A 1,153,433-nucleotide genomic window follows, 5' to 3' on the forward strand; every position below is an offset into this window, starting at 1 on the left:
AGACCGATGATACAAGTGGTAAGGGATGCTTGGAGCTCCCATTTTAGTAGAAATCATAAAAGAAATCCAAAGGAGGAAAACTGGTGGGGTTGGGCAAAGCTAGGAACTAGAAAGCAGTGTAGTTCATGTAAGAATCATATGGGAGATGGGCGCCTGAGGGGCTCAGTCGGTTTAGTGTCTGCCTTCGGCTCAGGTCATGATCCTGGAGTCCCAGTAGGGAGCCCCACATGGGGCTCTCTGCTCAGTGGGGAGTCTGCTTTACCTTCTGCCCCCTTTCCCCCTCTCATGCTCTCTCTTTCTCACTCACTCACTCTCAAATAAATAAATAAAATCTTAAAGAAAAAAAAAAAAAGAATCGTCTGGAAGATTTTTTAAATTCCCCACACTTCAGGTCACTATCAAGACCAGCTACCTCAGAATCTCATGGCCTGAGGGAGAGACCCAGACATGGGTATTTTTTTTAAACACCCCAGGTGATTCCATTGTGCAGCGCAGTCTAAGCACTGGTGTTGTAGACACGCACCTCTGATTTCCTGTCTTCAAGAGGAAACCCTGCACCCAGAGATGCAGAAAGGCTCCAGGGGAGAGAAGGAAGGAAGTGCTCAGGGAAAGCGTGGTGCTCTGTGGCGGGACCAGCAAGACCGCACCGGGATGGCGTCTTTCTTCAGGGCATGCGTCAACGTGAAGATGTCTTTTGATGTAAAGTAAGTTATTTCCGCTTGTTGAGGTGACACATGTTTGGCTATGTCCATCCACCTTTGACTCATACACTGAGAAAGTCAGCTTGTTGTCTGAGGAGAAAGGCATGAGTCAAAGGTGGGGTTGGGTCCTTGGCTTAGAAACCAAGGACTGGTTAGGAAATGAAGCCCAGTGATGCAGACAAGAGCTTGGGGGTGGACAGGACCGAAGGACCCCCCTCCCTGAGCATGATGATGCTATGAGCACTCCCCTAGCCCCAAGCTCCTGCAGGTCCTTCCTGGAAGCTGAGTGAAACAGCACAAGGATACCCCCCCTTCCAACACCAAACAAAACAGAACAAAACTGCCAAGTATGCAGAAGTCACCACTAGCCTCTACACACAGTGAACTCCCATTTCATCCTTTTCCCTTTCTTTCGGTCCTTCTTCCTACCTCTGCAAGGACCTCTCTCCCAAGGCTAATTGAATAGGGGTTGTCTACGCACAAATGTGCTTCAACATTTCTGTTGTCCCAGAAAGATCTTGCCTTGACATATTCACAGTTGAAACAATGACTGTATCTTCCCCTGTGGTTATGAGTTTCCTGAGCTTTCTTTCCCATCACTGTTAGCAACTACACTCTAAAGTCCCCTGGTGCACAACAGGAACCACAATCCCCACCTTGCATATGGACCAGGTCAAGAGAATTCCCAGGGCCCAAAGCTAAGCTACACAGCAGGAAAATGGAGGAACAGTGAAGCAGGGATGGGCAAAGAGATGGCCAGCTGCTCAAAGGTGATCAGAAAGCAGACAGATGCTCAGAGGTTCAAAGAAAGAGAAAGACACCCAGATTCTGGGGGTCACAGAGACACGGAGACATAGGAGAGTAAGATCCAGAGTTGGGACTAGAAGGATCTTACTTCCTGATTTGGGAGTAAAGCACCTGCAGGCAGGTCTTGGCCATGAAACCTGCCAGCAGGTGGTGCTGGGTCATTTCCCCTGCTCCTTTCCCCTGTACAATTGCTGCGACCAAATCAGGGGTGACGAACGAGTTCTGACATGCCGACTGCAATCAATGAGCAATCACTTAAATTCTGTATTGACAGCACTGAAGCTACACCCAGACGCAGAGAAAAAGACTCCAGTGATGGATTAGTGATGTCTGCCACGGTGTGGGCGAGGAGAATTACGGTGTGCGTGCCAGGTGTTCATCTCGAAAGTAGATTACTTCTAAATTCAGATTTCAGCTCTAACCATCTCCGATTCAATGTCACCATAGTAAAAATGCAAGATCTTTTCATTAGACCACGTTTTTCTCTAAGATGGTGACTATTACCTGCCATCGTTGCGTATGAAAGGGAAGAAAAATATGATAGGAGGAATATTTCAAGAGGGAACACTTGCAGGTTTGTTTTTTTTTCTTGCTCCCAGAGCTTCTAGAAATATGAACATTTTAAAGTGCTAGAGGCTGCTTTTTGCATCCCTTGGAGAGATGGAAGAAGGGAGACAGCTGGAAAAATTTAGGACAGTTGTAAATTATTGAAGACCCTTTGCTTAACTTGTACTTTCCGAAAGAACACAGGCACCAAGGTCTCAGCCACATGCACTCTGCCCACTCACTGAGAAATATGGAAGCTTAGGCTGCAGAAATGAAAAACCACAGCGTGTGCTCAGAAATATCTGAAAGCTAGAGTTTAGTGATTTGTGTTTTACAATACAAGGACTCTGTCCTCCAGGAACTGAAATTGGCAAGGAGCTCAGACACACGGTGTTCAAAGGGTGGTGATCTATGGGAATACAGTTCTCCAGTTTGGGGTCTAGGGTCTAACACCAGGCTGCTCTTGGGGGGTCTTGCCCTCCCATAGCCTTACAGCAGAAGCAGCTCTATAATGAGATGCTCAGGACTGAGATGTCTCGAAACCGATTTTAGATTCGAAGTACAGTTGACCCTCGAATAACACAGGGATGGTGGGGCCCTGACTCCCCACACCGTTGGAATTCCAAGTATAACTTCTGACTCCGCAGAAACGTTAACTACGAGTAGCCTACTGTTGACCAGAAGGCTTCCTGATAACAAAAATGGTGGATGAGCACTTATTTTGTGTGTTGTATATATCTGATACTGTATTCTTACAATAAAGTAAGCCAGAGGAAAGACCAATGTTAAGGAAATCACAAGAAATTAGAAATGTATTTACAGTCCTGTAATGTTAAAGCTCCACACAGAAGTGGACCCACACAGTTCAAACCCATGTTTTTCAAGGGCCGATATTTCAGAAGCCAGTTCAACTCTTTCTGACTCGCCTACTTCTGCCCTCGATGAGGTCCTAATTCTCTTTCTCCCAGAACCCGACTAAGTCTTGTTCCTCCTCTCTTTCTCTCTCATCTTGACATGCCTGTCCATCCTCAACACCAGCCGCACCAATCTTTTCAAAATGCACATGTGGCTATATTGCTCCTGTCTAAAACCCTTCAATGGCTCCTTTTATCGTTGGGTAAATTCCAAGTTCCTGAAAATGTCCCTTGAGATCTGACCCAAGACTTCTGATCCCCACTTGTAATACTCCACTAACACCAACACAGTTGAGTTTCCCTGCAGAGTAGGCCTTCTCTTGCCTTTATTCCCGACTTTGTTCAGGTCCCTCCATCCAGAATCCATGATCCATAGCTGTCTGCCTGGACAATTCTTCAGCCCCCCATGTAACCCCATTCCACATATCATGATATTCACCATACTTTGCTATAACAGGTGTATTTGTTTCTCTGCTCTTCCAGACAGGAACTCCTTGGGAATAAGAACCACATCCTACTCATCCCTAATTTTTGCCATCTGGCAAGTGCCAGGCACCTTCCAAATCTTTGTTCAATACAATGAATGATATAAAAAAGTACCTACCTTATACAAGCCTCGGCCCTGTTCTTTTGCAAATTTACCCAAAGGAGGTTACAGTGTATCTCAAAAAGATTAAATCAAAGTCCACTTGAAATTTGAAGTGGGTTATACTAAGAGTCTACTGACCCCTTCTCCAACTCATCTTCCCATTTTGACCATCTTCTCAGTGAAAACCTGCTCAGGTTCCCATCTCCTCATGATCACACAGAGTTACTGTTCCTCCTCACGGCTCCCTTAACAGCTTATTTCACATCTTCATTTCAGCACAAAATAAATTTTAATTCCATACATCAATATAAACCTCAGTCTCCCTGGGTAGACTATGAGCCCCCTGAAGGCAGCAACTGTGACTGACTTGTCTTGGGAGGAAAAAAATCAGAGAATACAGAGTAATCATGTGATACTTTTAAAAATAAACAAGTGAATTATTTTTTATTATAATAACTTATTTTATTATATAAAGTTATATGTTATTATATAATAACTTATTTTAAACAAGTGAATTATTTTTATTATAATAACTTATTTTATTATAATAACTTATATTTACTGAATACCTATTAAATTCTCACAATGAGGTGAGGCAGGTATGATTATTTTGCAAATGAACAGATGGAATCTTCTAGATGTTAGGTGACTTGTTATATTATTCCCAAGTGGCTGAACCAAAACTTGAAGCTGGACGTGTCACGCTGTGTCATGCCTCCGTGGATGGATGGGTAGATGGATGAGTAGATGGATTCATGGGTGGATGGATGAATTATGGGTGGACAGATGGATGGATGGATGATGATGGATACATGGGTAGATGGATAGGTAGATAGACAGGTATTAGCCAGGGCTCCAAAATCATAGGAAAACATTAGACATTCTTCAACACCACTACCCTCTGATGTCTTGAGAAGACTAACAACTCTAATGTTCATTTGTGATAATGATTTCAGTGAGAAGCTGGAGAGAAAATCTGAGAGGAAAAGCCTAGATTGATTCACCAATAAATGAGAGTTCCTTAGTAATTGTATCCTATCTGCAAATTTATTATAAGTTATGGGATCTAAGCCTTTGTCCAGATTTCTTCATTCTTTTTACTCCCTAAATATTGCTTAACGTGTGTGTGTGTGTGTGTGTGTGTGTGTGTGTTTGAGAGTCTTTTCCATTTACAAAGGAAATATTGATATTTTATTTTATAAAATAACTTATATGATTGCACTAAAAAAATGGTTTATCTGGTTCCAAATGCTGCTGGAAAAAAAATTATTTCTCCCTGATTCTTGACACTTCCCTGTTCCAGAAGGAATTCCCACTTAGTCTAATTAGGCTCTCTCTCTTCTTCACTGGGTCTCCATCACTCATTAGTTTCCAGCTGGGTGATACATTACAAGGAACTTCCTAATTACCTTTATTTTGTAGATATCCTTACCTGCAGGTGACCAATGAATGCTTACTTAAGCCAGACTGCTGATCTCCACTGACCACTGACCTAATACCTACAATCTGCTTGTTCTCTCTCTCTTTCTTACCCTGTTAGGAAATCAGGAACAAAGACTCACACCAGGCAGGACAAAGAGTAGCAACACATAGAGGTTTCTCAAAGGATCAACATGCTCCAGGTGAAGAAGTAGAGATCCACTTTGTTGACCTTTTTTAAAGCCCAGAGTTTATTCAACACAAGATTTCTCAATCAGACCATCTTGGTCCAACAGAGGCTCTCTTTGTGCTCTATTGTACAAAACCTCTAGCGGGTTGTTACCAATCACCACTCTCTCGAATGCATCAGCAGTCCACAGAGGTTTTCAATAACCGGAGTGACTATATAATTTATCACTCAAATTAGGCACTTTGGGAAGTCAAAGTGAGCACTATTAGAGCTACACCAGCAAAACAAGTGCAACAAGGACCATTCCGATCAATAACCCTATCAATAACTGACTTAAGCATTTGTGTACGCCTCCCCTTGACCTCTGTCCATTTTTCCAAGTCAGGTTAGGCTGTGTGATCAGGCCTCCAGTGCCCCGACTCAGCTACACTCTGGGCCAGCACCGGGTGCCTCGGGTCACAGAGGTTGACTTTATCTTGACTGCTTGTGACGTCATGTTCCCTCCGAGACTACAGGCTAGATGACAGCAAGCACTGGGTCTCTCCTGTGTCCCTAGCACTTGGCACAGTTCCTGGTATACAACAGGCATCTAATAAATCCTTGTTTTGCACTTGAATGGAGAGTACCTACCGTGAAACCTGGTTCACTGGTTACCCAACTAAGACCTTCAGATCATGGTGGTAAAGTTGATGACAGTTCACCCACTTGTTCATTTTTCCATTAATTTAAATACATACTGACTGATCTCCTAATTATCTACCAGCCACCACACCTGTATCTGTGGGCAAACCAAGTCCGGGGTATTTTGTCTCTGTTACTTTATTTTTCATTCTCTTCTACCATGGATCAGCTGATACCTGGATCTTAGCCCTTTTAATTCCTAAATTTTCACTTTCCTTTTGCTCTTTTTGCTGCCTCAAACACAATGCCTATTTTCTAGCTGGAAAGACTGTATCTTTTTTAAACTGGGTCAGCGGATTTTGACCTCGATGCACCACAATGGGATAATATGATAGATTAAGCCTAAACAGCCACAATTAATTCCTAAACAGACTTAATTTGATTTCCCTTCTCCAAAAAACCCAATTTGCCTCAGTGGAGGTGCGACACGTCTGATTAGGCACAGCGAAGCTCGGAGCAGGCAGGCGGCCTCGTGGAGAAAGACGTGTGTGTGCAGAGCGATATGAGGTCAAGGCTGAGTGGGATTCCATCGCAGCGTGATTAGCTCTAATCCAGCAAAACTTCCGGATCGGTGGTCCGCCCTTTGCTCTTCACCTGGAGAGATGATTACACAGGGAGAAGTGGGGAAGGGGAGCCAGGGTCAACCTTGCTTAGCACTGGGACTACGGAGAAGAGACTAGTTCAGGGAAATAATTCTGTCATTTTCAAATGCTAACTCAAAGTCCGACTTCAGCTCGCATAAGTCCTACTGAGGAGAGAACAGTGTCCCTTCCAGGACTGTGGGGATTGCCACCTTCCTCAAGAGCATTGAGAGACACTGATTTTTAAGTCAATATGCCAAGTTTTGTTTGTTTGTTTGTTTTCATTGAACAAGTGTTGATTAGACCTCTGTGAGTGCTTGTGGCACAGAACTCCTGGCCCACACTGTTTTTTGACTTACTCTGGGCGTTGAGGGGAGTGAAATTGTTTTAAGACACACCAATTCTTTTGCTAGTTCTCAGAAACTTTAGAGGTTGAAGATTACAAACTTTGGATTTCCCCCACCCTCCAGTCAACATTGTGAACTACTCCTGGAAAGCCTTCAGATATTGGAGAACTCACCCTTGGGAGGGCAGTGTCTTCAACCTATCTCTCCCTGCTTTAGCATTCCTGCCGAGACAGAATGGGAGACAGCTGACTCTGTGTTTTCAATCCTCGTTCCTGCCCTGACGAGCTCGGCTGCCTTAGGTAAGCTACCTAACCTCCTTGAGCCTCCGTTCCTTCCCAGAATGAATGAGGATGAGAGGACCTGCCAAATCGCCGTCAAATAAAGTAGCCAACAAGAAGTATCACTTAGAGTGTTCTCAGTAGAACCTACTGGCTTTCTTCTCTAGGAGTTGTGCCAACGATGCACAGCTCACAAAAATATTTCAGACAATTTCCCCGAATAATCAAGGAGGCATCACGAGCAGGGGTCCTCAAATGATAGCAGAAGAGAGGAAGACAAAAACACCTCTTGATTGTGACTCTGTTGAACAGAACTGAATTTTAATTAAGCAACAAGAATGGGAGACGCCATGCATTTCCAGGCAATTATGGTGCACCGTGGGGGGTGTTGTAAAGTGGAAGGCTGCAGGCTGAGTGACTTCGGAAGTTCACCGACTCCCACTGAAACAGAGCCCAGGATGTCTTGTTGACAATAGGGAGCGGTATTTGTCAAGGGAAATAAGACAGAGCTCTGGTGGCAAGACCAAGAGGGTCAGCAGAGGGAAAGATGGTTTGTTTTTTTTTTCCCTCAGGTCAGCGTCAGGATCAGTGAAAGCGGGCAAGGCACATGTGAGAAGGGAGACAAGACCCGAAAAGCCAGCTGGGAGACTAGGAGAGAGAACCCACAGAGGAATGGGGAAATCGAGAGCAAAGACGGAGGCAAAGAGAGGGTCCTAGCACAAGACCTTGAGTGGGAACACAGATCGAATTTCAGTGCTCATGCATTTCCTCAGAGCGATGCCTAGTGCTCTCTATAAATAAAATGAAATATGGTTTCTTGTACCCCTTTAAGAGGGAAAAAAAAAAAAACCACAACTGAGGCTCAGAGAGATTCACCATACACGTTTAGGAATTTCCTCCAAAGTTGCACAGCTAGTAAGTGATGACTGAGGGTTTCACTCCAAGTGTTTGATTCAGAACCCACAATCTATTTCATGATCACATAGTGATCATGAAGTGGAATGGATATGCTCAGTCAGATGCAAAATGCAAGGAATAAGTCTCAGAAAGCAGGCAGGTAGAGGGTCAGAGTCTGGACCGTGGGTCAGAGCCCAGAAACTGGAGCTGAAATGTGAAGACTCGAGTCACCGTATCAGGCCAAAGCAGGGAGATGGTGCAGGCACATGAAGGTCCTCGGAGTTGCATGGGTCAAATTCCAGGCAAGGAGAACACCCAGCCAGAAAACTGTTCACGCAGTGCTAGCCCTCCGTCTCAAGCCAGAGATCTGTGTACTCCCTGCTGAGAAGCATCTTGTCCTCAGGCTTTTTAAACTACTCCCTGGCGTGCTGCTTTGCCTTGACTGCCTGGAGCCTTCTTACTGGTTCAAAGGCACAGGTTGAAAACGGACAACCCAGAGCGTCCTGCATGTGGACTTATTTTGCCAGCACAGTGTTCTTTAAAAGGTTAAATTCAAATGCCTTTGGAGAGGATGGGTACAGCCCTAAGGCAGGAAGATGTGGACCACCAGGCAGGTGGGGATTGAGCCCAGCTGTGTCACTAACAGCTGGGAACCAGGCTTGTCTATTACCCTACATAGGGGTTACCCTATGTAAGGGTTACCCTACATAGGGTACATGGTAGGGTGCTGGGGGACATAAAAATCCAACTTGAATGGCTTAAATAAAAGGGGGATATTACTGATTCATGTAACAGGAAAAAACAGGAGTAAACTGAGCTTCAGGTATGGCTGGATCCAGGCCTTCAGGTTATGTGATCAGGACTGTTTCTCTCCATCTACTGGCTCTGCTTTTCTTCCTATTGGCTTCTTTATCAGGCAGACTCTCTTCAACAGCTGGCCTTCAGAAATCCTAGGCTTACTTACTATGCCTAGGTTCAAGTCCAGCCCACAAGAGAGCATCTTCCTCTGAATACCCTCAGAAGTCATGAAGATTAGCTCTGAAGGATGTTTTAGATTACATGATTTTATACCTGGAGCTACAGGGCAAGTCAGATCACCTTGAACTTCATAGAAGACCTCTGGGCTTTGTCTTTGCTCCTGTTTTTTCTGTCTACAATTCCTCCCTAAATGACTTCACCTGGTCCGATACCTTTAACTATCATCTACATCCTCAAGACCCCTAATGCATGCCCATAGTTCTGACCTCTCTCCAAAACTCCAGACACATGTATCCAACTGCCTCCTTCACACATCTCTACTTACCTATTAATCATTTCTAAGGTACGTTTCCAAAATAGAACAGTCCTTTTTCTACCCCAGGCCCATACTTCTTTTTGTCTTCCCAATGTCATTAAATGGCACCACCATCCACCATGTTGCTAAAGACAGAAACGTAGGGGTCATCCTTGATTCCTCTCTACCTCTACACTTGTCCAATCCACCAGTCCTTTTAGCTCCTCCTGCAAAACACATGCCCCATCTAATCACTTTTCACGTTTGTAGTATCCTCCTAACTGAATTCTCGGCTTCCTTTTTTTTTTTTCCCCCTGTAGTTCATTCCCCACACAGCAGCTTGAGTCATCTGTAAAAGACATAAATCCCTCTCCTATCAATACCCGCCAGGGACATACACTCACTCAGAGTAAGAGCCACATTTTTTTTTCTATGACCCACAAGATCCTACCTGATACAGCCCCCACTGTCACTTCTCTGCTTGGATCTCACTTCACTCACCCTTGCTTACTCTACTTCAGCCATGCTGATCGCGCTGTTTCTTGAAGACATCAAACTAGTTGCTACCACAGGGCCTTTGCACCTTCCTTATCCTCTGCCTGGAACATTTGCCCCTGACAATTCTCACACAGCTTGCTCTCTCACTTCTTCAGTTTTCTATGTCACTGAACTGCCTCAAAGAAAATTTTCCTGCCACATATTCTTCTTTTCCCATCTTTCCCAGTCAAATTCTATTATCTAATTTTCCTGCATAATATTTATCTCTTCCATAAATTATGTATTTATTTATTTCCCATTTTCCCTACTAGCATATAGACTCCATTGGGATGGGAATCCCGTCCACCTGACTCACCACTCTATCCCTCCTACCTATCATACTACGAACCACACGAAGCACACGGCAGGAGCTCACTAAGCAAAGAGTGAATGGATAAACAGCGGATGGGTAACGATCTAAAAAAGAAAATGAGGGCAAATGTATTGGCATAAGGAGAAAAGAATGTCGGCCAGGTGCTGCCCCCAATACCTCCCTATCTAAAAATATCTGATAATCAGATCAACCCATTTTCTGAGAATTTCCAGTAACGAAGACGTACCACGCATAGTTACACACAGAAGAGTCCATCCAACCTTTTCCTACCTCATCCAAAATGTAAGACTTATGAGATCCTGTAGATTCAAGAAAGACGGCAGAGGATGACAATAGGGCAAAGGTTTGAGTGTCTGTAGAGCCTTGGTTCAGAAGTTCAAAGGTCAGCGAGGAGTTTGTGGAGGAGGGAGCAGGAGCCCTCGCCGGTGAAGCTGAACCACACAGCTCCCATCGTGCACTTCGCATGAGCATCGGAGCATGCTGATTAAATATTTTCATATTCTTCACTGACGTAAGAAGAACTATAAGGGTGGGTGTTTAAGATGGTAAAGGTAAGGGTTCCATCATCCTGAATGGGGCTGATTTGATTTCCTCCCTAAAGGTTGAACTACTTAGAATGCATGAACTAGATCATTCTCTTCCTATTAATACAACAGAGCAGCCTAACCTATTTTCAGATTGTGTGACACCTTTTTTTTTTGCCTCCCGAAGCTCGTATCCGGAGACTGATTTTAAGAGCAGGTGATCAGCAGTATGGCCTCATTTGCAATGATGAAAGGCTGAAACTGTTCTTACCTGTTTTCTTTACTCTCTTTCAATCAATTACCTTGAGATTTTAGAGAGAGCTTCATCGATTACCCCAAATCTCCCCATCCACCCTTCTATCAATACCGAGTTCAAGGTTACAGGAGGCACTATTTGTCTTATTGATGTAATTCCTCCTTCTATTTCCACTGGCCTACCTTGGATCAATTTTATTAATAATACAATTTCTATCTTTCCACGCCCTGCCCCTCCCTCAGTCCCCAAATACATTTCAATGTTTGCCTCCCTCCCTAAAAGCGTTCACCCTGCCAGAACATTCTGAAGCACTGCACTCTCAAGAACGATTGTCTCTGAGCTGAGGGTAGTCAACCTTCAAAGAATGTTTCAAAAACCGTATGGTGTATTTAAGAAGGTACAAGCTTGGGGAGTCTTTCTTTCCCATGTTGACGTGTTCTTTTCATTCCACAGGGTTCTATAGTCCAACCTCGCTTTGTTTACCCTTCTCCTATGAGCGATTATTGTTTTTATTTATTTCAAACTCTTTCTTCTAGGGTAAGCTTCTCGAAGGTAGATATTACATATCAGCCACCCTGTAGTCTGCAGAGCCCTTCCTAGGGCTCTGCAAAGAGCTCGGTGCACAGGAGACCCTCACTAAGGATTTCCAACGGTGCCTCCCCTCCCCAAAGCGTAAGTCCAAATCCGCAGAAGTCTAAATCCTACGGAGGTGAACTCATGGAGGAAAGAGTCTCTGAAGATGTAATTTAGTTAACGATCTTGAGATGAGACCACCCTGGTTACCCAGTGGGCCCTCAATCCAATGACAGATGTCCTTCACAGAGACAGAAGAGGAACAACACAGCAAAGAGGAAAGGCCATGCGAAGAAGGAGCCGGAGATGGGAGGGGATGTGTGTCCCAAAGAAAGGAACACTACAGGCAGATCCCCAGAACCTGGAAGAGGCGAGAAAGGGCTCTCCCCTAGAGCCTCCAGAGGAAATGCAGCCCTACAGGCCTCCAGACAGTGAGAGATTACGTTTCTGTTGTCTTAAGACCCCAAGTGTGTGGCGGTGTGTTCCAGAAGCCTCAGGAAACTGACACAGGCAGTGACACTGCGTTTTCATCCCACCGGATCCTCTCAACCCTTAATGCCTTCATTTTTACAGAGGAGGAAAGAGAAACACAAAGAAGTAAAGTGACACCCGGGTCCTAGCTTGTCAGTGACCACGCTGAGCTTTCAAACAAGGCTCAGGTTGAACAACAGTTCAGTAGGTCTTCATTGAAACCAGGCTTTGTGCCCAGCCCAGGGAAGGCTCTGGGGACCCAGACTCAATTAAGATGGGAGATCTACTTTGAAGGAGCTCCCAGGGAACGTACTACCTTATACCAAAGCCCATGTTCTTTCCTCTGTTGTGAAAAGAAGCAGAGTTCCACCTTACGCTCGTCCAATCTTTCTTCCACACTTTGCTTTTCAGCCTAGATAACCTGCATGTCAGCAAGCCATCTACACGGTCTCCCTGGGATCCTAGATACAGGGAAGGAAAAGGAGGAAGAAGAAAGGGAAAGCTGATTTATCAGGAAGGGGTAGCAAGGGAGTTGTTCTAGGGAAGGCACTGGCTTACCTGACACAGACTTGGTTGCCCATGTTGCCCTCTGGAGTGACAGAGGTGTTTAAAAAAAAAAAAAATTCATTCTGTCTTCCCTGGGAATTCCTTCAGACATTTCAAAACGGTTACTGTATGCTACCTTTGTGTACTCTCTCTCGGGCTAAATCTATCAGTGGTGTACTGCTTCCTAGCTTGTCAAAACCCTGTCACCATTTTTATCACGTCCAACCCCTTCCACAAGATAAGGAGGTAGAAATGGTTTTTCTTGCTTTGTAGGAAAGGAAACAGTTTCACAAATGCGCAGTGATTTTCTGGGTCAGAGGTAGGCTCCAAACCCAAGGATTCTGAATACATGTCCTCCTACATCCTCCCATGAAAATTCAGGAGCAGAGAGACCTTGTATCAGGGAATCCTAGTCCCCTGGTACCCATTCTCACCTTCAAATTTCAGCTGGGCACTTGGCCACTCAAAATAAAAACATTTCCTAGCCTCCCTGGCAGCTAATTATGGCATGTGACTAGAAGTTCTAGCAAGGAGACACATGAAGAAAGTTGCATCCAGTTTCTGGGACAAATCCATACATGGAAAAACTATGTCCTTCTCTTTCCTCTGTCCCTCCCACTCCTAGCTGGAATGCTGATGTGTTGGCAAGACCTGAGCAGCCACCATAGACTATTAGGTGAGTGCTGTTTTGAAATACTGCAATAGTTGCTAGAAAGGATCTGGGACTCAGTGACCAAGTAAGTGCCTTATCCACCCAGCATTATCTATATTCTCCTCTATTTACACGGGGAAAAAGTTAATTTCTACCCATTTTGTATAATTCATTATTGTCTAGAGGTTTCTGTTATTTTTCAGCCAAACCTAATTTTAAGTGACATGGTTCCTAAACTTCCAAGGAAACCAAATGGTTTAAAAGCTTTGGGTTTTAAAGTTTCGGGTGGTTTGCTGGGTCTTGTACTTTTCCTAAAACTGCTTTCACTGCTTGAAAACTGTGAGGGAAGTTAAAATCAGAATTGTACCAAGTCACAGAACAGTTATGAGGAGTCAGGATTTTATTAAGAAAGAATTATCTACATCAATACGGAGGCATTCTATTCTTTTAGGTCTTGCTACAGGTTGAATTATTGCCTATTATAGAAACCGGTTAAATAATTGCATTTTGTGTAGTCTGCTTATTTCAACCTTTTTTGGTCCCAGCTTTATAGAGATATAATTCACATGCCATTCAATTCACCCATTTAAAGTGCACAATTCAATGGTTTTTATAGTCACAGAGTTGTTGCAACCATCGCTACAATCAATTCTAGCACATTTTCATTATCGCACAAAAGAAACCCCACACCCTGTGGCAGACACTCCTCACTCCTCCAACCCTCCTCAGCCCTAAGTAATCACTCCCCTACTTTCCATCTCTGTGGACTTGCCTAGTCTGCCCATGTTGTATACAGATCTTTCTTGACTTACGGTGGGGTCGCTATTCCAATAAACCCACCCTAGGTTGAAAACACATTTACTACACCTAAACTACCCGACATTGGAGCTTAGTCTCGCCTGCCACAAACATACTCCAAACACTTACATCAGCCTACAGTTGGGCAAAATCATCTAACACACAGTGTCAACCGCTCATGTAATTTACCGAATACTGTACTGAAAGTGACAGACAGAGTGGCTGGCTGGGGGCAGAAAGGATGTCCGTGTGCAGGTTGCTGACCCTTGTGATCACAGGGCTGATGGGGAGCTTTGGCTGCCTCCTCCCAGCATCAGGAGAAGACAGTATCACTTACCACTGGTCCAGGAGAAAATCCAAATTTAAAAATCAAGGTATGGTTTCTGCTGAATGCCTAGCCTTTTCACACTATCATAAAGTCCAAAATCCATAAATCGAATCATCCTAAGTCAGGGAGCCTCTGTAAATGAAATCTTGCAAGGTGAACGCTTGTGCCTGGCTTCTTTCCCTTAGCCCAATGTTTTCAAGGTTCACCCATGTTGTGGTGTGTATCAGTACTTCCTCTCCTTGTAAATAACATTCCACCCTCTGATCTACCACATTCCCTTTATGTAATCGCAGCTGCTGGGCATGGGGGCTGATTCCACTCTGGGGCTAGGGTGAATAAAGTTGCTATGGACAGTCAGCCTCGAAGAGTTCTCTTATAAAGTTCTTATTTATAGCAAACCACGTTCTAGCATTCTCTTCGTTGCAACCATTAGTCTTAATTTCATTTCTTCATAATTATTTTAGGACAACATATGTTCTTTCTAGTGAACTGGTGTCACCACCATAGCATCATGGGAAAAGCAACTTGTTCCTAGGGTCTGAGATGGACAGCACCAAGGTTACTAATATGTACTAATTAACAATCATAATAGCAGCCACCAGCTGTTTCGATTTTCCTATGTGTTTATTACTTCCCATTCATTCAGCTGATGTGCCTAATTTATCTAATAATTCTCCTATTGCAAGTGGATTTGGGTTATTCCCATTTTATTTTTTTTTATTTTGGAATATATTTTATTTTTTTCTTCTTGAATTAGTGTTTTTGTTTTCTTTTTTATTATGTTCAATTAGTTGACATATAATACATCATTAGCTTTTTTTTAATTTAATTTTTTAAAGATGTATTTATTTGTTTAGAGAGGGACAGACAGCACATGTGGGGGCTGGGGCAGAGGGAGAAGAGAGAGAATCTCAAGCAGACTCCCCACTGACCGTGGAGCCCCACAAGGGGCTCCATCCCAGGGGCCTGAGATCGTGCTCTGAGCCAAAATCAAGAGTCAGCTGCTTAACCCACTGAACCACCCAGGCAGCCCCTGCGTTGTTCCCGCTTTATAACATGAAGGTTACTCCTTCAACCACGATTTCCATGTAAAAGGTTTTTTTCTTCCCTCCAAAGTATATTCTCAGGCTAAATTCACAATCCTGGTAAAAAGGATAAAGCCTCTTCTGGTGTCCATGTTTAACTGCCAGGCTGTCTAAGAAAAGTATTTAGAAATAGCCAGTTCAGCACACTTCCCCAGAAATAAGTACTGACTTTTCTTTTCTTTTTTTTTTTTTTTTTCTTGACAGAAATCACAGGTAGGCAGAGAGGCAGGCAGAGAGAGAGAGGAAGGGAAGCAGGCTCCCTGCTGAGCAGAGAGCCCGATGTGGGACTTGATCCTAGGACCCTGGGATCATGACCTGAGCTGAAGGCAGAGGCTTAACCCACTGAGCCACCCAGACGCCCCAAGTACTGACTTTTTAAACTTATAAATTTTACCCATGAAAAACACAAACTCCTCCCTAATGCCTTAATTTGCATATCTTTGATTACCGCTGTATTGTTTTGTTGAGGAGTAAGGCTGGGTTACCTCAAGGAAATCTTTGTTAAAAACTGAAATCAAAGGAACACAAACTTTGACTGCATATCAAAGTCACCCACTGTGAACCACTGACTGAAGGGGTGATAACAAGCTTAAATTAAGGATGATTATTTGGAATAAGAGCAAGCCTCAGTGGAATTTTCCAGAAATGGCTGCACAACTCAGTTTCATTGAATGTTTTATCTTCATTAATGATTTGGAGGAAAAGAGTAAACAACACTGAAATTAACTTCACAAATGGCTGAAAACTGAGAGAACTGTAAATAGCAATGAATAATGAGAAACGGTCCAGGGACCAGAAAGGTATGAACTCACAATATATTAAAGCCAATCCAGCCTGGGAAAGAAGGATGACAGGTCAGGAAAATAGAGTATCCAGTACAAAAGTAAGGAAGAGCTACCAGCCCACATCCACCAGACAGCCAGCGAGCACAGGGCAAGTACCAGGACCTGTGGGATTCCCACAGGGAACTGTCTTCTTGATGCCCTGACCCCTCACACATGCTATTCCCTGAATATTTCATCCTCCCTTATTTACCCAACTGACTCCTTCTGGGACATAATTCAGATAGAAGCTGACAACATCCAAGCCATCTAGCCACCTAGCCAACATCCAAGCCCCCCACCCCCACCCCCCACTCCACCTTCCTCTGCATCTCAGGGGCATCCTGTGCCTACAGCCATTTTCTCACTTTTAAGACCACATTTTGGAGTCATCAAAAGATGGCTACTATAGGCTACTAGATTTTGAATCCCTTCCCATAAAAACATATGCAAACTAATAACAAAACTAAAATTCCACAAGCAATATCTATACTACGACCAGGTGATAGATATCCTCATGAACACTATAATAAGACCCAGTGAAAGCAGACCACTGCTTTTCACTCCACATGGCGTCAACTTGTGTATCGGTGTGTAAGGTGGGAGAGGGAAGCAGTGAGGCATCTGACAGACTGGAACCAGAAGAACCCCCAAAGTCGCATCCCATGTTCCTTATGGATGGTAGGACAACTTAAGAATAACAACGGATGCTGGGGGATATTTGCCCCATAATCTGTGAGTGATGCCAGATGGTTCACATAATGCTGGAAGGGCGGAAACCGTCTATGCCCTATAGACACTCCAAATTAACTGGTCAACCTAAAATGCCCTTCAAAACAAAGTTCCACCCTGAAGACGACTGCTGAGAACAGAGGTGAAATTCACAGGACAGAGGCAACAGGAACAAAGGAAAAGACATCGAGATAAAAGCAGGGAGAGGAAAAGGAAAAGGAGCCAGGAAATGTCAGAATTCATAGGGCCTTGACTTTTGAACACGTCACAAAACAACAGAAGAGAGAACTCCAGAGCTGAAGGCAGAAAATTTTTCCTGTCCACCCCACCACCACCACCAAAAGAGAGCCGGAAAATATAGTTTGTGTAAAAATGAGCATCAGAAAAAGATTACACAGAAATTCCCTCCAAAATTATTATAAAAACAGCCAAGTAAGAACAGAATAATGTCCTTCCCTATGATGAAAGAATGACTAAAAAATAAAATGCTTTTAAGGAAATAGATGAAACTGTTTATAACCTCATATTTCTAAATGATCTAAAAAAAATTAGAAGCAGGAGAACTGGCTGGCTCAGTTGGTGGAGCATGTGACTCGCAATCCTGGGGTGGTGGTTCAAGCCCCATATTGGGCACAGAGCCTACTTAAAAAAATTTTTGTTTAGGGGCGCCTGGGTGGCTCAGTGGGTTAAAGCCTCTGCCTTCGGCTCAGGTCGTGATCCCAGGGTCCTGGGATCGAGCCCCGCGTCAGGTTCTCTGCTCAGCAGGGAGCCTGCTTCCTCCTCTCTCTCTGTCTGCCTCTCTGCCTACTTGTGATCTCTGTCTGTCAAATAAATAAATAAAACCTTAAAAATTTTTTTTTTGTTTAACTTAAAAGAAATTAGAACCAATAATAGAACATATGAGCTAACAACATACATCAGAATAAGAAATACTAAAAAAGGGGACAAAACTCAGGGAAGAATTAGGAACAAACAAAAGAGCATTTCAGAGATGGAGACTAACCCAGAATACTGGGTCTTATATACAACTGATAAATTATTGAACACTACCTCTGAAACTAGTGATGTACTATATGTTGGATAATGGATTTTAAATAATTTTAAAAATGTAAAAAAAAGAAAGAAAGAAAGAAATGGAGACTAAAACTGAAAAGAACAGAAGAGTTAAGGAAACTCAACAGATAATGCCTTAAAAGAAATAGAAGACGTAAAGGAAGCATTTTAAAATTTAAAAAAAAAAAAAAAGACCTAAGAAGAATTAAATGAGAAAGTAACAAAGGCAGATGATAGTCAAAGATAATCCAACACATGTATCATTAGAGCACTAGAAGAAAAACAGCCAAAGAAAAGTAACAGCACAAATCCTTTCCTAAAATACTGCTTTTTCAATTTGAAACATTTAAAGTGCCTTATCCTATATCTAGGTACAATCAAGCAAGGACAACCAGCATAGATACATATCCTAATAAAAGAGTTGACTTTGAAGAAAAAAGGCCTTAGGGTATCCAAACACAAAAACTAAGTCACTTATAGGGGAAAGAATACTAGATTGCCATCAAATGTTTTGAGAGTGGTACCATAGGCTACAAGACAATGGGTAACACTTAAAATAATCAAAGAAGGAAAAGGTGAATACAGAGTGAATGAAGTCAGTCCTAAAATACCACATTGGAATGATTCCACTTAGTTAAAATTTCTGAAATAAGTAAATCTACAGAGACAGAAAAGTAGATGAGTGGTTGCCAGAGCTGGACGGAGGAGAAAATGGGGAGTGACTGCAACAGATATGGGGTTTCTTTTGAGAATGATGAACATGTTCTTGAACTAGACAGTGGTGGTGGTTTCACAACTTGGTGAATACACTGAAAGCTACTGAACAGTACACTGTAGGAGAGTAAATGTTATGACATGTGAATTACATCTTAACAAAGGTATAAAATGAAAAAATAAGATGAAAAATAATGTGAACCAAAGATTTTATATCTAGCCAAACTAACCTTCCAGTATAATAGCTAACAAATGGTTCTCATCAAGACAATACTCAAGGAGTATGGTTCCCAGGGGCCCCTCTTGAGTATCCTCTTGAGTGTGAGCTTCAGTTTGCCAAAATCACAGGATTATTAAATATATACAAATACTTTATAAATATATATACTTGTAGAGCTAAGACTATTATAAGGGAGAGTGTACAGTATGCAATAGTTAGGCTGTCAAAAATAGGTGGGAGAGGGACGCCTGGGTGGCTCAGTTGGTTAGGCCGCTGCCTTCGGCCCAGGTCGTGATCCCGGAGTCCTGGGATCGAGTCCCGCATCGGGTTCCTTGCTCGGCAGGGAGCCTGCTTCTCTCGCTGCCTCTGCCTGCCTCTCTGCCTGCTTGTGTGTACTCTCTCTGTCTCTCTCTCTGGCAAATAAATAAAATCTTAAAAAAAAAAAAAAAAAAATAGGTGGGAGACATAAATAAACAAACAAACAAAAAAAAACCCAGACTCTCAAATATAGAGAACAAACTGGTTATCGCCAAAGGGGAGGCAGATGGGGGCATGAGTGATATAAATGATGAGGAAGAAACGTACACTGAGCACCAGGAATGTAGAGAATTATTGAATCGTTACTGGACACTTAAAACTAATACAACACCGCATGTTAACTATACTGCAACACTGCATGTTGAATTTTTTTTTGAATGGGTGGGAGATGCCGAGAGTGCCTAAGAATTAAATTAAGCTAGTTGATTTACAGTGATTAACTGGGAATTAGAAAGGATAACTTGTGGGGAGAGATGAGCAGAGGAAGAGGAGGTTATTCATTTGCAATGACGTGGATGGAACCAGAGGGTACTATGCTAAGTAAAATAAGTCCATCAGAAAAAGACAGTTATCATATGATCTCACAGACATGTGGAATTTAAGAAACAAAACAGAGGATCATAGGGGAAGAGAGGAAAAAATAAAACAAGATGAAACCAAAGAGGGAGACAAACCATAAGAGACTCTTGATCATAGGAAAGAAACTGAGGGCGGCTGGAGGGGGAGGAGGCAGAAGGATGGGGTAACTGGGTGATGGATATTAAGGAGGGCATGTGATGTAATGAGCAATGGGTATTATATAACACTGATAAATCACAGACCTGTACCTCTGAAACCAATAATATATGTTAATTAATTGAATTCAAATTTAAAAATGTTTTTAAGAAAAGAAGAGGTTACTCACTGATTTCAATATTGCTCATTGCAGAGAAGAGACTATATCCAAAACCAAGGGACCAAGAATACTATGTAAAGCTGTTATTATATGGGTGGGAAAAAAATAAATGATGTGTATCTCTATATACCACTATAATATGTGCCCCAAAATATATAGTTAAGAGAAAATCTGAAAGAATAAATAGAAAAGCCCATGCAACATTCCCCTGTTTATTGAAAAGGGGGGTTATACATGTTTGCTTCAATTAAAAAAATCAGTGAAAGATAAACCATACATTTTTTAATGGTTATCTATTAGGGAGGAAAGCAATAGGGTGAAAGGTACAGAGACAGAAGCTGGACTTACTTGAATAGGTCTTGTTTTGTATATTTTATTTAGAATCATGAATCATTTGATGGAACTGTATAGTAAAATGAAAAGTAATGACTATAAGTTAAAAATAAATGAATTTAACAATATCAAAGATATCTAAAAGCATATCCAGTTGGTGGCAGAGTCACACAGAGAATTATTATTCCCAATAACTGTAAGAGATAGTAATTTTAACTGTAAATCCTTAGTAGACTAAGGGTACCTGGGTGGCTCAGTGGGTAAAAACCTCTGACTTTGGCTCAGGTCATGGTCCCAGAGTCCTGGGATTGAGCCCCGCTTAGGGCTCTCTGCTCAGCGGGGAGCCTGCCTCCCCTTCTCTCTCTGCCTGCCTCTCTGCCTACTTGTGATTTCTGTCTGTCAAATATATAAATAAAATCTTAAAAAAAAATCCTTAGTACACTATACACCAAGGATCATCACATTATTGGAGCTAGTGTTGGTATTGTTTTTCTGTGGAGTGTGTAATGATAAAGCAGATTTTTATGCTATTCTATTATTCCTAATTTCCATGAGATCAATCTCAGAATGGAAGATACGGATGTATTATGGAAAAAATTAAAAGGAAATTCTATAGTCCTGACATTTGATTATAAATACCAATATAAATTCATGATGTATTTTATTTGTTAAAAATGTCTTAGCACTGTCCCCTGAAAAGACCTAAAACAATGAAAACCCCAAAAGCAATGAGCATCCCTAAAGCACAGATTGTACTCTTGAAATTTCATTTTCTAGTGGGAGAAATCAAGCTCCTTGGAGAAATGACTGACTCCATATCCAGAGCAGGAAACGCACAACGTGAGCCTAAAACATATTGCTATGCTGAGGTCCTAGGAAGCTATCAAACACCTCTAGAGTAATGTCAACATAGATCAGGAACCAAAGCGAAGAGACCCCCACTGGCCAAAAATAGGACATTTTGAGCACCAGTGGAAAAATAACTTCGATGGGCTAACACACATCAAATTTATTTACACCTACAAGTGCATAATCATGCTTTAAAGATTTAAACTAATTGGTCTGTACTGGAAGATATTAGAGAACTCAATTTATTATTTTTTAAATACCTAATTTCCTTTACTTTCGGGCAAGTGAACAGATTGAGAATGTTGCCATTTTGTAACCTCTAATTAATTAACAAATGTAGGCACTGAACGTCATCACCAAGATCACAAAGAGACACACCTTTGCCTCCTGATGGAAGAGTCTTGCCAAAAATAATAATAACAATAATAAAAATTAAAGCTGATTTTCATCATTGCCATTTTATAGGAAGTATAAAGGATAGAGAATCTTTTTATGTCTATAACAGGTGGGTATAATCACTTAAATCCAGACCACAGGAAGTTATAAAGGACAAAAGACAGCTGTAAGGGGGCAAAAAGAAAGAGACAAAGAAAGTATACATTAGATTTTAAGAGCCAAATTACATATCAAACAATCACAAGGTATGGACCTTATTCAAGCAAGTTATTAAAAACTCACACTTACAGGGACGCCTGGGTGGCTCAGTTGGTTGAGCGGCTGCCTTCGGCTCAGGTCATGATCCCAGCGTCCTGGGATCGAGTCCCACATCGGGCTCCTTGCTCCACAGGGAGCCTGCTTCTCCTTCTGCCACTCTGTCTGCCTGTGCTCTCTCTCTCTCTCTCTCTGACAAATAAATAAATAAAATCTTTTAAAAAAAAACAAAAAACAAAAAACTCACACAAAAAATGGAAATTCAAACAATATCTTAGTGTTTGGTGGCAAAGAGTTACTGTTAAATTTTTTTAAGATATGAGAATATTGTGAAATTTATTTCAGAAAGACTCCTTCTTTTGTAAAGCTATATAACTGTAAAATTCTGGGAGCAATTCTACAACGTTTGTGATTTGCTTCAAAATAATATAGACAAAACACACACACCAAGTGAGTAGGAGAATACAGGTAAGTCTAGAGAAACCAGAATAAGATCAGCAGACAGTATCAATGTCAATATTCCGGTTGTGATATCATACTATAGTTTCACAAGATATTCCTCCTGGGGGAAACTGGTTGAACAACACACAGATTGCTCTGTGTCGTCTCTTATAGCTTTGTGTAAATCTACAATTATCTCAATAAAAGTTCCAATAAAAAAAAAACAATATGGAAGTTGTTGGTGGAGGTACAGACAACACAGGATCCATGAGGTTGGTAACGAATTGATAATTGTTGAAGCTGAATGATGGGTTTGGGGAGTTCATTATACGATTTTATTCACACTTGTATACATTTGTCATTTCCTATATTATAGTTTTTAATGCATTTGTTTTTCATATCCGTCCATCTGTGAACTTTTGAAGATAGGATTTGTGTATTATGGATGCCCTTTATTTGCAGAGGACTTGGATGAAAATAGGTTAGTTAGATAAATACATGAAGAAAAGGATGGAAAAACAGCTACGAATGAGTGCGTAAATAGAAGGAAAAATACACCAGACTGGTGAATTCTTCAATCTCAGATCTGATACCAAAGCCCGATTGTTACCAGTTAGTGCCGAGCTAATGCCTAGATACCAGAAATATGGAAGACAACTGCTTACCAACATGTGATTCCCCACTTTGGTGGTGGATTGTAACTCCACTGAAATCAAGTTTGTTGTATGACTCCCTTTGACCAGTTAAATATGATTAAGAAGACTTTCGCATCCCGTGTAGAAAAATCTTTCAGAGATAGTTCACCATGTTCCTTCTCTTTGTCTTGGGGGCGCGGGGAGGGTCCAGCAGAAAGTGGCCGCTCCATTCCAGTGTGGGGGTCTTCAGTGACGCCAAGAGGAGGAACAGCCAGGGGGTGACCCGTAGGTAGTGTGTGCAACTAAATAAATAAATAAATAAACCTTCGTTGTTCAGCACCACCAAGATTCTGGAGCTATCTGATATTACACTATAAGGAAGCGTAACCTGATGGAACTCCTGGGGTTTGCTTTGCGGTAGTTGAGCAGGAGCAAGGACAGTAAAGTCTGGGCTTGTGGTCGCATGGAACAGAGCTGGTGAGACGATAAACCAGAACACGCACGGCTGAAGGCAACAGAGCTGAAATGTTATCGAGGTAGACTTCACTGCGGGGCTGGGAAAATGAAGAGTGGGCGTGAGGGAGGGAGAGAGGCAAGGATGCTCCCGGGAACGGAGTATGAGTGGCACCAGCATGACTCTGGAAAGGAGCACCAGGAGACAAGGGCGTGGCTGTTACTGAAGGGGAAGATGGGGATGACTTTGGCCTTCGCTTTGAAAGGATCAAGCCAGGGGCGCCTGGATGGCTCAGTGGGTTAAGCCTCTGCCTTCGGCTCAGGTCAGGCTGGGCTTGCAAAATCCCTGACAGATGGGCACATGCCTGCTTCCCAACCTTTGCCAGGAAAGGCGATTTCCCTGACTTCTCCAGGAACCCAGCAGTGTCTGACAAGGCCCGCGGTCAGCAGGTTTTCCCCTTGGTAAGCAGGCAGCATTCGCCCCTGGAGGAGGCAGACCACAGAGCATTAATCAATAATCACTTTTATCAGGGCTTTCAAGAATTGGCTTTGGCGGTAGGGTTCCAGAATTTCTGAGTTTCAACCTTGAAAAGACCTCTTTCCAGAAGTCTCTTCTTGTCGAAAGTAAAACAAGCCATGAGAGATCTAAGTAACACAGCTTCATTTGGTAGTTTCCTATAATAGCAATCTCTTTCTGGTAGCATTAAAATGCAGTAACAATAATAAAAATTGTCATTTATTTAACACTTTTGGACATGCCAGGTACTGTACAAAAGGTTTCATATTCACTACCTCATTCGTTCATGTAGCCCCCATATCAACTGTATGAAGTTATAAAAATAATGTGATAGAAAACATAGACATTACAGGGGCGCCTGGGTGGCTCAGTAGGTTAAGCCTCTGCCTTCAACTCAGGTCATGATCTCGGGGTCCTGGGACCGAGCCCCACATCGGGCTCTCTGCTTGGCAGGGAGCCTGCTTCCCCTTCTCTCTCTGCCTGCCTCTCTGCCTACTTGTGATCTCTGTCAAATAAATAAATAAAATCTTTAAAAAAAAAAAAGAAAGAAAACATAGACATTACAGACTGGGAGATGTGAAATCTCTGACTATGGCCTTTCTGCTTGTTGAGCAAGGTGGTAATTGTGGGGATGCAAGCTTGGAAGTATCAGAGGTAAATTACTCTGTACAAGCAGCGGGAAAGAGTGATGGGAAGAGAAGGAAGAAGACGACGGAGGGGCCAGAAGGCAACACCTAGAAGCTGCAGTCCTGAGTGGGAGGAAGGAAAACAGAACACTGCACGCGAGCACCCACCCACACACGCGCGCGCGCAACTGGTGGGACATCTGGGAATGTCAAGCATCCTGCTGCTTGTTGCAGGGCATAGCATGTAAAACATCCCCGAATTCCCTCTACAGTATCTTGTAATGAAATCTGTATTGCACGTTAATGTTCGGAGAGGATTATATGGGGGGAGGGGTTATAAAGAGGTAATAAGTCCCACTTGAAGGTTAAGGAAAAGCAAAAGCAAGGATGTTCAGGCTTTATGCCAGTGAAATAAGCCAAAGATAAATACGAGATGGTATAACTTCTTAGTAGAATCTGAAAAAAGAGAGTCACACTCATAGAAAGAGAGTGGAATGGTAGTTGCCAGGGGCTGGGGTGGGGAGGGGTGGAAGAAATGGGAAAATATTAAGCAAAGGGCACAAACTTTCATCTATAAGATGAATAACTTCTGAAGATCCAATGTACAGCATAGTGACTACAGATGGTAGGATGTATTATTTCCTTGAAATGCGCAAAGGGAGTATATCTTAAGCATTCTGACCATTTTAAAAAAGGTAATTATGAATATGTTAATTAATTGGTTGTTTATTATTATATTATTATAATTATTGTATTGATTATATTTATTATAATAAATATGTTAATTAATTGGTTGTGGCAAATATTTTGCAACGTATACAAATACCAAATTATCTCATCATACACTTAAAACATATATAATTGTATTTGTCAATGATACCACAGTAAAATTTTGGTGGGGGGATGCTCATGAGTTTTTACAATAATAATGACAGCAACATTTTTATTGAACTGAAAAAAGTCCAAAGTTCTAAATGGCCCCATCAAACCATGGTGCATCCATATTCTGGAATACTACCAAGCAAAAAAAAAAAAAAAAAAGGCAAGCTATTGATCCAACAGTATCAAAGATGCATCTTAAATGCATTTTGCTAAGTGAAAGAAGTTCAGACCCAAAAAGCCTCATAATATATGATTCTATTTATATGATAAAATGAAAAAAGGCAAAACTAGCAGGTGGAGAAAACAGATCAGCAGTGGCCAGGGGGACAAGGGAAGGGGTTGACTATGGGGAGCACACAGGAAAATTTTTAGGGTGATAGAGTGTTCTGTGTGGTTCTGAAGTGCTGGATATATGACTCCACATTTGTCAAAATCCTTACGGAGTGAACTTTATTGTATGTAAAGAAAACATTTTAAGCAACCAGGATGTCCAGGGATCTCAGGATGGAATAGAGACCATGAAAAATGAACCTATCTGTATCAAAATATATCACATGACCTTACTGTTGGGAGTAGGGGAAAAAGGAGTTCATCGAAGTAATTTTGATTACTTACAGTATTTTGGCAATTTATCTAAAGAAATTGCAGATAATGGAAATTAGATTTCCTAACTGTCTGAGAAAGAAAGTTAAAGTCAGCAAGGAGAGACAGCTAGAATAAACCCTTGAGTGTACGCTGGACTTGGTGATTCATTTCCAAAGAATAAATTATGGAAAGGGAAAAACACAGCCCTTAACACGGGCAGCCTGGCAGACCCCACTGTAACCAAGCCACCAAGCTTAAAATCAACAGTCTTCAGTCACATGGATGTCATGTGACCCCAACACTCAAGAATATGACCACTTGACATCAGTAGTATTCTTTTTTTTTTTTTTTACTTCAGTAGTATTCCTCCTTCAACCCCATAATCCCCATCTAATCATGAGGAAAAAAAGTCAGAAAAAATAAAATTCAGGGCCATTCTATAAAATATCTGACCATTTCTCTCAAAAACTATTAAAATCGTGAAGATCAAGCAAAGAATGAAAAACTGTCAAAAATTAGAACAAACTGAGGAGATAAGGTAAATAAGGGCCTGAGGTAAGTAAGAGGGCCTGAATGGTGTCCCTCTCCCCCAAATATGTGTGTTGAAGTCCTAACCCCCAGAACTCAGAATGTGGCTGTATTTAGAGATATAGTCTTTAAAGAGATGATTCAGTTAAAATGAAGCCTGTAGGGTGGTTTCTTTTTTTTTTTTTAAGATTTTATTTATTTATTTGACAGAGAGAGAGAGATCACAAGTAGGCAGAGAGGCAGGCAGAGACAGAGAGGAGGAAGCAGGCTTCCTGCTGAGCAGAGAGCCCGATGTGGGGCTCAATCCCAGGACCCTGGGATCATGACCTGAGCCGAAGGCAGAGGCTTAACCCACTGAGCCACCCAGGTGCCCCTGTAGGGTGGTTTCTAATCCAACATATGCAGTGGCCTTAGCGGAAGAGGCTATCTGGACACTGGCACACATGCACAGAGAGTAAAGACCATGTGAAGACTGCCACCTCCAAGCCCGGGGACAGACTTCTGAAGAAATCAACCCCACCAATACCATCATCTCGAACACCCAGCCTCCTGAACTGCGGAAAAATACATTTTTGTTGTTTAAGCCACTCAGTCTATGGTCCTTTTTTATGGCGGCCCTCACGGACTAACATGGTCTCCTTGCAGTTACCCCCAGGTCATAAGTGTCATAGGAAGAGGTGGAGAGTGAGTCCAAAGGGAGAAACCGACCTCAAGGAAGCAAGGTGTTACCCACTCCCTCAACCCCTAAAGGAGCAGGAACTTTATTCTGCCCATCCCCACTTGTGACCTCAATAGCTTTGCCTGACAAGGGGCTGTCCAGTGCAAAAAAATAAGGCTGTGTCACTCACCAGCTGAGAAACTTCAAGAGGGTGACAATATCTCAGAGCCCGGACGACCCCACCAAGAAAATGAGGAAATTGGGCAACGCCTGCCCAAGAGGGTGTCAGTCAGGCTATATTGGTCTAATGTTTGTGAAAACACTTAATACCAGGCCCAGGATACATTCAGTCAAAACACCAACATAGAAGCTCCCATCGCTACCACTTGGAGACTCTTAGGACTTTCCTCTTGCAACTCATGGCCAAGAGTCAGGATGTGGGAATCAAAGACATCTGGGCACACGTCCCCAGGTGACCATGAGGTGACCTTAGTTAAGTCGGTTCTCTGAACTCTGTTCAGCTGTGAAATGGAAACAGGAACAGTGACTCCCTTGGGGGACTTCTCTTGGGTCCCAAAGATTTTGTACGCACAAAGCTCTCCACGTGGAGGCTGGCCCATCCTTATGCTCATCGCCAAGGTTATTAGAATGTTTAGTTTTGTTCCTTTTCAAATGTCTCTTTTTCTATTTCCCTGGAACGTGCTAGCATGAGCACAGCTCACTTGAACTCGTCTGAAAATACCATGTTTTGATCACCAGTCAGGCTGGTCTGTGCATGGGCAGACCCAGAGCCTCATCAATGTTAGAACAACTCACAGGGAAGATGACTGGCCTTGGACTGTGTTTTTAAAGCAGCCTTTTATTGGCTTCTAGGGAATGGAAACCTCCTTACAAATCTTTGTTTTCGAGATGTCTCTGCTTAAAAAGGCAAAAAACGTTCCAGGAGGGGGTATGATATTCTTGTTCTCAGACGTGGTTCTGGAAAAGGAACAGAAAGTTCTCCCAACAGGTCAGCATCAATACAGTTCTATATTTATTCCTGCGGTTTGCTTTTGTGAATTCTTTATTAGCTGGTCATTAAGAGCATAATCACTGATTGGAATCGGTGCACAGGGAGGGATTTTCTTGCTGCCTGCTTTTGAATCTTAATTGTAAGGCAGATGGAATGAGTTTGTGTACTGACCTGGGAATGAGCCTGAAGACATCTTTTCCGGGGAGTCAAAAACAAACAAACCAGCCCACACACAGCCTGGCTCAGAACCGAACAACCCGGAAGGTGGTAGGACAGGAGAACTGGACAGACCCCTGTGGAGCTGAACTTGGGCTCCAGGGGCCACGAGATCTGAAGTTGGCACGGACCCCCAGAGAGACAAAGGCTAAAAAGAAGCTGTCCCAAAGACTCCTCAGGCTCGTCCTGAGCCCCTAGAAGCACCCTGCCCTCAATACGCTCCACTACATACCAAACACACAGCCCTGGGAAAGCTCCCTACTCTCCTGGAGCCAAATAATAACGCCGACTCAGTAGAATTGTTAGGAGACTGAAGGAGCTGATGTCGGGTAACCGCAACCGTTCAGTAAGAATGACTCTAGATGACATTTGATGTTTGCTATGCCAAGTGCTTCCCGTGGGTTGTCTCACTTAATACGCACGTCCTACTTAAAATGTATTTATTTGTTTGTTTGTTTGTTTATCTATTTTAAGTAGGTTCCTTGCCCACTGTAGAACCCAATGAGGGACCTGAACTCATCATCCCTAGATCATGACCTGAGCTGAGATCACGAGTCAGATGCTCAATCGACTGAGCCACCCAGGTGCCTCCTAAAGTTTCTTTTAAAATAAGAAATTTTAGGGGCGCCTGGGTGGTTCAGTGGGTTAAGGCCTCTGCCTTCAGCTCAGGTCATGATCTCAGGGTCCTGGGATCGAGACCCGCATTGGGCTCTCTGTTCAGCGGGGAGCCTGCTTCCCTCTCTCTGTCTCTGCCTGCCTCTCTGCCTACTTGTGATCTCTGTCTGTCAAATAAATAAATAAAATCTTTAAAAAAAAATAAGAAGAAGTTTTAGGAGGCACCTGGGTGACTCAGTTCACAGAGAATCTGACTCTTGATTTCGGCTCAGGTCATGATCTTGGAGTCTTGGGGTGGGGCCACGTGTGGGAATCTGTGCCCAGCGGGGAGTCGCCTTGGGATCCTCTCTGCTAGTGCACTCTCTCTCTCTCTCTCTCTCTCTCAAATGAATAAATGAATCTTTAAAAAAAAGAAAAGAAACTTTAGGCTTCAGGAAGTTAGGTAACATCCCTTGCTCTTGGATTGAGCAAGTATAGGCTGGACCCAGGCTTTAAATTCAAGTTATTGATTTCAAAGTCTCCAGTCTTAATTACCACGATAGCGTGGTCAGCGGCAGAAGCAGGAACATCTGGATTCATTGGTAATTAAACCACCATCCTGGGCCCCAAACAGCTTGCAGAGTGATAGGGGACTCAGACACTGTAAACACATGAATGACTTAACAAAGCATTAAGTACCAGAACAGAGTCACAGACAAAACGCCGTGAATATACAAAGGATAGGGGAGCTTCTCTGCCTGCTGGAGTTAGAACACAAGCCCCCGAGGAAGTCGGCGTGAAGCTGAGGGGCTTGCCAGGCAGGGAAAATTGGGAGAGGTGGGGGCAGAACGAGGAAATGGCAGAGCAGGTAGGAAGTCACGAGAGCCTGAAGGGGCCTGTTTTGTCCAGGCCACAGTGATACGTCCCGTGTGTGTGTACTGGACAGAGCATGCACAGGGAGAGCAGTTAGCTGTGCCTGGAAGGGTTCACTGAGGCCAGTAACGAGGGTTGTATACCATTATGTACAGCAAGTGATGGAGTTTATCCTGTAGAAACCAAAACTCGAATGGCATGGGAAGCAGACCAAAAATGTATCAAATCGTGTTTTTTAGGAAAAGTCTCCAAGCACAAATTGGGACAGTGGAGGCAGCCCCTGAAAAGGTGAAAAAGGCTTTGAGAACCGGACAAGGAACGGGTAAAAGTTGTCCTAAGACAACTGGACCGTGGTGTCAGCAAACTATAGCTAACTAACTAGCCAGGATGCGATCCCCGGTCCCGAAATGAAATACACATTCCCAAGATGAGGAACCGTGTCTGCTTGGAAGGGAGACGCGGCGATAGAGGCGGCCTTGGAATGAGAAATGAAGGAAGGGACAAGTGAAATAAAACCTTTTAGGTGGGGGAAAATGAGCAGGCATTCAGACATTCCACAAATTCTTATTAGAGGCTTATTAAACTGTAGGCGTGGGGGCAGCAAGATGGCGGTAGCTCCTGACCACAGGCAGCGCGCGGTCAATGCACAGGACAAACGCTGAGTGCAGAAGCTGCCCCAAGGGTCACATGGGAAAGACCCTGGAAAACATGCCCAGAATCTCTCCACCTGCCCGCAGAGCAAGCTTGGATGGTGAGTCCGTTGACCTGGTGGTCATCACCCAAGGAGGCAATGCACTCCCAGAGCACCACAGTGACCTGGGAGACAGGATTCAATAAAGGACGACCAGGAAGAGGAGCGTGTTCTTCTTCCCTTTGGAATGGAAAGGATGGAGAGTCCCCTGCCCCAAACCTGGTGACCTAAATGACAGTGGAGTAGCTTTTCTTTAAGATTTGTATTTATTGGGGCATGTGGGTGGCTCAGTGGGTTAAGCCTCTGCCCTCGGCTGGGGTCATGATTTCGGGGTCCTGGGATCAAGCCCCGCATTGGGCTCTCTGCTCAGTGGGGAGCCTGCTCCCCTTCTCTCTCTGCCTGCCTCTCTGCCTACTTGTGATCTCTCTGTCTGTCCAATAAATAAATAAAAACAAATCTTTTTTAAAAAAAAGATCTGTATTTCTTTATTTGAGAGAGAGAGAGCACACAAGCGGAGGGAGGCAGAGGGAGAAGCAGACTCTCTGCTGAGCAGGGAACGGATACAGGACTCGATCCCAGGACCCCAAGATGATGACCTGAGCCAAAGGCAGATGATCAACCGACTGAGCCACCCAGGCGCCCCACAGAATAGCTTTTTATACCAACATGTGAATAAGATAGACGAGCTGGGCGCCATTTTAGGAACATAAGATTTGGAATTTTGCCCACCTAGGTTCCAACTTCAGACTTTCCCATTGACTACCTAAATGGTCCTGATTGGTTGCAGCACCTTTCTCCTGCCTGTGGGGTCTCTTCATCTGAAGAATATGGACAATAATACCTCCCACCTAAGTCTGAGGTGAGAAATATGGGAATACATGAGGCGATTTTATAAAATGCCTACTGAAGGCGCTGGAATACAGCAGGTGACTGTCAACGCCTCTGAGACATACCCAATACGTAGACACCTCTCCTCCCACCTAAATTTCTAAATAAGCAGGGAAATAAAATGCAAGAATAAAACAGAGGCCAAATATCAATTTTATTACTGATTATCTACTGCTGTATAACAAACCTCCTTAAAATTTAGTGGCTTGAAAATGATATTTATTGTGCTCATAAAGCTGCCATTTGGACAGGGCTGAACAGGGACAGCTTGTCTCTGCTCTGCTCACATCGGTGGGAGCCGCCCAAAGGTCCAGGGCTAGAATCAACCCAAGGCTCCGTCACTCACGTGCGGGGCAGCTGGGACTTGTGGCCAGGACCAGGGTACCTGTCTTCTCCCCCCGGCTGGCTGGGTTCCATGAGCGGGCATCCTCAGAGGCCCAGGTAGAAGCTGTATTGCCTGTTATGACTCAGCCTTGGAGTTCCCATGGCATCGTTTCAGCCATTTTCCTAGTCCTGCCCAGATGGGAGGCAGGGGAAGACAAAGACCCAAACTCTCGCCGGAGGAGCCTCAGGATGGCGTTTGAAGAAGGACGCGGGTGGGACGGGATGTATATCGGTGTGGCCCTCGCTGGTGAACTCACTGATAGAAGCCAACCAGTCAGTTACAGGGGAGGGTTTAATAGAGCAACTGTTTTCAAGGTTGGGAGAAGAATTTGGGAAAAGCAATCAGACCTAGTTATACCGGGTGCTGTCGCAACGCCTAGGCTCAAAGAAGAGGTAAGGGGAGGGAGTGACTGGGTGAGAGAGTCACAAACTCCGGTTAAGGGAGACAGCTGCCTGATGACAACAGGCATGGGAATAAAAACCCCAGCGTTACTCTCCTACTTGCTTCTGACCTCTTTGCAGACCTTCCCAGTCTGAAACCAGAGGACAAGCATATAGTTTGTTTGTTTAAAGACTTTATTTATTTATTTATTTGACAGACAGAGATCACAAGTAGGCAGAGAGGCAGGCAGAGAGAGAGGGGGAAGCAGGCTCCCCGCTGAGCAGAGAGCCTGATGCGGGGCTCGATCCCAGGACCCTGAGATCATGACCTGAGCCAAAGGCAGAGGCTTAACCCACTAATCAACCCAGGCGTCCCAGGCATGTAGTTTAGGATGCAACTAAGAACAGAGAAGGGAGGACTCCCAGGAGCAAACAAAAGCCACCAAGCACAAAATCCACTTTGGAATATCTGGGTTTGGGAGGGGTTGCTAAGTGAATCCACTCTCTTCCAGTCTCCTAATCACAAGCTAGGACCAGCGCACTGGGAAGAGGTTTGCATCTGCAGAGCAAGTACATTTCCCTGGGCCCACTGCCCCCTACGACTGGTCGTGTGGAAGAGGACCACAACAGTCCCCTTGGCTACATGAGTCCCAACAGAAATGTGGACAGGTCACTCACCGGACAATTCACTCCACCACTCCGGAGGCCTAAGGGATGCCGGGGGTGCTGTTTTTGTATTAGGAAAAGTCCCTCTCAAGAAAATGGGGCAGATTCCCCCCCAACAGTGCCCAGCCTCATTCCTCCTTTTGTCTACCGGCCCCCTGCCTTCCACTGAAAAGGAAACCCAGGCCATGCGAGGGCAGCGAGGGCAGCGTAGAGCAGAAACAGAGATTTTTGTCTATATTAAGCAGCCGGCGTTATCCATCAATTTCAGGCACATCAAACAGACCAATTTAAAACAAAAGACTTTTCATTGGATTTCTGCATTTCCCATGTACACAAATAATATGAGAGGAGACAAGCAATGCCCGAGCATCTCAATCTTACTCCTTCCAGATCCTAACAGAACCTGACATTCTTTAGGGCAACTTTTCAAACAAACAGCCAGGAATGGACAGGAGGCAAATGCTTTGTGCAAACACCAATAAGTCTCATTCTATCCTCTTACATATTGACATGTTCTAGCTGTAATCTCTTCTTTTTAACCTGTTCTGCTTTGGGAGAAGGTGGAGGGTCTCAGGAGGTAATTACAAGGACAGGGAGAGTGGAAGAGAAGGAAGAGGAGGGTGGGAGATGTTAGCCCGGTGTAGCCGTGCCCTCTCCGAGGACCCACCCCAGACCTCCCGTGCCTCCCAGGCACGGCTAACCAGCTCCCCTTTCCGCTACCCCCACACCAGGAATGATGTACGGCATTTCCCTGCTTGTGCCCTCTTCCCTGCTACCTTCCTGGAAGGCAGAGGCAGCGTCTTGCAGACACAAGCTATGCCTTTCTGTGTGCTACACGGTAGCGCTGGCCCCTTACTGAGACTTGGCTCTCCGTATCTGGCTCGTTAACCACAGGGGCTGGAAAAGCCTGAACCAGGGCGGCGACCGCAGGGAGCACAGCAGCTCTGGAGATCACTGTAACACTCCCCCCTTCTCCAGTGATACATGCTCAATGGACCAGATGTGTGAAACTGCTGCATCAGCTGTGTTGCCCAGACTGCACCCCACCAATTAGTCCAAGGGCCGGGGGGGACCCAACAGTCAGGACCCTGAGACTCCATGATGACACCGGAACAGACTATTTCAAATCCCCGAAGTATGGCACAGAGATTAAAAGCGGGACAGCCTCCGTTCAAATCCCAGCCGAACCTCTAACTGGCTGTGTGATCTCGACGAGGTCACTTGCCTTCTCTGAACCTTGGTTTCATCATTTTGGAAACACTGGGAGTGTAACGGAACCTACCTCCTAGAGGGGCTTGAGAATCAAATGAGCCACTGTAAAAAACTTTTGGAACAGTGCCCGGGTATGGCAAGCACTATATTAACATTACCTACTATTAATAAGCACTGGGACTTTCATTATTAATGTTAATAGCTTGTATCTGGCTACTGCCCGAGTCTCCTGAAATCTCAGAAGTGGAGACGATTTTCGAGGTCTGCGTTCCAACCTCTTGCCACGCACCCTGACAGGTGGGCGGCCGACCACAGAGGAAATGAACATTTTTCAAACACTAGTGCTAGATGTTTAGTACACATCGTCACACTTTCGTCTCAATAAAATTCAGTGGGACAGGAGCGCCTGGATGGCTCAGTCGGTTAAGCGTCTGCCTTTGGCTCAGGTCATGATCCCAGGGTCCTGGGATCGAGTCCCTCATCGGGCTCCCTATTCAGTGGAGAGTCTGCTTCTCCATCTCTCTCTGGTGCTCTCCCACTTATTCTCTCTCTCTCTCTAATAAATAAATAAAATCTTTAATAGCAACAACAACAACAACAAAAATTCAGTGAGGTAGGTAGGGCTATTCCCCCATTTTACAGATGCAGCATTGAAGTTCAAAGAGAAAGATGTCTCTGGTGGGGTTGGATTCCAACTGGGATCTCCACACCCTAAACTTAGGACTTGGCTAGTTAGAGCCCTGCCGGGTGCTCCAGTCAGTGTGTGTGTGCTAGCCTTCTCTCTGCAACCAGCCTCAGCACCTGCCATCTCCTCCAGCTCTAGCCGCTCCACCCACTCCCATTTAATAAGTATAAAAATACTCATATTGAATCATTTATTCATAATTTCCTGAACACCCACCATGTGCCAGTCACTAACATGTGTGATGTGGGCACAACAATGAGTAATCCACAGTCCCTGACCACGGAGTCTAGGGGGAACTGGGGAACTCTGGGTTTCTCGTGCCAAGTAAGTACCCATTACACAATTTAACGGATTGAGACAGAGAAAGAGATGGACGGCCACAGCCCGCATCTTAGTCTGAGCCTCCCCTGGAAAGCAGAGCCTGAGTCAAGGACTTGCATGCAGGTAATCTGTTCTGGAAAGTAACACCAAGGCAGTCACCACCATGGGCACCTGGAGCACTATTCCCCGGGACCTTCAGAGTCAACATTCTAGAAACATCTACCAACGTTTATCCACCAGCTCTCATCCCCTGTAGTATAAGGGTTCCCCACAAGGTGTTTAGAGTGTGGTGCTTCCAGAGAGAACACGTGCTTGAGTACCAAGCAGTTTCCCCACAAGCATCCGTGGTTAAAAATCCCACGGTGCCCAGGGGCAGAAAACAGTGCCAGGGCATTTGCCCGAACAGAGGAGGTTGCCTCCGTAATGGCTGGAGCAAAAGGAGGACGAGCAGCATCAGTATCACGTTACCAGTTATCATAAATACCAGTTCTCATGCCCCAGCGCAGACTCACTGAGTCACAGCCTCAAGGAGTGGGCTCAGCCACCTGTTTCACCAAACCCCCCAGGTGATCGTGAAGCACACATGGGTTTGAGAATCACCAGTCCGGAGAACGGTGGGTCAGGATACAAGAAGCTTCTAATCCACTGAATACGCTGATCTGGAATTCTAGCACCTGAAAGTTCCCATTACTTCGGATCCCAAAGTAGAAATTTGCAGGTGACCTTCAACTCACCTCCCCCGTCTGACACTGCCGGCTCATTACAACACCTATCATCTGTGGCTACTTTCATTGCAAATAGACCACGTGGTCACAAGCCCAATGTATGTACTATTTAGCCCTTTAAGAAAACTTTTTGCCAACTCCTAAAACAGAGTCCAGAAATATACCCACACAAATATGGCCAGAACTGATTTCTGGCAAATTTGCAAGAACAACTCAAGTGATAGTCTTTACAGCAAACAGTGTTAGAACAGGTGGGTATCTACAGTCAAGAAAATAAACATCAACCTGCATCTTGCAGCTTATACAAAAATTAACCCAAAACAGGTAACAGATATAAATGAAAAATATAGTCCTATACAAACTCTTTGAAGAAAACATCAGAGAAAAACCATTGTGGCCTTGGTGGGGCAAAAGCTCTTAGGCATGACACCAAAAGCACAATCCATAAAATAATAAATGGATAGATTCTGCTTCATTAAAAACTTTGGTCTTCAGAAAGCAACGTTCAGAGGGTGACGCACAAGCTGAAGCCTGGAAGAAAATATTTGCAAATCACTTTTCAACTAAAAAAGCTTGTATTTAGATTACATACAGAATCTCCAAGGGCTCCTGGGTGGCTCAAGTGGTTAAGCATCTGACTCTGGATTGCAGCTCAGGTCATGATCTCAGGGTCATGAGATCGAGCCCCACATAGGGCTCTGCACTGGGCGTGCTTAAGATTCTCTTTCTCCCTTTCCCTCTGTCCCTCCACCCCACTCCCAACCCCGCGCTCGCTTTCGTGTATGCACTCTTTCTCTCTTTCTCTCTCTCTGTCAAATAAATAAATAAATAAATAAATAAATAAATAAAATTAAATAAATAAGCAAAATCTTTAAAAAAAAGTTAAAATTCAACAATAAAAAAACCAACAACCCAAGAAGATGGGAGTAGATACTTCACCAAAGAAGATAACGGGGATGGCACGTAAGAACAGGAAACGCTGTCCAACACGTTAAGTCATTAGGAAAACACAATTTAAAATCATGACGGGGCACCTGGTTAGGCGGCTGCCTTCAGCTCAGGTCATGATCCCTGGGTCCTGGGATCTAGCTCCGTGTCAGGCTCCTTGCTCAGTGGGGACTCTGCTTCTCCCTCCCCCTCTGCAGCTCCCCCTGCTCATGCTCTCTCACTTGTGTGCTCTCTCTCCTGCGAGTAAATAAATAAAATCTTTAGAAAAACAAAAAACAAATAAAATCATGAGACATGCCCCCACGCCTATTAGGATGGCTGAAATTGTTTAAGAAAATTTTAAATCTGACACTACTAAGTGCTGGTGGGACAGGGAACAAAGGGATGTTTTGCGCATTGCTGCTGGGAGAGTAAAATGCTACAGCCACACTAGGAAGTATCTTGGCCGTTTCTTACAGAGCTGAAACATACACTCAACCGCATAACCAAGAAATCACACTCCTTATATTTACCTTGGCGGAATGAAGACATGTTCCCTCAATATCCTGCAAGTGAATGCTTATAACGACTCTATTCAAAACCACCCCCCCCCAAAAAATGGAAAGAACGAAAATGTCCTTCAGTAAGGACAAGGATAAACCAACTGGGGTACATTCATACAATGGAACACTTCTCATCGATACAAGGAACAATATTGACAGTCACAGCAACTTGGATGAATCTCAAAGCCATGAGGCTGAGCGAAGGAAGTCAATCTCAAAATGGAATCAATCTCCAAAGATTACACACTGTATGATAATATATGACATTCTAGAAAAGACCAAACCACTATAGTGGTTGCCAAAGGCTTGGGGGAGAAGGGGCGGGGGGACTACAAAGGAACAGCACGAGGGAGATGTTTGAAATGTTGGTGCTGTTCTGTGTCATGGTGATGAAGGTGTTTACAAAAATCTATGCAATGGGCCGCCTGGATGGCCAACTCTTGATTTCAGTTCAGGTCATGATCTCAGGGTCATGAGATCGAGCCCCATGCTGGGCTCCACACTTAGTGCAGAGTTTGCTTGAGATTCTCTCTCTGCCCCTCTCCTGCTCATGCTCTCTCTCTCTCTCTTTCTCTCTAAAATAAATAAAAATAAATAAATCTTTAAATTTAAAAGATCTATGCATGTATTAAAATTCATAAAATCATATGCTGAAAGAACATGAGTTTTATCATATATAAATGAAAAACAAGCAAGCAGGAACACAGAAGCTAGGTTCTGCAGTCCCTTGAGCTATCTGGTTCCCAGCTGCAACTCTTAATGGCTGTGTTCCCTTCAGTGGGTCACTTACTCTCTCTTTGCCTCAGTTTCCCAAATTCTGAACTGGAGCTAGTATTTTCTACTTTGTAAACTTTTTGTGAGGATTGTGAGGATTAACTGAGAAAACCATACAAGGAAAGCCTTCAGACAGAGCTTGGCACATAAAAGAAAAGTAATACTAATAATAAAGGTTTACTCTCATTAAGTTTAGCCCAGTTGTTACATCAAATGGATCTTATTTTGTTCTCCAAAAAAATGATCTCTTCAGGGAGCTGGAACAGTAATTCTCACTTAATTCAGAATATCCTATTTCACATAACAACGTTCTCGTCCGTACGAGATTCAGAAGGATTGTATGAGTCGTGTCTTTTATCCTTGGAAGACCATGAGATCATCCCTATGTATTAAAACTGTCCGTCGCCTGGGTTGCGAGGGTTTCTACAAACCTAACAGCTTCAGATCGTTTATGGGAAAGAGTCAGGATCCAACGTTGGAGTCCAGAAATAAAGAGGCGTCGTCTGTTCTAACTCTGCGCTGCTGAAATTCCTTCCATCTGGTCTTGAATACCATCACTTTGATGGAATGAATTGTGATGCTTGACACATAAACAACGAATGACTCACACTCTATTCCTCAACCATGGAATCTTCTCAGTTCCTTTCCTGTCCTGTGGCTCTTGAAATAATCCCTCTTTTGTAGCACGTCCATCCCCCCCACCCAGAGCTTCCCACCAACCCTGCCGCTCTAAGTGGATGATGGCCTTTGATATGCCATTTCTGTCTTCAAAGGCCCTGGGTTTCTCCTTCCCTTCGCAAATCATCATTAGCTTTCTTTAGCACATTTTCCACTGGAGCTAATTGTTGTGACATGTCCTCAATTCCTCTCTAATGAACGTGGAGCGTAACCCAAGGCTTTTCAAAATTTGAACAAAAGGATTTCATCCCCGTCATCCTTAAACGCAGTCATAGCCAGCTGTCAGTTCAATAGCTCAACAAATGTATATTGAACATCGTTTGTGCCATGCGTGATGGGAACAAACATGACTGAGAGCGGCCCCGTGGAGCCACCAGGATTCTCATATACTGCTGGGGAGAGTGTAAATTGGAACGACACTCGAGAAGACAGTGTGCCATTATTATTAAAGCTGGAGCCGTACCCAATGACCCAGCAATCCCACTCCTGGGTCTATAGCCTACAGAACCCCACATGCATGCGCTCCAAGAGATACACACAAATGTTGCGGGGCACCGTTCCAACAGCCCCAGACTGGAAACAACCCAAGTGCTCATCGGCATTTGAAGGCATGAACACACTGCTCTATATTTATACGATGAGAAACGGGAATGAAAATTAACAAGGACAGCTATGCCCCGCCAGGTGGATGCTTCTCACGATCTTGGACAAAGGAAGCCAGGCATAAAAGAATATATCCAGTATGATTCGATGTATATATAGTTCAGAAAATGCACAACCAATGCATGCGGTGGTGGAGATGTATAAAAGGTAAGTTCCATAAAGTCGGGAGATAATGGGTACTTCCAGCCGGAAAGGGGAAGAGTCATTGCTATGGGGATATCCCTGTTTTATTTCTTTTTTTTTTAAGACTTTATTTATTTATTTGACACAGAGAGAGATCACAAGTAGGCAGAGAGGCAGGCAGAGAGAGAGGAGGAAGCAGGCTCCCTGCTGAGCAGAGAGCCCGATGTGGGGCTCGATCCCAGAACACTGAGATCATGACCTGAGCTGAAGGCAGAGGCTTAACCCCCTGAGCCACCCAGGCGCCCCCCCGTTTTATTTCTTAACCTGGGTGGTTGCTTCACAGCTGTCAATTTTTACTGATTTAACTGTATATACGTATATCTTTCCAAAGTGTCTATGTACACATCTTATGTGTATATATACATATATATACATATACACATTCACTTTTCTTATGTATCTTGTATTTCATCATAAAAAGGTTTAAAAAGAGGTCAAAGGAAAAAGGACAGAGCAAACAGACCCCACCCTCCTCTCCCACCGAATGCAGAATGCTTGGGGCGGCTATTTAGGGACCCTGATAAGTAAAAGAGCAGCAGGTGGGTCCGGGAAGATGAGAATTGGAACCTGCAAGCGGGTGGATCCGGGAAGATGAGAATTGGAACCTGCAAGCGGGAGGTGAGTTCACCGTGGCTTTTCCTCTGGCGGTGACCCGCCTGAACGGCACCGGGGGCCGGAAACCAGCAAGTGAGCACCCACGTGAACACAGAGAGCCCCAGAAGCAGCTTCTGGTCGTCGCTCCAGGCGCACAGGACAGGGAGCTGCTCTTAGAAGGAGCGTGGGAACACTCATTTTTCCCTCCCTACATTCTCACATCCAGATCCCAAGCAATCCTGGGATGTCAGGGGCAGAGCAGGGGTGGGGGTGGGGGATGGTGCCTAGCTCTGCTCAGCACAGCTGAGATCCCAGGTTTTTGGGTTTTGGTTGATTTTTTTTTTTTTTTAAATGCACTTGTTCCTTTTAGAATAGTTTTAGAGTTACAGACAGTCCTGAAGATAGTGCCGAGAATTCCCAGAGGCCCCAGAGGCAGTTTCTCCTACCTGTTAGCCTCTTAACGTTAGTCTCTGTTTCTCTGTCCTCCTGCAGCTTGGCCCCAGATACAGACACAGCACAGCAAGCTGACTAAAGCCCCAACTTTCTACCCAAAGGAAGGAAAAGGGGAGACTCGGGCAAATAAATGTGAAATGCTGGGGACATAAAGGAGCCAGAGCAGCTCAGGAGAGAGACCTCGTAAAGTGGTTGGTGAATTCCTGCGCTCACACCTGAGCTGTGCCTGCAGGGGTCCCACGCAATTCAGCACCTTAACACCGAGAACGGACGCCCAGCTATACCACGAGCCATGTCCTTAGACTGACCACCGGGTGGCGCAGCCCGGGGGCAGCTCTGAACGGCCAGGCCCCACAGAGGTCTGGAAACTGAACTCCTACTGGAACCAGCGTCCGCAAAAAGGGAGGCTGGAACTTGCCACCTGAATCTAACCGGATTGATTTCCTGCTAAAGCAAAAAATTTCCGTAAGACTTAAATAAGGACCAGAGTTGCATAACATATGACTCGAATTGTTCAGAATCTGATTCAAAATCACTCAGCCTACAAGAACCAGAAAGCTCTTAACTCCGTTGGGGAAAAACGGTTAACAGATGACACAGATGTTAGAATTATCCGACAAAGGCTTTAAAGCAGTCATACAAAAGCTCCAACAAGCAATCATAAACCATCTTGAAACAAATGGGAAATGGAAAATCTCAATAAAGACACAGAAGATATATCAAAAAAGTCAAACAAATTTAAAAATAGGGGCACTGGGTGGCTCAATTAGCTAAGCCTCCGTCTTCAGCTCAGGTCATGATCCCAGGGTCCTGGGGTGGAGACCCACATTGGGCTCCCTGCTCAGCGGGGAGCCTGCTTCTCCCTCTCCCTCTGCTGTCCCCCCAGCTTGTGCTCTCTCACTCTCTCTGTCAGATAAATAAATTAAATCTTTTTTTAAAAATCTAAAAATAGCTAACTGAATTAAAAAAAAAAAATTCACTGGATGGGCTCAGGGTGCCTGGCCAACTCAGTCAGCACAGCATGGCACTCTTGATCTCAGGATCATGAGTTCGAGCTCCACGCTGGGTGTAGAGATAACTTAAAAAAAAAAAAAATCCGTGAATGGACTCATTGCAGATTGGAGATGACAGAGGAGATATTCAGTTCACTTAAAAGTATATTAATAAAAACTGTCTAACCTAAAGAACACAGAGGGGAAAGAAATTAAAAAATAAGCAGACCCTCATACACCTGTGGTTCTATTACAAAAGGTCTAACATTTGAGTCCAAAGGGGGAAAATAAAGAGCGTGATCAAACGTCTAAAGAAATGAAGGCTGAAAATGTCCCAAGTTGGGCAAAAGACCTAAAGCTACAGGTTGAAGATGCTCCGTGAGCCTCAAACAGAATACCCAAGGAAATGCGTGTACAAAGACACATCACAGTCAAACTGCTAAAACTGAGGACAAAAAAATCCTGGAAGCAGCCCAGGAAGAACAATGCATGACTTAAAGAGGAACAAGTATTCCAATGACTATGAATTTCTCATCAGAAATCATGGAGGCCAGAAAAAAGTACTAGATTATTTTTAAGTGCTGAGAGAGAAGAACTGCCAATCTAGAATTCTGAATCTAGTGATCTGTACCAGAATGAAGTTAAAATAAAGGCATTCTCAGATGAAGATAAACAAAGGGAATTTCTTGACAGTGCATCCTTAAAACATCCCTGCTCTTAAGGAATTTCTAAAGCAATTTCTCCAGACATGAAGGTACAAGAAACCAGAAGAAAACGTGAACTATTTTTTTTTTTAAGATTTTTATTTATTTATTTGACAGAGAGAGATCACAAGTAGACAGAGAGGCAGGCAGAGAGAGGGAGGGAAGCAGGCTCCCCGCTGAGCAGAGAGCCCAAGGCGGGACTCAATCCCAGGACCTCGAGGTCATGACCTCGAAGGCAGCGGCTTAACCCACTGAGCCACCCAGGCGCCCGAAAACGTGAACTATTGTTAGCATGAAGGAAGAACAAAAGACAGAAAATATCAAGATAAAATAATAGACAATTCTCTCCTATTGAGTTTTTTAAAATGGATTTTATAGTTGAAAGTAAATAGCATTTTTTGGTGGCATTTTAAATGACTTTAGAAGTAATATGTGAGATAAATATAAAGGTGGGCAGGTAAAAGTACCATAGGATGATACGTTTTCAATATGTGTCTTAGAGTGATTAATATTGATTATAAGTAGACTGCCAGAAAATAAGAATGTATATTGGCATCCTTTATTGAACACTAAAGTAACTATAAAAGAGGGACAGTAGAAATCTAAATCGATAAATTAACATAAAACACTAAAAAATATTAAGATAACCCAAAAGAGGGCAGGAAAAAGGAAACTGAGAAAAGAAAGGAAATAAAATGAGAGTTCTAAATCAAAACATAACAACAATTACATTAAATGTTAGTGCTCTTAACACACTAAATAAAAGAGATTTTTCAGAATAGGCGAAATCATATGCTCTGATATGTATAAGAAACTCACTTTGAGGGTGCCTGGGTGGCTCAGTTGGTTGGGCGTCTGCCTTCGGCTGGGGTCATGATCCCAGGGCTCTGGGATCTGGCCCCTTTTCCGGCTCTCTGCTTGGCAGGGAGCCTGCTTCTCCCTCTCTCTCTGTCTACTGTTCTGCTTGCTTGTGCTCTCTCTCTGTCAAATAAATAAATAAAATCCTTAAAAATAAAAAATGTAAAAAAAGAAACTCACTTTGAATATAGTGATATTGATAAATTAAAAGGGAAAAAATTAAAAATGATGAAACACATAGACACTAATAAAACAAAAGCTGGAATGGTTATATTAAATAGACTTCAAAGCAAAGAAAATTACCAGGAAGGAAGAGGGACAAAACATAATGGTAAAAAGGTGAGTTCAGCAAAAAAAAGTAACAACCCAAAATGTGTATACAACTTAACAACGATTTTCAAAACACATGAAGTAAAACTGGAAAAGTGAAAGGAGAAATGATAAAACAATTACGGTTTCAGATCCTAACATTCCTCTTTCAGCAACAGACAGAACTAACAACAAGTTAGCAAGGACATCAGCCAGCTGTATGTAATTGATATATATAGAACATTCTCCACACAACAACATCAGAAGACATGTTCTCTTCAAGTGCACATGGACTACTTGCCAAGAGAGGCCATATTCTTTTTTTTTTTTTTTAAGTAGGCTCCACACCCAGCTTGGAGCCCAGTGTGGGGGCTTGAACTCACAACCCTGAGATCAAGAGTTGGATGTTTAACCAACTGAGCCATCCAGGTGCCCCAAGATAGGCTATATTCTAAGCCATAAGGCAAACCCAAGCAACTTTAAAAGAACTAAAATCGTACAGGATATGTTATTTGACGCTAATGAAATTAACCAAGAACAGAGAGTCTGGAAAATCTCAATACACTTGTACGTTAATAACATACTTCTCAATAGTGAATGGGTCAAAGAAGAAGTCTCAAGGGAAAAATATTTTGAACTGAACAAAAATATACCAAATTTGTCAGTTGCTGCTAAAGTAGTGCATAAAGGAAAAATTATAGCATTAAATGGTTGTTAGAAAGGAAGAAAGGTCTCAAAGAAATAAGCCAAGTTTCCACCTTAAGGACTAAAAAAAATAAATAAATAAAAGAAGAACAAAATAAAACCAAAGTAAGAAGTAAGAAAACAATAAATGTAAGAGTAGCAATCAATAAAATTAAAAAGAGAAAATCAAGGAAACTAAAAACTGTTTTTTAAAAAAAAAGATTTAAAAATTGATAAACCTCTAAGACTGGTTATAAAAGATACAAATTGCCAATATCAGAAACAAAAGAGACAATGTCATTGCCAACCCACACATTAAAAGGGTAAAAAAGATTAAGAACAACTCTTCAACAATAAACTTCACAAAAATGGAAGAAATTGACCAGTTCCTTTGGGAAAAACCACAAACTATCCAATACAAAATAGATAACCTGAACAGACCTTTAACTATTGAGGAAATTGAATTCAGAGTCGAAAGCCTTCCAAAAAGAAATCTCTGTGCCCACATGGTTTCACTGGAAAATCCTCCCAAACACTGAAGGAATACATAACATCAATTCTGTACAATCTCTTGCAGATAATATAAGCAGAGGAAACACTTTCCAACTCATTTCATGAGACAAGAGTATCCTGAAACGAGGGAGACTTCAGGGCTGGCAGGAGGGTGACAGGAAATAGCATCGCATGTCAAAATCCATGCAACGGTTGAGATTGCCCAAGGAAAATACACCTAGCAGAAAGAATCGGGGGCCCACGAGAGAACACTGGGGAACCATCAGGGTCTGGCAAGGGAGAGGGATGTCAGTGAAAGAGACCACAAGGAAATGGTCAGAGTTGAGACCGAGAGAAACAGCAGCTTCACTAAGAAGTGAGAGGCCAATGGTATTACATAAAACGGTGTGATTCAAACGAGAAAGGTCCCCACAATTATTGCTTGTTAAGAAGAGTATAGGCTCCCTAAAGGGGAACACTTGTGCACTGTTGGTGGGATGGTAAAATGGTGCAGCCCCTATGGAGAACAGTGTGGAGGTTCCTCAAAATATTGCAGCTAGAACTACCATATGATCCAGCAATCCCACTTCTGAGTATATATCCAAAGGAAACAGAAACAGGATATTGAAGAGATCTATGCACTCCCATGTTTATTGCAGTATTATTCACAATAGCCAAGATTCAGAAGCAACCTCAGTGACCATCAATGCATGAATGGGTAATGATGTAATACAGATTCATAGATACGCACATGCACGTGCACACACACACAGACACACACACACAATGAAACACTACTATTCATCCATGAGATAACGGGAAATCCTGCCATTTATAACAACATAAATGGACCCTGAGGGCATTAGGTTGAGAGAGATGAGAAAGAGAAAAAGACCAATACTGTGTGATACCCCTTATATCTGGCATCTAAAAAGAACAGATCTTGAAATGGTAGTTACCAGGGACTGCCAGACAGGGAATAAAAGAAATGATGTTGTTTAGGGGAGCATAGTTGCAACTAAGGGATAGTAAGTCCTGTAGATCTGATACACAGTATTGTGCTTACAGGAAACTGTAGGAGAAAGTCATCAAGAAAACATGACCAGCAGTTGACCTGTGAGCTCAAGAGGATGGAAGGCTCTTCACCCGCTCCCCTGTCCTTGGAATGCGGGCCCTGCCTGGTCTACGGCAGCCAGAGGCTCCTCCAAGGACATGGCCTTGAGACAATGATGTTTTTCCCTTTGCTTATTAAAACTGCCACCTACCCACGGAGAATGGCTTGCCTCTTCCTTCTGTCCCTCTCTGCCCCCCAGGTACAGGGGGCCAGTTTCACATTACCAGCCAGGAAGCTCCAGAGAAAGTTACACACCAACAAGAAAACTATATTAGGAACATTAAGAGGATAGATCTTAATTGTTCCCTCCATTAGAAGAAATGATCACTGATTGATGCAAAGGAAGTGTTAGCTAGTTCTACAAGGGCAGTCACATTGCAACATAAATGTAGCAAAGTGGTATGTTGCAACCCTTAAAATTACAGCATTATGTGTCAATTACAGGTGACCTTTGAACAACAGGGTTTGAACTGCACTGGTCAACTTATCATGAAATTTTTTCAATAAATACAGTAGAGTGCTCTAAATGTATTATCTTTATGATTCTCTTAATAACATTTTCTTTGTTCCAGCTTACTTTATTATAAGAATACAGTATATAACATATAACATACAAAAATGTGTTCATCAACTATTTATGCTATCTGTAAAATGGGCCAATTCATAGTCTCTGCTTCAAAGATTGCTGTGAAAGAATGAGCTAATGGGAGTAAAACACTGGAACACAGAAAGTGCTCGATACCTATCAGCTGCCAGTATTTCAGTGCCCTTCCCGCCAACTTTCCTAGTAGGATCAGCTCTGGAATACACAGAGGCAAAATGAAGTCAGCACCCATCCCCCACTGCAGCTGGTCTTGTTACAAACACATCGCTCTCATCGGGGCAGTGAACTCTGTTGTCAATAAAACCTCAGCCCTTCTCTGAAAACACTCAGAGAGCACAGGGAGTCCCTCGTTAGGGGTGTGATCTTATTTTCTGATTGTTCCATGTCAATAAGTCTTATCTTCCACATGTAATTATAAGGTGGCATGGTAGTCCAGTTCTCCAAAGAAAACGTTTGCAGCCCTTGGTTATGTCACCAGTGGGATGCACGAACCCTGAAAAGCCCATTAACACCCAGAGCCTCGATTCCTCCTCAATACTGACACCCTCCCATATTATCACATATATTATATATATTAGATAGATAGATAGATAGATAGATAGATAGATATGCCTGAAGTTTCAACCTGAAACTTACCCGGAGGTTTTGAAGAGCCATCGTGGATAACAGAGAGAGTGACCACATCACTCCAGGTAATTTCAAATCCCATTCCAACATCTGTTCCATACTTCTGGGGGTCTCACCATGCACCAAGACCAAGCCCCAAGAGCCTGCTCCACCTTTCAACAGCTCTCACCATCCAAAAGACACCTAAGGATATGGAAGTAGAAGCATCACCAGCAAGGGAGTCTGGGACCTGGGTGCCCAGCCACGTCCTGACTCCAGTTAACTCTGAGAGCATGAACAAGGTCGTTCTTCTCTGTGGGCATCAGTTTTGTCATCCGTTAAATGAGAGTGTTGACCTGGGCTATAAGAAGTTCACTTCTAGGTCCTGGGTCCTTCATCCTAACGTGAAAGGGAGAGAGAAATCTTCCTGAAAGTCAGTGAGAGAAACTTTCTGGATGATTCACCTCAGAATGAAAACGACTTCAGTTAACCTCTAGTTTTTCAGAGTCTCTGGGAACCACCCATAAGCATGTAAGTTTCCAACCAAAGTACATTGTTGCTTTTTAGCAAGGAATTTTCCCCCTCTCCTTCTATCTCTCTTAGAGTGGCATTTCACGTCCACAGAAGGGTAGGTTTTAAAGGTATAGTGGCAGAAATTTGGGGTGACAGTGACGCGGGGAACTTATTCTCAAAACTGCTTGTCATTCAAGGACACAGAAGGAAATCAACCCACCATCATTTCTCAATTATTTCTCCTCCTGAAGCTCATTAAGGCTTTCTCAATTCATAATCAATACATTGAAGTCCCTCTGTTTTATAAAACAATTCATCAATATTTTATGGTTTTAATAATTTATGTTTTATTACAGAAGCAGATGGAACCCTACAGCACACATGTTCTCTAGAGACGACAGAGGAGAGAGAAAACCTGAGTTGCAGATTCTGGACTTAAATAATCAGCCTTTCTGGGCCCCTGTCTCCAATTTGAATTTTTGGAGGAGGGACGGTGCCTGGGTGATGACCCACTTGACTACAGACTTCATGAAGGAAGGAGCCACTCCCAGTGATTTCTTGACCATGTACCATGTGTCAAGCACTATGCTGAGTATTTGACAGGCATTAGTTCATCTACTTCCCCCAAACTGCCATGGTAGAGAAGTATTGTTGTGCCCATTGCACAGATGAAGAAACCGAGGCTCAGAATTTGCAAGGAACTTCACCAAGGCAGCCCAGCCAGGAAATGGCAGTGCGGGGTTTGAAATGAGGTCGTCGGATTCCACCATCCATGCAGTTAACATCTCTGCCATTCAATGGCCAACATTCCTTCTCTTGGAAATATTATTTATTGTCAACTTCTGTAAGCAGTGGGGATGCTGAGACGAATGGCGTAGGTGAGACCTGAGAGCATGGAGCTAATACCCGGGGTGCAGGGGTGGGGTGGTTAGACCCCATGTAAGTAACAAATTTTCAAAATGTAGAGAACTCAGAACTCCCACCAGATTCCACCCCAATGCCCCCAAGCTCATAACATGTCTCCCGCAGCCCATTTCACTAGCCAGGTCAGGGCATGACTTGGTCATCTCGGCTGGGCTCGCGTGGTCAAGAACAGAGACCCGGACTGGGCAGTGGAGAGACCAGGCTCCAAACACGTACCCCAGAGGTCCATGTTTTGATGAGCTATCCCCCGGGAATGTGTTTTCCCAGCACACCAGGGAGTGTTCTTCTGGAGGCTCATGTTTTCCCAGTGGCTGTTATTCCTAGGGGGCCTGTGATTTACCAAAGGCCTGGGGCAGTTAGCTTCTTTCATAAACACAGCAAGGAATTTCAGGCTGGTGGAAACATTTTGCTTCCGTTTCTAAGGTGGAGACCAACGTAGAAAGGCTTGGTGCACTAAAGCTTCGTTGTCTGCTTGTGAATCTGTCTCCATCGCCTTATGAAAACTGGGGTTTATGTCTCTTGCAGTGTTAGACCCCACTGCCTAACACAATGCGTGGCGTGTATAGGTGTTCCATAAATGAATGAATGAATCATTGCTTGAGTTCAAAGCCGGGGGCCATCATTTTACTTCCTGTGCAAACTTGGGCAAGTTATATAAGTCTCTGTACCTCAGTTTCCGCAATTGTAAAACAGGATGTCAAATAGCACCTATTTCACAGAGCTCTTATGAGGACTAACTGAGTGACTAGACACGAAGCCATTAGAAGAATGCATGACACATGACATAAACAGAATAAATGACAGTTTCCTGCTTTTCGCAGTATCTGCATTGGCAAAGGACATTTTCCAGATGAATAGAATTTTCCCATGCATATTTTCCCAGTGAATTCAATTTATTCAATGCAGAATACGTTTCTGTAGGTATTTGTCATACTAGGAATGATTTGTTTTTCCCAGATATATTTCAGTGCACATTTTTTGAGCGGCCATTTCTCTTGGTGAAAATTTTTCTGGTAGACATTTTTCCCAGGAAGACTCTCTCTCCAGAGGTTATCCCCTTCCCCTTTTTTTGCACTTATTTTTTCCAGTGGCTGCTTTGCCCAGCGCACATTTTCATGGTGAGCATTTTCATAATAAACAGTTTTCCCAGAGGATATTTTTCCCAAGGAGCACTTTTACTGAGACTATTTCCTGGTGGGTATTTTTGCTAAACACTGTATGTTTTCATGAGATATTTTTCAGAATGAAAGTGTGACTCCAGGAGTTATTTCTCCAAATAGGCACTTTTTCTTAGAAGTTATGAGTTTTTCCATGGGTGTTTCCCCCAAGAGGTTTGATCTCATTATGGACCAAATTGTGTCCTCTAAATTTGTATATTTTAAGGCCTAACCCCTCAGTGTGATTGTATTTGGAAATGGGGCCCTTAAGGTGATTAGGGCTTAATGAGGTTGTAAGGATGGGGCCCTGATCCAATAGGATTAGTGTCCTTATAAAAAGAGAGACAGACACCAAGAGGCCAAGTGAGGACACAGCAGGAAAGGGATTATCTGCAAGTCACGGAGAGAAGCCTTAGGAAAAACCGAGCCTGATGATACCTTGATCTTCTGGAGACTTCCAGCCTCCGGCACTGGGAGAAAAATAAAATTTCTGTTTTTTAAGCCCTTGCGGCATTTTGTGATGGCAGCCCTAGCAAGTTATTACAATTCCAGGACTTTGGATGTTTGTGTTTGGAGCTGCAACAGAGTGGTAACGTCTTTCCTTCCAGCTACTTCTGCTGCTCTTTCAAAGGCCTCCCTTGCTCAGCCCACGTTGAGCATGAAGTCCAATCTCAAGGCAAGCAGGAAGTCAGGGCTGGCCTAGGGCTCCCTTTTGTGCTGCTCAAAGAATATATTGTCCTTAATCGGATTTATTTTCTAACCTGAAGCTCTCCATGAGTCTAGTCCTGGCAAAACCAGCTTGGTAACAAGTGCTTTGGTCCCGTCCACGAAGCCCTGAGGTTGTACCACAGAGCATCGAGGACACCTAAAGGTCCTGAGGAGCGCAGAAGACATGGCTCGGGTCCCTTTGCCCGCAAAATCCCTTCTTGTCACTATCCAGGTCTTTTCAACCACAAAACTCAAAAACCAATTCATGCCAAAGTGCAAACAATGGATGGCAACTAAATTTGTCTGTGAATTAAAGGAGTTAAGGTCTGCTGTATGGAATTTGCAGGATCAGCTCACCGGGGGGAGGGATGATTGGCAGGGAGCAGCCCATCTGTTGTGTATCATCCCTACCCTTCCTGCACCTGGTGGGAGTTCTAGAAACAAAGTGATCGTGCAGGACGCTGCAGGGGGCCCAGCGGGGATTCTGCAGACACCAGACAAAGCGCAAGATGCGCTTCTCTGGACTCAAGTCAGCACGGGGACACTTCGTGGAGTGAAATCTCACCACGTGTAGTAGGAAAGATAATGCCCCATCCAAACACGAAAGAGGCTTCGGGCAGTCCTGAATTTTCTGTTGCATTGCTCCCTAACACGGCTCTGCCTGCTCCTCCCTATTTGGTTCTGGTGGACACGACGGGTGTGCACGAGCCTCCGCATTCTCTTCTTCAGAGGCACGTGGCCGGACAACATTTCTTCGTCGTGGCCACAAAACGGGATTGGGGACAACAGGATGTGAGCAGAAGTGACATGCACCACGGCTGAGTCCAGACCCTAAAAACCTCTCTGGCATGATTCTCACTCTTTCTGCAGCTGAGTCAAGATGTCTCTGGAGACTTGTCACAGGGAGGAGCCACAGTGTGGAAGGCACCTGGCTTCCCAAGGGACTGTTGAGAACAGAGTCCCCGCCCGTCCACGGTGGACTGTGGCATGAGTGAAAAATTCAAACTTTCCTGCAGTGAGCCACAAAATTCGGGGAGTAATTAGCCCACGTCCAACCATTTCCTGGCCCTCTCTGAGCCTCAGTTTCCCAGACTAGTAAGATGGGGAGATCATGTGACATCTGAAATGCCTTGGCTTGAAAAACTCTGCAGGTCTCCAACTTTGTCCAGAATTTGGTCCCGGGTCTTTGGACATGAAAAAATAAAAACAAAAACAGATGCATTCATCCACCAACTGGGCTCTTAGTGTTACATATGTTACTCTCAGGGCAGATCCTTCTTCTTTTAATAATAGAACAGCAGACCCACCCATAACCCACTCATTCTCAAAACAGGGTTTCAATTGACTGAGCCTCCAAGCTACTTGAATTCCATAGCATGAAATCAGTCAGCAATTGACTGAATTGAACTACTTTCAACTTGTGGGGAGGCTCCTGACTTAAAAATCATTTCTTGGGGCACCTGGGTGGCTCAATGGGTTAAGCCTCTGCCTTCGGCTCAGGTCATGATCCCAGGGTCCTGGGATCGAGCCCCACCTCAGGCTCTCTGCTCACAGGAAACCTGCTTCCCCCTCTCTCTGTCTGCCTCTCTGCCTACTTGTCTGTCAAATAAACAAATAAAATCTTTAAAAAATAATAATAAAATAAAATAAAAGTAAAAATCATTTCTTATGGTTTTTTTTCCCCTATCACCCAGCTTCATGCCCACTATACCCTACAGAAGCATGATCACTCCACACCTGCCAGGCCAGATAGCTCTCAGGGGGATTGTCTACCTTGATGGAACAAACACATGGCTTGACTTTCTGTTTGAGAACTTTGGGGCATTGCCTGGAGGGAATGGCAGCTCTCTCCCCAGGCTAGCTTTAGTCACAGACAATAATGACATCTTTCCAAATTCCCATGATATCGGCTCTAAGTGAGACCCACCAGGATGTGTGAGAGAATAGAGGTGGGTTTTCTTTGTTGGATGAGGATGACTGATCTGAATGGTGCCGTGGTTTCCCTACTTTCCCCTTGAGTTGACTTTCAACACAGAAGCCGATTTGATCCTGCTAAAATGGGATTTGCAGAATTGCAACTTGCTACTTCCAGAATTGCAAAGAATTTCATCAGGCTCAAAGTAAAAGCCAAAGTCACTCTTAACTTGGCCCACGAGACCCTACATTTTCTGGTGTGACTCCATTTCCTTCTCATGTTCTCATCTCTCACTGCTCCCTCCATCTCAGCCACATGTCCCTCTTTGTGGTGACTCAAACACCCTAAGCAGACTCCTGCCTCAGGGCCTTTGCAATTGCTGTTTCTGCTTTCTGGAACGCTCTTCCCTAGATATCTTTATATCCTCCCACATTTCCTTCAACTCTTTGTTCCAGTAGAGAGTGCCTCTCTGAAATTCTGTTTATATTTACAACTCCCTTCATCTAAGGCACGGCCTATCCCCCTTTCCCTGATTTTATTTTTCCCTATAGCCTTTTTCTCCTTCTAGCACATTCTACCTATCATACCTGGCTTTATTTTATTGTCCACCCAGCCATTCCTGAATATAATCTCCATGAGAACATATCATTGTTATTTTACCGCTGTTTCCTTAGCACCTAGAAGTCTGAATGGCAAGAAGGAAATACTCAATAAATATTTATTGAATAAAAGTAAAATTTCATTCTGCCCTTGTATCTATCAAATGCCCCTAGATTTAATATATTTCATTATTTGTTTTGGACAGATGTCAATTGTTGTTTTTACTGTGACTCTACTGTAATTCCAATTGGGTCACCTGAATTCCATAGATAGTGGAATGGCATTGCCTTAGTGAGAAAAGTAAGCCTGGGGAGGAGGAAGAGAGTGGTGACAGGTGCCAAACTGCTAGCACCTCATTCCCTCAGAGCTGGCGATCCCTGGCCATGGCAGAGGTTGCTGACCCAAGATGTGTGGACCCTGAAGAGGTAGGCCTGTAAATCCCCTGAAACCGCAGGCAAAAATGTGTGTGTGTGTGTGCATGTGAGTGTGGGCATGTGAGTGTGTGTGCATGTGTGGGCATGTGTGTGTGTGAGTGTGGATATGCAAATGTGTGTGTATGTCTGACTGTGGGCATGTGTGTGTGTATATGTTGAGTATCAGCATGTGAGTATACATAGGGGTGTGTGTATGAGTGTGGGCATGTGAGTGTGTGTGTGTGGGCATGTGAGTGTGTGCGTATGTGTGAGTGTGGGTGTGAGTGTGGGCATGTGACTGTGTGTGTGAGTGTGAGTGTGGATATGTATGTATGTTTATGAGTGTGGGCATGTGAGTGTATGAGTGGGCATGTGAGTGTGTGCGTATGTGTGAGTGTGGGTATGAATGTGGGTCTGTGACTGTGTGTGTATGTGTGAGTGTGGGCATGTGGGTGTGTGTGAATGTGGGCATGGGAGTGTGTATGTGAATGTGTGTGTGTCAGTGTAGGCATGTGTGTGAGTCTGTTATGTATGGGTGGGTGTGGAGTGAGTGTATATGTATGGGTGGGTGTGGAGTGAGTGTATATGTATGGGTGGGTGGAGTGAGTGTGTATGTGTGGGTGAATGTGAAGTGGGTGTGGAGTGTGTGTGTGAGTGGGTGGGTAGATGAGGAGTGGGGGGGAGGGGACAAGGTGTACGCTCATTCATTCTCTTCACAACACCTGCAAATGCCACCCTCCCCCACCCCTGGCCCCCGGGCTCTAGGATTACAAAATCCCCAAGTCCCTCCCTTGTGCAGCTTACATTCCAATGAGAGAAGAAATGTTAGGCAGATGCATATTTCCATAAATAGTAAAGCTAAGAGGCCAGAGAGTGAGCAGGCTGGCAGGGAGCTTTTCCAGGTAACTTAAGCCAGAAGGTGTCTTTGAGAAGGTGGGACTTGAGCGGGGATCTGAATAAAGCAGGGAATGAGAGGTGCGGTCGTCAGGACACGGCGGTCCAGGCAGAGGGAACAGCCAATGCGAAGACCCCGAGATAAGAATTTAGCTTAGCATGTTTGGGAGACGAGAAGGAGGCCGGTGCGAAGGGAGTGAGGGGAGCAGTGGGAAGAATGGCAGGGCAGGAGGACAGAGAGATTAAGGGGGGCAGGCGTGTAACAGCTTGCAGAGCCCTGTGTGGGCTTGGCGTTTTATTGAGCTATGAAGATAATGGGATTCCAGCAGGAGGCTGTGAGCAGAGACCTAGCACCATGGGACTTGGGTTTTAAAGGGTTCTCTCAGGCTGCTGTGCGCAGAACAGACTGAAGGGGGCGACGTCGAGCAGGGAGCTGGCAGGAAAGCCACGAGTGGACGGCCAGGACCAAGCAGGTGGCAGTGGAGGATGAGACATGGGGTTGCTGACTGAGACATGCGGATGTATGGACGTATTTCTGGAGATATGGTCTATATTGGCCACCTGTGTCTCCTGACAGCCCAGCAGGCTTCTTCTGGAGAAAATAGGTCCACTTCACATATGGCCAACAACCTTGTCTCGATGGACATGGTGGACATGGATCCATACCTCAGAGTTCCCAAACTCGCCCAGCTGAGAGGCCAGTCCTGGACCTCGGCAAGGTCAGTGAGGCTCCCTTCCCTGGAAAACTGTATCTTTATTAGAAAGACATAGTTCCGGACGCCTGGGCGGCTCAGTGGGTTAAGTCTCTACCTTTGGCTCAGGTTGTGATCCCAGGGTCCTCGGATCAAGCCCCTCATCGGGCTCTCTGCTCAGCAGGGATCCTTCTTTGCCCTCTCCCTCTGCCCGCCTCTCTGCCTACTTGTGATCTCTCTCTCTATCAAATAAATAAAATCTTAAAAAAAAAAAAAAGAAAGATAGAAAGAAAGACATAGTTCTGAAACTGGATCATATTCACCCTGATAGGGGTCCCCTGAAGGGGTTGCCCATGGGTTCTCCTGGCCTGACCCTGAGGCTGCTTTGGTCCCTTTCTTTTCCAATGACTTGGAACTTGGAACTTCCGTTCCAAGTTTTCCATGTTTCTATTATCCTATCGTGTATATATTCATGCACATATATGAACATATATATACAGCTACATGTATGAATATATACATACATATACATATATGCGTTCATATATAGACGGTGATGTTATTAGATTATATACAATGGATTCTGTTATGCTATATTGCGCTAGGCTGTGTACACTATGTTATGCTATGTATATTAGCCAAAGTTTCTGTGCTCATCAACCAAGTAACCTTAAGCAACAGAGTCCACAACTGTAATGAGATTATCAAAAGGGTCCAGGATCTCCGGAAGCTTACAGTAGCGTTCTGGAGTCTTAGGAATCAAAATGCGGTCTGCGAACGAGTATCCCCATGAGTCAGGCTCTTGTCAGAAACGCAGTACAGTTTCTAACCCCACCCCAGACCTACGGAATCAGAATCTGCTCTTGCACAAAATCCCCAGGTGGTTTCTGTGCCCACTAGAGCTCGCTCTGAGAGCAAGCGTGATGCGGGAGGAAGCCATCGGACTGGGAGGCAGGACACCTGTGTTCTAGACTTGGTTAGCGCCCTCAGTAGTCACGTGACATTGCCAACTCTCTCCCTAATATTCCGCCTCTCGTTTTCTCACCTCTTGCAAAAACTAAAGCAGATCTGTGGCTTACTGTTTGCTCTCATGACTCTTTGGATGCACCCACATTCCAGCAAGAGGCATAGAACATTTTAACCAGTTAAATGTCCGTATCCCCCACGTCTGGAGGAGTGGGCAGTTTTATTCACTCACCGAGAAATGTCTGCTGACTCTGTTCTGTCTGACAGGCACCTGCAGTGTTCTGGGATGATTACGGGTGCCTGCCCCAGCCCAGCACCAGTGCTCAGTAAATGTTTCCAAATAAATGATTTAATGAAAGGATCCCTTTAGAAACAAGTTAATGCACTGAATGTAGTGTAAAGTGGTTTTTTATTATTATTATTATTATTAGCATCTCTTTAGAGATCCTTTTCCAGTTCCAACAGCCTAGGAACCTATGGAATGAGTCATCTGTCAGCTGAAGGATTAACAAGGATGGATCGTATTTTCTGGAAATCCCAGACCCTCACCTCATGCTTCTCTTTAAGACGCGCCATCCGCAGGGTCCTCCACCCCACTCGTGGAGACCTTCTTGGAATGCAAGGATTGGTAGGTAATTTACCTGCTTGGAAAAACAGGTGCTAACTTCTCTATAGCTAAGCTGTTGGGGGGGAGGGTAAAAGCAACTGTTTCCATAGCAACAGAAATGTACAATTTAAAGGACATAGTGTCTTGCTTAAATCTATTTATAAAGAATGTGTAGGAAAACAATTAAGGAAACAGCAGATGAAGTCCTCGGGCTCTGGCTTAATTGTCTGTCTTCCATCATTTAGCACTCAAGAAAAACGGGCTATGACAGACAGGGTCAATGGGTCATCGGCCAAGAAGGGGGCACCAAGAGGCACGTGTAACTTTCCTTGTTGGCTGCAGAGAGCTGAACCCGTTCACAGTCCTAGTATTCCCAACCCCAAAATGGGAGAGCCCTCTGCCCGTGGCTAGCCTGGCTCCAACAATTTGGATGGCAGGCCAGAGATGTGGGTAGAAAGTCATCACCTTCAGGGCCACTTCCACTGACCCCTGGGGCGCTCTAGACCGAGAGAGAAAGTCTTTTCTGTGACCTGCTACTCCGGCAGTGAGATGCGCAAAGCTGCATTTATATCCCCTGCCTCCTCTCCAAAATGCATAATGCTTCCCGGTGCTTGGGGCGGGGTGGGGGGGCGGCTCTCACTCAACATTCCCAAAGCCAGTCGTCCCCCTGCCCGCTGACTCGGATCCCACCACCATCTCTGGCATCCAGGAGCAATACCTCCCACATCCCTAAATCTTGCCCACTTTTTCTTCTCATTGTCTCCTGCTACGTGTCCATCATCCTGACCCAAGACTGCGCAAAACACAGAAGAGCCAGGCTGGATGCAGGGCTTCTGAGGACGGTTCTGGGCTCTTCCCCAGGCCACATCACCTCTCCCACCACACACCCTGGTCTGGATCTCCAGACTCCAGGGGTACCCAATGGTGTAAATCCGGTCTGCTGAGCAGAAGAACTCTTGGCCACGCATCTCCTGAACTTGGAGCCCAGCCTGCAAGATCCAGATGTGGGACTGACATTCCCTGCACAGCCTCACAAAGGCTTTCAGCTTTCCGCTTTCCGATTCCGCAGCAACTGTGGACCTGCGCCCTCCCCTCCATTGAGACCCTCGTTGTCATGGCACGGATGCAGGCACGGATGCTGTCCCCAAGAGGTAGTGGTGGCTGCTGACCTCCTTCCTCGATCTTTCCCTGCCCCCCCAGCAGCCTCACACATGTGTTCAGCCTAGAAAATGGAAAAGCCCCCTCCACGCACCCACCCCCTGCGTGAATGCGTCTCTCACTGACGAGGTGAACCTGTTAGGGCCCCGTGCAAACAGCATGCTCTGACTCTGAAGATGTGCCTCTCTCTGTCACGTGGGCTGATAATGACCCAACACTTCAAAGTAAAGAGAAAATCAAAATAAAAACCCGAGAATGCTCAATGTCTTGCTTGTTCAATAAACTCTCCTGAGCCATTTCTCCAGCATCTTCCTCCCTCCCCCAAAAGATCAGATCTTCATTTTTTTTTTTCTGTAACAGCTCAAACTCTCTGGCCACAGGGGTGGTTGGGGATACTTCAGCCTCAGACCAATGTCCCCAAGCCAAGTCCAAGCTCCTTCTGCAGCTCCAACTCCTTCCTGCAAGGAGCCAGACACCTTCTCTTAGGATGCATAGCTGCCTCTCCCTGCATTTCTCCTCCCCAAATCCGTGTTAGTCTGGCCCCTCCTTACCGTACAGTACTCAGCTCCAAGCCGCTTTCCTGGACCACCCTGTCTAAAGGAGCCTCACCCAGGGTCATCCTGTCCCTGTCCTACTCCCTTCGTGGCACTTAGCACTGCCTGCTGTTATTCTGTTCCTGTGTGACTCCATTTATCTTCTGTTTCCCCAACTTGGATCTCTGCTTACTGAAGCAGACACCCTCGGTCATTTCCACAGCCTTCGTGTGTACTCAGAGTCTAGCACGTAGTGGGAGCCCCGCAAATAAGTTTGTTGAATTAATGCGTAATCTTTGTTGACATCTCCCTGGTGTGTGGTTGGCCGAATAATCCCCCCGAGTAGAAGAGGACCGTAGATCCTATGAGATTCTGTGAGCTTTCAGGTAGGAACCTGGGGTGGGTCTCTTCTGGGAGACCCGGTACTGTAGACCAAGGTCAGGGACCCCACGTGTGGACAGAGAAGTCAATAGATAGCAATCCATGGAAGAATGAGTAGCAAATCCAGTGCAAAATGCTGAAGACATTTTTAAAAGCTGTGAGGCACTACAGAATGGTTCAGATTTCAGGCAGAAAGTTGGTATGGAGCCGCCATTGGTTACTGACTCAGTAGACATTAGCTGTCACCGCATACTACCTGCTGCACAAAGCAGAGCAGAATACCGCCTTGTTATGAGGGTGAACGTATTAGCCCATTCAGGCTGCCATGCCCAAGTACTACAGACAAGGTGGCTTAAACAACAGAAATTTGTTTCTCACTGTCCTGGAGGCTGGAAGTCCATGATTAGGGCTGGCGAGACTAGTTTCTTCTGAGGGCTCTCTCCGTGGCTTGTAGACGGACGTCTCCTTCCGGGGTCTTCACTTGGTCTTCTCCATGTGTCTGTATCTGTTTCCAGATCTCTTCCTCTTGGAAGGACATCAGCCATGTTGGACGAGAGCCCAGCCCACCCTACTGACCTCATTTTACCTTCATTACCTCTTTAAAGGTCTTATCTCCACGTAGAGCCACAAGCTGACATAACAGGGGTTAGGACTCCAACATACAAATTTGTGGGGAGACATAACTCAAGCCATAATGGCTAATGAGATTTACTGACATAATATGTACAATCTTTTAGAATGGTGCCTGATACACGATTTCCTCTGTAAGTGTTGTTATGATAATCATTATCTGTAATTTTAATAGATTTCATCTCTATATCTTTGCCTGGCCCATATTGCTCAATCACTATGAGCTATTGCTATTAGTTTATTCAAGAAATATTGTCCATCATCCATTAAGTGCTCATCCTTATTCTAGGGGTGGGGAGGAGCTGTGACAAGGAAGGATGAGGGACTTGTCCGCAGGGAATTTATTATTATTATTTCCATGGCCTTTCATTATTACCCAATCACATAACCTTTAAAAAAAAAATCTGTGATTTAACAAATGTAAAACCATGTTAGTGCCAAGAGATGTATTTATCCTAAAGGTTGGTAAACCATCTATTTGCTGTCTGTACTAGAACTTGATGGGATTAAAGTTTAATGTTTATGGTGTCAAGGGTCTCCTTTCTCCGATGCTGGGACCGAACAGGCCGGTGACTGTCTTTCCCCTCCTCTACCACTCTGGGCTTCTCTCCAGGATCACCGAGTTTTGTTGTGGGACCAGCTGACATTCCCTCCAGCACTCTGGGGTTTGATATGTGAGGCTATGGGTTGTCAACTTGTTCAGAGCAGTTCCTGTCCCCTCTCCCCATGGATGATGTCTGTGTCCCACCTGCGTGTGGCTGCAAGTCAACCTTCAAGTTGCTTATTCACCGTTCCCCAGTTTGTAACCTGAATTAGGCAGAACACTTTTCAGTTAAAATAAACTATCCAAAAAAAGGAATTTGTTGACTATATGGACTAGATGTTTGTATCCTCCAAAATTCACACGTTGGAGCCTTGATCCCACCCCTCCCCCGTGGGATGGGGTATGGGGGTAAAGCCTTCAGGAGATGATTGGGTTCAGATAAGGGGGGGTATGGGACTGCCCTGATGGGATTACTATTTTCACATGAAGAGGGATAGAGACAGAGTTTTTCTACCATTTTTCTCCAGTACTGCCCATCTCTTTTTCCTGTTCTTTGCTTCAAATAGTGCCGACACTATCATTTTTTTTGACACAATCATTTTTGTGTGCAGTTCAAGATACTTAAGGAACTCCTCCTGCTCATTGTGAACCGTTCTTATACACTGATACTATACTTCTGATTTTGACCACCACCTTTTAAAAACCTGAGCCCCTCAGATATCTTCTCTGGGTTTCTTAGGATATCTATAAGTTTTCTCTGTCACTGTATTTATTCATGATGATGCAAAGTCTAATTGTTCTTTTTAAGAATTTATACATTCTTTCAACAATGATTTATTGAGCTCCTACTACGTGCAAGATACCCATTGTAGATTCTGACAGTATACCAGGTAACAGGGGAAATGCCATCATCACACTCCCAGACCTTATATTTCAGTGAGGTGGGGCATGATATGGATGTAATATTGTTTGTTTGTTTATGTCTTAACCTAGTTTTGAGGCTCTGGCTAGAGGATGATCAATTCCCCTTCTTGAGCCGTTAATTAAGTTCACACCTCTACCCACCTACCTTGTAGGGCTCACACTCTGGGTCACTGTCCACCTGCCCTTACTGCCCCAGGGTCATATACCAGACAACCAGAGAGAGCCCTTCTGTCCCACAACCTCCCGAAGTTATTCAAATTTGTCTATCCTAGAACTACTTGCCCCACCGCAACTTTCCCTCTTGCAGAACACACAATAAAGCTCTGGCCTACAGGTACCTCGCCTCTACCTCATGACCTTCTATAGTACTTCCCCTGAGTGTCCATGAACAGTATGCTATTAATCCGCAGGGAGCTAAGAGTAGTAACACAGCAAAACTCTTTCTAGTTGCTCCCTCTTGATTTGTGTCTGGCCTCACTGTACCTCAACCAAGATAAAAAGAATAAAACAGTGTACCCGTTGAATCCCTGATTCTTGGTATCTAAGTATAATTGCCTCAGACTGCCACTATCATGACCTAGAGGAGCCCTCAAATACGATGGAATTTCTGCTAATTCCTTGTGGTCTGGATTCCCGCAGCCCCACATAGTATCTCTGTTCCAAGCCCAAGTTTCCTTGATAAAAACTCACCTTCTTCATCTACTTCCAAAAGAAATCCACGCACAACTAGTGTTTGTAAAATGGTACTGAAGACAGTGCGTTTGGGGTAGATATGAGAGCGCTTACCTAGGGAGAGTACAACAACAGAAGAGATCCAGAATGACACCCCAAGGGGCTCTGACATTTCAAGGCTGGGTAGAGCAGGAGGTGGCTAAGGAAGACTGAGGCGGTTAGAGAAAAAGCAGGAGAGAGTGTGTCCCAAGAGCCAAAAGAAAGGGAAGGTCTTGTCAGCAGTGCTGAGAATGGCCAGGAGACCAAGTGACCTGAATGCTGAAAAGCATTCCTTGGATTCAGCCATGTGGGGATCTGTGGAGATCTTCTCAGGAAGCATTACAGTAGAGTGGTGAAGACAGATAACAGCAAGCTGAGGACAGCGTGGGAGGTGAGAAGAAAAATGCATGCATTTCCTTGAAGGAACTTGACTAAGAATGGAAGAAGAATGTGGTAGGAAATGCTTCAGCGGCCCCAGACTCCAGCCTGCAGCTCAGGGTCATAGTCAAGTAGCATGAGGCAAAGGTAGCAGCATGGCCGTCAGAGTGGCTAGATGGATAAGAGAGAAGGAGTATTCCTGGGCCCCTGTGACCTGCACCTGTGGCCAAGGGACCAGGAACACCTATTACTAGAGCAAGAAGACTCAGACTTGCCAAGGAAAATGCCATAGCAACCACCTAAAAGTTGCAGAAGCAAACACCCAAGACCACCATCTCCAGCAGTGCCAGCACACATGGCAATACATAGAAATGGCTGGCACAACACACACACACACACACACACACGATGATGCGAGCATGTCAAAGAACACAGCAGCCAATGGGAGGGACTCAATGACCAGAGCTGGAATCACTTAAGCAACAAAATAAATAAAGTACTATTCGATTATAACCCCAACTATAAAATCAACATCCAAGAGTCCATACCGATACAAATAAATAAATAAGGAGACAAATCTCTGGTGCAAATGGGCATTACTTTTCACTCCTTGCATGGGCAGTGCATAGTGATTTCCTTCTGAAGAGGATAGTCTGGAAGGGGAAGGATACCTTTACAGTGGAGAAACCTGACATATACTACCTTGGCCAGGTGATCAAGGTCAACATCAACAGCTGTAAGTCATATCAATACCATGTACCCTTGAGGTGGTGGGATGTGATAAAAATGGAAATTTATCCCTGTGTTCTTGCCCCCTAAACTCATAGCCCCACTCTCACCATGAGATAAATATCAGACAATTCCCAAATGAGGGATGTTCTACAAAATACATGACCAATGGTCCTCCAAATTGTCAAGGTCACTGAAAACTAGGGAGCTCTTAGAAAATGTCACAACCAAAAGGCACCTAAGAAGACATGGTGACCAAATGCAACATCATGTCCTGGATAGAATCCTAGAACAGAAACAGGAGAAACTGAGGAAATCAGGATAAAGTATGGACTTCACTTAGTAATAATGTATCACTCTTGGTTAATTAATTGTGACAAATGTACCATACTCATGTAAGATGTTAATAATAGAGCCAACAGAGTGTGCAGTGTATGGGAGCTCTCTGGACTCGCTTCACAATAATTCTGTAAATCGAAAACTGTTCTAAAATAAAAAGTTTATTAAAAACACAAAGCAGATGGCATCCGATGAAGTGTGCCTCAGGGCTCTACATGTCCCCGGAGATACTCTGACCAGCCCCTCCGCAACAATTGTCAGGAAGGATTCCAAGGATCTGAGATGAATTCAAAGAAGACCCTGTCTTTCTCCTCCCACTACCTCCTTAGAGTCACCTAAAACAACCCCCTCTTTTCATTCAGATTCTATTTTGCAGAGAAATGGGAGAAAAAGAGCATTCTGAAAATCAATTAATTATTAAAGCTAAAGAAAAAGCCTAAGACACTGGACTTTGATTACTGGGTTGGACCCACCCAATGGGGTAGAAAGTGGGGACAATCAGAACAGTCTTGGGGAAATAAAGAAGCTCCATTTATGTTGCACAGTTGAATGTATTGTGAGTAAAGGTGCAACTTCTTTATCCTTGGGTCACGTTCAGAATTCTTAGTCCGTGTGCGGCATGCATCTGCCCCCACAAGCTGATGACAACTCCCTAGAAGAGAAATGGCACAAGGTCTTCCGTGGCTGCTACCAGGATGCCAAGATACAAATGATATGCAGAGACCCCATGGAAGCAAGCCCACAGAAGAAAGGGAGGATGTGGGGAGGCAGATTCTCCTCACTTGGTAGAGTTTCTTGTCATGCATAATGGTCTACCACTCAATTTCTCTCCTCTGGATGGGCAGACCATACTATGGCAAGCTGGAATGAAGAAACCCATACCTGCTTGTGAGCCATCCTTCAGGGACCCTCAACCAGAGATCCCAACTATGTTGGGGTTACTCTCCTCAAGTGGAAGAAACAGAGACATAGCACTGAGCATTCCTCGTGCATTCTATAATGCCCTCAGACGTGATGACATTAGTTTGTCCTCCTCATTTTTCCATGTTCAGATGGGAAATTAGACCACCTACTGTTCTCTGCCTTGGGAGATGGGGGAACAAGGAGGTGATGAGGATCGGGGAGCATTACTATTACATAGTACATATTGTAATACGTAATGTAATTGTAATATGTGATATATTACATATTAATGCAGCTAATTTTAAACAAAAGGCTAGGCGGGTCCAAACTAACTGATGTTGTGGGGTGTTACAGATACTTGAAAAAGCAAGTGTGCAAGACCAGACTAGGGTAGCAGAGCCTGCAAGAGAGGAACCATGCCTTGCTAGGGAACACCAGATAAGGAAATACAGCCAGTGGCAGGCAACCCACTCCCTTGCTCGTGATCGGGAATCTTTGTTCCAAGTATAGAAGGAGTGAAATGAGGAAACCCACAAGCTCTCTCTGGAGCCCAGTGGTTTCCATCCTTCTTGCCCACTTTCTGATTCTGAATCAGTAGATTAATTTGAATTTCTAGCAAGATTCCGAATGGCATTGCCTGCTGGACCAAGGACCACGCTTTGTGTTGTATTAGTGTGGAAATCAATCAAACAATCAATCAATTAGTCGGTGAGCAGAGTCTAGGCAGACATTCTTGGCCATCTCCTTTCCCAGCTCACCATATGTGCTTCCTCTCTGCCTGTCAGAAGCATCCACATTACCTGAAGATGTCAGATGGTTTGAGAAAGAATGAAAAGAACCAATAGTTATAGCCTGTAAGGGGTTCATGAACAAAAAATTCTCCCATCCTGTCCAGTGCAAGTCACTCATCAAGACTCTGTCCCCAGGATCTGCCTTCCTGAGTTCAGAGATAAACTTTGACTTAAACTGGTGAATTTTTTAAACAGGGGGAGGGGTAGGATCAGACAGGACTGAAATGAACTCATTGGTTGAAAATCTGATGAATTATTGAACAGTACCTCTGAAACTAATAATGTACTATATGTTAGCTAATTGAATTTTAAAGAAGAAGAAGAAAGAAAGAAAATCCGGGTCCCACTGAACAGAGGTAAGAGCTAGCTCCCTTCTCTTACCTAGTTAGGAGGTTAATTAGCAAGCAAGCCCTAACAGTGCTGTTCTCATGGTGTCTGAAGTATAAATTGGCATTCATAACACCCATCGAAGGAGTGAACCATAATCTCATCTATTACGCATTTCTTCGAACGTACTTGCTTATCTCCAAATCTTGTGATATCATTTATTGAACACTTACTAGGTACCACGTACAAATGACAAGGCTCTACACTCAAAGACTCACAATTTAATGGGGAAGAAGACAAAAACATGGCCTGTGGTGGTACAGTTTGATGTGTGCTGCTATAAGAGGCATTTACAGAGAGGGATCTCAACCCAGGTTGAGAGTTTTGCCAAAGGCTTTCTGCAGGCACTGACATCTGAACCGAGATCTGCAGGACAAGAAAGAGTTGCTCTATGTTATGGACTGAACTGTGTTCCCCCAGATTCATACGTGGAAGCCCTAACCTCCAGTGTGAGGTGGGACCTCTGGGAGGTTATTAGGGTTAGATGAAGTCATGATGGTGGGGCTTTGAGATGTTGGGATTAGTGGCTTTGTATAAAAGAGGAAGAGAGAGAGATAACTCGTGTCAGGATCTGTGAGAAATAAATTCTTATCATTTCAGTCCCCAGTCTATGGTATTTTGTGACAGCAGCCCAGGCAGATTCCCAGGGGGATGGGAGAGCTAACCTTGTCTGGGGAGTACCGGCCCTTCCGGATTCCTGAATCCCAGGGCTCCCGTTGCTGGTACTACAAAGGAGGTGACTACGACAATGACAATTAGAAGTTCAAAGCAAGATACCCAAGAGCTAGAATGCACACTACCAACGATGACCAGTATACACATTCAAGGAAGGACAGGGCCGGTGAACGTGGAGCAGGGGGCAGGGGGCCTGACGATTTCTTGGAGGGGGTGTGGCAGCAGAGGGGAAGAGCACTGGCCCAGGGCCAAGAGCAGAATCCAATACATTCTCCCTTAGCATTCCATTGTAATCCTAAACTGGCTTTCCACAGGAAATATACACATTTGGGGACGTGTATTTGCTTGAGGCAGATTGGAGAGGCCATGGCTTTGGTAAATGTGCGTGGAGCTCATTCAAACTGGATGGAACAAAGTACATTTTGGCCAAAGGATTCTCAGAAGCCTTTGCCTGACTGGTTACACAGAGGCAGTGCTGCTGACTCCCTCCCGCGTGCTGGGCTGTACATCTATGGCAACCTTTTAGGGCACTTACCCAGCGAAAAAACAAAATTATGCATTGAAGTGGAGGCGTGATGTGCAGGGGAGAGACAACAGCGTCTCTATTAAACCACTTAGCACCACCATCCTTAGCCACTTGGGGCCGGAAAAGATGGTGTGTTTGAAGGGTGGTGTTTTAAAAAAAAGTGTTCCGAGCACGTACAGAAATAGTGTTTTTTTTTTTTTTCCTAACAATTAAGAAACACTTTCAGATACTTTGCTGCGGTGGGATATTTCAGAAACATTTGTGTCTTTAAATGCCAGATTCCTCAGACTGGTTATTGCAGAAGTATGGGTGGGGGGAGCTTCTATTTGAAGACATTTTTTCAGAATGCACGCAAGCAGTAGTGGTTGGCATGGGGAATTTTTCATTCTTTTTCGACCTCTTAAAGGGATGTACCTTGGGACCCTCAAGGAGCTTAATGACTGGCCCCCTACTGACCTCTATATTCTCTTCTTTTGTAACTCTTCAGTTGAACTCTTACACGAAACAGGGCCCCAATGTCAATAATTAACCAAATATTTCATGCTGTTGGGTGCCTCTGTTTCTGCCCTGTTCCCTCTGCCTAGAATGAATTTTTACTGCTGCTTGCCGGGTGAACCCCTTCCCACATCCTCTGAAATAAACATGAGGTATGACTTCCTCTAGACTTGGTGAGATAAAAAAAAAAAAAAAAAAAAAAAAAAAGACTCATTTTCTCTCTTTTGTGGCAACACCTTTGAGTTTGGTCCTTGCTCCTGGGCACTTGGAGAGTATAGACGAGTTTCTGCTCTTCTCCTCCTTACCTTATAGAAATGGAGAGTCCAAAACAGCATGAGAACATGACCCTTCATTGTTCACCCACCCCCAGGCACACATCTTCTCTGGCCCCGCCCCAGGCTTATTCCAAAGCTCCCTCATGCTTAAGGGGCTGTGTCCCTTATCTGGTAAGCATCAGTTCTGTGTGTTTTCTCTGGATGGATCCATTGGTACATGGAGGCACCTACACTATCTGCAAGTCACGGAGTGCTTTATGCAACCAGCTTAACAGCTGAATTTTTTCTTACTCTCAATCTTTACAGGCCTGGGCTTAGAGAAGCAGGGTGAACGAAAGCATCACCCCTATACTGGCCAACGAGCCAAGAATGAACATTGAACTCTAGGTATTCCGATGAGCACTTAATAGCATCCAGCCCAATGTGCGGTAGGAGCCCAGAGGATGGAGTTGCCAGTCTTGCCCGGGGAACAGAGGGCTTCACAGAGGAGGTGCCCAGTACAATCATTGCATCCATTGCCAGCGTAGCCCAGACAGCCGTGCAACATTTGTATGTTATTTTGGCTGGACGTGGACAAACATATTTTTTAATGTTTAAAGACAATAAATAGTACAGGTACACTGTGAATCTGGCAAAAATTCAAAGAACCTAAATCTATTACATGTCATTCTATTTGCCTAATTGATGAACATCATTCTGCTTTCAAATGTTAATTCATTTGAGCTTTATAACAACTCTATGAAGTTGGTACTATGCTATTTTTGGGTCCAGAGGACAGAGGATACTAAAGCATGGAAAGGTTGGTTAATTTACTCGAGGTCATAGAACTAGCAAGGCAGGGGGGATGTGAACCCACACAGCATGGGGCTGGAGCCCACGCACTCAGCTACTATCATGGACTGCCTCCTACACAGATAGGGTGACAAACCATGAACTCAAAGAGGCTGGGGCCATCTCTCTCTTTTTTTTTTTCTTCCACTGTCTATCTGCTCCTGAGCTTACAGCTTGGCACCTAATAGGAGCTAAATAGTAAACACTTTTGAAGAAATGGATCATGGAAACAATAAAAAGAACATTTCTTTGGTTGCATTCATCACACCCTTCTATAGATCTGCTTACCTATTTGTCTTCCTGGCAGACCTTGAGATTCTTAAAGACAAGAGGGGGAATCTTCTTCATCTCAGAATCTTCTCAGGTCCAGGACACAGTGAGCTCATTCACTCAAGAGATACATATTTAGTGCTTTGAAACTAGATTATCACACAGTAGACGGTCCATAAACAGTGTTGTAATGATGTTGTAAAAATATGAGGGGCGGATTCTTTTTTAATCAAAGATGATTACCCATCTGTCATAGGTCTGTACTTGGGTCGTCCTCACAACAGAGGTAATTCCTTCTAAGAAAGCCAGATTTTCACAACAGAGCAGTTGACAGAGCGGCCATGTTACGCATGTTACAAAGAAATACAGTATCATATCGATTCCCCTGAAACGAACTTCAAAGTCATCCTTTTTTTTGCAACTTTAACTTACACTCACTTTTTCAAGGACAGCCCTGTGCTTTAACGTGAGTGTGCCTGTAAATCAATCACGTCACTTTACACACACGTATCTCACAGGGATACCCACAAGAAAGGACGCAGAGCATCCTTGCCAGACATTTCATAGTTCTTCTGACAAAATTATGTGATGGTTACCCTTTCCATTATCATTAATGACATTATCCAATGGAGTATGGTATGGAGTGTGAAGAAATGAACTTTAAAATTGGACCCACATGGGTTCAAATTCTAGTCTGCTCTATCTAGTTTTTTCCCCTTTTATTTTTTTTTTAAAGATTTTATTTATTTATTTGACACAGAGAGAGAGATCACAAGTAGGCAGAGAGGCAGGCAGAGAGAGAGGGAGAAGCAGGCTCCCCGCTGAGCAGAGAGCCCGATGCGGGACTCGATCCCAGGACCCTGGGATCATGACCTGAGCTGAAGGCAGAGGCTTTAACCCACTGAGCCACCCAGGTGCCCCCTTTTTCCCCTTTTAACATGTGACTTCACCTTCTTTTCCTTCCCTGCAGAAAAAAAAAAAATGGAAATAATAATGTCCATGCACTTGGGACCTTGTGAGGTAACGCATGTCAGATGCCAGACACATAATAGCTCTGATATAAAAATTATTTTCTTTACCTTTCCCTCATGACCCTTGGTATCCATAAAAAGTTGTCATCGCCATACTACTAATAGGAAATGCTTAAGCGAGAAAAGATATGCCTTGCCAATGTCTTGACCCTCTGGGTCAAGGAGTCTGGCCATGCAGGATATTAAGAAGGAATAGCAATTCAAATAGAATAATAGGAGGGACTGGCCCCACAAATCCTGGGTTTTCTTGGGGGCATTTTAGTGAGTTCTTTGAAAACTCCACAAAAGGAATTCCCATTACACTGTTCCCAGGGGGTGAGTGATGCAAGCTCCAGGAAACTGTGCATAAAATATGCATATATGCACATACTCAGTATATTATAGTTTTTAAGAATGTGCACCCTAGAGTCAGACTACTTTAATTAAAACTGAGGTTTCAACATGTATCAGCTATGTGTCCTTAGGAGCTGTATTCAACTCCCTCATGCCTTGACTTTGTCATTTGCAAAAGGAAGATAAGCATTATACCTATCTTGTAGAGTTGTCTGGAGAACTGAATGAAATAATGCATGGAACATTGGAAGCACTTGGAACAGTGCCTACCATGTTGGAAGCACCCCAGAAGTTGTCCACATACAAGTATCAATAGGGTTATCTTGGTGATGGGATGATGGTCAATTCTCACTGCTTCGTATTATTATGCATTTTCTGAATCTTTCACAGGATCAGTCATTTACCCTCTCACACATAGCCAGACCTTAATGCAGTTTCAATGGGAGAGACATATTTTCCCCTAGTGAGCAGCCTTCCAATCAAAGGGTGGGAGAGAACTGGAGACTTTCACAGAGCCAACAGGTGGAGTCCAGAAAAAACCAACAATGGAACATGGGAAGTGTAGTCTAGAGCAATTCTTAGGGGAAAGTAGCTGTAAGAGCTTTTTCAATAGATGGCCTGAAAGTGCAGGCCAATGGGGTGAAAAAATCTTTAGCGTAGGGTCCAGACTCAATCACAGGCTGGCAGGTTGAAATCAACAGAAGTGGTGGGAACGCCAGAGAAGCAGACAGAACCTACCTCATCCAAAGAGGACCACCACCACTGGCTCTCGCCTGTTATAAGCCATGCTGCATTTCCACATCTTGCGACTTTTGAAGAGAGCTCAAAAATCTGAAATTTTATGTAAAATACCCCAAATTTTAAATGTTGGAAACCACTTTCAATTTTTAAAAATATTGAAAGCTAAACAAAGATGTCGTGAAGCCGTGGGTTTGCAACCAGTGTGTTAAAGCCTCATCTCCATCCTAAAAAATTCAATAGAGGAAGTGGAGAAAGTTCATATGAAACCCAATAAGGCACGCGAGAGATGCCCAGTGGATGGCGAAACAGAAGGAGCAGAAGGGTCTGGGTTCTCGATGATGTTTTTCAGACAACAAAGCAAATCTGGCGCTACCTGTCTCCTGACTTGTTAAAGAAAAACAAAACAATAAATGTTTAATGATTTCATCCACAATCAGCCAGGTTTTCTTTTACTTGCGGCCAAATGCACCCTTATGTACACACAAAGCGGAAGATGAATCTGGAGAACAATCTGGAGAGAAAGGTGGAGATGTAGAAGAGGAATCCCTCAAAGAAATCTAACTGCTCATTCTATCATTTTACAAATATTTACTGTGGGAAGATCTCATGCCAAGCACTGGGCCAAACACCAAGGCTTTCGGAGGTAAGTCAGATTCAACCTCTAGGAGCTCACACGTGGAGGCATTTTGCAACTCATCTTCATGGACCAAAAGGAAAAAGAGAACTAGCTGGAAAGGCAGGCCATGTAAATGGCCTGAAGGCAATTTCATTCTAGGTGGTGAAGAGATAAATCTATAGACAGGCCTGGGGCTGGCTGCCAAGGACACAGAGTCTAGGTACAAATGTCAAGAGTGGAGTGTTCAAACGTGGCCCCCATGCCTTATGTATAAGGCATTTTCATTTGGCTGCTACCTGGAAGGCCCTAGCCCTGGTCTCCTCGCCACTTTCTTGTACTGCCTACTCTGATAGTGTGATTTACTTCCCTCCCTTCTCAGATCCTCCCTGGGCCTGGGAACAAATAGACAAGCAGAGTATATGGCCCGGAGAGAAGCTAGGGAAACCAGGGTGATCTAGGAGAAGAAAACAGGCTGGGCACCAATCCCCTTTGTAGAGACGAGCAGGGAAGGGAGTTGTTACTGGCTCTGTCCTCCGTCTGTCTCTTCTCCCCGTGATCTCCCTGATTATGCTCTTCCCACATAGACACTGAGCCCTCTGCGAGGAAAGCTGAGACTGGTCCAACAGTCTCAGGAAGCCAAGGAAATAAAAAGGCAAGGGCCGCTGGTGTCCAAACGGAAAGAACTTCCTTACCTCCTGTTTCTAAGTCCTCATGCTCAGAAGTGGGAGGTGGACAGGTGGCACAAAGGACAAAATTGAGAATTGCTTCCAAAAAGAGCCCTATTCCCTTCTGCAAAGGCCCTTTCCAATTAACCCGAAGGAAGGGTGGTTTTTTTGGGGTTGGGTTGTTTTTTTTTTTTTTTTCCGCCTTTCTTCCTTGAACCAGGCTTTGCCTGATATGGTTGCGTTTGGGCAGCATTTCATAATTTAAACACAGAGAATACTGTTGTTAAGGTCCCCTAGAAAGTCCCAAGACATAAGTTTGCAGAACTGAAAGGGAATTTAAACACCATCCGGTCTTACGCTTCTTCGGCCCCATGCTAGACTTCAATCCACTCTGCCAAATCATGTATCCACTCTGCAAACATTTCTTGAACACCTACTCTGTGCCAGGCCCCAAGAATAGAACAGTGAACAAAATAGGCGAAGTTCATCACTCTCGTGGTGCTCACCCTTGAACACCACGTGCTTGTTCTACCTTCGTCTGAATATGTGACATCTGGGGCCAGAACAATGCTTCCTGGGACAAGTCTGATGTCTGCAAGGATCTTTCCTCCATCAAATCAAAATATGTGTCTCAGTCTCCTTCACATGTATTGAGTGTCTACACCGCTCCAGAGTATTCAACTTGAAACTTGCCTCTACTCATTGTTTTACACTCCTCATGATTACTCGGTAGGGAAAATATTTATTCCCATCTTACAGATGGGGAACGGAGTCCTAGAGAGACTCTAGGACTTGGCCAGGGCTGCTCTGTTGGCAATGGAAGAGCCAAAACTGGAATATAGACCCTCCCACTGAGATCAGATTCACTGGCCAAAGGCAACCCAGGACCTTCTTGCTGGGTCCTGTCTGGATAGAGGAGGGAACAACTTTCCTGTCTGAGATGGATGCATTCTTAGAATGAAAGGAGGTTGACCCCTGCTGACTGTGATCAATTCAAGAAAGTGGGCAAAGAACATTTCTCCCTTCATTATCCCTGTTTATATGCAGGAGCCTAGAGAGAGGAAAGTTTCCCCACTTTATTGCTGCTGGAAGCTTGTACTCAAGGACCCCGTGAATCCTACAGTGCCACACTTTGCCAGAAAGTCCTATAGTCCTTAGGAATGACTCTTAAGCTAGAATGCTGGAAGGTGGGAAAGAGAGCCAAAAGAAAGCACTCACCCCCTCCCCAAGACCAGCAAAGAATCACAAAGCTGGTTGCAAGGACTCTTGGCCAAAATGCTCAAGCTCATGGGCAAGGTCTAGAAGGGCCTTAGCATTGCTTCTCCTTTCATTCAAATAGCCTGTGCTGCAAGGCAGGGATGCACATCTCAGGGTGCTCTGGTCTAGCCCCCTCAGTTTACAGATAGGGAAATGGAGGCTCAGAAGAGGGCCTAAGGTAGCAACCACCAGTAGGCAGAAGACTAAAGACAAGGGGTCAGCAGTTTGGGAAGATGGTTTCAGCATGGTTTGGTCTGATGTCACATCGGTTGGGAATTCAGTAGATGGCCGGACTTTGCCCAGGGGAATAGCAGAATTTCTGTGGCTGTAGGGGGAAGGCATTGACCAGAGTGCTTGGAGTGACTCAGACCAAGCTGGGTGACTTCTTTTTTTTTTTTTTTTTTTGGAAGATTTTATTTATTTATTTGACAGAGAGAGAAAGAGAGCACAAGCAGGGGAGCGGCAGAGGGAGAAGGAGAAGCAGGCTCCCCACTGAACAAGCCTGATGCAGGGCTCGATCCGAGGAGCCTGGGATCATGACCTGAGCCTAAGGCAGATGCTTAACTGACGGAGCCATGCAGGTGTCCCCAAGCTGTGTGACCTTTAAAAAGTTACTGAACTACTCTGTTCAGCATCCTCACCTGCAAAATGTAGGTAGAATTTAGAGTAATATTAACTCTGTCATTGAGTTGGGCAGATTAACTGGGATGCTCCAAGAAAAGCCCTTAGCACACAGCCTGGTTCAACAAATAGGGGCTATGATTATAATCCCATCCATCCATTTTAAAACTTATTTCACTATTTGAGAGAAAACCAAGATTCACGCAGGACAGTGGAGGCCAGATTTGTACCTGGGCTCAGTCAGCTTCCAGAGCCTGTGTACTTAACCATTACCCCATGTCTAGGAGCATAAGGCAGCACAATTTCCCACGTAAAACACTGGCCACATGGACCCCACCCATTTCCTGTCCACACATCTGTCCTCCACTGACTGTGAACTTCCCGAGAGCAGGGAGCTACCCATTGGGTTCATTATTTATCCCTACCATCCCAGTACCTGTGGGTGCACAGTGTTGAGTAATGAGTTGAAGGCAAAAGAGCATCACAGATCATGACACTTGGGGGAAGAGAATGAAGCTGAGGGATGGTCGTTCACACCCACTCCTGCTCCCTCTTTCCTGATGACTTCTCTGTCTCTCTCCCTGTCCCTCCCTTCCATTCCTGGGAAGATCATAGAACCAGCGCCTCATGGAACTCATCTTTCCTCTTTAATCTTCTTGTGTTACTTCTACCTCTGGAGAATTCATTTTTGGCTAGGTGTCATACCTCTTCCATGCCCAGTCTACTGCTAACAAGCTCCTCATCACCCCTCAAAACCCAACTGAAATGCCACCTCTTCCATGGTGTCTTCTCAACTCCACTGGGGAATGTAAGTCGGTGCTCCCCATGCTCCTGTGGGTCTTTGTCGTAGTTCACAGCTCTGCTCTGGCACTTACCAGGAAGAAACCTCTGCCTGCCCCCAGTGCTCTGCCTGTCCTACTTGCCCTTGCGAAGTCCCCTAAGGGCAAAGCCTGAGTCTTCTTGTCTCTACCTGCAGCCTCGAGCCCAGAGGCTGGCATCTAGCAGGTGACAGGACATTGATTAATTAAATGAATGAATGAAGACCAGAATGTGCCCAGTTCTTTGATAGAAGATCTGTTATTCTGAAGTAAGCAGCATTCAGACATTTAGTGGCTACCCCTTACTTTGCCCCTTGAGTCTACCATGCACTGAGCACAGTTTGAGGCCTGGAGCTCAGGCCTGAAGGAGGGAAGAGAAGTAAGAGTCAAGTACACAAATAAAGAAACAAGAGATTTTAGATGGTGATGAGGGCCATGGAGGTAATAACCCAAGGGGTTAAAGAGAGGGTCACTGTGGTGATAAGGGGTCAGGGTGGCCTCTCTGAAGAGGTGAGATATGAGCTGGGAGCTGAATGAACACAGGAGCTGGTGGGAAAGACCAGTGGCCAAAACTATGCCAGGCAGAGTGAGCATCGAGCAGAGGGACTCTCCAGAAACGCAGGTTTGTCATGTTGGAGTTATAGCAAGGGGACATGGACACCTGGCAGGGTGGAGTGAAGGGAAGGTAGAGGAAATGAGCCTAGAGACTCCGCAAGGGTCAGATTTTTAGGGCCTCACTGGCATGGTAGGGAGTTTGAATAGTTTGACCCAGAATAGTGACTGATCTGCCTTGTGTCTTTGAGAGATCACCACAACCAAGGAAAGAAAATGAGTTTTTGAAGTCATAGCAGAAGTAGACATCAGAAACCCAGTTAAAAGGCCATTCCATTAGTCCAAGTGTGAGTTGATGGCAGCTGGTCCAGGACATGCTGCTGGTGATGGAGAGGAGGTGAGAGTCAGGAGCTATATCAGAGGTAGGTCCTAAAGAACCTGCTGGTGCACTCAGAGCAGAGGGTGGGAGAAAGATGGGAGCCAAGGGTGGTGGTGGTTTGTGCAGATGTATTTCTACATGAGAGCGTTCTATGACTCCAATGCTTACAGAAAGGACCCCTCCATATTTGTACCTCTATGTCCAGGGAAGGTGCTCCAGAATGAAATCTGCCAGCACACCCAGCTCCGTCCTCCCATTCCCGAGCCCCCTACGCTTGCCTCCTGCATCTTTTCCTCTTCAAAAACACTGCCTGAGCCTACGAGTCCTTGCTATTGGTTTCTCTAGCAAAATGTTATTTGGGAAAAGCTGGTTTCCTTTTTTTAAAGCATCATTTGTACATAGGAAAGTGCGACATGGGGGATGATGGCTTCCACGGAAAGCTATCCCATCTTGGGCACGGTAAGACACTGCATGAGCCAGCAGTGCTGGGGGAGGATTGGGGAATGTAACATTTTAATAAAGTGCTGATTTCGGATGGGATTTCATGTCTAGGAGGGAAGTGGCTTGAGCCAATGGCATGCCTCTTTTCCTCGTGTTTGCCAAAGCCCTTTGAGAAGGTTGAGAGCCTCATTACTATAAGAACCTATTGTAGACCGCACACCATTGAATCCTTGGCCAGCCTGTGAAATTGATTCCTCGCACTTTCATGGTTTAAGTAACAGATGGAGGCTGATGGCAGCTGGTTGACCAAAATCTGAAGATGGAAAACATACTGCATCTCCTGAGCACCCGTTCTTTCCATACCCCACCCCCTTGGTCTGCATTTGGCAGCCGAAGCCCCTCCCCAGGGGGCTCTCAGTGTATACCCAGCATCTATTTATTTTTCTCATTCAAGCCAAATGTATTTATTGAATGCCCCCAAATGCCCTGAGGTCACAGCCAGAAGCAAGAGGCAAGGTCCCTACTCTCATGGGAAGCACACTCGAGTAGGGAAGGAGAATAAATGACAGATAAGATAATTTCACAGAGTAGTATATTAAGGAAAATATGACTGATGACAATGGAGGGACTCTAGGACAAGGTCTGCAAATATTTTCTATAAAGAGCCAGGGAGTAAATATTTTTGGCTTTGTGGGCCATATGGCCTTGGTCACAGCTATGCAACTCACCTGTTGTAGGACGAAAGCAGTGCAGATGAAATGTAAAGCAAGGAGGAATAAAACTGCATCCACAGAAACAGGTGGCAGGCCTGTGGACTGTGGTGTGCCAACCCCTGCTCTAAGGGAATGTGGGAGGAATATTTAAAAAGGTGCACTGAAATAGGGTGATATTTAAGCTGAAGTCTGAATGGTGAGAAGGAACTTGCCACATAAAGAAGAAAAGGGAAGGTGTTCCAGACAAGGGAACAGTACGTGCAAAGCCCTGAGTCATAACGATTTCAGAAACAGTAATGCCCACCCATGTGGTAGAGCAAAAGGAAGAGGAAGGCCATGGGTAGGCAGGGATTGGGCTACAATGGTCCATAGTCCAAGATGAGGCCTTGCACATAGTAGGTGTTCAATTAACGAATTATGGCTCTATCAAAGGAAATTTAAGGAGCTCCTGGTTATTACCCAAATAATTTAGACAAAGTTCCACAGTCTTCATTCAACTCTGTGTGCACCAGTCCTAGACACAAGAATCTTTGCTCCTGTAGTCAAATTCCCACTTAGAACCTCACTTCCATCATTTATTTTTCAGCCTTGTCTCCTATTAAGGAGCCCACCTATGCCCAGACCCTGCCTCCCTAACCTAGCTTGAGCTCCCAGAACTTCCAAAGCCGGGGACTGACTTAAACCTAAGGGATTCTTGCCTCTGCTCCCCTAGAAGAGAGGGTCCTATTTTGTGTTAGCCGCTGACAAGTGAAAACTCATTACAGCAGTCACTAGACTAGGTACATTAACAAATATTCTAATTCTTCTCCTTCCAGGTACTTCCCCATCCCCTTAAAGTAATATGATCAGTGACATGCTTTAGCAACGAACTGTAAACAGATAAGGTGTGAGTAAATTCCAGGTAGAAGCTTTAAGAGCCAAAGTATAAATTGCCACATCTCACTCTGTCCAGCACCACAAATGTGCAGCATTTGTCAAGAGGGAGCCCCCTTCTATCCACGTTGGACATACAGTATTGACAGAAATAAATTAGTGTTGTGTTGAGGCACTATGATGCCATGGTTATGGCAGTAACACAACTTACTCCATCCTGACTAATACAGAGATAAGACCCCAACAGGAAGGGATGGCCATAACAAAGATCTAAAATATGTTACATTGATACAGAAGTTGGGCCATGGGTGACTCAAGATGTCTAAATTTAAGTCAAGAGAGCAAGCCAGAGGAACATGGAAACACAGCACTTCCAAGAAATCCAACTACTAAAGAGTTGTAGATATGACTGTTGGCTCACAGGAACCCCTACATGTTAATTCTGGCCTCTAGAAGCTCACATGCTGTGGACAGCTCAGCCATGTACATAAGGAAGTACAATGCCTTGTGTAACAAGTTGCCATGATGGAGTTGTCATAGGAACAAAGACATGGGAATAAGAGAAAGTAAAGCGGCATCGATAGTACATTTAATTATACAGTAATCGTAAGATTAATTGGCAGGTTATGTTTGGTGGATCATGTAGTCTCTACAAAGGTAGGGATTTGTCTGTCTGACTCTCTCCTATATCCCTGGAAACATATCAATTACTGGTGAGTAGATGTTCCATAGATTTTTGTTGAATGAATAAATTTTGAATCTCAGAAATACGGTGGTAAAAGAGTATTTCAGGCAGAGGCAAGAGCATATGCCAAGGCATGAAGTTTAACTTTATAATCTAAGAAGTTTCACTTACCTGGATAATATGATATGCCCAGGATGAGAAGGAGGCTGAGGGAGACATGGGAGAAGGAGTCAGGATGATCGTGGAGAAGCAACCTGGGACTCGGATTTGCAGACCCTGAGACCAGGCTACTCAAGGTTAAATACCTGTAGGGATAAGGAAGAAAATGTGAGCATGTGAAGCCATAGGTTGTTAAGATCTATGTGCTGGTAGAAATCTGGCCAACCTCATGAACAGTTGGGTGCATGTTCCTGCTAAAGGCTTTCAATTTGAGATGTTGACAAATATTGTGATGACCAAACACAACATGTCTATAGGCCACAGGCCAGTTGTAAGTCACCAATTTTCAAATCCTGCTAAGAGAGACCATCAGAAGACAACTGGGGCTTCAAGAAAAAGGGTGTAAGTCCCCAATCCTTGTCCATAATTTTAACATTCTTGAAGCTGACAACTGAAGGCTTTTCATGAGTTTGGCCCAAAACAATGTGGCAGCAAACACTGCCTGAACTTACATGAGGTTGTTCATAGTCTTCATTTTTCCCTCTTCATGTGACTATTCATACATTTCACTCTGTGTGTGTGGTCATGGCGTACACGGCTAGACCTATATAATGTGCTGTATCTTGTTTTTCTTAAACCCAAAAGATTCTGAATTTTGGGAAGACTCAAAGCTTTGAATCAAGATTTATGGACCTCTAACATGATCAGCTTCATGCTGTTTTTGTAGAAAGCTCTGGCAGCTCTAGCCATGGTAAACTGAGGGAAGGAGTCAAGAGAGCTGCTTAAGGAGCTGTGGGCAAACCACTGGTGAAAACTATTGAGAGCTGCTCCAAGATAGATATGCTGGAAATGGAGAGACTTGGGGGATATTTCCCAGTCGGAGCAACACAAATCGGTGCCTGATTGGAGGTGGGAGGTAAGAGAGGAAGGAATCCAGGATGAGTCTCATGCTTCCAGCTTTTAAGAGTGGACAGATGGTGAGCCATCCACCACAAGAGTAAATCCAGAATGATTAGAGTTGAGGGAATTAAAATTGTAAATGCCAGTTTGGACTTGGACATGTGAAGTTCTTCTGTACCTTGTGGTTGGAGATGGAAATGTGGATTTTGAGCCCAGGCGAGAAGCTAGTGACAGAGTACAAATTTGGGAAGTATCATGGTTTAAATAGTGTCCCACGAAAAGATATGTCCAAGTTCTAACCCCCTGTAGCTGTGAGTGTGAATTTCCTTGTGGATATAATTAATTTAACAATCTTAAAATGAGATCATCCTGAACTAAGAGCCCTAAATCCAATGACTGTTTTCCAAATAAGAGAAGGGAGAGGGAGATTTGAAACCCAGAGAGAACACAGCGGAAAGGAGAAATTAGAGTGATTGCCAAGGATGCCAGAGCCACTCGAGGCTAGGGAGAGGCAAGGAATAGATTCTCCCTTAGAGCCTCCACAAGGAACCAACTCTCCTGACACCTTGGTTTTGGATTTCTGGCCCCAAGACTGAGAGAATAAATTTCTCTTATTTGAAGCCACTCAGTTTGTGGTAATTTGTTACCACAGCCCGAGGAGAAGAACACAGAAGACTTCAGCCCCAGGAGATGGTGAGGAAGGAGAGAGGTGGACCCAAGACCGAAGTCAAAGACACCAGTGTGGCGATGAAGACAGGATGGTGACTAAGGGCGACTGGGGAGCTAAGACGAGAACTGGGAAAGTGGAAGCTCAGAAGGGCACAAGCTTCAGTAAGGTGTGCTCCGCAGTGTCAAATTTTGCAGGGAAGACATATAGAGTGAAGGCTGAAAAGGGAATACCAAATTTAGCAATAAGGTCATTGGTGACTTTGAGTTGGAGGAGTTCCAGAAAACTAAGCAATATGTAATTTGTGAGAAATGTGAAGACAGTAGAGAATTCTTCCAAGAAGTTCGGCAGCTGTGAAGGGAAGGAGGGGGCCGTGTCGGTAGCTTGAAAGGGTTTCGATTCAAGAAAGAGGGTTTGCAGGCTGGGGAGCACAAATATGTCCCCCCGATGTCTGTGGGAAGGAGCAGTGAGCAAGGCTGGCGATCTAAGAGAGAGAAGGGGACAAGACAGGTCCATCTGACAGAGAGTTAAATGCAACATTTGGGGCATGGAGTCCAGGGGCTTCTTAGACAGCTATGGTGGGGAAACAGGTGCCCACTTAGAGACAGCTCCCAGCCTCCCTTGCAGCCTGATGAGAACATGTGATCAGTTCTCACCAAGGGAATGGAGCAGAAGTAGTATGCCTCCTCCAAGCCAAGGTGGGGGAGAAAGGGCTATGCCTTTTCTCCCTCTTCCCTCTCACCTCCAACTAGATGCATGAGGATGTCTCAGCCCTTAGGGGTGGCAGCAGCACAAAACTGAATGAATAGATCTGGGTTCCTGAATCACCACCTGGAGGAAAGCCTCCTATTAACAGGAAAATTCACAATGGACTGTCATATGAGTAAAAGAGAAAGATTGTCTTAAATCACGGAAATGTGGGAGTTGATTTGTTTCAGCGGCTAGGTGACTCTAATACAATCTGCTTATTGTACGTGTCCAGACCTTCCACCGCTGGCTTCCTGCCACCTGCCGGAGAACTCAGCTGTTACCAGACCAACCTACTAGGGTTCCCCTGCCTGGCAGTGGCTGGTCTTTGGTTTATTCAACATAAATGTTTAATTCCTACTATGTGTAGTGCACCAGGCAGGAGACAGGGATCCAGGCCAGAGATGTAATAAATCCCTGCCTTAGGGGAGCTTACATTTGAATGGGGCACACAGAAACTGAGCAGACTCGTAAGCCTGTAACATAATACCAGGTAAGAATATATGATGTGTTATTGAAAGAAAGAAAGAAAGAAAGAAAGGAAGGAAGGATAGAAAGTGATGGGTGGGCTGGGGTGCAGTTTTAAACGAGTTAGTCCAGGAAGGTCACTTTGAGGGTGAGATGTTGATGCAAATATTTGGGCAAAGCTGGAAGAGAGGCAAGCCAGACAGAGGGAACAATTCGTGCAGAAGCCCAGAGAAGAGAATGTGCTTAGCGTTTCCGCGGGTGGCAGGAAGACCAGCGTGAGGACTTTGGGTCCTGTTCTAAGAAATAGGGAGTGCAGACCCTGTCTCCCAGGCCAGCAGGACTTCTCCCACCATTTCCGAAGAGGCTACCTGCTCCTTCGCCACAGACCTGTCCAGCTTCCAGGACCTAGCGCCTGCCCCTCAGGTCCCCACTCTGTTAACTCACTCTGAGCTCCCCTGGGCACAGAGCCACGAGACTACAGGGTCCCTTGGCCAAGGAGAAGCAAGGTAGAGGAAGCGGCTTCTTCCATGAGAGGTGACTCCTTTGCAGAGAAAAGAAAGTTCATCAGCATACTAGGGGAGAAGCATCACCCACGAGGCAGTGAGCACTAAGTCTATATTTGAGCTGAAAAACATGCAGACAGGCGGGCGGGAGCCCAAACACAACTGTTTATGCCTTATGCGATCGCAAATGAGTAATTTTGCCTCCTGGAGTTTCAGGAAGCTCCTCCAGCTCGGAAACAGAGCCATCTCTCATACTAGAAGGCTGCGAAGCTGCGTGAGAGGGTTTGGGGCCCTCCACAGATGGAAACGCTTCGAACAGCCACCGTCCTTGCATTTGCAAATGACGCTTCTCTCATTCTGTCCATTGGTCCTGTCCACACAATAATCTAGTGGGGATGGGCCCATTTTAGTTTACAAATGAGGGCATTCTGGCACTTAGAGGTGATGTGTTATGTATGCCTAAGGTCACAAGGCCTTAGGTGGGGTTATTTTTGTAAACCACACTTTTTTTTTCTTTTCCTAAAAGTTTTATTTATTTATTTGACAGAGAGAGACACAGCGAGAGAGGGAACACAAGTAGGGGGTGGTGGGAGAGGGAGAAGCAGACTCTCCACTGAGCAGGGACCTGATGCAGGGCTAGATCCCAGGACCCTGGGATCATGATTTGAGCTGAAGGCAGACCCTTAACTACTGAGCCATCCAGGCACCCCCTTGTGAGCCACACTTAAAAGTCATCATTATCCCTCTGCTTGAAATCATCGTTGGGTACCTAAAATTCAAACTCCTTCTTAGATTCTAAGAGATCTTACACCAGGGATCAGTAAACTCTAGCCCACTGCGTGATTTTGTAAATAAAGTTTTATTGGGAGGAAGCCATGTTCATTCATTTGCACATTCGCTCATTCTCAGGTTTGCAAATTGCTGTGGCCGCTTCTGCACTACAATGGGAAAATTGAGTAGTTGCTTCAGAGACTGGCCCACAAAGCTGGAAATATTTACCATCTGGAACCTCTAATTTCAGGTTTATGGACCCTAGCTCTTCACCGTCTGTCAAGACCCACTTTTCCTCTGATCTCTCTGCTCTCTCTTCTACTCACCCTCTTCCAGGCATAGTGGTCTTAGCCTTGCTTTTCCTGCCCCAGGACCTTTGCACTTGCCATTCTCTCTGCAGTGCTTCATCCCAATTTTCATATGCTGGTTTCCTTTCCCATTTCAGGTCTTGGATCAAATGCTGACTCCTCAAGGAGACCTTCCATAACCTCCATATCTAATAGGGCCCCAGTCCTGTCTCCAATTCACTCCTCTGTTGTTTTTTATTTTTTGTTTTTTGGTGGTTGTTTGTTTTTTGGTGACAATATAACCTTCTAAGTCATCTTATTTTTTTAATGCACTTATTGTGAGAGTCTCTCACTAGAAAAATATCTCCATGGAAACAAGTACCCTGTTTGGGTCACAGTTAAATCTTTGATATACAGAATGGTGTCTGACACAGAGTGGATATTCTATAGTTAAGGGCTAAATGAATCAATGAATTAATGAGTAAATCATAACTATCCTTGGTGTACATCGGCATTTTTCAACCTTGGCACTAGTGATACTCAGGGCTGAATAATTCTTTGTGGCATGGAACTTCCAGGGGCCCCGTCGATTGTTGAGTTCCATCCCTGATCTCTACACACCATATGTCACCACCGCCACCAAAATCTGCGACAACTGAAAATGTCTCTGCACATTGCCAAATGTCCCCTGGGGTGCGAGGGGGAGCGATTCGCTCCCAGTTGAGAACCACTGAGATACATGGTTTAAAGCTGCCCTTAGAACTTAAAATAGAACAATAGGCTTTTACGCAAGACAACAGTCATCCCAATTCCCAGTTAATTGTAGTTGTACATACGAGTGACCTCTGGGTCGGGTCCTTGATAAGCTGATGAAATTGCTTCATGAAGGAAGTGTCAGCAATGTTTTAGAAATGAAAGTCCCAAGTCGGAAACCACTTTAATGTTCTCAGTAGGGAATGATTAATAAGCCAGGATGTATGGAGTTACAAGTTATTACCAGGTTCTGGACTCACATGAATGTAAAGAGATGTTGCTGGGTTCCAGGGAGACGGGGAGGTGGAGGGGGCATCGTGATCAGAGAGGTCAAGGGGCTCTTCTGGGGATTCGACCATTTACAGGGAATCAGAATTATTAATGTGAGTGTTTTATTAAGTCTTTTCCCATGACAAGAAGAAAAACGGATGAGAACAGAGATGGGAGCCAATACAGCGCCTGGCAAGGGCTGTGTGTGATCTCTCGGGTCCTCAGAGGATAGGAGGATCGGGAGAGTCCCTTTAGTGATGCTGTTTTCTAGGAGGAAAATGCTGAGTTCGGGGAACCCACTCTTGCTGCAAGAAGGCTGCTGCTGTCCTGCCTTGGATGTAGAGGCTGGGCAATGTAGTTTGCTCAGTTCCTGGGGCTGGAGTCTAGTTTAGTAGCTCTGGCCCCCATGGGGCATAGCTTAATGTACCACCCATCAGATAGAGCCCTGCTTCACCAGAAGGATGGTTTGTCTTCCAGCAGGTGATCCCTGGGGCACCATGGTATCAGGAAAGAGGAGAGCCAGGACAGGCTGCCCCGAACCACAAGGTGCATTTCGTGGTAAGAACGGGAATTGGAGGGGAGAAACAGGGCGGCGTAGCCAGCAGCCAGGAACCGTTCCTGTTGTGGTTGGTACATTTCTCTCAGCCTGACTTCCCATGGGTCCTTTTCCCCTTCTGACGGCCCCAGGGGACTAATCCTCATCCCATTCCCCCCCCTCACTGCTGCTGGGACTGCCTCCAGATCTCAGATTTGTCTCCCACCAAAGACTGGTTTCAAATTAAAGATGTAGTTCTGGCTCCCAAATCTCATTGTGGAAAGAAGCACACATTCTTTTCTTCCTAGAGTGTTGGGAGAGGGAAACAGACAGGGGTAAATGCAAACAGCATAAGAAGGGAAATGAATATCGTGGGATCTGTTGTTTTTATGTATCTGGGCTCCATTCCCCCTTCTGAGTAGAACACTCACATTTTGCGGGGGAGACCCACCATCCCCTAACTCTCAGTTCTTGGGATCTGAGTTATGGCTAGCATCAGCCACACCAGATTCAAGGGCAGGCACATGGCCCAGTCCTGTGCCAATCATGGTATGGTATCTTTCTGCTCACAGTAAAGGGTTTATAGGTGGACAAATGATCCAGGTCAACCCAGTCATCATTAACTCAAGGACTCATGCTGAAGAATTTAGGCAAGACGAATGTTCCTCCTGCCAGGATTGAGGACAGAACAGAATGAAAACTAGGAGCTCCAGGGAGTCTTTTTCCACTGCTGGTGGGGAGCCTGGCAGTTGAGCCAACAGTGAGGAGCTCCGTGAGATGTGGACAGCCTGACCGTGTCCCGATGATCGTTTGCTACAGCCGTACCTGAAACTGACCCTATTCGGAACTCATCAATTACATAAGACACAAATTATATAAAATACTCCTTTCAATTTTTTTCAAGTAGGTTTTAGTTATCTCTTGCAACAAAAATATTTAATATCTCTTGCAGCAAAAGAATCTTGTATTTTAATTCATAGAGTTCCCAAATTCTCATCAATTTCTCAAAGACATGTTCTTTGGTCGATATAAGTTTCCTTTATTCCCTATAATTTCTAAACTCTTTCTTAAACAGTGGGTGGGTACTTTCTCATACATAAGAGTACTCCATCCTTAACCCCAATGCTGAAAGCTGCTGAGCATTTACTGATCACCTAAAATGTTCAAGGTGCCATGCATGCTTGGCTCTTTATCTAGAGTTTATTATAATTTAACTCAGGTTATAAGAACATATGATAGACAGTCTTACCCTCAATAAAGATGAACAAACTGGGATTCGGAAAGCAAAGTAAGTGCTGAAAACCCCAAACAGCTAAGAAATGGCAGTGCGAGCATTCAAATCCAACACACGTTTCCAGGTCTATGAACCCTTCCCTGATTGTAGCCTGAAATTACAATTAAGAAGAACAACGGCTATGTCCTGCTTGACCATTGGGATTAACAATACAATTCACCCTTGGTGTACTCAGCGGAAGCCCAAGCGCTGGGCTGAGCACATTGCCTATAATATTTCTAACATCCACACGACACTGTAAGATACGGATTATATTCTTACCATCACCTCCATTTTAAGAATGAAGACACTGAGGCTCAGAAAACGTAAGACAACTTGTTCAAGGTTATACAGTTAGCTCAAGAAGAGATAGAATTCCAGACCACGAAGAGTCCAAGCCAGCGTGCTTTCCAGTAGCCAGATTTCCTCCCAAATCTCAAGTGAGAAATTAACATCTTAAGAGCTTTGCGTTTTCCCACCCCCATGTATCTCTGATCCATAAAAGAAAGCTCTTCTTAGGAAATTTCGTCATATGCCATCCACTTAAATACTTTATGCAGGAAAGGCTTGACTCCCCAGTTAAAATAAGATACTTGGAGGCTGCTCCATGACTTACACATCTACACACCAAGAAGCGTAACAGGTGCATCATAAGCACTTACTCCATCTAGACCTTTCCCGCAAGTGAGGTCCATGGAGATTTCCCAGGGAACGCTGCTAAAATTGCAGATGCCCAGATCTGAGGCCAGGCTGGCTGAATCAGAATATAAGGGATGAAGGGATAAAGAAAATGTGATATATTGAAATAGTCTACATAAAATATGTATTATGAGATCTTTTATAAATAACATAACAGAATATTATTTCGCCCTTTAAAAAAAAGAAAGAAGGAAATATTCCCATATGGACCAATAGGCATGAACCTTGAGGACATTATGCTAAATGGAATAAGCCAGTCATGGAGATATAAATATGACAGGCCTCCACCTATGTGAGGTGTCTGAAATAGTGAAACTCACAGAAGCAAAGAGTAGGACGTGGTTACCAGGGCAAGGAGGGAGAAGGTAATTGTCAAAGGGCATATAGGTTCAGTTATGCTAGATGAATAAATTCTAGAACCTGCTGTACAACATTGTGCCTGAAGTTAATAACAATGCACTGTACACTTAAAATCTGTCATTATAGCATGCACAACAATCACTGAAATAACCCTGTGTTAGTCTCCAAAACACCCACCAATACTTATGTTTTTAAAAAATCTGTTAAGAGGGTAAATCTTAACGTTAAGTGTTCTTACCACAAGAAAATAAAAATTCAAATTTAAAAAAAGGACACCTGGAGACAAAGCACAGGGGTCTGCATATTGACAGGCAACCAAGTGACAGTGCATCCAAGGGGTTACTCTACTAAAGAGAAGTCAACCTGAGGGACAGGTGTATACTTCATTCCTTTGCTTAACAAATTTCCTGAGTGTCTTTTGTACAAAATGTACCTTGTAGCCATTGAAAATAAACAGTCACCAAGGTCCCTTCCCTCAAGGAACCTAGCAGTGGGAAAAGATAGTATATAAGTAAATACGAAACCCTGTTTACTTACAATTATGCCGGTTTTGTTGGAACATGTAATGGGCTGACTTGACGTTGTCTGTGTGTGTGTGTGTGCACGTGTGTGTGTGTGTACACAGCGGGGAAGGATCATTGTGCACTTTGAGGATCAGGTGGCATTCTCACTGGGCTCTGAATGTTGGGCAGGAAATAACCAGATAAACAAGCAAAGTGTCTGAGACATAAGAAACAACATGTGCAAAGGTCTTGTGATGGAAAGGTGAAAAGGTGGTTCTAGAAGCCAAAGGAGGGGGTCTATAGTGTAGAAAGAGAGAGTAAGAGTGTTCATTATGAGACTGATGAAGCACATCCTGGGTGTGTGTGTGTGTGGGGGGGTATACACCACTATAAGATGTGCATTTTGGGATGTATTTTTTTTTAATTCCACTATAGTGAACATAAAGTGTTATATTAGTTTCAGGTGTAAAATCTAGTGATTCAACACTTCTATCAGATGTGCATTTTTAAAATATCAGCCCACTTGCTTGATTTAAAAAAAAAAAAAAAAACATTGGGAAGAGGACAAGAGTAGAAGCAGGAAACCCAGTGGGGAGACATTTGTTGTCCAAGCAGGAAACGAAGATGAAGGGGATGTGGACAGTGGACAGAGCAACAAGTATTTGGAAAGTAGCAACAACAATCTCAGGGATGGATTGGATACAATGGCACTGGAGAAGAGTTGCAAATGGTTAGATAGAAACCCAGGAGAGAACAAGGGTTCCGTCAGGGAACACAAGGAGCTCAGTTTTGGAAATGTCGGATATAAGTGTGTATCAGTCAAGGCTCAATGGCAGACAACAAAAACCACTCCAGGTGTTTTAAGCAGTAGTGGATTGAATTCCGGAATCAGATGTTCTCTGTGGTATCTCCTGCCGGGTGACAAACCATTCTAAACTTTGTGGTTTATGACAAGAGCCCTTTCTTTAGCTCACGATTCTCTGACAATTTTGGGTTGAGTGTAGCTGTGTGGTTCTTCCAGTCTTGGCTGGTCTCACTCTTGTCTATTGTCATTTGCAAATTAGCCAAGCAGCTCTGCATGTGGCCTCTGATTGGCTGTTGGTTGAACATGATGAGGACCACTGGACCACATATTTCTCATCACTGAGCAGTCTGGCTTGAGCTTTTCACATGGCTGCTGGGAGGAAATGTACACGAGGTCTCCTAAGGGGTAGGCTCAGAGTGGGTACAATGTCACTTTGCCTCATTCTGTTGGCAAAAGCAAATTACAATGCCAGCCCAAATTCTAGGAGTGGGGAAACGGATCCATGTCTTGCTGGAATGGGCTGTAAAATCTCACTGCAAAGAAGCATGGATATAGGGCAGTGTAAGAATATCTTGGCCATTTTGGCAAACAATCCACCACAAGTACTTATAAAATCACTGAAAGGACTGGAGGAACATGCTCCACGCTCGGCCTCCAAGAATGCGTCTGAGAACTTGCTCACCAGGGGAGCTTCCTTCTCTGCCACAATCAGGAAGGCCACTGCAGGACAACTGATTTCAAGAGTGGGCCACTGTCCTTGTGATACAACAATCAAGAATCCCCTCTTGATGCTACTGCAGAAGCAACTGGCTTTCCACATCCCAGAATGCAGTGAGCAGAGATGGAGACCTGCTGCAGAAGAATCCAACACCCCAGCACCTGCAGCAGGAAGAGGGTCTCCACCTTCCCCATCTCATCTGCTAACATATAACTGATGGAATTGTAATTTCCTCTAGAACCGCAGCTGCAATGGAGTCTGGGAAATATAATCGCTAACTTTCCAGCCTTAATAGTGAAAGAAGGCACTCTAGAAGGGGTTGGGATGGAGTCTGGGTGTCAGACCACGATGTGTAGCTCAAGGTGATGGTGAAGAAGCCAAGGAGAAATGATAAGGAAGCAACCAATCAGATGCAACTGCCACTCAGGTGGGGATGGCTGGGGAGTCTGGGCTGATCTGAGATTTGAATAAGAACTGAGCATGGTCCAGGAGTCACCGTGTGCCTAGGATTCATGCCAAGGCCAAACATCCTAACCATTTCTGGTGTGCAGTTAACAACCCAGCCCATCCCCACTGCCTCAGTGATTCTCGCTTTAGGACAAGAATGGTAGAACTATTCTTTAATTACCCTGACACCAGAGCCTAAGCCTGTTACTCCATAGCTCTGTGAATTTGACCACTTGCCTCCTACAGTCTTGGTGTTTTCCCCAGTGCAGCATGATGAGCCTGATTTGTCTACACAGATGAATCTCAAAAGCCTTTTTCAGCCACAGGATCTATAAGAGTTTCTTGCTCCCATGTACAGGTATGATTCATCATCCCCCTCCGGAGTCTCTTTGTCGAATGTACACTTCCCAGCAGGGGGAAGGACTGACTCCCTTGACATGTGGTGACAACAGCAAGGAAGGTGCCCTAGATTCCAGCCAGGCTGTCCTGTTCCCCACTCCTGCTGTGCCCCCAGTGCTGGGCTCCCTCCATGCTTCTTCACATTTCACCTTTCTGTCCATGCAAACCTTCCCCCATCCTGCTGTGGACCTGGTCTCAATCTTGGGCCAGTTACAAGACTGGATCCAACTGTCCTACAAGGGCAGCCTCATGGCCAGGATCTCAGTAAACCTCTGAATCCATCTGCTGCAGACTTGGTGGTTTTCAGGGACCAGCCAGATGGTTGGTAAGAATGTCTGGGGACCACAGAGCTTTGCCTGTGGGGTTATTCAATGGAACTAAAGGGTCAACTGAGAGAGGTAATCAAAGTGGAAGAGAAAAATCTAGAAACTCAGCAGTTCCATCTTTTTATTTAATCAAAGTGTATGAGAAAAAATTTAACCAGCATAGTGTCATAGACATAAAAATGAAAAAAAGAACCCTCTCTGTATAGTCAAAGACCATCCAATTGCCCTTAGCAGCCTGGCTGGCATCTGATGTGTTAGTGTCCTTACTACTGGTCCCAAAGTGGTTCTTAAACCAGGTTGAGTGGCAGGTGCTGTGGCCCCCAAGGTCTGCAGGAATCAGCAATGTAGAATTGTACAGGCCACCTGAGGGGTGGGAATTCTAAGAGCAATGGGAAGGGATAGGAGGGGTTTGAGCATAGGGACGGCATGATTTAATTTAGAAGAGCACTCTGCTATTATGTAATGAGTAGGTAATGAGAGTAAGAGGAGAGGGAGGGGAATTGGTTAGGAACGCTATCACAGGGATCCACCCAGTAGGGGGTGATATGAGCGATAATGGGGCCTCTGCACAGATGGTGGCTGTGAAGATGGCTGAGTGGGGCTCAGCTCTGGTTGGGAGGGTTAGCCAACAGGAGTTGCCATTCCATGGGGGTAAGGGAAATAAAGAAACAGAAGCACTTCTAGTTGTTTGGCTGGAGCTGCTGGGTGGATTCTGATGACATTCCTTGAAATGGGGAGGTCTAGAAAGAAGACAGATCCGGAGAATCAATGTGTGAAAACTGCCGTTGTTATACTTGGAATGTCCCTAAGGGGCTGACCTGGATGAGAGGAAGAAATAATGGATGTGAGAATCTGGAACACAGCAAGGTCAGTCCAGAGATAATAATCTCACCATTATCACCAAATACGCAGTTTATACAGGCTTAGGCTGGATGAGATCAGGCAAAAAAAAAAAAAAAAAAAAAGTACACACGAGAACAGGACCCCGGACTGAGCCCAGGGATATTCCATGATTTTGAAACCGAAGGATATCAAGTCAGCAGAGGAGAATGACAAAACTAGCAAGATTGGAAGGACATTCGATCAGTGACATCATCTGCACAGAGAAAGGGAAGCACTTACTGAGGAAATGATGTTGGGTAAATAACTATGTGATAAGCAATAACCACATCAGGCAAAAGAACAATTCAGTTTAAACAGTAATTACAAGCTAAAATCACAGGTCATTGTTTGAATTAATTTTGAGGGCTTCCTCTTGAAAACCCCAATCTCCCAGCAAGGACTCAACTCCCCCATCTTTTGGATAACATCTGTAAAGTTCCCATTGGTTTAAAGAGAAAGAAAGAAAGAAAGATCTTAATATTTTTATATAGATCTCAATTTTTCATAGATCTTAATTTTTATGTAGATCTTAATATTTTTAAATAGATCTTTATATTTTAGTATTTTTCGCTGTTTTTTTTAAATTTAATTTTATTTTTTCAGTGTTCCAAGAATCATTGCTTATGCACCATACCCAGTGATCCATGCAATATGTGCCCTCCATAATACTCACCACCAGGCTCACCCACTCCCATCCCCTCCCTTCCAAAATCCTGTTTGTTTCTCAGAGTCCACAGTCTCTCATGGTTCGTTTCCCCCTCCAATTTCCCTCAATTCACTTTTCCTTTCCTTCTCCTAATGTCCTCCATGAAAGGTCTTAATATTTAACTGAAGTTATAATTGCTTCCCAATGCTTTTAACTGTGGCTCATCAGTTGTAGTTTCAAAGTGAAATGAGCGGCTTGTGCATCAGAGGTAGAAGAGGACAAGAAGGGATTCAATGTGTGTTGTTCGAGATGCACAGTCTTAACTGGGGCCTCTTGGGGAGCCAGGGATAGAACTAAGAGGTCAATGAGGTCGAATGGCCAAAAAAAAAAAAAGAAAAAAAATCATCTTTAATTTCAGTACCTTTGACTCTGTGACCAAGAGAATCACAATTTTTCTGTATCATATTACAGTTGTCACAGGGATCTTGAAATACGGTTATCCTCATCTACTACTTCAAAGGAGACCTGCCTCTAGATCCTATTCTTTCATGTGCTAACAAAGAAGTACACACATGATTATATCACAATTCTTGTTGCTTTTGTCTTATCAATGTTTTGACAACTGAATTTCAATGTCACTGATTTATCCTCACCAACTACTTCAAAGGAGACCTGGCTCTAGATCCTATGATTCCTTGTGTTAATAAAGAAGTACATACATTACTATATCACAACTCTTGTTGCTTTTGTTTTATCAATGGTTCGATAAACTGAATTTCAGTATAACCCTTGGATGCTCCTTTGTGTTTTATTTGATGCATTAAAAAACATGACAATGAGAAGGGGCTCCCAGGCTTCCCCAGACTGCTGAAGGAACCCCTGATGTAAAGATGAAGAGACTGTGTCTAGAACAAAGTCTGGTGGGGGGTGGAGGGGTGTGGGGCGGGACCCCTTTAGGAAAAATGGAGAAAATGCTTGACTCCAGAAGCAACTCTGATCTGAAGAGAAGGTACTCAAGAACTGAGATACCACATGAGAAGAAAAGAGTGAAGAAGAGATTGCTTCTCGAAAAATCTAGAAAATATGGGGTAGGAGAACTCAGAATACTCTTAGCTCTTAGTACTTGGGAGCAGCAAAGAAGGAAGCAACCACTTTTGAAACAGTCTGAGTCAGAGAAGCCCAAAGCAGCAACTCCATAGTAAAAATTAAGAAAACACAACAGCGAGGTTGTAGATTATTACATTAATGGTTTCCGATATAGCGATGCCAGATACAGCAAACAAAAACACTGGAAGACGAGTTAAATTTGAATTTCAGATAAATTTCAAAAAAAAAAACAAAACTTTTTTCAGCGTAAATACACCCCCAGTATTGCATAGAACATACTAATACCAAAAAAACTATTTTTTACTTACCTGAAATTCACCAAGGGTTGTCCTGTGTTCTATCTTGCGGCCCCACCTGTCAATCAATCATGCCTCCCATTAGCCACACTTAAGTGTGGTCCCTCCCCTATCGATGCTGGCCATGTGACTTGCTTTAGCCAATGAGATGTCAGCAAATGTAACACACACAGAGACTTGACAGATGCTTGAGCAGAGCCCGCCAAGCCTCCTGAATGCTACGCCACCATGTGCAGAAGCTTGGTTTAGCCTCCTTGAAGATGCAAGACGCCCTGTAGAGAGAAGTCCAGCTGGCCCAGCTAGCTGAGCCCCAGCTGACCCTCCAGCTGAAAGCAACCACAGGACGCACCCAGATGAGCCCAGCAGAACCATACAGACCACCAGCCCACGGAATTAAGAGAAATTACAAATCGCTGTTTAGAGGTGTCTTGTTATGTAGCAATAAACCATTGATACGGTGCATCTTGTTATAACTCACTTAATGAAGATTTCTGCAGCACCTACTACATGTAAGCCACTAGAGTAGGTAGATACGCTGTAATTACCAGAGCACTATAATCCACCTACATTAGAATCAGGCAGTTGGAGGGTTAAAAATCTACATTCATGGGGACGCCTGCGTGGCTCAGTTGGTTAAGCGGCTGCCTTCGGCTCAGGTCATGATCCCAGCATCCTGGGATCGAGTCCCACATCGGGCTCCTTGCTCCGCAGGGACCCTGCTTCTCCCTCTGCCACTCTGTCTGCCTGTGCTCACTCTCTCTCTCTCTGACAAATAAATAAATAAAATCTTAAAAAAAAAAAAATCTACATTCATGGACCAGCCCTGTTGAATCTGAACCTTTGGAGAGAGGACTGAGTCATTTGCATTTTTGACAAGCCTCCCTGGCGATTCTTTTTAAAAAGATTTTATTTATTTATTTGACAGAGAGAGACACAGCAAGAGGGAACACAAGCAGAGGGAGTTGGAGAGGGAGAAGCAGGCTTCCCACTGAGCAGGGAGCCCGATGTAGGGCTCGATCCCAGGACCCTGGGATCATGACCTGAGGCGAAAGCAGATGCTTAATGACTCAGCCTCCCAGGTGCCCCTCCCTGGTGATTTTTAATCGTCCTAAGAGTTTGAAAACTACTACACTAAGAGACCCCAAAAGCAGGAGACCCCGGTGGGTCCTCAAGCTATGCGACCCAGGGAGGAGCTAGAGAGGTAGCAAATACTCGTGATCCAAGACAGAAGGAAATGACTGCCCCAAACATGGCAAAAGAAAAATCCTATGAGCCAAAGAGAAAGGTGAGATTCACTCTGAGGGAGACACACAAGAAGGCTTCACAGGAAAGGGGTCTTAGTGAGTATGGATCACAAAAAAGGGCAGTACTAAGAATTTAGGTTCTTGGGTTTGGGTCTCAGCTAATGATAGCCACGATTTGTTGAGCAACTACTGTTTGTAAGGGGATGAGCAAGGTTCTTTACATGTACTCTATTGAATCATCACAACAACCCTGCAAGATAGGTGCTATAATCCCATTTTTAAATGAAAACAAGAGGCTCAGAGAGAAGACGTCCCTTGCCCAAGGACACACAGTTTGCAGCTGGCGGAACAAGGATTTAGCACCGATCTGCCTGACTCCATAAAGCAGGGACCTCACACTGCATCACATCGCCCCTGACGAGGAGCCAGCTCACCCTCCGGGCCTCCGTTTCTTCATCTGTGAGATGGGACGAGGTAATTTCTGAGGCCCCATTACTAGAGCCTAATCCCTTCCATTCTCGAGGCTGATTGTCTTTGTTGGGTTGGGGGTGGGAAGAGGGCAACCGCAGAACGGATGGACCTCAGCCCTTGGGGAATTGTTGCTGGGGTCTGTCTCAATCAGTTTGGGCTGCTGGAATAAACCAGCATAAGCTGGGTGACTTATCAATAACAGAAATTTATTTTTCACTGTTCTATGAGTGGAAGTCCAAGGTCAGGGTGCTGGCATGGTCAGGTTCTGGGAACCTCTTCTGGGTCAGCAGACACTAACTTCTTGTATCCTCACATGGCAGAGAGTAGGGAGAAGCAGACTCTCTAGTGACTCTAGTAAGGGCACTAATCTCATTCATGGGGGCTCTACCCTCTTGACCTCATCTCCTCCTAATTACCTCTCGAAGGTCCCCCTCCTAATACCATCACATGGGGAGGTAGGGTTTCAACATATGAATGCGGACAGAACACAAATATTCAGTGGATAATCATACTCAACCCAGAAATGCCACTCACAAACCATCTGCCTGTCAGTCTCTATAACCATTGCTTTAAAGACTCTGCTTGCCTCCTACAGGACATGAGAGGGAAAGATGGGATGAAGGGAGGGAGGCAGACGAGTGAATGACTGAAAGAATGACTGAATGGACGGTGAGTCAATGAATGAATAATGGGAACCAGATGGTTGAGGAAACTCTGATTAAAATGGCCTCAGCAAATTAAGAGGACTAATCCGTGCTTGGTGCAAAGATAAGAGTGGCAGTGCGTGCTCCAGAGAGAAAAGGAGCTTAGCAAACATCAGCGAAGGCAAGGAGAAGATGAGATGTGTAGCAAGACTGACCTGCACAGCTTTGAGGGTCCAGGAGGAAGGGCAGAGTAGGATGGGGGGCAGGGAGAAGGCAGCTGAGGCCGGTGGAGACCTGGCCATAGAGTAAATGCTGAGTGGGGAGCATGAAGGGTCCCTGCACAGAGTTCTGCCCAAAGTGGGTGAGAAGCCACTGACTGATGATTCAAGAAACAGGGAGTTGACTACAAAGGAGCAGCAAGGACACTCAGATGGCTGGGTGGTGAAGTGCTGGGGTCATTACACCCTGAGACTGTGCGGGTTAATGAGATGGTCAAGGGTATCAGCCCGTGCTGAGAGTCCTTCATTCTGTACTAAATGAAGTCAACTCAGATCATTTAATTAACTGTCCTCCAGTTTTCTTACTTTGAAGAGGGAAAAAAAAAAACTTTCATTTTCTTCTGATTTCTGAGAAAATGAGTCCCGGCTTTGAGACCGCAGTAGGCACTTTGATAATCAAAAAATGGTCCTCAAATGCAGGAGATTGTTCTGTGAAACGAGAAAATCTATTTAGAAGGAGAGAAAAGGAACTAACATTTACATGCCGAGTACCGTACCAGGCACTTTATGAACATCAAATCAGGGAATCAGTGCACTAGCCCCAAACGGTGTCTTGCCGTCTCCACTTTACAGATAAGGAAACTGAGTCCCATAGCATCCAGCCCACCAGAAGTAGAGCCCCAGGTCCAGAGTCTGGCTGGGTGCTTGCCTCTGGGACTGTGATTTATCATTGTTTGATTTCCTTTTTTCAGGGTACAACCCAGAGAGTTCATCTCTTTAAATATTTGCCATACTAAAATATATTTTCCATTGCCAAAAGCCATCCTATTAATTGAATTTGGGGATCTAGTCTAGGACCTGACTTTTCAATAATATTTAATAACAATTGCTTCCTTCTAGTTAAAAGGGTAAACATGAGAGTTGGAAAGATGTGTTCAATCCAAATATGCCTCAAATTGAGGCTCTCTTCTAGTGGTAATAGGGATAAATTATATTTGTATAGAATGTTACAAAATTCCACGCATCTTGCACTTAACGTGTGCAAAACCGAAGCTGTGATTTTCCCTGAAACTCTCCCACTTTTGCTGATTTTCCTCATCTCACCCCTGGGTTTAGGAGGCATTTCTGTTCTCCTTTCCTTCACCCCTGACTTGTACCCCATCCAACCCTGAGTCCCAAAGCCTGTCCTCTTCTCCATCCTCACTGCCAGCATCACACTGCCCCATGTCGCATTTAGTTCACTGCCGTGACTTCCTAACTGGCCCTCTGTTCCCCACCGTATTCCACTCTGATGCGTCCCCACACGTAGCCCAGGTCGCCTCCTTAAAAAATAAGTCATCTTATATCCAAATGACCAGGAGACACAGGAAAAACCTTCCACATCACTCAGCATCAGGGAAATACAAATCAAGACCACAATAAGATACCACCTCACGCCAGTCAGAATGGCTAAAATGAACAAGTCAGGAAATGACAGATGTTGGTGAGGATGTGGAGAAAGGGGAGCCCTCTTACACTGTTGGTGGGGATGCAAGCTGGTGCAGCCACTCAGGAAACGGTATGGAGGTTCCTCAAGAAGTTAAAAAAAGAGTTACCCTGTGACCCAGCAAAAGCACTACTGGGTATTTACCCTAAAGATACAAATGTAGTGATCTGAAGGGACACCTGCACCCCAGGTGTGGAAAGAGCCCAGATCTCCAGTAATAGATGAATGGATAAAGAAGATGTGGTATACACATATACACACTGGAATATTATTCAACCATCAAAAAGAATGACATCTTGCCATTTGCAACAATGTGGATAGAGTTAGAGCGAAATATACTAAGTGAAATAACTCAATCAGAGAAAGATGAACATCATATGATTTCACTCATGCGTGGAATTTAAGAAACAAAACAGATGAACATAGGGAAAGGGAAGGAAAAAATAAAATGGCAGGAAAATTGAGAGGAAGCCAAACCCTAAGAGACTTAATCATACGAAACAAACTGAGGGTTGCTGGAGGGGGGATGATTGGGGGACGGGGTAATTGGGTGATGGGCATTAGGGAGGGCATGTGATATAATGAGCACTGGGTGTTACATGCAACTAATGAATCACTGAACTCTACCTCTAAAACTAATTGAAAAAATGTAAGTCATCTTAAATTAAGTCACCTTCCTGCTTAGAAGCTTCCATTGATCTGGAGCTAATAGCACCGTACCTGTGTTAATCCTGGGCTCTGATTAATGTAACCATTTTTGGAAGATGGAACATGTCAACAACAGTAGAGATTGTGTAAATGGTATAAGGGAACTCTCTGTATTATCCTTGCAACCCTAAATCTAAAATTATTTTTAAATTCAAACAATTCTTTGAATTGTTAAAAAATTGTTAAAAAAAGAGTTACCCTGTGACCCAGCAAAAGCACTACTGGGTATTTACCCAAAAGATACAAATGTAGTGTATTAAATGTAGTGTATTAATGTAGTGTATTAAAAAATTTAAATCCAGAGATTTCCATCTGACTTGGACTAAGATTTGGACTCCTTTCCACAGCCTGCCTGGCTCCTGTATACCAGTTCCTGTTACCCTCTCGTGCCCCCTGCTCCATTCACCGCGGCTTCCTCTTGGTTTCTAGAAAATGCAGTGGATCAAAGTCCTTCCTCATCTCAAGATCTTTGCACATGCCATCTTTTCTGCTGCTAACTTCTCCCTTCATTCTTCCCGTTCCTTCTTTTTGGTCCTCAGGTCTCAGCTTTAAAAAATCCTGCTCAGGGGTCTTCCCTGACTCCCTGTCTAAAGTGGTTCGTCTCCTCACCCTGCGTGCCTGCTTCCTCCTGGTTGTGGGCTCCCCTAGCACGTTGTCCCGTACATGGAATATCCATCGGCTTGTGTTTCAATTCCAAGATGGTAGTTTGATGTGCTTAATGCTCCCTATCTCAGGCACCAGCATTTCCTTCACAAGAGCACAGCCCTTGGGGACCTGGAGAAACTTGTCTTCAGCAAAGTATGCTGGAAATAGATAAACTAGAATTTACTTCCCCAGCCTATCCTCTAGAGAATGGGCATTTTGAACAAGAGTGATAAAAGGAATGAGAAAAGCCCCTTTCTGTACACTGTTTCTGGTCCCATTTCAGCCTTCCCCCATACACAGGCTATAAAAAGCATCTAGAAAACACGATATGAAGAGGTGGGAGAAATAAGCTTGCCATTGAGAACTTCATCTCTAATTTAGATAAGCGTGTCTCAGGAGATATCCTTCTGTCATCCCCTTGAAAGCTTTTGATAGCATGTGACCCTCAGCTCAGCGTTTTAGTGCCTGGACTCCCCCTCCCTCTTCCCGCCATGCTAGTTCAATGGATCTTGCAAAATCAAAGTTACAAAGATGTTCCATACCACCCGTGGGCAGGGGACAGGCTTCAAAACAAGCAGTGTTCATGGGGGTTCTATTCAGTGAATAAGAAAATGTGATACAAGCAGCTATCATTTGTTGAGGGTTTCACTGTGTGCCGGGCACTGAGCAAAGTGTATACTTTGTATGATCTCATTTGATTCTTCACATCATTTTGTTCAATGATATCACCCAAATGCCTAGGATAGGCACATAGAAGGTGCTCAGCGAAGTTTCCTATAAATGAATGAATAATGCTCTGACACAGGTATTGCTAAGATCACCGTAGTCTGGAGGAGGATCCTGAGACTAAGAGAAAGGAGTCTGTTCCACATGACACAAGCAGGAAGTGGGAAGTCCCAATGGAGCCCACATCTAGTCTGAGACTACGGGTGTACCAGTTGTAACAGCTAATCATCACAGCCCCCCACTCTCATCCCCGTCTCATTTTGGATACAGGTCCATCAGATGGCCTAATCCCAAAGCACAAGTCCCCAATAGCTCTCTGAATCTAAAGATAGCCACCTTCACACCGAAACCCCTCTCTATTGCCTTTCTAGATGATTGGATCTGAGTGCTGTTCTGAATGAAAGGACAACCTTACAAAGAGACCTTTCTCCAAAATGACATTGCCCTTTATATTTGAAAGTCAACCGGCATTGGATTTCTTCCATTAGTTCAGGGTTGCTGAATTTCCACTTACTTCTCCAGTGGGTAGATATACAGGGAATATGCACGGATCAGTAAGCCCGGGTCAGTTTCGTTGAGTATCCTGAGGGTGAAACTGGTTTGATTGGTGCTCTCACCAGGCTGCTGGCCAGAACTCAGGGGTGTAGAGTCTTAAATAGCTCTACCAGCCTGCAAGGCTCCTAATCTTCATGCGGAAAACGAGACCCACATGGGGTGTGGGGAACGAGGCAAGAAGATAAAATGGGAGTCAGAGCATTTCTCTGAAAATAAAAACAGTGATTAAAAAGTAAGTTTATTGAACAGGACAATCTAAGGCTATGATGGGAATGGGGCCCCTGGAGTTGTGCAATTAGACAGACTCATACCTGGGCCAACAACTGTACTAAACAATTTATATGGATTTTCTCAATTAATTCTCACAATAAGCCTTAATATAAACCATGTTATTGCATGCAGTTTCCAATGAGGAAAGTGAGGTTCAGAGAGATTAAGCATCTTTCTCAAAGTCACACAGCTACTCCATGACAGAAGACTTTTACTAACTGCTATGAAAATCAGCACAAATATGGAGAAGTCCTGTGTACTGGTGAGATGCGCTGGCGTTAGGACACTGAGTCTGCTTCTCACCAAATATGTGCTCAGGGACTAATCCCTTCCCAGCTCCTAACCTCAGTTTCCTTATCTGTCAGAGGGGGAGACCAAACCATATCAGCCAATTAAATGGGGATTTGTTGCCTACAGATAGTTGGTGCTGAGAAAAAACAGAAGAGGGGGTCTAATCTGGTGTAGACTCAGTCAGAGGGAAGACATAGAGGGGTCACAGGAGCCAATGCTTGACCTGGGATGTAAAAAGTAAGTAGAAGTTTGTGGGAACTAGGGCTTCAGAGACTGGGAACAGCACATGCGAAGAGGTGGGCTGGTGAGCATAATAAGGAAATCTTAAGAAGATGACATGTTCAGGGACTTTGGTTGGTCACTTCTCTCCACCTCCCTGCCTTGTTTTTAATCTATGAAATGAAGTGATTGAGATAGATGCACTCGGAGTTCAATGTCTCTGTGGTATTATCTAGAACACCAGAAAGTGTATTTTATTTGGTATATTTACAGTAATGACTGTTTACCCAGGTAATTAGTTATCTAGTTAAAATACCTTTCCTTCTAATCTCAACATTTTCAGTTACTAGATTGCCTGGATTCAAACCATTACTAGATTGCCTGGATTCAAACCCAGCTCTCCCTGCCAGCTAGTAGCCCTGGAGCCCTGGGCCAGTGACATAGCCTTGTAGGCACCACAAGTCTATCCTTTTTCAGAAGATATTTGAGGGGCGCCTGGGTGGCTCAGTGGGTTAAGCCTCTGCCTTCGGCTCAGGTCGTGATCCCAGGGTCCTGGGATTGAGCCCCGCATCGGGCTCTCTGCTCGGCGGGGGGCCTGCTTCCTCCCTCTCTCTCTGCCTGCTTCTCTGCCTACATGTGATCTCTGTCTGTCAAATAAATAAAATCTTTAAAAAACAAAAAGAAGATATTTGAGATAATAAACATATGTATCTCTATTAAAGGTGATAAAGCAGGAAATAGTGACTGGGTTGGACTAAAGTTCTTTTCAACTCTCTTCTGCTCCCAGAGCTAGAAGGAGTTTGGTCTTTGGTTACATCATTAGAACAAGAGAAAAGGAATGTCTTCATTTTCCTAACACTAGCCTTCCACCTGGAAACCTGGGATTGGTTTGGTAGACACTCAAGACTCAGCAGGCATTCCCCCTTCCCACCTCATTCTGCTCACAGCTGGACTCCAGAAACCTTGGAACATTAACCTACCATAACCCCAAACCATAGATCACTACTGATTTTATAAATATCATATTTACATTTTCAGATTTCAGTCTGAAACTTTCAACTTTCAGTCACCATCAGTGGCAGAACCCAGTTTTTTCTTTAAGTATAAATCAAGTGATTGCATCTTCTTCCTGACCTGTCTTACTACCGAAAAATCTACTACAAACATCATTTTAATCAAATCCTGCTGTTAATCTAAAACCAGAAGTTTTTACCAGCTAATGCCAGGCCACTTTCCAAATCCACAGAAATGGTAAACAGACAAAAGAATGAACCTGGGTATGAATGGATCAAGCAGGAGAGGTAGACAAAAAAAGATATTTCCTACTATGGCACAATTTTCCCAGGGGTTCAGTCCAGGTTAAGAAATGCAGATAATTAGGGGTTTTGCTCTTCAGAACTTGAATAAATGAAGAAAGACAATACCAAACGAACTCAATAATTAATGCATAAAGAGGTCCAAAGAGAAAGAAGGTGGAATCAACCGTGTGAATCAAAGTCCTTTTTGGTTTGTTTGTTACCTTACCATTTCCAAACAATTTTCATGGCAAACAACAGTCACAATAGAGCATCTATAGTGGTGGGCGTTGAACACCTCTGGAGATGTTAAACGTATATACCGAATGCACTGAGACACAGCGGCGATTAGAAGTTCTTCCTTATCACCTTCTCCAAACTTAAATTCAACAGATAAAAAAAGAAAGATTGGTTTTCTTTTTAAAAACCCACTTAGAAAACTGGACAGCCATATGCAGAAAAATTAAACTGGACCATTTCCTTACATCACACACAAAAACAGACTCAGAATGGATGAAAGACCACAATGTGAGACATGAATCCTTCAAAATCCTTGAGGAGAACACAGGCAGCAATCTCTTCAACCTCAGCCACAGCAACTTCTTCTTAGAAACATTGCCAAAAGCAAGGGAAGCAAGGGCAAAAGTGAACTATTGGGATTTCATCAAGATCAAAAGCTTTTGCACAGCAAAGGAAACAGTCAACAAAACCGAAAGACAATTGACAGAATGGGAGAAGATATTTGCAAATGACATATCAGATAAAGGGCTAGTATCCAAAATCTATAAAGAACTTATCGAACTCAACACCCAAAGAACAAATAGTCTAATCAAGAAATGGGAAGAAGACATGAACAGACATTTCTGCAAAGAAGACATCTAGATAGCCAATAGACACATGAAAAAGTGTTCCACATCACTCAGCATCAGGGAAATACAAATCAAAACCACAACGAGATAATCACCTCACACCAGTCAGGATGGCTAAAATTAACTAAGTCAGGAAACGGCAGAGGTTGGTGAGGATGCAGAGAAAGGGGAACCCTCCTACACTGTTGGTAGGAATGCAAACTGGTGCAGCCACTCTGGAAAACAGTATGGAGGTTCCTCAAAAAGTTGAAAATAGAGCTATCCTATGACCCAGCAATCACACTATTGGGTATTTACCCTAAAGATATAAATGTAGTGATCCAAAGGGGCATGTGCACCCCAATGTTTATAGCAGCAATGTCCACAATAGCCAAACTGTGGAAAGAGCCTAGTTGTCCATCAACAGATGAATGGATAAAGAAGATGCAATCGATATATGCAATGGAATATTAGGCAGTCATCAAAACCCCCAAAATCTTGCCATTTGCAATGACGTGGATGGAATTAGAGAATATTATGTTAAGCAAAATAGGTCAATCAGAGGGGGATAATTATCATATGATCTCACTGATACGAGGAAGCTGAAAAACAAGACAGAGGATCATAGGGGAAGGGAGGGAAAAATGAAACAAGCTGAAACCAGAGAGGGGGACAAACCATAAGAGACTCTTAATCTCAGGAAACAAACTGAGGGTTGCTGGAGTGGAGGGGTTTGGGAGGGATGGGGTGGCTGTGTGATTGACATTGGGGAGGGTATGTGCTATGGTGAGCATTGTGAATTGTGTAAGACTGATGAATCACAGACCTGTACCCTTGAAACAAATAATACACATATGTTAATTTAAAAAATAATAATAACAATAAATAAAAATAAAAACCCACTTAGGTTACAGCATTAACTCTTTGTACTGTGGAAGCTAGAGAAGCACACAGCAGTCTTCCAAAGCCTGGGGATGGATGGGTTGGCTAGGAAAACTAGCTTAGCTGGGGTTAATCTTCCATGGAAGAAATAACATTTCTCTCCCACTGTGGGGCAAATTAAATTAGAGATGGCTCTAGAGGGCCTTCTCTCTTCAAAAAGCACCCCCAGCACATACTTCCTACAAAAAAGGAATGTTCTGCCTCAGACCTTGAAGGATACTGAGTTTTATCTGAATAGCTTATTACTTTGGAGTTTGGGGATGGGAAAGGTTTGGAAGATGCAAGACTGATTTATCAAGAATTGATTCTGTTAGTGGGAAATTTTGATTACATCTCTGTAACTGCAGTCTGATGTCATTTGATGAAATTTCCTTCTGACTCAGACATTTCCTCAAAGTTCACACCCTTCTCTCCAAATCTGGTTCCATGTGATACCCAACAGCCAGTCCATTTGGAGCTATTGCTGAAGGGGTTGATGGAAATGCTTATTCCAATGGACATTAACTGGAACCTAAGAGGAAAAATCTCATGCAGTTATTAAAAGCGCCCACATTAGGGTCATAGTTAGTAGCAATATGACCTTGACCAAATTACTTGACCTTTCAGAAACATGTTTTCCTCGCCTATAGAATAGAAATCAGAATATTAACCCTGAAGGGCAAATGTAAGTCTCAAATGATATCTGTAAAACTTTGAGCATGGTTTCTGACCTGTGATTAGCAAGCACTGAATGGAATGTCCTATCTTAAGGGAACAATGAGGAACAGAAAAAGAAGAAAGGAGTACTCAGAAAATGGGCACAATGCCAGCCCTCTGGGGCTTCTAGACTTGTCACAAGCCTGGAGCTGTGTGAACCCCTCCCAAAGTGAAGGGGAAAAATGAGGGTAGTCTTCCACCGGGGATTCCATCAGTTTGAAAACAAGGAGCCCCTCATTCTTCTCTCTGTACTAGTAATGTCTGCTATGGGTCTTGGCCAATGGAAAATGCTCGGTGAATATTTGAACAAGTGAATGAATGAGCCCATCCAAAATCAACAAAGTTAAAACCTTAATAATAATAATAATAATAATAATAATAATAATACTTGTATAGTGTTTACTAAATGCGAGGTACACATAACAAATGCTTTCAAAACATTAACTCATTTAATCTTCACATCAACTCTATGGAGGATGTCCTACTATTATGCTTATCTTGGACAAGATAAAACTGAGACACAGGAGAGGGTAGTAATCTTCCCAATGCCACACAGCTAATAAATAGCAGAGCTGGAATGTATAAAATGGAATATTACTCAGTCATCAAAAAAAATGAAATCTTACCATTTGCAATGACATGGATGGAACTAGAGGGTATTATGCTAAGCGAAATAAGTCAATCAGAGAAAGACAATTATATGATTTTGCTCATATGTGGAAGTTAAGAAACAAGACAGAGGATCATAGGGGAAGGGAGGGAAGAATAAAATAAGATAAAATCAGAGAAGGAGACAAACCATAAGAGATTCTTAACTGTAGGAAACAAACAGGATTGCTGGAGGGGAGGTGGGGGATGGAGGGCACAAGGAAGGCACTTGATGTAATGAGCACTGGGTGAATGAGTGGGTGTTATATGCAACTGATGAAATACTGAACACTAGAGTTCATAGTTCATATTAAATTATGAAATAATAATAGTTTAATTATTAGTGTAACTAATAATACACTATATGTTAATTCATTGAATTTAAATTAAAAAAAAAAATAAACGTAGGCAGCCTGGTTTCGATTCTATGCACTTAAACCTAAATGTATTACCTATCTCAAAAAAAAGAAATTTACTCATTAAAAAAAAAGCTGACTCGTGCTTGTTTTAGAAAAAATGGAATGTACAGAATATTAATCCATTGGTTTACTGTCTTCCAGGCCTTTTTTCTATCTATTTGATCAGAGTTACAACCATAACCTGCACACCAATTTACAGCCTTTTAAAGGGTCTGGTTGCATAATTAGCTCTGCCAAACTTTGTAAAGAATTTTTGCAAAGTGAAAATTTAAAAAACAAACAACCTATTTATCACTTGCTAGTCATGGTGCCCAGCCCCAAGGCTGGAGTCCTTCCCAGCCCTTTGGTTACAGGGGCTCTGACAGAGCTTTCCTCCCAGAATTTGAATGTAGAATATGGAAGCTAATAATACTTAATATGTGCCTATACCCTGATTTTATCCCCTCAAGGACATTATACTGCTCTTCATATCCAGCATTCTTGTTCCCTTCACAATCTACTCAATACCCTGTTTCCCTAGACCCTCTCCACATCTCCCAATCAGGAGTCTATTTGGACAACTGCTGTTGAAGGTAGCAGGGGACAGTAAGTACTTTTTTCCTTTGAGTTCTTGTTAGTTTATTCCTCTAAGGCCTGGGAATCACAACATACAGAAAGTAGAGTCTGTGTTTTTCTAGAACAGTTAATAAAGTGTTACAGCTGAGCTTTGTGCATTCTCTGCCCATTGCTGCTATCCAAGGACAAGATTTATTAAGCCTCCCTACATGTAGAAAAGATGTGCAGGATGCAAGAACTGAAAGCTTTTACTTCTTCCTGACATTGACCTATAATTGCCAAGTAAGTTTCCTTATTTCTCAACACGACCTCACCTAGGAATGCATGGGCCAAGGCAGTGATTCCAAATTTTGGCTGAATGTTGGGCTAAGAATCTGAATAGATGTTTGCCTAAAGAAGATATACACAGGGGCGTCTGGGTGGCTCAGTTGGTTAAGCGACTGCCTTCAGCTCAGGTCATGATCCTGGAGTCGCAGGATCAAGTCCCACATCGGGCTCCCAGCTCCATGGGGAATCTGCTTCTCCCTCTGACCTTCTCCTGTAGTCTCATGTTCTCTCTCACTCTCTCTCAAATAAATAAATAAAATCTTAAAAAAAAAAAAAAGAAGATATACACAGACACCATAAACACATGAAAATACCTCAACATCCTTCATGATTGGGGAATGTCAAGTGAAAACCATGGTAAGATACCACTTTCTACCATTAGGATGGTTATCATCTATAAAATATACAATAACAAATGTTGGTGAAGATACAAGGACATTAGAACCCTCATACTCTGTTGATAGGAGTGAAAAATGAAGCAGCCACTGTGGAAAACAGTCTGGCAGTTCTTCAAAAAATTCCGCAGTTATAAGATGACCAAACAATCCCACTTCTGGGTATATATGTAGGAGAAATGAAAGTACATGTCCATACAAAGATGTGTACACAAATGATCATGGCAACATTAATCATAACATCCAAAAGGTGAAGACAATTGAAATATCCATTAACTGACACATGGGTAAATAAAATGTGGTATATCCATATAATGAACTATTATTCGGTAATAAAAAAGAAACGAAGTACTGACAGATGCTAAGACATGAATGAACCTTGAAAGCATTATGCTAAGTGAAAGAAGCCAGTCACAAATCACCAGATATTGTATCATTCCATTGATGAGCTATTTCATTAATAGGCAAATCTCTACAGATAGAAAGTGGATTATCGGTTGCATCGGGCTGGGGAAACAAGTGATGGGAAGTTGGGAATAGCTGTTAATGGGTATCGGGTTTTCTCGAGGGACTGTACACTAAAAACTCTTGTATTTTATGATAGTAACCCCATTATCCACAGTGCTGCTTTCTGTGGCTTCAGTTGCCTGAGGCTGACTTTGGTTCTGAAGCACATGATCCTCTCTCTGCCACATCATCAGGTCACCAGTAGCCTAATACTGTGTCACACTGTCCACAGCATTTACCTCAAGGCATCTCACCACATAGACATTTTGTCATCTCATACCATCCCAAGAAGGAGAAGAGTAAGTACAGCACAATAAAATATCCTGAGAGAGAGAGAGAGAGAGAGAGAGAGAGACTACACCAGAGGGCACATTCACGTAACTTACTACAGTATATTGTTATAATTATTCTATTTTATAATTATTATTACTTTTAAATATTTTATTTATTTATTTATTTGAGAGACAGAGGGAGAGAGAGACAGCATGCATGGGAGGGGAGGGACAGAGGGAGAGGGAGAAGACTCTGTTGAGCAGGGAGCCTGACTCAGAGCTCAGTGCCAGGAACCTGAGATTATGACCTGAGCTGAAGGAGGATGCTTAACCAACTGAGCCACCCAGGAGCCCCTATTCTATTTTACTAGTAGCATTGCTGTTTATCTCTTACTGTGCCTAATTTATAAATTAAACTTTATCATAGATTTCTAGATATAGGATAAAACATAGTATATAGGGGATTCAGTATCATCCAGTTTCAGGTATCCACTGAAAATCTTAGAACAGGGACCACCGTACAATTTAAGTAGATGAATTGTATGGTGTGTGAATTATATCTCCATAAAGCTATTTTTTATCCAGCAAGACAATTACCTAATTCAGTCAGACAATTGTCATTTCATCCTTGAGAGGCTCAGACACATCAACCAGACATTTTTGACCCAGTCTTTTCCTTTGTCTAGATATGCTAACTCTTCAAACAACATAGTATCTTGCAATGATGAGCATTTGTTTAGCTCATAAATCTGTGGGTCTACTGGGTGGTACTGCTGAGCTGGGCTAAGCTGGGGTGATCATGGTCTGACTCACTGACACGCTGGTCAGCTCGTCATTTGGCTGGCCAGTCTAGGATGGTCTTGGCTGGAGTGATTCATCTGCCTTACGTGATCTCTCCTTCTCCAAAGGGCCAACCCAGCTTTGTTCCCATGGAGATAGTAGAGTTTGAAGAATAAATGGAAGCCTGCCGGACCTCTTGAGCCCTAGGCTGAAACTGGAAATTGGCACAAAGTCTTAGGACCACATTTAATTGGCCAAAGCAAGTCATAAAGCCAACCAAAATCAGGGTGGGGGGGAGGAGCTCTGAAAAATCACATTGCAAAAAGCAAGGATACAAGAAGCAGTAAAGAATTAAGGCAATTTTTATAATCAATCTATCCCATAGTCTTTGGGGCAGTAAGTCGAGCTTTTAATTTCACTCATTTTGTAGGTAGCTTTAGGCACATTTATTACTTCTTCTTGTAAAAGAGATAAGGCATACTTGACCTTCAATCAGATTTCTTGGTTGAAATTATATTAAAAACTTCTTTAGACCAATTTCAAAAAAAATTAAGGTTAAATGCAAAGAGTATTCCATACTTATTAGCAGCAAGTGTCTTATGATCCATGGATATGAACAAGGCAGAGTTCAAACTATCACATACTGGAGAGACCTGAGATTTCTGAGAATTAAAAACCCATTTAGGTAATATCTTCTTTGGAAGGAAAGCAGAGTACAAAAAATTCTTACACAGACAGTGTGATTCACCCACCCTAATCCATTCAATTTAGCATGACCTGGTAGAAGACAATAGGGATGAATTACAAGAATGAATAAGACCTTATCCATTTTTTTCTAGGAGCAGGTTGAAGTGAAAATACGAAAAGAGAAGCTACATCCTAGAATCCAGAGTGTGAGAGAATTTCAAGAAGGATGGATAGTCAGCAGCAGCAAACGCATCTGTGAAAACCAGTAGAGTGACAGGGAAAAGGATCCATTGGATTTGGCAGAGTGCATTCATTCTATAAATGTGAGTTGAGAAGATACAATATGCTAGGCCCTCTGTCGAATGCTAGAACACAGAATTACTGTCTTCTCGATCTCAAAGAACAAACCAGTGGGAGAAAATAGACATCCAAAAAAAAAAAAAATACAGTGTGAAAAACCATTCTGATGGAGGTTATTGGTCTCCTTACAAAGTGTGCTTTTGGTGGAAAGAGAAACCGGAAGTAAGCCTACTTCAGGTTGGATAATGAAGGAAAGATAAGGTCTAATCATAGCAATTCAAGAGAAAGAGAAATCGGGAACAGCTTGAGGGAAATGTTGAGTTCTGAAAATGTTTGCTTTGTTTTGTCATTGTTTTTATTTTTGTGTGGAGACCACCAAAGCATATTTGAAGGCTACGGAAAGAAGCCAGTAGAAAAAAAGAGCTTTTAAATAGAGAGGAAGGGAGCGCAGTCACATCGCCTCCTAAAGGGAAGCTAGATCCGGGATGTAATCAGAGGATTTATTTTGGAAAGGAGTGGGAATCGCTTCATCCTCTGAGCAGAAAGGGAAGCAGGAAACTTGGACAAGTGCCCCCCTTTTTTTAACCAAATCTCCAAACACACAGCAGTTTGTGTCAGTTGGGGTCAACAAGAGGCAATCTAGGGAGATGTACTTTGGATTCAAAAATATTGGCATTCTCCAGATATTTCTAAGGTTTCCTGGGAAAACACAACCGGATAATTGAACCTGGGAGTTTCCAGGACAGCGACGACCTGTGTCTGCTTCCATATACTTTCTGGAGACAGATGTGAGGGAAGTTGAGAGAAACCACAAGAGCAGGTCTCCGCTTTCCTGCTGGCATGGTGGAAGTCATGACGGACAGGAGCAGGTGGCATGAGGCGTGGGACTTGGCAGAGAGAGGCAATGTCTCAGAGCAAGTGACACAGGATGGGAAAGGGTGCCAACCAGGAGTCATCTCCCAAATCATCGAAAATGACTGCAGAGGGATTTATGTATTCCAGGAGAAATGCTGAAGAGGTCATGCTGGTTTATGGGAAACCTAATTAGGAAAGTTAATCAGATGCAAAATTATCCCAATGAAGTCCACACATTCCAAAGCTGGAGAGTTATGATTTGAGGATTGCCTGCTGTTCGGGATCGTGTGTGCTGCCAACTCTCCCCTATTACTGCAGATAATTGTGTCAGCTCCGTGGAGTGTCTCTATATATAAATGCGCAGGGCGTGTCACACTTTTCCTGGGTGCCACTTGTCTCTAGGCCAACTTGTTGCCTTTCAAACAGTAGTCCTCGCGATTGTGCCTGGAAGAAGGGCAGTGCAGCCAGACAGGAAGGCTACTAAGATGTCCACGGTGTGTGAGTGATACAGGCACCATCCTGATTCCTGAAAACACGTCATCTCTGTCCCTAAGACATTAGCTCCAATTCCCCTTATTAAAATACGCTTTCTTATTTGCTAGCAGCACAAATGTTGAGGAAGATAGCTGACACTTTTATATTCTTCTTTCTTGACAGTAAAATTTAAAATAACTGTACTGAAGATGAATTGCTGACTACTTCTAATCATAAGCTTGATGTATTTTTTTTTTTAAATCCCAGCACAGTTTTGGAGTTGACAGTTCTAGACTAGAAAATCAGCTGTGTTATCTAGGGTTTGCTAAGCTCTCTGAGCCTCTGTTTTGTTCTCCATATTTTGGACCAACTAATGTACACAAGTGGGGCTAAAAAGTACATAGACAGGGAATAGAAAGAGAGATGATAGAGGCAGGCAGATAGACAAAAAGTTAAATAATAGAGATGATGGAATGATGAAGATGATAGATGGGTGGATGGATGGATGGATGGATGGACATACTAGTAAAGGAGAAAGGAAAGGAGAGAGAAGAAGAAAGATGCACGTTATTTAGAGTGTAGTAGTTAAGAGCATCGGCTCTGTAGTTAGACTGTCTGAGTTAAAGTCAAGATGTTTTAGTCACTAGCAGTTGGAAGTCAGGCAAGGTCTGCTTCATTGGACAGTTGTGGAGATTAAACTCAATTATCCTATAAAATCCCTGGCCCTCAGCTACTTTAGTAACCAACAGTTACTCATGCCAATTCCATGTCAGCTACCAAGCTAAGCAACGTATGCACATTAGCTAACTTAACTCTCCCACCATTGCCCCTGAGGAAGATATTATCCCCATTTCCAGATAAGAGGCTGAGTGTCCAGGCCACCGATAATAGCTAGGAAGTCTATGCATTGCCCACCCTCTGGGGCTGCCATCCACAAGGACGAGATGGAGCTGGGGCTTTAAAGAAATTAAGTAACTTATCCAAAGTTATACAGGAAGCAAAGAGTAAATCAGTGATTTAAATCCAGGTATGCCTGGCATCTAAATGTGCTTTAAACCCCTAAACACATTCTACCATAAGCACTTATTATGTTGCCTTAATGAGGCTGGTTGGTAAATCAGTTTAGTGTTCAGAGGAATAGAGAAGGAAACACAAAAAAAGTTTGTCTCCATTTCTCCACTGACCCAGCATCTCGGGCACTGTGCAGATTCGATGAGCAAGCCTACAACTCTGGTTGTTCCTTACTCCCGATTAACTAGCTATGACCTGTCCTTTGCTAGATCATCTGCAAATGTCCCTTACTTCCCAACCAGTAGCTACTGGCCACTGTTGCCTCCCTGTCCAAGTGTTTGCTGATGAAACAAAGCCAATTTAAGTCCTAGCCCCAGGAAATCTTAATTAGGAAGTCAGGGTGCTCTTCTCTTCCTCCCTCCTTTGACAGATTCCACGGCTGAAGGCCCAGCCTCAGCACAGAGTCAGGAGGGTAGAGACCCTGATGAACATTTAGATATTTCAGCCTGGAATAGACACTGAAGGTGGCAGGAGGCAGGTACCAGCTCATCTGAAAGTTGTCAGCACCTCAACCTAGACTGTCATCCCCACACTGGGCTCAAATCCAGGGTTTAAGAGCAGCGTGACTAAAACATTTGAGGAACCCCTCTGTCCACGGTTCTAAAAATTAACACCTTGGAAGCATCCTTCTTCCTTTCTTTAAATACTGTTGACTTCTGTCCAATCTCTGTGAGGAATGCAGAACCCAGTGCCTTGCTTTGCCTGTCTTATAAACATTTCTGATAAGGGCAAAGCTTGGTGTAGAAATGCAATATTTTGACCCATGCCAAACAAAATTTACATCAGAATGCAAAATATCCCATTATTTAAAAGCAAATTATTCTTTTATATTTTTTTATATTTGATGGTGAGTTTCTAATTGCTAGATCTCAGTGGAGACATAAATCACAATGTGGCATTTTATTTTTAAATGTCAATATTCATAATTCACAGAAAATTACATCCCTAGCAATTATTGAAACTTCAGATGAGAATTTCAGATGTCAGTTCAAAAACTTTGAGCATATTATTTTCCAAAATTATTTTCAGAGGTAATAAGCAAACACATTTGGAGACTGCTGTTAAGCCAAAGAAGAGACAAGATAGAGGAAAAACATGGAGATGCAAAACTTTTAAATATTTTTTTAGGTCTATGCTAAGTTTTAAGCATCTGTCTCTCTCCAGCTACTGTGCAAACTTGTTCATGGGTAGAGCTAATCCACAGGAGAGATGGACGGTGCCTGCCATGCAAGCAGGTGCACAAGCATGGATTCTCCATGTAGACCTGACAATTTCTCAAAGTTCAGGGATTACCCATCACCTTCGTCTCCTTCCTCTGCTCTCTCTTCCAGGTCCCTAGACTGCTAGATGCTGTTCATGAGTCAGGGAAGTTTCAGCAAGAAGCCAAAATTCCTTCACTCATAAATTATTTAAATTAATTAAAACATATTTATTGATAACCTCGATTCTAAACATGTTCTAAGTGTTGAGGAAGGCTTTGCGGTGGAAGAGACATTTCAGCCCAGACCTCAAAGACTCCAAAGAGCTACTGATGGGAAAGTCCAGGAAAAAGTATGCCAGGCAGGGTGGAGTACAAGAACAAATTCCTAACACCTGAACATCTTCGACAAAGAGAAGAAAAACCAGCATGGCCAAAGCACAGTGAATGAAAGGAATAGAAGTGTGGAAATAGGTGAGAAATGAAGGAAGCTACCAGGTGATGTAATGCCATGGTAAGAAATCTGCATAAATTCTAAATATTGAAAGAAGCCATTGAAGATTTCTAAAACCCTCTGATTTACATTTTTAAAAAGCTCGTCCTGATTCCCATGTGAAACTATATAGACTATGAGGACTTTGAGTAAAGTCAATAGGTTACACACATGCACACACACACACACACACACACACACGTTTTCTTTCCCTCTTGACACTGTGCTAAACTTACAGTGAAGACATTTTGTTCTAAGGCATACACTCAAAACACTGTAGAGAAAAAAAGAATGAAACTTTTTGAAAGTTGGGGGACATAAGAATAAGCAACAAATAACTTATAAGATCTAAGAAACCAACTCATCTTCTAGAAGTAGGGAAATCTAAGGACCAACAGAGTCCTCAGAAGGCTTTAGATATTTTATAAGTAGGAGACAAGAAGATCAAAGTAAGAAAGACTAAAAAACATGCTTCAGTCTTCAGATATACAAATCCCCTTCCCTACTCCATAGTTAAGTGATTGCCCTACCTTGAAAAAGACAAGAAGTTTCTTTCTCTACAGAGGGTGGAATAGAGGGTCTGTGGTTTTGGAGACATCAGATCAATCTGAGGGCAAGGTTGTCAAATTAAATATTAGAAGATCAAGTGAATATGTGTATTTTAGATGCTGAAAACCCCAAGCATGTTCTTTCCCTCTAATTCCAGAATCCTGGCATTCATATCTTCTAGAAGATTCTTTTAAGAAGAAAATAAGATAGAAAAGATTAAAATGTTTAAGTATCAGCCCTGAATATTCCACATTGAGGTAATACAGGTTGTGAAAAAAGAGAACAATTAAGGAAGGGAAGACATCAAAAAATAGTTTAAGAATATAAAAAAAAATATGGGAAGGAACAAGAAGACAGAGGAGTAGGAGACCTAAATATTGTCAGGTCACAGGAGTTCAGCTAATTATTACCAAACCATTCTGAACACTAACAATCAAAGAGAAGAAGAACAGCACTTCTAGGAACAGAAAAGTGACCACTTTCTGGAAGGTAAGACATGTGGATAAGTGAATCCGAGGTGATACATGGGAAGATAGGCCATGGGGGGAGGGCTGGCTCCCTGCAAGTTAGAGAGCAGCAGAGCACAATAATAGAACGTTTAGAGGTCTGCTCCACTGAGGGACGTTGCTCCAGAGGCTAAGCCAGGCGGGGGGGGGGGGGGGGGCAGGAGGGCGGGGTGTGGAGCCCTCACGTGGACACTGTGGTCTCAGGACCCATAGGGTCACAGAAAGACCAGAGGTGTCTGAGTGTGACAGAGCTGCTACGTATCACCGCAGGGAAGATGGCTGCAGAGACAGAGACAAGCAGTGTGCTCTCAGCTCGGGGTTACCTTAAACCATGATCCAAGGCACAGTCAGACCACTGTTCTTTGAGCAGGGAACCCACAAGTGGCAGATCCGGGGAGACTCACCTTCCTCCTCTGGAAGGAGCAGCGTGGCACGAATCTGCTGGGTTTGGAGACTCCAAATGGGGCCGAGCACCAGATATAGAAATGCTCAGTCACAGGCTGAATGAGCTTGAAGTGCAGCTGGAGACCAGGGAGACAGGACGGATTGACTGCTTTTCTCTGAGGACACACTGAGGAGAGGGGCCCTGAGATCTCAGCTCCTTCGGGCTGGAGGTTGGGAGGCTGCCATCTTCATTCCCATCCTCCAGAGCTCTACAGAAAGCATTCAGGGAAAAAAGCTCCAGAGCATGAACCCGAGAAGATTACTTAGCCTCACCCCTGACAAAGGCCTTGCAGTTCCACCTTGGGCAATGACACTTGAAAATCACTGCAACAGACCCTCCCCCAGAAGGTCAGCAAGAAAATCCAGCCAAGACCAAGTTCAAAGATCAAAGAGAATGGAAGAACTCCAGAGCTAGGGGAAAACATCACATAGAACTCATGGCTTTTTCCCCATGTTTCTTTAGTCTTTCAAAGTTAAATGTTTTAAGTTTTATTATTTTCTTATCCTATTTTTAAATTATTCCTCTTTCTCATTTTTTAAAATTTTTTATTTCTTTTCAGCATAACAGTATTCATTGTTTTTGCACCACACCCAGTGCTCCATGCAATACATGCCCTCCTTAATACCCACCACCTGGTTCCACAACCTCCCACCCCCCGCCCCTTCAAAACCCTCAGGTTGTTTTTCAGAGTCCATAGTCTCTCGTGGTTCACCTTCTCTTCCAATTTCCCTCAACTCCCTTCTCCTCTCCATCTCCCCTTGTCCTCCATGTTATTTGTTATGCTCCACAAATAAGTGAAACCATATGATACTTGACTCTCTCTGCTTGACTTATTTCACTCAGCATAATCTCTTCCAGTCCCATCCATGTTGCTACAAAAGTTGGGTATTCGTCCTTTCTGATGGAGGCATAATACTCCATAGTGTATATGGACCACATCTTCCTTATCCATTCATCTGTTTTTAACTAGTTTATCTTATCAATGCCTTTTTGAAAATCTTTTTTAAAATTTTCATTCTTATAGTCATATTCTATCCCTTAATTGTATTTAACCTTATTTTTTGTATACATATAGGTTTTTCTTTTTCCAAAAATTTGGGATACAGTTTTTTCTAACAGATCAAAATATACCCTAAATCTAGCACATGGCTTTGTTCTAGTCTCCTACGTGATCACATTCTTTCCTTTTTTTTTTTTCAACCAGCTTCTTATATTATCAATTCCTTTTTTAGAATCTTTTAAAATTTTCATCTTTATGGTCATATTCCATCCCTTCATTATGTTTACCCCTATTTTTGTATATATATAAGTTTTCTTTCTTTAAAATTTCAGGAGGCAGTTTCTTCTAATAGACCAAAATACACCCAAAATCAAGTGTGTGGCTCTGTTCCATTCACCCAGTCCAATATATATATATATATATATATATATATATATATATATATATGTAAAATATATATATATATATTTTTTCCCCCTCCTTTCTTCTCCCCCCTCCCCCCGTTTTGGGTCTCTCCCAGTTTGGTTAGTGTATATTTTCCTGGGGTTGTTGGTACCCTTTTAGTATTTTTTTCTTTCATTCATCTATTCTTATCTGGATAAAATGACAAGGTGGAAGAATTCACCTAAAAAAAAATTCACCTAAAAAAAAGAACTAGAGGCAGTACCAAGTGCTAGGGACCTAAGCAATATGGACATTAGTAAAATGTCAGAACTAGAGTTCAGAATGATGATTATCAAGGTACTAGCTGGGCTCAAAGAAAAAAAGGGGAGGTGGGGGGAGATACTGGAGAATCCTAGAGAATCCCTTTCTGGAGAAATAAAAGAACTAAAATCTTACCAAGCTGAAATCAAAAAAGCTATTAATGAGGTGCAAAAAAAATGGAGGTTCATACTGCATGGAGCACAGGGTATTGTACATAAATGATGAATCTTGGAACACTGCATCAAAAACTAATGATATATTTTATGTTGACTAAAATAACACAATTTAAAAAAAGAAGTAAATTTTTAAAAAGATGGAGGCTCTTACTGCTAGGATAAGGGAGGCAGAAGAGAGAATTAGTGACATAGAAGATCAAGTGATGAAGAATAAAAAGCTGAGAAAAAGATAAAAAACTATTGGACCATGAGGCAAGAATTCAAGAGATAAGTGATACCATAAGATAAAACAATATTAAAATAATTGGGATTCCAGAAGAACACAGAGAGAGGCAGAAGTTATATTGGAGCAAATTATAGTAGAGAATTTCCCTAATTGGTGAAGGGAACAAGCGTCAAAATGCAGGAGGCACAGAGAACATCCCTCAAAATTAATAAAAATAGATCAACACCCCATCATCTAATAGTAAAACTTACAAGTCTCAGTGACAAAGAGAAAATCCTGGAAGCAGCTCAGGACAAGAGGTCTGTAACATACAATGGTAGAAATATTAGATTGGCAGCAGACCTATCCACAGAGACCTGGCAGGACAGAAAGGACTGGCATGATATATTCAGAGCACTAAGCAAGAAAAATACACAGCCAAGAATACTATATCCAGCTAGGCTGTCATTGAAAATAGAAGGAGAAATAAAAAGCTTCTAGGACAAACAAAAATTAAAAGAATTTTTAAAAAATTAAAAGAATTTGCATAGGAGGAGTCAAGATGGCGGAGAAGTAGCAGGCTGAGACTACATCAGGTAGCAGGAGATCAGCTAGATAGCTTATCAAACCATTGCAAACACCTACAAATCCAACAGGAGATCGAGGAGAAGAAGAACAGTAATTCTAGAAACAGAAAATCGACCACTTTCTGAAAGGTAGGACCGGCGGAGAAGTGAATCCAAAGCAACGGGAAGATAGACCGCAGGGGGAGGGGCCAGCTCCTGGCAAGCGGCGGAACAATGGAGCATAAAATCAGGACTTTTAAAAGTCTGCTCCACTGAGGGACATCGCTCCAGAGGCTAAACCGGGGTGAAGCCCACATGGGGCAGCGTGGCCCTAGGTCATGCAGGGTCACAGAAGGATCAGGGGTGTCTGATTTTCGCATAGCTTGCAGGTATTAGAGCAGGGAAGCTGGCTATAGAGACAGAGCTGAGGAGTGAGCTCTCAGCTCGGGGTTACCTTGAACGGGTCGCAGGCTGGGTGAGCTCGGAGTGCAGCCAGTGGCCATGGAGACGGGAGTGATTGGGTTCTTTTCTCTGAGGGCACACTGAGGAGTGGGGCCCCGAGCTCTCGGCTCCTCCAGGCCAGAGACTGGGAGGCCGCCATTTTCATTCCCGTCCTCCAGAACTCTATGGGAAGCGTTCAGGGGACAAAAGCTCCCGGAAGCGAACCCGAGCGGATTACATAGCCCGGCCCCTGGTAAGGGCGGTGCAATTCTGCCTCAGGCAAAGACACTTGAGAATCACTACAACAGGCCCCTCCCCCAGAAGATCAACAAGAAATCCAGCCAAGACGAAGTTCACCTACCAAGGACAGCAGCAGAATTCCAGAGGAAGAGAAAGCAAAGCACGGAACTCATGGCTTTCTCCCCATGATTCTTTAGTCTTGTGGTTAATTTAAATCTGTTTTTTTTAATTTTTTTTCTTCTGCTAATTTTTTTTAACTTTTACCCTTTTCTTTTTTAACGTTTTTAAACTAGTTTATCTAATATATATATATTTTTTCTTTTTTATATTTTTTCTTTATTTGTTTTCTTTTTTACTTTTTTTTTTTCCTGAACTTTTTATCCCCTTTCTCCCCCCCATGATTTGGGGTCCCTTCTGATTTGGTTAAAGTACATTGTCCTCGGGTCTTTGCCACCCTTTCAGTATTTTATTTTCTCCTTCATATACTCTTATCTGGACAAAATGACAAGGCGGGAAAACTCACCACAAAAAAAAGAACAAGAGGCAGTACTGAAGGCTAGGGACCTAATCAATACAGACATTGGTAATATGTCAGATCTAGAGTTCAGAATGATGATTCTCAAGGCTCTACCCAGGCTCGAAAAAGGCATGGAAGATATTAGAGAAACACTCTCTGGAGAGATAAAAGTCCTTTCTGGAGAAATAAAAGAACTAAAATCTAACCAAGTTGAAATAAAAAAAGCTATTAATGAGGTGCAATCAAAAATGGAGTCTCTTACTGCTAGGATAAATGAGGCAGAAGAAAGAATTAGTGATATAGAAGACCAAATGGCAGAGTATAAAGGAGCAAAAGAGGGATAAACAGCTACTGACCACGAAGGGAGAATTAGAGAGATAAGCAACACCATAAGACAAAACAACATTAGAATAATTGGGATTCCAGAAGAAGAAGAAAGAGAGAGGGGAGCAGAAGGTATATTGGAGAGAATTATTGTAGAGAATGTCCCTAATATGACAAAGGAAACAAGCATCAAAATCCAGGAGGTGCAGAGAACCCCCCTCAAAATCAACAAGAATAGGTCCACACGCCATCACCTAATAGTAAAATTTACAAGTCTTAGCGACAAAGAGAAAATCCTGAAAGCAGCCCAGGAAAAGAAGTCTGTAACATACAATGGTAAAAATATTAGATTGGCAGCGGACTTATCCACAGAGACCTGGCAGGCCAGAAAGAACTGGCATGATATATTCAGAGCACTAAACGAGAAAAACATGCAGCCAAGAATACTATATCCAGCTAGGCTATCATTGAAAATAGAAGGAGAGATAAAAAGCTTCCAGGACAAACAAAAACTGAAAGAATTTGCAAACACCAAACCAGCTCTACAGGAAATATTGAAAGGGGTCCTCTAAGCAAAGAGAGACTCTAAAAGTAGATCAGGAAGGAACAGAGACAATATACAGTAACAGTCACCTTACAGGCAATACAATGGCACTAAATTCATCTCTCTCAATAGATACCTAAATGTTAATGTGCTAAATGCCCCAATCAAAAGACACAGGGTATCAGAATGGATAAAAAAACAAAACCCATCAATATGCTGCCTACAAGAAACTCATTTTATACCCGAAGACACCTCCAGATTTAAAGTGAGGGGGTAGAAAACAATTTACCATGCTAATGGACATCAGAAGAAAGCTGGGGTGGCAATCCTTATATCAGATAAATTAGATTTTAAGGCAAAGACTATAATAATAGATGAGGAAGGACACTACATCATACTTAAAGGGTCTTTCCAACAAGAAGATCTAACAATTTTAAATATCTATGCCCCTAATGTGGGAGCAGCCAACTATATAAACCAATTAATAACAAAATCCAAGAAACACATTGACAATGATACAATAATAGTAGGAGACTTTAACACTCCCCTCACTGAAGTGGACAGATCATCTAAGCAAAAGATCAACAGGGAAATAAAGGCTTTAAATGATACACTGGACCAGATGAACACCGCAGAACATTCCATCCCAAAGCAACAGAATACACATTCTTCTCTAGCACACATGGAACATCTCCAGAATAGATCACATCCTGGGTCACAAATCAGGTCTTAACTGGTACCAAAAGATTGGGATCGTTTCCTGCATCTTTTCAGACCACAATGCTCTGAAGCTAGAACTCAGTCACAAGAAGAAAGTTGGAAAGAACTCAAATACATGGAGGCTAAAGAGCATCCTACTAAAGAATGAATGGGTCAACCAGGAAATTAAAGAAGAATTGAAAAAATTCATGGAAACAAATGATAATGAGAATACAACTGTTCAAAATCTGTGGAGCACAGCAAAGCCAGTCCTGAGAGGAAAATATATAGCAATAAAAGCCTTTCTCAAAAAACAGGATGCCTGGGGTGCCTGGGTGGCTCAGTGGGATAAGCCTCTGCCTTCAGCTCAGGTCATGGTCCCAGGGTCCTGGGATCGAGCCCCGCATCCGGCTCTCTGCTCAGCAGTGAGCCTGCTTCCCCTGCTCTCTCTGCCTGCCTCTGCTTACTTGTGATCTCTGTCTGTTGAATAAATAAATAAAACCTTAAAAAAAAAAAAAAAGAAACAGGAAAGGTCTCAAATTCACAACCTAACCCCACACCTAAAGGAGCTGGAGAAAGAACAAGAAAGAAAGCCTAAACCCAGCAGGAGAAGAGAAATAATAAAGATCAGAGCAGAAATCAATGAAATAGAAAATAAAAGAACAGTAGAACAGATCAATGAAACTAGGAGATGGTTCTGTGAAAGAATTAATAAGATTGACAGACCCCTGGCCAGACTTATCAAAAAGAAAAGAGAAAGGACCCAAATAAATAAAACTATGAATGAAAGAGGAGAGATCACAACCAACACCAAAGAAATACAAACAATTATAAGAATATATTCTGAGCAACTATATGCCAGCAAATTTGACAATCTGGAAGAAATGGATGCATTCCTAGAAACGTCTAAACTACCAAAGCTGAACCAGGAAGAAATAGAAAACCTGAACACACCCATAACCAATAAGGAGATTGAAGCAGTCATCAAAAATCTCCCAACAAATTAGAGCCCAGGGCCAGACGGCTTCCCAGGGGAATTCTACCAAACATTTAAAGAAAAAATAATACCTCTTCTCCTGAAACTGTTCCAAAAAATAGAAATGGAAGGAAAACTTCCAAACTCATTTTATAATGCCAGCATTACCTTCATCCCAAAACCAGATAAAGACCCCACCAAAAAGGAGAGTTACAGACCAATATCCTTGATGAACACAGATGCAAAAATTCTCACCAAAATACTAGCAAATAGGATCCAACAGTGAAAGGATTATTCACCATGACCAAGTAGAATTTATTCCTGGGCTGCAAGGTGGTTCAACATTTGCAAATCAATCCATGTGATACAATACATTAATAAAAGAAAGAACAAGAAACATATGATACTCTCAATAGATGCTGAAAAAGCATTTGACAAAGTACAGCATCCTTTCTTGATCAAAATGCTTCACAGTGTAGGTATAAAGGGTATAAACCTCAATATCATAAAAGCCATCTATGAAAAACCCACAGGGAATATAATTCTCAATGGAGAAAAACTGAGAGCTTTTCCCCTAAGGTCAGAAACATGGCAGGGATGTCCACTATCATCACTGCTATTCAACAGAGTACCAGAAGTCCTAGCCTCAGCAATCAGACAACAAAGAGAAATTAAAGGGATCTGAATCAGCAAAGAAGAAGTCAAACTCTCACTCTTTGCAGATGATATGATACTTCATGTGGAAAACCCAAAAGACTCCACTCCAAATCTGCTAGAACTTGTACAGGAATTCAGTAAAGTGTCAGGATATAAAATCAATGCACAGAAATCAGTTGCATTTCTATACACCAACAGAAAGACAAAAGAAAGAGAAATTAAGGAGTCGATCCCACTTACAATTGCACCCAAAACCATGAGATATCTAGGAATAAACCTAACCAAAGAACCTGAGAAGCAAAGAATCTGTACTCAGAAAACTATAAAATACTCATGAAAGAAATTGATGAAGGAACAAAGAAATGGAAAAATGGAAATCCATGCTCATGGATTGGAAGAACAAATATTGTGAAAATGTTTATGCTACCTAAAGCAATCTATACATTTAATGCAATCCCTATCAAAATACCACCGGTTTTTTTTTTTAAAGAAATGGAACAAATAATCCTAAAATTTATATGGAACCAGAAGAGACCCCGCATAGCCAGATGAATGTTGATAAAGAAAACCAAAGTTGGTGGCATCACAATTCCAGACTTCAAGCTCTATTACAAAGCTGTAATCATCAAGACAGTATGGTACTGGCACAAAAACAGACACACAGATCAATGGAACAGAATAGAGAGCCCAAAAATGGACCCTCAACTCTATGTTTAACTAATCTTCAACAAAGTAGGAAAGAATGTTCAATGGAAAAAAGACAAGTCTTTTCAACAAATGGTTTTGGGAAAATTGGAAAGCCACATGCATAAAAATGAAACTGGACCATTTCCTTACACCACACAAAAATAGACTCAAAATGGATGAAAGACCTTAATGTGAGACAGGAATCCATCAAAATCCTTGACAAGAATGCAAGCAGCAATCTCTTCGACCTCAGTCACAGCAACTTCTTCCTAGAAACATCACCAAAGGCAAGGGAAGCAAGGGCAAAATTGAACTACTGGGGCTTCATCAAGATCAAAAGTTTTGCACAGCAAAGGAAATAGTCAACAAAACCAAAATACAGTCGAAAGAATGGGAGAAGATATTTGCAAATGACATGTCAGATAAAGGGCTAGTATCCAAAATCTATAAAGAACTTATCAGGTACCTGGGTGGCTCAGTTGGATGGGCAACTGCCTTCGGCTCAGGTCGTGATCCTGGGGTCCCAGGATGGAGTCCCACATCGGGCTCCCTGCTGGGTGGGGAGTCTGCTTCTCCCACTGACCTTTCTCTGCTCGTGTTTTCTCTCTCTCATTCTCTCTCTCTCTCTCTCAAATAAATAAAATCTTTGAAAAAATAAATAAATAAATAAAATCTTAAAAAAAAAAAAAGAACTTATCAAACTCAACACCCAAAGAACAAATAATCTAATCAAGAAATGGGCAGAAGACATGAACAGACATTGCTACAAAGAAGACATCCAGATGACCAACAGACACATGAAAATGTATTCCATATCACTCAGCATCAGGGAAATACAAATCAAAACCCCAGTGAGATACCACCTGACACCAGTCAGAATGGCTAAAATTAACTAAGTCAGGAAACGACAGATGTTGGTGAGGATGTGGAGAAAGGGGAACCCTCCTACACTGTTGGTAGGAAAGCAAGCTGGTGCAGCCACTCTGGAAAACAGTATGGAGGTTCCTCAAAAAGTTGAAAATAGAGCTATCCTATGACCCAGCAATCACACTATTGGGTATTTACCCTAAAGATACAAATGTAGTGATCTGAAGGGGCACGTGCACCCCAAAGTTTATAGCAGCAATGTCCACAATAGCCAAACCATGGAAAGAGCCTAGTTGTCCATCAACAGATGAATGGATAAAGAAGATGCAATAGATATATGCAATGGAATATTACGCAGCCATCAAAAACCCAAAATCTTGCCATTTGCAATGACGTGGATGGAATTAGAGAGTATTATGTTAAGCAAAATAGGTCAATCAGAGAAAGACAATCATCATATGGTCTCTCTGATATGAGGAATCTGAGAGGCAAGGCAAGAGGGTGGGGGGTCGGGAGGGAAAAAATGAAACAAGATGGGACAGGAGAGGGAGACAAACCATAAGAGACTCTTAATCTCAGGAAACAAACTGAAGGTTGCTGGTGTGGGGGATAGGGTGCCTGGGTTATGGACATTGGGGGTGGGTATGTGCTATGGTGAGTGCTGTGAATTGTGTAAGACTGATGATTCACAGGCCTGTGCCCCTGAAGCAAATATACATTATATGTTAATTTTAAAAAAGAATATAAAAAAATAAGATGATTTTCCATATTTGAAAATTTACCAAATCTTCAGCATAATGGAAAAAAAATGAACCCAAATCCAGTGACATAATTATGAATGTTTAGAGCAGCAGTGATAAAGAGGTTTTTAAAGATTTAGCAACAACAACAATAACAAAGATCCACATACAAAGGCTAAGCAATCAAAAAGGCTTCAGACTTCTTAATAACAGTACTGGATACTAGAAGGCAGGGGATAAGGCAAATAAATGCCCTTAAAATTCATAAGGAAGTTTATTCCAAGCTATATTTTTATACCTAGCTAAACTTTTGATCAAAAGCCAGTATAGAATTAATTAATTTTCACACATGCAAAGAATTTTCTTAAGTTTTTCTATGACTCCTTTCTTCAGAAGCTACTGGAGAATATGAATCACAAAATAAATGGAGTAAATCAACAAAGAAGTTGTGGGATATTAGAAATAGGAGACAGGGCCCAAGAGAAAAAGGTGAAAAGAAGCCCAGAATGACTAATAAGGAGGATTCCTGGATGAAATCTATGCCCCAGGCATTAAAAAGGCTAGTAGTCCAGGGTGATCGAACTAAAGACTCAGAGTATTATTTACAAAGATTAAATAGATGAGAAATATCTAGAATGTCTGGACATCTTTTTTTTTTTTTAAAGATTTTATTTATTTATTTGACAGACAGAGATCACAAGTGGGCAGAGAGGCAGGCAGAGAGAGAGGGAGGGGGAAGCAGGCTCCCTGCTGAGCAGAGAGCCCGATGCAGGACTCGATCCCAGGACCCTGGGATCATGACCTGAGCCGAAGGCAGAGGCTTTAACCCACTGAGCCACCCAGGCACCCCTAGAACATCTGTACATCTTGAGAAAAGAGGAGATTTGGACAAATGGAAATGACTCAGGATTGAATTATAGATAAGAACATAAAAGTCTAAGCAAAGGGGGAAACAAGATCAGTAATAGCTCTGAGGAAACAAAACTTATGCAGAGAAGGAAAAATAATCATAAATTACTACACGGCATAGCTGTGAATAGCATTCACATAGCATGATAATGTCAACACAGAAGTTTGATCTAACCAAAATTGTGGTGGTTAGGATGATCACAGAGACAGGAGGATGGCAGGAATATGCATGTTTGGTGAGACCAATGGGAATTCTTTTTTTAAATTTAATTTAATTTATTTATTTATTTGACAGACAGAGATCACAAGTAGACAGAGAGGCAGGCGGAGAGAGAGAGAGAGGAGGAAGCAGGCTTCCTGCTGAGCAGAGAGCCTGATGCAGGGCTCCATCCCAGGACCCTAGGAACATGACCTGAGCTGAAGGCAGAGGCCCTAACACACTGAGCCACCCAGGCGCCCCACCAATGGGAATTCTTAAATAATGTCTAAAACAGAAAGAAATCAACAAGTTGGTATCAACGTGGACAGGACTGGAGGAGATTATGTTGAGTGAAATAAGTCAAACAGAAAGTCAATTATCATGTGGTTTCACTTACTTGTGGAGCATAAGAAATAACATGGAGGACATTAGGAGAAGGGAAGGAGAAGTGAAGGGAAAGGAATTGGAGTGGGAGACGAACCATAAGAGACTGTGGATTCTGGGAAACAAACTGAGGGTTTTGGAGAGGAGGGTAGTGGGGGGATGGGTGAGCCTGGTGGTGGGTATTATGGAGGGCATGTATTGAATGGAGCACTGGGTGTGGTGCATAAACAATGAATCTTGGGACACTGAAAAAGATAAAATAAAATTAAGATGTTAAAAAAAACAAGTTGGTATCTAGCTGGTTATTTAGAAACAGAAATAAACATCAAAATTAAGATCTAAAATTTAAATTATTGCTTGTGGTGAAAGGAAAGTTCAATGAGAGACAGAGAGAGAATGGATTTTTATGTCAAAATTTGGTACAAATATTTTACTTTGTAAACAATATGCATGAATAATAATGTTTTATTATAGCAAGATCTAAAGTGTACTTAGGTCAAGCCATGTACACATGCTAGATACTCTAATTTTCACAGCAACATTAGAAGTTTTGCCTTATGATTACTTGCATTTTCAGATGAGATAACTGAGACACAGAGGGATTAAATAATTACTGTGTGATTACAGGGCTCACAAGCAGCACAGCTGGGATATAATTCAAGGAAGCTGCTTCGAGAGTGACCACTCTTGAATGTTATACCAAGGGCTCTTCAACTTGTCCAAGCCATTGACCTCTGGCATTCTGGTGAAGCCCAGGGACCCTTTCATTTTAAATATTCCAGCCAGAAGCAGCAGCATGTGTGAAGGTGCACAGCTGTGAGCTGCAGAAGTGGTGTCCATAGGACCAAGGTTGTTCCAGATTGTTAGAGGGACAGGTTTTCCCTTCTCCTGATGTCTTCCCTGTGGCCTCTTTCCATCCCTTTTACTCACTCCATCCTGGGGGAAGTGAACCCTTTATCCAAGAGGATAAATTACATGAGCAAATTACATGCAAAGAGCAGGAGTTCTGTGCATCACCATATCATGCATTTTACACTTCCTGGTTGAAGACTCCCTGAGCCAGGATTGTCTGTGGCTGGGTGGATAACTTTCCTGCCTCAAGGGTATCAGCTAGCAGGCCCACGCCACTCACACAAACTGTGTCCTCTAACTTAGCTCTTATCAGAATGAGAAGTGGTATTTTGGTATCCTGGCTCCCTTGAGTTATTTTTCTTGACTTATGCAAAACCTAGATGAGGGAGAATAATATTTGCCCTTCAGAGACTCCAAAAACCACATCTCAATTTTAAAAAATATTTTACTTATTTATTTGAGAGACAGAGAGAGAGAACATAAGCAGGGAGAGGAGCAGAGGGAAAGGGACAAGCAGACTCCCTACTGAGAGCCCAACTCTGGGGCTCAATCTCATGATCCTGAGATCATGACCTGAGCCAAAATGAGTTGTTGGACACTTAACCGACAGAACCACCCAGACACCCCACCAGGGCTCAATTTTAAGTATTGAATGGAAGGTGAGGCAGATATAAAACTTGGGTGAGAAACAGAAGAGAGACTGACCAGAGAGACTGCTGTGATCCCTGCTTTGGAATTCTGATTTTAACTTGAGGGCCAAAAAAATCCTTTGGATTTTTTAAAACCAAATTTTAAAAAAATCAAAACCAAAGGATTTAAAGTAAGGGAGTACCATAGCCAGATGTACATGTTGGGAAAAAAAAAATTATTCAATAGAAGAATGGATTGGAGCCAAGGCAAGACTAGTACAGGGAGATGAATTCAAATTCTATAAAACTTGTCCAGAAATCAGGTTGAGGAAGCGGACCTGAAGGGGTAGTTATGGATTCTAGAGATACTGAAGGAATTTCTTTATGTGACCTCCACCAAGTCCTCCCATTCTGTCCCGACTGCAGGCAAGAAATAAGGTCTCTTCTCAGAATTCCATTTCCTTTTGTTCCTAACTTCCTTGTTTTGTTTTTTTTTTTCAAGATTTTAGTTACTTATTTGAGAGAAAGAGCGAAAGATTGAGAGAGAGCACACACAGGGCAGAGGGAGAGGAGAAGCAGACTCCCCACGGAGCAGGGAGTCCGACATGGGGCTCGATCTCAGAACCCTGGAATCATGATCCGTCCCAAAGGCAGACACTTAACCAACTAAGTCACCCAAGCACTCCTCCCTTATGGTCTTTGTATTTTCACTATTCTTTATAGTTAACTGCTGTGTTTTGCCTAACCAACCAGCCTGTCATCTCACGACAACAGAGACTTTGACTGATTAATCTTTATTAACCTCACTGACCCTGGTCAGAGTTAGCCATAAATAAATACAGAGAACGGGTTCATTTTTATAATTAGGAAAGAAAGATTCTGGCAAAATCAGTGAAAGGTGAACCTGAAAAGGGGGTTATAGCAGTTAGCTATTGTAGCATAACAAACCATCCCCCAAATGTAGTAACTTAAAATGGCCACCATTTCTTAGTGCTCACTAATTTACAGGTGAGGAGTGGTTCCGTTGACCTGAGCCCGGGATGGACTTACTGATTGGCCTCAGTCATGTATCTGTGATCATCTGACAAGTGGCCAAAGATCAATCAAGGAAGGATGGCTATCATCCAGGTGGAGGAGGACTCTTGAACCACGTGTCTTTCATCATCCAGCCGGCTAGTCTGGACTTGTTCTCACGGTGGCAAGCCAGGTTTCCAAAGGAGCAAACACAAGGATTCAAGGCCACTTAACATGAAATGGTAGCATTTCTCTATTCTGTTGGCCAAAGCGAGTCGCAAAACCAGCCCAAATTTGAGAGATAAGCAAGTAGAGATGGAAGGAACTCCAAAATCACACTGTCCAGGGCAAAGATACAGAGAGGGATGGAGAGTGGGGGACATTTCCACAAACATTATGCTCCTGGGAATTTTCAGGCACAGCTCTGGCTGCAGCAAAATAATCCCCTTACCAGCAGCGACCACGAGAAAGATTTGCTTGACGATCATCGATGATGAGGAGGAGGACGAGGCTGAGGGGAGGCTGAAGACAAGAAAGAGCACGGCAAGTCTTCATCACGATAATATGAAAATTTCATCTTCATGCAGAGAGGTCCTTTACTCAAGGTTAGCTGGAGGTGATAAGAGGTCCTTTACTCAAGGTTAGCTAGAAACGCATATAGGCAGTCACCATATGGAATGCAGGACAGCTAGCTAGGGGCCCCACTGAGGGGGAAATTTTCCAGAAGCTTCCTTCCTTGGCTGAGAGCTGCAGGAGACTTTTCACCTAGGTTTGTTTTCTCTGTTGCATCTTTCTCTGTTCATCCTACTTGATTATCCCTATGCCTGTTAAGTCTATTTTTCAGATTTAGTTCATAATGTTTTATAATAAAAGACTTTTTCTCACCGCTTTATAGGGACATGGAGAGGATTAACAGTTAATTTAATGTTTGCAAAATGCCTCAAGCACCTTGGAATTAAACATGTCATGTGCAAATAAATAAATAAAGGCTTTAGAGTATAGAGACGTTGGTCTTCTCTGAGTTACATGCTCAGAGTGTTAAATGCATGCATGCATACAGCCAGCTGGAAATCTGCTGATTCCACCAGACAGGAACTGGGTGACCCCAGAATTTGTTCCTCCATGTGTGTGGTATTAAAAGGAAGAGATGTGAGCCAAAATTCCATCATCCACCACATTTTCTATCTATATGGGAGGGGTATGAAAACCAATAAAAATGCTCAGTGTATGATGATCCAAGGACCCACACACACAGACACATGCCCCTTTCCAGGATCCAAAAAGCTGACAGGTGGCTGAGCAATGAGGAGGAGGAGGAGGGTCTGCTTAAAACCAAGACAGCAAGATGTTTGAAGCTTACATAGTGGCAGTGTCTAGCTTATGAACATGTTTTGTTCTGTTTTTAAATTTAATTTATTAATTTATTTAACTAGGCTCCATGCTCAATGTGGGGCTTGAACTCACGACCCCGACATCAAGAGCCAGCCAGGTGCCCCAATGAACATGTTTCTATGTTGATAACCAGTTTATTGGCACTACCCTCTCTGAGTACTACAGACAGGACCTCTACCCATGCTACCCTGTCCTAGTTTCTTGAATCTCGGCTAAGTGAAGAACTCCTAAGAACACAGCATTCATGGTAGCCTGAGGTTCAGGGACTCCTAGAACTTGTAATTTACCTGAAATTACACGTGCATTTAATTTGCCTGTGAGGACTGCCCTGAAACCATTTAAAATGTCTTCTCTTTGGAAAACACCTTTCGAGTCCTACACAACTAATGCATGAATGGATTCTTAGAGTAAAACTCATGGTTGCCAGGTGTGTGGACTTATAATCAGATAAAGCAGACCAGATGAGAAAGAGTCTCCAATTTCTCAGTCCACCCCTCCAACCACATGGTGCACTTTTTAAAATTATCTTTTAGAGAGAGAGAGAGAGCACAAGCAGGGAGGGGTAGAGGGAGAGAGAGAATCCCAAGCAGGCTCCATACCCAGCGCAGAACCCAATGCGAGGTTGGATCCCACAACCCTGAGATCACGACCTGAGCCGAAATCAAGAGTCAGATGCTTAACTGACTGAACCACCCAGGTGTCCCAGTTTTTAAAGAGACTTCTTTTTAATTAGAGCAATTTTAGTTTCACCGAATTAAGAGGAAGATACAGAGATTTCCTATATACTCTGTGCCCCCATACAGGTGTAGCCCACCCAGTATCGACGTCACACAGGATACATTTGTTATAATCACTGAACCTACATGGATACGGTTTGCTCAGAGCCCTTAGTTTACATTGAAGTTCACTCTCCATGTTGTACATTCTGTGGTTTGGAAAATGTATGACCTGTATCCGTCATTACAGTAGCATACACGGTAGGTTTGCTGCCCTAAATCATGGCACATTTTTGCTGAATTATTTTCCCTTCAAGGATCCTCATGGTTTTCTCATTGACCAGATTAGGGGAACAGGAACAGGAGGATAGCAGTCCCTAGGAGTAGCCCTGACTTCCAAATGTTAGGAGAAACAAGGGATGGAAGGTGGACAAAGAAACCAACATATGTTGGGCATCTCTAGACACCAGTTAAGTTCCATTTTCCTGCCTTACCTCATTTAATCCCCCAGACCCTTTGAGATGGATGTCTTCAGCTATGTTTTAATTATGAAGTCAATAAAGCTAAGTTTCTCATATAGCTCTTATTTTTTTTAAAGATTTTATTTATTCATTTGTCAGAGAGAGAGAGAGAGAGAGAGTGCTCACAAGCATGCAGAGTGGCAGGCAGAGGCAGAGAGAGAAGCAGGCTCCCCGCCAAGCAAGGAGCCCGATGCAGGACTCGATCCCAGGACCTAGGATCATGACCTGAGCAGAAGGCAGCGGCTTAACCCACTGAGCCACCCAGGCATCCCTCTCATATAGCTCTTAAATGGACTATAAACTCCTTGAGGAGAGGTCAGTATCTTACTCATCTGTACACCTCCCTGTACTTAGCACAGGACCTGGAAGAAAGTAGGTATTTGGTACATAGGTGCTAAAGGAAAATTAAGGAAAAGGCAGAGGGGGAATTCAAATCTATCCCTATCGGTCTATAAAATCTGTGCAAGTTTCTACAAAACCAACTGTGTGTGTGTGTGTGTGTGTGTGTGTGTGCACGTGCACGTGTGTGTGTGTTTAAGACCACAGAATTTTCATCCTGGGACAGAAAATGCCCAAATATGAAAGTCTGCTAAGCTATTTGCCTGTCCCTCCCTTCCTTCCTGAAAATAAAGGATCGGTAGAATGCATCTTCTTTGACGGTACAAAGATTTTTTTTATTCCTCTTACACACTTACATTCTGGCCATTTCCTACTGCCAGAAACCAGCCCTGAACTACAGATTGCCAGTATATTCATTCATGCTTCTTATAGAAAGACCTCTGGATAAGAACCTTGAATTCACGGCAAACTACCTATTTAGATTTGAGAACTATCTGCAGATAGGAAATTCTCATTTTATTACTAGTTAGGACTCTGAACCCTATCCTACAAACCCAATGTGACCTTGCCCCATGGCAGCACCAGGTCCTAATTTTCTACCCTCTCTTCCTTACTCACTGGGCTCCTAATGCAAGAGCCTCCTTGGTATCCCTTGGACAACTGCACACAACTCTCACCACAGGGCCTTTGCATGTGCTATTCCCTCTGCCTGGATCTGTCTTACTATAAAAACTATATTTCTGGGGCACCTGGGTGGCTCAGTGGGTTAAAGCCTCTGCCTTCGGCTCAGGTCATGGTCCCAGGGTCCTGGGATCGAGCCCCGCATCGGGCTCTCTGCTCCGCAGGGGCATGCTTCCCCCCCTCTCTCTCTGCCTGCCTCTCTGCCTACTTGTGATCTCTGTCTGTCAAATAAATAAATAAAATCCTTTAAAAAAAAAAAACAACTATATTTCTCACTTCCTCACTTCCTTCAGGTCACTGCATAAATGTCTTCTTACCGAGATCCCATTCCTGAACACAATTATCTCAAATCCCGCCCCCCTACCCCATCATTCTCTGTGGCTATTTGCTTTTTTCATAGTCTCAAGACCCCCCAACATATCACAGGTGGATTTCTTTCTCCCACAAGGATGCAAGAGCTTGATTTGCTCACAGTTCTACCTTCAGGGCCTAAAACAATGCCCAGAAATGTGGACACACAATATCTTCTGAACAAAAGAATGGAATCCCCATCACAGAAGGCAAACACATGTGCCTTCACTCCTCTCTTCTGTGTCCATTTCAGATCTCACTAACTGATTGTAGTAACCACTCCTGTTAAATCAGGATAGAGCCTCAGAATGCTCTTTAGGCAGCAGCCAGCAACCTACTGAGGGGGGCACATGAAAAGAAAGTGATGTGCCTTCTGAGGTCAGAGCGATCTTCTGCCCTGGTGATATGAGCTGGGCCGCAGATCAGTCAGGAGGACCCTCCTTTGTCCCGCTAGCTTCAGGCCAAGGCCAGACCTAGCCGAGTGGCTCATCCCTTTGTCTTTTTTTTCCTCTGAGTCCACAACCTAGTTCTCTGACTGGGTCCAGATACATACTGGAGCCTGCTTGGAGGGCCCGCGAGAGCAAATTCTGCCCATCTTTTCCCAGTCTGTGTTACAAATCAGGGCTTTTTCTTTTCTTTTCTTTTTTTCCCTTTTTCTCTTTTTTTTCTTTTTGAAAGGGAGTTGTGAAACCAGCACACCACTTCCTAGACCCTCTGAGTTCCAGTAACCAGGGGAACTGAGAGACAAGTGCTGTTTCCTTCCTTACCCAGAGCAGGAGTGACCCAAGCCACTCATGGGAGGCTTCTGTCCCAGAGCGCCCCCATCTGGTTTCTGTTTGACCTTACGAGGCATCTGGAGGTGAGGGAAGGCGGGCACCCCAGCAGGAAGCAGTCTGGGTCACCGGAGGGACAGAGAGGACAGCAGCTTGCCCATGGAAGAAAGGAGGCGTTTGTCTCTTTGTTCCTTTCATGGAAAACCCTACTCCATCCTCATAAGTGGCTGGGGTCGGTTTTGTTTGTTTGTTTGTTTTTTAGATTTATTTATTTTAGAAAAGAGGAGAGCATGAGCGGAGGGGCAGAGGGAGAGGAAGAGAGAAACCCAAGCAGACTCCGTGCTGAGTACAAAGCCCAACATGGGGTTCAATGCCACAGCCCTAAGATCACAACCCCAGTGGAAACCAAGAGTTGGACATTCAACCAACTGCACCACCCTAGCACGCCTTGGCTGGGGACCTTCTAAGAGCCCCTCCTTCCAGGTGGGGAAGTGAGGTTTGAGGGAGGAAGGGACCTGGGGGGACTCTAGAGAGCAGCATCTGTCTGAGTGTGGTTTTCGTATTGCCTACCCCAGAACCCCAAAATGTACATAAAATTTTCACTACTGTAGCAGTATCCCTCGTGTGCTGATCAAACTCAGAAAATGGAATTTAGAAAATGCATTTCTATGAGCACAACAAAATGACTCTTACGAGCATGACAAGTGATTATTCGCCTTGCTAACATGAATCAGACTCTCTTAGGGAGAGCATTTAAAAGGCACATGCCTGAGCCTCATATTGGAAGATTCTAAGTCTGTAGGTCTAGGGTAGGGCCCTATATTCCGTGGTTGGATAAAATTTCCTAGGTGATTTTGCTGTTAATCCAAGTTAGACTTTGCAATAAGCATAGATTCTTCCCTCCTTTTTTGGGGTTGTCTTTGCAAGATGAGCGCTTTTTAAAATTTCTTACTTCTTTGCAAGAGAACATGAGTTCCTTCATTAGATAAACACTCCTTTTCTCTCTTTTTAAAAAAATTTTTAAGAAGATTTTATTTATTTGACAGAGAGAGAGCACAAGCAGGGGGAGCAGAAGAGGGAGAAGCAGGCTCCCTGCTAAGCAGGGACCGCAATGAGGGACTCAATCTCAGGACCCCACGGATCATGATCGGAGCTGAAGGTAGATGTTTAACGGACTGAGCCACACAGATGCCCCGAGATAAACTCTCCTAAACACACACTGAATGTTTAATGTGAGGAGGCGTGATGAGCTCATGAGATGGAAACTTAGTGCAGAGGTAGATGTTCTATTGTTCCCATCTCAGAGATAAGGAAACTGAGGCGAGGCCACAGAGCTAATGAGGCAAAGCCAGAATTTATACCCAAGTTGTTTGATACTAGGATCTACACCCTTAATCACTAAGCTTACTGCCTCCCAAAGACTTCCAGAAATAAAAAGACAAAAAATTCAATTTGAAAATCTCACTGACTGAGCAAAAGGGTTTAAAAAAAAAGAACGAATCCTAAACATTTCACTAAAATGTCAAATTCCATTTTTCTGGATTTTCCTCATATAGAAGTTGGACTGGTTGAAATAGATTTCTATGGGTGGAAAGCAATCAGAATAATTGGTTTGAGTAGAGCAAAGTAACCAATAAATTAGCTTGAACATGACCTTTCAGAGGCGGCCTCTATTTTGTTTCTATTCTCTGGCCCCGAATTGTCGCCTGCTAATTGGTGGTTTGTTCTCCAGTCAGGCTGCCTGTTTGTGACACCGGGTAATGCATTATGAGATAATCTACTTTCTGTGACTTCACACAGTTCCCATGGCAACCGTCAATGCCATTTCCCTGCAGAGCGGCTGCTTCATTTGTTCCAAATGTGTTGCAGGAATGTAAACATCTTCAATAAAAATGTCCAGTAACATGACAGTCCAGGCAAAGAACGACATTTATATAATTACAAATGGGAAATGACCTATAATTATCCCAACTTTTTTCCCCCTGGACTATACCAGGAGAGGTGTAGGGTGGTTTCATTGTTGTTATTTTAACTTCTGTTCGAAGGAAAAAAAAATAAGGTTTGTTTAACAAGACTTACTTGAAGAGACACAGTATTTCTTTGAAAAGACCTTGTTCATTAAAGCTTTGGTTCATTAGAACCAAGCTGGCAATATTTCTGGAAGGAAAGAACCATATCTTTCAACCCAACTACCATGACTAGGAGACGAGTGCTCACTGGGAGCCTCAGGTGACCTAGATGTCCTGATGTTCAAAACTAATAATCTGAAATTTTCTTGGTTTACAGAGAGAATTCATTTTTAACTCTTGCTGGCTAGCTATCTATGTCCTCAAAGTGAGCTCCTAAGGAAATTTTTCCAATCAAACACTTCAAGACACAATCCTGAAGTGAAGGAAGTCAACGTCTGGAAAAAAAATTTTTTTTTTAGCTTTATTGAGGTACAACTGATATATAAAAATCTGCACATAGTCAATGTGTACAATTTGATGAGCTTGGAAAGCATCTGGATCTTGGTAGCATTTTTCATATGCCTTCCTTCTCTTTCTTTGCACATGCTGTCCCTTCTGCCTTGAATGTTCTTCCCACCTTCTAGTTCAGTTCATTCCACTTGTTTTTAAAAACTAAGTTCAAATGTCACCTGCTCTGGCAAGTTGTAGTAGGTAGAATTTTAATATGGCCCCCAAGATTCCTTTTTTTTAAAAGATTTTATTTATTTATTTGACAGATAGAGATCACAGGTAGGCAGAGAGGCAGGCAGAGAGAGAAGAGGAAGCAGGCTCCCTGCTGAGCAGAGAGCCCGATGTGGGGCTTGATCCCAGGACCCCGGGATCATGACCTGAGCCAAAGGTGGTAGAGGCTTAACCCACTGAGCTACCCAGGTGCCCCTGGCCCCCAAGATTCCTACCCCCTTGGTGTATCCCCACCCCTTGGTGTATGTATTGTATGTAGTCTCCTCTTGAGGATGGGGGGTACCTATGAACACATGAAATTTCTCTCCTGGGATTAGATTAATCAAAAGGAAGTTTATCTTGAATCCTCTTGACATAATTAAGTACACTCTTTAAAAAAAAAGTCAATACAGGACTATTAGTTTCAACTTGGATGTGTTAAGAGCTTGGAAATTGTCATTTCCATTTCCATCCTTAAACCAAGAGAAAAGTTAGACAACATGAAAAATCAATCAATTTTTTGGACCCATGAGATAACTGAAGATGTAAGAGAAACTGATACCTGAAGATAGTCCTGTCCAGAGAGACACAGGTGAGATCTGCTTACCTGGAGCAGAAACCTGGAGCAGAAATCTCTGGGGTCATAAACTGGTAGGAATTCTCAGAAGGTGATTTTGTCAGATTGCTGAAGGCTCAGTGTGGACTTGCCTGAGAGTGAGAAACTCCTGGGAGCCACAATCTTAGGAGGACCCAGACTTTTGTGAACTTTACCTCCAGGAACACTCCCAGGTTCGCATGCTGAAGATCCAAGAAAGATCCCTTCTTGACTCTGCCAGCAAGAGGGTATGATTAGTCATTTGGAAATATACCAGAAGCCTTCTCCATTACAAAAGCCTACCCTTCAGAAGAGCTTTGCCAGAGCCATCCAGCTGGAAGGAAGGGAATGCTTCCCACTCCAACCTGCTTCAACATTCCCAGCTCACCTACAGGGAGGAAAAAGATAGTCAACAAGGATAAGGCCTTCAAGGAAGCAGATAGAAAACACTCTAGCTGCCGGGGAAGGAGGGAGGAGATAGGGAAAGAGAAATACTTGCAAAGGTCACAGCCCCAGGACACAACCCCCCAAAAAAGATTGAGAACTACTGGGAAGGTTTAGAATCTTCCCCATTCCTCGTACCTTTCCGCCACGCCAATGGGGATCCCATAAAACAATAGTGGATTTTGGCTAAAACAGTAGCAATTTACAGACTCTCTCTGGGGAGGGTATTGAGGGAAAACCAAAGTCAGAGAAAGAGACATAAATAAGGACATTGAGGAATGAGGAGCCTCTAGCACATGTAGCTACAGCAAATATTAACCCAGCGCATCTTCTAGACGGATTAACATAAATCCTTCCACTAAAGTCGTATTTACTTGATCTCCTATTACCTGATATAATATGTCTGGATTTCAACAAAAAATCACAAGGTTAGTCAAAAGGCAAGAAAAACATTCTGAAGAGACAAAGTAATCTTCAGAACAAGACTCAGATGTGACGCAGATGTCAGAATTATCTGACAGAGAATTTAAAATAGCTATAATTAATATACTAAGAGATCTAGTGGAAAAAGAACAGATAGGTATTCAGGAATAGGTAGGTCATTTAAGCAAGAGGTGGACACTCCAGGAAACCATCCAGTGATTGCTAAAAACCGAAACATAGCAACAGATGTGAAGGATGTCTTCAGTGGGCTTGTTAATTGATTTGGCACAGCCAAGAAAAGATCCAGTGAGTCTGAAGATAGGTCAACAGAAATATCCCAAAAAGAAAATTCAAAGGGAAAAAAAACAAATGGGGAAAAAAACCCCAAGATAGAGCATCCAAAAACTGTGGGACAACATCAAAAGGGATAACATATACATAAATGAAACACTGTCAGAAGAGAGAATGAAGCAAAAGAAATTTTGAATTTTCCAGAATCAACGACAGCACCAAACCATGGATCCAGAGAACACCAATGAGGATAAAGAAAAACGAAACCAAAAATATCAAGACATTCATATGCAAACTGTAGAAAACCAAAGACAAAGAGAAAAATATTTTCTCCAAGATTTTGTTTATTTATTTGACACAAAGAGGGGGAGACTGCAAGAGAGGGAACACAAGCAGGAGGAGTGGGAGAGGGAGAAGCAGGCTTCCTGCTGAGCAAGCAGCCTGGTGCAGGACTCGATCCCAGGACCCTGGGATCATGACCTGAGCCAAAGGCAGATGCTTAACCAACTGAGCCACCCAGGTGCCCACAAAGAGAAAAATCTTAAAAAAAAAAAAAAAAAGCCACAAGAAAAATTTATCTTAGCTATAGAAGAACAATGGTAAGAACACAGGAAACATTGTGTTTTTTTCCTGTTTTGTTTTGTTCAAATATATATTTGTTTATTTGAGAGAGAGAGAGCTGGGAAGGGGCAGAGGGAGAGGGAGAGAATCTTAAGCAGACTCCCCACTGAGTGTGGACCCTGATGTGGGGCTTGATCTCACGACCCCGAGATCATGACCTGACCCAAATCAAGAGTCACCCAGGGCCCCCAGAATCACAGGGTACTTTGTATCAGAAACTGTATGAGAGAAGTGAGTGGAGTAAAATATTTAAAGTTTTGAAAGGAAAAACCCCACCAACCTAGAAATCTATATCCAGCACAATTCTTCAAAGGGAAGGAAACAGAAAGAGTCCCAGACGAGCAAAATTGGAGGGGTTTATTACCAACAGACCTATATTGCAAGGAATGTTAAAAAAAAAAAAAAAAAAAGGTCTTCAGGCTAAAGGAAAATTATATGGGCCTGAAACGTGCATTTATGTAAAGAAAGGAAGGATGTGGTAGAAGAAATACATGAAGGTAAAATAAAATATTTTTAAATTCATAATTGACCTAGAATATACCTTATTGTTTAAAGCAATAATGTACCAGATGATTGTATCAGATAGATACGTGAAGTAAAGGATGGAGGGAAGAATGAGGAATTCTCTGTTTTGAGCAAGACACCTGTACAAGCCATGAAGCAGTGTCGTGTTTTTTGAAACCAGACTTAGATTGTTTGTAAACATGGATTACAAACTATAAATGGGATGGGAGATCCTGAAAGTGTTCTTGGAATAGAAAATAATGTTAGGAAGAACATGAGGAAATCTGAATAAAATATGAATTTAAGTTAATAATAACAGTTCGTTATTGGTTCATTAATTGTGATAAATATGCCATACTCATGTAAGATGTTTATGATAGGAGAAAGTATGTGTGGGATATATGGGAACTCTCTGTCCTATCTTGTGACTTTTCCATAAATCTGAAACTACTCTAAAGTTTGAGGAAGAAAAGTGATATGCAAAAAGATCATCCTGCTAGTGTCAAGAAGGAAGCAAAGCCGCCTTGGAGAAAGGCAGTGGCTAGTGGCGAGAGCCTCAGTCCTACAACCACAAGTCAGTGAAATCTGCCAACAGCCAAAATGAGCTCAGAAGAGCACCTCAAGCTCCAGCTGAGAAGCACGGTGTGGCCAGTGCCTTGATGGCAGCCCAGTGAGACAGAGGATCCATCTGAGCCACAAAAACTGTGAAATAATGAATTTATGTTGTTTGAAGCTGCTGCATTTGAGATCATTTGTTATGCATCAATAGAAAACGAATGCCCAAGACTTCCCTGACTACTGTCAGACCTAATGTATTTCCCAGAGGAGTATCCATCCCTTTTATACATTCACTCTTCTCGTACATACTGAGACCTACTGTGCATCGCACACTGTCACAGATAGTAGAGAGGGGTAAGCGGAGTATACTCCTTGCCTTCTTGGAGCTTCTTGGAGTGTGGTGGAAGACATAAACAAATACCATGTAGATGCTGAATTTACAAATATGATAATTCTAGAAAGGGGGGAAAATAGGGTAAGAGACGAAGTTTTTAAATACTGGAGGATCGGAGAAGACTTTTCCAAGGAAATCACAGTGAAGCTGAGACCTGAAACGTACATGTGCATTGCCCCGACAGCACTGGGGAGCAGAGAAGGTAGCATGTGCTAAGATCCTAAAGAGGAATGAGCTGGAATGTTTGGAGGGCTTGAAAACTCCCGGCATGCTAGGAAACCAAAGACAAAGAGAAAATCTTGAAAAGAGCCAGAGACAATGGCCCACATGGTTGCTGTGAATGAGCAAGGGGAGAGGGACAGGAGACACGTGGGGAGGTAGGCAGTGGTGGTCTAGGTGGGGTCTCAAAGGTGATGGAACAGGTGCTAGAATTTTGGGTGGAGGACTACAGGAAGCCCTTGAAGGGCTTAAGCAGGGAAGCGCTCAGACTGCTGCATGGACTTGAGCAGAATGTTGAGCTGATTCCAGAAGTCTAGGTAGGAGACTGACTGGGCTAGAATGATTTTCATAGATGTGGAAAGGAGAAGGCCTGAAAGCAACTCAAGTGCTGGGGTACCTAGACATAGTGGGATTGATAATATAGGAAGGCAGCAGCTGTGCCAAGGAGGATTCCAAAGTTTCCAGCATCCTGGATAAAGGTGAAGAAGGCTAGGGGAGGTGCCCCCTGTTCTCACCTCATATGCCCTTCCCAGCCATCTTGGCCTAACCAGCTCCTACTCTACCTTCAGAACCCAGCTCAGGGGGCACTTCTGGGAAACATTCCCCGACCTCTCAGCCCTGGGCTCTTCCTCTTGTCCTTGAGCATCTGGGCACCTTGCTCACAGCGCAGTGCACTGTGACATAAGTGTTGAGGTACTCCCTTGGCCCACCAAAGCAGGAGCTCTTTGGAGGGAAAATGGTACTTCAAAACTCTCTATTTCCAGCAGGAACTTATCTGGCACACAATAAGGGTTTGTTGCATGAGCAAATGGAGTAAAAATGTAGGAATGATTCAACGTTGGGAACCACTGCTCCTCAGCACACAGTCCAAATGTGAGCAATAAACAAAAGCCTTCTGGAACATGAAAGCAAGTGCCTTCAGAAGCAAGCAGTCAAGTTCATGGTCTCTCCTCCAAGGCCGGACACCCTTGGCCAGACTGAGAACCAGTTCACAATTTTAAGGAATTCGAGTTATCTGGTTTCTGAGCCCAGAACAGATTAGATGAAATTTATGGGAGTTGTTGACCTAACAATGAACACGGAGCAGGAAAATAAAATGTACTTGACTATAGAAATTGTGTCTAATCTCCAGTCTGTAGCAACATAATGATTGCAAATTTAATAACAAGGCAGTTGTAATAATGAGCACCTGCATTGCACGGTCCACAGAAAAGGTTCATTACATCTTCTTAACAAACATATGAGAAATTAAGATGTTTGCTTGCAAGGAATTATAAAAATTAAATTCAGGAAGTAATGGGGATAGAGGGTGGCACAGACTCCAAAAGGGGAGGGATATGAGATGGGAGAGGATTCACTGTGGTCTTGAGAGGTATTGGTGATGTTCTGGGTGTGACAAGAGTATCCAGGGAGAAGACATCTTAAACATCTTCCTTGGTTACTACCACAAAGTTTAATAGTAATGATGCCATTGTTATGATTTACCTTTATAGTGATTGCAATGCATGGATGTGCATTGGTCTATGCTGTGTCTGATTTTATGCATAGAAAATCACTCAACTTCCTCACAAGTGCCTGCAGGACAAGTCATATTGTTCCCAGGAAACAGGAAAAGAAATTCAAGTTAAGTAACTCGTAAGCTAGACAGGATTGAAACCACTTCTGCTGGATGCCGAAGTGATTCCAGACACCAGCCTCCTCTTGTGAAGCAGGTCCCCACTCTCCATCACCTGTTCTCAGTGAAGGACAAAGCAGGGATGATCGCTCAGACCCCGACTTGGCAACCACCCCTCGTGCTCACGCAGGGACAATGACAGATTGGGGTCAGGGCTCCATCTCGACCAGTTTCCCGTAAGCCGCCTTCTTCACAGTGGAGTGCAGGAAAGATGCTGAGCACGGGGCTCAGATGTGAGACCCAAACATCCTACTGCCCTCTGGTGCTAGAGGTGAACATGTTCACGGAGGCCTGCAACAAGAGTGACAGACAGACAGACAGATAGACAGACAGAGATCTGACTCCTCAAGAAGGCCCCTGAGCCACCTGGATAATGGATGTTGGGGCTCAAGCCTTTGTAGACACCTTGCTTTTCTTTCAAAGCTTGGCTGCTGGGTGTCCTGAGCCTTGAACGATCAGGTGAGTCACTCCGACGTGTTTTTCTTTCCTTATGGCAAGTTCAGTGCCTGAAGTGTGCTGTTGGAAATAGAAGTGTTTATTCAAGACCCAGATGGTGCTTTCTGTCAGGCTTCCCGCACCAGCCTGAAGAAGTCTGGGCACCGCTTGGCCTTCCTGACAGCCCCAGCCCATCAAGCTCACTCACATCTTCATGCAACAGCCCTCAGAGCACGCAAGGTCTAGCCTTGGGTCATGGACGAAAGTGAGGACCCATTACTTCTCTGCACGTCATGTGGGCTGGTTCCCTCCAGCACCAGACTGGGCATGATCTCATGTGTGCATCAGGGTTACAACCTCTCTCCCGGACCCCCCATGGCCTCCCTGTGGGCATCCCTTTGCCTTACCACATCGTTAACTGGAAGGGCTGCGGGTCACTTGCAACCACAGAGATGTCGTTGTCAAGGGCAGTTTTGAAAATCCTGAAAGTCCAAGGCCTGTCACTCTCCTGCTCGGCAGGTGTGTCCCCCCAAGAGAAGGGGAGCTGCCATCAGTTTCTGAATGATAAGCGGGTTTCCGGTCTACACAGTAACCTCTTACCCACCCTATTCCGTGAGTGACCCACATATATGCACTTCCATGGGGAATAAAACTCAGCTTTCATCAACCCCCATCCCTGTTTCTTCTCCTTCACAGTCCAGACCTTGCTTTTACATATTCTGTTATTTGCTCATGTGTTTTCTTGGTGGTTCCTCTCCTCTTACCTGCCCTACAATATAAACCCCATGAGCCAGAGCCAAAAGCCAAAAGTCTGGTATCTTTGTGCCTCGTCTGTTATACCCCCAAAACAGATGGGAATATATTGTTGCTTTGTAACTATTTGTTGACTGACCAAATGAATATTAGAGGAAAATTTTTCTAAAGCTTCCAGATATGCCTGGGGGACGCCTGGATGGCTCAGTCGGTTAAGCGTCTGCCTTTGGTTCAGGTCAGGATCCCAGGGTCCTGGGATGGAGCCGCACGTCAGGCTCCCCACTCAGCGGGGAGTCTGCTTCTCCCTCGGCCCCTCGCCCTGCTCATGCTTGTGCTTCTCCTCTCCCTCTCTGTCTGAAATAAATAAATAAAATCCTTTTTTAAAAAAGTCACTTTTCCAACCAAACTTCTTTTACAATTAATTAATTAAATAAATTAAATAAAATAATGTTTCCAGCTATGCCTGACAAGGCAGCAACAAACGAGGCTAAGGAAACAGCCGTCCCATTTTTAAAACCTTACAAAATCTCTATGTGAGACTGCTTGCCCAGTTTTTTTCCTGAGGTTATTACTCCACACTTGCAAGTAAGAGATGCACGATGTTAAATATTAGATATTAAATAAGATCCGAAGCTAGACCTACCCTGAGACTCCCATTTTTACCTAAGCCAGTCTGAGTTTGCTTCCTGTTCCTTGCAACCAAGACTGCTGACCCATCAAGGGGGTAGCAACTGATCCTGTTCAACAAAGATTCCTCATGGAAAACTGCACTGAATAATTTAGACTAAAGTGTAAACAGCACCACGATGAGCTAACAATGCTCTTCTATGTGGTTTATATATAGGAACTCATTTAACTCTCCAAACAACCCCGTGAAGATAAGGACTAGTATTATGCCCATTTCATAAGTAAGGAAACTGAGGCACAGGAAGGTTAACGACCTGCCCAAGTCACACAGCTAGTAAGTGGTGGTGCTGGTGGTAGAGTTTGAACATAAATAGGTCACTAGGCTTTATCATTCTCACCAACTGAAAGTCCATATGTGGGGATCGGAATATTAGAAAAACCACCCAAAGACACTGAACTGGCCTCTGTGTCTCCACGCTTCACCAATAGCTACCACCGCAGCCTCCGTGAACCCCCATTGCTGTTTCTTCATCTAAACAAGGTCACCGGGCAGTGGCGTCAGGATAGTGTCCCCAAGCAGAGAGCAGGGACAATGGAAGGGAGCTCACCTTGGCTTTGTTTCTGTCAAGAGGACAGGTCCCACACTGCCAGCCATCCAATGTCTGGACAATATCCTGTCTTCCCGTAGTTTATGGTAGGAGAGTAGGTGGGGTTCCAGTTATCCCATTGTGCCTGGAAACGGGAGTCTGGTCCCTTTATAAACTATTCTTAAGCATGAAGAGAATTTCTGTTTTTGAATGAAATCTGTCACATATTTGTGATATAATGGAGGGGTAAGTGAGAGGGATTTGGGGTTTCCCTGAATTCAAATCCATACCGTTGGACACAATTCTTTCATTATTTATGGAACCCACAATGGCTTCCTTGTAGGCATCAAGTCTAAAAATCATTATCTAGATCAGTCACTAAACCTCTAGACCAAAGAGGGTCACGATGATCCACAGGGGTGTTGGAAAAAAATGCTAGAATTTACTTTTATTTTCAACTTATTTTAAATTTATATTCTGGGTGTTTTGTGATGAAAAGTAGATTCGAATGGTAGTACTTTTTTTTTAAGATTTTATTTATTTATTTGACAGAGAGAGAGAGAGAGAGACAGTGAGAGAGGGAACACAAGGGGGAGGGGGAAAGGGAGAGGCAGGCTCCCCGCTGAGCAGGGAGCCCAACACGGGGATCGAACCCAGAACCCTGGGATCATGACCTGAGCCGAAGGCAACACCTAACAACTGAGCCACCCAGGTGCCCTAGTACTTTTAAATATTTTATAAATATATCTATGTATTTCAAAGAATGTGTTTTTTGTTTTTTGTTTTTTTACTAGAGGAATATACGATCAAAATAGCTTGAAGTTCTCTGAACTAAACAGGGGTCGGTCAACTTTTCTTGTAAAGAGCCAAACAGTAAAATATTTCAGCCTTTGAGGGCCATCTGGTCTCTGTCCAAACAACTCAGCTCAGCTTTTGTATCATGGAAGCAGTCATAGGCTATACGTAAATAAATGAACATGAATGTGTCCCGACCAAATTTTATTTGCAAAGACAGGTAGTGGCTTGGTTTGGGCTACACACTGTAGTTTGCTGACCCATGGCCTTGGTGATTTCTGAAGATATTTTCAGCAAGAGAGTCTTCTGGCTCAATTTCAATTCACAAACTCTAGTTGGCCAGAGCAGAGGTTCTCCGAGAGCACTAGCTCCACAATGTTCTTAAAGGGTTACGATCACTTACACCACTCAATCCTAACCTCCCACCCATATATGCAACCCCTTCTTTAACAGCATTGAAGTGTAAAACAAAATCTCTCCAGAAATTACAAAGTGGTTAAAACTCAGGCACTGGAATTCCACGGGAAATTAATATCCAACTCAGCTGTGTAGAGCTGGGCTCAGTTTAGTTAATCCTGTGGCCTCCATCCCCATCACGTGTAAAACCCAGACTTTACCAGCTACCCAGCAAGTGTGCTGCACTGATTGAAAGGGATCGTGGATCAGAAAGTGCCTAGCACAGGGGCACCTGGGTGGCTCAGTGGGTTAAAGCCTCTACCTCTGGCTCAGGTTATGATCCCAAGGTCCTGGGATCGAGCCCCACATGGGGCTCTCTGCTCAGCAGGGAGCCTGCTTCCTCCTCTCTTTCTCTCTCTCTCTCTCTCTGCCTACTAGTAATCTCTGTCTGTAAAATAAATAAATTAAAAAAAAAAAAGTCTTTAAGAAAGTGCCTAGCACAGAAGCTGACCCATAGCTGTATGGATTCCAACCCTGTCTTGGCTCTGGGCCCTTTTTGCGCTCCAAAGCAAAAAAAAAAAATTGTTAAGAAAAACCAGAGTAAGAGCAAAAGGAAAAAGAGAGAACAAGAGAGAAGAAAGAAGGTTTTGCTATTCCTTTGCTCCTTCTCCCAAAGGTCTGGCTTCTTGTGCTGGGAAAGCTATAGCTCCTACTTGCTTTGTCCCCAATCAAGGCGCCTCCCTGAAGACATGGGGCAGGGGTAGGAAACTGGGGGCGGGGGGTGGCCAGCAGAAAATGTTCATATTTATTTTTCATCTCATCTTTTCTAAATTTCTATTTGTGATATGTTTCTTATGGATTGAGTGTATTATACTATAGTACATGCATGTGGTTTAGCAATAATGATACCTACATTAAAGGCTAGGCTCAAACAAATCTCTGGGTTGTGGTACATGATCAAGGAGATAAAAAGTTGGGGAGACCGCTGCTTTGGGGTTTGACAGGGATATTCAGACCCACTGATGTTTTAGAGGAGTCAAGAGGCAGCAGGATGAATTCGGTGCATCTTCTTGGAGAATTCATGTTGCAAAAAGATGTTTCAGGTCTCATTAAAGCAAACGCTTGTTTTGGAGTTGAAGGCCAAATCCACGCTTTTTTTTTTTTTTTTGTAATTATGAAGTGCAACATAAGACTTTTAAGAAACTTTAAGAGTGATTGTTCCTTCCTTCAGGTATACCTCAGACCACTCAAGAACATGTGTTTGTACTCTTCCATCTAGAAGGAGGAAATTGGGGAAACGGTGCTATTGTCAAAGGACCTCCTTGAATGAAGTTGCTCTTGGCTGTCTGAATCCAACTCATCCCAAAGTACAGAGTGTGGGGAATATTCTGGAAGCACACTCTGGAGACTCACATGTAACTCTGACGACAATAGAAATAATAGTCTACATGTATTGAGCATGTTTTCCATGAGAGGCATTTAATCTACATCATGTCATATAATCCTCGTAACAATATTACAAAGTAGATGCTATTATTATGCTCCTTCGGCAGCTAAAGAACTGCAGTGGGTAAAATTCTGAAATGACCCTTCAGGACCCATGTTTTTGTAGAACCCCCTGTCCTGGAGTGTGGCCAAGACCCATAGTTATGACAGGATGTCACTCCTGTGGTTGTGTTATATTATATGGTAAGGTGCATTTTTGTAGATGTGATTAAGGTTCTTAATGAGTTGAGTTCCTCAGCACCTCGGTGGCTCAGTCGGTTAAGCATCTGCCTTTGGCTCAGCTCATGATCCCAGGTCTTGGGATCAAGCTCTGCATCCGACTCCCTGCTCAGTAGGGAGTCTGCTTCTCCCTCTGCTCCTTCCCCGCTTGTGCTCTCTCTCTCTCTCACTATCTCTGTCTCTGTCTCTCAAATAAGTAAATAAAATAAGTAAATAAAAAATAGTTGAGTTCTTCAAAAGTGAGATCATCTTGGGTGGGCCTGACCTTATCAGTTGCTCTTACTGGGTCCTGCAGTCACAAACTAAAGAGATGAGAGAGATACGCTTCTGCTGGCCTGGAAGAAAGTAAAGAGTTATGTCATGAGCTGCCTAGAGCAATTATGTGTTAACCAACTGCAGATAGAATTTAGGAGCTGAGAGTGTTTCACAGCCAAAAGCCGGGAGCGGAACAGGGATCTCAGTCCTACTACCACAGGGAAATGAATTCTGCCAGTGATCCATCAGCTTGGAAGTGGAGCTCAAACCTCAGCAGAGAACGGCAGCTCCAGCCAGCACCCTGATTTCAGCCCAGTGAGACCCTAAGTAGATTCCTAGCCCACAGAAACTGTATTATTTTAAGAAAACATATTCTTTTAAAGCCACTGAGTTTGTAGTAATACGTTACTCATCATGGAAAATGAATACAGGAAAGCTAATATGGCCAGCAAGGGGGGGGGGTCCCAGATGCAAACCCAGGCAGTCTTGGTACCTTCATCCATTCATGCATTCACTCATTCAACACTGCTCCTGGTTCTGGAAGTACAGCAGTGAGTAACAGTGTTCCTGCCAGCCTAGTGTCTCTGAGCCCCGGTTTTTAGTGCTGCACCACACTGCCTCCCTGTAAGCCAAAGGGGCTCTGAGACAAAGGCTAGTCTCCCCAGAGAGGAGAGGGATCTCAGATCCTCGTCCGCAACTTCTCAGGAGAGGGTGGTTTTTCCCAAATAAGGGAAGGGGAACGCAAGTCAAGAGGAGGTCACCACACCCATGACAATGGCCATATATTTCACTTGGCTTTGACTTTCTTCTGGGACTCAGGGGGTCTTTCCCATATAGACCGAAGAAAGTCAGTGTAGACAGGGGCGTCTGTCAAAATGCACTTAGTTATATATTTAATCTTATTTAATCTGGTTTGTTTCCGTGGATTTTGTTTTCCAATCAGTTTGTGATCCTTATAAAGATATTCAAGATAACTAAAAAATCTTCCAATATGGTTTTATCTTTTTTTTAATTAATTAATTAATTTTTTTGTAGATTCACTACTTTGATGCCCATGCCTGGAGAGAAAGGACTGGAAAGTTACCATTAGTCTGGGAGGGCTTTGGTCAAACCACGTCTGGGTGTTGGTACATGTCTTCCGCACGCCAGAAGCTGACAATACAGCAAACGAGATAAAGTCTAGTGCCTGGCCGTGTCCTCAGAGACTGGACAGAGAAACACACAAGTATGAAAACCTAACAGTGTAAACCTTCATAGATGCAGCCAAGAGGCACCCCCAGGAAAGCGCATGGACTTTGGAGCCACCGAGACCTAGGTTCAAATCCCTGCTCTGCCCCTCTCTACTGTAGTAGATTTAATCATAACGACAGCAATGGCCACAATTCTATTAAGTGCCTGCTGTATGCGAGGCACAATGCTGAGCCCTACCTTACACAATTGCAGTGACTAATTCTCGGGAATCTGCGAAGTACAGTATGCTCTTCATTGTAGAGAAAAGGCCATAAAATTCAGGAAAGTTAAGCAACCCTGCCCTACATCCCCCGCTAAATAATGGAAGGGGTGAGATTTCTGTAGAACCTCCTCTAACTTCTCTTCCATTTCCTCAATTATAAAATGAGTTTAATAATACCCACTTTACAAGGCTGCACGGAGGAATACATGAGATAATGTCCACACTGCCCCTGGTTAAAGGCAGTGGCTCAGAATGTGTTCATTTCCCCGTGGGAGCAAGTATCCGGCTGCAGGAGTACCAGTGGGCTTCTTGGAGGAGGTGTGGCCTGGGAAGGGTAGATTACACTCAGAGACTATTTTGAGTTCAAGGTCATTAGCGCTACCTCCCCTTTGCTCTGCAGTCAGTCTGCTGGGCACCACGCAGAGAAAAGAGAGCTCTGCCCGACTTAATAAATAGCCATTCATCCTCTTCCTCCTCCAGGTGTGTCTGGTGAAGGAACCTGGGATCCCACTCTCAGTGCACACTGCCCAGTGCTGGGCACACACCTGGATGCTTTATTCATCCACTTTGCAGAGGAGGGGGAGCACAATTATGTGACCCCAAAATAGTCCACTTTGGCATGTGGATTTTTTTTTTTTTTTTTTTGAGCTGAAGGCAATCGAGACTCTGCAGGTTCAAAAAAACTTTTCTTTAAAAGCATTTAGGTAGGGGACCTAGCCCAGAAAGAGAGCTATTACCGGAGATAACTTTTTATTGGAGTGCCCTGTCTGAATGGTAGAGCAAACATCTAATTACCAAACATCTGCTCTTCCTATAGCTCTGTGAATCACCCTCCCCCCACCCCCCACCCCCGCCTTTGAAGCCCCAGGCCCCTACCCCATTCCTCAGCTCAGGATAACATATCAGCCACAATTGCCAGATTTGGCCTTGGGTGTCATATTTTTTATGGGGCTCTAGGATGTACGTAATTAAATTTGTTTTTCTCCTGTTAAACTGTCTTACGTCAATTTAATTATTAGACCGGTCAAAGAACCAGAGGGTGGAAGGGAAATGTTTCCCCTTCTACCCAGAACTGCGGCAGAAAGAGGCAACAGTGCCCTTTCTTGCGAAGTTATAAGCTCTTTTCCGTTTGAATTGACAGAGAAATATTTATCCAGGGTTGCAAAAATCCTCCAAGAGGGCATTAGACCAATAAAAAAGAAAGAAAGAAAGAAAGAAAGAAAATAGAGAACAGAAAGAAAGGAATTTCTTGGTGTATTGAAGAAACAGTGCTTCCCTTTTGACATTTCATAAGGCATAAATTTGATAGCAACAGAAGCCCCAGGGGCACGCTGTTCGCTAAACCGCAGGTGAAGGCGTATTGCTGAAGATCTCGGGGAGCGCCATGTCCTTGCCTTTGTTATCCTGAGCACACTTGCCTACAGTATCTCTGGTGTAGACTTTTCTCCATGGTTAACTCACCAGGGACTCTAGCTTCCAGTTGCCTCTTAAAAATGCATATTCTAATCCCTGCCCCTGGCTCTGTTGCAGAACCCGTCCTGATAGGCAACCACTGCAATATCTGAATTTAAGAAATTTGGCCGAGCTGTCTGGACCCTTGCAAGAGCCTGTTCCTATTGTTTCTGGCTGACTTCTTAAAGTCACCCCCCTTGCTCTTCGGTGAAGGGGGGTGACGGTGACTTGCCATCCAGGTAATGAGAGGCATTAGGACCAACAGAGGTTTGGGAGCAGAGTCCCTCACTCACTCAGTACTACCAGAAACTCATGGTGGTTTCAAAGATTTTTTTTTTAATTTTTTTATTTATTTGACAAACAGAGATCACAAGTAGGCAGAGAGGCAGGCAGAGAGAGAGGAGGAAGCAGGCTCCCTGTTGAGCAGAGAGCCCGATGCTGGGCTCGATCCCAGGACCCTGAGATCATGACCTGAGCCGAAGTCAGAGGGTTTAACCCACTGAGCCACCGAGGTGCCCTCATGGTGGGTATCAATGAGGCATTTGCTGCACCAGCTTCGAAAAACAATTTAAAAAAAAAAAGTAACAGGGAACCTGGGTGGCTCAGTGGGTTAAGCCTCTGCCTTCAGCTCAGGTCACGATCTCAGGGTCCTGGGATCGAGTCCAGCATCAGGCTCTCTGCTCAACAGGGAGCCTGCTTCCTCCTCTCTCTCTGCCTGCCTCTCTGCCTACTTGTGATCTCTGTCTGTCAAATAAATAAATAAAATCTTAAAAAAAAAAAAAAGTAACAATTGGGCACCTGGGTGGCTCAGTGGGTTAAAGCCTCTGCCTTCAGCTCAGGTCATGTTCCCAGGGCCCTGGGATTGAGCCCCATGTCGGGCTCTCTGCTTGGCGGGGAGCCTGCTTCCCTTCCTCTCTCTCTGCCTGCCTCTCTGCCTACCTGTGATCTCTGTCTGTCAAATTAAATAAAATCTTTAAAAAAAAAAAAGTAACAATTGGATAGAGTTTGGAATCTGATCCTCTGTGAGATGAATTTAGGGATCTCCTTGGTTACGTAGAAGACATTGACTTGCCGTGGGGTTTGAACTTCAGCATACGTGTGATTTACATGCTTGGGTTTGGTTTGGTTTGGTTTGGTTTTTTACAGTATACAAAGTAAGGCTTGATTTATGGAAACTTTAGATTCCTAGCTGCCCCTCCAGGAAGGTCTGATTCAATTCAGTGAGACCCTTGACTTGCATTTTGCAAACCTTAGATGTGATTTTTTTTTTTTTTAGATTTTACTTTTAAGTAATCTCTACATTCAGTGTGGGCTCGAACTTACAACCCCAAGATCAAGAGTCACATGCAATGTTCATAGCAGTAATGTCCACAATAACCAAAATGTGGAAAGGGCCCAGATGTCCATCAACAGATGAATGGATAAAGATATGGTTTATATATATATATAATGGAATGTTACGCAGTCATCAAAAAGATGAAATTTTACTACTTGCAATGACGTGGATGGAACCAGAGGGTACTATGCTGAACACAATGAGTCAGTCAGAGAAAGACCAATATATGATTTCACTCATGTGTGGTATTTAAGAGACAAAACAGATGAACATAGAGAAAAGGAGGGAAAAATAAAATAAGATGAAATCAGAGAGGGAGACAAACCATAAGAGACTCATAACTCTGGGAAATAAACTGAGGGTTGCTAGAGGGGTTATGGGCAGGTAGGGGGGATTGGGTAACTGTGTGACAGTCATTAAAGGGGGGTATGTGGTGTAATGAGCACTGGGTGTTGCATGCAACTGAACTCTACCTCTGAAACTAAAAATATACTCTATGTTAATTAATCGATTTAAAAACAATAAATGAAAAAAAAAAAGAAAAAGAGTCACATGCTCCTCCAACTGAGCCAGCCAGGTGCCCCAAGCCTTATAGATAATTTTGAGGCAAATGGCTCTGGAAGCTTCCATTAAATGAAAAGAGAAAGGACTCTGGAGTCTGGAAGCAGTCTCTGGCTCAGATTCAAACTCCCCCTCATATGCAACTAATGAAACATTGAACACTACACCAAAACTAATGATGTACTGTATGTTGGCTAATTGAATTTAAATAAAATAAAGAAAAACAAACAAACAAACAAAAAACAAATTCCCACTAGGTCATTTACTTGCTGTGTGCCTCAGGGCATGTGATTTAACCTCTCTGGGCCTTGGTTTCCTCATCTATTAAAAAAAACCCTCTGTCTCAAGATGCCTGTCACCGTTTAGAACCCTAGACTATTGAAACTTTGGGTAGAAAAGGAAAAGGGACAGAAACCAACATTTGATGGAGCCTCTGTGGTATTCCAGGCTTGGATTACAGCTCCTCTAGGGCTCCTTCAGCTAAATTTTTCTCCTTCCCAAGTCAAAGAGCCTACGCTAATCTATTTGGGCTTCCAAAAAATGCCTGCAGGGTAGTGTTTTCTGACTTGTATTCTAACACAAAACATGCATGGTGGGTTAATTTTGTTCCACACACCTTGGTTGTTTTGTAAAATAAAAATCTGTGCAACTGAGTCCATTCACTGGCACTCCTCGCCGGCCAAGCCTGTGAGCGAATTCGAAAGCAGCTGGGGCAGATGCTGCCCCTTTCAGCCCAGGTTAGGTGAGGCTGAAGAGAAGCCGTGAGAACCTGCTCTGGGAGCTGAGCCGAACCGCATCCCGGCTTGGCTGCTCAGAAATGAAAGAGGCTCAGGCCAGCTCAATTCAAAACACCTGCCCAAGATAAATAGCCAAATAACAATGGCGTGATATTTAAGCACTGACATCCAGACTTCTAATCTGCTGTGCAGGCTTGTAGGGAGAAGACTAGAACGATGGAAAGACCACACACATCCGCTTACAACAGAAATACAGAGATACAAACAAGCAGCAGGTTTTCCCAACATGTGGTCTCCAGGCCACTGGCCACACAACCTCTCTCAGGGGGCTTATTTTAAATTCGGGTTCCTGTCCCCTTTCCAAATGAACTGATTCAGTACCCCAAGGGGGAGGGCTTGTAAGCTGCGTGTTCACAAGATCTCCAAGCCTCCCTGCTCCCACCCCCGACAGTGAACCTACAGCCAATCTAGCAATTACTGTAATCTTGCTACATCTAAATCTGCACAGCTTTTGTAGTCGGTGTGTCTCCCTCCTTTCTGGGCTTAGTGGTAATAAAAATAAATTGGGAATGTTTATAGAGCACTCTATCTACCAAGGAGGGGGGATCAGGCATTTCACAGACTCATTTGATCTGCACAAAAACTCTATCTTGGTTCTATTGTCATCCCCATTTTACAGGTGGGGAAACTGAGGTCCAGAGTTTGGCAACTTGCCCTAGGTCTTACTCATTAGGAATGCAGCCAAGATTCTAACTCAGACCCACGGATCACACAGGAAAGGATCCACCTTCTTGTAACAAACAAATCAAAAAGGAAAGCAAGATGTTGACAGCACTCGTTTCCAGGTGGTGGGAATACGAAGGAGTTTAGTGTTTGTCTATGTGGCTCTTCTCATTTTTTCTACGGTAAACATGTGTTTGTTTTTAGTATGCAAACAGACCTGGGTTCATACTTGTTTTTCTGCACTTCTTTGCTGTACAAATTCAGGTAAATATCTAATCTCATCGAAGTTCAAGGTTCTCATCTATAAAATGTGTTTAATTTGTGTTATTGAACCAAGATACTGAACCAAGATACTTGAAATCAAAGAGAGCTCAATGCAATTACATTCCTGGTGACAAAACCCATTAGGTCCCTTTCCTTACTTCTTTCCCTCCGCTGACCCCAAAAACGGCTCATCGTTTTCCCTGTCATTAGTGAGGGGAGCTGGAACTGCAGCCTGAACTCTAGAGCCTTCCCCCAAGTGGGCTGCTGGACCAACAGCATGGGCATCCCAGGGAGCTTGCTAAAGTCATGGGCCACCCCTCCTCCCAGACCTATTGAAGCAGAGTATGCTTTTTAAGAACCGCAGTGCTCTCACAGAAGCATGGTCTAGAAGATTGTTCTCCAAAAGAGGGCATGTCACACGCAGAATAAAAACACTCATCTATGGGAGTACAGGAAGAAAATACGAGAACTTCTGTTTATGTCGATTTTCGGTGTCCTTTGTTAATGTCTGATATTTATGTATATTTTATAATGTACTTAATAGATTAGTGGTGAGTACACACATACACAAGGGTTATAAGTTAAACATTGAGGAGGGGACCCCTGAAGGAGGGGACCCAGCGTTCTGCACACTCAGATAACACTGGCCCTGCAACACGTCCCACACCAACTTCCAGGAGGCTGGTTGGGAAGGGGGAGGTGCCCTCCTGCTCCTGCTGTTTCCTTACCATTTGGTACTCCTTCTAACCTTTATTCTCCCTGGGAAGGGAAGTGGGACTTAACTGCTAAGTTGGTAGACTACCCTCTTTTTCTCCTATCTCCTCTGGGAGAGGACATTTCATTCCTCCTCCCATGATGTGCCTTTCAAGGGGGCTCCTCTCTCTCTCTATGGGGTATGCCCTGCATTACCAGGCCATCAAGTGTCCCACCTGTCCTTTCTCCATTGTACTTGCTTGGCAAAATTCACATCTTGGTTAACCCCAACACTCAACCTTCACTGTGCTTGCCCCAGGAAGCAGGAGGTGGCCTGGAGAACACACTGACAACACTCTCCTTAAATTCATGTCCATCGGGGCACCTGGGTGGCTCAGTGGATTAAGCGTCTGCCTTCAGCTCAGGTCACAATCCCAAGGTCCTGGGATCAAGCCCTGCATTGGGCTCCTTGCTCAGCAGAGAACCTGCTTCTCCCTCTCGCTCTGCTGCTCCCCCTGCTTGTGCTCTCTCTGTATGTCAAATTAAATAAAATCTTAAAAAAAAAAATTCATGTCCATGAAAGTCAGCTGGACCCCTAATTCTGCCCGCCCACCCCCACCACCAAGTTTCCCTCCTTCCATTACTCTTTTCCCTCATTTCTCAAAGCCACCCCCCAAACATCCCATCCCCAAACTCAGATCAGGACCTTCGTCGTCCCGTGCTTCCTACTTGAGAAGCCACTGCCCTTTGCCAGGGAGTGCCTGGTCTGGATGTTGCATTTTAGGTATTTCCGTCCTCTGGAATCAAATCAGCTTGTCTCCAGCATCGTGTTCTCTCCAGCACGCTCCGCACCGCTGGCCCTCTGTCAGTGTTGGAGCCAAACACCACAGTTTTAGAAACTGCCTTCTCCCCAAGCACCTTATTCATCCTCAAAGCATTTGTGAGCTTTAAAAAATTGTGCTAGCAGCCTATGACACGTGTGACGGGCCACAGCTTGCGCTCCCCATTTTCCAGACCGGGAAAACTGGGACAGGAAGCCAAGCTCCTGGGCCAGCATCACACGGGGAGTCAGGCCAAAGTTGGAGGATCTTAGCCCCTTCCTAGAACCCATGGCCTCTTTGGGACTGTATTCTCACAAAAGGGAAGTCAAAAAATGCAAAATACAAAAACTTCTCCCCTGTCCTCCCCCAACATTCACTCCCCTCCCCCAACCCCCCCATGAGTTTGAAGGATGCATTCTGGAAAATGTCTAATAATATGAGCTGGTTTCAAGGCCCAGAATCCAGGGTGAGAGCTGGGGACCCCGGGGACGAGTCAGTGTTTTCATTTTATTTATTTATTTATTTAAAAGATTTTATTTATTTATTTGACAGAGAGAGATCACAAATAGGCAGAGAGAGAGAGGTGAGGAAGCAGGCTCCTCGCCGAGCAGAGAGCCCGATGTGAGGCTCGATCCCAGGACCTTGAGATCATGACCTGAGCTGAAGGCAGAGGCTTAACCCACTGAGCCACCCAGGTGCCCCGAGTCAGTGTTTTGAATCCAAAGAGACCTTTTACAATAACAAGAATGACTCCAATCTGGGCTGGTTGCAAAGGGCTTTCAGTTGTTCCAGTGGCTGTCAGATGGCAGGCAAGCCGGGTTTTACAGAATGGGCTCCCGAAGAAACACCCAAGCCAATTAAAAATGCCTATTTCGGGGCACCTGGGTGGCTCCGTGGGTTAAAGCCTCGGCCTTCAGCTCAGGTCATAATCCCAGGGTCCTGGAATTGAGCCCCGCATTGGGCTCTCTGCTCTGTGGGGAGCCTGCTTCCTCCTCTCTCTGCCTGCCTCTCTGCCTACTTGTGATCTCTGTCTGTCAAATAAATAAATAAAATCTTAAAAATAAAATAAAATAAAATAAAATAAAAATGCCTATTTCTAGGCCCTCAGCTGGCCCTAGAGAATCAGAATTTCCAGGGTTGGATCAGAAAAATCTTTATTTGTAACATACCCCTCAGCTCCTCCCGAAGCCCAGGCAGGTTTAGAAGGCCTTGAGGCCTTGTCATTATGAATCTATTTATATCCTAAAATGGCAAAGCTGGCAGGGACTTAGAGATGCTTTAGTCCAACCCCTCATTTTACAGATAAGAGAGAGAAGTCTTGAGATGGGGCCTGTCCAAGTTCCGAGACCCAGGCCGAGTTAACTGCGGCCCATTTAACTCTGAGTTCCGGTAGCAGATCTAATTTCAGGATCTAATTGGCACCACTCAAATGCATTTGAATATTAACTTTTTTTAATAGCTAAAAAGCGGAGCCAGGTTTCTCATTTAGATTCTTCTATCCAGCAAAGTAGGTAATTTAAGTCATAAGAATAGGCATCCTCATACACCATAAAACTCAATAAAGTGATTTCCATCGGCATCCCATGAACCTGTCTATTTTTCTGCATTGGTCTTCAAGTACTGAGCAGTCTTGGTCCTGAAATCAGCTCTCTAGCCCCTTTTACAGCTCCTGGGAATGACTGCTCCCTCGAAGTTGCGCAGGGGGATGGGAGCCCATGGCTGGGTTGAGTCTTTCACACACTGAGTCATCAGGTCACCTCCTGAGTCAGCCTGGAAAGCCACTCACTCACCAGCAACAAACAAAATGCAAATGTATTCTGCGTGTCCTTTCTCCTTGTGGCAGGTTTGCAAGCAGAGGTTGTACACCTGGTGGGGAGATGGTGCGTGGGGGGGGGGGGGGGAGGCACATGCCCCTGGCCCAGGGAACAGAGGAGCTGACAGGAGAATAAACATGCCATCTTAGGGACTGTAAGAATGGGAGGGCAGCTGCTGCCTTTACTGCCTCAAGTCCCTACCAAGCCCCGTCTAGGGATTTGTTCCCACCGTCTCTGCTTGAGCTGTGCGACCCAGGCTTGTGTATCTTGCTATTGGCAAGCTGACTGCTTTCCTGGATGTCTGCCTCCTTAAACCCACCAGAGCCTGCCGGGAGCCTTGAGCCCAGCACGGCACCTGGAACTCTGTGGGCTTTCACGAAAATATTGGTGGAACTTTTGAACTAGACTTACCCTGTCTCGTATCCATATGTTTCTTGAGCTGCTTCCAACCCAATATCTGATGCCAAAGTGAATTCAATTGGATTTTTATCCAACAAGCGTTGAGTGCCTGCTGTTTGCTAGAGCCGTGTTAAGATCAGAAGATCCCCTCTGTGCCAAGAGGCTGTAACTGAGGGGAAATGCACACACGCATGCGTGTCATGTCTTCCTTACACAAGGCAGCCTGTGATTAACACAACTCAAAGAATTGCAAAGAGGCCGGCCGCACAGTGGGAAGATTCCCCCTTGACTTTCTCCTCTTTATAAATATTTTTAACAGCTTTATTGAGATACCACTGACATTAAAACTTGTGTATATTTAAGATGTGCGAACTGATGTTTTCATATGCAGATACATTGCAAAATGATCGTCACCATCAAGCTAATTAACATATTCATCACCTCGATGCAGTTACCCTTTGTGTCTGGTGAGAAGATTTAAGATCTACACTTGCAGCAAATGTCAAGTATACAATACAGTATTGTTAATGCGCATCAGCGCACTGTACATTAGATGTCCAGAACTTACTTGTCTTGCATAACTGAAACTTTGTGCCCTTTGACCAATATTGTTCCATTTCCCCCACCTGCCACCCGCTCCCCCCAACACACATGCCTACCCGGCGACCCCCATTCTACTCTCTGCTTCTGGAGTTAGAGTGAGATCATGTAGCACTTCTCCTGTGTTTTTCTTAGTTTGCCTAGCAGAATGCCTTCCAGGACCATGTGTGCTGTCTCAGATGGCAGGATTTCTTCCTTTGTTAAGGCTAAGCGATGTTTCATTGTACATATATCCAATCTTCTTTGTCCGTTCATCTGTCCAAGGACACTGAAGTTGTTTCCACATCTTGGGAATTGTGGATATTGATGCAATGAACTTGGAGGTGCAGACAACTTCCTAACCCACTGTAGGCTGTCTGTCACCTGTTGCCACCTCTCCGGACAGTAGGCTCAGCAAGGGTAGGGATCTTTGCTTTCGTTCACAGATCTTGCCAAGTGTCTAAAACAGTAGCCAGCACGTGGTAGGTGATTTACAAATATCTCTGAATGATTTTGACTCAGGTGGGGTCTGGATTCCAATCCTCTTTCTGCTGATTATCTGTCCCATGACCCAAGACGATGCTTTTTCGTAGCTTTAGCTTCCTTATCAGTGAATCTGGAATAATGCCAGTTGTGAGGCTCAGAATTTATAAAGCAAGTGGTTTTCAAACAATGGCATTAATGTTACTGTGATCATCATATTATCTTAGTGATAATATTTTCAAAAGGCACAGCATCTTGGGAGAGAAGCTTCATTATAAGTGACACACGGATTGTATCTTTTGACTATCCGCTAGGTTGCTATCAGCCAGAAGTCACAGAAAACCAAATCATGGTGGCTTGATTTTTTTCTTTTCTCACGTAACAGGAAGTCTGGAAGTGGATCCACAACGTCAGGGCTGGTGTCTATGATTCTCCTGACCGAGAGTGGACAAACAATGGCCCAACGACCAAATCTGGCTGGCCAACTGTTTATGCAAATAAAGTTTTATTGGAACACAGTTATGCTCACTTGCTTACGTACACCCTGCTGCTGCTTTTGCACGACAAGGGCAGAGTTGAACAGTTGTAACAGAGACTATACGGCCTGAAAAACCTAAAATATTTGCTATTTGGCCTTTACAGAAAACGTTTTCAAACCCCTGCTCTGGACCATTTCTTAATGTGTTCCAGGAAACGTATTTGCTTCCAAGACAATGTGGGAAAGGGGACGTAAGGCCCCCTTTTCCCTTTAATCAGGAAAGCAACAGTTTTCCCAGAAGGCCCTAGCTGACTTCCCCTTTCATCTCATTGGTCAGAATGGGGTCACATGATTACCTTTTGCCGAAAAGGACTCTGGGAAAGTAAGAGCTGGTTATAATTGTCTAGACCTGAGCGGTCCAATAGTGGGTGCGGGCCCTGTGTGGCTGTTAAGGTCTTGAAATATGATTGACTCCAATAAAGATTCAGTGTAAGTGTAAAACATATGTCAGATTTCAAAGACTTAATGCAAAAAGAAAGTAAACTCATTAATAATTTTTTATTGATTACATGCTAAAATGCTAATATTTGGGGTATATTGAGTTAAAATATGCTACCAAAATAATTTTTAAAAAAATTAAGCTATACTATCAAACTAAATTTCTCTCTGCTTTTTTCATGTGCTTACTAGGAAAATTTTAAATTACATATGTGCCCTCACAGGTGTGGCTCTCATTCTGTTTCTCTTGGACAACACTGTGCCAGGCTAATCATGATCTGATGCCTGAAGCTGGGAAAATTGCTACCTTAACTACGTGGGCATTCTGTCAGCAAGGAGAAAGGGGGAGGAGTGGGGAGGCAGTCATTGTTACTAACAGGGTTTGCCATATTCATTTATTTAACAAAAAAAGGAAAGAAATGAGTACCTGATCCATGCCAAGCACTAGGAGAAATGATTGGAAGAGGACAGAGAGTGACACACACATGGTCCTGAGATCATGGAACTTAAAAATCTTCCTGGAAAAGGGAATGCTAGACCTGGTTCTTGTAGGATGGATTGGACTTTGACAGGCTGTAGCAGGCAGTGTTGGGTGGGATGAGCTGGAGAGCATCCCAGAGGGAGGGTGGAGAATGTAGAGATGATTGGGAGAGAATAGGGAGCTAGATGAGGAGGAAGAGTTTTACTCCCATTGCCCTCCTCTTCTTGCTGCACCCTAATCTGGGCAAACTCACCTTGTCTCCATTTTTCAGACTTATACAAGCCCCACCCCTGAAACTGAGATGTCCTTCCTCATTTTCCTCTCCGCCTTGTTGGTTGTGAAATACCATTATTCTTTGAGGATTAGTGCATGCATTCCCCCTGCAGGAAAACTTCCTTGACCCCCAATCCCAGAGGTTAAGCTCTACTTTCTTTGTGCTCTAATAAAAATAAGAATAGAATAATAAGAATAAGAATAAGTCATAGTCATGAACATCTGCTGAGCATTTTTTGCATATCTGGCATCATGGTTTGAATTAGATTATTTGAGTGTCATGCCCACCTTATTAAATAAAAGTGTTAACCTATTTTACAGATGAAGAACTAGAGGATTAGAGAAATTAACAGGTCCATTCCTCACACCTTGAGCTAAAACCAAACACTAAGAAAAAGTTAGTATGCTTCCAGGTAGGTTAAGGGTAGAAAAAAGACTTTAGAGAGAAAGAACAGAGAGAGCATGGTGTTTCACCAAAGCAGGTGATTCCCCAACAGGAGAAGCAGATGTACCAGGAATAAGACCCTGGGAAAGAGGGGGAAGGAGAAGTAAGTAAAGATCAAACAGGGATGAGCCCAAGTATCACACAAAAATGTGTGAATTCTACCTTTTAGATAACTAGGAGCCACAGAGGAATCTACACAAAGGACATTGTTCAGCTTGCATTTGGGAGACTGGAGAACATTTAGGAGGTGACCCCATCCATCCAGAGGAAAGACGATGAGTTGTATCAGAAGGAAAGTAGCAGCGGTAACAGAGAAGTTTGGGAAAACTTTGGGAGGCAAGCTTGACAGCTCTGGTGAATAATTTGTACACTGGGAAAAGCAGATGAGGCTCACTCCCCAGCTTAGGATGTGGTTACATCACTCATCTCATCTGACCCCACATCACTCTTCAGGTTAGGTGTTGGCATTCTTGCGTTTCAGATGAGGACACTGAGACCCAGGCAGGATGAGTGGTTTATTCAAGGTCACATCAAGTATATGACAGAGGCAGATAGTCTGTCCTTTCCAAAGTCCAAGATCTTGTTGCAACTCTGAATTTCCTCTAACCCTAAACAAGGAAATGAATCCCATCCTCAACACTCTTTGTTTGTCAGACATTAAATATGATGGACTCATTCATATATAAAGTGTTTAAATTCCTCACTAATCTGCAGAGTCTTTTGCAATCTGGATTCTTCACTTAGAACCCATTTGGTTCCTTTTGGGTAAATACCATGTTGCAAATGGATAGCGGTACCCCCATTCTGTATATACTCGTGCCTTTTTTGGTGAGTAAAGCCAGAGACGTCCAGTAAATTCTTCAAGATCCTGCCATGAGTAATGAGCAGAACTTGGGTTTGAACTCACATCTGTCTGATTCCCTGTTCTTGCTCTCAATACTACACTCTCCAACTTTCTAGATTAAAGGATTAGCCTGCAGATGGGACAACCTGGGAAAAGACTGACAAGGGAGCCATTAGGTTTTTTGATTCCCCATTACCCCATCTACCTACCCACCAGGCACTTTGCCCTTCATTCTTCAACTGCAAAATGCAGGGGATAATAGTACTTGCTTCCTAAGGATACTATAATCCATGCGATTAGCTCATGCACACAGTACGTGTTTGATAGAAGAAAACACTACTTTTTATAACTCAACCACTAGCTGTTCCTTCAATCGTGTGGGCTGGCTTTGCTCTGGCTTTGAGTCAACTTTTCTGCAAAAGTTGACCCTTCACTGACTCCTATATCAAATTCAATTTTTCAACCATTGTTTTCGCAGTTTTGGTAAATTCTTTGTGATGAGACAATGGAGAGGGTGTACTATCTCCAGCAAACAGCTTAGACTACCCCCCATGATATAGTGGGGGTGTGTCCTAATCAGGGCGCGCCCAAAGAATCCATGTCTGCTCATACACTGAGGTATATACATACAATGGAATAGTACCCGATCTTAAAATAGAGTGAAATCCTGTCATGCTACAACAGAGATGAACCTTGAGGACATTATGACAAGTAAAATAAGCCAGTCAAGGAAAGACAAATAGTACATGACTCCACATATAGAAGGTATCTAAAGTAGTCAAATTCATAGAAACAGAAAGTAAAATGATGGTTTCCAGGAGCTGGGGCCAAGGGGAAATGGTTCATGGTGTATAGAGTTTCAGTCATTCAAGATGAGAAGTTCTATAGATCTGCCATGTAATAATATGAATATAGACAATGGTATGGTATTATACCCTTAAAATATTGTTAATAGGATAAATTTTATGTTAAGTGTTTTTTAGCCTAATATAAAGAAAGAGAGGGGAAGGAAGGAAAGAAGGTAAGAAGGTAGGAAGGAAGGTGAATGGAGGAAGAAAGGAAGAAAGAGGAAGAAAGGAAGGATTCTTCCCTAGAGACTTCAGAGGGAGTGTGGCCCTGCCAAACCTTGATTTCAGACATCAACTTCCAGAATTTTGACAGAATAAATTTCTGTTGTTTCAAACTGCCCAATTCATGGCCATTTGCTACAGCTGCCCTAGGAAACTAATATAAGAAAAAACACTAAGTTCAAAACCCAGGGAAATCTCAGCTCCCCCCCCCAACCAAAAAAGGAACAAGTCTTTAAAAGAAAGAAAAATAAGAATTTTTGTAGGGACAAGGAAGGATATCCACGAAATAAGAATAGGCTCTTAAGAAATAAGACCAGTTCGTCATCATGGATAATATAATTCCTTAAGCTCAGAGCAAACTTGGTAGTCTGAAGAACAGGATGGACATATATGGAGAGAGAACAATGTGGGAAATGGGTAGATTGAGCCTAGGAATTTTCCCAGAAGGCTGTGTCAAAGAATAAAAAAGTAGAAAGTAAGAAAGAGTATAAAGATATAAAAAATAACCTGAAAAGCACAAACATCCTCACATAGGAATTTAGAAGAGAGAATGAAGAAAATACAGCTGACCCTGGTACAGCAGCAGTATTAGGGACACCGACACTCACCATGAGCACAGTTGAAAATCCAATTATAACTGCTGACCCCCCCCAAAAAACTTAACTACTAATAGTCTACTGTTGACCACAAGTCTTACCGTTAACATAAACAGTCAATTAACACGTTTTGTATGTTATGTGTGTTTTATACTCTATTCTGACAGTAAAGTAAGCTAAGAAGAGAAAATCATAAGAAAAAATATATTTAGAGTACTCTATTATATTTACCAAAAAGAATCTGTGTGTAAGCGGACTGCGCAGATCAAACCCGCGTTGCTCAAGGGTCAACTGGGCAGACGAAGTAATGAAATGAATGGGAAGACATTTCCCAAGGTTAAGGAAAGAGACAAGACTTCAGACTCAAAGGGCAGAAGAATACTGAGCAATCTGAAGGAAAAGACAGTATGTTGATGTTACAGATTTGGGTACCTAGCTCATGAGATGCTCGGGGGTAACTGGGTTCCCCACCCTTTCCCCTCACATTGTACCTGGTGTATCACTACATGGAGGCTGTCTTCTTGCTCTCTTGTCTTCCATGGAACTTCTCCACTCTCTGAAACACAATAAAAGCATCAGGTCAGAATTCGTCCTTTATTCTGGGCCAATATTTGTGGTGTGTGGAATTGGAAGTGCCCATTTCAGAAGAAGCCTGTGGTATAATTAGAGTTTATCAGTCTCCGTAGTGTGTGCTCATCAGAAGTTCATCCCATTTGACACAGTTTTGGCCTGTGACAGGCAACAGCTTTTTAATCCCTGCCAAACTGGGGGCGGGGGGGGGGGAATCAAAAGAAGAAATCATCTCTGAGATCCATTATTGCATATAAAATGCGCAAAATGCTAAGAAAAAATATCATATAACAATCTGTTTAGGCAATATTTGAATGTATTTATTGGAGATGTTGACATTTAAGCGAGAAAATGAGTGTTCATCAAGTGAAGTGGACTGGGGATTATAAGAATCTCTGACCAAATAACAAAAATAAAGAGCTACATAAACCAGTCAATGTTTTAAATTAAACAGCATGAATCTGAGGAGGAGTCAAGATGGCGGAGAAGTAGCAGGCTGAGACGACATCGGGTAGCAGGAGATCAGCTAGATAGCTTATCTAACCATTGTGAACACCTATAAATCCAACGGGAAATCGAAGAGAAGAAGAGCAACAATCCCAGAAACAGAAAATCGATCACTTTCTGAAAGGTAGGACCTGCGGAGAAGTGAATCCAAAGCGACGGGAAGATAGACCCCGGGGGGAGGGGCCGGCACCCGGCAAGCGGCAGAGCGACGGAGCACAAAATCGGGACTTTTAAAAGTCGGCTCCACTGGGAGACATCGCTCCAGAGGCTAAACTGGGGGGAAACCCAGGCGGGGTCAGCATAACCCCAGGACCCGCAGGGTCACAGAAGGACTGGGGATGTCTGAGTGCCGCAGAGCTCGCAGGTATTAGAGCGGGGAAGCCGGCTATAGCGACAAAGCCGAGGAGTGAGCTCTAAGCCCGGGGTTACCTTGTGCCGGTCGCAGGCTGGGTGGGCTCGGAGCGCGGCCGGAGGCCACGGAGACAAAAGCGACCCGGCGCTTTTCTCCAGCTCCAACAATTGACTGCTTTCCTCGAGTTGCGACCGCAAGCCAGGGAGGCGGGGCTATTGGGCGCTTTGCTCTGAGAGTGCACTGAGGAGCGGAACCCCAAGCTCTCGGCTCCTCCGGGCCGAGAGATTGGGAGGCCGCCATCTTCATTCCCGTCCTCCGGAACTCTACGGAAAGCGCTCAGGGAACAAAAGCTCCGGAAAGCGAACCCGAGCGGATTACTTAGCCTGGCCCCTGGCAAGGGCGGTGCAATTCCGCCTGCGGCAAAGACACTTGAGAATCACTACAACAGGCCCCTCCCCCAGAAGATCAACAAGAAACCATCCAAAACCAACTTCAGTCACCAAGAACAGCGGAATTCCACAGCAGGAGAAAGCAAATCCTACCTGGACAAAATGACAAGGCGGAAAAACTCGCCTCAAAAAAAAGAACAAGAGGCCGTACCGAAGGCTGGAGACCTAATCAATACAGACATAGGTAGCATGACAGATCTAGAGTTCAGAATGACAATTCTCAAGGTTCTAGCCGGGCTCGAAAAAGGCATAGAAGATATTAGAGAAACCCTCTCCGGAGAGATAAAAGCCCTTTCTGGAGAAATAAAAGAACTAAAATCTAACCAAGTTGAAATCAAAAAAGCTATTCATGAGGTGCAATCAAAAATGGAAGCTCTCACTGCCAGGATAAATGAGGCAGAAGAAAGAATTAGTGACATAGAAGACCAAATGACAGAGAATAAAGAAGCTGAGCAAAAGAGAGACAAACAACTACTGGAACACGAGGAGAGGATTCGAGAGATAAGTGACACCATAAGACGACACAACATGAGAATAATTGGGATTCCAGAAGAAGAAGAAAGAGAGAGGGGAGCAGAAGGTATATTGGAGACAATTATTGGAGAGAATTTCCCTAATATGGCAAAGGGAACAAACATCAAAATCCAGGAGATGCTAAGAACGCCCCTCAAAATCAATAAAAATAGGTCCACACCTCGTCACCTGATAGTAAAATTTACAAGTCTTAGCGACAAAGAGAAAATCCTGAAAGCAGCCCGGGAAAAGAAGTCTGTAACATACAAGGGTAAAAACATTAGATTGGCAGCGGACCTATCCACAGAGACCTGGCAGGCCAGAAAGAACTGGCATGATATATTCAGAGCACTAAACGAGAAAAACATGCAGCCAAGAATACTATATCCGGCTAGGCTATCATTGAAAATAGAAGGAGAGATAAAGAGCTTCCAGGACAAACAAAAGCTGAAAGAATTTGCAAACACCAAACCAGCTCTACGGGAAATATTGAAAGGGGTCCTCTAAGCAAAGAGAGACCCTAAAAGTAGTAGATCAGAAAGAAACAGAAACAATATACAGTAACAATCATTTTACAGGCAATACAATGGCACTAAATTCATATCTCTCAATAGTTACCCTGAATGTTAATGGGCTCAATGCCCCAATCAAAAGACACAGGGTATCAGAATGGATAAAAAAACAAAACCCATCCATATGCTGCCTACAAGAAACTCATTTTAGACCCGAAGACACCTCCAGATTTAAAGTGAGGGGGTGGAAAACAATGTACCATGCTAATGGACATCAGAAGAAAGCTGGGGTGGCAATCCTTATATCAGATCAATTAGATTTTAAGCCAAAGACTATAATAAGAGATGAGGAAGGACACTATATCATACTCAAAGGGTCTGTCCAACAAGAAGACCTAACAATCTTAAATATCTATGCCCCTAACATGGGAGCAGCCAACTATATAAACCAATTAATAACAAAATCAAAGAAATACATCGACAGTAATACAATAATAGCAGGGGACTTTAACACTCCCCTCACTGAAATGGACAGATCATCTAAGCAAAAGATCAACAAGGAAATAAAGGCCTTAAATGACACACTGGACCAGATGGACATCACAGATATATTCAGAACATTCCATCCCAAAGCAACAGAATATACATTCTTCTCTAGTGCACATGGAACATTCTCCAGAATAGACCACATCCTGGGTCATAAATCAGGTCTCAATCGGTACCAAAAGATCGAGACCATTCCCTGCATATTTTCAGACCACAATGCTCTGAAGCTCGAACTCAAATCACAAGAGGAAATTTGGAAAGAACGCAAATACATGGAGACTAAACAGCATCCTTCTAAAAAATGAATGGGTCAACCAGGAAATTAAAGAAGAATTGAAAAAATTCATGGAAACAAATGATAATGAAAACACAACAGTTCAAAATCTGTGGGACACAACAAAGGCAGTCCTGAGAGGAAAATATATAGCAGTGCAAGCCTTTCTCAAGAAACAAGAAAGGTCTCAAATACACAACCTAACCCTACACCTAAAGGAGCTGGAGAGAGAACAACAAAGAAAGCCTAAACCCAGCAGGAGAAGAGAAATCATAAAGATCAGAGCAGAAATCAATGAAATAGAAACTAAAAAAACAATAGAACAAATCAACAAAACTAGGAGCTGGTTCTTTGAAAGAATTAATAAGATTGATAAGCCCCTGGCCAGACTTATCAAAAAGAAAAGAGAAAGGACGCAAATAAATAAAATCATGAATGAAAGAGGAGAGATCACAACCAACACCAAAGAAATACAAACAATTATAAGAACATACTACGAGCAACTCTATGGCAACAAATTTGACAACCTGGAAGAAATGGATACATTTCTAGAGATGTATAAACTACCACAACTGAACCAGGAAGAAATAGATAACCTGAACAGACCCATAACCAGTAAGGAGATTGAAACAGTCATCAAAAATCTCCAAACAAACAAAAGTCCAGGACCAGACGGCTTCCCAGGGGAATTCTACCAAACATTTAAAGAAGAATTAATTCCTATTCTCCTGAAACTGTTCCAAAAAATAGAAATGGAAGGAAAACTTCCAAACTCATTCTATGAGGCCAGCATCACCTTGATCCCAAAACCAGACAAGGATCCCACCAAAAAAGAGAATTACAGACCAATATCCTTGATGAACACAGATGCGAAAATTCTCACCAAAATACTGGCCAATAGGATCCAACAGTACATTAAAAGGATTATTCACCACGACCAAGTGGGATTTATTCCAGGGCTGCAAGGTTGGTTCAACATCCGCAAATCCATCAATGTGATACAATACATTAATAAAAGAAAGAGTAAGAACCATATGATACTCTCAATAGATGCTGAAAAAGCATTTGACAAAGTGCAGCATCCCTTCCTGATTAAAACTCTTCAAAGTGTAGGGATAGAAGGCACATACCTCAATATTATCAAAGCCATCTATGAAAAACCCACCGCAAATATCATTCTCAATGGAGAAAAACTGAAAGCTTTTCCGCTAAGGTCAGGAACACGGCAGGGATGTCCGTTATCACCACTGCTGTTCAACATAGTACTAGAAGTCCTAGCCTCAGCAATCAGACAACAAAAAGAAATTAAAGGCATCCAAATCGGCAAAGAAGAAGTCAAACTATCACTCTTTGCAGATGATATGATACTATATGTGGAAAACCCAAAAGGCTCCACTCCAAAACTGCTAGAACTTATACAGGAATTCAGTAAAGTGTCAGGATATAAAGTCAATGCACAGAAATCAGTCGCATTTCTTTACACTAACAACAAGACAGAAGAAAGAGAAATTGAGGAGTCAGTCCCATTTACAATCGTACCCAAAACCATAAGATACCTAGGAATAAATCTAACCAAAGAGGCAAAGAATCTATACTCAGAAAACTATAAAGTACTCATGAAAGAAATTGAGGAAGACACAAAGAAATGGAAAAATATTCCATGCTCATGGATTGGAAGAACAAATATTGTGAAAATGTCTATTTTACCTAAAGCAATCTACACATTTAATGCAATCCCTATCAAAATCCCATCCATTTTTTTTAAAGAAATAGAACAAATAATCCTAAAATTTATATGGAACCAGAAAAGACCTCGAATAGCCAAAGGAATATTGAAAAAGAAAGCCAAAGTCGGTGGTATCACAATTCCAGACTTCAAGCTCTATTACAAAGCTGTCATCATCAAGACAGTATGGTACTGGCACAAAAACAGACATATAGACCAATGGAACAGAATAGAGAGCCCAGAAATAGACCCTCAACTCTATGGTCAACTAATCTTCGACAAAGCAGGAAAGAATATCCAATGGAAAAAAGACAGCCTCTTCAACAAATGGTGCTGGGAAAATTGGACAGCCACATGCAGAAAAATGAAATTGGACTATTTCCTTACACCACACACGAAAATAGACTCAAAGTGGATGAAGGACCTCAATGTGCGAAAGGAATCTATCAAAATCCTTGAGGAGAATGCAGGCAGCAACCTCTTTGACCTCCACCGCAGCAACTTCTTCCTAGGAACATCGCCAAAGGCAACAGAAGCAAGGGCAAAAATGAACTATTGGGATTTCATCAAGATCAAAAGCTTTTGCACAGCAAAGGAAACAGTTAACAAAACCAAAAGACAACTGACAGAATGGGAGAAGATATTTGCAAACGACATATCAGATAAAGGGCTCGTATCCAAAATCTATAAAGAGCTTATCAAACTCAATACCCAAAGAACAAATAATCCAGTCAAGAAATGGGCAGAGGACATGAACAGACATTTCTGCAAGGAAGACATCCAGATGGCCAACAGACACATGAAAAAATGCTCCACATCACTCGGCATCAGGGAAATACAAATCAAAACCACAATGAGATACCACCTCACACCAGTCAGAATGGCTAAAATTAACAAGTCAAGAAATGACAGATGCTGGCGAGGATGCGGAGAGAGGGGAACCCTCCTACACTGTTGGTGGGAATGCAAGCTGGTGCAACCACTCTGGAAAACAGTGTGGAGGTTCCTCAAAAAACTGAAAATAGAGCTACCCTACGACCCAGCAATTGCACTCCTGGGTATATATCCTAAAGATACAAACGTGGTGCTCCGAAGGGGCACGTGCACCCGAATGTTTATAGCAGCAATGTCCACAATAGCCAAACTGTGGAAAGCGCCTAGATGTCCATCAACAGATGAATGGATAAAGAAGATGTGGTATATATACACAATGGAATACTATGCAGCCATCAAAAGACATGAAATCTTGCCATTTGCGACGACGTGGATGGAACTAGAGGGTATCATGCTTAGCGAAATAAGTCAATCGGAGAAATATAACTATCATATGATCTCTTTGATATGAGGAAGTGGAGATGCAAGGTGGGGGGGTTTGGGGGGAGGTAAGAAAAGAAAAAATGAAAAGATGGGATTGGGAGGGAGACAAACCATAAAAGACTCAATCTCAAGAAACAGACTGAGGGTTGCGGGGGGGAAGGGGGATGGGAGAGGGTGGTGGGGAAATGGACATTGGGGAGGGTATGTGCTATGATGAGTGCTGTGAAATGTGTAAACCAGACGATTCACAGACCTGTACCCCTGAGGATAAAAATACATTATATGTTTATTAAAATAAAAAAATTAAAAAAAAAAAAAAAAAAACAGCATGAATCTGAGATGCGAGTTATCAATTTTGTAAGCATGTTCAGGGCTGGCACTTGGTAAAGTCCAATGTCTCTCGAGGAGTGAACAGTTCACAGGATCATTTTGTGAATCAAGTCTTGGGAGACGAAACTGAACCAAAGCATTTTGCTAGGAAAGGAAACATATTTAATTTGGTGTCTCATTCCATGCCAGCCTGTCATTAGTGGGACCTACATCAAAACTTATAACAACAGCTTTCCATCAATAATTGTTTGACAGTTGCCAGGCTACTGGGTGTACCTTTCAAATGTGTAATTAGGAAGACTTGGCAGATGGGACATATTGATCAATAACATAGTCAATTTTCTATTATGGAAATAAATTGATATTTCTATTGTAGAAACATTCCTTTCGGAACCTCAGAACAACACGATTTATTTCCAGCAAGAAGGTAACTAAGAGGAAGTGTAAATGTTAAGACAAATAATAGCAGGCATTTACCAGTCCTTTGAACTATACTCCATTTTCAATGTCTCCAGGCGATGTCAGGTTTGGTTAGCAGTTTCGTCCCAAGAGATTTGTTCTTAAATTTCTGCCTTAGGACAGGAGAACTGGCTCCAGTACTCACCTTATTGTTGGTCCAATGAGGGCCACTGTTACTGGAGGTGGAGTCGGCTTTGCTGGGAGATGTGACACGGAGGAACAGGGACTACAGAGCACAGTGGAGGAAGCAGATAGATCTGGGTATAAATTTTAGCCTTGAACCTGGACCCACTGCTCTCTCTCTTGGAAACACACACCTCACCTGTAAGTTGGAATCGACTCAATCTAAACTCAGGTCATTCCCATTCTGCTTACTAACTAGCTAGGAAGCCTTTTTCCCGGACCTCTCTCAGCCTTGCTTTCTTCAGTGGACTGCGGACAGTGAAATGACAGATTTGAGTTCCTTTCCCTTTCCTGTGATATGGGCAGTGTACAAGCAATGCACCAAGTTATAGGAATCTGAGGACTGAATGTGCAAATTGCTCAGCCCTTTTTTTTTCTTTTTTCCTTTTCCCGGGGTCCTCCCTGGTAACCTGCCCCTCTTACGGGCTAGGCACGGATGGGAGGTTTCCCGTGTTCCTGAGCTCACTGCCCTGGCTAAAGACAGAACTGAAGGTGCCCGGAGAGGAAGCCAGGGGCCTAGAGAATGAAAGAGAGACATTTTAAAGGATTAGTGGAGAAGGTGTAAATTGATGCTTTCCTCCCAGGGGCAGATTGGATTTTCCAAAGATGGCTGCCACATTCTCTCCCATCCTACACCATTTAACCTTGACCCTCCTCCCTGAGTTGTGGGATCTAATCCTCTTGTCCTTGAAATCTGAGCTGATCTCCCAATTTGCTTCTACCCAGTAGAATGCATCAGAAATGGAATCCGTGACCTCTAAGATGAGGTCCAAAAAGGCCAGGTAGCTGCCACTTGGCTTTCGTGGAACGTTCACTGTGGGCACACTGCCTCCTGAGAATCAGGCCCCGTGCTGGGAGAAGGCCCGGCCATGCTGAGAAGGCTCCGGTCGAGTCATCCCAGCCCAGCTAGCAGGCAAGACCTCCAAAGTCAGGGGTGTCTGATTCCCCACCTGCCCTCTGAGTCTCCCCAAAGGAGTCCCCAGTATTGAGGAACAGAGATAAGCTATCCCTTCTGGCTCCTGGCCTAAATACTTGATCCCCATAATATGTGACCTGAACAGGGGCGCCTGGGTGGCTCAGTGGGTTAAAGCCTCTGCCTTTGGTTCAGGTCATGATCCCAGGGCCCTGGGATCGAGCCCCGCATTGGGCTCTCTGCTCAGCAAGGAACCTGCTTCCCCCTCTCTCTCTGCCAGCCTCTCTGCCTACTTGTGATCTCTGTCAAATAAATAAATAAAATCTTTAAAAAAAAATGTGACCTGAACAAAATGGCCATCACTCAGTGTTTATATCACTCAATGGGAGACAGTCGCATGCCCTGACGCCATGTTGGGAAGCCAAGGACACCTGTCCCATGGGGAGATGAACATACCTGAGAATTCTACACCAAATGTCGTTCTGTCCAGCCCAGGGGTCTTCAAAACTTGCTGCAGTGAAATGCATTTTATACTCCTAATCTTGGTGTTCCTCTGACAAAACAGAATGATGTGAATGTCTTCATTTGCAGGGGAAATATGTTGATGACGAGGGTTTTTTATTTTCCTCCCATAATTTCTTTTTTTTTTTTAAGATTTTATTTATTTATTTGACAGACAGATCACAAGTAGGCAGAGAGGCAGGCGGAGAGAGAAGGGAGGAAGCTGGCTCCCTACTGAGCAGAAAGCCCGATGCGGGGCTCAATCCCAGGACGCTGGGATCATGACCTGAGCTGAAGGCAGCGGCTTTAACCCACTGAGCCACCCAGGCACCCCTTTCCTCCCATAATTTCTTTTTAAACCTTTGCCATTCACTGCCCCTTGCTGACGAGGAAAACCAGCTGTAGTTCAAAGGAGAGGAAAATAGTGGAGCAGTTAAGAGAATGGGCCCTGGAGTTAGAAAAAAAATATGAACAAAGTGAACCAGGCACTTCCTGCTATGTGACCTTGGCCAAGATCCAGTTCTAACGCTTAATCCTGTCATCTGTTATAGGGTAACTGTAGATCCTCCCTCATGGAGTTGTGCTGGGATTGAAGGAGAATATGTATTGGGTACAGTGCCTAGTCCATGTAAATAGCCAATACAAGTTCGCTGCTTTTATTAATAAACCATTCCTATACCACTGCAGGTAAATTCAAGGCAGAAGGTAATTTTCAAGGTGATTTCGTCCTGCTAGAAATAGTCTCAAGAATAAGGGAATGTTATGTGTGTTCACGCATACACATCTGAGTTTTACAAATTAGATAACGTCTTACAACAAAAACTTCCAGATTAGTTCTTGAATTTTTCACTCTTCTGATATAAAAATTCCCTCCTGAAAACGAATCTACCGAAACAGGAACTGCACGGCCATTGGAGCAGAACAAAAATAGATTCTAATCCTGGATTAGTTGCTTATCTTCTCTGAATCTTGGGTACAGACACGAAGTATTAAGTGCTCAATAAATATTTGCGTCACAAAATTCTAAAAATCATTATACTAATATCTACCTATTTCTTCCTTAGGATTAAACGAGATAGGAAGTAAAAGCGCCTAGCTCGCGATTGCTGGTTGGCAAACGTTCACGCAAAACCATTTTTTAAGTGCCTGGCATATTTTATTAAGAAACTCCAAATTTGATCAGTTCTTTTCATCCTGATGAATTTTAATTCCTTTACCATGCAGATAACGGCGTGTTAGCTACTGAGATGGCTTTACGGAATATACTCTCTATTCCATCCTAGAGATTAATAACAACAGGCTGTGCGGATAAAATAATGGAGCTTCTCAGAGGAACTCAAGAAGCTGTACATATATTAATCCTCATCCTTGTGAAGAAAGTAGGAAACACCTCATTTTTCATGAACTTAAGAGTTAGCTGAGTTTGCTTTTATCTCGGACACATACACGCACGCACACCGTGAATACAGTGTCTCTTTATAACCATGAAGTCTCAGGTGGTCATGGAATCATTAGACTCCCTTCCTCTAGAGATAAATTTAGATCTCCGTGACTTCCTGAGAGATCATTTGTTTTATCTTTAAAATTAAGGAGTAGTGGGGGAAAGTTCCGGTGATTCTTTCGTTAATGCTCAGCAATTTCTAGTCCTCTGCTTAGAAGCAGCTAAATTCCCATCACGTGACTCACCTTCCGGCCATAAATCTGGCGATCAATCAAAACGCTTCAATCTGGCAGCCATTTCCTAGGTAACCAACCCCAAGTGACTTTAATGGACAGCCCGTAACAGACAGAAACCAGCAAGAGAAAGGAAAAACCTGTCCATTTGTACTTCTTCCTCAATATGTTTAAATAATTAAAAACACCATCAAGAAACGAATCCATAGACACAATGGTATGGAAAATACGGTCGCATAGGGCTTTGCTACTACCTTCATTGACTCGCCAGAGAGGGGAAGAACCATTTACTCAAGGCTTGACTTATCCCAGAAGGCGTTTCTTTCAACCTTTGACATGAAGTTAGTTATGGGGTCAAATGAGCATAAGCATGATCTCAAAGTTTCCTTTCGAACTAGAACTATCGCAACTGGATAGATCTATCCAGACTCTTTCTGGAACGCTCACTGGATTACGCCGAGTAATTCAAAAGCAGATCTTTCCCTCCTAGCCCAGCCTTCAGGTAACAGCAGCCCCTGTTGCCATCCTGACTATAATCCTGGGAGTTGCCCTGAGCCACAATCACCATTCCTGGGGGAAGGGGGGTCCTACCCCTCAGACTATGTGAGATGATAAATTTGTTGCTCTAAGCTGCTAAATTTGGGGTAGTTACACAGCAATACGCATATTCTTTTTTTTTTAAGATTATATTTATTTATTTGACAGAGAAAGATCACAAGTAGGCAGAGAGGCAGGCAGACAGAGGGGGAAGCAGGCTCCCTGCTGAGCAGAGAGCCCGATGCGGGGCTCGATCCCAGGACCCTGAGATCATGACCTGAGCTGAAGGCAGAGGTTTAACCCACTGAGCCACCCAGGCACCCCAATAGGCATATTCTTAAGTGGAAAAGCAAGTGGCACACCTTTAGGCATGCGATGATTTTTTTTTTGTTTCTTTAAAGTATATCTATGCCTATGCAGGAAAAAAATCACAGATATTGCTATCTCTAGGTGGAGAGGTTACTTAGGTTTTTTCCTTCTAACTTCTCTTTATTTTCCTACTTGTCTACAGTGAATCTCTTGTTTCTGTAATAAAAAAAAAATTGAAGTTAAAAAATTTTAGTAGTTCAACAAAGCTTAAAGGTTAAAGCATCCATCTGGGAGTCCGTCTTCAGTGAGTCCTGGATGCAGCATGTATCAGTACATGACCTTTGGAAAAGATACATAATCTTTCGGAGCCCCTATTTTTTCTTTTGTAAAATGTTGGTAATGAAAATAATCGTATCTCATTAGGTTTGGGGGTTGCTTAAGTCAGAGAATCCAGGTAAAGCTTCTAGCATAATGCTGGTCACATAGTAAGCACTTAATAAAGGTAAGACATACATTTAAAAAGAATCACCTTCCTATAGGTAAGTACTTTCTGAGTGTCAGGCAGCAGGTTAAGGTAATTAAACCTAGAAAATACCAGAGCAATAAAGAAATGGCTGCTCTGGAGTCAAAAGAAAGAAAACCATTAAGTCTGGAATATCAGCAGTGGCATCACAAACAGCAAACGAATACTGAGCACCCTCCGTGTGCAACGCAGAGGAGAAGGTGGGAAGAGCACAGCATTTAAGAACGGAAAGACGTACGTTCAAATCCTGTCCCTTATAAGCTGTGTGACCGTGGAAACACAACCTACTGTCTCATCTTCAAAGTGGGTAAAGTCCACTGGGGTCATGGTGGCAATCAATGTAAATGGACCCAACAATCTTAACCACAAGAACAATTCATTGAGAATACTCAGGACACATACACAGTCAGTGAGAATAGAAGACCAGTTTTGGAAAACTATTGAGTGTGGAAAGCTTCCAGGAGGCTAGGCAGAAGCCACAGAAGGACCAGGCAGCAACAAGGGTGTGATTAGCAACCATCAGTGTGAATATGCCCTCCCATTGGCCCCATGTCCTTAAGTCACTGGCTCAAGATTCACAGACCTCCGTTGGGAATACCATGTCACTCACACGCTATTGTTGGCTCTGCCAGGGCAGAAGAAGTGTCTTCAGCCCCCATCAGTAGAGGGGGTGTTATCTCCACCATGACTATTTCAGGAAAGGGAAACTGGGCACCAAAATGCCAAGTGCGCACCGTCATAGGAATAATGATACGAAATATTGCAAACTCGTTACAAGGATGAAGGAACCAAATAATGTCTTTAATGTGCATATCACAATGCCAGGCACATAGTTGGTGCTAAAAAACCAGAAGCTGGGTGCCTGGGTGGCTCTGTGGGTTAAGTGTCTGCCTTCAGCTAGGGTCATGATCCTGGGGTCCTGGGATCGAGCCCCACATCGGGGATTTTGCTCAGCAGGGAGCCTTCTTCTCCCTCTCCTTCTGCCTGCCACTCCCCGTGCTTGTGTGTTCTCTCTGTCCCTATGTTTGTCAAACAAATAAATAAAATCTTTAAAAAATAACAAAAACTGGAAAAATAACAAAAATTGGAACTTATTTTATTTTTTAGACTTTTTTAAATATTTTATTTATTTTTGAGAGAAAGAGAGAGAGCAGGAGCACAAGTAGAGGAAGGGACAGAGGGAGAAGCAGGCTGCCCACTGAGCAGGGAGCCCGATGTGGGGCTCGATCCCAGGACTCTGGGATCACGATCTGAGCCAAAGACAGACGCTTAACTGACTGAGCCTTCCAAGCAACCCTGGAAGTTATTATTATTTGACAATCCAAATACAGCCTCTGGAACAGAGCAAAATTTAACTGACCACATACTATGCGCCTGGCCCCATGCCAGGCTGAAGATAGACTAGGTACAATATCACTGGCAGAGTGTTACATCTGCTTATAATGGCATTACAGGATAATGGAGCAGGCAGAGAAATAAAAAATAATAAAAATTTGAAATAGTCATGATGAGGACCAGATGCTCTGGGCTGGAGTAAAGCGTTCTGGATTCTCAGAGGAGGGAACTATTCATTCTGGTGAACTTGGAAAGAAAAAGGAATTCCTCACTGAAAAGATGGCATTTGAGCCTGGAAGATATTCTCCTCCCCATCTATCTCGATCCTGCACATTCTTCAAGATGCTTCTTCTCATAAAACAGCCTGGCTACTCCATCCAAAATGCAGATTAAGGAACTTGAATAAGGGAAAGTTCTGAATGAAACCTTCCAGGTGGGCAAGTGGTCGCCAGGCATTCTTGCATTCATTTCTTTTTTCTTCGTTATCTTCCATCATCATCCCCGCATCATACCCAGGGGAACACTTTTCCTTCTTAATTAATGGTCTGACTCAAAGCAAAGGCTTTTTTTTTCTCATTTACTCATTTGTCATTTCAAGAGTTGGCCAACACTTATCCAGGGGGGTAACCCAGACAGCACTTTCTAGTGGTTAAGCACCTGCGTTATAAAATCAAACACGTCTGTTCCAGATTCTACTTTTGTCCTTCCTCTCCAGGTAACCTTGGGCAACAAACTCGCTGTAACTGATTAGGCATGTGTAAGCCAGTAAACATGATTCTCAGAGTTGGGACACCAGGTGGGTATACCCTTACAGGGCGAGAGATATTCAACAACTATTAGCTATATTGTTATGACAGGTAGGATGTGGGTTAGCTAGGCTACTATTCAAAGTGCAGGGTGCATCATTAGCCAAGCGAAGACAGCGTGGAATTTTCAAAAGCCTTTGTTAAATACTAGCAGAGACAGGAAGGAAATAAAAAGAAATTCGAGAAATACGATAGTTTGTTATAACCAAGGACAGCTTTCTGACTCTTTGCTAGCCTATTCTATTACTGTTTCTTCATATCCTATAATGGTGGCTGGCCCCGGGAAGGTGTTCTATAAATATTTAGTGAGTTATGTAATTAATAATGTATGTTTTCTCAGTGAGGTTTAGCCTAAGGACCATTACCTTCCAAAACTCCAAGGGTCATTTACACATGATATACATAGATGACACTGTACTTCAGAGCGGTGGTTCTCAAACTTAGCTGGACTTTGGAATTACCTGGAAACAATTCAAAAGGACTGAGGGCCTGGGTGTCACCCCTGGAGACTCTGGTTTTAATCGGGATGGGGTGTGGTCTGGGCATCAAGGGCTTCCAAATGTCCCAGTAGAGAATAATGTGCAGCCAAGTGTGAGAACCAATTCTCCACGTATTCTGCATGAGCTCTGACCTCTGGATGGTGCAGCAGGATTGCCCTGTTATTAACAGCTCAAATCCTTTGTGGGTTTTTTTTTTTTAAAGATTTTATTTATTTATTTGATAGGCAGAGATTACAAGTAGTCAGAGAGGCAGGTCAGAGAGGCAGGCAGGCAGAGAAAGGAGGAAGCAGGCTCCCTGCTGAGCAGAGAGACCGATGTGGGGCTCTATCCCAGGACCCTGGGATCATGCCCCGGGCCGAAGGCAGGGGCTTTAACCCACTGAGCCACCCAGCTGCCCCTCCTTTGTGGTTTTTGAAGCTGTTCTCTAAGATGTACAATGAGGGGGAAAATGGGCAGGTCTGCCTGCAGTGGTAATTTATTATGGTGAGAGAGTAAAGAGTTGAGATCAGATAGGCCTGGATTTAAGTGTAGACCAGCTTATTAAATTGTATAGCCTTAAGCAACTTGCTTTGGTGGGGAGGGTCTCAAAATTCAAAGCGCTATGACACGGAAAGCCCAGCAGAGGGTCAGCCTTGAATAACAGCTGATCATCACTAAGTCTCCTCTGACTGTTCAGCACTGATCCCTTCTTCCGCAGCTTTCTCTCATGTCCAGTCTAATCAAGAAATTAACAAAGTACAACAAGTGGATCGAAAAGATTCTGTCTCCTGTGTTTGTTAATAAAGTTTTATTAGAACACAGCCATGTTCTTTCTTTTATTGTCTATGGCTGCTTTCAACTTCAACAGCTGAGAGACTCTATGGTCCACAAAGTCTAAAAAATTTCCCATCTGGCCCTTTACAGAAAAAGTTTTCCTGCCCCTGGTCTAATCACCAATGAAATACATTTTATGATAATGAGGATCTACTGTTATTTGAAAACCCCCTCCCCCACACTGTGATTTTGGTTCTTTGAAGCCCGACCAGCTCATGTCATTTTTCTCTGATAATTCTATTTCATATTCACTTCTTGCTTGCCAAAGAACTTTGATGTGTGAGCTGTCATTTCCCACAGAGTCAAGCATAGTGTTGAGCAAACAAGAGACACTTGAAAAATATTTGACTGATTGATTGCCTTTCTCTGATTTATTTCAAGCTCTGAGCAATTGGGCCAATGGTTATTTTTGTCGCTGACGTGATAGGTCATGAAGACCATCCCAAATCCCTATATCAAATGGGGACAGAACATTTCAAACCATTGTATGAAATGGCTTTTTTGTAACCTTCCTGATTGTCACTAGTTTCCATCCATTTCTTTATAAGCGATATGTGATTCTTCCCACAAGAGACAGTGCTGTTTCTGTAGAAAAGAACAATGTTTAGGCTTGAGCTGAAACCCCAGCTTGGCCACTTTCTAGCTTTGAGGCCTCAACCATATGGCTCGTGATTCAGTATCCTTTAAAATCTGGACGAGTCAGAAACATGCTCTTCCCTTCACTCATTTGTCTTGGTCTCACTTCCCTACCAGTTCCTGGGGAAATCATATTGGTGAGTTTTGTTTCACAACTGCGGACAAGGGCATAGACCAATCTAAAGGCAAGCAAGCTGGTCGAGGAAAACAGAGATGAGAAGCAAATGTTCAAGGCAGGAGATAAGGGATGTCGTGAAAGGTACCTGTCTATCTGTGAAACTCTGGAGCGATGGGATGTTTCTTGTCATTGGTTTGACCTACTTCCACCTCTCCTGTGTAATAAATGGCAAGGCATTCAATACTGTTAACTACTCTATTTCTATACATTGTATACTTGGGTTTAATGATATTTTCCAGTTATATTGTGCTTGTTATCATACCAGAAGGACCCACTCTTTTTTTTAATAATTGAATTTACCAAGGAGTTTTCAGTACAAAGACAGGATGAACGTGGTCCAACTACTTAATACCGTGGCTCTATGTGAACCTGATGTTGAAGTTTCTAAATGGGAGGTTATGTAAGTATTTTGAGTTAATTCTGTCTTTATTCCAGGTATTGGATGAACCTTTATTGGAATTCTGTATGTATTCGATCCTCTTCTCCTGGATAATTTCTAAAAGAGCATCTGAAAGAGATTATGTAGCTGCAAAATAAGACCAAGGGTGGAAGAGATATTTTTCAACTCTATGGGAAGATGGCATAGTCGCTAACAGTTCCGCAGAATTGTCTTCCCTGCACTCATATATTTCACAGCAAAAGGGATTTTTAAATTTATATTGGAATATGGAAAGGTCTTAGATTATGGGAATTCACTTCAAATTAAATAATGAACCATGAAAAATCAAACCTGAGCACTCTTCAAAATGCTGATAATGTAAGTCTTGACTAATAAATAACAGTCATCTTTCCATGGTACTCATTGAGTAATCACAATGATCCTACAAGGTAGGCGGGGCAGATATTAAAATTCCTATTCAGTAGGGTAAGAAAGCCTTAGGGAAAGCAAAACCTATGCATAGAACTGGGTTTTAAACCTGTATCTGACTTCAAATCTTTCGGGGTTTTCTATTTTCTATAGATACACCATCTTCTGATCCCCAGGAGTGGGGCAAGCATGGTCTTAATAATTGTCCTGTGTTTTTCTCTACAATCTATTCAGCTTCTGACTTTTTCTTTGGTTTTGTCTCTCAGCTCTAATCTGCACCCTCCCTTTGAGAAGCATTACAGAATTCAATTTCCCTCTTTGTGGCCAGATTTCTTGGCTCCTCCTTGTTTTAGGGTAACTGTCCAGCCCTACCCAACTCTGCTGCAAGACCTGAATCTCTTCCTCTCTACACCTGGCAGACAGTGTCTGCTCCAATAAGGTGTTTTGGCCAGCCAAGAGGCTATACACTCCATTTCCTCCAGGAGCTTCTGTTCAGAGACAAGTGGTGGAGACCAGCGTTCGGGCTGGGGGCTGGAGACACCAGAGGGGATGGAGATTCTGAAAAGGATATTCTCCATCTGGCAGGCCATGAGAGCCAATTTTGGTCCTTATGGCTATAGGAATAAGACAGAATTGTTGAAAAAAAAAAAAAAAGACAGGACTGTTTTCATGAAAAACTGTGTGAGACTCTGACTGAAATCAAAGCTGCTTGAGAGACTCCTATTTTCATTCATTCAACAAATATTTAATATGCAACTACTGGGTGCCCCACATTCTCAATAGACACTGAAGAGACATCAGGGAATGAAATAGGAAAGAATTCCTGATCTCAAAGAGCTTACTCTAGTTGGAGAAGCAGACAATGTACATATACACAAAAATAACTACATTTTAGTCTTCCCAACCCTTGGACATGATCTATGTTTCTATTTTAATTATTTTATTTCTTTCAGCAATGTTTTGTTATTTTTAAGGTTTAGATCTTGATTTTTGTTATATTTAGTTCTAAGTATCTTGTGGTTTTTGAAGCTGTTATAAATACAATTTTTACATTTCATTTTCTAATTGTTTACTGCCAAATGTACAACACAGGTGATTTTTTTTATATTAACTTTGTACCATGCAACCTTGTTAAATTCAGTTATTATTTCTAGTCATTGTTTTGTGGATTGCTTAGACTTTTTTACGTATATAATCAAGGCGTCTGCAAGTAGAGACAGTTTTACTTCTTCCATTCTATCCTTATGCCTCTTATTTTTTTATCTTGTCTTATTGCAAAAGCGAAAATGTCCTGTGCGATATTAAAAAGTGTGGTGACGGTGGACATCCTTGCCTTACTCTTACTCTTGGGTGAAAGAATTCAATATTTCACTATTAATTATGATGTCCTTTGTAAATTCTTTATAGATGTCCTTTAACAGACCGAAGAAGTTCCCTTTTATCCCTGGTTTGCGGAGAGATATTACCTGAGTAGGTATTTACTTTTGCCAGATGTGCTTTTGCATCATACAGCTTTCCTTATCTATTCTGCTAATATTATTAATTATATAAAATACTATATGTAGCATTATATATAATATATAATTATAACATAAAAATGTAAAATAATGAATTATATAAAAATTTAATTAATAAGTTGTAGTATAAATGGTATAAAAATAAGTTATTTTCCACATATGAGTAAAATCATATGGTATTTGTCTTTTCTGACTTATTTCACTTAGCATAACACTCTCTCACCACTCGTGTTGTTGCAAATGGCAAGATTTCATTCTTTTTCATGGCTAAAAATTTTCCATTGTTTAAAGATACCATATCTTCCTATGCATTCATCATATAGAATTAAAGAAACAAAACAAATGAGCACAAGAAACAACAAAAGAGAGGGGGTGGGGGAGAGAGAAGAAGAGAGAAACCAAGAAACAGACTCTTAACTATGGAGAGTAAACTGCTGTTCCAGAGGGGAGGTAGGCAGGGGGATGGGTGAAGTAGGTGATGGGGATTAAGGAGTACACTTGTGGTGATGGGCACTGAGTAATGAATGTACAGAATTGCTGAATCACTATATTGTATGCCGGAAACTAACATAATGCTGTATGTTAACAAGACTGGAATAAAAATTTAAAAACAATTAAAAAATAATAAAAAACAAACAATTAGGAAGGAATAAGAGTAATGGGAAGACTGTTTCACACAGTGGGCAAAAAAGATCTCTCTGGAGAGATCACATTTGAATGAAGACTTAAGTAAAATGAAGGAGCAGATTGTGCAAAAGTTTGAGGAACTATCATCCCAGGCAACAAGTGGTAGAAGATAAGTTTGAAGGGATAATCAGGGGTTATTTATATTAGCCCTTGGATGCCAGTGTGAAAGTTTGGGATTTTGTTCTGAGACCCCTGGAGAATCATTAGAGGGTTTTTAGCAAAAAAGCACCATGAACAAATTTATGGCTTCTAAAGATCCTCCTAGCTGTCGCACGGAGAATTAGATGCAGGTGTTAAGAGTGGGTGGGAGGGTCAGTGGGGACTCTCTTATCAGGCCACCAGGAACAGCAGCATCCTGGATTAGAATGGTAACTGATGAGGTGGTGGAAAGTGACCTGTCTGGGGTTTGCTGTTGGACTGGATCTTGGACCAGAGGAAAGTGAGGATTCAAGCTGGGTGCCTGGTCATGCCACTTGCTGATAGGAGAGAAGAGGATTAGGAGATAGAATCAAGAGGGCTGCTTCTGGCATGTAGACCAGTAAACCCAAAATAAATACCCAGACACACACTTCTGGAGCTCAGGGAACAGGTGAGAGTAGAGAAACAAAATTGGAAGCCTCTAGAATATAGATGATAGTTAATTTCATGCCATTAGGTGGATTCATGGAGGAAATGAGAGTAAATAGAACTGTGTGCTGGGGAATTCCAACACAGGTAGAGTCAGGAGGAGGTAGGGAAGGCGCAGCCAGTGGGGTAAGGGGAAACAGGCAGAGAAAGGGAGTGATCCATTGGTCCAGTGCTCCTGAGAGAACAAGTGAGATAAAGATCAAAAATTGACCACGTACTTTGTGAGGAGGTCGTCGGTCACATGGAAAAGAACCACCTCAGTGAAGAGGGTGGGAGGGAGAGCCTCAATGGAGTAAGTTGAATAACCCAGAGATTTATAGTGACTGGGTTCAGTGGCTTGGAGAGAGCAGACAGAGTTTTTATAAATTTCACTTTAAAGGAAAGCAAAGAAATTACTTAGACCTGAGATAGGAAATGAAGCCTAAGGATGGCTTGTTTCATTTTGCTTAAACATTGCAGGTATGTCCCATCTGCTTATATGCTGATGGGAATGCGCCCTACAAAGGGAGAAGCTATGGGTACAGGAAGCAGATGGGATTCTTGAAAAAGCAGTGAAGTCTGTGACTAATAGGGCAGGACGAAGCCTAATCACAACCCCAAGGACAGGCTTGATCCAGGAACCAGACCAGTTCTCCCCAGGGAGAAGGCAGAAAGGGGGAAAGTGATGAAGGTTGGTGGGTAGATCAGGTAGAGGTAGGTCTCTTCCTTCAGGTTCCATCATCAATGGCAGTGACAGAAGAGACGGAGCCATCGCTGCAGGGATGAGGCCAGAGCAGTCCTGCAAGGGTGGGGAGAGGAGACGAGGACACAGGAGCCCTACAGGTAAGAGAGTGAGGGACAGTCCCATCGAACAGACAGATGGTGCTAAAGTCTACCTGTGACTTACCATAATTTGCAGTGAGATCTATCAGCAGGGATGTGTGTTCTTCTGCCTCCATGTTCCGTTACTTGGGCTAAGAAGCAGACAGCAAGCAGCATTGGGGTCTACTATGCTGGTTGGGTGGTGGTGACGCATACAAGCTGTTGGTTGCAGAGGTGGACTGTGTTATCTGAGTTATGAGGGAAGTGATAAATAGTAAAATGGTGTTAGGGTCAGTGGAGGTCTTAATGAGGTGGGAGAAGTCTGTTTGTGGAGGGGAGGTTGGGACAGTAGAGTCGAAGAGTAAGATGCTGAATCAAGAATTGGAAGATGGGGGACGCGTGGGTGGTTCAGTCAGTTAACTGTCTGCTTTTGGCTCAGGTTATGATCCCAGGGTCCTGGGATCGAGTCCCTCATCAGGTTCCCTGCTTGGCCTCTCAAATAAATAAATAAAATATATATATTTTTAAATTGGAAGATTGTTCAGGTATTGCCAATGACAACATCAGGGGGAAAAATTATGGGACAAGATGCTGGGGATTTGGTGGAAGAATAAAGTGGGAAAGATACAGGAGGGCAGGACAGAGGTCTGGATGTCAGATGGATGGACGGATCATCTAGCTAGATGTGGTCCTCAAAGACTTTGCACATCGAGTGTCTCTTGGATAGCCACATAGGTCCCTGCCCATCAGACACACTCTCTCCTAGGTCCTATCAGCACTGCTTTCCCCTTCCCCTGCTTTATCTCTACCATATTTACTGCCAGCCAATGTGTTTCATAGGTATTTGTTATCTGTCGCCACCCCTGCCTCCTTCACAAAGGCAAGGATCTGCTTTGGTTCACAGCTGTAACTTTAGAAATGAGGGACAGCGGGTCTGGAAGAGACAATGAGAAGCCCTGAGGACACGAGGACATGTACCTTGTCCCCTAGCCTGGTAATCCTCAGGGGTGAAAATAATAACCAGCACTTAAGAGGGCCACAAGGAAGGGGTTACTCTCAGGGGAGTTATAGCAATGAGAGGAAGGGGACACACAGAAAAGGGGTTACAGGTGTAGATTTCTTTCTTTTTTTCTTTTTTTTTTTGGAACACAGAGGATAAGAATGAAAGGGACCAGGAAGTGAGTGGGAAATTGGGTCAAGTTAGTGATGTGCGGGGCAATTTAGGGTTGTGTCCAGGGGACCAGGGATGGCCAGAGAGGCTTGGGAGTGTCATAGAGACTGAGATAACAAGGCGTGGAGGGCATAGTGGAATCAGAGTTGGGGTCTTGTAGGAGAAGGTGAGCTATTGATTCTCTATTTGGACTCTATTTAGGGATTAGTTTAGTGAATGGTCCGTTCTGGGAAGGAGATTGTAATGGCCTTGCCAAGAGCCCATAGATTTCTGGTGGCGTCCTTAAATACTCTGGTGGGTTACATCATGAGAGGTCTGTCCCACCTCCGCACAGGAGCCCACACCCAAGTCCTGGCAGTTTGAAAAGACTGGGTCACTGTGCCCTGCGTGGACCTACGTATCCTCACAATGAGCACATCAAAGAGCGACAATGGCAGGGAACATCCCAGGAGAGTCCAGCGCGGTAGAGCAGACGGATGGGAGCTGGAACAAGAAAGGGTTTTCCTCTAATGGCCTACGTTCCTGCTTGAGAAGATGTGACGATGCAGACTGGAGAGCTCCAAAGTCACTGTAGTTTGGGCGTAAGTGGCAAGTGACCCATCCTATAATCACGGGCGGAGGAGGCCAGGGGCCATAGAAGTTACATGCCACAGTCCCCATCTCTAGTCTCCTTGCCACACCTTTTCCTAATAACTCACTTCTTGCTCCGCCTCTTAAAAAAAAAAAAAAAGTACAATTTGTCTTTTTAAAAAGTTTCCCTAGAGCAGAGGTGATTCTTAAGCACTTACGTCAAAGGATATCTCAGTTTGCAGAGCTATCCAGAGCTGAGATGTCAACAGATGAGGTTAGGAAGTGGAGAGCCCTGGGCTGCCCCTGGGAGTTGGTCATGTTCTATACCAGGATGCCCACAACAAGCTGCGCCATGGACTAATTTGAACAAAGACACTTTATGGGCAACTGGCCGTCCTGAGTCAATAAACTTGAAAGCAAAATCAGGGCGTATATCCAAGAGAAAACGGAGGACTCTTCATCTATATGAAGCGGGAAGGCATCAACCTAATTTATGGGATGAGAGAGTCAGGTGAGAGGTGGAGATAGATGCACGTATTAGAGTGGTTCCAAGGAGTCCCAGAGAACAGCTTTTCAAGCAAGTCTTCTCCAAAAAGGCAATGAGCAATATTTTCTCTTCAATTCTGCATGAGTGGAGGGTCTCCCAACATCTCTTCTAGCTCTTGGAATAGATTTCTTTGTGTTTCCCTTCTCCTTCTCCTTCCAGGGGTGAGGGTTCTAGTCTAACTGATCTTTGCATTCCCAGGACTTGGCCAAGACCGGATATTCAGAATATGCTCTTTGAGCAAAACTGGATGACATGCTATATGTAGTAATGTGAAGTTTCAGTTTTAAGACAATTCTGAGCTCGGGGCACCCGGGTGGCTCAATTGTTAAGTGTCTGCCTTCGGCTCAGGTCATGATCCCAAGGGTCCTGGGATTGAGCCCCACATCAGGCTTCCTGCTCAGCGGAGAGCCTGCTTCTCCCTTCCCCGCCCCCCTGCTTGTGCTCTCTTTCTCTCTCTCTCTGTCAAAATAAATAAATAAATAAATAAAATCTTTAAAAAAAAAAAAAAAAGGACAATTCTGAGCTCAACTTTTTAATATCATAAAATCTGGGTACTAAAAATAACTTTTGGGTGCCTGGGTGGCTCAGATGTTTGGGCGTCTGCCTTTAGCTCAGGTCATTATCCCAGGATCCTGGGATCGAGGCCCACATCAGGCTAGGGGAGCCTGCTTCTCCCTCTGCCTCTGCCTCTCTCTCTCTCTCATGAATAAATAAAATCTTTCTAAAAAATAACCAATTTTTATTGAGAGAGCTGTATGAACTATATGATTGAATCCTCCCAGCATAATCTACGAGGTAGGTACTGTCATTACCTCTCTTTTACATAGAAGAAGAAGGAGGTGGAAGAGGAGGAGGAGGAGGAGGAGGAGAAGGAGGAGGAGGGAGAGGAGGAGGAGAAGGAGGAGAAGAGAGAGAAGAGGGGGGAAGGGAGTGAGGGGAGGAGAGAGAAGTGGAGGAGGGGGAGGGAGGAGGGGAGGGAGAAGAAGGGGAAGAAGGGGAGGAAGAGTGGGAAGGGGGAGGGGAGTAGAGGGAGGAGGTGGAGGGGGATGGGAAGAAAAAGAAGGAGAAGAAGGAGGAGGAGGAGGAGGAAGAAGAAGAAAGAGGAGGGGGAGGGAGGAGGAGGGGAACAGAGGAGGGGAGGAGGGGGAGGAGAAGGGAGGAGAGAAGGGGAAGGAGAGTGGGGGAGGGGGAGAGGAAGAAGGAGATGGAGGAGGAGGAGGGGAAGAGGAGGAAAAAGAAGAGGAAGAGAAAGAAGAAACACATATATAGTGTTTAACATGTGACAGGCACTGCTCTAAGCATTTCTATTTATGTTATCTAATTAAATCCTGCTAATAAAACTTTGTGGTAACTACCGTCATCATCCTCATGTTACTGACAGCAAAACTAAATTGCAGTAGCACCTTTAGGAGGTAGCAGCGCTTGGAAACCTCCTGGGCCCCAGGGTCCACGTGATCAACCAAAATTACCCCCCAATGAATCCCCAAATTCCCCGCCCAAAATAATAAACATCCTGGGACCTTCCGAAACATCTATATTGATCTTGTCCAAGAATCCATATCATTCTAAACTCGGAACCCAGAAGATTCTGTCTTCTTGGGAGAGGAGAGAGTAATAAGAAATAGGAACACGTTAATGGGAGAAAAAGAAAAAAAAAAACCACCAAGAGTTTTAGAACTGTTCTTTCAAAGCCTGACAGCACCCTTTCAAGGATCCGTGTGCCGCCCTCACAGTAAGCGGTTCCAGTATAGATTTCCCATTTGGTCATTAACACCCATTATCTCACTCCCCCCGCAGACTTGCCAAATTTACTTTTAACTGCTCTCAGCACTGAGGGGGGTGGGGGGGCAGGCTAATGAGTCTCCACAATGCATAATTATTATAAATGAGCAGACATAAACTACACCTGTCAAAATAAATGATCAGCATCTTAAAACTGCTGGTTTCTCCATTCACTGTTTTGTAAACTTGAGTTACCTGGTCCTTGCTAATTTCTCCTCCTGCTATTCCAAGACTCCCCCCGCCCCACACACACTGCCAATTCGAGCGCCTAGAGTCAGCTCAGAAGGTGCTTGTCGCCCCCAAATTCTTCTGAGGATAAGAGAAAAGCTTAAAGTAAATTGTTCTGCAGGGAATGAATTAGTACATAACTAGAGCTCCCTGAAAAGGTGTCAGACATGGGCTGGTTCATTGTGACTCTGTCTATCAGCATTCAGCCTCTCAATAGTACCCCGTTTTTGTTCTTTTCCTAAGGTTTCTGCCAAAGTGACAAAAAGACAATGGCAACACAGCATAGAAGGCAAGCTCATTTTTAGTGTAACTATATTTAAGGAATATTCAGCCGACAGTATTTTGGATGCAGAAACACTGATTTCCATAATCCCCGAAGTTCAAATCCAGCTAACAAAACGACTGACTGGTCTACATCAGGGTAAAATAATGGTCAATGTGGGTTTTTTTGTTTGGTTATTTTGCTTTTTAAAGATTTTATTTACTTATTTGAGAGAGTGAGAGCAAGAGAGCACACGAGAGGGGGGAGAGGGGCAGAGGGAGAAGCAGACTCCTGGCTGAGCAGGGAGCCCGATTCCGGACTTGATTCCAGGACCCTGGGATCATGACCTGAGCTGAAGGCAGATGCTTAATGGACTGAGCCACCCAGGTGTCTTTGTCTAAGTTTTTTGTGATTTTTAATGATTGTGTGTTTGTGGTTTTTAAAGATCGTATACTTGTGTCTTTTTCTTGCAAAATATTTTCCCCACTATCTTGGGTGTATTAGTCAGGATTCTCGGGATGTGAGCAACAGAAATAAGGAGGGGACCTTTATTAGAAGGACAATGAGGTCACTCAGCAAATCAGAGATAGAACTGAATGGTCAGACAAGAAGCAGGAACAGGGACACAGGACTTCCTAGGGAGACTGAATGAGATTAATTCCAGCACCCTGACTTCTTTTGAGAGAAGATCTGATTGCCCTTGATAGAGCCATGTGTCCGTGTGCAAGAGTGGGGGACCCTGTGAAAAGTGAGCCTATATCTAGAAGAAGGAAAAAATAGAAAACCAATGGAGCTCCTACTCTGTGTGTGGCTTGTTCCTCCATACAGGAAACCCTCAGCTTTCCGGAATTTAGTTCCTGTTCCAAAACACTCTGGTCCAAGACACAAATCTGGTTTTTTTTGCTTTCTCGGGTGACAAACAACTCTAAGAAACCAAGGGCCAGTGGTGGTCGGTACATGAGGCTTTTCAGACAGCTCTGAGTCCACGGATGTGCTCTCTCTTGGACGGATCTGGATAATCAGAGCTTCAGGAGAATGAAGATTGGGTAGCTAGTCTCTCTTCACCAAACACCCCCATGAAAGTTTTTAAAGATATCGCTCACCTATCCTCAATCCACTGCTGATCCGTGGTTAAATTTACCTTGGGGATAAATACATTCAAGGATGATATTCAAACCCTGTAATAACCTCCCCCCAAGCCCCCTGCCCCGAACAGATCCAGACTCCGCTGTGTCAGGAATTACCCCTATAGCTGCTGGATCATGGGAGGTCCAGGCAGATCTATCCCAGCACCAACCAGAAGCTTGCCCCTCGTTCCTGGGGAGGGTCCACCCAGCTTTGTGGACCCTGCCCTCTTGCCCACAGCTGCAGCCTTTTGAGCTGCCCCTGCAACCTGTGTCTCAGGGGCCCTCTGGGAGCTCTAGTCAGAGACTTGGCGTCAAGCCATTTTGCTGTACATCGGAATCTGAGTTTCCTCTGTTGGATATCTGGGTTCCAGGCCTATTCTTAAGCTATGGTCCCCATAGAGCATCTGGATATCGAGGACAACAACCACCCTTCGTCCCTTGTAACCAGTTTCTGTTCCAATAATATGCCTGGTATTTCATTCCCAACCTACAACTGGGGCATGGTCTGCTATGCACTATGTCCCTTGCCATCCATCCATTTGTCTGTTCACAAACGTTCCCTGGGGATGCTGAGATTGATTAAACATAATCCTTGTCTTGAAGAACAAACAACCCTACTCTTGAGTCCCACCTTGTGCCAGGGGGTTGACTCCCAGCTCATGGACCTCTTAGAAAGCAATAGCCTACTTGGACACCAGGATAGTACTGTGTCTAAAATTACTAAAACCAGGTGTGCCTGGGTGTCTCAGTCATTTAAGCAACCCACTCTTAATTTTGGCTCAGGTCATGATTTCAGGGTCGTGGGATTGAGCCCTGTGTTACACTCAGCGTGGAGTCTGCTTGAAATTCTCCCCCTCTCACTGCCCTCCCCTCAATCAATCAATCAATCAATAAAATCTAAAAAAAAAAAATCAAATTGCTGAAGCTACACTCGACCCATTTTTTGGGAAATCTGAGTACTGGTCACTATGGGCTGGAGAACTTGGATGTTAGAACCAATCCTTCCTTCAGCATTAAGAGATGCTCCACCCCCCCCCAAGTGAAATTAATTTAGCTCTTTGAACCCCCCTCACCTTCCTTGGTCTTACTAAATAACCAGGAACACCTAGCCACACCCCCACATATAGCACCCCTGAACTCTCCCGAAATTCATGCTCCATCATCGTCAAGGGAATTCTTGTGTTTTCCCTGTTCCTTGGAAACTTCAAGGCTAAGGGCTGTATGAGTCTGTACGAAATGTGAATGTTCAGCTTTCCCCAAAGACTCTGCTTTAATATAAAAAGTATAATATTAGCTTAGAGATGTCACCATAAAAAAATCATCACCAAAAATAGGTTATTAATTCAGAAGATGTCTGATTTTGAGATGTCCTACTTTGTTACCCTAAATTTCAGACTTTGCTACATCCATGCCTGGCTGCTAGAAAGCTAACATAGTGTTTACAGAACACAGAAAATTGGAAGAATTAGCCAAAATGTATTTGAGAGTTTATTTGTCCTTCAGAGGGAAAGTAACCCCCCAAAGGCAAAAGGCAAATTTTTGGTTTTATTCCAAAGGCAGCCAGGACGTGTAACTAAGCAGGCACCAGATTGTCTTCATCCTTTGGTTCTGCAGCAAAGAGAAACCTGCAAAGGTGAGTGGGCATCATTGGGCTGGCTGCATCTTACCAGTGCATCTGGTTAATGTCCTAAGATGTGAAGAAGAAGTATTTGTAGGAGTAAGTGGCCATTGGCAGTCAGTCCTACAAGGCTGACTCCCTGATTCACCAATATGGAACTTCTATGCCCAGCGTCACCTGGTTCTGCCCTACCCCACCCGCTGGTTGCACTCAGTGCACAGCATTCCAACCTGGTCCCAATCATCCAGGCTTCTATCCTCATCACTCTTTTTCCTGTTGATGACCACGATTCATCTCGAAGACCTACTGCTCAGTCTCTTTCCAAACTCTGACCTTGACTGACATTCAAAAGCCATCTCCAGCTGCTCCACCTCTGGATTCTCAGGGTGACTACCTTTCCCGATTTGTTTTGGCCACTGGGCACTAGAATGCTGCCTCCATAAAATGCAGATTGATAGTCAAGCATAGTCATTCTCTAAAATAAGTTAACATTTATCTTTCCCATAAATACTGGCAATGGCATCAGGCCATTCCCTTCAAAAGAAGCTGTGAAGTCTATTGCCCTTGTTTCTATCTGAGATTTCATGAGGTTTTGTGCAAAAAGCAACAACAACAACAACAACAGCAAAAACCTGATTTGCTGCCCAAGTGGTGAAGTTGGAAGGTATGAGGACATTGCAGCTTACCTTTGGTTAGAGCAGCAGGGCCTCCCAGCTGGGTCTTTTGGCCCAGTCCTTGGCTGTTGAAGCCAGCTCTACAAAAGATCCTTGCTGCTTTTGGCTATTTGGTACATTGTAATAATTAGTTGGCAGTTTATGTGATTGATAATGGTGCTTTTCGCTTTTAAAGCAGATCCCCCCCCACCCCATCCTCTTGTAAAGAATTCAGGGCTTAATTGTTCTTTCAGGGCACTATGCGAAGAACTGGGGTAGGGTGTGGAACTCAAAACAAAACGGGTGTTCATGTGAGAGCTTTTCTGAAAACATTCCATCATGCACCTGCTTGCTGGGGGATAGAATTTTAGGGGAAGGATGTTGGAAAAGGAAAAATGACTCCTAGAGTCAATGGGTTCCTGGACTGAGAGTTGTTTATAAAAGCAGAGAAGTAAAAGTGGCTTTTGGTTCCTTCTATCAAAGTATGTTTTAGTGGCAAGAACTCTGGACTCTGAATTCTAGACTTGAGTGTCCCTAAGACACCACATGACACAGAATGCATATTCACTCATTTCATCACAATCATGTATTGAGTACCTACTACGTGACAGAATTCTTAAGTATTGTAGACACCATCCCTACTCTTAAGAGGTCATATGAAATGAGAATTGGATCCAGCAAGATGGAGGCCAATGGTGACCTTAGCAAGAGCCATTTTGCATGAAGTAATAGCATCAGAGGCTTTGCTGGGGGGGTGGGGGGCAGAGAGGTGACAGTGTCGAAGAGTAACTGTTGGGACATGAATTGCAGACAGCAAGGGCCAACACACGTTTCCAAACTTTCAAGAAGGCAAACCAATCTGATTTGCCCACTTTTAGAGAAGAGACGTAAAGTGTAGGTCACTCCTCCTCCCCCAGATACAGCAAATGGATAATGTCAAGATTAACTACTTGATGGGAATTTCTCTCAATGGAGTTTAAATTCAGGATGAATTAGATTCCATTGTCCTGGAGCAGACTGATTAACATCTTAGTGAAACTTAACCAAGAAGATTTCCCCCCCACCTTCTACACTTTTGCCCTCAGATACCGCTGATTCTCTGCAATGGACTTTGGCAACTACAACATGAGTTCAGACTAGGGAGTGAGCCCTTAAAATACAATTTTGCTTGGAGTAGATCCTCCAAAGGCTGAGGATCAAGAGTTTTAAAATTTTATGGATGTTGGGCTAGTGTTGGGAAAATCTTATGAGTACTATGGATAAAATCCTCCCTTGACTCTCAAGCTACTATCCTATTTATCTCTTTCTTAACACGGAAACTCCTCAAAACACAAGATATAAAGCACCTAGAACAGTACCTGGAACATAGCAGACTGTTGTTGTTAGTACTTTTCCCCCGGGATTTAATCCCCCTGCATCTCTAGTTAGGACATCAGTGATGGGTGTCCACATATTACATGTGATTTTGAGTGCCAGACAGGTGTTCACGGTGAGCTACTTGTTGGGTCCCCCAATAATGGGTCCATGGTCAAAGGAGCGAGACTGATACAAAGCGAAGGTCAAGCAAAGCTTTATTTCACGCCAAGCATTGAGAATCAAACCAACCGCCAAACTGACCGGTTGGGGACACACCTTACAGAGAGGGCGACGATCCCTCCCTGCCTTACAGACTAACTTTTATAGAGCAAAGGCCATGTGGTTGGGCCTGGCCACACACAGGTGGCCAATTGAATTACAATTCACCCCATAGTAGCTATTCAAACTAGCCTATCACCTTGGTCAGAATGGGTGCCCAAAAGGCGGGCCCACACTCCTTGGTAGCTAGGGAGACAGTAAGAGCGCTTTACTGATTGGATGTTTCCACCTGACCCGACTCATCCCTGCATTCAGGCTGTTACCTCCACCTGACCTGATCCACCCTTGTATTTGGGCTTTATTACCTGGGACTGGTTTCCCGGACTTGTTTTTAAGTAAGTTCCCCGGGGGGGAGGGAGGGAGGGACAGGGTCAACTTAAGTTTTACTGCATAAACAACAAAATGGATGTTCAACCGGGGTGGGGCCACTCTGGCTGAATAGGCCCTTACACTACTAAACAGAAACACTTTCTTTTTAAAAGATTTTATCTTATTATTATTTTTAAGATATTTATTTATTTATTTGTCAGAGAGAGAGAGAGAGAGAACAAGCAGGGGGAGTGGCAGACAGAGAGAGAAGCAGGCTCCCCCCTGAGGAGGGAGCCGAAGCGGGACTCAATCTTGGGACCCCAGGATCATGACCTGAGCTGAAGGCAGACACCTAACCCACTGAGCCACCCAGGCATCCCAAATATTTTATTTATTTATCTGAGAGACAGAGAGAGCGGGAAACCATGGGGTAGAGGGAGCAGGAGAAGCAGACTCCACACTAAGCAGGGAGCCCAACACAGGACTCCATCCCAACACCCTGAGATCATGACCCGAGTCATGACCTGAGCAGAAGGCAGATGCTTAACCAACTGAGCCATTCAGGCCCCCCTAAACAGAAACATTTGTATACATAGTAGAATTTGAAAAACTATAAAGTTGATCATTACAGCTCAGTTTTGTTTGGGGGGGTGGTGGGCATGAGTGACCAGCTCTTGAGATACATGTGTTGGGATGCCTTTGGCTTCAAGTAATGGATAACATTGACTCAACCAATCTAAACAATGAGGATATTTAAAATTTTCAAAGTGCAAGGGTTCTGAGACACAGTGGCTTCAGAATTAATTCAAAGTTCAATGACATTCAGGGCCCAGATTTCTTCTAATTTTCAACTGTACCATGGTGCTAGCTTTGTCCTCGGTGAGATCGTGGCCACAGGATGTGGTTGCCGCCATTCTGAGTCTTACATGCAAACACAGCAATGTCCGAAGGAAGGAGAGGGACCACATCTTCCTCTTTTTGTCAGTAATGAAGCCTACCTCCCAAACCTTCAGCATAGTCCTCATATCTCATCGGCCAGAACTGCCTTAAGTCATTACCTCTAGATCCAGTTTCTGGCGAGAGGACTGTGACTCAATGGCAGTTGTAGACTAATTAAGATCTACCCCTAGAGCTGGGGCTTTGCCTGCAAGGATGAAAGGAGAACGACTCTGGCAGTAGGTACCGGCACCATCTTGGAAATGCTGCACCACTGACTTTGAGTGGTTTGCAGGGGTTGCTTTGCTTTAGAGAACCAAAGAATAATCAGGCCTCCCAGGATCCCTTTTGGCAGGATATACAGAGTAGCCTAGGAGTGTTTTATAAATAAATATTTAACAAAAAGCTGGTGTTCTGGGCTAGGGTTGATAAGGGAGCAGGCTTGGAAACACTGCTTCAGGCAATTTCCTGCTGGCCAAGCCTTTATAGCCAGTGACCAGAAACTTTCCATGGACAATGGATACTCCAAACTTTCTTTAAGACCCCCTGGCTGGAAGAAGAGCCAGTTACACTACAAATTCAGTGAGGTTGGACAATTTGATATTGTGATTTATAAAAAGAAATATATGGTCTTTTTCCCCATTTCTGGCGTAGAGCTCCTAAATCCCTTGGAATTTCCTTGAGATAAGTGAGAGAAATGTGTGTTTTGTTATGCTAATGACATGACTTTTTTGCCTTACCTAAAGATGTGGCTGGTTGCCAGGAGAACGAACCACATGGTGAGAGGGTTGTAACTTTCGTTCTGATCCCTTGCCCTCACCCCCACCAACCTCCAGGGAGGGCAGAGGAACTGGAAATTGAATCTACAGCCAATGACCAGTGATTTAACCAATCAGGCCTATGTCATGAAGCCCTCACTAAAACCCAAAAGGCCCATGTTGGGATAGCCTTTGGAGATTCCGGAGGAAGTGGTGAGATCAGACAGTGTGGAAGCTCTGAGCCCTTTCCCCACACCTTATCTTATGTATCTCTTCCATCTGGCTGTTCCTAAGTTGCATCTTTTCACAGTAAACCAGTGACATAGTAAGTTAAGTGTTTGTCTGAGTTCTGTGAGCCACTCTAAAAAATTAATGAAACACAAGGAGAGGTGACTAGGTGGCTCAGTCAGTTGGGTGTCTGACTCTTGGTTTCAGCTTAGATCATGATTGAACCCCATGTGAGGCTCTGTGCTTGGCGTGGAGTCTGCTTGGGATTCACTCTCTGCCCACCTGTGTACCCTTTCTCTCTAAAATAAATAAAAATAAAATCTTAAAAAAAAAATGCAAGGAGGAGGTCGTGGAGACCTGTGATCTATATCTTGTTGGTCAGAAGCACAGGTGACAACCTGGACTTGCTAATGGCATCTGAAATGGTGGGGGGAGGGGCCATCTTGTAGGACTGAGCCCTTCACCTCCAAGATTTAATGTTGTCTCTGGATAGACAGTGTTGTAATTGAGTTGAATTCTCAAATACCTCAAGTACCATCCTCTCCCTCTCCCCCCCATGGAAACTGGGTGTAGGAACCCAAAGTAGACTGTGAAATATTTGAGTCTTTCATGGAAATAAACCCCAAACAAATGAAACTGTTACTCCAAAACTGGGTTTGCCTCTTGGTGGATGTCCAGCCAAAAGACACAATGAAACCAAAGGATAAGAAAAGAAGGGTTTCATTTGCAGTGAGTGAAGAACAGAAGGGACATGTCCCAAAGCAGTGTCTCCTTGAACAACAAAACTGGAGAAGTTTGAAGCTAAGGGTGCACACATATTCACGAAGGGGCTCATGCAATGGGGAATTCAGCATGGAGCTGGGGCAAAAGTCATCTAATGAGACAGATTCCTGGTCTCAGCTGATCGAAGTCTCCTGGACTGGCAAGGGTGAGTGTCATTGATTCTCTGGCTCCAACTGGCCCGCTATTTGATGGCTTAAAGGGGTTGAAATCCTACAAAGATAACTAAAAAGTGTGCATTGTCAGGCCAGTCTTTACTTTTGAACCAGCACTGGGAGTTTTATCACTGATTTATTGTCCCTGTTATGATTAGGGACATAGGAGGATATGATTATCCTCCACTCTGATGATGGCTGTTCTTACATTCTTTTTTTTTTTTTTTTAAAGATTTTATTTATTTATTTGACAGAGAGAGATCACAAAGAGAGAGAGGAGGAAGCAGGCTCCCTGCTGAGCAGGGAGCCCGATGCAGGGCTCGATCCCAGGACCCTGAGATCATGACCTGAGCTGAAGGCAGAGGCTTAACCCACTGAGCCACCCAGGCGTCCCACATTCTTTTGTTCCCTTAAAATTATTAACCACTAGGTCTGTTCATCTGCAATTTCGTCATATCCCAGGAAGTACTGTAAGAAATGCGCTCTGGGGGACACCTGGGTGGCTCAGTGGGTTAAAGCCTCTGCCTTCGGCTCAGGTCATGATCCCAGGGTCCTGGGATAGAGCCCCGCATCAGGCTCTCTGCTCGGCAGGGAGCCTGCTTCCTCCTCTCTCTCTGCCTGCCTCTCTGCCTACTTGTGATCTGTCAAATAAATAAATAAAATCTTAAAAAAAAAAAAAGAGAAATGCGCTCTGGGCAGGTGGTGCCATTAGGCTACCTCACCAGATGGCAGGTTGGCGGGGGTGGGGGGGGTGGGGGGGTGGGGGGTGGGGGGCGGGGGGGCTGGGGACGGGACTCCATTGACTTTTCTTATGTCAAGAAAGGTTTGTCTCCTCTTTCTTTTCCCAGGAGACTCCTAGCTCTTTCTACTTGCAAAATCATCATGACAATAAGGGCCCTGACTTTTTGTCTCCCTAACCGATCTCCTAGGAAGTGGAGTGGGAAGAGGTTGCAGGGGAAAGGAGACAGGATAAATAGCAAGGTTTTTCCAAGAAGCAGAAAGGACCAGAGGCAAGAATTGGAGAGCTAGAGACATAACTGCAAATCTGCATCATGCTTTAAAAAAATCCAAGAAAGACTGAATTTCCTGCCCAGAGCAATTCTGTATTGTATAATAGTAGCATGTTTGTTGGCAGCTAGACTGTATAGGTTTTTTTAGGGAGCTCATCACCAGATTAGGCACTTGGATCAACATTGATTTTTCCATGAATGATCACTGAAGTTTTTAAGTCAGGTTTTGTTCACATAATTTAAGTAACATCTCTCCCTTAAACAATGATTTTTTTTATACTTTTAGACCAATCACGACTGTTTTGAGTTCGTTTTCAAAAATTAATGAATTAAGTAACTGCACTCATGTCTTTAACATAGAAACTAAGATGTCATGTGATCTAAAAAAAAAAAAAACAACAACAACCATACTACTCTTGAGAGTCTTAATGAAAATGATTAAAAAAATTTGTTAATGACTTTGGAAATTTTAAGTAGACTATCTGGATGTTAGAGTTACAGGTAGCTCAGGTTTACTCCATCCAGCCAAAGCTTGATAGCCAAAATATCAATGATATCAGCACAATTTCTGGGTTGTACTGAAATCTCGGGTTTCAGTAGAGAGAATGACCATGTAATTTTGTTAATATCACACACTGACATAGAGGACCAAGAGAGCGTCTAGAGAGAAATCACCAGAATGACTAAGTAGATGAAGGGATTATTCCGGAATGGACTCAACAGAATTGTACTTGACGGAAAGAGCCTTAGAGGACTTTTGATTTCAATTAACTAAATCATAAGGGTTGTTAACTAAGACAATCGTCACTACCATTTACTGGTCGTCCGGTGAGCCAAGCATCCTGCAAGTAATGTAATTTATATTACTTAGGCTGCAAATAACAGAATCCATTTCTGGGTAAGATGAGCAGACCTGGATATTTGGGGAAGGAATTCAGGGATCTGCAGTGGAGTGGAGAAAGCTGGTGAGACAGCAAAACTGAAGGGACCCCATTTTGGAAAGTCTCCTTCTCTGTTGTTTTTCTGCAATGCCCTACTTGTGTTCTTTGTTTCCCCCTGGCATCTGAGTAAACCAGAGAAGCTATATTCCCACTCCAAGGGGGAGGCAAGAAAGTTAATCATTCTCCCAGTTTCATCCTAGGCCCCCAGATACCCGAAGACATCTACGAAGAACTTAATCCTGAGCATGTTCTAGGACATTAGCTTCCAACAAACCGCAGTCACACAGGTGGCAATATGCCCTGCCTTTGGTGATGTATGGAGCAACACCTATTTTGGGCCTGACACTGGCCTTTGATCGAACCCTACCCTGGATTCCTGGAGGAACACGCACCCTGCCCTCTTTTGATTATAAACCTCTAACCCCAAGTGAGGGGGAGACTAACTTTTCCTTTCCGAGTCTCCCAGATACTCTGTCTGCTATGCTCTATCACTCACGGTATTCAATAAACTCTGCTCTCTCTCCCTCTTGGTTGGTATTTGATTTCTATCCTGCATGATGCTGAGGATCTTTGTGGCTCATCCTGGGGGACCCCTCTCTGGGTCTTTGGATCTGACCTCCTTACCTCACCAGTGAACTCAAACTAAAAACTGGCAGGGGATGCCTGGCTAGCTCAGCTGGGAAGAGCGTGACTCTTGATTTTGGGGTCATGAGTTTGAGCCCCATGTTGGGTGTAGAGATTAATTGAATGAATGAATGAATGAATGAATATTTTTAAAAAACCAGACACAAACTAAAAACTGGCAGGAAAGAAAGGGGACTAGGGAAATAAGGCAGCAGGCAAGGACATATTTCAGAGTGAGTCGTCCTTTGGATTCAGCAGCTTCTAATTGGTCAACCTGGATCACATCTTAGTGGCCAAAGGGAGGGACCACCTGCTCCTATCAGTTTCCTTATTGGGGGTGGGGCCATATCCAACCACCACCCGGACCTTAATCGGGTTATTCAGGTTGAGGGCCACAAAATTAAGATAAAATAAGATAGATAAGAGTTCCTTGAAGGCTGCCCCTTCAAGGATCCAATAGCCTCATAACAACTTTTCCTATATTAAAAAAGAAAAAACAAAAAACAAAAAAAAACTACTTGCAACCAAAATAGTACCAATTCAACTGAGAGTGGTCTATGAATGTTCTGCTCAAAATCCGTGTCCAAGGTAGTGCCGCGACCCCACTATCCTCCAAGCCCACCCATGAGTACCACCACAGCCCTATGTTGAAAAAGAAAGAAGCTCAAATTGGAGCCATTTGTTACCTATCCCCCCCCCGCCCCCCCAGCCCCCCCAGCCAGCAAAGCAGACTTAATTCCTATTTCAACTTATCCCAGGAATGTGACCTTTTAACTGTCAACCTGAAATTCCTACCAGCCCTAGTGAGGTCATCTGCATGATAAAAGCCCTGCCTTTGGTTCCGCTCCAAAAAAAGCTGGCCCGGCAGAAGCAATCCCCTTTTGTTTGCTAATAATGTTCTTGCCCCGCCTATTAAAAAAACCTGCCTATAAAATCCTTCCATTTTGTGCATCTCTTCCCAGCATCTCATTGTCTTGACCAGCTGTTTGGGATGCTGCTGGGTTCCTGGATCGCTCAGACTTTCAGATGTACACAGTTAACTTTTGTTTTTCAACAGGTACAATCCTGGCTTAGGCACACAGTGCGGACCCAGACCGACCGTATGCCAAAACTCCAATTGTTTCCCCCTCTGTCGCTGGAAAAATCTAACGACTTCGTAAAGGTGAGGTCTAAGTGAGCAACAAGGGAGAAGAGTTAGGTACACTTGGAGTTTGGGGCAGTGTTCCAATAATTTATTTGTGACTTCAAGACCATTTGGGGGCTAGTCTGTGCGTGTGTGTATATGTGTGTGTGTATGTGTCCTGTGTCCCCGTCCGTGTTCATACATTTCAGCCAACCAACCAAGTCATCGATTAGAACTAATCCCAGTTGTTGGAGCTTACACACCGAATTCAGCATCTCCAGCCTGTAAACCCATATCAGAATTATTCTGTGGCTCATCTTTTCCCCCAAGGCTTAACTTTTAAATTGGACTTGCCGCTCAAGGCCTGCTGGGACCCTGGTATTCATGGATATGGATGCCCAGCATAGAAATGGCTCCTTCTTCAAAGAGAATGCCCTTAGGCCTTCAAGCAAGGAAAAACAGCCTCATCAAACTTGGGGAGGGAGGGCTGCTTTTCCTGGGGTTTAGTGGGAGAATTACTGAGGGTTGGGAGCTCCTTGAGCTCTAAATTCTCTCATACCCCCTCCTTCTCACTCTTGGGGGCCCACTCTTAACAATAACCCCACCTTATACAAAAGTCACTTGGTGATGCTGTGAATTCAACAGACATTGCTTTGGTAATCCACGGGATCAAAGTTCGCTTTTGGTTTTCAGCTGCAATAGATAAGAGATTACTCAGCTGCACTCATCCAAAGTCCCGGATTTCTGAGTTTTGAGCAAAAATGCGAAGATATGGGAACGTTGTTCTATTTCTTCACATGACCACCCGTAGTCCACGAATCCCTCACGCTCTTGTAAGTACAGAATTTGATGTGTTCATACGATAATTGCTAAACATTTCTTTATGGCCTTTTTCTCTTCCATACCGTTAGCTTTAAGCTTCTTCCCCCTCTCACCCCCTCTCACTGCTAACTGATGTGATTTCATTGCTTAGCTTGAAACCGCAGGCCCTTCTAACCTCTGATGAAAGGAATCTCAAGAAAAATAAGGAGATAAATGTTCACCTTTTTGCTTCAGCTGTAGAAAAGCAGATAGGATTTTGTACAATGATGCTGCATGTGAAAATATATTTTCTTAACAAAGGAGTCTTTACAACACTCAGACTTGAGATGGTTTCAGCGGGCTGGGTGTTACCTTTCACTTCTAAAGAAGCCGCAATTGTCTTTGTTACTTTAATTATTTGCTGCCTGAATATAAGATACACAGCCGCATCTTCACTTATAAAGGCTGCAAATACATGTGAGGTTTCTTTGAGAAAACCAGGAGACTTACTGATACTTCTCTCTTTGTCCTGCATGCATGGATGCTAGAAAAATTAATACATAAAACTTTTGACTCTGTTGGAGTTCTTGTTTAAACAAAGTATCCCAGACAATTTCAATAAAATAGTTTATTGATTGGCCTGTAGCAGTGAACACTCACTAGCCCTCCGGTGGGCACTGCGCGGATTGAATTAACTGCATGACTGACTGATATTGTAACATAGGAAAAGATATATACATTTGGTCTTCAACCCACTTCCGGCATGGAGCTCCTCCAACTCCTGGAATTAACTAAGTGAGGAGAGAGATAAAGGCGTCTTTTGTTAGGTTGAGAGGGGACTTTTGGATGGCACCTAAAAATGGGACTGGTTGCCCAGAGAACCCACCCGATCTCTGGGGGTTGGAACTTTCAGGGACAGGGAGAGGAGCTGGAGGGCCAATCATTTGCCAATGGCGGATGATTTAATTAATCATGACTTTATAGTGAACAGAGCTCTTGGAGGTGCCTGGAGAGCAGTGCCCCTGAAGAGGACGTGGAAGCTTCATGCTCTTTCCCCAGACTTCACCCTCGGTATCTCTTCCTTGGTTACTGTTACTGAGTTACATCCTTTTATAATAAACCAGTGGGTGAGCCATGCCTCTGCGTTCCATGAGCTACTCTAGCAAATTAATCAAACCTGAGGAGGAGGTCGTGGGAACCTCTAATTTCCAGCCAGTTGGTTAGAAGCACAAGTAACAACCTGAGCTTGTGATGGGCATTTGAAGTGGGGGAGGGGCAGCCTTGTGAGACTGAGCCCTAAACCTGTGGGGTCTCCAGGTATCTAGTGTCAGAATTGAGGTGGATTGTAGGATATATCCCCCCCCCACTTTTTTTTTTAAAGATTTTTATTTTATTTTTTAAAAGATTTTATTTATTTATTTGAGAGAGCAAGCGAGAGAGCACAAGCAGGGGGGAGGGGCAGAGGGAGAGGGAGAAGCGGACTCCCCACTGAGCAGGGAGCAGAGGACACAGGGCCCTCCGGGATCATGACCTGAGCCAAAGGCAGACACTTAACCGACTGAGCCACCCAGGCACCCCAGGATACCCATCTATTGTCAGAGACTTGCTCCACACTGTGGGGGAGTCAAGTGTAGGGGCCAAGGGCAGGCTGCCCCAAATGTGCCACTCCAGCATATTGATTATTTTAAATTAAACGTTATTTAAGAATCAGCCAGTGTAAGAAGAATACCTTGAATTCCCTTTGTCTCCCTGAAAGCAGGAAGTAAATCTCCTAAATGAAATGCACCCTCCTTGTACCAGGAGGTAAAGAGACACGACCTATCACCAGAGAGGGAATTTAGAGCCAAGAGGCTGTATAAATAAGCCTTGTTACTTTTTACTAATTTACTACCCCAGCCCAAATGCTGTTGAGAATTCCTTACTAAGTGAATCTCCCAAATGTGAGTTTCCTTTGTCCTGTCAATTCCTCACAAATGTATTGTCTCTTGTCTACAAAGCATAGAAACTGCCTGCCTTGGTCAATTTTTTAGGTCATAATTTCATTATTGGGCCTCTGTGCACATGTAATTAAACTTTTTCCCCCCTCCTGTTAATCTGTCTTGGGTCGATTTAATTCTTACACCAGCTAGAAGACCTTGAAGGATAAAAGAAAATTTTTCCTCCCCAACATCCTCATGTTAGATCCAGAAATGAAAAGACTATCAGATGCCTTAATCTGCCAGATTCTCACAACCCCAGTTAGTCCAGAACCAATCACAGATTATTCCCTTTTCCCTATTGGTCTCCTCTTGCCCACGGCCTACTCACTAGGACCAGTTTCTGTCCCAGTGAGTATTGCCAATATTAGATAAATGATTTTTAAAAATTTTTAAAATTTATTTTCTTTAATTTATTTAAAGATTTTATTTATTTATTTGACAGAGACACAGAGAGAGAGAGGGAATACAAGCAGGGGGAGTGGGAGAGGGAGAAGCAGGCTTCCCGCTGAGCAGGGAGCCCAGTATGGGGCTCGATCCCAGGACACTGAGATCATGACCTGAGCTGAAGGCAGAGGCTCAACCCACTGAGCCACCCAGGTGCCCCTGATTTTTTTTTTTTTTAAGATTTTATTTATTTATTTGACAGACAGAGATCACAAGTAGGCAGAGAGGCAGGCGGTGTTGGGGGGCGGGGAGCAGATTCCCTGCTGAGCAGAGAGCCAGATGCAGAGCTCGATCCCAGGACCCTGGGATCATGACCTGAGCCGAAGGCAGAGGCTTAACCCACTGAGTCACCCAGGTGCCCCTAGATAAATGATTTCATTGGAAGGTTATTGCACAGCTCACAGGACTGATGGAAACAATGGAAAAGGAGACTCAGAATAAATGTGGAAATTAAAGGAAGCTATGAAGGTAAACCATAATCAAGGCCATGTCTTGGAAAGAATCTGGTGGTTAGGATGCCCCTATGGGTACTATCATCCCTGGAAAGCCACTGTCATTGCCCCCAATTTCCAATTCTACCATGGCCACCACGAGTAATCTCCAGTTGACCTGGGTGTCTGTCTGCTTTGCTCTCTCAGATTCCAAAGTCCTTGATGGGAACATTTAATTAGCTCAGCCTAGGTCACATGCTTTTGCCTTAGCTGCCAGAGTGAATGGAAAGGGAATATCATCCCTCTGATAGATATTTGTATATTTCTTGTGTTTTATGGCTGTCCGGTACCCTTTGATCACCCTGTGATCGCTAAGTAATCCCCCTCCTCCCCCACGGGTCTCATCTTCCCAAGGTAGAAATCAGAAAAATTATTTCTTCAGGTTCCTTTGCAGCCTTGGCCCAGAGATGAGACCTCAGAGTGCCACATCAATAAGGGACAATAGAGGAAACAGGTTTTGTGTGGAGTGTCCACGTTTTGTGGGGTTGCTGGTTGCAAGGTCAAGCTCCCCATGCAGAAGTGGCATTCAAGTCAAGGCAAAAAGTTGAGTCCGTAATGGGATCCATGCTCTCACATCTAGAACACAGAGACAGAACAACAATTTCCTCATGGCGCCAGCTCCCCAGCAAGGTTTTGGCGTCATCTTTAATCCCAAGCTCCTTTGTTCAGCCCTCCAATAATCTGTAAATTATCCCTCTTCTTCTGCTTTGTCATTCAGGGTCACTGAACACTGATCACAATCAGGATCCCTAGCTAGTAACGTAGCCCTCTTCAATTTCCACATCTAAAGTCAGGACCTCACTCTTACCAAGACTAAAATAATGAGGATTTTCCCTCCCAGTTAAGTGGTATTTTGAGGAGTCTGCCTGGCTCAGTCAGTAGAGCATGGGACTCTTGATCCTGGGGTTGTGAGTTCGAGTCCCACATTGGGCATAGAGCTCACTTTTTTAAAAAAGTGGTATTCGGACTCTGGGAAGTGAAAGAGAAAAAAAAAAGACATTAGTGTTCCAACACTCACAACAATCCCTAAATTTGCTCTTACTACCCCCATTTTAGAAATGAAATAAATGAAGTCTCAGAGTAAGCAGCTTGGGTGAAGCCACACAGGCAGCTACGTGGCAGAGCTGCCTCTGAACCCATCGGGCTCTGGTGGTCAGGGAACATTCCAAGCCAGAGTTTCCTACGTCCTATTTTCCACTGGGACACATCTTTTCGTTAACAGTAAAAACACAACGTGACACAAAAGTCAACAAATCCGTTCCTCCAGAGAAAGCACACGATGCCGCATAGCACATTTTGTGAATTTACTGGAAAAGGGGAGTTCTCTAGGAAGATTCCAGAAGGTGACCAGACTGTGTCTTCACCAAGTTCCATAGCAAGCAGGGGTGGGCTTTGTTGGGCTTGGTCTTGAGTGCAGCAGCATGTTGGTGTCCTGGGCAAGTCCCTTAACCTCTCTCAGCTTCATTTTGGTCATTTGAACAGTGGGGATAATAGAACACTTTGTTCTGAGGGTTGACAGATAAAATGCATCTCAAGCATTTACGCAGTGCAGTGTGTGACATACATTAAGTACTCAACAAGTGTTGGCTATTATCCTTGGGTGACCTTTGTTAAAGACAGAGGCATTGCACAGAGGAGCCGGTCAGCTAAGGGTTCAGAGGGAGGCCTGTGATATGGTTGGAGCCTCACGTTGGGCCAACCTGAGTCTACCAGAGTGAATCAAGGCTGAGTTGTTTTATTTTTCCCCCAGGGAGATAATAACATCCACCCTCCCTAATTCACAGAGTCATTAAGCGGACAAAATAAGATAATGTATGTATAAAAAAAGCACTGGAAAAAAAAGTTAAGTGCCATAAAGTTGCAAGGTATTGTTGTCCTTGTGGCTGTTAGTGTTTTTGGAAAGCTTTTACCCTGGGTAATAAGATATGCCCTTGAAAGCCCTTTAAATATGTAAGGTCTAAGTGTGTGACCAAAAAAAAAAAAAAAAAAAAAAAAAAAAGTGTAAGGGATTGAAATTAGTCTGGGAAAAGGAAAAGCTGAACAGGGTGATTTAATTATTCTTTGTAACTTGAATATTGTCTCCACAAGGAGGGCTGTGACCAAATTGTCTGGTTCCTACCAAGGTCTACATAACAGGAAATTAGTTTCAAGTGCTACCGGAAGAGATCAGGTTTTGATTCTAAGGAACACTGGCAGAGATTGTATTGGAAGGATTAAAGATGTCTTATGTAAATGCTATTAGTGTAACAGTTGAGGTTTTCCAGAATGAGGAGGGCAGTTGGATGCTCTGAACAAAAAAAGGCCCAGTGGTTTATAAAAGAAGATCATGGCTTTTAGTCAAAAGATGAGGTGGAAAGGACACAAGTTCCCCAAAAATGGGAGCTGGAGTCACTCAAATGATCAGAGGTGATCCCAGTAAAGCCACAATCATTGTAAGTCCATCCCATTACCACTGGGGAAGGGGATGGCAGGTGATAGGCTAGGATGGAATATCGCAAACCTACTCAATGTAGAGTCAAAGAAATAGCGACAGTTTCCAAAGAACCTCCCTGCTTAGGACAAGGTGTTTCCAGAATATGGTCGAAGAACAGGCGACTTGCGAAGGTTCAGTAGGCCTTCCAGCATGGATTAGAGAATGCAGAGGTGAAGGGACCAGGCAGACCATCACAAAGCATAAAGCTGGGTTAGCCTGCATCTCTTTAACACAGGCAAGACTGGAAGACACAGTGGTAGAATAGTGTTGGAGAAAATCCCAGAACCGCATTGAGTTGGATCAGCACTCATTCATGCTACCCCATTTGCTCATCTCTGTTGATTGTCTCAAATGCCCCCAATAGCTGCTCATGTCCTAGTCTTCTCTTCAAGACTGCCCTTCCTGCTTACCAAGGGGCAGGCACACTGGCTGACCTTCTTTCGGTCCGTTATGCCTACCAAGTCTTCCTACCTCATTGCTTTGAACATTCTGTTCCCTTTACCTGGAATACTTTTTTTTTTTTTCCCCCTTTTTAACCTGGAATATTCTCTGTCCTCACTCATTGCCTGAATTACTCCTACTTCAGATCCCCCTAAATGTCCCTTCCTTGGAAAGGCCAACCGGAACTCAGGCTTTGGTCTTTTCCCCCTGTACCTCCTCTGTGGACTCTGTAGCATTTCCCCCAGTTAACAATTTTGTATGTATTTGTGTTTGTCTGCTTAACGTCTGTCTCTCCAACTAGATCAGAGGCTCCATAAGAGAAGGGATATATCTATTCTGCTCACTTTTGCCATCAGGCTAGAAATGCAGGCCCTCAAAAAATCCCGGTTGAATACATGAGTATTACAATAAACCAAAATGTCTGGAGACATTTTCCACCAGCTTTCAGCATGTCATTTATGTTGGGCAGGAAAGAGTTAACTCATAACCACATTAGTATCCGTGGGAACCCGAGTCCAAAGCAACAATTGGGGTAGGTTAATCTGGCTGACTTTGGTTTGGCCAACCTGCCCAGTAAGCTATATTTTCTTATGCTCAGTTGAAGTGGAGAGTTGTTCTCAGGAGAATCAGTATCTGAAGGTCCCACTCTCACTTAACCACAGCTGGCTCCCACCGGGAAACCAAAGTATATATAAAATTCTAACATTTGAGAAATCCTTCAGAAGGTGATGCTCATGGTCAAAGGCCCTATAACCAGACCCAAGAAAACGGTAAGTTGTGATTGTCTCTCACGAGCATGAAAAAGGTTTAGCCGATCTTACATTGCCTTTTGCAACTTTTTGCAACATAAGAACATGGAAACGTGGGCCTGTCAATTGAGTTATTATTTGTACCAACCACATGGCTGCTGGTGGGGATGAAGAAGCTCAGTGATGGCCACCTTCATTGGGCCAATAGAAGCAGCAGGAACTTGAAAGGCAGCCCAACTCCCACCCCTTGCCTTCTGATTGAGAAGCACTAGGTCTCAAGTAACCAGAGTCTGGTTTGCCTCACAGGCAAAGCAGGATAGGGAAGCGGTGAGGGGAAGAATCAGGAATGCTAGTTTTGGGTATCAGAGAGCCAGGTGGCAGGGAGAGAGAAGGTTCATCCTCAAATAAACAAGCAACATAAGACGCAACTTGGCTGTGGGATGGACGGGGCAGGGAGACATTGGGTCAGGAATTGTTTGTGCGTATCAATCTCCGTCCAGCTGTGGATCTGGAAAACAGTTCAAAACCACCACCCTGAGAATTGAGCTAAGGGGAATCCATCACCAGTGTATTGGTAAACACGGGCTCGATGGATTTGTTCTTACTTGAGGATAATGAGCAGGAAACAACCACCATAGGAAGCTGGTGAGAAACACTGCAGAATCAGAGAAAGGGAAGAACATCCTGAACACCGAAGGAAAGAAGGATTCTCTCAAAGTGATTTACTATAGGAAATAAAGTAGTGCTTTAGAATCTGCTTAACATCTATAAAACTAGAGCAGGAAGGCCAAGATGTCAAGACAAAGAAAATGAAATTAAAAGGGAGACAGGTGATATAAATAACAATTGTAAGGAGAATAAAAAATGAAGTACAAATAGAAAAATTAAAGTCTACAATGAGGCAGTAGAGAGCAGAACAGAGCATATGGAAATGTGGGTCAATGCCAGGGAGGACGGAGCAGGGTAGCCTTCTCAGAAGGCATATATAAATAATTAGGGGTTAAAAACCATGAGAGGGTGGATGGCATCACTATTAGGTGACACATACAGGCAAATACAGGAAATTAACATGCACCTTTGTCCTCTCCCTCCCTAGCCCTTAGCCAGGGTTATGAGCAACCTTTAAAAAGCCCCTGCAGCTTTGTTCTAGTGGCTCGGAGATGTGTCCCCACGTTCATCTCAGCCTGTGCTATGACCTCCTTAATTTATCCTAGTGCTCACACTTCGCAGATGCAATATGGCATGGTGGTTAAGAGTTCAGACTCTAGAAATAAGCTGCCTGTGTCTGGAATCCAGTCTTACTGTTACTGTGTGAAACTTGTAAGTTATCTGATTTCTTTCTGTCCTCATTATCTCATCTGCAACATGGCCACAAGGATGATAATAACTGTAATTACCTTAGAAGGTTTAGTATAACTAGATGAGCTAATGCACAAAAGTGTTTTGAACAGTGCTAAGTGGATTGCAAATCCATGGCAAAGCATCATTCAAATCTTTTGCATTGTCCCAGGTTTCTTCCTCTCTACTGAAACTGATTGATCTTTCAGGATTGATCTACTTCATTTGACAATTTCAAGGGATGCTCTGGACTTTGGGTTTTCCCTTGGAGTCCGTGGAGTTTTGTGGATACTCCGTAAACCCTAGTCTGCGGTTGGTATCCCAGATCCCCACAGAGGGGAGTCAAACTAGAATTACAAATATTTTGGGTAAGGAACTAGGATAAATAAGACAAAAGTAAGTGTAAGTAAGAAATATGCTCAGATTTCTTACTTACATGTAAGAAATGTAAGTAAGAAATGTAGGGATGGGGAAAGGCTGGTTTAAGGAAGTTGAAGATAGTTGGGTGGGTTTTGCAATATTCCAGGTGAAAGTTAAAGGTCTGAGCTAAGGTAATAAGGAACAGTTTGGATGAAGCACTTGAAGATGCTCCGAGGGTGGGATGAACAAGTTAGTGACTGAGGATAAACAGTGGATGAAGTAAGTCAAAGTTAAGAATTTAACTCATCACCTTTTAATATTTTTCTTTCCTCTGTCCACTTGGCTATGAGCCACTAAAAGAGTTAAGACCTGTCTTTATTTGTATTAAAATCCTCAGTGGTCAGCATGGTAACTGACACACCGCAGGGATTCAGACACTATTTGTTAAATAAATTCTAGACCCAAATTAGCTTTCCAGGCTCTGATCCCTCAAATAATTGTGTCAGCTTAACCCATCACACCTTCTATTTAACATCTTCGTTGTTTCTCACAGCTTGAAACTCATTCCCTTTGTAGACGGTCAAATCTTGCCAAGGCTTCAATGTCCAATAAGAACCTCCTGCTTTTAGAAGTCTTCCAGAGGCCAGACAGAGTGTGGTGATCTCTCTCATCCAGATTCATAGCACTGCTTGTCCTCACTGGAGCTTTCAAGAATACTCAAGGACATCTCTATGGATTTATCTCATTTTTGCAGAGTCATTTGGCCCTTCAAAGTAAATGCTTTGTCCCCTGAATTAGATTTGGAGATTCTCAAATGCAGGAATGCATCCATGGTTCCTTCTGCTTGCTCTACCCACTATGCCTACCCCATCGAGTGCATAGCAGAGTAGTATTGTACGCATAGTAGCTACCCAATAAACCATGAGGCACACGATTTTAAACACTACATTTTTAATCTTCTTAAGCAAGTAATTTTTAAAACTACGGTTTTAAGTTGAGAAATCCTTGACTTTCTAGCAGGACTGGGTAAAACACTAATAGAAACAGCTCTTGTCTGGCTTCCAGACATGCCCTATTTGGCCATGAGAGAGACCCATTAGAGCCCTGGGTTTGGGAGTTTAACTGGGTCACTGTGATTTGCCCTGTCCACACAGAGGTCATCAAATCAAACCCACTAGTTCTGTGACTCCGGCATACTCAAGCCCAAACCTACAGAAATAAAAGCCAAAGGTCCAGTTGCCATGGGGGAGAATGGGGCTGTTATAGGAACTTTCAGCCATGGTCAATTCTCAAGTCAGGTTCTTGCCGAAATGTTGATCTGTCAAGGTCAAAGCATAGGTTCTATGCTCTAGCTCCCATGATAAAAATGCTGGCAGAAACTCTGGGGTAGGGGTGAAGATGGTGAAAGTGCTAGCCGAACAGGCTGGGTGTTCACTCCAGACCCTGCAGGAGGCTGGAATGATAAATAGATCCTTGTGCAAAGGGAAGTTGTAGGTGGGCAGATCAACCACATGTGACAGATGGTGGAGACAGTGTGAGACCTGCAGGTTCTAGGTCAGTTCACATCAAGCATCAAATAGCAAATGATTTCCAAAAGAAATTTCACTCTGGAAGAGAGGGGGCTCCTTGTACCCTTGTAGGATCAACTGTTGTCACATCCAGGAATAGGGAGGATGAGAATTGATAAGTCCGAGTGTTTGAGCAGCAAGCCCTTTTACCTAGATCGGTTAGGATGTTTTTGGATGCAGGAAAGAGAAACCACAACAAAAACTTACACAATAGGTGAACTTATTGGCTCATGTAAGTGAGGAATTCATAGGATATGTCAGGGTTGCTCCTAGAGAACGCCCTATTAGTTGATACCTAAGAATTTTGTCCTCCCCTTCTTTGCTAACAAACCCAATGGTGTTCCATCTCCAGAAGGGGAATCATGACTAGCCCAAGTCAATCCTAAGGGAGAAATCTAATAAAAGACAAAATATTTTTTGCCTTTTTCTTATTACTCTGGATGCTGGTTTGAGAACATGGTGTTTAGGGCAACTACAGCCATTCTGTGACCACGAGGCAACATGTAAAGCCAACAGGGAAGATGGCAGAATAGCAGACTAGAGAGAATGATCTTAGGTCCTTGATGAAATCAGGGAGCTGCTGTATCAAACATGGACCTGTCTACTTTAAGATTTCTCATTATGGGAGATTATTACTTAAAGTCTTACTACCTGGGTGTTTTGTTACTTGCTGCCCAAAGCAATCCTAATGATAGAGATTGATTTTTTTCTCTCTCTGTGCACTGCTGTTCTCGGTGTCCTTTATGTGTTGTGGCAGCCAAAAGGTCGCAGCCATCCTAAAGTTTGTATCAGTAGACCTCACAGGCCAGAGGTGACAGAACACTTACGAGTCCAGCATCCCAGATGAAAGTCCTGAGAGTCAACTTGATTGGTCCAGCCTAGGCTGTGTACTCAGCCTTGAATCAATGATGGTGATCAGGATATGGAATGCATTGATTATAGCTTTTGCCCTTCATGTCTACTCTTGGAACTGGGGATAGGTCAGGTTCAAAATAAAATCTGGATTCTTTTAGCCAATGTCAGGGCCTTGCTCATATCCCCTAGGCCTACCTGGGTGATCACCTCCATCTTTGATGGGCAGTTTCCATATATGCTAAAGGTTTCCTATCTTAAGCACCTATACTTCTCTGCTGTGGATAGTCTCTGGTCATGGGAGCATGGTAGAAGGCTAGGACTGACCAATTCCCAGGAGCAATGCTCAACAGATGAAGGGATTTGGTGGATAATTACTTCTCTAGGTTTTCTTACCCTTACTGGGACAATCCTGAGTTATGTTCTAATCTCTGCTGTCCCACGCAGTAGCTAAAAGCCACGTGTGGCTATTTACATTTAAATCAATTAACATTAAATAAAACTAAAAATTCATTTCCTAAGTCAGACCAGCCTCATTTCAAGTAAACAATAGCCACTAGTGGCTACAATATTGGACAGTTCAAATACATAGCGTTTCCATCACACAGGTCTTTTGGACAGTGTTATTCTACACATTCTCTGAATGTCATCCCAACTAAGCACCCACTGACCACTTATTAATTTACCCTTATTGGCCTCTTGCCCTTTCTGGTTTCATTCCCTCACATCTTCACTGGGCTTCTTGGAATCAACTTCCAAATAAGCATCTTGCTCAGTGTTTACTTTCTGGGGAACCCTACTAGCATCATACTCTTGGGAATAGGAATGGGAGGATAGGATATTGTTGATTACCAACAAATGTCCTTTACATCCTGGTTACTCAAAGTGTGGTCCCTGGACAGGAATTTGTTGGAAAAGCAGCATCTCACACTCTGCCCCTGACCTACGGAATCTGTATCTGCATTTTAAGAAGATTCCCAGGTGATAGGTACGCACACTGAGGTTTGAGATGTCCTGCTCTATGGGTCTCTTAGATTGGGGGCGGGGGGGGGGGGTGGGGAGCTGGGAAAACATAACTGAGAAAATTTACCCACACAACTGTGACTGCCATTTAAACAGGGTTTTGTGGGTTTTTTTTTTTTTTTTTTGCCTAAAAGCTCAAAAAAAGTATATTTCACCTTTTTTATTTCAATACTTTGATGTCTTTACCAGTGCTTGAAAAAAATATAATATATATGTTATATATAATTTTTGTTCCTTTTTTTTGCCTTGGGTCTTCTGGCCCACTAACTTGAGGTCTCCTTTTCTTCCTAGACGGCAGGACCTCAGGATAAAAGCTCACTCTGACCTTTAAATTGACCTCTTCAGCACTGAGTTTCTCTGTCTGTGTCCACAAGGCCTTCCCAGTTAAGCACTTCATCATAAGGTGATCAGGGAGCTATGTACCTGACAAGGTTTTTACTCTGATGGGCTTTCACATCCAGGAAGTGAATAAAACCTTTCTTTTAAAAACAATGGGATTCTCTTTCTACAGCCAAATTTATTCTAATTAGCTGGCTCTGAGGTTTGCGGTGGCAAGTCTTCCGGAAGTTAATAATGCTATTTTGAGAATACCTGTATGTTGCCTGCTTAATGAACATGATGATGGGAACATAAACTATTTTTCATTCTGCTAAGAAAGACTTTTTCCCTAGTCCCCATCTCATGTCTCAATTCTAGACTTGCTTTGCTTTTAGTTAAATTATGTTCAAATCAAATTTTCATTAGTGTTAATTCAGTGGCTTTTATAATGTTCTTTAATTCTTCAGCTAGCAAGTGGCTTGTTTCCTGCTTAGATCGGATGGAGGCATTTTATTTTGCTCAGAAATGTCTTTTGGTGATTGGCCTGAATGACAAGAGGGACGTTTCACACCACACACTTACATTTTCACTTGAAATGCGTCTGGATAGAACATCTTCTGCGGATATTTCTCCAGCATTGGTTGAAGGGTAACTAGCCTGCTCTCTATTTGTGCAACCTGAATGCTGTTTGATTCTTGACCCTTCAGAGGACATCATAACCTTATTTACTGATAAGATGTGGGAAAACCATGTGACTGTTAAGTCTTCTGAAACCTTGAAAATTTGATTGCTAGATACTGAAGTCTGCAAAACAATCTGAGCAAACTTTACGTACGATCAGATCTGATGTTCAGTTGTTTCGACAAATACAACATTACTATTTAAAATATTGAACTCCTGGGGTGCCTGGGTGGCTCAGTGGGTTAAGCCTCTGCCTTTGGCTCAGGTCATGATCCTGGGGTCCTGGGATCAAGCCCCGCATCTGGCTCTCTGCTCAGCAGGGAGCCTGCTTCCCCCACCCCCTTCTGTCTGCTTCTCTGCCTACTTGTGATTTCTGTCAAATAAATAAATAAAATCTTTAAAATAAAATAAAATAAAATAAAATATTGAACTCCTTCCATACGGGCTGTTAAGTGTCCCCCACAGTAAGTCCCCCATTTCTCCCACACCCAGCCCCTCTGCCTCAGCTGCTATAACCCTTTCCCAAAACCATTCCTTCCTCCCACCACCATTCCACTGGAACCCAGCATCAAAGAATTAGTACTTGGCCTACCAGGCCCGCCAAACCCTGCTCTAGGGCCGATTCCCCATGTCTGACTCGACTTCCCCTAAGTTGGCTGGCAGGCACCCTGTGTTAGAGGTTGTGTAGTTTTCCTACTGCCCCCATGAGGATTCTTTGCTTTGCCTATGTAGCACTTGAACAACGTTCAAAACATTCAGAAAACAGCTGTGAAATCTTAGAAAGGAGGTTTATTTGGAACAGTAAAAGTCATTGAGTTGACTTTAAGATTGTAAGAGTATCAGGCCACCTTCCTCTGGGTAAGAGTAATATTCTTTATTATTATTATTATGATTTTTTGGAGGCAAGACAAGAATTGGGAAAAGGGGACTCTGGTCTTTTATTTTCTAATTTTAAAAATATTTTATTTTATTTTATATGCTGGGGTGGGGGGCGGGGGGGACTCTGGTATTTTAAAACGTAAAACCCAATCTGCCTCCAGAATTTGCATCATGTTCTTATTCCATTCCAGTTCCTTTAGGTTGACAGAATGAGACAGGGAAAAGCGGTGGTGAGAGCAGGTTTCTCGACTTCCTCTTTGAGATGCCTTTAGGGCCCCCTAGTGGCTATTTTAAGACAGGTTTTTTTGTTTGTTTGTTTTTTGTTTTTTTGGTTTTTTTTTTTTTTTTTAAAGGATTAGGTCTCCTGGACCCTGATTTAAAAAAAAAAAAAAGACCTTTCTGAATTTCTCCTATGACAGGTGCAATAACTGTGTGGAGAGGAACAGATAACGGTTGGTTTAGGGGGCTCAATATTTTTTCACTTTTCAGTCTTTAACAAAAGCATTGCACAATCTTTAGAAATAACAGATATATCACCTTACATATTTTATTCTGCATTCTTCATACTATATTATGTCATAGCTGAAATCCTTTTAAGACATTTATATCCTGGTTTGTGTCAGAGGGCTATAATTCATAGGTAAGTACATCTTACCTTACTTAGGCTTTACACACACACACACACACACACACACACACACCTATCCATCCCATTGGTGGGGCAAAGGGATGCTTTTTATTTGGGGCTTTACATGGTATTAACTAACAGAAGGGATCCTTTGTGGAATAGTTCATTCTGACAACATTCCTATCATTTAGAACATTAGATATGCCACTGAGTTCAAAACACTGCAATACTGAACTGATATTGCAAAGCTTTATGCATTTAAGGTGACTTTTGACTGATGCAAGTAATTTTTGTGAGATCCTCTAATAATGAAATATGTCTTCAATGTATCTTATTGACCACAGTGAATATTGCTCCCTCTCAATGGTCGTATTTTTCTTTCTAAAATCCAATCTAGACAATGCACTACACTTGGGTAATTATAATGGAGATGTTTCTTTACTACAGGCTTATCTTTTAGTTTATTTTTTTATATGAATTCATTATTTCTCCTTTGCTTGTAAATTTCAGGTCTCCCTCCCCTTCCTCAGTCACGTTACCATTAATATGCTAATGTATTGTAATATTGCATTTTACACCCCTAATGAAGTGAAGCAAAGCAATGAATAAAAAGCAAGCCCAAATTCTTGCTTTAACTTTACCCGGTTCCAGGGCGGGGGTTGGAGTAGGGGAGGAGGAAGAGTAGGAAGGACAGTCGACCCGCAAAAAATAAAAATGATCCCCTTGTTTTCAGTGCGTTCTAGAACAGAGCTGCACGTCAGAGGGAGAACGGAGCAGCGTTCGAGCTAAAAGGATTGGCATTAAACTTTGACACTTGAATGGTCTCTAGGATATTAGATTATATTTTATCCTATAACGTTCTTCTCCGACACGGTAGTGACATCAAAACCAGATACGATCTCCTATCCCGGCAAACGTGAAGGGTGAGACTCATCCCCGCGGAGATAAGGCAGCAGGACCCCAGCTTCACAGCGAACTTATCCTGAAGCTCCAGGGCAAACGTTTTTTACTTCTTCGCCGGGGACGCCGCTGTGTAACCGCTACCTTCTTTTTGCATTCTCCTCTGCTCCGTCTGTAGCTGCGATTAGGTAAACAGGGCTCCCGAGCTGGGGGAGAGCGGGCGGTGGTGCACGAGGAGTGGGGGTGGGGCACTGGGGCGGGGGGTCGTTGCCTAAAGAGGCTGGAGGGAAGGGAGGGCATGGCGGAAGGGTCCCGGCTGGGTCGAGCTGAAGGCGGAGAGCGGGGTTACTTGGCGGGAGCCAAGTCCCGAGCGGAGTGGGGGACCAAACCTCCGAAACCCTTGGGCCCCCAGCCTGACCTCTGGGGAGTGTGGTCGGAACCGCAGCCCCAGCTCGGCGCCCTTTCATTATGCACCACCCCACCTCCCCTCCTTGCACTTTCTCTGGGCTTTTGCATCGTTTCCCTGCCCCTTCCAAGAGTGAGGTGGGCTTCCCTTTGCCTCATCTAAGCCCTAGGGCCGAGAGAGAGAAGCGCGCGGAGGCGAGACTGGGACCCGGTGCCCGCCGGGCCGGGGAGGGGTGGGGACCCGGGGTGGGGGGGAAGGGGACCCCAGAAGCCCTGGGACGAGCTGAGGAAAAACCCGGGAGCTGGATCCCGCGCCGGAGCTCCGGTCTCCCAGTCAGAGTTGCCCATCCTTCTGCGTCCTCCTCCTCTCCCGGCCTGTTCTCCCCTCCTTTGGGTTTTTCTCTCCAGGCCTCCTCCTTCCATTCCACTGTCACACCCCCGCCCCCCTTGCCCAGCCGATTTCACCCACTCTTTCCGTAGCTTCATAGCTTCGGAGGACTCTCGGCGCCCCACTCTCGGCTTTAGGGCTGGGAGGCTGGAAGTCCATTCAATGGGATGTCGCGCGCGGGGCTCGTGTGCCAGGAAGAGGAGCAAGAATGAAATCAGAACGGGGAGGGGCGTGTTGTGCGTGCATGGGTGTGTGTGTGTGTGTGTGTGTGTGCGCGCGCGGGGCGGGGGGGGGGTGCGGTGGCGGCAAAGAAATGCAGTTTTCCCGAAAGAACAGGGAGCCTTGGACCGGATTCTTGGATACAGAGCCGCAAATAATGCTGTCAAAGCCCTTCATCGTGGCTCCTCGCAGCCTCAGGCTTCCCCATACCCTGCCCACCTCGGAAAGAAGCGGTGAACCCGAGTAGAAGTGGAGGCGGGGAAACTTCCTACTTCCCACGACGGCGGCTTTGTACATGGGGGAGTGGACAGGCTGCACGGCCCTGCGAGCCTGCCGGCGTCTCGATAGCGGCAGCTGCGGACCCGTCCCTCTTCCCTTCCCCCTCTTTCCGCGAGGCTGGCCAAGCCCGAGGCGGCCGGGAGCGGCCGGGGTGGGGGGAGAAGGGCGGGGAGCTCCCAGCTTGCACGCTTTCATCCGGACCCCGGCCGGGATCCCGGCTCCGGGTGTTGCTTCCACCCGCGTGCGAGCGAGCCAGAGAAGTGGAAGGGAGGAGCCTCGCGCGAGGAGGCGGAGCCCAGGCGGGGGAGGCCTCTAAGTCCGTGCGGCTGCGGCGTCTGCCATTGGCCGGCCGCGCCGTCACGGGGTGGGGGCGGGCACCGAGGCGCGCGCTGGCCCCGCCCCCGCCCGGAGCCCGACCCGGGCTCGCGGTCCCCCCCAGCTGCACAGACATGACACAGACACACAGTCACTGCAGCTGCTGAGCGAGCCCGGCGCTCTGGGCACGCGGCGGCGGGGCCAGCCCGGAGCCCGGACCCCAGCGCCCGCCCGCCCGCTCCCCCCCTCGCCGGCCCCCGCGCGGCGGCCCCCGCCTGACCGGGCGCGGGAGGCGGGGATCGCGCGCCGGCTCCGGCCAGCGGCGCCCGGCTGCCGGCGGCGGCTGCAGCAGCCGCCCAGCTCCGAGCGCCGGGCGCTCGGGGAAGCCGGCGCGTCTCGGAGGCGGCGGCGGCCGAGGCCGGCGAGCGCTCCCGGCGGCAGCGGGGCCGCCCGCCTCGGCTCCCCGCACCCACTGCTCTGCGCCCCGCCTCCGCTCCGGTGACCTTCCCGGGGCGCCTCCCCCGGCCCCCGCGCCCCCGGCCCCGCGCCCCAGGCCGGGGCGAGGCCCTCTCCAGCGCCTCCTTCCCGCGGAGCCGCGGGCGGGAGGGCGGCGCAGGCCCGGGGGGAGGGGGCGCCGCGGCCGGCTGCAGCCTCTCTACCGCCTCGCTCGGCGTCCGGCCCGGTCGGACCGCTGCTGCCCCGCCGCCGAGCGGAGCCCGGGCGCCCGAAACTGGGGGCGCGGCCGCTCTCGCCTCGCGGGGCCGGGAGCGGGCAGGCCCTGCCCTGAAGGGGCGAAGCGGCGGGGAGCGCGGGAGGTGGAGCCGGCCCAGGCGGCCGCCCGGCGTCTCTCCCCAGCGCCCCCTTCCCGGACCCAGCCCGTGGCGGACGCAGGCCCCTGCCCATGCGGGGCGCCCCCGGCTCGGAAGAGTCTTTGGGGCAGGGATCAGTTCCAGGCAGCGGCGCCGGAGGGAGAGGAAGAAGGGACAGTGCTCAGCTTGGGCAGCCCGGACCCTCCCCGCAGCGTTTGGAGCCGGGGACCGCCCCGAAGTCTGCGCTTGGCATCGCCGCTTGAACTAGGGCAGCGCCTACTGGGACCCCGACCCCGACCCGGACCCCCTGCGCCTTGTAGGAGGCACCGCCGCCGCGCCACCCAGCTCTTCCGCGGTCTCCCTGTGTTTGGCGGCAGTCACGGCCAAGGTAAGAGCCGGGGGTGCTTGAGAGCCTCCGCGGGGGGCGCCCTGGTGAGCGGCGCCGGACAAGTTCTCCGAACCTGTAGCTGGTACCCCCTGTGAGGGCACAACCTCAGCTCCTGGGTCAGGAGCCCTGGACAGGCCGGAGGGAAGTCCAGAAGTCTCTGATGTCCCCAGGACCCTTCCCAGGGACTGCCCCGCTCCTAGGCACAGAGGGTGCTAACCTGGGGCAAACAAGGACGAGATTCTCAACAGCGGGAGGTGGTGTGCCCTCATCTCGCGTCCCACCCCCCGCGACCCCCTCCCCCGGTCCCCGCACCTGTGTTATGTTAGTTATGGGCACCTGTGTTTTGGGGGACCTGCCGTGTTTTTCCGCTGTTCCTCTTGGGTGATCCTCACCTGTCTTTCCTGGTGTGATGCTGTGAAGAAGTTTTCTTTGCTCCTTGTGGTAGAGAGCCAAGGGGATTTAGGGTGAGCGGTCAGAGCTTTCCAGTTCCTCTGTAGGACAGAGTGTTTGGGTGGCAGCGCTGTCTGTAGAGAGGGAACCTGCCTAAGCAGAGTGGCCGTCCTGTTAGACGAAGCTGCTTAGGATGAGTGATCCCTGTATAGCGATCCAGGCGTTCGCCGCTGAAGGGTGCAGGGGCTGACTCCGCTAAGTTCCTGCATCCTTAAGTTGTTTTGTTTATTGCTTTATTACCTTATTTAACATTTCCCTTTTTAAGGAACCTCAATCCTACAAGGCTGTCCTTGGCAATTTGAAATTTATTAAACCTGTGAGATTTCCCTGGAACAATCTGATTTTAAATGGGTCACTTAGGAGGGAACAGATTGTCTCTCCTACATTGAATCCATCCCTCCGGTGACCCTGTTTAATGGGGATGGATTTCTGTCGTCCCTGAGCTGATGTACCTCGGTTGAGCAGGTTTCTGTTGAACTCTGAATCCGTGAATTTTGTCACTCAGTCCATTACAATGATCTCCTGGGGGAGCAAAATAGCAGTGTCTGTTTTCCGTGAATGTCACAGGAAGTTTTACAGGGTCTTATGTAAGTTCCCCAAGAGAGCACTCAGGCTTCTGCTTCCTTCTTGGTGGTGGTGGGTGGGGGGGGATGATGTGAGGCAGCAGGTGGGGTGGTCACCGCCCCTAAATGCAGGTTGGTCCCTCTCCGACACAGGTGGAAACCCAAAGTGCTTATTCACTCCGTGGATGCAACCACTTCAGGCTCATTTTTCTCCTTACCTCTCTTGTCTTCCCTCCCCAGGAGTCAGCTTTGGTAGACTTAAGGGAAGGTTCTAAATTCGGAAAGGAATAAGTGGTGTTTTCTTTTTGCATCTCTCACAAATGGGTGACATGAATGAATTACTCACAGGCATGAGTCCTTACTGGGGATTAAAAACAACAACAAAACCTGGCTTTAAGGTTTCACACATCTTAGTGTACCTTTATATTTCAAGAGTGTTTTACTTCAATGAAAATTGTTTGAGGAGAACACACATTTATCGAGGCTGGCCCTGTTAATTCTATACCAGGAAGAAAAGTAATTGAAACAGAGAGGCAGAAGTCGTCAAGATTTAGACGTTAGTGGGTTTTCAAGTAGCAGCAAGGACAGGAAACAAATCGGCCCAGTAGGATAGGGAGGTTTTTCAAAGCAAATGTTGGATCACTCTGGAGTGGGCAGTCGTCCACTGACAGGTGTGGGTCCTTTTCCTTCACGTAGTGAAGTGTGTTGGCTAGTGGGTTAACTTTCTGATGTGAGGTAATGCAGGTCACATTGGCTTTTAAACCAGAACTGTAAGGGCCTTGGAAATGAAAGGTCAGATTTTCCGGTCTCCTCCTAGGTCCCAGCAAGCTTCCATCTCGTTGCAGGGGAGGGGGATTTGAAGGTTTCCTTGGGGTTCTGGGTTCGTGAGCTGTGCCTTATTTAACGTGGATGCAGAATGCAGGAGTGTTTCCATCCTTCAGCCACCTACAGTGGCAGGACACTAGGGGGACTAGTCTTCTATTCCACCACCAACGAAGAAAACACAAGGACCCATGTTACAGAAGGCTGTGGTTTATCTTTAGGGTTCATGAACTTGACTTTTTGGTACTTGATGTATGCTTGCATGAATGAGTGGATTCCAAATGCTTGAATGATGAGCCTGATCACATCTAAATTGTCTTTTGGACAAGTCAGGACTGGCTAACTGCAAAGTTCTGAGCATATGAGGGCTGCTCGTTTTTGGGAGACAGAACCTCCTGCAGAGTCTGTCCTTTGGGCATGAGACCGTGCTAACTTTGTGTTCCCTGAAGGTTTGTAATCAGAACTGCCTTTTGGGGGGGGGGGTTGGATTGCATGTCACCTACAGTCTTCATAAAAAATCACATAAAATCATCCATTCTAAATGGTCTCTAGAATCAACTCTGTCAAACTTGAAATTTCTCACCGTCATCCTTTAAAAATACATACCTTGTATTTTTGCACATATAACCTCTGACGGTCAGGTATGCACTTCTGTCTCAGATGCTCTCTGCACTTTTAACAGCATTAAATCGTTAGCGTCTAGGTTTCTTCCAGCAGAACTGGAAGATAATTCTGTTTTGCTGAAGAACAAAGCCCCATTGCCCAGGCTTTACCCACGTGGCCAAATCTTATCAGAGCTGACTCCAGAGGTGGGCAGGCAGAGTCCAAGAAGAGATTACCGTGTTCAGAATACTGGCACCAGAAAAGGCAGATGTCACAGATTTAGGACTCACAGTTTTCTAAAAGTCCCAACTCAGCATATGGAATTAGACTCAGTGTTTGGAACCTGTGAACCTACATGAGTTATTACATTTTCCTGAACTCTGGGGTCCGGTAGACACATTGGTGATCTTTTACCCATATGTGTAGTGCATATTTAGGTAGTTTAAAGGGAGCTATTGTTGTGGTCTAAGGAAAATGGTCAGCATAAAGCTTTATTTCTGCTATTAAAGCTTTATAGATTGATTCTCATAGGCACAGTATAGCCAAGGGGTAAGAGATTGGAGCAGGAAAATACTATAAAATTTACCATTGAGCATCAACTAGTGAAAACCAGTCCCGGAAAAGATATATACTGTGGTCCTAAGGCATGGGTGAAGTCTTGTAAGTTCCAGGGAAGCCAGGTGCCAGAGGGAGAGTAAGGAGTTGAGGCAGAATTCTGGTCTTTAGGGTCTGTGGATAATGGGAAGGCGTCTTTGAGCCAGAGTTCTCAGAGAGTAAGGAGCACACAAGGTTGGGGGGTGGGGGTGGGGGTAAGTACATCCCAGGGGACTGAGAGCTCCAGGCACCCCGCCACTGACACCCTTGAGCAACATGGACAGCTCACAGGATCAGCAAGTGGTGTTGAGGCTTTGCTGCTCTCCTCCAGTGCATTTGACATTGAGAGGTCCTCCGGCCCCTCCCTTCCTCTCTGACCACGTTTGACTCTTGGAGGGCAGTAGGCAGCAGCCAGTAAAGTTACAGCGTAAGCAAATGTATTTTAGAAGACGTTTCTCCGTTTAACACGACAAATGATAACTGAACATCTATTACGTGGCAGGTGTCCACGCTCCGCGTGGAGGCTACAGGGGTTTCACTTTTCGTTCAGGGAGGTGGAAGTCTGGGGAACGAACCATCATCACGAGCTAAGTGCTGTTGTATGGGTTTGCGCAAAGGAGAGTTTGAGTTTGCCGGAGGAGTAGTGAGGAAGGGGGACCCAGGTAGAAAGAACAGCATGGAAACCTTAAAATATGTACTGTGTATGGAGAACAGTCATTAGTTAAGGTGGCTGAAAGGTGCTCTGGGAGAGGGGAAGCCTGGTGTTCCAAGGGAGATCATTTAATAGGGTTCCATGCTGGGGACTGGCTTCATGCTCCATGACAAGAATGGTTTCTGGACAAGATCCAAGAGCACTAGTTGCTTATCCCACATTGTTAATAAAAACAGGGAAAGGAATTTTCTTTTTTGTCCTTTATCCTTCTACATTGAGCACTTTGCCAGTTCTCTTAAAAAAACGGTTAGAATGCAAATAAAGAAAGGGTCCCTTATCAACCGTAAGTCCGCCCTCTTGTGTACATGCATTCCATCTGGGGCTTTCATTCTGTGATTATGCTGCAGTGGGAGAAATGACAATGTTACTTGACAAATAATACAGTATGAGGGAAAAGTCCTTCTCTCTGAGAACAAATTCCATTTTGTCAGATCGGCTTCTGGGCAGAGTTATGGCCCCGTTTATCACTAGAACGAGGTTCTTGTACTTGAATCAGTTCACTTCTAGCCTAAACTTTCTTTGCTGTTGGAAAAGGAAGAGTTGAATGATGAGGATGAGTGTGTGTGCGTGCCTGTGTGCATATGTGTATGCGTGTGTGTGTGTGTGTGTGTGTGTGTGTGTGTTGTGGGGTGAGAAAACTATAGTGGAGAAGAGACGAGACACTGTAACTGCTGCAGGATGTTAGGGAGAAAGACTATCATTTGCAGCAGTGAGCCCCAGGACAAAATTTATTTGTTTGTTTGTTTTTCAGAAATAAGAGCAAGAGAATGGAGGGAAAAAAGGCCCTGTGTGTGTTTTGCCTGTATCATCACCTGCGTTGAGTGGGAGGCAGGGTGGTTTAAGTAAAATCAGGAGATCTGGGTCTAGATTGCATTCATCTGTTGCTAACTTGCTGCGTGACATTAGAATACTGCTTGACCTCTCTGGGCTTCAGGCATTGTCTCTATACATCAGCTCTGTACCTTGCCACTAGGAATTTAGGGCCCAGAGAGGGAGTGGGTTTGCCTAAGTTAGTGGCAAAGCTCCGACTATTTAAGATTTCTATCTCTGAAATGGGAAGAGGCCTGACCAGTTCACAGGTATACTCTGCTTTGAAATACAAAACACCACGGGTAGACGATGCTGAAGAAAAGAAGCACCAAGTCTTTGCTGTGTTGCTTGTAGATTCTCTGATCTCTCTTTCTGATATATTAGGCCATTCACACATAAGCATTTAGACTTGCCTGCTAACTTCGTAAATAATATGAAAACAAGTTGTTTTTGATGTTACCTGTTCTTTGAGAACTACTTGAGAATTAAGTACGTTGTGATAAAAAGCAATGCTGAAAATTTTGATTGTTTCCAGTTGACCCTTGGGAATTTTGCAAAGTCTGGACTCTACCATGGAAAGGGGAGGTGGAGCGCGGTTTACCTGGGAGGCAAGCTCTTGGTTGAGTGTAAGGGAGGGATGTTTGGAAGAAAAAATGGGTGCAGAAAAGCAATCATGTAGATGCACAAGTTGGGAAAAATGAAAACCAATTTAATTTTCTGCCTCCACATTTGTGTTCTAGAAAGAAGCGTTCTCACTACTCAGGCATTGATCTCCTGGCTATAGAGGGCAGTGCTTATTGGAAAGAGGAGAGTCAAAGTGAGTGTAATGTAGATATGAGGGTTTGTTTTTTTTTTTACGTTATTATTTCAATATTGATGCTAAGTATAGGAGTGCCCTATTTTAGCAGAATTTGCCTTCTAAAATCTGATTTTAAAGGCAAACACTTATTAAGATAAGTAATTGGGGTACAAAAGATTCTTATTTTACAGAAGGGATTCATAAAAGGCTCTTTTTAATAGCTAGTTCCTTTATTGTATTTCAGATTACTTGATTAAGACAATCATGATGGATGCTTTTGGGAGTCTTATCTATTACCTGAAACCTAGGATTTTTTTAATACAAACTTTTCAAACGTTTTAACATATAAATCCCCACGTTCACCTGCCAGGGACCCTAATATGGAACTGTGTTACTGAAAGAAGTCTGGTAGTTATATCAACTTCCATAACTGCTAGCCAGTACCTGGTGTTCCCTTACTTCCCCGTTACTGGGGGAGAGATTTACTTGTTTAACTGCTTTTCTTTCTGGGGATAGCCCTCACCTTCCCGAGTTCCTTAACTGTCCCTACTGAGTTTCTACCTCTAAGAATATACCAAGAACAGAAGTGGTTTAAAAAGTGAAATTAGGTATCGGGACTCCTGGGTGTCTCAGTGGGTTAAACGTCTGCCTTGGGCTCGGGTCCTGATCTCAGTGTCCTGGGATCTGGGTCCCACTTCTCCTGTCCCTGCTCAGCGGGGAGTCTGCATCTCCCTCTCCCTCTGCCCCTCCCCACCACTCCTGCATGCTTTCTGGCTCTCTGTCTCTTTCCTTCTCATATACATTTTAAAAATCCTTCAAAAAAATTTAAAAAATTAGGTAAGAGTTTCTAGGATTCTGAGCTTTCGTAATTGCGGAGACATGGAATTAATCGGCTTCTGCGAAGGTATACAGGAGTGGGGATAAACGTAGGAGACGGTCGGAATCTTGCTAGCCTGCCGGCTCTTCCTTCGCTGCAACTGAGATATCTAGGGCTTTTCGGGTTTTTGTTCCTTTATCTCTTATGAAAGTTTCCAGAAAAGAACTTGTTCTAGGAATGACGTAAAATGTAAGGCATTTGAGGCTCCAGACGTAATTTGGGGCAACCTGGAGTTGTAGATAATCACAGGCTGGGGCGGAATGGAAAGTGCCATAGCACCAGTCATTTTAGCCTCTCTCCTCGCATTATGGGGCTGCGCTTTGGACGGGCAGCAAATGCAGACGGAGATGGAGCCCTGGCCGCTGGGAGAGGTTTGCTCTTCACGTGGCCCTTGTTTGAAGTCCCAAGGCCAGTTGGGAAGAAAGGGCTTGCTGGTCTTTCCACGGAAGAAGCGGTAGAATTTAGGAGGATTTACAGCAGAACATAGACGTGTGGGCATTTCTTTCTTCCTGTGTTGTTGTTGTCGTTGGTTTTTGTTTTTGTTTTTGTTTTAATTTAAATCCAGCAGGGAATCATGGGCTCTCCAGTGTGATTGTGTGTGGTTAGGGATTGCCTTGAAGACATCGGTCACCTATTTTATTATTGAGTAAGGTTAACATTTCTGTGGCTCCTGGGAAACACTCCCCTTACCTTTTGTTTCCAGAACAGTTGCGTAGATCCTTCACATGCCAGCCTCCTTGACTGATGTCAGCGCTCATCTGAGTAATGGCGTTTCCTGGTTGTCTCTGGAGCCAAGGGAGGTGCGTGGGCAGAGTGATCAGCCCGAGAGGGCTTTTCCGCTGCCTGCGGGCACGGCGTCCTGTGCTTAGTAGGTCTGCGCGAAATAAGGAGTGTGGCCACAAGAAGCAAGTGTTTGCAGTGCTTCTCTTGAGGGAAGGGGAGGTGCTGGGAGAGGGAGGGCGGGTGAACACCAGCGGTCGGACAGACTGGAGGCGGCTCCAGGAAGGTGTTATTTTAGAAATGTGAAGGACATTTCAGGTCAGCAAACTGAATTCTCTTCGGGGTCACTGTTGTGGTTCAAACGCTGATGGCTTTGTAACAAGGCAAAGTGGGGTACAGTCCCCGCAGGCCTGGCGGCTTTCCTTTGCTCTCACTTTGTGGGGATTTGGACTCTTCTGGCACCAGACGAATGGGCGTGCCCTACGGCCTGTCAAACCTACAAGCCTGGTGGCCTGGAAAAGCGTGGATGGTTGTTGATGCTCTTCCCAGCGCTGGGGAGGGTGATTGTGGAGTGACCTGCGGGGAGCTGGGGCGTGTGACTCCCTGGGAGGAGGAGGAGGAAGAGGAGAAAGGCTTGGGAAAGCTAGGGAAGGCTGGAGCCCTCTGTCTCCTCTGGGAGACCTCTCCACCACTATCTTGGTGTCTGTTCTCCTTTCTCTGTTTTCATGAATCCCTCCCCCCTGGGCTTTAACATGCGTGACGTTCTCTGCCACAGGGGCAGAGCTGTTGTGTGGAGACCCCTCCAGGGCTGGACCAGCACCTTCCTTTCACACCTGTGGCTACTATGTTCAGGGAGGTACAGAGAACGATCCAGAGAGGAGGCAGGACCAGAACCCGGGCTCCCCGATCTCCCCATGTGGCCCGTGGCTGTGCCCTCTCACACGTGTGACGTCTAGGTATCTGTCCTCCGCCCCCTCCCTTCCCTCAGTCGCTCTACATCAGCCTGTTCTCGCCCAAAAAGTGTGTTCCTCAGTCCCTCCTTCGTGCCAGGCTCTCTTCCATTGGATCATTTCGTGTCATGCCAGCCTTATAGCACGCTAGGCAGTGGGTGCTCTTACTCTCCCACTTGCCAGGTGTGGATGCTGAGGTTTGCCCGGCTCATACGGCCATGAGGCATGGGGCCAGGACTCAGCTCAGTCTGCTGTCTCTGTACTGGCCTTGCCCTGGCTTCCCCACCTGTCTACCCTGGCCGTCATCTTAGCTTCCCCACTGTCTACACTCATCATCTGCCCTAGGACTGTGCAGGTCTTCTCTAGTCCTGGCCTATGGGCTGCTGCCTAAAAATGTCCCTTGTTTTCCTCCTTGGTTCTGATACTGCTTCTCCCTTTATTGGATCAGACTCCCCTATCCTCCCTCCTTTCTCTGTCCGCTCAGCATCTCTCCTGCCTCCAGGCCCCGGGCACTCCGGATATCCTTGATGGCATGTCCTTCACTCATTCAACATCCACTCAGCCACCACAACTCAGGCCGCATTCACTGAACTCTCACGGTGTGCAGGTCTCGGCTTGACATTGGGAACCAGAGGTGAGATCGACCACCTGCCATCGTCGGTAGCCTTGTCTCGGTGAGGGCGGTAGATGCTAATAAAGGCACAAATGAAGGACAGTGGGCACAGTGGGTTGGGTGGCATTCTGCTTGAGGGAGTCCACGAAGAGAATATTCCATCTGGGTCTTAGCGAACAGGAGCAGGAAGAACAGCATGGGAGGAGGCGTTGCCCCAAACCCTGAAGACTCTGCTTTTCCTCTTCTGCTTGACGTTGTCAATGTCCCGACATGTTTCTTATTCCCTTACTTGTGGGTCAGCTCCTTAAGCACCATGGCTAGGTCTCCCCTTCCGTGTACCCGTGGGTATGTCTTGCTACACTCCTAGCACTTAGGAATCCTAAAGTAATCAATCATTAAATTAAAACGAAAGCCTGCTGTCCTTGCCCTCAAGAAACGTCACTGGGGAGATTGAAAGATTGTGTGATAAGTTAAGCAACAATAGAAGTTTCAAACGAACGGTTCAGAGCAGGAACAGAAGGCGTGCTTCAGTGCCGTGAATGTCTGTGGATTATCGAAGCTGGATGGAAAGTCAGGGGTGGGAGTCTAGCTGCGTGAACTCGGTGGAGGTAGGATTTGAGTTGGGTCTTTGGATGCAGGATGGTTAAAATCGGAACAGAAGAATTATAGGGAGGTCAAGGGGCCGGATTAGGTTGACAAATAGGTATTTCTGGGCTACAGGAATAACCAGCGTGTGTTTCTGTTGGCAGGAAGTTGGAGATGAACTTGGCAAGCTAGGTTAGGGGCTGCGGGCTCTCAGAAGGCAGGACAACTTCTGAGCAGGAGGATGGTGTATTCAAAACTCTGTTTTAGGGGCGCCTGGGTGGCTCTGTCGCTTAAGCGTCTGCCTTTGGCTCAGGTCATGATCCCAGAGTCCTGGAATCAAGCCCCGAGTCAGGCTCCCTGCTCAGTGGAGAGCCTACTTCTCCCTCTCCCTCTGCCTTTCCCTATCGCTCATGCTCTCTCTCTATCTCAAATAAATAAAATCTTAAAAAAAAAAAAAAAAAACAACCACACAACTCTTAGGAAGATGAGCCTAGTAGCAATATTGGGGTCAGACTGGAGTGGGGACAGGTAGAAGCTGGGAGGCTTTTGCCTTAGTTCACGCATGAAGCTGTGAAGACCACTAGAATGGGTACAGAGAGGAGGCAAGCCGAGGGGAGCTTCTGAACTTTTCTCTGACCCCCATCATCGGTGCAGAAGTCTGAGATGATCTTCATTGCCCACTGGAAAGCGGCTTCATTGGAATAGTTTGCTTGTGAAAGTACTAGCAGTTCTTGAACTAGCACTCTCTCCCTTGGCGAGGCTGGGCATGGGGATGGGGCTTGGGCTTTTATTGGGGGGGGGGGTTGTTCCAACAAGCCCAGGGTTACAGAACAATCTTCTTCCTTAGCCTTGGATGACACCCAGTAAGGGTCATGGTAGAGACAATTCTTCTTTTCCTCACGAGTGGTTCCCAGAGCGCCTGCAGTGGACCGAGAGCAAAATGGCCAGAGCTTGGACATCTGGGCTCCAGATAATACCGTAAAAGTGAAGTTGCGCTGAATTTGCCCGGGCTGGTGGTGTTTCTCTGCCCGAGGACGGCCTTGCTGGGAGCTGAGCAGTACCCGCCTTTCAGAACTGCTGCAGACGCCATTCTGGATAACTGAGGTTTTCAAATAGGCTAGCCTGATCCCTTACAGATAGGAGAGCCTTTATTTATAATCTTTAAAGAATAAGGGCTTTTCTAGAATGTTCTGTGTGTTTACGCTCACTGACTCACACTTGGCTCCTGGAAAACTTCCAGCTTTCTTATCAGGACACATAAAGCTTGTTAGGAACTGGCCCCTGGCTTTCTCGGCAGCGGCATCCTCAGTGCTGACCTCCAGTGTTTTGTTTTTTCTTTTTCTTACTGGTCATTTTCCCCCAAACCTGCCATGCTGTGCACATACCTCTCCTGTGTGATAAGTTCTTTCCCTCTGTCTGCCTTAGGACCACCTCTGTTTTTCCTGCACGGCCCAGCTCCGGCAGCCCTTCCTGCCGGGTTTTTCCGATACGGGGTGCTGAACTGCACTTGTACCCCGTGCCGGCCTCTGCTTCTGCACCTCGCGTTGCACGCTCGCGGTGCTGCAGGCTGGCTGCCGTGCCAGAGCGCACGAGCCCTTCAGCGGAAGAGAGCATCTTAGGACGGCGTGGTGGGGTGGGGGTGCAGGGAATCTTCGATGTTTTACCGCACGCTGGACCAGCCTGTCTGCTCCCTGCACCATGGCAGTGGTGGTTATTTGGGATTTCATTTGCTGTCCAGGCATAATACAAGCCCTTTCTTGCTGAACCTGGGAGATTCCAGTGTCCTGCTGGGGCATATGTGTGGATTAGCTTCTCAGGGATTCCCGAGCCAGAAGAGTGCATGCCCCCTTGCCCATGACCAGCGTGGCCAATGTGCGGGTAGAGGTGGAGAAGGTGAAAGTGGGCAAGGGGCCCTTGCCACCTCTCCAGACCCAGACCTGCCTTTCCCCAGACCCTCCAGGCTCAGTGTTGAAGTTCTGTGGGACAGAGCTTGAAGAACCTTTGTCTCCCCGCGGCTTCCCTTGTCTCGTCCTTCTTGGATGTCACTGTGGTGCCCTCATCCTCATTGCACCCTCTTCTCTCTGCCGCCTTAACGTTGCATTTCTCTGCTCTCCCCATTTTCTTGGGTCTTCAGCCTTGTCTTTCTTCTCACCTTAGGCGTCTTAAACCCTAACGGAGAAGGTCATCCCTTTCCCGCAAGTGGATTCTTCCTGGCTATGCTGTTGGTCCCTAGGTGCTGATGGAGTCTTTGACTGTGGTTTCTGTTTACTGGGCTTCACACCCATCGGGCGTCCCTGGGAGAACCACTGCAGAGTGGTGTTTGGGGGGGATTGAGAGATTATCTATGGTGGGGAGGTCTGGGAGGACGGCTAAACTTGTACGGAAACTCAGCCCCAGCGCCCAGAGCCGCTCTTTCAGATAACTGGCGTGTTTCTCATGGATGTTTAGGATTGCCTCTAGTACTTGTCAGGTCCGTTTGGGTTTTTATCACACTGTCGTTGTAAGCCAGACACTGTGCTGCACGAATAGGTTTGCTTAGCGAATCACGGAAGAGTGATAGATGAACCCCGGGCTTATCAGAGGGTGTGTGAGATCCAGGCACCAGCCACACTTTATAGACTTGCACTTGGCATGATGTTGGTTTCATGGTTCATGAAGCCCTGCTGCTTTTCCAGGGGTGGTCTGACTTAATACACACCAAGGGATGCTTTCTCTGGCTCTTCCTGATTGAGATTTCCCTTTTTCTTCTGCTTGGATTTATCCATGGCTCCTATTGAAACAGCATTTTTGAGCTCATTAAATCTGTTAATGTGTGTGTAATGCTTAGGACAGAGCCATACACAGAAGGCACTCGGTAAGTATGAGCTATTGTAATTGTGTTATTATTTAACGCTTCCCTTTCTTTTTCTCCTCTCTCCATCACTATGTGGTCTTCGCCCCGGACTTATGGACTTATGGTGGTTGTGCTTGGCAGAATAAGGAGACACATGGCTCCCGGGAAGGGGCTACAGGCTTTGTCTTTCTGGCCATGTCCAGAGATCTCAGAAAGCTTGCAGAAACCCTGAACATCATGGCAAACTCTAACCCACTTGTCACCTGGGGCCATTTCCCTGGAACTTTCTGTCCACCTCGCTCTTTTCTCTTCTTGGGAATTGGCCCTCTGCCTGGGAAAGGGGATGTGAGCCCGTCAGTGGGATAGGAGAGGACTCTTTCTTAGCAAGCTGTGCTACAGAGTATTTAAAATAATAGTAACAGTAATAATGGGGATAACAATTGTAGCGAATATCCATTGAGAGCTTCTTTGGTGAATAGGAGACACATTTTCCATGCATGATAGCTTTTAACCCTGCTCAGCTGCACAGTTCATTTGACCCACGGGGAAACTGAGGTGCAGAGATGGGGGTTTTGCCCAAGTATAAAGCCAGAGACTGGAACCCCGTTCGGTCTGTAGAACATACCCTCTTAATCTCTGTTCCGTAATCCACCGGCCCAGGTGTCTCGACACTGGGATGTACGTACCCCTGGGGATACACAAATGAAGCCTTTCCACGGAGGATGCAGGTGTGGCTGGTTTTAAGGGAATCAGTTTTCAGATTTTCAGTCTCACATATGGATCCTCCCCTGAAACTGATTGAACTGAGACCATCCCTCCCAGGTCCACGGATCATCCTTCCATTTTCCCAGTCTTTCCCCCCGACCCCACCCTGTTTATGAAGGCGTAGCTCTTACCCAGCACCAGTCTTCCTCTGGGACACTGCTCTTGAGTACCAAACACTTCAGAGGGCCCCAAAGAGAGGAACTGTTGGAAATGGGTGGGTGGGAGCTTTCTGCTAATGTAGGCACAGCCACAAGGCACCCCATCGCACACTCTCTCACCTGTTTGCACTTGGGGTTGGAAACAGGACATCTGGGCCCCATCCTCATGCTAAGGAATGATACACATTTTTCAGGTCTCAAAAACATAACTTGCTCTTGAATTTTTAAAATGAATGATGGGTCTCAGATGGTTAGGTTCTGTTTTAAAAATGTGATGTGAAAGTTTTATTTTAAAGTGTTACTGTTTATAATATGCTGGGAATTCTGTCCTTAGAAATGAGTTTATGATGAAAACTTCAGATGTCAGCCTAAAAATAGGCAAGGTGGTGCAAGTTTTTCAAATTTCAGAATTCAAAACGAGCTGGATCCTTGTGCTAAGATACTAAAGTTTGGAGTGGACAGTCTCTCAGTTGGTTTCTCCCACGGACCCTTATGCACCTAAATATATCTTCCCCCCTAGAAGTTCAGGGACATCAGTGTCTCCTAGAGCTCCTACATGGCACTCCTGATTAAGCACCCTTGAAATTACATGGATGTTAGTCAAATGTAAACACACTTCACATTCTGATGAAACTTCTGTGCATGAAGCGAGATGTGACCATGTATACCGAGTGCCTCAGAGACATAAATGGTAGAAACCCTGTTCATACTGATGTTAGTGAAAAAAAAAGGAAGGACTTTATCTGCTCAGGTAACGAAAAAAGAGGAAAGCATCGGGCCATGCTGGATCCACTCAGGAAGTCATTGCTCTGTCTTCTCTTGGCTCCGCTCTCTTGGGTGCTGGCTTCGTTCTCCAGCAGTAACCCCACGGGAAGGCAGGCTGGTCCTCAGCTGTATATTCTACCCACCACGCCATTGCAGCTGAGGGAGAGCGGCTCTTCCCCAGTAGATGTGGCGGAAGTCTTGGTCGTGATCTGGTTAGAGGGGTTGAGACCACAGCCCTGGAGCGGGTTGGGGGAGAAGCAATCAGTCCTATTTGAATGACTTGGAGAGTAGGGAGGCTGGGCTAGCAGAAACCCCAGATGCTCTTTGGGAAGATTAACGTGAAGATCTTAAAAGTCTGGTCAAACCGACCACAAGTCTCTTCTCTAAACCCTTTTATTCTCTGGGGTAGGCTTCCCTTACACTCCCTACCGGCCAGCACTTGCACTGTTGTGATACCCATCTGCCCGGTGACAGGGAGACATTAGTGGTACCTTCTGTTTCCTGCTTTGGTAATTGCAAGACTTTTAAGGAAATGGCCAAAAAAAAAAAAAAAAAAATCCCTGATGTAGTGTATTTTGTGATTTTTTTTTTTTTAAAGAGTATTGCTATGTGATTAAAGAAAAGAAATGAGAAAATGTAGAATTTCATGTGCATCATTTTGCTGGGGCTGCCGTAGCAAAGGACCACAGATGGCGTGGGGCGGGGTGGGGGTGGGGGTGCTTACACAGCACGTTTATTGCCCTGCAAGTCTAGAGGCTAAAAGTCCAAGATCAGGGTCTCAGCGAGGTTGTTTCTTTGGAGGCTTCTCTTGGCTTGTCGATGGCAGTTGTTTCCCTGTGTCTTTACATGCTCCCTCCGTGTCTGTCTTGTCCCAATCTCCTCTTCCTGTGAGGACACCAGTCGTATCGGATCAGGGCTCTGCCCACCCTAATGACCTCATTTAACCTTATCATCTCTTTAAAGGCCCTGTCTCCCAATACAGCCAGTCTCTGGGGAATCGGAGGTTAAGCCTTCCACTGATGAATTTGGTAGGTTGTGGGGGAGGCACAGTTCAGCCCATAACACCATCAGTTGTTTCTGCTTTGTGAATGGGTTATGTTTTGAAAAATAACTTTGCTGTATACACTTTGTTTAAAACACAAATTAGTAATAGATTCACCTGCGCAAATGCAGACCAGCCATTGTAGGGCGGTGAGTTTGACTCAGTTTGTTGTTTGGGTATACTTTAACCATTAATGTGAGTCAAGGGAAGTCCGTGTACTGATGAGAACTGGTTGTGGGTTTGCCACCAACGCTTGGGATCGGCTGGCGGGATCTGGACCTTTCCCTTCCTTACCTGCGGCTGCCACTGCGGCTCTGGTTCCAGTGACAACTTACCCGTAATTCCCGGAGGGTGGACTGTGGTTGTGAAACAAGTTTTAGGACTTTTTAGAGAGCAGGGGAGGAGGCTGCCCAGGGGCAGGAGTCTCCCCTTTGCCCAACAGCCCGTGGCCAGAGCTGGTTTCCTGTCCTCTGTCCCTCGGAGCAGGTGGACCATGTGGCTTGGAGCTTTGCCGGTGCCCGGCCTGGTGTGTGTGCACGAGAGTATCTCCTCACCCTGTATTTTGTGTCTCAGGCAGCCGAGTTTGCAGGTGAAAGGTTTTAGGAGTCACCTTGACCCAAGTCCTGCAAGGGTCACTGTTATTTCGGAAACTACTTCCCATTCACACGCAGGGCTCATCTTTAAACTGCGCAGGTGACGAGCCTGCCCGTGATTCTCCTTGCTGAGTGGTTGTCACTGTTCTCACTCCTGCGTTAATCATTGTTTTAACGTGGCTCGGGTGGTTCGTCGTCTGGTCTGCGTGTGCTTGTCGTGGAACGTCGCGGCTGAAAGATGGGCAGAGTAGTAGGCAGCCGCTTGTCAAATCGTCTCCTCCTCTCAAAACCCCCCAGATGCCCTGCGCAGATGCTGCTCACCTCCCTTCCAGAGACTTCTCTGCAGTGGGACATGGTTGAAGGGAACATCCGTCCGTTCCCTGGGAGGAGGGTGAAGTTCAGAAAACTCCATCCACATTGTAGGGCCGCTTCATGTGCCAGGAGGGCACTGCGGTCACAGATTTAGAGATCGTCTTTATGGAAAGCCAGTCACAGCCCTTGAGAGACTGGGACCCAGCAGGGAGAAGTGTTGGCAGAGCACGGTTTCTTGTAACTTGCAGCTCCGGCCTGTGCAGCCTTGGGCGAGGGCTTCCCGCCTCTGTATGGGCTTCCTGGGGCCGCCGTGACAGAGCACCAGCAGCTGGGGGGCCCGAAACAATAGGAGCGCAGTGTCGCACAGTTCTGGAAGTGGAGTCTGGAGTCAGGTCACCTGAGGGTGTCTGCAGGGCTGTGCTCTGATGACTCTAGAGGAGGGTCCTGCCTCGCCTCTTCTAGTGGGTGCGGTTTGCTGGATCCTTGACGGTCCTTGGCTGTCGCCGCTCCGGTCACGAGGCTGCTTGCTCCCTGCATGTCGAACATCGTCTTCCCTCTGTGTGCAGCTCAGTGTCCAGATTTCCCCTGTTTTGGGAGGACACCAGTCGTATTCCATTAGGACTTACCCTAATGACCTCATTTTAACTGGCTTCTTCTTTAAAGACCCTGTTTCGGGGCACCTGGGTGGCTCAGTGGGTGAAGCCTCTGCTTTCGGCTCAGGTCATGATCCCAGGGTCCTGGGATCGAGCCCCGCGTCGGGCTCCCTGCTCATCAGGGAGCCTGCTTCCCTTCCTCTCTCTCAGCCTGCCTCTCTGCCTACTTGTGATCTCTGTCAAATAAATAAATAAATAAAATCTTAAAAAAAATAAATAAATAAAGACCCTGTTTCCAAATACAGTCACATCCTGAGGTCCTGGGGCTTAGGACTTCAATGCCTCTTTTTGGGAGGACACAACCAGCCCATGCAGCTCCCTGAGCTTTATTTTACCCCCTCACAAGGTCCATGATCTATTCCCACCTCCCGCGTAAAGATCAAACACCATCGCTCAGAGTCAGCCCTCTAGAAACCATCTCCCCGGAGTGATGATGGCAGAATGCCCCATTGGATGTTAGATGGAGTTTATTCCTAGTGTCTGGTACCCGGTGAGCATTTGGATCTGGCACGTGACATGTTCGTTGTGATTTTTCAATTAAAAGTCCTCCAGGGAGTGTGAATGTTTGACCCGAGCGTGCGTTCACTGGAAACTCAGAGCAGGCTGGCAGTGGAGTTGCCTGGGGGAGCGCCACCCCCAGGGTGGGGCTGTATCCTGGTCATGCCGGAGACCGCTGTCGCCTGCCTCGTCCTGACCGCCGGCCGCTCACTGCTGCCCTGCCGTGCAATGTGGACGTACACCCCCAGACCTCCGTCCAGCTCTTACATCTTTCATGGCGTGCGTGGGAGTCTGTGGCGGCTCTGTGGGTTTGCTTTCATGAGTTATATTTTGATTTCAAAAAAGGTTCACAGGGGCAGAGGCCAAGAATGTTTCCAGAGCCTCTTTTTTGTTTTGTCTTAGTAACTCGCAGTGGCAAGAAAAAAATTAAAAAGCTACGAAACAAACAAACTGAAAAGAACCCTCCAAACCCTCACCCCCAGACACTGAAAGGTTTTGGAGTCTTTAGTTCCCTTTTATGTACTTAGTATAGTGTAAGTAAGTATACATGTATGTCCAGATGTTTTCTCGGAGGTGCTCAGGCTGCGCTGAGATCTCACTTCTCTGTTAAGTAGATCTTGACCTCGTTCCCATCAACCGGATCAGTGTTTCCAGGGGCTGTGGGTCATCCATGTGGCCTTGCTGTGTTTCCTTCCTTCGCTCCCTCATTTAGGGAGCGTGCATCAACCGCTGTGTGCCAGGCGCTGTGCCGGGCCCTGGGGCGAGGAGAACAAGACTTCAGGTCTTCCTTGCATGGGGCTCTCTTTCCTCACAGCCTGTGGTTCGTTGCAGTTCATGGCGCTTGGGACACGTCATCTTCCTGCTCCCTGTCCTGTTCGCGCACAAAGCTCCTTCCTTTGACACTTGCCATCTGCGTTCGAGGCTAAAAGCTGCCATATATCTAACTCCGCTTGCTGTTTATGGGGTTGTTACACCAGAGTTTGCAAAGCCAGACAGGTATTGCTTGGTTAGAAGGAATCCTCTCTCTCGATCCCAAGAGGCTTTCCAGTGGGCTTTGATGATCCATAAAACCCAGCCCCGTTTCAAACACGAGAGAGCTTGTAACTTTTTTTGCCTTTTGAGTCCTTTATAGAGTATTCTGAGAGTTGGGCCCCATGAGGCAGCTTATGTCCACGCCTCTCGGATGGGCGACGGAGTCCTGGGATCAGTTCTTTGACCTGGCTGTCTCGCATGGTGCCACCCTTGGAAGCATTGCACTGCAAGAAGCATTCTTCTCATGGTGAGATTTAGATGTGGCCATTGAAATTGGAATGGTGGAAAGGACTGTTGGTGTCCCCACACCGCGTGCGGGCGTTGGCAGCCATCTTGCAGAAGAGTGGAGAGCGGGTGTTGCCTCGTTCCCTTCTAATGGGGAAGGGCATATATGGGTCCTACCGTGGGGAGCTGGCCCAGCCGGCTTGATCCTTCCGGACCTCCCATCCACTTCCTGCTGGGTAAAATTGGGAGGACTTGTTTGCAGGATCTACAGTGAGCTGCCCCAGAGAATAACTTCTCAGGGAGGAAGGGGCTGGGAGGAAGGCTTCTACGTGGATGGGAGAAGGAAGGGGTGGGAGGTGTCTCGGACCGTAGTGTACTGGGTTGGTTTTATCTTAGGATGACTCTTGTAACCATCTTCTTGAGAGAGAGGAGCAAGTAAATGTAAGTACTATTATCTAGCTTAAAGTTCTGCACCCTCTCTCTGTATCTTATAGAGATGCTCTTTGGGGCTCCAAAGAGATGTGTGGACCGATTGGTTTGTTCGGCAGATGGGGACACTTCTGCCTGGGAGGTCCAAGGGACCTGTCCAAGGTCACACCAACTTAATGGTGAAACCCGGATCCCCTGACTTGCAGCCTCTGGCTGCCTCCCCTGAGCCCAGGTTACTTTCCACATAATTCGGTGGCTCTTTAGATGTGACCGAGGCTGTTATTAGGCAGGTGCCCCTCCTACCCTCCCTCCCCCCAGAAGCGGCCTGGCCCTCCTCGTGACAGTTGGGTGTCTTTCAGGTTGCTCCAGTCATCCTTCCCTGCTGGAAGGAATAGCAGGGTTGGGTCTCGTTTTTTAAGCGGGGTCTCATTGCTACGATTATTGAATGCATCTTTTAAAGATGAATATAAAACAGCTACCCTCCCAAGCAAATCATAAAACAAATTATGCCCTTGCCACCCAGAACTACAGAAAAACAGCAGGCTCTTCGCAGCACGGAGAGTAATGGCTGCAATATTAAAACAATGATGAGAAAACCAGGATCTGAGAGCTGGAAGGCAGGGAGGAGAACAGTCCCTTCATCCCCCAGGGATAATGGGTCTCAACGACAGGTCCCTGTGATTTATTGGGCTTAATGTACTTGTTTTTATTTGTCCCCTTCAACACAGAGCTTTGTCACCGAAGAGATTTGATAATGGCCTGTTTGCAGTCACTTAGACTCCGTAATAAAGCGCCACATTTTTGGCTGTCTGGAGCTCGTGCTTCATTGGCATCCCCCTCGGATTTCACCTTCACGGGCTGAGATGGGATGGAGTGAGATAAGGACTTCTTTGCCGCTCTTGTGTATTCCCGTCAGGCCCAACTCCTGCCCCAGAGCCGGGCCCACTTGTTGGCCGCGTGGACCTGGCCTGCCTCCCTCTCTCTTCTCCCGCGACGCTGGGGCAGCAGGAAGGAGCCCCTTATTCCGCCCGTAGTAACAGATCCTGGGGACTTGGTTTTCATGAATCTCCAACGAGAATTTACCGCCCGCAGCTTTTGGGGTAAGCAAAAAAGGAAGGCAGAGAAGTGGATGTGGGAGGTTTTCCAAAGGAACAGGCTTGACTTAACGGCTGCAGGTGTTCTGATCGAGGTGGCCAGCTGCTTTGCAAAGTAGATGTGTCTAATTGATTTCCTTGTGAGCGAGTCAGCCTGAGGTGTCATTTCAGCTACCTCCGGGGGTCTGGGGGAAGGGAGCTCCTCAAAGGCCTGGACTCCTTCCGGCCACTGCCCCTAACCCGGTGAGGTGTGGGCAGAGAATTCCTGAAACAAAAGATAGTGGGAAATGCCTAGAGAAGAGCCCCAAGTCTTTTCTAATCCCACGTTTCCTGTCTCTGAGGACCTCTCCTGGTGTTCTGTCATCAGATCTGGCCAGTGGGGAAAGCGCTGTGCTGTGTGGCATCCACACTTGGCCTTGAGGGCAGTGTGGGGAGAGAGTGTCTCTCACTGTGAGCTTTTCTGAATACTGGGAGAGAACAAGCCTCTAATTCCAGGAAGCTCAGATAGGAAAAAAAAACTTCTTTAAAGTGTGGAATCATCAGCAAAAGTCAGGAGCACACAAAGGCTGGATGGGGGGGGGGTGGTCGGCATCTGGGATGCCTGTAGGTGGGGTGAACTGGTAGGTGGGGTAGCTGCAAACACCATCTTGTTCGCACATTCTAGCCGGGTGACGGCATCATTGAGGGTGATGTGGTGCTGACGATGTTCTGTTGCTCTGGGGTCTCTGTCATTCCACTTACATGAGGTCCCCAGAGGAGTCAGATTCATAGAGACAAAGCATGGTGGTCGCTGGGGCCTGGGGAGAGAGGAGGGTGGGTAGTTAGCCCTTAATGGTTGCAGAGTTTCAGTTTGCGAAGATGAGAAAGCTCTAGAGACAGGCGGTGGTGATGGTTGCACAAGAAAGGGAATGTATTTAATTTCACTGAATTACACACTTAAAAATGGTTACGGTGGTCCATTTTGTTAGGTGTATTTTGCCACAGCGGAAAAAGTAGTGGCTCTCTGTACCTCCACCTGCCGACGTTCATGCTCTCGTGTGATCCCTTGCACGTGGCACGAGTGGGGCTTGGGGCTTGCTTGAAGCAGTAGAGTACAGCAGGGGTGATGGGGTGTTGCTTCTGTTACTACGGTCACTGGCTGACTCGCTGTCAAGGCTCTCCTTGTTAGCTTGATGAAGTTGGCGTGCTGGGGAACCCCACATGGCCAGGAGTTGTGGGGACCGCCCCAGCCCGCCGCCAGCAAGGAGGCTAGCCCCTCAGTCCAACAGCACAAGGACTCGAGCGTGCCCGTAGGTGGCTTCCCCCGCCAGAGCCTCCACGGGAGGATACCCCCTGGACACCTTGATGGCGACCTTGCGTGTTTCTGAGCAGAGGACCCAGCTCAGCCTTGGCCAGACTCCCGAGCTGCAGAAACTGTGAGATGGTACATGTGTGCTGTTTCAAGCCACCGGCTTGGTGGTGATTCGTACAAGCAACAGACAGCTAACCCAGAGCCCCACGAGGGCACTTGGTCTGGATTTCTTCCACTCTAGTTCTCCAGCCACCCTGGTCCCTTCAGACCTCCATCTTCCCTGCTTGTCCCCGGGGAGTGTTTTAGGTCCAGTCACATTCGTTGTTAGAGCCACTTAGCCCTTCAGGTTCCTTCCGACTCGCCTTTGGTTTTGTGCTTGGAGGGGATGGGACGCATCCTCTGTTGGTGGGAAGAAGAGTAGTTTTCAGTGCGATGAGGGACTTGGCCAGAGCCTCTGGGTACCAACGCCACTCACCTGTGCACGTGAGCGCCTCTCTCCATCCCTCCGCTGCTTACCCGTTGGCAGTAGCTTAACCCGATCTCTTTCCTCTCAGTTACAGTGCTCGCGCTACAAACCGTAGGTCATCAGATTTTCTAGGGTGGCTCTGATTTTGAAGATTCTGCCCCATTTGCTGTTCCCGTAAACCATGGGAACTGTCCCAGATGCTCTGTTTTGGTATCTAAACTCCTTTTGGACTGGCTTCCTTGTCGTAAATTAATAAGAGCCGCTGCCATTTTGTGAGCACCTGCTGTATGTCAGACCTGTGATTAATGATTCCCCTTGTGTCTTCCCATCAGCCCCGGTGAGGTGGATATCGTGAAGCCTGATTTACACAGGAGCACGCTGAGATGCAGTGGGGTTTATTTTCCTGTCCAAGGTCACACGGAGAGCGTGTGTGTCCAAACCAGGATTAGAACTCCGAAACCGTCCTCTAACTTGTCTGGGCTCGCTGCCTCGGAAGAGGATGGGGGTATTCCTGCCAGGTCCTGTGTCCCAGTTTTGCTTGGAAAAGAGAGTTGCTGCACGCAGGCCACCTGGAGGTTTCTGATAATTTCTTCCTGGTGGGCCACAGCAGGACAATGTGGGGTAGAGGGCACAGCTGAACCCTCAAGCTGAAATAGGGAGGGAGACCAGGTGGTCAGGAAGGGAGGTCCAGTAGGGCTTGGCAGCCCTGGTGGGCAGGATGAGAGGTCCAAAGGGGTTCTCAGCCTTAGCTCTATGTTGGAATCATCTGGGGAGCTCTTAACATCTACTGATGCCTGGGTCCCACCTCCAGAAATTTTGATTCAACTGGTTTGGGGTGCAACTTGGGTACGGGGGGAATCCCATGCTCCCCAGGAGATTAGCACACGCAGCCAAGATTCAGGACACTGCAAGGAGGCCCTCCCCGTGGCAGGAGGTTGGGCCCGAGGTTGAGGGGACCGAGGCCAGGTGTGGGGGGCATGGTCCCAAACACCGCCACACTCCCCTCTCCCCATTGAGAGGCAGGCTCTGTGTTTATAACTTTGACCTTGTACGGTCCAGCCCACAGGACTGGCTTCTAGGAATCCAGTTTGGGGACCCAGTGAGGCAAACTCATCGTTTGCTCTGGATTCGGTCGAGCTCTGCATCTTAAGTGCCATCAATGCAGCCCACCTCAACACACAGTGAAAGGGATGGAGGGGTGGTGATCCACACCCCAAAGGCCTTACTGAGTTAGCTGCTTATGTCTCCATGGAGTGCTTTCTGTTACTGGCTAGAGTTAGTGGTTACATTGCAGGGCCATGGTGGTGGCCGGGGGTGTGTGTGTGTGTGTGCATGCATGTGCGCACACCCATGCTCCTTTTCCCCACGTAGCTGGAATGCCTCCTGGTAAGCAGTGGTAGATGGCAGTCATCTCCCGGGTAGGACCCAAAGTTTGATCTGCTGGAGTGGATGGTGTGAAAACTTACCCGTCGTGGGTACCATGTACAGCCTCAGCAGGCGATCGGTTCAAAAAGCTTTTGAGAGTTGAAACAGAGAGCCTGAGGTCACCTGGGGAAGGGACACACTTGGTGATTTTTTGCCCTGTTTAATTTGTAACTCTGTGTTAACTGTACCCACCACCTTCTGTACCCCGCTCAGCTTTTCCCTATATGTGGCGTCACTGTTTGTTAATATACTGTGTGATTTGCTTGAATGTAAGCTGATGACAGCAGGCATTTCTGTCCCTTTATGTCTTGCACACAGAAGGCTCTCAAATATTTGCTGCATGAAGGAACAAATGATGGCTTGTAGCTGGTATCCTTGGGACGTGGATGGGAAACAGGCTCATCTAAGACTTTTTCCCTTGGTTGAGCTCCGGAAGGAACTGCAGGCTTTCCTAGGGCAAGAGGAATGGAGAGCTATGGGTTAATTTTTTATTTTATTTTATTTTATTTTTTTACCTACCCTCTTGGAGCGGTTGTCTTCTTTCTTAATTAAAATTTATTTTTTTCTTTTAGCAGTTACCTTGTAATGGAAAATGACAGTTCTGCAGGTTTTAGTCTTTTATGTCTTCCAAACTGAGCCCTTTCCCCTGCTGTGGCTTCAATAATGCATCATTTCATAAGTTCATGGACTTTAATGTGCTTCTGCTGAGCCTCTAGTCTCAGGTAGGTAGTTAAATGAAAATTAACCACTGTAGGTTTGATTCAAAGTCACCTCTTCACCTTCTCCTTTTGTATCCCCTCCCTTACCTCATGTATGCAAAACACTGTCACGTTTTTCTTCTTTTAGTGAGAGGGCGTGATGTGTGCGCGCATGCGGGCTCCCGTGTGTGAATGGATGTATTGATTTATTTCATAATCTGAGACTCATGAAAAAAAACAGCAACGTGTACATACAAGGTTTTGAGATTTTGCCTCTCCAGCTAAAGTCCAGTTGAGACTAGGGACTTGGAGCAAACTAGTATTTAATGATCAGGTTTAGGACTCACCGTGGCTGCTGGTGAATTGTCATGTGTCTTGACAAAACTCTGAAAGCCCCTTCGTTTTCGTGCATTCATTCATTCATTCAATCACTCATTCATTCATTCAGTGCCTGAGGATTATTTTTGCATGTCAGATGTGATAGGCCCTTTGCATTAATGGTCTCGAGTCTTCATACCTTTCTGAATTCTTGGAATTCCTACCTAAAAATTGTGGTATCTTTCTGCCGCTTTTGAGTTGAGACTCCACCGTGTGACCTGCTCTGACCTGAAGGACGAGACAGAGGTGACCGTGTGCTAGCTCTGACCCTGGACCTTAGAAGACCTTGGGTGCTTCTGCTTTTCCTTCTGTCTCTGTGCCTTTGCCACGATAGCAGCGTGCCCTGGTAGCCTGCTCTTCCAAGGGGGTGCGGGATGAGAGACACTTGGCACAGAGCCTGCTTTGAGGAGCAGAGTCCACCCTAGATCTGCTGAGTCCCAAGTGACCTGCAGGTGAAGGTAGATGATGGTGGCCTCTAGACACTGCTTTCTGGAACAGTTTGTCACACAGTGTTAGGATGTGACGGGCAGCCTAGATGAAGGATATTAATATGACTCTGACCTGGATCCTCAAGTCTTGGAGTTTGGGGATGGCACTGGGGGGTGCCGGGACAAGATCATTAGCTCCCCCACGGCAGAGAAGGTGCTTCAGGGGCCTGAGAAGGGATTCAGTAAAGGTCGTTCAAGGAAGGAGAGTGTGCTGGGTGAGTGATCAGGGGAGGCCTCAAGGATGGGGTGGCCTTTTGAAAAGGTGTTCTTTGACTATGTCATCAAAGTTCACAATTAAGGACCATTTACTGGGTTTCCAACTTTTGGATATGTGATGTTTCCATATTGATTTCTCATCAAAGTTAATGGCATGGATGCCAGTTTCCCATGAAATATCTTACGACTTCGCTTTCGCTGGACCAAAGAAGACTCTTATGATTTGAAGCTACATTGGTGTCAGAGAGCAGAATTCCCCCTTTGATGACCGCCAGTATTTCCAACGCGTGTCACAGAGAGCTGCACAGCGTGTCTTTGGCTTACGTACCGGGTGCCAGGGATGTCATCGTTCGGCCCTTCGCAGGCATGATCTCGTGTAATCCTCATCCTCACCTAAGAGGTGGTGACAGCTACTAACGTGAATTCCATTCTCCAGGTAGATTAACCAAGCCAGAGAGGGGAGGCAACTTGCTAAGCCACGCGTTAACGTTCTACTCCCTGTACCCATGTCTCCTGTCAGATTGGTATCCTCTCCATTCATTTTTGTATGACCAGCACATAGGAAGACGTTTCGCACACAGTACGTCCTCAAATGGCATCTGTTAAGGGAGAAAAAGAACCAAATAAATCTATTAAGAAGGAATAGTGTTAGTACGGAAATCGTAGCTGGTAAGGAAATGGGTTTCTGGACTGATCTTTATAAAACAATGAGGCCAGGTCAGTGATGGAGATCCTGAAAATAATCACAGGTATTTGGGAGAGCACGGAAAAGCAAAGAAAGGTAGCACCTTCTGGAAGTGGTGGACTCTGAGATGCGTCTCAAACGAGTCTGAATTAGGCCAGGGGGAAGAAAGGGGCTTATCTGCAGAGGAGCTGTGAGTTTACAGAAACGATACACACGTCCCCCAGTGCCCAGTGTGGCTTCTGGGACACGGGAGGTACGTGTTCATAAATGTTTGTTGTTCCTGCCTGTTGGGTGAGGGAGGTGCTGGCACCTGGGACCAACACAGCTGTGAAAACTCGAGTCTCAGTAATCTCAAAACCTTTTTGTTTCCAGCTTCCCTAATGCTTGTTGCTTTAGGGAAACTGAGGCAGCATAACAAATGGGATCCATTTTTGTCTTAAACAACTCAAGGAATTGTTGCCTGGTCAGGCTGGCTAATCATCAAGATAGTGATTCTCGTGAAGAGAATGAATTCTGAATTCTGCAGATATTAAATAAATTTGGAATAGCTCATGCCAGTTCAAACCTCAACAGACTTAGACACAATGACTCTTGAGTTTTGCAACTATTTACTGATGACTCTCAACTTGACCCAGATCTGAATCCTGGCCCCAGCATTTACCTGTGAGAATTTGGTGATGTTCCTTAATAACTTTCCGAGCCTGTTTCTTCATCTGTGAAATCGAGATTAAAAATCCACATCCTAGATTTCTACAGGTTAATTAAAAAAAAAAAAAAAAAAGAAGCTAGGATTTCTTTTTCTTTTTTCTTTCTTTTTCTGGTTTTAGCACCAGCTATGTGCCAGGCGCTCTTGGACCTCTGCATGAATGGATTCATTTGCCGTTTTGAATCTTCCCGGAAAGCCCTATAATGGGATAAAGAGGATGACGATCCCCACCTTAAAATGAAGTTTCATAACTCCACTGATAGCTCCAGGGCTCCTGTGGGGAAACTAGGATTTGAACCCCCAGAGTCTTGGTCCCTCAGCGGTACTGACTCTGTCCCTAAAACTCAGCAGGAGTCCACAGATCATCGGTTTCCTGTCCCCTTCTCTTTGCCGACCTGTCTACTGTTGTTCTTGGCCGTTCCGGAGGAACCAGTTTGTCTGCCGGACTGGGAAGGCTCAGCAGGCACCAGCTGGGGTGTCCCTATTTATGGGCAGACACTTGCGGGGGGCGGGGGGGAGCGCGGTCCTTTTCTGTGTGGAGACGGCGGGTCATTTGTGTCTGCCTCCATGTTTATCATTGTCCGTCCCAGGAGACGGTGCGCCCCACCAGAGGCAGGGACCGTGTCTGTTTCCCTGTATTTCCGGCTTTGAGCTTAAGACCTTTTCTGCTTCATGAGCACTCCGTAAATAGCAAATGAATGAATCGATTTCTGTTCGCGTCTCGTCTCTCCTGCCTTCCCATCACTCGAGACCACTTCTCCAGACTCTCCATTTCAGACCCAGTTGCAGCGATCCCACCCGCTTATGGGGGAACCAGCAGCTGGAGCCTATGTCTGTTGTGCTGACATTTCATGTGGGTGCCTCGGTGAGCGTTGGTGGGGTCTCCTTTCCTCCCTGCTGGCGAGCGCCCGTGGGACCCCTAGCAAGTAGCAGGCCCAGAGCCCACCTTCCCAGATCAGATGTTCTCAGCGCGATGGACTTGAGTTGATGGAACAGAGGCCCTATTTGACTTTTGCCTCTGTTAGAAGTTCAGAGGCAACTAAGAGGGGGAAAAAAAAGTTCATTTCAGGAAACTATTTTGCAGAGTTTCCAAATATGTATTATTCCGGCTCAAAGTCATGAACGGGTGGACTCCAAAGGAGACGTTTTCTTTTCTCCTGGTGAAAAAGATGTCATAAGTGGAGCCAAGGAATGTAGGTTCAGGACACAGAATTCCCCCTGGCCCAGGAGGGGAGGAGGAGCCCGGGACCTTTGCCACAAAGTTGTCAGATGGTTCCACTTGCAAATCTGACGATTACTATGGGAAGGTGATACATTGAATCAGACTATTTTTCATTTATATTGAATGAGGAGGCTGGTAAGCTCCAGTAATTAAAAGGAAAATCGTGGTGCTCCTGAAGGGAGCTGGGTAAGAATTCTGGAGACACCTGCTGTTTACAATTCAAAGGAGAGGCTTGGCTTTGGGGGAGTGAGGTGAGGGGCTGTCCTGAGCCCAAGCCCCAGGACCAGGCAGACCTCCATTAAATCCCCTGCTTGACTAAGTGGGTGCCTGACCTTGAGTAAGCTACTGAAAGCACTCCTGGCTTTCTCATCTCCACAGGGGGTGAGGTATTTTACGAAACTGAGTATGGTGTGAGGACATATTGGAGGTGCTTTTTAGCCATGAGCATTAGCCCCTGTCTCATCCCCATGTGTCTAGAAGTACTGGCTCTCACAAGCACCATTACTGAATTTACCCACGATCCACACACTGTGTCTGAGGCTGGAAGAAAAGTGGAGAGGCGTTGAAATGGCAACAGGGAGGGATTTTTTTTTTTTTTTTTTAGGGTGTGGAGATTTTTGATGCATGGCAGGGAAGAGGGTAACTCACTACAACTTTATTTCTTAAAGTGACCCTTCATGGGCTTATAGGTGTTCTCCTGGAGACTTTCTTTTTTCCCACTTAAATTTTTCTAAATTGATGCTTTGATGTCATTTCAAACTAATGTGAGTGTCTTCTGGGTCATCTGCGTGACCACCTCTAACCAGATTCCGGCCCCGGATCTGCACCAGTGAGCCATTGCGTTGGGACCAAGTGGTTCCTGTTCAATTATGTGAAGCTCGTCAGTGAAGGATGGGGCTGCTTACCGTGACGGAGGCATCGGTTCCACCGTTCCACAGTGTTTCCAACATCAAGGAGGCACAAGGCTGTGGGGTCCACTAACCTCAAAAGAATCTGGTCAACTTGAGTGGAACAAACCATTGCTCCGCTCAAGAGAGTGCTGGTTTAGGTTCAGCATGGATGATGACGTTGAGTTAATTTAAACTTGCGCTGGTTGTGTTAGAGCCGCAGGTCCTGGGCATGCGGCCCCCACTGGATGTTGGTGCCCCCTGCTCTTCACCCGACAGTCTGCCCTCATCCACCACCACCACCGCCCTGGAACTCCCCAGCCTCAGTTTACCTGCCAGCCCTTAGTCCTCCCACACTGCCCTGTTCAGGTCCAAACTTCCAGACTCTGTGTGTGTGTGTGTGTGTGTGTGTGTGTGTGTGTGTTAAAGATTTTGTTTACTGATTTAGAGAGGGAGGACGGGAGAGCACATGCGTGCAAGTGGCAGACAGAGAGGGAGAGAGAACATGAGGCATACTGCATTGAGCGTGGAGCCTGATGCGGGGCTCGATCTCACGACCCTGAGATCACGACATAAGCCACAATCAAGAGCCAGACACTCAACCAACTGAGCCACCCAGGCGCCCTAACCTTATGTGTTTTTAAAAGAGCTTTGAGACCATTTTCCGTGTTGATTGTTAACAGTTTTTGTGGGATGTTTTGGTTCCTTTCTTTCCTGGGTGATTTGCTGGACTGGAAGCTTCATGAGGGCTGGGGGCACCTCTTTGTTGCTGTATCTGTAGCGCTCAGCCCAAGTGCCTGGCACTTAGTCCTCAATAAATATTTGTTTAAATCATTTTTTAAATTTTAATTTTTAACATTCTAATGCTTAAATAATATTGGGGAAAAAAAACAACCTGAGCCAAAACAAGGGTTCCCTGCCAACTTCTTTTCTATACACATGGTCCCTGGTCGCTCAGGCTGGGGGAGCATTGTGTAAGAGGGATGCCCCAAAGGAGAAAGGCCGTGCTCCAGGTGGAGGAAGGGGGGACATAGGAATGTATTGGGTCCACGTGTTCCTGCTGAGCAGCAGGGGGAGGACTGCCCTGGGTCCGTGTCCGATGGGTTCAAAAAGAGGGACACCAGCAGCCTGCCGCTCAGCTTGGCTATTTACCTGGGATGCTGACCAGGGGAGTTTGTCATTTAAGCCCACCCTTTCTAGATTAGGTGTCTCCTGGAAAGTCGGTATAAGGTCTACATTCTTGTCCTTTATGAAGTTTGGAGAGACTCAGGCTTGAGTGGGAGGGAAGTAGGAAATTGTAATTCGGGTGAACCCACGCTTTTCTCTGGAGGGTAGCTGAGCTGTTTATGCCTAATGTTCAACTTCTTAATGGGTGTCACTCACTGGCTTTCATCGTAATTATAACTTTGTTCTAACTGCCTTTTACAGGTCGCAGAGCACACAAACAAGCCTTTTATTGCCCTGTCAATAAACATTATAAGGTCCTTACTGCAATCATGGGAGGTAGGTATGGGATTGACACTCCTGTTTTGCAGATAAACAGACTGAGGCTTCAAGGGCTTGATTTGAACTTGGGTCTTAGGACTTTAAGGTCCTCTCACCTCCACCTGTCATTCGGCCGTCAAAAGGAAGATGTGCTTCTAGATTCCAGTCTGGAGTTCCAGCTGCCCCCCTCCCCCCGCCTCCGCCGAGGGTCACCTGCCATACCAGTTTGTGACAGAGGGACTCAGTGGCAACTTTATTATCTTCTCAGCACCTGCAAAAGGGATAGATCCGCTTGGTTCTATGAAAGGCGGTGTTGCTGGTGAGACTTACACCCTCGTGCCATACAGACCAGGTTTGAAAGCAAGCTCCGTCACTTTCTGGCTGGAGTGGACGACTCCTTATCATCCGATCCTTGGTTTCTGGGTTGGTAAGACGGAGGTGCTAATGTGGAATCGGCGTTAGAATGAAAGGGGTCATCATTTGAAAACTGCCCAGCTCAGCGCTCACACATGTGGTTACTCCTGTCCTCCACGGTTCTTGCCTGGCCTTTTATTACAAAATTGTGGGGGTTTTTTTGTTTTGTTTTTTTCCTCCCTCCCTTGCATCCCCCCCCCCCCCAAAGCCTCAGGAATGCACCTGCTCTTGGTAGCATCACGGGCTCAGGGTGACTCTGCCTTTAAACTTGGCAGGCATCTTGGAGGCTGTAGGGAGCTTGGGCTTCAGAGAACACGCAGGAGGTTGCCTTGAGCAGCTGGTGGAACCTAGTCGTTGTCCCCTGGAGGCAGGCATTGGCTTTTGGTGTCACCGCATGTGTGTGGTTTGCAGGAGAGGGGAGGCCTCCCTTCCCGGTGCAGGGAGACTGAAGGCCCGGTTGCCAGCCCTCAGCCGTGTAAGCAGTGACCTCAAGAATCTGGCAACTCGGCAGGACGGTGGCATCTGGCCTTGCAGGGCCTCCCCCCATCTGGCCCGGCTGCGTCTCCCACTGATTGATTCCGTGCTCGGTTTGTGACATTCCAGCCAAACTCACAGTCGCTTGGATGCGGCACGGGCCTCCTCATGTCACGTGTTTCGCCTGGGTGTGCGACTGTGGGATGGCTCTGTGTTAGGGCCTCAGAATAGATATGGGTAAGTGGGCAGCTGCTCCGGGGCCGACTCACCCCGAGCCACTGCTGTGTCTAAGAGTCTATGCTTTCTCGTACCATCAGAGGAAAGAGGTTCCGCAGCCTGGGACCCGGGACCGTTCTTTGCAAATACATAAGTGCTTTAAAGTGATGTGTTGTTCCTAGCAGCCTGGAGGGACAGTCCGCTCAGGAATGACTAGTAAATGGTTGTCAGTGGAGGTAGCCAGTGTTGACCCAGACCCATCCTGTGAGCTGCCTTTCTGCCCCCCAGGACCTTATGTTCCAGTTGAGGGAGACAGACTAACAAAAGAAGCAGAATACATCGAGCCCCAGGGAGAGTCCCAGGGAGAAAAGGAAATTGCTGACGCCAGAGAGGGAGGGTTGGGGGTAGAGTTAGCAAGTTTCAGTTGCTCAGATTGGGATTCTTGGAGGTGATTTGAGCAAACATCAGAAAAGGTAAAAGAATGAGTCATGGAGATACTGGGAGAAGGAGCTGGGTTAAGCGCAAAGGCCCCTGAGGTCATTTTTCAATTGCTCATTGAGAGGCCACAGGAAGTTAGTGTCTAGGAGGGAGGGGGCACGGAGGAAAGTAGTGGGGGATGAGGTCCAGGAGGAGTGGAGGCTCAGTGGTTCCAGTGGTGGGCTGGGGCCCTTGGAGGAGTGGCCTGAGCCCACTCATTTCTCAGGGTCAAGTAGGACCCTCCTCTGTTGAGGATCTTCCCTAGGGAGCAGGGATGGAAGCAGGGACACCCTGTAGGAGGGTCTTGCTTTCATTCAGGCAGGAGGTGACCGTGGCATGGGCCAGAGGGGCACTGCCCACCCGCCCCACAGCTGGGTTGGAGTCTGTGTGCTGTCTCTTCCGTCGTGTCACACGGGAACGGGTTTAAGAGCCGAGGCTCTAACAGGCTTCCACTGCATGGTCTCCCCCCGGGGTTGGTGGCCCAGCAGGTCTGTACGGATGTTCTCACCCAACTTTCTTGGGTTATTGATTTGGAAGCTGGGGCACAAAGTGACGAGTCTTCGCATTGTCCACATAATTCATCCAGCTCTGTGTCGTGTCTCATGGCCTCCCTGGATTTGTGGAGAGGCAGGGTGATTTGTGGTCCATCGTGATGAAGATTGGAGTATGGAGCAATAAATCGAAAGAGGGCTCCATCAGTCTGTTGAAATCCCCATAATATTGGACTCTTGGAGTTCAAGGTAATCCTAGCAGAGAGGGTATAAGAACAACAGAAGAAAATAAAAGTTGGGGCTCATTTTTGTAACCCACACCTGTTGTTAGGAGACCGAGCTCAGGGGTTGACTGGAATTGCTACAGTGAGCTGATGAAGGGCATTTTATTGCTCTGTGGGATGTATGGAACTTTCATTTGCAAAGTGCATTATTTACTGTCATTAGTTCTTACCTTTGACAAAGGTCAGCAATCCTGTTCCATTTTTCCTGATGAGATAGCCCTGGCTTTCCCAGTTGAATTTTATTGGAGCTGTTTTCCCAAAGGTTTCACAGTGTTTCTTGCTGGCGTGTCTCTTGGCCACTCGTGACTGCTGGGGGCAAAAGTGGGAGTCGCTTGGCAAGATCTGGGTAGAAGTTGGACGGCTTTAAACATAGGATTTCCTTGGCCCTGGGTCACTGGCCTTTTTCATCAAGCAGAAGGACAAGGAGGAGGAAGGGGAGAGGCGGGTTGGCAGGCATGGGAAGGGTGTTCTTGTCTACTCTGTGCACGTTGGGGGAGACTTCTGTGGCATGGGTTGGTCCTGATCGTTGCTGCCTTGGGGAATTTTGCAGTCCGCCTCCTGTCCTGGAGAACGAGTCCCGGACGTCAGTGTCCATGTGCTCATACACAGGCGAGGCATCCCTGCACTGTTCCTCGTAACTGTTCCCTTGACCCTTAAGCGAGGTGGGTCTTGGTCATAATGAGGTACGCTGGGTCTTTATTCTGTAGCATCCTGGAAGAGGGAGCTACGAATTCAACACAACTTTCCAAATGGGGGCTTATATTTTGATGATAAACCAAACAAACAAAAATAGCCATGAGGCTTTGCTGTGATCTTTTGCAGTTGACAAGTAGTTTCATCAAAGAAGACCGTGCTTCTGAACCAGCCTCCCCCTCCCCTTTGAAAGGGGTCGGTTTATTACCTACCTTCCATTTCCTAGACTCCTCTCTGGGCGGAGAGGCTTAGATCAGCCTTCCCACACAGATGCACGCCTTCCCTTCGAGTTCTCCACCTGCTCTGCTCATTTGGGGAGCAGGAGGTGACTTCGCCTGGAGACTTAGCACGGGGACCCCTGGGGGCTCCTGGGCCCGCCTCAGGCTTTTGTGCGGTTTGCTCACAGAGCCGGACAGGAAGCTGGGCAGCGTGTCTTGTGCGCACAGCTCCATTCTCCGTCCCAGGGGTGCTCGCAACTGCTTCTGGAAAGGGGGTACATGGCAAAGGCATATGGAATGTTAGACTCTCCATATGGAAGCCCATCAGGGAATGTCATCACGGGTCGGCCTTATGGCCTCTGTGGCATCTTTATTGAGCAAACAAAAAGCTGCTTTTTTCTAAAGTAGAAGGGGACAGTTTGGAAGGATGACATTATTCTTTGCGATCAGAAGCCTGAAAAATACACGAGCACATATCGTGCGTCTTCCCCTCCTTGTTCCTTCCTCCGCTCCCGTGTTTGCCGCTCCCAGAATGGTGCGGAGACAGGCGCGCGTGAAGCGGGGGGACCGCACCTCCGTCAGCTCCCGTGTCACCGGTGAGAGAAGCAGAGGGAATGGAAACGTCTGTAGGAAGACTTGTCCTGGAATTTGAAAGCAAGATTCAGCTGAAGGTTCTGATGGAAACGGCTTCACTGTGTAGCGTACGTCGGGGAAGGATGGGGAAACGCACTTGTAGGAAAGAAACTCCGAACCACATGGGGCAGCCCCGCTTCGGGGAGGTGATCAGAGCGAGGCAGGTGGGTTGGGGAGAGTGGGTCAGGCCCCAGGGGGGAGGCAGGAATGTGGCCCTCCTGTCCTGGATGGCCTTGTGCAGATCTGCACGGTGGCCCTGGGCGAGTCTGTGGCCATGTCTCAGCTGAGCCTCAGTGGCCTTACTTGCAAGCCCATGTGACAGCAGCAAGCTCCCGGCCTTGGGGAGGGGGATGGTGCTCAGATGGGAACGTATGTCGGCGTTCACCCTGATACCCACCTGCTGCATGGAAATCCTGGACAGCGGAGGTTCTGGTCAAGACTGTCCTGCCGTCTGATGTGACTTGGGCCCACGTAGTCTGAGAAATATGGCATCCAGACTGGGTCTGGAAGGCTCCAAGATCCTGCCTTTTGCTTCATCATAAACCTCCTTCCTTGGTCATCCAGAGATGCTCTCATGTTAGCGTGGGTGGGCACAATTTGGAGTGCTTGATTAACCCAGCAATTAATAAAAGTGGAGAGGTGACAATTGGTGTTACCAAGCTACAATGGAAAGCGATGCATTTGGCTTCTCTCCACGCAGACAGATTGGTGGAGAAGCCACCCGTGGGGAGGAACATCGGAACGCAGATAAAGGAAGCTGGTTGGAAAAGGTATTCAGAGCAAAAAACGGTGTCAAGATGGGTTGCTTGGTTGATCATTTCTTTCAGTCAGCAGATATTTATTGAGTAATTCCTGCGTGCCTGATTCTGGGCCAGGAACTGAAGGTACATTTATGGATAAAGAGTAGCTTCTCCTGCAAAGAGCCCGACACTGTTGATGGCGGTAACAGACACATAAGCAGTGAATTCTAACACTTTGTAGGAGGTACAGGATAGATGGCGTTTGAAGTTCGTGGGGACGAAGGGAGGGAGTGATTCGTCTTATGAAAAGAGAGCAAGCAGTGTTAACGTCACCGAAAAATGGGGTAAAAGGGTATTTTTGCACAGCAGCAAGGGCTCGCGGAGGCATGAAGTGAGGGGTGGATTTGTAGTTGACGAGCAGGGGCTGGTTTGATTTGGTGCTCTGCCGCCGGCTAGCTGGGTGACCAGGCACATCCCTGCGTCTTCCTGTGAGTCAGTTTCCCCGTCTGTCAAGTGGGCGTAAGGATGTCACCTAAGACGCAGTGTGCTTGGCCCGTGGTGAGCCCCCCTGTGGCAGGGAGCCCTGAGGTCTCGGGTCCCTTGAGTGTGCCTGGTGTGAGAAGGACCTGAGACTGGAAATGTCACATAGGGCCCGCCGCAAAAGGGATCAGACTGCCGCACGTCCTGGTTTTATCCCTGCAGACATTCACTCACACCTTGTGTGAGCCTCGTCTCCCCTCAAGGTACCAAACGATCTCACGGGTAAAGCACAGTGACCTGGTGGTGATCCCGGTGGCCAGGACTTGCCTTGTTCCGTTCTTCCCTCTCTCTTGGAGGTGATGGTGTGGGGCACTTGGAGACATAGGTGAGGTGGCGAAAAGCTCGGCTCAGCATCTGGTTGGGTCGGTGGGGACAGAGCGGGGTGGGGGAGGATGGGGGGGTGCCTTTTCTGCCCAACCCCCTTTGGAAAGCGTGTGACCTCAGGCGGACTCATTTCCTCCCTCAAGGATGGAGTTTCTGCCCCCCGTGGCAATTTATCTCACATATATTTACGTATCGAGTGAAACATTGATCTTAAGAACTAGGATGAAAACGCCTTTGAAGGAGGCAACTGCCTTGTGTAGGAGAAGACCTTGATCGGCTGCAGTCGGATGGTCCGATAGAAATGGAGACCACATAGGTGATTTAAAGCTTTCCAGTGGCTACGGTTGAAAAATAAAAAAAGGTAAAAAGAAATAGGTGAAACGAATTCTAATAATTGGTTGTATTTAGGTCAGTGTAACCAAAATACATATAAAAATTACCACACGATTTTTCTCTTCTTTATTTCACACTAATTCTGTGAAATCTGGGGCATGGCTTACAGTTGGAGCGCGGCTGGGTACAGACCCGCGCAGGGCGAGTGGGGCTCTCGGCGCGGGTCCTGGGAGGAGCCACAGCCACTATGCGGCAGCTCTTCCTCCCTGTCTCCATCTGTGTGTCTCTGCGTCTCTCTCCTCCTCTCCGTGCTTCCCCTCCCAGAGAGGGACGAGGAGATAAATGAGCCATGGAGACCACAGTGGATGCTTTGTGTGTGTGGATTTTTGTGGAACATGAAGATGGGGATCAGTTTCACGGAAGGCCGTGGAGGAAGGGGTTAGGGCACTACGAATAGGCAGAAATCACATGAATCACAGCAGCCTCTCTGTGTCAGGCACTGTTCTAAGGCCCCCGCGGGGTCCTCTCATTCAGTCCTCACGGAACTCTAACAGGTCATTTCTCCTATGTTGATAATGGGAAAATCGACACAGAGACGTTAAGAAACCTACCCACAGTTGCACAGCTGAGGGTCGAACTCAGATGAGCTGTCTCTGGAGCCCTGCTTTGCTCGTGACTTCAAAAAATCTCGGAGGGAGACCCTAGGTGGCTCAGTCAGTTAAGCATCTGATGCTTGATTTTGGCTCAGGTCATGATCTTAGGGTCATGGGATCAAACCCTGTGTTGGGCTGGGAGCCTGCCCAAGACTCTGTTTCTCCGTCTGCCCCTGTTCCTGCTTGCCCTCTCTCTCAAAAAATAAAATCTTGGAGGAACTGAATCTTCCAGATGGCTTTGGGCTTGCATTTGGCATGGACTGGGTAGTTTGCACCAGAGATTTAGGGGCAGGAAGGCCCCAAGTATCCTCTAGATGAGGCTGAACTTTGCGGAAGTGTTCAGTTTACGCTGTATGCCAAGTGCGCTGCCCCGGGCACCATGATTATACACAGCAGGGCCTTCACAAATGCCGCTCCTTCCTTCCTTCCCTCGGGCCCACAGAATAAGCCTGTCTAAAGAAGGGGCCTTCTACATTTTGCTCACATCTAGACCCACGCCTGGCACATACTGGCTACTTGGTAAATATTTGTGGAAGTCAGCGGGGATGATGATCCCTGAGCCCCATCTCGGGCTTGCAGGGGCAGCTCTGCCGTTACGGGATGGCCTCCTAAATACAGGCCCGGGTGAAGGGGGGCGCTTGTGGAAAGACGTGTGTTCACATCTAGAGTTCTCGCTTTGAGCTGAGGACAGAGGCCAGTTTGCACATCTCATGCCAAAGCTTTATTTTGTTTGTTTTTCAAGCAAATTTAAAAAACTGAAATATAGCATATTCTACAAGCAGCAAAGTACAGAAAACAAAGTGTGCAGCTTGATGTATTTTTACAAGGGGAGCCTATCTCTCTAACCAGTTCCCCAATCAAGAGATAGGTCATGAGCAGTACCCCAGAGCCTCCCTCCACCCCGCACCCTTGCCCTCCTGAGAGCATCTGCTCCCTGACTTCTGACTTTAGAGACTGCCTTCGTGTGCCCATGCTTTTGAGAAATCCCAATGACTGAGATGGGCGGGGGGCAGTTTGTTTCTATCTTGCAATGCTGATATTCTCCAGGGTTAGAGTTCTAATCTGGTTCTTGTGTCCATTTCACAGATGAGAAACTGAGGGCCGTGGAGGGAAATACAGCTTGCCCATGTCTCATGGCTTGAGCATAGATCAGCGATTCGATGCAGACCTGTAGGGCTCCAAAGCCTGGGTTCTTGACCATCCCACGTCCATAGGTTTCCTTCTACGAGACTTTTTCTAAAATCCTACAGTCGGGACGTCCAGGTTGAGACTTCTGGACTGAGCAGTATCTGGGGTGGCTTCCCTGATGCTGCAGAGGAGGGACCAGCCATCCCGGCTCAGAGCCCAGGGTGCTGGATCCGTCCAGAGGCCACACTCACCCTCCAGAGTGACTTGGCTGGCAGAGCCCATCCAGGTGGGGTAGCAGGGAGCTTCTGCAGGTGGGGCAGGAGCGTTCCTCGTTGCCCCATGCTTCCCACCCCCACCTGTTGCTGACAAGCATGCTCAGGCTCTGTTGGGGGAAGCTTTCAATTAAACAGAGTCCAAGGGCTCCCTCCCACCAAAGTCAAAGGGCTCTGTGCTGCCAAGTACACTGGTCTCCCGCTCTGGGGGCATGGCTAGGGCTGCTCAGGGGAGGGAGCTGGCATGGCAGGCTGGGGAGGGCAGCGCCTGCCTGACTGGGAGGCCCCTTGGATGGTTGGAGATGGGCATCTGTGTTTCAGGCTGGGGAGCCTTGCTCTCTCTGTGGCCCGGCCCTGTGCCCCCACCGTTCTCCAGTCAAGAGGGACAGGTGGTAGCTGTCATTCTGCACTTGGCCCTGGCCACAGATTGATTTGCCAACAGTTCCCGAATGGAGCTACCCCCCAGCCTCTTTGGCCCAGAGAATGCAGCTTGACCCATAAAACTGCAAGCAGGCAGTCCCCTCAGCCAGGCTTTCTCTCCGCTATGATGGGAGTGGATAGCAGGCAGAAATAGAAGCTATTACGCCAGGCCTGGTGCCCCTAGGACCTAAATTTAATTCAAAAAGGCAAAATAAAATCATCCCTCTGAGGCAATGGTTCTTATAAAAATAAAGCCAATATTATTATAATAATCCTAGCAAGTCAGTTGCTGAAGGACTTACTCTTTGCTGGCCACGGGGCCTGACATCCGAGATTGAACAGCGTAGCTCTGGAGCCAGATTGTCTCGGGCTGAATTCCACACACTCTGCTTAGCTGTGTGACCTCGGGCAAGTTCCTTGACCTCTCTGTTCATCTGTGAAATGAAGATCTCAACAGTCTGTACCTCTCCGTTTTATGAATGAATTGATCCATGTAAAGCACTGAGATTATTGCCTGGCGTGTTCAAGGCTCAGTAAACTTTCATTGATGATGATGATGATGGAGGAGAAGAAGAAGGAGGAGGAGGAGGAGGAGAGGAGTAGCATAGAATCAGTTCTAGTTCCTGGGCAGTCTGGTGTGCTAGGTAGTTTAGTATTCCTGGTTTACAGACAGAGACACTGAGGCACAGAGAGGGCCATTTCCTGGCTCAGGTTGCACAGCCAGTAAGCTGCCGGGGTGGAATGTGGACCCAGAGGAGCCTCCTGCAGGCTTTCCAGTGAACGGGGTTATTGGATCCCCTAAGGTTTAAATATATTTCACCCCCGCCCCCGCCCCTGCCACATTGCTCCGGGAAACAACAGGGTAGATGCTGTTTATTTTATGATCAGTTTCATAAACACAACTAGTGTTTGTTGAGTGAATCGCCTCGAGTCAGCTGCTCCATTGCCTTGGTGTTTGTGTTGTGTCTTGATACCTTTGTGGATCAGTTCTGAGGTCCGATCGGACTAGAGGCTTCCCTTTGCTCGCCTCGGTGGACACGCCCACAAGAGAGGAGACTCCTCGACGTGGCGAAGACGGTTGCCGCGTAGTCTTAGAGACTTCGTGAAGGCCCGCCGTCCCCTCTGTGACTGAGCAGGTGTCGCCCAGGCTGGCTGGACCCTTCTGGCCTTCAGTCCCTCGTGGGGCTCGGGAGCGGCACTGACTCTAGGAAAGGACCCAGTCGGCCGGGAAAGAGGAGGTTTTGGTTGTCAGAGGTGGGATGGCATGGGGCAGTCTGTGGAAAGAAGGTGCCGTGTTCTCCTTGATGTTCCTTGAGGGGAGACAGGAGAAAGGAGGGAGGGAGGGGGAGAGAAAATGCAGTAGGGGTGCGGGGTGAGGGGGGAGGGCACGAGCAGGGGTGGGGGTGGAGGCTCAGGAGGAGGAGGGGAAATCAGTAGCTGTATTTGGGTTTTTGTGCCTGGAGGAGGGCAGGACAAGCCCGGGGTGGGAGGCAGATACCAGCCTGGTGGGAGCGGCCGGGGGCGGAGGGATGTGAAGTGGGGGCGGGGGGTGCAGGCAGTGGGGGGGGGGGAGGAGAATGGCGAGGGAAGAGCAGGGATCCCACAATTTTTAGTGCCCAGATAGACTGCAGGGCCCCTGATGGGGTGCTGCTGGGTGGCCGACGGTGGCCCACCATTGGACATGTAGGTGGTGAGTGGCCCAGCTTCCTGACTCCCACTCCAGTGCTTCCGGGCTTGTGTTGCGTCTCAGGGTGGAGGGAGGGGAGCCGGGGTCTGCTCTTGGGCTGGGCCCTGTGGGTTGCCCACCTGCTGCAGAGTTTCCGAGAAGCCACCCCACCTCGGGACCCCGCCCTCCGTGCGGGGAGGGGCGCGGGGCCCCTTGCCCCACCCCACATCATTCAGCAGAGGCTACCCAGATAAACTCCGCGGTGTGTCTCATTAGTCCGGGAACAGCTTGAGCTCATCGAGGCGTGCCTCTGCCGTGTGCTGCTCATGCCAGGGGGGTTAAAAAAAGAAATACTCACGCCGATCCAAGGGCTTTTTGTGGCAGTGCAGAAATAATAAACCCAAACACAGAGGCAAGCCCTTTCAGGAGTGAGGCAGGTGCCCAGTTGGGGTCTGATTCTGCTGGCTTCCGTCGGGCCCCCGGAGAGCCGAGCTGTCCCGGGCGGCCCATTCTGCGCCCCCTCCGTAGGGGCAGGCCTCTCTCCTCCAGGCCAGAGGTGAGTAGGCATGTTTCCTGGTGGAAGGATCCAATTTTAGTGTTTGTTGGCCTGGTGAGGTCTGTTCTGTGGGCCTCTCCCACAGGTCTGCCCTTCCCGCCAGTGTGCTCCAGGAAGACCAGCTCCCAGCACCAGCCTAACGCCCACTCCTTACACACCGGCCGTGAGAACTTGCCCCCCAGATATGGATGTAAGTGGCCCGGCCCGGGTTTGTGCACAGCTCGGTGGCGGTGACGGCCACAGGGAAGGAGAAGCAAAGTTGCTCGTTTGCCCGGGCACCGCGTTCACATTCTTTGGCGTTGAAGACTGTGTTCGAAACAGGCATGGGGAGCGCTGACTGTGTGTCCGTTTCGCGCCTCACTTTCCTCTCTAAAATGGGATGACTTTGTGGGGTTGTGCTGGGGTTAGAGTAGGGGATTAGGCAAGTTCATATATGAGGTGCACTTGATCTTGGAACCACTGTGCTTGCCCCTTTAAAGGGGCACGTCTGAACCTTCATTCTTACTGCCAAGCCATGCACTGCATGGTGACCATGCCCACCTGCTGTGTGCGGAGGGACCCGGCAGTGGCCAAGTGGCTGGCTGAAATGTTGGTGACAGGATGCATGTCTGTTCTGGAGCCTTCTTCCTTGGCTCCCGGGACCCCACCCCACCCCCCCTTTTCCTAGTACTGTCTTCTCCTCATTTGTTGATAAAGAATACAGTAATCTGTTTTTCTGTGAGCAAATGAGGACTAGTTTAGCAGAGTTAACCTAGTAACCATCACTAGTTGTCTGTTAACTTGAGTTCTGCAAGGCTCTGACTCCCCCAAAACCCTTTTTTTTCTTCCTCCAAAGGTGAACAATTCATTCTGTTCCCCCCGCTGGAGATGAGTGATCATGAAAATTGAACATTGAGAAATGTGCACCAGTGTGGTTCGTTCAGTGAGAAAAATCTGTTTCAGGGAAAAGTTGAGAGGAAAAAAGGAGTGGGGGAGGGAGGAAAGAGATCTGTGTGCACGGGGATGAGAGCTGTTTGGGTGGGCCTTAAAATAAGCAAGAAGCTGAAATTGAAGATGCAATTCAGACGTCCCCCGTTCTGGAGCCCATGCCGTGCACCTGGCAAATTTAGGTACCTCCACTCCGTCCTCCTGCCACATCTCTGTCGTGACTTCAGTGGTGGTGCCTGCCAGGATTTATGGCCATTGGACCATTGCCGTGTCCTTGCTAGGCTGGAGCTGTGAGTTTTGCACTCCCTTGGCCTGACACCATGCTGGCGCATAGTAGGCACTCAGTAAACATTGACGGAAATGACAGGGTACATAGAGGCTTTGTAAGTGTGGAGCTTTATTTCACCCTCCCTGCTTAGTACTGGAGATGCCCTAATTGCTTCTTTTCCTGTTTTCTGTTGCCCATATGGACCTGGGTCAGTTTTAACTGCTAAAATGAACTAATTTGAATTTAATTTGAATTGATGGGATGTAGGCAAGCCCCTGCTCATTTAATTAATTTGTTTGTGTCATCAAATAAGCATTTTCAGGGCCCCTAAGTGCAGTGCATTCTCTTTGGCAGGTGGAACACGAAGTTGAGACAGAAGCCAAGGATGTGGGCTTTAAAACCGGACCACCCGAGTCCAAGTCCTGATTAGAGGCTCCCTTCTGGTGTCAGGGGTTTATAGTGGATAAGAGCCCTGATTTCCCTGTTTGAGTCTGAATCCCAACTCCACCACTTACATGCTGTGTGACCTCAGGCAAATTACTTAGCCTTTCTGTGCCTCCCTCTCCTCTTTAAAATGGGAGGACTTTATGGGGTTGTGGTGGGCTTTGTGGGGACCGGGCAGGTTATTATGTGTAAAGCACTTAGTACCAGGTTGGTCGTTGTTACCAGTATTATTTGCTATCAATGCAGCCTTGGTGCCCTCACGTGTAAAGCTTGGCTATCTTCGTACTCCCATCTTCGTGAAATTGTGCTGAGGGTTATATGGGTCTCCCATGGCTGCTGTGCCAAATGCCACACATGGGGCACCTGGAAAGAAGAGGCCTCTGTTAGCTGGGGTTCTGAAGTTAAGGTGTATCAGCAGGGCCACATGCCCTCCCAAACCCGTCAGAGGATGCTTCTCTCCTCCTCCTGGCTTTTGGTGGTCACCAGCCATCTTTGGTGTCCCCTGGCTTGTGGACACCTCACCCCTGTCCCCTGGGATCATGGGTGTTTTTTTCAGTCTGTCTTCACGTGGTCCTCTCATAAGGACACCGGTCATTACTGGATTCAAGGACCCACCCTATTCCAGTATGACCTCATCTTAATTTAATTATATCTGCCATGACTCTGTTTCCAAATAAGGTTACATTCTGAGTTGCTGGGGCTTAGACTTCCACATACCCATTCAACCCGTAACAAGGATGGAATGAGTGACTCCAGAGAAGCGTTGGGCGCAGAACCTAGAACAAAACCGTGCCAGCCGGTATAAGCTGTGCCTGTTATTACTATTACCGTGTCATCATGAACACTGTGACAGCCCTTTGCCGGGTGGCCTTGGGGGGGTTCTCTGAACGTCTTTGAACCTCATGTTTTAACTGTTGGTTGAAATACGAGGCTTCCCCTGTATTTACTGTGAATGGTGTGGCCCATCATACGGAGCCAACCAGTTCCTTGGCCTCACTGATCTGCGTTCTGGTCTCTGAGTTGGGAGAAAGGAGGACCACTTCCTGGAGGGGACCCCCTCTTATGGTGACGTTAGGCCGAGTTCGTCGGTGGCCCATGCTTACTGCCCTTCCTTTGTGGTCGGGGCTCAATAGCCCCACTGAAGACCAGCCCCAGTGCGTGCCACTGCACAGACCAGGGAAGGCTCCTCTTTCCCTTCCCATGGGCTCAGGAAGGCTCAAAGGCATGTCCAGACATTAGCCAGCTTGGATTTTCCAAACCCCACCCCTCCCCCCCACCCTGGTTCCTTTTGCAGATAGAATGGGAAAAAAAAAATTTTTTTTTTTTTTCACTTGGGAGCCAAACAGATTTGCTACAGAGAAGTCTAGATATCTATGGAAACAGTCCTAATTTTAGCCTTGCCACACTTAATGCCAACTCGGAGAGTGCTGTCTTGGGTCAGCGCCCAGAGAATGGGGAAGGTGAGCAGGCCTGGAAGGGTCAGGACAAGCACGGAGTAGCCAACTGACAAGCAAAACCTGGGAGACTGCTGCCGAAGTCTCGGGGTCTCAGAGGGCATGGCTCCAAGGGCAAAACGGGTCTGGGGAAAGGGGCTTTGAGAGAGGCACAAGTGTCAGGAATGAGTGTTTGGAACCAAGGGATCTCCTTCACCTCCCCCTCCTGCTTTCCCTGTCCAAATTCTCATTTCCAGCAAGTCCAAGAGCCTTACTCCACTTCCCCACCCCTGGAGTCAGCCACTGCTGCCCTGAATTCCCACCATCTTCTTTAATTCTCCTGAAGCACATCTCGGAACCCATTTCATTTTGAGGTTTGGGCCCCTGTTTGTTTTTTAGCCCCTCGAGCTCTGCCACGGTCACTGTCACGTCCGTATGCTGAGCCTGCCACGGGTTTGACATGCAGAAAATGTGAAACGCGTGGAATTAGACGTGACTAATGGTGTCTGGTGGCCCAAACCAGGGCCTGGGCAGCCTGGAAAAGGACGCTGGGTGAATGAGCATGAAAGAGTATACAGAGAGCCCTTTGATGGGAAGAATCCACATGCACGGAACTGGAAATGTCCCGTCATTCTGTGAAGGACATGCTGGGGAACACACAGGCATGGGGCCCTGCTTGGGGTGCTGGGTGTTCAGTGCGACGGGGTGAGGGCAGAAATGGACAGAGGTCGTTTTAGGCCACTTAGAGGACATCGCTTCCCTGTGTCAGCCCCGTCCTCCCGGCCAGCTCATCTCCTAGCAGAAATCACTGTAGAATATCAAACACAGCCAGACCCGTAGACATCATCCAGTCCTGAGTGTTCTGAAGTGTGACATTCAAGGCAGGCGTTGTTACAGGAATGCTTGGTCGTTTATTTTCATGTGCATACGTGAGCCATGTGTAACGAGCATCCTACACCTGCCGTTTCTTAGGGATTCCTGCTTAGGGTGAAGCAGGTCACCGCAGCTCTCTCTGGCAGACACACGGACTGCGTGGTGGTGTTCCCGCACGCCTGTGGATGTGTGAGACCCATCATAAGCAAATGTCCTGTTGTAAACATTTGGAAGTAAGGCTGGTACAGATGGAAGGCGTCGCCGACGTGAACTCCTGTACTGTGTTTCCAAATACCTTGTGTTCTTTTCATCAGGCTGAAAAGCAACGTGATTGGGGTGAAATAGGGAAGGTCACGGGCAAGGGACAGTGCAGATCCAGTTCACCCTCCTCTTCAGAGTGAGAAGGAGGTGGTCGAGGCATGGGTTGACCGGCTGACCCTGCTGGAGTCAGCACACAGGACTTAGACCACATCTCCCGATGTCCACCGATCTTGACATGCTAGGCAGAATGTAAACTAGTTCCTACTGAATCCTGGCGCACTTTATTTAAGTTATCTCATTGAATCCCACCAACAACACCGTGTAGCAAGTGGTATTTCTCCTCACTGTGTGACCCTAGGGGAGGCTGAGACCTCGGGACTCGAAGTAACTTGCTGAGGCCCACCCTTCGGATAGGATATCGGTCCAGTGACTCAACACAGCCCCCTTCTGTGAGAATTTAGCAGTGTCAGGGAGCTGCAAACCTACCAAAATGAGCTTTTGGATTTTGCAGATAGAAGCACAGGCAGAGATACGGTGCCATTTGCCCATATCATATTTTGTTGGGAAAGCTCTGCCCAGTGAGTAGTAGAACTGGGGTCAGCATGCAGGCTGCTCAGGTCTGCAGGTGAGTCCGAGGGCTGGACAGGAGTTTGCGGGGCCATGGGATGCCTCCCTCTTGGGTGGCCGTTTGTCCAGCACCAGCAGAAGGTTGTTTGCCTGGTGGGAGAGATGGGTGGGAGAAGTGGGTGTGGGCTCCCTGATTGGTTCATTTCCCCCCTGGGTACTACTGAGGGGAGTAAGCAGGCCCAGCTGGCAGGGTGAGTCAGAGCAGAGCCCAGAATAGAAGCCAGAGGGCACGTATGTGAAGGCCGTCCCTATCCCAGTCATTCGGGTTTTAAGATTCCTGTTAAAGATGATTAAGCTTCTATGCATAACAGTTTGCACATTGCTTTGGGATCATTTATTAGTGTCGCCTGGCAACAGCTCTCTAAGTTAGCCACACCCACCAGAGGGTAATTAAGTGGGTCACCCAGGGCCCAGCTTACTCTTTATGCATTTCTTTAAAAGATTTATTTTAGACAGAGAAGAAGAAAAAGACAGCGTGCTCAGTGGGAAGGGGCAGAGAGAGGAAGAGAGAGAATCCCAAGCAGACTTCCTGCTGAGCATGGAGCCCAAATCAGGGCTTGATCTTGTGACCCTGAGATCATGACTTGAGCTGAAACCAAGAGTCAGACGCACAGCTGATTGCACCACGTAGGCACCCATTATTTGTGCATTATTGAGCCTTCTCCAAACCCTCATTGATCCAACCACCAACCCACCCATTCATCCATCTGTCCATCCACCCACTCATTCATCCACCCATCCACCCATCCATCTACCCCCCACCCACCCCCCTACCCACCCACCCATTCATCCCCCCCATCTGTCCATCCGTCCATCCGTCCATCCATCCATCCATCCATCCATACGAAGAGCATTGTTATTAGGTACCTCTTTGGGGGTAGCTTTATATCTGGCAGCATTCTCTCCTCATTGCTGAGAGCTATTGTTATGTGGTAAAATGGAAATCTTGGTGTTCCTATTTATATCAGCATAATAGATCCCCCGTTTGTCAAGACCCTAAACTCTAGGAAGGCAGGGCCTTGGGTCATTTCTATGTCTCTAGTGCCTATCGGAATGCCCGGCACATAGTAGGCGCTTTGTGAACATTTGTTGAAAAAAAAGAATGAATGAACCGAGTGTTTGTAATGTGTTTAGCCCCATGGGAGATTATACTTTATGTAATTTTTTTTTTTTTTTTTAATTCTCCCAGTAACTCACCTTGCAGCACACCTGTGTCTGTCCCCTCTTATAGGGGACTGGCTGGGGAGCGCTTACCTTTCTTGTGAGCGTTATTATAAGCACTTGCGTAGCAGAGAACCATCATCAGTGCATAATGCCGCTGCTGTTTTCCCCATTTCACAGGTGAGGAAGTGAGGCGCAAAGATGGTAAGTAACTTGCCTAAGGTCACCTAAGGTCTCGCTTCAGGCAGTTTTTCCTTCCCTGCATACCAGGGTTGTCCGGTAGAACTTTGCAGGTGGCAAAATGCTCCGTGCCTACACTGTCCAGGACAGTGGCCACCAGCCACAGGTAGTTAGTTACCAGGCACTTGAAATGCGTTTAGTGTGACCGAGAGCCTGAATGTTCGGTCTGACTTCATTTCGGTTCATTCCGTGCGGCCAGTGATGACCACATCCGACAGCACGGTTCCTTCCTGTGCGATCTGTACGTGTTAAAACAGCTCGCCTTAACTGTTATGTGCTGCGATTTGTCAAATGCTCTATGACTCAAAGTGATTTAAGTTAATCCTCGCCACCACAAATGGACTCAGGAAGGTCAGAGGTTAAGTACTTCCTCCCACCCCCCCAGGATTTTACAGCCAGAAAGTGCTGTCTCTGGATTCTTCCCCAGGGAAAACTCTGCCTGACCCCAGCGTTTTAAATGATCTCTCCGTTTGCCTTCCCATTTTCCACACACATAGCAAGGGAGATCGCCGTGAAAAGCAGACGATGTCTCATTGTTCTGTGTGGTTTTTAACCCCAGTACCAGCGCTCCCCTCCTCCTGCTTGGGAACGGGGTCAGCCCGTGTGCAGGCTGGCGAACTCCCTGTTCCCACCAAATGACTCATTTAGGTCGAAAACTTTTATTTACCTGAAGTACGGTTGTGCCTTTGTCACTCAGAAGAAAAACAAGATGGCAGTATTCCTTGCCAGGATGTTCTATAGTGGAAAACAAACAGACCAAACCAAACCTACTTCTTGGTGTCCTGGTGATAATATTTCTAGGTCGGGCTGGGAGGAGAGAAAAAAAAAACTCCAGCTGAAGTGGTCTGGAGTCCTGCTGGGTGCAGGAGGCGGGTGCAGCCCGTGGGCTGTGTGACAAGGGATGTGGGAGGGCTGTGTGTCAGGGGCCGGGTGGCAGGCGTCACTGAATTGTGGCCCCCAGTAGGGGTCAGCTTCCCTGGTGATGAAGATTCCTCTGAGTGTGTTGTGCATGCTGGGCTGGGGCGGTCATCTACGCCTGTGGTCCGTCCAGAAGCTGTGAACCAACCCTAAGGCAGAACTGGCGTAGAGGTGACGGGGAGAGACACACCCGAAGGATGAGACCATGTCAGGACCACAGCCCAAGTATAGCGAGTGGTTATAGAGCCAAGGGGCACAGGCCGGCAGTGAGTGCTCTGGGTTCTGAGAAGTGGGACCAGGAGAAAGGTGGCGTCTGGGGAAAGTGTTCTGAGGGCTTCCACTGACCAGTTATTTCCTTTCATTATTATTATTTTAAAAATATTTATTTGTCCTAAAAAGAGAGCACAAGCAGGGGGAGCAGCAGGCAGAGGGAGAAGCTAGTTCCCCGCTGAGCGGAGAACCTGACGCGCGGCTCAATCCTAGGACCCTGGGATCATGACCTGAGCCCAGGGCAGCGGCTTAACTGACTGAGCCATGCAGGTGCCCCCCGGCTTGAGCAGTTAAATCTGCATTCATCTTGCTGTTGCCTCAAGGCAGTCACACAGCCTCCCGGGCCAGCCCCATCTCTGTCCGTTCAACTGTCATCCACTCACACACACCTGGGTCTCCTCTCTCGGACTGGGCACGGTGTGGCGAACAAGGTATCATCCGTATCCTCGAGGAGGTCGCAGGTCCACACATGGGCCTGTGTTTGTTTCTTTAGTTTTTGTGTTTTGTTTTTTTTTTTTAAGATTTTATTTACTTATTTATTTGACAGAGAGAGAGCACAAACAGGCAGAGCGGGAGGCAGAGGGAGTGGGAGAAGCAGGCTCCCCACCAAGCAGGGAGCCCGACTCAGGGCTGGATCCCAGGACCCCAGGACCATGACCTGAGCCTAAGGCAGATGCCCAACCGACTGAGCCACCCGGATGCCCCCTGAAGCAATTAAAGGAAGTGTTGGGTGCTCTGTGTTCCGAGGCCAAGTGCACCTCGCCCACATAGTTTTCTCCATGGACACAAAGCTGTGCTGGTTTCTCCACTTCTCTTGTCTTCGTCATACATGTACTTAACTGTCTGTGTTAGGCATTGGGGGTGTTTGGTGTGGACTCCGTGTCACTCTTCACTGCATCTTTATTGTAACCTTCCCAAAAATAGGGGCCTCCCTGGGACCCAGCTCAAGTGTAGGCCCTGCTGAGGACTCCAGGATTTTGGAAGCCCCTTACACCTGGAAGGGACCTTAATGGCCCTCCGTGACTTGAAGGGCCATTCCCAGCTCGCTCTCTTTCTTTGCCTTTCTTGGGTAAGGCCCTCCAGGGTAGGTTCTGTTCTAAACTGTTGCCGTGTCAGAAGAGGGAAGAAGCCCCCCCTCTCCCTGAGGACAAGGGTTCGTTCACTGAAGCTCATCGCACCTCCATACATGTCCCTGTTCCCTAGAAACACAGGAGGGATCAGTTTTGCTGGATTAACACGTGTGAGATGTGACATACTTACGTTGCATTCAGGTAAAACAGGAACATAGGCATGCCAGACCATGTGTCTGGTCAGACAAAACTCCATTGCTTTTGGCGTCTTTAGTGAAAGAACCACAGTTTACAAACTTTGGGGGGAAAAAGCACTCGGAGCTCTGCTTCCCTTTTATTCCTAATAAAGTTCACTTGAGCCTAGGAGGAGTCTGGGGTCTGGCCTGGAATTCTAGAAATGGAGCCGGCATCGTCCAGGCTTTGTGAGGGATGCCACAGCCCGCCTTCCCACCGGGAGGCAGGAGGCTGTCCAGCGCCAGAGGAAAGAAGGCCGCTGCCCTCGTGGGAGTTTACTCTGCCTCAAGGACTTAATTCATGTTGTTTTATTTGAATTGTCTCAGGAACCTAGTGAGCCTGGATTAATTTCCACTTAAAAACGAGGGGACTCTGGAAGCCCAGGGAAGCCCGGTTTGGACTTACAAGCTTCAGACCTGTAAGCTAATACATTTGTCTTAAGCGCCCCAACCCCAGGTGTTTCCCAGCGATGACCTGCCCAAGGTCAAGCAGCTGCCGAGGGGCAGATCTGGGACTTGAACCACAGTCTGTCGGCTCCCCCACGTTCCCATCTGTTGCGGGGCAGCACGGAGAGGTGGGGACACCGCGTTCCCTGCTGAGGCCCGGTGTGGAGAGAGAACTCTTTCTGGATGACAGTCACACAATCTGGGGGTAACTGTTGATTTCTGTGCCTCGGTTTTCTCATCTGTGAAATAGGTTATTAATACTAGTAGTAAGGATTAGATGAGCTTATTCAGGTGAAGCCTGGACGTCGTAAGCCCTCAGTGCACGTGAGTGCCAGCAGGTAGGTAGCTATAATAGCAACATTAGTGATCATTCCAGTTTTGACAGTTTTTACTTTAAGGGGTGTCTGGGGGGCTCCATCGGTTAAGCGTCTGCCTTTGGCTCAGGTCACGATCCCAGTGTCCTGGGATCGAGTTCCGCGTCGGGCTCCCTGCTCAGCGGGGAGCCTGCTTCTCTCTCTGCTCCTTCTACCCAACTCATACTCTCTCTTTTTCTCTCTTTCAAATAAGTTAAGTCTTTTAAAAAAATTCTTCTAGTAACAGTTTTGACTGTTGTGTTCCTGGACTGCCCCTTTGTTAGTAGAGTCGTCCCTTTTTTTTAATGAGGGAAGACACAGCTCTTCTGTTAAGAACTTACATTTCACAACTTTGAGCCCGTGTGGGACATCATGGTATTCCCCAGGGACACGTGGCAGAGCCGGCTCTCCTGGGCTCTCCTGGGACCCCCGTGTCCTACCTGGCACTCAGTTTCATCTCCCACGGTCCCGGTGACTGTGCTTCTGGAAGCTCTGATATCAGTGAGCTTTTAATCTCGTTGGGAGCCCCATACTCCACGTTGGAGAAGTACAAAGTCAGTACAAGAGTGCGGTGTTATTCAAGTCCGGGCTGTCAGCCTTTCCGTGGGAAGGTCCTGTATTGTTCATGGCACGGTTCAGATGTCGCCACCCCCAGAAGCCTTCCCTGATAACATGGACTATCCACCTCCCAGGTGGTGTGAGCAGACTCTTCCGCTGCTCCCTTGGCAGTTTGTGTGAACTGTGATCTGTTGTAGCATTTTCTGTTGTGTGTTCTTAGGGGGGTTGTGAGTCTGACCTCCCGTGAGTCTGAGCTCCCGCATGTGCTGGGAGCTCTTGAGGATGGGAGATTGTGTCTGTGTTAGGAACTTCTGCGTGTCACCCAGATCCCGTCCCAGGTTCTGGGGACAGAGACCTGTCCCTTCCCTGTTCTCGCTGTTAGGCAGGGCCGTGTGGCTCCTTCTGGGGGAAGAGTGGTGAGCCGAAGTCACGTGCCTACTTGGCTACAGCGTTGATTTGTTCAGGAGCCTGTGGGGCTGGGGGAGTCCCGCCACGTGTGGGGGGAGGTGTCTGCGAACTCTGCGCTGCCAGGCTGGCAGCGTGTCGTTCCGCAGGTGAGGAGTCAGGCTCTGCCGTGTTAATCACGTGTCCGAGGTCCCACCGCTGGGATTCACGTCCAGGTCTGGCTTGTTCTGTGGCTGCAAGTAGCTGGTCCCGGTTTCTTTTGTTGTCGTGTCGTGGGGCGAACGGGAGCGTGTGTGCAGGTGGGTATCAGTGCATGGGGGGGTGCATCGAGCAAAACCACAGGACTTGGCTTCATGTGCAGGGCGGGTGGTTGTGAAGGCTCGTGTCCTTTGCCTGCCAGGTGAACTGAGCACAGAAGCCACTTTCCCTTCAGCGTGGGGCTTGGGTGAGACCAGCAGGACGGGGCTGTGCTGACTGGCCTTTTCCTTGCCGTCCAGATGGGACCAGGAGGGTGGGAAGAACAGAGGAGACAGGACAGGAGGCTGAGGTAGAGGCTGCGTGGGCAATGCCTCCTCCTTGCACACTCAGGCTGAGCAGGCTTAGCGCCCCCCACCCTCCCCCCTCGGATTCTAGGATGAAGGAAGTAGATGTACCATATCCGCTATCGCGGCATTTGGCGGGGCGGGCTGGCAAGCCGGCTGGTGGGTCCGGGGAGGCTCTGTGCGTGAGCACTCCATGTGTGCCAGGCACATTGTTCCCGGAGCTGTCCCCTCTGAGCTCTGGTGCTGCTGCTGCCCACCCTATAGGTGAGGACCAGACAGGTCAGGTGACTTTCCCCGGGCCACACCTGCTGCGACTAGAGGGACCATTTCCTCTAGGGACCATTGTCCTCCCTCAGGACATTCGGACTCCGGGGTTCCTGACGGGTGTGATTTCTGCTCCGGGCGCTTCACTTGTCTGGGTCACAGCTTTAAAAATTACTTTTAAGTTTTTATTATGATACAATACCCATAACATAAAATGGACCGTCTTAACCACTGAAAATGTGCAGTTTAAGTCGTGGGGATACATCTGCATTGTTGTATGACCGGTCCCAGGACTGTCTTCATCCGGCGAAACTGGAACTCTGCACCCATCGAGCAGCAGGTCCCCCTTCTCCTGTCTGCCTGTCCTAGCTGTCACTGTTCCACTCTCTGTCCCCACGAACTGACTGTTCTCTGTACCTCTTCTGAGTGGAATTCCGTACCACTTGTCCTATTGTGTCTGGCTTCTTTTGTTTGGCATGATGTCCTCAGAGTTCATCCAGGTTGTAGCGTTCCTTTAGACTGAATGATGATCTGTTGCGTGTCTGTATCCCATTCTGTTTTTCTGTTGGTCCACCAGTGGATAGGTGGATTGCTCTCACCTTTTGACTATGTTTTGTTGTTTTTATCAGTCAGACCAAGGTCACACTGCTGGCTTTAAACCCAGGTATCTCTCTGGAACTGGACTTCTGACTTCTTTTTACTTCTAAGCTCTAGGAGTTAAAAAGAATTTTGATACACGAGGGAGTAACATTTTTTGTAAAGGGGCCAATGAAGAAGGTTCTAGAAACATTGGCTGAGGCTCTTCAAGGCTTCTCCTGAGATCTGGCTGCTGGTACTGACGGCTTCTTTTCTACTTGAGCTTCTGCGGGGGCTTAGGAGATGGTTCTGAGAAGTCCCAGGAAAAGTGTAAGGGAGGACAGGGGCCGGAAGAGAAGAGGGTGGTTTCTGGCCCCGCCTCCCCAGACACACCTGGGATCGTCCCTCCATTGCCCTGGGTTCAGTTTGTTATTTCTAGAAAGATGCTCTGGATGACCTCAAATCTCAAGTACCTGAAGGTTTCAAGTGCTGTTGACGTCTGGCCCTGTCTGCACTACTATTCAAAAAACACATTCACGCGTCTTTAGTAAGTCTCAGATGGTGTTGGGCCGTAGAGATGGCTTGGGGCCCTTTCTCTGAGTCCCCACTCAGACAGCACTTCTCCCAGAAGCCTTGTGGGGACCCAGTTATATTACCAGAAGCCAGAGGAAGGATTTTTGTTTCTGTTCTGCGTTCATCATCTCCCCAAAGTGTAGTTCCGCCCTCTGGTTTGTTGGGTCGTGTCTCAGGTTATGTGAAGACTGTCTTGAGATGCCATTCTGAAATTACTAAGGACAAGAATATAATCATATAACATATGATTATCATGACCTAGGTCTGCCAGAGCAGCTCCCTTGAAGGTCTGAGTTTTTTTCCTCAAGCCCAGGGCCAAGCCATGGGCTGTGTGGTAAGCAGGCAGGATCTCCCGTGGCGGAAGCCGCCATTGCTGTCCCATCCCGTCTGTTGTCAGTTTCAACCTAAAATAAGCATTCTGGGGGCACCTGGGTGGCTCAGTCGTTAAGCCTCTGCCTTTGGCTCAGGTCATGATCCCAGGGTCCTGGGATTGAGCCCTACATAGGGCGCCCTGCTTGGCGGGAGGCCTGCTTCTCCCTCTCCCACTCCCCCTGCTTGTGTTCCCTCTCTCTCTCTCTCTCTCTCTCTCTCTCTCTGTCAAATAAATAAAATCTTAAAGAAAACATAAAGTAAGTGTTTTGTTTTACTGGGAGAGCACTAGTCACTACCTGCTCCCGTTTCTCTATCAACAGCCAGAAGAAAGGTTTAAATAAGTGTTTTCTTAGCATCTTCCCTGGGAAACAAACCACAGCTGGATTCTTACCTTAGCTGTACCTTTTTCCAGACCATATCGTTTCCTACCAGTTGCGTGTCCACTGGGAATGTTGATTGCACACACCTAGTGAACTCCAGCATTTCGGGGACTATTTGAATATCAGAAGCTCATAATGGATTTTCTCCTGCCCCTGAGGAGCATCTGTTTCTTTCTGTTTCCAGTGTAGAGCCAAGAAGGCGTGTGGGCAATGAGGGGCGCTCCCAGAGGTGGCCAGGCTCCCTCCGCCCTGCGAACTTTGACTTGAGATGCTGTTTTAGCCTTTTCTGCTCGCTCTTGGCAAAACAAATCGGAAGAAAAAGAGAAAGATAACGACAGCCTCCTCCCACAGCTCACCTTAGGGGAAGGGGTCTTGTCTTTCTTAGAAACAAAATCAGATGCCTTCGCCATTTGTAGAGCACCTGTCGTGTGCCAGGTAAGACGTGGAGTATTTTCAAAGCAGTTTGATTAAATCCTTTGCAAATTGCCGTTTTGCAGCTGCCTGATCCGTGTTTAAGTGACTTGCCCACTGTGTCACACGGCTGTAAGTGGAAGGGCTGGCAGCTCAGCCCACGCCTCCTCTGAGTTCTGGGGGCCTCTGTTCTGGTTTTCCCACCGCAGAAGACTTCCTCACAGCGACCCCGAAATGACTCCGAGCCCCAGCTCCGGAGGGGTTCTGCCTCAGTGTCCTGCTCTCTTTTGCCGACGGTCAGTAGATCGCTTTCTTACTCCTAGGAGCTGAGAGACCTCAGAGGCTTTGTCTGAGCCTCATAATTTCATCTCCAGTGAGGCCCTGAGAGAGGAGGAGCTGCTGAGACCCCCGACGCGGTTAGTTCCTTCAGGAGCAGTTCCTGGTCCCCTTCCGTGTGGAGAGGCGTGTAGCTGGGTGGGGAACATTTCTAGAGGAACATCGCCCCCCAAGAGCTGTGACAGCCATGAATCTCTACTAACTCTGGTTGCACTCCGCATGTGGAACATTCTAGAATTCCTTTAGTTCAAGTCTGGCATGGGGTTCTCTTCCATCACTCCCCCTTACAGCCCCCTCACCCCCTCTCCCAGCCTCGCTCTGTCCTTGCTTCTAAAACCAGTTCATTCCTTGTGCATACCCAATGGCTGGGTCCCTGGGAAGCCCCCTGTGAGCTGTCGGGAGGCAGAAGGCGCTTCTTACAGGGCTGAGGCTGAACCCTCTCACTCATTGCCTGTTACTTGTGTTCTCTTAGCCTTTCTTGCCTCAGTTTCCTCATCTTGGGGTGAGTAGTATCCCGTGGTATTGCTGCTGAGACTCAGTGAGCAAAGCTGTTGAGTGAGAGCTGGTGGTGGTGGTTTAGTCACTGTTGTTCTACGGGGCGAGTGCCCAGTACATTTCTATTGAACGATGGAAGGAGTAAGGAGTGTTTCTCTAAGCTCATTTCCCCCACTTTGAAAAATGAGACAATGGTGTCGATAATGGTGGTTCCTAAGTGGGGGCTGCTTATCAGAAGTTCCTTGGGGGCCCTTCCTATAAGCCCTGCTCCTGAAATTCTTTTTTTTTTTTTTTTTAAATTTTATTTATTTATTTGACAGAGATCACAAGTAGGCAGAGAGGCAGACAGAGAGAGAGAGGAGGAAGCAGGCTCCCTGCTGAGCAGAGAGTCAGTTGTGGGGCTCGATCCCAGGACCCTGGGATCATGACCTGAGCTGAAGGCAGAGGCTTTAACCCACTGAGCCACCCAGGCGCCCCAGCCGCTCCTGAAATTCTGACTCACGACGTCTTGGCCGGAGCTTGGCACGTGCATTCTGCAAACAAGCGTTCCTGGTAACTCTCACGTGCAGTCCTGGTTAGGAAGGAGGGGGCTCATTGGCCACTGGGGTCTCTCACCTGGTTCTGTGTTGGAAAGGTAAGGGACAAGCCATCTGGGGCTTCTTGGGGTCACTCCAGCCCCCCACCTCCCACCCATCCGTCAAGACTCAGTTTCAGTGTCACCTCCAGAAAGACTCCCCTATCCTCCTTGGATTGAAGGCACCGCTCTCTGTTCGGTGCCCCGTGGTCCTGCTCATGGACGTCTGTAAGGCCACCATGAGCTGGAATGAGGTCTGTCTGTTTTATAGGCCTGTAGGTTCATGGAGGGCAGAGTCTTACCTGATTCAATGTGCTGCCTCCCCTACCCCTCCCCGGCCCCAAACACCTTCCCCAGCCTCTTGGACCGAGTTGGTACATCATATATATTTAAATGTGTTACCAATACGTATATGAGTTTTTCAAAAGCTAATTTCTCCGGTTTTACATGTATAAGTTATAACTGTCTCCCCGAGATTCCTTCTGTTCTTACTCAGATCAGTAACAAAGGACATCTTTGTTTGATGGGCCTTTTTTCTTTTTTTAAATAAACCAGGGACATTTAGGGGGAAAAAGCGATACTCTTCCTTTGTAATTAGCCTTGATGATTAGACTATCTTTTCCATTATGTTTTATTTTTACTCTCCTGGAATTTATCAAGTGGCCTCTTTTCCATGAAGGTTACCCTACAGCGGAGCAAGGGAGCTTGATTAGAGCACTGGGGGATTTACTTTGTGTTTTTTAAAAAATAAGGAGCGTGGCAGAGAGGACTTGATGTGAGCCGGTGGGTGAAAGGGCAGTCCTTCAGCTATAAAAAGGGATTTTCACGCTGAGAAACAGAAGCCTATGCTCCCAGGACAGGATTTTTTTCCCCCCAACAACTGCTCAAGTAATTAATGGTCACTTTTATTTTTGAATTTGTTTTATATGTGGCAAAGCTTCCTGACCAATCCTCATGGCCTGTCATCTGTGCCAAGGGCAAGTTCCTTTTATTTTTTTTTTTATAAAGCACATTAATAATTGCATTCATTAACTCTGACTTTCTGGTAGCTGTTTGAGTGTGAGGTTTGTTTTATTGCATTTTTTTTTTTGGATACAAATGGATTTCAGAGTCCATTGCACAGTGCCTTGGTAAACTACTTAATGCCTAAGAGGCAACTTAATTTTCTTGTCCAGCGGGGCGGGGCTGTGTGTGCAGCTGGTCACTGTCCTTGCCTGTCCTGTGGGGACTCAGCTGGGGACATGCTGAGAGCAGTTTCATTTCACACTTGCTACCTCTTGTGCACAGCTGAGCCAAGAGGTGTTCTTCGGCAGGGCGGGGCGGGGGTGGGGGTTGGGTAGCGGGGTGGGTGGGGGTGGTCCCTGGAGCATCTTGGCTTCCAGGCAGGTTCTGAGGATACAGAAGACAAAACAAAGTCCTTTTCTCATGAACGTGCTCTTTCCAGCTCAACTTCTGTGGGAAGGTAGGCATCCTTGCTACATAGGCATATTTATTTAGGCCTAACAACTCTGAAAGTAGATGTTATTAGGGATCACACACACACACACACACACACCCCTGTAAACATGGTTCTGGCCTGTGGCATTTTGCAGAATAGTTAAGCTATGGAATTATGCCGTCTGCGTTTGAAAATAAACCCTGCCTGTTGCCGGCTGTGTGGCATCAAACACCTCTGACTTCAGCGCTCAGAGTCTTGTGTCCTCCTCTGTCGCATGAGGCTAATGGTTGGACGTACCTCTGTGGGTCACCGAGATGACGTGGGAGGGGCACGGCAGATGGCCGGACTGCACGGGGACAGCCGGTGGTAGTAGGTTGGAGCTGCGGCAGGGAGGACAAATTTTTCTCCACCCTCTAAGGTTCAGTGGCCAGAGCTGTGAAACAAGCTGACAGAAGACAGATCCACGGGAGAAAAGTGTACACTTTTTTTTTTTTTTTTTTGGATGTTGAAAATTTTATGGGGCACGGAGGTAGGGGGAGGAAGCTTCAGAGAAAGAAGAGAAACCGCCCCCCCCCCCAAGAAGCAGCTAGAACAGGACAAAGGAAGAAACAAAACAAAGAAAGGGGTTTTTTTGGACCTTTTAGGGATGATGAATTGGTGGTAGGTCACTATACGGGGGGCACTGATGGCAGAAAAGGGTTATCTAGCAGGGCCTGTAGATTGTCCTCGTTGCCCTCTGCCTCTTTGACGATAAAGGTATTCTCCCCTCTTTCTGATGTGGGGAGAGAGGGCACCTTTGCAGGGGAATTTATGTCCTGCTTCTAGGCAGGTAGGGAGAAGGCAGAGAGCACATGCTGGGTCTGCTTTTTCTCAATGCCATCTGCTTGGATAGTCCCTATGCCACAGGGGCATATCTTGGGTAGCATATTCTGACCCTGGCAGTGTGGCCACACCAGCATATTGTCAGCCTGGCCGGGAGAGAGAGGGAGGCTCCTTCTGGTCAGAGTACGTGCTTACACCCGTAAGTCTGGAGTCCTTCCTGGACCCAGGCCTGCACCAGGATGACCTAAGATCCAGTTCGTGGTCAGAAAGGTCACATGTGGCAGAGGATCTGGGGACCCTGGGGTTCCCTGGTTCTACCATGTAGGAGGGTGGTCTCAGACATGTTCCCACTGCTGCAAATGTCACTTTTGTCCTTTCTGGACGGGGACAAGGATGCTAACTTCTGTGGTCACTTCCTTCACTTCCCTTAAGTCTCTGTTTAATTTTCACATGAAGGAGGCCACCTCTGGCCACCTGCTTGTCATGGGTCCTTGCCTGGCATGCCCTGTCCCGTTTGCCCTGCTCTGCCTTTTCTTTTTTTCCAAAGCACTTATCACTTCTAACATACTGTCGGATTTGTTTCTTTTCATGTATTATGTTTATTTTTAATTACCTCTTTATCCCATTGGAATGTAACCTCATTAAGGGTCAGGATCTTTATTTGGTACCTTCATTATTTTGAAACTGCCTGACACAAACAGGGGCTGTGAAGAGTCGAAGCTTCTGTCTGCTTTCTGCATGGGGCTGGCCTGGCTCCGAGGGCGAGGCTGTGGTGTTCTCCTGCCGGAGAAGAAGGTGGTCACGGCACACCGGCCTGTGGCAAGGTCACTGGGTGGTGGTAGAACCGGAGAGGAGGGCAGTACTACTCTGTGATGAGACAGGATCACTGTGCAGCTCACAAAAGTGGCCGAACCCCTTCTCTCCAGCTTATGAGAATGACTGCTGTGACTTCACCGATTACAGCTGTAGTTCTCCTCCGTTCCTCCTGCTTCTCGTGTTAGGATTACAAGGGCACAGAGTCACAGAATTCCTGCTTTATGAGTGCACCCACCAGAGCAATCCTGTGCTTCTGTGAACAAGCCCAAGCTGTGTAACAGTCACCTCCTAACATCTTCATGCCAGGACGTCCACGATTCGCTAGGATGACTTCCTTCTTTGACTTCAGGTGTGTTCTTGGTGGTTTTTGCATTGAATGGCCTGGAGAATGAAACCTTGTCACTAGGCATCGCTCTACAACCGTGTAGGTTATCATTAATAGATAAATGGGGTTGAACAGATGTGATAGCTGCTTGGCCTGAGTTTTTTAATTGTCAAAGTGAGAGGGTTGACCACATGACTCGCTGGGTTTTCTTTCTTTCTTTCTTTTTTAAAGATTTTATTTATTTATTTGACACACAGAGATCACAAGTAGGCAGAGAGGCAGGCAGAGAGAGAGGAGGGGAAGCAGGCTTCCTGCTGAGCAGAGAGCCCGATGCTGGGCTCGATCCCAGGACCCCGAGATCATGACCTGTGCCGAAGGCAGAGGCTTTAACCTGCTGAGCCACCCAGGTGCCCCCCTCACTGGGTTTTCTTATAGTCCTCACATTCTCTTGACTCCTGAGACCGCTAAGCACTCGGTGTGTGTTATGCATTGTGGGGCCTAGGAGAGAGGTAGGAGTAGGCGGTCTTGGAATTCCTCCCTGTGGTATAGCATTTGTTGCGTGGCCCTGTGCCAGATACAAGACCCCGAGTTTTGGTTTTATTAACTGTAAAATCGTGATGATGTTGATTCATAATTATATTAATAAATAATGTTAATTATAATAATAGCATAAAATTCCCCCACGCTTACTCCGTGTCATCTGAACCAAAGTCCCGTGAGTTCTCACAATAACCGAATGAGGGAAGCGCTGTTACTCCATTAACCACGTGAGGATATGACGTCACAGAGAAGTTAAGTCACTTTCCGAAGATCACACAGTTAAACAGCATCAGAACTGGGATGGACTCCTGTCACATATTTTCTTCATCATGACACCGCGGTGAACTAATGTGATTGCGGAAGAGGGGTCCCGTGGGATGTCGTGTGAACACTGCGCTAAACAGTGCAAAGTTTAAGTGGAGGGCTAAGTCTTGCACAACTTCAACGGCTGCGATGTTAACGCAGGGTTCGTGGTACGCATGCCTGAAGGCGTGGAAGTGGAGAGAAAGGGAAAGCATGGTGGACAGGGCTAGGAGAACTCCAAGCTACAACTCCAAGAGACACCATGGGTCTTAAGAAAAGCACAGGGTTCAGAAGCCGAGAGACCTAGGCCTTAGGCTGAGTTTATTGCATATGAGCTCTTGACGACTTTAATTGCTAGATTTTTCATATGTCAAAAAAAAAAATTAGAGTCAGTCCCTTCTTACCTCACCGAGGAGGTAACACCTGTGTAAGGACTCTAGAAATAGGTCACATGCTGTACAGGGGTAAGACCTCTCTAATTGTGGGATGGTGGGGGGGACCCATGTGGTTTCAAGGCATTTCACGGAACATAAGCCAGGTGCCAAGTGATCCCTCTGGCTTCCACTACCCAAACTTCAGAAAGGAGTGTTGCCATAGGAACCTTGCCATTATTATTCAGCAGCTGTAGACCTGTAAGGGTAGAGTCTCTTTGAAAGGCCCTTTAGGTTACTTACAGGGTCTTGGGAGCAGGAGTGCGGTAGGAGGGGCATGCTGGAGGTGGGTGGATTGAAACAAGGAGGGATGCCCACAGGGCCCCTTCCCCTGGGTGAGGGGCCCCCGGACGAAAGACGCTGCTACCTTTGCACCATCTGCCTTGTCCCCTCCACTCTGAGTCAGCCTTCATTGTTCAGGGATTTCAGTTGGAAAATGTGTTAGCCACATTATTCTTCCAAATAAGGTTATAATGTCTTGCTGTGTTAAAGTGGGGAAGAGTTCCTTCTTTGGAATTTCAAATCATGAGGATGGTGATGATGGTTATAATCATGCTACTGTCTAGCATTTCCGGGGTGTAATATATCAGACACTGTATTTGGCATATCTTAGCCCTTACAGCAAGTTCCTCATTATTCCCCTTTGTAAATGAGGAAGCAGGTGCAGAGAACCTGAATTCCCTACCCAGTTACCGGCCAGTGGGGCTCACGGCGTAGATGTGAATGAGGCCCTTCTGACCTCAACTTCCAAAGCCTTAAGACTCTGCTCCCTGTGTCCTCTCAGAGAATCCTAGGATAGGAGAGCTGTTACCTAGGAGCATTGTCTTTTAGACTGGAAAAGGGGAGTTTGGAAGAGGTGGGGCGCCTGTTTGAAGGCCATGATGCCGGTGGCCCTGGATGAAGGCCTGGGTTAAGGCTCCGGTCTCCTCCTCAATCTGGAAAGTTAATCTGATTTCTCGTAGTGTGGTTTCTTGGACAGAAGCGTGGGTCCCCTTTTGGGTTTTAATTAGAAAAGACCTAAAGCCTCGGAGTCCAACTGTCTGGGCTCCCATTCTGCCTCTCTGGCCCGGGCCAGCCACGGGACACGGGACTTGCTGCGTCATCTCTGTGGGCCTTTATGTTTCCTCATGTGGAAAACTGAGATCACAAACCCTTCTTACACCAGAGGGACGTGAGCAAAACGAAAGGAATGAATGTATTTGAAACTCTTAAGGCAGGGCCCGGTGCATCGTAAGTTATCAGCCGGTGCTACCTGTTCCGTGGCCTGTAGTCCTCATATATGAGTCTGGTCCAGGATGCTGGAGTTCCGGTCCTTGCCTGAAATAGGGATGCCGTTACGGGGAAGTCACGGGTTCGCAAAACATATTTGCTTACGCATGCGCCCAGGTGGTTGGGTGTTCCGTGAAACAGACCGGCCCGTGTGTGTCTCCTGGACCTGGTGTCGAGGACAAGGGTTTATTTTGATCAGCCTCCCGTCCTGCGGTGACTCAGATGAAGGTGGGGCCTGGGGCTTGGGAGTGATGCCGCAGCGCTACCCCTAGGCCAGAAGTGGCACCGGGGCGTGGAGCTTAGATCCTGCTCCCCTTCGTGTGGCTCCCGTGGCAGAGCAGGTGTTTGCTGGAGGTGAGGCAGAGGGACCGAGTCCGAGCGAGTGAGGGATGGATGGAGTAAGGACGTGAACCCAGGTCCCTCTGCCTCAGAGTCCCTCTGGGATGGACCCGAGTCGTTAGTAGAAGGCCAGTCCACGCAGAACGAGAGTGCTGCAGCAGAAGGCGGGCCAGCCTCTGGTGAGGTGCTGGGATTTAAGGGCCCTGTGCCTGGCAGGGTGCCGGGGGGAGGGGGCCCCTTTGCCTCCATATGGCTTCCGGAGGGGTTCCTGCTCCTCTGTGGCTGAGGCAGAACCGGGTCAGACTGGGGATGAGCTGCTGGCATGGGGGCAGCTGGTAACGGGCACCTCTTTTCCTTCGTGAATTCTGGCGGGAACGGTTATTACTCCTTGTTATTTAGTGGCCCTTGGGAAGTAGGGACTAGAGCTACTGGCCAACAACTCTGAATGCCTGCTTCTTTCTTAGTCCGCTGCCTCCTTGGGCCTGTGAGCCTGGTTTAAAAACCACGTAGCCGTCATCCCGTGTGCATCCTCATACACCACACACCCCCCACACACCATGACCAGATGTAAGTACATTTGCCAGGAGCAGTGTTGGAGTGACGGACACAGGCGTGGTGGGAGATTTTTGGTCAGTCTTTTCCTGAGAAACACCCCCTTGTTTATACCCTGAACTTCCACAACAGTTGCAGACAATAATATCTCTGCCGGTAGAAAACAAACCAACAAACGAAAGACCCACGGAGGGCTTCACGCAATGTATGTTGCCGATTTGGTTTTGATCGATTGCATCTCTGGCTTCTTTCCAGGGGACTGTTGATGGACTATGGGGAGTGGCTGCCCTTCGGCACCGTGAAATCCCTGATCAGGAGTGGAACAGGGACACCGATGGTTTCGGGGTCCTTCAGATTGTGCCACACAGAAACGGGCTGTTCATTTTGTAAGCTCCAGCTGGCGTTCGTGGGGGTGGCAGGAATTACTGTTTGATCGTCGGTCAGGGGCTGTGGCTTATACTTAGTCTCTTTGGGGGGAGGGAAAACTGATGCGTGTGTTGAGGCAGCAAGAGACGGGGTTGTGCTGGGTTTGTTAAGCCGTTGTTTATAAAAGAAAACGGGACATGGTAGGAAACAGGGTTTGCTTGGCTTGGCCTGGTTTATCATCTAAGGTGATGGGGAATTTTTAGCAGGCTTGGGTCTGTCACAGAGCACACCTGGGGGAGCCCTTGGACAGGTAAGCTGATGGTATTCAATACTCTGAGAAGGCCAGTGGATTTCGGGGTGCCTGGCTGGTGCAGTCGGAAGGGCACGTGACCCTTGATCTCGAGGTCATGAGTTCAAGCCCCACGTTGGGTAGAGTGAGTACTAAAAACACTAAGTAAGAACTTTTAAAAAGTCCAGTGGATTCATGAGCGTTGCTTAGTGATTGAGGGACTGTTATCAGTCAACACGGTTCTGAATCTGGACAAATGACAGAACTTAAACTGTAAGTTGTTACAGTGTAAAGTATTCCCAGTAGCGTCACCAAGTTAACCGTATCTTACTGAAGTCTAATTTTTAAGAAATGAATAATGTCCCATCATTGAGCAGAAAGTTTCAGATCAACAACAGGGTGTAATCCACTCTGGGTAAAAATAAAAAATAAAAAATAAACAATAAATAATAAAATAATAAATAAAAATATAATATAAAATATAACTAAATATGTTTACTATAATATAATATGTATTATATATAATATAAAATATAAAATATAATAGTAAAAAATAGAAATAAAAATACTAAAATTTAAAAAAAAATCACTTCATGTGTTTGTCCACGGGTGACACGTTTTGGAAGATCCACAAGAAGCCAGAAAACAATCCAGTATAGAGAGTCATATACTTAATGGCTGCCAACAGAACAGAAAGACAGCAAGCAGATGTCCTGTGTCTCCTGATGGAACTGGAATCTGGTCGGGACTCTTGATCCAACTCGGAAATCAGAAATAAGAGAGGCACAGGCCCGTGTGGAACGACGGAGGGGCCGTCATGAAAACCCAGGCAGTGGGAAACCCTCTAGAAAAACAGCCCAGTCCTTCAGCAGGTTAATTGTAAGAGGCAAAAACGGGGCAATGACTGGGATGTCAGATGCTATTAAGGAGCTAATGTTTTTATTTTCTTAGTGTGGTAACGAAACCGAGGTCTAGATTCTCAACATCTCTATCTTCTAGAAAAACAATGCTGAAATATTTTTTAGCAGATAGCGATATATTTGGAGATAGTTTTGAGAGTACCCGCAGGGGGTTGGGAATGGGTAGGAGAGAAGCAAAAGGAGACTGGCCGTGACTTGGTAATTGTTGATCCCTGGGTCACATGCGTGGAAGGAGTCTCTCTAGTTTTGAATACTTGACATTTTCCATCACAAGAGTTTTCGATGAAGTAGTCATCAGAGAAGTCTCTTTCTCCTCCACTCCGCGTGGAGAGGCATAGTAAGATCCACTGCAAGTAATATCCTGAAATGTTCCAACTTGGTATGACCTTAGAAAGATGAGCTAGTTTGCTGGCACTGTCCCCTGGGTTTCCGGGGGCTTAGGGGAGGGGAGGGAGAGACTCTGTGGGTGCGGCTTCTCGGATCCCTCAAACGCCCTTTGATCAAAGCTCTTCCCTTTGTATATTTTATATCTCGGAGTTTCCCCATGAGATTTCATTTGGAACAAAAAGACATTTTTGCTGCTTAAAAAAAGAACAGAGTTTGGAAATCACTCCCTAACATTCTAAATTAGGAAACTGAAGTCCCGGGAGGGAAGGTGATGTACCCAGGTTCACACCACGGGCAGATGGCGTAGCCCCAGACCTCTTGTTAGATGTTCCTCGCACTATTCAGTCATGTTGCTGGTTATTCTTTAAGCTTCTTATGTAGGGTCCCGCAGGAGGACAGGTCACCTGTGCTCTGGGATCAGGTGCCCCCCCCCCACCACATCCCCCACAGTGGAAGCTGGGCTGAAGTGATTCTCTGTGGGCAGAGTGCTGGCTCCGGGCTCCGGCTCCAGGCTCCCGGACTTGCTCTCTGCCTAAACTCCAGGCTGTGTGTCTGTGCCCGGGAGCCTTGCGGCAGGAGCAAAACATCAAATTTGGGAAATGAACAGTCTCGCTGGGACTCTACACGGGCTGAAAAGCCTGTATATTGAACACTTAATCATTTTTAATGCTTGTTTCATTTGCTGCTCAGTAAAACCTAGGAGCCTCGTAGGGACGCAGGAGATGCCCCATCCTTCAGGGCCAGGTACATACATGGAGCACAGCTAGAATGCAGGCCTGGAGGCCTATTTCTGTAAAGTGAGGGGTCCCCCCTACCCCGTATCCAGCTATCCATCTAGGCAAAGAGTGGAATGGGTAAACTCGAAGTATCGGGGAGAGTTCTAGGAACAGATTATTGGGGCTTGGAGTTGCTTATAGTATCTCTGACTTTGATGTTAGGCCAGTGGCCCTGACACCGTTGTTAGTGCCCCCTTCCCCAAAAAACCCCTCTGCAAGATAAGGCTTAACTTCCATCAGGAACATTTTGATAAGAGATTTGGCCAGATTGGGGTTGGGGAGAGGGCCTGGGGTAGTGATGGGACATATGGGAGGGTGGTGGTAGTGACTTTGGCTGCAGTTGGAGTAGCCCCCCCAATAAAACTCTTTGATCTACCTGTGATCTCACTCCACTACCCCTGCTTACCTTGAGCTCTCCTGTTTAGTCTCAAGGCTGTTTGGCGTTATGGAGTATACTTAGAGCCGAGCTTGGGTCCGCCATCCATCTGCTGGAGGCTTCATTAATAATTGCAGTCTTCAAGGTGTGCCTACTGTATGCTCTGATTGTGGGTTACAGGGATGGCTAGGCTCTGCCTCCTATATGCTCTAAAGTGCATAGTCTAATAAGCTAATGAAAAATAACACATAAGGGCTCAATTTTATTGAGTCTTTGCTCCTTACCAGGCGCCATGTTAATGTTTTACCTGCATTTGGTCATTTAGTCCTTCAACAGCTATAAAGGAGAGTTAGCATGAGTAACCCCATTTGACAGAGGGGACACTGAGTTCAGAGAGGTCCTGTGGCTTGCCTGAGGTCCTAGAGCTCAGGGTAAGTGCTAGAAGCAGGATTTGACACTAGAGAGCTGTCTCCAGGGCACTCACTCTTACCAGCGTACTCTCCTGCCTTCTGCCGTGGAGGGGACACTGCAGTGTGCTAAACACAGCCACCGAAGGGCACATAAGTGCAGAGGTGATGGAGAAGCAGAGGTGACCCACTCTCATGAGGGGGAAGGAGAGAAGGGTAAGTCAGGGAAGGCTTCAGGGAAGAGGTGAGACCTGGGATGGGTTTGGGGGGAGAGTTGGAATCTACCCCGGTGGGCCGGGAGTGGAATTCTGTACTGGAACCAGAGCAACAGACCGAGGCCCTGTTTGGAGACTGGCAGGTTGGCTTGTGCAGGGATAGAAAACGCAAGTGGAAAAAAAAAAAAAAAAAGAAAAGAAAACGCAAGTGGAAGAGAAAGCAGTAGAGGGACATGCTGGAGAGATCCTCGAGGGCCCTGTCTGCACTGCCCTCCAGTTCAGTAGTCACTAGCCACATGTAGCTACTTTAAATTAATTAAAATCAAATTAAATAAAAATTCCAGTTCCTTCGACTTAAGAATCCCACGCAGCTAGTGGCTACCATACCGCCCAGCACAGATGTAGAACATTGCCATCATTGCAGAAGGTTCTGTTGGAGAGTGCTGGGCTAAATCATTTTCTTATTTGGCACACACCTGTCAGGCCCCACCTGGCATGTCACCTGTAGGTGTCAGGTGACAAAGAGTTTGTTTTGTTTTGATTTTGGTGGAAGAGTCTGTGTGGGCCGCCTGGGCTCTCAGTGGAGGGTAGGGGGATGGTGCGTGTGGTTAGAGGAGAAGCCTCGGATAATAGCTGAAGATACGAATGTTGGTGACTTTGTTTTTAAGGCCCTGCTCAGATCAGTACATAAAGCTCCCAAGAAATATGTCATTTCCCCTCTAAGCCGGCAGAGCTACTAGTTTCATTAAAAAGGCAATGGCAAATCTATTTTTAATTTTATTTTTTATTAAAAAACACCCTACTGCTTGAGATTCTAATCTCTAACTGAATAATAGGTGTCATTTTAGAGTTGCAAATAGCCAGCAAAATAGCATGCACCGAGAGTGCTTAATAAATAGGATTCGGGGCTTTACATTAGTGTAGGGACAAAAATAGGTCAAAAAGCTTTTCCTTTTTCCTTTTGAGTACAATGTTCTGACTTTCCAGATGGCGAGGAACCATTTAGAGCTATAAAGGGATTTTGATTTAGATAATGGTAACCTTGCTTAATTTCAGAAAATTTATGTTTTGTAAAAGAGGCTTGGCTTTCTTTGAAGCTCTCTGAGCAGTGGATCAATAGTTTTGAATGTTACTTGCGACCAAGAGATTTCTGTTTTGAGGGCTTTTTGAGATTTACTCCCTGTGTTTTGAAACAGTTTGCCACTATTTTTGGAGTATTTGCTTCCAGAAGATTTGTACTTGAGTCCTGATCGCGTCTCATAGTAGTGGTGTGACTTTGGGCGAGTCAGGCAGTCTGTAGCGGGCACCTCTTGGTTTTCCAACTCAGTATTTATTTTCCCTGCTTGGTGTTCCTCTGGAAATCTACTTTAGCCCATGAACTTTGGAGGAGACGATACTGTGCCTAACTTCAGGGTGTGGCCTGTAATGCAAATCCCCCCCTCATTGCAGTGATTTGGTGGGCACAATTAAGTGCCATGGGACTTCTGTAGGGACTGTCGAGACAGGCGCATGTGTTCTTGCCTTGCCACTGGCCTTGATGCTTAAAGGCTGTCGCTGTACACATCCTAGCCACATCCTACCTCACAGCTCTCTTTTCACTGCCTGGTGTCTGAGAATGAGGTCAGTGTGGATAAGAGCAGAGCTGAGAACCAGAGACAGACCAGGTCATCCCTTAGACCTAGATCACACCTTACCTTGAGGGCAGATCTACCCTTGGACTTTGTAGACTTGGTAGACTTACAAGCCACTACATTCTCTATTTTGATTAGAATAGTTCTTCTATCACTTGCAACTGGGAGACCCCCCCTTACAGTCTTTGTGAGTCCTTTTTACATGTGCATAAAGGAAAAAATATTGAAATGTTTGCCCATCCCCTAGGGTTGTTGTAAAGGTGAAGGAGGGTGCTATATCCAGAAGCATTTTCAAAGGATAAAGTCATGTTCAGATATTAGATATTGGCAAGAAAAAAAGTGTTAGAACCTTTCAAGCCAAATTTTGACTTTGTTCTTTTTAGACAGGGAGCAACAATTAGTTTAATGGATCAAAGCTAAAAGAAGAGATTATACCATATTGTAACAGTCTTAGTGTTTTTCCAGACTAAGTTGGCCTCCCAAAATTATTTTAAATGAATATATGTAAAAGCAGTTCTTAAGGACTGGGAGTAAGACTGCAAAAGGATTCTTTATTTTGAGGACCATTTTTGTTTTTCTGAACTAGGTCCTTTTTTAGTATATTAGTTTTCCTAAATTTTTAAGTGGGGCTATCCATTTTGAGAGGCACCTGTATAGTGCTGGGCTAGCTGTTTTACATGTGATTAAATCAAGTACTTTAAAAAAAAAAAGGTATATTTATTTTGGGGGGAAGGGTCAGAGGGAGAGGGAAAGAATCTTAAGCAGACTTTGTGCTGATCATGGAGCCCGATGGGGCTCAGTCTCACCAAGAGTCAGGTGCTCAGTTCACTGTACCACCCAGGTGCCCCATTAAATCAGATACTTTTATATTAAGTATGAGGTAGGGGTAGAATCCCAGACCTAGTCACTATGGATGTGGTTTTCACATTACACATTTTCCTCTTTTGGTGTGTATTATCTCTTACCTTCTGCAGTTGGGCATTTTAGAGTCATGTTCTCTAATGATCTAGCCTCTGGATCATGTAGTAATAATTTCATATTCCACAAGGGACTGGGATGAGCAGAGTTTTTATGTCCTAAACAGCAGAAAGGGCATGGTTTACGGTTGGGTAGATGCAGGTGTGAGATCTGGAGCCCTCACTGCTGGGTCTGGGTGACTTCGTGTGGAAAAAGGAAGGCTTACCATTCTCTGTGGTGGGTTTGTTTTGAGGATCACAGGGGCTGATGTGTGTGAAAGCACCTCACACCTGGTAGGTAGTCAGTAATCACTTTTCTTATCTTCTTATTCATGTAGATGAGATATTTTCAGGCAGTGAGTCTAGCTCTAGGGAAATTAGGAATTTTATTAAAGAGTCAATTGGTCCCAGTAGCATTCATCTTTTAATTCTTTAGACTACTAAATAATCTTGTTCTTACCAGATGTTCTGTTTTTTGAGATCTGGGCACATTTAGGTAGAAAGAGGAGAGAATGTTCTCCATTCAGGCATGCTAAAATATATTTATTTGTCCATTCAGTATTCATTCAAATTATAATGGGAACTTTCTCTGCCAGGTGTTGAGGAAACATCTTTCACCTATCCTAAGTCATTATTTAACTTCCTGGTAGGTCTGTGGGCTTTGTTTGGGGTTATTTCTGAAGCTGATACTTGGATAAAAGTAGAGTTTTCTGCCACAATTCCATGTTTGCTCACTCTCTTAGGACAGATTTTTCTGTCATGGGCGTAGTCCATTTCTTTCACTTTTTTCCCCTCTCTTGATGCAAATGAAAATGTGGAGAGCTCTCAGGGCAAAGTGGACAGGATAAAATCGGGAGACCCAGGCTCTGGGGAAAGTAACCAAGAGGTGAGAGCTACCCGTAGAACTTTCAGCACTGGAGCTGTCCACCAGCTGATGGGCTGTTTCCTGACGCAGGTGAAGATCCAGCAAAGATGGTGTTTCCTTCAAGGCCAAAGGACAATTTTTCAAAAACACTTTTTTTTTTTTTTTTTTTTTTTGAGATCTAGTGCCTCTGTGAGTTACTGAAGATTGAGTAGAGGCGATTCCAGAATCCATAGCCCCAGCTTAGAATATCAGGAGAACCTTGACGTTTAATCCGTGTGATAAGAGACAGCCATGGAGAGTGGTCTAGAGCAGGGATTAGCAAAGTGCAGCCCACCACCTGAGCCCTTCAGATAAGAACGGCTTTTATTACATTTTTTAGTGGTCTAAAAAAAAAAAGAAAAGAAAATACTGTTTCATGACGTGTGAAAATGGCATGGAATTTAAATGTCAGCGTCCACAAAGAAGCGGTTGTTGGCACACAACCACACCTGTTCCTTCGCCGTTGTCTGTGGCTGCTTCCCGCCACAAGAGCAGAGTGGAGTGTTCGCAACAGAGGCCATATGGCTGGAGAGCCTAAAAGATTTACTGTCTGACCTTTTACGTAAATAGTGTGCTGATCCATGCTCTCGAGTAGAGCTTCTGGACTCTTCTCATGCCGCAGCTTCGTAGAAGATCATGACGTTTGCTCAGCAGACTGTGATGCATGGGAGGGGCCCCGTGGGCTGCGGGCGGGAGGGGCAGCGGCTCAGCGCACCTGCCATCCTCGTTCTGAGGCCACTCTGGCCAGGGGCTTCGATCCCACCTGTGGCTGTTTGATACGGACACCCTCCCATGGGCTTGCTTTTCTCCATCCTCTTAGAGTTACCCAGGGACTCAGATGTCTGCAGTCCTCTACATCATGTCTCACAGAGCTCTGTACAATTTACAGATGCTTTTCACTTGTGCTTCCGTCTTTTTTTCTTTGTCCTCACGCCCTAGCTCTGCCTTTTGTAATCTGGTTGAATTAGCCCTTCTTGAAGGTTTGTTAAGGGCAGATATGAAAGTCTTTTTAAGAATCTCATAATGTTGGAGAAACGGTCTTCCCCTTACATATGGGGAACGGAGGGTATTACGGAGACTCTGCCCTCAATGTGACTATCCTGGGATCTGCCACAGCCCCAACACCTGCTGATAGAAATGGCCTCATGCTGTTGATGGGGCTGGCCTAGGCGTCTGTGCTCACTGCTATAAGGGTGGGCAGCTGGCGAACTGGACATTCCACAGAGTCTGGGCAGCATTTTTTGTAGTAGGTTAGTGTAAGAACCTGAAGCCTGGTGTGACTATGGTGATTAGCTAAGTGTATCTTTTAGAGAATCTTAACTAGAAATACAGAGCAAAGCAGTTGCTGAGTAGCAGGAAAAGAAGCAGCCAGAGAAATTCATTCCAGTGGCAAATCGTTACAGTGTTTCTGCTATGAATGAGGTACTCTTCTAGGGGCATGGAGAAGCAAAGTCTCTTCTTTCTTGGATATTACATTCCAGGGTAAGGGGATATAGAAAAATGCTTTTTAAAGGTAAGTGCTTACAGAGGCGCCTGGGTGGCTCAGTTGGTTAATTGTCTGCCTTTGGCTCAGGTCATGATCCAAGGGTCCTGAGATTGAGCCCCACATCGGGCTCCCTGCTCGGTGGGGATCCTCTCTCCCCACTTGTACTCCATCTCTCTCTCTCTCTTTCTCTCTCTCTCTCATTGTCTCTCTCAAATAATAAATCTTAAAAAAAAAAAAAAGGTAAGTGCTGTAAAGGAAATAATCCCTATCGATGGGCTAGAGAGTGGATGACAAAAGGAAAGGGTTAGTTGTCAGGGAAGGACTCTCAGGGAGGGGACAGCTGAAGGCTGCGATTAAGTGGTTATGCCAAGATAGGACAGTAGGGCATTCTAGGCAGAGGGATCAGCAAGTACAAAGGTCCTTAGGTGCAAGACACTTGGCTTTGTTCAAAGGACAGAGGAAAGCCGTTGTGTCTGAGATGTAGCAGCGGGATATGAGGTTGGAGGAGACAGGGCCAGACCTTACAAACACAGGGAGCCACGGAATCAGCTCAAGACAGAGCTCGTGCTCCCCGAGCGGATGTCCCTTGTGCTGCCTAGGTCCTGGAAGCCAGTGCTGTGTTGCTTGGTGGTACTACAGCTGCTGTTCTGGAGCTCGTGGGAGGGGCTGTCACCCTTTTTGTCCTTGAAGTGTTCACAGTGCGTTGCCGTTATCTGAGCTGGCCTCATTAAGTCTCTGTTTCTCGCAATCCGATCTGAATCACAGCTGGTACTTAACAGTATGCCAGACCTGTCTCCATACATGGATTAACTCCCCCCCCCCACCAATGTGGTAGATAACCGTGATCATCCCCATTTTACAGATTGAGAACCTGAGTCATGGAGAGGTTAGGTTACTGGTCTGAAGTCACTAGCTAGAAAGTGGGAGGGCTGAAGCTTGAGCTCAGGTGGCTCAACTCCGAAGCTCAGACTTCTCCTTCCCCATCCTGCGCTGCGCCTTGAAACCCAGGAGTGCAGCTGAGGTACCTGACGGTGGAGCCAGGCCCGGATGGAACTGGGTGGGAACAGAGGGAATGGAGAACTGTGGGTGGGTGTAGACAGGCAAGATTCAGCCTGGCGGGGGTGGGGGGTGGGAAGAGCTGAGGTGGCAGGGGGTTCGTGACATGCATGAAGCAGCAAATGGAAAGAACGATAAGACAGTGCTTGCCCTTGGTCTTGTTGGCCAGGGGAGCCCTTCCGTTTTCCCAGGGGAACTGGGAATGGGGAGATAAACAGTTGGCACCACTGTATGCCGGACACTTGTTACTGTTTTTAACACCCCTGCCCACCCCCCCCCCCAAAAGAAAACCCTGCAAGGAGTTGGCCTTGATCCTGTTTCACTGTTGAAGCACCATGCTCAGAGGGGTAGAGATCTCTGCCACCATCACCTAGCAAGTAGGGCGCCAATCCAGGATTTGACCTTTTGAACTAAATGACTCCACTGTCTCTCCACTCCATCACCCTTCCTCTGTCTCGCCTGCTTCCTGCTGGACAGAGGAGCAAGCTGCCCTCTACATGGGTCATTGTCAACCCCTCCTGGCTGTGGATGCCTTTGGGGAGGCTGTTAAAATGTGGCCTCTTCTCCAAAAGTGCTCTATTTGTGCACACTTGCATACACACAGTTCTGCGTGCCCATTGAAGGGCTTTGCTGCATCCCTTGAATGGGTCCAGAGCCCTGTTCCCCATCTCTCAAGGTCAGGCTGGACCTGACATAGCAACACAGTTGGTGGGAGGTGGGGGGAAGAGGAACCGAGTGATTCCTGACTGCTGGCCTTATGTGGAGCCAATAAGCTGTTACCTGTCTTAGCTAAATAGCATCATTGAAGTGCCTAGTTATGTGATGTGTCGGGTCTGGGACCAAAGCCCACACTCTTCATTTCATTTTAGCATTTCTATAAACCTGTGTTACGGCTTTTGTCATTTCCTCTAATTTATTTATTTATCAAAGCTTTTATTTATTTATTTGAGAGAGAGCATGCACAAGCAGTGGGGAGGGACAGAAGGAGAGGGAGAAGCAGGCTCCCCACGGAGCAGGGAGCCTGATCTGCAGGGCTTGATCCCAGGAACCCACGATCATGATGTGAGTGGAAAGCAGATGCTCAACCGACTGAGCCATGCAGGTGCCCTGATTTCCTTTATTTTGAAGATGATAGCACAGAGCTTAGACTTTGAGGGATTGATCCACGCCGGGTGAGCTGCAGAGCCAGGATTCCAGCTACGCTCTTGGTTTTCCTGAATCTCAAACTAGTCGGGCTGCAGTTAGTGCCAGCATGTTCTTAGCATGAATAAACAGTGCTCGTAGGTCCTGCCAGGTCCTCAAATGTCATTTCTCACCTGCCTCTGCTAGACAGCTCAGATCCACGAGCCTGGGGAATGCTACTGAATTTCTGGTTCTGTCTTGAATGCCATCGATGCATTAATTAATGTGGCTGGGAGAGCACCTGATGCTCCTGGAGGGCCACGGGGATGTGGAGTCCTTACCCCCTGGGTTGCACACAACGGTGTGGTTAATCCCCGCTGAGACAGCTCCGAGCTTTCCGGCGGGGGTGCTGGGGGTTGACAATCATAGGGGGCTTGTACAGACTCGCCTGCCATTACAGACCCCAAAGTGCAGAATTGTAAATGAAAAAACACTTAAAGATGCCACATAGTGTGTAAATGCTTCTCCAGCGGTAAAATATTATACCCACATAAAACCCTTATAAACATGTAATAATAATTTACGCATAAGCACCAGCTATAAAGTGAAATGCAACTCGATCCAGTTTTGCAAGAATTTTCCCTGGCGGAGAGTGCTAGCCATTGTGTGAATTCTCATCTGGGTGAAGAAAAACAAAATCCATTTCCCTGAGCAGAGTTACTCTTTGAAATAGCTCTGGCTTCAAACTTTAGAGGGAAAAATTATCCTGCGTAGGAAATGCTAACTGTATCATTTCTAAAGCTGTAGCTTTGTTGCCGAGGCATATGAACACCATAGAAACTTTTACTCAGGGCTTATGACTTGCCCCTGCCTGATTTTCCCATTTACTTAAAGGAGAGTGAAATGAGTGAGCGATGTTCTTTTTTCCCCAGCACTTTTCCTTTGAATATTCATTTTATGGTTTAGCTTTTTAAAAAGAAGACTTTAATTGTTTGGCTTAAGTGTTCATCAGTGTTCATAAATGAGAGACTGGAATAAGAAAAAAAAATTCTCATTTTCCCAGTGCTCTCCAGTTGTTTCTGAAGGTAGATTATTTTCTATTTATTGGATTATGGTCATCACTGGCTTCTCCTTTGGTCATATGCTTAATGAAAGAAGGGACTTTTTGTGAGTGTAGTACCCTTAGCATCTTAAAGAGATCTCAGCATGTAGTAGATACTCCATAAATGTTTTGCTGTAAATGTCGGATCCGTAGGAAGGGCTGGAAGGAACTAGGCTTTATTCTCTTGAATCCCACTTGGCGGCAAAATCTGAGAGGTCCAGTGTCCTCATGGTACAATGGCGGCAACTACGCACCAAGACTGACCTCATGGGGTGAGGGGCACCTGGGTGGCTTAGTCTGTTAAGCATCTGCCTTCGGCTCAGGTCATGATTCCAGGGTCCTGAGATCAAACCCCATACTGGGCTCCCTGCTCAGCAGGGAGTCTGTTTCTCTGTCTTCTCTGTCCGCTCTGCCTCTCCCCCAAGTCATGCTCTCTCTTGCTGTCTCTCATCTAAATAGAAACTTAGGAAAAAAAAAAAAAAGACCAACCTCATAGGTGTTAACCTAACCTCATAGGTTAGGGCTATTGTTAACAGAGCATCTGAGACTGGGGGACCTAAACCGTAGAAAGGCATTTCTTTCCGGTCCTGAGGGCTGGAACTAGATCAGGGGGTCTCTATAGGATTGCTTCTCCAGAGGCATCTCCCCCTCGGCTTACAGTGCCATCTTCTCCCTGTGTCCTCTCAGAGTCTTGCCCTCGGTGTGCGTCTGTCCCAATCGCCTCTTCTTCTAAGGACACCAGTCATTGGACCACCCTAGAGATGTCATTTCACCTTAATTACTTCTTTAAAGACCCCGTCTCCAAATATAGTCACAGTCTGAGGTCCTGGGAGGTAGACGTGGGTCTTTGAATTTGAGCAGGGGGAGGGTGCGGGGGTGCAGGGACATAGTTCAGCCCTGAGCTGGGCAGTCACTGACTTGATCATAGCACTTTGTAATTGGTGAAGTGCCTTTCAGATGTTTAGCTGTTATGAGGAGCTTCAAATCTAATTGAGGCTCTAATAAAATTAACAATGTCAAAGTCAGTTCACCATACAGGCTGATACAGTCTAAGCTCCTTGGTGAGCATGGTGTTTGTGGGTCCTTGGGGTGGACCTCATTCTACCCACTCCATGGGACATAGGGGGTTTTCTAGCACGTGTCCTCCCATTGAAGGTGCAGGTGTGTCCTGGGGCTTACTGAATCCTGTGGCCTGACGTTACCCACCTGGGGCTCAGACACGCCATGGTCCCTGCAAGGCCCAGTCTGCCGAGGCCACTAACAGTGACCTAATAATAGCACTTTCTGAGCACGTAGTGTCTGCTGGGCGCAGTTTCAGGTGGGCTCCTGTCCAGAGTTTTGGTACGGTCCCCCAGGATCGAGTAGCAAATGCAACCCCAGGCTCCATGCTCTCACCTGCTGTAGATTGCTTACTGGTGAGGGTGTTCTCCGGACACAGGTCGCTAGGTGCTGAGCCTGGCAGCAGCTGGAGCCCCCAGGTGCAGTCTGGGGCTGCAGCTCATCTACCCGCTGCCTTCTGGTAGACCCCGCCTGGTCCCATCCCTCTGGGGTTGCCACAGCCCAAAAGCCCTTCCTGACTTTCATTCTGTAGCGTTCCAAAATAGAGTCCAAGCCACAGCTCCTGGGAAGCTTGGAGGCTCTGGCTTGGGGTCCTCCTGGCTCCCTCGGGCACTGACCCCACTTTTGGTTAAGGCTTGAGTTTGTCTCGGTCCCTCTGATGGTGTTTTTGGTTGCTGGACCCCCATCTCGGGTGTCTTCTAATCTATTTTGTGCTTAGGTGGGAGCTCTTGGAGCCTGTCAGGCTTGGGCGTTGCTGTCCGTGCTTAGATCTGATCCATGCGTGAGGGCAGAAGATGGCTGGGTGTCTCCAGTGTCCTCCAGATCCTCGGGTGGCGGGGGGGGGGGCTCCCTGGGAGTCTGGTTGTTGCAGTAGGTGATGGGACTCATGGTGCTCCGACAGGGAAGGTGCAGTATTATGGGGACCTGGAAAAAGGGCCATTGACTAGAGGCTTTCGGGGGAGGCATTTGGTTCTAGAATCTTGAAAACAGGTTTGGAGTTAGCTAGAAAGAAAGGAAGGGGGGGCGCCTGGGTGGCTCAGTGGGTTAAAGCCTCTGCCTTCGGCTCAGGTCATGATCCCAGGGTCCTGGGATCGAGCCCCGCATCGGGCTCTCTGCTCGGCGGGGAGCCTGCCTCCCCCTTTCTCTGTGCCTGCCTCTCTGCCTACTTGTGATTTCTGTCTGTCAAATAAATAAATAAAATCTTAAAAAAAAAAAAAAGAAAGGAGGGAGGGGCTCCTGGTCGGCGGAAGCTGCAGGAACAGAAAGGTGAGGGACTTTGGAGATGCGTGGAGGAGAGCACTATTCAAACCTGTTAGTACCACTGCCCAGATGCCTGAGATTTGGAAAGGCGAAGTGAGTGCTGGGGGTGACTCCTGGGCCAGGTGGGGAGTGGCTTTGTGTGCAAGCCAAGCAGCTCGAATGTTCTCGCCTTCTGGGGGCTCAGGTCTGTGTGCGTGTGTGCGCTTGTGTGTGTGTGTGTGTGTGTGTGTGTGCGTGTTGTGAGGACTCCATCCTATAGGTCTGACTTCTCCCCAGTGCTGTGCCTGTGCCTGCATGAAAGGGGTCACTGGACTGGACTTTGAAGGCTGGAAGGGCTGGATGTGAAGCCACTGAGGAGAGAGGCAAACATCCCATGTGAGTTCTCATTCACTCATCTTTTAAAAACTGGAAAGTACTTTTCCAACAGCTCGTTCCAGTGAGTTCTCGTGAGCCCTGAGAGTGCTCCTGTGGGCCAGGGGCTGCCCTAGGCCAGGGGCTGCCATTCACTCCTCATGCCTCATGGGCCGCTGAGAATCCTTCTCCTCCCCCACACCCACCACTGCTGTAGGCAGCTTTTCATCTCTCCAGATCCCCTGTCTCCTCATCTGCAGGTGTGCTCCTGGAGGAGTGGGAAAGGAGGACCAGAGGAGGCAGTGCTCACGCACACCCCAAGCAGGATGTAAAAGACTGCATTGCCTGGAGCTCTTCTTCCAGTGACTTTCTTATCACTCCTTTGTGTAGCCCCCGAGTCTCTGCTAACACAGCAGTAGGATCACCACACTAGCACCATTGCCATTACCACAGCCATCATTACCATCAGCATCCCCGTTACCACCACCACCGTTACCATTACCACCACCATCGCCATCAACATTGTCATCATTACCACCACCATCCCCACCAGCATCAACACTACCACCTTTACCATTACCACCAGCACTAACACCACCACCTTTACCATTACCACCACCACCAGCACTGTCATTACCATTAATACCATTGTTACCACCACCACCACCACCACCATTAGCATTCCCACCACCATCTTTACCACCACCACCACTCCCACCACCACCACCACCAGCAATAGTACCATCATTACCATCACCACCATTATTACCACCACCATTACCATCAGTATCACCATAACCATTACCACCATCATTACCAGCACCAACCCCATTACCATTACCACTACCACCATTACCATTACCACTGTCATCATTACCACCACTACTACCATTATCATCCTTACCACTGGCACCACCACCATTATCATCACCATTACCACCACCATCACGATTACCACCACACCACCACCCTTACCACCAGCACCAACACTACCACCTTTACCATTACCTCCAGCACCAACACCACTACCACCATTAGCATTCCTACCACCATCTTTACCAGCCCCAATACCACTACCACCAGCAATAACACCATCGTTACCATCACCACCATTATTACCACCAGCACCACCATAACCATTACCACCACCACCATGACCAGCACCAACCCCATTACCATTACCACTACCATCATTAACACCATTACCATCACCACCATTACCATTAACCCTTCCACCATCACTAGCACCTCCACCATCACCAGCACCATCACCACCAGCACCTCCACCATCACTACCAGCATCACCGCCATCACCAGCACCATCACTACCATCACCAGCACCTCCACCATCACTACCAGCAGCATCACCAGCACCTCCACCATCACCAGCGCCATCACCACCAGCACTCTTCATCCTCACCTTCATCGTCTCATCTTCTCTAGCCTCTGCAGTCCTTGCACACCCCTGTACTTGATCTTTATGCTTGACATAAAAGAACTTGTCTAATTTTCGGAACTATCCCAGTGGTTAGTCACTTGTTGCAGTCTTCATTTTTGCCTTCAAGGACACCAAGGCATGGGGATGTTGGCCAGGACCACGTGGCTGATGTGTGGCAGAGGTGGGGTTCCAGCGGGCCGTCTGGCCCCGGGGTGAGCCAGGGCTGCCTCTTGTGGAGGCAGCGTGTCCGTGGTAGTTTCTTCCCCTGTGTGCTGGGGAGGAGGTGTGGTAGATGGCCGCCGGCCCCCTCTGCGTTGTCATCTGTGCGGTGCTGCTTCCCTCTGCCCTCCGGAGCTCCCTGAAGTTTTATGTTCTAATCAAGTGTGCTCAGCACTGGCTCATGGAAATGGATGAGGCAGCACAACCTCTTTCTGTAAACTTCAGAGACGGATCGTCTGTTGAAGACAGAGTGGCCATGGGTCCCAGGCCTCGAGGGTGGGAGCACGCACCGTCATTCTAATCAATGAGCTGAAAGCATGGTTGACATCTAGCCCAAAGGGCCTGGTTGACTGATGGCCGGATGGTATGTTACACCTGTCAATGGGGCACCGTTCCTCACGTCCCCACTGCCCCGATCTCGCCCAGGCGCTTCTGCTTGCACTTTCTCCATCTCTTCCCTTCCTGGGACAGGTCACCCGTCCTCTCAAGCAGGGACCTCGCCAGCCTTCTGCCTCCACCCCCCGGGAAGGTTGGTTTCTTCTCAGGACGTCTGCAAGCTCTGCGGCTCAGAAGGGGTTAAGGCCAGCCAGGCTGCCTCTTGGGAACCTGTCCCCCCAGATCACTGTTGGTTTTAATCTTCATTATCTTGAATGACAATGCTGTCAGCACCCGGGAGGGGTCCTTGAACAGCCAGATGGTGGCTGGATTTTTCTGCCAGTCATCAGTTTTCCTCTGATTGCGGCGCAGGTGCAGGGAGGAGCATTTTCTCAGCACTCTTCAGGTTTCCACTGCTCAAGTCGATTCCTCCAGGGGCCCGTAAAGGGAGTATTAAGGCTGGGCGTGTTCCAGAAAGGTAAGGCGGTGGATTCGTAGATAGTTAGTGGTGTCAACTCTACGCCGGTAGAAATTTTTTAAAATATATTTACTGAGCACCTACTATGGGTCGGGAGTTACAGTAGGCACTGGGGACACAGGGATGAGCAAAGCCAAGCCCCTGGTCCAGTGGATCTTTTAGTAAACACACACGCATCGTCTATGTTTTGTGCAGGAGGTACTGAGAAGGGAAGACAAAAGCAAGATAGAGCACCAAGGGTCAGGGTGATAGGACCATGACGGTGGGATGGGATGTCATCTTGAAAAAGAGGTTTTAAAGAGCCTCTTCAAGAAGGTAGCAAGTAATCATAGCCCTGAGTGAGGTGAGGAAGCGAGCCACCTAGATAAGCCAGGGAAGAGCATTTCAAAGGGAGGGGACAACAAGTACAAGGGCTGTGAGCAGGGAATGATGAGAAAGGAGACTCTGGTGGCTGAGGGGCAGGTGCCCAGAGGTACACACCAGTTTTTCTTTCCTTTTCCCTTCTTTCCTTCTTTCCTTTCTTCCTTTGTTTCCCCTTTTAATCTTCATATCTTTAAGTATGGCCAAACGAGTATTTGCAGCCCTGTCAGCCAGATGAGCCATTTCTCTTTCTTTGGGGAGAGGAAGAGAAGCGTTGGTATAAGGGAGTGGAGTGGCAGATGTATTTTTCTTTTCTATCTGCACCAAGTTTAAAAAGATGGTTCTCAAGTAGAAATGCTAGAGCACAGTTTAAGAAGCAGAGAAGTCCGAAGATGGGAGACATTTGTAACCTACCTTGGTCTGCGTTCTCCCTTTTTTCTTTCCATATTGCTCGGATAGAATGCTGGCAGTCATCCTGGATAAAGGAATTCTCTCTCTCATTCTAGCATGATTACGTTTTCTCGTCAATTCGATTCCTTCAATGGTCCTTTACTAAGGTCGCTGTTGGTGTCAGGTGCTATTTTAGGGACTGGGAATTCAGAGGCAAGTGTGATCCTTTGGGGGGCAGCCCCTGGGATAGGGGGTGCTGGTACTGAAGTCACCCCCAGAGTTGTCGTTAATTTGTTTCAGCTGATGGCTGCCGCCTCAGCCTATCCCGTGTCACTTCTCTCTGCTTCTCTCTTCCACCGCTTTCTGCAGCTCTTTGACTTCTCTGGAGAGCGGTCCCTCGCTGAGAGGATAGATAGCCCTTTCTTGGTCAGCCCGGCTTCCTTGTGCACCCTCCTTCAACACCAGGCCTCAAAGAGCCCTTGGGCAAGGCTTTCACACTCTTCAGCGGGGCCATCAGAATCTGGCTTCTGACCCCAGGCTGTCGTCAGTGCCCTCAGGGAGCCGGTGGTTAGGTCACACCCCACCTCCGTCCTCACCCTTCCCGAACTGGGATGCTCATTCATCCCATCCACCACCTCCTGCTGCAGAAGACCGCCCTCTGGGCACTTTCTGGACGAGGACTCGCACCCAGGTGCCTCAGCGACACCCCCCTTCCTGCCCTCCAGCCGTCGGTCACCTCCGACTTCTGCAGCTTCTTCTCGTTCATGAACTCGCCCCCTTAGCGGCTGGTGCGTGGGTACGTTTTCCCGCCCATTCTGGTGGCAGCTTTGAGCTTAGTGTGTCAAATATCGAATCCTTTACCTCCGCTGCTCCTTAAGGCTCCCCCTTTCTGCTCCCACCTTCTGGGACTGTAGCGCCTTTGTCCTTGTCTGTCACCTGACTTCTTCGCATCTACCCGAACCCTGGGAATCCTCTCAACCTGTCTCTGACGCCCACCCGCCTTCGGTTCCTTTCTTCCACCTTCTCTCCCCCTCCCAGCCCTCACCACCCGGGTCCTCCGGAGAACAGCGGCCCCCAGACCGGCAGCTTCAGCAGCACCTGGGGACTTGGGAGAGACGTGCACATCCTTGGGGCGGCCTTACCCCAGACTTACAGAAGTTGAGCCTCTGGTGTGTAAGGCTGGGAAATCCATGGTTTAACACTGTCCAGGTGATTCTAATGCTTCCAGAAGCTGGAGAACCACGGAGGTAGGTAACTGAATAAGCTTCCTTCCTCATCTCCCAGACTCACTCGTCTCAGCTCCCGTCACCATGCACCACGATGCCTGCCTTCTCTTCACCACGATGCCTGCCTTCTCTTCCTCAGGAGCAGCCCAGTCAGATCCCTGTGGTCACCCAGCTCCCTCCTCCTGCGTCGGCCACTGGGGGACGGGCCTGAGGTCACGCTGTCCAGGCGTGAACCCACACCAGAGCTCTTGAACTCTGTATTTCTGGTCTGCTGGGTTAACTCAGAAGCTGCTTTTTTTGGTAAATCATATCCTTTTGTGGAGATGTGGCTCCTTTTCTGCAGCAGATGTGCTAAAAATGTATGCACGGCGGATTTTTTGTGGGGAGCGAGAGGAGGGCAATAGAATATTCTTTTCAGTGAAGTCGTTTAAATGCCCGGGGAGAAGCTGTGGATTGAAGTGGCTTTTGTTTGCTTGGCTGTGTCTTCTGGGTGATTCGAGGTCAGTAACTTTCACCCCTGGCCTCTGTTCAGTTGGAGGAGGCTGGAAGGTGCTAATTTCCAGGGCTACGCCAGCTTGGGTAGATCCTAGGTTTGTGACACTTATGATAAAATATTTCTTGCTTTTCTTAAAATTAGGCAAGAAGAGAACTGAGGTAGGCTGAAAAATGTCTTCCAGGGATATGAAGTCTTAATCCCCGGAACCTGTAAATGTTACTGTATTTGAAAATCAGGAAAGACCCTTTGCAGGTGTGATTAAGCAAAGGCTCTCAGGATAAGGAGATAATCCCGGATCATCGGGGTGTGCCCTAAATGCAGTCACATGCGTGCTTCTAAGGGAGAGGCAGAGGGAGGGTGTCCCCACACAGGAGGGGGAAGGCGATGTGACCACCGAGGGAGAGACTGGAGTCATGAAACCACAAGTCAGAAGCTGGGAGAGGCAAGGAGCGAACTCTCTAGTCCCCTGGAGGGAGCACAGCCCTGGGGGTCCCCTTAATTTTTGGGCTTCTGGCCTCCAGAGCTCCAAGAGAGCAAGTTCTGTTGTGGTAAGGCACCAAGCTTGTGTTAGAGCAGACACAGGGAATTTTACCACAATTTAAAAAACCACTTTAAAAAAAGAAGAAATGAGTGTGGCTGTGTTTGAAATGTGTTCGGGTGGCAGATCTGTCTGTCCTTGGCACTCAGGTTTCTAGATGTGGGACTGGCGGCATGGGCGGCCTCAGCACTGCCCCTCCCCGGCTCTGCTCTGATGATCTCCTAAGCCTCCCACTCTGCTCTCTTCCTCCTGAGTGGCAGTTTGTGTCTCGCCGTCCTGGCCGCTGCCTCCCATCGCGATGCTCTCCCACATCCACACCTGCTGTTTTGTTCTCACTAATTGCAGCTGGGGAGTGGAGCGGCTTCCAGTCCCGGTTGGAGTCGGCTTTGATGGGTGGCAGGGACCAGCCAGGTGGGCTTTGTTTCCCTGTCTCTGTCACCGTCCCATATTTGCGGATTTAATAAATATCCCAATCCTGACATGAAGAGTGGCTTCTCGAACGTTCCTTTCTGGGGTTTTTGTTTTAGAGTGGCACGGGCCTTTGGGACCCCTCCCCAGCTTTCTGTAATAAAGGCCAGTGTCCTCTGCAGAGGGGACCTGGGAAATTGTCTGGGGTGGTCGGTCATTAAGTCGCTCGTTTATTGGCCAGTTACTAGGATCACAAATCAGAGCATTTTAAGACCCGTTCCTGGAGAGGATCTAACCCGTTTTCATCTTATACATGAGAAAACTCGGGCCCAAGGTGTTGCCTCAGGACTGAGTGATAATACCAATAACATGAGACTTACTCCGTGTTGCCCACCTGTCTCCATGCCTCTCCCACCCCTCTCCACCCACAAAGTGTGCTAAAGTGTGTTGGTGGGCAGTAGCTGTCATTATATTTAATTTTATAAACAGCTGCCGTTTACTGAAGCCGTACTGGGTGAGAGGCACTGCTATTAGCACTTTTCCTATATTTGTCTATTTTGTTATCATTAAAACAAGGGGTAGGTGCTATTATTAGTAGGGAGTGTCTAGGCTTTATAATTAGTCAGACCTTTAAATTCTGGGACCATCATTTGCTAGTTTAATTTAAACCTCATATAGAAAATGGGGGTAGTTGTACCTCCGGCCTTGCAGATGAGAGGAACAGATAAATTACAGACTCAGAAAAATACATGTAATTAAGGGATATCAGTCAATCAGATATTCACAAAATCCAGGGGCCTGTGTGTTTCACTCGAGCCTGTGACATGAACCTTTTGGTTCATTCATTTTCCCATCTGGAAAATGAGGATAGCAATGTCGCGAAGTGAGTGACTGACACCTTCCCCGCGGCCCCAACCCCCCCACCCCCGCTTCGTGGCAGCAATTTCTGTTTGCTCTTGAGGTACTTGAAGGGCAAACGAGGAGTGCATCATCATTCAGCTGTGGGGTGCTCTGGGGTGACTGTTAAGTCCTGTTCCGAGATCTGCCCTTTGAACAGGACAGCCAGCGTGAAGTACAGATGACTCAGTTTGAACGAGGCTGTCTTGACCCCAGAGGGCAGGAGAAAGAGCTCTCTCCACCATCGGCCCCAGCCAGAAAATTCCTCACTGTCTACTGGGAAGGCACAATGGACAGAAGGAGCCGTTGGCTGGGCGCAGTTGCATCTGTCCACGGTCACGCTGTCTGTGGGCATGAGTCACGGGCTCTGTCCTCAGATGTGGAGGGCAAGGACAGGGAACGGCATGTCATCGGACCTGTCTGATGGGATGAGTGGAATTGTATTTTAGAAGGATAGTTGAGCCTAATTCTTTTTTCCAGTAGAAGCTCTGTGTCAACTTGGGCAAACTCTACTAATTATATTTTCCAACTTAGAGGAGTATGGATTGCGACCTCTGCTCTGTACCAGGCACTGTAGTAGGTTCTGGGAAGACAGAAAGGAGAGAGTCGGTTTCTGCCCTTGGGCAGTTTCTAGCTCCCAGGAGATCTAGGCAAGGAAGGGGTGACATCAGGCGCACACTGGGGCTAGGGCTGTATTTACACACACACACATGTGCGGCCAAGGCTTGTGTCATGGTCTGAGTGTAAGCTCATGAATGTTTCTCCTTGGAAGGCCTCTTGGCAGATGACTCATGATCTTGTTTTCTTTTTAAATATATCATTTATATTCATCAGGATGGATTAGGTGATGCTGTTTATTTGAACAATCCCTCGATCTCCGGGGTTTAACTAATAAGGATTTATTTCTTACTCATATAACGTGTTCCTCTGCGATCGGTATATGTGTCTGTGGAGAGTTTCTGCTCCATGTGACTCATACTCTGGGACCCAGGCAGGTCCCATTCTCCGAAATGTCCTTGATCATCGTGGCTAGATGAAGTTGGAACCCCGAGAATCATGTTCTGGCTCTTACCAGGCTTTTGCTTACAGTCGGTTGGGCAAAGGCAGACACACGGTCACCGTTCACTTCCGGCAACTGGGGAAAATCGGGTCTACCTGGGACTGGGAGGAGATGAGCTTCACGATTCCCGACAGCCTTAGGTTATTCTGACCAACTTCACGTTTGAATTCCTAAGCTAGAGGATATAACAAAACAGTGCATTGAAAGGGGAGCTTGAGAAGGCGGCCGGAAGCATGAAAAGGAGTGACAGCCTGACCTCTAGGAAAAGGACAGGAAGGTCATGTCTACAGGGGTAAGTTCAGGCAGATCCGTAGCATAGAGCTGATGGCCTGGGCACCTTTGTGGCTCCTGAGGGCACACACACTGTGTAGTACAACTTAGTGCCACACGGTGCCTTGGCCAGGCGTCCAGCCAAGGTTGGGAATGCATAAATAACTGGGATCGTTAAGAAAAACTTAGAATATATTTATTATATTGGTTATAAGACCAGGCAAGTATCTTTTCACTTAGTTAAACCTAAATCTAACAAAAACAGTGAGCCTTGTGTTACCCACAAAAGACACTTAAGGGCCCCTGGGTGGTTCTGACTCTTGCTTTCAGCTCAGGTCTCGATCTCAGGGTCAGGAGGTTGAGAAGCCTGTCGGGCTTCATGCTCAGCAGGGAGTCTGCTCTCTCCCTTTCCCTCTGCCCCCTCTCCCCCTGCTTTCTCTCTCTTTCAGAATGAATAGGATTTTTTTTTTAAAAGATTTTATTTATTTATTTGACAGACAGAGATCACAAGTAGGCGGAGAGGCAGGCAGAGAGAGAGGGAGAAACAGGCTCCCCGCTGAGCAGAGAGCCCGATGCGGGGCTCGATCCCAGGGCCCTGAGATCATGACCTGAGCCGAAGACAGAGGCTTTAACCCACTGAGCCACCCAGGCACCCCGAATAGGATCTTTTTTAAAAAGTCGCTTAAATGGAACTTGGGTAAATTGAGGCATTTTTGGTTATAGTTTTCCATTTCTTCATGGGTAGTTTGTAGGTGCTTGATCGTTTGGACAGACTCTAGTCTATCTCCCTTGTTCTTTTTTCTTTTTTTCCCCCTGTTTATCATGCTCACGATTGTTGAGAATTTACAGTAATGTATTGACAATGGAGCTACTGTGCTGTAGGTACATATGGACGCATGCACGCACACCTTTCTATTAGGAGAAATACGGGCTTCAGCAGGCAGGTCATTGGTTGGGGTCAGAGAGGACCAGGACATTATTTTGAAACAGCCTTACCGGTGTCCCTGCTCTGTTCGCTTTCCCAGCACGCTCTTCGACATCCTTTATACAGGTGGCTGGGAAAAAAGCTCCTTAACTATCTTTGGCTCGCTTTCCTGGAGATCCGCAGTAGCTAATCAGTCAAACAAACATTTACCAAGCATGGTTTATATCCCCCAAGGCGTGGTGGAAAAAGAAGGAGAAGTGTAAGCCCCCACACTCTAGGAGTTTACAGTGTGGAGATGGGGAGAGAAATCAGTATTTGCCCGCCACGTGCCGCACACTGTTCCAGGCTCATATCTGCGAGGTTTTCTACCGTTGGATGAAGCTCTGTCATGCTTCCGTAGTACATGGCAGCATTTGCATGTGAAGCCAGGGTTCTCTTTAAGTCCACTCTGCCTGGGGCGTCTGGGTGGCTCAGTCAGTGATGCCTTTGGCTCAGGTCATGATCCCAGGGTCATGGGATCAAGCCCCGCTGTGGGCTCTGTGCTCAGTGGGGAGTCTGCTTCTCCCTCTGCTCCTCCCCCTCTCTTGTTCTCTTTCTCTCTCTCAAATAAATATGTAAAATCTTTAAGACCAGTCTGCCCTTGCTATGGTATCTGCCAGCTACCACAGACCATTCAGCAATCCCTAAAGCAGAGTGGGGTCTCAGGAGGATACAGATTTTTGTTCTCTTCTGCACTTATGTTCCCGGTGGGGACACGGGAGCCTGGCTTCGACGCAGTGATGAGTAAGAAAGGCTCCTGCTCTCAGGGAGTGAGCAGTCTCGCTCTGTGAAACTGACAAGTTCATCAAGTCAGCGCTGGCCCCGGGAGTCCGCTACTCCGGGCACCAACCCAGACAAGGGTGCCTCCCTCCCAGGTAGTTCATGAGAAGTGGTGAGGACGCGCAGCAGGGCTGTGACCCTGCGTGACTGGGTTTCAGCCAGCGTGCACGTCTCACCCCGTGGCAGGAGAAGGACAGGAAGGAGCGAGAACCTTGCGAGTGAGGTAGCAAGACCGCCAAGATGCTGAAATAGCAAGAGGCGCTGCATGCGGATGCCGGGGCGGGGGGGTGGACCAGGAGGGAGACCTGATTGAGCAGAAGATACTCCTGTTTCAGACAGGACAAGACTGTGGGCTTTGGAGTCAAGCCTCCGAGTTCTCTATTATTAGCTTTTTGACCTTGGGCAGAATACTTCACACACACTCCCCGCCCCGAGCCGTAGATTCCTGTAATATGGCACTCGAAACTGTACCTCCCCTGTAAGGATTTAATAAGGATGAAATGAAGTCATGCGCATCACGCACTTCCAGTTTGACCGGCAGGTGCCGGCTGCGGATAATTACTAATAACCAGTAGTTAATAACTGATAAAGAAGATGGATAAAATAAAGCTTACCACAGTGTGGGAATTTGTGTATTTGTTTTGTAGTTTTATGATTTTATTAACACCGATACGGTACGCACAGACGCTGTGCGGCGTGGTGTTGGGATTGGCCGGCTGGGCTGCTCTTTGCACCGTGGGTTTGGCACAGCCACTGTGAGCTGTCTCTGCACTGTGAGATGTGTGGCCCATCAAGCTCCTTGACGTTGTGGACTAAGAGCTTGCGGGAGCCGCTGGGCGGCGTGTGCTTTGTTTCCTTGTTGCTCCCATAACCCATGCTGGGCGTCAGGATCTGGCCCTTGAGTCTTCTGTGCACCCTGCCATCTGTGCCTCTGGGTTTCCGCCGGTTGGGCTTAATTTTGACGCATTGGTCTGACTGGTGCCGGATGAACGTCTTAGTCCTCTCTTTAGCGATCTTGGGCCTCACCAGGGGTCTGAGTGGGAGACGGCTGCCCCCTCCCCGGGCAGCACCGAGGAAGAGAGTACAGTAGGGAATTGACTATCTGGTAAATATATTCTCATTTTTAAGAGTTGAGGCCAAATGCTATAGGGGCAGATAAAGGGGAAAAAACTTAATCAAATATCTGTTATATGGTCAGGCTCTATGCCAGATTGTATCTTAGGTATTTTGCAGAATTTTATTAACTATTTTGACCATCCCATTAGAGCAGGCTGAACAGATTCGAGAATGTATAATGACTCAAGAGATGTATTTCTCACTCCCCAAAGGAGTCGACTGGGGAGAGTAAAGGAGGGGGGTAGTATGTCTGCTCCACGCAGTGGCTCAGGCCCTCGTGTGGTCGTAAAGCTGTGGACACTGATGTCCAGCCAGCACTGGGAAAGGGCGTGAGCCTCCTTGCTGCTCACGTCCCCCTGGTTAAAATTGAGTCCCAGTGTCGCGCCTCACTGCAGGGAGGCTGAAAACGGTCTTCCCTGGTGTGCAGAGCTTGGTGAACAGTTAGCTCTCTCTGCAGAGGGCCCGACGTAGAGGTGAAGGAGCTGAGTTTCAGAGAAATGGATACATTTCTTGAAGGATTACTAACGGAAGACAAGATTCACACGGGAAATGCAGGTGGACGGCTGGGGGATATGTGGGGGAAGTGAAGTGGATTTCGTGGGATTAAATAATTAATACAGGAGAGAGATTTGCAGTCAAGGTAGTTGAGGCAATTCCTGGGTGATGTCCCAGGCCATGAGCTGGTGCTCAGGAGGCATAGTGGTGAGGGTTGTGGGCACCCGGCGGTAAGGACAAGCTAACCCGGTGTGTGGATGAACAGCTACGGGCCTGTGGGGGTGCGCTGGGCGGCAGTAGAACCTGAGATTTGTCTGAGTGGTAGAGGAATGCAGAGTTATGGCAGAAGGTCTGAACCTAAGACACGTCGCCCAGAGCATTTCTATGTGTGGAATAACTCATTCAGCCCTGCTGTGTACACTGTTGGATGGTGGACCCCGGGAGAGCTTGGAGCTCATGAGCCCTGTGCAGGGGGAGGTGAAACAAGGTGCAAAGAGAGGGTGAACCGAAACCGGACGTCGTGAGCCATACTTTCAGATTCCAGAGGTCACGGGAGCCCGTGTGAACTTGGAAACCGTTCAGCGTCTGGATCAGGCTGCCAGGGAGAGGGGTCAGTGAAGTCCGTTCTCTTCACATGGGTGGTTTTTGATGTCACTTTTGAGCACGGGGATAAATCAGCCTGTCGGCCCCTGTTTATCAAACACGCACCATGTGCCCCCAGATCTGCGGCACCAGTTCCTAGGATGGCAGTGAGAAGCGGGCATGAGGTCTGACCCGCTGCCTAAACCAGAGCCTGCTTGTAGCGAGGGCACCCTCCTGGGGAGTGGTCGAGGGCTTGAGGGTCCTTTCGGCATCCGAGGGAATCCGCGATCGATCACAGCACCCAGAGCCCTGGGAGGTGTGACCACCACCTGGGTTCTCATCCCCTAAATTCTGTGAGCCGTTGTCAAGTCCCTGGGCTTGCCGGTCCTGGGTGTCTCGTCTGTTTAAAAATAAACCAAAAAGCATGGGCAAGACTTTTTTGTTTTCACTATTCAGTCAGCATTTGCAGTGTACCATCTGTTCAGGTCTGTGGGGGCACAGAAGGGTAGGACACAGAGCTGCTGCCCCAAGAAGCGAAGGAGTAAGATTAATCCACGTAGAGGGAGAAGGCAGGCTTGCACAGGCTGTCGGCAGATACTGATGAGAACCTCTGCCTTACAAGGCTCTGCTCCCGGGGCCGCCGCAGTAGCCTGCCTGCCTCCTTCCTGCATGCTCTCCGTCTCTCACGATCTCGTGCGGCCACCCTGAGCTCCCCCCACTCTCCCCTCCTCCTCTGCACCCCCCCTTCCCTCTCCTTATTCATTCAGAAAGTATTCATCGAACACCTGTAGTTTTTCAGGCTCTGGAGAGACAACCGTGAATGAGTTGACAGGGTCCCTGTCCCCATGGAGCAGACATTGTCTTTGGAGCGACAGACTGTCAACAAGCCGGCAAGGCAGTTCCAGACCCTCCTTACGTGCCCTGGATAAACCAGAGACCGCAGCGTGGTGGGAGTCAGCACACTGGATGGGAAGGTTTGTGCAGGGGTGGCGTCGGGCTGAGTCCTAAGAAGGCAGAGGAGCTGCCCCCTGACCAGGGACCAGCATCTAACACGAGGGTCGAGGTTTAGCCACGGACAGCAGGAACTGAAGAGACCACGGAGGCAGGCGTCTCGAAAGATGATGGGGGAAGAGTGTATGCATGGAGACACATGTAAGAAATGTTAGGCCCCGTCCTTGACTAGTCTCTGGCTCTTAGTAGGTGCGCAGTAAATACTTGTGAAAGGACGAGTGCACAGATACACAACAGCTCTTTGAACCCCCTTCTCTCCCATCTGGCTCCTCCAACCTCCCGAGGCAAAACTTTTTAGTAAAAGATCTCCCACTTTTTGCATTAAAATGTTCTGGCTATGTAAGGACTATTATCCATACACATGAATAGATCTTGTAAACCAGCACTCTGACCATGCCTTGCTGTATGGGCTGAGCCCCGGGATACCCCTGGTTGGAATCCTGAGCCCCTTATACCTTTGTGCTCCACCTTGAATAGGAAGGGAAATGGCCTTTATTTCGCTCTCATAAACTGGCTGTTGTGCCACAGGGAGACTCTAATATTTGTGCTACTGTGAGTAAGTATAGTCATATCCTGTGTTTATAGAGGAGACACTAAGGCACGGACTGTCCAAGGTCAAGTGACTTATGGAGCTGGAGTCTCATCCTGAGTCCTCTGCCTGTAAAGACCCCCTTTCCACACGCTGCACCACGCTGTCTATGCCCCCCTCCATTCCCCCCCATCCCCTTCCGCCCCTCCTCAGCCTCCCCACCTGTCAAATGTGGATAACGATCTTGTCCTCCCTTACCGCTGACCCCCTCGATAATATTGACCTAGCGGGAAGTTGTAAGGCATAACCAGTAAAAATGACAGTGAAGCATTTTGCCAATACAAGGTGTGCTGCCGCATGTTAATTCACAGCAGAGCCTGTCCGTGATGTGAGGGCACATTTATTACGTAGCTGTTTGGCCAGCGGGCTTCCTCCTGCCCCCAGCTAGGTGCGGAAGTGGTGGCCGGCGCCGGCCGCACTAGCTCTGCCCTCTATATTTTTGCTCCGTTTCCCTTCTCTGAACTCTCCACGTGTGGATTCAGTGACACAGCAACAACTCAGAAGCTCTTTTGCTCCGTGAATTGGGTTTGGCAGCCACAGGAACAGTGGGCGCCGTGCTGGTTATCCGGCCGTGAAAGCTGGAGGGGCTGCCCCGAGGGTCTCCTGGTCTAGAGAGAGGAGAGGGGCAAGTGCGTGACCCAGTGCAGTGACAGTGGGAAGGCCAGATGTGGAGCCGCGTGAGAAGAGGGGGCCAGGAAGGGACACCTGCGGGGCTTGAGAGGCTGGTCCTCTCTGGAGCCCACCTGCCACTTTCTGGCCGGGCGACCCTGGGCAAGGTATTTGACCTCTCTGGCTGTAACATGGGGATGGTAAGACTTGTGCCTCACAGGGCGGTTGGGGGGCGTTCAGTGAGTTCATGTATGTGCGGAGCTCACAACAGGATCTGATGCACAAGGACTTGACACTTAGCACACGGGTGTGTTCTGAGCAGCGGCATCAGTACCTGCAGAGGCCTGTAGAGGGCGTGTACCTGCAAAGGGCTGAGGTGGGTGGGAGACAGGGTCTCCCCTTGTCCTAGGCAGGTGCCGGGTGGGGAAGGCACTGGTGTGCCCGCTGAAGGAGAGACTACATGGAAACTACCGAGCGGCTCGGCGGTATGTCTCTGACACTGTGTGTGGATGTGCATTTGTGTGTACATACACAAATGTGTTGGGGTCTGTAACACTCATAGGACTTTCAGCCAACGTCTCAGCTCTAGGGACAGATTGATGGAGGAGAATGACTTGAGGGACAGAGGCCCCCAGGGGAGAGTGTCTCTGTCCCTCTGGCCAGCCTTTCCAGGAGAGCGCTCTGGAATTTGAGATGGTGGAGTGAGAGTAAACTGTGTCACGGAGAGGATATTAGTTTGGGAGGTCACACACCCCTGACTTAGGATCTTGGCCTCAATGCTATATCTGTCTGTCTGTCTGCCTGTCTCTGTCAGCCATCCATCTGCTGATATCAGTGTCTGTCGGTTGTCCTTATCTATCAGTCCATCAAACCAAGCGGTCTCTTGAGGGGGACACTCCGCACGCTGCTCCGGCCCTGCCCTGCGAGGTTCCCTGTTGGTCGGTGATTTCTGCTCCTTCCCCCACACAGGCCACAGGGGGTGCCTGTCGTCGGCCTGGAGTTTTCATCACCAAGACTCCTTCTGTTTGCGGAAACAGCGCAGGCATCCAAACGCCAGGCCGCGCTCTGTGTGCTCATGTAATGAGAACATTGAATGCAAAAGAGGGCATGTGTGGAGATAATTGGACTCAGGAGGGTTGCGGGTTTTGGGAGGTGATGAGCGCTTGATCGTCTCATAAGAAGCGCTTATGATGGCCCACAAATGCCGAGCAGTCTGGATTCCTACTTCCAAGGCGCATCTCCCTACGGTCTTCCTCCCCTAGCGATGCCTCCTGTTCTCCGCGGATGCGCGAGGCCGAGCAGCTCGAGGGGCATCCGTGTGCCTGTGGACGCGCCACTCCGGGGCCAGCCTCGCGGGGAAGGGCAGAGGAGGACGGCCCACCCTTGGCGCAGCTCTGCCTTGAAACTTCATTCTCACGGTCGGCCTCTGGCCTGAACTCGCTCCCCGTGCCTGGGTCCCTGAGCTGGGCGCTCTTAAATTCCCAAGAATGGGTCTCAGATGAAAAGAGTTCTCTGTTTTTTGGGGTCATAGAAGCCATGGTCAAAAGCCAGTCACTCACCCGCTTGTCGTAGAGCAGATGAAGGCAACACAGTGCTTTCTCTCCAATGGCGATTCTCCCGGCGTGAGGAAAGAAACATAATTGGAAAATGGGCAATATTCACAGAGCAATTACTGTGCCCGTTAATGAGGTTTACACGAAGGCTTCCAGTGAATTAATGAAGAGCAGCGATTTTGGCATTCACGTTGAACAGCTGGACAGCTTGATAAGGGAGCGGACTAGGAGGGCCCAGGGCTCAGCCAAGGTGATAAGGACGGAGGGAAACTCCCCTCGGCTAGTCCCTTCTTCATGTCTCCCGGGTCTCGTTATTGTTCTGGGAGAAGTTGCCCATGGTCGGCTCCGGGCCGCCATATTGGAGGGCCCCCACCGAGAGGCAAGAAACCAGTTCACCCAGGCCGTGGGTGCCCATCTTCCCTGGGCTGTGCTCAGAAGGTAGCCCGTGGCCAGCTGCGAGCTCTCCTTTCCTCGAGTATTCTGATTAGGGATTACATGATGGTGGCTTTTGGGCCGGGGCAGTGTGTCTTGGAGAATATCACCTGCCATTTGAATCCAGAGGTCTAAGCGATGGCCCGGTCGTTTCTGTGTGTTCCTTGGACACCTTGTTTCGCTGCGGGGAGCTGTCGTTTCCTCCTCTGTGGAAGAGATGCTCTTGCTTACATCGGTGACCTATTGTGAGGATCGAATTTCCGTTCGACTCATTCACGCGGAGTCACATTCTGCACGTGATGGTCGTTATCTCAGGCAGGGTTCGTTGGAGAAAAAGAACCAAGAGGACATAGAGGGAGAGATCATATACCATCGGCTTTATTTTCAGGACTTGGCTCATGGGACTGTGGGAGCTGTGACATCCATAGGGTGGGCCAGCGGGCTGGATGATCAGGCAGGAGTCAGGACTACAGTCTTGAGGCAGAAATTCTTCTCCTCTGGGAAACCTCAGTTTTTGCTCCTAAGGTCTTCAACTGATTGGACGAGGCCCACTCACAGTTTTGAGGCTCATCTCCTTTCCTTGAAGTTAGCTGTTAAACATGTGAACCACGTCCACAGAATGACTTCACCGCAACACGGAGGCTGGTGTTTGGCCAGGGACTATAGACTAGCCACATTGACACACAGACCTATCCATCATAGTCATTGTCATTGTCATTGAGATGTCAGGAACCAAATACTGTCTTTGCCCCTGTTGGGGGGACTATTGGAAAAGTGTCATTTGCTGGTCGGACACAACAGCCAGCATCTTAGGTCTAGGGATAGATGGTGGTGGTAAGGTCAGGTTGAGGAGAATGATTTGAGAGGCAGAGGCACTTACAAGAGAGTGATAGCCCATCAGACCAGCCTTTCCAGGAGAACAGTATGGAATTTGAAGTGGCCAAGTGAGGGGATCCATGGAGAGGATATTAATATTGGAGGCCAGACAGACCTGACTTAGAATCTTGACCTCAATATACCTTCCTTCCCATCCTATGTTGTGATAAGTAATTGAATCTCAGTAATGCTTTTAAACATTTTTTTTCCTTTAAAATGAGAAAAATAACACTTTTCTTTTATGCTTATTATGAGCGTGGAGTGTATCTGGCACGATGTGACCACTCAGTAAATAATGGTTTGCTTCTGTGTGTATCTGTTCACTGTTCATTGAGTTGTTACCATTGGACATTGGTTTTATCATCTAAAGATGTTCCTAGAAGGGTTTTTGAAGTTGGGAACATTGCAGAATGCATGAGTTAAGGAAAGCTGGAAGTATCTATCGAGATGGGGACAAGTTTGAAGCTTATGGGTGGCTCAGTCAGTTAACTGTCCAACTCTTGGTTTCGGCTCTGTCACGACCTCAGGGTCGTGAGATCAAGCCTCAGGCTCCACGGAATCTGCCTGACGTTCTCTCCCTCTCCCTCTGCCCCCTCTTCTCCCTCTCTTTCTCTCTTAAATAAAATAAATAAAATCTTAAAAAAAAAATGGGGGCAAGTGTGGTGTTTTAGGAGTGCCAGGGTTTCCCCAGTGAAAATGCATTTCACCAGGAGATCTGTGATGAGCAGAAAAGATGAACGGTCCTGAAGTTGTGCTCTGTTATCCGAGCTGAGGGCTGAGCGAAGGCAGAAGCGAAGTGTTGTTCCCTGATGCTTGTGTCCCAGTGGGAGTGGCAGCATGTCACCATTTTTGAAGACAAGCGATCACTGTTCTCAATCCTGTTACATTTATTCCCTGCCTTGTTCTAAGAGGATCCTGGACACACCTGTCTTTCCCCCCACATGTTTGTATGGGACAGTGTTGGCACCTGTTGTGTTTCTGGTCCTTGGTCCTTGGCTGTCAGAAGATGAACAGAAAAATCTCTGACACTGGTACATTTCCACAAGCTTGGCATCCTCATTGGGAAAGCTTGTTGCTGCTTAAGAATGGCACTTGTGAATGCGGTGGATGTGTTTAATCATGGCCCTGCACTAGACCTAATGTCTCCTCCCTATCCCCCCACTCCCCATTGAAATGTTGACATCCTAACCTCCAGTGTGATGGTATTAGGAGGTGGGGCCTTTGGGAGGTCCTTAAGGTCATGAAGGTGGAGTCCTCCAGAGAGAGATTAGTGCCCTAATAAGAGTCGCCACCAAAAGGCTTCCCAAGCGTGGAGTGTGCAGGCCTGCAAGAGAACAGAGGTCTCACCAGAAACCAGCCATGCCAGCCAACTCCCAGCCTGCGGACCCAAGAGAAATCAATTTCTGTTGTTCCTGAAGCCCCCAGCACATGGTACTTGGCTACAGCAGCCCTCAGAGACCAAGGGAACCACTTAAATACAGACTATTCCCTTAGTTTCGGTTCACATACTAACTTGGTACCTCCTAATGGGAAAGAGACTAGGAAGCACGTAGAACCCGTTGCATTAAATAGATCTGTATTTTATTTGTCCTTTTCTTTCTTTGTCTCCTTGAGGAAGCTGTGAACTCCTTGAAGGACAGATGGTTTTCTTTTCATCTCCGAGCCTCCTCGTCTAGCCCAGGGCCTGGCGTGTTGTCAGGGCACAGTGTCCATGTTTGTCGGATGAGCAGACAAACTGTGAAGGAGCTTCTTGACCCATGTTGTGCTGTTGGCCCGGACAGCTGTTGAGGCTTGACTGTGCTTATGGAATGAGCTATTCCACACAAAGGGAAGCTCAGTCATGGACCAGAGTCCCCAAGGGGACATCTCAGAGGGGCTGATGGATGGATGGGACAGCCTGGCGAGGCCTGCGCCATCTGTGCCTCCGACCCAGCGGAGTGAAGGTGAATGCATGATTGAGTGAGGTCTCTCCAGTGGCAGCTCACCCTGGCTGCCACGTACATGCTCGGAGGCTGTGGGTTCGAATCCCAGTGGCCCTTGAGACTTGAATGGGGAGACGTGGCTTCATGGTATGCAGGGGAGGGAGCCATCACTTGTGCATATCTGGGGGAAGGAATGACCGGGAGAAGACAGTACTACCGTGCCACAGATCACGGGCAGGTGGGCTGCTCTGTTGGAACCACAGAAAGGCAGGGTAGGGCGGGCACGGTTCTTAGTACATTTCAGAGCACGTTGGCACCTTGTGTAAACTTGACCTCGTGGTCTTAGCCCTCTGGGACCTCTGCTCTTGGAGTTGTTCAGATATTAAGTGCCCTTGAGTGGGAACAGAAATGAATTTTTAACATCTATATTTGCGTGTGTTAATCCTCTCCGGCATTTGCCTACCCGGATTAAACCTATCAAAATAATTTCGAAATGTCTCTTTTAACGACACCATTGTATCCCCAAATTGAAACTGCAGAGTCCACCATAGGAACTTTCTCTCTGATTTCCCCACCTCCTCGTTCCTCCTTTATTTTTTATTTTTATTTTTTTTTAAAGATTTTATTTATTTGACAGAGATCACAAGTAGGCAGAGAGGCAGGCAGAGAGAGAGGGGGAAGCAGGCTCCCTGATGAGCAGAGAACCCAATGCGGGGCTCCATCCCAGGACCCTGAGATCATGACCCGAGCCGAAGTCAGAGGCTTAACCCACTGAGCCACCCTGGCACCCCTGTTCCTCCTTTATTTAGGTTATCTGGCTGAGCAGGGTTTTCATCCCCACCTGCCACAGGCCTGGGCGGGGTGCCCATCATCCCGGGGCCTGGACAATGGCACTAGCTGCTGGCCTGCTCCCCTCTTTCTTATGTCTCCTAACCCATCGTTTCCATGCTGTGCAGGGTTGCTCTAGAGCTCAGAGCAGCTCAGGGCAAGTCCATGGCTAAGAGTCTTTGATTACTCCTCATTGGTTCTCAAGGTCAACAACTGGTCACATTATATACAGTTGTTCCCAGTAGGGCCCCGGCTTCCTTGGCCTTGGGCCCTACATCTCTCTACCAGACCTTAATAATTTGACCACTCTCTGAATCTAACAGATTCTCTGTGTTCCCAAGATGTGTGGATCTGTTTTTTTTTTTCCCCTTGGCAATCCTACTACTAACTTTTTCTCTCTGTCAGACTCTTACTCATCCTTCAAGACGCAGGTTTTCTGGGTTTGGTTTCGGTTTGGTTGGGTTGAATTGAATCGCAGGCAAAGGAGCACTGAGAAGGTGCTAGAACCGGCAGACTTCTCTGCAGCGCCTCGCTTTAGTTCAGTGGGAATTCTCTTCGGCTGAAGCCATGAGTGCCCCACAAGGGAGCCCAGTCTGTTCATGTCTTTACTCGCTCTGCTAAATTGTGTTTTATTAATGTGTGTGATTGTGCTGATGCTTGGGCTACTGTGCTAATGACTGATAATTGCCTTAATGAGCTATTTGTAAGAAATACAGTAATACCAGTAGGGATGAAACCAGACCCCACCACAGCTGGTGGTGTAATAGCCCTTTCATTGGTTTTGGGGAAGAGCAGCCTGCAGGATTCTGGCAGGGAATTTAAGGAAGAACTCTGAGTTACCCACTTTTCCTCGAACACCAAAGTTTCCCATCTTCGGCTGCAGGTGTGCCCCTCCTTCAGGGGGGCAGGGTTATCTGGGTAGCTAATCTCAGGAACTCCCACCAATAGATCCCCTACCGCCCCCGTAATGTGTGTTCATCAGAAGTCACCTGTGGCTCTAACCCATGCTGTCTTCACTCGGGGATCCAGGGCAGTGTGGTAACAACCCCTATCGGGACCATTGCTAGTCATCATGGCAGAGAGAGGAGGGCCCACATGCTGGTTCTTAACACTTCCCTCCCCTCAGTAGACGTGGGCTTATTTCATTGGGCAGAGTAAGTCATGTGGCCATGTGTGGGCAGAGAAGTTCTGTCTTGATGGGCTCTGTGCTGGAGAGCTGGTGTCTGGTATCTGGGAACAGCCTGGGTCCCTACCACAGCACGGCAGAGTGGGACATTCCTGTGCCCGCGTGGTTCGGTTCTAAGGAGTCAGTACGGAGAGACTGTTGGCCCCACCTGAGGCTTAGCGAGTACTTTGGTGAAGGACACAGACTTGGGAGTTAGTGGTCCACGGTTCGAATCCTCACCGCCATGTCTTAACCATTGTGATGTTACTCAACAGCTTAACCTCTCTCAAGCTCAGTGTCCTCACCTGTCACATGCAAATAGCAATGACTGTCCTATAGGACTGTTAAGGTCATGGGAGATCATGGATTGAAAGCCCCTCTCATTTCGTCACAGTCAGTGTTAGCTCCCCTTGCCCTCTCCCCGTGGGAGCCACAGGACTAAAAGCTGCCACGCTTGTGTGCGCACTACCGTAGTTGGTATCCGTCCTCTCCCTTGTGGCAGCCACACCCTCTTGCACTCTTGGAGCTCCTGAAAAGTGCCCAGCGCGACTGAGAAACGGCACTTCAGCTTTTATTTAATCTTGATGATTTAAATTTTAAAGCGAGCCGTGTAAAATATTTTCCCTTTAAACACAAGCCTGTTGTTCTGGAGACATTTTTTCCTTTAGCTGCACGAGGATAATTGTTTTGGAAGGACTCGGTTTCACTTTAATTATTGAAAATACGGCATTGAAATGGAAATGTACTGTGAGTGTAAAATATGCACCCAGTTCTGAATATTTACTATGAAAACAGCATGTCTGTTACCGCATTCATCCTTTTCATATTGACCACATGTTTTTGGATATATGGGGTTAAATAGATATATTGTTAAAGTTAGTTACTAGAAAATTTAAAATGACACATGGGGCCAGCATTCTGTTGGGTGGCAGTGGTTTAGAGAAACAGAGTGAGGTCCATGCCTTATTGGGATTTGTCTGATTATCTCTCCATCTATCCATCCATCCAGCCCTCCAATCAGTCGAGATTCACAGATAACCTCCTATGTGTTAAGCTCTTGGTTATCAGTAAGGATCAAAGCAGATACGTTCCCAGAGTTCAGGCTTAGTGGGGGGATGGGGGCCAATGATCCAGTCATGTACATATATTAATATAAGCTGTTGTATGACACGTGGGGCAGATAGGGCATTAGGAAAACATATGACATAGAACCTGATCTTTTTAGTACATTAGTTGGGGGGTGGTCAGGGAAGGATTTGCTGAGATCCAAAATCGGAGGGGTGGGGGGCCAGAGGAAGGTGGGTCTGGGGTTTGGAGAGGAGTGTCACAGGCAGAGTGAAAAGTATGCATCTGGGTCCCGAGGCTGCAGGGGAAACAGCGGTGCGGCCCCCACCAAACCGCTCTCCATCTCGTCCTTCCGAGCAGTACAAATCGTTCACGTTCACGGGAGAATACAGAAAGGACAGTTGCCTGAAACGTGTGAGAGCCTGGATCCTGTAGGCATATAGTCCACGAGGTCCGAGTCCCGCATACACTTCAGTCCATGGAGCCCGTCTGTGTCCCACGTCTGACTGTGCATCCTCGGGACGGGGCCCTTCTGAGTCTCAGGCTTGTGATCCAGGGCCTTGCAGCCTCTAAACCTCCATAAATACTGATTAGATTCATGCCTTCTCGCAGAAGGCTTGTCGCCACGTTTCTCCACTTTTGTGCCGTTCGGTGGGGGCCGAGGAGGGCTGCGTATTCTCCCTTGCTGACTCCTCTCAGCACCCTGGTGGGGCTTCATCCTCCTCTTTCCAGATACAGACATGGAGGAACTTGAAAAGTGAAGATCTGTGTTGGAAAAGTGAACAGTTATTGCACACTTACTCTGCCGGTCCCTATCCTAACGTGCTTCCTACGAACTGACTCATTTACTCCCCAGCGGTCTGATGAGGCTGTCAGCCTGACTTTGCGGGTGATGACTCTAAGCACAGAGAAGCTGAGCAATTTACCCAGGCTCACACAGCTCCAGGCCAGCCCTCCCCAAGGCTTTGCTCCTAACAACCCGCTCCTCACGGGTGTGTTTCTGGAAGTCACACAGTTTGACAGTGCAAGGAAGAGGACCCGAGGCCAGTTCTGAGTCTCTTTGTTTCCCTCTGAGCAGGGCAGCTGGCCTCCCCAAGACCCTTGCAGGGCCTGAACCCTGCTCTCGGGGCCGGAATTAAGAGATGAAGAAGCCATCTTCCAGTTTTCAAGGAGTTTATCCTGGGGGAGATGTTGTATTGCAGATGATTTCAATGTAATGATACAGCCATGTTCCTGGAAAGTGTTCAAGAGCGATGTGTCCTCTTCCAGGATGTGATTATGTAAAAGAGGCGTTTCTGTGAAGGTTCTGTAAGCACTGCATCTAGAAAATGCGCCAGGTTCATTTATAAGGCTTCAGGCTGTCCTGGAGGCCAGACTCGCAGGCTGCCGTGTCCCAGCGTGTGACTCCAGCCGAGACATGCAGGCCATGCCGGGTTCTCGAATCACAGCCCTGCCTGACACTCCTGCTTCTCCAAAGAATCTTGCCCGAGTCCCCTTTTGCTTCGGTTCTCTTCCCTTCTTCCTTCCTTCTGGACGATATGGCCTGTTTGACTCTTCCGTGCCCCCTCCACCTGTGCATTCGTTCACTCAGCAAATGCTTACTTTTGCCTCCTGGTCTTCGGTCGGGACAGTCCCGAGACACAGAAGTCCAGTGGTCACGAAAACAGACGGCTGCCGGCAGCTGATGTTCTGGCAAGAGGCAGATGCTCAAGGTCACGAACTGTAAGGCTCCCCTTATGGGAAACATCCAGAAGAGGTAATCTGTAGAAACAGCGTGCAGCTTGGTCATGACCTGGCCCCGAGGGGGGAGAACCTGCCCAGTGGATTGGGGGGCGGGTATTTTGGAGTGGTGGAAATATTTTGGAAGTGGCTAAGGTAGGTGGTCGCATGCCATGGCAAACGTGCTAAGTGGCAGGAGATCATTCACTTTATATATTTAGTTTTACGTTGTGCTGAATTTGGCCTTAACGAGTTTGTCAAAAAATAATAATTAAAAAAAAATCCAGTGAGGGGAGATAAGCACTAAATGAAGAAGTTCGTAGAGATGGTGGCAATTGTACAAATGGAAGAGAAGGAAGGGAAGGGAGATGCGGCTGCTGCGGGGAATGACCGGTCATCATGATAGATGGGGACATGTCAGCAGAGGGTTGAGGGAGGCCAAGGGAGGTGAGGGCACAGCAGGGCAACAGGCTGGGGGAGAGCATGTCTGTTGTGTTTGGGGAACAGGGGATCAAAGCCAGAGGGTCCTTCTGCCACCCCCAGGTGCCCATGTGCAGATCAGAACAAGGCTCCCCCTCCCCGGACATGCAGCCCATGAGCACAGGGCTCCCTAGTGGGGCAGCTGGATTTTGTCCTTCCCTGTCCAGCCCCTGTGTCCCTGTGTTCAGGCACAGGGTGTGGGTGTCACGTGGTGGCCCTGTTAAGAACTGTAGGACACGAAGAATCGCTTTAAAAAAAAATATATATATATATATATATAAAATACATAAAAATATTTAAAAAATATATATATATTTAAGCAAAGAGTTGCAGACTTTCTCCCTGGGGAAAATAAAAACTAGGTTGCTCAAGGTATCAGAAGCACACAGATACACAGCTGGCTCAGTGCAACGTTCCAGTAAGCGGTCCCCCGGTGTGTACGCGGTAAGTGTTTGCTGGGCTGAAACGGCAGTGAGCTGGGCCTGTGGGTCTCCTGCAGCCTTTTTCTCCTATGTGTGTTGCCAGCAACTGAGAAATTATCTCTCTGGTCCTCACAAGGTGCCAAATGCATGTTTGAGGAATGAGCTCTGTGCTTGAAGACCAATGTAGGAAGGTCCGGTTTTGTTATTTTACTGTTTAACTCATGTTTTGAGTCAAAGAGGCTTGCATATGCCTTGGTTATTGGAGAGACAGTCCACCTCATGGGTTGAAAATTCACCGTGTTTTACTCAGAGGGCACTGAAGGCAGATACTTTAAAAAAAAAAAAAAAATCCAAAACGGCTGTGGATAAAGGCAGCATTATTGGAATCAGCGAATGACTTTCCTAGAAGACAACTCGGGCCAAAATGCTTCTGGGTGTATCGTCCTATGCAGGCGAGAACTGACAGGCCCAACTGGTTTCTGTAGAGAGGCCTGCTTGCAAGGTTGGGCCCTTGGCTGACATCTGAAAACTTGCATTTGGGGAGGCGACCCACCGTGCCTGAAGCTGGTTAGAGTGGCCCACCAAGCCAGGACTGTTTATGCAAATGATACAGCTTATGCCGGACACCCCTTCTCCTTGTGGGAGTCCAGAATTTTGGTATGTGCCAGGCCAAGGATGCCCACCTGACCAGTCTCCAGTAAAAACCCTGAGCCCCGAGCCTGAACTTCCCCAGCCAGACCTTGCACATGTGTCACCACAGCTCTCTGCTGGCGGATTATGTGCGTCCTGCCTGGGTGACTCCAGTGGGAGGGGACTCCGGAAGCTAGTGCGAGGTTCCTTCTAGACTTTACCCATGCAACCTTTTTCCTTTGCCGATATCGTCTGGTGTGTGTTTGCTGTAATAAGTCATACCCACGCATGTGTGTGAATATAGGCTGCGTCCTGTGAGCCCTCTTAGAGGATCATGGAACCTGGGCTGGGTCTTGGGGACCTCTGACACCCCTCCACCTTTGGAGGTTGGCTTTATTAAATAATTAGTCCTGTCACCTTAGATACCATTGAGTGCCTGTCACATTTACTGTGTCCCCTTTGTGTACACATCACGTCCTTAAAATGGCCACATCTCTGGGCTCATTGGCCTTTACAGAGATTCACACTGCAGCCTGCTTCCATGGGTGACTTGTCCCCGAGACATTTCCATAGAGAGGGCACCATGCAAGGCACGGAGATGACTGAGTCAGGGACAGACTCTCAAGTGTAAGTTCTGTAAAAGCAGAACCCCTAGAACTTGGGGGAAATTAAGTGCTCTGCCACTTCCGTGATGTGATAGTAGTTTCTATTAAGCACAGGCTTATCCCTCTTGTCTTAAGGGAGTTCTAGAAGTGATTGTAGGATGCTGGCAGGGTTGAGTGGTTTGAGGAAAGAATGCTTGGCTCTTCCCCAGTATCCCTTGTTTCTCTTTGAGTTTCCATCAGTGTGTTCATCTGCCCGTCTTCTTACACATCCAGTTACCCGTCTGTCTGCACTCACCCAGCCAGCTAGCCAGCCAGCCGTGCCAGGCACCTTACCTTCCTGAGTACTGATTACGTGTCACACCACATGCCAGGCGTGGGGTACAGGCATGAGTTGAATAGGATCTCTGCCCCCCCTGCTCCCCGCTAGTGTGGTCTTGGGGGAAGGAGACAGGCATGGGAACAAGAACTTCCAGGTGGAAAGTGATAGGCACAGGTGTCTCTAGATTCAGTCACAAAGGAGCACATGCCTAATTCATCCTGCCAGGGAGAGGGGGAGGGTGACAGCCAACATTGTCACCCTCCCGTATGTTCGAGGAGACGAGACGATCAAAATAAGGGGACCCATGCAGAGAGGGGTGTCCCCTGTCCCTGTCTTCATGGGCATTTAAGCAAAGGACAGGGGAAAGCCCTCCTCCTGTGGGAATTCCCCAAAGGTTAATTTAAAACACTCTTTTCATTTGAGTCGGAGCCGCCTTGAGCTTAAGGCTGGGGACATGGCCATTCCCAGACGAAAAGTAGCAATTACCCTCCTTCACCTGCTGGTGGTAATCAAAGGAAGACTCCCGAATGGGGTAGCCTGGAGCTTGCAGCAGGGTCCACACGTTCTTCCTGCCATGACGACGGGGCCAGAGCCCCCTCCCCGGTCCTTCTCGGACGTTCTGTTAGAGAGTCGGCAAGCCAAATTATTGTTTTTATTTTTGGCTTTGCCTGGGGGTCAGAATTCCTTTTGTTTCAGCCACTTGAACTGGTTTGGTGTTTAGAACATTCTTTTCATCTCTGCCTCCACGAAATCACTCCTTTGCATGGCTGCTTGTTAGCCCTGTGTTTTTTTCCAGAGTTAATTACCAGCTCTTTCCTCTCTGGGCTTTCTTGAGGAGGTCAGAGTGCAAGCACGCATTCCACAAGCGAGCAAAAATAGTAAAATCTGCAAACACCGTGTTTTTTTTTCAAGTGCTTCATATAATATAGTCTGGCTCTTAATTCTTATGGTGGCTCAAGCTTTAGATGGGGGGCTTGCCCTCCCCATTTTACAGATGAGGAAACTGAGTCAGAGGAGGGCGAAGGAATTTGCTCCGGTGCCTCTGCTTGTCTTGGACTAAAGAAAGTTGGGGCACCCGGAGTGTAATTCACCGAACAGCGCGCAGCAGAATGGATCCATGGTTCTTCATCACAATTGAGGATGTTGCATCGGAGGGGGAGTCCGTTAAGAGGAGGGTGAACGATTGGGAGAAAATTGTGCAAATCACCTATCTGACAGCAGACCTGTCTCCGGGTTTGATAGAAATCCTTCCAGACCCGACGGGAAGAAACCGAACAGTGCACTCGGAAAATGGGCAGCAGACATACACGGGCACCTCATCGAAGGGGGTCTGCACAGATGGCCAGTGAGCCAGTGGAGAGGACACTCCACACCGTCAGGAAATGTGGGGTAAAGCCACAATCCGCAACCGCAACACACCTGTTACAATGACGGACGTGACGAGGGCTGGCAGCCCCCCATGTCAGTGAGATGTCTTCTGCGGACGGGTGAGATGGGGCGGCCCCTCTCTACATCTGTTGGACAGTTTCTTAAACAGTTAAATATATACGCACCCTGCGGTCTGGTGTTCACACTCCTGGGCATTCATCCAAGAGAAATGAAAACTTGCGTTCACATGTATGCTTGGACGCAGGCGTTCATAGGGTCTTTGTTTGCAATAGCTCCAAACCGGACATGGCCAGTTTGTCCTTCAAACAGGTAAATAATAATAAAATTATTATTGGATACCAGAATTTTTTTTTTAATTTTGGCATATGTGTATTTTTTAAAATACAGCTATAATGGGGTGCCTGGGTGGCTCAGTGGGTTAAGCCTCTGCCTTCGGCTCGGATCATGATCTCAGGGTCCTGGGATAGAGCCCTGCATCGGGCTCTCCACTCAGCGGGGAGCCTGCTTTCCCCCCTCTCTCTCTGCCTGCCTCTCTGCCTACTTGTGATCTCTGTCTGTGAAATAAATAAATAAAAATCTTAAAAAAAATACAGCTGTATTACGATACATTGATAGATAAAAAGTGCACACATCGAATGTAGGCAATTTGGTGCATTTGGATGTACGCAGACACCTGTGATCCCATCACCACATTCAGAGTAATGAAACATCTTCATTATCAACAGGCGATCTATTAAAATGTGGTCTCACCTTACAGGGGCATACCACTTAGCAGTAAAAGAACAAGAAGGAACTCCATGTGTACAACAGGTGAGGCGGTCTTAAGGGCGGTGGGAACCATCTAAAGGGGTTACACACTGTGTGATTCCATTTATACAACATTCTCTGCACGACAGAGTTGCAGAATATATGAGCAGACGAGTGGTTGCCGGGGGCTTGCAGGGAGCAGGGGGTATGTGAGTATGATGGGGGTAGCTTGAGGGAATTGCTTTGGGCACAGCACAGGAGTTCTGCATCTTGATTGTGGTGGCGGTCACACCGATTTTTCCATGTGACAGAATTTCCTGAACTATACCCAAAGTCCAAAAAAACCCAAAACACTAGGACGTGCAAAAACTAGTGCTATCTGAGTGAGGTCTGTAGTCTGATTGATTGCACTGTGCTGGTGTTAATTTCCTGGTTTGATAATGACTATGTAATTATATAAGATGTCACCCTTAGGGGAACCTGGGTGAAGGGTACACAGGACCTCTTTGTACTGTTCAACTTTTTGTGACTCTAGAATTATTGCAAAATAAAAATAAGCATAATTAAAAAAAAAAAAAAACCCTGAGAGGTAAGTACTTAGCAGTCAGAGCATTTGAAACAATCCTTGCCTGCAAGAGGCTTGTTGTCTGGTGTGTAGGGTTTTGGTATGACCATGCTAAATTTTTCAAAGAGGAGTCAGGGCATAAGAGAAAGCTGAGCTGCATAGAACCCAGCGTCTTCAGAATGAAAACAGGCGGAAAGTGCCCGGGGCGGCTGAGATGTCGCTTCTCCCTGCTCTCTGTCTGAATGCAGCTCCACACGTATACAAGCGTGTGCACGCACGCACACACACACACACACACCCCCACACAGCAAACTCTTGTCCACCTTTGACATCCCTGCTGCCATGTGGTCTCATCAATGGAGACCTCTCTGTTTTCCTTGCCTGCACCCCAAGTCTTTCCCAACACCAACACGCTTAAGGCCAATGACTCCTGCTTTTGTTTACCGGAATGTTCTCTCTATCTTTACAAAGACAGGTACCGCTTTTCGCTTGACTTGGTTGTCTCCTGATTTGTTTCTGCTGCATGGGTTACGCCTTTATTTTCACAGCCGCAGTGCCGGGTCACAGTGTTGCTCTAGAAATGCTTCTCGGATGAACAGACAGCAGGTCGCCGTGTGCCCTTCTCCAGTCTGACTTCCCAGGGGCTAGTCTTGTGTCCTACCCACGGGATTCCAAGTGTCTTAGTGGACTAGAGACGGTATTTTGCAAAGGACTGGGCGTGTCCCTGGCTCTCCATCCTGATACGGATCAAGGTGTTATCAGCAATTTCTTGGAGAAAAAGAAGGCTCCCAGAATCTGGGGATACAGTTGAAGGTGTACAGTTGAAGGTGTCCAAACCAGTCCTGCAGACCAGAAGCCACGATTCACTGCTATAGATGACCGAGGTCCACCCTGGTGTCACTTTTTCAATCGAATGCAGTAGAGTTGGGTGGGACGTGGATGGGCCTGACCTTGAAAGTTCCTTCCGCCTCAGAGTCCCTAGGGCTCCACTTGAGAGCCTTATGGAAAGCTCTTGTGGAGGACGGTTTCCAGAAGGACTTAGGAAGGGTGTCATGGCATCTGCGCTCATCACCTGCGTCATGGGCCAAATGAGGCTGGGCCGGTGCCCGTTTTCCTTTGTTCATATTCCTCCAGGATTTAAGAGAGCTGGAGGTGGCGGGGACCTGAATGATGACATCATCCCCTCCAGATTGGATCTTTGAAAAATGTGTCAAGATCCTACCTCCCATGTATGGAGCAGCAGTTACCAGTGTGGAATATTCCTGATGCAGAATTGCCACGGGTGTGTGTCTTGGTAAAGTGTGTGTGTGTGTGTGTGTGTGTGTGTGTGTGTGTGTGTCTTGGTAAAGAGTGGGGAAGAGGATGGGGACTGTCAGCCGTGGAGCATTCCTGGTGGTCGTCTCTTCTATCCGTTTCGCTTTCAGACTTCAAAAGTAGGATTACCCACAAGGTTCTGCTTACTCGTTTCCTACAGTTTTCCTGCATTCTGTTTTCACTGATCCTTTTTATTACATAATAAGCTCATTTTTAAAGATAAATGCAGCTTGTGTGCGTCTTCACATGTGTTCTCATATGACCTCAGATACTGCTCGGTACTTTGTGTTTATCGCCTGACGGAATTCATCACAGCACCCTGCCCACGGGGATTACAGTCCCCATTTTATAGATGAGCAAAACAAAATGAGCGCTGGGGTGGGGAGGGAGGTTAAGTAACTTCCAGGGTCACGATCGTAAATGGCAAAATCGGGTTAAGACTCGGGTCAGTTTATTCTGACACCGATGTTTTCAGTTGACAGTGTATCTCCAGGGTCCCAGAGCTCAAAGGCACTGGGTCCGTTAGTATGACTTTGAGCAGCAGTATCTACAAACTGGCTTCGGCAGTTTAGGGACTAGACTGGAAGTTCCCTGTAGTTGAGAATTCCAGGAGTAGGGCTGACGCAAGGGGAGACCGTGTCCTCTTCTTTGTGCTGCTTTTCCCAGAGCCGCCATTGGTCACTCAGGTGCGTGCCACCTGGAATCATCACTGGGGCACCGGGGCTTTGATGACAATGATTGTGTAGGTTGATCGGAACCCACTGTAACCCTTGAGGTGGTGGTGATGTGGGAAACAAAGGCAAAAATGAAATTTCCTGCCTCCCCGTAGCCCCTGACAAGTCCTTGAAACAGGCAGAGTGACCTTCCTCCAGGAGCTCAGCTGCCTCGGTGTTACCACTTTGCTAAGGGCAAAAGGCAATCTTAACCCGACCCCCAGGATCCTGTAAGTCTGCTTTACTTGTATAAAAATTCCTTTGAAAACTTCCTTTATGTCTACCCACCCAAGATACATGTTGGCAATCATCCCCAAGCGTATGACCCACCGTATACATCTGAAGAGTCTCATGACTAGGGTATTATTGGACCTAAATGACCTTTTCCTAACAAGGAAAAGGTCCTGGGAACCTTGCATCTAAAATTCCTTAGAGACTTAGGCTGTCCCTAACCTCCTCGCAACTTGAAAGTGTGTAATGGGCTATTCCTCATGACCCCAGGGTAGCTCTTTCTGGGTCCTCTCCCTGTGCTTTAATAAAACCACCTTTTTGTACCAAAGAGGTCTCAAGAATTTTTTCTTAGCCGTCAGCTCTGAGCCCTAACATCTTTTCTCCATCAGTGGGTCTCCTCTCCAAACCCAGTTGCCTGGGTAGAGGGTCCTTCGCATCCTTTGGGGAGAGGGAAGAGGAGAAAATGCAGACCACAGAGTCTGAAGGGCTCAGTGTCCAAAATGGACTCAAAAGGCAGGAGGCACAGGCTGGGGAAGGCGAAGGAGACTGGAGGGGTCCCCTTCCTCCCCCTTTCCATCTGCCCACTTGCTGATTGACTGGAAATCCAGCCGCCCACCCATCCACCCACCCCCATCTGTTGCTAATGTTGTAGGTTCCCACTTTGACTAGCATCTTTCCAGATGCTTTCAGAAGTCTTACCGCATCACCTTGAAGGTGGAAATTTCCCCACCTCTTCCACCGGTCTCTTTAACTTTGCATTTTCCCGGGGTCTTCTGTCACAGGAATTTTCCTGTTTTCTCTTAGTTCCTTTCATTGTGTTCTTCGCTGGCGTGATAACTTTACAGGAAAGATCCTGTTCCTGGCACCTCGTCTGCCTTGATTTATCATTTCAAAGGTTTATTTTGCTCTCACCATTAGGGTTTTGGATTCTTTTCAATGCTTCTCTATTCTGCCACCAAGTGTGTTAGAGGTCACGGCTTTATCCAGGTTCCTCCCTTCTAATGTTTCAAATTCTTAGCTGTTTATGCTTTACTCCCATTGAAATTGACTTGCAGGAAAGGTGCCACTAGCATGTTAAGTTAAATTCTGTAAGGCAGGCATTAATATCTGTATTACCTAGGTAACATCTGAGCACTTAATATGTTTTAAGCATTATACATGCATTAACCGATTTAACAGAACCCCAGTGGGGTAGGTATAATTTTTATCACATTTTTCAGATGAAGAAACTGAGGTCCAGAGAGGGTCATTGATGCGTACAAGTCCCACAGCCCGTAGGTGGCAGAGGCTGGATTTGAACCTAGGTAGTCTGGCTCCACAGTCTACACTCTGAATCATTATGTCTGCCACGTGTACGCATTTATAAAACCCCCTTACACACATCTCCACTAATATATATATATATATATGTGGTTGTGTTTGCCAGAGAAATCAAATAGGTTGTGCCTGTGTCAACATAAATATAAGTAAGTAGTAGCCATGATTATTATGGCTAAGAGTTAACCAAATATATACTGTATGCCGGGCGTTGTGCTAATTGCTGACTTCAATTATCCCGTGCTGAGCTTTCAACGGTCCTATGACTTGCTACTATTTCTTTTTTCTTTTTTTTTTTTTTTTAAAGATTTTATTTATTTATTTATTTGACAAGATCTCAAGTAGGTGGAGAGGCAGGGAGAGAGAGAGAGAGAGAGAGAGAGAGAGAGAAGAAGCAGACTCCCCACAGAGCAGAGAGCCCGATTCGGGGCTCGATCCCAGGACCCTGGGACCATGACCTGAGCCGAAGGCAGAGGTTTAACCCTCTGAGCCACCCAGGCGCCCCTACAACTTGCTACTATTATCGCAGTTTTTGAGGTTGAACATACATGAGGCTGACAAAGTTATTTCTGCCAGCTGACACAGGTTACAAAGATGGAACCTGAATTTAAACCTTTGTAAAGATCAGTTCTCTTAAAATAGGACCAGCAACCATTACCATTCACAGAGTCCTGTTCGCTGCCAAAGACTGAGGAGAACATTCCTTACGTGTCATATTGCAGCCGTCTTCTGTTGTTTTGGCCTCATTTTGTATGAACACTACTCCCTTTTGCTCTGGAGATTGTCCCCCCATTGGGTAGTTGCACCCCTGGATGCTGGTCAGATGAGGAAACAGAGAGCGTGTGTGTCTTCCCCAAAGCCCCAGAACAGTGAGGGGGCAGATTGGGTTGGACCCCGGGTCTATCTGCTGGAAGAGCCAAGGCTCTCAACTACCACCTGGCTCCTCCGAGATTTGCTGGCCCCGTGCTGCCCCTGAGAGGGGTTCCGGCAGAGGAAACTAGGCCTGTGCACAGAGAGGCCCCAGCTGGGTCTGCAGGTGCCTGAGCAGCACCAGGGCTGTGGGCCCGTCCCTCCCTCCCTCCCTCCTTCCTCCCCACCCAGCAGCGAAGCAGCAGACCGAGACTCCATCTTCTATGGTCCGGTGTCTGGGAAGAGATGGCCGCACGGTCTTGTCAGCATTTGCACATAATTCCCCAATTATATGCACAGACACGTGGGACCCAGCCACATGCTTCACGGACCAGAATGTAGGTGCTCGGAAGCTTGTGGATTCTGAGGGTTTAGGAGGCTGGGTGGGCGTCGCATCAAGCATAAACTTGTCATCTTCATGCTTTCAGCCTCACAATATCCGAGCCAGCTTTTCCCCTTAGCATCCCATAAACTTCCTTATTTTCCCTGTAGTTGTAGGAGAGAGAGGCCCTACAGAAAACTCAGAAACCAAAATATATTCTTTTGCAAAATAACAAAAAAAAACCCACAAAAGCTGCCTCTCTCAGTTGCATCTATATTAGTATTTCTTCCCGGTGTTTTTTTTTTTTTTTTTTTTTTTTGGGTGAAAGCGAGAGATTCTCACACCTCCCCTTTTATGATTGTGACGGAGAGGCCACAAGAGGACAGCTTCTTAAGGACGAAAGGGGGCTTTGCCTTATGTAAATAGGCAGACATCTGCCATGGGGAGTGGATAATGCAGACACACCACAACGATTGGGAGAGGAGTTGGAAAAAGTTCTATTTAGGGAGAAGGATTTTCCCATGTTCTTGGGGGAGGCAGAAGGGACTCGGACGGCATCCACATTTTGGAGTCCAAGCCATTGTCCTGAGGGAAAGCAGCATTCTTCACTCTTACCGCGTGTGCTGAAGTCTTTGAGTGGAAATTGGGCAGGTGAGCCTTTCCTTTCCATCCACGGCACCGTAAGAAAAGAGAATTTATGTCCCGGCTGAGGTAGGTAGGACAGAGCTAGTGGAAGCTTCTGGGCTGGGAGGGTTTCTTCTTCTCCATTTGTGGTGGGCATTACGGATGCCAGGCAGGGGCTCAGGCTGACTTTTCCTTCCTCATGTGCACGTGCAGAAAAGTCCAATATCCATTCTCAGAAGTGGGGTGGTTGGCTGTTTCCTTTTCTGCTCCTCCTGTAGTATTAAAAAAAAAAAAGAAGAAAAAGAAAAACAAATAAAGACACCACTCAGGGTGGTGAGAGAGGAAAGGGGATTTTAAACTTGGAGAACGTGTTTTCCGGCTCCTGCTCGGGTCCCTAGCGTGAATAATAAGGTGTTCTCGAACACCTGTCTCCGAGGTGCTTTGAGAGTGTGGTGTGCACCTCAGACATCTGGGCATTGCCTGCGGGAGCTCGGCCAGCCACGGAGCTCCCTCCTCCGGAGGCGCCCGGGGGTTTTCTGTTCTGTGTGTGCAGAGCTTTCATGGATGTTAAATAAGATAATACTCAGTGCCGACTAGGTGCTCTTGTGACCTCCCCAGCCCCAGCTTTTCCTTCCCTTTTCTCATGGGTGGGGTTTTGGGGAAACCCCTGGACACAGTGGGTAGGGAAGTCTGTTCTCCTGGAAAACTGGGAAGTGCTGGGTCATGAAGGAGGGGAGAGAGACACTTCTGTGGGCTGCGGGCCGGGGGCTTGAGAACGCCTGCGTTGCCTGTGGAGGAAAAGTCTGGAAGCTTGTGTTTTTTGGTTTGTGTGCTTTTTGTTTGTTTAAAGTTTGGTCTGGTTTTGGAACATGTGCCTTGACTAGTCTGGTTTGTAATGCTGCCCTTAGAGCACAGAAGAGGTTTCTTCTTCCTTCATGTCCTCCCAACATCCTGCCGTCTTAGAGAGGTCTCCGAGAGCAGATTTTCCTGGTGACACCTTTGCCCTCCTGACATGTCATATAATTCCAGAATATCTGCAGTCAGAGTACGTTCTGTCCCAGAGACGGAAAATAACACTGGCTTTGAAGTCATCGTGTCTGAATTTGAACCTCGGCTCTGCCACTGGCTGGCAGGGGGTGGGGTGGGGCGCGAGAGGGCACCGTGCCCACCACTTAGCCTCTCTAGCATCACGTCCTCAGGTGGAGAAGGGGACAGGTGAGAAGGAAGTTTAATCTGAAGACGGAATGAGATAGCATCATCCAGTGCCTGTCCTCGCAGGTAGCAGGTGCATAACAAATAAGACACACAAAGATTTCCTTGTCCCTTAGATACATAAAAGACTTAAAAAGTATTTTAACTAGAAAAATGGTGGTAGTTGTTATTAGTGGTGGTGGTGGTAGTCATAGGAGTAATAAGCCTTTGGCTTTGCTTCCATATGAAAGTGCAAAATGATTTCCACATAATCATCTGTCCAGTTATTATGTATAAAAATAACATGCTACGGATATTACTCAGATATATGCTCATATAATAGTATCCTAATAACAGTGCCACCTAGCAATATGATTCCTAAAGAAATCCATTCATAAAACACCCCCCCCCCGGCAATGGCCTAATTAAATAAGGCATGGTCAACCATGAAATGTCCTATATGGGTGAATTTCCAAATGAAAGGACACCTCCCCCCTTAAGCAGCAGAATTTCCCAAACCAAAGAAAACCAAAAATGCGTGATGATATTACAGAAAATGTTCTAAACTCGTCTTTCTCTCCCTTCTCCAACCCAAGAGACCAACGCTTATTTAAACTTCTCATAATGTGATGCCTTTCACGTGTCACCCATGGGGAGTCCCCCCACAGTCAGTGGCCCCAAACTGTTGTGCTTTGGTGGTGTCTGTTGGTTTCCGTGGCTGCCTCTGCTTGTGTTCTTCGGGCTTGCGGTGCGCTGTCAGACCGTCGGTCTGTGTCCTGCGCCTGCTCGTGGGCTTTTCAGTATGAACTGTTATCTCGTCACTCACGAGCTTTTCTCATTTATTTCCAGGAAAGTGGTTCTTCCTTCATTTAAAAGTCTCGTCTTTCTAGCTACCACAAGTTATAAAACAGTTCTCTTACATGGAAATTTTGTGTGCGGAGCGTACAAAGAAAAGTCACTGTGGTTGTTTTGGGCAGAATTTTTACCTGATGTTCACCTTGAGAGGACACGAGCCCGAGGGCGTTTTAAAGCAAAAATGTAAGGATTGAAACTTCTGAATTCATCTAAATAAATATTCTGGATATGTACTGCTATGGAAAAAAAATTCAAAACAGCTTTTAGAAATGCCTGTCAATTTTATCTCCTGTTTTGCTGAACTTAGGCAGTTGGCATGTCAGATAACTAGGTTCTGTGCATGTGAAGTTTTTTTTTTGAGTCATTGTGATGGGCAGGGTAAACTTAAACTTTGGTCAGCCTCCATAGAAACATAATTTGGCTTTTCATGTTGTTTTTGGAAGGCAAGATGGTGGATGGAAATCTTTGGATGGTGTGAGTTGTTGAGTGTTTCTGTCGGGTTACTAATACCTCGACGAAAAGAACCATCTCAGTTTTCTTTTCATTCACGTAACAAGCATTTATCGGCTTTTGAAGCCGTTTGGTACAGAGTTCCCAAGTTGAGAATGTCTGGGACTCAGAGCAGGAAGATGTGGTTTAAATCCCTGCTGTGTCCTTGCACCATCCAGCTTAAAGTTCCCCGAGTCTCAGTTTCTCTCCGAAGCAGAGCTGCTGCTTCGTTCCAGGTGCCAAGTGTGTGGACTTGGCTGAGAACCAGCTGGACACCCAGTCCCTACCCGCAGGGAGTTTATAGTTGGCCAGGGCTTTGTGAGCTCTGCCGTCCCGTCTTCCTGTTCAGTGATTTTTCACATCTCCTTTTATTTATTTTTTAAAAGATTTTATTTATTTATTTGAGAGAGAGTGAGAGAGCTGGAGCAGGAAACCGGATGTGGGGCTCGATCCCAGGACCCTGGGATCAATGACCTGAGCTGAAGGCAGACGTTTAACCGACTGAGCCACCCAGGTGCCCTTGTCCGTATTTCTTAAGACCTTATTATTTACATAAATACATTTATGGTTATGAGAAATTTGTATCACTCTCCCTAAGCAGGTTGATGAAGGAGCCCATGCTGTTTTGAAAGCCAGCTAGCTGCTGGGCCAACCCAGAGCCCTCCGAAGGGGGCTTCTCACTTCCCCTTGTCATGTGTTGGAGGGCTCTAAGGATAAACTAGCATTATGTTGAGTGCTGAATAACTTTCTCACAAAGTTCTTTTGAACAAAGATGTGAAGATTTGCAAGAAAATTCAGTATTTGATTTTCTTACTCTGATGGAGCTGAGCTCTGCCTGCTGAGGAAGGCTTCCTGGAGGAGGTGGCCATTGAGTGCGGTCTGATGGACAACTAGCAGTCAAGCTGGCAGATAGTGGGGAGGAAGGGCATTCCAAAAGCCTGGTTATAAACTTGCTTTTATTTGGTTTGTACAGATAAAACTGTACATTATTTTATATCTGGTATCAAATATGGAAGTCTGAAATTCTAGAAATTAAAAGACATTTCAGAAGAATCTTGAGACTTCACCGTGAAGACCTGTTTTTAGGAAGATCGTAGAAACAAAATGCCCTTTCGGTCTCCACCTGCCCTCAGTTCTTGCCAAAGATGAACAACATCACCTCTTGGTTTAAGGTCAGGAGCCTACGTAGGACCCCTTATTCCCAGGAACTTTGCCTCTCCCGCACTTTTCCAGAGGTTTGGTTTAAGCAATAAATCAGGGGTTTCAAAGATCTTCTCTAGTTCCTATTTAAAATTGGGTGAAAAAAAATCATATCAGCCATCAGTTGAAAGTAGAGTATATTACTTACTTAGAAGCAAGCCTTGTACTCATGGAGCATGTACTCTAGAGGGTAAGGGGAACATTAATAAAATAACCTTCCAAGTAAGTATAGGTTGTAAAGCTGGTAAATGTAAGGAAGGAGGATATTCCCGGGGGATGTGAGAATTGAGAGCTGAAGGGAATGTCAAGGATCAGAAGGATCTAGAAGGAGGAGAATACTCCAAGACCCTCTGGAGGGAGTGGGGACGGAGTTAGGCCTCGACCCTCCCTCTGCGGTGCCTCTATAAGGGCCTGATAGGAAGTGGGATTCCAAGGGCTGTAACTAACTGAATGTGACTCATTCCTCAAAGAAAAGTGCCCTTTGACTGTTGAGTAGCAATATATTTTTTTAAATTTTATTTATTTATTTGACAGGCAGAGATCACAAGTAGGCAGAGAGGCAGGCAGAGAGAGAGGAGGAAGCAGGCTCCCTGCTGAGCAGAGAGCCGATGCAGGACTCGATACCAGGACCCTGAGATCATGACCTGAGCTGAAGGCAGAGGCTTAACCCACTGAGACACCCAGGTGCCCTGGGGTAGCAATATTGAATCTTCCCCCAAGAGCTTACAGTGGGGCAGTTTGGAGGGAGATATGCTGGGGATGTTTTATTATTCTGACGAATACACTTGAGTAAGAACCTTGGTGTTCCTCTACATTCTAAAATGAAGGCAACCATAAAAAAATTTTCTCCTAGCAAGGCACCTTACTAGAACTTGGAAAGCCACCTTCCCATCTTCCTGACCTCTGAACGGTGCACCCTACTTAGCCCAAGACGACAGGCTTCTTGAAAAAATTCCTCATTTCCTAATGATTCTGAGTTTTAGAATCTAAAGGCATGTTTTTGGCATACCTACAGGATTTGGAAAAAAAAAAAAAGAGGGAGAGAGAAGCAGTCAGAGTCGCCCTACAGGCAATGTATTGTTGCCAGTGGCTGGGAGCTCGGGGTACTTGAAACATCCCGGGCCCTTCTCCCTTCTTTTTGTTTCCGATGCCACCCTGCCCTGGTTGTGCGACTCAGCAGCGTGTCTGTAAATATCTCCGACGTGTTTGCACAGAAATAGTGCCCAAATTGAATCAAACAGTATTTCCTTTCTCTCCTGGCAGCTTGGATTTTATTTATTTATTTATTTATTTATTTTTTAAGTGGCTTTGACAAGATTTGGGGCCAAATGATGAAATCACCACGGTGACCCTTTCTGTTCATCCGCCGCTAATGAACTTAGAAAATTGGGATCTCATCCGGCAGACAAGCTCATTTGGTTTGACAGCTTAAAAGTATTTGTAAACAAGAACCGATCAGGGCTTGCATTTTTTTTTTTTTTCCTCCCACCTGGCACGGGTTTTCTAGGTTTTCAGTTTTCAGCTTCTCCGAGGTTTGTGGAAATGAAGCTTTCTTCGAGCTTTTGTTACTTGCGTGGTGTTAGTCATCAGCCCGGTGGACCTCACACACAGCAGCTGTTCTAGAATCTGTAGGTGTGGTATATGAACAGGAGTGCCAGGTGTGTGTGTGAAGTATGGATTGACCAGTTGGTTACTCATCGAGGGGCTTGGTCATGTTGTTTAACACCCGCGTGCCCCAGTTTACTACTTCATTAAATGGATAGTAAAATAAAATGGTGTACACATTTGTACACAGATGTGTGCATACCTGTCTCTATGCTTAGTATCTATACTGCGTGTATCTACATTATATAGCAATCGTATGTGTATTATTTTCAGGTGTGAATGAGCTATAGATGATGTGTGTCTGTGTGTGTGTAATTGTGTGTACGTGGATATACAGGTACGTTTCTATGTATACACATGCAGATAAGAAAAAGGTTCATTTGGCTTCATAGTACCTGCAACTCTCTCCTGAAAACAGAAGGACAGGCTTCTCGGAGAGGTGAATGCCACCTTCATTGTGAGTTTTCAACTTATTATTTAATTGCGCATTGGAATACCTAAACTCTGAGGTAGTTCAAGGAGCACATCAGGACGCTGGAAATCTTTACCGCTGATTTGCATTCCTTCACATTTAGAAGAAAGTTCAGAATTTCTTTCGGTAATGGCCAGTGATCCTGCTGTGTACACGGGAGGTGGAAAATGGATGTGCTGGAGTCAGATGGCTGGGTGGCCATTCTGGCTCTGTGACTTACTGGCCTGGTGACATGGGATGGATTGCTCAGTTTCCTTTTCTAGAAAATGGGGATAGTATTACCTAGTTTACAGGGTTGGATTTCAGTAAGACCCTGCATGCAAAGCACTTAAAACGCAGTGCTTGGTACGCATCTGTTGCTTGGAATGTGATAGAAAATACTACTCCTAGTCGTCATATTTATCAGCGATAGAACCATTGTTGCAATTGTTAAAACAGAAAAAAAAAAAAAAGATTCTAATGACACAGAGTCTTGGGGGGCAGGTGGCTCAGAGGAGTCTGGGTCAAGCTTCCCCGAAGAGTTGGCCCCTTGCAGGACGGATGGGAGGTTGTCATGAGTTGGCACGCACGAAAGGAGAGAAGAGGAAGAATAAAGTGGAAGATCGTCTTAGCGGCTCCGTATTGATTCGTTTTAGCGACTTTGAAGTTCCTTTTGAGCCCACACGTCGTCTTTACCATCCACCGATGAAAGAAGACTCTGTCCTCACCCGCCCTGCCCTTTCTTGCCCATGACTTCCCACAGAGCCTGGTGATCAATACCCCCCAGGGGACTTGGAGCCACTTCTCAACACGAACTGTCAGAATCCCGTGGTGGCACCAAGGCTGCTGTCATCTTCTTGTGTGACCATGGGCCTCTCCCCAGCTGGACAGTAAGCACCGTTTCTCAGGCACAAGCAGGCCTCTGGGGATATTTGTCTGATTCAATGAACAGGAATTAAAGCCCTTCTGCCTGGACTACCTCTAGTAGACAGATGCCTCTCCCTCTTTTCACGGAAACTCAGTTCTCAACCTTCTCTGTTTCCCATTCCCTGGCCCTGGTCTGCCTTCCAGTAAATCTCAAAAGTAGTCTTCCAGACTTGTTCTTTTCAAAATATAGTCCCTGCTTATAGCGGCTCGTTCTCTGGTGAGAGAGATCCGGACTAACTTAGTACCATGTATTTTGTGAAGCACTATGACAGCAGATAGAGGAGACAGGTGTTTGCCCCCTTGTACAATCATGAGGAGATCTCTTGACTTTTGGGAGACTTCGTTTTTTATCTGTAATCTGGGGACAAGCGTATTTGTGTCACAGGGTGATTGTGTAGATCCAGTGAGATAAAGAGCTGTTGTGGGCTGACATGCTTATTTCTAGAAATTATTCGGGATACATAAGGGTGACTGGTAGAATCTTTTTCTTTTTCTTTTCTTTTCTTTTCTTTTTTTTTTTTTAATAAATAATTTTATTTATTTATTTGACAGAGGAAAGATCACAAGTAGGCAGAGAGGCAGGCAGAGAGAGAGAGAGGAGGAAGCAGGCTCCCCGCCGAGCAGAGAGCCCAATGTGGGGCTCGATCCCAGGACCCTGAGATCATGACCTGAGCCGAAGGCAGAGGCTTTAACCCACTGAGCCACCCAGGCGCCCCTTTTTTTTTTTTTTAACATCTTGATTCTTTATCTTGGTAGGGGCTAGTCTGTGTTATTAAGCCCTAATTGTTCCGATGTCACTGATCATTTTTTCAAAGGAGGCGTAGTTTATATACCGTAAGTTTTACTCTGTTAGAGTGTACAAGTCAGTGGTTTTAGTGTAATTCACAAGATTGCGTGACTGTCACTCCTGTTTCATTCCAGGCCCCAAAAGAAACCACATACTCATTAGCAGTTTCCCCTTTCCCCTGTTCCAGGAGCCCCAGCTAGACACTCTGTGTTTCTCTGGATTCGGGCTGGGAGTTTCTTGAAGGGTCTTTTTCTTCCCCCACCGCCCATCTTGAATGCTTCCCCAATCCTGAAGCTTTCCACATTGAGTAGGTCCTTTAAATATTTCTTAAAATATCTGTTGATTTGAAGACGACAAAGAAGATAAAAGCAGTGGGACAAGAAAAGGACCCAGGACGAATGTCCGGACTTCACTCTGTCCTTTTCTTTCTGGATATCTTTTGGGCATGTCTTTGAGCCTCCCCGTTTCCACGTTGAGATGACTGGCATGGAACTTGAGAACCACACCCTGGCCCAACTTCTCATTTAGCTTAACCTCAGTGATTTTGAGTCTAAGCATGTTTATATTGATTGGCTTTCATTATGTGCTTGTTCCTTAAGTTTCTCACTGCTTTCTGTTATCTCCCGAGCTGGCGTTGCTTTCCATTTTTAGTCTCAGTGTGCTAGGTCCGTGTAAAAGGACGTAAATACGTTATATGTGTTGTGTGCATGTGTATCCGACAGAGGCGTTTTTGCAGGCAGCTGTCTTGTGAGGACTGATGAGATCATGCATGTAAATTAGCCCGGGATTTGGCACTGGGTGTTAAGAGAACAGTGCTTTTCTAGGTGAGTGACGGGCTCAGCGGTCGGTGTTGGTAGACCAGTTGGCATTCGCCGACACGAAACTTGTTAAATCCGTCATCCCACGTGATCCCAGTTTGAAGCTTCTTTATCTCAGGATGATCTTAGATCTTGATCTAGAGCTGCTTCCTGTCCCCCTTGGCCTTCCCTGGTGTGTGGAACATGTCAGTGCGAAATTATAGATTTGGAAAAACAAATGCCACGAGAGGAGCCATTTACCTTATTCTGCTCTCTTCGAGGGGCAGGGGAAATGAAAAACGTCCGAACGAAGACGAATTTAGTGGAAACCAAAACCACCAGGCTATTGATCCTTAAAGCCGGACAGCACGGTTATGAATTGGGTGATAAAAATGGAAAGCGTTTAGCTGACTTCTAAGACGGGGACGGCTTTGTGTGTTATCTCCGCGATTAGGTTCTTCTGACAGCGCCACTACTAATGAACTCAGTAACTAGCTCACTCTATGTGCTACATCGGTCTGACGGCTTCAGTGAATGAGATACATCGGAATACTTAGATTGTTTTTTTTTTTTTTAATGAAGCCCGGAGGCCTGAGATTTCATCGCTACCTTTAAAGGGGGCAGGACCACTAGCTGGAGGTCCCTTCCTGGAGCTAGGACAGTAAGAGGTTGTTAGACGCTGTGAAGAATTCTGTACCCTCTCAGAGGAGGGCTTTATAACTCCTGATGGCCTTGGAACTGACAAGCAGATGCCTTTTGGGTGGGAGGGATCCGTTAGGGAAGCGGCATTGATTGTCATTGGATGCTGAGGCCCAGAGAACGTGACTTTCTGGTCAAGTCACGGTGTGAGTTGCTGGTTGAGCAGGATTGGGTTTCCTGTGGCTTGGTTTCATGCTCTTTCTTTCACATCATCCAGAAGGTTGAGACCCGTGGTAGGTCCAGGCCGTCCTGGCCTTCCTCCGGCAGCACTGAGTCAGTCTTGCTGCTCTCTGACAGGTGGCCTCTGCGGACAGGGGATCCCTGACCCCATAGGACTGAAATGCCTCTTCCTGACTCTCTACTTTCATGGTGGTTTTTTTCCCTTGACTTTTGGGCAATGGTGAGGTTAACTGTTGCTGGCTGAATTTTATCTGTTACCCCCACCCTCCCCCCAAATTCATGTGCTAAAATCTTAACCCTGAATACCTCAGAATATGTCCTTATTTGGAAATAGGGTCATTGCAGGTATAATTAGTTAGAATGAGATCATCCTGGATTAGTTGGGCCCTAATCAAGTGTGACTGTTGTCCTTATGAAAGGGGACATTTAGGCCCAGATACTCACACAGGGACATGCCTAGCGAATCCGGGGCTTGTGCAGCCATAAGCCAAGGGACCACCAGAGGCTCAGAGGGGGGCCTGGGACAGGCCCTCCCTTAGAGCCCTCAGAGGGCATATACCGTGCTCGGGCCACAGGCTTGGACTTCTAGCCACCAGAACTGTGAGGGCCCACATTTCTGCTAATCCACCCAGTTTATGGAACTTTGTTCCAGCAGTTCCAGGAAACGAATCCAGCCACCCACGGAGCATTTCATGCCATAAAAGTGCACTGAGTTATGAGAGGGGAAACAGTAAATATTAGCCTGTACCTACCTTCCTACTCCTCCAACTTCTTTTGCTTTTTAATGATCAAACTGCCACTAGGTACTTGGTGAATTAACTGGAGCCTGATTCATTCGTTCATATTTGTTCATCGACATTCATCATAATTGTGCCAGAAAACACACCGGGCACTTCTGCACCATGTCTAATCCCGGTTCTACCCCGTGTCACATGTGTGACGTGTGTGGTGTGGCATTTAACCCACACTGAGCCATGGTTTTCTCATCTCTGCAGTAGACCAATGACACACATGTTAGGAGACTTGAGGGTTGGGTCGCCTGGGTGGCTCAGTGGGTTAAGTGTCCAACCCTTGGTTTCAGATCAGGTCATGATCTCAGGGTCATGAGATCAAGGCCTTTGTGGGGCTCCGTGCTCAGTGGGGCATGTGCTTGAGATTCCCTCTCTCTCCTTCTCCCTATGCCCCGCCCACTGCTTGCACATGTGCACACTCTCTCTCTAAAATAAATAAATCTTTTCTTTAAAAAAAAAAAGAAGGAGCCTGGAGGGTTGAATGAGATGGAAATGTTGTCCAGTACCCAGTATAGACCCAGCTGCATAGTAGATGCTAAATTGCTTTTACTGCTTGAGCTCCCAAGTCTGAGGTTCTAGACATTTAAAATCATTCACAATAATAGATTTCCTTAAATGCATAGAACAGAAGGATTTCAATATCCTTAAGAAAAGCCGCTCTTCTCGAAAAAGTACTGTGCACAAGTATTTATAGTTGCACAATTCAGAATTACCCAAAGATGGAAACAATCCAGATGTCCATCCACCGATGAATGGATTGGCAATGTGTCTGTCCATGCAATGGAATATTATGCAGCCATACAAAGGAGTGATGTGCCAGTGATGCTAGAACGTTAGATTCACAGATGCTAGAACCACAGATACATTATGCTAGATGAGAGAAGCCAGATACCAAAGGCTGAACATGGTTTCACTTATATGAAATATCCAGGATGTGTGAACCCATAGAGACAGAAAGCAAAGTGGTGGCTGTTAAGGGCCTGGGGAAGGGAAAATGGAGAGTAATTGCTTAATGGTATGGGATTTTCTTTTGGAGTAATGACAGTTTTTTGGAATTAGATCAAGGTGTGGGTTGCACAACTCTGTGAATGCAGTAGATACCACTGAATTATGTGTTGTTAAAATGGTTCATTTTAGGGGCGCCTGGGTGGTACTGTCGGTCAAGCGTCTGACTCTTGGTTTAGGTTCAGGTCATGAGCTAATGGTCGTGAGATTGAGCCCCACATCAGGCTCTGGACTCAGTGCAGAGTCTGCTTGAGATTTTTTCTCCCTCTCTATCAACCCTTCCCTCTCATGCTCCCTTACTCACTCTCTCTCTCTCTAAGAAAAAAAGTCTTTTTTTTTTTTTAAGTTTAATTTTATGTTATGAGAATCCTACCTCAGTAAAAAGAAAAAAAAATCATTCTTCTTTAGTCGCAAGGATATTTCTGTGGCCCACAACAGGGGACCATGGAACAGAGTCCAGATGTCACCCTTGGGAGCCATCACAGTGTAGCTCAGACATCTTGAAATCAGGAGGCGTCAAGTGTTGCCTCTGTGATCTGAGACAAATAAGGTTTCTATCTGTCTGAAAGAGGAATTTTCTTCATGACACTTTCCCTCCTGTGGCTTTGGTGGCACAGGACTGGGTCACAGGCCATCCTCAAACCAGTCTGTGGCAGAGGAGAGTCATGTCGCTTCTAGCACTCTGAGACCAGTCATGACTAACAGCCTTGTAGCCAGAGGCACATCCCTCAGCATAGTGCTGCCTGGCTGTCTTAGTCCACGACGGCTGCTGGGACAGTGCACAGGCTGGATGGCTGTGTACAGACTACAGAGATTTATTTCTCACTCTTCTGGAAGTCGGATATCTGAGATCAGGCTGTTGGCATGGGCAGGTCTTGGAGAGGGGACTCTTCCGAATTACAGGTCGCTGACTTCCTGTATCCTCTCCTGATGGAAAGAGTCCCTTTAATGAGGATATGAGTCCCATTCATGGGCTCCACCCTTGTGACCTAATTACCTCCCAAAGGCCCTACCTCCTGAGACCATCATACTGGGGATTAGAATCTCAACATACACATTTTGGGGGAACACAAACATTCAGTCCATTGTACCCACTTATGGACCAACTTAGCATTGTGTTAACAGAAATGTTGCCCAAACAAGGACACAGCTATTGGGGTGGTCCCCAGCTGGGTCTGCCACCAGAGGCCTTCAGGTTGGCCTCTGGGAGCCCCTTTCTTCTTCGCCTGCCCCAGAATTCACATCACTCTCAGAGTTGTGGGTTTTCTTAACCAAGATGCTGTAATTGTTGCTCAGTAGCTCCTGAGGGGGCTGTAGGATGAAGTCCAAGTTCTCCTTCCCTTGGCTTTCAAGGCCCTCCAGGCTCATTCCTCTCCACCCATCACCCTCCTGAACCTGAGCCTGGAAGGAGAGGTTGGCTGCCGTTCCCTGATCCCAGACATGCCCTCGCACTTTCCTGGGTGGCTCCCTCTGCCAGGAGAGACTTCCCTTTCCTTGCCAGCCTTTTGAATTGGGCCCTCCTCCCTTGGCCCAGCCCAGATGTTTCCCCCCGAGAGACCTGTTTCCCTGGGCCTGTCCTGTGCTCCTGTTCACGGTGTTGGTGTCTGTCCCCTACACTCTTACAGGTCTACTAACGGGCAGGGACCCTGTTGTATCCTTCTCTTAACCTCAGCCCCAAGGCCCGTGTCTGGGAGAGAGTGTGTGCTCAGTAAACACGTGCAGGTAGAATGGGGATGGAAGTTGGGGAGTCAAGAGAAGGTAAAGAAATAGCTACCTTCTTACCATTTGCCACGAGAGATTTACATAAACTCTCCAGAGGCCTTGAAATGGCCTATGACTCTGCACGTAGACTCTGCAAGTTAGACACGTGCTCATTCAGCAGTTGGGAAGACTGGAGTGCATTTCGCAGTCTCCGCCCTTGATAAATGCTCATGAGTGTTTGCTTAAGCAGAATGGAAATGGGAGGCATGCCTGCTTAAATCATCCCTTCCCAGAGTGAAAATCAAAAGAACGAAGACCAAAACACTCCAATGGGTAGCCTCATGGATATGATTAAGCGCTGATTTAACATTCAGAACAAAAACATAAAAATCAGCCTTCCAGGAGCTGTAGTCTGACCCCAGGAAAAGCGCGTATCCCTGGGAAAGATCAATTTGCATTAAAGATCTGTTTGGCGGTGCATTGTTGAAAGAGGTTAATATCGTAAGTGGAAATTTTTGATTGTTTCTCGAGTCTTTTCCTCTTTTTTGCTCCTCCACCTGTCTCAGCTCAGAGAGAGCCCCGTGCTAGAAGGGATGTTCACACCGCCCGCCTGTTGACGTCTCTATGAAACTTGAGTTCCTGCCATGTACAAGCAGAATCCGGGTTGTATGGCATGATGGGAGGTGTGGAAATTAAGGTCCTGGGGTGCAGATCAGCTCACCTCCCCACCGCCCAGGCCAAGCGGGGTGGCTTTGGAGGATGATGGCCACAGCGAATGTGCAGTACTTCCTGGGCCCCTAGATGCTAGGAGCACCCCATTCTCTCCAGTCTTGACTATCAAAAATGTCTCTTGACATTGCTGAGTGCTCCTGGGTGGAGGAGGGGACAAAATGACCCCCCAATTGAGAACCCTTGTCTTCGAGGCTCACCATGAAGATAAGAGGGAGTTAGACCAGGAGGAAGAAGAAGTCACAGCAAGGCAATGTGAAGGACACGGCATCCTTCATCCAGGTGCTGGTCCTGTATCAAAAGGTGTGACGTGGGTGGGCTGTGGCCTTTAATGTCATGTGGAGCAAAAACACATTGGATCTGAAGTCAGGAGTCTTGGGGTTAACCCCAGGCACCCCCCTACTCCCCCCTTCCCCCAGCTCTGCAACCTGAGTCACTCACCCTTTTGAGCCCTTAGTGCCCTTACCTGCAAATTGGGGTTGCATAGCTTGGTTGTAAAGACTGAGTGAGTTAAGACTACGTGGAATGTCCATATGGAGCTTGGCACCCTCATTAGCACACACGTGTTGTCTCCCTTCTCACATGCACTCACGTCCGGTAAAAATCTAGTCCTCTCTCGTTCCACCGTCACCCACTCAGGCTGCCCTCTCTCCAGCCTGGGTTCCTCCTGGACCCTCTGCTCCAGCTTGGCCTCCGGCCTGTAGCCACAGTTGCCTCCCGAAACAGTATGACGCACATGCTCACAACCAGCTCACCTGGACGGTTCCGCACGTGGCTCTGGAGTGCTTGACACGTGGCTCATTGGGACTGAGCGGAGCTGTTCCCAGTAGGCGCACTCTGGATCTTGAAGACTTAGCACGAGAAAAAGAGTGAGCTCTCTTCAGTTATATTTTATACTGGTGACGTGTTAAAATGCCAATATTTTAGACACGCTAGGCTAAATAAAATCTGGTATTGAAATGAACTTCCCTTACTTCTTTTTGCCTTTTTCGAAGGTGGCTGTGGAAAAGAGGACGAGTTTTGTAAGCGTAGCTGTGTCTTGTCCAAGGAAGCTTATTGGTTTGGTTCTTCGCGAGAGAATCATTTCCTGGCACCGAGTTCTGAGTTATAATTGGCTTCATGGGGCAATTCCTTTTTAACGAACAGAAATGGCCCCTTTAAAAAAAAGGCGATACTCTTTGAATAATGTTTTCTGCACAGTTTATGTCTCCCCCATCCCCCCCGGAGATGTTAGGGTGTTTTCCCCTTTTACAGTATATGCCATCTCGAGGCAGGAGCAGGACACAGCCATATTTGTCACAGTCCTCCCCTCCTTAGTTATGGTCTGGATGTTCGTGTCCCCCTAAAATCCACGTGTTGAATCCCAACCCCCCAGTGCAATGCTATTAGGAGGTGAAGTCCTGGGTGGGAGGTGATTGGGTCACGCAGGTGGAGCCCTTGTGAACGGGGCCCTGCCTTTATAAAAGCGACCCCATTGCATTTCCTGCCATGTGCGGACACGGGAGGTGGGCTCTCGCTGGACACCGAATATTCTACCACACGGGTCTTGGCCTTCTATCCTCCAGAACTGTCAGAAATAAATGTTTGTTGTTTAAGCCACCCAGTCTATGGTATTTTTCCAAAGCAGCCCACATGGGTTAAGACGCCCTTCTAACTACTTGGTAGGCCTTGGAGTTTGATTGGTCAAGCAGCTGAAATCCAACTAATTTAATGTTATTAATACTACTCTAGGGGCACCTGGGTGGCTCAAGCCTCTGCCTTCAGGTCAGGTCATGATCTCAGGGTCCTGGGATGGAGCCCCGCATCGGGCTCCCTGCTCAGTGGGGAGCCTGCTTCCCTTCGGTCTCTGCCTGCTTCTCTGCCTACTTGTGATTTCTCTCTCTGTCAGATAAATAAAATCTTTTTAAAAAAATACCACTCTAGCATCTCGTTGCAGTGTAATCTTATTTCGGAGATTCTTTTGATCTCCCTCAATCCTTTCAACAGTCATGAGTGCTTGATGTTGCCATGGCCTTCCACCAACAGGGATGGGAGCCTCTGGGATATCGAATGACTTGTTGAGATCCTACAGCCAATGTGCAGAGCTGATATTTGAACCCAGGTCCTGACTCCCCCGTCCTCTGTAATGCTGTGAGGCTCACATCAAATGCAGACCTTGCCTTGGAGCTCTCTGTGAACATCACGGAGACAAGATGGCAAAGCTCAGTCAGGACGTGGCATGTCCTGACTGCGAAGTTGTGTGAAATGGGTGATTGGCGACTGGCTCGGAGACCTTAGTGAGACCTCTGCCCTTGATCCAGGATATCACGGTGGTTCTGAGAGCAAAAGGACATGTTTCCCTGCAGCAGGAGGATTGGACTTCACAGTGGGACCAAGACAAACCAAGTTGGCAGAAATGGGCCCTTAGAGTCCTTTAGAACTTGGTGAATTCAAGATTTCAGTGCTTGTTCCAAAACATACTGCATGTAGCTTTTACTCTTACGGTTCACATGATTTTTAAACAGTGCCCCAAGGCCAAATGCCATTCTCTGAAGGAGAAAAGGAATCGGGAGTGCCATTTTGACAAGCTCAAGATCATGTCCAGGAGGGAGATGCGTTGGGCCCTGATGTGCAGAGAAGAGAGTGAGAAAGAAAGCATCTGTGGGGTAGACCTAGGAGGGGAACCCCAGACTCTGAGGGAGAGGCCAGCTCCCCCCACCCCGCCCCGCCTTGTGTGTTCTTTCTTGTGAAGCAGAGAAAGGAGAGATAATTACCAAAGTGAACTTGTCAAGTGACCTCAGATGTTCCAGAGGGGCTCAGCAGGGTTCGCCCCAGCTGTAGGGACCTATCCAGGATGCTGTGTGGATTCTGTTTCTCTTATTATAGACATTAGAGGGTCAGGCAGTAAGATGGCGAACTTTCGTGTGGAAAGGGCTTATCAAAACAACAGTAGTAGGGCTACAAGGTATCTGGTGGTTGAAGCTGTCCGGCAGTATGCCTTCACTGGCTCCTTCCTCCCTTTAAGGAATGCCTTCTGTGTGCCTGGGCGTGCACTGAATGTAAAGCAGCCATTTTTGCCCAAGGGGAGACTGAAATCTAGTGAGAGAGGCAGCCGTTAAATAACTAATCCCTCAGGTAATTTTATCATGCCAGAGTTTGAGGAGGACAGTAGAGGCGGCGGCCAGAGCATGGTGACAGATGGAGCGAAGGAGGGGCCCTTGGGCTGAGGGCCATCTGAGAAGACCTCTCTGAGTCGACCGCACTCAAGACCTCGGCTTGAAGAATCAGAAGCCCTTTGCCTAGCAAAAAGCAGAGTAATAAGCATTCCAGACAGAGGGAACACACTTGGCAAAGGCCCTGAGGTGCATTCTAGAAAAGTGAGAGGGCTGGGATGGCTGGAGGCAAGGAGAATTAAAGGGCGAGTGGCCAGAGATGATGACCGAGAGGCGGCTAGAGGTCAAGCCACGTAGATCCTTGCAGACATGCCAGAGAGCTTGGCATTTATTTTGAGAGCTGTGGGGGAAATGGTGAATAATTTCCGGTGTGATCCTAGTTAGGAGGCTACTGCACTGGGTTCACACATGAGACAATGGTGGCTTGGATTTATATAGTGGCAGTAAAACTGGAAAGAAGTGGGTGTCTCATTGGATAGCATACATGTTTTAGAGGTAAAAATGGCAGGATCTGAGGATGGCCAGATTTGACAAAAGATGAGGAGTGAGTAAGGAATGGGGAAAGGCTCGCAGGTGTCTGGTTTGAGCTTTGATGGAGATGATGGTGCCCTTTAAGCAGGTGGAAAGCTCTGGAGAAGAAGGGGGTGGGGAAGGGGGATATTGGGAATAATGTCTGCGGCACACGTGGTAGGGGAAGGTCTTTGTACACATGAATCTGGAGGTCAGAGGAGAGGCCAGAGCTGGAGATCAAAAATGTGGGAGGCACCAGCCTGGAGACGGTCTCACGGGACATTAGAATGAGGGATCACACCTGGGGAGAGAAAACACCATAGATCCCACGCTGAATCATGGAGCCCTCCTGGAATTTGCCATTCGGAAAAGAGAAGACTTGAGAAGTAAAGGGAATGTATGAAACAAATATTTCATGTAATAAGAAAGTGAGTTTACTAGAGAAAGGTAATAGTGTCTCTTAGCAGTTGACTGCCCATTTGAGATCAGACATGATTAAATGGAACGAAATTAGTGGTTTCCTACTCCAACATTTGGCTTCCCAAGGAGAGCCATGGTGAACACGTATGGTTGTGCTTCTCTGCGTGAGTGGATTTTTCCAGGTTAGTACAATTGGAGAGAAGGAGGGCCAAGGGGGCCGTGTGTGCTCGAGGAAGGAGGTTACAATCCTGAATCATGGCCTTTCAGCCAAATGAGAGCAAGCATAAAGAAAATCTAGAGCTGGGTGTGGATAGCCATGAAGAAAGCCGGTGGTGGATTGGGGTTCATGGTGCCAGTGACGAATTTGTGTAATGACAGCCTGGGAAGGCTGACGGGGGTTTGATATTGACATTTGAGCTTTTGGTTGGGGTGACACCAAGTTCTAGAATGTAGATTTGGTTCAGGTGGAGCGGCACACGTTTTCAACGGACTGTCATGGAATTGGGGAGGAGAGGTGAGAGAGAGTGTGGTAGACACTGAGGTCTTCTGCCAGGTGACAGTGACAAGGACAGAGAATAATGGGGAACCACAGAGGAACACGGTCTTCAGAAGAGGGAGGGCCAGTAAGAGGGGGCAGATGCCTGGAAGTTAGAAGGGCAGAGGCCCACTTCCTAGCCCTTAGGTGTCTGCATGAGAGAGAGTAGGCGAAGGGGTTCTCCTTTGGGGAAAGCAGTGATCCCGGGTCCAGCTGTCCTTTCCCGCAAGAGCAGAGCTGGAATGAAGCCAGGGAAAGTGGAGGATAAAGAGGAATTCGCTGATCCTATAGCGGAAGTTCCTCAGGATTCCATCGTTGGGCTTGGGAGGAAGGTGTGGGCTGGCACTTGTGTCACACTTGTAGTTTGTATGATAATGCATATCAGGGACGAGGCCGGCTGTGACTGAGATAGTCATTGGTCCGTTCAGTAAATCCTTCTGATCTCATCCTGCATGCTAGATGTGTGCTAGCAGCAAAGAAAACAGCAGTGGCCGAAACAGAGCACCTGCCCTCGAGGCGTTGTGCTCTGACTGGGGAGACAGACTGGTTGTCAGTGGTGTGTCATGTAGCCCGGAACTGATTTTGTGTTTTCTCAGGAAGCACTGGGATTTGAGTCCTGGGGTTTCCAACAACTAAGTCAGTGTCCTCAGCCTCTCTTGGTCTGCAAGGTGGGTATAGCGATGCCTCGGTGGGTGGTGGTGGAGCTTTGGGTCAGCAGTGTTTTTGATGGGAGCTGAGGAGGGGTCATCGGAGCCACTCAGAGTCCATAGGATGCTTCTGCTTCAGTAGAAAAAGACGCTTCTCCTTCTAGGAACTCTCCTTCCATCTGTTGGAGAGCTGTTGTAAAAAAGGGACCGTCAACAAAGTCCATGACATGCCGGTTCTCCCTAGCACCCTGGCGAGTCCCTGCAGGTGAGAGGGGAGGGAGGGGACCAATAGCAGTGGGGGGAGGCCAGCTTTATTTATCAATAACCGGCTAGTTGCTCAGTGCTTTAATAGAGTACAGGCCTCGCAGTGATGTGGCCTTGCATTCCCTGGGTTCTTGTTAAAATGCAGATTTTGATCTGTGGCGCTTGGAGGAGGGGTGGCGGTGGTACCTGATGGCTTGCATTTCGGGCAAGAGGAGCTACCGCTGCTGCTGGTTGGTTCAGGGACCATACTTCGGATGGAGATGGCTAAGTGTCAGCTCTGGGCTTAGCTGCTGGTCTCAGGCAGAAGCTCAAAACAAACACGAGAGGACCTGGATCCTTGGTCCTCAAGGGGGTTTGGTGTAGTGAAGAGAAATTAATGCCAGGAAATGATTCAAAGACCGTGATGTATCAGGAATGTGCTCCTGACCGCCTTTGGAGTTTAGAACAAAGGGAGGAGCCCCTCCAGGTCTAGACTTGTCGGGAGATGTTCCGCCCGAAGCAGCAAGGACTTGAAATTCCTCGGGAGGTCCTGCAGAGGAGGAAAGGCATGGCTGGAGAGTCAGGCTGTGCTTGAGAGGCTCGGGAAAGGCGGGAGGTGTAATAGTACAAATAAAAAAACCAAAGCTAACATCTAGGGAGGGTCTGTCTGCTGTAGGACCTGTACTAGAAGCTCAGGGAGGGCCAGCCCTGTGCCCTCTTAGGAACTGGGACAGCATCTTGCAAGAAAGGTTCACTTGAGAGACTCGGATGGCAGTATGGAACTGATAGGATTCACCCGATCTTAAAGTTACAGTCGGTGACCCTGCTCTGTTGCCTGCCCATGAGTTTGGCTCTAAAGGGTTTTGGCCATTAGTTTCCTTAGACTTTTTGTTTGTTTCTTTTGGGGATACTTAGATCTTTATTCCCTCTTTGTGTGCAGTATTTCTAGACAACTCATACATCTTGAACACCCATGAAAACTCATTTGTAATGATGCTAATTAAAAGACAATCTCCAGGGGCACGTGGCTGGCTCAGCTGGTGAAGCATGGGGTTGCGAGTTCAAGCCCCACACAGGCCGTGGAGCTGACTTTTTAAAAAAAGTTTAAAAAACAAAACAAAACAAAAAAAACAAGGACAGTCTCCAGTGTTGATCAGTTCAACATTTGGAATGTGAGCTTCTGAGTAGAGTCTCTCAAATGGTAGCTGGCCACCCCTGGAGGGTGTTTTCTTAATGAGGATCCTACAGATTTTAAATCACTACACCTCGCATGTAAAGTGAAACAAACACATGTATTCTTCACTGTCAGCACTGAAGTATTTTGGATCATGTGCAACATACCAAGAAGACGTGATAATTCAAGTTTTTAAATTTTTTTTAAAAGATTTTATTTATTTATTTGGCAGAAAGAGATCACAAGTAGGCAGAGAGGCAGGCAGAGAGAGAGGAGGAAGCAGGCTCCCTGCTGAGCAGAGAGCCCGATGCGGGGCTTGATCCCAGAACTCCGGGATCATGACCTGAGCCAAAGGCAGAGGCCTTAACCCCCTGAGCCACCTAGGCACTCCTAAATATTTTTAAATTATAAAAGCCACACCTATTTTTTGTATAAAATCTGGGAAAAGTACATATTTAAGTGATCCATATCCTATACTTGGAGATAACCTGTAACTTCATTTTTTTTTAAAGATTTTATTTATTTATTTGACAGAGAGAGATCACAAGTAGGCAGAGAGGCAGGCAGAGAGAGGGGGAAGCAGGCTCCCTGCTGAGCAGAGAGCCCGATGTGGGGCTCCATCCCAGGACCCTGGGATCATGACTTGAGCCAAAGGCAAAGGCTTAACCCAATGAGCCACCCAGGCGCCCCAACCTGTAACTTTTTTTTTTTTTTAAAGATTTTATTTATTTATTTGACAGAGAGAGATCAAAAGTAGGCAGAGAGGCAGGCAGAGAGAGAGAGGAGGAAACAGGCTCCCTACTGAGCAGAGAGCCTGATGCAGCGCTTGATCCCAGGATCCTGGGATCATGACCTGAGCCGAAGGCAGAGGCTTTAAGCCACTGAGCCACCCAGGCGCCCCCCAACCTGTAACTTTTATACCTTTTTTTGTATGTAGTTTTATTTGGGTATTTATTCATGTACATACAGTGTATTACGTCGGACTGAAGGATACTTGTAATCACAATTTACTTTCAGCTGTGAATGCTGTTTTTGTGGCTTTAATTGATCACGATAATCTTTCTGGCTCATGCAATGTTTTGCATAAATGTAAATTTCATTGGTTGAGACATATGGGAGAAGACAGATGGAGTAGTAGATGTTTTAGTAGGAGAAATTGACCAGCCTGGGTAAGGAATTGGGTGTTGGGTTTGAGGCAGGGGCATTTTAGCCATGACTCTTCGCCCCATCTGTTCACCCAGGGGTCTCGTCTCCTCCTGACCAGGCAAAAGCAGGTTCCAGACTGGTTTACCCAGGTCATCCATCAACATTTGCCCGTGTGTGGGAGGTAATTTCCAGCCCACCTCTGGTTTCTTCCTTCCTTCCTTCTTGTGTTGATTCCTGTATTGACTTCCTAGAGTAGCCTCCGTTGAAAATTGAGATTTTTCTTTAAAATGTGTTTTTAGTGCACAGAGGTGTCATTTAAAAGTCAAATCCATGAAGGAATATTTTTTACCTGCTGGGTTTAATTTCAGACTCCAGTGTTATCATAAAATGCAAGCCACCCTAGACTCTGTTTTAAAACTTTGGGCGAATTATGCCAGTTGAAATTAACTTTTGCAGATGGAGCGAGGAAAAGAGGAAAATAAGTGTCTTCAAGAGTTTTTTTTTTTTAAAGGCTTTTAAATATTAACGCCACTTGAGTTCAGCTCCATGTAATATTCCTGGTTTCCCCTGAAATCCAAATTCACCAATGGCTTTCCAGTTTTTTTTTTTTCTATTAAACATTTTTTTTTTTGAATGAGAGCAAACAGTGGCAATATATTTGACTCAGGGAAGAAAATAATCGTAAGACTCAACATGAAGGATTTAGGTTAGGCCAGAAGGAAAATGACCCCTGGCAAAGGTTGTTAGACTCAGTTCCTTAGGGAGAGGAGAGCCTGAGGTGTCGCTGCCTTAGGTGTGTATGACCTTTGGCTAATTGGTCTTTCGAGGCCTCGGTTTCTCATCCATTAAATGGGGATGCAAACTGGTTCCTACCTCATAGGTTATTACTGCTAGTTGTCTTTGCTACTATTATTATAGGTGACCTGCAAAACAGAACAAGCCGGGGCGCCTGGGTGGCTCAGTGGGTTAAGCCTCTGCCTTCAGCTCAGGTCATGATCTCAGGGTCCTGGGATCGAGTCCCGCATCGGGCTTTCTGCTCAGTGGGGAGCCTGCTTCCCCCCACCCCCTGTCTGCCTCCCTGCCTACTTGTGATCTCTCTCTGTCAAATAAATAAATAAATTCTTTAAAAAAAAAAAAGAAAACAAGAACAGAACAAAACAAAACCCACAAAGGGCCATTTTAACGTGGTGGTGTCTTCTAATGGAGATTCCCGTAGGGATGCTTCAGGCTGAGATCACCCATTGCATGGTGATCTGTTTTCTGGAAAAGCCTGAGCAGGGCTGCTCTACCCTCTGTCTCAGGAGGAGGTGGGGCTCACCCTGCCACGCGCCCTATTGGTCTTTGCTGGGCACTTACTCAAGGGCTCTCTCACTTAAGACCCTCCGACAGAGAGTGCATTGCTTTCGAGAAACAAAAGGAAGCTTACCCAGCGACAGGGGGCTTGCCACTGTCACAGCTAGTGGGGTGTGGGACTGGATTTGAATCCAGATCTAACTGCATAGCCTCCTGTCCCCTGTTCCCCCTGCGAGATGGGCCCGTGTCGGGGTGATCCTCACCCACGGCCATCCTTGGTGACTCAGATTGTGTGAGGGGTTCGCTGCCCGAGCTCCAGAATGAAAAACTTCCCCCGGCCGGGGGTGGGGAGACTTTTCTCCAATCAACGTGCTTTGTTTAAAGCGATTTTGCTTGTTTGGTTTCCCTTGCTAGTCCACGCCCTCCAGCCCTGTGGTCATTCATCTGTTTCAAAGGAGGGCCCTTTAGAAAATCGTGTCAGAGTGGGTGCGGAAGCCCGTCTGGCCTTGACCGTTGAGACTGGCTCCATTAGGTGTTCATTGCCAGGGACTTGCTGAACACAGACTCCTGAAGCTTGGCAGGGCCGCCTTGGGTTAGGATCTGATCCCACTGATTCGTTCAGCGGTTATCACCCAGCCCGCAGGTGACAGACGGTATGCCCAGTCTTGGGGAGCACACGGTGAGTGGTGTCTGTCTCCCGGAAACCCCCAGGCTGGTGGGGAGGGCAGACGGTTCAACCGGACCATCGTCTCATGGGGTCAAGGGTTATGGCAGAGGGAAGGACATACTCTGGGAACACCCCAAGGGACACCCAAACCAGCAATTTCACGGACATCCGTCCTCGGGGGGTGGGAAGCCGTGTGTAGCTGCTGCAGGGGTGGGTTCTGCTCCTTTTGGGAACAGACTCCTGTCCGTGGACTGAACGTGGACTCCTCGCTCCGCCGGCAGCCAGTGTGACTTCAAAGAGAGGAGATAGGTGGAAATGAAATTGCGTGGTCTGTTACTTTTTAAATTCCTTTGTAAGGCACATGGCTGCCGGTCAGATCCCTGGTGGAAGATTCTGGACCTTTGCCGCAGGTGGGTTGACCTTCCTTGGACATGTCTCAGCGAGTCTTCTCCATGGCCCGAGGACTGGCTCTCTGCAGGCTAGTGACAGGTCATCTGTTCCTCTCCGTCTTCTGCGCGTTTTAATCATTCCCGTGCTTTTCTGAACATCTTCCTCCCTGTTCAAGGTGGAAGCTATTAAGAGTCCCTGAGGAGTGTTTTTAGGTTATCGGCTAGGATCGGGGTGTAGTTCCCTGCATGTGACCTTGCGGCCAAGCCAGCCTCCTCTCTGAGTGCGCCGGCAGGCAGCCCCAGGTGCCTTCCACCAGCTCTCCGTGTCTCGAACTCAGGAACCGTTCTGCCCTCTTGACTGCCCGGGGATCGGTCAGCAACTTCCTTTGTCTTCCCACAGAGTTCCGTGCAATTCTCTGTCCTCAGCATTTCTGGAGTTCCCGTGGATGTTTTACGTTGGTCTCTCTTGTTAGACTGTGTTCTTTTACGCTAACCCGCATTCCTGTCGCTTTTGAAAACACAGCACCCGGTTAGCGCTTGGTACATACAAGGCGCTAACTAAATGCATTTTTAGTAAGTGTGTGTGTTCAGACTTCAGACAAATCTGTGCTCTAAAATACTTGTGTGTGTGTGTGTGTGTGTGTGCGCGCGCGTGTGTGTGTGCATGCAAGAGAGAGAGGGAAGGGGGAGGGAGAGATGTCATAGTTCTCATCATCCTTTATTTACTAAGGAGCTGTTGTGGTTCTGGTAGATATAAGACTGCGGCATCATCTCTTGGGCTAGAAGGTCAGCAGGAAGTCGCCAAGGAGCCAGATACTTTCAGGATCTCTGGGATGCCTTTCCCTTGCAATTTTCGTCCTTTTACAGTGCTCAGCCCTTCCTCTTTGCTCTTCCTTTCAGAAAGTATTATGAGGGAGGCCGAGGACCCCGTGCTCCGGGCAGAGAAGCGGCGCTGGGACTAGGGGTTGCCACTTCTGAGAGGATGCTGGGAATCTGCAGAGGGAGACGGAAATTCCTGGCTGCCTCGCTGACCGTTCTCTGCATCCCAGCCATCACCTGGCTTTACCTGTTCGCCGGGAGCTTGGAAGGTAAGAAGGCGGCTTCCGCACAGGGTGGGACAGGGAGGGAAGACAGAGGACATGGGCTGTCCCGGAGTCCTAAGAAAGCCCCTCCGGGTCACCTGATCCCAGCTTGTCATCACGTGAAGCAGGTGGAGATGGGCGCCCTCTTGCACGCGGGTGCAGGCTGAGACTTGCTAGGTTTGCATGGGTGGTGAGGGGTGTCGGTAGGGAGGAGGACAGAATGCAAACGAAAGCAAAACGAGGTGCACCTGTGTCCAGTGGCGTGGTGGGAGGGGACGCCCAGGTCAGAGACCAGCTTTGCATGTTGATCTTTGTGCCGATGAGGGGTGAGAGGTTGGGGCCCCGGAAGGATTACTCCACTGTTCATGGAAACCAGATGTTTCGTTCATTCTGAGGTTTGTGCCTTTACTCACACATTGAACCTTTTGTTGTCACCATTGCTACGGCTCGTGTTGAACCCCTCTGCTGGGCCAGGAGTGGGGAAGGCGGTGATGGCAGATCTGGATGGGCACGGTGCCCTAGAGGCGGCGGACGGGTTAACCTGGGGCCTCCACATGTAGGGCACCACGGGAGACGGTTGTGGGAGCCGGGCGGGTGCGAGAGATGCGCAGCCACGCTGACAGGCTGCTGTAGAAGAGCTGCCCTCCCCAAACAAAGAGAAACGAACGCCAGTCCCCATCACTGTGCAGAAACAGCAGAAGAGACCAGACCCACCCTTCCTCCAGCCAGCAGTTTCCCGAGCCGTGCGCTCTTCCGAGGGTTGGAGATGGTTTTCTGAGCTTCAGGGAGGGAAGGGATGGCAGCGTTGAGGAGGACGCTGTCTTTTGATTTGCCTCCATAAGTGAGGTTAAAAAAAAAAAAAATCCCCAGTGAAGATCTATCTCAAGGAAGTCACTGCTGTGTTTTATTTTTCTCCAAAGATTTTACTGATTCATTTTTAGAAAGAGAGTGAGGGGAGGGGCAGAGGGGGAGGGGAGAGACAAGCAGACTCCATGCTGAGCGCAGAATCCCATGTGGGGCTCAACCCCACAACCCCGAGACCATGACCTGAGCCAAAATCGAGAGTCGGACACTCCTCCCCCCATCCCCTTTTTTTTCAAACATTTTCATTTTTTAGAGAGGGAGAGAGAGTGTCACTACTGGATTTTTCAGCATTACCTTGATGCATAATTTTATTGACAGCTCAGGCCAACCTTTTAAGTAGGAGTTCCCCTTCCCTTCCTGAGGTTTGCTCAGCTGCATAGGATCGAGGTGGCACTGTGTGCCTACAGAGCAGGCAAGGGCCTGTCACTTCCCTGTCCCATGCCTCCCCAGAGTAGAAGAGTTTCCATCTGATCCGCTAAATGGGGTAAATTATGCTGTGGCAGTGGGTCAGTAAGTTTTGGCAGAGATCAGAGGGAGGAAAGTGAGTTGCCCTTGATCCTAGAAGGGACCGAAGGAAGCATTATGCCAGGAACAATGGAAGAGCCTTGGAAAAGAAGGTTGAGGGTGCCCGGTGCCGGTCCAGGGCTGGTACCAGGAAACACTGACTTTGCCAGTACAACTGGACGGGTACTGATCCTATCAGTGTAAGAATAATAACAACAGTAACGAGGATGATCGTGTTTCAGGCATTGCTGCAGGCCAGGTTTGGTTGCAAGGATTTTGCATGTGTTGACTCTTTCTCGATGGTAATCCCATGTAGTTGGTACAGAAGAAGATGGTGAGGCAGAAGTCCCACAGTGATCTGTCCAAGGCCCCAGACCCAGTCAGGATGGATCTGGGTTATTGGACTTGAGATCTGGAGTTGCTAACCACAATGCCATGTTGTAGATGGGGACTTCAGTGAGGTAGCAGGCTTTGGCAAGGGTTTGACGAGGTGTCACATGACCTTTCTGGGAGGCTGTGAGCAGAATTTTGATTTGCGCTCATTGATGGATACCCAAATGATTTTGGTAACAAGGGAACCTGGGAACTAACAAAACCAATAAGTTCAAAGGTAGGACAGGCTTCAGGTAAGGTTGGATCCAGGGGCTCCAATGATATTTTTGTAGCTCAGTCTCCCTCCTTCCCTTTGCTCTACTTTTCTCTGCCATGGTTTCTTTCAGGCAGTTTTATCTACATAGAAGAAGTTTTAGCTTACAACTTACCCTCAGCAGTGCCTATAGAAAGAGTTCCTTCTCCCCCTAATTGTGCAATATTTCCTTGGATTGGATTATCCCTGGTCACATGTCGTCTAGAGGTTGTTTACTGCGGTTGGGGGAGGCTGTGAGCCCTGTGCCTATTTTTGGTTATAGGGTAGAGAGAGGGTCCCTAAAACATGTGGAATCAGAATGGGGGATGGGTGGCCCCCAAAGGTGAGTGGTGGAGTTTCCCAAAAAAGAGACTGGGAATTGATCTGTGGCGTGGAGAATTCATAATCAACTGTGCTTAGCGATAGGTTAATATCAGCTAGAAGTCTGCTTTCCACCATCATGCTGTCTGGGCCAGCTCTGGTGGATGGAGTGACCATGATCCTTGACTTTGAATGATTTTATTAGACGGGCAGATAGATGACGGGAAATGGGGAGGATCGAGGCAATCATACTCTGAGGTGACCTGCACAGACCGGGTGTAGGTGCCCTATTTATCAACATGATGCTTAATCATAAATCCTCCCCTTGGGACCGAATCACAAAAGACATTAAACAGGGGCTAGATGATGTGAGTACATTAACAGGTGTTCTGGCTAGAATGACAAAGGTGACCATTGTCTTTTATAGGGTATCCGTTAGTCTGTAGCCGGACCACAGCATTTGCTTCTGGATGCCGCACTTTGAGAACAGTCGAGACAAGTCAGCACATTTAGGAGAACCTAGGTGAATGGCAGTGCCCATTCAAACCTTGTTATGTACGAAATAGTGGAAAGAATCGAGGCTGTTTACCTCGGAGAAGCAGAAGCTACAACTGTACATGGTCAGCTTCAGCATGTGGTCACGGGGCTGTCACCTGAAAGAGAGATGGCCCCTAGATCTATGGAGGACATGGCAGGGAGCCAGCTGTCAAGGTCATCATAGTAAAGGATCACTCTGTCCAGGGCTGGGATGAGCCGCCCTGAGAGGTAGGGAAACCCCTAACATGAGAGGTGTGTATGCAGAAGTACAGGGTGGTGGGGTGGGGGGTTGGGGGTGCTCATCGTCAGGATGACCTGCCTGACCCATCCTGACCCAGAGTCCAGAGACTCTAGAAAAGGCCACGTCTTCACTGGGAGACAAAGGGTACCTCGTCGCAGCCCCGGCCAGTTGCCAGCAGACATCCGTGCATTTCCAAAAGTGCCCGTGGAGACAGTCTTTTCTCTGTAGTTAAACATAACAACTTCGCAAACCGTTTATTGACACCCTTGAGTTTTCTGTTTCAAGGCAGGTGGAGCCATAAATCAGGGACAGAGTCGCTGCCTGCATTCACGGAAATGCTATTTATACTTTATGTGAGTTTATTTATTTTTCAACCCGGTTTAATTCAGGGGATCGCTCGGAGATGCAGATGCCCTCCGCATAACGTTTGGGAGTTAGATTACCTGCAGCAGCAAGAGACATTGAGATCGTCTTAGATGGGGCGGGGGTGGCGTGGGGGAGGGTCACAGGCCCCCAGATCAGCTGAGCCACAGTAGCTGGGTGACTAGGGGGTACGGTCACTGCTCATTCTAGGCCTTCATCTCCTGCTGCATGAAATGACATAAAACTGAAGGTCATCTGTGGGGGCTGTTAGGGCACTAACGTTCTAGAACTTTTCCATGCGAAGCATGTGATGTGAATGATTTAGAAATGACCAGAATCTTCCCCAGTTAAAGGGAAGTATATCCAGAAGAGGGAATAGGCTTCCTGGAATTTTCTCCTGAGTGTGGATTCAGGGTCAGTGCAAAGAAGTTACAGGGAAGCAGGCATTGTCTTAGTATAAGAAGGAACTCCATCATGAGAAGTAGACTTCCCGGGCGTTAGTTCGCGTTACCCTCTGGGACAGTGAGGAGATGTCCCTGCTCAAAGCTGTTTGTCGGAGGCCAAGTGACTGTAGATTATGGATACTGCTCAGGCGGATGTTTCCGCTGGTATTCAACCCCCAGGTTCCTAAGCCCTACTTCCTTCATTTCTTCTCCAGTCCACCTTTCCTCCTCTAACATCTCAGTGACCCTTCCCAGCTGCCCATCCTTCGTGCTCGAAGCGGTGAGTCTTTGCTTCAACCCGTGGGTCTCAGCTGAGCACACGAGCCCCTCACCCTTAACGATGTTGGCTTCCTGGGCCACATGTGTCCAAACTACTTATATTGTCTTTTCTTCATACCTGCTTTACTTTTTTGGGTTTTTTTGTTTGTTTTTTGTTTTTCTAATCACGTGTCTTCACAAGTGAGTACCCGTGTCAGGGAGGAAGGGAGAGGTTTTCTTCTGTTCAGGCTTTCGTCTCTAGAGGAGCCAGGAGAACTGTTTGTTGAATGAGTGAATGAGCAAAAAAAGGCCCTCTTCTGGCTTGGAGGACTGACGACTCTCCCCGTTGCCTCCTGGATTCCCTCCAGACTCCTGATCCTGGCTCGGGGTCTTTCACAGGCATTTTCCCTTAGCTTCTAATTTGTCTTCACCCAGGTGAGTGCCTCATCGAACGCCCTGAGAAAACTTTTGTTTTCTTGCTTCTTAATGTTGGCTCTTTGCTGCTTCTGCCGAGTGTGCAATTCTCTTTTTTTCCACCGCCCTTCCTCCCAGCTGGCGTCTTCCATGCCCATGTTCAATGTCATTTTCTCCTAATGTCTGGTCCCGTGTGGAAGCTTCTCTGACAGCATTCATCAAGGGGTAGTTTGCTTGTTTGGTGTCTTTCTAGCCACTCGCTTTTGAGTTTGGGGACTGTTTCGCTCATCATCACATTGTCAGAGTCTGGGCATCACTCTCAGTGGGTCCTCAGTGTGAATGTCGACTGGGAGGGAGTCTGGATATTGAAGGGACGCAGGAGCCACTACTGGGGCTCTGAGCATCTGTGATTTCGAGACCCCAGAATCCGGTTCCAGGAGCCTCCCCTTCCTTCTGGATGTGATATTCATTCTGGGACTTGAGGAAATTTCTGCTTAAACACACCTCCGTTTGAATTTAGATCGGGCGGATTACTTTCTTTCAGAGTGCCCTTTTCTCGTGGGTATGTGACTTTCTTTTGCTGGGTGTGGTTCTTTCTCCTTGGGGCATCAAGGAGGTGGTGTTCAGCTGTTACTGGATTTCCAGCATGTGGAGAAAGCGTGCTTTTCCACCATTGAGAAGGTGGTTCACCCATGCTGCCCTCCAAGAATTTATAACCAGCTCCGTGCAGACACTCGTTCCAGAAGTTCTCTGTGGTCAGGGAGGTCTGCCAGCGGAAGGTGCAGGTGTTGTTATTATTATTTTTTAAGATTTTATTTATTTATTTGACAGAGAGAGATCACAAGTAGGCAGAGAGGCAGGCAGAGGAGGGGAAGAAGCAGGCTCCCCGCTGACCAGAGAGCCTGATGCTGGGCTCGATCCCAGGACCCTGGGATCATGACCTGAGCCAAAGGTAGAGGCTTTAACCCATGAGCCACCCAGGCGCCCCATGTGCAGGTGTTATTTGAAAGGAAACATTCTTCCGAGGATGCAAAGTCCTGAGCATTTAAAACCCGTGTCATGAGTGGGCACAGGATATTAATTTCTGGACAGATTTCAGCCCACACCCACATTCTCATTCACTGTTCAGCCCGTCCTTATCACCGCAGAGTCCTCCTGAAAAGAATGGTTTGAGAGTCGTCTTGATAAATTTGAACAGAAAGAAATGGGGTCCTGACATTGGACTGTTTTGAAGAGTTGCAGTGAGAACCAAGGAGTTGTAAGTTAAACATTTTCTTTGCTTTATCGCTGTGAGGGATCATGGGGCCCATGAACCGTGGAACAGGAGAGCGGGTGGGCAAGGGAGGCTTTTCTCCAAGCAGAGCTTGTTCAGACACGACTGAGTCCCCGGCCTCACGTCTGCGTCCCTCGGCCCAGAGACTGCCGGATGCCGGTGAGCTCAGAGTGTGCAGGGAGCTAGTGAATAATTTGCTCAAGGTTTCAGTATCCCCTGAGGCTAGGCTCTGTGGCAGCTGTGAGGGCAGCCAAGCCATCCTGCCTTCCTGCCAATGGCCCTACCAGAATCCCTTAATAAGGGTATTACAGGGTCCGAGAACACAGGGTGCTGAATGCAAAATGAAATGGGAAGTGTATTATACAAGTTGTGTTTAATGTGTCAGAAATGAAGGGCTTTCCTGGCCAATGCTAACGAGCTGTTCGTGAGCTCCAGCGGAAGCCTGCAAAGCAGGGCGTGAGTGAGGCAGCATGGAGGAGGGACTCGAGGCACAGGTGCAGGGGGCTGTGCGCATCTCTGCTTCTTACCTGGGGCCCGGAAGCGTCTCTTTTAGCTCTCAGACTCTGAGGGTAGTTGAAACCTGTCACAGTTGTACCCAGGTGTGAGGTGCTTGCTTAAGGTGACCTTGACTTTTGCACCAGGCTTTGATCCTGTAGCATCATCAGCGGTCCTGCTGGAGTAGAGCAAACGGCCCCGACAACACGTGGTCATTTGGCTGCGCCTCCTGGAGGAGCTCGTGGCTAGAACCTTGTACCAGGTGTTAGGAAACCCGATGTCTCCTAATGAGTACCTCGTATGCCTTTCCTGTGGCTGCGGCTACAAAGTCCCACACGTTCAGTGCTGAAAGGACCACAGATTTATTGTCTTACGGTTCTGGAGGTCAGAAGTCGACAGTCAGGTCTCATTAGGCTAAAGCCAAATGCTGGCAGGGCTTGCTCCTTCTGGAGGCCCCGGCGGGGATCCATCTCCTGGCCGTTCTCAAGGGCAGAAGTGGAGTTCCTTCATATTCCTCTTGCTGACTCTCAGCTCTGCTGCTGGAAATTGTCCCGTCTCCGTCTGTGACCGTCGTCTTCTTAAAAGGAACTTTGGGAGTCCATTGGGCCCAGTTGGAGAGTCCAGAATCATTCCATCTTATGATGGAATGTGATGTGAAGTTCCTTCTGCCACAGAAGGTAACAGATTCACGGGCTGTGGGGATTAGGACATGACCCCTGAGGGGTCATTTGGCCTGCCCTCCGCATTGCTGGGTCCTATTCTCCGCATCCCCTCCCTCGTGTTATTCTTTAGAGACAAAACAGAGACGTGTTCTATCATCTCTTCTATGGGTATCTTATCCTGCTCTAGGAGTTTCAGGTTCTGTAATTTTAATACATAGAAACATCCAGCAGGACTTACTGCTCACGAAGAAGACATTGAATTCAGATGGGTGTGTTCAAACAATTTTAAACCATAATATTTTGTCTGTCACAGATGTTTAATCAATAATGATCGGTTAAGGTTTTCTGAAAAGGACAGGAACTTCTGCTGTTCGGGAATGCTGGTCTTCAAGTGATTTTATTTTTTATCTCAAATGGCAATTTAACCAACGAAAGGGGCATTTCATTCAGAGAGACCTGTTGATGGTCTCTTAATTTTAAGTAAAGTATTTGTATAACTCCTCTGGAATACGATTTGGTGTTACCACTGAAACCTGAACATACGCCATGACCCATCGGTTCTGTCCCTAGCCATATACCAGAGAAAGAATCTACGTACGTTTGCGTTAAAAACATGTACGAGGATGTTCACATCAGCATTATTTCTAATAGCGCTAAAGAGGGAAATAGTGAAATGTACAGCCATAATACAATAAACACGGAAATAGTGGCATGTTTCTATAGCGAAGTACTACGGAGCGGTGAAAATGAATATTCTCACAGATGGCATTGAGCAAAAACAGTCGCAGAGGAGCACGTGTGCTGGTGGATTCCAATTCCGTAAATACAAAACCAGACAAACGTTGATCTCAGGATAGAGACTGGGGCCAGGACCGAAGGAAGACTTTGGGACACTGGCAATTAACTTTTTTTTTTTTAATATTTCATTTATTTATTTGACAGACAGAGATCACAACTAGGCAGAGAGGCAGGCAGAGAGAGGGGGGAAGCAGGCTCCCGGCCAGGCAGTGAGCCCGATGCGGGGCTCGATCCTAGGACCCTGAGATCATGACCTGAGCCGAAGGCAGAGGCTTAACCCACTGAGCCACCTAGGCGCCCGGCAATTAACTTTTTAACCTGTGATTCTACAGGTAGGCTCACTAGGTGAGCATTCCTCAAATTTTTCATTTGTAACTCACTTTTCCACATGGATTATTTTATTTAAAAACAACTGCACAACTCCAGATAGTTAACTGAACGGGAGGAGATTTTTGTGGGGTTTCCATTCTTTTAAGATGAGAAGAATTTTGTTAGCCTTTGGGATTTATGAATCTATGTCGTTGTTTAACTTTGAAATTCAAATACTTTCTAAGCACGAAACTTTTCTTGGGGGATCTGTACTTGACACTTCTCTTTAACCACAATTCCTTTTTTCCCTTCCTGATTGACCTCACATCTGGATACACAAGGCCCCCGTGGGGGTTGGATCACAGCACTGATGAGAGATCTGAAATTTGCTCATAAAACTCTAATTCTGAAAGAGTGTGTTCATCACTTTGAGACAGGATTAGTGTTCCCACCAGAACGCTGGCAATGACATGTTCCAATTAATATGGAAGTGATAGTATTTCTTAATATGGATACCAGACCATGTTGGATGAAAGTTTCTATCTGCATTCGTCACCCGACCTGTATCACCCTAAAACCCTTGTGCCTGAAAAAGATGATATTTATTATTATATTATTGTATATTATTATATATAATATATTATATATTATTCCATGAAGACACAGAAGGGCTATGTACTATTTAAACTATAGCCACAGTGGGAGGGAGAGCAGTTGCTAGCTCCTGGTTAGTCAGACACTGGCTGCGTCTAGCCCACGGTTGTTTTGGGCTTGGCCGGTGCCTTGCTTTTACCATTTTCAGCCTGATTATTGAGCATTAACACTTGGGAGGTTGCACATAAAAATCGAGTTTTCTGGCTCTCCTTAACAACATGGAAAGATCTAACAACGCAGACCCTCCTTCGATCCTAGTGGCTGTGGGTTGGAGCGGAGTCCTAGCGGTCCCTTTGCGCAATGCATGAACGCTGTAGTGTGTCACAGTGACCTCCTTCCTGGTTAGTCCCTGAGTCACTCTGTATGCTGCTTTACGCAGAGCCGGACTGAGAAGAAAGAGTTCCTGGTCGTTCCTTGTCACTTGTTGACCCTGGCTGGCTCGGTTAGACTTGGCGTTTGGACTTATGGCTTCCTCCGTGCCACCTGCTGGAGGGGGGGGGGGGATGTGACCTGCAGGCTCTCCTGCCTCCCTCCAAACAGCTCCCCGAATCTCCCGTTGGACAAGGAAGCCAAGGCTCAGGGTGTTTTGCTCCTTGGCCGGGGTCAGCTGGCTGGTAACTTGGGGAGCTGGCATTTGAACCCGGGCCTGGCTTGAAAAGGTCCCGCGTGCTGCTCACTCTCAGTGACTTGCAGATACAGAAACGTCTAGCAGAGGAGATTTTAAAGTCCACACGCTCAGGTTCCTGACCTGGACAAGACACAACCCCATCTTGGTCGAGAAGGCAGGCCATGTTCCGTGGCTGGCAGGATTATTCTAAGCCAATATAAGCAGAGAATACGATTAGTCCTTCAGTGCCGTTTGCATTTTGCCTCTGCCTTAGACTCCTACAATTAGGAGCGGGAATGAATTTTCAGATTCCTCTTGGCAGCTCGACAACCGAAGCCCGTAAAACCTTTGGAAACCACTTGAGGTTTCCAGGGCAGGGGCTGATGGGGGAGGCGGTGAACGTGTCCCCGAGGGACGAGTGGCACTATTTAAATCTGACTGACAGTGGACCTGGTACTTTGCACCACTGCAGGTCGGTTCCTCCCCCCAAGGCAAGAGGGGCATGACTGTAGCTCCCGTGTTTGTCGTGAAGGCTGAGCAAAGTCCCTGTTACCAGAGATGGCATGGCCATTTTCTTCCTCTTCTATTTTCCTGGAGTGTTGGAAGGCCATCCTGGGACAGATGCAAAAGATCACCCACCTGGTCCAAACAAGGCCCACGGAGGCCATGAAGTCTAGAGAAGTGGCCATGCTACGCTCCCAGCCTCTGGAGGGGGCCGGGGGGGGGGGCGTGCGGTTGGAACCAGCAGCCACTCAGACCGTCTGTATCACCACATGACTCACTGCTTCTTACCTCTTCGTATCCCTTCTAGCAGAGACCACAGATGAAGGACACATTTGTTCGTTTTTCATCTGTCAGCATTCTGTCCATACGCACTCCCTGTGGGGGCTGGAAAGCAGGGGACGGGGGCAGGGACACTGAGACTTGTACCTGTGGTCGTCCGTGCACCTGTAGCTGCTTGGGGACCCGGGCACCGTGTTTGGGGAAAGGAAGCTCCTGCATGCGGATGGCCTGTCGTGAGAGCATTTGACGAGGAACAGGGAGGAAAGGACAATCCTCTGAGGCCACGGTAAAGTCCTTCTGGAACAAGGTGGGTCTTCAGGGCTGTAGCTGAGCCTGCACCCCGCCGCTCATTTCCAGACCTGCCTTTAAACACTGTGTCCTCAGCCAAGAAGCTTAACCTTTCTGAGCCCAAATTGCTGCCTCTAAAACTGGGGTGCGGTTCCCTGTTTAACAGGGTTTTTGTGCAGATGAGGAGTCCGTTGTGCCTAATGCAGAGTCGATTCAGAGTCCCTTTGTGTTCAGCATGTTTTTATATGCCGACTGTGCTCTCTGAAGCAAAAAGAAAAAAAAAAAAAGAAAAATCACTTACGGACTCACCGGAGTTGAATGTTGGTGACCGTGGTGTTCTGCAACCCCAAGTCATCAGGATCCTCCTTCTCTTTCCAGGGTGGGCCCCTTTGGCGATTGGTATTTGTCATTTTTGCTCCAGCAGAGGGCACTCCACGTCCCAGCTCCTGCCTCCTGGGAATTCTCTTGCAGGAGCAGGTTCGGGGAGTTGAAGCTTGCGGTGGGGTCGGAGGCAGGAAGCCTCTCCAGGGCTCAGTAGGGAGCCAGGACATTCGGGTAGCATGGTACTACTGAGCGGAAGCTTTCTCCCCTACATTTAACTTATCCTCCCACAGCTCCGTTAGGAAAGGCGGTGTTCCCCGCGGTGGGCCACCGAGCTTCAGAACCATTGGTGGGTCGTCCAAGAACTTTGAGTCATTCATTCGTTCAGCGGACACAGGCACTGTTCTGGGACACTGGGGATCAGGCGTTCTATCCCATGAGCCTGTCCTCTTGTGTCCCGGAGCGCCCTTTCTGGTGGTGGGGGGAGAGATGATTCACAGATAGCTTCCTGCCCTGCTGAGTGGGGTAGATGCTACAAAGAAAACTAAAATGTGGCGAAACGATGCTGAGGGCAGCAGGGGAGGGGAAGGGACTATTTTAATAGGGCAGCGGGACAGGCCTCTCTGATGGGGAACGTTTCTGCAGAGCTGGGTGGAGAGGGGAGGGGCAGCATTTCAGGCGGAGGGAACAGTGGGCAGCGGAGGATGCTTGGCACCTTTGCGGAAGGGCAGGGAGAAATCAGGGGGCTGGAGAGGGAGTGTGGTGGGCCAAGTCTGGAGAGGCCGGTGGGGCCCCCATACTGGCCTTGGGGAGTGGGTCTTGGAGCTCTCTGCTCTGATGCCTTCATCCTTGTCTCCTCGGGAAGCTTATTCTTTGGGACCTCCCTTTGGCTGCTAAGGTCAGAGGAACCTGAGGAGCATGTCCTCCTCCTTCCTGGAAGGATCTCTGGTTCCAGCGTTGCCTGATGATCAGAACCACCTGGGGTCTTTGTTGAACTTGTGGACTCCCGGCCCCTCTGGGGCCCTCAAAAAGAATACTGTTCCCGGGGGTTCTACAGTGGAGATACCTGTGTTTTCAGTAAGTCCACTCGGTGAGCCTTCTCTTCTGCCAAGTTTGGAGAGTTGGACGTGAGTCTAGGTCTTTCTCTTTTCTATGTACGTTCCCTTCTTCCCCTGGGAGGCTGATCTCAGCTCCCCTCCTCGACTCAGGGGCTCCGGGACTTGGATTTGAAAATGATCAGGTTGGTGAGGACATCGTGGATGGAGGGCCTGCTGTGTGTCTTCTGCGGCTGCCCAGCTTTCCGCTTCATCCCTGACTTTGAAATCTTCGTCCGTACCCGCAGTTCCCGAGGGAGATCCTACCTTCAAGCAATAGTGTTTGTGCCACTGTTTGGCTTCTGGTGTTGGGTGACCCCTCCCTTATGCAGAGGTGCCCCTCCTTTTTTTTTAAATTTTTTAAATTTTTAAATTTTTAAAAATCTTTTTTATTTTCAACGCAGAGTTTCCCTTCCCTCTTTTGCAGAGTTGCTGGGTAGACTGGAGTAATGGTGCGCGTTGCTCGGAAGAGTGCCTGGCATGTGCCGAGTGCCGGATACATTGTTTTTCTTACTTGTATTCACCCTAATTTCTACACACTCGCCCTTCTGTCATCTTCGAATCCTTCGTGTTTGGCACAGTACCTGGAATACAGTAGTTGTTCAACACGTGTTGACGTGCCTGAGATAGAAATACTGGCTCTTTATCTAATGAGGGTTTAGATTCTTGTAATAACTCCTCTGTTCCTCAGAACAAATAAGGTAAGTCCTGATCTTCCCATTTTACAGATGAGGAAATGGAGACCCAGGAAAGTTCAACCATTCGCTCAAGCTTCGAGAGCTAGCGCGTGGTAGAGCTAAGGCCTAGCCCGGAGATGTCGGTGTTTGCCAAGATCCCGCCAAGATCCCTTCCATTCTCCTCTTAACTCGACATGATTGTAGATCTTTCCCTTTTCTGTGGAAGTTCCTCTCTCCCTGCTTCCTTGTCCGAGGAGATTGGGAAAAGCTGATCATTCCCCCTTGTGTGCGGAACTCTTCACGTGTTGTAGGAAAGTGTGCTGGACCAAAACTTCAAAGGTGGTGGAGAGCCCAGTTGTGTTAACCTTTCTTACTTTTCAAGCCCTGGGGTTTCTTGGCCCCTTGGGCTTCTCTGCCCTTTGCCTCTGCCTTGCTGAAAGTTGGATCCATACTTCAGGGACAGATAAGGGTCAGGCTGTTCTAGAACAGTAGAGCTAAGTAGCCTGTGCTTCCCCCAACCCGGAAACCGTGCCTGTGATTTATGCTCCCCAGCACGCAGTGCCTGGCTCCCTCCAGGGAGGTGGGAGTGGGGGGGCATGCCGGGGTCTGGGACTGTTCAAACCCGTCCAGAAGTGAATGTAGGTGCTCCTCCATGCCGCACGAGAGAGCCAGGGCTGAGGTGGCAGAGAGTGAGACGGGTCTGGGCAGAGCAGCATCTCACCCACGGCTTAATTTCATGCTTTGGATAAACACTCTGAGGTGAGTTGGCACGAAGGGGACGGAAGGATCTCAGAGGGTATTCATGAAATCTTTGTTTCCCTCTCACCACCTCTCCCGGTTTTAATAGATTTTCCTGCCCGGTGGCTCTCTGAGTGGAAAGGAGTCTGCTTTTCTCCTTTGGTTCACTCCTCTGCCCCGAACGGTCTCTGCACTGCTTTCCAGATGCTTCCGTGACAGGCAGTCGTCAGAATGAGACCCTTGAGTTGCCTGTTTTCTCAGCTGCTTCACTCGTTCAGTTCCCAGGTGAAGCCTCGGGGCTTTTCAGGTGCTGAGACCATCCTTTCCGTCCGCCCTGCCTGAAGGACGATGGAAGTGTGTGCCGGTGAGCACTGGCTCCACGGGCTGTTCCCAGCTCTTCGTTTCTTTCTGCAACGCCCCTCTCAGGCAGGTTCTACCCTTGTCATCCTCGTATAGATCGAGCGCAGGGTGTTAGGAGGCTTGGCCTAGGTCACAGAGCCAGTGAGCACAGACCCAGCTTGTCTGGCCCAGAGCCTGTGCTCCTAACTGCATACATACATACAGCCTCCTGCTTCCCTTTCTTCCGTTATGGTCAGCAGAGTGCCTGTGGGTCTTCCTCTGTGCAGGCACAGCACCGGCCATGGGGAACAGGGGAATATGGTTTTCCAGGGCATGGGGTTGGCATAGAAATTCAGAAGTCCGTGCGATGAGAATACTGCACAAAGCCCAGTGGGCCGTGCATGGGCCACAGGTCAGAAAAGGACTTTACCAGGAAGTGATCCTGGAGCTCCGTGTTGAAAGGGCAGGAAGTGTGCTTCGGGGATTTGTGAGAGCACTTTTGTCCTTTGGGAAGACACAGGAGGGAAACCACCAGGACAAGAAGGATTTAGAAGGTGTCTCCTCTGCCCCGTACGTACATTGTCATGGCCCATCAGAAGAGTGTGCACCTGAACATGAGGATAGCAGGCGCATCAGAATGGAAGGGGCATGGGGCTGTGCAGACAGAAAGCGCTGGGTTTGAACTCTGTCTGCCATGCAGACAGAGTTACCCATGCTGGGTAACCTCAGGCACACCTCTCACCTTGTGTACACCTGTTTCTCCTGCATAAATGGGTACAACACTACCTTCATCCAGATTTACTCAGAGAGCTGAGCGTGAAGATGTACGTAGACCCCTGACACATACTGCGCTCCTGGTGAATTGTAGCTACTTGTTTTATTTATTTATTTTTTAAAAAGATTTTATTTATTTATTTGGCAGAGATCACAAGTAGGCAGAGAGGCAGGCAGAGAGAGAGAGGGGGAAGCAGGCTCTCTGCTGAGCAGAGAGCCCGATGTGGGGCTCGATCCCAGGACCCTGAGATCATGACCCGAGCTGAAGGCAGAGGCTTTAACCCACTGAGCCACCCAGGGGCCCCTACTCGTTCTATTTTTGACGAGATCATTTATTGATAAACTTCAGATCTATAATTGCAAATCAAATATAGTATAAATAAATCTCTTTGGCACATGTTGTTGCCCAGTAAATAGAAGGCAAAGGCTTCTTGTGCCTGCAGTGGGACTGGGCCGGCAGGGCCTAATGGGAAAAAGCACAAAGGAGAATGGAGGGTGGTCAGGTGGATCGCCGAGGGTCCCCTGGCCAGTATGCAGTAGAGCCCGCTTTCGCAGTCGGCCATCGCAGCCCCTCTGAGAGTCTGGCTGGGCTGACACTCTTTCTCTTAGAGAAGATTAAGATCCAGGGAAGCGGAACGTCCGGTCCAGTCACTCAGGTCCTTGGCACCTAGAGTGGACTATCGCTAAGTAGCCACGTGGCAGGTCAGGGACTACTGTTTCCTAATCTGTAGGACAGAAGTGATATGTATCTGCCCCGCCCACCTCAAAGTTGTCACGGAGATCAGATGAAATAGTCCGCCAAGAAAACTAAGAAGTATATAGACGTGAGCTGGCCCGACAAAGGACAGGCGGAATTTCATTACCAGTTCTGATTTCCCCCACCCCGAGTCCACTCCCATTTTCTAGGAATAAGGAAAGTGTTTGTAAACTATTTTTGGTCCACACAAGGATCTTAGGATAGTAGTCAGAAAGATGAAAGTGCCTCCTCCCTCTGAATGTAGCCGAGGTCTGCAGGGTTAGAAGGTGGACGTGCTTGTCCCAGAGCAGGATTTGGGTGGTGGCGGCGAGGTGTGGCAGAGGTGGCTGGCTGGAGCTTTCTCCAGAGAGCTCCTCCAGGCCCTGGTGATGGGAAGGGGGGCGGCGTCGGGCAGACTCAATGGCTGGGTTGGGCCCTCTTGATGGCAGAATGAGGATCTGACCATGACCACCCTCAACCTGGTCACACCTGGGTGTTGGGACCCTGGAACCCATGGCACCCAGCAGTGAGGTGAGGTAGGATGTCGATGTCAGCTTTCTTTGCTGGGAAAAGGGTTGTTTTATGGTAAGACTGGGATGGCTTATTTCATTTCCGGTGTGAAGTAGACCCTGCGTTTTCCTACGCATCGTGAAGCAAAGTGTGGTTGGAGGAAGGCAGAGGTGCCCCAGGGACTTCAGGAGGTGGTGCTGTCATGGGAGCTAGGCTCACAGGTGCACGGGTCTTGCATCCCCAGACTTGGTTCTAAGTGGGATTCTGTCGCTCACCAGCTGCATTGCCCGGGAGCGGTCCCTTGCTGTCTTGGACCCTCTGCTCCTCCTCAGCCTTTAGGGGATGGTCTAACAGGTGACCTAATACGGGGCAGGAGCCTCGCACACATGGCGCCAGGCTTTCAGGGGTCCTTCAGCAGCTCTCAGCCCCCTTTATGGGAAACGGGATCAGAAGGAACACAAGTAGTGTTTATCGAACCCTTACGTGTGCTCGGCACTGTTCTCTCGGGCTGACACAGATGCCCTTCCGTCCTCACCCCTGCCCCACGAAGTTGGTCTCTTAATTATCCCTGCATGCAGGTGAGGAAATGGAGGCACAGTGAGGTTAAGTTCCTTGCCCAAGGTCACTCTGCTGGGCAGTAAGGGAGGTGGCCCCAGGGGCCACATTTTCAGTTACGGTGCTGCGTGCTATCGTATGTGGAGGGGAACCCTGTTGTCCCTGTCCAACAGATGGGGAAACCAAGGCAGCTGGAGATCAAACACTCTACAGAAACGGCTTTGGGGTGGCCATTGGCACATTTCTCCCTTGTGGATGGTTCAAAGCTGAAGCTGGTTCTGTTGGGACGCTCAGCAGCAGGAGGAGGAATTTTTCTGTCCCAAACAGCCTCCTGTGGAGGGGGTGGCATGGAACCAGGCTCCTGTCCTCTTCCTTTATGCCTCTTGGCTCTGGGCTTTGGAAAGGTTGGCTCTTTCCGGGGGTTATCTCAGGACCCGACCGTAGGGCTCCTTCTCCCTTCTGGCCGCAGTTCCAGGTGCTCCCTGGGGCTGCCCAGTACCCTCGCTCCCCTGCAGTTCCTCCCCCGGGCTCCGCCCCTGCCCCTGCTTGTGGCTTAGTGAGAAGTGACTGTCATGGGGGTGTGAGGGGTGCTTCAGCTGGAATCGTGCTGCTATGAGGACTCCAGCACCCCCCCCCACCCCGGGTTGGGTGTCCTCATCGTGTTTTTATACTTGGTTTCAGCATGGTTGTGCATTTAGGAAAGCATCCTTTCCCCCAGACGTGCCAGCAGCCAGCCCCATGCCTGACATTGGCTCTCCCAGTGGCTGGATTTTCTGTGGGTATTTGCATTCCCATCAGCCTGCAAGAGCCTTGAAATTTCCTCCCTGTGTCGCACGTCTTGGGGCTGTGATCTCTAGTTGCAGTGATGGTCCTAGATTGGCCACTTATAAAAATATGTCTTTTTTAACCTACCTGACGGAAGCCTGTATCACACTGTTTTTGTTTTTGTTTTTGTTTTTTAATCTGAGAGCTGGGGCAAATCAGTCTCAGTACTTTGCAATACTGGAGTGTTTGTTCTTTCCCTGTGTGTGCCTTGTGTTCCCGTGTGCTGGTAATTACGTACATGGAGAACATACGTGGGCCGCAGACACCTTTTGATGATGCTTTGACTTCCTGTGTGAATTCCAAACTAGTTCCCTTCGCTTGCAAGTTTTTTGTTTTTTTTTAAGATTTTATTTATTAGAGAGAGAGAGAGTGCGCGAGAGAGGAGTGAGCACAAGCCAGGGGAGGGACAGAGGGAGAAGCAGACTTCCCCACTGAGCGGGGAGCCCGATGTGGGGCTCCATCCCAGGACCCTGGGATCATGACCTGAGCTGAAAGCAGACGCTTAACCGACTGAGTCACCCAGGCATCCCCATTTGAAGGTTTTTTTGTTAATGAAATGATTCCAGTTCCTTCTGTAAGATGTGGGCGTAAACATTGTTCTGCACAAGGCCTGCCCTTCCGGATTGTCCACCACGATTTCACGGTTCCCAAACCCTGAAGCCCAGATGTCAGGTGGTGTGGCATTTGGGGAGTCAGTTATCCTGAGACTATGAGGAAAATTTACCCAGAGTTCGTGTGTGAGGTTTAGTAGGGAGTGGGGGAGGGGTGCCCCCATAACTGCCTTTTTTAATGATCCACCCCCCAGCCCCCAAACACCTCCCTTGAGAAAATCCCGATATTTTTGAGCAGGGAAGACCGGCAACACTCCTGCTTCTTTGTGCATTTCTTTGTGCATGTGGAGGTCTCCTCTGGAGAGCCAGCCAATTTTAGATTCTTCGTTTCCTACTCCCCTATTTTCCTGTTAGGTGATGGAGGAGGTGATTATTAAGTATTGGGTCTATGTTTGATCCTGGACTGGGGTCTGAGAAAGACACAGATCAGGTTAAGGCATGGGCCCTGCCCTTAAGAAAACTTGTTCTGTTGTTAGTCTCAGGTGATAATGACCTTTCTGAAGGTGGTCCTTCCCCGAGGACAGTGGATCCTTGGAAGAAAACAGACAAGGTGAAGGGACCATTGCTGCGGTGGGGGAGGGAGGTGATAGGATGATCAGAAGTGAAAATTTAAGTTTGGAGAGCAGCGCTCTCTTTTGGAGGCCGTGGCCCCCTAGTTACAACCCAGAGTAACTACTGTGTGAGAGGTATGTGCACCTGACTTTGAGAGTCCAGAAGGAAGGACACCTGACTCTCTGGGGACATCAAGGAAGGCTTTACGAGGACTGTGCCTCTTGGGATGACAAGGAGCAAGCCAAGGAGAGCAGAGTTGGAAGACCACACACCCCGGCACACCAGCTGTCGTCGGTCAGGGTCATGAGGTTGTGACGTGATGCTTGGTCTCTGCCGAGATCACCCAGCGATGGCACATGTGGTCTCTGAGAGCAGTGTGTTTAACGGATCGGTCCAGTGGTCTGAGTGGACAAGCAGAAATTACGCTGGAGACTGGTATCGTGCGTGGCCTCCGTTAGCAGGTTTCTGTATTAACTTCTGAGCCTTGCGGAAATCGCGTCTTCAGACGGTCAGGGTGTCCCTTTCCGCTTCTGTATGGTATTTGTGGGATGCTGTCATCCCATCCCCTACCTCCCTCCACGCCCCCATCTTTGGCCCTCGGTGATTCTGTATTAATAGCGATTAAGCTGCCTCATCTCATCAGGGAGGAGATATTAATCTTCATCAGGCTCAGGGAGGAGCTGGATTTCTTTTTCTGTTCCTCCCTCCCCTTCCCCTTCCCCGCCTCCCCCCCTCCCCCCATGGAGCTTGGCTGGGGTGGGGGTGGGGGGGGTTGCTGCTCCAGGGTCTGCTCCGAATCTGGTTCCGCAGATGCATTTCAGGGGTCACTTCTCTGCTTCCCTCTCTTCGCCTCCCTGGATCGGAGCATTGCATGCGGTAACTGAAGACCACTCAGGGGCCGGAGGGAAGGGAAAAGTGCTCCCTCCAGTGGGAACTCCCAGCTTCACTGTCCTCACTGCTGCTGGGGAACTTAGAACAGGGCAGAGCCAGAGGTGGAAGCTACAGGCTACTTGGTTTATGAAATCCCATGCAACCCTGGGAGAAGTACACCGGCACCCGCGTGCCTTTGTCGTGCTCTGTTTCTGTGATCCACGTTGAGCTGAGGATCCTGGATGCCAGTGGCAGGGGCAGGAGGCAGAGAGCTTGAGGCCCAGAGTTAGGATAGAAAGGAGCTATCTCCCAGAGCTCTTCTCCATCCTGTGCCGTTCCTGCTTCTGGAAACCAGCTGCCAAAAATAGCTCATCGTGCACCAGACTTCTCTTATGTGCCAAGTGCCGTGTTGGCACAGCAAATCACAAACGAACTTGCCAGATGTGTGTTGTGTTAGTCCATTTTCCAGCCGAGGAAAGGGGACTGGGAGGTTGAGTGCTTTTGCCGAAGTTGCGTGGCAAATGTGGGAGGAACCCGATTCCATTGTAGGTTTCTTTTGGGCTCTGCCCACCAGGGGTGACGGTACAATTTATTGTCCAAACCGGGAAGGCTTGAAGCAATGAAAGAGGATGCCAGCACGGTCCGGCTGGGCCAACGAGCATACGTGGCGACTGGTCCAGGGTAACCGAGAAGCATGGGCTCTTGCCTATGTGCAGCTGGAGGGCCAGGGATATTTCCATGCTGGTTTTGTAAGCAGAGACGGCAAGGCTCTTACTCTGCCTGCCTTCCCTCCCACCTCTCCTCCCACCAGGACAGAGCCCTGCTGGCTTGCCACATGGCTGGTGCAGGAAGGCCTGGTTAGTTCGCTTCCACAGTGAAGAATCCCAAATAACCACGGTCTTTTCTGCTCAGCACACAGCCCTCGTTCCCAGACCACCCTGCAGGCTCTATTTAACTCCCTCCACTCAGTGGGATTGGCCTTTTTTCAGCCTCTGAGCACACGCGGGTTGGAGGAACGGTTCTTTTTTTTCTCCCCGAATGGGTCCTCTTTGCATTCCCTGAGTGATGCATTCCTCTTCCTCCGAGGGATTCCCACGACGTTAAATTAGCAGAAAATGACATTAGCGCTAAGAACCAAACTCGATTACTTGAAATATGAGTATTTATTATAGCGAGGGAAGAAGCAGCCTCCTTTCTACCCCGCATTCTTAGATCCATTCTGGCCTCCCACTGAATTGTATTCATACGGTTTCCTTTTCGTTGGCAGGTTGGTTTTTGTTTTTGTTTTGCAGATTGTCTGAAAGGCACTGAGTGTGTGATAGTAAGACACACCAGCGCAGGCAAGTTTGTACGTGACTTTGCCCCCCTGTAATTTGCTGGCTCTCCAGGCTGTGGTCTGGGAGTGTGAATCCCGCCGGCGGCCGTTGCCTCTCCCTCTGTGTGGCCCTGTCACTCGGTTCCTCTGATTGACAGACCCTCGGTGTCTTTATTTTTGCCCCGCGCTCTGCTTTTTCCCTGAGAAGTTCCATGGTCCACGCTCAACCCCCCGATTCCCTTGTAGTTGAAGCTGTCCCCAGCTCCTCTGTCTGTCTCTGCAGCCCTCCTGGGTCCCTCTGTTAGAGTGCTCTGTGCAGAATTGGGCTGGATACATGCCATACGTGGGGCAGGAACATTGTTAGCTCATGAAATTGCCGTGGGGTTAAGTGATACACTTAGAACAAGAGCAGAAGCGGGCACTGTCTGATGGAGATGAGCACTTATGTTTGTTGTTGTACTTTCGGAAGGTGATAAGAGTGTCACTATTCAGTGTATCTCCACCACTGACTTGAGAGCTACTTAGGGTTGGGGCCACATCGTCTTATTCTATTTTGTATCCCCAAATCCAGGTACGTGGTAAGTGTTCCCTGAACTCAGTTGAGTGGATAAGCTAAAAGCCCACCTGGGAAAGGGAGTTTCAGAGAAAGGTCCTTTACTCCCCTGACACCCGAGGGCCATTTTAAGGACCCAGGGGGTAGGACCTGAGAGTCATTGCAAGGGTTCTGGGTCAGATAGGCAGCAGATGACACACAGGAACGAGGAAGTCTGTTCAAAGCCCGGTGGGTCGGTCGTTCCAGGTCGCTGCAGCGCTGAGTCTTGAGTTTTTCCCCTGGGGTGCCTCAGCCTTCTGTGAAGAGGGGAGTAGGATCCTTTTGTACCCACACGGTGCATCTAGAGACAGTTGGCCTCTCCAGTGCCCATGGGGAGCCAGAGTCTGCCACGGACACTGAAACATCACCTGAGTCCGAGTCCAGCCATGCGTGAAACTCCTCGTGTAGCTGTGGGCACGTCACTCGTCCTCGCTAGAATCCGTAAGCAAGGGCTGGCTGTTGGGAGAGTTGAACTTGATGAGGATTGCTATTCTCTCAAAAGGATAAAAACAAAAATCAACTCCGTGGATTGTAGAGTTCTAATAAACTTACAAGAGCTAAAGCCGTAAGACTCTTAGAAGCGAACAGAGGGATAAATCTTTGTGACTTTGTGACTTTGGATTAGACTGGTTTCTTAGATATGACACCAGAAGCAAAACCAAAAAAAAAAAAAAAAGATTGGACTTCATCAGGATTTAACTCTTCTGCATATCAAAGGATACTATTTAAGACCTTGGAAACTGTCTGAACATAGGAGAAAATATTTACAATCCGATGAGGGACTCGTATCCTTAATCAAGAACTCTTCTATACATCTGAAACGAATGCTATAAGTTGGCTAATTGAATTTAAATTAAAAAATGAAATTTTTTAAAAAAGAACTCCCCTAGATCAGTGAAAAGACAACCCAGTTAAAAAGTGGGCAAAGGATTTGGAAATAGGTATTTCTAGCCCCATAAGCACATGAAAAGATGCTCCATGGCATTCGTCAGTGGGGACCATAAGTCAGAACCACAATGGGACACCACTTCACACCCAGTAGGGTGGCTTGTTATCAAAGAGCTGGAAAAGAGCAAGTGCTGGCGAGGATGTGGGGCAACGGGGAGCCCTTCTACCGTGCTGGGAGGAATGCAAAATGGCGCAGCCACTTTGGAGAGGCTTGGCAGTTTCTCAAAAAGTCCAACGTAGAATTAGCATATAACTCAGCCACACTACGCCTACGTGTATGCCCAGAAGAATCAAAAACAGATACTCAGAAACTTGTACACAATTATTCATAGCAGCTCATTCATCATAAAGTGAAAACTACCCAAATGTCTATGAACCGATGAATGGATAAACAAGACGGGGTAGAGCCGCACAACGGAGTATTACTCAGACGTGAAAAGGAATGGAGTCTTGACACGTGCTACAGCACGCATGAACCTAGAACACCGTGCGCGAGAGAAGCCAGATGTGAAAGGCTACGTGGGATTCTGTTCCTTGGAAATGATGTCCATAGATGGGACAAGTAGGTTTGTGGTTTCTAAGGGTTAGGGGGAGAGTGGCTGGGAATGGGTACAAGGTTTATTTGGGGGCGGTTTATGAAGTTCTAGAATCAGACAGTGGGGATGATTGCACAACTCTGAATATCCTAAAAACTGCTTAATTGTATGCTTTAAAAGGGCCGTTTTTTAATGGAATGTGGATGATAACACAATAAAGGTATTATTAGAAGATCAAAACGGAGGGGCTCCTGGGTGGCTCGGTCGGTTAAGCGTCGGCCTGCAGCTCAGGTCATGATCCCGGGGTCCCGGGATCTAGCCCTGCTTCTGGCTCCCTCCTCCGTGGGGAGTCTGTCTCTGTCCCTCCCTCTGCCCCCACCCCCAAGTGTGCACTGTCAAAAAAAATTCTTTTTAAGATGAAAGTGGCGCTGTTTCCAGTAAAGCAGGACAAGGAGGAGCGGGTCCTCTTTTTGTCTTGACCCCACGTGAAGGATGCTCTTGAGATCCCCTCATGGTTCCAGGGAACACAGTTTGGAGGACCTGTATGGTCCTTTTAGGTTGAATATCTTCTTTCTCGGAAACTGCGGTGAGGGGTCACATGGCAGTAAGGGGAAGTTGGATGTGTTTCTTTTTCTGTCTGTCCCAGACTCCCCAGCCCCCCAGTCTAAACAGAGTGGGAAACGGGTATTGTGATGACTTGCCACTTAATTTACAGGTAAGTTCTCTGCCAGAGTTGAGGTAAGCGTTGTTAGGAGAGAGGGACATGACCCCCAGACCCCCCCACTCCTCGTGACAACGTAGAGGTTGAATGGGACTTTCCTGCCAGTTCTTGGGATGAAGGGAAACCAAAGGACCAAATAAAAAGGAGCTTGGAGGGGCACCTGGGTGGCTCAGTGGGTTAAGGCCTCTGCCTTCGGCTCAGGTCATGATCCCAGGGTCCTGGGATCGAGCCCCGCATCGGGATCTCTGCTCAGCGGGGAGTCTGCTTCCTTCTCTCTCTGCCTGCCTCTCTGTCTACTTGTGATCTCTGTCTGTCAAATAAATAAATAAAATCTTTAAAAAAAAAAAAAGGAGCTTGGAGATGGTCAAAAGAGTCTTTCACAAGCTGTCACCTTTTAGTATTTTGCTTAAAACCCTTTAGTGATTTCTGATAGCTAATGGGGTGGATCTGATGCTCCACGCTCTGGGCTCTGGGTCCACCGCTTGTCCCCCAGACCTCCATTCCCATGAGCACGCCAGCTCCCTTCCTGCTGTCCCGTCACGGAGCCCGTATCTGTCTTCCAGGGTCTGGCTTTTCACCAGGTTGTGGGTTGAATTGTGTCTCCCCTTCGTTCCCCCACCAGAGATGTTGCTGTCTTAATCCTTGGTGCCTGTGAATGTGACCTTATTTGGAAATAGGGTCTTTGCAGAGGATCAAGATGAGGAAAGGAGAGTGGGCCCTAATCCAGTATGACTGGTGACCTCCAACTAAGAGGACATTCCGTCCCAGAGACCCCCGCTGAGGGAAGACAATGTGAAAACACAGGGAGAACTCGATCTGCGAGCTGAGGGTTGCTGAGGCCGCTGGAAGCTAAGAGACAGGCATGGACTCGTGGCCCTCACAAGGAACCAGCCATGCTGACACCTTGACCTTGCACTCAGATTGGGAGAAGGCGTTTCTGTTGTTGAAGCTGCTTCGTTTATGGTACTGCTTTGTGGCAGCCCCTGGAAACTCCTGCACAGCCTCTCCATGACTGCTGTGGCCTTCCAGCTCTTTCCACCAAACCCCTTACTGCTTCGTGTCCCCTAGCACTTTGTCATTTGCTTATTATATTTGTCAGAGTACATTGTATTTACTTCTGTTTGTCTCTCTAAATAGACCGTGATGGCGGGGCTTAGCCTGGTGTGTTCCTACGGCATACCGATGCGCGCGTCCCGTAGGAAGGATGGATGCATGCCTGAGTCAGAAAATCCGGAGAAAAACCACCTGCTTCGCATCTGAGCTCAAAGTTGAAAATGCAAATTAACATTGGAAAGATATGCGCGGTCCCTTCTGCCTGAGTCTCTTTGGCACCAGTCTTCAGGCACGCCTTTCCCAGTGTAAATAACTTGGGGACGTGTTAAAAAGTTCACCAGTGTTTAAGTTCATTAAATTAATGTTGTCAGTTTGAGCGGCGGAGTGTGGTGCGGGCTGTAAACTGCTCGTGGTCTTTCTGTGATTCTGCTGTAGCGGCAGCCTCAGGAACGGGAGGTGCGTTAAAAATAGAAGAGTCCCTTTACACCAAAGAGTCCTAGACGAGGCATTCAGTGAAGCGGACCTGCCACTTAATGCCGATTTGGTTTTGTCAGACTTTCAACTAAAACTCGGGGAGCTGGTGGGGAAGCCGGATGGTGCAGGCGGGTCCCGTCTTTATTTGAGGGGGTAGAGTGTCTCTGCGCTAGGAGAGCAGCCTACCTGTGTCCAAGAATAGAGCCGGTTGGATTCTGGAAAGCAGAAGGGAGTTGGGCTAATAAGGGAGGGAGGCCCCATTTCCTGTGCTGTGGAGCCGAGTTGATGGAGAGCCAGTGGCAGGGCTCTGAGTGGGCATTGCCGGAGCAGACTGGGAGTTTGAGTCCACTTACTGGGACGGCTGAAGTTTACGGTCAGGCCTTATGAGCACCGGGCCCGTTTGCCCAGGTTTTTACCTGTCCCCAGTCCTTGTTCCTGCTGCTCATCCCTGCTGACGTACATTCTGTGCTGGCCCCACTCCTACCTGTACTTCAAAGCCCAGCTCAAATCCCACCTCCTCTAGGAAGCCTTCCCTGAACTTCCCCAGCCCCAGGAATTCCTTCTTTTCCTCCTTTCCTGAGCTGCTTTCTTGGCTTTTGCTTTCTAGGTTAGTCTTTTTGAGAACGGGCCTGGATTGAGGTCCTGGCCTCATAAGTCAGGTGGATTTGTGATCTTAGGCACACCGTGGGACTTTCTGGGTCTTACCTTCTTTATCTTTATCTTCTTTATCATATGGATATGATCATAATTTCCAGATGAAAGAAATAGACACACCTCGTCATCTTCCTCAAATGGCGAACTGGGGCTTGAGCCCATTACAGCGAGACCGCATTCGTGGTGGGGGCGGGGTCAGCGGGATTCTAACTGCGCTTCTCTTCATGTTCTCCTGTCCAGCCCCATTCTCAGTGAGGGGGAGGAAGAGCGGGCATTGCACACCCAGATTTGAATGCTGGCTTTTCCTCTTTGGTTTAGTGAAATATTTCGGAGCCCTTGGTTTCCTCATTGTGGTATACACGCGGTAGTATCTACTACCTTCTTTAACGTGGAGATCGAATCGGATGAGGAATGGATCGGATCGCCAACCCCAGCACAGAACGGATACTGATCAAATGACTTAATCAAACCAGCCCACACCTCGCTATTCAAGGTCATTCCTTGGACTGTCTGAAGTCTCTTGATTCTTACAAATGGAAAAATGTCTTTCCCTCTGGGGGTCCGACTTTGGGGGCGGTCTCGTTTGTGGAGGCCACTTCCTTCCCATCCTTAATTGTCTTCCACCTTGTCGTGGCTGCTGAGTCCCCTTGACCTTCAGGAAGGCTTGGTTTTGCCGCCAGCATGTGCCGTCCGTGCCACAGCGAGCTGGCGCTTCCTATGTTGCTTTTCCAAACCCACTCACATCTCTCGAACCCTCTCTCTTTCCCTCACTTCTCTTGCCTTAATTTCTTGTTCCTCTGCCGTTAAGTAGGTATTGATTTCTATTAAGGTGAACATTAGGATTTATCGAGTGGAGAGGTAAATATTGACAGGTAGGGAGGTGGGAGTTCCCCACCCACCCCTCCCCCACTCCCCCATCCTGCTTTGCCGCTTGGAGATAGGCAGGCAGAGTCCCAGTTTGGCATCCAGTCCTGTTGCAATAGGAGAACGGCCTACGCCAGGCCCGGGCAGGTAAAGATCGCTTTACAAAAGGAAGAGGAACCCCACGTGTCTTGTATTCGAATGTTCCCAGTCCTGGCGCTGTGCTCGACACAGGGCGCCTGTCAATACTTAGTTTTGGAAGTAAGAAAGGCGGGAGGGAGGAGTATCTAGTAAGGCATTTGGCACCTCCTGCCTCCTCTGGGTAAAGGGGAAGGAATCTGGGATTTGTATGGCCAGTGTTGCCATGAGGTTGTGAGCATTTTTACAAAGCTGCTGGTTCTGCTCCAGAGAATACCGGTCCTAACAGCGTGAAGGCCGGAAGTGAGTGATCTCTCTGTCTCCTGAAATCTTGGAGCTGTGGGCACTGGTGTAGCATGGGGGGCGGGGGGGGGGGCGTCCCTGGGCCATTTGCCAGTTCTTGGCAGAACTTGGCTCAAAGATACTTCCAGTCCATTCACTGATCTTGTCTGTATTTCTTGATCTTTTCCCATTTTTGTGCCAGTCTCTCTGCGTATCTATCATGCTCTACCAATCTATAGTTACCTCTGAGATAATTAGAAATACTAATTTGGTCTTTGCCCCGGTTCCTGACACAGAGTTTGTAAGACCCTTTGAAGTTTCCCAAGGGGTGAAAGGAGCTTCTTTTGTCATTATAATTAGCTCCTTTTAAGCCTACCTGAATTAATGCTAATGAGTGATACTTGGTGGACCCCCACATAGCTTTGGGGTGGGGACCTGGTGGCCAGAGCAATGCAGTGGAGAGGGAAGAGGGGCTGGACGGTGGTTAACTCATTGGCCAGCTCGGTCATGGCCTCTTAAACCGCTAAGGGGTTTGGCGAGCTTCCTGGTTGGCGCGTGCCTCTCGGTTCTGGGAGGGCGCCCCCCCCCCTTGAAAACCTGGAAGCTTCCCGTGCTTCCCTCTCCTGCCTTGTCTTCTGCGTCTCTCCCATTTGGCTGTTTCCGAATTACAGCTTTTATAATAAACGCGCCCCCCCCCCCATAGAGAGTGAAATGCTTTTCTGAGTTCTGTGAACCAGTCTAGCAAAGTGTGGAGCTCGAGGAGGGGGTCTTGGAAACGTCCCAACCTTCTAGCTAGTGGGCGGGGAGTAAGCCCACCTTGTGACTGGTGTCTGCAGTGGGGCCCGTCTCGTGGGACGGAGCCTTTTGCCTGTGGGGTCGCCAACTCCAGGGGGTGTCAGAACTGAGGTGAGGGGAGAAAGTCTCTACATTTGGTGTCAGAAGTTCTGAGTAAAAACCGTGCAACCTGTTTGCTGGCTTCTGCTGCTCCCATTTTGTAGTTTAGAATGTTTGTCTCCGTGCTCTCTTGGGTACGTGGACTTCCCCGTGGGCCCGTTTGCTGGTAAAGCTGGTAAAGAGCGTGTGTGGGGGTTACACAGAGCAGGGGAGGTCAGGGGCCTGAGGATTCTCTGTGTGGTGGAGGCCGTCTTGTGCGTTATATGATGGTTTGCGGTTTTCCCGGCCCCTTCCTGCTGGATGCCGGTAGCATATGTTCCCCGCACACACAGTTGTGACCTCAGAAATGTCTCCATTCATTGCCACGAGACCACCGCAAGCTGAGAACTGGTGGCACTGAGTAAGAAGACATCATGAGGTTTTATTAAAAACCTCATCACTCTCGATGGTCACGCAGTTTTAGGATTTATCCAGCAAGCATTTATGTAGCCTTTACCGTGTACGTTGCATTGCACTGAGTTCTGAGAGACCAGTGAGGAAGGCAGACCTGTCCCTGCCTTCTAGGAGATCACGATGGGCTTCCAGAAGCCCTGACCTGAGCATGGGCTTCCAGAATTGCCATGAACATTTTGTTCTGACCTCCATACAGCAGAGGGATAATGTCAAGGGGGATGGGAGGGCACCATCAGGCCTTCCTCCTAGGTTGACAGTCCTCCCTGTGGATTCCCAGTGAGCAGGACAGTGGGGAGAAGGGGTGACATTGTTGGTTGGTCCCCTGGTTCCTGTGAACCCAGGACTGGGAGACACTGTCTCTTTGAGCAGCTGGCCCTCGGAGATGACAGACATGGTTGCGTTGTTGTAGCTGTTAGTCTGTGTGTTCGAATCCCGCCAGAATCTGGTGGGCAGATCCCCACGCCCGTTCCCTGCGCTTGCCCACACGGCAGCAGAGCGGTCCCCTCGCACACAGCCACGTTACATGGTGCCCCTGCTCAAAGCTCTCTGTTATACCTGACTGTGGACCTTTCAGGGTGTTCCTGAACTGCCCCCTTCTGCTCCCCATCTGACCTCACCCCCATTCCTGTCTCTGCTGCACTTCCTTGGCCCTCCTGCTCATTCCACTCCCCACAGTCTCCCCCGCCCCCCAAGCTGCTCTCCTTACTGAGACCACGGCTCTGGCCCCTCTGGGAATGCTCTCCCTCCCCATCTGTCATAGCTCACTCCTTCGCTTCCAGCAGGTCTCCGGTCACACTTCATCTAGTGAGAGAAGCCTTCCCTCGGGGCCATTTGTGAAGCAGCCACCCCCGACCCTGCTCCCCACACAGCTCCTTATTTTATTTTCTTCATGACTCTGATCGCCACCCAGCATGTCCACTGTATTTTGTCGGTGAGGCTGTTGGTTATCTGTGTTCTCCCACTAGAGTGTTATCTCCTGAGGGCAGACAATCAGTAGGTCTTACTCGGTGTCTGGAAGAGGGTCTTGGGCTCCGTAATATGTGGATGGGTAGGTGGATGGATTCCCTGTTGAGGAAGGAGACTTTTAACGGTGACTTGTGTTACTACAAAGTTGCCAAGAATGTGCAGAACCTTTGTACCTCCAGGACCCTGACATGGGTACTGGTCGTCAGGACCCACTTAGAGCTGTGCGTGGTGTTTGGTCTACCTTCTGTCACCCCTTCCCTTCTGCATCTTAGGATTCTCTGTTGGTTATGAGCCCACACGGACATATGGATGAGGTGTGCAGGCTGTGACCCTTGGAGAACTCTGGCTGACAGCTCTGGTTCACATGTCTGACCCACAGCGTTGTCAGCCTCTGTGTCCTGGGACTCCCTGCTCCCTCTGCAGTGCTCACCCCGCCCCCATACTCCCCCTTGCATCCCACCCTTAAATGCAGGCAGAATTTTAACCGGCGTCATCACTGTCGCTCCTGTATCTGTGGTCTTCCACACAGCGTTGTGGCCGGTCCACCCACCGCTCGGGCACGCTCTGTGGCCCACGTACTACTCCCTGCTCCCAGCATGTGTTTCCTTGCACACTTCCACCTGCTGCCTGTCTCCGCCCACCCCCTCCCCCCACCCACACACTGTTCTGGTGGTACTTCCTTGGTCCACACTCCCCTCTCCAGCTGACGTGTCCACGTCCTCTCATTTTCAAAGCAGGGAACTGGTTTGGCCCACACTGACCCCACGTTGTCTTTTTGGGACTTCCAGAACCCCTCATTCTCTTCTGTGTTGGCTGCCACCAAGGGCTGGGCTCCGTGATGAATCCCGGTTGCACGGGTGGCCGGGGCCAGGCCCTGCTCCGGCAGAAGGTGGCTCTGGGAGCTGTGCATGTGAGTGAGGTCCGCAGGGACACGCACGGGGAGTGGGCGAGGAAAGGGGGCTCGCAATGGCTGTACAGATGGTGGGGTCCTGGAAGATGGGACTTTTTCTTCTGTCCAGTCCAGAGACCATCTTCCAGTGGTTTTTGGTGGTGGTGGTTTCCAGGTTCTGTACCTCCTTCTCCTTTTACCACAATGGCTTGTTTCAGCCTCCTAGACGCCTTACCCAGATCTGCGCAGTTTCATAGCTGCTTCTGTGTCTAGGATCCTGAGAAGCAGCAGCTGCCCTTTCGTTCTTGTTTCCACTTCCGTACCTTAAAGAGTGTCCCACATAGTAGGACTTCCAAGACTGTCTGTAGAAATGAACTGGCTGGTAGTAGAAGAAAGGTAGCATGGGGGGTGGTCGTCTCCAGAATTTCTTGGCACCTTACCCACGTCCTGAAGTTCTTACACGTGAGATAGCCCGAGATGGCCCAACTCCCTTTCTCCCTGGACCTGGGAGGGCGTGTGTCTTTGACCGTGAACCCAGCTCTGGGCTTGCTGTGCAGTTGGCCAGGAAATTAACACATTTCCCCCTTTTTTAGAGCTTCACCAAGTTCTTTTAAATGTGAAACTTTTCTTTCTTGTCTTTGCCTTTAGTGGCTGTCTTGTTTGAAAAGCCTTCCTTAGCATGTATCTGACCTCTCCTCCCTTACCTTCTGCCTCCTCTGTTCCCCTAGTCCTTCCTAGAGATTCCAGAGGACTCCTCCTCAAAGGCTGTACCACTCCCTCCTCGAAAGCCTTCTGTGGCTCCTTATTGCCAGAATGAGAGTCAAGCCAGAGCGCATCTTTGCCTTCCAGGATCTCGCTCTGGTTTCCCTTTCCAGCTCTACTGAAGCAGCTGCCGGCACCCATCAGCCTCGGCTCCCGCTCATGACCCCAGCCTTCAGCACACCCCTGCAGGAGCCCGCAGAGATCATTCTTAGATGTGTGTGTCCCTTGTCTGCATGCTGGTCCTTACGCAGAGCCCGCCTCCTCCCTCCCCTGCCTCCCCCCATCCTTTCTGTAGATCCCCCCTCCACAGTTTCCTCTCCCAGTACTGTTCCCTGCTGTCTGGTCAGAAGTCTTTTCCCCTCATTACTGTCACCCTCCCTCCTTCCGTGACTGCGTGCCTTCTGCTCGGGCTCTTCTCATGGGCTTTGGTCTGTCCAGTCAGCCCCAGGGGCAGGACTGAATGGCTAATCCCATAACATCTGGCTTCGTTCCACACACATCGTAGGTCTGAATAGACTCATTTTGTCGAAGCACTTTCAATGTCACCTGTGTCACATTGGTTGTCTTCATTATTTTCCTCATCTATGGTTGTTATTAATATCTTTTTTTAAAGATTTTATTTATTTATGACAGAGAGGGCGATCACAATAAGGCAGAGAGGCAGGCAGAGAGAGAGGGGGAAGCAGACTCCCCGCTGAGTAGAGAGCCTGATGTGGGGTTCGATCCCAGGACCCTGAGATCATGACCTGAGCCGAAGGCAGATGCTTAACTCAGAACTTAGAACTGACTTAGAACTGACAACATAATTTCTTATGGAGGCTCTCAGTTGTACTTCTGAGGCTGCGTATAAAACCGTAAGCTGAAAAAGACAAAGATTAAAAAAAAAAAAAAGCAACATTGTATCCGGGCTGCACCCAAGATGTTCGTGTTCCCACTGAGTGTCAGGGAAGATGGCGCTCAGACCAGATTGGTCAGTCCGGGTGTGAGGCTCAGAGCTTCTATGAGAAGAGAAGTTTGTTCCTGGATGTCCTACTTGACACCAGTACCCCGCATTGACCACCACGACCCCACTCCTTCTTCAGAAGAGCCCCACGCACGTTTGTCCTGAGCCTGCTCCTGTCCTCCCCATCTGTCCAATGTTTAGACCTTTCTTCGTTTGGGAGCCTCGGTTGGACTTCAGAGATGTTGCCCAACACCCTTCGTGGAAACAGTCATGGCTGCATTTCCTCTTCATGTTCACAGCTTGGCATCCTTTCCTGTTCTTTGCCCTAGTTCGTCCAGACTTGTATGTTAAGCGGGGGGATTCAGAGTCCTAGGACTCGGTACCCAATGCCCATAATTGTCAAAAAGTCTACTTAAAACACTGGCTTCCTCACATGGTCAGGGAGTCTTCACAGTAAACCCGAGAAAATGAGTATTTTTGTCCACATTCTGCAAACGAGACCATTGCCGTGCAGAAGGAATAAACCTTTGGCTGCTGTTAGGTAACTTGCCCAAGGTCACACAGCTGGAGAGCCAAGATTTTGATTCACACCTCGTGACTTCAAGTTCAGTTTTCCCCCTGCATGCCACCTGCTTCTGAAGTCCTTTTGTACAGATAGTCATGCTTAATCACACAAGGGAAAGCCCAGTTACACTGCTGCTGAGTCCCACTCCCTTCTGCCTCTATTTTTTTGTTTTGTGAAGATTTGCTTTCTGCTTTGCCTCGGTCCCCCAGGAATCCCGTGGGCACTAAGGACCCAGGATTTGCCCTCCCTGGGTCGGCCCTAGTGCCCTGCACGGGGATGGCGTTCCCAAGGGACCAGGCTGTTCTTCCGTTGGCCTTCTGCTTTCAGGGGCCCCCAGCTTTTATTAGCGACCATCTTTAGCTGTGCAACCAGATCATTGCAGCTAACCATTTTAATCTCCGACTTCAACCCCTCCAGTGGCTTCGGATCGTCTCAATTTCTCACAAGCAACAAGGATGTTTGGTGTGGCCTCTGTTGACCTAGCAGCCTTTTCTCTAGGCAGTTCCCTCTCTAACCATCTACACATTTCCGTCTTGTTTAACCACATACCACCTTCTCCAGCCTCTAGGCCTTGGACCTCCAAGTGTGCCCTGGCATACCAGCTCTCGGAAAAGAATGAGAAAAGCCCTGATTTGTAGTATGTGCCCATTTCTGGGGCATAAATTCTCCCAAGAGCCAGCCAGCACACCCCAGGAGTCAGGCGGCCTCCTCTTCTCTCTTCACTTTGCTGATTCTTGGGTGGTGTTGGGATTTAGTTCAGATACTGCTTCTCCTAGGATGACTTTCTTGACCGGCACCCTCCTGTCCCCTGCCTGATGGAGGCTCTGTGCTTTCACATGCCTCCTTGCTAACATGGGTTATAAATAACACTTATCAGAGGGGATCGTAGTTTGTGCTGAGAAATCTCCCTTCTGTTTTCTGTACTCGGTGGGTGGGTACCAGCTGCGTTTCGATTCATTTCTCCAAGCCCGTACTAAGTACAAGGTCAGAGACCGAGAAGATGTCCAACAAAGGTTTGCTGGATGAAGGCATGTTTTGACCTTAAAAGGACCTTTCTAGTTAGCTCAAGAAGAAACAAAAGACCTTTGTTTCGTGTTGACGGAAGTCCTAATCCTGCACATTTCAGTTGCAAAACCTACAGCTCTCCAGTTTGAAAAGGGCAAGATGGTGTTATCTAGGAGACATAGGTACATGCCCAGAAACCTAGGAGTGGGAATTACAGTTCAGTTTTTACCTAAAAATTTAGGAATCAAGGACTCCTATTCCAGGATATAGGAAGCCCTAGGATCCATCTAGTTCTAGGTCTTTTCTTGGTCTCTCTTTGTCCTCTACTTTCTTGCTGTCTTTCACTCATGCCCCACCCCCCATACCCTCTCCTTTTCTGCTTCTCCTTATTCATCCCCTGTGTTCTTCTCTTTTTCTCGTTCATTCTCTTCTCTTTTTTGTACAAACTAGTAAGGTCTTCCAGTCCCAACTCCTTGTGACCTGTGAGCGTAGGCATCCGCCATCAAGGATAACTTCTCTTTCATACCGTATTTAAAGTTTCCATGAGAATGGAAATGAGAGTGGTTGAAGCCCCCAGCGGCCATCTTGGATCAGGAAATCTCTGGCCGGTGTAATCCGTCCAGGGGGAGGACAGAGTCAGGCTGGGACACACGGGCAGTGACAGATGTGTCTAGGACATTCGGAAAGATGGTTCCCTCTGAACGGTGCCATCCGGGCTGAGTCGAAGCTAAAGATGATAGTGAATTGGAGTTGGGTGTGGAAAAGCCACTTCACTCTCGTTAAAATAATTGTGGATCTGGATGGAACGGGTTCAGTCATGCGGCCACGTGGCCAGCCAGTTGTTGGCTCCTGTTGTTTCCACCCAATAAGAGCCCAGGTCTATTAAAAATAATCATGGCTTCAGCTTCAATGATTGCCTCTGGGAGTCCAGTCAACACATTAATTAATTATCCTCAGTGTGAACAGATTTCCTCTAAAAAGCCTCCTGTCTGTTTATTTTCTTAGCCTCGTTCTGTGCCTTCCAATTTGTCCAACCCTATTCCCCTCATAAATTGGTCACTGTCTTAGATTTCTCCCTAGCGTCTGGCTTGCCTCTGTGTAGTGTTTTCTTCCCGTGAGCCAGCTGTGGTTCTGACGGACCTCACTTAGCCAAGAATCTTCAGAGCAGGGGAGTGGTTCTCTGCTTTGGTCGGCCTCTTGGATCAATACCTCAAGGTATTGACAACCTTGGACATTGGGTCTCTGGGGACAGTCAGTGTGCTAATAAGGGACCATAAGCCGATGGCAAATAGGTAGCACATTTGGCGTGGTTCAAGGGCAAGTAATGAAACAGAGAAGGTTGTCTGCACTGCAGAATTGTGAACCTCTCTTACATGGTGTATTTCCCAAAAGTATTACGGGAACCTGGAGATTAGAAAGAACAAAGGTTTAGAGCTGAGATGGGCAATGGAAGCAGGGTGACTGTTAAAAAGATCTCCCCGAGGTGGGAATTAATGATGAATGGAGCTGGGAGGCGTGGCACCAGAGGGCGGGAATGACGATGGACAGCCTGGCTCTTGGGGACAACCTGACTTCGGAGGAATGTGTTTGAAATGAAATTTCCGGACGTGGTCCGTCAGATGGGTCCCGTGTATGGTTTTAACGCCCTTCATGCATTAACTTTGCTGCGCCAGTGAGACAAGTCAGTGCCAGTTGGTTTCCTAAGCAGTCTTTTGGGATTGTTCACAAAAGAAGGATCTGTTGAATCCCCAGCTTTCACGCATAACCGGTGGTAACAGTGCTTGTGTCCCAGGGTGGAAGTAGTTGAGGGTCCCGGAATGGATTTATTGGCCCTCAAGGGCTCGTTGGTGGTGTTTTTGGATTTCTGCAGCATTGTACCGAGGACCCCAGGGAAGTACTGAGTAGGTTGGAGGAACTGGTTCCTGAGAAGGGCCTGGGCTTTACCGATGCCGTCAGGAAGAAAGCCTTCCTCTGGGGAGCAGCCAAGAGTAAGTCTACAGAACCCTCTTCCAGAAGAGGCCCTTGGGAGAAAATATTGGTGACTGACTCCTCGTCAGTTGGAGGCACTAACTGGGATCTATTGCCACAGATCTAGAGCGTGGCCCCATCGGATGTCTCGGTGGAATGAGGGCAAAAATGTCACACGGTGCGGGGTGGGCGGGGGAGGGAAGGTAGGAAGGAAGGAAGAAACCCACCCACATGACTCCCAAACAGAAACGTTTGGTCTACTTGGGGAGGCAGAGTGTAACGTACATAGCATGAGAGGAGTACATTGGGTGTCAGCTGGGAATCATTGGGGCTCGTGACGGAAGAGCCAGCCCACCAGATAAGCGTGTATCTGTCTTACCATACGAGACCCTGGAGGTGGGAGGTGGTTGCTGTCCGTTGTGAGGCTCAGTGATCTTGCTCCTCCGGTTGGGCATCTCTGCGGGTCTCTGAATCGTCTCATACTGGCAAGGTGGTTGCAAGAACTCCGGGCACCAGCGAGCGCTAAAAATGATCCCCTCCCCGACAGCCCGTTTTTAAACACTTACCACGCACCCCGGCCTCTATGTCTTATATTTGTAGCAAGTAACATGTCGTAGAGGCTCAGTATACACTTTTTGAATGAGTGCACAGGTGCCAGATAAAATACAAGACTCGGTTAAATTTGCACTTCAGATAAACATCAAACAGTTTTTAGTAGAAGTACAGCTTAAGCATTTCACGGGCGCACTCCTACTAACACATGATTAGTTCATCTGAAGTTCAAGTCTAACCGGGTGTGCTGTATTTTTATGTCCTAAATCTGGAAACTCCTGGGACATCACAGTGACTTTATGGAGATGCATTTGAAGGTTTGCCTTTTGTCTCCCAAAGCGAGGGCTATCTGTTGTGATTCTACTTAAGCATTTGGGTTGAGGTGGAGAGTGGAGTGTGGATTGTGCACAGAGTTGGAACAATTTATCTAGAGGGAAACATGAAATTGGAACTAGTAGTTAGTGATGGAGAATTAACTCAAAATTAAATTGTGGATAGCCTGTAACTCCATAGAGAGATTTCTTCGTGTTGCTTTCCGAGCAGTGGAAAGCAAGCCCGCTGCCAGCTGGGATTCACAGCATGTGAGTGTGGGTCTTTTTCTCCGTGACATCTGTCTGTGATCACATGAGCGATTTGAGCTGTGTTGGAAAAAGTAGCAACTTTAGGCTGCCCCGTCTGATGTCACCGGAGTTGTGGACCCGGGGTGGGGGGGTGTTCTGATTTGTGATCCTTGCCACGTGTCCTGTCCCAGGACTGGGGTGCTCAGGGAGGAGAATTTCTGAACTGGGCACTTGTTCGAAATACAATTTCCTGGGTTTCACCCAGACCTGCTGTAGCAGATGTCCCGGAGGAATGGGGCCCCGCATTCTTTGCTCTTAACCAGCCCTCAAGGTGACTTTGCCGGCTGAAGTTTGGGAGCCACTGTTCTCAAGCAAGGAGGAGCTTTCCAAGAGTGTTCTCTTTGCAGTTCAGTAAAGGGGCTGTTGTGAGCCCAGCTGGGCTGGGGAGACCACTTTGAGACTGGTTAACACCCAGGTGTTATCCCAGCGTTACCGACCTGCCCTTAGGAACCTCGGCTTAAAATAGCAGGATGGCAGGGGGCTGTGGTACCCCCAGGGAGCAGCGGGAGGGCTCAGTGGGCTTCGAAGATGGCCCTTTGGTGGTGAAATGTCTCACATGCGCTGATGCTAACATGTGGGAAAAGCCCGGGGATCATGACCTGGCCAGTAAGTGACCCAGTTAACCTCCTACAACGAACTGCTTGCTCTTCTCCGGACCTCAGTGACGGGCGGTGCCGAGGGAGGATTTCAGAGGAGTAGCCTTATTTCTGATTCTCTGTTGCCCAATCTTCTCATGCACAAGATGAAGGATGGAAGCCCAAGACACCAGCCAGCCGAGTGTGAGTTGGGGTCTCCTGTTTCCCACCCAGGCTGTTTCCTCTCTGTTTTGCTGCCTTCCTTATCTCTACACTTGCACACAAGCCCTTCTGACAGCAGGCCTTCTGAGGATGAGAGGGGACTGTGGGTGATGCGGGTTCCAGAGGACAGCCTGGAGGGGCCAGGAGCCCTGGTGGTCCATCAGGTCAGAGTTCAGGTTTCTAAACTGCATGGGGGGTGGTGGGGAGGAGCGGGGGGTGGAGGGCGGACGTAGTGACTCAGAAGGAGCAGTTCCCCTGCAGACTTGCTCAGTCCGAGTGAAGGGCTGCTGAACCCACAGTCAGAGGGGCTGGTGATGAAACGAACTTCTGAGACACTGAATCCCCCTGCCCCCCCTCCTCTGTGCATCTTCAGCAGCCTGTGCTCTGTACCCCTGAGGTTGCCACCCCACGTCCTTCCGTGACCTGCAGCGGGCTCAGGTTGGAATTCAGGATGCCGTCCAGGCCAGAGTGCGCTCGGCATGGGTCAGAGGTCCGTGTGTGGTTGGTTGGTCCTTAGAGAACTTCCCAGGGGCAGTGACAGGCCCGTGTAAGCACAGGATGGGTGGCAGCCTTGGGAGACGGTGTCAGGATCCATTTTACCTGGACTTTGTAGGTTATTCATCTAGTTTCTTTGCCCCCCTCCGCCCCCCCCCTTTTTTTTGGATCGGCTTGGTGATTTATGTGATGGTTCTTAATTTAGCATTTATATGATCAAAGCCATTGCTGCTTGTCTTACTGTGTGGTGTCTCCTGTCTCCATTGGATCTTGCTCATTCGATCTCATAAAGTAGGTATAATTCTTTCCCCCAGTTTCCCGATGAGGCCCTGGGTTTGGCGAGGTAAAGGGTACGCCCAAGGGTGCATGGAGCTGACAACTTGAATTGTTTCCAGGCAAGGGCGATTCTTCATTTCCAGCCTGTCCGTCACCATGGCGGTCGGATAGTAGGAACTTTAAGCTGTCGTAGTCCACTTCGTGGAAAGACAGGAGCCGGTTCCCCGGTTGCCTAGACCATCCTGCGGGTAGATGGGGTTCATCATCACCCGCGGGTGGGGGGAGGGGTTCGTTTTTCAGCGCTGAATATCACAAAGGAAGAGAAAACAGACCCATGGGCTTACTAGCTCGTGACTTCAGGCATTTATACCTGGAGGGGGAAAAAAATCCCCTAAAAGAAAACCATCACCTAGATAACGAAGGACCTATCGGATTAATACAAAGTCAGCCTGGTTTGCTGTCTCCAGCCCTGTGTGCTGGCTGGTGTGTTTAAAAATAAACCAGCGAGGGGCTGCCTGGGTGGCTCCATCGTTTAAGCATCCGGGTCTTGGTTTCGACTCAGGTCATGATCTCGGGGTCCTGGGATCAAGCCCCGTGCCCTTGGCTCCATGTTCAGCAGGGAGTCTGCTTAAAGGAATCCCTCCTTCTCCCTCACGCACATGCTCGCTCGCTTTCTCAAATAAATAGATCTTTAAAAAAAAAACAAATAAATAGAAACCACAGTAGGAATGGACCCCAAGTGGTAACTAATGTGCTTCCAACAACGGGGCACGGGGGGTGCCCTGCGTTCATATACTGGAGGCGTGACAGAGGTGGGGCGACTCTCCGTGAAGGGCTGTTTGGGGATATGTTTTTTTTTTTTTTTTAAAGATTTCATTTATTTATTTGACAGACAGAGATTACAAGTAGGCGGAGAGGCAGGCAGAGAGAGAAGGGGGGAAGCAGGCTCCCTGCTGAGCAGAGAGCCTGATGTGGGGCTCGATCCCAGGACCCTGAGATCATGACCTGAGCTGAAGGCAGAGGCTTAACCCACTGAGCCACCCAGGCGCCCCGGGGATATGTTTTAATGTGGTTCCAGAAGGAAGTGGACCTAGCCCTCTCCTTTCTCTTTATCTGATTCAGGGGAAGGAGGGAGCTGAAACCTTTTTAAAAACCAAGTTCATCCATTTCTTTAATGATCATCTGAACAGCTAAACCTTCTGGGACTATTATATATAATCGTTCTCCAAGCTGTATCCGTTTTCCCTGGTCTGTAGATATATCTATCCCTCTCCTCCTTTTTAAATAAAACTGATTAATTATAAGAAAATAGATGTGAAATGAAGCTTTGAGCTTCTTAGCAAATCTGAGCCCTCAAGTGATGTGATTTTGCTCTCCAGATGAAGAGGTTCATAAAGGGGAGATTTTGAGGACAAACAAAACAAATTAGCCACGGGGATAGGCAGTTTCAGTGGCTGTGAACGAGTAGCAGTCATCGGCACTGTAGATACTAAAGATATACCATCTGTGAGCACACCTGCCATGCAGGGCAGAATTCCTGGAAGTGGTACAGTTGGTGCCATAGGAACATAATTTAAACCTGACTTTGGTGGAGGCTGGTGAGGAATGCAGGGGCCAAGGTTACTGGCTCTTTTTCCTCCTGTTGTTGCTTCTACTTTTTTTTTTTTAAAGACTGAGTGTGTTCGTAGCTTTTCTTACTGGCCTCAGTAGGATGTATGATACCTACAGTGTGTGTGTGTGTGTGTGTGTGTGTGTGTGTGTGTGTGTCTCCCTCCCTCTTTCCATCCTTCTCTCCCAACTGCTGTGGCTCTAACCACTCTTGGTTCCCTCTAGTTCTCTACTTGTCCCTTTCTGTGTCTTGACCACACTTGGAGCCGAACTGAGATTTCCTGGTAATTTCCCATTGACAGTAGAGTGGAGTGTGTGGCTCGTTTAGCTGTCCAGTGGCTAGACTGCCATTCTAAGATGCTCGTAGCCCCTGGGCCCCTGGTCTCCATGGACGGTCCCTGCTTGTGCTGCTCGCCTCTTAAGGGCCTCTGGTCCCATGACCCTTCTGATCCTCCCTGCCTCAAGACTGCTTGGACATTCAGGGAAGGGCCGTAACTCCAACTGAGGAAGCATCCTTACTGGTGCAGCACCAGTCATGCCCACTGGTTGGCTTGGCGTCCAGGTTTCTTGGCTTTCCAACCAAGTTAGCATCTGCCTTTTTTTTCCCCCTAAGATTTTAATTTTATTTATTAGAGAGTTAGGGGGAGGAGCAGAGGGAGAGGGGCAAGCAGGCAACCTGCTGAGCACAGAGCCTAGTGCAGGGCTCAGTCCCACAACCCTCAGATCATGACCTGAGCCCAGATCGAGAGTTACACACCTCACGACCCAGGCCCCCCTCCCAGGTGCCCCATCATCTGACTTCTTGTTCTTCATCCCATAAGGTTATTGGCTAGGGTAATGGGTTAACACTCCCTAGAGTCAAATCGGCACATGGTACAGCTCCTGGGCCTGCGATTTTTGCTACAGTTCTCCTAGCTTGCTCAATACCCGGACAGTTCATGTCCATGGTCCTCACTGGACCCAGAACTAGCCATTCTGTAGGCGTAAAAAGAGACCGTTTTAGTCTCCCATCTGATGCTTTGATTTACTGTCTCTTTTCTTCTGAGACTCTTTTATTCTTTGAAATCCTAGCCTTACACTTGTTCCAGGGTATTCCTCAAAGGCTTAACACATCTTAATAGAGTTTGTATTGCATTATTCCATATTCTTTTTTTTATTGTTATGGTAGTCACCATACAGTACATCATTAATTTTTGACGTTTGTTCCATGATTCTTGTTTGCGTATAACACCCAGTGCTCTTCCATATTCTTGTGATTTTTTTTTTTTTAACCTTCTTGAATTCTTTTCAACACCTTGCTGTCATGAGCTGTTGTCTCCTGCTTCTTGGGAAACTGCCCATGGTAGTTCTTTGCTCATAGAGCTACTCCAATAGACAGTGATTGAATGACAACGACGTTCTCCAGATAGGAACCAGGGATGGTAGTGTCAGATGCCGATGGTGAAGTTTTCCTTCTTTTTCTCACCTAGCAAGTGTTTGGCAAGAGAAGAAAGTATTCAAAGTAGTGCTGGGATTAATTCTAAGGGCAAAGTTTAATTGGTCTTGGGGTTTTCCATCATTCTGTACCTGGACCAAAGCCATTATCTGCAATGGCAGCTTATCACTGCATTGTTTCCGTGGGTGCTGCTGCCCTGACCTGCTGGCTGGGAGGAGGAGGAAGATAGAAAGGTACGGTTTGGGGTCTGATGTAATCCTCAGCCGTCAAGCAGCTGTCCATGGAGCTAAATGAAAACCGGGAAGAGTCTTTCGATGATACTTTGAGCACTCCGTCCATTCGTACATACTTTCATGCATTCAGCAAATATTGACCAGGAAACCACTATGTGCAAGGTTTTCCACAAGACACCATCAAAAGGCTCTTCGGAAGCATGAAATCCAATTTGGAGAACATGCATCAATCACAGGGGGGCACCTGAGAGTTGTGATCCCCCAGTCGAATGGCTTGTAATGAAGGTTTTTTAAAATTGGTGCATTACAATGGGGAATGGGTAGCTCTGTGCAACTCTGGTGTCTAGACAACCCTGAATCGAGGAGAATGAGTCATGATGATAGGCAGTTACTGGCTCAACAACCAACAACAAAACCGCTATAATCCTTGAGCAGTCTTGGCATGCTCGATGCGAATGACTACTTGAGATAAAGTTAGATCTTAGGTACAAGTGTCCGTGCTCACTCTGTTTGGCCCTGCGGCCCTCTGGCGAGCTACTTCACCTTCCTGTGTGTGTCCTGTTCCTCAGAGGTATAAAGATGGTAATGACTGTTACGAGTTGAATTTTGTTTCTTTCAAAATGCATCGGCTTAAGGCCTCCATACCCAGTCCCTCAGACTGTGACTGTATTTGGAGAGGAGGTCTTTAAAGAGGTAATTGAGGGAAAATGAGATCACCTGGGAGGCCCTAATCCAGCATTCCCGGGGCCCTTACAAGCAGAGGAGATTAGGAGGACTCAGACACACGTGGGGAAGATGGCCCACTGCAAAGCCAGGAGAGACGACCGAAAAGTAAACCAACCCTGTTGACACCTAGGTCGGGACCCCAGCCTCCAGAGGGCCTCCATTTCTGTGTTTAATTAAGCCGCCCGGTCTGGAGTGCTTTGTTACGGCAGCACGAGTAACCTTGTGCAGGGACAGTCCCTTGAAGGCAGGCACTGTGAGTCAAGAAGGCGTGTAACGTCTAGCTTTGGGGTGCAGCCCATGGTGGGAATCCTGAGCGGACCGAGCAGAAGTGGTTCCAGTCGGAGTCCCCAGCCAGGCCTCTGGGTATATCTTCCCACCGCCACCTCAGTAGGTAGACCCAGTGCCCAGGGCACAGTCCCGATGATAACATTCTTGTTCAGAAAGCAGCTCTGCCGGGGCACCTGGGTGGCTCAGTGGGTTAGGCCTCTGCCTTCTGCTCAGGTCATGATCCCAGGGTCCTGGGATCGAGCCCCACATCGGGCTCTCTGCTCAGCAGGGAGCCTGCTTCTCCCTTCCTATCTGCCTGCCTCTCTGCCTACTTGTGATTTCTCTCTCTGTCAAATAAAAAATTAAATAATTAAAAAAAAAAAAGGCAGCTCTGCCAAGTGCCGGCCATTCTCTTCCATGTGTGGGGGCCTGTCACACTGCAGCGCCGGGCTCCTCCAGACCACAGGTGACCTCAATGAATTCTGAGCCTTTCATCCCAGGAGACAGCCAAAGGGGTTTTTTGCAAGGGTCCCATGGGGCAGTATTGGGGGCTGTACCGCGCTCGGCCTGTTCTGATGCCTCTGCCTCTCCACGCATGAGGTTCAGTCCAGCGGGCACGTGTGCGTGCACGTCCATTTGCTGGCCTCCGCTCGGTGGCTCCGTGGACCTCTCCAAAGCCAGGCACCCACTGGCTCCCTTGTTTCTGTCTCTGTCTTCCTCAGATGTGCTAACTCTTGTGGATTTTTTAGGGGGTGCCCGCCCCAGGGCCCGCACGGTACTACCAGAATCACAATAGTGACATCAACCGCTTGGGTGTGTGGGTAGCCTGTGGGAGGCAGCTCCATCTGGAAACTAAAAAGGGAAACAACAATCCTCTTCTTTCACTTCTAGATTTTTCTGTATCTTTGCAGGTAGACAGGGCCAAGAAGGGAATTTACAAATTGACACTCCCCTGCCCCCCACCAAGCAGGTGATTTTTCTTTTTTTTTTCTTTCTTTCTTTTTTTTTGAAGTTCCTTTGATTCCAAAGAACTGGGAGCAAAGAGGAAGTCTGGCTGGTAAACCAGAGCAATTGAAGAAAGGGGGGGCGGGGATGAGGCATAACGTACCTGGAGTCTTGCTTGTTTGGATGATCTTGGTGGTGTGCTGCAAATGTAGCCGTAAAGCCCCAAAAGAGGAGCCCTGGAACGATTTCCAGCTGTTAACACCTGGAGACTTTCTAAGTTACAATGAAAAGAGCATCTCTGGCAAAGCCAAACTTGACTTGGTAAGTTTTGTTATATGTGGCTTGGATGCTTTGTGTGCTCACCTGGGCATTTCCCGTATTTCAGTAATGGGCGCCTAGTAAACACGGTCAGGCTGGTTGTGCCAAGGGGAGGTGCGGTCCTTGGAGGTCTCCCTTTAGCAACTGGCAGGATGACAAGGAGAAAGACCCATCCTTCTCGTGGGAGGACAGTGAGAAAGGGAAACCAGGGTGGGTTTTTTCCTTTTCTCCCTCCCATTTCTTTATCAGTCATAACGTTCTTCAGCTGGAATTGGTCTCCAGGGTCAGTTCTGGATCTCCTGCGATGATAGCATTCTCACTTGAAGATGGACGTAATGATCTCTTTTTTTTCAGGCTGCCTTCGACCTGTGACCACGACGTCAGCTGGTGTGGGATCTGAAAGAGTCTGTGTTGGTTGCTGCCTTAGGGTAGAAAAGGGCCAACCCATGGGTTTCTGTCTGTGCGTTTTGAGGCAAAGGAGTATAAGATAGTAGGTTAGTTGTGCGAGTGATCTGGGACCCAGCTATCTGGTCTTGGTTTGCTCAATCTTTCCCTCTCTTTAAAGCGATTCAGTCCATTTTTACTAGAATCTTGCCTGCCGCCTCCAGAGGAGAGTCTGAAATTACAACAAGTTATTTGTCTTATAATTAGTCTTTACGAGGCCAAGACTGACTTGCCCCAGATTGCACATTGACTTACTGGCAGAGCTGGGTCTCGAACCTGCGGCTTCTTTCCCATTATGATGCTCTTGCCCTTAAAAGGGAGCTCCTTCTGCTTTCTAGGAACTGCTTTCTTCTCCATCCCCACTGCACAGGCTACCCCTGGGAGAAGCCTTCCTGTTCTCTCCCAGGCTCTAATGCTGGGGGTGGGGGGGTGGGGGTTGGTCCGCTGGAGGCCTGTGCAGGCACATGGGCTGGTCCTCATGCTCATTGTTCGTGTAGTGGGAAGCAGCCCTCAGAAGAGAAGGACATGTATTTGTATGCAGCTAGTCAGAATGGCACTGGAATAAACACCACACTCATCAAACTACACAGCCAGCAGCACGGCCTGGAAAGATGAACCGAAATGGAATGCTGATTTTTCTCACCACCATCTTTGGAAACCTCCTTCCTGGCCACCCACCTGGTGGTGGTAACCGTTTGCGGCAGTCTAGCCTTCCAGTGCAATGCTTCGGCTTCGGAGACAGCCCCTGTGCCGATCTGTTTATTGATGGATACGTTTATCATCTGTGGAGGGAAGTTGCTTCCCCGAGCTCCATTGCTTTCATCTGTGGACTGGGCAGACCCACGCCTTGCTCAAATTTCGATTGGCTCACTGACGGTGGGCTTGGGAGGATGTGCTGGTTTACATAACAAAGCAGTACGCAGTCTAGTCCCTGGACTGTGGTTATCTTAGTAAGTGAAAGCTGTTGTAGCTGTGTGGGATAACTCAGAGATCTGAATAATTCAGCAGACGCAGCGGAACTGGGGGTCTCGGGGACTTAGAATCTTCTCCCCACCCTGTCTCAAAATAACTCCAGATGGTAATAGCCTGTTGGGGCAGGTTGCTGTAGTTGACATGACCTCACTCTTGTTGTCAACCAAATGGGGTGATTGGAGCACTGTGTGCTATTGAAACAGGGGCAGGGAAGGGGAGGCGGCGGGTGGAGTGCCAGAATGCAGTCAAGCCTCCGTCCGTGGCTGGTGGATTTGAATTGTTGGCAACGCCAACAGCGCTCTTTCTGGAGAGTAAGCAGCAAGTTCACCATAGGAACTATAAATTGTGCTTTTACCCTTTAACTCAGGGATTCTATTCTTAGGAATGTACTGTCCCCAAATATAGATCCTAAAAGAAAAGGGGGAGCAGGGAAGAGTGGAGCCTGTCAGAACGGTTCTCAGCCGTGCGAAAATAGCTCGGGATTGAAAACTCTGCACGTGCCCAACGTTGTGCCCGACGTGGTCCGCCCTTTGCGGGGTTTCAACGCCCCTGCCCTGCAGAGCGCCCCCCTACGGTCCTGGAGAGGGTTAGATGCATGGAGAGCGCACTCGGCTTTCAACTCAGGGGGGGTCCCCATGCCGAAAGTGGGGAACCACTATTTTAACTGAAGCCCGGGGAGGGGTAGGGATTTTTGAAATCCATTCTGCAGTCTGCCCAGCACCCTTCTCGGGTGGGGTGGGGGGAGCGGAGGCACTGCCTTGGAACCTCCGCAGGGCCTGGCCCATGGCCTCCGGGGGCTGGTGGCAGTGCCAGAGCAAACCCAGCTTGTTCAGATCCGGGGCTGCTTAGAGGCCACCTAAGCAATCCCTTTGGCAGCGAGTGACATTCGGTAAGGGGCGCAGCTGGCAGAGGCCCTGAAGAGGTAAACATGGGCCCAGGCTGTGCTACACGCTGGGGGGTGGGGGCCAGGGCACGGAGCCTGGAGGCTAGCCAGAATTTTACATCCGAAGCCTTTCCGTGTGCAGACAGAGACTTGTGGAGATTTGGGGGGCACATGGGGAGGTGGGGTGTCTCCTCTGCCTGGCATTCTCTGATGGGCTCTGTGCCTTGTGACAGCGGTGCCCAGGGAATGGCCCTCAGTCACTGGAGAATCAGTGCACTGCACCCCCCCCCGCCCCCAACTTAAGAGTGTGGCCCGGGAGGGTGGTAATCATCCTTCCTCAGATGATCATTGTGGGGGAGGGATCTCAGCAAAGGAAATGTTCACAAAGTTTTGGCCCCAAGTGAGCATTCTATACACGTTGGTTGCCTTTCCCCTTCCTGGTGCGGAGAGAGCATCCGAAAGGGATCTTTTAAGGCACACGGCAGTCCTCCATCCAGGATTTGGGAGGGGAAACCCTCAACATGGTCCTGTCCGGCTGTCTGCACCTGCACGCTCCTACCTGATCGCCACCCTCCCGGTACAGGTGTGCCTTCCAGAACCTTAGAGTGGCATCTGGGGGGGCTGGCGATAGAGTTACATATTCCAGTAGGTTATTCCTCCTTTTCATAATGTCATTACAGTCCATGATAAAAGAAATGAGTCAATAAAATGGAGAATTAGACATGTGGTAATTCCTGAGATTTAAGATCTGAAAATGTGACGATTCAGTGCTTTCGCACGCGCGATCTTATTATATCATCCCTCTGCTTAATATCCTTTAGCAGCAGCTCCACGTTGAGGATAAAATGGAAACTCAGCCTGGTGCACAAATCCTTTCGTGGTTTGGCCCGTGGCTGCCCCCTTCCTCAGGTCCATTTTTTTCATCACTTTTCTTTTCTTTAGCATTTGTGAAGATGCCGTCAGATGGCATATGTGTGTTAATTTCCCCTTGCTCCTCCAAGGAATCACCATGAACTTTGTGGTTTCAAATAATGCAGAGGTATTCTTTCCTACACCTGGAGGTCAGAAGTCCAACCTCCATCCCTCTAGGCTGAAGTCAGGATGTCACAGGGCTGGTTCTTTCGGGGGGCTCCGAGGGGACAGTCGTTACTTTGCTTTTGCTCGCCTTCCAGTGGTTGCCTGCGTTCCTTGGCTTGTGACCTGTTCCCCCGTCTGCAAAGTGTATCCCTCCATTCTCTGCCTTCAGGCCGCACTGACTCGTCCTCTGATGCCGACAGCTCCTGCATGTCTCTTAAAGACCTTGTGATTGCATGGGGCCCACGCAGATCATCCAGAATGATCTGCCTATCTCCAAATTCTTTAATCGTACCTGCAGAATCTCTTTGGACTCACGATATAACATTCATGGGCAGCCTCAGAATTAGCTTGGGCATCTTCGGGGCACCGTTCTTTAGCTTAACCCAGTGCAGTTCCTTGGTCGTTCTGTACCCAGTGTTCTGGCTGCCTGGGACACCTTTTCCTGCTGCCTTTGTGAGGCTAATCCCCATCCCCCCTTCAGAACCCAATCCTCAGGTCTGCTCTGGGAGCTGACCTCCTCTGTCTCCTGCACTCTTGATCCAGTAATGTGCCTCTCTGCTTGCCTACACCTTGAGCCTGTGCCTTTAGTAGCATCGCCACACTATCTGATCATGTAGGTTCATTTGTCTGCCTGTCCCAGTAGTCCTTGGGAACAGGGATAGCACTGTCATCCCCTTGCTCTCCGTACTGTGTGGGCCAGTAGCCTCACTTCATAGGCACAAGATGATGGATGCCCAGAAGGGGGCTCTGGGACAGGAACCAGGCTACCCACCGTGGAGACCTCCAGAGCAGAAGCCCTCTGTCCTGATTTCCATAGTCCGTCGGCCTGGAATGCATTTCCTCTTGGGAGCTGCAGTCCCCTGGGTTTCCATGTGTCAAGGTCCCATGTTTTCCTGTCCCTTCAGCTGTCTAATTCCCTCTTTGTTGGGCTGCAGTAGATTAGCCTCCGTAAAAGCGAATAGACAATTTCCTATTAACATTTATATTGCTTTTCTTTTCTATTTCTTGGCGAGGCTCTGAGGACTGGGATGGCTGCGGAAAATGTTCTTTCATCTAAATAATGTCCCTGTTGGGGGCTGGATTCCGGCTTTTCGCTGGGCTGTGGAGAAGAGTGGGTGGGGTGGACTCATGAGCCCAGGAAGAATTAAGGCACAGAAGCCAATCCAGAAACTGCACATTTGAGTCTGTAAATATATATGAAGCGCCCACTGTGTGTCTGCTCCTGCACTAGGTCTTGGTGTGAAGAATTAGTGTCTGGCGCTTATTAAATGGTTACTATGTGCCAAGCATTGTTTCAGGTGCTTTAATTTTAATGTTCTCCTTGGCTTCTTGGAACTGAGCTTTACAGGTGAAGAAACTGAGGCACAGAGAGGTTGCCTTCCACGTTCAAGGTCACGCTCTAGTAAGTGATGTGGGCTCCAGAGCGGGCTGAGAAGGTCTAGAACAGTTCCTTCTCCCTAAAATGCTTGTGGTCTGGAGGTCGCATTTAAGTTGGCAGTGCCCCCAAAGGCGAGTGGGAGATCGGCGGGTTTTCTGGGATTTGGAAGGGCATTCCAGGCAGAGGGAATAATGAAAACAAAAGCAGGGAAGTGTGAAAGTAATTATTTTGTTCAGGGAAGAGTGAGTAAGCAAGCAATTCAGGGTAGTATAGGTTGCTTTTCAAGTTGTTCGGATGGGATGACTCCGTGAGATCTGGAAGGACAGACAGGTGTAGCTGGAGGATGGATTTCCTCGCTCTGTGGTCCGGAGGTGAGCAGCCGGAGGAGAGGAGGGAGGATGTCGACAGTAGTGTCTCCCCAGCTGTCGTGGGCATTCACATCTCCTGGTCTGCAAGCCTGGGGTGGGTCTGAGAGTCTGTTCCTCTGACCGGCTCCCCAGCGATGCTGATGGGCTGGGTATCTGGACCGTCCTGAGCGGGGTTGGTATGGAGGGGGCTGCGGGTGGGTGGGTGGGGTGTGTGGGTGAAGATGCTTGGAAATGAGCCCCCCCTCCCCCAGCCCCATGGCATCAGGCTGAAGGGTCGGATGGCTCTGTGATAATGTTCTCCAGAAGAATGGCGGCAGATGGAGAGGAACATGGGGGCTTGGGACAAAGGTGTTCAGTAAAGGAGAAGGACTGTGGAGTGTCGCAGATGAAGAGGAGGCTGATGGAAATAGTGGTGAGTCAGGGACAGTGAGGTGCCACCGCGTGTGACAGCAGTCCCCAGGAGCAGGGACTTAAACCAGACGGAAGTTGATTTCTCCTCCACATCTAAGCAATCAAGATGTTGGCAGTAGGTTAGTGTGGTGGTTGAGTGGTGTCATTCCCATAATACTCTGCTTCGAGTGTTCTCAGCAGTAGTCCCCATCTCAGCGTCCAATATGGTGCTAGAGCGTCAGTGCCCTCAACATAGGCCAGCAGCCAAGAAGAAACAGGGACAAGGCTGCCAGAATGAGCCCAGGTCGCCACAGGCAAACTGCCTGTAAGTGGCCTTCCTGAGGTCCCATAGCCATGCTTGGCTGCTGCAGAGGCCATGCTATGTCGTGTTGTCTCTGGCTGCTTTGCTCCCCTGAATGTGAGCAGGGTTCTGTTCCTGAGCAGGAAAGGAAGAATGGACCTGGGGTGGCAACGGGGCAGTCCTTGCCCCAAGCAGCATCCGTGGTGAGGACTAGAGCAGTGGGGGGACTGTTGAAGTAACCGGGCTCTTAGAGAGTGTGTGAGCCCCTTACGCTCACAGACTCTGAATCTTCTTGTCCCGGTTCCTCAGGGTGCGGGTCGTTCTCCTCTGTCATAGAAAACCTGTTCCAAACCACCTTCTCCTACAAGATTTCGTTCCACTGCCGCCGCCTCCGAGAAGCCCACCAGGACTCTTGAATCAGAATTTCTCCTCCATCCCCTGAACAGAGCATGGTATCAGCACCTCCGTCAGCCGTCCTCTTCATTCCGTTTTGTGTTTTACTTAGTCATTGGCACGTGTACTTCTTTAGAATGTGAGGCACATTCAGCTCCCAGCACAGAGCCTGGTGCACCATGAATTCCTAGGACATTTTAGTTCAACTTGCATGAGTAGTTAAGCTTGAGTGTTCAAGCTGATGGCGCTGGGTGTTTCTCTGAGAGCAGTGCTTTTCAAACTCTAGTATGAATCAGAATCAGCTGGAGGGTGTATTATAACAACCCCGTACCTCATTTCTGATTTAATAGGTCTGTGGGGCGGTGGCAGGGGGCTGCTAAGCACGTGCATTTCTACCAAGTTCCCAGATGACACTGACGCTGCTGGTCCCAGGACAACCCTTCGAGAACCACCGTCCTTGACAAACACGCAGATTTGCTGCTTCCCCCCAGGGGAACCTGCACTGTAAATCAGGCCTGACAACAGACTTCGGGATGGAATACAGAGAAAATAAGTCAAGGGATAAACCAATAGAGAAATATTTGGGACCAGGGGTGCTTTGGAGTCTCGTTCCCCAATTTTTTTTTCCAGGCAAATTCTGTTTCCTCTGAATACCTAGATGCTGCCAACTGTAAGAGGCACTGTTACTTTATATAAAGCCAAGAAATTAAAAAGGGCTTTTAATTAAACTGCGACACAATGCTTTCTTATCCTGCTGAATCATTCTTTTGTGCTTATTGAAAGGGCCCTTTTAGGCCTAATTAGATGGGTTTTTATCATATTTTCTTGCTATGCTTACATATAAAGCAAAGTCTTGGCAAATATGTTGGTTCTGGTATTCCTAAAGCTTCTTTACGTTCGAGTCTCACTCTTCGGCTCCCTGTCCTGGCCATCTCCATTTTGCTATATTGTATCCTCTTCCTCACCCGCTGTGAGCATCCCATTTCCCTAAGAATTCCCCAGAGAAGACACCCGAGCCCACTTCGGAGCTTTGTGGAGCTAGCCGCCTCCTGGCTTCTCTTTCAGGAATGTTGCTAGCACGCATCTGATTCTCTACCTCCTCCTGCCCCTTCCCACCACCATTTGGTTCATAGGGTTGAAAGACTGCCCTCTTCCTCCGCCTCCAGGATTTTTGCTGAAGCCAAAGACACCCATTCTGCAAGTTCTGGGAACGTGCTGAAAGGGGCCGTCATGTTACCACTTCCCTGTGGTCCTGTTTCTGCTGGAAGCTTCTTGATGTCAAAGATGTTAGAATGTGAAAACCGCTTGGTCTTAGACTCAATAAAAAAAAAATGTTCTTTTTTTTTTTTTTTTTAAATGAGCACCACAGTCTAGGCACGTGTTTTCACAGTCACAGCTTTTCACATAACTGGTCTGTTAGTATTTATGACGGTTGTCCAAGATCAGCCCCGTGGCCAGTTTTAGAGATGAGGACCTTGGGTCCCCATTTAAACATGCAAACAGGCATTCATTCATTCTCCAACCATTTATTGAGCTCTTACTATGTGCTAGCCACCATTATAGGTACCGGGGATCCTGAAGTGGAAAATTTTCCAGGGGAATAGTCAAGAAGTAGATCTGCAGGATTGAATTACTGAAGTCCTGTAAGAAAAGTAAGTTGTGGTATGCTGGGTGTTAGGGAAGACTTTTTGAGTAGATGCTAGAGTGAGGTGAAGGTACACACCATACAGATATCGAAAGGATAAAGATTTGACCCAAAGGGAATTATAAGTGCAAAGATCCTGTGGCAGGAATGTGTTTGTCTTATTTGGGAATAGGAAGTCACAACTTCTACAACACTTTTCTACAACACTTCTGACCCCAGAAACTCCAAGCGGAGTTTTGTGTTGTTGGTTTTTTTCCCTACCAGTTGTCCATCTGCAGATAACAACTGGATATCGTACAATTCCATTTTGACACTAACTGTCCAGAGTTAGTACAGATCGCACAGGTTAAGGGCTTTACCCCACAAGACGGTTGAATGAATAAGATGGTTCCTACTTCATACTCAAGTCACAAGACCCAGGTTGCTACCTATACTTTTGACCGACCAGCTGTAAATTCAGAGGTTCCCACAGCCCACTCTGGAACTCAGGAGAGTGCTTTACTTAGCTGTTTTATTTTGAAAGAGCCCAAATGGAAGCGATGCATAAGGCAAGGTACGGAGGGGGCGGAGGTCTTGCGTGCGCCCTTCCCTGGCATGCTGCCTTCCCAGGAATTGCATGTGTTCATCAACCCAGAAGGTGTCAGAACCCTGTCACTGAGGGAGTTTTTTGGAGGCTTCATTACATCGGCATGATTGATGAAATCATTGACCATTGGGGCTTCATTCAGTCTCCAGTCCCTCTTCCTTCCCTGGAGGTTGGGCATGGACTGGGGCTACTAATGCTAACCATCTAATTGTGCCTTGTTCTTTCTGGTGACCAGGACCCATCCTGAAGCCACCTATGGTCCCCGGCCCCTGGCCATCTCATTAGCAAACACAGGACACTCTGGGATGATAAGAAAGTCTAAGGGAGTTTTAGAACTGTGTGCCAGGAACCAGGGACAGAGACCAAATGCATGTTGATCACAGCAAGGAAGCCCGCTGTGTTGGAGCAGTGGCAGCTTGAAACAGTTTGATAAACACCATGTGCGGATGTGGCTGAGCTGAAATTTCTAGATCTTTGGGCTCCAGGTCTGGAGTTTGTCCACGTGCAGGTGAATGTGAGAGGCCATCACGGACTATACCTCTCTCTGTTTCCTGGAGTGAATTTCATCCTTCAAGAAACAAACGTCTTGATTGATTGAGCTCCAGTAGCGAGTAGCTGTTCCATAGCAGAGGAACATGGTCCTCATTGGCACAGTTGTGTGGCCGGGAAAGTGCCCATGGCCTCTGGTTCCCGAGCAGAGGTCTGACCGGCCCAGGTGGAGGTGGCTGCACGCGTCGGAAGGTGGGCAGAGGAGGCGATGGAAAAGCAATACAAACATTTTGTTCCCAGGGCATGTTCTCAAAATAGAATATGGACTTTCAACTCTTTCTTCTTTGAAGAACACAGCACCAGAGAGAGACTCTGGCGGCACACTCTAGAAGAAAGGACAGAGATCAGGGTTTTGATCCCAGCTCTGCCAGTAATTAGCCACGGGACTCTACCTATTAGAGTTCAGTTATAGACAAGAATACACGAGTTTAAACAGAAAAGGGTCTGTGGCCATTATTGGGCACAGAATTCCTGGAGAAGCTGCAGGCACAGGCTCTAAGCCGAGCTGTGAGTAGCAGTTCTCCACGCCACACAGAAGCAGACCACCAGGGAGACTGTGGTTAAGCAGCCGCTGAGACCACTGCCCCTTGAAGACCACACCCTGTGTGCTGGGATCCGGGTCAGGAGTCCGGGTGCCATGTTTTCTTGATAGTCGTGATAGTCAGGACCGGATCCCAGGATCGAACTTCAGATGCCTTGGAAAGAAATGAACGTCCCTGGCTGAGGCTTGCCAGGAAAGAGAGGAAGCAGTAGGAGAGCTGCCCCCTCTCCTGATTTCCTGCCTTTCCAGTCTCCCAGGGTTCGGTGTGCGTGGTGGAACCTCAGTTTCCCAGTGGGCATCCAGGAATTGGACAGGAGCTAATAGGGGTGAAGGAGCTTAGAAAATGTCTCTTGTGGCTCTCAGTGTATGTAGGGGAAAATAGGAAGGCAATCCTGTTGTAAATGGGAGTGGGTAAATGGATGCCAGCGGAGGTAAGGTTTCCATACTTCACTGTGTGTTGTCCTCAGGAGACTTTGGTAAATTATGCAGGTATAACAGAATATTTAGAGCAACCATTTAAAAAGCCATACAAAGAAATATGCTAAAAACAAACAAACAAAAAACACCCCCAAAACAGCACAACACTAAAAGTGAATCAAAATGGAATTCCAAAACCTCTTTGAGGACCCCGCAGAAAGGTGGGAAAAAAAACAGGAGATACTGTCACAAGCCCACGAGAATGGCTAAAATTAAAATGACAACATCAGAGGTTGGCAAGGATGTGGCAGAAGGTAATTCTCCTACTTTACCAGTGGAAGCATCACCTGGTTCATCCACTTTGAAAAGGGATGTAATTTTCTTCTAAAGTAATTTCTTCTAAACTAATTTCTTCTGAAGCTTAACAAACATCTGCCCTCGGACCCTTCAGTTTCAGTTGTGGCCCTTGCCAAAGCTGAAAAAACCAGGTGTTCATCAATAAGAAAATGGATAATAAGCGCAAAAATTGTAATATATTTAATAGAGTGACCTGTCACTCATTGAACGATAGAATGAAACTGACAGCTCGTATGCACAACAACATTGAACGAATCACAGACAGGTTAGGCTGTGAAAGAAGCCTTCACCAAGAGCATATATACTCATGATTCCAAATGGATGTACCTATTTATAATGGGAATAAATCAGAAAAATGATTGTTTGGGGGGAGTGTAGGCAGAGGTTGACTGGGAGGGGGTTTGAGTAAATTGCATCATCCCTCCAGAACGTTCTGTGTCTTGCAAGGGGTTTGGGTTTTACAGATATGTGCGGTTGTCAGAACTCACCCTGTGCACTTCATTATAATAAGGGGCCCTTTTGGGGCACCTGGGGGCTCAGTAGGTTAAGCCTCTGCCTTCGGCTCAGGTCATGATCCCAGGCTCCTGGGATCGAGCCCCGCATCGGGCTCTCTGCTTAGTGGGGAGCCTGCTTCCCCCCCACCCCCACCTGCCTCTCTGCCTACTTGTGATCTCGCTCTGTCAAATAAATAAAATCTTAAAATAAGGTGCCTTTTTCCTCAATAAATAAATAGGCAAACATACACTATTGAACCTTAGTTAATGCTATCCATACTGTAGTGTCTAGGGAATAATTTGCTCATGACTAACTTACAGTTTTAAAATGCATTTTTCAAAAAAAAAAGATGGGTTGATGGATAGATGGGTAGATGTGATAAAGCATGGTACGTTATTAATGCAGAATGTAGACATGGGGATATACATGTTCACTGTAAAATTCTTTCACCTTTATGGTGTGCTTGAAAATTTCATAAGGAAATATTAAAGAAATTCTTAAAAATTGGTAGGATGTATGGTCCCTTTCTTTCCTGCCTCAGGCAGCAGTTGGTTCTTGAGAAAGTCACTCCAGCTGCCTGGCACTACTTTATGTGATGAGGGGATGTTTGCTGAAGAGGATAGCACAAAGGATTCATAATTGAGGTGACTGAGGTAACGGGTTTGGGGATATAATGTGGATCCACCCACCCACAGAAGATGCCAGTAAGTATTTAACCTGTTTCTCTTACTGTGTAATGATAGTCCCAAAGTCAGTGCCAGCCATGCAAAGACGGGCAACTAGGCATTTATGTGATAAGGTTAAGTGCAAACTTGTATAGTTGGAAGAAATCCTGGCAGGGGTGGGGTGGGGGGAACTCCCTAATCCTACTTTATCTTTTTGTGAGTTTACCAACATCAATTTGGTCATTTAAAAATTTTACCTGATTTTGTAGGTAATAATAGTGGCCAAAAAATCAGAGTTGGACGAGGGTTAGCTTCCCACTGTAACTTCCCTACATTCATTAGTCAATATGAACCAAGTGATTCAAGCAACCTTAAAAATATCCATGATGTCTCTGTCCTCTGTCCTTTTGGATGCTCTGGCAACCATCTTACAGGAAGGATCACAAAAGGCAGGCATGGCAATGTTACAGGGACCATTGCTGTTGTAGTAGCCAGTGTCCAGGCAGATAGAAGTCTTTCCAGATAGTGGCTGGAGACAAGACTGCTTAGGGATCCACCCCTACGATGCCATTACAGAGAATGGGTAATCTCTAGATTTGCAGTCTGTTTATGGAAAGGTGGAGAGAATCTCTAAAATGCTTTAGCCTGTCCACATTTCTTGAAAACATCCCACCAATGAGAACTCTTTTCTAAAATTCCACCTGCCATTTAACAAGTCACTGTGTCACCAAGAAAACCCCATTCCCAGATTCACTAGATCCACATCCATTCCCAAATGCACTAGATCCAGATCCATTCCCAGATTCACTTCCATGCTTCTGGGTTGAGCTCCTAGTAGACTGCAACTTGTTTGTTTAATTATAGTGAAATAAACACGAAACTTACCACTTTACTTCTTAGAGTATACTTCCTGGCATTAAGTACATTGGTAATGTTGGGTAACTATCACAACTACCGATTTCCAATAGTGCTTTACCATCTTAAATAGAAGCTCTGTGCTCATTAACCAATAGCACCCCCTCCTCCGTGCTCCCCCACCTCTCGGCAGCTTCTTTTCTACTTTGTATCTATGAATGTTGCTCTTCTAAGTCCCTCATATATGTGGGATCGTGCAACATTTGCCCTCTTGTGACTGGCATATTTTGCTTGGCAGAATATCTTTAAGGTTCGTCCATGTTGTAATATGGATCCGAGTTTCCCTTTTAAACCTGAATGGCATCCCACTGTATGTATTTGTGGTGCATTTGGTTATCCCTTCATCTGTAGGTGAACATGGGTGGTTTTCCATCTTTTGGTGATTGTAGATAAGGCTGTTGCCTCTTGTTTTTTTTTTTTTCTATTACTTAAATTTCATAGAATGTACATATCTCCACATTACACTTTTGGGGTGACATTTACATAGGAAAAACATATTTACATTGCAAAAACCCATCTAATACTTTTAACAAAATAATGTGATAAGCATTAAGTTATAGGGCAGATGCAATAAGCAGACAATCGGAATTCTCTATAGAGCTTTTTGTTTTAAAATTTCTTTTCAGTGTTCCAGAATTCATTGTTTATGCACCACACCCAGTGCTCCATGAAATACGTGGCCTCCTTAATACCCACCACCAGGCTCACCGAATCCCCCACTCCCCGCCCCTCCAAAATCCTCAGATTGTTTTTCAGAGTCCGCAGTTTCTCATGGTTCATCTCCCCCTCAGATTTCCCCCAACTCCCTTCTCCTCTCCATCTCCCCATGTCCTCCGTGTTGTTTCTTACGCTCCACAAATAAGCGAAAGCATGTGGTAATTGACTCTCTCTGCTTGACTTATTTCACTCAGCATAATCTCCTCCAGTCCTATCCACGTTGATACAAAAGTTGGGTATTCGTCCTTTCTGATGGAGGCATAATACTCCATAGTGTATATGGACCATATCCTCCTTACCCATTCGTCCGTTGAAGGGCATCTTGGTTCTTTCCACAGTTTGGTGACTGTAGCCATTGCTGCTATGAACATTGGGGTACAGATGGCCCTTCTTTTCACTACGTCTGTATCTTTGGGAGCTTTTTTTTTTTTTTTAAGATTTTATTTATTTATTTGACAGACAGAGATCACAGGTAGGCAGGCAGGGAGAGAGGAAGGGAAGCAGGCTCCCTGCTGAGCAGAGAGCCCAATGCGGGTCTTGATCCCAGAACCCTGGGATCATGACCTGAGCTGAAGGCAGAGGCTTTAACCCACTGAGCCACCCAGGCGCCCCATCTTTGGGAGCTTTTAAAAGCCCCAGGCCTCAACAAGATGGGGATGTGGGTCTAGGATGTTGCTGGTATGAAGGAAGGTCATTTTGCTGCATGCACCACAACTGATAGCTGACAGCTGCATGAGTAGTTTCCTGATCAGGAAGCAACGTTTTTAAGTATTTCACATCCTAACGAGAGAACGTCACTTCTATACAGGTATTTTATGTTTATGATGTCTTTGTTTCATTTTAGGGAATTGAGTGGGAGGAGGGAGTTGGGTTAACATGCAGTGCATTAGAAGTTTTAATTATAATTTTAATTTATAATTTTAATTATAACGTTTCCCATGTAAAATTGTGGGAAATTGGTTCCATGTTAGCTTTTTTGGGGGAAAGAGAACATCTTACTTTCAGGAATAAATTATTGAAATACAAGGGAGAGGCATGCCTTTTAAAGTATATTACAGATACCGTAACTCTGTTCATTTTGAAGAGAGGGAGAACTAGGGGTGCAGAGTGGGCAAGAGACCTGGTCCCCTGGGAGTCCTTAGGGTTCTCTAGAGAAGAGTGGGTTCACCCTCCCAGGCCATAGCTCTTCCTGGTTCCTTCAGGGTCTCCCATTGACGGCATGTCCGAACCACTGAAGGAACTGGCACAGAGGGTAGAGGTAGCCGTGGCCTTTGTCAGTGCTTGTTAGAAGGCTGCCATGATGTGCCAGACACGCTGGGAAACTTAGGAGAGATTAATGGGGCTTGGGCAGTTTCTATGTCGGAGTCTGTGTGGAGATGTGTGGCTGTGAGCAAAGAGGCCCATGTTTCGCTGGCTTTGCTGACTTGCCTCCTCCTGGCTGTGAAGAGCCATATTCCACCTTGGGGCTCATGAGCTTTCTAACTGTGCAGTCAGTATTGGATGGTGGGAAATAAGTCCACCAGTATCGCCCCATCCAGTGCTCAGCTGCACCAGTTGTCTGTGATCAGTGTCGCATGTGTGGCTTGTGGTGGTAGGGCCATGACAGATCTATTTCTCATTCCCTCCTTCCCCTCATCTTTTAGAAAAGGGGGAAGCCACTCTTCCTGACCGGCAGCCTCTTCTCCCTCCCTCCCAGTGCCAGCTGGACTCTCGTGTTGGGGCCGTGGCTGTGCCTCCACACCTGCTTACGGTATGCGGCTGGGCCGTGGCGAGCAAGCCCACAGAGCCTTTGTGGGAGTTTCTGTGTTTCCCTTCAGGATCGTCCAGAGCACAGTTGCTTTGCTCTCTAGCCGAAGGATGAGTCCAGCAACGACCAAGGCTGTGCCCTGGACCCAGGGTCTGTGCCTGTGGAGGGAGTTCCAAGCAGGGGCCCCCTGAGCTCTGTTCTGTGCAGCGGCTGTGGCTTCACGGGACCGGCAGAGTCCAGGAGAGTCTTGGATGGCCGGATGCTGCGGGGAACAAGAGACCAGACAGGACTGCAGGAGGTGGCCTTGTGGGACCTCCCTCCCGGCACTGGCTTTGCTGGCTAGAGGACCCCACTAAGCCAGATGGAGATGGTCCCCAAAATGACCTTGAACTTGGTTGTCTTTGTCAGGAAGGTTCCAGGATGTTTTTCCTTTCCCTTTATTCCCCTCTCTTCTCTCTGGTCTCTTTGCCTTCTCACCCCTGTCCCCTGTGATCTGTGGGGGAAGGAGTGCTTCTGTCGCTCCTTACCTTCCTCTTTTCCCTGCTGTCCTTTCTTCCTTTCTCTTCCCCTTGGTCTTTAGAAAAAGGAGCATGGAGCGTGTTAGAATTCTGCCTCCTCATGAGTGTGTGCGGGAGCTCGGGTGCCAGCGTCTTTAAGCGTTAACTGGGGATGCAGATCCCTACAGCTGGGGTTGTCAGGAGGTCTGGGTAATGACCGTGCGCACTACAAATCTCACAGCCCTTACATTTGTATATCACCTACTGGTTCTACTCAGGACCATCAACGAGATAGCACCACTGTCTTCAACTCACAGGTGAGGAAATCACACCACCTGGAAAGATCAGCCAACTCACTGAAAGTCACACAGCTATTACATGGTGAAGCCAGTGTTTGCCTCCAGCCTGCCTGACTCCGCTCTTCACACCATGGCGAGGTCACCCATGGAAGCTTCTAGAACATGGGGAAATGAGGGACTAACATTCAACCTCCATGGGTGAAAGTTATTTCTTTAAGTTTTTATTTTAATTTCAGTTAACATCCAGTATTATGTTAGTTTCATGTGTATGGTATAGCTATTCAACAGTTCCATACAGCATCCAATGCTCATCATGACAAGGACAGTCCTTCGTCCCCGTCACATGTTTCACCCATCCTCCCCTCCCCCCCAATCTGGGTTTATCCTCTATAGTTAAGAGTCTGCTTCTTTTTTTTTTTTTTTTTTTTTTTTTAGATTTTATTTATTTATTTGACACACAGAAATCACAAGTAGGCAGAGAGGCAGGCAGAGACGGGGGGGTGGGGGGGCAGAAGCAGGCTCCCCGCTGAGCAGAGAGCCCGATGCGGGGCTCCATCCCAGGACCCTGAGATCATGACCTGAGCCGAAGGCAGAGGCTTTAACCCACTGAGCCATGCAGGCGCCCCAAGTGTCTGCTTCTTAATCTCTCTATTTTCCCCCTTTGCTTGTTTCGTTTCTTAAATTCCACATTTGAGTGACATCATGTGGTATTTGCCTTTCTCTGACTTACTTTGCTTAGTTAGCATCATACTCTCTAGTTCCATCCATGTCATTGCAAATGGCAAGATTTCATTCTGTTTTATGGCTGAATAGTATTCCATTGTGTGTAGGTGACACATCTCCTTTTATATATTTATCAATCGATGGACACTTGAACTGCTTCCGTATTCTAAGTAATGCTGCCATAAACATATGGGTGCATGTATCCCTTTGAATTAGTGGTTTTGCGTTCCTTGGGTAGATACCCAGTAGTGCAATTGCTTGATTATAGGGTAGTTCTATTTTTAACTTTCTAAGAAGCTTCCATACTGTTTTCCAGAGTGACTGCACCAGTTTGCATTTCCACCAACAGTGCAAGGAAAAGGTTCCCTTTTCTCGACTTTCTCACCAACACTTATTGTTTGTGTTGTTGATTTTAGCTATTCTGACAGGTGTGAAGGGACTTTTCTCATTGTAGTTTTGATTTGCGTTTCCTTGCATTTCCTTCCTGCATCTTTTCTTGTATCTGTTGGCCATCTGGTGGTTGTCTTTGGGGAAATGTCTGTTCATATCTTCTGCCCATTTTTTTTTAAGTTTTTATTTTTTTATAAACATATAATGTATTTTTATCCCCAGGGGTACAGGTCTGTGAATCGCCAGGTTTACACACTTCACAGCACTCACCATAGCACATACCCATTTTTTAATTGGATTTTTGGGGGGTATCAAGTTTTGTAAGTTCTTTTTTGTTTGTTTGTTTTGTTTTTTAATTTTTTAATTTTTTATTTTAATAAACATATAATGTATTTTTATCCCCAGGGGTACAGGTCTGTGAATCGCCAGGTTTACACACTTCACAGCACTCACCATAGCACATACCCATTTTTTAATTGGATTTTTGGGGGGTGTCGAGTTTTGTAAGTTCTTTACATATAGTGGATACTGACCCTTTATCAGATATGTTATTTCCAAATACATTCTCTCATTCCATAGGTTGCCTTTTAGTTTGATCGATGATCTCCTTCTCTGTACAGCTTTTTATTTTGATGTAGTCCCAGTAGTTTGTTTTTGCTTTTGTTCCCCTTGCCTCAGGGGACCTATCTAGAAAAAAGCTGCTGTGTCTGATGTCGAAGAAGTTACTGCCTGTGTTCTCTTCCAGGATTTTTATGGTTTCTGGTCTCACATTTAAGTCTTTAATCCATGTTGAATTTATTTTTATGTATGGTGTAAGAACATGGTCCAGTTTCCTTCTTTTGAGTGTAGCCATCCAGTTTTCCCATCACCATTTGGTGAAGACACTGTTCCTTTCCCATTGGAGATCTTTTTTTCTTTTTTTTTTTTTTTGGAAGGGAATATGAGCTTTATTCAGGAGGCTGGCGGACTCTTGTCCAAAAGCCAACTCCAAGGCTTCTGCCTGGCCCAAAGAGTTTTAAAGGAATTCAGGACAGTTAATCAGTAAAGGGAGTGCAGTGGTCTGTGACGGTTCTTGATTCTCTGTGGTCTGGATGGTGCCAGCTACAGACTTAATCACAGCACTTGGACAAGGGTGTGTAAGGGGATCTGGTTTCTTGGTGTTCAGGTTGGTGCAGGAGAGCCTGGTGGCGTGTAAAAGGGCTCTTTTCTTTCTAGAAAAGAATGCATGATCTGAAACCACAGGCTGGTTCGCTTGGAGTGGTCCCAGAGTTTGGACTCTTTGGGGCTCATTGGGGCCACAGGTGGGGACCTTCTTTCAGGAACTATGGTAGATCAACAGGAGGAGAACTCAGCAGAGCTCAGCCACTGAGAGTGCCCGGACCACCTTCCAGGGCTGCATGGCTGAGTGCCACTTCACAGATGCCTGGAAGTTGTGCAGCCCGCCCTGCTGGCACCCCCTATAGGCCAACAGCGCCACAGCTTCTGTGCCTGGAGCCCCCACTCCCCATGCCACCATTACATATGCTTTCCTGCTTTGTGGGAAATTAATGGACCACATAATTGTGGGATGAATTCTGGGTTTCCTATTCTGTTCCATTCATCTTTGTCTCTTCTGGTGTCATTACTGTACTGTTTTGATAGCTACAGCTTTGTAATATAACTTAAAGTCTGGAATTGTGATGCCGCCAGCTTTCCTTTATTTTTTTCCATTTGCTTTGGGTATTTGGGGGTCTTTGTGGCTCTGTACAAATTTTAGGATTGTTCTAGTTCTGTGAAAAATGCTGTTGGTATTTTGATAGGGACTGCATTGAGTGTGTAGCTTGCTCTGGGTAGTGTGGATGTCTGAACAGTATTTGTTCTTCCAGTCCAGGAGCATAGAATGTTCTTCCATTTCTTTTCTTTCCATCTCCAGTTTCTGGCTGAAAGTTCTTCAACATGCATTGTGAAAGATGCTCAGTATACATATTTGAAAGATGATTTATTCATACCATTTTTCTCTCCATTTAATTTTTTTTTTTTTTAACATTTCTCATGCCCTTCTCAAATCCTGGGGATGTGGCCCCACTCCTTTTCCTCTTTCTTTGATCTTTTCTACTTTTTGGACTCCCCCGTGTATTCCCTTCCCCATTTCCCTTTTGTCTCCCTAAATCTCTCCACCCACCCTCTGCTTCATGCCTGTCCCTCTCCCCCTTCTCATCTCTCTCTGCTTTTATCCGTCGTGAAACTTGCCAAACCAAATTCAGCAGGGATTGCAGTCAGCCCCCGTTTCCCAGCGTGGCAGGAGCACTGGGAGTCGTGCTAGCCTGGGGCCTCCTCTTCCTGGGCGCACAGAACAGGATGGAGTGTGGCTCCATGAGCATTCGCCAGGGTCTGCTCTCTGTTTATTCCTGCAGGGAGAGATGAGCCACAGGCAGGGGGAGATCCCTGTGCACGACTCCGGCTGAGAATTCAGCCTCCCCAAAGTCAGAAAAGTTCTGCGATGGAATTTTTGCATTCCTCATAACTTAGCCAGACACACACACACACACACACACACACACACACACACACATTAAAGGCAGTAAATTTGTCAGCCTGTACAGTAACACACAGTGCTAAATATGGGCATGGTAGGAAGAGAGATGGTTACTGTGGGAACTATAATTTTTAATTTACTGGCATGGAGCTCTAAACCAGGGCTTGGTGCTTAATGTAGTGTTTTTACATTTGGATATGTGCTCAGGAAAGTCATAAAACCTTGCAAAGCTAGGGCCAGTATGGGGGTGGGGATCATTGCAGGAGGTTGGGGTAGGGGAGGGCTTGAAAAATTAGGGAGGTGGAACGGGGCCAGTTAGTGTGCCCATAACAATCAAAAAGGAAGCGGCAGAAGAATCCTGGAGGGCCCAGCTCATCGGCCCGGGAGGCTTCATGACCAGCAAGGCCACTTTTAATCAACTTGCCGCTGAGAGCAAGGTCCAGAGGGCACGGCGATGGGGCTGGGGAAGGAGGCTGGAAAGGGAGCACAGCTTTTGGAGTCAGAGGTCTGGTTTCAAATCTACGCAACATGCGGGGCGCCTGGGTGGCTCAGTCAGTTAAGCGTCTGCCTTCAGCTCAGATCATGATCCCAGGGTCCTAGGATTGAGCCCCGCTTCGGGCTCTCTGCTCAGCGGGGAGTCTGCTTCTACTTCTCCCTCTGCCTGCCGCTCTGCCTACTTGTGCTTTGTCTGACAAATAAATAAAATCTTAAAAAAAAAAAAAGTCTATGCAGCATGCGAGGGGATTTAGACTCTTGACATCTGAGCCTGGAGAAATGGACACTTGGATACTGCTTCCTACGTGCCAGGCAGTGTTCTCAGCAAGCAAGGGCTGGTCCATGATGTCTTTGTACTCTTTGTATCTCCGCCAGATAGATGGACATTGTGGTGGAGAGGGCATGGGGCTAGGACTCCATCCCATGTGGTCTGGCTGCAGTCTCTGCCCTTAGCTTGCTACATTTCACTGCATTTGAATCCTGACTTGGCTCCATCGCCATTCCCAGCCTTGATTTCCTCCCCAGTAAAATAAGGATGGTAACCCTGTCTGCCTGTGGTTGCGCTGAATCTTGGGGGAGAGAAGGAGCATATGGAAGTTCTCTGCAGGCGTGATGTTTGAGTACCATCGGGAGAGGGGCTGAGCGCGGGCTTGTTCAAGAGAGATTAGGATGAGAATTAGTATTGGGGTATTTTTGCTTCTCAGGTGGGCAGCACCCGTGTTGGCATGGGGCCCACCTGACAAACAGATCTGCTTCCTACCTCCCACCTCCCCAACGGCCCCACGTGCCCCCCTCTCTCCCTCCCACCCCCCTTTCCAGGACAGGCTGTAAGGGAGCCATCAACACCTGCTAGGGCGTTGGGAGCTGGCAGAGCTTCTCGTGTGGCTCTCTTGAGCAGAGCAGAATGGGACATCTCCTTGAACACCCATTTATTCAACAAATGTTTATTTTCCCCTGAATATGTGCCACCTGTTGTTCTCAGCTCGGGGGGTATCCTCATGACCTCCTAGAACTTTCCAGTAAGGGCAATGGGTAAGAAAGAAATTCTATCAGGTGGCAATGAATGTTAGAAAGAAAAAATGAGCAAGGGAAGGAGATAGAGCCTGAGAGCGGAGACGGGGGTCGGATGTGACCTCTTACAAGAGGCTGTCTTGGAGCAAAGGCCCAAATGGAGCGAGGGGTTGGGCCAACAAAGATCCGAGGGAAGAGTGTCCGGATGGAGGGAAGGACCGGCGTGGCTGTCTTGAGGCTGGACACGTCTGAGGTGCTCCAGCGACAGTATGGAAGAAGAGATCGGAACAGAGGTAGGCCAGTGCCGATGGTGCGGGGCTCACAGATGGTAGAAGGGAGATTGGTTTCTACTTCAAACGTAATAGGAAGCCGCTGGTATCCTGTTGCCAGATAAAATATAAGGTGGCCAGTTGAATTTGAATTGTGGATAAACCCTGGATAATTGTTTAGCTTGGACGGGCATTTTTATTTGCTCAGTCTGGCAAGTGACATCAGCGGGCTCCAAGAAGGGGCCTGCTGTGTGGACAGCGTTGGCTGGAAGGAATTTTGTGGTCGGGGGACCAGAAAGGAGGCTGTTACCCCCCAGGACGGAGGTGGGGCTGGTCCAGGCCAGGGTGGCCCAAGTAGAGGTGCTGAGGAGTATGTGGATATACTGGATGTTTATGGGACCTGGTAACGGATCGGATGTTCTAGGAGAAGAGGGGACGCCGGCAGGGCTGGGCCTGAGCTCTAGTTGATGAGAGTCCACAGGGTCGGCTGTAGACCAAGTTCCTTGCTGCTCACCTGAGCTCTTGTGGAGCTAAAGTTTCAGGGGTACCTCTGGACCCAGGAAGCAGAGCAGTTTGCCACATTTTTCTGTGTTTGTTTTTACACATGGTAAATTTATATGCACTCTGCCTGGACAGGTGGGTTGATAGGTACCCTTCTAGAAGAGCACAGCATCTTTTGAGCACTTAACCTGTGCCAGGTCCTCTGCCAACTGCTCCCCACGACTGTCTCCCTCTTGCGTGATTCCCCTACAACCAGGTGGAGTCCTGCTGGGGTCATCCCACAGCCTAGAAGATCAAGGGTCCGAGACAATGCGGCAAGCGTGCTACTTGCTTTATTGGCGTCCCCTGCCGTGTCGTGGGCATGTGAGGACCAGACCCCCCCGTCAGCCCTGTCGGCAGCGACGTTGTTCCGATGAGTGACGTCTCCTGAAGCTGTCTGGGGCCTCAGAGCCAGAATCTGAGCCCAGCTCCACAACTTTATACAGCCACCTTCTCAGTCTTGAGTGGCAATAAAAACCACGTTGGGGGGGTTGGTTAAAAATGCACATCCCTGAGATGCATGCCTAGGGGTTCTGGTTCGGTCAGACTGGGGCTGCGACCCAGAAAGGTGCTTTTGAACAAACCTCACAGCTGAGTCTGATGTCATTATCCCTATACTTGCTTCAAAAAATGCTGTGTGACTTTGCCTTAATAACGCCAAATCGAAAAACCCCCTGTTTCCCTAGATGCTCCAGCGGGGCGTGCTTGGATTCCATCATTTGGGTATTAGGGATGCAGTTTTGAAGGTAGCATGGGTTACTGGATTCATATTTTCAGGGATTTCCACATGCTTTTAACAGACGCCTCAGGGAAGACCTGCATTCAGTTTCAGCAGAATGGCTTCTGGTTTCTTTTGCATGTTGATGCCCCCTCCCATGTGCTCAGCCCCTTGCCTACTCCCAAGGGTTTTGGCTCCCTCTTCCCCCCATCAGGCTGCTTTTACCCTTCTTTGGTCCAGGACCTGCTCCAGCCACCCCCTGTGCTTTCCTGAGCCCCGTGCGCGCGCACCCCTCCCCCTGTGCACGTTTTTGGGCGGGGTTTGGATTGACTATGTATGGACTATCCGGAGGGCAATCTCTGCTGGTAGGAGCTTGGTAGTGTATGGGGGTTCTGCCCCAGGCACCTGGGAGTCCTGGAAACGGAGGTGATGCGGGGGCTCAGAAGGCTATCATCCAGCACCTTGAAGGAGCAGAGTAAAAAGCTCCAAGCTGTGGCTGAGAAAGCGGGAAGGTTGGGGGAAGAATGGGAATTACGTCGCTGTGGGAGGGCAGGCGAGGTCGGAGGGCACGCTGGGTGAGCAGAGTTTGCAGGGAAAAGAGGACAGTGTCGCACAAGGAGGTCTCTGCTGCTTAACGGTGCTTAGTGCGCTGGGCAGCCTATTTTCTCCATCCCTGGGTGTACTAACGAGGATCTAACAATTAGCATTATGTACCCAGTGAGCTAGGTCTGGAGATTCCCCGGTTCCTTCAGGGGTTCTGTATAGCCATTGCCTGTCCCCAAATGGGCCACCCCCTTGCTCACAGGCAGCGCCCCTCAGGAAACGAGTGGAACACCCGATGAGTCTTCAAGGAGAAAGCTTCTTGAGGGGTCCTCCATGGGTTTTTCTCCTGTATCAGTCTTGTTTCTTGAGGGAGGGTCACACCCTGTGGGTAGCAGGGATGTGAAGGATATTGTAACACACGGGGAGCCCGGGGCCGGTCTCTCGGTCTTTGCTCTCTTATTGGCCTCGGTGATCGCTTCGTGGTTCCCGTGTTCCCTGTGATTTTGTCGTCACCACCTCCATGGTGGGGAGCTCATGTGGAGGAGAGATCAGATGCCAGAGAGCAGGAATTCTGGGGAGAGGTGCCCTAGAACACTCCTTCCCTAAACACATTCCACATTCCCAGGGTGTCCCTGCCTGCGGTGATTTCTGATGCTGCTGACTTGAGGGCCAGCGTACTCGGCACTAAATCTTGCTTTGCGTCTTATTAAAGAGCTGCTCACCATAAAACTGTTATGTTAGCTCAGAATGGTTCGCTTTCCACGCCTCCCCGCCCTCCTGGCCTCCATGCCGAGGGGACAGCCTTCAGCCTAGAGCATTCTTGCTGCTGTCACCGGCAGCAAGTGGTTACCACCACTGCTAGGGACGCGGAGGTGGCTGGCACTTCCTAGACCCCGGGGGGTAGGGGGGCTTTACCTGTAGTGAACCCTTGGTTCTGTTCTGGTACTGCTGGACCCATGTTTGGGTATTTCCTCGCGGGCTGCAGGGAGGGGCCCTGCTGCTGTCCCAGTGGGTACAGTCCACCTGCTGGGAAGAGAGGCAGGCATCACAGATGGTTCACATACCATATTCGCCATTTAGGAGCTGTGTGACTTTGGTACCTTGCCTGACCACTCTGTTCCTCAGTTTCCTGTCCTCTGGAAATAATGAGTAACAGCATAGTTCTTACAGTGTGGTGAGGCCAAAATAAACTAAAAATGCAGAGGGCCTAGCACAGTGTTGTTACAGAGGAGGTCATCACGTGCTACCTGTTGTTACTTCTGTCATCGTGGTCAGGGACACTCGGACACAGTGGGCTGGAGCCAGGAGACCTGGCATTGAACTTGCAGCTCTGCTTCCTGCTGCCGGTGTCACTTTGGGCTTTCTGACTGGCCTCCTGCATCCCGGGAAAATCAAACCATGCGTCTCCGGTTTCCTTCTGGGCTCGACTGACCCGGTAGCTGGCACGCAGCAGAGTGCCTGGCCCACGGTAGGTGACACTCTCACCGGCGTGTTTTCTGCGAGCTTCTGCTGTCCGCCAGACTGTGCGTGCGTGGCTGGGGATCCACCGGTTCAAAGACACACGGTCTCTGGTTTGAAGCAGCCTACTGTTCCCTGAGAACACGGATGTGACCAGAGAGGATTTTGCACAAAGAGATAATTGCTCAAGTGGGAAGCTGGCGTGAGGGGCAGTGGCAGAACGCGTTGAGGATGAGCTGACTTCTGCCTGTGGGAACCACCCGCTTCCCATGGATGGGTGTTAAAGGGGACTCGAGACGGGAGTGGGGCTGGCCCCTGTGGGGAGATGGTGGAGGCCTGGTGGTAGGGAATAGCACAGGTGCTTTGCTGAAGGATGAGGGCAAAGCGTGGGAGCGGGGAGAGGAGCCAGGGCCAGTTCGGTCTGCATATCTCTTGGGGTAGAGTTTCTTCATCTTCAATATCTCACCATCCCTTTCCCAAGGAACACTGTTTGCACAGCCCCACCGATAGGGACATAAATAATTTTCGTTATAATATTTGCATGTGCGGGGCACCTGGGTGGCTCACTCAGTTAAGTGTCCTACTCTTGATTTAGGTTCGGGTCATGACCTCAGAGCCATGAGATCAAGCCCCGAGTCAGCACCATTCTCAGCACGAAGCCTGCTTAAGATTCTCTCTCCCTCTGCTGCTCCCCCTGCTTGTGCTCTCTCTCTCTCAAAAATAATAATAATAAAATATTTACATGTGCAACTTGGTACAACCTCTGTGTAGAAGTAGCTTTAAAGAACTCGAGTAAAAGCGCAACTGATTTATATATTTCCAACACAACTGCGATGTGAACAAAATGATCAATAAAAATTATCAAGCTGATTTCTGATTTTAATATGTCAGGGGATGTGGTGTCCTTTTCCCAGCATAGTCATGGATCATATCACTGGCATGGTCCTAGGAATGCCTGTGTGCCACATGCTGTTCATTTTTACTGGTTACTTTCCTCCATTCCCACCCAGAGAGCTCCCTATCTGCTCTGCACCCAGCTTGTGGCTATGTTGTGTAACTGTATCATTTACCTCTCTGGTCTTTCTCTGCCCCTCTCCTTAGCCCAGAGACCGCTCCAGTAGTGGAAATCATATTCTAGCACGTGCTTAAATTGTCCTTCTGTATGCCAGGTAGCATCCTGAGAACTTCATGTAGTCTGATTTAATCTCCACCACGTTCCTTTGAGGTGTAGGTATTATTAGTATTCCTATTTGACAGTAAGAAGACGAAGCATAGAAAGTTTCAGTCCCAGGCTGAAAGTTGGTTACACGTGTAACATACTGCAGAGCTGGGGTTTGAACCTGGGCAGTCTGGCCCCGGACCCTTTGCTCCAAACAGCTACACATTTGAATGGACTTTTCAACTCCTCTTTTAATAGCTTATGACTAATAACCCCTTCCTGCTAGTTTCTGCATGTGTTTAGGGGTTGACAACTTGCTAAAATTTAGTATTCAGCGCAACGCCACCAAATAGCAATGCTATTTGACAACTTCAGATATAAATCTACCTTAAAGATGTACAAGTACAAATTATGCAATTTGACTTTTAAGTGCTTTTCCAGCAAAATAAATAACGAAGTGTGTTGCAACTGGCAGGTATAGTACATTAAACTGAGTGCAATTAAAACACTGGGATATTTTTAAATTAACAAGAAAAAAATAAGTGGCAAAATGAAGAAATCCGAATCTGTCTTTGCAGCCTCTGCCAGCTGATCTAACTGGGGCGGGGGGTGACTGCACAGGGTATTAGTAACATTTATGCTCTGGATTTCAAGTGCAATGATAGTCACATTTAACACAAAGAGCACTTTGATTTCGCTTCTGCGTAACAGGCAGATGACATTTCCAACAACATCATCTTTTCAGTCTTTTTTTGAAAGCAGTTGACAAGAGGGTATTCTGAGAAGACATCTGAGTTGAAATAATGACTTGCCTTCTGGGTAATGTCTCAATGAGACATCTGAAAGTCAGAATTCTCTTTGCTAGACACAGGAAGAATCTGTATCTTTCACACTCATGGGTGGGCTTTGCCATTTCCAAAAGCCAGGAGTCTGTTCATTGGGAACCAGGAGGATTGCACAACTGTTCAGATTTTTTTCACGACCCACCGCCCCCAAAGGCTGGCTATGGGTGGGGTAAGAACTACTGTCAGCCAGTAGTTACTGTAGAACCAGATCAACCCGTGTTTATTAAAGGTCTCCGGTGGCCTCACCCTCAGTTCTGGGGTTAGAAGGGTACAGGTAAGACACTGCGAATTTACTTTGTTCTAAACATACCTGAACTTGTGAATTCACCTGTTTCCCTAGAGTAGTCGTCTCAGACGCTCACTGTACTCCAGGTCCTGACCATCCTTTATCAGGGTTCAGAGACTCCATGGAAACCCGAGTTTCTGAAAGTGGGTGCGTGGCCTGCAGCACATTGTTTTGGGTGGCCCAAGTGGGGACAATGAATAGCTTTAGAGTGGAATGTAATTTCTGGATTTTGGGGTCCCTGTATATTAGTTCACTAGGGCTGCTGTAAGAAAAGAGCACTCTGCAATTGGCTTAAACAGCAGAATTCCCTTAAGGTTTCAGACCAGAAGGACAACCTCAGGGTCTTGGCAGGGCCATTTTCCCTCTTGGCTTATGGCAGCCTGACCCCAGTCTTTATGTGGCATTCTCTTTGTGTATTTCCAAATTTCTCACTGGATAAGGACACCAGTCATATTGGATCAGGGACCTTCTCTCCTCCTGTATGACCTAATGATATAACTAATTACATCCACAGCTATCCTATTTTCAAATAAGGTCACCTTCTGGGGAACTAGGGCTTAGTACTTTGACGTACAAATTTGGGTGGGGATGGGGACACAGTTTGACCCATACCACCCTGTACACCAGCAAAGGGGCTGGCACATAGGTCAGTTCATCCATCCATTGTTCATTCATTGAATATTTGGCTACATACCTTATGTCAGGCACTGTTGTAGACCCTGGAGATAAGAACATCAGCAAAACAGATTGCTTGATCTCAGGAAGCTCCTATGTTAATTGGGGGAGATAGATCTTAAATTAAAAGAAAGGTCAAGCAGCGGTAAGCGCTTTGAGGCAAAATGGGAAGACAGATAACCAGTGATGTGTGCCACAGGCAGCTGTTTGAGATGGCGTGGTCAAGGCAGGTGTCTCAGAGCTGGTGGCATTTGGGCCAAAACCTCCCTGAGCTATGAGGAGATCTGGAGAAATTGTATTCTGGACAGAGGTGACGTGCTCGGTTGTAGGTTAAGTAGGACCTGTTGCTGGGGTTCATTTAAAAGGTATTCGGGGATGGGGCTTACTTTTGAAACACCCTGGGGGTATTTGGGAGTGTATTCTGATGCATAAGAAGGAGAAACATGAGGGAAAAGCAGTTGGGTTAAGCACCTGGTAGAACCCTTAGGATCTTCTGTCGCCTTTGATCTGAACGTTTGCCTGGAAAGCCATTTCCCAGGCCCCTCTCCCTGTTCGAATCTTAGTTTCGTGGGGTTTCAAACAAACTCCAAGTCTTTTCAGACCTTCCTCCCATCTGTTGCAGCAACGAGCCTCTTCTTCCAACATCTCCGGCGGGGGAGGGGGGGCAGGCTCTACATTCAGCCCTCTGTTGAGTCACCCCTTGAATATGTCTCTTTATATTTATTCAGACCCCCTGCTCCATTGCTCGACAAGCAATGGACAAGCAACTCCTGAACCCAGCTCACTGGTGCACGGAGATCCTTTACTCCTCTGCTTTTTCTCTCTGCCCAGCGGCCTATGTATCCTTCCTTAAGTGTTTTGTGCCCCAAATCCGAGGTTCTGAAGGCCACGACTCTATGATGGAACCATCTGGAAAGTTCTGTAGAAGGCCGATTCTCAGAGTCCAACCATCTCTGCTCAAATGCAGTTTTGTGGTAGGGGCCTGGCAAATACAAATAATATATTATATATATATATATAATTTGTATTATTTATATATTAATATTGTATTATTTTGTATATAATATATATAATATATATTATTTGTATTTATATATATTATATATAATATATATGTATATATTATATATATATTATTTGTATATCTATTTATCTATCTATCTATATATATATCTGTTTTACAAAGCTCTAAAGAGAATTCTGCTTTTAAGAATCACTGCCCTGAAGCATTGATACTATTCCCCCAGTGGTCATTTCTTTTATTAGAGCAACATCAAGCAAAGGGATCAATGGGCATGTCCCCCTCTCTTCCCACTACAGTGTCTCAGATATCACGAGGCAGGGCCATCTCGGGCGGGCCTCGTCCTGGTGGTGATTGGAAGGGTTCAGTCTCGTGGTGCACTGCGCTCTGGGCCGCGAGGCCACATCACAGGATGACCGCGCTCTCCTCAGATCTCAGCACATCATTCAGAAAGGCGGAGAGATCTGGGTCAGCTCGGAGAAGCAGAAAGGAGAATGAGCCAGTTCTGGGGCTGGTGCTAAAAACAGAACTTGAGCAGGAGTTTTATTTTCTCGTCACTTAAGGGACCGCGTTCGGATCGAGAAATCAAAGGAAATGAGCTTGCCTGGTCGGGGTCTCCACACTGAAATCTCCCGTCAAGCGGCGAATTCCGTGGAATGCCTGCTGTCCCTCCTCCCCCGAGGCCTTGTGCGCACATCCGCGGGATCGTCTGTGCTGAGCTTTTCGTGTGCGTTCAGACAGTCCTTGCTCCGACTAGCAACTCCTCTTAGAATCTCCTGCCGGCGTCTCTGAATCAACCAGGAGACCCTTATTTCCGTTCTCGTTGCCCCCTCAGTGCCGCCCTTCGTGGTGATAAAAAGCGGCTTCCCACAATTGTTTAATAAATTATCCCTTTACATAAAATATGAACAGCCGCCCCCTTTGTGTTTTTGGAGTTTTGCATATTGGGTTTCTCATCTATAGAATTATTTTTATCGCTCTCATTTGGCCTCCCTCCAAGTCCTGCAGATTCTTCTTGAACTGAGTAAACACGTCCCTCTTCCCTTGAAGTAAATTTTTGATTCCAGCCTGGGTTTGGGCTCCGCCCCGGTCTGGGTGCTGATCCTCCCGGATTGCAGGTCCCAGGCATCCTTGCTGTGGCGTGAGGCGAGTCGAGGGCTCTGCCTGTCTCTCCCACCGCTGGCTTCCACCTGTCGCTCTGGCGTCCCACGTGTGTTTGGGACCACAGGCCTGCTCTGTGCCCGGCCACGGCTGGTTGGAAGACGTGAATGAGGTTGTGAACCACTCCTGGTTCACCCCCGTGCCGGCTGGTGACCCAGCTAGACACTCCATCCCCAGAATTCGGACAGACAGACTCGGAGCATTAGGTGTGGGTCTGGAGCAGGAGGGGGGGCTGATGTCGGGGTGGGGTCCCACTCTGGCGGGTGCATCTGTGACCGTGGGTGGCCATCAGCTGGTGGAGCAGGGGACCCGTGCGCACGCCCCGAGGAGAGCACAGGTGAGATACCCTGAGGCTTCTGATTAGAGACGCAGAGAGATGCGGAGAGCTAACTGCCTTGATTTCCGACAGGTTTCCAGTTCCCCCAAGACTCATGGTACTCTGTTCCTACACAGTTCCCATGTGTCTCTGGTAAATTCTCTTTTTCCAGTCGGGCCGGTATAAGTGAGTTTCTGTCTTTGCCCCTGAAAGACTGCAGATTGGATCCCACTGTGGGGTCACATCTTGAGGCCCATTTCCGTATCTTCTCCAGTCCTCTTCCCAGTCGGGTTGTTCCCAAACCCATAAGCAGTTAGCCACAGGGTCTGGTGACAAGCACCTGGACGCTAGGAGCCCTGCACGCCTGGACCTGGGCCCTGGCTCTGCCCTGGGCAAACATTGTTTCAGGTCTCTGATCCTCCGTTCCTTTTTTGGAAAAATGAGGATAAATGACATTTGATTCACAGAAGTAGAGTTTTGTGAAAAATTAAATAAGACTCTGGGGAACGTCTAATTTTAACCTCTCTCGTTGTGTGATACCCAAGCTGTATGTTACTACTCTGAAGGATAGGCGAGAACACCTGTCCTTTGGGGACAGGGGTTGGCATGGGGTGGCCTGCAGGTCAAATCTGGCTCACTCTGTGTTTCTGTAAATAAAGTTTTACTGGAACACAGCTTTATGGACTGTCTGAGGCCACTTCTGAGCCACAAGGGCTCTGTTGAGTTGTTACAACAGGGACTTGTGGCTCAGAAAGCCTAAAATATTTAGTCTCGACCTTCCTATGAAAAGTTTTCCGACCCTTGTTCAGAGATCTTAGAGTCTCCATGGGAATTCATAAAATAGCTTTCTCATATTCATGTTGTATATCGTAGACTTTAGCTTTTTAATTTTATTATACAGTTCTGGTCTTTGATATATATTTTGGCTTTTCACTTGTCTAGTACATTTTATACGGTTCTCCCTTTTCCTTCACTGTCTTTGTAAACCATGTTTAGGTAGTTAGCAATTGTTTTCTTGCCTTTGATCTACAACTATATGATGTGCACATTTTACCCACTGGACATACTCTCTTATATGCAAAGAACTACATATGAGCAGTGACCTCTCTCCAAGGATTCTCCCACCTGTAAGTGGCTGGTCTTCACACCTCTGGTTTCCTTTCCAGGATCTGGTTTCTTTTGGGGAACCTCAGAGCTGCGACCTGAGTTTCTCAATAAGTATAGTGAGCAGTGAAATCTTTATGAGCCTCTTTTTGATGTTTTATGCAAAAATATCCTTTGTTACCAAAGTATCACCCTACAACTTGTACTGCTGCTGTCTATAATACGTAAAAACATAAAACGGTCTTTTGGAGTAAGAATTTACATAAGCATTAAAAAACAAAACAAAACCCTAAGACTCCAGGCTTCTTAAGAGCCAGTGGTTTGATGAACATCTCCTGGATGTTTGAGACAGATCTTTGTCCAAACTCTAGCCCTTTCGCAGGCTGAATTCACCAGCTCAGTTCTCTCTAAATCCAAGAGAATATACGCTTCAGGAAGGTGTTAGGAGGATGAATGGAGATAATGTATATAAGACATAAGAGTCATTGCCCTATGTACGATCCTTGTGTATGTGGAGTGGGGTGGGGAGAGGGTGGTCTTGGAGATTTATTTAGGGACCTTGCTGTTAAGTCCCTCCAAGTATGGTCCTGTTGATTCTGGAACTTCCTAGGATCAGAGGTCTTCAGAGAGAATGTTTGCCAAGGCCTTTGGGTCCTGTAGCATCAGGCACCCCAATGCCTGGAGCCCCCCCTTTGTCCACACTGCTGCATGCACACTGGCCTCTGTCTTGTTTTGGTGTGTGTGTGTGTGTCCAGTTTTCCAACTGCACCAACCTCTTTCTCACACAACAGCTTCTACTTCTTTTCCTTCTGTTTTGGGTGGTATTCTACTCCCATTTTTGCCTGGTTTGGTCTCATTTTTCAGTTCTTGGATCATATCTCACCATGTCAGGCATGACTTTCCTGCACCAATCCAAGTCGGGTTCTACTGTTGTGTGAGTTTGTTAAACAAGTAAGGAAATGACCATTCTTTGAGACCTTACTCAATGCTGGTAGGTGCTTTAGATAGAATGGGAATAAAAACGATTAAGTCGAGTGCATTCTGCCAAGTGAAATAAGCCAGTCGTAAAGAGACAAATTTTGTCTGATTTTGTCGTATGAGGTCCCTAGAGGAGCCACGTTCATAGAGATGGAAAGTAGCGAGAATGGGGGACTTCTGTGTGGGGACAGAGTTGTGGTTTTGCCAGAAGCGAAGAGTAGCACCGTGGCTACACAACAGTCTGGATGTACTTAAGGCCACTGAACAGTACACTTAGAGATGGTGAACGTGATGCTTTCTGTGTGATGTTTGACCACAACTGAAAGTATCTTTAAAAAAAAAAAAAAAAAAAAAAAGATCCAAGTGGATCAGTTGGAAGGCTGCTGAAGCCATAGGGGAGAAAACCCAGCTGGGAATCTGGCATGTAGGGATGTTGGCAGGGATGGAGAGAATGGGATTGGCTGGAGAGGTGCCCAAGGAGGTGAAACAGCTGGGACCTGGTAGCTGGTTAGCGAGGGTGTGGCTTGGCAGTGGTGGGATGTGGCTGGTTAGTGAGGGTGTGGCTTGGCAGTGGTGGGGGTGTGGCTGGCTAGTGAGGGTGTGGCTTGGCAGTGGTGGGGTGTGGCTTGGCAGTGGTGGGGGTGTGGCAGTGTTGAGCATGGCTCCTGGGGCTCAGGCTTGCCCATCCAGTGGTGGCAGTTGCCAAGACCAGGGAATCTTGGTACAGCCCCTCACAGCACTTAATACTAATCACAACGCACTAATCACTAATCACTTAATACTAATTACAACGAAATAATTAATTGGGCTGCCAGTTGTCTTCCTGGTGAACTAGAACTCGGACCCAAATAGAGACCATATCTGCTTTCTTCATGGTATGTCCCCAGCACCTAGTATGTGGTCTTGCCCACTATAGGTGCTCCGTGTCCTGTTTGTGAAATGTAAACGATTTGTGGGTTTATCAGATCTACTTGTCCATTAACTGATTTGGTTCTTAGGTTTATTTCTGTCCTTAAGGTTTTAGGGATCAAGAAGTAATACCCCTCTCTTCCGTGTCTGAGATGAGACCAGAAGGAGAGGCATAGGACCAAGCACAGAGAGATCAGAATACCATTTTTTGTTAAAACCCTTTGGAGAATGAATGTGTCTCAGTCAGGTCGACTGACTTCCTCACCCAAATTCGACAGTCTTAGCAGCAAAGTAATCATTAGGTTCTCCCGGTAGGGACCTGTGGCACAGGCTCTCCATAGGCGGACGGCCGGGGAAAGAACCCGGAAGCCGGTCCAGGCCGAGCATGCGCAGGTCCTTCATGCAGGTGAGCAGTACAATGTAGGCTCCTTTTCCCTAGAGAGGGGGAAGGGGCAGGTGCCACGAGAGACCAGGATTGCTGTCCTGGCTGAGCTCACTCCTTTAGAGACCCTGTACAGTGAGGTGGATGGGTTCATAAATACAGAATGGCAGTCCTTGCTGCCATTTTCAGAGCAAGTAGGTTTTCCTGGGAAAGATCTTGGAATTGGCCAAAGTCCCTGGCCCCTTGACCCCCTGACCATTTTCTGTCCTGCATAAGAGAGTGTGTATGAGATGCCAGTGTGGTCTTGTTTCCTCTGCTGTGTGCTCATTCTAGGATGGCCTTTACAAAATCTCTCTTCTTTATTGTTCTTCTCTCTGAGACCCAAAGGATAGGGTGATTTTTAATTACTTAATACCCTGCTGTTTTCTGACTTTTGAAACTGCGAGGGAAGTTGGGTTGATGGGGCCCATTTAGCTCCGGGTTGACACAAGTGTTTCTCTGCCTGGGAAGAAATTTTTCTGAAGCATGACATTTTAAAGGGGAAGTATCTTCATGTGAAATGCTTTAGTAAATTTGTTTACAATATTCTTTGGTTTGTTGCAAAAATATATCACACGTGCACATAGATATAGCATTCTTTAAAATCTTAGCTGAGGCTTTAGAGAAATGATAATGCACATTGTTTTGGCGTGCTGAATGTATCAGACACTGTGGCTGAACCAGGTGAATCCAAAAGTTGTTTTAGGGATTAGAGGAATAAGCAAGCGGGAGTTTTGGCACCAGTGTAGAATGATGCCGAGAAGGGGATATTCATAGCCTGCCCTGCGAGAGGTTCAGAGAGAACTTAGGTTCCCTGTAGGTTGACTAATTATAGAATATGAAACCCACATAGAAATGCTAGGTAACAGTAACTTCTGTGTGTAAAGGCATTTTACATTTAACAGTGTGATTTTACTTGGATTCAGTCAATTAAGTGAAATTGCAAACCCCAGTCTGCAGAGACTTTAATGATGGCTTTCCTTGGAACTGGTCTGGCCCTCAGTAGACCTCACTCCTCAGCGTGGACGCAACTGTGTGGTACCCACGTGATGAGCTGTGAAGTGCAGGTGTTCTGAGAACTGGGAGAGTCCACAAAAACTCAGGTGATGTTATGTACTGTGCATGGGGGATGTCTGAATCTCTTGTGGGTCCCACTGGCCTCAGAATGAAGGCCAGGTTCTAGCACATGCCTTTAAGGCCCTCTGTGATCTGCCCTATCCGTCTTTCCAGCATCTTCCTTCCCTGCCCCCCACCCCTTGCCGTCAGTGCCTTAGTCATATGAAAATCTTTTCTGTCCATTATAAGCTTCGGTCCTTTCGATCTCTCAACCACAGGTTCCCACGTTTTCTCATTTTCTGGGGCCCTTGGTGTCACCTTGCCCACAGGCCCAATGAAATACCAAGCTGTTCAGTTGGTTGGTCATGTCCTAACAATTGAGTAGCTGCGTGAAAAAAGGACACACTTAAAGGGAAGGGAGATTTCACTGTTAAATAAACAGTTAGTCACTTATGGGATGTGTAACTTCTCCAACCTGGGAAACATACTGGATACCCACTGCATATTGCTTTCCGTGCAGTCAGTGCTTTTGATCGTAGCAAATTCTGAAAACCCAGCTTTGCCGAAACTCTGGAATGTGGTACAGTCAAATGTTGAAATGGTGAACTACCTTGAGCTAGCAGTTCAGGCAGGGCCCAGCAGATACTGAGAATTGCTTGGCTTCTCCAGAAATTTTTAAATATCCTGGGGAGTCCCCGTGGGTTTCCTGGGGCACCCTGGGGGCATCTTGGCACACAGTTTGGGAACTGCAGTTCTCAGCTTTGCCGTATGCTGTTTCCTCTGCTTGAGCACGTTTCCTCTGCTTGAGCACGTCTCCTCTCGCTCCAGCTTCTCGGTGGGCCCGTCTTTTAGCTTTCAGCACGGGTGTGATGCCTCCTGTAAGTTTTCCCTCGATGTTTAAGAGCTGGAAGTTGCTTCTGTATGCACCACCTTTAGCACACTGCCCTTGATCCTACCACTTCCTCTCTTTGCAGAGATAAGCACCCTCTCTATAGTTCAGCTTGACTTCTCCTTCCCACTGGGCTCTGAGTTCCTCAAGGGAAAGGGCCTGGAGAGGGGCTCTCCTAGTGCAGATGCTTTATAAATGTGTGAAATGAGTGAGTAACTTTCTGGCTCTTGTTCAAATGAGCTTGTAGACGGGAGGAAGTCACCGCTCCAGACAGACAAGGGTTGACAACGGCAGCGCTCCTGTCATTTGTATGACGACGCCTTCTACAAAAGCCCGGCCATGGTGACATGCAGTGTCTCTTGCCCTGCATGACCGCATCTGCTCCTTGGCCGCAGACTGCAGCCCTACAAGCACGTGGCCTCGTGAATTAAAATACAAATCACAGCGGAGATCAGCTTGACCTTTTGCATTTATTCACGTTGCCAGACGTTGACCCCGGTACATATCTTTTTGGTTCGGAAATTGGAGGTATAACTTGCTGCAGATGTGTGTGTTTTTTCCTTTGGAGGGAACTAGATGACAGCACCTGATGGCTCCAACTCCCGGCAGAGTGCAGCATTACAGGCAATAGAGTTGTGCTGCAGTCACTGAATGTAGGGGTGATGGGGGCTTGGGGACGGTGGCCCAGCTCCCACTGGAGGGAGCACAGCATGGGTTTTACACCAGAGCAGGCGGAAAGGTCTCTGTAGGCCGCAGCTAGCAGATGGTGGTCACCCAGGTGCACACTGGCCCCGTGTATTTCTGCTGTCTGTTCCTGGAACTAACATGATTAATATCAAGGAAGAAGGGTGACCATTTCCTGTTCCAGGCGAAAATAATTCAGGGGGCTTTCGAGAACTCTGGGGACGCATGTTATGTCTTCAGTTCTGTCTTCTCCTCAGAATATGAAGACATGAATGCTGTAATCTCCCAGAGGGCAGCTCTTACTGCTGAATTAAATAACACAAGTGAACAATATCTAATCACAGTACTAGTAATCACAACGAGGTCCTATGTGTCTCCCCTTAAGAACACCATCAGAGTCCCTGCTCACCTAGGCCTTTCCCGTAGGCATTTTTTCGAGCTCGCCACGGAAGGTGGACAGAAAGTTTGTTCCCTGTCATTTGAGGCTTAGGGGTGTTAAATTACTTGCCCAAGGTCAGCACAGCTGATAACCCTTTTCTCTTCCCTTCTCTGTTATGGCTCAGTTGCTGTAAGGGGAGACTTGTTCTCACTTCTGCTGTAACCATGCAGGCCTTTGAAGATCTTGGAAGCAGCCTGAGGCTTCCGGACTCAAGGTCTGCTGAAATGTTTCATGTGAAGGACAAGGTCGGCTGAAGGGACGGCATAGATGCTCCAAGTCGCCTCTCTTGCGACCTTTCTTTATTGCAAGTAAAGATCGCTTTTGGTGCACCTTTTCGTTCCATTAAATGCTATTGCTACTTCCCAAAGGCGTAAAGGTGATAGGTAGCAGCAAAGTATGCATGAGAAGCAGTTTCAGGGAATGCGAACCAGCTTTTCTGGTCCTATTCCTGACATTTCCAGGCACGGGCCTGTGAACCTTTGGACCTCACTTGGCTCCGGGAGAGCGGGAATGGCCAGTCATTTCTCCGCCTGCATCGGTTCCCATGAAAGACCAAGGGATCATGACCAAAGATCCCCACTGCTTGGACCTCAGTCTCACGGGGCTCTATCAGTATAAAGGAGTTATATATAGGGGCACCTGGGTGGCTCAGTGGGTTAAAGCCTCTGCCTTCGGCTCAGGTCATGATCTCAGGGTCCTGGGATCGAGCCCCGCATCGGGCTCTCTGCTCAGCAGGGAGCCTGCTTCCTCCTCTCTCTCTGCCTGCCTCTCTGCCTACTTGTAATCTCTGTCTGTCAGAAAAAAAAAGGAGTTATAAATATATATGTATATTATTATTATTATTATTTTTAACCAGAAGCACCTCATGGTTATTTCAAAGCCTGCCCCCATAGTTAAGAGGAACAGTGACCCTGACCCCCTGTAAGATAAATAGTAAGAAGAACTTGAACCAAGCCCTTATCTCCTGCCTGGCCTGGGAAGCAAAGGGCCTCCTGGGAAATCTCTCATTCTTCCCAGCAAGTACCCCAAGGCAAGAGCTCAGTGGAGATTTCTTCATGCACCTTGACTGAAGAACACACCCAGTATCCAGGCGTGCCTCCGTTCCCTCTGCACGAGTCCTGTTCGTTGTCCGCTGCAGGCTCGGTCTCCTGGCCCTCCACCTGCGTTCTAGAACTGTTCGGCACTTGCTTCTGGCAGTTGGATATTGTGCTTAGCAAAAATCGTTGTAGTCGGGGCGCCTGGGTGGCTCAGTGGGTTAAAGCCTCTGCCTTCGGCTCAGGTCATGATCTCGGGGTCCTGGGATCGAGCCCCACATCGGGCTCTCTGCTCAGCAGGGAGCCTGCTTCCCCCTCCTCTCTCTCTGCCTACTTGTGATCTCTATCTGTCAAATAAATAAATTTAAAAAAAAAAAAAAAATCGTTGTAGTCTGTGTCCCAGTCTGTTATGGTGTATCTTTACCATATAATTAAATGATACAATTGAATTATTACAGAAGGCAGTGAAATATGAGGACAGGAGGACGTGTGTCTATAGACGACTCCTATAAGTTGTATATCTTGGAAACATGACGTCAAGGATTTGAAATTGCCGTAAAAGCCGCTGTCAGATAGAAGCAAGACCACTAAGACAACAGGGGAAAAGATAAAAATACGAAAGGAATTCTGCGCTCCAGTGACTTCACAAATGTCTTTTAAGTTCCCCCTGTATTTTAAAGATACCGCAGTTGAACTATCCCAGTCGGAAGCCGTTGACAATTGCTCTGTGATTTAAGCAACCAATGTTTGGTGCCTTTTCAGACAGTGGGCATGTTCTTCCAGAAGAGGTCTTAGTCCTCTATCAAAAGATGGTCAAAATGTGGGGCGCCTGGGTGGCTCAGTCTGTTAAGCGTCTGCCTTCGGCTCAGGTCATGATCCCAGGGTCCCGGGATGAAGCCCCATGTCTGGCTCGCGGGGAGTCTGTTTCTCCTTCTACCTCTTCCCCTGCTCATGCTTTCTCTCTCTCAATAAGTAAAATCTCTTATTTAAAAAAAAAAAAAAAAGATGGTCAAATGAATGAATGTTCATAGTAGGTACATACCCCGATGATGCTGGGTAAGAGGGTTCCTACAGAATCTTTACACCCATTTTACAGATGGGGGTACTGAAGTGCTAAGAGTGTCACAGGCTTAATTAACCAAGGATGAAGACACCCAGCGTTGATCATTTATACTGTTTAATTTTTTTAATCCTGTTATCTATTTCTGCCTTTAGAATGTCATGGGTGTAATTTTAGACACCCTATAAATTTAGACAGCCCCAGCGGCATCCTTATTACAATCAAGTCGTGGCGCCTAGAAATGGCATTGGTATTTTGAAGTCCCTGATTTTTCAAGCCACGCTAAGGACAGTGTCCTCACTATGCTCCTGGGACCAATGGCTTTTCTCCGTATGGTATCCTTTCCTCTGGGAGGAGAGCCGTGTTCAGTAACTTCTGTCCTCCTCCGCAAGCCAAGACAAATGTCATAACAGAGATAAGCCATCAGAGACTTGGAATTTGATGCTATTTGCCTTTACTTCTCGCGTCTTCGCGGCCGAAGCTGCTTAGTAGACAGGTGCAAAGATTGAAAAGTGTCAGGAATACATGAGGAAGATAGAAGCCTTGCTCTTTGGAGAAACTAATAACCATTCCATCCAGTAAAACAGCCCAGGTGTGTGTGTGGGAGCCCATGTGCGCCCGGCTGGGTAATCAACATTCCTTATAGACGTGTTTTGTGGTAGACTGCATCCTTCTCGGATCCGGAGAAAAGAGGTCTCTTATTTGAGCTCTGGATTTTGACAAATGGCGTATTTTGGGATGTGGGGTTTATTTCTGCTGAATATCTGGCTTGATTAGTGTAGAGAAGCACATGCAAAGCAGGCTGGAGCCCCACCCCACCCAAACCTCCCAGTACAGCACAATCAGGAAGTGCATTCTCCCTCCCATTGTGGCTTAGGAGGGAAGTGTGCTTTACATATGCAAATGCAAGCCCCAAGTTTCACTTAATAATTATCAGCTGGAGATTCTATTGATGAGCAGCTGAAGCTACTCATCAGGAGAGAAACTGTGAGTTAACCATTTCCAGTCCACCCCCGGATGCTGCTGCCTCCCCCAGCCTCTGAATACTGCGGTGATTGCAGACAAAGGTTCTGATTCCCACCATTCTTCGCTCCTCCTGTCCGGCCAGAGTCTGGCAGCTGAGTCTTCCTGACCCCTTGTGTTAACGTGTGTGCGTCTTTCCCCTACCCCCACTGCCTTTCTGTTTTACAGGCTACAGAAGGCAGAATAGATCCATCTCTGTTTCCCGTGGCGGGATCGCTTACAGCGATAGAAATAATGGCCTCCCTGACATCGCACTCGTGCTTAGGCAACCAACAGCATCCTTTTCAGAGGACACATGGTGGCCCTGAGATAGGGTACCCAGGAGCTCTGGCTCGGGATATCAGAAACTTTCCCCTTTCTGCTTCTCCTTTTCTTCCGTGTGTATGTGCTTGCCCTCTGGGATGTCCAGTAGCCTTCTTGGGCTCTCGACAGGTTACTGAAGCACAGTGAACCCTCCACTTCCCCCTTAAAGTGGGGTCAATAGAACCTGCCCCGTAGAATGGGCACTTAAGTAAGATCATGTGTAAGACCCACTTGAGCCAAGTGGGTGGTCAGGAGGGAGTTATAATCACTGTTCTCTTTCGAAAACCAGTTCCCGTCATAGCACTGTCCTAGTCACTGCTGTCTTCGCTGATTTCGTCATTTCAGACATCTCTCGGGTGCTCAGTTCTGGGCTCTGGATGTATAACGGAGGATAAGACGGACCCACCAAGACGTCTCCAACGTTAAACTTGTATTCTAGGGAAACAAGAAAGAAAAACAAATTTATCCGTGGGGGAGCTCTGTGCTGTGTGCAATGGGGAAGAATTACCAGGGAGAGGGATCAGAGAGAGAGAGCTGGGCTGAAGTTTCCTCTGAGGAGTTTTCTCTGAGGAGTAGTATTTCAGCAGATTTCCCGATTGAGAGGGTCAAAACCAACAGCAAGTGGAGTGGCCCCAAGGTCGGAGAACGCTTGGTATGTTCGAGAACTGTCTAGAAGACCAGTATGGAGGACACGGGGGAGCAGAGGAGTATGTTACTGTCAGAAAGATGGCTGTTGAGAGTTTTGTAACCCACTGTAGGGGATTTGGGTTTTAAGTCTGCTGGGAAGCTGTAAGAGGAGCCGTTTGAGCGAGGTCGTGATGGGACCTGAGAATCATTTTTACAGGTCATCTGGCTTCTGAGTGGCAAGTAGGTTGCAGTGGGGTGCCTGGGCAGGTGGCCTTTGTATGAGTCAAGGTCAGGAAAGGTGGGAATCTGGGACTCTAGTGGTGGAGCAGAAGTTTGTATTGGGGGCGTACTTTCAAGGTAGAGCCCACATTCAGATGCATTGCTAATGTGGTGTTTGTGGAACCTGAGGGAAGAAGTTCAAGAATGAGCCCTCCCTGTGTGTGTGTGTGTGTGTGTGTGCGTGTGTGTGTGCGCGCGTGCATGCGCGTGCACCCATGCGCTGGGAACAACGGCGATGCCCTTCGCGAGGATGGGGAGCAGGGAGGTTTGTGGCAGGGAGGCGCTCTGGGGGCAAAGGGGAGTCCACCTGGCCTCCGCCTTCACCAGCACGGTGTCTGCCCGGAACAGATGTTGAGGGAATGGGTAGTCACAGCATGAGGCAGGTTCCAGAAACAGGTATCACAGATGTAATGAGAGCCATTACCTCAGGTCCCTGTTGTCACAGGTTGCAGGAAATCCAGTGACATGAAAAAGAATGGAATGGCTGAGTCACCCTGGGCAGATGCGAGAAGGGTTCAGAGGAGGGATGTCTCAGATAATGGGCGAGTCCATGGTAACTCACCAGGTGACTGCAAAGGAAACAGCACAAACCCCTAATACCCGTTGCCAGTCGTGTTGCTCAGGAACTTAGAACAGAGTCGGCTCTTGGAGGGCTTTGGAAATAATGGCAGAGACCGCTGGTTCTCAGAGGTACCCTTCAGGGCCGAAGATGGAGTCATGAAGTGTAGGGGGGTTCAGAGCAATTCCAGAAAGTCTCTATCCTGACACGGCCTCTAAGGTCATTCCCATTAGTAAAGCCTCTGCTGGGTCCTTCAAAGAACTCATTTTTCGGAATTGGGGTCTTGTCTTGTAGGCTCCCATTGAGGCATCTCCTGGGGCCTCTGTGTCTGTTAGCGCTGGCCCACACCCAAGCCCGGCTCCCTGTCCACTCACTGAGGCCTTGCCTGCCTTTGTTTCAGGGCTGAGTTGAGGAGCCTTGATTTTATTCTCCCTGCTTTTCTGCTCCTGTTGGAAACGCTTTATAAAAAGTCTCCATCCTCCCAGGAATAGGACTTGGAGATCAATAATAACCCATCAAAAGTAGAGATGGCAGGTTTTGCTTAATAGGTATTAGCACTATATTTTACCCAAACATCTATCTCGATCTTGGTAATGTCTTATCTTTGCCAAGTGTCCATCCTGATAAAGTGTTATTTCTGTCAAGCTGAGCTTCTGATAAAATCGTCTCTCCCTCCCACCGCCCCCCCCCCCCCCGCCCCAGGCTATCCTGATAAAACCTTATACTTCATTTCCGATTTCCTCCTGAGGGATGGTTTGGATTTGCCAGGAATGACTGAAAAAAAAAAAAAAAAAGGTGGGGGGGGGTGGGATGATGAGGGTTTTCCTTTTTTTTTTTTTTCTTTTTTTTGTTCCTTTGTTTCCCTATAGATATTCATGAGAATTAGAATATAAGTAAGTCAAACTGATAAAAGGGGTTTGGAGCCTGGGAAGAAGGGAGAAGAAGTTGAAGGAAAGGGAGGCAGTCATTTATAGGCAAGGGGACGTTCAGGCAGGCTTTTGCTTGTTTGCTCTTGTTTTTAATTTCCAACTGAGCTGAGGACGATGGCCTTGATTTAGGGGATGTGGCAGTTTTCAGGAAAGGGATGCAATTGAGGGGCGCGGCCGCAGTCAAAAAAATCCTCGCTTCCTCTTCTTTTTGAAATGTGTTAGGATATTCCGCGTGGCAGCTGCTCGTGCCATCGGTGGGCTCTGTGGCTGTTGCTCACGTTAACCCGTGTCAACCAAGAGCCCTACTGGTCTTTAGTCACCCTCTCTGCTGGCCTGCCCTCCAGCCCCTTCCTTCTAGTGTGTTACCAGATAGAACTGGATCAGGAGCACCTGAGTTGAGTTCCCCTGGCCCAGTGTGCCTTGCATACAACGTGATATCCGCAGGCCCCTGGGTGAGGGTTTGTGCAGAGGGCAGTGACTTTGTCTCAAAACCAGTTGCCTGTAGAGGAGATGGGTTTGTGGAAGGGCCCCCAAAAATACGATGCAGCTCACGCCAGTCCTCACTGACACTAGATCTCCCGAAACACCAGAAATGGGAGCAAGGATGTTTCTCTTATGTAAATCCTCACTGTCATGCAACACAGGGGAAGAGAGGTTTTGCTCCGAATTGGCATGTGCCTCATTTCAGAGCGGCAGACCGCTCTGTACCATCCCCGCCATAGGGCATGAAGAGCACTTGAGGCTTTGAGTCCTGTTTTACATGGAGTTTCCCTGTTACAGACCCAAGGCATTCCTGAGAGGCTGTCCTGCAAACACAGGAGAATGGTGAAGTCTGAGTGTGCAGTCTGTAAGCCCCTCTCCCTCCCCAGGAGAGCAAAGCCCCGTCATTCATGTTGGATATCCTTTGATTAAAGACACACTCAGGATATAAAGCAGTCATTCTTTCGGATCCTTTGTACAAGACTCCCTAATTCTTTTCCATAGAGCTGACTTTCCCTGGAATGTTCCACTCCTGAAGGAGAATGACCTAGAAGCACTGGGGAGGAAGAATCAAGGAGCAGGAAGGGAGGGGGCCAGGGTTTTGCTGATTTGCGTGGTATCCTTGAAACACCTGTTGTCTGCCAGGGAAATCATCCCTCTGCTATCCAAACCGGATATTACTGTCAACACTCCTCATTAAAAAAAAAAATCCTTTTTGGTAAGTTAATATGGCTACCAAAAATGACAGTTTGAGTTTTATGGTGAGTAGGGATTCACATATTTAGAAAAGGATAGCTTTCAACATCCTTAGTGTGACAAATGTAAAAATTTTAAAACCTTGCTAGAGAGTCATCCCATGTGGCTCTGTTAATTTGAACAAGATTTTAGTTGGAAAAAATCAAACCTCATTGAAAATTTTTACTATAAAATATGATTCTCCCCAGCACATAGGATTTGCCGCTCTTGGAACATATTAGTAGGGTTTTGTAAGGGCCATGAATATTTCATATAAAATAACACATTTATTGCTAGGATTTGGAAAAAAAAATGGATCGGTGGAAAACTACTTAGGGAATCTCTCATCTTGAGTACTGCCAAAGAGAAAATAACAAAGAAATTTTGAAATATTTCTGAGTTAGGGAGTGTGTTGATGACTCTGGTGAGGATGGCCAATTCATGCTTTGCAAAGGATAAAATCATGCTAGTTTTGCTTGTAGTTTTGATGATGCTCCCATTAAAGGGGATAGTGTTTAACTGTTGCTTGCCTATGAAGTGTGACTCCAGATCCTGTGCAAGGGGAAACACTGTCTTCCAAATTCAGCCACTGGAGACCACCACTAAAGCAGGGTGTCTTTGAGGCCATGCAAAAAGGGATTGAATTCAGTGAGTTAAATGGGGACAGAAGCTAATCAGAGATGTTTGGAATGTGAATTATGCTCTCACACACTCATTGGTTTTTCAGATACGGAGCGAATATCTACTTACATTTTCCAGGACATGCTGTGTCCAGTAGTTGTTTCCTGAACCACCTGGTGATCTAAAAGAACTGGACCCTTCTGTCAAATTGTGCAATTATATTTAAAAAAAAAAAAAGGCACTATATACCTTATCCTTTGCCTGGTTTGGTGATGCTTTGAATGCTACTGACAAAGTCCTTCTCTCCGTACTTAAGACTGCTTTGACATCGAAGAGAGCTAGGATTGGCCAGATTTAGAAGTGGAAAGACTTCGGTACTCTGCTGTGAGACTAGTAATTCAAAGACCAGCTGCCTCGAACTTTCAGAACTTAGAATATTTGGCAAAAAAGACATTTGAAGCTTTGAGGTCCTTGAACCTAGAGTTTCAAGGGGCAAAACACTGATATCATTGCTCATTAAGATATACTTTAAGCACCTAGAGCAAAAACCCAGCTATGGGTACAGCAAATTGGTGCTAAAAATGTCATTTTCTTTTTTTTTTTTATTAAAGATTTTATTTATTTATTTGACAGAGATCACAAGTAGGCAGAGAGGCAGGCAGAATGAGAGGGGGAAGCAGGCTCCCTGCTGAGCAGAGAGCCCGATGTGGGGCTCAATCCCAGGACCCTGGGATCATGACCCGAGCCAAAGGCAGAGGCTTTAACTCACTGAGCCACCCAGGTGCCCCTAAAAATGTCATTTTCTAAACGTAAGCTCTTTAAGACATAAGGTTCTGGAAAATACTTTCATGGAGGAGAGAAGTCAAATTGCATCTAGCCTATTATGACAAAACAGAGCCAGGCTTCTTTCCGTGGCTTTGTGGTTGCAAATTCTTTTTAGAAGCTTGTGGGGAACAGTTTTCTTAACTGTTGTTCAGTCTTTGCCAGAAGATCTCCAAGGTCTTTGCTGGAACTCAAGTTTGCTTTGGTTGCCAAGACAACTTCCAGAAAATCACTTTGGGGAATTTTTGGGTAAAATGTTCCCTGTTTACCCCATAACAAGTGAGCAGCTTTTCTGCCTATTCCTACTGCTGTTTTCCTCCCTACCGCAGATCTGGTTCCACAGTTCTGGAATTAGGAAGATGTCCAGGCTGAGGCCCATGTCTTACTCTGGCTTGTAAACTGCCCAGAATTAGTGCCATCTCAGATGCAGCTGTCCCATAGGCATCCAGCGATCAAAATGTTTAAAAAAAAAGAAAGAAAGAAAGAAAGAGAGACATTTAAGATGAAATGGAGTTCTCTAAATTTTTCTAAAGTGACTCTGGCTGCAATATTTATTTTGTGATTTCAAAATGTATTAAAGGAGGATGTGAAATTTTGATGTTAATTAAAAAGGGCGTTGTGTTTAAGCATTTCGTAATTTTTTTTTTTTTAACTGAACACAGCCCTATATGGAAGGTGAGAAATTGGAGAATTCATTTGGCACAAAGTGATCTGTTGACCCCAAGAGGGGAGTCTGGACCCAGGGAAGCTGGAGGGTCTGGCAGCTGGAGTGGGTGGTAGGGGGGGTGGGGAGTGGGGCGCTGCTTTGGAAACAGTTCCAGTGGAGCTCAGAAGGAGAGGCCTTGACAGAATCAAAACAACCCCAAGCTTGAAGTAGCTAGAACATTGGACAGCCTAGTTTCTAGGAAATCAGGAAGGTCCTGGATTACACAATAGAGAGGTTCTAAGAATACAGTAGAGACACGGGCCGGGAAGCTGGGGCCCAGGGTCAGAGCAAAACTGGAATTAAGTGTGGCAATGGAATACTTCCTTTGCATCTGAGCCATTTCTTCAATTTGCCTTCAGGAGCCAGCAGGTGTTCTTGCAAACGGGGTTTATGGTGTCTTATACAGAGGATGGAGGGAAGTGCCTACACCAGTGTTTCTCAATCTTGACTCTACAGGGGGACCCCCGTGAGGGTGGCTGCTGCTAAAAATGCTAACTAGATTCCCACCTCCAGAGATTCTGAGCTCAGTCATCGGGGATGGGGCCTGTGCACCTCAATATTTTGTAAAAAATTACCCAGGGGATTGCAGTGGCAGCCAGGACTGAGAACCACTGGCCTAAGGGACCAGGAAATGAAGCAGGAACAACACACAATTAGATTGGAGCTGTTTAGGGAGGGGATGTTCAGGATGCATTCTGATTTGGAGCAAAAAGGGGCAATTGATCTGGAGCCGAGATGCTCCCTCTGCCATTTGCTGCTGGGATGACGTTGAACAAGTTAACTCGTGTGTCTTATTTCTTGTTTTGTTTTCCGCTCTCATTGTCAAGCCGGCATAGTGCGAATACCTGCTTCGTTACAGTCTTGCTAAATTAAATGAGATGGCACACATGGCTTCCACACACTGGACATGGACTCACTAGGAACCGTGACCGAGTGTTTGTTGAATTCGATTGATGACCTTGAAGTACATGGAATTCTTCTGTGCACTGTCAAAATCTGCAAAATGCAGTAGGAATAGGGTTAAAGAACATGATCGTGGGGATCCGCGGTGAGGATGGCAGAAACAGGGAGAGATTGGAGGCCAAGGTTCTTAGGACAGGGGTTCACAAACCAGGGCCTATGAGCCAAATCTGGCCCACTGCTTGTTTTTATAAATAAAGTTTTATTGGAACACAGCCATGCCCATGTGTTACACCTTTCTCTGGCTCCTTTTGTGCTGAACCGGCAGAGTGGACTACTTGAATCAGAGGCTGCATTGCCTTCAGAGTAAAACATATTTATTTTCTGGGCATTTACAGAAAAAGTTTGACTCGTGTCTTAGGATAGGATTAAAAGATTTGGTTTGGGATGGGATGTTTGAAATAACAGTGAGTGAAGCAAGTGCTTCAAACATGGGGAAGAATCTGCAGGCCCTGGTGACAGATTGTACGTAGGGGGATTTTGCTGTAGAAAGGTTAAGGATGCAGCGTCTTCCTCATGGGTGGAATGATGCAGGAGGACAGACTTCCTGAAATCTGGGCATGGTGCAGGCTTTTGGCTAGAGAGATCTAGGTCTGTCACCACCGGAGGGGGCTGGTAGGAGTCCCCTCTGGGTGGCTTCGAGCCTGGGAGGCCCACCCAGGTCCTGGTGTGCCAACGTTAGTGAGCCTCGCAGTCCTGTTCCGTCCATGTGCAAGCCGTGGGTTTCACGGCGTCCGATACCAGCCCCCTGGAGAGATCCAGAGAGGTTCGGTGCACACAAATTGTTCAGATCATCACTTAGATAACGTTTTGGATGGCAAGTCCCTAATCTCTGTCACCACACTGCACGGAGGTTGATTTTCAATTTACCTTTTTTGTTCTCCGTCTTAGATGTTTTGATTCTTAATTCAGAGCATTCATCTCAAGTGGATTCAGAGATTCAAATCTGCTGATAAATTCATGTTTGTTGAGAATTTTGGAGGGAGGAGGAGGATGTTGTCGACTAAGCTTTTGAATAATGTTTTCCTTTGACATTTTAAACTCAAAGTGGGCTGAACCGCGGGCCAGCACGTAGAGGCATTACATGACTGGGGTGTGACACGTGTACAGACAGACTGTGTGTATATGAAATACAGAACCTGGAAGGAAACGTAACAGAGAAACAAAGGTAAAAGGGCTCAGAAATGAGGGGTCCTTTCTGCTGTTTTCTTTACATGTCCTGCTTCCTGGTTTCATGGAGTAGGTTGGGAGGAAATGGAAAATTTATGTATCTACCTTAATTAGGCCTGATGCTTGGTAATTTACATATACACACATACACATCCCCCATTTTATATATGGAAACATGGAGTCACAGGTTAAGTCTTCTGCCTAAGTTTATTAGTAAGTGGAACCATAATTTAAATTTAGTTCTTCCTTACTCTGAATTTCAGACTTCTAACAAGTCTACTTGATTTGCTTGCCTTTCTTATCTCTCCCTCATTCCTTAGCATTTAATATTACAATAAAGTTACGTGTGTGTGTGTGTGTGTGTGTGTGTGTGTGTGTGTGTTTATAATGAGGCCACTTTTTAAGTATCTGGTAGTTTAAGATTTGCTAGGCCAATTTTTATGCCATTTTTTTAGTTCTAGATGCCAGCCTTTCCCTTCCTCCCTTCCTCAAATGTTTTTTAGGCACAGGCAGTGTGCCAGGCCGTGGGGTTTGGGAGGCCAGGTACGGGCAGTGCCACTCAAAGTATGATCTGTGGACTGTTCTTGGTCCCTACATTTGTCAGAGTTCTCCGGAGAAATAGAGGAAGAGGGTATGCGTGCGTGTGTGTGTGTGTGTGTGTGTGTGTTTGTAAAGAGTTATTATAAATAATTGGCTCATGCAGTTATGGAGATGGGCAAGTCCCAAGATCTGCAGGGTAAGTTGGCAAGCTAGAGACCCAGGAAAGCCGCTGATATAGTTCCATTCAAAAGGCTGGAAGGCTCCAGACCTAGGAAGAGCCAAATGTTTCAGTTCAAATCCAAAAGCAGAAGGAAAAAAAAATATCCCAGTTTGAAGGCTGTCAGGTGGAAGGAAGTCTCTTACTGAGGGGAAGTTCAGCCCTTTTGTTCTGTCAAGGACTTCAACTGATTGGATGAGGCCCACCCACATGAGGGAGGGCAGTCTGCTTAATGTAGTGATTCAAATGTTAAGCTCCTCCAGAAACATCCAGAATAATGCTTGGCCATATTATCTGGGCATGCTATGGTTCAGTCAAGTTGACACATAAAATGAACCATCAGAGTCCCCGAACTGTTCTGCAGCAGGGGAAGTATGAACGGTAAAAAATTGACCTTTAGAAGCTAGGGAGAGTGCTCCCAGGAGAGACCAGAGCCCACAGGACGTCACTGGGAAGTGCAGACCACCTCTAAAAAGCCGGCCTTACGCTGTCCTAACCCTTCCCCCCCCACCCCCACCCAGAGGGCCAGGACAAGCCAGAACAAAGAGGTTAGGAGCCAGAGAGAGGAGTAAGTAGTCTAGGAACAAAAGCAGGAGTCAGGATGAATGAAATTAGAAAGAGCCACGAACACGCCTGAGCAACAGGCCGCTCGTGTATGGGGCAGCAGTGGGATCCGTCACCTGGGGTAGAGACACGGTCTGTGTGCACACGGAGCCAGGGAAAGTCCGAGGGGAGAGGGCCCTGCAGCAGAGCTCTGGGACATTTCCTTCTAGAAGCAGAACCTGGCCAAGGAAGAGGACAACAGGCCAGCTCGGGATAGCCCTGTACCTTTAGAACAAACCAGAAATCCCAATTCCGCTGTTGATTGAATACTTCCTATATGCCAGGTGCAGGGCGCAGCAGACGTGTTGCCTTTCCGAACATCGGTTCCGCTCCTTGAGGCCTGGCATTTATTATTTTGTGTGTTGTCTTTGGTGACAAATCTATGGGGCTTTAAAAGGCAGAAAACACCTGCAGGCCTTTAAGAGCGAAGTGTGGTTAAAGCCATCTGGGGTCTAAAGAAGGGTAGACTGTTCATATAGCATTGCCCCCCTTGCCACCCCTGGAATTATAATTGCTTGGGGATTACATAATTATGCCTTTATTTATAAGCACATAATCAAAGAATCATGGGTATGCAAAACGGGGGGCTCTCAGGGGAGGAGCCGGAGGAAGGGATGAGGTCCCCGTGGGAAGCCTGCCTACTCTTCCACTTCGCCTCTGGATGAACTTGAACCTGCCTGAGGCTGAAGGGAAGAAGGTTCAGAGATGCCACAGATCCAGACAAGCCAAGGTTTGTCGGCCCTTTTCTCCCATATACTAGAGAACAGCCCAGTGCTAAGAAAATTTACAGCCTGTGTTGAGAAGATAACAACCTAATTTATGTCATCAACATATCTTACCCCTAATACTACCTCCTCTTACTGAAACTATTGCCAGTGAGAGGCAAAGTGCTCAGAGCTTTGTATTTCCGTATCTCATTTAAACCTCCCATTGTGTTTGTGAGGTTAACATTTCTTTTTCTTTCTTTTTTTTTTTTATGTTATGTTAGTCACTCTACAGGTTAGCATTTCTTTTTTTTTTTTTTTTAAAGATTTTATTTATTTATTTGTCAGAGAGAGAGAGAGAGAGCGAGCACAGGCAGACAGAGTGGCAGAGGGAGAAGCAGGCTCCCTGCAGAGCAAGGAGCCCGATGTGGGACGCTGGGATCATGACCTGAGCCGAAGGCAGCTGCTTAACCAACTGAGCCACCCAGGCGTCCCTACAGGTTAGCATTTCTGCTCCCGTTTCAGAGCTCACAACATTTAAGCCGTACGTCCAAAAGAACACATTTCTTGCTCCCCTTTGTTATGAATTTTCCAGAGCTTCTGGGACCGTGGTGTATTTCCAGAGCTTGCTGGGCTCCTCCCCAAATGTCCCCACGGTTTTTTTTTTTTTTCATAAGGAAGAAGACCCCACAGGCCCCAGAGCATCTGTACCTGTAACAGCACAAAGGCAGAAATGGGGCCCCATACAGTCACGGAGACCTTAGTTGCAGTCCCCCTGTACCACAATGGGAAAGCTTAAATGTTTATAGAGTCTGTTTCCTCATCCGTAATGGGGACACCCGTTGCCACCTGCTTTGGCTGCGAGCGCCTAAGACATTACCAGCGTGAACTACCCAGCGCTGCCCAGATTGGTAGCAGGTCCTGCACAGAGCGTACCTCTGCCTGCTGCCAGAAGCTAGATGCTTATCTCTCCACACCCCTGCTCGAAGGGTTGATGGCAGTTGAGGAAACAGTTGCCGTCAGTGACCTCTTCGTTTCCATCCTCGGTGGAACTGGTTTTTTTGTTGTTGTTGTTATTGTTTGTTTTTTGTTTTTTTACCAAACAGGGAAACAGGTTTCAAAAGCTGGGGTCAGAGCTTGTACAGTGTCAGTACCGCCCTAATCAACCAGTGATTTTGTGTGCCCGCACACTCCGCCTGGGCCTTTGATCTATGGTCCCAGGCAGTGGAATTCAGCGAGTCCGAGATGCTGCATTAATGCGAGAGGGCCAGGAGCTCAGGCGTTTAACCCCGAGGTGATTAAGAGGGAGAAGAATGAGTCGAGTTTGTGAAGGCACACAGGCACATCACAAAGCCCCGGGCAGAGGCCGCAGAGGCCGAGCAGTCGTAGGGCACAGGTGAAGCCCGCGGGGTGTTATTCATTGCTTCCTTTGATCTTCAAGTTTTGTGAGTCACAGAGACTCTCTGGGACAGTTTGGAAGCTCAGTGGGGTCTGGGCAGAAAGAAGAAAAACCCCAAGTGTGGAAAAAGAGAAACTGTTGGTTTGTTTTGTTTTGTTTTGTTTGACAGGCAGCTAAGAGAAGATAATTTTCTAGAGAGGTCATTTATTTTTTTTAAAGATTTTATTTATTTGACAGAGATCACAAGTAGGCAGAGAGGCAGGCAGAGAGAGAGGAAGGGAAGCAGGCTCCCTGCTGAGCAGAGAGCCCGATGCGGGGCTCAATCCCAGGACCCTGAGATCATGACCTGAGCCAAAGGCAGAGGCTTAACCCACTGAGCCACCCAGGTGCCCTTAGAGAGGTCATTTTTGCTTGGTCGTCTAGAAGGGTCTCGGGATTTCAACAGCATAGGAGCAGAGGGGAGTGACAGCTTTGGCTGTGTCCTGTCCCCGGTGCCCCTGTATATAAGGTGTGGCGTGCTGAGTATCTTTGGGAAATGGGGATTTTCATTAATAAAATTTTTAAAAAATCCATAGCGCTCTATAGGGCTGATTATGAAACTGTTTAACCGGAGCACGTACAGGTTCAGGCCCAGGAGAGACCTGGGTACGAATTCTGATACCACCATGTTCTGGTTGTGTGACTTGGGAGACCTACCATCCTCTCTGTGTATGATGGTCAAAAGGAGTGTTGCTGGCAATGGTGACTGCTTTTCTGGGAAAACCTTGTTAATTACACTCCTCCTTTCTTCTTTTTTATTGCACTTTGATTATTTGACTCTTGGCTTGGACGCATGTATCCACCCTTATGGCATTTACATTTACAGATGGTATGATACCTTACCACAAAGATAAGTATGACCTGTTCTTTGTTCTCATTGAACAGTCTTCACAGGAAACATTTGCTAAAACGATTGACCAAGTACAGTATGATGGGTACACGTTTTTCATAGCAATATGTACAAAAAGTGTGTTAGAACAGCCTGAAAAAGATTTTGCTGGCACACTGAAGAAGGCTTCCCATGGGACTGAAGCTTCTGAAACAGGGTTTTGAAGGATGAACAGGAGTTCACATAGGAAGAGCGAAGTAAACCTTGTCATTATTAATATTTGTTCTTTTTACTCATTTTTGTTTTCTTCCACTTTCTCCTTTTCTTCTTTCTCCTTTACCTGCTAGTCCTTCATTTGTATTTTATAGAGAATAAGAATGTCTACCTGGACATGTGCCAAGCAGGGAAGGGAAGACAGTGTGTTTTCTAATTGTCTTCTCTAAACATTATGCTCGTTTTTATCACCGTAGTTAAGTCCTTCTGTTCTCAGCTTTGTCCCCAGGTCAGTCTGGATGGATTTATTTATAATATAATATATATATGTATTTATAATATGATGTATATATTATTTGCAGGAGCTGCAGTGACAGATGCATGGGGCGTGGGTCAGGGCTCGCGGGCTGTTTGGTCCGGACTAACCTGGTCTCACCCCTGCCCACCACCTCCTCCTCCAGATGGGAAGCCGGTGTCCCTGTCGCCACTGGAGTCACAGCCGCACAGCCCCAGGTATGCGGCCGCCGGCCAGCGGGAGCGCGAGAGCCTGGAGGTGCGCGTGCGCGAGGTGGAGGAGGAGAACCGTGCGCTGCGGCGGCAGCTCAGCCTGGCGCAGGGGCGCGCCCCAGCCCACCGCCACGGCAACCACTCCAAGACCTACTCCATGGAAGAGGGTACCGGCGACAGCGAGAACCTCCGCGCCGGCATCGTGGCTGGCAACAGCTCTGAGTGCGGGCAGCAGCCGGTCGTGGAGAAGTGTGAGGTAAGGAGCATCCCGAGAGGCCCCCTGGCCCTCACCCCTCACAGGTGTCACCTGGCAGCCCGGTGAGGTTGCCTGGAAAGCACCGGCATCCCTGGTTCGGCCCCAGTGTGAATCTGGCACCATCCATAACCTTGCTGTGCGGGCTGGCCAGTCCTTTAGCCTCTCTGGGCCTTGGTCTTACCATCTGAAAAATGGGCACAAGAGGGCTTACACCACAGAGATGAAGTTAAGAGGAGCAAAGGGAAGGAAACTACTGCTTGTTTCTTGGCTGTTCATTTTGACCCACTCAGGATTTGTCATCCGTCCTGGGGATGCTTCTTACTTAGACTATAGTGTGAGTGGTGCACATGGGGTGGTGGCCCTGTTGGGCAGTTCCCTTGGCCTCCTTCTCACTTTATAATCAGCTTCTGGAGTTTAGAACCAGACACTTGTTGCTTCACTAAGGCAGTGGTTTAACTTTTATAGCTTAATATCCTGCCCCCCACCTTAGAGTATGCTTTCTGTGTTAGGAACAATCTGGACGTCGGGAAAACTTGCCACCCCCTCTCCCTGCCATCTTCACCCTTCTCACTTGTGCATGTGTGCTTGTGTCTGCGCGGAACACGCACATGCGCACACCCATGTCCTGCCTCTTCCCATTCCCAAGGACAGGAACGAAGAGCAAGGCCTTCTGTGACCCAGAAAAGCCCGAGTTCGTATCCCGGCTCCAGTGGTTTTTGCTGTGCGTGCTTGAGCAAGTTACCTAACCTCTCTGAACTTCAGATATCTCCTCCATAAATCTGAAAAAAAAAAAAAAAAGTTCCTGCTTCATGGAGGATTTATGAGAACTAGATGGGATGGATCATATAAAGCTAGAAATGGTGCCTGATACATGGTATGTTCTCAATCATGGTATTTTTAGTTTTTTTTTGAGAAACAGCATGTGTGCAAGTGGTGGAGGTGAGGGGGTGGGCAGAAGGAGAGAGCGAATCCTCCGGCAGGCTCCACACTCAGCACGGAGCCTGAGGCGGGCCTCGATCCCACAACCCAGAGACCATGACCCAAGCCTAAATCAAAGAGTTGAACACCCAACCAACTAAGCCACCCAGGCGCCCCATCGATGATGGTTACTTTTTATTTGTAGTTAGCTACATTACCTGCTGCCGCTTGATTCCATTTCCTGGCCACATGGTCAGAATGTGAGACTTGAGACCTCCCTGAAAACACCTGGCGGACTGGAGTATGTTGTTCATGTGAGGCTGGTTATTCGTTATGTTGCTGGTACTATATGGTCTGTCCCACGGGAATGTGGGGCCTTCTAAGCAGCATAGACTCCATTCTGGGGAAGGGCAGCAGTGAAGGAGGAGGGCCCCCTCTGTCTAGTAGGATTTCTGGTGGCTTCTCAAGCCTGGCTGAGGTGTGGAGAGGTGGACAGTGGTGGATGGAGGAGGTCCAGCGAGAATGTACACGTGAGCTTACAAGACGTGAAGAAAAGCATTGTCCCAGCAAGAAAGAATGCCGCACACGGGGAGCTGATCACTCAGGAAGCCCAGAGAGCCTGGGCTGGGGAATGGTCCCTCTGGGTTATTATTCGTTCTTTCATTCCGTGAACGGTCCCTGAGCCTCTGTCATGTGTCTCACACCGTTCTCTGTGCTGGGAAATACCACTGAACAAAAAAGAGACAAAACTCCCCTTCTGGTTCTCCTGTTGAGGTGGGACACAGAAAAGAGATGCTCAAGAAATTCAAATGTCAGGAGATGTTAAATGCCGCGCGTTGATTCAGCTCTGCCCACATGTCGGGTCCCACCCGTTTATTCTGCCACAGCTGTCACCAGTGGCCTGTGGTCCTGAACATCTCTTGCATCTTTGAAAATGAAGACTCGGCCGTGCTAACAGACTCCCGTGCTTCTGGCTGGTTTGGGAGGACCCTAATTCAGGGAACTTCTCTTCTCACCTGGGAGAAGGTTCACTGGCTTTCTTGCAGGTTCTCTGCTCTCTGATAGGGCCCTGGTGTCCGTTCAGAGTGGGTGAGGGAACCCTGCCCACTCGGTGGGAAGGCCCAGAGGGAGGAAGTGTATTTACCATGTTGTGGTTCAGGCTGACTCAACACTAACTGAGGATCAAGGAGGTGAAAAATGGAAATAAGAAAGGAAAAAAAGGGAGGGGGGGAGTGGAACAGAGGGAGAAGGTGCGGGCTTTCTCTTCCTAAGACAGTCTGTCTCCCCTGTGCTGTTTCCTGGGAGACACATCCTATTTCTAAAGAGGGCTTCTGCCCGGAGAGCCCTCCAGAGTAGTGCAGACAAAATAGCTCCTAAAGCTGGGAGACCCGAGCCTAAATCCTGGCCCCATGCCCAGCTTAATAGCTATGTGGCACTCAGCAGGTTACATCCTTTTTCCGTGTCTCAGTTTCCTCGTTTGTAAGCCCCCGAGAAAAATGAACCTCCTGCCTGGTTCGTACTACATCAGTGGTGACAATAAATATTCGAGCCAGAGGCAAACTCTAAAGGACTTGTTGGCATTCGATTTCAGGGTGAAGTATCAAAAAAATCCCACCTAACAATGGCCTTGCCTCATATTTCTTTTTGTGCTAGAAAAGTCTGGAGACATCTTAAGTAGGGATGTCCGTTTTGGGGATGTGGGTTTCAGTGATGTTTTGCTCAGCTTGCGTGCCTGACATTCCCAAGGTCGTCCCGTTGATGACGAGTGCCCGAGCTTTGGTCCTGTCTCCGCATTCCAGCTGGCAGGAAAGCCACAGTGGTCAGGTGGGGCATGCTGCTTCCCCCCATAACATGCGTTGGACATGTCACAATCCCTTCTCTTGGAGCACACTGATGGAAGAACTGTGCCGTGGGGCTACCAGGAGCACCCACCTAGCTGCAAGGGAGCCTGGAAAAGGTAGGTTTTTACTCGAGGAAGCCACATTCTCTGCTAGCATTTTGGAACTCTGCTGCCAGAGAGAACAGATGTTATGGTTATAGCGGACATTCCTTATCACATGGGTGGAGACCAGTATAAAGGGATTCAGACCTGGGGATTGTTGATTCTTCTCATAACTTAGTTTTTCGTCTTTTGCCCCTGAGAATTAAAGCTGCTTTCCTTTGTTTTTCTTCTCTTTGCGTGTCTTGAAAATGTTACTTCTTAGACCCTTGACGTTATTTCTGGTAGAATTATCTGTGCTGAAACCCTGGCCCTGTTCAAAGTCGCCACGGATGAGTCTGAATGGCTTGATCTGCTGGCGGCCTATTTCAAGGTGGTCTCCTCTGGGGGCACCTTGACCTTGAGACGCTGACTTCATACCCATTCCAGTGTAGCTGCTTTCTCTGTCTCCGTCGCCTGGCATCTTTAAAGATTTTAGTGGAGAAGCCATAGAGGCAAACAAGCAGTGTCAGTCAGTGGAGTCAGAATGGAAGCCTCCCTTCATCGCGACACTTGGCCATTACAAGTGCTGAAGCTGGTCCTGACGCCTTGTCAGAGCCCGGCACCTCATAACCGAGGACATTGTCATCCTCCCTCGTTGCACTGACACTTCTCCGGCCTATGACAAGTATTTCTGAAAAGTCTTTTATAATGATGGCCAGGCTGTCAGCCGAGATATCTGGTGACGGAAACAATGGGCCCTCGCCAGTCCTGGTGCCCTCTTATCGTTCCTAATTATGTGGCCTTCAAAGAGCTGTCCGTCTTATTCCTGCTTTTCTCTGTTGTCAGGGCAGTGCTGTGTCCGTGAGGGCTGGTTTCTGAGCGCCACAGAACTTGAAACAGAATCATCGTCTGGGATTTCCGCTTGGGCCTATGGGTGTCTGGATAGGTGTGTTTTTCTTGCATTTCTGGTTCTGGTTCATCCCGGGAGTCGGCTCTGCTACAGCAGAGAAGTTACTGGAACTGGGGTGTGCATTCCTGAGCGGGAGTCTCTGCCTTGTCGTTCACTAGTCGGATGACCTGGAGTAATTCAGCAACCCTCTTAGAGTCTGTGTCGTCATTACAAAAATGAGAATTTATGATCTGTTCTTCCCAGTGCAGCTGTGGGAATGAAACGGGATAGCAGGTGGGAAGCTAACTCTGTATGAGTGTCACAGAGCTTTATTCTGGGCGTTGCAGCTCCCTAATGCTGCCTGAGAAACACCTACAAGGTCGTGGCTTAAAGCAGCACCAGTCATTGTATCAGCTCTCATGGTTTCCTCGTGTCAAGGACTTGGGAAGGGATTCCGTGAGCAGTTCTGGTTTGGGGTCTCTCACATGTGTGTCATTAGTTTGTGGCCGGAGCTGAACAGTGAGGGCTGAAGCAGTGGGCGCTTGCCCTCCTTCCTTCTTGCCTGTCATAGACTCAGGGCCTCTCCATGTCCATCTCCGCGGCCGCCTTGGACTTCCCTACAATATGGCGGCCCCAGGCCGTCGGCCACTTCCCTGGCAGCTGAAGACTCAGGACAAGTGTTCCAGTGACCAGGGTAGAACAGAAACAGTTTTTATGCCCTGGCCTCAGCGTCACATAGTGTCGCTTCTGCTGGTAGCATAACCTTTTCATTGGGAGAGGCTCAGAGGCTCACCCAGTTTGGCAGGGAAAAGCACACACCCCATCTCCCAGTGGGAGGAATGTCAGGGAATTGGCAGATGTCCTTGAATGACAACAACCATTGATCCTGTTACCGAGGGAGGTCAGGTGAATGGTACTCTTTGAGGTGAGACCACCATTATGGCAGTCTGTCTCTCTTACTCCACGCTTTGCGCTTCATTTCTTGGTCACAACGTAATAGTAATAAAAGTTAACATTTAACTCAGCCTTTAAAGTAGATCAGACACTGTGCTAAAATTTACCTAAAATAATTTGCATAAAATATCTCATTCAATCCACATAGCATACTTTCTTCATTTGACACATTAGAAAGCTGCTAAGAAAGTTTCAATAATCATTTCAAAGTCTTAACTGCCGTGAAGAAGTGGTGCTCGAATTTAAACCTAAGCGGTTTGCTTCTAGAACCTGTACTTGGTGGTGCCTGGGTGGCTCAGTCGGTTAAGCATCTGCCTTCAGCTCAGGTCTTGATCCCAAGGTCCTGGGATCGAGTTCTACATCGGGCTCATTGCTCAGCAGGGAGTCTGCTTCTCCCTCTACTCCTACCCCCTGCTTCTGGGTGTGCATTCTCTCTCATTCTCTCAAGTAAAATTAAAAAAAGAAAGAAAGAAAGAAAAGAAAAAACAAAGAACCTGTACTTGGAACCATCGCCTTACCACTCTGCAAATTAGAGCACCTGGGACCCACACTCCCATGAGCTTAGAGCCCCAGTCCTCATCTGTGCCTGGCAGGTGTCTCATCTCAAAGGCTTCAAGGTTATGGGGCACAGTGGGGGTCGTCTTTCACCTTGGGAGGCTACAACAGCTATGTGGGGAGTAGTCATTTCTCAGTGGGTCGAGGCAAGAATGTATCTGTTCTTTTAAAAGAACTTATATTTAAAATTGCCTTCCAGATTGTGAGTGTATTTGTTAACTCAGTACAGGCGCACTGTTTTGCTTTAGGCATTATGTTTATAAAAGTTGACACCTTGCGCCTTCATTTTCTGGGCCCCAGAAACCACAGTATTTCGATCTATCACGTCTATTTCATTTTAGAGAATTTTATGAAATAACTCAGCAGTGGAAGGGTTGGCCTGCCACCTCTCCTGTTCACTGGGCTACTGGAAGATACTGTTGCAGCATTTGGATTCATATTTTATTAGCCTCAGAGGTTTTCTTCTGGGCCACCTTCAGGGATATAAATCTACTAAAATGTCTTCCCTCAATGTCAGGCCCTGGAATTTGGGAACAGTTATAGCTGGAAGAAACCTAGCAGGGTTTTCTGATGCAGTGATTTTTGGGAACCGTAGCTCCTGTAGTGGTTCCTTAGGTTACCTTCCCTACCCAAGTGTAGCAGTTACTGATTGCTTCATACCAAGGTATCCCCAAAACCCAATGACGTCAAATAACAAGCATTTATGTTGTTGTCCAGTTTGAGAAGCAGGAATTTGGAAGCAGCTCCATTGTACATTGTGTCTGGAGGGCTCTCATGCAGTTGAGGGTTAGATGTCTGCTAGGGTGGCTGTCACTGGTAGGCTTGATCCGCTTCGGAATGGCACGCTGGCATGGCTGGGACCTCAGGTCCTTCGGACTGCTTGCATCTTCTCACACTGTCGCAGCTCGCTGTCCCCGAGTGAGGGATCCAGCAGAACAAGGCAGAGGCCACAGTCTTCTCTAGGACCTCGCCTGGCATATCATATACTGGGAGTTCTGATAAGCTCTGTACGTCATAGAGGCCAACCCCGATACAGTGTTGGAGAGGCTACACCAGGACTGCACACATGATCGGGGATCTGTGGAGACAGTCTTGGAGGTGGCTACCGTACTGTGGCCCTGGAAAAGGGCCCTTCTCCCACAGCCTCCTGTCCATGCTTACTCGAAAGGAATCCTGCCTTGATCTTTGATCTGCTTTCTTTGTCATGCTCTCTTATTACACGTTATTTTTTTTTTTTGGAAAATGCGCCATTAACAACAATAATAACAACAACAAAATAACAGTAACAGCAGTAAATAAAGATGCAGCCTTCTTGTTGAAAGGCGATGACAGTAAACCAAAACAAAATAAAGGGTCCATCCTAATTTTGCACAGTTGCTCCCATGGCCCCAATAATGACGGATTCCAGTGGCTTATTTCCTCCTTCCTGTGTCTTCTCTCTTCTTTGGGAGGAGGACAAAGGGAGCACCAGCATTGGACACAGCGGAGGGAGTCCAGCAGCTCGGAAGGCCCTCTTCAAGTCCTTATTTGAAGGAGAGTTGGGGTAAGGACAGAAGGAAAGAAACGGATGTCTGACTTTCAAGAATATTTAAGGCTGAAAGCCTTGAATATAGAGCCTTCGGCATACTATAAACTCTTAAATGAATAGCAGTTCTACTGATCGCTGATGCCTGTCTTCTAAGTTCACGACGCCAGGCTCTAATCCCTTCGCATGAATCATCTCAGTTCATCTGTCCAGCAGACCTTGACAAATTTTTACCCGCCCCCCCCTTTTTTAATAGATGAAGAAACTGAGTTCCCAACAGGTGCTGGTATATCCTGAAAGATGGGGAGTTTGATATGTGAGGGGGACACCAGGGCATCCGAAACTGAGAGCATATTGTGGAAGTAAGGAAACCTCGGGAGCCCTCCAGCCTGTTCAGACCATGAGCACCGTGAAAGGGGGGCAGGGCGTTGGTGATCACGTCTGCTTTCACTTTTTGGGCAAGTATCTGGCACCAGACACTGCACTTGTCCATGTGTTAGCTTCTGGACTCAATCATTGTGAAGTTTTGACCAGGGAAGCCTGAGCTTCGCGAGGCCACGTAGCTGAAAAAAGCGGGTCTACAGTTAGAAATCTCTCTTGTGCTTAATCGTGGTATAGCAAAGCCATGTATCATGAAACTTACTCTCTTAAAAATGCAGTGTACGTTTCGGTAGTGATCAGTATGTTCACATCGCTGTGCGGCAGATCTCTGGAATGTTTTCATCTTGAAAAATGAACTCTACGTATTATACAGCGACCCACTCCCATTTTTCCGCTCCCCTCACCCAGACCCTGGCTACCACCATTCTACTTCCTGGAAATTCGTCTCCTTTAGATACTTCATAGAAGTGGGATCCAATGGTACTTGTCTTTTGGTGACTAGTTTGTTTCACTTAGCATGATGTCCTCACAGTTCACACTGCAGCGTGAGACAGGATTTCCTTCCTTCTTCTTCCTTTTTTTTTTTTTTTAAGATTTTATTTATTTGTCAGAGAGAGAACACACAAGCAGTGGGGAGAGACAGGCAGGGAGAGAAGCAGGCTCCCTGCTGAGCAAGGAGTCCCATGTGGGACTCGATCCCAGGATGCTGGGATCATGACCTGAGCCGAAGGCAGGTGCTTAACACACTGAGCCACCCGGGTGTCCCAGGATTTCCTTCCTTCTTAAGGCTGAATACTATTTCACTGTATGTCTGGACCACATTTTGTGTATCCATTCATCTGACGGTGGATACCCGGGCTACTCCCCTCTTGGTGTTGTGAATAATGCTGCCATGAGCATGGCTGTGCACACCTCTCATGGAGATCTGCTTTCAGTTCCTTTGGATATGTACGTCGAAGTAAGATGGCTGGATTATATGGCATTCCTGTTTTTAATTATTCCGGGGACCACCAGATCCTTTTCCACAGCAGCTGTAGCATTTTACACTCCCAGCAACAGCGTACTAGGGTGCACTTTTCCCCCACATCCCCACCATAGGCTGTAAATCCTAATACACGTACTACTCTGCTTCCTCTGCCGGGCAGCTCGACTGCAGACAGATCGCCAAGGACTTGGAAAGAAAACATCACGTGGCCATGTCACCTTTGCCTCCCTGTCCCGTACCACCTCTGGCTTGAGGGTGCTGTGAAGCTTCACACACACACAGTCTGTGAAGGCAAGTCCTTGAGGCCAGTGCCTGAAGATGCTGGTGGTCTCTTGGTGGTGGCTGCCCCAGGGGAGGTGGCTCTCTGCAGCCAGACTGATCCTGGCGCCAGGACAGCACATACCTCACTGAAGGGCATCTGCACAGCCTGTCCCAGCGTCCACCATGCTCAGGGCAGGTTGCAGAAGCCTCCTGACTGTTCTCTCTGCTTCTAGCTTCCTTACTCCCTCCCCACCGCCCCTGCACGTGCACGCAGGGATAATCTCTTCTCAATGGACGACTCGAGAGGATCTTCTAAAATATAAGTCAGATCATGCCATTTCTCAGCTCCGAACCCTCCAGTGGCTTCTCTCTTCACACACAGGACAAGCCACGTTCTTGCAAAGGGCCGTGAGCTCTAGAAGGTCTGCCTTGCTCCCCAGCTTCCTCCTTGTGGACTCGTTGCTACGCAGCCTCTTTTGCTCCCCGCTTTTCCCTGGCACCTCCGGGGGAGTCCGGCACAGAGAAGGCACGCCGTCTACACTTGCCAAATGGCCGTGTGTTTTGGCAACCTGTGCGGGCTTTTTGGGTCGGGGGTCATTCTGTAGGTGGGTGCGTGGCACGTGCCGTCTGTGGCGGGTCGGTATGGGGCCGTGTGCAGACAGCCAGCCCACCTGCCCCGAACAGGGGTTCCGCTTCTGCTGACCCACGCTAACACCGGTCCACCTGCTGCAGGCACTCTGTTCTTTGTCACACGGGGAAGTGTGCCGGGGGGCACTGCCGGGTGGTTCAGTCGTGGGTTTAGCGTTTACTAGGCCTTGGCTGTGGAGAAGGTGCTCGAAGTCCACTGGCCGCGTGGCCCCTCCTGTTCTCAGACTGGGCCCTGGAGCCCCTGTGGCTCCACCTGCCCTTCCTTGCTGAGCTTGACGGCTTGGCTGCCATTACAATCAGGAGGTGTCTCCTTTTACTTGTAAATTATTTAAAACTTTTTTAATAGATTTATTTTTATTTATCTCACAGTGCGAATGAGCGTGAGCGGTGGGGGAGGGGCAGAGGGAGAGGCTCCCAAGCAGACTCCGAGCTGAGCTCAGACCCCGGTGTGGGGCTCGATCTCGCAACCCTGAGATCATGACCTGAGCTGAAACCAACAATCAGGTGCTTAAGCAGCTGAACATCCCCGCCAGGTGCCCCATTTTTAATTTTTTAATTGAAATATAATTGATACACCATAGGAGGTGTCTGCTTTGGTCTTCCACAGGGTTGAGATAAGTTTGTCTTTTGGGTCCATGGTTTAGCATCTAGAGGAGATGGAACTCGACCACTGGCTTCCCAGGAGACTAGGGATGCCCTGGAGGTTTGCAGGATGATTCTAGGCGGCTCATCAGCTGTACGTTTCTCTCATTTCCCTAGTTCCATGTGTGTTTTATTGAGACTGGGTGTCTAATTGAGACTGTGTCTTATTGAGACTAGGATTTAACAGCGGGACTCTGAATTCAGCCTCTCTATTTGCCATCAACTGGCTGAGCCACAGGACCTTGGACGAGACCCGTCCCACCCTGTCTCACTCTTCATCTTGAATTTTGGAAAACCCTGGGTATTAGGATTCTGTGCCAGAATCCCACCTGAGCCGTGGTTTCACTTTCCACAGTTACAGTAACCCATGGTCAGCTGTTCTGGAAACAGCTGACCCTCCCCCTGATGATTCGTCAGACCCTCAGTAGCCTGACACTGTGTCCAGACGCCCTCATCGTTGCCCTCATTGTAGCTCACACCTGTCATCACAGGTAGGGCGGGGGAGGTACAGTAAGGTACTGTGAGAGAGACCACTACGTTCATGTAACCTGCTACAGTATGCGGCTATAATTGTTTAATTATGAGTTCCTGTTGTTAATCTCTTACGGTGCCCAATTTTATTACTTAAACTTTATCATGGTTGTGCATCTGTAGTAAAAAATATATATATATATAGGTTTCAATAGTGTCCACGGTTTCAAGCATCCCATGGGGGTCTTGGAAAGTGTCCCCTGTGTACTACTGTGTGTAGAAATTCTATCCTCCTCCTTGTGTGGAGGATTCACCAAGAATCAGAGAGGTTAAGTTACTTGCAAAAGGTCACTCAGCCACTCAGAGGCAGAACTGCAGTCACCACCCAGCTCTCCTGATTTCCACGGTTTTGTTCTTTGCACAGAAAAAGCCTGCATCTTGAGTCCTCCTCCGTTGCCTTGTCCTCCCCCTGAGAGAGTCATGAATTCCAGGACCTGCGGACAGTGATGGGTGCTGTCTCTTGTTCTTTTATACGAGTGCATGGACTTTTATGCCGTCCACTGGAGAGGCACTGGAAACAGATTCTTGGAACACCTCCCATACTCTCAGTGTGACCATGGCTAATGTCTGATTGAGTGTGTGTTTGACATTCTTCAGCGCACTTAGCTAGAGCATCTGTTCTCAAAAGGTGGTCCCTGGACAGCAGCATCGGCATCCCTTGGAGCCTGGCAGTCCTTAGGCCCCTGTGTCGAACCTCCTGGATCAGAAACTCGGGGAAGCAGTCCCCCCAACCCCCGCCACCACCCCTCGCTCTGTCTGAACAAGCCATCCAGGGATCATGGTGCACGCGGAGTTTGAGAGCCACTTATTCCTCGTCCTCAACCCCTTGAGGACAAGTGTGTTAAGTCCCTGTTGTGTAGGTGAGGGAGTTCAAGCACAGCAGTGTTGAACAACTTCCCCCTGTGCTGTTTAGGCATCTGACAAGCGGCATCCATCCATCAGGGGCGCCTCCTTGCGCTCACTTGTGTGATGTGCACAGCGACCCAGTGTGGTGCCCATTTTTATCTCCATTTTATAGACATGGCCGGGAGGCCCAGGGACACGAGTGATGCTCCAAGGTCACACAGCCGTAGCTTAGCTTGGATGTTGCAGCTCAAACCATATCTCTTCACTCCGGTGGGGTTTTCCCCACAAAGCCACCCCTGCCCCGCCTCTGTTCCCTGGCCACGTGCTTCTCCCCAGATGCCCGTTCTCTGGGAGGCCAGCCTCCCCCACACAGAGGTCTCCTGCTGTCCCCTGAATGTGGGCTGACTTTTCACAGCACAGATACTGGTGCTGAAATGGGTCTCCCCTCTCTGTCCTTGCCGGCAGTCTCCCCGACAGGAGATGCTCGCACTCAGTGGTGCCTCCAGACAGTGTCCTGCAAGGAATCCCAGGCCTTCTGTGTCCTGCTTCTCCTGGTGTTGCTGGGGGCAGCGCAGCTGGGCACGGTACTGATTCCTTCTGCCAGGCTCACACCTTGCCTGCCACCCCTTAGTTTCTTCTGGATTTCTTTTGGGAGATTTTTTCCCCTGCATCCCTGTTCGAGAAACCAACCCCATGGAGACTTTTCTTGTGTGTGTTGGGGTGGGGGCAGGGGGTGCAGAACACAGAGAATGTTCTTTTTCTGGTTCTGTTGAAGGCTGACAAGCGGAGAGCTATGAATCCCAGCTGGCCCTGACTGTCAAGAGTGACGATTGCCCTGACTGAGTCACTGGAATGCCCTCTCCTCCCAGAAGCTCTCCGGCATCCTTTTGGTCCTGGTGGCGCAGGCTACCCTGGCACGCAAGGACACTGAGCTCGCCATCGCAGGAGCCTTCCCCATCCCTGACGGGATTGTCCAGGGATTGTCCGGTTAGCGGTCTTTCTCCCTCTTCACCTGACCCCGGGGGCCTGACTTGCCTTTCTGTGCTCTGAGCACAACACAGTGCCTGGCATATCAGGGATTCCAGGAACGCCCATGTCATGCCTGGATCCTCCTTCCAAGTCCTAGAAGGATCTAGGACGTCACTCACTCGGCCCCAGTTCGACTACATCATGTCTTCAGGTGCAGCTCGTGGGTGTGTGCTGAGCACCAGAATCAAGACTTGAGGGGGTGAGCGGGAAGCTCTGTGGGCTTCCTTGGGAAGAACCTATGGTCCATGTGTCTGAGAGCTTCATCAGGCTGCTTAACATTTATAAACACAGCTGACACATTCTCCAGTTTGCTCTGTCGGTGCTCTCCCGCCTCGTTTCACCTTAGGGATCAGCTTCAGGGCCACCTGGGCCTCCCTTCCAGCCACCAGGACCCATGCGAGGCTAAGGGAGGGTCACCAGAATTGGTCAGGCCCTAGAAGGAGACCAGTGGCACATTCAAAAGAGAGGAAGACCACGAAGTCAGGGCCATGGGCACGGGAGCCAGCGAGGGTGATGGAGCTCCCTGGAGGGAGTCCCTACAACCCCTGGGCCTGTAGGGTGTGAGGCAGGTAGCCTTACGGAGCCCAGGAGAGCTGAAACAATGGGAGAGGGCTTCTGAAAGGCACAGGGGATCCAACCTCTCTTTGCACCTGCCCTCAGGCCTCCCTGTGACCAAAGTCAACCAGAAACTGGAGGCAATGGGAGCCTGGTTATTCGGTCTGTAAAGGTCAGGTGCTCAGGCACGGAGCGAGTTGGAGAGGAGTGAGAGTGGGGGACGAGCAGATAAGATCATCACCCCTGTCCGAGCTTTGTGACCAGTAAAGGCAAGTGTGACATCTATATAAGATACAAGGAGGAATTCTTGATGAGTGCCCAGTGGTTGCTGAATCTGACGTTCAAACCCTTCACTCTGAGGAGAGGAATGTCCCAGTCCTTGTGACCATCAGTCGGTCATCTTTTAAGTCACTACATCGAAACCCTTGAAACCTGGGCTTCGTAGCTTCCAAACCAAGTTATCGTTGTGAGAGCATATTTGTGACTCTGCTTTCAAGGAGCGTCCGTCCCTGTCCCCTCTTCACTCTGAACCCCAGCCCCCGTCCCATTCTTGGCATTCACTCCCGTTCCCACAAAAGTTGGGACCGTCCAGAACTCCCCCAAGAGCATGTTCACGGCCCTCGGATTTTCTGCCTTCCTGGGGAAGAGGGCTTTGCCGCTATGGCTCCCCATGATGAATTTATTCATGGTGACAAGGTGTATTGGATGAAACTAAAGAGATTGGAAAATTATGTAAAGGGTTTGAAAATGTGCACGCTCGTGCTTATGTTTAATGGGACCATTTTCAAAAGCCCCTGAACCCTGAAGCCAAGACAACGTTTGATATCTCGTGTTTAAATATTTGTGGTTCCAGAGAGCCTGATTCAGCTTTTATCCATTCTCGTTCCCTTCCTGGCTGTGTCTCTTCGTGCAGGTGTCTTCTTTTTCATTTCCTTCGTGACTGAAACGGTGACAGTAGCATTTCACGTTACGGTGTTTCATCCTGAGTCTTTGAGAGAGAATATCCAGAGATAAGCCGTGGTGTCCTCGTTTTACAGGTGGAGAAATTAAGATATGCACAGTATGGTCTAATTTTATGCGAGATGAGGTCGGGTTGGGAGCTTGTGGGTCTCAGTTTCCCCGCACCCCGTCTTGCTTCTCTCTGAAAGCGGAATTCCCTCACGACAGCCCTGTGAGCTTTGGGGCAGGATAATTCTCTGTTGTGGCGGCCACCTTGTGCCTCGTAGGGGGTAGGCAGCAGCCCTGACTCTGCCTCCCCCAGGAGTGACCACCAAAAAGGACTCCAGACTTTGTCGGATGTTCCGGGCAGGGCAGGGGGGTCTCGAACGGAGAACCTTTTGGTCATCAGAGATGGTGAGTTAATTGGTCTGAGGCGGGGTTGGGGCACAGGGTGTAGTTTAAAATCTTTCAGGTGTTTCTGGTGTACTAGAAGGGTAAAGAATCTGTTCGAGTTCGAATCCCATCCACCTAAGTCTGAGTTAACTGCTGGGTGATGTGGTGGGTGGGGTGGGGAAGAAGACCTGAGAATCAGAGGTCATTGTCCTGAGAGCCTGGAGGGGAGGGACGAGGATACCAGAACTTCATTTTTCTTCCCCTCCACCCCTCCCCTGCCCTTTTTTTTTTTTTCACTTTTTACTTTAAAGTAATTCTAGACTTCTAGGAAGTTTCAAAAGCAGTGCGTAGTCAACAGAACTGAGTTTTGAACTAGCTGATTAGAATGATGGAGGTTCCAGAAGCTGTGTCCTGGGAACAAGGGCTGTGAGTGGTTTCATTAGGTATAGGGTGCTGGAGGAAACGTACCTGCCCTGCTGTCCTCCCAGGACAGAGCAGGGTAGGGTGGGTGTTAGGAGGCCGGTTTCAATTCAGACAAGGCTGTGCTTCCATAAAAGATACACCGAGAGGCATGAACCCTTCATTCATGGAGCTGTTCTGAGAGGCCAGATGACTTTCTGTATGGGATGCCCTAGAACAGGGCTTCTCGATCTTTCTTAGGTTGCTGAGCTTAGAGGGTAGCCCAGCCTGAGAGAGCCAGCCCTGCCTGGTAGCCTTGAGCGCTCGCTTGAAGAGAGATGGGTGACTTCCTGTCCTGTAATTCATGGTGCAGCTCACTGGGGTGCCAAGGGACCCTGTTTGGGAAGCTCTGCTCTAGAGACCGTCTCTGCTGTGATTGGAAGGCAGTGTGCCCAGCACCACATTCTGCTCTTGGTGTTATCCCCTGTGTACTCCATGACCTCCTGCAGGACGTGTTATGGCCCTTGGGTTACTATCAGTCCCCTCCTGCCACCACTTTCCCAGGTCGCCTGGGGCTAAAGGACGGAGCCAGGGTTCATGTCCAGAGCCTGTGCTCTTGACTGCTCAGAGGAGGTGGGCCATGAGGTTCCCTTCAGTTCTGCCAGCCTTCAGTTCTTAGAATGGTGTCCAAGCCGGGGCCCTTGTTACACACATTCACTGGTCTCTGGGCCCAGCCAGGCGCCCCTACCCTGAGACGTCTTGCGAGAACCTTTCCCAGCTTCAAGCGATTGCTTCTCAGTCTGAGATCCCTGACTGTCAGTTTTTCCTTTCAGGATGTATTTCTTTCCTCTCTCTTGTCACCATTTGTCACCGTCTCCCAGAGTGGGGGTAGGGGACTCACTGTTTGCCTGTTTGAGCCAATCGCCCGTTCTCTCGTCCCCAAAATGTAATTGCAAAGAGCCTTAATGGTTTCCAAATGATGATAGCCCCATAAACCGATTAAACAGGCCTTAATAAAACCGTCTCAAGTTATTTTCCGCAGCTGCAAACTATGCCCTTTGTTTTCTAACGATCCCCCCAAGAGATCAGGGTGATTTTTCTTTTCCACGTGGTCTGAAGCACCAGGAAGGCTCTCTTCCATCTGTCTGACCACCTGCCCTGTGTTCTTTGCTTCCCAGACAATCCACGTTGCTATCGTCTGTGCCGGGTATAACGCCAGCCGTGACGTCGTCACCTTGGTCAAGTCTGTCCTGTTCCACAGGTAAGTGCGGCCGCGGTGCTCCGTGGGCTGGTGCACGGGGCTTGAGCGCACGTCTCGTGTGTGTGATTCGTGTGTGTGACTGCGGCCTGTAGGCCCCCTTGGGGTGGGGTGCAGGAGAACAACACTTCTCATCAGTCATCAAAGCTCCTGTGAAAGTGTGATTTTTGTCTGAAACCCGGGGGAGAATTTTGTGTTAATAATGTTTAAGAGCAACAACGACTTGCTGTCCCACATTGTTGAGGACTGTAGGTCTTAGACCTAACGGGAGCTTCAGGGACGCTCCGGATTTGAGGCTTCCGTTCCTTCGCTGGCCTTCCCTTGCCTGACGGTCACCAGACCTCTCTGTATCCATGCCCCTGTGGACAGGTTGTGTGATGGACTGAACGTGTCCCCCTAAAACTGATGTGTTGCAGCCCTCGCCCCAGTAACTCAGAATGTGAACTGTATTTGGAGGTTGGCCTTTAAAGAGGTAATTCAATCAAGTTGGGGCATTATGAATGGATTGTAGTCCTGTATGACTGGTGTCCTGATACGGAGAGGGGATTGGGACAGAGCCTCACACAGAGGACACGGGGAGAAGATGCCCACCTCCAAGCCCAGGAGGGGGGCCTCAGGAGACCCTAACCCTGCCGGCACCTAATGTCAGACTTCCAGCCACCAGAGCCATAGAAACTAAGTTTCTATTGTTTAAGCACCACCCCCTGGTAGTCTGTTAGGACAGCTATAGCAAACTCATAAAGGTTGCTTACTCTAGTCCGTCGTAGCCTGTCCCACATCTTGGCATTTCTAACCATCAGAAAGTCCTGCCTTATATGAAGCCGAAATTTTCCAACCTGTAGCTAGCTGATGTCTGTGGGTCCTAGTGGATCCCCATGGAAACAGCCCTACAAAGGATGGGTTCCTTTTCCACCTGGAAGTGATTCTGCCTCTCCCAAGTCATCTCTTATCCAAGTTAAACTCCTGTCATTTGCTTCTGCTTTTTAACAGGAACTTTCTTCTGTGTTTTCACTGTTCAGCTTGATGGATATCTAGACCTGTTGGTGTATCCAGAATTGAGTTTGTAGTTCTAGCCAGTGTCTTTGGCTCTTTTCTAACATACTTACTAAGGGTTTAGATGAAGCTTATCCATGGCTGTAGCCAAGATCCAGAGAGCCCTGAGCAGTAGGAACAGTGGCAAAAAGCTCTTAGAGCTCAACGAAACAAAGATCAATGTGCAGTTACTTCCCGGGTCTAGCGGTCAGTGGCAGCAGCAGTGATGGGAGGCGTGGTGAGCCCCCGGCCGGCCGTGCAAGAAACTGACCGTTGGTTCTGCTTTCTCTCTCAGACCCCCCACCCAGCCCCTCTGTGATGCACTCAGAGGTTCTCCCTCTTCATATTGTTAATTCCATCCCTTTGTCTTTATCCCTATTGCACATGGCAATGGAGGTCTGCATGTTCTCTCTCCTCCTTTTCCTTCCAGTCCCCACAGATCCGGCCTCTAAGGCCAGGTGATATTTCAGAAAGGCACATCTGACGTCTTCAAACTTTTCATTGGCTTCTTGTCGTGGAGGGGAGAGAATCGAGCTTCTTTACCATGGCACACAGACCATCGGGACCTGCTGTCATTCTCAGCATGCTTGCTCTCTCTTCCCCTTGCTGGGGCTTTGCTCTCCAGCCAACACTGACCTGCTTCTAGCTTCCACCCTCTCCTGGGTGTGCCCTGCCTGTTTTCCCCGTGCAGCTCTGTTTGTCCATTTCTCACCTCCTCCCTCCTCTTACCCCTCCCAACTTTGCAAACTCCTTATTCTTTTAACAGAAGGCCCACCTGTACCTGTCAGTCTGGGCTAGGGCTCCCCTTCTCCCAGCCCATAATGCCCTGTGCATCTTTCTATCACGACAGTTAGTACATTGTCTTTTATTTGTTCACGTTTGTCTGTTTAGTCGAATATGGGAGTTGTGGGGACAGAAACCTTGCCTTATGTTTCTATATTCTCCATATCTTAGGGATGGACTTCACAAGTGTCCGATGCCCAGTCAATGTTTACTTGTTTAACTAGTGAATCTGGGAAGTGTCATTAATAAGTAACCTGAAGATATATTTATTCCACCAGTTAACTAATAGATCTGGGTCAGACCTGGTGCCACACTCATGCCACGCCATACTGAGTGACTTTCAGCAGGTCATTTTAACCCTTTAGACTTTAGTTCTTAGGTTATTTAACTTTTGCTGTGAATCCGTGCACCCCAGAATTTAGTAGGTTGAGGACAAAATTTATTCGCTTCGTTGTTTGTACTGAACTCACCCCGGGCGGGTCTTTTCCTGGTGCCCTGCTGTGCTGATAGTCAGCAAGCAGGCAGATCTGCTCCCCACCCAGGAGTGGGGGGATTCCCTGCCTCTACCCCTGAAACCCAGAGTGGGGAAAGGAGAGAAATGAGTAATCACCAGGTCACAGAACAGTGTCGGCTAGTGCTAGGGGCTCTCCGTTCCCTCCTCTTAGCTCTGTGTGGCTGGCATCGGGATTCAGCTGCACGTCGTAGGAGGGGATGGAAACACCGAATAAAGAATGACCAAGTGGGGCTCAACCTCACCTTCTGACTTAAAGTGAGAGGCTCTTTCTCTACTGCCATTGCCCCTGTGCTGTTTTTAAGACTCCTTGTACGGGTTCTTGTAGCCTTCATCTAATGCTTGAAACCAGGCGCTTCGTCTGCTAACACTGAATTAGATGAGTGGTTCTCAACCTTTTTGTGTTTATTTCTTGTCACCACTAAAGAACTCTGATCCCTCCTTGACTTGGTGGGGGGGGGGGATGCCCCCTTTTTAGAAAAGAATATTTGCATGATTACAGATAGTCACTTGTGCTGTTTCTCAATTATGGCAAATTTTAAAACCATAAAAACATTTGGCATTGTTGGGCATAAATAGTATCGCTGTTGCTTTAGCTACAAATCAAATAATTTCAGTAGTTGCTGAAACCCTAAGGAATCCCATGGAGCATAAACTTTTACTCCTACAGTCACTGTGTAGCGCAAAGATGTTACATTTAAAAGTAGCAGTAGATTTATAATTGGCCACTGATGGCATGCCATGCTTTCGTGGAGGCATGGGGAGTTGAGAAGAAAACAGATTCTTATTAGTATGCATTCGGAAAATTCTGCATGCCCTGTCAGGGACTACTTGATCTTGGTCCAGATGACCAGTTCAGTCCCTCCCATCCTTGAAATCTGACAAATGACCATGTCTGTGAATTGATGTGCTGGCGATCCTGACTTGAGATATCAAGACAAAAGGACTTTTGAAAGACTTTTCGCTCAGAAAGTCTGACTACAAATAGCTTCATTGGTTCTGAAACATGTTACAGGGATTAACCAATATGTGATTATAAAATGTTTTGGCAAATGAAGTACCTTTCTAATGCTAATAATAATATAATAATAGTGGTAGGGTGCTGCTTTTGGCTTTCACTGTCAATTACAGCAGTTAGATTTATTTTCCAGACAAGATTTTCAGCAACTTTTCATTTAAGGCTTGCTTTGTTACATCCAATCCTTTTTACTTCTGCAGTATACCTGGTGACAGTGGGCACGCTCTAGTTTAAAAGATCGTAAAAGAGTGATACCCAGGTGCTCTTACATACTCCTACCAGAACTGGAAATTGCCACAATCTTTTGGGAAAGAGATTTAATGGTGTCAATGCCCAAGACCTTGACCCTATATGACTATTTCAGGGACTCTGTCCTTGAAGGATAATCCAGACTATCAGAAACGCTTTTATGACATACTGTTTATCATCCTAAAAATTTGAATAATACTTAGAAAACAATAAGGCTAAATAGTGGAACAGCCTTTTTTTTTTTTTTTTAAGATTTTATTTATTTATTTGACAGAGATCGCAAGTAGGCAGAGAGGCAGGCAGAGAGAGAGGAGGAAGCAGGCTCCCTGCCGAGCAGAGCCCGATGCAGGGCTTGATCCCAGCACCCTGGGATCATGACCTGAGCCAAAGGCAGAGGCTTTAACCCACTGAGCCACCCAGGCGCCCCGGAACAGCCTTTTGTAGTAAGCCACGTTCTTGGTTTGTATGTCCTAATGCGGACAAATTATATTTTCTATTTTATGATGTAAGGGACCACGTAGTTGAAAACATATGCATGACATTATCCCACTATGTAAGCACAGGCCGTGTGAACACGGTCAAAATACCAGTGGCAGAAAAACTGGCAGAGACCGTACTTAGAAATGGAGTTCTTTGTGTTGTGTGGGGAGAAGGAGAAATAAAGGTGAACTTGTTTCTGTCTCCTCTTTACGTGTATTTTTGGTCATCTCATTGGGCAAGCTCTGCGATGAAGGAAAGGGGTAGATGAGAAAAACTAAATACAAAAATACATGTGAACGAGGGTTTACGTCATAGAAAATAGCACAGTATATGCCTGTGTCCCCTAGATGGAAGGACGTTTAAAGAAAAATTGGGGGGGCATAACTCCAACTCCCAATTGCAAATCAACTGGGAAGCATAGTTCCTCTTCAAGGAAACCGAGCTTTTAGTGAACAGAGGAAAAAATAAAATTACTTAGCAGCTAGGTGTTTACCTCCTGGGCAGGAAGGTGGGCCAGCTTGTAAAAATTTAATATTTGTTTGCGAGGATGATCTCCTTATTCTCACACTCCGCAGCCCAGTTGGCAGGAGGAAGCTGGGTGACTTCCCTTACTTTGCATATCAAGCAGCTGGGTTTTTTGATTGTTTGTTTTTTTAAACTCCACTTTTGCCCCTGAAGAACACGGAGGATAAAACAGCATATTTGTGCCTAGCATCTGCCTCTAATTGTGTTATTGCTTATTCAGGCTTCAACTTACTGAAGAAGCAGTTTCTAGATTGTGATGGGAAGAACCTAGGATTTGAATAAAACAGACAAACAGAAGTAGGCTCTGATTCTGGTCTTACGATCTGTGAGCTGGGTGACCCTAGTGACGTCTCTGTACTTTCTAGAGCTCTGGTTTGTCCCCTAACCTCTCTTAGAACCCTGCTGGACTATCATCAGAGATAATCTGTGTGAGACATTTCTCTGTTTTGTGTATTGAAGAAATACGAACCTAGCTGTCTGTTCTAAGTGTTTTTCAGATATTAATGCATTTCATGCTTCCATGACTCCATGAGGTGAGAACTATAATTATCCCCATTTTACAGACAATGAAGCTGAGAATCCATAGATTAAGTCATAGCTCAGGGTCGCAGAGAGGATGCTAGAGCTGGCTTTGTACCCAGTCTAACTTCAGAGTCTGAGCTCTCCATTGTAGAAAAAGTTACTATTTTGGGCGCCTGGGTGGCTCAGTGGGTTAAGCCTCTGCCTTCTGCTCAGGTCATGATCTCGGGGTCCTGGGATCGAGCCCCGCATCAGGCTCTCTGCTCAGCAGGGAGCCTGCTCCCCACCCCGCCCGCCTACTTGTGATCTCTGTCAAATAAATAAGTAAAGTCTTTTTTAAAAAAGTTACTATTTGAGTATTATTATTATTATTTTTATTTTGAATCATCGTTTTAGGTGACCATGTAGAGAATTGTTATCATTACTGGGATCTCTGTCATCACCCCTTCATCCTTCCGTCAAATTATGTATTTTTGAGATGCTGAGCATGAAGTAAATAGTGGTTTTAAAGGCTTGGGAGGGGGGCGCCTGGGTGGCTCAGTCGGGTGAGCCTCCGACTCTTGATCTCACCTCTGTTCTTGATCTCAGCATCATGAGTTCAAACCCTGAGGAGCCTACTTTAAATAAAATAAAGGCTTGGACATTAACGTTCTAGAAGGACTTAGGGAAAAAGTATGGAGTAAAGGAATTTGTGAGTGTGAGTTGGGTAAGTTCATTAGTATGATTGTGGTGATTATTTCACAGTGTAGACATATATAGATATACCCCCTTAGATGTTTATAATATATTTAATGTGTACCTTAAATTTATACAGTTTTTGGCAATTACACCTCAGTAAAGTTAGGGAAAAGAGAAGGTGCCGTGGGCATGTGATGTCTTTGAACAGGTAAGGAGGGCATCTATGTGATTTGGTCCTGCAGGTACATAAGACCAAAGACAACTGTTCTGTGTAGTTCAGATACCAGCGTCCCGTAGGCCATCGTGTTTGATCTTCATCCCAGTCTGGTACAGTACATGCCCTTATCCCCACAAATGGATGAGGAAACTGAGGCTCACAGAGGTTCAATAGCTTGTTCAAGGTCACAGGGGAGTCCTTGATACTCCTGGGATTCTAACCTTGGCTCTGTCAAAGCCTGGAGGCCTTTTGATTGATTGATTGATTTTTGAAAGTTGCTCTGTTCTTCCCCCATGGAAAGCTTTTCTGCTGTGATACTCACTTGTCCTTGAATCTTCCCACATTATCAGTGCCACTTGTCCTCCCTCAAACCAAGAGCTCATACCGAAAAACCCTCCTTCTGGCCGCTGTGTTTTTCTGCAGTGAGTTCTATTAAATCTCTAAGTGTAACAGATTCACTGAGCATTGGAGGTGCTGTCACAGCCTCTTTCTTTTTCTAAAATTGCAGTTCCATTGTAAACTTAATAATTAAGGATTATTTCAGCTCAGATGTCCCTGTATATTTTAATAAAAGCAGACCCTGGATTGCCCTGTAGGGGCTGTGGCACATTCCTGACAAGATAAGAAAGGAAAAGCAGGGAGAAAGCTGGGGTTTAATCATCTTTGCTCTCTGTATTACCATATTTATTGCATCCCAACCTGGAACAGGGGAGCAGTTAAGGAAACCAGAGGCAGCAGGAGCATCGCTCATTATAAGCAAAGTCTGCAGGCTCTGCCGAAGATAAAACACGCACTTGCTTCTTTCTTTGTTGTCAAAGTGTGATCTGGTCTGAATATAGACCAGACTTAATGTCTGTATTGTTCAGACCCCGGCAGGCTACGTGGGACCTGTTATATATGAAGGTGTGCTGGCCCGTTCACATAGAAGCCTTTTCTCATGGGCTTAAAGCTGCGCTCCCAAAATGCATATAATTGGTGACTGGTATAAAAGACTATTTTAGGTGTTACACAGAAATAAAATTAAATAACATCAAATCCTGTATCGAGAAAATTATCTTTTTTTTTTTTTTCGTGAACAAGAAGAAATTCTGAAGATGTTCTTATCTCTCCCCTGGTGCAGTTCAGTTGGTGTAAATATGTCCGTAACATCTGTCTCTCGCCTGCTAATCTCCCTGTGAACAAAAGAGAGTAGGTGGGAGGCTCTTGGCCTTTGGCTGATTTTGGAATCATTAAAACTATTTCTTACCTTCCTGAGTGAGGAAGTGAATTTAAAAAGAAGACTCAGAAGTCACACATGGAGGATGAAATAGCCTTGCAGTCAGTTCTGAGTTCTGAGCTATAGGACGTTTTCTCAAATGCGGGCCCGGTAGGATGTCCTTTCACATGTGGGCACAGTCAGGCTCTTTTCTGTCCTTATTAGTTGGGTTTCCCTTCCAGTAGAGGCCAGCCTTGACGGTTGCCGGCCTTCCCAACATGGCGGACCATTCGCTGTACAGCGCAGCTCCCCAGGCAACGGAGCCCAGAAACCCCTGAGCAGACTGGGTCTCTTCCGTCCCCCAAACTCACAGGCCACTTCCCAGCTCAGGCAAATGAGTGAACATTGGAATTTAATTTACATTCTATAACGTTCACTCTTCAAATGTGTATAGTCTGTTGGTTTTTAGTATTTGCAGACTTGCCCAACCCTCTCGGCTCCCTGATATTAGACCGTTTTCATCACCTCACAAAGAACCCCACTGTATCCGTGAGGAGTCGCTCCCTGTTTCCTCTTTCTTCCATCCTCTGACAGCCTCCCTCATCTTTCTGTTCCTGTAGATTTGATTATTCGGGACATTTCATATAATGGAGTCTTATACAATTTAGTCTTTCATGATGGCTTCTTTCGCCGGGCACCATGTTTTCAAGGTCCATCTGCTTCATGGCAGGTGGCGGTGTTTCATTTATTTGTGTCACCGGTAATACTCCCAGCGCCTGGCTTGACTGCGTTTTGTTTATCTACTCATCATGTGGTGGTCACTGGGGTTGTTTCCATTTCTCGGAAGTTACGGATAATGCTCCTGTGAAGGTTTGGGAGCAAGCTTTGCTGTCCACCTAGGAATGGGACTCCCGAGGAGCTCAACAGTGGTAACTTTTTTTACGCTCAATTTTGGAAGAAACCCCCAGGACCAGTTTCCAAAGCAGCTGCACCATCTTTCAATTGCACAAGCAACAAGCGAGGGCTCCAGTCTCCCCGCATCCTCACCAACACTTGTTGTTGTCTTAGTTTAGCCACTCAGTGGCTATGAAATGCTCCTTTGTGGTTCTGATTGACATTTCCTTGTGTCTGATGTTGCTGGGCATCTTCTCTTGTACTTACTGGCCGTCTGTATATCCTCTTTGAGAAATGGCTGTTCACATCCTTTGCTTAGTTTTCTTTTCTTTTTTTTTAAAGATGTATTTATTTTAGAGTAAGAGCTGTGCAAGTGGGGGGAAGAGAACCATCAAGTTGAACCCACTGATCGTGGAGCCCAGTGTGGAGCTCAATTTCACAATCTGTGAGATCGTGACATGAGCTGAAGCCAAGGGTCAGATGCTTAACTGACTGAGCCACCCAGGAGCCCTGCCTTTGCTCAGTTTTTAATCAGCTTATTTGTCTTTTTATTGTTTGAATTGTAAAAGATCTTTATGTATTAAGGTTACAGGTCTCTTATCAGATAAATCCTTTGCAGATATTTTCTCCGATTCTGAGGCTATCTTTTCTGTTTTCTTGATGGTATCCTTTGAAACACAAACTTTTTTTTTTTTTTAAGATTTTATTTATTTATTTGACAGACCGAGATCACAAGTAGGCAGAGAGGCAGGCAGGGGGGGTGGGGAAGCAGGCTCCCCACTGAGCAGAGATTCCCAACATGGGGCTGGATCCCAGGACCCTGACATCATGACCTGAGCCGAAGGCAGAGGCTTTAACCCACTGAGCCACCCAGGCGCCCCCAAACACAAACGTTTTTAATTTTGACGAAAACCAGTGTAATTTTCTTTGGTGGTTTGTGCTTTGGGTTTTGTGCCTAAGAGACCATCGCCCAACCCAATGCTAAAAGGTTTACTCCCACATTTTACCAAAGTGCCTTTTCTCGTAACACCAGGTAACTGTGTCAGACAGGATATTGGGATCTCCTTTATAATTATTAACTTGTCTGTTTATTTATTCTTTTAATAAATAATTACTGGGTGGTTATATCTACAAGGGACTAGTAAAAGTCCGGGGATAAGGTTATTCACAAAACACGATTCCAGTGCCAAGACTCCATCTAGCAGGGAACAGAGACGTGAACGGTCAGTAGATGATAGCATTCACCTGTGTTTTGAGCCCGGAAATCTGTGGGAGGCACAAGGAAGGGCATGTGACCCAGTGCAATGGTTTCCTCAGCACCATGGTGTCTAAATTGACCAGGGAAGACTGGATACAGTTAGCAAGGCAATGTGAAGGTGGTCATGCTCCAGAGAGAGACAGAACGCAAACAAGCCTGCAGGAAAACTTGATTAATCTCTGACATTGCACCCATGGTTCGGCACTGGCCAAGCACTGGGGTTGTAGAGAGAGAAAACAAGAGGACAGGTGCATTGTCAAAGTAGCGAATCGCTGTCCTACACAGGTCACATTCTAGCAGCGGGCAGGAGATAGAACTTCAGATGAATTATAGAGATTTCCAATACTAAGAAGTGCTAAGAAGAACCAAACAGGACAGCGCCATGGGGGAGCTATGGGGAGGGCACTTTGCATGGAGTGGCCATGGAGGGCCTCCCTGAGGAAATGGCACTTTATTCCTCAGGAAGGAGAAGAGTTTGGTCACATGCAGGTCTGGGGAAGAGAACGTTGGAGTGCGCGTTTGAGGAGGGAAGAGGAAGACGTGAGCTTGGAGAGGTGGACAGGATGAGATTATCAAAGATCCTGTTAGCTCCATGAAGGAGGCTGGACTTTACCCATCGTACATTGAGCAGGGGATTGTGTGATCATTTTGGAGGGAGTTCAGGGCTCACAGGACAGAGGATCTGTTGGCGGAAGCCAGCTCAGAGACAGGGGGAGAAGGGGTGAATATATTCATGAGATCTCACCGGAAAGCAGATACACTTGTCGTGCTAGCATTTATTAAGTCCATATTCCTTGTGGGTCACCGTTCCAAATGCTTCATACATTTTAACTCAGTCTGATTGTAACAATCCCATTTTACAGATTCTGAAACTGAGACTCCAGAACTAACATGCTTTCCCAATGTCATATCGTTAGTTTGTGACGAACCAGGAGAAGCAGCAGCCAGGCATTTGGCTTCAGAGACCTGGCTTGTGCTCACCTGACTAAGCAGCCTCTCAGGGCGTGGGATTAATTAGCTGTGTGGGAGCCCTGGTTGTGCTCCTGTTTCTAGCTCGTGAGGCTGGACGGACGGTGTGCCCTTAACCTTGGCAGGGAATTCGGGAGGACGGACATGTGTCCGGAGCCCCTGTTTATTATGCCTGAGGTGGTTTTAGGGGGCTGGGCTACACCAGTGGATGACAGACCAATGTCTGTCCCCATGGCGTTTACATTCTTGAGGAGAGACAGGTTACTAACCACCCTGCAAATTCTTAGTCACCTGGGGTTAGGAGAGTCTTAAGTAGGCCATTTTGATTCTCAGTGGCCCGTGGGCACGAGGCTACGACCATCCCGTTGGTGGTTGGATTTCTAGATCAAAACTTGAGGGGAACATTCTGGTTTACACAGAAACTTGAAGCAAAGTAGTCTGGGCAGTGTTTTCCGGTGCTTTTATTGTGGGTCCGAGAGGGGTGGTTGACAGGACCCACATTCTCATGATGGTGCCCAAAGTGGAGGTTAGCAGAGCTGTTCTGGGCATTCTGCCTCACGGCAGTGAGATCAAGCTGCAGTGGGTTGGTGAGATTGTCCACGACGTGGCAGGGTCTCTGGTCCCCTGTGCCGGGGGTCTGGTGTGTCCGCTGATCGAGCATTTTCCTATTCTTCTGATGAGGCACACGGACTCCTTTGACAAAGCAAACAGCTAGTTTTTCCCTAAAGATGAGCTAAGCGTCTCTCTGGATGCTCCATTCTGGGGAGATGCTTGAAATAGACCAGAGCAAGGGCTTGTAAGGGGAAAGCCTCATACACATGCTGGCAGCATCCTCCTCCATGGGCCTTTTCCTCTTTCCATGCTGGTCCATCTTCTGCTCTGTAGTTAGATGAACATCCCAAATTACAACTTTGATCTCCTTCCTGCTTAGCACCCAAATCTTATCTGGCTCTCTTTTTCTTAGATAATGAAAGTCCTGCATCTTAAGAAGTCACTCACTCTGGCCCTGCCTGCTGTTAGGACTTTGACTTTGTCTTTTTATTCTCCTGATTCCTGGCATGCAGTAGGTGTCCAATAAATGTTCCTGTATGATCCACCCAAAGAAGACTGCTGTTCTTCTTAGACATGCTGTGTACTTTCCTGCCTCTGTTCCTTCCCTTCTTCCGTCACATCCTGCACGATGCCTTCCTCCATCCTCCCATCTCCTCTCATCCAAGGGTCTGGTTTAATTGCCACGTAGTCTGTGCAGACATCCTAGACTCTCCAGTGTCGAGAAGTCACCTCTTGCACCCCTGTAACTTTGTGCATGTCCTTGCAGAGCCGTCCTGTATAGTTGTGCAGGTTGCTCACAATCCAACTCTAGGGGTACCCTTCACTTACTGTCCATATCAGTCTGTTTAGATGGCTCTCCGGGAGGTGTGCCATTCCGAAACTTTGCAGTCACGTGAGGTGGCCCAGTATTAGGGCACACCCGTGTTCCAGTGTTTGTGTAGTTATTTGCATTCTCTCCGTGTTTCTGCCAGATTGATAGCTGCACCGAGAGAGGAGAATGCCAGCTCCTGCGTCACCTAAACCCCTCTTCTGCCTTTCATGTACTTACTGCTTCATAGCTCTTTGTTGCATGTTTCTTCATTCAACGCTTTTTTTTTTTTTTTTTGGTTTATGGATGGAGGAACTAATTGAAATTACTTCATTTGAAGCGTAATGCAAAGCAGTCGAGAAAATCGGTTTCCTAAGTTAGCACTGACAATGGTTATCCTGGTCTGCTTGGGCTGCTATAACAAAACACCTCAACTGGGGGGCCTCATAGACCACAGAAACCTACTCCTCACAGTCCCGGAGGCTGGGAAGTCCGGGATCATGACATCAGCGTGGTCTGATGAGGGGGGAAAGGGGGGACTGCTTTGTGGTTACAGACTGCCAGCTTCTCTCTGTGTCCTTCTATGATGGAGGGAGGGTGGGAGCTCTCTAGAGAAAAGAGCCTCTTTTCTAAGGACACCGATCCCTTTCAGGAGACTTCCACCTTCACAATCTAATCACCTCCCAGAGACCCCACTTCCTGATACCATCACCTGAGGGGTTAGGATTTGATCTATGAATTTGAGGGGGGACAGGGCATGGATGTTCAGACCACACCGGTGGTTCCCATACATTAAAATCTTACACACCAGGCACTTCATGTTGCCTCACAGAATCCTTACCGTGCAGTACTGTTTACCTCCTGTTAATGTTCCTGATCTGAAGATCAATAAATTGAGGCCTCGGAAGATGAGTTAGCTGCTTGTGATCACTCAGTCAGTAGTTACGCAGCCAGAGCTCCAACCCAGACGTTCTGGAGCACGGAGCCCCCCGCTCTGCACCACTGATGCAGAGAACTGTGACATTAATGGGGGCCTAGAAGGAGGGGCTTTGACCTCCTTTCCCTGTTGCACAAGTGTTTCTTGAGCACCTGTTACCTGTCAGGCTCTCTTCTGGGCACCAGGGATGGAGGTGAAAACATGGTTTCTGTCCTCAGAGACCTCACAGTAGAGACAAGGAGCCGCATGTTTGAAAACGTATCATGGTGTCGTGCTACAAATGGTAGGCGGGTGTGGGGACGCCTGGGTGGCTCAGTGTTGGACTCTTGATCTCAGCTCAGGTTGTGAGTTCAAGCCCCACACTGAGCTCCAGGCTGGGTGTGGAGCCTACTTTAAAAGAGAGAGAGAGAGAGAAAGAAAGAAAAGAAAGGGTAGGCATGTTTTTCAAAGGAGATGCCAAGTTAGCAGGAAAAAGGGGCCAGGATGAGCTCAAAGAAGGTGTCTGGGAGGAGCTAACTTGAAAAGAGAAGTCTGAAGGATGAACAGGAATCATGCGAACTCTATGTTAGGGGGTGAGTATCGTCTGGAGAGCAAGCACACAGGAAGTCAGAGACACATGGACAGCGTGATCGTGCTGGAACAAATAAACGTAGCTTGGTCTGTTTGGTATTGTCACTCTGTGTCTAAAATTATGCATTCCTCCATTGTGGATAGAAATGCAAATTGGCAGTTATAAAGGCTTTCCTTGGTCCATTCTCAATGCGTAAGACTCCACTGTGGCTCCTGTGGGGGGTGGGGAGGCTTCATGGTATCAATTCCGGGGCCAGAGGCCAGGGACTCTGACCAGCTGCCTTTCACTAACCCTTCAGGTAAGTCACTGGCTGATGAGTGCACGACCACTAATCATCACTCAGGCCAACTGGTAGCTTCTTACAGGGAGGCTTCTAATAGGGCTTCCAAGGGACCTGTGCGCCTTCCCTTGACTAGAGGTCGCTTAATGGGGGAATTTGCAGTGTTCAGGCATTGGGTTCCATGGGGAAATCCTGCAGTCCTGACTGTGTCTTCTATTTATTTATCCTGTTTCTCACCCTTGAGCACCTGTCACGTGTATGGCGGGTTACCTTGGATGCTAATTGCCCTCAGGTCTAGACTCATCCACTCAGCTCTGCCTGGCTTTGCCACCCTCACCTTAAACTTGGTGCTTCCAATCCCAAACCCCTCATCTTCCTCCATCGTGCTGCTTTTCCTCTCGCCTCCCCTCTCCTAGAGACATCACCACCAACCCAGGAGCCGCAGTGTCCCCTTCTGCTTCTTCTGCTTCATTTTCCCCCTTATCTAAGAGCTCTTTTCCTGAAATCCCTCTAGGTTGTTCTTCCTCCAACATGGCCTTCGATCAGATCCTCATTTCACATTCGGCGAGTCTCATCTTCCACATGATGTGTGCACCTCTGTTCCTCTATCTGTCCGCTGTCCATCCCTCATCCATCCATTCGGTCCTTTTATCGAACTCCTCCTGCATTCTAGGCACAGAGCTAGATTACGAGGTGATACCCTGGAGCATGACTGGCGTGGTCCTTGACCTCCCTGAGCTCACAGTTAAGTGTGGATCTAGACAGGACAACAAGCGATCAAAACTGACGGGTGGGTCCATGATACTGAGATGACCCTCTGTTAGGAAGGGCCCCTGAGCCAGGCACGGGTAGTCAGGGAAGGACTCTAGGGAAAAACGATGGCAGATCTCAGAACTGAGAGCTGAATAAGAGATAGATGCCGGCTGCAGAGTGTGAAGGGTGGGAGGAGAGGGGGGCTGGGTCATGAGATTTGTGAGGGCAGCGATGGTTATCTTACCTTGTTCCTGGTATCCTGTTCATCTCCCAGCAAGTAGTAGGTGCTCAATAAGTCCTTATCAAATGAGCAAATGCAAGGTCTCTTATAGAGCAAATTGAAGATGTGAAGTCTCAGGTGAAGAGTGGGCGTGGGAAGCCGAAAGAGGGTCTGTGTCTCTAGAACAGGGCTGGGTAGAGGCTCAGGAGGCTGAAAGCTAAGAGGTGAGTCACGTTGCTCCCCACGCCTCACTGATGAAGTCAGGACTGTTTACTTGGGTGTTGCTGCTTTCTGCACTCTCTCCTCGCCTCCTCCTCTGCTCTGACCCTAGAGTCCCAGCTAACCACTTCTCCCCACACGCTCCCGGCACGCCGTGGGCTCAGGCTGTAGTCTCCCATTACTCTCCTTGCATTATGTCCCCTCCCCCTTTGCTTCCTATCAAATTCCTGTATCTTTTAAGACACAGCTTCCCCAGCTCCTCCACGTCCTCCTGACCCAGTCAGAATTAACCCCCTTTTTTTCCTTTACTCCCAAAGAGCATTGTGTTGCGTTGTGATTGTTATCAACATTATGTTGATAACATAAAGTTATGTGTTTATATCACACTGTGGATCCTCTGTCCCTCTAACGAGCATGAGCTCCCTAAGGTCATGAGAACCAGGTCATTTGCATCTCTAGATTTCCCAAAGACACCATTTGTGATATTACAGTTGATGCTATTATTTCTGCTGGCTCGGTAGTATATATCATAGAAGAAGGCATATCTGCTATTTATGGTCCTGTGTTCATTTTTGATAGGCATTATATATTAAACTTATCTAATTGACACGGTAGCCTGATAAAGAGATTTTTCTCAACATTTTGCAGAATGAAGCAGTAGCAGTGGGAGGGAGAAATGACATGTCCCAAATCCCCACTAATAAATGCCACAACTGGGATTTGAGTCCATTTCCATTCGATTCCAGAAGCTTTGCCCTGGTGTAATGCTGCCTGATACTTTGGGTGCTCCCCCAGTAACGGCTGGTTGAGGTGAATGAATAAAAGCTATAGGAATATTCAAAGTGAGAGCAAGCTGGTGTTCAGTGATGGGGGGTCCCCAGTGATGCCATCTTGGGTGCCTGGGTTTCTTAGGAGAAGAACAAGTAGAAAACAGAACTCAGTACCATGCTGTAGGAGAAGTATCTTGTCTGTTGCATTCAGCTGGCCTGAGGACTTAATTCTCTGTCCATGTGCTCCTGAAACTAATGCCCAAACGTGTAGGTGGTAGAAATAAAGGGTTGGTCACGTTGTTTCATAGGCTCTGTTGAAGGTTTTTAGAGACACAAATATGCTAGTACCAGGTTTGGTGGTTGGCTTGAATGGAGTGTTACCAATGATTTGACCCTGTCTGAAATCCTCTGGTGGGGTGAGATGCCTGCTCTCCTTTTCAGTTTTGGCATCCCAGTTACCACAAGCCTTGGGTCGGTAATGTGCCTGATGTCCTTTCACAGATGCTCTTAGAAACTGACCACGTGTTACAAATTGGTAAGAATGTGGGTTTGCAGCTGGAACTCCCTCGCTTGTCCCTCCTGACTCCTCTTCCCCCCACTTCTCACAGGCGGAACCCCCTGCATTTCCACCTCATTGCCGATTCCATCGCGGAGCAGATCCTGGCGACGCTCTTCCAGACCTGGATGGTGCCTGCCGTGCGCGTGGACTTCTACAATGCCGATGAGCTCAAGGTACGGGCAGCGAGGTTGCCTCCCCGAGCTCCTCGAGCTGGACACTTTCTTGGCTGTGGTCCTGTAGACTGGAAGTGGCAGAAATCTCAGCTTTCAGCTGAGAATGGCCAGGCCGTTTGCCACCCAGATCTGATGTTACTCTGGAAAGCATCCCAGGGGCCACTTCTCAGGACAGAATGCATGCTGGTCTGGGCGGTTCTGGCCACCAAGGCTTTCTTTAGAGGGGGAGGCCATTGGCCTGGTATGCATCTGAAAGAGGTCTGCAGTGGCTCTCCTACCCAGGGAGCTCAGTGCTGAATTCAGAGTCAGAGAGGCCTGGGTTTTAATTTGTTGTATTGTCATTTACTCATCATAAGATACAAAGTAGTTAATCTACACCTTTGTTGTATCTTTTTTCTCATCAGTAAACAGGTGATTATAATACCAACCTCACGGGATAATGAGCAGGCAGAAGTGAGAGGATATATGTGAATGTGCTTTAAAAGATTATACTGAGTAAATACTAAACATTGTTTTGGAGTAGAAGGTTTCACCGAATGAGACTCATTTGATCATGCCATTTCCTCGCCTCAAATCCATCTGTAGTGCCACATTGCCTGGATCAGGGTTGAGATTCATAGTCTCAAGAAGTCCTGCTTCTGGTTCTTGACTCTTCTTCCCATCTCATCTGGGTCCTTCCTGGAAATTCATTCTGTTACTGAGCCCTAGGAAACCACCTCTGGTCTCTGCTCGCTCTCTCCTCCGTTTGAGGCTTTGCTTATGCTGTTCCTTCTAGCTAACACACCCTTCCACCTACTCTGTCACCGCTCCTATTCAAGGACTCTGCTGCATTGCACTCCCTCTGAGAACCTCCCTGACCTCTCCAGGAAAGAGGAGATCTTTTTCTGTCTACTGCTTTAGTTTAGAACCTTTTTTAATGGGAGAGGGGGCAGGGAGCACGTCTCGCTCCTCTGATTTCTGGTGCACAGTTGGTCCCCTGTAATGCTTATGGATTTAACAAACGGCTGTTGTTAGAGGAACATGTAACTTTGCAGAAATATGTTGATGCTGTATCTCCAATCACCTTGGGAAGGACTAAACACCTAGGCATGAGGCTGATTCTAGCAAATTGCTTGTTCCAAATCTCATAAAACCATTATCTTTTCATTTCAGAGCCATAACATTTTAAATAGATCACAGAGATGCCGGCCGGAGTTTCTGATTTTCCCATATTTCAGACTCTGAGGTTGATCGAGATGTTCAGAATTTAGCATTTGGGGATTGTCGTGGTAATTTGTGTGCCATTCCAATCTATTCTGAGCTAAAATTGATTAACACTCTTAAAAGGGAAAAACAAAATTTAGCAAATTGCTACACTAATTAAGGTGAAAGCAAGCCTCTCTGTCTCCCAGGGTCTCAGCGCCAACACAGTGGGGAAAAGCAACGGGAAGGGGAGGCGCAGCGCCCGGCACGTGGGACCTTTCTGCCTCCTTCCTCACTCTCCTTTTTTGGGCAATCCTGTGTCCTGCCCCTTGCACGCCTGCAGCCTCTACTTTTTTAAGAAAACACAGAAGTGGCTCAGCAGAACCCCAAGTTCACTTCCTGGCTTGCCATCGAGGAGCCATCTGATCTAGGCTCTGAGGCTTTGCTCCAACATGTGTTCAGTGGGTGACATGGTGACAGCCACCAAGGCAGGCACTAAACTGAGTAACTCCCGCGAAGGCCCAGCAGCATCTGAAAGGCAGCAGGTCTTTGAAAATGCCCCACTCCCCTTCGTAGCCAAGGCAACATAGGATTAAAATGCTCTTAGGGCGCCTTGGTGGCTCAGTTGGTGAAGCGTCTGCCTTCAGCTCAGGTTGTGATCTCGGGGTCCTGGGATCGGGCCCTGTAATTAGGCTCCCTGCTCAGTGGGGAGCCTGCTTCTCCCTCTACCCCTGCTTGTGTGCATGCATTCTCTCTCTCTTTCTTTCTCTCTCTCTCTCTCTCTCTCTCTCTAATCAATCAATCAGTCCATCATCAGACTTTTAAAAAATGCTCTTGAAATCCACGCACAGTGGGAGACTGAAGGAGGAAGGCACCCAGGGCTATAATCTGCTCCAGGGCACCCTAGGTCTTCCCTTGAGGTCTTGGCCGACACAGGGGGCAGGGGGATGGGTGCTCCGACTCTCACATGCCTGCTTTCATCCGGGAGGACCAGCTGTTCGTTTATTTTATGTCCTGGACTTTTATCGATTCAAATGGGAGATTTCATGGCTTAAAAAACAAGAAAAAATACAATCAGATGTGTTCTAAAGGATATTGTCTCCAGGGTCCCATCCTCTAATGTGACCTTTGCTACTGACCACCCCCTTCAAGGTCCCGAACACCTGCATCTCATTTCCCTACCAGTGAAACGCCCGTATCACGCCATCCTGTGTCCCTTGAGACTCTCCTCAGAATCCTGTAAGGACAATGAGTAGGAACGCATTTTGTAAACGCGATGTTGCCCTACTTGACGGTCACAGCAGTGATGACTGATACAGAATCCAGCTGTGCAAACCCCAAACCACGATCCGCCCAGCCACCACAGCCAGAGCCTCTCCTGGTTGTATCCCTGCCATCTTCCTGCTGAGTGGTACTCCAGAACCGAGACTTCCTCCCCCCACATCCGTCCATCCCACGTCCCAGCTGCCCTCCAGCTCCCCTGCCACCATCCCTCTCTAAGCGGTTGTGACCTCTCCCCAACAGGTTTTGTCCAGATGAGCCTTTTCCCCTCTGCTCATTCATCCCCCAGATGGATTCCCTGTGGGCAGCATGCGTAGGCTTCCCCAAAGGCATGCCCCGCCCTGCCATCCCCCTTTCCTGTGCATAAAACCCCTCCGTGGTTTCCCCTGCTCCCGTTAGAGACCACGGCCCTGAGTGGCATTTTCTTGTGCTTTCTGGCTCCTGCCTCCCTTGGCTTCATCTTCTGCCTGCGTGTGCTGTTACTCACACACTAGATGTCTCCTCCGCTCTGCCCACTTCCCCCCCTTCCTCCCCACTCCCAGGGGGCTGCTGGTCTCGTCAACTCTGTTCCCCAGTTGGCTTCCTCTTCCCCATGGCTAGGTAATTCCATGTTCTTTTGCTTAAGCCACACTTACTCTGAGAAACCTTCTGTGCATCCGCTGTCTCGTGGGGGATCCTTTGTTGTGCGTTCGCCTAGGATCACGCACCTTTCCTCAGTGACCTCAGCGCCGGGTGTGATCTTTCATGCCCTTGTGGAATACGCTGGTACCTGTCCTTCCCTCCCCTAGATCGTCGGCTCCAGGAGGGCCGAGAGAGATCTGCTTTTTATCCCTGTTGTATCTTTAGTGCCTAGCGTGATGCCTGGCCCATGAAAATATTTGCAAAATGATGATCGACGATAAACCCAGAGCTGGTCCCTAAGAGTAATAATAAAGCCATTAGGAAGGGGTTTCTTGATCACTGTCAGGCCTCACCACGTTCCTGAGGCCCGTTGTGCCTTGGGGCACAGGCAGACGGCCAGCTAGCTGTCTACCAGTGACCCTGCAGGGGCATAAATAAAGCAGCTCCATCTGTGCTACCCCGTGGAAAGTCCCAGGAGCAGCCCTGGGACAGGTGAGCATCTTTCCGTGAATGCATCAGAACACCATCCATTCGCTGACGTTAGCAAAGGAGGAGGAACAGGAGAGGAAAGGGCTCGTGCTGGGTTCTGTGGTTGCGTTCAGGAAGCGTGTCCGATGGTACCCTCGGCAGACACACACGAGGGCCTCCCCGCACTGGGCGCCGAGAAATCACTTTGTACGGCCGTTGGAAAGGGCATTTCTTAGAAACACGCCTGGGGGCCCCCTGTTGTATCTGTTAGTGCTGGAGAATGGGCTGAGAGAGGTGAGGAAGTTTACGAGGGGTTGCTGCATGATTAAAAATGAGCCATGGGAAGTCCGCAGCGGACTGGTGTGCTTCTCTCGGCAATGACCAATTAGTGTAGATTTGCAAATAGCGATACTCAGCTAGCTGGTCTCTGCGGCCTGTGAAAGGCTCGTTGGTCTTCCTGATGTTTGCAGGGCCCATTCGTTTCTGGCCTCCAAGTCCCCATATCAACAGGCTACCAGGACAGAGAGGGGCTTTGTGCCCCGAACTCTACTGAAGACGTGTAGCTCCCGTCAGCAGGCAGAGAGGGGGACCCGGAGAAGGGGGGACTTCTTCTCATGGGGAGCTTTGTAGACGGCGGCATGCTGTTCCTCCCCACTGACGACAACCCTCTGGGGTGGGCTGAGAAGTTCTATTACCTCCGTCTCACAGATAATTTATAAATTGAAGCATGGAGTTGAAGAGTATTTGCCTAAGATCAGGCAGCTCATAAACGCCAAGGCTTCTATTTAACTTTTCCCTCTCCCAGTGAAAGGCTGTGAGATATGGGGTTGTGTAATTCAGGAGCCCCAGCGAGGTGGAGCAGATCTGGAGGGAAGGAGAGAGGCCTACGCTGCAGCCACTGTGGGACCGGGACCAGACGGCCCCTGTTGAGCTGGGCTTGAACTCAGAATTCCTGCTTTCCGGGCCTCTAGACCCCATTAAGCTGCAGCGTAACGTGGGTTATTTATGGGGCACCTTGCTTCCTGGGTTTTACATGCTGCTTTTCTAGAATGCTCACAGCTCTGTGGGGGCAGGTGCTACTGTTATCCCCACCCTGCAGATACGGAGCCTAAGGCTTGAGGAGGTTCGTTAATCCCAAGTGATGTATATACCTCGTACATGGCAAAGCCGGAATGAAAACCCAGAACTACCTGGCTTCATAATCCGGGCTCTCGTACGTTAAATTTCCCTCACTGTGGCCTGCTTTTCCTATTTTTTTTTTCCTAGAGATTTATTTATTGATTGGAGAGAGCATGCAGGCATGAGCAGAGGGAGAGAGAGAATCTCCAGCAGGCTCCCCACTGAGCACAGAGCCTGATGCAGGGCTCAGTCCCAGGACCCCGAGATCACGACCTGAGCCAAAAACCGAGAGTCAGAAGCCCAACTGACTGAGCCACCCAGGCGCCCCTATGGCCTGCTTTTAGGCTGGGACACCGTAATTGCGTCTAGACCAGGGTCCTCTAAGCCCCCATTCCCTGGTCGTTGCTGAAGAACAAATGCGTTAAGCATGACCCTTCATTCAAGGCCCACTGGGGATGGAGCTTCCCGCTGTAGATAAAAGATGCTTGCGCTCAGCGTTGCTGAGGTTCGGGACGGCCTCATCACTTCCACCTGAGGGTCGTTTTCCAAACGAAACAGGCGCTCTCTGGACAGTTTGCCTCGAATCAGCAATACCCACCCTGTCCGTTTTCAGGCTACACCCTGCATCCCAGCCAGCTTTTGATGTTGCCCCAGTGGGCCCAGAAAGTGACCCCCGTGCTGTCAGCTGGAGTGAGGCTGATTCCAAGCTTGTGACGGGAGACGGCTGGGGCAGGGGCTGTTTCATGACTCCCCTGTCCCGCTAGGGTGTCCTAATTTATCTGCTTTTCTCTCAGACCTGATGCTGCTCGTTACCAGCATCAGAAAGGTTATGAAGTGAGATTCAGGGCTATGGCTACAGAAAATATTAATGGCCGACTCTAAAAATTGGCTTCCCACTCCTACTCCGTTGCTTTTGTGCCGGTCTCTGTGGAGTATTGCAGACGCTCTCTTTAGATGCCCGCCGTCCTTCTGCACCCTGCTGTCCTTTGGGAGACATACTTCTATTGTTCCTCTCACGAGGGGGCTGGATAAAGGTAGCAACCTACCCTGTTTCCCAGGGGGATGTCCTTCCTAAATGGTGGACATTTTCAGTTAGGAGAGACTGATGCAAACAGGAAGTCATAGGGTTTCAGGATCCGAAAGAAGCCCCATAAAAATACCTTTGGACGGGGTGCCTGGGTGGCTCAGTTCATTGGGCGACTGCCTTCTGCTCAGGTATGATCCCAGAGTCCTGGGATCGAGTCCTGCATCAGGCTCCCAGCTCCACGGGGAGTCTGCTTCTCCCTCTGACCTTCTCTCCTCTCATGCTCTCTCTCATTCTCTCTCTCTCTCAAATAAGTAAATAAAATCTTCAAAATAAAAATTATCTTTGCACAGAGGAGGCAGAGGGGAGGTTAAGAATTTTCCAGGATCATCTCATACGTGATCCTTTCCAACACAGTCCTCTTCCCGGCATTGAGCCTGGGTGTTTTGATTGTGGGGCCTGGGCTCTAGTTCAAAGGCCTCACACTTGACAGTTGGTGAATTTCACGTGCAGGCACCAGATAACCCCAGTGGGGCAGGAGCAGCAGGTTCGTTAGGCGTGGCCTGCAGAGGCCGGAGAGGAGTCCCAAGACGTGTCTCACAGAGGACATGATCTGCTCTAAGACGCCTGGCAGAAGAGTGAGGAGCGAAGTGAAGTATGTGTGACCTTTGGAATTGCCTCGTGCGGCTTCATTAATAATACGTAATAGTGAGAGTAACACACATTACTCAGTTGTCTTTTTAAAATTGTTACCTCTAGCCTGTCTTTACTGGTGAAGATTAAATACCAGAAATGAGGTGTCATAATGGAAAGCACACAGTGTTGGTATACAGTAGGCACTCACAAATTCTGTGTTTGTTCTTTCTCTTTTCCTAGGTTTAAAAATGGCTATGATTAACCTCTTAAATCTTCACTCTTATTCCTTCTCTCTTTTTGGGTCCCAGGTTATATAGGAAGGCTGGCTGGGGTTAAATACTACTTCCAGGTCTGGGAAAGTTACTATTCTCCCACCCTGGGCCCTGAATTATGCATGTGGTTTGTGACTCTGAGGGCTGGTTCTCTAAGACCAGCAATGCACCTCTGGCCTTTGCCACAGGCCCTTCTCTCTTGGATAACAAGGGTGAGATCATAGAATGGGCATGGATGAGTGAAATGCATCTGAAAACTATTTCGAAGGCCGGCCATTGACTTTTAAATATCACACATGGAAAATTGTAAGCAACCAACAGAAAATTGTAATCTGCATTAGAAAAGGATCTTTCCTGTGTCAGTTGTACAATTCACTTTATACACGGGGAAGTATTTCTTTGTATAATGGAGTGTCCTAATGAATGGGCCCTGTCTCCTTTTGAGAATCATAGAATCTTAATTAGGAAGGAACTTGGCATTCATTTGGCATAACCTTCCACTTTCTTCTATAATATTCTATATAAATGGTCATTAATCTTCCGCTTTTGAATACTTTCAGAGATAAGAGACCATTACCTCCCAAAGGACCTTGTTCCATATTTAGAAACTCTATTAGAAATATTCGTCTTGTGCTGTACTGAAATCTTTTATCTTTTTGATTCCCCCATTGGTCCTGAGCATTAATAAAGACCAAATGCAAGTGTGTATATCATTGTCTATTAACTTATGTGCCTTTCCCACTAGACTGAGAGCAGGAGGGCAAGACCTATAACTTGTATCTCTGTGTCCAGCTCTTAGAACAAGACCCAGTCAAAAGTGGCTCCTGGAAATGCATGGGTTCTATGCCTTGGGGCTGCAGGGTGAGTCAACCCCGTGTCTGCAGACCAGCAGATCCACTAAGCCCTCCACTCCTCTCTGGTCCTTCAACCGTATCCCAAACAGCAGGGCTTGGAATCTAGCTGACACTTAAAAATATCTTGTGATGTTTCTGTGTAGGACATGGTTGCCACCTTGTTGCCTTCCTTGACTGTGCTCATGTCTGTCTCTGTCTCTGCCTCCTATTCTCTGTGGGCTCCAGAATACAACAGGTGTGTCAGATCAGCGTACCTGATGTGCCCCATCAGGAGCTATAATGGACCTGGGCTCAGACGCTTACACACATTTAAGGCAAGGAAGTGTCCCCTGATCCACCCACCTTTTCCCCATCCTGAATGTTGATCCCTTCCATTTTCATGGCCGTGGGCTCTTAGTTTGTAGTTCATTCCCCTTGTAAAGAAGGAAGTGCTTTCGTGTACCTTATTTGACCGTGTCCTCAAGAATCCCATGCTGTCTAAACGGCACCTGTTTTCTTATATGAATAAGGCATTACCAAAGGATGGGGCAGAAGGCTGCCCATCGGAAGAAGAACTGTTTCCAGAGTCTACTTCTTTTAGCCTTTAATGCAGTGCTCTTCCTTTGGACCCAAAACCATACCTATCCACAATGTGAGTTAAAAACCAACATCAGTGATTCAAAAATGTGTTTACAGGGATGGGTTTTGAAATCTAAGCTGGACCAAAATAAAAAAGAAAAGAAAAGACCCGGAGGTATTTGATAGCAGAGTGAACTGGGAATTAGGAGGTTAGGATGTTTTCCCAGTAAGAATAAGAGACTTCGTCCACATGTTTTGAAAGGATAATAAAAGGCTGGATTTGGGGAGTAAAGTGTTAGAGCTCTAGTGTTTTAGATGAGGTACATTTTTTGACATGTTACCCTGGAATGGAGTGGCTAAAGTGGTGGGATGAAAATTTAATGAAAATTTGGAGCTCCTGGCACTCGAAGGCGAGCATGTTGGGTGGTTCATCCACAGAATGATGAAACCCAAGAAGAATTTTCAAGAGGCCAGGAGAATTCTCCGCGTGCAGATCAAAAGGCGCTCCTACAATCCAGGCTACATGGGCGATAAGTTGCCTACATCAGGGGATACCCTAGAAACATATTTGAGTTATGAGGATTAAACAAAAAAATCCCTCCTTTAAGAATAATAATAACTCTCATTAATAAGAATTGATTATCTGCCAACATAATAGCTTTACATGCATAATATTATTTTATCCCCACAGTAAGCCTTGAGGTTAGTATAATTATTCTCACCCATTTCCACGTAAGGAAATGAAATCTCAGGAAAGTGACTTGTTGAAATTAGTCAGCTTTGTGCACCAGAATATGACTGTAAGTCATCCCGCTCTTCAGCAGCACCGTCTGCTAGAAATACAGTGACGGATCACAGGTATAATTTTGAGTTTCCCACTGGTCACATTTCCAAAGGCACAATGAAACAAGTGGAGGGAATTTTAATAATAGCATTTTATTTAAACCTATATATCCAAAATATTATCATGTCAACAGGATCAGTGTTTTAAAAATTACTGAGGAGATATTTTATGTACTTCTCTTCATACTGTCTTCAGTAAGAGTAAGTGTATATTTCTTTTTTTTTTTTAAGATTTTATTTATTTATTTGACAGAGAGAGAGGTCACAAGTAGGCAGAGAGGCAGGCAGAGAGAGAGGGGGAGAAGCAGGTTCCCTGCTGAGCAGAGAGCCTGATGCGGGGCTTGATCCCAGGACCCCGAGATCGTGACCTGAGCCGAAGGCAGAGGCTTAACCCACTGAGCCACCCAGGCGCCCCAGTCAGTGTATATTCCAGGCACTTCTGCTTAGACGGGCTGCATTTCAAGGGCTCTGTGGCCACATGGAGTTGGTGGTGATGGAGGAGCAGTGGAGCCTGATTTCAGAAGCTCCACCCCTGATGCAAGGCCAGAGGGTAAAAAGACACCCGTCTTTGAAGAATAAAAATTCTGCCTGAGCCTTTTTGCTGTAATAATAGATGTCCTTAGAAAATGTCTACAGCCCTTTTGAGCGGAGACCTCAGAACACTACCATGTTTTCTCATGTGTAAAGAGAACAGAAGATGACATTCCACGCAAGAGCTCACAAAATACACACCAGTATAGACTTGAAGAAAGTATCAGTAATTTGCCAGCCAACCGAAGAAAGTAATCAACATGAATATTCAAGAACGGTGCAAAGGTCGTGTTCTGAAGGGGCAGGCAGTGTGTCCTGAGAGAAGTGACACATGGAGTGATGTGTAAATAATTGTTCTAAGTCAGCTCCGAAGATGAATGCAGATGCCAAAAGTGGTTCTTTTTTTTTTTTTTGTAAAGATTTTATTTATTTATTTGACAGACAAAGATCACAAGTAGGCAGAGAGGCAGGCAGAGAGAGAGAGGAGGAAGCAGGCTCCCCGCTGAGCAGAGAGCCTAATGTAGGACTCGATTCCAAGACCCTGAGATCATGACCTGAGCCAAAGGCAGAGGCTTAACCCACTGAGCCACCCAGGTGCCCCCAAATGTTTTTTTTGTCGTTGCTGCCGCTTCTACCCATCTTGCCCACCCTGTACCTCCCACTGCTGGCAACCATCTAGCCCTTCTCTGTATCTGTGAGCTTGGTGGGGCGGTGGGGGTGGGGGTTGTTTCTTTGTTTTGTTTTTGTTTTCTGTTTCTTTTTTTTTTCCCCAAGATTCCCATGTAAGTGAGAGTATATATATTTCTTTTTCTTGGTCTTATTTCACTTATCATAATGCCCTCAGGGGCCGTCCATATTATCCCAGATGGTCAGACCTCCTTATTTTTTATCGCCAAATAGTATTCTTTTTTCATTCGCCATCAGTGAACACTTAGGTTGCCTCCATCTCTTGGCTGTTGGAAAAGATGCTGCACTTACTGAATATCGGAGTGCTGGTCAGTCATTTAAAACCTGTTGGAAAGTGTGTGTTGCATTTAAAGGTGCTAAGTTTCTCGTGTTTTATAGAACTCGGGTGGAATTCTGTATCTCTTCACTCTGATCATCGGGGGAAAGAAATAGTAGGATGTTTCTGTAAAACTCAAAGGTGACCATGGGTAAAGTTATAAATAGAATTAAAACTGAGTTATTGGAGATGAATATTGCAAATGAAACAATGTCTGTATGAAGTAGGTAGGGAGCAAAAAACAAAATGAGAGAGAAAAACAATAATGATGCTGGAACATTAGATATGCATATGGGGGAAAATGACCCTTGACCCTCTTTGCATCACATGCAAAAATTAACTTAAAATGAATCTTACACCTAAATGTCAGAATTGAAACAGTAGAACTGGTAGAAAATAACAGAGAAGAAAATCTTAGTGATTTTAGGTTAGGCAAAGATTTCTCAAGTGGGATGTGAAAAGCACAAACTAAAAGAAAAAGATTTTAATAAATCGGACTTCATCTAAACTGATAGTTTTTGTTGTTCTGAGACATTAATAAGAAGATGACAACCCGCAGACTCAAAATATTTTCCAAAATATATGTCTGATAAAAGATCTCTATCTGGAATATGCAGAGAACTCTTAGAACAGTAGCAAGAAGACAAATGACTCATTTTAAAAATGGGCAACAGATTTTAAGAGACACATCAGTAAAGAAGACAAAGATAGCCAGTGAACCCCTGCAAAAGTGCCCAGCATCACTAGTCATCAGGGCAATGCAAATCGTGGTCATCAGGAATTTCTCCTTCACACCCTCTACCGTGGCCAAGATTTTAAAAGACTGACTGTCCAGGGCGTTGGTGAGAATGTGGGATAGCCAGCCCTGTTGGACGTTAGTAGATATGTCAGTGGTACATCCGTTTTGTAAAACAGTTTGTCAGTTTCTGAAGAAGTTAAACAGACTCAGGTTATGGCCCACCAGTACCACACACAGAAATTGGTATGTGAATATTCATGGCGGCTTTACTCACAGAACGCAAATGGCCATCAACCAGAGAAAACCGTTCTGGTCTATCCATTTAATGGAATGCTGATACTCAGCAGTGAATGTGATATATACAACAGTGGCAGTGAATCTCGAAAGTAATATCCTACAGGAAAAAAGCCAGACACAAAAGAGTGTATATTAGGTATGACTACACTTACAAAATTCTTGAAAGCAAGACAGAAGGGCCAAAGAGTGGGGCAGATGGGATCCACCTGCAAAGGGATGTGAGGGAAGTGGGGGACAGGGGATGGAATTGTAGCATAAAGTGATGGTGTGGTGGTTGCAGACTGTATACAGTTGTTGCATTATTCATTTAAAAGGGCTGATTATGGAGCACCTGGGTGGCTCAGTGGGTTAAGCGTCTGCCTTCGGCTCAGGTCATGATCCCAGGGTCCTGGGATCGAGCCCCACATCAGGCTTCCTGCTCACCAGGAGCCTGCTTCTCCCTCTCCTCCCTGCATGTGCTCTCTCTCACTATCTCTGTCACTATCTGTCTTTCTATCTCTCAAATACATAAATAAAATCTAAAAAAATAAATAAAATTTTAAAGAGGGGGTGATTGTAATGCATGTAATTTTTTTCTCAAAGCTGAAAAAATAATACATAAAAATACTATTCCAGAAGCAAAACCAACGTCACTTATTATAACAAATACACATGATCTAAATTTCTGTTAGTGGAGAAAAACCCTGATGCTTAATTAAGTAGCAGTATCTTAACAGTATGCTTAAAATCTTCAAGAAATAGACCTAGAATAAATTATAAACTTAAAAAATAAATGTGTATATAGGATGTCTCAGACATATGAAGAAAAAGAAGGTACAGATGTTAATTTCAACTATCTCAAATATAAAGCATATTTAATTAAATTTAGTAATTTCGAATTGACAAGTGTGATATCCATAAGAGGAAATAGCCAGCTGTTTTCTAAGTAGAAAGCTTTCAAATATATAAAGCAAAACCCGATAGAAATATAGGATATATTGGTAGAGTTTCAGCCACTAAAAAGGCAAATCATATTGTTAATGACAAAGACAGTTTTAAGAATATAATCATTATGAGTAGATCTCAAAGCTCATATCCATAAAGTGGAATAAAATTGGATTTTCATGTGTTTATGAAAAAACTACATAAATTGAGGGCACAAGAAAACCTCATTAAATTCTAAACCATAAAAATTACACAGGCCCCATTCTTGACTGCAATGAAGTAATACAGCATCAGAAACAAACTTTTTAATGGTCGGTTCAATGTACCTGGAAATTAGGGGAAGGTGAAGAATTTTTCTAAATGCTTATTTAATCCAAAAGGAAGTAAAACTAAAAATTATAGCCTATTTTGAAAACCACAAAAGAGGAATATTTCACAGTAAAGCTTATGGAATGTGCTCAGAGCTGTCATTGGAGATGTTTTAATAGCCTTCAGTGCCTTCATTATTCAATCACAAAAATGATGATAAATGTACCTCACATTCCATTTGATAATTTAAACAAGAATAATGGTGTGGACCTAAGGAAAGCAGAAGGAAAATAAAGTTAATAGCAGAAGGCTGTGAAATAAGAAAAATTAAAAAAAAACAAAACCTAGAATTATATTTTTGGAAGCTGGTTGTGTGTATGAGAAAATGGCAGTCTTCTGGCCAATTTAGGAATGAGCAATGGAGAAGATACTGTGACGCTGAACACTAAATAAGATGGTAGACAACAAACATGGAAAATGGTAGTAAAATAACAGTAAAAGCCAGCATTTATGTGGTACCTAAGTACTAGGTACGGTACTAAGTATTTAATGTGGGTTCTCTCATCACAGCCACTCTTTGAAGTTAGTGCTATGATGATCCCATGTTGCAGATGAGGAACCTGAAACTAGGGGCCCTGTGGCCAAGACATCTTGGCCAGAAGGGGCTGGAAACAGGACCAGAGCCCTTGAGCCTGGTAGTTGGTCTGGGTTTGGATCCTAGAACATAACACTCTGTAAAATGCCATCCCTCACATAGGTGTATTTCAATTGTATATGTATAATATACATTTTAGTACGTACTGTGTATCTTAGGTATATATAATATACAAATATGGTATATTTATAATAGGCATATGTTGTATATAACTACATAATATACCATATACATAGATATACACATTGCATATATACACATATATTATATACAATGTTGTATAGAATATATACACATTTTAATTAGTCAAATTGAAATATATTTCATTTCTGTTAATATTTTTTTCATTTCTCTTTGCCATATGCAAATTTTACTCACCCTTGGATGAAAATCTGTGCATATTAATATATGTATATATATCAACATATATTACATACATATAATATGTACACATGTGTATTATATACAGCGTTGTATACGATGTTCTAGCGTATCTAGTTCACCATGTTGCCTGAAATAGAGGTCTCCCCTCCTCCCTTCCGGATCTCTTGTTTAGAGCTCAGTCTAAATCTCAAGGAAACTGTTCTTGGCCCCCCATTCTATTAACATTTGGGTTCCCCTGCTCAGGATTGTCATGCCACTTTGTTTCCTTTTACATAACACCTGTCATTGTGTAGTTATTTGTTAAACACTTCTCTTATATACTTACTTCTTCAGTACCTTTAATGCCCAAATATTGCTCATAAGCCAGACTCTGCCGCACTGTCAGGTCCACATGGACCCCCTCTGTTCTTAACCACCCTATCTCTCCCCCACCGTTAGCATAGTGCTTGCATGTAATTGACTCTAAGTAAATGTTTGAATGAAAGAATCTTAATAAGAATGCTGAGGCTTTCCTCCACTCAGCAGGGAAGAGTCCCAGGAGCAGTTACTTCTATCAGCTGTGAATATGAAAGGAAAGAGTGATATCTTGTGTTCTGGGTAATTATCAACCTTTGCTCAAGAAGAATTTCCAACCCCTGGAGAAAGAATGGATTATGCAGCAAAAGGCGTTATTGTGAAGACTGAGCATTTGGGAAAAGATCAAATAGGATATCGCCAGATATAAAAATAAATTGTGGGTAGTTTAAAGACTAAGTTTAAAAAGAGAAACATTCAGACTAGGGGGAAAAAATAAAATTTTCATCCAAGGGTGAGGAAAATTTGTATATGGCAAAGAGAAGTGGAAAAAAAAATAGTCAAAGGAAAACTCTAGTGATTTGATTAATTGAAACTAATTGGGGGAAAAAAGGGGAAATTTTCTGAATGCCAGTCAGCAACTGAAACAAAATTAAATGACAAGTGATAAATGGGGGAAATGATACTTGGAGTAGACATAAGGAGGACACAGAGATCTAACAAATCAATAGGAAAAGTAGACCAGTGGAGAAATGGGTAAGGATCAGAATAAAGGAATTCACAAAATTAGAAAACCAGATGATTAAAAAAAAAGTGTATATAGTAATATAACAGCATTGCTATGTATTCAAAGAAATAGGAAAATAAGATTTTTATATCTAGATGGCAAAGGCTTTAAACAAAATATATTACCCAATATTGGCAGGTATCCACTGGGACTGACCCTTGTGAAAATGCCTATTATTAAATGAACGTCAGAATGCTTTTCTTGTTAATGGTGTGGCAGCACTTCTCAAGATTCTTCAAAAATATATGCAAGTTACAGGATGCAGACTTTCTCTGCCCCAAGGAAACAGAGGTGGAGTCAAAGGATTTCATGATGGTATTGTTTGTTTGCAAACATTGCAAAAATTAGACACAACTTAAATCCCGATAGTGGCAAAAGGGTAGAGAGATTGTGGTTACATTTTCACAATGGGGTATTTGAAGCTTTTCAAAATCTCTTTTTTTGATGAGCTTTTTAGTGGTTTAATAACAAAGTTGAGGGGCACCTGGGTGGTTCAGTGGGTTAGGCATCTGCCTTTGGCTCAGGTCATGATCTCAGGGTCCTGGGATCGAGCCCCACATCTGGTTTTCTGTTCAGCAGGGAGCCTGCGTCCCCCCTCTCTCTGCCTGCTTCTCTGTCTACTTGTGATCATCTCTCTCTGTCAAATAAATAAATAAAACCTTTTAAAAAAATAACAAAGTTGAATATTGCTTGAATCAATGAAGAGGGAAAAAACTTGTGATGTAGTATTAAGTTTAAAGAAAGACACAAAGCTTCTCCCCCACCTCATGTTTAAAGTCAACCAAACAGTTACATAATTTCTGAAAAAAGGAAACACATAGGGCAACATTTATTAGCTTTCTTCTGGGTATAGGGGTTCCAGTTCTATTTGTTGTTGCTGTATTGTACAAAATTTGTGTAGTTAGCCCAGTTTTAAAAAATATATGTTTTTCCTTCGGGAAGAAGGGAGGAAGAGAAGGAGAAAGACAAAGAGAAAATAGTGACGTCCCGCGGGTAACTGGAAGAGAACCCCTCTTCTCCCCATGTGGTGGGCAGCATGGCGTGTTCAGAGATAGGGGAGGGCACGCACACTGTGGGGTTCGGTTCATCTGCCTGTGAATCGTGGCTGTCATGGTGCCACCATTCCTGTAAGAGGGTCTCACAGGTGAGAATGTGGTTGGGAGAACACCTGGGAAATTCTGGGGGCTGTGTGTATTCGCTTTTTTTTTTTTTTTTTTTTTTGCTTGAATAGCGTTTGAGATGTCCTTGTGGAACGGGTCAAGGAGGACAGTGGAGAAACAGGTCGCTGAAGACTGCTGCTTACATTATTTGTGTGGTCAGACTAGACCTGGTTCATCTAGTCTAGGCTCACTGTTTTATACGGTGACAGTTCCCAAAGAGAAGGTGCAGAACTGTTGTGGATCCTGGTCTTTCACATGATGATCTGATATCAACTAGATTGCTTTTGGGTACATTAAAAAAAAAGAAAGAAAAAGAAAGAAAGGAAGAACTTTCCCTTTTAATAAATATGGCTTAAACAACCTACTCATCTTTCTTACAATGATTGGCGGTTCCATGAGACACGGTAGTTTTCTTGGGGCTTTTCTTGGGCTCCTCATGGTCCAGTGATCATAGCAAACCCAGCGGTCCTCTCCTCGAGGGACTTTGGGAAAGAAAAGGAAAGCCTTAATCTTCTTCTGTCTCTCTCTCTTGGGGAGGGGATTTTCTTCCCACAGTCTCCCAGCAGACTTCCCCTCAAGTGCATTGGTCTGGATGACCATGTGTTCACATCCTGCCTGCAGGGGAGACTGGGAAAGTGAGGGTTTCTACGGTCTGCGTGTTTGTGGCCTTTACAACAGTGAGCCAGAAGAGCCGCTCTGAGTAGATGACCGGTAGAGTCTCTCACACTTCCCTTTGTAGGTTTGCTGTGCGAAGAAGATGCATATTTAGGAAGCGGAGAGAACCTATGTTTGTATGTATGTGTGTGTGTATGGTGTTCTTTCCTAACTTGCTTTTTTTATTCTGTGACTTCAGAGTTAACTCATTTGGAGTTTGGTTTGGGTAACTTTGTTGGGATTTCCCAAGGCACTTAGTCTGTCCCTGGGGAAGTTCCCAGCCCCTCCAGGATGAAGGTAGATGGACTGCCGGTGGTTTCCACATTCTCAGTGGCCCAGGGAAACTGGCTGGCTTGGGAAACCTGATGCTAACTCTAATTATACGTGGCTGACTTCTCAATTAAGAAGAAGTATTTCAGGTCTATACCTTGGTACAAGCCAGTCGGTAGATAAGGATTTGCCGGATGCGCGGGATTGCAGCAGAGTTCAGACATAGAAAAGCTAATGTCTTCTGCAGGAATTTAGTGCCAGTGAATGAAATGGGAGGGGAGCAGTACCAATCCGTGACCAGCTGGGTAGTCAGGGCCGGCTTTCTGGAAGACATGGGGTTTGGAGCTGGACCTTGAAGCGAGTGTGATTTCCAGAAACGAAGGGGGCGTGCCCATGCTGGGTACATCATTATCCCGAACAAGGAGGGTTGGAGGAAGAGGGTGGAGAGAAGACGGAAGAGCTTTTTATCTGGCTCTGTGAATTAATGACAGGCTTTCACTGCCCAAGGAAGCGAATACCTTTCCCAGAGCAGGAATCCTTTGTCTGCTTATTATCTGCTGAGCTTAGCTATAAAACTTAATACCCTCATCATTGTACTTTTTCTGTCAGGAAAGAGAGAAATGCATTTCTTTTTATCTGCCTGGCCTTCTGTTTTTCCACTTCCAAAGACCAGACCTTTTGATGGTGGAAGAAACTAGTAAACCAGTTCACTAAGACTACCCTCCAGGACCCCTCACGATGCCCATGGGGGGGGATTACTTTTCTGTTCTAGATTTCAGTATCCATATGCTAGTATGTCCACATTTGAATGAAAAGCAAACAAACTGAATGTCTACTATGTGCGAAGTATGTTAGAAAGCCCTAGGGGGAGCTTCGGAGGTAGAACAGTGAATCCACCACAAGGAATGCTCAGGTGGGAGAGATACACGTGTATGAGTGTGTGACACACAGGGTACATGAGGCAGAGAGAAGCATGCTTAGTAGCGGGTGAGTGTGGACCTAACTGGCCTTATATTTGGAAAATTGGACTTTGACTTCGCAGTGTGCAGAATCCATTTAAAAATCAATGTCCCCGATCTGTTCAGTGGGTTTGAGGGCAAAGGGGGAGCTAGACGGCATGAGCGTGGTCAAGTTTCTTCCTGAGGTTCTGTTTCTCTTATTTATTAGATCACTTGCAACAGAACGCCGACTCTGGGTGCTCTGGGGCCTTGCTAAAATGAATAAGTCCAAGACCCCGGTCTTACAGGATCAGTGACCTGGTAAGAGGGTGCGTCCTAGGGGCAGGATGTCATGGTGGGTGAGTGAAAGATAAAGAATAGAATTGGTTCACCTACTCCAGACTTGCTGCTTTACTCCATGACCGTTCCCCAAAAGAAGGGATAGATATGTTTTAATTAAAAGTCTCCTCCTCAGCCTTCTTCCCTTCAGGTGACTACCATTAAAGGCAGATTAATTTTTTATAGCTGACGTAACAGGGTTTGTTTGTTTGTTGAATGTGTCCGTGGAGGGAGAGAGGAATCAAGTTCACCTTCCAGAATTCTGGAACAAGCTGGTGGGTGCACGGTGGTCTGGTCTATATGGGGGAGGCTGACACAGGAGCATTAGTGGGGAGAGGAAGAGTTCTGTCTGTCATCTAGATACCCACTTAGAGACGGCAGGGAGGGCGGATGATGAATGTGACTGGGAGCTGTCCAAAATGGAGAAGTGCTGATACTGTGGGGATTTTTCCTCCCTAAATAATGCATAGTGCTGGATCTTCAGGTGCACAAGTGTTTCATTCTTTAGGTGAGCCTGATGGGGACACAGGTGGGTCGATCTGGGGCTGTGACCCAGCAGAAGGAATCTGGCCTGCTTTGTACTGGGCAAGCACGAGAGTGAGGCTAACATTCGGGGCTCTGGTACAAGAGAGCCACCAGCTCAGAGACCAGCCAAGTGGATTCATATCTTTTTATTCTCAATCATGTGACACACAAGCGACACCTAGATGTTGTCTGTTCTGGACACATTCCCTGTGGACCCCATGGTGATGTCCGCGCCTCACTTCCTTACCTCATTTGGGAAACTGAAAGGCCAGATTCTCTTTCGTCTCTAATTGAAATGTGGGAAACAAGCCAGAGTTATTTCCACCCAGAGAAAACTTGGAAATTTTTTTTAAGTTTTCATCCTTCGGTGTGTGCACCATATCACCAATTTGATTTGGGGGGAAGAAAAGGTGCCCAGAGGTGTCACACCTTGAGTTTTCTTGCCAAGCAACTACGGACAATACTTTGATCGATCGGTTCCATCGCTTACCATGATGAGGTCGAAGCAGGACATGGGGGCCTCATAGAAGCGGTCTTCCTGAAGGTCAAGAGGAGAGTTTCCACCCTACCAATTACTGGCTGTGTAACTTTGGACAATGGTGTTTTAAAGTCTCCATTTCCTATATGTAAAGTGGGGATACGAATTCTTGCCTAATTCACAGAGTTATTTCCAGAAGCAAATGAAATCGTCTGAAAGTGCATTGTAAACTCGAAGATGCTGTGCAGGCATTAGCCTCATCATTCCCATTATCCTTTTTGAAAGATGGACATCTTCACAAACTGACCTGTTAAATATCCTTTTATATACTCAACTCCCTAAAAAACCTCCTCTAACTAGGATATTTTCATTGGATTTAACCACTCAGCCAGGCTCAACTCAAGAACCCCGGTGGGTTTTAAATCTGCTCACTCCTGCTAAATAATATGTTTGAAGAGAAAATAGCAAGCAGTGATCAACATCTTATTCACAGGCATAATAGCGCGGCTGAAACTCCCCTTTCTCATCCCCTGTTATTATTAATATGGTGTTATTACCTCACGTACATTGTGTCCCAGACTGTGCTTGTTGCCTTTACATTACATATACATAATACAGAAGGCCTCCCCTCCAAAACCAGCCATTATCGAGGAGCGGGAGGAAATCACCAGTCGGGGCAGATGCGGTAAGGCACCGGCATTTCAGGCTTGCTCACTCTGCTCAGGCCTTTGTTCCACTTGTCACGTCAGGCGATAGTCCCCGCTTCTAGAATCAGAACCTACTAGAAGCTGGGAGTGCAGGTTCCATGAGGTGCTCGACTTGGTGCTTCCGTCTGCATCCTCCGGTCCGCGGTCTCCCAGAACAAGGGAGCGGTGTTGGTCTCTGTTTCCCAGGTGTAGACGCTGAGAGAGAAGGGAACTGACTCGCCTCCAGCCCGTGTGTTCAGACTCCGAGCCCAGGGCTCATCTTTACACCATGCTGCTTCCAGACCAAGAGCGGCTTCAGTGTTCCCACACCAGGGAATGAAAAGAGACCACGACAAAAAAATACTCTGTAGAGGAACATGACAGTGTCTGTGCAGACCACAACACACAACCAGAGTGAGCAGAGCTCGTGCCGTCGTTGATGTGGGTCTGGATTTCCCAGCTAGGAGTCAGAATTGATTGGTTGGTTCATTGCCCCCGCTGTTGGGTATCTCAGGCTTGATTGCACCTAAGAGTCATTTGCTAGACTTAATTAGCACAAAATAGCACCCCAAAAGCCTGGGCTGGGTCCTGCCCTGTGTTGCACTTGGGCATCACTTGTGATCTTGATCAGTGCAGAGCCGGCAGCGATGCCCGGCCCCACCACCGGCTTTGCTGGGGCAGGCCCAGGAGTGGGATCTGGTGATTCTCCTGTGCAGCCTGTGCTGGACCCGGCCTCCACCTGGTCTTCCTCGGCGTCCTAGAGAAGCTGACCTTTGCTCTGGGCCCTCGATGGCACAGTTCCTGTGAAGGCTGAACATCAGAGGCTGAGATTTTCTCTGGTTCTCTCTGTAGGTGCTAAGGAACAGAAATGAAGAATTTATTGTAATACTTCTGGGGCACCTGGGTGGCTCAGTCGGTTAAGTGTCTGCCTTCAGCTCAGATCATGATCCTGGGGTCCTGGGCTCGAGCCCCAACTCTGGGCTCCATGCTTGGTGGGGAGCCTGCTTCTCCCTCTCCCTCTGCCTGACCATCTCCTCTGTTGCTCTCTATCTCTCTCTCTGCTCGCTCGCTCTCTCAAATAAAATCCTTTTTTTAAAAAATTGTTTTAAAAGATGTTATTTATTTGACAGACAGAGATCACAAGCAGACAGATAGGCAGGCAGAGAGAGAAGGAGGGGAAGCAGGCTCCCTGCTGAGCAGAGAGCCTGATGCGGGGCTCGATCCCAGGACCCGGAGATCATGACCTGAGCTTAAGGCAGAGGCTTTAACCCACTGAGCCACCCAGGCGCCCTTCAAATAAAATCTTTAAAAGAAAAAAAAAAAAAAAAGAATTCACTGTAAGACTCTTTTCGGATCTGCTTTTCAGCCCTCCCTTTCTTTTCTGTTTTGGTGTTGACAGTTTTCTTACTGCTCACTTGCAGCCTTGCAGACATTTGTGTTGGGAAGGTTTGCGACTCCTCACAGGTGGTACCGACTGTGACTGTGTTGGAATGTTCTTTTGTGCTAAAAGTACGAGCTCCGTGTCGTAGTCACCTTTGCCTTTTCTGGCTGTACTTCCTATTTCCAGAGGCAATCAGTTGCTCCATCCCCAAGAATTCTGGTGAGACTCCATTTATAGCTTTCCCTGCCTGATGATGATTTGAATATCTTATTTGAGTTAGTTTCCAAAATGATTAAGGTTTTTGGAATGAGTCAAATCTTTGAGTTTTAGTCCCAGCTCCTGTAATTCTTGAAGATTGTGTGATTTCCTTGATGTCTACCTTTTAGGGTTATTGTGTGAGCTAAGAGATATTTATAAATTGCTTATAGTGTCTGTTACATAGTGAACATTCAACAAATGCCTTATTACTATCGTAAATATAATAATACCCTTTCCTTTTATCTGTGATCGCCTAAGAAATAGAAGCATTCCATGTTTGCTGCTTTTTCCTTAGCATCTGGTAGACAGTTTGGCGCACACAATGAATGTTTAGATAAGTGAGTCACTTTCAGAATTAGGTGATTTTTTTTTTTTTTTGAAGGGGGATTTAGAGCATTAGGAATTCCTTTGATCAGTAACCAAATCCCCAAGTGGAAAGTACAGGCTTAATGGAATTATCTTTTGCCACATACCATCTTCAGTAGTACTTTCTAAGGGTGACATTCATTTCCCTTCTGCACTCTCGCGTATGATAAATTTTAAATCGAGACAAGTTAGACAGCTATCCTCAACACCTGGTTTCCTTGACAACCCTTCGTATAAATAGTAAGGGCCTGTTAGGGGAGTGAATGTCAGTATAACCACAGTCGAAGGCTTCAAGGTCAAGGTAAAAATATATAAAATTATAAGACTCTTGGTTAATGTTTGTTAGATGTATTACAAGCACTGAGTAAAGGCACCATCTTTTCAAGGATGCCCATGGACAAGGGTCATTTCAGTGGCTAGACAGGAGACATTCATTGACAAAACCGTCATTGACAAGTCCTTCCTTTGGATCTCTGCTTTGCCAGGAGAGTTTCACCTTCCATGTTTTGTGCAGGAAAACAATTTCTAAACCAACCAGAAGTTAATTAAGTGGCACCTCTGGTTTGCCCTCCTTAACCCTCTTTACCTGCTCGGGGTTACCCTCCCATGTGTTTAGAGTTAAATTGACCTGTCGGGTGGTTCTCTGAAGCTGGGACCTCAGAGTGTCACAGGCAAGAGCTTCACCTCCAAAGGATTACAAAGCCCTAGGAAAATGCAAAACACCTCGTTAATACAGAGCGGCATGGAGCCTCCTTAATTGCAGTCTGTGAGGCTGCCTTTTGGAAGGTTCCTGGGGAAGGAAGTGGGAGGAGTGGGAGAGAAGGAATGTGAGGGAGAGGGGAGTGGGGGGCAGATGCCCCTCCTAAAATCTCTAGATGAAGTTGAGAACAGATAGCTGTAATTCCTTTTAGAGATTTTATTTATTTATTTGGGGGGCGGGAAGAGAAAGTGAGTGCATGAGCAGCGGGGAGGGGCAAAGGGAGAGGGAGAGACAGACCCTGCACTGAGCAGGGAGCCTCACGTGGGGCTCGATCCCAGGATCCCCGGATCATGACCTGAGCCTAAGGTAGATGCCTAACCGACTGAGCCACCCAGGCACCCCTGTGATGTTTTGTGATTAAACTGCCTTCTGAGTAAATTCAGGCAGAGCCCCTAGACTCAGCAGATGCTAATATCTGGATTCAGGTATCTGGTTTATCGATGTGTTTCTATACACATCTCACATTTGTGCCTAGCACGGTGTCCTATAATCCTGTAGAGCAAAATTTCTCAAGCATTAAAAATATTTATCATTACCCGCTCCCGAAGAGCCTATTTCAGTACATTTTTTCCTAATTGCACCCCCTCCCCCCTGTGAGATTTTAATAACAAATCATGATAATATCCAAGATTTTTTTTTTCACCTCACAAGGAGCAATTTTACCTTGTTAAGAATGCATGCTGAAGAATAAATTTATAGTAACAGGGAAACAAATAAGAGGCTTCCCCCTCCCCCCCGCACTTGCTAGCAAAATGATTATCTCCATTTTTAGCACTTTGAGCAGGAGTTGAGAGTGAGACAGAGGTTGGGGGTGGGTTTTAGCTGGTTAAGCAGGGTCTCTGGAACTGTCAGATCCCGTGTTCTGTGTAGGTCACATTCTTTCTCCTAGATCACCCGTGACGACTTTCTGTATACACAGGCACGTAGACACATAGGCAGTCTGCGGATAAACAGGTCATGACCAACACTGATAAAAACACCACACCATGTCACTTCGAATGAGGATGGGATCCGCAGAACCATTCCTTCCTTACTCCATTCTCCCCGACCACGTCTAGCCACCCCCCCCCTTCACATAAACCGCCATCCAGAATGCTGTAATAATGCTTCTTGAAATAATTGTTTTTGTCTCTTTAAGCAGCCTCCTGGTGTTTGCAAGGCTGAATGAATGATCAATAGACGTGGAAGGTTCACCCCTCCATCCCCATCCCCAGGAAGGGTTCTCGGTCAGCCTTGCCTGTGTACTTGTGTTGTTTTCCTTCTGCAGAAACTCTTCATCGAGTGCCTTCTGTGTGTCAGAAACTGTGCTAAGTATACATCCGTAAATACATACTGTGCCCTGTAATAAGAAGAATTGCAGCTTCTAAAAATATTAAGTCCGGGCTACGCAGGAGCTAATGCAATTTTCTCCTCAGTGCATTGAAAAATCTATTAGTTAAGAAGGCAGCTATATTTCAGGAAATTAAACCACTATAACAGTCCAGTTCACAAATCAGAACTCCCGGTGCTTTGAAATGCTTCGTTTCATAACGTGAAGTACCGAGTTCAGGCAATCCGTGAATGCTCTGGTGACCGATCCCCCCCGAGCTTCACGGAGCTAAATACAGAACGCCTCTTGCCAGGCGTGAGAGGAAGGGGTTTTGTGGCCACCGATAGGAGGAGGCAGGTGTTTATAGATCCACGAGCACGTTCCTCCTGGCTCATTCTACCTTTGTCATCACTCCAGAATTAATTATGTTTATGGAAGATGGTTTCTCAGTAGATTTGTGAATAACGAGCCTTTCAGTTGGAAGCCAGCTACCTTATTTTAGGCCGGAGTTGCAAGCTCTGAATAATGTTCATTGATGCTTAGTGTTGAACGCTGTCACCTGAAAAAACCAGCCTGGGGGCTCTTACAACGTTTCCTTCCAAGCTTCCATTGTGGGGAGATGTGAAATATGTAATTCGGCTCTCCTGTTGATACGGGTTCCTTAGAATCTCACTCTCGCTGACCTAGCGTGGCTTTTATGGAAATGAGATTTCTAGGTTTAAAAGAGGACAGCCAGAAAACCTTCCTGGCTTCACAGACTAAACTGCCCATGAGGTACAGGGTTATCTAAAGATCGCCTGATCTTCCATCAGCTCTTTCCCGTATTAATCTTTGAGAAAGGTCTCCTCTCCCTGTACATCCAGCTGCGTTCAAGTTCAGGGGTTCACTTAAGTTTTGGGCTCTCTTGTGTCTTGTTTCTGCACAGTAGTAAGCTGGTCGGTGGCCCAGCATAAATGAGTCAACCAACAAGACCTTGAGAAATACAGAGCTCCCTGGGTGTCCTAACTGAGTGTGTCCTAGGGCGTAGGTAGTCTGGGGACAACTGTTTTAGAACCACATGGGGCTCTGGCTGAGATTTTTTTTAATTTTTAAAATTTTTATTTAAATTCCAGTTAACATACAGTGTAATATTAGCTTCTGGTGTACACTATAGTGATTCAACACTTTTTTTTTTTAAGATTTCATTTATTTATTTGACAGACAGAGATCACAAGTAGGCAGAGAGAGAGGAAGGGAAGCAGGCTCCCCGCTGAGCAGAGAGCCCGATGTGGGGCTCGATCTCAGGACCCTGGGATCATGACCTGAGCTGAAGGCAGAGGCTTAACCCACTGAGCCATCCAGACGCCCCGACTCAACACTTCTGTACAACATCTGGTGCTTATCACAAGTGCACTGCTGAATCCCCATCTCCTGTGCCACCTGTCCAGGTGCCCACCTCCCCTCTGGGAACCAGCAGCTTGTTCTCCAGAGTTAAGAGTTTGTTTTTTGGATGGCAGACAAACAAACAAACAAACAAACAAACAAACCAAAAAGAATGCGGATTGCCCAGCCCTAGGCCTGATGGAATCCTCACCTTGGGGGTGTGATCCTGGGAATCTGCATATTCTCCCCCCATTAATTAATTAATTAATTAACTTTAGAGAATGCGAGTGGGGTGTGAGACAGAGGGAGACAGAGAGTATCTCAGGCTGAATGGGGAGCCCGACACAGGGCTCGATCTCATGAACCAGAGATCATGACCTGAGCTGAAATCAAGAGTCGCGTGCTTAACCGATGGAGCCCCTCAGGTGCCTGGGAATCTACATTTTCTCTGGGCATCCTCCAAGGTTCTGATGCTTCTGAGCCGTCCTCTGTTAATCTTTTCCCTCCACAGGTTGCTAGAGGTCCTTCCAAGCATGCAGTTGAGGTTACGTCTCTTTGCTAGTGAAACCCTTTTTGTTTTTTCCCCCCACCATCTTTAGGACATTGTCCTGTGCTCTTTGTAATGGCACACAGTATTCTCCGACATTTGACCCTTTCCTGCCTCTCCGTGTCCTTCTCCATCATTTCCAACTCCAGGCTTTTCCTATATGTATCAGACTACTGCAAATGCACACAAACACACACGCAGTTATTTATATCTCTGTGCCTTCACTGATGATAATCTCTCCCCTATCCTGCTTTTCTCTCAGTGTCTGAGAAACTCAATTTGCGACTCATTTTTTAAGACCAAATTTAAGGCTCATCTCTTCCACACATTTCTAGCTGGTTGCTCTCCCTCCTCTCCTGACTCTCTCCTTTTAATTGTACTACTGTTGCTATACATACACTTGGAATTCGTCTTAATCCATTTTATACCATTCTAGAATTACAGATGTGGTATTCACACCCTTGTCTGGTCCCTCCCGTGCTGCATGCAGCTGACCTGTAGAACCAAGAAGACATTACAGAAATGACGCCATGTCATTTCTGAGGCCAAGCCCTAGGAGACACCCTAGTTTCTTGCTCTCTCTTGATCACTGCCTCTGGGAGAAGCCAGCTTCCGTGTTGTAAAGACATTCAAGCTGCCCTACCAGGTGGTCTGTGTGGCAAGGAGCCAGTGTCACGTGCCACGTGTGGGTGAGGGAGCCATTTTGGAAGCAGATGCCAAGCGTCTAGATGTCTGCAGCTTCAACCGACACCTTGACCACAACCTCTTAAGAAATCCTGAGCTAGACCCACCCAGCTTAGGTGTTCCTAAGTCCGTGATGCTGAAACTGCAAGATAACAACTACTACTATTTTCAGCTGCTGTGTTTCGAGGTAGCTTGTTAGGCAGGAATGGATGATGACTATCCCATAGGCCATAGTCTTCTCAAGAGCCCTAAGTACATTTTATTCATCATGGACTCTGGTCTCTAGCCTCTACTTGGTACCTGGCCCACATTCAGCGATCTACAAATGCTTGTTTAAATGATCCTAATGGAGCTGAAGTGTATTTTTTTTTTTTTTTCTGGCAAGGATAAATACAAATGCATATGACTCTATCTTGTAGATTGTGAATTTCATCTTTTCTGTTACTTTAAATATCTTTGGTAATATTAACAATGAAGAACAATAGCCAGTATGTAGCACCAGAATTCTCAAAATCCTATGGAGTCTGCACTGTAAGGATGCCCATTTTATAGATGAGAAAATTGAGGTATGTGGAGGTTTCATGACTTGCCCACAGTGACCCAGCTAGTGAGTGACAGAGCCAGGATTCAAACCCGGGCAGTCAGGCTCCAGAGTGCACACTGTGAATCAGCTTAAAAGCTTGTGCCGGGGCCCATAGTTCTCCTGCCTCATTGGATACGTTCCCAGACCTTGAGTGACATGTGTCATTTTCTCTATTTTATGAGTGACGAGGTGGAGACTTTGAGCAATGAGTTTGCCATTCTGGTGGTGGGATTGGATTTGGAATCTGGCCAGTCAGATGCCTGAACTCAAGCCTGTTCATGGCCCTCCTCCCTGGTGTCTCCCAGAGTCCCCGGCTCACCCGAGCTCCTCACCCTCCTTTCTCAACAATTATGTTCTGAACATACAGGTTGGTTGCCAAGACGACCACTCAGAAACAACATGAAAGGCAAATGACTTTTCGAACATTTTGCAGCGAGGACGACTTCTTTTTTAATTTTTAAAGACGTGTCAAGGTGATTTGTAATCCACGGGAAAATGTTGATATGGGTGAGAAATCTATTTTGAGCAATAAATATTTCCAGGATGATAGAGGAAAGCTTACAGACTATAAATAAAATAACTCCCTAGGAAGAGAGCAGGATATGCTACTAATATTCCTATTATACAGATGAGAAAATTTAGGTCCACAGAGACGTGGAAGCCAGGAATACCCAACTCCAAAGCCTTCGTACCTAATTCCCTCGAAAATCTGCTTCCTGGTGAATTAAGGTTTGGATGGAGATAGGCTCCGTTATGGCGATGCAGGAACCCAGAGGGGTGGGGAGCAACGCCTGGGACCTGGGACAGTGGGAAGGGAGGAGAGAGAGACACTGTCATCATTTCAGAGTGGAGTGGCTCAGGCTGGGGACTGGAAGATGGGATAAGGAAAGACTTGGGTCCCCATTCCCCAAACTTCGTGCACCGGGATGGTAATACCTGACCCGTCGACTCGGGGCTGGGAGGGGACGGGGTAGGTCGCTAAAATAGTCTGCATAAGGCTCTTAATGCAATGCCTGGCACCCAGGAAGCACTCAGGAAATGCTAGGTGATATTTTCTGTTGTCCTCATGCCTGGGGCATTCCGGTGCCTCCTGAAAGTCAACATCTTCAAGAAGAAACATGCACCATTCCTTGATAAAACCAGCCCCTTTTCCTGTCTTTGCCTTGTCTATCAAAGGTCGGAAACCTGGCTTCCCACTGAGACATGGCTTTCCTTCAGACCCTTCACACCATGCTCATGTTTCTTACCCTGACCAGGTTTCCTGAGTAACTTCTCTGTGGACCACCCAGCATCAGATGAACCTTGAAATCATTTGCGGCACTTAACAGAAATTCCCCTTGGGTCTCTCTGCCAAGGAACTGGCAGTTTGGGGAAGGTGACCTTTCCCTTGAGAGCATCCGCTGCCCCCCACTCTGCAAAAAAACCCTTAAAACCTGGCATTGCTTAGGCTCCCTTATGTAAGCGCGTTAGGTAGTATTCCTGGGCACGATTGCATTTTTGCAATTAAATCTTAGAACATGCCGCTTAGAATGATTAACAGCCATTGCAAGGATAATTGTCCATTAAAAGAAACCTAACTTTCATTTTTATTATTGTTTTAATTACATAAACCCTTTGGTGTGTTTCTAGTGATGAAGAACATGCCAGGTTACTGCTCCAACAGGTCTTGTCATCTTACAGGCTGCTCCGGGGGCGGGGTGATCAGACCCATCCAGTGTCTTCTCTCTGTTGACCCCATGACTTAATGTCCTTGATTGGACCAAAGTTTAGTGCAGGGTGGAAATGAGACTCCATACCAGTAAGGGTAGCCCCAAGAGACTTTCCCAAAGGTTGCATGGGTGAACATTCCCACCCACTTTGGTGGAAGGTTTTTGTTGGTTTGTTTGTATGTTTTATGTAGATAGGTTTTTCTTCCTAAAACCAAAGGTATACAGCGCAACTTGGAGGTCTACGAGGGGAGGCTTTGAGTTTCCGAGATCCTACTTGGTGGTTTTGTTAATAATCTATGTAGGAGAGACACCTGGGTGGTGCAGTTGGTTAAGTGACCAACTCCTGGTTTCGACTCAGGTTGTGACCTCAGGGCCATGAGATCGAGCCCCACGTCACATCGTCACATCGAGCTTTGTGGTCAGCAAGGAGTCTGCTTAAGACTCTCTCCCTCTCCCTCCCCCCCCTCCTGCTTGTGCTTTTTCTCTCTCCCTCTCTCTCGCTCTCTAAAATAAGTAAATAAATCTTAAGGAAAAAAAAAAATCTAGGATATTTGGGTGGCTCAGTCAGTTGAGCATCTCTCTCTTGTAAATAAATAAAAATCTTAAAAAAAATAATCTAGGAACATAGGGAAAGGTGATGAGGGACTTATTTTCCTCTGAAGAAACCATCTCCATTCCTGACTTTCCCCTTTGCTGTCAAAGGCAGCATCATATCCTGTGTTTGTCACCCTCAGCATCCTGAATCGTTTGAGCCTCCCCAGTGCGGACAGACCTCCACTGGGAGAGGCCGAGTGGCCTTTGCAGCAGCCGACCGGGCGTCCAGTACCAGGCCAGACGCTTTGCCATTCTCCCAGCCGTATTGCAGAGAGAGTGTTCCAAGCTCCCATTTTGCAGATGAGAAAACCAAGCCTCCCAGAGGTAAAATGATGGAACTGGGCTAACAGCCGGACATTGGGGGCTCAGCAAACCCCGCGTCTTCCACTGCCCTGGACCGACCGACCCTGGGCTGCGGTGGTTACAGGTGTTTCTGCTGCTGCTTGCATTCAACGTCAGAGGCAGGATTTAAACCCAGGCCTGGCCAGCTCTGCAGTCATGCATGTTCGCCATTTTTTGAGTAATGACTATGTTGTTACCACAGCAAAAATGACATCGTCCCTGCTTCAGGGAGTTCCATCCCAGAGCAGGCGAGAGATGTGGAAAGTGAGCCGCAGCGTGAGGGCGTGCTGTGCTGGAGGAGGGGAGGCAGCTCGTTTGGGGAGCCCTTGCCCAGCCTGGCGCCCCGGGGAGGCGGCGACCAGTGGCGGGGGCTGGGGAGGGGGGTGCCTTCTAAGCTGAGCCTTGAAAGGAGAGCAGGATTAGACTACAAGGCGCGGGTGGGGGACATACTACACTTACTTCGAAGAGAGAGGGCCGTTTGTAATAAACGTATCTGCTTCTTACCACACGTTCTATCCCCCCACAGATTCCTCAGTTTTCTTTCTGGGGTTTTCTCTCTGAATACAAACTCCTCCGAATGCTTCCTTTACCTCTCATTGAACACTCTGCCTTAATTGATTATGTATCAGTTGGGGACTTGGGGCGACATTCCGGCCCGGGCTCATGTTGAGATTAATTTATTCCTGTCTTCCTACTGTTCGGTGATGCATCCGAGGGCCTCACATGTGTGTTAAAAATAAAGCCGAGAGTCAGGGCGATCTAATTAGATGGCTCAGCCCAGCGCTCTGGTGTTCAGTCCTCACCCAGCTCTCCTGCTTTGATGGTAACCAAAATAGATGAATAAGTTAATCAAAAGGTCTGATTAAATAGCACCGCTCTGCTGCGTGGACCCGTGATTGCCAAGCTTCAGTTCGGGCCCGTCCTCAGGGGAGACAGAAGCAGCTGAGCTGAGTTCCAAAGGCTGGAGCTTTCACGAGGAGGAGTTTTTTAAAGCCCACTGGAGGCCCTTCCTGGAGGAGCCCGCGGCCCTGAGATCTAAGCCGACGGCACGTCAGGATGCCAGCTCCAGAGACAGGATAACGCGGCTGGGGGAGGAAGGCAAGCCTTCCCCTGGCAGATTCTGTGACTCTGCATCTTACTCACTGAGGGGATGTAGACAAGTCACTCACCTTCCCGCGCCTAGTTTGCCCACCTCCCCACCTGTCCGTCCATCCGTTCGCCCACCCACCCAGCCGGTCCGTCTGTCCTTCTCTGTGTCCATCCTTCTGTTCCCGCCCGCCCGCTCACCTCACAGACAGCATGCCGGATCGAGTCAGCAGAAGGCCTCCAGCTCTGGTCTTCATGTCATTCACTCAGTTCGGTGACAGGTCTGCCCCTCCGGGTGCTGCTCTCTGGCCCGTCCCCACCCTACCCCGTGCCCCATGAGGCTGCCGCGTCGGGCCATGGCTCTGGGGTCACGTTCCCTCTGCGTCCATTTGGGTTTGTACAGGGGGCGCCCTGGCAGCAGAGGGGCGGGCAGGAGGGGAGAGGGGCTGAGTGAGAGGCCTCTCCCTGCCCCACCCCATGAGATTCCCAACGCTGGCCGTGGCCCTCTTCCGAAGTTCACGGCTCCTGCCTCGTGGCTTATTCGGGTGGCCACCTCTCCAGATTCTAGCAGCGGCAGCCGGCACCAGCCATCTGGGCCTCGGGGGGTAACGTCCCCCCGCTCTCTGTCTTTCCAGGTGCTGCACGGTTCCTTGCTGCTGGCTCTAAATTATGCTTCTGCTTCAGTAGTTCTTTTATTCACCCCTTTTCCTCAGACCACCCAGTTCGAGTGTGCTGTTTCCTCCCACACCCCGACTGACACGGTACAAGTAACTCCTTTTATAGACGACAGAAACTCGGGCCGGACGAACTTGTCCAAGGTGATGTGGCCATTAAGTGACACCGGAATCTGGATCTACCTGTTCCTGGCTGCAGAACCAGGTTTAACACTGTGCCATGCCCCGGAGCCCCGCGCCCCCTTCAGTAGGAAGCAAACACTTGACATGCTGGGGGGCGGTGGGCGGGGATCAGGAGAAAGGTGGGAGCTTCTGTGTGTCCTGCAGGGCTTTTGTGTAAAACCCTAGAATCCTTCCACCTCCTTTGATTCTTACATGAACCACGTAACGTAAGTGTCGTATTCTTTTTACAGGGAAAGAAACTGAGGCTTAGGGAGACCAACACCGTGTATGGGGCTGGGGTTTCAGATTTGGGCTTTTGTCTCTGCTTCCCCTCCTTCATGCTGCCTGGAAACATGGTGACGGGATGACAGACAGAGTTCAAGTTTCTTTTCCGGAGACTGACGCGTGGTGAACGGTTTTGTCCATCAGTTTATGTTTTTCCTTTTTTCCTTTGTTCCCCCTGGTCAAAATCGCACGTGTATTGAGAGGCTAAGGAGTAGCTGACGTGGTATTTTCAAGTAAACTAAGGAGGAACGTAGAACACGGAGTGGGTGTGAGGGATGGGCTGGATTGTGTGAATTACCACGGGGTCCTTTGTCCCGGCTTTCCCAAGGCAGCATCTGTGTCCCTGTTTCCCCACCATCACCGATGATGGTATGTTTAAAAAGAATGCAATGCTTAGTTTTTCTTTACAATGATCGTAGCTGCTTGTTTTAAAAAGTTGAAAGGTGTGGTAAAATACATACCTATTTATCTGGAGGAGGGACCCATCATTCCCAAATGACCACTGTTAGTAATTTGATTCCTTGCTTCCGTTTCTTCTTTCTCTGCATGAGTTTGGGTGGATGTGTTTTCATGTTGTTTGATTATACATAGTGGTTATTAAGCAAAAGAAATTTTTAAAAACTTGCCTTTTTTCTCTTAACATCACATGCAAGTTTCTTTTTTGTTTTTGGGGAGTTTTTTTTTAGTACATCTTAATCTACATTGCTCATAGCCATTAAATAATATGTTATCAGATTTTTAAAAAGCATGTTTTAATTAACTGTCCAGTTTGGGGACATTTGGATTGTTTCTATTTTATAACATGGTGATGAACATCTTTGGGAATAAAACTGGTTTCTCATTTTTAAATGTGCCTTTTTTTTTAGAACAGTGTCCTCAGAATGGAATTATAGGGACAAAAGGGGTAAATGTTTTTTGGAATCTCAGTAAGGTGGCCACATTTTCCACAGAGGAATTCCATTATCAGTGTTAATTTCTGGAAGAATTTCAGTGTGTTTCGGCTTGCATTGAGGCCCCCCAGGGCAGCTAGGATGGGGCCTATGGAGTCGTATGACCTGTTCCTTTGAGAGCTCTCAACACACTGGTATTATTTTCAGCCTTGTTTTTGGGTACCAAGCTATGTGACTTGATGACAGATGTACCCACCTGTGGGACCTTGATTGTCCTGTTACATCATGGGAGGATTTCAGTGGTGGCTCTCCGTGGGCTGCTGTCTGTGGGTGTGTCTTCTCTCGCTCCCCAGTGAAGAGTGTTGCGTAGCTTATGACCAAGTCCTTCTTGTACGTGTGAGAACCAGAAGACAGAGCAACACTAACTGGTTCAATTAAAACTCGAAAAAATACATAAGCATAAACTTGAACGATGCCACTAAAGTAGCAGTCTTTAATGACAAAATATGATTGAAAGAAATAGATCTACCTTGGAACAATTAGGCACTATTTGCAAAACCAAAATAGAGTATGATCCAATTTTTATACTTTCATTCTTTTGTAACATAGTCTTCTTTTCTCCAGTGACCCTGTATATTTTTTTTCTTTTATTATGTAAGGGTAGTCACCATACAGTACAGCATTAGTTTTTGTTGTGGTGTTCCATGATTCATAGTTTGCATATAACACCCAGTGCTCCATGTAACCGGTGCCCTCCTTAATACCTACCACCAGGCTTGTCCATCCCCCCAACCTGCTTCCTTCTTTTTTTTTTTTTTTTTTCAAAATTTATTTATTTGACAGACAGAGATCAGAAGTAGGCAGAGAGGCAGGCAGAGAGAGAGGAGGAAATAGGCTCCCCGCGGAGTGGAGAGCCCGATGCGGGGCTCCATCCCAGGACCCTGGGATCATGACCCGAGCCGAAGGCAGAGGCTTTAACCCACTGAGCCACCCAGGCGCCCCAACCTGCTTCCTTCTAAAACCCACAGAGTCCATAGTCTCTCGTGGTTCATCGCCCCCTCTGATTTCCCCCTTTCATTTTTCCCTTTCTTCTCTGAATGCCCTCCATGCTATTCCTTATGTTCTACATGTAAGTGAAATCATATGATAAGTGCTTTTCTCTGCTTAAGTGAAATAAGTCAAGCAGAGCGTATATAATTTCTATGATAAAAATTTTATTTAAAAAATCTGAGCATAGCGTCTGCAAATAATAGTTATATCGTAAATATTGCTTTTCCTCTCCCTTGATTCAGATGCATTTTCTTCCAATAAACTTCACATACCAAACCATAAATTACATAAATAAATCTTTAAGAAAATATTCATTTATTCAGCAAATTTTTATTGAATACTTCTTATGTCCCAGGCACTATTTATAATGTTTATGCAAAAAAAAAATGAATGTAATGATTTTTTTTTTCTATTTTTTCCTCTTCCCTGCCTGATGTAGTCGGAAGTCTCCTGGATCCCCAACAAACACTACTCAGGCATTTATGGTCTGATGAAGCTCGTCCTGACCAAGACTCTTCCTGCCAACCTGGAGAGGGTCATTGTCCTTGACACGGACATCACCTTTGCCACCGACATCGCAGAGCTGTGGGCTGTGTTCCACAAGTTCAAAGGTAATTGTAGCCCATTTTTTCCTTGTATCTTTGAAAGTGTCGTCGTGCCAAGTACAGTGATTTTATTTTATTTTATTTTTTTTTATGTGAAGCCCACATTTAATGAGGTCATGCTAATGACATGGACAAGGAGTTAGAAATCTAGGTGTCAACTCTGCTGGCTTTTGAAGCATGTTCGAGTCAAACTGGAATTTGTTTGCATTTTTTTAGTCAATGAAGAGGTCATGTCAATGCTCATAGGAAGAACCCAGTTTAGGTCACTCTGTAAGAGATGAAGGTCAAATGTGTATATTTTATATACAGATAATTAAGTGTTGACTTACCTGCATTTATCAGTTCTGGGTTGTGGTTGTTTTTTTAATCAAATGATGCTTTGATTGCTGAGAAGGACCTTTGAGTTGGTAGAGATGAGTATTGATTGTGGTGTTGGAAAATGTTCTGACGGCTTTTGCTTTCATTAATGTTGCGGTTTATCACTTTAAGGAGGTATACAAGTTTGGCTTTGTAAGACGTTCCTCCTTGTCTGGTTAGTTTTTTCTTAGCCATTACTGGAGCTCTTGTCACTGCCTCAAGGTGTATGAGATTATGTGGTGGGGAATTGGGAGCCCAGTAGGAGTACTTGACTGGCTTGAATGCATGGGAAAAGTGCCAAGTTAGCACAAATCTTGGGCTTTTATTTTAATCCCTCCTCCAGATGTCTTCCTTAAAATTACGTTCTTACACATTCTTCTCTATATTAGACAAATGCAATGAGAGAGAAATTTGGGAGTGAGTTTTTTTTTTCTTTATTTCTTCATTTTCTTTTTAAAATTGCGTTCTGGCTACATGTTTAAAACCTCTCCTCCGGCTTCTCTGTAGCTCCTTACCCTGTGAAGGTGGACTACTACTCAGTGATTTAAAATCACAGCATTTTCATAAATCACAAGATGTTCCAGTTGGTTTCTGTTTCCATTCATGGACAGAAGAGTAAACTCTTCACCTACTCCCATCTTTGCCTGCTTCTTTGGGGGCAGTGGGGACTGGGTGGGGGCGGGGACTCTTAGCTCTAGGCTAATTGGAAAAAGCCTTCAGCATATCATGGGGGAGACACTCTGACCCTCAGACTCTTCCCCTTGTCAGGATCAACACTTACTTTCCTTCCTCACGTCAGTAGTGACACTAAGAAAGACGTCATTTGGCAAAACTGTTGAAACTGAGTGTGTCTCAGCTCAGGTCTCTTCTTAGAATGTTAGGATCTGTCTTTTCAAGTCACGAAGAAATTGAAGCTTGAAGGCATGCGGGGTTGGGACCAGAGTTGAGAACCAGAATGCACATACGTGTGCTTCTTTGTGCTTCTCTTATCAAGTTCCCCCGTCACTTCTGTTTGTTTTTCTGACTATATTGAACTCCTTGGGTACAGGTTTTTTGTTTTTTCTTTTTTTAATTGGGGGGTGGGGGCAGAGGGAGAGAGAGAATCCCAGGCAGACTCCATGTCCAGCACAGAGCCCGACATGGGGCTTGATCCCATGACCCCAAGATCATGACCTGAACTGAAGTCAAGAGTCAGACGCTCAACTGACGGAGCCACCCAGGTGCCCCTGGGCGACAGTTTTTTAAAAATGATTCTGTGATATTCCCATTTTCATGCTCATGTCCAGTATGCAGTGTTTTGTTCATTCAGCAGACCTTTACTGCCTCTCCACTGGGTGTCGTTTGTATGCTGGGCTCCGGAAATAAAGAGATAAAGAAGAATGAGAGTCACCACCTCTCCTGGGGGGATTGGAGAAGGCAGCTGGGAGGGCATCACAGAGGAGGTGGTCATCGTGCTCTGACTTGCTGGAGAGGCGAAGCAGTTGTGTGTGTGTTTGGTGCCCACATTCCCCTTTGGGAGTGAAGGACTTTGACTCCAGCTGCTGGGGGTGCAGCCCGCAGATGGCCCTCTGCTGTCAGCCCCTTGGGATAGGGCCACAGGTGAAGAGGCACATGCCTCTGGCCACGCCCCCTTCCTGAGGGATGTGGAATCTTGCAGGGCCAGCTGTGAGAAGCCAGTCACAGCTGGATGTCTCCCTCTGCCCAGTCCTCTTCCCTTCCTTTTCCCAAGACCACTCCCTAAATTAACCTCTTGCATGCTGGCTTCCATATCAGAGCCCGTTTCCCCAGAAAGGAGACCTGCGGTATGCATTTAAAGCTACAAGTCTTCCTTGGAGAAGTGTGACCCAGCAAACCCCCTGGCACAGGTGGTCACTCACTGTAGTGTTGTAGCTGTGAAATCCCATTTATTCTGTCCCAGCGAGGACCTGCCATCCTGCTGGCGGCATTCTGAAGCCAGTACCAGCAATTGTCTAATCATGGTGGTAAAGCCCCGATATCTGTGGAAGGGGGGCGCTCCCGGGGTGCTTGCTGGCCCAAGGCTTGGGATCCTGGGGCAGAGCAGAGTACATGGGCCAAGGTCAGGACGGGGAGGGAGGCACTTGAATGCAAGGAACTGAGTTAATGGGCCGCATTTTATTTGTTCATTCGTTCTTTCATTGGTTTATTTCTAGCACTCGTTAGGCCCCTGCTGGGCAGAAGAATTTATTAGATGCGGCTGTTATCCAAAACTGTCGAGAACACAGCCCCTGCCTTCAAGGAGCTCACAAACAAGGCAGGCTGCCGTATGTTTTTGTCTTATCACCAGCAGAGGGGTATAAAAACATCTGAGGTTTTCCCATGCCCGCTCTAACTCTTCTGGGAAAAATACGGAGGTGAAAAGAAAATAAGGGGGCTCTGCTCTTCCCCATACGGCAACTCTTTTGGAAAGGGTTGGTTTTGGGGGGGTTGTTGTTGTTGTTGTTTTGTAATTATTTTGTTCTAAACTGGAATAATTAGGAGCCAGGTCATGGAATAGGAAGAAAGCCCCTGAGCACCAGACCCATGAGTTTAGAAAGCTCTGGTCCAAGAGGGAGAGTTTCCTTTCTCATAAAGGCAATCACAGTCAGCTTCCTTCAGCATAAACATTGTGAGTGACCCTGATGCAGTGTGGCCTTGTTCGTTTTTCTCTGTTTAACAGCAGCTCGTTACCTGGGGCTCTTCTGTTCAGATCCCATGTGAGAGTCCCCTCATCTAAATCCAGTACCTGGAGACTCTAGTAAGAAGCCTTTTAGCAAGGGCTTCGACCCACTGTCCACCTCTGCCGTGAGTAGCATTGTGTGCCCGTGGGGGGTGTCCACACGCCCCCTGAGCCTTGACTTCACCTCCATGGCGGGTGCCTCCGTCCCCAGGTCAGCCGTCTGCACCCTTACTTACCCCCAGCTGCAGCCGCCGGAGGAGTTTCAGGGCCACTGAGTCTCAGCAAAAAGGACCGCATGGGCCACGGATGGCGAGAGTGGGGAGCCACCCGCACCGCCACGGAACAGAACAATCTGGTGGCCAGATTGTTGCCTGAATGTTGGGAATGTTGCAAGAATAAGAGACACCCGGCCCCTACCCTGGCAAGTGTATAGTTGAGTGGGGAGAAGCCTGACAATAAACAAGTAAGGCATACAATGTATAATATATTCGATGGTGATCTGTGCTTGGTCTGGAGGAAATTGGTGAGAGCAGATGAGGAATGTGTGTCCAGGTGCACACACATTGTTTTACTCTTCAAATATTAAATGGTAGTGGAATTAAATGGTGGTGATGGAAAGTCTTATAGAAAAGGTGACATTCGGGGTGCCTGGGTGGCTCAGTGGGTTGGGCGTCCGACCCCTGATTTCAGCTCAGGTCACGAGATGGAGCCCCGCGTCACACTCTACACTCAGCGCGGAGTCCACGTAAGATTCTCTCCCTCTCCCTCTGCCCTGCACCCCCATTCACACTCGCATACACTTTCTCTCTGCCTCTGTCTCTCTAAGAGAAAAGAAAAGGGTGATGTGTAAGCAGAAACCTGAAGTTGAGAGAACAGGCACACCGGGGTGCCTGGAGGAAAGCGGAATAGTGTCCTAGGCTTAAGGAACCGCACATGGGAAGTTTCGGGAACCTTGTTTGAGCAGTAGGATGGGGAGAGCCCGGGATGCGCGGGGGCTGATGGGTCAGATCAGGGAGGCCTCCCTCGTCAGACAGAGGGAGGATTGTGCCTCTCTCTTCCGTGCTAAGGGAAAGCCGTTGTGCACTTTCGAGCAGGAGTGATGGGACCTGTTTGATGTTTTTAATGGGTCATCCTGGCTGCCCATCTGAGCATAAGAGGAAGCAAGGAGACCACTTCCGAGATGGGGCAGCCACCGGACCCAGGTGCAGGAGCACAGGTGAAGATGTCGTCCTAGAGGTGGTGGCATGTTCTGGGGGTGGAGGCGTCAGGATGTTCTGCTGGTTGGATGTGGGGGCGAGAGAGAGCAGAGGGCAGGATGGGTAAGCCAGCACACCAGACCGCACCATGAATGCACGCAGAGGAGCTTGGTTTGGGACTCTTTAAATTTCAAATGCCTAAATTGGACAGCCACATGGAGAGGGTGAGGAGGAGGCAGAGAGCCGAGTATTTGGAAAGCCAGGGGAAAGTACTATTTCCCAAGGACTTCTGTTCCAGGCGCTGAGCTAGAAGCTTTGTACATTTGAAAAACAGAACAAACTGGGCCCGAGAGAGGCGGAATCACTTCTCCTGCTCAAAGAGCTATTCGCAGCAGCGCCGAGCCCTGGCCCATCTGGCTGTGGAGTCTGGGTTCTGTCTTCTGCCTCTCCTGCTTCCTGATGGCTTGGGGTTGGGGACTGGAGTGGGGGCCGGGGAAGGGGTGCCTTAGTTCACCTGTGACCCCTGATCATGAGTTCTCCACCATCCCGAGTGCCATAGTTTTACTGCACAAAAATTTTGGAAATAATCTCTGATTTTACAATACGAAGGGGCCATTATGAAAGCATAAATAATAAATGTACCTCCATAATTTGAAGCTTTTAGAAGAATGCTGTGTTCAACGTAGTATTTTTATTCTTGAGAAGAAATGCCTTCCCTTTATGAAGAGTCTGTTGCCATAGCGTAAAGCTCTGGCCCCCAAACGGGTCTGGTGGGAGTAGCGAGCACAGGGGGACATCCTCCTGCTCGTCCCCCTCGTGCCACCGTGTGGGCAGCTTGGTCACACCAGGGGGTATCTTTTAAGAATGAACAGACTCACCGTGGACTAATTACAGCTCACGTTTTAAAGCACTTACTCTGTGCCAACCCATCTGCGAAGCACTTTATGGTGAAACTCATTTAATCCTCACAACGCTCCCATAGAGTCATCATTGTGAATGTTCCCATCTTCCAGATCCAGGAACTCACACTTAGGGAGGCCTACGGAGCATGCCCGGGGCCTCGGTCTTAGGCTGTAGGACCAGGATTGGAATTCCCATGATCCAACTCTAAATCCAGGACCCTTTTCCCTGTACCTACGCTCCCTGGGAGAGCAGATGGTGGAGCTTAGAGTCTCTCTGGAGAGACCAAAGTTAGGTAGATGAGAGCAGGCTAGGTGACCGCAGGAACCGGGTTGTGGGAGGCATTCAGAGAACAGCGCTAAATCAGGGCAAAATCAGGGCCATAAAGACATGTGGTTTTCCCAGGAGCTAAGGAAGTAAATTTTGGTTTCCGGAATCCTGGCCCAGCTAGTGATAGCCCAGAACATCATCTTTCAAGTAGCTGTGAGCCCAAGAGCTCTACTCATGCACCCGTCGTGCTCCGTAGGAGGGCGGCCGAATCGGGGTCACGCTGTGACCATGGGCAGGTTACCTGACTTCTCTGGGCGTCAGTGAGCCTGGAGCAGTGCCAACAGGGTCTTTGTGAGGAGGGCCGGAGATGGCGTGGGTTAGTCTTCCCCTGTGCCATTTTCCCCTCAGGACGCCTGCCAGAGGGTGTGGGGTCACGGCGGACACCCTTGAAGTGTGTCTGCTCCATTACCTCACAGCTTTGTCCTCGAAGCCATCCGGGCTGGGGTGGCTTTAAGTGTAAAATAATGTGGAAACTCCAAGGATGCAAAACCTTAAAAGTACTACTTTTGGGAAGACACTTGTAGAGCTTTGGTGATGATGCTCACTTGCCTTGGAGGAGTTTTTAGGCGCTCGTAACCTTTCTCCAGGTCACATCTTTTTTTCTCACCTTGCCTGGGCTGCTCCTCCCCCCCCCCCCCCCCCCCCCGGTCAGTGGAACCTGTGGGAGTAGGGAAAAGCCTGGCAAAGGAAGGCATCCGGTGTCCCGTCCCTGCTGGTCTGCTTATCAGCAGGATGGTCCTGGGGTGTCCACGGACCCTCTGCACCGCGCTCCCTTACCTGTAGAGAGAACACACTGACGCTATCTCTCAAGGTTGTGGATTTGGGGAAGGGATCCTGGTGTCCAGGAGACGCTTCTCCTTCCTTATCTCCTTTTTATGTTTTCCTTTTCCTTCCTGTGCTGTCTCATCCCATCTTACCCCATTTGCCCCTTTTCCTGTGACTTTCGATCTTCTCCTTCACTTCCTTCACTGACCTCCAAGTTCCACACTTCCCTCCCTTACAGAGAATCGAAGAGGAACTTTGAGGGCCACCGCCCTACACAGCTCGCGCCGATGGGGTCTCCCTGGATAAAGCCGGCCCTCCTCGGCCAGGCCTGCTCTGGAGAAGGTAGCCCTCGCCTCACGTCCCTTCCCACCTTCCTAGAGAGACCGTTTTGCCCTGGAGAAGAAAAACAGAAATCTTAAAAGATACAAAGTTTCAAATGAGGTGCTTTTCGGTGACTGGGCCAGCCCGCGTTGTGTGGGTGATGCTCTGTTCTTGCCGAAGGCCCCGGGGTTCTGCTGGGACAGGGTGAGGCTCCTCCGTGGGGTTTGGGTTTCGTGTTAGGCTCCACTCCGAGGCTGGGGCGTTTCTTTGCGTCTCTGCGGTGGTTTCAGGTACTCTGCCCTCCTCCTCTTCATCACGTTCCTGCCTTACCACCCGTGCTCATCGTTTCCTTCAACCTCTGATGCCGAGCTGATTCCCCACTGGGAAAGTTCGACGGCCTGTTACATCCTATGCTCCTCGAACGCTTGTTTCTTTGAGTCTGTTGTCCGTGCCTCCTTCCACTCGGAGTTAGGAGCTAGCCCTTTGCTTCTCTCCTTAGATAGATGTTCATGGACAAGATAGATGTTTTGTCCGTTGGACAAGCCGACATGCTCACCATTGGGGCAACACCAAGGATTCTGTTCCTGGCAAAATTGGTGAAGACGTGTTAATGATTTTTTTTTCCCATTAACTTTGAAGGGGATCTGCTTTCTTTCACTCTATTAGAAAAATCCTTCCATTTCCCTGAGCCTCTTTTCTGTTGTTGTTCTCTGAAAGTGGGGGAATAATACGGCCATCACCACCCCACAGAGGTTTTATTTTGGTAGTTAAGTCGGGAAACGACTCTGCCTTGCACACTACTTCGTCAGTGATCACTCCCTTTACCGTGTTGGTCTTTGTTTTCTCCCTGTTCCTCAGCCAGCTGCTCCTGAGAGTTAGGGGAACAGAAGCCCCCCTGCCCCCTACCCACCCCCCCCACATGTCCCCATTGCTCTGCCTTCCACATGCATTCATTCACTTGTTCCTTCATGGATTAATTATGTCTGGAGCCCCTGGACCTGCCCCAGGCCTGGGAGAGCAAATCATAGATAAGGCGCAGACCCAGTCCTGCCCTCCCGGGGCTAATTTCTATTATGAGCTGTCACGTGTCAGGCACTGGGCTGTCTCATTTAGCCCTCACAGACGTCTCTAAGTATCTTGCTGAGATGATTCAGCAAGCTTACAACAGAGCCCGGACTGCGGACACGGTGGCCCCTGAGCCACGCTCTTGACCACTGGATTCTCGGTCCAGCGGGACACACAGTTACATGAAAGTGTGGCAGTTTCCTTGAAAGGGAGAATCCCATTCCAGGGAAAGCAGCCCTGGGCAGGTGGGCTGAGGGGTCAGGAAGGATTCTGAAGGGAAGAAGCATGGTGACATGACCCTCCATGTCCCCTCCCAGGGAGAATGCCACACGCAGAGGCCCGAGGTCCCCAGAGAGGACGGTGCAGACAAACCCTGAAAGAAACATTGACTCTCCTCAAACAGACTGGGCAGGCTCCTGCCTCGGGTCCTTTGCTCTGACGTCCCTCTGCTGGGAATGCCAGTTCCCAGATCGCGGTCTTGCTGCCACAGCTCCCTGCAGGTCTTGGCTCAGGGCTCAGCTCCTCGGCGAGTGTCTCCCTGATTGCTCCCTTCCACCCTGTCACCTGAGATGCCAGCCTCACTCCCGCCCTGCTCTTTCCATGTTCCTTAGAGCACCGATCACCTTCTAGTCTGGCTTGCAAGGATGTATCGAGATGGCTGGCCCAGCCCACCCACCCAGCCGTGAAGACCCAGGTGCCTGGACACGCCTGGCTTCACCTGGTCCTTGTGTGTCATTCCTGCTGATGCGTAAATACTGCCTTGTCTGTCTTGTTCCTGAAATGTTTCCAGCATCAGAACAGTTGCCTGGCATTTAGTAGGTGCTCAGTAAATATTTGTCAGATAAATAAATGAACAAGTAAAGCATAGGATTCTGGGTGATTTATGGGGGAGGTGCAGATAAGACAAGAGAGGTATGAAGGGTCTCATAGATTACAGCTGTGGATTGAATCCACAGGTAATTAAAAGATGGCTTTGAGGGACGCCTGGGTGGCTAGTCAGTTAAGCATCCGACTCTTGGTTTCTGCCCAGGGTCATAAGATCGAGCCCCACATCGGGCTCCATGCTCAGTGTGAAGCCTACTTGGGATTCTCTCTCTCTCTCTCTCTCCCCCCGCCCCCTCATCCCACTCCCCACTAGCTTGCTTATGTGCTCTCTCTCAAAAAATAAAAAAAAGATGGCTTAGAGTTTCAAGTAGAGAACTAGTCTCAGATGCTCAGATTTGAAAACAAAACAAAACAAAAAAACCCTTAGAGGCAGTGCGGGGAGTGATTCCAAAGGTGAGGCAGGAAACCAAGACCTTGAAAGTAAGTTGTAGCAGTATGTTTTGGGTTGGCTACTGCTCCAGTCCAGGCAAGACACTTGTGGCCTATAGCAGGATAGTGCCCTTGGGACAAGCCAAGGACGTGGATTAGAGATGAACTGGGGAAGCTGAGTGGACAGCACTGGCTGAGGAGTTCAATGGTGAACGTTCAAAGAGGGATGAGCAGGTCTGGACAGTGAAGGACTGGGCTGGAGGTATCTGAAGGTGTTTCCTTTTTGAAAGTAAAATAGTGTTCTCACTGGGTTATTATTACAGTTTCCTTTTCTGAACTTCCCCGTGCGCTCTGCTGGTGTAGAATCAGGAGATGCTCTCCCCGTGGCCCTGGTCCTGAAGGGAGAGTGGCAGGATATGCTGTCCCTGCTAGAAAACTAATGAGCAGTCAGCAAGCACCTGGGGCGGGGGCGGTGGGCAGGTGAGGTGCAGTTGGCAAGCCCGGGTCAGTGAGGAGGACCAGCAGAGCACGTGCAGAGCAGAATTTCTCCGAGGAAGATCCTTGACCTCCCTTGCCCTGACGGTGTGGAGCACACCCAGCGATGGCGGTCCCCTCCTGCCTCCTGTGGCTTGCCCTGCAGTCTCGGGCCAGCTGTGCCTGGGTGGCTGGGGCAGAAGAGCCACACTGCTCCTTCCCCGGGAGCCCCCTGACTGGGCAGACGCGACCTCTGTCCAGCATGTGGCTTTCCTGAATGCAGTAGGGTCTGGGTGCTCCGTGGAGTGAACAGGAGGATGCTTGGAGGGTCACAAGGCAGGGGAGGAAAGACAGATTTCTAGAAGTGGCTGTAAAGTAAGTATTTCTTCCCTTCTCCCCTACCCAACTTCTCCCCATCCTCCTACCATCCTTATACCTGTGGTACCATCTCAAACATTTCCTGCCTTTAAAACGGGGACGGTCAGGCGCCCAGGGTATTGCTGTGTGGGTGACGGGAGATGTTCCACGTAGAGGTTAGCTCCGTCCCTGGCCCAGAGTAAGTAAGCATGACAGTGTGTAGCTGCTGCTGGGACTGACATTGGAGTCACTTTGTTGCCATCACAAGAGGCCAGCTGTTCCCATACCTAAGATTCGGGGTGGGAGGATCTTGATGTCAGCGGCAGCAGTATGAGCTCTGCGTGAGTAAGGCCCACTGCCCGATCCTGGAGGAGGGTAGCCTGGGAGGAGAGTCCCGGAGGAAGAGTCAGGATCTTGTCCTGCCCGGAGAGTGCTAGCTGCCTGTCTCGGCAGGGAGAGTACAGGCTGGAGCCCGAGGGTCCCCAGACCTGCGTCTGAGGCTGGCTTTCCCATCCCGTTGGCACTTCCCTTGCTCAGTCTCGATGGGAGTAATAGTTCGGAGGCAAAATACGTCATTCACCTAGTGCTTTGCTGGTATTTGTGACAGTCACTCAGTTCTTCGATGATGCAGGCTTTTTCACATTTTACTGTTTCTGAAATTGGGATGTGACTTACAAAAGTAGTTTGCCTGATGGTCTTTTCCTCCTGCAAAATATTTTGATACATCCTACAATCTGTGGCCTCTTAGAATCGAGAAAATGTGATGTTATTATTTTTATTAGTGTTATTTTCCTAGCTTTTCCTTTTATCTTGGAGTGGTAGAGGAGGGATGGAGGTGGGTAGGGGAGGCTGTAGACTGGAGGAGAGCGGGCTGAATTGGGAGGTTGATTAGAGTCAGTAAAAGAGAAGGATTCGGGGGTCTTAGAAGGCCACATTCTCTGATTACCTGTTATTGTATGACATCAGGGTCTGGGGCATCTGTGCTATTGCTATTTTTGATAAACACCTTGCTTGTATCTCACACGTTGGGATGGTTACCATCCCCTAGTGGGCCCTTCCATTGTGGAGAGCGACCATTGTGGTGAGCGACCACATTTCCTGGGAATAAATCTTTATTTATGTTGTGGGCATGGAGGAAGGGGAGGGTCATTGAGTCACGGAACAGAGCCATTTTAGACTTTGAAATTTTCAGGAAGAGATAGTGAAAAGCTTAGGCATTAAACCCAGAGTTACAGGAAGCTGCTCTTGCCTAGAAATCTTTTCTTACTCCTTGAGACATTCAGTAAGTATTTATTGAGCACCTACTCGGTACCAGACATACAAGGTATGCTTTCTAGTGCTCGGTCCATTAGAAATTCATGTGACTAACTCATCCTTCCTTGAAAAACAAAAAAATCAGATACTTCTGGGAATCTTTTAGGGTGACCTGCCATTAATGTGAGTTATTTAGATCGCTTTTCTGTCATTTTGCTGGTATCAGCTGCCTTGAGGCAAAGAGATTTTGATGTAGCTGGTGGATGCATCGAGGGATAAGATTGTCCTCAGTCATTCTGGGGGAAGGGAGGGTGAGGGAGCAGGTTGGGATCAAATAAAAGCACGAGGGACTTAGCAGGGGTGATAGAGAGAGACAAGTACAGAATCGGTAGTGGAAGGAAGCAAGAGGCAAATACCCATGGAATGAATTTATGGAGACAAAGACAAAGCCCATCTTTGGAATCATGTGCTCAGAATGGAAGGCAGTTTTTTTCTTCTTTCCAAGTATCTTGGCCAAAGGGACCTGACATGAAGGATACAGCTCCGGGGTGGAGGCCAGCTCCTGGTATCAGAATTACCTGTAGGGTCTTTCCAGATTGCACATATTCAGGGCTGACTCCTGTCTCCCTGCCCCCCCCCCAACCACAGTGGCCTGGATATGAACACGGACTTGGGACTCATTGCCTTCATGCGGGGTTTCTCCAGCTTGGCGCTCTTGACATTTGGAGCTGGATCATTCTTTGTTGGGTGTGGGGCTGGTTCTGTACACTGTTGCATGTTGAGCAGCTTCCCTGGTCTCTACCCACTAGACGCCCATAACACCATCCTCCCTGGTTTTAACAACCAAAAGCATCTCCCGGTGTCATCACAAGGCCCCTGAGTGGCAAAACCTTTCCCTCTACTTCCTTAGTGGCCCACGGTTACCGATGAAAACGTGCAGGGTCAGGTGGTGATGGTTTTAGGTGGTTGATAACAATGGCTCGAAAGGAGAAGTAAAATCTGAACTTTCCATAGCTTGTTTATCAGTTCCTACCATGGAGACCCCCAGTCATATGCCTTTGAATGACTTTCTGAATCCTGTGTTTAAACTCCTGTTGTATGTGCTTCCGACGTCTCTTCCCTTGTTTGTACTCAACACTGGCCTCAAAAGTGCTCGAACACTACATTTTCTCTTTTTCTAGGGCCGGAGATACAGTTGAACAGCCAGGAGTGAATGTCCTTTCTCAGAAAATAAATAAATGCATTCATCCCCCTGTACCCGGAAGGATACATGATGCCAGGGGGAAGTATGATTGAATTAACCAGACCCAAATGCGTTCACATCCCTAGAAGGCCACGATTCTGCTAGGACCCACTGGAATTTACGATCTGTCCCTGAAATTACGAGAGGGACTAGCTCACTACTCATCTACATACTCATGAAGGGAGGAAATCGGCGCGTGTCATTCTGTGACTACCGCAAGGACACGATTTTTTTTTTATCCTCCTAAATGCGTGTACATAGATTATTAGCAGCATCTAATATATGACAAGGACGGACGTGGCCTGTCAAGGAAGAAAAATAGCTGTTCTCCTCTCCGCACGGTGCGCTGGGCTTGCCCATCTGGAAGAGTACGGTGGGCAGAGGTGTGTGTGCTGATGCCTTATTGAGATGGATGGAGGGGGCATTTAAGGCAACACTATCAGCCAGCGCAGGACCAGGTAAAATCACCAGCTTCCCTAGAAGCAAAGGATTTATTTTTTTTCATTAACAACCATCTTCATTAGAAAAGGAAGTCAGGTTTCTGGGGTTTTTTGTTTGCCTTTCGACTGGTCTCAGGGACAAAGAGGTCATGACAATTTGGGGTTTCTCTTTTTTACTGCTCAGATAGCAGAAGGGGCCCAGGTTATATACCGTGATGGCAAAATGTCTTGTGAGATTAAGAAGATTCCCCAAATCCAGCCAATAATCCTTTTTATTTTTGAAATGATGTGATACTAGGTTTTCGAAAACGGAGGAGGCAACCCTGGTAGGGCTTGGGGGTGGGGGGCGTGGAGAGGAGAGAAGGGAGGGCTGGTTGTCAGGGATGGAAATTTTATTTTGTGTTTTTTTTTCAGGTGAACTTTAAAATTTTGGAAGTTTTTGGTTTACAGAAAAATGATGCAAATAGTCCAGAGTTCCTATATACCCTGCACCCTCTCTCCCTTACTCTTCCTATCTTACACTAGTATGGTACATTTTGGGGGGAACTTGCCTTTTCGTAAGGTGCCTGATACGGTCTAGACTGTGCCCGAGGCCTAATGCTCTGGATACCTTTGCTCCGTTCATCACAACGGCTCTGACAGAGGGCTAGTCCAGTCTCCGTTTTATAAGAGCGAAAACTAACACTTACAGAGGTTAAATAACAGACCTGAATCATCTCACTAATACCTGGCAGGGCCACAATTGTGGCCCCTATCCTCTGCCAATAAGCGCCCACAAGTTGTTAAGCGCTGCTCCCTGTGGATACCAAATGAGGATGGTGAGGTGGTACACCTGCCTTCCTGCAGAGGGCGCTCTACTTGAGACTTAGAAGGCCAAACAGCTAGTAAGAAAGGACTGTGGTGAGATAGGAGGTCACGTACCAAGCACAGTGGTGCCACCATGGAGAGGATAGTTAACTTTGGGGATTGGGAAAGTCATCACCTACAACATAAGATGAACTCGTTTATGAATTGGCTGAGCTCTCTCCATGAAGGGGAAAGGGGAACAGGCCATTCCAGGCAGGAAAACCGAATGGTTAAAGTCATGAAGACATGAAACAGCGTGGCATGTTGTTTAAACTTCAGGGAGTTCCCTGTGGTGGAATATTTGTACAAAGAATCGAGCGCGGGAGGTGGGTTGGAAATGTGAATGGGAGGTTGAAAAGTAGGCAGGAGCTGGGTCGTGAAGGGTGTGGCATTGGCATGCCATGCCAAGGAGTTTGGGCTTTATCGGAAGACCGTGAGCATCTGTTGACAGTCGCTAAGAAGAGTGATCAAGATCTGTCCCCGGTATAAAAAGGTGGTGTGCTGCAGTGGGGGGATGAGTTGGATGGTACAAAACCAAAAACAAAATCCAGTTAGGTGGCCATGTCAGTAACCCAAGTAAATGATCATTGCCTGAACTAAGGGAGGGGTGGGAAACAACACCAGAATCAAGTAGAAACGGATGTCCAGATACAATGTGAGATTTGTGGAGTGAGATTTGTGGATGTCTCTGGTTTCTCACTTTAGCAGACTGGGTGGGAATATAAGAGGAAGCATAGGTGTTGGGTAGGAAAATGAGTTCAACTCATTGAGAGGAGACCGGAACCTCCATCAGTCCCTTTACCACTGTGTCAGGGGGTCCTCGATACCACCCCTAGATTCCATGATTTGCTATGTTCTGCAGGGCTCAGCATGAGTCATACTCATGGTTATGACTAACTTCAGGGAAAAAAAAAAAACATAAAGCAAAATCAGCAAAGGGTAAAGTACATGGGTGAAGTCCAGAGGTAACTAGACTCGGGCTTCCAGAGTCCTCTCTGAATGCAGTCGTCCAGGTCATGCTTTGTTCCTCCAGCAGTGAGTCATGGCAACAGGTATGAAATGCTGTCCATCAGGGAAGCTCTTTAGAAATTCACTACCAAGGGTCTTTACTGGAGGCTTGTCACATAGGCACCCTCTGCTAGCCATAGCAAAATTCCAGACTCCCAGAATCATCATAAACCATAATGTTTGCACAGTTTATACAGTAGACCATTCTTACCAGGGAAGAGTGGGAACCTTCCTGGGACCCAGGTTCACACGTGCCAGCCAAGGGCCAACTTTGCAAGCAGACCTTTTTAAAGAGAGCCGTCTCAGGCTGGCTGTAGTACCTCTTTCCTGCACAGCTTCTCTGAGAGTGAAAGCAGATCTGAGAGCCTGAAAAGAAAGATTCCAGATTACACTGCATTATAGCCCCAAGTTCTAGCCGTGCCTGAAACAGATTTCCCCTTTTTTATTTCTTAAGTCAGTTTAAATTTGTCATTTACAGTCTTAAGAAGCACACTGACCAATAAAACCCATTCTACAGAAAGAATTTTTTTTTTAACTCCTTTCCCACAAGTCCGACATCACTGTTTTCTTGTCTCACACAAGGGTCTTCCTCAGTGACCAGGACGGACCTTTGAGACATTGTAAATTTTTGGTACGTGAACAGATTTTCTTTAGCATTTTAGAGGATTATTCTGTCTAGATGGAAAAGGTAGATTTTTGGAGCCCATTTATCCTTGAATGTGACCTAAATTAAAAGATTGACCTAGCTGACTATCTCCTTGATCTTCCCTTTTACAAATTATTCTTCCCTGAGAAATTGGCCCAGCTCATAGTAAGCAGTGCCTCCAGCTTGGGCTGTGTCCTGGGCATTCTTTCTTGTTTGGCCTAATTAACTGTGTCATCATTCAAGCAGATTAGGTATGTGCCTTCCTGGGACATCAATTAAAAAATAAATCAGTGTTTGTCAAAGTGGAAAGGTGACATGTTGAAAGATGAATTTTCTTTCCAGTCTTGTACGGAAGCGGTAGCAAACACAGGACGTTTTGGCTGTGGCTTCGCCCACGTGCACACATGCCGAAAACGGGAACTGGAAGGATGTTAAGAGACCGTGAACGGATTCAGTGCTTTCTGTTGCAAAAGTAAAGAAAGGTCCAGAAGGTCTTTAGTTTGTGAGATGAACTTGTAAGAGGACTTGACTCGGATGCAGGTCTCTGTTCTGTCCTTACTAGCCCCAGGCAAGTCACTGTACCTTTCTGATTCAAGGATACCTGTTTGGTAAGTATTAATTGGGTGCCAGGTACAGAAAAGAATACATAAAATGCATGGATTTGCCTGGATAATCTCAGTGCTTTTCAGGTCTGTGAATTTTATGCAAATTCACACAGCCAGAAGCAGAGCCAGAAGAGTAGGAGTCCCTTTCATGCCTCTCTTGACCTCACACCTTCCATTTCTCTGCCAGCAAATCCCTTCAAGGTCTGTCCCAATCCATGCTTCGTAGAGGCTAAAACATTAGTTCTTGAATAAACAGAATTAGGTCTTCTGCATCTGTGGCTCCACGGGTTTCCGTTGTCTGCTTCTACAAAGTAGGAAATCACAGATGCCCTGGAGTCTCCGAGGGGACTCGAAGCACCGAGGTTCAAGGTGGGCCTGACACACGAGCTAAGACAGGCGCGGAGACCAAATGAGGGGAGTGATGTCAGCCCCGAAGTAGGGTTCCTATGAGGATTTAGATCTTCCGGAGTAAACAGTGACTTTCTGCTGGCTCAGCCCAGCAAGAATCCTGACAGTGGGCTTCCAAACCCAAGCTAAGTTCTGACCTCTGCCTCCAGGAAACCTTCTGGAAACCTGTTGGTACTTTCCCGTAGCCGCACATAGTACGCGCTCATCCCTCATGTTTGTTTCTCTGACTTGGGTTTTTAGAGACGCATTGATGCCCGTGACTTCAGCTCTTTTTTTTTTTTTTTTTAAATTTTGAGGAAGAAAATATGTTTTCTTTGTAGAACAGTAAGAAGTAAGAAGAGAAGTCCAGTCAGGACAGGGGGCAGGCTGCATAAAGACGCCCTCTGGGCATGATTGTCATAATGAAAGAGCTTCATCTCCAGAAGCAAAAACAAGAATTTGCTAGATCCTTTCAAGAACAGGCTGCGGTGCCCTGGGCATCATTAAGGTTCACTAGACCCACTTTGTACGTTTGCGTCATGAATAAAACAATGCACATCTGTAGCAGCACAAAGAGAATAAAACTCCTCCTGTGTTTCCACTACCTAGAGTTTTCATTTGTTAACATCGTACTCTGTTTCCTCTCAGACACTTTGCTGTGCATGTGAAATTGTTTATTTTTTTAATAAAATTGGGATCATCTTGTAATACTCTTTGCAGACTATTTTTTTCCCCTCTTAACTACACATTGCAACCGTTTTTCCAAAGTCGTGGGCTGTGTCATTTCTTTAATGCTTCCTGGTATCCTGTGGTTTGTCTGTATTATTCTTTGGCAATACGGGCAATCTGCTTTGGATTCTTGGGCCCTTTCCAGCTGTTTTTTTTGGTGTCCTAAAGAGGAGCAAAATGCTCACCCTCTCTTTTGAGCATTGCAAGGCTGTTCCCGTATAGGTGTCTGTCGGTGAACTTTCTTCATAGTGCAGCGTCTCAGCCGCAGGCAGTCGGAGAACCCTGTGTTGTAGGCCCAGCCCTGGCTGTGTGTTCTTGGGAGAGGCAGTTAACCTCTCTCTGCTGTACGTTCCTCCTATGAAGACTGGGCGCCTTCTCCACCCGTTCACAGGGGCTGGCGGAAGGACTCGACCCGGTCATTGACCTCCCTGTTCCCTTCACTTCTCCCAAACGCAGTTGTCCTCAACATCGGCTTCAAGATGGAGTCACATGGGGGAGCCCTTGAAGGAGAGTGTTGTCGAGCTCTGCCCTGTAGCCACCAAGTCAGAATCTCGGGTCTAGGCACCAGGCGGTATATTTTTACAAGCTCCTTGTGTAAGGCTAACGTGCCACCGGGAGGGAGACCTAGCGCCTCAAAGTTACAGACCTGAGGTCTGCTGGCTACCGCAACAAAAGAGACGTCGTGTCTTGGCTGTTTTGTCGTGGACGTGGCGAGACGGGGTAGTGTTTGGAGACAGGCTTAGAGTCCTGGCACGCATGCCTCCCAGGGAAACGTGCCAACCTGTTTATTTTGTGTCAAGAGCTCAAACAGTGATCAAAAGCCAATCCGACATCATAAATACCAGAGAAGGTCAGGATTGGGCTGGTTTGGGGACCGAGCACACACAGCAGAGCTGGACCTGGCACGGGGTCAGCCCCAGACTTCGAGTGGGTACCCAGTGCAGGGGGGGACTTGGCAAGGCCCAGGCAGACGGCACCCCAGCCGCAGAACAGAGGTTCGCGTCTCTCTGTTGCTTTTGCCGAAGGAGGAGAAATGCCATTTTCTCAGCGGTGGTTCTTCTTGACTCATTAGTGTACTTGGCATGGGGTTATTTTTTAACTTCTCTGCAAATATTCATAGAAAGAGAAGGGGAGTGGAAGGTGGGAGGTGTTTGGGTTTACGGAGCTTGCATTCCGTGCACGCCCTCCTCCTGGGATGCGCCCCCCACCCCCACAGCAGACCCTCATGCCACAGTCCAGTTGACCGGCCTGAGGCCGCCTGCCCAGCACGTGCAGAGACGGGAATTTTATCCCAGGTCAGCAGAACTGGAGAGCCTGTAATTTGGTCCTCAGGAGTCCACATCGTAGGAAGTCGGGGCCTTTATTATTATTATTTTTTAAAGATTTTATTTATTTGACAGAGAGAGATCACAAGTAGGCAGAGAGGCAGGCAGAGAGAGAGAGAGAGAGAGAGAGAGAGGAGGAAGCAGGCTCTCCACTGAGCAGAAAGCCCGATGTGGGACTCGATCCCAGGACCCTGAGATCATGACCTGAGCCGAAGGCAGAGGCTTAACCCACTGAGCCACCCAGGTGCCCCGAAGTCGGGAGTTTTAAATAGACCATTTCTGGATAATCAGATCTTGATAGTGACCATGAGAAGGAAATCCCACTGTAGACTATTTAAAGGTTTCCCATGTAAGTTTGTCCGGACAGCCTCGGTAAGAGAACAAAATATACCTTAGCAGGGTCACTTCCCCACTTCCTCACACAGGAGCCTGTGGGGTTCCTACGGGGATGGCAGTGGAGTGAGTGTCAAGGGCAGACGCCCAGGGCTGGGGAGTTTACCTGCCAGGCCTTTTGTTAACAGAGCTGGCAGGAGGCCGTGGCCACGCCTTGCCTGCTCTTTGTATCTAAGTATAGATAGAGGGTCATCAGTACTTTCCATACCTTTTTTGGGTGTATGCCACAGTAAGAAATACATTCTGCCTTACAGTCCAAAAGAAAGTATGTGTGTGTGTTTTTACATCTATACACATATACGCATACATATAATACAGACACACAGCTGTGTAACCGAATAATATCTTCCTAAAACCATCCTTAACTTTAACCATGTTCAGTGAATTTTTAAATTTCTCTCCTAATCGACTTGGCATATTTTTGTTTCTAAAATGCTCATTGAAACCCACTAAATTATTTTCACAGCCCGCTCATGTGTGGCAAACCCTAGTTTCAAGAACGTGGGGTTGGGAGTTCTCTTAAGTTGCCTTTTAACTCTGGATTAAGCATTCCGAAATTCAGCAAAGCTGCCAGTAATCAGAGAGGAGATCATAAACTCATTTTCTAGAACCTGCGTGTGCTGGAAGGGGCCATGGGGATCTCACTGAGGCCGTTTCCCTGTCATCTGGCAGACTCCCACCGAAATGAGCTAACGCATGTGGTGGCGTTAAGCACAGTCGCTGGCACGTAGTAGGGGACTCTGTACGTCTCATTTACCTTTCTTCCCAGGCAGGAATTGGGTTTTGTTCATCTCTCTATTCCTAGCCCTAGTATAATGCTCAGCACTGGGCTCTGTAAACGGATGGGGGAAAAATGAAAAATTGTGGCTCAGTTCTCGTTTCTCATTAACCTTTACTACTATGTGCCGAGTAGTGTTGAACATGGAAGATACCACACAGTGCACAAGAAAGGGATTCTTGTTCTTAAGGGATTCCCGTATAAACAGAGAAGAGGAAGGAAGGCATAGAAGCATCTGCCAGGTGACCTGGTGATTGCTCCTGCCGAGAGTTTACCGAAGCGCTGAGCCGGCATACGGAGAACCAGTTCTGGTCGGTAGTGGCAGGGAGAAGACACAGACAGAAAAAAGCTTGATCTGGGCTTTGAAGGTTAAGTAGAAGTTTGTAGGGGGGCTGAGTAGAAGGGAAATCCGGGCAAAAGGAACATCTTGGAAAAGCAAAGAGGAGTGATCCTGCAGCTTAGACTTGGGGCAGAGGAACCGTGCGCATGGCTAGGTCTCCCAGCTCCTGGAGCAGCAGGTGTGCACGGTGGGGGGTTAAACACTTGGCCTTGGGACATAAAACAGGTCTGAATTCCAGGCCCTTCTTTCTACCTGTGGTAGATTGAGTAAAGCCAAAAAAGATAGCTTTATCCTAATTCCTGGAACCTGTGAAAGTTAACCCGTATGGCAAAAGAGACTTTGTCAGTGTGGTTACGATAAGGGTCTTGAGATGGGGGAGATTATCCTGGACTAGATGGGTGAGCTCAAAATGTGAGGAGGGTCTGTGATAGAATAGAAAATAAATATATTTGATTTTTTGTCCCCAGTTCCTGACACAGAGCTCCTAAAGTTCTTGAAATTTCCTGGGTAATAGGAATGTCTTTAATTCTAATGAGGCTACTCTTGGTGGGCCCCTGGACAGCTTTAGGGTGGGGCTCGTGGCCAGAATAGACCCAAGGCATGATGGGAGGGTTGGAACCTTCATCCTCCTTCCCCGGTAGGCCCCCCACATCCAGGAAGGCAGGGGCTGGAGACCAAGTGAATCACCGGCCCATCATTGAGTCGGTTATGCCTCTGTGACAAAACCTTCCTGAAATCTTGGGATGTGATGTGCGTCCAGGTTGGTAAACACACGGGAGTGCGGGAAGGGTAACACACCCAGACATAGCACGGACATTTATAATAAACCAGTGGTAGTAGAGTGCTTTCCCGAGTCATTCTAGCAGGGTATTAAACCTGAAAGGCGAGCATCGTGGGAACTGTTGATGTCGTCGCCATGTTGGACAGAAGGGTGGGTAACCCAAGGACCTAGTGCTTGTGACTGGTGTCCAAAGTAGGGGCCGTCATATGGGACTGAGCCCTTCAGCCTCTGGGGTCTGGGCTCACGCTGGGTGGTTAGCGTCAGAACTGAACTGGGTTGTAGGGCAGCTGGTGTCTGGAGGGAGACTCGGAGAGTTGGCTGCTGGTGGGAGAGGTGACAGGAGTAGAAACAGTCGAGGGGGTCCTCACCTGAGGAGACAGAGAGCCATTTGGCCACGGAGAGAAGCCGCGTAATACAGAAGCACGGGCTGGAGTGACGTAGTCTGAAGGTGGAGGAAGGGGCCACCTGCCGAGGGACGCGGGCACCTCGGAAAGCTGAGAGGGGCAAGGAATCGGGTTCTCCCTGCAGAGCTTCCAGAAGAGTGCAGCTCTGCCGGACACCTTGACGTTAGTCTCGTCAAATTTCATAGCTTCCCCAAGAACTGGGAGAGAACACATCTGTGTGGGTTGAAGCTACTGAGCGTGCTGTGATTATTACAGCAGTTAGGAAACTAATACAGTGCTTAGATGGTTTCAGGAATTTATTTCACTTCTCTAAGCCTCCTGTGTAAAAGTGGAAGTAAATGGGGTTAATCACGCCAGCGGCAGCCTCCCAGGGTTACGGGGAGGGTTGCACGTGTGTCCTTGAACACGCATTAGCCAGATACCTGGTGTGTAGGCAAGATTTATTTGTGGAAGTACATAGAGCAAAGAGGGGTGATCACACATCAGATAAACTTTTTTTGCTGAGCAGGGAGCCCGATGCGGGGTTCGATCTCAGGACCCTGAGATCATGACCTGAGCCGAAGGCAGACACTCAACTAACAGAGCCACCCAGGTGTCCCAGATTTACTTTTTATTGAAATGCTTGTTGGCTTGTCTTTGTTTCTAGCTAAGCACTAAGCACTGATGCAAAGGGACCGTACCGGTCGGCTTTATCCCTGTCCCTCCCGTGCATGGCACGGCCCTGGCATGTGTAGCCTTCTAGAATTAACTGATAGATGATCGAACACATGCTCTGTTGGTGTTTAGAGGTTGCAGATCAGGGAGGGGACACGCACAGCACAGAAGGCTGTCTGTGAGACAGGAGAGGTTCGGGGTAGGGAGACCAGTATGGGCACCATGGTGATTCAGGTAACAGGTGATTTTTCCTGCCTGGTTAATGTCCCTCATGTCACACTTGTACGCTCATGCCCTTTAGTTCTGTTCGCAGAGCAAGAGAACAGCTGCAGACTGTCCTCAAATGGTCTCTTCTCTACCATTAATTTGTTCCGCAGCCTTCACTCTCCAAGCAGAATGACCCACGAGTTTGGCTTCCCTTTCCTCCCCACGCAGCGCCGGGAGGCCTTGCACATGCTGCAGATGACGGCCCACAGGACAGATTTGGCTTGCACACGTGTTTTAAGTGACCCACCCGTACTTTTTTCTTAAATGTGAGTTATAAAACATGGCAGATTGAACACAGGAGTTTATTTCTGTGCCTTTCCCAAGGTCCGCTAAGATGGACGGAAAGGCATAAAAAACGACTGAAGTGCACAAGAACAGAGCTAACGAGAGGAGAACAGACCAGGGTATCAGTAAGTGTGGGAGCCAGAAAGCAGGTGGGGGACCCTGCACCCGCATGGCTCTGACACCCCTCCTCACGCACAGAGGGCGTCAGGGCCGGGGGCTGGAGTGAAGATGGGGAGAATGCTCAGAGTCTGTGTCCTGAAAGAGAGGACCTCTCTGTCTCCCCCTCGACACAGAGCTCCGAGGACTTGTGGCAGGTTTCATAGCCTCTAGACAAGGAATGGCTCGATGTCTCCGGGGAAGGGGCCCAGCCCCGGGATCGGGCACTGACCTTTGCCATACCCCATGTGCTCCCGTAAGGGCGTTTCCAGCTCTTGTCTTCGGCTTCAAACGGAGCCTTGTACACCCTGCTCTGTGGGCTCAGTGGGGCTGTGACTCTTCTAACATCTCAGTCTCGCCATGGGCTCCTGGGAAGGTCTGTGGATGGGGGCACTGGAGGGAAACTGAGGCTAGGCAGAAGAAGGGGCTTAGGCAGAAGAAGGGGCTTGCTTCTGCTTGTCTGCGTTCTGGTCCGGCGGAACCATCCTGGCAGGACTTCTTCCCCTGGGTGCACGGTTCATCCCAGTTTGGGTCCATCCCTTCCCCACACCCACATGGTGCTGTTTGCTTCTCAGAGGTGCAGGCTCCAGGTTGGGGGGCGGGGGGCGCTCCTCCTTCCCAGCTCCTAAAGTCTCATAATCCTAATTCCTCCCTTCCTATTGTCGTGCTAGCCCTTGGAAGGGCCTTTGTCAGTTACAAGTGCTGTTTATGTGACATCTCAGTATTTCCTTTCGGCTTTTACAGTCCCTCACACTGGACTAGCAACCCTTTATTACGGCTTCTCTGCGTGGGGTTCCCATTCCTTGACCAGACCCTGACTAGTGGACCTCCTAGGAGACCAATACTTGCTTTATCCGCCTTTAGGGGAGGCCAGCAGCCAGGAAGTCCACCCACATGAGATTCTGGTCAGAGGGTACAAACATCCGGTTATAAGATTAAAAAACTGGGGGAATCTAGCGTACAGCGTGGTGGTCATAGTTCACAATACTGATTGCTACTTGAATATTGCTAAGAGCAGAGCATTAGTGTTCTCAGCACAAACAAATCACAGCTCTGCGACAGGAGGGAGGGGGCGGTCATTTTGTAGTGTCCAGTCACCGTGTGCACCTTGCCCTTACTCCATACACATCAATCACCTCTCTCTAAAATGGGGGGTGGGGGTGGGGGGGAGGGACTTTAAAAAACAAAAACAAACAAACAAACAAAAAAACCAGCTTAGCCATGAACTCAAAGCCGCCAAGCCATTCTGAGCGCCTCGTTCACGTGTGCTGAGAAAAGTCCCTACACACCGCAGGAGAGTCTCTAACGTAAAAGTCAGAGATCAGTTTTGACAAATTAAAGAAAGGAGTACGTAAGAAACTGAAATGAGGCCGAAAAGGAGCAGTCCTCTAACTTTTGGTCTTAAGTTCCTAAATCGCTCTGGGCTTCTGTTCTCCTGTCAGGGAAATGGGGATGGCGATACTTAGTCTCTTGTGGAATTGTTGGAAGCTCAAGTCCTAGAATATCAGCATCTGGCATCGTTCGTGACACGGTAGGACATAAGCATTTTGTTAGTAGCCATAATAGATAGTATTGTTACTCTCAAGATCCTTTAGCTTCCTGTCACAGGGAGCCTTGCTGTCCGGGTTCTTTCAAATGGCTGTAGGCTCATGAGAAGGAAACGCAAGCTAATATGTATTGAGTACCAGGTGTCCGTCGCCAGATGAACTTTACCTTATCCCGCCGATTACAGGTAAAAATCCTCGAAGTCTGGGTGCTTTCCACCCACCGTATTAGGACACTGAGTCCTAGTGAGTGTTGCCCGATTTCAGAGCTCCTGCCGGAGAGCTGCACGCCCTCGGGGGCAGCCTGCCTCCAGGTTTCCGAGGGGCCACATGGGCGGACAGCCTCTTCGTTGTCTGGCTAATTTAAAAACAGGAAGGTGTTCCGAACAGAATCCAGCAGATAGGAATAATCCCAAGGGAGGATTCATTCTTTCAGGCATGGACAGGGCCACCCGGCAGCTGATGCCGTTAATAAAATTGTCAAGCAGCTATTAGAATAACTTAAAATTATCCAGATTTTTATAGCTACCTAAAAAGGCCAAACAGCTCTCATCTTTGCTCAGAAAATGAACATCTGTTAGCTCCTGGAAGACTGCTGTCCGTGCTCAGTGGCGGGACCTCAGTCCCTCTCTCCTCCTGTGATGCTCAATTATGTATTGGGTTTTTTGGGTTTTGTTTTGTTTTTTTTGTTTTTTTTTACCTCTACCTCTAAAATGGTCTGTCCCTACACCAAATACATCTGCTTGATGTTTCTGTGTTCTAAATTGTTTTTAACTCCCCCCCCCCCCCGCCACTGAAAGAAAGACTTTGAAATCAAGCATTCGAGTCCAACGAGCATGTCTTGAGTTCTAACCTGTGCCGGCCTCTGGCATGCAAGTTCGTGCTCTCCGTTTCCATTGCTAGTGAATTAATAACCAGGCATGATCTGGCAGCCATCTCCGGACCCGTTGTGCTTGAACGCTGTGCTTGACCCTCACAGAGGAATGAGCACATGCGTGTTGTGTGTGTAAAGGAAAAGGGTCTTAGGGCTGAACACTTTCATTCTGAAAATCAGTACAGTTGTATTCGTATGTCTTGGAAGTAACAGCAGGGGCTGAAAAGCCCAGAAATTAAGCAAGTATTAATAAGGGCTATGCGAATCCTTTGCAAGCAAGGACCAGGCCACCTACTAGCTGTCTAGTCGTGGGTCAGTGACCGCTTCGCTTCACCTCGATGTTTTTGTCTGTAAATTGGGGATGAAAAATCCCTGCTTTAAGAGTGTTGGTATCTGGATTGCTGGAGATGCTTCATGTGACACACACAGATTGGCACCTTATGCGAGAGTAGAGACTCGCTTGGTAAATAGGTGTTTCCTAGTCTCCCCCTTTCCGGGACCTGTACATGTGTGCATTTCACCTGTTGCATGCACAGACCCATCCTAGAGCCTGCAGGGACAGAGCTAAGTATAACAGGTGTTTCAGGTGGGGGGAAATGGGACGCTGATTAATTACCAAGCTCCTGGATCTCACTGTGGGAGGAAGACTTAGGTTCATTCAGTTTGCACGGGTTGGAGTTAAAGTAATAGGTATGTGTGGTCCTCCTCATCTCCGTTATATTCATTCATTCATTCAGTAAATATTAGGTGCCTATTAAGTGTCAAGCATCTCAGAGTTATATACCATGGCTGCACCTAAGTTCATTGCAAAATTATGCGAAAACAGCTTTCTGGATCATCTTGGTGCTCCTGAGGCTTCAGGCCCTTTGTAATCCCGGCCGTGCAGGTGTTCGGCCTCCGTGGCGTGCATCCACTGGGAGGAAGCTTGCCTCAGAAGACAGTCTTCTCCGTTTCTGGGTCTTGAGCAAACCCTGTATCAGCCTAAACCACCGTCTGTCTTCCTCTCCCTGCTCAGAGTGGCGTCCTCCAGGTCCTAGAGCGGAGGCTGATCGACTCTCTGAGAACCGGCTTTCAGGTCACTAACAGCTGCTTTCACAGCTGCCCACGAGGTTCCCTTCCGTCAGGCCCCACGGTCTGCGTTCCCCCAGGAAGTGAGGTTCCATGCTCACCAGGCTGTCTGCCTGGGGCGGCAGCACACAATCACAGAAGCAGTATAGGACCTTATTCACGGTCCACCCCACTGTTTTCTAGCTGTGTGACCTTGAGCCAGTGAGTTCATCTCTAGGTTCTTCCAAAGGAAGTGTTGGTCATGAGGGCGTCCAGCCCTGGATAGTTGGAGGATTCATTGATGTCATTTTGCATGATGGTACCCTACATGTGTCCCCTTGTCACCAGGGCGGTGTTTACCAGCCTGATGGGTCAGGTCTCAGGTTATGGATGAGGATGCCGATTATAGTCCGGGCACGTGAGCCTCCCAGCATGACACATACATTCGTGTGAAGATCAGGCAGGAGGCCGGCTGTCAGTGCCCCATGGAATGACTGGGTGGATGGTCATGCTGGCCAGACTCTGCATGCCTGAATTCTTGGTGTGAACAGGGTGGTACCTGATGGCCAGACAATAAGGTATTGTCCTTCCAGTCAAGAGAAAAAGGCCAGATAGCCAAAGGTTCATGTCCGAATCTCAGTCTGTCGTGCAGGCTGGTATTTCTCAACTTTGGATGTACCTCAGAGTCTGTCCCCTACATGGGTCCTGTGCTTGAAGATCCAGACTCTGCAGGGACTAGAATCAGGCCTGTATGCTTGGGAAACTGACGCCGTTGTCTTCAGGGGGCACAACCGGGCAGACGTACCCAACGTGTCGATACCTACGAGCTGAGGTCATGTAACACCTGGGAAGGAAGGACATTTTTCCCCTGGATTATTCAGTCTTCATTTTTAGTTTGGAGGGAAAATATAAAAACAGTACCATTAGGGGGCTAATCTGATAGCTTAAAAAAATGCCTCTGCAAAACAGTCTTTCACAAAGGAAACGATCACTGGTTTGCTAAGTTCTAGGCCAAGTTCAATTTATACTTTTAGCTGCAAGTGACCGTGCTTTCAGCCATAAAGTGCCAGGGAATCCAGTGTCAGTGCAACAGTTCAGCAGGGTCCTCAAGACCCTAGATTCTTTTGATCTTTTTCTATTCTTAGCATATTGACTTCTTGTCTCCGTACTGCTTGCTTCATGGTTGCAAGATGGCTGCCATGGCCCCAACCATCTTGTCTTCACTACCGTGTAGTGAAGGAAAGAAGCAGCAAGGCCCAGATTGTTTCTCCTCTGGGAACCTTGCCTTTTTATTCAGAGTAAGAACATCCACAGCATACGGTGAACCACGTCCTTCTTCCTTTGTGGTACTTCGTGCTCTCTGCCCTGCTAACAGCTTTTTGTCTTCTGTGTACTTTGTTGCCCACTGTCGTTTCTGGCATCAGGTGCCCACTTGTAAATGCTCTTACCTGGATTTCCAGTGGGTAATGAAATATCCATGGTAAATTAGGAAGATTTTTAGCTACGGTGTTTTGATGGACCTCAGTGGTGGACTTGTGATTCCCATGGTGCAGCTTCAACCTAAGGGACCACATAAGCAGTGGGAAGGGTAGAGAGAAAAGGGTTGGGTTGCCAAAGCAAGACGCCATCATGGTGCTCTGTGGCGATGAGCCAGGGATTAAAGAGGGTTTGCCATTTCTTCTCCCAAGAAACGTGCAAGATAACATTGGAAATTCATCTTTCTCCAACTCTTCAGAGAGTTCTTTTTTGGTAAGGCATGGCTGGTAGAAAAGGTACTAGGGAAGGAAAAGACAGAATAATTAAGAAATTCACTACTCCGTGATTAGGGCCTGAGGTAAGGGAGGTGGAATGGTGCAACTTTTCATGGTGGGTATACAACATTCGTAGTTGTTGAGCTTCTCCACCTTGAAAAAATGGGTGTCTCGGTATTTTAAAGACTAAAGAACTTCACAAATGCAAATGCTGAGAATAGTACCCCACACTTAGTAGACACTCATTAAATTATCTACTATTATTAATATTGAAAATGGTGTGAGATTTGACCCTCTAAAACCCACAGGTTGAAGGAGAAGAAAGGGGGTACGTTAATTACTCTGTGTGGAGATCTGTTGCTTGAACTCTTTTTTTTTTAATTCTTCCAACAGCTGGAGATCGATATTAATATTCTGATTTTACAGAACAGAAGATTTGGGGGGACCCAGAAAGATCAAGCTATTTGTTCAAGCCTGGAAATCTGTTTGATTTATTCTGTTTCCTTTACTCTTAGAAAACTAGAACTTTCCATCTCCTGGACTTCCTTCTGTTCTCTTTGTATAGTAATTAATCAAATACTCAATTAACCCACCATTCAATTAAAAAAAAAAACAGCAGACATGGTGCTGGGAATGCAGAGATAGAGTCACAGGCTTGTTCCCGTGTAGCTGTTTGTTCAAGTCCAGAAACATTTTGACACCAAGGCTGAGGTTTGTTCTGCTCTTCCTTTCAGGAAGCCCACTTCTGCCCAGACCGCCTATCCCTGCTCTAGGGTAGGCTATGACTTGTCTTTGAGGAACTCCCGTTCATTCTTCCTCCTCTTTCTCCTGGGCTTTCTGTCTCCTCTCATTTTGTCCTCTTGCAATTACAGTTCCTTTCAGCCACACGGCCAGTCACTTTCCCTTTGTGTTGGCAGCTCCCTTTAATGAGGTCAGCATCTGGGCAGATGGTTGTACCTTCCCCAGAGGAGCCAGGGGACCTCAGCCTTGGTGGCACTGAGAATCGGGGTCAGAAGGTATCACAGCAGATTACGGGCCATGTTCAGTCATCTTGATGGGGAAGAGAGCAGGAGTGGTTCAGTAGAGCTGGTGCTCATCTTTGAGTGGGTCTCTGAGCTGCTGTCCATCCCAGTACCACTCATCAAGAAACAGTCATCTCAGGATTAATGTCCCAAGGACAGATCTCCTCTGCCCATGCTCTGTGCTCCCACTACATCACCTGCTTGGGCCTTTGAAACCCCTGCCACAGAATAGCGTCATTGTCACTGAGCCAGTGTTTTTCAGTCTGTGTTCTGAGGACCACCCGCCCAGACACATATGGGGCTTCCTTGGGAAAACAGATTTCCAAGTCCGGCTCCCCATACCTACCAGGATGTGACCTTGAGATCCACATTTTTACCCAGCTTCATTGGACAGATGGATGTAATCTTGGGGCCATGCTTTGAGAAATGCTCCATTCAACTGTGAGCTGCGTGGGAGCGAGGCTGTGACTATTATCTTTGTAGTCCCAGCACCTTGCCTGATTATTTGTTAATTGAATAGTGGGCTAATCGACTATTTGATTAATTAGTATACAAAGAGAAGAGAAGTTCAAGAAATGCAAAGTTCTGGTTTCCTAAGAGTAAAGGAAAACAGAATAAATCAGCGGCCTTTGCAACTTAAGGTCCTGTGTGTGGTGTTGTCTGTGTGAGCTCTTCCCAGGGCGCCATTGTGACTGCACTCCCTGGATCTTGTATTCTGCAGAATTTTAATGTCAAGCCAGACCCTTAGTTGGAGAACCTAAGTGTTATGCGAGTAGACGCTTGCCCTGGACTTAGGCATCCGACAGTTGCTTCCAGACCCTAAGCCCAGTTTGGGCATTACCTTCTCCCGAGGTGCATCCTTTTTTTCTCCAGACCAAGCCAGGTCCATCTCTCCTTTACCTTGCCGTCTGTTTCTAGAACCAGCCTCTTGAAGAGCTTTGTTATTTAAGAGCTTGTCGTTATTTAAAAAATGGCTCACATCTCCCTTATTAGATTAGAAGCTCTCACAGACCGAGAACTTCATGTGCTGTGTACATAGTAGGCACATAAATCTTTCTGGAATAAATGGTTAATGAAGTGACCAGATTCTTGTGCCAGCTCTGCTTCTTAGGAACTGTCTGACTTCATCTCCCTGCATCTGATTTTCCTGAATATCAGAAAATGAATAATTAAGCAGTGGATTGTGCTGTGAGTGGAGGAGGTACTAAAAAATGGACTTGGGGCTCTTCATCATTTATAATATATAACAGAGAGAGCAATTACTTCAGCTCATCCTCCAAAGTTGGAAAGATATTCGTTAACTTTGCTTTGACTTTTTTTTTCCCCTAGTAGTAATTTTTTAGCAGACATTCATTTACCAGGTCTTTATTTTATTGGGTAAGTCTGTATCTTTTTCTTTGTCTTTTTTCTTTTTTTTTTAGCAGTTTTATTAAGATGTAATTCATATGCCATAAAATTTACCCTTTTGAAGTATGCAGCTCAGTGATTTTTAGTAGAGTCAAACATTCCAAGAGTTGTGCAACTATCAGTACTTTTTAATTCTAGAGCATTTTAATCACACCAGCATAGATACTTCTCAGGCTGTAGCGGTCGAACTCTCCATCATTCTCGGCCCCACCAGCTCATGGCAACCAGTAGCCCAGTTAATGCTTCCAAAACGTGGCTGTTCTGTTTCATATACGTAGCTTTGGACATTATGTGGCCTTTGGTGGCTTCTTGTGCCCAGCCTGTTTTTCAGGGTTCATCGACATTGTCATGTGTATCGGTTCGTCATTCCGTTGTACTGGCCAAGTCCTGTTCTGTCGTACGGATATACTGCATTTTTTGATGTGTTCATCAGCTGGTAGACGTTGGGGTTGCTTCCACTTTTCGCCTGTCGGGAGTCATGCTGCTCTGGATATTTGCATGCCTAGTTTTTGCATGGACAAATATTTTCAGTTCTCTCGGGAATATACTTCGGAGTGAACTGGAATTGGCTGGAACATACGATGAGTCCATGTTTGACATTTTGAGGCACGGCCAAACTGTTTTCCAAAATGACTATACCCTTTGCAAGCCTGTATCTTAGACTTAGCCGTTCACATGCTAATAAGCATACCAGCGCCCTGCATCTTCACGGCAAGCCTGCTAATCAGACAAGTGAGACCTAGACGGTGAATGAGGAGCAAAAAACCTCGGGGTCCTCCTGTCCCTGCAGCCACTCGGGGCCCTGGTTCGGACCCAGCGAGTGGAGCCAGTGCGCTGGGTAAAGTCACAGAGGATCCAGGGCTTAGGGGTCGCCTGGGGACAGATGGGGTTGTTTAACCATGACGCAAAGGCAGGATGGTATCTGAAAGGTAAATTTCCATATCTGGCACCTGTACCCTCATCCGGCATCATATACCACTGGCATTCGTCTTCCTTCCTTTCCAGTGACATGCAGTAGGATTTGCTCGAGAGGCTGTGTCCTGCAGCCTCAGTTTCCATCTCTCTCTCTACTGTGTGCAATAGTTCAAGATACGTAAGACCTCCCGTCTCGTGCCGGAGGTCATACCTTCCACGCTGCAAACTGTGCCGATACCGAGGCCCCGAGGAGGCCACGGGGTGGTTCGCACAGGAGACTTCTTTGTCGAAGGCGTGTGTTCGCTGGGCCTCGCTGTTAAAGGCTCAAGCAGAGCCCATTCTTCCGGCAGGTGGACGGTCCCTCTGTTGTGACGGCAGAGCAGGGAACGAGACCTTTGCAGAACGGGATCGGCTCTGACTCACGTCCTCCTTCCTCCCTGTCCTAGTTAGGACTTGTCTCCACAGAGGTGGGACGTTCATCTTTAGGACAACAACCCATTCTCTAACGGAAAGATTCCAAACAAAGGATTAGCGAGCATTAAGACCCTTCCTAAGCCAGAAGGTCTCAGTACGAAGTTGAAGGATACAGAACCATCTCAGTGGTAGCAACCCTGCTGCATTTCAGACCAGACTCTCTGGGGTCCCCCTTGCCAGGTTTCTTTGCCACGATCTCTGCCAAACAGATGAATTCCCCGTAGGTACACTGGAAGAGAAAGGGCTCTCTGCACCTTCTCACAGCGGGCTGAGCTTGACTCATGCTTTGTTTTGGTTTGAGGGTTTGGGGTTCATTTGTTTGTTCGTTTGTTTGTTTTGCTTTACCTTGTGATTTTTGGTAGACCAGTGATTCCAGCCAACCAGGGAGCAGGAAGGGGCTTTTTCAGACCTCTGGGGGGCCGGGGCTTGGGGGGAGGGGGCATGGTCACACCCATATTGGAAGGAGAGATTGGTGTGACCGCAAGAGGTTATGTGGCCCCGGATTCAGTGGGAGTGTCCCCCCTGTTCAGTAAACGAACTTAACATCTGACCCTATGCTTGACGCATCAGAGAAGATTTTATACAATGATGAGAGTATGCAGAAAAATAAGTAGATTAGAAAGGAAATGGTATAAGCCCTTCCTGGGGGTAGGGGAGCACAAGAGAGTAGCCGCAGTTTTTAGAAGGGGATGGCATTGGGGGTGTTTGCAGTGATGGGACAGTCCTGGAGCCCTATTGCTGGGTAGTTTCATGTATCTCCATGTACCATAAAGTAATATGGAGCTATACACACAGTGTCCTGACATCAGTGTCCTGGTTTGGATATTGTACTCCCCTTCTCCAAGATGTCACCATGGGGGAAACTGCGTGAAGGGGACTTGGGACCTCTCTATGCTATCTTGCAACTTCCTGTGCATCTATAATCATTTCAAAATTAAAAGTTCCTTTTTTTTTTTTTTGAATCCTGGGAGGAGAAAAAGGAAATAGTAATGCAAACAGAGAAAAGAGGAAATGATGTGATGGACAAGGCAAATAATGGCTTAGCGTCTAAGTAGGTGTCACCTCTATTAGACTTCTGACAAATGGTGTCATTTCAAACAGGAAGGCAGCTACTGGTGGCTAGTGTCGTGTCCATCATCAAGATTCCCTAAGAAGAAAATGTTTGTGGCTCAGGCCACACACAATGGGCTAATCTCGAAATTATATGCTAAGAACTCCCAGAAATTGGCATGAAAAATGAAAGAAGACCAACAACTATGGTCAAAGAATATGAATCCATGTTTCACAGAGGAGGAAATACAAGTGGTTCTTAAACATAAAAAAAGACTCAACTTCTCTCTTAAAATTAAAAAAAAAAAAAAGCAATGCAAATAAGACTGTATTGCGATGCCATTTTTAAAATCTCAGATTCGCGAAGATCTGTAAGTTTGGTAACACGTTCTGCGGGTGACGCTTTGGGAAAGCAGCCCTCTCAGGCTTTGCCGGTGGGAGCACAGACGGTGACTCGGCAGAACTGACAAAATCCCTGAAACAGAGAAAATACACTTCGCCCTTCCACAGTGGTACAGTTATAGCTGGAACATGGCGAAGCAGCTAAGGGCTACACTTCCCAGCTCCCCTCACAGACGCGTGGCTACATCTCCAGTAGGATGTGAGTCGGAAAACGGTGCCTGCGTGTGCGTGTGTGCACGCATTTCCAAACATGGCAACAAGTTCTCTCCCTCCCTGTGAGCATGCCCTGCACCATGACTTTGCAGCCCCTCCCATCAAGAGGAGGAGTCCGTCTTCACTTCCGGAACCTGGGCTGCCCTTGGCCCCTCTTCTGGCCCATGCAACAGAAGCAGACCTGAAAGGACTTGACTTTAGGTCTCCCCCGGCTGCTGCTGTTGGGGGCCTTCTCCTGTGATGTGAACACACTGGGGCTAACTTGCCGGAGGGGGAGGGACCCGTGCAGAGAGGAGCCCCTGGCGGCCGAGCTGTCCTGGGAGGGCTGACCAGCCCACTGCACAGTAGGCAGCCTCAGCCCATCCACCAGCCGACTACAGAGACTGAGTGAGCTCAGCCGAGAGATGGTCCACACCACACCTGACCCAGACGGCCCACCCAAGTCAGGCCAAAGGGTCTCCCTGCACTTTTGAATGGCTGCCTTTGGAGGTTTTTGTGATACAGCAGTGTTGAAACAACGAGCTGCTGCTGCTGCTGCTTCTTCTTTTTAAATTTTATTTATTTATTTGTCAGAGAGGGAGCAACACAACCAAGGGGGAGAAGCAGGCTCCTTGCTGAGCAGGGAGCCTGAATGCAGGGCTGAGTCCCAGGGCCCTGGGATCATGACCCAAGCCGAAGGCAGCCACCCAACCGACTGAGCCACCCAGGCATCCCAACAGTGAGCTACTTCGGAGACAAGGTTTCTAAGAAGCACCTCTGCCCGCCATGCTCTCTCTTCACCAGCCCGTAACCGTTCCTGAGAGAGCTCACCATGCACTCTCGTTCTTTGGGCAGGCGGACGGTACCTTGCCAGGGGCCGAGGACTCAAAGTCAGATGCCCTGGCTTCAAGGAGCTTACCCTCCAGCAAGAGAGAAATAGAGATGTTTATTTTAGGCACTGGTGAGTGCAGTGATGAGAATCAAGTGGGGAGGTTGTCAATGGAGGGAGAGCTGATAAGGAGGGAAATAGGACACTCAGCACTCAGCGCTTGCCTCTCACGAAGGAGCGAAGCAAGTCACAAAGGGGTAGCTCATGTCTTGCAGCCGTAATCCTGTAAATTTCTGCCGGGCCATGTTGCACAGAGCATTACGGAAACCAGGACAGAAAGATCGAGAAAACCGTTGAGAGTCAAGCAGGGCACAGCCAGGATTTGGGTTCAGATGTGGGCTGCAAGCCGTCGGGGAGTGGACCGTGCATCAGCTTTATGTACTCGGGTGGTCGGGCCTGGGGGTGTGAGTCGGAGGTAGCACAGCTCAGAGCTGCTGTGTGCTGGAGTGGGGGGTCCGACTGACTCGTGTGCTTGTTAGAGATGCACAAGCCCACAGGCTGCTCCCTACATGATGGGACCCAGGGAACTGCACTGTGTCACCCCCACATGTGTGGCTCAGGCTCGCGGCGGTTTAAGAACCGCTGGGATTGACAGACAAGCTATCCCTTACAAGAGAGAGGAGCCTCTCTCCAAGAGAAAGCCAGCCGGAGGGACCTCGTAACCCAAGGAAGAGAAAATGCTCTTTAAATGCCAAGAAGAAACAAATCCCTCTTTCCTTAAGAACACAACTTGCAAATGCTCTTTTATGTCCCCCATTAAGAACAGAGTGTGGGCTCGTGACAGTCACCCCAACCAGGCCTCCGAAGGGGGATGAGTTGTTTCCTTTTTTCTTTACCCCTGTTCGTCACTAATAAATTACTGTCTCTCCTTTTAGTTAAATGACAGACTTCAGTAGAGCACTAGAAGAGGTAAAAATAGCAACGATTTAGGAGAAGTCTGGGAAGGAAACATCCATTTTTTTTTTAAAATGTAAGAAGTCAGGCCCTTGGGAGTGGGGGATGGGGGAACCCAGAGTCTGGTGCGGAACCTGGAAGAGCTGCCCAGAGCCCCTGCAAGGTCTGGTGGCTCCGGCTCCTTCATCTCTCCCGTGCAGATAACCTGCCTCAGGACCCGGAGCCTAAGGCGAGTTTGAGGGCTAACAGTGCCCCCTTCTGGCGCGAGTGGTTTTAGCATCTCACTTGCAAATCCTGGGCCAAGTGGAGAGCTTTCCTTCTGTGTCTAGAGTGGAGCCCGTGCCTTCCCCATTCTCCTCCCAGAGCCCCCTGGTCCCTTTGGGGGTCCTCCTGACATGTGGGCAGCTCAGGGGCGGGCGGGTTTTTCTGGAGATCACTGTGTGGAGGAGTTAGATTTTCATTCAGCCACTTAAGCGTATCCGTGGGATTTAATTCTTCCTGTAGAACACCAAAGTCTCTTTTGTGGTGTCGCGTGGCAGCAAGTGAAACCTTTGATTTTCCTATTCCTAAAAATCATTACAACCAGCTGCCAAGTGGAATTTCTGTTTGCGTGTCTGTGACTTGCTAGGGGTGTCAGACTGTGATCAGAATGTAGCTCTTGTCCAGTGCCCACAGCCCTGTGCCTTTCTCTGTACCAGCACTCTCTTCATGGTAGACTGTAGGCCTCATTTCTCATGCATCAGCCGCTCTCCTGGTGAACTGTCCATGGCCTGCTGACCATGCTGGGAGGGCCCGGTGGGGTAGAACTTACGTGGGATACTGTTATGGTCAGCTCCAGTAGAGAGGGGCCCACGGGCCAGAGTTCAAGTCCTGAGCCTGCCCCTTGCTGGCTGTGGAACTTTGGGCAGGTGATTTAATGTATTTGGGCCTTGGTCTCCTCCTAGGTAAAATGGGGACAATGGTAACAGAATTTAACTCACAGGGTTAGCATGAGAATCCCATGAGTCGATACGTGTGTTGTGTTTCGCACAGTGATTAGCATCCGGTAGGCACTGCAAGTCCACCATTGTCCTACCCCTTTGCTGAAGGCCTCAAGTTATCCTGTGGCTGTGTTCTTGGCTCTGTTCCCTCAGGTCCTCTCCTGAATCCCATGGCCTTTGGTAAGAGAGAGCCCCAGATAACACAGAAGTCTGCAGGGAGTGCGGCTATCTAAAGATAGTAAGGAACGTGAACTTCTAGTTAATTCCACATATAACCTCCGGGATCTAATTGCTACGTCCTGCTCTGTGGCCCGATATTTCTAGAAGAAGCTACTGTGACTGACCCAAATCTACCCCTTCCTTCTTAGGGCGTGCTGCGTCTGATGGTACAGGAGCGGAGGGCTGGGCCAGGTCCCGAATGCGCACCCCACTGCTGAGTCAGGGGCTCTCACCAGGGAGCCGTCCTCACGCCCCCTCGCAAGTTGTGTGCACGACTGTTCATGTGTTGGGGCACCTTTCAGTGGCGCTGTTTTACATGGGTTGTCATCTCCGTAGAGGGACCTGTCATGGAGGTTAGAGCGTGTCCCTCATATTCGGCGGGTGGTGACAGGGAAGGCAGGAGACTTGGCGGTTTGTGACCACTGCCCAGTGCTCCTTCCTGCAGCAGCTTTGCTCAGAAAGGCAGAGCTCGCTTTTCTGCGGCTCAGGCAGTGCAGCTTCCGAATTCCCAGTCTGTGCTTATTCACGTCTAAGGGGAATATTCAGGGGGCCATGGGAAGCCGCCTTCCAGCGCTGGAGATTTTCATCAGCTCTTTGGAATTACCCTCCCCGTTCCCTTTGTTAACATGGGTAATAAAGAGTTGGCAGCATTTTGGAGACCCAGGCCCTAACACGAGAGTGTGTGTTTTCTTTCTAAGCCTCCAATAAACATTAAAGAAAGTTGATGCTGTTCCGCATGGACACTGCTGTGGGATTCTTGTCATTATTGTCCTCTAAGTGGGGGACAAAGGGGCTTATGTAGGAGGAAGTGGGGAGCAGCTCCCCAGTAGTACAGTCATTATTCCCAAGGGTTGTGCTGGCCTGTCCTCCATGAATGGTATAAGCAGGTAGCAGGACTGACTGTGTCATTTGTGGAGCCCGTGCGAAATTACACGTGAGACCCGTTTTTCCAAACCTGTCATGAGTTTCGGAAGGGTGACAGCAGATTGTTAAAGCAAAGGCAGGGGTCTTCTCAGCATGGGGTCCTTTGTGGCTAGACAGGACGCAAGACCATGAGGCCAGCCCTGGATGGCTTCTCCCCCATCCTTGCCACACTTTGACCACCTGGACGTCTCGCTGTGTCTCAGTCACAGCGGGCACACACCTGTCTCATGGCTTTGTACTTGCCGTTCCTCTGCCTGGCAGTCTGTGCCCCCCAGATCGCCCTGGAGCCCCCTCATTTCCTTCAGGTTTCTGCTAAGACACCACCTTCGCAGAAGGGCCTTTCCTGACCACCCTCTTCCAAACAGCCCTTCCTTCATTCTCTCCGTGCACCCACTGCAGCAAAACCATGGCTCTCACCATCCGTGTATTTTATCATTTACTGCTGTTCGTACCCCAGGGAAGTGTAAGCTCTTGGACGGCCGGGACGGCTGATGTTGCTTGCTGCCGTACTTTGTAGGGCTCGCCCAGGACCCGACACGTGGTTGCTGCTCAGTATTTGTGGAGCGTATGAGTGGGAATGCTCTTTGCCATCTGGTGAAGGCAAGCCAGAGGCGCGGGTTCAAGAGAAGGCTGGAAGTTTGCTCCAGACGCCGCCTGCTTTTATCAGTGATCTTCTCAGAAGCATTTCTTCCTCTCGGTCTCTGTGATTCTGGGCACCATTTGTAAGATTCGGAACCCTGACCATGAAACAGGTCTCGGTATATCAGAGGCCAGAGTCATCACTGAGTTTTAAGAACATGCTAACGCACGCTACTTTCTATGCTGAGCTGACAGCTGTTGTGTGGGAGGGTTCTGAGGTCAGAAATGCTGAAGGGAGTGGGGATAAAACAAGGTGAACTGACTCTCGACGTCAGGGTTCTCAGGGCCCTATGTGTGCTGATACGCACTCCATTCCCCAAGCATCTCAGGACACCGTTCCTTCGTGAAGTACACTCTGGGACACCCTGGTATTTTGTCAAATGCACTGGCCCGCAGGCCAGGAGGCTGAGCCCCGTTCCTGGACCCAGCACTGTCTTCTAGACAGATGGATGGAAGGGACCCCACCCCCTCACCCTGCATTCTTCCGTCTATGAAACCAGGGTAGCATTTCTAGTCACTGTATTATTAAATGTGTGCTGGGTGAAGCCAGAATTCCTATCCGGCTCCAATATTCTGCAAAAGACAGTCCTGGCTTTCTGTTCTCCGATTGCTGTCAAAATTCATTCATTTATTCATTCAGCCAGCAAATGCGTGCTGAGTGCTTGTCGTGTGCTTGGGACTCTTCACGCCCCTCAAACTGGAGCAGTGAAAACAAACCACACCTCTGCCTGCTGGAGCTTGCTTCTTTATAGATGTCCGGGATGAGCAACCTGGCATGGAGGGATTTGCTATCTGTCGAGGTCTTACTGCACCATTTAGCACTGGGAAGGCCACTGGTCATGGTACGAGAGAAGGAACATTTGGGCCCAACGTCTGGAGACCTGGATTACCATCCAGGCCTCACCAGCACCAAGAGTGGCTTTGAGATCAAGGGTTTATGCTCTGAAGTCACACCACACCGGCTTCAGTCTCGGCTCTACTGTTTGCTAAGACCGTGAGCAAACAGCTTCTCAATATCAGCTTGTTTTCTCATCTGCAGACTAGGACTAGGCACACTGCCTGCCGCCAAGGAGAAATTGCACACAAAGCACTTAGCGCCGAGCCTGATTCCTGCTGTGTGTGATGCTGTCTGTCAGTCCCTGTTCTTCGAACCCTCCGAGAACTCAGGGAGGCCACTTTCTTTGCACTTTGTCCCCTCCTGTAAGATGAAATGTCTGTGTCAGCTCTACATAGTCTGTTTCAGATACCGTATAAATAGGATTGGATGTGGGATGATTGTCTCTCCTCCCCATGGACACTGGCCACCTGAAATATGGCTCTGTGGGGTGTAAGTCTGTGTACCTGGATAGAGATGCCTTCTGTGTGTGCACAGGAGTCTGTCCACCTGTACGTGTGCATGTGTCTATACGCATATGCACCGTTCTTTGTGTGGATGTGGAAAGGACCTCAGCTTCTAAGTCTGTACGGCTTTTCTGTGTCTTTGTAGCCTTGAGTCAGCATCCCGTATGTGGGAGCGCTCCCGGGTCAGAAAAAGGAATTCCGGCCCACGTCCAGTGCAAGGATTCTATCAGTCCTGTTGCACTCCTTCGAGATTTTATTCAACCTCCTGTTTCGCATGTGTTTATTTCATTCCTGTTTCTTCCCTCGGTCCTGGATCTGTCCTCATGCTGCTTCCCAGTTACTAATCTCCTCGGGCAGAAGCATCTTCTGGCTGCTGGTCTCCATCCTCTACAGGCCAGTCCTAAGATCCAGGAGCCTGGCCATATAACGGTGTGGAACAGGAACCAAAGAGTGCTTGGTGTCTCTGTGCTCAAGAACACTCGGATTTCACAAGGGTTAGCCCATTTAGTGCACAAAGGAATCTCAGCCAAAATTTAGACATGGGGAGCTTTTCCTATTACCTTGAAATTAGTCTCGATTACCCTTAAATTATTGAAGATTGACCGCCATGCTAAGTGGTTTCTCCTTTCATTAATCTTACTAACCGGCTGCATTTGTTACAAATCTTTTTTTTCCCCCTAGCCAGCACATGATTCCCTTTCTGCAGAAAGGTTCTCCTGCACTGCCTTTCTTTTACATTCCTTACTTTCCTGTGAGCATTTGATTAATAGTCACGCCAGAGCACATCCTGACAGCCGCACATCCAGCCATGTCTCCCCAGCAAAGCCATCTGGATGCAATTTCTTCATCTTCTGGGATCCTTGGGTGTGGGGCACCTTTTCTCTCCTTCTTTCTTCTTCCTTTTTAATTTTTTTTTGGTGATGTAACACATCTGGCTCGCACATTTAAAAAAGAACATAGAAAATAACAGTGCCTATGTTCATTCTAGAAAGAATCCTGTGCATCACAGTTGAGAATAGAAGAGATGAGGAGAGGTAACAGAAATCATACATCTCCGACTGCTTAGAGATCACCACTGATCAGTTACTTCCGACTTTTCGGTACATTTTTGAAGACTGTTGCCTTCCATGTCTATGCAGTTCTGATTCTTGCGTTATGTTTGCACTCAATGTTATTGATTCATAACTGTGAATTAACTTATTAATAGTTATTAACTTCATAACTATCACGCTCACCGCCTGGGTAGTGTTCTGCCTAGTGATAGAGTATTCATTGTTATTTTAAGACATTCTCCCCATTTTTGACCAGTTACGATGTTTCTGATTCTTTAAGATTTCCTTAAGACTTTATTGAGTTTCTGTGGCCCAGGGCATTCCTTCTTTCAGATTCCTCTTTTGATATAAATTAGCAGAGTGTGATTTGTGGGTCCACCACAGGTTTGACTTTTCTTAAAGTTCTTAATCTCCATTCTCATTGTTCTTCTTACAAGGCACCTGCCACATTAGAGCGCAGGCAGGGGTATCAGAGAGGGCCCCAGCAGAGGTCAAGGTAATGTTTGAGCTCAATGGTGTTCTGACTTCAACTTTTCTTTCGCAGGACAAGTTTGATTAAAAAAAAAAAAAAAAAGACACACAGAGTGGCTTTAAAAAATTTTATTTTAATTGTGGGACATGACCACCAACCAAGCAAGTAAATGGTTCCCTTTCCTAGGCTTCCATGTTCCTACCTGTAAAATAAAGAGATCAGACAAGATGAGGTGCTGAGATCCCATTCACATGGGTGGGCAGTCGTTGTGGTTGGACAGTTTGACAAAATCACCTCTTGTGGTGGAGCTGAAGGAGGAGAGGCTGGCCATTAAGTAGAAAAATGACATCCCGTTTCATAGGGGAAAAGCAACCTTGACATCCCTCAGATCTGTCTTAAGCAAGCTGGGGCGTGCAGGAACCGTCTCACGAAATGCATTGGCGGCGGTTAGAGATGAGAAGACGCTCCTCATACACACGGTCCTTCTACCAAGTCCTTTTCCAGGTGGACGCATTCCCTCCCTGCCTCAGGGACTTGCCAACTTCCCAGCTGTGGGGGAGTTCATCCTCCAAACTAGAGGCCTCCTGTCTTTGTGGGATTAATTGCAGGGGTGACACTGCTTAGTGCACCTCAGTCTTGTGAATATGGGGGAACGATGCTCGCAGAGCCAAAATGCTCTGGGGTTTATGATGCAAAGCTGACTCCCACTTTGCTCTCTGTGGTAGCACCACGGGTGACAGGTAGAAACCTCTTTAAATGCCAGGAAAATACCACCCATGTTGTCTGTGTCAAAGCCTTCAAGTGTCCTTGACAATGTAAAGGCTACTCAACAAATATTATCATGTATGATGTAAGGCTTCCTGATACCCCGCATAAGGTCACAAGGAACCACACAGGTACAGCTCGCTGGGGAGCAGAGGCAGCACTACAAAGAAGTCGCCGTAAAAGCTGCAGGCGAAGAAGGTACCCAGGGAGAGCTGCCACATGTGGAAACATCTGTTTAAATGGGACAGAATCCGGCCGCCCCAGATTGGTCTCATTAGTCATTTAATAGCCCATCAGCAGACCAGGGAGAAAGTCCCCTTGTGTGTGACGGATTGCATGATGTGACGGCACGGCCATGGTGTCCAGCACCTTGAGTTGAGTTTACCGGTTGCTGTGCCTGTCCCTGTCTCTAGAGGAGGGCAGTGTGCCAGTCATCAGAGAGCCCAGGGCATGGAGCACAGACTTGAGAATCAGAAGCTAGGTCAGTGTGTAAGCTCTGCCGGCTTCCAGGGTCTGATCTGCGAGCCGTGGGTGGTGGCAGTCCCCAGCAGAGCCACAGCATAGTTGCCGGTTCATCCTCTGCAGCCGGGTGACAAGGGCGCGACGTTTGCCTTCGCCTTCTGTGAGCCGAGTGGTACAGGCCAAGTCACTGAGCCTCCCTGTGCCTTAGTTCCCTCTTCCAGAAGGTTCCAACTTCCAGGGGTGTTACGCTGATTCAATAAGTATGTGTCTAGTGCCTGGGGAAACTTGGCACCTGACAGGCACGGTGTATGCGTGTGCTGATGTCACCGCACGGGCACTTCCTTCCAAGCAGGCTTCAGGGTTTAGGACAGATGCCTGCCTACTGCTTGGATGCTCGGTGGGGCTCAAGAAGTGGTAGCTGGTGTCATCGTGGTTCTGTCCTTAACTCCCCGTGCACTGCCTGCTTACGGCCATCTGTTGAATGGAATGATGAGCTCTTTCCTCAGGTTCAAAGTCTGTTAGAGTGGGACCTTTATTATCATATTGACACATCCTACGTCTTTGGGTCTAAAATGTGTATAAAGAGCAGGGTGGGAGGGGAGTCCTAACCCTGAAACACAGGACATTTTTTCAATGGCCAGGTCGTCATAGCGAGCTTTACTCATCTTTCCTTTACTCTCTCCGGGGTTCATTCCATCCAAATGAGAAGCCAAACAGAGAGACCAAAGTGCCCAGTTAGGTTGTGTGGGGGGCGGGGCAAATCATTCCATTCCTAAAATCTCCATCTTTCCATAGCTCTCCCCTGCATTCATAAGGCACCACTCTCCCCTGTGGGGCAACGCACGCAGCCCTACGGGGCACTCTGTGGCCTTGAGTGGCCTCCCTTTGCAGCAGGTGGGACAGCTAAGGTGGGAGAGGCAGGACCTGCCTTGACTGAGGTTGGGAGAGAATTGGGGAGGCCAGTGGTTGTCAGCAAGTGGCCCCTGGCATCAGCAGCTTCCCAATCACTCGGGAACTTCTAAGATACTCCCATCCTTGGGCCCCACCCCAAACCTGCTGAGTCAGACTTTCTGGAGGTGGAGCCCAGCAGTCTTACCCGATAACCTACAGGTGATTCTGATGCACGGCAAAGTTTGAGACCCACCGGGTTAAGCCGAGCAGTTCAGACAGTTGATGCGTCGTTTAAGGACAGCCTCAGGCTTGAGATACCTGCTCTTTTTCCTCACTCCCCAAGCAAATATATACCTGTGACCACACAATCAGAGCGGTAAATTGAAGCCAATTAGCAGCTAAGTAACTGCCAGCACTTGTCACCAGGGTAGTTGTTAGTAATTAGCACTAATGACTCTAGAGAGGAAAACAGTTGTGGTTCAAAGACATCCCTACCATTTGAATTCACTCTGAGTTTTCTCGACATTTTCCTGCCATGTTTCTCTTTTGCATTCAAACACCATCACAGTTGGATGGGTGCTTCTCTTGAGACAAGATCACATGCAGTAATAATATGAAGTGGTGGTTTTTTAATGCTTGCCAGGATGCGCTGATTCCGCTGGGGTGTGTATGAAAGTTGTGAATCACCCTTTTGGATGCACCTGGATAATCCCTATGGCGATGTCAGGATGTACATTGTAACTTTCTCCAGGAAACATAAAGTGATTTATAGGCATGTCAGAAATTGTTGGATGAGCTCACCGAATGACAGTTCTGAGTTTTTTGAGGATAGAAGCAAAGAGAAGAGAAACCAAGAAAGGATAATTTTCAAACAGAAAGTCAACTTTGTAAACTTTTGAAAACTTCAGTGCTGAGTTCACAAGCATAGGTTTTAGGAAACTCTTCCAAGAAATGTTAAAGGGTGGAATTCACCTGATCCTGCCGTTAGCTTATATAAGGAACATGGTGCATGTTGGAAGAGGGTTTGGCTACTTTGGAACCAAGAAGCTCCTTCAGTTTTGCGAGGATCCTGTCTTGCTCATTCCTGGTTCTCTGCAGCGCCCCAAATGCCTTGCCTGGGCGCGGGGGGGGGGTGCTCCCAGCAGTCTGTAGATGGGTGGATTGAGGTGGGTGACATTGGATCGGAGGTGTCTGATTTCGGCTCTGTGAAATTCCCTTTTCGGTACAGATAGTATGTGCTCCACTGTGATCAAAGCTCTTCGCTGTGAAAGTTTCTGAAGTTGGCAGATGTTTAGTTGTGTGGGCTCATGTTGATTAGGAGAGGGAGCGTATTATCAAAGGGAAGCCTGCGTGTTTCAGCCCTGTCTCCTTTCTTTCGCTCAACCCAATGTTGTAAAAAGGGGAGTTTGTTAAAAACTTGGGGAGGAGGAGGAAACTGTGTGATCTTAAGGTTCACCCCTTTTAGAAGGTGACAGCTTTTTAAAGCTGCTAGATTACTGGGGCGCCTGAGTGGCTCAGTCATTAGGTGTCTGCCTTCGGCTCAGGTCATGATCCCAGGGTCCTGGGATGGAGCCCCACATTGGGCTCCTTGCTCAGCAGGAAGCCTGCTTCTCCCTCTTCCACTCCCCAGTGCTTCTGTTCCCTCTGTCGCTGTATCTCTCTGTCAAACAAATAAAATCTTAAAAAAAAATAAAAATAGAAAAATAAAACTGCTAGATTATCTGTAAGGAGTGAGTCTGAGACAGTTCCCATGGGTGTCTGGTTCCTATACCACATCAGTGCCAAACAAGGTGAGATTCCTGAATTTACAGATGACAGAGAAGGATGGTTCTGAACATGCTTCCTGGGCATAATCTTCTTTTGGAATTTATTATGGTAAAATATAACAAATCAGCATTTTAACCATTTTCACACGTACAGTTCAGTGACGTTCACACTGATAAACCATCATCACCCTCCCATCTCCAGAACTTTCCATCTTCCCAGACTGAAACTCTGTACCCATCAAACACTAACTCCCCATTTCCCCTCCCACCAGCCCCTAGCACCCCAAATTTACTAAACCAAAATGCTCACAAGCTCTCGGGTGTGTTTGCGTATTCCAATCCCTGTGCCTGGGTGCCAGTCTGCTCACTCGCTAAATTCCCACTCATTCTTAGGGGCTTCCCTCTGGTGTCCCCGTGGGCTTGGTACTCACAGCCCTCTGTGTTTATATGATGTGTGACACTATTATAATTATTAATTCCCTTATCTCTTCGTAACTTCTCTCTTCCTTCAGCCTGTGAGGACCCCTTACTCTGATGTCTCCCAGATATGTGGGAGAAAGTCCTGGCGTACGATCTGTGCTCAGTAACCTTTATGAGCAGCTTGCTAAATCGAGGCCAGAAAGCCCAGAAGTTCTACTAGTTTTTTGGTTTTTTGTTTTGTTTTGTTTTGTTTTGTTTTTACAAACGAAGGGGATCCATTTGGGACCTCACAAATTCCATTACACTATCTCAGCTCCTCCCCGAGTGGCATTTGGCAAGTTGAGTCCAGCCTAGGGGAAGAGGAAGGCCTCCTAGGTGAAAATCAGTAGTCATGTGTCCCCGATGCCAAATTCCTGCCCTGGGGGGGCTTGATCTCTGGCTCCAGGAGCTGCGTGCTTTCTGTGCCTGCTTCACAATTGTCATTTATTACTGGGTTTAAATGGAAAATTGTTCCAGAAGCAGCAGCTGCCTCTCCAGCCCTGAGTAAGGAGATGTCTTTCTCTGATTTGCGGGGGGGGGGGGGGGGGGCGCAATTACGTAGCGCATCCTGTGAGGTAAAGAGGTTTGAAATGAGACCCCCTTCCTCCCTTCAGGGAGGACCAGCCAGCAGGCGGGAGTCAGGCAAGTGTCCAGGAGGATGCATGGCAATGAGTCTTGTCAGTGAGTGAGACCAGTCTGCGACCATAAAGCAGAGGGACTACGCTGCTGCCCCTGACCCGCCCATTCAGCACCTGCTGTGCCTCGGGGCCTTGGGGTGTCTGAGCTGATAAGAGCAGTCCCCAGCGAGGAAGACGGCGAGATGATTGTACCCCGTGCAGAATGACCAGTGCTTTGTAGAGCAGAGGCCGGGTTGCTCCGGGAGCAAAGCTGTGGTCAGGTGCGTCAATTATTAAGTACAAGGAAGCAAGGAAAAAAGGGAAATTGATTCCAAATGACAGGAACGAAGAGCTGATACCTATAACGACAGTCTCAGCACGACAGGGAATCCTGAAGGCCTAGAATGCCCACCTTCTTACCCAAGTACTCAGTCAGGCTGTGCACACCCCCGATGACGGGGAAACTCACTGCCTATCACGACAGCACGTGGTGCCTCCAAAGAACAATGACCTTTGAAAGTTCTTCATAGTCAGCCCCAGACCTCATTCTGTAACTTCTTTCTTTGTTTCCAGGTCTCGCCCTCCCCATGCAGAATAAATCCCACTTCCCAGCATGCATAAGGGACCCAGGGAGCCTTTTCTTCTTCCAGGGAAACCACCCTCGGTTCCTGGAGTTTTTCGAGGCGGGGGGGGGCCACATGGGAGCTGGTGGGAGGTTAGCCAAGCCCATCTGGATCCTCTCCTGTCTACAGCGATAATGGTATTAGCAACTGCTCCAGATGGAAGCCAGGAACACCTCTAAGAACCTGACCGCCCAGAGCCTCGGCTCACCCCAGCAGGTGCATGGACCACAAGAAGAAAAACCTGGAGCCCTGACAGCCAGCTTCTGCCTTCGCTATAGTCCCAGCCCCAGCCCAGAGCTCCTCTGGGCACAGCAGGACGCAGGAAGGACGAGAGAGGTCCTGGAACAGTGTTCGGAGCATTTTCAGCTTCAGATACTGAGCTCTTAGAAACAGAGCAGCTTCTATCTGGTTCTGGGGCCCAGACACTTATCGCCTCCTCACACCTGACCCCTCTGGCCACTGGCTACCTTCTCACCCACGGTAGCCCCCTGAACTCTGTCCTCATGGCCAAACCAGGATAGATAGCGGACACTGGAGTCCTGCCACGCTGGCCAGAACACAGGACCGGGTGTGCTTTTGACTGGCGTTTGTTGTCGTCTCGGAAATCCTCGCGTCCACAGAAGGTATTTCAGATGTGGGTACCTTGGGGCCCGTGGGCTATTGACGCCTCACAGGAGGTAGTTCATTCTGCGGCCCGGCAGCCCCGTGAGGTGGTCGTGTGGAGCTTGCACGGGTGTGTAGACCGACACTTGCCAGCAGGAATTCACCTGCCCGAGTTCACGTGGCTCAGAGATCGGCAGAGCGAGGGTTCAGAGCCCCCGCTGTTGGATTCTGATATTTGATCTCTTCATCAATGTTCCTTTTTTTTTTTTTGAGATGTATTCCACCTACTGTAAAATTCACCCATGTATACTGTACAGATGAATACTTTTTAGTAAATTCACAGAGTTGTGTGACCATCGCTATGATCTGTTTTAGAACTTGGACACTCCAAGAGAGACCTGTACCCATCGACCGTCCGCATCCCTCCATTCTCTGGCCTGAGTAACGGCTCATCTACTTTCCCTGTCTGTGGCGTGGCCCCTTCTGAACACTTCGTGTGAACGGAGTCATACAGGAGGTAGCCTGGGTGCCTGGCTTCTTTCACTTAGCTCGACGTTAAGGTTTCAGGGTTCGTCCGTGTTGTAGCAGGTGTGAGCACTCCATTCCTTTTTGTGGCTACAAAACGTTCCATCGTCTGGAAATGACACCTTTTACCTTTGCGTTCACGGCCGACGGACACTGAGGCTGTTACCACTTTTGGACTTCACGAATAATGCTACTATGAAATTCTGGTACAAGTTTTTACATCGGCGTGTTTTCATTTCTCTCGGTATATACCTAGGAGTGCGATCTCTGGATCATGGAGAATTCCACACGCGGTGTTTTGAGGAACTGCTGAGCCATTTTCCAAAGTGGCTGCTCCATTTCTTAGCCCCTTAGTCTTTCGTTTGTTTTTTTGAGTGCAGGAGTCGTGTCTTAGGTGAGCAAACCATTCTCACCTCTTTGTTTTAGTTCACTAAAACAGCTTCACACAGAATAGCCTAACTGTAAACTTTCTGAAGGGTGCCTGACTGGGATCTCAGCTTTGGGACCTACACTTCCCGTGACCTTGGGTTTATTAACTGTTCGTTCTCTGTGCGTAAAATGAATTGATTCAGCGAGAACCAAGGAATTAGTGGATTCAGGGAGATACATTGTGTAAAATCCTGACATGGAGCCTAGAGCGTTGTAAGAAATCTCTCATTTACTCCAACATTTATACTTGAACCTCTGCTACGTGCTGTGAAATCACACAGTGAGAACCAAAAGGGTAAGTTGTGAAAAATATAGGCAAAGTCCATGCCTCCTTGCCTCTCCACATACTCCCTCTCTCTGCCTCACTCCAGAAAGATTGGTGTTCTGTGTTTTGCTCTCCCTGTCACCACCGGACCTTTGCACATGCTCTTCCCGCACCCTAGAACTTTCTTCCCTGTGTTCCTTGGCCAACGTCCCCACTTTTGCTTGGTTGATCCTACAGGTGACGCCAACCTCAGCCCTGTCATCCCTGCTTCAAGAGAGCCTTGCCTATTCAGGTTAATTCCTCCCATTTTACGCCTGCACAAGCATTCCATGTTTCTCCTTCATAATAACTGTCATTTTGTATTTATGTGCTTTTGCATGATTCATTAATTAATGCCCCATTTACCCCTCTAGACTCTCATGTTCCAGGAGGCCCGGGCCTGGGCTATCACTGTTCATTGCTGTATCCCTAGTATCTGGCATGCGGAAGTAAGCACTCAGCAAATATCTAATGATGGAATGACTGTTCCTTCCTCTGTAATTACAAACTATCAGAAGTGACTGCTTTGAGCTGGTAGGAAGGCATCGTCCACATCACGGGTGAGTGAAGACTCATTGTGCGAGCTGCCTGCCACCCCGTCTGGATCACCACGTTCAAGTAGAAGATGTGCTGATGGACAGCGAGGTGTTAAGCAGGTTGAGCTGAGCAAAGACTTGGAGCATTTCCTACCAGGACAGAAACCCAGAACGTATGAGATCAGAATTGAGGGCTGCCAGCAGGTAATTTCAGAGTCACCAGCCCATCTCCTGCTCTGTGATCAAGTTAATTAATCCCCTCTCCTGTCCATCTTCCTCCCGCCCTGTGACCACCAGCAACTGATCATCACGGGAGCGCGCCTCCAGACTCCTGCCCCACCCCCACCCCAGGGCTTGGCTCCTTTTGCAACAGGGTTGCAGGGGGTGCCCTCCCCCCTCTCCCGAAGTCATCATCTCCCGTTTCCTGTTCCTGTTCTTGTGAGGAGCGGCCCCTCTCTCCAGCCCCTCTGCTGCTCGCTGTCTTTGAAGTATAAGGAATAAACTTCTACAGATGGTGACAAGAAAAGCCTCATTAGCTTTGTCCCTGACTTGGAGAGTAGCTCTAATCCCCTTGCCTCTGAGTCCAGCTCTTTAATGTATCATCTGCCATCCTGTACCTCTTCAGTGCAGCCCCCTCCCACCCCCTCCCCATCCTCTGGGTTCCTCTTTAGGTTCTAGGAAGGTCCAGGGCTGGACCAGGAAGGCTTCCATGGGCTCCCCTGAAACCATCTTGTCACTGGTGCAGCAGTGATCGTCTGCGCCTCTCCCCTGAGCTTACACCTGTGCTGGGAGCAGCTGTTCCTCCTCCGTCCCTTCTGGGGATGGCAAGTCTTCCCGTTAGTTTAGCTGTGAATTTCCATTAAGCCACTTGCTTGGATTGGCTCCTGGGTTAGCCGGTGCTGAAGTAATAGTAAGAGTAATAACATTAGTAATAACACGTTCTGTGTATTGATAATGCCGAAAGTTAGACTAATGCTTCGTGCAGATTGCCTTATTTAATCTCCAACAGTCACTTAAGGAAAGGTGCTTTCATTATCCCTGTTTTATGGATGAGGACACAAACCCTTAAGTAGCTTGCCCAAAGTCGGCAAGGAGAGAGTCTCCAGTTCGAATCAGGGAGTGGTACACACACCTGCACTTAACCACCTTATAAACCAGGAAGCTGTGGGACTTATTTTTTCCTTAACAAAAAAACACGCTAAAATTTTTATAGCCAAACGGTCTTCCGGGGGACATTCTGCGCTTTAATGATGTTTTCCGTCTCACTTTAATTGTTACCATCATGGCCCTCAAAGTGGGTTTGTACCTGTAATTGGACAGGTAAGGTTAGGGGTTTGGGAAGATTGAGATGAAATCAGTGCCTTGTGATCCCTTTGCTGCCTGAAGCTGTTCTAAAGCCTTAATATAGTGGTTTTTTGAGAGAATCATTTCCCACTTCACACCTAACTGTTAGCAAAGCTGTGTGCTAAGCACTGGGGATTCAGAGGTGAGTTAGACCCACTTTCTACTTCGAAAAGCTTATGTGTAGAAGAAAAAAAAACAAATATGCAGATTTACATATTATCGTAGATGTATACATTGCATATTTTAATATGTATGTAGCACATCATATAAATTATGTATTCATGCTTATATATCTAATAACAGTTGTAAGGCATGCCATAAGGTGCTCTGGGAACGGAGAGAGGAGTCATGCTATATGTAAAGGCAATCCATACCGTACCGGCATAAATAATGAATGCATTGCTTTATGTACCTGCAGGTGGCAAATGGGCTTTGGCTCGTTTCTCAAAGATTCTTCATCTTTGTCCTCAGGCTGACTTCCCTTTTAGGAGCACAGGATTTCTATCCATCCCTTGGGCTGCCAGCTTCCTCATTCATCTCGGAGGGAGGAAGAGTCCTATGCTTTACTCTGTAACTGTGCCATCTCAGCCCACAGCCTCACTCCTTATCCAATCTAGCTCAATGAGTGAAGTATGCTGCTTGCCTTGATCAGGGTGCATCCACACTTTGAACAGGGGTGAGGTCAGCCCTCTCTAAACTGAATGGCTGCCACAGGATAGAGGAGGGAAGAAGCTAAGAGGGAGCTGCAACTATTAGTCTTCTACCGAGCACCTTTCTTGGGTTCCCTCATTGCATTCAGGGCAGAAAGCCCTAGGCTTGGGGTCCACTCTGACCCCAGAGGCCACCCTGCTGCAAAGCACTGGCCTAATTCTATGAAACACAGCAAGCAGCAAAATGGCGTGTCAAAGAGGCCACTCTAAATGTCCATCATTCCAAAAGTCATATGTAAAATTACCTTGTAAACCACATGAGTCTCTGTTTTATAGTCCATTTTATTTTTGAAAAAGTACAAACCTTTATTACCTTTCTTTACCACCCAGCTTATTTACAAGATTTAGAGACACATGGGATTGTTGGCCTTTTATGAAAATCAAATCAACTCTCTAAGGGCAAGATAGGCCAGCCCTTTGGTGTTTAGGATATCCTTTAGGATCTGAGGGGAGTTCTAAGATACTTGACTACCCAGTGGTCATTACATCATTACATTATACATTACATCATAACAACAGCGGCATCATTAATACACATCTCCAAGATGACTATTCTGAAGGAAAAAATATTCCTGATTACACCTAGTTTTCTCCTACCGAGTCATTCTAAAGAGTTCTAGTAATTATTTTTCTAGAACAATTCCAATCGAAGGACTGACTGTTACCCTCACCTGAGGTATTGGGAAATACAATCAGTGAAAAAGTTAAGTCTGACTCCCCTGCACTGTGAGGCCAGGAACAAGCCACAGTCCCATCTCTGACCCTCTGCTTTCTTGTCTATAAAATGAGCACCCAGTAAGCCTTGCTTTGCCCGGTGTAGACGAACCGGGATCAAGTGTATAAAAGTTGTTCTAAAACCCTGAGATTGCCATCATCTGCATTACCTGTCCTTGGCTATTTAGCAAAGCCTTAGTAAAAAGTTGGAAGTAATTAATAATACTTTGGCTTGCTGTCCATGGCTGGCTTTAGAAGAAGGGTGGCTTTCATTTATTCCGCACGTATTGGACACTTTCCATGTTTTGTCATATTGAAAAACTGATAAGACAACCCTGAGCTTCTGGCAACAACCTTGTAAGAGTCTTCTCTGCCGAGGTAAGAGACTCTTCTTCAACCTCGTGCTGAATTATCAGGAGAGCTGGCACTCGTGCAGCCCCTCCTCTGGGCCAGTCACCATGAGGCAGGCATTGTTACTGTGGTTTGCAATGAGGAAACCGAGGCATCGAGTGGTTGCTTCATCTGCCTGAGAAAATAGCAGAACTTTGGGGTCTGAACTTGACGGTCTTGCTCCCGAGTCTGGGATTTGGGTCCCTTCATACCCTGCCTCTCCAGGTATCTCAAATTACTGCAGAAAGAGCCCAGTGTTTATCCCAGTGTTTAGCCCTGGAGCCAAAAAACCAAAAATAAATAAACACATAAACAGAATAAACACAAAACGAAGTTGAATTCATTGTTTATTTCTTTGCCAGGTGAGGGAACACACCCCATTGAAAAAAATTTACCAAATAGGTGACATACGGAAGAAGTCAGAGTTTTTAAGGGCCAAGGGGGAGGTAGGGTAGGAGAGAGCATTTCAAAACTGTGTTCTCTGTGGGTCGGAAGGCGTTCATTGGTTTGTACAAAGTTTTGGGGAATAACCTAGTTCCTTGGCTAGGACAGAAGAGTGGGTTTTTTTTAGGTCCGGTTGGAGCCTGCCATGAGTCCATCCCCAAATAGTTTCAGCTGTTTGAATGCAGTTACACTGAAATACAAACTTCTAGTTTTGATCTCCCCTAGGCAGGTGCTGCTGGGGGTGGAACATTTTCTTTTTACACCTTGTAACACAGTGCAGGAGATGAGCGAGACAGCCAAGGGGCTTGCCCTCATGGAGCTTCGATGCCTAGTGCAGGAAAACAGACCACAGGTGAGCAAGGTAATTGCGATGGTGGTATAGGAAAGAGCAACATGACAGAGATGGGGCGGGGTGGGGGGCGTGTGCAAGGCTGCTTCCGTAGGAAGTCACAAAGGGTGGAGGGGAAGTTTCAGCCAAGAGAGGACTCCAGCACGTCCAAGAGCAGGAGTGCTTTAAGCAAAGCAAATGGCAAATGCAAAGAGTGGGAGCGAGTCTGTGATGCCCAGTGAAGGGAAAGGAAGCCCCGTCCCTGACGTATAACAAGTAGGGAAGGGGATTTGGTGGTCTGCTTGGGGGTGCAGTCACGGAGGGCTTCCTGTTGGACTGGAGGCGGAGTGCAGGGAGGACAGATGAACAGCAGCTGCTTGTCTTGGGGCTTGGATAGCATTCCTGAGCAGAGTTTGGCTCTGTCTGTCTGAACCGTGAGGTGCAGCTCTGCCTAACGGCAGCGCGGCGAGAAGATAGGCTGGAGGACGGTTTCCTTCCTTCTTGCAGACTTGCTGTGTGATCCCAGAGAAGCTGATTATCTTTCTTCCCTGTGATCTTGCACAACCTGCGGGTATTTTCAAAGCTGGGTGGCAGAAGAAAAAGGAGAATCCGGTTTCTGGTCTTAGCTGCAACAGTGACACCCGCTAACCTCATGGCTTTAAGCAAGTTCCTAAATCTCTCCAAACCTCACATCTCTCATCTGCCAAAAAAAAGCGTGTTAGTTGAGCTACCTACTCGCTAGGGTGGTTGTGATCCTCATTTGGAGAAACTGGTGGGAAAGCAGTTTGAGACAGTTTAAAAGAGACAGGTTTGCAAGGTATTGATGGTATCAATCTGACCAATAAAGATATAATATGGTGGGGCGCCTGGGTGGCTCAGTCGGTTAAGCGTCTGCCTTCAGCTCAGGTCATGATCCCAGGGTGCTGGGATCGAGCCCCACATCGGACTCCCTGCTCGGTGGAGAGTCTGCTTCTCCCTCTGCCTCTGTTGCTCCCCCTGCTTGTGCTCTCTTCCTCTCTTTCTCTTTCAAATAAATAAATTAAAATCTTATAAAAACAAAAATATTATATGGCAGCACGGATTCTGCCTTTTTTGATGCAGTTATCATGTACAAATTACAGAACAGTCACTGCATTCAGCACTGTGCTGAACACTTTGACACACAGCCGACCCTCGAACAACAATTTGAACGGCACAGCTCTACTTACACACAGATTTGTTTCAGTAAATACCGGACAGTACCGTACGTGTATTTTCCTTCATGATTTTCTAAGCAACATTTTCTTTTCTCTAGCTTTATCGTATGAGTATAGTGCATAGTACATATAACACAAATTACGTATTCATTGGCCGTTTGTTATCAGTAATGCTCCTGGTTGACAGTAGGCTGTGGGTAGTTAAGTTTTGGGAAACCAGCAGTTATATGCGGATTTGTGAGGCGCCTGGGTGGTTCAGCTTGGTGAAGCGTCCGACTCCTGGTTTCGCTCAGGTCATGATCTCAGGGTTGTGAGATCGAGCCCCACATGGGGCTCTGCGCACGGCGGGGAATCTGTTCAGGATTCTTTCTCTCCCTCTCCCTTTGCCCCTCCCCCTGCTTGCATGCTCACTTGCTCTCTCAAATAAATTATTTTTAAAAAGCTACATGTGGGGGCGCTTGGGTGGCTCAGTGGGTTAAGCCTCTGCCTTCAGTTCAGGTCATGATCTCAGGGTCCTGGGATTGAGCCCCACATCGGGCTCTCTGCTCAGCGGGGAGCCTGCTTCCCCCTCTCACTCTTTGTCTGCCTCTCTGCCTACTTGTGATCTCTCTCTCTGTCAAATAAATAAATAAAATTTTAAAAAATAAGAATAAAAAGCTACATGTGGATTTTCAACTGCACAGGGACGGGGGAGCAGCACCCCTGACCCGGTGTTGTTCAGGAGTCATTATTGTATGTTCATCGGTGTGGCGTTCAGTGGAGCTCAGTTGCCGTAGACGTGCAGATAAGCCATCAGGTGACATTTGACCTAGGGAGAGGTGTCTCAGTTCATCTTCACAACAGCACCAAGAGGTGAGTGTTACTGTCTCCATTTTACAAATGGGGGACGCTGAGATGCACGTCAGATTCAGCACTCAGAACCAGGTAACCTGTAAGTGGGAAAATTCCAGGTCCACACTCAGCACTGTTCGGCTCCAGTGCTGATCGACCATGAGGTGACATTGTCTTCTCCTGACAGTTTTATACAACTGTAAGCATTGCTGGTATCTGTAAGTTAACTAAAGCTCAAACTTGATTTCTGGGCTGAGGAGCTTAACAAAAGCAAATTTCCCTTGGGCATTTACCTTGTACTTGTAGTAAACCGATGGTGGGCATTGCCATGCTCAGAGTAGCATCTTTTAGATGAGAACCTTGGGCATGGATGGAGCAGCTGTTCCTTTGCCCTGTGATTGCTACTCAGTCAGAAGATAGAGGACCCTACTCAACACATAGGTTAGAAGAGCCTCTTAATTACATCAAGAGCAAAGAGCACACTGATATTGATTAGCTTTGTACTAAGCAAATGTGAACCAAGGAGCCAGGCTACCTGGAGCCACTGGTTAAAATGAAGGCTTTTGAGTCTAGTTACACGGATGTGAATCCCAGCCCTATGATGCCCAAGCTTGGGTCACCTTGGACCAAGTGGTTCAGCCTCTCTGTCCTCAGTTTCTTTATCTGCAAAATGGGTGTGATAGTATTGCCTTTCTCACAGAGTTGTTGAGAGGGATTAATTGGGGGGTAACCCATGGTAAGCCCTTTGGTCAGTACATGGACCACCCCTCAGAGTCACCTGTCCTCACCACTGGGCTCATCGAGCATGTCACCTGCACAGATGACACTGGCAGACTCTAAGAAAACATCATGCCCGCAGGGGTATTCCTTTGAACAGACATGAATTGTTACTGGGAAGGTAACAGAGATTGGCTTGTCAGTTGGAGAGAGTACATGCAAGTTATTTGCCAGAGCGCCGTGACATTCCTTACTTACCCAGCCATTAAACATAATTTTGACTTTAATGGGATACTCTGATATTTCCCATCTTGCTTGAAAATGGGCTGTTAGGACGCAGCATGGTAGAATATGTTGCCTTTCGAGAAAGGTACACACTGCCCACTCGTTGCCCTCCCCTCGGTACTCACTATTACTCCAGACGCTGTTCCAAGCCCCCAGGACAAGGACACTATGTCCTTCTGTGGGGTAAGTAATTTAAAACATTATTTGTTGGTTAAATCACAAATACAAGATAAAATTTAAAATGCACACCAGTGACAACGATAAAAATTGAGACTTCAGAGAAATCGCTCGCTTACCGGCAGGCTAATCTGGGCTCTCCAGTCATCCTCCAAGGTCCTAAGATTTATGTTAGTGAAAAAATTTGCAGGGTGCTGGGAGCACGCAGCCTGTGCCTTCAGACGGACCCACTGTAAGTCCTTGCTCTGCTCCCCACTCGCTGTGTTACCAGAGTATAAAACTTAGAGATTCTGGTTCCTCGGCTATAAAATCAAGATGATACTGCTTTCTACTCCAGTGGATTTGGGGGAGAATCCAAGGACATAGCATATGTAGGAGTAGAGTGCAGTATCTGGCAGCGGGCTTGTAAGATCTCTCCCATATTCTGTCCTCCTCTGGCTTCACGTGGCATTCAGGAATCGGGGTGGCCCGCTCTGTTCCCTGGGCTGTAGAGTTTGCACCGCAAGCTCCTGGTTCTTTGTACCTCTCAGCTAGAGAGGCTTCGTCTCAGAGCTGGGAGTAATTCACAGCCTTTTCCTCTATCTTCCTTGGTGATGCATTGGCTCATCTGTCACCTGCCAGCGGTCGACTGGTGCCATCAGTCTTGCTTTGAGTTTACTCATCTGCCCACTTTTTCTCTTCTCTGTCATCGCCCATTTGGTAAGTCAGCACCTTTCTGGCTCCCACTCCGTGCAGAACACAGCAGCTTTTGCATCTTTTCCGTTTTCAGATATTCTGTAACGCTCTTCCCATCGTTTATGGAGCCCTACAGTCCCGTCCGTGGGGCAACCCCATCTCAGCAAGTTGGGTGTTACGGCTGACTCTGGAATGGTTTGTTTGGGTTTGGTTTGGTTTTTTGGAGCCTGACCTTGTCTGCATTTTACAGTATTTCAGCCCTGTTCTGAATTTCCTTTCTTTTCTGCGTCAGTTGGACAATTTTGCTTAGTTTCAGGTACGCAGGCAGCGCTGGCCAAAAAGATGAATTCATACTTTTCAGGAGCTTTTCAGACTCCCCCAATGCTGGGCACACGAATGGGGCTGGAAAACCCGTGATTGAGTTCCAGTGTAGACGAAGTAGCTTACTGTCTGGGCCAAGCCCCGTGCGATTTCCCCCTCATGGACAAAGAGCTGGGCTCAGGGGAAAGGCAGCCAACCAACACTTTAATTAGAAGTAAGTTTTGAAAAGATTCTTTCCTCTTCAGAATTGTCTCTCACCTTGAAATGAGCATCCAGCAATTGTCTTTTAAATGGTTGAGCCCTGGCTGGCTGGTGGAGCTCAGCTGAGAAACGCATTCAGCTATTTTTTTTTTAAGATTTTACTTATTTATTTGACAGACAGAGATCACAAGTAGGCAGAGAGGCAGGCGGAGAGAGAGGGGGAAGCAGGCTCCCCGCTGAGCAGAGAGCCCGATGCGGGACTCGATCCCAGGACCTTGAGATCATGACCCGAGCCGAAGGCAGAGGCTTAACCCACTGAGCCATCCAGGTGCCCCCGCATTCATCTTTTTAACTGTTTTCAGCAGAGGTTCTGTCTGACCCTCTGCAGGGGCAGGTCAGCTGACCTCGGTCTTCCTGCCCACATGCGGCTGTGTATAAAGGCAACAGCTCGTGCTCGTGCCTACTTAATAAATCTGGAGCTGCATCCATGTAACATGTAGTAAGCGTCTGGCTATGCAGAATAGACTGTTCTCATGCCCTCAAGCTTTAGGAGACCGTGTGCTGACCCGGTGGTATTAAGATAGGTCCATACCCTCAGCAGCCGTTGAAAGCAGATGCTATCCCCTTTTAAAAGAGAACATTCCGAGTCCCAGAGACATATCTGCTCCCCGCCTTGGGGCCCCACAGCCCTTTAAATGGGATGTGGGGGTGGCCAGGCTCAGTTTTGTCTGGCTGAGCGGCTGAGGTGGTTTTCATGTTCTCATGGACGATCTACAGGGAACACAGGAGAGAAGAAACTTGGATTGAGGGAAGAGTGTGGAGTGTGGGGGGAGTGGATGGCAGGGGTTTGAAGAATGGAACAGCAGAGAAGACTCAAGAGGCGGGGCAGCTCTGCGGCGGTGCAGGGGGCGCGGGGGGGGGGGCAGAAAGCCACGGAAATGTCAGCACTTGGGGCTTTGAAAACAGAGGATCTCTGCCCAAACTGAGAACAGTGGAGATGAGGCAGGGGGTCAGTAACCACCTCGAGTCACCGCAGCGCCTTCAAATGTGAGCTTGTTAGTGAGCAGATAAGCTGCACAGGATTCCCAGGGACTGTAGCGCCCGTGGTCGGGTTTAGTAGTCAGGCCGTGCTAGGATTTGATCCTAACGTAGAGACGAAACGCGGAAGCATTCCCGTAACGTACCGGAGAGCTGTGCTAGGCAGGACTGGACCAGGCAGACAAATTGATTGAGATTAGTAATAATTCGTATAGCCCCAACGCCTATTTATGGAGAAGTTTTCGTGTTCTTCATGCCATTTCAGACACTTTGCATACGTGATTTTATTTAAATGGTACAGTAGTGCTTTGTTGTGGATGAGCGAGGACAGGAAAGCAGGTTTCTCAGATAGGGACAAAACGACAGGCGTCCTCTCCTTCTCTATGGTAGGGACACTGGGCAAGCTTTGTAGCTGGTGTCCCATGAGAGCTTCTGAGTAAAGGAAGATGGCTAGGACACAGTCCCTGCTCTTCAGGAATTTGAACCCTCTGGGACCAACATACCTAAATGCATAATGTCCTATTGTATGATACTAGATGAATCAAGATACTTAGAGTGTACAGAGAGAATTCAGTCGGGGGAGAGTCAGAAAAGCTCCAGAAAGTACCATCGTAGTCAGGGCTTGGTGGAGGAAACAGAGGAGGAAGTGGCCATGTGGGCATGGTGCGGAAAGTGCATTCCAGCCAACCAGAAAACACGCACATACCGTCTCTGCATGTCCCGGTGCAGTGACCTTCTGTGTAGACGGGAACACCACCAGCCCCACACCATCTGTGTACTCCCACCTGTTTCCACCTCCATTATCCTCGGCACCTGCCTTTGTCTGAACTACTACAGTGTCGCTTGCTCGTTATCCCTCTCTGCCGCAAGAAGGTAAGCTCTGCTGGGCCTGGGCGTCTGTTTTGCTTGCTCCCACAGCCACAGTGCTCAGGAAACCTCCCCGCACATGGCAAGTGTTCAATAAAAGTCTATTGAACAAACGAATGGGTCAATGACAATTTCAAAGGATTCGAGAAAATAATGTCTAACTATAAGGAAAGTACCCTACCCCCACCCATTGTTGGGTTTCTGTAGGCACCTGTCCCCTTTGGCCTATTATGTATGTTAATATATTTATTTACCTATTGTCTGTCTGGTCCTACTGCAACATAACTCCATGAGGGTAGAGGTCTGGTCTTGTATTTTTTTTTTTCCTTTGCTGTTGTATCTCTAGAATCTAGGAGAATATTTGGCAGGTAGGAGTGCGTAATCCTTTTTCCAGGAATAAGTGGCTGAAGGAGGCTTCCTCTGTGGGGTTGAATGGAACAGGGGGAGTTAGAGGTCTGGGGCAGAGGAGTAAGGGTGGGTTTGGCAAGCCATAATCAGATTATGAAGGGGATCGTAGCCTAAGCCAAGGGCTTTTGATTAGTAATCTCAGGAGTGGAGTGCTTTGTGAAAATTTGAAGTTGGGAGACCGGATCATATTTGCGTTTTACAAGGAGCACTGGCTGTGGGCGGGAGGGAGGCTGGAGCAGGCCAGAGCCTGTACAGCGTGGAGGAGGTTATACCTAGAGGAAGACTCTTTGCATCTGAGAATACTGAAGAGCATTTCCCCGAGTCCTGATGGTTAGCGCGGGATTTATTTTTGAGATGTGTCTCGTTGGCGCTAGGCTATCAGAATTGACATTGTCAGGGCATAGGGCAGGGGAGCCATTGGGTTTATCCGAGTGGGTTTGTCTTACTTAAAAAGTAAGCCTTTTTAAGAAATGTCTTAATTCGATCTGTGCTACTTAGTAAAAGATCTAAACTCTTAAATCACCACAGCTACTCAAGCTGTCCTGTAAAGCCACCCAGATACCCCAAGAGCACTTGGCCGGGACAGCCCACGGATGAGAGGAGCGTCACCCTGTTAGCCCTGCCAAATTGCTGAAAACCTGCTGAAATTGCACAAAGCGTCTGTGGAATTAACCCTCACAACCCTGGGCGGACTTTTCTCATTTCTCCTTCTATATGCATTTTACCTCCCCCGGTTCTCACGGAGTTTTCCGCAGTGGTGGAAATATTTTATATTTGTACCGTTCAATAAGATGGGCACTGGCCACACTGGTCATTAAACACTTGAGATGCAGCTGCTGTGACCTAGGAACTGAATTTTAATCTAATCTGATTTTGACTGATGGAGATTTAAGTAGCTACCGGCGGCTGGTGGCTACTATATTAAGTAATCACGTGGCCAGCACAACTCCAGATATGCGGTCCAACCCTGTTTGACATTCACTGACTGTTGTGCATTTATTGAAGAATTTAAGCCCATAACTATCCTAGTTGCTCCAGAAAAACTTTCCAGCAAACAGAAACCCCTCACCGGTACGGCTATCTGGGGCTGACATGAGGTCGAACAACTAGGTGAAACAAGATTCTGTTTGTAAAGTGCTTCCCGGGCTGCCTCCCTCATAGTAAATGTTCAGCGAAGGTAGCATTGAATCCTGGCAGGGACCCTGAAGGGGAGCCTTAGCTCCATTTTTCTGGATAGGGAAACTAGAACACAGAATTTTAAATCAAGCGCCCGTGATGGTCTTGGAGTCAGTAGCAGAACAGAGATTCTTTTTATTTAATTTTTTTTAATTTTTTTTTTAATTTATTTGACAGAGATCACAAGCAGGCAGAGAGAGAGAGAGGAGGAAGCAGGCTCCCCGCCGAGCAGAGAGCCCGATGCGGGGCTCGATCCCAGGACTCTGGGATCATGACCCGAGCCGAAGGCAGAGGCTTTAACCCACTGAGCCACCCAGGCGCCCCCAGAACAGAGATTCTGAATGTGCTTTCTTAAAGCACTGGGTCAGAAACAGACTTATTTTCCAGACTTCAGGGAGTGCTTTCCTTTTACTCTGCAACCTCTTAATACTGGCACAAGGACAGCTTCCTTGGCAACACCTTCTCAAAACTCCCCTCTTCCATAGGTAGACTGGCCCTGGGTGATGGACGGGCGTGTTCGCTGAGTCCCCAGCGTGGCAGCTGGAGGAAAAAGCCTTTAAAACCAAAGTCAATGATCATATGGTTTCACTTACTTGTGGAGCATAAGGAATAACATGGAGGACACTAGGAGAAGGAGAGGAGAAGGGAGTTGGGGGAAATCGGAGGGGGAGACGAACCATGAGAGACTGTGGACTCTGAGAAACAAACTGAGGGTTATGGAGGGGAGGGGGAGGGGGGGTTGGGTGAACCTGGTGGTGGGTATTAAGGAGGGCATGGATTGCATGGAGCACTGGGTGTGGTGCATAAACAATGAATCTTGGACCACTGAAAAAATAAATTAAGATGTTAAAAATAATAAAAATAAAAGTAAAATCAAAGTGCTCCCCAAACGTCCTGGTCAGAGTAGGTCATGAGCCAGGAAAGCATCCAGAGAGGTGTGTACTGGGCAGAAGGATTCAGAAGAGGCTGCCACCGAGCAGCCCATCAGGCTCCTCAGAGAGAGGAATTGGTGGTTTGCACCTGGAGTGGGGTCCAGGGAATTCAGCACAGCTGGGACGACGAGGCCAGGAGGCAGCTTTCTAACCCCTGATGTAAGCGAGTTGTATCTTTCTTTCCAGGTTCAATGAGATTCTTACCCCCACTGCCTGGATCAGTGTCTTGCTGATGAGAGATGCTCAGTGGTTATCTGTTGAGTGGATGAAGGGTGATCAAATGAACAATTTGATCAGCATAACTTTACTATTGCCCTAAAGCACTCCTTAAAAGAAAGAAAGAAAATGAGACATTTGCTTCTGCAAGCTTTAGCAATCCAGAAGGACTGGAGAATCAACTCGGGCTGCGGTCATTCACTTGGAGAGAAGATAGAAAGGCATATTTGTGTCTGCCGCTCAGATCTAGCCTTTTGGTAAAAGTCGCAGAATTACACTAAGAGCAGAGTTATATAACCCAGGAAACAGATTCCATGGGAATCTAGATATATCCTCCTGAGTGAGTTACAGAACTTTCGGCCCCAGTTTTCTGAGGATCCTGGAACGCTCAAGCCAAGTTCAGGGAGGTGGGAGCCTGGGATACCAGCTAATTTCATCCTCTCATTCAGAGGGGTGGAGGAGGAAGTGCCGGGATTAAATAAATACAGCTAGTTTGGGGAGGGGGGTTGTAATCCCTATGGGACTTGTGGAGCGTGATGGTTGCCTGAGGAGTATTTAAATAGGATTTGGATGAGTTATGTGAAAATTAGCTCCCCTGTCTTTCGGTGCTGTTTTTCTCCCTCCCCCTGAAGTTACATTTAATCTCATTGACAGAGTTTCGCTGTCTTTCTCTGGCTGGTTCTCCCTGTCGGTTCAGCTTAGTCCTGCTGACTTTGTCACGGCATCCTGGGAACGCTCTGTGCTTGATTCTGATGATCTGTTTGAGATTCTTGGGCTGATTAGCTAATAGATAAAATTAATGAGAGCATCTAAATGAAAGCACTTAGTAACCTGTCAAGTGCTGCGCCAGCAGAAGGGGGTGGACTGGGTGGGGTGGCAGTGGGGTCGCCGTCAGACCTACACCCCGCTTTCTTTGGCTTCCGTGTTCTTTTCTCTGCCAAGTCTGTAGACCGTCAAAGCGCAGAGAGATGGAGGAGCCACCAGGCATCACAGCCTTCCTCCCTCCCTTTCGCACCAGTGACAAGACCAAGCTACAGGCTCCAGCTCAGCCGGAAGGGGAGTGGCTGGGCCGGCGCCGGCGGCCAGGTCTCGGTCCTCTCTCCTGTCCCGGCTCTGCCCACGGAAGCCGCAGACCTGCAGCGGCCATCACCTGGGATGACGATGTTTGTTACCCGCAGTCCCCTGCCGGAACAGAAGATCGTTTGCTGGTGTTGAGGTCACTAGGGCTGGCTCCTTCGGCACCGCCTTGTCCTGGTGTGAGGGACTCAGCAGCGAACAAAATCAATGAAAATCCCTGTTCTGCTGGAGCTTGTATCCGCCCCCACCCCCAACCCCTCCAGGAAGACACATAAACAAGTAGTGTTGTAGGTGCCTGGGTGGGAACTAAAGCCGTGTTGGGGGATCGAGAGCACAGTTGGGGGTGGGGGTGGTACCGAGGGACATGTTGCTATGGTAACTGGGAGGTACGGGTCAGGGGGGCTCAGTGATGGGTGGTGTGGTGTTTGAGCTGATGGTGGAGTTTGGATGGTGGTCTAACTGAAAACCCAGTTTCAGAGTAATGATTTGATAGAATTAAGGACAAAATTCAAAACACCAACAACTGAGCATCTAAGCTATAGAAAGTTGCTGAATACCCACTAAAATGTTGACCGCACCAAGCTCTAACTCATGGGATTATTACAGTTTTCTGCTTCTCTCTATTTTCATTTTCTACAACAAATATGTATTACTTTTGTAAGAATAAAGAGAAGATTCATTGGTTTCTGTGGGTGAGGGGATTTTGCCACAGTGGAGTGACAGCAAGCCAAAATGGGTGTGTAATAAAGAGCGGAATTGGACAAGAGTAACCACGTGGGGATGTGGCTTTTAGCCCTGACTCAGCATCCTGTTGGTAAGTTTAACTAAAAATACGGGAGAAGGAAAGTAAAGGCAACCGTGATGCTTGACTGGTAAAGCCAGCAAGGCCCCGGACCCTCTCCTACGTTTGTGTTCTCCAGGACGCGCCCCGCAGAGCCTTCCTGCGTGTCCTTCCCCAGCTCAGTTCAAGATGGCGGGGTCCTTGGGCTCTTTAGGAGTGCCCCCACCAGGAGATGCAGAAAGTCTGAGATGTTGGAAAAGAGGAATTGATCATCCTTTAACATTTGTTTTCCAGAAACATTATTCGTTTTCCAAGTATGAGTCACAGTGAGATTTATTGAGTGATTCCTGTTCCTGCATTTAAATCATGATGACATTGGTTGTAGCCCAAAAAAAAAAAAAAAAGTCTCTGAAAGAGTCATTAAGTAGAAACTCCTCAAGGTCAGAGACCATGCCTCATTTTTCTTTGTATCCCCTGTAGCACCTAGTACCATAAATATTTATTGATTTTATTAGGAAAGATTGTTTGATAAGGTGAGAGGAACAATGGAAATTCGGCTTTTTCTTAAACCAGGGCTATCAGACTCTCCCCAAGTTGTCCATTATCTCAGTTTTGTTTCCTATATTTGGTGGACCTTCGGAAGGTGTCCCATTTACAGCCCGGAGATACGTGTATTTGTATTGATCGACCCCGACCATGGCTTTCCATTGCCCAAGGACTACCGGGAATCTAAAATTGCAGCCCTCCAGGTTGTAGGTCTCACTATGCCAAACCCTCGTGAAGGGTCACCGCCCACTGCCCCGCTGGGCCCAGGCGCAGGCTGAAACTCTCTCCCAGCACGTCACCCTGTCCAGATCCGTAGCCCGTTGACGTGTCCTCCCTGCTGGTGAAGAGGATTTTAAAAACCAGTGGCCCACTATCTGCCTCCATCAGTTTAACAGAGTGGAGATAATTTAATTGTTTTTTAACGAGGCAGGAGCTTTAGTGCCTCGTGGTTATAATTGAGAGTGTCAGCGGTCATTAGAAGTATCCACGATCTGGGAACAGTCCCCTCCCTCAGCTGCTGTGGCTACTGCCCACCCACTCTCACCTGGCCCCCTCTGGCTTTAAGCCCCGAGCTTCTGTCTCTTGATTTCTAGCCTGCTTCTCCACTGCCTTCTCCTCCTCCTCTCTGTCCTTGCCTCTGCTATCCATGCCCTGCCGCATGCTCAGCCCCTGGACGTGGGAACTCAGTGGCCAGATTTGCATGCCCTCCCATCCCCCCCAAACCAGCGTATCCCCAAACTTTGCTGGACTGCCGGGTGTGCAGGAAAGCATTCTCAGCTGATAAAACGGAATCTCGGATCTCCAGGGTGGCTGTGAAGTACAAATGCCTTTTCTGAGGAGGGGGAGGGGGCCCCTGAATTTGACCTTCCACCGGGGCCTTTCTCCCTATGCTCCCTGCCACCATGTTGCTGGCCCCAGGAAGGAGTTGAGTTAATTGTATTAATTGTTACAACCCAGGAAGATACCAGTTCACCTTTAATGCCCTAGCTCAAGTGTGAGCCAAACCTAATGTGGACAGGCCAAGACTTTCAAAAAGATTAAACTGTTGCAGTAGTAGTGGGGAAATGAAATTCATAAATGGAACACAAGAGGTATGTCAACAGAAGATAAACAGTGAGTTTCTCGTGTTGCGATGGTTGGTTCGCTGCAAGTCTTTGGAAGCCCTGTCCTGTCTCACATACAGTCTCTGTTTTGCTGATTTCCCAGCATCACGTGGAGAGGGCACTGTACCTGTCCCCACCATCTGGGAGCTGCACCAACACTCAGCCTGTCGGAGTTGTCACTGCGGGGAGCAGTGGAGCCGGCTTTCCATGTCGTTTCCCTGCCCCCGGATAGGGACAAGGATCTTTTAGCTCTGGTTTCTCTTCTAGAAGACGAAGTCTTCTTTAGAGGGAGTGACCCATGGATTAACATCTCTCTTTTGGGTGAGACCCTCCTTGAATGTGCAGAAAGTGGCCTAACTGACCGAGAAGTTCTAAATCCCCTGAGGGACTCTGAATTCTTGACCCTGTCGGTGACCTCCGTGTCACTCAAAGTTGTTTTGTCCTAAATGAGGTTGGTCCCCGACTTTGCTGAGACAACTGGTATGGTTTCTATAGGACCAATGTCTGTATGAACTACCAGCTTCTGCTTGGGTTGCTGGTTGCTCTAAGGGATGGATTTTGCCGCAGGGAACAAAATTTCTCTGACCATCCAGTAGATAAATTAGCGATAAAGCTGCAGTGAACGGTGGTGTTTTTCTCTCCTAAGTGTCATTTTACTGATAACTATCTGACAGGTAAGGAGATAAGGGGAACTGCAAATGAAAAATTGGGAAGGTAGATGAGGAGAGGAGACAAAACACCATTAAAAAAATATTGAAAGGAACTGTTCTAGGGAAAATGTGTATCATAGATGAGAAATAATAGGCCAGTATTTTAATATGTAAAATGCTGCTGATAAATAAATAAGAAAAAAAATATGGATGTTCTTTGCTGAAGAAGAAAACACAGAGGCCAGTTCACATAGGGAAAAAAAAAATCTTCACAAGCAATCAAAAAATGGACAGTAAAACAGGAATTCAACACTGGCATATATATACCAGTGATGCTAAACATAAACGTGTAGACACGTCTTGCTACAGGTCGTATGAATGGCAAAAACATTTTCTCAGCACAATTTGAGAAAATGTATCTAATTTTAAAAATGTGCCTGTATGTGACATAGCAGTTTCATTTCGAAGAAATTATTGGAGATGAGGACCGGGAGGTTTTATCATTATTTATGATAAGAAAATGTCCAGGGTGCCTGGATGGCTCAGTCAGTTAAGTGTCTGCCTTTGGCTCAGGTCATGATCTCAGGGTCCTGGAATCGAATCCCACATCAGGCTCCCTGCTCAGCAGGGAGTCTGCTTCTCCCTCTTTCTCTACCCTTCCCTCCTGCTCCCACCTTCTCTTTCCCTTTCAAATAAGTAAAATCTTCCTTTAAAAAAATGTCAAAAACAAGGTCAATGTCCAATATCCAGAACTTGTTAAATTTGGTATGTCCAAAGCCCAGGATACTCAGGGAACTAGTGAATAAAATGTAGGCTATCGACATGAGTAAATGTGGCTGACATTTGATAGATCAGCTATAAAAGTAGGTTACATAATACCTCTACCGTTCCCCTGTTTTTGTCAAAATATGTATCTGTATCTCAACATGGAAGAAAAATCCAAGATTGCCTTTTAAAATGGCCTCTGGGTGATCAGACTGCAGGTAATTTTTATTTCCTTGTTTGTGCCCTTTGCTGTTTTGCGCATTTCGTGCAAGAACACTCTTTGGGTCTTGTCATCAGAAATCAAGATGAGAAGCGTGTAAGTGACTGGAGACGTGAGGTTTGCTTTAGTGAGACTCCATTTACACATAGTCTTTAGAGAATGTATCTGTTGTTTAAAGCAAGGCCTGGCTCTCCAATCCTGGGATAGGCTTCCTTCTGGAAAATACTCCCAGGGAGGACAGGAAACACTGTAGACTCTCCGTGGGGCACCAGAGGGCTCATCTCTCCTCCGTGGGCAGAGAACCAGAAAAATGAGCCGGAGATTTATACCCACTTGACTTCTTGTTCTTATCCTTTTTGATTAAAAAATATATCAAGACATGAGACGGATGGAAAAACCCATAAAAATAGTTTTACTGCATCATAAAAAGGCTTACATTTCTGACATTAGGATCACGAAGGGATTAATTGATACTGTCACTTTGCTTTCCTACCAGAGCGCACACGCTCGCTGCCCTGACACAGCCCTGCTCTGCAAAGTGTGAGGCCACAGAGGGTGGCTTTTCCTCGTCCCCCTGCTGCTGTCACCCCACTGGGATCACGTGAGACGTTGTGTAGGCTCAGTCTTTGTAGCTCCTGTACAAGGAGCAGGGTCTTGTAGTCCCTCAACTTTGCACGTTGCGTGACCCGTAGGAGACATTCGTTTTCGCCGCTGTCCCTCGCCTTTCACTTTGAACTGCATGAATATTCAACTGTCCTAATAATTTGGGGGGGATTAGCGGATCAGGAAATAATATGAGAGCAGTTTGATTTGTCAATGAGCAGGAATCGTTTATAGCTAATTTCCCAAATGATAACTCAGCTTCGTTTCCTCAATTATTCCTCTGCTCATTCAACAAATATTTATTTCGGCTCTGTGAGTGCCAGGCACTGTTTCAGTCCCTTTGGATCCAGCAGTAGCTCTCAAGGGACAACGGCACTGTTTTTCTGGAGTTCGTATTTCCATAGATCTGAGGTCAGTTTCCCCTTCTTTTCCTTCTCCCTCTTCCCCATCCCTCCCCCTCCCATTCCTCTGTCCATCTGTCCACCATCATTAATGGAAAGCTTATCAGATGCCCGGTCCCCTGATAGGCATTGGAGGATACTAACAAACAAGACCCTGTTCTTTTCTGAAAAAGTGGAGGGTCTAGTGAGGAAATGAGACAAGATCAGGACTGTCCAGTTAGTGTTGTGCTGGGCATAACTCCAGCGTGCCAGGGGGAGGCACGTGGGAGCAGCCCCCCACCCCCCCCACAGACACCAGCTGCAGATCACCTCTTTCCTGGCTACAGGGATACCTGTCGTTATCTAGTTCCTGCTTCTGCAACTCACCTACTCTGGAAGGGAAGCCGGCCTCAGAAATTAGGCATAAAGGAATCAAGAGATCTTCCTTACTACCAGCCACACACTAGGGGATGGTTCCTTGGGGGAAATAACTGTTGTTTTGGTTTAAAAAAAAATCCTTGGTGTCAACTACGTTTTGAACAACCTGCTCCATCCTAGGGGTTAATTGGAGGGCGTAAGTCTCAGAAAACTGAGGATCTAAGCTGTAAGGAGCATGCCCTGGGGAAGACAGCCAGCAGGATTTAACCACCTTTAAGTGCCAGCTCAGTGACATGGGCTGTCTGTATTAATACACTGGAATTCCAAGGGGCGCCTGGGTGGCTCAGTGGGTTAAGCCTCTGCCTTCAGCTCAGGTCATGATCTCAGGGTCCTGGGATCAAGCCCCGCATCAGGCTCTCTGCTCAGCAGGAAGCCTGCTTCCCCCCCTCTCTCTGCCTGCCTTTCTGCCTACTTCTGATCCCTCTCTCCCTCTGTCAAATAAATAAATAAAATCTTTAAAAAAAATTACACAGGAATTCCGTAAAATGAGAGGGAGAAGAAACAGGCTCTTACTGAGCACCTGTTAGATTTCTTCCAGGCATTTTCCCAGATGCTCTCACGTGCTATCTCATTTAATTTTCACAGAAATCCTGTGGCAGTTTATTATGTTTTCACAGACGAAGAAATTGTGGTTCTGAGAGGTTAATTGACTTGGCCAAGGTCACAGGTATCAACCTGCATGACTGAGTCCCCACACAGAGCTGTCTGCCCTCTTCATCCTTCTGCAATTAGGAAAACAGCATGGAGGAGGGTTTACCTTTTGGCACTTTATTTGAAGTTCCTTTCTGGTAATTATTTCTTCCTCCTTGGTATTGCAGTGCTGTTTCCCAGACTGTTTTGTAGAACACAAGAATGTTAATAGGTGTTCTAACCAGAAGAAGCTTCCACGATTAAATACACTGGGAGAAATGCTGGGTTAAACAGGTTTAAGTAGGGAGCTTCTCTGTCCCTTCAGGATACGTCCGGGTACCGTGAAGCTCAGAGAGGAAATTGTGGCAGGCATTTGAGAACACACAGTACATCGTGGCGTTTGCGTCCTGTGAAAGCCAGTTTCAGGAATGTCGTTCATTTAACGAGCATCATGAGCATTGGATGAGCTACTCTGAGAGTGGTACCTGGGGTCTGGGCTCCTGTGTTTCTCTGGACTATGTCCCATTCCTTCCCCTCCCCCCAGGACCTGCTGAACTTGTCATAATTACTGCTTAATCTGTGTCAGAGCGGGTGTGTGAAATGAACCTTGACCTTGACCCTGAAGAACTGAGGAGGCGGCTTCCAGGAAAAAGTCTTAGGGCCCCTGACTCACGTGGGCAAGCAGAGAGCTGCATGCTGGGGAAGTGTAGAAAGAGTCTGGGTGAGGCGGAGGGCTCTGTGGCCATCAGAGACTTTTCACTGGGTGTTTGGACTATTTTTATTGCAATGAAATGGATCATGCAAGACATCAGAAGGCAAATGGTGATCAAAAGCTTTTGTTCTCCATTTATTAGCGATTCATTGCAATTCCTAGTGTTACCTAAGTCATGGCCATCCTGCTTCTAGCCCATTGCTTGAAGGGAGACCATTCAGCTGAGCCCCAGGACGGCAGGAATTCACTGACACTCCTGTGGACTGTGCTCTACAGCCATGACAGGGGAGTTGTGCACAACTACGGACAAGCTTCTGGGGGTCTTCTGACTCTACTTCTATGTACTTCTGACTCTACTTTTTATGACTTTCCTTGGACATGAAATTGAGGTCCTATGAGGACAAACAGCTTTCTTTTATCTTATACAGAATACTGATAGACAAAAATTTCCCCTATCTTTTGTTGAACCCATAAGAGCAACCCTGCATGGTTTCTAAACAAAGGAGGACTTTTGTCAAAGAATCTTTAGACAGCATAATTATCAAATAGAAACTTTCAACAAAGAGTCCTTTAGAGATTGCAAAATTCCCCTTTCCTTGCAACTGACAGGCAAATGCTTTCTCGGAAGGGACCCATTGGCCTTGGCTTGCTCTTGCTTAAGTGTCATAATTATAGTCCGTTGACCCCCTCTTGGTTCGTATAAGAAGGAGGACTCTCGGAGCGCCTGGGTGGCTCAGTGGGTTAAGCCTCTGTCTTCAGCTCAGGTCATGATCTCAGGGTCCTGGGATCGAGCCCCGCATCGGGCTCTCTGCTCAGCAGGGAGCCTGCCTCCCCATCTCTCTCCACCTGCCTCTCTGCCTACTTGTGATCTCTCTCTCTCCTTGTCAAATAAATAAATAAAACCTTTAAAAAAAAAAAAAAAAAAAAAAGAAGGAGGACTCTCTCCACGCAAGTGTCAGGATCTCTCAAACCCCCAGTGGGGCTTCTCGAAGCATATTCCTTACAGAATCCCCTCGGCACCCATCGCCCTTTGAAAACTAAGTCATGGTGCATCTCTTGGCTCATCTTTTTCATCTCTTTGAAAATTTTTTCCAGGAAAGTTATTTCTCCCTGACCTGAGAAAAGAGAACCTGTGGCAGGCTCAAGGCAGCCCAGACAAGAAATTGTTTCTTCGTGTCTTGGGCAGTCCTGAGTCTCCCTGTTGCCCTTCATCTCAAATAAGCTAAGCTGAGAAATAGTAGGTATATTGGGCTGCCATAACGAACTGCCATAAATGGGGTGGCTTCAGCATTTGTCTTCGCACAGCTCTGGAGGCTGAGAAGGCAGCCAGGTAAGTGTCATCCTGAAATCTCTTGGCTTGTAGGCTACACCGTCTTGCTGTGTCCTCACATCACCTGCTCCTTGGGAGCATGTGGGGAGTTGGGAGTACAGAAGCTCCTTGAGGTTGCTTCTAAGGTTATTATAAGGGACTCATTCCATCTGGGGTGCGTCCTCATGACCTCATCTGATGGCAATTCTCTCCCAAAGGCCCTACCTCTAAAGACCATCACATTAGGGGTTAGGACTTTGACATAAGAATTTGGGGAGGATGCAAAGATTCAGTCCTTAACAGCAGCTGGTGTATCACAATGCATTTCCATGTCATGGCACTAAAGGTTGCTGTCAGCACTAATGAAGAAAATCCTGTGTTACCACGTTCTGACATCATGGTTTGAGTCTCTGAGTCTGCCCTTCTTGCTCATAACCTTACCATGAATTTGGGGCCTGCTTAATTAGGACCTGATAATTTCCTAGGGGTGGAGGTATGGAACAGAATAGGAGTGAAAAGTTAAATGGCAACCTTGTTTAAATGGCAACATGCTCTAATGGCTCCTACTCAAATTATGGGTTCTAAATGGTGTAGGGACAGGAGAAATGTGGTTTAAAAGAATGGCTAATGTACATCAGTAAAAGAAAGGACAAAAACCATACCATCGTTTCAATAGATGCAAAAAAAAAATTGATAAATATTCCTGATAAAAACCCTCAGCAAAGTAGGTTTAAAGGGAACATCCCTTAAATATAATAAAGGGCATCTATGAAAAACCCACAGCAAACATCAGACTTAGTGGGGGGAAAAAATTGAGAGCTTTTCCTCTAAGGTCCGGGACAAGACAGTATCCAGCATAGTACTGGAAGTCCTAGCCACTGTAGTCAGACAAGACAAGGGCATAAAAGACAACCAGATCAGTAAGGAAGAAGTGAAACTGGTTTACTATTTATAGATGATAAGATATGAGATGTACAAAACCCTGAAGACTCCACCAAAAAAACTACCAGAGCTAATAAATGAATTTAGTAAGGTCACAGGATACAAATCAATGTACAGAAATCCATTGCATTTCTATACACAAATAATGAAGCAACAGAAAGGGAAATTAAGAAAACAATCCCATTTGCAGTTCTATTAAAAATAATAAAATATCTAGGAATAAACTTAACCAAGGAGTTGAAAGACCAGTACTCTGGAAACAATAAAACAATGAAAAACTGAAGATGAGGCAAAGAAATGGAAAGGCAGTCCATGCTCATAGATCGGAAGACTATTGTTCAAATGTCCAGGCTACCCAAAGCAAGCTACACATTTGATGTAATCCCTGTCAAATACCAACAGCATTTTTCACGGAGCTAGAACAAACAATCTTGAAATTTGTATGGAACCAAAAAAGACCCTGAATCGCCAAAACAATGTTGAAAAAGAAAAAGCTGGAGTTATCACAATTCTAGATTTCAAGTTATACTGCAGAGCCATGGTCATCAAAACAGTATGGTCCTGGCACAAAAATAGACACATAGATCAATGGAAGAGGAAAGAAGGCCCAGAAACAAACCCACAATAATATGGTCAATTAATCTTCGACAAAAGAGGCAAGAATATGCAATGGGGAAAAGCTAGTCTCTTCAACAAATGTGTTGGGAAAACTGGACCACTTGCTTACACCACACACTAAAACAAACTCAAAATGGATTAAGTACCTAAATAAGAGCCTGGAAAACCATAAAAATTCTGGAAGGGAACACAGGCAGTAAATTCTCAGACATCAGCCATAGCAACATTTTTCTAGGTATGTCTCCTGAGGCAAAGGAAATAAAAGCAAAAAAAAAAAAAAAAAAAAAACCCAAAAAGAAAAAAACAAAACAAAACAAAAAAGCAAAACACAAAAAACTATTGGCGTGGGGTGCCTAGATGGCTCAGTCAGTTAAAGGTATGACTTTGTCTCAGGTCATGATCTCAGGGTTCTGGGAGGCTCCCTGCTCAGTGGGGAGTCTGCTTATCCCTTTGCCCACCTCCCACCCCCCACTTCATGCATGCTCGCTCACTCTCTCAAATAAAATCCTTTTTTTTTTTTTTTTAAATCTCGGAACTATATCAAAATAAAAAGCTGCTGCACAGTGAAGGAAAAACTGACAAAACTAAAAGACAACATACTCAATGGGAGAAGATGTTTGCAAATGACCTGTCCAGTAAAGGGTTAGTGTCTAAAGTATATAAAGAAGTTACACAACTCAGTATTCAAAAAACATAATCTGATTAAAATGGGCAGAAGACGTGAACAGACATTTCTCCAGAGAAGACATAGAGGAGACAATAGACACGTGAAAAGATGCTCAGTATCACTCATCATCAGGGAACTGCAAATCAAAACTACAATGAGATACCACCTCACACCTGTCAGAATGGCTAAAATTAACACAAGCAACAGGTGTTGCTGAGGATGTGGAGAAAGGGGAACCCTCTTATGCTGTTGATGGGAACATAAACTGATGCAGCCACTGTAGAGAACAGTATGATGATTCCTCAAAAAATTAAAAATAGAACTACCTATAATCTAGTAACTGCACTCCTGAGTATTTACCCCAGAAATACAAAAATGCTAATTCTAAAGGATACGTGCACCCCTATGTTAATTGCATTATTATTTACAGTAGTCAAGTTATGGAAGTAGCCCAAGTGGCCATGGATAGATGAATGGATAAAAAAAGATACAGACACACATGCACACACAGTAATGAATATTACTCAGCCATAAAAAAGAATGAAATCTTTCAACAACGTGGTTGGAGCTAGGGTGTATGATGCTAAGTGAAGTCAGTCAGCCAGAGAAAGAAACACCGTATGATTTCACTCATACTTGGAACTTAAGAAACAAAAGGAAAAAGAGACGAACCAAGAACCAGACTCTTCTTAACTACAGAGAACGAGAAGATGGTTGTGGGGGCGGGTAGTGGGGAGATGGGTGTAATAGGTGATGGCAATCAAGGAGGGCTCTTGGGATGAGTACCCAGTGTTGTAAGAGAGTGTTGAATCACTCTATGGTATACCTGAAGCTAATACAACACTGTTAACTATAATGGAATTAAAATTAAAAGCTTAATTAAAAATAGCTAATTGTTCACTATGTTAATTATATCTAAATCAAGCTGTAAAAAAATAATAAATAATGGCTGATACTGAGTATCCAAAATGAACCAGGAACCGGGCTAAACATTTTCTCTGCATTCTCTCTCTGCTCTTTTGTAACACTCTCTGTAATGTAAACTGTTGTTATCCTTGCCTAACGAAGCAGGAGACAGACTCAGAAAGATGCCAGTTGGCCTTGACCGATAAGGTTATATAAGTAGGAAGAGATGAAACGGGGATTTGAGCCCTGGTGGTCCAGCCCCAGAAATCACTTTCTATACTGGATTAGACAGCTTTTCAGGAAAAAAAACTTCTAAATGCAGTTTAATACCCCAGAGTTCTGTTCTAGCAAATAGACTCTGCCATTTCCTAACCCCAAATTCAGGTCTCCTGTCCTTCCCTGATCCCACTTCTTGTGGTTCCTGAAGGCGGAGGTGGGCAGGGAGGTGCAGTCTGGCAGAAGGTCAGAGGTCTTTGTACATCCTGCTCTTTCTTTCAGAAACAGATGTTCCTGACTTCTCGCTTCTGTGCGTCTGTCTTCTCTCGCTACCGGTCTTCCCTTGAACAGAATTGCTTGGGGATTACAGATGAGCACCGGTGTTTCAGGTGCAGGAACTTTGGCATCTTGCTGACGGCTGAGTTTTCTCTGGGGACACCAGCTAACTCACAGCACCCGGCTCTTTCTCTGCACTCCTTGTTTTGCTGGGAACTTTGTGGTTGGTTTCCTCTGGTGACCACAACTTAATCTTAACAGAGAACTGTTTTCCAGTTAACTGCTTATTATCTCAAAGCAGATGCTCAAGGTGAGCCTTGGGATCGCTTATCAAAAATATAGAAGCTGTTTGTGTCTCAGAGGCATAGAGTAAAGTCTCAAACTCGTGTGCGTACAAGCAGAAGGCAGGTATAATGGCAGGACACAGCGTTTTCCCGAGATAAGTCGATAGGCTTTATGTTGCGGGAACTGTTAACTAGATGCATCACCTGCCAGGTTATGTTGCCTTTAAAAGGCAACTCAAACACGACGGCCAGCCATCCATGCCTGGGACTCTTTGGGTACCAATGATGAGTCAGATCGAATGGCCTTGAAGTTCCCCTGAAATTCCTTTGAAAATCGTTGTCCTGTGATTTTACGATTCCTTTGTACAAGCCGGGCCTGCTTACTTTCCCCTCCAAAGAAGTATTGGAGAGCTGCTTTGCAGAAAACTGTAACAATATAACACAACAATCAAATTGTGGATTGGTGGGAAGGTGAACCTGTGTATTAGCCACACGTTTCTAGAAAGGAGCAAGCATGAATATGGAAGAGAATTAATTTTTATAATTCTGAGAAAATGGTCTCTTTTTTCTCCTTTTCTGATCCATTCAGCAGTATTTTTTCCAGGACTTTCCATGTGCTGGGCGTTCTGCATGTATGGGGGGCAGGTATAAAGAATAGGTGGTATGATTTTTGAGAGGACTGTGCATTATAATGTGTTCAGTTGGCTTGTCCAACTCATCCCAGTTTACCTGGAACTTTTCACAGTTAGCAGTAAGAGTTTACATTCTGGAACCCCTTCAGGACAATTAGTCACCCCAGTGACCACCCTGGAAGACATGATGTGCCTGTGTCGACCGATAGACATCCTGTGCAGGTGACAGCCACAAATGCAGGGGGACACTGGTGTGTTATAGTGGTGACTCAGGTACTCCAAGTGACACTGCTGTTGGTATTATTGTTATAAAACTATGAACTCTGGGTAAAATTCCAGACAAAAATTCCCTCTACTTACGCAGTCATTGCATCACTGGAAAATCCAGCATGCATCAATATGTGCAGAAGAATTTGGAGTGGTTTTTTTTTTTTAAGATTTTGTTTATTTATTTGACAGAGACAGAGATCACAAGTGGGCAGAGAGGCAGGCAGAGAAAGAGGGGGAAGCAGGCTCCCTGCCAAGCACAGAACCCAATGTGGGGCTCGATCCCAGAACCCTGAGATCATGACCTGAGCCAAAGGCAGAAGCTTAACTCACTGAGCCTCCCAGGTGCCCCAAGAATTTGGAGTTTAAATGTAAAATATAATTTTGACTTTATAGACAGGTGATTATCAACATTTTTTTCACTGAAATGAATGTCTGGTGAGATATTTGAAAGTCATGAGAGGCGATGGACCGTTCTGTCCTTCACACTTCGAATATCGCTCGTCCCTTGACCTCACTTTGTGAATTTAGTCAGTGGCTCCACCAGTATTAGCAACAAAAACCTCGTTCACAGACTTCTAGACTACACACTGGGAGGCAGTACTTCCCTCATTAAAAATCGCTATGCTAGCTCTTTGAGAAGAAGTAAATAAGAGGAGAGAAGGTCCAGTTGGGTCCCCCTGCTATCCTTATTGCCTTATTTTCTATCAGCTACAAACTGTAGAGATCTTCTGTGTATACAACATCCTACAAAGTGCCTGGGACAGTCTGCAGATAACTCCCATCTTCATAACCAAACAGCTTAACGTATGTGTGGACATTCGAAACCAGCCAAAGGATCAGCTCTCAACTGACCACAGGGGCCCTAGGTCAGGGATGTCAGCTCAGTTCCAGCTGCCGCGGACTTGGCTGGGTGGTCTTCCCGTCACTTCTCCAGGCTCTGGCCTGAGATTTCACTTCTTACCTCTTATTGACCATAAAATCAGCCCCGTGTTTTCCCTCTTGGCGTCCCATGGACGGACAGTGGGAGAGGGGGAAGGAGCTAAGACCCACACCTCCCCGAGTCAAAGAAGTTTCCCCGGCGGTCCTGTGTTTGGTCTTGACGAGCTTTTCACCGTGGTGCACGTTGGTGTTCTCCTGAGGGAAGCACCGTGGTGGGACATGAGATGGTTAAGACCTGAGAAATGAACAACTGGAGAAAGAAAAGACCAGTGAGAAAATTACTAGAAGCAACAGTTATAATAATATTTATTAGTAGTAATTATTGTAACAGAAATAATAATATTTTTATGCTGTTGGGGTGGTTTTTGGACTTTCCAGAAGCCACATGAGGTTGGGCTCTGCCACTTCCCAGCTGCGTGCCCTTAGGTGGCTTCAGCTTGCCGTTCCGTCCTCTGAACACTTGGGGTTGAGACATGTACCTCCGCTCCTGGGAAGAATAAAATGGATAATACTTGCCAAGCACCTGTTACCAGGACGTAGCAAATGTTGTGGCTTTGTGAGCTCTTTTTTCAAAGGAATTACTGGCGGGAATTTTATAATTGGTGGCCTTCAGGCCCCCAGACGAGTTGCCTGAAAACGGCAACCGTGCTGGAAAGATTGGGAGTCTGGGTCGGGATGCCTTGAATTTGAGGGTCAGCCACATTGAAACGTTGGGTGTAGAGTTGGTGATCTGGGACCAAAACTGGGATGAGGTTCAGTAGGCAGGCGTGCTGCCAGAGACGTGGGTGTGGACAGTGCCCAGCAAAAGCAAAAACACAAAAAGCAGACAAACAACAACAACAACAACAAAAAACCCAAACAAACAAACAAAAAAACCAGATTTCGGGCTGAAGAGGTGACAAGATCACAGCAGAGACAGGGCTCTTTGTGCCTTGTGCACTCACCAGTGTTGCCACCCAGCAGGGAATGCGCCGTTTAATTCTGTTCATTGGGATCCTTCCCAGGTGTCCTGCCACATGCTAAGCTCCTTCCACTTCCTCATCTGCCACAGCCAGCAAGACTGACTCACACGTGACGGTCACCGTTCCGAGCCTCATAGGCACAGGAGGGAAGCTGGGGCCAGGCCTTTCATTTGCATCCACGACAGGCTGAGCTATGCAAATTTCCGTTGGCAGATGGCATTGAAGAGTTGGGGTTATCGGTAGCATGGATGTCAACCAAAGCGATTCCAGATGTTGGAATCAGTGCCACCCTCCTCTTCTTTTGCTTTCTGCCCACGTAGCATTAAAATTATCCAGAGAGCAAGCAACGAGTAATGAAGTCTGGGTCAGTCCCGTCTGTCTCACGAAATGCCACTTGGAACCAGAGCCTTTTCATTTGACAATAAAATCAATGAATGAAATATCGCAGGGTTGAAAGCAATGCTGTACAGAATTCATTATGGGCGACGCATTCCCAAGGATGGAAGGGCCGGGCCCTCTATACTTTACTTTCCCGTAACATCGACACATCTACTAAATGAAGCTTGGACCTTCTGTTAACCCGTCACCTATTTGCTTTTAAACTTGAATCCTTTGGCCAAAACTCAGAAGGCCTTCTTTCTGGATCCTGCCTCTTAATGAACGAGCTATCATAAAAAGAGATTAGAATATACATCACTTAAGGGAAAATGGGACTCACTAATTGGGAAAATGGTTCAAGCCATGAGAGGACTTGTTCTCAGAGTCACCGCATCTCCTGTGAGCCCACACCATTCTGAATTATTCTTGCATTTTGAGAGTCATCTCAATACTAAGCACACTGAGCCGAGTGTTTCCATTTGTAGCGATTCAGAGATAGCTGTGTGGTGAGCGAGTAAGGAAGAGTGGCCAAGGGAGGGGAGGGGGTCTCCAGTCTTTTCCTTGGAGTCCACCCGCCTCTTAGAGAATGTCAGAGAACACTGAAACACATGATGAACAAAAAGAAAACCAGTGCCCCAGGTGTGTGTGTGTGGTAGAGTGGGAGAACAGAGGAAAATCGGGGGAGCCCGAGGGGAGGGCTGGCTCTGCTCCTGCCCTTTGCCACAGGAAGTGTCCTTTCCTTGGGAAAGGGGGTAAGTGAGGGGACCAGGAAAGGAGGGGAAATGTATGGGATCACAGTTAAGGTTCATGACTCATCCAAGGGGTATCTTGCATTTTAATCCAGGCTTCCTATCCCCCACCCTCACCGCTTCAACAAACATTTCTTGAGCGCTTACCGTATTCCTGACGCTTCTGCATTCTAGACAGAATGTTCATGTATGTTCATGGTCAAGTATGAAATGTTCGCGTTCAAGTATGAAAGAGAGAGGCAAGAGAAAGACCTAAACGTGATGGGGGCTCTTAAGGAAACAGAATTCGAGGATAGGAGTGGGGAGGTCCTCTGGGGAGAGGGATGAGAAGGCAGGTGTCTCTGAGCAGGAGAAACGTAAGCTGAAAGAGGGCAGAGGAGCTGAGGCTGAGAAGAGTAGGGGAGAGGTTGGCAGGGAGCATTCCAGCACGTGCGCAGTCTAAAGTGGTGGCGTTGGAGGAACGGGAAGTCCCATGTGGCTGGAGTAATCGCCCCACACATTAGGGAGGGCAGGAGGAGATGGGCACGGGCTTGTTCCTGTAGGTCTCTGGAGGCCACAATAATGAGTTTGCTTTGTACGTTTCAGTAGTTTAATAGCTGGGTACTGGTGGAATCCTATTTGCATTCCAAAAATGTAGTAGGTTTGCAGTGTGAGGGTACATCGGAGAAGACAGGCGTTGAAGCTGGGTGACCAGGTAGGGCTGGTGTCTAGATCTCAGATATATTTAGGATGCTAGGATATGGCTGGTGAGGGAGAGGAAGGTATCGGGGTTGAGTTCCAGCTTTCTGGCTCGAGCCACACTAGGAGGATGTGGCTGCCGCTAGTCATTCTCTCAGCAGGTGTTTATGGCACGTCAGTGGTTCCCTGCTGTGCGGGACTGGGACATTTCAGGGGTGGGGTGGTGGAAAGCCGTTGCTGTCCTCACTGGGTTCACAGTTGAAACAGGAAGACGGATGTGCAAATACACACTCCAGGCCACGGGACCCACTGGCACACACTGAGGTGGTTGGCAGAATCCCCTGGGCAATTTATTTCCTTCTCATCCCCCTGCCCCCCACCAGTTTTGTTTATTTGCTTTATAGCAACTGTTGTGATTTTTGCTTTCGTACATACATTTAAAATACATGAAGGCTGTTCTACACGGGAAGGAACCCGTGCGATATTTACATTCTGCTTAAAGAATAATAAATTCAATATCGCTGTGTATCTACGATCAAGCTAAAGAAATAAACCTTCCTCGATCCCTTTGAAGCCCTATGTACTCTTTGTCCAGAGTTAAATCCAAAACCCAGTATAATATTTTATCACTTCCCGGCTCGTCTTTTTAGTTTAACGCCCACATTCTTGAATAATGTATTGTTTATTCCTCCTCTTTTAACTTTGTAAAGATGGAAGCATTCTACATAAATACTTCCACAGCTCATGTGTGGTTAGTGGGCTACATCAACATTGCAACATGTAAACGGAGTTCGTTCATTTTCACTGTTCTGTAAGCATAAGTCGCAATAGATTCCTTCTTTTGTCACAGGTCACTTGGGTTTACCATTTTTGGCTATTCCTAACAGTGCTTGTATGAATATTATTTGCATATTTGTATTTATGTATTTCTTAGGGTGCACAGAAGTGGGTCATAGAATATATATACTCAGCTTGATTACTGATTGCCAGTGGTTTTCCACAGTAGTTGTTACAATTTACACTCCCACTCTAGTGATTAACAGTTCCCATGGCTACCCGTCTTCACTGGTAATTACTCCTTGTTGTTTTACTTTTGAAAATCTTTGCCAGTCTAGTGGGTGAAAAATGCTATGTCACTGCCATATTAATTTGCATTTTTCTATTACTAATGAGAGTGCACGTTGCTAATTCTTTATTGGCTGGTTGGATTTTCTATTCTAGAAATATTTATTTGTATCTTTGCCCGTTTTTCCAGTAAGTTGCTCATCTTTTTCATATTGATTTGTAACCACTCTTTATATGTTCTGGATACTAAGCCTTTGCAAATTTTATATGCTGCAAAATCATCTCTCAACTTACTGCATGTCCTTCTATTTTTTTTCTGGTCAGTTGATAACACTGACTTCCTTAATTGTAGTGCAGTTGAATTTTTCAGACTTTTCCTGTATGGTTTGTGTGTTTTTGTTGCAGTTTAAGAAAGTAACCCATATGCTGGAGTCATTAAATAGCCTCCACATTTTAGTCTACTTTTTTTGAATTTTTTTAAAAGAGTTTTTCACATTTAACTTTATTCATATGGGACTGGTTTATATAAAGTATAGATAAATTTTGTCTATTTTTTGTAACCATTTATTCCAATGTAATTTTCAAATCATCTTTCCTGCACTTACGTGTCATTGATCATGTTCCTGCATATGGTTGACTATGTTCCATTCTACTGTTTGTGCATCCCAATGTCAGTACATTATACTATTATACCATTATAATGGGTCTTGGTAGCTAGTAGTGGTGGTCCCTCACCTGTTCTTTTCCCATTTAAAAAAATTTTTAAAAATCGAACTGTAACAAAAATACAGTGCATATAGGTGTATATACCTTACTGAATTATCACAGTCTTGGCTATTCTTAAATATATGTAAGAATAAATTTCTCAATTTCCATGCATGTACACACACACTCATACACATTGGGACTTCGATTGGAATTTTATTGAGTCAATATCCATAAATCAGTTTGACAAGAATTGTTATCTTTACGATAATGAGTTCTTCTATCTATAAACATGATTTGTTATTCTTTTGGTTTGTTGTTCTTTAATATCTTCCAATAACATTTTACAATGTTTCCCATAAAAGTCTTCCACATCTTCTGTTAGATGCATTTCTGAGTATCTGATAGGTTTTGTTGCCATTGCAAATGATATTTTAGGGTATTTTTAACCTATTGCAGGTATATGAAAAGGCAATTAACTTTTGTATATTGACACTATATGCAGACGTCTCTGAAACTCTTATTGATTCTAATAATTTATTGATAGACTTCAATATTTTTACAATCTAAAAACTATGAAGACTACCTCCAATAATGTCTTTTTTTGCCTATTGTTAATAAACATATTTCATATTTGCCTTTCATAACTTCCATTATCTTTTTATTTTCATACTTTTTTTTCTTTTAAATGACATATTGCTGGATTTTTAAAAAATATTTTGTATAAAAATCCTTCACGCAGAAATTATGACCTATTTATCCAAATTGCTGTTGCCCATACGGTTGGTGTTACTTCTGCCATTTGATTTTGTGCTTCCTATGTGTCCCACTTTTCAGGTTTCTTCATTTCTCCTTTCTTACCTTCTTTGGATTGATTGTAAATTTTTGTTTCTTAACATAAATACTTAAAAGTCTAAAATTAATATTTTCCCTCTCCCCCCAAATTTGAGAACGTTAGAATGCTTGGAGCTATAATGCTCACCTCCTTTTGAGTTATATGCCTATTATTTGAAGTATGCTTGTTGATTTTGCTTTTGTTCTGATTTCATTACTGATTTGCAGTTGGCATATTTAAGAAAGTTTATAAATTTGCTTTTTTCTTTTCTCACCATTCTTTCCCACATTTCAGACTTTCCTCCTGGGGATCATTTTCCTTCTTCTGTAATGTATCTTTTCAAATGTCCTATAGTGAGTGAGTGCTACTAGGAAAATCCGTTTTTGGTTCTCTGAAAAATGTCTTTATTTTGCCATCTGAAAGGGTGTTTTCACTGGATCTACCTGTCTAGATGAGAGTTATTTTCTCTCCGGATTCTGCAGGCATTATTCCATTCTCTTAAGGCTTACATTGTTTCTGTTGCTAAGTCAGCTGTCAGTCACTTCTGATTTCTACATCCTTCGCTTGGTTTCTTTCCAAATACGAAAACTTTTGAAAGTTTTCAAATTTGCCTGGTCATTTTTGACAGTTTTCTTATTCTTTCATCTTACTTGTTATAGTCTGTATAGTTATCTATCCATGCATAAGACATTATAGTAAAATTTAGTGACTTAAAACAAATCACTTATGGTGTCTCATGATCTCTGTTAGAAATTCAGGAATTAGCTGGGCACTTCTCATTTGGGAGAAGTTGTGCAGTTGTAGGCATATGTCAGCTTCGGTTGCTTGACTTTCCCCCTTTTTTTTAGATACAGAATATTTTATTGTGTTATTTTGGGGTTATCTTTTTTTAGCTTTATTGAGATAGACTTGACTTACAGCATTATGTAAGTTTAAGGTATGCAACATGTTGATTTGATTTGCTGCATTAGACACTGCAAAATGATTACTATCATGTCCCATTCTCACCATTTCTTTTTTGTGATGACAACATTAGCAACTTTGAAATATGTAATACAGTATTATTAACTGTAATCACCCTGCTGTGTATTGGATCCCCAGAACTAATTCATCTTATTACCTTTTGTACCCTTTGATCAACATTTCTGTGTCTCCTCGTTCTGCCATCCCCAGCCCCACCATTATACTTTCTATGAGCTTTTTCAGAGTCCCCATGTAAGTGATACTATACAATATTTGTCCTCTCTGTCTTATTTCATTTAGCATATATATTTTGTATATATTTTGTATAATGTCCTCAAGGTCCATCCATGTTATTGCAAATGGCAGGATTTCCCTCTTTTTATGGCTGAATAATATTCTATTCTATATACCACATCTTCTTTATTTATTTATCCATTGGTGGACACTTAGGTTGTTTCTATATCTTGGCTATTGTGAATAATGCTGCAGTGAATGATGCTGATGGGGGTATAGATGTCTCTTTGAGACCCCTTTTCTCTTGTTTTCATTTCTTTTAGATTTCATTTCATTTCATTCTTTTCATTTCTTTTAGATATATACCCAAGCATATGCCAAGTGGAGTTTCTAGGTTATATGGTAGTTCTATTTTTAATTTTTGCTATACCGTTTTCTGTAATAGCTATGCCAGTTTACATTCCCACCAACGGTGCACAAGGGTTCCCTTTTCTCCACATCCTTGCCAATACTGATTACTTCTTTTGATGACAGCCATTCTGATAGGGGTAAAGTGATATCTCACTGTGGTTTGATAGGCATTCCCCTGATGATTAGTGATGCCATACCTTTTCATGCACCTGTTGGCTACTTGTGTGTCTTGTTTGGGACAAAATGTCTTTTCAGTTCCTCTGCCCATTTTTTTAATAAGATTTTTTTTTCCTGTTGAGTTGTATGAGTTCTTTATATATTTTGGATATTAATCCCTCATCAGATACATGATTTACAAAAATCTTTCCCATTCCATCGGCTGCCTTTTCATTTTGTTGTTTCTTTTGCTGTACAGAGCTTTTTAGTTTGATATAATCCCACTCATTAATTTTTGATTTTGTTGCTGTGTTTTTGGTGTCCTTTCCAAAAAAATCTTTGCCAAGACCATTGTCAAGGTGATTTCTTCTCTGTATTTTCTTCTAGAAGTTTTATGGTTTCCGTTTTTATGCCGAAGTACTTCGTCTATTTTAAGAAAATTTTTGTAAGTGGTGTAAGAGAGGGGTCTAATTTCATTCTTCTGCATGTGGTTATCCAGTCTTGCCAGCACCATTTGTTGAAGAGACTGGGTAATTGACTTTCAAGGTATATTCATGTAGCTAGCCAGTTGGTACCTGCTCTAGGCTAGGGGCTTTATTTCCCTCCATTTGGACATCTCCACCGTGCCTCTCAAGTGTCCTCATCTCATGAAGACTGGCCTCCCTCAAAGTGAGCAAACAATGTGAGGCAGGTGGGCACCGAAATGAATCATTCAGTGGTTGGGGGATTCGACTCTACCTTTTCTTGGAAAGAGCATGAAAAAATTTGGGGATATGCTTTTAAACCACCACCTATTTCTTGTTACTTCTTAATAGATGGGTCTCTCTTGTGTTCTTATGTAATGATGTCAATAATCAGTCTCTTGGGGTTGAATTCATTTTGACTTCTTTGTTTTCTGATAGAATTTGTGACTTTGTGTGTGCGTGTACACGTGCATGAGAGAGCGGCGAGAATTGGAAATTTATCTATGAGAGTTCTTTGATGCCAGACTTTAAAATACGTGCCTCCTGGGAGGATCTGTATTCACGGTGGCTTCAGACCAAAAAGACAGCTATGAATTCTGGCCCCCGAATACCTGAGGATATGTCTGAAGTTAAAAAATCTCAGCAGAGACCTCTTTGTCATTGTCTTTCAGCCAGACGTGGAGCCAGGACAGGCAAGTGTCCCTGCTCTCTTCCTCTGCAGGGCTGGCTTCACTCACCAAGGGCATGACTTCTTGGGGCATGGGGGGTGCGGATCCTGGCTTTGGGCTTTGTTTCTCAGCCACTTTTTCATAGTCGGGTAGTCTTAGTCTCTTTTTTTTTTTCTTTGTTTGGCTCATTAGAACCAGTGTTGGATGATGCTCATGACAGAGAGGTTCCCCCGCGCAGGTACTGCCTTCAGCTTGCATACCTCTCTGGATTTGTGCTTTCTTTCTAATCAGTTTTCTTTATTGACTCTAAGGATTGTCTTTATGTTCTTTTAAATATATATATATATATGTATATATATATATATATATATGTATGCATATATATGTGTGTGTGTGTGTGTGTGTATTATTTATTTACTTATTTATTTGACAGAGAGGGAGAGAGAAGGAGCACAAGCAGGGAAAGTGGCAGAGGGAGAGGGAAAAACAGGCTCCCTGTTGAGCAGGGAGCCCAACACAGCGCTCAGTCCCAGGACCCTGGGATCATGACCTAAGCTGAAGGCAGATGCTTAACTAACTGAGCCACCCAGGTGCCCTATCCTTACATTCTTATCTATTCTTTTTTATTTCCTTTTATACACACACACACACACACACCCTACATCATCCTCATCATCATCCTCATTATCATCATCATCATCATCATTATTACTTTATCCAGCGTTTTTTAGGTGTTTTCTACCAAGATTTTGTTTTGTTTTCCAGGATATATTGTCCCCCATACTGTCAGATACTTATGTATGGGGGGGGGCTCTTTAAAACTACTCATTCCCTGGCTCAACCCAAACTTAGCAAATTAGAATCTCCTGAGATAGGGGCCAAGTGCATGTACTTTTTAAAAACCTCCCCAGAGGATCATGACGCCCGCTGCTACTAAGAGATAATTATTGTAATGAAGACATGGTCCAGAAACAATGGAAACCCAGCAGTAGAGCTAAATTTGGCCCACGAAGTTGGGGGAGGCTTTATAGAGGAGGAGATTGCTTTTTATCCTTTTTAAACATTCCCTCTCATCCTCTGACTGCCACAGTTAGCTTCACCGTGCATAAGCATCCAACATGAGCATCACCCCCTGTGGCTGAGGGCCCTCGGGGAATGTCCAGAGGCAGCGTCTTCTCTCTGTGGGTGTAAGCTCACGTGAGTTGGTCCACCTTGTGGGATAGGTTCCCAGCACAGACTGATGCCCATCCCCACATCTGTCCATCCCATGGGCTCAGAGCCACCAGCATTCCAGCTTGCAGAGCAAAGAACCCACCTGCATGGTTCTCTGGTCCTCCTGAGGGGATGGAGTGGGCTGTCTGAGCTGACAGTTGTGGCGTGAAAGGGAATTTCTGCAAGGAGGATTCTGGACAGGAGACAACCCTCAGAACGTTGGGTCCATTTCTTGCATGACCCCAAGCTATACCAAACCCTGTGATGTCAGGAGAGTTTGAATTTACTCTTCTGTAACCTGTAAAAGCTTTCATCGTGGACCATGTCCCCCTTTCATCGTGGATCCACACGGAACGGAGATGCTAAACAGTTCGTGAGGCCTGCAGATCCGCACTCAGGAAGGACCTAGGTTTCAATCCCTGCTGTACTGCTTATTAGTAGCATAGCCACAGGCAAGGGATTTCAGTTTTTCTGAGCCTCAGTTTGCATTTCTGTTAAATGGAGGGTAATATTTGCCTTCTAAGGTTGCTGAAAACTTAAATGAAATAACATACTTTAAATCCCCCATGCAGTGTCTCATGGACACTTCTGTTTGTTATTTTTACTATTGCTCTTACGGTTCCCAAAATCCCTAAGGGATAAATAGGGCAAGGATGATTTTCATATTCTCTTCCTGCTTGGCAGATTGGATGCCCACTTACCTTAGCATACAAATCAAGACCAGATTTCTGTGTCCACATTGACCGCAGTCTACCCTCCCAGATTGAGTTCCTGGTAATAACAATGAAAACCACAACTCATGTGCTGGGCAGCTCTAAGTACCAGGAACCAATGTAGGTACAACATGTATGTTATCTGTGGTCCTTGCAGAACCTGGAAGTATGTTTTTTCAGCCCCATTTGGCAAAGAGCTCACTAAAGCTCAGAAGGTAGAGGTCTTGGCAAGGACACCCGAGGGCCAGTGGCTCAGGTGGGACTTGAACCCAGGACTGCAGTGTTTCGGTACGTAAACAGCCTCCCCTTTACCGTGTTCAGCTCTATATGTTTGCAACCCTCAGGGTCCTTCCTCAGCCTGGAATGACCTTTCTCCTTTTAATCTGCCCACCCAAATCTTACTCATTCATTAAGACCCAGCACAAATGCCACCTCCCCAATGGGCCTTCCTCTGGCTCTCTTGGTTGGAGAGAAGTAGTCTGTCGCCATATTTCCACAGGAGTTTACTTGGGTTCCATTTGGGGCACATCCGCTACTGTCTTGTGTCTCTCATGCACATAAACGGCTCCTATTTTTATTTGCCGAGTGTTCAAAGTCAGCAGTTCTATCTAATTCTTTTTTTCCCATTTCGTAATAACCATCCATGACATGTCCTGGATGTTCACTAAATGTTTATTGAATCAAAGTATAAAAATTCTGTCCAGAAAGGTTGTTACTAGGTCATGTTCTCCGATATGCTAGTCCTTAAATCATCTTCCGTAATGCCGTAAAGGTGGCCGTTCGTGGAAGACAGAGTTGACACACTTTGCCCTCACTCGTGCCTAGCTTTGTTGACAGCCACAAAACTTCCCAGATTGCAAGTTTGCAAGTGACAGCTTCTGCCTGCCTGAGTTGTATAAGCCGCAGAGGTTTATTTGACTGGATCACATCTCCTGTTCCTTGGCTAGGTCTTTCCCTCCGGCCCCCTTCGGCTTCCTCATTCTCACCTGGCACGTTATCCCTAGTGTACAGAAGGTGAGCAGACCACACATTGAGTTCTATTAGCTCAGAGACCCACATAAAAGCTCTTCAGAATGATGTCCAATGAGGAGGCTTGTGCCTAGGTGACAGGGTCGGCAGCAGTCAAAAATTTCCTAAGTGGAACGGAATTGGATCTCTCAGGGGCTAAAAGGTTGCGTTTCTAACAGGTTCTTCCGTTTCTCTGATGCCTTTAATTCCATGACACCTTAATACAGAGTTAATTGAAATGGAAAACACCAAGCACAAAAGCAGAAAGCAAAAGGGACTTTGTAAGACGTTTATGATTTCTCTACCCTTTGATGAGGCACACATTTAGAAGTCACAGGCAAACCAAAAACCTTATGTTTGAGACGTATGAAGACAGTATGTCCCAAACCTTCCTGTCTCGAAGAAAGAATAATAGTACCCAAAGTAGGGAACATCAGTGATCATAAGGTAGGTCAGAGTCCTTAGGTCATATGCAAGACTTTTTGGTACAGGTGGATTGGTGGCTGTGCCTAGGTCTTAAGCAGCTATGAGGTAATTGACAGCCATAAGATCATGGACTGTCAAAACTCAGAGGGACCTTTGGGATTATTTTGTGAATATTTCACAAAAGTGGATATCCAGGTCTCAGAACAGCTGCGCCTGGCCTGCAACTCTCATGTTGCTTATTTCTAAGACTGTGTGTCTGTAGTAATTGCTCAAGTTTCACAAAGATGGCCAATAGTAAGGGGAGAAAACCATACAGATGAATCATGGCTATAAATACAGGTGATTGAGAGTCAACCTTGTTCTCGAGTTAGGGTCCACTGATCATCCTTACATGGAGTTTTTCTTATATAGCCTACACACATAATGTTATTTCCAACTTCAATCATGTAGAGATAGCACCAGAGATATTCTTCAAGCCCAGGAGTACAGAATCCAGCCTGATTCTTACTACCTTTCTGCGTTGTCTAATACCGTAGCTATTGTTTAGCAACTCAACCACTATCATGAGATCTTTCTCAAATTCAGTTTAGTTTTCAGAGAAACAGCTCTCTTCACAATGCTAATTAATCAATTTACATAATATTTACTTAGCATATACTTAATTGCAACAATAACAACGTGCATAAGCAGGTTTGGGAACAACCATAACTCACTCTTGGTTAGCACATGACCCAGTGGGCGGAAACAGGGAAGTGGAGACATCCCGAAGAACTCCGTGGACCTTGTTCCACGTGCCCTGTGCACCGGTCCATGTAACAAACTCCGGGAGGAGACCGGGAGGATAGGCAGGAGGCCCTCAATGTACTGTAATCCATTCCCACCCTTTACAGACCCCGGAAAGAAAGAAAGGTGACCTGGTCAAGTCTTATGAACATCCTAAAGGCAGACCTTCTGTCAACCACATTCATGGTGTCTGAGTTCTTCTCTGTGGATTGCTTTTAGCAGTAGGTCCCCGGGCTGGTGTCTTCATCCATTCTGGCTGCTCTTATAGAATATCACACACTACATGGGCCCATTTATTTCTCACAGTTTTGGAGACTGGGAAGTTCAGGGTCAAGGCCCCAACAGATTTGGTGTCTGGTGAGGCACTGCTCCCTGGTTCGCAGCTGGCCATCTCCTTTCTGTGTCTTGATATGAGGGGAGGGGAATCTCTCTGAGGTGTCTTTTGGAAGAACTCTAATCCTGTTCATGAGTGTGTCACCCTCCTGAGCACATCACCCCCCCAAAGCTCCATCTTCAAATATCATCCCATTAGGTTGATTAGGTTTTAACATAAGAATTTGGGGCAGACACAAATATTCACCCAACAGCATCTGGTAAAAGAATCTAGCCAGTGAGTTTATGGGGCCGTTGCTCCTTGGGCAGCAGCAGATAATTATGTAACTGAGTATAAAATAGCAGTGTTTCCTGGCTGACACCGCTCTCTTTAGTGTAGCGGTGACAGGGTATAGAGCTCATAGACCTAGTATGTGAAATCTGGACCGGAGCTCTTTTCAGTGTGGCAAGGAGCAGGGGACTGACCCTGCAATCCTGGGCTTCTTGCCCTGCCGTGCCTCCTGATTGCTGGACCCTATGTAAGGGCTCTGATTCCTGGAGTCGGGTGATCCTTTATATCCTCCCACTTGCTTAACCCAGTGCATTGATCAAAGGTAGTTCAACAATGAGAGCCTCTGATACATTTTCAAAATGCAGCAGGTAACAGATAAAATGGGTGGTTTTCCCATTTCTCAGGTTTCTGAGAAAACCCACACATAGTAGAAGCTACAGGAAGTGAAATGATGATAGGAATTGGAGGTCAGTATGAGGTTCCTTCTGCCTGAGTTCAGCCAGAACTAATGCAAAAACTGGCATCCAGGAGAGAGAGAGAGAGTCATGGAGACAGATTGAGGAAGGACTGGCCACAGGCTGCTGGTCAGTTGTGCTGCAGATCAAGGTCAATGTGAAGGACCTAGACCCTCAGCAAAATGGGTGAACTCTTTTGTCTTTGACTGTTCTTGACTCTGCACATCAGTTGTAGCTTTATGAAATCTAACCTCTGGTGCTGGGGTAATTTGAGGTGCTCTCTGGGAGACCCAGCTGAATGTATGTTGCTGTCTTAGTTAGCAAGTCAGCAAAAGGACCGCATCTCAAAGTCTTGCCTCTAAGACAATTCCGAACCTTTACTTGTTGACGACAAAGTCAGCCTGTCCTTGCCCCACCACTAGAAAGTGGAAAATGGGAAACAATTTTCAAAAACTCTCGTGTAACCATGAGAGTGAGAAACCATGTAAGAAGTTTGAACAAACAGAAACCAGACAAGCCCTGTGTACGCAAACATTGTTTTATTTATCACTCATTTATAGCTTACTGTATCCTACAAAGGGTTTTAGGCCACTTATAAGAAAAGATACAGTACGTTATGGACAAGGTTCATTGTATCCTACACTGCTTTTAAGATGAGCTCTGAGCTTCCTGGCAGCCAAAGTAAAAAAGTCTACTCAGGGGCCACCTGGGTGGCTCAGTTGGTTAAACACCCAACTCTTTATTTTGGCTCAGGTCATGATCTCAGCATCCTGGGATCGAGGCCCACCTCAGGCTCCACACTCACTGGGGAATCTGTTCTCTCTGTACTCCTTCCCCAGCTTATAGTCTCTCTCTCGAATAAGTAAATAAATCATTAAAAAAACTAAAAATAGGTCTTCTCAGAGGATTCCTGCTTCAAAAGAATACATGTCATTTATTTTCAATGGACTCAGGTTAATCCTATTGTTTGGTTTGAGAGGAATTTCTCACCAGGGACTTTCCAAGAGGAAGAGTGGCCTGGTGGACAGGGTCCTCAGTAGCATCCTTGCACTAAACGCAATGGGAAGTTGTGTAAAGCTCTTCAGTGTCCGTCGAGGAGAGTTGGGGGGCCAGACCCAGGCGTTCAGCACAGACCCAGGCTGCGTGGCTCAGTTACGCAGCACCCTGCGATCCCCCCTCCGGCCTTCAGCCCGTCACCCCGCACCGTGACTCTGCTCTCCCAGGCCTTTGGCAGGAGCTCAGTAGCAGATCGTGCAGGCTTCATTTCTGACGGCAAAGGAAATGAGCATTTTGTCAGTTACAGTCCAGATAAATTCTTCTTTGACAAAGAAGAGGATGGAAGAGCCTACACTTCTGAGCTTCCGGGCTTCGAGAGTCTGTCGTTTTTACCCGGTTGTCCTCCCCGGGATGGGCGTCGTTTCCCTCCTCTGATGGCTCTGACATGTGCTTCTGACAGACACCATGCAGCCCGGGGCCTCCTGACCTATTCATTCTCAAGCAGCCTTCAGCCCTAAATAAGGAACACATGTCATCCCAGGCAGATTTTTCACCTGCCACTTGCTACTAAATCAGTGACCTTTTCCAGATTGAGCCTCAACAAAAGCTTTTTTATGCAGCCCACTCACCTGAGACAGACACGGCAGAGCTGCCACCGTTCCTTTCCCGGAGGCTTCAGCATCGTAGGCTCCCCGTTCATCGGCCACTCTTTCTTCTTGCCCTGGCATTCCTCTGGGCGGAGGGAAAGTTCCTTTCTCCTCAAATCCCACCTCAGCTCTGCTTTTCCACCTCCCTACCCACCGCCGCCGTTTTCTCTGGCAGGGTCTGGTTCCTCCTCCTGTCCCTCTCGAGCCCCTCATCTGCTTGACCGTCATGGGGTCTAAGCACCACTTGGTGCCCTACCACGGATCTGTCTGTGGCCTGGCTCCTCCGTTGGAAGGAATGTGCCAGTGAGATAGCGCCTTAAGGTTTTTGGCTTCGTTGTTGCTGTTTATGACTCAGAGCCCAGTACGGTCCCTGGCACATAACCGGCATTTAAGAAATGAATGTTGGATGAATGAGGGAGTGGATGGGTAGATGGCTGGGTGGGTGGATGGATGGATGGGTGAGTGAGTCTAGATTAGAATGCTGGCTCCTTGTTCAGAATATTTGCTTATCTACACACACACGCATCCCCTCTTTGGCTCTCTCCCACCACGGCCCAATCCTTTCTGGGACTTTACCAAACAAAATTATTTTCTGTCTTTTGAATTGGAAGCCTCCATTCAGTCTCCAACAGAAAGGTTATCAAAACTATTAAAAAGCAAGGTGCTTTGTTCTTGCTGATCTAATGCCAAGAGACCATCAGCTGACTACCATAGGTGTGTTGCCCTTGGCTGGCTAAGAGAGGACTGTCTCCGAGGGGTTGGCGATGAACAGGCTTAGAGAGAGTGACTCAGCTACCAGAACCCCAGTAGTTTATGTGGCTTGTCCGCTATTTAGCTTCTGCAAGGGTCGTGTGAGAAGAATGTGTGGAAGGATGTGAGTGAAGCCGGGGTCCGTCCCCGCAGCCCAGTCCAGCTGTTGGTTTCAGTAGCCTTCCTGCCCGCAGTGTTCCTGAGCCTCGGAGAAGGACCGTTTTTGTTAAGAAGCAAGGGTTCTGGTCTCTTTGCAGCTGCATAATCTTGGGCGTATCGTTTCCTCTTGTGTAACTCCGTTCTATCAGCTGTGCCGTGAAAAGTTAGACGAGATGATTACTAAGGTTGCTCCAAGTGTAGTATTTTTAACTCTACTAGGACCTCTTTTGATCAACTGTTCTAATGTCCTTTCAAAGTCAGCCATTTAGCATGTCTCTGTTATAACGCGTCTCAGGCCACGTGTTTGGTCACGTGCTTTGTCTTCTTGAGGTACCTGTGGCCTTCTTGAGGGGGAGGACTCTGTCTTGTCTATTGGCTTGTCACCCAGAGTCAGACCCAGTGCCCAGTACTTGTACGTTCTGTGGACAGTGCAACTCAGCTCTTTTCCTGCACTTGGCTACCTGTTGATTGAATTGCGAGTCTGCAGTGAAATGCCCCAAAAGACAGGTGGCTTGTGCCAAGTTGGTAAATCATCCATGCATAAGCTCTGAGAGTCTCATCACTCTTGCGTGCTGTCCCTAACATTTCTCCAATATAGAAAGTTTCTTTTAATCTCCTCTCCTTCCCCTTTTATCTTCATCCCAGGAAACACCGTCTAGCCTTTGGGGTCACACTTGGATCCCAGCCCCATCTTTCGCCTGTGGGAACCTGGGCTGGTTGCATTTATCTCTGAGCCTCAGGTTTCTTACCTGTAAATAGAGGCTAAAAGTCCAGGAACGTCACAGCACCTGCCAAAGTGTGTCCGCCCCTTTTTTAGCCTAGTGTTCTGAAGACAATAGATGCTTAATTCATGTTGTGTGCAACCAGAGGAGAGCACACCTAGGCAGGCCAGAGCACCTGCACCACACAGCCCTGGTTGCAGACCTTCTCTCTGCTTCCATTTCCTTATCATTCAGATGACAAGTCCGGTCCAGAATACTCCCCAAGCCCCTGCAGCTTAGAGATCCTGGGCCATGCTACTGCAATGGGGTGTTATGGTGTTGTTTTTGGTTTTTTTAGAGTACAAAAAGTCTCATCCTCAATGCTAGAGTTTCCTTAGACCCAGAGGGACTTTTCTAAACACAAGACACATAGTTTTCTGAAAACACACAGTTTTCTTATGTGAGCCTTTGGCCTTATGTGGTCGCTGACAGACAGGAGTGTGGTTTGGGGCTCAGCTCTCCTACAGCTGTGGGCTGCTGTGGCCAGCAGATGGTTTCGGGGGTAAGACTGGCCAGAGATTTCTCTCCTGAAAGGATGTGCATCACACCGAGCCACTTGAATCCAAAGTTGGTGAAAGAAGTAGGGAGACCTTGGTTTTTCACCAGTGGTGCTAGGGAAGCCAGTTAGAAACCTCACCGTAGATAGAACATCTTGTGAATGAAAGGTGGTGGCAGGCGGAAGGGTGCTGAAGGGGGGCTTTGGAGTCGAGGCTGTTTAACTGCAGATTTTAGAGTGAGAAAGAGCGGATACGTTGACAGTCTAGAACCCCTACCTTTATCTCCCCCATCGGCTCTCGTTGATACTATGCCATATGGTAGCTTTCTACTGTGATAGGGGAGACCCTTTTCTGGCTTCTCTCTCCTTTGTTCAACCTTGAAGCATCATGGGGCCCAGCATGCTGCCTTGGTCTTGTTCTCCATCAGCCTTTCCTTTCCAGGAGCTCATGCTCTTAAACACCATTGGTGTCCCAGGGATAATCCAGATCTGCAGCTCGGATTCAGCCCAGGCTGAATTTAAGCAAAACGAGGACTCTGGATTCCACCCAAATGGTGGTATACCCATGCTTTGGGATAAGAAGGTTCTGCTCAGCAATAAGAAGGAATGCAGTATTGATGCATATAACAACTTGGGTAAATTTTCAGAAACACTGTGCTAAATACAGGAAGTCAAACATAGAAAACTCCCAAGTTCTATGATTGTGATTCTGTTTATGGGCAATCCTAGAAAAGGCTGGACGAGAGTGTGACAGAAAGGCAGCAGCAGTCGCCTGGAGCTGGGGTTCAGGGAGGTAACTTGCCTGCGGAAGGGCCACAGGGAGACTTCAGGGTGTTGGAGCCGTTTTGTCGTTGTTGGTGATGATGGTTTCATGACCGCACACGGTTACAAAAGGTCAATGAGTCTGTTGAATTCTACTGTGCTTAGGTAAAGCTTGAGGGGAAAAGAATGATTCCCATCATTGCTGGTCTAAGCAGCTGGAGAGATGGGGAGAACCAGCTGCTCTTTCCTGACACAGGTGGGAGAACGAGAAGAATCGAGAGTTCGGGATGGGACATCCCAAGTCCGAGACGCCTATTAGATGTCTCAACCAGAGAACTGAGATGGGCGGTTGAATTTATGCTTCTGGAACTCAGTGTGGAAATCAGACTGGGGACAACACGTGGGCAGTATTTAAAGCAGCGGGCTGGACGGAGGTCACCAGGGCCACAGGCCAGTGAGGGGGAGCGGGAGAGCTCTGGGGATTGAGGGGGAGGTTTCAGGGTTCTGGCGTCAGTGGGAAAGACTCAGTGGGATCAACTGTGCAAAATATCATTGGCTTATACCAAGTATTCCTTCCATAGTAGCTTACGTCATCATCAGCTTTTATGTTGGTGAAATTCGCGTCATTTCAACCAATTAGCCGTTTTTAAATGTGTGATTCAGGAGTGTTTAGTTGTTTATGGGGTGAGGCAGCTGTCACCTCTCTCTAGTTCCGAGACATTCTCATCACCCCGGAACACCCTGTACCCAGCAAATCGTCACTCCGCACCATCCCTCCCGCTGTGCGCTGTTCACCACTGACCTACTTTCTGTCTTTATAAATTTGCCTACTCTAGATATATGAAAGGAATCCTACAGTATGTGAGCTTTTGTGTCTGGCTTCTTTCACTAGGCATAACACGGCCAAGGTTCAACCGAGTTGTAACGTGCATCAGTGCTTTGTTCCTTTTTACAGCGGAGTATGTTATTTTATTATTATTATTATTATTCCATGTCTGCCCACGCTGATGCCAGAGCACGTGCGGGAGTTCTTGCCTGAGAACTTTCTCCCTCCGTCCTCTTCACCTAGTCGTCCTTTCCTCCTCCGCCTCCCTGTGCTGATTTGACTTGTGTTGGGGGCGAGTCCCACCTCTTCAGAGACTTACCCCACACCCAGCAGTACCTCTTTCCCTTCCCCTAAGACACATATGTAATGTCGTAAAGTTCCCTTTACCATCTGTTTCTCAGAGCCTGATCCAGACACAGGCTAACTTGTCTGCACAGCACTGTTCCCAGCAGGGAGAGAGCACTTCAGTGCTCCCCAGGGTATATGGAGCCCTGGAGGATCCAGGGTTACGAGAGCGGCAGAGTCTGCCCCCGTTCCCACAAGCCCTATGCCCTTAGTAGATGGCAGGCCCCTTGCCTCCACCTCTTGGTGGGGACGGCCATCAGCCCAGGCATGCCACAGGCATAAAGATCCCTCAGAAGGTGTTTGCTGACCGTGTTGTGTGTCTGCAGCCCTTACCTCTCTGCTCATCTCTAGGCTTGCCTGTTTCCACTGGGCTGCTGCTGCTTCCTTTTTTTTAAACTTTTATTTATTTATTTATTTATTTATTTATTTATTTATTATTAATTTCTTTTCAGCGTAACAGTATTCATTGTTTTTGCACCACACCCAGTGCTCCATGCAATATGTGGCCTCCTTAATACCCACCACCTGGCTCCCCCAACCTCCCACCCCCCCGCCCCTTCAAAACCCTCAGGTTGTTTTTCAGAGTCCATAGTCTCTCATGGTTCACCTCCCCTTCCAATTTCCCTCAACTCCCTTCTCCTCTCCATCTCCCCTTGTCCTCCATGTTATTTGTTATGCTCCACAAATAAGTGAAACCGTATGATACTTGACTCTCTCTGCTTGACTTAGCTCACTCAGCATAATCTCTTCCAGTCCCGTCCATGTTGCTACAAAAGTTGGGTATTCATCCTTTCTGATGGAGGCATAGTACTCCGTAGTGTATATGGACCACATCTTCCTTATCCATTCATCCATTGAAGGGCATCTTGGTTCTTTCCACAGTTTGGCGACTGTGGCCATTGCTGCTATAAACATTGGGGTACAGATGACCCTTCCTTTCACCACATCTGTATCTTTGGGGTAAATACCCAGTAGTGCAATTGCAGGGTCATAGGGAAGCTCTATTTTTAATTTCCTGAGGAATCTCCACACTGTTCTCCAAAGTGGCTGCACCAACTTGCATTCCCACCAACAGTGTAAGAGGGTTCCCCTTTCTCCACATCCTCTCCACCACACGTTGTTTCCTGTCTTGCTAATTTTGGCCATTCTAACTGGTGTAAGGTGGTAGCTCAATGTGGTTTTAATTTGAATCTCCCTAATGGCTAGTGATGATGAACATTTTTTCATGTGTCTGATAGCCATTTGTATGTCTTCATTGGAGATGTGTCTGTTCATATCTTCTGCCCATTTTTTGATATGACTATCTGTTTTGTGTGTGTTGAGTTTGAGAAGTTCTTTATAGATCCTGGATAGCAACCTTTTATCTGTACTGTCATTTACAAATATCGTCTCCCATTCCGTGGGTTACCTCTTCGTTTTGTTGACTGTTTCCTTTGCTGTGCAGAAGCTTTTGATCTTGATGAAGTCCCAAAAGTTCATTTTCGCTTTTGTTTCCTTTGCCTTTGGAGACATATCTTAAAAGAAGTTGCTGTGGCTGATATCGAAGAGATTACTGCCTATGTTCTCCTCTAGGATTCTGATGGATTCCTGTCTCACGTTGAGGTCTTTTATCTATTTTGAGTTTATCTTTGTGTACAGTGTAAGAGAATGGTCGAGTTTCATTCTTCTACATATAGCTGTCCAGTTTTCCCAGCACCATTTATTGAAGAGACTGTCTTTTTTCCACTGTATATTTTCTCCTGCTTTGTCGAAGATTATTTGACCATAGAGTTGAGGGTCCATATCTGGGCTCTCTACTCTGTTACACTGGTCTATGTGTCTGTTTTTATGCCAGACTTTTTATGAAGCCAGCATTACCCTGATCCCCAAACCAGGCAAAGACCACACCAAAAGGGAGAATTTCGGACCAATATCACTGATGAATATGGATGCTAAGATTTTCAACAAGATCCTAGCAAACAGGATCCAACAGCACATTAAAAAGATTATCCACCATGACCAGGTGGGATTCATCCCTGGGTTACAAGGATGGTTCAACATTCACAAGTCAATCAATGTGATAGAACAAATCAATAAGAGAAGAGAGAAGAACCACATGGTCATCTCAATTGATGCAGAAAAAGCATTTGACAAAATCCAGCATCCATTCCTGATTTAAATGCTTCAAAGTATAGGGATAGAAGGCACATTCCTGAACTTCATAAAATCTATCTATGAAAAACCCACAGCAAATATCATCCTCAATGGGAAAATGCTCGCAGCCTTCCCGTTGAGATCAGGAACACGACAAGGATGCCCACTCTCACCACTCTTGTTCAACATAGTATTAGAAGTCCTAGCAACAGCAATCAGACAACAGAGAAATAAAAGGTATCCAAATTGGCAATGAAGAAGTCAAACTCTCTCTCTTCGCAGATGACATGATACTTTATATGGAAAACCCAAAAGACTCCACCCCTAAACTACTAGAACTCACAGCAATTCAGTAATGTGGCAGGATACAAAGTCAGTGTACAGATATCAGTGGCTTTCTTATACACTAACAATGAAAATACAGAAAGGGAAATTAGAGAATCGATTCTATTTACTATAGCACCAAGAACCATAAGACACCTGGGAATAAACCTAACCAAAGAGGTAAAGGATCTGTACTCGAGGAACTACAGAACACTCATGAAAGAAATTGAAGAAGACACAAAAAGATGGAAGACCATTCCATGCTCTTGGATTGGATGTCTATACTGCCTAGAGCAATCTATACTTTTAATGCCATTCCGATCAAAATTCCACAGGTATTTTTCAAAGAGCTGGAGCAAATAACTTAAAATTTGTATGGAATCAGAAGAGACCCCGAATTGCTAAGGAAATGTTGAAAAACAAAAATAAAACTGGCAGCATCACGTTACCTGATTTCAAGCTTTACTACAAAGCTGTGATCACCAAGACAGCATGGTACTGGGCTGCTTCTAAAAGAAAGAGAGAGAGAAAGAAGGAAGGGAGGGAGGGGGAGAGGAAGAAAAAGAAGCAAGGAAGGAAGGAAGGGAGGGAGGGTGGAGGGAAGAAAGGGAAGGGAAAGGAAGAAAGAAAAATAAGACCCTTGATCTCTAACCCCTCCTAGCATCCCCTAACCCATCTCCCACACAGCAGCAGAATGTTCTTTCCACCCAGACTCCAATCGCACTGGCCCTCGCTGACTGTAGCCGGGGCTGTGTAGCATCCCCATGCTGTACCACCCCCGGGGCAGGGTCCACATTGTCTTTTTTGCACACGGTGCCCAGTGTCCTGTGGCCAGACAGTCCTGCCTGCCTCGGACGCTTCAGTTGTGCCCCCAGTTTGTCCTTCGAAGAGAAGCCTCCTCCCTCTGGGCCTGGCCTTCAAGGCCCCACAGGTCTCCTCCCACTTCCTCTATGGGGTCTGTGTCTCAGCCATGCTGGCCGTTAGTCCCTTGAGTGGTAGTTTTTCTTCCTGACACCAACTTTCGGAGGACACCAAGTGGGCAGCCTACAACTCAGATCTGACACTACTACCTGGAGTTGGCGTCAGACCCCACAAGCTCTCGGACTCTGTCCCTCCGTTGGACTCTGCCTGTGCCCTCAGACACCAGGCATGAGTATCAGGCCCCCGAGTAACCCACACTCCCATTCGACTTGGCTACTGAGTCAGGGCTTCCCTCAACCCCCATCATCACGTAGCTTTGCTATTTGCTAGATCACAGAGCTCAAAAACTCTCTTTACTTACTATTAGTGGTTGATTTTAAAGACTTCAACTCAGGAACAGCCAAATGCAAGAGATGCCTATGGCAAGGTTGGGGGGAGGAGTGTGGAGGTGCCATTCCTTTTCCGAGGGCACCATCCTTGAGCACGAAGATGTGTTCACCAACCCATAAGCTCTCTGAATCCCATCATTTAGAGTCTTTATGGAGGTTTCATTAGCTAAGCATGGTTGATTACATCATTGGCCATTTGTGATGAATTCAGTCTCTGGCCCCTCTCCCCACCCTAGAGGCTGGGCAGTGGGGTGAAAGTCCCAAGCTTCTAATGAAGACTTTGTCTTCTGGCAACTAGCCCTCCATGTAGCTGTCTGGGGGCCCACCAGGAGTCACCTCATTACAACAAAAGATGCTCCTATCACCCTTACCACTCAGGAAATTCCAAGGGACAGAGACCAGGTATCTTTCCGTGACACCGTATCCTTCGTCCTTGTCAAGCTTCCTACTGCAGGGTCTTAACATATACTGTCCCCCTGCCTTGGTACTCTTCCCATCCTCCTTCAGATCACGATCGGATCCTTCTTTCCTCAGATGACCTCCTTGACTAAGTTCCCCTCTTACAGTCCCTGGCAGCAGTTTGACCTCTGACCTCACCTCCCCCAGACCTTCAGGGTCAAGTTTCACACTTGTTGGTGAGACTGTTTAGCAGCCTTGCCCTGTGTCATGGGCTGAATTATCTCTCCCAAAATTCATATGTTGAAGTCCTAACCCCCAGTATCTCAGAACGTGATTGCCTTTGGAGAGAGGGTTTTTAGACGGGTGATGAAATGAGGTCAGTAGGATGAGCCCTCGTGTGATATGACTGGTATCCATATAAGAAGAGGTTAGGACACACAGAGGGACCATGTGAAGACACAGGGAGAAGGCAGTTATTTACAAGCCAAGGAGCAAAGACTCAGAAGAAACAACGCTGCCAACATCTCAGTCTGGGACTTCCAAATAAATTCTGGCCTTTCAGCCACCCCATCTATGGTACCTGTTATAGCAGCCCTAGCAAACTCATACGTCCTAAGCTGCGCTGAGGATGAGGACCATCTCACAATTAACCCACCATTGCATCCCCATAGCCCAGCCTGGTGCTTAACTGATATGTATTCAATAAGTATTTGCTAAGGGAATGAGTGATTGACCTCATGGCAATGACAGAGATCTTCGAAATAGGAAGTTTCATTAACTTGGTACTGAGTAGTCCAGACTGGTGATCCTTCATTATCTTAGTCTCTTTCTGCCAAACTTCCTCTCTGTCCTCTCTGATTGAATGAGCATCCCTCCACCTCTGTAATCTGCCCAAGGACCAGCCTTAAGAAGATAGATTTGGTCCTTAAGCTTCCTGCTGCTCAGATACACCAAAGCCTCTGTTGGCAACTTCCACCTTCCAGGCCATATTCCAAGAATAAAGTTTGCCAGTGTCTGGCCTCCACACACATAGAGTATCAGCAAGCAATAATGCGGTAATCTTGGGAATATTATATGAGGGGAAAAAACTGAGTAATAGCTACCAAAGACCAGGAAATGTTTGCTAATAATGGTAACATTTGATGTCGAACAGTAGTTTACAGTTTACAACATTTTTATTTTACTCTTAAAGTAACCACATGAAAGACCTAAATGTGAGGCATGAATCCATCAAAATCCTTGAGGAGAACACAGGCAGCAACCTTTTTGACCTCAGCCCAGCAACTTCTTCCTAGAAACATCGCCAAAGGCAAGGGAAGCAAGGGCAAAAGTGAACTATTGGGACTTCATCAAGATCAAAAGCTTTTGCACAGCAAAGAAAGCAGTCAACAAAACCAAAGACAACTGACAGAATGGGAGAAGACTTGCAAATGACATATCAGATAAAGGGCTAGTATCCAAAATCTGTAAAGAACTTATCAAACTCAACACCCGAAGAACAAATAATCCAATCAAGAAATGGGCAGAAGACATGAACAGACATTCCTGCAAAGAAGGTATCCAGATGGCTAGCAGACACATGAAAAATTACTCAACATCACTCGGCATCGGGGAAATACAAATCAAGACCCCAGTGAGATACCACCTGACACCAGTCAGAATGGCTAAAATTAACCAGTCAGGAAATGACAAGTGTTGGCAAGGATGTGGAGAAAGGGGAACCCTCCTGCACTGTTGGTGGGAATGCAAGTTGGTGCAGCCACTCTGGAAATAGTATGGAGGTTCCTCAAAAAATTGAAAACAGAGCTACCCTACAACCCAGCAATCGCACTACTGGGTATTTACCCTAAAGATACAAATGTAGTGATCTGAAGGGACACTCGCACCCCAACATTTATAGCAGCAATGCCCACAGTAGCCAAGCTATGGAAGGAGCCTAGATGTCCATCAACAGATGAGTGGGTAAAGAAGATATGGTGTATACACACACACACACACACACACACACACACACACACACAAATATTATGCAGCCATCAAAAAGGACATCTTGCCATTTGCAACAATGTGGGTGGAACTAGAGAGTAGTATGCTAAGCGAAATAAGTCAATCAGAGAAAGACAATTATCATATGATCTCATTGATATGAGGAGTTTGAGAAAGAAGACAGAGGCTCATAGGGGAAGGGAGAGAAGAATGAAACAAGACAAAACCAGAGAGGGAGACAAACCGTAAGAGACTTTTAATCTCAAGAAACAAACTGAGGGTTGCTGGAGTGAAGGGGGGTGGGAGGGATGGGGTGGCTGGGAGATGAACATTGGGGAGGGTATGTGCTATGGTGAGTGCTGTGAATTGTGTAAGACTGATGATTCACAGACCTGTACCCCTGAAACAAATAATACATTATATGTTACTGAAAAAAACAGTACAATAAAAAAAAACCACATGATGGAAACAGGATGACTTTTACCATCATCCACTTTATTTTCTTATTTTTATCTATTAAAATTCAATTTGTTTGGGGTGCCTAGATGGCTCAGAGGGTTAAGCCTCTGCCTTCGGCTCAGGTCATGGTCTCGGGGTCCTGGGATCGAGCCCCACATCGGGCTCTCTGCTCGGCGGGGAGCCTGCTTCCCCCTCTCTCTCTGCCTGCCTCTCTGCCTACTTGTGATCTCCCTTTCTGTGTCAAATAAATAAATAAAATCTTTTTTAAAAAATTCAATTTATTTAACATATGTTGTATTATTAGTTTCAGGGGCAGAATTTAATGATTCACCAGTTGCATATAACACCCAGTGCTCATGGTCCATCAGGGGCCCTCCTTAGTGCCCGTCCCCATTATCCACCTCCTCTCCGGCAACCCTCAGTTTGTTCCCTGTAGTCAAGAGTCTCTTACAGTTTGCCTCCCTTTGTGTTTTTATCTTACTTTTCCTTCCCTTCCCTTCCCCTATGTTCCACATATGAGTGAAATCATATAATATTTGTCTTTCTCTGAGACTTATTTCACTCAACATAATACCCTCTAGTTCCATCCATGTTATTGCAAATGGTGAGATCTCATTCTTTTTGATGGCTGAGTAATATTCCATTGTGTATATATATACACACACACCACATCTTCTTTATCCATTCGTCTTTTGGTAGACATCTGGGCTCTTTCCATAGTTTGGCTATTGTGGACATTGTTGCTATAAACTCTAGGGTACCCCTTTGGATCACTATTTTAAAGAAATAAAAACTAAAGCTCAAAAATCAAGTAGTTTTGGTCCAGGTTGCACAGTTAATACAGTTGACTTTTGATGGGGTTGAATTGAATAATGATGGGCTAGGGGCACCAACATCCTCCCCATCCAACATCCTCCCCAGTCCTGCTCAGGTGAAAAATCTATATATAACTTTGGCTCCCCCAAAACTTACCTACTTATTGCCTGGAAGAATTACTGATCATGTGAATAAGTGATTAGCATGTGTTTTTTTTATGTTACATGTATTCTATCCCGTATTCTTTTTTTTTTTTTAAGACTTTATTTATTTGACAGAGATCACAGGTAGGCAGAGAGGCAGGCAGAGAGAGAGGAAAGGAAGCAGGCTCCCCGCCAAGCAGAGAGCCCGATGTGGGGCTTGATCCCAGGACCCTGGGATCATGACCTGAGCCGAAGGCAGAGGCTTTAACCCACTGAGCCACCCAGGCGCCCCTCTATCCCGTATTCTTACAAGCAAGCAAACTAGAGAAAAGGAAATGTTAAAATCAGAAGAGAAAATACATTTACTGTACTGTACGTATTTATTTAAAAAAAAAATCCGCATGTAAGTGGGCTTGCATGTTCAAACCCAGGTTGTTCAAGGGTCAACTATAATTGGAAAACCCAGAGCTTTTGTGGTGGACTTAGAATCCTACAGATAAGTGCTTTTTCCTGCAAGCCAAGTAGGAAGAGTGAGATGATTTCTCCTAGGTGCTGTCACTAGTGAGCCAAAGGAGTGTCCCTAAATGAAGTATCTGTAAGATGCCAACAAATCATGTTTTCCAAAGAAGATCCAAGGAGTCCATGGATGGAGGTTGTAGCTGGATCCTGCCAGCTCTGCTCCCCTGGCCGAGGCGTCGTCTGAGAGGGGACGGCAGCCAGGCATCGTGGCAATCAGTGTGATAAGAACAGCCTTGGAAGAGAGCCCAACGGCTGGCCCCGTGTTCCTTTTTAGTTTTTCCCATTTCCAAAGACCAAAGATCAGGGAAGGAAGAAGAGAGAAATCATTATTTGAGATCGAGCAGGAGTTTTTTTAAACGATAAATTAAGTTAATGTGGGCCCACATGGGACTGACTTGAGAGGGTCAGGGGCTGAGGGGGACTTGTTCTTACTTCTTGGCAGATGGAATCATTACCTGGACCTTTATTGGATTGTAGACTCTTTTCTGAGCCTCGGGCTGTCCTTCTGTTCTCCCTGGATGCCCTTGGGTAGGAAGTGCTCTCAGCTCAGCGCCCTGGGATTGATGCTGAAGGAAATTAGTCTCAGAGCACCTGATGGACATCAGAGATGCTGCAGGAGCCTGGGCCGTGTGGGCAGGAACAGCTGTGCAGGTTAAATACGCCTTGGCCAGACTTTCTACCCACTCTCTCTTGTTTTGGAGCCTTGCCCACAATGGTGGCACTTGGGGAGGGAGATGCCTTGCAGATTGTTCCTAACGCTGAGTGTAGGTGTGGAAATGCAGGCTTTTGCACAGAGAGATGTGAACACAGCCCAGGCTCTGTGGTCCCAGCCACTGGTCCTTGACAAGTGATGTGACTTCTCTAAACCTTGGTTTCCCTTCCAAATGATACAGATAAGCACAGTGCTCACCTCATGGGGTTGTAAGGTACTCAGAGACAAGGCATGGAGAGCTCATATCCCAGTGCCTGGGCAAAGTGCCCCCCAAAAGGGGGCTGCCCTGAGGAACAGGGGCCTCCATCACAGGGCAGCTGGGTGCACACAGATACAGTGCAGGTGGAGGAAGTATGGGCATGCGGACAGTACAGGAGGAGGGGGATGCTGAGAAAGCTCATTGGGGTGTACAATAGAGACCGCTCAGTCGGGTCGGAAGGGAGCTTTGAGGCCATCCAGTCTGATGCAGAAATCCCCCTCCCCCAGCATGCCTGCTGAGTGACCTCCCTCTCCAAAGGTCCCCAAACCTGTCATGCATGAGAATTAGTGGGGGTGTCTTTGCGAAGAAATCCCCAGGCCTCCCCTCCAGGAGAATCTGCTTCAGGGAGGTTAGGGGTAGGGCCGGGCAGATGATAGCGATCCCATTTGAGAAGCTTTTTGTAGAGATCATAAAATCCAGACTGCAGGGACTGGGTCTGTTTCCTGCAGTGCCATGGCTCCAGCAGTTGGCACAGAGCCCCCTGCACGGTGGGGTCTCGGTGTATACCTGCCGGGTGAGGACGGAATCGTGCAGCCCCTTCCAGAACAAGCCGGTGTTCAGAAACTAGAAAGGCAGCTTGTTTCCGTCTTGGTGAACTCTGATGGAACTCTCACAGTCTTGCTTCTCAGAAGCAAAATCTATCTTCTTCCAATCTTCACTCGTTCAGCCTAATTCTACCTTCTGGAGTGACACAGATTCTAATTTCTCTTAGAAGGGATTATCCCTCAGCTATCGAGGTCAGCAAGGATGGGGTCATTATCTCTAAATGAGATCGGGGTTGCCTGAACAATGAATCAAGCTTCATCACGCACCCCCAAGGCAACCAAATGGTTGACGGAAGGACCTTTTTAACGAGAGCACATGGGTTCCAACTCAAGGCCATGCAGTATGAACGAGAGACACAGAAACCAGCTTGAGGGTCTCAGTGGAGCCCCATGAAATAGAAAACCTTTACCGTTTTCCAGGGAAGGGAACTGAGGAACAAAGAATTTACCCAGGATTACCATTCCAGGCAGGAGAGCTAGAATTTGAACCAGGTAAGAATTACCATTCACATTCCAGGGAAGACGAGGCGGTCAAGTTGGAGAAGCTTGTGCTTGGGGATCATAGCCAGCATAGAATTGGGGGCAGCCCCAGCATTGGGTGGTGTGTCCCTAAACCCCGTGCTCCCCTTCTCTGGGCTCCACCTATAAGAGCAGGCAGTCCCAGAGTGAGTCCTCGGACGGTCGCTGTGCCTGTGAGTGTCTATGATCCCCGAGTGCATTTAGCAGAGCTGAACTAAGGCTGTAGGATCTGTGAAACGTGCAGGTTCAGAAACGGCCCTTTTCAACCCATTCAGGTTGCTTAAATACCCTTTTGTGTGGCATCTTCTAAGCAGATGCTTTATCCTTCCGCACCCACCGGCCGGGGGCACCCGGGGCGGGCACGCAGCAGTTCTTAAAGGATGTTTAGTAGACGGTAATGTGACCCTGTATGTTTTCCTTGTTATTAGCCATCCTGCACCCAGACATGCCCTGAATGGTACTATTAAAGGCTTTCCTATTTTAAAGTAGCTTATTAGAATAAATATGAGGTTGGGAAGTCATTTTGCTTTCTCTGCTGATACTCTGGACAGCCCCTGGTTATAACATTTTAATATTCCCCTGCTGGTGTGAGCAGAACTGATTTGATATGCAACAGCGGTTGGCAGACTCTCTCTGTGCATCGAGGGGCTTTCCTGGGGGTGGGGATAAGAAGACAGCCCCGGGAGCATCTGCGATCAGAGCTATAACTACCTGTTCCTGGTGTTTACCTGGAGAGGTTAACCTGTAAGCATCCACTTCCATCCCGTTCAGAAAGAGTTTACCGGCTCCACATGGGCCAGGATGGTCGATGATACATTATACTAACTTTTCATCCATCCATCCACACTCTGCTGGGCCCTGGAGCGTTAAAGCTTTTTAATCAAGGAAGCAAAATGATCAGATTTGCACTTTCAAAGTATTTCTGCGTAGGCAGAATGGAACGGCAAGGCCCCCCGGAGGGAAAAGTGATCCAGTGTGATCTGCCAAGCCATCTGGGAAGGAGATGGATTGAGGGGCTGATAGGGCAGGGTAGAGGACGGGTCTGAGAAACCGCGGATAAAATTGGTGGGATTTGGTTATGGCAAGGATGTGGAGAGCAAGGATTTCACAGGAGAAGCTCTGGGAAGTCAGCTGAGCTGGGCTGGAGATGGGGGATTGACTTCCTGTCCGTGGTATCAGAGGCCACTGGAGTAGATCCTGTCATCCAGGGAGAGACTGTAGAAGACGAAGAAAAGGGAGCTAAGGACAGGAGTTGGGGAGCACCAGCATTAAGGGGAGGCAGGGAAAGAATGTTCCGAGGGGGGAAAGCAGCCAAGAGACTAGTGTCACAGAAGCTGATGGCTTCAGAAAGGCCCGGGAGGGTTGGGGTTATGGCCAGCAGGATGGGGTGGGGTGGTAAGGCCACATTTGCTGGGACGTCTCAGACACCATGCACAAAGTGACCGTCACTATTGGAGGTGGGGACAGGGCAATGCCTCAGGTGAGCACCTACCAGGACCCATGCACTCAACCTGTGTCGTGTGATCTGCACATCTGTTCTTGGAGACGGGAGATGGATTCTGGTCTTGCTTTACAGTAAAAAAAAAAAAAAAGGCTCAGAAAAAGTCAGACCCTGGCCAAGCCCTGCAGAACTGGAGCTGGAACCTTCCTCAGCCTGGGTTGCAATCCCTTTGCCTTTCTGATTTGCCATCCTGCCTTGCCTCCCACCCGGTGGCCTGGCCTGTCCGTGCCCCTCCTGCTCCGTGGAAGTGCCCTGCTCCTGGGGCCTCACCTCCTGAACAGAGCTCTGCCTCGAGCCCGAAGCCGCGGAGGGAGGGAGTGAGGGGAGTTCCCAGCCTGGAGCCATCCGTCTGCGGGCTGGTGACACCGACACCGGGGCCCCAGCAGAATAGCAAGCTTGTTCGCTCTTGTCTGGCTGTTAGTGGTGATGTATGAATAAGCAAAGAAGACAGCTTCATTTTCATAAGTTAACTTGTGCCTGGAGTAAGGAAGACGGGGAACAGCGCACTTAATCATAACCACAGGGCCGCACAGAAAACAATGACAAAGCCTTTTCTGTTAGTCACGGTGTTTTATTGTAATAACTCCTAAGAAGACGAGACGGTGCGGAGTGCTGAGGGAGGCAGCACGCCAGCAGCCCGGGTCCTCCCCCGCACCTCCCGCAAAGAGGAGTCCCCTGAGAATTGACCTCTTAATGGGACGGCAGGCCTCGTGGGCTCGCATCGTGCAGGCTGAAGCTTTAGACGTGGACCACTGGAGACCAGATGCCTCCTGGCTTATGAGCTGGGGTTGGCAGGGCTGGAAAGGATGATTGTCACCAGGGAGCGGTGGGGCCGCTGCCTGGAAGGGTGTTGTGTTGTGAGGTAGCACTGTTCTCAGGGAATCCTGGGAGTGTGGAGGGCTGTGTAGACGGGGCAGGTGGAGGCCGTCATCGTGCACCAAAGGAGACGGTAAGCGACCCGGGAGGCGCCCAGCCGGCATCCCCCACCATCCCCCGCCTCCATGATTCCCTGTCCTCTGTTCCTCCGACTTCTCAGTATTTCTGCCACCACGAGGACCATGCCGCTTCATAATTGTTTATCTTCCTCCTCTTCCAGCTGCCTCTGCGGCAACGACCGTGTTTTATTTGTCTTCGATTCCGTAGTCTGTTGTGTGGTCTCTGACACAGCAGACCCTCCGCCCATGCGAAACTAAAGCAGCGTCTAGGCAGAATAAGGACCAGGTCAGCTAAGGAAGGAGCTGGGGAGGTGGGTAAAGCCATAGATGCCTGAATCCAGGCCGATGGGGCAGAAGTGGGGCCGGAGAATCCTGGGTGTACTGGTTTTCCAGGCATTGTTAGTGGTAACATTTGAATAAGCACAAAACACAAAATTAACTTGTGCCTCAAGAGAAAGAAGTTAATGCTAAGGTATGTCCTGTGTTTTAAGTTCCCTTTATAAGTGAATGAACTCGTAGGCACTGAGAGGTTAGGTAACTTGTTTGAGGTCACACAGCTGATAAGCTGAGGAGCCAGGATTTGAACCTGGACAGTCTGGCTCTGGCATTCCTTTTCTTCATCACTTCTCTGTCCTCAAGGAGCATAACACAGGAGGCTCCACTGAGTTCTGCTGGTCTGTGGGCAAGATTTAGATGCCATCTAGGAAACCCCACAATGAACCCCACAATGAGCCTCACCCCCTCCCATAGAAGGGACAGAGCTTTCAGACCTGGATCAATAATTCTCTGACTTCAAAGTGCTTTCCAATTACCTGGCGCTTTTGTGATGCAGATGTCTAGACCCAATGGCCGGAATTCCGGTCTGTCTGCCAGGGGCTGAAAGGTGTCGAGTGCTGTATGAGTGATAGCTGTTTTTAACCAGCATCCTCCAGGCTTACCTGGAACCTTTGGAAAGAGCATTTTGCTCTCCCCTCGTTCACCAAGATCGACACCTCCTCCCACTCCGCTCTGTCTGGCGGGTCTGGCATCTTTCTCGCCCTTACGGGAAACTGCAGAGGGGGAGTGACAGCCCCCGGACACACCGGTATGCCCGCTGCTCTGCTGAAGTTTGAGCTCAAGGTCTCGGTCTCCAGAGGAAGAGTGAGACGCATGGTGAACTTCAAGTCGTGTTCTCCAGACTCCCCTGCTCTCAGTCTGCACCTGGGCTGCATAGCTCACGATGGCTGCAAACAAGTCTTTTGCACACGCCAGCCCTCTTAGAAGGTTTAAAAAAAAATCCTTCATTAGCAACAGGATAGCGGTAATTTTAGTACCCATTGGTTGAGGAAATGCAAATTGGTAAACAGCTTCCAAGCCTTTGCGTTGCTTTTTTAGACAGATCCGTTAGCTGCTCTGTCGATGATTAAAATGGTAGCTCGGTTTTGCAAGTGGGCTTGTGAAGCCCCTGCCCCGTTTGGTGCGTCAGGGGCTGGAATGTATGGAGTGCTGTGTTAAGTGGTGGCTATTTAACTAGCATCATCTGGGCTCATCCAGAAGCCTCGGAAAGAGAGCAGGCCCGTCTATGAGGGTTTCTTTGGATGTCATCAGGGACAACAGCTAGGTCCTTCTAGAACTTTACTGAACTGTGATCGGGGTTTTGGCATGATGAATACCTACAGTAAGTCCTCTAGCTTGCAATAATAGGTGACATTTTGCTCGGTTTTTGTTTTGTTTTGTTTTTGTTTTTGTTTTTTTACCAATAAATTGGTTCAGTATCTGGGAATGGGGGGTTCGTATCCTCTGTTAATTCTCTCATGCCTTGACACTTATCTAAATAAGAATTCTGGGAGAACGTGTGGATCTTGGTGGATGAGGGGAGGGCAGATGCTCTGCAGCTTTGAAAATGCGGGGATGCTAACACACACACTAGTGTTTACGGAGCTCCGAGTCGGGAGAGGGTTACCCACAAGATGTCATGGACTTTGCAGACATTTATAGCATTGATACGAAGCCCTTGCCCTTGGACTGGTGGAGGGGGGCATATTTTTACCCCTGTGGTGTGGGTACCTGCGTGTCACCCATCTGTCCTTGACGGGGCGTAAGTCGGCTGATGGCCAAAAGTGCCAGGAGTGCTGGGTAGAGCCGTCTCCCGCCTCAGGGGCGAGCCAAGGGAAAGGTTCACACTCAGGGGTGTTCACAGCTGGCTTCGGGCTGGAGACACGCTGGAAGGGATTCCGGGCAGGAATTGGCCAAGGGTAAGGGCACTTCCTGCCAAGCGAGAGCTGTAGGAGCAAGAACCAGAAGGGAGAACGCAAGCAACTGAACTGTATACATTTGCTTGTGGCAGGAATGAAGTGTGGCTACGTAGAGAAAGCTTCTGAGGAAGTAGATCAGGGTCAAACATAATGCATGGAACGCCAGAGCACAGAATTTGGACTTTCAGGTGGCTGAAGAGGACCTTACCCTAAATTCAGTGAAAGACCATTCCCCTCTTGTCATTTCTGAGCACGTCGTGCCCTCCATTATATCGAACCTGGGGTCCTTGGTAATCGTGAACCAGCTCCCCCTAGGACTCTGCCACCCTCTGCCCCCACCCTCCCCAACCATCGTGCAAGATCATCACGTGAGCTCTCGAATGAGGTCCCGGCCTCCATTCGTGGCACACGGCTTTCTCAGCTGAGGACAACCTGCCTACAGATCTCACCGTGTTCTGTGAGCATCACGAGCTTGTCGCAGTGGAAATGATCCGCTCTTGCCCGTCCTGAGTTGGTGATGGGTTTTTCTGAGGGATTCTACACGGTGTGGATGTGATCGTATACAATGACAAAGTGGGTGGTAGTATTTTTCCCATGCGTCTAATTTATGTATTTGTGCTGGGGTGATGATTTAGATAGGAGCTCGATAAATTGATCAAATAAATTACACCGGACCCACACAGCATCATTTCAGGGAGCTGTCATCACACCAGGGAGGTTCTATATCACGCGGCGTGGGGTACCGGGAGAACCGCTCTGTTTTTCTTAACATGTTGCTGGGCTTTCATTTGGTCAGAAAGGTCTGTATTTCTCGGATTGGCCAATAATATAAAGATTTTAGCCCCAGAAGGCATTGGTTAGCTGCAGATGACAGTGATTATGAGTCATGGGACACTTTGCAAGTTAGACTGTCCACGTCTCAGTTTCTTTTCCTATACCATGTGAATTTTTTTTTTTTTAATTCCTGCCTCCAACACTTGTAGTAAAGGTAAGCGAGACTGCACCGAGACAGTGGAAGGAATCTGGGCGTCAGACAAATACTGAATTATGTGTCGGCTCCCCCATAATCATGCAGATCACAGTCCTGGGGAACCTCGGGTCTCCCCTCGGTCTCTATAGAGACCGGGTCTCTATAGAACCTGGTCTATAAAATAGTTGATTGTTGGTCCAAGGGAATATCTTCTGCAAATGGCGTGGTAGGGTTGTCTCGTGGAAGGCATCAGGAGCTGAGGCCCTGCTCGCCCCACGTAGAAGGCCTGGGGTCCCAGGAGCGGGATGCTCTAAGAGCTGGAGAGGAGGACCGACTCACCTACGATGCTGAGTTGCTAAGAGGCCTGGCTCACCTGTGCTGTTGGCCCCGATGCACCAGACACGTAACTCAAGATCAAGGGGCTATGAGAGGAAGAACACTGTGGGGGGAGCTGCCGCCGGAAGGGGGCTCCTGTCTGTGAGCCTCCATCTCCCGCACCAAGGGCACATTTTCCCTCTGTTGGCAGCAGGTGGTCTCCATGGACACCCAGAAAGCCAGCGAACTAGCGTCTGATGGGGACTCTTGTAGCTGGAATTTGAAGTGTGCCAGTCAAGACAGAGGTGTTGCTTGACTTAAGGGATGGTTGGACTGATGGTTGCCTGGTCGGTTGGGGCTTCTGGCTGGATCAGAGAGGAACTGGGTGACCTTGGGCAAGGTAATTAGCTACCCTGGGCAGCCTCCAGGTGGCGGGACTGGCCAAGTGTGAGAAGTAAAGACGGTCCTATAAGTGAAGCACGGAGATCGGGGCCTGGCACTTGCTAACGAAAGCCACGGTGGTGATGACGCACCGTGACTGTATCTCCAGCTCAGCGCGCACCGGCACACGCAGCCTGGCTTCTTCTAAGACCTTTGCTTTCTCTGCACTTTCCAGGTCAGCAGGTTCTGGGCTTGGTCGAGAACCAGAGTGACTGGTACCTGGGAAACCTGTGGAAAAATCACCGCCCTTGGCCTGCGCTTGGAAGGGGCTACAACACAGGTAAATCGTGAGCGTGGCGCGTGCGTGGCGGGTGTTTTGGAAGGTGACGTGAGGGCTCAGTGCTCCTTCCTCTGAGGGAGGAGGCAGGCAAAGCACAGGAGGGGGCCACCTGGCTGCCTGAATTCTGCAGCGGACAGTACATACGCGACTGACCTTCTAGTTCTTTCTTGTAGCCACACCTCCAAGCACAGAGCTGTCAGACCCTGGCTGGCGGTGTCAGTCTCACCAAAAAGCCTTCCTCCTGACTAACCTTCAGACCTAGATCCCGTAGGGCTTTTTAAGGAATCTGACCTGTAGGTTCCTTGGCCCTACGGATACAGAGATGGTTCTGCCGTGACAAGGAACCGCTGTGTTCTTTGTCAGATGTTTCTGCTTCTCAGCACCACAGAAATTTATTTTCCTCACATTCCGTGTCCGTGTTAGGCTCGCTGGTCTGTGCTCACCATAGGCATTCAGGATTCCTCTGGATTCAAACTTCCTTGTATGGGGGGGAAAGTAGCAGATGTCCTGTTGACTCTGAAAGTCTCTGGTCAGAAGTGATGTAACTTCTGCTAATATCTCAGTGGCAAAAGCATGTCTGTGAATGATATCATTCATTCATTCCGTACTCAGCAACTGTGTCTGGAGTAGTTAGGGTGTCCTAGACCCTGTGCCACGTGGGCCACATACGGCCCATGACCTCATATTGCGTATCGATAAGAAATGAGATGGGACGCCTGGGTGGCTCAGTTGGTTAAGCGGCTGCCTTCGGCTCAGGTCATGATCCCAGTGTCCTGGGATCGAGTCCCACATCGGGCTCCTTGCTCGGCGGGGAGCCTGCTTCTTCCTCTGCCTCTGCCTGCCACTCTGTCTGCCTGTGCTTGCTCACTCTCTCTCTCTAACAAATAAATAAATTAAAAAAAAAAATTTAAAAAAAAAAGAAAAGAAATGAGAGCGGCCTCCCTCTCCTTAAGCTCTGGCCTGCCAGTGTTTGCTTTTCACCATGCTTCTGGATCCTTCTGCGCTTTCCCCTTCATCATCCTCTTTGCCACTGCTTTGGCAGCCTGTTCTCAAAGGATGCAGACGTGTGATCTGTGTCGGGACTGGAACTTGGAGCTCAGGGAGCAGTAGGTTTGGTCAGGCCCAGAAGGACTGGAACCTGGCATCTGAGATCAGCTGTCCTGGGGTGGGGCAGGTGTCTAGGGATGGTGCCACCCATAGCGTCCTGGAGCCTAAGGCCAGCCTAAAGTCAACACTGAGAGCTGAGGGTAAGACTCCAGAGAGGTCAGGTGCAAATACAGGGGCCCCAGAGGCCAAAGGAAAAATGGAGGACAGTCAAGCTTCCAGAGGTGAGAGTTCAGACATGGGGTCATAGTGGGGTCAATGCTGGAGGAAGACAAGGGAAAAAAGGTTCAGAGTCAATGTCCTTAGGAGCCAGACAGATACCAGTCAGGGAGCCCCGTGAAGGCCATCCTTTGAGATGGGGGACATACCTTAGCTGACATTTGCCAGAACATCCAGACATGCCTCACTCTATGGAATTTTTTCCTGTGACACCTTCCAGACTTAACAGCCCGGAGGGGTTGCAGTGGAAGAATTTGAACCAGCAACCTTCCGCCCACCTCCTGGAAGCGCCCCCCAGGGCCACCAGCTATGCTGGGCCCTAACGCTTGAGTTGCTGGACAGTGAGGAAGTCTGAGCAGCCCCCGAGAGGAGCCAGGCCGCTCTGAGCAGCAGCTCTCCGCTAGCTGGTCTAGACATATTTTAATAATGGCTAAGGCAGTGTCTCAGCGTCCCAGCCGAGTCGGCACCGGGAGCTTTCTGGGTGTTAATCTTATTTGATCCTCACACTAACCCACCAGGCAGGTGCTATTCTTATCTCTACTTTGAACACCGGAAACTCACACTGAGAGAGGTTGAGGCTCTAGTCTGATCGGTAAGGAGGCTGCCTTGTTCACGACTAACCTCCCTCGCTTGAACTTCAGTGGTTCCAGGATCAAGAATACCATCAAACGTGGACTCTGTCTTTGAAGCATCTGGAGAGGGGCCTGGGATTTGGCCCCCTAAGAAAGCCTCCAGATTGTTTCTGGAACAGGAGTGTCTGCTCTGAAAGGTGGCACTCTGTTTCACCTCCCAGCAAACCCTCCTGGGGGCTTTCTCAGTGCACTTGAGGCTGGACCTTTAGGAACCCACTGCAGAGCCAATAAGATGTGCCCCCCCCCCCCACCGACCCCATACTTTCCTTTGGGCAGCGAATTATCAGGCCATGTTGATCTTGTGGCAAAGCCAGGATTCCTAACACATCTCCTCCAGGCTCCTGCAAAGCTGGAGACGCCCATGTTTGTTGGGTGGGAGAAGGGAAATCGCAGGTAAACCCTGGTGTGTGTTGAGTCTATCTTCCTCCCAGAATAATAGACAACGTCACGCAGATACCCTGCATCGAGACATCGGGGTTATGGTTTTCTGCGTAAACCAAACACACTGGTCATCAGTCCGGGTTTGCAGGCAGAAGAGAAATGGGGCACGCGGGGAATTTATTATGTCAAAAATGATACGTCCCCTCCTGCCTCTCCCGTTTGACTTCAGCACAAGGTCAGGAGAGACACAAGGATCTAAACCACCTCCAGTCCCCACGTGTGATGCCAAAGGCAGTGAGTTACTTCCCTTGCCCACTGGTACTTAAAGTGCAGAGCCGATGAGGAAAGCCCTGTTAGAAATGATGTGTCCATTTAAATAAGCCAGTGACACCAAGTGATCATTATAAAAGGATTTATGCGACATCAGAATGCACTGGCTTTCGTGATGGGGATTTGTTATTTTAAGACTCAGAATTGTACCACACGTCTGCGCATGAGTCATGCAACACTTAGATTCTCATGGAAATTGAGCACGCTGTGGGGAGGGCGCCCGCTTGCCCTAAATCCCAGCACGCAGCAGGCCTTCGAGAAGGGGACTCTCCAGCGAAGCCCCGCACTGAGCCTTCAGCTTGGGGTGGGCAGACGCTGGGAGATCCACACGCTGGAATCGCCATTCAGCCGCTAAATGTCCACATAGGTTGAGCCAAGGTGGTTTACCTCCTTGAGTTTACCTCCTCGTTCTCTGCCTTGTACGATAGGATAACAGAGCCCAGGATGGGGGAATTAACAAGGTAAGTAGGTCAACAAGCCAGCCTTTATAGCCACAAAACAAGGGCGCAGTATACCTCCGTCTCTGTCCTCTTGGGTTTTTTCTGCCACCTATCCTCTCAGGGAATGGAATCCATTCTCTGCTCTAAAAATGGTGGTTATATGAAGTTTGCTAAGGTCTTCAAAGCCCTCAGGTCAGACAAAACCAGAACAAAACACTAAGCTTCTTTGCTTTTCCTTAAATGTAATGCAGCCACCTAGTACTTTTTTCTTTTTCCCATACCTGGAAAAGGTTGCCTTTTCATATCATTTTAGAAAAAGTGATGATTTTTACTTCATATGTAAGCTTCCTGACTGTGTTTTACTTTAAAAATCCCCAGAAAAAAAAAAAGGCATAAAATGTTTGAGTTGAAAAATCTGCCTTCAAGAGGCAACTGTATCACTTTTCGACTCGTTCCTTTTGGACAACTACTCCAGCTCTCTGAGCCTTGGGTTTCTTTCTGTGAATGGAGAATGGTAAGCCCACCCCCATCCCCCCAGCCCTTTGGTGGAGGCTCCTCGGTGGTAATGTAGCTTCAAGAGCCTGATAGACCAAAGTGCATTAGGAAGGAAGTTGTGGCATTTATTTCTCTTCCTGACCATAGCTTAGCTGGGCAACTGTTTGCAAGTAATTTAGATTCATCCCCATTTATCAAGTTCAACTGCACCCACCAGTCATGAGAGCAGGTGCTTGACTCTGCATTATCGTCATTAATTCCTTGAATTGTCTTGCACGGTAGACATTCCCCTGGAAACAGCCAGCCAGCTTCCTCCTTCCTCTTCCTGGTTTTCCTTCCCGGTCATCTGGCACGAAGCCCACAGGGCCTAAAAGATTAGAGAAGATCTGCTTGCCATCTTCTACCTGCGCCCCTCCCTTCTTACCTGAGCTGTGTACAACTTAATTCCATCTTCACAGAACTGCTAAAGCCACAGCCCGGCTCAGGGGCCTCACCATAAGCGTTCAGGTGGAATTAAAGGGCCCCTCCCCCAGCCTCGCATGGAGATGGGATCATCCCCGACGGCTCTGTCCACCCGTCATCTAGGTGCAGGAAGCTGTCATTCACCAGCATTCAGCAGTTTGCAAGACTTTTTTTTTTTAAACAAGATTATGACAGGCCTCATTAAGATTCAGCCCACTTCAGTTCCTGCGTTGATGGTGATAATCTTAAAAACAAACACCAGCCAAGAAGAGAAGGGGAAGGAAAGCTACAGGTAGCAGGTGACTGGAGATGATGGGGTAAGGGAAGGCAAGCCAGGGGAAAGGAGATGGCTGCCTTACAGAGAGGTGTGGTCACGTACAGTCCCAAAAGTTACTCAAGGACGAGATGCGTCCTCCCTGAATTGAAGGACATCCTATTAACCAGAGGATGTGGTTTAAGAAACTGTTTAAAAATAAAATGTATCCCGTTCCTTTCAGTCTCCAAACTAGGCCAGAGACTGACAGATGGAGACCTGGCTCTCGAGGGAGGGAGGAAGGATTTCTCTAGGAATCCTTATCCACAGAACAATAAAATGGGGACATTCAAGGACTGACTCACCTCTGTGGCTGGAGGAAAGCGGAGAAGGAGAAGCCAGACGCCATGGTGATTCCATGGCAGGGATTCAAAAGGAGCCTACATCTGGCCATTGGCCAGAGAACTGCTAAACACACAGCTCTCGTGAGCTGACCACAAGTGTGGGATGCAAGCTGACCCTTTGCTGTGCCCCCAACATCCAGTTTTCTGCAGCCCTAGGCAAGTCTGTCCATTTCCCAGAACCCTCCTTGACTCTTGGCCCAAGAACCAAGAACTGTTTATGCTCTAAAGGAATATCGTCCCTGGATGATTTCTGTCTGTAATAATTGCATCCAGAGAAACTAGCTTTAGGTGTAGTTCATTCATTCAGCACCTGCTCCTGAATGCCTACGTTCTGGGTCGAAAAAGATTTTTTAAAAATGAGTGCTACCAAGAACCTTCCTTTAAGAAGATTGTAGTTTCGTGGAAAGAGTTTACATATCCCACAAATGAACTTAGTGTGACTTGAGTCCCTGGAATGATCGAGATTCAGAGTTGAATGCCAACCTTGCAATAAACCCAGACCGGCATTTTCTAGACTGATTCCATAAGGCATTGCAAGAGATGTCACTATGTCTTTAGAAACTGTGGACTGATAACGTTGAGAAATCTACACCCTGTATCTTTCCCTTAGAGCTTCAAGTTGCATATTGGTTTATTAGAGATCCTGGAACGTCCGAGAGTAAGGGAAGCTGTCCAACCCAGCAGCACCTCCCACTCTCGTTCAGTCCTAGAGCTATGGAAATAAGTTAAAGGGAAAACAAAAAAAAAACAAACAAAAAACAAAACAAAAAAAAAAACCTCCTGCACTAATTCTGGGGACAGGGATTATCACTTTTTGAGCTCTGTATCCCAAGCGCGTGTCACAGAAGAGCTGAAATAGAGTTTGTAGAATAAGCCCAGAGAAAGATGCTTGGCATTCGAGGAATGGTTCTCTCACTGTTTTGTACAGTATTCGTGTAAGGATGGAGACCTGTTCTTACTGCACCTTCTAGGTCAACATCCTGTGTGTCATTGCATGTCCAAAGCCAGTCACCAGTCCTCCGAAATGTTCTTCCCGAATGAGGGAATTGTGTGGATGACCTTCCGCCATCCTGATTGGTTGGCCATTTCTGGGTAGCTCCGGCTTTGCTCTGTGGGGGCGACGCTCTGACCTGAATGATACGCTCTGGATGTTATCAGACCATCAGAAGTTCATGCCTCTCGCTGTACACTCAGTCCACTCTTCTGAATCATTCAGAATGTCTACTTAGAACATCAGCTTTAGGCCCTAACCCAGAGAAAGTGCATCTGCATCTCTGGAGGTGAAGCCAGCTCAGTGTTACCTTAAACATGCTCCTTTGGGGCATCTGGGTGGCTCCTTTGGTTGTGTGTCTGCCTTTGGCTCAGGTCATGAGTCCAGGGTCCTGGGATCGAGACCCGCATCAGACTCCCTGCTCAGCGGGAAGCCTGCTCCTCCCTCTCTCTGCTGCCTCCCCTGCTTGTGCGCTTGTGCTCTGTCTCTCTGACAAATAAGTAAAATCTTGAGCCATGCTCCCTGCATGATTCTGATGCATGCTAAAGTTTGAGAAGCGGCCTCCTGGTACGCTTTCATTGCCATTTGCTCATCAGGCTCAAATTGAACTTGAGTTCAGCTGAAAAGCGCCCTGAATGACTGCTCAGCCAAAGGTTCCCCATTCTGTGCCTCTGCCGTAGATTTATTGACCCTAAAGCACAGGCTTTATATTTATCTCTGGTCAAGTTTTATCTGATTTAGACCAATCTCTGTCCCATTTTATTTGACTTCATTTGAGTCCTCAACTTCAGGTCATCCACAAAAATAATGAAAATGCCTTCTGTGCATTCTGCCAGGAGCCCTTGCCTCGTTTTTGTAACAAATGTTTTGAATGCCTTTCTTACAACCATGGAATAAAATTCAAGGATTACCTGTATTGCACTGTCTACAAATATAATTTCAAAAAAAATCAATATAGTGCCCTGGTTATAATTTAAAGAAGAAATTAAAGGAAATTAATTTACTATAAAATAATACTAACTTCATGTGTAATGGTTGAGGCTTGGCGGCAGTGGACGGCCAATGGAGCGGACTGGGGCTTCTGTGCCTATTTTCAGGGTAGAATCGTCTTCAGTTTGATGCTGCCAATGCAAAATGGGACCTAGATTCTACCAGTGCTGTGTGCTGTCTGTGAGGTACTTTCCCAGAGTGGTGAACCTCTCTTGGCAGATGATCAGAGTAAGAAGTATCCTCTTGCCTTGATGTGTATTCCAGGCTCAGTGACCACTAAAACCAGGCAAAACCAGCACTTAGTTTTGTTTCTGTAAGTAGTATTTGTTCCAGGCTCAGGTAATTAGAACACCTATATGCAACCATAATACAGATGTCCAGGGGGATACATGGGATGTGGGAATATTCTTCACGGCGGTAGCCTGTCCTGGGAAGAGGTCCTGCCCCCCACCGCCCCAGTGAACCATGAGTTCAAAGCATTGCAGACATTGAGCAGACGGACTTCAGTGCAAACCCGTGACCTGCTCAAGATCTCCCTCAAGGTCAGTGTTATTGAAGAAGACCATGCTCCCTGCTGGGAGGGAGTTCGGCAGGCCGGACGTCTGTGTAGTTGTCCTGCCTCCAGCTGCTTCTCTCCACTTACCCTTCTCCTAAGGTTCAGTGGAGTTACCCAGAGCTTGTCCACTTCATATCCTGAACCAGAATCTCCTCTGGCCTTGCTTCTGCCTTCTGAGTTCCCAGCAGAAATCCACACCCTCTTTACCCAATAACCACATAGATACCGAAGTGAAAGAAAGTGAACGGTACGTCCCAGACTCTCTTCTGGGGTCTTGCCCGGCTCAGTTCCCTGCACGTTGCTGATTCCCTGAGCCTCCATTCATATACGAGACAGGGATGGCCAGGTCTACTTCACAGAGGACACAGGGGTGAGAGGGAGGAGAAGCACGGAACATGATACAAGATGAGGTTTGGCATGTAGTTGGCGCTCAGTCAGTAAGAGTAGGTGCCTTTCATCACTACTTAAAAGGTGGACTAAGGGACAACAAGTGTCCGGCCTCCTCCCACATTGGTCACCCTGTGTTCCTGGAGCTCCTGTTTCATTTTTCCTTTTAAAAGAGAATATGTTCTGGGGATAAACAGTCATGGGTTTGAGTGCCAGCTCCCTTGGGTTTCAGCTCCATGATATCAGGGCAGCTAACAATCTTTATTTATCAAATCAGGAATTTGAAGAGTTCCCACCTCACAGGATTGCTTTGAGGACAAAATGAGATTATATTTTATGAAGTGTATGGGACAATCTCTGGAACAATAAATGTCAAATATTAGTGCTTTCCTTTGATATTTGAGGTTCCTAAAGAGGGAAGACACTTGTGGCCCTTGAGCATCTTTTGATAGTAACCCTGTCTTTTGTCCATTGAAGAGATCTGGGCCTGAGCCCTCCCTCCCCAGCCCCAACTGTCCCATTTGTTCATTTACTGGACATTTCGTCCATAGGCACCCAGCAGCTGTGACCTGCCAGGCAGTGTTCTAGGCCCAGGGGATGCCACAGACCAAGACCAAAAGGAGTCCTCTTTGTGGGAGATCGTCTCTTACTGTGGGGGAGAAGCAATCCCCATCTCGCCTGCCGGGGTGCCCCTGAGCCCGCCCAGCTCCAGCCATTCTGCCTTCTCTGCTGCTCCTTGAGAACACCTGTTTAAACCTGGGGGCCTCTCCAGCTCCGCCACCTCTCCCTGCCTTACGCTTCTCCGTAGTGGTAATTGCCATCTGACCTGCGATAATTTCCCTCATTTTCTTTTTAATTTTCTGTCTCTTTCCATGAGGATTCAAGTTCCTCAAGGGTAGTAATTTCTGTCTATTAATTTGCTTGCTTTATCTCCCATCCCTAGAATCATGCCTGGCGCATATTAGGCATTGCATAAGTATTGTTGTTGAATGAAATTGATAACTTGGGAGGATGGTAAGTGTTTTGAAAACAGTAACCTAGAGCAGCGGCTGTCATCAGGGATATTCGGCTCCCAAGGGTAACTCGGCAGTGTTCAGAGACCTATCTGGTGGTCACAGTGAGGGAGATGCTCCTGGCACTTACGGGGTAAAAGCCAGGAGTATAGTCAAACACCCCACAGTGCATGGGAGGGTCCCCTGTATCAAAGAACGTCCAGCTTAAAACGTCGACACCTCTGAGTTTGAGAAGTCCTGACATAATGTGTGTGCTGGGAAGCCTAGGAGGGAATTGGATTCTTCTAGAAAGAGCTGTTTGTCTGGGGAAGGGTTCTCTCCAAGAGGACGGCATTTGAGCTGAAGACCTGGAAATCAGCATATGCTCTAGAACAGGATTCCAGAGAGAACGGCAAGCACAGCCAAGGTCCCGAGCAGGACTGGAGGTGGATGTTCATGTTGCTCTCACTTGGTCATGCCCCACCCTCCCTGGGCAGAGACATCGAGCAGACCTTCTCCAAGCTTCGGCTGATGAACCCATCTCTGGGCCATTCCTGACCCTGTGGCGTCTGGCCCCGCCCCTAAAATCTAGTGATGCTCAAATCAGAGTCTTCGAGTGTGCCGTTTCAGAATGCTGTCGGATTCTTCCCTCTGTGCCCTTGGAGCTGTGCCTCATGTTAACACGCTTTGGAGCCTCACACCTGGTCCCATTCTCCTGCCCGAGGTCTAGGGTTTGTAGAGATCCACTAACCCAGAGAGAAATCATGGCAAAGTGTGGCACCTCTGGAAGGGAGTTGGCCTGGGCCGCTCGTGGCTACCCATCCAGGCCCCTGGCACATTCTTTCAGCCACACCGGCCTCCTGACTGTGGCCCAGATGCATTCTCACCGCCGGGCCTGGGCCCCCTGCCTGGGCTGCTCTTCCCGGTATCACCTCCTGTGCTCAGCTCAGTTGTCCTCCCCCCTCAATGGGCTTATTTGGCCATCTTCTCCAAAGGATTTCCTTTCTTTATTGCACTTTTCTTTCTTTTTTTTTTTTTAAGATTTTATTTATTTATCTGAACGAGAACACAAGAGGAGGGAGGGTCAGAGGGAGAAGCAGACTCCCCGAGGAGCAGAGAGCCTGCTACGGAACTCCATCCTGGGACTCCAGGATCATGACCTGAGCCAAAGGCAGTCACTTAACCAACTGAGCCACCCACGTGCCCCCGCATTTTTCATCAATGTTAGAAAATAGACATTTTTGATTATTCAACTGCTGCCTGTTGCGGTAGGCAGAAGGGCCCCCGAAAGATGCCCATGCCCTAATCTTTGGAGCCTGTGATTCTGTGATGTTATGTGGCAAAAGAGACTTTGCAGCTATAATCACAGACCTTGAAACAGAGAGATTATCCTGGCTTATCCGATGGGCCCAAAATCTAATCACAGTTCTTAAAAGCAGACTCTTCCTCCACCTGTTCCAGGATGGGGAGTTGGAGGGATTCAGAGCTCCAGGAGGAGTCTTCAGTGCCACTGCCGGTCTGAAGACAGAGAGGACAATGTGACAGGGAAAGCAGGTGGTCTTCAGGAGCTAACCCGCGTGAGGAAGAGGGGTGCTTAGTTCTACAAGCACAGGGAAAGCTCTCAAATATTTGTTGAGTGAATAAATGAATTCCAGCTTTCGTCACTCCCGCCTTTCCGGACATGGAAGACAACTCGGAAAGTTGCTGGTGGGAAACAGTCCGTGTCCCCAGGTCTTACAGCGTCTGCCCATTCCGTAGGCACACACTCGGCAAATGGCAGGTGCCTGGCATCAGGCCGTACACTAGGACCAGAAGCTAAATCAGGTGTGGTCTCTGCTTGCACCACCATTCCCCCTGCCCCACGTGGTCACCACAGACTTAAAGTAGGAGCTTAGGGAAAAATGCAGTGTCGCTGGGTGCTGGGATGGACGGGTGTGCCCACAGCCCCAGGAACCTGGGGGCGGCCTGTTGCATGCAGTGAGAAAAGCATCCGCCAAGAGGACCGGAAGGTGGGGACGTGGGGGTGGACCTTCCAGGCCAACGGAGCAGGAGCCCCCCCAGCCCAGGCACAGAGAACAGCACATAGTTTGGGCCATCAGTTTAGTCGAAGGTGTGACTTGTAGAGAATGTGCCCAGTATATGGGGAGTGGTGAAGGGCCCACGTTCTGACCCAATCGATGGCCAGACAGCAATCACTTAGGCAAATCCCTTCACCTTTATTTCTTTTTTCTTTTCTTTTCTTTTTTTTTTTTTTTTTTTGCCTGACTTTCTTTACTGGTAAGATGGGAGTGTCAGTACCAACTCCGAGGGTGGCTGAAAAGATGAAATGAATGGAGAATGCCTGGTGAACAGGGGGCACTTGGTAAATGGTGGCTGAGATGCCTGGCAGAGGGGTACAGAGCAAGGGGGCAGCGGGGAGGCTAGGAGCTTAGGTGGGGCCGGTGCCTGAAGGCTACAGGGCCCGTCCAGCATCGCCCAGCAGCCTGGGAGGTTTTTAAACAATACACAGCTTCCCTTGGGACTGTACGGAGAAAGCAAGCATCCTCCCGCAGCACCCTCTCCCTTTTCGGCGTCCCCATCCACGTCTCGTCCCTGAGCCGAATTCTCATCTCGGCGCTGGGTGCTGCACCCTGTTCAGACGATTTGCCCATCCACAGGCCCAGGGCACTTACCCCACCACGTTGCCTTCGGGGGCTCTGGGTTCTCTGTAGTACACTAGCAAGGCAGCCAGGAGAGGGACCCCCGCCGACCGGACCTGATGGGGTTGGGGAGCTCTCCTTTCCCTGAGCCCCTAAAGCGTTTTCCTAGCTGCTTCCTGAAAACATGGCCAGATTCCTCATCCCCCACCCTCCTGAGCAAAAGCCATCGTTCTGGAAGAGTTCCTCTGGCATCCCTTTCTTCATCCCCCAGCCCCACCCGCCAGGGCACAGCCTCACAGGGGAGTGAGTGTGTTTAATTTACGGCTTCCGGAGGCTGACCTTCAACGCGAGAAGCCTTGCTCCCCCGACCTCTCTCATTCTGAGATCTTCCCCTCCCACCCCAGCTATTTTCCTTATACGTGATTCTGTTTCCTGGGTAGCTCGGACAAGAATCTCATGGTTTTTCTCCTCTCTTTGCTGAGTAAATCACAAAGAGAAACCAAAAGCAAAATTATCCGTGCCCCAGGGTCTTCTCCTGTGGACTGAGAGTAATAATGCTGTCCTAGTCCATTCAGGCTGCTGTCACAGAATCCCAGAGACGGGTGGCTTATAAATAACACAGATTTACTTCTCACGGTTTCCTAGGCTGGGAAGTCCAAAGTCAGGGGCGTCAGCAGATTTGGGGTCTGGTGCGGACCCCGCTTCCTGGTTCACAGATGGCCGTCTTTCTGGCTGTGTCCCTCCAAGGCAGAGAAGACAAGGGAGCTCAGTGGGGTGTCTCTTATAAGGGCCCTAATCCCACTCATAAGGCCCCTGCTGTTTTGAGCTGATCACCTCCCAAAGGCCCCCCGTCCTCATACTGTCACACTGGGGATGAGGCTTCACCGTAGAACTGTCAAAAGAGACAATGTAAAAAGCCCTAAGTCTATTAATTGATTCACAAGCAGATCTGTAGAGAGGAACAGAGTTATCGGTGCTTCCTAACATCGAGCACCATCACCAGCCCTCTCCCACTTGCTTCATGACATACGGCCCCTTGCTTCTCCAGCCTGAGCCCATGCGTTGTCCTCAGCTTCCTTGAAGCCATTCCTCATTGTAGCTGCAGCTGGAAAACCTCCTCCCTCATCACCACGGCTTCCTACGCCTTGATGTTTGAGAGGGCTGTCCGGGATCCGAAAGTCCCAAGTCACGATACCCCGTCAGAGTGTTTCAGGGCAAAAGTATGCACGGTGTATATGTATAAAAAGTCCATATTCGGGCACATAGCAGGTACTTCATAAACTATTCCTTTTTGCAAAACCTGGCACACAGCAGTCCTTTCAGAAAGAGTGGGTCAGTTGCTGGAACATTCCATTACAGCCTCTGCCAGGTGCTAGAAGAGTGCTAGATTACTGCCAAAGAATCGGATCCCTCTGTTTTTATCTTAAACTGCATGTAAAAAAGCATTCAGACAACCATCCACCTCCGCATTTGTTGTAAAGGACAGATGGTATAGGAATGCCGTCATGTGCCAGAGCCATGGCTTGGGAGAGCCTGTGGTTAAATTTTCAGGAAATAACCAGATCTGGTTGTTAGGCACAACTGCTGTTAAAGATCAAGATTGATAAACTTGCCATTATGTAAGTTATTTTTTTAAAAAGGTATAAGTACTCGGGACGCCTGGGTGGCTCAGTGGGTTAAAAAGGTATAAGTACTCAAAACTCATTACTTCCTAATCATTTCACTGTTATGTGTGTTGGGAAGGTTATTTACATCTGCTGTGTTGAGATGGTAGAGACCCTGTATTGGGATGTGCCACCACCTGTCTCTTCCCCCACCCCACCCTACCCGTGACACTGCGGTTGTTGGTTGAGATCTGTCACGGTGGGGGGTACTCACACCCTGCAAATGGGCAAACACTAAAAATCAGAGCTTTTCTTTCGGAGATGCCATGGTCAAGCGTTTACCAGCTCCCCACTGAGAAACAGTAATATACGAAACCCCCTCTCCCCATCACATTCCCCGAAGTTGAACACCGTTAGCGGTTGGCAGTGGATTTGTGGCTTTCCTCCTCCTGTTCAATTACTTCTCGTCATGCACGCACCTCCTCTTTAATTGTTAGGTGCTCTACCTACTTGAAAATACGAAGCTGGGTCTCTTTCTGCGTTGGTACATAAAGTTGTGTTTTCTTTTGAAGAGCTGCATGGTTTTTCCATTTGATGAACATGCCATAATTTATCTTATTTCCTAATTAATGGGTATTTTTAGATGCTGGGCTCTCCCCCACCATTTACAAACAACAACACCTCCCATAAACATCCTTTATATTTATCTCATTTGCCTATGCAAGTAGGTGTACACAGTGGATTTTACTCCAACATTTACAGATATCTTAAATTTTTACAGATTAGAAAATGCTAAATGTATTGGTCAGGTGAAATCAGAGCTAACTTTTTAAAGTAAATTTGTAAAAAATCGACCATGTATGTGTGCTTTATTTTCTGTGCTGGGAGCCCAGTCTGTATCTTGCAGGAGAATCAGTATCTGGCAGAGTAGCTATTTAATAGGAACTTGCTATGGGCTGAATGTGCCCTGTCCCCAGATTCAGCTGTTGAAGCCTTAACCTCATGTGATGGTATTCGGAGATGGGGCTTTTGAGTGATAATTAGATTCAGATGAAGTCAAGAGGGCGGGGCCTTCATGCCAGGGTTGGTGCTCTAATAAGAGACAGCAGAGGGCTCGCTGCAGTGCCCTCTCCCTCCCTCCACCGCTCCGCCTTCCGTGGGAGGACACAGTGAAAAAGTCCTCTAGGAGCCAGGGAGAGAACCCTCACCAGGAAGCAGTCTTGCCAGCCACTCTGCCTGTAACTTGGACTTCTAGCCTCCAGAACTGTGAGAAAATAAATGCCCATGGCTTAAGCCACCCAGTCTGTAGCATTCCAATCCAAAACCTAATTGTAGCTTTCTTTAATTCAGGTTGATGGTCTCCAACTAAGAGGTCCAGCTCAGACTTTAAAGCCCTGAATCACAAACCAGTGGCCCAGGGGAGCAAAGCCCTTTCCTTACTGTGGGTCACTTTGCCTCGCTCTGGCATTTCCACACTGGGGCTAAGTGTATTGACTGGGCCTATTCATGGACACGAGGGGTGGTCATTTTCTGAAACTGTCTCTGCCCTGCTCTCGCAGCCCACGGAACGTCAGCTCTTCCTCTGTCCCGCACTTAGGTGTTAGCAAGAGCTAGCAGGAGCTATGACCCAGACACCTGTGTTGTTTAGTTGTAGAGGAAGGGAAGGGAAGGAGGATAGATCCTAAATCTTCCTGCCGTAAAGAAAATAAAATGGCATTCACACGTGCACGGTTTCCTTGAAGACATATTTATGGTGGGAGGCATCTGATTTCCTTGAGGCGTCTCAGGTGCACGGTACACATCTCTTCGGGTCAGTTCAGGCTTCACTGCACTAGCTCACATAATCCCCATTTCAAAGAGGAGCCGATGGAGGTGCCGAGAGGATACCTGACTGCAGAATTAGCAGAGCCAGTAAACGACAGAGCCCCGTGCTTGAGCCTGCTTTCCAGTCTCCTCTCTGGCCTTCAGTGCTTGAGATTGATAGAGCAGTTCCTGGGGGAGATGGTCCAGCCCCTTCCCCAATAACACAACAGGACAGCCGGAGACCGTCTTATACCCTTGTGCCATCTGTGTCTCTCGGGCCATGTGTCAGGTTAGTGTCGCCCACTAACGTTCAATGAGCATTTACTCTGTGCCCAGCCCCTTGCTAAGTGCATTTCATGCTTTATCTCATTTCCTTCTCACGACATCCTTTATAAATTTGCACGGTTATTCAAAATCTCGCTTTAGAAGAGGACTTCAGAGTCATAGCCACACATTGGAATCCCCTGGGGGAGATCTTAAGCACCCCGATGTCCAGGGTTCACCTCAAACCAGTTAGAAGCTCTGATGCGGGAGTTGGAGAGTTCCTTGTGTTAACTGTGTGAGATGATGGAAGTGCTAATTATCTAGATCTTGGTGATCATTGTCAGTGTATGTGAGTATCGAATCATCCCATCGAATGCCTTACGTCTACACAATTATGTGTCAATCTCTCAATAATGTTAAAAATTTAAAAACCTAGAAGCAGTTACCAAAGATTATAATGCCTAAGTGCCCGATGGAGAAAGTTCTTGGACTACAGGGAAGAGGGGGGTGCGGAGATGCACCCCCAGTGGTTTATTTGCACCCCCGCCATCGCCTGGTTTATGACCCATTACCCTGTTCCTTCCCTGGGACTGACAGATCCCAGCAAAGATGCCAGTGACATAAGAAAGAGAGCCTGGCCTCCCAGTCTTCCCGTTTCCTTGAAAGCCGTTGCTGTCATCCCCCTTTATGCTGAAACGTCCCCCTGCATGCTCCCGAGCCCTCAGTTGCCAGATGTCCACGTAGACCATATTTGACATTTCCCCCCAGCAGGTCAGTTGTATTTTATTTTTTTTTTAATATTTTATTTATTTATTTGACAGACAGAGATCACAAGCAGGCAGAGAGGCAGGCAGAGAGAGAGGAGGAAGCAGGCTCCCTGCTGAGCAGAGAGCCCGATGCAGGACTTGATCCCAGGACCCTGGGATCATGACCCGAGCCGAAAGCAGAGGCTTTAACCCACTGAGCCACCCAGGTTCCCAGGTCAGTTGTATTTTAATCAGAGCGGCACGGAAGATCCTGAATTGGGTAGCAGGGTCCTCGGGGACTGTTCCAAGTGAAGGCCATCGTAGCTCGGACAGTTATCCCAGAAAAATCCTCTGTCTCTTGGTGGATGTCGCTGCTGCCCTGCGGCAGGCTCAGTTTATGGGGCTCCCATGTGTCCAGCCTGGCCCTGGGGGCCCTGCACAGCACAGACAAGCTCATCTTCCAGTATACTCCACGGAGGCAACAAAAGGAGAAGAAAACACGACCCTTGTCTTCAGCAAACCTAGGTTTAAATTGGAGTGGCCAGGGAAATATACTGAGGAAACGTTTATTTCTCTCTCTTACTCTGGCTACTTGGTATCTGCCTATGTTTAACCGTGAACAGAGGCGAGAGAGGCTGCCCAGTCGAGCCACCACCTGTTTTGGTCTCTAACTAACAGTGTGGTTTGTTTTTTTTTGTTTTTTGTTTTTTGTTTTACATTTTTAAATAACTGAGGGGAAAAAATGAAAAAAAGACAAGTACATTTTGTGGCATGTAAAAATCACATGGAATTCCAGTTCCAGGATCTCTGAAAGCGTAGCTTAGGATGACTGCCCGCCCTTAAAAGCCACACACACGTTGATCCCTCCCCTCCTGCCACGGAGCTCATGCACCCGTGGTCCTCCTTGGTTATCTCTGATGACTAAGGATCACCCCGTATAATCGCTCGCAGGTATAGCTTTTGCTGCACGTCCCCTCCCCCACTTAAGCCAGGAATGCATTTCCGGGCAGAAATTTCAGCCAGCATTAAACAGATCCTTAGAAGGATCATGCACTCCTTCTTCTTTCTGTTTCATTGAACTCTGGAAACGTTATCAAGGGAAGGACATTCATCACTCTCACCCGAAAGCTTGGACTGGGGTAATTTTGCACTTTTTTTTTTTTTTTAAATGATTGACGCCACAACCAAGCTGGATTAAGTTCTCTCTTCTTTCTCCCCAGCATTCAGTGCGTACCCCGCTAATCCAATTTATAGGAAATCCTCTCCGGTGAACAGGACAGCCTGCGGGTTTGCCCACATCGGGCTGGCAGAGAACAGATAGGCTCATTCATTAGTGTGGGTTCACACCCCAAAGGGTTACTGTGGCCTTCTGCCTGCTGGAGTCGCTTTGCCGTAGATACGGGCCTTTGTGTGCCCATGGGAATAATGTTAATAGTGCTGGCTCCCATTTATTGAGCACTTGTTATGAATGTGGTATTTCGAATGGATTATTATCTTGTTTAACTATCACAGCAGCCCGGGAGGCAGGCACTCCTTGCTGTTTCCGTAGTAGATGAGCTGCTCGGGGTCTTTGCACTTGTAGCTGCTTCTGCCTGATTGCTCCCCCCATATCGGCATGCCCTGCTCTCTGGCCTCCTGCAGGTCTTTGTTTAAAGATCACCTTCTGAAGAGAAGCCTCTGCCGACCATCCATTTAAAATTTCAACAGATCCCCCTCCCGGGCACCCCTGATCTCCCATCCTGCTTTATTGTTATCATCAGGCAGCACACTGTACACCCAGCCTTGTGTATTGCCTTTTCTCTCAGCATATAGGCTCTGTGAGGACAGTGGCTTCTGTTTTCAGAAGGGGTTCGGGAACATAGACTCTGAACAGACAGTGGTTGAACGAAAAAATAGATGTAAGATCACCATAAACCATCTTACAGACTAGTAAAGAGAAATTCAGCGAAATTAGCGAACATGCCCCAGCTTATGTGGAAAGCAGAATTAACCCGCATCTCAGACCCTCAAGTCATCTCGGTGCTGTACTGCCAGCTCCTGGCCAAACCCAGCTCCTTCTAGAAGTGTGGTTGTGCTAGGAAATAAGACAGAACTGCCGCCCAGGCCGTTAAAACACTGCCTCAAAGTCAGCTTCAGTGTAACAGGGATTCACATTAACAGAGGGGCCCTCTCTGGGTCCTCCCCTGCCCTAGACACTGTGCTGGTTGAAATGCCACTCTCCAGGGTTCAGCGCAGTGCCCAGGCAGATCGTTACACTTGTCTTGGGCAGACCTGCTGTGTGTCACAAACTGTTGGAACCCGGGGAGGGGGCAGTCAGACACACGGCTGCCCTCGGGAGCTCATGGTGTGTGGCACAAAGCACATATGATGATTTTTCTGTATTTGATGACTGTGGATCTTAAAGTCACAGGCGTAGACTGGGTTGTGGGGGATTTTTGGCAGCCATTCTGCCTACGAGGCATATCCAACATCATCTCATCAACAACATCCTGGGAAACACATGGTTTTGGGAGCCAGACGGAACTAGATTTGACTCTGCATTCTTACTTGCTAGCTTCTTAGTGAGTTCCAACTTTTCTGGGATGTTACAAGGAGTAGAGGTAATGGACACACCTAGCACAGCACCTGGACCGTCGTAGGGGTCCGGTAGCAGGCTAAGCCACCCTGTTGAGTTATCAGTGTTGTCATTTATTATCGTTCAGCTTCTGGACAGTGAATCCAGTGCCCACAGGTCAGTAGGAAGGACTTAGTTTGGGTCTTCCCCAGGTAATAACAATAGCTCGTTATTTAATGAAGACTACCCTGTGTGTTAGTCACTGCACTGAGTGTTTTAGGACAATAGTCCTATGAGTCATTATGAAAACCCATTTTACAGAAGAGTAGACTGAGCCACAGAGCAGTAATGAAGTCACTCTACTTGTCCCAGGTCACACAGCTGAGCCAAGAAGCATGGAGCTAACCTGTAGATTGATGTGGGGACCCTTATTCTTCGTCCTTACGATGGGAGTCCCCACTTGGAGGTAATCCAGGTGGGAGGCTTGAGAGCCATTGCTCTGGAAAGTACCAGAAAGTACCAAAGCTGGAGTCAAGAGACTCGCACAAGCTTCCTGACCTTGGGCCCCTGAACTCAGCTCTCTGCATCTTGCTTTCCTCGTCTAGAAAATGAAGAGATTGCTCTCGATGTTGTCCAAGGCTCCTTCCCACTCCAGGGGCCTCTGATTCTGGGAGATGGCTCTTTCATTCGGCACCCTGCAGGTCTTCCAGAGTCAGCACACTGTGCCCTTGGAGTTGGACCTCGGTTGAGATCCCAACTTTGCCCCTCGCTAGCTGTATGACCTCTCTGAGCCTCAGTTTCCCAATTTGCAAGCTGAGCAGAATCATCCCATTTGCATGGAGCAGTCCAGGGAATTAAAGGATTGGAATATACAGGTAATAGGATCTCATCGGGTGATTTAAGGTGTTCCAGGGAAGGGACTGTTTATGGGGTGAGTGGACCACCCCGGAAGTATCAACAGGGATGCTGGGGCACCAGAGACTCGCAGAAGCAGCGAGCTATTACCACTTCTGGACCAAGAGACATGTGTCAGTTTCTCGGGGCTGCCGTCACGAAGTACCATGGTTGGTGGGCTTAGCAGACACACGGTTTTGTACAGTTCTGGAGGCTGGAGGTCTATGGTCGAGCTGTCCACAGGGTTGGTTTCTTCTGAGACCTTTCTCCTGGGGCCGCAGTGACCATCTTCTCCTTCTCTATACCTGTCCAGAACCTCTCGGAAAGACACCAGTCATCCTGGGTCAGGGTCCAGCCTGATGATCTCATTTTCACCTAACACCTCTTTGAAGAGGCTCTTTGAAGAGCCTCTCTCCAAATCCGTTCCCATGCCAAGGCACTGCGGGTTAGGACGTCAACATGTGAATTGGGGGGGAGGGGGGGTGGGAGGGTACATCTTAGCCGTCATAGGAAGCAAAGGGAAGAGAGAACGCGGTTTGCACGCAGTGAGAGCTGGAGCCGTGGCCGCCAAGCAGAGGCAGAAGCAGGAGGGGACACAGGCCCCGCGGGAAACACTGCCCAAACTGGAGAGGGCCTGGGAAGGGGACACCCTCTCTTTCCTCCCACCCTCCAGCCTCTGGCTGATGCTTCCAGGCAGGAAACAGCCCCCAGGGATCCCAGGTAATTCCGTCTGCATGTCTCAGGGCGCAGAGAAGGGCAGAGAGTGGAGTCGGAGCGGACAGAGAGAGGGGACGGTCCCCTGGCACGTGAGAAACGCTCCGGAACTGCTCCTTCTTTCCAAGCAGAGAGGACAGTGAAGGGGGCTGTGGGCCCTCCCGACCTCACCAGTTCTTGTGCAGTCCTCGCCTTTTCTTCAAGCATGTGAACAAGTGAAGCTTGGAGAGAGGCACAGTGCACCCTTCCACGTGGACGCACTTTGTTTCCGTTCGAAATTTCAAAAAAGCGTCTCGCCCTCTCTGCGGCCCATTAGCTCCGCATTCAGCCAGGCTCTAGCCCATGGCGTTCGGCCGGTCAGAACCGCTGGGCCAGCCCCGTTGTCTCGCCCTTCTTGGTAAGCAAATGAGGCAGCCTCTGGTGCAGTGCAGCATCTAGCTGGACTGGTAGGGAGAGGCAGGCTCATTATTGGTTTTAAAAAAAAAATTAAAATCTCCATGCCAACAGGCTGGTCAGCAGGTCTGACTCCTGTTAATTCTTTTTCTGTACCTACTGAAATGTCACAGGGGCTCCAGAACCCCCAGGCAGGTTGTGGAGCTGTCCTCGGCTCTTGTACCTGCTTTGGTTTTTCTAAGCTTCATAATATGCTCAATTTTGTTCACTGGTGAGTTTAAAACCCACGTCTTGGATTCTCTATAGGCTTTCCCATGGGCAGCTCTTTAAAATACTTTCTTTTTTCTGGCGGAGGTCGGCTGGAGAGTCTTTAATAACCACCGGGAGGACAGTGGCCTAGGCACGATCAGAATGTCTCTGTTCAGTATCTGTCATCTCCTGCCGTCTGGTGGCCTGGCCACGAGAGCCTGTCTTGTCTCAGAGCCGGTCCGACAACACACGCTTCTCCTGGTGGGTTTTCTGCATGGCAGGAGATGCGAAACCGCAGACCAGCAAGCATGGTTTCTGCCTTGGGTTTTTCTTATCGCTTGCTGTCTAAAATGGGCAAAATCACTTACCTTCTCCAACTTAATGATTGTCTGAAAAAAGGCAATCGTAGGTTTGGCCTGAGACAACAGCTCAGGGCGCTCGGGGGTCGAGTGGATAGGGGGTCTGGGTGCTGTGTCCATTTCTTCGGGCTTCCCTAACAAAGTACCCCAGACTGCGTGGCTTCCGGTTTATTCTTCACGGTTCTGAATGGTCAGAGTCCAAATCCAGGTATTGGCGAGGCCATGCTCCCTCCTGAGTTTCTCGAGAACCATCCCTCCCTGCCTCTTTCAGCTCTGTCAGCACCAGGCAGTCCTTACTGAGGCTGTGTCACGCCAGCATCTGCCTGGTCTTCCCTGATCTTCCTTCTGCCTCTGTTTCCCCATCATCTCATCAGGGCATCTTCTTATCACTGGACTAGGGCTCATCCCTATTTAGTGAGGCTCATCTTAACTTGATTATATCTGCAGAGACCCTATTTCCCAGCAAGGTCCTGTTCACAGGTAAGGGGGTAGGACTCGGACATACCTCTCTGGGGGAACGCCGCTCAACCCACAACAGTGCTTTTCCTTTGCTTCTTAATTGCAAAGTGCTGTCTGGTTAAGAAGACCTTCCTGCCTATAGAGTCTCCTAGGGTCTGTGCATCTGACCAGGAATTATCCCCTTCATTCTGGCGCAGGAGTCCAGAAGGGCCAGGGAAAACTAGGAGGGGTTTAAAGAGAGTGGTTGGAGAGAAGTGGGTAGCAGGGGACAAAGAGAAAGCCCAGGGGCAGGGTGGGGGTTCTGGGGAGCCTCAACTGTTGTTTATTTTGTGCTAGTTCTCTCTGAGCCAGGCCTTTCTGAGATTTAGTTTCCTCAGAAAGATGAGGATGGGGTGGGGCTTGGATTTGATAACCTTCTGAGGGTTCTTCTAGCTTAATCTTTGATTCCACGAAACTAGCAACGTGGGCAGGGACCATAGCCCACCCAGGGAAGTCCAGCCAGCTCTGAGCAGTGGGTCTGTTCAATGCAGAATTGGACTAGCAGCCAGCTTCAGGACCCACAGTCCTTCGCTTCAGAAGCGGGCAGAGGGGGCACCTGGGTGGCCCAGTTGGTTAAGCGTCTGACTCTTGGTTTCAGCTCAGGTCATGAGCTCAGGGTCGTGAGGTCAGGTCCCACACTTAGCATGGAGTTGGCTTGAGATTCTCGCTCCCTCTCCTGCTGCCCCTCCCACTTGTGCTCACTCTCTATCCAGAAGAAATAATAACTCTTTAAAAAATAAATTGAGGTGCCTGGGTGGCTCAGTGGGTTAAGCCTCTGCCTTCGGCTCAGGTCATGATCTCAGGGTCCTGGGATCTAGCCCTGCATTGGGCTCTCTGCTCAGCAGGGAGCCTGCTTCCTCCTCTCTCTCTGCCTGCTTCTCTGCCTACTTGTGATCTCTGTCTGTCAAATAAATAAATAAAATCTTTTAAAAAATAAATAAATAAATAAATAAAAGTGGGTAGTTAAAAAAAAGATAATTTTAAGTGACAGGAAGGCAGAATTAGCTAACATTACTCTAGGAATTATATCATGATAAAAAACAATATCAGACAACACATTGTACCCTGCAGACTTACACGATGTCCTATGTCAGGTATATCTCCAAAATAAGTAGGCAGAGAAATCGATCAAGAACTTCTATAGAGCAGCAAGAAGAAGACAAGTGATCCAACAACAACAAAAAGAAATGAACGAAAACTTGAACAGGAAGTCCCCAAAAGAGGGTACCCACGTGGGCAGTGAACCCCTGAAAATGTGTGGAGCTTCATTAGTCATTAAAAAATGCAAATTACAGTCCATAATGTGATACCACTATGTATCTACTGCAGGGTCGAAAACACAAAGAGATGGGCCCTTATCTGGCAGGAGTTAGTTGTGGGAGTGTGGATCCGTTCGAACTCTCACGCGTAAGGACTGAGAACGTTGAGAGGAGGAGCCACATTGCAGGATATGCTTGGGCTGAACATACGCACTCCCTGAGACCCAGAAATTGACACATACGATGCCAAGAGAGATGGTTAGAACTTTCACAACTGTAAAAACCCAAATGTCCATCATCAATGTCATATATAATGATATATATATGAGATAAATATATAATTGGTAGCATTCACATTATAGGTAATTATACAGCATTAAGGGAACAAACTCTTACATGCAGTGACGTGACTGCGTTTCTCAGGCATTGTTCTGAGCCAACAGGCCAGTCATCAAAAGTGTTTGATTTGATTTATATACAATTCAGGAACTGATTAAACTACACCAGGATGTCAGAATTTGGAATAATGGCAAGGTGACAGGTATGCGTGTGGTTGTAAGGGGCATGCTGGTCTGTTAGTGATGTTCTGTTTCCTGACCTGGGCTCTGGTTACAGCAGTGAGTTGACTTTCTGAAAATTCATCAAGCTCTTACTTAGGATCTCTGCCCTTTTCGGAATGTATAGTACACTTCAATTAAAAGCTTCTTACAAAATCACAAACATGAAAATGCTCTGCGAGCCTTGGTTAAGAAATGTTCACCAGCCACCAAACCCTTCACGTTCATAGCCATATCACAGCCTCAGCCAAATATTCTGTCCAGGGACAGATAGATCTTTGAGCCAAGCCTGCCCCCCCAGAACACCCCTCCTCTGTTTGAGCGCCCATGGCACCTCCCGACTCTGGTGTTCAGGGACCGCTCGGGTTGTCCATCTCCATGTGTCTGGTGCCTGGTGCATGGAAGTTCCTTGATAAATACTAATGGAAGGGATGAGTGAGTGAGCGAATGACCACCAGCCTTTTGTAAGGTCTCAGCAGCCCTTTGTTCCCCATCCGTACTCACTTTCAAAAATCCCAGTAAATTGAGGCTTCAGGTGGGAGGATTTCCGTTTCTTCTCTCTGTCTGCCCAAGAGCTTTTGGAAAGGAAAAGATTTAAAAAACAAAAAGTAGAAGCTTTTAATTTATATGATCAAAAATGAGTCCCAGGTAAAATCAGCGGGGGATTTTAAATTAAGTGGTTTTTAATAAACTCACCTTCTGTTGGGTCACACACAAGAAGAGAGCTCTAGCACTTCAAAGCGGGAGAGAGGAAAGTGGCGATTTCAAGGGTCATTTTCGTGAATGTTTCCAGGATGAAAGCCCACACGGTCCCTGGAGCCGCTGGGATGGAAGTACGCACAGTGCCCACTTCAGCCTTTGTTTCTCTGGTTCAAACCAGCAAAACCACAGGACACGCTGAAGGACTAGGGAAGCAGATTTGTATCTTCACGTGTTGGCCCTTGGAGTGCAGGTAGAGAGCCAAGAAAATGCAGACAGGAGCCAGTGTGGACTCAGAGCGAAGGAAAAGCAATATTCTACAGATTCCTGGGGGAAAGGGGAGAAGAGGTCCTGGTAAATAAATCTGGGAAATACTGGATCCAGTAGCCCCCTTCAGGATTCACCGTGCACACTGGTATAGCCAACTCTGTTTAAAGCCATCATGTCCTAAACTTAATTTCCTGACTTAATGCTGTTTCCCATACATCTGTTGTAACGCACTGTGGTTTAGCGTGTGTGTAGCCACTGTGAGTTTAGGAACAGAGGATTAGTCTGAAACCTGCTCTGATCTTATCTGGAGTAGGCACGTAGCCTCCGTTTCCCCTCCTGAACTAAGGAAGCACAGGGTCTGGGTTGACCAGGCGGGTTTGAGCCATTCTCTTTAGCTTGAATGGAAGCATGTTGCATGGAAAGAAACAATGGTAGACTTCCTCTGAAACAGAAGGCTTTTGTGACACCGAAGAATGCCCCAAGAGGTGGTATGACGTGCCCAGGACCTTGCTGAGCGGGCTCAGACAGACGCAGAGAGAAGAGGCTCTCCAAGCCACACGGGAGAGAGATGACACGTTCACTCTGAAACACTGTGCTGATCGCCGTCACTCTTGGCTGACAGCCAGTCACCCATGCCCCTGGAGACCTGATCATGCCCCCACCCTGTGCAGAAGCCCTCCCTTTCCTGGCTCTGTGTATCGCTTGGTTCTCCCCATAAGTTTTCATGCAAGCAAACCAGTGATGGCCTGTGGTCTCCACGCAGTCCTTCAAGCATGTACTTCCGTTTTTCCAAGAGCTCCCTGACTTGCTCGGGCTTGAGGCCACTGCTGCAACGAGGTCTCGCCGTATCTAGTCACGAGTGTGTACGCAGACACACGCGCACACACACAGTTTTCACCCATGCTAGACAATTTTACGTGACCGCCGTTTAATTTTCGTGTTTTTCGAGAAGAGGGGAGACATGGGTCATGACCTTTTAAAGGCTGCAGGGACCTGCTAGGAGGCAGTGTGGTATGGGTGGAAGGTCACAGGTCAGAGAGCAAGACTAATTTTGCCCCTCACTAGCTATGCATGAGCCTTGTCTCTTCATCCATAAGATGGGGATCACTCCGTCCACCTTGCAGGTTTGTCCTCAGACTCGGAGGGCCTTTAAGGAGGGCGAGAGGTGCTGGAGAAATGGCGAGTACTACCAACACCGTTGCCGTCTTCCATTTCTTCTCGTTGCGTTCCCATCGGCAAGTACCAGTATCTGGCTCATCTTCAGAAGCATTTCTTTCTCCCTCCTCTCTCTGCGGACACCCACCTTTCTTTCCGTGCCATCTTGGCTCCCGAGCCATTGCTACATATTCAGTTTGGAAAACAGAAACATTGCCCTCTGATCCACAGATGAAATGCCCTACCGCTGGACCAGATGTTCACAGGAGAAGCCTTTGATTTTTAATTTATTTATTCATTGATTTACTTAGTGCCGGTCTCTTATGCTCGCAGCACAACAGCTGAAGGTAAAGCCCTGCCAGCCCCGTGCCTCCCAGCCAGCTCCGTTGAGAGTCCCTGTCGCAGCAAAGGCATGCTGCCCGTGTGCAGAGCGCTGGCCTCCAGGGCCAAGGGCTCGCCCCACGCTCCCAGGCCCCCCACAGCAAGTAGGGAAATGGGTGGACCACGCAGCAGCAAATGCCAGGCAAAGGCCAAAGTCAAGCCTTTTTTTCTGGCACCACCATCCCACTGACAGCAGGAGGGCTTAGTGTCAGAGTCTGACTCCGGGGCAAGCATTGCAAAGCCAAATCCGTGTCATTTCAGCTCGAAAGGGCCCCATTTCAGAAGGGGCCATTTGCATCATTTTAACCCGTGGTCACTTAAAAAGCTGGCTCCCACGTTGCTTGCGTGCGCATACTCCGTCCTCGTTCTGGTGGGAATTGCGCAAGTGGAGTGAGGGATAATTAGACACCTTAATGAGCAAATGTATAGTTTCTGTAACTGTTATTTATAAGCTTTTATGTACCACTTCATATTTCCAGAGGCCTTTACAATCATTAATTAGGCTATCTCCCCAGCACCGTAGGAGGGAGGCCAAGAAACAGGCAGAGTTCTGTTTCTCCCAGAAATGTTGTTTTTCGGCTTTTGTACAATCTGCATGCAAACTCCTAACCTTTGAGGAAACAGGCAGCGTCTCTCACTCGTGAGTGTCTGTGTGATTACATGTAACGGTGTGTGCTGATACCTTAGCGGCTTAGGAACATCCTTGATGCCCGTAATTTCACTTGGGGTAGATTTTCTTTATTATGTTTTTTTCTTCTTGTGGGTCCTATCACTTAAGAACCCTGAGGGACCTCCTAATCGTGCTGGCTGTGACACGGTAAGCTGCCTCTTTGACAGAAGACTGGGAAGGAATATGGCCTTGTAGGTGTTTCCAAATTTTTAAGTGTCTGGGGCATTCCACACACAAGGGGATTTTAAAGACTTTTAGAAAAATGTGTGAATTCAGGCTGGCGAGTGAATTACTGGGTATGCATGTTGGTTATTGATTAATTATTTCTCAGTTCAACCACATTGAGCACTGTGCCTGCTGTTCTAGATACTTCTTAATATTGTTGGATTTTTACTTTGAGGTAGAAAAGAATAATCATGGCATATACCAGATGCTTTTAAAGATATGCTTTTTTTTTTTAAGTCCTCATAATTGGGGTGTCTGGGTGGCTCCGTCGGTTGGGTGTCTGCCTTTGGCTCAGATCATGATCTCAGGGTCCTGGGATCGAGTCTCGCACTGGGCTCCCTGCTCAGCCCAGAGCCTGCTTCTCCCTCTGCCTGACGCTCCCTGCTGCTTGAGCTCTCTCCCTCACTTTCTCTCTGTCGAATAGATAAATAAAATCTTAAAGAATAATAAAAATAGAGTCCTCATGATCATGTTGAAGTTAACGTGGGATTGTCCCCAAATTACAGAGAAGGAACTGGGGCTCAGAATCTGGATGATTTTTCTCAAGAGATGCTGCTGGTAAGAGAAAATGTCAGGACTCAAGCTCAGAGCTTCTGTTTTCAAGTCCACCTGGAAAAACTTGGGGTATCCACGTTACATACAGCTTCCACTTCCGTGATGGTTACAGAAACACCTGTGTTCCCAGAGTCCGTTCTGCGGCCTCAGCGTGAGGATGTGGGGACATTTATTGTACAAATAACCTGTGGTTAATTACAGATTTATGAGCAAAGGCAAACGTTTTCACCCGTGCTAGACAATTTTATGTGGCCACTTTTTAATTTTCATCTTTTGGGCGAAGAGGGGGAAATGAGTCATTACGTTTTAAGGTGTGCTCTTCAGACGTGGTGGCAAATCTTCTCTGCCTGATAGACGTTCACGGCCCTGGAGGGAGGCGCCTGTCTGGCCTGACCCTCACGTAGGTGATCCTCTGCAGCCTTTAGCTTTAGGTCAGACACCATTTATTTCAGGAAGCTTTTCCCTAATGCTTCCCGCCACACTCCGATCACAGTCTGATTCCCAGTACCGGCTCCTGTGCTTCTTACCCCATCTCGTATCTGTCACAGTGTTTGTATTTTCTGGGGGTTTACCCCCTCCCTTCCCCATTAGGTCTTGCTCCGTAAGAGCAAGGACTGTATTTTACAAACTGTGAAGTCACCAGCTAACCCAGTGAGTCAATGGAGGTCCTCAAAACACAACTGTACATGAATTCTAGAAGAAATAACTTCTGAATGCATGATGAGAGACCAGACAGGGGCCCCACTGGCTTATTGGATATGTCAAGAGAAGCTCACATCTGACCAGGTGGTAGGTCCTGGGAGCCCTGTTTCCCACGAGCTCCTGTTGGCCTGCATTGGCCAAGTCCACATTTGGCACTCATGCTTACCACGAGGCAGCCCTTCAAAACATCGAGACGGAGCATCTGGCTGGCTCAATCAGTAGAGCATGCGACTCGTGGTCTTGGGGTTATGTGTTCAAGCCCCGCATTGGGTATATAGGTAACTTAAAAATAAAATCTTAAAAAAAAAAAAAAAAAGGCATTGAGACATATATCCCATAGACCCTACTGGCACGGGGAGGATTCAGTCTTCATGCGTTCTAACCTTAAAGGATGAAGACCCTTTCCCGCCCTGTCTGGGAAAAGGCACTAACCGTGACATGGGAGAGTCACCTTCTTAGCACCTCACTTCCCACAGCTGTCCAAAAGCGATGATAACGAGCAGCCTGTCTCCTTTCTAAGATGTTGTGGATAAATGTGGAAGCCCTTGAATGCCGAAGCCGGCAGGGAGTTCATAAGCTTTGTAATCTGTTTCTCATGAGTTTTTTTGTTTCATTTGGGATTCTAATTGACTCAGGGAATGGACAGTAGTATATTTAGTCAACCTTCTGGGATTCTAAAGAGAAAACCAAACTGCGTATTCGCTCGTCAAGTTTGCAGAGAAAGATGTAGTGAAATGGCAAAAGGCCAGTTTTGCTGGAAGGAATGGTCTGTTGGAAAGAAAAAAGGTATATCGTGGCAAGATGGGCCTGGTGTGCCCGGCTAAGGAATTACCACTTGTTCTTTAGACTGCCTGAGATCCAAGAGGCCTCTGAGCCTGTGAAGCGACCTGATCGAGCAACATTTTAGGTTGGCTTTTCCGAAACAGATTCCGTTGTGGTTCCTCTCTTGCTCAAAATCCTTCACTAGCTCCCAGGTGCCCTGGGCAGGACTTTCTAACCTGTGTGGCATATGTGGGTGCCAGATGTGCCAAAATGGTGATCCCTTCAGCCGTGGGGGCCCCTGAATGGGAGCCGGGGCAGCCAGACCCTCTGAATGAGCCCTTCCAGCCACAGGCACGTTAGAAGGATATTATTTTCTGTGTAAGAAGGGACATGAAAATGCTTGGAAAGCATCTCTTTGCATAGCTATGAGCCTTCCTGATGCGTTCCCTGCTCATTTGCTCGGGGTCGCCTCCTGACATTTGCCCCAAAGAGCTCTAGTTCAGCCATCCCACCATCACACACCCCAGTTCCTGCATGCGCCGTCCTGCTGCTCTGCCTTCGTCTTCAGACGTCCCCGCCTCGTCTGCCCGGCCTAGTCCTCGCCCTGGATGCTGGCTACTGAGGTCTCCCTCCACGTTTCCTTAACGAACAGTGCTTGTCCTCAGTGTACACCTGAATCGCGATGGCTTGCGTGTCTTCCGTGGCTGGGTCTGGCCAAGACTGAATGTTCTCCATCCAGTTATTATACATTGAATTAATATTTTGAATGAGACCCATGAAATCGGGAAAAGTAGGGACAAGCGACACACACAAGTCTCTTTCAGTTGTTGGCACAGCATAGGTGCTCAATAAATTACCGGATGGGTCAGTAGAGGAAGAGACGCAGAGGCTGCTCACATGGGGAAGTTCAAGATGTTTTAGGGCAAATGGCACCTTCAACATGGCAATCCTTACAGCTTTGGAGACTGGACCCCAGTTAAGCTCTCAGACGTGTGCCCCACAAGTTGGGATTAGGATGTCTACTGCGGCATTGCTTGTAATAGGAGAAACCCAGAAAGCAGCCAAAACATCGTTGGGTCGGGAAATACATAAATAACTTGTGGTCTGTTCATACAATGAGTAAAGTGATGGCAACGAATAGACTAGATACTGAAATTTTCACTTGCTTTTAAGTCTTAAAGACATAACATTGGGTGAGAGGGGAAATTAGAATGGAAGGTAGGCACTCTGAGACAAAGCCCCATAGCTTGTTGATTAATACATATGTAGAGAATAAAACTAAACGCATGCGTGGAAGGGAAACCCAGCCACCTCGGGGTAGTGGTTTCCCTTGGGAAAGGGAGAGCCCGAGTAAGATGAAGGAGCTTTTGATTTATCTGTCATGTTGTATTATTCACAGCAAATGTGGCAGTGTATTTCTCATTTATTAGACTGGGTGGTGGGTATTTGTCATTTTAGTTTCAAGAATTTTCTGTTGGTTTGGAAGAGTTTGTGCTTTTAAAAATGAACATCATACAACGGAAAAGGCTGGGGAACTGGGAGAATAAGCCCGCGGTTCTGCATTTAGGCTCCTGTTCTAGACACCCGCCTCTGTTCGATGCGTCTGGCACGCAGCGTGGGGTCACATCGGCCACAGAGGACTTGCCAAGTCTTAACACCATTTAAAGGCATCAATTCTCAGTTCAGTCCCCTGAGACTGATAGATCTATCGACATCTCTAGGCACTCCAGAATGTGCATTAATACCTTCCATCACTGTGTATGGCTTCCACCACCTCCCCATTTTCTCTGTGTATGAGAGCATCTCCCCAACCTAATTAGATTTAGTTTCTGCAGTGAGATTTAAGGAAATTCTTTTATGTGTTTGACTGGGATAGATATTCTTGAATACCTCACTGTGTTCTCTTGGTTTGTAACTTCATAAATTTTTCTTTTCTTTGTCCCAGAAAGAAGCAAGTAGCGTGCTTATGGTGAATTTCACTATGTCACTGTGTTCTTGGTTTGTAACTTTGTAAATTTTTCTTTTCTTTGTCCCAGAAAGAAGCAATTATTAAGCCCGCTACTTATGGTGAATTTCACTATTTCTAAAACTGCTTCCGTGAACAATGTCAGTGGTGTGCTAGAGCTAGCTTGCACTGACTCGGGGTGGGGGTGGGGAGAAGGCACGTCAATTTTGTGCATTTCTTCCCAACTGGGTGTTCGGGACATCACATAGGTAGCTTGAAATCAGCCATGGTGGGAGTATTTACTCTATGGAAATCAGCAAATGCTACCCATCAAGGTTTAATTTTTTCCCCCTGGAGAGCCTGTAATCAATGATTTGCTAGCCTACCACTAGGGGGCATAACCACTTTCTGAGTTGCACAGGGCAAGTAGCATTTTTCTTATTTTACACATACAGAAACCAAAAGGCACGAAAGGGAAAACTCTTGGCCTGAGCCACAGGGCTCCAGTGCTGGGGCTCTGGGATCTCTGGTGTAGATAAAGAAGCACTGGCTTTGGAGCCAGGTAACTCTGAGTTCGAATCTGCTAGAGCTTCTCTGATACTGTGAATTGTTCAAGTGTCGGAATCAGCCCCTCAGTTTCCCCACCTATACAATAAGGATGACGACATCCAGCCTGTAGTGATCTTGTGAACGTTAAGTGAAAAGACGTGGGCAGAACCTAGCAAACCACAAAGGAGATATGCAAAAAAGGTAATCTGAGCTTTTGACGAATGAGTTTAGATCTGCATATTACCCCATGCTGACCATTACCATGTATGTGTGCTTTGTTTTTTTTTTAATTTCAGTTTTACCAGACCAAATACCTTGGACAAAATGGTGACTTTATTTTTTTCTTCACATACGTACCACTGGAATCGGTTTTTTAAAAAAAGCCTCAGAGTTGACATTTATGTGGGATTTGGGGACTCGGGTTCTTCCCAAAAATGCTAGCGATGTATGTACTAGGTATCAACTAAGATCATTTGTCATCTCCTGGAGTTTTCTCCACCGGCCGTTCTGCTGAGCTAAGCATCCTGGGCAGGATTGATTCAGGGGCCCATGGGTGCTACAGTTCCATCCGCCAAATGAACTGCAGTGGCCTTCAGGGAAGTTCTCCTGACTCCTCATGTTCCCTGCTCTGGGCACTCGCTACAGGTTCCAACTGCCCTGGGAGTGGCCATGCTTGTAAGTCATCCAGCAAAGCCGAAATCTGCTTTCCTTTTTAGACTGTCACTAGTTAATTTTTGCCTGAGTCATATATTCCGGATTTTTTTCTAACATTTAAAAAAAAAATAACAGAAGGGTATACAATGACAATTTCTCTCGCTACACAGCGCCCCCTCCCCCATGGACCCAGGTCCCTTCCCATGAAAACTAAAAAACAAAACAAAACAAAAATGGAGCTCATCAGCGTCAGCGCTGCCTTCACCGTAGCTTACATCTGTGTTGGTTGTGGGGACCAGAGAAGACTTTGGAAGTCAGGAGCACTGGAACAAGCTCGTATGGCTTGTCAATAAATGCAGAGCCAATTGGCCAGACTTACCTAGAATAAAATTGCAGGAGAGCTGCTCTTTATCTATAAAGATAAACAGCACAGATTGTGCAAACAGCTTACTTCAACTAAACCTAGGAAGGTTGTCCTATCTCTGGGGGAAAAAAAAAAGTAGGAAGGAACCTAATGCTTAAAGGGAATGGAGTACGTAGCAGGTGGCAATATTATGCTCTTTTTAAAATGAGTGTGGCCAAATATGCATGACATAATTGTAATTATACCCTTTTAACCACCTTTACGTGTTCAGTTCAGAAGCATTAAGTACATTCGCATGGTGGCACGACTATCCCCACCATCCCGTCTCTGGAAAGTACTAGGCTATTTTGCCCATCTCACTTAGTGTTTGCAACAGCCTTTGAGGATGCTGTAACGTTCTCCGTACAGTAAGGATATTGCAGAGAGAACGTGTCCCTGGCAGAGCCTGGGATGGAACCCAGGTGTGTTCACCTCCAAACGGTGGACAGGCGTGTGCCTGGCTCTGCGTCTCACTGTTGCTTTCCCCTCTTCCATCCTCTGCTGTTGCCCAGGAGTGATCCTGCTACTTCTGGACAAGCTGCGGAAGATGAAGTGGGAGCAGATGTGGCGGCTGACTGCAGAGAGGGAGCTCATGGGCATGCTGTCCACCTCCTTAGCTGACCAGGTGAGTGGCCAGCCTAGAAGGTAGAGTTATTCCTAAGCACCCTTGCACTGTTTCTCAGAGAAGCCTGAAAGTTGCTGGGTCTGGACAATTTTCCCACCGATTGTGTGACCGTGCCCTGGGATCGATCTGCCTGGGGCTTGCCTGTCTAAGACAGCCGCCGAGTTTGTCTGTGACTTCATCTGTCCATGCGGCAGCCTTTCCCTTCATGCTCTGTGTGCGAGGGACGATGTTCAGAACTAGGATTGCAGAGATGATGAAGGATGCAGTCCTTGGCCTCAGAGAGCTCACAGTTTATTGAAGCAGGCCAGTAAGTAAACGACAGTCAGATGTGCTAAGAGGAGGTCGCTCTCTCCATCTGGGTGCGGGGTATGTAGCTTCTTCCTGCTGCTTGTGACCCCGGAAAACCACAGCCTATTTCCCAGACAAGATTTCATTTTGCTTTTCTCACTTCTACAGCAACACCTTTTCTTGAGAACCTGTGCTATGACCTACGCATTTCTATGTAAGGGACAAATCTAAATTCCTGGCTAAAATAACCAGCTTCTAATCTAGGCAATCGGAAAAAGTCCACGCGCTCCACCAGGCCATTAACATAAATTCATCAAAGTCCCATGTCTCATTTTTGCTGGGAAGTGCAGGTGCCCAAGCCTCTCACCTTGGCCCTGCCAGGGTCACACATTTAGACTTGGCATTCCCTGTGGTGTAGCAGGCCGTGTTGAAATGGAGACAACACTTCTGGGTCCTCTGCATTTTTGCCCTTTCCTGTTCACCCAAAAAGCAAGCCCACTTCCATGTTTTTCCTCCGTGTTCAATGGTCTGATTCACTGTATTTTTGCCATGTTTTCTAATACGGAGGAAGCAAGAAACTCTACAGGGTTACTTTGCTCTTATTATTATTATTTTTTTTGCATTGTTATTCAGTATTTCCCAAGCAGCCAGAAACTAATTTCCTTTTTCAAACATGAGATCTGGTATAATGAATGAGTTAAAAATTACCCAGGTAGCTGTTTTAAACCTGAGGGGAAAGTTGTCCTCCATCATCGTATTTTAAGTCAGGTCACAGTGACTCAAGTGTGTCCCCAAAAGCTAGCAATTGCATGTCCGTGTCCAATGAGGATAGTTTATCCAGGTATCTCCTCCTGCGAAGGCACATAATTCACCTCCCGGCACCACCTGTCAGCAGCTAGTTAATAAGTACGGCCTGGTGCAGCGAGAGCTTGGAGAAAAGCCCAAAAGAAGGAAAGCCTCCCTAGAAAAGTCGGAGTTGGATCTGGAGGTGGGGAGTGCGGAGCCGGGCCCCGTGGCCTGCAGGAAAACAAGGCGCATCCATCATCGAGTCCGCCAAAAGCCCCAGGAAGTGCTGCTGAAACAGAATCTGTAATTTGTCTCAGCCCCTGAATGAGCGGAGCCACTTGTCATCACGCAGTTTCCTCTCCTGGAGGCTTGGGATGGATGACACGGGGCTCCTCGATAAGGTGGGAAGAGGGGCAGAAAAGTGACTTCATTTAACATCTGCCAGCTTGGGTGGGGGCAGGGGGAGAAGACACTCGCTGTCTGCTCCCACATCCACTTGCCTTCTGGGGACCAGTGGAGCCCGTGGGTGTCAAGTCAGCGTGGGGCGTTCCCCTGTCTCTGTCCAAACACAGCTGCTTGGGTCTAGAGATGGGAGATGCCAGGGGAATGCCCGCAGTGCAAGCCAGCCTGGGTCCCGAGCGGGAAGCTCAGGAGAGTCCCTTGCCCAGGAGCTGCTCTGTACCTCGAGAGATGGCATCGTAGACGAGCTCCGTCTGACTCTTTTGACTGTGTCTGGCTTTTCTCCCCCAGGATATTTTCAACGCCGTCATCAAACAGAACCCCTTCCTCGTGTATCAGCTCCCCTGCTTCTGGAATGTGCAGCTGTCGGACCACACCCGCTCTGAGCAGTGCTACAGGGACGTGTCTGATCTGAAGGTAGAGGAAGGCCAGGCTGCCATGGGGGCGGGGCAGCCCCTCGGAGGAGGGGGCGGGGTCCCTCGAGTGTGGCTCGAAGCTGGCTGAGGAGGGCGCTTCCGCAGAATGAATGGTTCTGAGTTTTGTGTGCCGTGTGCTGAGAGAGATAAGGGCATAGAAGAGCAGAAAGAATGTGCTTTTCTCTTTTTTTTCTTTGTCCCTCTTGTGTGGGCTTTCTGGAAAGCATGAGGCCTCCCTGGGTAAGAACCAGCCTGCCTGGTTACTCTTGCCACCTGCCGCCGACTGTGTGGGTTCATATCAGCTCCCCAAATTCAGTCGTTTAATTCAAACAAAAACAGTTATGGAGGGACTCCTCTGTGCCAGGTGTCACAGATAGAATCACACCCTTCCTACCTTCAAGTCATTCGTGGCCGGAGGAGAGAGACGGGTGAGGAAAGGCACATGAGCACACCTGCCGGGTGCTGTGGCCACGAGTGGGGGGAGGCGCCGGCCCACATGTCTCAGTCCACCTCACGCAGCAGTGACATCTCAGTCCACCTCACGCAGCAGTGACATCTCAGTCCACCTCACGCAGCAGTGACGGTGGCAAAAAGCCTTCACCTTCGGTCTGTAGGTGCCATAGTGGTAGGGCCCAGAAGTAACCGGCTCGAACCATGGGAACCCGAGTAAGATAGAAGGGCCCACAGTGCCTCCCCGCAGCCCCCTGGCTGAATACAGACAGGCCATTAGGTGACCCACCTCAGAATACCCGTAAGCCCTAGCTGACCAGTGGGTTACTGAAACCTGGACACAGGTACCAAAGAAGGAGAGTTCCATACGTCCCCGTAGCTCCTTGCCTTCCTGCTTGACTACAACCCCCACCGCTGCCCCCTGGCAGACAGCCTCTGCTCTGTATCCTACCTGCCAGCCGCTCCCCAAAGTGTATTCAGGAAACTTCTATCTCCTTTGTTCCGCCTCTGGTGAATCCTTTAACCGCCCGTGCCCCCAGCCACCCCCCCGATCAGGTGGCCCCCATTTGGTGGCCCCCCTGTCCGATCAGGAGGACCCACATTTGATGGCCTTTGGGCCCCACCCCCCCACAATGAAGAAGACAGTGTGTACGAGTTCTCTGCTGCCCTAGTTAATGTTGCAGAACAAGCTGTCTAGCAGTGGCTTCAGTCAACCACCGTTAATGAAACTGAGGAGTCTGCAGGTGGGCTGGCCGGCTGTCTGATTTTCACTGGCTTAACCAAGTGTCTGTGGTCAGCTTCGGATCCAGTGGTTGATGGCTGGGACACGTGGACCCTCCTCCAGTGTCTGCCATGTCCAAGGAGCAGGCCAGCCCCGCTCATTCTCATGGCAAAGCCAAGTGGGAGAGGAAGTCTTGGTGCTTGCAAGGAAAGCTTGAGTCCTTGATGCTAGTATCCTGTTGGCTGAGACCCGAGTTAAAGTGTATGTTCTACCTACAGTGAGAGGAGTGAGGAACTGACCTCCGCTGGTTAAGTGACAGAACAAGGACTTGAACCCAGGCCTGTCTGACAGCAAGTGTGTTTGCCTCTCTGGCTGTGTCAGACAGGAAGTCAACACATGCAACCGTAGGGAGCTGATGTCATTTCAAATGTATAGCCATCTCCCACGTGATGCTGCAGTAACAATCATTTCGAGTTTCTTAAAAGGAAAAAGGAACCCGAACCTTGCTTTCCTAATAAATCCGTCTTTTCCAAGAAGCTTCTGGCCATGTCCACCTGTGTGTGTTGCCAAGTATTTATGGTCCTAATACACATAGAATTTTGTATTCTTCTGTTACCAAGGCCTTCCTGTTGCTTTAGTTGTTTTCAGATTTTCACAAATATAAACTGTTGTAATGAACAGTCTAAAGTTCACACCTTTCCAGGAGTGAAACGTAGTCAAAAAGAAAGAACTTGTTTTTGTTTTTGTTTCTGTTTTACTGAACTTGAAGCTCATTACCAACTATTAGAAAGTGTTTAAAACAGAAGTACCTCCATCACTGATTCTTTCAATCAACTTTTATGTAGTTCCTTTGCTGTGTCCTGTATTTCTTAGGCATAAGAAAAATCTATGACATACTCAGGAGTGTTTCCAAGACTGTCATGAACTAGAAGCTTAAAGGTGAGGAAAATAAAAGTCAACCCTGTACAGAACACCAAAAAGTATGGGATAAAAAAATGTTTTTGATGATTTGAAAACATAGTCAATCAGTCCGTAAAGTCAATGAAGTAAGCAGAGGCCAGAAACAAGGACAAAGTATGGATCCAGAAGGATAAGCAAAAAGCAGGTGGATCTGACATTTGCTGGATATTTGCAGACCCTTGGGAACTAACTAGAAGCCTGGCTTAAAAGTCAGTAACTATATAATTTACTATATAATTCAAACAAAGGAATGCTATTATTAGTGACACTGGGACATTAGGCCTAAATTAAAGTCAGGCAAACCATATGTTTAGCCATTCTATTGAAAGGCGTTGCATGGGAATTTGGGTCCCAGCCCCAAGAGAGACAAATTAGAAGACCCTTACCAAAAGTTAGGATCCAGGAAAAGTGATATCCTCAGTAGATAACACGTGTAAAAATATCCATAGGAGAAGGTGATAGAGACTGTTATACATCTTATCCTTGGCTTTAGGTAAAATAAGAGAGAAATTCCCTTGAGAATTTCTAATTTCAAGCCTGTGTTCATATTATTTGGTGGGCTGAAGTTATATGTATGGGACGGAAATGGGAAAAAAATGAACATGTGCCAGGCATCTGGCAGAAATAAACAGAAATCTGATCTAGAAGAATACTCTCAAAAATGAGAAAGACTTCAATGAATTATTTAGGTCAAGTTTCAAGAAAAAATGAGTTCTCATTCGGTAATCCCTAAACACACAGGAAAATAAGCCACCATGAGAAAGGGCAGAAACTGTAGAATAAAATTTCAAAGACTTCAGGTATTAGACTCGTCAGATATAAAACAAATATTTTTATTCTGTGTAAGAAATAAAAGAGAATTAAAAGGTTGGAGGAACAAGAGATTCTCAAAGGCAAGTAGACCTATTTGGATCAAATAGTACTTTTAGAAGTGAAAAAGGTAATTATTGAAATTGCAGATATAATGAATATGTTAAGCAGTAAATTAGAGCCAGCTAAAGAGAGAATTAGTGAACTAGGAGAGAGAGCTGAAGAAATTATCTAGAATCCAGTGCACAAGGAAAAAGAGAAAAACAGAGAGACGTTGAGATATTGGGAATGTGTCTAATTAGACTGCCAGAAGGAAATGATAGAGAAAATTGGAAGTGAGTCATCTTTTTTTTTTTTTAAGATTTTATTTGTTTATTTGACAGACAGAGATCACAAGTAGGCAGAGAGGCAGGCAGAGAGAGAGAGGAAGGGAAGCAGGCTCCCTGCTGAGCAGAGAGCCTGATGTGGGGCTTGATCCCATGACCCTGGGATCATGACCCAAACCAAAGCCAGAGGCTTTAACCACTGAGCCACCCAGGCACCCTGGAAGTGAGGCATCTTTATAGTGAATGGGAATTTTCCAGAACTATTAAAAGGTATCCATACGTACAAGCAGTTTAAAAAGAGAAGGCTATACTTAGACCTAGAGGAGTAAGACTGCAGCAGCCTCAAGTGATTTTTTTAAATAACCAGAGAGAATGAAATGTGTAAAACTGATGAATCACAGACCTGTACCCCTGAAACAAATAATATATTACATGTTAATAAAAAAAATAAAAAATATTCCTGTTCCATGGAAATAAGTAAATGACCAACCAGAGAGAAAAAAAACAGATTCTCTATGAAGACATTGCATGTATCAGATAAGAGTTCTTAGCAGCAGCAACAAAGCCAGAGGAGTACAAATAACACCTTAAACTGTGCTGGGTGACAACCACAATACATAGTATACCTAGCAAAACACAAGAAAAGATTAATCAGGTGAGCAAAAGCAAAGAGGATTTACCACAAAAATACCTCTGCAAAGAAACTGCTCAAGGATTTATTTTCAGGAATAAGGAATATGATTCCATAGACTCATGATTCCAAGAAGGAATGCTGAACAAACAAATTAGAAATATGTAGGAATGCCTAACAATCTCTAAACAGTAGTAGTAGTAGTAGGAATGTATAACTGTGGTCTTCAAACAGTTCAACCTAAAATATCAGACAATGACATCACATAACTCAGGAGGGACGTGATTGGAATTAAAGTATTCTGGAATCTGTTTTGTTGGTGAGATAATTTCAATGCTAAGATGGCTACGCACGTCTAACCTTTCAAGCTTCAGCTCTAAAAGAATTGGAAAAAAAAAAAAAAAAGCACAGAAATTATAAATCCAGGGTGGGTAGAGATGGTGAGTGGAGTAAGAAAAACCAAAACAACCAAAATATCTCCATCATTTGTTGGGGGGTGGGGGTGAAGAAGAAGAATGCAAGAAAATGATAGCATAAGGAAAAGAGGAGAAAAATAGAAAGCAAGAAATCAGATGATAGAAATAAGTCTAAATATATCAATCAAATAAGCAAACTAAGTTGGGGGAGGAACAGACACATTGTCCGATTGAAGAGGAGCGAGTATACAGCATATACTCTTTATGAAAGATATACCTAACACATGATGGCCTGAACAGTTTGACAGATGATGGAGAAAGAGAACTGGGATAGCTCTCTTGGTATCAGACAAAGCAGTGGTGGGCAATAAATATATAATTTAGTAGGAGATGTATTTAATTTAGTATTGAGATGGTCACAATTTAAAAATTAAAAGTTCACCGAGAGATACAGGAACTCCAGAGATAAATCAACAAATCTACTATCATAGTAGAATATTTTAATGTATCCTTTTTGACCCAAGAAAGTTGATTAAAAATATGGAATATTTGAGCTACACAGTTAAAAATCTTGATTTACTGGGCAAATAAGGAACCTTGTACCTAACAGAGAATATACATCCTTCTCAAGCTCACATGAGACATTGTTTATAAGTAAACAATAAAGCAAACCATAAAGCAAATCTCAGTATGTTTCAAAGAATATGAGATATATATAATGTTTATCACATATATGTGTAAAATATATGTTCTCCATATAATATATATAATATTTTATGATATATGTTTATGTATTATTTTTTATATTTTTATAAAATATATGCTTTATAGTATATATGTTATATGCTCATATAGTATATGTATCTGAATACAGTATAATTAAATTAGTAGTAATAAGATTTTTAAAAATATATTTGATTAACATTGAGAACATACTTCTAAATTACTCATGGTTCTAAGTGGAAATCACCATTGAAACTGAGACCTACTTAGAACTGAATGAAAATAGAAATAATACATGTCAAAATTAGTGAGATGGTACAAATATATGAGGAAATTCATAGCCTTAAATTTCATATTAAAAAGAAGAAAGGCAGAAAATTAATAAGCCAAGTCTGTAACTTAAGATGATATGTAAAGAACATTAGGGCAATTTCAAAAATTAAGAGACAGGGCGTAAAGAAGGTAAGAAGGGGAAGCTGATCGACAAATTATTCAACAAAGTCACAAGTTTGCTCTTGGAAAGGAGCCGACGGACTAGGCAAAGCAGGACTCACTGAAAAATAGCAAGAAAACTCAGCAGTAAATGAATATGGAGCCATAAATGCAGATTCATGGACTCATTCCCTAAACGCATTTGAGCCAGTCATCTTTCTGAGTTCTAGGAATATAGCAGAAACTAAAGCAAACAAAAGTTTCTTAGGTTATGGAGTTTTTAATCTAGTAGATAAAGCATAATTAGAGGAAACAGTAAGAGAATGCTGTAAACAAAATTATGTCAAAATTTTGAGAGCTTGCATGAAATGAATAAAATCCTAAATATGTATAATTTACCAAAACTGATCCAAGGAAAAGATGTAAATCCTGGCTATCTTCTAGCCATTAGACCTTCTTACAAAGTACACAGTATCCCTCAGTGAGAAGTCGAGATAAGTTCTACCAATTTTTTAATCAAAAAATAATTCAAATTTTAGGAAGATTTATAGAGAATAGAAAAAGAGGAACCCTTTTTAACCCATTTCAGTGAGGCCAGGATATCCTCCATACCAAAATCAGACACAGAGAGCTCAAGAAAAGAAAACTGCAGGCTTGTCTCACTCATGAGAGGTTTCCAAAAACCTTAAGCAAAATATTAGCAAATTGAGTTCAGCCATGTATAAAATAGATAATACATCATGGCCAAGTTGGGTTTATTCCAGGAAAGACAAGAGTGATTTAACATTGAAAAATCCACAAGTATCATTCAGCATGTTAATAGATTAAAGGAGAAACACCGTGTAATCATGTAAATAGATGCAAGAAAGTTTTTTGATAAAATTAAATATTCATTTATGACAAAAGCTCATAAATAGTAGCCACTGAAAACCTACAGCAAAATTTTGCTGAGCATTTGTTTAGGGATGTGCTAATGAATTAGTAAAAAAGAACGAAGAGCCCAGGAACACCCACACATGTATGGAAATGTGGTAGTTAAAGAGGTGGCTTGCTGGCCATTGGAGAAAGGATGTAATCATCCACAAATGGTACTAGGGCATCCATGAGGAAGAGTGAAAATTAATCCCTATCTCATACCATGCACAAAATTAATTCTGATGGATTAGAGACTTAAATGTGACAAGCCAAATTAAACTTTTATTTTAAAAAAATTAAATAACGGGCCTGTGACCTCAGAATTAGAAAGACGTTATTCAATAAGACAACAAAAGCATAGATCATAAATGAAAAGATCAATAAATTCAACCACATTGAAATTAATAACTTCCATCAAAGTAGCATCAAAAAGAGAAAAGAAAAAGACATTTACAGCATATATAACTGACAAAGTACTAGTAAATAAAATATACAAATAACTCTTACTAATTAATAAGAAAAATGTATAAAAGATATAGTCATTTCACCAAATTGTAAAGAAAATGGCCAGTAAACACTTGAAAAGATATACAACCTCTTTGCTGATCTGGGAAGTGAAAATTAAGACCACAAATAATTTCATCCCCACCAACTGGAAGAGTGGTCCTATCAAGTCTCAGTCAATCCGTAGGAAGTCTCCAATCCATCCATATAGGAAATCTCCAATCCTCTTGAAAGACATGTCAGTGGTTTCAATCAAGTTGGAACAACACTTGGGTGCTATCTTGTAAACTCGAAGTAGTATGTATTTTGCAAACTAGGGCTTGGAAGTCATTGGTCAAAAATTGAGAAGTGGGTGAGTTTCAGGAGAAAGCACTCCACATTCAGCTGTCGGGGCAGATGACAACACACTGAGGCAATGCCCATGTCCTCATACTAGATGACATTTTTTTTTCTAAGGTTTTATTTATTTATTTGACAGAGAGGGAGACACACAAGTAGGCAGAGCAACAGGCAGAGAGAGGGGGAAGCAGGTTCCCCGCTGAGCAGAGAGCCTGACTTGGGACCCAATCCCAGGACCCTTCGATCATGACCTGAGCCAAAGGTAGAGGCTTAACCCACTGAGCCACCCAGGCGCCCCCTAGGTGACATTTCTTGACCAGGCAAGAGCACAGGAGAATTCCAAACTCTGAAGTCTTATTTTCATGCCAAAAAAAAAAAAAACCATAAAAATTTTGTAAAAGTAAGTGCGACTAAAGACCTTGGGAGTCCTTAAAAGGAAGGAAACTCTTACACGTGCTGCAACGTGGATGAACCTTGAAGATATGCTAAGTGAAATGAGCCAGGCACAAGATGGTCTCGCTTGCATGAGATACTTAGAGTAGTTGAATTCATAGATGAAGGAAGTGGAACAATGATTGCAAGGGTCTGTGTTGAGGGGAAGATGTGGAGTTCGTGAGTATAGATATCCGTATGAGATGTTGAAAGAGGCCTGGAAATGGATGGTGGTGATGATTGCCTAGCAATGTGAATGCACTTAGTGGCCTTGAACTCTACACTTGAAAATGTTTCAAATGGCAAATTTTATGTGTCTCTTACCACAGTAAAAATAAATTCAGGAGTACGGAGGACCTTGGCAGGTGTCCTAGGCACCTGTTTGTTCTTAGCAGGGTCAGTAGGAGTTTCATTAAAGACACCAGACAAGCATTCATAAGCCAGTGCGTTAAGCGTGGTACCTGAGAGCCTCCAAATTTGCAGCCAACAAAAGGAAAAGGCAAAGCACCATAAAATAGAGGAGATTTCATCTGTGAGCTTTCAACTCAGACATTTTATGAACACCAACAAAGCTAGCCAGGTGTGCCAGCGGAAGTATGTCACCTTGGCCCATCCCAGACGAACCAGTGCGTTCGTGCATTTATTGAGAGGTTCCTCGCCAGGTACTGTTGCAGGCCCTAGTGATGCTGTGGGAAGCAAAACAGACAAAGTCACCGGTCCCATAGAGCTGAGATGTTGATGTGGCAGGTCGCTACGCCACTCTGACATTGCTCAGTGATCGCTTACTCACTGTCACTTTGAACCTATCCAACAAAATAACTTGGGAACTCCTTCTGGCAATCTCTTCTGTATTTAAGTAGAGGACTTTGAAATAGCAAGACCAGGAAGACAGAGTCAAATCAAGTGAACTCCTATCTTTCTAGATAAACCTAAAAAAGAATCTGGAAGTCATTTCACCCACGGATATCTAACAGAATCTTACACAGAACCCTGAAAGACAGCCAATATATAAAGGTGGGGAGAAGGTTCAGGGAGGAAGGACAGAGACTGGCAGGCCCAAGTTCCACCCTTCGGGTCATATTGGGTTCTGGACATTGCCATGGAGCCTGAGGGCCTGGTTTAGGAATACAGGGGATCTGTAGGTCCCTCCGGGCCAACCTGGGCCTCACATTCCAGGTAAAAGCACATCTTCCTCATTTTCTTTCTTATCTTTCTTTCTTCTTCCTCCTCCCATCCTTTATGTCCTCCACTGTATTTAACAGTCATGGAGGACCTCCTCTTTGCTGGTTCCTCTGTTCCTCCCTGGGGAGTATGCAGATGTTCTCTGAACCCTGCTCTCCATCGGCTCACACTTGTGCTCCAAAGGGCACCTAAGAAGCCCGCCTGTGGGTCACACAGGGCATCTGCAATGGGTCAGCTGCTTGAACATGTTGGTTCAGGGAGGAATCCTAAAAATAGGTTAACCTTGATTTGCTTGTCTGTTCAACCAGTGCCAAGTTTGTTGTTGTTGTTTCTGTCTGCTGATCATGCTGTATTATCCTGCATAGACGTCTCTCCTTACCCATCTTCTGTGGTTCTCCCAATCCTTTTCTTTGTAGGTTGAGCAAGAAGTTAAGGACTTTTACAAAGCAGATAAGAGGACAGTCCTGGATTTCGCATTTTCCTGTTCCTGTATAGCCTCTCACCCACACCTAATCTGACAGCCATTTTTTTAAAGATTTTATTTATTTATTTGACAGACAGAGATCACAAATAGGCAGAGCAGCAGGCAGAGGGAGGGGGAAGCAGGCTCCCCACTGAGCAGAGAGCCCGATGTGGGGCCCAATCCCAGGACCCCGGGACCGTGACCCGAGCCAAAGGCAGAGGCTTAGCCTGCTGAGCCACCCAGGCGCCCCTGACAGCCATTTTTTAAAGGGACTTCCTTTTATTGAGTTGTTCCAAAGCTTTGACTGGCCTTCCATGGAAATAGAACTCTCTTTTTGCGCTCACCTAATTCAAAGAATATTTGATTACATTTCCAGTTACATGAGAAAGACAAATGGCAAAGAAACACATCTGGTAACACACAGCTCATTCTTGGCGAGCATAAAGTTCCATCTGTAGGAGCAGACAGCCTCCCACACCCTACCATAGAGGCGCTTACTAGCCTTGGGCGTCCAGCCTGTCCTGGGCGTCAGCAAAGAACTTTAGGCAAAGCGGAGATTGGTTAAGAGAACAACTAAGGGGATAAATGGTTTCACTGAGGAGAGGGAAGAAGCATGTAGGTTTTTGGAGCCAAGCAATCCCATAAATTCTAATGACAATTCTAGCTCTTACCAGCTGAAGGACTTGTGTAAACCACTTACCTTCTCCCGGTCTGTTACATTCTCGATAAAATGGAGGCCATCATTTTTGGCCCTGTTCTCCACCGGGCCCCTTGAGTGCACCATAGAAATGCACTTGACTTTACCTCCGTCTTTGTGTTTCAAAGACCCTTCATTTTTTATCTTTCAGTCCTAAAGCTTGATGACTCAGCCTTCGCTGGCTGAATCTTAAATAAAAAGACAAGGACCCAAAGGTACATCTTTTTATTCTTTCACCAGGAGCACAAACTCTTCGGAGACAAGCAAAGGGCGGTGTGAGAAGGGAGAATGGGAGAGAAGCTAGGAAGCTGTGTTCTAATCCTTGAGTCATCAGGAGGCTTTTAGAGAAGGAAGCCCTGGCCGGGAACAGTGGGTGATGGTCGGGAAGTGGCAAGCAGAGGGTCTAGTCCTTGGGTCTGTGGGAGCTCCTGGAGCCCTGGGGCTAAGCCGTGGTTCCTGCCCTCAGGAAGGTCACAGTCTAGTAAGAAGCAGCCATTAAGCAGAGACTTCCCGGACAGCGTGCTAAGTGTTGCAATGGAAGGAAGTAGAGGGACCTAAGAGAGCCTGAGGGTGTGATGCGGTCTGTCTTGAGGGATCCTGTAGGAGGTCCAAGTATCAGGTCTCTTCCTTCCTCATCTTCTGCCCTGACATCATTCCTCAGCCCACAAACACCCTCGCCGCCCTTCTCCCCAGTCCTGTTGAAACCACCCCTCCTTCCTTGTATATGCCTCTGGAGAGTGGGAAGGAGCAAGTTAGGACAGCAAACCGGGTGGCAGGCAGCAGGGACCACACCGATGCTCCAAAAACATCTGCCCAGAATGCACTGATCCCTTTCCGAGATTGACAGGAAGCAAGCTGGGGCCGGGACCTCAAAGGGTGCCGTGGCCTTAGCAGGCAGACTGGGTGTGAATGGTGTGCATGCCAAGCATGGCATTCAGTCCTTACAGAAGTCTCCCAGGGTGAATATGAATCTGTTCAACATGTTAGAAAATTAAGGATCGTATGGATTCAGTCGCTTACTGGCTTGCCCAGAATCACACAGCAAAACAGGACAGTGCTGAGGTTTGAACTCACGTCGGCCTGACCCTAACTCCAGAGCTCTTTCTTTTGACACAGGGCTGAGTTCCCACCTTAATATGTTTTCCCAGGAAAACATTTCACATGAGATAATGCTTCTATAGGATTATTCTCTGTGATCCCTCTTTGTATTAAATGGCTCTTGGAGGGCTAACCCCAGAACAGAGACTCTTAACATTGTCTCCTTGAAGAACATTTGCATTTTAAGTGACAGACTCAGAGGCTGGATTTTTGACTGCCACCCATTCATAAATTGGGAGCTGAGTACACTTAAAAGAAAAAATCCTAAAGAAGAGAAAAACCAAGAGAAAAACGTGCCATCCATATGGAGAAATGATGTATGTTCCTAGAGGCAATCTGTACCATTTGCATAAAAGGAGTCGCACTAACTCAAGTTTTAAAACATTTTATAATGCTTAGAGAGGTGTCAGTTTTCACATCTTTTGAGGAAGATGGGGGGCTGCCTTGCATTAGCATATCGAGCCTGCTGTAGCCAAGCAGACTACTGTGAAAAATGAGGCTGGGGAAACCAGAGAGAGGGTAATAAGAATGATGAATGGCGAGGTTGATTTGGGAGGATTGGGATGGCTCTGGAAGAAAAAAACAGTTGCTTTGGGGGAGAAAATCTAAAATCTACAATCACCACCTCCCAGCCAGACCTCATGTTTTCTTCAGGCCAGTGCCTGTTTAATTTCATCCCAGGACTCAAGTCCAAGGGCTCCAAGTGCTTTCTTGTCTCTGGGCAGCACTGCAGCTGTCGTACACTTGAGGGGTCCTGGGATTAAAAACGAGGTGGCTGGTCCCTGTTCGAGTAGCCTGGTGCTTGGCTCTTCGGTGGCTCCTGCCTTGGAGTCAGCCATGCCCCCAGCAGACCCAGCAGAGCACGCACTGGGGACCGGGCTGGGGGGCTGTCTCTGGGTTCCTTCACCTCCCTTCACCAGTGTCCTCGCGTGAGAAAGTAAGGAGGTCATGGGCACAGTTACGGAGATGTGAAGATAAGTGTGGATGCGTAAAGCGGCTCATACTGGGCTGGGTGACCTGGAGTGTAAGCCTCGTATCCTTATTGCCAATAATGAATAATTAGGGATTGTTCCCACTCTGTCAGTAATTTTCAGGCAGCTTGTGGGCAAAACATGTCAACAAGGGTTCTTCTTCCTCGTCCATTCCAACACCCTCATTTCACAGACAGGACGTGGGGACCTGAAGGGGGCAAGGGTTGCTAAGTGTGGGTTTGTGACATGTCACCTTGTGCCCTAATATTCTGCTGGAGAACGCATGCTCAGTGCCGGAGACTTTGGATAATTTAAGCTTTGGGTCTTTTGGCTCCCTTTGATACTCACTCATTGTTTGCTCATTAGGTTCAGAACTTAACTCCATTGGGTGTTAGTGATTTAAGATGCCCGTCATTGGCTGTGTTCTATGTAGCTGATGAATTTGAGATGAAGATGATATTCCTGGAAATGTCAACTGAATTCCTAGAAGCAAGGTGGTGCCTCTGGAAAATCTACCCTACAGTAGCACTTTTTAGAGCACGTACCCAAATAGTTCCAAGAACTGTAAATGGGATTTCTTCAAACAGGGAAGCTGGGGAGGGGTGTGGAGGGCGAGTTCGTGTACTGTATATACAAAATCACGTATTAGGACATCCTGTACCCAGGAATCCTGATGGGTTTGGTTGATCCCCAGCATTTCCATTTCAGCACACAGAATAGACTGCTTTGACCCTGGAAAACCTTATGGGAATGGTTCCTTAAAAGCTCACTGTAAGAAGCACTTCCCTAGGTAATCTGGGTTTTATTATGAGAAGAATTTTGAGAGAGGGAAGCACCAACTAAGAAGTATTTGCTGGCTGTGGACATCAAACCACCGAAGTTTCTAAATAGGTAGAAATGAGGGTTTCGGTAGGTAGCACAGCGTTTTTTTACCTCAAAATCCCATAACGATGGAAACAATTTCAAACATCTGTTTTCTAAAATCTCTCTCCATATCACAGGTTCTTTCTAAAAGCAGTGACTAAGCCCATTCATTACCTCGACATTGAAGGGTCAGATTACAGGTGCATTTTTTTTTTCAGAAGTATGAGATAGCGTAACATTGATCCCCGTTTTTTCATAAAAACAAATGTATGAATCATCTTTACTTGTGCCATCTCTTATAAGGCCTTTGCCATGAGGTTAGCTAGCAAAGCTCCATCTTGTACAAAAGATTTCTGTGGTTATTCCTCGTGTCATTTGGAAGTGTTATAGAAAGTTCTATGACAGTTTCAGTCTCGCCTTTATAAAAATATGACCAAATCAGTTGTACCCAGTAATACCTGTGCACGCTGGCTTCAAGTGCTCTGTGGCAAACTTGCCTTCGGTAATGCAGGAAAGGAATTCAGTATCACTTTGTGACCTTGCTTGGAATCCTTCCGTTATTCCAATCAAAGCTGCTTCTACCCTTCCCACCTGCACTTTCCGTAAGACCACTGTCGTCACTGAAGGATGAATTTGCCGTTCAGATTACGACTGGTCCAGCACATGTTCCCTTGAGTGCTCACCAAAAAGTTGTTCTTTGGGTATTTAATTATCTAAACAAAATCTTGCGGATAGCAGAAGCTGACACACATCAGGATCCTCGGTGCCTTGATTTAACACTGTAGCAAATCTCCCGTGTAATTTGTTCTCATACGAGGATCTTCGGGCCAGCGGCATTCATTTTTGTGACTCTTCTCACTGTATTTGCTGACAAAGGACTTTACTTCATTTGTTACCGTATTACCTTGTGTATTTTTTCGGCCATTTTTGCCAGGGCAGGAAAAACAAGTGTATCCCTTCCTGGGATTTATTATCTTTCATTTTACATATGAAAGCCCCGAAGGGGCTGCTAAACTCCTTTCACGGGGTTTTAGTGGAACGTTGTAAAGTTCTACACGGACTTTCACAAGACTTTAAACGTCATCAAAAAATGATGGAGGCTTGTCTTCACGCCCTGGTTCCTTTGTCTTTTTTTGTTGGTTGGTTTTTTTTTTTTTTTTAAGATTTTATTTATTTATTTATTTATTTGAGAGGGAGAACATTAGAGGGGTAAAGTGAGAGGGAGAAGCAGACTCCCTGCTGAGCAGGGAGCCCGAAGAGGGACTCAATCCCAGGAACCTGAGATCATGACCTGAGCCGAAGGCAGTCGCTTAACCAACTGAGCCACCCAGGAGCTCCTGGTTGCTTTGTTTTTGTTTTTGGTTTTTTGTTTTTTTTATATTAAAGCTCAATTTTGCTTTTTTTTTTATTTCATTTTTGTTTTTCAGTTTTATGCTTTCTTTTTAAGTGTCTTGCTCATCGTGTGTCCCTGTACTAACATTACATAGTGTCATCAGGCGTTCTACAGACTTGGGGTGAAACTCTTCCTTAACGATAGTGGTTGTAAATCCATATTTGAATTTTTTTTTTTTGTCAGCTTCCTGCCAGAGCCAATTAGGGAGGCATTTCTGTAGTTGAACGTAGCTAAGGAGGGGCTCCTCTTGGAAAGAGAAGCGTTGGCTCAGCTGTTTTCCTGCCGGTCACCTGAGCTCCTCCGTCTGGTGCTCGCAATCCATTGTTACTTTGTAGGACTGTTTTTTGTTTTTAATACTTTTTTTTGGAAGGCTTTTTAGATTTACAGAAAAGGTTATAAAAGTAGTGTTGAGTCCCATACCCGCCCCTCCCCCACATTTAGTGTTGGTTCCCCCGATGTTAACATCCTGTGTGATAACAGTGAACCGACAAGCCCACATTGGTGGGTCGAGCTTCACTGATCTGCAGGCTTTAGGCACCTTTCACCATGGTTTCCGTTAGTGATCTGTTTCCTCAGTCTCCTCTGGCCTCCGACACTTTCTCGGTCTTTCCATGTTTTTCATGACTAGCCTTGACCGTTGTAAGATGTACTGGTCAGGCACTCTATGAAATGTTCCTCATAATATTTCATTCGCCGTAAGCATTGGTTTTTCCAGTGTATTTCTGTCATGAATAGAATGAGGTTATGGGTTTTTGGAGAGGATATCACGGAGGTAAAGGGTGTCCACTCCTAAGGGCATCACATTGTATCAGGAAGAACCTGATTTTCACATGTGGCATCACTAAGGACCCTAAGTGTCTCTCCTAAGGCAGTGTTTGCCAGGTTTCTCCACCATAAAGTGATTATTGTCCCCTTTCATGCTTCATTTCTCAAAAATGAGTCACTGAACCCACCACACACTGGAAATGGGGAGGTTAAGTTCTACTTCCTAAGGAAGGATGGGATCTACTAATAAGGGCTCTTCTGTAAGGAGATCTTCTCTCCCCCATTTTTATTTATTTATTTATTTGTTTGTTTGTTTTTTTAGTAAGTAATTTATTGATATCCATGTTAATTCACCTATATTTATTTTATACTTTGGCTTAGCAGGCAGGATCAATTTTAAAGACATTTGTTCTTTTTGTGAGGGATATTTTAATTATATATTGATATTAGATATTATTAAGTGCACTAAAAATGTATATTAATGATTGGTGGGGGTGGGACCATCACCCAGGCACACTGAAACCCTAGTACATCTCTAAAACAGGAGAGTGCCCTATCCCGCCCTCCACATTGACCCAATTACCTATGTGTGCTCACGTGACAGAGCAGCTCACTCTCTCCTTTCTCTCTGTCCCTCTTGTGCTGCCTCTGTTACAACAGGGTGATTTTTAGCAGTCCCCCTGCCCGTAAGTACGCAGAGCCTAATTATTCAACAACTACATATGACGTGTGTGCTGTAGGCCAGGCACTGCTCTGAGCACTCATGGTGGTGAGTGAGATTACATGGGCCCTGCTCTCCGTGAGCTTATATTCTAGGGCAGAATATATATACCAAAGAAAACAAATGATCAAATTGGTCATTTCAGGTGGTCAGACATGCTATGAAGAAGTCAAAGCAAGTAACAGGAGACTGACGAACACTCACGATCCCAGTCTTTCTCTCCATAACCCACTCAAGTGACTCTGTTGACCCTTCTTGGGTCACATGCCCACGCCTGAACCCATCTCTGTGTTCTTAGGAATGGTCAGGAATAACTCATTGGTTATACTGAGTCACATGCTGCTCCTTCTGGAAGATCGGGTGTGGCAAATAGCCCCATGAGAATCATGGGAAGAAGGCCAAGTGCAGGTCTGTGACGGGATGATGCAGGGCATATGGAAAAGCGATAGTGGGCCTCTACTGACGGTGTCTGCTGGGAATCAGGAAGCCAGCTGCCTTTCCCGGCGCAGTGATTCATACTGTGCCCACCTCTAAAGGCATTACTGACAGTCCACCATATTGGCCGAATCCCACTGGACTACAAACCCAACTGCTCCTCAACCAACTTTGGTAGAACCCCTCAACTAAAGATTCCTTGCTATCCCTAGAGGTAGAATCTGCTTCCCCCATCCTCCCTGTTCCAAGATCAATAGAGACACTCCCCAGAGGGACACTGGGGGGATTCTGTGAAATGCGAGTAAAGTCTTTATCATTAATTCCATAGAGAGGAAGAATATGGGGCCGGTGACCATCCACAGTTGGGTGCCCACATGAAGACAGTACTCGTTGAGGGTTCGCATACTGTTTGCACTTCTTTGCCATTTCCGGCTGTTGGGGGCCCATCAGGAATGCTCCACACATACCAAAATCCAGTTCAGATTGATCGTTAACCCCATTTTAGAGCAAAAAAAGAAAACATGGAACGTAATGCACATGAGAGAATATAGCTGGATCTCCTCATGGATGCACGACCCTCGCAGCACTGGGTATTATCACGGGCGGCCACTTTCCTGCTGTCACTTTTCGTCTCCCTAACCTCTCCCCCCTCAGGCAGGGAAAAATAAGAAATGTTTCAGATGACTGGACAGGAAATGGTAGGATGTAGGACAGGACCTCAGGTTCATGGATGGCCCTATGTGTCTACCTTTTCCAGACAAAGAGACTAAGCAGTCACCAAGTGTGGTCTGTTCTATGCCCCTTTCCTGGGTAATGATGCACTTTTGTCTGGGAAGAATTTTTTTTTTTCTTTCTGGGACTTGTAAAAACTGACAAGCAACAAGAACCTGTGTAAAAGGAGACGGAGAGTCACCACAGCCTTTATGGCTTGAGACCTGAGTTTCAGACACAGCGTTATGTAATAGCTGCTCCCGCTAATGGTCAAGACTGGGAAAGGGGAAGGACGAGAGCTGGGCTAGAATCTTCAGCAGCTGGTGAGGCAACAGAAGTGGATTCCATTGGCAGTCAACAGACGTTGACCTGGCCCATCACGATGCCTGCAAAGTGGGACCCACACAGGCCTTGCATTCAGTCCACATTTTAAATAGAGTCTGAGGGGTAGGGTCGCTTTAAAGGGCATCCCACGGGAACAGAGTGTGCGAGCTCCAGAGACACACACGAGCCGAGCGGCAGTCTGCTCCAGGCTCTGCAGCGGACGCCTTTCCATGTCTTGTCTCACTGATCCTCGGAAGCAGGCACTGTTGTGCCCTTGTGTCAGACTGGAAAATAGAGGTTCATATGCAGCAAGTGATTCAGGTGACAGAGCCGAGAGGAAGCAGGGGTGAAATTTGCTTTGTTCCTGTGCCCCTTCCGTATCTGCTCAGTGTGTAAACCTGACCGGAAGCATTGGCCTCAGCGGAGAGCCCCTCTTCAGACCTCTCTCTGCAGTCTTGCCGGGAGGAGACTGTCCCTGGCGTGGCTTCTTCTCTGGGCTGTGCTGTCTGTCCGACCCGTCCTACCCTTCTGCCTCAGGCTGTGAGCAACTGTGATCTGTCATTTCAAGTCTTGTTTCTCATTCCTCCTTCCCATGTAGAGACTCTGGTTTCCTCCAGCCACCCTCTTTGGTAAGGCGGCCGTTTTGTGAACTCAAATCCCAGACTTCTTTTGTAATCTGATGAGCACATGTGATGTCCCCTTATGTACATCAATGTGTCCGTCCTGGGCTTGAGCACAGACTGCCAGGTGGTTGCTGTTACGTCCCTTTTGCAGATGAGGGGCTGTCTCCGTGATCCTAGGTGACTGAGCACGGGCCAGCAGCCGATAGGAGTTGGAGCTGCTCGTCCCTTTCGACCGTGCATTGTAATCCCGAGGATGACAAGGAAAGGGGCTCATGAGACTATCGTCCTCCTCCTTGAAATACCAAACAAGCCCAGAACAGAGGGAGCTTGAACTCCTTCAAGAGAAAATGACAAGCTGTTTTGGCCCTTAGACAAAGAAGAGGGGAATATATTTCTCCATCCTAAAGTCCACATTAATAGGGCTTTTATAAATGATTTGCTGTAGACAGACAGAATGTGAGGATTATTGAGAATGTCATCGTCATGATTTCCATTCTTGAAGCAAAGGGCAGCTATTGAATACTAACTACCTGTCTGGCACTGTGGCACTCAGGAAGAAGAATAAGTCATGCTCCCTGCCAGCCCAGAAATTCACATTCTAGTGCTGCCAGGTGCAGGCATGTAAATAAATAATTACAAGAGTGTGCAATGAGTTCTCCATAGAGTTAAGTGCAAGAGTTATGGAGCACTGAGGAAGGGCTGAGCAACAGCCCGTGTGTTACATTAGGAATGCTTACAGTGAGAATCGGAAAACCCAGTACACAGAGGCTTAAAATAAAATGGCGGGGTTTAATTCTTAGTTAAGAATTCTGGAGTAGCTATGGACGTTGGTGTGTAGATAGCAGCGTCTTAACCTCTTCCTCACAGTCGCAGGATGGCTGTCATGGTTCCAGTCATCACCTCTCTGTTCACAGCAGAAAGGTGAGTGGGGGGGGAGGAGAATGGCACATTATCTGAACCTTATTTTTAGGCAGTCAAATACATGCTTCCCCATGTATCCATCCTAACGTCCACATGGATCCTGAATCATACGGGCCAATCCTGATTCTTACGACCAACCCTAGCTGCAAGGAGGTCTGGGGAATCAGAACATAGGATCATCCTAATTAGCTTAGATCTTAAACAGATCATGATCCGTTCACAGGAGCTGGGGATTGGAACTACAAAGTTAGTATTCTGCTGGGAATGAAGAATGAGGTAGAGAGACAGAGCTATGAGGAGGGGACCTTCTACCACAAGCAGTCAGGCTAAGATTCACAGAAGAGATACACATTTGAGCTCAGCCATGGAGGCTGATACATTCCACACATTCACATGGTAGAGAAGAAAGAAGGATGTTCTGGGGAAGGGGAGAGAGCATATGCAAAGGCACCAAGTCGTGAACGATAGGTTCCAGAAATGCCAAGAAGTTCTTACAGCCTGGAGATAGAACAGGGATTGTAAGCGGGAGCCAGTTTGCAATGGGCTTAACTACCAGGCTAAGGAGGGTTGTAGAAAATTCTGTGGGTCATAGAAAAATCAGGGCCAGTCTTGAGACAGACCCATTTTCCAGATACCTTTGATCCCTGTGACGTAGAAGACATAAGGCCCATGTTCTTGTTCACCTGGCACTTACACTCGGGCTCTGATGTCTTAGCATTTTGGTGCCATAAGTAACTTTAAGAACCCTCCGGATTCTGAGTGCTTCAGAAGCTGAATTTTTGACTAAGCTCTTTCCATAACCTTGTGCTCATACTGAGGTCTCGTTTCTACCTTTGAAATGCTTTTTCCTTGATGGGCGATAGAGTCTCGTGTTTTTCCTTTGATCAAGTGGACTTCTGCTGTCTTCCCAGATGATGTTTACATTTCCTGGACAGTGATCCGTTTCTGTCAGTTTCTCAGGCTCACTACAGGCTGACTCCCAAGTCTTCACAGACATTCCACATGCAATCTCATCCCACCCCTGGGGCCCCTGGGGCCTGGCAGCTTCTGAAGTCCACCTGGCATGTGACCCGGGTCCCTCCTTCCCTGCTTCCTGCCAAGCTGAAGGCTCAGCCCCTATGTCTGAAAAGTCCTAAACCGTCCCGTAGCCTCAGTATCCCAGGGATGGGCGAGATCCCTGTACTCAGAAGGGAAAAGTAGGCTTCTTTTATGATCCCATATTTCTTCTGTAAATCTCACATTCATGGCTGGGAATAGAGTTTCATAGTGGTACAGACATGAGAGAAATGCTACAGATCCCTAATGTCTCTGCCTCTTTGGATTCAAATCCTAACTGCCCCCCGCTTCCTAGCCATGTAACTTGGGGCAATTTGTTGGACTTCCCCCACCTGTAAGATGGAATAAGGAGACTAATTACCTGTACCCTTGAGTGACAGTATTAAATGAGCTCTGACAGTGAAGTTTTCAGAGCAGTGCTTGGCGCATAGCAAACATCCTGTCTATGTCAGCTGCTGGTAATAATTATGATTGCCGTGCTAACGTACCTCAGCAAGTGGGATAAGTTATGATAGGTTTTCTTCACAAGCCTTGGTAGACTCACATGCACTTACCAGCTCCTTGCAGAAGTCTATTTCGGGACATTTTCTCCAGTGTCACTCCATCTCGCATGTGAAAGCTTGTCAGCAGATGTCATCTACACCAGCAGCTTGCTGCCCCCAAGCCAGCAGTGATGGGTGATGCTGTCCCTCAAGGGACCGGGACATGACATTTGTCAGTAGTCAGGCAAGCGCTGATCAAAATTATCAGCAAGACTAATCCTGAGTCAGATTTTCCGAAGCAGGCATATGGTCTAGTGGAAGGATCAGTGCCCCTGAAGAGAGAACGTGGGCACGACTTCTCCCTCTGCTGTGTGACTCTGGGCAAGTCACTTTCTCCCTCCGGGCCTTGGTTGCTTTATACTTGCGGTGACCCTGACCAGAAACCATCACTAACAACCTCCCTTTAACAACATCTCCTTAAGGGAGCACAACACACCTGTAATTTAAAATGGACAGTTACTGAATATCCTGCTCTCTCTCGCAGTTGTAAGTTCCAGAAAGAGTCATATCCCTTGTGTCCATCTTTGCATTCACGGCCCCTCTCGGTGCCTGCCGCACAGTCACTTGTTTTGAGGATCGAATGTGAAAACATCACACACACGCACACACCAGCCATGCCCCGATGTCTGGTGTATAGTGGGTATTAGATAAACACAGCTCTGATTTACTTTTCCAGAGCCTAGCACAGCTGAATGCAGTATGCTGTGCCCTGCTCACGAGAAAACGGTTAATCTGGATATACGTTAAGTTTCTCTCTCCTCCAGTTTTTTGAGCCAGACGCATGTCTCTCAGCCTTCTTCCTGCTGGCTCAGCACTTGGCAAGCACCAGGATCTTTGAATGAGCCTTTGAGGGGGCTTCCCTGGCCCAGGGCAGCCAGGTTGCAAAGGGTTTTCCCAAATCCCTTGGCCTGCTGGTGATCCCATCATCTTCTCCCCCTACCTTCCTTTACCCTGTGCTGCTTTTTCTAGAACACCAGGCACCGGTGTCTACCCAGAGGCGATAGGCAGACCCAGATTCCCACCTGGGCACAGAGCAGAATGAGATATGATGAGATAAGAGGCGGCCTGGAGTGGGTCGGGGGCACCTGCAGACCTGGGTCCTCGTTGTAGCCTTGGCCCGATCCAAACTCACCATGTGATCTCGGACAAGCCACCTCCTCTGTAAGCCTCACTGCCCTCATCTGCAAACTATTTTACCCATTGATGGCATGCGTGGTGGCAGGAAGGAGCCTGGCGTTTCAGGCTGAGAGCTGCCTTCGTATCTCAACTCTGCCGCTTACCAGCTGTGAGATTCAGACAAGTCAGGAACTGTCTTCATAAAATGGACAGTGGGGTCCAAATGGGCTTAATTGGGGGAGGGATTTAATGACATGGTGTCTCCAAAGTGCCTGGCATATTTGTCCGGGGACCCACAGGCCAGCCCTTACTTTTACTTAGTGTAAGTTTCTCCCTGTTGAGGAAGTTCGAGTTCCCTGAGTCAGATACACATCCATCAGCCTTCCTGCTGGCTCAGCACTTGGCAAGCACCAAAATCTCTTGCAGCAAAGACATGATCCCCACAGGGTGTGAGTGACACCAGCTCGCATGCAATTATTTTAATGCGTGGCCCAGGACCTTCTCGTGCCCAGGCTAGTGTATCCTCGGGGGGAGAATCTCTTCTCTCCTTACCTCTCGCATCCTTCAGAAGGCAGAGGAAGAGAACGCACCCTGCACACTTCTCCCTTCCTGAAATGCAAGCGCCGCCGAGTGGCCTCCTCTCAGGGAGGATCTGCTGGAAATAGGAGAGACAAGGGCAGAACACTGGTAGGCAGGCTGTTGCCACCATCTTTGAGGGGAGAAGAGAACCCCCAGAATTCGGGGTCACCCTGGCCTGCAGGCACTGGGCTGGGCATTTGTTTAAGCTTCTTAACTGCTTTGTGGAGTCGGGATTGCTGGTGCCCACCTTGCTCGTGAAGAAACAGAGGCCGCAGAGAGTGGGACCAGCTGCCCAGGTACCCGCACAGCTGAGAGTCACGGCCAGGCCGGCCTGACGTCCCCAGTTCTTGCTCTGCCGTTACCCTGTGTTCCCTGTGCCGTGAGAGAGGGGCTTGGTCTCGCAGAACAGTATTTACCCAGACAGCTGCAAGGGCCTTGAACCCTGAGAGAGAGGGCCTTCCAGATCTTTCCAAATGGTGGAGCCCCAGTTCAGGCAGAATGTGGCTAAAGAAGGAAGCCAGGAAGGGACCGAGCTCTGGACACCGCGTTGCCTTCCTCTGTCTCAGTGTCAACTATGCTCATCCTCCCAACCATGGGAGGCAAGTGGGGGAAGGGTGAGAGCTAGTTTATTTCTCCTGTAATGTGACTAGGCATGAACAGGGAAGTTTTGAAAACCTGGCTTCTCCTGTTCTCCCCGTGCAGACAGAAGACCATGGGCTCTCGAATCAGGTTTATTCAAACTTAGGCTTGAATCCCGGTTGCCACGTTTAACAACTTAGTGGCCTTGGGCAAGTCATCGCTCCAGCTTCTTCATCTCTAGAATTGTATTCCTTGTTCAGGTCACTGTGAGGATTAAAAGACCCTGACATAATGCTGGTGGTGAAGGGTCCCCCCATCCCCAGACAGCTCCCCGGCCAAGGGCATGAGCTGTCCCTGCTGGCTCCTCGTTTGGCCCTCCCACCCCACCACTCCTGTCTAGTCCATTACAGTCCGATCATCTTACTCAAAGCCAGAGTTAGTCATCTCCCCCGCCATAAGATCCCCAGCACCACAGCTGAGCTCGGAGCCAGGCTCTCCCTGTGCCCCTCTCACCCCTGCAGCCTCCTCTCCCACCCACCCCACCTGGCCCCTGAGCTCCAGCTATAGCACGTGAGCTCGAATTTTCCCGAGGGCCTTCCCTCCCCTGGACCATGCCACCACCATCCCCTCTGGGCTGGTCCCCTGCCTCCCGGGAAACTCTGGTTCGTCCTTCAAGCCCCAGCACGTGCATCCCTAGAGCCCCTGTTTTAGAGCCCCCTTTCCCCGTGAGCCTCCCTCCACCATCACATTCTGTGCTGTTTGTGGACACGTCTCTGGCCAGCTGCCAGCCAGTCAAGGGCGAGCACTGTCAGCAAAGCTCACTGCTCTTTCTCCCAACTTAATACACTCCATGCACTTACTAGCCAGCCTTCATGGACAGCTCACCTTCTGCCAGACGCAACTTACGTGCTTTTCATGTATGAACACGTTTTTTTTCTCGCGGCAGCTCTGTGACACGGATGCATCCGTCAGTCCTGGCTGGAGGCAGAAACCATACCAATTATTTGAACAGAGAATTTAATCTCTAAAAATGGCAACTAGACGTCCAGTGTTGATTTGGTAATGAAAAAAAGCAAAAATAGAAAATGGCAGGCAACATTTCCCATCCCTGGAGCCGAAGGAGCAGAGGGAGAGGTGGGAAGCATTACGAGTCGGGGCTGGCACCCAGGCCTGGGCTGAGGGCAGCAGGCAGCTCTAGAGGCGGACCAGGAAACTCATCCTGAGTGTTGGAAAAGCTGCAAAAAGATTCTAGCTGCTGCTACAGGAGGGAAGTGCCGCTGCCGCCTGGAAGAAAGGAGATAGGGTGATGCAGGCACAGAAAGCACCAGGGGGCCGCCTTCCTTTTTCCTCCCCCAGACCCCCAGTCTCCCTCTCACGGCCCCCGCTGGCAGCATCTTAGGGGAGGCGGCTGGCAAAGTAGAAGTAGGGTTTGCAGAGGCCTGACCTCAGCATCACCAAGCAGGCTGGGAGTGAGGGAAGCTCGCACACTGGCACAGAAGGGAGCTGTTGCTCTCCCCATTTCACAGACAAGGGAACTGAGGCACGGAGAGTAAGTCACTTGCCCAAGAGCAGAGGCGGGATCTGAACCCGTGCTGTCTGGCCTCGGCGCCCTCCCTCCACCTGCCTACCGTAAATGGTGAAGGAATGAGTGAGGGAGTGAGTGAATAGATGAGCCCACAAACGGTGCTTAGACCAGTGGCCAGCCGAGTGCGCAGAAGCGCGAGGTCCTCCCTGCCTGCCTTCTTGTCGCCCGGCCAGGTCATCCACTGGAACTCCCCCAAGAAGCTGCGGGTGAAGAACAAGCACGTGGAGTTTTTCCGCAACCTCTACCTGACCTTCCTGGAGTACGACGGCAACCTCCTGCGGAGAGAGCTCTTCGGCTGCCCCAGTGAGGCTGACGTCAACAGTGAAAATGTAAGTGGCTTGTGGGGCACAGGGGCGGCCGCCCACACTGGGCTCCGGGCACACCCAGGACGGACAGGATGCTGCCCTCGCCCTGGGCGTCCCATCAGGTGGGGGACACAGGTGCGTCAGCATCACTGCGGGCGCAGAGCGGGGGACGCTCAGCCCAGAGTTTCCAAGGAGAGGAAGCAGAAGGAGCCAGAGTTCCCATGAAGCAATAGATAGTGTGTCTCTCCGTAGCCGGGAAACTCTGAGGTCCTTGTGGACGTGGCACCCATGTGGGAGAGCCAGCGTTTGGTGCGGTCAGCGCGCGGGTGGCAGCAAAGATTTTCACAAGAAACGGGTTCCTGGAGGGTTCTCCTAGGCGAAGGAAATGTTCGGTACGTGGTCACAGGCATAGCTAGCACCTGTGTTTTTTCCTGTCTCTTTGCTGCTTTTCATTTTTGCCTGCTTTATCTCATCGATGTTCTTAGAGACCCTCTTTCTTTCCCCAATGCGAGTGGAGAGAGGGAGGCCCAGGGAGGTTCACTGGGCTGCTCACAGCCAGCAAGGAGCCAAGTAGAGAGTGATCTCAACTTCTGGGGAGCAGGAAATGGGGAAGACAGCATTCCGTGTCACGGAAAAGGCAGGGCACGGCAGGCTGACCTGGGTTTGTCCAGTTACCAAGTAAGTGACGTCGGGCAGGTCACTCAACCTCTCTGTGCTTCTGCTTCCTCAACCACGGAACGGAGATGCAAAACTTAAAGGTGTGTTTTGAGACTAAGTATGAAATTGCACTTGAAGCACCTGGCTCAGCCTCTGCCATGCGTTAGGTGCTCAAGAAGCATTTCCTCCCTTTCCTTGACCCTCAGTGTTAGACACAGAAGTAATCTGTTCATTCGGCGAACATTCACTGAGGGCCTTCCTGTTCGGAGCACTGAGCATTCATAGGTACAAAAGGACACCGGTCCTTGCGGTCGTGGTGCTAGTATTCTCATGGGGGAAACAGAGTTGATAACTGTATGAACATTCAGGGGAAGTGATCGGCCAGCGGCAGGTGCTCCATGGCGGAATGTTAATGAGCAGCTGGGCTGCTCCACGGGTTTGCAGGGCCGGGGGGTGGGGGGGGTGGGGGGGGGAGGGAGTGTCTCCGAGGAGGTGATGGCCCTCTGAGTCCTGAATGACAAGAAAGAACCAGCTGTAGTAGAGCAGGGGGTGAGGGAAATACAAATCAAAGCCACAGTGAGCTACCTCCGCACGCCTTTTGGGGTGTCTGTTACCGAAGAACAGAAGAGGATGGGAGTTGGTAGCACGTGGGGAAATCGGAACGCCTGTGCACTTCGGGTTGAATGCAGGATGCTGGGGCCGCTGTGCGGAACAGTAGGGAGGCTCCTCCAGAAATGACGGGTGGAACTGTCCTCTGACCCAACAGCCCCACTTCGGGGATGTATCCCCAAGAACTGAGATAGGGATCCCCAAGGCAGTGTGTGCTTTGCCACGGTCACGGCTGCGTTGCCCTTGATGGCCACAAGGGGAGACAACCCCCCACCCATCCACAGATGAACGGATAAAATGGGCTGCATGTGTCCAATAGAATGTTGTCCAGCCTTAGAGCTTAGGAACTCTTACCCTTACCCTTGTGACAACTTGGGTGGCCAGGGAGATGGGATGCTAAGGAAAGAAGCCCGTCACCGAAGGGTAACTACTGTGCGAGTGCCTCACGTGAGAGGCATCTGAAATCATAAACATACAGAGCTAGACAACAGAATGCTGGTTACCAGGGGATGGGGACTGGGGTCATGGGGAGCCCCTGTTCAGTGGGTGCAAAGTTACACAACATAAGTCCCAGAGATCTGCTGTACAACGTAGCACGTGTCGTTAACAGGATATGGTGCCCTTAAACATTTTAAGAGGGTAGATCTCATGTCAAGTGTTCTGACCACACTCATCAACGGAAGAGCCTAAGAAACTTTGGAGCCAGTACAAAGGCCCTGGGGCAGACCAGGGCTGATATGAGGACATGAAGGACAAGCAGTGTGCCCAGGGGGCTGGAGGGGGAGGAGAACAGCAGAAGCCGAGCATCAGAAAGGCAGGAGGCAGGTTGGAAGGATGTTGTGAGCAGGTGAACGAGTCAGAATTTTGTTCTATTACTATTATTGTTTATGTTCTTATGTTGGACATCATGAGAATTCTTTTTGGCTCCCAGTGGCAAGGGAGGGTGTCTGTGGAAGGTCTAGAGGACACACTCACCTGGCCCTTTACCTGGACGACTGGCCCCAAGGCCGCCATGCCCTCCGGTATTCTGCTCCCAGGTCCCAGTGGAGTCCCCTCGAGCTATGGCCTATCCCCGCATCACCCTCCACGCCTTTGCCAGTAGTGTCTGCCCTTCTCTCCCACTGGCAGTAGAGGAAGGAATACCATTAAGCACTTGAACTCTGGCTCAGATTCTGGGAACCACTTAGAGGTTTCGACAAATGCTGTGTTCTTCTGGTTTTTCCTTCCTGCTCAAATCAGTATTTGCCATCATCATCAATATCTGAGTGCCCATTCGGCACTTTTCCCCCAAACACTAAATGAAAACTGTTCTCTTGCCTTTATTTTTTCCTGCATGGAAGAGACTCACATAAAAAGCCTTGACAGGATGAAGCCATCAGTTAACTGTCCTCCAGGTGCACTGTTCAGAGTCTCACAAAGTGAGACTCCCTTTAGATGTGACCCACCCGCTTCTCCTACTGCCATCTTCTCCTGGTAGGTCATCGGGGTGGGGACGTCTTCAGTGGTTCTTATCATCTGTGACTGCATTTTTTTTTTGCTCAACAAGCATGCGTGAATGCCCGCCATCTGCTGGGCACCTTCCAGGGCACTGGGGTTGAACTTAGAGGTCGACCCCATCCCTATATGGAAGTCGCTTGACATGTGATGAGTGTGAGACATGCCAAGTGGTTGGTCTCTCCGGGTGCAGGGAGGGCCAGGCATGAGAGGGCAGCCTTCTCTGAGCGCTCATCACAGCTGTTGTCCCAAAGGCTCTGCCCTTGACTGTGGGCTAGCCACACCCACCGCCTGTCCTTCCTGTGCATTTCAGGCTCATTCCCAAGGCAGGGCCATTGTGCTTGCTTCCCCTCTGCCTAGAACACCCTGCCCCTGGGGTCCACAGGTCTAGATGAGGCATCCTCAGAAACTGGCCCTGCCCCGCCGCTCACCTCCAGGAAAGCTGGAGGTCACTGCTACGTGCCCCGTTTTCTTTTCGTCAGAGTACCTGCCACTATTCACAATTTGTCAGTTTGTGCAGCTGGGTCCTATTTCTTTTCCCAAATAGAAGAAAAGAATACAAGACCCTGAGAGACTTTGCCTGTCCTGTTCGCCCCTGGGGACTCCTTCCTCTAGCAGCAAAGCAAGCACATCATAAGCACTTAACAAATATGTATTGAACGAGTAGGAGAGACGAAGGCAGTACCACGTAAAGGGCAGAGCAGCTGGAAAGCAGGGAGCCCAAGGAGAACATGCTGGTCGTCGGCATCCTAGAACACTCACCTGTCGGGAGTGACAAAGAATGAAGCTGACCAGAGTGCCCTTGGCCGTGCTTAGTTTAGACTTGACCTGTCAGCAGTGAGGAGCCGCCAGAGGGCTTTAATCATGGTCAGGTTGACATTTGAGGGAAATGACTCCCTGAGTGGGATCTCACACGTTGAGAGGGACAGGTTAGAGGCAGGGAGGCTGGTTAGACCATTGCCACATCCCAGGCAAAAAGGTGCTGGTGTTGGGGCTCTGACCTAGGGCAGTGGCAGCAGGGATGGAGAGAACAGGTGGGTTGCTGTGTGGGTGCTAAGAACAGGGGGACAGGTGCAACTAACCCTCAGAGATCAAGAGGGCAGGTCCCCATGCCTCCTGCAGCCAGGTTCCTCAGGCTGAGCCCACCCCGCGGGGCAGGGGCTGGAGCCAGGAGAGTAGCTGTAACATTGGGTCCCTAGAACTGTGTCCCTGTGGGGAATTCCACGCCCTGGCCCTTGGCAGCATGTCAAATGGTAGCGGCAAACACAGCCGGAGGGAAAAGGTAAGATCTTGGATCTGGGCCAAAGCTAGATGCTCCCCGCTCCGTGGGAGGAGGTGGTTAGAGCTGTGACAAGTGCACAGAGGGTGGCAGTCTCGAAGAAATGAAGTCAGAAACCTCTTCATGGGGCTGCTGGTCCCAGAGGAGAGAGGTCTCCAAAGGTGGTATCTCCGAAGGCAGATAGTTGTTCCAATAGTCACCGGCCACAGGGCTAGGGATCTAGGAGGAATGTTGCAGAGTGAAGCCTTTTCTAGTGAGGGATGCAGGCAGTGGGGGGCAGGGGACATTCTCCAGCGTGAGAAGCACCAGACCAAGCTGGCATTCCAATAGCACACGAGGAGGGCATGTCACACGCTAGGGGAGAACAGGTGCATCACAGAGGACTTCCTGGAGGAGGTAGGATTTGAAGGCCGAGAAAGGAGGAATGAGGACATACAGAGCGTGGGCCTAGAGGGAGGGAGGGAGCGCAGGGGCAGCGGAGACCAGAGGTAAACAGGAACAGGGAACATTCAGAGGAAGGCAATGTGAGGACATAAACAGCTGCACAAGCTCATTACAATTATTTCTTCACAAGGGAGATGATGACGGTGGTGATGATAAGACAGTGGGCTCCCTCGTCATCGCAGCTCAGTCATTCCGGAGACGCGTGACTCAGAGAAGTCATGCGAGTGCTCCGAGCCTCGGGTCACCATCTGATAAATGGGGGACAGTGATGCCTTTGTCACAGTGTTCCATGGATGCTTTATGTTAAATCACCAAAAATGGGACTTGGCACCAGGAACGCAGCGTTCCCTGAGGTGCATTTTTTCCACAGATCACAATACCGAACCCATCTGATGTTGGGTCAAAATCTGTTGTTCCATGAACGATCTTCGGGTTTGATTCACATTTTTCCTAGGCGGGCTTGGCAGAGGGGGGTCCGGCAGCGTTTCTTAGAGCTTTGTCTGTAAAGCGTTACAGGGATCATCAGCTTCGCTCTGCACCACACGATCCCAAGTGGATTTCCCACGAATTAGAGACTCCGGGAAGGAAGGAGAGGCCATGGGGCTGACCTTATTGCCAAAGAGAATAAATGAATGAATTCAGGAAGCCAGGGTGAAGCTATGATGGGAAGAGAAGGCCCCCCTTCTAGACTCTGTGTTTGGGGTTCTTGCTCTAGGACAAGACGGTTTGGTTTGGAAACCATGGTTTATACTGACAGTAGCTGATGGGACACACAGCCTCTCCTGTCCCATAACGCCCCTCCCTTTTCCTCAGCAACATGACCCCAAGTGTCTCCAGGGAACCCCGGAGCTCCACAGAACACAGGCAGATCATCACGGATATTTTCCACACCCTAGTCCATGCAAAAATCCTTCCACAGCGTCTCTAACAGGCTTGCATCTGGCCTCTGCTGGAATCCTCCCAAAGACAGGGATCTCATCACTTCTAACAGTTGACTCCACTGTTGGGGGAAGCGCCAGATGCTCACTCATTCCTCCTCGTCTTGAGTGTAGTCTTCCCTTCCGTAAGGAATCCATTTCTGAGTCCTGTTCTCTAGAGCGGTGAAAAATAAGGATACCCACCCCCCCGCCGTGTCCCTGACAGTCTTGCAGATAGGGTAGCATGTTTCCGTCCATTGGTTATTCAGAAACCTGTGCTCTCCCTAAGCCCTGTTTGATTAAGCCACGCTGTATCAAGAGTGCCTTGTTCCACCTAAGGGAATTTTCCAGATAAAGGAAGCTCACCTTTTAAAATGCAGGACTGCTGGAACATGCAGGTTTTAGTCAATTTGGGTGGGAATCTTGGTAAAGGACATACGCTTCCTTCAGTCACCTAAACCTTCAGTTTACAGTTTTCAGTGAGTCAGTTGCACTGGCTGGGCTGAGGGGGGCAGGAATTGGCCAGAGGAAGGAGCATGCTAGTTATCCTGGCAGGAAATGGCCTCAGACTATCCTGCTTCTTCTGCGGATCTCTTTTCTGACAGCTGTCGTTTTCAGTTTCATCAGCCTCGGAACAACCCTTTCTGGGCTCCCCTCCCTGTTCATCCTTCCCCTGGCAGCTAAAGATAGAAAAACCAATGGAATGTAAGTCAGAAAGACCCCTAGTAAAAGAATCATGTGTTGTCATGGTAGAAGTTAAATTATGAAACATAGCAAACAGCCAAAAACGTGCAAAAAAAGAAAAAAAAAACTGGACTCCAGTTGAGTTTTGACCGGTATGTGGAATTGTAAGTGTCTGCAGATGTAGCATTCCCTTGGCCCATGTCCACAGCAGACATCACTAATCAATGGCCCCGCCCCTTCCACTCGGCCCTGCCCATTCCATTCGGGCTCCGCCCCGTCCGCGGCATCCTTGCCAAGACAGCCTGCCAGGAAACCAGAACCAGTCTCCGAGTGATGACACAGGAGACACTGGAGCCTGTGGAGTCTGTGTCCCTATGCCAGGCGTTTGTCATTCCAGTGTCTCCTAGAATGGAGACAGCTCTCTTTGTCGCTTCAAGACCTTCATCTGCTTTTTTGAGCCTCTGCCAATTGGGGGTTTCCTGCAGGGAAAGAGAAGAGGAAGTGCAACTTTAATCTTCACCCCAATCGAGGGAGGTAGGCTTTATGAGTCGCATTTCACAGATAAGGAAACCAAAGCTCAGAAGGGATGAGTTACTTGCTCAAAGTCAAACAGCCCCTAAGCGGTGGGCCATGATTGGAAAGCAGGTCTATGTCACTCAGAAGTGATGAACCAGGGCCGTGCTTCCCAAGTGGATGGAGCTCTGGATATAAAATGAATATAATGAGAACTACAGGTTATTCAGTGATCATTCTAGTGGTTGTCACCATTCCTTACTCTTTCACAAACCCTGCAAGGTAGTTATTACCTCCATTTCTAGAGGAGGACACGGAGGCTCAGAGAAATGAAATCATGGGCCTGGGGGGTGGCAGTGCTGGAACCCGTAGGAGTGATCTTTCCGTATTTACATCGCTCCCTGATCTCCCCCTGCAGTACCTGCCCCGTACCCCAGCATCCCTGTCTCCCGGGGCTCTGAATTCATGGTTCTGCATAGTACATTCACTCCTCAGTCGATCATGTCTCTCTCTACTAGAAAGGAAGCTCGGTGACTGCAGGGAATTTTATCTGCTTCATTCATCACTGTATCTCCATGCCCATAAAAGATGGCCTGGCACCTGCTAGGCGCTCAGTGAATTTGGGTGAACACATGAACTATTCTAAGTCCTTTCCTTGAAGCATCTGTGGAGTGCTGGAAAGATCCCGGTCCTTGACATCAGAACACCTGGCCCGAGGACTAGATCTAGGACTACAGGCATAACTCTCCTTCCCATGGCCTCAGTAGTGTCATCTGTCAAACGGTCAGTGAGTAAGCCCAGTCCAGACTGTCATGAGGGTTGAGGGGCGAAGGTGTGCAGAGTGCCGCCCACCCGAGGGGGCCTGGTTCCGAGCGTTGGCCAGAAAGCTTGTCCTGCCCCCTTCCCTTCAGCTGCTCTGTGGTTCCCCCTTGCCTCTGGAAAGAGGGTTTCTAGACTCCCTCATCCGACAGGGGTTTTGGGCAGCCTGCATGGCACGTTCCCTGATACCAACACCATCCAGACAAAAAGACCACAGCGTCCCCATGGCTCAATTAGAAGTTAAAAATAAGACATATAAAAGCAGACTCTAGAAACACGTTCCGGCATCAGTCTGCACGGCCGTGCGGGGACCAGATGGCCCTGTGGAAACAGCTGTATCCCAGAGAAACCTCAGAGAAAAAGCAGAATGCGTTATTGTTCTCACGTGCAGGCTGCATGTCACCCATTCTTCAATCCCGCGGCAGGCAGCAGAGCCCCTGGGTGGACGGCGCCAGACAGGGCCAGCCTCCAGGGGCCCTGCACAGGTGTGGTAAGTTCTAGAGCCCGAAGGAGCACAGCCTTGGCCTGGGGGTCCAGGAGCAAGGTTAAAGGGAGGAGCCATGCAGTCAGGCCACTCAGGGGACGCGTCCAGGCTACAGGCACACCAGCGTGGCCTGTCTGCTTTGTTCCAGCTCCAGCTTGCACACATCCCTCCTTCACACCTCGAGGCTCTGGTTGTAATCCGTCCACACACACCAGGTGCTCTCCCTTCATGTGCTTTTGCCTGCAGCAGCTCCCTGCTCTCTTCTTCTGGCAGACTTGTCCTCCATGAGCCAACGCCTTGCACAGTGTCTAAGAAGAGGACGACGGCTCTGGGAGCAGAACTGCCAGACATAAAATCTAAGCATTACTGAATATGAGAGTTCAGAGTTCTGGCCATTTACTTAGACTCTTTGTGCCTCAGTTTTCCTATCTGTAAAATGGGAACCACAACTAGTCCTGTCTGGGCTCAGTGAAGACTAAATGAAGCAGGACAGTGCGACACACAGCACCTGCCTCCCTCCCCCCGCCCAACCCCAGTCATTAAGTCTTGTTGATGTTACAAATACGTTGGTATCAGGGAACATGCCACGCAGGCTGCAGTATTGTTCTTGCTGACTTGCTTCTTTGTCTCCCCACCCAGACCAGATGAACAATTTAAATGTAGAACCTGGGGTTCATTCCCCAATCCTAGCACCTACCTGTCCGGGTGGTTTAATAAAGCAGCTCACCTGCTCCCCGGAAAACCATAGGGAAGAGTGCTGAGGTGGGTTTCAGGAGAGGTGCGTTCGAGTCCCAGCTTCTCTGAGCAAATCAGCTGAGGGCACTAGGGCAGCCCTGCCTGTCTCATTCAGATAGTTGGAGGAACAGATGAACTCCTGGGTATCAAGGCGACAGAAAACTGAAAGTAAACGTAGGAAGTATCAAGCAGGATTCTGGAGTGTTGCTTTACCACCGGATACTTCCACCCGTGCTGCCGAGGCGTCAGAAGAAGAAGTATCTTAAGCAGGAGTAGACGCCTTGCTTGGTCTGTTGTACCCTGTCTTCATCATCCACCCACTAGAAGAAGCAAGTAGGTGTGTTAAAGTAGCACAAGCAATTTAAAATGGGCTCAGCATGCTGGAAGGGTTATTACTCACATAAGTCCAAATGGGTGTTTCTGATTGGCAGGTGGCTTTTCCCCAGGTTGAGGGGCCCAGACTCCTTCCATCTTGTGGCTCTGCCCTCCAGGGAGCCTTGGACTCCACCCCCAGATGCCCTTGTTCTGGCCAGCAGAGAGGAGTGTGCATGAATCTGCCTTGAAAGTGGGGCCCGTAGTACTGAGAAGCTGCCCACATTCTAGTGACCAGCCTTGGCCGTGCAGGAAGGTTGGGAAGGCAGCCTGGCTATGCGCCCAGGAAGAGAAGAGACCATGAATCTTGGTGCATGCAGAAGGTCCCCATCACTGGGGAGGACACATGCATTCAGTCCCCTGTAGTCATAGAACCATCTAGCATTAGACCTGGAAAGAGCCCCAGAGATTGATTAACAAGGCATTGTAGTGACTTGGTCTCATATAAGAATGAGGAGAGATACATGTGGAGGTAATATCTCAGCTCTGTTCGCTCATCGTGCGACCTTGAACAAGTGGCTAAACCTTTCAGATGATGAATGCTTTCATCTGTAAACAAGGCAGACTGCTGTCCCTAAGCCGCAGTGTCAGTGTGAATATTCAATGAGAAAATGCTTGCAAAGCTCCCAGCATGTTCCCTGACCCTAGTGGGCACTTGATCCTTGAGAGATCTTTTAGGAAACCCGAACCGCTTGTCTTAGCAATGGGAGAAATGACTTGCTAAGGTCACATGGAGAGTGAGTGTCAGAGGGATCCGGTCTCCATTTCTGGTTTTCCCCATAACCTCTCTCCGTAGTTTTTCCTGACTTTGAACGGAAGTTTACTGGGCCGGAGCCGGGGACGTACTTCCAACCCCTCTGAATCCTCCGGCATGACCAGCCATCAACTCCGACAGCTCAGGGGTCAGTCCAGGCCACTGTCCTTAAGGATGGGAAGAAATAAATGCAAACTGCTTAAAGGGCCATTTTCCCTGGAGTCCAAATCTCCCTGTGCCTCAGCTGGCTGCCCAAAGAAGCAATTTAGCAAATGCATTTTATCTCAGGAGAAATCTGTCTTTTGTTTCTGTGACTTGCTTGTCAGGAGCCTACCGCTCCCCCCCCCCCCCCCCGCGGCCACAGTATGGAGTGCTGTGGCGGTCAGCCCTGTTAATGAAAGCCCTCCCTCCAGCTCAGCATCTCCCCAGAGAAATCACCCATACTCTATGTGGGAAGGGGGTCTCGTTTTTAGGCAGCTCCAGCCCTCCCCCTGAGATAACATCAGCCTTGCAGCCAGCAAGAAGAAATCCTAATAGAATTTGAAAAGGTACATAATGTAATCATAACATCGCTTGGGTTTTGCGTAGCACTTTACAGTTTGCAAAGCACTTCTACACGCATTAGCTCCTTCAAGCAAATTGCAGGGAACTTGTTAAGGACCGAAAAGTAGAAAGGAGCCAATAAAATTCATCTGTGAACCCACCAGTCAGAGAAAAGCTTTGTTAACATTGTAATGTGTTCCCTTTGGTCTCTTTTCTATGTGGCCTTTTGTTTGTTTGTGTCTTTGCTGTATCGGGATCTTACCGCAGATCCATTTGTATGGGCTGCTTTATCATGGAGCAGTGTGCCTTCCACTGTCTCTTTGATCCTTGCATCCATCCCCGAGGAGCGGAGTCCCCTCACTGCAAAGATGCCCGTGGTGTGAGGTCCCAAGGCTGTCTTCTCAGTCCGGAACTGCTTCTCCCTAGCCGTGTAACCAGCAGATTACTGAAACCCTCTGAGCCTCAGTTTCCTCCTTTAATAAACAGAGGTGTGTGTGCTGAGGGATTAAATTAATAAAGCAACCCACCTAAATGCACTGAGCACCGCACCTGGCACAGAGCGGGCGTTATATCCGAATCAGCTGAGCGAAGGGACAAACCGCCACGTTGAGAATGATTCTAACATTAAACTCAAGGAAGGTGTCTGGCTGGTCCAGAGTGCCGTGGATTTTGACATCCTATGTCGGACTTCATAGCTGATGTGTTTGCCACGATACCCGGCGTGGTTGGTAGACAACAGTGTTCCCCACACCCTTCCCCTTCAGCGCTGTGATGGCCACGGCTGACCTAGGGATGTGGATGCCACTGAACCACAGCACTGGTACCTGGAAGTTTCTAGAGGCTACTTATCCCCAGGACTGCTAATCAACCCTCCTGACCAGGTCAGGCCATGCTCTGGTCATTGTGGAAGCACTTTCATTGGTCACTCTTCCTTTTTCAACACAAGGACATGGCTGTGAGGACATCTGGTAGGGGCCTGGCGGGCACACAGGGTGCTCTAGTGTTCTAGGTACAGGAAATTGAGAGATGACTAGGATACAGCTCCTGCCTTGAGGAGTCCACTGTATACGGGTGCCTTTCAGAAAAGGGCTCTCGGAGCTATTTACCTTGGAACGTTGTTTTTTCCAGACTCAAGGGTATGTGCCTGCGTATATAGAGAGAAACCCCCGTACACACAGATGCATTTCTCATGCTCTGGCCACTGATTCCCCTTCTCCCATGAGGAGGATACCTGCTCTTTCAAGGCTCATCAAAGAAAAGCCCCCCCCCCATTCACACGTCCATACTCATCTTCACATGTCCCCACTCCCGTCTTCACTGAACCGAAGCCATGCACTCCTGTCACCTTAAAAACAGCACACAAATGAAACCACCCCCACCCCGCTGAAACAACCCTGCTTTTGCAAAGAGCTTTGCAGATGTTTATGTTCTGAAAGGGAATAATTGCGAGTGTTCTTTTGCAGTGTGGGTGAGAGCGAAGGAGGGTATGAGTTGGTTGAGTTTCCCATTACAGGGAGACATTGTGGTTTCTAGGTATATTTGGGTTCCTCAAGGAGGAGGATGTGGGGAGTGTGTCCAACACTCGTGAGACAGAAGCGCGATCCAGGCTCAGTGAGCTCCTGCCTTCCCTGCCCTCGCCTGACTGTCTCCTCCAGGTGGTGGCTGAGGACAGAAAGCATCCGTCCAGGGACCCCTGGGTGTCTCCGTCATTAAGCGTCTGCCTTCGGCTCAGGTCATGATCCCAAGGTCCTGGGATCGAGTCTGGCATCGGGCTTGCCACTCAGTGGGGAGTCTTTTTCTGCCTCTCCCTCTACATGCCTCTCATGTTGCTGTGTGCATTCTCTCTCTCAAATAAATAAATAAATTCTTTAAAAAAATAAAGGGGGGGAGGGAAGGGTGGGAGGAGGGAAGGGAGGGAAGAAAGAAGGAAAAGAAAGAAAGCATCCTTCCAGGTGTCTCCCCTCCCTAACTCTCATAACCACCGTTGTCATAGATGACGTCTGCTGTGTCTTTATGCCAAACACCGTAGTCCGCCCATGCAGGATCTCTCGGCATCCTCCGACAGCCCCCTGGGTCGTTCCTGTTAAAATCCCCACTTTACACTCGAGGAAGCTGAAGCTCTGAAGGGTTAAGCACCTCACCCGCTCGCCCAACACTGTACAGACGAGACTGGGATAGAACCCGTGACCTCAGCCCTGCTGCTGCGTGTGCTTCTTGACCCAAGGATGAATGAGCACCTTTCCTGGAGAGGTAGCTCAGTAGTAGAGGGACACAGACCCCAGTTTGACCTCCCTGAGTGACCTCAAGATCTTGAGGCTGCTTTTCAGCTGTCAAATGTGGCTGCACCTGCCCCACTGGAGGGCTCCAAGGAAAGAGATCACGTGTACCTGGCACCTTGCCGGGCGCGTGCTTGGTTGCTGTCCAGCACGTTTTCAGCCATCACAGACCCTTGAACTGCAAATACAGGAGCAGATAATGGGCTTAAGGATGATCACCCTCCATGCATAACATGAGAGGATACGGAAGGAAGATCAGACAGGCCTTCTAACATCACAGTCTTCACGTAGGTAATTCTCCTGCTCACAGCACATGAATATTAAGCATCTGTCATGCCGTGGGCACGGTGCTAGGGGCAATGGTAAAGTGTCCCCGTGTCGCCAGGAAGGTTGCCCTGACATAATTTGAGTTCGAACTGACAAGTGCTTTAGCGGAGTTAGGAATTGAGGGCTCTTGAGGCAGGAGAAGTGGACCCGCTGTAGCCAGCACCGTTAGCAGAGGTCTCAGAGACGGACTCGGTGTCATCCAGGCTGAGTCTTGAAAGGTAAATAGAAAGTGTCCTGGTGGAGAAGAGCGGGTGAGGGGAGGGAGGGACGTCGAGAGGGAAGAAATGTACAGAGTCGCAGAGGGAAGGAGGGAAAGGCGGGTTCGGGGAGCAGAGAGATCGCTGGTGCAGATACGGAGAACACAGGGGAGTGGGGGCGCTGGGTCAGGGAGAGAGGATGTGATTGTCAGCAAGGATCTGGGTTTAATCCTGCAGGTCGGAAGGGGTCGCTTGGCTCCTAGAATGTTAGATGGAATGATAACTCCAGTTTCCTGGTCTTACATGAGTCACACCATTGGCATAATGGGAGTCTTCAAATAGGCCAGGACTTGAACTTCAAAAACTGAAAAGTCTCCCTGATTGCAACTGTGTTAACCATGTTAAAAATCTTCATAATGGGCGAGAACATCTCGATCACTGGACCTCCACGGGTCCCCCTTCCCCACCTCAGCAGCATTTGGCAGTAGGTGGGTGCATTTGGAGTTGTACAAGGTTGCCTGGAAAACTCTACCAGCATTTAGCGGGGTGGGGCCCAGGAGGCTAACTGTCCGGGGATCTGTGGTACAGGTCACGTTATGAAAAAGCTCCCTGCACAAATACGAGTGACCCCCCTATCGATGATCTATGGCTCCAATACCATAAAACCTCAGTGGGATTCAATGAGAAGTATTCATCGAGGAGGCAGCTGTGTTGAGCTTGGCCTGGCTTGCTCCCACACCTGGGGCAATTGCAGAGTTTCTGCTGTCCTCCAGGTGTGTCTCGTCTTCCAGCAGGCCACCCAGGCATTTTCTCATGGTAGTGGTGGAGGTTCGAGAAACATGTGGTTCTTCTTGAGGCCTAGTCTCACGGTGAGGGCAGCGTTGCTTCTCTACCATTTTATTAGCCAAAGCAAGTCTCACGACAGAGAGTAGAGATGTGGGAGGGGGTGAAGAGTCAGAGGGATTAACACAGTCACGTGCTGTCGCTCACATCTTGAGAAATAAGGCTATAGCTTAATCTGGCTTTATCTACGAAGACAGTGGTTTTCGCTGAGACAGGGTCATACAGAAGTGAGTTAATATAATTCTTGTTTACTACACTGCTGGCTTGGAGATTTAAAATATGCACACACCTTCTTCTTGGAAAACTGCTCTGTTACCCTCAGTTAGGTGAGTAGCTCTAGCCATGAAAACTATAATCTACATCCAGCTATCTGCCATCGTGTAATGGACTAGGCTGATGTCATAGAAAAAATATTAGAATGAGCCGTAGGACCTTTGGCAAATTCAGCTGAAATATAGTTTGCATATAATAAATTCACCCATTTTAAGTGTATAGTTTGTTGACTTCTCACAAATGTATACCCATGTAACCATCACTGGAACCATGACCTAGAACATTTCCATCCCCCCAAAAAGTTCTCTCCTGCTGCTCCCCAGTCTATCCACTCTGTCCCCACACATCCATTGATCTCATTTCTATTCCTGTTGAAGTTCTTTTATTGTTTCACTGCAAATCTTCATCTAGTCACCCCTGCCTGGGAGGGATATGGTGGGGTTGGCGTGACATGGTTGTGTATCGCGCAGCTGTACATCCTCAGATCTGGATATTGTGCATCTGCGTCTGCCCGTGTCAGATGCTAAGTCCTTGGTTCCCTGCTGGCAGGTCATCCAGCTCTTGCACTGGTTGGGGTAGGAAGGCAGGTAGAGCTATGTAAAGAACTTCTTCAGGCAGATTAAGAGAGCAGGACTTTCCAAGAGTTAGAAACAAGAAGGAAGAGTGGATGCCAAGACTCAGATGAAATGAAAGGAACAGATCTTTACATTTTGTTTATGCGTTGGTTTAGTCTTTCTCTTCAATACCTGGTACAGAGATTGACGTCTGTAGCTCTAGGTGGGAGAGAAGCTCATGCAAAGGCTCCATTTGGATTTGGGTACCCTGTTCCCTGTTATGTGGAATTGTACTGGGTCATCTACCAAAGCATTTTCTTGTTTGTTTTTAAGGAGTTTGTGGTTGCTTACATATTTGTCAGTGGTGACCACCATCATTCTCAGCTCAGAGGAGGCTTGCTTCTCAGATGGAGAGGACCACTGCCCCTCATCGTTGCCTTTTTAAAATTAAATGCAGAGGAAACTAAAACCAGTGATCCTGTTCTCCCACGTTTGACCCATCAACAACGTCCAATGAATAACCGACTCAGGCAAGGGCAGGCTCCTGGCTCCTTGGGGCGTCCCTTCTTGGTCCCATACGCCCTTCTCCTACATTTCAGCTCCAGAAGCAGCTCTCTGAGCTTGATGAGGACGACCTGTGTTACGAGTTCCGGCGAGAGCGGTTCACTGTCCACCGAACCCACCTGTACTTCCTGCACTATGAGTATGAGCCTGCTTCGGACAACACGGATGTCACCCTGGTCGCTCAGCTCTCCATGGACAGGTAGGCAGACGGGTCCTAACCTCCCCACAGCCCCACCCTGCAGCTCTACACCCAGTCAAAGGGAAAAGAGAGAGATGGCCTGACAGCTGTAGGCTTGGGTCACACTCCTCTCCAGCACTGAAAACAAGGGCTCTTGTCTTCCAGTGAGGGTGGTGGTTTTGAGAATAGAAGAATTGATTTTAAAGAATAGAGCTCTACTCAGACTACCTCAAGGAAAAGGGGGGTATTATAGGGAGACATATATTTTGGAATCACTATCACTGCGGGAAAGCAATCACTGTTTCTTTTTCTTAGTGTGTTGATGCGACAAACATCCACCAGACCTTTATCTGGAAGTACTGATGTGGTCCCCGTCCTTATGGGGCTGACAGTCTAGTGCACTGATTGTCCACTTGGCTGGGGACACACTAAATCACCTGGGGGGCTCTTAAAACAAATTCGCCTTTGAGCTCCTTTGCAGACCACTTAAGTAAGAACATTTGTGTGGTGGAGACCTTCCATTATTTCACACTTGGGATGTGCAGCCAGAGTTAAGAACATGAGTATGGTGGTATGAACAGCAAATAGATAGTTGAGTAAAATAATTATAATTGTGATAAGTGCTTTGGAAGGAACTGAGACTGATAATAACAATGTCAAGAGAAGGACCTTCCTTGGGTGATGTGATCAGGGGAAACCTAAGGAAGGGACATTTCTGCAGAGACCTAAAGGAAGAGAAAAGGAGTCAGGAATGTGAGTTGCTGAGAAAAAACAAAAAACAAAAAACAATTCCAGGTGGATAAAATAGCATGTGTAAAGGCCCTGTGGTAGGAGGGGGCTCGCACATTCAGAAACGTGGTAGAAGAGTGATGGCTGAGGCATAGTAGCAGGGACATGGCGTGAGATAAAGATTATAGAACATTTGAAACACACCAAAACATTTGGATTTTATTCTCAGTGTGGTGAGAAGTTATTGAAGATATTTACACAAAGTTATATGATCCAATTTATGTTTTTGAAACCATCTCTCTCATTGCCAGGGGTGCGTGGATTCAAAGCCCTGAGGTCACTCACTCCGGGCTGTACTTTTCCATACCTGGTGTCCTGGGTGTCTCCCTCCCACCTTGGCCCACCGGCTTTCTCTTTGATTGACACATGGCCCACGGGGGCTCCCTACCCCCAGTTTCCTTCCTACCGTTCCCTGTCCGCTCCCACAATTAGGGAATCTGATGGGCTCATTCCCGCTCAGAGTCACCTCAGAGATGCCAGTCCAGCCTCTGGCTGCAACTGCAGGGGCCTGTTTCTGGGACCGCATGGGTCCGTGCCTGTGGCGTGCTGAGAGCAGTACCCGGCACACTTGTTAAGTGTTCAGTAAATGCTCGTTATTTGTGGGGAGTGATTAAAGCATGGGCAAACCAGTGCAGGAGCAAGCACTCGGACACGAAAAGGTTGACGTGCAGAAAGGGGTCTGGGAGCTGGAAGGAGCGCGTGGAACCTTGCATCCAGGACATCCAGGAATGAGTCACACAGAGCGTGGCTGACGGAAGCAGACTCCGCACCTTGAGAGTTCCACTGTGCGTTGGCGGATGCTTGCTTGCGGAACTCAGTGGCTCCATGGGCTGGGGGTTTCCTGGAGGTTCGCAGGCCTCAGGAGTCCTGTGCAGAAACACAGAGAACTTGGCGGAACGTAACAGGTAGCAGGTAAAGATGAGCTAGGACGAAGGGGGAAAAACCCAGAGCTGTCGTGCACCAGCTCTGACCTGACCTGCGGCGTGACCTCAGGCAAAGTCTCTTCTTGGGGCCTCAGGTTCCAAATCTCCAGCATTCACGTGACCACTCCGGAACTACTGTGTGAGCATCTGTAACTGTGGTGTGCCGGGCTCTTGTGAGGCTGGGAATATTTATAAGACCCTGCTTTTGCCTTCAAGGAGTAGAGAGCCTCTTCATAACTCAGTGTATTAGTTGTCTGCTGGGGCAGAACAGATTGCCACAGATTTAGCAGGTTCAATAACTTCAGTATCTTGCAGTTTGGGGGTGTCCAGAGTCTGGAGGGGTGCTAGCAGGGTCTCCTGCTCAGCTCCCAGGACTACCATCGAGGTGTTGGCTGGGGGCTGTGATCTCACAGGAGTCAGGGGCCTCCGCTAAGCTCACTCGGCTTCTGACAGAATTCAGTTGTAGGACCGAGGTCCCCGGTTCCTTGCTGCCTGGTGGCTGGGGTCCTTCTGAGCAACAGGAGGCCACCCTTAGGTCTTCGCCATTCATCCTCTGACGGCACGGCGGCTTCCTTCTTCAAAGCCAGCGGGAAACTCTCTGCAGTCTGTTCCATCCCGTGATCCCCGGAAGCCACATTCTGTCCCATTCCCGGGTCAGGCTCACACTCATGGGTGGGGCTGGACAGGTGTGCATGCCACGGGGCAGCAGTTGTGGGGGTTACCTTGGAATGCAGCCTGCCACGGACAGGTAACAGGTTCTTACTCTAGAGAGATGCTGTGGGAGGAGCCCCCAGCCCAGCTCGGCGGTGGAGAAAGGGAGAGACAGGCAGTGAGTCCAAGGGGAGATATTGCGGCATTGTATTGGAGGCCGAGTAGACGGCCAGTAGGAAGCACACAGGGAGAGAACGTGGAGCGTGCAGCATATTCTGGGAACAAAGAGGCCCCCCAGCCTGCTGGGAACACACAGGCTCTGGTATGGTTATAGCTTAAGGCATGGGAGAGAAAGAGGGGAACAGATGGGATTACAGAGGGCACTGGGGAAACCAGGGCACGTAGCCCCCCACTGGTTCAAACTCATCAGTGAGGCTCCATAAAGGACTGAGCTAGACCAGAGCCCCAGAGTCACCCCTAAACTTCTGTGTCCCTTTGACCTCTTACCCAGCCTTCGGTTCGGGTACGGACACTTCCCCACCGAGCAGCACTTGAGCCAGCGACCTGGCCGTAACAGACCTCTCCTCCCATCTCTCTTCCCTTCTCCTCTATGCCATTTCAAATGAAAATAAAATCCAGTCCGTGAGATTCATGCTGACTGATGGTTGAGATTAGTCTTCTGTTCTCCAGGCAGCAATGCAAGTGTGCCTCAGGCCCCTCGAGATGGGTTATCTGAAGCTCAGAGATTATAGTCTGCCCAGATGAGTGAGTTCCAGATAATTCCAGCTTCTCACCTCTTAGAGCATCCCTGGTTTTCCTTGGTCCCGTTCATGCCTCCTGTTCGTACGTTTCGTTTATTAACAAGATATGCTGAATCAGGGTTAGTAGCCAGTGGTTACCTCCGAACTCAGGAGAAAGTGAAAGAGACAAATCCGACATATTTTCTAATCAGAATCAGGTGCCCTGACCTTGAATAATTTGGACCCTGGAGTCAGGGACTGTGGGGTCTGGTGGCTCTGCCACTTTTTGGCTTTGGCCTTTGGGCAGATCAGCTTTCTAAGCCTTGGTTTCCTCTTCTCATAATCCAGGAATGACAATGACAGTAGCTGCCCCTAAGGTTATTGTCATGACCAGATGAGATCATGCATAGCTGGGACTGAGCCCCAACATACAGTCTGAGGCTCCCTATCATGTCATAGCACCATCGGCCAAATTCTTCATATTTGTGGTACAAAAGGCTACTAGAATCATGAAGAGCTCTGGGTTCAAATTCCACTGGCTCCTTTTCTCCTCTGCTGGTGATCTTGGGCAAGTCACTAACACCTTCGGTTCTCTTTCTCCTTATACAGAGTTAAAACCTATTTGCCCCCTAGGGTCCTGATCAGGGTTAAATGAGAGGCTGTCTATGAAAGCCCTTGGCATGTATTTGCATTCAGCGAATATGTACAGATCTGAAAACCTTGACCGCACATGGTCAGTATTTAGGAGAGGTAAAATGATATAGGGAAAAAAGGAAATATCTAGATTCAAAGTCCGGCGGCACCGCTTCCTCGCTGTGTGAATTGGGGCTAGTTACTCAGGCTTCTTGAGCCTCATCCGACTTGCCTGTGAAGTGGCAATGATACAGTCTGGGTCACAGATCCGTGTCTGGGTTTTATAAAATTAGAGGTTCTAAAGTGCCCAGCGAGTGGTAGGTCTTCAACAAAGACTCGGTTCCCTTCCCTTACTGCTTTTTTTTCTCTGTGCTAGCTATGGAATTTGCAATCCGGAATGCACAGTTAGAAAGAAAGGTTTTTAACTTATTAACATCCCAAATCCATCCTTCTGTGTACAGTTGCCATCCATAAAGATCCTTTTATTGGGGCAAAACAGAGCCCCGCCTCCTGGTGCTGACCGGAAGCACCCTCCCTGCCGGCCAGGGCTGCAGAACCCTGGACAGGACCTCCTGTCCTCGCCCGCTTCAAAGAAAACCCTGACCGCTCTCGCATCTGCCACGGACGCTCAGCACAGAGGCCTTTCCTCCAAACTGCACACGTCCCCAGCGTGGCAGGCACACAATTCCGCCCCTAACGCGCTGTGACAAGTATCGCCATCCTGACAATACCCCAGAGAGCCCAGGGACTTCCACACCCTAACGAGAGTGGCTTAGCGGGACATAATAAAAAATCATCGAGCAGTACCACAAGCTGGTGGAGACGGTAGGAATTCCTCCTTCCGCTCCATCCTACACGTCCAATTACAATGCGGCAGGCTGACTGGTGCCTGTTGGATTGATTTTTAATTGAAGAAACATTTCGGGTGTGTTTGTAAACCTTTGAGTCAGAAGTAGGCCCTACGTGAATGCCACAAAGAATTAGGGGAGCCGGTATGTGGGCTCCCGTGCCTGGCTCTCTCTAGAATTCTGTTCAGAAAGAATGACTGCGGAGCTGGCTCTTCTCCCAGCACGCGGAGACTGCCCGAACGATTGATAGGGACAGAGGGGGCTGGCCAGGGGGGGCTCCGGGTCACAGTGTCTTTGCCACCTGGCCGAGGGACTCTTGCTCTCCTGTATTTCCTTGACAAAGTGCAACTCAAGAGACTCACGTGGCTGATGGTCTCCGCTATCTGTGAGCGGAGGAAAGAGAACCTTAGCTGGGGTCATGGGGCCCACGCTTCAAATCACGCAGGAGCTTCTGAGAAATTCAAATTCTTGGTTCCACCCAGCCCTAGCCAATGGGGACCTCGGGAATCAGTGCTGGAGTGATCTTGGGCGTGCTTCAGTTTGCAGAAGCACCATTCTAGAGAGTGACAGGGAACGCCTTCTCCATGTAACAGCCCGAGTGATCTTCTAAAACTCGATCTTCCTTGACTTACAATGGGTGGGGTTATGGCCCAATAAACCCATCATCAGCTGAAAATACCGTAAGTCGAAAATACACTTAATGCTCCTAACCCACCAAGCATCCTGGCTTAGCCTCGCCAACCTTAAACGTGCTCAGAACACTTACAAGTCGCCGTCCAGCTGGGCAAAATCATCTTAACACAAAGCCTGTTTAACAACAAAATGTTGACCATCTCATGCAATTTATGGAATGCTTTACAGAAAGTGAGAAACAGAAAGGCTGTCTGGGGGCAGCATGATGGTTGGTGTATCTATTGTTGAGCCCTGTGATCCCGGGACTGACCGGCATCATGAGAGAGTGTCCCTTCTGCATATGGATGGCCTGGGGGAGAAATGCACTTGCAAAACACAAAGCTCGGTGTCTCCGGAATGCATATCACTTTCGCACCATCGTAAAGTTGAAAAATTGTTAAGTCAACCCATCAAAAGCTGGGGACCGTCTGTATATCAGGTCAACATCTTTAAAACTCTCCGATGATTTCTCACTGCAGTTAGAATGGTACTATGGCTGGGACGCCTGGGTGGCTCAGTGGGTTAAAGCCTCTGCCTTCAGCTCAGGTCATGATCTCAGGGTCCTGGGATCGAGTCCCACATTGGGCTCTCTTTCTTTGTCTGCTTCTCTGCCTACTTGTGATCTCTGTCTGCCAAATAAATAAATAAATAAATAAATAAAAGAATGGTAGCACAGCGGTCCACTTTGGCCTTCCTGCTCCCCAACATCTTCTGTCCTTCTGCCCCTCACGTGCCCGTCTTCCCTCTGTTCTTGCTTGAACATGCTACACTCAGTTACCCCAAGGACTGCTCCGTCTCCTTGGAAAGCTTCTTGCCCTGACTTCCTGTGGGCTGGGTCCTTCTTCTTATATCCAAGTCTCAAATTCGGGACATGGCCTTCCCCGGCCAGCCCTCAGGGTTTCTCCTTCCTGTTTCCTGCTCTACCTGCCTCTTTAGCCCTCCGCCCCCTCGGAACATGTCACAGTTGGATCCGTGTCTTCTCCCTCCACCAGAAGGAAGCTCGGGGAGTTCGGGAACCTTGTCTTTTTCGTTCGTCCCAGGACCCAGCACGTACACCTGCACATCGTAGATACGTAATAAGTATCTGCTGGATGCATGCATGTTGGAAAGGCAGAACTAGAACCTAGGGAAGGAGCTACAGCTGCCACATGTTGAGTACCGGCTGCATAGCTCGCTTTGCGTCCGACACTTTATAGAGAATCTTAGTAAGTGGGCTTGTCAACAGGGGCAAACCGCCCCCCCCCCCCGAACATGAGTACCGTTTAACACCTGTTTGTGTCCTGTGTGAAGCAGGTCACATGGCCATCCCAGAGCCAGCAGGGGGGGTATCCGCAGAGGCTGTAGACTGAGAGAGAGGAGTGATTTGTAGCCATTTTGCCATCTACGGAGGTATTACCGTCCGTGCTGTGCATGCATAGAAACGGAAGCCCGAAGAACCGTCATCTCTTGCTCAGGGATGCAGACACAGCTCAGAGTTCAAACCCAGTTCCCTCTGCACCCAGAGCCCACCGTTGCACCTCCATACCATGCAGCCCGCCTTGCTCTCATCAGCAGCCTTGTAGGGAGGGAGCTCCCCATCCCAGCAGAGGCTGACAGGCCTACTAGAATTCCTTCCAACCCAGTCTTGTAGGTTTCTGACGTGGCTGCCTCCCTGCCCGCTCCCTTGTCCCTAGACAGAGTGCACAAGCCTTCTTGGCTCAGCAGAACTCCCTGGGGTAACACTGGCTCCTGTCTAGACCTTTCTGACATCTCTTTGGCCCTTCTGGAGCCTTTGCCCTCCTCTGGGCAGCGTGAAGCAATGGTGGGCCCTCCGGGGACTCAGAAAAGAGCATGGGCCTGTGGCTTGGGACCGTGGGTACTGGCACTCAGTCACCCAGTGCTCTTCAGCAAGCCATGCCCTGCTCCAAGGCTGAGCTTTTTCTTCATCCAGATGGCATCATCCGACCAAGAAAACCTCTCAGTTCTTTCCAAACTGAAAATTCTGTACTTTGAGGATTAACCTTTGTCTCTTGAAACCCTCCCCCTTGTCCCCCATCCTTGCTGTGCTACGAACGTTATTGTCCAGTGTAAGAGACCAGAGCTCGACTCAGCCCAGGACTGCGTGTGGAAGGAGCTGCACAGGATGACCTTAGGGCACAGGTGTGGGGAGACACAGCCAGGAAAGGGGTCAAGAGAAGGGTGGGTCTTTGAGCCAGTCCCCCAGAGAGACTGACGAGGAGGAGGAGGAAGGAAGGCACCGAAGCTGACCCAAGGGAAGAACACATTCACGTCTGGGGAAACGGACAGCAGAGACCAAGATCGTTGGGAACATTTATCCCAGGCTACCCTATCCTGGTACGCATCTGTACAGTCTGTACAGAATACTGGTCTGGGGTCTGGGCACAGGGATCGGCCAGACGTGGTGTCAATCCAGCTGCCCCGCTGTGTAGCTACGTGACTTGAAAGAAGTCCCTTCACCTCCTCGAGCTTCCTTACCCGGAACCCAGTGACGAGAATCTCAAGTTCATGGAGGCAGCATGAATGTTAAACGGTAACAGTGGAAATGCAGCCGGCACGGCACCCTCCAAGCAGCAGAGAGATGGTAGGGATTCATGCTGTCGCCCTCACATTTTTATATGTTGTCCTCATTACGAGAAACCTCAGTCTGTCGCTGTTGTTCAGGTCCCGGCAGGAAGCTTGGTTTGGAGGAAAGAGAGGTCGGAAAGCTTGGGGCTGGTGGCAGCCGGGCAGGAGCGGCTGGGTCATCCTTACTTGTGGTTCTCGAAGGTTCCACGGGACATCTGGCCCCATTTCCGGGAAAGCCCACGTGGCCATGACATTTGCCACGTCAGAGGCACCTGAGAATCATCAGTGTCTGTGTCTCTGTTCTCATGCTATGCCCTTGCAAGAGCTTGGAAGAAGGGCTTGCTTCCCTTGCTTCCCTTTCTTGCTCCCCGCTCAGAAAACTCAGACACAGACTCAGAATCCCAGGCGGTGGGGGGCCCCTCCATGGGAGCTGGCCTCTCTTCCCGTCGGACACGCATGCCTCCCACCTAGGAGCTCTTACAGCCACGCGTTGAAAGTCGTTCTTACCCTTCACTCCCCAGCTCTCAAAGGATTTGTACGAGCAGCTGTCCCTTCCGGACGCACAGTCCCCTCCATTTCACAGACAGTGACAGTGAGGTGCAGGTGGGACCGCTCAGAACCGCAGATCCGCTGAGCCCGGCAGAGACCCAGGCCTGAGGCAGAAGCCGCAGGCGGACTCCGGGGAAAGCAAGCATTGTGGAGAAGGCAGAGCCTCTTAGAAAACTGGCTCCGGTCAATTTGATTAGTACATGTTATAAAGTAGGAGACATGGAGGGCATTTTCCCCTGATGAACATCTTAAACCTCCGTCATGAAAGAGGAAGCAACTCCTGGCAGTAGCAATTCACAGAATTACTGAGAGGAAACTCTGAAAGTCCATCGAGAAAGCCATTGACATAAGATAGGTGTGCCCATTTTCTTTTGTTTAGAAGCAGGGAAATGCATGGAATCTATTTCCTGGTAATTGTCCGAATAAAGTGGGCATTCCTACCAGGAGACCGCTGATTATGTACCTCTTGCTGGGCAGGGAAAAAATTGAAATAGGCTTTTGCTGTTTCTTAACCATAGATCCGATCTGTCAGGCACTTCTAATGCCTTTGGAGAAAAAAAAAAAAGTCTTCATAGATTTTCTGTTGAAGCATTTTTGTAGAATCCTCTCCATGGGAAGCACCTTTTCTTTTTTTCCTCTGGGCTTTCTTCTCCCCCCCCCCCCCACCATAATCCTTGGCACGATGCCTGTCCTATAGCCTCGCAAAATTGGCCGGGACCCTGGGGCCGAAAGGGCTCTGACAAATGAAGACGGCATCACGCCGGGCACACTTTTGTCCCCAGCGTCCGTGTGTTTTTCCGTTCCCTTGCCAAACGCCCAGCGTGTGTTTGTTCCCACTGTCTCCAGGGCCCCGTCCCGGTACCCATCTATACAGGTCTGGTCCCAGTCCAAGGACCCAAGCTGACCGGACATCTGGATCCCCAGTCTCTCCACCAGGGAAACAAGGGAAATGACAGCCGTGCACCGGGTTATTGGGGGAGTCCTGGAAAGGGTCTGGTGCACAGTTAATGAGCTGATGATCATAGTTACCATCGCTCGTGTTTTAATGCTCCTTGTAACTTAGGGCCTCGGTTGGGTTAAATCTTCTGTGGCTGGTCGCTGCCTTAGCAGAGCAGTGCAGGGGCTGGACGTCTTTGCTGAGAGAGGAGGAGAGGCATAGGCATTGTGACCTGGGAGGGGACCCTTATATCTGTTAATGTAATCATCCCCCCCACCCCACCCCGGTGCAAAGAGGAGTCTGAGAGGAGAAGGCTTACCGTGGGATGCGACTCTGTCGGTACCCCACCTTCATCTGGAAGCAGATAAAACAAGAACCAGCCAGGTAAGTGTGCTTATGCCGATTTCAGAGATAAAGGAACTGGGCTTTGGGGATTGGCCCCCAGCACGCAGTGATGGATGTTGGAGCAGGGACTTGGACTTGGAGCGGGCTGACCAGGTGTGTGTGGTGGTGGCATCCGCCCCGGGATGCTGGCTGCGTGGCGCGTGGCCCGGGTCCCCATGGCTGGCTCAGCTTTCCTGTCTCCCGCAGGCTACAGATGCTCGAGGCCATCTGCAAGCACTGGGAGGGACCCATCAGCCTGGCCCTCTACCTGTCGGATGCCGAGGCCCAGCAGTTCCTCCGCTACGCGCAGGGCTCCGAGGTGCTCATGAGCCGCCACAACGTGGCCTACCACATCGTGTATAAGGAGGGCCAGTTCTACCCCGTGAACCTGCTGCGAAACGTGGCCATGAAGCACGTGGGCACGCCCTACATGTTCCTGTCTGACATCGACTTCCTGCCCATGTATGGGCTCTATGAGTACCTCAGGTGAGGGCCCAGGGGACGCCGGCTCGGGCAGTGCTGGGACCAGAGCGCTCCCCGGGAGCGTCCTCATATCCCTGTCTTCCCTCTTAAAGATAGGGCAGCTGGGACCTGGTTGGGGAGGGCGGGGGGTGGGACCCGTCTGCATCCACCCAGAGAGAGAGCGCTGCCTGCAGGGTTCAGCAGGGCCACTGGCCAATCCGGTGTCCTTGTTTTCCTGACTAGCAGGCCAGAACCCCAGTTTGCATACCGAAATGTTAGAAGCTACTCGTGGCCTCAGACGCGTCTCTTCCGCTCCTGGTCTAATGCTCGCTAGCTGCTAGGGAAACATATCATCCCTCTTCCAGTTTTGGATCAGACGGCCTTCATCTTACCATTCTAGAAAGATCACTGCCTATTCTGTAAAACAAAGCCATGTGATGGTGACGGCCAGCATTTATTGAAGTGCCTTCTGCGCGCCAGGCACGGTTCTGAGTGCCTGACTAGCAGGAGTTCATTCCCACCCCTGGAGGTCCCTGGGCCACGTGCTATTATGATCCTCGTTTCCCAGATGGGAATGTGTGGGGCTGTGAGCCCATGGTTACACGCCGACTCACGTAGGGGCCAGGCTCAGCCAGTCCGACTGCAGAGCCGGGGGCTGAGTCGCCATGCCGGCGGCCTCGGTGACTCTCCAGTGACTGGTCCCAGCTCTGCCCACGTGGCAGGGCCGGCATCCAGCGGCTGGAGAAGGCCCTCGGCTCGTGGAAAGCTGGATGGCTGCGTGGGGAGTGGCATTTGTTGTGGCATAACAACCAGTCTGGGCTGAGAGGGGCTGCTGAATTCATACAGCCCGGAAGTCCCCCTGTGGCTAAACTAAAGTCACAAGGTGTAACTCGAGCTGTAAATGGTCAAGCTTCGCCCCCCTCCCCCAATCCTTTATTGCTGGCATCTGTCGGCCTGAATTCTCTCTGCTGCTGGTGGTGCTCACCTGGATCCCGGTACTGGGAGAGGTGATTTCTGCTTATTAATCATTGTCCTGGAGCCGCACATCAATCCCAGAAGGCAGGCAGGGCTCCCCCTTTTACTGTGGGCAACAGCGAGGCCCGGAGCAGCAGAGCCCCCCGCTCCGGTCCCTGCGGCTTTGCTCCAGGATTGGAAGCAGAGTCCTGGCGGGCAGGCACCCAGCTCCGTACTTGCCTGGCTGCTCTGGGGTTACGGACTGTCCCCACAGGGCAGGAGTAACATTCTTTCTCTCCCGCTCTCTTGCCCTCTCTCCCTTTGCGTGTGTGTGTCTGTCTGTCTCTGTCTCTCAGTCTTTCTCTTACTGTCTCTGTTGCTCTCACTCTTAAAAAAGATCCTCCTTCCAAAGAGTTTAATTTTGTCCTGAGGCTGCAGCACAGGTGCTGTTTAAGTCCCTCCGCGCCCTGCTCTTCAGAGCAAGGGAAAGCTGCGAGCGTTCTCTGTTCCAGGATAATCTTGGGATTTCCTAACTCCAGTCCTTGCCCTGTGAGCAGGAGGAGCCCCTTGCAGCCTCTCTCGTCCGTGACGTTGGAGCGTCAGGGAGGGTGGGAGGTGTCTTCCCTAAGAGCATGGGCTGCGCTGCCCCAAGTCCTGATGCGGTCACAGGGCTCCGGCCAGCGCCATCTGTTCTCCGGCTCCTGCTCCCGGTGCAGCGGGGCCTTGGAGGCTCCTGCTCCCGGTGCAGCGGGGCCTTGGAATCCCAGTGTGTGTGTGGTGAGGGCGCCCCCGTGTGGCCAGACTGAGCTTTTGGCACCTGATTCCTGGAGATTCTCAAGCCCCCACAGCCTGCAGCATCACAAGCTCTGGGAGTCCCGGGGCGAGGATGGGAGGGGGGTTCCCAAAGGAACAGATGGTGGGGGCCACCCTCCACCAAGAAAAGAGAGGCTTGAGGATCAAGCTGAGGCCCAGGCCTCCCCGCTAAGGGGCTCTTCTGCAGGAGCACCCAAGGGGCCTTCCTTCCAAGGAGTTGGCGGTGAACCAGCCCTCTCCTAAGAGTCTGTGGTCTGCTCCCCACGTCCAACCCCTCTTTTATTATTTTACCTCCTGGGCCTCGTGTTGTAAAAAACATCACACAGGAACAGATTGTTTCTATGTTCTAGTCCTATGTTTTATTGATCAAAGATGCTATTAATCTCTAATCAGGACCTTACTGAGGAGGAGTTAACCAGCGGAGCCGGTAATTAACATGTTCTTAACGCAGACTCACCGGGGGCTTGGTTGGCCTTTGCCCCTTGTTATGGGAGGGTGCGTGGTTCCCCTCGGGGGGTTTGAAACGTTTCACGTTGCTCCCAGAACGCTGCTACTCTTCACAGCCCCTACAGAAGTCCAGAGACCCTACCTTGCCTGGGAAGAAAGGATCTTGTCCAGTCTTTTTTTTTTTTTTTAAGTTTTTCTTTGTAATTCCTGTATAGTTAACCTATGGTGTCATATTAGTTCAGGTGTACGACATAGTAACTCAGCACTTCCATACATCACCTGGTGCTCATCACGGCAGGGGCACATGAATGAAATCATACAGTCTTTGTCCTTCACTGACTGACTGACTTCGCTTAGCATGGTACCCTCTAGCTCCGTCCATGTCATTGCAAATGGCAAGATCTCATTCTTTCTATGGCTGAGTAATATTCCACTGTATATACACACCACTTCTTTATCTGTTGATCTCTTGATGGACACTTGGACTGCTTCCATAACGTGGCTGTTGTAAATAATGCGGCTATAAATATCGGGGGACCTGTATCCCTTTGAACTACTGTTTTTGTATTGGGGGGGGTAAATACCCAGTAGTGCGATTGCTGGGTCGTAGGGTAGCTCTGTTTTAACTTTCGGAGGAACATCCATGCTGTTTTCCAGAGTGGCTGCACCAGCTTGCATTCCCACCTAACCGGGCACGAGGGTTCCCCTTTTTCCGCATCCTCTCTAACACCTGTTCCTTCCTGTGTTCTTGATTTTAGCCATTCTGACAGGTGTATGATGACATCTTATTGTGGTTTTGATTTGCATTTCCCCGATGGTGAGCATTGTTTCATGTGTCTGTTGGCCCTCTGGATGTCTTCTTTGGAGAAATGTCTGTTCGTGTGTTTTACCATTTTTTAGTGTGATTATTTGGTCTTGGGGTGTCGAGGTGTATTGTCCAGTCTTCTTTGTAAAGTACACCTGTGGAAACAGACCAGAAGCCCTGACTTGCCCTGACTTGCTTGTCTAGAATGAACAGACCTTGTAACTTTCCTGATTCTTCTTCTGTTCCATCCTTAGTATCCATTCGTCTTTTCTTTCATCTAGTAGGTAAACTTTTCTTTCTTTCTTTCTTTTTTTTTTTTTTTAGAAAGGAGGGCTTCTTTTTCTCTTTAAGATTTTATTTATTTATTTGACAGACAGAGATCACAAGTAGGCAGAGAGGCAGGCAAAGAGAGAAGGGGAAGCAGGCTCCCTGCTGAGCAGAGAGCCCGATGCGGGGCTCAATCCCAGGACCCTGACATCATGACCCGAGCCGAAGGCAGAGGCTTAACCCACTGAGCCACCCAGGCGCCCCTAGTGGGTAAACTTTTATAAGGCACCTGCTACTCTGCGTTGCCATATCTGTGAACCACAGAGATAGGACTGGTGAATCCCAGTGCTTATAGACCAGCAGTAATGACAGTTCAGTGAAGATGCAAATTCTTTAGGTTCTGCAATGGGGTGGGGGGTGTCCCCTCCCAGTGGGATCCACCTAGTCTGGGGGTGGGGTTGGGAGTGGGAAGAAGGGATGCCCTAAAGAAGACAGATCCAAACGGAGGCTGAGTTGGAGTCGGCCGGTGGAGGTGGCAATGTTCCAGGCAGAGGCAGCTGTCCATTCCAGAGGTGCCAGGTGGCCGGGGCCTTGATGGGGAGAGCAGCAAGAGACGATGTGGACAGAAATGTCAGCTGGCGTGGGTCCCGCAGGACTCCTGATAAATATGCAGAGGAGTGTGGGCTCCGTGAGGCAGGAGAGCCGTGGAAGAGCCCCAGGAGAATGGACAGATCAGATGTTCCTTTTGGGAAGATCATTCTAGTTGCTTTGTGATGGATCAGAATCAGCAGGGCCAGAGCAAGGGGGAGAAATGAGAGGACTGTTGTGCTGATCCAGGCAAGAGGCGAGGAGGGCCCGATGTAGGGTCGGAAGCAGCAGGGTGGCAGGTAGACGGACCAGTGGGAGATTCGGCAGCTGAAGTCAGGAACTATCTGCAAAGTCATCTGGACTTTGAAAGGGAAAATGGGAATCTCTCCCAAATGCTGCCACCTGACTCTTCTTGGCAAAGCCCGCACCCTGAAGTCCTGCCTGCTTTGGCCCACCTCTCACGCTGGCCGCCTCCTGCTCTGCTGTGTCCATGTCCTTCCCAGACGGAGCAGGCTATCATGGCCTTGACTTCGAGTGTCATGGTGGACAGGACACCTGCTAGACCCAGGACTCCTGTTCCCACTCGCACTGTGTGCCGCAGTGAACTGTGTGACTTGCAGCAATTCTGTTTCCAGCCTGTTTCCTCATTGTCAAGTGAAGAAACAATCTTTTATCAGGAATCATAAATGCAGATGCCCAGAGGGGCCAGAACCTTAGCCCAAAGGAACCAAAAATGCTGAGTAGGATTCTCTAGAGGGACCATTGCTCCCATCTGAGGCTCTTAGCTTCTCTCCACGCCAAATGTGGCACGATTGCTTTGAGGGCAGAGGACAGCAGGGCTAAGGTCTTCATATTTTTCTTCCTTTTTTTTTTTTTAAAGATTTTATTTATTTATTTGACAGAGCGAGAGATCACAAGGAGGCAGAGAGGCCGGCAGAGAGAGAGGGGGAAGCAGGCTCCCCGCTGAGCAGAAAGCCCGATGTGGGGCTCGATCCCAGGACCCTGAGATCATGACCTGAGCCGAAGGCAGAGGCTTTAACTCACTGAGCCAGCCAGGCTCCCCTTTTCTTCCTTTTTTTTTTTTTAAGATTTTATTTGTATATTTTAGAGGTTGGGAGAGTGTGCGACTGGGGTGCTGGGGAGGAGATGCCAAGGGAGAGGGACAAGGATGAGCAGACTCTCCGCTGAGCATGGAGCCCACAGCAGGCCTGGATCTCATGAGCCTGACATCATGACCTGAGCTGAAACCAAGGGTCGGATGCTTAACTGACCGAGCCACCCAGGTAACCCAGTCTTCGTATTTTTCGAGAGGAGCTGGATACTTGGATTTTTGTTTTGATTTTTAAGTCGACAAGTAATTTAAAAACAAAACACTATCCAGTTCCAGACCAAATATGTCTTCAGGCTGAGTAGAACCTCCCAACCTCATCCTTTGCCACCAGTTTGTGACCTCTGACCTAGATAATTCCTAAGCACCAGAATTCTGAGAACAGGTAAGGACTAGGATTCTATCAGAAGCCCCAAAGAAGCTTGCACTGTTCTTTTCTTATGAGGATAACCATATTGGCTTGCCATTGGCTTATGGAAAATTCTCTTCCAGTGAGTGGGATGAGTGTGTTTCTGATCCAAACACTAAAATTGGATGTGCTTTGTGACCAGTAGTATATCGTTAGTCTGGGATCAGGTTATGGGTACAGTTTGCCATGAGCTTCGTGGGCCCCAACAAGGCCTGCGGACCCCTCTAGAGACCAACTTCTTCAGCAAATATGCCCAACGAAATGCTGTATCCAAATTCTGTTAAAATGGACATAATATCACAAATGCTGGTAGTTACAGTTTTTTGAGCCCTTAACTTGTGCCAGCTGCTTTGTAAAAATGACCTCTGTGGTTCCACACTTCTCTCTGAGGTAACTGTTAGCACAGGTGCCAAGCCAAGGCCCCGGCGAGGTTAAATATTCATGTCGGGGGGCAAGTGGGCTGCCCCCCGCCCCGGACAGCCTGCTCGCTTCTGGAAGGGGCCAGATCGCTCTCAAAACCCCAGGACACGGGAGCAGGCTGACGGGCAGCCCTCTCCCTGGATCCCCCGCCCCCACAAACAATCATAATCACCCTTCCGGGGCGAGGGGCACTTGCTTTCCCCAAACAGGTCAGCATCAGCGCTCTCTCGGCGGTTGCTCAGCAACCAGCTAATATTACGGCAAAAACAATCAGATCAATCGGAAAATAACGAAGTCAGATACTCGGGTGGACCCAGCTGCAGAGTTTCAGTAAAATCTCTCCCCCACCCCTTCGCCGGTTTATTCTAAAGAACGGGCTTGTAGATGTGTGGCTGTCGCTCGATTCCAGAAACGTCAGGTGGGACTCAGTGGGGCGAGGCAGAGCTGCTCCTGCATCCTGGGTCTGGCGTGCCTACCAAGCATGTGACTTGGGGCGACTCACTTAGTCTCTCCGGTCCTCTGTCTTCTCAGTTAATAAAGGGGCTGCTAAGAGCCTCCCACGAGGGCATTGGAGGGACTCAACAGGAGTTAATTCTCGGTCCTGCTCACAACACTCAGAACTGCACTTCTTCGCCCGGCCTCCCCGCCCCCCGCCCCCCTCTCATGCAAACTGCCAGCTTTGGGATAGCCAGGTCACTCTAGACCACCCTCATGGCCTTTTTTCCTACAAAATAAGAAGCTGTAGACTTACATTCATTGATTGAAAACTGTATATAGTGAGCGCCTGTTAGATGCCAGGCTGCGTGCCGCCTTGGGACGGGGCCGTCCCCGGAGTCATTCAGACCTGCCTTTCAATGCTGAGTACTCCTTACTCAGCATTTTGTTAACTTCCTGGGACTTTTTTTTAATTTGTGAGCTGGGGGTTGTGTTACTTCTTCCCTCTTAAGGTCCTGAGAAAATGAAATGTGATCACATCTGGATAGCACCAGGCACCCTGCCATGAATCATGCCTCATTCATATCTGTGACATTGCACTGCGGGGACTCTCGGTGAGCAGGACAAGCCGGCAGGTCCCTGCCCTCGTGGGGTTTACATTCTAGGGGCCCCTCTCAACTGTACGTGTTGCTGCCGTTCTTGTTACCAATACAGAAATGGAGAGCAAAGATACAGAGCCACAGGGGCACCTGGGTGGCTCAGTGGGTTAAAGCCTCTGCTTTCGGCTTGGGTCATGATCCCAGGGTCCTGGGATCGAGCCCCACATCAGGCTCTCTGCTCAGCGGGGAGCCTGCTTCCCTTCCCCTCTCTCTGCCTGCCTCTCTGCCTACTTGTGATTTCTGTCTGTCAAATAAATAAATAAAATCTTTATAAAAAGAAAAAAATACAGAGCCACAGACTCTCAAGAAGATGCCCCAGGGTGGGTGGCCAGGGATGACCTCGGAAAGATGCAGAGAGTTGGTGATGCACTTGAAGGACTAACAAGTGTAAAGGCATGAGGTATCTTGACATTTTTGAAGAATGTTCCAGAATGGCAAAGGAATCGAAGGCGGAGGGTAGGGACAGTTTCTCTCAGCTGGGACAGTCCATACCCATGAGACTGAGCAGGCTTCCCTTCTCTTGCACTCATCCTTCAAAATCCTCATCTTTGTTCAACGCCTGAAGCTTAAAACATCTGCTCTGTTTCCAAATGTCACCTTTGCTTTCTGAGGGACACACACACCACCCTGCATGGAGACTATATTCTGACCGTGTACAGGAATGACAAACTTCAGTTTTATTTCTTTCCCTCCAGGATGGTGGCCTCCCACCCTCCCCCATCAGATATCCCCTGGTACACACAGCTGCTCTGTAAACACGTGTTGAATGAGTCCCGAAATCTGAACAAGACCAGGTAGAGAGAGCACCAGGCCTGGCCAACTGGCTGCCTTCTGGGAGCCCTGACTAGGTGGCACTTACCAGGGCTAAGTCATCGTTTGAGTTCTGCTATCTCGATAACATTTCACGTTTACTGAGCACATACTATGTGCCAAGCACTCTTACCAGCACTTTGCATGTGTCTTGTCATTTAACCTCTTATTAGAGATGAGGTGGTTTAGACGAAGTAGCCTGCCCTCAGGCATGGCTTTGCCTCGTGGGCAACTCGCTTCTCCTGGGCTTATCTGAGATGTTCTGTACTTAACCTGTTTATTGAGCCCATTGCCTGATGGGCCCATCTGCACCACTGCCGTGACGGCCATGGCCATCCCCGCGGGTTGTACTTGTCAAGTTCATTCCATGCACAGGAGAACTGTCTTGGCATCTGCGTGAGATGACCTGTTTAACCCTTACACCCTGCCACACACACCAAGCTGTCACTTGGTTGAAAGCACAAGCAGGGGAATATCCAGGTGGGACCTGAATCCGGGCTGCCTGCCCCAGAGCTGCCCTCCTGACTTTGGGGGAACCGACGGCCGTCCCGTAACCCACCGTCAGCACCTAGCACAGCGCCAGCATGCGGGATGCCCTCCTTCAGAAAGCGCAGCCCTCTGGGGTCATTAAGTAGAGGTAAGTCCGGATGCTGAGAGTTACGGGAGGTGAGGAGTACGATGTCCCTGGCACAGAGCATGGCCCCGTAATGGTAGCTGTTTCATGTTTTTAAACTTTGCCCCCAAGCTCATTTTTAGCTTCTCTTTCTTCTGTAGCCCTCTCTGAGGGACAGGTTCTCTCTCTGGATATGTTAATGCCGTCCATTTAGGAACCCCCAGATCTTACTGGGGCCCGGGCGCCCCACCCTGGCTCTCCAGAGGATTCTGCCCATCTCCGACCTCATCCGTTATATGTATAATTTACACTTGCACTCTCCGTGGGCAGCCTTAGGCCCCTCACTTGCAAGTCTTTGCTATTATCCCCACATGCCTCCTGAAAGCCTGTCCTCAAGGAGCTCCTTTCATAGGCAACCGTATAGAATCTGAGCACACCCCATTACCTTCCTCTGTGCTCAGGGAGGAAGCAGGACTGGCTGGGCGGGAGCCTGCCTCCCTGCGATCAGCGCCGGTAACAGGTGCAGCAGCCTCACCTCCTGGCCACCCCCGCCCCAGGGAGGTTGCTGAGTCCTCAGAGGTGGTGTTCAGATGCTGCCCAGGCATCCTGCTGGAAAGCCCTGCTTCTCTCTGGTACTGTTGCAGCTAGGCAGTTTAAGGGGTGTGGGGGGCAGCCAGAGACAGGGGCCTCTGTTAGCCTCCCTGAGACATACACACACACACACACACACACACACACACACACACAAGCACACAAGTATATGTATGCACTTGCACACACGCACACACAGACATGCACGCAGATGCCTCCCTTGCCCCTCCCGGGTGGGTTACATCTGTGGCCACATTCACCCACTGTTCCTCACCACCAGCTGGCTCACTCACAGGTTCCGTTTGCACCCTGCCCACGCCCTTGTTCCAGGAAGAAGCTGAAATCAGAAAAGGGTGGTCTCAGATGCGTGCCTCGGCTTTCTCTCCTGGCAGGGGTCACCCCAGCCCCGCCCATGTCTCCCCGGAGAACATGCCAGGAGAATACGCGGGCACAGCAGGCTGTGGAGGGGAGGAGGGCTTGACAAGCACCTTCTGTGCACCGGGGCCATGCCGGGTGCTCGACATGTGGTCCCTTTTTCATGACAACCCACTCAGGGCTCAGGCCCTTCGTTCCCATTATCCAGGTGGGACGATGAAAATGCGGAAGGTACATTTTCTCCAAAGTCCTGTGGATTAAGTGGCCAGGCTATAATTTCAACCCAGTTTTGGAAACTCGGTCATTTCCAAAGGACGGCCTTCACCATACCATCTTCGTCTCCGTGTGCCGACCACACACTGACTCCTTCCTCCCCTGTGCATTTGTTGAATGACTCCTGTGGGCTGGAGCCGGAAACCCAGCCCCGAACATGGTTCACCGCTGACCTCAAGCCTGGCAGAGCCGACAGGTGCACACAGGCGGTCTGCGTGCTATTACCACTGCCACGTCCCGCCATCGCCATGTGTGGAACAGTCCCGAAAGAACCGGTCCCAAAGGCGATCTAGCCGGATGTCCAGGGATGTCATCAAAGCCAACAGAGTGGGCAGGAGAGGGGCCGGGAGCCAAGCTCCTGCTGTGGGCTGCACACAGAGCCTTAAGAGAAAGAGTGAGGCCATTCTGGGGTCTGAAACAGTCGTGCACTCCAGCACAAACTGCTGTTCTGCCTCCCACCCACTTTTTTTTTTTTAAGATTTTATTTATTTATTTGACAGAGAGAGAGACAGCAAGAGAGGGAGCACAAGCAGGGAAAGTGCGAGAGGAAGAACGGCTTCCCAAGGAGCAGGGAGCCCGATGTGGGGCTCAATCCCAGGATCCTGGGATCATGACCTGAGCTGAAGGCAGATGCTTAACAACTGAGCCCCCCAGGCATCCCTCCCATCCACTTTTAATATAACTTTCACTTCCATCCCCGGGAACTTGTGAGAACCGCTTGGACTCCTTAGAGCTCAGCTTTGATTAAACAGCGTGCTCTCTGACCTTGGACTGGGCTCTGCCAATCCGGGGCTCCGAGAGCTGATGCGCCTCCTCTCCTGGTTTTGTGACAGCAGCCCCAGGGCCTTCAGCCCACGGTGCCCAGCAGCGTGTCCCTTGTCAGCCCTGGCCTTGGCCACTCACTGCACCTCTACAAATACCGGCTCAGCCTGTTCTGTTACGGGAGCAGAAGTTCACATGGACAGAGATCGAGGATCTGCCCACCCCTGCCCAAAGCATAGAGGCTACAGGAGGTGCCCAGATGGTAACCAGCACCACAAGGACTGAGCCGAAAGCAATTCCCTGATCCAAGCCATAGCACGTGGGAAGACTCTCCAGAATTCTGGGATGGAGCTCTCCGGCTAGGGGTGGAGGGAGTGGTCTCAGCACCAAGGACAGAGGAGGTGAGGAAAATAAGCATGCACCAGTCTGCCACATTTGACAATGAGGGGACACTACTGACCTTGGCCAGGTCCAGGGGTTCAGTGGCAGATTCCACTCATTTGAAAAAAGCAAATCACCAATGAAGGAGGCCCAGGACAGCCAGTAGATCAGTGTGCACGTCTCTGCCTCTCCCGACACCATCTGTGTGCTGGCCTCCGACCCCCTCGCTGCTGTGAGGCAGGACGTGCTGTGGAGATAAGTGTGCGATCTGTAGCCGCTGGCCGTGTCCCTCCTTTCTGGCCCCAAACCACTCTTCCATCAGCTGCCTTGACCCAAGGTGGACTCCAAGAGGCTCATTGCTTCAGTTGCGTTAACAGACTTGACTCAGATAGAGCCCGTGATTGATGATCTCTCCCAGTTATTTCTAAGCTGGTGCAGCCTTGACGAACACAGTGATTGCCTTCTTCCCTTAAGGATGACGGTAGGATGATGGTGGGTGCCCCTGCCAGCTGGGTTAAAAGGCAAATTGCTGAACCTCTTGGGGGTCTCATGACTTTATCAGTAAACCCGGAAATACTAGTGCCTCTGTCACACGTGGCAATGATGAACGAAGTAAACAAGATTAAAGAAGTAAAGCATCTAACGGGCTTATGGGGCTTGGTACTGAGTAGACATAAGCACCCTTTATTACCACGTATCGACCACCAATGGTGTCCCAGGCATTTCTAAGAAATTCAGTTCCCCCAAATCCTGTGTGCTTTCTTTCCAGAGCTTTGCAAATATTTAGAACCCCCTCCACAGACCCCCTAACTCCTGCTGCTTAGAAAACGGTGGGTATCTCTGCTCCGGAGAGCAGAGAAGACACTCCTGTCTTCCTCCCTCCCTGCACTTTGAGCTCGGTCCAGACCAAGGTTCTGTCTGGATTCAGCTCTACACTCCATGTCTATGTCTGGTCTCATAAATATCCATTAATGAGCATATTATCTTAGTTCTCTTAATAACCAAGTCCAAGAAATATTTATTATCAAGATAAGAAAACAAAAGCCCAGAGAGTTATGCAAATTGCCCATGATCACACAATTAGTGCGGCCGTGAAGATAGGATCTCTGTCATCTAAAAGATCACGCTCTATTTCTTACTCGTTGGCCTCCCTTGACACTGGCGTTCCCCTGAGAGAGATTCGGCCCTCAAATCTGTGGAAGTAGTTTTAGTCGGCTCTTCTTGGACCATCAGACAGTCTGGCCACACGGAGGATGCCGTGATCGCACGTGGCTGCCACATGGCCAGAGTTGAAGAGCTTCGCGGTGACGGGCGTGGGTCCTGGTTCATCCCACCCCCTGCCCTTCCCCCACGAGTCTGCCCGGTGCTAAAGCTGGTGTCCACTGTCCTCGGCCAGCCTGCCTACCCCGTCCCTGCAGCTGTCCGGGTCTGCCCTCCCTCTGCCACCAACCCCCACCCCACACCTGAGATATAGACAGACTGAAACAGGAGATCATTGCAAAACCATTTTTTTTCTGTTTTAAACTTGACTGTGCTTTCTCATTTTTATCTACATCAGAGGGAGATGATTTCTCTCATTTTGTTTCCCTGAAGGTGACACCAAGTTGGGTTGCCAGTGTCTAAGTCCACGCCCATGAGAGAGGACGTGTTCGTTTCAGGAAATTCTGAATAGAGTTGATGCATACAAGTAGAGAGGCAGGAGTCCGTTAAGCCTTTGCAGGAAACCAATACGTAACTCAAGTCCCGTTTTCAGGCAAGCATGACTGTTTGTGGGACCCCAGAGCTGTCTAGCAGGGCAACATCCCCCCTCCCCCCCGGGCTCCCAGCCCATTGCTGAGAGGTTGGGTATTAGGAAGTTTGACTTATTTCATCTCCTCTGCACCATGTGGGTCAATTCTGTCCAACCTCTAATCACATAAGGTGAAACTAAATGTTTTTTACAGCCAAGATACTTGTGACAAGGTTGTATGCTTTTGCCGAGTAGAAGGTCCCGTTCCTTGGTCGGTGACCTTGGCGCCTGCGAGCATTCCTGCTTCCACTGTAGCCAGCCCCACCTCTGACTGCCAGTGGCACTCCCGACGGGGGATGCGGGGCCAGTGTGGCGACAGGATCCCGCTCTTGATGAACGATTTGACCCTGCTCTTACATTGACTTGACTCATTTCTGCAGAACTAGGGGAATGCCTCTCCACATGGCCATAGCCTCATGCCTACCTGCTAGCTGGTCTCGGCTGCTGCTTCAGGTCCTGTTCCAGATGCCTGTGATCAAGGAAGAAGCCACGTTGCCAAAATCCAGTGGTCAGCCTCTACTTCTCGTCTTGACTTCTCCGTGGCATCTGCCAACGACCCCTCTGTTTCTTTCCTCTTGGCTTGCTGAAGTGCGTGCCTGTCTCCAGGTGGTTCTTCGACCTTATGAGTCCCTCCCTGTAGTTCTCATCGGTGGCTGCCTCTCTTCTCCTCCTGCCCTCCCTCGATGATGTCGTTCAGTCTCGTGGCTTTAAATGCACCTGCCACTGATCCTCAAAATATCCCCACCCAGCCCTGTCTCTTGACCTCAAAACTCGTCTGTCTTCTCGTGGTCTTCTCGTCTCTGCTTCGTTCTCTCAAGCATCTCAGGCAAACTGTTCAAAACCCAAGTCTCATCTTCCCCAAAAAGCTCACGCTGGCATCTCATTTGATGGCCACTTCAGTCTTCCCCTGATGCAAGCCAAGAGCCTTGCATCATCTCCTGTCCACTCTCACACCCCACGCCCAGAGGGTAAGGAAATCCTGCTGGCTCTAGAACCAGGCCAGTTCTTTTCACCTTCATTGTGACTATCAAGGTCCATGCTAGCTCAGCCGCAGCAGCACGGGAGCCCCCTAACTGATCTCCCTGCTTCTGCCCATGCAACACAGCAGTCTGTTCCCAACACGGCAGCCAGAGGCCTTCTTTAATACAGAAAGCAGCTCCTCGCCTTAGCTCAGGGTCCCCAGTGGCTCCCCGTCTCACTAAGTAAAATCCCAAGACCTCTGTATTGGTTTCCTACGGCTGCTGTAACAAATTACCACAAATGTGGCCTTTGAAAACAGCAGAAATGTTTTATCTCACAGCTCTGGAGGTCAGGATCGGAAACTGGTCTCACGGGGGAAATCATGGGGTCCACAGGCTGCGTTCTTTCTGAAGGCTCTATGGGAGAATGTTTCTTGCCCTCTGGGTCATCCACTTCTTTGACTCGTGGCCACATCACCCCCACCTCCACTTCCATCGTCCCTTCTCCTTTCTGACTCTGACCCTCCTGCCTCTCTCCTGTCAAGACCCTTGTGATCCCTCAAATAACTCAGCATCTTCTTGCCATCTCAGCACCCTCCATCACACCTGTAAAGTCCTACTTGCCATGGGAGGTTCCATATCGCCAGGTTTCTGGGATTAGGACATGGACAGCTTTGGAGGAGAGAACGGTGGCATTCTTTCGCTCCCCTCAACCTTCAGGGATCTATGAGACCCTATATGGCCTACAGCTCTCCCTCCCCCCACCCCCCGCTTCTCTGGCCCCACGTTTAGGGACACTCCCTGTCCCTTACTGTGCTCTTGTCCTCCCTTAGGGCCTTTGCACTGGCTGTTCCTCAGCCGAGAAAGCTCTTGCCCCGGATCACGGCATGACTGCCCCCTCCCCTACTGCCTGCCCTTCTCCGTGAGGCTGACCTGCACCACCCCGTCTCAGACTGCAACCGGTTCCCCACCCTTGGCATGCCGCACACCCCGACCCAGCTCCGTTCTCCCTCCCAGAAATTCTGGCTTTCCGACATACTTCGTAATTTACTTACTATTCTGGCTTCTTCCGGAAATATCAGCCCCATGCGAACAGGAATTTCTGCCTGTTGTATTGACTGATGTCTCCCGAGTGCCTATGCAGTGCCTGGCATGTGGCAGAGCAAGTGAGCAAACAAACTGGTGGAACCTTGGCCGGCATTGGCGCCAGACTTTGTGATCGGGTCGAGCCGGCGCCAGAGAGGGTGGACGGGCAGTCATGTCATGATCACGGCCAAAGCGCACGGAGTGCTTCTCTTCTGCAGGGCCTGGGGTTTGCTTGGCCCCAGACCCCCAATGAGATCAATGCTGTTGTCGCCAGCCCCCATCATCACAGACTCAGAAAGCAGAAGAGAGAGGACAAGTAATCGGCCAGAAAGCGAACTAGGGCGGCCTGAGCCCTCGTCCCCAACCCTGAAGTCAGAAGAGGTCTTCCGCACGCCTTTGTTCCTTACTTCTCTGAGATGCTTTCCTGAAATCTCATCATGCCTGGCACCTGGGCTGTTGCCTTGGTGACAGATCTGTCTCGAGGGCAGAGGATGGGGTGAAAAGGGTAGAGATGGAGGGAGGGTTGTGAGTGTGTGTGGTAGGGGTGGGGGGGCGAACTCACGACCCGCTGCCAGGATCAGTCTTGGGGATTGGTCATTCTAAACCCCGGGAAGCCCGTCTTCCTCACAGCGTCCCTTTTGTGCCGTGTCTTTGACATAACGCCAAGCCCGTGTGAGCCTCCAGTCGGCCCCTGGCCACCCCCTCGGTCGGTACAGGAATCCTCATTCACATTCTCTCCCTTACTTGTCACTTTTCCCAGGTGGGAGCCAAACATGCTGTGAACTATTTGCACACTGGAGTTAGTGGAGGGGAGATGTGCAGGAGGCCTGGGGGGCTTGAAGACAGACACTGCCCAGTGCTCGGTACCCCCACCGACCCCCGGTCAGCTCCACCTCCACCAGATTGGAGGGGCCAAACTTACTCTGCCGGGCGCATCTGAATAGTTTTTGACATGAAGAAGGATCCAGAGAGCTGGCCTGGAGACTAAGATCTAACAAACTGTTTCCGTAGATAAGCAGGTTGGCAACAAAGTCCTGCTCTGGTTGCAAGAGTCTGTTGCCTTTCTTGGCTCCTCTGCTCTCACCCATCTCCGGCAGTAGCTGCCCCCCCACCCCCCACCGTAAGCTGAGCCAGAAAGGGGAAGGGCTCATTTGTTAATCAGTTACGCTAAGTCAGGCTCTGAATCAGGCTCTAGAGTGACTGCTTTGCTTTATCCTTTCAGCAACCCTGGTTGATAAGGGTTATCATCTCCATTTTATAGCCGGGGAACCTGTAACCAGGAGAAGTTGAATATCGTGCCCAAGGTCATAAGAGAGTGGCAGGCAGGATTTGAACCCGGGGCCAGCGGGCTCCAAGTCATGTGTATTTGTTGTGCTCTCTGTTATTCCAGCGGGGGTCTGAACTATTTCAGTAGAAATCTTCTCTTAAGAGTTCCTCAGTCCACAAATGTAGTAGTAGGTTTGGGATATTTTTGAAAGGGTCTTGGGCAATCAGGATTCTTCAGAGAAACAGAACCAGCAAGTAGAGAGTTCTTTTAAGGAACTGTGCGGACCGACAAGTCTGAAATCCATAAGACAGGCCAGGAGGCTGGAAACTCGGGCAGGATTTTGATGTTACAGTCCAGAGGCAGAATTTCTTCTTTTCCAGGAAAGTTCAGAGTTGGCTCTGACATCCTTCCACTGATTAGATGCAGCCCACCCAAATTGTTGAGGGCAAGGGCCTTTATTTAGAGTTAACTGTAAACATTAATTATAGCCACAAAATATCTTCATGGCAACATTTAGAAGAGTGTTTGACCAAACAGCTGGCCCCTGGCCTAGCCAAGTTAACCCATGAAAGCAGCCATGAGAGGCTGAACCATCATACACGTGGTGCTTAATGTGTGCTGGGTGTTGCACCAAGAACTTCCATGCGCACGTGTGCTTTTCCTCACCAAAATATTTAACAAGAGCGTGAACTCTGAGGCTCAGGATGGCTCAAGTGACTCTCTAGGAAGAGCCGTAGAGTCAGAACTAGAAGCCAAATGTGTCTGATTGCTACTGCACCAGATTACTTTCTAGAATCTTCAGCGTTAATAATCTAGATTTAGCCTTCTAAAAGGGATGCATGAAGGGACCCAAAGTCACTCAGCTTGTCCAGGCTGGCTGCAAAACTCACATCTCTTGGCTCCCAGTCTAGCCAGTCTCCTAGGAAGATTCTGCATATGAAACACTCTGTCTCCTGCAGGACTCCCTTTCCAGATAAATGGTGAAGGCATGTTGTGCATCCTTAGGTGGTCAGCAAAGCCCCAGCAAGGGAAGGTTATACCAACAGGAAACTGTGCAGAAGGGCCTGAGCTATATCGTTGCCAGCTCAATGAGCAGATGTGCTCGGAGTCAGTATCCTGAAACCATTTTATTGCTGAAACGAGTTCATAATGAGATCCACTCAGGATATCAATATCCAAACCTCTTCGGACTGAATCTGAAATGGACCTATCTAGTGACGGATCCATTCTTGTGGCAGTCTGTGTTTTAGAGAGATTAAAGGGAATTTTAGAAGACACTCCAGGATCTGATGCTCTCTCTGCAGACAGAAATAAGACTTCCTTGGGCTGCGTTTTTTTAAGGCACACTGCTTGCTTGGTCTGCGTTCTGTGGGCCTTGCGAGATACCAGTCGGGGTGGTTTGGTTGCAAGCAACAGAGATCTGCGGTAGGCAGCTTCATTGAAATGAAACGGAGTCAAAGGAAAACAGACCAAAAAAAAAAAAAAAAAATTGAGTGGTATTTCTTACGGTACCAAAGTAGAATTTGGGAAACCGATACTTGAGACCGTAATTAACCCGGGCAGCTCTGGGCCCCTCTGCAGCCAAAGTTCAGAAGCCTCTAGAGTGCTGCCTGACATTAGCGCATGTCAACTCTTTGGTTTCCAGTTTCGGCATCTCTGTTCAGATTTCCAGGAGTGAGGAACTGATTTGCTTGGCTTGAGTTAAATGTCTACCCCTGAACATGGCCCTGGCCGTGTTCCCAGAGCTGTTTCTACATGCAGGGACCATGAGAAAAAGAATCATCTTTGAGCAGGGCAGTCTTGAGAAGTGGCTACTGTAACGTGATTATAATAGTGACAGAGACAGACACATGGGCACCCACAGACCTCTGTTGTGGGTGTGTGTACACTCTTTGCCCATCCCTTTGTGGTTCAGTGCCACTGGCCTCCCACACTTTTCCCAATTATCTTAACGTAATTAGCTGCAAATGCAGTCTTGGGCTTTCAGCATCCTGAGATGTTTGCGACAAGAATGTAAATACCAGGCAGGAAGGACTTGGGCTGTTTTGTTCATTCTGTGGCTTCAAGTGCCTAGCATGGGACCCGGCACATAGTAGGTGTGCTCGGGAATTGTTGAATGAATAACAGCCACCCATCCGTGCTGGGGTGCCTCTCTGCTCCCTCCTTCCTGGTGGCTGCAGGGGCTTTGCCCTCTGATGATTCCAAGGATATCCTCTAGAGCCCTGAGGCCCACCCCCGATACCCAGAACCAATAGATAAGGTATCCAGTTTTCCTGGAGGAAAGGCAGCGAGCCCCCGTTCTGCCTATATCTAATACAGGATTGAGTGAGAAGAGAATGGCCACGGGTGAGGGAATCTCGGGTGTTTGGAAACTGGTGAGGGAATCTCGGGTGTTTGGAAACTGGGAAGTCATTGTTCAGAGAGACAAAGCAGGAGAGGAATGCAGACCAAAGCAGGCTGACTCGGGCTACTCGTCCTCCAACTGGCTAAATATAGCTCACCCAGATTCTATCTTGGTGTCATCCTTTGAGTCTCCCCAGAAATAGTGACATCAGGGTCATACGTCATTTGGTGTATAGTTAACATAAGCCTAATTATAAACAATGAATTACAACTGCTATTCAGAGGATTCTAAAATGACCTTCTGGTCCGTCGCAGCCATGCCCTGTCCAGGGGGCACTGATGCCACCCCTTCCCCAAGGCAGACTTCTGAGACTTGTCCTTCCTCTGACCTCATCATTCATGGATACCAAACCCTGCTTCGTCCTTTTCACACTGCCGCTCTGTTCTTGGCCCACACTGGCCTCGGCTGACACAGTTTTCCTTCGTGGTAGCATGACTCCCCTTCATGGACTCGTCCCTGCTTACATACAAGTTCAGAGTGAAGTGGCTTTAGTAATATAATAGCGATAAGTCACATTGCTGTAGAAGGCTACGTCTTCCAGTATTTTGCAAAATGCTTTCCAGTGCCTTGATTACCCTAAGGAAGACTGCTTTCTCTACTTCGGAGATGATAAGCCAATGGCCCTCTCTGGCATGGAGACCCAAGAGTCGGTGGTCTGAGCAGAAAGCCAGAATGGAGTACCAAAGTCATGTCCAAAAGGGATCATTGGGAAATCAAGCCAGGAAATAAGGATCATGTTGTGGTCAAATAGTGACCACGTGTTGCTGCAAGCCAGCCATGTACCAGGTGTGCCAAGTGGTATTTGTATTTATGCTGCCTCATTCGGCCCCCACGACAGCTCCAGGAGGGGGATATCATGGCCCCATTTTGGGAAGGAGGAACCTGAGGTTGTGAGGAGCTAAATGACTTGCCCAGTACAGCAAGACTCATCAAGTGACGGAACCAGGATTCAAACCCCTTCTGTGTTCATTACAAGCCTCCTGCTCTGTGTCCCTCCCTGAGCCTTTCTCCCTTTCAAAATGATGCCCACAGAGCTGGGCAATAGCAGACAAATCTAGAAGGGCAGGAGCTGGATCTCAGAGGAGTAGAGCAGAAGGCCAGGTTCAAAGGTGGGAGTGAAGAAGCACATGGAGAATGCCCCCCCCTCACGTTGGGTGTGAGCTCTGTCGTGTTGGGTGCTGGCTGCATGGGGCAGGTCTGGTGACTTTAAAGGCTCAGGCTGAGGGATTCAGGGGGTTGGGAAGTCCAAGAAATGGGACCTAGAAATATCCAGGTTGGTGATCCAGTCATCATCTTGCTGTCCAACGCTCCCGTGTGGCCAGTGGTGCAGAAGAGTGGATAGCCAGCCCCATGGACCCTGCAGGCTGGACTCCAACCCCTGTGAGTCCCTGGAGGTCTGCCTTCTGTGCTTGGCTCTGACATCAACACTGCAAAAGTGAGGGAGGGTCTCCCAGCCCCTCCTATCTGGCCTGCCCTTGGTTCACTCTCCAGGGAGACTCTACTTTTTGGCTCAGAGGCAGGCTTTCTTCTCTGGATTCCTGAGTTACTACTCAGGAGTTACCACTCAGTTGGACAAGCTGCTTGGCCTCCTTGAGCCTCAGTTTCCCCATCTTTAAGCTGAGAGGTGGACTTGGACTTTCTGTCCTCCGCCCCCTCTACCCCCTCCCTGCCCTCACCTGGGAAAGGCCTCTCTGCCTGGCCTCACGGGGACCCTGTCTCTGCCTGCCCTCTCTTTTCAGGAAGTCTGTCATCCAGCTCGACCTTGCCAACACCAAGAAGGCGATGATCGTCCCTGCATTCGAGACACTGCGCTACCGGCTGTCTTTTCCCAAGTCGAAAGCGGAGTTGCTGTCGATGCTGGACATGGGCACTCTCTTCACATTCAGGTGAGTAGCCTCAGTGCCATCCCCTGGGGGCATCCAAAGCCTTCCCGTCCCCGGAAATCAGACACCAGAGCTGCTGGCCCAGAAGTTCGCTGCTACCTTAGACCATCTTAAGGCCAGAAAAAGTGCCATTGGTCCCCAACTACATCTTTGGAATATTCTTTCTTCCCACATGCCATGTGGCTTTGTTTCATACATGGGTGGGGGGCGTCCTGTATCCAGATGGAAGGACCAGATGTCAGATGGGACGTCATCTTACCCTTTCTGTACTTTACTCAGCATAGGTTCCCGATCCTGTCTCCTGTCTGATTCTGTCTTTGGTTTGCTTGCTCCTTCATTCACCTGGGAAGTGGGTTCGACCTGTTAGCACCATGGTCCCCTTTTCCTTTTTGCGGGGGAGTGGTCTATATTCCGCGGTCCTCAGGCCTAGGATGAATGCCTGTAGCTTCATCAGTTAATGGCATTAAGGTGACTCCAGGGCGGGACGCGGCAGATGAGGCAGCTGACTTTCCCATTGCCTGAGTGATAATTTTTAAACAAGCCCCTCATTTGCCTGATGTTCCAATCAGTCCTGTGGGAGCATTGCAGGGGAGCTACCCTGCCATCTGTCCAAAATGCCCAGGGAGCATGTATGACGGTGCAGGTGAGAATGGGTTCCAACTCCCGGGAACAGGCTGTGGCATTTAGTGCCCTTGCGGGATGTAGGGGCCCTTCCTGGTCCCTTAATGGAGTGGTCTGGAGAGAGAGCCAGTGCTCCCATCCGCTTCTGTTTTAAAGAGAAACCACCACTTTGAACAGGGAAAGAATGGCCACCACTGCCTTTGAGTAAAAAAAAATACATTACCAGGCAATCTGAATTTTATTGAAAAGGTGGTAATAATAACTTCGGTTTCCACACTACTATTAAGTTACTAGAAGTTTCTAGAAGGTTTTCTCAAACAAACTTTATTTTGGGAAAGTAACCTTACGAGATAGGTTACTTGTTCAACAGTTCAGAGATGATCTTTTTTCACATTTTAAGCAGATAAACTGAGGAGTAGAGGGGTCCTGCTGGAGCCAGGACTTGAACCCAGCCTTCCTCCTCTATCCAGAATTCTAGAAAGTGACCTGAGATGCTTTAATCACCTCTCCCAACCCAGACTTCTTTCTTCTTGGAAAGAAGACTTGTCATCCCCCTTTTACAGATAAAGAAACTGAGGCTCTGAGAAGCCAAATGACTTACCCAAGGTCACACCACCAGTACATAGCAGACCCTGCGTTCAGTCCAGGTCTGAGGAGCTGCAGAGCCCACGCTTTTAACCCAGAACCCATTGGACTGAGTCCTGAATGTTCTTACCAATTTGAGTTAGATGCAGGTGAAAAATGAGACTCTGAGACCAGATCTTCATCTGAGCCTCCCACAGATGCCATAGCCGGATGGCTCCACGCCAGGCAGATTTCTGGGGCCTCTTTCCTTCCATCTCCTTCCCCAGGTGATTTGAGAACTCATTTCAAGGCCATATCTGTGGGCAAGAGAGCTGGGGCTTGGCCTGCCGTTTCCAGGATTCCTGCTCTGGCCACAGCTCACAACGTACAAGGTCAAGTGCTAAATTACAGACCTTCCTTCCCTCCGAGAAATTGCTTTTGTCACCTTCCCTCCAAACGATGAGCTCTCATGTCTCCTCGCAGCTGAGACCCCCTCCCACTGCGGCTGGAATGGGAAATCATCCCCACCCCTGCTGGTCCTCTAGGTCCTCAGAGCGGGTTCCCTGGATGAGTAGTGTCAGCATGCCCTGGGAACGTAGAAGTCTCAAGTCTCAAGCCCTGTTCAAGATGTCCTGGACGAGAAACTCTGGGGGTGGGACCCAGTGATGGGTTAAATAGTAGTCTCCGAGGTGATTCTGAAATTCAGCGCAAGTCTGAGAACCACTGCTCAAAGCAGGGTGCCCCCAGATCTCTCCGGAGTGGCACCCCACATGCCGCATCCAGGAAACCGTTTTTGTCTCTGTTGTTTGAGGCTACCTGGTGTCAATGGTGTCAGAACAAGTGAGTCCCCGGGACTGATGGTGGGTTCCAGGGGGCGGAGTCAGGCAGCCGCATGCTCTCATGGCAGGTGAACTGTAACGTCACCCTGTTCTGTGCTGGCCAGCCATGTAGCATGCTTGTCCGTCTTCGGGCCAAGGTCATAGAAGCTGTACCCACCCCCCCACCCAGGGGGACAGGACTGACCCAGCTGCCCTTCCCCCTCTGTTCTTCCTCTGTCTCACACAAGGCCAAAGGTTTGCATTCTGAATAAGATGGCTGTTGATACATTGACATCACAGAGAGTAAGACCCCTGCAAACTGACATCATATCTAGGGCAAACGAGAGGGAGTAATGAGCATATCTTCCCTTTCGGAGGCATCACGGTATATCAGCTCCTGCTCTGGGTGCCTCATGTGAATTCATATCACGTCATAAATCCGTGATGTAGGCATGATTCTGTTTTACCAAGAGAAAGAAATGAACAATTATTGTTATTTATTAATAATTTTGCTTAGAGAAGGAAACAAAGGAACAGAGGAATTAGGTACATTTTCTACACCTGCTGAGAGACAGAATTCCAACCCAGACAGGTGGGCTCCAGAGCCATTGTTTTTAGCCGCCTTGTTAAAGTGCCTCTTAGGGAAGGAGCATTTATTGAGTGCCTCCTGTATGCCAACACTGTGCCAAGCTCTTTATAAACATTTCCTCTTTTCAGTTCCCCAGCCGTTCAACAAGATAGGTGTTCTTTTCCCCAGGGGACACAAGAGGGAAGTAAAGTCTAATTTAAATGCTCTGCTGACCCACTCCTCCGCTCCTAAGTGACAGGGGTTTGAACCCCGGCGCAGTGGCCCTGCTGTGCCGAGCTTGAGCCAGTCCTTGTGCCCGGCCCCTGGTGGTGCTAGGCCGGCTCTGCAAGTGTCAGGTGTCGGGACTGCTTGTCGGGCTAGTTCACGAACGGAAAATCAGCTCCTTCCCAGCCTGATTCTTGGCTTAATCCCGACTTCCTGCGGTATCCCTCCTTTCCACACTCTGTGCAGGTGGTGTTATTCAGCCTCTTACGTTCCTTCCAATCGTGGGACCGTGGTTTTGTGGCACTTGCTGAATCCGTGGAGCTGGGGATTCCAGTCCCTGCCCTCTGCCAGCCCGGCCGTGTCGCCCAGCAACAGTGTACTGAAGGGCCACAGGTTGGCCAGTGGGCAGTTCGCAAGGGTCCCGGGGAGGTCCAGCCTCGGGGGTGAGGGCGCAGAGTAAGCAAGTGGCCGTGTCCCCTACCAGAAGACTCCACCTGCCACACTGCCCACCGGCTCTCACTTAACCCTCATGTGCTTTAGAACCTCCCTGAGTGGAGTTGGGACCCTGAACTGTGAGCTCCTTTCTCCCTGAAGCTCCCTAAGTTGTTGGGGTCCCACCTTTCATATTACCTTTTTCTACAATGTTCTATTTCCCCACCCCCTTGCTCTTGGACCAGGTCTGCTGTTTCATGTGGCTCCCAGGCTCCTCCCACCTCTTTGTAGCTTCCGGAGGCCGATTCCTGCCCCTCTCCCTGCCCTCTGTCATAGGTACCCGTCAGGTTTTGAGATTACTTGTTCATTAATCTATTCAGCTTTGTGTCCAATCACTGACTCTCTGCTCTGGAGAGGCCAGAGAGCATGGGTGCCAGGGACACGGAGAGATCACCCAGCATAGTGATTCAGGGTCCTGGCCCTTGAGCGAGACTATCTGGGTTTGAATCCCAGCTCCAGCCTACTGTTTGTAACTTGATACTGAGTAGGTTTTAAGAATTTTAAGCTATAGGGGCAGGCGCCTGGGTGGCTCAGTGGGTTAAAGCCTCTGCCTTCAGCTCAGATCATGATCCCAGGGTCCTGGGATCGAGCCCCACATCCGGCTCTCTGCTCGGTGGGGAGCCTGCTTCCTCCTTTCTCTCTGCCTGCCTCTCTGCCTACTTGCGGTCTCTGTCTGTCAAATTAAAAAAAAAAAAAAAGAATTTTAAGCTATAGATACAGTATTTTACAATATAACCAGTATATGGTAAATGTTTCATAAATGTTAGCTTACTATGATTGTTGTTACATGTCTGTATTCATTTTCTCTTGCTACATAATGAACTGCCACAAATTTAGAAGCTTGGCACAATACAAGTATATTATCTCAAGGTCCCTGAGGGTCAGAGATCTGGGCACGGGATGACTGCATTTCCACTCAGGGCCTCACTGGGCTGAAATCAAGGTGGGGGCAAAGTTCCAGTTCTCCTCCAGAGCGTGCTGTGCTCCTGTAGGCTCCCTGACTTCCTTTCCTTGCACATGGAGGACTGTGGTCACCATTCCCTGATGGCTCCTTGCCACGTGGCCCCCACAGGCAGCTCACATGGGGCTCTTTGCTCTCTTCCAGATCTGAAAGTTCTCAGGATTCAGCCAGGGCCAGCCACTTCCCGCCCCCAATAATTCCCCTTTATTTAACCCAAGGTCAACTGATTAGTAACCTTAGTTACATCTACAAGGATCCCTTTTGCCAGATGATGTGACCTACCCATGGGAGTGGTGCAGCCACGGGTCTTGCCTCAAGGGGGAGAACGTGCTACAAGGGCTGGGTCACCGTTTTCTCTGGCACAGACTGACAGGCAGTTAGGTCCCTAGAGACGATACAGAGCCCTCCAGGAATTCACTTACCCTTTCATTGTGAGAGTTTCCTCGTTATGAAGGATGTAGATAATGGATGGGATTAGTTTCCCAGGACTGCCAAAACATTCTACTACAAACTGGGCAGCTCAGCACAATGGAAATGTATTCTCTCATAGGTGGGGAAGCCAGAAATCCAAAATCAAGGTGTTGGCAGGTTCATTCTTCCTCCAAAGGCTCTCAGGGAGAACCCTTCCTTGCCTCTCTCCAGCTTCTGGTGGAGGCTGACCGTCCTTGGCATTCCTTGGCTTGTGGGTACATCACTTCAATCTCTGCCTCCCCCTTCCCATGGCATCACATCCCGGTGTGTGTCTCAATATCCACATTTCCTCCTTTTTTTTTTTTTTAAGATCTTGTTTCTTTATTTGACAGACAGAGATCACAAGTAGGCGGGGTGGGGGGGGGGAGCAGACCCCCTGCTGAGCAGAGAGCCAGATGTGGGGCTCGATCCCAGGACCCCGGCACCATGACCCGAGCCGAAGGCAGAGGCTTTAACCCACTGAGCCTCCCAGGCACCCCCATTTCATTCTTCTTATAAAGACACCAGTGGTTGGATGAGAGCCCACCCTAATCCCCTATGAACTCATCTTGATACATTTGCAAAGACTCTCTTTCCAAATAGGTCACATCCATAAGTCCTAGGGGTTAGGACTTGAACCTATCTTTTGGGGAGACACAGTACAATCCACAATGACTATATCTGCATATACCTTTTCTTCCTCCCAACCCACAGAGTTGGGGAAGCTGAGTTTCCTTCCTTTCACCCAGTGGCTTTTCTCCGTGTGACCTAGGTACCACGTCTGGACAAAAGGCCACGCTCCCACAAACTTCGCCAAGTGGCGGACTGCCACCACGCCTTACCGTGTTGAGTGGGAGGCAGATTTCGAGCCGTACGTTGTCGTGAGAAGGGACTGCCCTGAGTATGACCGGAGGTTTGTGGGCTTTGGCTGGAACAAGGTGGCTCATATCATGGAACTGGACGCACAGGTGAGCTGATGGAATGTCGTGGAGCTGGCCCTACGGGGGAAGAAAGTGTAGACTTCAGGGCCGAAAGGGGACCTTGGAGGTCAGAGAACAGAGCCCTGAGAGGGAACAAGATGTAGTCAGGGACCAGAAGTGAGAACGTGGCAGTGCTAAGTCTCGCGACCACTGATTGCCAAATCATTCCTCTTTCTCTACTGTTGAGTGAGAGTTGGATTCCCGGCCAGGACCCAGGCAAGTGTGAGGGTCCTGTGACAAAACATCTCACTCCCTGTCCTCACCCAGTTCAATAGTGAGGACAAAAAGAATCATCACTTGATCATTTGACCTTTGAGCTGTATAACTGGCACAGAGTTTCTCTGAGTTCCATATAAGGGACACAAGAAGGCATGTCGCTGAGATGCAGCTCATTATCCTACCCTGTAACTAAAGTGATGATTTTCAGGCTGTATTTCATTGTGAAACACATTCATTCATTCAACTAATACCCATGAAACACCTACTTTAAAAGAAATCATCAGAATTCTAACAGGTTATGCCAGGTGTCTGCAAGCTTTCTCTGCAAAGGATCAGATAGTAGATTTGGGGGCTCCATGGGGCTGATAGGTCTCCTTTTTCAACTACTCAACTCTGCTACTGTAGTTCACCTACAGACAGTATCTACACCCTGTGTTCCAATAACTTTATTTATACAAACATGCAGCAAGCCGGACATGCTGTAGCTCATCAACCCCATTGTTAAATACAAAAAAGTAAGACAAGATACTCTGGTTACATTAGAAGAAGGATGCCTGGGCCTCTCAACCCCACCTTTGTTCTCTTTGTGTGCTGTTCTCTAACGCTCCTCCTCATGGAGCACAGTGTAAATATTTCTCAACAGAAGCACCTCAAATTCAAAAAAAAAAAAAGGTCAGATGCTCAGTGCTGGCTGCCCTAGGAATCACCTGGATTACTTTCCAACAGTTCCAATACGTTTGAGAGCAGTCCCAAGTGATATTTTTAAAAGATTTTATGTATTTATTTTTGAGAGAGAGAGCACAAGTTGGGGTGAAGGGCAGAAGGAGAAGTAGACTCCCCACTGAGCAAGATGCCCTATGCAGAACTCGAACCCAGGACCCTGGAATCATGACCTGAGCCAAAAGCAGACACTTAACTATCTGAGCCACCCAAGCACGCAGTCCCAAGTGATTTTAATAACCATCTAGAGTTGCAAACCACCAGTGTAAACAAAAGGTTGTAGAATAGTGTCCATTTTTAAGAACAGAAACATGACCTTTAATGTCCATTTTTTCAATAATACTTGGAGGGAGTACAGTGTTGCTCACAGACAGAAACGTTCAGTCTACCCCAGCTTCTGTTTGAAGGAAAAGAAACGTCATATTCTTGTGTCCAGCAGTGTGGTGTGGTGAACTGGTTCAAATAAAGGTAATTTTTCCAGCCCCAAGATGCAGGCTTTGTTTGTTTTATACAATTTTGACAGAACTCTTGCAAATTTCTTGATTATTTTTCTTTCTTTGCTGGTGGCACAGCCAAACATAACTTTACCCTTTCTAGTGATTTCCAGAAATAATGAGTACATACCTGACAGGTCATCCGGCCACACCTGTAGGGCTAGTGGGATTGGTCAGGTTCTTTGTCCCCAGAGGCAAGTCCCAAACAGCTCAGTTCTGGGGGCTCTTGCATTTTCTTCTTAGGGTTGTTCGTGTCCCTCCTCACCATCAAGGGTCCTTTCTTGCTGCGTCAGTGCCCCTCCACCTGGACCAGCTACCTTTCCCCAGTCTGATTTTCCCTTTCAGAGTTTCTTCTGATTTGCTTTGGGCTGGGGAACAAGATGACCAAAGCTTATCAGACCTTAGGTCCAAAATCAGAGAACATGGGGTCTGAATGAAGGTGTGCTGGATTCTCCTTGGAGTTCCGTGTCCTAAATTTGTGTCACCTATTTTGGCTATTGGGAGACATTTTATTTTTGGTCTGAGTTTCTATCTGTATTCTGCAAAGTGGAGGCTACTCTGTGATGCTGTGACTTACAATAAGGATGAGTAGGCAAGAGCTTTGTTCTTTTTTTTCCCCTTAAATTAGTTTTTATTTTGCTCAAGTATACCCATTAGTAATTCTTTTTTTTTTTTTTTAAGATGTTATTTATTTGTCAGAGAGAGAGAGCACAAGCAGGGGGAGCAGCAGGCAGAGGAGAAGCAGGCTCCCTGCCGAGCAAGGAGCCCAGTGTGGGACTCGATCCCAGGACCCTGGGATCATGACCTGAGCTGAAGGCAGACTCTCAACCGACTGAGCCACCCAGGCATCCCTAGTAATTCTTTTTTTTTTAAATTTCTTTTAAAAATATTTTTTAATTTAAATTCAATGAACATATAGTGTATTACTGGTTTCAGAGGTAGAGGCCAGGGATTCATCATTTTTATATAACACCCGGTTCTCATTACATCACATGCCCTCCTTGATGTCCATTCCCCAGTTTCCCCATCCCCCCACCCATCTCCCTTCCCTTCCAGCAACCCTCAGTTTGTTTCCTATGATTAAGAGTCTCTTACGGTTTGTTCTTAATGAGCTTTCATCCAGTGGGATCTTTTTTTTTCCCTTGATTCTTTTTTTGTCCCTTCTTGTGTACTAATCTGTTGAGGCTGTCAAATCTCATCAAGTCCTATGAGAAATCCCAGAAACAGACATCATTTCATTGAGCAAGAGCTTCTCTTATGGCTCGGGTCACTCTAGAGCAACCACATGGGCACCTGCTCTCATTTACCAAGACCCTTTCATGGGCCATGAGCTCTGCCCAGCACTGTCCATCCATGACTGGTCATCTTTCAAGGTAGGTATTATTATGTTTACTTTATAGATGAGAAAACTAAGGCATTGAGAAGCCCGGTAACTTGTCCAGAGCCATGCAAAGAGCCCTACACCGTCCCTCTCCAGCATGGCTCTGTCTCCATGATCCCCTCCCTGCTGATGTCATTCCCCTCTTCATTCATCCACTTGGTCATTTGGTCATGCAATTGGACATCTGTCATACCTTCCCGGGTGTCCTTGCAAGTGCTCATGCTGCTCTCGTCTTCTAGGAATATGAGTTCATCGTGCTGCCCAATGCCTACATGATCCACATGCCCCACGCCCCCAGCTTCGACATCACCAAGTTCCGGTCCAATAAGCAATACCGCATCTGTCTCAAAACCCTGAAGGAGGAGTTCCAGCAGGACATGTCTCGCCGCTACGGCTTTGCCGCCCTCAAATATCTCACGGCTGAGAACAACAGCTAGCACCAGGAAGCTCACCACTAGGGAGAGAGACCTATTCTGCAGGGGGAATACCACTCGCTGTTTGGGGCCCAGCCTTCAAACTCAAAATTGAGCAATGCTTTTTTGGTTTGTTTTTATTTGTCTCTTTGGCCCAACAAAGCTGCCCATACTACAGAGATCTGGGACAAGGATCCAGCCAGCGCCCCTCTGCTCCACAATCTGGCATTCCCAGAATGTGGAAGAACAGCTTGTTGACACAGTCTCTTCAAGAATGGGACACAGAGGAGTTAGAGGAGCAAAGGGGTTATCCGACCACAAAGCCACAAAACCAAGCAGGTCTTTAGGACGTTTTCATTGCTTTTTAAGAAAGGAAAGTCAGGGTGCTGGGGGTTAGCCATCCTGGGAAATAAAAGCAAAACTGTCTCTTCGTTCAGAGGAAACTTTCTTTTTTTGTCCTGCAATCTAGCCGCGTATCCAAGGTGGGAGGCAAACCAATGATCTGAACCAACCATTTGCAAAAACCCAATGGGGACATTATACTGAGTGGGACCTGGAGGTGGGGGGGGTCGGTTGGTTCTTTACCCTCAAGGACACTCTTGTTTTGCTTTGATTTGTTTTTGTTTGGGGGGGAGTTGTTTGTTTGTTTTTGGTCTGGGAATCCAAAATAGAAAACCTGATCTTTTAAGGCTCTGAAGGAGAAAAGGCTGCCTCATCCAGCATACCCCTGTCAGCAGTGGCCCTGCAAGGAGTACGAGAGTCTTCAGCCACTATTTAAAATGGGCAGCCTTCTTCAGGACTATCACTGAGGCCCCCATGACCTTGAATCCCCTGCTCTCCAGAATCCAGGGTCTAAGACGGAGACTGTGGAAATACGAAGACCGTCACATTTGCTATTGGCGGTGACTGGTTCATGGGGAAAGGGCTCAGAAAGGACTGTTCCAGCGCACATGGCAGGTACGGACCTCTCAGGCCTTTAGAACTGCAGTAGTTCACACGAGCCCAGTTCTGAAGATCCACGTGTCCATCTGGAGACCATCAGGAAGACTGGGTTCCTCTGTGTTCGTGCTGCTTCACTGCGGCTGGGACAAGGTCATGGCCTCGGGCTCCCTCTGGGACCTGTCCAGAGGGTAGGCAAGCACCTTTACCATTACACGGATTGAGGAGACACTGGACTTTTTACCCATTTTCTTGAATCTTCAATATTAATGTTGTGTTTACATTGATGAGAACAAGAGTCCACGCCCTACTCTCGGCTGGGCTGTTTGTATTGAGTTGCAATGTGACCAGCGAACGCTGCATTCAATAAACGAAAGTCCGGACTGTTTCTTCCCCGCGCCCTCCCGCTCTTGTAAGAAGCTGCCGAGACACATGCCAGTGTAGAGAGCAGGACCCGTAAATGGCAACCTTACACTTTCGCTTCTCCCATTTATTTTTCTCATCCCTTGAACCTTAACGTTGTTTTCTCCTCTTCTGAGGTTAGATCTCGCTTTACACTCTCACCCTGAAAGCACGTTCAGAGCCTCTGTCCAGCTTCTGTCTCAGCCTCGAAGCCAGATGTTTTATATCCCAGATACTAGCAAGGTAAATCCTGGTAATCACTAGCAAAGCAAGCGCCCAACCCGGTGTCCTGGTGGTTACATGACACCCCACAGCGCTCTGACTTCCGAGACCCTTCCATGTGTTATATGCTCAAGTGGAGAATTCACTTAGATTTATTAAAAAAAAAAAAAACTTAGGAAGACAATTACTTGGACTAATCTTCACACAGGTGCGGATGAGTTTCTGTGTGTGTCTATATGTATGCATGTATGCATATATATATATGTCCTATATATATTACATATACATATAGCATATATGTGGTGTGTACATCACAAAATTAATACACAAATACTGTATAAAGTAAAACATCAAGAAGTATTCACAGTATGTGTTAAAGTCCCCTTTCTCCATGGGTGTGTGAGAGCCTGCTCCCACCAGCTCGCAGGAACCTACCGTGTGCATCTCCTTCCTACTGTTGTGTTCTGTGCCTCACATTGTATGTTGAAATTGGCCACGATGGTAGTATTTATGCCATGGCCATCAGAAAACCACAAATCAGGGCACCCTAACCACCCCAAGAGCTGGTTGTTAAACATTTCCCAGTATACCAATGCCTTTTTCTCTTCCCTATGTACACACACACAGACACACTTTCACTCACTCCAAAATCATCTTTTCTAGAAAAAACCATTGTTAGATGTAACTTGTAATTAGTCCCTACCAACTACTTGAGCCAAGTGGAAATGTACTAGAAGTATTGGTTCCTTGATGTTAAAAATCAATTTTTAATTCCCTAAAGCCTTTTATTTTTCACATGTTTTACAGCCCCTGAATCCCGCCCAGCCACCTTGCTTTCAGTTGCCTTTCTAATTGTCGAGTTGTGACCATATAACTTACCATTGAGACTGGGTCACCTCTGAGAATATGAGCAGGTGCCAAGTACTTTGAGACAACAGGTATACATTGGAGGACGATGTAGCTTCATGTACCCTGAATTTATTTTTTAATTATTTTTATTTTTTTACATTTTGTTTGTTTATTTGCTAGAGAGAGAGAGAGCGTGCATGTGAAAGTACAAGCAGGGAGAGCGGCAGGCAGTGGGAGAAGCAGGCTCCCTGCTGAGCAAGGAGCCAGATGTGGGATTCAATCCCAGAACCCTGGGACCATGACCTGAGCCTAAGGCAGATGCTTAACTGACTGAGCCACCCAAGCATCCCTACCCTGAACTGATTAAAGCCAGAAACTGACTCTCCACACCAACAGGAGAAAGTCCTATTTACCCCCAAAGACAGGTGCCCGACAATTAAGCTGGTGTCACTGAAGACTAGAGCTCAGATGCTGGCTAATGCCCAAGTTCAACATAGAGGCTGCCAACCCAGTGGAGGCTGAGGTCTGCAGAGCCCATGGAATGAGTTCCCAGAACTTACACTGGGAGCAGCAGGTCACTGCCAGCCCCAGTTCATGGGCAGGGGCTGCTGCAGCCCTCTGGGCAGAGGCGGTTACTATGCCTGGTGATTCCTTAGTCTCAGTGCTCCAGCGCAAACCAAGCTTATAAATGGATCACGCTGGTGTTTTCATGCTTCCATAAGCCCATATGATCTTGGCTTTCAGCTGGAAGGACAGAAAGCTTTCTCTCATGTAGCCCCCATAATACTCAGTATCTGGGAGAGCTAAGATTCACTGAGTAACCACTATGTAAAAGGGCCTGTTGCATGCATTATTAGCTCATTGAATCCTTGCAGCAAAACTGCAAAGGTTTTTTTGTTTTGTTTTGTTTTGTTTTTTTGCTATACTGCTTATAGATGAGGAAACCCAGGGAGCTCTGGGAAATTAACTCCCTGAAATTCACATCATCACTATATGGCAGACCCGGAATTCAAACCCATGCCTACTTGGATGGATGCCAAACCACATAACCTGCAATGCTGCTCCCTCCCCTGATAAGAAAGAAACATATGAAATACCGGCAGAGGAGAGGATTTGAACCTATATAGGAAGAGTATTAGATTTCTAGTCTTCCTCCTTCCATATTCATCCAGTAACACAGCTCAGACAGCAACCTCTCCTAGATGCTCCAAATCTTGCTACACCCATGGACTTCCTGAAAATTCATTTGAAATAGACCTGGCAGTCGGTAATCCTACTTAGATGGCTGAGATCCACTCTAGGGAGCAGTCATAGACTCCCTGAAGGCTTCTCCCAGCCTACATGGCACAGGTAGAGAACACTATGTTATAAGCTCCCCCTCAGACCTGAACTCAGCTGCTTGCTGCTTCAGAGTGGTCTCTCTGAATGTGTTGAGCTGATTTACAGAGCACAAATTTGCTGAGTTGACTAATAGCTTCTTTGTACCCCATCATGAAAGGACAGATCCTACTTTAATTCTGTCCCTTTCAAAGACTCTACTGTCTTTGAGTTAAGGCTTCATTTGTGGTCACCAGGCCTTTAGGGAGCTCTGTATTTAGTAGAAGAAACGTGATTAAAATCCCCTCAGACACGGCTCCTGCACCCTCTTAGGGAAGACAATAAGAGCTGCCCATTCACTGAACCAAGACGTCTATGGTAGTTGGCAATGATGAGCCTTTACCGGAGCTAATAATATAAGGAAGGTGTTAGTATTCCTGTTCTTTAGCTAATGGAACCGGCACACAGAGAAATTATGTGAGTTGCCAAATCACACAGGTTGTTCATGGAGGTGCTGAAATTTAAGCCAAAATCTGGTTCACTTCAAAAACCCATGTCTTTCCACTCTGTGCCGCTGTCTCCCCATACGACACTGAAGTCAGCTTGGCTGCAGGCTTATGTGGCCACGTGGTCATGTAGTTCGTGGGAATACACTTATTTTTTTCCCCTTGCTTTTTAAAAAATTTTTGAATATTTTATGGCTTTACTTTAAGTACTTTACATTTTTATATAAATATTACATATTTTTACACTTAAGTCATATTGTCTGCCACAAAGTATCAGGTGGAAGTCTAATTTTTTCCCCCTCTCAAACAGTTGCTCCTATACCATTTATTTAAAAACATACAGTTAAGTTTTATTTCAGATTTTTTTTTTAGATCTGGGATTTTCATTTAGTTTCTTTTTAAACTTTCTATACCTTTTTTGAAATTTATTTTTTCCCATTATTTTTATCTTTTTCTGTAGATTCCTTAATATATTAACTATAGCTATTTTAAAGTCCATGTCTAAATCCTGTTTATTTTCCAATTTAATGCCACTAAACATAATGAAATGTGAGTTATCTGCTACATGTATTCTAAGAAGTTTCAGACCCATAGAATCTAACATCAGAGATACCATGGTTTCTGTCTTCATTTATTTAACAAAAATGTTCTTAGCCAATGTCAAGGAATGATTGACGATACCCAAAAGATAATGGGGGCATCACAAACATGTAGAGTTTCTGATTGTGACTATTTGACAGAGTTGGTCCTCAGTTTGTTCCAACACCTTCAGATCATCTTGAGAGACAGTATTTTCTGGAATGAAAGAAGGGGGGTCAGTTTGAAGAAAGTGTTTCCCAGATTTGAAACCAATGAGGCTGGGACAATGTCAAGGGATGATTGACAGGGCTTGCCCAGAGCAAAACTCTTCAGCAGACTCCTGGGTAGGTCACGCTGCTGAGATTCTAAAGGAAGAAAGAAAGGGCTGCAGTGGGGGCAGAATAATGTCATCGTACTCCCTGTTATTTCTTTCTGCATTCCACTAACACGTATTGAGCATCTGCTCTGTGATGGGCGCTGTGCATACAGCAGTGAACCAGGCACAGGCAGCTTTCAAGTCCAGTTATCTGGAGAGCTGAGAAGTACACATAATGCTATGAGAGGTTTCATTTCATTACATTCATGTAGACACTTTCAGTTTATTTTTATTTTTTTTAAGATTTACTTATTTGAGAGACAGAGAACATGAGCGGGAGGGGCAGAGGGGACTCAAGCAGACTCCACGCTGAGTGGGGAGCCTGACGCGGGGCTTGATCTCAAGACCCTGAGATCACGATCTGAGCCGAAACCAACAATCGGACACTCAACCAACTGCACCACCCAGGCACCCCTCATTTTTTTTTATTTTTAAACTTGCATACATAAGAGTTGTGAGAGTGATACAATGAAGTTCTATACATGCTCCATTTAGATTCACTGACCATTAACACTTGGCCATCTATGCTTTATATCTCTCTGACCATAATATTTTTTTCTGGAACCTTTAAGAGTGGATCGTAGATACCATGCCCCTTTAAGTCTGAATACGTGAGCATGTGTTTTTTTTTTTTTTTTTTTTAAGGGCATTCTCACATAACCACGATGCAGTGGTGAAAATTCAAGAAATTTTTGCTACAATACGATCATCTAATACACAGCCTCCCTTCAAAGTTTGCCAACTACTCTTTAATTTCTAAATAACAGGAACCACGGCCATCCCACCCCTGATGCCAGGGTCCAGTCCAGTCTGAGACACATTGCAGAGTTGCCTACAGTCTCTAATGAGGAACACTGCCTTGGTTCTTTACACTTTATGACAATGACATTTTTGAAAAGCAGTGATAGTCATTTTGCTAGTTTGTTGTTTTGAGTGAGAAATAGGTATACGCACATAAGGCAATTCATAAAATAAGCATGTATGTATTGTGACTTTCTAAATTCACTATTATATAGCATATCATGTAACATAAAATCCCATGACAGAGTTCAAGAAACCAGTCCTCAGAAGGATCACCATCAGTGTGGATGCACGTGCATTGGTGGGATGATCCAGCAGGTGGGACCCTACAGCAGGCAGCACCTACTATCATGGGGACACAGCGTTAACCCCATTTAGTTGTCTTAACACCAGACAATGAAAGTGATGATTTTCTACTTACTTGAAAGTCTAGTAGCAACTTTTAAGATACACGCATTAGCTGAGCTGCTTTGTGTTAGGATGAACGTGTATTATGTGTGGATATAAACATGGACATTTTTAGTTCAGTTTCTCAGAGCTACAAGGGAAAAAGATAAAACAACAATGCAGGAATTCTAACCTTCATTATGTACGGACCCACATTAACCAGCTCATTAATATTTCCAACCTCCTCAAAGATTATTTAATACTTAGGTAGAACTGAGCAACTTGGTTTTCTTCCCCATGAATATTAAAATCAGCATCTAATATTCAGACCTTTAGAAGATCAGAAAAGTCTTCTAAGTAAGTGAGAGAAAAATGGTCTCACCCGCTGATACCAACAGTGGAAATGATGTGGAAAGACAATGAGCCTTCTTTGTGTATACTGGCTTGGTAATCTGGCCTCAAAACAAAAAACCCCACTCAGAAATGCCTGTTTTCCTGCTGGTCCATGGTTACCATATCACAGCAAGCTAGTCACACTCAGATTCCCAAGTCCCACTCATCTCCGTGAGTGACGCACCCTACCGTCCAGCATGCCTGGTGTATGTGCCTCAACAATGGCAACTCTGAGCTTGGGCTTTTCATCAACTCTGAGTTATTGGAATATAAAAATCTATGTCTCATCCAGCAGAAAAGAGTGATGGAAGACCCCCTAGTTAATCCTGACTTCCAATGGGTCCACTTTGAACATTCTGCTCTTGCTCAGAGCTACCTGTAACTAATCCCAGCTACCTTTATGCAGCACCTAAGTGCTGGTGTGCTAATTCCTTGCTCCTGTTGTCTACAGGAATCCCACGGGAGGGGGGATTATTATTTTCATAGATAGGGAAACTGAGGCTCAGTGGGATGAAATCTTTGATGGGGCCACCAACCAAACACTATTTTTCTGACTACACACAGTTTTTGTATATGGAAGTGAAATGAATATGGAGTACGGGGACAAGGAGCACAGGGCAAATCAGTGGACAGAAGTCTGTCTGCTGGTCTCCTGCAGCATTCCCAAACCCACTGTAGAAAATATAGACCTCATGGTCTCCCTCCCTAATTGTCTAGGTCCTCTTATACCGCTGCTTGGGTGTCACGAACCATTCTGAATGATGCAAGCAAGAATCAGTCGGAGCTGGGAAGGAGGGGAATGGAACAGACATTTGCTGATTAATACACAATTTGAATTATCTTATTTGTTCAGCAACAGAAGGTATAATGCAGTACTATCTCTATTTTAAAGGTAAGGAAACAGAAGCTCAGAGAGGTTAAATAAGAGCCATGACAATCGAACCTAGATCTATATGCTCCAAAGCTCATGATGTTTCCAAATGTCTGCACTGTTTCCCAGGGATTCAGCCAACACGTTATAGAATCTTTGTTATTCAAAGGACTTAGTAGTGAGAATAAGCCTAGTCAAGTGCAGGGTATATCTCTTCTTTGGCCTACAACTAGTGCTTCTCCAACTATAATGTGCTTGAGAATCCTTTGTGAGGATCTCATTAAAAGCTGATTGAGTACTCATGGCCTGAAATTCTGATTTCTAACAAACTCCCATGTGGTGCTGAGGCTGCTGGTTCACACAAGTAAGATGGTCTCTTCATACCCTTAAGACTCTCAGTTTCTTTCCAAATCTTTGTGGAGCTCTGACAGCTTAGCAGGCATCACTAGACATCTTGGAAAATCGTTGTTCAAGAGATTGATTGGTTCATTGTTTAAAAAAACAGTTACTAGGGTTTACCAGTGGTGCCAGGTGGTGATAATTCAAAGATGAATTAGACACAGTCCCGGAGCTCATGGAATCTGCCCCCCTCAACCCTGTAAGAAGACAGGTGTATGAAGAGTGACATATGGGGAAGTAGCAGGAGAGGGGCCGAGGGTGCTGTGGGAGCTTGGCAGAATGGGGCTCACTCCAGGCTGGGCTCCTGGAAGACTCTCAAGACAGATGATGCCTATTAAAGAAAAATTACTGATTGACACTCGTTAAAATGGTACGGATGGCTTTATTCAGGTGTCAAGACTATTGCAGTAGGAGAGAGAAATTGGACTTGGCTCTGAAGACAGAGGAGATTTATAAACAAGCCAACTGGGGGGATTGGTGGATGCACAATCACAAAGAGAAGACCTCAAAGGTAGTGGGATTCTTGCTAAATGGAGTTAACAGGATTCTTGCTGAAGGCAGGTCAGGGACTTATGTGTCAAAGGTGGGAGTGGGGCACCTGGGTGGCTCAGTGAGTCTTGTTTTTCTTCACCCCGCTTTAGGTGTGATTTCCCCTTGAATGAATTACAATATGATGTTATCCTCTGGACTCCAAGAGCCTTAACTTCAGGATTAAATGCAGTTTGTGAATTTCAAATCATCCCTCTGACCTTGAACAAGACATCTCTGGAGCTTAGTTTCTATGTCTATGAGATGAGGCCGTTGGGTGTGTGTGTGTTTTTGAACACAAATTGTGTTCTCTGTTTCGGTTTTGATTTGCTAATGATTTTAGGAAACTCTTGGGTAGTACTTGCTGTGTATCAGTCCCAGTTCCAATCATCTTACGTTTAGAAAATTCAATAGGAAATTAGTTTAAGTAGTAACCTCAGGTAGGTACTATTACTAGACCTATCTTACAAAGGGACAAATCGAGGCACAAAGAGGGTAAGTAGTTTGCCCAAAGTCACACAGTAAGTAGCGGAGCTGGGATTCGAACCAAGGCAGGTTGGCCCCGAAGTTGACATTCCTAACCACTATGTTTTACCGCCTCCCCGATGGGGAAAAGAAATAGCACGTAATTATAACTGATATCCCTCACTGTGCTCTTTGTATCTTTGTGGAGTGTATCATTTTTCTATTGATGTGTAAAAAAGCGCCACAGGCTAGCTGACGTAAAACAACACACTTTTATTATTTCATTGTTCCTGAGGTTCAGGAGTCCAGATATGGGATAACTGGGTCCTCTGATCAGGGTCTCACCAGGCTTCGACAGAGATGTCACCCATGGTATGGTTCTTATCTGGAGGTCAGGGTCCTCTTACAAGTTCACTGTTTGTTAGAAGGGTCCTCCTCTAAGTTCCCTGTTTGTTGGAAGAATTCGGTTTCTTGTGGTTGTAAGTCTGAGATCCCCACTTTCTTTTTTTATTATTTTTTATTTTTTAATCAAAGTATAACTAACATACAGTGTTATATTAGTTTCAGGTATACAATAATGATTCAACATTTCTGTATATTACCCAGCGCGCTGTGCGCTAACTGTGCTCTTAATCCCCTGTATCTATTTCACCCATCCCCCCACCCACCTGCCCTCTGGCGACCACCAGTTTGTTCTCTGTATTTAAGAGGCTGTTTTTTGGTTTGTTTGTTTTGTTTTTTAAGTCCTACATATAAGTGAAATCATATGGTATTTGTCTTTCTCTGATGGATTTCACTTAGCATAATACCCTCTAGGTCATGTTGTTGCAAATGGCAAGATCTCGTTCTTTCTTATGGCTGTGTAATATTCCATCGTGTTTATGTACCACATCTTCTTTATTCATCCATTGATGGACACTTGGTCTGCTTCTGTATCTTGACTATCTTGCTGACTATTGGCCATGACCACTCTCAGCAATTAGAGGACACCCATCATTCCCTGCCAAGTGGTCCTCTTCATGACTTGCCAGTTTCCTTCTTCAGAGCCAGCAGGAGAAGCTCTCCCTCGAGCCTGCTAAGACAGAGTCTATTATAAGGTAATGGAATCATGGGATTGACATGCCGTCACATCCCCAGGTCTTGCCCGCACTTGGGGCCGGGCAGAATTCTATAGCACTTGCACACCAGGAGATGAAAATCATCAGGACCTCCTTAGAATTCTGTCTGCCACAGTCGGCGTGGGGAGTGGATTCTGATATGAATTTTGGCAAAAGGATTTCTGCAGAGTGAGCCCACTGCCCTTGAGGGAAAAGGAAACCATCGGTTATCATCCTAATTGAAAGGCATAGAGTTCTGTGGGAGCATGAAGGGGCACCCACTCCAGGTTGGGCATCAGTTCAGACTTCCTAAAGAGGTTTCACCTGAACTTAACCTTGAGAGGCAGGTAGGACCAAAGGCCTTCCAGCAGAGGAAACAAGCTGTGGGGAGGCGGGATGGCATGTGTCTCCTCATTGCAGAAGAACCAGAGGTGACACCAGTGATGAGGGACTATAGGCCTTAAGCAGAAAACAGTGTGACTCTCCTGGCCATTCCCCTGTGTCCCAGAAAGGGTTTGACCAAAAGCAAAGGAGGAGGGAGAATTTCCAGAAGATTCGAGAATGGCCTGGTCATAGGAGCTCTGTACTTGAGGTCAGACCCACATGAGCTCCTGTCTCTCCCAGACCACTTAACAGCGAGGTGATGGTGAAACCAGCTAGCATCTCTGACCCAGGTTCACTCAAACCTGTGAAAAAAAAAAAACCTGTGAAAAATCCTGCCTGTCCATATAAAGTACTGTTTGCTCAAAAACTCTTCCTGCATTTCTTTTCCTGTTCAGCATGTGTGCTTCTTTGGGTGGGGAAAGAGAACCAAGAGAGGCGTTATCATGAACATCCCTGAAACAGAGATTCTTTGGGGGCATTTGTCTGAAGAGCTAGAAGGAAAGGTCACAACCATTGCGGCCTCTGGTTGTCACCAGTTTGAATCTTTACTCTAGTGAGGGAATAAATCATTTTAGGGTTGAGGAACTTGAGGCTAAAACAAAACAAACTGATTCCCAAACTCATGGTAGGACAGAAGCAGTCTTCTGATTTTAGACTCATTTCTTGCCCTCTTCAACACACTGACAGGATCTTGGAGGTAGGAGCACCTCGCTGGAGTTCTAGAATAGACGACAGATTTGACTGTTTGTCTGGGCCTGCCTTTGGCTCTGGGTTTGTTGGGGCTTTTCTTCTTTTGTGTTGCTTTGTATTACATCTTGGCCTTGGTTCGGTTTTTTTCTTTTTTGTACTTTTTGTAAAAGAAACCACCTTTTCACACATTCTCCTTCAGAGAGCCACTTTTGAATCACAACCTGAATTTGGGACACAGGAAAATGGTCCCAATGCCTTCAGGGAACGGCTGCATCTCAGGTCCTCTCAGGAGCGAGCACAGGTAGAAGAACTGAGAGCCTGAGAGGGAACCCCTAAAATCCCACTTGCCATTTTCTCTGGATGTTTAAACATTGCAAAACCTGTGAGAGAAGATAAATCCAAAGAAAAACTCTGAGCACCAATTACAGCATCATGTGGAGAAACCTCTAGTTGGCACAACCCAACAATCGCATCACTGTCCTCTGTCCGGGTCAGACTGTGCCCTCCTTGAGAGAAAGTGTGTCCTGCTGTGTCTGGTGACTGGGACTTTGTCCTTCAAGGGGTGCTGGGTCCTTGTTTAGTGTGAATTGCCAGAAGCCACAGAAACTGTACCCCTCTTACTCTGGGCGATGCCAGGTGTGGCACCACCACGCATGGGCTACTCACATTTTATTTTGAAAACACTGACTTCCAGGAGAAATCCCTCCATTCTGTGACAGATAGCTTTACTCCCCAGTGACTCCTTCGTTATCATTTTTCTCTCATTCTCTTGCGTTCATTCTTTTCCTAGGGTGGGATGGGGATGTTCCTTTTTCTTTAAGTAAACGCAGCGAACATTCAGTGAGAACTTTTGTGTGTGCTGGCTTTATCCCCATGGGCACTGAAAGGACTCAGAGAAGAGACTCACTGTTTAGTGCAGGAGGTGAACACACAGAAACCACCAGAGTCAGGTAGGGGAACAGAAGTGAACACAGGAACAGCCATGACTCCAAGGGAGGTGTTTCCTTCCTGCGATTGGCTGGGGGGGATCATTTTTTATGTGACCTCAGGGTGGTCCTTTAGAAAGAAATGATGTCTCGGGCACCTGCTGTTGTGCCTGGGGAGCAAGATATCCTAGTCGTCAAGAGCTCAGACTCAAAAAATCCTCATTTTAAAATCAAGAAGGGCCACTTCCCAGCTAGCCGTTGCACATTTCTGTGTCTCCAGTTCCTCATTTGTAAGGTGATGACACAGAGGATCCCCACTTTCCAGGGCCAAGAGGTTTACGTGGGACAGCACCTGGGACAATGTAAGTCTGTGTGCACACATTCACACACACATGCACACACACACATCCTTTATCTTCCCTGTGGTTTTCTCTGCCCCCTTCACAGATGTTCCCTCTAGAATCCTAGAGATAAGAGAGAAAGGAAGGTCTTTCAGGCTGGACTCCCAGCCCACAGGGGGCTGGCATTGGTCTGTGGAAGGCCTGGACGGTGCGGGGTGGGCAGGATATACCTCCTATACCAGGAAGGAGATAGGGGAGGTCAAGGCACACAGAAGAGGAAACACAGAGGGTCCACCCCGACTGCCTCTCATGTTTTTCATGATAGTTCTCGCTAGTATCAGACCACTTCTCGTGTTACCCTCCTCATCCCAGGTGTTCCAACTGCTTCACAAAACAGTCCTAAGGATAGAAGCAACATGCACATTTTTATTCTTTTTTTCTTTTCTTTTTTTTTTTTTTTTTACAAGTGAGAATGTGAAAGCTTGGAGCGGTTAACCGATGTGCCCCTAGGCACGCAGGAGAACCACCATCAGAGCTGGAGGAGCTCAGGCCGGATTCCCAGTTCTGTGCTCGCGGGAGCCCCCTGCTGACAGGCTCGGCCAGAGAGCAGCGGGAGAGAGCGCGGGGTCCACGCAGAGCTCATCCAAAAACCCCCTCTCAGAACCTGTCAGAGTCTGTCGGGGGCTCACGGAGGGGAAAATAAAAGGCTCCGGTTGGCTGGAGGTTAACGGATAAAGGAAGCAAAGGTTGAAAAGCTTACAATAAATCATCCGTGGATTTTCTTCAAGATTCTCGGTTGACTGAACAGTAAAACTGGCAGGCAGAAAACAGCGAAGGAGGCTCCCAGATCACTGGAGGGAGGGGGGAGCCAGCGTGAGTTCAGCAGCCCCTGCGTCCTAGAGGCTAGATGCCCGGCCTGCACGTTCTCAGCTAAGCCTCAGGCAGCCCTGTGGGATGGCTGCTGTGGTCCTCAGTTCTGTGCGCAGGGGAGTGAGGGTCCAGGAGGTGAAGCAAAAGGCCCAGAGCCTTGCAGCTGGCACCCGGGTCAGCAGGCCTAGGGCCTCAGATCTGCCAGGCTCTGAAATCCATGCCTTTCCGCTAGCACGTAGGGCGGGGGAGGGGTGGGGCGGACGGGTTTCATTCCCATGGGCCTCCTCAGAAGGGAATGAAAGAGGTTCTGACGAAGAAGTCTGAAAAGGCAGGCTTTATTTTTGTTAGATATGACGAGGCCAACAGATCAGGAGGTGACTTTTACTGACGAGGCAGTTGGTTACTCACAGTTCCCAAGAGGAGGCAGTATGCCACATCGTGCAGGGACTCATGGGGAGACACCAGGATCAGTAAGAGGCAGAGGTGGTGGAGACAAAGGTTGGTGAGAGCCCTGATTGCGGTTTCCAGGAAGGGAACCGATGAGGCAGGGGAAGCGGACTTAGGATTGGCTAGTTTGAATAACTTCAGCAGGGGAAGCGGATTTAGGATTGGCTAGTTTGAATAACTTCAGCCGGCTCTGGGGTTAGGGCTGTGGAATTGTCTGGTACCTAGCCCTCTGGGGACTGCAGCAGGGGAGTGGCCCAAAGTGTAAGAGCCAGATGAAGGAGGTAGTAGGGGTGTTGGTTGATTTGCAGATGGAAGGCCAACCATGGGAGGGGCAGTCCCTCCACGGTTGGCAAGGCCCCAGAGGTCAGAAACACACGGTGCTTGCAGAAAAGCAGCATTCAGCCAGGCAAACAGCTATCACAAACCTCCCTTGGTGGCTAATAATGGTGCTCCGGGGTCTTCTCTATGTTCTTGAACCAGAGAGTGGAACTCTATAATACCAGGAGAGACCTCTCCCTTCAATCACCACCATTCAGAGAAATCAGGATGGGCAATATTTTCAGCACCCTGACAGCAAGTAATCACAGACCAAATGACCCAAGTGGATAAACTAATTAGAATTAAATGAGATTAATCAGAATAAACTCTGTTATTCTTGTATCAGGAATGTCAAGAACATTGTTAAAATGAGTGTGTGTGTGTGTGTGTGTGCAGTGCATGCACAAATCAGGCTTGCAGAGAAACAGAAAGCATTCGACTGCCCAGGTGGCTAACAAAGTGTGATGTGACAAGGACCTGAAGGAATGTTTTTCCAAGTTATTTTTTCACCCTTTGGATGGTTCATGGATATAAATAGAAATCGACTCTGACTCCTCTATTACTTCTCCTTAACATTATTTGTCAGTGTGCTTAAAGGTAAGGAATGGAAATAGGAATCAGATAAACCTTTCAACATTTCTTAGGAGGAGGACAAAATTTCTTATCATGGCTTAGAGGGAGCCACAGACTCTAACCTCTACCTCCATTTCTAACCCATTCATACCCCGTTCTACCTTGCTACCTGAAATGCCCTTTGCTCCCTCCTCCAGCGGCTGTCAGTCATTCTCCCATCATTAGCTCTAGCTGAGGAGCGTGTGCTGATCTCTCCATCCAAGTCAACACCTCAAACTATGCTGTCATAGCACCAGGTTTTTCCTCATAACACCTGCCGCCGCTGATTCTCACTGTTCTTTATATAGTGATTGGTTCGGTGATGCCCTCTCTGACAAGGCTGGAGGCGCTAGAGGTAGGAAGAACTGAAACTGGTTTTATTCACGGGGGGAGCTCAAGACCCTAACATGCAGTGGGTCCTAAATAGATGTTTGCTAAATGATTGAATAAGTAAGTGAACTTGGATTCTCTTCCCAGACCCATCTCTACACAGCTTCGCATTCCTGAGCAAGTCACTTTCCCTCTCTGAGCCTTCCTATCTTCATCTGTTAAATGGAGGAACTGATTACAAGTATTTCTAAAGACTCTCCTGTTTCTATGCTGTTAAGGGCTGTTCAAGGTTTTCTAGGTCCTATGGGGAAATATGTTATTTCCTAGCAAGGTCTGTTTTCTCCTCATGGCAAGGAGAAAAAAACTTCTTTAAGATGCAGGAAGGGGGGACTTGCAATGTTAATGGGTGGCCAGAGAAAACCTCACTGGTAAGATCAGATACTTAAGGGCAGTAAGATTGTGACAGGTGGGTATCTGGGAAAGAGTAGGCAGGTAGAACAAAACAGCTGATGCAAAGGCTCTGAGGCAGGAGAATCTCTGGTGGGATAGATGATTAGCAAGAATGCAAGGATGGCTGGAGCAGCGTAGCTGGGGAAGAATGAGAAGCAATGAGGACCCAGAAGTCAGGGCAGGAGGAGACAGAACACACAGGGTCTGGTAGGCCATTGTAAGTCTCTGACTTTTACTCAGAGTGAGATGACAAACCACTAAAGGGCTTTGAGCAGACATGAATTTAGGACCTAACTGGGTTTCTGGATGACAGTGAACAGATCAGCTATTGTAAATGGAGCTTATCTTCCCTATAGGTGTGAATTCCCTGGAGTTCCATTTCCATAAATCCATGTCATTCCATAAAGGTACTGTCCTTACTGAAGAAAACAAACACAAAAATGTACCTGAGAAAAAGACAGCTTTGGAATTCCAGCCTCTTCTTCCCTACTGCCTTTCCAGTGGCCTCCGTGTGAACAGTATACACAAACATACACCAGCTTCGGAGAAAACCAAAATTTGAATTTTGTCTCTAAAAATTATCACTCTGGGACTCTGAGCAAGTAATCACTTCAATTCCCAGAACCTTATCTGCCAAGTGAACACAGAAGTATGTGTTAATATGCACCACACTCGGCTGGCACAAAGGTTAAAAGAAAACACACCTGTAATATACTTTGTAGCTTTCAGTGTTTTCTTGGTGCCCAGTGCATGCTGGTCTCCTTTCCTCTCTTTCCTTTTGCCTGGTTGGAACAGTAATTAATCTGGGGATAGGGGGGCTGGGATTTGAGGCACATTAAGATAATAACAGTACTTGTTTTTAATTTTTTTTTAAGATTTATTTATTTGAGAGAGAGCACTCGTGCTCAAGAGTGAGGAGGTGGGGCAAGTGAGGAAAGGGCAGAGGGAGAGAGCGTCTTTAAGCAGGCTCCCCGCTGAGCACAGAGCCAATTCAGGGCTCAATCCCATGACCCTGAGATCACAACCTGAGCCAACACAAGAGCCAGGTGCTCAACCAACTATGCTACCCAGGTGCCCCCACAATAGTATATATATTTAACCAGAACTTAATTATGTTTCTAAACACTATACTGGACAATTTTGTGAGCTCTCCAGAAGAGAGATTATTATTCCCATTTTATAGATGAAAAGAGTTCATAAGTTCGAGTGGCTTGAATAGGATCACAGAGTAAATCAGTGGCAAAGCAGGGGATTTTCCTTTCACCCAGGAGTTTTGCTTTTGTTTCCCTCTGTGTTCTTTTCAGCTACTTCTCCCCAGTGTTTGGCTTCAGTGTGTTTCCAAGGTCAACCAGTTTCAAAGAACGTGGGGCACCTGTGGATGGTTTAAATAACAAAGGCATCCCCCATAGGTGTTGTCCATACTATGGCTAAGAATCTCTTCTGTAGTCCTCCACATGTGTAAAAACCACATTGGGAAGATTCAAGGAGCTGTGGCTTGTCTTTAGGTAGATTAATTCAGCGGGAGGAATTACTGCTGATAAATTCTTGGCTTGCCTTGCTGACAGTTCCCTGCCCAGCTCGGGGAGGAAGCATCAGGAACTGCCATTCTGGACTTGTTTTAGATCAATAAGGAACAACTGACTGCTTGTCTGGAAATGACAATGAAGTAAGAGACACAGGTCAGCATGGGGTGAATGGAGGGAGGCCCCCACCCCTCTCCAGGCCCAGAACTTTGATAATGCATATGTCAAATGTGAGGCAAAAAATAATGAACATGATCCCAGGAACTGACTCTTCACAAAAGCAAAACACTTTAGAAGAAGCCTAAAAATGAAATCTGACAATATAATTTAAAGTATTTCTAGCCAGAGATGGAAGAGACACCTTGAGAAATTAATGCGTTTGCACAGGTAAGGTCTGTGTCTTAAATAGGGTCCTTTTGAATGTGAATAAAAAAAATCCCTTGGAATTAAGTTTAAAAAATCAAATAAAGAGGAATCTATTTAAAGGGTTCTAAGATAAATCACAAAATCCAAGGGCAGCTAAGCCTCTTTAATCTCAAACAATAAACTCAGATAACAAATATTACATCAACTTACATCTGGTTTTGCTTCTCCCATCTTGCTAGGTTGGAGAGATAAAACATCTTGGTTATCTGGGGGACATTCTTGTCTGCCTTTGTCCGAGGGGGCACCAAAGAACAGAAGAGTCCTCTCCAGTTTTTGGTCAGCAGTCATACGTTTCCACCCATTGTTCCATTTTTCCCATTGTCTTAATCGGTAGTTCATGTCCAGAAGTATCTGTCACTTTCATGCTGAATCAGACAGGATTCGATCTGGCTGCATACAAAAATTAAAAATAAAATAGCAAAGAGTTGATTAAGATAGAAGTCCCTTTCCTTCTTGTACAAACATGATTCAGGCACTTTGACATGGGTGGCTAGCTAAAATTTAGCAGGAAGAAGGAAAGAAGAGAAATTGGGAAGCAGCTAGCAGTCTGTCCCCATGCCAGCCTCTGGACGTGGGGCTCTCTGGTGAGACCTGGAAGCGGGGTCCTGCTTTCTCAGACTCACGAGGCCGCCCTCCTGTCTGAGGTCCAGACCCATCATCAGACACTGTGTCAGCGTGTTGCAGGAACCACTGCTCTTCCATGCCATTCTAATCTCCACTCTACCTGGGCAGCTTCCTCCCAACACACCCCAGGTCCTCAGAGAGGCTCCTTGCTCAGTTTCACCCTCCGGGACACTTATCACTGCCCTTGAACGAGTTTCAGGCTTCGGGGGGGAAAAAACAACTAAGATCATTAAAAAAAAAAACCCTTGCACATATTAATTCTTTTGTGACGTGATGGTAATTGTTCTAGGGTTGTTACATTTTTAGTTAATTGTCATGATAATCCTACAAGGTAGGAGCATTATCCTTATTTTCCAGATGGGACAGGAGGGTGATTAAATCACTTGCCTAGGTTCTCACAGCCAGGAGGTGACACAGTTTCTTCTAAACCAGATGGCCTGGCTCGAGACCCCTGCTCTTACCTGTAGCCCTACACTGCTTCTCTGTGTTGCCAGCAAGCTGTAGTTGCTTTCTGCCCTCTCACATGAACAGTCAAGGGAGTAGTAAGAGTCTAGTCCCTGCCTCATAATGGGAGCAGGGAGGAGCAAGAATACACATTGAAATTTCCAGAAATTATCCTGCCATGCTTTGCTGGGACCTGGAAAGCCATCAGGAGCTCATCTCCTTGGCACACTGTCTCTGCTTCATTCTGTACATCTGTCCATTCTTCTCTCACTAATTGATGGTGTACCATCCAACAAGACTCCATTTCATAACTTCTGAGGTCCTAATCTCTCCACTCGAGTGGCCAACCTAGATTCAAACAGCAATCCCATCTCAGCTCTGAATTCTTGGGAGAGAGAGTCTGGTTTCCCAGGTGTCCACTCTTTGTCCAATTAACTTTGGTCAAGGAAGATGATGGCCTTACAGGAACCCTGAATCTGGCAAGGGGCTCTCAGAGAAAGGCGATGACCTCAACAAGTGTCCCCTAGTATAGAAGCATATGTACAACATATAGAAGAAGGAAATCCTAGCTGAACAACAACAAATTATGAGACCTGAAAGGATATTGCTAGGAAGAGCAGAGGCTGGCAAAGTTGTAAATAATGCCACAGAGGAGACAAAGGTAGAGACTCAGTTCTTAGGGCAGATATTACAATGTTAACACATGAAAGAGAAAAGCAAATGACTCAGTTCCTACTTGCCTTCACTGCCAATGGGAATAATTCTAACAATAAATGGTAGAAAAGCTATCTTTAACCAGATAATTCCCAGAAGATAAAAGATGATAATCAGAGAACATTTAATGTGCTTTAAATGAATTCAAATTCTCATGACCAGAATACTTCTATCTCAGGATATATAAATAAATTGTGTCTATGTTGATGGATCGACATTTCTGCTAAAAAATGGGAAATTCAGCTAGACCGGAAGGCTGGGAAAAGGTAAACATTGTTCTGTTCTACCAACAAGGTAAAAAGAAGATCCCTCCTTTTATAATTGGAGTTTGAAATTAGAACAAGAAAAAACTAAGAATTGTCGTTAAAAAGATGGTTTGTGAACACTTATAACTTAAAAAGATAGTTATTAGGCATTAGCAATGGTTTATATGATTGATTAATTTACTCATTTGTCAAAACATTTACTGAGTATGCAAGACATGCCAGACACAGAGGTCATAAAAATATAGATCAAGCTTTGCCACCAAGTTAGTAGCATTTACTAACAAAAATTCAGAACAAACTAGCTTCATTTCTTTCTTGATACTTTACCTACCAGTCTGGTGGAGCATAGGGATGCATTCGGATTTCAGCAAGCCCTTTGAAATGGACTCCAGTAGCTTACAGATGAGACGGGAATATTTGGACTCATTTGTACTGGCTAAATATTTCCATAACTGGCTAAATCACCATAAGCAAAGGCTCTTGACTACCTGTCAGTCTTACCATAGTTGGAGCTTCTCTGAGACCCAGGCATTCTGTTTCCCAGCAAGTGGGGAGAAGTAAGCTGAAAGAGTGTGCAGGTTCCTTCTCTCCCCAAGGTGGGACAACAGTGGGGAAACTGATCCTGTAATAGGCGCTGGTATTAGAATTTGAACAAAGCTAAATAATAGCAACTCCTTTTCTAACCCTTTGAGTTGGGTGAGAGTTGTGAAAATAAAGGCAAAGAGAGCCAAAGTGCCACTTTTCCTACCAAGAAAAGTTGATGCTCGTATCTATGATACATCTGCAGGCCAGCTGATCCCTGATACTAAAACCTAGGGTAGGATAGCAAAGACAGTCCACCCACCTGGTCAACAGGTGGCCACTGGGTTGCCAAGTGACAGTAGCCCCTGTTCCATGTTTGGCATGATCCCAAGGGGAAACAGGAAGAAGGCACTAGGTTACCCATGCCCACTTTCTCCTTCAAAACTTACAAATCTGCTAAGTAGGCTAGTTAAGGCCAGGTGTGGTTTACCAGCTGAGCTACCTCCACATGGAAGAACCACCAGCAGTGAAAGAGAAAAGAAGAATGTCTTTTTTAATGAGCTCCAGAAGGAGCACACAAGTGATTCATATTCAAAGGAACACAGTAGTTCATCTTACTGCCAAAATTCAAGCAGTTGGCTCCAGGATATTCAGCACGGTAAGGGAAGGAGGGTTTTCAAGGGTCCAGGTAGTGAGCAACAGTAAGCAGTCAGATTGAGTCATGGGTCAAAAATCAATGATGAGGTTCCAATCTTGGGGAAAAAAAAATGGCAAAACTGAGGACTGATGTTCAGTCAACAGTCTGTGATTCTGAGTAATTCCCAGTGGGAGGCTTTCTGAACCTGGTCAGAATTGCTAGCACAAGCCTCAATTTCTCAGCATTTGCAGAGCACTTCATTTGTTGCAAGCAGAACACCAATCTTTAATCTTATATCCAGCTTGATAATGAGTAGCCTGAGACGCATCCCAGGTCCCACAACCGTATTTCCTACTCTTTATCCCTTCTAAATTGGAAGATTCCAATTCATGATTATAAGGATATTTAGATAATTCTGGATATTCAGATAAAACATTGACTCAGAAAGGATAGATTTATCACTGAAGATTGCTTTTCATGTTCCATTAGACATAAATACATCATAAACAAAGTTTTAACTTTCAACTTGAAAGATGAATACCAATTCATTCTTTGGTTCAAAGTGTCTCTGGAATATATTTCTAAATGGTTTGTGGCAGCATTGGGATGTGATTTTTCAAACACTATCAATAATATATCATCAGTTTCTTTCTCTGACAGTAGAAGAAAGTTATTATCCATAATGACTGAAGGATTTCTTCACAGTTTGTTCTTCTTAAGAAATTCTAACACTGTATCCTAAACATTTGAAATTATAATCCATTAGCTTTGAAATGATAGATTCACTTTATTCAGATACTCCAGTTTTGAAATATATTAGTTCATTCAAAGTAATTGAAATGATCAAGTCACAAAGAAATTTTTTTTATTCCTAACTTTAGAGCACTGGGTGTGGTGCATAAACAATGAATCATGGAACACTGAAAAAGAAAAATTAAAAAAAAACACATGTTTAATAATGAAAAAAATCCATTTTTGTTTTTTATCAACCACTATGTGTCAGTGAGAAAAAAAAAACACCAGAGTTTTGTATTCACCAACCATTTCTCAATGTTGTAGTGAAAAGATGTACATATCCTGGCTATGATTCAGTCATAGTAAAAATTGCCCCAGTATTTTCAACCTTGGATCAAAATTGAGAGGCATATTGTTGGCTACTGATTAGCCTCTGTGAATAAAATATTCAAGGAAATATGTGTGCACTGTTGGTATGGGTCCCAGTGTATTTGTACTGTCCTCTTCTTGGCTCGCAAAATCATATTCTCTTAAATGAAAAAGGTCTGCTTATGGCACAGGCTTTCAGGGATAATGAGCTGCTGAACACAGCTCTGTCATATATGCACTGCACGTATCCAAGGAGTTGATTTATACTCTGCAAGCCAGTGGTTTGTTCTACATGTAAAGCAAACTATGTGCTAGAAATTCACCCTGGTACTTTCTCTTCACATTTTTTTTTTTTTTTACCATTGATAGTAAGCAGTATCCAAAAATGTTATTGGATTAAGGAATTTTGCAGTTTTCATTACCTTTTTGACTAGTTTAACAGTGTTTTCAGCAATCGTGTGCTCTGTACATATTTTGAAGAATGCCTCTGGAGTTTTGGGGTCTCTTCTACATTTGGATATACAATTCACTTAAATCATACTAGCAAATGCTATTTGGTGCGAGGATGGGGGGGGGGAAGGTGACTGGATTACCAAAGAGTTTCCTATTTTACTTGAAAATGGTACATTTCTTTGGCTATCTGTCAGTATTTGCAAGGATTTAAAACTGACAGTTCCTGGGGCAGCAGAAGCAAATGGATTGCAAGCCCAATAAAATACATTTTCAGATAGGCATTATTACATTTTATGTTCACTTTTTTTTGGCTGGATATTTTCTCAGCACTCTAGGTTATACGAAGACCTTCCCATAATTTGTAATATTATTTTAAATTTCTCTTCACTCTGCATTGTATGGTGATCTTTCCACAGTTTACATTTTTAATATCATTACTATTTTCATGATTTTTGTGTTTCAAAGAACTACTTGGAGGCAATGATACATTTTTTAAAGAACATTTTGAAACATAAGGTAACGTAGAGTAATACTGAAAAATGAAGCTTTAATAAATGAAAACAAGCAAACTGATGATGTAAATGATGTAAAGTATTATACCATGGCCATGTGTGGCATGCATAAAATTTTTAATGAATGCAATGATTTTAAGAAACAATGAGATTTCTATAAAAAGCATAAGTAATTATAATTCATGTCAAATATGTGAACAAAATTATTTCCCTGCTTTTATGTCCCCCTCTGTCAAACCACTTGCAAAGCATTAACTATTTGGGGTGCGGGGTATACTCTTAGCACACAGACAGGGAAGTGATGGAGTGAAGGGAATAGGAAGGTCAGGATATGGAATGTGATGTGCTATGAAAGGGGCATGTCTGCTTGTCATCTTAAGGATGCCCACATAATTAGGAGCAGAAGGAAGTACCCAAAAGGCATGACTGGGTCATCAAATCCCAGAGCGTGAGAGTAAGATTTGATAATCAACCCCACCAGTGAGAAGGGATGGGAGAAGCTTATTGGATCTTGCTTCAGCCTACATCTTCGTAGGAGCTTAAGACAGGGGAGAGCTAACAGTGGCTCCTGTTCGCTCAACCTGGAGTCAGCAGAAGCAAAGGAAATAAAGTAGGGCTATTACTTTAGTTGCTGGATCTCACAACTCAGAAAGAAGAGATCAAATTTAATGAAAAAGAGCTAACGTGAATGACAAAAGTGGAACTGAACATTATCCGGACAGACTAGAATGAAGTGTCCAATTCAACTAAGTAGAAATTTGTAGTGTAACATGAAATGTGTCCATTTAATCTCCAAAAGCCAGTTGCATAAGTGCAGATGGGAAGGAGACCTAAATGGACAGAATTCTTGTAAGAACAAAAGAAGATATTTGTAGGATCACAAATTCAAGAGCACCAATGCAGCATCTAGAATATTAATGAAACTGCAAGCTACATTAATCATTGTGTCCAGACACAAATATGTACAATAGTAAGGGTAATCATAATGGCTTATCATTTCATAATATACTATTAGCAAAAGTATTTCATTCTCTTTGTGTTTTTCCATTGCACTCTGCATAATTTTGTCCAAAATGTGATAGTTCTTGTCACTTTATTTAAAAGATGACAGCACTTTGAGTCATCTTCATGAGGTTGTCATAAATAAATTAGATAAGATATGGGAAGCCAGCACAGAGCACACAGTGGCTCCATAAATGATAGTAGAGTCTGAAAGAGTTGAATCCATAAAGGTATGCGAGAGCATGAGCATAACATTTTTCTAAATTATTTTACCCAGTTTAATCTTCCTAATAACCACATAAGCTTGGTTTTAGATGCTCCTCACCACGCAAATTGCTGTATATTCTTAAGGGCTTACATTAAGTGTTATTTCTCAGGGGAAGTCTACCCTAGTCCTGAAACAAGGTTCAAAATTCTGTTCCATGCTCCCATTTAATACTGTAATTTCCATCTCCTGGTGCTTGTCTCAATTTCTTCTTCTTCTTCTTTTTTTTTTTTTTTAAAGATTCTATTTATTTATTTGACAGACAGAGATCACAAGCAGGCAGAGAGGGAAGCAGGCTCTCTGCTGAGCAGAGAGCCCGACACGGGGCTCGATCCCAGGACTCTGGGATCACGACCTGAGCTGAAGACAGAGGCCTTAACCCTGTGAGCCACCCAGGCACCCCTGTCTCAATTTCTTCTTAACACTTCTTAATGATCTTTCCTCCTCACTGGATTACCTGCTTGATGAAGGTAGTGACTATGTCTGCTTTGTTCAATGTTATATTCCTAGTACCTTGGACAGTGTGTGGTTAAAAAAATAGAGCTTAATAAGATTGGTTAAATGAATGAATGAATGAATAAAATTGAGGTTCAGAGTGTTACAGATGCTAAAAATCTTATAGTTTACAAGCAGTATATTCCTGTATCTATACCCAAATTATCTTCCTCCAAAGGGTTTGGAAACTATGTCCTGCATACTTACTTTAGGAATGATCTAAATTTCTTCAAATCCTTAAAAGTGTGCCATATACAAGGAGTCAACTTACTCTGTTACTTCAGTGAACTAAGCTGTATCCAATAACCTACAGCACAGGTCATTTCAGCTCCAAACAGGAAAACTTTTTAAAAATCAAGTAGAACTGCCCCATCATGGCGTTTAGTACTTCTGGGGTTTCTTATCCCTGAATATTTTAGAGCAAAATAGAATAATCACCTATTAGAGATGCTGGAAAAGAATTCCTGAAGTTGGTGGGAGTAGGGATCCAATCACTTAAAAAAATTTTTAATTGTGGTAAAATACATATAACATAAAATTTACCATCTTAACCATTTTAAGTGTACAATTCAGTACTGTTAGGTACATTCACTTCGCTGTGAAAAAGATCTCCAGAACTTTGTCATCTTGCAGAAATGAAACTCTATATTCATTAAGCAACAACTTACCCATCCCCCTCACACAGCCCCTGGCAACCACCATTCCATTTCTTGTTTTTATGAGTTTGACTACTCTAGGTATCTCATGTAAGTGGAATCACATAGTACTTGTCTTTTTGTGACTGGTGTATTTCATATAGCATATTGTCCTCAAGGTTCATCCATGTTGTAGATTGTGTCGCATTCCCTTCCTTTTTAAGACTGAATGATATTCCATTGTATGTATATATCACATTCTGTACATCACTCATCCATCAAAGGATATTTGAGTTGTTTCTACCTTTTGGCTTTTGTGAACAATGTTGCTATGAACATGGGTAGATAGGGGTGCCTGGGTGGCTCAGTCAGTTGAGCATCTGGCTCTTGATTTTGGTTCAGGTTGTGATCTCAGGGTTATGAGATCAAGCCCCGCATCAGCCTCCATGCCCAGCATGTTGTCTGCTTGAGATTCTCTCCTTCTGCTCCTCCCCCTACTCAAGCTTTCTCCCTCTAAAATAAATAAATAAAATCTTTTATATATATCATAAATAAGATATATACTTTGAGGTCTTGCTTTCCATTCTTTTGGGTATATACCCAGAAGTAGAATTGCTGGATCATATGATAATTCTATTTTTAATTTTTTTCCATGGCAGCTTTACCAATTTCCTTTCCACCAACAGTGCACAAGAGTGCCAATTTTTCCACAACCACATCAACACTTTATTTCCTGTTTCTTTGATAATAGTCATTGTTATGCATATAGGGTGATATTTCACCATAGTTTGATTTGCATTTCCTTAATGATTACTGAGGTTGAGAGGGGATCCAGTTACTTTCATTGTCCTTCCCAATTCTGAGTCTATGATAGTGGATTCTTTGATGGCCATGTGTTATGTCAGGGTTACTCGAGCTTTTTCTAATTGAAGTTCCAGTGCATCAATATAATAGGAAGTGAGAGTTGAATTTGTAAGTCACGGTCAAGAAAAGGGAGTTTTCACTTATGCATTCATTCATTTCTTCACTTTGAATGACCCAACACTTCCATTCTAAAGTATTCACCTAAGAGAAATGAAAACATGTGTCTACAAAAAAGACTAGTGTATGAATGCTCATAGCAGTTTTATTCAGGAAAGCCTAAAACTGGACACAACCCAATTGTCCATCAAGGAATGAGTGGATAAAGAAGTTCTGGTACGTTTACAGAATTAGATACTACTCAGAAATAAACTTTTGGGGAAGGTCACTGAAAAGAGGTCAGCAGCAGCTGAACTGTGACCAGTGGACCCTGGCATTTGGAGGCTTTTCACCCCTTCCTCTATCCTTGGAATGTGGGATCCACTTACCTTTCCTGCTCCTAGAGACTTATCTAAAGACATGGGCTTGAGAATGTGATGTGTTGGGGCACCTGGGTGGCTCAGTCGGTGAAGCGTCTGCCTTCAGTTCAGGTCATGATCTCAGAGTCCTGGGATTGAGCCCCTGCGTCAGTAGGGAGTCTGCTTCCCCCTCTTCCACTACCCCTCCCCCTGCTCATGTGCATTCTCTCAAATAAATAAACAAATAAAAGGGGGAGGGTAATTTGAACACACAAAGAGAACACCAGTGAAGATGAAAGCACAGAGATCAGCATGATGCTTATATAAACCAAGGAATGCCAAAGATTCCTAGAATGCCAGCAAACCACCACAGGCTAAACGAAAGTCATGGAGCAGATTCTTCCTCACAGCCCTCAGAACTAACCAATTCCGCCAATGTCTCAGACTTCTAGCTTCCAGAAATGTGAAACAATATATTTTTGTTGATATGCCGCCCAGTTTCTGGTACTTTGTTATGAAAGCCCTAGCAAACTAATACAGATCCCTACAGTTTAGTATTCAGCCTTGCTAATTGTTAAAATCAGCTTTTGTTTATGGAATGACATCAAGGTATTTTACACTATCTTAGGTCCTGTGGGAAAACACAGGAAGTAAGAACTGCCCTCTATGGGGAACGTATATATGAAAAAAAAAGGGGAAAGAGAAACAGTTCTTTCGGTTCCCAGCAGGAGTTCTAAGATTGTATTCATGTCAACCAAAATAATATGATTGCTTTAAAAAACAGAGAGCCAAAATACTAATTTACAGTGTGCAATCTATCTGCCAATAGACTAAGAATGTATTCACTAGCCAACACATTTCCGTCCCAGTTTAAGAAATCTACTTGGGAAGTGCATTAAGATTAGAAGACTGATCGGTGCATATAAATTGAATATGCATAAGGGATATTTTTAACAAGTGCTGGGAGCAGAATGAGTCATCTTTCTCCACCACAGGTACATAACTTCCATGATGTCTTTAGTGAGTCAGGGTTCCCATCCCCTAGAAGTATATAATATAGTGACATGCTGACAGTGTCTACTTATTAATTATTTAATTTATCCATACATATAACAAATATTGATGGAGAGCTTTGTGTGTGCCAGGCAATGTGCTAAATGTTGGAAATTCAATAGTGAGAAAGACCCAGTTCCTGCCTTCAAGGGGCACAGTGTTAATAGGGCTGCTATGAGGAATTGCCCACTGTCATTACGAGAGCTCAGAGAAGGGCATCTAAACCTGCTTTGAAGAAGCAGGGAAGGTTTCTAAGCTAATGGGATGGGAGTGGGTATGTGTGGGGAGGGGAAAAAATTGTTTCAGGAGATAGGTATAGGATATGCAAATTCCAGATGTGAGACAGCTTGTGTGTTTGAGGAACAACTAGTGGCTTATTATGGCTGAAGGAAGAGCACAAGATAGTGAATTTAAGTGAAGAGGCTAGAGAGGTACAAAGGAGCTTGGGCATGTGAGGGCCACATTAAGCTTAACTCCCAAGGATACAACGCATCCTATGGAAGCTGGAAATGAGAGTGCCTTGTTGCCAAGACACAGAGTTCATAATACTGAGACATAACCTGAGCAGAACTCACCCAGGAAGGAGACAAGCTATGAACTTGGGTAAGTTATGGATTGGTAATTAGAGGAGAATAGAGGCATCAAAGGAAGAGACAGTACTGGTACAAACTGAGTTTAACTGGATGGCAAAGTGAAGAGTATAGGGAACTCAGAAGAAGAAAATAAGTAGTGCCTAGACTTAGAGTTAGCAATGGATGAGAAAGAGTTCATCAAAGTCAATGGCTTTATGATCAATATTTAAGAACACATGTTCTCCCCAAATTGATCCATAAGTTCAATGCAATACCAACCCAAACCCCACTGACAAGTTTATTCTAAAATTTCTATGGAAATACAAGGAATTTTGAAGAGCCAAAGCAATACTGAAAACTAAGGAAAAAGCTAGGGGACTTATACAACCTGATTTCGAGACTTACAAGATCAAGACAGAATGTTACTGAAATGAGGAGAGACAAACAGATCAATAGGAGGAAATGATCCAGAGATATACCCACTCATATAAGGTCAACTGACTTCTGGCCAAGGCAGAAAGTCAACCAAACAAGGATGTGAGGTCTTTTTAACAAAGGGTTTAAGAACAACTGAATATTATTTTGGAAAAAAATGGCACAGGATTCATACCCAAAATATAAGAATATAAAATCCTTCAAATCAATGATAAAAAAGCAAACACCCCCCAAAAATGGGCAAAGACTTGAAGTGACACTTAAAATATGATTTATAAATGGCAGTATATAAATATTAATCTGCAGGAAATTTTAAACTAAAACCAAGTGAGATATTTCATACCCTCTGTAAAGACTAAAGTAAAAAGGACAGACAAAATCAAATGCTAATGAGGATGTAGAGCAACAGGAACTCTCAAACACTGCTGATGGGAGTGTAAAATGATACGACCATTTTGGAAAATGGTTTGGCAATGCCTTTCTACATTATGCTCCAGCCTTTCCACTCCCAGGCATCTATTTTCTAGAAATGAAAACATACATGCACAAAGCCATTCACATGGCTTGCAAATATGTTTTCTTCTGTATCAGGAGAAACTTGTTATTCATTTAACTGCCATAAGATTAGTGTCTAGAGTTTATACTGATTTTCTACAAATCTAAAAGAAAAATGTAAACAATAATAAAATGTCCAAAAATATGAGAGGGAAACTCACAGCAGAGAATATATGGAAATATTGTCAACATACTTATAACCAGGAAAATTCAAATTGAAACCACTATGATATACCACTTCATGCTTATCCAGCTGCAACAAAACAAAAATAATAAATAACAACCTGTTGATACTAAATGTTGGCAAACCTATAGATAAGTGAGTGCTATAAATCACTGCTGGTGGGAGTGTAAATTACTCTTTTTTCAAAGCTGGCTGGCAATATGTATTTAAGTAGAAGCTACTCTTCAACCCAGCAATTTTACCAGGTATATACCTTTTCCCCCAAATTCTGGCATGAATAAACTACCAACAATGTTCAGTACAGCATGGTGTTTTCTGTTTTTTTTTTCTTTTTTCTCTTTATTTTTTATTATGTTCAATTAGCCAACGTATAGTACATCATTAGTTTTTGATGTAGTGTTCAACAATTCATTAGTTGGTATTCTACGGTTTAAAAAATCTGCAGATCTGTCCATTGTCCCTCTTTTTCCATTCCTAATCAGGTTAATTTTTCTGTTCTCTTTTTAAAAATTGATCTTTTGTTTAATTTATTAGTCTTTTGAAGATAACTTTGATTCAGTTGGTCTTATTGTTTCCTCATTTTCCACTTCATTAATTTTGACTCTTCCTCTTAGTATTTCTTCCATTCTATTTTCTTTTGGGATTATTCTGTTGTTTCTCTTCTTTATTATAACAGCTTCCTAAATTATTTTCAGAATTCCTTGTTTTTCAATATATATATTTAAAATTATAAATTTCCCACAAAGTACTATATTAGCAATGTCATAAAGTCTTCTGTATTTACTGGTTTCATTGTTAAACAATGAAAAATAATATTTTTGAGCGATAAAAAATATTCTAAATATTTTCTAATTCTCATTGTAATTTCTTCTTCAAACCATTAGTTTATTAAGGTGTATATCTTCAGTTACCAAGTGCGGCTTTAGCAGATGGTATTTTTGTTACTGATTTCTAAATTTATGTCACTGCAAAATATTTATTCTTTGGTATCTGCCAAGATCTTACTTAAGGGCTATTTGTGGTCAGTTTTTGCACTGGTTTCCCATGAGCCAGAAAACAAATGTATTCTCTGTGGTAGTAAATCTCTCTATTTGTCCATTAGCTCAAGTTTGCTTATTAGATTTTTTAAGTGTTCTAAATACTACTAATATTTGGTCACAATCTATCAGTTTCTAAGAGAGATATCTTGGAATATCTTTTTGTGATTGTAGATTTGTCACTTGTTCTTTGCAATTATGTCAGTTTTGCTTAACGTATTTTGAAGTTCTTTGGTTTATCCACTAACAGGTTGAAGATCTATTTTGGACCCTTATTCTACCCTCAATATCTAACTTCTATTTCACATATTTTTCTCCATATCCGTTTGTTACATTCTGGGTAATCTTCCCAGTCTACTTGTTCCCTCTTTAGGTGTATCTAATTTAATTTTAATGTAACCACTGGGTTTTTCATTTCAATGGTTCTATTTTCACTTCCTGAAATTCTATTTGTTGCTATTTTTAAAAATTCTAAATAGCTTTTCCCCCACAGTGTCCCATCTATCAGTATTTTTATTTCATATTACTTTGTTCATTTTAAATATACTTACAGCTCTTAGATTTATTATATTAGTTCCAGTTTAACAGGAAGGGGCAGATAATTTTCCTATCATCACATGTTCTCATGAAGGTTCATTTGCTCATGTATTTTGTAATTTTTTTCCCTAGTAAACTCAACATTGGCAGAAATTTTTCATATTTCCTTTCTGTTTGGAAATGGGACGAGGGAGCCATGACCACTTGATTGTGAAGATGTTCCCTCAGGATAGTTTTGCATTTAATCCTGTTTGAAACCTGTCCTGTGGTTCAAGCATCTTGGGCTAATTTTGTTTTTGGATTTTCAACAAAGGACTTCTCATCAGGCAGATTTAATGCTTACATCCACGCACAGCAAAGGCATGGACTTTTGTCATCTCATGGGTGACTTTCTCTCTACTTCCTCTGCCTGCCACTAAATTACCTGGACAGACAGCAAACTTCCTCACCACTGACGGCTGGGTCTCTAACACATTTATATGGTAGTGAGTTCCCTATTAGTGGAGGGTTATGGTGCAAAGATTTGTTAAGAGCTGAAGTCCATCATGGTCCAATACTAAGCATCCATGATAATCTCTGCTTTTACTTGTTACATCTTTCAAAGCTTATCCACATCCACTGACTCAGTCGATGAGATGCCAGTAATTCCACGGTCTTTAAGCTTCAAGCCTTAAATCTCAGATTCCTGGTAAACAGTGGAGAACAGGTTCCTGAGGCATACTCAGAAGGCACAGGAGACTTACAGAAGCCTCTTCTGTGCTTGGAATACACTCCATCTTTTCAGACCCATTGAGTAGCTGTTGCATATGCCCATTTCCTGTGGTCTTCTAGCTTTGGGCTGGACTGGCCCTGGTGCTTTGTGCAGAGAAGTGGCAGCAGCATCCACCAACCCCTTGGTGATAAATTATGGTTCCTTCATCTCAGCCACAGCAGGAGCTCAGAAATTGTCAAAACTGTTGCTCAATCTTTACATCCTACTGAGAAAAAGTTTGGAATTCAGTCTGGCAGAAAGGACAGTGAAACTTGCTGGTTGAGATGTAAGCTGTAGCCCTAACCCAGAGAAAAAAATATTGATGGTTTGTTCACACCCCAACACTTTCCAAAGAAGATACTGGGAGCTTGATAGCAAGGAACACACACACACACAAACACACACACACACACACACACACACACACACACACACATGCACATATATAAAAATAGAACATACGAAAAAAATAGAACATATGGATTATTAAAGTAAGAGGAAACCGGATGATAGCTCCTGAGCCTATTACTGTGTGGGATATGAACACTAGTAGCAGGTTCTGTTTTTCCAAACGAGGCCCTGACAATATCTGTCATCATTGTTTTTCTCTTCTGCAATGTGACCTTCACACTCATCAAGAGGTGCAGTTTATTTCTCCACCCGTTTATTAGTTTTCTAAGGCTGCTATAACAAATTACCATAAATTGAAAGGCTTAAAACAATAAAAATTTATTTTCTCATAATTCTGGAGGCCAGAAGTCCTAATTCTGCAGAGTCAGTTCCTTCTGGGGACTCAGGGAGGAGAGTCCCTGCCTCTCACAGCTTCTGGTGGTTGCTGGCAATCCTTGGTGTTCCTTGGCTTGCCCGTACATCACTCCCATCTCTGCCTCTGTTACCACATGGGTTTTTCCCCTGCATCTCTGTCTCCATTTCTCCCCTTTTATACCAGGATGCCAGTCATTGGATTTAGGGCCCACCTCAATCCAGTATGACCTCATTTTTACTTAGTACATCAGCAAGAACCCTACAAGTTAAGGTTACATTCCTGATATTCTGCACGGACATGAATTTAAGGGAACACTATTGAATCCAGTTCAACCCTCTTGTGTCTGGCCAGGCCTTGTCATTGCTTCAACTATTAGAATATTGTGGATGTGATTCTGTGCTAACTTTAAGCTGGTTTTTGTTTTCTGCCTCTTGGAATGTTTGGTCTTGGACATCCCCTATTGGAACCCCGCCATCGTGCTGTGAGAAGTTCTCCAGTACTCCTTGCCAAATATTTCCACTTTCTGTCTTTTAGACACATGGTAGGATTGGCCCTTTTAAAGATAGCCATGGCCCTGTGATTCACATTGTCCAATAAAATGTATGTGGACATGGCATATGTCACTTCCCGGTAGGGGAATTAAGAGTCAGCATTTGATATGCCACAGCCTATTCTCCCTTGGTAGCTGTGTATAGACACGTTAGGATGGAGGCTTCATCAGCTGGGCCCCTGAGTGACTATGATGATCAGAGACTTTTTGCTGACACATGTAGGACATGTAGCATGAGCAGGACTTTTTAGATGAACATACTGTCTATGGGGGCTGTGGCTACAGCTGATCCTGAAAAATGTAATGTGTTTCCTAGCACCAAGGCATGGTGGGGACATTCTGGCCCATGATAGGCAACATGATATAGGAGTACAAGGCAGGAATAATGTCCAAGATATTTAACGACCACTATGGTACAGGCTCTCACCAGTCTGAATAGTGGGACCTGCAGAGCTCGAATAGGAGCCTGGAAGACCCTGGAATTAAACCTTACTGTGTGGATTTTGAGCTAGGGCTCTTAGGGGTGGAGCTTTGGGGACAGTGCACCAAGAGGGTATTAAGTCCGAGACTACCAGTTTTATGCCAACAGATATAGAAGCATTTGACATTTTTATCACCCATGTGGACATGTTGTTGGGTAGTGATTAATGTTAGCTCCGGTTAAGAGCTTGGCCTATGCCTTAAAATCTGGTTCTGCCACTTCCTTGCCTGTAACCTAGGGCAAGTTCTCTCTATGACTCAGTTTTCTTTTCTGTGAAATGGGGGTAATAATAATAATAGCTATTTTGTAGGGCTGATGATAGAATTAAATGATCTGATCAAATGAAGCTATAATCTATAATAGCACCTGGCATATAGTAAGTGTTACATAAATGGCAAAATTGGTTATCAATATCTATACATGTCAACATTCTCTGAGATGTCCTTGTTCATATCTTAGGTAGAATGCCATTGTTTCATTCTTTTTTCTGATGACACAGTTTTTTAGAGCCTCCACCTATCTGTGCTATGTCTGACCTGTTCTTAGGTACAAAGGGCTTGGCCACTCTTAATTTGACAAATTTTGTGAGGTGAACTCATGCTTTCCTGCATAGATACAACACATAGCCATTGGGGTCTTATTGCTTTCCTATACTATTTGGGAAAGAGGATCCAGCAAATCCTCTGTACTTTCCCCTCTTTCCTTACTACCTATGGTTTTATTGTGCTCCTTGTCCCTTAGGCCATTGTTATGGGCTAAAAATGTGCCCACCAAAGTTTATATGTAAAAGCACTAACCCCTAGTACATTAGAAGGTGACTGTATTTGGAGATAGAGTTTTGAAAGAGACATGTAAGTTCAAGTGAGGTCTTAGGGTAGAAGCTAATCCAGAATGACTGGTCTCCTTATTAGAAGAGGAAATTAGGACAACAGATACACCGAAGGAGAAGAGAGCTATCTGCAAACCAAGAAGAGAGACCTCCGAAGAAACCAAAAATACAGACACCTTGATCTTGGACTTCTAGTAGAGTCATGAGAAGATAAATGTCTATTATTTAAGCACCCCCACGGTATTTTGTTATGACAGTCAAAAACCTTAGTCAAAAAAATGAATAGAGCCAGGTATCAGGGTGCCCAGCTAGGAGACTCTTTTCTTAGAGACCCTCTTCAATACCAGAGCTTTGTGTCCCCTCCTATACTTTCTTTTCACCCTAGTCTGGGAACTCTTTTCTCATCTGCAACTATACCTCTAGCTCAGAAAACTTGATCATGTGTTCTCCATGGTTTGAGCCTCCCACAACCCAGACTTCTCAATCTTGAGGCCTAAAAAAAAAAGAGAGAAAGAAAGAAAGAAAGAAAGAAAAAAAGGGGACTAAAAGCAAAGTATGTGGGATGCCAGAGGGAGGAGAAAGCTTATGACCTCTGTAGACATATGACACCTGTTGTACAGGGAAATTCTAAGCATAGATCTGACCTAGACTAAATGCTTTGCAAGCGGGAAGGGCTGTTATGATATCATTGTTGTCAGCAGCAGCAGCAGCAGCAGCAGCAGCAGCAGCAGCACCCATCACCACGTAGGCTGCTAACAATCTGATATAGGTAACTCCCTCTACCTGGAAGTTTACCACTCCTACACCTTCATTGTGCTCCCTTTTCCTAGAGCCTCTCAGAATTCCTCCATGCTCCCTTGGATGCTCAGATGCTAGACCTGCCTTAAAAAATCAGCTCCTGATAAGATTTAGCAACCCTTTGGAAAATGAGAATTTGAATGAGTTGTAAATAACTCAGAATTCAAAGCACATCCTTTGAAACTCTGCAGAGGTTTCCAAGACATGTGAATTCCCCAGCCCAGATGACAAATGGTGCACAGAAATGCCACATGAGGCATGAGCATGGGCTCCTGCTTCCTGCTCTCAGAAAGGTGGGTTATATTTGGCGTGCAGTCACTTGCTCATTTTTCTCTATCATTCTGAAGCACAATCACCAAGTTCTAAAAGACATATGAGTCCATAAGTCCCATACCTTGCAAAATGGCTACCATCACTCTCCCATTTTTCACACTGCCTTGAGGAAAGGCCCCATTTATCTGTAGCTTCCTTGCTGCACAGCTTTCTCCTCCCCATTACTGCTTTGTGTCTTGTCAAATAGACTTCAGTGAGGCCATCATCTCAGGATGCACTTCATCAAGTAATTATGCCAAGAATTGGAACAGAGGAGCCAAAGTGAGAAAGCTGAAGTTTCAAGGCTTTCCAAATACCAGGAGGAAGACAGGACTTATCTCAAACTGATCTTTAGACCATCTTCTGCCAGATTCCCAGGCCCATGGTGGTTTTATCTTGGTTGGTTTTTTTTTGTTCCCCTTTTCCCGGCAGATGAGAATGACAGAGCTCATCCTTGCCCTTGGTCCCCAGATGACGTCCACAGACTTGTCATTTGCAGGAAACATTGCAAGTCAGTGGGAACGCTCTACTTTGATGCTGTTACAGTTCTTGGAACAGAAGCATCTGCTGGGTGTAGAAAAAGCCATCAGCCTGTGCTTTTTCTAAATCATTAAAACGCCACTGGCAGTTTGACAAATTGGCACCGATCATCAGGCTCAGCAACTGGGAGCAATCTGTTTGGCTGGCTGAGAGAAACAGCTGTAAAATTCTGGTAAAAATCTGTTCTATTGTACTCAAATACATCTTAGGTAGAGAGGCCGGTTGGTGAAATAGAAAAGGTATGGTCTTGAGAGCTAGCAGTATCTAGGTATGAATCCTGACCCTTCTGCTCACTGGCTGTGAGTGGTCAGCAAACTACTTAACAATTTTCTCATCTGTAAAATGGGAAGATAAGTACATTTCTTACAGAGTTGTTGTAATGATTAGAGATAATACTTTTTTTTAAAGGAAATACTTTTTTTAAAGTGTCTGGCACAAGGCTGGTATATCATAAATGGTTCTAGTGGGGAGGTAGTGAGGTTAACACAACAGTGGATTTAGTTACGGTTGTGGTACTAGAGGCAATAATAGCAGTGGTTGTCAGGTAAGTATTACTAGTGGCTCTTGTTGTAATAATAATAATAAAGTGTGAAAATGTTGGTTTGGTTATGAGCCAGGAGACTTGGATTATACCAGTGATAGAGCTGGCAGAATGAATGAGAGATTGAGAATCAAGAAACCTGGTATCTAGTCTTGGCAGTTTCTCTATATTTTGTGAGTTGGTGTAGAATTATAGAAAATTGGGAGGTTGTATGGTCCTCTCCAAATCTTCATTTAGATGCCTTTCTCTTACCTCCAATAATATGTAAATGGAATAGCAGATATTTCTTCCATGTTCTATGTTGTTTAAGTATTAATAAAAATAATAGCAATGCATGCTAATTTTTATTGAGTATGTGCCATGTATCAGGCACATTTTAATATTACATATATTACTTCATTAAATTATTGCAAGTACTTTAGATTAAGGGAGGCCTTAATTTTATTCCTATGGTTTGGTACTGAGACACAAAGAAATTAAATATCTTACCTAAGATCACAGAGCTAACAGTAGAATTAGAATTAGATCTCAGGAAACCTGCCTCCAAAGCTTGCATCTGAACTTCTGTACTGTACCATATATGCTTTAATGAAAGTTGTCACAACCTGGATGTTGTGTCACATGGCTTGTATAATAGAGATTTCTCTTTCTTTACAACCTGGTTTATAATCTATCTATAGCAATTTAGCACAACTGAGATGCTAAGACATAAGGAGATATGAACTGCTTTTGTTTATTCAGTCAACTAATCAACCACCAAACAACCTAAATTTACTTAATACGTATTTTTTAAAATGGGACTTGTTTTCAAGGGTTAGTGAATGGTCCAACCATTTGGAGGAGAGTGTTAGTTTAGGGAGTAGTGAAAGATTATCTTGGAGAAGTTATGATGGGACATGATGCTGAAAGACAGAATGTCAAGCTAAGTCTGAACTTATAAACAATGAGGATTTAGACATCTCCTCTCTGAGCGGCCATGGGACGCCACTTCCCTCCTTTCTAGAGCATGCCTTCTCTTTATAGTGATTATAAACTTACCTATTTCATTCAGTATCTCATAAGCTCTTTGAGACTGTGACAATTGCAGTTTTCCTGACCAATCCAGACAACTACGTGTGTCTTCCATCAGGGATTCTCAGGCCAGTTCAATCACCTGCCTATAATATGAACCCAGCCTGTCTCCGAGAAGAGATTTGCTCTGAGAGGCTGGAGTAGGTTAAGAACCTAAAATTAGTCCTGACATATCTGCCATGAGTTTCCCTCCTTTCTCTAGAGAGAAAAAGACAGTTTTGTTTTCTTTGGGGAAATTCTAACCCCATAAATACTGGTATACAGTGATTTCCAGAGTCCTTTTAATTTGCTGCTCTATGGGGACAATAGTTAGACCTAATTGCTCTAGCATGCTCACCAATGTAGTGTTTCATCACTGCTCTTGAATATGAGAGCTGGCATTGAATTCCAGGATGGCAGTTATTTTAGTAAGAACTTTGAGGATACCATTTTACATATCTTTGGTCTCTGTTGCCATTTATAGGAACTCAGCAGTCAATCTAATTGTAATTCTTTTGTAGGGTAATGTTTTTTCTCTCTCATTGCTTTTAAGATTCAAAAGTTTTACTGTGATGTGTCAAGGTATGGGATGGTTTTTATTTTCTCAAGACTCAGTGTGTGTTTCAAATTATCTTTGTTTACTTTAGGAAAATTCTTAACAATTATTTCCTCATATATTACTTCTCTCTCATCTTTTTATTCTTTCCTTCTGAAATCTTTATATTTACTCTTTCTGAAATGTCTATTACATGTACACTTAAACATTCTTCTTATGTCCTCGTTAAAAATGGCTCATAATTTTATTTCTCTGTGACATAATCTACTTTATTTCCTGAGGTTTATCTTCCAGTTTATTAATTTTCTTTGTAGCTGTATCTAATCTTCTATGTAGATCCAGCATGCTGTTTTCAATTTTAATGACTATAATTTTTATTCTTCAAAGTTTCATTTGCTTATTTTTCAAATATGCATATTATTTTGTTCATACTCCTTATTTTTTTAAAATATTTTATTTATTTATTTGACAGAGAGAAAGATCACAAGTAGGCAGAGAAGCAGAGAGAGGAAGGGAAGCAGGCTCCCTGCCTAGCAGAGAGCCTGATGTGGGGCTCTATCCCAGGACCCTGGGATCATGACCTGAGCCAAAGGCAGAGGCTTTAACCCACTGAGCCACCCAGGCGCCCTGATACTCCTTATTTTTTTAAAAGATTTTATTCATTTGTCAGAGAGAGAGAGCATGCACACAAGCAGGAGGAACAGCAAGCAGAGGGAGAAGCAGGCTCCCTGCTGAGCAAGGAGCCTGATGTGGGACTCAATCCCATGAGTCCCTTGCTCATGATCTGAGCAAAGGCAGATGATGCTTCACAGACTGAGCCACCCAGGCATTCCCATACTCCCTATTTTTAATATGATTTTTGTTTTATCATTTTAGTCTCTATTTTACATATTATCTTTTCTTTTCTGTCAGCTTGTTTTCTTTTCTTTTCTCCATGTTGTGAGTGTTAAATTTTCTTTTTATTTCCTGCTGAATTTCCCTATGATAACTTTGATTTTTAATTTATAATTTATTGAGAACTCATGTTCAGAAATTTTCTTCCCCCTGTGGTAGGTCCATGTGTCCTGGAAGTATCCTTGCGAAGTGGTTTTGAATTTTTAGCTGCTAAGATCCTTGTGGTCACATTAATTCCAAAACAAACTTTGCTCTATTTCCTATTTGGTGGTTTTCTGAATTTTGATAATAATGTGAATTCAGATCAATTAGTATGTATGCTTCAGGATCAACATTTCTTTTTCTTTTTTTTTAACTATTTATTTATTTATTTATTTTAGAAACAAAGTGTGTGCAACCAGGGGGAGGGGCAGACTTCCCACTGAACATGCAGCCCCCATGGGGCTCGATTCCACAACCCTGAGATCATGACTTGAGCCAAAACCAAGAGTTGGACACATAACCAACTGAGCCACCCAGGTGCCCTCAGGGTCAACATTTATATTTCTTATGGTGACTTTGTTTTCTCACCCAGAGTTATACAGAAACTTCTGTGAGCTGGAGACTGAAGTTTTATCTCTTTTTCATGTTGTTTTATATTTCTTTTTATAGAATAGTATTAAAAGCTTGCAGCCTTATGCTTGTGGTTCAGTTACAGCTCAATCAATCTCTCTCTCTCTCTTTCTCTCCCCCCAAAGTCAAGTATCTTGCCCTTGTGCAGTTGTAAAAATCTCAGTCACTAGTTCATATGACCTATATATAAGACCAGTAATCCTGTGGACCAGTACAGCATTATCCCTTACTTAACACTTCTGCTTCAAGTCCTTGTTTTGTTTCTAGCACCCAGGTATTTCCTTTGATTCCTTTAGAGTGCAACATAAGGCCAAGAATATGGCTGGTATGAGAGAGAAACTGTATGTACTTAAAAAGACTATGTATTCATTTCTTTCCAGTTTTAATTTAGTTAGTATTTGTGGCCCTAAGAAAGTCCTGCAACATGAGCTCAGTCTGACATATTGTCAGAAGTTGCCCTCTCCCCACATCATGGATTCTTAATTTTCACATAGAGCCAAGATTGAAAAAATATGCGGATAACTTCAGAATTGCTTCCATAGCATCCCTGTGATTTTGAGGCACTGGTCAAGAAACAGAACAACTGTGTTGGGTAATTTTTTACTCCCACATAATATTTGCTTAACCAAGTACAGTCTTGGTAAATATCTACTCCATCTCAGTTATAATGATTTAATTTGAGTTGCAGCCACACTACATGTATCTTTTATCTGTATCACCAGGACCTACTGTTATGGTTGGCAAATGATAATAACAAACACTAACATTTTTTGAGCTCTGACCTACATGTCAGGTACAGCTATTAACAGTTCATATTCCATTTTATCTTTACAACAAAGAACTGAGGCACAAAGAGGTTAAATAACTTGCTGAGGGTCACATAACTAGTAAGTGGTGGGCCCCCAATTCAAATTCAGACATCCTAATAGATGAGCACCCTCGAGTGAACACCTAAATAAACAACCATTGGATGAACAGGACTATGTTGAAGGCATTGTTTTTACTATTGTGATCGCCATATTTGAAGAAGATGAATGCATTTGAGAGAGATCCTCACTGACTGTGAGTGAATGGAAGATCAGTGGGCAAGAGAACATGGAGGCAGAAAGCATAAGGAAGCTGTATAGCAATGAGCCTGGCCCAATGACTTACATTCTAACTGTGGCAAGTTGCTTTTTCCCTTCACATATGGCTCAAACACACTGCTTATGCAATTGATCATTGCATAAGCTTTTCTTTGAAATCCAGTTTTTCTCCTTCTAACTGTTCAAACCTTACTTAGCATTGCAGATCAAAGGTTTAAAATGAAGCAAATTAAAAAAAAAAAACTATCTTTGGTAACACCACAGTCAGAGTGCTCTGTATAGTAGAGAGGACATATTTTTAAAGAGTCAAACAGGTAGGGGGTCATATCCAAGCTCCACTGCTTACTGTGCCTCAGTTATCCCAGTTGTAAAATTGAGAGAACATACAAACATCAGGGTTGTTAAAAAGACCCATTTGGATAATGTAACTGGTGGAGGAGCTTTAAGACAGTATTTCTGAACCCTTAATGGTGGGAAAAGGGGACATACTAGACAGCATTTCTTCTCTTAAACCCCATTGTGTAAGCTTGGGCTTGTCTTTGGAAGTAGGTCATCCTCTGTGTGGATGGGGACCACTGAAGCAAAGTGTGGTGGGTAGTTAAGAGCACTGACTACAGAGCCAACTGACCTGGGTTAAATCCTGCTCTGCTACTTGCTGGCTATGTGACGCCAGACAAGTCAACCAGTCTCTCTGTGTCTCATCTGTCAAATGGGAGTAAAAGTAGATGCTACCTCTTGTGGTTGTTACAAATATTAAACGAGATAATATTTGCATAGCACGGTGCCTGGGACTCAGTAGGTGTTATGCAGGTCTGCTAAATACATAAATACACACATAATTTAGTTATTTAGAAGTAAAAGCAAATGACAAGTTTCAAAGGCATATACTTTGGACTGGATGGTCAAACTTTCTGTTTAGTAATCACAAGGCTATCTTCATCGTGGGTGATGCATCTCCAGTGAGTTGCTTTTACATTTTAAAAAGATTTTCTGCTTCTTCTTGCGAGACCCTGAGGATGAGGAAAAAGAGAAGGGGCCTGGAATTGCAAATTAGGACTTTTACAAGGGGATTTTTGTCTGACTAGATAAATGAGCCCCCATGTCATGGCCTGAGGTCAGCAGCGAGGGGCCACAGTGACAGGAATTGGCACCCGCGAAGGGGCAGGGCTGATGTGTCCTAGAAGCATTGACAACAGATGTCCAGTTGCGGAGTAGTGTCCTCATGTTATTCTTACACTTCGGTCAAACACAGTTGACACAGCAATCTTGTGTCTGCTGTGTTTTGGGGCTTCAGGGAGGATCCTGTGTCTACTCTGGGGGTGAGGTGTGTGTGGCAATGTGCAAAGTGTTTGAGAGGCTGGACCATGGAGACGTGAATTTGAGTCTGCCAACATTAAGGAACTCAAGTTCAGAGAGAAGCCCAGAGGGAAGGCGAATCAGGTTTTGGAACATAAAGCAGTCTTTGGGAAGTCTCAGAAATACCTGGAAAATGCCTTGGCCTCCCAGTAAACTCAGATGCTTTTATTATTTGGTTATTTACCAATCAAGGCTTACTCTGAAATTCTGTAAAAGAGGGATATCCAATGTCTATTCCTAAAGCAGCCAGCAGTGCCTCGCACATCTCCTTCCCCTTATTTTTTTTTTTTTAATTTTTTTGTGGACTAAGATAAGCCCGAGACACCCCACAATGAGAACCAGGAGGGTGGCAGTTCCTCTCGCCCTCCTCCCAACACCAGAGTGGCCTCCACAGCCAAGCAAGTCAGTCTCAGCTGCCTCTCCTGGCTAGTCTTTCTCACACCCAGGGCTATACCACCCAGGGACACCTGTTCCCTGACAACACAGCAGATGTCGGAAAGCAGTGTCTTCTGTTGGGATGCTGAGCAGAAGCTTTCTCACTGAGCCTTGGACGGCCCTGACAACCGATGCCAAGGGGACTTCATCAGGAAGTGCAGAGCGTGGAATTGTCCGGGTTTCCTGACAATGTCTTGGCAGGTGCTAGCCCACCCAGCAAGGGTCACGCTTACCTAAGCATTTCCTGCAAAAGAAGAAAAAATTCTCCTCCCCCTTCCAGGCAAATGAATCTGAATAATTGTTCTGATTCATTTCCTCTGGCTGGCAGGCATGGCTCTGTCTTCTTTTGATGGGTTGACAGCTTGTGAGCTTGTGGGCCTATGAGCCTGTGGCCTACCTCTGCTAGTCGTTCCAGACACCAGCTCTCCCTGTCCTATTGCTAACAAGTGTCACAATCTGTTCTGCCTTTGACAAGGCCTGTGGGTAGCCTGATTCACCTGGCACCAGGGGGTTTGTGGGATCTTGATTCAGCTCATGATGGACCCCAGGACCTAGGGCGATGCTTCCCGAAGTGTGATATTTGCACAATAGTTAATACATGACATGGTGTTCTGGAGTGTGAGATTCAAACATTTTACTGTAATACAAAGATATCAAGATACAGTTTTTCATTCAGTTAGGATTTTTACTCAAAACATTTAAGGGAAAAACGTGAGTCAATTTAAATGATATTAACAATATAATGGTTCTGGAACAATATGGGTGTGGGAAAAGGCACAAAGGTGCTATATGAATGAATAAATTTTTGACAAACGTGACTCATGGAGGACGCTGCACTATGTACACATGTGGACGGATTTATCTATTTATCCATTCATTCACCAGCTTTTTGAGTACCTGCTATGCTAGGCTATTGCAGAGATGGGGAAAATTGAGTGGAGGTTACGCATGGATCCTGACTCATAGCTGGGCTGTGTAAGCACTAGTAAATTGTTTGGGGACTGGGTGACTGGTATTTATGATAACAAGCTGTAGGGTCAGGTGCTTGGTAGTTCTGAGAAAGATCTGGTATCTGAGACCTAAAATAAGATAATGTTAGAGGCTGATCTGTGCAGAACTTGGACATCTTCAGATAGATATCACAAGGATGGTTCCTGGAGCCCAAACCGAGTCACAGACAGGCCAAGCCGATCCAGTAAGCAGCCTTTGAAGGACTGGACCGATTTACACGAGGGAAGAAGGAACTTGGTGTATGGGTGTCCTCCTTCCCCCTAACATGGTGTACTTACTGTCTCTGCCTGCAGGACAGATTGTACAACTCTGGAGGGCACCAATGTCTTCTTAGGCATTGGCCATTTGTACCCAGATTGTGACAATTTCCAGAAGATGATAGTAAACTGTCTCATTCTATGCAAATGAGCACATCCTGACCATTTTCCAGTAGATGGAAGTAAAGTGTCTTAAGGAAGAGTGCCTCTGGCAAATGCCTGAGCAGTCCCACACTGGGCATCTGGTTCCTTTTGATCTGGATTTTGTCTGCTATCAATATTCTGGGTCCATTTTCTGCTCATGGCTCTGCCTTGCCCTTTTGGCATTGATTGCTTTAAAGTCTTAGGAAGGGATTAAGTGACAGTCTACTTTCTCCACCTGAGAGATGGGCAAAAATGTCCGGTAGATAGAGATAAAAATATCACCCTTATTACAGATGAAGCTGGAATAATATGGGCCAGGCCTTATGTAAAGTGGTCTTGTTAATTAATCCTGAATAAGACATGCTTATTCATCCTAACACTGGCACAGATTCTTCACACTCAGATGCCTCCCTGGTTAGGGACAGCAGAGAGCAGATGAAAATATGTGCATGGGCAGATCCCAAAGAGCAGAGCTGAAAACTCCCTAATAAGTCATTTTGCCTTCTTTGGGGAAAAAGGTCAGGAATGGTACTCACAGGTCCCCATACAGAGTGATATGCAAATTTCATGCAATCCACGCCAAGATTCCAATTACATTTTTCATAGAAATAGAAAAGACCGTCCTCAAAGGCCCTGAAATACCCAAAGCATCTTGAGAAAGAACAAAGCTGGAGTCCTCACACTTCCTGATTTCAAACTATATTACAAAGCCATAGTAATCAAAAGAGTATGACATTGGGATAAAAACAGACACATCAACCAATGGAAGAGGATTGAGAGCCCAGAAATAAGCCCATGCATACACATATGGTGAATTAATTTATGATAAAGGCACCAAGAATGCACAATGGGGAAAGGACAGTCTCATCACTAAATGGTGTTGGGAAACTGGATGTCCACATGCAAGAGAATGAAACAGGATCCCTATATTATGCCATACGCAAAAATCGCTCCAAATGGATTTGTCTTGAGTCTAAGACCCAAAACCATAAAACTCCTAGAAGAAAACGTAAGGGGTCAGCTCCTTGACGTTGGTCTTGGCAATATAATTTTTTGAACTAGACACCAAAAGAAAGGGCAACAAAAGCAAAAAGAACCAAGCAGGACTATATTGAATTATCTTTTATAACTTTTTTTTTCATTTTTTAAATATAAAAAGAAGCGGGGCGCCTGGGTGGCTCAGTGGGTTAAAGCCTCTGCCTTCGGCTCAGGTCCTGATCCCAGGGTCCTGGGATCGAGCCCCACATCGGGCTCTCTGCTCAGCGGGGAGACTGATTCCTCCTCTCTCTCTCTCTCTCTCTCTCTCTGCCTGCCTCTCTGCCTACTTGTGATCTCTCTCTGTCAAATAAATAAATAAAATCTTAAAAAAAAATACAAAGAAGAAGCAAAATTTTTACTTTAAAATTATGTCCTGACCTTCATTTGGCAGGTAGCCCCTCACAGGAGAGTATCAAAACTGGCAGGGGAAAGAGAGTGAAAATATAAGAGAAGAAAAGACACAGCCTCCTCTCCTGGGTGTTTACAATTGACCGTGCTAGCCATGTGAGCAACATAATATGTGTAACCAGAATTGTATGTCAAAATAACCTTTTCAATTAATTCCTTTTTGCTTTTTCCTCTCCCTTTTTATCAAAGGCGAGGTATTGAGCAGAAGAGAGATAGGTGCCCCTGACACTTGTAATACATTTCCCATTGGGGGAGGATGTCCTATTCTTCTGCTTCTAGGGGTGTGTGGTGGGGAGAAGAAACCTAGAGCCCCATGGGAGGTCCTGCCTGACCTTCCAGGTTTTCAGTGTCTCCCTCATTTGGGAGTGGGAGAGAGGAGAATGGGGCTGATCAGAGTCCAGAATCCTTGCTCTCCCCATGCAAGGCCGGGAAGCTCTGGCCCCTAAAAAGCAAGGGATTGCATGCAGCTGTGTTTCTAAAAGAGAAGCCTGAAGGATTCAGCTGAAAGCTTTTCTGGGAGATGGGAAGACACAGAGGAGGGCAGCCAGCATGGGCCTGGAAAAGGTGTCAATCCATTGTTTTTCTGTGGCTGCACCCTTTTAAACAGCATTGTACTTCCAGTGGTCTCTGGACAGCCTCAGTGCAGTGCTTGGGCAATTTAAAATTCTCTAACATTATCCCTCAATACCTGTTTCAGGCCCCTAGGAAAGAAGAAAACAGGTCACTGACAATTGTGGAGGGCATCAGGACAGTGAGAAGCTTACGTCCATGCTCTCTTCAAATGAAAAAGCTGGGAGTCAGGACCTAAATTTTCTTCCTCTCTCACTGGACCACGTTTTTCGCCCATCGGTTTACTCTGCTCAACTTTCTCTTTGCTAACTCTCCACTCCCCTCCCTTTCTTTCTTTAGTCTTTTTATTTGGTGAATTTTTCTTCTCCCTTGATTTTTTCCACATTTTAAACAACCATGAAAACAAAACGAAAAATAAAGCCAACCAAAGAGCAGATAAATATTGTTTTATAGCCTGACCTCGGAGCCTCTAACAATATTAGCATAATATCTTTCCCTAGAGAGACAGTCATTTTGAGAAAACAGCTTGAGCTGGCAGCAAACTCAATAAATTCCATGCTGCCCGAGCTGTGCGTGACCTCACAAATCCAAAAATGGCCTTTCTTTGTCCCTTTCCATTAAGAGAAGTTAGCAGTTCTCCCCAGAGCCAATAGTAGTGGAATTCAGGGTTGAATCAAAGCCATGATCAGTTGGATGATCCTAGAGGTTATCAGCCATCATAGAATGCTCTGCAGAAACCAAGCTTACTGCAGACTTTTATTAGGAAGTAATCATAAAGTTTTGTGGTTTTTTTTTCCTCTTCTCAGGACAAAGGCTATTTGAGTGGGAGGATTTCAGATCTTTTATGAAAGATGTTATTGGGAACAACCATCCCTGGTGACACTGGGGAGTTTTATCTTAACTGCCTCATGAAGCTTCAGGCCAGCTACCTGCTCCATACGATCTGCAGCCATGGGGTCTGTAAGATCTGCAGGCATGGGGTCTGTAAGATCTACAGGCATGGGGTCTGAGTTCTGGCAACTTTAAGAAAAAGCCTCTACAATCAAGAATAGCAGAGGGCCATTTCTGACAATGGCTTAATGCCTCCCTAACTTAAGGAATCCAAAATGGTGCTGTGCAGTGGGGTTTAGGGAAACAGCACTGGATTTGGAATCCAGAAAATTTACAGTAGGTGTGGGGTCCCTTTGCCAATAAATGCCCTATTGGCTCATACTTTCGTTCACTGACCTAGGCAATGCTTTTGGATCCTTACTCTGTGCAAAGCACTATGCAAACTGTGTGGACAGCATCGCTTTAGCACCCATGAAATTCTCCTGGGGAGATACTTAATGATGCAGATTTCTTGTCACAAATACCGAAGATTTTAATTCAGAAAAATCTGAGCGAGGTCCAAAGCTTGCATCTGTTTCAGACACCTTGGAATTTACCCCTTTCAGAACTCTCATGATTTTGAGTTTTTAAGAATTTATCTTTAAGAATTTAAAAATAATTTCCCATTGTGTTAAAATCGTTTTTACCTATGCCTCTTCTAAAACCCCTGTATTATCTATCACAAGTACCATGTCTCATTCGTTCTTGTATCTCTATATTATCTTGTGCAGACTAGGTACTTAAGGTTGGCTGCACGGAATTATTCTTATGCAACAGAAGAAAATCACAGCATCAATGCTCAGAAACTTCTCATTGCGCCTAAGCTTGGTGACCCCAGAGAAATTCACATGAAAGATGGGGACCACTAGAATATAAACGCTGAAGAAAAATCTTATATGCAAACACTTCACGAGAGAGCTCTATCTCGAGGGAGTGAGGGAAATGGGGTTGTGTGGCAAGAAAGGAGAACAGAGATGGCTACAGCTTTTTACGAGACCAAGAGGTTACTTGGTCTCCAAAGTCATGCTGAGAGGCTTCCTATAATTAATGTGTTTCCAATGAGAAAAAAGAGGAAAAGGAAGGAGAATTTGTCTACTGGATTCCATCCCGCATATTAGCCAAACATGCCCATTATTGGCTGGATTGTGTTCCCCCCATCTTGAATTCATCTGTTGTAGCCCTAACCCCAAGTACCTCAAAATGACTGTATTTGGAGATAAGGCCTTTAAAAGGTGATTGTGTTAAAATGAGGTAATTAGGGTGGGCCCTAATCCAGTGTCCCTGGTATCCTTATAAGAGATTAGGACACAGACACACACAGAGCAAAAACCATGTAAAGACACAGGAAGAAGTCAGCCATCTACAAAGCAAGGAGAGAAGACTCAGAAGAAGCAGCCACCCAACACCTTGATCAAGACTTCCAGCCTCCAAAAGTGTGAGAAAATAAATTTATGTTGCATAAGCCACCCTGTCTGTGGTCCCTTGTTACGGCAGCCCTAGCAACCCAATATAATTCCCATGGGCATCACCTTCCTTACCTTTGAGAAGGCAGCAGAGGTATCAGTGGAAGGAGGTACACAGCATGGGGAGGGCCTCTGAGTGCCTGAAAAGCAGAGAACATGCCTCCCATTTGCCGGCCACTTGAGGGGCCTAGTCAGGTGAGCCCACTTTCACACAAAGCACTTCAGTTGCTCAGTGGGAACGAGAGTGAAACAGGGAAAGCATGCATGGTGTGCGCGCCAAGCTTGAGGCAAGGGGTGATCAGGCTATGCCTGTGAGTGATCTAAGGGCTGGGAACAGTGGGTCTGTCGGCAGGGCAGGCAAAGCACCATGAAGGTGGGGAAGGCTGGGTTCGTCAAAGACAAAAACCTCCCTTCTGTGCTTTCCAAAAATGAGGTTCAGCCTGGTGATCTTCCCAAAATGTCATTAATTCCACGGGACAGAAAACCACCATGTAGCCAGTGCAAGGATGCACGTAGACCCAGTTCCATTGGTGACTTTCTCTTGTCATTTTCCAGGAAATGGGATAATTGACAGATTTATTTTCACCACTAGATGTCACCCTTGTGCCACCCAGCCCTCCATCTTCACTAGGGCTGTGTTATGCAGAGGGGGAAAAAAAAGAGGATCAGGGCACTGCTGCTGGTCCTCTGGAGGCCAATGGAGGTTTGAGGTGGGGTCAAGGACCAAGGATGAGAAAGAGTTAATGCGAAAGGGAAACTGACAGACTTCTGAATTCGGAGCACACAGTTCTGTAGTACTTTACAATACTGTTTCTCAACTTTGGCTGCATACCAGAAACTTCTGAAAAACCTTAAAAGAAAAATGAAACACCACCCCCCCCCCAAAAAAAACCCACAAAAAAACAAAAAACTGAAGTCTGGGTCTTACTCTCAAGATCCTCTGTGTAAATAGGTTGGGTGTGAAAGCCCTAGGTATTTTTAATGGAGAGCCGAGGTTAAGATTGAGAGCTACTGTTGCAGGCTCTTATTGTGAATCCCAATATTGCATATAAAGCAAATATTCAAATATTCATCAATTGAATCATTAGTGAAATGTACTGTGGGAACTTGCTTTTCTTTTTTTTTAAAGATTTTATTTTTATTTATTTGACAGAAATGACAAATAGGCAGAGAGGCAGGCAGAGAGAGGAGGAAGCAGGCTGCCCGCTGAGCAGAGAGCCCAATGCGGAGCTCGATCCCAGGACCCGGGGATCATGACCTGAGCCGAAGGCAGCGGCTTTAACCCACTGAGCCACCCAGGCGCCCTGGGAACTTGCTTTCATGAGCAAAACAGAATAGAGGAAAGTCAGTGGAACTGACCCCCACACTATCACATTTTCCTATGTTTGAATTCAATTTGAAAGACATCTATTAAGCACTCATTTTATGTCACATCCTGTATGCGTTACATAACACTCTAGGGCTCTGAAGAGTGCCAGTGGGGGAAGCAAATTACTATAGATTCCATCTGCTGCCTATGTAAGTGTTGGCTCTGGAAAGCTGGGGTTGTGAAAAGAATCATAGAAAGGCAGTTACAAAATGGAAACTGTAAAGAAAAAGGTGACTAGGTACACAGTGGTCTTTTGGGCATATGTTCTCTTGCCATTAGGTTTCCAGAAGGATGTTCATAGACTTCCAATGGCCACACACTAGGAAAGCTTGGAATGCAGCACAAAGAGTAACGATGTTTCTGACACTACAAAGAACTACTACAAAGAATATGTAGGAAGAATACTGATGGTGTGGTCACCATGTTACTTGCTAACTGAGGAGCCCACACAGCTTCAAAGTGCTGGATTGCTTGAAACCTAAAACATCCATGTAGAGGGGAGGAACAGACATATCCTTATCTTCCTGGAGTGACACACCAAGGGAGATCTTCCAGCCCGTTCTACATGCTTTGCCCTATTTCCTTGGATCTTATTTTCTTGGCCTTCTAAGATCCTCACCCTTAATTTCTTTTTTTCTAGATCATCTGCATCTAAACAGGTATAACAGAAACCACAAGCTAATGTCCTAAAACTGAGTGCAATGAGCATCGAGCAACCTGCATTGTGAGCATGGTACTCCTCTCCATGCTTATCATGACAAGGCCCCTCCAGGATGATGACCAACACTCATCCATGCCCCACCCCGTTTACAGAAAGAAAAGACTAGAAATTTGACAATGATTGCCTCAATTAATGGAAATTTGTTTGAATATGGAGCCATTGCTTTTAAGGGAGAAAAGCTGTATTTTTTTCCCTCTCCCCTTTATAGTGTTCTTTCTCCACCCAAGTCAAACTGGGGGGTGCTCTGAAAGGACCACTTGTAAATCCTGTGTGTGCCTGCAACATGGAAGCCCAGCATCCCCTTGCCCTGTGGACATCTGCTGGAGGAGTGGCTTTCTCATCTTCCCTCCATGTCTATTTTCCCCCCGGCTTTACTGAAGTATAATTGAAAAACAGAAATTATACATAACTTGATGTTTTGATATATGTATACATTGTGAAATGATGCTCATAATCAAGCTAATTAGCACATCCATCACTGTACATGGTTACCATTTTCTTCCCTCCCTCTCTCCCTCCTTCTTTCTTTCCTTCCATTTGTCTGTTGCCTGTGTAGTGAGAACCCTTAAGATCTACTCTCTCAGCAAATTTCAAGTGTATAATACAATACAATATAATACAATACGTTAACTCTCGTCACCATGCTGTACATTAGATCTCCAGAAGTTATTCGTTCTGCAGAAATGAAACTTTCTACCCTTGACCAGCGCCTCCCTGTTTCCCTCTTCTGTGTATATTTGAGTAAGGGGAATAGCAAGAAATGGACCAGTGGCAGGGCAAAGAGAGGAGCTGGTAGCGGAGCAGCTTTATCCTCACTTCCTGGTGTGGGTCACCTGGAAATTAAGTCGGTCAGAGCTGATCTTATCCTCCCAGCAACCCCTCCTTCCCACCTGCACGGATCCTAGCCTACAGGTGAGGTGACCGTAGAAATAAGGTACTCTGGAGTGTATCCCCTGGGGCAGGAGGGAGGTGGCTGTTTGGAGGAGGTCAAGTCAAAAGGTTCTCCCTCATTCAGGAATCATGCAATGGGGAGCCCTAGGTTCTTGCAGAACCTCTGAAATATGCAACTCAGTGGAAGTCCACCACAGCCAGGGAAGAACCATCAACTATACCCACCAAGAAAAAATGATTTCACCACTTGCCTCTAATTCCTCCTTTCAGATCCTGATATTGGAGAGGTCCAAAACATCAGAATAAAGTGCGAAGATGCATGAAGGAGAAGCAAAAGCAAAAGGGTCCAGTCCCTGGTGTACAAGGCAGGTCTGGGCTGGTGGGAATGGGAGATGCTTTGAATTGGATATAAGTATAAGATTTTAAACTGTGCTAATGGGGCTGGACATTTTAACATCAGCAAGTGTCTGGAAATCTGTGAGATCTGCCCAATATGACACAAAGGAGCAGGAAAGGAAGAGCCAACAGCACTTGTTTGAAAACTGAAGGGCAAAAGGTAATTTTCCCTTATAACCCACCAAGTACAGGCATATCGCATTTTATTGTGCTTCGCAGATACTTACTGAAGATCTGTGACAACCCTATATCAAGCAGGTCTATCAGCACTATTTTCCCAACAGCATTTGCTCACTTTGTGTCTGTGTCACATTTTGGTAATTCTCACAGTATTTCAAACAACTTCTTCTTCTTCTTCTTCTTCTTATTTATTTATTTATTTATTATGGTGATCTGTGGTCAACAATCTTTGATGTTACTATTGTAATTGTTTAAGGGGGCCATGAACTGTGCCCAGATACAACAGTGAACTTAATCGATAAATGCTGTGTGTGTTCTGACTGCTCCACCAGCTGGCTGTTCCCCCTTCTCTCTCTCTCTCTCTCTCCTTGGGCCTCCTTATCCCCTGAGACACAACAATGTTGAAATCAGGCCAATTAATAACCTCTAAGGGTTCAAGGGAAAGGTTGAGTTGCACGTTCTCTCACTTTAAATCCAAAGCTAAAAATGACGAAGCTTAGTGAGGAAGCATGTCAAAAGCTGAGACAGGCTGAAAGCCAGGCCTCTTGAGCCGAACAGTTAGCCAGGCTGTGAAGGGGAAGGGAACGTTTTTGAAGGAAAGTGAAAGTGCGACACTAGTGAACCCACGAATGATAAGAAAGTGAAACAGCCTTATTGCTGGTCTGGAGAACATTTGAGTGGTCTGGATTGAAGATCAAACCAGCCACAATGTTCCCTTAAGGCAAAGCCGAACCCAGAGCAAGGCCTTACGTCTCTTCAATTCTGTGAAGGCTGAGAGAGGGGAGGAAGCTGCAGAAGGAAAGTTTGAGGCTAGAAGGGGTTCATTTATGAAGTTCAAGGAGAGAAGCCGTCTCCATAACATACAAGTGCAAGGTGAACCAGCAAGTGCTGACGGTGAAGCTGCAGCGAGTGACCCAGAAGCTCGAGCCGAGATCATTAAGGTGGCTGCACTAAGCAACAGATTTCAGTGTAGACAAAACAGCTTTGTATGGGAAGAAGATGCCATCTAAGACTTTCATAGCTGGGGAGGAGGAGTCAGTGCTTGGCCTCAAAGCTTCAAAGGGCACATTGACTCTCTTGTTGGGGCAAAGCAGCTGATGACTTTAAGTTGAAGCCAATGCTCATCGATCATTCTGAAAACCCTAGAGCCTTCAGGATTATGCTAAATCTGCTCTGCCTGTGTTCTACAAAGGGACCAACATAGTCTAGATGACAGCACGTCGGTTTACAACATGGTTTATTGACTATTTTAAAGCCCACTGTTGACACTGCTCCGAAAAAAAAGATTCCTTTCAAATTATTAGCACTTGTTGACATTGGACCTCATCACTCAAGAGCCCTAATGGAGGTACATGATGAGATTAATTTTGTTTTTGTGCCTGCCAACACAACATCCATTCTGCAGCTCATGGTTCAAGGAGAAATTTTGACTTTCAAGTCTTATTATTCAAGAAATACATTTTGTAAGGCTATAGCTGCCATAGATAGTGATTCTTTTGATGAATCTAAGCAAAGTAAACTGAGAACCTTCCAGAATGATTTCACCAGTCTTGATGTCATTAAGAACACTTGTGATACATGGGAAGAGGTCAAAATTATCAATGTAAACAGGAGTTTGGAAGAAGCTGATTCCAACCCTCATGGATGACTTTGGGGGATCAAGACTTGAGTGGAAGAAGTATCTGGAGATGTGATGGAAAAGCTAGAGATCTAGAATTAGAAGTGGAGCCTGAAGGTGGATTGCATTGCTGCAATATCATAGTAAAACTTGAACGGATGGGGAGTTGCTTCTTAAGGATGAGCAAAGAAATGGTTTCTTGAGATGGAATCTATTCCTGGAGAAGAAGTTGTAAAGATTGTTGAAATGACAACAAAGAATTTAAAGTATTACATAAACTGAGTTGATAAAACAGCAACAGGGTTTGAGAAGATTGACTCCAATTTTGAAAAGTTCTAGAATTCTATCAAATAGCATCGCATGCTACAGAGAAATCGTTCATGAAAGGAAGAGTCAACTGATGCAGGAAACTTCATTGTTGTCTTATTTTAAGAAATTGCCACAACCACCTCAGCCTTTAACAACCACCACCCTGATTGGTCAGCAGTCATCAACTTCAAGGCAAAATCTCCCACCAGCAAAAAGATTACAACTCCGAAAACTCAAATGATGGTTAGCTTTTTTTTTTTTAAAGCAAAAAAGCATGTTTCAATTAAGGTATGTATATTATATTTTTAAATGTAATGCCATTGTACACTTAAAAGACTACTGTATAGGGTAAACAACTTTTATATATACTGGGAAAACATAAAACTCATCAACTTGCCTTATTGCAACATTCGCTTTATTACAGTATTTGCTTTATTGTGGTTGTCTGGAGCTGAGCCTGCAGTATCTCTGAGGTATGCCTGTTTAAATGTTCTGATATTTTAGTTAGTCAGTCAAGAACTTTCGCTCATCATCCAAGGCATAACAATCCTGAAGTGGGTCTTATCATACCCTCCCTGTTATGACCACCCCAGTCCCCCTTCCCCTCACCTCTCTGCCCCTCTATATTCATGACCCAAAAGTTGTTGTTCTTTAAGTTTATTGAGGGATAGGAGTGATGTGGAAATTTTAAGAGTTGGGTATGAAAAAGAACTGGAGATTAAATACTTGGAGATACATTTTATAATTAAAATTGTTTTCTGTGGTTCATTGTGTTTGAATGAGTTCTTTCCGCCCTTCTTCTGGAGACTGAGCAGGACATGTTGCCGGGGCAGCCAGAAGAGGTCACTCAGGCACATATTTAACCCTAGATCTGAGTCACTGGCCTGTTCGGAATTCACTAGAGATTCGGTTATGGCCCCAATGGAACACTCTCAATTGACTACCTGTGCTCAAAATAGAAGGAAAACTTTTCTGCATCCTGTGTGGCTCCCTGTCTTCAGATCCACCTGGGGATTGGTCATCTAAGAGAAAGTGATCAGAAAAGTGCATTGATAGGGATGGGAGGGTTAAGAAAAGCTGGATCTTCCCTTGCTTGTTCCCTCTCCCAGATCTCCCTCTTGGCACATTCACTTGCTCCCGCAGCTGCATAAGAGGGAAAATCTATCTTCTCTCAAGTGAGACAAATCCCTCTTCTGTCTCTAGAGGGTGCTGAGAATCCACAGATCTAGACACCAGCAGCTTCCGAAACAAGAGCACTGAAGAGCCAGAGCAGGAATAACACAAAGCAACAGTGGAGAGAGCTTTTTTTAAAAAAAAAAAAGGGAAAAGAAAGAAAATAGAGCAAAATCCTCCTCCCTTTGGGGAAAGAATCAGTGACCATTGGTTCTCTGGTTTGTTGGTCCATAGCATTTCAATGAGCACTTGGCCTTCACCCAACAAGTATCTTTGGATACAGAACTGATCTGTACATTCTTCAGTGCCAGACGCCAGAGGGATAGCAGTATGTAAGAATGGAATAAATGTAACTATCATTAAATGTACATCCATTTTGTGTGTTACTCTGTTCAAGATGCTTTACCCACACACTATATCTTGTCCTCACAGCAACAGGACAGGATGAGTTTTATTATATTCACTTTATAAAGGTGGAAATTCAGTTGCAGACAAGGTGAATAGCCTGCCCAAAAGGAACACTACTCTTTTCGTACTGGAGCAAATTTCAAATCTACAAGTTCTCCATTACACCACCCAGCCCTTTCCTCAAGATCTCAAGAAGTCCATAATGGAGTTAAGTAAGCAATGATTTACACACACAGTGCAAAATAGCAATGCATGATGCAAAATTTTAAATGCAGCGTACGAAAGATCTAAGAGCAGGAGAATCTCAGGGCCACCTGACCTCAGAGGCCATTCAGTCCAAAACACAAATCAGTGAGTCAGTCTTCATCATGTATTGAAAGGGAGCTCCCCAGCTTCTGCTTTAAGGGCTCTAATGAAAAGGAATCTGCTACTTCACAGATATATCCTTCCACTGATAAACTACTCTGTCAGAAAAATTTTCCTTGTGTCACCCCAGCTCTGCTGCTCTGAAACGTCCAGCCAGCTCCCAAAGCCATCCTTTTCAGCCACACAGTACAAGACCATTCTTCATTTTAAACAGCAACATTTTGCACGTTGCATGCCCATGAAGCTGGCCCTACCTCTAGGATCTCTCATCTCCAGGTTAATAAACAAAATCCAAGTTCCATCTCTATTGCCCTATATGGTACGGGTTTGAAGTTTACCCGCTATACTTGTTGCCTTATTCAGACACATTCATAAATGTGGTACCAAGAATGAGCAAATATCTAATCATTAACACACACGTGAACTAACTCACCTCTGTCCCATCCACTGCAACTATTTCCTAGACTGTTTCCCTTCTCAGAGCCACTCCTCTTTCTAGAGCTAGACCTGCACGTAGCATTCCTGGGTTGTAATTCTAGCTCAACATCTGTTTCTTGAACAAGAATTTGAAGGCAGGAACTATATTCATCTTGACGGCCTTCACACAGTATCTGGAACATACTGGATGCTCAATAAATGTTTCAGTTCTCTCACGGCAGAGATTTTGTCTGTTTTGTTCACTGATGTGTTCTCAGCACCTACCCAGAGCCTGGCTCTAGTTCACAAGAAATATCTGCTGAATGAATGCGTGAATAACTCAACATAGTGTTCCAGAAAAACAAAACAAAACAAAAGAGAAAATGTTAAATCATGAATTATTTTAAATGGTAATCTGCCAAGCTTATACTATGTGTGGGGCATTATTCAACTCAAAATAAGTCTATAAATGCAACCCAACGTGTCACTTTATTATTTTGACTGTTTAATATGGTCTAGCAGTCTAGGTTGTTTCCAGTAAAGACAAGACGCGGGTCTTTTTTTCCAAGAGTCCTTGATGAAGCCATCCTTCTCACTTACTCTCACAACAGTGTTTGGAGGTCTGGAGGCAACGTTGTAGATTTATTTCCAGTGCAGTTCAATTTGTTCCTTTCTTCCCTTCATGCCAGGCTACTGATAGTTTTGTGACTCCCGATTCTATTATACAATCCATTTGTTCTTCCCCTCAGCCTCAGAGCATCCTGAGATTTGATTAGAGGGCCATCAATCCTATCATATGAAACATTGATAAAAATGTTGAACCGGACAAGACCAAACAAACCTGGAGCTCCTTCACGGAGACCGTTTTCCTAGGCTGACATTGATCCATTAGTGAGCCTTCCCAGGGCACAGCCATTCAGCTATCATTCCACTCAGTGCTAATGCCATCAACATTTTATCATTTGTTCACAGAGGCATAATGAGATTTCGATAAATGACACACTAAAACCCACATGCCCTGTGACCCTAGGAATCCCCTCAGTGATTCATTTATGAGCAAACAAACAACAAACAAGGCTAGTTTGGTATGATTCGTTCTTAGTAATCCTCTGATGTTTCTTTGTAATCACTTTACTTTTCTGTGTCTTCATGTATGATCTTCTTCGTATTCTTAACTAGAAACTCTCCTAGAATTTTCCATCAAGCTCACAAACTATAGTTCATGGCTTCCATTTTCCTCCTATATTTGAAAATGGACACATTTTCTTATATCTTCAGGAAATCAGTCACAATACTTCTAGGACCCCTAGAGCTGTCCAAACAAGTTAAGTTTCTTTTGAACACTTACATATTAATTTTTAAAAGGGCAGGGGTATAATCTGAGGAAAGTGTTTACAATACTATGACCAAGGGCACCGTCTGTGTCATTTGCCTGACATCCTCTTCTCCGAGAATCTGCCCCGGACTCTTCAGCTGACAACTCAATGCCATTCCCCACCACGTCCCCTCTGTGCTCATCTCTGTGTCACAGGAGCCAGAAAACTGTGAAGGGTGACCACGTATCCTAGTGTTCCTGACAACTAGTTTGCCAACGTGAAGAATTTTCACAAATTTTGGAAGACCAGGATGGATGGATGGATGGATAGATGGATCATAGTCACTGCTTCTTTGGAAATAGAAGATCTGTGGGCTGCAGCAGATGTGAGATTCTGAGTAGCCTCCAGGCATTTTCTTGCAACTCACCCACCTCAGCACTGAAGATGTTTGTAGTTACTGCCAGCAGCTTCCTGCTGAGGTCCTTTGCCTTCCTGATTGCTTGAAAACTAGCAGCATAACTGAAAACTAGCTGCCACTTTCCTTGGCTTTTTTCCCCTTTGGCTCTTACTGTAGTTTTATAAGTATCTAATTTTCTATATAGAATCTCTTACTGCTAACAAAATAGGGAGTGTTTTCTGTTCTAACCAAATGCCGATAAGGAAAGCAGTCCACCTCCACTCTATGTGAACCTTATGGGACTGACAATCAAGGTTATCTTTTCTTGTTTTGTTTTGAAACCCAAGAACAGGTATGTGCCTCAGACTGGCTGAGGTACCCCATCCTCTAGAACAGTGATTGATCCAAGCAGGGATAAGTATCTAAACCAAGCAGAGAAAATCAAGAGTATTTTAAGTTTTGCTGTTAGATCACTGGACAACAGATTTCCCCTCCTCTGCATAATGGATGGTAAGGACGTAGGGTTGGGAGTGCCAATGGCTATCTGACCTGCCTCACAGAAAGATCCTACCAGAAGATGAAGCCAACACAAGAGGAAGGTGGGTATAAAATATGGAAAAAAGTGTCCTGACTTTGTGGAAGCCCCTAAATCCAGAAGATTCTGAAGCCAGATGTGTCCTGGGACTTCCAGTATCTATTGTCGATGCCCTCTGGCCAAAGATCCCCAGTGACACATCTGTAGTTGAACAAGTTGGGCTTACTGAAAACTGCGGTGGGAAAGGAGGGTCAGGGGAACAGTGGACCATTTCAGTAAAAGGGTTTTAGAAAGGTTTAAAGGATTTGGCTTTAGTATTGTAATTTGGGGAAGGATATTTGGCTTTAGTATTGTAATTTGGGGAAGGATATAAGGAAGTGAATTTTGCTCTGGATTAGAGGTTGTCAAGAAGCGGGGTGGGGGGTGGGATGATCTTCTCCTTGGATATTTTAATAAATCTTATCTATAGGGATGGAAGACAGGAGCAAGGCCGAAGGAGTAATTGGAAAAGAAGTAGAAGTCACTCATACTGTAAGGACCTATTTTAGCCAGAACACTTCCATCCAGGTTAAACAATAACCTTGTTGTTTAACCCTTAAACTGTCCCTGCTCCCCTTCCCCCAGGGGACTTACTCAAAAACAAGTCCTGGAAGCCAGTCCCAGGTAACAAAGCCCAAATACAAGGGTGGGTCAGGCTAGGTGGAGACATTCGATTGGTGATTGGTGGGGGGATGCATACTGTCTCCCTAGTTACCAAGGAGTATGGGCCCCGCCCTCTGGGCACCTTTTGGGCACCAATTCTGACCAAGGTGATAGGCTAATTCAAATATCTACTAGGGTAAATTGTAATTCAATTGGTCACCTAGCATGACTGTGCAGCTTTCTCTGTGTGTTACAATTTCATTGGCCACCTGTGCGTGGCCAGGCCCAACCGCATGGCCTTTGCCCTTAAAAGCTAGTCTGTGAAACAGAGAGAGGTCGCCCTCTCTGTAACAGGCACGGCCCTGGCCCGTCAGTGTGATTCTCAATGCTTGGTGCGAAATAAAGCTTTGCTTGACCTTCACTTTGTATCAGTCTCGCTCCTTTAATCACGGACCCATTATTGGGGGACCTAACAATATGACTCAGGATATTTGCTTATTTTTGTGGTCATGCTTTTAATTGTTCTGTGATAGAGTGACTTCATCTACTATTGGCATTTCCATGAAATTGTCTGAGTTCAACAGACCTAGCTGTGAGTTCCAAGCTGGCTCCTAGAAAACCAGGACCTCTCTACCAGCGCCAGCCCAGCTCCTCGATATCAGGAATTGCTTTTCTTTTTCTTAACATGCACTCAACTAATGTTTATTAAACACCAGCGATATTCTAGGAACTCTGGGATACTGACATTCTTGAGAGAGACACATAACGTACACAAATAAAATGTAATAGGTAATTACAGATTTGGTTAAGTTCTATACAGGAAGGAAATAAATGGCATGATCTTCAATGAGCAAGTAACTTCCGGTGGACACTTTCAGTAAGGTGGTTAGGGAAAGACTCATTGGGAAAGTGACATACGGACAGAGGCGTGAAGCATGAGAATGAGGGAGATGTTTCAAGCAGAGGAAACAGCAAGTGCAAAGAACCCTGGAATGGGCAAAGGGCTTGAGGGAACTCAGAAATGGAAAGGAGATCATGTGCCTGGAATATGGCCAGCAAGAAGAAGGTTAAGACCAAATAAGAGAAAGACTCAAGAGGCCAATCATGCCAGGTCTTGTAAGTTCTCAGTAGGGATATTCAATCCTTCATTCCTCATGTCTCCAAAGGATGCAACTGCAGTAGTAGTTCTGGAGTCCTCATCCCTCACCCAATCTTCCTTAGAAGAAGGAATGATTTATCCAATGTGTGACTTTTAGAAAATGAACCCTAGTCTATCCTCTCTCTTCTTTAGCATCCAAAGTACCTAAAGGAGACAGATAGTCCCCGTCCCTCTTTGCCATAAATTTTACATGGTCAAGCCCTTCAGGAGGAAGCCTGAGGTTGTCCACATCTGCCTATGAACCTGTAAATCAGACAATTGCTGTCTTAGCAAGCCTCTTGTATTAGTGTGCTAGGACCACCATAACAGTATCACAGACTGGGTGGCTTAATTTTCTCACAGTTCTAGAAGCTGGAAATTCCACATCAGTATGGTGGGGTTCTAGTGAATGTTTGGTTTGCAGATAGCCAGAAGCCATGCTGTTTGAGTGTCTTTACACAGTCTTTCCTCCGTGCATGTTCATGTCCCCTTCTCTCCCTTTTTAAAAATTTATTATTTTTTTTAAGGATTTTTTTTTTTAATTTGACAGAGAGAGAGAGAGCATAAGCAGGGGAAGACGCAGAGGGAGAGGGAGAAGCAGGCTCCCTGCAGAAAAGGGGAAGCCTGATACGGGACTCCATCTCAGGACTCTGGGACCTGAGCCCAAGGCAGTGGCTTAAGCAACTGGGTCACCCAGGCGCACTCCCCGCTTCTTCTTCTTTATAAGGACATCAGTCCTATCGTATTAGGACCCTATCCTTATGAACTCATTTAACCTTATTTATCTTTTAACAACACTATCTCCAAATACAGCCACACTGAAAGTCAGGGCTTCAACATATGAATTTGGGAGGAACACAATGCAGTCTATAATTCCTTCAGATGTCAACCTATTTCTTTTTTTTTTTCTCTTAAGGTTTTATTTATTTATCTGAGAGAGAAAGAAATCGTGAGAGAGAGAGCACAAGCTGGCAGCAGAGAGAAGCAGGTTCCTTGATGAGCAGGAAGTCCACAGGAGCCTCCATCCCAGGACCCTTGGACCTGAGCCAAAGGCAGACACTTAATAGACTGAGACACCCAGGCACCCCCTTCAACCTATTTCTCCACAGTCTTATGCCATATACTCCAAACAAAGGTGTGAAAAATATTAATCTATGGCTTCCTCAGTTTGGAACTCAGGTGAAGAATGAAAATAACATTTTCCAGGCCACCGAAAACTCTCACATAGACCAAGGTGGGGCATAAGCATGGGAACATTTCATGCACTGGGAACATTTCAGAGTTTAAGCAGGAAAACAACACAATCCGATTTATGAGGATTCATCTCGCTATCATGTGGGATATCTGTTTTAAGTCTTTTTTAAACCCATGTGACCAGGTTCAGTTATAAGTGTCTTAAATTATTGAATTTGTCCTTACTACCACTCAAGGGATGGATGTTGTTATCCCCGTTTTGCAGATGAAGAAACTGAGGCAAGTAGCCTCCCTAAGGTCATGCAGTACTACAGGCCAAAGCCAGAATTCATATCCACTACATTTAACCCACAGTAAAAAGTGAAAATCACATGGAAACAAGTTTATGTGGTTGTTTCAAAAGTCTGAAAGGATGGGAGAGAAGCTATGAACAGTGTCTGCCCCTGGATAATAAGATGTTAGCTGCCATAATGCAGGGTGAAGAAGCTGCAAATAGCAGTTAAAAGCACATGCTCTGGAATTTATAGATAATAAATAATGGACATCCGCACTTACTCTTTTCCACACACTGTGCTGAGTGTTTCACAGTTGTTAGCTCCTTTATTCTTCAAACTAGATCTGCCTGCCCTTAAAATCCCATTCTTTTCCCTCTAGTGAACCTTGCCGGGATAACTGACATTCTTTTAGCAAAAGAGCATAAGAACGTGACGACAACCAATAATGCTAATATCAGTTAACAGTTACCACATACTCGGTACTGTTTCTACACCTTTAACATGTATTAGCTAATTGGAGCCTCACAACAACCGTGGGTACTATTCATATCCCCATTTTACAGAGGAGGCACTGAGGCACATGGTTATGTGACTGTCCCCCAGACATGAAGTTATTAAGTGGGAGAATCAGGTTTCAAACCAGAGCATGGCTCCAGCGATTGAGTCCACAGTCTGGTTATCATCTTCCCTAAACAAGTGAAAACAACTAAGGCTCAGGGAGGAGGTTAAGTAACCTTCCTAAACTAGCAAGTCATGAACATAGCTGGGCAACTGTGCACAAGTTGCTTATCCTCTCTTGGCCTCAGCTTCATTAGCTGTAAAATGCGTAAATACTACCTGCACAATAAGTTTGGGGAGATCATTTTGTTTGTTTTTTTGTTTGTTTGTTTATGTATTTTTATTTCTTTTTTAAAGAGAGTATGTGTGAGTGCACACCCATGAGGTGGGGGAGGGAGAGAGGAAATCCTAAGCAGACAGCCTATGGGGCCTTGATCTAATGATCCCAACATCAAGGCCTGAGCCGAAATCAAGAATCAGAGGCTCAACCAACCAACCAAGCCACCCAGGTGCCCCTGCGGTGATAATTAAATGACATAAATACGAATAAGGCTCTATGCCAACTTCCTGCCACAAAGTTAGTGCTGGAAATAGTTCCTATTGATAGCTTGAGAGTTTTACAAAGAACATACATTCCTTCAAAATCAGCAAAAACAATAAAGACATTCCCAGTTTGAAATGAATGTCTAAACAATAAGATTTGAATGCATTTAAACAGAACAAGACACTCTCAATTGTTTTTATTTCTTTCAACCAGTGTTAGCTCCCACTCTCCTGACCCAGTGATTAATTCTCCCGGCAGGGAGGACAGAGGCAAAGACAACTCTGGTCACAGGTTATACTTCTGTAGATTTCTTTTACCAAACTAAAAATAGCCTTCCTACCAACCTGGCTGTTTCTGTTTTCAGACCCTCTTCAAAGGGGCTCCAGCCTGCCCAGCCCACCTGCCACATTTTGGACACCTCCTTTCCATGTCCTACTTATCAGGAGAGCTCACCATGCAGGCACATCGACTTCCTTAGACAACAGCTCTCCCCACCTCTCCACTTCCTTCTCACCAGACCATTTGTACCTATTAACCAGGATTTCATTTTCCAAAGGGCTTTTCCTTGTACTTATTCACTGGTTGCATGTGGTACATTTTCTGAGTGCATCCTGTGACCACGGCTGCTACCACCGATGATGACAACTGCTTCCACTCACTATGTGGCAGACGCTGTGCTATGTACGCTGCGTGCGTGATCTCACTGAATCCCTTAACAGCTCTGGGATGAGGGTACCATTACTACCCTCCATAAACGGTTGAAAACAGAAGAACGAGCAAGTGACAGACAATGGGACACTTTCCTCTATACCAGCCTCCACCTCCCAGGTCAAACCTGCCACTCCATCACCTGACTGGTTGGTCAGCCTCCTAACAGGGTTGGCTATCTACAGCCTTGACCTTCTGCAATCTATTTTCTCTTCCAACAAGGTGAAGTTATAAAAACATAAATAAGCCCTTTTGCTCCCTTGTTTAAAACCCTTCAGTGACTCCTCATTTTTCTTATGATAATATGCTAAGTCCTTTTATGGCTTTGAACTACCTGGATTAGCTTGAGCTCTCAAGTCTTGATTTACTTCCCCTTGTCCCTTCCCCATAGTCTATGACCCAGCTCTATTAGACTTCATTTGTCCCTAGGCTCTGCACGGTCTGTGCTCTCAGCTCAAAGTGTCTGTCTCTTGCCTTCCACCCTCATCCCTGGGAGAAAATAAAGGCATCTCTCTTGCTTCTCTGCTTTATACTTCCTCTAAAACCACAAGAATTCCCAGGTAATTTAATGTATTTGCCAGATTTTTACTGCATCGTTTAATTCATCCTCAATCCTCTACAGATGAGGAAGCTGACCTCAAGCGACCTGCTCAAAATCACAGTTCCAGCAAGCAAGCAGCAGGGTAGGGGTGCCTGCTCATGCCCGTCTGCCTCCAGACACTGATCTTTCCTCTGAGCTTTGTTGCCATGACGTTTGTCATTTGTCCGAGGTTAGAAACAATAGCAGGTAAACATGGGTATGGCTTGAAGGAGGGATTGTCTTTGAGGCTGAAACTAATCTAATAAAAGGAGAGAAAAGGCATCTTAACCTATGCCCCTGGGGATGGGAGGGTCAGGAATTGAGCTCCAGCTGGAGAGTGGATTTCTGCTTTTTGACTGAGAGTAATTTCCTTGTCTACCTTTGTGTGGCTACAATGACAGGAGCTATTTTATTAATGCCCTTGGCAAAGCCCAGCAAGATGATCTGTCCTTAGTGATGAAGGGGTAGATGAGGTCAATTCTAGGGAGCCACAGACTCAACAGGGCACTCAGAAGACAGCAGAAAGGAAATTTGCCAGAGAGGCAGGGATCCTGAAAAACCAAGGTTCTAGAAATTTGCTCCAGAGGGTTCTGGCCACCTCTCCCTCACCCTTCCCCAACACTGCACTCACTTGCACTCACTTGCTCCTTTGAAAACTCTCAGGGAAGGGTGGGCCCTGAGTGTCTCACAAAACTTTGCGTTCTTGCTCTGCTGTGGGACTTCTTCATGTCCCATGAAGCTTCAGTTTCTTCTTTTGTAAAACATAATAGAAGTGCTACTACTGCACAGGGTTGTTGTGATTTCCTTGAAATCATTGTATATAAGAGAGACTATCACAGTGCCTGGCACATAGACAGGTTTTTGGTTTTTCTTTAGCTTATCTGTATGCTGCCACTCTCCTACACCTACAGAAATGGAATTGAGAAAATGCATGAGATTCCTGTGTGGGATGGAATGCCCAGAACTTTTGGTCTACACCTGCACCTAACTTGCCTGAACAACCTTGATCTGAGTCCCTTCCTCTCCTATCTCATCATCAATCTGCTCGCAACCACTGAGTGCGCACTATTTGCCGTGGACTAAGAAAAACAGAGATGCATGTAACCACTCATTGCCTACTGGCCCACTAGACGGACAATTGTCCTTGTCATCCACTAGGGCTGTTTCATCTGTTATCATCCTGTTCCATGGTAACAGGAGCTGGGGCCTACTATCTTTCCAAGGGCCTAGGGAAATCCTTGAGATCTCAAATACACAATTATTGGCTCTGAAATATGAAAGTGGTAGAATTTAAATTAATAAATGTTGTGGTTAGTGTGTCTACAAAATGCATCACATCAATTTTTATAATTTTTAAACTTTTATAACGTAATTTTATAATTTATCATATGTAAATTCCACTTAATGTGGGATGCAGGGGCAATTTAATATGTTTGAGGTGAGGAACCAAAGTCAGAAGGCCTTAGAACAACTGTACCAGGACCCTACAATGGACAGACTCCACCTGCTTCCCGATAAACCTTCATTTGCTTGGTTTTTCTTTGCAGAAATGACTCCTCCCCACTTTGCAGCTAGTGCTGATTGGCACTGGGCAGGGCCCTCTACCTTCTCAGAAGACTGTCCTCTCTTGGCTTCAACATCCCCTATTACTGTCTGTAAATAGCACAACCTCACAAACACAAGCCTACCCATGGTGTGAGGGACTTCCTTCCTCAAGTAGACAAATCCACACAAAAACATAGCATTAAACCGAACTTCTATTGGATGGCAGACATCCTCTTTGGCTTTCTCTGTCTAAGAATTACTTGAACTTGTAGGACCTCTCTAAAGTACTAAAATCTCTCTCGGCTGGACCCATTGTCTTCAGAAGCTGTCTTGATTAGGGCATTTCTCTGTAAGCTCCTCTATTGATAGGGGGAAATCAGGGAAGTTTGATAATAGCTACCACCAGCTCCTCCTAATTAATAATCAGGTCTCCAAGGGAACTGGTGCCTAGTGTGTGATAAAAGGCTCGGCGCCTTGCTCTGTCTTTGGCCCAATTCAGTTTAGCATTTTTTAAAACATGCCAGACGCACATCATACAGCTTTATCTTTATATAAGCCTTCTTTTTTAGCAGAGCTTTTTTATCTCTGCCTCACATGGAATTTTCCCCTTTGTTGTTTTTATTATCTAAGCAATGCATATTTATTATGGAAGAATTAGACCAACAGATAAACAATGACTCAAACCACATTACTTTGGCATTGTGACTGATGATCAAATCTGCCACTGTAGCAGAATGCCAAAAGCCTTCTGCCAGATGGTAAACAACTTGGGTAGAAGAGCCATGTCTGCAGCCAAGCACTGTAGGAAGGCATGGATTGGGGAGTCGCCCTGGTTCAGACTTGGACTTGGACCCCACCTCTCTGTTTTGCTGGCTGTGCAGAAATCTTTCATGTATTTGGAATAAGTACATCTATTGGCCCACACAGATGGAAGCTTCAGGGTTATCTTAATCCAGTGGTCTCTGTGATTCTCTTGGCCATGCCCATGCCCTGCACTGTGGGCATCCTCAAGATGATAGCAAGAAGTCTACAGCACCTCAGACCCACACACAACATCAGAGGACAGGACAGTCTCCCGCTAAGGATTTCTCTAAGGACTGGACAATATTTGCAGAAGCTGTAGAAAATTTTCTGTTGTACCTTTTTGATCCAAATCTACACTCATTTCTGAGCTAATCCTGTGGCCAACAGAATGCTCTGCACTAATTGGCTTAGGCCTGGGTTCTCCTGCTGGAGACTGGGATATGATTTCCTTGATTAGCTGAGCTAATCAAGTCCTGCCCCTGCAGATGGTGCGGACTGGATGTTGGGAAGTCAACAGCAATGCTATGGTCTTGGACAAGTGACTCAACTCCCCTGAGCATGGACACTCTCACTTATAAACCTGGACTAGTGATACATTGTGTGGTGGACAGCACCTGAGAGAGTTCATGTGAAATGACAAAACACCATGCTTGACCCTTAGTAGCGGCTTAATAAGTGAATAAGTGTTTGATGACTCCATTAGTTAATTAATCAGAGTCTTAAAGGTAACAATGACCAAGTAGATTAACATTCCCAATTAAGCCCAGGATCTACAACTTCTTGACCATGTTACTTGGAAACATGACTCTCTATCCCCAAACCTCAGTTCCCTCCTAGGTGAAATGGGTCAACAGTGGGTCAATACCCATTAAACATCATGCTTTGGACAGGCATTGTTCTAAACAAGTACAGGTAGAATCTCATTTAATCCTTTCCACAACCCCATGGCACTTTTATAAACCCATTATAAAAGGAAGAAAACTGAGGTATAGAAAGTTACTTGCCTAAAAGGACACATTTAATAAGTGTGGAGTCAGGATTTTAACACAAACAGTTAAGCTTCAAAGCATGTCTTCATCGTAATTAAATTCTACTCCCTCTCAGTAGTCATAGTATCTATCTCAGGGGATTTTTGTGGTGATAAATGATAAATGAATGTACAGTGCTCAGAAGGCTATAAATATTATGAATTATTATTATTATTTGTCACATGTGGTTATGAAATATTTCTATGTAAACCCAAAACTTGTACTCCACTCTAACAATAATCCCTCTAAATTTTTTTGATTCATTACTTTAGAAAATATTTATTGATGGTTCAGTCAACTGTCTCCCTACATTTGTTCAGCTTACAGGACTCTGATGGTTCTCCTGTCACCCAAGGAAAAAGTCCAGTTCCTTCCTGGATTCTGCCCTCGCCAGAGAGCACAGCAAAAGCCTGCTCACCAGAGCCTGCATGCCCCACTCACGTTGTTTCCTGTGGTAGAACAGTTACCTCCTCTCCCACCATGCTGACTGACAAACTCCGTCTCCTTCTTCAGATGAATCCCTCCTTCCTCTGTGTCCTGGAACCAGTGGGCAGAGCTGTCCATTAGCAGAGACTGCAACTGATCTGTTTCATCTGTTTACATGTCTATCCCCCTCTTGGTCCTGGGATGGGACACCACATGCCAGCCACCTTCCTTCTGTGCTTGATACAGAGCTGGCACACATACAGACTCATGGATATTTGTGGAATAAATCCCTAAATCACAATTAGGATGAACACCAATGAACACTGACTGTGTATGAGGTACCACCCAGCGTGCTTCCCATGCTGCATTGCAGCTAAGGTTACAAATGAGAAACACGTGATTTAGATAAGCTCAGGAAAAGGAGGGAAATCTATAAGATGATAAAATCTGGTGGTTTTATATTTATTTATTTATTTATTTAATATATATGTATGCATACATGTTTTATTCATCTTCTGTATGTATATTTTATTCATTTTCCATGTGTATATCTCAAATTTTACTTAATTTTTAAAGCATCAAAACAAAAACTTGAAGGCAAAAAAAAAACCTCATTAGTGAGAAAATCACAAAATTAAATGAAGCCTCATGGTTTTTGGAATATTAAAATCTGTAATTAATTTTTAATATTTGTTTTAAATGTGGTTTAAGATGCAATGTCCTAAATAAATGCTTTAAAATGACTGAAAGGCATATTGGAAGTGCTAGCTGTGGTAAATATATTGGATGATGAGCATAATAGGGCTAGAATCTTCACTAGAATCTTCAGGAGGCATTATTCAATCTCTTACTCTTGGGATTAAAAGTTTTCTTAGTTGAGGGGCGCCTGAGTGGCTCAATCAATTGAGCGTCAGACTCTTGATATCAGCTCAGGTCATGATCTCGGGATCATGAAATCCAGTTCTGTGTCTGGCTACCTGTGCTGGGCATGGAAGCCTGCTTAGGATTTTCTCTCTCCCTCCCCATCTCCCACCCGCAACTGTGTGTGTGTATGTGTGTGTGTGTGTGTGTGGGCGCGCGCGCACGCGTGCATGCTCCTCTTTCTCTCTCTCTCTCTAATAAAACAACAAACAAAAATCATTCTCAATTGAGTAGCCTCTATCACAGCATGAGAACAATTTTTCTCTCAAGTATGGTGATACTCAGGGATTAAAACCATCTTGAACTACTTTTGCTGTCTGGAGAAAACTATATGGATATTAAAATGCTGGATCATCTGAGGAAAATGAATTTTGACCTCTCTGGTTGTTTCATACTGACCTCTCTCTCATCAAAACTTTTGGTTGAGGTGGGGAAAATCTACTAACTGACTGAAGCCCTCTGTCACTTGGACTCCTGTGGACTGTTCTTCAGTTTGAGTTCCTTGTGTGTATCTTTGTCAGGGCTTAGTGAAGCCATTGGTGCTACCTGTTGTCCATATCCTTGTGCACACTCTTGTTGTCCATATCTTATTGTCCATATCTCTGTGTACACTCTTGTATGCTGGACAGGAAGCTAGAGAGGGAGCCTCTCTCTTTCCCCTCTCATCCCCAGCTGTCTTCCAGATGCCTGGCACAGGAGAGGCGCCCAATCAGTGGGGGCTGATTGAGCCTGGTTCATGGGAGTGTGCCATGGGTCATGTCGGCATTCCTTTCTCTGCAGTTAACATCCCATGCCAGTCTAGGAGACTTGGCACTTGGGAAGCTGCTCAGGTAAACTGAAAAGAATTCCAGAGCCAAAGGTAAACTTGAAAATCACCCAGACTTAAGTTTTTATCTTGCAACTGAGCAAAAGGGAACTCAGAGAGGTAAAGGGTTTTGCCTTAGCTGGGACTAAACCTCATGTCACCTGGTTTCCAGCCCAGGCTCTTCCTCCCTGTCAACACCTTCCACAGCTCAGAGGGATGTGTGCCCTTCCTTTATCCTAAGCATAGGAAGTTTCCACGCTGTGAAGTACCCTGTCATCTCCAAGAAGGGGAGCTTGCTGCACCCTGTCTTCGGAGAGCTCATTTTTCAGACTTATCAGGTCTTGGCATAAACAACCCAGGCCCACGGGAGATGTTTCTTACAAGGAGCTGCAATGCAGTGATTGTTCACTCTGAGAGCTCTGACTCACCCCTTCCTCAGCCCCTGGGCTTATTTTAGCCCCACTTTCTGGAGGAGGAAATGAGAACACGATCAAGGATCCCGTGGGAAGAGCCCAGGGCCCTCCAGTTCTCACTGGGGGCCTCTGGCAGCACCTCGCAGCTCCAGCTTTGTTAGAAATCCACAGCCAGAGGCTCCTATAGAATTAGGGCTGCCAGGCTGGCCAGGTTTCAGTGTGCCTGCTTTAGGAAAACCTGCCATCTGGAAATGAGAATTAGGCAAAAAGGACAAATTTGAAGTTGATTATTGACCTAGCAAAGATTTTTTACCCTTCTTTCCTGAAAGTGGAGCAGTAGAATGAGCAAGGCTGTTGGGAGGCCCTGTTTCCATTAATGAGCTACAAAACCTTGAGCTTGGGATTAGCCTTTCTGAGACTGGCAAGTTGGAGATGTGCAGGGGAGGAGTCTTGGGTTGGGTCCTGAAAGACAAGTAGGGAAGAGGAGAGGGGGTTAGGGCCAGGGGAGGAGCACACGCAAATTCTTGGGGTTGTGAAAGTACATGACCTGTGCAGGAAGGGGATCTGGGTAGGCAGAGTCTGGAGCAGACTCCTCAGTGACCAAGTGGAGAAAACTCTCTGCCATTGTCTGTTTGTTCTGTTTGCTTTGCCATGCAGTTTACTATTTTTCTTTTTTTAGTAATGCACATTATAATTATAAACAAATACACATTATACATTTATATAGATTATAATTTGAAAATTACAAATTATATATATACTAATTATTACAGTTATTCAGTGATTTGTTTCTAAACAGGTTATAGCAATTCCTATTGCCATTAGCAATGTTTAAGAGTATATGCAACCCCCGACATCCATACTAACAACTGAAGATAAAGATTTTAAATGTTTTGTGTGGAGAAAGGTGACTGTCTTATTATTTTAATATGCATTTTCATTTTACTGTGAAATTTATCATTTTCACATGGTTAGCACTTATTTAAATGGCCTGTTCATCTTTTTTACTAATTTTTCTTTTAGGTAATCTTTTCTTGTCTACTTATAAGAGCTCATTTTTTTTTACTGTAGATATTAATCTGTAATTAATACTGTAGATATTAATCTGTAATTAATACTGTAGATATTAATCCACCAAAGTATCATTACGTGACCATTTTTTTCAACTTATCTTTGGTTTTATTGACATCAAATATACCTACATGTTGTTAATAACTTCTGGGTTTCCAATCTTGGTTAAGATCTCCCCTGCTTGAGATTATACACATAATCTCTTAAATTATACAGTAAAACAATTTTATTATTACTATACTTATGTGTATAATATATCTAAAAGGTTTCTTTTAATGGTTTAAGGGAAGGATCCAATTTTATTGTCTTCCATTTAGATAGCTAGTTGTCAGCACCATGTATTAAATTACCCACAACTTCAGTCAAATATTAAATTATCATATATGTTAGGACCTACTTTAGGATTCTACATTCTGTTCCACTGACTGATAAGTTAGTTCATAGCTATGTCAATGTCATATCTGTGAAAACCCTCTGCTTTTAAAGTGCTCACTTCATTAGTTCAAGCTCCCCCTGAGTGATCCCCTTTTCTTAAAGTCCATAGCATGTAGCACAACCTAACTACAGGAAAATCTAGCATGTTCATAGTCCTGGACATAATACACGGTGTGTACCCCAGGAGGCAGGGTTCTTAGGGACATCTTAGAATTCTGTCTGCCGTACTCTCCACACTCTTCTACAGAGGAAGGAGTTTGGCTTTCAGGGTCAGTTTCTGCTCTCCCCTGGAACCGGAGAACTGGGCAGATTTCCAGCCAGAAGCAGTGAGAGCTACAGCTACACCTCCTCTCCCAGCAGGTGGCAAGATGTAGAGAAGGCCAGGAGCATAGGCTTTCTGAAAGGAAGTGGGCCAGTGAACTTCAAGACTGGACGAGGAGGATGTCATAGGAAACAGATGATGAGTGAGGGATGGGCAGGTGGGAGAGGGAATGTCTGGGCCCACTACATGAGTGGGAAACAGGAAGAAAGAGGCAGGAAAGAATCATGGGCTTGGTTCCAGGTAAAGATTTGGTAAGAAGGCGAGAATGAGAAAGGGAATTGGGAGGAACAGAAAAAAAGATCTTAAACACTGCTCTGAGTTATAAATTATATCTTCTGAGACGCTCTTTAAAGAAGCCAGTAAAGGGACACCTGGGTGGCTCAGTTGGTTAAGCATCTGCCTTTGGCTTGGGTCATGGTCCCAGGGACCTGAGGTCCCGGGGTCCTGGGATCGAGCCTTTGCTGGGCTCCTTGCTCTCTCTCCCTCTACCCCTTCTTCCCACTCATGCTCTCTCTGTCTCTCAAATAAAGTCCTTTATTTTTTTTAAAGAGAAGCCAGGAAAACATAAATTTGCTCTTAATAATGTTCGTATTAGACTGCCTTTCCTTAAATAGGACTCTGTGCAAAGACTGGGCCTGATGACATATCTTCCAATTGCACATGTAGGAACCTTATCTTACTGGTCAAGCTGCAAGCATGGCTGCCCTGTAATGTCAACAAAAATACTGAGCAGCAGAATAAAAGCATAGATTTTTGTAGAAATGTGCCTCGATGAGACATCTTTTTCTTATTCCACAAAGTACCTGGTATTTCATTCCCAAAGACCTATACTGATGCCAGACATCTGCAGTTCTACTTGGGAACCTTTCTAGGTTAGGGTCATCACTGTGTTTCTTAGTTCCTAGCACAGAGTAGATATACAAAAAAAATATGCCTTGCAACAAAACCTATTTAATTAATAAATAAAATTGCTAGCATCTATAAGACCCTTCCAAAGTTTCAGACATTAGAAGATGCTGTTCTATTTTGATGATAGAAAGTGAGGCACAGAGAGGTTAAGTAACTTGCTCAAGTTCACAGAGCTAATAGATTTCTAAAGCCAGGAATTCAACATAGGCATTCTGATTCTTTAATCCATGCACTTGCCCATAAGCCATGAGCTTCTAGTAAGGGACAGTGGGATTAATATACTCTATACTTTTTACCTTGAAGGGAGAAATAAAACCCAGGGTGTGTGTGGAAGGAGTTAACGCAGAAGCCCCCTGGGCACCATCTCTTTCCTATGAGTACTGGGGAACATGCTGTGGCTTCTCAGTCCCTGCTACTAAAGGGTGGCTGATGAACCATCAGCATCAGCATCACCAGGGAGCTTAGCAGAAATGCATATTCTTAGGTGCCACCTCCAGACCTAATGAATCAAAATCTGCGTTTTAAAAAGATCCCTAGGTGATCTCTATGCACATTCAAGTCTGAGCGGCACATAGCTCGAGCCACATTACCTAGGCCAGTGCAGCAGATTAAACTTCGTGCAGTGATGGGAAAGTCCTAGATCGGCACCGTCCAGTACTATAAGCCCTATAGCCACATGTGGCTAGCATGACTAAAACAGGTGAATTTTTCATTTTATGTAATTCTGATAAACTTAGCTATAAAGAGCCACACATGGCCAGTGGCTATCTTACTGAGCAGCACAGATTCTAGACTTACTGTTCCCCTAGGTCTATTTCCCTATGATCCAATAACCTTTTGTGAAGTCTCATTAAAAAAGCCTTATCTTGAAACAGCCATGTTAGGGACTAAGGTGGAGCACTCTGTGTCTCCACATGGCTTGGGTCAGAGCATTCAAGGAGACCAGGAATCATAGCACAGAAGGCATTCCATGAGCTGACTAACCTTGCTGTCTGCCCGACACCCCTATGTGTTTCTTCAGCTGTCTGTGCATTCTACGTTCACATATGTAATGTCATCTTCTGGTTACTCACCTGTATTAGCTACCAAACACAAGATCTCCAAAGACAAGAGCCAAGACTTATCAGGAAATTGCTATAGCCCTCAGGATGCCCTCAGCTCTAAGTGACAGGAAAAAAAAAAAATGTTCTCAGAAACACTCTTTACATACCTCCCAATTTTTTTTTTTAAATATATTTGACAGAGAGAAATCACAACTAGGCAGAGAGAGAGGAGGAAGCAGGCTCCCTGTGGAGCAGAGAGCCCAATGCGGGGCTTGATCCTAGGACCCCGAGATCATGACCTGAGCCAAAGGCAGAGGCTTTAACCCACTGAGCCACCCAGGCGCCCCCATACCTTCCAATTTTAAATCACCACGCTCCTCCTTCACACTCCTGTCAACTCTCATGCTTTATTTTTCTCTGTACCATTTATTCCCATTTGACACATGTCGGGGGGAGGGGGAAGAAAACCTTTCTCCTCTACTCTCTATGTTTTCTAGGAGGCCCTGCTGAAGGCTTGCGTATTAAGCTGACAAACAACAGACTGTCAAGAGAAAAACAGATTTTATTCACATGTGCAGCATGCATACACATAGGAGAAAACCTGTGATGAGTAACTCAAAGGGGTGATTAGAACTTGGGCTTATAGTGCATCTTAACAAGGAACAATAAGTGTGCAGAAGTGATAAGACAAAGAAGGCTTTAGATTTCCAAGGGTGGCAAGTTAGGGAAAGTAAATATGTGAGGAAACTAATGGAGGATGGTTTTTTCCACATCCATCTCATTGCTGACCTTTTATCTTTCTCATGACTGTGAAACTTCCCTGAGAAGGAGGATTTACAGTAGCCTTCATTTCTCAATAGTTTTGCTTTGGTCTGATAAGGGAAGCTCCTGGAAGGTGTCTTTCTGAGTCTGTTGGTTCTCTTTTGCCTCCTGTTCAAAATAATCCTTATGCGAAAGTGGCCTATTTAGGGTGGCCTATTTTGATCCCCTATACATGCTTTGTATTTTAATTGCTTATTTGTGTATGGTCTCACTTCAACAAAAGCTCCATGAAGGCAAATACTAGTGTTAGGGATAGCGAAACAAAAAAGTACTTTTGTAGGGTTTCAGGTAACTAGTTATTTATTAATAGATACCATATGATTACTTTTGCCACTATACGCCATGATCATTTGAAGCACTTGACAAACATTATGTCATGTAATTTTTACAGTAACTCTAACAGAGCAGTGATATTATTTCAGATGATGAGATTGATAGAATAAGTGTACCCACCTTCCTCTCACTTGACTTAAACTCTTAATGTTTGAGTTAGCTACTCAAAAGACACCAAAAGATCTACTTGTAGGGGTACTGGAGCTTCTAATGCTAAGATTCAAAGAAAATCAGCTAATTCTCTTCGATAGAGGTGTCTTTAGAGGCTATTAAGATACAGTACTCTGTCCTGACTTATGCTTTTCTTGGGAAAAAAAAATCGATTTAATTTGATTATCTCTTTTGCTGTCCCCTTCCTCCATATTAATAGTTTAATCTTCCTGATGATAAGTGTTGGATGTGTACTGTGGGGCTGTTAACAGCAACTGGTGAAGTGCTTAACATTTTAAGGAAATTAGCTACCTGGTGAAGAGGACTCCAGAGACAGAAGAGCAAGAGATAGACAGGATGTCTGATAATTCTGGTGTTCCTCTGGAAGGAGGATAAATGAAGCAGCTTTTTCATGGTCTCCTCCTTGCTGACCCCTTAAATGTGGATGTTCCTGAGGTACCCCAGTCTTGCCCAGAACAGAACTAGCATCAGTTGGCTCCAGAAAAAGAAGTATCCAGATATTCACACCACATCACACTGTGGTGTGAATAAGACCAGTCACTCCACTGAATGGACTCAGATACTTTTAAAACTCTGCAGAACTTTCAGAAGGCTGAAAACCAAATGAGTCCAAAAGCCTCTGGAGAGTTCTTTGGGGATGCCCTGGCCTTGTACAACCCAGGTTCTAAAACTGTGTCCTCTCAGTCTGGATGGACTGATAAAATATCACAAATAAGTGACTGATTGACAGCATGCTGCTACCATCTCGGAAAAAAAAAACCCATGGAATAAGGCCTGGAATAAGGCCAACATACAGAAGAAAGCAGAGCAAAAAGAAGAGGCGAGATAATATAGTGTCACTGGGATCCTTGATTCAGCCATGCTTGAAGCAAGACTATCCTAGGACTACCCTGAATATTCTTAATAGAATTCAAACTTCCATCATTTTACTGTTTTGTTTTAAGGTGGCTTGAATTGAACTTTCTATCCATTACCATCAAACAAATTCTTTTTTTTTTAAGATTTTATTTATTTATTTGACAGAGATCACAAGTAGGCAGAGAGGCAGGCAGAGAGAGAGAGAGAGAGGAGAAAGTAGGCTCCCCGCTAGGCAGAGAGCCCAATGTGGGGCTCGATCCTAGGACTCTGGGATCATGACCCGAGCCGAAGGCAAAGGCTTTAACCCACTGAGCCACCCAGGCGCCCCCATCAAACAAATTCTAACAAAAATTTTCCATCCATATGGAGATGACCTCCAACTGGACATCTCCTACCTATGTCCCTTTCTGGAGCTTCAGACCTGGGTATTCAGTGACCAACTTATCTGGATACTTCTCCAGAGATCCTTACAGGTCCCTCAGCTAAACATGGCACCAGCTGAACCTGCCATCCCTTCTCCTCTGCCCTTTTGCCATTCTGTCCCTCAGTCTCCATGACCTCCTTCTGTCCCAGCTCCTACTCACCTAGTTGTTCCTTCCCATCTCCCCCACATAAGCATTCATTAAGCTGTCCTCCAAAATAGTTTTTAGAGCTCATCTTCTTCTCTTCAATCCTACTTGTAGTTCCTTGAGCCAGTCTATTACCACCTCTTAATTGGCAAAACTTCTGAATTGGTCTCTACTCTTTGGTATTTTCTTTCTTTCTTGAGAGAGAGAGCGAGTATGTATGTAAGCAGGGGGGAGGGGCAGAGGGAGAAGGAGAGAGAGGGTCTTAAGCAGGCTCCATGCTCAATGTAGAGCCCAATACAGGGATTTATCTCACAACTGAGATCATGACCTGAGCTGAAATCAAGAGTTGGACTTTTAACTGACTGAGCCACCCAGGCATCCCTGGTTTGTTTCTCTTTTCTAAGTGTAGCTTACAATCATCCTACTCTACAGGTATAAAACTATCACCATGCCCTCACCCTACCACTTTAAAAGTCTTCCGTGTCACCCTGTAACTCCCAGGATGAATTTCAAATCCTATAGCATGGCATTCAAAGTCACTTATAACCTTCCCAGTCTCCATCTCTGGCCACTGAGCTCACCCCTTCCCTCCATGTGGTCTTGTGGTTTTGCTGTTTCCAGACTATTCCATGCAAGCTGACACCTCTGTGCCTTTACATTGGTAAAACTGCACCTATCACCAATACCTTTCTCTCTGCAGCTGCCTCTGACCACATCTCAGAATCTCTAAGACAGAATTAATTGTTCCTTGTGTGCTCCCCAAAGCACTATATATAAAACTTCTTTAATGGAACTGCATTATAATTAATTTCTGTCCTATGTTTATCTCTTTCACTAGACTTCTGAGAGTTCCTTGAGCAATTGGACCAGGACTTAGCTACTTTTATATTCATGAACTTAATGAAGTGTCGGACATAATAGATGCTGAATAAAAAATATTGATTTAAGTTGAAATTGAAGATGTGATTGACCCTTCTCTCAGTTTGCATTTCTCATGTTCCCAGCCCACATTTATTTGCTGGTCTTTGTATTAGGATATAAACCTATTCTAAAAATTATAATGTTATAAATTGTAATGTTTTACATATAGGACAGAAACATAATTTTAACTTACTAAGCAAAACAAACAAAAAAGGACATTGATCAGATGAACATTATTTGGTCATATTCTTTGGTCCCTGCCAGAACAGGAGGAATACTGAGTAATATTTAGTTCCTATCCTATATCTACCACTTATTAGTAGTAAATTGTAAAGATAAACATGAATCTTCCTATCACTATATTCTTGCCCCTCTGTAAAGTGACCTTGAAGTTCCTCCCCCCAAAAGGTGGATGCTATTTCCTGACTCCTTGAACGTAACTTTGATTGTATGGTTTGCATTGAACAATATGATACAAGAATAGATTGTAAAACACGTTAACATTAGTTCTTCCCTTGTTGTTCTTGGAAATTCTGTGATAGCTGCTATATGAATAGGCCCAGGATAGTCTACTAGAGACATGACCCAATCATCTCCATCAACCCAGCTGACAACCAGCACCAACTGTCCAGCACTTGAATAAGACTATCCTAAAACAACCAGTTCTCAGCTACAGAAATGAGCCCAAGCCTGACCAGCAGAAGAACTGCCCAAGGGATCTCAAGTTAGATTGCCAACCCACAGGAACATCAGCTAATAAATGAGTGATGGCTTAAACCACTAATTATTGCAATGGCTGTTATGCAGCAAACACTAGCTGATACACTAGCTATGTGACTTGAGGAAGACATGTACTCTGAGCCTGAGATTCTTTATAATTAAAAGGGGATAGCATCACCATCCTGGCTCACAGGACTGTTATAAAGGTCAGCTGAAATGACTGTAAAATCCCTTTCTAAGTGAGGATCAATTTATAAGTATGGCACTTATTTTGAGATATTTAATTAATATACATATTTGGCACTGCTTCAGTCTCTCTTTATAGACTATGCAAAGTGTACCTGGTCTTAGACCAAGTGCTCCCAGAAGCCAAGGACAGTTTTTTATTTGCTCAGTAGTGTACATAGTGTGAAGAAAGAGACTCATTAATAAGTGAGTATGGCACTAATGATGCGATTCAGGATATCTGAAGTTACTGGACTCCAAGGGATGTCTGAACCCTGGGAACTGTCCAGAAGGAAAGCAGTGCCATCTTTCAGAGTCCCAAGGAAATATTTTAAAGACTATCAAGAGCCCCAAGAACAAGTACCAACATTCAAATGTTTTTCAACGAAGTGCTTGCATCCTACTTGCTACTGTCTCAGTCAATGTGAATCACACGGTCAAGGCTATGTTCAAGGACAAATGGTCTCTACCTTTTCGATGGGAGGAACTGAAAGGTCTTCTTGCAAAGGAGTGAGAAAACTGGGATAGGAAGAATGTGTGTCAAAATACATTCTAAATACTAATACTAAACAACTAAATACTAAATAACTAATAAATTACTTCCGCATCCCCTAGCTCAGCAACCTCAAGACTAGGTATTAACCCCATTTCACAAGTGAAGAAATAAAACTCAGAGCAGAATAGGGGTGGGAAGTGGGGACTTGCTTCAAAAGATCCTACAGGTCTATTCTCCATGTAGATGCAGAGGGTAAAACCCTCACCACTGCTGAATGGGAGCAGGACCCAGCAATCTTCGGGTAATGGGGGTCCCGGCTCTATGCCCACGCCCGTGAACTTACTGACAGGGAGGTCCTGAATTAGTCATGAGCACTCCGGCATCAGAAGCATCGGTAGGTCTATTTAAAGCTATTACTCAGGGTGAGCTCAAGATTGTAAAAAACACAGGGCTGGGAAGCCCAGGCATTTCACAGGGAGGAAATGAGAGCTGAAGCCACATCTTATTCTCCTCTGTAACCTCAGCACCTAGTATAGGACTAGTATAGATGAAGGCACAGTGAATAAGTGTGTACTGAGATAACTTATTTTTCCTTTCACTCGTCATTTATGCCCTCACCATTTAATGAGCATTTTTATGTACATCTTATACACCAGGCAATGTCAATACACAAATATATAAAAAAGTAATGTTGTAGGTTGAGTTGTGTCCCTGAAATAAGATATTTTTAAGTCCTAACCCTCTCCAATGTGCAAATGTGACCTTATTTGGAAACAGGGTATTTGGAGATGTAATGAAGTTAAAATGAGGCCATATTGCATAGGGTGGACCCTAATCCCGTGACTACTATCTTTATAAGAGAAAGAGAGGGAGACTTCTAGAGAGTCACACGGAAGAAGGAGATGTGACAACAGAGGCAGAGATTGGAGGGATGTACGTGCAAACCAAGGAATGCCAAGGATCACCTGCAATCATCGGGAGCTAAGAACAGTCAAGGAAGTGTCCTTCTCTAGAGCCTTCAGAGGGAGCACGGCTCTACAGACTCCTTGATTTCAGACTTCGAGCCTCCAGAACTGTAGCAGAACACATTTCTGTTGTTTTAAACCTGTATGTGGTACTTTGTTATGGTAGCTCTAGGAAAATAATACACTGAGTCCATTCATATTCTAGCGGAGGAGGCATGAAGAGATCAATGTAATACAATACACCAATTATAATGTAATGGAGCTATGTGCAAAGTGTTTTAAGAGCATGCGGGAGGGAGTAATAAACTCTTCCTAAAGGACCAAGGAAGTCCTCATAAATAAAGTGATATTTGAATAGGATCTTGAAAAATGGATGAGAATTCATTAAGAAAAAAAAAAAAACTGAAGAAGGCTATTTCAGGCAGAGTAGATAGCACACACGCAGGATACTGGAGGCTGGATTTGAATGGTAATTTTAAGGGATGGCAAATAATTTTGAAAGACCATGGCTAATAGGGTGCCCAGGTGGCTCAACCAGTTAAGTGTCCAACTCTTGGTTTTGATTTAGGTCACGATCTCAGGGTCATGAGATCAAGCCCTGCTTTGGGCTCCAAGCTGAGCATGGAGTCTGCTTAGGATTCCTTCTCTCTTCTCTAGCTCTATCTCCTCCCCCTCTTCACGGACATATGTGCATGCTCTCTCTCTCTTAAAAAAAAAAAAAAAGGAAGGAAGGAAGGAAGAAAAAAAAAAGACCATAGCTAAGAGTGAGCTGGATGTGAGGCTGGGAAGTTCCACTGAAACAAGAGAGTGAAGTATACAGGAGCCTCCTGATTGCCAGGAGAGCCTTTGAGAGTAATGCATAATCGGATCACAGGGAGAACTGGAGTTGAGACTGGAGGCAGGGCCCTGCTTAGGGGCCCTGTACTGCTAAGTACAGTAGTCCAAGGAAGAGATGAGGAGCTTCTCAACCAGGATGGCAGAAAGAAGGGCTCAATTTGGCTAAATAACCAGTCCTCATATTGATTCAGATACGCTGCAGCCTTTTCCCCAACTTCCCATCTCCCACACCAGAATGGCTACAACCCTTCAGAGACAGTGTCTGCCCTTATCCCTTGGCCTCAGATGCACAGTGAATTCATTACAGAGCTGTGTCCATGATGAGAAAGAGAGTTCTAATTATATTCATTATACCATATTACAAGGAAAAAACCCGTTTTCCTGGATTTAGAATAAAAGCATACTTTGTTACAAGGTTAGGCAGCCAGAATGTAGGTGGATTACTCCACCTACCCATAATACTTGCCTGTGACCCACTAGAATGACTCCCCAAATCACCTCTACAGCCTCTGAGGAGCTGGACATGGAACAATGAAACTACTTCACTGTATTTATTAATTTGTCAAAGGAAATAGGGAAGTAAAAAACCCTACAGAGTCTACATATCTCCTTTTAAGGAATTACAAGAAAAGCATGAAGTGTGTTTCTAGGGGTGCCTGGGTGACTCAGTCAGTTAAGCGTCTGCCTTCAGCTCAGATCATGATCCTGAGATCAGGTCAAGTTCCTGAGATCGAGTCCCGCATCAGGCTCCCCACTCAGTAGGGAGCCTGCTTGTGCTCTCTCTTGCTCACTCTTTCTCTCAAATAAATTAAAAAAATCTTTAAAATAAATAAAAGAATTTTTTTAAAAAAGAGTATTTTTTAAAAATACTCTCTAGTATTTTATTTTATTTTTTTAATATTTTATTTATTTATTTGACAGACAGAGATCACAAGTAGGCAGAGAGGCAGGCAGAGAGAGAGAGAGGAGGAAGCAGGCTCCCCGTGGAGCAGAGAGCCTGACGTGGGGCTCGATCCCAGGACCCTGGGATCATGACCTGAGCTGAAGGCAGAGACTTTAACCCACTGAGCCACCCAGGCGCCCACTCTCTAGTATTTTAGCTAGGGACTTAGGAGGCTGTATTTTGTGAGATCTGGCTCTGCGAATAAAATGCTACAGAGGATATGGGGAGGAAAATGTTGTCAAAGGTACAGAAGAAATTTTCAAAAACCAACTTCAAACCCTCACAAGGTGCCAGGCAACTATAAACTCATCAAAGCACTAAATTCTTGCAATACATTTCCAAGGTTGGAATTACCATCTTCACTCCACAGATAGAGAAACAAAGGTTTAGAGAGACTAAACCACTCCCTAGAGCCTCACAACAATAAAGGGGCAGTGCCGGGATCTGAACTCATGCCTGTCGATTTCAAAGTCCTTCTACTTCACTACATGACCACTAGGATGTAGGCCAAGGCCCAAGCCAAGAATAGGATGGCTCTGGCCTGGTCTCCTCCAACCAGGCACATTTGGGCTTCCTTCTGGCCATGAAGTAAACAGAGCTGGAGCAGAGTCCGAGGACAAAGAGCATAAATTGCATGTATTTGTCATATGAGAAATGACATCAGGAACTAGGTATTGGCTTGGGGAAGAGAAAACTCTGGGGATGTGGCAGCTGTCCTCAAATATTTGAAGGGCTGTCATGAGGAAGAAAAATGAGACTTATAGTCTGAAAGGCCTTCGGGGGGTAGAAATAAAGGTGATGGATGGCAGTGACAGGCAGTCAGATGTCAGCTCGGTGAAAGAGACACTCTTACACTGGAAAAACTAGAAAGATGGTTTACCTTGGGAAGATGAGAGCACTCTGTCACTAGGGTGTCCAAGAAAAGGCAAGATGACTCTATGGTGGCAATGTTGTGGAAGGAATTCACAGATTGACAAACAAGAAAACTCAGTTCCCTTCAGTGTCTCTAATAGCTCAGAGAATCTGATTTTGTAGTCTACTTATACTCTCAGCACCCAAACTGACTTGAAATCACTATGCAATAGTAATACCAGGTCACAGTCTTCACAGTGTCCTACAAGGCTCTACGTGCTATGGCCCCACCTCTGTCACTCCACTCCAGACACACTGGCCTCTTTACTTGCTCTGAATATATATATATATATATATATATATATATATATATATATATATACACACACACACACACACACACACATATATATATATATAATTTCTTTTCAGCGTAACAGTATTCATTGTTTTTTCACCACACCCAGTACTCCATGCAATATGTGCCCTCCCTAATACCCACCACCTGGTTCCCCCAACCACCCACACCCCGCCCCTTCAAAACCCTCAGGTTATTTTTCAGAGTCCATAGTTTCTCATGGTTCACCTCCCCTTCCATTTTCCCTCAACTCCCTTCTCCTCTCCATCTCCCCTTGTCCTCCATGTTATTTGTTATGCTCCACAAATAAGTGAAACCATATCATACTTGACTCTCTCTGCTTGACTTCTTTCACTCAGCATAATCTCTTCCAGTCCCATCCATGTTGCTACAAAAGTTGGGTATTCGTCCTTTCTGATGGAGGCATAATACTCCATAGTGTATATGGACCACATCTTCCTTAATTCATCCGTTGAAGGGCATCTTGGTTCTTTCCACAGTTTGGCGACCGTGGCCATTGCTGCTATAAACATTGGGGTATAGGTGGCCCTTCTTTTCACTACATCTGTATCTTTGGAGTAAATACCCAGTAGTGTAATTGCAGGGTTATAGGGAAGCTCTATTTTTAATTTCTTGAGGAATCTCCACACTGTTCTCCAAAGTGGCTGCACCAACTTGCATTCACACCAACAGTGTAAGAGGGTTCCCCTTTCTCCACATCCTCTCCAACACATGTTGTTTCCTGTCTTGCTAATTTTGGCCATTCTAACTGGTGTAAGGTGGTGTCTCAATGTGGTTTTAATTTGAATCTCCCTGATGGCTAGTGATGATGAACATTTTTTCATGTGTCTGATAGCCATTTGTATGTCTTCACTGGAGAAGCGTCTGTTCATATCTTCTGCCCATTTTTTAATATGATTGTCTGTTTTGTGTGTGTTGAGTTTGAGGAGTTCTTTATAGATCCTGGATATCAACCTTTTGTCTGTGCTGTCATTTGCAAATATCTTCTCCCATTCCGTGGGTTGCCTCTTTGTTTCGTTGACTGTTTCCTTCGCTGTGCAGAAGCTTTTGAAACCCGAAAGACTCCACCCCCAAACTACTAGAACTCATACAGCAATTCAGTAACGTGGCAGGATACAAAGTCAATGTACAGAAATCAGTGGCTTTCTTATACACTAACAATGAAAATACAGAAAGGGAAATTAGAGAATCGATTCCATTTACTACAGCACCAAGAACCATAAGATACCTGGGAATAAACCTAACCAAAGAGGTAAAGGATCTGTACTCGAGGAACTACAGAACACTCATGAAAGAAATTGAAGAAGACACAAAAAGATGGAAGACCATCCCATGCTCTTGGATCGGAAGAATAAACATTGTCAAAATGTCTATACTGCCTAGAGCAATCTATACTTTTAATGCCATTCCAATCAAAATTCCACCGGTATTTTTCAAAGAGCTGGAGCAAATAATCCTAAAATTTGTATGGAATCAGAAGAGACCCCGAATTGCTAAGGAAATGTTGAAAAACAAAAATAAAACTGGCGGCATCACGTTACCTGATTTCAAGCTTTACTACAAAGCTGTGATCACCAAGACAGCATGGTACTGGCATAAAAACAGACACATAGACCAGTGGAACAGAGTAGAGAGCCCAGATATGGACCCTCAACTCTATGGTCAAATAATCTTCGGCAAAACAGGAAAAAATATCCAGTGGAAAAAAGACAGTCTCTTCAATAAATGGTGCTGGGAAAACTGGACAGCTATATGTAGAAGAATGAAATTCGTCCATTCTCTTACACCGTACACAAAGATAAACTCGAAATGGATAAAAGACCTCAACGTGAGACAGGAATCCATCAGAATCCTAGAGGAGAACATAGGCAGTAACCTCTTCGATATCAGCCACAGCAACTTCTTTCAAGATATGTCTCCAAAGGCGAAGGAAACAAAAGCAAAAATGAACTTTTGGGACTTCATCAAGATCAAAAGCTACTTGCTCTGAATATATTAAGTGGACTCCTACCTCAGGACTTTTCCAGTGACTGTTCCATTTCCTGGCAGAGCCTTTTCTCAATGAACTCTGTGCTTATTTCCCTGGCTTCCTTCAAGTTACTTGCCCCACACCCTGATTCTCAATGAGACCCAACCTAAAAATTTTGTTTAAAATTATTTCCCATCTCTACATCTTACAGTTCCAATTTCCCCCAGTCTGTTCTATTTTTTTCATAGTGTCCATAATTTTCTAACATACTGAATATTTTGCTTATTTATTATGCTATTATTTATCACTGATCTCCCTTCACCACTAGGATGCAAGCTCCAGGGAGGCAGGAAGTTTGTTTGTTTGTTGTTGTTGTTGTTTTGGTTTTTACCATTTTGTTTACAGTGGAACCCCAAGCATATAAACAGAGTCTGATACAAAGTACTTAATAAATGTTTTTGGAATGAATGAACGAATGAGATTTTCCTTTCATTGTCCCTTTTTCCTTCTTAGGAGGACATTCGTTGGTAAGCCTAAGTGAAGAGGCAGAAATTGCCTAATGAGATAACACAGCTAAATTCAGCTATGAAATATGGTCAAAGTCAGCAGGAAGATTTAACAGATATTCTATCCTGCAGAAAAATGAAAGACTTATTGGCTCCTGGTGATAAGCTGGATCTTAAAGACTTGTGATTTCTTTTTTATTTATTTATTTGAGAGATAGAGATAGAGATAGAGAGAGAGAGAGAGAGAGAGAGCATGAGAGGGGAGAGGGTCAGAGGGAGAAGCAGACTCCCCGCTGAGCTTGAAGCCCAATGTGGGACTCGATCTCAGGACTCCAGGATCATGACCCAAGCCAAAGGCAGTCACCCAAACAACTGAGCCACCCAGGTGCCCCAAGTCTTGTGATTTCTTAAGTTAGAACCAGTACACTGTGTGGAGGACAGAGATATCAGGGAGGAGGTAGATGGAGAGAAATTCACAAAAAGAAGAAAATTCCTGGAAAAGACAGTCTCTTCAACAAATGGTGTTGGGAAACTGGACAACTACCTTCCAAAGAATGAAACTGGATCACTTTCTTACACTATATACAAAAATAAACTCAAAATGGATTAAATACCTAAATGTGAGACCAAAAACCATAAAACTTCTAAAAGAAAACATAGGGAATAATCTCTTTGACATCAGCCTTAGGAACGTTTTTCTAGATATGTCTCCTCAGGCAAGGGAAATAAAAGCAAAATTAAACTATTGGGACTACATCAAAATAAAAAGTTTTTGCACAGCAAACGAAACCACCAACAAAACAGAAATATAACCTTCTAAAGGGAAGAAGATATTTGCAAATGACATATCCAATAAGGTGTTAATATCCAAAATATATAAAGAACTTATACAACTCAACATCCAAAAAACAGATAATCTGATTAAAACAGGCAGGGAACATGAATAGACATTTCTCTAAAGCAGATATTCAGGTGCCCAACAGAAACACAAAAAGGTGCCTGACATCACCACTCATAAGGGAAATGCAAATCAAAATCACAATGAGACATCATCTCCCACCTGTCAAAATGACTCGAATCAAAAGGACAAGAAATATCAAGTGTTGGTGAGGATGTAGAGAAAAAGGAACCCTTGTACACTGTTGCTGGGAATGTAAATTTGAAACCACTGTGGAAAACAGGATGGAGTTTCCTCATAAAATTAAAAATAGAAATAACCTATGATCCCATAATCCCACTACTGGATACTTATACAAAGCAAACAAAAAATACTAATTTGAAAAGATATATGAACCCTTATGTTTATTGCAGCATTATTTATAATAGGCAAGTTATGGGAGCAGCCCAAGTGTCCATCAATAGACAAGTGGATAAAAATCTGGTTATTTAACTAACTAACTAAGTAAATATGTATGTATGTATGTATATGATACACACATGCACTGGAATATTACTCAACCATAAAAAAGAATGAGATATTGCCATTTGCAACAACAAGGATGGGCCTAGATGGTATAATGCTAAGTGAAATAAGTCAATCAGAGAAAGACAAATACCTGTATGATTTAACTTATATGTGGAACCTAAAAAATAAAACAAATGAATAAATAAACCACCCAAAAAATGGACTCTCAAACACAGAGAAAAAAGTGGTGGTTGCCAGGAGGAAGGTAAGTAGGGGGATGGGTGAAACAGATAAAGGGGATTAAAAGGTACAAACTTCCAGTTATAAAATAAATAAGTCATGGACATGAAGAGTACAGCACAGGGTACATAGTCGTTAATACTGTAATAATATTGTATGGAGACAGATGGTAATTACACTTAATGTGGTGAGCAATGAGTAATGTATGGAACTGTTGAATCAATATGTTGTACGTCTGAAAGGAATATAACATTGTATGTTTATTATACTTCAATAAAAAAGAAAAAGGGGGCGCCTGGATGGCTCAGTTGATTAAGCATCCAACTCTTGAGTTCTGCTCAGGTCATGATCTCAGGGTCATGAGATCGAGCCTTACATCAGGCTCCACACTCAGTGTGGAGTCTGCTCTTTCTCTTTCCCTCTACCCCTCTCCCCTCTTGCACTCTAAATAAATAAATAAATACATAAATAAAATCTTAAAAGAAAAAGAAAAAGAAGGAAATTCCTAGATGTTCATCCATGGTACACTCAGCATGGATGATAACCATCATTAACCATTTACTGAGAACTTAATATGTGCCAGGCAGTCTTTAAAACAATATATAAGGGTTATCTCACTCTTTAATCAACCCTAGGAGATAGACCCTATTATACATCATCCCCATTTTGTAGATGACAAAAATGAGGCATAGCAAGTTAATTAATGTCCCAAAGTCATATAGCTGCTAAATCCTAAATCTTAAATCTTAAATCCCCTAACAGCAGGGTACTCTGGTTCAGGAGCCTGGACTCAACTGTTTTTCACACCTTGAAAAAATAAAATAAACAATTTAAGTACTAGTCTCTGAATTTTACGTGTCACTGTGATTTAGTTAATTGTAAGACAAATCAACTATGCCTATACATATTCTGTCAGCAACATGGGTTTCTCTAGCTGCTTAACAAAGCTGTCCTGCTTTCTACATATGACACGGATACTTTCTGATTGGTGTGGCATTTAGCCTGAGACAGATTTCCCACTGGCATTGACAAGACAAAAACACTAACATTTGGAGAGTGTTTTAAAACTTATAAATAGAAATATTTTTATTTGATCCTCACAGCAAATATGTGAAGTATTGGAAGCAGTCTATTTTTTTTTTTAAGTAGGTTTCATGCCCAGCATGGAGCCCAGCATGGGGCTTGAACTCATGACCCTGAGATCAAGACCTGAGCTGAGATCAAGAGCCAGATACTTAAAGACTGCGCCACCCAGGTGTCCCAATAAACAGTCTTTTTTAATGAGGAGAAATCTAATACATCCAGCTAAGGACCTACAGAGTGAAGACTACAACCCTGGTCATCTGGCCTAAGGTCTTATGATTTTCTCCATCACACCATGCTACCTTCAACTATACAGGTCTCTAGACTACTCCAACTTCTAGAATCCCCAGCAGTCTATTAAAACTTGGAAATTGTCTCTGTACCACTGATGTTAGATTAGAGAGAAGTTGAGAATGATGCCACTATGTTTAGGTCTTAATTTCCAGGGTTCAAATGTAAAATTGGGGAAAGATGTATACCTGAGTGGGCTGATCCTAAAGAGGGTTGTTGATTGCATACAATCTGTTAGGTCTGTGCTGTCCAGTACAGTAGCCCTGGCCACATGTGATTTTTGAGCAGTTGATACTAATGGGCTAATGTCACTGATGAACTAAATTTTTAATATTATTTAATTTGTATTACTTTAAATTTTAATTCTAAAATGGAAACAACATAAAATGCTTTCCATTAAACACAGATTTGTTTCAGTAAAAGAATACTTCACTTTAGCTTTTGCATTGCAAAAGACAATTCTGTTGTATAGTAATGTATTCATCGGGTACGTGGATTGTTTCCACCAATGCAGATAAACACATCGCTGATCAACTTAAAGTTGATGTTTCTAGGGAAAAAAAAAGGTTTTTTTTCTATACATGTAATATTATAATGTGTTTCTTAGAATATTTTATGCTGACAGCTCCAACTACTGTGATAACTATGAATTTTAATTGCTAATTAAATTGAAATACTTGCTACTATTTTAATTATAATACCATTAGATTTTTTAAATATACAAAGTAAGTATGAACAAATTTTAAATTTTAAAAACAAAAACAGACCACTGATACAGAATTAAGTGGAAATCCAGAAGCTAATACTATGATCAGAATAGAAAAGAAAATAAGAGATTGGAAGAAAATTTTACAATGAATGGCAATTGTAGTATATTTAGCAGAAAAAAATGAAAAAGCTCTCTGTTTCGTTAATAAAAAATAGTAGACAATATTAGGAACATTTACAGCAGTATGATTAATTTAATAAAATGTTTCTTCTCAATAGTCAAAATATAATTGACTAAATTAGTCACCTAATATCAGAATCAGCATTAATCAAAAAATTTTAAAGATTTTTGACAGAATCTGAACTTATAATTCTGGCCAGGTATACACAACAAATTCTTTTTTTTTTTTTTAAGATTTATTTTTTTATTTGAGAGAAAAAGAAAGTCAGTTGGAGGGTAGGGGCAGAGGGAGAGGAAGATGATCTCAAGCAGACTCTCACTGAGCACAGGGCTCAATCTCAAGACCCTGAGATCACGACCAAGGCTGAAACCAAGAGTTGGACACTTAACCGAGCCACCCAGGTGACTCACATACAAGACAAATTCTTACACATACATACACAGAATCATTTTTTGATAGATAGTAAAATGAATTATTATTGCACTTAATAAATAAAAAATTTTTAGAAAATTATGAGGAAAATACTAAAAACAAGACTTTACATAAGTGGAAGATCTTCAGTTAACACATCAAACAATTGCCCACAGACTGTAAGACCTCTCTAACAATATCAAAGATACATTAATCTAAATTTGAAAATTTTCAAGTATTTTTTTCAGCCTTCAATCAGTTGGTAAATATAAGAGGTACTGCCTAATAAATACTTTGCGTACATATTGTCTCAAATTTACAATAAATGTAAATAAACATTTATAATAAATGTCACTACATAACTTAAAATATGGAATTGTGACATAGGTAATTTTAAATCATTGTATCTGTCAAAGAAAAATTTTACTTAGATGTAAAAAGAAAGTTCCTATCATGATGGATGATGCTCTAAGTTAGATTTAAAAAATAATTTTGATTTTTTGGAATTTTGAACAACAGACTGAGACTTTTTTTCAGTCTATGATATCTATTGAAAATATTTGGACTAAGCTTCTGAAGCATATTCTGTGAAAAGTGTCATTTTGCAGTTGTTAAAATTCTTTGGTATATGTATGTAAATGCTGTGAATCATTGCCAGTTTACAGATCTGTTGACCAAAACAGAAGAGCAATGAAGTCAATGATCTGCTGGGATTTTTTGCCAGTACTTAACAGTTGAGCTGTTTTGTAAAAATTTACTGTATTGTTAACTTCATTTTTTTTAAAAATCGTATTTTTTTAAAATTTCTCAGAGAGAGAGATCTTATTTTTTTATTTGTCAGAGAGAGTAAGAGAGAGCACACAAGCAGGGGAAGTGACAGGCAGAAAAGCAGGCTCCCCACTTAGCAGAGAGCCCAATGCAGGACTCAATCCCAGGACCCTGGCTGGATCATGACCTGAGCCAAAGGAAGACGCTCAACTGACTGAGCCACCCAGGTGTCCCTGTATTATTAACTCTAATTCAAGATTTTCTTGAAACAAAAATGAGTAAATCAAAGACAAAAAAAAAGTTAGTGTGACACATCACACTACAAAAGAACAGGCTAAATTTGAAGTATTGTGGAAAAGAAAAGCTCATTTGTGACTCAGCAAAACCAGAGTGAGAATTTGCTGAAATTAAAAATACCATTACACAGAACAATAATAATAATTTTATGCCTTTTTCTAATGAGAACCAATACCCAGAAAATTATCAGTGTGATTAACAAAATCATGTACTTTGGCTGCAAAAATGACAAGAGAAATTTGGAGGGTTTTTTTGGTTGTTGTTGTTGTTGCTGGTAAATTTAGAACTCCTTTTCAATTTACACAATATCTTTTGAACCCAATGCTAACACTGAGTTGACAGAAGAGTTGGTGGATGTATTGTGGACATAGTTTTGAAATGGACATGTTTAAGCTTGAAAGTCAAATTAATTGCTCTAAAAATGATGAGCCACTTTTGTCAATGTGGATTTGAATATTAAAGGAAAATGATACATTTTTTAAAAAGACTTATTTATTTATTTGAGAGAAAGAGAGAGAGAATGCGAGCAAGCGAGGGCAGAGGGAAAGGGAGAGACAATCCTCCAGCAGCTCCCCACTGAGCATGAAGCTCTATGTGGGGCTTGATCCCAGGGCCCTGAGATCATGACCTGAGCTGAAATCAAGAGCCAGACCCTTAAGCACTGAACCACCCAGGCACCCTGAAAAATGATATTTTTGTATTTATTTCAGTTTTTAGAAAACTTTTTAAGTATGTTTAGAATCGTTTGAGCATGTGGTTTTACTTTTCTGAGAATAAATTTTGTAAAATCTAAACATAGATCAAGTAATTCTGATGAAAATTAGTTTCTGCGTTGACATGGCTGTAAGCACAAAATACTCACCAGATTTTGAAGACTTAATGTGATAAACAGAATGTGAAATAGCTCGATGATTATTTTCTACACCAATTATGTGTTGAAATGGTAATGTTTTGAATATATTGGGTAAAGTAAAACACATTATGAAAATGAATTTCATCTGTTTCTTTCTACTTTTTAATGTGGCTACTTGTAAATTTTAAATTACATATGTGGCTTGCATTATATTTCGATTGGACAGTTCTGAGTTAGGCAAAGAGAATACAGAGTTGACTAAGACCTAGCTCCTTCCCTCAAAAAGAAAAGGAAGCACAGAGACATCTCATGGTGAAACAGTGATGCTATTAAGCAGTAGTATAGATAGTAGATAGTAGATGCTATCAAGGGATAGCATCCAAAAGATGTGGAAGAAGTAACAGGGAGAGCACCTAACTTAGACTGAAGAAAACAAGGAAGATTTCTTGAGGAAAACAAGGTGATAACGGGATATGACCTTTAAAAGAGGACTAGGGATTATATAGTAACAAAATAAAAATAAAAAGGGCACCTGGGTGGCTCAGTGGGTTAAAGTCTCCGCCTTCGTCTCAGGTCATGATCTCAGGGTCCTGGGATTCAGTTCCACCTAAGGCTCTCTGCTCAGCAGAGAGCCTGCTTCCCCCTCTCTCTCTGCCTGCTTCTCTGCTTATTTGTGATCTATCTCTCTGTCAAATAAATAAGTAAAACCTTAAAAATAAATAAATAAAAATAAAAAATAAAAATGGATTTCCATTGGAGTAGTTATTATTGGCAAAGGCCTGAAGGGGTAAAATAGTATACTCATGTGGGGAATGAAAAGCAAGATGGCTTCTGAGCGTATAAAATGTGAGAAGGGTGTGGCCAGAGATCAGTCTAGAGAGGTCAGTTGGATCATCATGGGTGTAGTAGAGCAGGCTTGGGTTGGGGCTTATTTTGTAGGTGAAGGTACACTCCACCAGTAAATTCTGTAAACTCTAGTTCTAGGGTTTTTTTTCCTAATCAGTTTCTCGGAGGAGGAGTGAGCACACTGTTCATTTTCACTGGTTGGTTGAACAATGTCAGCTGCAGGGACCTTTCCCGATAGATGAACACTTATATTATAGGGCAGCTGGTTTCATGTCATTAGATTCAGGCTTTCCTCATATAACATATTTCTAAACTGCACAGCTGATGTATTTCAGGGCCTGAAACCTTACATTTCAGCATTTACTTATTCCACTGATAATTTTCTGATATAATGTTATATATTTGTGTTTCAGATTTCCCCACTGGAATGTGAGTTTCATGAGACAGAGACTGTCTTGTTCATGACTGTACACCTAGCACCTATAAGACAGTCTTTCATACAGTTGGTATTCAGAAAAGGTTTGAAAATATAGATGAGATAGTAGCACCTACTGGTAACATGTAGTATTGCAACCCAGCTCAATTGCCATCTGTAGATTTTTTTTTTTTTTAAGATTTTATTTTATTTATTTGACAGACTGAGATCACAAGTAGGCAGAGAAGCAGGCAGAGAGAGAGGGTGGAAGCAGGCTCCCTGATGAGCAAAGAGCCTGATGCGGGGCCTGATCCCAGGACCCTGAGATCATGACCTGAGCCAAAGGCAGAGGCTTAACCCACTGAGCCACCAAGACGCCCCCCATCTGTAGATTCTTGTATAAAACGCTAAAGAAGCCCAATTCCACCAACAGGGTGTCATTATTTCTGAATGATGCTGACTTAACTGGCTCAAAAACTTAACTACAGGAAGTGGAAAGTCAAGGGAGGAAAATGTATACCTAGAAAAATGAGACAGCCTAGTGCAGAGGAAGAAAAAAGACTTTAGACTGACACAGGTTTCAACTTCAGCTCAGGCTTTTTTACTTGCTATGTGACACTGTGTGACACTGTGCAAAAAATCTCATACCGCTGAGCTCATTTCTTCATCCTGAAAAATGGGCAATAAAACCAATGGTGTTTGACATTGGAAAAAACATATTTCGAGTGTGTTCTATAAAGGATAGCTAGTATTAGCTTCAATAGAAGATGAGAGAGGGAAGAAAATGGAGTGAATGGTTTGCTTGTCTGTTGCCAACTATTCCGTCTTCATTTTGGTCTAGGGGGATCCTTCCAATCATTCTCATGCACTTGGCTTTCAGAGAAGGTAGTTTCTTTGCTCTTTGTATTATAGGCCATTTCCTGGCCCTGTATGAGGGTGAGTGAATAAGGAGATGCAAAGATTGCTCAGGCTGCTGAGACCAGAAACATCTCTCAGGAGGTTTTTCAGGCACTAGAAATCAATATCTATTGTCAAGCAGCTTCAAAGCTGATTATCTTGAAATGAATGGTCATGCCTCCTTTTTAGGTCACCATCCTACTCTTGTTCAAAGGATTGGCTGTAATACATTAGGTTCCTAATTAAGAAAGATGATGCTCAGCAAATGACTTTTTTGAGCAGAATACTAAACCACTGGAAAAGTCTTGGAGCAGGTCTTCTGGCATCCACACAGAGACAGCATATGCGGATAGAGTTGGTGCTGCCTAATTGGTAGTGGTGTAGGGCTTATATTTCACTGCTCTGCTGGGAGTAATAAAGACTGACGTTATAATCAGTGTGGCAGTAAAGAAATGGAAATAGAATCTGAGCTGCTCCGTTATTCAACTAGAGCCAGTTGAAAAGGAAATGGATACTGCCTCAGCTGGTTGAAAATACAGGCCCTTCACCTAGTAGTAAAAATATACTTGGTAGAATGAAACAGGACCCTCCATCTAATAATAGTAATACCTCCATAGTGAAGCCAACCTTGATTCAAATTCTTTGTCCTTCACTACCTGTTTAGCCTACAACAGGTTGTTTAGCCTCCCCGATACTTGGTTTCAACATTTACCATATAAGATTTTGAGAAATATGTTAAATAAGTTATCACAACTGGCAAAGTTTCTGGCACAGAGAAAGCTTTCTCCCTTCTCTTTCCCTATGTATTGTTCAAACATCTTTATACTTTCCACAAGTTCTCAACTTGTGGCCTGGATGGACATGACAGTTGGGAGCTGTGAAGCTCCTATAGTATAGGTAAAATGTTCTATGAGTGTTATCTTTTCTGGTGAGCATGTCTACAGTTTTCAGCAGTTTCCCAAGGGGAGTTTTAACCCAAAAACAAGGTTTAAAAATCACTGGCCTGGGGCATCTGGTAGCTCAATCAGTTAGGCATCTCCCTTCAGCTCAGGTCATGAACCTGGAGTCCTGGGATGGAGCCCCACATGGGGCTCCTGGCTCAGTGGGGAGTCTGCTTCTCCCTCTTCCTCTGCCTGCTTCTCCCCCTGCTTGTATTCTCTCTAACAAATGAATAAAATCTTAAAAAAAAATAAAATAAACATCAGTAGTCCATATCTTTCTTTTATGGTCTGGTTCCTGCCTCCCTCTGCCATTACCTACCATTTTCCTTCCCATTCATTATACTCAAGCTATTCTAACCCTCTCTCTGTTCTTCAAACATGCCAGGCTCATTGGGACCTCAGAGCCTTTTGCTTGTAATTCCCTCTGCTCCCTAGATGTTCACATGATAAACTCAGCTCAAATATTACTTATTGAGATGGTCCTTCCCTGATCTCCCAATCTAAAGAGCCGCTCACCCTGTCCCTTTCTATCACATGTATAATTAGTCTATTCAGGAAGAATATAGACTGCTGCATAGACTGGGGGGGTTAAACAACAGACATTTAATTTCTCACAGTTCTGGAGGTTGGGAAGTCCAAGATCAAGGTGCTGGCTGATTCAGTTTCTGGAAGGAACCCATGGTTTGCTGATGGCTGCCTTCTCACTGTGTCTTTACCTGGTGAAGAAAGAGTAATCTTTCTTTTCCTCTTCTTCTAAGCCACTATCCCATCATGAAGGACTCACCCTCATGACCTCATGTAAACCTAATTATTTCCCAAAGGCTCCATCACCAAATACTATCACATTGTGGGCTAGGGCTTCACTATACGAATTTTAGGGGGACACAATCCAGACCATATCAATATCATTACATTTAAATGGCTTCAGAGCCTTTATCCTTACCTTGTTCATTCCCTTATTTATTTTATTCCTTACCCAAAGCTTCATAGGGTGTAGAGAAATGTACCCTCCACAAACACAGGAAATTAGTCTTATTCACCATGGATTCACAGCAATTAGAACAATAATTGTCACAGAGTGGGCATGCCAATTACTATAAGGATGGATGTCTGGATGGATGGATGGATGGATGACTTCTGAGTGTATCTTTCTGAGATATGGAAGAAATCCACCCCCCATTTTTACAGATTAAGAAACAAATTTAGACAGATTCAGTGTCTTGGAAAAGGTCTGTACACAGTTAATAAGAGCAATCTCTGAACCTGACCACTAGAGTTGAAATCCCAGCTTCGCCACTTAAAAACTAGGTAACTTTGAACAACGCACTTAACCTCTCTGTTCCTCAGTTTTCTCATCTGTAAAATACTGATAATAATAATGTGTTGTGGTAGCCTTAGAGTTGTTCATCAACATTCTGGTTCTCTTCTTTCAGGCCCACCTGAAGTTAGGTATGGCCAAGAATTGTGAATTGAGTAACTGTATCATTTCTACATGGAAGTTTTTAAGAGCCAATGTATGATCTATCCTTTTGTTTTCCCTGATATGAAATGTGAAATATCCCAGATGGAGATTTCTTTATTAGCCCCGATCCTGGGGTAAACACAGTGTGGAACAGAATTCCCATGACATGCAATGAAAATATGGTGTGCATTAGAAACAAACTACTGAGATGTTTTGTTATCACAGCATAACCTAGCTTAGTCTGGCTAATATATATACCAAATCACTGAGCTCTTGTGAGGATTGGATGAGTTGATGAAAGTATCATGTGTAGAACAGTGTTTGGCACATGGTAAGCACTACATAAGTGCTTATTATTATGATTACTCAGTTAAGGTTGAACCTAGGACTGGAATTATGGTTTTCTGACTAGGATTATGATGTGATTTTCACCACAATTTGTTATTTCACAATCTACAAAAGAACAGTAGAGAGGGAGAGGGAAAGGATAAGCAGAAGTCTTGCCCACACATGCCAGGTGCCTATGGTTCTAAGAAACCCAACACTGGGAGGATGACTATTCCTGAAGACAAGTTCCTGAGCACATGGAAGAACAGGGTCACCCTGGCCAATGATTTCAGTTTGGGAAGAAGGGCAGTGACCTATTGTCATGGGTTTCTCCCTCAGCAGAACATCCTTCCTATCATTTCCCTTCCTTCTTTTGTCAGGGCCCAGAGTGAAATTGTGCCTTGAGGGAAAATTTCCGGGCAGGACTAGTTGGCTGTGATATTCTCAGCAGAAGAGACAAATCAAGGTTTGAAAAAGGGATAAGGGCATCCGTTTTGTGAGGCAACTGGGTTTGGTAACTGTGTTGATGCTTATGGAAAGCTGGGACACGCTCGAAAGAAAATGATAGTGTGTCATCCAGTCATCTGTATGATCTCTAATACAACAATGAGGAATTAATAGGCACCAAAATATAATAATATAGGATTTATTACATATATTAATATATGTTATAAAGGTTGTAGGTAATAAGCGTGATAACTAGCTACTGTGGTGTGCTTTTAGTAAATATGCCAGGCCTGCTCCAAATGATTCATGGACCTCAACCCATTTAACCCTCACTGCACTACCAGGAAGTTATTACTTTTACCTCCCTCATGGTATGAATGAGAAACTGAGGCACAAAGAAGCTAAGGAGCTTGCCACAAGTCACGAAATAGAGCCAGGATTCAAATCCAGGCAGTCAGGCTCCAGGATCTGTGCTTCTAATCACCACGGAGTACTTTCATCTATCTTACACTTCCCTGCCTTTGCCTGTGCTGTTTCTCCTGAATTTTTGAAACTTATATCCAGAGCATGCCCTGACTTCTCACATCCTCCCCTTTGAGGCTGTCACTTGCTCTTCTGTGACCCTCTCTGCCTTTACTACAAAGAATTTCAGGGGCACCTGGGTGGCTCAGTTGGTTAAGCATCTGCCTTTGGCTCAGGTCGTGATCCCAGAGTCCTGGGATCAAGCACCATGTCTGGCTCCCTGCTCAGTGGGAAGTCTGCTTCTTCCACTCCCACTCCCCCTGCTTGTGTTCCCTTTCTCGCTCTCTGTCAAATAAATAAACAAAATAAATAAAATCTTAAATAAATAAATAAAATCTTAAATACATACATATATACATACATACATACATAAAATCTTAAAAAACCAAACAAACAAATTTCACACTAAGCCATGGGTGCCTTAGGGGCAGAGACTACATCTGACACAATGCCTGGCACAAAATAAAGGTTAATTTATTGTTACTGAATTGATGTTCAAAGGTATGAGTACATAAAAGACAGCAGACATAACAACACCAAGTATAACCTCTGGAGTCAGATTGCTTAGCTTCAAATACCAAATATTAATTTTCATAACTCACAGGTATGAACAAGGGAATGTTTATTTTTTTTGTGCCTCAGTTTGTGCATCTATACAATGGGGAGAATAATAGTACAAACCACCACGGGTCACTGCATGGATTAAATGAAATGATGTAGTAAAGAACTTAAGCTGGGTCCTGGAACATAGTAAGTTAATGAATGTATGTTCAATAAATGTTAGTTCCTTCTGCTTGAGCATCCTGGTACATTTCACACTGAAGGTGCATTATAGATATGCCTATCATGGACTAATGAGAAAATAGCTCAGACGAATAAGACTAAATGATGACAACTTGGCAGACTGAGAGATGTAAGCTAATCTATCAGTAAAGCTGCTGTACTTTAGTAATTTAATGCAAGCCCAACAGCAATCAGCACATGCTTAACATTTTTCCATTCAGATGGATAGAGGTTGAGCAGTCAAAAATGGGGAAAAAAGAAATAACCCTGAGAAAATTGATTACACCATTACCAGTTATCTTCTGGGACCATAATAATGTAGCTTGCATTATTTCTTTTATATGCCAGTCTCTTACTGCAAATTGAAAATAGTACATGCAATTCAGATATCTCTGAAAAGAAGCCTGGTTTTGAAAAGAAATGGAAACAAAACAATGGTGTATAAGCACATCCATCCTGATTGGACATGAACAACAATTTATTATATTCACTATGCATGTAGAATTTCAGGTGAAGAATGTTCAGAATTCAAGTTTAGACTATTAACCCAAAAAACTCAAAACAGATCATCAAAATTATTTTAATAATGGGATTAGAGGTGAGGATAGTAAACTTAAAAGCATAACATGTCCTAATCTCTATATCAATATTCACAGATAAAAAATACACAGTATGTCTTTAGGATTAACACACTAATTGTGCTTAACTGGAAAAGGAATGGAAAAGGTACCCCTTCCCATCCCCTCAAGGAAAAAAGACAGAAATATTGGAAAATCATCATGTTTTCTGTGCAGCTATTATGGCTCAATACTGAAGGAAGACTTTCAATGTCAAAGTTCCCTTTGAGCCTGCAAACTCTCTTTGAGCCACCACCTTCTCTTCTACAAAAAAATGATGCTTCCAGGACCAGACTGATCTCCTTATCACCAACTTGGGAAATCAAAAATATTTAGGAATGGTAAAGTGTTGTGTTTAAGGGTCCAGATTTTGGATCTAGATAGCCTAGGTTCAAATCTTAGTTCTTTTTTTTTTTAAAGATTTATTTATTTATTTTAGAGAAAGAGAGTATGCAGTGGTGGGGGGGTGGGCAAAGGGAGAGAAACTCAAGTAGACTCTGTGTTGAGCATGGAGCCTACCAAGGGGCTCAATCTCAGGACCTTGAGAGCATTATCTGAGCCAAAACCAAGAGTCAGATGCTTAACTGACTGAGCCACACAGGCACCCCTGAATCTTAGTTTTAAAACTGCTATGTGGCCCTGAGAAGTTACCTAGGCTCTCTGTCTATGAGTTTCCTCACTTTATAATGGAGATAATAGTACACCTAGATTGTGATATTGTTGTAAGGAATTAGTAAATTAATGACTCTTATATAATAATCTCCCAATAAATTTTAATCATTATTATGCATCTTCAATGTATTATTCATAAATATCCTTAACAAAAGGCATGTAAAGAAAAAGTATAATAACAATAATGGATAGGATTTTAATATTGCAGGTTAAGTTTTCAGCAGTTTTTTATGTTAACCTTTTTGATCCTCATAAAAACCCTTTGAGGTAGTCTTTTTTTTTTTTTTTAAGATTTTATTTATTTATTTGTCAGAGAGAGAGCACAATCACGGTGAGCAGCAGGCACAGCAGGCACAGCAGGCAGAGGGAGAAGCAGACTCCACACTGAGCAAGGAGCCTGATGCAGGACTTGATCCCAGGACCCTGGGATCATGACTTGAGCCGAAGGCAGACACTTAACTGACTGAGCCACCCAGGGATCCCCCTTTGAGGTAGTCTTATCAGATGGAGGTGAAGTGACTTGTCCAGGGTCATACAGCTGGTAAGTAGTACACCAGTGTGTGAACCCTGACAGACTGATTTTAGAGCTCTCACTTCTGAGCATTAACTCTATATTCACTTCTTTTGAGCACTTGCCTGAATGTATTCACCATTCACTCAAAAAATATTCACTGAGAATCTACTCTGGGCTAAGTACCAACCCACTTTGGGGTACATTACTAAACAATGAGAAACACAGGATCTTTCCCTCATTAATATTTAATATATTTAATACATATTTCTATAGATATAGATTCTTTTAAGCTTGTCCATGTTCATTTTGTTCATAGGGATAAATATTATTTTCCAGGTCTATAGCTCTTTATGAAGCCTAAACATTTGGTTTTGTTTCTTTTACCTTTCCCCTACTAGCTGCAAAGATCTACCTTTGGAAGCCTAATGTCTTGTATAATTCAGCACCAGGGACAGTAGACAAAAACGACAATAAGCATTAGGAAGATATATGAAGTTTTCTCTCAGACTTCATTAAGATTTGATACCTCAGCACGCGCGTGCGTGCACACACACACACACACACACAGAGACAGAGAGACAGAGAGATCTGAACAAGAATCCTAGATTTACCAAGCACATCCCTGGAACAGAAAGGGAAATGTGCATCCACAAGGCCATACATGGGAAGCCAAGAACTAAGTTCCTAGAACCAGTCTAGTTACAATTAATCTCAAGTGTGCTGTCATCACCAAGCAGAACTGTGTATATATTCAGTGACATGGATGTGCCATACAGTGACAATTCCTTAAATAGGAATTGAAGAAGTCAAGTACTCTGGCTTAAGCTCCAGAGGAAACATTATTCAGTCAGTTAGGAAGATTCATTTCCTAATATTATTATCTATTATTTCCTATTCCCTGTATACTTCCTAATATATTTGAAAGCATGGGTGAATAGAAGTTTCAAGATTCATTAGAGGAGAAACAGATCCAAGTTACTACTGACCCTGCCTCAGACACTGCATTTCTTTGACATCATTGAGTACATTAGAATTCTTTCCGGCCTATCAATGTTTATTAGATTTGATGTTGCCTAATTCTGACGTCCCAAAGGAAGGTGACTCACTCCAAGTAAGTGTGTTATCAGTTTCTAAGGACACGTCTAATCTGGATGACATCATCTTGTCTGGAAGATACATTTTAGGCAGATAGTTCCCAGAGCTCATGAAAGAAAAACTTTCCATTTGCTGTGCTTCACTAATCCCATTCCATTAAAGTGGCTATGAGAGGCTGAAAGGGAAAAGAATGTGATTCTGTGAAGGAATATAAAATTATAGATTTAATCACTCAAGACTACATTTATTATAATAGTGCAAAGCTCTTCAAGGAGTCTCCATCGATATAAATAAGGATCACCCTAAATCTTTCTTCTCTGAGCTCCTTTCAACAATTAATCAAGTACTAGCATGTAATCATGGAAAGTTACTGAAGTCCTCTGAGTCTCGGTCACCTCTTCTGTATAATGAGGACTCTGACTTGTGATTCCTCACTGGGGCCCTGTGAGGAATAATGAGATAATTTGCTACCGCATGGTATAAAACAGTGGCAAGTAGAACCAGAGCAAATAGGGCACAGGTGACCGACTCACCTAAGTGGGCTGACATACAGTTTTTTAAAAATGAAGGAAATCCCCCTAAGGACTGGCATAAGAACTTTCATTGTTACTATCAATAAATTTCTTCAACTAACCAAATGTTAAAAAGCCATGTGATTTGGGCACCTGGGTGACTCAGTGGGTTAAGCCTCTGCCTTCAGCTCAGGTCATGATCTCAGGGTCCTGGGATCGAGTCCCACATTGGGCTCTCCGCTCAGCAGGGAGGCTGCTTCCCCCTCTCTCTCTGCCTGCTGCTCTGCCTACTTGTTGTGATCTCTGTCTGTCAAATAATTAAATAAAATCGTAAAAAAAAAAAAAACCCCATGTGATTTGAAATGAGAACTGGCCTCAAACCTCATCTCTAGCACAGAATAGCTACTATACCTTCCTTCTTCGCCAACTTTTGTTTCTGTAGGCTACAAAAAATATAATTATTTCACTGAAATATAGTTATCATCATATATTGGTAAAAGATCCAGCTAGGGGGCACCTGGCTGGCTCAGGCAGTAAAGCATGCAATTCTTGATCTCAGGGTTATGAGTTTGAATCCCACATTGGGTAAAGAGATTACTTAAAGATAAAATCTTTAAATAATAATAATTTAAAAAAAAAAGAATCCAGCTAGTTTCTTGAATTAAAAGATGGATAATAGTGCAGGCTCTAGAAGTGATTTGGCTTAAATTCTGATTCTACTATTCATAAACTGAGTGACTTTGTGCAAGTTTCTTAATCTGTCTGGCATGGATTTACTTATCCATAAAATGGGGATAATATCAACAACCATCTCATGAAGATGTTATGAGGATAAAATTGCTAATAGATATAAAGCACTTAGGCAGTATCTGACACATAAGAAGGACTCAACAAATGTCACAATATAGAGAACATACCAACCAGACATAAAGTAGTCCAGGTGCTTCCGGTGGGTACCCCCTTTATTTACTTCCCAGATAGAAGACTAAAGACAGAGAGAGGATCTTTCTTCCTCTGTAGATCTGTTTATTATGAAACCATATCTTATTTTTCACTTATTTATTTTTATTAAGACCATTCTTTGCTTGGCTGATAATAATTGTGATCATGATTATGGGGGGGGTATTTTACTCTACATCACAATGATGTATGGAGTTCATTCTATGGAAGCAAAGGAGAAGTGGAGAGGGGTCTGAGTGAAGGAGCAGGAGACCTCGGCTATAAAGAAAAGTGAAGAAGGCTCGAAACAAAGCTTTGTGCTCTTGTCCTAATATTTACAAATGATAATCTAGACATCTGTTGATTCAGCCAGATTGTCATGCCTCCCTGTTGACATGAGTCCAGAGCATAGAAACATAACAGGAATCACTAGAATGGGCAGATAATGGACCTGGAGGTGCTTAAGATGAGAAGAGGAGAGAGATTCATGAAGGAAGCCTCAAGTTAGGAGAGACAGGAGGTCTGAATGCCTCTATCTTACTATGCGAGGATTATAGGAATATCAGACAAATATTATTACAGTGGCTGTCTACAGGACTGTTATCTGTAGTACAGGTGATAACCCAAAACACACAGATGAAGGACACAAGATTTATTAGTGTGTCTATATTCCCAGCCTCCATATCCTCTATGTCACCTCCATTAAGACAATTTCTCTTATTTATTCAGCAATTGGTAGGGTTCTGGCCTGCTATTCCAGTTAATAGAGTTTTATGACACAAGTTGAGAAGAATAGGAAGAATGTGAATGAAAAGACAGGTCTGGAGATTCAAAAGAAAGGAGAAGAGAAAACAAAACAATAAAAGCTGCAGGGTTGGGGTGTTAGAGTCTGAGGGATTTCATGAGGATGGGTTCTGGAGGACCCATGGGGGTGGGACAGAACGGAAAGGATTAAATGGGACTTTAGAGAGTTGTTTTAGGTTGTAAAATAGACTCCTCTTATTGGTCTTCAAGAGGGCCAAGTGTAGGTTAAAATTCCTTTAAAATTCCGTTTGACTGCTAGATTGGACTTTTACAGATAGGACTTTAGAGACTGGCCCAGGGTCCAGTAATCAGGGTTATGCATGTGCATACTGATGTCTAGAAATTCACTTCCATTCACTAAAGACATGGATTGGGACATGCAAGCCCCTTTATTCTATCCAAGGAAAACGACTTTGCTCTTCTGAAGAATTGTTGGAGAAGGAAAATGAGAAAATATCAAGTTTTATTTAAACTTTGGGAATAAAGTTTAAAGGGAATAAAACAAAATCCTCAGTCTTTTCTTGAGCAGAAGTAGAAGGCATTTCACTACCACCTCTAACCCCTCTGGAGAAGAAAAGCCAGTCAATAGATGGCCTGTTTAAATTGGATGGGAGCTGACATAATGCTCACATCATCAGGGAAATTAACAACTCCAAGAATAGGAAACACTTATCCCTTGAGACAGCTGCAAGGAAAAATTGCTCAGAAATGTCTGTGCTGGGGACTCACAGGGAGTGCAGCTGGAACGGGAATGAGTCCTGGGGTTTCCTAGACCAGTGTTTGACAGCCAGGACTGTAAACAGCCTTCACTAATGTGAGCAGGGCCCAAGAATTGATGAAAAAGGATCTGGGGCTATGAACTGTGGTCTGGGGCAGGTGGCACTGGGCTGGGGCTTAGAGTTGGGACAGAGAGAGAGTCAGAGCTGGCTTACTGAGAGGATGAGGCTGTGCCAGGCTGGGAACTGGTCCATCACCCACTAAATGTTAGCCCAGCACTTGCCAGTTGGTCTACATATCAGAATCTCCAGGGACTATCTTTAGAAATACACATTCCTGCACCTTACCTGTGGAGACCCTGATTCAGATTTCAGATGAAGCCTGGGCATGACTCTTTCATAAGTTTCTTGCTTAACTCTCGTGAAGCTTATTTGCAAGCCAGAATTTCAGAACTGCCAGTTAAGGCAATCACAACTGTTCCCTTTCTAACCAGACCATTAAGACAATGATTCCACTTGTCACAAAACTACCAATTAGGGACTTCTTTTTTTTTTTTTCCATTTCCATAGTAAACTCTCTTCATGAAAAAATGAAGAAAAGTCTCAGAGCCTCTCTTAAATGACCATGCAATCTTCTACTCCTCCTCCTCCTTCCCTTTCTCTCCCATTCTCTTCTTCCTCTTTCTTCCCCTCCTCCCCTCATCCTCCTCCTTCTTTTTAATTTTACACCAAACGCAAAATAGCTTTAATGTATACACAACCCACATCAAAACATAAATGGGCTTTGAAACATAGTTGTCTTCACCAGCTCTTACAATCCTATAGACCCAGGAATGCATGAGGGAATCATGAGTATTTTGGGAGGAGTGCTAAGAAGGGGGAACAAGAAGCAAACATCTCACTCAGCATCAAGCAGAGAGGGTTCCCAGTAGGATTTGTGGATAAAGGACCCGTAGTACTCCAAACTCAATTCAGAGGACTCTAGCAGGATTAAGAAAGGTGGGGTGATGGCTCAGGCACAGTGAGACCAGGGACTTCAAGACCCCAGGTGGCAAGAGTCAGGAACAGTCAAGGTATGAAGGTTGGGGCCTTGATGTCAGTTGGCAGGTCGGAGACACATCATCTGTGATTGACAGCGCAATGCTTCCCAAATACCAGACCCTGGACATCAGAAGTAGCCAAGGAACTAGTTTAAAATACAGACTCCCAGGCCCCACCACATTTGTGATCCTTGCCACTCTCTGTCTTATTTATGGCACTCATTCACGCTCACTAGTCTGTTAACTGCGTGAGAATAGGAACGGCATCTGACTTGCTCAGTCCCAGGGTTTAGTACAATGCCTAAAAACAATATCCGTTCATTCAGAAAAATACAGTAAGTGCTTACTTTCTGCACTAAGCTAGGCACTAGGACACAATGATTAATAAGTATGTTCCCTACATTGAGTCTAGTGGAAGATACAGCCCAGGGGTCAATAAGTCACATCAACATGACAAGTGTTCAAACAATATACATAGACATTTCTTGCCTTCTGAATTCACCCCACACAGGACCCAAGGATATTATCCTAAAACACAAATCCAGCCATGATATTGCTTAAAGAGAGTCAATAGTTCTCCTTTGACTCCTCTTCCCAGAGAGGGCCTATAGCCTCCATGTAGATAGGTGTCTAGAAAAGAAGTTTCCATGGTCAAATAACTGTGGAAGACTCCGGGATAAATTAAATGAAATGAATCAAGTTTCTCTGATGCAGGATTTGTCAGAAACTATATGATACCAACAAGCCTTGTAAATCTCCAAACGATTCATAGGGGGAGGTAAGTTAAAAAAAGGCAGGGGAAGGAGTAGTATTCAGTACCTTTTCATTCTTATTTGACTGTGGCATTTTGGGGGGCACATCTTAAATAACTACTGCTTAGAAAACAGACTTTGGAAAATTCTGTCTGACCACAACAGGCGCAATGTTCATATACACATCCCTCATGATCTCCTGCCAAAGCTCTGCTTCCCATTCTGGTTCTTGCACTTTAATAAAACCAAACTTGTTCTTACTTCCAAGCCTTGACTCACGTTGCCTGCCTCCCAACACACACACACACACACACACACACACACACACACACACACATTCTTCAAGCCCTGGAACATCCTCCAACACACACAGAATTCACCTGAAGATGATACATGTCCTTGTAGAGTCAGCTCAGACATCAGCTCCAGCAGAAGCTTCTGTTGTTCAGGTGCTTCTTCTGTGTGGGTTCAGAGTGCTCTCACCATTGCCACACAGCACTCAGTGAGCCACATTATTGTGGTCCCACTAGACCATGAGCTTTTGGAGGGAAGGAGTCTTTATGAGTTTTTATCTCTGCTCTGCTACACCAGAGTTTCTCTTGGCACACTTGTCATTGGGCCTGGAAAAGTCTTTGCTGTGAGAGGCTGTCCTGTGCATGGTAGGATGTTGAACAGCATCCCACTGGATACCGCTACCATCATCTTACCCACCAGCCTCCCCCAAGACACAGGAACCAAAGATGTCTCCAGACATTGTCTGATATTTCCTGGGGGAACAAAACCATCCCTAGCTGAGAACCACCATCCTATATCAGTGCCTGGCATTCATTAAACAAATATTTACTGAACATGTACTACTTGTCAGGCCCTGTGCCATGCACGGGGAATACAACTGTGAACAAAACACTTGCCCCTGCCTTTAAGCTGCAGGAATCAAGAAGCAACCAGACATGACTATGAACATAATAATAATCATAGTTCTACGAAGGCTGAGAGAGACTTGTGGTATTTTGTTCATTTCTGTATCTCCTAGCAAGTAAGACTGTACCTGGGACATCCTAAGAGCTCAATAAATATATGTTGAGGAATCATACCAACTAAAATTTACAGAGCACTTCTAATGTGCCAGAAACTCTTCTAAATACTTTATGTGTATTAAGATAATTGAGCTCCATAAAGAACTTATGAGGTTCTATTATTATACTCATCTACAGATACGCAAACTAAAGCATAGAAATTTTAAGTAACCTGGCAATGATCATGTAATGAGTGCAAAGCAGAGTCAAGACTTAAACGCAGGCAGCCTGGTTCCAGAGTCCAAGCCCAAGTGACTCACATGTTGTTACCAAGGATGGCCAACACGGGTGGAACCTTCCATCAGTGGCATAACAACACAATAAGTTATTTCTTTTATCTTGTCCTTAGCACCATTTTATTTGAGGAAACTTAAAGCACAGGAAGGTTAAGCAACCTGAATTGTCCCATAAGCGGTTATTGCCAGAGCTGACTTCTATGCCCCGTCTGACTGTGGGGACCTGTGCTGTTAACCACCATGTTATACTGTCCCAAATATGGAAGCATAAAAAATAACCACTAGATGACTGAATGAGGAATGGTCTACATGCTTTCTGAAACCCCCACCCATCCCCATCACCAAACAGACCGCCTAATACATAGATGATGCCCCACACATGATTTTTTTAAATGATGGCAGTCAAGTACAAGGAATGGGACACTCAGTTAGGGATCAGGTCTGATTTCTCCTCCTGATTTTGCCTTTGAGCTGCTGTGTGACCTTGAAGACTTCACTCCCACACAACCAGGTCCCCATCTAGCTCTCTAAAATGGGAGTTTTCCAATTTCCTGAGTTCCCTTCAGCTCTGGTGCTGATTCTAGCAGCCAGTCCTGAGTGAACCCAGAGAGCCCTCTTTCTATCACCGAGGCCAACCAGGTAAAGCTCCTCCCCTGACTGTCCTAATTGGTTTGCTCACCTCCTGATGCAGGTGCTGTTTTGGTTGCCTGGTAACACAGTGATGAAGACTGCCAGTTCCCAGAGGAGAAATGAATGAATGAGCAGAGATATTCACAGTAGGAGCCGTGGCCACAGCCAGAGCAGCACATTGCAGATTTCATTAACTCCACCTGTCTGAAATGTGCTTTTCATCTAATGTTGATACAGCAGCCTAATGGGGAGTCTGGAGGTGGCAGAAATCCTTCTGTACAATCCTATCTGCCCATAAGGAGGTGACTCTATCACAAAAATCACTAGCACAGTAGTGTGTTTTAGTATTGATAATAAAAGTTCTCCTGCTGTTCTCTTCCATGTAAAAAAGACTACTGTTTCCTGCGTTCTATCCTGCCTTTAAATCCAGGTTCTGAATTACCGGTCGGGTCATATAAATTGGAATTGATCCCTGTGATCACTCTGAAAAGCAGGCAGAACTGAAGTTCAACAGAGAGGGAAACCTTTAAAACAGCTAAGAGCAATGTTTTTGAAAGAATGTAGACCTAGGTTCAATTCCTACCTTTGCAACTTTGGGTTAGTTTCTTGACTTTAGAGCCTTAGTTTCTCCATCTGTAAATTGGGGATATTAACATCTACCTCACAGTATCACTGAAAAGAACTAAGTAAGATAATAGAAGCTGAAGCACTAACCCAGATGCTGGTGCATATGTGCACAATTTTTATCATTATTATTGTTATTATTTAGGGTCATATGCCATTTAAATGATAAAACTGGGATTTGAATATAGATCTCTAGTAATGCCAAAGCGTACTTTTGTCATCGTTTCATTCCTTCTTGGAAAGGAAAAGCCATAAGCATGCATTCTTTCAACAAAGACTTATGAGACACTACATAATGGTGTTGAAAATGATACTAACTCTTACACAGCAGTTTTGAGACCAAGCAGTGCTTTTGGATGCATCCTCTCACTTAATATGATGGTCACTTCTCTGACGTCTGGATAGAGATCATTTGGGAGAAAGCAATTGTCTGCCTCTGGAAATTAAACCCCACTCTTCTCCCAGGAGCTTGAAAGTCAGGAGAAGGAGCCCCATCCCCCAGTGCAGGGGAGCCACTCAAAGTGCATGCTAGCAAAGGGCACTGAATTATGTGCTTACGTCCCTGACCCCTTATGTATGAGATATGTGATCTCAGCAAGTTCATTTACCACTGTAGGCCTGTTTTCATAATCTGTAAAATGGGAATCATGTATATGCTTATCTCTGAGAGTTTTGGGGATAATTCAATAAGCATATGACTGCAGAATGCTTAGCACAGTGCCTCCTTGGCAGCTGCCACGATGATTATGACAATCACCATGATCCTTGTTATTCTTCCAGAGGCCTGCCTGCAGTACGGGTACCTTCCAGGGAAGGTGGGCCTAGGTGGAATGCCACAGTCAGCCCATAATCTCTAGGAAATCTCAGAGGAAAGAGAAGAAAGTGAAAGAGGAAGGGCAAAAGGGACACACTTTATTGTTTTTGTAGCTGGCCCCAAGAGGGTAAGGACAGCTGGATGCCAGACTTGGTTGATGCTGTTGTAAAACCCATGGTCCAATAAAATACTTGAAGTCTGGGACAAGTATGCTTAATGTTAGGCTCCACACCTCTGGGTCATACTCCCTCATAACCCAGGGGTCAAGGGGTCTGCTCATTGCCTGAGCTCTAAAGGATGAGATTTATGTGGTTCTTTCTGGGGGAAATCTTGGATTTGGTCATTTCAATGCAAATAAAATGGGAAACACTTGAAGAGCACTTATTATGTACCAGGTACTCCCCTAAGTTTATATGTTTTAATAGATTTTACCCTAGTGCAACTCCTGAAGGTAAATTTATCTTCCTCTTTGTATAGATAAGGAGTCTAGGCAAACAGCTTGCCCAGAGTCAAAATCTAAGAAGTAGCAGAGCAAAGATTCAAACACAGTCTATTTCCAACTTTCATGTTCTCAACACATATAGTTATTGCTTCTCCATGTTGTTGAGGGAAAAAAAATCCATTCTCCGTCTTGCCTGGCTATTCCTCTGGCCATTGAACTTGGCTGAAATGATGGGGGTCTATATAGAGGCCAACCTATGCAGAGTCATTATTATGTGGGGTTTAGGAAGGAAGGAAAATTACACGGAAGGAGTAGTCTTCTTTATTGTGTCCCTGTGTGGACAGACTCCAGACACTCAAAGTGGTGGAAATGGAGAGCAAGGAGATTTTAATCCCCACCAAAAAGTGGGTTTCCTAACCCCATGCTGGTTTTAAGTCACATGTCACTACTATTGATGTTATGGTAATGGCCAGGCACTTTCGTGGTTAAACTTCACAACAGTCCTGCAAAGTTAGTTATATTACCTTATTCTACAGCAGAAGCACCCAAAGCTTGAAGAAGTGTAGAGGCCAGCTCAGGACTTCACAGCCAGATAGGAAGTTATGGGCCAGGGACTCAAAATCAGCTCAGCCGTGCTCAACCTTGACTATACAATGATGTTACCTGGGATGCTGACAAAATACATACCTACTGGTGAGAAAATATACACCAGTGGTAGGGACTGCTGCCTAGGTGTTTTCATGGCCCATCCCACTGGAGCTGGTCTTCTTTCTGCCTCGATACAGCTGCTTGCCAGTGAGTTGTGAAGGCAGATGTATTAGAACATTACCTTTGAAAGTGACTGATCAGCTAAAACCTTCAAGCACCCTTAATTACAAAGGAACACCCACTGACATCTGCCTCCCCTTAAGGGTGACTCCAAGGATATGGAAACTTATTTTTCTGGTTGCCATGACAATCTTTTGCAACGTCAGCAAAAATGCTCTGTGTTACAAACAAGCAACCATAAAACCACTCAAAACCTTTAGCTCAGAATTCATCGCAGCTCCAGACCATGCCATGCCCCCTCTGAGCCATTACCTAGGGATTCTAGAAAAGAACTATAGATGTTAGGACCGTCTAAACATTCCCCTCATTTTACTAGGGCTCAGAGATAAGATGAATTGCCTCATGTCAGGGAGTAAATTAATATTTTCAGATTTTCTTTTATTCTATACCTCACCTCCCCATCTTTCTGAGACATTTTTTAATCCAAAGAGAAAACAGCTGAAATTGAAAAGTTCCCTAATTTTTACCATTCTTATTTTTTATAAGTCAAATGTATTTTTATGCTTTTTAATTAATTTATTTTAAAATAAAAATTGTATCTATTTAAGGCATACAACATGATTATTTGCATATATATAGGGAAATTATTACTACATCAACCCTCTTTGGATAGACTCAGAGCCCTCTTACTACTGCATGTGTTTTAACTCTCACAGACTTATTTGTTTTTTGTACCCCCAATCAATCTTTAATTATAGCAATTCATCTTTCTGCAGATTTTAGGCACCATGATAGGTAGTGAGGAGGAAATACTGAAAGATCATTGTTGTCATCTTAAAAATCTCTCCATGGATGCCTGGGTGGCACAGTTGTTTAAGTGTCTAGCTCTTGGTTTCGGTTCAGGTCATGATCTCAGGGTCATGAGATCCAGCCCTGCCTTGGGCTCCCACTCAGTGCTGGAGTCTGCTCGGAATTCTCTCTCTGCCTCTCCTCTGCCCCTGCCCCTGCTCAGGCACGTACATGTGCATTGGGTACACACTCTCTATCATAAATAAATAAAATCTTAAATAAAAAATCTTGCCATGGATGGATAACAAAATTAACTCTGCCCTTGTTGGCAAGTATGAACAAGCCATAGCTGAATAGAGTAGAACTTTCTTGGTTTGGGACCTGGGTTCCAGCTGCAGCTCTGTCACTCACTAGCTGTGTTACATCATACCAAGCTGTGTGTGTTAAGGCACACACACACAATGGCCTTCATTGTTAAGACAGCGTTTTGAGTTCTCACCTCAACTATGTGCTAAGTGACTTTGTGCAAGTCTGTTTCTTCCCCTATGAAATGGAGATAATATCTCCTTAAAAGGGTTGTTGGCCCATGGATATATAAAGCACTTAGCACAGTGTCTGATAACATAAAACGTACTCAATAAATGAAAGTATTATTACTCTAATGAATACTATCTAATCTGCCTACCTCACAGGAGGGTATATGAAATGAGGGACTTAGCAAGCTAGAAAATTTACATATAAGGGAGCTTATTTCTACAGTTGATTTGTTATTATAAGAACTTGCTTGCTTTTTTTAGATCAGATAAGAATAGCAGATCTGGGTTCTTATCAAATATAAATATCTTTTTAAACCACCACCACCACCATCCTGTAGGGTTGGATTTCTTACTGAGGGGTGAGACAATGTGTACACCTGTCACTGTGGGTGCATCCATATGTATGCAAATTCCTGAGCTGAATTGTTCCCCAGAGAAAGGATCCTATGATGCATTATGTTTCTCTCCTTCCTGGACCCATCAGGATTCTTGGTTAAAAGCAAGAGAAATAATGTAGGCTGTTAACACAAGGAGGGGATTTAGCAGAGATGGAACATTCATACAATAAAATTGGATGGGGGACAGGACAGCATAAAGGATCAAGCTTGGGAAACAGGCAGAAATTAAAAGAATCTGGAGATTGGCCAACAAGATTCATGACCAAGCAGCAACCAATGGTCCAGCCTCTTTAGGATGCGGATGCTGCTGCCATCATCAATCTGATTAATCTCACGGCAAATCTCTTTCCATGGTTGTCACATTCCAGAAAGACAAAGTCCCAAGAGCGAGCAACTTGGCCCAATTTAGGTGAAATCTCTACCTCAAATATTTTTGGGGACCAGGAGAAAGCAAATTGTGGAAGGATCTGGCCCTGGGAATTGCCAGGTCCCCACACAATGAAAAACTCCCCCAGTATCTTCCAGGCAGCCACCTTTGGTCCAGCTCTCATTTCATTGATGAAGAAGGTTCAAAGAGGTTGTTCAATGACTGTGTGTCGTCTTCTGTTTTCCAACCCCATATTCACTCTCTTACACAAAACCTAGCAATTTATAAAGTTATAAGTTGTTTCTCCAGCTTTAAACAGTATCTCAGGTGGGGACAAAGGGACTTACTATGGAGAGTCATTATCTGTTTTCAGACCCTTTTTATCACATAAGCTCAGCACATAAGAATAAATAATGCTGGAATGCAGCTGACCTCTAATACATGATGGGAGAATCTCATTACTGCAAAATCCTTGGTGATAAATATAGAGAACTGGCTATGATACATTGAATTTTCAGTTGTAACCATTAAGCACTTCTGCATCTAACTGCCTTTTCTTTTCTTTTCTTATTCATAGTGCAATAAAAAAATAATTTTCCATGCCATAATTTGCCTGGTTTTTTATCTACACTTCTATCCCACTCCGTTTCCTCTTTAAAAAAAAAAAAAACAAAAAACAAAAAAAAAAAAACTGATACTGGTGAAGCTTTTTGAATTTATAAACCCAAACAAGAACACCCTTTCCATTTTTCTCCAAGCAACTCTCCTGTGCATATTTGAAAGCCAATAGTTTTTTTTTTGAAAACTACATAAAAGTCCAAATCTTGGAGTTGGGAGGCATCTTAGGGGAGCTCTGCTCTGACCTCATTTCACAGGTAGGGAAACAGAAGCTTAGAAAGGATATGCCTGGTAGGTAGAGGCAGAGATGGGTCAAATGTCATCAAAGACTATGCTGGGTTTCTGAGTTGAGATTTCCTCGATTCTCTTATGTCCACTACTGCCATTATTTGCTTCTGAACAGAAACTCAGGAAGGATCTGAGGTATTGCCTAATCCAGAGGTAGAACGTAGTAGTCAAAGGGGCAAATCCTGCCTGTACACAGTTTTGATTTTGCTCAACATTCTTGGCTCACACAGTTCTTTAAAATTGTTTTAAATTAATTGCCAACATGTAAAAACTTGGAGATTTAACATAATCTGAATTTCTGACTCTTTAGTAAAAATCAGATCATCGGGCAACTCAAGGTCCCTACTGCCATATGGCAAAAATGAGTTGTTGCCGAGTAACAAGCTGCCCCCTTAGGCAGCTGTGCACACCCCAATATGCCACAGTCTCCACCCCTCCCTGTTCTATCACATCCTGCCAACTTCACTTGCTACATTACTGCCTGTCCCCAAAATTTGTGATTCCTAAGCTAGTCTTACTCCCTTAGATACTGAAGTTGGGTCACTCCCTCCTATTGATTGAGGTCACTTACTAAGGGTCATGCAGTAAGTACAGATGTTGGAAGACAAACTTCCAAGGGCTCAGTCCTTGGCTCTCCTCTGGTCTCACACTAGGTGGTCTCATACTGCTCCAGGTCAGAAGACTCCCCCAGGCACATCTCTAGCCCCAGACTCACATCTGTGCTCTACACTTGGGTATCAAGCCCTCTCTTTGGACAAGTTGATTAAACCTTTCGGAGCCTTCATTTTCTCATCTGTGATATGGTGATGATGAGAGTACTTTTCCACCATACAGATATTATGAGAATTATATATACAATTCGTTAATATATGCAAAACAATTTGAAGAGAATCTGGCACTATTGTTGTAAGTTGCCTTATGGGTCTCTAGAATGTTCATGATGGAGCTTTTATTTCCTTCTGCCTCCAACCTGTTCCTTCCTAGGCTTCCTCATGTTGGTAATAGCACCATTATCCCATGGATGGCTCGAGCTGAACAGCTGAGAGTCATTGTTTGTTCATATGTTTTCCTCATTCCTTAAATCCAATCCATCATCAAGCCTTTCCATAATACTCTATAAATGTATTTCAATTGGTCTACCCTCCCCATCTCTGCGGTCACCACCTTGGTCTAAGTCACCATCATCTCTTGCCTGGGCTTCTGCAGTATCCTCCTATTATACACTGAACTATGATTCCCCCCCAATCATATGTTGAAGCTCTAATTCACAAAGGGATGGTATTTGGAGATGAGGCCTTTGGAGGGTAACTAGATTTGGATGACGTCATGAGGGTGGGAGCTCATCACGGGGTTAGTGTCCTTATAAGAAGAGACATGAGAGAACTTGCTCTCTTTCTTTCTCCCTGCCATGCGAGGATACAGGGAGAAGGCAGCCAGGAAGAGAGCTCTCATCAGAAACAGACCCCACCGGCACCTTGATCTTTACCTCTAGAACTAGGAGGAAATAAATTTCTGTTGTTTAAGCCAACCAGTCTATGGTATTTTGTTATGATAGCGTGAGCGGACTAAGACACCTCCTAAATGGTCTCCCTGATTTGTCATTCTTTCTCTTCCAAAATCTTCCCCACACAACGGCAAGGTGTTTTAAACATGTCATAGGCACCCCCTTCCCCCAATTCTTCAGTGGCTTATTTTTGTCCTTACAATAAAACGAAGCCCTTCAGGGTGGCCCACCCGGTTCTGGGGAAATCCGCCCCCGCTACCTTTCCAACCTAGCGCCCCCTGCCCTTGCTGGGCGCTCTGGGCCAGCCTAGTCTCCGGTTCTGTCCTCAGAACCAAGGTGCATCTGGTGCCCCCTGCCGGCCACTCCCTTCCTCCAGCCGTGGAATCCCTTTTCTCTTTCAACTCTCACACCAATTATCACCTCCCGGAATGGCCGCAGGAAACCATTCGATTCAGAGCGTCCCTTGACCCCCTTCCTTATTTAAAATCACCTTTCCCTCTCATAACAATCTGACATTATCTTCTCTGTCTGTTTCTCTGCATTTAACCTGCCTTCGTCTTGTTCCTGGAGCACCCCGGCCCTGAATGCCCATCACGCTACCTGAGACACGCGCCCACGGTGCGGCGGGGTTTCTCTGAGGCGCCTCCTGAGGTCCTGAGAAGTCAGGTGCCCTTTTCAAAGCTGGCTTCCAAGGACGCTGCACTCTTCGCACTCCCCAAGGGGCGTCGAGACGCTCCTGGGATCGAGCTTAATCACCGCACTCCGCTGCCTGAGCCCGGGGAGGGATCAGAGTCTGGGAGCAACTTTCCCGCGTAGCGAGGTGAAGAGCGAGCTGGGGGGAGGGGAGGGGATAGGCGAAGGGGGCGGGGTCTCCGGGGGCGGGACCTCACTGCCCCAGCCAATGGGGCGTCTCGGCGCGGCAGGGAGGCCAGGCGGCAGAGGAGAGACGCTCCAGCGCGGTCGGTGCGGAGGCTGAGCTCGCGGACCCTGGGCGCTTCCTCAGGCGGGCGGCGCGTTGGAGGCAACCGCCCCGCTACGCCCCGGGCGCCGGTTTCCTGGCAGTTCGCACGGTAAGCGGAGCGCCGCCGCGAAGTAGACTTTGTAGGGTTTTCAGAAACTGAGAGCTAACCCTTCCGCCCTCGGCCCCTCAGAAAGGGGCTGCCGGTGGCGTCCTCGCGCCCGGCCGCGTCCCCGGCGCGCCGGCCCTGTGCCCGCGGGATGCGGGCGCGCGGAGGGCCCGGGAGGGAGGCGACGAGCCGCCGCGCCACGCTGCCTCCACAGGCTGCCGCAGCCCGGCCCCGGGCCCGACCCTGCGACGGACGGGTCGGCGCGCGGGAAATGCCCGGGGCGCGGGACGGTGGCTCCCGGCCGGACCTCCGCTCGGCCCAGGTCTAGAGACCCCTCAGGACCTGTTGGCCTGGGGCTGGGGGTCAGATTTATCACCCCATTTCCCGTTTCCACCCGTCCTGAGGCGCAGGAGGAGATCTCCGATCGGCTCCTCGGCCGAGCTCGGAGCGAAGACTCGCCCTGGTTGCCGCGCCCCGTGTATTTATTCAGCCTTTACCCGGCTCTCCCTGCTGTGTGCCAGGCACTGTACTGAACCTTGGTGCACGAAGACGGGCTTTGGAGGGCCTCTTGGGACCAAGAAGGACAGTAGGAGGAACAGTTACCGAACACTGCAGTACGGGGGACTTGAGGTGGAGAGGAGTGAGGAGCCTGGAGGGCTTCGGGGTGGAGGTGACCACTGAGTGAGGACTGGACGGTTAGCCCCGCTGAGAGCTGCGGGAAGGGGGTGCAGGGGGAGGACTGGTCGGACAGCGGGAATTCCAGATAGATTTTCTTGTACGAGGCTAAGGAAGCTGAAAAAGTCCAGTATTCCATCAGGTAATCACGTCGGACCAGGGCTTACTGTGGGTAGGAAAAGAGCTGTGGGCATGGCAAGAGGCTAAAACACGCTCCGGCCTTAAAAATGCAGCCTTAGACTATCTGAATTTTGTCCTGGGATGGAGTGCAGTGGAGGAATTCTGACCAGTGACCAGGTCACTCTGGCAGCTCTGTGGGAAATGGATGGAGACCAGAACAGCAGAGAGAGCTGGTTAAGTTGTAGTTGCTCTTCCGACTTGGCTGTGAATACTCTGGTTCCAGAAGGCAGCCCCAGCTGCCCAGGAGCCTTGCTCCCTGGCCTCCAGGCATGGACTGGGGCCAGGAGATGTAGCCCACGTTACACTTGATTCTGCAACTTGCGGGCCTTTTTATATTGTTTCTGGAGGCTTTGAGCTCAACCTTGTCATCAGGGATGCAGAATGGAAGGGTACCTCTCCCCTTCTCTTTCTGTCTTACAGAGGCAGTGTCTCAGCTGTTAGAGGCTGTAGTTAAAAGCAAGGTGTCACTGGGGAGTCAGATCAGGTCATTTAGCTATGTGCCTGGAGGGTGTAATCAACCTTTCTGAGTTTCAGTTTTGTGACTCAAAAGGAAATATCATAACTACCTTTATTAGGTCAGGTTCCCTGGAGAAAGACTCAGAGATTCAGAGGTTTGTGGGACTTTGGGGGAGTGGTCTCACTGTCCAAGGGGGTGAGGGGTAAGGAAAACAAGATTGGGCAGAGGGAGAAGTGGACCTGTGATGCAGCGCAAAAGAAGCCTCAGTTGATCCCCTGAAGTACAGGGGCCAAGGCTTTGAAGCCCCATGTTGACCAGCCAATAGATGCAAGGGGGTCATAACTTTGATTATGGTTAACATGGGGCTTCAAAGGCTTGGCCCTCATACTTCGGGGGTCAACTGAGGCTGGGGAATTGGGGAGATTGAGAGCTGTGCCACAGCAGCCTCCTCTGCAGGATGGCTTTGGGAAGTAAATGTAATAACTTGACAGAAACTGGCTGGCACTGCATCCAGTACAGAACAGGCATTTAAAAAGAGTTCATTTCTCTTGCCTTTAAACTTCTTGACTGTGTCTGGAAGTTCACTTCCCAAGTGAATTGGGAAGTTAGAGTTGGGTAAATAGGATTTTTAGAAGAAAGGAATTTAATTATAATAGCCACAATCACTACCACTTCCCATTATTGAGTGCCTATTACCTATGTACATTTTCTCCTAGTTGTCTAGTAATATTTGGAGTCCGGTACTTTTGTTTTATAGTCAACCTGGTCTTTTCCAACACACAACAGAGTATGCATCCTTTGCCATAAAATAATAGCAATAACAACAGCAGAAGTCAAAACAGTGTGATTTGTTACATGCCATGAAGTGATTTCATTGGTGGTTAATTAATTTATTTATCAATTATTAATTCCAACAATGTGCAGTGAGTGAGTGCTTCCTAAATGGCAGGGTGCTGTCCTAGGTGCTGGGAATGCAGTGGAGTCTATCAGGGGAGAGACAGACATTAAATGCTTTGATTGTTCAGGAGCAAACATTGAAAGATAGAACATCCTGTTGCATAAAAAATAGTCCCTTTTCCCAATTTACTTTCTCATTCTTCAGTTTTAGTATAACCTCCTCGGAAGGGTTTCTTGGACCCTTCTGTGTAAGGCAGGTCTCCTCCCTTTTACTCTCCTGTCATAGAACTTAATCATTCATTTTATTAATTTCCTTGTTGGTGGTCCTCCTCATTAGACTGAAGCTTCAGGAGGTCACATATTGCTTTATCCCAAGATCCCACCACGTGATTAATACAGATTTCTTGAATGAGTAAAATGAATAAGGTGTAGATTTGCTTAACAGAATGGTTAGGGAAGGTCAGATTGAGGAGTGATATTTATATTGAGATCTGAGGTATGAGAAGTACCAAGCAATGCCAAGATCAAGAGTCAGAGAGAGCAGCTTGTTCAAGGATCATGAGGTGGAGGAATGGAGCCCAGTGTGACTGGGGAACAGCCTGAAATGAATTTGGAGAAGTAGACACATCCTTGGAAAGCCATGATGAGCTTGGATTTTATTCAAAATGCAGTAAAGGTCACTGAGGGATTTTAAGCCTGATGATGACTTAAGGTTGTAACATATATTTGTTTGTTGCCTGTCATGCCTCTAGGAGGCAAGCCCCATGAAGAAAAGTGTTCAGTAAATATTGCTAGAGTTAATGGGTGATCTGGTTTATGTAGCTACCAAGTGAAAAATAGAGGAGGGAGAGCAATAGGATTTTGTCACAAACTCAGAGTTAGGTGAGAGAGATGTTAGTGTCTTAGGTACAGAACAGCAGTGGTATTGGAGAAAAGTAGAAAGAATAGAGTTATATTTGGTTGTAAAGTGGACAAGGACTTGTTGACACATTAGATGTTGGGAATAAAGGAAAAGGAAGAATCAAGGGTGACCTGTGGGTTTATGGTTTAAGATTGGGTAGATGCCAAATGCTCATCAACAGGTGAATGGATAAATAAAATGTAGTATATACTACCAGTAGAATATTACTCAGCCATAAAAAGGAATGAAGTGCTCCTATATGCTATAATGTGAATGAACCTCAAAAAAGATGCTAAGTGAAAGAAAGACAAAAAAGGTCACATGTTGTATGATTTCATTTATATAAAATGTCTAGAGTGGATAAATCCGTAGAGACAGAAAGCAGATTGCTGTTTGTCAGAGACTTGGGGGAAAAGGGTAAATGAGGCATGATTGCTTAAAGGGTAAACAGTTTCCTTTTGGGTTGATGAAAATGTTTTGGAACTAGATAGAGATGGTGGTTGCACAACATTATGAATGTACTAAATGTCACTGAATTGTACACTTTAAGATGGTTAATTTTGTGTTATGTGAATTTCATCTCAATTTCCCAAAAAAAAAAAAAAAAAAGGAAAAATTGGGTGGATGGGAGAACCAGTAACAGAGTGGAGGAGACTGGGAGGGGAGCAGGTTGTAGAATTCACGTGCTGTCTTAGAGATACCCATGAGACATCCACATGGAGCCGAGGGGGAGGTCTGGGCTGGAGATATAAATATGGGAGTTGTCAGCACTTAGATGTCAGCCAACAGAAATGGATGAGATCTAGGGAGAGACAGTGTAAAGGAGCACATCACAGCCTGGATCATTCTTTAATTTGATCTTCATACCTACCAATGAAGGAGGTGCTGTTGTCTTCATTTTCAGATGAGGAAACTAATACCCCTCCCCCGGCCCCCACATGAACTTGCCCAAGGTCAGACACTTTGTTCTTTTTTTTTTTTTTTTTTAAAGATTTTATTTATTATTTATTTGACAGAGAGAGATCCCAGTAGACAGAGGCAGGCAGAGGCAGAGAGAGAGAGAGGGAAGCAGGCTCCCTGCTGAGCAGAGAGCCCGATGCGGGACTCGATCCCAGGACTCTGAGATCATGACCTGAGCCGAAGGCAGCGGCTTAACCCACTGAGCCACCCAGGCGCCCAGACACTTTGTTCTTGAGCATCTTCTGGCTTCCAGTGCTTTGCCATTCCCATCTCAGCATGATGCCATTTAGAACTTTAGCAAGGGCCTTCCCTCCCCTCCTCCTCTCCCCACCCTGACTGAATACTCACATGTGGCAGGCACTGTGCTGGGCATATGTTGGTGGAGAAAGTAGAAATGGCTCTAATTTTGTGGAGTTTACCCAGTAAACAAGCAACTGCAGTCCACTGATAAAGGGCACCTTAGGAACCTGGAGCAGGAGCATTCACCCCAGTTTTGGGAGTAGCAGGAGTGTTCCTAGAGAAAATGACCGCTAGCTAATATTTTCAGCAGAAGCAGAAAGATGGAGCCTGAGAAAGAGATGATTCTCTGGAGGGTTCATGATACCTGAACACCTGCTATGGCAATTCACCATTCTCTTCATTCCCCAGTTCTTCATAGGTTACTGGCATTTTCCAACTTATTGAGAGTGTTTCCTATATTTTCTATAACTCTGGAAGTAGTAAGCAGACAACTGGCTTAGTTTGATTTCAAGCTTCAGAGGGGTAGCCAGGTAGAGTGCAAACAGCCTGGTTTTCAAAGCCAGGCTTCATCTCTTGAGCAAGTGACTTATTCTCGCTGAACCTTATTTTTTATACATATGAAATGGAGCCAATAATGTGCATTGCTTAATGTAGGAAATAAATGAAATGACACGGTAAAGCATTAAGTACATAATAAATGCTCATAAAAACAATATCTCTTTTATCTTTTGGAGAGGAAGAGTTTCTGAAAAGACTAGTAAGTCCTCGCACTCTACACTATTTGAAATACAGATATCCATCTTTCCTCTGAAGGCTCTGATGGTTCAGGATGGAGCACAGCGTTCTGTATGATTAGAAAGCAGCCCACATGATCCTGGTAAAAGCAAGTCCAGGAACCATTGGCTTGACCAAATACTTGAGTCATTGCTATGATGAACATGAAAGGGTTAAGCACCTAAAAGCAGAATTTTGCCTTCTAGGAATTATTAGCCAATGACAGTGCTGACCGATGATGTAATGTCTTTGGCTGGCACTCCATTGGTTAAGTGTATTGTTTCTCTCGCTGCTTCAGCTGTGTGAGGAGCAAAGCTGGAGCCTAAGGGTTAATAATTCTGTGGTAGCAGATAGAGCTATTTTTTTCCCATTCCTCTTCTGTTAGGTGTGAGTATAAAGCCCAGCTCAGCAGATTGTTGCCCTTCTCCTTCCAATAAACAGCTGCATCTTCCTCCTTACCTCTTCCTAAGCAGAGCACATGTCTCCGTAGTACTACAGAGGAGGAGGAGGAGGAGGGAGAAAGGGAGGAGGAGGAGGAGGAGGATCAGGATCCTTTAGGGAAGAGAGAACCCTTTCAAAGTTCCACGCGGCAGTCTCTCCTTGCCACTGGGGACAGGCACAGCCCCTGCTGCTCTGGCCTACAAATGTCCCACTGGATGAATTGCTAAACTGTCACCTGCTTCTGAGCATTGTTCAACCTGGCGGGATCCTCAGAACCGGGAGGTGAGCCCAGGGTTTTGGAAGAGGGAGTGGGCCTAGCAGAGAGGAGCTCTAGACTGGAGGTCTAGAAAAAGGGAACAGCTCTAGACTGAAGGTCAGGCGTAGGTCCATCCCATAGCCCTGGCATGTGGTGTAAGCTTGGGCAGGATGGTTTCCCGCTTTGGGTCTCTATGCTCAAGTTCACAGTGTGTGGCTTGGATTAGCGCCCTCTGAATTCTGGGAGACACTGGCCAGGGAGTGTGCCGACCGGAGCGATAAACAAGCATACTCTTGGTGTAGCTTTCTGTCAAATGATCTCTGCAGATAAATGCTTTGCTCTGGGAATCTTGGGCAGCAGGGGAGTTTCAGGTGAGGGCTGTCTCCCAGGAGCCAGCTAAAATCCAGGCTCTTCCTACCTTCCACACCCTTGTCATCAGAAGAGGGTAGTAACCCTCATATTGTCTGGACTCTCTCTTCAGTGCTCCCACTTGGCCGAGTAGCCCTTGGTAGACTCTAGGCTGAGGTTTTTCCAGAAACACCTGAATGGTGTCAGGGTTGAATCATGTCCTTTGAGGGGACCTTTGGGTCCTGACCCTTGAGTTATCAGTGTGCCTTAATGAATTTGGCTTTCCTAGTTGTCCCATGCTGGAGCTCCTAAGGTGGGAGAAAAACTATTTTTGGATTATTGGATAGCTTAGCTGTGACAGTTTTCTTGTGTGTTTTTAGTGGGCCACGCATTATTGCCCCAGCCTGAAACTTCTCACCTTACCCAAAGAGGTCTTAATGTAAGCATGCAGCCTCATGGTATAAATTGAAAAAAGTAGAAATAGGGTGGGGTGGGGAGAGGGGAGCAGAGTAACTGGAAAAGGCTGATGATAAGAAACTCTGGCCTTCATTTCGTAGGTAATTCAACAAAGTCTGCATTTTACAGACAAGCTATGATGCTACTTCTCTGTTCACTTCCTCTCCAAAAAATACATAAATAAAAAGTTATATTATTTTTGTTTTTCAGAATTTAGTTATGTGTGGGGAGTTTCCAGTTTCTTTAGGGAGAGTAGAACCTGCAAAGTGTTCTTTCTGTGTCTTATATGACCGTTGGCCTCTGCTGCCCTGTGTTCTGGGTGAGACTTTGCTGCTGAGGAACATATGAGCCCTTGGACAAGTCACTGTGTCCCTCTGAGCCTTGTTTTCTGCATTTGTCAATCACAGGGGCAGGAGAGAGTTGAACTAGCTGACTTTTAGAGCCCTCATAGCTCTGGCTGTCTGTGCTTTGGATTGCACAAATCTGAGGCTTTGGATTGCACAAATCTAATCTTGATTAAATGGGTTGGATAGGTAAAGAATCTTTGAATAGAGGAATATGCAGCATGAGTCCTCTAAGTGTGGGGCTGTATATATGTTTTAACTCATTTCACTCCCTCAGTAGCCCTAGAGCACGTGGAATTAACCCTACTCTACAGATACGAAATTACCCAAGATCATCATATAGTAAATGCTGAGACTGGTGTTTGTGCCTGTGACCATACTGGGATGGTGGTGCATGTCAGGATAATGGAAGGGCTGGAGCTGGAATCCTTACCCTCCTTTGCTTCCATGCATGTTCTTCTTTCTACTTCAGATCAAGAACTGATTTTAAGATTGACTATTTCAGCCAGATTAATGTGGACTATCCAGTTTAATATCTGGGACAACAGAAAATTAGGGGACCCTGGGTCTGAAAAGGACCTTACAATCTTTTGGACCAGGTCCCTCGATTTATAGCTGAGAAAACGGAGGTCCAGAGAAATTAGGTGACTTGTTTCCTGTTACTCAGTGAGTCAGTAGATAGCCGGGATGGAGACCAAGACTCCTTGACTTAGGTGTTTGAAGGTATGTTATTATTAATAAGTTTTAATAAAATACCTTCATCTGAGAAATTTGGGATCATTTGAATTTAGCTATTCTTACCTTTGTCTATTCTTGCCAGTCCTCTTTGAAGTGCCAACGGGTTGAATTAAGAATCATTGAACACTTAACCTGCACTTGGCATTGTGGCAGGTGTCTGAACCAGGAAAGGAGGGTGGTAAACAAGCTGAGTATGAGACCTGGTCAGTTTCTTTCAGGAGCCTCATGATGCAAGCTGTATTTCATGAGTGTCTAACTCATAGGTCAGTGATCTCTCTTGCAGAATGAGCTGGGTGGGACCCTGCCCCTATTACTGTGTGTGTGGCTGGCACCTAATTTATACCATTATAAGAATACTTGCTGCATGATATGTGGTATCTGTTCTTTGTCTTTCCAACTAAGCTGCATGTTTCCCAAAATGTAGAACTTAATTAATCAACGGAGCTGCCTAATGGAGAGGTGGGTGTCAATATCTTGGACTGCTGAGATGTACACCCAGAAATAAAAACCATCCAGTTTTTATTAAAAACTGTAATTATTACAGTTGTTATTATTATTATTATTATTGTTATCGTTATTACAGTATATGCAGATACTTTACTCCTTCCTTGATCACTGTAACGTTAAGAAAGAATCCTCTTAACACCAGGCTTCAAACATCCTAATGATTATCATAGGAAAGAGGGATTATAATTATTCTGCCGGGCTGAAGAGCAAAACTAGCAGCAATGGGTGGAAGTTGAAGGGGAGCAGATAGCAGTTAAATAGAAGAAAAGTGTACTGGTGGTAGGAGCTATTCAATGGGTCCGTCCTACCTTCCACACCCTTGTCATCAGAAGAGGGTGGTAACCCTCAGGGATTACAGCCCCAGCTAAGAGTAGCACTTGGTAGCTTTTAATGCCCCTTGTAGACCTAAGATTTCTTTTTTTTTTTTTAAGATTTTATTTATTTATTTGACAGATCACAAGTAGGCAGAGAGGCAGGCAGAGAGAGAAGGGAGGAAGCAGGCTCCCTGCTGATCAGAGAACCCGATGCGGGGCTCGATCTCAGGATGCTGGGATCATGACCTGAGCTGAAGGCAGCGGCTTTAACCCACTGAGCCACCCAGGCGCCCCAGACCTAAGATTTCTTGATTATTTATAAGCAGGAGTAAATGAAAAGAGACCTGCACTAGAACAGAGCTGCATCTTAGTCTTTAGGGTCCAAAGCCATAGTATGGGGTGGAAATCATTCATAGCCAAAATAACCATTGACAGTATTTTAATTGCCAAAAAATTGCATTAATGTGATTTTATGTATGCAACCCTAAATGATAATTCATATGCTAACTAGTGTGTAAAATACTGATTTAGACTAAAAGAAGTAGCAACATAAAGCCTATCTGTAGTTGTTTGGGTCTTCTTACTGTTCTGTGTTTAAGGTAACTCTAAAATTTCTCACTTCCATGGTGTAGGGGATGGAGAATTCTCAAGTGTCCTGCTTGCTTATAAGTATAATGCTATTCTCTGTGGATAACCAGTCTCTAATACCATTAAATGTGTTTAACAGTTTGTTTTTAATGATAGTGAAAATTAAATGAGATAATGTAGCAGAAACCTCGAACCCGGGAACTGTTACAGAGTAGATGCTCAGTATAATTTTACTGAAGGGAAATAAGCATCTTGCTTTAGCACACTTGTCTATGCAGGTCTTTGAAAAGTTTTAGAGAAGAACCTGGCCACCTGTGTCCAGGCAGCCATTTCCTATTTGAAGCCAGTCTTGTTCTCTCCACAGTGTTCACCCTCTTGCCCTTGAATACCGTTTCTGAAATCCAGAGTGGAAAAAGAATGAGGTTGGAAGCTTCACAGACCTAAATTCAAAACACTAGCCATTACCTATCATTATGTGTCATTGCCCATGTTACTTAACCAATCCATGTTTGTTTTTTCCCTTGTGAAAGTGTGATTAGTCAACCCCACCTTGAAGAGTGGATGGGGGCTTAAATGAGAACCTTTAGAGAGTGTCTGAACATATATAGAGTAGATGTTCTATAAATGGCTACTTTATTTATTCTCCACCAAAGATGTTACAGAGAGGTGTTGGGTTTTTTATCCCCCCTTCACTCTCACCTCAAACTTCTTTGCCCACATTAGTAGCATTTCTATATAGTTTTGTACAAACTTTCAGGAAACCTTATGTGACATTATTCTAAGAATGCATTTGCTTGCAGCCTTGTCCCCTCCTAGCTCATCTTCATAGTCACCTAACCAAGCATCAGAAAGCTGCACTCAGAAGGGATATGTTGTGCCTAATACATTTTTATTTTATTTTATTTTATTTTTAAGATTTTATTTATTTATTTGACAGACGGAGATCACAAGCAGTCAGAGAAGCAGGCAGAGAGAGGAAGAAGCAGGCTCCCTGCTGAGCAGAGAGCCCGATGTGGGGCTCGATCCCAGGACCCTGGGATCATGACCTGAGCTGAAGGCAGAGGCTTTAACCCACTGAGCCACCCAGGTGCCCGTACATTTTTAAAACCCCAGGGGCTGATTTAAATATTCTGGGCTGGGATACTTACTCAGGGGCCAAGTGGGCATGTAATTTGAGGGGTGCTACAGAAGCCAAAGTATGGCTCCAGATTCAAAGCATTGTGGATTTCTTCACTGAATTTTCATTCCTTGGGCTTATGTATTCATCCATTTAACAAATATTTATGGAGTTCTTATACTGTGATAGGCAGCATCCTAGGTGCTGGGAATAGATCAATGAACAATGCAGGCAAGATCGCTACCTTTGTAGATCTTATATTCTGATGGGGAATGGAAAATAACCACAAAATAGTTACATTGTGGTATGTCAGTCAAGTGACAAGGGCCTTGAAGAAAAAATAAAACAGTGTAAGGGCATAGGAAGAGGCCCTTATAGAAAAGTCCATTAAAGGTCTTTGAGGAGTTGCTATTTCAGCAGGGGGAGAGTTTGAGAAGGTATAACTAGAGAGGTACCCAGAACCAGGTCTGGTGGGGACTCAGGGGCTGTAGAGAGAGGTTTGGACTCTATTCTTAGTGGTTTCAAGTAAGGATGTTACATGGCTTGACTTATTCTTTTAATTGGTTTTGTTTTTTAAATTGCCATATGGTAAATTTGATATTGTTTAGGTGTTTAGTTCTCTGACTTTTACCACATGTGTAGCCACATGTGTAGATTCATGGAAGTACCAACATCACAATGAGGACAGTTTCATCACCCAGAAACTTTCCTTCTAATGTCCCTTTGTAGTCACAAACTCCCCGTCTCTAACATTTGGCACAAGAACTCTACTTTCCATCATGGCCATTTTGTCTTTCTGAGGTGACATCATTGGAATCATACATTATGTAACCTTCTGAGGCTGGCTTCTTTCCCTAAACACAATGCCTTTGAGATTTATCCGTGTTGTTGCAGGTGTCAATAGTTTGTTCATTTTTATTGCTGGCTAGAATTCCATTGTGTGGATGTACCACAGTTTGTCCATTCATTTACCCTTGAAGGACAATTGAGTCATTTCTAGGTTTTGGCAGTTACATATAGAGCTGCTATAAACATTTGTGCTCAGATTTTTTTATGAACACACATTTTGGGTCTCTAGGGTAAATACCCAACTGTTGGATTGTTGGGACATAACAATAAATTTACACTTAACTTTATTTTTTTTTCTTTTTTTTATTATTTTAAATTTATTTATTTGTTAGAGCGAGCGAGCGAGCACAGGCAGACAGAGTGGTAGGCAGAGGCAGAGGCGGAGGGAGAGGGAGAAGCAGGCTCCCCGCCGAGCAAGGAGCCCGATGTGGGACGTGATCCCAGGACGCTGGGATCATGACCTGAGCCGAAGGCAGCTGCTCAACCAACTGAGCCACCCAGGGGTCCCTACACTTAACTTTATGAGAAACTGCCAAACAATTTCCAGCCTGGCTTTACCATTTTGCATTCCTATCACTGATATGTGAAAATTCTACTTACTATGCATTCTTGCCAGTACTTGTCATTGTCAGTATTTTTTATTTTAGCCATTCTAATAGTTTAATTGTATCTTTCCATGGTTTTAATTTACATTTACCTAGTAGCCAATGATTATTGAATATCTTTTCACCTGCTTATTTGCCATCCTTATAGTCTCTTTAGTGAGGTGTCTGTTCAAATCTGTTCCCCATTTTTTAAATTGTTTTTGTGTTTCTTACTGCTAAGTTTTGAGTACTGTTTATATCTTCTGGATATCAGTATTTTCTTAAATATGTGATCTATAAATATTTAACTTGTTTTTAAGGAATCATTCTGAATTCTGTGTGGGAGGAAAGCTGTAGTGGGGGAGGGCTGGAAGCAGAAGAATCAGCAGAAGACCATTGCAGTAATTCATGGTGAGAGATGATGGCAGTTTGGACTAAAGTCATTTAGGTGGAAGAGGTGAAAAGAGGTCAAAATCAAGGAATCTTTTGAAAGTAGAGCCATCTGAACTTGACGATGGGTAGAATCTGGAATGTGAGGGAAAAGAGACATCAAAGATGACTATAGTGCTGGAGGGACTGAGAATTTAAATATAATTCAGGTATGGTGTCTGCCCTCAAGAAGCTCTCAGTCTGGTGAGAGGAGACGTACTATAAACAGTTCACCTGGAATACAACCTCTGTGCTCACAGAGGTCATGTGAAATGAACTGGGGGAGCACAGGCGATGAAAAATTTACTAAGTGTAAGATCTGTGAGGCCAGCTTTCTGGACCGCCACTCTCAAACTTCAATGTCTGTAAGAATCAGGGGAGAAGGTTATTAAAAATGCAGCTGGCTAGGCTCCTGCCCCAAAAGTAAGAGACCTATGGTTATCAACACCACAAATCATTCTGTGTAGGTGATTGACTGACTGTTATGAGAAACCCTTGGGAAAACTGTGGGCACTTCAGAGAAGAGGTGATGTCTGAGGTCAACTTTGAGTGTTCGGTGGAAATTGTGACTTGAAAAAACCTGTGGAAAGGGCAGCCAGGCATGGCATAGCTTTTGTGAGGGAAGAGAAAAAGGAAAACTTGGAAGAACTATAGAGACTGGCTGGATCCTAGAGTAGTGTAGGTCGGGTGATGATGATGACCCTTGACCAGAGAGCACCTGTCTGGGAGTTAGTGATGAGTCATGGGACTTCCTGTGCTCAATGAGTCTAAAGTGGTTGCCACCACCCAGCAGCTCTCCAAGTACTAACAAGGGGCCCACATGGTGAAATGTACCAGGCGGTCCAATGCTGGTTGTGCAGAGTGGCTGTTGTGCTTTCAAAGTCTCATGTGACCAAGTATCTTTGAGGAGAGAATGAGCCGGCAGGGGGTAAGATGCGCAGAGGTTTGCAGAAGGATGCCCTGTCCCTAGGACCACTTTGGGCCTTTCTTGAAGCTTACAGACTCTGCATCTCCTTTTCACACATGAACTTGCCTACTTCCCAAGGATGCTGAGCCATATCTTCCTGTGGCACAACTACTAATCACTATGTGCCAAGCATAGTTCAAAGCACTTTATATGGATTAAACCATCAAATTCTCCCAACAAGCCTATGGATGAGATGGAACAGTTATTTCTGTTTTATGATGATCAACCGAGGCACTGAAAGATGAATGACTGGCTCAAGGGCACAGTGCTACAAAGTAGAAGAGCTGGCATATTAAGCCAGGGAATTTTGACTTCGGAGCCCATGCTTTTAACTGTTACGCCACATATGCCCTCTAGGGGCATCTGTAGAGGATGAGAGGGATCAAGAAGCCAGAGTGACTGCAGTAACACTGGCACTGTAGTTACTGCAGCCCTGTCCCTGTTGTGCGGCATTCGCAGAGTTATTATTCCCTGTAGGGACTATCTCAGTAATACACTTTAATGTTAAACGGTTTTTCTTTTTTGATTTTAGCTTTTGGGTTAAACATCACTATTTTTATTCTTTTTTTTTCTAGTTAGTAACAATATGCTAAATCAATTGTGAGGTTTGAAATAACAACATAAGGTATTGTAGTATCATGATGCTCCTAAAAGTTGTTGTTATATGTGGAACTGTTTGCCTGTATACTAAATGGCCCTAGGTTATTATGTTTTAGAGTTCTTCTAAAATTGTTTTCAAGTAGCTGGTATATTTTCCTCCAGTAGAATTCTTTCTAATTTACCACGTCTGTTTAGCTGAAGTCAGGGAAGGCAAATGACCAGATATACGTGTTGTAGACTCATGGGTCTGGAGGCCTTTCCTGCCTTATTTTAAGGTTCTCAACTGTGCTGCTGTAACAAATTTCTGTAGACTGGGTGGTTAAACAATAGACATTTATTTCTCGTGTTCCGGAGGCTGCAAAGTCCATAATCAGGGGTTCTGGTGAGGACCTTCTTCCTGGTTCACAGATGGCCATCTTTTTACTAACATCGTGGAGAGCAGGGAAAGAGGACATAAGCTCTCTGTGTGTCTCTTCATGACCTGATTATCTCCCAAAAGCCTCATCTCCAAACACCATAATGCTGAGGATTAGGGGTTTAACATAGGAATTTGTGGGGGACACAAACAGTCCATAGCAGTTGGGTGGTTGAATTTGCTATGCAAGAGATGTCCAGACAGTGCAGAAGGAGTACAGTGTGATCTGAGAGAATTTTGAAGTTTCCTTGCCAGAAAGAGAGCAGGAGTTCTAGGGAGGCTTCCTGAGCCTAGATCTGAGTTTTGAAAGATGAATGGAGTTCACTAATCCAGTGGGGTGCGAAGGAGCTTAAAGAAGAATAAAATCGGATGCCGTTCCAAGAGGCAGGAACAGCATTTGCAAAGGCACAAGACCACATGGCAGGTAAGCAGGTAAGTGTTAGTGAATGTAATGTTGCCAGATGAAGCTGGAAACAAAACTGGCATAGATTAGAAAGGGTCTCAGTGCTGCATGGAAGGGCTTGGGCTGACATCAAGGAGCAGCTGCCATATTTAAGTGGTGTGGTCAGATTTTTATTTTTAAAAAATGTCTCCGAAGTTTGTGCCATGGAAATCCATTTGAAAGAGACCTAATTCTATGCAGGGAGACCAGGAAGGAAGATTCTGCAGTGGTCCACACAAGAGATTATACATGTCTGAGCTAGAAGTTGAGAGATGAAGACAGTGTCAAAGCTTCCCTTTTATTGAGCCCCATACCCAGAATAACCCCCTTTTCTCTGTTATGGGGCTGTCTGAAGGTGAATTTGATATGATCCCTGTTCTCAAAAAGTTTATAATATAGAGATATCTAAGAAACCACTGGCAATGCAAGAGATGGATTTACCAAGTTTCTTTGATTCACAAATATCTTTTGAATGCTTCCTATGTGCCAGTCCTTTCTGGGGGGTTATGATATGACAGTGAAAAAAAACCAACAAAATTCCTGTCCTCATGGGGTCACGTTCAAGTTGGAGAGAGCACAGAAAGCAGATACTACAAAGGTTAAGATATACAATATGTTACATGGTAGCAGATATTACAGAAAAAAGAAGGGAGTGGGTGTTAGAGGAGAGGCTACAATTTTTTAAAAGGTAACATTTGAATAAAGATCTAAAGGGGGGAAAGGGAATAATATCCACAAATATGAAAACTAAAATACCTATCTGGAGACATCATGGTATAGCAACTTTGAACATGACCTTTGAGGAAAGACAGACTTAAATTTGAATCCTGACTCCATGCTATACTGGCTGGGTGACCTTAGACATATTATTTCACCTCCTTGAACATGGATTTCCTTATCCCTAGAATGGAATAGGTGACACTCATCTCCCAGGATGGCTGTGAGGATGGAAAGTGATACTTCTTGCTTGATGCTGAGCCTGCATATTGAAAATGCTCATTATATGGTACATATTCATAATGTTGGGGGTGATTCTGGTGGGGCATCACCAAGGAAAAGTGCCCTGGGAGGAGCACTAGGGGGTTTTGAAACAGGATTTCCTGACTACAGCTCTCTGCTCTGCTATTGCAGGCTCTGCAAAACTGAGTCATGGGCTTTTGGGGGCAGAGAGGCAAAAGTCCCAGAACAGTTTCTTCAGTAAAAAGGACAGGAGAGCCATGAGACACAGTGTCATGCCATGTTCTGCATCTTGGGGAGGATTCTGTCCCTAGGCAAGTCCCAACCCCCTGGGAAAGGATATGAGAGAAGCTTTTTGTGCTTTAAAGAACACATTTAAAGAATAATGGAGGTGAAAATCGGTGGGTGTGAAAGCAAGTCTGGCTTTTCTTTAGCAGTTTTACCGGTGAGTACAACAGAAATGGATGTTTTCTGCGTGGGCTAGAGGAGGCAGCTGCCAAAGCCGCCATTCCCATCCGGCTGTGAAAAAGCCCTTCCTTGCCTGCGAGTGACAGAGGAGAGGGCTGCTCTCCGGAAGGAGTCAACAGCAGCTGCTGGGGATCTTTGGGTGGAAATCTAGGATATGAAAGCTCTGCTTCCCGTGGGCGCTTCCTTCTGCCTCTCTCATGTCATCAACCATTGGTATCATGGTGCCTGCCTGAGGGGGCATTACTGCTGCTTAGCTAAGGCTAGCCACTTCCCAAGGCTGCTTTTGGGGGACAGCAAGCCACTGCTGAGCAGGGGAGTGAGCGAGGGCACAGCATTGGTTGGGATTCCTCTAATCTGTTCCTTTTTCCTTTTTTCATTGTCTGAGTCTTCTGTTTTCTTACATTTTTTTCTTTATTCCGTTTCATTATTTTATTCATTCACTACCCCCCCATTCTTTTTCTTCTTCTTCCTTCCATTCTCATTTTCTTCTTAGATCATTCTTTTTCTTCTCCTTTCTTTCCTTCTTTTCATCTACTCACTCTGTTAATTCATTATCAATCCATCAAGCCTGTTCTCTGTGCAGTGCCTCTGTGCCCAGGGCACTGATAACACCTTCCCTGTACTCAGGAGCTCAGCTGCTGCAGGAAGAGGGAGGAGTGGAAATAAGCAGGCAAAGCCTGCAGTGAGTGGCCTAGACTCGAGTCAGACAAAACTGGTTAGAGTTAGCCACTTCCTCCATGTGTTACCTTGGGCAAGTTAATGAACCTTTCTGAGCCTCAGATGCTTCAGCTCTTAGAGTACTAGAACCTTCTTCCTAGGATTGCTAGGAGTACAGGAGGGAGTGCAGGTAACATGCTTAACGGAGTGCCTGGCATATAGCAAGAATGCAGGCGATGTTATTATTAATATAGTCTGACAAATATTATTAGGCATCAGGATAAAGGAAGTGTGAGAGAGAAAACCACTTTTCTATGTCTGGTTCTTGCCCCTGAAAGTAAGAATCAAAGATATGCCACCAAGTTCCTCAGGGCTGAACCCCTCATTTTATAGATAAGCAAAGAAGCCCATGGGTAGAGGGGTGACTTGCCTTGGGGATGCCTAGGGATAGAATGGAGTCCAAACCATCTGAGTTGAATCCTTATCCCACATAGAATCGTGGTGACAACTGTGCAAGTTACTCTAGCTTTCTGGGCCTTAGTTTCCTTCTGTATGTAAGTGGGTAATAACAAGGGATTACTGTTGGGACTAATTGGTTTAATATAGGAACAGGGCTTAAAACACTACCTAGCACATAGGAAACAGTGTATAAATATCAGGTGCTATTATTACTGACATTAGCATTACTGTCATCATCATCATCACTATTGTTAGGGCCACACAGGGGCCAGCGGTAGTGGTTTCCACCCCCTTCCTTTAGTGGAAATATGTATGCTAGCCTTGCCCACACCTGCCCCTTTGCACAAGTGGTGAGGCTGCCAGCTTTCCTAGCCTACAAGAGGAAGCTGTGTCCCCATAATTGCAGCAGAACCTGCATATTTAAGCTGTTCCCAGAACCTTCTGAACCAGTGCCTGGATTCGGGCTCTCTGAGGTGAAGGGCACTGCGGTCTGTCACAGGCTGCCCAATAGGTGTCAGGTTACAGGGAGTACCCCACTGATGTTTAGCACTAGGAGAGTTGGAGGGAGGGTGGGCCAGCAAGCCAGGGTGGGACCGTGGTTCAAGGTCTGCATCTGGAGATGGACTGGACTAGATTGAATCTTGCCTCATACCTGGTACATGATGCTCTGCAGGTCGCTTTACCCTCTTTAGCCTCAGTTTCTCACCTGTGAAGTAGAGTTAATGGTAGTATTTGCTTCACAGAGTTCTGTGAGGATTAATGAGATGATACTTGTCGTGAGCTCAGTGCTAGTAAGCAGTGGGCCACATGGTGGCTATTACTTTCTGCTCTTGAAGAGAAAAGTGCTCCCTGTCTGGGGAGAGTGAAGCAAATGACTAGCAACTGTGCACTGACATCCAGAGAATCTTGTATTTTAATTGTGGTAATTTTGTAGTCAGAAAAAAACACTAGCTGAAAACTTAGCTAGTTCTGGTTCTGTTCTGGGCCTGGCCTGGCCTCTACTTCACTGAGTGACCCTGGACAAGGCACTTCCTTGTGTGCATTGTCTCTCTGTCAGGCAACAAAGTCGTGGGAGCAGGACTGTCACCCTGCAGTTCTGTGTGTTCCACAGGGGCCCCCTCCCAGTCCAGCCCCACCAGGTAACTGTCTCTGTCAGGGCTCAGCCTGCGCCCCCCCACCCCCAGAATCCCAGAGTTCTTCACCAGATGCTTCCCAAGTGCCCAGTGTGTCAGTCCCATGTCCAAGTGCTGTGCTTGGTGCCTGGATGAGGATGGAGAAGGCAGGGTCATGGGGGAATCTGGCAGGAAGTGAACCCATTCTTAATATAAGGAAAATGCTGCAGGATAATAGAAGAAGATGCACAGTGGGCTCCCTTATCCATGGTTTCACTTCTTGTAGGTTCAACTACCTGTGGTCCACCTCCATCTTGAAGCAGATGGTCTCCTGAGGTAGCGTCAGAAGGTCATAGCAGCCTATACACTGCATCCCCATCCCCATGTCATCCACCTCACTTCATCTCATCACGTAGGCATTTTACTATCTCACATCATTACATAAAGGGTGAGTACAGCACAACGAGATATTCTGAGGGAGAGACCACATTAATATAACTGTTATTACAGTATGTGGTAATAAATTGTTCTATTTTATTAATGAGCTATTGTTGCTAATCTCTTACAGTGCCTAAAATAGAAATTGAGCTTTCTCATAGGAAGACAACAGCATAAGAGAGGGTTCGGTACCATCCACAGTTTCAGGCACCCATGGGGTATCTGGGAACATACCCCCCCAGCCATGGATAAGGGGAGCCTACTGTAGTTGGTGAAGTATACTAGGGTCAACATTTACATGGAGTGGTCAGGAACGGATGCTGAGGAAGTGACATTGGAGGTGGGACCTGAATGACAAGGAGGCAGCAAGAGGAAGACAGAGGAAAGAACATTCTGGGCAGAGGGAAGAGCGAGTGCTGAAGCCTGAAGGCAGTGGGGCAGGGATGCTGGAGAGTGAGGTCAGCTTGTTTGAGAAATAGAGGGGCTAGTTTAGTTTGGATGTAGAAAATGAATGAAGGGAAGGGAATCCAGATGATGTATGTGTCCCTCCCCACCCTGCCCTGCAGGCTGTGAAAGAAGCTTGAGTGCCATCCTCTGAAGGGTGGGAATCATGGCTGGGGAGCAGGTGCCGGGAGCAGGGACAGCAGATGGGAGCTTCCTCGCTGGTCCAGGTGAAGATGACAGTGGCTTGGACCCTGGTGGTGGCTGTGGAGTTGGACGAAGTAGATGCACTCAGAGGCTGTGTTAAGGAGGAGGGTTGATTATGGCATGTGGGGGACGGCTGGAGAGGGAAGAATCGTGGGATCTCCCCACATTTCTATCTTAAACAACCAAGTGTGGTATTTACTGAGATGGGAAGATGAAAAGAGTACAGTTTGAGGTGGGGGAGATGGCAGGAAATGGAGTTCTGTTTGGGACATGATAAATTTAAGATGCCTATTAGTGTGCTTTTGCTGCTCTCCAGAGTAAACTTGCTAAATTACTCATTAGGGCAGCACCTGCCTGCCAGAAGCACCGCCAGGCTGGCCATCTGCCCTCCCAAGCTTGGGCAGGAGGCTGCGGACACCTGAAGGTGATAGGATTGGATGTGCAGTACTCAGCCTGGTCTCTGCGGAGGTGTGTTCTCTCTCTCTCTCTCTCTCTCTCTCTCTCTCTCTCTCTCTCTCTCTCTGCTTCTGTCTTTCTCTCACTCTCTCTATCTCTCTCTGCCCCTCTCTGTGTCCTCCTCTGTCTCTGTGTTTCCCTGCCTCTTTTTCTCTGTCTCTTTCTATCTCTCCCTGTCTCTGGGTCTCCCTAATTCTCCCTCTGTATGTCTCTTTCTATGTCTTTCTCTGTCCCCCCTCTCTCCCTGTGTACCTCTTTGTCTCTCTATCTCTCCCTGTCTCACTTTGTGTCTCTGTGTCCCTGTATGTGTGTCTCTGTATCTCTCCCCATCTGTGTGTGTGTGTGTGTTTGTGTTTCTCTCTGTCTCTCTCTGTCTCTTTCTCTCTCACCTGTCAATAACATCATTCAGATGTTCCAGGTAAAGCTAGTGTTTCCCTTCATTTAAGTCCTTGTCCTTTGTCGAAGTGAGCCTCTCAAAGGTCTCCTGTGTCCTAGGAAGAAGGTTACTTACTTGGCTCTTTGTGTTTTCTGATCTGGCAGAAGGAAGGAAACACCATGTCTTGTTCCTGGACCCAGGAAATGCTTGCATCTCTCCTTGACTCTGGCTTCCCAGCTGTGCCTGCTAACTCAGTGAGTCCACAGCCACTCATAGTCCCTCCCCGAAAAAAGCACAGGGCTTTGCAGGGACACAGAGCAGCTCTGTTAATCTCAGTTGGTTGGTGAGAGTAGTCAGGAAAGCCTCCCTAAGGGAGAGGGGAATGAGCTATGTCAGAAGTAACCAGCTAAGGAACATAGGAGAGCAAAGGGAAGGTCATGCCAGGCAGAGGGAACAGAGATGTGAAAACATTGTGTGGGGACCAGGGTGTAGATGACTAGGAACTCTGAGCAGCTCTGTAGAGCTCAGCTATGTTTATGGCACCCAACAAGCCAGATTCAGGGCTCCCAGAGGCCCAGGGTACCATGATGTAAGAGAAAATCATTAGGCCCTAGACCCAGAAAGCCCTGGGTTTGAACCCAAATACCATGGAGGGGCAGTGCTGCCTAGTGATTAGGATCATGCCCACTGGGTTTGAACTGAAGCTCTGCCACTTAGCAGGGTAACTTTGGGCCTCAGTGTCCACAACTATAACATGCAGGTGATAATAGCGCATCTGCCTCGTAAGACTGGAGGAAGGACGGCGTGAATTAATTTGTATCTGGTGCTTAGAACAATGCCTGACAGAACTGTAATGATGATTTACAAGTTGACCATATAAATTACTTACTGTCTCTGGTCCTCAGTTTCTTCCTGTGTAAGTGGTGGTGATGGTTCTTCCTGAGCAGGATGGAGATATACATATAAAATTTGTGTGTGTGTGTGTGTGTGTGTGTGTGTGTGTATGTGCATGCACGCATATGTGTGTATATCCTGCTCATGATAGCACTGTGTTTGGGATTTCATAGATGCTCAATAAATAATAACAGTTAGTTTTACATTGCAAACTCTATAGAAGGGAATTCTGTATGGACTAAGAAATAGTATCAACTTCCAAGTCCCTTTTAAATTCAAAATTAGTTCCTGAAAAAGCAGCTCTGATTTAATGGAGAAATGGAAGGTAAAGAATTAGGAAGGAAGAAAAGAAGGAAGGAAGGAAGAAGAGAGAGAGGAAAGATGAAAGGAAAGAAAGCCCAGTTTCTAAGAAGTAGCCTCCTTGGAAATGCTCTTTGTAAAGAGAACAAAGGCAAAAAAGATGGAGCTGATGCTGCCTAACTTGCATTTTCTGAGCAGGCCCATATGCAAGATGAGGCACCAGAAGCTCTGCTGAGGGAATCATCAACGGTGCCCTACTGCATTCCCCTGCTCCCGGCCATACTCTGCATACCCAAACCTCAAAACTTCCTGACTTCATATAGAGATAATCCAAATATTCTGTTTCCTGGCCTGTTGCTCCAGAGCAAGGTGTGGGCAAGAGAACCTTCATGTAGGTGCCACTCCAAGGGCAAGGGCATTGGGGAACACAGACCCATAGTGATGTGTCCAGAGACCTGGATGTTCCCTTGGATACTAAGCTTTCCCATTGTATACAATAACAAGGTTTTCTCAACAAAATCAAGACATGGGGCTTTCTGGGTTTTCACTGGCAGGGATTGAGGAAGCAGAGCATTCACAGCTCTGAGCCTGGAAGTGGCCAGCACTTGGGTTTCCAGCCAGGAAGATGGGTATGGCAGCCATAGCTCTAGGAGATGCAGATGCTCTCCTGAGAGTTGGGAAGTGGATTCCCTTGGGGGAACACCACTCCAGCGGGCCAATCCCTGAAAAAGGGCTCTAGGACCCCAGTCATGGAGTCAACGCAGAGAGTGGATACTACAGTCTTGTTGGATTACTGGTGGCTGGTAAACTGGAGAGCCCAACTGACCACAGAAAAGAAAACAACTTAGCAAGGTCAGCCCTTGGGCCACTCAGAGATTTAATGTTGGAGGTAATAGGCAGTGGTATGTTGACCTCAGGATTATACAGGAGCCTGGGGTACCCTTGGACAAGCTCTGCATGTGACGGCAGAAAAGATCATCTGGGGACCTGAGAAACCCCAGCCTCCATAGTTAGTTTTGGAAAAGTGAGATAATCCTAAATGCTTTCAAACAGGGCCGCAGAGAATATTGATTAGAATTTTCTCAGGAAATAGAGAAAGAATTAATCAATTAATTAATGCTATTATTTACTGAGGTTATTCAAAGTGCTACGGATACAGAGCTGAAATACAGACCATGCCTTCAGTGATCTTGAAATCTCAGCTAGTCATTGCTGTATTAGGAGCCAGTAGTATCACAATCACAAACCTGATGGTGTAGATGATAAGCTTTTGTTTTGCTCATGCATCTGCTAGTTGACTGGGAGCTGACTGATCTTGCCTGGGCTTGTCTGGGTGTAAGGTTCTACTTGAGTCTAAGTCTTCTCCAGGTGTCTCTGTTCCTTCTCAGGTCCATGGGACATGTTCTCATGGCACTGGCAGAGGTACCAGAGGGCAAGTGGAAATACATGGTGTCTCTTAGGTCTGTGGCTCAGAACTGGTGTACTGTCATATCAGCCAAAACTAATCACATGGCCAAATCCAAAGTTAGTGGGCAAGGGAGTCACTCAGCTTCTAGTGGAAAGAACTTCAAAGTCACTTGACAAATTGTGTAGATTCTGGGAGGAATACAGAATTGTAGCTAATAATTCAAACTATAAAATTGCCCACCCCAATGTAGGTATGTTCATCTATGTTTAAATCATGAATATTTTACTGGTATACTCTAACCATAAAATATACACCAAAAAGAATTTAGATTGAAAATTTGGAAATAAAAGTTCAAACAATTTTTTCCCTGCACTCCAGTGCATCATTTTGAGAAGCCCTAGGGGATGTATTTCCCATTTTGGTGATTCTTGTCCAGAGAACTAATTCTCAGAATGTAGCACATACACCAACTGCAGTAAATCATTTAGATCACTTGGAGAGCTTGTTAAATGCATATTCTGGGCTACTTTCCTATCCTACAAAATAAAAGCTTCTGAGGGTGAAGCCTGGGAATTTGTATTGTTGGGAGCCCCAGGTCTTATGGGTGCAAAATGGAGTTTGAGACTTTTAAACCAACAGAGCAATCAGCCTCTGATGGAAAGAAACCCAAGAGTGGTTTCCAAGAACATCGGAATACCCCCTTTACCTGGCCTGGAGCACGCTAGGTGTGGTCAGGAAGGCCATCCCAAATGAGTAGTGCAGGAGGTGAGTGCTGAAGGAAGGGGACACTTAACCATAACGTGTGGAGAAGGCTGTACCAAGAGGTCATTGCGTGTGGAAGACCTGTCCTTGAGAATGGACCTACCATGTTTAGGGAGCCCTGTGGTTAGTACATGTGGAGCAGGGGATCAGGGAACGCATCCGTGAAGAGTCATTTAACAGATAAGACTGAGCAAGAGAGGGGCGCCTGGGTGGCTCAGTGGGTTGAAGCCTCTGCCTTTGGCTCGGGTCATGATCTCAGGGTCCTGGGATCGAGCCCCGCATCGGGCTCTCTGCTCAGCGGGGAGCCTGCTTCTCCCTCTCTCTCTGCCTGCCTCTCTGCCTACTTGTGATCTCTGTCTGTCAAATAAATAAATAAAATCTTTAAAAAAAAAAAAAAAAGACTGAGCAAGAGAGGGGCGCCTGGGTGGCTCAGTGGGTTAAAGCCACTGCCTTCGGCTCAGGTCATGATCCCAGCGTCCTGGAATCGAGCCCCACATCGGGCTCTCTGCTCAGCAGGGAGCCTGCTTCCTCCCTTCTCTCTCTGCCTGCCTCTCTGCCTACTTGTGATCTGTCAAATAAATAAATAAAATCTTAAAAAAAAAAAGACTGAACAAGAGAAATGAAAGGAGGGTGGAGTGGGGGCAGGAGTGATCTGATCCAAGCTGGAGGTGAGAGGGTTGTAGTTTGCAGTGTGAGTGTAAATGACCTTATCTTGGAAGCTGTTGCAACCACAGAAAAATTTTCTGCAGGAAGTGACATGATCACATCTAGTCTAAGTGCCCAAGAGGTCAGCTGGCTTCCATGTAGGCAAGGGACTGACTGGAAGTAGAAGAAGGGGTGCAGGCCGTCACTCTTGCACCCGAGAGAGGTGAGGATGGCCTGGCACTGCAGGGAGGAGAGAGATGAGACTGGATGCCAGAATCCATGGAGCAATGGAGAAGCAGCAGAAGGAGAACTACAGAGCTATCTTTGGGCATTTAGCCTGAGTGGTGTGAATATGAAGCCGTGAGAGAAGCAGAACCCTTGGGAGCGGGGTTTGCCCAGAGGGGTCTGCATTCTAATTGACCGCCACAGTGTGTAGCTCTCTGGCCCCAGTTTAGAATGAAAATCCCTGGAAGAAATATAAACATACCCCCAAACTGCATGTAGTTTATTTTGTATTAAGGTAACATTGCTAAAAGTCACCTTTATTTATTTTAAGGGCCCATCATGGGCAGCAATCACAGAGGGGGCCCAAAATGGCCATTTAGCTCTAGACCTCAGGTGATCAAGAGCCTCTTTTTGGATTTTTGACATGACTTTCAGATGAAGGTCTGGATCAATCAGAGACAAGCCAGTATGATTGTTAGGTAACACTAAGCTCATGTCCCAATCCTACCTGATGCTGCCTGCAAAGCTTTATAAATTCTGTCTGTAAATAAATGCTGTGGTTATTTTGTAGATAACAGTTATAGTTGCTTTATAGTTTTAGGTTAAAAACTTGAACTTGTTTTATGTAAATGCGCATGTACATGCATATTTTTTTGTGACCCTGTTTTGGCGTTTCTCTATTTGAATATATTTTGGATTAGTATGGGTGGTCTCAAATAAATGGAAGACTCTCACTTCTCTTGAAATCCGGGACACTCTCTCCCATAACATTTTCTGATACCCTGGGGTGCTCTCCAACAAGGGGAGGGAGTTACTGATGCAGAAGCCTCTCTCACCCATAAATCCTAGTTCTAAAGCCTGAGTCCTACTTGGCTGGGGACCTGCGGTGTCCCATCTGGGAGAATAAGAGTGTTGCCACTCGCAGGAGATCAAGGCCTGTGTGGTGGATTGGAACTCATCAAAGATGGCACACACTTTTATGTTGATGTGGCTGAAACAGAGCTCTGCAGATGAAAGACTCTGCAGGTCTGTCTGTATGTGGAGATGGAGCTGCTCCCTTGGCAGATGCAGGTTTGACCTTTCTTCAGGAAATTAAGTATCTCTTAGCTTTGCAACTTGAGTGGCACAGCCTCTGGATTCTCAGGCTCACCCTAGGCTCCCACACCACCTTTGCTCATCAGTATATTGATGAAGCCAAGCCCATGTTGTCTCCATGAATTTTTAAACTTTCTGCTCATGCAGAAAAGATTTTAGCAGCTGTTAATTACTCAAATGCTGGTTCCTAATGGGGAAGGAAGAAGAAAATCTGTCAGCATTCGCTGAACAGAAGATGGAGAGAGAATTTATGAGACTTGGTGTATTTACATGAGGGAGGAGCTCACTAAAAATTAGATCAGATATTCCTTTGCATTATTCCAGTTGTGGTTCAGCTTAGGGTTATGTGTCATATAGCTGCTTTTCTTGTATATAATCACGCTTCTAGTCTTCACAAGCAAAAGGTGAGTGTGATTTAACTTCATTCATGTTATTTTAAACATATTCACTCAGCAAATATCTATTGACCCTCTACTACATGCTAGCTACTTTTCTAAGTGCTTGGGTTATAGCAGTGAACCAATCAGAGAATAATCTCTGTTCTTGGGGGACTTTCTCTCAGATAGAGCAGAGAATCTGCAATAAGCAAAATAAGTAAGTATATAGGTTTTGTTTTTTGTTTTTTTTAAAGATTTATTTATTTATTGAGAGAAAGTGCCTGTGGAGGGTGGGGACGCAGAGGGAGAGAATCTCAAGCAGACTCCCCGCCAAGTGAGGAGCCTGGCACAGGGGTAGATCTCACAACCATGAGATCATGACCTGAGCTGAAATCAAGAGTAGGGTGCTTAACTGGCTGAGCCACCCAGGTACCCCAATAAGTATATAGTTTTATGGAAGGCAGTACATGCTGTGGAAAAAACAAGTGGATTGGGGAAGGAGAGACCCAAAGTACCGGACAGTTTAACATTGGGTGGCTAGGAGGAGGCCCCGCTGAGAAGGTGACCTTTGAGCAAAGATCTGAATGACATGAGAGGGTGAGCCATGCGGGTTTCCATAGAAAGAGTGTTCCAGGTGGAGGAACAGCCAGGGCAAAGGCAGCTGGTGAGCAGGAAGTTCAGTCGTTGGAATTCATCTTCCTTTATTTTCTAATATATGTGCCGGGCCTCCAATGTTCCTTAGCTAATGTCCCGTTGTAGGAGATCCAGGTAATAGCCCATGAAACATTATGCCATTGACATTTGCGAAGCACTTGAAAGATTAAAAAGCAATTCCATGTGGGGTGATGGAACTGTTCCACATACCTAGATTGTGGTGGTGGTTACCTAAATGCATTAAAATTCATAGAATTCTACACCAAAAAGTCTGTTTTACTTCATGTTAACTTAAAAAGTAAATATTTTGAAAAGCAACTTAATGCATTTTCTTTTGGTCTGCTCCAAGACCTGTGAAGTGGGAAGGGCGGGATTAGCATCCCGCTTTGCATATCAAGAACCTGCAGGGCAGAGGTTCCTCAGCTGCTAGGGGCAGAGCTGGGTCTCAAAGGCAGATCCTTTCTAAAGCCAGTTCTCATGTAAATACTGCAGTCCCTGCCACAATGTTTCCCAAACTAATGCTGACCACACTGTTTAGACCTTCAGGAATGGGACATGCACACTGTCTAAAAACCAGAATAATAATAGCAGCTAAGGGGCACCTGGGTGGCTCAGTGGGTTAAAGCCTCTGCCTTCGGCTCAGGTCATGATCCTAGGGTCCTGGAATCGAGCCCCCGCATTGGGCTCCATGCTCAGCGGGGAGCCTGCTTCCTCCCCTCTCTGCCTGCCTCTCTGCCTACTTGTGATCTCTGTCTGTCAAATAAAAAAAAAAAAATAGCAGCTAAAACAGATTGCTCATCATATGCTGGCACTATTCTAGATATATTCTAGATATATTCTAGATACTATTAGACTATCCCCACCTTACAGATGAGAAAACTTGATGCACAGAGAGGTCAAGAAATTTACCTGAGGCCATGTAGTTAGTAAGTAGCAGAGCTGTGGTTAGAACACAGGCCATCTGGCTCCAGGGTCTGTGAGCTTAACCTTCAGGCGTATTCCCTCTGTCCTACTGTGTCCAGCACCAGAATGCTGAGACCATAAGAGTCTTTAGCTGGGTTTGTTAGAGGCTTTGCACTTAGAAAGTCCTGTTTTTTTTCCCAGAAGGGCATTTTTGTTTTGTTTTGTTTTGTTTAGTTTAAGGTTCACAACAAATTAAGGGAAAGGTACAGAGATTTCCCATATATCCCCTACTTGCATACACATATAGCCTGCCCCACTATCAACTTCCCCACCTGAGTGGTATATATGTTTGTTACAATTGATGAATCTAAATTGACACATCATAATCATTCAAATTCTGTAGTTTACTTTATGGTTCACTCTTGGTGTTATATATTCTGTGGGTTTGGACAAATGTATACTAACACATATTCATCAGTATAGTATCATACAGAATATTTACGCTGTTCAAAAATTCTCTGGGCTCTGCCTATTCAGTACCCACCCCTTAGTCCCAGCAGCTCCTGGCAACTACTGATCATTTTACTGTCTTCATAATTTCGCCTTTTCTGGAATGTGATATAGTTGGAATTATCATTATACTGTATGTAGCATTGTAGACTGCTTCTTTCACTTAGTAATGCACATGTAAGGTTTTCCATGTCTTTGCATGGCTTGATAGCTCATTTCTTTTTTCTACTGAATAATACTCCATTGTCTGGATTACCACAGTTTATTTATTCATTTACTACTGAAGGACATCTTGGTTGCTTTTAATTTTTGGCAAATATGAGTAAACATGCTAATATAAACAAGATTGGCAGGTTTTTGCATGGTCATAAGTTTTCAGCTCCATTGGGTATATACCAAAGAACGTGATTGCTGAATAGTATGGTAAGGGCATGTTTAGTTTTACAAGAAACCACCATATTGTCCTCCAAAGTGGATTTACCATTTTGCATTCCCATCAGCCATCTGTTGCTCCATATCCTCGCCCACATTTGGTGTTGTCAGTGTTCCATTCTAATAGGTGTGTAGTAGTATCTTGTTGTTTTAATTTGCATTTTCCTGATGACATTCAGTGTGGAACATCTTTTCATATATTTATTTGCCATCTGTCTTATCTTCCTTGGTGAGATGTCTGTTAAAGTCTCTCTCTCATTTTTAAATTTATCAGCATGTGAACTAAGTATATGGTAGGAATGATGGAGAGGAGTGGATAATATTAAAGATGTTGGGAGAGACAGCACTGACGACCTGGTGACTAAGTGGCTGAAATGGTGAAGGTCAAGAAATGAAGTATGAGTCCAGTTTCTGGTCTGAGTAAATGGACAGGTAGTGGTACTTCTGGCAGGAAGTGGGGGGCCCAAGTGCATAAACTCATTTGAGAATGAGCAAGGAAGTGAATCTGGAAGTGGATTTGGAAGTGAATTTGTGAGACATCTGAGCAGAGATGTTCACTCTCCTGTCTAAGTTGATCAGTTGCTTATCTTTTTCCAAAGAAGCCAGTGTTACTATTGTGGGGCAGCTCTCATTCTTATGGAGTCTTTCCCACTTTTTTTTTTTTTTAAGATTTTATTTATTTATTTATTTATTTAGAGAGTGCTAGCAGGTCAGGGGCAAAGGGAGGTGGAGAGAGAGAATCTCAAGCAGACTACCTGTTGAGTGGGGAGCCCAACACAGGGCTCAGTCTAATGACCCAAGCCAAAATCAAGAGTTGGATGCTGACTGAGCCACCCTGGCTCCCCTTAGCCACCCACATGCTCCGTCTTTCCCACTTTTATGAAAAATCTGTGCGCCTATGATTTACACCTATTTCTGTCTTGTGGCTTAACCAACAACTCTGGGAAATCTTCAGCCTTTTTTTTAACCTTTCCCAGTAAAGTCTTCATTCCTGCCACAGCCTCTAAGAAGTAAGCTTGCAAAGTTGTATTTTATTTTATTTTATTTTATTTTTTAATTTTTCCTTTCTGGTGTGGCCACTCCTGCCCTCTAGTGGCCATTTGTGAGGCAACATAGGGCTGAGTACTACCCTGGCCTCCTCCATTCTGGCCCAGAGAGAATTCCTGCCCTTTTTCCCCTCCCAGAATCCCTCTCATCCCCACTTTGTTTCACTATCAGATTACATTTAGCACAGAAGAGATATCCAGTGTCCAATAGCACAAGAAGTGAGTCACCCACAGAACAGGAAAATACCTTGCAAATCACATCATCCAACTTTTGTCTTTCACACCTAAGGATCCAAATGCCTGCAACAGCCTCCTAACTGGTCTGGCTGCTTCTTTCCATATCCTCTACAGTCTGTTTTCTACTCAGTGACCAGGCAGACTAGATTATGTCTCTTTCTTACTTTCACACTTGAATTAAAATCAAAATAATCATCAGTTTGGTCCTTCATGATCTTGTCTCTCTATTTCTCTAAACATTTTCTTATAAAAATCTCCTTCTTTTTTCTGGTTGGGCTGGCCTTCCTTCTATTCTTCAAATGTACCTAGCTCTTTCCTACTTTAGGGCCTTTGCAAGAGAAGTACACTTGTCTTTCCCCTCATCTTCCATGTCTCAGCTTAAAGTTCACCTCAGAGAGGACTCTTCTGGCCCACCCACATGTTAATCTTTATAAAAGCACTCTGTAATCCTCACTAGCACTTGCCCCGATCCATGAATATTTGTTCACTTGTTTATTATCTGCTTTCCTCTATCACTGTAAGCTCCACTGGGACCTGCAGTAGGGAGAAGTTACAGGATGAGCCTTTGACTAACATTGGAGTTGGTCAAAGGATAATGAGGTGATTTGTCTCCAGGTGTGGAATTCCCACCAGTGTAATATTGACCAGCATTCCTAACAAAGGGGTTGTTAAATAATCTCTGAAGTCCCATCAGCTCTAGCATTTTATTAACTTCTATCCAGTAGTTTAAAAATGGAAAAGGTTCAGCCTGATCAGTAACTCAGTAGCTCATGTTGGACTAATCCTCTCATAGATGATAATTATAAACTTTGGGTAAAATATTTAAAAGAAACTATTTGAAGTTCCTGGAGAGAAACGAAAAAGTAGGTAAAATCTGGAGGGGATTTTACCCTTGAAAGAAAAGAGTCACACCCACTAAGTGAGATCTACATTTAAGTGACTCTTCCCTGAAAGCATTCCCCAGTCCACATGGCATGGAACAACTAAACCAAAGCAGAAAGTGGCAGTTATGTTGGTTTGACAAGTCAGCAGACAGAGTATAGGTTAAGAGAGTGACTGGAAAATGAGGAAAGCTAAAGAGTTGCCCGGCTCCATCCTCAATGAGATTGACTGATGCCTCTGTTAAAACTTCATTGCAGTTCAGTTCATTTCTGCTTTTCATACTTGCCTGCAGCTGTTAATCTTGGGAGCACTCTCCTATAAACTTCCTGCTTACAAATCACCATGGCAGAGTCATCTTACTGGCTGAGGAAACTGACCAGCAACCATCTAATTGATATTTATAAAATTACCCTAAACAACTGCAGAATACCCATTCTTTTCAAGTGTAAATGGAACATTCATCAAGATAGAGACTACTGAGCCATAACATTAATTTCAATTAATGTCAGATTTCAAAGGATTAAAGCCTTATATACTATTTTCATTGCTCACAAATGAATATTAAAAGCAACAATAATAAATTGTCTGAAAGAGTAGTGGAATTTGAAAATTAAAGATGTTTATATAATACATGAGTCAAAAAAGAATAATAAATTAAGAATAATTTGAATTAAACAATAATGAAATAATGAAATGCCTAGTTTCTGAGATGTAGCTAAAGCAGTGTGTAGAGGGAAATACATTGCTTTAAATGCTTATATTAGGGACACCTGGGTGGCTCATTCAGTTAAGCGGCTGCCTTTAGCTCCAGTCATGATCCCAGGGTCCTGGAATCAAGCCCCAGGTAGGGCTCCCTGCTCAGCAGAGAGCCTGCTTCTCCCTCTTCCTCTGCCTACCGCTCTGCCTACTTGTGCTCTGTCAAATAAATAAAAACTTAAAAAAATGCTTATATTAGAAGAGATGAAAGGTTTAAAAATTAATGATTTACATTTCTATTTTAAGAATCTAGGAAAAAAAATCGAATGCTTAAGCCCAAAGTAAGGAGAAGAGAGGAAGTATAAAGAGAATAAAGAACAAATACAAGTGAAATAGAAAACAAACAATGGAGAATATTGGCAAAGCTGCAAATTGGTTCTTTAAAAGATTAATAAATTTTGTAAATTCCTAGAAATGCAGATTAATCCAAAAGTGAGAGACAGAAAATCACCAGTGTCAAGAATATCAGGGAAAATCACTGATGAACCTACATAAGGTAAAAGGATAATTTAAAAAAATTATAATAACTTTATGCCAGTAGATTTCACAACCAAGAATGGACAAAATTGCTTGAAATGACATATTGCAAATACTGAAATAAGAAACAGAGAATATGAATAGATTTATAAAACAGATTGAGTTCATTATTAAAAACTTCCATGAAGAAAACGTCAGCCCCAGATGGCCTCACTATTGAATTCTTCCAATAATTTAAGAAAAAGATAATACCAATATTACATAAACTCTTTCAGAAAAGAGAAAGGGCAGGAACATTTCCCAGCATATTTTGTGAGCTCAGCATTACCCTGGTACCAAAATCTAGCAAAGAAATTATCAGAAAAGATAATTATAGACCAATATTTTTCATCAACATGGATGTAAAAATCTTATACAAAATATTATCAGATTGAATATATAAATATGTAAAACTGTCAATTTATTATAACTAAATGGGATTTATCTCAGGAATGTAGGTTTGGTTTAACATTGGAAAATCAATCAGTCAATTTACCACGTTAAACAAATAAGTGAATTTAAAACTATAGTTCTTCTCAACTGAAAATCACTTGGCAAATTCAACATCCATTCACGATAAAAATCTCAGGCAACTAAGGCTACTAGGCGACTGTCTCAGTCTGCTAAAGTGCATGTACAAAAACCTACAACTAACATCTTAGTAAGGTGAGATTGTGAACATTTTCCCCCTAAGGTTGGGAAAAGGTAGGTGTCCACTTTCATCATTTCTGTTCAGTGGTGGATGTCCTAGCCACTGTAATAAAAGAGGTAAAAAAAGGAAAGTCATTAAGTTTGGAAAAGGAGAAATAAAGATGTCTCTCTTTGTGGATAACATGATTGCTTAAATAGAAAATCTTAGGAACTCTATAAACAACCACTAGAAACAATTGAATTTATCACATCAACGTAACTGACAATAATTGGCAAATATATGATACTAGCAGCAAACAAATGGAAAATGAAACTTAGAGAACAGAGTCTGTTAAAATACCATCCTGACCCCCCCCCCCAAAAAAAACACAGAAGAAATAATTTGGAATCAGTTTAACAAAATATGTGTAACACTTCTATACTGAAAAATTCAAAACATTTCTGAGAGAAACTAAAGAATATTTAGTAAGTAGAGTGCTCTACCATGTTCATAAAACAAAGCATTCAGTAGTGTTGAGATGTTATTTCTACCCAAATTGAGCTGTGGATTCTATATAATCCTAAACCATATCATCCTAAACCATATAATCCTAAACCAACAGACTTTCATACAAGTTGATTTTAAAATGCTTATGAAAACAGGACCTAGAATATGCCAAACAATGTTGAGAAAGAAAATCTAAGTTGGAGGACTCATTTTGTCTGATTTTAGGCCTTTCTGTAAAGCCACAGTAATTAAGACTGTTTAAGGACAAACAGATCAGCGGAGCATAATAGAGAGTCCAGAGATAGACCCATACATATACAATTCGTTGGCAACAAGAAAGCCACCAAAGCAATTCATTGACCATTCTCTTACACCATATACAACGATAAACTCGAGATGGATAAAAGACCTCAGTGTGAGGGAGGAATCCATCAGAATCCTAGAGGAGAACATAGGCAGTAATCTCTTTGACATCGGCCACAGCAACTTCTTTCAAGATATGTCTCCAAAGGCAAAGGAAACAAAAGCGAAAATGAACTTTTGGGACTTCATCAAGATCAAAAGCTTCTGCACAGCAAAGGAAACAGTCAACAAAACAAAGGGGCAACCCACGGAACGGGAGAAGATATTCCCAAATGACAGTGCAGACAAAGGGCTGATATCCAAGATCTACAAAGAACTCCTCAAACTCAACACACACAAAACAGATAATCATGTCAAAAAATGGGCAGAAGACATGAACAGACACTTCTTCAATGTCTCCAATGAAGACATACAAATGGCTAACAGATTCATGAAAAAATGTTCATCATCACTAGCCATCAGGGAGATTCAAATCAAAACCGCACTGAGATGCCATCTTACACCAGTCAGAATGCCCAAAATTAACAAGACAGTAAACAACATGTGTTGGAGAGGATGTGGAGAAAGGGAACCCTCTTACACCGTTGGTGGGAATGCAAGTCGGTGCAGCCACTTTGGAAAACGGTGTGGAGATTCCTTGAGAAATTAAAAATAGAGCTTCCCTATGACCCTGCAATTGCACTACTGGGTATTTACCCTCAAAGATACAGACGTAGTGACAAGAAGGGCCATCTATACCCCAATGTTTATAGCAGCAATGGCCACGGTCACCAAACTCTGGAAAGAACCAAGATGTCCTTCAATGGATGAATGGATAAAAAAGATGTGGTCTATATATACTAGGGCGTATTATGCCTCCATCAGAAAGGATGAATACCCAACTTTTGTATCAACATGGACAGGACTGGAAGAGATTATGCTGAGTGAAATAGAGAGAGTCAATTATCATATGGTTTCATTTACTTGTGGAGTATAAGGAGTAACACAGAGGACATGGGGAGATGGAGAGGAGAAGTGAGTTGGGGTAAATTGGAGTGGGGGACGAACCATGAGAGACTGGACTCTGAGGAATTAACTGAGGGTTTTGGAGGGGGGTGGTGGGAGGTTGGGTGAGCCTGGTGGTGGGTATTGTGGAGGGCACATATTGCATGGAGCACTGGGTATGGTGCATAAACAATGAATTCTGGAACACTGAAAAGAAATTTAAAAAATAAATAAAAATTTTAAAAAACAAAGCAATTCATTGAGAAAAAATATTTTCAGAAATGATGCTGGAAAACTAGATAAATGAACCCCACCTCACACCACTCAAAAAATCAAGTTTAGATGGCTTATAGACCTAAATAGAAAAGCTAAAACTATTCAATTTCTGTAAGAGTTTAGAAGACAGTATCATCATGATCTTGGAGATGGCAAAGATTTTTAAAAGTGGATACAGAAAGATCTAATAAGAAGAATCTGGTAACTTGAACTTAATAAAATTTTAAACTTTTGTTTATCAAAACATCTACAGATTTATGTAACAGATTTCATATATGTACATATAAATATGTATACTTATGTATGTATATATACATTTTGTATGTACATATAAAATATTCCTAATAGCCAAAATACAGAAATGTAATCTGATAATATAAATTTTTTTCTTGTTGGAATGTTTTTATTTCAAGGAAACAACTTTTTGTTAAGAGTTATTATATTCTATCAAACTTCTGTTCACAAAGGACATGAAATGGCAAACCAAAGACAGAGAAAATGTTCACAATATGCATATCTGATAAAGGACTTATATCCAGAACATATAAAGAACTCCTAGTCAAATAATACAAATCAATAATAAAAATATTAACAACCCACATTTTAAAAAATGGGTCAATGTCTTGAACAGATACTTCACCAAAGAAGATATATTAATGGCCAGTAAACCCATGGAAATTGCTCAGCCTCCTTACATATCAGAGAAAATTCATTAAAAATACAATTAGACACTATTTTACACCCACTGGAATGGCTAAGATTAAAGACTGACAACCAAATATTATGAAGGATGTAAAGCAACTAGAACCCTTAGGAGAAATGTGCAAACTAGCACAACGACTATGGGAAACTTTCTGATGGTTTCTTATAAAGGTAAACATACTTCTACCCTATGATCCAATAAAGTTTCTTCTAGATATTTTCCTGAAGAAAAGTCTCTGTCTCCCCTTCACACTCTTTTTCTCCCACTCTCTCTTTTGCCACAAAAATGCTTAAATAAAAGATCCTTATAACAATCCTAGTCATAATACCCTCCAACTATAAGCATTTCAAATGCCCATCAACAGGAGAGGATATAATCATCTGTGGTTTGAATCATCTGGTGGAGTGCTACTCGGAGACTGAAAAACAGAATGACTATTGATACATGTAGCCTAGATCAGTCTCAAAACCACTCTGTTGAGGGCAGGAAGCTCTTCAAAAAGATTAATACATATGATTACATTTCTATGAAGTTTAAGAAGAGGTAAAATTAACATACATGACAGACATCAGAAGAGTTTTGTCTATGAGGATGTGTAGGCTGACCAGAAAGGGACACAAGAGAACTTCCTGAGGCGGCATAAATGTAATTAATCTTTCATCAGTGTATTCATATATCAAAACTCAAAGAATTGTACACTTGAGAACTGTGCATCTCAGTGGAAGTAAATTTTACTTCAATAAAAATATAATCACAAAAACTATGAGTTTTTTGCATCATTTAAATAATTGTATAATTAGATAATCGCATCATTTAAATAATCATTTTTCTCAATGGGATATCTAGATCTCAAGTGAATAATCTGGCTTTTTTTTTAACTTTTTTTCTTCTGTTCAGAAAAGCAATACATATGTTTATTAGTCAGTCTGGGTTGCCATCACAAAATGCCACAGACTGTGTGGCTTAAACAACAAAAATTTATTTTCTCACAGTTCTGGAGGCTGGATGTCTGAGATCAGGGTCCCACCATGATTGGTTTCTGGTGAGGGCCTCTTCCTGGCCTGCAGACAGCTTCTTTCTCCCTGTGTCCTCACTGGGTGGAGGGAGAGCAAGCTAGTGTCTCATTTTATAAAGCCATGAATCCCATCCTGAGGACCTCACCCTCATGACCTCATGTAACTTCTATTACTTCCCGAAGGCACCATCTCCAGTTACCAATGCAGTAAGGGTTAGGGCTTCAACACATGGATTTGGAGGACACAGTTCAGTCCGCAGCAATATATATTATAGAAAATCTGGAAAATATAGGTAAGTGGAAAGAAAAAGAAAAAGAAACCACGTAATTTCATTACCCAAATATAATTATGGTTAACATTCCAGTGTATTTGCTTTCCAAAGTTATATTATCTCGTCCTTTATGTGGTTGTAGTCGTTCTGTCCCAATAAACTTGTAGCATGACCTTCTTAATTACAAATGAATTGTTTTCTATGGTACTAAAATCTCTTTATATGTACCCTCTTTTAATAGCCACAAAGGTTTTCAACTGAGTGACTGTGCTGTACTTTATTTATTCATTATTTTGTGACTGAAGGTTGGAATTCTTTCCAGTATCTTGCTAGTGTAAATAATCCATGGAAAATATATCTGTGCAGGAGGCTTTTCCAGTAACTGAGATTCATTTCTTGGGATAGAATTCCAGAAAATCAAAATTATAGGTTAAAAGGTTATGCTCTAATTACATGTTGCCAAAGCCCTTTCCAAAAGGAAGTCCCACTTTATATTGCCCCCAACAGTGGGGCAGGAAGGTGCCATATCTATTTGCTCTTAAGGGGTGGAGGTCATTTCCACTAATGTGTGTGTTGGCTTGTTTCCACAGGTTAGCAAAGACAGCTGAAGCCGACTTGTGCAGGATTCCCCTGGCTCTTCTGTGACCTCCTCTCCCTGGTAGCCTATGTTCTGGGCCTCACCTAAACAAGTCTGAGTAGGAACAAGCCATCTCTTCCATCCATAGCCATGAATTTCCTCCGGCGTCGCCTCTCCGACAGCAGTTTTGTGGCCAACCTGCCCAATGGCTACATGACAGACCTGCAGCGCCCAGACAGCTCCACCAGCTCCCCTGCTTCCCCAGCCATGGAGAGGAGGCACCCCCAGCCCCTGGCAGCCTCCTTCTCCTCTCCAGGATCCAGCCTCTTTAGTTCCTTCTCCAGTGCCATGAAGCAGACCTCACAAGCCCCCTCAGGGCTAATGGAGCCCCCAGGTCCCTCTGCTCCCATTGTTCAAAGGCCCAGGATCCTATTGGTGATCGACGATGCCCACACAGATTGGTAAGCCAGAATCTGTAGGTGCTTCCACCTATGGGCAAGAGAGGAAATGGGGCTTTTCTCAGTCCTGGGGTGGTGGGGGGCGGGGGGAGCTGAGAGGCTTGGTGGTATCAGAGACTAGCCCGAGGGAAAAAAACTATGTTTATCATGTGGTTGCTCCATGCCAGGCACCATGGCATCTGCTTTGTGCTTTACATTCATAGGTCCCAATCCCTTACCTGTAAATCTAAAACCAAAAAGCTCCGAAAACTGAAAAATATTTTATAATCCATTTGGCAACAAAGTTTGGTCTGAGGGAAAGTGAGATTGTAATAGTCTTCATTATACCACTCACTGTGCTTGACCATATGATCTACTGCAAACTTAGTTTACTTCTTAATACGTTTTCTGTGGGGGTGCTGTCTAGAGCTCATCGGGAGTATTACATAATATATGGTATGTGTGCCATATTACCTTCCTAAAAATGGAAAACTTTAAAAATCTAGAATAACTCTGGCAAGTTGCTTACTATCTTTCAGCCTCAGCCATCCTCTGTCCATTCAGTTAGGTTGCTATGAGGGTAAAAGAAATGAACACAGGCCCATGGTCCTTATCTAACACCCTTGGGACCAGAGTCCCTGGGTTTGTATCCCAGGTCTTCCATGTACTGGCAGTCTGGCTCCAGAACCTCTTCTCTTAACACCAAGCATGCGCAGAGACGATGTTGGGCATGCCAACAGATGGTAAGCTCTCCAGAGACAGAGACTAGGCACAGGTCCTGTGTCCAGGTCATTGCAGCAGTTGTTCCACAGGCAGTTACTAGTACCAGTCAAGTGTAAGTCACAGTCTTAGGTGCTCAGGTGAGTGGTGAACAGACCCTGTTCACATGGATCTGGACAGTTGGAGAATAGGGCTCTATACCATATTTTTGGTAGAGGGGAGTGATAAATATTATCAGTCCTAATTTGAGACATAGAATTTACAGTCCAGGAAATAAGTCCAAATGTGGAGACATGGAGGCACTCCATCCAGGGCATTTCTGACAGACCCATACAAAGTCATGGGGCTGGAGAGCAAGGTTGCATGCGTGTGTCTCCAAAGGCTGCCACATCGTAGGCTCTCAGTAAATACGTCTTAGGTGAATAAATTAATGTATTCTGTTCAGTGAGCATGCCGGAGGCTCTGCTCTTCTCACATGCATGTGTGTACTCACATTCATTCCTTCAGAAGTTAACTCAGGCTGGGAACGATTGAGCCTGTGCTTTGGAGTGGGATATTTATAGCGTGTAATGCATATTCAGTACAGTCAATATGGGAGCATGTTCAGCAGGTGTAGATAGCAGTCTTTACTTTCTTTTTTTTTTTTTTTTTTTTTTAAAGATTTTATTTATTTATTTGTCAGAGAGAGCGAGAGAGCGAGGAGCGATAGAGTGAGCACAGGCAGACAGAGTGGCAGGCAGAGGCAGAGGGAGAAGCAGGCTCCCCGCTGAGCAAGGAGCCCGATGTGGGACTCGATCCCAGGACGCCGGGATCATGACCTGAGCCGAAGGCAGTCGCTTAACCAACTGAGCCACCCAGGCGCCCCCAGTCTTTACTTTCTTGCTAAGAAATCAGTTCATCTTAACCAAGATGGTTATGTGCACGGCCTTTGTTCTGATCCAGTGTGCATTATCTTCGGTGTTGCTGCTTGCTTGAAGCTTGTCATCATGAAGCCTTGTTCATCTGTTTGTGCGCTTATGTAAAAGCACCATCTTTATGTTTTGAGCATAGCGGTTGATTTCTGCAGAGATATTGCTTCCAGGCACTCTTGCCTGTACAATCCTGCTGCCTGTCCACCCAGTAATCAAAATGCCTGCATGGCCTTTGCAGTCCTCTTGTTTCTTTTTAACCCAGTGCTTGACCTTGATTTGGAGCATTCTCTGCCGTGTTATCTCTAGCTCAGTCAGGGTTTGCCATGATATGGCAGTGGTCAGGGGTTATTTTAAAAACCTGTTTGTCAGGGAACTTACTCTCTGTATGGAGGTTGAGCTGATAAATGACAGCACAGTACAATGGTGAGGAACACAGACTTCAGAGTTAAGCCATCTGGATTCAGATCCCATCTCCACCCCATAGTAGCTGAATGACCTTTGCAAGTTACTGCACCTAAATGTCAATAAGACAGTATCTACCTTGTAGAGTTAATGTATGTAATTGGGTTAAAATCTGAGTTACTGTAAAAGTGCTTATGATGTGTCTTATAGATAGTAGTTGCTACTTAGGTGTATGTCACTGTCGGAGACTATTTGTAACCTTCTATGCAACATTAGTCATCCTGATGGCAGCCCCTTATAGGCATGTTTATTTAATCTCTTCATCCCCAATAATGGGCAGAGTGGATTAGGACTGATCTCAGTGTGCAGAGTTTTCTATTAATCACTCATGCCTGTTAGCTCCTGAGTGATAAAGTTGCGTCTTATGAATCTCTGTTCTTCTGGTGTCCATGGGGTAAGTAGTATAGTGTAGGGGCACAGTGAATGAAGTTGAAATGCAATGAATGACCTCACCCAAGTAACATTTATTTATTATTATTTTAAGTCTTTACTTAAATTCCAGTTAGTAAACATACAGTGTTATATTAGTTTCAGGTGTACAATATAGTGATTCAACACTTCCATACATCATTCTGTGCTCATCATGACAAGTACACTCCTTAATCCCCATCACCTATTTCTCCTATCCAAGTAACATTTACATTTTGACTTTAGTCTTCTGTCTCTCTAATCCACAGGTATGACTAATGGGTGAATTTTAAACTGTGCATACTGAAGGGGAACACAATTTTGGCTCAGAGGAATGTTTCCCAGTCTCTTTCAATCATGCCTGTTATACTCACACTTTAATTAGGCCTCAGTAGGTAATAAAGGGGAGAAGGGGCAAACTGACACTCATTAACTTACCTGGAACCTGGTTCTGCATCCATTGGACATTTGTGATAGAGACTTCCTGCCTGCAGACACACCAGCTTTTCCTGCAGAACTCCACCTTAGATTCTTCTCCAACTTCCTATCCTCTCTGAATCTTAATACATTTCCAGCTTTCTCCAGATCCATGCAGGCTGCCTAGGAATCCCAGTCCTCTTCTGCAGAGTTCCTAAGGATTGCCTGTCCCCAGCCACCAGGAGTGGCCAGCAGGTGGCGAGCCAGCCCTACTGTCCTGGGGTGGCTTTGGCAGAGCCTGGGCTGCCTGAGTCAGCCCCCGCCCAAGCCCTCCTCCATTGTGCAAACTGTCTCCTGAGAGGAAGAAGTTGTTAAAGGGGAGAAGCCAGTTCACAGGCCCCTTTCCCCTCCCCCTTTGAGATGATAATGAAGGGGGAGATAGCCACTGTCTAGACTGAGAGTGAACCCACCAGGAACAATGCTGCTCCCTTTTCTCCCTTCTCAGCCCCAGATCCTCTGTCTTCCCAGTCTGGGTCCTGGGCTTTCCTGCAGAATCAGGTTTCCTTGTAGCTAGAGAGTTTGCAAGAAACTCCCTCTCTCCCCCTCCTGGTGGAGGCCAGCTTGATACTCTGGACCAGCCTGGGCCCCCCAAGGACTATCTGGTACCTGCCCAGTGAAGGGGGTGGGGGGACCTTTCATCCTTGGAGGAGAAACAGAGGGATACTTTGCTGAGAAACACAACTCATGGCTGAGCTTTGTAAGATCCCACCACCTTTTGGAGTTGGCCCTGGAAGAGCCCAGCTAGGACAGTGGTGTTTGGGGAACTTTGGGCCAGCTCAGTAGTAGGTCTGAAGTCAAGTTGGTGCTGTCCTCTGGGATGAGGGGAGATCAGTCAATCTTGAGAACCACAAGGGAAAGGAGAAATAAAATAAATGGATGTTAAACTCAGTATTCTTCAGCCCTACTGCCTGTCCACTCATTCTATTGCCTAGAATTTTCAGCAGTCTCTATGGTCCTGGGGCCTCCAGTCTTGACTTCCTGGTTAACTTCCATATTACCTTTGGTGGTAACCAAAGGGTAATTTTTTTTTTGAAACACAGACTTGATCAGTTTGCTCCCACCACACATCCCCTATTATAATCCTGTGTTGCTGCATCATTGCCCTCAAATTTAAATCAAGTCATCAGCTTGCTTGCCTCCCTCTAATTCTGTCTCTAGCTCCACTTCCTGCTGTACTCGTTATTCTACAGAAATAACAAACAGCCTATAGTTCTCAAACACATTTGCCTTAGCACCTTCTGTTCCCTGCTACCTGGAATACCCTTCCCTATCTTGTTCACTTGTCCAATTTCCATTCATCCTTAAAAGCCTGCTCAGGTGTCACCTCTTTTGTGAAGTCTTCCCTGACACCCTGCACCCTGCCAACAGTGCTGACAGCCACCTCCTTTATTTAACTTAGAGCATTTTGCATTGTGCTACAGTAATTTCACACTGTGTTATCACTGGCTGTTAGGTGGCTGTCTTTTCTGCCAAAACAAGGCCTGTGTCTTGTTCTTCCTTATATTCCTGGTGCTCAACACACAGTCGGTGTTCAATTAGCATTGTCATTGCCCCTCTCCAGTCCAATGAGGATAACTTTTAATGGGCATAATGAGGCCTAAAACTCACCTTACCTTGAAAGTCAGCAATATAATACATAGAGTTGAGGGGTTTCAGTTTTTACTCACCTATGTATAAAATCTTGGCTCTTTATTTTCCAGTGTGGGAGTAACTGTAAGACTGCTATTTGAGATTGTTAAAAGAAAGTTGGCACAAAGCTTTTTTATTGCCCACTGAATATACCAGAACCGCAGGTTTGATTTTGAAATCAAAACATTGAACGCAACAAAAAAAAAGATTGCTCATATTCAGGCTTGGGTTGGATGTACCTCCCTGCTCATGGTTTTGCCTATAAGCTCTCCAGAGCCTGGAGGAAGTTGAGTAACAGGGTGTTGAGGTGAGGGGATAGAGGCAGCTAAGCCTTTGCCCCCAACCCCTCCCTCCAGTAGCTTGTGGAACTCTGGCTCTCCTTTCTTCTTACCTCACCCATGGCCTTGTTCCCAGAATGTCTGCTATTCCATTTCAACAATGATCTATTGTTACCTTCCCTTCAATTCTCCACCCTTCCCTATGTTTCTTTTTTCTTTTATTTGTTGGGGAGGAAATGAAGAAAGTATTCTTGGTTTGAAACACCCCTCTGCTACTGTCCTTCCAGCCTAGAGTATATCAGGCTACACTGTCCTCCTAAATAATGATTGGTGATACCCACTAAGATACCTTGTGCATTTTTAGATTCACCAAGAGATGCTGTATGATAATTTGTGTCCCCACCACCACCCTACCCCACCCACTCCCAGATGGTATATTTGCATCTCAGTGCCTACAACAGGGCAGGCAGTTAATTAGGAAATGTCTGATGACTGAATGAGTGACTTTGGAGGTGATAAGTTATTTGGTAATGACAGGTGGAGATGGTGACAGTGAAACTAAAGAGTGACTTTAGTGACATTCAGAAATCTCCTTTTTCCCCTCTCATCTCATACTCAATCCAACAGAAAGTCACAGTAGTCACATGAGAGCATTTACGCCACAGAAACTGGCAAATGATACAAAACAGAGCTTTCAGTTCTCTTCACAGAGCTGGTTATTAATCATTTGCCAAGAGAGCTCTTGTCATAGTCACTTCCTGAGTTGCCCAGTGGATATTATACAGGTGAGGAAGCAGAACACAGAGACCATGCACCTGCTCAAGAAAGAACAGGTGGGGGTGGCTAGGCTGGGACTTGAATAGGTCTAACTTCTTAAAAGGCATTTCTAATGGCGCTACAGTTCCTGCTGACCCCTGCACAGGACTTCAGTGTTTGGCACGAGGTAGATGCTAAAAATTCTTGGTCAAAAAATGAACAAACGCACAAATGAACAATCTATGAGCTCTTTGGGGATGGGGTCATGTCTTCATCATTGTCATGTGGCAAACATTTGTGTACTTCCCACCTCCAGACATTGTGCTAAATAGTTTTCATAGTTTTCTAAGTCTATCCTCCCAACAACTGTATGGAATACTTTTACTATTTTCATTTTAAAAATAAGGAAAACTGAGGCTCTGAGCCCAAAATCAAAATGGATGTCAGTGGCATCTGGGATTCATCTCGGACCATTCTGGACACCTCTGTTCCTGTCTTTTTTCCTACTCCTACCGGAGCACAAGCCCTCCTGTGCTGTGTGTGAGGGCACTGGCCTGCAGAGCCTGCTTGGGAGGCTCACACATGTACACACACCCACACACACCCAGTGTCTGAGAGCAGTGGGAGGAGACAGAGTGGCAGGACTCCATGTAACAGCCCTGCAGCCAAGCACAGGATCCCGGTGACCTCACCCTCGGAGGAAAGTGCCCCACCTCAAGCCAGGCAGCTCCACCCTGCTGGAGTCCTGTGGGCAGCTGGAACGATAAGGTGCCAGGAGGAAAAGAGGTTCCTGTAGCCATCCAGACACTTGTGATCTCAGGTTTGGGAATTGGATCCTTCGTAGAAATTGCCTTTGGGCTATTTTCCTCTTTTTAAGGCTCCAGCAGGATCCTTTCTGCTCTTTCTCCTGGTGTTTTGATATTAAATATGTGATTTCCTAACACATGTCAGACATGGTTCCCAAGAGTGTTAAAATGGGGAGGGAGATAAAATACAGAGAACTCAGGGCTGGCAGGTGGCAGGTCGGAACTGAAGTCCCAACTCTGCCAGTCACCAGCTCTGTGGTCTTAGCCAAGCCTCTTTACATTTCTGAGCCTCAGTTTCCTTATCTGTAAAGTGGGGACCATAATGCCACCACTGTCACCATACCACTGAGCTCGCAGGAATGTTAAAGGCTCCAGTAAAAGCCCGTTGTTCCTCTCCCTCCCAACTGTTGTCCTATGTGTCCGGTTTGTTTGCCTGTGCTATGGTCCTATGCCAGAGCATAAGCTCCAGGAGGGTAAGGCTTAAACAAGCCTCCCTTGTTTGAATACCATATTGTCTGAGGCTAGCACAGTACCTGGCACAAAGTAGGATAGGCTACACAGGTGCTTTATTTATTTTTTTTTTTAAGATTTTTATTTATTCATTTGACAGAGAGATCACAAGTAGGCAGAGAGGCAGGCAGAGAGAGGGGAAGGGAAGCAGGCTCCCTGCCGAGCAGAGAACCCGATGCGGGGCTCTATCCCAGGACCCTGGGATCATGACCTGAGCCGAAGGCAGAGGCTTCAACCCACTGAGCCACCCAGGCGCCCCAGCTACACAGATGCTTTAATCAACAAACAGATGCTCTTGCCAGAGGCCGATACTATTATGGGAGAGTTCAGGATCAAGGACGCCCTAGGGAGAGTCTTTCTCAGAAAACACTCAGCTTCCCTGGAATTTAAGAGTACCTGATGTCCAGGCTTTGCCCAAGGCTCCCCCTCGTTGTTCAGCTGGTAGCTCAAAGGATCCAGGCTCCACTTGGGCTGAACTGCTTCAGGCTGCTTTGACTGAAGACATGAGGACTGCAGGGCATCTTGGCAGGCTCCTCGAAGCCTTGCAGTGGGCCTAATTGGCCCCATGAGGACCAGGACATTCTGCTTCCCACTGTGCCACCTACAGGGGTGTATTTGAACTCAGAGCTGGCATCACCAGCAGTGCCTTTGGGGTAGGGTTGCTATATTCAGCAAATAAAAATACAGGACCTTCAGTTAATACTTAGATAAATAATGAATCTGTTTATCTCTTGCAATATTTGGCATAGACTTATACCATAAATAGGCATTTATATGTATAGAATTGTTGGTTATTTACCCAAAATTCAAATTTAACTGGATAACCTGTATTTTATCTAGATAACCTGTTTATGGGGGATGACAATGAGAGACAGTTGCCACCATCTCAGTCCTGCTAACATGGGCCCAGTGAGAGGCTGCCCTTTGCACTTCCTTGCTTTCTGGTTGGAGAACCAAAGCAGGCCCCTCAACTAACCCCATTCTCAGAGAGCAGCTTTCCCCACCTGTAACAATGACTAAGGATTGTCAGTCACCAGCAGGGAGGGAGCAAAACTAGTAGACAGTCCCAAGGCAGACTGCCTGGATCTCTTCTCCCTCTCACTTACATGACCTTGGGAAGTCTGACCTCCGAACTTCACATTCTTCAGCTATGAGGCAGGGCAATAGTATATCTTTTGTGAAAGGTCATTGCAAAGATTAGAGATGATGACACAGGTGGGGCTGATACAGAGCTTAGCTTGTCGTAACAGGCACTGAAATGGTAACTGTATTAACAATTAATTGCAATTACTAATTGCTGATGAATATAATGGTGCTGGAAGCCAGGGGGAAGGAAGCCACTTGGCATACTTCTCAGTTCAGCTGGATAGGCTCAAGGGCTGTCTTCCAGGAGCCCTGGAGGAGGGGTGTCTGGATGCTGGTAAGCTGGCAGGCACTCTACTGTGAGGATGAGAAGATGGAGACCTGGGTTGGTCCCCTCCTCCCAGACTTGCTTGTGGGGCTCACAGCAGAGACACATACCTCTATGTTGAAGACAGGTGGCTCTGGGAAACAGAGTCCTTACATCTCCCCCCACCACTTCCTCTATCACTAAACCTCTCCTTGAACAAGGCAGGCCTTGGCTATTGCCAGTGGGGATATGCAGGGATGGAAGGGAGAGGGAGAAAGGAAAGGCCTAATGTCACCTTCCTCCTCACTTTATTCACCAGTTCACACAGGCCATCCAGCATCCCCTAGAGTGGCTCTGGACTTCTGGACTCATCCCTCCCACTCTGGGCACCTGCCCTGCAATCCTGCCCCTCCCCCTTGCCGCCCTGGCCCTGGCCCTGGGGGAGGGGGAAGGGCCTTGGGCATTCCCCAGCAGCCTGCCTAGTCGCCTGGAGACAGGCTCCGCTTTCCCAGGCCCGGCCCCTTTTATCAGGGAGACAATGTGCGCACACAGTGAGGGCCTTGTGTGGCACCCAAGCCCCAAGCCCTTTGACTTGAGGAATTTTTCAAGTGCTGACCTCTCTCCGTGAGGTCTTCCTGCTGTCCAATCCTGAGGCCTGGTGCTCCTGCTGTTTCCTACCCAGCTCTTTCAGGGAGAGAGAGAGGGAGGGGGAAAACAGTGAAGAGCTGTCTCTTGCCTGGTAGAGTCTTCACCCTCTGAAACTGGCTAGAAAATCTGGGGGAAATGTCTTTGAGCAGAAGGGAATGTGGGGAGAAATCTGATAGATGCTGTTTCTTCCAGATTACTCCCTTCTCTACTGATGCTATGTGATCATAGTGGAGCCACTGTTCTCTCTGGGCCTCAGTTTCCCCTTAAGTCACACAATGATGGACTAAGATCACATTCCCCAAAATACGGTTTCTATCAGAATGACATTCAGATTCCCAGGCACCACTCCACACCTTCGGTAATAGTTAGAGTTCTTTGTTTGAAAGAAAAAGAAATAGACTTTGGCTGACTTAGTCAAAATGGGGGTGTATTGAATGTGGGAGGCTCACAGAATCAAAAGGAGATATGAAAACCCAAGTCTTAGAAAGACCAAGACCCAGGGCTCTTCTGGGCTCTAGGAGGCTGGGACTTGTGGTCAGCCTTCTCTAGAGAAGTCAGCTCCTGTTTCCCCCAGCCATGTACCTCTCCGCTCTCAAATCAAATTCCTGGGGAAGAACAAACCTGGCTGGTTCCACAGTGTTTTCTGGGACATTCCCACCAAGACTGTGTATCACAGAGCTACTTGGTTCCTTCAGTACAAATGCAGATGCATTTGCTGTTGCATTTGCTGTTGCTGGATGTTCAGATGGGTGCAAGACAGGCCACATTGCAATGTGCCCTTAGAACTACTAAATCAATGGAGTTGGGGAACTGTATTTTTTTTTAAATGATGATGAGCCAAGTTTAGAAACCATTGAGTTAGAGGACTTCTTTCATGTGGCTTCCAACTGGTAGAGCTGGGAACAGTAGGGCCACCTACACTAGAGATCTATTTCAGCTCAATACATGGAATGGCAAAGATCCATCCAGAGATCAGGTGGGCTGCTTAGTGACAGAGTGAGCTCCCCATCATTTGCAGGCGTTCAGGCATGGCTGGGCTGGCCATTTGGGAAGAATGTTACAGAAGAGGCCTGACTATAAAGGGGTTGGCCTATAAGCCCTTATAGGAGTCTTGAGCCTAAAGCTTTGTGTTCTTTCCTCTATGACTTTATGTCTTAGTCACTTCTCTGACCTTGTCTTGCTTTTCTCCAAAGATCTCAACTGTTCACCTTGTGAGTCTCCCCTCTTCCTCCAAAGCATGGTTTTCTTGCCCTGGTCCTCTGAATGACCTTTTCAGTGGAGTCCCTCAGATGCCATGGCTTTCTTAGCAATAGCTGTTTCAGTTCTGGAGTCTACAGACTTCATCCAGCCTGGTTACAGCCTTGCCCTGGGGGAGGCAGGTCACTGGGCAGATGCCAGCCTCATTACAGAACGTCTCCTCTCCTGGGGCCTGTGGAAGCCTGCCTAGGATGTGTTCCCTTGGCAGGAGCGAGGCTGTCTGTGATGGCAAGAGAGAGGATGGTGCTTTGTGTCCATTTTCCTGACCTCCCACCCTTGATCTGCAGGAAGGGTAAAAGTGCAGGTTTCCTGAAGATTTGCCTTGAGCTAATTGCCATCTTCAGAATGGACTTAGTTAAATTAGGGGTTGCATGTGCAGCTGCTTATAGGAGACAAGATGGTCGGTGAGTGAAGGGGCAGGTGGTAGGAAAAGGCACAACCATAGAGAAATATTTCCCTGCTGCAAGGAAAACAGCAACACATGCTTTATGGCAAATGGTTATCTGCCACTTGGTTTCAGCTTCAGCAAGACGACAGAAAATTGGGGACTGTGTTGGGCATGAGAACTGGCATCCCCTCTGAAGGCAGCTGCTGCTGTTCACTCACCCAGTTGTTACCATGCAAGAATAAGGGACTGGTGTTGCCAAGTCATTGATTTTTCAAGGGCAGTCAGAAATCTGAATTTTTATATGAATTTTCTATTTTAAAATTGTTAGCATACAATTTAAGTCCAAAATAAGACTGTGGACTTCGTGAAGTTTACCAGTCAGTAACTTCTGATTTAAAGAAGACATGAGTCAGGATAAATATGCAAGATAAATATTCTTCTGGGTCTGTCTTCCAGCTAGATTGTATGCAGCATGATGGCAGGAGGGTTGTTTTGTTTAGTGCAATACCTAGGGTCTAGCACAGTCCTGGGCACATAGTGAACCTTGGATAGGTAGGTGGATGGTTGGATGGTTGGGGGGGGTAAATGGGTGGATGGGTGGATGGATGGAGGGAGGAAGAGAAGGAGGGAAGGATGGATAGAAAATAACTTTTCTCAGCCTTTTCCTTCTGTGCCCTGTTCTTTATACCTTGAGAGGCCCCATACCTCCTTTCTAAATCAAACACTTAATAGTCTTATGTGCCCTTCTTATCCTCCTTATACCATTTAAATCCCTTTTCTGGAATGATCAGATATTAGTCATTTGCACCTTGGTATGAATTACCTTTTCAGTGTATTACCTTTCCCATTGGCATTTCCCCAGATGGGCTCTTAGAGGATGCTCAGTAAATGTATGTTTGGTGAGTGGATGGCTTAGCCTTCTAAATGTTAACAAATTCTCTTTGTATAATAAAGATTGTGGACTTTCAGATATCCTTAGGAATGAGGGTGACACAGTGTAGTGTCTTTGGCAATGAGAGGGATAAGGACTGAGATGACATTCTAACCTGATTTCTACTGTTAATGGTGAGTGGGTGGCTGATGACTTTGTTTGCCCTAAAGGCCTGTATTGGGGAGGAAGAGGAGATCCCAGAGAGTTGTCCAGGTAGGTTTCCATTATGCTAGACTTCATGAAGCAGGAGTTCCATTTAGAGCAAGGAAGATATTGCCCCTTCCTCCTCTTGGAGAGAGGAAATGACAGGTCACTTCCCCCGGGGCTCACCCAACAGACCTCAGCCCTCTTCCCATCCTGGTGAAGGTCAGGAGGGAAAGAGATGAGCGTTAAACACCTGCCATATGTCAGAATGTGTCAGAGATAGCGTTCCTGAGCACTTACAGATGAAATGGGCTTGGGAAGGTTGATGTCTGTCTGAAGCAGCACTAGGAAATAAATAGCAGAGCTGGATAGGACCTGAGTCTGTCTCTGATACTGGCAATGCCCATCGACCTCTTTACCTGGAGAGGAGAAGTTCCACCTTTGCAGCCCACCAGTGAGCAGCACACTTACTAGCACATTTTTGGCAGGTTCCCAGAGTCCTCCAAATCTGCATCCTCACTTAAGCCTTATACTAACCCTGTGGTTAGTCTTCCTGTCCCTGTTCTACAGATGATGAGGTAAGGGTTTGTCAAGAATCATGTAGCAGGTGCCCCAGCTGCCAGCTCAAATCTGGGTCTTCTGCTCTATGCCTATTGCTCATTTTTCCCGTACAATCAGAATATGCCCCAGGAGAAATCATCACCTCCCTGAGCACCCCAGCACCTGCCCAACTCATTTGCCCTTGTCTGTGCCTTTCACACATACACATCCAGACCCCCTCACATTCATCTTGGTAGTCCTTGGCCCTGGCAAAGAAGAGGCCCCAGATATTGGATACATGGATGGATGGACTGGAGCACTCCCCAGGGAGTGACCCCTGCCCCAGAGATGGGCTGAGCTGGATCTCTGGGCTAATGCCCTGTGTGGTCATGGTCTATTTATGAGTCTCTCCTTTCTGTTAGGTGGTAAGCCCCCCAGAAGCCAAGAACTACTTAGAGGCTGCAGGCCCTGGCACAAAGTGGATGATCAATAAATATGTATTTGGCTTCTTCTGAAGAAGCCTTCCGTGACAACCTGAGTGAGATCTCCCCTGCTCCCCACATCTTATCCCCTATCCTTTTGTGCATTTTATTCTCGGTACTCACCAGTTCTTTTTCACCTGGTTAGTTTTCTGACTTTTCTGGGAGTATGAGCTTCTCAAGATCAGGCAGCATGTCAGCCTTTTCTCCTTATATATGGTAGGGTACCTGGTCCCTGGGAGGCTCAGTAGATAGTTGTGAATGGTGACCAGACCTACCCATGAAAATCTCCTTTCCTGTTGCCGTCAGAAGCCAAGGAAGGGACATTTGTCACATCCTGTGGCTTAGGGCTCTAGTTCCTTACCTCCACAGATCCCCATATGGGTACAAGGGGCCTGGCCACCCTCAGAGGGTCCCTCCCCTGCCTGACTCACTGGAGTTCCCTAATTGCAAGGTGGGATGGAGAAGCTGCCCCTTCCTTGGAGGATCCTCTCTGGCATGGGAAGGGGCCAGGCAGGTTAGCTGTATTTTTGAGTAAATAATGGAGCTAGAATGGATCTCCGAATTGGACCTTTGTGTTCAAAAGTCCCGCTTTTGCAACACCTCCCTCTAGCCAAGGTGCCATGTGACTCTCCTCATCTTACTGACTGGGGAAGCCTTGAGCATGTCTACCTTCAATGGTTTCCTGCATGATCTATACTCCATCTCACCCTGCTTAAGTCCAGGCCACAAATAAGCAACGGATATGTTACATCAGAAACACGAGACTCCCTTCCTGGGGCCAGATTCCTGCATCCCCGCCCTCCTTCCCCCTACAGGCGCCACCTGTGGGAAGAGGGCTGTGCCTGAGACAGAACCTTCATGACCCCTCCTGCCTGGGAAGGGCATAGCCAAAGCCCAGCCACATTGACTCTACATCCCAGACACATTTATTAGGAGGGTGCCGCTTGGACACAGGTGGATCCTGTTTGCGCTAATTCTCCTCTTCCTTCTGCCCCTGCTGTCGCCATGAAAGAACTCAGTACCCGCTCCTCATAAATCTCTCTCACACACCACATCCCGCCTCCCCAAACTTGGGATTTCCCACCCCAGGCAGCGCTGGTTTTATAATATTCTCCTTCCTGGTGCCTCTGATGTGGCAGTAAAATATGAGACCACCCACAGAGAAGGAAGCTTCCTGGAATCAAGAGTTTCCCCCACCCCCTTCCCAAGGCCAAGGCCTTGAGTGATTGGCTGGGATATTCAGGGAGCTCATTATAGGAATAAACATATTAGGGCATTGGGAAGAGGTCTGCATTAGGGAGACAGCCTTCAGGCACAGTGAGGCCCTCCGTTTTGCCTGAGGTCAAACAGCCAGGCAATTACAAAGGCGGCAACCCCAGCCCCCAAGGCATCTAAAATTCCAGACCATCCCTACCCTTCCCTCTGCCAGACAGGACTGTTCAGAGGCAGCTCAAGCCTGAATGAGCCCCCGGCAAGGAGGCAGCAGTCTGTGTGGCCTGTCAGGAGACAGACTTCTGACTCCCAGCCAGGCAGGGGGATGGACTGCCTGACCCTCAGCTTCAGCCGGAGTCCGTCTGCCAGGCTTTGCAGTAAACATTCCAGAGATGGGCAAAACAAGTGTTTCTTCTGGGAAGGTGAGGCCTTGTGAAGGCCAGAGCTGCTTGGGTGGTATCGATGTAGTGTAAAGTGTTCTGCGTTCTGGTTAGAATCGAATTGAGGGCTACCCGTCATTCAGGTTGGACACTGTACAAGGACCCCACATTGTAATCAGTGGAGATTTGTAAGTGTATTACAACGGTGTACCAGTAGATGACAGTAAAGTGTCTTAAGGACAGGATACGCAAGGGCTTATCCCTAGAAAAAGTTACTCATTTACCCAGTGACCAAACACTTGTTAAACTTGCCTTGTGCCCTGGCACTTGGTGCCAGATACTGGATTCATTGAGCACTGAGACACAGTTTCAGGTTTCCAGGAGCTCTCAGACTAGGTGTATGGGTTCAAGGTAGAGACAAATGCTGTGTGGTTACAACAGGGAGTGATATGTGTTTTAATAGTTGTTAGTATAGGGTGCTGTGAGAACCCCAAGGAGGAACACTGGGGTTCTCTGGGGTGGGGGGGGCGGGGCGGGGACACTTTCAAGGAAAACTTGATAGGGGACGTGAATGAAGATCTTGGAGGCAGCCAGGCAGAGAAGAGCAAGAAGCCATCCTAAGCAGAGAGAACAGCCTGTGCAAAGGCTCAGAGGCGTGAAGTGTAGACGAGGCTAGAGAATCGCAGGAAGTTGCCTGTTTCTGTGACATGGGCAGAAAACCAGAGGAGAAATGGGTCAAGGTTAGCTGGATCCAAATCATGAAGGACAAGGAGGGTCTAAACTGAATCCCCAGAATCTTTAAGTTCAAGCTCTAAGTCACCGGTGCCCCTTAGAGATTTAATGTGTCTTTGAACAAGGACTTCTCCATCTGGAATATGTAGGGACTGATCCCCACCCTACCTACTCTCAGGGTTGACATTAGGGTCAAATAGGAGGAGGGATGTGAAGATATATGCAGGCCTTATATACCAACGGCGTCTGTTTATTATTATTATCAACACCCGTCACTCATTGCACTGGTAGAACAGATCAAGGTGAAGTGAATCACATTTCTGCTTTATAACCTCCATGAGGGCAAGATTATGTTTTATTTGTGGATCCCAACCACATGATACCCACAGGCACAGAGAAAACAGTCAGTAGTTCTTTGTTGTTGATTCTGTTTTAGGCCCTGGGTTATGTACTTTGGAGCTTACTATGTGCAGGAACTTTTCTGAATACTTTATACATCTTATCTTGGTTAATCTTTACAGCAACCTATGAGTTAGTTACTAGTATCAAACCAACTTCCCAAATGTGGAAACTGAAACACATGGAGGTTGAGTAAGTTACCCAAGGTTGCACAGTGAGTGGTAGCGCTGAGATTGCATCTCTGTGGTTGCCCTGAGTCTACTACACTCTACTGTCTTGTTGCATAGAGGATCAGGTGAATTTATCCCTACAGCCTTGGCTGTAGGTGTTATCACCCTTGACAAATGTGAAAACCATGACCTAGAAGGGTTAAGTACCTTGGCTTAGAACATGTGGTGAGTGAGTTGTACAGCTCCAATTTTGCCCAAGCCACATGTTTTCCAGTGTACCAGTGATTGTTCTCATTAGTTACCCTTCTGAGGTCTCAGGCCCATCTAGTACTTCTTTTAAACCCAACTAGAGGGAACCTTGCCCTAAATCTGACTCCAGCCCTTACTAGCTGTACCCCTTCTGATAGCAAAGGAGGGCCCTGCACCACGACCTTGCAAACTGTACCCTTAGACCATACACTGGATACACAGAACCCTAGAATTCCCTGCCCAAAGGAACCCTGGCCCAATTCATGCCCTGTATATGCCAGTTCCCCATCCATCCTCCCAAGTTATTGCCAAGGGAGAACTATTGGTGGGGGCATGAGTGAAGAAATGAAGCATGGCACATGGGCTAGGCAATCCATGAGCCTGCACAAGAATCCTGGGTAGTGCAGGACAGAGAAGGTTAGAAGGAGAATTAGGGAAGACTGGAGGGACCAAGACATGGCAATCCCCATGTTGCCTTATTCTGGGTAGAACTCTAAAAATTCCAGGAAGTCTAAATTCTGATCCTTCCAGGCCATTATGAAGTTGTACTTGTTGAGGAAGGAAGACAAACATGTTTTATTTTAATGTTTGCTGGATTTATTTATCAATTATAAATATTAGATATGTGATATAAATATTATAAATATTTGATATATAAATAGGCCTCCATTTGCTCTTTTTCCCCAGGCCCCACAAATATTAGAAGTGGACTTATCCCAGTGTCTATAGTTTGCTGACACTACATTTAAAGATTTGTGGTAAAATTCACACTGTGGAAAGGTCACCTTTGCATGAGCACCACTGCACACACATTTTGTCAAACACCATGCCTGGAAGAAAAAGCAGATCTTTCAAGTCACAATAACAGCTCCTATCCCACTAAAGTTTTGTTTAGTTGACAGCTAAGCCTGTCGACATTATAAGAAAAAGTAGTGTTAATGTTAGAGCTATCAGTCAGTGATTTGGACAGTCTTGGAAAGAGAACTCCACTGGCATAGAGACTCTTTCGAAGCAGACAGACTGAAGCTTGGTCAGATAATTTGTAGAAAATATTCCTTCTTTCACAAATGGCAGGTTGAGAAAATAGGTAACAACATGGTTATTCCAGGAAGAAGAATGGAAGAAGAAACTAAGAGTATTCTTGGATGTACTACTTACAAATTACTAATTAGAACTCAAGTAGCCACACCTAACTGAATGGAGAGTTGGGATCTTCCTGTGTGTGTGTGTGTGTGTGCGCGCGCGCGTGCACCAATCTGCAAGCTCTCTTAACTGTGGCAAAGAGGAGAATGGGTATTGGAACAAAGAGCCGTCTCTACCCCAGAAAGGTTTATGTAAATGCTTAACACAGTGCTCAGTTTATAGCAAGTGACTGAGAACTGTTTCTTCATACCCAAATCCAAAAGGGCAAATGGAAACTTTTGTTACTTTTGCCTTGTGTGTGGGAGGACATCTAAATCTAGAGTACCCCAACATTTGCTGCTATTTTTCAGGGTTGAGCAAAAACATAGAAGTGGAATTAGAAGACCAGGTTTTAAGTCCCTTAGGCAAAATATTTCGTCTCTCTGGGTTTCAGTTTTGTCTTTTTTTTTTTTTTTTAATAGGATGGAAATAATAATGCCTTCTTCATGGTGGTGGTTGGAAACATTAAATGAGAAAGGCTGTATGGGTTAAAGCCTACAGCACAGTTTCTGGCACAGAGTAAATACTCAACAAGTGGGTTTTTTCCCATCTGTATCTTCACTCATTTATTCATTCAACAAATATTAATTGAGCTCCTACTGTGTGTTAAGCACTCTGGTAGGTGTTAGGAGTATTTGTTCCTTACTTCAAGGAGCTGTGTTATAGTTTAGTGAGACACAGGCATTAAACACAGTTACTGATTATAACTAATTATATGTAGTAAGTACTATGGAAGAAGAATAAGAAAAGAGAATATGTGAAGAGAGATGAGGGGGCCAAGATTAGAGTGCTTATACAGAAAAACTGGCAAGTGGATGGATTTGGGAAATAATTAGAATGTAGAATCAGTGGGGATAGGAAGAGAGAGAAAGATGACAAGAATGGCGTCTATGTTTCTGCCTTGAGCAATGGGTAGATGGGATGCCATTACTGAGAAGATAGAAATAAGGGTATAGAGGAAAGATGATGGAAGGATGGATGGATGGATAAAGGGATAGATGAGGGCTGCTTCCCTGGACAGATGGACAAATGGAGGAATGGGTGGATGGATAGATAATTTATTGAGTATATAGAGTGTAACTATAAATACTAAAAATAAGCAATTCTGCATTATTTATATATGTGAGATTCTTTATCTCATTTGGTCCTTAAGGTAACCTTTAGAAATATGTCATGAGGTATTAATATCTTCCTTACAGATTATAAAATTGAGACATAGGGAGGTCCAGCCGCTTGGCCGAATCAGAACCTGAGTCTCCAATCTTCCCATCCAGTATTCTTTCACCTCTTGCCCACGATGCATAAAATAATGAGAGAATCAGAAGTCAAGGTGGGAGGAGAGAGCATGAAGTTACAAATGTGTCTGACATGCACCTCTGGGGGTAAGACCTTTGGGAGAAGAAAGAAAACAATAAAGCAATCTGCACCCTTACTCAGTAGCTCTCTTCCTTTCTTTCACAGGACCAAGTATTTTCATGGAAAGAAGGTGAATGGAGAGATTGAGATCCGAGTAGAGCAGGTAGGTTGGAGCTGGGTCTTTCATGCTATCACCCAGATATTTTCCACAGCTGGAGCAACCATGGTCCTCATCTTATATGGCTACCGTGAGCCGAGATTACCAGAAAATCCTGGCTTATGCCTGGGAGTTTTACTAAATTCCAGAATTATTTAGCATAATGTTTTTGTTTTAGCAGCAGAACCTTTCTTCAAAGGAAATCTCAAGTAGGAACCCATTTTACAAAATAGAGACAAGTAGAGAAAAGAGAACTGATGAAATGGGCATGGGGAGCCCAAAAATCTGTCTGTGTGTCCATCCTGTTCTACCTTCCCCCCATTCCCCTTATGGCCTCCAAGGCATCTCCTTGGAACTGCTTCGGCTAGGCACCACAGTGGGTTTGAATCCTGGCTCTCTCATTTAATAGGTATGGGGCAGGTGAGTCAATTACTCTATGCTTCAATTTCCATTTATCGTTGTTGGGATTAAATTATTTAAAACACCAAATGAGACTAGAATTACAAATACTGGCTCTTGTTGTTGCTGCTAATATCAACAGCTAGGCACCTCAATTTATGGGGAAAAAAACATGAACTTGCTCAATGCTACATAGGAAGTCAGTGGCAGAATGAGGGCTAGAACTTGTGATCTCCAGATCTAGGGCTCCTCCCATTCATTCAGTGAATACTTGTTGGGGGCCTACTAAATGCCAAGCATGGTGCTCAGCCTTAGGAGAGCACATCAAATCTTGGGCTCTGGAGCCAGACTTTAGGTCTGAATCCGAGTGCCACTCCTTACTAACTGTGTGACTTTGAGCAGTACTAAGCCCTTTGCAGCTTGGTTTCTTCATCTGTACAATTGGGTATTAATAGCATCAATTTCATGGGGTGACTATGAGGATCAAATGAGTTAGTCTCCAAGTACTTGAAACAGCACCTGGCACGTACCAGGCACTTAGGAAATGTTACTCATTTATCATTATCATCATTATCATTATCATCATCAAAGACAAAGAGTTAATAAGATAGACGAGGTCCCTACTATAAGATGAACTCAAAAAAGTGCAGTAAGAAAATAGAGGGTGTGTCTTTCTCAGCATTCTTTGAATTTGGTGTGTTGGAGGAACAGAAAGCCTTTCTGAACATCCAATTTGAGTTGGCTTAGTATTAAAACACCTTAAGCTTGAATTTCAGTTTGATCCTGTGGCTTTCAAGTCAGTCCAATGTCTACTGGTTTTCCTTCCATGGCAAAGAGTAGGTTATTTTTGTTCACTTAACAAATATTTGTCAAATGTCTACTATGCTAGCTCACTAACATGTGGGGAAGGAGGATATAGAAGTAGAGGCTCTGTCCCAAAAAGTTTGTGGTCTAGAAAGGGAGGCAAGATAAGTCTTCATAGAACCTCAGTACAGGTGGAGTCCAGGAAAGAGAGCTCCAAACTTAGTGCTAAGGGCAGCAGAGGTCACCACTAATTGAGAGAGTAAGAATGGCTCTAAGGAGGGGGTGGTATTTGAAGGGCATCTTGACAGATGGATAGGATTTCAACAAGTGAATGTGGCAACGTGAAGAGTAATGAGATGGAAGCATTGTAAGCAAAGTTAAGGGGGCTGGAAGTATAGGGTATGGAATGGTGGGAATCCAGTTTGGTTGAGTCCGAAATAGGACACATCATCTTCCCCTAGCCCCAATCTGCTTGTCCTCCCATGTTCCCTCTCTCAATAAAGAGTGCCACCCCCTAATCTTCCATGTTAGCCAGAAACCTGCACAGGCTCCCCGATGATTCTCCTCCCTCCACCACTATACCCATCCAACTACCAGAACCTGTTGACTCCACATCCCATGTCTTCAGTCCATCCACTTCTCTCCATCCTTATTGCCTAGATCCTTGGCTGAACCATCATCAGCTCTCACCCAATCTTCCTTATCAATAGCCCTCTAACTCTATCCTTTTTACCCACTTCCAATTTATTTTTACTGCCAGAGCTGGAACAGTCTTTCTTTTTCTTTTTTTTTTTGTAAAGATTTTGTTTATTTATTTGACAGACAGAGATCACAAATAGGCAGAGAGGCAGGTGGGGGGGGGGGTGGGCGGGGGAGGGAAGCAGGCTCCCCGTGGAGCAGAGAGCCCGATGCAGTGCTGATCCCAGAACCCTGGGATCATGACCTGAGCCAAAGGCAGACGCTTAACCCATTGAGCCACCCAGGCGCCCCTTGAACGATCTTTCTAAAAATACATATAGGTTCTTGAAAATGTTAGCCTTTTTTTTTTTTTTTTAAAGATTTTATTTATTTCAGAGAGAGAAAGAGCATGAGCAGGGGGAGGGGCAGAGGGAAAGGGAGAAGCAGATTCCTTGCTGACCTGGGGGCTTGATGCTGACCCAGGACTCTGAGATCATGACCCCAACCAAAGGCAGACAACCAACTGAGCCACCCAGGTGCCTTAAAGTGTTAGCTTTTATTTATTTATTTATTTATTTATTATGATTTCATTTATTTTTTTGTAAGAAGAGAGAGAGAGCAGCACAAGCAGGGGGAGAAGCAAGCCCCATGTGGGACTTGATCCCAGGACCCTGGAATCATGACCTGAGCTATAGTCAGATGCTTAACTGACAGAGTCCCCCAAGTGTCCCAAAGTGTTAGCTTTTAAATCCCTTCCTCAAAGACTCCTCCTCTCATTCCTTGATCTAAATCAGCTAACCTGGTTGTTCCCTATCATAACACTGAACTTGTCCTTCCTCACCCTCACCCATATAAATAGGTGTGGGATTATTTGCATGAGCATAGGGGCCATGGCTATTTGGATCTCGCTTTGTTAAGTAGCGCAGGGCCTGGCACATACTAGAACTAAAGAAATACTTGAAGAATGAATAACTGATAGTTTCTACAGATTCTAGACTGCTTGTCAGTTTCCAAGGGAGATAAATCACTGCTTCTTAATCCCCCTCAAAAATCTGGTTTTTCCATAAGCCATCTGGTAAATGCTCAGTTGCCAATTTAGCTAGCCCTATCTCATCCCATTTGTGAAAACTCCAGAGCCATGTTTTAATTTTACCCGTTTATCTCAGTGATGCCCCTGGCCCAATTTATGGGTATAAAATCCATGAGAAGGAGCATCATTGGTAATTGCCCTAAGAGTAACTCATGCAGAGGCTCTGGGGACACTCAGCCAATCTATGAAGCCTGCAATCATGCTGGAAAACATTGGCTAATTTAGTGTCATCCTGATTTCCAGCCATCCCCCTCCATAGAAGCCAGAAGGCAAATTAGCCAGGAGACCAAATAGCAGGTTATTTGGGCATTTTTCCCTGAAAGACATACCCTCCTAAACCCATCTTAGAGTCTGAATTGTTTGCCTTTTCCCATCTGGATGAATGGGTGGGTCACATAAGCAGCCCCCCAGGAATCTCATATGTGTTCTCTCACACTTAGGAAAAGTCTTAGGATGGAAGCCACTGTTTAGTCTGAGCTGGTCTCACATTTTGGAAGTTTGTCTCCCAACTAAGGGCCAAATTAACCAGATAATTGCACTGTCTGGGTTTTGCTGGACAGAGCAAATGAATTAGTTGTGGTTGGCCTAGAGGAAGCCTCACCCTTCTCTCCACCCTCTTATCCCCAAGTTCAAAAACTGCTTGCCTCAGCTGTTGCAGAGCCAGGAATCTAGAAACCCTGGGGGAGACTGGGGAGGTGAGGGGGGTGGGGACTGCATCATATTGCATTCCATTACCCAGAATGCCCTGTTGGCTCTGTGGGGCCTCACAGCAGTGTCCTTGAAGGGTCTGAGACGTTCTGGCCAGGGTGGTTGGCGTGACAAGCTCTCCTCTACTTATATTTAGGACAAAAGTTCTTTTTCTCCACAGGTGCAAGTCACCCCTCTGTGGGACTAAACAATGAGCTTGATGAATGGATTAATCTCAAATAGACTCAGTTCTGAGAGACGAGCAGACTAAGACTTGGTGGGACAGAGCCTTGGGCTTCTTTCCTCTCTCATAAAAAAGGCTGCAATTACAATGGTCAATCTTTCCTCAGTGATAATAGGGGTACCAAGGCATAAGCAATGACAATGTCTTGCTCTAGCAGATGGAGAGAAAGACAAGAGAAGGTAAAGAATCTGCTCTTGACGCCAATGAAGGAAGCTGGACAAGCCACAGGTTCACATATGAATGCCAGTGGCTCCCTTTGAGTCCTGCCCTCCTGTGACACTGGAGTTGGGATGGGGTTAGGTAGACATGTGGATCCCAGGAAAGGCTCTTGTGATTCAAATGCTATACATCTTCTGCTCTTTATATGTTTCTTCAACTCACATGTCTTAGGGAAGCAAAGGTGGGATTTTTCTCTTATAATAGTTTAAACACTCTTTCCATGGTTTGGCTGTTATGAACACTGCTGCTGTAAACATCGGGGTACGTCAGGTTAAATACTTAATAGTGCAATTGAATGGGAAGAAATCAGAGAGGGAGACAAACCATGAGAGACTCTTCACTGTAGGAAACAAACTGAAGGTTGCTGCAAGGGAGTTGGGGGCGGGGGAGTAACTGGGTGACAAGCATTAAGGAGGGAACATGATGTGATAAGCACTGGGTGTTATGTGTAACTGATTAATTACTGAACTCTACATCTGAAACCAATGATGTCATATATGTTCACTAATTGAATTTAAATAAAAAATACTTTAAACACTCAAGACCATGATGTATACATTTTGCATACCCACTTCAGCCTTCCATTCACAGTTCTTTATAAAATGTCAGCATTTCTTAGAATGGATTTTTGCTGTAGATATTCTATTGACCATAAAGACCATGTGTTATTTCAAGAAATAGTTGCTAAGAAGATAGAGAAATGGAAGTTGGATGTTAATTCAGATCGATAGATTGGTAACAGGTTGAACATTACCCCCTAGGAAATGATTATTTGATAGAAATATACCTTGAGAGAAATACATGTAATGGCAGAGCCCTTGACTTTATTCTTTTCCTTAATAGAGACTTGTCAAATTATGTTTAGTGATGACTTGAAGCTGAATGAGAGACAGAATATGCTACATTAAATCTGAAACAATCAAATGGAAGGGGAATATAATATAAGGTCCTATGGAAAAACTGAGCTAAAGAGCAGCAAGATTAGGGAGCTTTAGCTAATTAAAATCACATGGGGAAAGAAAAGATCTAAGATTTGATCAAATTCTTAATATTTGTGGAGGAAGTCTAGTGTGGAGATTAAGATTGTAGCTTCAGAGTAGGAGGGACTGGAGATGGATCTCAGCTCTACTACTTTTTTTGTCTTAACCTTCTACTTAGAACATTTCTATGCATGTATCCTCATGAAAAATGAGGATAATAATTTCTACCTCCTGGAGTTATTGTATGAATTATATGAGTCAGTGTAATTTTATGCTTGCCATGGTTTCTGGCGCATATATTAGGTGCTCAATAAACTATAGTTATGGTTGCTACTCCCCCAAAACCTGATGCCTCTTCAGGCTACATTATTAAAGAACAGCATTTAGAATCCAGGAAGATGATGCTACATAAACACATGTATGTACACACACATGCACATGCACACACTGTGTCACATACACTCTATCACACCATGCATGCACACACATATCTTACACACACACACGTACTATGCTGGTCAGACTCTAGTGACAGATCCAGTTTTGGTGTCACACCACAAGGGGTATTCCATGAAATGCCTTGTGAGGAGAGTGATAGGAGTCAGTGGAATCTGACATCTGTGAGCAAAGGGGATCAGTATAAGGAAATGGAGATATTTAGTCCAGAGACAGAGGTCTTTCCTAAGATCGCATCTACTCGCTGCAGAGTGTCTACGACCTGAATGCTTAGGTGAAAATGGTAACAGTTACCATGTGTTGAGTACTTACAAATTCAGGCTGACTGTTTTTCATTGTTGGGATGAGCACCAGCATTGCCTCCATTTTATAGAATCTGAGACTCAAGGGGATTAAGTGGCTTTCCCAAGGTTGCCCAGCTTATAATTGGCAGGAACTTGTCTTTGAACACAGGCAATCTGATTTCAGGTCCCTCCTATTATATCTAGTGCATTTTTCTTCCAGTGGTGCAGATATCAAGAGCAATAACCAGGTGTGTTGGTTGAGTCACTTCATGTGCATAAATCTTATTTCAGCCTCACCACAACCTTTGAGATGGACATTATGATGATCGCCATTTGGCAGAAAAAGAAAATGAGGCTCAGAAAGGTTCCATACCTTCTCTGAAATGAGTGATAAAGGTTTCATGTGCAGGTGTGCTGAAAAACCACCCCCGATTGCCTCACTGGAATTAGGGTTCAGTTCAGCCTAATAGTACTATCCTGTAAGAACATGGATTTCAACTTGGTATGAACATACTATGAAGCAGTACTGAGTAATGATGAATGGCCCATGCCCCTTAGGTAGGTGGGGAGTTCTAGCACAAACTGGGTGGTGAATGTGGCGAATGTTTCACAGAAAATTTAGGTACCTCATCAGAGATAACCTTTATTATTTTTCTCTTTTATGTATTTTTGGGGTAAAGGTAATATATACAAATAGCCAAAAATTGAAAAGGTAGAAAATGATATCTGATGAAAAGTCTACCTCCAACCTTGCCCCAACTTATCTATTTTCTTTAGCCATCCATTAACCAGTTCATTTAACAATTATCACTAATTCCTTGGGCAACTTTATAGAGAGATTTTAAATGCAATGATCAAATATACATGTATGTATATTTTCCTTTGTTTTTCATAAATGGTAGTTGGTTCAAAAAACAAACCAGTACGTATTTCAGAAGATTTAATGGGAGGATTGATTCCAATGGTTCAAAAGGGAAAATGCTACTACCCAGAGTCACAGCAGCCCTATGTTCCCTTCTGCTGTTGTCACTACTACCATGGCCAGTGGAGAACCGCAAGTCTGCACTCCCACTGATCTGTGGGAATTGCCACCAACTCACTGTAGCCGCTTGAGGCTGTCAGTGAGCTTCTGTAGCTGCTACTGGAAGCAGAACAATTGCTACCTCCTTCATGACTTCAGCTCTTGCATAAGTGGCTCCCATTGGTAGAAATTAAGTGGGTATGCATGTGGCAAAAGAATCTGGGAAACATTAGATTTAGGCTTTCAGCCCCCATAGTACAGGAGAGAAGAATGGGTATGGGTCTGAGGAGCCATAGACATTGTGTAGCACAGTCTGACCCTTTAGCTTCATACCCTTCTACTTATCTGTACTGTTCTGCACCCTGACTTCTCACTTAACGTACTGGTTGTTTATTCCATGAGAGTACATGCAGAGCTGCCTCATTCTTGTTAATGGTTGCTTGGAGTGCTGTCACATGGATATCCAGTAATTTATATTCCATAATTTTATCATTACAAATAATGCCAAACCTATGTAATTGCAAATGTTTGTTGGCCTATCCATAGGATTCCTTCCTAGAGGAAGAACCACTGGTTCCAACAGCATCACATGCCTTGAGTTTTATAATGCACCTGGAGGATTAAAGGACTTCCCCTAGCTGCTGGCATTGCTACCAGAAGCCAGCCCTCAGCAGTCAGCCCTCTTCTGAAAGTGCCTCTGGTGAGGACAGCTGCCTTGCATGAACTAGCATCTGAGTTACCTGGCGGCAGCTACATTCAGTGACTGGTGGTACAAAGACCTTGCCCATTTACCTTAATTTGGGACAACTCTGAAGGGCCATCCCAGCTCCAGAGCTCTTTGTGGAGTTGACGGAGGCCTCTGCTGAGATGGCAGTGCAGCCCAACTTCTCCTTCCACCCAGTGCTGCATCCTTCCTTTTTCTTCATATCTGGCAGTGGTGATTCCCAGACTGCTCCCTGATCAACCTCCCACAGACGGATGTGTCTATTTCAGAGTACGCCTCCCATTATAAGTATACACTTATAATTCTGATAGATACCGCCTGATTGCCCTCCATAGTGGTTGTACAGATGATCTATAAGACTCTTCTGGTGTGGATTTCTAGGACTGTAATTGACCCATGGGTTCTGGTATCTATCGTGCACATAACATTCTCCTGGTTTCAGCTCAAGCATTGATGCTGAACTCTGAAGTGCTCCATAATTTGCTCTTCCTATTTGACCTCCTTGTGTTTGAAATTCACCAGAGCTTGGCTTTTCTCTGCAGGGCTGAGTCCGGCAGAACTCTACCCGCTCTGATCCACTAAGCCTTGTTTTGTTAACAAAATCCTGCAAGATTTATTTGTTTGGCTTGGCTTACCCTAACCTCAGACGTTCTGTTTTGTATTATTTTTAAAAGCGTGCAGGTCTCCAAGGAGGCCTTTTTCTTTTCAAATCTAAGAACCAGCTGGGGGAATGAAAAAAGCAGGTGGGACACTAGGGCGTATTAACTGAAACATAACTCATTAGAGGAGCAAGTGTGTCTCTTCTTAACCATGGCATTTTTAATGTGAGTGAGTTTAGCACCATCCTGGCCCTGTCTTTAGGCTCACCAATTTAAGACAACAGAGAAATGGAGAAACAATAGTAATGGTGATGGTGATTAACTTGGACTGAACATTTTCTGTACGCTGGGTGCCATGTTAAGTGCTTCCTGTGCCTTGACTCATCCCAGAAAATGTGCCTGTTGCTGAGGAAGCTGAGGCTCAGAGATCTTAAATAAATTGCCCAGCCAGGGTCACACAGCTGGTAAGAATGTGATGCCACTGGGATCTGAACCTAGGTCCAACCGATGCTAGGGGCCTGCTTAACCAAAGTAGATCTCTCAGAGTATATGTTGGGTCTAGAATTTGTCTTCATCGGGCTTTTTTGCATTTCCCTTCTTGGCTTAGGTTCCTCAAGCACATAATGCCACCGTCCCTTCCTATTCACCTTACTCTTTTGATCTACTGGATAAATTATAAATTTTTATGAGATGTCCTTCTAGCAAAAGACTCCTTTCTTTATTAACCCTGGTGGCTCTTACTCATCATTTGATGTTTCTGGCTTATTGCTGGATAGTCCTTCTATTAATAATTCCGTTTGTTCTCTGTTTTCCTTCAAGAGTAAATGTTTACTATTTGTTTCTAAGTGTAGTTGTACACTTCAGATGACATGAAGACTGTAAGAGCTCCAACTCTGGAACCAGACTACCAGCTCTGCCACTCCCTAAGTGACCATGAGCAAGTAACTTGACTTCTCTGTGCTTCAGTGTCCTCAAATGTAAGATGAAATTAATAGTAGTGATAATAGTAATCACAAGATGTGCCTACAGAGTTGCACAAATGAAGTAAATCGCTGCATGTGAGGTACTCAAAGCAGAGCCTGGCATAGAGAAAGCGCTCACTAAGTGTACTAACTAGTTTTACAGTCCCCTTTACATTGCTAAACACATGTCACGTGAGTAATTTCTAGGTGTCAGTCTCAGGGATTATTCAGAAATGGAAAGGATATAATCCATGCTTATGCTGTATTATAGTTGGGGCGGGGATAAGAAATATAATACATTCCTGCTTATGTGTGTGTTTTTATCATTTACGTATATATCCAGTCATATCTCCCCATACATACAGCATTCAGCTGGCATCTTGTGCAAACTTCTTCCTTGACAGCTGATAGCACAGGTCCTGGTCAATAAATGTCTGTTTAGTAAATGTTTGATACAAGCATAGCAGGGTGGGGCTAGAAAGGGAACTCAGAGATCATCTAATCCAACCTGCTTGTTTAACTGCTGAGGTTCAGAGCACCTACCACACCAATGTAGAGACCCCAGACTCCCATCTCCCATGTCACCAATTTTCCTACTACATCTCTCCACCTGCCAATGTTATCTTTTATCTTCCCTATTTAAAAAGCCATTAGTTGGGGCACCTGGGTGGCTCAGTGGGTTAAAGCCTCTGCCTTCAGCTCAGGTCATGATCCCAGGGTCCTGGGATGGAGCCCCGCATCAGGCTCTCTGCTCAGCAGGGAGCCTGCTTCCTCCCCTCTATGCCTGCCTCTCCACCTACTTGTAATCTCTGTCTGTCAAATAAATAAATAAAATCTAAAAAAAAAAAAAAAGAAGAAGAAGCCATTAGTCCCTTCTGATGGTTTTGGTAGCAAACAAGTTAATCTAATTCTCTAGTCAGGAAGTCCATATTTTCCACATTTACCTGCAAGAGGCCTTCTTGTGGGGGTTTGAGGGTGTCTAGGATGGATTCTGAGCCACAGCTGATGGCCAGAGGCAAGCTCCACATATTGAAGACTGGGAGAATATTGATACCGTGGTTGGATGAACCCTGCTGATTCTAAATGTGACAGGGACTGCTTTGTCAGGCGGACATTTCTTCATGACCTACCTCCCTGGTTTGGCTGTACTACTCATTAGCCCCTTAATCAAAGACGAGAGGAAAGGAACCATAAGAATGAGAGCAAGTCCATCTTCTTGTACTGGGAAATTCAGCTCATAGTGCCATTGCCTCTACCTACTATGTTTGGTAATTTTCCCATCCTCACTGCCACCTCCCTCCATCAATATCTGCTCTCCCCCCTGATAGTATCAGAGCTAAATGAGACTCCACTGGAAATTAAGCAGCAGTTCTGAAGGAGAACTTAATAAGCTTTTTAACTTCTTGAAGGATGTGTATTTAAAAAAAAAATAAACAGAACTTGACTTATCTCAAACCACTCCTTAGTTCAAGACATGCTTACTGAGCACCTGCTCTGTACTTGGCCTTAATGACAGAACCTTCCGCTCTCACAGTGTTTTCCTCCTGCTGGAAGGTAGACATTTGTGGGCAGTGACTGTAATGCATTAGGGACCTGTGTAAACCCTAGTGAGTACAGAAGAGAGATCGCCACCCTTGACTTGGGACATTCTTAGAAAAGGTTTCACAGAGAGGTTAATGCTGGTGGGGATTGGGGGAATAGAATTAGCTTTGCATCAGGCCATGAAGCAGGCAGATATGCATATCAGGCCTCCCAGCTAAGGAGCATGATTTAATCTCAGCTTGTCACGTATGGGGAAAATGACCAGAGTCTAGGGTGCATGAGAAGGGGGTGGGTGGGAGATAAAGCTGGAAAAGAAGGCAGAGAACAGTCTCTTTGCGTGGGCTTTGTGTGGCAAGGCAGACAGCTGGAAATCATGTCAAAGAGGCCGTGGGGACATACCTGCTAGATTTTTAAGCTGTGGAATGATATGATCATTTTCATTTTAGTTTTCATTTTAGGTTGCACATGCTAATAGTGGTTTAGAAGTCTGGCTGGGTGGGAGTGGTGGCAGGAGACTTGAAGCAGAGGAACGTCATTCTGAACTGGGTGAAAAATGCATCTTATCCTTGAGTACTGTGCTTGGGGCTGGAGTTCAGAGAAAGGGCTTGGTCACTCTCCAGCAAATGTATGTAAATCCCTGCCACGTGGTCTTTAGCTTCATTCTGTACCTACAGCTTGTATTTGAAAAGGAAAGAGATGACCTATTTTTTCTTAAAAGCACAGAGGATGGAACCAGAGCCACATGTGTTTGAGCTGGCATCCCATAAAGCAGGTGCTGTCAACTGCATCTTATTTACCACCTTTGTCCCGGCCACTTGCCCTCACCCATTTCTTTCTCCACATTCCAGTTTACTCCCAACCTACCTAATCTCTGGCCTTGTGGTTGCCTTCCACTGCTTATTATATCCCTCCTCTGCCCACTCCTCCCCACTTCTCCCCCTCCTTACAACCTGTCCGGCTTTGACCTTTTCAGCTTTTGCTTGGCCACACTTTACATTTACTGCCAGCTCTACTGTCATTTCTACCATTTGGGGTCTGGCTCACTCCCTGATGAGAGGAGCTCCCACTGGCTTCACCCCGCTCTGCCAACAGCCCCTGCCCGGATGTGCTTACACATGGGATTTCAGCCTTTGCATTTCAGTAGGAATCAAGGGTTATTAATTAACCCAGGGTGGAGCCTATTATGAAACATCCCAGAAAGCTGGAACAAACCAAAGGGACTTCTGAACTCACAGCAGGGAAAAATGCCTTTTAATTGACTAGGATGACTTCACCACAAAAATCTGTCTAGCTGTTATGCTAAACTGGAAACTAATCTATTAGATTGTCTAAGGAATCTCCCAGCCCACCCTGACCAGAATCTCCTGAGGAGGGGAGTCAGGCCTGCACATAAATAGGGCTTATGCTTTGAAATGGATTCTTTTGGATTCTACCCAGATTGGCTGCTGCATTTTCCAGTTCCTGGGAAAGAGAGGGGAAGCTGGTATCTGAGAATAAGTTTATATGTCTTACAGTGTCTACCTTTAAGATCACATGAGATCTTTTCTAAGGCACCACTTACTTTAGAATACTGAACCTGACTGGGACCACTTGTCTAGGGAAGTTTAGAGAGTGACATGAGAAAATTTCCGTGGATGGTGTTGTCCTGGGCTTGGAAGGGACTGATGATAATAGTCACTTCTAATCACATGGTTTCGTGCTATGCACCCACTGAGTACTTCATGTGGATTAGTTCATTTCATCCTCCTCCTGATCCTGTGAAGAGCAGGTAGTCTGTGGTTCCCTATTCTCCAGATGAGGAAGTGAAGGCTGAGAGAGGCTATAAGGCTGCACAGCTTACAGGCGGCAGAGCCAGAATTTACAGTCTAACTCCAGATGCTGTTTGAGGGGCCAAGGTGTATTACAGGGAAGTAAAATCTAGGCACAACTTGGTGAATTTCTTCTCATGTGTAAACGCTGGCTTGTGCATGAAGCTTCTTCCATGGGATGCAAACTTGGCCTCCAAAGTCTTCTGTGACCTACCCCCTGCCTGCCTTTTCTTCCCTATGCCCTCCATTATCTAGTTTAGATTGCAGTCCTCACAAACACCTTGTGGCTCCTCTCCTGTCCTAATCCCATCTTGTGTTTGCATACCCACCCATGCCTATGCTCTTGGAAATCTCTTCTCCTGGGACATCCTTTCCCAAGTTTTGCCATATCTTCAAGATTTAACCCTGGCATTATTTTTATTCTGCTTCCCCTGACCACCCAGGGGAGCCAGGGCCAGTTCCCCCTGATCCATGCTCTTACACACCTCGTGCATATTTCTGCCATTACACTTAGCAGATGGCTTTGAAATGACTGGTCCATCTGCCTATCACTCTCTTTAGACTCTGGGCTTATAGAGAACTTTGATGGTATCTTTATTCATCCTATGAATATTTATCAAGTGCCTACTATGTGCTAGGGCTACAGTGATGATTAAAAACAGATATTGTCTCTACTGGATGGAACTTAAACTCTAATGGAGGAGACAGATATCAATTGCATATTCAGTTTCTCTCTTTCACACACACACACGTGCATGCGTGCATATATATATACACACACATACACACACACACACCATAATTACAAGCTGATTAAGAGCTGTGAAAGAAAGATACACAGCGTTATAGTAGCCTGTGATGGGTAGGCTACCACTGGGCACTTCTTCACGTACTTAGCAGGTGCTCTAAGTACCCAGATTCATAATCTGTGCTCACTTAGTATCACTCTAACTTATCTGGGGTAGGGAAAAATGAAAAAGCAACAGAGAAAATATTGGATCCACCATAAGAACTTCCTAGGAGATAGACTCACCCAAATATCCTTTTGCCCAGTAAATGACACAGGTCAAGCACTAATCTGACACCAGTGATACAGGTAAAGCAATGATACATACAGGGAAGGCAGTGATTGACATTACATGAGCACAACAAGCCAGCCACTAAGACGTTATCTTTATAAATTCATTTACTCTAACCACAACCCCAGCAAAGAAATACAGTTGGAAGTAAGTCTTGACTGGGTGAGTGTCCTGCCCTCAGCCCCACAGCTGGTAGGTGGGAGAGTGGAGATGTGGAGGCTCCAAAGATGCCTGGGAGCCCACACTGCCGACCCTACATCTTTCTGCGTCCGCCCCCTCTGTAGAACTGGGGCTCATCACGGCACACTTCCTCACCCAAGGTCTTGGTGCTGGACTCCTGTCTCCAGTCTCCTCTTGGCCAAGTCTGGCATTGGAGTTCCCAGGGGATGACCTTGGCAGTGATAAGAAGGTAGCACCAGACAGGCAGAACTGAGCCTCATCTCAGGGCATCCGGGGTTATGCTTTGGGGGTTCTGAGAGTGTGTTACAGGAAAGAAGGAAGATTAGCTACTGCAGGTCAGCTGTGTGCTCCTCTTCACCCTGCTAATTCTCTCACGTTGCTGTCCCCAGTCCTTCAGCAACGCCAGGGTCAGGAGTCTCGTGATTGTCCAGATGAGGAAACAGGCCAGGAGAGGCAAAGTGGGTGTTTGTGGAGTTAGTGGCAGAATTGTGACTGGAACCTTTATCTGCCTGCTCTGAAAGCCCATGATTTTCCCCTTAACTCATCTGTTGCCCATCCAGACCTGGAAAAAAGGCTTGCGTTGTATGGCCTGACACAGTTTCTCAGAGACCACAGACAGCCCCTCTGGTTTTCTGACCTCCCTCTGTGTTGCTGGAACCTTTCTCTGCTCCCTGAGCAACAACCCTGAAGTTCCCTTCATAAGCTTATGGGTGGGTTCTCAGCCTGTTTAAGATGGAATTGAACCAGATGACTTCCCACCCACCCCACCTCAGGGCCTCCATTCTGTCCAGACAGGGAGGAGACTGGCAGCCCACCCCTCTGGCTTCCAGGAAAGCAAGGAAAACAGAGGGGTGAACCTCCCCTGGCTGGGCCAGCCATATACCAGGGACCCCCAACTTTACATTCATTAGACAGAACCAGGTTTTGATCATTTGTCTTCATTTGCTTATTCTTGTATAGCCGCTTTGGTCTTTCTCTGGCTCCCTTTGCTCTCCATGGTCCAGGCTCCTCCATGTCTGTGGGATGAAGGCCAAAGTCCTTAAGCAGCACCAATGCGCTTCCCAGCCAGGCACCAGCATGCCTTTCTCACCACCTCTGTTTTCCTCTTTCTGCCCAGTGGTGCCCCTGAGAGTCTTTGGAGGAGCCAGTATCTAAATTATATGGTCTCTTGTTTATAGCAGCTTTCCCTTAGGTTCTGCAACTCGGTTTCCAAAAATGTGTGTCATATATATATATATATATATATATATATATATATATAATCTCCATCTGCCTTTTCTTCCATCCGTATACCTATTTGTTTATGTGTTCACCTTCTCTCTAAAACCTAGGTCTTTCTCCACTTCTTTTTTGTAGTCTCTAAGCAGTTTAGAACCAGACTTCTTTCCTCTAAACACCATCATGAAATTTAGTATTTCATAGTACCAGTAACAGTGATAATATAAGGACTCCCATATGTTAAGTACTTGCTTTACACACACACAGAGATACCTGATACTCTGCTAAGAATTTACTATACATACCCTTAATTTATCCTCACAGTGGCCATGTAAGTTTTGTATTACTATCACAGGTCCAGGAAAGCAGCTTTCAGTTGGCAGAGTCATGATTTGAACCCTGGCTCCGCAGCAGCCCATATTCTATAAAGCACTGTATTCTCCTAACTCCCACTGCTAACTCCCCCTTCATTCCTGGGGATATGCATCTATTGCCTGTTCTGGTTTTTTCTAACCCTTGCCTTAAGTGCACTTTGCACATATTTATTGGGAAACGACATTAAGATTCTCAAAATAAACAGGCTAATTTTTACTAATTCTTATTACTACTCTATATTTTGCTTGTGTGGAGGAAAATTATTTGTTGCCTCAGAAGAAAGAAGAGATATTTTGAGACAGTTTGGCATGATGGATGAAGAAGCTATGCCTTGGATCAGAAGAGCAAGGGAGCGAATCCTGGTCCTGCCTCTTATTACCTGTGGGATTTGGGGCATGTGACTCTACAGTCTAAACTTCAGTTTCTTTATCATAAAATGGAGATGGTAATAGCAATACTACTGTGTTCAACACATTGTAAGAATTTGGCCCATTTTCATTAAATCAGAGGGGGTCCTTGATCCAGGTTCATCATTTTGTAAAAGAAGGAACTGTCAAGTGCATGGAGCATTTTCTACCTGCCAGCCCTCCCCCAGCCACAACAGATACCACTGCTCAATGAAGGCACGCTTCCCAGCTGAGCTTAGGGCAGGCAGCCTCATTATTCTCTACACAGCAGCCAGAGCTGGCAGCAAAATGAAACCCATAGGATGACCCCAAAGGAACTTTCAGTTCTCACATTCTGTGGGTTTAATCCAAGCCTGCTTAAAAAGGATGACAAATTATGGATAAGGTGGTTGGATCCTGAAAGATGAGCTCAGTTAATAAATATATGAAGGGAACGAAACCAAGAGCTCTGAACAGCAAACCTCTGATTCTGTTCTGGCAATCTGCAACTTGGAGTTGTCTGCTGGAGCAACTGTTTTCCAGTTGTACCTCTTAGAGCCATGGTATTCCACAGGGGTACCTGGGGTTGCAGACTACTCAGAGTCTTTGGAAAGGCTTGAGGGGAGGGAGATAAGGGAGAGGGAGAGAGGAAGGAAAGAAAGAAGGAAGGAAGTGGGGAGAGAGGGAGGAACGGAGGGTAAAGGGAGAGAACTTCACTCATTCCTACTTCTATATCAATAATTCACAACCAGGGGAGGTTTTGCTCTCTAGGGGACGTCTAGCAATGGCTGGAAACAGTTTTGGTTGTCACAAAAGGGAAATGCTACTGACATCTATGGGAAAAGGCCAGAGATGCTGCTAAGCATCTTAAAATACACAAGCTAGCCTCCCACAGCAAAGAATTATCTAGCTTGAAATGTCAATGTGCCAAGGTTGAGAAACCCTATTCTAGACAGAAAAACTCAAAGATGACACCTTTTGTGCCAGGAGTCCTGTGGTTCCATAAAGATAGGTGATAGTAGTATAGTTTATGGTGGGAGGGCTTCCCAGACCAGACCTCTCCAAAGAAACGTCAGGGACAAGGACAGGACAGGGACCTTCTCCCCCATTCTTACCTGACAAACACAGTGAGGCAGAAATTCCCGTGTTTCCCCAAGAGCACACAGCTAGGAAGTTCCAAGAATGGAATTGAAACCTGGATCTGTCTTAGCCCATGCTGGGTGATTTTGCAATGCAATCCCACATTAAGAAATGTGTCCCCTGGCTTGTACCCAGTAGCTCAGCAGAGGCCTGGAGTCTGTTGAAATCCTGCAGGCTGGATCAGACCTGTTGTAAAAGTACCCAGGATTTTAGGGAGAGGGTGGTTGGGTTATGGACGTTGGGGAAGGTTTGTGCTATGGTGAGTGCTGTGAAGTGTGTAAACCTGGCGATTCACAGACCTGTACCCCTGGGGCTAATAATACATTATATGTTAATTAAAAATTTTTTTAAAAAGTACCCAGGATTTGTTTTACTTAAGTATGGTGAGATGCATGCAAGTGACTGACATGAAAGATAAGTTCATTGTATTCATAGTCCCCTAAAAGTAGGTCCCCCACATTGGGGGACCACATGAATACCATGTGGTATATACATTGGGGGAACCACATGAATACCATGGCCCGTTAGGAGGCAGAAGGAGCTAGGGGAAAATGTGGGCAGGAGCCTTTATTATGGCTTTGCAGGAAGGAAAAGGCAAGCAGGGTAAGCAGCCTTAGGACTGTCTAGCTGGAATAATTTCAGCAGGCTCTGGGGTATAGGGGGCTGTCCCTGGTTGTCTGGTACCTAGCCTTGGAGTCTTAGGGCAGGGGGATGGTGGCCTGGAGTGTGAGAGCCCCACAGAGAAGGTGGTTGGCACATGGGCTCTGGATTGGTTTGGGCTTACATTTGAAAGGCACTCTCTATGATGAGTTATTTACCGTCTCTAGGAATTCGCTAAAACTCTGTGAGAGGCAGTCTTTCCAGGGTCAGCAAGGCCTCAGGATGTCAAAACATCAGAATACAGAAAATAAGACTTGTTTAATACACCTGTCTAAAAATCCAAAGCCTCACCACACCACAGCTTTTTAAGTCTTTTAAAACAGAACTCTTTTATTTCCATTTAAATCTTATACAAAAACCCCACATTTAAATAAATTAGAGAATAAAAATTACTGCTCTGTTTCATAATTGGAAAACCCTGAATCCTTTGACCCCTCCAGAAATTGACTAAGGCCTCTTCAGAGGTAATTCTCCACTGTAATCCTACCACCACCTCTAGGCCTGCTGCTCCCCTTGCCTTGGGTTGTAAGAAGCCTGGTAGAGTAGCTAAGAGCAGAGACCCTGGGGCCAGATGCTTGTGTTCACTTGGTCTGTAACTTCCCTTGAGAAATAAATGTAATCTCATTATACCATAGTGCTCCCAGCTATAAAGTGGACATAGTAATAAGAGGACCTACCTCAGGTAGTTACTGTCCTTAGAACAGTGCCTGGCACATAGTAAGTGCTTAAAAACTACTATACATTTTAATCCTAATATAAATATCATGTATGATATGAAATTATAAATACATTGCCACTGGAAATACCCATGGTATCCATATAGCTACCTCATCTCGTCCTATTACAGCTAGTCAGTAGTACCACTACGTTTTGTTTCTGCTTCTCCAAAGACTACAACCACTGCTTCTCCTACTTATGCCTCCGTTGCTGCTGCTTCTCTTACTATTGTTCCTACTGGGATCACCACTGCCACCATCACAACTGGACATCACTACCACCAAGTGAAAATAATATCAGCCAGGTCCTTAGAGTGAAAGCAGATGTGAAGGTGCAGAAGACATGAGCCATCACTGCCAAGCCACCACTGACATACTCATCCTGCCTCTCTTATACCCTCTTTGCATCCCCCTTTCTCTGGGGGTGGGGGGTAGTTATTTATGAAGTCCCCAGACACGTGGGGCCATCATTGATGAGGCTGTGTATGTAATCTAAACTGATGAGGTGTTTTCTCTGAGCCTGCAAGGTCGGGAAGGACCCATTTCAACTCTTGTGGCACTGGATGTTCAAGTGCCATTGTGAATCAGCAGCACAGAGGGTCACCCTGCTCCCTGAAAGTGGACAGAGACACCCCCCCCCCCCGGCACCTTGCCTTGGCTTCTTGACATGGGAGTGCACTGATCGCAAGTGGCTCTTTTTCCCTGTCCCCACCCCTTGCAGTCCCCATTTGGGGATTCGGTTCAGGTTGGCTCTGAGCCCTACCTGGATCATGCGATCTTGGAACTACTCTGGCCCGGTGGGAAGAAAATGAGCATCTGAGAAGAAGAACATGGCTTTTTAGAAACAAGAATCCCTATTGAGGAAAAGGAATTGAGGAACAGCTCCCTTGCAAGGAAGAAAGTGGCCCTTGGTCTCCCCCTTTCCTGAGCCCAGCCTTAATTTGGAGATATTTCACAGTGGGCTTTTGAAGGGTGGCTGGTTCATACCAAGCTGCCTTAAATGCTTGAAGCAGAAGCCTATGGGGACTTGCAAATCAACCTCGGGAAGAGAAATTAGCTATGTCTTGTCTCAGAACTCCCAAAGCCTGCTCCAAAATAAACACATAAGCCCTGCCGGCCGGGAAAGCATGGGCCCTTTTTCTTCTTCATTTTAGAAACTCCATGTGTGCATTATTTTAAATAGGCGCCAGTACACGAGGCCCTTTTAACAAGATTGAAAACAGATGGGGCCTCAGGCTGTTCAGTAGCTCTCAGAAACGAACATGGGAAGTGCTAAGCCATCTTGTGTCCAGGCAAAGTTCATTTTCTCCTTGAAGCACCAGTCTGCCAGGCCTCTCATTCCCAGGGAGCAGGAGTCTGCTTCCTGCATCAGGTGTGTCAGCCAGGGGAAGGAAGTATCTCCTTTCACTGCCTTTATCTGTGTTTGCATTTACTTAACCCTTTGGCAGCTTGGAAGAAAAGAGGATTGTGCTGTCCTTGGAGGCCCCAGGCTTCTGGAGCTGGGAGCATTAGGTTTACCTTCCTTATTATCAATGGGATTATGATCCTTCATGGTTCACATCTCTCCAGAGGCTCCCAGTCTCACTCCAAGTATTAGCCAGAGTCCTTCCCACAGCTGTAGGCCCTTCAGGGCTAGAGTTCCCTGGCATTCTTCCTGCCCTTTCCTGCTTTGTCTTTCTTGCTTACTCTGATCCAGGCATGCTGGGCTTCTCACTTTTCTTTAAAAATCAAGTGACAGAAAACAAGTGTTGGTGAGGATGTGGAGAAATCAGAACCCTTGTGCATTGCTGGAAGGAATGTAAAATGGCACAGCTACCGTGGAGAATAGTATGGCTATTCCTCAAAAGGTTAAACATAGAGTTACCAAATGACTGAGCAATTTCATTTCTGGGTATAGACCCCAAAGAACTATAAGCAGCGACTCAACCAGATGTTTTTAACTCCATGGTCATAGCAGCATTATTCACAATAGCCAACAAGTAGAAGTACCCTAAGTGTTCACTGACAGATGAATGTGCAAACAAAATGGGGTCTATCCTTACAACGGGATATTATTCAACCTTAAAAAGAAAGGAAATTCTGACAAATGCTACAACATGGGCAAACCTTAAAAACATGCTAAGTGAAATAAGCCAGACATAAAAGGACAACTGCTGTATGATCCCACCTATGTGAGGTCCCTAGAGGATTCAGATTCGTAGAGACAGAAAGTAGAGTAGTAGTTATCGTGACCTGGGGAGAATGGGGAGTTAGGGTTTCATGGGTACACAGTTTTTGTTGGGAATGATGAAGAAGTTCTGGGGATGGATAGTGGTGACAGTCGCATGACAGTGTGAATATTCTTAGTGCCACTGAATTATATATTTAAAAAACAGTCAAAATGGTGCATTTTATGTTGAGTGTATTTTACCACAATGAAAAAAACTTTGAAAAACAAGTGAGCACACTCTGCCTCAGGGCCTTTCCTCTTGCTGTTGTTTTTGCCTAGAACCCTCTTCCCCAGGGTATCCTCACTGAGGTTCTTTGTACCAGTGTCCCCTCCTCAGAGATGGTTGGCCATTCTCTCTGAAATGACACTTCTCCCATGCACATTTCTCAGTCACTCTGTATCATTTCACCTGCTTCATTTTCCTTCACAGGATTTAGTGCCCTGAGTCCTAAAATGCTAGTCTTTCCAAAGTATCTGGTGCCAAGCTGGAGCTGCTATAGAACAGCAGGGCCTCAGTGTCTGGGGTTCAAATCTCACCATGTTTCCAGAAGCCCCAGTGGGAGGAAGTGGCAGGTCCTCATCTCAGGGTGCAGATGGGTTTAAACAGAGAGTAGGTGAGACACAAAGAGACGGGTGGGAGGCAGCTCTGGGAAGAGAAGAGGAAGTCCATGCTATGGGTCGCAGCGGGTAGGAAAGAAGGGTTGAAAGAAAGATCTTTTCATTTCTACAACCCTGAAAAGGGGTTTGGACCTTCAAAATGAAAAAATAAAAAAGTATGTTAAGGTAGGATAGAGCATTTGAGTTTCTCAGAGCTTTGACGAAGAAGAGATTCCTACCATCACATTACAAGTTTCAGTTGGGAGAAAGAAACTCTGCAGAAATTAAATGTCATTAGCCTGTTCAAGTTCTCTCAGTGTCTTCCCTTCATGGCAGGGTCATGTGCACAACTACATCTCAGCTCTTCTCACCCCAGACAGTTCCTCCCAGAGCTCCAGCCTCCCAGTTTCGCACATACCTATGATATGACTGCAGGCAACTGTCCAGCAGTGGCCTTTACTTCTGAATCCCAGTCTCCAAGCCCCCAAATCTTCCATTGTCCCTCTGGGGAAATGTGGGGAGACTTTCACACCTGGTTTGCTTAATCCTATAAATACACTTTCCTGAACATTCAGCAGAGTAGTGTTTGAACATGTGTAGCCAGCTCGGCAATGAGGACACGTAGATGTCGAGGCAACATTAACCATCATTTTCTCAGTGTACTTAAGCTGTGGCCTTAACATTTCTGAACACTTGCCTTACCTGTTGTAGGTAACAAAAGTCTGTGGCAGGTGGCAATGCTCTTTTCTAGGTCTCTCAACCTTAAAAGCTCAAGAGGCTGAGGTGGTCCCACCATTCTGTCCCCCTAAAGACTTCCCCTCCCCTTCCTTCTTCTTACCCCCTCCCATCCCCCTTCCCCTCCTTCCTCCCATTCCTCCTCTTTTCCTTCCTTCCTTCCCTGAAGACATTACAAAAGCTCTCTTCATCCTTGAAGCTGACCTGGCAAAAGCAAAGGACGATGTGTACAATGAGTACTTTTCTTTGATTCTCAGTTGCTGCTGTTTCTTGTGGGTACAGCTTTCTTGGGGGAAGGAAGCAGGAAGGGGTGAATGACAGAGCAGAACTCGAGCATTCCCAGGTGCCCTGGCTGCCATCCACCAGAACACCACCTTAATCTTTACTAAATGTACGTCTAAGCTCTGGAGAACAAAACTGGGCCATTTAAAAAAATCCCTAAAAACCAGAGTGGTGCCACATTTATTAGTAATTTTTTTTCAAACTGGACATCTGGGGTTCTTGCATTGCCAAATGTGGTGGTGATGGTGGTGATGGTGATGTTGAATCTTCATCGTTTTCTTCATTGACTATGTGAAGGTGATGATGTTGCTCATGAGGATAGTGATGGTGCTAACACCTTAACCCTGTCATCCAGAATAAAATCCTGACTGGATCGATCCACTGGCCCCTCCAATCTCTTCTCCTGCCACTCATTCCCTCACTAGCTCCATTCCAGCCACACTGCCTTCCTTGCTGTTTCTTGAGCCCTGCACATATGCTCCAGCCTCGGGGCCTTCCTCCTTGCTGTTCTCTCTGCCTACAAAGCCCTTCCCCCTCTTACTGTATGTTTAGCAAAACTCCCTCATCTTGCTTGTCTCATTGATCAAGTGCCACCTTCCCCTGTCCCCCCTTATTTGACATAACACTCACCTCCCAGCACTTTGTCCTCTTACCAGAATTGGTATTTCTTTCCCTGACATATAGTTTATTGTTAATGGCCTATCTCCCCCACTAAATACAAATTCCACAAGAAAAGGAAATGTTGTTCCTTTTACTTCTACGTCATCAGACCCTATCCTTGGCATAGTAGCTGTTAAGTGCCCGAATGAATGGATGAATGGAGTCGGAGTTGTAGCTCTCTTACTCCATAACCTTGTGATCTTGGCTGAAGTCATTTGTTCTCTCTGCTCTTCAGTTTTCTCTGTTTTTAGTGGAAATGCTAATATCTACCCTCATATCAAGAGGTTATTGTAATGATCCAATTAAATAACATAACTGTGATAGCTCACATTCATCATGCACTTATTTTCACTTACGCACCTTGCTAAGGGCTTTTATCAATTCATTTAATGCTCACAACCACAATAGGAAGACTCATTTTACAGATGAGGGACCAAGGCAGAGAAGACTAGCGTGCTTCTAGTTGTACAGCAAGTTACAAGTTTTGATGAGCAGAAGATGCCTTTGCATCTCCCCACCATCTCTGGGTGCTCAGCATCAGCACACTGACCCGGTGACCCAGGCCCTTCATTGAGATGCCAGGTGCTGCGCCTGAGTGAGATTTCCTCAACTGGAATGGGCCACTGAGAGAGTCTGCAGACTCTCAAAGCCTCTTTTGTCTACAAGATGAATCTGAAATGGTGGAAAAGACTTAAGATACCAGTCAAGAAAGTCACTGAACTCACTGGGCCCTCAGAACTAAACACACAGCCTGTGCCGGGAAACCTACAGGAAGCAGTTCCTGCCAACAGCAAGCCATGGGCCACCTGCCAAGTGTTTGCTGGAGCGGGGCAGTTGGAAGAGGCAGAGTGATGAAGAAGGCACAGGGGCCTGTCACTTTTGCTGACATGGGAAGGTATGAAAATGAAGGCAGCCACATGCATAAGCAAAGCCCAAAGCCAGCCAAGCAGCCCTTTAGTTGACCCAGCTCTGCACTACAACACAAGCCGCCTCCACTAAACCACTTGGTGCAGCGTGAAGGGTGTTGGCCTGGGTTTGGGTCCCAGCTGATGTGACTATCGGATTGTAACTTTGGGAAAAGTCACTTTGCCTCCCTGGGCCTCACCTTTGACATCTACAAAATAGACATTCATTTGTTCAGTGATAATTATTTGAGCATTGTGATGTATGCCAGTTACTGGTTTGGGGACTGGGATAGAGCCATGAATGAAACAGACCTCGCCGCCCCCTGGAACTTCTCTGGTGAGAGAGATGGACGATTGAATATTAAATTGGGATGGATGTAAATCATGTCAGATGGAGATAAGTGTAATAGGGTGAGTTCTAGCGAGGAAAGGGGGCATGGCGTATAGCAGGTGCTTTGCAGGGGGTTACCTGGGGGTGGGGGGGCACCACTGAGCAGAGGCAAGAGTGGAGTGAGGAAGGAGGCCTTGGCTGCCATCTCCAGGAAGCTCTAAGTATTGGAGGACTGGAGCCTGGGACTTGCTCAGCATGCTAGGCAATGGAGAGGGGACCAGTGTGGCAAAGGCAGAGTGAGCCGGAAGTGGGGAACGGGGAATGATGGGAGGCAATGTCAAGGAGGTCATCAGTTGTTAGTGTCTAAATTATGTGGGACATTAGAGACCAGGTAGGGCTTGGGTATTCTGTATTTAGTGCTACTTTATTATTGTTGTGTGTCCTTCTAATGAGTCTCTTAGACCTCGTGAGATTCTGTGAAAGAACTTAAGACCTGAAGATCACAGTACACACAGAATGCTGATTTTTTTTAAAGGAATTTGTTAATGACACAGTTTTGTTCCCAAGAGTAAACATAACAATCTATTAGGGATAACAGTGGAATTTTGATGATAACTTGCTAGAGGATATAGGAATGCCCTAATCCTACCTTGAAAATCACCACCACCACCCTGTTCTAGGTTCCTAAGATAGCCAAATACACAGGGAGGAATAGCAAAAAAGAGTTGAAATACCAGTAAGTGGTATACCACTAAGTGCAGGGGTCTCTGCTAAAGCTAGCGTGAATCCTGAAATTAGCCTCCAGATCATTTGTGGGTGTTACTTATCAAGCATGTGGCTGTTATTACTAAATATGCCCAAGGTACAACAAACACAATTATGAAAAGAGAGAGCAGGACCTCTGGGACTTCTGGGAATCCATCAACTCATGGAAGGGAGAGCAGCAGATGGAAAGATGGATAGTGAGGTGAGGTGAGCACGTTTGAGGAGCTACAGGGAGGAGGGAGGAATCAACGTGATGACCACCCAGATCAACAGGCACTCAACTGCAGAAAAGCCAGAATCACACGTGGTTGCCTGACTTTTCAACCTAGCAATGACCTTGCCTGCTGTCAGCTATAGCATGATGATGCCCTGACCCATATACTAACAGTTCCTCTGCATGGGGTGTAATGAGAAAGGTTGGAAAATAGGACCCAGGGTCAGAGGTTGACCACCTCACATTAGAAAAGATACTGGAGGCTGCCCACCTTTTCCTATCAACTCTGTGTCTGTCTGTCTATCTCTTTCTCTCTCCTTCTGAAAAATCTATGGAATGCCTAAGGCTGTGAAAAGGGGCACACTCTAAGGGTTTAAGGGTACAGTCTGGACCAGATAGGTCTTCACTAACTGACAGGAATTTCTAGTATCTTATCAGCCACCCTTGGATTCCAGAACAGTCTGTCTGCCAGTTTCTTGCCCTCGGGATCTCTGGACAACATCTTTTTATGTCAAAATCCTCCTTCAGTCAGGCTTTGTGGTCAAGGCCGATAGCTGCCACCTTCCCATTCCCACACATTCTTGGTTTCTTGTGCACATTCCCATCAGTCATCCAATTCCAAGTCCCACTTTCAGTTTCTGTCCCATTGATCTGTTGGCCTAATTGCATCCTTCAACTTAACGTAATGATTGCAATCACCACTTCCATTCTGTCATCAGCAGCATTATCATCACAAATGCAATTATTAGTAACCAGCCTTGACAGCCTTGAATACCCCCATGCTTTCAGAAATATTATCTACTTGGCATCACATGCTTGCCAGGTGCCAGTTCCAGTGAGAATGCAGCCAAAGACCCTATTGGAAACTGAATGCATTCCATGTTATTCCCCTACATGGGGTAGGGGGAGCATGTATGTACGTGTGCTTGTGTGTGTGTGTGTGCATGCGCCCAAGTGCATATGTGTTTCGGAACTGAACGTGAGTTTAGTTGTAAAGAGGTGCTTATATCACCTTCTGATCTAAGGAGCTATAGAAAAGATTTTGTTGGTGGATAGGTTTCCAACCATATCTAGTACCTGTAACAGAGCTTGGAGACTATTAAATTTTTGCCCATGTTTGTTATGTATGTATGTATGTATGTATATATGTATGTATGTTATATATGTATGTGTATATGTATATATGTAACCCCCCTCCTTGGCAGCCTCCCATGTTTCCCAGTGACCCCCCAAAATGTTAATGCCCTACCCCTGGACAGTGAAAATGATATTCAAAAGGGACTTTGCAGATGTGATTATATTATGGACCTTCGGATAGAGAAAGTGACTCTGATTATCTAGGTGAGCACACACAAGTCTTTAAAAACAGAATTACCTCTGACTGGGGACAGAAATGTGGTAGATGTGGAAGTTAAATGTCTAAGGATAAAAAGGACTTGATGTGCCATTACTAGTTTGAGGACGGAGAGTGCTATGAGGCACACAGTGCAGATGGCCTTAACTGGCTGGGGGAGGCTCCCAGCTGACACCAGCAAGAAAGTGGACCTCAGTCCTCCAACCACAAAGGGCTGAATTCTGCCAGCTACCTGAAGGAGCTTGGAAGCACTTTCTTCCCAGAGTCTTCCAATTAAAAAAAAGCCCAGATGATTGACACCTTGATTTGGGCCTTGTGAAGCCCAGAACAGAGAAACCTGCCAAACTAATATGGGCTTCTGACCTACAGAGCAGTGAGATAATAAACTTGTGTTGTTTGAAGTTGTTTACTTTGTGGTAATTTGTTATGAAGTAACAAATACTAGTAAGGGAAGATGAATGCAATATATAATGATATTTGTGTTCCCTCACAAGGAGTTCAAGATCTTTCTGGACTGGTCTCTCACCCACCTTTCTAGTTCTGTTTCCTATTATGTTCTTGCATAAACTCCATGCCCCAGCTACAAAAGACATCTCACCATTCCATTGACCTGATAGCCCTATGTTCTTACCTGTGCTTTTTTTTTATTATTGTGTTATATTAGTCACCATACAATACATCATTAGTTTTTGATGTAGTGTTCCAAGATTCATTGTTTACGTATAACACCCAGTGCTCCAGTGCTTTTTTTACTAGAAGCTTAGATTGGGCCTTTCCCCTCCTTTCTGCTTAGAAACACCCTCTGCAGTGTTATGGTGTCTAATGGATCTGGCAATGGACAGAGTTTCACAAGACAAGCTACATAGCATGCATAGGTATCTGGTCATCACAAATAAAAATAACACTTTATTCAACAAGCACTTTTGGATACCTACTGTGTGTCTGAAGCTGAGTATAAGGCAGTGAACAGCTTTCTACTAAAAATATTATTGCTTGGCATTCCTTTTTCATAAGATGTGATGTGATAATTTTCCTTCAGTGATAATTGGGGGAACACTAGTTGAGAAAGAAAGAGCTATAAAAATGAAAAGCATTATAGATATAATTGACTCAGTTGATTATAACTCTTTTATTTTAAAAATGAAAAGAATGGGGCGTGGCTCAGTGGGTTAAAGCCTCTGCTTTCGGCTCAGGTCATGCTCCCAGAGTCCTGGGATCGAGCCCCGCATCGGGCTCTCTGCTCAGCAGGGAGCCTGCTTCCTCCTCTCTCTCTGCCTGCCTTTCTGCCTACTTGTGATCTCTGTCAAACAAATAAATAAAATCTTTAAAAAAAAAATTGAAAAGAATTACAGTGGAGAGTAAGGGATTTGCCTATGGTCATGGTCATTGAGTCATTGTCAAATCCAACATTTACATCCCTGGTCCTCAGACTTCAAGTCCAGTTCCTTTCCCACTATTCTTTGATTCCTCCATGTACATGTTTTTAAAAGTCACAAACAGGAAAACTCGGATAATCCAGAACTTTCAGGTCTAATTGAGATCAGTGTCGAAAAACTCCCACACCAGGTTTTCAATTAGCAATAATTGCACCTCGGATAAACCTCATTGGCTACGATACTGCCACTGTGCAAAGCTACCAGGTTTTAACAAGAGTAACAAAATACAAAATCCCCATATGTGCCTAATACTGCAAAAAATCTGCCTGTCTTTAATGATGTCTAGAGATAATCTCCCACAAATGTATAACATAATTATTTTCCCTTTCAAAACAAAACCTTGACAATCAAAATTATACACAGCCTTCTTCATCTTCCAAAGCCATACATTATGGTGTTATTTTTTCTGTTAGAAATAAGGGAAATAAATTCTCTAAAATGCTCCTCAGAGCAGATAGGGGAAAATGTAATGCAGTTGAGACAGTGGGCTCAAGCTTTCAGTAAGGTGTAAAGAAGCTCAAATAATAGAGGATGTTTAGACCAGTGTTGAAACCCAAAAGTTCCATTATAAAGCAAAGAGAAATTCGTAGGTGCAGATGAGAATGACAGCAGTGGAGTGCCACAGGCACCATTCCTCAGTACAGGCAAGACTCATGGTGGTGCTTGACTTCATTAACCTCTCAGCTGGCCTACCACACTAACAAAACGGAAGGGACTGAGCTCTTGATTTTTTTTTTTTTTTCCTTTTTAACCTTTAGTGAGGTGGGGATCCCCTGAGGAGCTCTTTGAGAGGTCAGGCCACAATGGTGGGTTTCAGTGTGAATTAGAATAGAACACATTTCCTTCAGCCAATCATATCACTGGGGAAACATTCAACTGGTTTATTCAGGATAGAGCCTTTGAGGTCATCTGGTTGCCCAGTGACCTTATTTTGGAGTGAGTGAGGAGGAAGACTTTATCTGATCAGAGGGGTGGTCATCCTACTTTGTCTTTGGACCTGTTATCACTGGGCCGTCTTTGGGCTGCTTCCCTCTTGGAATATTGTACTACTTGATATCAAGACTCACTGTAAAACTGCAGTAATTGAGACAACTTGGGCTAGACTCCAGGATAGACAAATAGGTCGCATATGAAGTGACTTGAGGTTTGACAAAGGCACCGATGCAATTCGGTGAAAGCATATTTAGTAAACAATGTCAAAGTATTTGAAAAACCATATGGAAAAATTGAACCTTGAGTCTTACCTCAGATCTTATATAAAACATTAATTCTAGGTGGACTACAGATGTAAATGTGCAAAGACCTTGTTTCTAAAAAAGGTCACGTTTCTGTGTATCAGAGGTTAGGGTGTGGAGATATCTTTTGATATCTTTTGGGGGAGACAGTTCAACCCACTACAGTTTCTTTTTCTTTCTTTCTTTCTTTTTTGGCTTAAGTGGTTATTCATTTATTTTTTACAAATTTTTTTATTGTGTTATGTTAGCCACCATACAATACATCATTAGTTTTTGATGTAGTGTTCCAAGATTCATTGTTCATATGTAACACCCAGATCTCCATGCAATACATGCCCTCCTTAATACCCACCACCAGGCTTACCCGTTCCCCCACTCTCCTCCCCACTACAGTTTCTATGTGAACTCTGAGGCTCTTCAAAAATAGGTACTCTTTGAGATTCTACCAAGAGGGCCATCATACTATCTTGAAGGAAAAGTGCTTGGATACTTCTGTGTTCATTTCCAAGTTTTGTTTGTTGAAGTTTTTAAAAAGTAAAATACAGAAGAGTGCCCTCTTTTTGCTACCCCAACTCTATGCTTGATCCAGCAGAGACTTGCTACACTACAAACCCAAGCATTTACCTCCTATAATCATTCATAAACCATAACTGGGAGATAATTCTAGAAACCTTGAGCTGAACATGATGAACTTCTAACTTGTATATCCAAGCCTGAGTGTGTTTTTATCTAGATATCTCTTTCCATTTGGGCAGCAAGAAAGCCTCTGGGGCTTTGCCACCTTGGAGTTGGAGATTCTATCATTTAAGACACTGATTTACTCCCTTTCTTCAAATTTTTTGGTAACCAAATGTTCTATGTTGCAACTTTCTTCTGACTTCTTTTTCTCTGCACACGCATGCAACAACTTTTATTGCCAGTTCTTCTTTGTAATCTCGCCAATGAAGTATCTTAAACATGATGGGACTGAATTTTTAGGGCATTAGACTTAATAAACAGGCCATTACCACTATTTACTAACCTGGACTCATTAACAGAACTCTTTGCTTTTCACCTTGCCACAACATAATGAGGCTATTAATTAAAGCAAGAGACATAAGTGCTCTGGGTTTCCTTTAATGTCATCTGGGGAGATGACTAGGTCTTTGGTCATAATTCTGTTAAATGTTTCCAAGGGGATACATTTAAATCACTGTGAAATGATATTTCCTTTCAACATGAACTTGGTTTTCTCTTCAGCTGGGTTATTTTTAGGTCCCAAAAATTCCCAGTTGTAATCCACCCAGTGCCTGATTCAGCTAAGCAGTGGGGGTAAGGGGCTATACCAGTTAAAAGCATAGGCTGGAGTCAGACTGCCTGGGTTTAAATTCTGGCTCTGCTACTTACTGTGTACATTTTGCAAGTTATTTAATCTTTCTTTGCCTTGGTTTTTTCATCTGGATAAGTGTGAGGATTAAATTAATTCGTACATGTAAAATACTTAGGACAGTATCTGGCACATAGTGAGTTTTTCATATGTATGAGAAGCTATTTTTATTCATTTAATCTTGAAAAATAGCTTTTGGCATCTTCTGTGTGTAAGGCACAGTTTGGTACTATGCATTTTCTAGGATAGGGTTACAGGTTCAACTGTCTCACAAAATTCACATGTTGAAGTCCTAAGCCCAGTACCTCAATGTGATCTTATTTGAAGGTAAGATCTTTCTAGAGTTAAAGTGAGGTCATTAGGGTGGAATCTAATGCAGTGTGAGTGGTGTCCTCATAAAAAGGGTGTCTTTGGATACAGAGACATGTACAGAAGGAAGATGGTGTGATGAGAAGGGAGAAGGTGGCCATCTACAAGTCGAGGGGAGAAACCTGAAACAGATATTTTTCTCACGGCCCTCAAAAGGAACCAACCCTACCAACACCTTATTTTTGGACTTCTAACCTCCAGAACTATGGGAAAAGAAATTTCTGCTGTTTAAGCCACCTAGTGGTGTATTTGTTACCTTAGGAAACTTAGATGGTTATAATAACATGGAATCACTGTCCCCAGGGAGTGTATAATTTGGTAGGAGGGATGTATTCCATAGGGCTTTGGTCAAAAGCAACAGAAATTCAGCAGATCTTGCTTAAACAAGTAAAAAGGCAAAAAGATGAACTTACAAAGATACAGAGGTATTGCCTAAAACCTAAGGTAGGATTGTAGCTGGCACATAAACATTAAGAGTACTCCTCATCTCTTGCCTCTATCCCTCCTCTCTTAGTGACTGTGATATTTCTCCCTCCATCCCCTTATTTTCTGTACTTTCCCAATCCAGATGGCAGGAAACATGGTCTTTAATTATACTTAGGTTTTATGTATTAAATACAGCCCCAGAAAGAAATTGCATGAATCACTCAGCAGTTTCAAATTCTAATACAAGGGCACCTTATTCCTACACCCTGGGTCAGGTGCCAACCCCATCAGCTGTGACGGTGAGAGCAGTATTTCAGTGCATAGACATGGTGCCTATACTGTAACCATGTAGGTGGATAAAGGGAAGGGACCATGACCAAAAGAGGAAGCAATGGGCAGATGACGAGGAGGACTCCATTAATTGGGATACACGATTACTAGCTGTGATGTTTTACCACTGCATAACCTGAAGCTGAAGAAATCTAGGGAAAATGTTGTATTGAACAGCCTTTGGCCTTGTGTAGTCCTGAAGCTGGAGTGGCTTCTTCTGCTTTCAAGGAAGTAGAAATTAGTAGTGGTTAAAAGCATAGGTCCTTGAATCAGAGACAGGTGGGTTTTGATCTAACTTTGCCTTTTATTAATTATGTGACCTTGGACATGACACCATGCCTCTGCACCTCAGATTTCTCAGGTTTCAGAAAGGAAAGTAAATAATATTACCAACTTCCTAAGTTTCAGGAGAGGCGTAAATGTGTACTTGGCACATAAAGTACCCAATAAATGTTAGTAGTTTTTAGCGTCATTAGTTTTTGATGAATCCTTTTGTGTTTTGCTTTCTCCTTCAGGCTGAATTCTCAGAGTTGAACCTAGCTGCCTATGTTACTGGGGGCTGTATGGTGGACATGCAAGTCATGAGAAATGGGACCAAGGTTGTGAGGTAAGGAGGACTGAGAATCAGAAAGCCTTTATTCAAGAGGCATGTGTGGGATACCTCACAGAGCTAACCCCTCTGTCGGCTGCCTCTGACCTGACTTCTGCACTACATGTACTCTCATGTACCAAGTTTTACTTCCAAAGAGTTCTAGGTGCTATTGCTATAGGAATGATTAGCAACACAAATAATTGAGGGAAGCAGTGGTGGTGGGCTGGAATGAGCCCCGGGGTTGCAGAGAAGAGACTGGATTTCATTTCTGGCTTTGTAACTATTCGGATGTATTATTTGGTCTCTCTTACCCTCTGATTCCCATCTGCAGCATAATGATTGCAGCACACAAGTAACAGACATGGATGTGAGATCGCCCTGTTCATTCTAAAGAGCTGTACAAATGTAAGGGTTTGTTAGAATGAGCTATGGCCTGTTTCCAGCCTATGGCAGACTAAATGTTCAAAGAATCCCCTCCCAAGACATCAAACCTTAAAGTACTGGATATGCCATTTTCCAGAGAATCAATTTATAATGTATGCCGAGCTTGAGGTGGGGTGAGAAAATTCTTCAGAAGCCCAGAAAAGTCAAGAAAGCACAAATCCACAGAAGAGATAAAGAGTTATATTAATATATTTCTACCTGTATTTTTAATATTAATATATTAAGCAACCAGAATAATACAGACCAGGTCTCATGAGGGTTTAGCTGGGGAAGAAATAGGATTCAGATTTGGGGAAGTAAAACAGGAAGAACTTTGAAGAAGAGGTGGCACTGGTTCTAACCCTTATCAGTGGTGGAATATGGGCATTCTATGCATCGTAAGGGGAGAAAGCGGTCTTTGTAAATGCAGACAGGCAAAAAAAGAGACCCTGCTTGGGTATTTATGATAATTCAACTAATTCAGTCATCATTCACTGAGAGCCTACCATGTGCCAAGAAAGACATTATGTGGCTTTCCATTTCTAATAATGTTGGGCTAGATTATTTGGACCAACTTTTCCACGGAAAACAACTTAAAAAACTAGTTTTAAATAATATCATCTTGAAAGCCTTCAAAGAGTTGGCAAGACATTAAGGAATTACCAAGAAGAGAATGATGGGGAAAAGGAAACTCAGAGAGATGAATGTGTACAAAAGTTATATTTTTCTATGAAATTTGCTAAGTCTGGCAAATTTGAAAATTGGTTTTGATAGCGTAGCAGGAACAAGGGAGATAGAAATCAATGTCCACTCAAGGTGGAGAGTGTAATGATAGGCCCTCCCCACAATAAGCTGAGACCCAGAAGGACCACATCTTCAAGGTAAATGTGAATTATAAGTACATGAGCCCTTACACGTAATTGCAGCTTAAATTGCAGTTTGATTCGTCTTCCAGGGAACCTTAAACTTGGTTTATGGTGATCCCAAACATGCCAGAAGTGAAAAACAAATCATATGTAGAGGAAGGTACTTTCATCCTAAGCTTCAAATAATTTTTTATACAATAGCTAGCACAGAGTCCGAGATAACCAGGCATAGACACCATGAATGAGAAGAAACAGAAACAATAGGCAACAGAAAGAGACCTGAAGGACATCAGATACTGGACTAATCAAACAGCAATTCTTTTTTTTTTTCCCCAGATATCATTGTTTGGGGGGGGGTTAGTTTTTTTTTTTTTATTAAAAATTTTTTTTTAAATTAACACATAATGTATTACTTGTTTCTGGGGTACAGGTTTGTGATTCATCAGTCTTACACAATTCACAGCACTCACCATAGCACATACTCTCCCCAACAAACAACAATTCTTAAAAAAGTTATTAAGTTGAAAAAAATCAGGTTTGAAGATATCTTCCAGAAATAGAAAACAATAACAATAAAAAGTGACACAGCCAATTTTTTAAAGATTTTAGTTATTTATTTGAGAGAGAGAGAGAGTGTGAGAGGGGAGAGGTCAGAGGGAGAAGCAGGCTCCCTGCCGAGCAGGGAGCCCGATGCGGGACTCCATCCTGGGACACCAGAATCGTGAGCTGAGCCGAAGGCAGTCGTCCAACCAACTGAGCCACCCAGGCACCCGACACAGCCAATTTAAAAAAAAAAAAAATCAAATACAACTTCTAGAAATGAAAACTAATCAAAATTATTGGATGTGTTGTGTTTAGCAATATATGACACACCACTGAAAAGGCACTAATAAGTGAAAAGTAGAGCTGAAGAAATTATCCTAATGAAGCACAGAGAGAAAAAGAGGAAATGCAGAAGAGTTGATTAGATCTTGTGAGAAAGTCTCTCATTTAAACAGAATCCCAGGGGCGCCTGGGTGGCTCAGTGGGTTAAGCCTCTGCCTTCAGCTCAGGTCATGATCTCAGGGTCCTGGGATCAAGCCCCATGTCTGGCTCTCTGCTCAGTGGGGAGCCTGCTTCCTCCTCTCTCTCTCTCTCTCTCTCTCTGCCTGCCTTTCTGCCTACTTGTGATCTGTCAAATAAAAAAATAAAAATCTTTAATAAAAAATAAACAGAATCCCAAAAAAAGAATGGAGCAGAGGCAGTCTTTTAAGAAATGATGCTTGAGAACCTTTCAGAGGGATACCAAACCACCAAAACCAGAAGCTTACTACATTTCAGGTAGGATCAATAGAAAGAATTATATACTGACACACAATAGTGTAAGTGCAGAAGGATGAAGAAAAGCATCTTAAAAACAGCCGGAGAAGAAAAGGCAGATTACTTTATTAGAGTAACTGACAGCTCCCAGGCAGCACCAGTAGAACAACATCTTCAGGTGGCCAAAAGAAAATAATTGCCAAGCTCTTCCATCTTCAGAGAAACATTTTTTATGAATAAAGGCAAAATAAAAACATTTACAAAGAGAATACTCTCACTAAGGAAGATTGTAAAGAACCTGCTTTAGGCAAAAAGAAAATGATCCCAGAATAGCAGAGCTACAAGAAGATGTGTACAACAAAGAAGGTAGTAAATGTAAATAAATATTGTCTATAAATAATAATAATAATAATAATGTCTTATAGCTTTAAAAAATACACAAAGAATTAAAATACATGACAGGAAGATAGTATGGGCTAGGAGGAAATAGAATTAAGGTGTTCTGAGGCCCTTGTATTGTTAGGGAGGTAAGTAAATGTATCGATTAACAACAGCCTGTGAAAAGTCATAGATGAGGGCATCTGGGTGGCTTACTAGTCGTTAAGCGTCTGCCTTTGGCTCAGGTCAGGATCTCAGGGTCCTGGGATCAAGCCCTGCATTGGGTTCTCTGCTCAGCAGGAAGCCTGCTTCTCCCTCTCCCACTCCCCCTGCTTGTATTCCCTCTCTCTCTGTATGTCTCTCTCTGTCAAATAAATAAATAAAATCTTTAAAAAAAAGTCATAGATGCATGATATAATTGCCAGTAATTTAAGTGATTACTTTAAAAAAAGAAAAGAAAAGAATGTAGTAAAACTTAAAAGCTGTAAGAGAGGGAGGGGCACCTGGGTGGCTCAGTCAGTTAAGTGTCTGATTCTTGATTTCAGCTCAGGTTATGATCTCAGCGTGGTGGGATTGGGCCCTGCACTGGGCTCTGGCTCAGCATGGAGTCAGGTTGTCCCTCTCCCTCTATTCCTCTCTCACCCCACCCCCTGCTCTCTCTCAAACTAACAAAAAAAAATTTTTTTTAAAGCTACAAGAGAGGGAATAGAAGAAATAGTAAAAGAGGACATGAAAGAGAAAAACCAACATGAAGTGTGTATTACAACTAAAATAAGATGGTGGATTTAAATCAAAATACATGAGCAGACTGATTATTATTCTAAATGGCCTGTAGAGCAGTGCTGGTTATTAAAGTATTTAAAATTTGCTATACAAGTTGGTAAATAGCTTCTGCCCTCAACCCAATGAATATCTTCAGCTACACTTACCCCATGGATGGGCAGACAATTGGACTGCTCTTTTGTCCCCCAGTTCACCACACTGCTGTCCCCCAGCTCATATCCTTGTTCTTCCCATGGTCAGAGGATGCCCAAACATTATAGGGAAGGCACACCCTTGGAAGCAGTAGTGGAACCCCAGAGAGAAAATTCCTGATTTCCTGTCTCTTCAAGGCTGTAAATGCCTGTGAGTCCACTGGAGTTGCCCTCTCATGGTCGCTTGTGAGAACTACAACCTCCACAAAGTATCCCCTGAGTTGTTAAATATTTATTATCACCAATATATATCATTAATTGCATTAAGTGTAAAAGGACTGAATGCTCTAGTTTATAGAGCATCTACCTAAAAATTTTTAAAGTTTTTTAAAAAAAATCCAGCTATATTCTATTCACGATACTTATCTAAAACATAAGAATATAAGAAGTTTGAAAGTTAAAGGATGGAAATATATATATATATATACACACACACACACATACATACACACACATACACATACACATTTAACTGGTCAAAAGAAAGCTAGCTGATGTAGCTGTACTAATATCAGGGGGAAAAATAGACTCCAGGTGAAAAGTGTTACTAGGGCAAAGGAAGTAATTTATTATCATTAAGACAAGAAAGAGACAGTAATTTTAAATTTATGAGCATCAAACAAAAATGCCTCAAACTATACTTCAGAAATTATCAGATTTATTTGTGCTTATTTATAATCTGCTTCCCTATCTGGAAAAGGAACTGAATTGTCTTATTTTGTAATACATAGAAACGAGAACATGCATCCCATTAGTTCTCAAATTTGGCTACAGATTAGAATCACCTGGGAAATGTTTTAAAATCCTGATGGCCAAGGAATATGCCGGACCAACTTCACTAGAATCTCTGAAGGTAGGATTTGGACCTCTGTAGTTTTAATGCTCCCTAGGTGATTCCAATGGGCAGCCTGACGGAGAACCTCCCCAAACAGCTCTCACATTGGCCTGCACCGTGGCTGAGTCAGCTGGGGCTGGGTGTATTTCCTGACACGGAGACACAGGGAAAAGTGCCATGTGATGATGAAAGCAGATTAAAGCGATGTGTCTATAAGCTAAGGAATGCCAGTGATTGCTGTCAATCACCCTAAGTGAGGAGAGAGACATGGAACAAAATGGAACAGATTCTCTCTCAGCCCTCAGAAGAAACCAATCCTGCCAATGCTTTGATTTCAGATTTTTAGCCTCCAGAACTGTGGGAGAATACTTTTCTGTCGTTTTCAGCCGTCCAGTTTGTGGTACTCTCTTTAGGCAGCTCTAGAAAACTAATTTAGTAGTGCTTTTCAAATTTTAAATGCATATCCACCCCCTAAAGATCTTGATAAAATGCTGATTCTCATTCATTAGGTCTTTAGGTCTTTAGGACCTCAGATTCTAAATTACCTACAGGCTCCCAAATGAAGCCAATACTGCCAGACCTGCAGCCTCAGTTTGAGCAGCATGGGTTTGGACAAGTTTCCAGATGCTGCTGCTGCTGGTAGAAGTCCATACCTTGAGTAGCCAGAGCTGTGAGGGCAGTTGCCAATATGGCCAAAGCCCTGGGTTCAGGGGTCCATGGAGCTGTTGAGGTTTATTCTGTCCATGCCTAGGGTGGTGCTTACTGTCTCAGCTAGACAGCTTGCTTTGGCAACCCACAGTTACAGACCTGGGAGAATGTGCACACAAACCAGGTAGCCCCGGCCCAACTCATGGTGTGTCCTGCAGTTAGGGAGTCAGTAAGAATCTTCCTCAGCCATGTAGTGCAGTTTCAAGCCCTAACTGTGGTCTCCCAAAGTAGAATGTTGAACAGTGCTCTTGCCTTGCAGTATATGCTTTCAAAGAGAATTAGGTGTTGCATTGAAAATGCCTTTAATCACTTCCAAGTGTGCAGTATGAGCAAGGCCTACATCCTCTGAAGTAATGTTCATAGGAAGTACCTTCAGAAAAGTTGGCCAGGATGGGTGGTAGAGCAGACCACAGCTGGTTTTCTCCAGCATCCATTCTTTCTTCTTTGGGGAACAGCACTTAGATTTTCCATCTGGGTGACCCCTCCCCAACTTACAGTCTGTGTGGTGTCTAGAACTGATGTCAGCTGGTATCAGACTGAATCAGAATATTGCAATGGGATCCAAGCCAAGCCAGTGAGGAAACCATTGTGACACTTTTACTGGAACCCTTGGGTGGGAGACGTGTACATTTTGCTGGGGCTGCTGAGCTGCTGGGATGGATATGTGGAGCTGCTGGTGGCCATCTCTTTTTTCCCTTGAGGGAAGGCTTTGCTGAGGTTGAAGCCAAGCAAAGGAAAATACAGCCAAGGGAAAGACAGAGAGTGAATGACCCAATGATGTTATTCAAGGCCCTGGATCCAGATTCATCTCCAAACCTTAGCCAAAAAAAATCCCTTTTTGATTAAGCCAGCTTGAATTACACATACAAAATTCATGAATTTTTATTTATTTAGCAAACACTTTATAGCACTTCCTACGTGCTAGGCACTATTCCAGGCGTGTATTAGCATGTATTGACTTGTTTCATCCTTTCAGCAACTCTATAAGGTATGTACTATTATAATCCACATTTTCTAGATAAGAAGGCTGAAGCACCAATGAGTTGGGTAGTGGAATCAAGGCCTCCAGCTGCTAAGTGGCAAATCTAGTGTTTAAACCTAAGCAGTCTGATGTCAGAGCTTATGAGGGGCACCACTGCCCTGGACCACCTGTTCAAAAACGGGGAGACTGTTTCACAGAGCTGCTTAAAGAAGTGGAAAGTTTCTCCTTGTGAGCGACATGCAAAAGTACCACAGCCATTTGGTAGGAAAATACTGACTTTTAGGCAATGCGAATTTACTGAAATGAAAGGACATGAATTGGTAACATGAAAACATATAAAAATACAAAGTTCATCAATAAAGTTTAAGTATTTGTTCAGATGCAGAATACTCTAATAATGTAATGGTGGTGTGTAAATCATTTTTAACTCTAGTAAAAGGTTAAAAGACAAAAGTATCTTTCTTAACAAAAGTATTATGTCTTTTAAATAGCTATATAACTATAAAGTAACTATAGCTATAATCATTTGTTAATGAATACATAATATAAAAAGATGTGAATTGCGACATCAAAAACATAAAATGTAGGAAGGGGGAAGTAAAAGAGAATCTGTATGTGATCGAAGTTAAGTAGTTATCGGCTTAAAATAGACTATTATTACTATAAGATGTTTTATATAAGCCTCAAGGTAATCATAAAGTAAAAACCTATAGTAGATACACAAAACAGAAAAAGAAAGGATTCAAAGCATACCACTTTGTGATATTATCAGATCACAAAGGGACACAGCAAGAGAAAAAAAGAACTACAAACCAGCCAGAAAACAGCTAACAAAATAGCAATAGTAAGTCCTTACCTATTAATCACTACTTTAAAAGTAAATGGGGTGGCGCTTAGGTGGCTCAGTTGGTTAAGTGACTGCCTTCAGCTCAGGTCATGATCCTGGGGTCCTGGGATCAAGCCCTACATGGGGCTCCCTGCTCAGCAGGGAGCCTGCTTCTCCCTCTCCCTGTGCTTCTGCCCCTGCCTGTGCTTTCTCTCTTGCTATCTCTCTGTCAAATAAATAAATAAAATCTTTAAAAAATAAGAAATGAAATAAATGGATTAAATTCCCCAATCAAAAGACTCAGAGTGGGGCGCCTGGGTGGCTCAGTGGGTTAAAGCCTCTGCCTTCAGCTCAGGTCATGATCCCAGGGACCTGGGATCGAGGCGGGCATTGGGCTCTCTGCTCAGCGGGGAGCCTGCTTCTCTTCCTCTCTCTCTGCCTGCCTCTCTGCCTACTTGTGATCTCTTTCACATAAATAAATAAAAAATCTTAAAAAAAAAAAAAGGCACAGAGTGGCTGACTGATTTAAAAAACAAAAAACAAAAAGCAAACAAACAAACAAAAAAACCAAGATCCAGTAATATGCCGCCTGCAGGAGACTAAATAAACAGTTATTTTAAAGACACACATAGGCTAAAAGTGAAGGAATGGGAAAGGCTATTCCATGCTAATGGAAACCGACAGAGAGCAAGGTCACTATACTTATATCAGACAAAATAGACTTTAAGTCAAAAAATGTAACAAGAAACAACAAAGGGCATTGTATAATGATAAAGGGGTCAGTTCATCAAGAGGATATGGCAATTGTAATTATATGTATGCACCCAACATCAGAGCACCTAAATATATAAAGCAAGTATTAACAAGTCTGAAGGAAGAAATAAACAGCAATAGATTAATAGTAGAGAACTTGAGTATCCACTTTCAACAATGGTTACATCATTGAGATAGAAAATGAGTAAACTAACATTGGACTTCAAATGCACTTTAGATCAGATGGACCTAACAGACACACACATACACAGAACACCGCATCCAGTTGCAACAAAATACACATTCTTCTCAAGTGCACAAGGAACATTCTCCAGGGTAGATTATATGATAAGTTATAAAATAAATTTTAGCAATTTTAAGAAGATTGAAATAATAACAAGTATCTTTTTGGACCACAATTGTATGAAACTAGAAAAAAATTTAACAGGAGTAAAACTAAAAAATTTCTGCACAGCAAAGGAAACAGTCAACAAAATGAAAATACAATGTTGAGAATGGGGAAAATATTTGTGAACCACCTATCTATCTGATAAGGGATTAATATCCAAATATATAAGGAACCCCTATAACTCAAGAGCAAAAGACCACGTATCAGATTTTTTTAATGGGCAAAGGACCTGAGTAGACATTTTTCCAAAGAAAACATACAAATAGTCAACCAGCACATGAAAAGATGCTCAACATCACTAATCAGGGAAATGCAAATCAAAACTACAGTGAAACTACTATGTAACTAATAAATCATTGAGCACTACATCAAAAGCTAATATGTTGGCTAATTGAACTTAATAAAAAAATAAAAACTATGGTAAGATATCCTGTTCACCTGTTAGGATGGCTATTAACAAAAAGGCAAAAGATAGCAAGTGTTGGTGAGGATGTGGGAACAAGGAATGCAAATTGGTGCAAGCACTGTGGAAAGCAGTATGAAGGTTAAATTTTTAATAAAAAAGTTAAAAATAGAGCTATCATATGATTCAGTAATCCCACTTCTGGGTATATCTTCAAAGAAAATAAAATCACTATTTTGAAGAGATATCTATACTCCCATATTGCAGCATTATTCACAGTTGCCAAGATGTGGAAACACCTGCATATTTGTCAGTGGATGAATGGGTAAAGAAAATGTGATATATATATATATATATATATATATATATATATATATATATATAAAATTCAGCCTTATAAAAAGCAAGAAACCTGCCATTAGCAACATCATGGATAAAACTGGAAGACATGCTAAGTGAATTAAACCAGACACACAAGGCAAAATACATATGATCTCTCTTGTATGTGAAATCTGAAAAAGCTGAACTCATAGCAACAAAGAATAGAATGGTAATTTTTTTTTAAGATTTCATTTATTTATTTGACAGAGATCACAAGTAGGCAGAGAGACAGGCAGAGAGAGGGGAGGAGGCAGGCTCCCCGCTGAGCAGAGAGCCCGATGCGGGGCTCGATCCCAGGACCCTGGGATCATGACCTGAGCTGAAGGCAGAGGCTCTAACCCACTGAGCCACCCAGGTGCCCCTAGAATGGTAATTATTAGGGGCTGGCAGATTTGGGGGAATGGGAAGACATTAGTCAGAGGGTACACACTTACAGTTATAAGATGAGTAAATTCTGGGGAATGTACAGTGTAGTGACTGTAGTTGATAATAATGTATTATATACTTGAAATTTGCTGAGAGAGATTTCAAGTGCTCTTAGCAGGAAGAAAAATGGTTAACTAGTTTGGTGATGGATATGTTAATTAACTTGATTGTTGTAATCATTTCATAACGTATGCATATATCAAAACATGTTGTATACCTTAAATATATGCAGTTTTTATTGGTCAGTCAACCCAATAAGGCTGGGGAAAAAGGAATTGGCAGCACTTGGATTTGAACCCTGGTTTTTGGTTCTATGCCAAGTGAATTTCCAAGTGTCTTTAAAATCCAGGATTTTGTTATTCTCTTCCTCACTTTACCCCTGTCCACTCCATGGCATCTGGCCCTGTTGAGCCTACCCCAGGCAGGCATCCGTGAACTCTGTCCCTATACAGAAAGCAGCAGGACTCAGAGATTTCTCCAGGACATTGAGTGTGGTGCAAAGCTCATCCAGGGAATAGGATGTGTGTGTCAAGCATTGGGTGTTTTACACAAGCAATGAATCACGGAACACTACATCAAAAATTAATGATGTACTGTATGGTGACTAACACAACACAGTAAAAAAATAATAATTAATTTTAAAAAAGATATGTGTTGCTCAGATCTGAGGAGCTACCTCTCTGAGCCTTCATTTCTTTATCTGTAAAAGGTAATCATATTATTTTACATAGTTTGGTGAAAAGTTTGCTCATTTGTTTCATAAATATTTATTAAGGACCTGCTAGGTTGCAGGCTGTGTTCCAGATATTGGTCATTGTAGCAGACAGGAGCTAGGCAGAAAGCAGAATTCACCCCCAAATGGATTATATAAAGATTACTATGAAGGAACCACTTACAGCGGAGTGTGTCAGGCTAAGGAAACATGATGCATCCAGAATCTAACAACAGCAGGAAGCAATTATCATCCCCAGGGACAAAGGGGCAGGAGAGGAAATAGAATTAGTAGTTTTAATCTAGTAGGTTTCACTTCGACTTGAATGGGAGAGTCCCCCACTTGAACCAGCAGTGGTGGAGGAACTCAGCTACCTCCAGAGTCATGGTACTGAAGCACGGTGGGCATGAGAAAGACACACTACCCTCCTTTCCTCCCTTGCCCTCCCTTGCCCTCCCTTGAGCTGGGGTCTCATTTTGGCCAAAGCTAAGCAGAGACCAGTGAGTAAGAGAGCCGGGTTGATGCCTTCCACAAAGACCCCACAGAATGGGGGCAGGAGGCACAAAAAGAGAATAACTCTCTTAGGAAATCACCAGTGAACAAATCAGAGCAAGTCTCTGTTCAAGGTCAATTTTTGTAGTGTTTTATAAATAGCAGAGTATTGCACACAAGTTGGTTAAATCATCAGTAATTAAAGCAATTAAAATGATAGAGTCCCTTACTCTGGTTTCTGTCAAATTCCCAAACTAAGGGTGTGCTGCCAGGCAGCCTGAGGTGCTTAAGAGCAACCCAGACATCCAGGTTCTCAGTAGAGTTGCAAAATTCTATTTGGAAAGCGGAGCAGGGGCCATCCCAGGGCATGCTAAGATTCATGCTTTGTGATGGCCATGGCTGTTCTGGGCCCAAATTCAAGACTGGCTCCACAATGGAGTGATAAAGGAAAAAAAAAAAAAGGGCAGCCATGCCTATACAGACAGATGGGATTCAAAATACAGGACAGGAGAAATCAGGAATGAAAAATACCCAAGGAGGCAGATGTTAATGAGGCCCCAGGCTAATTACACAAGCCCTGCTCTCAGTTTCCAGCATTAGGCAACACTAAATTACAGGCACCCGTTCAAACCGCAGTGGCTGATAATGTGCATCCGCTCATTAGAAGGTCAGACCTCAGAGAGGGTTGAAGAGAGGGAGCCAGAATCCTAAGTAACACAAGACCTTGAGGAAAGGGATCAAAGACTCAAATATTCCTCCTGGTACCCACCCCAGTCATACTGTTTCCAGGGAAGATGTTTGGGACAAGACAGATGTGTGGACCTGTCCCAGAGAAGAGGATATTTTATAAAATCTTAGACGTCCAGAGTTAGAAGAATCTCTCTTCCCTTTTCTGTGTGTCCCCATTTTACAGATGGGCTATCGGTAGCCAGGGAGGGAGGGAAGAGAGTGATTTGTTCAAACCTCCTCACACATTAGCTCTTGAGCTATGATCAGCTCTCAACTTCCCTGTCTGTCCTAGGAGTTCTCAAACATCCCATCAGAGCACATTATAAAATAATGTTCCTTGACGCTTTATTTCACACATAATTACCGCAAGTCTTCTGAGCTTCAAGAACCCAGAATTCAAAACCACATTGAGATACCACCTTACACCAGTTAGAATGGCCAAAATTAACAAGACAAGAAACAACAAGTGTTGGAGAGAATATGGAGAAAGGGGAACCCTCTTACACTATTGGTGTGAATGCAAGTTGGTGCAGCCACTTTGGAAAACAGTGTGGAGATTCCTTAAGAAATTAAAAATAGAGCTACCCTATGGCCCTGCATTTGCACTACTGGGTATTTACCCCAAAGATACAGATGTAATGAAAAGAAGGGCCATATGAACACAGGCCACCCCAATGTTCGTAGTAGCAATGGCCACAATCACCAAACTGTGGAAAGAGCCAAGATGCCCTTCAACAGAAGAATGGATAAAGAAGATATGGTCCATATATACAATGGAGTATTATGCCTCCATCAGAAAGGATGAATACCCAACTTTTGTAGCAACATGGACCGGACTGGAGGAGATTATGCTGAGTGAAATAAGTCAAACAGAGAATGTCAATTATATGGTTTCACTTATTTGTGGAGCATAAGGAATAACATGGAGGATACTAGGAGAAGGAAAGGAAAAGTGAATTGGGGGAAATTGGAGGGGGAGATGAACCATGAGAGACTGTGGACTCTGAGAAACAAACTGAGGGTTTTGGAAGGGAGGGGGGTGGAGGGATGGGTGCGCGTGATGGTGGGTATTAAGGAGGGCATGCATTACATGGAGCACTGGGTGTGGTGTACAAACAATGAATCCTGGAACACTGAAAAAATAAAAAAATTAAAATAAATAAAATAAAATTCCAGATATTCATTCAACACATATTTATTGAGCAAATTCAGAGTGCCAGGCACACTCCAGCAAGTATTACGTGGAGTGCAGTTTCTGCTCTCAGTGCCTGTGTCTGTTTGGAAAAGTGCTCCCTTTAACTCTCCTAAATCATTACACACCTACTGAGCTTTGCCTGCTTTCCTTTCATTTACTCATTAAAGATGTGCCAGGCACAGAGGATAACAGCAGTGAACAAAACAGACAATAGCCCTTGTGGAGCTGAGATCTATCTAAATTGCAGAAAGTAGAAAACAAATAAATAAGCATTCTAATGGCAGGTCATAAGATATGGTTGTACCAAAAGAAGACATAGCGATTGGTTTTTGAGAAAGTATGAGCAGGGGAGGTGACTTAAGAAGAAATCTAAATTAAGTGAGCAGAGCGAGCCCTGTAGGTTTGGGGGAGAAAATTTCCTCTCTTTCTCTTGGTAGCAAACATGCACACAGGTAAGGGACAGCTGCCTGGGGTGGGTCCACATTCCACAAGCCGCAAGGTCCTGGGTAAGTCTCTCCACCTTGCTCTAGTTCTTGGTTTCCCCATCTGTAAAGAGGGAAGAAATGGTCCTTACTTCTAGAGTGATTTGTATAAAGTAGGTAAAGCGGTGTCTGGTGCACAATCTTTGCAATCGCTTCCTTCATCCTAAAACACCGTGCCTCACCTTCTCACTTCTTTCAAATTTCTGATCAAATCCTGCCTCCTCAGAGAGACTTGCCAGAACATACTATGTCTGCTCTCAAGGCCCAACTGAGCACTTTTTTCTTTAAGCATTTAGCACTCTTTGAAATTATAGATGCTTGGCAGGTAGATAACAAGCTAGCTAGCTAATAGATCACTAATGTAATATATATAAAGATGTAATTGGTTTTATTGTACTATTTTCTAGAACAGAAGACTGTGTAGGCAGGGACTTTGTTTTGTTACCACCATATTCTCAGGCCCTAGAACAGTGCCTGTCACATATGAAGTTCTCAATAACAATTTGTTCAGTGAGTGAAGGAGTGAACCAGCCTTCAACTGATCATTATTGTTACTTCTCATGCCTCCCACCGGACTGGACCTTCCTTGAGGATCAGGTTAAGGACTTTTTTTCTGAATTGTACCCCCAGTACCTGGCACAGTGCCTGAATCTTTGCTGAAAGCATTCAGGACTGGCCGACTCTTCGAATGAATAAGAATCTCACAACTTTGCAAAGTAAAGCTGTAGTTTGCACCAGGCGTGGACTTGCTGACCGGCACACCACCTCCTCTGCCAGGGAGGGGACGGGGTCTGGGAGGCCAGGGACAATGAATCATTGAGGGTCCCAGCAGAGCAGCCTTGGAGGGGGAAGGCCCCGATCTATCTCTTCGCCCAGGGCCTTTGCCCTCACAACTGCAGGAGAAAGCTGGATCCCTGGGGACTCGCAGAGGTGGGGCGTGGGAACGGGAAGAAAGCTGCACAAGAAAGAGACAGTGAGAGTCTGTAAAGAAATGCCAGGCTCTGCTGCCCATGCGTCTCCAGCCAACGGGCCAGCAGCGGATCTGCCAACTCCCCCAGGAGAAGGAGCGGCACTCTGACAGAGAAAAACAGTGTGGCTCCTGATTCCCAGAATCATAGAAATTGGAGCTGGGAGAGACCTGCAAGACCACCAGCCAGCCCCTGCAGCCTTCTCTACCTTCTTCCCACATGCTGTCACTGCTCCTGGGAATGGCTCGGATGCTGGGTCCCATTTCACGTTCCCTCGGGGGACCCGTTCCCAAACTAACGCAGTCCACTGTGGAAGAAATTGCCCATGGACACCTGAGTGGTTCAGTCTGTTAAGTGTCCAGCTCTTGATTTGGCTCAGGTCATGATCTCAAGGTCATGAGGTTGAGCTCCACATCGGGCTCCCTGCTGGGGCAGAGCCTCCTTGGGATTCTCTCTCTCCCTCTGCCCCTTGCCCATACTTGCTCTCATTCACTCTCTTTCTTTCTCTTAGAAGGACAGAGAAAGAAAGGGAAGGGGAGGGAGAAATTGCCATTGTGGTCACTTTAACCTTTGACTTTGACATTCTGGCCTTTTCTTATTCCTAAACAATTACTTTTTACTAAAAAGCTATGGGATACTCAGTACTTCTCAGTGACAAGTAATTTCATGCCCTTTTGAAAGAAATGGACACTTTCCAAGAAAGGTAATACCTAGTCTGAGGCCAGGCAGCTAATGAGTAGAGGAGTAGGGTTCAAACTACTGTGATTTTATATCACACCATCCTTCCACCTAATTGCCACCTGATTCCCAGCTTGATACTGGGAAAAACACTAGGGTTGGAGTCAGGCAGTCCTGGGTTCCAATCTTGACTCCCCACTTGCTGTTTGTGCAATGGCCCGGGTAACCCGACCTCCTGATTCCCAGGTTTTTCCATTGGAAAATGGAAATAATGCCTACGTAGAGGACTAAAACAGGGAAAGTCTGCCAGTGCCTTCTGCCCCTTCTTCACTACTTGTTTTGCACACTCTTCCCTACCTGGTGGGAGGGAGAGGGGGAGACTACCTAGACCCCTTTCCCACCCAAGGCAACACTGTAGAGTGAGAAGAGCCCTAGAACAGGGATGCAGTGGTCCATTTACTTCGCTAAACTGTTTTCTGACTCTCTTCATTTAAGTAAATCCATCTGCTTCCTGAGGGCATGTGGATCCACCAATTCAGTGACTTTCAGAATTTCCCATGAAGGTGAAGAATTTAGGAACCTCCTGCCCTGCTTACTAAAATGCAGATGGTTAGGCCCCAAACCAGAAAGCCCAATTCCTGGCTGGGGGCCAAGCACTTTCCACAAGATTTCAATGCCAATTCCTTGGACCCCACTTTAGAAACCATTGCACAACTAGCTTATGGAAAGGAGCAGGAGGCAGACAACTATAACACAGGATCCTACATGATTTTATTCTTTGTAGTTTTAAACAAATGTGGAAATTTGTTTAACTACATGATTTTATGTAGTTTTAAAACAAATATGGAAATTTTAGTGACATATACTAATAAAAAATTTTGAACTTACTGAGAGAAGTTATAGGTTCAAGTCTAGCTCTAGCATGTAATGCCTGTGGGACTTTAGAACAGTAACCATTTCCTCTCTGAGCTTGCTTCCTCATTTGTAAATGAGGATGGACAATTGGTAGAATCAGAGGAGGTCATATGTCTGAGCGTATTTGATAAACTGTGAAGTTGCATATACACATTCGATGTTATATCAAGATGAACAGTTTTTTTCTGGGACATTTTTTTCATTTTGCTAATAAGTAATATTTATGTGCCTTAAACCTATTTCCTGGCAGTCTGGAATGTGTCTTCTGTAACGTTTATCCTGATGGTAGTGAAGTGTCTAACAGCAAAGTCAACCCTCGGACAGCCAGTCCTTCATTAAAAGAGGTAGCTTCAGAGAGGGAACCAGTGCCAACGTTGTGGGATGTGTACTGTCTCCAGACCTCTGAGTTTCTCCCACTGATGATGATGGTGGTGTGTGTGTAGCTGTCCCTTGTTAGCATCTTATGATTCTCTACCGCCATTCCTACCATAAGCCAAGTCACCTTTCTCTCTCTCCTGGATTTCTGTAGTACCCTCCTCACTGGTCTCCTTGCCATCACCCACATCTCAATTGCTATGTAACAAACTTCCCTAAAACGTAGTGGCTTAAAACCGCAACAGTTTTATTTGCTTTCAATCTGTGGGTCAAGAATCTGGGCAGAACTTGGTTGTGCAGTACTTCAGCTTCATTTGGTGTTGGCTAAGCTAACATGCAGCTTGTGGCTTGGCTGGACTGGAAGGCCCAAGCATGCTTCACGCTCATGCCTGGTGTCTCAGTGCCCCTCCACATGATCCCTTCTTCTCCACGTGACTATTACACTTCTTCAGAGCAGTGCAGTCTCAGGGGAGCCGGACTTCTCATATAGCAGCTGGTTTATAGGAGGACAGATTACAAGAGGGGTGGAAGGTGTCTGTGTCTTAAAGGCCAGAGTTAGAAGGTACATAGCATGACTTCTGCCATGTTCTAGTGGCTGGAGATGGGACACTAGAGGAAAACTAGATTTAAGGAGACCCCACCTCTTGAAAGGAGCAGCAGAGAGTTTGAGGACATGTTAATCCCCCTTCAGTCCATTCTCTAAACAGCAACCAGAGTGATTCTTCTAAAATTTAACCAGATACCAAGCTCATGTTTAAAATCTGGCAAGGACCTTCTACCTCTTAGAGTGAAATTCACAGTCCTAACCATGGTCTGCAAGGCCCATACACAAAGTGTTCCTTGCCTGTCTCCAGCATGAAAATATAAACTCTTTGAGTCCAGGGATCTCATGTTTTGCAATTCACTATGTCCCTAGTGCTTAGAATGGTGGCTGGCACTATTTTGGTTGCATGAGTGACTGATTTTTATATCCTGCCTTTGTTTTATTTTCTGTATTTGAGCCTGCCTCCTTGCCACCAGGCTGAGAGGCCCTCGAGGGCAGACAACATGTTGCATTCATCACTGCAACCAGCAGGCCCCTAGCATCATACTTGATAACAATTAGCTGGGTATTCGTTGAGTTTGAGCCCCAACCTTTGCTTGAAGCCACAGGCTTACGTTTCCAGAAATTCCTATTGTCCTCCTTGGCTCTGAAACATACATTGAGCTCTTACTATTTTCCATATAATGTGATAAGCTAGTGAATTACAAGCATCTTAACCATTTAATCCTCAACACAACTCCATAAGATATGGCCTGTTATGATCCCCCTATTACAGATGGGAAAACTGAGTCAAAGGGTAACTATATAGCTTGCCTGAGGTAACACAGAAAGTTGAAGAGCCAGGATTTAAACCTAGGCAGGCTAATACTAATGCCTGATCTTAACAGCTATACCATACTGTTTCCTGAGTGATATAATCCTTGATCATGGCTGGTCTGCTTTGTGCGATCTTATAACTGTTCTGTGCCAGCAAAGCCTGTTTCCCCAGTTAACTCAGGTTTGTATCTTTCCATCCTCTTTTAAGCCAGTTCTGTCACTTATGCTGGACAGGCTGATGAAATTTTTTTTTTGTGCCTTGGTTTCCCCAGATACAAAACAGAGGTAATTACAGTACTCAGTGGAAGGACTGGTTGAGGAAATGAAATGGGCTTTTTCACATAAAGCACTTACAACAGTACGTGTGCCACATAGTTAGCACTCAATAAAATCTTAGCAATGATTGCTACTAATTTCCCCCAAAGCAGGAAACACAGCTTTAGCCCTGGGGCACTTACTCTGATAAATATTTTTGCCTCTCTTAGTAAACAGTGAGATTTTTTACCTGCTATGAAGCTACCTGTGTTCTACCATCACAGGATGTCCACTGCCACCACACAAAGAGCTTTTGTATCCTGAGGCGCTTTGCCATTCTTCACATTGTCATGCTCATTCTTTCACATTCAGCCGGTGTGAACTGAATGCCTGTCTGGTGCCAGGCTTTCTGTGAGGCATTTCCTATGCACTGTGTCACTTTATGCTTGTCCCCATATCACAGATGAAGAAATTGAAGCTCTCAGAGTTTAGGTAACTTGCCCCAAGGAGCTCAGAACCTAAATGGTCCTCCCCAATCCCCCAGCCCACCTCCAATCTATTCTCTACACAGCAGCCAGGGTTTTTCCTTCTCCTTCCTTCCTTTCTCCCTCTCTCCCCCCTTCCTTTCTTCCTTCATTCCTTCCTTTCTTATTAATAGACTTTACTTTTTTAGAGAGGTTTTAGGCTTACAGGAGAATTGAGCAGAAGGTACAGAGATTTCCCAAATACCCACATGTGCACAGCCTCTGCCACTATCAACATCCCCCACCAGAGTGGTACATTTGTTACAGTCCATGACCCTACATTTACACATCATAATCATCCAAAGTCCATAGTTTACATTAGAGTTTACTCTCCATGTTGCATATTGAATGGGTTTTGACAAATGTATCGCGGTGTGTATCTACCATGTATCATTCAGAACAGTTTCACTGCCCTAAAAATTCCATGTGCTCTGCCTTTTCATTTCTCACCCCCCCATACCCTACCAGCCACTAATCTTTTTACTGTCTCTATAGTTTTGCCTTTTGCAGAATACTATATAGTTAGAATCATGCAATGTGTATCCTTTTTAGAATGAGCTTTTGAATACTCTGATTTGATCATGTCCTGCCATCAGTTAAAACCCTTTCATGAGCACTTGCATTTTCTAGTCCCTGCCCACCTCCCTGGCCACCTCCTCGTGGTCTCTCCATCAGCCACATTGGCTTTTACTCAGGTCTTCGATCCATTCTCTCCACATGTTCTGTTGCCTCTGCTAAAAAGTTGTTTCCTCCCTATTTTACCTAGAAAATTCCTGCTCATCTTTCAGATCTCCGCTCAAGTGTCACTCCCCTAGAGAAACCACTTAAACCCTCCTATATGATATTCACTGCACCTGGTCCTCAGTCGGCTTGTAATCAGTCTTCACTGATGATGTGACAGGACCTATCTGTGGGGCTATTTGAAGCACTTACTTTGTCTCAGGCACTTTGTTGGGCACTTTACATTTGTTATTTGTAATTCTTACATCCTCCCTGCATAGTCAGTATGATAAGTTGTATTTTGTACTTGGGAAATTGAGGCTCAGAAAGGTTTGATATCTTACCCAGTGTCTAGCAAATCACAAGGGATGGAGTTGGTGTTTGAATTCAGCTCTGGCTGAATGTAAAAACTACGTTCTCACAACTATAAACCACACCCCCTGCTTTTTCTAAATGTTAGAGCCAGTGTTTGGACCTCTGTTGGTGGCAGGGCACAGGGACTTTCTGGGTGGGTGGGCTGGTGACTACCCATTTCCATGGGTCAGGGGTCAGGAGAGAGGTTGTTGCCATTTTAATAACATGCAATAGCAGCTCTGCAGTTGGGCAATTGGAGCATTTGTTCACCATATGACGGTTTGGCTCCCATTCAGCTCCCCAGAGAGAGCCATACAGCCATCTTTTATTACCACCCTCCGTGCTGAGAGAAAGAAACATAAAGAGATAAAGTAACTGTGTGGCTTGCCTTTGCTTTGGGCGATGGGGATCATGCAGAGCTTCCTGACTGCACAGCGTCCATGCTCCCTCCTCTTATCCAGGGCTACCACATGCATCAGGGCAAGGCTGAGTCCATTCTTTCTCTCTCATCCAGCCCAATTTATGCTCTTTCTGTGCTTCTCTCTACCGAACACTGAGGCAGGAGAAAGTAAGGGTTGTTGTGTAAGGCTGTCCAACTTGTGCACTGCTCAAAAGCATAATGCTACCCTCCAAGTGGGAGCTGAGAATCTGTCCATTTTATGTTCACCTGTGCCTCTGCCCTTTTTCTCATTTACACAAAGACGTCTTATGGGTCAGTAGGAAAGACTGGAGAATTGGTTTGTAGGAAAAAAATGCAGGTAGACTTGGGCTTGGCAACCACACATCTCCCAGTCTCTGCTTGGGACCTACATTCACTAAGATATCTGCCCAAACTCTGGGGCCTGTAATACCAAAATTCATGTAGGCATAAATTACTGTAGTCATCATTAACTTCCCCTCCACCTAGGCTTGGAACCCCTTAAGCAATTACTATGACCAAGACCCTGACCTTTAGGGTCAACAGCAAAGCAGTTCCGGCAGTGTTAAGACCGCAGTCTGTGCAGTTGAGCAGACTTGGATTCAGGTCCTCTTTCCATCATTAAATTTCTGTGTGACATTGGGGTACACACTTCACTTCTCCATGCCTCAGTTCCTTCACCTGTGAAGCAGAGTCGTGCTTATAAATATTATATATCTAATTTATACAGTCATGACAAAAATGACTGACATCAAATTGCTTACTACGTGCCTGCCGCTGTTACAGGCACTTTTATAGAGATTAATTTCTTTAATCCCCTGAACAACTTATTTTCCAGATGAAGAATCTGAGGCATAGAGATTAATTAACTTGCCCAGGGTCACACAGCTGCTAACCTGGTGAAGCTGGGATTTAAATCATGGCACTCTACTGATTCTCAAAGTAAAGTACATAGAAGCAAATTCCAGTCCCTGGCACAAAGAAAGTTCTCAATAAATGATAGCCATTACTTTTATCAGCAACAGCAGCTACAGATGCCAGGATCTGAGGCTGCCGGGGCATGAGAGTCTATAGATTGACTATCATGTCATTTGGTTCTTGAGCCCCGTTCCACAGAGGTACCTCCTGGTTTCTTTCAGATTGTTGGGTCTGGGGGCTGAGTGGGCAGGATTCCTTCTTTCCCCTTCTCACCCCCGTTTCACCCAGACAATCTGTTCCACTTTCATCTATTTATATATTAAAATTTCAAGGAAAAATTTGTTTGAGAAAGAGCTCTACTGCCAAGCAAAAGTTTAAAAACACATGGCCCACCTTAACCCACTCATTTTTAAGTAAATGTGCCATAGAGAGGGCAAGTACCTTGCTCAAAGTTGCACAGTGAGTGAGTTGAAGACCATGCCAGAGCAGGGCTATTTCTTGATTCCCAGAGCAGTGGCTTTTTGCTGAACTTCTTTCAGGGTCTTGTTTTTTGCTAAGCTCCTTTCAGGGTCTTGTTTTTTCCCCTCAAGTGGCAACCTGGAGAATGTATTTTACTCACATTTCCCAGAGCCCCTCATTCCAACATGCTTCCTCCCAGTCTCCAAGCACACCGCCTATGTCTGCATCTGACCTGGGTGCACCCCCCCCCCTTGCAAATGGTGACAGGTGCCCCCAATCCCAGGCAGACTGACCCTGGCACCACCCTGCTTCTCAGAGGAAAGTCCAGGAGGTTGACTTCACGCTGCTGGCTCCATCTCTCGCTGTGCAGGTCAGACCTGAGCTCAGAGAGAAGGGAGGGCTGACAGGTTCATAGTGTTAATAGGATACATTTGAGAAATGCTAAACCAACAGTGTTTGGGAATTCAGGCCAGCAGCCAGGCACAGAGCCGGCCAAATTTCAGCTGGGGTGGGAGGGGTGGTTATTCTGAGTCAGAATTAGTGTCTTTTAAAAAACTGGATGAAGACATTGTTTATTCAAGACCCTGGGAGCACAAAGATAAAACATGCATAATGGATTTGGGGTCTTTCACCAGACAGCTCTCCTAAACTGTCTCCATCATAACAAAGAATTGCAGCCATCCCGAGGCCTGCTTAGTGGCCTGTGCTGCTGGCTATGCATAGATCCTCTCCTTGCAGTAGATTGTATGGCACAGGTTAGGAGGTTGAGATTCAGAGAGGTGAAGGAACTCATTCAAGGTCACACAGCTTGTGGGTGTGAAGGAGCCAGGATTTAAGCAGGTTTCTCCAACTCACAAATCCCCATTCTTGATTGAGACTAGGGCCTAAGACTAGGACCCTGACCTCTAGTGTCAAGGGCAAAACAAATTAGGTTGTTTAGACTAATCATTGAATTTAGATGGAGATCACTAAGATTCTCTAATCTGAGATGGGCAGATACTAGGTATGGATAATTAAGACATCCTCAGAACATTTTAAGTCTATCAGTCAATTTAGGCTATTAGGGCAGGTTACCTTAGCAACAAGACACCATGAGTCTTGGCTTGTAATGGATATAACAGAAAGTCTGGACATTCCCAGGTAATTGTTTCTCTGGGCTTGATCACAATATGATATGCTAAGGCTTGACCATTCATTTATTCAAAGAACATTTATGGAACACCTTCCCTGGACCAAGCATTGTGCTAAACTCTGGGAAACAAGGAGGCATTGGCATTCATCAGGGAGTCCATAGCCAGGTAGAGCTGAAAAGTAATCATCTTCAGAGACATACCTGGGTTCCTATCCCATCTCTGTTCCCTTCTGAGTCTGAGCTTCTGTGCTGATCACAGGGCTGGGGTTATCAAACTTTGTTAAGGGCCAGATAGCAAATATTTTCAGCTTTGCAGCCCATATGGTCTCTGTCACCACTACTCCACTTTGTCATTGTGGTGTGAAAGTAGACCTACATAATACATAAGTGGTTGAGTATAGCTGTGTGCCAGTTAGATTTTATTTACAAAAACAGGTGGTGGTCTGGATGTGACCAGATTTGACATATGGGATATAGTTTACAGACATGTATACTCTTCTGATTATAAGTGTATGGCCTTTGGAGTATGGTTGCCTGGGTTCAGATTTTAGCTCTGCCTTTTACTGGTTGTGTTGACCTTGGACAAATGGTAAAACTAATTTGTGCTTTAGTTTTATCATATGTAAAATGGGGATGACAATGATCCTTTCCTTATAAGGAGGTTGTGAGAAATAAAATAATATTTGTAAGGTATGTATAAAACGGCACCTGGCATGTTGTCAACCTTCATAATCATTAGCTATCCATTGGGAGATTAGTGTATATGAAACAGTAAAGGTATTAATACCTGCCCGTGGGGGTCATTGTGCTAAGGATTAGATGTTATTCTGAGCTCCATTAGAGCATGTGTTTTGAGTGTTTTGTTCTTATATTATTGTCCACTGATAAAATTTTTACAGAAACAGTGCCCAGCCCATAGACCATAGCTTGACGATTTGGTTTCTTTAAACATTATTTAAAGAGGGAGAGGGGTACCTCTCCCCCAAAATTTGTGCCCGAGTTGAATGCTTTACTTATCTCATAATAGTTCTGGCCTGGCTAGAGCTTACTTAGAACAGTTCCTGGCACATAGAAGACATTCAGTTAATGTCTGCTTGATGCCTGAAGTGCCTGGGCAGGGGGTCTGATAGTCAGTGAGTCTTCCAAAAATGGAACCTCCGACAGTGTCGGTGTGTCATAAGGATTAAGAGCTCAAGTTTGGAAGTCAGAGGGCCTGGGTCCATGTGTGGATGAGCCACTTACTGTGTGACTTTTTTTTTTTTTTAAAGATTTTATTTATTTGACAGACAGAGATCACAATTAGGCAGAGAGGCAGACAGAGAGAGAGGAAGGGAAGCAGGCTCCCTGCTGAGCAGAGAGCCCGATGTGGGGCTCGATCCCAGGACTCTGGAATCCTGACCTGAGCCGAAGGCAGAGGCTTTAACCCACTGAGCCACCCAGGCGCCCCTACTGTGTGACTTTTTAAAGTTTCTTAGCCTCTCTATGCCTTAGTTTCTTTACATATACTATGAAACTAGTGGTAGTACCTATCTTATAAGGATACTGTGAGGATTTTAAATGAGTTGATCCCTCTAGTGCGCAGATTATGGGACAGATGGTGAATACTCAAGAGATAGTAACCTTTTTATTATTTTTCTCCTGAGGTTAAGGATCACTGACAGGCAAAATGGCAGACATGAATGGTACATCTAAGGAAGAACTCGGTATAATTATTTCAGAGAAGTGGGGTTTTCTATTGTTAAAGCTTGGTGAGCATCAGAAATGTCTAATGAACTCTTCTAACATGCAGATTTCTCTTCTCCCCTCCTGAGGATTTGGATTCATTATGTTTGTGGCCTGAGAATCCCCTTTTCTAACATGCCAGGTGCGTGTGATGCAGGGGGTCCCAGGAGCACACGTTGAGAAACGCCAGATCTTCGGTTTCCAGGGAATGGCTTCTCTCAGGCCTTGCGGCTTCCTGAGAACTGGCAGATCAGCCACTTCCTGTCTCCTTTCCTCCCTCCTTGTCCCTGGAGGGGGCTCTGCTTCCAGATGGGGTCAGTTCATTTCAGCTGCTTCCAGGCTTTTCCCCAAGGCCTCCAGCTGTGCAAACCTCTAGCTGTCTTGTCTTGGGGACTTGTCGGCTAGCGTGTGGAAGGCTCTGCTGATGATGCCTACCATGCTGCACCCCCCAACTCAATGTGGGACCTCTCTGCCAGGGGGGACCTGCAAGCTGAGGTGTCCCCAGCGATCTGATTCTGTCATTCTTGACTGTCAAAGGGCAGGATGCCAGATTCTCTTCTTCAAGAGCTGGGGAAGTGGGAACAACTAGAAGGTTGGGACAGAGCTGTGCCTAGAGTAGAGCAGAGGCAAAGGAAGGGATGCAGCCTCTGCAACCACGCAGACCCGCTTCAGGTGACCTGTGGGGGGGCTTTGATCAGTAACTTAATATCCATGTGCCTCTTGTATCCCTCTTCTTTGAAGAAGGACATTCATGCCCTCCTGGAAGAGCTCCTGTGAGCATGAAATATGAAGACAAACCACCCACTTAGTGTCTGGCATGCAGCAAATGCTCAGAGTGTAATTGTGTCTGTAGAGAAGCAGTAATTGGAGGTGGGTGGGGGGAATTAAGGTAGAGATTTTCCCTCTGCTAACTGACCATCTAGATTCCGTGCCCCATTCTCTAGGATGTTTCTTGATTTTGTATGTGTGCTTCTTGTCTTCCCAACTAGGTTGTGGACCCAGTGAAGGCACAAGCGAACACAGTATTCTACATCAGTTTGCCACCCACCTTAAGTATACTGAATAGCAACTTTTTGTGAAAGGCAATGAACAGTGAGGAATTCCGAATGCTCTTTTCTTTCTCCCCCCAAAAATCTTATTCCTCTTCATTTTGTGACTAAATGAAATAATGTGGAAAAATGTCTGACCCGTCCTGGAACCAAAATATTTCTTTTTTTGAATGAGATTATAACTGGCAAGAAACTCTCAAGTTCATCTTGTTCCACCCTGTGGGGTTACAGATGAGAAAACCAAAACTCAGAGAAGGGAAGTGACTTGCAGTTGGGAGATGCTCCTGTGAACCACAGAACATAGAAAACTACATGAGTGTCTATTTTCACAGTTCTCCCAGGCATGGTACATAACTCATGCCATTACAGATGGACAGGAGAGACGTTTCTTTTATCATGTGCAAGGGATACCTTTGGATTGGGGGCTTAATTTTCTCGCAAACCTGGTTGAGAAGGGTACCTGCTATGTGTGTAATAGGTACCAGAGCTATGGCTAGCCCAGACACCTTACCCCATATGAGAGCTTCCCACAGTGGATGAGAGTCAAAGCCCAGTGGTTAGTGGTGTAGAAGGAAAAGACTGTCCCATTGCTTTTTCAAATGCTTTGTAAAGTCCGAAGATCCTACAAACATAAAGGGATTTGTGTGTTTGTTCGGAAAAGGGTAGAAAAATGCCTCTAAAACCCATGTTCTGGTCTTACTGTATATATTAGGGTAGGCCAGTTGTTGGGGGAAAACAAACTAGGTGGCCTACTGCAAAAGAAGTCCATTTCTCAAGAGTTTAATGTGGCAGAACTTCATCAGTTACTCAGGTGCCCAGGCGGACCCCTTGCATCTTGTGGCTCCATCATCCCTAGGTCCTCAGAATCCTCTGCAGGCTGTCTGCATCTGCTAGCTGATGAGAAAGAGGGAAGAGGACTATGTGGAAATATTGCTATGGGCCAGGCCCATTCATCATTCTCACCAGCATTTCATTCCTTCCAGTGATCAGAACTCAGTCCCATGGCTGCCCCCAACCACAAGCGCTGCTGGGAAATGTGGTCCAGCTGGGTACCCAGGTGAAAAAGGAAATGAATTTGGCCAGCAGGTATCTAGTTCCTGCTACGCTTTGCAATTTCAAACAAACTTTCTGCTATTACCCATCTTTAAACCCAGGAGATAAGGCATGCTTGCAATATAGGATTGTGCCAAGGATCAGGAGAGATAATGACTGTCCGAGTGCTCAGAAGCAGTACATATAGGTGAACTTCATTACCTCCTGAATGCCTGGCCCAGAGCCAAGTATGCAGTAGGTGCAAAACAAACCATTGTGTACTTAGTGGTCTTCCCACCAGCCTCCTGAATGCATGCTTTGCCTCTGCTAGCTGGCATTTGATTCACACACACATCTTTTCGACAACTCACCCATTGCAATCAGTCATTGCCGATTGCCCCTGCCAGCTATGAGCTGGAACACAGGAAGGGTTTTATCTGAAGCCTGAGACATCCTGAAAGGATTAGGCCTCCCTTCTTGGGTCCCTGGAAGGCTGCCCGTGGCACCTCACATTCTTTTCAGCCTAGCGGCCGATGGTAACCATGAGCTCACTGAGGGGCTTCCGCAGTGAGCTATGAAGGCAGCTGCTGAAGCATGGAGCTCGTGGCTTGTGGCCTGGAGATCTTGGTTCTTTTCCCTGATCCCTCCATGAACTCCACCGTTGCTCAGAAGGAGGAGGAAAAGGCCCCAGAGATGCTTTCAGAACTTGATCATCAGGGTGTACCTAGCTCATCATACCATATTTAAGTGGGCCTTATGAATGTTTAAGACAAAAGTCACCTCTCAAATAGCAACAGTAGTAACAGCTTATACTTATATAATGTTTACTGGGTTCTGGGCATGTTAACTTAGTCTCCAAGATAACCCTATGAAATAGGCATAATTATTATGCCAATTTTACAGAAAAGAACACTGAGATATAAAACATTCAATGGCCTTACCCGAGATCAATCACAGAAGCATTCCTTTATTCAGGGCATGGACTATGTAGTTCACTGTAGTCCCCACTACTCCCTAATGTCTTCCAAACAAAGGCAGAGTGCTTGTTGCCATTTCTCTGCACAAAAAAGTAGTCGAGAGTGTGCTCTTTAAGATCATGGATGCTGAGTCCAGACCATCATAGTTTAAATCCTGGCTCTGCCACATTTCAGCTATGCAAACTTGGGCAAGTAATAAACTACTCCAAACTTCATCTGTAAAGTCTGTCTAAAATCACCGGCTCTCGGTGCCCTCCATGGGCTGTATTTAATACAGGCTACTGATGTGCAATTTCTAACTTGAGGCATAGTCAGATCTGCTCCATTTGCCAGTAGGAGTGAAAACGACCCTCTGGCAGATGAAAACAGATGTGGAAATTGGAGCTCAGAAAGTTCAAGGAACTTTTCCCATGGTCAGAGACAGTACCAGACCATCCATGAGAAGTTGGGTCTATAAATCTGCCCACCAGCTGCATCATCCTTTGATGTGCATGTTTTATAAAAGCCTCTTCCCAGAACCTGGGGTGGATGTGTTGGAACAACCACTTAACTCGCAGGGCGACTTTAAGCAAGGTACTTCCTGAGTCTTCACTTTCTCATCTGAAAAATGGGCCAATAAAAACTATTTTCCATAAGTCTGTGGTCTGGAAGTGTTGGCCCATCTTGCCTGAAAAACCTGTTTTTCTATCTCACCTTCAGAGACTATCCTTGACATGGCCAACGTCCACCCATCTTACTCATTCCTTTTTCATATTTACTTGCATTTAGAAGTCTTCACTAGCTAGGTTGTCCCTCAGCCCAACCTGGGATTTGGGGCTGCATGGGCTACTCTTACAACATTGTTTTAAAATGGCCTATGTCCTTGCTTGTCTCCCAACATCATCCCAGACTCAAGGGCTGCAGATGTCTTGCTCAAGAATTTATGTCTAGCACCATGCCCTATGTTCATGCAAAAGAAATGTGTGTTGGGAACAGCGACAACCCAGGCGGTGGCATGGGATGTGCCTCCATTCCCTTCCCACTGGTGGGGCATTTGGAGCAGAGTTGGAATATCCTCCCTGACTAAGCTGTGCAACCTCTCAGTTCTTACAGGGATCTCTGGGCCTATCCTAAGAGGCAGGCTGCACTATTAAACATGGTGCTGCTCTCTTCAGAAAAACAAAGATGTTGGGAGGCAGGACCCTGGTTGTTCGTCCCTCAAGCAATTTCAGCTCTAGCTGGCAAGGCTGTGCCTGGCTCAGAGAATGATCGGTGGACTTGTGAGGCAGAAAGTCAGTGTCGTCCTTGGGCTCCAGACACAGCATTCAGAAACAGACATGCCTGGGTTTGAATCCTAGCAGGGCCCCTTCCCAGCTGAGTGCCCTCAGCAAGTTACTGAAATCTCCTGGCCTCAATTTTCTCATCTGAAAAATGGTAACTGAGTTCAGAGGGTTGTCCTGGGGACTAAGGAATTAAAATCTGTGAACTTCCAGTTATAAGATAAATAAGGACTAAGGATGTAATGTACAGCCTGAGGACTACGGTTACCACTGTTGTGTCCTGTGTATTCAAGTTAAGAGAGTAGATCCTAAGAATTCTTATCACAAGGAAAAAAAATTTTTGTATTTCTATGAGATGATGGATGTTAACTAAACTTATTAAAGTTATCATTTCCTGATATATGTAAGTCAAGGCATCATGCTGTACATCTTAAACTTACACAGTGCTAGATGTCAGCTATATCTCAATAAAACTGGAAAAAATCTCTCAAGCATTTGTAATAGGATATGGTACATAATGAGTATAATAAAAGTATTTACTTGTTAAATACAAGTCTAAGCAGGAAAAGTAGGGTACATGATCAGTCCCTGTGAGAGAAGCAAAAGGTAGGGACAGATGCGTGGAGCCATGTGATGATAAACAGAAAAAAAAAGGTGGGGGGGGCGGTGTTCGCAGAGACTAAGGAACCTGACTCAGGGCTGGAGGATGGAGAGAGTCTGCTTTAATGGCAGGAAACAGTAAGAGCTAACATTTGTGCAGCTCAACTCAAAGCCAGATACTGGACTCCGTGCTTACCGTGCATTTACTCATTCAGGGCTCCTGTTCCCAGTGAGGAAACAAGTGTGCAGGTGGGTTAAGTATCACCCAAAGACTCAGCTAGTAAATTGCAGAACTGGGACTTGAATGCAGATCTTATTGGGGCTCTGAAGCCCATTTTCTAACACCTAACCTATAGCAGGAATACAGCCCTTTGTCATTCACAGCGCTGTTTTAGTTGACTATCAGGTACTTGTTACTGTGCTAGAAGCCCAGCTCCCATTCCTAAGTGCCTTCTACTAAGCACCTGGCATCTGCTGTGCTTCCAGCACCCACCTAGACTGGTTAGCACTGCAGACTGCAGCTTGCATCATTCTGTACCTCTTGTGATTGCCTCTCCATTCTCTAGTACTCTTTCATTCAACATTTTTGAGTGCTGTGTGCTAAATACACATCAGGTGCTGTTGCTACATCAGCAAACTAGACAGACATATTTCTTGCCCTCATGTAGCTTAGAGTGTGATGGGCAAGGGGAAGATATTATTCAAATAATCCAATGTTCCATCTTAGAATCTCAGTAGGAAAGTATTGGACACTGAGTCTTGTCCAGAAAAGATTCTCAATACTTAATAAATGTCAGCTCATTGTTTGGGATGGGGTAATAATAATAGGTCTTTGTATCAGGAAAAAAAATGTATTGCAGACACTTGAGTGTCTCAGTCAGTTAAGCATCTGACTCTTGATTTCAGCTTAGGTCATGATCTCAGGGTCTTGGGATAGAGCCCCATGTTGGGCTCCAGACTTAGCACACGTCAGGCTCTGTGCTCAGCTTGGAGTCTGCATAGAATTTCTCTCTCTCTCTCGCCTTCTGCCCCTCCCCCAGACCTCCCAATCTCTCTCTTTCTAAAATAAATAAAATCTTTTAAAAAATGTATTGAATGTATACTCTCTGCCAGGCATTCCAATGGAGAATTAGGGATGAGATAAAAAGTTGTCCTCACAGAGTGTACAGTCTAATAGGAAGGCTGACATGTAATTTAAAGCCTATTAATACAATTATAGAAGTCTGTGCAAAGGGCTGGATAGAAAATACTTCCCTCGTTAAAATAATAAGGCATATATTTTATTTTGTTCACTGTGTATCCTTTAGAAGAGTGCCTGGTACATAGTAGATATTCGATAAATAATCGATGAATGTATAAATGATCATGATATCAACACTGAATTTTGAAGGATAAATAAAGTTTGTCAGGAAATTTGCCTGGGACTTGGCAATGACCAAGATATAAGGGATTCCATCAGGGCTAAAGGATGGAAGGATCTATGAACAAGGATATAGAAGATGGTCCCAGGCTGAGTGACATCTTAAGATCTATTGTATTTCAACACTCTCTTGACTCAAGTCCATCTTTATGCATTGGTCTCAGTTTCAATTGGAAAGTTCCATCAGAGACAGAGCCAGAAGGTCACACTCTCTCAGTCTGTTTGAGCTGGAAAAGGCCACAGAAGTTCTTATATCTAACTTCCTCATTTTACTCATAAAGGGGCTGAGGCTCAAGAGGGGAACTGCCTTGTTCAAAGTCTTGGCTGGTTAGTGACAGGGCCGGGACAGGAAGCAGGTTTTTAACTCCAGGCCTATGTTCTTTCCATTATGTGAGGGGTTTCCAAGCCTTTTAAATTTATTTATTTATTTTTATTTTAAGCAACAGAACTTTTTTTTTTTCCCCCTAAGTAAAAGTTTATGTGGATAAATGCAGAGCTGCCCTGGACAAAGCCACATAGAGGGCCAGTGGTATCCTCATAATCTCCATCACAGACTGGCTTTCCCCTCCCTACAAGCACATTCCTTCTTTAATAGAGACAGCTGACATTTTCTCTATCTTCTGAGGGTGCATGTGAATGCTGCATCAATGCCCTAAGCCTGTTCCTGCTTACACAAAGATTTCTTCTCCTAAGTATCACTTTAAAACCTGTAAGTAGTACAAGTAAAGCTCTTAACATAACACCTGGCACAGAGTAAGTGCTCAATACTTGTTCATTGTTATAATTTTTATTGCAGATTTGGCTCAGTCCGTACAAATGAGAAGAGTGGAGACGGGACCTGCTGCTTATGGGCCACCAGCTATGAAGGGGGTGCAGGACTAGATATTTACCACAACTATCTTAAGTTGATCTTCCTAACCAGATCAGTACCACTGTCTTACAGTGGAGGACACTAAAATTCGGACAGGTCATCTACGTGCCTGTGGTCACACAGGCAGGAAGGACTAGCCTAGGACACCAGTCCAAGTTTCTTGACAGCCCAAATCCCACTTCAAGACAGACAGACAGACAGACACACACACACACACACACACACACACACAGTTAATTCAGCATTCTTTGTCAGAGCAAACTGCCTTTCATTGTTTCATTCAGTCCTGGCAACGGTACCATTCCTCCACTGAATGAATATTGAGCACCTACTATATTCTGGGCACTCTAGTAAGCCTGCTGCAGGCATAGGCAGCAGAGATGGGGACAGACAGCACATGAGTAACTACAACTGTGATGAGTATTACCCAATGGAGGAAAGAGAATGATTTCTCGCCTGTGTTATCGCTCCTCACTATACAGATGAGGCAACTGAGGCCAGTTAAAGACCTGCTCATGCCAGGGATTTTTCATGAACTCACTTAAATCCTCTCTACAACTCTATGAAGTACTGTTCTTTGCTTTATTTTCTAAGGGAACCCAAGTTACAGAGCATGAAGGTAACTTGCCTAAGATTGCAGGGCTCAGAAGTCGCTGAGTGGGGATTTGAACCCAGGCAGTCTGGTTCCAGAGCCTACATTCTCAGCCCTTTAAATCCAGGTGTGATGGACTCCACTGCTGCTATTTCTGCAGAGGGAGAGAACTAGAAGCAGGTTCAGAGTCCCTGCCCTTCTGGGCATCCTGGGACCCTTCTGAGTGTCACCGTGTCATTGTCATGACTGAGACCCCTGCTCCTGGAAAGCAAAGACACCCTTGCTAGGCAGAGATGGCTCCAAAAACAGCATCCTGCAGCTCAGCTTGGTCCGTGAAACACCTCCTTGAACAAGTGGTGCTACCCAAGAGTGAGCCTCAGATCTCGGGCGATTAGAGGAAGATTCATGCTTTAGGAATCTGAGACCTCAGCGGAAAGGAAAGCAACGTTCCTGCCGCCAGTGCACCTTTCCCTCACACTGGCAGGTGCCAGGCCCAGGCACTCACATTCCTGAGGGGCACAGGTTCTCAGTGCTTGGGCAGGCAGTTTGTCTATGGTGGGGGTCAGGGCAGCTCCTTCACAGCCTGCCTGGCCCCAAGGACAGAGAGTTTGAAGACCCAAAGAGAGTGAGAGAGAGTTCTCTGAGAGAGAAACAGGGCTCTCAGGAGGGGTATGGACCCCTTCCAGGGGATTGCACTGGGGGTGGGAGTACAGGCTGCCAAACATCACCAGAGAATACATGATTTCTGAGCCACTACATAATGTAACCTCACACATTTTTTGAAAACTGTTTTAGAAAAGTTAGAGAGTATATTTACTCTTGCCACATCCCATGTGAGCCTCACGATACGTCCATGGTCTCTCATCTGTGAAATGAGAATTATGTTTATTATATAATGCAGTGAGGATCAAAATGAGAACAGGTTTGGAAAGAATTGCACATAATATCTGCCTTTTCCTCATACAATTCAAATTCATGACAATGCTTTAAAACTGTTAAAAAAATGCCATAAGTATCTTTTGCTATTTTACATGATCACAATTCATATAAAATCCTGAGGTTATCCCCAAATGCCTTGCTTCTTTTGTTAACACATAATAATGGTTCTGTCATCCACCAGTTTATCAGAATCTTCCTTGAAGGCTGAGTTAAGTTTTTAGCCTTGTCTCTCTCAGAATAATGAACTGCTAGGTTTACTTTAGAATGGAAAAAGTAAAGAGATTCTCCTTTTTTTCAATTGTGGATGTTCATCTTTAAAGTTTCAGTGCCATATTTGTATGTGCAAGTATTTTTTGATTTCCCAGCTAGACTCTAAACCCCCAAGGGTCTGACCCATGTTTAATTCTTAGCTACAATTAGCTTTTATTGAGCCCTCTTCTATGTGCCAGGCACTGTTCTGGGTGCCTTCCATGAATTCACTGAATCCTTCCACCAGCCCCATTGAACAATTCTGTTATGATCCCTACTCTACCAGCAAGGAAACTGGTAAACATAGAGACTAAGTAATGTGTGTAAGTGGACAGTGGAGCTAGGCTTCCAAGCCAGGAGCCAGGAGATCTGGCCCTAAAATCCCCACTCTAACATTAATTCCACCACCTCCTTGAAACCCCTTACTTGGAATCCCGCACTGGAAAGCACTGAAAAATGCCATGGGTTTCATTTAAGGCCATTCCCTTCACCTGTCTTACTCTGAGTGTGTAGCTGAGGAAATGAGGTTCATAGATGTGAGATGATTGGGTGGGTCAGGAATGCTTTCACCGCATGTAAGAGAAGACCTGATGTGTAGCAACGCAGGCAATTAAGACATTGCTTTTTCTCACATAGTAAGACTCTAGATAGAGGTGTTTCCAGATTGGGTGCAGTGAGAATTTGCTGTCAAGGATCCAGGTGTTTCTTGTCTTTCTACCCTGCCATCCTTAGCATGTTGGCACTTTATTAACCTGCTGAACACCTCAATGTCAATGTTAGTCTAGGTTCTCCAGAGAGACAGAACCAACAGGAGCAATATATAAATATGTATAATATATGTTGTATATGTTATATATTATGTATTTATATGTATAGATTACAAGGAATTAATTCACATGATTATAGAGTCCAAGAAGTCTAAGATCTGAGTCTAAGAAGTCTAAGATCTAGTCTAAGCTAGAGACCCAGGAGACCTGATGATGTAGTTCCAATCCATGTGCAGAAGTTTGAGTAACAGGAGAGCTGATGGTAAAAATTCCAGTTCCAAGTTCAAGTCCAAAGGCAAAAGGAGATTGGTGTCCCAGCTCAAGGTCAGGCAGAGAGAAAGCATTGTTTCTTACTCAGCCTTTTCTTCTGTTCAGCCCTTCAACCAATTGGATGAAGCCCACCCACACTGGGGAAGACAATCTACTTTACTTAGTTTATGGATTGAAAAGTTAATCTCATCCAGAAACACCTTCACAGACACACCCCAAATCCTGTTTAACCAGATATATGGGCACCCCATTACCCAGTCAAATTGACACATAAAAGTCATTGTCACAATTTGTCCCAACTTGGCTGCCATAGTTAAAGGAATTATGTCAATGTTTGGGTCTGGAAGAAGAGGTCCAAGGTGGCTCTTCTCCTCTTATGTCACTTCTATTTAAGGAAAGTAGAAACATCCCCCGAAGTCCTTCCTAGATTGCCACTTTTGCCTCGTTGCCTAGAACTGGGTCACATGGCTAGAACTAGATATGAGGGAGGTTGGAAAAATTGAGTATCTGACTTTTTAGCCTCAACAATAGAAGGCCAAAAGAGAAGGAGTTGCTGGGTTAGCCATCCACTAGCATGTATCATGGCAACCTGTATAAGGGCATAGGATCAATAATAGAAAATTTGAAGTAGGATTCTGGACCATTTTCTCCTTTCTATAATATCTAAAGGAGAATAACATTTTATTCTCTAGACTACAATTTGTATCTGAAGCCTTCACTCCACAAATCTTTCAATTTTGGTTTCTCATCAGTGATTCATCAGCCCTTAGCTCCCAGCCTGTAAGTGTTCATTATAAGATGGAACAGTCAGAGGATAAAATACACATAAGCAGGCCAGTGACAGGGGCCCAGGATCTAACCCCTCTCTAGAACAAAACTGTTTAGTTGAACAAACACTTACTGAGTGCCTACTATCTGACTGTCATAGTGATAGGCTGTGATAATGTTGCAAAAGAGAAAGCACTGTCTGTGCTCTGGATTTGTTCCCAAACTGGCAGAAAACCAAGTTGCAAAAGAAATGTGCACCACTGGGGGGCTGAGGGCCATGAGAAAGAAGTGGATAAGGTACAGTGATGCACAGCAGAGAGAGGCCAGCTCCCCTACAGGGCTCAGGAAAGGCTTTCATTACCTAGAAGGTGATATTTGAGCCAAGTCTGAAAGGATGAGTAGGTATTTGTCAAGCACACAAGGTAGAGAAAGCCATCCCAGGCCAACGGAGAAGCATATGCAGTGTGGTATGAACCTCTTAGGTTTTCCTGACTATGGAGTGAAAATGCTCCTTCCCCACACATGTATGTATAAATGTGAAGCTACAGAGTGCTTACACAAGCATTCTCTCCCTTCAGTGCCTTAATTTCCAGTCTCCGGCACTTGAGCACCCAATTCACCCAGTTTTTAAGACTCAAAGATTAATTCCTCCAGAAAATTGTTCCTGACTGATGTAGGCTTCCCTTCTCTGTACTCCTGTGTTATCTCTGCCATTTCTTTATCATGTTAGCAGTATCTGTGTGTATGTGAGTCTCTTCCAGTGTTCCATGTGCCCCAAGAGCAGAGACTGCCTTGTTCATCTCTATAGCCTAGTGCCCAGGGCTATGCCTGATACCAGTCATGAGCCAGTAAGTAGCTGAGGAATGAGGAGAATGGGCAAGCCCTGGAGGTGGGCATAGCAGACGTGTTTATTCCCACATACAGAAGAAGGAGCTGAGGTTCAGAGCTTTAGGCCCATGGTCTCACAGACAGTAAGTGACCCAGTGGATCTAGAACCTAGGTCAGCTCGTCCAGTTTTATTCTATTTCACCATGCTGCCTCCAGAAGGAAGTGGGGCCCATTTTTCATTTTAGAAAGACCAGGAATAGATTCCAGATGATCAGAATTCCTGGCCATTTCACAGTATCCCAAGCAGCTGCACCTTCTCCAAAACTTCTAAGTTCCCATTTCTCCTATTCTCCAAGCTTCTCCTCTCGTTTTTCCTGAAAGGCACCTCTCTGAATTCTGGCTACTCAGCCATCCCCTTCACCCCCAACTCCACTCCACAAGTGGGCAGCTCTTCCCAGATATTCTCCAGTGTGTAACAAGCTGGCATTCCCAAAGCATATGGATAACTCAAGGGCAAAGGACTCTTCATCATCTTCCTGGCCAAGACCTGCATTTCTGCTTTCTGAAACTCTAATCAGAAGGATGGATGGATATGGGAGATGGGGCAGGAGATGATTCTGAGGGCTTAGGGTGGCTGTGACAAATGAGCCTAAATGTCCAGTTCTCAGAAATGAATTCCTAGACCACTTTCTTTTTTCATTCCTTACAGATTTATTGAGATAAAATTGACAGTATCTTGCAAGTTTAAGGTATACAGTGTGATTATTTGATATCCATGTATATTGTGAAGTGATCACCACTGTAAGGTCAGTTAACACCTCCATTACCTTACGTAGTTACTGTTGTGTGTGTGTGTGGTGAGAACACTAAAGATCTACTCTCATAGCAACTTTCAAGTATACAGTACAATATTGTTAACTAGTCGCCATGCTGTCCACGACATCCCCAGAACTTAATTGTCTTATAACTGAAAGTTCCCCTGTGTGAGTATCTGGTTTTTACTTCTTACAGACCCCCGACTATTTCTTTCATAGCACTCAGCACAATTTATAACTGTCTGTGTGTGTTTCCCTGAGTTTCGTGTGTCCATGCACTAGTGCATAAAAGCGGGAACCACATTTATCCTGTTCACTTCCATATCCTCAGCTCCCAGCACAGTTCCTGGTACATAATAGGTGCACAGCAAATCTTTGTTGAATATAATGTGTGTGTGTGTGTACACACACACACACACACACACACACACACACACATATAGTATAGCTTTTGTTCTTAGCTAAAAAGTAGTGCTCAAGCAAGGCCTGGTTTTCATGTAATTCCTTTTAGGTAGACCTAGAATTTACTTCCAATTGTACCACCCCCTCTGATCTTCACAGTAATTCTGTGAGCTGGTAATTAGGGTGCCTAGTTTGCATGGAAGAAAAGTAAGTCTCACAGAGGTTAGTAACCTGCCCAGAATTGTGCTAATACAAGGAAAGGCAGCTCAGTGCATTATACGGAGGTAAATATTGAGCATCTGCTGCTTGTCTGAGCCTGCATGGCTCTGAGAACAGTCCCCTGTATCAGGCATTGTCTTCTCAATGGTACGATTTTTAGAGATAAGCCACCTGAGGCACAGAGAATCTAGACAACTTGCTCAAGCAGGTATGGCTAAGCCAGAATACGAACCCAAGCAGGATAACAAACTCATCCATTACTATTATATCATTTGCAAGGAAATCTGCATATAAAGAATGACATCAAGACCTAGAGGATGCTAGAGACATTGCAGTGAACACCTGCAGAGAGGAGGGGTGAGAAAAAATCTGAGCAAGTACAAAGAAGTGGCAGGATTTAGAAGCCATGGGAGATACTAGAAAAATCCATTGGAATTCAGTGCTGGCAACAGAATATATTGTAGGAATTTTTAAGCAGATAGGAACGTACTATATGGATTTAGGTACCTAGACTGCCATGGAAAGAACCAGGCTAGGCTTCCAGGAAGCTTCTGGAGTACCACAAAAGTGACCCACCACATGTTTCAGTTCAAGAGCATTCTGACATCACTGGGATTCAGAAAGCTAGAATCTGGAAGCTTCCACCATCTCAATGGCCTCTCAGCACCCAAGAAGCTGGAGCAGGGCTCCGGAGAAACCATTCTCATGCCTCTGGAAACTTGGCTGCCCTGGGAACAGACAGAGAGGGCAGAGAGATGATCACCACTTCACTTCTGCTCTCTGAAGTTCAGCAAGTGCTTCCAGTCAGCCAAATTCAGAATCTTAGCCACAAGAGAGTCTGGGAATGAAGTTCCCAAAATTTCATCCTCTGCAGAACAAGAAGATACACTAGCAGGAGGGTGGATTGCAAGTTGTGTGAGCATCCACTCCATGAGGCACAGAGAAGCTTTGATACATCTCACACTAGTGGGATAGTAAGAGCAAGGAAAGTTAGAATGCCTCCTGGCTTGCTACCATGGACCTCGCTGTAACTCAACCCCATAATTCTCTCAGGAGCAAAAAGCCTATTCAGAGAAATGACAGATTCAGAGAAAATACTGCAAACGGCAACAAAGGATCACTACCCCCATATTTAAATAGTCCTTATAACTTAATAAAGATGAATATCACAGCATAAAAATAAAAAGCAGGTATTAACCTAATTCATTAAAAAGAATAGCCTTGAACAAATAATGGTAAAATCATGCTAAATAAATAAATAAATAAATAATGCTAAAAATGCTAAATCTCAGTAATTATCAAAGAAAACATGAAGGTAACCAGGAGACATTTTTTTAGATTCAGAAAGATTAAAAAGATTGATTTCATGTTGCTGAGAGTAGAGGAAACTGACCTTCCAAGTAACTATTTATATAAATGAAGTTTTCCAGAGAGCAGTATAAATTTAAGTGTTCTTTGACCCTGTAAGTTCCCTACTAAAGATCTTTGGTAAGGAGAAAGTTAGAAAAGTCCAGATCAGTAGAGGCATTCTTCCCAGAACTTTTGTTGTAATAATTAAAAAAAAAAAAATCTAAATGGACACCAAGTATAGTATGTAGCCAACAAAAAGGTTTAGATGTTTACATTTTGACATGCAAAGATCTCTGTGAAATAATAAGTGCAAAAAAAGACTAGGAGATGGCATGTTTGTATCATTCCATCTTATCTAGAAATGTGTGCATTTATATGTATGTTTACATATTGAAAATATGGGGAGAAATACTTTGGAATGTCAACATTGCCTCTGAATCTTGGGACTACTTTTACTCTCTTCCTTATATGTTGCTGTGCTGGTTTTTTTAATTGTTGTTCTTTTTTTTTTTTTTTTTTAGCATATGTCACATTTATTAATAGAAAAATCCCCATAAAACTTCTTTTCTCCCTTTGAGAGAAAATTTGGCCCTTGAGAAGCTTATTAGGCACAGTGACTGCCTTTATCCTTCTCCAAATGCTTTAGAAAACCAACCTTCTCAGACCCCTTGAAGTAAGGGTGTTTAGATCTGAGACATGGAGCTTGGGGCCATGGGATTAATTAGAGTTGGGGCAGGAGGAGTGGTGAGGAGGGAGATGTGCTAATTTTAGAATCTCGGCTAGAAAGTTGTTCCAGGATTCCTGTAATGTCCCCTCATACATGCTTAGCTCTGTCCTCCAGCCCCCCTCCCCAGTGACTACAGGACTAACCCAGGCAGTAATAGACTTTAGATTGTAACAAAATGATCAAAATCTCTGCTGCTTTAAATAGAGGTGTTTGGCACCCTTTGGATGGCAGGTCTGGCGAGCTGGGGTTCTCAGCACTCACCCTAGTTTGAGGCCCTGCAATGAAATCTGTGGGATTTCAGCTTTCCCTTCATCTCCAATATCTCTAAGAAAAAACTCCCCATTATCTGTACACTGGGTAGTATCGTCTGCCCATAAAGTCATCCAGCTCAAATCCTGGGGACTCTGACATTCCTGCTCCACCCCCACTGTTACTTAACTTCTCTCACTTTTTCTCCTCTTCCACTTCCTCAAGACAAGGATTTAGAACATATTATTAAAAGTGTACATTGTGGGGGCATCTGGGTGGCTCAGTCAGTTAAGTGTCTGACTTGATTTCAGCTCAGGTCTTGATCTCAGGGTCATGAGTTCAAGCCCAGCATAAAAAGCATACTTTGTGGGCCCTTTATAGAATCATAGAACTTTATCTCTTAAGGGACCGAAAAAAATAGTATAAGGCATAATGGCTTTCTTTTATTTGGCGTCTCTTAAAAGCCAATCACATTATATATGTAGTGCTTTCTTAAAATAAGATATTGGGATGACAACATCTTGAGATTTAAATAGGTATTTGACAAAAGAAGATATATAAAAAATGCCAATAAGCCCATTCAATGTCTCTGAACTTCATTAACTACCAGGAAAATGCACATAAAAAAACATAATGAGATAACAAATCATAAAGACTGACCATGCAAACTGTTGGCAAGCAAACTGTGGAGCAACTGGAACTCTCATACACAGCTAGTAGGAGTGTAAAATGGTACTGCCTCTTTGCAAAAACAGTTTAGTAGTTTCTTACAAAGTTAACTATATGTTTCATTATAATCCATCCATTCTCCTACTGTATTTTTCCCCAGAGAGAAATGAAACAAGTCTACTAAATGACTCACACAAGAATTTTCGTAGAAACTGCATTCATAGTAACCCCAAACTGGCAACAACCCAATGTCCATCAACTGGTAGATAGAAAAACAAAATATGATACATCCACATAATGGAATGCTTCTCAGTGACAAAAAGGAACAAACCATTGAGAGATATATATTAATTTTCTATGCTGAGTAACAAATCCCCACACATATATTGACTTAAGATAACACATATTTATCATCTCACAGTTTCTGTGGGCCAGAAGTCTGGGCACAGTTTAACCATTTCTTCTCTAAGACTGCTGTCAAGATGTCATCCAGGCCTTGGTTCTTATCTGGAGGCTTGACTGGCAGTGGAACCACTTCCAAGTTCATGCAGGTTTTTAGCAGAATTCTTTCCCTCATGGCTTTAAAATCAAGGTTTTTCACTGGTCATAACTGAGGCCACCCTCATATCCTGGAGGCTGCCCACTGTTTCTTGTCACATGTCCCTTTGCATAAGCCCTTGTATGACATGGCAGCTCGCTTCTTCAAAGCAAGGGAAAAAGAGAACAAGTCTGCTGGCAAGACAGAGACTTACATAAAGTAATGTGATCAGGAGAGTGATAGCCCATTACCTTTGCGTATTCTAGGAACAAGTCACAGATCCTGCCCATATTTAGAGGAGGGGCTCATATAAGCACACGAACATGGAAAACAGGAGTCATGTTGGGCTACCTTCCAGTCCATCCTCCATAACATACAACACAGAGTCTCAAAAATACTATGTTGAGCAAAGGAAGCTAAACACAAAAGTGTACATGATTTATAATTCCATTTGTATGACATACTAGAAAAAGCCACAGGACCAGATCCCTGGTCATTCAGGGATCAATATTTGCCTAGGGAACAAGGGAATTGAGGGGGTTGACTACAAAGGGCACAAGGCAAGTTTTGGGGTGATAAAAAGTACTTCTCTTGACTTGTGTGATGATTAGTTGGGCATATACATTTACCAAAGCTCATCAGACTATGCATTTCAAATTGATACATTTTATTTTATGCACATTATACCTCTGTCAAATATTATTTGTAATGGCTTTATGAATGTCATATTTTTATCACCATTTGCCTATGAAGAAACTGAGGTCCAAAACTTTTGCATAGTCACACAGCTGGTGGACCTGGAATTCTAAGGCAGGTCTAACTGCAAAATCAATTCCCTTTTCCTCTATCCATAACTTCTTTTTTTCTTATTCTTTTTTTCTTTTCTTTTTTTTTCAGCGTAACAGTATTCATTGTTTTTGCACCACACCCAGTGCTCCATGCAATATGTGCCCTCCCTAATACCCACCACCTGGATCCCCCAACCGCCCACACCCGGCCCCTTCAAAACCCTCAGGTTGTTTTCAGAGTCCATAGTCTTTCATGGTTCACCTCCCCTTCCAGTTTCCCTCAACTCCCTTCTCCTCTCCATCTCCCCATGTCCTCCATGTTATTTGTTATGCTCCACAAATAAGTGAAACCATATGATACTTGACTCTCTCTGCTTGACTTATTTCACTCAGCATAATCTCTTCCAGTCCCGTCCATGTTGCTACAAAAGTTGGGTATTCATCCTTTCTGATGGAGGCATAGTACTCCGTAGTGTATATGGACCACATCTTCCTTATCCATTCGTCCGTTGAAGGGCATCTTGGTTCTTTCCACAGTTTGGCAACCATGGCTATTGCTGCTATAAACATAGGGGTACAGATGGCCCTTCTTTTCACTACATCTGTATCTTTGGGGGTAAATACCCAGTAGTGCAATTGCAGGGTCATAGGAAAGCTCTATTTTTAATTTCTTAAGGAATCTCCACACCGTTTTCCAAAGTGGCTGCACCAACTTGCATTCCCATCAACAGTGTAAGAGGGTTCCCCTTTCTCCACATCCTCTCCAACACACGTTGTTTCCTGTCTTGCTAATTTTGGCCATTCTAACTGGTGTAAGGTGGTAGCTCAATGTGGTTTTAATTTGAATCTCCCTGATGGCTAGTGACGATGAACCTTTTTTCATGAGTCTGTTAGCCATTTATATGTCTTCATTGGAGAAGTGTCTGTTCATATCTTCTGCCCATTTTTTGATATGATTATCTGTTTTGTGTGTGTTGAGTTTGAGGAGTTCTTTATAGATCCTGGATATCAACCTTTTGTCTGTACTGTCATTTCCAAATATCTTCTCCCATTCTGTGGGTTGCCTCTTTGTTTTGTTGACTGTTTCCTTTGCTGTGCAGAAGCTTTTGATCTTGATGAAGTCCCAAAAGTTCATTTTCGCTTTTGTTTCCTTTGCCTTTGGAGACATATCTTGAAAGAAGTTGCTGTGGGTGATATCGAAGAGGTTATTGCTTATGTTCTCCTCTAGGATTCTGATGGATTCTTGTCTCACGTTGAGGTCTTTTATCCATCTCGAGTTTATCTTTGTGTATGGTGTAAGAGAATGGTCGAGTTTCATTCTTCTACATATAGCTGTCCAGTTTTCCCAGCACCATTTATTGAGGAGACTGTCTTTTTTCCACTGGATATTTTTTCCTGTTTTGTTGAAGATTATTTGATTATTTTGTCAAAGATTATTTTGTCGAAGATTATTTGAGTTGAGGGTCCATATCTGGGCTCTCTACTCTGTTCCACTGGTCTATGTGTCTGTTTTTATGCCAGTACTATGGTGTCTTGGTGATCACAGCTTTGTAGTAAAGCTTGAAATCAGGTAACGTGATGCCGCCAGTTTTATTTTTGTTTTTCAACATTTCCTTAGCAATTCGGGGTCTCTTCTGATTCCATACAAATTTTAGGATTATTTGCTCCAGCTCTTTGAAAAATACTGGTGGAATTTTGATCGGAATGACATTAAAAGTGTAGATTGCTCTAGGCAGTATAGACATTTTGACAATGTTTATTCTTCCGATCCAAGAGCATGGAATGGTCTTCCATCTTTTTGTGTCTTCTTCAATTTCTTTCATGAGTGTTCTGTAGTTCCTCGAGTACAGATCCTTTACCTCTTTGGTTAGGTTTATTCCCAGGTATCTTATGGTTCTTGGTGCTATAGTAGATGGAATCGATTCTCTAATTTCCCTTTCTGTATTTTCATTGTTAGTGTATAAGAAAGCCACCGATTTCTGTACATTGACTTTGTATCCTGCCACGTTACTGAATTGCTGTATGAGTTCTAGTAGTTTGGGGGGTGGCGTCTTTTGGGTTTTCCATATAAAGAATCATGTCATCTGCGAAGAGAGAGAGTTTGACTTCTTCATTGCCCATTTAGATACCTTTTATTTCTCTTTGTTGTCTGATTGCTGTTGCTAGGACTTCTAATACTATGTTGAACAAGAGTGGTGAGAGTGGGCATCCTTGTCGTGTTCCTGATCTCAACAGGAATATTTTCTTGCAAGCTGCAGAGGCCTGGATGGATAAAGAAAGATCCCCTAGGCCCTGCTTAGAGTGGCAGAGAGTCTCAAGCTTGTGTTTTCTGATTCCGAGTCAAGAGTTCTTTGTACTGCTAGGTCTGCCAGAGTCCGTTAAAGACTTGCAGCAGATTTTAAGAGTTATAAGTGCATTTTTAAATTTATCCATATGTCTCATTATAAATACACTTAACAGTATTGTTCTCTTAAAACACATAATCCTATGAACCAGTTCTCATATGGTCATCCATGAAAATAAAGGTTTCAGAAGGTATGCTGTATGCTGTTGGTTGCTTACCTTCTTTCTTCCCTACTAAATCCTGAGTCTATTCAGATGTTTGGTGGCCATATGCTTCAGGGAAACACAGGTCCCTCTCTGGTGCCAGGGGATGAATCTTGGTTCCTTTCAGCTAGTTTTAGTCTTTCTTTTCCCACTGAGAGATGCAGTTCTGACCAGTGAGGTCTGAGAGGCGTCTGCTAGGGGATTCTGGGAAGTCTACCAAGCTTCTTTAAAGTAATACAAGAAGAGGGTCCTTTCTGGCAGGCATGGGAGTATGAGCTTGGGGAGCTTGGGGGCTCACTGATGACACAAAGTGACAATATGAGGACAAAAGTCTATCCCTGAGAATAAGAGTTAGAAGGATACAAAGCAGATAGGTCCTTGAGGATGGTGTTGAGCCCCCGATGTATTCACCCCTGTGACTCCTCATCTCAGTGATAGAAGTAATACACTTTCTTTATTGACTTAATCATCACTGTTATGTGTAGCTCAAATCATCTTGCATACAGAAGATAAAAGCCAATACTGTAAAACATCTTTTTTTTGCGCCCAATTCCATGGCACATAACATTCTTATAAATACTTATTGGCACTATATTACATTCAAAGCTGTACGGCAGGCAATTGATGTTATATGCGCCAAGATTAGTTTCATTTTCAGAAGTGTTTATTGATAGCTGCCAATTAGAAACAACCTCAACTGTCCATCTGATATTGGGTAAGTAAATTAGCAAAAATCCATATAATGAGACACAATTAAAAATAAAGAAGTATCTGCATTTGTACTGATATGAAAAGATCTCCTAGATATGCTGCTATGTAGAAAAATAAAAGTCAGAATACTATATGGAAGACTTTGAAATCCATGGTCATGGAAAACATCTGAAGTTCCTTCCAGGACTGTGGTGGTACAGGCAAGGAACTGGGAAGGTGGACACAAGATCCTAAACAGAATTTTCACCAGGGATGGGACCACTGAGGACATAACGTGATAATAGCACTGTGAGAAGCTTGTTGCTATCAACGGCAGGAAATCTATGGGACCCACTTGTGGAGCTACAACATGGAAACATCTGGCAAGATCTGCTTCTTGAGGGAAAGCAGCAAGGATCAGGTGGTCATATAGCAGGGCTGCTGTATGTGCTCTCATGTACATGAATTCCCTATTTTTAAGCTATAAAGACATTTTAAAAAATCGTATTTATAGAAACTCTGGTATCACCAATGAATGCTACTTACCTGTCAGCATCAATATTGAGCTAACATAACATTAATCAAGGGCTCTCTATGTGCCAGATGCCAGCCTCAACTCTATCTGGATTGGCTCCTTTGATACCTGTAGCCACTATGAACTGCATTTTATTGTTACCATCCTAATTTTTACAGCTGGATAAACTGAGGCATCAACATGTTAACTACTGTTTCAGGATCATATAGTTGGTAAGTGGTATAGAAACAGGAATTGAGCCCAAAGTCCATGCCCAGAACACCCCACTAATCAACCTCTAGGGTTATTGGAAAGGTTAAATGAACTCATGTGTGCTTAGTCAGTGCTTGCCTTAGCCAGTCATGCTCAAAGAGGAGTCTGTGCACCAGCAGTGTTAAAATTTTGTTAGAAATCTATTAAATCCTTAGATACATTTCCCAGGTTCAGCCATACTTGGCTTCATGTGATCGCCGCACGCAGACATGTCTCTTAGACAGCATTGAGTATATGAAGTCCCACCCAGCAGAGGAAAGAATAAACCCATACCCTGGCTGAGCCTTGGGGAAACATACCTTGCTTTCTTGTTCCATAGCTGTTTATTGACAATCACTGCTCTAGGCCAATCAGAGGTATCCGACATGGTCTTAGGAGGTACTGAGACCCAACCATTCCCAGTCTGGCTGTGTAATCTATGCACATCAAAACCAGCTAAATAATTCTTCTGCTCAATTTAGGTGCTCCATGGGACAGAGATCTCAAACTCCTTCCTTTCCCAGGGCCTGTCATATAGTAGATGGTTAATAACAGGGCATTGAATGAGGATGCCATCACAGTTCACCTGGTGGTAGCTGTCTTTTACGCAGAGAACACCTAACAGAAGCTCTCAGCCTTGGCTGTCCATTATAATCATCTGGAGAGCTTCTAAAAATCCCCTGCCTCAAGCCAGTCACATCAGAATATCTGAATGTGGGGGAGGAGAGGAAAGGACAAGGTGTGAATAGTTCTGAGAGCTCCCCAGGTGATTCCAGTGTGCTGCCAAGATGGAGGGCCCCTACGCTAGAAGAAGCCAAATTGCAGAGGGTTGATTTGGCAACTGCCAAACCAGCAGAGTCACAGTTTGAGATGCAATGGGTAAAGCGCAGATGGCTTCCTCGAAAGCTGCTTCTACCCTCTACATCTTTGATGGGTGTATGAGTGGGGCTGGGAGCAGCCAAGATCCTGTCTTAAGAAGTTCCTGAGCACAGTGAAAGGTGCAGCTGGAAGCATTTATGCTGGAAACCCTGACTGGGTGATAGTCCTAAAAATTATTGCCATATGTCTCCAGCAGGGAGGGCAGGGCCCACGTTTGTTCCCTCCATCCTCCACAGCCTTGCCTCCATCCGCTGCTCAGTCTTCACCCATGGGGGCCCCTGGAGTGGCTCCATTTAGTTTAAGAATTTTATGGAGCATCTAGATTTCTTGCAGTAGGCCAGGCCCTAGAAATACAGATATAAATCCAACATCACCCCTTCCCTGGTGGAATTCACATCCCAGAGAGAGAAACAGGAAATAAATCTACAGCTAGGATGTGGTATGATAAGGGCCATGAGAATACTACAGAGGAGAGAGATCTTAGAGGAGGCGGGTGAGGAGGGGGCTTAAGGAGGTTCCAGAAGGCTTCTGAGAAGAAGTGGCAACAACACTGATGATTTTTTCCTTCTTCTTATGAAATACTCATATGCCTTTTTTAAATTTTGGAATAATTTTAAACAAGTATAGTTGAACACATCAATTTATCAAATATTCACATTTTGCTGTGCTTTATTTTTTTAATTAACATATAATGCATTATTTGTTTCAGGGTTATGGGTCTGTGACTCATCAGTCTTATATAATACCCAGTGCTCATTACAACACATACCCTCCCCAATGTCCATCACCCAGCCACCCCATCCCCTACCTCCCTACCCTCCAGCAATCCTGTTTGTTTCCTAAGACTAAGAGTCTTTTTCTTTTTTTTTAAAAGATTTTATTTATTTATTTGAGAGGGAGACAGTGAGAGAGAGCATGAGAGAGGAGAAGGTCAGAGGGAGAAGCAGACTCCCATGGAGCTGGGACCCCGATGCGGGACTCGATTCCGGGACTCTGGGATCGTGACCTGAGCCGAAGGCAGTTGCTTAACCAACGGAGCCATCCAGGTGCCCCAGACTAAGAGTCTTTTATGGTTTGTCTCTCTCTCTAGTTTCGTCTTGTTTCATTTTTTTCCCTCTCTTCCCCTATGATCCTCTGCCTTGTTTCTTAAATTCCACATGTCAGTGAGATGATATGATAATTGTCTTTCTTTGATTGACTTATTTCGCTTAGCATAGTACCTTCTAGTTCCATCCATGTGGTTGCAAATGGCAAGATTTCATGGTTTCTGATGGCTGTGTAATATACTTCAGAGCCTTAAAAAAAAATTCTAAACTATTTCATGCATAGAAAAAGTACAGAGAATACCATAACAAACACCCATCTACTGAGGTGGTTGAGCTGCCATTCTGGAGCCAGGCTACCTGCCTCTGCAGTGTGACATTAGAGAAGTTACTTAACCTCTCTGTGCCTCTGTCTTTTTTTTTTAAACCAAGCACCTACCTCAAATAGGTAATTCTCAGAATTAATTAAGGTAAATCTTTTAAAAAGAAAAATGTCCTCACACACACTCCATGCTTCATAAACAATGTTACCTGTACATTCATGACCCTGCTTGTTGAATCTTAACATTCTGCTGCATTTGTTTTAGATATTTTCTAATAAAGAGTATACCTATGACACAAACTTTTTAAGAACCCTCCGTACAGCCCTCCCAACCCCCTTCTGACTGCTAAGATAGAATAAAGTTAGCCAGAGGTCAATATGGAAAAGTCCACTGCAGAGCACAGAGGAGGGAAGCCCCCAGGCTTCTGAGGAAACCCTTCAGTATGGTCAGAAAGGAAGGTGACCTATGGGCAGGGGAGGAGACTGGAGAGATGGCCGGGGCACATCAGGGAAGACCACCCAGAGCTTATACACCGTCCATGAATCCTACCTGGGAGCCTATTTCCCTTCACAGACCTCACATCCAACTCTCCCCCGCCAGGAAATCCTCAGAGTCTCTTTTAATGGCTCCCTTCAAAACATTAACAACAACGAAAAAAAACCCAAAATAAAGAAACCTCTCCCATACTTGCTCCCCAATCTGGAAAATTCCACCATGTATGGGCCAGCTTTGAGAAAAGAGGGGAGACCCACAGGGGCAGCAGGAAGGGGGCTTAGCCTCCCTGAAGTCACTGACACCTGATTGCCCCAGAAGCAGGAATTGGGTGATTTAAGGCTGCAGCCCAGCCAGGACCATTTAGCTCCCCTGGGCCCCGAGACGCTTGCACTGAGCAATTAGCTTGAGGAAGGAGCCTTCCTGGGAACTGTGTACCCCACCAGGTGGATATTCATGCCAAGTGAGCTGATAAGAGGGCCCTCTGACTTGTCGATAGTTAACCTGATAGAAGTACATATGTGGCTTGTCAGGCATGGATATTTGTGGGGAAGCCTTGGGTACAAGTATATACTACCGCCCAATCTGGGTTGGAAATGTGTTCTCCCGTCACTTCCCAGCAGGACCATCATCTTTTATCTCAAAATGGGCTGTTCCCCATCCTTCCCTCCCCTCCACTTCTCCAGCATCCGTTCCAGCCGCTGCTGAGGAACAGCTGCTCTGAGGTCCGTCTCTCATCAGCTGCCTTATCTCCCTGATGAATAATGTTCCCCTTCCCTGAGCAGCAGCCTGGCAGGAGGCCTGCCCCAAGTGGAGCAGGCATGGAGCAGGCCGCTGACAGCCCTTGGAGCCCAGGCAGCTGTTGGAGGGTGGGGCAGTCCCCCAGCCCCCACATGGAGTGAGGACCGACACCCCTGCCTCACAGAGACATGCCACCCTGAGGCCCCGAGCCCGCAAGCCCTAGCAAGCAGCAGCTCACAGACTCAGCCGTTCCAAGCACATCTCAGTCCCCATTCACCATTCTGGGTGCTGGGGGAAACACAGGCACATGGGACCTTCAGGGATGGGGCCTGTTTGTGGGAGATTCGGTCTGTACCTACTAGTACAAACCTCCATACTGCATGTTGAATCACTCCAGGTCTTGGTTTTCCACATCTGCAGAATGGGCTAATTGTAGTGTTGTTGAGATGGCTGTGGTTCTCTGCTCTTATCCCCTTTGCCAGCCAACACACCCATCCTCCAGCACTGTGAGTGCCCCAGTAACAGTTGAACCTCTAGCTTCTAAAGAGCCTTTGGCTGATGGGCTGATGGCCACTGCATCCCTGAGATAATCCAAAGGCTAACCTCCCTCTGTCATCCATCCCCTTTTGGTCAGGGGAGTTGGTAACTGAATGATACTGGGGATGTAAAAACTGAGGCCTCTTTCCTCAGGGTGAGAGCTTCAGAGCCAGCCCTGTAGTTCAGACTAAAACTGGGCTTTACTCACAACTACACCCTTTCCTGTCCTGCTTCCCTCAACCCACTTCCGGCTTTGCTTCAAGAGCACACCCTCCCTCCTGGAATCACAGCTTTTTGGAAGCTTGTTTGGGGCTTGACTTCTAGGAGACCCAGCCCTAGATAAGCACCTACTTCACAGGGGCTTTATGTGAGGATTTGAAGAGATAAGGTTTGAAAAGCCCCTTGGTGCCTGGCACTCGGCAAGTACTCAGTAGCTGGTAATCTTGATTCTTATGAACTACTGCTACGTGACAGAATGTCACAAGGGAACTTGGACAGACAGAGAGGTGGGTGTTGAAAGCCTTGGTTCTGAGTCTGGATTGGAGGCAGTCATCCCAGGAAAGGCCCCTGGAGGTCACTTAGCCCACTTTCTTTGTCCCAGTAAGGAAACGGAGGCCCAGAGAGAAGCAGCAGTCTCAGAGACCCATGACAAGTCAGGGACAAGAGCTGGACTAGCTCATGTCTTGCTCTTTTCCCCTCACTCTGCCTGGCATTTTGGCATCTTCAAATCCTCTTTTTTCCTGGTAGTTGTTGAAGTGTTGTTGACTTTAAATGGTCTAAGACCCTGAGAAGTAAAGCCAGAGAGCACTCCTTTTCCATGTGGCTCTCTATAGCACCTACTGAATATGGGACACCAGCTAGGCACTCAGAGAAGGATCCACAAACATATATACCAACCCCTGGTTGTTACAGAGAGCTTCACCATTTTCATAGTGTGTGTGTGGGTGTCTGTGGGTGTTGGTTAGTTAACACTAGCTTTCCCAAGAAGTGAATAATCCAGCCCATTCTACAGGAGAGGTATTATTAAAAGCAATCTTTTAAAGATCATTAAAAGCAGGCAGGTGGGCAAGGGTATTTCTGGACTCACTGTGTTTCCATGTTAAATACTAAGAAATATTCTTAATTTCCACAGTGCTCTCTCTGAATGGTCCTTTGATATCCCTTTCATTTTCCCCAAGGGTGTACAGAGTTTCAAACACAAGACAAATCAAGTCTTCCGGGGGTTAGCTGTGGCCCCATGTGGTTAGAGTATACTGCATATCCTAGGGGATGGCCTCAGTGGAACTCGAGAAGTAGACCAAAACCATACTGGATGTAAGACATTGTGTATCATTCGAAAGTGTTTGGGCTTTGATCTGCAAACAGTGGGCAGCATTCAGAACCCTCTGTCCAGGATGGTGACATGCTTAGATGTGGGTCCTACAGAGATCTCTCTGGGCACTGTGAAGAGGAGACTTGAGGGGCAAGGCAAGACCTCTGTCCCCAGGAGATACCCTTGAACATGGGAAGAGTTAAGTAGATGGCCACAACTTGTGAGCTGTCAGAAGACATCATATGGATAATTTCCACGTGACTAAGACACAACTGAGGGTGACAGGAATGGAAGATAAGGAGAATTCACTGAGGAAGTGGGGTTTGAGTTGAGCAAGTTTTTGAGAGGCAGGTTCCTAAGCATGGGGAGTGGCAAGGACAGAGTGCATCTGTGAGCAGGTAGAAAATGAATGTGAAGGGCAGCAGAGCCAGGGGCCAGGCAGAGGAGATGCAGCTAAGAGGAGACCCAAACCACTTTCTGAGGAGCACTGAGTACCAGGTAAAGAAGTAGGAACTACCATCTGTTGGCAGGAAAGGCTCCCGGAGGGCTTTGAACAGCAGCCAAGTAGCATGAAGAAAGCAGGATTTGAAGATCAGTCCAAGAGTGGAATGCAGAAGTGGTTGGCAGTGGGAGTGTTACCTCCCCAAGTTGCAGATCATGCACTGACCACTTCTAGGCCACATGCCCTGTCCAGGAAAGTTGGATTTGTCCACCAGTGTGGTCCAGCACTTTTACAAAAGGCAGATTTCATGCAAAAGATCTCTTAAAAGGCAGGTTTCTGGCTTCATTTTAAAAATAGAGGATTTGGTAAAACCAGACCCAAGTATTTCCACGTGGACATTGTCTGCTGGACTTGGGTCGCCGTGGTCTTCTTTAGGTGCAGTCTTGAGTTTCATGAGAGTTTTCCCATAGAAATCCTGCTTTATTTTTGGTGCCAGTCTGCATGGTGATTTTTAAAACTTATTTTGAATGAGTCATCAATATTTAAGTTTTTGAGGATTTCATGTAAATATCCAGATTTGGGCTTTGACAAAAAGTCATTAGGGCCACATGGGAACTCATTCCTATTTGGCCATAATGGCTGGAGCTCAGGCTGTTCTTTCATTCACCAGCCCCCTCTACCCTGCCTTGCTCTCGGCAAAGGCCTGTGTTAGCTGCCATTTATCAAAGAGATTATGCTTGCCTATGGAAGTATGAAATGTTTCTTGTACTCGAGTCATTACCAAAAGTGGGAAAATGAAAGATGGTGCAAGGTGTGTGCCAGAAAGGCTAAAGAGTACATTGTGGAAATTAAGACTATTTCTATGTGTTTACTATGGAAACAGAGTGTGTGTTAGAAGGATACCACTGAAAAAGCTACTGGACAAGGCTAGCACACTTCATCCAGCCCTGAAGTCACCTGCTTGGGCCCTGTGGCATTTAGCTTTGGAATCCCTGGTGTAGAGGAAGGGAAATTAAATAACACTCAGCAGTCTGGATTCTGAGCCAGGCCCTGTGCTACAGAGAGGAATAAGGTAAGAGACTATGACCCCAGGGACTAGGAGCTAAGGGTCTATTGAGGTGTCCTGGGAATGAGGCAATGGGAGGGAAATGAGAGCAAGAGGGAGACACTTCTGGAGGGGAGAATCGGCAACATTGGTGGCTCCTTACACAGTTGGCGTCAGAAGAATTGCAGATGGCTTCAGGGTGACAGATCCTGAGATCCTTGGAGCATGGTAGGTTAGAGAAGTCAAGCGATCCACTTTGAGCGAGGCTGATAACTTGGGCCCCGGCACAGGGACTGTGAAGTGCTGAGTGTTCAGGTGGGTGGGCAGTACTGGTTGCATCATGGTTGTGCACATTGGCTTTGAATCACTCAAGTCTCATGTGGACCTTGTTCTTGCTTTGCTTAATCTCTCCATGCCTTAGTTCCTTGAAAATACTCCTTTCCATGCAGGATCATGGTGGGGATTAAAGATAGCTTAATTAAAGCTTAAAAATGACTCCTGGCACAGAGAGAGTGCTCTTGAAACCTGAGTCATTTTCACTATTGCCTTTGAGGACAAGGTGGCAAACCTCCTGAACATAGATGATTTCATAGGCAAAGAACCAACGTGGAGGCTTGCAGAAAAGCCGCAGGAAGGGAGAAAATGGTGAAGTGAAGAGCCAGGAAGAAGTATCTGGGAAACAAGGGGAGAGGGTGTCTTTGAGGCAGAGAGGAAGTGTTTGGGAGGGGAAGACAAAGATCGTCCTGCAGAGGCCACGGAGGAGCTTTACAGCAGGGGTTCACCACTGGGAGAAATTTGCTGCCCAGAGGACTCTTGACAATGTCTCCAGACATTTTGGGTTCTCACAACAGGACATGGGGGTGCTATTGCATTTAGTGGGTAGCAGCCAGGGATGTTCCTGACACTGTGCAATGCACAGGACGCCCCCCCAACAAAGAATTATCCAGCTCTAAATATCGATAATGCAGAGATTGGGAAACCCTTCTCTAGAGTCAGGAGGCTATCAGATTTGACTCATGGTTACACCACCAACAGATGTGTGACTTGGGCAAGTTTCTCAACCACTCTGTGCCTCAAGTTTCCTTCTCTGGAAAATGGGGACGATAACACCTGCTGTCAGACTTAAATCAATGAAGATATATAGAGGGGTTGGAATAGAGGCTCTTGGTATGTTAGCTATTATTAAAAATCAGGGAAAGTGAGGACATAGCAGAGGTCATTGCGTCTCGGTTTGGCATTTTGGAGTGACCTCAATGTGATTTCAGAGAGGTGGAGAGGAGGCTGAGCCAGATGCAGAGAGTTGTGGAGATAAGTACATGGGAATTGGGACAGCAGGCATAGACTGCCCTGTCCAACAGTTGTAGCAATAGAAGGAAAAATAGGCTAAGTATATGGCCACCAGGCCAAGTAGAAGAGCTTGCTTCACATTCATTTATCAATGCCAACCTAAAGTTTTGGTTAATGCCCGAACTGTATTATAGTTGACCCTTAAACATAGAAGGTATTAGGGGCGCTGATCCCCTGCAGAGCCAAAAATTTGTATATATAACCTCCAACTCCCCCAGAACTTAAATACTAATGCCCTCCTGTTGATGAGAAGCCTTATCAATAATATAAACAGTCAGTTAACACCTATTTTGTGTATTATGTTTATCTATATTCTGACAATAAAGTAAGTTAGAGAAAAGAAAATATTATTAAAGAAATCCTAAGGAAGAGAAAATACATTTATATTGTACTATGTTTATAAAAAAAAAAAAAAACTGAGTATAAGTGGGCCTGAGCAGTTCAAACCCATGCTGTTCAAGGGTCAACTTGGTCAATGGAAATTTTCAAAACAAAAGAAATCACCGGCAGTCTCACCACCTTAACAAATTAGGAATTTTCCATCTCTTCTTCCAGGACCATCATTTTTACTGTGTTCCCTTTTCCATTGTTTTATGTCACATGAAATTGTCCCATAAGCATTTCCCATGATATTACATCATTGTTATATGTATCATTTTTTCCCAAAACAAAGATAACCTCATTGTTATTTCCTGGTTATAAAAATGCTCTGTGCTCCCCCCTCCTTTTTTTTTAATGCAGATAGTACCAAAAAGTATGAAGAAGAATATAATAACCCCCGTTTTCCATCCCACCCTTCAGAGATAACCAGATTAGCATTTTGGTAAACATCCTTATAAATACATCTCCTTGCATTTATCAGTGTGTTGATTTGTTAATTCTTCCATGTACATATGAACATTCCTTAACCAGCAATTCATTCTCAGCCTTAAAGCAGAAGTTTCTTTATTGTTGGGGTTGGGGTTGTGTCTTGGGAAGTGGGGAGGCAGCTGTGGGGAGCCACATACAAGAGCAAAGAAAGCCGGGAAGCTCTGAAGGTGGCTAGGAGGAGGAAATGCTGCCTAGGTGTGCAGTGTACCCATGACCACAGGCTGCTGTGGCTGAGCACCACAGGCTGGGTGACAAGCAAGAGAAATGTAGTCTTGCACACTTCTGGAGGCTGTGAGTCCGTGATCAAGGTGTGGTCAGGGCCACAGCCCCTTCTCAGTGATGCAGGTGACAGTCCTTCCTTGCCTCTTGCCAGCTTCTCGTGGTTGCCATCAGTTCTTGGCATTCCTTGGGGTGGAGACATACCACTCCAATCTTTGGTTCCTTTGTCACATGGCATTCTACTCTTCCTGTGTGTCAGTATCCAAATTCCCCTTTTCTTCTAAAGATACCAGTCATGGGATGAGGGCTCAGTCTACTCCAGTATGACCTCACCTTGACTTGATTAAATCTGCAAAGACTTATTCCCAAATAAAGTCACTTTCACCTGTAGCAGGGAGTAAGACTTCAATGTATCTTTTGGGGGGACACAGTGTAATTCATAACATGTGGGATCTCCAGAGTGATGGAAGAAGAGGATAGAGCAAGGATAGAGCAGTGAGGACTTCTTCTCTGAAATGAAAGGGAAGGAAGAGACCAGGACAGAGAGACAGAAGATTCTTGAGACTTGAGAAGGGAGATGAGGAAGCCTCCTTCCTCCAGCAAGTCACGTCTGTGTTTTATTAACCTCCTGATGGTTCACAAAGGGGGCTCCGGGATTCTTCAGAGAGCCCAGCCATCCATACACCCCATGGGGCCCCTTCCCCACCGTCATCATGCCGTGCAGCTGGCAGCCGCCGTGCAGGCCCCACAGGCCTCACTGCAGCATCCTGTTGTCCGCTCCTTGCCAGACTCTTGGTTGGCTGCCACCTAATTTCTTTTCTGCCTGGACTAATTTCTTGCAGTCCTCAGGCTGGCGGGAAGCATCCCTAATTCCCAAAGCCCTTCCATATGGCCCTCCGTCTGCAAAGTGTACACAATCTCCTCTGTTTTATCCTTGTCGCAGGACAGTCATCCATAAGCCTTCAGGAGCATGGAGACCATTGCAGTGTTTTGATCTCCTCCCTTCTTCTCAGGACATCCGTGCTCAGTTCTCTTGGTCTCCTTTCTCTGGATTCTGTACCCAAGGTTGAATTTTCAGACATGGAGGGGGATGGAGAAGGATTAAGAAGTTTGGAGATGATTCAGAAGAAACCAGAAGCCTCTCTGCTGGTAGACACCAATGTCAGAAAGCCTGGAGCCTTCCCAGGCACGGCTGGGGTCAGATCTGGTGTGAGGGGTCAACATGTGATCAAAAACAGCAGCATCCCCACCCGTTGTCATTCTGACTCTTGGGGAACAAGGGACCATTACAAAATTGCAGTCAAGTAGCTGAGAATAATGAGGCTTCTGCTTATTAACTTATGTCCCAGGCAAAGCCCAGCCAAGATCTGTTCTTGCTCCCACAGGCTTCTGCATGTTTGAGGGAGTCATTACACTTCTCTGATGGTTAAAAATCACTCAGCCCTCGGCCGCCTGTCTCTTGACACTCCCTGATGCACCCCGTAATCTCCGGCACTGCATCACCTATCCCATCTCTACCATTTAATTATATGTTGTCCTTGATTTCCTCTTCATTGCTGACAGCCACTCTGAGAAAGATCTGGAATCAGGAATGCAAATAATATAGCTCATATTAAGTTTAAAGCTGAAAGTACAAGAAAACCCAGGTATAGGCTCCAGCCAGGATGTATGATATTGAAGGCAGCCTTCTTGCCCAGGCATGAAAGACACAAGGCTTGGACCCAGTGGGACTGTGGAGACAAGGACGCAGGAAGAGGCTCATGAGAGCTGTTGGGATTTCTTACCCAGCCTCATCTCTTGCCACCACTTCAGACCTTATACTCCAGTAGCCTTATACTCCTGTAACCAATTGCAAACTTTGCCACTTCCTCCCATTATCAGTCAGAGCAAAAGTAATGGCAAGCAACTGACCCAGTTCACCAGTGTAGACAACAAAGGGAACTTAATAAGTCATATAACTCGGAAGAAAAAGATGGAGATGGGCCATTCCCTCTACCTGGAACACCTCCAAAACCTTGCCCAAATGACAAACCCCTACTCTTTCTTCAAGACCCAAGCCTTCCAGCATACGCTGACCCCACTCACCCCCAGACAGAGATGAATACATCTTTGGTCCACCTTCGAATCTTCTACATGCTTCTATTATTTCACTTACTTACTGCGGCAATTGGTAAGTCCTAGTCCTTTGAAACGGCACCCAACTCCTCTTGGATTGTGAGTGTCCTAAAAACAGGGATCATGTCCCTGTCATCTCAGAGTCTCCGGCCTCTACCAGGGTGCTTGGTCCACTGCCAGAGCCTAAGAATTGCTGGTGGCCACATCCTTGGATGTTGAGATGATATCAGGACTTGGCCATTCCCTGACTGAATAGAGAAGATGGGGTTCTGGGTATGGAGGGAGAGACTTCATGCCACAGGACACCTGGTTCAAGTTACTAATTTTTCTGCATTCCTTGCAAATCCCTCCTATCACAGGCTGTCAGGAAGGACCCTGTGCATTCTATGCAGCAGTGAGTGGCAGCATTTGAACTGTAATATGTGCCTGGTTTGCCCAGGTTTATCACTCATAGAAAGTATTTATTTTTCACATATTATACTTGAGAATATGAAGAGGTCATGGGATCCATCTTGAATTCCCTAGGGTTAAAACTTTCTTGATAATGTTAATATATCTCTAGGAATACAGAGCATCTTCCCTTGTAAGGTAGCCCCTAGCTGTTAGGGGCCACATGATACATCCTGGCAACTCTATCAGCACCAGTTCTCTTCTCTAGGAGTGCAGGTAAAGAGGTCCTTCATTTTTCCAGTGGTCATTTCACTTCTTGCCCATTCATTTATTTCCCATTTACACATGCATTCATTAACTTGGTCATCCATTTAACAACATTAGTATGCTCTATTTTGTTCAAGATAGGCAGATCTTCTGTTCTCATTGGGCTGTCATCTTTAGAGGGGAAGAGACAGATAATAAAAAACTAAGTAGATAAATCGGAGAAATAAAATTGCCACAAGTGCCGTGAAGAAAGGAAAGTAGGACAATATGGGGTTTGACGCAAATTTCAATAGAGAGAGCAAGATCAGTATCTTTGTGGAAATGAACCCAAGCTAATGAGTAAGTGATAAGGATGAGGCCCTCTAGGCACCATTTGGGGAAGAGCGTCAGGAGAGTTAGAGGATGAGAAGCTGCCAGTGTGGCTCAGTGGAGGTGAGGGAGGGAGAAAGGTAAAAAGTGAGAATAGAGAGGTGGGCAGGGGTCTTGTTGCCATGGTAAGGAGCCTAGGATATGCTGTCAGAAAGAGGAAGCCTAGAAGGGGTTTTTAAACAGGGAAGGGCTGTAGAATTTTGAAAGAGCACTTTGAACATAGCATCTTGATGTAGATTTCCAAATCCTTAAAGACAAAGAGGGGGTGACTACTACTTTTATTTCAAAGAATTAGAAAGATTCCAATTTAGAGGTGAGTTCTTAAAGTCCTGGAGAGAAAACACATCATAATATCTGGGACTGGAATGGGGCCATCCCAGCACAGGCCCTCAGATACTTCTCTTGGACGATATCTTGGAAGGGCTCCCTCTTTTTCTAGATAGCCAGATTTCCCCCCCAGGCGGTGACTTTCTTATGAGTTCTCCACAAACACTGAAAACCTGGCAGGCTAGCCAGCGTGAAAACTTTAATTATTTCCTCCTGGGGCAGAATGGAGTTACCCCCAGTGAGACACCAGGTTTGCCACCGCTGTTATCTGTGGGGGAAGCCACACTGCTGGGAGTAAGGGGTGTCTCATTGTGAGAACCAGGGCCCTGGAGGACCCTCTGATCATCAAAGCAGAGAGAGAAATCAAAAGGGAAAGACTGATAGATTTGACTAGGAGGGAATGGAAAATGTGTTTATATGGTTTTTTGAAGATGCATAGCCATAAAAAAAGGAAACAACTAGTAAAAATATTGCCACACAGGACAGTATGATAAAGGACAGCACCCTATACACAGAGCTCTATGAGCAGACTTTTACAGAAAAGAAAATGCACATCGTTGATGAAAGTACTCAAGCTCACTGAAGTCACAGAAATGCAAACTAAAATAGCAGTGGGGATATAGGGTATCTTGGGGGAAGTTACTTATCAAATTTAAAAAGTGTCTGCTATGCTGGGGAAGCGATAGTGATGTGGACACTGTCATGTGCAACAGGCGGCTTAGGTCTTTAGAAAGGGGGACATGTTTGGGTATTAAAAAAAAAAATTCATACCTCTTAAGCCAGTAATCTCACTTCTTAAAAATCTATCTTAAGGAAATAGTTAAAAAGGAATTCATTGATTTGTGTGCAAACATGTACATGTGTGAAGTGTTGGAAACAGCCTACTTGATAATAGTGGATGAAAAGTTGACTTCATTATGGTATATCCATTCAGTAGATTGTTGGGTGGCTGTAAGAAACAATATTTTTGAAGATTTGAAGATATTTTGTAGAGAAATGCTCACACTAAAATATTATTTGGAAAATAGAAAGCATGAAATCAATTATGAGTATGAATGTACTCATTATCTAAAAATAGATAACCAGATTGTAGTGTACATATAAGGAGACATATAAAAGGTTATTAGGGATTTTCTCCGGTTGAGAATTACAGGTAATTTTGTTTACTTTTTTTGTGTTTTCGAAGTTTTTTTTCCTTTTACGCAGCGAACATATATTGCTTTTAAAATCAGGTAAAAGCAGAAAATAGTTATATTTTGTGAGTGCTGTCGTCATCAGTTCCCTATTAGAAACACACCACTTGCCTCTTCCTCCCTTCCTTCTCTATTGCTGTAAGAGCCATAAAATTGGAACACAAAGAGCAGGAAAGCCAGAGGAGAGACCTGGATGTGACGTGCTCTGGCATGGTTTTGCCTGGGACACATCACTGCCTTGCTATGGGCTTCAGTTTCCCTGTCTGTAAAATACATTAGTTGGACTGGCTCAACTCTAAGAATGCAATAAGGATATAGACATAATAATTCCAAGCTTCTAACCCAACTCTGACCCTAACTACAGAGTGACATGATTGACCATCTCCATGACCATAATGTCAGCCATACCCAACATGTTACCATCCACCTGGTTCCCTGGAATTAGTTACAGCTCCATAGGGGAGAACTTTACCATTTCCTTTAGGGACAAGAGGATGATGTTCATGTACATCATTCATTCCTTCAACATGTACTTATTTCACCACTGCTCCCCTGGCACCAGACCCTGAGGTGTACAAGGAGACCCAAGCTCATACCAATTTGAGAAGTGTCTGCACCTGTAGCTCATTCTTTCCTTCTGTCTCCAATGGGGCAAGTCCTTTCCATTTGACAGTTATTTTAACTTGAATTTGAACTATTTTAAAGAAAAATAGTTTATTTGAAGCTAAGTGTCTAACTCAGGATGAGCCAAGTATATCATACCATTTTAAGGGTAAACCACCTATGCACTGTGAAGCTGATTTTCTTGTGTGACCTAGAAGTGAGGAATCTAGAAATAGATTGATCTTTGGCAGTGCAAATAAAAGAGTGTGTGAATTCATTCACCTGGAGCCATGTGATGGAGGGAAGACTATATGGACTTGGAGTGATCACCTGAGTTCACACATGGCTCTCCTGCTTCCCAGCTTTGTGACTTGGGGAAGTTTGTAACTTCTCTGGGCTGTGTGTTCCCATCTACAAAGTGGGGACATAGTCCCAACCTTACCCATGTCTGCTTGTGAATACTAATCAGTATCAGGTCTCCAAAGGGGCCCAGCAAAGAGACTGCCATGTTCTTGGCCATCACATTAATATTCTTGCTGCTTTCCAGAGGCTGCTACTTGAAAGAGACAAGACATGTTTGAAATATACAGATTATATATGAATGTATACATATTGTGTGTGTGTGTATATATATATATATATATATATATATATATATATATGTAAGTATATATACATACCATGATGCATGGTAATTGAGAATTAGGGCCATGAGGCTACACGTATGTGAACCTGCCGTGTACCTGCAGCATGTCTTTTTGAGCAAGTGATTTAATCTTTGTGAGCCTCTGGGTGCTGTTGATACAAAATGAACAAATTTTGGAATTAAAAAAAAGAGTTATTCAAGCCCAAGAACAATCTTCACAAAGAAGAGAGTGTTCTGATAAGGGAACATTTGATGTAGGTTTATATATATTTTGCATAAAAAGTTGCAAATTATTAGACAAAGAACATTTCAGAAAGTTGCAGGCCTTATCTTAAGTTTCTAATATTTGCAAGGCTGTGTGACTTGAGTCTTACTGGAACCAGGGAAGTTTCTTACTTTTTCTTATCTTTGTGTTCAGAATGTTCCTTTTTGGTTATTTTCTTTAACAAAGCAGATAGACACCACGTGCACTTGGGGCAGACATAGAGCCTGTGCTTTGAGGTTTTGCCGAGTCATTTTGACCTTGGTAAATGTTGGAGTATAGCTTCCCTGGGAGCTGAGGAGCAGGGCCCACAAATGTTGAAAGTTGAAAATTTCCTTTATCAGTGCTCCTCTGTAAAATGGAGTTTCTGGCAGCATTGCCCACGTCCTTGGGCAGTTATGAGAGTTCAGTAAGGTAATAGGTGCTGCCTAATAAAATGGAGGTGCATTCACATTTTCCTCTGATAATAAATGAATATTTGTTCAATATAGAAAATCTAAAAAACCACCTAAAAAAGAAAATGAATAAAATATGAGTTCTTTTCAGCCCTTTCATTTTGTAGCTGTTGTGTGTTTGCATGTGACTGTCCCCATCCACACTCCCCCACCCCATCCACATTCTGAACTGAGTTCCTGGGCTGGCAGCAGCCATGCCAGGTCATTGCTATCCCCTGTAGGCTGTGATCGATGCCCTGGTGTTTCAGCAATGCCCCATGTAGTAACACTGGTGCGGGCCCTTCTCTTTGCAGATCCTTCAAGCCAGACTTCATCCTGGTCCGTCAGCATGCCTACAGCATGGCCCTGGGTGAAGACTACCGAAGCCTGGTCATTGGCCTCCAGTATGGAGGGTTGCCTGCTGTCAACTCTCTCTACTCCGTCTACAACTTCTGCAGCAAGCCCTGGGTGGTAGGTGATGGTCCAGGCTGACCTAGAGTGGGATAGGTGGTTGGCAGTGGGTGGTCTCCCAGCCCTGAAATGGGCCCATCCTCCAGCATGGAGGCCTCAACAGTGGGTCTTTTTAAGCAACTGAATAAGCAGATTGGACCCCAGGCCCCTTCTGGTAATTATTGCCTAACAAGTATCATATAACAACATAATATGAACATAGTATGATATAGTGTTGTATTATAATAACATTAGTGGTAAGCGGGATATTATTCTTACTAATATTAAATTATGTCATTTTTGTTAACACTGGGCACTATTTATTGAGCACTTACTATATACCAGAAAATCGTGCTTCCTAGTGCTCAAACTATTGCTATCATGTGAAGTGGACATCATTACTCCATTTGACAGAAAAAGAAGCTCAGCTTCAGAGCAGCTAAGGAACTCACCCTGGGTCATGTAGACTATGAGGGATGAAACCAGAACCTGAAGCCATATCTCCCCAAACCCCAAGACTTAATTTTCTCTCCTTTGTATTCATAAATTTCATTCATCCCTTTATTTATTTGAGTCTCCATTCAAATGTTACATGTAAGAGAGACTTTTCCTAGGATACCACCCCTCTATTCCCCCCAATACTCTCAGTTCCCTTACCCTGCTTAATTTTCCCCCCAATACTTATCTCCATCTAGAAGGATATATTTATCCATTCTTTTGTGTATTGTCTGTCTTCCCTACTAGAAGTAATTCATTCATTCAACAAATATTTATTCAGCACCTGCTATGTTCCAGGCACTGTTCTTAGTCCTAGGAACATGGCAGTGAGTAGATCAGACCAAAGTCCCTGACCCATGCATCTTATATTCTAGTGATTGGAGGCACATACAGTAAGTATATTAATAAATTGCCAAATATGTAATATGTCATATAAGTGCCAAGAGAGAAAATAAAGCAGGGAAGGGAGATAGAGAATGTGGAGGCTGGGGATATGTACAGTGTGCTCTGTGGAGCTCTAGCCATCTTGTCTCTTGTTTCCCTCTGCTTGATCTCTTGGTGGTAGGACAGTGGTTGAGAACATGGGTTATGGAGCCAGACTGGCTAGTTCCAGGAGCCTCAGTTTATGAGCTGTGTCATCTTGAGCAATTTGCTTAACCTTTCTGAGATTATTTTCCATATTTGTAAATGATGGTAATAATAAGGTCATTCTGGTAGGGTTATGAGTGAATACATTTGGCTGACACAAAGCATACACTCAATACATGGGGACAGTTATTATATTCATTCAATAAATATCGGGTGCCATCAAGGTCTCTGCAGAGTTGGCACTCAGTATTTATTGAATGAATATATAGATTAATTTAGTAGATGTGGAGAATTTTTAACCACTAATTTCATGGTTTTGGTCTCCTTCTCATTCTACCCTGAGATTTTTGGCTTATAGCGTCCCAGATTTGATGCCACTGTCTGGAAGGGTCTTAGATAGTATTAGCCCATACCCCCTTGTTTTTCCACATGGATATCGTGATGGCAGCAGCTACCATTCATCAGCCCTGTGTCCTGTGCTGAGCCCTTAATGTACATACTATATTTGATCTTCAGAAACACCCTGATAAGTATGTATTTCTAATATCTCCATTGTACAGATGAGGAAACTGGAGGTGGGCATCTCCAAAACTCATGTGCTTGATCATAGACTTCCTCTCTCTCTGGACTTCAGTATCCTTCTCTCTAAACTGAGGGATTCCCCATCATTTCCCATATTTCTGAGTTTCCTCAAACCTTCTAGGTGGACTCAATGTCGCATCATACCTGCAGACTGTACCCCAAGAGTTTGCAGGCCAGTTCTAGTGTGATGCAAAAAGTTCTTAAGTTACGCATTCTCTCTGTCTGAGCCATTAGTGTTGAGCTACTCCAGGTCAGTCTGGTGTAAGACTTAGCTCCCCTTCTAGCCATTGGACCACAAATTGTAGCTTACTCCTTCTTCCTGATCAGAATTTACCACGCCCTTTCCACTTATGACCACTAGGATTTCCCTTTTGCTTTCTGGGTAAATTCCAAGCTCCTTGTTCCAGCCTTTAAGGCTCCATGGTCTGTCATGGATCACCCTCTGTCATCCTCTCTCACTGTCCCCTATACCCAAGATCAAAGCTATGACAGCCACTGAGTGTCTCCAGGGCACTACTCTCACTGCACATCTAGAGTACCCTTCCATCTTCTCTTGTGTCATTGACTCCAGGGAATCATCCTGACCCCTACTCTGTCCCTCTTCCAGGCCCCTCAATCCTCTTGCTTTCTTCCAGCAAGACATTATTATCTCAGCCATCTGCCCACAGTCTTCCCTCAAGGCCTGGTCTCCTGTGCTAATCTTCTTATGCCAATATTAAAGCACAGTACTGAGCACAAAGTGAGCTCCCAAGGGTGCTGAGTGGTGTGGCATAATTGAGGAAAATGTAAGTCCAAGACCTGCCTTCCAGGAGCTTACCCTCCAGCTCTAGAGATGGTAGCTACCTCTATGGCAAAACGAGGCTATGCTGAAGCAAGAGGAGCCAGGTGTGGAAGGGATGCAGCTCAAGCAGTTGGAAATGAGTGTGATTGTAAAAGCAGAAAAAATAGAGTTGACCCTTGAATAGTGCATGAGTTGGGGTGCCAACACCCTGTGCAGTTGAAAATCTGTGTATAACAATTGACTCCCCCAGGACCTAACTACTGATAGCCTATTGTTGACTGGAAGCTCTACTAATAACATAAATAATTAACACAATTTCATATAGTATATGTATTATTTGTTGTTTTCTTACAATAAAGTAATCTAGGGGAAAATGTTAAGAAAATCATAAGGAAAAGAAAATACATTTATAGCACTGAACTGTATTTACTGAAAAGAATCCGCATGTAAGTGTTCCTGTGTAGTTCAAATACAGGTAGTCCAACAGGTTAGCTGGGATCTAACATTTGAGTGCTCCTAGGGACCAAGGGCAGCTTTTCATACATTGTGTATTACTGGATCTCCCATTTTTTCCATTTGCTTTCTAGGCTACACATTTAGTAAGTGGTGGAGAATTTGAATCCATAGTCTACATCATAAACTGTTATGTAGTCCTACCTCTCTAGAAAAAAAGGCTTTGCAGGCTGGGGATGTGGCATGAATGTCAGCAGGTTGTGCTTGTGTGAAATGTTGAGGGTGTAGTAAATGCTCATTAAATGTAATTGAGCTGAACTCAGTGGCCTGGAAGAAATGAAGGGTTGATGCAACCAGCTGATTCAGAGGATGAACTTCTGGCCAAAGAATCTGGTTTTTATCCTGTAAACAGGGACTGGCTACTGCAGCTCAGCTCAGAACAGTCAGATGAGGCCAGGGATCAAGTGGGAGGTTCGACCATACTGGATAACAATGATTGACCAATGCTCTTTTTTCTTCTCTCCTAGTTCTCTCAACTCATTAAGATCTTCCATTCCTTGGGTCCTGAGAAGTTCCCACTTGTGGAACAAACATTCTTCCCCAACCATAAGCCAATGGTGAGTGCCCTTTTTTACTCTGATTAACTTCATGATACGGAATGAACACAGATGTCTGTGTTTTCCTTCCCTTTGGGTGGAGGAGTGAGCTAAGGGGTCACTCCCTGACTACCTGGCCTCTAAGGAGGAGTTGTGATGGCCTGTGAGAATGCCTGGTTTTTCTAGGGAAAGAATCAACACTTTAGGTGAAGTTTCAGGTAGTAGGGTAAATGACAAAGGTGGATGGCATTCCTTGGGATATTGGGAATTTTCAGCAAATCTGGGGACAACTTGAGCTGGCATTTTGGAGACAAAGTTTGATAATAAAGATAAAAGATGTTTCAAAAGTTGGAAGTTGTTTCCCTTGAGCCCTGGGCAGAACCTGGTTTCAACTCTCATTTCAATAAAAACAGTAATATTTTATTGGTGTTCATCATCGAAGGGCAGTTTCTTTGTATGTTCTCTTTGCATTTTGACTTTTGGATGTACCTGAGGTTGTCTCTGGGAAATGGTTGGAGCTTAGCTTGGAGCACATGGTAGAGCCTCTCATTTGGAGGACAGCTGGTTGGGAAGGTTAACATCTTTCTGAATAGGGTGGAGAGTTCTCCATCCCACAGCCAGAAGAAGTTGGGCAGAAGAGTTCTGTGCAGCTGGAGATAGCCTGTGATGTGTGTGCTTGTGTGGTTGGTGGTCTTCTTAAACTGGTCAAAGGAATGCTGGGCCATGGACCCATGCTTGTCTCATGAGGAATGTGGATCTTGGGGAACAGGGTAGTTAACACAGTATCCACATGTCCTAGATGGGGACTGCGGCCTGGATGTAGAATCCCAAGCTCAGGCTGCTGAACTGGACAATTCTGTTTGGAGGCACCGATGGGTAGGAATGCAAGCTCCAAGGAGGAGCAGTCAAAACAAGTAAAGAGGTTTCCATTGATTATCTTTTCCTTATATCTGATCTGGTAAGAGTCTTAGAATCCAGGATGTGCTGCTTAGAATATGAAGATTTGTGGAACCTGGCATATTCCAACAAAGCATGAACACAGTAGAGAAAAGTCAAGGTTTATCATCAAGCCAGAATGAGTTTGAATCCTAGACTGCCAGCGTACTAGGTCTTGAGCAATGAATTAACTCGAGACTTGGGTTCCTCAGCTGGAAACTATGGAGGACAGTGGGGCAACCTCATTGGGTTTTTGAAGTTTAATGTATTCAGGTGTATAGAGTGCTATGCCTGACATATGATAGGTGATATAAGTTGAGTAGCTTAAAATAGGGGCATTATACCCTGGAACGTTGTCAACAATGGAATGAAAGTTGGGTGAGGGGTCTGGAGCCAACCCAGCCCATTGAGGATAATAGATCCAGCTGTAAGCTCTGGGAGGAGCTCACCAGTTAGTGGGACCTCTTGAGTTCCTGGCATTCCCCACTAGGCTGAGCCATACTTGGAATTTCAGGCAGGCATTTGGCATCGGACACAGATTTTTTCAGCCTTCTCCTCTCACTTCCATGGTGTGAGATTCTTGGGAAGAAAATGGGGAAAGACATGTCTGGTCTGGGAATACCTGTACTGCTTACTAATAGTTAATTAGATAGAGATCCAGATTCTGTAGAGCTATGGAGAACCTTGACTGTGGAATCAGGGAGCAAGCTCAGGCCAGGATTAGCAGTCAGAGGGAAATCTACAATGCCACTCTTGAAATTGTTCCAGCCTTGGGAAAGGACTAGAGCATGGTGGGCCCAGGCTGTTGAAGTGAATGAATGGAGGGGAACATGCATGGGCCTGCAGCCAGGACAGGCAGGACCAGCTTCCAAGGCCCTCTATTGTCTATATTACTCCCAGTGGTAGTCAGGATATAAGGAGGCAAGAGACTACAGGTGTGTGATAGAAATAAAACCATTTTACTGTTTAGAATAAAGGACACACTATAAAAAGTGAACATTATGCAACATTACAGACAATATACATTCACGGAATATAAAATTCATAAATAACATGGAGGAAAACTGTAAACAGTGCTACAAAATTTAGCAACAAATACATTCCTTCCGGACAGGGTTTTCTCTGGTTGGTTTCTCTCCATCACTTCTGGGTCTCAGGACAGCAGACTGGCTAAAGGGAAAGGTGTGGGCCTGGGAGAATCTATGAAGCCCTCCCCTCAAAGCAGGAACTTGTCTTTAAGTTCTTCCTCTCCTCACACCTCCCAAGAGCCAATTTGGACGCTGTTGATATCCATCTCCCCTACACTCCCACATTTTGTTTTGCGTCTGTCATCAGATTTTTAAAGTGTTTTCCTTGTGTGAAACTTTTGTAGTGATATTTTTACTTTCGGTAGCCAGGAGCCAAACACTCAGGTGCCATCTTGGGGTAATCCATGTTGGCGACCATCAAACACTAGATGAAAGGCCAGGGCAGGGGAGGGTACGGTCTCCCAGGGGGCCACAGTGTCTCTAGACAGAATTGTTCCAATTGTTTCTTAAATTGTTTAAGAACCATCGTATGAAAATGGGTGCTCATGGGCTATACCTAAACTGCCATGATGTAGGTCTGGAGCTGGGTGATGGTAAAGGACAAGAGTCTCCAGTATTATCTACCCAGCTACATGGAGCACAGGTCTGAGAGGAGAGAGGCTGGGTGTAGTGCTTTCTAGATAGGTGGATGGGGAGGCAGAAGAGATGGCCAGATGAGGCCAAGAGGTCTTGGAATCACAGCTCCCATAGCTCTGGATTTTTAGGAGAAATCATGGCTTCCCAATTAGGTGGTCAAAGATCAAGGGGAAGAAGAATGGGACAGACCAGCAGACTGCCCAGTGCCAGTTGATACAGAGCAAGGACATGAATGTACTTGCTATTTTCAAGAGAAAATAGCAAGTACTTCTTGCTACTCCAGAAAGCACTGGGATGCCGATAAAGGGAGGAGGACAGATGAATCTCAAGTGCTAGTTCCTTCTCATTTCTCCAGTTTGCCAGTCGAGCTGCCTGCACAGTAGAAGTATTTTACCCTCTTTTCCACTGTAGAATTTGATTCAGGAAAATGGCGGCATGTGGGTTCCATTTTTTTTCTCTTAAACACAATGTACACATATTAAAGCCTACACATGACACAAGATTTAGCAAAATAAAACGTTCACGATATGATTGAAATACGGAAGTGTCTCAACTACATAAATGACTTTAAATTATACAGTAAGTGAACAGGTGAAATAAACAAAGCTATAGCTTATAGAAAGCTCAAAAACCGCCCTCTGCCAACATCGCTTTGCAAAGGACCTTTCTTTGCCCAGGACCTGCTGTCTCTTTGCCAGGGCCTGACAGATAGAACTGTGGTTCCACAACATTTCTGCAGGGAAACTTCAGATGACTCATGCTCAGGCCTCACCCCAGGTCCCGCCTTGTGTGAGTGGAGGTGGCCCCACCAGGGACCAAGAATCACCAATGCTTCATAGAGGGGATGCTGTTGTCCATTTGTGGGAGGGCACTTGTGTGAGTTGGACCAAGGGTTCCACCTTAGAAGACTTTGAGGTTGAAATCAAGAAATTCTCAGAACACCAAGGCTGGGGCTTACTTCTTAAGAACCTCTGGCCTGCTGACCTCAGCTCCTTTTGCTTATACTGCTGCATTGAGAAGGCAGAGCCTCCCATTTTCCACCTGCCAGGTGGCATGACCATAGGTGAAAGATACAAGATAATAAAATGGATCCCATGGAAGCCAGATGCCTGTACTGCCTTCCCACTGAGGAGTTCTGCCAAACACCTTGCCCGGGCATTTGTGCATGTGTGTGTGTGTTTGTGCGCGCAAGACATTACACTGTGTTGTCTGCTTCTTTTTTTTTTTCTCCTGTTTCAATTGGCAGCTCTGTTTCTTAAAGTGGAATGAACTGAAGATACAAATACTAGGAGGATAAATACCCATAATCTGAAAAAAGAGACAGAGCAATCATGTTAAATGTTACCAACCTACCACCCCCAACTCTGTAAAGTATACATTATCACCTACACTTGACATCTCACTTTCAATACTTAAACTTAAAATAATTTTATTTAATCAGAGAACTTATATTATAGTTTTATTTCAAAAAAAAAAAAACACAACAAAATCCCTACAGCTGATTGCAGAGTCAGGCTTCCCCAGTGACCACTGATTTTAATCCCATGAGGTAAGGACCTCGGGAGATGGTGTTTGCCTACCAGTGAGCTGTGGGAAGAGGAGCAGGCTGTCTTGTATCGCAGGAAAGTGGCCATCTAGCTGAGGCAGGACACTTCGCAGCTTTCCCTCTTTTGCCCGGGGCCCCTGACCCACACTAACTCTCATCTCCCACCTGAGCCAAGCCAGTAAGGCAGTTAAATGAAGGCCCCAAACATGAAGCAGGAGAAAAGGAGAGGGACAGAGGTCAGCTGACCCCAGTTAGAGGGATGTCAAGGGTGTTCAGAATTTCAAATTTTAATTAAAATGAAAAAAAAAAAGTCAACTTGGAATGTCATGATTTTCTTCAAACAAGCAACGACAACAAAATAGAAGAGATTATACTACTGGCATATTTAACAGCATTGAACAGAATTCTGTGTCCTGTAAAAAATTAGCTTATGTCCCCGTGTGGGTATATGCAAATGTGTATACAAACACATCCCCCTAGGTGATCTAAACCCTACTTTGGAAATAGTATTCTCTACCCAAATCTACTTGGCTATATCTGTGGATAGTGTACGGTGTGTGTATTCCTCCAATTTACATAAAGGCAAGCTCCTGGCCAAATCTACCAAAGAGTTTTCCAGGAGGAAGTCTTGTGGGAGATAGAGAGAGGAAAGACATTCATCTCAGTCTTTCACCTGAGCTTTTGTACAAGGCAGGCAAATTGCCTCCTGACCTCAGGCAGATGTTTAAGTCTTCAACAACTAAGAAAGTTCTGTTATTCTGGCCTGGCTGCTTGCTCCAGACTCAGAAACATCTGGTCAACCCCAGCAGCACTGGCCTGGGGGAACTGTGTGTGCTGCATCCTCTCAGACCCTCTCCTGCCGTCTCTGCCTTCCCTCCCTCACTCTTACGTGCAGACACAGACAGACACAGTCTGATTGGGACATGCAGTAGCATCTCCTTGGTGTATAAGATCTTCTGCGTACCTTGAGTCTATCTGCTTGCTGCCCTGGACTGATCCTGAAACAGTTGACCTCTCAGCAACTTCCTTGTCTGTGTCTTTTATGTACTGGGGTGGAGGAGAAGGTCCAAGGGAGAAGGGTCTGGGAGTTGGTGAGGTGGGAAAGGAGAGAGAGGGGTAGGTGTTACAATGCCCAAATGGGGTAGTTTTTCGATTTTTGTTTTCCTAAAAAAATAGATTATATTATCACGAAGAAGAGGAGTGTACATTCCTCATTCTTTCTGGCATGGCACCAAAAGTTCCCACGTGGAAATGGGTGATGTCAAGGCCAAAAAGAAGGGGTAGTGTGGGGCCAGGAGGATGGTTCCAAATAAACTCCATATGACAGCATAGACTTTTCCTTAAGTGTTCGAAGTGCTAAATTTGCAAGAAAACAGGCACTAATGTCATTGTCATCATCTGGGAAGAGTTAGTGTCCGAGGGAAGCTCAGCGGGAAGGGAGGGAGGTGAGGTGGGGCAGGGTCTGGTGCTCAGGGGTCTGTGGCATTGATGATGCTTTTGTCTGGGGGCGCCCATCCTCGGTACCAGCTGCAGTAGCCACCCTTCTGCCGGATGCAGGCGTAGTGTTTGGACTGGTAGCCAGGGTAGCCGAAATTGGAGAGCATGTCGGTCCAGAGGCACTCGTTCTTGGAGGTCACAAAGCAAGGCAGGTAGTAGCAGGATTTGATCTGCAATTAGAGAATATCCAAAGGTTGGTGGGCTCTGTCATGGTGGACCCAGTCCTGATGCTTCCTCTAGTCTAGGTGCATACCACTGTAGGTTGAGCCCAGCCCCATCAGTCCCTTAGTGAAAATAATAGAAGTAATACTCACTAACACTTACTAAGCACCACTGTGTACCAGATATTCTGCTCAGTGCTTCTAGGTTTTTCTCTTTAGTTCTTATAACAGATTTAGTTCCCTTGACAGATAAGAAACTAGAGGCTCAGAGACGTTAAGTAACTTGCTCCAGGTTACAGAACCCAAAAGTGGTGGAATTGGACATTTGAGAGAGCTTCCTCAATGGCAATAGGCAAGGATGAACGATCTCAGCTGTTGTGGGAATTGAGGAATTAATAAGATTAAAACTTTGGGCATCCAGTTGCCCTGGGAGAGAAACCAGACTCAGTGAGCTGTGTGACCTGGGGCTAGTTACTTGAGCTCTCTGAGCCTCTATTTTCTCATCTGCAAAATGAGCGTAGTAGTAATTAAAACCACACAGAGTTGTTGTGAAAATTAGTGAGAGAACAGTGCAGCTCCCTCCCACAGCAGGAACGCTGTGTGCCATGGCCTTGTGCTTGAGTCAAGGAATTAGGCCTGATTGAAGAGTGATGTCCTGTGGTATTTGGTATCAGCAGTCCTGTGCCAGCTCCCCACCTGTGGCAGGGGCCACCAGTGAGGCAGCTTCCCTGGTGAGTGCACTTGAGACTGCTCAACAGGACCTGTCAGCGTAAGGGTCTTGCACCTGCCACAACCTTGAACCACAGGAGGGGCCAGGGATGCTGAAGAGTTCTTATGACCCAGCAGCTGCCAAGTGGGCTGCATGGTGGCAGCAGATGACAGCAGAAAGGCATTCTTCCCCCGCTTTCTTCATTGCTCAGCCTGGGGACAACATTCCTCACCACCCCTGTTCAGACCTGCCCTTCTGCCCTGGCCCGACATGCATGCCCTTCTCAGCACAAGGGCCCAGTGCCCAGTACCTCAGGAACTGATGTTTCCGGGGCTGTGAGCCAGCACTGCCCCTGCCTGCCCTCTCCAGGGCTTACCTTGCAGTTACAGCCCAGGTGATACCGGTAGTTGAGCCCCTTGCGCTGGGAAAGGGTGAGTTGGTCCCACCTCTCCACAAAGTTGCACAGTCCTGTGTACATCTTACCATCATAGACACGGCCTAGAGGAGGAAAGAGGACAAGAGGAGAGTTGTTTTGTCCAGAGCCCAGCCACGAAAGAATTCTCACCCCCTGAGTACCCACCTTAGACCAGGTACTGTGCTAAGTACTTTCTAATCCTATGGTTTTGTTTCACCCTGCCCAATGTGTCCCCATTTTCCAGGTGGCAAAAACGAAGCTCAGAGAGGTTAAGTGATTTGCAAAAGGTCTTAAACCCGTGAAGTGCTGGAGCTAGGACTAAAGTCAAGTTGTCCCTTCCCTCATCAGTGGTTGCTTGGTTTTGACCTTTTTTTTCCTTTCCCACGTTGACTACCTAAAGGTGGGCAACTTTCAAAGATAGACCCAATAAATAGATTGTGAGGTACAGAGGAATGGGTACTAGCAATCCCTTTTTATTTATATAATATAGTAAAGCTGAGAAACTGCAAAACTAGGCAAAACTACATTTCCTCAGCGGGGCCGGTGGTGGAGCTAAGACTAAAACCCAGTCTCCATGCAGAGCCTGGAATTCCTACCACAAGCCAAGCGAGATGCACTCCACACGATACTCCTTACAATTCACTGTGTGGGTGGCCAAGGTCCTAAGGACACACCTGGGTCAACTGCTGCTTCTCTATCCTTCTGAAGCAAAGGACTGGTGAGCCTTGGCCAAACCCTGGCCTAGATGCTAGAGTTGGCCATTACCTGTCAGCAGGTACTGGTACTTGTTGACTTCTAGCTTTAGGCCACAGAGACTTTCCGAAGCTTCTGTGTGGATATACTGCACGTGGGGCATCTTGGTGAAGCCTCGGTACATCTGTGGGAGAAGGAATGTCATGAGAGAGGTACAGGGCTCTGAAAGCTTGCTGGCATTTGTTCTGTGGCGATCTGATCCAGTCACTATCTAACCACCCCAGGGCCTTCACTCCAGATGAAGGCACCTATTCACCTTTTGTCTGAGCCACCGTTCATGCCTTTCCAGAAAAACCTTCCTGTCCAGCCAGTCACATCGCTCATTCCAACATCTCCACAACACTGCACCAGATATATACTTCTCTCATATCCCAACACCTTTTCAGAAATCTAAAGAATTTGCTGTGAAAGGGGTCCTGCCTCCCTCACCAACCTCATCCCCCAAGTTCCAAGGTGGCAGCTGGCCAGCATTCTAGTGACATCTCTGGGATATTTCTCAGTGTGTAAAAGCATTCCACTTACATTCCCCTCAGTGTATCCTCCCAAGAACCCAAGGAAGTAGGTATTATTGTACCCATTTTACAGACAAGACTCATAAATTGTTTGGTTGATGGAAGTTTTAACTCAGGCCAGGATTCTCCATGCTTTTATTTTTCTGAGCATCTGTTGAAAACACTGGGTTCCTTTATCCCAGATAAGGCATATAAACACATACACAAAAATTCTAGATTTTTAACTAAACACTTTATAATTACTAAGTTGCACTGTATGAAAATGCTGATACTTGGCCATTTTTATCTATAACATAATCTAACATAGTGGTTCTCAACTGGAGGCAGTTTTACCCCCACCCCCAGAGACACTTGGCCATATCCGGAGACATTTTTAATGGTTACAAGTGGGAGGGAGTGGTGGTTGCTACTCACATCTATGGGAAGAGGCTAGAGATGCTCTTAAATACCCTCTGATGCATGGGACAGCCCCCAAAGCAAGGAATTATCTGGCCCCAAATATCAGCAGTACAAAGTTGAGAAATCCTCTTCTAATATTCACCCACCTCATTCCCATGATAGCCCCGTGAGACAGGAACTATTTATGTCCATTTAATAGATGAGGATCCTGAGCCCCAGACAGGTAAAGTGGCTTATCTAAGGCCATATGGTTGGCAAATGACAGAGGTAGGATTCCAGGCAGGAGAATCTTCTCCAGAGTCCAACCTGTGCTGTCTCTCACTGTGGCTTCACAAGTTCATGCCCAAGGGCCTCTGGTACAGCCAAATGCTATTTATGGCTATTGTGCCTCCTTTATCTGCACGTGGTCAGAACCACTGGTGTGACCATAACGAGGCTGACCCCACTTGGTGATTCCAGGTGAAAACCACGAGTCTCACATGGGTTCAGATCTGTTGAGAAAACTCCGTTAACTGTGTGAGCTGGAGAGGGTAGGAGTGGGCTCCAAGTTGTGGCCCAATCCCATTATCCCCCTGGTTCTCAGAGCACATGGGCCCAGGACGGCTGGTGGTCTCCAAGGGTTTACAACAGGGCAATGTCTCTCCCTTAGTTCCTGGCATGCGTTATTAATTTACTTACAGTAATTAATAAAAAGCCAGACATCACCTCATTTGTGTCCCATCTAAGTGCCTCCCATTTGCACTAAGATCTGGGTTTTCTCCTTATTTTGTTTTAAGTGGGGACTGGCTGGTAGGGGTAGATAGTCCACCAGGACCTCCACCATTATAAAGGGTCTGTTGGACCCACAGAGTTCGGGAGCCTCTGCCTTTTTAAGGGAAATGCTGTTCTAATTGTGTGCAACCATCAGTGCAGATGGTTTTAATTTACCTGGCCTCTCTTTTAACCCTTTTCTCCCGAGAGGCTCAACAGCTGAATGAGGAAACGCAGCCAAGCACTGTGAGAATTGTTGTCCACACTCGGTTTTCAATTATGCCGCGGGGAGTAGGGGCGGGTCACATTGTACCCCCCACTTCCTCAGTGATGGATGGTGCCTCTCTGGCTTTAACAGGAACCATGCTTAAGAGCACTGCTCTGTGTGTGCCATCAAGTGTGGCCTTCAAAAAACATTCTCTACACTCCCTCCTGTGTCCAGCAGCTTCTCCTCTGCGTGGCTGTTCCTTGAGTTCCTGGCAAATGTTTCAACTTGATCCTCACTCGAGATCTTTCAGACCCAGACCATTAGAGCCTCAGTACAGCCTTGTCAGTCTTTCCCTTTCTTGTCCTCTTGCTTCATGAGTGAGGATCAAGGCCCTGTCTAGGGTCCAGTGACTTAAGCTGCCCAGTTGAGTTCTCACTCCTTTTGAATTTGAAGGCATCTTGATTTCAGCATGGCTTGTAGCACTTGCATGCAGAATCAAAACATTTATGCATTATGAACGATAAGTCTGACAAGCACAGTGCTGCCTTTTTTAGGGTCACTTCTGAATTTAACTATACGGTAAAGGCAGAATGTACTCATTTTGTTATCTTTTCTTTATAATAATCCCATCTTGACCTAAATATCTACCCTATAAGTATCATTAGGTCTATATTCATGGAGACTGAGAATTGGTTTGACAAATTTAGGAGGGTCGTGATAGGTTTGTAATGCCCTGACATCAGAGAATCATAGACTCTCAGAATTGGAAAAGACATTAAAGGTGACCTAATCCAGTCAAAGCATTGGTGGATTAATGGTCAGCTCAGGTTCTGGAAACAACCAGCCAGTCTGAACCTTGTCTCTGCCACTTATCAGCCACTTAAGCTCCTTGGGTCTCAGTTTCTTCACCCATAAAATGGGGCAAAGTGTTTACTTCATAAGGTGTTTTTGAGAATTAAGTGACTTAGAGTAGTACATGGTGTGCAACATTCAGTAGAAGTTATCTTAAAACTAGTTCTACTGGAATTCATATCAGCAGAGGGAAAGGTTTAGTCCTCTTCTTTCTCCATCTCTTTGCCCAACCTTATCTCTTAATGCAGGGATTTAAAGCTGGGTTTGAACTTCAAACTAAGCGGGTTGTGTTCATTCTCTCTCTCTCTCCAGCTTATTGAAGTGAGACTGACAAATAAAAATGCGTATGTTTAGAGTGTAAAAACATGATGTTTTGATATCTGTATACATTGTGAAATAGTCACCACAATCAAGAGAATTCACACACTGGGGTGCCTGGGTGGCTCAGTGGGTTAAGCCTCTGCCTTTGGCTCAGGTCATGATCTCAGGGTCCTGGGATCGAGCCCTACATCGGGCTCTCTGCTCAGTGGAGAGCCTCCTTCCCCCCGCTGCCCGCCTGCCTCTCTGCCTGCTTGTGATCTCTCTCTGTCAAATAAATAAATAAAATCTTAAAAAAAAAAAAAGAGATTCACACAACTATCCCTCCCAGAGTTACCTTGTGTGTGTGTGTAATTCCCCTTAGCAAATTTCTTGTCTTCAGTATGGTATTATTAATTATAGTCACTATGCCATGCATTAAATCTCCAGACTTTACTCATTCTCATTCTGTAGAACTGAGAATTTTTACCCTCTGACCAACATCTCCCCATTTCCACTACCTCCCAGCCTCTAGTGACCATCATTCTACTCTGCTTCTGTGAGAAGTTCAACTTTTTTTTAGATTCCACATAAAAGTGATGTGGAATACAAATGTGGAATACAAATATGCTGTATTTGTATTTTTGTGTCTGGCTTATTTCACTTAGCATAATGTCCTCCAGGTTCATCCATGTTGTCACAAATGACAGGATGTCCTTCTTTTTTAAGGCTGAATAAAGTTCTGTCATGTGTAGACACACAGCACATTGGACTCTATAAGCCTCTGGACATCCCATCTTGGTAGTATGTACACAAAAGTTTGAAGAAGTTAGTTTCCCTGAGGTGAAGGGCCAAATAATGTAAGAAAGAAATTTCTGAATCTGGGGCCTTTGAATATTTCTTGTAGAGTGCCTGGGTTTCACTCTGCATTGACAGCAGGAAATGTCACTGTCATGTCAAATATGTCCGGCGTGCCTGGAGATGAGCGCTGTGCTAGATGCTGCTTTACACCATGAACTCCTTTAAACCCGCAACTTTATTCTCATTTACAGACCAAGCAACTGAGTTTCAGAGACATTAGATTCTTGACTGAGATACCAAGGGCAACCAAAGTCTTTCTTTCTCGATAAGAGAGAAGTCTTTCTCTTATAGAATGGGCTGTCTAGCAGGGGAAGCAGTGCATGTGAGAATGCAGGCCATCTCTGTTGAGGGCTAGCTGAGATATCCAGACCAGAAAGAGTTACAGGCATTGAGAAGGAGGAGAATGGCTCCCTGTGAGCTGGAGGGCAGAGAGGCTTCCAGCTGGAGCTTCAAAGGCGAGACCTTGCAATAGTGCTCATTTGATTAGACAAACCACTGAAGGAAGGAAGTCCCCAGGGGCCAAGCATTCCAATTGCCCAGCAAATCTGTCCTGCCCAGAGTCAGGACATGCAAAGCACATGACCAGTGGGCCTTCCCATGGATCTCCCGCCACCCCCCGCCCCACCCAGCCCAGCCCAGCCCAGCCCAGCCCAAGGCCAGCTGGGACATAATGTTCCTCACGTGTTGTGTCCCCTGCCACGTTAGCCTGGGAGCATGTCTCCACAGCATAAAATGCAGCTCCTGGCAGAGCTCACGGCTTTCTCATGGTCCTGACCAGAGATAAGGTCCCGATAGATTAGAGTGACCAATTCTGGTAACTGCTCCAGCTATCTCCAAGTTTGATTTTGCAATAAGCTCCCTTAACATTTGTACACCCCCCCCCCACACACACACCTGTGGGTCTCTGCACACTCAAGATAGGCCTGTAATGTGTACCAGACGTTCTGGAATTAGTATATGGGAGAGGGTCTGCCCGCCTTTCATTTGGGTGAGAAGTTCGAGGGGAGGAGGTGGGAACTCTGAGACAGAAGAGAGAGGTAAGACAGGGCGGCTCAAATTCTCACGTTCTCCAAACCCCTTTAGTTCTGCTCTAAGGGAGCCCTTGCTCACCCGTCTGACTCTCTGGGGTAGATTCCCTAATCCACCAGAACAAAGCCACCCAGGGACCAGTGCCAAAACTCACGCAGGCTCCCCTCTCTGGCCTCTCCTCCTTCCCTCCTACAAAGAGTTTTCAATGCACCCTTTGCAGGATGTTGCAAGTCAAGAGCTACACTGCTGGATGACAAACGGACAAATGCAAACTAACCTCTTTTTGTTCCCTGGGGAAACTACATACAGATGGGGTGGGGTGGGCCCCCAAGGGGGCAGGAATGATGAATCAGCCTGCAGCTCCACTGCTCTGTAATCTCCCTGTTGGCAAAGGCTCTATAGCTTCCCTGGCGTCTGCCACTTTCTAGTCCTATGAACTTGACTGTTACATGACCTTTCCAAGTCTGGGGCTGCCTCACCTGTAAAGTAGAGGATAATGTATATCTACTTCATAGGGTTGTTATGAGGACTGTTCCATGCAAAGGGTTAGCAGAATGCCTGATACACAGTAAATGCTCAGTACATGTCACTTGAATAGAGTCTTATATTAGTTATAACAAATATAACAAATATTAACCTGCTATCCTGAAATTTTATCCTGGTAGCCTGAAGCACAGTGCTTAGCAAGAAGAGTGCTTCTGTGAGAGAAGAGAGCTCTCTCACAGCATAGAGAGAGAGAAGGAAGGGAGGGGAGTGGTTAGACAAATTACTCCAATCCCTATACCCCATACCCGATTAGCAAACTGCTCCCTGAGAACAGCAGAATTCAGTAGCCTCTCAGGACAGAAGGGCAGTGACCCTTCTATGAGTTATTTAATATTGGGCTGGTAGGAGGGGCAGAGTTAATAAATGGCATTACATAGTGTTTGATGATCAAAGCGAGATGGTGGGGAAATTTGGGGAGCCATGTAAAGAACACACAGGATTGGGAAGGAATCCCAGCACTTTAGCTTGGGAATGAGATCTGTCTTTAATTAAATGCATGACTGGGCAAGTCATTTCCCCTTTGAAACTGTGTCAGAAGTAAAACAAGGAATTTTACTTCCCAGTGCCCAGCACCCTGGTTCCATGAGTCCGGGTAAAGGACAGTGAATGGATAGTGTGATGCCACCAGCCTGGAAGTGTGTGTGTGTGCTCTGAAGCTGATGGGTGAACAAATGTAATTTGGCCTCCAAATACCTCCCTACCAGAGGCTGGCCTGACACCAGTGAGAGGGGAGTGGGACATTCTGATCACCCTGGTCTCCAGGCCTGGAAGGAAGAGGGAAGCTAGGCAAGCTTAGGAACCACTGTCTCCCAGTTGTTTCCTCAGATCTGCTGGCCAGAGTGTCCATAATGTGATGAGTTGTCCCAGAGTGGGAAGGGAGTGTTGCCTGAACCGCTGCTTTGTCTAACATGCTTCGGCAGTTTTGCTTGCTGGCTGCAGGGGTGAGAGGGGCATACAGTGGGGGTTTCTTTGGTTGTTGTTGATCTTCTTGGTTCTCCCCTCCACACTCTTCTCTCCCCATGGCTGTCTGAAGACATAAGCTGGTCCCATGACCAGGCTTGGGCAGCCAAGGGCACCTAGCCAGGGCTGACTCTGGATATTACATAACCAGAAGGCTGTGGGTGTTTCCAGAGTTGAATCCAAAGCAACAGGTTCCACAAATGTAGTACATCAAACCTCAGGCCTCAGGATGCAGGAATAATGAGGCCTGGAAGTCTGCCTCCAGGATGGTTGGGTACCACCCATGGGCTATGGTTGGTACCTGGGTGTCAAGCCTTGTCTCCTTTGGGGAGTTTTCAGGCCAGTAGGGTCTCAACCTCATTTCTTCATTAGATGGATAAACATCAATCAAGTCCTGCTCTAGTTTCTGGGGATGCAAATATGGGCAGTGAGTAAAAGGGCTGGCAGTCCACTTGGACCTGAGCATACCCCATATTGAACTTCTGAGTAGTCATGCACATGTGTCTTGGGTCTTCTCTCCTGACCTGACTATACTTCCTTAACATAGGTACCCCATCTTCTTTGTGGCCTCCATGCTCCTGGCACAGGGTGCTAAACATAGGGGGGTGTTTACAAATGTGGGGTGGTGGAGCAGCTGCTGAGCCATTCAGGGTGAGTGAGTACCAGAGTGAGTCCTCTGTGCTAAGACAAACACAAGTACCTCTTTCCGGCGCCCAGAGCAGCTTTTGCTTAGAAGTAACACCACACATGTCCCAGGGCACTTAGAATCCTGAAATGCCTAAGCTGGAAGGGCTCTTAGGGGCACTAAGCCCAACCCTGCACTGTTAACAGGTGGCAAAACGGAGGTTCAGGAAAGGGGGGATTCCAAGGTAAGCAGGCTATTTGGGAGTTGAGCTGAGATACAGAAGCAGGTTCTGCAGGTTTCAAATCTGATGTTCTTTTTGGTAAGGTGGACTTCCTTAGTGTGCTTCATAATGTTAATATGCTCAGGAATATGTTCAGTAATATGAATATGCTTAGTAAACGGTGCTAAGCAGCTGGGAGGCAAGCTCTGGGAAAACAGGGAAAGAGGATGCAGTTCCTACTCCAGGATACGTTTCCTGTGATCGGCCAAAGTTCAGTGTAGAGATTCAAGGAGTGAGGAGTTACGTAAATGGTAACCTCAGCGACTGCATAAGACCAGTAGGCACTCTTGAAACTCAAAACTGAGAGCTCGGAAGAAGAGCCTGTAAGACAAACTAGTCCTACGTCCCCTCATTTTACAGATGGGAAGACTGACACCCAGAGAGGGGCAGTGACTTGGCCAGGGTCTCGCAGTTGCAGGGAACAAGGCTGTCTGCCATCTGGTTCCAGAATTGAGCCTCTTAACAATGGTCTCTGAGGGACTCCACTTGCACTGGCTCTAGGGTGAAGCAGCCAACTTCCTGCCGTCATTTCTTCTGCCTCAGCAATGCCCTTTCCAAAAGTGGGGAGGGTTATGCACACCCACCTAGCCTCCCCTAGCTAGGACTCTGCTGCCAAAAAACCCAAGAGCTCTACTGGAGCTGGATTCTGTCACTCACCTTCATCTGCTTGATGGTGTAGACCAGCGTGCCAAAAGGCCCCTCCTTCACCAGCTTCTTCCCTACCACCTTGGCCCGGATCACTGCAGAAAAAGGCAAGATACAGACAGGAAAGAGGTTAGGAAGACTTGAACCACATCAGGGATCACATCTCAGGTTGAGTACCTGGAATTGCTTTCTTATCTCTGGGCCAACTTGAATAGATGATTGTGTTTATAAAAGTAAGAATTCAGATGAGAGACACTGGTTGGGGGTGGGGGTGGAGAGAGGAATGGAGGAATGAAGGCAGGCAGTCATCATTCAACTTAATTATCCCAAATGTTCACAGTTGCCAACCCTGGAAATTCCTAGGCTGCATTCACCCCTGGAGGAGTTTCTTGACTCTGTGGGTTTACCATAATCCAAAATCTACTGCTTTTGTTAGAGCCTCTTGCCATCCTCCATTGTCCATCTGACAATTGCCTAGTCTCCCAGAACTATTGCCTTTCCACCAGGACCTCTTCCTGAATGCTACCTCTTGTGGGGCTCTCCTTTGCATGCATACATTCACTGAGTCCTGACGGGCCTGCAGGATTGCAAAGCATCCCAGCCGCTCTACCTAGCTGGTCGGCATTCTGATGGGGCCCTCGGTTCCCAGCACTTAGATGGCAAAGTATGCAGTAAAGCGTAGCTCAATTAGGATGTGGTGGAGGAAGGAGCAGTTGGGAGTAGGGGCTCAGGAATCAACAGAGCTCTGCTCTGTACGGCTATTATGACTGCGGGCAAGGAATTTTGCTTCCGGCCTCCCATTTCCTCCTATGTAAAGCCAGGATAATAATGGTACCAATCTCCTGAACTGAAAGGATTAGGTAAGATAATGCATATGAAACTCAGCACCATGTCTCCCACACAGTATATGTTACATAAACATTATTGATATCATCATATCATCATCATCATCATCACCAAAAATTGCATGCGCTGACAATAGAAGGATTGCTGCCATTAAAATTTGCTCCCATCTATCACATGCCAACTCTGTGCAGTAGTACATCTCATGTATGTACTCCTCAAGACAGCTTACACGGGCAGTATCACCATCCACATAATACAGACAAGGAAACACAGAGAAGTGAAGCCACTTACTCTTCTGAACCTCAGTTTTCTCCTCTGGAAAGAGGGTATAACTGCCTATATCAAAGAATTGGAATGAAGATTAAAGAAAAGATCTTCTGAAATTTCTTAGTACAACATTTGGCAGAAAGGAGTTGCTCAGTAAATACCAATGGACTATGAACAGGAAAAGTATTAGACAGACCCAACTTGAGGAAGGCTAGAAGATAGGCATTTACTACATGCAGGAAAAACACAGAGAAGGGAGGGATTTACTTTGAGATTATAAGAGGCTGTGCGTTCTTTTTGTATTTTATGTGAAAAGGAAGCACCCAGTAGCTGTCTTCAGATATTTATAGAGCTCGCACATGGAAGAGTAATGGACAGATCTTAAAGACGATTCAGAAACTGCAGATAAGTTGTGTTGATTGGCTCAACACCCCCCCCCCCCAAAAAAAGGCATCTAATAACAAAAACTGGCAAGAAACGAGGAGGGGCTGCCATAGGGACAGAGAGTGTCTCCATCAAGGGGTTCTGGAAGCTCTCAGGCTAGGACCTTCCCCAGAATGGAATGGATTTTGCATGTATAGCAGCCATGCTTTTGAGTCACGCATTGAACTCTTCCAGTTCTAAGATCCTGTCACTCTTTTTTACCTCCAGTTATACTTAGCTCCTAAAAAGAGTAGGTCCTGAATAAATGTCTGTTGAACAGAATACCCTACACACACACACACACGCACACACACACACACACACACACACACCCCTGCCCATTCTGGTGGCTCTGTTATCCCTGTTATCCTTCCCCATTTTGGATGTCCCACCACATTTCCCAATTCATTGACTCTAATCTCTAAAAACAAAACAAAACAACCTTTATTAGGAAACAATCTCCGCCATCCCAACTGGATTCTGTCCCATTCCTCTCCAAACGAGTTTGCACCCTACTCTTCCTATCAGACATGAAGTCAAGACCCAGATGAACCAACAGCCCCTCCAGAACTTCTTGCCAGGGAGGGTAAAACACAGAGCCCATTGGCGAAGTTAGCAATTTAGCAGACACAGCTCAGATTGGGAGGAGGCAAGTGACTGTTTCCAAGTCCGCTGCAAAAACGAGAGATTGGCCAGATTCCAGGCAAAGCTCCCTCAAGATTCTGCCTCCACCTCTTTGTCTAACTTTGTAGCAGCATCCTTGGCAGGGAGCCAGCCTCCCAGAGGCCCAGGGACTATTTCCTCTACAGCAACTCCCACAGTCAGGTTGTAACAGCTTAACTGTTGGGCAGAGAGCATATCTGCCAGGACTTTACTATTGATTCTTCCTGAATTGATTTGGCTCCATCCTCTGCCACTTCATTAACACAGAAGGTAAACTACCAAGTGAGTCTTTGCCTTAGGGGGGAAGAAATTGCAAAAAGGATTTCTTTAAATAGCAACTTCTACCCTTCCCTGGCTCAAAAATGGCTTGACTTCATTTAGACATAACATGTCATAAGCAGACCTGTCCCATAAAGCTAGGTACTTCTGGAAGCTTCTGCACACACAGCTAGCCAATTCCTTCCTTACCCTAAAATGGCCTGAGCTTGGAACCTTTTCATCTGAGAATTGTTTGTTTGGTGAAAAGGGAGTAAATTTCTGTAGTCAGGAAGCCACATTTGTGTTTCATTCCACCACTACCATGCGGCCTCAGGCAAACCCCTGTGTCCCTGACCTCCTTTCTCCTAAATCTTTCTGATTGTCTTGGCCCAATGCCCATCATGTGGCTTACAAGCGATGTCCTAATTCTAGTGGAGCAGCAGCATGGCAGAGCATGGAAGAGCCAGGGCTCTGGAGCCTGACGCCTGGGTTCGAATCCCAGCAGTGGTCCCACATGACCTTAGGGAGGTCATTAAACCCTTCTGTCTTCATTTCCTAATCTACAGCACTTCCTCATAAACCTCATGCTGTGAGGGTTACATGCAGACATTGACAATGGTGCATTTGCTGTCACTGCTGTTAGAATAACACCCCTACCAGTGACCTCTGTTGTTACTTGTCTGAGTATCATTATCTTCTAACATACACCATAAGCTAAGGCCTGGGGGTTCTCTCTGGGATGGGAAGAAAGACAAACTCCTCAAAATATCTGACCATGCAGAATTTCAGGGAGAGGTAGGGGAACACACATAAACTGGTCAGAACAAACATACAAGGTGTTTTTAAGTCTGGAGCACCCACCTCATCACAGGGACCTGCCCTATCTCATCACCCACATGTAACCCAAGAGCAGCCTACCAGAACCAAACTTGATCACACGGTTATGGTCCAGAAAGGCTGGCAGGGAAGGCCCAGCATGGAGGCCACAACGGTGTTTTCTTTATAAAAACAAAACTGCACTACACTGAACTAAAATTAAGTAATATTCTGCTCTCCCAAAGAGATTCACAAAGTTCTTCCAGAGTAAAAACACCAGCCAACCTCAAATCTGCCCATTAGGTCTGAATTAATATGTCTTTATTTGCTTCAGTTTCTTCTCTGCAATGCAAATGTGTGCTATTTTGTACTTTCTTGTTTGGCAATAAGGGTGCTCCAGAGCATTCTCTGGCCTCAGGGCCACAGTAGACAGCGGAGGTATGGAAGGTCATGGTTCTCCAACAACAACAGAAGACAGTTTCCAAACTTAGAGCTGGCAGCTTGTGGGCTGTTCCCGCCACCTTGGTGTAGTGGCTAGAAGCCAGCTTTACACATGGGCTGGGCTAGACAAAGGTTTTCTTTATTTTCCTTCATGCTGGAATGTGGCCCCACACTGTCTTCCCAATGTCCCCTGGCAGCTAAGCCAACATAGGAGTGAGCTGGGTTGGTGTGCTGGTGGGTGTGATGACGAGAAATAGAAGTCCCATTTCCTACCTCCACAGAGACAGTCTAGTGGCAAGACAAAGTTTAAAAGTTCATGGCTAGAGGGCTAACCTCCAAGGTGTCTGAAAGCACCAGTCAGAGAAAGGAGCAATGACGAACAGCCTGAATCTCAGTTTTGGAGCCTCTTATGCTCCGGGAAAGGAAGCTGGGCTTCCAGGGGGTATGGAGGGCAAAGGAAAACAGAGTAAACAGTATTTTAACTTAAAAGTCTATAAGAAGAAACTGACCAGGCTATGTGTGCTTATATAATTGGCACATAGACCTGTAAATATATGTAGGGCCCTCTTAAATATATCATACACCTGAGGATCCAGATGTAAAGGTATATTTCTACATAATTCTCTTTCTTTAAATAATTTTTGTGAGGAGGGCTAGTAAGAGCTTGCAAAAACAAGAGAAACAAGGCACATCCCTTCCAGAAATATAATTGTGTGCTGCCTGCCCCCACCTCCATCCATAGTAATGTAGACCACAAGCAGCACAAGTTTTGAACAAAAAACAATTCCAGCGGCAAACAAGATTCAGCTTCCAGTGCAGCTTACTGCTCTGTCCAGAAGTTGTACGTCTGCTCTTTGTCAGCATATTCAGAGGGGGTCAAGATGCCCACGAGAAAGCCCCTGCCTCTTACCCTCTCCTTCAGCCTCCCATACAGCTACTTTCAATCAAGTCCAGACCTTTCTACCCTGATCTGATGGTTGGACTTTTCTGCTAGCAGGTTGGAAGGCAAAGTTTGGTTGGATTTTAGATCAAGGATCCCTTAAATGAATTAATGTATACCAACTTAAGACCATGGATTCTGCCCATCTTAGATCTTGGGATCCTGTTGACAGCACTATAGATCCTCCCCATGGTAAAGGAGTTGATTTAGCCATCAAATAAGTGAGATACTTTCACTACCACACACACACACACACACACACACACACACACACACACACGCCCCTCACCCACCCACACACACTCTGCTCCCATTCCTGTCTCTCTGAAGGCCCTATAGAATGACTTTGCTGACTTGAGGTATGGTTTTTAGGAGGACAGCGAGGGTATGTAAGGCACACCTGACCAGCAGGTAGGATGAATTTCTCCAAAAGCAGAAGTCACTGTTAGAGTTAACCCTAGGAAGGGGAATGTTCTTCTGATAGGACCCTAGCAGGCAGGACCTAGGTAAGCATAAAGGCATAGACTATGGGCTGACCAGTCTTTCGACTTGGACTTGGAAGAAAAGAGGCGTCTGGAAGTGTCTGATAGTCACTTGATGTTCATTTCCTGGTTGCCATCCACACGGGCCTTTCTGAGGCCAAGAGCTCATGACAAAGACAATAAGCAAGAAACCCACAGCAAGGCAGGCCCACAGCCCATCTGGCTCAGCGCATTAGGCAATTCCCTGGTCTTGTGCCCCATGGAGATCCTGCATTTTAACCTATCCAAAGAAGGCAGAGCCAGGCTTCCTTGCTCCTGTAGCTGCCTAGCCATTCATTAACCATCAGCTCTCTGCACTTCATTACATCATGTCTGTAAGTCTAGGGGAGAGGGAGGGACTAGAACACACTCATAACAATAACTACTATTCATTAAGCCCCTCCCATGTGCCAAGCATGCATGCATGCTATCTTGCTCTATTCTTAAGATAACTCTATAATGGCTATTATTGTCCCCGTTTTCCAACTATGATGAATAAGATCAGGTACCCTGAGGGTGTTTTTTTTTTTTTGCCCTGAGGGTGGTTTTGCATCCCAGCAGAACAAAAATTGGTGGGTCTCCCAAGAAAGTGGACTGCCTAAAGCCTTTTCATGGGATTTGTACTGATTGCAAAACATTTCATAATTTTCTGCACCTCCCCACCCCCACTGTTTGCTCTGGTAAGGATCAGAGAGGTGGATTTGTCCCTAGGAGGAAGGCCCCCCTGATAAACCCCCAGTGACCCCCATCCCTTTGATCACCCCAGCACTCTCTCCCAATCACTCACACATGTGCCCTCAGATTGGTAATAAGAATCTACAAGTAATCACCATCAGTAGTAGAACAGAATATCATGTGCTTTCCAGCAAGGCTTTTAAGGAAGAAAATAAATAACGTAGAAACTACAAATCCTGATGATCCCTGAGGTTTCTCACAACACTATGGGTCTAAGGTTAATTAGACTGATTAATTAGATGAGACAATGTATATGTGAAAAGGCACTTTGTAACCCTGAAGCTAAACAGATGATATACTGTTATGTTGCTGATGGTGATTACTTGAAGGTTCTGAAATGTACTAATCAGAGGAAGACAGCAAGAGACCTGATCCAGCATTTCTTGTCCCCCTGACGATCTTTGGTATCTACCTCCAGTGATCCTTGCCAGAGTTCTTCACAATTATCTGCTGCCTCTTTGGGGATACTTTGTTAATGTCCAGGTTTTGAGGAAAGGGCCTTCGGAATGAAGGGTGGAGGGCAGACAGCTGAAGGTCTACCCTACTCAGATCCTTCTGGTTTCCAGCCCATGTGTCACCACACCCAAACCCCAAAAGCCTCTTTCCAAAGACTTGGAGGCTGAAAGTTCAGATCAACAAAACCTGGAATGAGCAGGCCTGGAATGTGTGGACCTGGATACAGTCAGGCCTCTGTCACTGTGTTAACACTGGGCAAGTCACTTCCCATCCTGGCTTCTAGGTCAGGGTGATGATTACCAACCTGGAAAGGTTCTTGCCATGACCTAAGCTCCCTCTTTCTCTTCACCAAAGCAGCTCTCATCGAGGTCACTGGTGACTTCCACGTGTTCAGTCCGGGCAGTTGTGGGTTCCTCATCTTCCTCTCACTTCCACTCACCTCGTGGCTTTGTACCTCTGTACCACTAGCAGCTCCCATTTACGCATAATCTAACCCAGAGCCCCCACAACATGAGTCTACATTTAGTATCCCCTTATACGTGGAGGTCTAATAGGACATTTCCAACTCAATCCATCCAAAACTGAGCTCCTGAAAATGACTCACCTGTGGTCCCGTTACCCTCCTTATCTTTGGAGATGGCAACCTGCTCCACTCTGGCCCCAGCCCCCTACTCCTTGTGCACCTCCCCAGACACCACCTCAGGGTCTCTGTGCTTGCAGTTCCCCCTGCTGGAACACTCTTCCTTCCAAAGCCACATGGCTCACTCCCTCACCTACTTTGATTGTCACCTGGTCAGGGGGCCTCCATGATCCCCCATAATCTTCCCTCATGCATTCCCTGTCACCCTTGGCCAGCGTCTCTGTGCTCCATAGCACTGGCCACCAGCTGACATAGTCCGTATCCATGTGCTGTTCACTAGAATGCAAGCCTCACGAAAGGGCAGGTGCTTTGCTTTACTAAGTACTATAGCCTGAGCAACCAGGGAGAGCCGGGCATGTAACAAGTCCCTACTATATATCTGCTGAATGTATGAAGCTAAAGGGCCACATACATGAAGGGCGATTAAAATATATATATATATATATATATATATATATATATATATATATATATATGACTCCTCTGGGTAAGCTTTGGCCTATGACCAAGTCTTTCTGAACCTTATTCCATCAGAAGAGGTTAATAGCAGTTCTCAGTTCATAGGGCCAGATAAACATCTGTTCAACAATCATTTGTGGAGTACTGTGTTAGGCTCACAGGGACAAAGAGATAAATGAGGCCCTGGGGAATTCAGGGGCAAGGAAACAGGTAAATGGTATTCAAGGAGAGCAAACACAGCAGTATGAGCAAGAACAAAGAGCTGGCATCGCACAAAGAGGGGTGAGGTCTGTCCAAGGGGAGTGGCAGCTGGAGCTCCCTAGACAGCGGATCTAGGCCTTAGCCCATCCCAAGCAAAGACTCCGTTTGCTTTATCTGAATCCAGAGGAAGCAGAAGCCTGGACCAGATCTGATGGGGAGGGTCTAAGGAAGGAGTTGGGAGTGAGGCAGAATCCCAGCCAGGCTCTGAGCAGAGCCAGGATCCACTTACCCACCTTTCCAGGAAGATGGCCCTGGAGAACAGGAGGGGAGCAGGGAGGGACAGCCCCTGTGAGGAAGAGTGCCCCTTGGAGAAGTCTCACAATAGGCTCTTCCAGCATCCTACCCTGGTCCCCTGAGGGCACTTTTCTCTGTCAGTTTCAAAGGCCTTTTTTTGTTGGTGTCAAAGCCAGGACCAGACAGTTAAGATGCACTCCCAAATCAAGATAGGGAGTCTCTAGTTCAAAGCCTGTCCTGACTAACTCTTTCCGTTAAGTAAAAATATTAATCTTGGTTTTATTTAAGCAGGTTTTTTTGGCACGGAATGAACCCCTGTGGCTAAAAATAAACCCAAATACACACACACACTCAGAAAAATCTGGAGAGCTGCAAATCATTTCAACCCAAGTTTCCATCTCAGGGAAAGCTATTAAAAGCAGGAGGATATTAAAACCTCTCTGCACAGAGCCTCTTTTCTCAGTGCCTGCCTTGTGTTCTAGGGTCCTTGAGGCAAGGCTGTCCCGGGGAGGGCCTCCCGGCAAACAGGGGTCTGCTGCGGGGGAGGGGGCATATGTGGTCTCCTAGCTCTCCTCACCTTGGAAGCAGTGTGGGTTTCTGCCTGAGCAGTCTGAGAAACATGTTGGGGCCTCAGCTGATGTCAGTTGTGTGTATATCAAATGAAGGGGCCCAGAGAGGCAAACAAAGGGAACACAGGTCCAGAAAGGTCAAGTTGCCTGGTACTTTGAGATTATCCAAAAGGAACACAAGCAAAATCTGTGTCTTACTCCAGCTTTCATGTTTTAAGTGGCAATCTCGATTTTAAACTATTAAAAGACAAAATTTAAGAGGTACCACCTAGGTATATGTCTGGACTTGGCATTAATACATTTCATTTGCAGTGTAACCACTTTCAAAGTCAGCCACCCTGAATTTCTTCCTGTAGCCACAGCCAGTTTGGGAGAAAGGTACAGATCATTTGACCCAGGACAGGGTTAAAGTCCTCGGATTCAGGGCTGACTTACGTGGGGGGTGAGGACCATCTGAGAAGGGAGGTGCTGTTCCTATGATCTGGGTTTCTAAAAGGCTGGTAAGGTGACCGCCCCAAAGGGTTTACCAAAGCATTAGAATTGCTGAAGCTTTTGTCCTGCAAAGGGTGGCCAGAGGGGGATGTCAGTACCCCAAAGCACAGAAAATAGGAAGGGAGATCCTTCCCCAGAGCCCCCCCCCCATTCTCTCAGTAACAGATGGGAGCGACAACCCTACCCACAGTCCCCCAAGCCTCCCTTGGTTTTGCAACATAACAGGACTATTTTGAATAGCACAGTGATGTATAAAGGGGTCTCTGGGGTTTGGACCTCATCCCAAGTCCTGCCACTGCAAAGCCTCCAGCACCCCTTATAGCTTCCCCTCTCCCTGCCCCACTACACTGACCTGCCCTGTGATGCCCATTGTCTCAGTGAGAATGACTTTCTCCCCAGTCATCTGCCTACACGTCTGTTTCCCTACAAGACCCACCTACCTGAAATGCCACCTCCTCCAGTAAGACTTCTGCCCACCTTAGACCACACTAAATCCCTCCAGTCTTCTTGGCTTCCTTTTTTCCCCAAAGATGTTCTACCTTAATAGTCAGTTGCTTGGCACTCATTAGCCTGAATTGTTAGATAATAGGCCTGCATCTGACTCTAGCACCTGACAAGGCGCCTAGAATATGGCAAGGCTTCCCCAAGTGTTTGTTGAATGAAGAATGAGGCTACAGGAGGGAATCAAAGGTAATACAATTAAAGGAGACAGAGATGGATTTGGGTTCAAGCTCTTGGAGTGCGGGTCAGGAGTCTGAGCTCCTAAACGTCACCCAGAAAAGAAGAGAGGGAGGCAGGTACAAGTGTGATCTGAGAAGCTAGAATGGGACCCTGATATCCAAATGCTGAAGATTCATATCTAAAAAGAGGGAAGTCATGGGGTCCAATTACAAGAGTCCTCAGTTAACAAATGCCTGTGGGGGGACAGCACTCATACTTCACCGACAGATGAGAAACCTAAGGTTTAGCGTCAGAAAGGTCAGTGGTGCCACCTCCTTATTCTCCTCCCTCCTCCTCTCCTCCCCTCCTCCTTCTCTGTTCTCCTCCACCCTCCTCCATCTTAGTCCTCCCCCCTCCCTCCTCCTCTTTTCTCCTCCTCCCTTCCCTCCTCCTCTCCTTCCTCTTCCTCCTTCCTACCTCTCCTTCTTCTCCTCTTTTATCCTCCTCCTCCTCCCTCCTCCTCCTCCCTCCCCCTTCCTCCTATGCCTCCTTTCTCCTCCTCCCTTCCCACTTTCCTTCTCCTCCTTCTCTTCCTTCCTCCTCCCTGCCCTTCTCCTCCTCATCCTTCTCCTTCTAACATGAGTTGGAATTAAATCACCCATTCACTGTTACTTCAGAAGTGTTTAACTACATGCCTTGGATCTTCTGCTATGCCTTGGGGATTCAGCAGTCAGCAGGTAGACAAGGTCCTACCTTCACAAAGGTTATTTATATCCTGAGACAAAAAGATAAGTGGTTATAGCCCAGGAAGCCACAGGAGTGTGTATCAGACACACTTAGCCAAGCTAGGCAATTTCTGTACTTTGGGGTATCAACATTCTCCTCCTGGTCACCCTCTGCAGAGCAAAAGTCTCAGGCATTCTGATCATGCTTGGTGAACACTTTGGGGTAGTTGCCTTATTAGCCATTTAGAAACCTAGAGCACAGTAACACCATCTCCCTTCTAAGATGGTCCTTATTCCCTAGGTAAGACCTGGTGGTGCTATGGATGTGTGTAGGTGGGAGACATTCTGCCTTGCTGAGATCTGAGAAATCAGCAGGGGTCAGCTGAAGTGAAGAGGATTAAAAGACCTTCAGGTGGAGGAGGGAGCAGAAGTGAAGGCCGAGGGGCTGGAGAACCTAGCCTATCAGAGTAATAGAAAGCAGTGTGTGTGACAAGGGGCAGGGGTTGGTGGAAGCCAAGAGGTAGGCAGGAATGCCCAACTTTGTATAGGCTGGGTCTTGCTCCAATACATGTCATTTCTCAGGTGGGCAGTGATAGAGAAATCACTTCATCCTGGCCAGCGACCCTTTATGTTAATATGTGCCCAATGTGTGCCTGAATGGTCAGCTGATAAGAGGACCCCAAAGCCTCAAGAAACCCCTAGAAACATGTTCAGGACTTGTTTGCCCCACTTTGCATTAGACCCATTAATGGTCCCATTCCAGTTCACATCCTGTTTCTGATCTCCAAAGTTAAGATTTAAGGAATCCATGTCTCCCCTGACAAATTCCTCCAAGCCCCTTAATCTCTCCCAGTGGGCTTACCTCAGGTGCTTTGGCTGGCTCAGCTCAATGTGTGCCAGAGCCCAGGAAGCCTGCTGATCTCTAGAAAGCTCTACCCCACTTGGTTCAGAGGCACTGACCTGCTCACTGTAGTGCAGGCACACAGGTCAGGGGTGCCCAGAATACCCCCCTGCCGAGTGCTCCAGCCCTCCCCAGGGACCCATGGGAAACTTTATCCCAAACAAGAGGCCACCAGAATAGCAGCCTGGTCTTCAACCATGGCCCCTTTGAAGCAGTGCCCAGAAAAATACCGTGCCGACGAATGGTTCTCAGAACTTAGAGCTTTCAGGTCAGGTCATTTCTGTGAGACCAGAATGGTTGGCAACATCTCAGGAGGTGTTTATAGTATTTTATTTTTCTGCTAATTGGGATTTTGTTTGCTAGGAGAGCAGAGGGACTCCAGGAGAGGTCCAAGAGTAGGAAAGCCAAGGAACTGTGAAGCAAAGGGACCTCCCTCATTTGTACAGCAGACCTGCAGATGTGTCTTTGCAGACAGGCAGTGAATCTGTTCTCAAAATGCAGTGAGGATGGATAAGAGACTTTGTTGTGGTTTGAGTAAGAAGCAATGTCTGCTCCCCTCTCTGTCTCGGGGGATTATGTAGCACAGATGCCAAAAAGAATATGGTACATTTATAATAACCTTTTGGGTAGCTTTTAAAACAGTCAAGGCTTCCTCTTTCTCTCTTTAACTTCCCTAACTTCAGCCAGGAAGACTGTGGACACCAGGTGGACCCAGCGCAGGGGTTCCCATTTAAAGCAGGTGCTCCCCTGCCTGGCTTACTCAGAACATTCCCACCAGCTCAGGACCCAGGTAGTGGGCACTCAGACAGAAACAGGTATGAAGAAAAAGAAGGCCAGACTATAGATCTTCAATCCCCAAGACAGTTATCAAAGGTAGCTAACGTTGAGAGTGTGGAAGAATGGCTGGAGATTAGATACAAGAGCCGTTTAAGGAAGCCAGCCTTGTTTTAAAGAAAATACAGAGGTAAAGAATGCTTAAGGCTGCCCTCTTTGGTCAAAGTGGGTAACAGCAGAATGATAAACCTGTCCCTGGCATCTTTGCACACAACCTGCCCTTGCAGTGTGAGAGGAAATTGTGTCAATGGTGGAAGAAAGAAAGAAAGAAAGAAAGAAACGAAACGAAACGAAACGAAACGAAACGAAACGAAACTACTCACCCGTCAAACCTGAATGCAGTCCATAGTGCCTGAGCCTCTTGTGCCTTCAGTAAAAATTTCCTGAGTGGCTACTATGTGCCAGGCACTGTGTCAGGTGGTGGAAATACACAGTGAACAAAACAGACACACCTTACCAGTATTACAGCTAACCCTTAAAACTAACTTGCAAGAGCATTATTTCCATTGTGTAGATCAAGAAAACAAGACTCAGAATAGGTAAGAAACATGTCAGAGGTCACACAGCCAGAAATTAAATCCACATATGTCTGCTAGCAAAGCTTATCTTTCTACTGCTTGACATTTCACAAATCTGAAACAATCAGCCAAGTCAGATGCATCAGACATGCAGAGTAAAGGAAAATTCTTAAGGCTTGATTATCAGAGAATTCACATAAGTCATAGATGGTGAGAACCTCGAGGTGGGGTTAACTCTCTAAAACAGAGAAGTCTAGTAATCAGCCTAAAGCCTCATGGTTTGGGGAGGGGAGCACAGGGATTAGGACCAAGAAGGGTGGCAAGGGAGGAGACAAGTGAACTTTACTGGACACCTGATTGTCAACACTGGTCTAACTCTACTCAGGTGCAAGGGCTTTAGGGCCTTTGTACATGTCATTCCCTCTGCATAAGACCTTTTTATCTAGCAACTCCTATTCATCCTTCATATTTCAACTCAGAGATGCTTCCTCAGAGGAAGATTTCCCTGACCCCTCCCTCAACACCAGATTAAAATAGTACTCTGATAGTATTCTCATATTGCTCAGTTTGTAAGTTTGTTTGGGAATCCACTTGAATAATGTCTCATTTCCTAGTATTACACACTAAATTGAGATCATGACTTGCTTTGCTTATCATTATGTCCCCCGTATCTCACACAGTGCCTAGAACATAGTAGGTGCTCAGTAAATAGGTACTGGGTAAAGGAAGATACCTTTTCCATCCTGGCATATATTGATTACTTCCTGAAAACCTCCCACTCCATCTTCCTCTATTATACAGCAGCTTCACTCACTGTATCTGGCTATAACTGTCCATGGCCAGTTCCACTGCCATGAGCTGGCCAAGAAAAAATGTGTTGAGTTTTGAACACGGAAAGAAAAGAAGGAGGATATTCTAGACAATGGGAAGACCCAAAGTAAATGCCACGTTCCCTGGGTGATAGGAGCTTGAATGGGGGACTTTTCAGGACTGTCCCACAATCTGGGTCTGTAGACAATGATGCTACTACTTCTCTGTTCCTGGGATCATCAGCCCCCCAAGACTCTGCCTGATGCAGTTCTGATAACATTTCACTGGCCATGCTCAGGCTTATGAATGTCTTGGAGAACGGACTTTTGAACCCAGCCCACTGACTCATTCCAGCTGGGCAGGATACATAAACTCCTCAGCCCTCATTTTCCTTGTTCTGAAGAAAGGTGACTGTTATATTTATGAGGATGAAAAATAATGAAGATGGAAATCAGCTGGCACAAGTTTTCCAAAATAAACCCAAACTCCCTCTTCCCTCTTCCCCCAGTTACTCCCCAATGTGCAGGCTCATTCCCTCCCAACAGAGTTTCCCATGAGCCCAGTGGGGCCACTGAATGTTAGGAACATAGATAATCTCAAACACATTTCACAGGCCTGAGACTCGAGGTTGAGTGGAACCTCCAAAACCATTCAGTATAACCTCCTCTGAATTTCTCTTCAGTCTCATCCCAGGATTAATCTGGCAACTATACAAACATATCTGAGCTAGGTCAGCTTGTTCCAAGTTAAGCCATATTTTGACTGTACCAAAATTCTTTCTACTGCCTCTCTGTGGCCTTCTCCCAACTGGTTGACATCTTAAGCTTACACAAAAGAAGATATTTGAACAGCATGGTCATATTCCCTAAATCATCTCCAGAATAAATATTTTCATCAGTTTTGATGGCTCTTCCCCACCTATGATGTGGTTCCAAGTCTCCTTCCATCTCTGTCTCACTCGGGGCCTTTACCTCTCTAATCTGTTGGTAGAGGGTAAATGCAAATTTCCTAGGAGTTGCTGCCCAGTGTACAAAGTTGAAAAAGATTCACCTTCTTCACTCTGGATACTTTCACTGCTGGCAATGCAGGTTAAGCCTCCACCACCATCCATGAAAAACTCCTATTTTCAAAACAGATTTTATCTTCCAATTTTGACATGATTTAATAAATTACCTACTCCACTAAATAACTGTACTTATTTGGGTTTGGAAGTAAAATGATTGTTTTTGTTTGTTTGTTTGTTTGTTTGTTTGTTTTGGAAAAAAGGGTCTTATTATATAGAAAGTATTGAGTAGTAGGAAGAATTCTGGGCCAGGAGTTGGGACCTGGGTTGTCTTTCTGGTTCTATCCATTTGCTATGAGTCTGACAAATCCCTTCCCTCTTAGAGCCCTAGTTCTTTATTCTGCAGAAGAGAGAGACGTTGGAATGGATGTAGTCTAGGGTGCCTTACAACCTAGAGGTCTCAGGTTATTTTACCATCCCCTTCTAATTTAACATATCCTCCGAGTTCTACTTTCTCTTCATTAGTAATGATCCCGGATGCTGTGTCCTCCCTGTGTTCTGGGTCTAGAATCACATCTCTGAAAAGTTAATCAAACCTAAATAAGTAATTACGATAATTTAGGCACCTCTTCTGGCCTTGTCTCAAGGTTTTCCTTCACCTGCTATCTGTCTGGACAATTTGCTGTGGCCAAAACTGGCAACAGCAGCCAAGTACGAAACTGGCCCCTAAGTCACCCCACCTAGTCCATCAACTCCACGGTTTGAGTGGCCCTCACCAACCTGTTCTCTTTATACCACTGTCTGTTCTTGTTGCTGTGGTTTCTGCAGCAGTCATCCTATTATCTAGGCTGACAGTACAGCAGAGAGTTTATTTCCCCAAATTTAAACAAACCTGGGATGGTCTCAGTGGTTAAAGTACATTAGGGGAGCATTAAACATTAATGCCAGGTAGGGTCTCTTGTTCTGAATGTCCCCGTATCTACCGACAGAAAGATTCTAAAGACTGCTGAGGAGAGGACTTCTGTCTTTAATCCCCCAACTGTATATTAATCTGCAGTAATAAAAATGCTTGCAGGATGACATCTCTATGGGGACTATGCTCTAATAGCCTCACTCATACCGAGAGGGGATAGGCTATATGCTTGAAGATAAAATGCTCCCACACTTGCCCTGATGATTTAGTTTGACAGGAGCTAAGACAGTGATGGAAGAGATCTGTTGATTCTCTAGCCCGTCCAGTGCTCTGAGTAACTTGGAATAATTCCCCTCCAGTTTCCTGCAGAGTGGGACAGGACACCGTCTGCTCCCATCATCCCTGGATGGCTTATTTAAAATGCTCCTTGAATTCCTCAGAAAAAGCTGTTTTTAAAACAGAAGGGAGCTCTCTTTTATACCCAGGCTCAGCCCCCATGGCCCCATGAAGGGTGTACTTTGAGACTTTATAAAGACGAAGCTGCCACCTTGATCCCAAACTTCAACCACAGTCCAACCTGAACTCACCAAGCTGCATCCCACCCCCAGACATTTCTATCTTTGAAACAGAAGTAATATTCAATATTTTTCACTCTGTCAATATTTTTACCTTCATCTCCCTCCTCATCCATCCTGTCCCCATGCCCCTGGTTGGGGAAAAAAAAGGATTTTTTTAAAGGCCAAACAAAAACAAAACTCAGCCCAGGCTGAGGCCAGCACATCATGATGTTCTGGACGGATTTTGCTACGTGCCAGCAAAGACTGTCAGCAAGATCTACAGGAAACACCTTGCAGAATCCATTGGGAGAAGCAGAGGCCACCAAGAAGTGCAGGGCAGATACACTCTTGGTCTGTGTAACTGGCTTTCCAGGCCAGGGTACAGGAAATGGCTGTGGGATTCCAGGCCTTGGGAGGGCAAACACACAGCTGTGGGGGGCCTTGCAGATCCCTCTGGTGTTTTCGACTTGCATATCTGTTCCCATCTGCATGTGCACGATCTGTGCTGAGGGGACCCAATAAAGGTCAAAGGCAGCTTCCCAAAGGTCTTCTGTCCCAGGGTACAACCAAGCTATGTTTTCTTGAAAGAGGGACGTGCAATGCAGGGGTCACAAGCATGAGGATTTGTGCACCAAAGAAGCTGGAGTTGAATCCCAGCTCCAACTATTATAAGCTGTGGACACTTGGGCAAATCATTTAACCCCTCTTAGGCTTGAGAGTGGAGATGCCATCAAGCCTGCCTCAGAAGGTTGTGAGGTTGAAATGAGACACCCAGTCTATGGAATTTAGCCCAGTACTGGGCACACAGTAACCTCTCAATAAACAGTGGAGATGATGAGGATTTCACGATAGCTCCCCTTTCCCAAGGCAGTGAAGAGGCTAGAGGGCAGTAGGAGAAAGAATGAAGCAGTTCCAAAAAGAGAGAAAAGAAAGTGGAAAGTATTAGCTGGGACCCATATGGGATATTGCAAGCTCATAGCCCGGCTGCCAACCTTCCCCTCATGAAATGTCGGCTGCCCCACTTACTCTTGTTCAGGACATTGCAGTTTCAGGTCAGGTTGAAGTGAAGGACATAAACTGGCATCAGTCCAAGACGAATGAGCACCCCAGAGCAGTACAAGAGACAGGGAGAGGAGGCATTGCTAGAAATGTTTATGAATAATTAAGCCTTTCAGAGTCACATCTTGGTCCTCTTTCTACCCAAGAACAAGGCCAGTTAGGCCCAAAGTGGTCTGTCAGAGTGTGTGGGTAACCCTCCCTAACCTTTCTTGCAGAGAAGCCATGGGTATGGGAAGCCAGCCCTGATGTGCAAAGTGAGGACTGAGAGCCATGGAGTTGGCAGGCCTGCTCGGGCCCGGGTCAGCGGCCAGAGCCCAGCATTGTTCTGGCCGGAGGAGGGAACAGCCAGAAGCCAGCATTCTGTGGGGAGGCCATGGTAGAGTGAAGGCCAGCTGCAGAGCAATTAGGATTTGATGGAAACCAGGGCTGATTTTCACAAAACAGGAGGTGGGCAGCCCTGCAGTGGTAGACATGCTGGCTAGATGGAAATCTAGCACCCATCAATCCCCAGGTCAAGCAGCAAACCTCCATGTGGGTACAAATGAAGTGCCAAGGTCACCCGCCTGCCCCTCCATCTCTGCTGTAATGAAGTGCCAATTGGGAGCCAGCTGGGCAAAGAGGGCATGTTTCCTTGCTCTATCCGCTGTTTAGTAACAATTATGGGTATTCTTTCAGCACCACCAGGAACAGTAAGCTGGGGGCATTCTTTGAACCTCCAGGGGTGATCAAGAAAGGAAGGTTCAGATCAAAGAGGGTACTGGTTTGAATGTTCAACACAACTCATGCCTCTCTGGCTTGGGATTGGGGTCAGCATTGGTGGTGGGGGCTGCTAAGAAGTGCTGAGCTGAATTTAGCAGTTCCTTTTTTTATCCCTGCCCCCTCTTCTTCAGCAGTACACTCTGGCAGGTAGAAACAGTGCCAGTTTCAGCTAGTCCCTTGTGCCAAGTTCAGGTCCACTATAGGGAGCAAGCTGGTGGTCTCCTCTCACCCTCAAGGCTACATCTGGGGCAGTGAACAGGTAAGAAGCCTCAGAGATCCTTGTGGTTTTTTTTTTTTTCTCTCTGCTTCCCCATCATGGGGACCCCTAATAAGATAGAAAGAGTGTGAATTTCCTTATGTGACTATCTTCCCCCAGCTTGGCCACTGGACTGTTTCACCCCAACACCACTTCCCTCTGCTGGCCCCAGTGCCGAATCTGAGAAGGCTCAAACCAGTGTGCTGATGAGCCAAACACATGGAGGCAATATGTATGGAAGGGTGATGTACTTTCTCCCAGAGCCAGGCCCAGCAAATCTACAGTGGGTAGATAAGAACTCTGGCTGAGTTGGGAACCATTGGTTCTAGCCACCTGGACCACTAAGTCATGAGGTAGCCTTGGGGGCAAGTTACTTCCCAAATACTGGGAAGCAAAGAGCTTGAATAAAAGTCCTTAAAAGTCTATGAGTCCATATGGCCCTGCCTGTGGTCAAGAAAGCTCATCTAGATGGGCAGGAGAAGCTTCTTTAAATTCTGGTCCTTCCTTCCTGGGTGGGCATCATTTGGCAAGAGTCTAGATTGCTGACCTCCTTCTGAGGCTCTCTAACACATCAGCCGACAGATGGCAGAATCTCCCAGAGGCCTGTATCCCTGAAAGGTTTGCTGCTTCCATCAACATAAAAGAATGTTGTCCTGAGAAGCTGTCTGCTCCTAAGTGGCCCTATAAGAACTTTCCTTCTTGAGTTTCTCCCACTCTAGGCTGGAGTATTGGAGCTAAGTTGGAGTCCAGTATTGCTAGTCACTAGCTGGGTAGACTGTGATAAGACACTTCAGTGGTCTAAGCCTCAGTTTCTTTGTCAAAGGGCATTTGTTCATGCATTTAAACAAATTAATATGTTTCAATATGTTCTAAGCAGTGAATGAGCAAATGAGGTCTCTACTCTCTTGAGTGCTTAAATAATGATGTAGAAAACATCTGGTGCTAGGGAAAAAAGAAGATAGAGAATGGTGGTGGTGGGCAGTGATAATAAGATAGGGTAGCCAGGGAAAGCCACTGTGGGAAGGTGATACTCAAGTTGACACCTTCATGATGACAAGGAGCCAGCCAATGAAAATCTGGAGACAATGTGTTCCAGGGGGAGGGGGCAGCAGGTTCAAAGGCTGTGAGATGGGGACAAATTTGGAGCCTAGAGCATTCGAGGAACAGCTAGAAGGCCAGTGTAGCCACAGGAGGACAAGGGGAGACAGAAGCCAGATCCCCTAGAGCCTTCTAGAACTTGTTTAAAGAGTTGGAACGCCACTGGAAGGCTTTGAGAAGGGCATGGCTGAGATCTGAATGACATATTTAAATGGTCATTCTGGCTACATTTGGGGGACTGGATTGAAGAGGGGTGACTGGAGTGAAAGCAAGGGAATTCATAATAGTCATAACCACCCCTTTCCTGCCCACCACCCAGGTTTACTATAAGGTTCCCATGAGATTCATGCTGATGCCTAGAAAAATCCAGAGGCACAGGCAGGGAGGTATGTATTCTCACATGTTTTTAAATCCATTTCTACAAGTAGAAGCTTGCAGGGCCTGGCACCAGCTATTTGAAACTGTGTTCCTGTATGGATTTCAAGGAAACAGGGTAGGGTGGCAGATTCTGCCCTGCCTGAGCTATGCAGCTGTCCAGGCCCAGATGAATTCATATATTTAAACCAGGAGCCACGCCTGGCTCTGCTCTTGGGGCTGGTGCCGGACAGCAGTAAGCTAATACCCAGCAATGTGGAGAAGCTGACACTCCACACAAACTCACTTGCTGAATTCCTGGCAAAAGCTCATCTCTCCTGGCCTCACTTTTCAAGGCTGGGAGGGAAAGAGCAAAAGAAATGGAGATTTGTTCACTTAGGCATTTTTCATTTCCGAATCATCCCTTGCAAGTATCATGATCAACCAAGCCCCCAAGAGAACGCATCCCAGTGCTCAGAGCCTCAGGGCTGGAAAGCATCAAGGGTTCCAGCCCTCTTCCTTCTGCTGGGGTTAGGGGCACCAGCTGGGAAGCCAGAATCGTGGGTTCAAATCCCATCTCTGCCTCTAGGTTTCCTCAGCTGTAGTTAAGAGATGGACAACAGCAGCAACCTCTCAAAGCTGTTGCGGGGATCAGGTGGGAAAGCAAACGTGAAAATGCCTGGCTGAGTACCCGGCTCCATTCACTCACCATTCACTCATTCACGGACTTCCCCCAGGTGACAGGCTTTGTGCTGAAGAGTGGACAGCCTGGTGCTTAGTCAGGGTTTAGGGAATCTGAAGATGCACAGTGAGTTGTATTTCATCTAAAATGGAATACTATCTAAAATGCCAGGAAGTTTGCAGAAGGGAATAATTAACATGCACTGAGCATCATGTTTAAAAATAAAATTAACTTCTCAGAACCTCAATCCCCTGTCACCTCAACAGCAGGGACACTGAAATCTCCTAAGGTCTCACAGCTGGAACTTGACAAAATGAGATCAAAATGTCTTTTTTTACTGCAATTTCTGGTCCACACTCTACCTGTTTGTTTTCTGGGACTTTCTGTATGCTTTTTATTTTCTGGTGTTCCTTCTTTTTTACACAAGTAATACAACTTGAAAGTTGGGAGAAAAAAAAAAGTGGTACAGAAAAAGAAAACTATATTTTAAAAAATTGTTTAAATTACCTATATTCCCAATATCCAGTTGTAAATATGCTTCAAACTCATTTGTTACCTTCAAGAACTTTCCTTTCTTTCTTCTTTATCTAAATCCAATTAGCCAACTTATAGTACATCATTAGTTTCAAATGTAGTGTTCAATAATTTATCAGTTGCGTACAACACCCAGTGCTTATCACATCACATGACCTTTTCCTATGTTCATACAAACCTGTTATGCTTCTCCCCATAATCTATAACAGGATCATATAGAACATACTTGTTGGTGATCCTGGGTTTTTTCAATCCTGATATATCAATCCATATAGTTCTGCTTCATTCCTTTGAAATAGCTGTGTTGTTTTTAATTGCATATTATGCAAGTTTATTAGGCATTTTTATAAACAACTCCATGATAAACATCCTTGTGTGTCTGTTTATGTATATGTACACATATACAAATGTTCATGGACATACATATACCAAAACATGTATATAAATCCACACATACATCTTAGCATACTTGCCTGATAATTTCCTATGAATTTAGAATTATCAATACTTTTTAAACCTATCATTTTCATATTAATGGAATCCAAGTCAGCAGACCTTTCCCATTTATGAGGCAGCTACTCTGCAAACACCTTAGTTTTGCACTGAACATAACTAAAGCAGCATTGGGCACAGTTTCCTACAATTCACTACAACCTACTCCCCCCTCATCCTCCCACTTCCCAGCTCCTGTCCCTACCCCTACCATGGCGAGCTGGTGATCAGGGCTGAATGAAATTCTGCCTGAGTTCCATCCCTTTTCTGCCTCGTTGGACCCAGGCTGCTATTTCAAATTTTTTACAGGGTCTGAGTAAACATCCCAGGACAGGCAGGGTCCAAAGGAGCCCAATCTTTTATGTCATAAAGTCACTAGTCAAAGCCACCTCCCCAAACAAGGTCTCTTCCTGCTTCTGTGTGCCCCTTTCTACTTATAAAAGCTCTCGTTTGTAATGGGCAGTTTTAGTATGCTGCACGGGTAGGGAGCATCCCTTTGCATCAAAGAGTGAATGCAAACTGCCTTCCCCTCTCTTTGCTTAGTATCAAAGGCAATTGCCTCCAATACAGGTCCTGAAGCAAAAGAATGACATTGAAAGGAGAGAAAACAGATCAGAATGTTTTTCATGAAAAGAATTATAAAAATAACACATTTAACTAATAAAAGTAACTTCCTTCTAAATGTGTACAGGGAATTTACACCATACGTGTACACCTCTAACCAATCTGAACTCAATGATTCTGTTAGGTATAACTTAAGTATATCTTATTGTAAGAAAACAAATAAATAAATAAATAAATATATATATATATATGCACATATATATGTACATATAAAATAAAACATATATATACAAAATACATTTAAATATATAATAAAATTGTATATATACACATATCCATTATTTATATACACATATGTGTATATGTGTGTGTATATTTTTTTAAAGATTTTATTTGTTTATATGACAGAGAGATCCCAAGTAAGCAAAGAGGCAAGCAGAGAGAGAGAAGCAGACTCCCTGCTGAGCAGAGAGCCTGATGCTGTGCTCGATCCCAGGACCCTGAGACCACGACCTGAGCTGAAGGCAGAGGCTTAACCCACTGAGCCACCCAGGCGTCCCTATATATATATTTTTTTTCTCAATTTTGAAAATTCCAGTTCCTCCCACCCCTGATTTCTGAGTGAGCTTGGCCAAGGTTCTGCAGTCTCAGTGGCGTCAGTCCCTGTACAGCTAAAGGGTTCAAAGATACAACATGTGATTGTCTTACATTGTGCTCTTCCTTCCCATCCCCTCAGAAACAACCCAGTTCCTCTGAGGCTGAAGAGTGATTTTTGCCAATGCCCAAGGATTATAGAGAGATGGCACTGTGTTTTAGAGGGATTTCAGAGGTCTGAAATGTGGCTAAATGTGGCTCTTCGCCTTTCTATGTGGTGACTTTCTAAGGTGTCCCTCCATTGCCTTTACATATATAGGTGCCAAAAGACCTTCCCCTACAATCACCTTGCTCACAGGATGTAGGAACACCAATTTTCTGGGTATGGAGATGGGGGCTCTGAAGCAGAGTGACTTGCCTAAGATCTCATGGATGGTGGGAGGTTTCCTGATAACTGCAACCCAGGTCTTTTCACACTGAGGACACCATTCCCTCACTGCCCCTGAAAGCCTGTGAAGTCTCTTCTGGCCTCAGCTGGTCACCAGGCTGCATGTCCAGAGCCCAGTACTCATGGTCGAAGTTCCTCTTGGTGATGCTTCTCTTCTCCTTCCCTCCAACTATTCTTTCTGCTGGTGGTCGCTCAGCCAGTCCAGACCACACCCCCTCCCCACCCCTGGCCATCCTTGGCACCCTGTTCCTGTCCTTGGCACCCTGGCTATTTCTAGTCTGGGACAGGGAGAGCCATCTGCATCCTGATTTCTCAGATGTTAACTCTCTGGCAAACCCCCAGGTGCAAATCTGGTGCATCTATTTAGAAGAGAAGCAAAGGAAACCCACCCCGCCCACAGCCCACAACGGGAACACCCCCTCCTGCATCCCCTATGGCAAGTGCCAGCAGCTCCCTGCCCACACACACACTGCAGGTCCCCCAGAGATGAGGGGAAATCTGCACAGGTCCTCGAGAGCAGGACAGATGGGCAGTAGGGTTTCCCAGGGAACCCACCAGAGGATGTAGTAACCCCTCATCCCCAGGAGCCAAAGGTGGGCACCCAGGAAAGGGCCAGGCTGCTATTTGCTTCCCACAGTAGTACTCTAGACTCAATCCAGGGGATTGGCTGGGTCCTTACTTTCCCACCATTGTTCTTTTATCTGATTCTAAAAATAATGTGTCACGATTGTGAAATTTCATTTTCCTGAAAAAATTAGTCAAAATTAAAATCACCCCAAATTCTGCAACCCAGAGGTAACTAGTACAATATTTGGTATTGAGACTTTCAGATTTTCCTTTAAGCATCTATATACATATTCATACTTCCCTTTTTTTTTTTTAACAAACTATCTTCGGTTACCTAAAAGTGCAACATGGGAATATTCCCACATCAATATTTAGAGACTATTCAAGCTATTTTATGGCTTCCCAGTTGTCCACTGCATGAATGCACCATAATTTAAGCAATCGATTTGTGACAGACATTGAGGTTAATCCTCTGTGTGTGTGTAATTATGAACAATGCAGCCATGGATCCCATTGCTTTATTATTCCTTTGGACTAAATCTCTAGAAATGAGATGACAATCTGAAGGGTATGCACAACTTTGGGACTCTTGATTCTCAGGGCCAAAATGTCCACCAGAAAGGCTATACCAATTGCAATTGTTTTTCCCTTCAGCCATCTGTGTAGGCAAGAGACCAAACTCTGTGAGGATGGAAAATGCAGGTGTCTGCCTTCCCTGCACCACTCCACCCAGTACAGGGACCCTATCTGGAAATCCCCAAAAGCATTAGCATGGGAAACAAACTAGATGCTGGCAGTTCCGGAAAGGACAGGTGAGAGGGACTCCAATAAGTTCTGGAGGGCCCACGTGAGGCTCCCTCTGTCTCCCCAAATTGTCCCTCCACTGAGTGAGGCATAGGGCAACAAGAGGGTCTCCATGGGGCAGTTATGATATCCACCCCAGAAATATAGTCACTGGAAGCTGCCTATACCAACCAGCTGTGTGACCCTGGGGAAGGACCTCACCTCTCTGGGCCTCTGTTTCTCCATCTGATCTGTCAGACATTCATAATTCTTTGATCTCAGAATCAGCTTTAAGACTAGAGTGGAGGTCTCCACCCCACCTTCTCTCCATTCACTGAGTCATTTGCCTTTGATCTCTCCATCATATTCATTTATATAAACTACCTCCATGAAAAACCACACCAACATTTTTTGGCTTCTGTTTTTATTAGCATGGCACTGATGATACCTTAGTGGTTTGCGAGAGAGAGCGCAGCTCTTCACTGGAAAGTAAAGAATATATTTTTCAAATTCAGCTTTAGCTCAGCTTTTGTAAAAACCCAGGCCCTGCTGATAGGGCTCACCCACCTTCCCATCAGCCCTACATTATCACTGGATCTCTTCCCATTTGCAGCTGGGAAAACCAAGACTCAGAATTTACATTTTAGTCAAACTTACCCCATTAGAAAAAGGCAGAGTTGAGATTCAACTTCAAGTCTATTTGACATCAAGCTCCATCTCTTTCTAAACCTTCCACTGTCTGTCCAGCCAGCCCATGCTCATGCTCAGAAACGTGAAATACTGTGGACCAGGGCTGAGAGTTGGAAAAGCATGAAGTCACCTAGATTTCTCAGATTGGTCATGCTTGGCTCAGGACCTTGAAGCCAATTAACATGTCTCTCTGCCTAACTTTTATCATCTATAAAATGAGCAGGGAGAGAGTTAATTAGCTGTATCTGGCAAAACCTGCTCAGCCTCTTAAACATTCATACAGTACTTCCCATCCAGTAAGTAAGCAGTAAGTGTCCTTTCCTCCTTCTAAGAACCAGCATCAGCAGCCCTAGATTACAAATAAGTATGAGCAAGCTTCTGTGATTTCTACCCCCGGAATATAACCCAAACCCCAAAATCCGCTCGTACCCTGGTCCCAGGTGTTTCCTGGTGCCTAGTGGTAGCCAGGTCCTGGTGACCCCAGGACTTGAATTCTCTGAGGCCTGTGCCCATCCCTAAATAAGCATGTTGCAGAATCAAGATGTTCCAATGAAATATGAGTCAGGAAAAATCTCTGACTGACTCTGAAGACTATCTCTCATCCTAAAAGCAAGTGGGATTAAAACAAAAAGCCAATGAGCGGGGTGCTCATTGGTTCCTGATACCAGGCCTTGTCCCGAGGCTCAGCTTTTTCAGGTTCCCAGGTAGTACCAGGGGCTGCCGTAGAACAGGTTGACAGGCAGAGTGCATGCGTGTGTGCATGCACGCGCGCATACACACACACACACACACACACCAGTGGTGAAAGAAGGGAAGATTAGGGAATGACTTGTGGTCATGCTCAGGAATGAAAATGGCCTTGAGCCTAGAGCCTCACAGAGGGCTGGTCCAGGAGAGAGGTCTGATTCACTGCCCTTGCTAAGCCAGGAGCAATACCTATCCGGCTCCTCATGTGAATCAGAAAAAGGCAACCCCTGCCAGGTGTTAGCAGCCTGCGTCACACAGTGCACCGAAAAATAACTCTAAGGTCCAGTGCTCTTGGGCTCCAGGAAAAAAACAAGTTAATGGGTTTCCAAGTAAGCCATGAGGTGGGATGGGCACCAGAGAAAATTTCCGTGGGCCCCTGGGCAGAAGAGGAAGTTGGGCAATGAGTGGGCTACAAGATAGTACATTGGCTTCTGCAGAATCCCTTTCTTGTTTTCTGAATCTTTGAAAACCAAAGATGTGGTGGAAAATGGGGGCCCTTTAGCATGCTTCCTGCATATCCTCAATTGTCCAAGCTGGAACTATAGAGAAGAGAGGGCAGAGCCATAGCAAAGAGGAGACAGGCTGAGCAACAGCTTCAAGAGTGGGGGCCATGGCCTATTCACCTTTGTGACCCCAGCACCTCTCCCAGTGCCTGGAACATAGCAGAACATAATATGTTCAATAAATCTTTGTTCAAGGAATGGATGGACCCAGAGCAAATGTACTCAAGGGACCCTTACAGAAGGAGGGAAGCCATGTGCCCAGCTGGGCAGGAGGCAGCCAGATTGGGAGATGATGGTGATCAAGGCCTGTGCTTGGTGGCGGTCTCAGTGAACCACATGGCTGGTAGCTGAGGAAGAAGATAGAAATTGGGCCACAGATTTCTGCATGTTTGGCCACTCACATGGGGCCTGGCCGGCCTTGGGAAGGAGGCCACAGGTCCTGCCAACATGGCACCCAGCCCTCTGAGTATCCTGAGATGCCTTCTCTTTAAGCCTCTGCTGCCCTGTGGCCCCAGGATCTACCGCCAGCAGAGAGGCAGCTCCTTGCAGGCGTAACCCAGCACCTGCCCAAGGGGGAGGTCAAGCCTCTTCAAGCCAACACAGATTATTTCCTCTTTCACTACCTCATTCCCTAGTGGAAACAACAAGAAAAAAAATTCCCTGAGCAACCTGAAACCTCGTGACCCTCTAGCTAAATGGCAGACCCAGCTCCACCTTAGTCCCCTCCACTTTGCTCTGGCTCACCTATGCTTAAGCCCAGAGGCCAGCCTCGGAGGTTATTTATAACTGTGTCAGAGGAGAAGGAGGCAGGAAATAGGAAATTATGAAGGAGGGGGCGAGGAGGAGTAACAGGGCCAAGTGACCCCGCTGGCTTGGATCCTCCGCCTGCCTGGCCTGTGGCGTCAGAGCCCCATGACAGGGATTCTTCCCCAGCCCACACTCCTCCTGGCCCCAGAGCCCTACCTGCTTCTCTCAGGCCAACCACTTCCCCTTCCCCAGGCCCAGGTGGGAGCAGTTTCATGCAGAGGCTTCTTCTCAATCTGACTACATGGGCTTTTCCACCTGGAGTTAAGGGTACAGGAGCTGTGGTTCCGGCAGGAGGCTCAGCCCTGGGAGTGGGGTAGGCAAACACCCAGCCTTTCTTCTTTCTTTTTACTTTTTTTTTTTTTAAGATTATATTTATTTATTTGACAGACAGAGGGAGAGAGCACAAGTGGAGGGAGTGGCAGGCAGAAAGAAGGAGAAGCAGACTCCCAGCTGAGCAGGGAGCCCAATGCAGGGCTCAATCCCAGGACCCTGGGACCATGACCTAAGCTGAAGGCAGAGGCTAAAGGGCTGAGCCACCCAAGTGCACCACCACCCAGCCTTTCACCACCACCAGCCCAAATAACACCCTTCTCTCTTTTCTACCCCTCTTGTTTAAAGACCTTGGAAGCTGGAGTCTGATTAGTCAAGGCTTCAGACCCAAGACTTCTCATTAACTGTATCAAGGGGCCTCGAAATGGAGGAGACTCCCCCAGAATCACACAGCCAGAGGAGCAGAGCCAGGCCTGGGGCTCTATCTCTTGGGGGCATCGACCCCTATTCTATAGCCCCATGTTGTCCTCCCCGGGATCCCAGCTAGCCAAGACTTCTGGTAAAACGTGAACATAGCTGATACTCTGTAGAGGGTAGGAGTGTCCATACTTGCTTAGCCCAGAGCCATGAACTAGGAGATGGAATCCCAGTTGGGCAGATTCTGTATAAACTGAGGCAAAATATTCAGCAATGAGTTCATGCACCAAAACATTCCAAGCAACTGCCGAATCTGCAGTGCCACTAACTTTCAGACAGTTTTGGATTAAGTTAGGTTATTCTTGTTTTGTTTTGTCTCCTTTGTTTCTTGCTTTGTTTTGACACATCATCATCAACTCAGAGATTCTCTAAAACAACTGTTCTGAATTGGATGGATGGGATGATTACAGATGGCCTTCAGGAAGATGTCAGAAACTCTAGAAGTTTGTATGTATAGCTCTAATCAGATTCTCAGAGACACTCCCATCTATGAACTGATTAAGACGCTCATCTAAAAGAAGCATAGACTGAGAGCTCAAGCTAAGACCAGTGGGGGACCAGAGGTAGGTATATCCCCTTTGCTACCTTCTCCATAATACTTACCTCTGGTCTTTCAAGTCTTAAATATGTCCCATTCATGCCAGCCACAGTTCCCTTCCATCAGGTCTCTAATACCAGGATTTTAAAAATCTGATGTGTGCCCAGAATGGACCAAGTAAGATTGTAACACAAGTCATGGACAAAGGCTGGATCGTTAAATCTGGCCAGTGTTTGGCCTTGAAGGTCACTCTTTCCTTCCTCCTTTTTGTTCCAGCCCCATAAATTGCCCCCTCACTGATACAGCCATTCTCTTTGGCAGCCCCAGATGAGTGACTTTCCTATGCAATGCAGATAGTATCTCTTACTTTTTCCTTCCCTCGTCAACAAACACACTTCTGCAAGAAGGCAAAAGTAGTTTTCAGAATCCTCAGGTGGGCAGTCTTACCACTTAAAAACTGGTTTCTTGATTAGGGAAACACTAGATTAAACAGAACTGAACAGGTTACCACACAGCAGGACTTCTCAGAGCTTTTACTATGCTAATGGTCATTGTGCATCTCCAAGAGGGAACTACAATAAACAGCTTTCCTAAACATGTTGGCTGAAGGAACATTTCTTAGGACTCGTGTTTGGAAGATCACACTCTGGGAAACACTGCTCTAGGCTTTCCCACAGTACCTGGAAATCTTCCTTGCCCCTATCCTCACAACTCACCTGATAAATTACAAGAGGTGGCCATGCTAAATTTCTGCCAGGAAGGAAACCTCGATTCTTCCAAGCCAGACCATGAGGTAGCCTTCAGGAAGGACCCAGGAACTTGGTATTGGAGAATGGATAAAAGTCTCAAGACAGATTTGGAGGTTCCTATCTTAAGGCTCCAAGGAACTAGAATCTGCAAAGTGTTGTAGAGAACACCAAAGTCAGGATAATAGAACAAAAGGAAGTAATTCCCATCTTTCTAGCCAGGTGGAATAGCAGGCAAACACAATTTGTCTTTCTCTGACATTCTAATTGCCTGTTGTTCAGCTATCCCCAAAATAAAAGACATTGGCCTCAACACAGCAAAAGTAGACAAATAAAAGTAACACAGGTCTCCAGCCTGCAGGGAGACCCAAATAACCTAAGTATGAAGTTCTTTTTATATAGAGCACAGTCTCACTGGCTGAGGGCCCCCTAATGACCCATTTTCAGTATTTGTTTATTCCTGTAGTGTACCCACATTTATTGAGCATCTACTAAGTGGGATGGCCTGTGGTCAGGAATACCCATCAATTTCCAGGCAGCAAGGCTATTCTTAGTTTTCTGGTCTCTATTTAAAGAGTGCTAATCCTCTCAGCCTCTCCCCCCTGCAATTAGATTCATACCATTTTCCAACCTGGTACACTGACCTCGCCCAACTGGGAAGGCAGAATTGGACAAGTGTTCTTCCCACCCTCTTGCACTGGGCCAGGAATTTGGCCTTCAGGGGCTCGGGCAGCCTGGGAACCAGCCAAGCCAGAGGAGATGTGCCTGCTTGCCTGGACCTTCCATCAGTGCTGGAGTCCAGAGCCTCCCTGGTCTGGTTCTTACTGGCAGTAGGGTGAGGCAGAAAGTGCTAGGAAGTCAGGAGGAGTAGGATGCAGGCAGCAAAGCGAGACGGTGAAGGAAGACCCTGGACCACGGAACAGATGTACCAGCATTAACACCAGCTTTGCCATTGCACGGCTGGCTGACTTTGGGCATAATTTGTAATGAAGAGCTTGGACTCAAGTCTAGCAGCCTGGGCTCAAAGCCTGGCTCCATCACGTACTACCTGCATTTTAGGCAAGTGACATGGCCTCTCTTAGCCTTTTTTCCCATCTGTAAAGTGGAATGATGGTGACAACAATGGTAATAATTCCTAATATGTAGGCTTATAGAAAATCATAGAGTTGATATATATGCATATGAAGTTCTTAGAATCACTGTCAATATTAGCTGCCTTAATGTTTCATTCCTCTGAGGCTAGGTTTCTTCATCAGCAAAATAGAAATCAGAGTGCTTTCTCATCGGGTGGTTATGAGCGTTTAAGGAGATAATGCATGGAAAGTTCACATAACATGAAAACGACTCCTTAAATGTTAGATGTTACCAAATATTATTTTTATTCTCTTTCCATCTCTGTCTCTTAGGCCAAGCTACTCCAACTCTGTGGATCTCAGTTTCCCCATCTGTCAAGTGAGAGCACAAGGTCATATGGCTCCTACAGTATCAGAGCAAAGGGGCTCCCTGCACTGGGACCCACATGGCGTAAAAGTCACTTGCCACAAAGCTGAGTCAGGAGGCTCAGAGCCTTGATTGGCCCAGTGCACCTCCATTTTCCCCACATTTCTGTGCACAGCTCATTAAACAACTGAAAGGAGAAAAAAAGATGCCTTGTATTTGCACACATTCTCTTGACCCACATTGTCCTATTCATGTGGTGGCCATTAACCGCGGTGTCTGTTAAGCATTTGAAATGTAACTTGTCCAAACTTAGATATGCTATGAGTGTAAAATACATACTGAATTTCAAAAACTTAAAGATTTTAAAACCTTACTAATAATTTTAGAATTGACTACATGTTGAAATGATATTTTGGATAATCTTGGGTTAATATAGTATCAAAATTCATTTCACCTATTTTTGGTTAGTTTCTTTAAGGTGGCTGTGAGCAAATTTAAAATTACATACATGGCTTGTGTTTGTGGCTCTCCATATTATTTCTCCTGGTCCATGCTGGTCCCTGCTTGTGAGTCTCCTGATAAGAAACTCCTCTCCAAGGTATAGAGAAGGAATTTGAACTATTTGGGGTTAACTTTTTTAAACAAAATAAAACACAGATGTTGACTATCCAGGTGGGGCATTAAATTTTAAGAGCCTCCAGGAATCTACTCTGGCTTAAAGGGGCCCTGAGTAAATAAAAATCTGTCAGGCCGCCAAAGCATCCCATGATGTTAGCACACTCGTGAGCACCTGAGCTTTGACATCTGCACTCTGCTTGCCCCAACCAGCTCTTGTCTTCTCTGCTGGAAAAGGATGGCCAAGGGCTTTGGTCTCATTTTCCAGGACAGTTGCCACCATGTAGCATGCTATCCTAGCAGCGTAGGACAGCTTTTTCTTGTGGAGCTGCCCATTGCTTAACATGTGAAAACTGATTTCTCATGTCTCTCTCTCCCTCTCTCTCTCTGATACACACACAGAGCTAGTGCACTATTGCCTGGGAAGGCTGGAAAAATATCTTTCTCAAAGGTCCTCCTTCATTCAAGATACTTTTATCTCATGCCTACTATGCATCAGGCAGTGAGCTGGTAAGGTGTGACTCCATTCTCCAGATGGCTCACCATCTACGGGGAGGCACTGAGTAGTAATAATATGATGGCTGACATTAATCAAACCCTCACTACATGCAGGCAGTGGGCCAAGCCTGCAACTTCCATTATCTCAATGAATTCTCCCACAACCCTATGAGATTAAGAGGACTGTTCTGGTGTAGTCCATTTTAGAGATAAGAAAAATGAGGCTGAGAAAGATTGACTTGCCTAGGATATATAGCTAGCTGTTGATGGAGCCAAGGTTTGAACCAGGCAGGCAGTCTAAAGAACCTGTGCTCTGACCCTCTTCAGGAACTGTGGAAAAGTGTGATAACAAACACATAAGCAGTATTCTCTGGTAAAACAGAGAACAAGGTACATCATTTTGCCTGAAAATGCAGTTGATCTTACTCACCTAGAGATCCTACAGCTTGAGGAAATTCAGACCATCTAGACTCAGAGTCACAAAACTGGTAAGTCACAAGGCTGAATCTGGCCCAAGGACATGTTTTATTTGGCCCCTACACACGTGTGTGTTTCTCTTTAATTGTGACAACATTTAAAAATTAGAAGATTTCACGTAAAATTTTGGATATCTAGCTTCTCCTAAGAGACTGGAAATCTGGTAATACTCCCGGGCTCCCCTTCTGAGAGGCCAGAGCTGATTCCTCCTGGTCTGCTGCAGAAGGCACAGGGATGCTTCAGATCACATGGCTGCTGCTCTGCTCTGTTGCCTCCCCCACTCCAAGGCCAAAGATGAGCTACTACTTAATATCACACCTGCCCATTGTTTTGTTGTTCGTCTTAGAATAAAGAAATATTTTTAGTACCCATTTATCCCTCCACAGTGGGAAAACAAGAGACTAGGTAACCACATACATATTTTCTTGGTAGAAATGAGTAATGTTTCCATATATTTCATAGGCAAGCATCTGGCTTCTGTCACTGGCCTCTTTAGGCATTAGGGTTTGTGATCTGACCTAGGTAAGAGGTAAGAAAACCCAGGCCAAGAGAGAATCAATCAAAGAACAAATGTACTCACAGCTACACTTGCCTGGTTCAGGTGCAGCTTCTTTGCATTGTACTCATTTGCTCAGAAATGTACCCTGAGAACAGTATGGATGTTGGGATTCTCTTGCATCTGGCTGTCCTTCTGGTAAACATTTTTATCAAGAAGCTACAGTCAAGGGAACTGGGGGGTTCTGTCCTACTGTTGGGGAAAGGAGTGGATTGTGATTGCCCAATAGGGCACAGGTTTGCTCTGTATCTTCTAAACTCTGTCCTCATTCATGTGAACCAGGTTCCATCAGATCACATACATTTTCATCACAGGTCTTCATCTGAGCCTGCCTTACACAAGAAAGGTCTTCTCAGCTACAGAGGTTTCAGCCAAGCCATTAGCCACATTTTCTGCAATAAGGGACTCCTCAGATAGACTGGATCAGGAAGACCTTTTTTTGATGAATAAGGAGTCTAAATCCCACCTCTTATCCATCAGCTTCAGTGATGGTGTTAATGGGGATCAGAAGAATTTTTACCAAGCTCTCCGGTCATCAATGACAGACACCAAAGTGATCTTGATTTTAAATTCTAGCTATCAACTAGGTCTGCAGGATTGCTATCTGTTTGGCAAATCAGCTCTTCTACAACAGGAATTTTGGTGGTCAAATATGTCATCTGATAAAGTATGTCAGCTCATTAGTGGTTTTGTTCAGTTGAAGCCCTCATCCGCTTTACAACCACAATCCTGGCTCTTTTCTTAATAGGCCATATTTCTAAAGAAATTACCTCCTAAAAGGTGTTGTTGATAGATGTAGGTGCTCAATTATTCAGCTAGACTAGAGAGCCCCTTTGAAGAGAACTTGACACATAGTAAGTGTTCAGGAAAATACTATTACCAGAAGTATATGTGAAAAAGGTACATACATACCACATAGAGCCAGTCCTGCTATTTTATAGATAAAAGCTTGAAATCTGAGAAGTTTACACCACCAAGGTATTTCCAAAATCAGGTGGTGACTCAGATCTAGAACTCAAGTGTCCTGACTGCAGGCTGGTGCTCAGTCCTATACATTGCACCTCTCCTAACCCCAGGATAGATGGGGGTAGATGGGAATATGAACTCGACATCCAAGTTCAGTGTCACTGATCCATTTCCCAGGCCCTCCCATTGGCTACCCAGCATCTTCTACCTGTGCCTGTCAGAGTCTAGGAATATGGGATTTGGCCTCCAATTTCACGTGAGGGCTGTGTGACCAAGCTCTGGAATCATACTAGTTCTCACTGTCCACATCTGTGTAATGGGAACAGTGACCCTCCCCATCCTGTTTTCCTTGGTGGAATGTTGTGATCATCAAATAAGATCAAGTGGACTTAAGACTCTAAAGTAGGGAACTTGGTTATTGGTTTCACTGTTTTGTGGGAGGCAGTGTGGTTAAGTGGGAAAACATTAGACTGAGGGATAGGGGTCAAACAACCATGATTTTGAAACTCAGCCTTCTGTGTGTGGCCCTGGTAGATATCACATCTCAGGGCCCCATTTTCCTAATCAAAAATAAGTGAGAATACGCATTCTGCCATATAATACACCACCACCACAACTAAAAGCTACTATTGCTTGAGCTTTTAGTATGTGGTATACTCTATGCTAAACATTTTTCTTGAGTTTTCACTTACTCACCAACTCATTGTGGTACTATCATTCCGCCTTATTTTGCAGATGAGCAAATTGAGGCCAGAGAACTTACCCAAGCTCATGAACAGCAGAGCTCATAAGAGCTACTGTGTTTCCAAATCTCAAAGGCTATGAGCCTATTCCTGATGATCAAGTCCGGGTCAAAAAGAAATCCCTCCTAACACATAAACCACAAGCACTTCAGCCAAACACTGGTGACCCTTTAAGTGTTGAAACTATGTCCTTATGACCCAGGTTGCAACAAGGTTGGCCTTCCCATGCCTAGATCTAGGGGATTGCAGGAGCCCTGAATTTCTGAATGAAACAGTCCTTCTCTACAGGCTACTGAGCTCTCAGATGCCTGGTACCCTCATTCTGAGAAGGATGAAAGATGAAAGGAGGTGAGGGGATAATTGCCATGCAGTATTTAAGGTCTCTGGTTCTAGACTGGCTCTGATCTCTCTGATCTGCACAAGACTCCCCAATCCCTGCCCCGCATTCCACCCCCCTGACACTGGCTGAACTTTACCTTGGGCTCTCGGAGGCCAAATCTCACAGTTCTCCTTCTCTTCCCCACTCCCACAAATAAGCCTGGTGGCCATAGGTCTGGGGATACTTAGCATCTCTCCTCTCTGTGCCATGAATGCCACTGTTAGGTGATACAGTTTACATGAACATAAATCAGAACTGGGTGTTGGGCAGCATGGATCATTCCTTCTGTGGCAGCCAAACCATCCCAGGCTCACAGATGCCTACAAACAAATCAGGACATTTTCTCTAGGTCCCCTTCCCTTCTCTAGAAACTAATTTTTTAAGCAACCAAGCAAAAACTTCTCTTAGTTCCACTATGGCTGGGATGGACATCTTGTGACCTTCTGTCAAATGCTATTTAGTGAGTTCCTTTAGCTAGAATCAATGTGTACTTGTTTACTTCAGCCCGTCAGAGATTAACACGGGAAAACAAACACCCAAACCCATGTCACCTCCTCTGGAAGATTATGCAGGACATGTTGGTAACCTGCTAGCTCTACCAGCCCATTCTTAGCGCTGTGGCTAAACAGAAGGATGACAAGAGTCATAAATGTGCGGGCCTGCCCATATGGAGGAGGGATGGTAAATCACTGTAAAACTAAAGAACAACTCTCAGAGTTGTTCAGAGTGAAGAACAGTGGTCTACCAAGGGTCCATGAGCTATCTTTAGCACTTCAGTAAGCCAACTCAAATCATATAATAAACCATCCAATAACCCATGAGAAAGCTTCTCAGGCTTAAGAAGACACCAAGTGTCATTGCTTCTTGCTGCAAATAGTTTGTGTACTAGCTGATTATGTCAGGAAAAAATGGCTATTATCAGCCATTATAAGTATACTTTAACTGGTTTTCATGGAAAAATCATTGACACACGAAATGTGGTGGGTGGTTTTTCCCAGAATAGAGAGAAAATTAATAAAAAACAGTCCTCAGCATTGAAAAGGCTGGTTCAGTGGAAGGAGCACCACGATAGGGATTAGAAATAAGGTTCAAGGCTTGGATTCCTTAGAACTACACAGCAATAAAATTGGGGCCAGCAGGGAGGCCAGAGCTGGAGAGGCTGGCTATGGAAGAAAATCAAAGAGAAGCATACTAAGGGGGGACCCTGGCAGTAGGGAGTAAAAAAAACCAATATGGAGGAAGTTGCTAAGGGGTAGCACATTTTAGGGCTAGAGAGTCCTAGCCCTTGGTCTATCCTTATTTGAAATATAACTTTTGGATAGACCAAGCAAGTGTAGATTCTACTTCTTAGAGGTGTGGTCTTGGACAAGCAGTTTTACCCCTCTCACCTCAGGTCACTCACCAGGCAGCTGGGATGGGTCATGTCTACCTCACAGCATGACAGATAAGCAAGCAAGGATTTTGATACAGTGCCTGGAACACAGTAAATACACCTGAGGCATTTTTGGTGACCCCTGATGGAATGGCATTTAGAAATCTCCAAACTTTTTTCTCTGGGAGTATGAATGGAGTATTATGGCCCAAAGATGGGACTGGACTGATCAAGTAATACGGACAGCAGAGCAGGTGCTTCCCCTCTCAGAGGGGTTAGATGGAACAGAGCCACTCTGGAGAGCAAACTGGCAGGTGATGTTAAAATATAAAATATAGTTACTTATGTCCAGTAATTCAAGTTGTATATTTGCTGTGAAGAAATATTTGCACATGTGAACAAGAGGATTAGACAACTCTTTATTGCAGTGCTCTTTGTAAACAGGAAAAGCTATTAAAACCTATACACCTATAAATAGAGAAATGGCTAGATAAATACATTCTGTACTTACAGGGATACATATTATAATAAAACAGCATAGAGTATTATAGAATATTATATAATATAAGGCAATTAACATCTAGTATAGCAGTTGATTATATTTTAGAACCAGCCCACTGGGTTTTAAACAGTCTCTGCTATAATCTCAAACAAGTTATCTAATTTTTCTAAGCCTCAGTTTTCTCATCTGTAAAATGGGAATGACAGTAGCATGCTTGCCTCATAGGACTATTGAAAGAATTAAATGAGTTAATGCATGTTAACTATTTAGAATGGTGCCTGGCACATAATAACCACTCTATACCTGTTAGCTCTTTAGTTATAATCCCATGGAATACTATATATAGAATGATGTGGATATGTATGTGTACTAACTGAGCTCCCTAAAACACATTGTTCAGTTACAAAAAGCAAATGCTATATGTGGTATTCCATTATTTATTGTATTCTATCATTCATGTGTCTAAGAGAAAAACTACTATAAATTTCCCTTGGGTACCTATGTATGTAAATGCATAGAGAAGAAAGGACCTGGAGAAGAAGCTAGAATTAGAGGAAGTGGTCCAAAAGGACATCAACTCTATCTAATTTTAGATAGATGATAGATAGATAAATAGATACACATGTACATGTACACACAGTTACATACATGGGCATAGAATGTATTCATAGAACACTTATGACTTTTAAAATGTGGAGAAAACGTAAAGGGCCAAAGTGTTGCAAATTATTATTCCTCTTTTATAAATAAGGAAACCAAAGCTTAAAGACATCCAATAATGTGCCTAAGAGCACACCACCAACGGGCCCCAGAGGAAGGATTTAAGCCCAGCTCTGCCTGCCCCACAGCCTTTCCACCACCCCACGCTGCCTCTCAAGGCCACCCAGGAGTTGATGATGACAAAAGCTAGAAGAAGGGGCCTCCTTGTCCACACCGGCTGGAATGGTAAAAGTCAAATGCAGTGGAGAATTGTGTTGTTGTTTTTGTTTTTAATTAATGAACCTGTTGGAATGTGCCATTCAGCAGTGGAGCTGAATGGTTCCTGCTGTTCCTGCAAAACAAACAAAAGTCCCTCCACCCAAGCCCCTTCTGTGGCCACTTTTCTAGCCTTATCTATCCAGGGATTGTGAAAGGGACACAGAACTGTTGGCAGAGGGACCTTCTCCCGCCAGCAGGGACCCAGTCTCTGGTCTTCCTGCCACCACACTAGCCATCTACACAGACTGGGCATCTTACCCTGGGCAGCCCCAACTGATCCCCGTCTAGAAGGGGAAGAGTCTTGAAGCCCAAGGTGTTTTGTCTCCATTAGCTTTACTTCTCCCTGGGTCTCAGTGTGATAAACTGAGTCATTATTTTACTGTGACTTGGTGGTGTTGAGGGTCTCTTTCAGTTCTAACAGCCAAAAAACTTCAGAAATTTTCCTCGCTTTATACCCTAAACTAATAATAATAATAATAGTGATTATTATTATTATTATTTCTCCTTCTCATAAGATGATATTTACTTAAAACCTCAGGTCATTTTGGCTCCTTCATACTGTTAATGAAAACTTCCCAAATCAATAAGTAAAGCATCCTTCAAAACTTAACCTTCCATTCCCCTTCAGTCAGAGGAAGGGTCGTTTGCCTTAGAATATCAAGGGCAAATGAAAGTTGAAAAGGTTTCGAAGAATGGCATAACTAAGAATGAATTCATTTTACCATTTAGTAGCTGGGTGACCTTGGGAAAGCACCTTTCCTAGGCTTGATGTTTTCCACCTGAAAAATGGATTTGATACCTACTCTTAAGGTTGCTGGGTGGATGAAGGACACGGGATCTGTGAAATGCTTGTACTCAGTAGGAGTCTGAGAGATGTCCCTTCCCTCCTACGTAGAGCAGCTCTCCTCTTTCCAGGGTTCCCAAGATTTGGGCAGCCTGGGTCCCCTCCCCAAGTGGCTGGCTCCTCTCTGAAGTCTGATCCTTTTTATTTTCCTTTGGTCACAAAGTCTAGTGTGGAGTGTAATTGTGTGTGTGTGTGTGTGTGTGTGTGCGCGCGTGCATGTGCACACGTGAGAGAGAGAGAAAGAGACTGGGAATGGGTCTGGCTTCTTTGAAAATGGCTTCTTTGCTAAAACCACAACCTCAGATCTGATACCAAAAGAATCTGCTGGCACTGGTCCCTGTCAAAACAATTCAGAGATATCTAGAGACTGTCCTCCAGGGCTGGCAGCGGGCCCCCAAGCTCAGCCTCACTCTTGAATTCCCAACAGGCTCAGGAGGCAGGCCCCCAACACTCCATGGCACAGCCCCATTCCTCTATGCAAAGGAGGCTGGAGAGAAGGGCTTGGCATTCTGAAACAAAATTCTCTCTCTCTGCTGCCTGCCTCCTGCAGAAACCACACACACACACACACACACACACACACACACACCCCAATTTTCAGAAGGCTCTTGGCACTGCCTACCCCTTCCTGAGCTGGACAGAGCTGCTGGAGCAGGATCTACCCAGTCAAGGCTGCCTCCTTCATTCCCAGCCCCCTCCCTTCCCTCCTCCAGAGTCAAGGTTCTGTCGGGAGTTTCAGGGGCACTGACTGGTGGGGAGGGGGCCACAGACATCCTGGCTGCTGCCAAGTCCTTTTCTTTCCCCCACAGTATGTTTTATAAGCCGGCATGTAGTTTATTCTTCTCCTAAACACTTCACTAGGGTGCAGGGCCTGGAGTTGCCATAGAAACACCTTTTAACTCCTCCCCATCCAGAAAGCAGTGCCAATCCCCAGGGTTTGAGGGGAGAAAGGCAAAAAGAGACACCTGTGGATGAGGAGAAAGGAGAGGGAAGGCCATGGGGGTTCGTTAGACAGGGCCAAGTCAGGCATACGGTTCCCTTTACCCAGGAACATGGCACTCAGCCACAAAGAGAAAACAGCCAGGAAGGTTCTGGAAGAAGAAGCTGGTGGTCTGGCATGAGCATCTTTAATGGGCTACAGCGTTGATTGGTGGGGTCGTAAGGGCCGAGGAGAATGGGGAGCTCCTACACATTTCCTTCAGGGAGAGGACAGGCAGAGCTTCAAGCCAGACTGGAAACAGAAAGGCTCTTCAGCAAGGAAAACTGGGAGCCACCTACTGGACACCAGCAGGGTACTGTAAGGCAGCGGAGGTCAACAAGCAAGCAGTCCACATCCACACCTCCCATTTTGAAAAGCATTATCTCATCCCTACCACTAGTGCAGTGCACCAAATCCAGGCAGAACAGTTTTGGATTGGTGCCAGCATATCAAAATTTTTTTTTGTTTGTTTCCTTTTTATTTTCACTACCACAATGTTCTGGTCTTCGGATACTTCTTAGTAACTTAGCTTTTCTCTGGGCAGTTTATCGAGGGTGGGGATTTGTTAAATCAGTCCAGAGAAATTACAAGAAACTTTCTGCATCAGCTCAGACCCACAGCAGGACACCTAAGAGTCAGTCAGTGCAACCATTAAAAGCAGGGTCTCCTTGCTGCTGTTTCCACCGCTCTCTGGTGAACTTCCAAGGTGAAAACCCAAAAGCCAAGGGCAAGGGGGAGTCATGAGGTCTCCCTCTCCCCACACACCAAAAAATCCAAGCGAACACACCCAAGCCATTGCCCAGCAGAACAGGGTGCCCTGACTCCACCTGTCAGCCTCCTGGCCTCCTCACTGAGCAAAACCAGAGCTCACCTGCAGCAGCAGCAGCTCCCAGCACTACTCAGGTGGGAATGTTACCAGTGGGGGGAGGAGGACAGGCCAAGTGGAATTGGGGTGGGAGCAGTCGGAGGAGAAGGAAGAAAACCTTCCAGGCCTCAGGCAGCCCAAAAGAATCCTTCAGGCAATCCACAAACGGAGGGGCCAGCCGGATTCCCCTGGGGAAAGGGAAGGGTGCACAGCACGGGCCCCAGGAAACCTCTAACAAGGGTGACCCCAGGTCACATAAACACCCACTCCTGCCAACTGGGCTGACCTTCTGGTCACCAACCTTCCTGACTTCTCCTAGGCTCAGCAGGGCCCCCCAGCAGTGCCCCTCCCAACGTCGGCTGCCTCCCCTGCCAGGCTCCTGTCTCCTCCCCCTCCTCTCCTGCTGCACACTTGTGGAGGCCCTCACCCAGGACCCAGTGGAAAATTTTCCTTCTTCTTTATGACTTAAAACACACACGCTCCATTCTTCACCTCTGAATCGACACAGGCAGAGGGCAGCTAGACTGTGCCCCACCCCACCCCAACCCGAATACACACACACACACACACACACACACACACACACAACAGGGGCCACTGGACTTGCATGCTTTATGAGCTGGAAAGGAGAGGAGAGATGTTTTCCAGCTGCTACTCCACCTCTGGCCATCCAAACACAAGTGTCCCGAACACTCCCAAACAAGTTCTCCCAGGACACTTGCAAGGCCCTGGAGAAAAACTGGTTCTACCTCTTGCTGAGTCTCTAATCAAGACACCAAGTCCAGTTTGGAATTGTCACCATGATGTGACCCTTGGCATTTTTGTTCTTTTGGAGACAAATCTGTTTTCCACTGTTCATTCTCCCCCTCCCCACACACATTCAAGGAAAAAAAATAGCCTTCCTGTGAATTCTCACAGCTATGTGATAAGTGATCCCTCACACACGCCACCACCTCCTGCTTGCTATCAACACTCTCAAATACGGTTCCTCCGGGAAAGGGTCAACCCCACAGCTTTCTTCTCATTTCCACCCTTAAATCCACTCAAACTTGGCAGTCCAAGAAGCTCCCTTAGCCCTTGCCTGGGAAGTGGGAGGCTGGGTTGGGTCTCAGTGAAAAGAATGAACTTCATGGGTGCAGGAGAAAACGCAAACTCAGAAAACTTCAAGATTCCCCTGCAACTTTGTGCACATGGCTGGCAACTTTTTAAAAACTACTGAACATCCCAGTACTGTAGTTAGTTGGCATTCCAAGTTTTAGGAATCCTCTTCCACCCTTCTCCCCCAGCCCTTCCTCTCGTGATAGTGAAAAAGGGAAATATACCAGATGTCAAAAGGACCAAGAGGGACCTCACGCCCTAAAAGGAGAGCAAAGGCTGCAAGGGGTTCACTCAGCCACTACAGGTCTTCTCTGCAGGGCATCTGCCCCTTCAGCTATGCCATACCCTCCGACCGAAAAAACTGAGTTTCGCCACCCCACCCCAAGCTCAGGCAGAGCAAAAGGAGCGGGGCTTGCCATGCCACCCGGAGTTGCGCCCCATTCCGGGCTGCAGCGCATGAGCGGGCACCGCGGGGACTCTGGCGGGGACACCCGGAGCGCTTACCGATGTCAGAGTTGCAGAAGGCGTCCTGGGGGTGGCTGGGCGAGCATGTGCACGCCTCGGCGCCCCAGTGCCCCAGGCTCCAGCTGCCCAGGAGCACGACTAGCCCGAGCCAGGGAGTCATTGCCGCTGCCGCTGCTGAGGCTGCTGCTCGCCTCTCCAAAGTTGTGCGCGCCGCTGGAGGGGCCGCTGCAGCCCGAGCTCTCCTGCTCCGCCGTGCGGGGCAACTTTGGCCTCGGGCGCGCTGCCCCCGGAGTGCCCAGCCGCACGGGCTGGGGCAAGGCGAGGCTGCCTCAGCGCTGGCGCACGACTCCGCGGGCCGGAGGTCTCTCCGGGCGAAGGAGCGGGAGCTGGGGCGGAGCAGGAGGAGCAGAAGGAGGTGAAGCCGTCTGAGCGCCCGACCGCTGCCCGCTCTGCGCCGCTGCCGGGCGGCTGAGTGATATAGTGCGGGTCCCCCCGGCACCCCCTCTCGGGCACTCGGCGTCCGCCCCCTGCGACCAATGGCAGAGCCGCATTACCTCATCGGCCCTCCGAAAGAGGCGGGGCCGGGGGCGCGGGCCGACGGGGCGGGGCCGGGCCGGACCGTTCAGATCCTTATAGGGAATAATGCGGCTGTGGGCACCGGAGTGGGTGAAACGGAACGTGTCTTGAACCTACGCTTGCCGAGTAGCCCCCGGAGCGGCGCTCCCGTGCCCCACCTCGCCAGTACCCTGACCACACATCCACCCTTCTGAGTACTTCTGACCCAAACCAAATCAACTGCCACCCACCACAGCACCAGGCCGTCCTCGGGTCACAGGCGGCCTTGGTCCTGGAGACCCTGCCTGTGCCTGGTGGAAAGGCTAGGGGAAAAGGCTAACTCTCCACCTTCTCTGGAAAGAGCAGGCTCAGAGGGGAAGGGATCAACTGACAACGTACACACCCACCCCCGACCTTCCTGGAGGTGAGGACGCAATCTGCCCTTTGGAGCTGGCTATAACGGAGTGCTGTTTCCCTGGGGGCTCACCCAGAGTAAATTGTGAAGTCATTCAACAAACGCTGTTCTGGATGTTGGATGAAGAAAACAAAATCCTTGCTTCCATGAAAGTTTCAGGCAGTGCATCAGTGAATTCACCAGTACACCGAGTAATTTCCTGCCGTGATGGATTCATGAAGACGAAAAACATAGAGAATGGTTTAGAAATCACTGAGGGGAGGGAGCGGCCACTGTTTTCTATGGGATAAGTGAGAGAAGGTCTCTCTAAGGAGGTGACATTCTAGCTGAAAGTTGAGCAAGTAGAAGGAGCAGGAGGAAATCTGGGAGGAGAGAACACCAGTCAGGGAGAACGGCCAAGTGTAAAGACCCTGAGCTTATTTGAAAAGCAGTGAGTAGAAAGGGCAGGAGGAAATGGTAATCCCACCAAGGCCACACAAGTCTCCATTCTTCAGCAAAGAATTTGGGGGTGAATTGATCCAAAACTGGGGTAACTTACACCAGATTCTGGAGAACTATCCAGGATCTTAGACTACTCGCTATAATGGATAATTGTTAATAACTAATACTATGGCTATCCTTATTATTAAGTAATCTTGATTCTGCCTTATAGTTTCCATGCCACACCTCATTATATCTCACAAAAAATTTTTTTCAATAGGAAAAACAAAATACTATTCACACATTCCAGATGAGGAAACTGGCACAGAAAGGTGACATGACTTGACAAGCAGCCAGGAACTCCATTCACTCATTTGCACCGGAAGAGAGACTTTATTTCCCTGGACTTCAGCAGTAATTAGCTGTCACGGTGCAGATGCCCTTTTGCAGCTGGAGTCTTCTGTTTTTCTATCTTTGTGTGTGTCTCTCTCTTTCTCTCCTAACTCATTCTGTTTAGAAAGAGACTTGAATGTTTTGGCTATAGATATGCAGAAAGTTTGGAACAAAATAATCCTCAGAAATGCAAGTTCAACTTCTTTCTCAGAAACTCTATTTACACCTCCGAGAAGTGACAGTGGAATGGCAGAAGCAGAAAAATTGATTGAAAATGGTATTTCCAAGAACATTTGTTAAACTCTTTTGCCACTGCGCCCCCCCTTAATAATTGTAGCTATAAGGAAGGAATCAAGTTTCCACATTCTTCTGCCCTATCCTCTTCCCAACTTTTAAGCCCCTTTCCACCTTAACTCTAACTGTAGCCTGCCGCAGGTAGATCTTTCCCTTTTTAAATGTTTACTTCAGCACTTAGCTCACTATTTCATAGAGTATAATTGTATCATTTCCCCAATCACATTAGAAATACTTTGAGACCTGAGATACGTGGCCACCCTCCTTTTTTAGCCCTCTGAATACAAAATAGGGTCCCAGGAGACTTGGGTGTGGGTATGACCAGCAGCCCATAGAGTCTGGAACAATGGACACTCCAAAGGCCACTCCAAGGATCCGGATTGAATGAGGGCATACTTGGTGGGATTTGAGAGTTTTACTTATCCTTGCATGGTGCCAGTCATGTGGAAGGTTTTATAAGCCTTTCCAGACCAAGTCCACTTGGGATAAGCATCTTATGTGATAAAGGCCCTCTCTTCTCTTTTTTTCTTTTCACTTTACAGTTTTGTCCAAAATGCCAATATTTTCTCCAAGGGCAGTCTGCCTAGAACATGAGTATCAGGCAGGTAACTTTTGCTGAACTTCAAGCAGCAGGTTCCTTAGAGAAAGCATCTGAACCATCTGATTATGGCAACTACTTAATTATGTAAGCACCAAGAGTAATCTGATTGTTTTTCCAGCTGAAAGGTATTTGCCTTTGGGCAATTTGCCTTTGGGCAAAGGAATTGCCTTTGGGTTTATTTCTTCTTGCTCCCCATCCTAAGCTGATCCATGAAGCATCTTTGGAGTTTAGCTTCCCTTTCAGTTGGGAAGTTCTTCCTAATATCTAACTCAAGTGACTCCTCTCTTCCCACCCATGAGAATTCAGTTCAGTCCTCACCCTGAGGAAGAGAAAGAACAAGCTCCATGAATCCTTGTGAAGAAGAGCCTGATTGCCAGGGTCAGCACGTCCAACAAGCAGACCTCACAGGCATCAGTCTGGATGCCATGGTGTCCTTAGACTTAATAATATATAAGAATTACTTTTTCTTTTTTTTTTTAAAGATTTTATTTGACAGAGAGAGAGAGAGAGAGAGAGAGATCACAAGTAGGCAGGCAGAGAGAGATGGGGAAGCAGGCTCCCTGCTGAGCAGAGAGCTCAATGCGGGGCTCCATCCCAGGACCCTGAGATCATGACCTGAACCGAAGGCAGAGGTTTAAATGGCTGAGCCACCCAGGCACCCCAAGAATAACTTTTTCAAGACTATTTTATAAGCTGATGGAGTAGACCTGCGGCTAATGTTAAGAATGACTGTACCGACTCTCCCACCTTCTCTTGACAGCTAAGAACAAGGATAGATTTGTAAACCTCAGAAGAACTGCAGAATTTCCAAATCTCTCTGGGTTATCCTCAAACCTACCAGGCTGCCCTGATTTCCCCTTTCCTGGAACTTTTCTAGGGTAGGTGAGTTCATGTCCACCTCCTTCATATCAAGTTACAGGATGCTGGAATCTTTGAGAAGTCTCTCATAGACATTTAGACGTCCTTTAAAAGGACCTCAGAGACTACCCATCCTAATTTTATAGGTGGGAAAGATAAGGTTCAGACAGGTGAGAAAATTGCCTCTCATGGTCAGCTCGTGGCTAAGCCAGGAGTGCTTTGTAGCTGCGTGATTCCTTAGCTGGCTCTCTCCCATGCACTTGTGGACCTCAGTTTCCCTAGCCACAGTGCATGACCCAATGTTTGCACCCTAGTTGTGGAAACTCCAGCCACTCGTGCTCCAGAATTTGCATGACAGATCTGCAGATGGGTTTGTTTCAGAGTCTCTTTGTTCAGTGTGTAACACATGGACAGTCCTGCATGCCACCTGCCCTCACTAAAAGGTTCTCCGTCATGACAATAACCACCTCTGAGCCAATCAGAACAAGTACCACTCTATTCTCCTCAGAGGTTTATCTTCTGTGTATTTATTGTTTCCCTTTCTAAATTATTTCTTAATACTTTGAAAACATTCCAAACACATTATTGCAAAGAAATCCATGAAACTTTATTTCTTGGGGACAAAGAGAGGCTGGGGTGGGGTGGGGGGAAACAAAAGAACTGAGATTGGTTCCAAATGCTGCAGAAGAACAGTTGTGTGTGTGGACTAGTCACCTCATCTGTCCAGACTTCAATTTGTGTTTATTGGATGAAAGCTATAATTTAATGGTCTCCAAGATTCCCCTCAGCTCAAAAAGTCTTAGGATTCCATGGGAAACTCTCAAGGACAAGGAAGGGAAGATAGATCTTGCCATTTAAACAGGTTTGAGACAAATCAAATGTGTCCAAAACCGAAGCATATCCATCAGTCTCTCAATCAACACTTAGTGAGTTCCTATTCTGTTCTCTCTGTTCCCTCCTTGAAAACAAAGATGGTGCTAGTGAAGTGTTAGGAGAGACTGAAGCTCTTGTTTCTGAGAGAGCCCTGTTTTAATTACTTGTTTATCTGTCTGCTTACTTCTTGTGTCATAAGCACTAAAAGGTCAGGAAATATGTCTTTTATTGTCTCTATATCTTATTTTCAAAATGCATTGAACTACTGTTGCAGTTTAAATATCGCCTCCTCCAGAAAGCCTTCTCTAATTCCCCTCCCCAGTCTTCATCAATCACCTGCAGTGTATTCCCACAGCACCCTGTGCTCCTTTCTTTCATACTACTTAGCTGACAAGAATGTGATTGTTTATCCATCGGTTTCCCTTCCTAGATAGAGGAAGTCCCTTGAAGACAGTGTTGGTAACAAAGAAGTCAGCAAGTATTGGTTGAAAGAGTCGAATTAATTGATCCAGCCAACCCCTTCCCACTATTCAGATAGGCCTTGGAGAGCTCACAGAGCCCTATCCCTCTGACCAGTGCTAGGGGGCGCTATAAGCCAGAGAACACCCATTCCCTCAACCTGTAGTCTCCGCCAGTCTCACGGAGAGGGAGGGAGAGGCCATTCCACACTACTCACCCACTTTGAGTGGGTGAAACTAACCCCTCCCGTCTGCAATGGCCACAAAGCTGTCAGTCAGTATCCCGTCTGGGTCCGCAGCTGCCCAGCTCCTCCACCCCCAAGCTGGCCCCATGTCAACCCAAGGGGAGACATGCTCTCAGGAAGCTACATACTTGTGAATCATGGGTTTGGGGGGAACTGGGAGATCTGGGAACACAGCAGACAATGCTGCGATCCCACTCTTTCAGGGCAGAGCTGGCCTCTGGAAATTAAATGAGAAGAAGGTGCTGACAAGATATTTGTCAGTTCTGTTGCCTCATCGGGAAACACCTCTTTTCTTCCGTTCTTTTTCCCCTCTAGACCCTAGTCACGATGCCTTCCCCCAAACCCACAGTCCTCATCTGAAAGTCATTACATTCAAAATAGCCTTTTCCAAGCAGCAGACAGCCCTGGTCCACCCATCACCATGAGCCCTGGCCAGACCCTCAGTGGGGCTGCTGCCCAGCCCTGGGAATTATGAACCTGAGATGGTAAGCACTTCTGGTTCTCTGTGTGTCTGGCACCAGCGGGGAGTAAACACCTTTTCTCATTTCCATCTGGAGCCAATTTCGTGGCAGTAAAATTGCAAAACGTCTCTTGCCCTAGCTCCCCACTAGTCCTGCTGTGGAGTGAAGACCCTTCAGTAAGAGTCTCTGGCTGCATTTACCTGAAACCTGGGCTTTTCATATTTCCTTCCAACCCCAGCTACTCCCAGGGATTCTTAAGCCAGAAAACACATGTGTGCTGTAGAGACATGTTGTACCCCATGTTTTCTGGTGGTGAGAGATGGGAAACAGAGTTAATATTTCATTCAGCTCTTGCTTTTAAAAAATTTTTTTAAATTATTTATTTATTTTTGACTATGTGCTCAGTCAATTATTTCTGTGAATGGTGATGTAAGTGGAGGGAGACCTTCTCTTCTTCGACCCTGTCTTAATGTCTTCCTTATGCTGGTGGAGTTCACGTGTTTTTCCTTTAAAATTGAGTAGCTGCCTTGTGGTTTCTTTGAAGGTTGCACGTGCAGCTTTGCAGAAAAGGTGCATGTGAGTGTCTCTGCTGGGTGCTCTCGTGGCTTGGGAGGGAATGGGATGGACAGTATGGCCAGTCTCCTGTCCGATGGGGCTGGAGATTCTGTTTCTGGCAAGGCACTTAAACTCTCTTCAACAGAACCCGCTGAAACTGAAGTTGACCTGCCCTGTGTGATGGGGATGGTCCAAAGAGCATTTGACACTGTTGACCACATCCTTCTTCAAACTTGGCTGCTGAGACTCTAGTCTCTCTGGGTTTTCAATTTCCACCTCTCCAACTGTACCTTCTCAGTCTTCTTGGCAGACTCTTTGGACTCCTCTTGTCACTGAAATGTAGGTGTTTCCCAATTTTCTGTCCCTGGCTGTCTTCCCTTCCCTTTTAGCCTCCACAGTCTCCCTAGCTAATTCTCTGCCCTGGTTCTAGCTACTGCTCTGCTGTGTGCACAGGAATGGGCACTGCAAGCAGCAGTCTCCTCGGAGCTACAGTCTATAGCCAGCTTCCCCTTGGATAATTCCACCTGGAGATCCTTTATCACCTCTTTAGATCCCACTGTCTTTCCCCTGATATGATGTTACCCATCTGCACCAAGGGCACCACATTTCACCAAGTCCTACAGATTCTCACTCCACACATCTCTTCTTACCCTCCCTTTCTCCCCATTCTCACCATTTCTGCCTTGGATCAGGCCCATGTAGATTCTTTGCTGACAGTTTCAATAGTCACATAATTCGTCACCCTGTTCAGAGTCTTTTTCTGTCAAATGCAACTTTTGCCCTGTTGCTCATGTGAAGTTTTTCTAATATAAATGCGAAATCATGCTGTCCTTTGCTTAAAATGATTCATTTGTCCTCCATGGCTTTCTGAACAGAGTCTTAAAATCCAAAGAAAGCCATATGAGGCCCTATGCTATGATCTGGCCCTTCCCAGGGTCCCACTTTGAGAGACCATTGGTGTAGAATCCAATGTGATCGCTACCCCTGTAGTTACGCAACAGAAGGCCCTGTGCTAGCTTATCTCTCCAAACCTATGCCCTCATTCCCTCCTCCTAACCCAACCTGAAGTTCTAGCTGTCAGTTTCCTGTCTCTAGGGCTTATTCACACTATGCTCTTTGCCTGGAATCCACCCTCCACCCTCCTCCATCTCATCTGTAAGGATTTTTATCGTTTAGGATTCAGCTAGAGTTACCACCTCATGGATGTTTTCCTGAGCCTCTATCTTCCTCAATAGAATTGACTTCCACTCCTTGGCTTCTCGTCCCTCATTCCTTTCCCACACACACCAGACACTCCAGATTTCCACCCAGTGCTTCTCACACTCTGTTGCCACCAGTGGTTGATAGGTCTTTCTCTCCTCTAGACAGCGTCTGGGGAGCCTAACACAGAATCTGCGCGTCGTAGGCACTTGCCAAATATTGAAAGAATAAATTAACCAAGAAATAGCAGGGAAAATAAAGAGGGAGGTGATCAGAGTATTACCTTCACAAATTCACCATTACAGAGATTCTAGAATCTAGCTTTTTAAGTCAAGAATCTCCTCTGGGTTCAGTTCCCAGACTTGATCAGTCTCAGGGATACTATGATTCGTAAGAGACCAGCAAGCCAACCACAATTCCATTGTCTTTGCTTCTAATGAAGTATTTAATTGTCACATAGGTTAGGGTACTCATATGTGACCCCCATATTTTCCTCCTTAGAATCAGAGGACTTTGTGTGAGGCTAGTTTCTCATCAGAAGGTTGCTTTGTTGTGTATGGAGTCAGAACAAAGGAAATGAGGTCATTGTAAGGAGGGCTTTTCAGCTGAGATACTATAGAATTCTCCTCACTGAACTGAGGTGAAGGCTTTGCCATGGGAGTGATAATGTTCACACACACTGGCAATGTTCACACACACTTCTTGCTAGAAGTTAACAATGCCAGACACACATTGCTAACTTTGGAATCTTTGGTCTTCCCATTTCTCTGCTCCAAACTTGCCACTCTTCCCTTCTTCCACCCAGACCTTTTCTGCTTTGGGAATCTTACAATCCACTTGGTTTCTGTGTTTTGAATTATAGTCACCATTCAATGATTCCCTCCAGCCTACTAGTTCGGGTTCTAGATTTTGAATGTTCCCCTTACTGTGTCTCAATCTGCTACCACAGATGGCCAAACACATGTGTAGTGTGTGAATTTATGACTTCAGAGCTCAGAAGATAAATAGCCTTCTTTCCAAGCTGTGGGTGGACTCTTCTTTAACATTGCTCCACTGACAATCTTTATTTGCCTCACAACTTGTTTGTCATGGTGTGATTATCAGGTCTTTGGAGGAAAGGGACAGGATTCTCTCCTTTCATCCTTGCTTCCTGCAGATATTCCCCCAGACACTAATTAAGTGTCCACTGCTCCACAGTAGGTGCTGGAGATCTAACAGTGAACAAGGCACAGTCCTGCCCTCAAGGAGTTCCCAGTCTCATGGGAGAGAAAGATATGAAAACAAGAGTGGGTCGTACAGACTACAACAGGAGGATCAAGTGTGCTGTGAGATCACAGCACTGGATCACCCAACGAGGGAGTGGGAAGGTGTTTGGGAGCCCATATCATGGTAAGAGCTAGGAGAGAACTGTAGGTCACCAAATCCAACCCTCTCATTTTCAGATATGGAAAAAGGCCCAGAGAGGTGGGCATTTTTATGGTCACACAGGATTATTGACAAAGGCAAGACAAGAAATCAGACCCTTTAGTACTTCATCATCTTCCCATCATCCAGTCTTCTCTAATTGAGTATAAATAATTATTTCCCTGCCCTGTAATATGTAATATGGTAAGCTGAACTATGTAATTCATCTGTAATATGGTAAGCTGAAAAAGATTTCTAAGACAAGAGAAAGGGAAGGGGACTCACATTAGTTGAGTACCAACTATGAACAAGTCATTTCCAATACAGTATTTTCTTCAGTCCTCACAACCCTTGATAACAGGTATTATTTTATGTCTGTTTTATGGTTATGAAAACTGAGGCAAAAACAATAACTCAAAAAAATATATGCACTCCTGTGTTCCCTGCTGCATTTTTGTAACAGCTAAGACATGGAAACAACCTGAGTGTCCACTGATGGATGAATGGATAAATTAATTGTAGCACACACACACACCCCGCCCACACACACACGGGAATATTATTCAGCCATAAAAAAGAAAGAAATCTTCCCATTTGCAATAACATGGATGGATCCCAAGGGTATTGTGCTGAGTGAAACAAGTCAGAGAAAGTCACATACCATATGATCTCTCTTATCTGTGAAATTTAAAAGCAAACAAAACAAAAAATCAACTAATTGATAGAGGGAATGGGACACATGTTGGGGTAGGAGGAAATAGGGGAGGGGGTCAAAAGGTAAAAGATACAGCAGAAAACTGAGGCACAAAGCAGTTAAGTGCATGTTCAGTTTCTTACAAGCATGATAAAGGCAGAGCTGTGATTCAGACCCAGGGGTCTCTTTCCAAACCAATGCTATTTCTGGAGCCTGAAAATCACTATACCCTCAGGGTCATCAGGACTTTGGAAGTGCTAATAATTTCCTCTTTGTCTTCTGGGTTCTCTTTGAGGGCTCAGAGCTCATGATCATTGTTAGAACCAAGCAGAAGGAGTCACAGTACCTCCTACTGAGGGCTGGAGAGGGACTTTTATCACCTGGCAGGTGAGATGCTTCTCTTGTTTTGCCTGGTTAGCAGTGGAGAGAAGGCAGGAGCAATCACAGAGCAGGCAATTTCTGCGGGTGTAGGTGTGCCCTTTCTTACTCAGAATTTGGATGGATTCCATAGGAACATTACATTTGTATTACAAAGAAAGGGCCCCGAATCTAGAAGCAAGCTGATAGAATATTGCTCGGTTCGTTTTTAACAGCCATTGCCTATGGCTTCATATCCTCTTGAAATTTCAAGCATGAGATTGAGGCAATGTGCCAGGTTTTTCTTCCAGTTCTGCAACATACAGTATCTGGGTGAGTATAAGTAAATCCATGAACCCCCTTTCTTCAAAAGTAAAACCAAGGAGGTTAGACTTTATGATCTCTTGAAACTTCTCAGGGAAATACTTTGGGGGGAGACTGACAAAGGGGTCAAGGACCAAGGCCTGTTACATCAGTAAAACTGGGTTTTTGTCCTTCACTTTTTCACCATGACCTTGAACAAGTTCCTTAACCTCTTGGAGCCTCAGATGTCTAGTGGTAAAATGGAAGGGAGATTCATACCTCCTAGGATTTTCATGAGTATCAGTGAGGTGTGGTGAGTAAGGCACTTGGCACAGTATCTGGCACATGACAAATTCTCGCTGAGAACCTATATGCACCAGAGTGTGACCCTATAGGTGTAGGGGTGAATGAGGCCTCTGCCTTCAAGCAACCTGTAGTCTAATGATCTGGGATGATTAAGGTTGAGCATGTTCCCATATTCCCTTTGACCATGTAAGTAATACCCAAAGAAGGGATGGGGTAAAAGGAAGAGGAAAAGAAAACAACAACAGTAACAAAAAAATGATAATAATAGTGAGTTCTTACAGAGTACCTACTGGGGGCAACAAGTTCTTCTAAGCAGTTTGCATATATTAATTCATAGCAAAAACTGTGAGGTAGATGGAATTATCCTCACCATCCCTGTTTTCAGATATGGAAACAAAGGTACGGAGAGCTGCAGTGCTGGGATTCAAAGCCAGAGCAGCCTGGCTCAAGAGCTTATGCTCTTAACCACCCCACTAGCTTCCTTTTTCCCAGGGAAGGTAAGCATGCAGAAAGTAACAAGTACACAAAATGGCAGACACCCAGTGTCTGTCACCAGTGTGTCTTCTTCCCAGAACACCTCGTACCCACAGATCAAAGGGTGTGAGAACATGAATCAGATGTAGCCCCTATTGGAAGAGACACGTAGCAGGACAGGGAGCCCCTCTGTAGACCCTCCTGGAGAATAATACTCAGTGGGTTCAGTGTGATTTCCAGCCCTTAGGATGAGCGCTGAAGCTGGTGAATCAGAACACTTGTTCAAGTCCCATCTTGTCCATCTACCAAGTTTCTCTCTAGCTTATATTTATACTCTATAAAGGGAAGACACACATCTAATTCACAGAGGTATTTTTCAAGGGTTAAGTAATAAAAACCTGAGCACTTCCTATTTGCAGGCCCTGTTCTATGTACTTGATAGATATAAATCTACTTAACTTCCACAGCTCTATGAGGTAGGGGCTGTTATCATGCCCATTTTACAGAAAGGAAAGCTGAGGCACAGAGAGGTTCAGCAATTTAGCCAAGACCACACAGTTAATAAGTGGTGGAACCAGAATTTGAAGTTCAGAGTCCGATGCTGAACATCTCATCACCTCTCTGTACTCTGATGAACAGTCAAAAACATTTTATAAACACTAAATGGTATTGTTGCTCTGTTCTCATATCCATGTCTTAGGTCTTTGTTCTGCTGTTTCCTTGCCCTGGAGTGCCTTTCTTCCTCTCCCCTATCTCTTACTTGTCCAGGGCTGAAGAGTGGGCTTTGAAACACCGAAAGGCATGATGAAACCAGCTCACCCTGGCTCATGAGAGCCCAGTTGTTAGATTTCCTGGAATTTTTCAAGTCAGTTGTTAAACACAGCCATTATTAATATTTTAATTATATCGACTTATAATCAAACAAGTTATATTAGAAATGTGGTAATGAATACTTAAAACTCATCACTTCCTAATTATTTCATTTTATACTCTCATCTATGGTCTTGAGGCTATGTCCACCTACTGTGTCTGCAGTGGAACTATTTTATCATGGTGAGCTGCTACCAGTGACATCCACTGGTGACTTAAAATTGGCCACGATGGGAGCATTTATGCCACAGCAATCGGCAGATGCCACAAGTCAGGCTTTTTGTCCTGGAGAGCTGGTTGGTAAATATTCACCTGTACACCGTTGTCATTTCTTAGCTGTATATTCTTGGACAAGTAATCTTCTTGTGCCTCAATTTTCCCATCTAATAAAGTAAGGACAGCATTAAGTGTCTATCTCACAGAATTGTGAGGAATAATCAAGATGATACGTGGAAAGGCTTTAGCAGAATGCCTGACACAGTGTCAGCCATCAATGAATGACCACTATCAGTATTAATATTAAGGCAATATTATTATTAGGCATCATCTCCTACAAGTGGCCTTTCCTTCCACCCAAGCTCGGTGCCACCCATAAAGGATGAACTCTGACTTGATATTCACTACACTACTTCGGGACTGTCCGTTTCAGTGGCATTTTCCCTCTTTAGAAAGTGAGCTAATGGCAGAGGTGAATTGAGTTTTCTCTTCTGAGCACTTAGCCCAATGCCTGACACTCAGTAGGTCCTCCGTAAAACTGGTAGATTAAATTATTAGTGAAGGAAGAGTTTTAGAAGTACTGAGAAAGATCACGGAAAGTCAGAATTAGGAAACTTGGAAACTTCTCTAATCATATTGCAAATTTTTGTTTTTTTGTTTTTTTGTTTTTAAAGATTTTATTTATTTATTTGACAGAGAGAGAGACACAGTGAGAGAGGGAACACAAGCAAGGGGGTGGGAGAGAGAGAACCAGGCTTCCTGCCAAGCCGGGAGCCCGATGCGGGGCTCGATCCCAGGACCCTGGGATCATGACCCGAGCCGAAGGCAGATGCTCAACGACTGAGCCACCCAGTGCCCCCATATTACAAATTTTTAAGAAATTCTTCACATCCTAGCATTACCGGAATATTCTGTTTAGGGTTCATGTGTTGGGAGTACCTTACAATGAGGTCTTTTTGGAATTTTAAAAACTAAAAGCCCCCTGATTGGTCCCTAGACAGACCCACCACATGCTGAACTTTGCTTTATAACGACGCTCTCAGTGTATATGATATGGAGCCCCTATAATAGTCTTAACATGTCAAGTAGGGATATGACCAGTAACTTTCCAAACTGTTTGAAGGTAGCTGGAACTGCCTCTGCCTCAAGTATTTAGAGAAAAAAAGATCTTGATGTCACATCAACAAACTCTGAAAGAGATTGCACATACCTGGAGTGCTTTTCAAGGCCTGGGAGCCAGTGATTGGAGGCAATTTCGGGGGGAAACGATGGGAGAGGCTGAAGGCATGTTGAAAAATCATTTTTTGTCTGTTGTTCCTTTGTATGAACTGGTTGCTGGCTTATGCAACGCCCAGTAATTAAAATGGCTGGAATGCTTTGCATTTTTACAGCAACGTGAAGGCGGCTTGGAGGCCTGGAGCTAGAGCCAGATGGAGGGGGGCCCAGTGATCCTACCCTGGCTGCCCCTTGGCCTGGCAAGGGTGGTTGACATCTGCCTTGGGGTGGAGAGTGTGGCAGGGGGGAGGGAGGAAGTCAGTGCAGCTAGGAGTAGCTCCTGCTACTCTCCCCCTCCTCTGGGCAGGTGCATCCAGATGCACCGCCTTAAATGAAGATATGCACAGACCACCCACCTTCTAGAAGTCTATAATGATTGGTGGTGCTGCCTAGGAATGATAAACAATGATAAAGCTATCCTTTATTAAATATCTATGCTGTGCCAGGTTCCGAAATCATAACATCACATATATTATCTGCCTTCATACACATGAAAAATCAGATGTCGTTCTTCTGCTTAAAACTCTTTATAGATCCCTAGTGCATTTAAGATGAATTCCAAATGCTTCACCATTTCAAACCCAGTGTGCTGTAGTCCCTGCTCTCATTGCCCTTATATCCCCCACCCTCCCACAAGTTTACTGTGTTCCCGCCATGCCGGGAACATCCTTTCACCAGGCTGAGCTCCGTCCTTGCTCCAGGGCTCTCCTGCCTCCTCCCTAGGCCTTCCCCATGTCTTGCCAACACCAGCTCTTTCTTATTCAGCTTCCAGCTCAGACGTTTGTCACCTTCTCGGAGATATCTGCCATGGCTGAAGTAGCACAACCATCCCCAGTCACTCATGGCTCCCATCATCTCATTTTTCAGATTTATTTTTTCCAGTATTTATCATTATCTGGAAAAACCTTATTTGTTTATATGTTTATTCATTGTCTTTTCCAACTAGAATGGAAGTTACTTGAGGGTGGGGCCCTCATCAATCTTGTCCGCTGATGTATCTGTAACACCTAGATCAGTGTTTAGTCAATATCTATTAGGATAATGGATCTTTGCAACAACTCAGCAAGATAGATGTCATTGTCCCCATCTTCCAGATGCAAAAACTCAAGCTCAAGGAGATTAAGTCATTTGTCCAAGGTCATCCCCTAGGAACTGATGTCACCAAGTTCTGCCTAATGGCAGAATTCATGTTTTGGGATAAGTATGCACAATCTTCCCCCGTGGACATCTACTTTAGAAAATAGTGGAAAGATGGTGTCTGTATTTCAAGAGAAGGAACCAGGACTCAAGGCTAACTATTAGCCCTTTAGTCATATAATGATGGTGGCACCAAGAAATAAGAATGTAAGTTCTTGAAGGGGACCCATGATACTGGTGTTCTAATCTAAGTCTTGTGACTTGTGTGACCTTGGATGCACTCATTATCCTCTCTGGGTACTATCTGGAATGTGCAGAGAGTTTCTGCTTTTGCTTCCTCAGGGGACAATTACATGACAGTGTGTGAAGGCCCAGCACTCTAGCATCTCTTTCACGCCCTGGGTTGGTAAGGCTGCTGTCCCCATGGATCACTGGAATGGAAGTCATACCTTGGGGGAAGGACGCTCGCTGTCCCTGACCATGGGCCTGTGCCTGCCTGGGGGTAACTTCAGGAATAAGCAGCTGGATTAAGGAGCTGGCTTTTAAAGCCTTCAGGGGTGTTGGAGGATGGGCAAAACATGGCTAACTGAGAATGTCACCACTGCTCCTATCACTGTTCCAACATTGCGTCCCTGAGGGTCATCTCAGGGACCTCAGGGTCCCTGAGAAAGCCTGACCACCCAGCCTGGCCTTTTAACCCTCAGGGTCTGCCCCAGTCTCCCTCCCACTCGACTTCATTCTCACTAAACAGGATCTGCACCTTCCTTATCGTGACGCAAGTTGTATCTTCTTCCCACCATTGGCTCTTTCAGAGGTGTTCTATTTTGATATAATTCCAACTCACAGAAAGGTTGCAAGAATAGTTCAAAGAATTACCAGAGACCTTTCACCCAGATTCCCCAAATGTTAACATATACTGCATTTCCTCTCTCCCTCCTTCACTTCTTCCTCCCCTTTCTCTCACCACACTTGGACACACACACACACACACACACCCATATACAATTTAAGAGTAAGCTGTGGAGATGATGTTTCTTTACCTCTAAATATTTCAGTGTTCATTCTCTAAATGCAAGGGTGCTATCAGCTTTGAAATCCAGAGAAAGTCAGCCTCTGGAAATCAGCCCCTGGGGCTTGCATTCCAAACCTCAACTCTACCTGTCACTAACTGTATGCATTTATGCAGAAGATTTCACTTCTCAGCACTTCAGCTTTCTGATCTATAAATGGGGGACACTAAGAGCATCTAACTCATAAGACCAATGGGAGAATTCATGAGACACCCCATTTTGACGGCTCAGCACTGTGCTCAGAACATGGAAAGTGAAAGTGCACAGTTTGTAAATGGGGCAGGGTTTTGCTAGAATGCTTTGGTTCTTTTCTTCTTTGAAGTTGTTTGGATTCCTTGGATTTCTCCTTCCCTTTCAGGCCAATTCTCATAAAAATAGCAAGACAGGTGCTGTCATTGATTCAGCCCTTATTTACTGAGCACCCATGCTTGGTCTGACCATGCTCTGGGTACTGAGATACAGCAGCAGACAAGACAGGTGCAGCCCCTGGCCTTCGAGCCTGTATTTGCATGATGGAGAAAGACACTGGACATGGGAACAAATAGATGAACCATTTCAGTCGTAAGTGCCATGAAGAAGGTAAAGCCGAGTGACTGGGAGCTAGGAAGCATGCAGGGAACTCCTTTAGTCGGGGTAACAAGAAAAGACTTCTCGGATGAGGTAAAAAAAACTTTGACTAGGTACTTTAATCTAACAAAATGCCTTCTGGGAAAATATCAGACACAATTTCATTGCTCAATAGATGTTCTCCTTATGAGTGAGTGCAAGCTAGGATGTGTGAGAGTTTTAAATCCTCCCATAAGAACACAATGATGGGAGCACGCCCTTCTCTACCATGTGTTTGGAGCCATGCACTTTCCATATGTTATCCCACCAGCCTTCCTGAACTTGTTATCCCATCAGCCTTCCTGAACTTGTGGAAGCAGGTGTCATTGGCCTCATTTAATAGATGAAGAGACTGAGGTCCAGAGAAGCAAGTTCATTTTCCCAAAAGCAAAGAGAACGTAAGGAGGGAACCCTCTGACAGCGCATGTCTCCAAAAGTCCACAATGACAACCTCTTACTACTCCCAAGTACGAAAATGGCAGGTTTTAATTTGATGGAAGAGAGCTGGTGTTGGAAGGCATGGTTCCAGCCCTGGCTCTGCCACGTATGAGCCGTGGGGTCTGGTAGAACCATCCATTACATGGAGTGGTACTGGCTGCTTCCTCGCATCCCCTCCAGTTTTAACAGGTGAGGTCACCTGTTGGGTTTTTTTTTCTTCCTCTGACTCCCTTTTCATGGAGAAAATTAGCACAAAAAGAAAAGAGAATTAGGAGGAAAAGAGATGAACTGCAGGTATCACCCACCCCAAGTAATCATTCCTGGAACTGGAGAGTGGGTCTGGCTCAGAGGCAGCACAGAAGGGGGACATGAGTCCTCTGCCTCCCAACATCCAACCCAGTACTTTGTGCACAGCAGTAGGGCCTCCCACCCTGCTCTCATAGCGCCAGTTGGAAGAGATCGGACATTATTTCACAGCGCCAATTTCATAGCGCCAATTGGAAGAGATCAGACATTATTTCACAGCCACACTCATACAGTGTGCAAATAATGCCTTTTGTGATCTGCTGTTCCATTTCAGGAACTCCTGTTTCCAGTAGGCCACTGACATATTTGAATTTCCAAAGTAGGGTGAATGTGGGAAAGTTACTATGGTTGACTGTTTTAGTTACCTTTTGCTGCATGATGATATTATCCCACCTTTAGTGGCTCACGTCAAACAACACACATTTGTTATCTCATGGATTCCGCGGGTCAGGAGTCCAGGCCTTGTTTTGCTGGGTCCTCTGCAAGGCCACAGTCAAGATGTTAGCCCAGGGAGGTAGAATGTACTCCTTTGCTCACATGACTATTGGCAACATTCAGTTCCCAGTTTCTCTCTGGCTATGGGCTGGAATTCACCCTTTGGTCCTTGCCATGTGACCCCATAGGCAGCTTATTATATGGCACCTTGATTCTTCTAAGCCATCAGGAATGCATCTCCTCCTAAGACAGGCATTGCTGTCTTATACACTGTGGTCATGCAGGCATAATCACATACATCCTTTCTCCTTTGCCATATTCCATTGGTGGGAAGCTTTTCATAGACCTTGCCCATACTCAAGGGTGGGGAGGGATTATGTAAGAATGGGAATACCAGGAGGAAGGGATCATGGGAGCCACACTGGCTCACCTTCCAAACAGAGTGATCAGACAGAGTGTTGGAAGCCCTGGAAAACATGGGTACAGGGAACAGTTGAAAGCACTTGAAATGTTTAACCTGGGGAAGAAGAAAATAATATTGACAAACACTGAGGACTTTGTATAGATCAGTTCACTTAACCCTCATATGACCCTTATAAGGTAGATACTGTTATCCTCATTTTACAGGTAAGAAAACTGAGGCACTGATAGTTCAAGCAACATGCCAAGTGACACAGCTATTAAATAGTATTGCTGAGAATTGAACAAAGCAATCTGCTTCCACGGTTCATGCCTAGTAAAGACAGTCAGTCATTGGAAGATGAGGTTGAGTTCTACCCAAAAGACTTTAGGACCAAAGGTTAGAAGTTATTAAGTGGTAGATTTGGAGCTTATGATGATAAAAAGCAAGTAAAGCTGTGGGTTCTGATGAAGTTTGATCTCCAAGTCATGGGGGAGTGAGAGGTGTTTCAACTGAAGGCTGCCCAACCGTATCTCAAAGATACTGTGGAGGGGATTTCTGAATAGTAAAGAATGCTGGGCAAGATATCCTTTAAACTGTCTTTAAAGAAGAGGATTAAAGAAGATTTTTAAACTGCAACTTGAAGGCCAGATTTGGTCCACCGATGGATTTTCTTTGGTTTATGCGCACTTTTGTTTTGTTTTGTTTTTATGTAATTGGAAAATTCTCAGAAAAATTCAGATTTCCAACTTCTCCTGAAAAACCAGAAGCTCTGAGTCCACATTGCCAGGGCATACTAAACAGGTGCTGAGGAACACCTGTGCTGGGTAAGCTAGACAAATGTGCTTCCACACACCACAATCCCCAGCACTCCCTGTTGTCCCTTCAACAGAGGCTATAGGTCTGTTATTTCCCATACTGGCCTGTTTCAAGGCCCCAGACCCCACCATAAACTCCTAGGCCAAGCATTCAGGTTATACAGACCATGCTCACAGGAGGAAGTGAAGGAGGAATTAGGTCTTAGGGACTATCTGAGTTCAGCCAGCATAGGAAGGGAGCAGAGGACAAAAGTATCGGGGCTCAGCCTCTGCTGTGAACTTACACAAAGGTCCTCACCTTAATGGGAGAGACCAATTCTGGTCCCACTGGTCCTTTTGGAGGATCTAGTGAGATCCTGGAGAATAGGAACAACTAACTTCTAAACATCTTTTGGAGCCCAGATCCATAGACTAAGGGAAGCCAGATTTTTTGTGTTAGAACTACAAGACCTGAAAATCCATTTGTTTTCTTTCTTATCAGGGAATTCGCCTTCAGAAATAGTTTTAAAGGAGGGGGGAAAAAGCCCAACCTTTGTGAAAATAGGAAGGGGAGAACTCATGGAGGGAAAGCTTTGCTGTGAAGTGGAGTTTTTCACTGATGCTTTTTTGTTCTGTTTAAAAAAAGAAAGCTATTCTTCAAGAGAATGAAAAGGAAAAGGAGAGAGGGAAATGTATTCTGCTGCAGATCTTTTAGGAACTTTAAATCTCTGCCTAAGAATCCCAAGACAGCCCCTGGAGAAAGGGAAATGCATCAGAAAAGGACCCAAGAAACCTTCAAATAGCAGTTGTGCCTTAGGCCCACCTCAACCCATCACCAGCTATGTGGGGCAAACACAGTATCATAATCCCCCTTGATAAGTAGGGATACTGAAACCCAGAGAGGTAGGGTAACTTGCCCAAAGCCACACAACCCATCAGTGGCAGAGCCAGGATGCCCACACTTGTAGTCTTACTGTAAGACTTGTGCTCTGAACCATGACCTGGTTGGACCCTCAAGGACTGAATGAGCAGGTGCATGGGAAAGGCATCATGCTAGGTACCAGAAGAGTGAGAGGGAGGAGGAGGGAGGCTTGTAGAAAGAACAAGACCCTAGCTGAGTCTTCCAAACTAGTCCACTTTCTGGCTATGGGACCACGGGCAAGACTGTGAGCAACTGGGTCTTATATGTCTTGGTAGTTCCAGTGCCTTATACAATTAAAAGACAGTTTATGAAAGGAGGTAGGGAGGGAGGAAGAAAAGAAATAGAAGCAATAACTAATAATTAGAATAGCAGCTAGTTCTCATCGAGTGTTTATTAGACCAGATTCTGTAAAGTGCTTTACACACATCATAGCATTTAATCCTCATAATAATGCCCCTATGGTGTGGTTAATACTATTACTTCCATTTGAAGGATAAAGAAACTGAGGCACGGGAAGCTCAATAGCTTGTCCAAGGTCATGATACTGGTAAGTTGGAGAGCTAGGATTCTGAACAGGAAGTGTAATTGTAGTGCCCAGCCTCTTAGCCAGTAGTGAAAACAGTAAATATTTGAGGTCAAGGTGTAATTCCTCCCATTTGCAGGGTATTTGGTGGATTACAAAACTCTTTGTGGCGAGGTTTCCAAGGGTGGAGATGGGGACAGAAATTTCCGGTGATTTCTGACGAGACTTAGCCAGTGATTCTTACCTAACATTTAGGTGCAAAATGCAAGGCATGCAGAGATGGGAAACAGAAACCAGAGCGGCTGGTTGTGCACTGCTCGTAGGCCCTTTAGTGGCCTTGTCAGGCACAGGTCCCTCTTGTACAGCCATAGGCTGGTCATCTGTGGATTTTACTCCCCAGGACACACTCCTGACACTCCCAGCTCTCTTGCTTCCTCATCCCCCCCGGGGCCAGCTGCAGCCCATGTAATTTCAACCTAGCTCAGCAAAGCACAAGCCAGTTGCAGTGTCCCACACCAGTGAGCCGGCAGCTGCTTAATCTGAACCCAGGCAGGTAGGCAAAGGAAAAAGAATTCAAGGCAGAAGACTTCAGGAGTTTGGTCAGGGCACCCCACTCTGGTGTTGGACTCGACCAAGCTGCCAACAGAAGGCAGAGGTTTGCACAGCCTTAACCTTAAGAGGGAGCTCTTGGTTCCGGCTTCCTCTGCCTTGCTTCCCTCCTTTGTCCTGGTACCCTGCTTGCAAAATGGAGCTACCACTACCTGCCAACTTGTATCATGGCCGGGACTGAGGATCGAAGGGGTTGATATAGATGACATCACAGCTGTAATCTGAAAAATTATCTCTGGCAATACAGCTGGTCCTGTTTATCCTATTTAATGTATTTCCTGGAGAGGCAGTATGTCTTAGGGGCCTGGGACGGAGCTGGGAGGGAAGCATAGTGTGAGTGTCTCACAGACTCGGTTTGATTCCCAGCTCTGCCACCCCCAGCTGTGTGTCCTTGGGTAAGTCATTGCCCTTCTCTGTGTCCAGGTTCCCTTTCTTGCTAAGTGGGAGTAATAATGCCCACTTCAGAGAGTCAATGCAAAGATTAACTAGGGCAGCACCCAGCTCATGGAAGAAACTTAATGAGGAGTAACTAGTGATTCCTTGCCTCACATTCTTAGTTCTCTGCCATTGTCATTCTCTTAGGGCAGCCTTCCTCCTGGGACCTCCGGGACCAGATCAGAATCCACGGTTACAAGCCAGCACCGTATAGTTCTTTGTGTAGTACACACCACATTGTCCATTTATCTGGTTGATTATTTGATTAACATCAGCCTCCTGCACTACCCACATGAGATAGAGACGTCTATCTTGGGCCATCGCTGTAACCCCACTGTTTACACAGGCTTGGCACATAATAGGTGCCCAGCAAACATTTGTGGAGTAAATTAACAAAGGAAATTAGTACCCCAATACATTGGTATATTCCATTTGTTTACAAGGGAGTGTTACAAGTAAATTTTTGTTATTCATACTTGCAGTCCTAGACTTTGTTTTTTACTTCCTTTTTAAGATACATGCATGCTCAAGATTATCTTTATAATGGTGTCATCCTCTTTTACATTTTTTTTGACGTGCTTTCTTGGGTGGGGCTACAGTTAAATGCAAGCCCTGGGGATTACATTCCACCCAGCATAAACCCATGAGAATGTCTCCTGCAGGAATGTCATTTGTCATTGGTTCTGTTGGATGCAGAAGTTTGAAATATGTGGTCTTACATCACAGGTCCCCTTTGCTTGTAGTCTCTAGAAAATTGGAGACAAGAATGGCCTGTCTTTCCCTCAGATGGCATGAACATTGAGAAGTTAATGCTTCTAAGATCCTAGGCTGAAAGCAAAGAATTATCTGCTTCCTGCCATAAAACTTCCTGTCTTGAGATGCTGTTTATCAAACCATTAACCCTAATGTGTCTTGACCAGCCAGAACTTGATAGGAGAAAAGCATTTTCCTCTTGATCTGGCAGCCTGCAGACTAGATATGTGCTGTACTAGAGCAGATATCACCCTTTGCAGTAATTTAGTAATTCCCACAGGTTTCAGGCAGTGTCCCCATGAACTTTTTTATCTACATTAATTTTTCAGTACATTATATAATATAAAAAATTTAACTAGCAAATTAAATCCACAAATTCATGGATATTATTGCTGAGATAAACCCAAAGCTGGCACTTACAAGAAAAAAAAAAAGTCAATGCAAAGAAAATACTAAGTAAATATTAATAGTAAACTGTTACAAGAAAATGGCCGAAATGAATGTGAATTGCTAATGCATGAGTTTCAGGAATGCTGCAATTATTTATTTTCTTGTCTCTCTTCCCATTAATTTGTGAGTTTCTTTGGGAGAGAGACTCTTTTATTCTTTTTATCTCAAGCATTAGCACAGTCCCTGGCACAAAGGAACTCAACAAATCTAATGGATGTTGGATGCCTGGGTAACTGAATGGTGGGCATGTTGGGCCAACAAATTCATGGAGGTTGGGGTCTTCCCAGAGCGTTGGGAGCAACAGTATTTCTGTGTAATGATAATCAGTAAAAGGAGGGTTGGGCTGGCTCCAGGCCATGAAATGAAAGCTAACGTGCCCCAATGCCTGCTTTTCCCTCTGGGATTCTCTCCACCGGATGGAATTCCCAGCTGCCTGGAATGAAGGAGGAGCTAGAATACCGAAATCCACAGGCACTTTGGACAGAGCATACTAGCTGTGTGGCCTCAGGTCCATCACTTCATATCTACTTCTCTGTGGACTAAAGGAGTCATTACAGCAAAAGAAACTCTATGATTCTGGGAAGGTTTGGTCTGAATTTGAAAAGTACAGAGAAGGCAGGTGGGAGGAGGTGCTGATGGGCCAGGGCAAGGCCAGACTCAGGCATGAAGAAGTGATACCCTGACATCCAGTGATCACCTTCATGGTTGGCATCCTGAGTGGCTCTGGGTGGTGACATCTGTGAGGTCACCCATGGCCATTTCTGGGTCTAGAAACTTCCCTGTGCATGTGCTGGGGGGGTCATGGGATGACTTCTACTGCCAGGGCTCCCCTTTGAGTTCTTATGCCTCCACTTGGACTGCCCTTTACAGCCAAACACTTTCCATGTCCTCTGTCCCATCTGATCCTCACAGGATCCCAGAAGAGGCCACTTAGGGTAATACAGAGGAAAAGCGGGAACCAAAGACTCATGGCCATGTGGTTCAGTAGAAGGAGCACCACTGTGGGCACCGAGCTCACCACAAAGTGGCCCAGGACATGGAACTTGGAACCGGACCCCTGTGTTCAAAGGCCAGCTCAATCAGGCGCAAGCTGTGTTGCCGTAGGAGAGTTAGATGTCTTCTCTGGGCTGCAGTTTTCTCATCTGTAAAATGGAAATATAACAATATCTGCCTCCTTGGGCTGTTGTGAATATGAATGAAAACCATCCGGCACATAGTAAATGATCAGATTTCATTACCCCACGGTTACTTTGAGGATTTATTAAGGTAATGAGTATATTCATTTCCTAGAGCTGCCATAACAAAATACCACAGACTGGTGTCTTCAAGCACAGAAATTAGTCCTCTCACAGAAATTAGTCTTCTCACATTTCTGAGAGCCAGAAGTCCAAAATCAGTATCGGTGGGCTTGAACCAAGGTCTGCAAGGCTGAGCCCCGTTTGGAGACTCTAGGGGAGAATTCCTTTTTTGTATCTTCCAGTTCCTTGTTGTTGCCAGCACTTCCTGGCTTGGGGCTGCATCTCCCCAACCTGTTTCCATCTTCGCATGGTCTTCGGCGTGGTGGGGGGGGAAGCAACTGTACACACGCATGCTTGCATGTGAGTGTTAATTCTCCCTCTGCCTTCCTCTAATGAAGATATGTGTAATGGCATTTAGGGCCCACCCAGATAATCTAGGATAATCTCTCTGTCTTGGGATCCTTAACTTAATCACATCTACAAAAACCCCTTTTCCCAATAAGAAAACACAAATTTCAGGGATTAGGAAGTAGGTATCTTTAGAAGACCATTTTTCAGCCTATCACATGGCCCTTTACAAAGTAGGCTGACCCTGTTCTAGAAGGATAGGGAAGCCACTCCCCAGACTGGTCAGCTCCCACCCTCTGATGCGCTTTCTGGAGGCCCCAGTCTCATTCTTCATCTGCATCTGGCCCACTCCAGGGTTCTCCATTTTGTTATACACTTCCTAGGACAGCCTATATCTTCTTCACTCCTGCCCCTGCCCCTTCTAAAAAAATAATAATAAAACAACACCAACATCTGCAACATTTTTGACCCTCGGATCCTACTTTTATGCCCTGCACAGTCTTCAGGGACAGAAAGAACAAGAAAGGTTCTCAGCCGACAAGTTCTGTTTTTTAGTGTAGGACTCTTTCTTTACCTTATTTTGCAGGCTCAGTGGCCTTTCCAGATGCCCTAAGAGAATTTTGCCCCATCCTCTCTGGTCTGAAACTGCTGTCCAGGCATCCTATTCCATCCTTCCTAGCAAACAGCCACTCTTCCCAAGACAAACTGCCCCAAGCAGCGGCTTGCTAAAAATGGTACTCTGCCTCCCCTTTCAAAGTCTGATCGTGGAAACAGAGATATGTTCATTTCCAGGTGTCCTCCTTCATTGGTAAAACAAGCACAAACATAGTGATCAATGACTGTTTGCCCTGGGAAATGAATAAACCCCACACAAGCCCATGGGTTCTGCTCCATGTGGACTCTGCATCCTTTTGCACACTCCATAGGCTTGAAAACGAACAAAGTATATCGTTCATCTTTTCATGGGGTATTTGAAATGGCTAATCAAGTACACCAAGTAGGGGCATCAGAGTTCTGAGGATCAGTATGTCTTGTGACTCTCCCCTGTGAGGAGGATTAGACAGATGTTATCTTCAGTTCACAGAAGGGAAACTGAACTTCAGAAAGGTCAGGTAACTGGTCTAACATCTGTGGGTGGCAGACTTGGTTCTGGAGCCCATTTCACACTTAGTATTGTTTCTGCTGTCCAGGGAAGAGTCCACTGTATAACAGGCATTATGAAGGATGTCCCAGGGGTTTGCCTGACTCGGGAGTTAAAAAGCTGCTTCTGATGTCTTCTCTATCTTTGTGTGGGTGAACTTTTTCTTCCTGGTACTCAGTTTTCAGAATTTTAACATCTATGTGGGGAACAACCTCAGGAGGCCAGAACTAGTTGCATAAAATAACAATAACGTTAATAATAATAATAGCCATCATTTAATTGAAAACTCACTATGTGCCAGGCACTATTCTATATACCTTACATGGATTAACTCATTTAATCCTCACTGCATTCTTATGGATGCTCTTCTTCTTTTTTTAGATTGTATTTATTTATTTGTCAGAGAGAGAGGGAGAGAGAGCGAGCGAGCACAAGCAGACTGAGTGGCAGGCAGAGGCAGGGGCAGAGGGAGAAGCAGGCTCCCTGCCAAGCAAGGAGCCGAATGTGGGACTCGATCCCAGGACCCTGGGATCATGACCTGAGCCGAAGGCAGCCGCTTAACCAACAGAACCACGGAGACGTCCCATGGGTGCTCTTCTTATAGCCACCTTATAGAGGAGAAAACAGAGATACAGAACACTTAAGAACCTTGATTTGGGCCACACACGTATTAATTGGGGAATATGGAGTGTTAAGAATAAGCTGGTTGCTATATTATATAGGTGGGTGAGGGAGGGTCTCTCTGATGAGGCTGACACATGAATAAAGGCAGAAAGAGAGAGCCATGTGAGTATCTAGAAGAGTTTTTAGACTAAGGAAATACCAGGTGGAAAGGCCCTGAGATGGAGATGTCCTTGGTGTGTTCAAGTAGCAACAAGTGAGCAGAGGGGGTGAGACAGAGGGGCAGGAGGTAGGATCAGAGATAGCATAGGGGTGGGAAGGGGCAGATGGTGTAAGACCTTATAGCTCATCCTAAAGAATTTCTCTTTTGATCAGAGTGAGATGGGAAGTCATTGCAGGGCTTTAAACAGAAGAATGGCATTCACGTTAACATTTGAAAGCTCCAGGGTGCTTCTAAGTTACTTTAAAATAAATAGCCTACAAACAAAATATTTTTCTTTCAATTGCCTTAGTTCACAACTTTGATGGTCACAAGGCAGCCTTCTCCTTGTTGAGCAGGTGTGTTTTCCTATAGTTCTCTTCTTCTGGCCTGTCTGACTCCATGGCCAGGCGCTGGGCCTTAGGCCCCCATCCCTTCCCCCACACTCCCTCTTGCCAAACAAACAAGGTTGGTCATGGTGTTCATCTCTTGTAAGCAAATGCCAGCTTATTGATTAGGAATGCTAGCAAGTAACCTATTGGGAAAGATGGAGGGCCACATTACTGTGAGGGCATCTGGGGTTGTTTCTCACCACTGTGGGTCTTTTCTGATACTGTAAGGATGGGTCCAGATAGAGTATGAGTCAGTCATGGCAGGCCCAACCTCAGAGGGCAGGCCTGGAGCATCTGGTGTTCACAAGTGTTAGAGGGTTGGGGGCTAGCTCTGGATGTGAGTCTTAGGTAGGAGGGCATCTTTAGATTTTAGGGCACTCCTGAACGTCAATCCCTGGACAAGGCCATTATCGCATAAGAACATCGACCTTCTCCACCTGGTGGCACAGGATGATAGGGCAGGAGTGGGTTGGTTTGGCCTTGCTTTTTTATGTGAGGTGAGCTAGGTTTATGTTTTCCCTTTCCATTTTCCCTAACTGGATGAAAAGGACATAATCCAAATCCCTTTTTTGGAGAATGCCAGTTTGAGGGGGAAGTGGGAGGCCAGAAATGAGAATCCTCTGAAAAGACTATGAAATACAGATTTTCATTCTTTCAAGCTTATTTGTAAATACTTATTTGAATGCTGTGTATTTGTACAGGAATTTGAGCAAAAAATGTAGAGAGAGTCCAATTGATATTCTTTCCAATTCCATCCAATTCCAGTATCTAATTGGTATTCAGCCCTATAAATGTGTATTTAACCTCTGGGAAAGGGAAGGGAGAAAGGCGGGAGTGGGGGAAGAAGGAAGGAAGCATCACTGCTTGCAATGAGAAAAATGGTGGGGGCAAGGGCAGAAACAGAGAGAGAAGATGGAGGTGATTGCAATAATGCAGGAGAAAAATGGTAGTGACACTTGGTCCAGGGGGGTTGTAACAGACATGGTAGAATGTAGTCAATTCTGATTTTATTTTAAACATGTGGCTTACAGAATTTGCATATGGATTAGATGTGGGATATAAGAGAAAAATAAAAGCTAAAGGTGACACCAAGGCTTTGGGGCTGGTAGAATAAAAGGAGTTACCATTCACTGAGATGAGGAAGTCTGCATGGCAACGGGCAGAGGGGCTGGCTGCTGACATATTTCACTAGCAGTGCCTAATAGGCATCAAGTGGAGATGTTGAAGGAGACATTGAATCTAGAGTAGAGGAAGAGGATTATCTGGGGATATAAATTTGGGAATCATCAGCATGTAGATATCTGAAGTCATAAGACTGACTGAGATCACTATGGGAGACAGTGTCAATAGAAAAAAGTATAGACAACAGTGCTTCAAAATTTAGAGGTCAGGGGGCTCCTGGGGGCTCAGTCGGTTGAATGTTGTCTCGGTTTCAGCTCAGGTTATGACCTCATGGGTCATGAGATCTAGCCTCACATCAGACTCCTCTCAGTGGGGCGTCTGCTTAAAGATACTCTCTTTCTGCTCCTCCTCCAATACATGCACACACGTGCATACACACACACACACACACACACTCACACTCAAATAAATAAATTAAGGTACACCTGTGTGACTCAGTTAAACATCTGCCTTTGGCTCAGGTCATGATTCCAGAGTCCTGGGATGGAGACCTGCATTCGGCTCCCTGCCCAGTGGGGAGTCCACTTCTCCTCTGCCCCTATCCCCCTGCTTGTGCTCTCTCTCTCTTGCTCTCTCTCTCAAAATAAATAAAATCTTTTTTAAAAAAATAAAATAAATCTTTTTTAAAAGTTAGAGGTTAAGAAATGAGAAGGAATCAGCAAAGATGACTGAGATCAAGCACTGGGTAAGAATCAAGGCAGGGTCTCAGAAGCCTAGTGAAGAGAGTGTTTCAGGGAGGTAGAGTGATCAGCTATGTCAAATCCAACTGCTTGGTAAGGTAAAATGAGAATTGAAATTTGGTCATTATATTCAGCATTGTGGAGATCACTGAAGACCTTGACCTGTGGAGGGATGGGAGTGAGTTCAGGAGAGAATGGAAAAGAGGAAGCAGAAGTATAGACTTTTTGTTGTAAGGGTGAATAGAAAAATTGCATGGTAATTGGAGGAGAATATAGGGTCAAGAAAAGAGCCTTACTTTTAGGGAGGTACTACAATAGAATGTTTGAATGACAATGGGAATGTTCCAACCATAAAAGAAAAGTTGATATGGGAGAGAGAGGAGAAACTTGTAGAGCAATGTCCTAAAATTGTTGAAAGAATGATATCTGGAGCGCAAGTGAAGGGTCCCCATGGGTAGGAGCAGAATTCATCCAGAGGAACATGAGGGAAGACACAGTGTATCATGACAGATGATGGAAGAGTAGATGTAGTGAGAGCTTTGGCAGCTTTCTTCTCGTTGCTTCTCAAGTGAAGCAAGGTCTTCATCACTGAGAATCTAGAGAGGGAGGGTATACTGAAAGTGTGAGAAGAAAGGATATAATGTTAAATAGTTGCCTAACAGAATGGGAGAGTGAGTGTGCTGGGGAGTATACTAGGATGATAGAGCAGTCCTGAGTCCTCAAGCTAATGGTCATGTTCCTTTCCAGACATATTCAGATGTGGTATATTCTGATTACTTTTGCAGATGAGGGCAAAATAAGATGAAACAGAATGACAGGTGTAGTAGGAAGGAAAGATCAGTTTTGAACACATGTTTGAGTGCCTTTGGATTGGATGGCCAGGAGGCAGTAGATTATATGTATGATCTAGAACTCAGGAGGTCTGGGGTAAAGGCAGAGTCATCAGAAAAGAGGGAGTCATTGCAACAGAGAAAGTAAGTGCCATGTCCAAGAAAGGAAGTATAAAGAGAAGAGCATAAACTTGGGAAACACTTCCATTTTAGAGGATGGAAAGAAGAAAGGATCCATCAAAAAAGACAGAGAAAGGAACTTAAAAATTGAATGAAACATTTTTTCCTGAAGCCTAGAAATGAGACGGTTCAATGAAAAGGAGGGAAAATCATTCAGAGAGGCTGGGGTGGCAGGGGGATGTGGGGGGAGGAGAAAGGCTCCCAGGTTCCCTCAGAAGAAAGCTGGTAGTAGACTATATCAGAGCACTTAGTAGAAATGCAAAGAAAAGGAACTCATGAGCAAAATATAAGGGGAATGAAAGAAAAGACCCAAGAGAGCTATACAAATAATAGGAGCTTTAGGAAGAGCAAAAGGAGTTACTGGAAGAGAAGAGATACTTTAAAGATAAAATAGAAGAAAATGTTCCTGAACTAAAGAAAGACCTGAGTCATCTGATCAAAGGGGTTCTCTGAATCCTAGAAATATTAACGATAAAATAAATACGAAGATAAAATCTGATGATAATTCTGAGCTCCAGAGTAAAAAGAAAAACCTGAAAAGTTTCAAAGGGAATCTACTTACAAAAGAAAAAGGAGACTGGCAACATTTATCTGCAAAACTGGAATCTCAAGGGACAGCAGAACAATTTTCTCAGACTGAGAGAAATGTATATTATATAGGATTCCCTTACCCAGCCACAATGTCATTCGTATTAGAGGGGCTTTAATATGCGAATTATGGTATACTCAAAGTATACCATCCATGTACTCTTTCAGAGGGAATGACTTAGGGATGTACTCCAGTGAAATGAAAAAATTCAATCAGAACAAAGATCTCAAAATGAGGGAAGACAAAGCATGTGTGTGTTCGTGTGTGTGTGTGTGTGTGTGTGTGTGTGTGTGTGTGTGTGTCAAAGTCACCAGCAATTCAAGGGAATGATCCTTGGAGAGCAGTGGGAGCAGAAACTGGGTTGCAAGGCATTGTAAAAGCAATAGGGAGAATACTTGTTGAAGTATGGAGATAAAATGATAAGATTACTTAAGGGATCAAAAGAATACTTGAATTTATTTATGAAAGCAAAGCTCGGGCATGTTTGTAGGTAGAGGAAAAGGAGTTTAAGCAGGCAGAGGGAGAAGGTGTACAAACGCATGAGTCCTGAGACATGGAAGGGACTAAGTCATTGCTGATAATTTGAGAATAGGATCCTTTCATATTATGGAAGACGCATGCCTTTCAGTAGCTTGGCTTTAGGAAGGAGGGAGAAATACTGGAATGGTTAGAAGAAGGAGAGAAGGAAGAAAGGGTGGGGGAGGGGAGAGAGGTTCAGGAAACCATTTTCTACAGATACCCAAAGATCTCTCAGAATTACATGCATAGGGGAACCTGGCTGGCTCAGTCAGAAGAGCATGCAACTCTTGATCTTGAGATTGTGAGTTCAAGCCCCATGTTCGGTGCAGAGGTTACTTAAAAATAAAACATCTTTAAAAAGAATTGCATTCATAAAGCATATATCTTAGTATAAGTGTATTTAATTCTGTAATCCAGGAGCATAAGCCAGTTGATGCATCATTCAACTGGTATCTATTATTACTCATAGACACATAGCTAGAGTGACCTCTGAATGAAGGGTACAAAAGACTGATCATTGTTTGAGGAAGGATTAATTAAAGCATATCTGAAAGTCATGGACTGGGCACTTGGGGAAAAGCATCAAGACATTTGTTTCTCAGTGGCAGCATAAAAGTGTGGAGAGCCCCAGGGAGGCTCAGATGGGAACCCAGGACAAAACCAGATAACTTTATAAAACAGCACTGCATAAGGATGAGGCTGGCTATATGACATACTCTGCATGGCCTTATGAGCAGCAAAGATTCAAATCTTGGCTCTCATTCACGGTGGGAGCTTGAGAGTGATTCCACTTATTGGAGCATCAGCTTCCTTATCCATAAAAGAAGAGGATAATAAAGACTTCACAGAGTTTTTGGAATATCACATCCATTCAGCAGGTTGTTGCAGAGGGTCCACTATGTGCCAGGCATTGTTCCCAGGGCTGGGATTCCTGGGTAAAAAGAAAAAAAAAAAATCCATATTTCTCCTTCCTGGAGTTTCCATTCTAGGTGACTGTGAGAAGGAGAGCAGTCATAGAGCCTTTGGCATAAAAAGAGCAAAAGGTGCTCAAAAGTGGTTTTCACAAAGGTTCCATCGCCCACCCATAGCCCTAGCCGGTCTCCCCATGATGGGCAGAACTGCATGGCTCTAGATACCTCCCCCAGTTGCTATTCCACAAAGATTAAACCTTTGCTGATTTTTAGCAAAAATCCTTGAATACCAAGCTCTCCCATTCAGACAAGGAGCTGGAGGAAGAAACCTAGTGCTTGCATCCACCCCTCCCCCCCCCCCAGCACCCCCTCGGTCGGTTTCCAGGACCTGAATTTCAAGCCCAGCTTGTAAATGATGGCTCTCTACAGGTTCCATTTCAGGTTTGGCTTCTTGCCTCTTCCTGATGTTCTTCTCCATGGCCTGTGTTTGATGCATGAGCTCTAGTCACTTGAAAACACGGGCTCACACACTCAGTAATGTGTGGTCTTTTTTAAAAAAACAGCCAATCTTTCTATGTGTGTGAAGGGGTGCACAGCCCCCAGCTTCCCCCCAGCTCCCCTTCCTCAAGCCTTTTTCCACTCTGCTTCCCCTGGTCAGCATGCCTGCTGTCTGTCTCCCATGTGCCCAGCTCTCCCAGGGGGCCTTCCAGAGTGTGACATGCCCCCCTTGCCTTGTGTCCTTTCTGCACTGTCACCCTCTCACTTTAGTGGGCCCGTCATTTTCTCATTGTGGTCAACACCCCAGACCCGAACGTGTCTTCCTCTTTCCTGTTTCCAATTAAACCTTGTCCTATCAGGAATCCTAGACCACACTGTTCCGCAGTCTCCAGAGAGAATGAGAGCCTGCGCGCAGAGCGGGGATTCCCACTGACCAGCCTGGTGAGCTCAGCCAGAGATATTCTGGGGGTGGGTTAAAAGCTGTGGAGACCCCAGGGCAGAGGGAGTGGGCGAGTCATTTGTGGTGGGTGTGGGCGGGGTGCATTTTCCTTCCTTGTCTCGTGCTTTCTTTTCACAGCTGTGGTTCCCTAGAGCCCTAACATTCCAGTTCCCAGAGCTAATTTTAGGTTCTTGGGACTGGCTTGTTCTACGTGACCCTGGCCCCCGCCTTTCCCCTTTACCCGGCATATTCATTCCCGCCCGCTGGCTCACACAAGCCGCACTCTCTTGCTGGATCTCAAATCAGTGAGTAGCAATTGTAATCCAGGTCCCCCACCAGCTCGAAGACCCTCAGGAAGCAGGAAACTGAAGAGAGGGGGCGTGGAGTGGGAGTCCTGGAAGAACAAAAGCCGGTGGGGGTGGGGAGCAGCTTCCTGCCTCCCAAATAAGGAGATGATGTTTATCGCCCTGGTCCTGAGCACAGGACCTTCGTAAAGCCTTTAAGAGAGAGAACCAAGGAGCAGGAACACAGACGAGGACAGACAGATGGACGCCTGCCATTGCTCCACCACGACCCGTCTCCATTCAGTGTTCACGCAGCAGGTGAACCTGGGCCTCCTGGAGTAGCCACCTTCAGTCTCACTGGATTCGCCAATCGTGACGTAAACATTTCATTGAGTTTTTAAGTGAAAGAAACAGATGTCATCTTCATCATGCCTCTAATTCCACAGTGGGGTGAACCAGGGCCCAGAGATAAGACATGACTTCCTCAAGGTCAGGAGTGAGTGCAAGGTCATGTGAAGCCAGAACTGGGACCAGGACTTGAACCATGTCCTCCTGCACTCCAGCTCAAAGTTCTTTCAGGCACCAAGCTGCCTTCAGCTGTGGTTCTGTTCATTTCCTATCATTTGAGAGCAGGTTGCCCATTGCTCTGTCTCCACCAGCGGTGGGGCAATGAGGTACCTCCCTCCCAGACTTGCTTTCTCAGCACAGCCTTGGCCTGGCTCTTAACTGAGGGTATAATGGAAGCTCTGGGAGGTAGTGCTAACCCCCCCGGGAAATGAGCATCATCTGCTGTGGGTCCCACCTGGGGAGCTGTGAGTGCTTAAGGACAGATTCCATTTCCGATTCCAAACTTGATCTTTGTCTCTGCCAATGCACCAGGAAAGCTGATCAAGAACTGGATCTTATACACCAAGTTTTAGAGGCATCAATAATCAAATCCTCAGCAGTGACCGTCTCCTTCCTTCAGGTTCTGCTCCTACTGCGTGAACCTGCTTTTCTATGCCTTGTTCTTTCTCCCACTTTAGATGCATTTGCTTCCTTCCCCTCTGATTCAGACCCTGGGCTTTCCTCACCTGGGCAAGTAACAGGTTCCACCTGGGACAGAATCTTCCAATAGCCTCTTGGGGACCTCTCAGTCGCCCAGCCACTGTGACTCCAGCCATCCTCTTGAGGAACTGGATCCCTGAGGCAGTAGCACATGACTAACAGTATGCAGACAGACTGGGTTTGCAACCCAGCCATGCCTCGGTTTCCACATCTGTAAAAGGGGAATAAGCAGTGTAGGGCTCTTGTTGAAGATTCAGTGAGTTCTATGATATATTCAAATGTAAAGATTCATCAAGCAGTACTCTTAAGATTAGAGCTCTCTCTTAACTTCCTATGTATATGTTATACTTTAAAAAAGATTAAATGAGTTTATACACTTAGTTTATACATTTGACTCAGTGTGACAAATAGTAAACACTCAATAATGATAGTTGTTATAGTAGCTGCTATTATTTTTTTTAAAGATTTTATTTATTTATTCGACAGACAGAGATCACAAGTAGGAAGAGAGGCAGGCAGAGAGAGAGGAGGAAGCAGGCTCCTGCCGAGCAGAGAGCCCGATGATGCGGGGCTCAATCCCAGGACCCTGGGATGATGACCTGAGCCGAAGGCAGAGGCTTTAACCCACTGAGCCACCCAGGCACCCCAGTAGCTGCTATTATTTAACCTCAGGCCCTCTGAGGACTAATATTCATTCCTCTAATATTTAGAATAATGACATCTCTTATTTGTGCTATGCTTTGCCATTTACCAAGCACTTCCTCATGCATCCTCTCACTTTTGTTTATCACAACAGCCCTTCGAGATGGCTTACTATTTTTTCCCATTTTAAAGATAGGAAAGCTGAGGCTCAGAGACACAGACACTTGCTCTAGATCATGCAGCCCATAGTGGAAAACTAGGACATACCTCCAAGTCCACGTGACTCTTGGGCAAGGACTTCCACCCCACCTCACTCTGCCCATCAGCAGCTCTATTCTCAGATCTGTCCTGACTTCCTGCTTACAAATACCAGGTTCCTCTGACCCTGGACATCTCCGTGTCCTTCGGGAAGCAACCTACGCAAGGTCCCATGGCTTAATAAACCAAAGCTGAAATAGGACCCACGTCTCCTGAATTTCCAGTCTGGCACTATTTCCGCCACAACCTTTTATCTTGTTGGCCTGATTCCAGTTTAGATGCATTAAAGTCGTTTTGGTTTTTCCCACTGAATTAAAGGAACCAAAGCATTGCATCAAGAATTGGGATATATTATAGCATGGGTGAAGAACATATGGAGATGCGTCAAGAAGGTTCCAATTCATATTCCACTGCTATAACCATAGTACCTGTCATGCAAGTCACTTGTCTTGCACAGTAGAGTTCAGACCCCGACCCATGACTTCTTCAGGAAGATGGCACCTTCTGGAATCTGCGAGGTGGGGGGGAACAAATGCTAAAGACTCCCATCCAAGTCCTCGCTGTGGAGAGTCCTCCCTCCAGTTACCTGAATCCTTCAGGAGCTCCAAGACTCTGCTTTCAGGTCTTCCTCTTTCTCCACCCCCAGCTGGACAATCTCCTGATGCAGTTATTTTAAGGAAAGTTCCACAAGGCAAAAACCTCACAGGATCACTGATGTTTGAGGGTTTGGTTCTTCCTGCCTCCCGTTGGAGACTGGTTTTGAGGTTGTTTCGCTGAATCACTGGACAAAAAGTAAATAAATAAATGAAGGAAGGAAATCTTGCTCAAAAGGAATTCTGTTGCTTCTCAAAAAACAAAATAAAACAAAACAAAAAACAAAAAAAACAAAGCATATGTCATCATCAAAGGAATCTGTAGGACCTGGCCTCTCTGGGACTATACTTCATCCTAGGGATTCAGAGGCATCCCCACCAGAGAAGATCTTGCCCAGCCCCTCTCAGCCTGTTCAAAACTGGGATGCCAACCCTCAAGGGCAAGCTGGCTATGTCCCAGGGCCTCTGGGTGGCCCAACCTTGCTGGTGTCCCTCCTCCCCAACAAGGTAGGAGAAGAACCAGGAGTGACCTGCCTCTGGGACCTGATAACCTGTGAATGTGCTATTCTTCCTTTGGGGGTCACCACCTCTTCTGGTGACTTGTGCACACGGCTTCCACCGTCCACCCCTTATTTCTCTCATGTCCTATTACTTTTCTAGGCTCCTCCCACTCCCATAAAGATAAAAGGAGAGCTCTTGGGGCGCCTGGGTGGCTCATTGGGTTAAGGCCTCTGCCTTCGGCTCAGGTCATGATCTCAGGGTCCTGGGATCAAGGCCCGCATCGGGCTCTCTGCTCAGTGGTGAGCCTGCTTCCCCCCGCCCTCTGCCTGCCTCTCTGCCTACTTGTGATCTCTGTCAAATAAATAAATAAAATCTTTAAAAAAAAAAAAAAAAAAGGAGGGCTCTTAGTCCAACCCTATCATCTTGCTGACATGGAGACTGGGGCCAGAAAAGCAGCAGCAGCTAACCTTTAGACCCATAGCACCTTGTGCAAAATCAAAGAAGAAATAGAAGACAGAGAGTCAGTGGACCCCAACACCCAGAAGCTGCCAAAACCACCGTACTCTGGATGGGAGAGCTGCCTGGGCCTCCCTGTGCTCTGGGAGCTCCCCTGCTAGAAAGAAGGGGCAGGGAAATGAGAGATTGAGGAAAACTTTCAAGAAGAACCCCTGCAGCCGCCTGACCAGTTTTGAAGTCTCCTAGTCCACTATGGGTAGAATCTTCTTAAAGCACCTTACTGAGCATCTCTTGTCCTGCTTGAAATCCTTCCATTGCCTCAGTCCCAGTCCATCCCCAGTATCACTGGTGTTCAAGGCCTTCCAGCCTGTTCTCCATCTTCTCTCCCAGTCTGTATACACTTAACCCTGCTTTTCTGAACCAGTGGTGGGAGCAAAGGAACCCCACCCCCTCTGTGTTCGGTGAATCCTAGGACCTGGGTAGTGGGGCGCAGGCTGTGGTGCTCTGCAGGTGACTCCGACAAGCTGCCCCATTGTGGCAGAAGGAAGGCCAGCCCTAGGAGACACTGCCCCAAGCTCATTCTGAGACCTGAAGCAAATCACTGGCGGTCTCTGAGTCCTGTCCCTCATGTATGGGATATTGCTTCCCACCTCCTCCCAACTTGAGTCGATTTAACAGCTTGGATTAGGGAAAAATAAAGCTCCTGGTATGTAGGATGTGCTCAATCAATGTTGCTTCTGTCCTTCACCTGAATGACAGGGTGGAGGAGCGGCATGGAGGGAGTTCACTTTCCTGGAATGTTTGGAGGTCTCGGGGATGTGTGAGGCACTGGCCCATGGTGGGCAAGTGTGGGTGGGAACGTGGCTCCTCATCACCACCTCTGTCTAGACAAGGGCCTCAGAATTGCTGAGTCTCAAGGTTGAAAGGAACCACCTTCCTGAAAGGTCAAGTAGTCTAGTCAGAGGCTATTTTGAAAACACACTTCTGTTAGCTTTTCCATGATCCAGAATTTCATCCCAGCTAGATCATAGCAGGATCTTGATTTTCATTGTCAACTCATTGTTGTTGAGCTCATTCTACACATCTTCAGGCTTTCCCATATCTGGTCACTTAATCATCTCTAATCAAAGCCCTGTAGTATGACCATCATTTCACTGTGAGGGAATTGAGGCTCCAGAAGGTTAAGTAATTTTCTTAAAGCCACACAGATGATAATTTCATTGTACAGATACTTGTTAAGCACCTAGTATGTGCCAGGTAGACCTGGAAATACAGCAGAAAGCAGTGTAACCTGGATCTTTCTAGATTCTGGATCTTTCCACCTTATCTTGCTTGTTGCCTTTTCTATCCAGATGCCACTAAATCCAGCGCTTGAATAACTTAGAAAGATATTAAGAGGTTGGGATATAATCGTTGAGTAAAACTTTAAAATGTGATCAGTAGTTCTCCATGGGGGCAGTACTGTCCCTCACCATGCAGTTTGGAAACTGCTGGAAAGACTTTTGGTTTTTGTCACAAGCAATGGGCACTTAGTGGAAGGGACAGGGATGTGCATGGGACAATCCTGCAGCCCACAGGGCAGTTGACCATCCCACCAGACACCACACAGATGAAAACCCATTTATAATATGCAAACCTAGGACCTAACTCCACATTATTTTGCACACAGAACATTTGAGCAGGGACCAGTTTTATTATATATCCACTCCCCACCAAATGCAACCACCATGTAAATTCAGGGCAGGTTCCCCTTTGTGTTTTTGGAACCTTGACGAGAGTTGTTTCAACAAATCTTATCACCAGTGCCAACCCTACTCCAGGCCTTTGAGTTGCTAATAAAAAATCCAAATCAGTCCACATTTGTAAATATTAAGTTCATGACTGTTTTAAGCATAAATGCAGACATCGGACTATTTCATTATGTCTTCTAGTGTAGTCATGGGCATGTGCTTATAAGTGGAAACATGCTATTTTATTACAAATTATTTTTATCTAGTTTTTATTAGAAACTATTTCTACTTGATCTCTCTTTTATACTACATTTAGGGCACCCTATTAATTTTTTAAAATTGCGCTTGTAGGTTAACCAGGAATGTCATTTCAACATAGTTTAAGGGCATCACACAAAATTTGTGTAAGAAAGGAGCATGGGTGTAAAAAGGTGGGGGCGGGGCGCTGTAGTAAGAGAAGGGTCACATAGGGCGAGGAGCTCTTCCTCATTCTTCCATCACTCCACTGAGGACAGTGGAAGCTGTGCTTCCAGGACTTGGAGTAGATTTGGGCATGATTACTTGGCTACGAAAGCTGTTTGTCATTAAATTAAATAACTGAATGGAAAGGGCAGAGATTGGTGTCAAAAGACATGTATTTGAATCTTGGTTCTACTAGTTCCTGAAGATGAAACCTGGCAAAACCTCCCTTTGTTCTTACATGATACAGAGAGCATCTTCAGTCAGAATGAGGTGATCCTTGTGGTGTAATATTCCATGGCTCCAGGATCAGTCATTGAGGGCTCTCAAGATTCCTTATGCTTCTGAAGAGTAGGTCAGTGCAGTGGGTCTGGAGGCAGGGCGATGGGAAAGCGATAAGAGCATCCTTCTGGTTTAAACCTGGATATGCCACCTTTGGGAAATGCTGAAATGACATATGGCATTTTATTTCTCTGACTTTTAGTTTTAGCCTCAGTAAAATGGGAATTAGAATGGCCTTACCTGGGGCACCTGGATGGCTCAGTCATTAAGCATCTGCCTCCAGCTCAGGTCATGATCCTAAGGTCCTGGGATCGAGCCCTGCATCAAGCCCCGCATTGGGCTCCCTGCTTAGTGGGTAGCCTGCTTCTCCCTCTCCCACTCCTCCGGCTTGTGTTCCCTCTCTCTCTGTGTCTCTGTCAAATAAATAAATAAAATCTTTAAAAGAAAATAAAGAAGAAAGAATGGTCTTAACTTTTGGGGGTTGTGACAGCATTTTGGGGTGTAACAAATAAAGTCTGCAAAGGGTGTTGGAGCTCAGTAGTTCTCTGTAAATGTGACATGTCAGTTCCCTACCTCCAACCTCCACACCTTCCTCAAACTCCCAGTCAGTTCCCAACCTCTGCCCCCTGCCCTGCTCTCCTGTCCCTTCTGTCCCAGGACAGAGCTGGGGAAGGAAGGAAGTGGAGTTGTACTGAGTCTCCACCTTGTCCTCTCATGGGAAGCAAAGGTTAGACGTCCCCCCACACTAGGGAGTTTCCACTTCCCTCTTTGTCCAGCTGTAGGGGTCAGTGGGGAGAAAAATGACTAAGAGAGAGAGAATTTCTGGAGTCCCTCTGGCCCTGGCCCAAGACCCCACCCAATGGGAAAAGCAGAGGAAAGTAATTTCTGAGCCTGAAGATTCTGGACAAAGTCTTGACTGATGGGAAATGGAGATTCTTACCTCCTTTTCAGCCAGTGCTCAGGGTGCAAAGGCATCAAGGTGTAAAACTGTGGTATGCTCAGAGAATCTTTGAGAACTTGCTGGAGTTCATAATGTAGATTCAAGTAAGGGAAGTGGGATCCATGTGGAGGCACTAAGAGAGGGCTAGAGTCTTCACATGGCGGGAGGTCTGTGGCAGCAGAGGATGGACCAATGGCTTTGGGAGTGTTCACTAGTCCAGGTCTGGGAGGACAACTAGGGTGTAGGGAAGTGGGAGGAAATATAGTCACCTGCCATGAACAGCCCCTCTCCCACAGTGCTCCCCTTAGGGCATCCTTGGCAGCAAGACCTTCAGATGGGAGCTCCTCCTTTCCCAAGTCAGCTCTGGAAGACTTTTTCCCATGGAAGTATAAATGATTCAAGCCAGCTCGTCCAGAAGCCACTTTATCTCAATAGGGATCAGTACTTTCTTCCAGGGGAGTGGTATGCCAAATATGCCATGCTCTGGGGAAGCATCTTAGGAGAAAGGGGAGGTTGAACCAAGAAGTCCTGGGCCTCTGACCTATATCACATTGGACATTGGAGACTCAGAGCTGAGAGGACACACTGCTGCCCACAGGAACCCACATTCCAGTGGAGACCAACAGTAAAAGAAGGGCATGAGGATGGAAAAGGCTTCCTAGAGGAGGTGAGGCTGAGAAGGTCCTAGAGGAATAATAGGGGATCAGCTGGTTGGAGAAGAGGTGAGGAGGCCATTCCAAGCAGAGGAAGCAGATCCTGAAAAGGCTTGGAGGCATGGCCCACCACCACAGTATGGGGGCTTCAAGTGATTGCAGGAAAGTGTAGGGATGGAAAGAACTGTGTTGGAGCTAGACGTATCTGTGTTCAAGTCACTGCTCTGTAGCCCATCACCTCTCTGAGTCTCAGTTTCTCATCTGTAAAATGGGGATGATCCCTCATCAGAGTGTAAAGCTCTATGAGGACAGATGCCCTGTCTCTCTCGTTTGCCCAAGACCTAGACCAGTGCCTGGCCCAGGTGATCCCTCGGTCTGTGTTTGCTGAATGGATAAAGAACACAACACCTATAAAGTGTTCAGCAAAAAGTAGATACTCAAGAATACACATGTCCTTGAAGTTGGGATCACAGAGCATAAGGTTATGGGTGAGAATGGTAAGGTGGTGAGGACCTTGGATGCCAATGATTCAGACTTTTTCAGTAATGAAATGAAGTGTTTGGTGGCCCCAAGGTCGCCAGGTATAAGCCCTGGCTGGGGAGTCCGACTGTGCCTAAGGCCCTTCCTGAGGTGGAGCCAATTCTCTCCACGACCCTTCCCCCAGGAAGCTTTCCATGAGTCACTGTCACAGGGCATCAGGGTCTTCCGGAAGCTCCTCTAGACACAGCCTGAGTCAGGAATTGGGAATTTCTGGATGTGATCAAATACCGACCCCTGGGGTTATTCCCGGGACTCAGAAGAAGCACGTGCCTGCCTGACTTGAATGTCACAGACCCACAGGACCCATTATCTTTAACCTTTCTGTGCACTCTGATCTATTGACCCTGCCCGGCTCTAATGTTTGATTTGCTGTGGAGAGGGGAGGGCTCAGTACTGCCCTCTGTAGCATGTCTTACTCAGGGCCCCAGAGGCTCCTGTTGGCCTCAGCTGGAGGTTCTGGGACTAGGCTCACCACCATAAGGAAATCCATGTTGTTCAGGGCCAACACCTAACCCTTCTCATGGCTTAAATGGCCCTGGTTCTGGGGGAGGCCATGACTTTCCCCAGAGTCCTCACCTTCTCCTTTGATGACTCCTGGGCCTTTGACTCACCTCCCTTCATTTGTCTGCTCCCCCCTTACTCCTTTGTCAAGAAAGCCAGATCATGCACTCCCTGCGGCAAAACATGGCCTCCACCAACCCTGGCATTTCAGCCATGCCCATGTCATCTCTGTCTCAGAGCCTGTCCTGGATGCAGAAGAGACTGACAAAGGAAGCAGGACTCCAGAGGGAATATAATTTATTGGGCAAAGGTACAGATTGCTTGGTTGTCAGTAAAATAGGAATAACAGGGCCCTTTTGGGGCACCTGGGTGGCTCAGTTGTTAAGCATCTGCCTTTGACTCAGGTCATGATTACAGAGTCCTAGGATCAAGCCCCGCAATGGACTCCCTAATCCACGGGAAGCCTGCTCTCTCTCTTCCACTTCCCCTGCTTGTGTTCCCTCTCTTGCTATGTCTCTGTCAAAAAAATAAATAAAATCTTTTTTTTAAAAAAAGGAATAATAGGGCCCTTCTGAAGGTTGCTGTGAGGATTGAGAGGAGGCCTGGAAAGGGATAGCAGAGGGGCATATGGGAGGCACTCAGCCAAAAGACAGGTAGTAATAATAGCAGTAGTAGTAATAGTAGAAATATTAGTAGCAGCAGCAGTAATGGTAGTAGTAATAGTAGCAGTGATGGTGGTGGTAGTAGAAGTAGTAGTAGTAGTGATGGTGGTGGTGATCGTAGCAGCAGCAGTAGTGGTGGTAGCAGTCATAGTTGTAGTAATGGCAGTAGCAACAGCAGCATTAGTAGTGGTTTTTATAATTTTCTGAGGTAGAGTTAGAGACAGTAAAGAAAGAAAAAGGTAGCCACACAAAGAATCCTAAGGAACTGAGCTTAGGAAGTTCAGGCCTACACCCTTGTTCTGAGGAAACTAGGAGGAAGCTAGATCTAAAGATACAGGAGACCAATCAGAAATGGTACCATGAAGGAGGGCTCATAAATGAGCAACATTCTGGAAGTGAAGAGGACCACTTCTTGGTGAGGAAAGGGGAAGGAATGTTCTAAACTGAGTCAGTGACTTAGACACAGCAGCCCCAGGGTGGCTGAGGGTCAGGCCTAGCACTTAGTATACAGCCAGTATAAATAAAGCTGCTATCTGTGCAGGTTTGGGGGTAGGCCTAAGTTTTCAACTCCTTTGGGTAAATACCGTGGAACATGAATACTGGATCACATGGTGAGACTATGTTTACGTTTGTAAGAAACCACCAAACTGTCTTCCAAAGAGGCCATACCTTTCTGCGTTCCCACCAGCCATGAATGAGTGTTCCTGTAGATCCACATCCTCGTCAGCATTTGGCGGTGTCAGTGTTCAGATTTCCACCATTCTAATAAGTTTGTAGTGGTATTTCATTGTTGTTCTAAGTGCATTTCCTTGATGACATATAATGTGGAACATCTTTCCATATGTTTATTTGCTGCCTATCTTTTTTCGTAAAGTGTCTGTTAAAGTCTTGGTCCATTTTTTGATTAGGTTGTTTGTATGCTAAGTGTTGAGTTTTCAGAGTTCTTCATGTTCACGATAACAGTCCTTCATCAGATGTGTTTTTTGAACACTCATCATGTTTACCCCTTGCCTCCCTGGCTTTCCCTTCTTGGTCTCCTCTACTCATTCCTTCACACTACTTCGGGTCTGGGGTCAGGGCTCAGTGCTGTCCTCCTTTCTTCTCTACCTATACCCACACCTTTACTCTTTTGTCAACCTCACCTAGTATAATGGTTCTAAAAGCTGGAACTCCAAACTCATGTATCCAACACTGCTATGCATTCGATGTCTCCTCAGGACATCCACAAGGCATTCAAGTTCACATGACCAAAACTGAACTCCTGATCTTCTTCCCCAAATCTGCTTCCCATCAGCATTCCCCCACTTAACTTAGGCAACTCTGTCTTTGACCTGAAACCTTAGAGTCTTCGAGTGCTCCTTCTCTCACTACCTCTTCTCCCTCATAACAGAATCCATCAGAAAATCTGTAATTCTTCCTGTCAAAATCTATCCAGAATCCAGAATCCTACCATCTCTCACCTGGCTATTGTGGTCCCCTTCTAACTGGTTTTTCTGCTTCTGTCCTTGCTGACTTTTAGTATACTCTCAGCAGAGCTAAATGGCCCTGACAAACGTGGGTTCACCCATACACTGCTCCAAACCCCCAGAGGCTCCCATCTCACATAGAGCCAGGCTCTACCACCTACACCTCCTGTTATTTCTGCATCACTCTGTTATTTCTCTGACCTCGTCCCCACTATGTGAAAAGGTTTTAGAGCAATAGGAGTCCAGACACCAGCTCTAGTTTGAACACAAGAAATGTGCTAATTTCAGGGCCATGGCTCTGTTCTCCCCTACCTGGAATGATCTCCCAGATATGCATGTGTCTCTGTCCCTCACCTAGTTCAGATTTTGATTCAAATGTCACTTTCTCAAGACCTTCCCCAGCCATACTATTTTAACTTGCTATCATCCCAACCCATGGCATTTTCTATCACCTTTCTCTGCTTTAGTTTTCTCTGTAGTTTTTATCCCCACTGATACACTATGTAATGACATATTTATGTGTTTATTGTTTCTCTCCTACCTCATCTACCTTCTTCATCACTGTATCCCCAGAACCTAGAATAAAGCCAGCACATAGTAGGTGTTTAAAGAATGAGTTTGTGAAAAATGCCATTCAGCCTACTGACTCTATTCCCAGCTCCTCTGGTCCTGATTCATTGCCTTGAACTCACTTGTGTATATTGATTTTCACTGTGCTTAGTGAAGTCCTCAGACTCTCATTAAAATAGATGCTTATTTGGCCCTGACTGGTTGCTCTCCAGAAAAGCTTGACATCCCAAGCTTGACCTGGGACCAGTCACTTTGCTCCTGTCTCCAAACAAGTTTCAAACCTTACCAAATTAAAGCTTTCCAGAGAGGCTAATTTGGGGGTTAGGCCTAGTATTGCAAAGCAGGGATCTTTAGATAAAGCTAAAGTGACATAATCCAAGAGAGATAAACAGGAGCGGCTTTTTGGAGAGGGAATTAGGGGGAAGAGGAAGAAATTTCCTAGAGGTTTCAATAAACCATAGTACAAGGAAGCCCAGGAAAGGGAACCCAAGAGTGTCACCATAATAGAATTCTGATCATCCACTAAGCCAAAACAATGCCATGGGATGGATCAGGAGGGCCAAGGGAGACAGGGGCTAGAAATGTTCCTGGGGAGCATCAGAGCCAAAGAGCAGAGGCTACTAATATTCCATCTGAGGTGGCCCCGTGCCATCTAGGGGCCACCTCTGTGCTGGTGGAGGATACAGCATGGGTCTTCTTGCCCACAGTTGTTCTGTTCCTCACCTGTAAATAGTTCTTTGCACACAGTTCAGACAGTCTAAATACCTTTAGACAGTCTAAACACCTTCCAAGTAGTATCATGATCATATCTAGATGGCATTCGGTCTCCCCCAGAAAGTTAGTGAGCCCCGGGACTCATTTCGGTATCCGCAGGAATAAGCCCAGGGGCTATAGTATAGACAGCATTCCTAAATGTTGAATGTATGAATCAGTGAGTGAATGAACAGATACACATATTCCCCACTCCAAGGAAGGGAGAGGGGAATCAACTTTATTATTGTTGATGTTAGATGCTCTTCATGAATCCTGATTGTACCCCCATTAGTTCCTCTTTTCACAATAGACCTTCTTTTTTTGTTGTTGTTAAAGATTTTATTTATTTATTTGTCAGAAAGAGTGAGCACAGGCAGACAGAGAGGCAGGCAGAGGCAGAGGGAGAAGCAGGCTCCCTGCTGAGCAAGGAGCCTGATGTGGGACTCGATCCCAGGACACTGGGATCATGACCTGAGCCGAAGGCAGCCACTCAACCAACTGAGCCACCCAGGCGTCCCCACAACAGACCTTCTGAAGGTAGTTACTGTCAGCCTCGTTTTTTCAATGAGAAGACTGAAGCTCAGAGACGATGTCATCTGCCCAAGGTTACACATCTTATCACTGGCAGAACCAGCATTTGAAATCAGAGCTGTCTAACCCCAAGCCCCATGCTCTTTCTCCTTTGTCACCTTATTTGTCAAATAAGGTTTGCTCTATTTAATCTCCATATTATGAGACCCATATTATCCCTTTTTACAAATGGGAAACTAGAGGTCAGTAAGTTTACCCACTTTGCCCAAGTTCATCCAGCTGCTAAGTTTAAGAGCTGGATTGGAACCCGGCTTTGACTCCAACATTAAGCTCTTTCCACTGTACCACAATGCCCATGATGCAAGGCAGTGGCCAGGTTAGTTGACTCCTGGTGATGGGCATAGGCTGTTGCTTCTTCCTTGCACCTGTTATCTTTGTGCTGTTCCAGCTTTGCAAACTGATGTCACTGTACCCCTTACCCTTCCCAGGGCCCCAGGAGGAATCGCAGGAATCAATAACCAGGGCAAGTCCAGAACAGGTCAGTCTCCATGTCTGGGGAAACAGAGCCAGCAACATGCCTCTCCTCTAACAGTGGCTCCTGGGCCCTTGGGGCTACTTACTGCATGATTCCTGCTTAGGTGCTAAGGATTAAATCTTAGCAGTATAGTAGGTGATTAAGAGCTCAAGCTCTAGAATCTGAGTTCTTGGGTTCAAATTTAGGCTACTCACTGGCTGTATGATCTTTATTTGGTTCCTCATTCCTTCTGAGCAACACTTTCCTCATCTGTAGAATGAGGTTAATAGTAGAACCTATCTCATAGGGTTACAGATCAGATTAAATGAGATAATGTTGATAACACGCTTCTAACAAAGCACTTTAGCAATGTTTAATCAGTAATAGTCCCACTTACAAGCACTTTTTAGAATATAGGAGTTAAGAAAAACTGAACAATTCATTAAGCCAAGTGAACAGGAAAATAATCTAGGGCTCTCTCAGATATCATCTCCCACCTTTATGTTGATCTTACACTGGATCCAGAGTCCAAAGATCCAACTTTAGATCTGGCTGTGTGGCCACCTCACCTCTCAGCCTTTTCTACTCAGCTGGAAAAGAGAATTGGTGATATTAGAACCTGCACTACTTAGCCATAGGATTCCCATGAGGTTTAAACAAAATAGTGGATGTGGAAATATTATGTAAAGTGTAAAATGCTGGAGAAATGTTAGTTATTGTGTTAAGATGGTTTTTCTTCCTTGTCCCCCACCCCACCCAGGCTTTCCCCAGCCAGCAAGTCTACCTCCCACCCTTTTTGGCTCTCAGCTGCCCTGGAATTTCGGTTGGCTCCCAGAAAGGATTCAGAGCACAGCACAAATTGTCCAAAGGTTGCTTCCAAAGCCTCCGGCAGCTAAGCCTGGCCCCAGCCCTTCCTCCTTGAAAATGTCTGGCCTAATGGGAAGGAATGTGGGCTGGCATTTGAGTCTCATTCATATCCACAAACATCCATTGAGTGTCTGCTCTGTGCCAGGCCCTGGGCACTCAGGATCCAGGGGCTGAGCAGGATGGCCTGTGCCTTCAGAAGCTCATAGTCTAGTGGGGAAATAGTCACACCACAGACTAAGACAATAGAATAGGGTAACTCTGTGACCAGGAGCCCAGAGGAAGGCACTGTACATGATGTGGGAAAACCAGAGAAGGCTTCCTGGAGGAGGGAGGCATGTGACAGGAGCCAGACCCCCACCCAGTCATGAGTGAAACCTTCACCACACTAGCACCTCCTCACCTTGGTGGTCACAAATTCGTCAACACTGTAAGCTAGAGGAGGCTTTAAAATGTTATTTCGTTCAGCTGGCATTATAAAGAGGTGCAGAGAGCTGATGTGGCTTTCTCAGGTCACTCACCCAGCTTTCTCAGGTTTGTAGGACACATTGGGCAGCTTTTATGTGACCATCAGTATCTCTTCTTGAGCATCCATTTACAATCAGACCAACTCCCTGGAAAAGGTTACTAACTGGTCTTGAAAATAAATCCAGAGGGGGATTCTTAGAGCTCTTTTTTCTTCTGCCCATTATCCTTGCTCAGCACTTTATATAGCCTATCATATGCCTCTGAGTCCTCCAGCTGTAGCCACTATCGTTGAACATTTTTTACAGATAAGGAAAATGAGGCTGGACAAAAATCCCTAAGATGTGATTGTGGAACTGGGAAATTGACTTGAGAAGTTAGGAAACCCTTAGTCAATCACATGATTTGACTTCAAACTGCTAGGTCTATTTTATTACTATGAAGTTTGTAACTATTTCCTTGCACTCTCCTCTTTTCTCCTTTCTTATTCTTTTATAACATTACCTTCTAAGAGGCAGAAATCACTGGTTGGCATGTACCTGAGTGTGGTCTCTGGACGGGTTCTGTTCTTTCTGCCTTTTGGTCCTGCCTGTTGTTCTTGTCCTCTTCTCTATAGCTCACTGTCCCTCTGTGTGTGTGTCTCTCAGTCTCTCTCTCTCTCTCTCTCTCTCCTTTTTCTCCTATTCTCTCCTCCTTCTCTTCTGTGTCTTTTTCCATCTCTCTGACCTGTCTCTATCCCTCTCTGTCTCTGTCCTCTACTCTTTTTTTTTCTCTATCGTCTATCCATCCCTTCTCTGTCTCTTTTCTCTTTGTGTGTCTCTGTTTCTGTCTTTTTTTCCCCCATCTCTCTCTGCTCTATCTCTGTCTCTCCTTCTCTGATGTATGTGTGTATGTCTGTCTCTCTCTGTCTCTCTTTTCTCTCCTCCCTATACCTTCCCCACCACAGTAAGGCTATGCAGGTACTTGGACACACCACATAGCTTTACTCTGACTAGCCCAGGGCTGCAAAGTAGCTGCCTTTTGCAGACCTCTCTGGGTTCCCAGCCTCCAGTTCCTGGGCCAGTGGGAGGGGAAGCTGCCAAAAAATCTGACAAAGCCCCTGCCCAAAGCTACACATTCTCTTGGCAAGAAAGGAAAGAAGAGCTCCAGAGAAGAGACAAATAGGAGGCATCAGTCCTCAACAGTCCCCCTTCCGGTCCCCTCCCCCAACTTCTGGTTTGAGGAAGGGTGGAGTCCATCTCTACAAATGTGCGGGGTTTAGCAGGAAAAGGCAGTGTCTTCACAGCTGGCCTAAGCAAGGGGAATGAAAGTCAATATTAGTAAAAAGCAAAGTCCCTGCAGTGCATCTGGCCACTGGGAGCTCAGAGTTTAGAGGAAGAAGAATAGAATACAAGGTGCCTCTCATCCCTGCCAACTGGTTCCAATCCTGGATCCTCCCTTGTCCCTCTTCCCTCCTAGAGTGACTATAGCAGTCACTTCTCTAAAATACCCAGTGCAGGGCACCTGGGTGACTCAGTCGGTTAAGCGTCTGCCTTCATCTCAGGTCATGATCCCAGGGTCCTGGGATCCAGTCCCATGTCAGGCTCCCTGCTCCACATGGTGTCTGCTTCTCCCTCTGCTTCTCTTCCCACTCGTTCTCTCAATCTTTCTCTCTCTCAAATAAATAAATAAAATCTTTTTAAAAATAAAATAAAATACCTAGTGCAGAGTGTGGCAGGTGCTGGGTACTCGGTGCACACTGGTCCCTTCCTCCGCCTTCCAGGAAGTTTTCCTGGACAAGACCAAGTCCCACTGCACTCCCGCTATCTGCTCTCTCCAGTTCTGTATTGACCTATATGACCATTAGTCCTCCCCCAGACCTCCTCACTGCAGCCCGGGCAGTAGCCAGCCCATCACCATCATTACTGCTATTCCCATTGTTGTTGCTCATCCTCAGACTGTTTCCTCCCAACACGGGGAGCCGTCACTTCTTGTTGACAGCGCTGACAGGGAGGCACCCCCCACAGACCAGTGGGGGAAAGCATGGACTTTCAGATCAGACCTTCTCCACTGACTAGTCACGTGCCTGGGCAATGACGTAACCTACAAAACAGGCATCATGACAGCCGGATTGGATTCTGAAGAGTGAATAGATGAAGAGCTTAACACACTGGGCACACAGCAAGCCCTCCGTGAATCAGGGATCTGACCTGTAGCTGTTACTGCATGGCATTTTAGCTTCCCCAGCACCTAGCACAGTCCTGTGTATCAAGTGCTAGGCATTCAGTAAATAGAGGTAGAGGGAATGGGGCAGCTGTCATAGGTCAATGGTTTCCCATGGTGGCTTTTCAATTTCTGTTTAGCCTGGTTGGGGGCTGCTGGGAGTGCTTATACTCTCAAACTCAGAACAATTTCAGGAGGCAGCTAGGTCTGGTACCCATTTCCACATTTAGAAGGGAATGATGAGATCCTGAAGAGAGAAGGAGATATACTTAAACTTTTTTTTTAATCATGTTATGTTTGTCACCATGCAGTACCTCATTAGTTTTTTGATGTAGTGTTCCATGATTCTTTATTTGCGTATAACACCCATCGCTCATTACAACATGTTCCCTCCTTAATACCCATCACCAGGCTAACCCATCCACCAAACTCCCTCCCCTCTGAAACCCTCAGATTGTTTCCCAGAGTCCAGAGTCAGTCATGGTTTGTCTTCCTCTCTGATTTCTTCCCATTCAGTTTTCCCTCCCTTCCCCTGTGGTCCTCCATGTTATTCCTTATGTTCCATGTATGAGTGAAACCATATGATAATTATCTTTCTCTGCCTGACTTATTTCACTTAGCATAATCCCCTCCAGTTTCATCCGTGTCAGTGCAAATAGTAGGTATTCATCCTTTCTGGTGGCTGAGTAATATTCCACTGTATATATGAACCATGTGTTCTTTATCCATTCGTCTGTTAAAGGACATCTCTGTTACTTTCACAGTCCGGCTGTTTATAGCTGTTTATTGCTGCTATGAACACTGGGATGCATGTGCCCCTTCTTTTCACTACATCTGTATCTTTGGGGTAAATACTCAGTAGTACAATTGCTGGGTCATAATGTAGCTCTCTTTAACTTTTCATAGAGTTGCTTGTTCCCTATTAAAATGAGAGGAGGTCGTATCTGGGCTTTGTTGTCCCCTAACTTCTGAGGGTAGGTAATGTACATCACTCTCTGACAGCAGCTTTGCACAGAGGAGAGAGAGTGTGCAAGGAGTGGCCTGGGAGGACACAAATGGGTGACCTCATTAATAATCCCTTTTACCAAACTGGCAAAGTATATCCTATTCTCTCTGGGAAGTTCACTTGCTCAAGATCACACAAATGGTGGTGCTCAAGATCACACAATTCAAGGTCCCAGTTGGTGAGTCAGGACTCCAAACTGGGTATGTCCGACCTCAGAGCTGGGTTTTTCGTGATACCTGCTGCCTCTGGATGCCACCCAGTAGAAAAGGCCCCAAAAGGGAGGTTTGGACCCCCGGAAGACCAACTCACTGTTCCCCCAATCCAGGGTGCATTAGGTTGCTCAGTCTCTATCCAAGAGGGAAGGAACAGGGCAGGGGTGGAAAATGTTGACAGCCCAGGTGAGCCTTCAAGTTCCCCTGTGCTCCTTGGAAGCATGATGAGGGGTAGCTGAAGACTCTTGCCACCCAAGACCCAGAGATGCTGACAGCCCTCTCTTTGCCTGAGGTGAGAAAGTGGTTTATCTCTGCAGTTCCCATTTTAAAACATATAAGCACTTTGGTAAAATTCATGGAACCCATGAGATTTACATCTTCCCAAACACGTTGGCAGCAGCCAGCATCAATAGCTGGCTCAGCCATCAGTCTCTCTTCTCTGTCCTTTTCTTCCCCTAATTCTCCCTTCCTCTCTTCTGCCTTCAACCTTTCTTCCCTGTGTACAACTGCTCCGGATTAGAAGGGAATCCAGATTACTGCCTGACTTGGGGCATCAGGATAGCTCGGGATTATCCACAGATGCCAGCAAAAGATTTATTCATTAAGTCCTGTCCTGCTGATGAGATTATTCAGAATCAGAGCTGGAGTATTAAGCATTAGACCACTGTGACTTCCAGCATGGGCCCCAGCCTCACCACACCCTCGACCAGTACATAGGAATCCATCAGTAATTTCCTGTTTCCCAAAGCCACATAGGAGTCATTCCATTATACTCATGCAGGGGGTTATGGAAATAGCTAGCATTAAAAATACTGATTATCTCATATTGATCCATTGATGGATAATTGTAGAGATCTTTGATTAATCTAGAGCATTTTATTGACTTGCTATTATTCATTATTATTTAATAGGCAAATAGCTATGTTACTTTGGGTTAAGTTATTTAATGTCTCTGATTCCTCCTCTATAAATGGAAGTTATCATACTTCACAGGGTCCTTGTGAAGATTAAATGCACTTCCAGGGGCCTTGTAACTTTTCACTGTTAGCTGTTTTTGTGATTAGTGTTCCAATTAATGTCATGAGTAGATGGAATATCTTTAAGAACACCATGCATTCCAGGAGAGTCAATAATGTAGACTGCTCATTTTGCAGATGAGAAAATCAGCCCAAGGAGGTGCAATGGCCTTTGGACTCGGATAGAGCTATATTCCAGTCACAGCTCACCTGCTTCCTTACTGGGCAACCATGGGTGGCTTGCCTTTCTTCTCTGAGTCTCTGTGCCCTCATAGAACACGTCTCTGCTTGGCTCAGGAGTAGCATTCAAACAACAGCTTCCATGGTGACGATTATCACATCCCTTCTCAGCCCCCTGACCTTCCTTTGCCTTCACTGCTGAACTGGCCAGGCAGTTTGACTTGAGTCAGGTCTTCTGCCCTTCTGTGCATGGCTTTTCTGGAAGCTCCTTTAAGACCCTATGAGAGCCCAAGCAAAGGCTTGGGAACCATTGTGGGATGTATGGCCAATTGCCTAGAGCTTTAATTTCTGTCTGGGAAGATGGGAAGTTTTAAACTAGCAAGATAATTATATAGGTTAAAAAACTAACTTCATATTTGCTCTGTCTTATTTATCAAGTAAGAGTTTGGAGCCCTTTGGATAGGGACACTGCTATAATCTGGTCAATAGCAGACCTTGGGAAAGATGTTCCATAAAGGGATCCTGGGAGAAATCCACCCATAAAGTGAATAGTGTCTCCTCCTAATTTATCTGTTAGCAAATAAAGGTCTGTACTAATGCTGAGAATTCTCTTTAATAATAAAAAATAGAAGCCTGTCCCACAAGGGAAGGTCACATGCTCTACCAGTATGATGGTTAAGAGCTGAGCTTTAGAGTTAGAGTCCTTGGGTTTGAATCCAAGCTCTGATACTTTCTGCAAGTTGCATAACCTCCCCCTGCCTCAGTTTCCTCATCTGTAAAGTAGGTACAATTTTAGTGTGGAGGCTGAATGAGGAACTGTTCTCATGTGTGTACCAGCCCATCATTGTCACCTCTTCTTCACACCCCTCCTCCCCAGTGTTTTGGTGAAAGATATTTGGAACCTATTCTTGATGCCCAGAATAGAGAGCCAGAATCTCCTTTGTTCTTAACCACCTGGAAATAAATTAGCTGAAGCCTAAATGGGAACATTTATTTACAGCACCCACCGAGTGGGTCCCAAACCTTCTCCTTGCATCCTTTGCTGCCTCTCCACAGGACTGTTGTCTTCTCAGAAAAGCCCAGGGTTGCTGTGGATTATCAGGGTCATCTCATCTGACCACTTTAGTTACTGGGTTCTGTTTGCTAACCTCCCTTCAAAGCCCCCCAACCATCAGTCTCGAGTGCTTTCAATGACAAGAATTTGTCACATCCTGCTTTTCCCTTGTTGCCCTTGCGACTGTGTCCAAATTCCTAAGACCCCTTCACATTTTCTCCAGTTGCACCCCTCTCCCACAAGCCTTAGATTGCAGTCACAATCCAGGTATCATTTGTAAATGTTGCACTGTTTTCCAGTCCCATTACTCTCCGGGTACTATTCCCTCTGACTGACAACTTCCTACACATTCTCTGACTCTGATCAAAACCCATCTCCTCCAAGACCCTTGCCAGCTCCGCAAAGGGCGTCAGGGTTTCAGGACTCCATTCTCCGAATTTCTCCGCCACCTCTGTTTACATATCTGACTCCCCCACTAGTTGCAACCTCTTAATTATTTTCCACATTGTACCTTCCCTCCAACCTAACTTAACACCAGCAAAGAAGAGGTACCTGGAAACTGTTTACCCAGGGAACACATAAGGACTGGCTTGGCTGGTAATTCCAGCCATTGGTGCAAATTCCATCCTTCTTTGAAACAGCTGCCCTTCAAATATATGAAGACAGTCCTCTAGGTCCCTGGAAATTTTCTCTTCTCTCAGCTGATCTCCCCAGTTCTGCCAGCCTTTCTTTATATGGTGTGGTTTCATGTCCCACTTCAGCCCTCTCACTCTCTCCTGGACAAATTCCAGGTCTTTCATTTCTCTCCCAATGTATGTCTTCCAGAGCTGAACCCTAGGCCCTATGGTGGCCTGGAATGTGCAGCAGGTCGTAGGATTGTCCCCACATGCTCTGTGTACGAAGTGGCTCATAGTGTGAAAACATGCAGGCATTAGAACCAGCTGGACATGGGTTCAATCTCTATCTTTGACATCCACCAGCCATGTAACCAGGGGTGATGCTCAAAATATTTAACAACTGCCATGGCCCAGGAATTGACTAGTCAACTATAGCTTTATAGAAAAGTCAGCAAGCTCTGCTGTACCTGGTGTTTCCCTTTAGTGTTTGGACCATGAGATGGGAGTGGAGAGGAGGTGGTCAGAGTGGTAGCTAACTAATAACCACTACAGAAACATCTGAATAATTTAACAGCCAGTTCAGCCATACCTGCATGTACCAGGTGCCTAGGAGTCCTGGCTATAACCAGATTCAAGGGACTTCAATGCTCTGAGCCTTGGTTTCTTCATCTGTGATAGAGAGTTGGAAGTAGTACCTATTGTTGGGGTCTCTGAAGGGATACAAAAAGTAACACACTTCTTTCCTGACAAAATTCAGAAGTAATGAAGGAATAAGGAAAAAGAATGAGAAGATGGAAATGAAACTATCACCATTACTACCTGAGAAAGATTGGAAGGTTGGGCTTCTATCTGCAAGTGACCAGGCTCCTCACTGAACCCAGAATTAGACCCACTCACCTTCAAGGTTACAGGCTGCACTGGCCCAGGTTCAGCCTCCCCCACAGTGCATTTGCCACCTAAGACTCCATCCTTACTCTGTCATACCTCATGTTCCAGCCACACTGGGCTCTCTGACAGTCTCTAAATATGCCAAGCCCTCCCATACCCCCATTCCTTGCCTGCTCTTCTTCATGGAACGCTCTGTCTTTGCTTAGCTGGCTGACAAACTCTTATTCATTTACTAATAATACTAGCTTACATGTCTCCTCTTCCAAAGCCTAACCCTACCTATAATCTTAAATTGGGGCTCTGGATGTCATGATTAATCCTGAGGGCAATTGAGAGCAAGCTATTCAGAATAACCTAATGGGATTCATTTTTATAGGGAATCAGATTTCAGAAAGAACTTTCATCATATTCATCATCATGCAGCAAGAGCTTCATCTTGACACTCTGAATTTACCAATGGGGAGGGGAGAGGAAGTCTCCTATGGGGCGCTTTTCTTCCCCATCCAGCACATTTAAAGACCTTTCAATTTCTGTTTCCCATTCGAGCCCTGTGTTTCTTGCTCCTGGATGAAGGAAGTGTGGATTCTTCTTAGTGACATAGTGTCCATACTCATGAGAGCAGGCATTTTTTTCCAGGCTCTTTCAAATGTTTGTATTATCTCTGGTAAAGGAATTTAGCTCAGGCCTGAGAATTCTGCCTCCAAGGGAAAGTCTTATTTCTCATATGTCCTTAACAAATCCAGAGCTCACTGTAGCCCGCATATCTCTTACGTCTGTAGGTAAGCTAGAAAGGTAAGAAATTTAAGGAATTGTCAGATGTAGAGTGCTTAGCGCACAGTGCCTAGAACAGAGTAAACATTAAATAAATGTCAGTAGTTGTGGTTATCATTACTGTATTAGTCAGGATAATTAATGTTCAAATGCTACAACAGGCAAACCCTTGACATCTCAGTGGCTTACCACAATAAAGACTAATTTCTTACTCGTGTGTTATCTGATGTGGGTCAAGCAGTTCACCCCATCTGGTAGCTACACCATCTGGAACAGGTGGCCTCCACAGTCACCACAACAGGACAGAAAGGAAAGATGGAGGAGGTACATCAGCTCTTAACTGCCTCTACCTGGAAGTGATATCCTAATCCCTTTGCGCATAGTCCATTGGCCAGAACTGGTCAAAAGGCCCAAGCCTGATTTCAGGGAAGGATGGGATATTTGATAATTTGATAATTAATACCATCTCTGCCATAATTATTTAGGTGGGTGGGACTAGGTTTGCTTTCTCACCCCATTTCAAAAAGAATTTGGGAACAATGAAGCCATCCATAGCAAAGATTCAGAGGGCTTTTCTCAGTCATAATCCTTAGTTCTCTTTAGCAGAATGGAAAATACTAAGAGTACCTAACTCATGAGGTTGTTTTGGATGATGAATATGAGAGTATATAGGACCTATATACTGTATAGGCTGACCTATTATGACTGCTCTATAAACATATTAGTTGGGTCTGGAACTCTGGCTTTTGGTTCTATGACATCATTGAATCCCCCTCATCTATCAAATTTAGTGTACACAAAAGCCCTGCACTGTTTGCAGTTCTCTTTCTATGCTTCTGTAGCTGTTTTTTTGGATCCATTTACTTATTTTCAGAGATATGTTCCTGCTTGCTTAATGGTGTGACCAGGGCCTAGCACGTTGCCTGGTCCTCATCTGGTAATCCCTACATGTTTGAGTTTGGCACTGAAGAATGCACAGGTTTCAAGCCAGTAAGAAAGGGGCCAGCTGGGTTTTTGAGCCTCCTTCAAAGGAGGCCACATGATATGCAGAAATCTAGGTCCTTGGATTCCTCAAATATTAAATATTCTGCTTCTGACTTGCAGTGTTACGCTAATCAAACTGCTTCCATCCTGCCTGTTTCTCTGTCTGTAAAATGGGAGACAGTAGAGCATGATTCTTAGGACACAGATTCTAGAATCAGACTTCCCTTGTTCAAATATTTGTTCTAACTTGTAGACACCGTGTATTTGGGGACAATTACGTTATCTCTCTTGAGCATCAGATTTCCTGCCCATGAAAAGAGCATACTACGAGTACTTACCTTATAAGATTGTGGTGGGACTTGGGGAGAAAATTTGTACAAATCATTAGGACTATGTTTCACATATATCCAATAATGTTGAGAAATATTATTAAAATGAGGGAGTAGGTATTCTATACTACAGAATACTACTCTAACAAAAGAGAGTGAACTAGATAGGAAGAAATGGTATAAATGAGTTTCAAAAACTATGCTGAGCAAAAGAAGCAAGATGCAAAAGTACAAACTAATTCTATTTTTATGAAACTCTAGAAAAGACAAAACTAATCCGTAGTGGCAGAGAAACCAGCTAAGTGCTTAAGGCCTGGAGCATGGGGTCTGTGATGATTAATGTTACATGTCAACTCAACTGGACCAAGGGATGCCCAGATAGTTGGTAAAACACTCTTTCTGGGTGTGTGTCTGTGAGGATCTTTCTAGAAGAGATTAACATTTGAATCAGTAGACTGAGTAGAGAAGATAGCACAAAAAGACAGAGAAAGGATGAATTTGTTCTCTTTCTTGAGCTGGGATATCCATCTTCTCCTGCCCTCCTTCTTTACCACTCTTGGTTCTGGGACTTCCAGACTCAGATTGAGACTCACACACCATCAGCTCCCCATGCTCTCAGGCCTTTGGACTTGGGGTAAATAACACCACTGACTATCCTATGCATCCAGCTTACAGATGGAAGTTTATGAGAGTTCTTGCCTCCATAACTGCATGATCCAGTTCCTACAATGAACCTCTTCTTATGTCTATCTGTATATATCCTATTGGTTCTGTTTCTCTGGAGAACCCTGACTAATAGGGGGATGCATTGTAAAAGGGGCACAATGGAATTTGAGGGTAATGGAAATGTTCTGTTTTATTTATTTGTTTATTTATTTTATTAGAGAGAGGGAGGGAAGGGCAGAGAGAGGAACTTAAGCAGGCTCCAGCATGGAGCCTGACATGTGGTTCAATCTCACAACCCTGAGATCATGACCTGAGCCTAAATCAAGTTAGATGCACAACCAGCTGAGCTACCCAGGTGCCCCAAGAGTAATGAAAATGTTCTATATCTTGACTGTGAGAATAGTTACATGGGTGTATCCATGTGTCAACACTCAGGGACCTGAATACTTAAAATCAATGCTTTTATTGCATGTAAATTACACTTTGGCAAAGTGGATTTAAAAATTAAAATAACAAAAAAATTTTAAAGTGTTGGCCTAGATGAGTTCTAAGTCCACTTCTAGGAGAGTCTGACAGGTATGGCCCCTGCTCCACCCACCAAATAGGACTTGCAGACCGGGAGCCCTTTCTCTGTCTTCCCTTCGTCTAGGCGTCTGCCCCATCTCTGCACATTCTGGTCCTATTTTTTGCCCTCAAGCCAACCAACTGCAACTCTGCTATTTCAGCAAACCATGATAAGGATGCAGGCTGAAGGGGTGTAAGGCCCTAGACTTGAGTGGGAGCCCTAGTTATTAGCTCATAATGGGGATGAAAATGTTGACAGTGCCCGACTCACCACTGGGCTGGGGGACCCAATGACCCTTCTGGCTGCTACGGTCTACTGACTATGACTCACGAGGCAGTGTGGGAGGCGGCAAGGGAGTCAGCTGATGGTGACACTTCAGGGTCTGACCTTCTTTTTCTGATCATTAGCAACTATGTCAAGAATAAGACAGAGCTCCCTTTAGCTAATCAGAACTCCCAGAGCCACCAATTCCAGGGCTAGATATAGAGGGAAGCTGGAAAGGGGATAGGAATGTTTGAGACTGTACTATACAAATTCTATTCCTTCCCACTGTGACATTATGGGTTTGAACCGCTAATTATAATAATAGTAATAACAGCTAGCATTAATTGAGGATTTACTATGTGCCAGGCATTTCCTAAAGGACTTTAAGTTCATCATCTCACCTAACTTATGTAACAGTTATGTGACATAGATACAATCATTATCCTTATTTTGCTGATTAGGAAATTGGGTTGGGTTTTGGGTCAAGGCACAGAGAAGTTAAGTAACTTGCTCAAGGTCTCACAGCTATAAAGGGCAGATTTGGGATTTGAACCCAGTTCGTCTGATAGCAAAGTCTGCAGAAAGCAGATGCCTTGGTGTCCTGCCCCTCAACATACATAAAATGAGTTGCCAGAATCAGAGTTCTCTGTGAACACTTCCACAGGAGAAACCAGTGGCAGAGCAAAGACCGCGGGAATGTGGCCTTTCCCCACTTCTGCCTCCCAAATCTTGTACAGGTGCGTGTAATCAGGAAGACCCAAACCACGTTTAAGCCCTAGCTCTAAATAGGTCTAGGGATGTAGTTTTAGCTTTTCCTGATTCTTTCATAACAGGCAGACACATTAGAAAGAAAGTGGGATGGATACTAAAGACCATATTTACCCTGAGAGTCACCTTTGAGAGTTAAGGCCATGGAGAGGTTGCATGGAGTATTAGGTGGGACCCTTGGATAAGAAATAGCAGAAACCAATGTTAGGAAGCATGCTCAGAGATTTAACCTGAGACCTACCTATAGGGAATATCTCATGGTACCCAAAGGCAACAATAAGTCCAGAAATGGTCTGGAACCAGGAAACATTATCACCTCTAGTTTCAGCCCTGCTCTGTGCATCTGCCTTATCCTTTTCCTACCTTGAAGATGGGATTCATCCACTTTTCAGATACATGAAGAATGGCTGTCCTTGCAAGGCCAGCCTCACAGAATAATTGCCTGGCAATCTCCTTCTATCTCTTTCCACCAATTCCAAGAGCCTTAGGTTTTGATTTTGTTGGGCTTGGGTCAGTGCCTGCCCCTGGTCATATATATGAAGGCTGGGATAGCTGGGAATATATTATACAAAGCAACAGGTACTCATCTTCTCTCCCCACCCATCCCCTGCCACTGGAGATAAAAGTGGGCAGTTAAGATGGCAGGAGGGGAGAGTTGTTAATCCATAGACTAAGAACACTCCCCAAAATATATCTTATATACATATATCCACTATATACCATTCACTGGCCTAATCAAGTCTCAGGGATTTTTCAGATTGCTCCTATGTGAAAAGATGCCTCCAAGCTGTTGACATTCAGACATGAGACAAGGGATTACATCGGTTCACCCGGCTCAGGCCCTTTAAGGCATTAGATTCATCTACTCTATATACACCCACAGACCATGGCAGCAATAGCCCTAGACAATTTACATTTATTTCTGGACCTTTTCTCACTCAGATGTTATCTCCTCTAGAGTCTTGGCTCTGCTTAGCTCAATCCTGGCTTCTGGCCCTTTAGACTAATTGTCAGTTCTTGGGTTTCACACTGTACATCTCTGTTCTGTCAACCAGGTTTTGACTAGCCTTGGCCTTGTGATCTCATAGTGTTCCTCCATGTCCAAAGTATCCTCAGGAAAGCCATTAGCCACTATCTTAAAACTAACCTGCAGCTCTTGTTGTCCAGCAACCTGGCTGTGCCAATATGAGGTTCCCAGGTTGAAGACTTCAAGAACATGCCATGGGCTTTGTACATTTGTATTTGGCCAAATTCTTGGGCTTTGGTCCAACAATCTGTGAGTTTGAAATCTACACCAAACCTTGTGCCAGACAACGGGACACAGAGATGAAGAATATAAAGCTGGTTGCCTTCAAGCAGACCACAGATATGGCAAAGTTGGAGCTTCAGTAGGCACTGGCCATGTTAAACATTGGATAGCAACCAAGAGCCATCTACAAGGAACAGCTCTCCTAGACCCAGACAGCCAAAAGAGAACTCACGACAGCCCAGAATGTCAGAGATAATTCTGATCCTGGCATAAAAAGCTGGAAGATAAGAAGTCTTTGTTAGTTCCTCCTCCATGGGTACAATGAGGTATTCATGCTATTCCCCTCGGGACTTGGGAAGTCTTTTAGGCCCAAGAAAGGTCTGTGCGTCATCATAATTGTGTAATATGGCTACCCTCTTTCCGCCCCACCCCTTGACATATCCTGGTCAGGCGAGATAAAGTTCTCTTGATGCGCTGGCTGCTGTGGTCACTATCAATCAAGGGCCTTCAGTGGCCTTTGATTTGGCCTTCCAAAGAGCTGGAAATCTGGGGGCCACTTCCTTCCATCGATCTCACCCCCTACTTTCTGTCATCATGTAAAGGGATTGATTCCATTTAAAAGCATTGTGATGTAAGAAGAAGGTACAGCCTCTGAAGTTTAACTGCCCTGAGTTTGAATCACTTACCGGCCATGAAGACTTGGACAATTTTTAACCTCAGAACCTCAGGACTTTGTTTCATTTTGTTTTGGTTTTGTCAATGTGTAACATAAGACTTATGGAATGGATTCATAGAGTTGATGTCCAGATTCAATGAAATAGCATATGTAAAGTCCCTAGAGCTTTACCTGACACCTAGCAGATGCTCAATAAATATAGTCCCCATTTATAGGCTCTAGGCAGGGTTTGGTGAGATAAATGGACATGGTCCCCACCTTCAAGAAACCTAGGATCTTTATCATAAAGATAGATGCTTCTTTATCATAAATATGGGTGAGTAATCCTACCTGTGTAATTGTAATCTGTAAATTGGGCAATGAGATCTACCCCCACAGGATGTGTAGGCACTGTTAACCCCCACTTTACTGATAAGATGATGAGGTACAAAAAAAAAAAAAAAAGATGATGAGGTACAGAGAGATTGAGTAACTCATCTGTGGTCACAGAACTGGTTAGTAGTAGGGGTGGGATTCAAACCACCCTGTGGCCCCAGAGCCCATGTTCTTGCCACTCCCCTCAGCTACCTGTATCATTGTGCTGAGCTAAGTGAATGTGAGGAGTCACTAGGAAACAGAAGGTAGTGGAAAGAGGGTCAAATTTGGAGTCAGGAAGGTTGGAATCAGACTTCACAATGATGGTGGTTGGGTACAGATCACTCTTGTTTCCTTATTGGCAAAATGGTACCAGTAACAACCTCTGCCTGAGAGTTCCTATATAGATTTCACTAGACCCATTGGTTCAACAAGTGGTTGTTGGAAGCCTGTATAGTGTGCCAGGTACTGTCGTAGGTGCTGGGGATGAAGCTTTGAACAAGAGACATAAGCTGGTTTTGGATTGGGTCCCTGCCCTATTGTCCAATGAGAGAATAAGATCTGTGCTTAGAAGTACTTCCCAAACAGAAGCTTGTCATTAGTATTAAGCAAGTGAAAGGACTTGCAGCTCTACAGGGATTTGATTAAAGCAAAACAACAGCAATAATAATAGTAGGTACCATGTATTAAGCATTTTCTCTGTGCCAGCACTGTGTTAAGCTCTTCATGTGGATTTTTTTATAGCAATCTCCTCAGAACATTGCATAAAGGCATCATAATTGGTTCCCATTTTACACAGGAAAAACTGAGGCCCAGAAAGTTTGTTAATTTTTTTAAAAAGATTTCCTTTATTTATTTTACAGAGAGAGAGAGATAGGTCACAAGTAGGTCACAAGCAGGCGGCAGGGGCGGGGGGTGGAAGCAGGCTCCCCACTGAGCAGAGAGCCCGATGTGGGCCTTGATCCCAGGACCCTGAGATCATGAACTGAGCCGAAGGCAGAGGCTTAACCCACTGAACCACCCAGGCACCCCAGAAAGTTTGTTAATTAACCAGTTGAGTGGTGGAGCTGGTTTTCAAACATAGGTGGTCTGCCTTCAGAGCTCCTAAGTATCACACCATATGGCTTCTACTTCATCTTACTGCTGCTTCTGGTTACTTGTATCTCAGGAATATATTTAGAAACATCTGGAAGTCTTGTAAAGAGCTTTATCATTAAGTGTGGGGAATTTAGCTCACAAGCCTCCATCGTCTAGTCAAGCCTGGCCTTGATCCTGTACCTACTTTAGACATAAAGACAGATGCTCAGCTGAAGGGCTAGGGAGCAGAGCACGATGGCATTCACTGGTGACGCCTCCCAGCCTTGGCAGTTACCTCACCACTGGTCTTTACATCATTGCTGGCCAAGCCAAGAGCCTGGGTTGTGTCCTGAATCTAAAAGCTCACCCTAGGCTTTTATGAAGCTGTATCTTGCTGAGAACTTCCTGGGTATTACCTCACTTGTCCTCTATCAACTTCCCCAGAAACTGGCTGGCAGCTTAATCCTAGATTTATAGATTGTGGAGCTGAAGCCTCCAGAAAGAAAAAATGACTTTTTCAAGATGTCCCATCCCAGTACCGGTGGGTACAGAGATGTGAATCCCAACCCCAAAATGGCATTTGTGGCCTTAATGGCCAGAGACCTCAAATTGCACCACTAGGGGCAGCAGAGTTCAGACAGGAAGTCTGTGTTCCTGACTTAATCCAAGACCCTTTCCCTTCATGGAGCAGCATTCATTCTTTTACTGAAGAGATATTTATTGATCACCTACTATGTGCCTCAGCAGGCACTCAGGATCGCAAGATGGATAAGGCACATGCAATTCCTGCCATTACAGAGCTCAAAGGCCAACAAGGAAGAGACCTGGTTTACAAGTAATTATAACTGTGATGAATGCTATGAAGAGAATAGCACAGAGGGTTCAGGGACCACACATCAGGTGACATACCTTATATAGGGGATCAGAAGAGACCATCATCGAAAGTGATGTTTATGGTGACAAATAGGATGAGGGAGATTGTTTCAGGTGAAGAAGAGAAAGAGGTACTCTAGTCAGAGACACTGCATGTACAATCAGAGATAAGTTCATTGAAGAAATTGAAATGTGGTAAAAGGGTCCATGCCAAGAGACGTGACTGGTGGGTAGGTATAGGCAAGATGAGAAGGCCTTTGAGGTCTGTATTAGTCTTCTATACTAAATAACAAATTACCACTCATTTATCAGTTTAAGATGACACCCATTTATTACATCAGTTTTTGTGGGTTAGGAGGAACCAGAACCCAAATTTATCAGCAAATCCTGAGCAAAAACACTATTTGGGGGTGGATGTATGTTAACTGAACTCACAACATTATTGTATAAAAGTGAAATGAGAACCATATAGTTAACATGTAGATCAGAATACCCTTGAGGACATAATCAGTTTGTCTTCCACTAAGATATGTAGAAAATCTAACTGCAATCAGAATGCCAACCTATTAATTCATAATGACAAAGTCTGCTGAAATAAGCAAATCCTGGAATCTTCATATCTAGGCCATTCTCTGAAAGCCAAAACACGTGGAAAGCCACAGCATTTTCAGGTGGCTGTTTAGTGAGTGTCTTAGAAGCATCAGAGTAATGGGAATTAATTCAACAGAACCAGACTAAGACAAGCTGTTGCAGCCACTTTATAGTAGGTTCAGTTGGGCCAATGGGATGGAACATTTTTGAGGTATACACTCTCAGCAAATGTCAGCCACTGTGCCAGTGACTATTCTTTGTCTTAATGTCACTGTTTAAGGACATTAAACTAAGTAACATCCAAGTTCTCTTATGGTGCTGATGTGTTGTGGTTCCAAAAGCACAGGGTGTAGTAGAGATCCTGAGTACATTGCCCTCCTGAACAATAGAAGCCTTTGCCATCACCATCAACATCATCATCATTAGTAGTAGTTTGGAAAGCATCATTATCTAGGGACTGCTGCCTACGTTTAGGACATGCTGTTAAGCACTACTGATTAAATCTTCACAACAGCCTTACTGGGTAGTTGTTCTCACTCTCCACAAGCAGATGAAGAAAGAAGAAACTGAGGCTCAGATAAGTGGTATAGTTTGCCAGGGCCACCAAGTGAATGGAAGGGAAGGAATTCCAATTGCATTCAGCACACTGCCACTCTGTCACACAGATAAAATGGATCATGCTTTGCATGCCTGCTGAGCATGTGCATACTGTAAATTCAGTCTCTTCCCTCCCACTCAAGAAAGTAAATTGGATTGCAAGTCAGTGAGAATGATGTCATTATAGGGGTAACCTTGAACCTACTTTAAATTATTGAAAGAGGAAGTGTTTATACAAACTTTGGTAATGTTACTAGTATGATGACTGCTGGCTTGGAAGTTTGCAAACACCTGGAAGTTCCCATCAGTGTAGTGCCCAATTATTCTAGAAGGTCCCCCAAAGATGCCTCACAGCTACCCATAAAATAACCAAAGATATCAGTCACCTTTTTCTCTCTCACTACCCCTGCCTTCCACTTGTTTATGTCCATCATCCACATGGTCACCTAGAACCAGCTTCCAACTAAACAGGGGCCATGCTGTTGTACCCGGGTCAGGAAGAAGCACATTCATTTACTCATTCGTTCGTTCATTCATTCATTCATTCATTCGTTATTCAGCTAATATTTATTGATGGCTTATTTTGTGCCAGGCACTGTTCTCAAGCCCAGAGAGAGAATAGTGAATAAGACTGATACGCCCCTGCTCTTGTGTAGCTGATGTTCTAGTTGGGGGGTGTGAAGAATAAACAATTAAGAAATGGGTAGCTTAATAAATAAGAAATTTTAGATGGATATAAAAATATAATGAAAATAAGATTGCCACGGTGGCCAAAGGCAAGGGAAGCAAGGGCAAAAATGAACTATTGGGATTTCATCAAGATCAAAAGCTTTTGCACAGCAAAGGAAACAGTTAACAAAACCAAAAGACAACTGATAGAATGGGAGAAGATATTTGCAAATGACATATCAGATAAAGGGCTAGTGTCCAAAATCTATAAAGAACTTAGCAAACTCAACACCGAAAGAACAAATAATCCAATCAAGAAATGGGCAGAGGACATGAACAGACATTTCTGCAAAGAAGACATCCAGATGGCCAACAGACACATGAAAAAATGCTCCACATCACTCAGCATCAGGGAAATACAAATCAAAACCACAATGAGATACCACCTCACACCAGTCAGAATGGCTAAAATTAACAAGTCAGGAAATGACAGATGCTGGCGAGGATGCAGAGAAAGGGGAACCCTCCTACACTGTTGGTGGGAATGCAAGCTGGTGCAACCACTCTGGAAAACAGCATGGAGGTTCCTCAAAAAGTTGAAAGTAGAACTACCCTATGACCCAGCAATTGCACTACTGGGTATTTACCCTAAAGATACAAACATAGTGATCCAAAGGGGCACATGCACCCGACATTACTGTTTATAGCAGTAATGTCTACAATAGCCAAACTATGGAAAGAACCTAGATGTCCATCAACAGATGAATGGATAAAAAAGATGTGGTATATATACACAATGGAATACTATGCAGCCATCAAAAGACATGAAATCTTGCCATTTGCGACGACGTGGATGGAACTAGAGGGTATCATGCTTAGCGAAATAAGTCAATCGGAGAAAGACAACTATCATATGATCTCTTTGATATGAGGAAGTGGAGATGCAATGCGGGGGGGTTGGGGGGGAGGTAGGAAAAGAAAAAATGAAAAGATGGGATTGGGAGGGAGACAAACCATAAGTGACTCTTAATCTCACAAAACAAACTGAGGGTTGCTGGGGGGAGGGGGGGAGGGAGAGGGGGGTGGGGTTATGGACATTGGGGAGGGTATGTGCTATGGTGAGTGCTGTGAAGTGTGTAAACCTGGCAATTCACAGACCTGTACCCCTGGGGATAAAAATACATTATATGTTTATAGAAAAATGAAAAATGAAAAAAAAGATTGCCACAGTAGAGAAGCACTAGATAGGATGGTATAGAAGACACTGTTGAAGCCCCACCCCACATCTCCTTGGCCCACCTTTGACTTCACTGGAAACTGCAGTGGTCAGTTCCCAGGTGCACAGACATCATCCTACTTGCCTCTCTCCATCTCTCCTTCTGACGGCATTTTCTGATGCCACAGGATTGTGTTCCAGCCAAAAACAGAGATTGACTACCCCCCAGGCCAACCTTTAACCAAGGAGGGCAATAGCCAGTGGATAAATACTCCAACTTCTCCGTCTCTTAGCGGGGCAGTTCTGAGACATGTTCTGTATGATATCTTGGAGGTCCCCAGTGAGACTGATCCTAGGTTTCCTGCAGATGTAACCAACCGAGTAACACATCCTAACACACCCATCTCTGTTACACTGTCCCAACTCCCTCACTTGTGCTTTCTGAGATCACTTCACAAATAAGCCACCTATACCAAGTCTCTTTTAGTGTCTGGTTGTAGGACTGAGCTATACATTCAAGAACGATGTCACTGAGAAAGTGATGTTTGAGCTGAGACCCAAACTATGTGAAGTACTCAAGATGTCAAGATCTGGAGGAGAGAATTTTCTAGGGAAAAGGAGGAGCAGGAGCCAAAGCCCTAAGGCATGAAGGAGCTGGTGAACTCAGGTTACAGAGAGAACTTGCGTGGCCTGAGCACAGGGTCAGATAAGAGCTGGTAGGAAATGAAGTTGGAGAAGTAGGCAAGGGCAGGCCATGACAGAGACCTTGGATTTCTTTCCAAGTTTAATGGAAGCATTGGAGGGTAGTAAGCAGGGAAGGAACCCCACCTGATTTGCATTTTTAGAAGAGTCTTCTTGGTGCTTTATTAAGAAGAGATTGTGGGATGGTATGAATGGAAGCCACAGCTACTTTAGAGGCTAGTTCTGCTGTGACCAGAGTCACAGAATTGCCCTTAAATGGTTCCATTGGATTTTGCCTCTAACGCCCCCTCTCCTTTAAGGCTGCAAGACAGAGACCAGACAAGACAAGATGCCTTTTGATCTTCTGTTTTCCTAAGCAAGGCATCTTCCCAGCACCCTTCAACTTGCAAAACATAAGCTCCCATATATGAAAACACAGACTGACAGAGTCATATAAGGTGGGGGAGGGAAATGTGAGCTGTATTAACAATAGTCAAACCACAATGCCTTGTGTATTGCTAACCCAGTTGTTGCCTACCTTTCCTCCAAGTCCTGTGTCACACATTCTGCTATCATGGCTGCCATAAATGACCACATGACAGCAAATGCTACATGGCACTAAGGTCAACATGGATACAGAATTCAGACCCTCTCTGAATATCCCCAAAGAATCATGGGGTTGTTAGTGAGAAATCCAGAGTTTATTGAGTATCTCATAGGAAAGGTGGAGAAGAAAGCTCACATTGCATCCCTATGTATTCCTGTTATCCCCAAGACCATCTCCTGGGATAAGAGAGTGGTGAAAAGGAGGTGAGTGTCAGGGAGGAGCCAGCCAAGCTGGTCCTTTTTTCTTCTTCTTCTTTTTTATTTAAATTCAATTAGCCAACATATAGTATATCAGTAGTTTCAGATGTAGAGTTCAGCAATTCATCAGTTGCATGTAACACCCAGTGTTCATCACATCATATGCCCTCCTTAATACTTGTCACTCAGTTACCCCATCCCCCCACCAACCTCCCCTCCAGCAACCCCCAGTTTGTTTCCTAGAGTTAAGAGTCTCTCATAGTTTGTCTCTCTCTTTGATATCTTCCCATTCAGTGTTCCCTCCTTTCCCCTATGATCTTCTTGTGCTATTTCTTATATTTCACATATGAGTGAAACCATATGATAATTGTCTTTCTCTGGTTGACTTATTTCACTTAACATAATACCCTTCAGTTCCATCCACATTGATGTAAATGGTAAGGTTTCATCCTTTTTGGTGGCTAAGTAATGTTCTATTAGGTGTATATACCACATCTTTTTTATCCATTCATTTTTTGATGGACATCTGGGCTCTTTCCATAGTTCGGCTGTTGTGGGCATTGCTGCTATAAACATTGGGGTGCAGGTGCCCCTTTGGATCAGTACATTTGTATCTTTGGGGTAAATAACTAGTCATGCCCCTAGTGGGTTATAGGGTAGCTCCATTTTTAACTTCTTGAGGAATCTCCATTCTGTTTTCCAGAGTGGCTGAACCAGCTTGTATTCCCACCAACAGTGTAAGAGGGTTCCCCTTTGTCCACATCCTCACCAACACTTGTTATTCCTGACTTGTTGATTTTAGCCATTCTGACTAGTTTGTGATGGTAACTCTTTGTGGTTTTGAATTGTAATTCAAGCAGTGCCTTTTATGTCATGCTCAGGAGCACTTGTTTTTTTTTGGGGGGGGTATGCTAAAATTAGACCCAAACCACACATAACAAAGCACAGGGCTGAGATGGCCAAGGTCAGATTAAAGCAGAGTCAGGGCAAATGTTGACTATGCGTATGAGTTTCTTGTGGCTGCTGTAACAAATTACCACCAATTTAGTGGCTCAAGCCAACAAAGTTTATTGTCTTGCAGTTTGGGAAGCCAGAATTCTAAAATAAGTCTGCAGGGCTGTTTTCTCCCTGAAGGCTTTAAGGGAAAATCCCTTTCCTTATCTTTTCCAGCTACTGGAGGCTGTCTGGATTCCTTGGCTTATCACCCCTTCCTCACATTACTCCAACCTCTCTGCTTCTGTCATCTGTCTGTCTCTGCTTCTGACACTGATCCCCCTGCTCCCTCTTATGAGGATCCTTATTGCATTGGGCCCATAATCCATAGTTATCCCTCCATCTCAAAATCTTTAAACTTGATCACACCTGCAAAGTCCATTTGGGAACATAAAAATGTATTCACAGGTTCTAGGGATTAATATGTGGACATCTTGGCGGGGAGGTGGAGGGCATTGTTCTGTCTACCACACTAAGTAAGCATGATTTTAGATGTAGAATTGGAACCTAAATTTTATGCTGAGTTTCATAAGAAATAGATTCTGGTTTTGGCCTCAGTTGGCATCCTAGCACAAGCCAGAGAGTCAAGGTGACAGGCAAAAGAATAGGGACAGGTCTATGCAATGTGTCCCCACTCCTAGGAAACCAAGGCATTTTTCTACTGGCATCATACTCAAAAGCAAAAAAAAAACTTTGTTGCAGTGGAAAGAAGCCCCTAGACCCGGGTTCTGATCTATATACATAATGGGTGTTTGACAAATGTTAGCCCATTCACTCTTCTCAGAAGATGTGAATGAGTATTGCTCAAGAACAGTGAATTAGGTACTAGAAGATATAGGCTCTGTGTACGGTGTAAGAGAATGGTCAAGTTTCATTCTTCTACATATAGCTGTCCAGTTTTCCCAGCACCATTTATTGAAGAGACTGTCTTTTTTTCCACTGGATATTTTTTCCTGTTTTGTCAAAGATTATTTGACCATAGAGTTGAGGGTCCATATCTGGGCTCTCTACTCTGTTCCACTGGTCCATGTGTCTGTTTTTATGCCAGTACCATGCTGTCTTGGTGATCACAGCTTTGTAGTAAAGCTTGAAATCAGGTAACGTGATGCCACCAGTTTTATTTTTGTTTTTCAACATTTCCTTAGCAATTCGGGGTCTCTTCTGATTCCATACAAATTTTAGTATTATTTGCTCCAGCTCTTTGAAAAATACTCTTACACCGTACACAAAGATAAACTCGAAATGGATAAAAGACCTCAACGTGAGACAGGAATCCATCAGAATCCTCGAGGAGAACATAGGGAGTAACGTCTTTGATATCAGCCACAGCAACTTCTTTCAAGATATGTCTCCAAAGGCAAAGGAAACAAAGGCAAAGATGAACTTTTGGGACTTCATCAAGATCAAAAGCTTCTGCATAGCAAAAGAAACAGTCATCAAAACAAAGAGGCAACCTACGGAATGGGAGAAGATATTTGCAAATGACAGTACAGACAAAAGGTTGATATCCAGGATCTATAAAGAACTCCTCAAACTCAACACACACAAAACAGATAATCATATTGAAAAATGGGCAGAAGATATGAACAGACACTTCTCCAATGAAGACATACAAATGGCTACCAGACACATGAAAAAATGTTCATCATCACTAGCCATCAGGGAGATTCAAATCAAAACCACATTGAGATACCACCTTACACCAGTTAGAATGGCCAAAATTAGCAAGACAGGAAACAACGTGTGTTGGAGAGGATGTGGAGAAAGGGGAACCCTCTTACACTGTTGGTGGGAATGCAAACTGGTGCAGCCACTTTGGAGAACAGTGTGGAGATTCCTCAGGAAATTAAAAATAGATCTTCCCTATGACCCTGCAATTGCACTGCTGGGTATTTACCCCAAAGATACAGATGTAGTGAAAAGAAGGGCCATCTGTACCCCAATGTTTATAGCAGCAATGGCCACGGTCGCCAAACTGTGGAAAGAACCAAGATGCCCTTCAACGGATGAATGGATAAGGAAGATGTGGTCCATATACACTATGGAGTATTATGCCTCCATCAGAAAGGACGAATACCCAACTTTTGTAGCAACATGGACAGGACTGGAAGAGATTATGCTGAGTGAAATAAGTCAAACAGAGAAAGTCAAGTATCATATGGTTTCACTTATTGGTGGAGCATAACAAATAATATAGAGGACAAGGGTAGATGGAGAGGAGAAGGGAGTTGAGGGAAATTGGAAGGGGAGGTGAACCATGAGAGACTATGGACTCTGAAAAACAACCTGAGGGTTTTGAAGGGGCGGGGTGGGAGGGTGGGGGAACCAGGTGGTGGGTATTAGGGAGGGCACAGATTGCATGGAGCACTGGGTGTGGTGAAAAAACAATGAATACTGTTATGCTGAAAATAAATAAAAAATTTAATTTAAAAAAAAATAAAAAATAAAAATAAAAAATAAAAAAAATAAAAAATAAAAAAAAATAGAAGATATAGGCTCTTTTCCTGCTTCACCATGCCTTGCTGGGTGACTTAGCAAAGTTGCTCCCCCTCTCTGGGCCTCTGTTTCAATAGATACAACGTGAGGGGCTTGCACAGAAAAGAGTTTGCTCTAACACTAGCCTTCCGTGTTTCTAACATTGGTAGCCTATCTGACCACCTCACCTTGATTTGACCTGAAAATATCAGCCCACAAGACATGGCATTTGCTGTCACATGGCCGCATATGGCCAGCAGCACCAGGGCTAGGCTCCTGAGGCCTCTTCACATGGTGTGGCCAATAGCTCCCCCATCCCCTGGGCCTTGGGCAAGGATGCAGGCAGCAGCCGGCAGCCACAAGCATGTGCTGTTTCTGTGGTTTCTACTTAGAACAGTTTCCTACTTCAACCTGCCAGTTCCTTAAAAGCATTAGGCTGAGGTTTTGCCGAATGACTCTACTCTATTTTCATAAAGGGGCGGAGGGGCTCCTCCTGGGAGCCAAGCCCAGAGCAGAAATTCCACATGAATTAAGGGTATAGAAAGCTTGGAAGTCTGTCTCCTGGAGAAAAAGAAAAGAGCCTGGTGGGTGGTGACTTTCAGAGAGAAAAGAGAGTTTTTCCACTAGCCAGGCTCATGGGCCCAATTTGCTTAGGTGGCTGCTCTCTTCCCTTCTCTTGTCCTTAGTTCCCCTATCTGTTACATGAGGGGCTTGGGTCCTCCCTCTAGGTTCTAGGCACTCCCAGGTATATCAACGAGACAGTTTAGTATAGATTACGGTAATTTTAACAGTAGTAGCCAACACTTCTATAGAATTTTCTGTGTTGTTCTAAGCACTTTATAAATACAGTTTCTCTTCACACTCATAATAACCCTCCTAAGTTGGCACTCTTACTGTCCTCATTTTACATATGGGAAACAGAAGTAGGGTTGACAAGTCAGGATTTGAACCCTGGCAGTTTAGCCCAAAGTCCACCCTGCTAGCTCTCTCAAAATAAGACCTTTCTGTAGGTGGACAGCAGGGAAGAATCCAGTCACATCAGTCTCAGAGGGCTTAAGGACTCGAATCTAGGCGTCCTTGAAGGTGTCACTGAATTCTTTGGAGCTTCAATTTCCTCATCAGTAAAATGGGGACATTATCCCCAGGCTAATCTCCCAAGTCTGTGAGGAATTTGAAGTGATGTTTATTGATCAAGAAGCTCAAAAACAGGGACACCTTGGCGGCTCAGTGGGTTAAGCCTCTGCCTTCGGCTCAGGTCATGATATCAGGGTCCTGGGATGGAGCCCCGCATCGGGCTCTCTGTTCAGCAGGGAGTCTGTTTTCCCCTCTCTCTCTGCCTGCTGCTCTGCCTACTTGTGATCTCTCTCTGTCAAATAAATAAAATCTTAAAAAAAAAAAAAAAAAAAGCTCAAGGACAAGATAAGCAGTCTCCCAGCAGACACTTTTACTATTGTTATTATTCCCAAAGAAGTCTCTACCCACCCTTCCCTCCACCACCCGCCCTCATGTAGGGATGCTTTCACTTGGGAGGGATTCCAGAAGAAGGCTCAGTTGACTTCCTAGCAGTTCCAAAGCCCCCTCCCTGGCCTGGATGTGGGAGGGGGCAGTGCCTTCTTAGCAGCCCTGAGTCAGAGTCTACAGCCCTTTGAGGGCCAAGCATCTCCCCCCACCCTCTGAGCTTGTGTGCAGGCATCTGTGTGTGGGTGTCTGTATGACCAGCCTTGGCCACTGACTCCAGACGTCTACCCATCTGCCTTCTGTCTAAGAGGCATCTCCAATTTAATCTACCCAAATAGAACTCTTGATTTCCTTCTTGAAACTTGCTCTTCCTGATCTCCGTCTTGATAAGTGCTACAACCATCTACACAGACTGCTCAGACTAACACCTTCCAGCCTTCTTCCTCTTTTATAGCCCATATCCAGTCCATGAGCAACTTATGTTGACTCTTCAACTCCCTTCCCCAATGTTCCCTGACTCTGTCCTTTCCTGTCCATCGTGCTGCCACCACCATGAGCCAGGGGAGAGATGGTGGTCTCTCTCCATCTTGTACTTGGTCTACCCCAGTAGCCTCCAACAAGCCTCCCCATGTGCACCTTGCCCCCTGTCTCTTTCTTGACACAGCCAGAGAGGAAATCTTTCTGAAAACACGATATACTTCCTGTCAGCCCTATGCTTAGAACTCCCCCATGGCTTACATAGCTAAAAATTAAACTTCTTACATGATTTCTAGGCCCTTTGGGAAGTACTTAACTGTCTGGCTTCATCTTATACCACTCTTCCTCTTCTTGTTCATTTGCTCCTGCTACACTGTCCTTCTTTCTGTTTCTCAAATAAGCCAAACTTATTCCCACCTCAGGACATTTGCATCAGCAATTCCTCTGCCTTTAATGCTGTGCCCTCACATGTTTCTGTGGCTACCCCTTTGCTATCACTAGATTTCAATTCAAATTCTACCTTCTCAGAGAGACTTCCCCAACTACCTTGTTTAAATGTATTTCCTACTCCTCAACCATTCCTTTCAAAGAGATACCTCTGTTGATTTTGTTAGAGCATTTACCATCATCTGACATTATTGTGTTTATTTGTTTGTTCAATCATTTACCATCTGCCCCCATTGCTAGAATGATCAGGAAGGCTAAGACATGTGCATTTTTTTTTGCAGTTGTATCCACAATGTACCTCCAGTAGGAGTGGGAGTGGGAATCTGGCACATGAAAAAGACCAGTAAATATTTGTTGAATGAATCCAAGAACTTGCCATGTGACCTGGAACAAGTTAACTCTCTCCGTTTCAGTCTCTCCATCAGTAAAATGAAGGAGAAGGAGACAGGCTTTTTGAAAGGACTCTCTTGGTTCCAATTCTGGACTCTCAAATTCCCATTGGGATGCATGGGTGGTGGGTGGTAGGTGGATGGATGGATGGATGGATGGATGGATGGATGGGCGGATGGATGATTGGGTGGATAGACAGACAGATGAATGATTTCTGGGGTTTTATTGAAGCCACCCAGGACAAAGGAAGTATCAGGAAGAGAACGGGGACAGAGAAAGAGGGCAGGTAACTCCATTGGGAATTTGTTTCTCCTACGCCATTTGAGAGAGGGGTATGATCCCCTCCATCCTTTCTTACTCACCCTGCAGACCACCTTTCCTCATGGCTGCACTGGGAAGATGGCAGCAACAGCAGCTGCCTGCCCAGAGCTCCACCCAGGAGATAAAAAGAACCAAAGGAATGTGCTGGCGAAGCGGGCGTCCCTGTCCTCTCAGGGGTGTAAATGGCTTTCGTGCTCCCACAGGTTCAAAGAGCACTTCATTTCACAGAAAAAGTACAGCTAATGAGAACCAGATTTTCTGGCTCCAGCCACAGCCCTGAGAAACCAGGAGGCAAAGGAAAGCCCCCAAGAACCTGGATATGAACGTTTGCACCATAAGGCCTTTTGCTCTCACTCTCTCTAGGGACACTCAGCTGTCTCAGCAACAGAGGAAATAGGTTGTTGAGAGATGGGAATTGGTGCAAGAGCAGAGTCCACATATAGATGGTTAAGAGGGACCTTCAGGAGGAGGGCTTCTGAACTATGGACCTTCCAATCATTCTGAGGGGTTTTTTTGGTCATTCATTCATTCAGTTATTTTGGTCTGCAGGCCAAGTTGAGCAACACCTAACAAAAACAATAGCTTCCTTGTTCTGGGGGCTGCCAAGGTGCCAGCTACAGGGTACCCCAGTGGGAAGGCCACTAGCAGTTTCAAGGCCACAAGACCTGATTAATAGACTCTGGGCCTTAGTCTTTTCAGCTGTCCAATGACCACATTGGTGGTGATCACTGAGAATCCCAAAATTGTTATCCATCATGCAGTGAAAATAACAGTTTGAGGGCCAGAGACCTGGGTTCTAGCCTTGGTTCCGTTGGGTGTATGACTTTGGGCAATGCAGGATAGGACAGTAAGTCTTGGATGATTAAAAAAAAGGGGGGGGGCTACGTTCAAATTCTTGTTCTTTCCCTTGTTTTGCTGGCAGTGTTAGGACAAGTCACTTGGCATCTCTGAACCTGTCTTCTCATCTGTAACCAACACCAATAATATCAACTTCATGGGCGTGGGGTGAGGATTAAAGGAGAAGAGACACATAAGCTACTATACTAAGTAGGTGCTTAAGGACAGGGATGGAAACTTGTTTGCACAAAGACCTTAGAAGGAACTGGAAAATCTGTGTGGCCAAATCAGAAGACAAATCCAGGCTGGACACATGGCCAAACAATACAATAAAACTAACAATAGTAGAGTGCAATATTCCAAGCTATATGCTCAGAATCTTAGTCTCTCCAAAACAACATTGAGGCAGATACTACTGTTTTCCCCAAATAGCGAAAACCAGGACTTAAAGAGAGAAGGTTGGACCCCAAAATATATGCTAATTCACTCACCTCTTCTTCAAAGCTTCTCTCTTGTAGCCTTCTTCCCTCGCCTCTAGGTGACTGCCTGCCTCTGGGAGCCCAACCTGTGTCCAGTCTTCAGTGGGGACAAAGTTCCCAGTCCAGACTGCTAGCTCGTCCCTTGTGTCTGCCTTAATCTTCAGGGTATTGGAAAGAGTATTTCACTCATTCAACAAATGTTTCCTGAACACTTTATGCTGGGCATTTGAGACACACAGTGAATGAAAAAAAAGAAAAATCTCTGTCCTCATGGAGGTTATATTCTGAAAGGGGGGCAGATAAAATGAACAAATGGAAAAATAAAAGTATTAAACATTAAGTCACAGTTTTGCTGGCATTAGTTTATTAGTTTATTAAAGATTAGTAAGATACTTATTTGTGTCCTGAAATAATTAAGTTCTTGTATTATCCATTATAATATTTAACACAAACTATATACCAGGCATTATGCTAGGAAATAAGATCAAAAAGCTGAATAACACAGGACACCTAGATGGCTCAGTTGGTTAAGCAACTGCCTTCAGCTCAGGTGTTGATCCTAGAGTCCCAGATTCAAGCCCCACATCAGACTGCCTGCTTGGTGGGGAGTCTGCTTCTCCCTCTGAGCTCTCCCCTCTCATGCACTCTCTCTCTTTTTCTCTCTCTCTCTCTCTCAAATAAATAAATAAAATATTTTGTAAAAAAGATGAATAACACATGTGCCTTGGCTTTGGTGGAATTCTACGTTAGAAGGAGAAATAGAAATATTAAATAATTGTAACACATGGTACTAAGAACTATTTTGGAGGAATTTCCCCCATATCTCAAAGAAGGGATGAGGGAAGAACGAGGAGAAGCCTGAGGAAGGTTTCACAGAGAAGATAACACCTGAGCTCATCCTTGGAAGATAAGTATGAATTCACCAGACAGAAATGTAGGGAGTTACTTCCTGGAGTGAGAATAGTAATAGAAGCAAAAATATGCCAGAAGAAGAAGAAGGAGAAGGAGAAATAGCAAAAATATACACAGCATGTTTGGGAACACAGAGTACATTTCTATGTAGGTAAAGAACAGGATGAACACAGGGGAGAAATGAGACTAGAATCAATTAAAGGAACTCTGGGGGCCAGCAGGTACCTAGTGAAGAATTATAGGAGATTCTCTAAGTAAGAGTGTGGGACCCAGTAACACATTTATTTTAGTTACCGGTCTTCATCATCACTAATCTTTTCTTCAGCTGTGTCTAAACTGATGCTAGTGTCTAAACTGATGCTAGACCTATCTTTTGAGTACTTAAAATGTGTTATTTCGTCTTTCAGTTCTAGAATTTCCAGATTTTTTTTTTGTCAGTTTTATTTCTCAGTAAAAATTTTTCACCTTTTCTTCTATTTTCTTTCTTTTTTTGTTTTTAAAGTAGTCTCCACAACCAGCATGGAGCCCAACACAGGGCTTGAAGTCATGACCCTGAGATCAAGACCTGAGCTGAGATCAAGAGTCGGACGCTTAACCGACTGACCCATCCAGGCACTCCCTTTTCCTCTATTTTCTTAACGTATGAATCAGTTATTTCCCAGTCTGTGGCTGTAACACCAATATATGGATTTCCTATGGCTCTGCTTATATTGCCTCCCTTTTGTTTTTTCAGTCTTTTGATCTTGTCTCCTAGAATGTTTGGCTGCCTTTGGGTCACGTGTCTGTCAGTGATCACCTCTTGCTCAAAGAAACATCCTAGAGTCTTTTCCTTGGCAGAACTTTGAGGCCAGAGCAGTGTTCCTCCAAAGGTCATGATGGACATGATTGATGTATTTGGTGGGGCAGAATCTGGGGAGATTCTGATGGAGAGAGTAGGACAGCAAGGAGGCTTTCAGAAGGGATGTGGAAGAATGTGGGTGACAAGGGTGTGGACTCTCCAGCTCAGGACCCCTCCATAGTCACTGCCTACCAGCCAGACTGGGAGTAGTACAGCATCAGTCACTTTCCCCTCCACCCCGCTCCAGCTGGGAAAGACATCCTGGCTGTGTAAACTAACCTTATGAGTCTATTTCCAAGAAGGCCAAGGAATTTGACAGGAAACAACACAAGCTAGTCGTCTTAGATCTCTGTCTGGGCTTGACGTGATTGGGTCTGAAATAGCTACAGAGAGCCTCATTATTAGACATTTTGAACCCACAACGATACACACACGTTTGCATGCACAAACAGGAAGGTTTAAAATGAGGCCACCAAAGGGGTAAAGCCATACAGGCCTCCACACAGGAACTGAGACCAAGGCTTCAATTTCAAGTCAGATCCCCAGTGGAAGGTGTTTGACAGGCCTTGTCACTCAGATTCCAAAAATATGTCTCCACAGCCAAGAATCCTTCATCTCTGTCTGCACTCTCCATCTTGACTATTCTTGTACATAGCAGGCGGCTCAGAGGTGGCTGTTTTCAAGAGCAGAGTGAGCCATCTCTGCCAAGAGCTTGTCTTGCCAATCACTTCCTTGGCCCTGGCCCTCAGTTCTTCCAAGTCTGACATCACCCTTAACCCACCACCACTACCCCCAGAATAAAGAGCCACCTCAGAGGCTGTGACTGCCAGACCTAGTCCCACTCTGTCCTAGACATTTCTAGCTGACAATTCTCAAAGAGGCAGAATCCTTCCCAGCCGTATGCACAGCCCTCACTTCTCAGGGGGGTCTGAATAGCCCAGATCCACTCTGCTGGAGGCTTGATCATCTGATATGGAAGGGAGGGATGGTGTCAAGTGCTGGTCCCCCAAAGGCTGAAGGGTTCTAGCCCTCATGCATTCAGAAGCCTGAAGGACCCTTACAGGGGTCTTTTTTCTTGAGTCTGGGATGAGTGCAGCCTTAGGCCTGAGGTAAATAGGAGGTATCACATCATGGGCTCAGGGGTTGGATCTTGCTGACTTCACATACTGGCTTTGCTGTTCCTAGCGCTATGACCTTGGGGCAAATTACTAAACCATTTCTTCATCTTTTCATTCATTATGTAAAGTGGAGATAGTTACTTTGTAAGATTATATTAGGCTTAAATGAATTGATTTATGTAAACTTCTTAGTGCGTAGGTGCTAAGGAGTTGTCAATAAGTAATATCAGGAGAGGCAAAGGGAGAGCAGTAGTTAATACGGACAGAGTTTCAACTTGGGAAAATGAAAAAGTTGGACAATGGTGATGGTTACACAACAAGGTGAATGAACTTAAGGCCACTGAACTGTACACTTAAAAATGGTTAAAATGGTAAATTTTATATATGTATATGTTACCACATTTTTTAAAATAAAGTAACAACTGTTATTATTACTTGATGGGACTAACTTAAGCTCCACATGGTGCTCCAAGGTAAACACAGTATCTTCGCCCCTGGGAAGGAGGAAGAGCCTTCTCCTTCAGTATGGAATTTGGTTCCTGTTTGGGCTCCAACACATTCTCACACCAAAGAGAACTAAACTCTCAAGACCTCTACGGGTTCCACTGAGAAACTTGGTTACCTAGGGAGCCCTCTGAATTGCAGACATTTAGACACACATACACACAGACATATCAAAGAGATAGACACACAGAAACATGCCCAAGGAGGCAGACAAGGAAGGGCTGCAAAGGAATGAGATCATCTAAGAAAGACCAAGTTCTTTCTTAGACCATGGGTGCTCCAGGTAAGACCCTGAAGGAAATTAGATGAGATGGGGGCAGGGTGACCAACCACATGCTCATTACATTGTCCAGGCCTCCGTTCAGGCTCTGCCTGCTTGGAGTAGTCTCTCCCTGATCCTCTCCAAACCCCTGTTCCCTCCTGCTGCAAGCCCTCCCTTGCTGTCAGCCTTAGCTGAAGGCTACCTCCAGCAGAGGGCCCTTCCTGATTCTCCACCCTCCCGAGGGCCCATTCTTTACACTGAGCATCAAAGCCTCAATGTATTCCTTAGCTCTGGCTCAGCTGTTGTTCACCAATTACTTTATGTAGGTCTCCTCTCTAAAGATGGGAGCTATGGCTTTTCTTCTCTGCACTCCTCTCCTTGCACACTACCAGTAATTAAGCAGACCTCACTTACACTTTTTTAAATGATGGCTTATTGGTGAATTTTTTGAACATACACACGCCAGTAGTTCCCAAAGTGTGTTCCCAGTAACACCGGTTCCATGGGATATCAAGAGGTATTATGAAAGAAGAGGGTTCCATAGTCTAATATATTTGGAAAATGCTGAGCTAAGTAAAGTTAAACAGGCTTATTTATTATAGGACGTATCAGAGACTATAACATGCTAACAATTATTTTAGTAGTCTGTTGGGGCCAGCACTTTCCAGCTCAAGGAAGCCAATTCTGCACATCTCGTCTCAATAAATTTAATGATGCAACATTTGTAACTTAAATTGGCCATGGTGGGAGTATTTGCATCACAGAAATCAGCAAACATTACAAATCTGGGGTTTTGTTTTTCTTTCAGAGAGCTGGCTTACTAGCACATTACTAAATACCACTTCAAGAAGAGAGTATGGCATGCAGGTTTTCCTAATGTAATTGAACATAGCATTCCTTTGTCCTCTGGTGGGAAGTATCATGGGGAAGCAGTGTTCCACAGAACATTTTATGGGGTAAGTTGTCCTGTGCAAAGATACTTAACCCTAATGCCAAGGGACATGATTCAGAGGAGCCTATATTAATTGAGCCTCAGCTGTGTGCTCAGCAAGATGTTGGTGCTTCGTGTACATTATTTCATTTAATTCTTACAATAACACTGGAAGAGCTATAAATACTGCCCACATTTTGCAAATGAGGAAACAAAAGATCAAAGAATTTTCCCAACTTCACATGGCCAGGAAGTGGCAGCACAAAACCCATCTCAATCAGGGATTACAATGTCTAATGGGGGAATATTTGCAATAAGATTTAAGTAATTGTAGAAAGGTTTGTTAAATGACTAGTAGACAGGTCATGAGCTATATACTTAGAATCTAGTCATCCAGAATTGCCAACAACACTTCTAGAAAATAATAGAAGAGTTTAGAAAATCTCAGCTGGCCCACATCTTGTCTTCTTCCTACTTGTCATCTGCCATGGGTTGATTGACACTGCAGAAAATCATAGATTTCAGAATCTCCAGGGCACTTAAGAAAAAATGCTGGTATCTGAGCTCAGTCCTCTCCCTGGGGCAATTCTAACCTGAAGCCAGGATTGAAAACCACTGAAAATGATACGGAAAGGCCCTTAGAGACAAGCCAGATTTACTTTAAGGACGAAGAGACTGAGGCCCACTTTCACTTTAAGGATGGGGAAACTGAGGCCTACAAAGGGAAAGTGGCCTGTCCAGAGTCACACAGCAGTCAGTTGCAGAATGTTAGACCAGTGCCTGAGCTGCTTGGTCCCTAGGTGATTCCCTTCCCTTCCCTTAGCATGAAGGGTCTTCACAACTCACTGCCTGTGAACTGAAACCCAAACTTATTTTGGATAACTGAGGGCTGATTACTTTTCCACCAAGGAATAGCTAACTTTATTAGCTAAGGGTATTCCAAGTGCAGTGGGAAGACCCTGAAGGGTTTTGAACTGACAAACCACACCAGATGTCCTAGGAAATACATCAGAACCTCAAATCACAGTCATATTAGCTAAGGAGCTCACACCTGCCCCCTTCAGGCTGACCCTGATAAGACCAACCCACCTTTGCAGCAGGTGACTTTTCTTCCTCTCATGAATTAACTCAGTCACTCAGTACCTGCTCACATGGAAGGCATTGTCCTTGACAGTGAGACTACAGTGAGCAAAACTTAGTAGACAAGTTCCAAGGAGCTTACATCTTGTTGGGGAGAAAAACAATAAAAATCAATTATGTCATATGAAATTGTGGTATGCTCTATGTGGAAAATAAAATAGTAATTCTATGAAGAGTGTATGGGGAGGAGAAAGTCACATCGAGTGAGCTAGTCAGGGCAGAGAGAAAAGCAAGGGGTACACTGGGTGAGATTATCTGACTGGGGTTAAAAAGCCAGAAGGACCAGGAGGTAGGGTGGGAGTCTACATGACCACAGTTACCAGGCCACAGTCCATGCTGGAAAGGGGAGGCAGTTTGCCAAAATGAAGAGCTGACATGGGATACCCCATCAGAGGATCCAGCAATTCTTGCCCTGTACCTTATTCTTCACTTGCGCCTGGTCCACAGACTAAATCCTGGAAGCATGAATTTACAAGAAGATGTTTAAACTTGGTCTTATGCAAGATATATAACTTTTAATGAGATTAAATGAGAAGTCCACTTTGGCCAGTCAGGTTGATTGAAGACGAAAATGATGGGTAATAACCAGGAGTATTGAACAAGTCTCTTGACTTGCAAAGAACTGATATTCCTTCAGGGGAGTTTCTAAGAGGGCATAAGCTATTATTTTTGAGGATACTTGCACAGGAATCTAGAGACGAACAAACAAGAAAGTCCTTGGGAAGTGCAAGAACATTGAAGAATCTTGTTTCTCTGCTCCTCTCTCTGCTTCTTATGACCAGTTCCTTATTCCTAATTTTCCCTCCCTTGTTACTTCAGCCGATACTTCACTAACTGATCCCTGTTGTCCACTCTTTCGTTAATGAACTTTCAGACCTATTTACCACTGCTCATTGATACATTCCTTCCCTGTTCCCAAAGCAAATTCCCAAAAGAAGTCTGATTGACTTCAGATGATTCCTTCATGCAATGTGATTAGACATCCTGGGCCCAAGTATCCATTCCCGGTCCAATCACCTATAGCTAAACTCAGCACTGGAGCATTTCGGGCTCTCGTAAAAGTCTTGGCTACACAGCTGGCCAGTGTACAGTGACCTACTCATCCCAGTTTGCTTGGGATTTTCCAGGTTTTAAAACTGAATTATGTCTCAAGACCCTCCTCAATTCTGAACAAACTGGGACAGTTAGTCACCCTATGGTGTGGGTGAGACAGTTCCCTCTGGAGTCCTGGAAGGACAGATAGAGTAACAGACATCTTCAGCATGTCAGCGGTAGGCAGGATATGAGGAAACCAGCATTTTTTACCTACTGATGGTGGGAATGAAAATTGTTATGACCTTCCTGGGGGAAAATCTGGATATACGTGAAAAGTAAAAAATATGTGATATATGTGAAAAGTAAAAAATATGTATATTCTTTGACTTAGAAACCCTTCAGTGATTTCTTGTCCCAGAATGCAAAAATTCATGAGCAAAGCCATTCATTGAATCATTATTTGTAAAAGTAAAATAATGGAAGTAGCCGAAGTTAACTACCAATAGAGAATCAGGGAAATAAACCAGGATATATCTAATGAATACTTTGCGACCATTAAAAATAATGATATGGCTTTCTAAATGTTGATGTGGAATTTTTCTATGAGATATTCTTAACAAAAAGGAGATGATCAAATATTTATTATTCCATAAATAATCACATTTATGTAAAAAAAGGGGGGAAAGCACATTGAAAAAAGTTATGGAAATATCCCAGTGGTGAGATTGCAGATGATACTCATCTTTATACTGTTTCACTTTTTCTGAATGTTTTTCGATGCATAATTATTATTTCTGTATTTGGATTTTTTCCCATTTTTTAAAAACATAAAATATCCTGGTCCAACAAAGCTGATGAAATGGTGTTTTCACTCAAAGATGTAAAACATTTTCCAATTTTGTTCTGGTCCATTAATTTTAGAACACATAGTAGGTTGATTCAGGTTCCAACTGATCCAGTTGGGTTTGGTTTTGTCTAAAAACAAAAACAAAAAAGTTGATTCCATCTGAATTGCGTTTATAGAAAATTAATATTGGGGTTTGGTTAAGGATTCGACCAGTCAAGTGGTTGGTTCCTATTCTTGATTCACAGTTTATGCAGTGCAAGTCGTTCCTCAGAATTCCCACAAGAACCCTGAATAATTGGAATGAAGGCAGAGAGAGAGAGGTTTGGAAGCCCGAATTATCTAGAAAATTGCCGTGTCTCTAGGTCTGGAAGGGCCTGCAAGCAGCCATTTCCCAAGGGCACAGAACAAAGCCACAGCTGGGACATTTCCAGGAGGCCTATTTGCCCTGACCACAGTGTGGCCAGAGCCATGCTGCCCCCGGACTTTGGCGTCAAAACATCTCTTACCCTCTGCTTGCTCCCACAAGGCAGGCGCTGGCCCCTACTGCCCAGCAGAGCCTGGGGGCTTCCCTCTTCCAGGTCGGACCCACGCATGGTCACCCAAAGCAGCTCCATCTGGGCTATACAACCTGCGGTGAAATTCCTGCAGCATGAGGTCACCCTTTAGCCAGAGCTGCTCACGCAAGGCCATGGCTTCCTTGAGGAGGGCACAAGTAGTGACCAGAGCTTCTCACAACGAAGCCTGCACCCTGCTCCTTTTTAATGCTTTTTTAAAGGTGGGCACCCTGGCTCTGTGGAGGACTCTTAGAAGCAGAGGGAGATAAACATGGTGAAGGTCAATTCCTGCCTCAGACAAGCTGCTTCTATGAGATAGGCTAAGCAGCACACTCACCCAGCCTCTGGACAAGGTCTGCAAAGAACCTTGGTAGGACACGACTCCTTTGTGCTTTCCTTGAGACCATCAAAGCCTCAGCTGGGATAGTTTTAAAGTTGTGTTGCCTGGAATCAGTAAGTGGGTGACCTTGGGAAAGGGTCTTCAGCTGCACCTCAGTTTTCATAGTTGTGAATAAGCAAAGGAGAAGCATACCTCTCTCCCAGGGTTGGCATGAATATTAAATGAAATCATCTTTCTGGCATCACTGCCACACAGCCTACTACCAGTAGAGCTCTAAGAACAGTGGGAATGGTCCACCTGGAGTGCAGGCTAAAATGGGCCGCACTGCCTCTAGATAACTTACAAGCCATTATAAAGCTGGCTAAAATCTGGGTCTGCTTCTTATGATCCCCACCCATCAACATTTGTCAACAATGTCAGTGATAAATACTCTGTATCTGTTGATGGCTTCAGTCACTCCAGAGCTGGGTGCGCCACTGCCTGCCACAGATGACACGCTCCATGAATGGCAGATACTTCTCTTGTATTATGAGATGTTAGCAGCAACTATATGTAATTGGCTCTCATTCATATATAATAACAATCCTTTTTTTCAGATGCGAGTCATAAGGTATCATACAACAGATGGGGAGATCCTGAAAAGATCACTTAATGGTAATGTTCGTTTCTCACCTGTGTTGCAGAGCACTGTCAATGTACAGTGTTTTCACAGGCATAACCCCTCCTAAATCTCCCATGGCCCTTTGAGGTAGGTGCAGTTGTGCCCATTTTATAGATAATGAGACTGGCACAGGGGCATTTATGAAAATTAGACACAGTGCCTCCAAGCCCCTTCCCCACCAGCCCAATATGGAGCCCAGGACTTAAAGCACTGTCCCCCAAGATTATCAGTAGGGAGAGAGCAACACAACGATAGCACTTGGAGCTACTTGGTAAAGAGAAGAGAAAGGGGGAATGCTCCTATTTCCTATGGGGCCCTCCCACTTACCTCATTTGGGCATCACAGAAGCCTCTGAGGCAGGTCTGTTCTCCCCAGTTCACAGAAAATTATACCAAGTTTCTGGAAGATAAGGTTTACTTACCTGGAGGCAAATGGACAAATAAGAAAGCCCAAAAGTGAACCCTGGTCAGTGTGAGACTAACACCCTACATCTCCCTTTGATCCCGGTGGCCTTGAGCAACGGGAACGCCTCACAGCATGGTTGACTAGGAAGAGAGAAGATTCTGAGTGTCTAAGCAAGAAGTATTTGGAAAAAGGAATGTAGAGTCCC

At 45.9% G+C, this 1,153,433-nt stretch overlaps 3 protein-coding genes across 6 annotated transcripts in view; 2 read left to right on the plus strand and 1 right to left on the minus strand.

The window, feature by feature from the left end:
- The first annotated feature begins 200,106 nt into the window (after positions 1-200,106).
- Positions 200,107-744,098, plus strand: LARGE1 (LARGE xylosyl- and glucuronyltransferase 1). 4 transcript variants are annotated; one of them, XM_080810745.1, is made up of 15 exons: positions 200,107-200,201; positions 353,513-353,700; positions 449,581-449,882; positions 465,432-465,514; positions 481,558-481,681; positions 515,994-516,165; positions 628,305-628,409; positions 661,061-661,173; positions 662,998-663,123; positions 687,580-687,735; positions 703,085-703,248; positions 713,126-713,404; positions 733,335-733,481; positions 738,950-739,145; positions 742,211-744,098. In XM_080810745.1, exons 2-15 carry the CDS (start codon positions 353,595-353,597, stop codon positions 742,406-742,408), a joined length of 2,271 nt encoding a protein of 756 aa, XP_080666871.1. In that variant the 5' UTR covers positions 200,107-200,201; positions 353,513-353,594; the 3' UTR covers positions 742,409-744,098. The 4 variants fall into 4 exon arrangements, with proteins under 4 accessions (XP_080666871.1, XP_080666870.1, XP_080666872.1 ...); XM_080810744.1 differs by lacking the exon at positions 200,107-200,201 and adding an exon at positions 217,980-218,096; XM_080810743.1 differs by lacking the exon at positions 200,107-200,201 and adding an exon at positions 257,894-258,072.
- A 151,305-nt stretch (positions 744,099-895,403) lies between these two features.
- SYN3 (synapsin III) overlaps positions 895,404-1,153,433 on the plus strand; it is a gene marked incomplete at both ends in the record, with an annotated part of 414,093 nt that continues 156,063 nt past the window's right edge. The window contains 5 exons of the mRNA XM_080812195.1: positions 895,404-895,714; positions 914,213-914,270; positions 946,245-946,336; positions 1,007,944-1,008,100; positions 1,011,509-1,011,598. Coding sequence (XP_080668321.1) covers positions 895,404-895,714; positions 914,213-914,270; positions 946,245-946,336; positions 1,007,944-1,008,100; positions 1,011,509-1,011,598 — 708 coding nt within the window. The remainder of the gene's footprint in view (positions 895,715-914,212; positions 914,271-946,244; positions 946,337-1,007,943; positions 1,008,101-1,011,508; positions 1,011,599-1,153,433) is intronic.
- TIMP3 (TIMP metallopeptidase inhibitor 3) lies at positions 1,013,453-1,069,438 on the minus strand. The gene is made up of 5 exons (XM_080811014.1): positions 1,068,949-1,069,438; positions 1,027,235-1,027,317; positions 1,019,271-1,019,382; positions 1,018,467-1,018,588; positions 1,013,453-1,017,390 (listed from the first exon to the last, which is right to left on the minus strand). Exons 1-5 carry the CDS (start codon positions 1,069,067-1,069,069, stop codon positions 1,017,193-1,017,195), a joined length of 636 nt encoding a protein of 211 aa, XP_080667140.1. The 5' UTR covers positions 1,069,070-1,069,438; the 3' UTR covers positions 1,013,453-1,017,192.

The sequence above is a fragment of the Martes martes genome (genome assembly GCF_963455335.1).
Source record: "Martes martes genome assembly, chromosome: 8".
Classification (NCBI taxonomy): Eukaryota; Metazoa; Chordata; class Mammalia; order Carnivora; family Mustelidae; genus Martes; species Martes martes.

Coding starts and splice junctions, on each gene's coding strand:
- LARGE1 (XM_080810745.1), top strand. CDS start 353,595: ATGCTGGGAATCTGCAGAGGGAGACGGAAATTCCTGGCTGCCTCGCTG. Junction 465,515..481,557: donor AAGTCTGTCCTGTTCCACAG/GTAAGTGCGGCC, acceptor CACTTCTCACAG/GCGGAACCCCCTGCATTTCC. Junction 739,146..742,210: donor TCATGGAACTGGACGCACAG/GTGAGCTGATGG, acceptor CTCGTCTTCTAG/GAATATGAGTTCATCGTGCT.
- TIMP3 (XM_080811014.1), bottom strand. CDS start 1,069,069: ATGACTCCCTGGCTCGGGCTAGTCGTGCTCCTGGGCAGCTGGAGCCTG. Junction 1,027,318..1,068,948: donor CTTCTGCAACTCTGACATCG/GTAAGCGCTCCG, acceptor CTTTTTCTGCAG/TGATCCGGGCCAAGGTGGTA. Junction 1,017,391..1,018,466: donor ACCTGGGCTGTAACTGCAAG/GTAAGCCCTGGA, acceptor CTCTAATTGCAG/ATCAAATCCTGCTACTACCT.